Below are 1,107,924 nucleotides of genomic sequence, written 5' to 3'. Positions count from 1 at the left end.
TTCATTGGATATTTAAAAAATTCAAGGGACTACACAGTTTAATTGTTAGAACTAATAAATGATGTATAAAGTTTGCTGGATACATGACTGACACAGAAAAGCATTTCCATGTGATAGCAATGAACAATAGAAAATGAAAGTTTAAAAAGAATCATTTACAAGGCACCTGCGTGGCACAGTTCATTAAGCATCCTATTTTGGTTTCAGCTCAGATCATAATCTCACGGTCGTGAGATGGAGCCTTGCATAAGGCTCCATGCTCAGTGTGGCGTCTGCTTTCTCTCCCTCTACCCTGTCACTGCCCCATCCCTGCTCACACACTCTCTCTCCCTCTCTCTCTCAAATAAATAAACAAACAAAATGATAAAAAAAAAATATATCAGAAACACAAAAATAAATCTACCAAAACATTTGCAAGTCTTCTACATAAAAGAACCATAACAGTCAGGGAAATTTTATAAGATCTAAATAAATAGAAAAAATTATTGTGTCTATAGATGGAAAAGTCAATATAAAAGATGTAAATTTCTATTAATGGCTTTCTACTAAGTCTATGGCTTAAATGCAATCACCAAAAAATATTTTAATACTTTTTTGTGGATATAAATTAATTTTAAACATTTCATGAAAGCAAAGAGCCAGTGATAGTCAAAATGCTCTTAAAGAGGAAAAAAAAATCTGAGAAAATTCACAATGCCAATATTAAAACTTATTGTAAAGTTAAGGCGATGAGAGCATTGTGGTATGGGCACAAGGACATACAAATAAACTAATGGAACCAAAGAAATAATTCTAAAATGGGCTCATATGTATACATTTTACATATTTCAAAGATGGTAGAACACATTAGTGAGGAAAGGATGGCCCTTTCATAACCAGCTCAAGATCAAGTGGAGGGTCACCCGGGTGGCTTAGTGGGTTAAGCCTCTGCCTTCAGCTCTGGTCATCCCAGGGTCCTGGGATTGAGCCCTGCATCAGGCTCTCTGCTCAGTGGGGAGCCTGCCTCCTTCCCCACCTCTCTCTCTCTGCCTGCTGCTCTGCCTACCTGTGATCTCTCTCTATGTCCAATAAATAAATAAAATCTTTAAGAAAAAAAGAAAGATCACGTGGATATCCTCAGGGGAGGAAAAATAAAACTCAACACATGTACAAAAAATAGTTTTGGGTGGACTGTAAATCTAAATGTAAAATATAAAACACTTTAGAAGTCTTGGGATATTTTAGAATATTTTAGAAGCCTTTAGTATATTTTTAGAATATTTTTATGACCTTAAAATATGAAATTGCTTTTTTAATTTTTTAAATTTTTTATAAACATATTTTTATCCACAGGGGTACAGGTCTGTGAATCGCCAGGTTTACACACTTTACAGCACTCACCAAAGCACATACCCTCCCCAATGTCCATAACCCCACCCACCATCTGCCAACCCTCCTCCCCCCAGCAACCCTCAGTTTGTTTTGTGAGATTAAGTGTCACTTATGGTTTGTCTCCCTCCCAATCCCATCTTGTTTCATGGATTCTTCTCCTACCCACTTAAGCCCCCATGTTGCATCACCACTTCCTCATATCAGGGAGATCATATGATAGTTGTCTTTCTCTGCTTGACTTATTTCGCTGAGCATGATACGCTCTAGTTCCATCCATGTTGTCGCAAATGGCAAGATTTAGTTTCTTTTGATGGCTGCATAGTATTCCATTGTGTATATATAACACATCTTCTTGATCCATTCATCTGTTGATGGACATCTAGGTTCTTTCCATAGTTTGGCTATTGTGGACATTGCTGCTATAAACATTCGGGTGCACGTGCCCCTTTGGATCACTACGTTTGTATCTTTAGGGTAAATACCCAGTAGTGCAATTGCTGGGTCATAGGGCAGTTCTATTTTCAACATTTTGAGGAAACTCCATGCTGTTTTCCAGAGTGGTTGCACCAGCTTGCATTCCCACCAACAGTGTAGGAGGGTTCCCCTTTCTCCGCATCCTTGCCAGCATCTGTCATTTCCTGACTTGTTAATTTTAGCCATTCTGACTGGTGTGAGGTGATATCTCATTGTGGTTTTGATTTGAATTTCCCTGATGCCAAGTGATAGGGAGCACTTTTTCACGTGTCTGTTGGCCATCTGGATGTCTTCTTTGCAGAAATGTCTGTTCATGTCCTCTGCCCATTTCTTGATTGGATTATTTGTTCTTTGGGTGTTGAGTTTGCTAAGTTCTTTATAGATTTTGGACACTAGTCCTTTATCTGATATGTCGTTTGCAAATATCTTCTCCCATTCTGTCAGTTGTCTTTTGATTTTGTTAACTGTTTCCTTTGCTGTGCAAAAGCTTTTGATCTTGATGAAATCCCAATAGTTCATTTTTGCCCTTGCTTCCCTTGCCTTTGTCGATGTTCCTAGGAAGATGTTGCTGCGGCTGAGGTCGAAGAGGTTGCTGCCTGTGATCAAAATCCTTGAGGATTCCTTTCTCACATTGAGGTCCTTCATCCATTTTGAGTCTATTTTTGTGTGTGGTGTAAGGAAATGGTCCAATTTCATTTTTCTGCATGTGGCTGTCCAATTTTCCCAACACCATTTATTGAAGAGGCTGTCTTTTTTCCATTGGACATTCTTTCCTGCTTTGTCGAAGATTAGTTGACCATAGAGTTGAGGGTCTATTTCTGGGCTCTCTATTCTGTTCCATTGGTCTATGTGTCTGTTTTTGTGCCAGTACCATGCTGTCTTGATGATGACAGCTTTGTAATAAAGCTTGAAGTCCGGAATTGTGATGCCACCAACTTTGGCTTTCTTTTTCAATATCCCTTTGGCTATTCGAGGTCTTTTCTGGTTCCATATAAATTTTAGGATTATTTGTTCCATTTCTTTGAAAAAGATGGATGGTACTTTGATAGGAATTGAATTAAATGTGTAGATTGCTTTAGGTAGCATAGACATTTTCACAATATTTATTCTTCCAATCCAGGAGCATGGAACATTTTTCCATTTCTTTGTGTCTTCCTCAATTTCTTTCATGAGTACTTTATAGTTTTCTGAGTAGATTCTGTGCCTCTTTGGTTAGGTTTATTCCTAGGTATCTTATGGTTTGGGGTGCAATTGTAAATGGGATGGACTCCTTAATTTCTCTTTCTTCTGTCTTGTTGTTGGTGTAGAGAAATGCAACTGATTTCTGTGTATTGATTTTATATCCTGACACTTTACTGAATTCCTGTACAAGTTCTAGCAGTTTTAGAGTGGAGTCTTTTGGGTTTTCCACATATCATCTGCGAAGAGTGATAGTTTGACTTCTTTTTTGCCTATTTGGATGCCTTTAATTTCCTGAAATTGCTTTTTAAACAGGGACAAAAATAAAAGCACTAACCATAATGGAAAAGATTGCTAAACTGGATGTTGAAATTAAGGGCATCTTTATATAAAAAGACAGCAGCAAGAAATGAAAAATCAAAAAAATAAAATAAAATAAATTTAAATTTAAATTTAAAAAAAAAGAAATGAAAATTCAAGTCACAGAGTGGAAGAAAATCTCTGCCACTCTTATAGCAAAACAAATCACTCAAATCCAGATATAAAGCCATTCCATAAATTCTGACAACCCTATTTTAAAATGGACAAAAACTAGTAAAGTCACTTCAGAAGAGAACAATGTATATGGGGAAAAGCGCATAACCTATTCTTAACCACCATTACTCATCAGAAACATTAAAACTAAAACTACAACAAAAGACCACTATCCATCCACAAAAATGGCTAAATTTTAAAATGCTGATAGCACCCAATATTATTGATGATCTGGAAAACTAGGAACTCTTTTACAGTACTGAGAAAAGTATAAATTGGTAAAGTCACTATAGAAAATTGTTTGGCATTATCCACCACATTTGAACGTACACACTCTTATGACCCAGCAGCTTCATTCCTAGGTATATATATCCAACAAAACTGCATATATATGTGTAGCAAGAGACAGGAAAAAATGCTCATATTGGCATTGTCCATGATAGCAAAAAACTGGAAACAACCCAAATATCCCCCCAAAGGTAGAATAGATGGTGATATATCCATATAACAGAATATATTAAATGAATTAACCATAGCAGGAATTTGGATGTATCACATGACATATTAATTAACAAAATCCAGGCCCACACAATATACAACAAACATACAATTCTAGTTAATAAATATACCAAAATTAATAAAGGCAAAATTAAACTATAGTGTTAAAGGTCAAGATCCGTGATTCTTTTGTGGGAGGAAATAAAGATTGAGCAAGGGCACTAAAGGGTCTTGTGTGATATAGGCAAAATTCAGTTTTGACCTAGATGGTCATTACAGACTGTGGCAATTCATTAAGTTGAGCACTTAATATTTGTTGGGTTTTTTTAGATAGGTATGTTAATAAAGAAATTTAAAGTCATACAGATAGATCTCTTTTTTTTTCTTTTTCAATTTATTTATTTTCAGAAAAACAGTATTCATTATTTTTTCACCACACCCAGTGCTCCATGCAAGCCGTGCCCTCTATAATACCCATCACCTGATAGATCTCTTTTTAAATGAAAACACTTCTAATTTTAATAAATCAACTGAAATATTAAACAAAGATTTTGAAATAATTCTTCTAGCAAATACCTTTTTGGCAAACAAATATAAAGGTAACAAGACATGTAGGCTGTAGGGACAGGGATAAAAGAGGGATAATTCAAAAGAAGGAGAGCCTGCACTGGAAGATGCTGTTAAAAGGCAAGTCTATGAAATTTCCTATCAAATTGGGATATAATAACATGAAAATAAATGGAAGTTTTCAAGTAATCACATAAGAAAAATATATTTTACTGAGTTGTTTTCTTCATCTACAGAAATTCATTTGACTAAGGCTAGGGACATAAATGAATAGGCAGTTGCTCTCTAGTATATAATCACGAAGTTGTGAGCAGAAAATGGTCTATTTATTTGATCTCCACAAAAAGAAATTACATTTAGAAAGTAATATAATTTTGACAATTCCAATTATTAATTTTATTAGATTTATTAGTTGAACAATTGTGTAGGGATTTGGCTTAATAAATACTTAAGAGAGGAGAGAGAAAAGTTTCCCAGTTATTCAGCTGGAACTTTGTGTAATTCCTTAGTTGAAGTCTGATTACACACATCAGGACTCCAGAACTCTGGGTCTCCAGACCTCCAATTCAAATATGTCAGGGAAACATTTTCATTTGCGAAAATAACAATGATAACAGTTAAAATTCCTGACAGTAAGCTACAGTAGAGATACAAAAATAAAATACATTAAAATATAACATTATGTTTAAATGGAGCTATACTTATCTAAGTATTCTCAGGAAAAATAAGCCTGTGATCCTGTAGGAAATATACACAAAAGCACAGACTAAGGTTAAATTTTTAATTAAAACAATACATTTTAATCTTATTCTGGAAACTTCTCTTCTAACCATTCTCCCACATGCGTAAGAAATAAATTAATTGCATTTGTGAAACATTGTATAACCTCTAAATTTTAAGTTCAATACATTTCTCTGTAACTCATACGTCCTACTGTTCATTTGTATCTTATTTTTTTAAAGAATTTCAGCTTTTCATCATTAGAAACTAGTTTGTTACCAGCAAACAGAATGTCTTTCATAGATCTCATTTACTCAGATGACAAAAATGTAAGGTTTATTAACACTAAATCAAATTTTTAAAAAAGTAAGACTCAAAATGTAGATTTATAAATTTTACTAAAACCCATTAAACCATTTACATAAGGCAAATCCTTGTACTATTATTTTAATTATATAAAGGATTAGTATCAATCATATATAAAGAACTAACAAATCAATTAGGAAAAGGCACATGAGTCATAGAAATACAAAGAAAGGAAAAAAATACAAGAATTTCACAGAAATGTAAATAAGAAATGTAAATAAGAGGCCCCTGAAAGTTTCATAGAAATACAAAGAAAGGAAAAAAATACAAGAATTTCACAGAAATGTAAATAAGAAATGTAAATAAGAGGCCCCTGAAAGTTTCATAGAAATACAAAGAAAGGAAAAAAATACAAGAATTTCACAGAAATGTAAATAAGAGGCCCCTGAAAGTTTCTTGACTTAATAATCATGGAAATGTAAATTAAGACCAAATAAAGATAACATTTTCTATTCATGAGATGGGTAAAAATAAAAATCTAGTAATATTGTTTTGGCAACAATATAGAATCATGAGGATCCTTATCCAGTTCTGATGGGACAGATGTAAACTGATATAACCACTTTAGAAAACCATTTGGGAATTTCTTATGAAGTTGAAAATGTGCATACCTTCTCATCCAACAATTTTATACTAGGTATATGACCCACAGAAATTTCTGCATATGTTCATCTCAATAGAAGTATGATAAACCAGGTAACATTTTTAGTAATAGCACAAAAAAATTACAGCAATCAAGTGTCCAACAGGAAATGAAAAATTATAGAATACTCATGCAAAATGTATTTTATAGCAGTGAAAAGACTGATCTACTCAATACATTTCTTACTGAAATCAAACAATTTAAGAAGGTAGGCAAGGCTTCTAATACTTCCAAATTGTTCAGTCTTCTCACTAACAGGAAATGTTGCTTTATGAGTTCTTAGAAAACTGACAGCTCAATAAAATTTATTTAATGAATTTAGGAAAGTCCTTAAAAGAGCTTAGTCTATTTTTTAAATGGGATTGTTTTGAGCTAATATAAAAGCATTAATGTAAGAATAGCCATATTATAAAGTAAATAACTAAGAGTCCTTTTCTCTTCCTCCTTCTTGATCTTTAGAATTAAAGAAAGTAATGAATATCTAAGTATATTTGTCCTTGAAAAAAGTATAGTTCTCCTTATACATATATCAAAAAAAAAATAATCCAATTTAAAATAGAAAACATGAACAGACATTTTTCCAAAGAACACAGACAGATGAGCAGCAGACTCATGAAAAGATGCTCAACATCACTCATCATCAGGGAAATTCAAATCAAAACCACAGTGAGATATCATTACACCTGTCAGAAGGACTAGTAGCAAAAAGACAAAAAAATTTTAACTATTGGCTAGGATGTGGAGAAAAGAGAACTCCGTGCCCTGTTGGTGGGAATGTAAATTAATGCAGCCACTATGGAGATTAGTGTAGCATTTTCTCAAAAAAATATTTAAAAAATACCATATAATCCAGTAATTCCACTGCTGAGTATTCACCCCCTCCCCACTGAAAACACTAATTCAAAAATACATATGTACCCCTATGTTTATTGCAGCATTGTTTATACTAGCAAAGATAGGAAAGCAACCTAAGTCTTCAGAGATAGATGAATGGATACAGATGATGTTATATACAATGACAGCTATAGAAATAGCTATTTATATAATGGAATATTACTCAGCCATAAAAAATGAAATCTTGCCATTTATGACAACTTGGATGAACCCACAGGTTATTATGCTAGGTGAATTAAGGCAGACAGAGAAAGAGAAATACCATATAATTTCACTTATGTGTGAAATATAAAAAACAAAACAAACAAAAAGCCCAGAAACACTCTCACAAGTACAGAGAACTGGTGGTTGCCAAAGAGAAAGGAAGTGGGGGATGGGTGAAATAGATAGAGGGCACTAAGAGGGACAAACTTCCAATTATAATATAAATAAATCACAGGGATAAAAAGTACAGCATAGAGAATACAGTCAATAATATTGTAATAACTTTTCATGGTGACAGATGGTAACTACCTTTATTGTGGTGAACACTGTATAATGCATGTAATTGTTGAATCACCATATTGTATACCTAAAACTAATATAATATTCTATGTCGGTTATACTTCAATTAAAAATTTCTTAAAATTTAAGCTCTAGGGTGTTTGAAGCATTTTGATTCTCTTATAGAAATGCAGAAAGGATGTTTTCACCATGCACTGATTTAATAAAAAGTATGAAAATGTTATCAACATTGATATTTGTGAACTGTCTATAACCTAAGTACAATCTCCACTAAGAAAAGCTAAAAAAAAAAAACTTTGAAGAAATGGATTGACTCCAAAGCTATTAAAACATTTCACATTTTAGACAGATCCCAACTCTTTGCTCTCTGCCCATTTAAACTATTCATTGTTACCCAAATAGCTTTGATGCAAGCCCATCCCCATAATGATAGCAGAGCAAATTAATATGACTGTGCTGATTTCATTGGACTATCAGGTCATATTACATGCCAAAAAATGAACAAAATCAGATGGCTAAGATAAGGACTCTGCTGGAGAATATGCCACCTAAAACATCCTTGGCAGATGGCACAGAGTGGTCCAATCATCTCTGGGAAATAGCAAGAAATTTATTTAAAGCTGCTCTTCAAATCTTAAAGACTTGGCAGACAGCAAGAACTCACAGGTGCGGGGTTCTTCACCAGCTGAGCTTTTGTGGGCCATTTCCCTCAATCTCAGTATAAGCAAACAAAGAGCCAAACAAGTGGCTCCTACATTGTTTAATGATGACATTAATGAAAAGTATCAATGAAATGATCTTTTAATAAAAATCACCCAGAAAACAAAATAATATTTAGACAAACTCACTTTCAAGGTATCTTGAAAATTTCCATAAAACTTAAATAAATAACATAATTTGTGCTTTCAGACTATAAAAGAGAGATGTTTGAGCACTGCCCTGTACTCTCCAAAGGTATGACTGAAATACAAATCAATGGACTTTTAATTCCAGTAAAGAGCTTTTCTTCACTTTTATTTTGAAATGATACTTCAGTCACACTTGCTTTTACAAAAAATATTCTGAGGGTAAGGTGAGCCAAGAGAAGACAGATCTGAAATATAATCATGGTTCATTAATCAAACAGGAAATTGTACTATGAATTTAAGCACTAGGTTACATGATAAACAATTAAATGTAACTGAACTGCAGCTTGAGTTCGAATCTACAGTTGTTTTAAGAGTGGCCTGCCTAGCCAGATATGAGCTCTGTAGAGCTTAGAAATCCAGGCTTTGCGGTCAAGTACATCTGGATTAGGAATTGCCTTCCACTGTTTATGATGTGTTTGACCTTGGAAAGTCATTTAAACTATGCTTCACTTTCATTTTTAAAATAGGTTCATAATTGTATCACATACATTTCTTCTAAGAAGCAAATGCCTTGGTATATTAAAAGGGCTCGGCATCTGGTACTGGGTGATGGCTCAGTAAATGATTTTACTATTTCATATTGTTATCGAGGCATGAGTTGTTAAAATAACAAATTACATGGTCTTCTCAAACTGTGGCTAAAACAAATGACTTTAAATGTAAGTCAGGTCAGTTGAATTGAATAGCAGGTCCTTAAAAATACCTGAAGAAAATATCTTATGAGAGGAGAAAATTCAACTAATATTATTCTAAGAATTGTTTGCTGTTCAAATTCACAGAAGGCTCCAGAAAATGGGCTGTGCTGACCAGAGGGCAGGACAGGGACCCAGAAATAAAGGAGCAGCTCAGTAGCTGGTTCAGTGGATGATTTAGGTTTAGCAAGAAGGGTGAAGAGAAATATTTTGGGGTCAAGTTCTCATAAGGGTTACAAGGAAAAAATGTTTTGTTCTTCTGGGTCTTTTATGCATACAATTTTATGATGAACAAAATCATTACTTCATAACTACTTAATTTACACAAGAGCATGAACTATAAGCTACGTTAATGCAACCTTAAATGTATTACAGTAAGATCTGACACTATAGTTATCATCATTAGGCTAATACAGAAAAATGTGGAACAGAGGGAACTGTTGGGAAAGAAATTATGGGGAAACCCATTTCAGCATCATGTTTAAGACTGGGAAGAAGATGGCAGAGGGGTTTCAGATGAGAGTGACTCCTTCCTGAGGTGAAGGGTGAAGCCCAGGAATGGCCAGGATTGACTCTTTTCATGCTATTGCCTAGTTTGTTTTGTTTGTCCATCTGGTCAGATTAACAGTATAGACTCTGGAGTCAAATGTAGGGGTCTGAAGACCTTGAGCTAACAACCTCATGGTCTTGGTTTCCATACTTGCAAAGCAAAAATAAAAACAGTTGTCTCATAGGACTGCTTTGAGGATTACAGAAAACAATATATGAAAACCCTGGTACAAATCAGTAGTCACTCAAGTGATCACTATTATTCTGTGTCAGCCATTGATGTGCTTCTATAGTTCATATCGAACTTCTCACATTTGCATTTGAAAGGAATAATAAAAGATTCTCCAGGTCCTGAATTTCCTACCATCTCAAGGCTAATTCAAGAACTACTAGGAACAGAAGTAACTAGAAATGATCCACTCATCTCTTTTCTAGTAGTACTTTCTAGGGGAATAATCCGAAATAATAGCAAAGGCTTATGTACAAAGACATGAATATTCTTAAAAATTGTGCTCTCCAGGAGTTTTATGCCAGAGGGAACTTCTAATATTGCCTGAGAAGAATAAGACTCAAAAATTTATCTGCAGTCTCAACTTAGCTATTTTAAGATGCATAGAGAAAAAGAGAGGATGGAAACAAAAATGTGCTTTGCAACTTATCTCTACCTTCTGTACAATGCCTCGTACCACAGGCTTTCTTTGTGTGAGGTGAAGTTTTTCAGACCCTCCTAACTTTTAGCAGGAGCATTGTATCTTCCAGGCCAAATGTTGCCTCAATGACTCATGCGTTATTCAGAACCTCATTCCTTCACGAGTGTCCCTATCATTTGTAATTACACATGGCCCGGCTCTAACAGTGGATATTAAAAGCTGTGTCGCTGCTCCAATGGTACACATATGAAGTTGTATTGATCCCATGCGATGCAATTATTTCTCCATTCTTTCGAATTCCTGAAACAACAATAAAAACTATCACTTCCCTAGATTCCTTCTGTTTCCACTGTCAGGAATGTCTCACGCACAGATAACTTCAGCACCAGCGTTCCCACTAACAAGCCTCATCTCCCTCATCCACTGTGCAACCACGAAGAAATAAAATGTCCTAAACAAAAAGATTAATTATATTATTCTCACAACAGATACTTACTTCCTAACTAACCAAATCTATGCTTCTGTAATTTTGCCTCAGATTATTGCCTCCATGTTTCAGCCACCCCCAGAACACAAGAGAATGCCTCTCCATTCTCCTGTCATAAATATCTCATCATTGTCTCTAACTTTTCTCATACCACTCCTTCACATTAAAACAGAGTCTTCCCATCTTTCCTCTCAGTCTTATTCCACTCAAATTGTCCTCACAATTAGCTTTCTAATTGTTCCTGCTTCCACATTTGACAGTATACTTACTATGTCCCACATGGTGGCCAAACCGATATTTAGCAATTAGCTCATTCCACTGTGGGTAACATTTGATAATTTCAGAGTAAGGTCTAGAAGACGTGTGGGACACCAACATCCCAGCACTTGCCCCCCCCCATCTCCCTTTAAACAGTCCTCACCATCCTTAGCACTCTCCATTCTCATTGCCTGCCTACATTGGGTTTTTGCTGTCCCCCAAGCACTTTAAGCTCATTCCCACCTCTGGGCCTTTGCACCTGCCTTACCCTCCACCAGAAACATTCTTCTCCCTCCTCCACTTAGCTTCCAAACTCCTCATAGCTTTTTCCTTCCCAAAATTCAAGTTTCTGCCCAAATGTTACTTTTTTCAGAGGAGCCTTCTGTAGCTACCCTGTCTAAAATAAGTTCCTTCCCACTGCTTGATCACACTTTATTCCTCTCCCTGACTTTTCACTTTTGCATTTATTTGTATTACTTAGAGAACTTTTTTTCCCTGTTGAAAGATGAAATAGACAGACAGACAGTGAATAGATCATATGTAAAAACAGAACTCTGACCCATAATCTACAGCAAGCCCAGGAAGTCAACCTATTACCTACAAATCAGACTTGTAGAAAGTCTGACCACTATCTCTAACAACAATTACAGGAAGTCAAACAATACCCCTTGTAACAAATTGGCCCCAAATGTCCAGGATTTGATTAGCTAACAGCTTCCCTAACTTCTGACCTGCTTCTATCTTAGGGCAAACTGGAGAAAGCCAAATATGCACCCTTAACTAATCACATAGGGTGCCCACTTCTATTAGCCTGCCTTCAGCTTCCCCATGCCAATAGCCTGAAGACTACCTTTTTTCTCTCTTATAAAGCTTTCCCACTCCTCAGCCTGTCTTTGAGTCTCTGTCAGAGGCAAGTAATGGTAGTGGCTCACTCTCTTTACTATAGCAAGTGCTGAACCAATATTCTTTGCTTATTCTCATTATTTTCATTGGCCTTCATTCATTTCTACATCAACAATCTATCTCAATCAATATATAAATTCCATAAGGAAAAGTAAGTCTATCTCATTAATCACTGATTTTCCATAATGCAGAATGGTGTTTGGAACAAACATGCTAAATTGAAATATGTTGAAAAGAAGAAAGGAATGAGCAGCTTTCCTGAATACAACAGCCAGAAGTTACCCCTTATTCCTCTAGATACCATATAACTTACCTCTATAATCTACCTCTAGCTCTACCTATGTGGACCCTATCAGATTGCTTTGTAGTAGGACCTCATAGCCGATATTCTCTACTCCTAACTGTAAAATTACCTGAATACAGAGAATGGTACATATAATTATTTTCATGGTAACAACTCAGGCTACCCTCTGATTGTGTCTTTGATTGTTATGAGCCTGTCAGTCTTGTCTCTAAACAGGACTTTTCACATTTCTATTCTCTCTTAATGTATGCAAGTCAGAGCTTCTCTGAACAGTAGCTAGCTTGTCCATAAAAGGTGGTTGTTGGACCATATGATCACCAAAGCCCCTGCCAACTCCAGCAAGCTGTGATTATCTTAGGGCCTGAGGTAAAAAACCAAGAAAGCAAGAAGTGTCCAGATTTCAAAATGACTTTCCATTTAGTGTATTCCATTAATATGCAAGTTATAAAGTCAGTTGTTCTGCATTGCAGGTAAAGCTTCTTTATATTCAGAGCATTGAGGAAATTTCTGTGTAAAATACAAGAAACATCTAGCATGCCAATGAAGTTTCTGTCCTTTGAGGACAATCCAACTTGAAAAACAGGACAACAAAACTAAAGAACTGCTAGAGGTAAAATCTGTCAATCTTTCATGTCTTAGGGCAACAACACTAAGGAGTTTCCCATCAGACATAAAATCCTTTAATGCACATATAGCTTTATAGTCTCCACAAATTATACAGCCCCCAAACCAAAGGAAAGTATATCAGTATTGGATGTAGAATTTCTAGGACCTTTGCATTTAAGGTTTTCTTTAAACAACCACCTAATATTAATTCATCATGTCTCTAGTATATATTCACTGACCACTTTTGTATCCAGCTCTAGATACCTACTCTATCCACCTTGCATTTCTAGCTATGTGAGTCTGAGCAAATTATTTAACTTTCTTGTGCTTCAGTTAAATGGGAATCATGATAGTATCCAATTCATGGGGTTGTTGGATAGAGTCAATGCATTAGTATGCACAAAACCACAGGACAGGGACCAGCACATATTTAGTATGTGAGTAATATTACTGTTGGTGTTACTGCTATTGTTCTGTTACCATTATTTTTCCATGGAAAGAATTAAGCTAAATGTGTGGTGGAATTAAAAACAGGACTGTAAGGGAGAGGAAGGGATCAACAGACAGAACACAGAGGATTTTTAGGGCAGTAAGAGTGCTCTGAATGATATTATGATGTCAGATACATGTCATTGTACATTTGCCCAAACTCAAACAAAGTACAACACCAAGAATGAACCCTAATTAATATGCAGACTATGGGTAATGATGATGTGTCCATGTAGGTGCATCAGTGGAAACAAATGCTCCCCTTTAATGGGAGAGGTTGATAATAGGGAGGCTATGCCTGTGTGGGGAAAGAGGTATATGGGAAATCTCTACCTATTCCCTTCAATTTTTCTTTGAACCTAAAACTGCCCTAAAAAATTATCTTAAAGTGGTGCCTGAGTGGCTCAGTTGGTTAAGCATCATCCTACTCTTGGCTTCGGCTCAAGTCATCTCAAGAGTTGTAAGATGGAGCCTCACATTGGGCTCATTGCTCAGCATGAATTCTGCTTGTCCTTCTTCCTCACCCTTTTCTCCTACCCCTGTTCTCTCTCTCAATAAAATCTTTAAAAAAAATTTTTCAACTGTCTTGAAAATGTATCAAAAAACCCAATATCCATGACTTGTTCTTCAAAATCTTTTTTTTTTTTAAAGATTTTACTTATTTATTTAACAGAGACACAGTGAGAGAGGGAACACAAGGATGGGGAGTGGGAGAGGGAGAAGCAGGCTTCCCGTCGAGCAGGGAGCCCAATGTGGGGCTTCATCCCAGGACCCTGGGATCAGAACCTGAGCCGAAAGCAGATGCCCAATGAATGAGCCCCCCAGGTGCCCCAGGGAAAAATATTTTTTGAGAGCTCCAAACAAAGTCATAAAGGAGAGATAATGTCTGTACTAAAAGGTAGAAGTCATAATGCATATGAGGGATTAAGATAAAATGCTATGAAAATTAAGAAAAAGAAAGAACTACTTACATAAATTTCCATTAGAGCCCTTACCACACTATGTGATTTTTTTACATGCTGTCTGTCCCTCCTCTCCACCCCCACTGGGACTGAATGTCACCTAGAAAGTAAGTACCATGGCTAATTCATCTTTGATTCACTTGCCTCACGCAGAATAAAATATTGAAAAAGACTTCAATAAATCTTGATTTAATGAGAGTAAATGTGGATAAGTTTAGATTTAGATAGATAGTATTTGACTGTAAAGTTGGCATTCATATAGAAATGTCTAACAAGAAGGTAGAAATAGCAATTAATTCAAGTTTTCTTGAGCGAAGGAAGGGCCATAAATTAGGATTTGTGCTTTAAGAAAATATTCTTCTGGGGATACATGGGTGGCACAGTTGAGCATCTCACTCTTGGTTTTGGCTCAGGTCATGGTCTCGGGGTCATGGGATTGAGTCCTGCATCACGCTCCATGTTCAGGGTTGAATCTGCTTGGGAATCTCTCTCCTTCTTGCCCCCTGCCCCCACTCTCCTTCTCAGTCTCAGTCTCTCTCTCTCTTTCTCTCTCAAATACATAAATAAATATTTTAAAAAGGGAAAGAAAATATTCTGATAGTTGTACATACGATGAACTGGATAAATCAGGAGGCCACTTAATTTTCCAGTGTTATTCCAATGTAAAAAGAATTTAATGCAACATATGTCCAATTTTCCATGAGTTTTACATCCTTAGTAAAATTTACAGGAAACCCTTCAATTGCATTATTGGAGTGATACTACTTGGCTCATTATTAAAATCAAAAGAGAACATTCTAAACGAAGCCATTCAGCAGATACAGACTTTCATCAGTTCTAAGATAACATTCATGTTGTAAATACTGCAGGGGGAAGGGTCTTATAACAGAGATACAGCTAAGAAAATTTTATTATGGACTCTATGATTGAGATTTTACATACATCTATTCCTTTCCATGAGGATTAGACTGTACTCTAATCTGTGGCCTTTAAAAAATAATTTAGGGCAATGGCTTCACAGTTACACAGAGACACAGTGTGGTCTAGCCACACTGCCTCCCAAAATTTTGATATTTGCAACATACTTCCCCATATTACAAGGCAATTATTTTTTCCCTTTATTACCTTCTTCCCCAGGAGCTCAGAATAATTGCAATGTTGGTTCCTTATATTTCTGAAAAGATGATGAGACTTGTTTGTTTCTGGCTATTTGGGAATTAATACTTTGAACCCAGTACTCAAAACCACTGCATTTAAAAAAAAATACATTCTGGATAAATTACAGAGTCATATTTTTCAAATGCATTGCTAATCTAAAAAGAAAGTCAGGAAAAATACCCCAAGGCAAGACATAATGATAACAATAATAATAAAAAAGCTAAAATAGAATAAGAAAAAGAACATAAAAAGCTGGAAATGTTCTAGAGACAAATGCCAATAACAAGAGTCCAGCATTTGGGATGGAGTTCTCACCAAACTGGTAACTAAGGACAGGACTCCAGGCCTTTGCCAGGATGGAAACCACCTGACATAAAACCCCATACAAAGAAGGAACTTTAACCAGGATGAAAGGATGAGTAGGCAACCCAGCCCTGCCGTAAAGGGAGCTGAGAAGAAAACCTGTCTGTCCCAACCTTGGTTCCAGAGGGGAAATAAAGAAGAAAAATGGCCTCATAAATTTTAGCTACAGACCTGCCAGCACATGTGTCTTGGGCTTGATTCTAGATTACATGTATGATGATGATTTGAGAAAGCTGAAGCCAAAATATTAATTAAGGTTGGCCTGGGATGATCACACAAATCCTCTCTGGAGGGAATAATCCTCAATGGAGACCCCACAGGATTGTCCCACGATCAAATATTAGTCCAAAATAATTATCAAATGCATACAAACAGCAGTCATCTTCAGTGAGAATCAGTAGAAACAAAAACAATAGATTTAGATCTCCAAGGCTTCCATTACCAGAACACACAGAAGATAAAATAATTAAGCAATAAAAAGCAGAACAGAATGCAGAATGGCAAAAGAATAAAATCAAGCAATAACCAAAGCTCGAGAAGATATAAAAATGACCAAGTCAATTTGACAAAGAACCAAACGAAAGGTCTAAAAAAAGGAATTGTTGAAATTCAAGATACAAGGAAGAGTTAAACAGCACATGAAACAAAACCAAAGAGAGACTAAATAAACCAGAAAATAAATCTTAAGAAATTACCCAAAGGCAGCATAAATAAATTAGAAAATTTAAGAGATAATACAAAATAGAATGAAAAGCTTTAACACATACCTAATCACTGTTCCAGACAGAAAGAACACAGAGACTGGAATAAAAATAAATAAATAAATAAACAAACAAAAGAATGATGCCTAAGAGTTTTCTAGAAATGATAAAACACAGAAACAACTCAAGTAGGATTTTAAAAAGTAAAAAATTTTTTAAAAATCACAGCTTAGATACATCATATTTAAAATGTAAAGCCAAAGATGCAGAAAAAATTATTTAAGAAGTCACTTTAAAAAGCATAAATTGGGGCATTTGGGTGGCTCAGTGGGTTAAAGCCTCTGCCTTCAGCTCAGGTCATGATCCTGGGGTCCTGGGATGGAGCCCCACATCAGGCTCTCTGTGAAGCGGGGAGCCTGCTTCCCTTCCTCTCTCTCTTCCTGCCTCTCTGCCCACTTGTGCCTCTGTCAAATAAATAAATAAAATCTTTTAAAAAAAGAAAGATAAAAATCAAAGCAGAATTAAATAAAATAGAAACCAAAAACAAAAATACAAATACTTTCAATTTATCCCAGTCACACCAATGAGCATGGAGCTCCCCACTGGGGAATAGGAATAGGAAGCCCCCAAATCAATCCTCATATAATGGAAACACGGTTTCTCACAGAGAAGGATTTGCCAGTCAGTACAGAAGAACTGCAGCTTCACAATGATGCCAGAAAATGGATCAATAAAACAGTGATGCTGGAGTAATTGATTACACACATTTAAAAAAAAAATGAAAAAAAAATGGAACCTATCTCATGCCATACAGAAAAATCAATTCTAAGGGATAAAAGAATTAAATGTGAAAAGATGTTCTTTTAATTAGAAAAAATATATGGGAGAGACTGGGTGGCATGGTTGGTTAAGCATCCAACTCCTGATTTCAGCTCAGGTTGTTTTCTCAGGGTCATGAGATGGAGCCCCAAACTAGGCTCCATGGTCAATGTGGAGTCTACTTGAGAATTTCTCTCCCTCTCCCTCTGCCCCTCTACCTCATGCTCTCTCTCTCGCTCCCTCGCTCTCTCTCTCAAATAAATAAAATAAATCTTTAAAAAACTATATACAGTGGTGCCTGAGTGGCTCAGTGGGTTAAAACCTCTGCCTTTGGCTCAGGTCATGATCCCAGGGTCCTGGGATCAAGCCCCGCATCACGCTCTCTGATCAGCAGGGAGCCTGCTTCCTCCTCTCTCTCTGCCTGCCTCTCTGTCTACTTGTGATCTGTGAGTGTCAAATAAATAAATAAAATATTTAAAAAGAAAAAAAACTATATACATATATATGTACATACATAAATGTGAATATCTTCAACTGCAGTAAAAATTACTTTCTTAAGACACAAAAGCATAAGTCATGATTGAAAAATAAATACATATGAATTAAAATTATTTTTTCATCAAAAGATCCTTTAAAAGAAAATGCAGAATTAAATATCAAAATTAGAAGATGTGTTTGCATTTCAAAGAGCATAAGTCAGAGTGGGTAAACAATTCTTAAAAACCAAAAAGGAAAACAACCAGATGAAAAATGGTCAAAAAGAGAACTATAAATGCCTAATAAATAAGTGAAAGTATACCCAATCTCACTTTTAAACAGAGATATGAAAATTAAAACCTTGAGAGAACATTTTGCTCAAGCCAAATTGGCAAAAATGTAAACACCTGACTTTAGCAAGTATTCATGATTACAGCGAGCAACAAACCATGCACTGTTAGCGTAAGGTAAATTGATTCAACAATTTTGGAAAATAATTTGGCATAATTTTGTAGTGCCACTTGCCTGCGATGCACATTACACTTTGCTTTAATGCTTATTCAATAATAAAATTGCTTTCTTTCTCTTCTTCCTTTGTAGAGCGCTTTCCTGGGTTGGCAGGAAATTTTGTTTTTAATTACATTTCCTCAACAATAGCAAAAGCAGATCACGGAAAAATACAAAGGGGGTATTATTTATAGATAATTCAGTATCCAAAATTAATCAACATATTGTTAAAGATATGTACTATTTTTAAATGCTATTGAAAACAATGGGATTATAATATAAAAATCAGAGTAGATATGACTGGGAAAGAGAAGAGAGTTTGAATGGACAAAGGCTTATAGGGAGCTACAGTGTAATTTGTTCTTTTCTCCTCCTTAATCTATTCAGTGAGAACCCTGATATTTCATTTAATATTCTTTGTACCTTTTATATACTGTTATTTGGGTTCAGTTTATGGACACCCAGCTCCAAACCCTTGCCTTGCTGTCTAGACAGAGGTCCAGTCTTTCGTGCCTCTCAGCACACCTCATCCCTGCCTCACCGCACTCCTCACCCTGTCCTTCAGCCTCTACCCTGACTCACGAGACCAACAATGCAGGGAGAGAATGCAAGGAATTGGCACTCTAACAAGATAAACTCTGACAAACAGGAGACAGTAGACAATGGATAAATAGTCTACTCCCAGGTAGACTATTTGCTGGACAGTAGCTTCCCAGAGCTCCTTTGAGGATGTCAAAGTATGAATGAGTGATTGGCTTGCCCTGTTACAGCTCGGTAACATATTAATTCATACTCATTGCCACTCCTTCCCTGCCTCATGCTCCTTTGGTCCCAGTGAAGCTTTAGCTACAAAGCTTTTGCCTCAGGCTCTGTTTTGCCAAGAAACTCAAACTAAGAAAAACTTGAATGAGTTTTTAAAATTTCATGTAAAATATAGAGAGTTTTAGGAAATGGTAACAAAATTATTTTTTTAAAAAAATCATGCTAACAATATGAAAGATGAGTATGGAAAAATCATCCCAAGGAAAATGGGATCCAGAGAACAAGAGGAAAGTTTATTTCAGCAATAACTATTCAGTTCTAGAACCGGATGGAAGGTTGAGGCCAGAATATGAAGAGAATATGAGGAAATAAATAAGAATTTGGGCAAGAAAGCTCATCGTTCATCTTTTTCCATCAAACAAAAACCTTGGCCATTCCCTGGAATCAAGAGTGGCAAGGAGAAAACTGAGATCTGAGAAAAAAGGAAGAGTAGTTCCCGTACTTATTGTAGGTGATAAGTACAGAGGTGTCCATGGAAGGCGAGATGAGATGACCGATGGCAATCTGAAATGGGCAGGCTCTGTTCTTTGGCTCCCACCAGCAGTGATTTCTGGTTCCAGGACAATGGCAAGGCAGCAGAGGCCATGAGGACTGGAGGTTATCCAAGAGTAGAGTCAATGGTCATAGATCAGCACAAATTAAATGGCCTGCCAAGATGGCAAAATAGCAGAGTCTCTAAAACCTTTTCCCAAAATTCAACCCTAGAGAATATATGGACCCAGGAAGCAAACATGGATTCCAGAATAAAGAAAAAAACAAATCAAAAGAACAAACCAAATGTGAGAAACTACTAGAAAGAACAAAAGCTGCCTCGAATTGGTGTATGTATGGGGGAAGGAGGGGATGGGAAGGTGAGCGACAGCTGTGTGGAGGATGGTAGGAAGGAAGGCTCTTTCAGTGTTATTCTTTCCTCTCCCCAAGGTTGCCCTGGACAACTACTGTGTTTACTCTCACCACAGAAATTAGCAGCAATAGCACCAGCCTCTGGCGCTGGCTAGGGAGGAGAGTGTCCTGCTCAAAAACCTGCTACAGTGTTGGGTGTTGGTATAAGCAGGTATGGCCTGACCAGCTGCCCTATTGCATTACTCCTCCATTCCCTCCTGTTCAAAGCTCCCAGGGCTCAGAGAACAGAACTCAGGGAGACTACATCTGCCCAGGGCTGGCCCTCTCCAGAAGTAAAGGTGGTTCTGGGTGTGGTTATTCCTTGCGGAATCCATACAGACTGGTGTTCTGGAGTGTGGCCCCTCTCTCCCAATAGTCTCCCAGTGAAACAGAGCCTGGATATACAGCTCTTTCCAAACTCACACTGCCTAAGAGTATTCCAGAAAAATGCACACAGACAAAAATAATACACAACTGAAGCTTAACATGACCTCAACTGAAATGGGTTAAATCAGCAACATATAAAACCTACAGTAGAATTTTTTTTAAGTTTATTCATTTATTTGAGAGATAGAGAGAGAGCACAACCGCAAGCAGGAGGGGCAGAAAGAGAGGAAGAGAGAGACTCAAGCAGGTTCCACACTGAGTGTAGAGCTGGACATGGGACTCGATATCACAACCACGAGATCATGACCTGAGTTGAAACCAAGAATCAGGAGCTTAACCAACTGCACCACCCAGACGTCCCTGGGCCTACAGCAGAATTATTGAAGACCAAGAAATGAAGAGTAGAAAGCCCCTGGCGAGATCTTCAAAAGGTTATTCTCAATTTGAAGGAAGAAAAAGTAATCACAAGTAGGGCCAAATGTAATATCAATTATGAGAGTATAATATTTGAAATAATGAACACAGTATACAATTTAAGCAATAAGATGAATATTATTTTTTTAAAAAACACAACAAAGAGTTGGAAAATTAAACTGAAAAAATGGTAGGAAAGGATAAAGAAAGAGAATTTCTTTTCAAAGTTAAAGAATCTGGAAATAGATGTGCCAAGATACAGATTATAAGAGTCCTAGAAGAGAAGTAAATATTTGAAGGGGCAAAGTCTTGAAGAAATAACAGAGATAAATTTCCCATAATTAGAGAGATAAAAGACCTCAGATCAAATGGGATTACAGAGCACTAAATATAAGAGATAAGAAAAAAAAAACCACAGTAAGACAGATGATGGGACATTTTAAGAACATCAAACAGAAAATTCTGAAGCCTTTCAGAGAGGAAGAAATCCAAAAGGAATAAAAATCATACTAGAGTGAGTCCCAAGAATTTGCATTTCTAAATTCCCAGCTGATACTAAACCTGCTGGTCCAGGGACCACACTCTGAGAACCACTAAAACATATTTCTCTCAGAAATTGAAAGTTATGCAAGAAAAAAAAATCAGTGATCTACAATATCTGAATAATATACTCATAAGTTGTTAGATGAACAGATAATTCTATGTCTAACAAAGAATACACTCTTCAAGTACCTATGGGACACGTACTAAATGAACTATTAGGCCTCAGTATAAGGAAGCCTCAATAAATTCCAAAGAATAAATACTGTGCGGGCCCTACCTCCTAACCATAATACCAAAAAAATCTTATTTTTTTTTATTTTTTTTAAAGATTTTATTTATTTATTAGAGAGAGAGGGAGAGAGAGCAAGCACAGGCAGACAGAATGGCAGGCAAAGGCAGAGGGAGAAGCAGGCTCCCTGCCAAGCAAGGAGCCCAATGTGGGACTCGATCCCAGGTCGCCGGGATCATGACCTGAGCCGAAGGCAGCTGCCCAACCAACTGAGCCACCCAGGCATCCCTACAAAAAAATTTTTAAATCAAAATTAATTTTCTTAGAATGAAACTGGGTGGTGTGGGATAGGAGTCAAAGACATCATGGAGGGATGCCTGGGTGGCTCAGTTGGTTAAGCAACTGCCTTCGGCTCAGGTCATGATCCCAGCGTCCTGGGATCGAGTCCCACATCGGGCTCCTTGCTCGGCAGGGAGCCTGATTCTCCCTCTGCCTCTGCCTGCCATTCTGTTCACCTGTGCTCGCTCTCTCTCCCTCTCTCTCTGACAAATAAATAAATAAAATCTCAAAAAAAAAAAGACATCATGGAGAGAGAGAGAGAAACATTTAAGATGGAGAGAGAGGTATAATGTGTGCATGTGTGTGGGTTACCATACATCATTTATTTTCTAGTTCTATTTCCCAAGAGGCATTAGAAATAAGAATGAACACTCTGGTACTCAAATCGTGGCCTCCAAATCCCATTCTCCAACAAAAGGAGCAGAGCTCCATAGAAAACTGGTGGAGTTCAAGGTTAGGACAGGAGAAACACAGGGTCAGCCTGGAGTCTCTTGTGATGTCAGAAAGTAAAGCACGCCTAAAGAAAAAAAGATGGTAGCACGTCAAAGAGCATGGCATGGAGGGCAAAGACAGGATATCCAGAAGGACATGAAGTACTTACCCCCCCAAATACCCATTTCAAAGGGAACGTGCTTGCTTTTAGAGTAGAAATTCCTGATAAACACCACCTTAACCAACTGATCAAGGTTAACATCACCAGTAATACATACCAAAACTATGGAGCCCAGATACTATGTTCTGATACCTTTGTGGCACCCTTCCCAGTGATGCCAAACCTCATCGTGATCACGCAGAATCACTGAAGAACGTTCTACAGCATGACTGACCAACAGTCTTCCAGAGTGTCACAGTAACAAAAGCCAAGGGAAGACGGAAGGACTGACACAGATTTATGAGAGATAGAACAGTTCAACGGGATGCAGAATTCGGGATTGGATCCTGGGAATAGAAATAAGGCTTAGCTGGGACCCTGATAAAATCCAAGGAAGTTCTGTACATTAGTTCCTAGTATCACACCTGGGTCAGTATCTTAGTTTTGATCATTGCTCGGTGTTACAGAAGATGCTGACACAAGCAGAAGCTGAATGAAGGGCATCCAAGAATTCACCATCCTACTTGGGCAATTCTTCTGAAGTCTAAACTTACCTCAAAATAAAGAATTAACTATTAGTTTTTATTGAAGTCATACTCAAAACTGCACCAAAATGTCAAACTATTTAAAATTTACAGTTGTACCCATCATGGAACTTTTAAGAGCCAAAAGAATTTATTTTCATTTTTAAATTAATAATTTAATATGGACATCAGATTTTTGCGGACGTGTCTCTTCAATCTGTATTTTGCAGCCATTCAAAACAAACAGGAAACCTAAGTGTAAATACATAAATGTTTTTATGTTATCAAATATTGAATGTGAATCTCTAGAAAATGACAAGGAACAGTATACAGTGTACAATAACGCAGCCTTTGTAATTTTTGTCCCCACCCCACCCAACCCTCCTGCCTAAGAACTTTCCTATTGTTGTGACTGCTTGGTCCTGGGGTACACAACTGGACCTGAAAAAAGCAATCCATTGACTGGACTGAATCACTCAAATTCTCTGTCTCCAGTCATTTAGAACCCAGACACCAGGGGCGCCTGGGTGGCTCAGTTAGTTAAGTGTCTGCTTTTGGCTCAGGTCACGATCCCAGGGTCCTGGGGTCGAGCCCTTATGTCAGACTCCCTGCAGAATGTGGAACCTACTTCTACCTCTCCCTCTGCTCCTCTCCCTGCTCTCTCTCTCTTTTTCCCTCTCAAATAAATTAAATCTTAAAAAAAAAGAACCCCAAAACACCAGTACTATATTATACTGATGTTAAGATGCACACATTTTTTTTAGATTTTATTTCTTTATTTGAGAGACAGAGACCACAAGTAGGCAGAGACGCAGGCAGAGAGAGAAAGGGAAGCAGGTTCCCTGCCAAGCAGAGAGCCCGATGCGGGACTCGATCCCAGGACTCTGGGCTCATGACCTGAGCCGAAGGCAGCAGCTTAACCCACAGAGTCACCCAGGCACCCCAAGATGCACATTTTTATCATTTCTAAAATCACAAGGCATCTCACAATAGCCTGAGCATCATATTTAATAGTGTTTTTTCTCAGTAATATATAAATAAATGGTGTATCAAATATAGGACATGTCTCTTGAATATTCAGGCAGAAAACCACATTCGTCTGGTGCTACTACAAAGACAGACAGGAATGAAGCCAACATGCAGAGGAAAACAGAGATGAGAGAACTTATGGCCCAAGAGAGAGATGAAAAAACTTTTATGCAGGATAGTAAGAATTGCTGCTCTAGTTCCTATCAATATTCCATTTTGCTTATCTAATCTTCTGCGTGTTCTACTGGGTCTTTCATCATTAGGTTTTAAGTTATTTCATATTCTTACAATAATCCTTTTTACTAAAAAATTACATTAAAGTTAAAACATTCAAGGACACCCAAAAGATTAATAAATCAGCCAATTTTCCAGAATTTCAGAAAGTAATATGTCAAATGCATTGAACGGGTTTAATGTGAAAGGTGATACTGTTTGCTATTCCTTTCTCTTACCAAAGTGGTTATTACCAAGCCAAAGCTGGATAAAGATCACAGAAGGATGTTTAAAAATGAAATCAAATCTCATTGAGAAAGTCAAAGGCAAAAATAAGGAATAAATCAGAAAGAAGATGCAAGAACATAATAGTCTTATACTGTATACATAAATTCAATTAACTTGATAAAATGAAGAATATAAATATGTTTGCCCTTAAAAAAATCACTATGGTAGTAGATTCTTTGATTCCTATATTTTCCTCTATTTTCCCTTAAAAAAAACATCACCATGGTAATAGATTCTTTACTTCCTATATTTTCCTCTGTCTTCATAAGGCTGATGTTTCTAATTTATTTTGTGATGTGAGCTTTTCAATTCTATAGGCATGGAAAGTGAATTCCACATGAAGTATACATATTCAGCAGTATCATTTTTATGGATTTATTAAATTTAGAATCAGGCAAAAGAAAAAAAAGTACTGGGAAGGGTACTGTATAGCACACCTTTTGCAGACAATGTATCTTGTACAAGAAAATAAAAAGAGGGGTACCTGGGTGGCTCAGTGGGTTAAGCCTCTGCCTTCAGCTCAGGTCATGGTCTCAGGGTCCTGAGATCGACCCAGCATCAGGCTCTCTGCTCAGAGGAGAGCCTGCCTCCCCCTCTCCCTCTGCCTGCCTCTCTGTCTACTTGTGATATCTCTCTCTCTCCCTCTCTCAAACAAATAAATAAATAATCTTTAAGAAAAAGAAAAGAAAAAAAAAGAAAGGAAAAGAAAGAGAGCAGTGATGAAGAGCCAGGTGAACAACTAAGGTCCCAGTGGTTAAGAATACTTCAGAACCTAATTCTTCCTACCTTTATCCTTTTTTCTGATATCTTGGTTCAGATTTCCCCAAAAGACAGGGTCTGAGACAAAAATTTGCATGCAACTAATTTATTCTGGAAGGTGACTGTAAAAAAAAAAGAAACAACAGACCGAGAAGAATAAAATAGAGAAAATAGGTCAATAAGAAATACTTATTTGGCCTTCGTTCCCAGCTCCTGACAGAGAACTTCTAATACTCCCAAAGTTCCTAAGGAGCATGTTTTGTTATTTGTAATGAGTCCCCTTCTTACCTTACCTGAAGGTCATGCTAATGAGGTGACCCTTGGTGGGTCCCTAGATGGTTTCCTAATGGGGCTGGTTGCCAGAGGAACCCACCATGTATTAGAGACTTTGGAGTTCCAACTCCACCCCTGGACCTCTAGAGAGAAGAGAAAGGTAGAAATTGAGTTTTAATTACCAATGGTCAAAGATTTAGTCAATTGTGCCTACATAATGGAACTTCCTCCAAAATCTCTAAACAACAGGCTTCTGAGAGCTTCTGGATTGGTGAACACCTGAGGTGCTGGGGGGTTAGCACACCAAGAGAGGGCATGGAGGCTTTCTGCACCTCTCCCCTTGCTCTATGCATCTCTTCCATTTGGTTGTTCCTGAGTTGTGTCCTTTATATCAGTGTTATGATAAATCAAGTGTTTCCCTGAATATTCTCTGAACCATCCAGAAAAGGGAAGTGTTCACGTTTAGGCATCTGCTCTATTAATGAAGGACTACTCCATGAAGTATGAATTCCTTCACCCATGCAGGTTTATGCATAGGTCCAAGTGGTTGAGGATATTCCTATGGACATCCCACACAACAGTAGCAAAGAAGTCTTGAGATAGAAATATTAGATCAGCTGAGACAAAGTTCTGTCAGGTTATACTACCCTACAGATGTTACCACAGCAACAACTGGAATAAGAGGTAAGTAACAAAGGTGAGGGGGACACAAGAGGTAAGCAACACTGCTGACTTCTTACCCCTCTTAACTACCACTTAAATTATATTCTCAAATATCCATTGTATTTATTTAATAAAGTTCCAAATGAACTATTTCAAAGATTAATGAATTCTCTCCCTAGTCAATAAAAAGAAGCAAATATAAATTTGATCTGTTATATTAGTAGTGTAAATATCAAAGCATTTACTCTTTTTTTTTTTTTTGACAGAGCCAGCTGAGACTTTATTTGGGACAAGACACTCAAATTGGCTTTTAGTTGGAGGCATGGACAAGAAGGGGTACCCAGGGCAGCAGAACCACCCCCAGGGGCAGGCTGAGGACTGGGGCTGAGTGAGTCTTAGGTGAGTCTCCTGTTCCCAGTGCTTCCCTGCACAACTCCTTCCCCCAAAGGCTCTATGGCAGCCATGAGAGCAGGGAGGCTGGGTGGGACCACAGTGGTTGTTCACTTGGACAGGACATCAGACGACTCGGACACCAGCTTCCCGTCACGGGTCTCAATCTTCTTCACCACCACAGCCTTGGAGGAGCTGCCACGGCTGAAGGACCCGGAGGGGCCAAAGCTGGACTGAAAGGAGCTCAGGCCATAGTTGAGGCTAGGGCTTGGGAGGGCTCCATAGGTCGAGCTCAGGCCACCTGAGAAGCCGCTGGTGGTCTTAGTATGGATACTCATGTTCTGCATCCCAGACTCCAGCTGGCTCTCCTCGCCCTCCAACAGCTTGCGGTAGGTGGCAATCTCAATGTCCAGGGCCAACTTGACGTTCATGAGCTCCTGGTACTCGCGCAGCTGACGGGCCATGTCCTGCTTGGCTCGCTGCAGGGCGGCCTCCAGCTCGGCCACCTTGCCATTGGCATCCTTAACAGCCAGCTCCCCGCGCTGCTCAGCATCGGCAATGGCAGCCTCCAGGGCAGCCCTCGGTTTCTGAGGGCCTCAATCTCAGCCTGGAGTCGGCTGATGCTCCGATTCATCTCAGAAATCTCCATCTTCGTGCGACGGAGGTCATCCCCATGCTTCCCAGCCAATGTCTGCAGCTCCTCGTACTTGATCTGGTACATGGTCTCAGCCTCAGCCCGGCTACGGTTGGCGATGTCCTCATACTGGGCCTTGACCTCGGAGATGATGCCGTCCAGGTCCAGGGAGCGGCTGTTGTCCATGGATAGGACCACAGACGTGTCCGAGATCTGGGACTGCAGCTCACGGATCTGCCTTAAGAAGTTGATCTCGTCGGTCAGCCCTTCCAGGCGGGACTCGAGTTCAACCTTGTTCATGTAAGCTTCGTCCACATCCTTCTTGATGAGGACAAATTCATTCTCCATGTCTGCACGTTCTTTGATCTCCTCCTCATATTTATTCTTGAAGTCCTCCACCAGCCCCTGCATGTTGCCAAGCTCCACCTCCAGCTTCAGCTTCTCCTGGCCCAGGGTGTCCAGCTGCCGCCGGAGGTTGCTGATGTAGCTCTCGAACATGTTGTCTATGTTGCTCCGCGCGGTCTTCTGCTGCTGTAGGAGGCTCCACTTGGTCTCCAGAACTTTGTTCTGCTGCTCCAGGTGCCTCACCTTGTCGATGAACGAGGCAAATTTTTGTTGAGGGTCTTGATCTGCTCCTTCTCCTGGGTGCGCACAGCTTGGATGTTGGGATCCACTTCCAGCTTAAGGGGGCTCAGCAGGCTCTGGTTCACTGAGACGGCCGTGATGCCCCCCATACCCCCTGCCCCGCCGCCGTAGCCCCCGACCACACTCATGCTGCTGTTCAGGCCCCCCCGGAAGCTGCCGCCCACCCGGGAGAAGGCGGACGAGCTGATGCGGGAGCCAGGCCCGCTGGTGTAGGAGCGGCTGCTGAAGGCCCGGGGGCCGGAGGTGGACACCTTGTAGGACTTCTGGGTCACCCTGACGGACATGGTGGAGGCTGGAGTGGAGGCTGGAGTAGAGGCGAGTAGGCTGAACCTGACAGAGGTTCTACAAGGGGCCTAGAAGCTGCTTCTCACATTTACTCTTAATATAACTGTATGATATGATAGTAAGCAAAGAGCTGAAAATGCAATCTTAAATCATTACTGGAAAAGACTCTGATTAAAAAAAAACAGTATATGATTCACAAGGCCCTTACAACAGATGAATACTACTCTCCATCTATTCTGTCAGTATAAAAGGCACAGCTAAACTTACCACGTACAAGAAAGTGACTTTAGGCCAAAAGGAAGAACAAGTAACTGCACAAAGTGGGATGGACTGCTGGATGGAGTAAAAAGGTCAATATTCATTCAATGAATGATGGTATCATGTTGCATTAAGTGAAGGAAATGTACACATAACCAAATAAGCTATAATAGACCATGAAAAAGCCATGACAGGTGAGTGCCACTGTCAGGATCAGAGAGGAGTATAATGGAAATAAGGTGAGCAGGAGATAAGCTACTCTCACATGGCCATCTCTTCCTTGGGACCACTGGAAGAACACAGGTCCCAAGAGAGGTCCTTACTATGATAGGAGCCTTCAAGGAGCCTTCAATGGCTACTATTTTCAGTGACCAATAGGAAATTCACCTACTCCTTCCTTGACTCATATTTTCTCTCCCACAAAATAAACCAAGTCCATTTTAGATCATTTCACACCTTCTATCATTAACTGTTACATAGCTGTATTTGTGCTAAAACTTCTGAAACTGTGTGTCAGTGAATGTTTTAAAGGTCTTGTGGCCATTGTGTTCACTGAGTTTCTGCAGCTCTATTTCACTGTTCTGGAGCTGCTCAAAAACCCTGCCATACACCCAGAGCCAACATTGGCAAACCCTGCTTGAACCCCATTGTGTGACATATTTTCTCTATTGATTGTGACTCCTGCCCTTTCTTGTTTGAGTGACATTGACCAGAGTAGTGAGGATGTGCTCCCCATGAACTTATATTACAGTTTATCAAAGGCTGGTCACTAGCTCTGCTGTAGGCTTTCCTCTGGAAGATACACTGATGTCACATTGAACAAGAATTCCTCAGTGATGTGTTTTATTTTTCTTAATTCAAATTGTATTGCACATTTTTAATGACAGTCTTAAATACTTCTAAAGATAGGTGGTAACAAATAGACGGTGATTTGCTTTGGTTTTATAGTCCTTTGTTCATTTGATTCATTAGAAATTCTACATAAATATATAAAATAAACACTGATGCCTGAGGGAAAAGCAAGATGGCAGAGGAGTAGCAGACTTAAATGACTCAGGTCCCAAGAGATCAGCTAGATAGTTATCAAACCATTTTGAAGACCTACAAACTCAACGGGAGATAGAAGAAGAGCAGCAATTCTAGGAACAGAAAATCAGCCACTTTCTGAAAGGTAGGATGTGCAAAGAAGTGAATCTGAAAAGACAGGAAGGTAGACCACAGGGGGAGGGGCCAGCTCCTGGCAAGCAGTGGAGCAGTGGAGCACAAAATTGGACTTTCAGAAGTCTACTCCACTGAAGGACATGTGCCAGAGGCTAAGCAGGGGTGGAACTCTCGCTGGGACAGTGTGGTCTCAGGTCCCACGGGGTCACAGAAAGATCAGGGGTGTGTGGCAGAGCTCCCAGTACTGGAGCAGGGGAAGCTGACTACAGAGACAGAGCCGAGGAAGAAGCTTTCAGATTGGAGTCACCTTCAACCGTGATCCAAGGCACAGTCAGGCCACTGTTCTTCAAGCAGGGACTCCACAAGTGGCAGATATGGAGAGACCCCCTCCTTCTCCTCCAAGAGGAATGGCATGGGATCCAGGAATCTGCTGGGTTTGGAGACTCCAAACAGGGCCCTGTGCCAGAGACAGAAGCGCTCGGTCAGACTGAGTGGAGTCATCCAATCAGTAGGCCGTATGTATATCCACTGGGAAGGTTGGAATTCAATTGGCCACCTGTGTATGGGCGGGGCTTAACCACCCCCATAAAGGTTGCTCTGCCAGGCTGCCAAGGGGGGCTCCTGCAGGAGGGCCGGGGGGCTCCTGCAGGAGGGCCGGGGGGCTCCTGCAGGAGGGCCGGGGGCTGCTGCAGGAGAGCAGCGGCTGCTACAGGAGGGATGGAGTCCGCGGAGAGCGGTGAAGTCCGCGGAGAGCGGTGAAGTCCGCGGAGAGCGGTGAAGTCGGCGGAGAGCGGTGGAAGTCCGCGGAAGGCGGTGAAGTCGGCAGAGAGCGGTGAAGCGCTGCGGAGAGCGGTGGAAGTCGGCGGAGAGCAGGGGAGTCAACGGTGAATAGAAGAGCTGTAACAGCTCTTGTAAGAGCTACAACCGCGTTTGCAGTCTCCAGCCTCCCGCCGGCCCCAAGCCGCCGCCTGCAGCCTCCGGCCCGCGGCCCCGAGCACCGCCGCCTGCAGCTTCCAGCTTCCGGCGGTCTAGCCTCCGGCGGCGGCCCCGAGCGCCGCCGCCTGCAGCTTCCAGCCTCCAGCCTCCGGCGGCGGCCCCGAGCGCCGCCTGCAGCCTCCGGCGGCGGCCCCGAGCGCCGCCGCCTGCACCCTGCAGCCTCCGGCGGCGGCCCCGAGCGCCGCCGCCTGCAGCCTCCAGCCTCCGGCGGCGGCCCCGAGCGCCGCCGCCTGCAGCCTGCAGCCTCTGGCGGCGGCCCCGAGCGCCGCCGCCTGCTGCCTCCGGCGGCGGCCCCGAGCGCCGCCGCCTGCAGCCTCCAGCCTCCGGCGGCGGCCCCGAGCGCCGCCGCCTGCAGCCTCCAGCCTCCGGCGGCGGCCCCGAGCGCCCCCGCCTGCAGCCTCCAGCCTCCGGCGGCGGCCCCGAGCGCCGCCGCCTGCAGCCTCCAGCCTCCGGCGGCGGCCCCGAGCGCCGCCGCCTGCAGCCTCCAGCCTCCGGCGGCGGCCCCGAGCGCCGTCGCCTGCAGCTTCCAGCCTCCGGCAGCGGCCCCGAGCCATCGCCTGCAGCCTGCAGCCTCCGGCGGCCCAGCAGTCCAGTCGTCTGCGGTCCAGTTGTCAGCGGTCCCTCGACGCCTGCGGTCCTGAGACATCTGCGGTCCAGTTGTCAGCGGTCCCTCGACGCCTGCGGTCCTGAGACATCTGCGGTCCAGTTGTCAGCGGTCCCTCGACGCCTGCGGTCCTGAGACATCTGCGGTCCAGTTGTCAGCGTTCCCTCGACGCCTGCGGTCCTGAGACATCTGCGGTCCAGTTGTCAGCGGTCCCTCGACGCCTGCGGTCCTGAGACATCTGCGGTCCAGTTGTCAGCGGTCCCTCGACGCCTGCGGTGCCAGCGGCCCTGCCCCGCACTCCAGGACCCTCAGCAGTGACACAGTGAGAAACGACCTAGATGTCAGCAACCTCATTGGGAGTAGGCTCGCCGGGGTCAAAGTTGTCATCTTTTATAAAAGAAAGCCCTGACCGGTCAGTGCGATTCATGATGCTTGGCGCGAAATAAAGCTTTGCTTGACCTTCGCTTTGTATCAGTCTCGTTCCTTTGATCACGGACCCTAACATTTGGGGGCTCGTCCGGGATCAAACGACGAGAACTGACCCAGCATCAGAATTTTTAAGAAAAGCCTCCGGAGCTATTGGGTTTCGAGGTATTGGGTTTCGAGGTATTGGGTTTGGAGGTATTGGGTTTCAAGGTATTGGGTTTCGAGGTATTGGGTTTCGAGGTATTGGGTTTCGAGGTATTGGGTTTGGAGGTATTGGGTTTCGAGGCATTGGGTTTCGAAGTATTGGGTTCCGAGGTATTGGGATCCTATCCGTCTATCTGGTTGGAGCTCCAGGGTATAGCCCACCGGGGAGAAGCTGGACGCAGCCATGCTCCCCAGGGCTGGAGTGGATGCGGGGACGCCCCATCCCTCTGCTGATAGATCGACAGGGGGTTCGAGTCCCCCTGGGTGGTCGGGGGGTTCGAGTCCCCCTGGGCGGTCGGGGGGTTCGAGTCCCCCTGCGCGGTCAGGGGGTTCAAGTCCCCCTGGGCGGTCGAGGGGTTCGAGTCCCCTTAGGCGGTTGGAGGATGAAAATAGCCGCCATAAGTGGCAAATTTTGGGTAAGAATCGCTGGGTCTGCAGTTGTCTTTGTCTGGTTCTTTTGTTATCTATTGTGTGGTGTTTTGTGGACCAAAAAAGCCCCCCCCAGCAGCAGGCTCTGGATAAGGATCACTGGGTCTACGTTTGTTTTTGTCTTGTTCTTTTGTTGTTGTCTGTTGTGCTGTTTGTTGTATTTGGAGAAATGGGACAAACAGAGAATAAGGGGCCTGTGACACCCCTAGGTCTTGTTCTTGAACATTTCAAAGATTTTCAAGGTAAAGCCACTCAGTCAGGTGATAAGGTTTATCCAGGAAAACTAAAAACACTCTGTCAATTAGAATGGCCCAATTTCTCCACAGGGTGGCCACCGGAAGGAACGTTTGCCTTGACTCAGATATATTCTACCCTGAGTGAGGTCTTGGATCTACATCGAGACCAAGTACCATATATTGTGGCCTGGCGATACCTGATAGAAGAGCCACCGTCATGGCTCAAGTCCCATCTTCCACCCGCTAATGAAATTATTTCTCTCCCTCTAAGGCAGGTTGGAGCACCAAAACCAGAACAAGCAGATAAGGGGGATTCAGGGAAGAAGACCGTTCTACCTCCATCAGATATGGAGGATGCGGAATTCACCCCCCTTTATTTGTCTTCTAAATCTGACTCTCGGTCCCAAAATGTCTTTACAAGTCCACCTCATACACGGTCGGGGTCCACCTATGGGATCACCATGCGGCGAGACTGCCCTGATCCTTCCCCTTTCCCCTATCCTCCTCAGCCTCCCTCTACCTCACTGGTACGGTCTGCGCCGATGCTGCCCCTTCGTGAGGTTGCTCTACCAGAGGGGAGAGGGCGGCCTTACTTAAGCTATATCCCTTTCTCCTCTTCTGACATCTATAACTGGAAAACCCAACACAAATCCTTTTCTGATCACCCTCAGGATTTAATTAGCCTCTTGGAAACTGTTTTTCTTACTCATCAACCCACCTGGGTAGATGTTCAACAGCTCCTTATGGCTCTCTTTAATGGGGAAGAACGGGATCGCATCATGCGAGAAACCCATAAGGTGATAAGCGAGAGACTTGGCAGGGACCTCGATCCCCGCCGGATGGAGTACTACTGCCCGAGGGAATCTCCCGACTGGGATCCAAACTCTGATGAAGGTAAGGAGAGCTTACGTTTCTACCGCCAGGCTCTATTGGGAGGCCTCTGTGCAGCTGCAAGGAGACCCATAAATTTATCCAAAATTAGTACAGTGACTCAAGGTAAGAATGAGTCTCCAGGAGCCTTCCTAGAAAGGCTAATTGAAGCCTATAAAATGTATAGCCCGATCAATCCTGAGGCACCTGAAAATCAGAGGGCAATGAATCTTGCTTTTGCAAGTCAGTCAGCCCCAGATATAAGGAGAAAACTTCAGAAAATCGAAGGATTTGAAGGGAAAAATCTGACTGAGTTAGTGGGAATAGCAGAAAAGGTATTTAACAACAGGGATGCACAAGAGGATGAAAAAGAGACAAAAAAATTGGTTAAGGTTTTGACATTACATGAGGCGGGGAGGAGACGGCTAGGGGATAGTAAATGGAAGGAAAAACCTAAGCAGAGAGAAGGCAGGCGGGAAGACTTAGATTCCAATCAGTGTGCTTACTGTAAAGAAAAAGGACATTGGGCCAGGGAGTGCCCTAAAAGGAAGACGGCAATGCTTGCCACCAGAGATTGAAGGGGCCATGGTTCGGAACCCCTCCCCGAACCTCGGGTAAAAATTGAAGTGGAGGGGAAATCAGTTGATTTTTTGGTAGACACAGGGGCCCAATTTTCATCGTTACTTAAACCTATGGGAAAACTATCTGGAGAGGAAGTTTGGGTACAAGGAGCAAATGGCACAGAGAGACATAAATGGACAACAGAAAGGACTTTAAATTTAGCCTCGGGATTAGTTAAACATCGATTTTTGGTCCTCCCTAATGCCCCATATAATTTTATGGGAAGAGATCTCCTCCACAAGTTAAGAGCTGACATTCAGTTTTCAGAAGGAGATATGACTGTAACATTGAGACAACCCACTGTACAGGTGCTTATGGCAGCAGTGGATGAATACCGCCTTTACGAGCCAGTCTCAAAACCAAAGGAGACAAAGGGGGAAAGCCTCCTCCAAATCCTACAGAACGAGTTTCCTGAGGTCTGGGCAGAAGGGAAGCCCCCTGGCTTGGCTAAAGAACAACCTCCAGTGGTGGTACAATTAAAGGCGACAGCTACGGCTATACGCGTCCGGCAATATCCTCTTTCCCAGGAAGCAAAGGAAGGGATCAGGAAACACATTAACCGCCTCCGAGGAGACGGGATTTTAGTTCCTTGTAAATCTTCATGGAACCACATCCTTACCAACCCGGGGACTTGGTTTGAATACGTCACTATCAAGTGGGGAATTTGGAGCCTCGTTGGAAGGGACCATTTACTGTTATCCTAACCACCCCCACGGCAGTAAAAGTGGAAGGCATCAGGGCCTGGGTTCATGTGGGTCATGTCAAACGAGCTGAGAGTAAGGATGCCCTCCAGAAATGGGAAATGCAGCCAAAGGACCCTGCTGACCATGGACTGAAACTAAGACTAAAGAAACTGTGAGTGTATTGTTGCTATACTAAAGAAATGACAAAATATTTACCTTATATGCTTGAAATAACATAGAACCATCTGAAAAATCAAGGATTTGACTAATCTCCAAAGAAAAGGGGGGAATGTAAGGGTGGGGCAGACTGAGTGGAGTCATCCAATCAGTAGGCCGTATGTATATCCACTGGGAAGGTTGGAATTCAATTGGGCACCTGTGTATGGGCGGGGCTTAACCACCCCCATAAAGGTTGCTCTGCCAGGCTGCCAAGGGGGGCTCCTGCAGGAGGGCCGGGGGGCTCCTGCAGGAGGGCCGGGGGGCTCCTGCAGGAGGGCCGGGGGGCTCCTGCAGGAGGGCCGGGGGGCTCCTGCAGGAGGGCCGGGGGGCTCCTGCAGGAGGGCCGGGGGGCTCCTGCAGGAGGGCCGGGGGGCTCCTGCAGGAGGGCCGGGGGGCTGCTGCAGGAGAGCAGCGGCTGCTACAGGAGGGATGGAGTCCGCGGAGAGCGGTGAAGTCCGCGGAGAGCGGTGAAGTCGGCGGAGAGCGGTGGAAGTCCGCGGAAGGCGGTGAAGTCGGCAGAGAGCGGTGAAGCGCTGCGGAGAGCGGTGGAAGTCGGCAGAGAGCAGGGGAGTCAACGGTGAATAGAAGAGCTGTAACAGCTCTTGTAAGAGCTACAACCGCGTTTGCAGTCTCCAGCCTCCCGCCGGCCCCAAGCCGCCGCCTGCAGCCTCCGGCCCGCGGCCCCGAGCACCGCCGCCTGCAGCTTCCAGCTTCCGGCGGTCTAGCCTCCGGCGGCGGCCCCGAGCGCCGCCGCCTGCAGCTTCCAGCCTCCAGCCTCCGGCGGCGGCCCCGAGCGCTGCCGCCTGCAGCCTCCAGCCTCCGGCGGCGGCCCCGAGCGCCGCCTGCAGCCTCCGGCGGCGGCCCCGAGCGCCGCCTGCAGCCTCCGGCGGCGGCCCCGAGCGCCGCCGCCTGCACCCTGCAGCCTCCGGCGGCGGCCCCGAGCGCCGCCGCCTGCAGCCTCCAGCCTCCGGCGGCGGCCCCGAGCGCCGCCGCCTGCAGCCTGCAGCCTCTGGCGGCGGCCCCGAGCGCCGCCGCCTGCAGCTTCCAGCCTCCGGCGGCGGCCCCGAGCATGCCGCCTGCACCCTGCAGCCTCCGGCGGCGGCCCCGAGCACCGCCGCCTGCAGCCTCCAGCCTCCGGCGGCGGCCCCGAGCGCCGCCGCCTGCAGCCTGCAGCCTCCGGCGGCGGCCCCGAGCGCCGCCGCCTGCAGCCTCCAGCCTCCGGCGGCGGCCCCGAGCGCCGCCGCCTGCAGCTTCCAGCCTCCGGCGGCGGCCCCGAGCGCCGTCGCCTGCAGCTTCCAGCCTCCGGCGGCGGCCCCGAGCCATCACCTGCAGCCTGCAGCCTCCGGCGGCCCAGCAGTCCAGTCGTCTGCGGTCCAGTTGTCAGCGGTCCCTCGACGCCTGCGGTCCTGAGACATCTGCGGTCCAGTTGTCAGCGTTCCCTCGACGCCTGCGGTCCTGAGACATCTGCGGTCCAGTTGTCAGCGTTCCCTCGACGCCTGCGGTCCTGAGACATCTGCGGTCCAGTTGTCAGCGGTCCCTCGATGCCTGCGGTCCTGAGACATCTGCGGTCCAGTTGTCAGCGGTCCCTCGACGCCTGCGGTCCTGAGACATCTGCGGTCCAGTTGTCAGCGGTCCCTTGACGCCTGCGGTGCCAGCGGCCCTGCCCCGCACTCCAGGACCCTCAGCAGTGACACAGTGAGAAACGACCTAGATGTCAGCAACCTCATTGGGAGTAGGCTCGCCGGGGTCAAAGTTGTCATCTTTTATAAAAGAAAGCCCTGACCGGTCAGTGCGATTCATGATGCTTGGCGCGAAATAAAGCTTTGCTTGACCTTCGCTTTGTATCAGTCTCGTTCCTTTGATCACGGACCCTAACAACCTTCAACCGTGATCCAAGGCACAGTCAGGCCACTGTTCTTCAAGCAGGGACTCCACAAGTGGCAGATATGGAGAGACCCCCTCCTTCTCCTCCAAGAGGAATGGCATGGGATCCAGGAATCTGCTGGGTTTGGAGACTCCAAACAGGGCCCTGTGCCAGAGACAGAAGCGCTCGGTCACAGGCTGGGTAAACGCAGAGCACAGCCAGAGACCATGGAGATGGGAGAGACTGACTGCTTTTCTCTAAGGGTGCACTGAGGAGTGGGGCCCTGAGCTTTCTGCTACTCCAGGCCAGAGACTGGGAGGTCGCCATTTTCATTCTCCTCCTCCAGGTCGCCATTTTCATTCTCATCCTTTTCCTACGGAAAGCATTCAGGGAACAAAAGCTCCCAAGAGTGAACCCAAACACACTTAACCTGCCCCTGGCAAGGGCAGTGCAATTCCGCCTCAGGCAAAGACATTTGAGACTCAGCAAACTGGGCCCTTCCCCAGAAGATCAGCAAGAACATCCAGCCAAGACCAAGCTCACTGATCAGGGAGAATAGCGGAACTCCAGAGCTGGGGGAAAACAACACATAAATACATGGATTTCCCCCCATTATCCTTTAGCCTTGCACAGTTAAATTTACTTTTATTTTTTCTTATTCAATTTTTTTAAGTTCCCCTCTTTCCTCTTTCAACGTTTTTTTTTTCTTTCAATGTTTTTTAACTAGTATATCTTAACAATACCTTTCTTTAAAAAAAGATCATTTTAAACCTTCATTTTATAGTCATATTTTATCCCTTCACTGTATTTAACCTTATTTTTTTTATACATTTAGGGTTTTTCTTTCTTTAAAATTGTGGGATACAATTTCTTCTAATAGATCAAAATACACCTTAAATCTAGCACATGGTTTTGTTGTAGTCTCCAGTCTGAGCACATTCTCTCTTTTTTTTCCCTTTTTCCAGCCAACTTGTCTATCAATTCCTTTAGAATTTTTTTTTAATTTTCATCTTTATAGTCATATTCCATCCCTTCATTGTATTCACCCTTATTTTTGTATATATATTTTTCTTTCTTTAAAATTTTAGGAGGTAGTTTCTTCTAAGAGACCAGAATACACCCAAAATCAAGTGGGTGACTATGTTCTAGTCACTAGTCTAATATATATATATATATTTTTTCTTTTTTTACCCTTTATTCTCCCCCTGGTTTTGTGGTTAGTGTACAGTTTTCTGGGGTCTTTGCAACTCTTTCAGTATTTTTATTCTCTCATTCATATATTCTTATCTGGATAAAATGACAAGCTGGGAAAACTCACACAAAAAAAAGACAAAAAAAAAGAACAAGAGGCACTACCAACAGCTAGGGACCTAATCAATATGGACATTGATAATGTCTCAGAACTAGAGTTCAGAATGACAATTCTCAAGGTGCTAGCTGGTCTTAAAAAAGGCATGGAAGAAATTAGAGAAACACTTTCAGGAGAAATAAAATCCCTTTCTGGAGAAATAAAAGAACCAAGTTGAAATCAAAAAGCTATTAATGAGGCATAATAAAAAATGGAGGCTCTTACTGCTAGAATAAATGAGAGAGAATTAGTGATATAGAAGACCAAATCACAGAAAATAAAGAAGAGAATAAAGAATCTGAGCAAAAGAGAGACAAAAAACTACTGGACCACAAGGGGAGAATTCGAGAGATAAGTGATGCCATAAGACAAAACAATATTAGAATAATTGGGATTCCAGAAGAAGAAGACAGAGAGAAAGGGGCAGAAGGTATATTAGAGGAAATTACAGTAGAGAATTTCCTTAAAGTGGCAAAAGGAACAAGCATCAAAATCCAGGAGGTACAGAGAATCCCCCTCAAAATCAACAAAAATAACCCCATTTATTATTAAATTTTATTATTAGATAACCCTGTTATCTAATAATAAAATTTACAAGTCTTGGTGACAAAGAGAAAATCCTGAAAGCAACTCAGGACAAGAAGTCTGTAACATACCATGGTAAAAATATTAGATTGGCAGTAGACTTATCCACAAAGACCTGGCAGGCCAGAAAGAACTGGCATGATATATTCAGAGCACTAAATGAGAAAAATATGCAGCCAAGAATACTATATAGATCTTGGTTATCATTGAATATAGAAGGAGAGATAAAAATCTCCCAGGACAAAAAAAAAATTAAAAGACTTTTCAAAGACCAAACCAGTCCTACAGGAAACACTGAAAGGGGTCCTCTAAGCAAAGAGAGTGCCTAAAAGTAGTAGACCAGAAAGGAACAGAGACAATATACAGTAACAGTCACCTTACAGGCAATTCAATGGCACTAAATTCAGACCTTTCAATAGTTACCCTGAATGTAAATGGGCTAAACGCCCCAATCAAAAGACACAAGGTACCAGAATAGATAAAAAAACAAGACCTGTACCCCTGGGGATAAAAATATATGTGTATAAAAAAAATTTTTTTAATTAAATTAAAAAAAAAACCCATATGCTATCTAAGAGAAACTCATTTTAGACCCAAAGATACTTCCAGATTTAAAGTGAGGGGATGGAAAACAATTTACCATGCTAATGGACATCCAAAAAAAGCTGGGGGGCATCTGGGTGGCTCAGTGGGTTAAAGCCTCTGCCTTCGACTCGGGTCATGATCCCAGGGATCTGGGATCGAGCCCCACATCGGGCTCTCTGCTCCGCAGGGAGCCTGCTTCCTCCTCCTCTCTCTCTCTGCCTGCCTCTCTGCCTATTTATTGTCAAATAAATAATAAATAAAATCTAAAAAAAAGAAAGAAAGAAAGAAAGCTGGGGTGGCACTCCTTCTATCAGATAAACAGGATTTTAAGCCAAAGACTATAATAAGAGAAGAGGAAGGACACTATTTCATACTTAAAGGGTCTTTCCAACAAGAAGATCTAACAATTTTAAATATCTATGCCCCTAACATGGGAGCAGCCAACTCTATAAATCAATTAATAACAAAACCAAAGAAACACATCAACCATAATACAATACTCATGAGGGAGTGTAACACCCCCCTCACTGAAATGGACAGATCATCAAAGCAAAAGATCAACAAGGAAATGAAGGCCTTAAATGACACACTGGACCAGATGGACACCACAGATCTATTCAGAACTTTCCATCCTAAAGCAACAGAATACACATTCTTCTTTAGTTTACATGGAACATTCTCCAGAATAGATCACATCCTGGGTCACAAATCAGGTCTCAACCAGTACTAAAATATTGTGATCATTCCCTGCATATTTTCAGACCAAAATGCTACGAAGCTAGAACTCAACCACAAAAGAAAAGTTGAAAAGAACTCAAATACATGGAGGCTAAAGAGCATCCTGCTAAAGATAGAATGGGTCAACCAGGAAATTGAAGAATTGAAAAAATTCATGAAAACGAAAACAAAATGGTTCAAAATCTGTGGGACACAACAAAGGCAGTTCTGAGAGAAAGGTATATAGCGATACAAGCCTTTCTCAAGAAACAAGAAAAGTCTCAAGTACACAACCTAATCTTACACCTAAAAGAGCTGCAGAAAGAACAGAAGAAAGCTTAAACCCAGCAGGAAAAAAGAAATAAAAAAAAAATCAGAGCAGAAATCAATGAGATAGTAACCAAAAGAACAGTAGAACAAATCAACAAAACTAGGAGCTGGTTCTTTAGTAAGATTGATAAACCCCTGGCTAGACTTATCCAGAAGAAAGAGAAAGAGAAGAAAAAAGAAAGGACCCAAATAAATAAAATAATGAATGAAAGAGGAGAGATCACAACCAACATCAAAGAAATACAAACAATTATAAGAACATACTATGAGCAAATATATGCCAGCCAATCTGACAATCTGGAAGAAATGGATGCATTCCTAGAGACGTATAAACTACCAAAACTGAACCACAAAGAAATAAAAAACCTGAACAGACCCATACCAGTAAGGAGATTGAAGAAGTTATCAAAAACCTCCCAACAAACAAGAGCACAGGACCAGATGGGTTCCCAGGGGTATTCTACCAAACAGTTAAAGAAGAATTAATACCTATTCTCCTGAAACTGCTCCAAAAATAGAAATGGAAGGAAAACTCCCAAACTCATTTTATGAGGCCTTGATCCCAAAAACCTTAATCCCAAAACCAGACAAAGACCCCACCAAAAAGGAGATTTACAGACCAATATCCTTGATGAACCCAGACACAAAAATTCTCACCAAAATACTAGCCAGTAGGATCCAACAGTATATTCAAAGGACCATTCACCACGACCAAGTGGTATTTATTCCTGGGCTGTAACATTGGTTCAACATCCACAAATCAATCAATGTGATACAATACATTAATAAAAGAAAGAACAAGAACCATATGATACTCTCGATAGATGCTGAAAAAGCATTTGACAAAGTACAGCATCCTTTCTTGATCAAAACCCTTCAAAGTGTAGGAATAGAGAGTACATACCTCAGTATCATCAAAGCCATCTATGAAAAACCCACAGCAAATATCATTCTCAATGGGGGAAAACTGAGAGCTTTTCCCCTAAGGTTAGGAACATGGCAGGGATGTCCACTATCACCACTGCTATTCAACATAGTACTAGAAGTCCTAGTCTCAGCAATCAGACAACAAAAAGAAATTAAAGGCATCCGAATCGGCAAAGAAGTCAAACTCTCACTATTTGAAGATGATATGAAACTTTATGTGGAAAACCCAAAAGACTCCACTCCAAAACTGTTAGAACTCATACACGAATTCAGTAAAGTATCAGGATATAAAATCAAGGCACAGAAATCAGTTGGATTTCTATACACTAACAATAAGACAGAAGAAAGAGAAATGATGGAGTCAATCCCATTTATAATTTTACCCAAAACCATAAGATACCTAGGAATAAACCTAACCAAAGAAGCAAAGAATCTGTACTCAGAAAACTATAAAGTACTCACAAAAGAAATTGAGGAAGACACAAAGAAATGGAAAAACATTCCACACTCATGGATTGGAAGAACAAATATTGTGAAAATGTCTATGCTACCTAAAGCAATCTACACATTTAATGCAATCCCTATCAAAATACTATCCATTTTTTCCAAAGAAATTGATCAAATCCTAAAATTTATATGGAACCAGAAAAGACCTCGAATAGCCTGAAGAATGCTGAAAAGAAAGCCAAAGTTGGAGGCATCACAATTCCAGACACCAAGCTCTATTACAAAGCTGTCATCATCAAGACAGTATGGTACTGGCACAAAAACAGACACATAGATCAATGGAACAGAACAGAGAGCCCAGAAATGGACCCGCAACTATATGACCAACTAATCTTCGACAAAGCAGGAAAGAATGTCCAATGGAAAAAAGACAGTCTCTTCAAAAAATGGTGTTGGGAAAACTGGACAGCCACATGCATGAAATTGAAACTGGACCATTTCCTTATACCACACACAAAAATAGACTCCAAATGGATGAAAGACCTCAATGTGAGACATGAATCCATCCAAACAGCAACCTCTTTCCTCAGCCACAGCAACTTCTTCCTAGAAACATCGGCCAAAGGCATGGGAAGCAAGGGAAAAAATGAAATATTGGGACTTCAACAAGATCAAAAGATTTGCACAGCAAAGGAAATAGTCAACAAAACCAAAAGACAACGGACAGAATGGGAGAAGATATTCACAAATAACATATCAGATAAATGGCTAGTATCCAAAATCTATAAAGAGCTTAGCAAACTCAACACCCAAAGAACAAATAATCCAATCAAGAAATGGGCAGAGGACATGAACAGACATTTCTGCAAAGAAGACATCCAGATGGCCAACAGACACATGAAAAAGGGCTCCACATCACTCGGCATCAGGAAAATACAAATCAAAACCACAATGAGATACCACTTCACACCAGTCAGAATGGCTAAAATTAACAAGTCAAGAAACGACAGATGTTGGAGAGGATGCGGAGAAAGCGGAACCCTCCTACACTGTTGGTGGGAACGCAAGCTGGTGTAGCCACTCTGGAAAACAGCATGGAGGCTCCTCAAAAAGTTGAAAATAGAACTACCCTACGACTCAGCAATTGTACTACTGGGTATTTACCCTAAAAATACAAATGTAGTGATCCAAAGGGGCATGTGCACCCAAATCTTTATAGCAGCAATGTCCACAATAGCCAAACTATGGAAAGAACCTAGATGTCCACAACAGATGAATAGATAAAGAAGATGTAGTATATGTATAGATAGATAGATAGATAGATATACACATACACACACAATGGAATACTATGCAGCCATCACAAGAAATGAAATCTTGCCATTTGCAATGACGTGGATGGAACTGGAGGGTATTGTGCTGAGTGAAATAAGTCAATCAGAGAAAAACAATGATCATATAATCTCCCTGAAATGAAGAATTTGAGAGACAGGGTGGGAAGTTTGGGGATAGGGAAGAAAAAATGAAACAAAATGGGATCAGGAGGGAGACAAACCATAAAAGACTTAAATTCACAAAACAAACTGAGGGTTGCTGGGGCGTGGGAGGGAGAGGGTGGCTGGATTATGGACAGTGGGGAGGGTATGTGCTATGGTGAGTGCTGTGAAATGTGTAAGCGTGCTGATTCACAGATCTGTACCCCTGCGACAAATAATACATTATATGTTAATAAAAATAATTAATAAAAAATTAAAAATAAACAATGATGCCAATGGTAAGAGATGATGCAGAATATCAAGGGACTGTTCATGATTGTAAAGAAAAAAAATAGATGTTAATCAAACACTGGGAGTGCTCTTTACAATGTGCATGTTTATTGTCAGTAGTTCAGGAACCATGTACAGGATAGCATGGTTTTAAAACATGACCCCAAATTACACACCTCTCATTGAAAGGTGCTGTCTATGCTCCCTCCTCTTGAATTGGGGCTCTACAAAAAATTGAATAGCAGAATATAGCAAAAAGTAACATTGTATCAGTTTCTGAGTCCAGGCATTATGAAATCCACAGCTTTCACTCCTGTCTCTTGGGATACTTGCTCTTAGAACCAAGCCACCACACTGTGATGAACTCCAAGTAGCACAAAGAGAGGCCCAGGTGAAGAGGGACCAGCTCCCAGTCCACAGCATTAACTGTTCCCAAACTGACTGTTCCCAGGCAATGGCCTGTACCAACTTCCTAGCCATGTGAGACTGGAATCTTGAATATGGATCCCTTAGCCTCCACCCAAGCAGCCCCAGCTGATATCCAATAGAAATGAGATGCCCCCTATTGAGCTTTGCCAAAATTGCAGATCCATAAAAAAGGGTGGAAAAAAAAGATTGTTGTTTCAAGCCACCATGTTTTGGGATGACTTATTATCTCCCAGTAGAAACTAGAACATAAAATTTTATGACACACTTAAAAATTCTTAAAAGTCTTTTAACTTTTTTTTTTTAATTTTTATTTATTTGACAGAGAGGGACAGCCAGAGAGGCAACACAAGCAGGGGGAGTAGGAGAGGGAGAAGCAGGCTTCCTGCTGAGCAGGGAGACCAATGTGGAGCTCGGTCCCAGGACCCTGGGATCATGACCTGAGCTGAAGGCAGACACTTAACGATTGAGCCACCCAGGCATCCAAAAGTCTTTAACTTTTAACAAAAGTTAAAAGAAATAAAATTAACAATTAACAAGTACAAATACATTTTATATGCATATATCACATATATTTGATATACATATGTCAGTTCTAGAGATATTCATGTGTTCTCATTAGAAGTGAGAAGATGGTCACCAAAGGTTAAGGGAGTTTTTCCAAAATTAAAACTTTAATAAGGAGAGCCATCAGGATTAAATTGCAATCCTCTAGCCTGCTACTTTAATGTTTTGTCTATAGGTTGTGCCCCTCTGCACACAGCCTGTGTGTGAAAGACATTTTTTCCCGAGGGCAGGTATGCAGTTAATTGGCATTCTTCAAAAGATAACTCCAATGCTAAGCAGGGCAAAGAAAACTCACATTACAATGGAAGGCATGACCCACATATAAACATTTATTTTAGGATCAAAGTTCCCTCTGTAAGCCTTAAATAATAGTATTCATTAATTATTGGCGACAGGTTTCTATCCAACATCTTTGAGTAGGACAGTCAATTATACCATTAAGTAAGGAAAACAGAACAGCATAAACACCCGCAATAACAAAAACAAAGTCCCACCAAATTAAAATTTTAAGTTTAGCAAAAAAAAATGCTAGATAATAAGCTCCAATTGCATGACACTTGAAAATCTACTGACCCATCACTGAAAAGAAATTTAAAATAGAAATGTTCACCTGTCATCACATAAAATACCACTTGATGTTTGCATTTCTGTGATACATTTACTGAGGAGGAACCCTATGTAACTGGTATCTCCTACTGTGCTTGCAACTTGTTAACACCCAGTAAATATAAAGCAACAAAATCAAAGTAAAATGCCATGTCGAAGAGGTTAGACAAACCTGATAAAGCCAAGTACACAAAGGAGAAAATGTAAGCAGACTATAACTCTTGTTTGTATACTCAGGTGAAATACCTAGACCATAGTACAGGACTCCCTTCCACACCAAGCCAACAAAACAAGAAACGTTCTGTCCTCTGACCAGCAAAATAAAATAGTATTTCCCTCTTCTATCCCAATGTTTTGACACATAGAAATCAAATGAATATATAAATCCAAATCATAGCTCAAGTTTACTGACTATGCTAGCCAGACAATCTCGGCAGCTAATACACAAGGTCCAGGTCTGAATGAATGACAATTTCTTTTTTATAACAAATTTATCTCTGAAAGTAAGTTCAATAACAGCAGTGACAGATGTCTGTTTTCTGGGGAGCTTCCCTGCTTTGATTTCTCTTCCTTAACACAACCATGTCTTGTCTGTTTCCAAGGAGTACTTTAGAATACATTTCAGGGACCTGTTGACCGAGATTCTCCCATAAATTCTATGTTCTAGATGTGAAGCACCTGCTACTGATTATACCAGCTACTTCATGGACTTGTAATAATAGACTGGTTAAGAACTCAGGATTGGAAGTCAGGTAGACCTCAGGGTGAATCCTGATTATCTTCTATTAGCACGGACAATAAGCCTCTCCAATCTGATCTGGTTTTCTCAGGATTATGTAGGATTAAATAAGAAAACAATTTTGAAGATTGTTTTTATTCACCCATGTATGAATAAACAGCCTAAATGGCAATAAAATTCAATCCTGCCTGTCTCCAAAGCCCCTACTTCACTTACTGCATAACACTATGACTAAAACCATATAGGAAATACACCCTGGAACACATGGCATGAAAATATTATTCTAAGCAGGGATTTTTTTTTACCAGCATTTAAATATATTACCATTGTAAAACTTTACACAAATATCACATTTTCCAGAAAATATAATGACATCAAGACAAGTGCTTCCTATGAGAAAATACCTCCTCATAACAATTGTTGGAAGACAACTTTTCCATGGGCCTCTCTGCACCTATGAATGCCTAACAGGCAAGGCACTGACTGCTCTTCATTCTGGACCATCCTTTCAAGGATGTTTGTACAAAAAATTGCCTTGGAAGATAGAGATCATTTCTCCCTCGGGAGCAAGGAGTTGGTGTGCTCCCTTGGAAAATACAGTGTCTCCCTCCAGAGCAAAGGGCAGACATGCTTACTGAACAGTAAATGAAGATAATGTTCCTTCAGAAGCAAAAGGCAGTCATGCTTGCTGCCCATTATAAAAGATTCAAGTTCCCTAAACTCAGAGTTCCTCTCCTGCAGTTCAGCCGGCTGTTGTGTGCAGCTGTACTTGGACTTGCTTCACATCACATGTTTGGGACTGAGGCTCATGTTTGGGAACTGGTACAGAATTCTGATACTCTGGCTACTGTTAGTGCTGTGAGTGATGCATCACACTCCATCTCTGACCCAGGATGTCTGTTTGTCCCTCCAGCATCCATGACATTGTGACAGGCTAACTTGTGCCTGCACATAGGGTAAAATCTCTGACTACTCAAAGTTCTTGAGAATCACTTATAATACGTATTTTATAAAATTATGCTCAGATTTTTGAAATTGAACTTCTAGGTAGTGATAGATAAATTGGACCACAGATGTTCTCATGTAACTAATGAAATTACTAAAAGAGAGCAGCAATCTATGAAAGAAGTAGGCACACTCTAAATTCAAAAGATTTCAAAGAGTGGTAGGTCAAGGGGAGCAAGATGGAAGATTCTGGCTCTGTGAGAACACTAATCTCAGTATTAGTCCTTAGAAAGGGTACTGGGGGGAGAAGAGAAGGCTAAACACTCTTCTTATTATTGTCAATCTGGAAAGAAGTCTGCCAGGGTAGAGAGTTAAGAACCCCCAGATAATTTAAAAGAAGAAAAGAAAAAAAGCTTTCGGGCCTGGGTGACTCAGTGGGTTAAAGCCTCTACCTTCAGCTCAGGTCAAGATCCCAGGGCCCTGGGATCGAGGCCCATGTTAGGCTCTCTGCCCTGTGGGGAGCCTGCTTCCTCCTCTCTCTCTCTCTCTCTCTCTCTCTCTCTCTGCCTGCCTCTCTGCCTACTTGTGATCATTATCAAATAAATAAATAAAATCTTTAAAAAAAAAAAAGTAAAGAAAAAGAAAAAAAGCTTTCAGGAGAAAAAGCCACTACAACCACCACAGAATATTCAGGTCTGTAGTGAAGACCAGCAAGAATCATCATCTCCATGACTGCTATGGGTTGAATTGGATCCCCTGCCAAAAGATATGCTAAATGTGACTGTATTTGAAAACGAGGTTGCTTTGGGGATAATTAGTTACAATGAAGTTATGCTAGAGTAAGGTAGCTCCTAATCCAATATTACAAGTGTTCTTATAAGAAGAAAGACACAGATACGCAGGACAACAGCCATGTGACAGTGGAGCAAGAGATTTGCCAAGAATCTACTACCCAAGGAACACCAAGGATGATTGGTTATCACCAGAAGCTGAGGAGACTCAAGGCAGGATTCTGCCAGAAAGCTTGACCCTGCTTGACACCTTGAGTTTAGACTTTTGGCCTCCAGAATTTTAAGAGAATAAACTTCTCTTGTTTTGAGGTACTCAGTTTGCTTATGGCAATTCCAGGCAACTAATGCAATGACCAAAGTGAAGGAACAATCTGAAATGCGGTGAATATACCCATGAATACAGCATAGATAAAGGATGCATGAAGTCCCAATTAATCTCAACAGCTCTCCCCACCCCCACCAACCATGTCCACCCTACCATCTTCCCACCACCTCAGAGACAAAAAGGGAGTAGGACAAAATATGCTGTTCCTCTTCTGTAAATGAGGAAAGATAGCTCTTAAGTCAGTCTCTTTTTCTCTTCTAATATACCCCCACCAGAAAAGCAGTTCATTTTTTTCTGAGTCAAATTCACCTTTCTTAACTCTCATGCTCTTAAATAGCAATGCATCTAGTAAAACAAATGTTAATATTTTACATTTTCTTTGAATTTTCAGTAGCCACATAAGCATGTATGATACCACCTGAGAATAATTTTAAGAGACATACAAAGGAGGGAGTACAATTTGCAATTATGCTCTTCAAAGTCAATTCTGAAAGTTTTTGAAAAGAGTAAAACATTCTTCAAAGCGATGATTTCAAACCTTGAAATTATACAGACTAACACAGAATTCATATGTGTGGCTAGCTAACACATGGCCAGTGTGTATGTTCTCTACTATGTAAAATTCCTATTGCCCAAAGTTAACATATAAACTTGTCAAATATAGTAATGAGCCCAACACAACAATGTACATCACAAGGCTAGCAAGGCTTTTATATGTATATAAACTGTTGGGATAAATTATTTCCTTGACTTCTTGGATTACAACGTTATTGGAGCTTGGCATTTGGGGGAATTGGAACTTAATGAACTTTAGATGAACTGGGACATGGGCGGTTGCCTCAAATGAATCATTGTGACAAAGGCTTCTTTTCCTTCCTTCCTTTTTTTTTTTTTTTTGTTTTTAATAGGAAAGTGAATGCAGTGAGAGTTACAGTTTATTTCCATCAAAAGCTCAATAAGAATTTGCAAGGTGAGTGGGAGTCTGAGACTCTTTTTTTGATAAATAACTAAAAGGGTTCACTAGCTGAATGCTAGATATCCAGCAGTCTGCCAAGCATCTAGAAAATATAACCTTCCAAAGCATTTTACAAAATAAACTTGGAAGCAATTTAGAGTACAATGTTTCTCCAAAACAGTTCATCAGTCAAAAGCAACCTCACTTCCCACTGGTACAATCTCAACATCGACCAAGAGAACTGCCTTTCAATTCACAGGCATTAATAGGTTTTGCTTGAATTTCTAAGAAAGGAGTTTCAAAACAAAACAAAAATAATTCAATTGCCCAATTCTTGGCCACAAATCAAGAGATACAAATTTGACATCAACTGACCCCTCTAAGAAGAATTTCATTCAAAAGTGATCATTTCCATATACCCATCATCTGCCCCAGAATATCAGGATTCTTAACAAAGCGGACAAAAATTATTCTACCACCTAATCATTTCATTTCCCCTCCTACCTTTTCTTCTTTACCTCCTCCTACCTGCATCATGGCTATAAGTTTACATCCCTATCCATTTACCTTTGAATTATAGGGTAACAAAGCTGCCATGTTAGTCCCTAGAGCAGGCACAAAAATCACTGCTAATCACATAAGCAATTAATCTAAGTACTATCTAAATAATATCTGAATATCCATGGGGAACTAAAAAAATAAATCAACAGGAACATCTTCCTGATGCAATTTTTTCTACTCTTCTCTACTCCAGATGAAAGAACAATGCTTATTAGTGACTGAGATATTATGTAATTTAAAGTAACATGATGAGCCCATGGGCATGCTCGAAATGCAGCCTGGCTCATTTGAATTCATCATGGCTAAAACAAGGTCTAGCTAGCAGGTAAAAATCTTCTAGCTTTATTCCCCTGCAAGGCTTTTTAGAGGCTGACCCTGCCACCTTGTACTAACATGTGCAATCACACACATCATTCGGTTAGCAGCCTCTTAAACACGAGCTGGCTAGAGTCTAGCATTAGTGTCAAAATTCTCTCTGCTTTCATTTTGACTTGGCCACAGACTAGAGAAGAGCTAGACCCAGTGTTCTAAATGATGTTGGTGCTGTGACCCAAACGTTTGCTCTCCTTATGGGATGTTCTATCCGGAGAGGGAGATCAAAAAGAGAGCAGGGAGGGGGACTAAAAGGTTTTACCTTCTATATCATTTTATCACATCTCCAATCCTCCTATTATCTGTGGGTTGCTTTGCCCACCAGACTGTACCAGTCCTAGAGTCAGACCATCTGGGTTAGAAGGCAGCTTTACCATGCTTGGGCAAGTCACTTGTCTTCCCTGTAACTCAGTTTCCACATCTGTAACACTAATCACATGGAATTGTTCTAACCACTGACTGAAACAATTCTCACAGGTGGTGATGGTGGTGAAGAAGACCAGATCTTCTTTGTGTCTGCACTTCCAGTGAGCCAACTTACTCCGGATTCCTAGGAGGGACGTGGACAGCACGCTGATTGTGCAGACCTGGGCAAGGCATTTAAATGCCCTGAGCTGTAGGAAAGAAAAATGTGCTGGGGATGTAGCAAAGAGAGGGCACGGGTGCAAAAAGATGGATAAACAACAGGGATTCTTGAATCTGGGTTTTTTCACCCCATTTCCTTTATTTTTATGTATGTTTGACTCTTCCTATAGTAAAATTTAAACAAAAACAATTATCTGAGCCTCAATTCCTTTACCTATAAAATAATGATCGTAACAGCCTTCTTGCAGAGTTGGAGAAAGGATGAGAAATGTGTGCAGCACAGAATATGACACATGACAAGGACTGCACAAATGGTAACTATTTTTATGCCTCTTAGTAACTTAGAACTAAACTGTTCTGCCAGTTTGAACCAGTCATATCTTCATGCAGGCAGCTTGTTCCACACTCCATCGTTTCTTTGAAGGTCTAGAAACTCCATTATATTAATGCCCCCAAAGAGCTTCTAAGAACCTGATTGAAAGTAGCTAACCACGTAAAAGTTAATCAATAAACTTGACACTGGAGCTGCTGGGGAGACCCAATTAGTGGTTAGGCCAAAACTCGGAAGCAATAGGACCTCAAAAAGCATTTCTTTCATGCAGGAAGTGAATAACTAACTAGGATCACCTCTCACTTTCTCTGCTCTCTGTCTGTCTCTCTCTCACTGAAGATAAAAGATGCCTGACTCTAAGCTTCAAATATCTCTTTTCCCAGGCTGCAGATCACCTCTCTGTCTTCCGATGAGTTAACATTAGCAATTAAGCTATGCTTGTATTTTTATTGCTCAACCTCTCCCAAGTAAAAACCAGAAATAAACAAAAATGTCATCTCACTTCCCTTCTCGTTCCACATATTGTTCTACCTTCCCTCAAGCTTCACCTTCTTGGCATCATTTCTTGAGAAAATGTCCTGCACGTGACTCCATTCTCTCATCTCCAGCTCCTTTATCCACTCTAATTGGCTTCCACAACTCATCAAAACTCTCCACCTCAGGTCACCCATGACCTCACTGCCAATTAAATGTCAACAACATGGGGCACCTGGGTGGCTCAGTCAGTTGAGCGTCCAACTCTTGGTTTTGGCTCAGGTCATGATCTCAAGGTCATGGGATCAAGCCCCATGTTAGGCTTGCAAGTTCTGAGAAGGCTGAAGAAATATGTTGAAGTCAATGTTAATCATGATTAGGAAAAAGGCAACACCAGATCAAATCCATTCATTTTCACCATCACAGCCTGCTACATGTAACCATGTGTGGAAGTATCTAGTAATATAGCAGTTTAACATAACATATATGGTCATTTTTTTAAGATTTTTTTTTAATTTATTTGACAGACAGAGATATAAGGAGGCAGAGAGACAGGCAGAGAGAGAGGGGGAAGCAGACGCCCTGCTGAGCAGAGGGCCCAATGCGGGGCTCAATCCCAGGACCCCGGGATCATGACCTGAGCCAAAGGCAGAGGCTTGAACCCACTGAGCCACCCAGGAGCCCCTATGGTAATTTTTATATGTATTTCTATGGCAGGACCAGAGTTATTTCTAAATTCTGTAACAATATTTTTCTTAAACAAAGTAAGTATATCTACTGAGGATAATATCAATATTGGCTAGAATATTGTATAAAAAATAAATAAAATGCACATTACAGAAGAAACATAGCTATCATATACACATTTAGGAAAATTCTGTACATGTAGCAAGTCTGGGAGAAATAACTAAAAATATAAATTTAAAAATGTGTTGTAATAGCTGAAAAAGCAAGTGTGGATAACCAACACAATTCTCAATTTATTTTATTCTTCACAAATGTCTCATACATGGTTTTGTAAAAGAATGATACTTCCTCTGATATTAAAAAAAAAAAATAAGAATTTGCATTCCTAGTAAGCAGTCTGCTATGGCATGAGAGATGAGGCTTGTGGCCTCTCATAAGGCAACAGAAACAATTATTTTTATATTACATTTCTTTCCAACCAAAAATATCTTAGTTGGCAAATGACTGAATTATGTTGTAGAAACTCTATCACGAAATTGGTCAAGACAGTCTGGGATGTTGTGAAGACATTTTAAGTGCTCATATTTATATTTTTCCTGATAAAGTACTGTAATTATACTCTTGTTTTTTTGTTTTTTTTGTTTTGTTTTGTTTTGTTTTGTTTTTAAAGATTTTATTTATTTATTTGACAGAGAGAGATCACAAGTAGGCAGAGAGGCAGGCAGAGAGAGAGAGAGGAGGAAGCAGGCTCCCTGCTGAGCAGAGAGCCCGATGCGGGACTCGATCCCAGGACCCTGAGATCATGACCTGAGCCGAAGGCAGTGGCTTAACCCACTGAGCCACCCAGGCACCCTACTCTTGTTTTTTTTTTAAATATTTTATGTATTTATTTGAAAGAGAGAGTGAGTAAGAAAGAGAGCACAGGCAGGGGGACAGGGAGAAGTAGACTCCCCACTGAGGAGGGAGCTCAACAAGGGGCTTGATCCCAAGTCTCTGGGATCATGAACTGACCTGAAGGCAGATGCTTACCCAACTGAGCCACCCAGATGCCCCCTATGCTTTTATTTTTAAAAAGAAAATATTTTCAATTAAAATGACATAAGATCTAACAGAATTTATTCATTGTATCATAAGTTATAAAAAACATCAATATGCAGTCTCCCTCATTACTTTGTTTATTTTCATTCAATGTAATGTGTAGCCAAAATTGATAAGTTATTTATATTGCAAGGGATGTGGTAAAAGGCACAGTAATCCTTTGGCAAATGTACATGTATGTACTGAACTTTGGTATTTGCTTTGGACATAAAAGAATTATGAGTTAAAAAAAAAGAAAGAAAAAATATTTTCAAAATAAATATGGTCTGTTGTATATAATGAACAATTACATTCCAAAACAATTTTTTTAAAGATCTTATTTATTTATTTGACAGAGATCAGAAGTAGGCAGAGAAGCAGGCAGAAAGGAGGAAGCAGCATCCCCGCTGAGCAGAGAGCCCGATGCAGGGCTTGATCCCAGGACCCTGGGATCATGACCTGAGCTGAAGGCAGAGGTTTAACCCACTGAGCCACCCAGGCACCCCACATTTCAAAACAATTTTTAAAAACCTCAGTGCTTCCCTATCACCTCTAAAGTACATTAGGCTCTAATATGAATACAATTATACAATTCAGCTATGTTAAAGTATTTCACACACTCTTTAAAATGCTCTAAATTAGTGTTAAACTGAGGGTCAGCATTGCCGTCTAAATTACTCAGCGCTACACATACCAAATCCAGCAGTGTAAATGTAAATGAACATTTTTATTAGGGATGATATAAAAATTTAAGCCTATGACTTACAGATGGAATTATTCATTTTAAATGTCTACAAAAATGCTTCTAAAGGAGGAATTATTCCACCCTGTAAGCATATCCTTTTAAGTAGAACCACACTTTCAAGTCGCCAGACCGGGACCGTCAAACCCCACCTGTACAAACTTTTGAAAATACAGATTTTGCACTGCTTTAAAAAATTTTATTTCAGTGCAACTGTAACAGACCAAAGTAGGTGTGAAACCCAAAGATGGGAGCACCGTCGCTTATCATTGCTTCCCCTGAAGCCGAACCGCAGATACAGCAGGAGCGCACACAGACAGATCCTTCCTATTCCCGAGACCACATGAGAAAAAGGCATTTTTCTAAGATAACTGCAGTCCGATCATAACATTTTTCATTTAAAGTCAATGTCTCAAATTGCAACCTGCCGGTGAATCACAGAACTGCTCTAATGCCTGCAAGCCTCATATTTCTCAAGGACACAGGCCAAAATGTCCAACTTAAAGAAAGAGTGGCATTTCACAGATGTCCTGGGGCACTTGCTTAAACAGAAAGGAGAGCCTTAAAATGCAAATGATAGTCTGTGAGATTTTTTTGTTTGTTTGTTTAAGCACTAAAAAGAAGGCTGAGGGAGGAAATTACAAAGATTATAGAAATAAGAAAACAAAATGGTTTCTCTATAGATGTCAAGTGTTCCTAATGCTACTGAAAACAGAGGATCGATCATTGCCAAAATGTTTTTTAAAAATACATTCTTTTTTTTCAGTTGTTGTTGTTGTTGTTAAATATTTTATTTATTTATTTCACAGAGATCACAAGGAGGCAGAGAGGCAGGCAGAAAGAGAGAGAGGAGGAGGCAGGCTCCCCGCTAAGCAGAGAGCCTCATGCAGGACTCAGTCCCAGGACCCTAGGATCAAGACCTGAGCAGAAGGCAGTGGCTTTATCCCACTGAGCCACCCAGGCGCCCCATTCTTTTTTTCAGTTTTTATTTGACTTCCAGTTAGTTAACATACAGTGTCATATTAGTATGCACAATAGAGGGATTCAACAGTTCCATACATCACCAGGGGCTCATCACAGCAAGCGCACGCCCTCATGCCCATCTAAATTTTAAACACAAAACCTAGAGAAAAGTATCATTTCAAAAGCAAAAATCATAGAGAAGCTCTATTATTAATTTCTTAAGGAATCTCTACACTGTTTTCCAAAGTGGCTGCACCAACCTGCATTCCCACCAACAGTGTAAGAGGGTTCCCCTTTCTCCACATCCTCTCCAACACTTGTTGTTTGCTGTCTTGTTAATTTTGGCCATTCTGCCTGGTGTAAGGTGATATCTCAGTGTGGTTTTGATTTGAACCTCCTTGATAGCTAATGATGATGAACATTTTTTCGTGTGTCTGTTAGCCAATTATATGTCTTCTTTGGAGAAGTGTCTGTTCATGCCATCTGCCCATTTTTTGATGTGATTACCTATTTTGTGAGTGTTGAGTTTGAGGAGTTCTTTATAGATCTTAGAGATCAGCCCTTTGTGTGTAGTGTCATTTGCGAATATCTTCTCCCATTCCGTGGGTTTTGTTGACTGTTTCCTTTACGGTGCAGAAGCTTTTGGTCTTGATGAAGTCCTAAAAGTTCATTTTCACTTTTGTTTCCTTTGCCTCTGGAGACATGTCTCGAAAGAATTTGCTGTGACCAATGTTGAAGAGATTACTGCCTATGTTCTCCTCTAGGATTTTGATAGATGCCTGCCTCACACTGAAGTCTTTTATCCATTTCAAGTTCATCTTTGTGTATAGTGTAAGAGAATGGTCAAGTTTCATTCTTCTACATGTAGCTGTCCAATTTTCCCAGCATCATTTATTAAAGAGACTATTTTCCACTGTATATTTTTTTCCCGCTTTGTCAAAGATTATTTGACCATAAAGTTGAGGGTCCATATCCAGGCTCCCTATTCTGTTCCACTGGTCTATGTGTCTGTTTTTGTGCCAGTACCATGCTGTCTTGGTGATCACAGCTTTGTAGTAAAGCTTGAAATCAGGTAATGTGATGCTGCCAGTTTTATTTTTGTTTTTCAACATTTCCTTAGCGATTTGGGGTCTCTTCTGATTCCATACAAATTTTAGGATTATTTGCTCCAGCTCTTTGAAAAATGCCGGTGGAATTTTGATTGGGATGGCATTAAAAGTATAGATTGCTCTAGGCAGTATAGACATTTTAACAATGTTTATTCTTCTGATCCATGAGCATGGAATGGTCTTCTATCTTTCAGTGTGTTCTTCAACTTCTTTCATGAGTGTTCTGTAGTTCCTTAAGTTCAGATCCTTTACCTCTTTAGTTAGGTTTATTCCCAGATATCTTATGGTTCTTGGTGCTATGATAAAAAGAATTAATTCTCTAATTTCCCTTTCTATATTTTCATTGTTAGTGTATAAGAAAGCAACTGATTTCTGTACATTGATTTTTGTATCCTGCCACATTACTGAATTGGTGTATGAATTCTAGTAGTTTGGGGATGGAGTCTTTTGGGTTTTCCATATAAAGTATCATGTCATCTGCGAAGAGAGAGAGAGTTTGAATTCTTCATTGCCAATTTGAATACCTTTTATTTCTTTGTTGTTGTCTGATTGCTGTTGCTAGAAAAAATCATATTTTCCCTCCCTTTACATTATTTTACTATTCATTACAAGAGAACAGAGAGAGGAAAGTTAGATTTCAAACCAGTTAAGTTCTGCAACTTACTCAAGAAACTTTTGGTGGCCATAGGCAGGTGTTTCATTGGGAGGATGGTTTATGATCAGGAAATCGGCTTAACAAAATTTGTGGGATGCAGTGAAAGATATGGGATTCAGTGTTAGAGTAAGCTTACAGCATTCAATGCATATTTTAAGGAAAAATATCTAAAATCAGTAATCTAAGCTGCCACCTTAGAAACCAGAGGGGGAAAAAAAAAAGAACAAATTAAAGCCAAGCCAAAGAGACAAAATAAAATAATAAACAATGGAGAATAAATCAATGACACTGAAAAAAGAAATCATGGGCAAAATCAATTTAAAAAAGGTTGATTTTTTTTAAAAGATAGTTATAATTAATAAATCTCTTGCCAAATTAACACAGGGGGGAAAAAGGAGAGAGAGAGAGAGAGAGAGAGAGAGAAGATACAAAGTACCAATATCAGAAATGATAGAGGGACTCTCACTACCAATTCTATGGGCAATAAAAGAATAATAAATAAATATTAAGAATCTAATGTCTGCAAATTTAATGACCAAGACGAATTACACCAGTTCCTTGAAAAACACAATGTATCATGGTCTACATCTCCACACCAGATAGAAAGGTAATCTAATCTAAATATAGGCCTATATCTATTAAAGACATTTTTAGATAGGTAAAGGTAATCTAATAGATTAGGTAATCTAATTAGAAAGGTAGAAAGGTAATCTAATCTAAATATAGGCCTATATCTATTAAAGACATTAAATTAATTATTAATAACCTTCCTAGAGAAAGAATCAGGCCCAAGTAGGTTCACTGGTAGATTCTACCAAACACTTAAAGAAGCAATTCATATTAATTCTCCATAATCTTTTCCAGAAAACAACAGAAAAGGAAGCACTTTCTAAATCATTTTATGAGAGCAACATTACCCTAACACCAAACCGGGCAAAGAGAGTACAAAAAGAAAAAGCTATAGACCAGTATGTCTCATGAACAGAGATGCAAAAATCTTTACCTAAATATTAGCAAATCAAATCCAACAATACATAAGAAGAATTATACATGACGACCAAGTAGGATTTATTCCAGGTAAGAAGGCTAGTTTAACATTCAAAAATCAATTTGCAGACAAATAGATCAATGAATCAAAACAGAAACCCCAGAAATACACCCATACATGTATAGTCCATTGATCTTTGACAAAGTAACAAAAGCAATTATATGGAGAAAATATAATCTTTTCCACAATGGTGTTGAAACAACAAAATAGCCACATACAAAAAAAACAATCTGAAACCACACATTATGCCATTTAAAAAATAAAAGTGGAGCATAAAACTAAACATAAACTGAAAAAATATAAAATTCCTAGAATAACTTAAAATCTTGGTGACCCGGCTTTGGCAGTGATGTCTTAGATACAACCCAAAAGCATGATCCATAAAAAAAAAAACCACACAACTGGTAAGTGTACTTCATCAAAATTAAAAATTACTGGTCTATTGAAGACACTGTCAAAAGAAAAAAAAAAAAAAAAACCCAAGCCACAGACCAGGAGAAACTCTTTGCAAAACGTGTCTACTAGAGGAATGGTATCCAAAATATACAAAGAAGTCTTAAAACTCAACAAAAAGGAAACAAGCAACCCAATTTTTAAAATGGGCCAAGATCTGAATAGCCCCCCCAGCAGAGAAGATACACTGTTGAAAATAAGCATTTGAAAAGATGCTTGGCATCTTATGTCATTGGGGAATTGCAAGTTAAAATGACAACACTCTTATCATATGATCCAGCAATCACATTTCCTTTTTTTTTCCAGCAATCACATTTCTTGATACTGACCCAATTGAGTAGAAAACTAATATACATACCAAACCATGCGTAAAAATATTTATAGCAACTTTATTTACAATGGCCAAAACTTGGAAGCAACCAAGATGTCATTAGATAGGTAAGTGGATAAACAAGCCATAGCTCATTCCTTCAGTGGATTATTATTCAGTCATTAAGAATGAGTTGTCAGGCCACAAAATGACATGGAGGGAATACAAACGCATATTGCTATGTGAAAGAAACCAATCGGAAAAGGCTAGCCAGTATATAATTATAATTACATGTTATTCTGGAAAAGGCAAAACTATAGCGATAGTAAAAAAAAAGAGAGAGAGAAAGCAAAATAAAAATTCTTTCCAGTGTTGCACAATGGAGGGAAATTTTAGGGCAATGAAACTACTCTGTATGAATCTCTAATGATAGGTACATGCCCACTACACATTTGTCAAAACTCACAGAATGTATAACACAAAAAGCAAACCCTCACAAATAATGAGCTTTTGTTAAGAATAATGCATAATATTGGCTCATTGATCGTGCATTGATTAGTGTACCACACTAATGCAAGAAGTTAAAAATGGGGAAAATTGAAAAGGGGAGCAGGAGACTTTGAAACTGCGTATGGGAACTTCATATTTCCTGCTCAATTTTTCTATAAACCTAAAAACTACTCAAAAAAAGAAAATCTGGGCACCTGGGTGGCTCAGTGGGTTAAGCCTCTGTGTCTGGCTCAGGTCATGATCCCAGGGTCCTGGGATAGAAGCTCTCATTGGGCTCTCTGCTCAGCAGGGAGCCTGCTTCCCCCTCTTTCTCTGTCTGCCTCTCTGCCTACTTGTGATCTCTCTTTCTCTGTCAAATAAATAAATAAAATCTTAAAAAATAAACAAACAAAATCTACTTAAAAAAACACCAAAAAAATTATCTGGATATGGGGGTCTATGTCTGAAATCTATTTGTCTATCTTTTTATCAGTAATCACAATCTCTTGATTACTTAAGCATTACAGTAAGTTTTGAAATTAAATAATTCTGATCCCCAATTTCGCTATTTTTTTTCAAAGTTATTCCAGATCCTTTGCGTTTCTATGTGAATTTTGTCAGCTTGTCAGAGAAAGTCAATTATATGGTTTCACTTACTTGTGGAGCATAAGGAATAACACAGAGGACATTGGGAGAAGGAGAGGAGAAGTGAGTTGGGGGGAAATCAGATGGGGAGACAAACCATGAGAGACTATTTAATTGACTTCTGCTTACATTTCCTTTCTTCTGATTACTTTGGGTTTAGTTTGTTTATTTTTTTTTCTAGTTTCTTAAGGAGGAGACTGAAGTCACTAATTTGAGAAGTTTCTTCTCTTCCACTAAGACTTTTTTTTTTATCTTTTTTTTTCCCAATTTATTTATTTTCAGAAAAACAGTATTCATTATTTTTTCACCACACCCAGTGCTCCATGCAAGCTGTGCCCTCTATAATACCCACCACCTGGTACCCCAACCTCCCACACCCCCGCCACTTCAAACCCCTCAGACTGTTTTTCAGAGTCCATAGTCTCTCATGGTTCACCTCCCCTTCCAATTTACCCAAATTCCCTACTCCTCTCAAACACCCCTTGTCCTCCATGCTATTGGTTATGCTCCACAAATGAGTGAAACCATATGATAATTGACTCTCTCTGCTTGACTGATTTCACTCAGCATAATCTCTTCCAGTCCCGTCCATGTTGCTACAAAAGTTGGATATTCGTCCTTTCTGATGGAGGCATAATACTCCATAGTGTATATGGACCACATCTTCCTTATCCATTCATCCGTTGAAGGGCATCTTGGTTCTTTCCATAGTTTGGCGACTGTGGCCATTGCTGTTATAAACATTGGGGTACAGATGGCCCTTCTTTTCACGACATCTGTGTCTTTGGGGTACTAAGACGTTTTATGCTAGAAATTTTGAGACATCATACTTTCATTTTTGCTTAGTTCAAAAAAAATTCAAATTTTCCTTTGGATTCATTCTTTGACATGTGAGTTGTTCAGAATTCTGTTGTTTAGTTTCCAAATATTTGAAGATTCTTCAGAGATATTTCTGCTCATTTCTAGTTGAATTTTGAAAAGTTAGAGAATATACTTTGTGTGACTTAAATTATTTTAAACTTATTTAATCTCGTATTATATGGTGCAGAATGCAGTATATCTTGGCAAATGTTCCATGAGACTTGAAAAGAATGTGTACCCAACACTTGTATGGAGTGTTCTATACATGTTAATTAGATAAAGTTGCTGTTCAAGTCAATATCTCACTGATTTTCTATATAATGTTCTAGCAATTATCCAGAGAAGGGTATTGGAATTTCCACTTTCGACTAAGGATTTGTCTATTTCTCCTTGTACATCTGTAAGTTTTTGTTTCATGTACTTCAGTGCTCTGTTCCTTGGTAAACAAGCGTTTCATATAGTGTGTCCTTTTTAGAGAACCTAGATGGCTCAGTTGGTTAAGCAACTGCCTTCAGATCAGGTCATGATCCTAGACTCCTGGGAATGAGCCCCACATCGGGCTCCCGGCCAGCAGAGAGCCTATTTCTCCTCTCTCTCCCTTTGCCTGCCACTCCCCTCTGCTTGTGCACTCTCTGTGTCAAGTAAATAAACAAAATCTTTAAAAAACAAACAAAAAGAGAGACTGTACTTCGACTCTTGTTAACATTATATATATTTTTAACCTTTTAATCTATTTGTCTTTACATTTAAAGTGAATTTCTAGAAGCTGAAATATAAACTGAGTCTTGCTTTTTTTTCCAGTCTTACAACACCTGCCTTTTACTGGGGTATTCATACCATTTGCATTTAATATGGCTATTGATACAATTAAGTCATGCTATTTACCTCATTTTTGTGGTTCCTTTTTTCTTCTTTGACTAATTTCTTTTAGATTGAGTAGTCTTATGAATTCATTTGACTTCCTGGCTTACTGATTATAATTCTTCATTTTGATATTTTAGTGATTGTTCTAAGGTTCATGGTCTACATCTTTAATTATCACAACACACTTTTAAACAAAGCATGATATTTTAAAAAAATAGTATAACAACTTTTCAAGAGTGTACTTTAATTTCTCCTCTCCTGGGCTCTATATCATTTTTGTTACATTTTAACATACTTATGTATACATTACAAATATAACATATATGTATTAGAAATCTTAGAGTACATTATAATTTATGTTTAAACAAGTATATCTTTAGGAGATTTAAGTAAGGAAAAAATTTTATGCATTGACTGGTAGAGTTATCATTTCCAGTGTTCTTTATTCCTGCCTTTGGGATTTACAAAATTTCCTAGTTTGGTAGGTCTACAGTTTTCATCAAATTCAGAAAATGTTCAGCCATTATTTTATCACATATTTTTCTACTCACCTCAGCTTTGGGAACTACAACCACGTGAGTATTAAGCAACATTCAGTTGTCCCTCAGCTCGATGATTTTTTAAAATTTCATTTTCTCTCTTCATGTTTCATTTGGATTGTCTAGTATTGTCTTCAAATTGACTAATCTTTTCTTCTGTGATATCAAATCTTCTATTAATCCAAATCAGTATGGTTTTTCTGACACCTTAAGTTCTCATTTCTAGAAGTCTGATTTATGTCTTTTTAAAATCTTCCATGTCTTTACTTAATTTTTTAAAATTTTTGAATATTTGAAACATTATTTACTTTAGGACTAATTATTCCACCATACTGAGGCAAGACTTTTCTGAGCTCTCTACCCAGTGCCCCATAATGGTGAAATTTTCCAGACTGGCTTGATGGGACAGGTGATATTCCAACCTTGACTGACTGCCACATAATTCTCCTAGTAATCCTTTTGGATGGTTTAATTTCCTGATGTTTATTGTTTTCTCACATACATATGCTGATCAATATTCTGCTCAATAGTCAAGTGGATCCCCTTGCAATCTCAAGAGTTCTTTCTTCGTACAACTCTGTCCTTTCCAGGGCTCTGTTCAGCAGACTGTAGCCGATTTGGTCACCTTGAACTCTCAGCTCTATTTCTTCAATTCAGGGAGTCCTCTATTTCTACCCGAATCACCCCAGCCTGCATTACAGCCTGGGAATTCTCTCAAGGCTCCTGTAACAATCACAGGGCTCACCTCATTTATTTTCTGTCTCCCCTCAGCCTTCACTCTCCTTCATATGCCTGATGTCTAAGGCCTTCAAAATTGTTATTTCATGTATTTTGTCCAGTTTTTTGTTTGTTTTGTTTCAGAAGAGAAAGTTATCTAGTAGAAACAAGACATTTTTAATTTTAGAAATGAATCTTATTTATGACTTACATGATGGTTAAAAATATATATATGTATTTCTTGCATTACTGAAAAATCCTTCTATAGGAAAAGATAAACTCTTTATAAATGTATGTCAGGAAGGAAAGTATGCTATATTTTATATAAAATAAGAGAACTAAGTAATTGAATATTATGAGTATACATTTTATAATATATTTGTGATACATATAGAGAAAGAAGAATGTTGACCTTAAAATATGGATACTTATTTAACATGGGAATGATGGGAATTGCCTTAAGAATGAATATATATATATATATATATATATATATATATATTTATTTATTTATTTTACACAGAATATATCTATCTATCTATCTATATATATATATATATATATTACTATATCTTAAGAGTATTCAGATGAGGGTTCCCAGAGTTTTCAGTCAGGGCAGAAGACAAATGAGACCCACCAAACAAATGGAGAGACTACTAAGGAAAAAATTAAATTACCTTTTCATTACATCCCACAAGTTGCCTTGTTCACTGTACCAGTTATCTGACAACTGGGAAAACTTCACTGACCCTGAATATGGGATTTGTTCATTCATGCCATCCTTTACTGCTATTAGTGTAACTGCAACCTCCCTCTATTCAATGATAATTGTAAAACTTTCTCTTAGAATGAGGAATTTACTTCCTCCTTGTAAAATTTTCCAGTCAACACTTTTCTGCCAATCACCTATCACCGGAACTTAAAGGAAACCTGCTACACCCTGGTCATACTTATTGCTCCCACAGAAGGATTTGATAAAGAAATCAGGCCCCTGGAAGTTGTTTCTGCAGGGTCCCAGATAGGGGAATCTTTACAATATTGCTAAATCGGATTTTAGTGCTCCCCACACTGTATTTGATATTTCTCTGACATAAACCTACCTGATCTGGGTGTCTGACTACATGGATTCCCTGAATACAAGCTCTCAGTCAAGAGCTTTTCTTGGTATTGCAGCAATAAAAATGTTTCCAAAGGCCCAAAGAAACATTTACTGGTAGGCTCATTATCGTATAAAAAGGGACCCTTGAGTACTTACCCTGTCTCTATATTTTTTCAGGATTTTAATGGCTTAAGGCTAGAATGCTTAAACACTTGATGTTTCAATTAAAATATCTATTAAATATCTATTTAAAGATGGACACTATACCGTGCACTGAGAATACAGAAGTGAAGTAAATCAGCTTTGCCATTAAAACATTTATGGTCTGGAGTGGGTCCCAGAGTTATAGAGACAAGTAAGTGTGAAATTGCAAAGATTTGTTTTATTTCCATTAGTGGTCATACCCAAGGTGAGCTATATAGAACAATTACAAATTATAATGATAATTAATTGTAGAATACTAAAATCACAGAGAGTTCACTTATTATCATTCCTCTTAAACTCTACCATGCCAATGTTCCAGTCTTCCACAGAAAAATATCAGACTACAGAGCTGACACACTATGGCCCAAATCCACCTGCCTCCTGTTTTTATGAACAAAAATTTATTGGAACATGGCCATGTTGATTCACTTACATACTGTATAAGGCAGTTTAAGGCAGTTTCATCTTACCATGTCAGAGTTGAATAGCTGCAACAGAGGTCACATGGTCCCCAAAACTGAACATATTTACTATCTGACCCTTTAAAGAAAAAGTTCCCTAACTTCCACATCAGATGATTAACTTGTCAGTCCTGTATCTAAACAAAGAGTGCTACCTAAATTAAGATTAATGCTCATCTGCTTTTAAATCTGCAATAAAGAAAGTTAAACAACCCATTAGCCAATTTTATGCTCAACTATATGACAATCCCCTTTTTTACACTTAGCCTATATCGTTTTTTGTTGGCTTGTAAAGGCCAGTTGCCTTTATTGCACTCAGAGGAGGTACAGAACACCCAACACTAGACTCCTCATTACAGTCCTCTGTAATTATGTGCATGTCACCCTTTCCCTCAAAATACCCCAAAGATACAGATGTAGTGAAAAGAAGGGCCATCTGTACTCCAGTGTTTATAGCAGCAATGGCCACAGTTGCCAAACTGTAGAAAGAACCAAGATGCCCTTCAATGGACGAATGAATAAGGAAGATGTTGTGGTCCATATACACTATGGAGTATTATGCCTCCATCAGAAAGGATGAATACCCAACTTTGGTAGAAACATGGACAGGACTGGAAGAGATTATGCTGAGTGAAATAAGTCAAGCAGAGAGAGTCAATTATCATATGGTTTCACTTATTTGTGGAGCATAACAAATAACATGGAGGACATGGGGAGATGGAGAGGAGATGGGAGCTGAGCAAAATTGGAAGGGGAGGTGAACCATGAGAGTGTATGGACTCTGAAAAACAACCTGAGAGTTTTGAAGGGGAGAGGGGTAGGAGGTTGGGGGAACCAGGTGGTGGGTATTAGGGAGGCATGTATTGCATGGAGCACTGGGTGTGGTGCAAAAACAATGAATACTGTTACGCTGAAAAGAAATTTTTAAAAAATTGAAAAAAAAATTTCAAGGTTTTTAGAGTCATCATAATGCAATGATACATGAAAACCTTGACTCCAGTTCCATCTGCTATGTGACTCCCCAAATACAAGATTATTGGTAAATCTTTTTCTTTGCATGACCCCAATTTGGTGAATATCATCAAACTATCAATTTTTTCCAGCATTATCTTCTTGAGAAGTTTTCTTGTAGTCTTCTTATAAGAAGGGTTTATCCCAATATTAATTTCCTACATTCTGCCTTTCTATCTTCACCTTTACCAATAACATAGGTATTCTAATTTGTTTACAAATACTTCAAGATACTTAATAATTTAGCCATAACATAGCAGATTTTTTAATGCCATTCAGTTTGGAACTCCTTACATAAGGTAGAAGTGCATTAAAATGTTATCAATTATTCCCAAATAGATTATGAAGCAGCTAAACAAACTATACTAACTGAAAGTGTCAAAAAATCTTAAGAAGATAAATTCAAAAGAAAATTGCTTAGGACTATAAATAAACATCCTTAAAAATAATAAATCCTTGGTGTTAACAAGGGTGTTTCTCATAAAAGTGTAGTGCAGAAGGGGCTCCTGGGTGGCTCAGTCCATTAAGCATCCAACTCTTGATTTCAGCTCAGGTCATGATCTCAGGGTTGTGAGATCATGTCCCTGAAGTTTCCACGCCCAGCTTAAGATTGTCTCTCTCCCACTCCCTCTGCCCCATGCCCCCCATTTGTGCAGATTCTCTCTCAAAAAAAGTGTAGTGCAGGAAATGTCTGTGTCTATATGTCTACATGGATGTCCATATTATGTTTGGATGGATCCAATTGGTAGTTGTCTTTGTTAAGACATAGTTGAATTCTTAAGGCAATTCCCATTGCTCTGACAGAAGACCATAAACTGGACGGCTAAACAACAAACACTTAGTTCTCACAGTTCTGGGGACTAGAAGTCCAAGAGCAGGGAGCCAGCATGGTCTGGGTTGGTGTAGGGCCCTCTCCCTAGTTATGTCTTCACATGTCTAGAGAGAGAGAGAGAGATATCTGACAGGTATCTTACAGATCTCTCTCTCTCTCTCTATCATCTCTATCTCTACCTCTATATCTCTATCTCTATCTCAGAAGGCCATATATGCATAGAAAGAGAGAAAGAGATTTCATATCTCTTCCTTTTTTTATAAGGGCATGAATCCACATGAGGGCTACATCCTCATGACCTAATTACCTCCCAGAGGCCCCACCGCCAAACACCACCACATTGGGGTTTACAGTTCCAAAATATGAATTTTGGGGAACACAAACAGTCAGTCCATAGAGTAATAATTACGTGCTAAGATGAAAATACATTTAGATAAGGAAACATCCATCTCTATAGACCCCCTATTTATAGGCGAACTTTATTTCTACTTCATTTAACCTACTCCCTCCTCAAATCAAAACCTTCTAGAATCTCCAACCCTACTTTCAGAAACAAGAGTTCCTCAAGGGTCCTCGGCTGAAGTAATTAGATAAGCAGTCAGACTTCTATTTATCAATTTGGGTCAGTCAGTGAGCATGAAGCAGCTTACTTCCCAGGCTGAACTGCTGTATTCTTGAAATGTAATTAGAGATATGAACACCTTTGCGAGTTTGCAGGGAGTTTTATAAGGTAGATTTAATATTACTGCACCTTAATCATATTAAACAATGTTGTGTCTAGTCACTGAATTATTTATGTTACTTCTTAGAAAAGTCAAAAATACACTCTGAAGTTTCCAAAATAAAAAGGCAAATGAGTAAATCTTTAAAAAAAAAAAAAAGGGGGGGGGGAGGGTGCATCTGGGTGGCACAGTCTGTTAAGCACCTGACTCTTGGTTTCAGCTCAGGCCATGATCTCAGGTTCGTGAGATCAAGTCCTGCATCAGGCTCCGTTCTCAGCATGGAGTCTGCCTGAGACTCTCTCTCCCTCTCCCTCTGCCACTCCCCTCTGCACTCTCTCAAATAAATGAGTAAATCTTTAAATAGATTAGATTAAATTTAATTTAATTAATTTAATTTAATTTTTTTAAAAAGCTACTCTTCTAGCTTGTGTGATTTCCTTATTATAACCCCAAGTACTAGATGTGCAGTTCAATGAGATTTTCTAAATTTCATTTATATTTTTACTTGGCAATATTTATATACATTATATGTAATAATGTGCAATAATAATACTGATATCATTATCCCAACTGCTGTCTAATTTTTTTTAAGATTTTATTTATTTATTTGACAGACAGAGATCACAAATAGGAAGAGAGGCAGACAGAGAGAGAGAGGAGGAGGAAGCAGGCTCCCACCGAGCAGAGAGCCCAATGCAGGGCCTGATCCCAGGACCCTGGGATCATGACCTGAGCTGAAGGCAGAAGCTTTAACCCACTGAACTACCCAGGCACCCCTTCCTGTGAATTCTAATTTTAGGTAAATATTAATCTTTTTCAGCTCAAGCACCATCAGACCTATTTATAAAAAGCCATTGCTTTCTGGTATCTCTAGATGTATTATTTTTAAAAATCACTAGTTAAAGATCACTAGTTTTCCTTTTACAATTTTTTAAAAAAATTTTTGATTTGGTCCTCTTATGAGAACAGCTTTTAGAATAGTAGAGGGAAAATAAGAAGCCTACTTCCTCTCTAAACAATTTTATGGTAATGACATAGGTGTCCATGGCAAAGAAGGCAACATGTAAACCACTCAAACACCCTGTTGCTTTTAGTCCCTCAACCCTAAATACTGACCACTTCAGAAATAGCAAGACCTCTGCATATATGCCTTTTAACACCAACAGTTACCCTCACACTGATTTATTTTTTTAATGTCAAGCCAGTGGACTCATATTTCAAAAGATTTGTCTGAAGAGTGTTATTGGAAATACTAGCAAAATACACTCATCTAGGAAAACAGAAGACCCTTTGTTCCTAGTACTATTTACTTGTGTACCCCTGGAATCATAGCTTCTGCCTCAGAAATTATTGTTCTGTCTAGAAAGGACATTATTTAACAATAATGATGATGGTGATACTAATAAAAGCTATCAATAATAAGCATTAAAATGTGCCAGGCTTGTACTAGGTACATTAAATGTAATGTATTTAATCCTCACCGTAATCCTCGTAATAGTCCTTTTTGTACATAAAGAACCAAAGAGGATAAATAAAATGATCAAAGGCCAGCAGATAATAAGCCACTGAGCTAGAAAGTGCATCAGTGCCTGAGTCCCAGATCTGTGCCAACTTCAACAGAACCCTGTCACTTGTTAAAAATGGCTACACTTAGTTTTGAACTGTTAGTGGTCAAAGGTCAAAACAATAGGCTAAACACTTCAGGGTAACTCCTCATAATTTCTCTACATTAAAATAGTACTGACAAGTCAAGGAAATTCAAATGGCAACTTTATCTTTAGAGAAACCAGAGTCAACTATGAACCTCCCTTGCTCAGTTTACCAGACTGAATGCAAAACTGTAGAGTGTGAGGCTCAGTGTCTTTCATTTGGAGTATTAAAAATTTCTGTAAACCACTGGAAATTCAGCAGGTTCTTCAAGAAATCTACTGCCTTTTGCTATTTGGCTCAGCTTCCCTAATTCTACTCCTTCTAGATCTTTCTATCGAATTCTAGAAGGCAGCATGAGAATAAGCTGTGTGGATCCACACAGCACATTCAATGTGTATGGAGTAAACAATGTGTTTCATACGTGTATTTGTTATTATACTTCAAATCTACACAGATTTCAGTGATTAATTCATTATACATTCTTTGAAGTATTCTTAAATTCATAGCATTTTTGTCTTGTCAACCACCAGAGAAGTATAAGTAATATAACACAAATGTTTCTATTAATTCCTTTTTTACTTTAAATAGAATTCCTCAGAGTGAAAAAAGTTGAAAACTTCTACACTAGTCCTTGAACAGTAAAATTCTATTCTACTGGTCCTATCATGATCTCAACAGTAAAAGTAGTTTAGTACCTTCTCCATAATTGTACAAGACTACAGTATTAGACAAATAGGAAAAAAAAAGAAAAGAAAAAATGCAAAGTCCCCCAAATACATTACCTCATCAACTGCAACCAAGAAATTACTGTAAGAACCTAAAAGAACAAAAAACCTCTAATGCTGACTCAGGATACCCACTCTGTCTTCTCTCCTAGCATAAACATCCCTTTCTGCAGCCCCTTCATACACAGAACTGAGATGCAAAGGCTAAAAAGAAATGTAGTCTGGGGCGCCTGGGTAGCTCATTTGGTTGTCTACCTTCAGCTTAGGTCATAATCGTGGGGTCCTGGGGTCCCGGGATCAAGTCCCGTTTCAGGCTCCCTGCTCAGTGGGGAATCTGCTTCTCCCTCTTCTCCCCCTGCTTATAGTTTCTCTCTCCCTCTTTCTCCGTACCTTCCTCTCCCAAATAAATGATTAAAATCTTTTAAAAAAAAGAAAAAAGAAAAAAAATGTAGTCTGGGCCGTGTTTCTTCCCAGCTATTAGCATGTGTTTTTCAAAGGACGTAGCAGTGTAAATGTGAGGTATGGACATTTTAGGCAAAATATTCAAGTCACTCTTTAATTAACTCCACCAAAGATACTCAACATTATACACCAGTGATTAGAATGTGGAGCTATTTGCTCTGTAATATTAAAGAATGTCAAGACTTCCATTATTTATAAAGCCGTATTTTTTTGAACTTTTCATTTCACTTGCTCAAATCAGTTCTGAAAAGACATGTGAAAGTATCTAGCTCCATCATTAAGCAAAATCATTTGAACACTGTGGCATGCTATCATTCCTAGCAACGGTCACCTAAATAGACACTTATTTCATAGTCAGAAGTGATTAACCTTGATTAATACCCAGGTAATGTCCCTCTAACAGTTACATTAGAAACAGAAAGCTAGCTGTTGTCTGACCTTTGAGCCACATTAATTCTCCTTAGTCTTTTATCCTAAACCAGCAGAAAGAAGTCAACTTCTGAACTAGACCTGCCAATCCCAGCTCCATTATTTGCCACTGTATTATTTAAAGCCAACTGTTTAATTTTTTTGAAATTCCCTCCTGTCAAAATTTACTTCACTATCTTTTCAAAATTATATGAAACAATGCTTCTTTATATATAACTAACATTAAATATGAATTAAAACAACATTGTTTGGGGCCCCTGTGTGGCTCAGTTGGTTAAACATCTGACTCTTGATTTTGGCTCAGGTCAGGATCTCAGGGTCTTGAGATCAAGCCCCACATTGGGCTCCTTGGTGGCATGGAGCCAGCTTAAAATTCTCTCTCCCCCTCTCTCTCTGTCCTTCCCCCTGCTTGTGCATTCCCTCTCCCTCTAAACACACACACACACACACACACACACACACACTGTTTTATTCCTTCAAGTAGCCCACACTCGTTTCTACTTTCCTAAATGCATTTTATTCACATCTCTTCCTCAGCTCTGAATACTTCTTTCAGTCTATACAGTGCCCAGTGGCTTTGATCAACCTGCCCATGAAATACGGGGATTAACCAGGAATATCTTAAAGGATGGGTAGCCAATGAAATCAATATTATGGATCTTGCCACTTCCCTTTGCATTGGCTTCTCTTCTTGCTTAATTCATCCTCAAAGGGTTAAGTTTAGTTTCAAGAAACATTTAAGTAGGTGCTAGTCACATGACAAGATGAAATTCATAGTTTGTAATCCAGTCAAAGAGATGTTTTATACACACACAGACACAAATGAAAATATATAGGTCTTTTTCATTCATGACAATATTGGTTAAATTACAAATAAAATTATTGTCAGAAATAAAATATTTCTGGAGATCATGAATGCTAAAAGCTGAATGTTTTGATGCTGCGAACTAGATATGCAAATACCATCCACAACCTTATTTTTTCTTGATTTCTGTAATAGAGACTAGAGAATTGGGATATCTTCCCAGAATCCCTCACATCTGGGCTTAGCCACGTGACTCACTTCCACCCAATGAAACGTAAGCCAACATCATTGAGTAGGCGTTTAAATGGAAAATGTTGTAAGTTTTGGCATTCTGCTTTCTCCCTTTATCCTTTCCCCTTCTTCTACATGGAACAAGGATACAATGCCTACAGATGGAACAGCCATAGTGTAACCATGAGGATGAAGAACACAGTTTAAGGATGAAAGGAATCCAGGTCCATGATGAAACCATTAGACTACTCTGCCAGGCTAAGTCTTCCTGCTTCCAAGTTTCTTGTAACATGAGACAGATCTCTTACTTGGTTAAATCACTATTTGTTTAATTTTCTGCTACTTATTTTTCTTTAATGTTTTATTTATTTATTTATTTATTTATTTGAGAGAGAGAGCATGAGAGGAGAGAGCTCAGCAGGAGAAGCAGACTCCCTACAGAGCAGGAAGCCCAATGACTCCAGGACTCTCCCGGGACTCCAGGACCATGACCTGAGCCGAAGGCAGTTGCCCAATCAACTGAGCCACCCAGGCACCCCAAATTTTCTGACACTTATAATTACTTTATCCCAGCTGACACAGCGTAAATACAGAATAAAATTTAATTTTACAGAGAAGAATGGGAGAGAATTCCCATTACGAAAAAAAGCAGGAAACATGACCGTATCCAAGCGTGAATGCCTTCTGTTTGGAGAAAAATGAACAAAACAAATTCGCTTTTGTCAAGGATATATAGGAGGCAGTAGTTGATAAAATAGGGTTGTGTCTGTGGGAAATGGTACAGATACACAGTGTCTGAATGCCAGGAAAAAGAATGGGAATAATACAAAGAATGGTTATAATACAAAAGTCAGCAAGAGATTTTTCAATTTTTACCTCCATGTATATATTTTTAAAGATCTAGAATGATACAACTATCTAGCATGTATTTCTAGTAATTTCCTCTTCAGAATCCGTGAAGGAGCCCTCTCTCCCTCTAGACTGAGTGGTACCTAATCCAGATGAATACTAAGGATAGGCCTCAAAGTAAAAAGTTAGTAAAAAGTAAGGATGTATTTATCACTTAGACTCTTCTGTTCTTTACATGAGATTCCGACTCTTTACTTTTCTTATCTCCCATATCACCGATGACACCAACTAATGTTGCAGTAGCAACAACTGATCACAGCTTCTCCTGCACCTGAAGAGCACCTCAAATTTCACTTTATCACTTTAACCTCTACTCTACATATTGAAGAAACAGGTGGCTCTTAGTTTGGGTTCCTCTACAAGCAGATGCTCATACAAATATTTGAATACAAGACTTTTATTTGTGAAGGGAAGGAACATCAGCCAGGGAATGGAGAAGTTAGTCAAGGAACAAAGACGACTCTCCTACTGCTTAACCCATTGGAAGAGCCCTAGATTTAGCCCAAAGGAGAGAACTTGGTATATTTGGATACCACCTCCCATCAATCATGGGTTGAGAGTCAGTGCTGGGTGGTACCAACTCTCCTTCACTTTGGGCCAGTCATGGACATAGTCAAGTTTCACTTTTTAGCTTCAGAGAAAGTCCTCTGGAAGACCATGGTAGGTGGAAGTCTGATGTGAGGCACAAACATGGCAATTCCTGGGTAGCAGGGGTGGAGAGCCAACAGCAACTGCTACAACATGGTTGGCCTGACCAACGACTGAGTCCAGGTTCCAGTTTAAGTAGCAAGTTTCCAGTTTTACAGGAATGATGAAACACCTGAATGAAGGAATCACCAACAGAACACAAAAAGCTCTTCCTTCTTTGTGGCATCCTAGAAGTTGATATGGAACCCAAAATGACTCCAAAAAGGGAGTAAGTACCCAAGTGGGATTTGCTTTTACTCCACAAAGTTTATGGTAGTCTAACTGCAATAAGAGCCCTTTTGGATTAATGTTAAAAATAGAATGAAAATTACAAGTGGTCAGGATGATTCTTGGCAAACCCAGCAAGAGGAAAAACCAAACTCTTGGTTGACCTGGATGCCAAGGAATAAATCAAATTCTAAGATGAGAATCTAATACCTGAATGGGTAGGCAAGAATTGGGAGAGAAAGCCATACTTGGTTCCTCAAATGGGCTATGACATTTTATAGCCTTAACTTTTTTTTCTCTATTTCACAAACATTAATATAACGTTTTCTATATGCTTGCCACTGTTTTATGTACTTTGTAAAGAAAACTCTTTTAATTTTCCTAACAATATTATGAAATACTTACTATAATTTATCATCATTTTACAGATACAAGCATAAGGAAGCCAAATAAATTTCCCAAGAAAAATCTACCTCCAAAGTATTTTCTTTTAATCACTACAGTCTTCTGACTCCCACTAAATAAGAATTCAATCAATATGGCGGGCATATGATAGTCCCTCAATCCCTATTACAAGTTTTTGTATCCTTATAATTATCATTGGGTTATCCTCAGATTGTGAAGCAAGAGACAGGAGAGAAAAGCTGAGCCTTCTGGCAAATGTCTATTGCTAGGTTAATTTTAACGACTACACTCAAAATCACCTCTATCCTTATGAGTGTTTGGTACAATGGGAATAGACTCAACTGGCTAAAATAAGAGTGAAATAATTGCCCTGGAGAATCTAGAACACCAGCCAGCTGGTTTAGTCTTTATTATCCTATAATCACAATAATAAGGAACCACTGAAAAATCTGAGAAAGAAATTAGGAGTGTGTACATGTGGTCAGATGTCAGTATGAGTAGCAAAAATGGCGGATAGGTGGTACTCCCTCCCAGGCAAGAGGGATTCCAGGAAACCACAACTATCTGGAAAAGTCCACCTCATCACAACGACAGAACATAATTATTCCCATTCTAGCCTTCTAAAATGCAAGTAACGGGTTAGCACTAACAATTGTATTCACTTTGAAGGAAAAACACATTTCTGCATTTCAATGTGAACATTCATAACCATGACACCACTTGGCCTCTTGGGGTCCTTGAATTCATTCTCAAGACAAATCAAACAGAAAGGTGCTCTTGTTTTTCAGTAGGAGCCACTTGGTAATACGCACGCAAACATTCTTCCCCCAAAGCCTTGCCCCACATAGACCCCATTCAACAGCTGCTTTCCACACTTCCACTTGACAGCCAAAGACTTCTGGACATGACTTACTTCAGTATTAATGGGTTCAGGGCTTGGTAGCTCGAGTTATGTGCCTTTAGGGATACGGTTTCTACAGGGGACTACCATTCTTGCTTATCTTCAGGTTTCTTCTACCTGAGAATCCTAGTGATGCGGTTTTGGAATGTAGGTGAGGTTTGGTGGGGTGGGGTCCAGAGCTGAAGACTAAGAAAGAATTCTTGAGACATCTTTGGTGCAAAATGGTGGTTTTATTAAAGCACAGGGACAGGACCCAGGGGCAAAAAGAGCTGCTACCTCAGGATTGTGAGGGGTGACTGATTATACGCCATGGGGTTGGGGCAGGTAAGGAAAAAGGGAGTTTTCAAAAGAACTTTCATATGTTAAAAAGGGAGATTTTCAAAATAACTTTCATATACTAAAGACCTACAGGATACCAAAGGCCATGCCACTGTCAAGTTGAGGTTGTTTTTCCCTCTACTAAAGCAATAACATTAAGACAGTTGGGAGCTTCCTGGGAAAATATCCCACATATCCCATCCAGGAATGGGGTGGGGGGGTGGGTTTGCAGGTTGTAAGCTTGGGCTTTGTCCTCAGCTAGCCTCTTTCCCTCATCACTAGAAATGCTTCTCACAGCTAACCACACTTGAGAATCCCTGGAGTTTTCTTCCACACATGCCCAGACTCCAATTCCAGAAATTCTGATTAATGGGTTTGGGGTAGAACCCCAAAGCGTGGGCTTTTTTTTTTCCAAACACCGTGGCTGACTGATGCAAAGCAAGGTGAAGACAGACAGCACTGCAATGATGCTGGATGATGACAGGAGTTCACAACTTTTGCACGCTCCCCGTGTGCTCCCCAAAGGTGCTCGGTTGAGAGACCTACGTGTCTCAATTCATTTGATCTCCATAACAATTTTCTGAGTTGGAAGCTAGCATTATGTCTCCCTTTCTGTTAAGAAATCTGAGGCAGTGATAAACTGAATGACTTTCCCAAGGTCACAGAGGAAACACATGGTGGAGTTAGGATTTAAAAACAGGCAGCCTGCTATTAATCTATATATGGATGTGGGGCACCTGGGTGGCTCAGTGAGTTAAAGCCTCTGCCTTCAGCTCAGGCCATGGTCCCAGGGTCCTGGGATTGAGCCCCGCATCGAGCCCCGCATCAGGCTCCCTGCTCGGCGGGTAGCCTGCTTCCTCGTCTCTCTCTCTCTCTGTCTCTCTCTCTCTCGCTGCCTGCTTCTCTGCCTACTTGTGATCTCTGTCTGTCAAATAAATTAAAAAAAAAAAAAAAAAACTACATATGGATGTTCCTCACACCAAGTAAGAAAAAGCAATTTCTTCCTATAGCCAAGGTGATGGTTTAATAAGGTCTCATATCTTAACATCATAAGGCATCAAAACCATAAGATTTAAATGATACTGGCTTGAACCTCCACTGAAGTGTCTTTGGAATGTCTACGGACCTCCCAAATTTCTACACCGAGTCTTTCAAGCAGGCAGTTCTGCTCCAAGCTCTGGCCTCCACTGAATTAGTTTGATTTAAGGAACATCCTGACCACTGCCTTGCACTTGTCCGTGTTTTAAGTCTTTGCTGGCCCATGGGACCACCACATATGGTAATCAGCCACTTCCCACTGTTAAAAAATAATAACAACAACAGTTAGCTAAACAAGTCATAATAGTTTTCATAAGGTGGTATGTAGCAACCTTCTTTGCTGATTTCTTGGGTGAGCCAGAGAGTTTATTTTCTTGATTGCAGTAAGACTGACAACCTAAAATTGAGCAAGGACGCCCTTTCATTCAACTTTCCCCAGCCACTGAGTATGCCAGCTGCTCAGCCATACTCCTCCTTGTCCTCTCTCCTGTCCACTCTCTCCTATTTTATCCAGCCTTTGCTTTCCCCCCACCGCTGGATTTCTCTTAGCTCTAAAACAAAAGCATTTAGGAAGCTCATCTGCTGTCTCCCGCATAGTCTCCCGCTAATAACTTTCAGGTGCTCACATTTATCCACAGTGTCTTATCAAGTATTAAGCAAATGTCGTGCTTTCTCTGAGTGGAATTCTGTTGTGTTGTTTTTCACCTTCATATACCTTTTCCTTGCCAAAGTTTGGGCTGTGTCAATAGTTATCCAAAATAAGGTTGAGATACGGATCCTAATCAAAGAGGTGACAATTTATATGGTAAGGCAAGATATGTATGTGTAAGACAATGTGATAAGGATTTAATAAATGTTTTAGGCTATAATAAGCTTGGAAATTCAGATTGAGGAAATACAGACCAGGGGTGCCTGGGTGGCTCAGTGGGTTAAGCCTCTGCCTTCGGCTCAGGTCATGATCCCAGGGTCCTGGGATAGAGCCCTGCATCCTGCTCTCTGCTCAGCAGGAAGCCTGCTTCCTCCTCTATCTCTGCCTGCCTCTCTGCCTACTTGTGGTCTCTGTCTGTTAAATAAATAAATAAAATCTTAGGGGAAAAAAAAAAAGGAAAAAGAAATGTAGACCAGAGATGTAGAAGAAAACACTACAGAGAAGAAAATAGTTCGGTTAAGTAGGATTCAGATCGGAGAGGGGAAGTGGGAAGACAGCTGTGTCCCATCCCAGATCAGTTCAATCAGAATCTTTGTGGATGGGACCTGGAGTAAAATATTTTTAAAGCACTCCAGGTGATCCTAATATAATCATGGTTTATCATCACCGTTGTATTTAGTGCCTCATGGCTTCACTAATTAGGAAATGATGCAGCAAAGTAACGATATTCAAATTTCCAACATGAGATACTGTCCCAAATTGTCTAATTGACCTTTACATTATACACACAATAGGCTTCAAATACTGCATTTTATGGGTTTTTCTAAGGATCCAATAGATTCTAAATTAGAATTAGAATGTGGATACAGGGGCACCTGGGTGGCTCAGTGGGTTAAAGCCTCTGCCTTCAGCTCAGGTCATGATCTCAGGGTCCTGGGATCGAGCCCCACATCGGGCTCTCTGCTCAGCAGAGAGCCTGCTTTCCCTCCTCTCTCTGCCTGCCTCTCTGCCTACTTGTGATCTCTCTGTCAAATAAATAAATAAAATCTTTAAAAAAAAAAAAAAAGAATGTGGATACAGCGCGATCTGAATTCTCCCCACCTAATCTTACTGTTTATCCCCCTTCCAGTTGTTAAAGCAATAGCTACAAGCAGCATTTGGAAGTGGGTACCGGCCAACGAACTGTCAGATGGACAAAACTTTCCACTTAAGACAAATACTGCAGAATGCATATTTCATTTCAGCCTTCCTGGATTATGCATTGATATTGGTAGAAGAGGGCCAAGAACAGCATCACTGTGATTCCTGAACAGTGATGGAATTTGCTTCCAGAACGAAATCAATCAATAGGCTTCCAGACAAACTCCCATGAAAGACTTCCACTTTATACCTACAGAGGCCAGCTGCTGTCTGACCACTTGCTGCTGAAAACTAGAAAACGCACGTAGAAAATTTTTTTAAAAGAAAAACAAAAAAAAAAATTTAAAAACTATCAACGCAGCGAGAACTTGAGGGGCCGATATCCCCAAGAAAAGGGAAATACAAAGAGAGAAAGCTCAAATTCATCATTGTATTTTCCCTTGTGTCATTGGCTTTGCTTATGTGGTGACCAGGAGGCTGAAAAGCTGAGCAGAACTCAACACAGTTCAGTGGCCTCAGTAGACTAAGGAAATTTTAAAAACTGAAAAGGAGAACACACCACGGGGGAAGAACCCAGTAGCCACTTCTGTATGTCACTTAGAACTCATGAGGGGCTATGCTATAGGAGTAAGGGCAATGGGAAATGGAACAGCTTTCACACAATTGTAAATATGGCTGCACACAGCGGCTAACTGAACATAATAAAACAATAACAAATAAATAAATACGGCAGCAAATCAACTCAATTCCAGATGAGAGTGAAGTGTTCTTCTCCCGAACTTCCTGCACGTCAGAAGCAAAGGCAAAATCTCTCTACAACAAAGTCACACAGAGTCTCAAAAATCGCTTCTCATTTTTTTCACACCCAACAACTACAAAGAATAGTCACTTTGGTAAAATGGGGATGACAAAATTTACCTATTCTGTAATGATTAGGACCGAAGGTGAGGTCCACAAATTACTACAAAATGCCTAACAACAACCCAAACCATGGACACTTAGAAAATATTTATAGATTACATCATGTATGTTTTAAAAATATGCTTCCTTTCATTCTTTCGATAAGAGACGCTGGGTAATTGCTTTATAACTTTGTGTGAGGTAAGAGAAAACGATGTGCTGGCTTTATAATTAGATTAACATTAGTATTAGACGCCAGAGGCGGATACTTTCCCCTGTCAGGTCCTCAGCAAACAACCAGGAGTCAGCAAAAAGGACAGTTCCACATAATGAAACAAACACAGCTTGAAAAGCTCTTAAACCTTGCTTTCCTACCCATTGTCACCATGTCAAATCCCAAGGCTGTTCTGTTTATAATTAAATGAAATTTCTGCATATAGCATGGCAACCTAGTGTTTCATAATCAAGGGAAAATAATTACCTTTCACTATGGGTGTTCCTTAATGAATGAAAATGAAATGTATTATCCAGGCTTTTAAAGCCTCTATATTGTACTGCACTTTGAACAGCAGAATATAGTGGTGGGACATTTGCAATGAAAGGCACTTCAAATTTATAAAGTGTTTTGAAAACATCTGAGTTATTTTTATACCCTGAAGGAAGGACTGCGTTTTTGTATTTATACACTAAAGGCTAAGAATATGAGGCATGCGAATTCGAAATACCAGGAACAGCCCCAGTAATATTAAATTTGGGCAAAATTAAGTCTAAAGTGAATAGAAATGGTGATTTCAATTTTACTTTGCCATTTAGTCATCAGGTTTGTACTGTGACTTCGAACTAGATTTGAAATACCCAAATACTATTTTGAACAACACGGCCCACGACTTTAGATATACCCCAGCCTGGCTAGCTGTATTGCTGAAACATACAAATTTCCAAAATGGGAGGGGAAAATTGCGATGAAAAGTCTTTTGACCTCCCCCCACCCCGCCGCCCACCCCCCACACAGCTCTGACACAGCTAGCCCGGGGGGTACTGGAGGGGAGTACTTGCTCAAGCAGGTGTCCATGGTCATGGGCTCCAAGACTGACCCGCGCAAGGCCAAGGCGCTGGTGAAGAGGCTGCGGAAAATGGGTTGGCACCAGTGACCCCACACAGGTGTCCACAGGTGGCGCAGCCTACCTCGAGTGCTGGAGTTTCCAGGAGGCCACCCCGGTTCCGGCTGCGGATTGCGTGGAGTTTGGGCACAGTGACTTGACGGCCTGGAGCTCTCCCTGCCACCACCTCCCCAGCGGTGCAGCCAGCAGCAGGCACTGATCATGCGCACTACAGGCCAGGCCCCGCCGAGAGCGGGCTGTGACCACCGAGCTGCACCTCCAACAGATGGTCACCGCCGAGGCCCACCCAGACCAGGACTAGACTCCTTCACGGGAGCGAAACCCCTGTGAGGCTAGAGGAAAGGGCTTCCTGACCGACTGGGCCCGTGGAGGGGTAGTCCTGGAGGACCCTGGACTTTCAGCTCCCAGCCCTGAATCTCACATCCTGGCGCAGTCGTGCAGCCTGGCACCACCTGGCGGCTGCTTCCAGAACTTCATCTTCAGGACCGGGCGTTCCTAAAACCGTGAGGCCAGAACCCACACCCCGCCCATTTGCCCTGTCCATGCCCGTGGTAACAGCCTGTTACTGTAAAAACTAAAATGACATCAAAATTTTTTTGTCCAAAAATTTTTTCATGAAGCTAACCACTGTTTCTAACTACTATGGCATAAACCCTACACTGACAGTGCTACACTTAAAAAAGGATACTTACAAAAGGGGTGAAAGACTTGAGTATCTTACAAGTCCTTGCTTTCTCATAGTTCTCATTCTTAAGTGACAGTAAGCTCTTTTAAGAGGTGAGGTGCCGTAACTACAATAGAATCACTGCACAGCATGTAAGGAATTTCTCTTTCCCAAAGGATGGAGACAATAAAGAGTAAAAATGTGGAAGACTAGAGAGATGCAAGAAGGTCCATGACTTCAGACAAGATCTGAAATACAGAAAAGGGACATATTATAAAGAGAAAAGAACAGTTATATACATTGGCAGTTTTCAGCGCCATTATATCAGAAGAAATTTTTGGATGACAAGAAAAAGAAGTATTTGATTCTTGGTTTTTAAATAGTTTCAGAAGCCCCGACGTATTAAAATGTGTTCAGAGACTTGCAGACCGTGATATGATAAGATGTGATATGATATGATATATATAATAGCAGTTGAATAGGTCAGCAAGGGGACAACAATTTTTGGCTGAAGCACTATTTTTTACTGTAAGAAAAATTCAGTTTATAATAGCAACAAAAACTGTAAAATGCCAATGAATTAACATAAGAATGGATGTACAAGAGATATACCAAGAAGCTATTGAATTTAAACTTTATTCATGGACACAAGACACAGAATCACACCTTATTCTGGATTAAAGGTTAAAAAAAGGATAAGCCATCAACTTCCCTCAAATCTATAAAATCAATGCAATCTGAATCAAATTCAAACAGAAATTTTATAGAACTTTACAAAGTGATTCTAGGATTCAACTGCAAAAGTAAGTGAGCAAAAAGAACAATAAAATCTTAAAGAAATGGTAAAGAATAGTGAGAGTGATTCATTTGACAACTCAAATACCAAAACAATAATAAAAGTTTAGTTCTAAGAAAGAGTCTGATTGTCTTAGGAATGGTAAAGTAGATAAATGGAACCAAATACTGCAGAACAGACCTACACACTAAAGAATTAATATATGATAATGTTGACATTTCAGATAATTGAGAAAAATAGCATTATAAAATTATTTACTTGAAAAATTACAGATAACTATAACAGACAGTCATAAAAATATATCCCTGTCATACTGAAGACCTAAATATAAACAACAAAACTACTAAGTTTTAAAATATAGGAAATTATATTTTTGTAAAAAAAAAAGCCTTCTGAAACAAACCAGAAATCATAAAAGAAAATTTTATAATTTGACTTTAAAAAGTAACAAAAACCCCTTAAACAGGGGCTCCTGGGTGGCTCAGTGAGTTAAAGTCTCTGCCTTCGGCTCAGGTCATGATCCCAGGGTCTTGGGATTGAGCCCCACATTGGGTTTCTGCTCCGCAGGGAGCCTGCTTTCTCCTCTCTCTCTCTGCTTGCCTCTCTGCCTACTTGTGATCTCTATCTGTCAAATAAATAAATAAAATCTTTTTTAAAAATCCCTTAAACAAAGTAAAAATAGATGAGAGAATGAGGATTATAGCATATTAAGGACTTCTCAAACTTATTTTTTAAAGAAATAGAAATGCCTTTCAGACATATATGTAAGCAATTATATAGAAATAAGAATAAATAAAAAGTCCAAATAAACATATGAAATGATCAAATCGTTAGAAACTATAAGAATTCAAGTTTACCATCAACTTGGAATATATTGAAAAAAGAACAATAACATCTAATGTCAGCATGTCCTTACACTATTGGTAAGAACATAATATGTCAGAACCACTTTGAAGGACATTTGATAAAATCAAACAAAATTTAAAACGGGCACAAATACAGACCAAGGTACTACAGTTCCTCAAATTTATCCTTCAGAAATACTTGAATAAATGCACAAAGAAACACGCATTGCTTGTAAGAAAAAGTTAAAACAAATGTCTATCAATTAGAGAATTTTTATATAACATGGTATCCATGCTATGGAAGTATATTCAGATGTTAAAAAGAAAAAGGAAAACCTATGTGTTCTAACACAGAAAATTCTCACAAAATGTTAAACAATTGAGGCAATATGCAATATGTCCATTAAAATCCAATTTATGGTTTTAAAATACAGACATATGCACATACAGACAAATTAACAGAAAACTAAAAGAATATATAACACCAAATATCAATTGTGATTAATCTTAGGGAGAGGTAAATGACTTAGAAAACTCAGTTTAAACTATGCATAGACTAAGTGGTAAGAAGTTATAGCCAACCTACTTTATAGGTACATTGTAATATGTACCTGTTAACTTTATGCCATCAATAAAATTGTTATTTGAAATATAATACATGTGTAAGTGATCCTGTATATTGGTTTTTTATTAAGACAGAAGAAAAGCAATACTAACATTCATCCACAAAATTATAATCAATGAAACTACTTTCTTTGAGTTCTCATTTAAATTCCCAGTCTTTTAAAAATATATCTGACAGTTGTTTCCACATGAATAAATATCTATACATGATCAAAATGAAGCCAGACTTAGAATTATCATCATCCTCATCAGTTCTGTAATTCAGGCCCCTAATTACTCTTGCAAAAGATGAAGAACTAGCCTGTATTTATCCTTGAAATGGTTATTTTGCTTTTGCTATTTGCAGACATTCATAAGGTAAACTTAAATAATAACTGTAGTTTTGCAGTTATTTTTTCAACCAATATTTCAAGGCATTTCAAAAATTTGCATTGCAAGCATCTTCCATGCAATCCAAATAAAGGTCTATAAGAAAGGTAAAAACAAACCATTTAATTAATTTATCTTTGGGGTACCTGGGTGGCTCAGTGGGTTAAGCCTCTGCCTTCAGCCCATGTCACGATCTCAGAGTCCTGGGATCGAGCCCCACATCGAGCTCTCTGCTCAGCAGGGAGCCTGCTTCCCCACCCCCGCCTGCTGCTCTACCTGCTTGTGATCTCTCTCCCTCCGTCAAATAAATAAATAAACAATCTTTAATTAATTTATCCAACTGAAGCCTACCTGAACTATTCAGGGAAACCAAGGAACAAGCAAAAATACTATACCTAGCCATTCACTAGCTCTCATCACACCAAACGGCCCCTCCAGGTGTGATCAGAGATGAATGATCATTTCTGTGTAATGAACTTCAAACACATCCTTGTGTCAGAATTCCCAGTGAAAGTAGTTACATTCATACCTGCTGTTCCAAATACCCCAGCTGGGAAAAATAATACAGAAGGAACAGAAATTGCCTTAGGTGAAAGTATGGAATTTCTTTCTGAGACAATCAAACCAAGATATTTTTATAGTCTAATTAGAAAGGAAGAAAGATTTGAGGTTCACTAGTGAAAAGCTTATTGTCACTTATTATTATCTATGTGGTCTTAAATACTCTTCCTGGAGTTTATTCTCTGGTCTATACAATGGAATGATTGGACTAAATGATCTCCAAGATTACTCCAATATTCACTGAGCTGATGGACCAACCCTCCAAGCTTAAGAGAACCAGAGAAAGGGTATTAGGTGCTAGGGATAGAGGTAGTTATCAGGCAGTGTCAGGATCAGCTTATACTACATAACAAACCGCCCAGAACTTGGAGTCTCACAACAAGCATTTATATCCCTCATGATTTTGTGGTTTAGCTGAGTAGTTCTTTGGGTCTGGGTCTGCTTACCAGGCACTGGTGGTTTATAATAGGAGTCGACAAACCTTTTCTGCAAAAGACTTTATGGACCAGATGGTCTCAGTCACAGTCACTCTCATCACTACTGTTGGAGCATAAAAGTAGCCATAGACAATATGCAAATGAATGGGCATGATTGTGTTCCAATAAAGCCTTATTTACAAAAGCAGATGGTGGGCTGGATTCCACCCATAGACCATCATTGTTTACCATCTCCTGGTCTAGTGGTCTAACACACATGCCGGACTGGCTGGTTCAAGATCAGCCAGGGTGCTTCAGTTCTCTTCCACAGAGCCTCTCCCTCTCCATGACACCAGCCTGTGTTCCTTCACGTTGCCTGCGTGGAGTTCCAGATGTAGCAAGATCAGAAGCCCTACTGCACAGCATTCTTTAAGTGTCTGCTTATGTGAGTTTGCCCTATTGGCCCAAGCAAGTCACGTGGCCAAGGGCTGCATCAAGAAATGAAGCCATGACTCCATCCCTTGAGACCAACCGGAAGAGTCAAAACGCAAAGTGGTGTACATAAGGCAATGGAAGAAATCGGCAGCCATTTTTATGATATGCCAGAGGGAACCTGCTAAAAATATATCTACAGTGAATCCTAATTTCTAATCATTCAGGTTTAACCAACCCGGAGTCAATTAGAAAGATAATGTCTTGTTTTGCGATGACATGAAATATACCTGACTTCTCCTAAAAGTAACTGTAATCTTCTGATTATGTCCATGGAAAGAAATACTATCACCTGAGGAATTCCAGAGTTTCTCTGACAATATAAACTGTGATTTATAAGGTTTGTGGCGATTAGACCATTAGAAAGTAGATTAATAGAATCTTATTAAGTTGGGGGCTTAGTGGGTTTTTTTGTTGGGGTTTTTTGGTTGTTTTTGTTTGTTTGTTTGTTTTTGTTGTTGTTGTTATTGTTGTTGTCTTGTCTTTATATGAAAAAAGTTGTCTGTAACCTACAGCAGTAAGAGTATATTTATCACCTGAGACTAGACATAAACATTTCACACCATCATTTTCACTTGGGTTTGATACCTGTCCTCCGGGCAACAGAGTCCTGCAATGATGAAGGCAGTAATCACTACAGAAATGGACTGGTGTTATTTTATAGCAGAAAAATGTCTGAGAGAGTGGTCAGAAAAAATGGAGACGCACCCTTAGAAAGCTAAAGGTGGAATTCCCCCTGAGCATTTTGTCAAAAAATACAGAAATAAAAGTGAGAATGTTTAGTTATTTGAGATGGCTTTTGAAATAATAAATGGCATAGCACGGCAGCCATAGCTGAATCTAGGACTAACACACATTTATTTTTAAGACTAGTTTTATTTATTTTAAAGTGGATCATTAATTTGTCAGCAATAGAGAACCATGAAGGTACACAAGATAGAGAGGCACGTGAAACAAAATTATAAGTTTCCCGTACATGCGAGTGATGGTGTCTGTGTTTGGAAGATTTTATTTGTTGTTCTTAAGATTAGCTTTCATGAGAACATTTGCCCCTGCGTACCTTCTAATTCTCAGGAGGGGAAAAATAAATCTTTAGGTAACCCTTTTAGAGAAGAAGCTATCGACACTCAAAAGCATGAAAAGAGCAATGTAAGTTATTTTATATGTCACCTACTGGGGGGAAGTCAGAGAAGGGAATCAACTCACTTAAAAACAGGGGTTCTTAAAATGTGGAGTTTCACCAGCAGCATCAGCATGAACTGATAATTTGTTAGGAATGCAAATGATCTGGCCCCACACCCTACTCGGTTTCTAGTAAGAAACTCTCGGAGTGGGACCCAGAAATCTGTGTCTTACAAACCCCCCAGTTCATTCTACATGAGCCAAAATTGGGAATGATCATATTCGATTATAATCCAATGTGGTTATTACACTGAGAAGGACCACTAGAAGCAATTATGTCTGGTGATTTTATTTTTTTTTAAAGATTTTATTTATTTATTTGAGAGAGAGAGACAGTGAGAGAGAGCATGAGCGAGGAGAAGGTCAGAGAGCGAAGCTGACTCCCCATGGAGCTGGGAGCCCGATGTGGGACTCGATCCCGGGACTCCAGGATCACGCCCTGAGCCGAAGGCAGTCGTCCAACCAACTGCACCACCCAGGCATCCCATGTCTGGTGATTTTAAATTATCTTTCTGCACTCTTCATGGCCAATTCACTTAAAATAAATATTCAGGGCACCTGATTGGCTCAGTCAGTTACCGGTCGACCTTCAGCTCAGGTCATGATCTCAGAGTCCTGGGATGGAGCTCTGCATTGGGCTCTCTGCTCAGTGGGGAGTCTGCGTCTCCCTCTCACTCTCCCTCTGTGCTTGCTGTCTCTATCTTTCTCACAAATAAATAAAAATATTTTTTAAAAAATAGATATTTAATCAGGAATCTGTAGTTATAGGAACAGAGGTTGACTACTGACAAGGAGTTTGATTGGCATTTCATCATGCTGGGAAAGCCTCCTCATTTTTTATTCACCTGAGGTGGGATCTGTATAGCTAAGGAAGCATTAGTTTTATGAACAAAATTAGGGCATAGAAATGAGATAAAATTCCATTTCCTTCTCTACAATAATTTTCAAGAGTTCTATACTTCCCATGACTCCAGGAGATCAATTTGGATGATAAGAGTAAGAAAAACTTGTCATTCTGCCTTGAAAGCATTGAAATCACACAAAATGAGTCCAGCATAAACAGAAAAAAGAAAAAAAAGATTTTCTCACTGTACCCAAAGTACAGTAGAATTTTTCTTCTTTTAATGAAAAAATGAAAAGTAAACAGACACTTGAAAATGTTAGAGAGAATGGCATGGAAAAGTGGATAACTAGTCAAAAAGGCAATTTAGCAAAATGCAAGATAAAATGATAGACGGAGAGGAAATTGAACACAACATGGCATAGGAAAGAGCTCCAGAATCTCAGGTGTTTCTTACTTAGGTGGTGGGTTCCCATGAGTTTACAACTGTATTTGGTTTTGCTCTTTTCTGCCTTCACAGAAGTAGTGAACAGCCACGGTATTAAAGGTATAGATCGTCTGCTCTTTTCTTACCCGTCCTCCGTCTCCAGCCATGGTCTAATGCTGTTCTCACTTTTGAACATAGTGTCCTGGTAGAAATACACATTTCACAGGACTTTCCAGCACAGCTACATAATAGTAATCACTTTCCAAATAATTCTCTACCCCAAGAAGCGTTAAGTCGACATTCCCAAGTGCATTTACCAGCCAAAAATTCTTAAGCCCAAACAGTGTAGAGGTTGATGGAGTACAGGACGTGCTACCCCAAAGTCTGGCACCTGCGTATTGAATATTTTAACTGAAGCAGTTTGAGAAAATGGCAGAAGCAGGAGGTCACTCTGACTTTCCCCCTACCCTTCTCCCCTGAAACAGTGCATAAAACCTGCATGTGAGGGGCGCCCTCCCCATACCCGAAAGAAAAAAGCATTTTCATCTCTAAAGACCACACTAAACTCATACCCCTGAATTCTATCATCTTTTTATTCAACTGTCCACTCTGAAATCATGCCCCACGGGCTAATGAGGTCAAAACTGGCCAAAAAGCTAAAGCTTGTTTTTCAGAGAACTGTTTCTCCCCAGTCAGCTATTGTGTCTTTTCAGACCCCAGTAACAAATCCACTCGCTGTCTCTGCAGAAGCCTGGACTCAAGGTCAACTGATAAGTTTTCAGTGTGTGAACAAGCAAGACCTCGCATTCCTCCCCAAGGTAATGAGCTCAAGACTCCATCCAGTTTTAACCAGTTATGGAAGCATGCCCATACCTCTTCTTGCTGTCCTAAGGCAACCTCCTGACTCGGGTTGAATTTTATCTCCTTCTGATATTAAGTCTTCCCCCAAAGCACACATGGAATATATGTTACATATATGTTGGCTCAAGGCACATGTTCAGTCCTTCTTCATGAGTAGGCCTAAGTTTCTCTGCTTTTTTCATCAATATGTTTGTAATCTCAACCCCTATGATCATGGGAAAACTCGTTCTCTTCTTCTTTGGAGATTTGAGCCTTGCCCTCCTGTCTTTCCGTTTGGCTACCTCTCTAATAAATCCTTTCCTTGCTGCATACCTGATGTCTCAGTGATTAGCTTTGCTGTGCGAAGGGCAAACGCACTTGGGTTCAGTTACAGTTCATTAAGCCTCACTTGAAAATACTCTAGTCTGTTTCTGTAGGTCTTCATTTCCTTATAAAGGCTCCCATGTCATGTAAAATTTATGTTAAATACATTTGCATGGTTTTTTCCTGTGAATCTGTCCTTTCCAGTTAAAACTGCAAGCATAGCCAGGCATCCTAAAAGGGTCGAGAAAAACTTTTTCCTCCCCAACAAGGTCATAGAAAGTCATGAAGGAAAAGATCATCTTAAAAGCAAAAGACTGGTCTTCTACCTCTGAAGCCAATAACACATTATATGTTACTTGAATTTAAATTTTAAAAAATGGAAAAAAATAAAATATTACGAACTCTGAAATAACAATACATTGTATGTTAATTATTAAATTTAAATTTTAAAAATGGAAAAAAATTTTAAAAATAAAGAGCAAATGACTGCTTTTTCTGTATATGTATTTTTTAGAGTGATAGAACCATAGTTAACCAAGGTTCTTCCACAGGTGACAATTGCTAGGAACATGCCTTCCTAGAATAAAAATGGGAACGAGGAAGCTTTCTTAATTTGAATTTCTACAAACCAAAGCAAAGCACCACTAACTAGTGCTAGTCTCAAATATTCAGAACTGAAATTTCTCTTTCCAAAGTAAGCCTCCAACTTGGAAATGATATTATACATAGAATAATTACAAGAAATGACCCAATAATATGTGCTCCTTTTATATTGCATGAAAGATTGGTTTTTACATCTTCAAAACAACAAAGGAACTAGACAGCATTATACTAATGAAGAAGTTAGGATATTTCCTTATGCATTTTATTATATTATTAGCTTATTACATCATTATATTATATGATTAGCTTATTACATCATTATATGATTAGCTTATTACATCATTACATTATATGATTAGCTTATTACATCATATAATATAATGCATAAGGAAATATCATTATGTATCAATTCTTAAAGCTTGAACATGAATGACAATAATGTACCAACTGTGCAGACATTAAAAGTATGATTTCCTGGGTGGTTCAGTTGGTTAAGTGCCCTACTCTAGGTTTTGGCTCAGGTCCCCAGCTCACAGTTGTGACTCATGCCTCTAGTCAGTTTCTACACTAAGGCCTAAATCTACCTCAGAGTCTGTCTTCCTCATCCTCTTCCTCCTCTCATGCACTCTCTCTCTCTCTCAAAAATGTAAATAAAATCTTAAAAACATGATTTTCTCAAAGCCAGTCTAAGAATCAAAACCATTGGCTGAGAGCTCATACTAAGTCTAGCAATATCCTCAAAAATTTTAAGCATGATTTTAAGCTCAAGCTATGAATGTAATCAATTACTTATAGACCTTATTGAACTTATTAAAAAGAGAAATTTCTCAATTGATCAGCCTTATTTTGTTTTTATGACTTATGTCCATAGCTAAAATCTAAGTTATAAGTGCTGTTTTTGTGGGAAGGAAAAGGAGACATTGCAGCTGATAAAAATCCAAAAGATCAAATCATGTAGGATGCAGCAAACACTGTGCAGAGAAAGAAATTGATCTCACTGAATGCATGTAACAGAAAAGTAGAAATATCTAAAATCAATAATATAAGCTTCTACATTAGGAAACTAAAAAAAGAAGAAAATCAAATGCAAAGCAAGTGAAGAAATAATGAAAATTAGAATAGTTATCTATGGTATTGAAAATAGAGATCAATAAAACCAAAAACTAGTTCTTTGGAAAAGATCAGTAAAATTGATAAACCTGTAGCCAAGCTAACTAAGAAAAAAGAAAGCTGACACAAATTACTAATATCAAAAATTCAAGGGGGTGGTTTTGTTTGTGATATCATTTTTTTAAGATTTTTTTTAAATTTATTTATTTGACAGAGTGAGATCACAAGTAGGCAGAGAGGCAGGCAGAGAGAGAGGGGGAAGCAGGCTCCCTCCTGAGCAGAGAGCCCGATGTGGGGCTTGATCCCAAGACTGGGATCATGACCTGAGCCGAAAGCAGAGGCTTTAACCCACTGAGCCACCCAGGTGCCCCTGTGATATCAATTTTTTAAGATTTTATTTATTTATTTGACACAGAGAGAGAGAGCACAAGCAGGGGGAGTGGGAGAGGGAGAATGTGGGGCTCTACCCCGAACCCCAGAATCATGATCTGAACCAAAGGCAGACGCTTAACTAACTGAGCCACCCAATCACCCTGTTTGTGATATCTTTTGTGAGTAAATGTTTCCTTCTTCTGTGTGATTTTTGTCTCTCTTTTCCTTTTTAAGCTTTTCTGCTATTTCTTTTTGAAACTTGTGTCAGTAGGGTTGCTAGAATTTATGATCTAAGTTGGGACATTTTTTAGTAAAAAGGGGAATGCTAGCATAATTAGAATTGTATCTCCTGAAACATTTATTTGTTAACTGACAAATGCATTTTATTATAGTGGTGGACAATTATATTTTTATATAAAATTCAGTTCTATAAAAATAGCTCTTACCAAAAACTATATCCAAAAGGACAATTATTTATAAAAGTAAAACTAGCATTATATACACATGCATTCAAGCAAAAAGGATTGCTTTGTACTATCTGAATGTTTAAAAAAATCAGATTAATGAATTTTGGTATTAGTTTAATCCATTTCTTAGCTGTATCTTTCTCTAATGTCATATCACCAGTATTTTTCTTTTTTTTTTAAGATTTTATTTATTTATTTGACAGACAGAGATCACAAGTAAGTAGAGAAGCAGACAAGAAAGAGAGGAGGAAGCAGGCTCCCTGCTAAGCAGAAAGCCCGATGCAGGGCTCCATCCCAGGACCCTGGGATCATAACCTGAGCTGAAGACAGAGGCTTTAACCCACTGAGCCATCCAGGTGCCCCCAGTGCTTTTCTTAAAAATATTTTTCCATTGGACATTCTTTCCTGCTTTGTCGAAGATTAGTTGACCATAGAGTTGAGGGTCTATTTCTGGGCTCTCTATTATGCCAATGGAAAAAAGACAGCCTCTTCAATAAATGGTGTTGGGAAAATTGGACAGCCACGTGCAGAAAAATGAAATTGGACCATTTCCTTACACCACACACAAAAATAGATTCAAAATGGATTAAGGACCTCAATGTGAGAAAGGAATCCATCAAAATCCTTGAGGAGAACACAGGCAAGCAACCTCTTCGACCTCAGCCGCAGCAACATCTTCCTAGGAACATCGCCAAAGGCAAGGGAAGCAAGGGCAAAAATGAACTTTTGGGATTTCATCAAAATCAAAAGCTTTTGCACAGCAAAGGAAACAGTTAACAAAACCAAAAGACAACTGACAGAATGGGAGAAGATATTTGCAAACGACATATCAGATAAAGGACTAGTGTCCAAAATCTATAAAGAACTTAGTAAACTCAACACCCAAAGAACAAATAATCCAATCAAGAAATGGGCAGAGGACATGAACAGACGTTTCTGCAAAGAAGACATCCAGATGGCCAACAGACACATGAAAAACTGCTCCATATCACTCGGCATCAGGGAAATACAAATCAAAACCACAATGAGATATCACCTCACACCAGTCAGAATGGCTAAAATCAACAAGTCAGGAAATGACAGATGCTGGCGAGGATGCGGAGAAAGGGGAACCCTCCTACACTGTTGGTGGGAATGCAAGCTGGTGCAACCACTCTGGAAAACAGCATGGAGGTTCCTCAAAATGTTGAAAATAGAACTGCCCTATGACCCAGCAATTGCACTACTGGGAATTTACCCTAAAGATACAAACGTAGTGATCCAAAGGGGCACGTGCATCCGAATGTTTATAGCAGCAATGTCCACAATAGCCAAACTATGGAAAGAACCTAGATGTCCATCAACAGATGAATGGATAAAGAAGATGTGGTATATATACACAATGGAATACTATGCAGCCATCAAAAGAAACGAAATCTTGCCATTTGCGACAACATGGATGGAACTAGAGCGTATCATGCTTAGCGAAATAAGTCAAGCGGAGAAAGACAACTATCATATGATCTCCCTGATATGAGGAAGTGGTGATGCAACATGGGGGCTTAAGTAGGTAGGAGAAGAATCCATGAAACAAGATGGGATAGGGAGGGAGACAAACCATAAGTGACTCTTAATCTCACGAAACAAACTGTGGGTTGCTGGGGGGAAGGGGGTCGGGAGAAGGGGGGTAGGGTTATGGACATTGGGGAGGGTATGTGCTTTTGGGTAAATTGGAAGGGGAGGTGAACCATGAGAGACTATGGACTCTGAAAAACAATCTGAGGGGTTTGAAGTGGCGGGGGGGTGGGAGGTTGGGGTACCAGGTGGTGGGTATTATAGAGGGCACAGCTTGCATGGAGCACTGGGTGTGGTGAAAAAATAATGAATACTGTTTTTCTGAAAATCAATAAATTGGAAAAAATGTATATATTTTTCCACATGGTCTTAATATTTTAAATTCCTCATAATATAGCTTATAATATTCTTAAAAGTTGCATTATTTTTTAACACTTTATTTATTTATTTTAGAGAGAGAGCATGGGGCTGCAGAGAAAAGAGGTGGATGGGGGGGAATCACAAACCGACTCAGCTAAGCTAGGTCCCATGCAGGGCTTGGTCTCACAACCCTGAGATCATGACCTGAGCCTAAACCAAGAGCGGGATGCTTAACTGAGCCACCCAGGCATCCCAAAATTTGCATTCTTTTTTTTTTTTAAAGATTTTATTTATTTATTTGACAGAGAGAGAGAAAGAGAGAGATCACAACTAGGTAGAGAGGCAGGCAGAGGGGGAGGGGGAAGCAGGCTCCCCGCAGAGCAGAGAGCCCAATGTAGGGCTCAATCCCAGTACCCTGGGATCATGACCTGAGCCGAAGGCAGAGGCTTAACCCACTGAGCCACCCAGGCGCCCCCAAAATTTGCATTCTTATGGTTAACAAATCTGAAATTGTTTACATTTCCAATTAGCTCTTCTTGAGAAACTATAATAGTTTAAGTTTAGAAGATGTCTCCTTACAGATTTTGAGGAATCTGTTCAGCTCAACCCCAATTCAACAGAATGAGAGTATTTCTCCTCTGATACTTAAGTATGTAACTATTCCATCCTAATTATTTTCACAAATGTTCACTTTTTGCCATCATTCAGAAGGCCTTCCTTAAATTTTGCAAGATAAAACATCTCACAAATGTGTTTATTTAGAATTACTTTTTAATTTTGAAACAAATACAGATGCCACAAATTGTTGTGTGTCACAAACTCATTCCAGGGAAGAATATGTCCAGTCAAATGGTGATCCCACCAAAGGATTCTGTTCTTGCACAAATAACATATTTCAAAATGCAATTACAGAATTTTTACATTAAATTGTAGACCATTTACACTCTTAGTCTTCCATTTGATCAGTTCTCCATATTTTTGGGGATTTATTTCAAAGTCTTCCATTTTGCAAGCTCTGATTTCAGTAAATGCTATTCATAAAAGTTATTTTACAAAAAGCTAGAACAAATCCAGCCCAGAATAGACATTCAATAATAGGCAATAATAATAATAGACATTAGCTATAATTACAGATTTGACCTTTTTTTAAATTGTAGTTCTATTTTTGTTTTATATTTTCTGAGGCTATGTAGTTGCATGAATGTAGTTTGATAGTATATCTTCTTGGTGGGTTATCCTTTCTAACAATATGAAATTCCTATCTCAGCATTCATTGATTTGTGCTTCAAATACTGTTTTGTGTTATAAGACTATATACCATCTTTTTTGTTACAATTTTTCTTTCCTTTTATTTTCCAATCATATCATTTGCTTTTTCAATTGTGCCTCCTAAAAGGATTATTTCATTTAATCTAAGACCATCGCTGTCTATATATCCATCATTATATTATCTCTGTGAAAGAAATAACCTCTGCTAATTAATGTGTAAATATGTATATAATAATTAATATGATGTATAATACAAATAATATAAACAAACATAATGTATAAAATAATGTATTTATTACTTAGATCTCTAATTTTGCACTTTTTTTAAATTTATTTTTTATTTTCAGCATAACAGTATTCATTATTTTTGCACTACATCCAGTGCTCCATGCAATCCGTGCCCTGTATAATACCCACCACCTGGTAAACAACTCTTACAAAACTAGTATTTAGAAGTTGGCTGTTAATATATATCGACTATGTGCATGTATTTTTTTTTTTAAAGAAATATAAGCGGGGCACCTGGGTGGTTCAGTGGGTTAAGGCTCTGCCTTTGGCTCAGCTCTCAGGTCATGGTCTCAGGGTCCTGGGACTGAGCCCTGCATCAGGCTTTCTGCGCAGCAGGGAGCCTGCTTCCCCCTCTCTCCCTTCCTCTCTGCCTACTTGTGATCTCTCTCTCTGTGTCAAATAAATAAATAAAAAAATTTTTTAAGAAATATAAGCAAAATCAAATGGTAAAGTTACGCCTAAAACAAAATTTCTTCACATTCAGAATGCAATGTTTCTGAAAGGCTTTTTACTCAGAGATGTTCACATTCACGTTTTTCCATATGCTATTGTCCTGTGCACCATCAAGAGGATGGAAGGCTTCTGTCCTCTTGGAAATTTCATTCTTGCCTCCAGAATTTCCTTCCAAGCTGCTGACACTCATTCTGACAAGGCTTGATGTCAGTGTTTTCTTAAACTTATCCTAAGATGTCAACAGAAGGTTTTCAAACATTGCAGACTAAGATTTCTTTCAAATAATCCTTACTGATTTGTTGACCGGAACATCGAAGGGTTGCTATAGCCTCCTTGAGCCACCAGGAAAACTATAGATCCTAGGGATGCCAATCACATCTGCCGTGCCTAGGATATTTTGTAGTTTCAGAGTTGTCAAAAGTTGTCAAATAATATGCATCTTAAAGGAAACATAGAGTTTGGCTTTATTTTCTTTAATGATCTAAGAGATGCTGTTAATGGAGTGAAACCCTTTTCTATATCTAATTATTACTGATTCATGTGGACATAATTCTGTCATACTGTAGTGTATGTTTAAAATAGTAACAGGAATTTTCAACCTCTACACAACCCAACATCTCAAACAGGAATTTTCTTTTTTTTTTTCCAATTTATTTATTTTCAGAAAAACAGTATTCATTATTTTTTCACCACACCCAGTGCTCCATGCAAGCTGTGCCCTCTATAATACCCACCACCTGGTACCCCAACCTCCCACCCCCCCGCCACTTCAAACCCCTCAGATTGTTTTTCAGAGTCCATAGTCTCTCATGGTTCACCTCCCCTTCCAATTTACCCAAAAGCACATACCCTCCCCAATGTCCATAACCCTACCCCCCTTCTCCCGACCCCCTTCCCCCCAGCAACCCACAGTTTGTTCCGTGAGATTAAGAGTCACTTATGGTTTGTCTCCCTCCCTATCCCATCTTGTTTCATGGATTCTTCTCCTACCTACTTAAGCCCCCATGTTGCATCACCACTTCCTCATATCAGGGAGATCATATGATAGTTGTCTTTCTCCGCTTTACTTATTTCGCTAAGCATGATATGCTCTAGTTCCATCCATGTTGTCGCAAATGGCAAGATTTCGTTTCTTTTGATGGCTGCATAGTATGCCATTGTGTATATATACCACTTCTTCTTGATCCATTCATCTGTTGATGGACATCTAGGTTCTTTCCATAGTTTGGCTATTGTGGACATTGCTGCTATAAACATTCGGGTGCACGTGCCCCTTTGGATCACTACGTTTGTATCTTTAGGGTAAATTCCCAGTAGTGCAATTGCTGGGTCATAGGGCAGTTCTATTTTCAACATTTTGAGGTAGAGAGCCCAGAAATAGACCCTCAACTCTATGGTCAACTAATCTTTGACAAAGCAGGAAAGAATGTCCAATGGAAAAAAGACAGCCTCTTTAATAAATGGTGTTGGGAAAATTGGACAGCCACGTGCAGAAAAATGAAATTGGACCATTTCCTTACACCACACACAAAAATAGACTCAAAATGGATTAAGGACCTCAATGTGAGAAAGGAATCCATCAAAATCCTTGAGGAGAACACAGGCAAGCAACCTCTTCGACCTCAGCCGCAGCAACATCTTCCTAGGAACATCGCCAAAGGCAAGGGAAGCAAAGGCAAAAATGAACTTTTGGGATTTCATCAAGATCAAAAGCTTTTGCACAGCAAAGGAAACAGTTAACAAAATCAAAAGACAACTGACAGAATGGGAGAAGATATTTGCAAACGACATATCAGATAAAGGACTAGTGTCCAAAATCTATAAAGAACTTAACAAACTCAACACCCAAAGAACAAATAATCCAATCAAGAAATGGGCAGAGGACATGAACAGACGTTTCTGCAAAGAAGACATCCAGATGGCCAACAGACACATGAAAAAGTGCTTCATATCACTCGGCATCAGGGAAATACAAATCAAAACCACAATGAGATATCACCTCACACCAGTCAGAATGGCTAAAATCAACAAGTCAGGAAATGACAGATGCTGGCGAGGATGCGGAGAAAGGGGAACCCTCCTACACTGTTGGTGGGAATGCAAGCTGGTCAAACAGGAATTTTCTAAAGTTGGCTCCTTTTTAAAAATTCCTAATGCCTTACGGGAAAAAAAAAAATCACAATATCCTTTAATTATTTGTTGTATCAGAATCGCTCACCAGCAAATGAAATTGAAATTTTTGCCCAATAAGTGATGGAAATTAAAATCACCAGTTCATTATTTTGTGATGATGCAGACATAAAATATGCAGGTGGGGAGAACCACACTATTCCTGTTTTCAATATAATGCAGTGTACCTCATAAAACTCAACGGTTAATTTTTCTGAATTGCACAGTGTCTATATTAAGGTGATTTCTACCAACAAGAATGTACTCCTTGTAGGAATAAAATTGATGGCAATGAATCTTTACGATGAATCCATTTAATTCAAATAAAATCCCTCCTGAGTGAAATACTTAATATTTCACTCCAAAATGGATTTTATTACCTGTGTTGCCATTTTTTACTTTCTGAATAACACTCTTAAAAAGATAAGGTTTCAAAAACATAAAATTCTGAATTGAAAAATATAACTTCCGGGTACATCTTAGAGAGAAAATGTGATCTACCCACAGGAGTTATTAGAATGACGGTACTTACTATTTACTTTAAACTCTGACAATGTTTTTCGGGAAACTTTAGGGCAGGAAACAGTAAGACATTATCTTTGAGAAAAATGCAGTTTTACGCTGATGGTTTCCAAGCTCGATCTTTCTCCAGAGGAAGAACACTCAGCGATTAAATGCACTTCATTACTGTTCTCCCAGAAATGCAAAGAACGGTGTAAAGCAGGAAAGGATTATTACTTCTACTTTGACTACTATTCTCTCCATATGATGCCACTAAATATGTGAAAAATGGAAGGACTTTAAGGGACAGTCACTAAACGAGCTCAGAAAGTAAACAAACTATAATGGAAAACAATACCAATAGGGCAATTTTTTCCCTCAGAATCAGGGTTTCATTAAATGCTGTCTAACTTTAAAAAGTTTGGCAACTTAAAAAACACCTTTTTCTGTTATCTTGCTATTTACCAAATACACTTTATACACTATAGATTCACTGAATCCGGAAAGGCCCAGAATCCCCTAGGACAAACAGACAAGAGCTCAGGGAAAGACCATTTTCTGGTTTTCTCTACAACTATTTCAAACATAGGAAATGAAAAAATATTAGACCATCTTTCCTTTAATTATTTTGGGCTGTGGAAAGTTAAGTGGATTGTCTATTTTAGCTTCAGGGGCATTGTCTAGATTATGTTTTAAGCTTGGACAGTGAAAGGGAGGAATAAGGACAAAAATTGTTCAATGTTACATACAACCTAGACATTAAGGATGCTATCAAATGGCCCAAGTAAGTAGTCCCTTCTGTGTTAACTCATTTTCAAAATTCCAGAGTCAACTGGACCTAAGAACCCCAGACCTGTCCCATGAAATACAGGGAGAGGTCAACAAAAACAAAGAAAAATCACACCACTAGCTTCTTCGAGGCACAGTTTTGTCTTACTTTTCAATATATCCTTATTGCCTTGCATAGCGTCTAATTGCATCATTAATAAATTTCTGATATCTATTGTTTATTGAAAGAATTTTTAACTGAGCTGACCAACTACATAGGAAAATGACCTGCCTCGTGTCTCTGCAATGTCTACCTCTTTCACGTACACATGCATGCGCACATACACACCCACCAAGGAAGTAAATAATAATCATTTTGCTTTGTTAATTCTCTCTTCCTTTAACATAGCAACTTTATTGCTATTTGTTCTCACATAGAGTTTTCTAATTAGGCATCCAGAGAGTCAAGGGGAAAGAGATTCGGTGGAGGAGCATCTCTGTCTGAATTGTGCGATAAATTGCTTCTGACAATGACATTTATACTTGCCAGACATTCAGTTGGGCAATAGGACTACTGCAGCGGCATAAATTTATGCAAGCTTATATAATTGCCAATGATGGGAGCAAGATAATTGAGCTTAATATTTGATGAGAAAGACAGAAAAATTACAATCCCTCCTAGTCCCCAATATGCTGGGTTCCCAATTACCGGGATTCGAAGCTGAGTGTCACAATGGAAAGAAAGAACAACAGCGGTGAACCTCATTGAGAATTACAGTTTAGCCAGGGGGAGAGATTAAGACCGGCGCACGGTAGGTGAAGAATTGGTCCAGGGACTCAGCCCAGACTGAAATCAGAACGCACAGACCGTCTCTAAATCACGGTCTGAAAGGCAAAACTGAGGCTGTGTGACAGGGAGGGTTCAGGGACAGGGTAATAAAGGGGACAGCCAGCAAGCCAGAAAAGCTCAGAACAGGCAGTTTGGAGCCAATGGAGCACGGAAGCGTTTTCATTTCCATTTCAATTGCCAACTGGTTGGAGATCCCAGTCCTGTATGTGCCTCAAGACCCAGGATTGACACCTGGTTCCTGGACTTCTGATGTGACACAATCAGCTTGGTGGGCCCGTGGGGGTTTGCTCTGGATGCGAGGAGACCACACCATTCTCGGCATCAGTGCACTTGGATTGGATTTTCCTTGTTGCTAATTCAGTCGTGGGACAGTCCTTAGTATTCATGAAGTCTCACCTCCTAAAATAAATACCATTTTATGCACTCATCCATTCAGCTGAGCTTCGCTAAGCCTTTCTGATTTGGAAATGAAGGTTTTGCTCTTACTAAATGGCACAGCATTGGGGGGCTGGGGAGGGGGGCTTTGTGGTATGAATGGGAGTTTAGAAATAGATAAAACTTAAATGCCATTATATGGTGGTGCCTGCAGAGATTTTTTTTTTTTTTTTTTCTGAGCCAAGCGACATTCCAGCATACTCCTATTGAATCACCACAAATTTGAAAATGTCCACTTTTGGTTTTATTCTTTACAAATTCTTGTTTAATCAGACATTTCCTGCCTTTATTTTGTTATCTTTCAGTTTTTAATTAATTATCTCCATCGGTCCCAATTGGTTCTGATCTTATATTCAATCAGATCCCATGAAACAGTATGTATCCTTGTTAATAACGAGATTCCATTTTGACTTTGCTCTCCCTAGATGATGTGGATGGAGTCCCATCAAATATGAGGGAACTCCTCGAGGAAATCGGCCAGCAAGAAAATACATTTACATCATAATTACTATAATTACTATACCCTCTTCCTTCCATCTAGAGCACAACTGAAATCGTTCTTGTTATGGGATCCAAGACCTGCTTTCTCATGTATTCCTCTTCCTGTAACGATGGCCTCCTGGAGAATCCTGAAATATTAGCCAAGATAGATACAAGTCTTCATTCCAAATTTGAAGGAAATGCTAAAGATCCCTCGATCTTCCAGTTGTATGGAAATAAGAAAAAGGTCATCTAAAGCCCAGGTCAATAAAGTAAAAATTGAAATCCTCTCTTTATTCACTGTATTCGATTCCTATGACTACTATAATAAATTACAACTAGGTAGCTTAGGAGAAGAGAAGTTTATTCTCTCACGGTTCTGGAAGCCAGAAGTCCAAAATCAGTATCCCTCAGCCAAAACCACGGTGTCAGCAAATGTCACTGGTGCCATGCCTTCTCCAAAGGCTCCCAGGGAGAATTTGTTCTCACCTCTACCAGAGTCTGGTGACTGCCATCTTTCTTTGGTGTGGTGGTTAATTTTAAGGGTCAACTTGCCTGGGCTAAGGGATGCCCTGACAACTGGTAAAACATTATTTCTGGAAGTGTTTCATGGAGGTACCTATGTAAGAGATTCACAGTTGAATTAGTAGACAGAGTAAAGAAGACAGCCCTCATCAATATGAGCAGGCATCATCCATTCTGTTGAAGACCTGAGTCAAACAAAAAGTCAAAGGAAGGGCAAATTCCTTCTCTCTGCTTGAGCTGAAACATTCATCTTCTCCTGCCCTCAGATGTCAGTGCCCCTGGTTCTCCAGCTTTTGGACTTACACTGGATTTACACCATCAGCCCCCAGATCCTCACTTGGACTGAAATATAACACGGGGTTTCCTGGTTCTCCTGCTCACAGAAGACACATTGTGGGACTTCTCGGCCTCCGTACCCACCTAAGTCAATTCCTATGATTATCCTTTGTTCTGTTTCTCTGGAGAACCCTGATTAATACACTCAGGTTTATGGCCACAGCCCTCCACGCTGCCCCCGTGGTCACCTTGCCTTCTCACCTGTGTGTAATTTCCTCTTGCCTATCTTTTATTAGGACACTTGTGACTGCAATTAAGCCTACCCAGATAATTCAGGATAATTTCCCCATCTCAAGATTGTTAACACACCTGCCTCTGCAAATACCTTTTTTCTATAAACAACATTTCCAGTTCCCAGGGATTTGTACCAATATCCTTGGGGCTATTATTCAGCCAATTTTTATCACATTGCATAATTGTCCAAAATGCTTTTCAGGTTCTACCCCTCGCATCCCATAAGAAGAGGCACAAATATTACTGAGAGAACTGGGATGAGTCATCTCTGCCCATATCAGAGATATTTGTCCTCAGAGAATCCATTTCATGATTTTAAATTTTTTGCATAGACTCTTAGTTTCTTGCACCATACCACCATGGCCAACTAGGTCTGAACGGAACACCCCTGCATTCCAGGCACTCTGACATCTTCGGGCATCACCAAGTCCCCCTACATTTTTACATTCCTGCAGATCAAATGGGTTAAAGGCGAAGCTTCCCACTCCCACGCCAACAAATTCCAACTGTCTAGACCAGCAATTACCAGAAGGTTCACCCTCACTTGCTTCTGCCTTCAAATGTTAATAGATGCTGGTGGGGGAAAATGTGACTCATGATCAGATCAGTTAGGAAAATCCAACATTGAAAAACGTTGGGGCACCTGTGGCTCAGTGGGTTGGGTATCTGCCTTCGGCTCAGGTCATGATCCCAAGGTCGGGGGACCAAACCCCATCATGGGCTCCCTGCTCAGCAGCGAGTCTGCTTCTCCCTCTCCCTCTGCCCTCCCTCCCCACCCTGCTCATGCCCCCTCCCTCTCTCAAATAAACAAATAAAATCTTTTAAAAATATGTTAAACACATTTTACTATGGGTCTACAGAGAGAGGCTTCCATGGCAGGGCATATGCTGAGATCCTCCTAGAAGGGGGTTGGTGTGTGTACAGCTTTCTAGTCATGGCCCCCTTTTAAGAGGGATTAACTTCGGGGACGGTGTGTAGATGACTGTTTGTGAAACACTAATCTAAGCCTCAGGAACATCACAAAGCAAGCACGGGGTGGTATTTGCTATAAAGAAATGCAAGTTGCTAAGAGAGCTGTGAGCATTCTCTCCAGGAGAGCTTCAGAAAAGGAAGACAGAAATACTGCCTGGCTTTGGCTTCCATCTCTTTAAGCTAAGTATGCTCAACATTTTTTAAGGCATCAATTTTTTTTTTTTAAGGCATCTGTTTTAACTTGGCATATGTGGTGTGGTCCTTCTGTAAATAATGAGAGTAATCAAATTCTGCCAATTACAAACATTTGCTCTAGGGCATATAAGTATGGGGAGCTAGGTCATATCTGGACAGTATTTTCTGGGTGATCTGTAGGGTGGCGTGGCTATTTTTTTTTTTTTTTTACACATTATGGGGCCCAGGAGAAGAAAAGCATTCAGTGATTACTGGAAACAGTTACCCCAGGACTTACCCACCTGACCTGGGGAGGTAGTCCAATCAAAAGTATAGGAAAACCAATGGGCGGGCTTATCTGTCCCACCTCAAGAAGTAAGCAGATATGTCTTTCAGACCAGAAGGTTATGTTGCTAATCAACACAACGGTAACAAAAATAGGTAGGGGACATTAGAATCACTACAGAAATCTTTCATGTAATGATTCCTTGAATTACCTGAACAACAACAAAAATCTAATAGACTCATTCAAAAAGACATTAATCCTAGAGTCCTTAGGACATGGCCTTTATACGAAAGGGTCATTGGAGTCCTTAAGCCTCAGATCTGACCCGTGGAAAAAACCCATAAAAGTACTCAGACATGTTGGTGGGGGAAAACAGGAAAATACGATATTATTTTTATTCTCTCCACACATTTCAAAAGAAAACCACCTGAGAGCAAGAGCAAGATGGGAAAAATCACAGGCTAACTGATAGGGCCAGCTATGTCATTTCCAAGGTATAGTGCAAAATGAAAAGGCAGGACTTCTGTGTTCCCAAAGCTGGCAAAAAAGCTCCCTTCTTGCTTTTGACATCTGTCTCTTGACTTGCCCTGGTTTCTTTTACTTACTATTCAATGTTGCGCCTTCTTGGGAGCATGATGACTTCACGGCTCCACCCAGCTGGGCACCCAGGGTGCACACCCAATCCCAAACACCCCTGCACCCACACCCAGGCCCCCTGCTCAGGTTGGAGGCTACTGGGAAGAGCAGGAGAGCAGGTGCCTGAGCATCTGTCCTGGAGAGGTACAGGCATGGCAGATGGCAAGACTTTCCCTGAACCAAGGTTCCAAGGCCCTGGCTCAGACTTCCTTGTCCCATCAGACTTTACCCCCAGAGCACAAACACAAAGACTAAAGCATGAAGAATTTCATTGGCCATTGCAGAGCATTAAACTCCAAGTGCCTGCACTGATCATACATCCGTGAAACAGGTCCTAGGAACAGAGGGTCCTCCACGCTGGGACATATGGACTGATAGGCTGATGACAAATGAGAACCGACTGAGCCATGGAAATGGTGACTCTGGCACAAGAAAATCCTCCTCTCCCTATTTTGTCTCTGCTCTGTTGAGCTGCCAGGAAAAAAACAAATGAGATTTAGACAAATATGTGATGAAAGGGAGACTTTCTGAGATATGCTTTGAGTGGCTTCATTTTCTTTTTCTTATTATTGATGACACTTTTAATTAACAGCTTTGCTGTTAGTGGGTAACTATAAAAATGTTTAGGAAATAAATCTGTTCTTCTTACTTTGGTCTATCTCCTACTCAAACAACTTATTTTTTTAAAAAATTCGGGCCAAGGAGGTCCACAAATTTTAATCTAGTTTTGATGAAATTTAGTTCCCCCACTAGTTAAAAGTGACGGTAAGAACAAAGTATAATTATGTATTCGGTGTAAGGGACATAATCAGAACAATTTTGCCTGGTGATTTCAAATGTTTGCTGGGGCATCTAGCAAAATCTTTATATATTTCCAAATTGTTTTTATGTGCTTGGTTAAAATTTAGAGAACAGGGACTGAGACCCATAAATTTCTCAAAGAGGGCAGTTAGGGATTTTTTTTTTTTTTTAAATGTAGCTTCTCTTTGCCAAACTCAGAGAATCTAGAACACATTAAATAAATCATCAAAAAGATGAAGTCCTCAAAGCTAGAGGAGACCGTTGGTAACAAAGGACTGTTAATGAGAGTAGCGAAGTTTTATTACAACTTCCTGCAGTCTTTCAACATTGTGAAATGATTTATAAGGTTCTGACAAGGGAATAATGTAGCCTCCGATGCAGTCTTATTAACAGTAAACCGTCTAATTCTTGAACAGATGCACCATCCCTCTTCAACCACCTCCAGGGGCTAATTCAACACCACAGGGTTTAATTGGAGGGAAGAAGAAAATACTTTTATTTTCTTAATAATATCATCGTTTAAGCCAGCTCTGCTGCAGTTTTAAGAAAAGGACACAGAAAAATAGCCCTGTTTGAGTCCAGCAGCAAAAATACCTGAGGGGATGAATCCTTCCCAGGGCTTTTGTCTATTACTATTTTCAACCCGACTGTAGAGATCTGGAAGAGTCTAAAGCAGATAAAAGCACAGCGAAACAGAGTTTCTAATGGGATGGACATTCAGCAGGAGACAGGATTCATAATCTTTGCAGAGCCTGCTGATAACAAAAGATTCCTGGAAAGAAAAATAGGAGTCATGTTCTTTAGAATGAATTCTTCGAACCAGGCTTAAATTGTTTTCCTTTTAATTTCAGGCGGAACAGTGTAAATAGAATTATTGACTTATATTTGGCAAGACTAGCACACCTAGAAGGACAAACAAAGGGGTATCTCAGCTGCTCACTAGATGTGCTTTGGAGAAAACACGTGTTTGTTTAACAGCTGTGTCTCCTTAATCAACATCATTAAAGGAAACGTAAGGCAGCCCTAATTATAAAACACAGTCCTAAATTCTTATCTTTCCTGCAGTATTTCATATCTCCCAACTCCAACATGGACCCATGCTTTTTGTCCTGCAGGACATATTATTTTGTTGCCTAGGAATATTTAGAGGAGATTCTCCCCCGTATCATACAGAGTTTTCTACATGAAGACCCATAAGATAAGGTTCTCTCAAGTCCATGTACATAGCAGATATATGGGTAGATGATATTAAGCAAATTATTTAGTTATACCATATGATGATTAAAAAACATGTAACCATCATTAGTCATCAGGAAAATGTAAATCAAAATCACAATGAGATACCACCTCATGGCCACTGGAATGGCCACAATTTTTTTAAAAAATTGGATAATAAGTGTTGACAAATACGTGGCAAAATTGGAATCCGGATATCGTGATAGTAGAAATACAAAAGAGGGCAGCCACTTTGGAAAAACGATGTGGTAGTTCCTCAAAGCACTAAACCTAAAGTTACTATATGATCCAGGAATTCTAGTCTTGGCTATATACTCAAGAGAAATAAAACACATTCCACACAGAAACTTGTACACAAATATTTATGACAGCAATAATCGTAATAGCCAAAAGGTGGAAACAACCAAATGTCCATCAATGGATGAGAGGTTGCCACATAAGGGAATATCATTCAGCCACCAAAAAGGAATGGGGTACTGATAACACTATGATAGAGATGAAACCTGAGATTAGGCTGAGGGAAGCCAGTCATTAAAACAAAACAAAACAACAAACAACCATATATGACATGATTTCATTCATATAAAAACCCAGAATGAAAAACATCAAAGAGACAGAAGGTAGATTATGGTTTCTCGTGGCTGATGGGTAGGGAGTAGACTGAAGGATGGAAAGGTAGAAGTTAAAAGCGTACAGGGTTTCTTTCTGAGGTAATAAAAATATTCTAAAACTGCGGTCGTGAGTGCCCATACTCATAAATATGCTAAAAACCGTTGAATTACACACTTTCTTTTTTTTTTTTTTAAGATTTTATTTTATTTTATTTATTTGAGAGAGAGAGACAGTGAGAGAGAGAATGAGCGAGGAGAAGGTCAGAGAGCGAAGCAGACTCCCCATGGAGCTGGGAGCCTGATGTGGGACTCGATCCCGGGACTCCAGGATCACGCCCTGAGCCGGAGGCAGTTGTCCAACCAACTGCGCCACCCAGGCGTCCCAAATTACACACTTTCAATGTGTGTGAACTGTACTGAGTTATGTTAATAAATCTCTGAAAGTTGTCAGTTGAAAGAAGAAGAAAATCACGTAACCTACTCTGTTTTCTGCTACAAAGAAGTCAGAGTCAAATTTCTGCACAATTTCAGTAAGTGCTTAACCTTTATAGATTGGGTCTTAAAAATACTAATTCTATCCCAGTTTTATTTTCCAGGTTTTTGCCCTTCTCTTTCCATCTCTCTCACCACCAACACTTAAGATTGATTTATTTACTTACGTATTTTCCATCTACTTATTTTCTGGTTAAATTTGTGTACTGCCTTATCTTCTCTCTGGGATGATTACACTATTATTAATTAAACTGTTGCTAACTTAGTTTAACTTTATTTAGCCAGCTGGTTTGGGCAAACTTCATTTTATGGTAATAATATATACCGGATTTACAATTTCTTCTTAAAGGAGACAAAATTAAAATTCATACAAAAATTTTTTTGGTTGAGTTTCACCTATCTGAAAATCTCATCTTCCTTTAATTACAAGGCATTATTGTCCCCTTGTCATAAGTATTCTTTGTACAAGAATAATATTTTTTTCAAAAACATGAACATCTGCAATACCACATCTCAGTTCTTAAAAAATCGTACCTCCCTTCTTGGGCCAACAGAAGGCAAAAAGGCCAGGAACCCCGCAAATGTAAACATGAATAAGACAACACATATTACATTTTCTGCAGTTTGCCTATTTCAGCCTCATGGCTAATTTCATAAAAGCGTGATGCAGAGATCCTCCTAAAAAGATATCATTAAACCTAGTCACCAAGGTAGATGGCACTTTTATAATTTTGATTTTTCACCCTGTAATAGCAAAGCTTTTCATTATTACTCAGCCTCCTGCGTGAGAAACGTTAACACTGTTGAAAATCCAGTAACGTACTCCCTCTGCTGGTTAATGGCGGTCTTCCTCAAGGGTAAGGACGTTCAATTTCATTCTCTCTTCCTCCCATACGTGGTTCCTTTACACATCAGAATTTCTATTTTACGTTACTTTTTAAAGAAGCAAGTTACCTAGACAAGCTATGAGTGAACAAGTAAAAAATTCTTTAAAATGTATGTTTTTGTTGAATATTATATGCAAAATCTTCCTTCCTGCCAAATCCCAACCATTTTGAAGATTTTGATAACAGTATCAAATTTTAACCCTCCTCTGTTGCATCTCCTACAAACTAAACTCATTTCCAACAGCCCCTTCTAAAAACGTTACTAGTCATCCTGCCTCTCACATAGCTAACTACAGAACCTCTGATATAGAATACTTGCTAAAATATTTGGAACATGACATGTAAAAATTAAAATGCACACCAGAAAATTATTCATTGCATGCCACTTGACCAAAAAACTCATCCTCATTTACTAAATGAGCAGTATCTTCCTTTTACGGCCTTAATCTCTATTCCTACAGCTGCCTTTCTAGTCCGGATTGTTTTCATTTCGTTTTTACATTTCTCTACTCAGTTCTTTCCTGGCTCCAATCATTTTAGTTATACTGCTATCAGGATAATTTCCCTAAGCCAGAAAAATGGTAAATAAACCCAAGTATAATTTCACCCCACTGCTCATAAATCAATAGTCATTTTGAAACAAACCACTTCTACCGTATTTCCTCCATTAGCATTTAAAGAAGTTATAAATCCCTAAAACTAAGTACAAAATGGTACATTTGGATACATATGCCTCTTTCTGGAGAAAGGGTTGTACAATGTTCTTTATCTTGTCTAAAGGATTCACGACACCCCCCCTCCAAAATGTAAGAACTCACTTCTTCTAAGTGTCTGCATATACCTACCCCTCTTCACATAGTAAGGTAAACTCCTCCTTGGCCCCTTTGCTCTGCTGGATCCCAAGGCCAGAATGGCCCCCTATTACACATCCATCTACCCAAGATCTGTCTTCCTCCAAAGTACCACTGAATTTCTATTCTCCTTTGAACAGCCTCTCTCAGATTATCACTTAATCATTCTTTAGTAATTTCCAATTATGATCGAATAACCATTTCCTTCTTTTTTAAGATTTTATTTATTTGAGAGAGAGAGAGAAATAGCACAAGCAGGTGGAGGGCAGAGGCAGAAAGAGAAGCACAGTCCCCGTGAGTAGGAGGCTGAGATCAGGACCCGAGCCAGAGGAAGACACTTAAATGACTGAGCCACCCAGGCGCCCCTCTAATAACCATTTCTCAATATTTATGTCATGCATATTGGCCTTATTTTCCTACCTGGGCTGCACATATCTATATTCTATTGTTTAGATTATCTTTTCGTCCCATCAAGGGTGAGCTTCCAGAGGACAGAAAGCTCTTATTCATATAAACATTCCCAATGTCCAGGATTGTGCCTGGAATAGAGATTCCCTAATGTCTGATGAATCTAACTATTAATGCCTGAAGGAAACAAAACATCTCATTATTTTCTTGGCTTCAATTCAACAGGCTCTACAAATTCTACTTATTTATGGATTTTTTTTTTAATTTTTAAGATTTTATTTGTCACAGAGAGCGAGCAAGCAAGCATGGGAGAGAGAATGCACAAGCAGGGGAAGAGGCAGACAAAGGGAGAAACAGGCTCCTGCTAAGCAAGGAGTCCAATGCAGGACTCAATCCCAGGACCCTGAGATCATGATCTGAGCCAAAGGCAGACGCTGAATGACTAAGCCACCCAGGCATCCCTGTTTATGGATTGTGTGTGTGTGTGTGTGTGTGTGTGTGTTTATGGATTTTTAAGAAGATTTTGTAAAAATATTCACAATCTAAGCTTTTCCTTACCTGGAAAAGACAAAGAATAAAAGGGCTCCACTGTAGAGATATGATGGCACATCTTCGAAGTTCTAAGACCTAAATACTGTGGTCTCCAAGGAAGACACACAGTTCACTACAAAATATTTGGAATTACATATTTTTTAAAATGGATGACAAGAGACAAACCAAAATCTTGGTTTTATGGATGTTGTCTCCATATTTCTCATGGAGGATGTTAAAACCTGGTAGTAAGTACTCTGGTTACAAGGCACAAAGTAATGTCTCATCACCTTGTTTTTCCTTTTGGGCCTCAATGAAGCAATTTTCCATCTCATTAAAATCTGTCCGATACAGTATGGTACTGGCACAAAACCAGACACATAGAACAATGGAACAGAACAGAGAGCCCAGAAATAGACCGTCCTTTCTATGGTCAACTAATCTTCAACAAAGCAGGAAAGAATGTCCAGTGGAAAAAAGATGGTCTCTTCAACAAATGGTGTTGGGAATATTGGACAGCCACATGCAGAAAAATGAAACTGGACCATTTCCTTATACCACACACAAAAATAGACTCCAAATGGATAAAAGACCTCAATGTGATACACAAATCCATCCAAATCCTTGAGGAGAACAAAAGCAGCAACCTCTTTGACCTCAGCCACAGCAATGTCTTCCTAGAAACATTGCCAAGGCAAGGGAAGCAAAGGCAAAAATGAACTATTGGGACTCCATCAAGATCAAAAGTTTTTGCACAGCAGAGGAAACTGTCAACAAAACCAAAAGACAACTGACAGAACGGGAGAAGATATTTGCAAACGACATATCAGATAAAGGGCTAGTATCCAAAATCTATAAAGACCTTATCAAACTCAAAACCCAAAGAACAGTGGTGATAATGGACATCCCTGCCGTGTTCCTGACCTTAGTGGAAAAGCTTTCAGTTTTTCTCCATTGAGAATGATATTTGCAGTGGGTTTTTCATAGATGGCTTTGATGATATTGAGGTATGTGCCCTCTATCCCTACACTTTGAAGGGTTTTGATCAGGAAGGGATGCTGTACTTTGTCAAATGCTTTTTCACCATCTATTGTGAGTATCATATGGTTCTTGTTCTTTCTTTTATTGATGTGTTGTATCACATTGACAGATTTGCGGATGTTGAACCAACCTTGCAGCCCTGGAATAAATCCCACTTGGTCGTGGTGAATAATCCTTTTAATGTACTGTTGAATCCTATTGGCTAGTATTTTGGTGAGAATTTTTGCATCTGTGTTCATCAAGGATATTGGTCTATAGCTCTCTTTTTTGATGGGATCCTTGTCTGGTTTTGGGATCAAGGTGATGCTGGCCTCATAAAATGAGTTTGGGAGTTTTCCTTCCATTTCTATTTTTTGGAACAGTTTCAGGAGAATAGGAATTAGTTCTTCTTTAAATGTTTGGTAGAATTCCCCCGGGGAAGCCGTCTGGCCCTGGGTTTTTGTTTGTTTGGAGATTTTTAATGACTGTTTCAATCTCCTTACTGGTTATGGGTCTGTTCAGGCTTTCTATTTCTTCCTGGTTCAATTTTGGTAGTTTATATGTTTCTAGGAATGCATCCATTTCTTCCAGATTGTCAAATTTGTTGGCGTAGAGCTGCTCATAGTATGTTCTTATAATAGTTTGTATTTCTTTGGTGTTAGTTGTGATCTCTCCTCTTTCATTCATGATTTTATTTATTTGGGTCCTTTCTCTTTTCATTATCACCACTGCTATTCAACATAGTACTAGAAGTCCTAGCCTCAGCAATCAGACAACAAAAGGAAATTAAAGGCATCCAAATTGGCAAAGAAGAAGTCAAATTACCACTCTTCGCAGATGATATGATACTATATGTGGAAAACCCAAAAGACTCCACTCCAAAACTGCTAGAACTTGTACAGGAATTCAGTAAAGTGTCAGGATATAAGATCAATGCACAGAAATCAGTTGCATTTCTCTACACCAACAACAAGACAGAAGAAAGAGAAATTAAGGAATCAATCCCATTTACAATTGCACCCCAAACCATAAGATACCTAGGAATAAACCTAACCAAAGAGGCTAAGAATCTATACTCAGAAATCTATAAAGTACTCATGAAAGAAATTGAGGAAGACACAAAGAAATGGAAAAATGTTCCATGCTCCTGGATTGGAAGAATAAATATTGTGAAAATGTCTATGTTACCTAAAGCAATCTACACATTTAATGCAATTCCTATCAAAGTACCATCCATCTTTTTCAAAGAAATGGAACAAATAATTTTAAAATTTATATGGAACCAGAAAAGACCTCGAACAGCCAAAGGGATATTGAAAAACAAAGCCAAAGTTGGTGGCATCACAATTCCGGACTTCAAGCTTTATTACAAAGCTGTCATCATCAAGACAGCATGGTACTGGCACAAAAACAGACACATAGACCAATGGGACAGAATAGAGAGCCCAGAAATAGACCCTCAACTCTATGGTCAACTAATCTTTGACAAAGCAGGATAGAATGTCCAATGGAAAAAAGACAGCCTCTTCAATAAATGGTGTTGGGAAAATTGGACAGCCACGTGCAGAAAAATGAAATTGGACCATTTCCTTACACCACACACAAAAATAGATTCAAAATGGATTAAGGACCTCAATGTGGGAAAGGAATCCATCAAAATCCTTGAGGAGAACACAGGCAAGCAACCTCTTCGACCTCAGCCGCAGCAACATCTTCCTAGGAACATCGCCAAAGGCAAGGGAAGCAAAGGCAAAAATGAACTTTTGGGATTTCATCAAAATCAAAAGCTTTTGCACAGCAAAGGAAACAGTGAACAAAATCAAAAGACAACTGAATGGGAGAAGATATTTGCAAACGACATATCAGATAAAGGACTAGTGTCCAAAATCTATAAAGAACTTAGCAAACTCAACACCCAAAGAACAAATAATCCAATCAAGAAATGGGCAGAGGACATGAACAGACGTTTCTGCAAAGAAGACATCCAGATGGCCAACAGACACATGAAAAACTGCTCCATATCACTCGGCATCAGGGAAATACAAATCAAAACCACAATGAGATATCACCTCACACCAGTCAGAATGGCTAAAATCAACAAGTCAGGAAATGACAGATGCTGGCGAGGATGCGGAGAAAGGGGAACCCTCCTACACTGTTGGTGGGAATGCAAGCTGGTGCAACCACTCTGGAAAACAGCACGGAGGTTCCTCAAAATGTTGAAAATAGAACTGCCCTATGACCCAGCAATTGCACTACTGGGAATTTACCCTAAAGATACAAACGTAGTGATCCAAAGGGGCACATGCCCCCGAATGTTTATAGCAGCAATGTCCACAATAGCCAAACTATGGAAAGAACCTAGATGTCCATCAACAGATGAATGGATCAAGAAGATGTGGTATATATACACAATGGAATACTATGCAGCCATCAAAAGAAACGAAATCTTGCCATTTGCGACAACATGGATGGAACTAGAGCGTATCATGCTTAGTGAAATAAGTCAAGCGGAGAAAGACAACTATCATATGATCTCCCTGATATGAGGAAGTGGTGATGCAACATGGGGGCTTAAGTGGGTAGGAGAAGAATCCATGAAACAAGATGGGATAGGGAGGGAGACAAACCATAAGTTACTCTTAATCTCACGAAACAAACTGTGGGTTGCTGGGGGGAGGGGGGTTGGGAGAAGCGGTAGGGTTATGGACATTGGGGAGGGTATGTGCTTTTGGGTAAATTGGAAGGGGAGATGAACCATGAGAGACTATGGACTCTGAAAAACAATCTGAGGGGTTTGAAGTGGCAGGGGGGTGGGAGGTTGGGGTACCAGGTGGTGGGTATTATAGAGGGCACAGCTTGCATGGAGCACTGGGTGTGGTGAAAAAATAATGAATACTGTTTTTCTGAAAATAAATAAATTGGGAAAAAAAAAAACCCAAAGAACAAATAATCCAACCAAGAAATGGGCAGAGGACATGAACAGACACTCCTGCAAAGAAGACATCCAGATGGCCAACAGACACATGAAAAAGTGCTCCACATCACTCGGCATCAAGGAAATACAAATCAAAACCTCAATGAGATACAACCTCACACCAGTCAGAATGGCTAAAATTAACCAGTCAGGAAATGACAGGTGTTGGCAAGGATGCAGAGAAAAGGGAACCCTCCTACACTGTTGGTGGGAATGCAAACTGGTGCAACCACTCTGGAAAACAGCCTGGAGGCTCCTCAAAAAGTTGAAAATAGAACTGCCCTACGACTCAGCAATCACACTACTGGGTATTTACCCTAAAGATACAAATGTAGTGATCCGAAGGGGCATGTGCACCTGAATCTTTATAGCAGCAATATCCACAATAGCCAAACTATGGAAAGAACCTAGATGTCCATCAACAAATGAATGGATAAAGATGATTTAGTATATATATACAATGGAATACTGTGCAGCCATCAAAAGAAATGAAATCTTGCCATTTGCAACAATGTGGATGGAATAGAGGGTATTGTGCTGAGCGAAATAAGTCAAGCACAGAAAGATAATTATCATATGATCTCCCTGATATGAGAAATTTGAGAGACAGAGTCGGGGATTTGGTGGGTAGGGAAGGAAAAAATGAAACAAGATGGGATCAGGAGGGAGACAAACCATAAGAGACTCTTAATCTCACAAAACAAACTGAGGGTTGGGGGGAGGGAGAGGGGTATGGAGATGGTGGTGGGGTTATGGACACTGGGGAGGGTATGTGCTATGGTGAGTGCTGTGAAGTGTGTAAGCCTGATGATTCACAGACCTGTACCCCTGGGACAAATAATACATTATATGTTAATAAATTTTTTTTAAAATCTGTCCTATACAATAGAAAATTTTTGCATTTAAATGATATGCAAAGCAACTAAAAAGGCAGAATGCAGAAGATATTAGTCCTAGTTTAAAAACTTGAATGCCTTAAGGACAAGAAAAATTACCTAGCTATTCTCAACCCTGAATGCCATTAGAATCAACAGGAAATCTTTCAGAAGAATACAAATACCAGAATTCTAGCCTTGGATTTAATTATAGGGGTGGGGGCAGGCAGGTGCGTGGTCTCAGGTATTTTTCTCTAAGCTCCCCAGAGAATTCAAATTTAATGTCAGATTTGAGAAATTCTGCCCTACCCCTAATTAAAATCATATACAAACAGTGCTTATTGAGATAAATTATACAGCTCAGTAAACTAAATTCTGTGATATAGATTCTAGGCAGGAATGAAAAAAAGGAAGACAAGAAGTTAAAAAGGAAAACAGGGGAGAAGACTGGAATTATCACAAGGGAAGGGAAAGGTAATAGAGATGTGACATCATAAAACTTTGCTTCAGACATCTTCAGATCAACAATTAGAAAAAACATTGCTCTAGAATTCTATGGCTTCCCAGCTCTTAGCTTGGTGTTGTCACCCTTCAAGAAATCATTTTATTAAATTATCTCACAAACACTTCCTCCCAAAGTTCCTTGATTTTAGAGGAGCTCTTTTCAAACCCAGCCGAATAATCAGATTTCGTTTTGTTTTTGTTTTTTTTTTTTAATACAGGTTTCTTGTTCTGCCTCCAAAAGCTTCTGATTCAGTAAAATGGCAGTAGGGTTCAGGAGTTTATACAACTTTTTCCAGCATTTCAGAGTCAGAACCAAGAACTACTGATCTCAATTACTAAATGACAAACTCTGTCAGAGCAAGTGTATGCCCTCTGCAGGGATTACCAAATTGACTTTCTCAAAATACATGCATTCAGACTCAACACAAGAGATACTCATTTGGCAGACAGTGTTTGGGCTAAATCATCCGTATGTTTTAAAGCACCGTAGGTTATACCAAAGCACCCAAAGTTGAGAATCTCCAGTGTAACATACTATGAAAGATCAATGAGTAGTTTTTGAATACATCAAAGAAGGATGCAATATAAATGTCTCTGGCTTTTGCCTCCTCTGAATCTTACAACTCACCTAGGTTTTGACTGTAATAGTATTTTTGTATCTATTTCTCATTTCAGAGACAGAATGTCTCCTAATTCCTAGGAAGACTGGATGAAGCCAGGATTCATGAAGCCAGGATTCCAAATAGTGATGGATAATGTCATGCTTCAATCCTCTCTGCAAGGTGTACTATGTTCTTCAGTGAAAACACTGAAGAATCTCAACTTTAGTAGATGCCTTGGAACGAAAGGTATGGCTTGGTCTTCTCTGAAGTCCAGCATCAGTTAAACAGCTGAATGCTTAAATAATGCACCTTCACTGTATCATCCACTTAACAGATCAAAAGTTTGGGACAGGAGGAGGGTATTCTGGGACTGGGTGTTTTAAATAAGCACTTACACGTGGTTCTATAATGAGGCAAGATTTGGAAACACTGAAAGAGGAGCAAAGTGAAAATCAGCCAAGACAGGAAGGGAATGAAGGATAAACAACCAGGGCTTCATCCAATAAATAAGGAAAGGCAGCTGGTCATCACAGTGCCTAATGCAGACTGCAAGGTGTTCAAATCACGTCTCAGATGTAAGAAACAAGGAAGACAGTACTTCACCAGTGTATGTGGAATAGCAGTTAAGAAGCTAAGCTTTTAAGGTAAAGATTTTAAGAATCTCATTAAGTCTAACTATTCTTTCCATTTCAAAAAATGATTTGGACTGCCTAACAAAACTACAACTACAACTACATGGATATTCAATAAAATAGAAATGCCAGGGCACCTGGATGGCTCAGTCAATTAAGGATGTGACTCTTGGTTTCAGCTCAAGTCATGATCTCAGGATCATGGGAACCAGCCCTGCTTTGGGTTCCAGACTCAGTATGGAATCTGTTTGTCCCTCTCCCTCTGCTCCTCCCACACCCTCCCAACCCCCCTCCCCTGCTCACTTGCACTCAATCTCTTTCTCCCAAATAAATAAAATATTTTTTTATTTTAAATTTAAAAAATTAAAATGCCAATTTATAAGGATGGGGGTAGCAGTTAATATCCATAAAATTCTAAGTGATGAAAGCTAAAACAGCTAAACTCAAAGGTTTGCCCTGAACTTCCTAGCAACCTAGGAAAGCTTGATATGTTACATAACTCTCCCTCCTAGGAGAAGCAAGCACATCAGTTCATCAGGTGAAAGAAACTTTTTCTTACATCTGAGTGTTAATGAAAAATTTGTCCCAAAAGTCTTTTTATAAGAACCATTGAGAATGTAATGGGCTATGAACTCCAAAGCAGTAAAGAACAAAGAACGTCATTCAACATATGGCTATATGGCTATTTTTAATATCAAAGCCTCCAGGAAAGCAAGGAGCATAGTGTTAATGATTTGGTACAGGTATGCCGACTTTTGGTAACTTCCTCCAGTGAAAGAATGACTAGTATCACATTATGCTCAGGAAATCTTTTTTTTTTTTTTTTTAATGCTCAGAAAATCTTGAGAAATGAACAAATCCATAAAGCCTGTGCTTCCCTAAGTTCATCAAATATAAAAATCACACAGGAGCTGTCAAAAAAAGTATAAATTCCTATACTGATCCCTAGGGTCTCTTAGCTGGGACCAAGAATCTACACATAGAACGAGTGATCCTCAGGTGACTGCAGAGAACCAACTCCTAGAACTGCCACTTTCAAAAATCCATTGTCACTGCTGGAATTGTTCTGATTCAAGAAAAAGAAAAGAGGGAGGGTCTGGCAGGTAGGCTAGCTGAAAGTAACAGGAACTATTGTCTCTCAAATCGGTCTGTCCAAGTAGGCCCATTCCCCTTGGTAGCTTGCTAAAAAATACATGTAAAAATAGACCTTACGGGGTGCCTGGGTGGCTCAACGGGTTAAACCTCTGCCTTCGGCTCAGGTCATGATCTCAGGGTCCTGGGATCAAGCCCCCCACCAGGCTATTTGCTCAGTGGGGAGCCTGCTTCCCCCCTCCCTTTCTCTGCCTGCCTCTCTGCCTACTTGTGATCTCAGTCTCTGTCAAATAAATAAATGGATAATAATTTAAAGATTTACAAAATAAAATAAAATAAATAGACCTTAGAACAGGAAAAACCCTTTCTTGGTCATGGAATGCAGAAATTTGCATTTTAACTAATACTGCTGGTGATTCTTTGTGCAATAAAGTTTGAAAACCTTTGTTCAACATACAAATGGGAGAGAAATTATAAAAAGATACTTTATTATTAGAAATAAAGTTCCTTAGTTGAGACATGGCCAGAGTGGAAGATCTGGAGCTCATACAGGTCATCTAAGAGTTCTTAGAGAGCAATTTCAGATCTGTTCCAGTGCTTGAACCAGAAGTCTGCTGAATATTGCACCATCCATGATGAGTAATTAATCTAAAAGTTCCAGCAACATTCAGTTCTAGGAAATGTCCTAATATAGCATCAATTGGCATTGCAGACCTATATGCTTCCAAAAATATAATCATTCTTGCTTCAAAACCATTTTTAAACAACAGCGGAGCCAGGATAATTTCCAGTCCATCTAATTAAATTCTCTCAATTTGCAAATAGGAAAAGCTAAAGACCAGAAGTCCTGTCCAAGGCGACATGGCCAATTTTAGCACATGTACCTCAAAACTCTAGGCCCCTTGGAACTACCATTATATAATGCGTTCTACTTCAGACTTGTTAATGCAAACCAAAGTTGTTGTTTGTTGGGTTTGGTTTTGTTTAAAGAAAAGGTTAATTTAAGGGGTGCCTGGGTGGCTCAGTCAGTTGAAGGGTTGAGCCTCTGCCTTTGGCGCTGGTCATTATCCCAGGGTCCTGGGATCAAGTCCTTAATAAGCCCCAAGTAGAGTTGGGCTCCCTACGGAGCAGACAGGCTGATTCTCCCTTGGCTACTGCCCCTCCCCCTGCTTGTGCACATGTGTGTGTTCTCGCTCTCTCTCTCTCTCATGCTGTCTCTCAGATAAGTAGATAAAATCCTTCATAAAAAAAAAAAAGATTGAGTTATGAAAGCAGGAAGTTAATTCTCTTAATATGCTATTTTTCACATACTAAGAAGACACTGACCCATCCTCTGTAAGTGTTGATATTTTTAAGGAGGGGAGAGGATTTGGCTTGGTTTGGCTTTCATTTGCTTTTTGTTGTATTTTGTTTCGGTTTCAGAGATGATACTTTTGATGATCTGGCCATTCTTTTTACCAAGACCCCCTATTTTTTTTAAAGATTTTATTTATCTATTTATTATTTATTTAAGAGAGATTAAGAGCACATAAAGTGGGGGGTGGGGAGCGGTAAAGGAAAGGGAAAAGCTGGCTCCCCATTGTGCAGGAAGCCCCATATGGAGCTTGATCCCAGGACCCTGAGATCATGACCTGAGCCAAAGGTAGACACTTAACTGACTAAACCACCCAGGTGCCTAGAATTTATCCAATTCTTCCAAGTTGTCCAATTTGTTGGCAAATAGTTTTTCATAATATTCTCTGATAATTGTATTTCTGTGGTGTTGGTTGTTATTTCTTCTCTTTCACTTGTGATTTTATTTATGTGAGTGCCTTCTCATTTTTCCTTGATAAGTCTGCCTAGAGGTTATCAATTTTATTGATCTTTTTTTCCCTAAGAACAAGATCCTGGTTTCATTGATCTGTTACATTGTGTGTGTGTTTGGTTGGTTGTTATCTTGTTTTGTTTTGTTTTTTGTTTGTTTTTTTTTTAGTTCCTGTATCACTTATTTCTGCTCTAATCTTTATTATTTCCTTCCTTCTGATTGTTTTAGGTCTTGGATGTTATTTCTCTGGTTCCTTTAGGTGCAAGGTGAGGTTGTTTGTGGGAGATTTTACTTACATCTTGAGCCAGGCCTGTACGGCTAGAAGCCTCCCTCTTAGAGCGACTTGTGCTAGATCCCAGAGGTTTTGGACTGTTGTGTTTTCACTTTCATTTGTTCCCATGTACCTTTTACTTCTTCTTCCTTTTCCTGGTTGACCCATTCATTGTTTAGTAGCATGTCATTGAACCTCCACATATTTGTGGTCTTCCCAGATTTTTCCTTGTGGTTGACTTCAAATTCCATAGTATTTTGTTCAGAAAAGATGCATGATATGATTTTGATCTTCTTGAATGTGTCGAGGTTTGTGTTGCGAGCTAATACGTGATCTATTTTAGAGAATGTTCTGTGTGCACTTGAAAATTATGTGTATTCTGCTGGTTTAGGATGGATGCGATATGCTGTTTTAGAGCCAGAATGGCACCGGATCCCTCAGGAATCGGCCCCTTGTAAAAACAATTCCTTCCTGACATTTTCTAACAATACTGCCCAGCTTTCTTGATGTAAATTAATCCTGCCTGAAAATGAGTTTAGCCCCCTGAAAAACCAAATATAGATCTCTCCCTGAGATGACACATTTTGGCTTTATATTCAAAAAGAACTCAGAAAGAAATGATGCATTTTCTCTAGAGTTTTTATCTGCAACTGTGTGATCCGTAAGTCTTCCTAATGATCAACAAATCTGATTTTTTTTAAAATGTCTTCAAAGGGAAAGACTCAAGAATAAACACTAATTATTTCCCTGAAATACTTGAGAGTGTTCGTGCATTATCCGTGTACACATTTTCTTTTTCCTTTTACCTTCAACCGAGCAAGGCCTTGTTAGAGTTTGATTGGAGGGGTCCTAAAAGCCTGCTAATGGCAGCTCTGAGGAAGAAAAGGCATTAGCACACATTTCAGGAAAACAGGCTTAGCAAACAAGCCCCTGCACTTAACAGAGGATGAGATGTTCTTACACCAGAAACACTATTTCACCGGAGACTCTACTGAAGGAAAGAATATTTTTTAGTGAAACCTAAGGGAAAGGTGTTGGGACCAGATAGCCCTCATTTAGATATATGGAATATAAGAGAACCTATCGAATAGGACAATCATGATAAAACAAATCCTGCCACCAAAAAGTGTTGAAATCTGATGTGATTTCTATAGTCTTGATGAAAAAAATTCATCAAGGGAGATAGGTGGAATTTATTTTTTAAAAATTCTGAGTCATTCTTTAAAACTTTAAAATAAAAAAAATTAAAAAGGGGCCCCTGTGTGGCTCAGTGGGTTAAGCCTCTGCCTTCAGCTTAGGTCCTGATCCCAGGGTCCTAGGATTGAGCCCCGCATTGGGCTCTCTGCTCAGCAGGGAGCCTGCTTCCTCCTCTCTCTCTCTCTCTGCCTGCCTCTCTGACTACTTGTGATCTCTGCTTGTCAAATAAATAAATAAAATCTTTTTTAAAAAATAAATAAACAAATAATAAAAATAAAAATGAAAATTCTGAGTGATTATGATTACACGTTTATATCTCAGGGGAGATAGCCAACATAGAAGCTTTTGACTGGATATATGATTCATTGATTATTTACTTGCTGCCATGGGCCATTTACCACACCACAAATAGGAAAGAATCTTTTATACTCACTCAACATTTTTTGCACATTTTTTTGCTTCTGGGCCTAGGACCACAAAGAAAAATAAGATCGAGCCCTTCCTGCTAAAAGCCTATTGACATGTAAGAAAATAATTACAATTCCTTGTGGTAAGTGTTAGATGTTTAGATGCTAAGGAGGCTCTTGAAGCTGACTGAGTTTTTTCCTGGGATGAAAACAGAACTTTATTTCAAAGCCCTCTCCAAATTGAGGTTTATAACAGAAGGAGTTGATCAGGATATATGCAAATCCTGGAAGGCTGTCCCCACAAAGAAAAAGCAGTACAACAAAATGCAAACGCAGGGTCATTAACTGGATTAGTAGGTTCAGAAGACCATTCATATCTTGGTGTGGGTGCAGACACTGGGGAAGGAGGTGGGAAGAAAGGCAGATTAGGGCAGAAGAGCAGGCAAATGCCCGATTCTATAGGGCTTTATGTGCTCGGCATTCTCTGTAATGATTTTCTTTAAGTTTACTCCGTAAGTGCTGGAGGTCAAGGAGAACCTAAACTAAAGTACTGGGGGAAAAGAACATGAAAAATAGATCTGAGGTATTCGTATATCTGGTGGTAATCTGCGATAAATTACTTAGTTTAACAAAAAATACAGCTAAGTGTCAAAAATTAACACCTCTGTGAACAAAGGCAAAGTTGATGCTGTAGTTAACCAGGTAAATCTGAGGTACTCTTATACTTCTATTCTCAATAGGGAATTTAATTTAAAACTATAAACTTGGGGTTGTTTTAGGGACAACAAATGACAGATGTCATGTTTTGAATCTAAATTTTTGCATTCACTAAATTTAGGTCCTTCTGTCCTTTTATGCCTATAGTCTATCTCAGGTCCACATTTTTATCATTTATATTCTGCATTCTACCAGCATCCTACTGCAGTCTGGCTGGCATGGGCTCTAAATCATCCCTCTTCCTTAGCAGCATCCAAAGGCTTCCTCCATTAGGCAGTTCAGGTGAATGTCAACTAATCACTCATCTAAAAGCAAAATAAAAATACATAGCAATATAGTGAGAGGTTTGAAAATTAAACTGTACACACTCAATGCAAAAAGTGAACAGAAATTTAAAAATGCAATTTAGTGAAGGTTTTTCAAGGTCTTAGAGAAGTAATTATGGAATACAGATTGGTAAAAATATTGACTTCCAGTCAGGCTGTTCCACGGCTATTTCAAGTTTCGTCTTCTCCATAGATAAAGGATCAGTGGCAGATGTCAATCCCACCAACACACACACACACACACACACACACACACACACGTACACTCACATGCCGGGGAGAAGTTGTCTCCTTCTCTCACACCCCCAATCACATTTATTAGCAAATGTGCTCCTGGCTCTACCTCCAGAACAGATCTAAAATCTGACCTCCTCTCACCACTGTGATAAGGAAGCGGGAGAATAATAAATAGAGGGATGTCAAGAAAGGAAGTTTTACGTTGGGCATATAGTTTGCAGAAGGAAGGTCCTACAAAGAAGGAAAAACTACTGTGGGTGGGAAAGAATCGATGAAAAAAAAAAAAAGATTTCAAGACTTTACTGTATACATTTTATCTCCTTCTTAGCATTTCGGCAATTCAAGTAGATACTTTTTAATTACTTTGACTTAGACTTGGTGAACTGTAAGTCTTTAATAACTCTGCTTCCTGTCTAAATTGAGACTTAGTTAATAAGTCTTAGCTTAGTAGAAGATCTGTAGAGTCTCCCTTGATTTTTTTCACTCACTCCTGTAGTTTCCATATTCTCCTATGTAGAGGAATATATTTATATCCCCAGTCCTGCTTTCTGTCCTGGGCGCCAATCTTGTGTTTTAACTGCCTTCTCCTCAAATACAATATCCTTAAAATTTATTTGCCAGTGTTCCTTCTAAACCTTCCCCTGGTCTTCTGGTCTCCGTGAATGGCTTCCATTCCCCTAAGCAGTACCCACTCTGCTTCCTTGCTTCCTCTGCCCCTGACAATCAGTCAGTTGCCAAGTCCCATCATTTCTGCCTTTGCATCATCACATCACTAGTGTATTGAGCAGGTCCTGGCGAGAAGTAGATGGCACACTCAAACTAGGCAGTTTGCAGAGAGGTTAATAGAGGCGTTAATACAGTAATATGGAGAGAACCCATTATGACCCCTAGGACTGAAGGGCCAACAAAAGGAAGAAATCATAATGGAAATAGGAAGGCACCTGGAAAAGGCTAGACCTAACAGGAGTTATGGCCTTGGGCCACAGCAAGACCCCGGTGATTCCCAACAGAAGAAGCTGGTGGAGGTGGAGGACAGGGTATAAATATCCTCATCTCATGCTCTGTCACTCCGCTGATATCTAGCCTGCACGGATCATTGTCTGAACATAACTGGAAGCCAGGGTATAAAACTCTACATTGATGGTAGTCCAAGCTGCTCAACTTCTAGATACTACCACTCCGAAACAGGCTACAGAGGGACAAATGGAAAATGGATAGCACAGTTAGCATCCTCTTTATCTCCCTCGTTACTTCATTAACTCAGGACCCAATTTTCTCTTCCCTTATCTGCGATCTTCTCAAGATCTCCCTCCCCATTCTTAGTACACTAAACAATCCTGCTTTTGACTCTAGAAGACACTATCTCTCTCTTCCATGGATGTTCACTGTACAAACATCCTTAAAAATAGTCCAAAAGAGTTTAGGTCCTCTCACCAACCATCTACCAGAGGTCTGGTCCCTGGTCCAATATGGTACACAAAGGACCCAACACACCTCCTTTCTGGATTTCCATGATATACTCAATGCCTTTTGAAACCATGACAGAAGAGACCACTACTTGGTACCTAGAACTAAAAACTGAATTTACTGTTTACCTAAATAAAGAAGAGCTGTGTTGACCAAGCAATCTTTTGGACAAAGGAAGTTGCTGACTTAATACAGGGTTTTCAGAAAGTGTTTGTTTCAGAGTTGTGTTGGTTACGTCAGCAGGAATGAATTGATGTAAGCATGTTTTTATTTGTTATAGAGATGGGACTAAGCTAACAACAGGGACTGAATTAATATCAATCTTAGACACATATTCACTGGGATGAGTTCTCCATCAACTATCTGACTTTCAAAGTACGAAGCTGTCGTTCATGGCTAGATTTTAGGTTTGTGTTTAACTCAGGTGGGTAGTCATTCATCAACTAAAGATGTTTAAACCAGGTCTGTTGGTTACTACAATAGCTACAGAACTATTATTGGTTGGTTAAACAGATTTAAAAATAACTTTGTCAGCTTACTAGTGACCTTGAATATAGAACAATAACCTTTTCCCTAACTCTATTTAAAGAGAAACTCTGTTCTTATAAGACTTTTAGCTCTGTGACTTCCCAAATCAGGGCCCATAATCTTATCTCATATCTGAGACGTTCATTTGAAGCCTCAGATATGACTGTATTTTTTTTTCCTGTCATCAAACTGATCAGAGTGAATGTGTTAACTTCAAATGAATGAAACAGCTCTAATTTAACTCAAACTACTAGAAAGTCTACTTTACCACCCACTTGGCCCTGGTACCCATCAGAACCTAAGCCAGTAGATACTCCCTTTCACAGCATCTCTTAGTCCCAACTCCAATATACCAAATCCCCTGATATTATTCTGTCCACCTCAACCTCTGCTCAATCCTTAGAGAGCTAATGTCTCTGACAAGAAGATAAATGGACTGTATTTCAGCAAGTTTAGGGGAGTCATAGTACCACAATAGATAGATCTTCCAAAAGAAAAGAGTCGTAAATCAGAGAACAATTCCGGAGTAATGTTCATCTCAGAACATCTGTTCTTGATAGCCCTGATGGAGTACAAATGCTTGACTAAATTATGGTGTTCTGCCTCAGGTTCCTTTCCATCTTCCCCCTGTCCGCCATCACCCCTTTGCATGTCCTCCTGCGTTCCATCGGACCCTCTAAGTCTGGGCCTACTGGAATTTTCCTTTACAGTCACAACTCTTTCGTAGAAATTTCATTACAGTATATTGAGAATCTTATTAGGTCTGTAAGTTGTAAAATGAGTTTTAGAGAATTTTAGGATTTTGAATCCCACCCCTCTATCACTTTGTTTCCATTTTTGGATTATTGGTAAGAATTATTCAATTCTGTAAATCTTTATAAACTCTTACTAGTTTATCTTGCCCATTCATAACCACTAAGTGTCCCTGAATACTTCATAGCAGAGGAAGTACTAATGTTGTTAGTGGACATGGCCCATTATTTTGCCAAATAAATGCATCGGCCAATTGAATCCTCCATTGTAGATCAGTGTCCCAACACATTGGCTTCACACTTTTCAGAAGAGCTTAGTACAGGTGATGCAAAGACCTCTGCTAAAACCTGGGAGTGAGTGACAGGACAACAGCATCATAAAACAACTGTAGAAATGAAACCCTAAGTTGAATTATTCTTAAGTCCATTGTACCACTTGCAGAAGCCTTAGCATAACTATGACTATAATTATGCTCTGTGGAGTTATTCAGCTGAAATAGAAAGCACATTTTCTGGTCTAAAGCAGTATATAATTTTATAGTGAAAAGCGAATGAACAAATAAAAAAACGAAATAACATGTGAAAAGAAAACCTAAGTACAGCTGAATATAATTACTCATCCTTCAGGTCTCAAGTCAAATGCCGGTCACATTTTCCTGACCACAGTCAACTTGGTATCGTTTTTAGGATACTATTATAATTTCCTTTATTGGATGTAACCAGTTGTCAATGTTTATGTATGTGTGTGATTATCTGATAAATGTCTCCTGTGCTGGCCTGTCATTCCCAGATAGACGGAGTCCATACCTTCTTTTCGCTCACTATTTTACCACAAAAACCTCATGTATTGCTTGTAAGCTAGTACTAGTCAATAAATCTTTCTGAATGAGTCATAGAATATAAAATATTTCCATTATTATTTTTATCACTAGTTATATCTTTAAAAGCATATCCTGTGATGAAAACAGTCCACTATTGAACTGACACTAATTTATTTGGAAACCCTGAGAATGTCACTTATCTCTCTCTCTTTACTTGTATTTCCACAAGTAAAATGGTGATAAAAACATCTAACCTACTTGTCCCTATATGGTTGCTGTTCCAGTTACGATCACTACATAGCAAACCAAAACATAGAGACATAAAGCAATTATTTTATTATGCTCACAAATTCTATAGGTCAAGAATTCAAATATGGCAAAGTAGATTTTTTTGCTTCTGCTCCAGGATGGTTACAGCCTCATCTGGGAAGACTCAAAGATTAGTGGCGGGGGTTGGGGGGTTGACTCAGTGGCTCAGAGCTAGAATTTTCTGGAGGCATCTCCACTTATATATTTGGCAGTTGATGCTGGTTGTTGACTAGGAGCTGCTCCATTGGACTGTTGGCTGGAAAACCCACAAGTGATCTCTCCATGTGGGCTAGTTTTGACTCCCTTGCAACAGAGTAGCTAAGTTCCAACAGGAAGCATGGAAAGAGAATCAGGAAGGAACTATAGCATCTTCTAGGATCTAACTTCCAAACTCACATATCTTCACTTGAACAGACACAGTCTCTATTCTTCCAGGCTCAAAGTGATGTACATTATAGGACCAACCACTCAATGGAAGGAATGTCAAATTCATGTTGTAGGAAGAGCATGTAGATAGGAAATATTGTTCTGGCATTTTGGAATATATGATCTGCCACAGCTGCTTTGATGATCCAAGAGGGTACCAGGAGAAATGTTAAACTGCATCTTTAGGAGTTAGTTTTTGTCTCAATATTGACCCTTTGTTAATCTTTTAAAATCCTTGGATCATGCATTTCTGAGGTTTTCTAGTGGTTCCTATTTGTACCTTTATACTGTTGTACTGGTTCTTGATGGAAATTAAAGGAAAAAACTGAAACTCTCATTTTAAAATCCATGAAGAGACATAAATCACCACTGGAAGTGAAAAAAAACACTATTAATCACAGGGAAATCACTAACTAAAATAAAACAAGAAGATAACATTTATCTGCCCAATTAGCTCAAAAATGACAAAGTCAGCAAGGACTATGCCAACTGCTGGTAGGCATGGGTATTATTTATCTATTGATGTGTAACAAAGTGTCCTAAAATAGAACAAAACAACAAATACTTATTATCCTACACAGTTTCTGAGGGTCAAGCATCAAGTAGTGGCTTAGCTACTTGGCAGTTCTGGCTCAAGAGTTTTAAGGAGGTGGTCATCAAGGTGCTGGCCAGGGTTGCAGTAATCTGAAGGCTGGGTGGGCCTAGAGGATGCTTGAGAGAGGGCACATTGATATAATTGCTGGCTAGAGGTCTCAGGTCCTTGCTGGCTCTTGGGATGGAGCATCAGTTTCTCACTACAAAACCCCTTCTTGGGGCTGCTTAAGTGTTCCCATGGCATGGTACCTGGCTCCTTCAGAGCATGTGAGCCAAGAAGGGGCAAGGCAGATACCACAATATCCTTTCTGACTAACCTTCCTTTCCAGAGCATCATATTGGTTTACCCAGGTCAACCCTATTCATTATGGAAGGGACTATCCAAGGGCATAAATACCAGGAGGGAGGTATTGGAATAATCACCAATAAATGGGTATAACCACACTAGATAGCAATGTTATAATATGTATCAAAATACTAAAAAACGTTTCATAGCCCAAAGATGGTTTTCAAAGGATATTAGTTGCACAAATGATTAAATAAGTAAATAACCCAGTAGTTCCAGTCCTATGAATCAACTCTACAGAATTAATAAGACAGCGATGATAAAGATTTATCAAGATGTTTATTAATGCATTATTTGCAACATGGATGAAGTAGAAATAAACTAAATATCCAAGCAGATTCATTAAATGAATTATATCTTGATTTTTTCTCAGTTATTAAAAATTAAATTTTCAAAGAATTTTAATGAGATGCTTCTGATAGAACATTAGATGAAAAAATGCACAAGGAATAAAACAACAATTAAATATGATCCAAATCAGTTGCATTCATATGTGAAAATAAAGAATACTGGAAGGAATACAACAGAGTAAACAAAAGTTATTTCCAGGTTGCATGTTATAGTTTTTTTTTTCTTTCTTCTATGTCTCTATACCTTCAAATTATCTATATTGCACTTATATTATTTTTATAATCAGAAATATTATTTATTGATTCTAAATTATTGCTCTTCTCATGCACTTTATACTCACCAGGTCATGTAGCCCCACATAACCTTGACAATAAAGTCATAGCTAAATTTTTGCACTTTTCTATTTAATAATTTAATGTTATACACATGCAGAAATGAACTATATTCTTAAGATCTACAATCACTAGAAAGTCAGCAATAGATATGGCAACTTAGACTATTTTTTTTGGTTCCTCTAAATCTGGGCCAGTTTTTATTTCTGTGTCACAAAATTATCTATTCTGCAAAATACTTCTATTTAAATCCTAGAAATCATTGTTTGAGTAAATATACAATGAATACCATTTGGAAATAAACACATTTTTTGTTTTGTTTTTCTTTCTTTCCTTACGCTAGGTAATTCTAGTGACCTTAGACTCTACAAATAATCAGTTTAGCATCTGACCTCAAAACAATTTTGAAGGTCATTTTGCCTATTCTATCTGCCTGTGATAGGGACCCTGAAGTCGTTCATGCAGAAAATAAAACCTTTTACAAATGATTTATTAAAACATGTAACCCTGCAGGGAAATGGAATAATTTGACTCTATAAGGTAAGATAAGCAAAACTTAAACAACCAATAGAACTTACAAAACAAAACAAAACAAAAAGAGCAGGGGCGGGGATGGAGGGGAGGGCAGAGTGAGAAGGAGAGAGAATCTCAAGCGGACTCCCTGCCCAGCCTGAAGCCCTTTGCAGGGCAGGATCCCATGACCCTGAGATAACAACCTGAGCCAAAACCAAGAGTCAGACGCTCAACTGACTATGCCATCCAGGTGCTCCCAAAGCAAATTTTTAAAAGTCCTGGAAAGAAAAGGCTTTTTTTCTGAAAGACCAGCCTTTCTCGTCAAAAGTCTTTTATATCATTGTCCTCCCTTGCAAATAACAACAAATATATGCAAGAACTTGAACCTTTGCTCTGGAATGTCCATCATGTCCAAATATCTCAATGCAGCAAATGAAAAATTCAGTTTTCTTAAAAAGGAGACCTATTATATTCCATTACATATTAATAAGGTCATTTTTGGTTTTCTCCTTTTTCAAAGATTTTATTTATTTATTGTAGAGAGATAGTGACCGAGAGCAGGAGTGGGGAGGAAAGGGAGAAGCAGGCTCCCCGCTGAGCAGGGAGCCAAATGTCAGACTTGATCCCAGGACCCTGCGATTGTGACCTGAGCCAAAGGCAGATGCTTAACCAACTGAGTCACCCAGGCGTCCCATTTTTGGTTTTTCTTTAAAAATTAAAGTCAACGCACTCATGTGGAAAGAAATAAATAAATTCCTGCTGTACTTCCTTGTTGAAATAAAATACGTTTCAAACTAAATACCAAGTTAAAAGAAATAGTTTGGACAAGACCAATGAAATGTTCATTTTGAGGTCTCTAATATCTGTTCCACCATTAAGCTCAGAACAAGTCCAACCAAATATGAATTAATTAAAATGTTCTATATTTCCATTATTTTTATTAGTTATTAGTATAAAATTGTTAGCATTTTTATGCAACAGCTTAAAAATGTACCCCCAACAAAGGTGCAAACCACATATTTAATAACAGATGTCAAGTGTGAGATTGTCTTCGCTTTAGAAGTACAATGCACCACTTAAAGAGTAAGAAGAGCCAGAGAAGTTGTAAAAAACATTTTTCCCCATGGGTTTTTTCTATCTTCAGACATAAGGACTGAGTACTCATATTACAGTAAATATTAAGGCAGGCTCTTTATTGTTGAATTAGTAAGTTGCCCAAAAGCTTTTTGGCAAATTGCTCACCTTATAAAGGAAAATGTGCGGGTTTTGCTACATAACCCAAAATCAACCTAACAGCTATAGAAGTCTTCATGTGCATTCTGCATACAGTATGAATCAACTATTTACATTTTCAATTGCATTTCTGAAAAACACCTCAAAAAACACATTTACATCTAAAAAAATAAATGTCTATCATTTTGGAGGCATTGGAAAAAGCAAATTTAAGATATCTCTACCCTTTGAAAGACAAATCAAAGGAAGACATTTAAAAATTTATCTCTCATCATTCCATTTTAAACATGCATTATCTACCCTTAACTCAAATGATACACCTGGTTGAATAAACAGTTACTAAAAGCTATCCAAGGGACAGAGATGTTGCTGCTTGTCTTCACATACAATATATAATTTCCAAATACTGTGTACATTTCTTCATAAATACCCCTTTACCCATCCCAAAGGCAACGGGATTTAGCAGCCAAGAGCACAGACTGTGTAGTCAAGTTGCCTTGTGGGATCCAGGCTGTTATGTGCCATGAGAAGGTTACATGACCTCTTGTTCAGTTTCCTCATCTATAAAAATGGGGATTATTATAATAGTACATACCACATAGTTTCTTCAAGGAGTAAATGAGTAATATAATAAAAGAATTAGAAATGTGTCTGCCACATCCTAGTAGATCTGTGTTAGCTATTATTTTTTTCTGATCATTTCTGTTCTCGCTGTCACAACTTTAATTAATAAAGAATATTTATGTTCCCCAGATTGCTTTATCATCCCATCAACCTCTCTCCTTGCCTTCTCTATTATCCAGGTCTAACATACTTTTTTAAAATTGTGGCATAGTTGAGACATGGCATTATACTAGAATCATATGTACAATGTAATGATTCAGTGTATGTATACATTGAAAAATGATCACCACATTTAAGTCTATTTGCCATCTGTCATCGTACAAGATTACATCTTTTTTCCTTGTGATGGGAACACTTTGGATTTACTTCCTTAGCAACTTTCAAATTTGCAATACAGGCACATATTACATGGAGTACGGGGTGTGGTGCATAAACAATGAATTTTGGAGCACTGAAAAAAAATAAAATAAAATAAAATGAAAAAAAATTGCGATATTATTGACTATAGCCCCCTGGTATACATTATATCTCCATGACTTATTTATTTTTTTATTTTCATTTTTTAATTTTTTTTTTAAGTTGGCTCCATGAGAACCATGGAGCCCAACATGGAGCTTTGAACTCAAGACCCTAAGATCAAGGTCTGAGCTGAGATCAAGAGTCCGATGCTTAACTCACTGAGCCACCCAAGCCCCTGAGACTTATTTATTTTACAACTGGAAGTTAGTACTTCTTGACCTCCTTATTTTCAAGAAATTAGCAAATAAATGTACCTACTCACAAGTGCTGTGCTCAAATAATTGTGATTTCCAGTTTTCTCCAGAATAAAGAGCAAATATCTCATCTTCATGGCCTCCCACAATTTGCCCATAACATGATGTGCCAACGTTATCTTTCCCCATCTGCCATCCAAGGAGACAGCCTCACTACCTTCCTTCAGCCTTCTGAGACTCTCGGCTGTTTCTCCTTTTAAAATATCTTCCTAAGCCCCAGTCTGTCTACCATGCTCCCGTTCATTCTTTAAAGCCACTGAAGTCTCAGGGCGCCTGGGTGACTCAGTGGGTTAAAGCCTCTGCCTTCGGCTCAGACCATGATCCCAGTGTCCTGGGATCGAGCCCCGCATTGGGCTCTCTGCTCTGTGGGGAGCCTGCTTCCTCCTCTCTCTCTGCCTGCCTCTCTGCCTACTTGTGATCTCTGTCTGTCAAATAAATAAAATCTAAAACAAAAAAAAAAAGGCCACTGAAGTCTCAGTCCGTTCACAAAAACTTCCTGTCTTACCATGAAGCCACGGTGTCGTGACCTGCTATGGACACATAAATACTAAAATTCCTTATCTGGGATGCTCATTGGAGTCCTTTGTCCTGCATTTCCCCACATTTCAGTATTTCAAAGTGTAATTCCCGTGTAAACATGAGGCATTTTACGTTTACATTTTAGCATTCCTCCCAAGCAATTAGCCTGCTTCTCTGAGGATCAGAATGTGTTTTACTCATCTTTTATTAGAGCTACAGCCAAGCACATAACAAGCACTACATGGAATTGATTTGAATATTTATGATCCCTGTCTAGGCCAACATTAGCATATTAGCATCTTGTAACTGACAAAAAAGGGGGGGGGTTACTCTGTGGGAAAACTCATAAAAAAGTGCACAAAATTCTTGAGTAGATTACCTAGTGTTTGTGTCTGGGGCAAGAGGAACCTATTAGAGCAAACTCGCAACTTTGAGCCCTAACAGCTGTCTTGTTGTCCCAAAGCGAATTCCTAATGGTCTGGATTTCACCTGGTTGAGTTTTACCAATACTGCCACAGGTGTGAGGCTGTGACTAATTCTACTGTATTGTTATCAAATGATTAGCGTGTCTGATTTTTTTTTTCTTTCCATTAAGTGGGTCATGTTGGGTTGAGTGGATGAGCCTTGTGGGAATTGGGATCCTGGTAGTTCTAGGTTTCATATGTGCCCGATCCCCAGGCCAGGCAGGACATTGGGGTGAGCCCTGGTTCCCTAGAATGTGTTCAGACTATACCAAAAAGGTAAATGGCCACTGCCAACAAGAGTATTTTTGTAATTGAGAGATCTAATGATAGAGTTTATAAAAAGGATAGATTTTTTTTTAATCGTTATTGAAAAAAACATTTAAGCCACAGTTACCATCTACCTTTCCAGACAACCAGTGCATCCATATCCCTTCGTGGAAGGCTCTGGAGCCATCATTTTGATTATATATATTTCAGTAATATATATCAACATTGCCCCACTTTACTACTTTTAGCATTCAGTTTCTCTTCTTCACTACTCTTTTGTTTTATTTTCCTACTGACCATTTATAATCCCTTTATGTCCTCAACTCCCTTTGAAGTCTGAAATGAGGGGCGCCTTGATGGGTCAGTTAAATGTCTGTCTTTGGCTCAGGTCATGACCCCACAGTCCTGGGACTCCATTGTTGGGCTCCCTGCTCCTCAGGGGTCCTGCTTATCCCTCTGCCCCTTATCCTGCTCACGCTCTCCTCTCTGTCTCTCCCTCTCTTTCAAATAAATAAATAAAATCTTTAATAAGTAAAGTCTTAAATGATAACTTATTTCTGGAACAATCTCCATCCAGGGAAGACCCAGATACAACTTGAGGTATGGGACTATGTCTGCCAGCTGGCCATTATGTGGGACTTAGGAGGACACTCACATAAGAGGAGGCAGAAGGAGGCCTGCAGGGAGTAAGAGTAGAGCCATGCGTCTCAGGGGAAGGGTAAGTCATCCACACCATGTGAGAAGACCTCATCTCAGTGAGATGTTGACAATGTACAAGGCGTGTAGACACCAGGCGATGCAGAAACCACGGGAGTCATCATTGTAAGTCTAATCTCTCGAGGAGATTCATGCAAGAGAATCAAGAGTAGGATTCCAGGGGCGCCTGGGTGGCTCAGTGGGTTAAGCCGCTGCCTTCGGCTCAGGTCATGATCTCAGGGTCCTGGGATCGAGTCCCGCATCGGGATCTCTGCTCAGCAGGGAGCCTGCTTCCCTCTCTCTCTGCCTGCCTCTCCATCTACTTGTGATCTTTCTCTGTCAAATAAATAAATAAAATCTTTAAAAAAAAGAGTAGGATTCCAGCCCCTTTCTGTAAGTGGACCTGGACACTGGCACCCTGTCAGAACATCAGTTCAATTCCGTGAGCATCTAGCTACAGGAAGCTGCAGGAAGCACCCACTCTTTCACTGACCAAGATCCGGCAGCAGCTGGCCGCTCACAGCACACATTCAAGGGGAGCCGCCTGAGCGATATCCATCCTCAAACACCACCACCAAAACTGCCTTGTGCTTTTGCCCTGTGGTTTTGTGTAAGCTATCTGCAATGCCTAGGATTCTAAACTTCACTCCTTACATTAGGAATACTGCGCTTACCGTTTCATGTCAAGTCAACCTTCTCCCTCCCCCTCATGGATAAGAGGTCCCTCCTCTGTGCCCTAGTCATAATCATAGTATAAGGGAATTATATATTTATCACCTTAACAGACTAAGGGTTTCTTGAGGTCAGAAATTATATATTTTTGGGCGCCTGGGTGGCTCAGTGGGTTGAGCCACTGCCTTCGGCTCAGGTCATGATCTCAGAGTCCTGGGATCGAGCCCCGTATCGGGCTCTCTGCTCAGCAGGGAGCCTGCTTCCTCCTCTCTCTCTGCCTGCCTCTCTGCCTGCTTGTGATCTCCGTCTGTCAAATAAATAAATAAAAAATCTTTAAAAAAAAAAATTATATATTTTTTTCATCTCTATGTCTCCAGGACTGCCTTACTGATGTTGCTGAGCAAATGAGCAAATACACAAATAAAAGGAAAAAAAAGGTGAGCACGTTCCTGAGCATTTGTGGTTTTGACAGAGACACAACGGATGATTACTGAAGCCTGCTGGCACTGAGGGCTTTGGTGAGTTCAAGGAACCGATGGTATGGAATTAGGGACTTCTGCCCTCTCACTGAGCCTGAACAAGAGGCAGAGCTGCCTCTAGACACCAGCGTGGCCATAAGAAACAGAAAGATACAAGTGCTGATTCCAGCTCTAACAATAATACTTCTCAGGGAACTAAAATCTCTTTACTTCCTGCCTCCAACCAGAGTCAAGGAATGAGTAATTGCACACCGCTGGTATTTCTCATTAAGGCATTTTACAGGGGAATGGACTTTCCTGCTTAGGAAATAAGCCCTTTAGGGAAATGACTACAACCATCTGCTGTATGGCAGAAAGCACGTTATCACCATGAAGATAATAGCAATGCCACCTCTAAGGCTAGTGATAAGAAGTTAGCTTAAACTTTCCTGAGAGAACTGAGATTAAAGAAAAGAATAATTACAATATTTCAGGGTAAATCTGTTCTACAGGTTTGAATAAGAGAAAGAGAAAAAAATCTCGACTCAAGCCTCTGTAGTCAATGATTTCAAGTGCACCGGGGGTGTTTTATCCTTAACAATGAGTTTATTCTCACACAGTGCATAGGGCTATAGAAAAATGGTTAAAGTTTTATAAGGAAGAGAAGGGAAGGTTGTTACCAACAAGCCAAGGTTCTGATTCTTTCTTCCTTAATGGTTTGCTCAAACAATGTTTCTTAGCGATCATGCTTAGGAATGTCTCATTCAACTCCCCAACCACAGAAAATATCACCCATTTTGTGTTTCAAATATCAGCTGTCAGACCATTTCAGAGAAATTAACAAGGTTAGCAATACAGTCAAGCCTAAATAATAGAAATGAATTAATGATATTATTAGACCTTATAATTTGCATGTATCTCACTTTTCCATGAATGAAGAAATAATTTTTTTAAGTCTAGTATTATAACGTAGGACATAAAGATTGAATAGCAATGCAAAAGAATGAAACTAGACTACCTTCTTATACCATACACAAAAATAGATTCAAAATGGATAAAAATCTAAATGTAAGGGGAAACCATAAAACTCCTAAAAAAAAAAAAAAAAAAATATATATATATATATATATATATATATATATATATAAAAAGCAGTCATCTCTTGGACATCAGCCTTAGCAGCTTTTTTCTGGGCATGTCTCCTCAAGCAAGGGAAACAAAAGTAAAAATAAACTATTGGGACCATAACAAACCAAAAAGCTTTTGCACAGCAAAGGAAACCACCCAAAAAACAAAAAGGCAACCAACTGAACGAGAGGAGATATTTGTAAATTATATATCTGATAAGGGGTTAATATCCAAAATATACAAGAAATTCATACAATTTAACATAAAAAAAAAAGTCTGAGTAGGAAGGAAACAGAAAACCTGAACAGACATTTTTCCAAGAAAGACATCCAGATGGCCAACAGACACATGAAAAGATGTTCAACATCACTCACCATCGGGGAAATGCAAATCAAGACCATGATGATTTATCACCTCACACTTGTCAGAATGGTTAGAATCAAAAAGACAAGAAATAACAAATGTTGGTGAGGATGTGGTAAAAAGGGAATCCTCAAGGATTGTTGGATGGAATGTAAATTGGTGCAGCCACTGTGAGAAAGAGTATGGAGTTTTCTCAAAAAATTTAAAAAAGAAATACCACACAATCCAGTAATCCGCTACTGGGTATTTACCCAAAGAAAACAAAAACACCAATTTGAAAAGATAGATGTACCCTTACACTTACTGCAGTATTATTTACGATAGCCAAGATATGGAAGCAACCTAAGTGTCCATCAATAAATGAATGGATTAGGAAGATGTGAGATAGATCTATTTATATAATGGAATATTAATTAGCCATAAAGAAGAAAAAGCTCTTGCCATTCATGACAACATGGATGGAACTAGACAATATCACACTAAGTGAAATAAGTGAGACACAGAAAGGCAAATATGATATGATTTTACTTACATGTGAAATTTAAAAAACAAAACAAATGAGGGATGCCTGGGTGGCTCAGTCCGTTGAACGTCTGACTCTTGCCTTTTTTTTTTTTTTTAAGAATTATTTATTTATTTATTTATTTGACGGACAGAGATCACAAGTAGGCAGAGAGGCAGAAAGAGAGGGAAGCAGGCTCCCCGCTGAGCACAGAGCCCGATGCAAGACTCAATCCCAGGACCCTGAGATCATGACCTGAGCCGAAGGCAGAGGCTTTAACCCACTGAGCCACCCAGGCACCCTGACTCCTGCTTTTAATCAGGTCATGATCTCGTGGACATGAAATCAAGCCCGGTGTCAGGCTCCGCACTCTGCAGGGAGTCTGCTTGAAAAGTCTCTCTCCCTGCTCCTCCCCTTACTGTCTCTTTCTCAAATAAATAAATCTTTTAAAAAGAAAGAATCTTTAAAAAAAAAAAAATGAACAGGGGTACCTGGGTGGCTCAGTTGGTTGGGCGACTGCGTTCAGTTCAGGTCATGATCTTGGAGTCCCAGGATCCAGTCCCACATCAGACTCCCTGCTCTGCAGGGAGTCTGCTTCTCCCTCTGACCCTCCCCCCTCTCATGCTGTCTCTCTCTCTCATTCTCTCTCAAATAATAAATAAATACAATCTTAAAAAATGAGCAAACGAACACAAACACGCAAAACTAGAAAGGACTCTGAGAAACAGACTGAGGCTTTGGAAGGGAGGGGTGTGGGGGCTAGGTGAGCCTGGTGGTGGGAATTAAGGAGGGCACATTTTGCATGGAGCACTGGGTGTGGTGCATAAACAATGAATCCTGGAACACTGAGAAAACAAAAGAAAGAATAAAGTGTAAATTTAAAAAAAAAATCAACCTAGAAACAATCTTATAAGTAGAGAATAAACTCCTGGTTGCCAGAGGAGAGGGGCCTGGGAGGGGAAGGATGGGCAAAATGGGTGAAGGGGATTAAAGAATACAAACTTCCAGTTATTAAATAGTTTAAGGTATAAAAATTATAGCACGGGAATATAGTCAATAATACTGAAATAACATTATAGGGTGAAAGGTGATAACTACAATTACCGTAAGTGAGTACTAAATGATGAATGGATTTGCTCAGTCACTATGTAGCACACCTGAAACTAATACAACATTGTGTGTCAACTATACTTCAGTTTAAAAAAAAGAACCAATAGCAGAGTCTAAAGGCAATACACATTCTTCATTTCCAATTTAAAACACTCCCTAAGTGAAATAGACATATGTGTGTCCTTTGATTAGAACAAAAGTAATTCTAGTATTGTTACTCTGTTTTACAGATTAGAAAGTTTAGGCTCAAAATCATGAAGCAAGATGTTCAAAGTCATATAGTTCACATACAGTAGAACTTAGATTTTAACTTTTGTCCTTTGAATTAATGAGATGGAAGGTAAATGGGGAATTCTGGAAGATGCATAAATCACCTTTTATTTGACTACAGGCATTATTCAAATTCTCCAGAGTCTTTTCCTTCAAAATAAATAAGAATACAATTTATCATAAGTGTGAAAAGTGACATAAACAAAGTTCCCCAAATGATATGGAAAAGCAAATACGTTTAAAGAAAGACTTTGCAACAACAGCAACAACAAAAATTAGTATGTCCCTTTGGGCAATATTTTCTGAACTATGCTCTACAGGACAATAGTTTTTCAGGAGTTTTAGAGATATTACATGGGAGAAAAAATTGTTTCAACAAAACTCAGTTGCATTTCCATACAGTAAAAATGAGCAATCCAAAAAGGAAATTAAGAATGCCATTCCAGGAGGGGGTCAAGATGGCGGGGTAGTAGGAAGAGGCGTCTTTTCAGCTGGTACCCCAAAGTGAGCTGATTACCTACCAAAGAACTCCGATCACCCATGAAATCAGCCTGAGATCAGAATTATACACGTCTGGATCTCTACAGGGGCAGAAGACGCCAGTGAGCAGGTAAAGCGGGATGGGAACAGCGGACTGATATCGGAAGATAAACAAAAGGGGGAGGGAGCCACCAGAGGCGACCGGTGGAAAAGTAATGCCCCAATACAAGCGAGAGTGCCCTGCGTCTGGGGACCAGCATTAACTCGGAGACTGGTTGAAAGCACTCCAAAAGAGCAAAGGATCGCGGGGGGAAATTGTGGGAATCGGGGCGGCTAGGGACAGGGGCTTAAGTCCCCGGTCCCAGACGGCCTCCCCGGCGCGGAGGCAGAGAGAGTGCGGCGGAGAAACCGGCTCCTGGTCCCTAAGCCGCCAGCGCGCCCCAGAGCGCGGGGGTTCCGGCTCCTGTGAGGGGACGGGAGCTGCGCCGGTCTGCAGAACGCGCGCTCGCCCTACCACAAAGCTCGAGATACGCGCGCACGTCCCTCCAGCTCCCCTAAGTTACAGAGGCCCGGCCGGTGCTCTTTGACCCGCGCCATTGTTTCAAAGCCTAAGCCACGCGCCCCAAACTCTTCCCCTGACAGAGGCGCGCAAAAGCCCAGCCTGGGGCTTACGGACCAGCGCCCCGTTCTCAGTGCCCCAGACGCGTGCCCGACCCACAGCCGCCTCTGAAAAGAGGTGCGCGCAAGCCGGGCACTCCCAGCCCGGCCGGCGGCAAAATCTCAGTGTGCGATCGCTGCTTGGAACCTCTCTGGCGGTCAGGAGCTCCCAGACAGCCGCCACTGCCTTGGCTTTGAGGACGAGCAAAAGATCCTGCGCCCCCAGGGTCTGCAACTTGGAACCTGCGCTGCCAGCGGCCAAGGGGGAATTTATTCAGCTTCTGCACCCAGACTGAAGCTTCTGTCTGAGACGGAGATCAGGGTGCGGTTTGATTTCTCTTAACACTACAAAAACCATCAAAGGCGGTCAAGGTGAGAGGGAAAAAAGTGAACAAGCAAAAAAACCGCCAGAGAACAAAAGCCTGAAAAAAACCAGTTTCCCCAGAGCCCACCCCCTTATGGGGGGCGGGGGGACTCAACTCAGGAAACATCATTGACTGACAACCCACGTGGCAGGCCCCTCCCCCAGAAAACAAACCAAGAAAGAAAAAAAAAAAAGGACTACAAGAGAACCACCACTACTTCATAGGAAAACTTGTATTGTTCACTCGTTTCCACTATTTCGATTCATATTTCTTTTTTACACATAGGTAATTTTTTTAACCTATTTACCATCACAGCGAGCTGTACAGTACATCAAATTCCATAATACCTTTCTAACCTGAACTTTTTGATACATACACCTATGTTTTTCTTTCGCATTTTTATTTTTTGAATTCCTTTTTTTAAAATTTTAGTTTAGTTTAGTCTAGTATATTCCTTTTTATTTTTATCCTCTAATATTCATATAGAGTTAACTTCAAAGTAATCCCCTTTCCCCAATCAATACTACCCCTATAGGTAAACCAATTTTTAATCCCCTTTATCTTAGGAAAGTTGAGTCCTTTAACAAAGATATCAAGATACATCCAGGAAGAATCAAAACAACCTTCCTCGCACACACTGAGAATTTATAAGAACTCTCCCATCTTCTTCCACCAGTGTTTCTGTGTTTTTTGAGTTTGTCCTGATAGCATATAAATTTTACACTTGTGGTTCTTTTTGACGAGGTTCTTTCTTTATTTGCATATATATTTTTTTTCTTTTCTTCTTTCTCTTGCCATGTAATTGTATCAGACTTTCTATCTCTTTTTGTTTGTCTACTTCATAAATCTTACCTTGGGGCCCATCTGGGCTGAACCTTCTCTTTCATCTTCCCTTTCTTTCCTGTCTCTCTCTCTCTCTTTTATCTTTTTTTCTTCTTCTTTTTCTTCTTTTCCTTTTATTCTTTTTCTTTTCTTTTGTCTCTCATTTGGGTGGGGAATCCTGATTGCTCAGAAGTGTTCCAGGGTGCACCTTGACTGCACCAGAGTTGATACATCCAGCTACATCTGTTCAGTCTTTTCCCACCAAAATGACTAGGAGGAGGAATGCCCAACAGAAGAAAAATTCAGAGGATGGACCTTCTGCAACAGAGCTAACAGCTATCAACATAGACAATATGTCGGAAAGAGAATTCAGGCTAACAATTATACAGGCAATAGCTAGGTTGGAGAAAGCCATGGATGACCAAACAGAATTGATTAGGGCCGAACTGAAAGCGACCAGACAGGATGTTCACAATGTTAGGGCGGAGCTTAAAGCTACCAGGGAGGAGGTCCACAATGTTCTCAATGAGTTCCAATCCAATCTAAACTCTCTCAAAGCTAGGGTAACTGAGACAGAAGATAGAATTAGTGATCTGGAAGACAAACAGATAGAGAGAAAGGATCAGGAGGAAGCCTGGAACAAAGAGCTTATATCCCACGAAATCAGAATCAGGTTAATAAATGATGCCATGAAGCGTTCCAATGTCAGAATTATTGGAATCCCTGAAGGGGAGGAGAAAGAAAGAAGTCTAGAAGATATAGTAGAAGAAGTCGTTCATAAAAATTTTCCGAATCTCGCGAATGAAACCAGCGTTCATGTACTAGAGGCTGAACGGTCTCCACCCAAGATTATACACTCCAAAAAAACATCACGACACCTGATAGTCAAATTGAGGAATTATGATTGTAGGTATAATCTCTTGAAAGCCGCCAGGGCAAAGAGGCTCCTTACTTACAGAGGGAAGCCCATCAGAATAACGTCAGACCTGTCCACAGAGACCTGGCAAGCCAGAAGAGGCTGGCAAGATATATTCAGAGCACTAAATGAGAAGAACATGCAGCCAAGAATACTTTATGCAGCAAGACTGACATTCAAAATGGATGGAGAGATAAAGAGTTTCCAAGACCGGCAAGGCTTAAAAGACTATGCAACCACCAAGCTGACACTGCAGGAAATATTAAGGGGGGTTCTATAAAAGAGGAAAAATCCCAAGAATAGCATTGAACAGAAATATAGAGACAGTCTACAGAAAGAAAGACTTCAAAGGTAGCTCGATGTCAATAAAAACGTATCTATCAATAATCACTCTCAATGTGAATGGCCTAAATGCACCCATAAAACGGCACAGGGTTGCAGATTGGATAAAACGACAGGACCCATCCATATGCTGTCTACAAGAGACCCATTTTGAACCTAAAGATACACACAGACTGAAAGTAAAGGGGTGGAGAAGCATCAATGGGACTCAAAAGAAGGCTGGGGTAGCGATTCTCATATCAGATAAATTAGACTTCAAACTAAAGACTGTAGTCAGAGATACAGAAGGACACTACATAATCCTTAAAGGGACTATCCACCAAGATGATCTAACAATTGTAAATATCTATCCTCCCAATATGGGAGCAGCCAATTACTTAAGAAAACTGTTAATCAAGATAAAGAGTCATATTGATATGAATACACTAATCGTAGGAGATCTTAACACGCCTCTTTCAGAATTAGACAGATCATCGAAGCAGAAAATCAATAAAGAAACAAGAGCATTGAATGACACATTGGACCAGATGGACCTCAGAGATATATACAGAACATTCCACCCTAAAACAACAGAATACTCATTCTTCTCAAGTGCACACGGAACCTTCTCCAGAATAGACCACATACTGGGTCACAAATCAGGACTCAACCGATACCAAAAGACTGAGATGATTCCCTGCATATTCTCAGATCACAATGCTTTGAAACTGGAGCTCAATCACAAGTAAAAGTTCCGAAGGAACTCAAACACCTGGAAACTAAAAACCACCTTGCTTAAGAATGCTTGGATCAACCAGGAGATCAAAGAAGAACTGAAACAATTCATGGAAACCAATGAGAATGAAGACACTTCGGTCCAAAACCTATGGGATACAGCAAAGGCGGTCCTAAGGGGAAAATATATAGCCATCCAAGCCTCGCTCAAAAAAATTGAAAAATCCAGAACACACCAGCTGTCTCTACACCTTAAAGAACTGGAGGATCAACAACAAATCAAACCAATTCCACACATAAGAAGGGAAATCATCAAGATTAGAGCTGAGATCAATGAGGGAGAAACCAGAGATACAGTAGAACGTATCAATGAAACTAGAAGCTGGTTTTTTGAAAGAATCAATAAGATCGATAAGCCACTGGCTACACTAATCCAAAAGAAAAGAGAGAAAGCCCAAATTCATAAAATTATGAATGAAAAGGGAGAGATCACAACTAACACCAAGGAAGTAGAAACAATCATCAGAAGTTATTACGAACAGTTATATGCCAATAAGCTGAGCAACCTAGATGAAATGGATGCATTCCTGGAAAAATATAAACTACCAAAATTGAAACAGGAAGAAATCGACAACCTGAATAGACCGATTACTAATAACGAGATTGAATCGGTGATCAAAAACCTCCCAAAAAAACAAGAGCCCAGGACCTGACGGATTCCCTGGGGAATTCTACCAAACCTTCCAAGAAGAAATAACACCTATTCTCCTGAAGCTGTTTCAAAAAATTGAAGCAGAAGGAAAACTTCCAGACTCTTTCTATGAAGCCAGCATTACCCTGATCCTTAAACCAGGCAAGGACCCTACCAAAAAGGAGAATTTCAGACCAATATCACTGATGAATATGGATGCTAAGATTCTCAACAAGATCCTAGCCAACAGGATCCAACAGCACATTAAAAAGATTATCCACCATGATCAGGTGAGATTCATCCCTGGGCTACAAGGATGGTTCAACATTCGCAAATCAATCAATGTGATACAACAAATTAATATGAGAAGAGAGAAGAACCACATGGTCCTCTCAATTGATGCAGAAAAAGCATTTGACAAAATCCAGCATCCGTTCCTGATTAAAACGCTTCAAAGTATAGGGATAGAGGGAACATTCCTGAACCTCATCAAATCTATCTATGAAAGACCCACAGCAAATATCATCCTCAATGGGAAAAAGCTGGCAGCCTTCCCATTGAGATCAGGAACAAGACAAGGATGCCCACTTTCACCACTCTTGTTCAACATAGTATTAGAAGTCCTAACAACAGCAATCAGACAACAGAGAGAAATAAAAGGTATCCAAATTGGTAATGAAGAAGTCAAACTCTCTCTCTTTGCAGATGACATGATTCTTTATATGGAAAACCCAAAAGACTCCACCCCCAAACTACTAGAACTCATACAGCAATTCAGCAACGTGGCAGGATACAAAGTCAATGTGCAGAAATCAGTGGCTTTCTTATACACTAACAATGAAAATACAGAAAGGGAAATTAGAGAATTGATTCCATTTACTATAGCACCAAGAACCATAAGATACCTGGGAATAAACCTAACTAAAGAGGTAAAGGATCTGTACTTGAGGAACTACAGAACACTCATGAAAGAAATTGAAGACACAAATAGATGGAAGACCATTCCATGCTCTTGGATCGGAAGAATAAACATTGTTAAAATGTCTATACTGCCTAGAGCAATCTATACTTTTAATGCCATTCCGATCAAAATTCCACCGGCATTCTTCAAAGAGCTGGAGCAAATAATCCTAAAATTTGTATGGAATCAGAAGAGACCCCGAATCGCTAAGGAAATGTTGAAAAACAAAAATAAAGCTGGCAGCATCACCTTACCTGATTTCAAGCTTTATTACAAAGCTGTGATCACCAAAACAGCATGGTACTGGCATAAAGACAGACACATAGACCAGTGGAACAGAGTAGAGAGCCCTGATATGGACCCTCAACTCTATGGTCAATTAATCTTCGACAAAACAGGAAAAAATATACAGTGGAAAAAAGACAGTCTCTTCAATAAATGGTGCTGGGAAAACTGGACAGCTATATGTAGAAGAATGAAACTCGACCATTCTCTTACACCGTACACAAAGATAAACTCAAAATGGATAAAAGACCTCAACGTGAGACAGGAATCCATCAGAATCTTAGAGGAGAACATAGGCAGTCATCTCTTTGATATCAGCCACAGCAACTTCTTTCAAGATACGTCTCCAAAGGCAAAGGAAACAAAAGCGAAAATAAACTTCTGGGACTTCATCAAAATCAAAAGCTTCTGCACAGCAAAGGAAACAGTCAAAAAAACAAAGAGGCAACCCACGGAATGGGAGAAGATATTTGCAAATGACAGTACAGACAAAAGGTTGATATCCAGGATCTATAATGAACTCCTCAAACTCAACCCACCCGAAACAGGCAAACACATCAAAAAATGGGCAGAAGATATGAACAGACACTTCTCCAATCAAGACATACAAATGGCTATCAGACACATGAAAAAATGCTCATCATCATTAGCCCTCAGGGAGATTCAAATTAAAACCACATTGAGATATCACCTTACACCAGTTAGAATGGCCAAAATTAACAAAACAGGAAACAACATGTGTTGGAGAGGATGTGGAGAAAGGGGAACCCTCTTACACTGTTGGTGGGAATGCAAGTTGGTGCAGCCTCTTTGGAGAACAGTGTGGAGATTCCTCAAGAAATTAAAAATAGAGCTTCCCTATGACCCTGCAATTGCACTCCTGGGTATTTACCCCAAAGATACAGATGTCGTGAAAAGAAGGGCCATCTGTACCCCAATGTTTATAGCAGCAATGGCCACGGTCGCCAAACTATGGAAAGAACCAAGATGCCCTTCAACGGATGAATGGATAAGGAAGATGTGGTCCACATACACTATGGAGTATTATGCCTCCATCAGAAAGGATGAATACCCAACTTTTGTAGCAACGTGGATGGGACTGGAAGAGATTATGCTGAGTGAAATAAGTCAAGCAGAGAGAGTCAATTATCATATGGTTTCACTTATTTGTGGAGCATAACAAATAGCATGGAGGACAAGGGGTGTTAGAGAGGAGTAGGGAATTTGGGTAAATTGGAAGGAGAGGTGAACCATGAGAGACTATGGACTCTGAAAAACAATCTGAGGGGTTTGAAGTGGCGGGGGGTGGGAAGTTGGGTTACCAGGTGGTGGGTATTATAGAGGGCACGGCTTGCATGGAGCACTGGGTGTGGTGAAAAAATAATGAATACTGTTTTTCTGAAAATAAATAAATTGAAAAAAAAATCTGAAAAAAAAAGTAACATCATATAATAAAATCTTATTTCTAAAAATTAAAAATTAAAAAAAAAAAAAAGAATGCCATTCCAATCGCTTCTCGGCCTTTTGGCTAAGATCAAATGAAGTGAAGAATGCCATTCCAGTATTGGGGAGGGTATGCACTATGGTGAGTGCTGTGAAGTGTGTAAACCTGGTGATTCACAGTCCTGTACCCCTGGGGCTAATAATATATTACATGTTAATAAAAACTTAAAAATTTTTAAAAAAAGAATGCCATTCAACTTAAAATAGCAACAAATTGTGTTTTAACTAGAGCCTTATTCTAGTAATCATTTCATAATATATGCATCTATCAAATCATCACATAGTACATCTTAAACATACACAATAGTGTATGTTTGCTTTTGACTCAGGTCATGATCTCATGGGTGTGACATCAAGCCCAGTATCAGGTTCCATGCTCAGCAGGGAGTCTACTTGAAGATTCTCTCTCCCTGCTCTCCCTGAGAGAATCTTTCTCCCCCAACTATATAGCAATAAATCTGGAGAAGAAACTTAAAAATAAAAAATAATATGGCATCACAAAAGAATTAAATACTTAGTAAAAAATCCATCAAGGAAGAGAAGAATGAAAACTACAAGATGTTCCTGTAAGAATTAAAGAAGACACCAATAAATGGAAAGACATTCATGTTTATGGACTGGAAAACTTAATATCGTTAAGATATCAATACTACACAAAAGGATCTACATACACAACAAAATCCCTATCAAAATCCCAAAGACATTTTTTTTTTTTTTTGCAGAAGTAGAAAATTCCATCTTAAAATTCATTGAACATCTCAAGGGACCCTGAACAGCCAAAACAATTTGGGGGGGGGAACAAATTTAGAAGTTTCACACTTGCTGATTTCAACAGTTTCTACCAACACTATAGAAATCCAAGCTCTGGTGCTGTCATCAAGACAGACATACATTCTAGTGCAACAGAAGAGAGAGCCCAGAAGCAAATCCTCCCATAGGTGCTCACATAATTTTGACAAGGATTCTAGGACCTTCAGTGAGGAAAGGGCAGTCATTTCAACAAGTATTGCTGGGGAAACTGGGTATCTACATGCCAAAGAATAAAGTTGGACCCCTACTTGATACTGTACTCAAAAATTAACTCAAAATGGATTAAAGAGCTGCTTCTCCTGGAACACTTAGTATCTCACTAAATGACAATCTCATCTTCCCATTTGCTCAGACCAGATGCCTTAGTCATCCTTGTCTTCTCAATGTCACACTAGGTGCTCAATCCAACAGAAGACCTATCACTTACCCTTGTAAATATATCCTGATTCTAACCACTTCCATAATCTCAAAGATATAGTTACCATCTCTGCATAAAATCGCTCTCTAGTTTCTCTTTTTTCTTCTCATCTTTATTTGCCACACCGCAGGGTGATTCCTTTAAAACAAACCCAAGCATATCTCTCATCTGGTGAAAACCCTGTAATGGATTCTTATCTCCTCCTATGTAAAAGCCAAAGTCACTACAGTGGTCTAAAAGTCCTACACCCTCCATACCCTGCACCCCCACACACAACATTTTGAAGTCATTGTATGGAAGTCTCCTCCTCATCCACTCTGCCCTAGCACACCGGCTTTGTTTCTTCCCCCAGATAATACCCAGAATGTTCCACCTCAACACCGGACACTTGCTATGTTTCCACGTAGAAGTCCTTCCACATACCTGCAGGCTTGTCCTCTCCTGTCTTCAGGTCATGATTCTGGTTTTTCCGACCTTCTATGACCACCTAATATGAAACAGATCTGGGGGTGCCTGGCTAGCTCAGTCAGTAGAGGATGTGATTCTTGATCCAAGGGTAGCGAGTCTGAGCCCCATGTGAAGCACGCAGCCTACTGAAAATAAAAAGGAAATAAATAAAACAGGTCTGCCTATAGTGTTCTTAGCTTACTTTTGTTTTTCCTGTGCAAGCTGAAATTTTAAATTTTGTATATGTATGTTTACTTGTTTAGCATTTATCTCACTCTGCTATACTATAAGCTGCATTAGCATGGGGACTTTGTCTTGTTCAGTATGATATCCCCCAGACTACAGCATGCCACATGTAAAACCTCAAAGAATATTGCTATGAATATGAATATTATTATAATGTGAGTGAATGAATGAATGAACATAATTACTGCTACATTTATACACATAATTAACAACTCATGAAATTCACAATTTACTTCATTGCTCCAATTAAATCCTTAAAACCGGTATTATCATTTTGGTCATAAACGGTCATAGCTCAATTTAGTGAACAAAAATTAGCTTCTAAATTATAATACAGCCCACTAATGGAAAAAGGAATCCTATTGCTCCTCGTGTACTGCCTTACAATTTAGATGAACCCTTGATCCAGTGATGTCTTGGTCAGTTGGACCATGAAAGAATCTAGGTGGGGAAAAAGATCACCTTTCAAAATCTTGCCAGTTGTAGTATTTTCTGTATGGCATAATGACAAACAACAGAACTGACAAGTGTGGCTCTGACTGTACTGATTTGGCACCATTGTTACTACAGTCATGTTCCTGTGTTGTGTTCAATTTCTGGTCAAGTCAGTTTATTATTCATCTACCCACACTGGATAAACGCTGTGAATCAGTAACATCTCCCTAAATCTCCTCCAACCCAAGACAGGAAAAACACACTTAGAGTCATCTCTTTTCATTTGCAGTTTCTTTCCATGTCTAAAGCTAACGTCAAAGCTAACTCTACACAAAGTAACCTCTACAAAGGTTACAAAGCTAACCTCTACACAAATTGTATAGTTTGTATGCTTCAACAAAATAATATTTTATACTGCAAATGAGGTATCCTCGCTGACCCTTTGGGGTGTTGATTCTCATACAAGAGCCTGTGCTCAGTGTCAACCCACAGCTCGGTATCCCAGGGTGAGTGAGGCTAGGCTCAAACACTCAGTGTGTTCATGTCTTCTCCATTCAAAATGTATTTCTCATATTTTGGGTGGAACTAATATGCTAACTGGTTCAGGCCAAGGTATAAGAATGAATAATAACTTTGTATGGATATTTTGAAATGAGAAATATTTTTCAGCCCTACTCCAGTCATACCACATAGGGAGTTATTTATTATAACTTAATATTTCAAGTGTGTTCTCAGGAAGCAAATAAATGTGACTGAGTCCAGCATGAGAAAAGTAGTTAGGCAAATTACAGCAATCCACTGAAAGGAATATAGTGATCAATAAAAATGATACTTATAAAGATTACACAGAAAGATATGAAAATATATATAATTTTATGTTAAAATCACAGATATCAAATTCCATGTAACATGATTATACCTATTAAAAATGTGTGGATTGAGGTAAGGACTGGAAAAAGCATGAAATATAAATGCAATTTATGTATCAGAGTGTTCCAATTTCTTTCTTTAAAATTTTATTAACTTTATAGCTATTTTAAGTTAAAAATGATGTAATTTTATGGAATGTGTTATAGTAATATAGTAGTATGTTCTGTCTTCTGGGTTTCCTTTTGAAACTAATTTTTCATATTCTTTAAAATTAAAAGTTTCATACAAGGATATTTTGACTATTCTAACTTATTTTGTGATATATCACAAAAATTCTAGCAAACACCTCATTTACTAAATGTGGAATATTTTAATGAATTAAATAACCAAAAAGCCCCACTAATCTTTATATTAATTTTGTAACTTATGATAATCACATGGAGAATTTTAATCATCTTACTGTTGTAATATTTAGTAGGGCTTCCATGTCATTCTCTTTAATGATATCTTTTACTGAAAACAATGTTTATCTCAAATAATTTTTAAAATTATTATTTATTTCAATAGTAGCATTCACTACTAGAGAAAAACATATACTTATCAAATATTAAAAATTATCTATAATTTTTCCATCCTCAGGATTTATTTGAAATGGCAGATTTAATTTAATTTCTGTCAAACCGTACCCTGAAGAGATATACATCACAAAAATCCTATGAAATCTTAAATTTGTAGCGGTAAAATGTGTGCCTCTGACTGACATTTTATTTTGGCTGCAAATGATTTTGATAAGCACTAAATATCCAATGAAAATATCGACTTCAAAGTCAGATTCAGACAATTTGGCCACAGCAGAAATACTTCTAATATATCTTTGTTTTTGAGCACTTCGTCCACCTTTCCCCAGCATCCTCCCATGAAATAAAACAATGGTACTACAGAAATAGGCTCCAGAAAATAACTGTATAGGGTTGAAAATAAATCCTGCTTTTGTGAAGAAGTAACTAAAGGGTGATGGCCTTGTTCAATGCCAGACCCACAATCACTGGAGTAAGAGACACGTTTCACAGCAATCACCCTTCTCACGGGGCTGGATTGGTTTTCCACTAGAAGTCTAAGCAGGAAAAGGCTCTTCCAGCAAAAAGCATGTGGAATGACCCTTGCATTACCCTGAATGAGCTCCTCAGAGGAGCAAAGGATTCTCAGGGTAAAGAGGCATAGCATTGATTAATCATATACCCACACCAGCAATTTATAGATTATACATAAGAAAAAGAAATGCTTCCAGCCAATACCCTGAAAGCCATTTCCCATCTCTTCCATTTATTCAGTCATTGAAAACAGTATTTATTGAGCACTTGCTGTAGGCAGGTAGTCCTTCCTGTAACTGCAAAAACAAAGGCAAAATCCCTGTTTCCACAGAGCCTACCTTCTACTGAAGAAAGGCAACAATCAAGCAACTGAATCAATAGGTAATCAATATTGATATGTGCTCTAAGGAGAAAAAAAGTGAGTCAGAGGATAAAGTGGAATTAAAAGGCTGGCAGAGCTCCTATGTTCGATGGAGTTTCGAGGAGGGACTCTTGGACTAGGTGGTGTGACAATGGATAGAAAACCTAAATGAAATAAGACGGCAAGCCGCCAGGCTATCTGATGAAAGTGCTTCCAGCACAAGCAGCACCCTTTGCCAAGTCCCAGGAGGACTTAGCATGATCAGGGATGACACAAGGAGGTTAAGTTTGGCTGAAGTAGAGTGATTGAGGCCAAGACTTGGAAAGCGATGCAAAGAAACAGGTAAAAAGGCTGTTTCACTGAGAACATTATTTCCCATGTTAAGCACTTCGAATTTTGTTCTGAGTGAAATTGTAAGTCATTATTGGGGCAGGGGAAGGGCATGATGACAGAGCAAAAGGGGAAGCTGGGAGACACATTCAAAAACCTATTCCAGTAACCAAGTAAGAGATGATGGCAGCTTGGACCAAAAACATTTCACTGATCACTCAAAATTCAGACCTACGTTGAAGGTAGAGTTGTTGATATTTTGAAACACAGGGTTTCAGGGAAAAGTAGATACTTTTGAAAGTCAAATCTCTGGTTCAGGATGAGAAAACCCAAGTGCGTGAATATAGACAGAGAAGAGAAAAGATCCAAAGACTATACCTTGCGAGACTCTAATATTTGAGGTCACAAACTCAGTAGAATGCAGCAAAGAAAACAGAGAAGCAGCAGTGCAGCGAGACAGAAATAAAACATAAAGGGAAGGATATTCTGGTGACCAACTGCAGACATAGTTTCATTTTATTTTATTTTATTTTATTTTATTTTATTTTATTTTATTTATTTGACAGAGAGAGATTGAGAGCACAAGCAGGGAGAGGCCCAAGCAGAGAGGGAGAAGCAGGCTCCCCACTGAGTAGGGAGCCCAATGCCTGGCACAGTCCCAGGACCCCAGGATCATGACCTGAGCTGAAGGCAAACTCTTAATCAATTGAGCCACCCAGGTACCCAACACAGTTTCAAAGAGAAAGGAGCAACCAGTGGGGTCAAATGTGGCTGCTCAGTCAGTAAAAGGAGGACTGAGGATTCACCAATGAATTTAGCAGCAGGGAGAACATGGAGGGCATGGAGAAGAAACAGGTGTGGAATGAGGGAAAGACTAGAGTGAGTTCAGTGGGAAATGAGAAGACAGAGTACTGTCAAACTTTCAAGGAAGTTTGCTAGTGAGGAAATTAAGGAAATGAGACAGGAACTGTTGGGATATGAGGGATCAAGAGAAGGTTTTTGGATGGGAAATATTTCAAACATCTTTAATATTTTCAAAGATGTAAAAAGATACATCCTTCTATATCCCTTGGCAAATATCAGAGTTATGTAGCCCCATTATAAAGTTACTCACACACACACACACACACACACACACACGCACACGCGCGCTCAAAGTCAAGTATTTTTCTCAGTCTGACAATCTTCATGGCAAATGGCAATCTTCAAAACACACTTTCTAAGGAATCTTTAAAGTAAACTCCTTTATAAAAATGTCAGTATTTTTTTTAATGTTGTTTATTTATTTGACAAAGAGAGATCACAAGTAGGCAGAGAGGCAGGCAGAGAGAGAGGAGGAAGCAGGCTCCCCAACGAGCCAAGAGCCTGACGCGGGGCTCGATCCCAGGACCCTGAGACCATGACCTGAGCTGAAGGCAGAGGCTTAAACCACCGAGCCACCCAGGCGCCCCAGAATGTCAGTATTTTGAACAAAAAAAATTTTTTTTTTTTAATTCCTGATACAAGATGAGCTAACCATAAAATTTAACATCTGGCTTCCCACAAAGAAATAACAAAATTATTCATGAAATGGAAATTAAAAAAAGATTATTGTTACCCTACTGTACTTTTCATTTTCAGGGGAGAGAAAGTTTCCTGCTAGTAATTTCATTAAGAATATTTGGGGTGTCTGGTTGGCTCTGTGGGTTAAGCCTCTGCCTTCGGCTCAGGTCATGATCTCAGGGTCCTGGGATCGAGTCCCGCATCGGGCTCTCTGCTCAGCAGGGAGTCTGCTTCCCCCTCTCTCTCTCTGCCTTTCTCTCTACCTACTTGTAATCTCTCTTTCTCTCTCTGTTAAGTAAATAAATAAAATATTTTTTAAAAAAAGAATATTTAATAACATGACGAACATTGCTAAATGCTTGTATCGTCAATAACAATATATTCTGTGGGGTTTTTTTGGATAATAATCGTCTAAAAAAAAATGCTGGTTGCGTTGGTGGCATAGTTTGTTGAACATCTGACTGTTGATTTTGGCTCAGGTTGTAATTTTAGAGTCGTGATATCAAGCCCAGAGTCGGGCTTCACACTGAATGTGGAATCTACTAGTTTCTCTCTCCCTCTTCCTCTGCCCCTCCCTACCATGCTCTCTCTCTCTCTCAAATAAATAAGTTTTTTAAAAAATGCTTAGAACATATGTTAAAATTCTTTGAATAATTTCTACAGCATATTAAAGTCATCTAAAATATCCACCTAACTTTCTGGTGACATTATATTAGAAAATCCAGAAAATGAATGATCAATTTATCTTTTGGGCCACACTTTTTCAGACTCACACATATCCCTCCAAAGGATCTTGAACATGCCTGCCTACAACTGGACAGGACCAGGGACTCAGTATCTCCATATACCTTCAATCCCTCTGTGGTAACAGCAGCTGAGAAGAGCCTTAGATTACGACTCTTAAACATGAATTGCTTTAAACTGTCCCATGAGACGAAAGTACAGTAAAATCCAGACCAGACTCTCTTAACAGTTCCTGAGATACAGAATAAAGAGATCTCATTTGCTCTGACTACCTGATATGCCAGGAATGAAGCTGGATTGTTGTTATAAATTTTTAGAAACCTGTCTAAAATTCTTCTGTATAAGAAGGAAAACTCCATAAACATCTATACCCAGAGATAACATTGTCCTCACATGGCAGCTTTCTACCAATTTAAATGCTGAGATTAAAGGAATCAACAAAATGATCTGTTGAGATTACAGAAGAGAATATTATAACTTCTATTCACATTTATTGTTATTATTTCATCAGTTGACAATTTGTTTTGTATATGTTTTAAAATAACATTTGTAGGGTTACATATACATATATTTTAGAAGAGGTGTTCAAAAATATCACAACATGGTCTTCAGTCAAAAAGTTCACAGATGACTGCGTAGATGTGGTCTTAAAATCTCTCTGGCGTGGGAATGCATGGAGGATAGGGTTAATCACCTACCATCTTGACTGAAAGTAACTTCAGTGTGGGCACTCCAAATGTCACATTTTTGAGGAGCATTCCAGTACATCTACCTTTGGAGAGGAGTCAATGGCTTTAACGGCTTATAAACCCAATGGGGAAAGGTACAAGAATTCCCATTACAGGGGCCTTGGTAGCTCAGTCACTTAAGCGCCTGTCTTTAGCTCATATCCTAATCCTGGGATCCTGCAATCCAGTCTCCGTGTCAGGTTTTCTGTTTGGCATGGAGCCTGCTTCTCCCTCTCCCTCTGCCCACCACTCCACCTAATTGTGACCTCTCTCTGTGTCAAATAAATAAATAAAATCTTTTTTTAAAAATGCCTATTACATCACAACTCTTGTGTTCACGTACTGCTATATTCCACCATACTTCCAGTGCTTAGAACAGTGCCTGGCTCATAGTAAGTGCTCAATAAATATCACTTCCAAAAATAACTCAGTGAACATTTTATTTTCTTTTTTTTTTTTTTTTTGCTTACCATAGTACATACCCTGCCCAATATCCATCACCCAGCTACCCCATCCCTCCTATTCCCTCCCTTCTAGCAACCCTCAGCTTGTTTCCCGAGATTAAGGGTCTCTGATGGTTTGTCTCCCTCTCTGCTTTCACCTTGTTTCATTTTTCCCTCCCTTCCCCTAAGATCCTCCACTTGTTTTTCAAATTCCTCATATCAGTGAGGTCATATGATAATTGTCTTTCTCTGATCAGTGAACATTTTATTAAGAAGCATTGTTTTAATACAGCAGTTCATGAAAACACTGAAGATGGGCTATATATTATGGAAATTTGATACTGATACATTTTACCAAGACATTTCTTTTGCCATAGTGGATTTTGAAACTCTATTTAGGAACAATCTATAGGATTGCTTACATTCCAGAAAAAAACTCTTTCTTTCAGGTTTATTTGCTTCAACCTTCTTCATTCAACATAACAGCAAAAAAAAAAAAAAAAGAAAGAAAGAAAGAAAAAAAAGCTTAACCCCTAGAAAGCTTAGAAAAGTTGTCAGGGGCTAGAGAATAGGGAGAGGCTGGTAAAAGGGGACAAACTTTTAGCTACAAGATGAGTAAGTTCTGCGGGTCTAAAGTATAACATGGTGAAAATAGTTGATAATACTGTGCTGTATAATTTAAGGTTTCCTACGAGAGTAGAACTTAAATGTCCTCACCGACAAAGTAAAACAGATAACTATGGGGGATGATGGGCTTATTAATGAACTAGATGAGGAGGATTCTTCCACAATATGTATGTATATCAAATCATCACAAAATATACTTTATACATCTTGCAACTTTGTATTTTTATTGTACCTAAGTAAAGCTGACATTTTTTAGAAAACAGCCTGATTCTTGGACCCATTCCCATTGAGATTCAGCAACCTCCTTGACAATCATCTGTTTATGCTTCCACACCAACAATTATGGCTTACGACGACACCTATTTTCTTGAGGCTGTCAAAGTCATCTCAAAACAAAGTATAAAACTACTGCATTTTCCCCAAAATGAACGACTATTAAACAAGTTCGTTTTGCTATGGAGAGTATTTTCTTTGTTTGTTCAGACCCTACTCTAGAATAATGCACGTATGCCTCCTACTACCCACTCCTTTTTCTCCAGAAGGCTTATCACAATGGGGAAAAAAAATCTTCTGGTTAACTTTTGAGAACCATGTCATTTTCTTCCAGAAAAGAAAAAAAAAAAAAAGTGAGCACCCAACAAACCAAAAAACCTTTCAACTGAATGATTTAACTAAAATGAGAAGTGAATCTGTAAAAGAAACAGGTACAGCCATGAACTAGTGCTAATGAAGACCCCTAAGTTCAAGATTCTCCCCCAAAAGTTTCTTACTTCATAGTACCGGGACAGACAGATGTAGAATGAGAAACTGACACCAAGCTGAGGAAGGGTTCTGCAGGATGAGAAGGCTACGAGAAAACGGTTATTTACACCCCGAGAACAAAGCTATTTCTAAGTCCAGTGAAGCTAAGAACACCCACAAAAATGAAATACCACCAATGTCCAGAATTTAGTCAAATATATTTTATCGAGTTCTACTACTCAGCGTGAAATGAACTCACAGAGGAATTACAATCCTAGCTCAGACGCTTTAGATCACCAATTTCTCCAGTGCTGGGAAAAGACACATTCTTCATAATGTTTTACATGAGAGGATTTTACAAATGTGCACTTTCCCAGGAAGCTTGGGCTTTCACATTTCTTCACTATTAACATACACGTATGTCAGATAGAGAAAAAAATCATTAATAAGAAGCAGCATCTATCATTGAAAAAACAAAACAAGTTGTTTCTGGATTTTGTACTGTCTAGAGAGATAAACGTGTTATGTCAGTTGAAAGTGATGGATGGTCTTGGTTCCTTAGTACTCACTTGGTTGTAGCCTAGCTGCTCATCAGTCTTGTGCCTTAGCCATGGCAGAAGAGAGTGCGCACACACGTGCAACTTTTACATCCAACATCACATGCTAAATTTCAGAGCATTCTAGGACAACAACAAAAAAAGACCATCTTTGGGAAATTATTCAATTCCGATTTGGAAGGCGAATATAAACACAAATGGTTTACTGACAGGGAAGCAATCCTATTAAAGTATTATTTACAAGGCCCACAGGTTTTGATTATCACTTCATTAAGGAGATGCTTGTAATGGACCAAGGCAGTGATAGATAGAAGCTGTGGTTCAAATGTTTTTCTCTAAGTATAGTCATATTTGTGTCTTACAGTCCCTTGCAAGGTGAACACTATAGGGAATCAATACTTTTTGAATTGCAGGGAATAAAATCAATAATGACATAAATCATTTACAGATCCTGATGTTCATTTGAGTGAAGCCAAACAGGCCTGAGGAATCAAGGACCAAATTCAAAACCAAGTAATGTGTGAACAGTTAATAATATAAATACTCATATGTTCTTTTGATCACAAAGTCATAGCATTAGAGACAGCTTTTACGTGGATAGAGGTGTAGAATGCTTAGCTTCAGTCAATATAGTGTTCCTAGTGATCTCTGTGCTCTCAGTGTTAGCCACACTTGGGCAGACTTCTCACACCTTCCACTAGGAGACTATAAGCACGCAATTTAGATGAGAGCTTCGTGACTGATGAGAATTGTGCATCTGAGCCCTTGTTGAGTCTCTTAGGTCAGGTTTTCATTTCTGTCTGGAGTATCAGAGCAGCCTCTCAGATACGTCCCTGTCACTTGCGCTTCAGTCACCAAGCTTATTTTTCACACATGCACACCTGGACTCATCATACTCCTACTAGAGACTGCCAACCTCCTCATGGCCAACAGAGTAAAATCCAAATCCAAATGTTAAAATACCAAACATTTTTGTACTAACCTAACATTTTAGCTTAATATCCCCCTTCTTAAATATATACGCACCTATCCACCTCCAGACACCTCTGATTCCTCAGTTGTTACCCAAATGTCTTAATTCTCCTGTTGCCAAGTCTTTCTTTGTGCTATTTTTCTTCATAGAATGCCCCTTAACACGTGGAAAACTCCTATTCACTCTTCAGTGCCCAGGTCCCACACTGTCATTATGAAGCCTCAGGTTCCAGGCAGAACAAGTTGATCTTTTCTTTGTTTCTTTAACAATTAGTATCTGTATCTTGTAATGACATGTTACAGTTGTCTGTCTGTCTTCCTAGCTTGATTTAAAATCCTTGGGAATGGAGAATTCACTTACTCAAAAGATTAGATTGTATTATTGTTGTATTTGCATAATTATGCTTATTATCATTATTTTTCAGTAACCTTCCAAATGCCACGTACTACACCTGGAGCCAAGGCTACAGCAGCGAACACAACAAACAAGATCCCTGTTCTGTTGGAACTTACATTCTATTAGGAGAGACACAAGAAACAAAGTAAATATATCATAAAATACAAAGTGATAAGAACTATGAAAAAAATTAACCAGGGAAGCAGGGTAAAAGGAGTACTGAGGTTGACGACTACCATTTCAAATTGGGCAGGCAGGCATGGACTCGCAGGGAAAGGAACATTTGAGCCAAGATAAAAAGATGCTAAGGCAGAAAGCCATGCAGATAGCTAGGAAGAAACATTGCACACAGAAGAAACAGCAAGTGGAAAGACCCTGAGATGGGGCCATGCCTCGCACATTCAAGGACCATCAAAGAAGTCAGTGTGGCTGGAGGGGAGCAAACAAGGGGAAGAGTAGGAAATAAAGTGACAAAGGTAATGGTAGCCAGTTCATGGAAGATCTCTTACCCAAGTTACAGATTTAGCTTTTTCTTCTTCCTCCTCTTTTTTTTTTTTAAGAGTTTTTATTTATTTATTTGAGAGAGAGAGATCACAAGTAGGCAGAGAGGCAGACAGAGAGAGAGGGAGAAACAGGCTCCCCACTGAGCAGAGAGCCCGATGTGGGGCTTGATCCCAGGACCCTGGGATCATGACATGAGCTGAAGGCAGAGGCTTAACCCACTGAGCCACCCAGGTGTCCCCTTCCTCTTCTTCTTCCTCCTCCTCCTTTTTCTTCTTCCTATTCTTATTCTTATTCTTTTTGAGTGAGAAGTTAGGCCATTGGAAAGTTTTGAGCAGTAATGCAATTTGGTGCTTATATTTAACAGGATACCCGTGACAGCTAAGTGTTCACCAAATAACCTTATTTCCTCCCTGTATACACACTGCAATGCAATTTCTTAGATTCTCTTGCAAATGGCACCATGTGACTGATGTACCCCATGGAGAACGATCAGAAGTAATGTATGCTGCATCCAGTCCTGGCTTGTAAGAAAACACACACCCTGCCCACATTCTCTACCACATGCAGAGAATCCAGTAGGGAATCCCACGTTGCAGGGAAAGAAGGATCCATCTGATAGAAGAATCCTGGATCCCTAAAGACCATGTAGATCAGAGTCCCTTCATTCATTTACTATTATGTGAGCAAATAATCAACATTTGTTGCACTAAGCCGCTGTGATTTTAGAGTTGTGTTATAGTAGTTGGTGTGACACAGGAGGCTACTGCAATAATCCAGGTAAAATGTGATACGTGGCTTGGATCAGAGCCGTCACATCGGTAGAAACCATCAGAACCTTGACATAGCTCAAATATGAACCAAAAGAATTTACTCGTAGGTTATATTTAGGATGAAAGATTCGGAGAAGAGTTAAAGGTAAGGGAAAGAGAGGAGTCCGATATTTTTGACCTGAGCAACTGGAAAGATGGAGTTGCATTTACCTGATCCCAGAAGACTCTGTGAGGATCAAGTCCTGGGGAGAATCAGGAACTCTGTTTAAATATGTGTAAAGTGTGGGAAAAAAAATATGTAAAGTGTGAGATCCAAGTACAAATGTCATGGAGACAATTAGACATTAAGACTGTAGGGAAAAGGTCTGGACTACAGATATAAATTCTGTAGTTGTCAGCATGATATTTTAACCCCAAGACTATATGAGATCTCCAAGGGAGCTAGTATAGATGTAGAAAAAAAGGACCAAGGACTCAATCTCAAAGGTCAAGGAGATAAGCAATACCAGGTAGGTACGTTGGAAAGGAAAGTCAGTGAGAGTGGAGCAAACCAAGAGAGAATAGACCATGTAAAGTGCTTCAAAGATGGAGGAGTCATTAACTTGAGCAGGAGTTGATAAAGGGCTCCTGGGTGGCTCAGTCAGTTAGCATCTGCCTGGTACGTTGGAAAGGAAAGTCAGTGAGAGTGGAGCAAACCAAGAGAGAATAGACCATGTAAAGTGCTTCAAAGATGGAGGAGTCATTAACTTGAGCAGGAGTTGATAAAGGGCTCCTGGGTGGCTCAGTCAGTTAGCATCTGCCTTTGGCTCAGGTCATGATCCTGGGTCCTGGAATAGAGCCCTTCATGGCTTCCCTGCTCAGCAGGGACCCTGCTTCTCCCTCTTCCTCTGCTGTTCCCCCTGCTTGTGCTCTCTCTCTCTCTGTCAAAACAATAAAATCTTTAAAACAAGGAAAAAAAAGGGCTGATGACAGATCACTTAAGAATGTTATTACCTTATCCATTCATCCGTTGAAGGGCATCTTGTTCTTTCCATAGTTTGGCGACTGTGGCCATTGCTGCTATAAACATTGGGGTACAGATGGCCCTTCTTTTCACGACATCTGTATCTTTGGGGTAAATACCCAGGAGTGCAATTGCAGGGTCATAGGGAAGCTCTATTTTTAATTTCTTGAGGAATCTCCACACTGTTCTCCAAAGAGGCTGCACCAACTTGCATTCCCACCAACAGTGTAAGAGGGTTCCCCTTTCTCCACATCCTCTCCAACACATGTTGTTTCCTGTTTTGTTAATTTTGGCCATTCTAACTGGTGTAAGGTGATATCTCAATGTGGTTTTTTTTTCCCAATTTATTTATTTTCAGAAAAACAGTATTCATTATTTTTTCACCACACCCAGTGCTCCATGCAAGCCGTGCCCTCTATAATACCCACCACCTGGTACCCCAACCTCCCACCCCCCTGCCACTTCAAACCCCTCAGACTGTTTTTCAGAGTCCATAGTCTCTCATGGTTCACCTCCCCTTCCAATTTACCCAAATTCCCTACTCCTCTCTAACGCCCCTTGTCCTCCATGCTATTGGTTATGCTCCACAAATAAGTGAAACCATATGATAATTGACTCTCTCTGCTTGACTGATTTCACTCAGCATAATCTCTTCCAGTCCCATCCACGTTGCTACAAAAGTTGGGTATTCATCCTTTCTGATGGAGGCATAATACTCCATAGTGTATATGGACCACATCTTCCTTATCCATTCATCCGTTGAAGGGCATCTTGTTCTTTCCATAGTTTGGCGACTGTGGCCATTGCTGCTATAAACATTGAGGTACAGATGGCCCTTCTTTTCACGACATCTGTATCTTTGGGGTAAATACCCAGGGGTGCAATTGCAGGGTCGTAGGGAAGCTCTATTTTTAATTTCTTGAGGAATCTCCACACTGTTCTCCAAAGAGGCTGCACCAACTTGCATTCCCACCAACAGTGGAAGAGGGTTCCCCTTTCTCCACATCCTCTCCAACACATGTTGTTTCCTGTTTTGTTAATTTTGGCCATTCTAACTGGTGTAAGGTGATATCTCAATGTGGTTTTAATTTGAATCTCCCTGAGGGCTAATGATGATGAGCATTTTTTCATGTGTCTGATAGCCATTTGTATGTCTTGATTGGAGAAGTGTCTGTTCATATCTTCTGCCCATTTTTTGATGTGTTTGCCTGTTTCGGGTGGGTTGAGTTTGAGGAGTTCATTATAGATCCTGGATATCAACCTTTTGTCTGTACTGTCATTTGCAAATATCTTCTCCCATTCCGTGGGTTGCCTCTTTGTTTTTTTGACTGTTTCCTTTGCTGTGCAGAAGCTTTTGATTTTGATGAAGTCCCAGAAGTTTATTTTCGCTTTTGTTTCCTTTGCCTTTGGAGACGTATCTTGAAAGAAGTTGCTGTGGCTGATATCAAAGAGATTACTGCCTATGTTCTCCTCTAGGATTCTGATGGATTCCTGTCTCACGTTGAGGTCTTTTATCCATTTTGAGTTTATCTTTGTGTACGGTGTAAGAGAATGGTCGAGTTTCATTCTTCTACCTATAGCTGTCCAGTTTTCCCAGCACCATTTATTGAAGAGACTGTCTTTTTTCCACTGTATATTTTTTCCTGTTTTGTCAAAGATTAATTGACCATAGAGTTGAGGGTCCATATCAGGGCTCTCTACTCTGTTCCACTGGTCTATGTGTCTGTTTTTATGCCAGTACCATGCTGTTTTGGTGATCACAGCTTTGTAATAAAGCTTGAAATCAGGTAAGGTGATGCCGCCAGCTTTATTTTTGTTTTTCAACATTTCCTTAGCGATTCGGGGTCTCTTCTGATTCCATACAAATTTTAGGATTATTTGCTCCAGCTCTTTGAAGAATGCCGGTGGAATTTTGATCGGAATGGCATTAAAAGTATAGATTGCTCTAGGCAGTATAGACATTTTAACAATGTTTATTCTTCCGATCCAAGAGCATGGAATGGCCTTCCATCTTTTTGTGTCTTCTTCAATTTCTTTCATGAGTGTTCTATAGTTCCTCAAGTACAGATCCTTTACCTCTTTAGTTAGGTTTATTCCCAGGTATCTTATGGTTCTTGGTGCTATAGTAAATGGAATCGATTCTCTAATTTCCCTTTCTGTATTTTCATTGTTAGTGTATAAGAAACTACCCAACTTTTGTAGCAACATGGACGGGACTGGAAGAGATTATGCTGAGTGAAATAAGTCAAGCAGAGAGAGTCAATTATCATATGGTTTCACTTATTTGTGGAGCATAACAAATAGCATGGAGGACAAGGGGCGTTAGAGAGGAGTAGGGAATTTGGGTAAATTGGAAGGGGAGGTGAACCATGAGAGACTATGGACTCTGAAAAACAGTCTGAGGGGTTTGAAGTGGCGGGGGGGTGGGAGGTTGGGGTACCAGGTGGTGGGTATTATAGAGGGCACGGCTTGCATGGAGCACTGGGTGTGGTGAAAAAATAATGAATACTGTTTTCCTGAAAATAAATAAATTGGAAAAAAAAAAGAAATAAAAAAAAAGAATGTTATTACCATTCTCTTTTACTCTTAGCATGGTGTCTAATGCACAGTAAAATAAACACTAACTGCATAGCTTTTTGATGTTCCAGTTTAGTTCACAGAAAGGAATGGGCTGCTTCAAACAATCCTCCATAGAAATCACTTGTCTCAGCGGGGCTTGGGAAAGTGCTAAGATAATACCAAGATACTAAAAAGAATAAGTTCTTGCTAATTGATTCTTTGTGGGCCGCATTCAGGTGAACATCTGTCCTGTCCTATTTATGATGGCCCTGCTGGGCATCAGAAGCAGAAGTTTCAAAATATAAAATATAAAAACAGAAGCAGTCATTCATTTAAAACTTTCTCCAGCAAAAGAGTGATAGAGCGCCTCCTCTCAGTAAAGGTAGTTCCCTCTTTCATTGTTCTTTTCTCCTTTTTTTAAAGCTTTAAGCATACGCTTCAGGCTGTTTTATTCTTGTCCCACAAATAAACTTTAGATGATCCAAAATTAGAAAAGTTAATTTTGGGGGGCGACTGGGTGGCTAAATCAGTTAAGCGTCTCCCTTCATCTTGGGTCATGATCCCAGGGTCCTGGGATCCAGCCCTGCATGTGTTCCCTGCTTAGCAGGGAGTCTGCTTCTTTCTCTCCCTCTGCCGCTCCCCCTGCCTGTGTGTGTGTGGGGGCAGTCCTGGTCCCCACTAAAGTCCTCTGCCTCACCCCCTGGGGTCAGCCTCAGGGAGGCCTGCCCTGTCTGGTCAATTTCAAGGCACTCCTCCCCAGGCCCTTGCTAGCACAAGATTTTTTTATTTAAGCTGGTCCCCACTAAAGTCCTCTGCCTCACCCCCTGGGATCACTTAAATAAAAAAAAAATTTAAAAAAAAAGTTAATTTGTTAAGTACCTATGATCACACATATACTACTTAATTGATACACATAACCCTGTTTGATCGGTAATATTCAACTCGTTTTATTTACTTTTTATTGACATTCAACTCTTTAGATTTGAGCCATTCAAAATTTACAGAAATAAAGTTTCTTCATCTGCTGCTACATATCTGTTAAATAGTGGAGTCAGACTTAAACTTCCAAATCTATGTTCATTCTACAATATCCAATATTGCTCTAGTCTTCCTTATTTCTTTCTCTTCAGAGATTTAAAGTATGCTTATCCAAACAACACACACTTTTTCAAAACTGGAGCCTGATATAAGCCCATGCTCCCCTTTAACTTTCTATTCAGAAATTTAAAGAAAGGCTTATTAAAACAATATTCTTTTCTCAGAAATACAAAATTACCATGCATCTAAAGTAAGAATGCACAACTAACAAATTTCAAAGTATATTCACTGTGTAATATGACAACCTAGAAATGTTTTATTTTAAAAAAATGGTAAGGGGATGCCTGGGTGGCTCAGTGTGTTAAGCCTCTGCCTTCAGTTCAGGTGATGATCTCAGGGTCCTGGAATCGAGCCCTGCATCCAGCTCCCAGCTTGGCAGAAAGCCTGCTTCTCCCCCTCTCTCTGCCTATCTCTCTGCCTACTTGTGATCTCTGTCAAATAAATAAATAAAATCTTTAAAAAAAAAAAAAAAAGGTAAGAATCTCACCCAGAATGGCCCATACTAAGATATAAATTCAAAATCTCCTTCTTTATTAACAAACATTGAACAACAAATATATTTAGGACATTGATAGCAGTCCCCCAAATAATATAGACATCTAAATTAGTTCATTGCAAATGTTTATGGAAGTCTTTTGGAGCTAAAAGTAAATTGTTTATTTCACTGATGTATGTGCTTGTGTGTGTGTAATCAATTTTATAAGCTAAAAGTACAGTTAGTTGCCTGAGAGATGTGGAAAACAGCTTTAATTGGCATATATAAACCGAAGATAGGACACTGGCTAATGTACAGTAGGAATGCCAGGACTCAAACGTGGTTTACACCACCACAGTATCTGAAATTCACAGAGGTTTCATAAAATAAAGTAAAATTATTATGAAGTCAAACTAGGTATCAAATTCCAAAATATTGAGAATAACTTGTCTACTGAATATGCTTAAAATTGGCATGAGTTGAATAATGATCAAGTTAAAAACTTTCCATCTGTAAGATCTGTCATTTCTGAAATATGATTTCACCAACCTAGAGAAAAGAAATGAATTGTTCCTTTTTCTTCTAATATCAGAAGTGTCTCAAAAGATTTTCATCTCAGCTACCAAATTTTCTTTCCGTAATTTGAGATCATTCTGAAAATATACAATTTCTAATGCGAACTGTTAAGAAACCACATAGTCTTTGCAATATAATCTCCTGTTCAATGTCAAAGTCTTTGGCTTTGTTGCAATCTCATTGCAAACGGACCTGAGATGATTTGATACCACCAAAACAAAATCTCTCCAGGATTTCCTCATGTGTTTTGGGTTTATAAACTCTTTTTCAGCTCCCGAAAACAGACCCTACCTACTTATAAAGTGATTAAGGGATAATCATTAAAGAAATAATTTAAATTGTAAGAGATATATCATAATGCGATTATTTAAGTGGAATCATCTATACCATGCAGTTCCATTTTCTGAAAGTACTGACTGGGTTCCATAACTGATCCTCCAGCGAAAAACAAATCAAAATGCTAAGTCAGATATATTTGTAAATCTTTTCAAATGCCTGGATCTAGCAAGAAAGTAATACTCAGGTGCCAAAATTTAAGTGAGGGCAGAAACCCAGCAAGGTAAATAGAGAATTTAAAATGGGTTATTCCTTGGAGGAAGCCAATTTCTGAGTTTAGGAATTTGAAGCTTTGGCTTTCATGGCTTTAAAGGTGCAGAAGCAGAAAACAATGCCCAAGGCATGCACAAATAAGAATTTAATTGATGGAGAGAGGAAAGAGAATGAATTATAGGAAATATGTGAATAAACAATGACAAAGTTTCTTCCTTTTTTTTAAAGATTTTATTTATTTATTTGACAGAGAAAGAGATCACAAGTAGGTAGAGAGAAAAAGGCTCCCCACTGAGCAGAGAGTCTGATGTGGGCCTTGATCCCAAGACCTTGAGATCATAACCTGAGCCAAAGGCAGAGACTTAACCAACTAAGCCACACAGGCACCCAGACTTAAAGCTTCTTAAACTTACAGAAGACCTCTCCCCACAGATTCAGAAAGCTTCACAAATATCAAGTAGAATAAAGAAAGAGAAATCCATATTACAATGAAACTATCAAAAACCAGAAAGAAAGAAAGAAAAAAGAAAGAAAGAAAGAAAGAAAGGGTCTAAGTAGAACCAGGTGAAAAAAAAGGTAGAAAAAAAATGATAATTACTATAAAGGAATAATTACATTAACAGAGGATTATCATTTGTTACAGTAGAAACCAGAAGATGGTAGAATTATATGCATGCTGAGAAAAATTAGCTACCAGCATACTAAACCCAATTTGAGGTAGTAGTCCAAATTAATTGATGTTATAATATATTGAAAATGAACTGCAAGCATTTAATGTGTACAATTTCCTCAAGCCCCTCTGTAGTACATCCTATCCTTTACCACTGGGATCAGACAACCACAGATATATATTCTTTACCAGTATAGCATTTTTTAAATTCCTTTTTGCATGAATGACATCATACAAAATGTATTTTTTGTGTGGATCCTTTCACTCAGCATTATGATCTTGATGATGATTCGTGTTGTATTGTGAAAAAAATTTCATTGTTTTTTATTTCTGAATAATAATCAGTTGAATAGATACTGCATATTTTTAAAAAATTCACTGAGAGACATTTAGGTGGATTCTACTTTTTAGTTATTATTAGACCTGTTATAAGCATTCACCTTTGTACTGATATTTTTCTTTTTTTTTTCTTTTTTTCTTTTTTTCACTTCATACCTAGAGAAAAGTCTGGATCATAAGGTAGGTATAGGTTTACTTATTAAAGTACCTGTCAATTTTCCAAAGACCTTGTGAGTGTATGAGAATTCCTATTGCTTCACATTTTCATGAGTATGTGTATTCTTGGCATTTTAATGTCAATGTTCTTTATTTTCTTAAGATTTTATTTATTTATTTGACAGAGAGAGCACAAGCAGAGGGAGCTGCAGCAGAGGCAGAAGAAAAATCAGGCTCCCCACAGAGCAGGGAACCCCATGCAGGACTCAATCCCAGGACCCTGGGACCACAACCCAAGCCAAAAGCAGATGCCTAACCGACTGAGCCACCCAAGTGCCCCCAAAGTCAGTGTTCTACTGGTAAGTAGTAACATCTCATGGCCTCGACTTGCATTCTCCAAATTATATGGAATATCATTTGAAGTCGTACTGACCACTGTTTTTTAAAGTATCTATTAAAATTTTTTGCTCATTTTTAAGTTGGTCAGTTCATGTTCTTATTTTTTCACTAAGGAAGTCTTGTGGTGGCTGGGTGGTTCAGATGGTAGGACATTGGCCTTTGGCTTAATCATGATCTCCTGGTCCCAGGATGGGGTCCCAAGTCAGGTTCCTAGCTCAGTGGCTAGTCTGCTTCTCCCTCTCCCTCTTCCTCTCTTCCCCCTGCTTGTGCTCTTTCTGTCTTTCAAACAAATAAATGAAATCTTTCAAAAAAAAAAAAAAAGTCTTTATACATGTTCTAGAAATAAGTGTTTTGTCAGAAATATGTATTGCAAATAATTTATTCAATTCTGTGGCGTACCTTACATTTTCTTAGCAGTGTCTTTTGAAGAACAAAAGTCTGTAATATCGATAAGGTCCAATATTTTTCATTTGTAGTTCATGCTTTTTGTGTGGTATCTAAAAAAAAGATCCTACTCAAATTTGCAAAAAATATTTCATCCTACTTTTTCTTCTAGAAGTTTTTTATTTTTACCTTTCCCATTTAAGTCTATAATCCACTTCAAGTTAATTTTTGTATATAAGGTAAGGATTGAGGTCTGTTTGTTTTTAAACATGGATATCCATTTTTTCTAGCACTATTTGTTAAAAAGACTTTCTTTAATAAGCTGCTTCATCACCATTGTTGAAAACAAGTTACTGCATAAGTATGAGTCAATTTCTGGATTCCCAATTCTTTCCCACTGATCTACAATATCTATCCTTTCACTAAAACCGTTCTGTGGGTAAGATACCCTGAAATCACAAAATAAAATAAGAGAGATTATTCCAAATATGTTAATAATTTAAGATTATATGGACCAAATGTTTCAATTTAAGAAAAAGAAAATTATAAACTATTTAATTCAGCTATATCTTATTTATAGGAAATATATCAAAAACATAGAGATATAGAAAGTAAAAGCCATAATAAGTAGAAGTGTGTATGTTAAGTAAATACTAACCAAAGGAAAGCTTGCATGATTCCATTAATACCAACAATTCATTCATAAGCTAAGAGCGTTACTAGAAATAGGTCAATTCAGGGTCTCCTGGGTGGTTCAGTCACTTAAGTGTCTGTCTTCAGCTCGGGCCATGATCTCAGAGTCCTGGGATGGAGTCCCATGTCAGGCTCTCTGCTCCCTGAGGAGCCGCCTTCTCCCTCTCCCCACTGCTCATGCTCTCTCATTATCTCTCATAAATAAATGAAGTCTTAATAGCTTTTAAAAAAAGAAACAAGTCAATTCATAATGATAAAAGATTTTAGAAATGTTTCAGTATACATGGAAGAATATCAGTTCTAAAATTATATGCAACTAATAACATAAGTTCAGTGAACACAAAACAAAAAATTAGACAATGAGAAACAGAAATCTACCAACATAGCAGAATGTTTTTAATATGCCCTTTCCATTAATAAGACAAATTAGCTACCACATAACAATTCAAATGAAATGTAAAAAGTTTTCTTAAAACCTATAGGTCAAAAAAATTCCCTTGGGCACCTGGGTGACTCAGTGGGTTACGGCCTCTGCCTTCGGCTCAGGTCATGATCCCGGGGTCCTGGGATCAAGTCCCACATCGGGCTCTCTGCTCAGCAGGGAGCCTGCTTCTCTGTCTCTCTCTGCCTGCCTCTCTGCCTCCTTGGGATCTCCATCTGTCAAATAAATAAATAAAATCTTTAAAAAAAAAAAAAAAAAAACTCCCTCAAAATATTCCCACCAAAAATGCCACATCCAAAAATATCTGAAGCCCTCCATCTTCATGGATTTATCATCTCATTTTCCTCTTACCAAAAATTCCAAGCTTTTAATATGCCTGAATAGGCAAAGAAATTTGATTGTTTTTTGTTCAGATTAGGGAAAGTAACACAGAGTTCTAGAACAAAGAAACCTAATAAATTCTTATTACTTTAACAAAATGAAAGTTTATTTTTTTATTCCCATTACACTCCATTTGAAGGTTTCCTTCCATATGGCGACTCAGAAACCCAGGTAGCTTCCACTTAGCAATTCCATTTAAGTCCACAGGAACTTAAATCTGTTGGTGGATCTTCTGTATCTACCCAGAATTTGTGCAAGGAGAAAGAGTAGAGAGTTATAAGTTTTTAATGGGCCAAGCCTGGAAGCGGCATGAAAATGTCTACAGGACTTAGTCATATGGCCAGACATAATTGCAAGGGAGGTTGGAAATTATCATCTGATAGTGAGCCCACGAGGTAGATAAACCGATTTTAAGAAACACATAGCCAGGGGCGCCTGGGTGGCTTAGTGGGTTAAAGCCTCTGCCTTCAGCTCAGGTCATGATCCCAGGGTCCTGGGATTGAGCCCTGCATTGGGTTCTCTGCTCAGCGGGGAGCCTGCTTCCTCCTCTCTCTCTGTCTGCCTCTCTGCCTACTTGTGATCTCTGTCTGTCAAATAAATAAATAATAAAATCTTAAAAAAAAAAAAAGAAACACATAGCCAGTGTCTGTCACAATACCCCACCATCCTACTTAACCAGGGAGCAAACAGTTCTATTTCACTTTCTATGAATGTTTTTTATCTGTCATATCATTTGTATGATATGATTATGTAATTCCTCTCTTAACTTCTTGTACTCTTTTCTAATGTATGTCCTTGATGCTTTCAGAACTCCTTCACAAAAGAAGTGAGATGCAGTAAGGGAAAAACTAAATAAAAACTATTACTTTTTTTTTTTTTATTAAGGCATGACTTCCATATAGTAAAACTCCCATTTTAGTGAACAGCTCTATGAGTTCTGACAAGTACATATAGTTAGTTATTCAGTCTGTACCATGATCAAAATACAGAATAATTTCATTAACCCTCACCCCCCAAAATTCCACTTTGCCTTTGTAGTCAATTTTTACCCCTATTCCCACCCCTGGTAACTAGTGCTATACTTTTTTGTTAAAAACTAGCATATAGGGGCACCTGGGTGGCTCAGTGGGTTAAAGCCTCTGCCTTCGGCTCAGGTCATGATCTCAGAGTGCTGGGATCAAACCCTGCATTGGGCTCTCTGCTCAGCAGGGAGCCTGCTTCCTCCTCTCTCTGCCTGCCTCCGCATACTTGTAATCTCCATCTGTCAAATAAATAAATAAAATCTTAAAAAAAAAAACAAAAACTAGCATATAAAACTTTTTAGCAGCTCTTATTGATAATTACCAAAAACTAGAAATAAACTAAATGTCTTCCACCAATGAATAAACAAAATTATTATTTTTCAGGGCTAAATTAGGTCACTTATGAGCATAGAACAAGGGTTCTAAAGTTTGTTCTATGAGCGAGTTATCTCCTATTAAACTGTAATCTTAGAACCGAAGTTTGCTATTTGGTTTTTGTTTTCACATTTCAAAGAACTATCGGTTCTCTTCAAGGAGAAAGAGAAAAGAGAAGAGAGCGGATGTCTGGTTTGGCGAATGTGTGAGATTGAAATATCTATTAGGCCAAAAAAAGATTGTGAGAAGATTACTCCAGATGAGACAGTCAGTCTTGCGCGCTAAGCAATTTCAGCTGTGTCCTAGATTCCAAAAGCAAAGTCAATACTGAGCATAGCGCTTCTTCAAAAGCTCACGAAGGTCTTATTGACAACTGGGCTCTCACAATGAATATCCATTTCCCAATCGTTAGGCAAAAGTTGCATCCATTACGTTCTTTGTAAAATAGGCCAGTTTTAAAGACAATATTAGGTGTGAGCCATTCACACTTCCAACATGCCTAGGCATAAGCCTAAAACTACTTGGTTTTAAAGAAGCACTTGTGACATGTTATATTTATCATCCTTATGTTTATTTTATTTTTTCATTGAGATATAATTGACACACAACATTATATTAGTTTCAGGGTATAACATAATAATTCCATGTTTGTATATATTATAAAATGATTGCCATAATAAGCCTCATTTACATCTGTCACCACACTCAAAGACAGTTTTTTTCTTGTGATAAGAACTTTTTAGGATTAACTCTCTCAGCAATTTTCAAATTTCAAAATCTTCAAACATAATATTATTAACTATAGTCAACATGGTGTATATTATATCTCCAGGACTTAACTTGTAACTGGAATTTTATATGCCACCCTTAAACTTAAATGTTATATTTTGGTTTTTTCCCCCTGATGCTTAATTGCTTCGTGTTTAATTCTTTTATAATTAACTTTTAATTTTTCTCTAATTGTTATAGAACATTCCTAATTTATTTCTCCACAACATACTTGCAGAAATCTACATTATAAGTGAAAAACTTGTTGTAAAAGCTTTCACAAGACTTATGTCTAATCTGTTGACAGAATCCTAGGGAGGTGACTGCCCAGAAAGAAATACAAGGGGAAAAAGCACCAAAGTCCAGAGAAGTGGGGCTGATGCAGGTTGGAAGCTTCTCAACTATATTTCAGAACCGTCAGAATGGTTCAAAGACATGTGCTCGTGTGGGAGGATCAGTTTTACGTCCTAAAAGGAGGAGAGCACGAAAAAGATAAAGGTCGTCATCATCCACTGCAGGAGACTCGAGTCTCGGGCACCCACATAGAGGCATCTTGCCCAGGTATCAGCAGCTGCGTCATAGAGAAATGCTTAGCCTGGCATCAGAGCGGGAGTAGTGAGTCGATGGCATTACTTCCGGGCTTTGGATTCTTAAGGGAGCCCCCAGGCAAGCTCTCCAGAAGTGGGATGACCCATCTCCAGGACTACCTATTCCACCCCCACACAGAGGAATGGTTTATACAGAGGCTGGGTTCCAGTGACCCCTGGAGGAAGGTGACTGAACTGCAGGGTGTCGGTGTCAGCCACTCTGCATCCTTAGTCTCAAAACCTTGTGGCCAGAGAAACCGGAGTTAGAACAGTAACATTTTATCGCTATTTAGTATTCAGCAAAAGCAGACAGTTCATTCATGTGTTTACTTTGACTAAATACATGGTAAGTAGCTCTCAGAAAATGTCTCCAAAAGTCACTCTGGGCTTTTCCTCACGACTAAAAGACCCAAATTTTAAATGGGATAGCATCCAGTGTTAATTTTCCCCTGTCACTTCTTATATTCTTATTTTAACTTCTTTAATGCTTTGGAGACTAGTGGTATTTTAATAGCAAGGAAATTGAGTCACGGGTAATCAATTCCATTTTGTCAGGTTGAAAACATATTTGTGGAGGGCACACAATGAACAGTAAAGGTTAACAACATTATTTTGAACTCTTTTTGAAATCAACTGCAATGACTCAGGGTTTCTCCACAGATAAAACAGCAGATGTATTTCCACCAAGGTTAACTTTCTCTTAGAATTTACTGGGTAAAATCACGCAAGTAAATATAAGCAGAATTCTCTAGATGGACCAATATTTCAGAAATCAAAATAAAATGTCTCACAGAATCAGAAGAATTTGAAATTTACTCTAAATTGCATCCATGTTCTTCAAATAGTATTTGGAAATATGAATCAACTGAGTGACTTTTTTTAATTGGCTAAACCCTCCATAAAAACAACATTTAGAAAAGGTAATATACCACGGTAGTTGATGACTACCAGTAAAGTCCTGAGGCCAGTAAATCTGTGTCGAAATCCCACTTCCAAATCCCACCTCAAACTAGGTATGTCTTCTTTAGCAATCAGCTTCTTTTCTGTTTCACTCCCCACCTAGCAAGAAGACAACACCAATACCTCCCTCACAACAGAGCAGGTCAACTAATCTTTGTGGACTGTAGCTTCGCCAGCTGTGAAAGTGAGCTGTTGATCCTGGACTCACAGCCTTATTTTAAGAACAGACAAAACCTGCTAAAATGCATTAAATGTGAGGCACTATATAAATATCCTGATTAAGTGGCTTTGCATTATTCGCGGACAATGGTAGTGTATAAATTAGGAAGTAATTAAATTCATATAATCATTAACATAATTTGTCAGTGGAATTATCTAGGCAGTTGTCAAACAGGGTCTCGGTCTCTTAGGCAAATTAGAAAATCACATTTGGAAATGGCCTGATTTACTCTCTCCTTGCCTTTGTGTCATTGAGTGGGTTCGTTATGGAGATAAATGGCCACCAGGCATGACCAGACAAACCCATTTTACCTCATGACCTGGTCAAATCTGAATGCAGGCGGGCATGTGAGATAAAAATGCAGCTGAACCTTGGCACCATCCTTATTTCATCAGTTTTCAGCTCGGGTTTCTTCCAGAAGAGAGCTTATTTTTATATTGCTTCATCTCGGTCTCTCGAACCCTAGAGTATAACATTTCTAGAGATTTCTGCACAGCGAGGAGGATTTTTTTCCACACAAAAACAATGTCTCAGACTTTTGCTGTTGTCCTGACATATTCCTCATATCTTTTTCTTCTTCAGGCCCCAATGCTAAACTTGAAGGTGGCTTATTTAAACTTTTTTTGTATCACATAGTCATACAGGGAACTTTAATACTGTTGTAATATCCCTGAAATCTCCTTTTTTTAATGTCCCCATGTGATAGCAGTCACTATTGTCACTTTTTTTTATAGTTGTTAAGGATGGGAAATTATTCTCTTTTTTTTTAAGATTTCGTTTATTTACTTATTTATTTGAGAGATGGAGAGAGAGAGAGAGCATGAGCCCGGGTTGGGGAGTGGAAAGAGGAAGGTAGCAAGCAGAGGTAGAAGCAGACTCCCTAAAAGGCAGGGACCCTGACATGGGGCTTTATGCCAGGACCTGGGAATCATGACCTGAGCCTAAGGCGGAAGCTTAATTGACTGAGCCACCCAGGCGCCCTGGGAATTATTTTTAAACAGAACTTTAAGGTAATAACCAGTAGCCTTACTACAGACTAGTAGAACTCACTGCACTCAGAACTGGCAACTTCCTGATATTTAAATATATCTCAGTGTCTCTGCCTGAGCATCCTGTCAGCTTTGGAAGTTGTATAAGGCAGATATAATAACATATATAAAGACAGAATACTTTTACGTTTTTGTAATGAAACATTTAATACATACAAATAGCAGTGTGCAGACTGACTTCTTATACTTGGTGATACACAATTATGTTTCCTCCATGTCTTTCCATGACACGAGAGCTCATTTCTTCGTAGCACTGAACCCATTAGCACTCCATTGTCTGGATTTACCGGTTTATTTATCCAGTCACTTACTGAAGGGCTTCTTGGTCGCTTCCAAGATGTTACCATGTCTATGGTGTCATGTGCTTACCCCTCACTTAAGCAGTATGTGCTCAGCCTTCCCTGTTATTCTGAGTGATCACAAGATAGCCTTTTGTTTCTTATTTCAGTTCTTAATAAACCAATTTATGCAAGAGTCTGGTGATATAGTTTAGCATCACAGTTCTCATTGCAACTTATTTCTTCACTTATCTTGCTTAGGAAGAGGTTTTATTCACACTTATTAGGTGCCAGCCTATTTGGATAGTTTTAAAAGGATAGCAATATGAACTAGTATATTTCCGTTTGTCTTTTTTCTTTTCTTTTTTTTTTTTTTAATGATGCTGAGAAAGAGAACAGCAGTCCCTAACATCTAGGAGTCGGCCTGGCACTACCAGGTAGGACTTGGTGTACTCCTGTTGAACATAAACAATTTCATAGAACATCAACATCAGATAAGGATGTTCTATGGCCAGGATGAATCAAGACAGAAACAACTAACACAGGCAAAATATGAACAGTGGCAAAGCCACATTAATGATCACACACCCCGACCCTCGCTAGTATGAGTAATGCCTTACCTTAGTTTGAACTTCTGGATAAGATTATTTAAGACATCTCTTATCAGCTGAACTGTGGCCCTTCAAGATTCATACATTGAAGCCCTAAACTGCAGTACCTCGGAAGTGACTATTTTGGAGGTAGGATCTTGAAAAGATAAGTTAAAATGAGGTCACCAGAGTGGGTCCTAACTCAATATGATTGAGTCAATTAAGTTGTTATAAAAAGAAAAGATTAAAATGCAGAGACAGAAGGCAGAGCATGTGAAGACTCAAAGAGGGCCATCTGCAAGGCAAGGAGAGAGGCCTCAGAAGAAACCAACCCTAACAACACCTTGCCCTTAGACTTCTAGTCTCTAGAATCGTGAAGATACAAATTCGATTTTTTAAGCTACCCAGTCTGTGGTAATTTGTTACAGCAGCCTGTGGTATAATAGGAAATAGATTGGGTCTTCATCCTGGTTTCTGACACAGAGCTTAAACTCTAGCAATTTCCTAAGTGACAGGGGTGTCTTGTTCTTCAAAGCAATCCCTTTGGGTCACACCTGAGTTTGTGCTAATGGAGTGACTTAGGGTGGAGCCCTTACATAGCCCTACGATGGAGATGGTCACTAGAAAGACCAAGTGATTACAGAGTTGGAATTTCAGTCTCAGCCACCAACCTCTGTGAAGGGTAGGAGAGTGGTGGGCTGGAGATGAAACTCTTGATCAACAAGATCTGATGAGCTTCTGGGCTGGAGAATATCTTGTGCCTGGAGCGTGGTTCACTCCAGTCCCATGGGGACAGAAGCTCTTGTTCTTGAGACCTTTCCAGAACTCCATATACCTCTTCATCGGATATTCATCTGCATTCCTTATGATAAACTGATAATCACTGTAAGTAAATGTTCTCCTGAGCTTTATGAGCCAGGATAGCAAATTAATAAACCCTAGGAGGAAGTTGAGGGAAATCAGTTTATAGCCAGTCAGAAATTGAGGGGACAATTTGAATTGGCATCTGAAGTAGAGACAGCCTTATGGGACTGAGCCATTAACCTGAGAGATCTGACGCTGTTTCCACATAGACAGTGTTAAATTTGTAGGACACCCAGTTGGTGCCCACTGAGAACTGGAGGACTGCTTGGTGGTGTTGGGAAATGTTCCAGACAGCCCTAGCAGATTAATATACTCCCTTAGTCAACCTACCTCTCTCCACTACCACCCCCTTCCTGACAGCAGCCAATCTAGAGTAAAGCTCTGCTTTCTTAAACCATCCCCCAAATCCCCAGCACAGGTCCAAATACTGAAAGTCCTTCCTTACTACTTCTTACCAAAATGCCTCACTGTCCCCAAAGTTTGTGTCCCTGGCTCCCTCTATAGATGTGTTCTTGGTGGGCTTTGGCTGAGTGGAACTGGCAGTGTCCTGAGTTCACTCTGAGAGATTTTCTTTGCTACATACTCTTGAATGTTTATAATCATCAGTTTCACTGAACTACGAGATATTTTCCCTCCCAAGAAGTTTCAGTGCAAATCAAGGGGACTCACAGTTTAAAGGACCACCCCACCATCTTATACCCCATCCCACAGAAGACAGCCCCAGGGGGGCTTGTGTCATGAAAGACCCTCACCACTCTTGGTCAGGCCCCCTACCCTATTGGGCCAGACACCAGGTGCTTTATAACTGGTTTCTTTAATAAATGCTTTCAGCCAGGACAGACATTACCTTCCTCAATCTTAAGTAAAGGCTCCATGGATGAAATAAATGTTAAGGCAGAATTTCAGTTCAGTTCTAACTACATCTAACTCCAGGGATTTCTGTGAGACTTTGGTAACTTAAAACATCCATTCCAAAGGACACTCCCAAATTTTGGGAAGTCACCCACTTATTGAGGATTGTTTCCATACTCAAGTTACTACAGACTGCACTGAAGAAATAGCAAAGGGAGGGGGAAAGACATTGTGTGTGTGGTCACCATTAACCAACAAGAAGTCCGCAGTTCCTTCTCCCTTAGTTTCCTCAGTGTGCTTGTATATACTGCTTAGAAAGGCACCGTGCGGGGTGAAAGAAAACAGCCATAATGCACTGCTATGTAAACTGCTTTTATAGATTAGATAGTTTATAGATCCGATTTTCTATTAGAAACTTCCATAAAATGAGCACTCAGTAATTTTTTGAAAGAATAAATGAATAAACAGTTTTACATCTTCTCTCTCTCTCCTCACAAAAATTCTCTGAGGTAGGGAAAGGAAAAGTGGCCCTGGGAGTGACTCTTTCTGATCAAGGGATGTTATCTTTTAATTTTGTAAGAGTAAGGGAATCATTTCTAAAATTTTTGCTTCAAAGACATTTTTTCCCATTATACAGCATAGCTTCTTTCATATCAAACCGGCATAAAATTTATCATTTTACAATGTAGTGCTCTTTTCTTTGATCAGCTTACTTCAGGGCTTCCCAGAAAGGAATAATAGAATGACACTTGGGGTATAATAAATGACATCAATTTTCTGATTAAAAAGACATGAATTTCCTATCAAAATGAATTCCAGTATGCATGCTTATATATTTATGAAGTACAAAATAGTGGTTTATAATCTATCATTTTATAAGATTACTGAATTTGTCATTTAAAAACCTTCAGAATTACAATGGTGGATAAATATGAGTCTGATTACTATTCACTGGTTCCTCAGAGCACATCACATCTTGCAAACGTTTCGGAAGTGTGTAAGCACTCGGCCCTGCCCACTCTCCCACCTGCTTTGCTCATGACTCAGGTCAACGTTCTCATGCTGGAAGTAGCGTCCATTTATTTTTGAGAATACCTAAATATTCTGTCTGCCTGATCCCAAACATCATCCTTCGAATTTCAGACTTGACAGAAACAACACAGAATACGTCCAGGAAGTTGTCTCAGATATTTTTTCAGACGCAACTTCAACTGTGAGAGGGGGGCTCCCTCACAGAGTAAGCAAATCTCGGCTCTGACACACACTAGTTTATCAAACACTCAACTCTGCACGCCTGACAGATTCACTTCAGCTTCCAAATATGAGTAAATTACTCCCAGTCTTAATAGGGAGAAAACTGTAATTGATAGAATTTCATATCCTGAGATCGTTTAAGTATAGATTCTCTATTTTTACATAGAATTTTGGTATTTCTGAAAGGATTCTGAATCACTCTTATTTCCTTTCTTAAATTTGCCACTTTAAATGGAATCAACTTCTAATAGGCACCTGAGCCCCTGGATAGCAGCTTTCTGTCCCACTTTGGCCCATCTGTCTGCAGAGGTAAGCAGTTCCTACATAAAACTGTATATAAATCTAGTCACATTGAAATTAGTTTTAGAAAAACCATCTCTGGGGGTGGCTGGATGACTCTGTAGGTTAAATGTCTGCCTTTGGCGCAGGTCTAGATCCCAGGGTCCTGGGATGAGTCACACATCAGGCTCTCTGCTCAGCAGGAAGCCTGCATCTCCCTCTGCCTATCGCTCCCTTCGGCTTGTGCTCTCTCTCTCACTGACAAATAAATAAATAAAATGTAAAAAAAAAAAAAAAAGACTAGAGAACCCATAAATGGACCCTCAACTTTATGGTTAACTAATCTTCAACAAAGCAGGAAAGAATATCCAATGGAAAAAAAGGGTCTCTTCAACAAGAGACTATTTGCTGTTGGGAAAACTGGACAAGCACAGGCAGGACAATGAAACTGGATTTTTCTCTTATGTCAGACATAAAAATAAACTCAAAATGGATGAAAGACTTCAGTGGGAGACAGGAATCCATCAAATTCCTAGAGAACACAGGCAGCAACCTCTGTGATCCTGGGGCAGCAACTTCTTCCCAGACACACCTCCAAAGGTAAGGGAAACAAAGGCAAAAATGAACTATTGGGACTTCATCAAGATAAAGAACTTGTGCACAGCAAAGGGAACAGTCTACAAAAGCAAAAGACAACCAACAGAATAGGAGAAGATATTTGCAAATGTCTTATCAGATAAAGGGCTAATATCCAAATGCTATTAAAAAACCTTATCAAACTCAACACCCAAAGAACAAATAATCTGAAAAAGAAATGGGAAGAAGACATGAATAGACATTTTTCCAAAGAAGACATACAAATGGCCAAGAGACACATGAAGAAATGCTCAGCAGCACTTCACATCAAGGAAATACAAATCAAAACCACAATGAGATACCACCTCATACCAGTCAGAACAGCTAAAAGTAGCAAAGGAAACAACAGATGTTGGCGAGTATATGGAGAAAGGGGAACCATCTTATGCTATTGGTGGGAATGCAAGCTGATGTAGCCACTCTGGAAAATAGTATGGAGCTTCCTCAAAAATCTGAAAATAGAGCTACCCTACAATTCAGCAATTGCACTACTGGGTATTTACCCCAAAGATACAAATGCAGTGATCCAAAGGGTCTCCTACACCCCAATGTTTATAGCAGCAGTGTCCACAATAGTCAAACTATGAAAAGAGCCCAGATGTTCACCAACAGATGAATGGAAAAAGAATATGTGGTATGTATGTATATATAATAGAATTCTACTCAGCCATCAAAAAAATTGAAATCTTGCCATTTGCAATGATGTAGATGGAACTAGAGGGTATTATGCTAAGTGAAATAAAGAGAAATAAAGAGAAAGACAATTATCATAGGATCTCATTCATATGTGGAATTTAAGAAACAAAACACAAGATCATAGAGGAAAGGAAGGGGGGGAAAAACAAGACGAAATCAGACAGGGATGGCAAACGATAAGAGACTCTTAATCATAGGAAGCAAACTGAGCATTGCTGGAGGGGCAAGAGTGGGGAGATGGGGTGACTGGGTGATGGGCATTAAAAGGGTACATGATGTAATGAGCCCTGGGTATCACTTAAGACTAATAAATCACTGAACTCTACCTCTGAATCTAATAATATACTATATGTTAATTAATTGAATTTAAATAAAATAAAACTTAAAACCAAAACCAAAATAAAAAATGTTCTAAAAAGGTGAGACTATGATTAAGGAAATCATGTTTTAGACTGAAATTTTCATTTTATTTTTTTTTAAGATTTTATTTATTTATTTGAGAGAGAGAGTGTGAGAGAGAGAGAGCATGAGAGGAGAGAGGTTAATGGGAGAAACAGACTCTCTGGCGATCAGACAGCCCGATGTGGGACTTGATCCCAGACTCAGGATCATGACCTGAGCAGAAGGCAGTTGCTTAACTAACTGAGCCACCCAGGAGCCCCGAAATTTTCATTTTAAAAAAGCAAAAAGGAACTGGAGTTTTCTGATACAATAACTGGCATGTTGAAAATGGGCCTTTAAATTCTATAATTCTGGGGTGAGGGGTAGGAAAAATGAGTAAATGTGGTCAAAAGGTACAAGCTTCTGGTTATAAATAGAGAAGTCCTAGAGATGAAATATATATAACATGGTGACTACAGTTAACAATACTGTGTTTGATATTTGAAAGTTAGTAAGGGTAGATCTTAAAAGTTCTCATCATAAGAAAAAAGATTGTAACTATATATAGTGTTGAATGGTAACCAGAACTTACTGCAGCAAACATTTTGTGATAGATACATACAAATATTGAATCATTATGTTATGCACCTAAAACTAATACAATGTTATATGTCAGCTATATCTCAATAAAAAAATTGTAGAATTCTAGACACCAGTTTTTCACAGATGGCATGTATACAAGGATATGTGCACACTGACATATTTCTCTCTCTCCTTCCACCTACCCCCCGCGTCCTCCCCTGTTGGCTCCAAGAGAAAACAAGCAGAATTAAATAGCAATAGGTTCAATGTCCATTCAAATAATTTTACAATTTGTTAGAAAGTGAGTAATGAGGATTATACTTTTTTTATTAACATATAATGTATTGTTTGTTTCAGGGCTACTGGTCTGAGAATCATCAGTCTTACACAATTCACAGCACTCACCATAGCATGTACCCTCCCCAGTGTCCATTGCCCAGCTACCCCTCCAGCAACCCTCAGTTTGTTTCCTGAGATTAAGAGTCTCTTATGGTTTGTCTCCCCCTCTGGTTTCATCTTGTTTCATTTTTCCCTCCCTTCCCCTATGATTCTCTGTCTTGTTTCTCAAATTCCTCATATCAGTGAGATCATATGATAATTGTCTTTCTCTGACTGACCTTTTGTTTAGCATAATACCCTCTAGTTCCAGCCACATGATTGCAAATGGCAAGATTTCATTTTTGTTTTTAAAAGATTTTATTTATTCAACAGAAAGAAACATAGCAAGAGAAAGAAACACAAGCAGGGGAAGTGGTAGAGGAAGAAGCAGTCTTCCCACAGAGCAGGGAGCCCAATGTGGGGCTCAATCCCAGGACCCTGGGATCATGACCTGAGCTGAAGGCAGATGCTTAATGACTGAGCCACCCAGGTGCCCCAAGATTTCAATTTTTGATGGCTGCATAATATTCCATTGTATATCTATACCTCATCGTCTTTATCCATTCATCTATCAGTGGACATCTAGGCTCTTTCTGTAGTTTGGCTATTGTGGATATTGCTGCTATAAACATTGGGGCATAGGTGCCCCTTCGGATCACTACATTTGTATCTTAAGGGTAAATATCCAGTAGTGCAATTGCTGGATCGTACGGTAGCTCTATTTTCAACTTCTTGAGGAATCTCCATTAATGAGGATTATTCTCACATTAGCAATGTAGGATCTGGAGAACAGCAAAAGTTCTCAAAGAAATGAATATCAGGAAGGAGGAAAGTGTTGGTTTTGGAAGTCAGATTATTCAACTTTTTTTTTTTTTGTAGTGTTTGTTTTTTTTTTTTTTTTTAATTTGACAGAGAGAGATCACAAGTAGGCAGAGAGGCAGACGACAGAGAGAGAGAGGAGGAAGCAGGCTCCCTGCTGAGCAGAGAGCCCAATGCGGGACTCGATCCCAGGACCCTGAGATCATGACCTGAGCCGAAGGCAGAGGCTTTAACCCACTGAGCCACCCAGGCGCCCAGATTATTCAACTTCTTAAAGACCTTTCCAACTTTTCACATTCTGAATGGTCTCTGAGTTCTGTGAGTCATAAGTAATTAGAGTAAAGTAGAGAATGGCAGGGTGATGTAGACACCTGAGACTAAGAAGGTGACAAAATCTTAAATCCTGAAGATCACCTAAAGCTAAGTGGTGAGTGGGTCACAGAGCATGGTGGAGCCTTGCGGTGGATCCACTAAGCCGGGGAGCCCAGGTGTCCCTGGGGCAGCACGGACAGACCTGCACAGTTAGGTCACTTTCGAGGATGGCTGGCATGCAAGGAACTTGAGTGACAGTTGGTGTGTGGGTATGGGTGCTTTCTTATCAGATAATAACGCAGAGTGAAGAGCCCAAAGGTCTCCTGGAGAGAATCTGGGGTGCACATCTGAAGGGGTGTTCCAGCTGATAACGTTTCAGTCCCTCCGAAATAAGGAGTGTCCAGAAAATTAAAGGAGTGTCTCTCTGAAGTGAGACAATCAGTAGAGAAGAACATTATCAAGGATTTTTCAGCTTCTGCTGGCTCAGATGAATGGAACTGGTTCAATTTTTTTCTATTTTAAGTAGGTCATTTTGTTTGATATAAACTCTTTGCCATATATCTTTAAAATTTCCACAAAGTACATGGGGCGCCTGGGTGGTTCAGAGGGTTAAGCCTCTGCCTTTGGCTCAGGTCATGATCCCAGGGTACTGGGATTGGGCCTGCATTGGGCTCTCTGCTCAGCAAGGAGCCTGCTTCCTCCCCTCTCTCTCTGCCTGCCTCTGCCTACTTGAGATCTCTGTCAAATAAATAAATAAAATCTTTTTTAAAAAATTCCCACAAAGTACAAAAAGAAAAATTCTCTAAACATCCAAATGGACCAAAGGTTACACAGCTGTCAGAAAATATAAAGTGTGTGTTTCTTATCTATTATTGAATTGGGCATGCTGTTTTGCCATCTTATCTTTCTGGGGTAAATAAAGGATAATATCAAGTTATATTTAGGAAATCTGATTTTCCCAGTGTCAAGGAAACTTCCTGGGAGAAGAGGCATGGACCCTTTCAGGCCTTCATGGAAAAACTTATTTAAAGGAATCCTTAATGTTTTGTTTTGTTTTGTTTTAATTAATATATCATCTGCATATGCCAAATACGCTAAGTGAATTAAAGGGGCCATCATACTGTCTTGGTACTAGAACAATTCATTCTAGCCAATAAATTAAAGGTTTTGAGCCCAATGCTCCAGAACAAAAAGCATCTGATGTTTTACAAGGAATTTCCAATAAACATTTGTGAGCTTTCACAGAATATTATTACACACACACACAAATAGTTGTTCAGTTATTTGAAATTACAACAGTAATTGAAGTTACAGGGCCTCCTAAACGATTTATTGCCAAACCCTTGTGTACCCACTATAAAATTCAGGTGGACAATGTTTTCTCATTTACAATGAATGTTGCAGTCACAGACTTTTAAATGAGAGTAAGAATAAAAATTTTTCCCTGCGGCATAAAAGGACACAAGAAATAGCACATTTTTAAAACCACTTCCCTCATTTGACTTCAAATACTAGCATCTACCCCAAAAGATGACATTTTGTTTTTCTTTACTTTAAATTGTTTGCCATCACAATGTCCATCAAAAGCAAATTAAACCTGAGACAGATGCAAAGCATAGCATTTCCATAGTATTTTCAAGGGCAATGAGTCATTTGTCCATCAGCCAAAGTCTACATAGTCATATTTGCAAAGCAACAAGAACTCTTTTTGGAGTCTCTGGATAGCCAGAGTTACTTTCAATGTAGCAGGGTCATTCATAAATTTACCAAGCTGTAGAAAGACTTTCACTACTGGTCTTGGCCCCTTGCTGAATCCGGTTGATTGTCACTACCTGAGGCAAGTGGGGGAGCTTTCTCATAAAAAGTGTAACATCAGCAAAGCCATCCCTGAAATGGGTTCAGTTGCCCAAGGCAGTTATTGTTTGCTAGCTCTGTATGCTAGCTAACCGTATCTACACAGTGGCTTGAAATGGTGACCAGTGGGCAGAAAATATTTGACTCTAGGGGTGCCACGGTGGTTCAAGTCAGTTACGTGTCTGCCTTCAGCTCAGGTTATGAACTCAGGGTCCTGGGATGGAGCCCCACGTGGGCTCCCTGCTCAGTGGGGAGTCTGCTTCTCTCTCTCTCTCTGCCTCTCCCTCTCCTCCCCCTCCCCCCTTCAAGCCTTGTGCTCTCTCCCTCTCAAATAAGTAAATAAGAAAACATCTGCCTCTGTTAACTGCTCCAAAAAGTTAATGCAAAGTTAAGCAGAGGGAGTTTTATTTATTTCCCTACCACTAGCTCCCAACACTATACTCCATTTCTCTCCCTTCATTAAGGACAAAAATTGAGATAGCCCCTTTCTCCCTCTAAACACAACCTCTATTTCTAGAAACTTTTTCTCCCTTTCAGAAGACCCTTCATATCTGTTTTAGCCGCTTGTTACCTGCTAGTCTATATACATACTCACTCTCTTACACTCCATAGACTGTTCTGTCACTGCAACCCCAACCCTTTCCTTTGTCGAAAAACTTTCCTTACCCTATATTAAATGCTGCTTAAATACAGAGATTGGTTTCCTCACCACGTGCCTCACATTTCTTCATGTAAAGCATCGGAGGGTCACTGCCAGGCCCTCTGTCAATGTCCTTTTAGGTCACAGGCTTATCCCTTGGTGTCGACAATGAGAATAAGAATTCTCTAGGCTGATCTATATAATGTCTACCCTCCAACCTCTTTTGAACTCCCTCCTCATCCCTGTTTTTAATTGGTATGGTATTTACTTAATTAGTAATTTGTATTACTAATTATTCAGATTGACTAATCTGAAGAGATTACATTCTTAACGAACCAGTGCCATTTATTTTTTATATTTATTTGGTTTTTTTGAGACACAAAGGTCTATTCTTACTTGGTTAAAGGTCAGAGAAACCTAATCTCCTCGGAGTTGGTAACAATAATTGCTAATCTCTCTGTGTATACAAACTAATTAGAATACATCTACTTTACTACTGTGCAGTTTCTACGGGTTGTCAACTAACCAACCAAGAAAAGAAATAATTTATTCATTTATCCACTCAAGAAATATTTACATAACTCCAGATTGTTATCAGTCCAGAAATATGGAAGGAAACAATGAGACAATGACTCTTCTCCAAGGAGTTACATTCTTGCAGAGGGTTGACAAAAAGTAAACGGAGGACTGAACAAGATAATTTCAAATCATGAAAAACAGAATTAAAAAAGAAAAAAGCCAGGTGATGTGATGTTGACTGGGATCAAAGTTACCCCTAGGCTTGGAGGGCAAGGAAGACCTTACTCGGAAGGAGAAACCCATTTGAGTGTGGAACCCGATTAAGCAGCCAGTCATGCGAAAATCAGGGAGCAGAGCTTTCTAGGCAGTATGAACAGCAACTACAAAGGCATAAGGTCGGAAGGAAGCAGGCCATTTATCTAGGAACAGAAAGATGTCTGTGTGATTGGAACCAAGTAAGCAAATGGGAAAGTGTCACGAGAAAGGACTCACTCATTCCTTCCACCTTCATAACACAAGTGGGGGAGTTTAAATTTTAAATATGTGAAAAGCAATGGAAAGTTAAGCAGAGGGTGAAATAATCCCATTTACATTTCTAGAAGATTATTCCAGTTGTTATCTGCAAATAGAATGTAATGAGAGCAGAAAAAGAGGGAAAATCCCACGTCAGGGCTCTGTACTAAAGACGAACTACTATTCTTCATGCAGTTTTCGAGAAGTGACTTTTTTCGCCTCCTAGCAATACAAAACAAATCCTTAGGGGGCATCTGGGTGGCTCAGTGGGTTAAGCCTCTGCCTTTGGCTCAGGTCATGATCCCAGGGTGCTGGGAGCGAGCCCCGCCTCGGGCTCTCTGCTCAGCGGGGAGCCTGCTTCTCCCCCTCTCTCTGCCTGCCTCTCTGCCTACTTATGATCTCTGTCAAATGAATAAATAAAATCTATTAAAAAAATCCTTACACCAAAAATCACAACGTAGTAGAGTAGTCCTACCTTATCCACAGCATCGCTTTCCGCAGTTACTCAAGGTCAACCCCAGTCAGACGTAGATGATCTTCCTGACGCAGGCTTGTGGCGTCACAAGGTCAACAGTAGCGTTAGCTACTGCGACGTCACAATGCTGCGTCATTGGCTCACTTCACCTCCTGCGCAGGCGCGGCCTTCCAAAAAGCATGAGGGCCCTACGATAAGATATTTTGAAAGAGAGAGAGATCACATTCACATTTTATTATAGCGTATTATTATAATTGTTCTACTTTACTATTAGTTTGGGTATTCATCTCTTACTGTGCCTAATTCATAAATTAAAGTTATCATAGGTCTGTATGGATAAGGAAAAAAACCCAAAGTGTGTATAAGGTTGGGTACTATCTTGAGGTTTCCGGCATTTGCTGTGGGGGAGGGAGTCTTGGAACTTCTTCCCGCAGACAAGGGGGAACGACTGTAAAGCTAAGAAGTCAAGTTGGCACCACTGTCTCATAAAATGTTTTTGAATGTCACATCAAAACAGGGAATCCTTTTTGCATGACCTTGCCAGCAAACGTTCTTTGTAGTTCTTGGAGCCTTGAGCTCTCAGATGCAGATGATTACCTGAAGTTAACGGCTGCTTCCAGTTTTATTGGTTGATTCCTCTGAAAGAAAACATATGTAATGGGGCATTTTAGTTGTGTTTTGACTATAGCTTTGAAGTTTTAAATAATAGTATAGTGCTTACAATATGATAGAATTGGATACAAATACTTGGAATTGCCTGGAATTTATGCAGAACAGGTATCTGTGCCCGGGGTGAAACCGTTTCTCCTATCGTTATGCTTTCAATCATAGTTGATTGCATTTATGTATTCATTGGTTTATTTGAGAGAGAGTGCATGTGTCAACAGGGGAGTGGAGGAGGGTAGGCAGAGGAGAGGGGGAGAGAGAATCTTAAGCAGCCTCCACACCCGGCACAGAGCCGTTAGGGGATCCATCTCAGGACTCTGACATCAGGGCCTGAGCCAAAATCGAAAGTTGGATGTTTAACCGACTGGGCCATGCAGGTGCTCCTTTTTCTTAAATTGCATTTTAAACAGAAAGAGCAACAAGTATGGCTAATGGTTAAAATTTTCTTTAAAGAAAACATACAAAAATGTGTTGCTATGATCCAAAGACCTATTTTTCATTCATCATCCCCTGAATATCTGAATCTTCCAGAACCACAGCATGAACTCTTGCTCTGGAATGTTCAGCATGTTTATTTTTGTCCCTCCTTCCACTTTCAGCAGAACTATTCCCATCATTTTAATCATTGTCCACTGCCCGGCACACATGCATTCTATTTTAGTGGGTTTTCCTCACTGTGGGGTAGGAAGCAATTAATCTAGACTTTTGGTAGCTATTAATGTTTAAGATATTTCTCTGTCCTGATAACAGGGACATTCAGAAACCCAAATGATGAAGCCAAGATATAAATGTCATCCTAATGGGAGAAACTTCAGACATCACTGAATACTCTGGAAGTGATGCAGGCAGGCTCTCAGGTTCTGACCAAATCTTATCACTAAAGCCCTATGTGAGCCCCACATGGAAACCTACATGCTGGATTGCCCTCGCCATCACTGCCATTCCCACACATGGAAGATGCCCAGTATTTGAACATAGACCAGCTGGGAAGAATCAACCATGTAACAAATACCACCCAATTTTTCTTCCCTAAAGTTCAATTTTCTGTAAAAGTGCTAAGGCTTTGTAATTTTAATGACTTCTTCCTCTTACCCAGGCCTTATCCACAGATCCTCTTTCTAAAATCTCAACTCTTACTATACCAAATAGCAAAAAGCATACATTTAGCCCGGTAAATCTTTTAGCTAATTTGCAAGCTATTTTCGTCATTCAGATTTGACAGCCCCAAATAAAAAAAAAAAAAAATCAATTTCTGTCTCTGATGACAGATAAGAAAAGCCAAAGTATGGGGAAATGGTGTCTTTGTCAATGCTTAATGAATAAACTGCATAGAAGGAATAATCTGATATATTTTTTCCTCAGAAATCAATAGGAACACTCTCCATTTTTATATTAATCCCCTCTGCACTAAAACCTAGAATTGCAGATTAAGCTTTCATGTCTCTGTACTCATTTCCCAACCTGCTCTCTTTGGTGTTGTGTTTTTTTCTAGGAATTAAGCAATTGTCAGTCACCCCTGCATTTCACCACCTCCCTGAAAAGAAGTTATTTGCTGACATGCTAGTCTATTAAGCATCTTAGGAAGGAATCCACAAGCTTGTGTTTCATTGAATCATAAAAAGCTTGAGAAAATTCAACAAAGGATGGTGAGCAAAGGGAACCTTAATTAGTTTAAGTGAAACTGACTCAGATGAATATGCTAATTTACTGACTCCACCAGGATCTGGTTTCCTGTATGCTGAGTTTTAACTTTTGGGCCCTGTTTGTGACTGTCAGCTGCCACAGGCCTAGGCTTTCCAAGCCATGTTTGGCATGGGTTTGGTGACAAAGAAGACCAGCCAGGCAGGAAAGCCACGCCTGGCTCAACAGGGGCTATTCTCACAGTCAAGTCCAACAGGGCTCCTGGTGGCAGGAGGGAATGTTACCGGTTGCCCCAGGAGCTGCTGAGAAGACAGTGCAAACAGACGAAAGAGTTAGTTCTTTTTTTTTATTTTTTTTAATACATATTTTTTTAATTTTATTTATTTATTTGACAGAGAAAGATCACAAGCAGGCAGAGAGGCAGGCAGGCAGAGAGAGAAGGAAGCAGGCTCCCGGCTGAGCAGAGAGCCCGATGCGGGGCTCGATTCCAGGACCCTGGGACCATGACCTGAGCCGAAGGCAGCGGCTTAACCCACTGAGCCACCCAGGCGCCCCGAAAGAGTTAGTTCTAATCAGGATATCAAAGTGCAGGTCTGAGCTAGCTGATGAGACAAAAAAGGGGGTCAATGTGGGGCAGGCTGTGTGCATTTTATGATGCTTGGAATGAAAGGTTTTCTTCCACCCACACTGCGGTAACTTCAGGTAACATTGGTGAAGTGAGAATTATATTTTTGGTCAAGAGGAAATCCTTCCCCATACCTCAGAAGCAGTGCCTGCCTAAATAAGCAAAAGTGTCTTAAGGTGGGCTGATAAGAAATCCTGGGGTGCCTGGGTGGCTAGGTCCATTAAGCATCACTCTTTGGCTCAGGTCATGATCTCAAGGTCTTGGGATCAAGCTCCCCCTGGGCTCTCTGCTCAGCAGGAAGTCTGCTTCTCCCTCTCCCTACTCCCTCCCCACTTATGTGAGCTCTGTCAAATAAATAAATAAAACCTTCCCCCCCAAAAAAAGAAAGAAAGAAAGAAATGAGAGAAATAAAACGTCATTAGAATTTCATAATAGTTATTATTGCCACAGGGAAATTCCACTGATGGATGCTTAAATTAGTGGTCAGAACTTTTAAAGAGAAATAAGATATTAGCAAAGCCTCAAAGTATCACCCATAATATTTAGTAATCATTATGGTGCCGATTAATTACTGTGGTTCTGGGAGGGGGAGCCTAATAACCCTTTTTTGAGTGTGGTCTGAATTAAGTGACCAGCTTCTAATGACTAGAACATGGAATGGGAAAAATTATAACTTTACAGGAGAGAAACCTTGCAGATACCGCCTTAACCAAATGATCAAGGTTAACATCATCGGTATGAATCATGTTGATATCATGTACCCATTCATATGCCAAGATGAGAAAGACAAGTAACATGGTATTCTTCTCAAAACTCCATAATTCCAGTCCAGTTAATCATGAGATGTCATCAGACAGATACAAATTGAAAGGTACTCTACAAACTACCCACCTGGTACACTTTAAAAGTGCTATGATCATGATAAACAAGGAGAGACAGAGAAACCACAATAAATTTTTAAAAACCTAGGAGACATGACAACTAAATACAACATGTGCTCTGTCCTGGAACAGAGGAAGGACATTAGCGGAAAGCTGGTCAAATCCTAATAGCCTGTAGTTTTACTAAGAGTGTTGTTTCAATGTTAAGTTCTTGTTGTAATCAGGTATCACTGTTATGTAAGATGGCTAACATTAAGGGAAGCAGGGGGAGAAGTAAAAAGAGAACTCCCTGTGCTAATTTTGTAATCCTGGGCATTTTAAATTATTTTAAAATGAAAATGTTCTTTAAAAGACTAAAAAAAGCAATCTAGTCACTTAGTATTTTACAGTGGGGGGAAAAAACCCTCAATCTTCTTTAGCTGCCTCAATACTATTTCTCATCACTGTGATGTATGTTCCTTGTTAAAACATCTAATTCAGGGCGCCTGGGTGGCTCAGTCAGTTAAGCCGCTGCCTTCGGCTCAGGTCATGATCTCAGGGTCCTGGGATCGAGTCCCGCATCGGGTTTTCTGCTCAGCAGGGAGCCTGCTTCCCTCTATCTCCCTCTCTGCTTGCCTCTCTGTCTGCTTGTGATCTCTCTCTGTCAAATGGATAAATAAAATCTTTTTTAAAAAATCTAATTCATATTTTTTTATTTGAATGATTGACCTAGGTCAAGAGAATGAGAAGAGAAGACACAGACTTAGAGAAATATTTGCAAAAGACATACTTGATAGAAGATTGCTCTCCAAAATATACAAAGAAGCCTACATCTCAACAATAAGAAAACAAACAAACTGATTTAAAAATGAGCAAAGGAACCGGCACCTTACCAGAGAAGATGTATAGATGGCGGGCACCTGGGTGACTCAATGTGTTAAAGCCTCTGCCTTTGGCTCAGGTCATGATCTCAGGGTCCTGGGATCGAGCCCTGCATTGGGCTCTCTGCTCAGCAGGGAGCCTGCTTCCCCCTCTCTCTCTGCCTACTTGTGATCTCTGTCTGTTAAATAAATAAATAAAATCTTTTAAAAAAAAAAGATGTATAGATGACAAATCGTCATATGAAAAGATGCTCAATATCATACATTATCAGGAAATTTCAAATTAAGCTACAATGGCACACCACTATATACCTATTAGAATCACCAAAATCCAAAACACTGACACCACCAAATGCTGACAAGGATGTGGAACAACATGAACTTGTATCCATTGCTAGTGAGAGTACAGAATGGTACTCCCACTTTGGAAGACAATTTGGCAGTTTCCAAAAAAACTAAATATACTCTTACAATGTAATCCAAGAATTATACCACTTAACTCTTTACTCAAATGAATTAAAAACTTCTATCCACACAGAAACCTGCACATAGATGTTTATAGCAGCTTTATTCATAATTGCCAAAAACTTGGAAGCATCTGTCATTTAGAATATATAAGCATAAGTTAAGATCCCAGAGGAGAATAAATTACCTTAACAGAAGACACAGTCCTCCCTGTCCAGGGGGAGTCCTAGCAAGTTTAATGTGAGGCAGAGGGAAAGGCTAGGTAGGGCTGACCAATTGCTTTAATGAAAAGCAGTCCTTTTATCAGTGGCAAAGAGAAGGAAGGAACAGGAGAAGGAACCGAACAGAAAGAAAGAAGAAATAAGGACTGGTTTTGGCCCTATTTATTTTAAACTTTCAAGCACTTCTTATTACCAGTAAAACGAGTTCCAGTCTTAGCATGTCCGGCTCTTCCTCCAGCAATCACGAATTCCTAGGCTGCGATTGCCAGGCATGACTCTCTAGGTTCCAGTTCCATAGACTCACTCAAGTTCTCCAGACTCATTCTTTCGCTTTCCAGCCTCTAAGGCTTTGCTCACCTATTCCCACACCTTCAAATGTCCTCATTGAAGATGGAATGCGGGGTGGGTGGGGGGCTGGGTAATTTAGTCATTGAGCATCTGACTCTTGGTTTCAGATCAGGTCATGATCTCAGGGTCATGATCTCAGAGTAATGATATGGAGCCTCGTGCTGAGCCCTTCGCTGGGGTCCCTGCTCAGCAAGGAATCTGCTTGAGATTCTCTCTTTTCCTCTCCCACTTCTCCTCCCCTATCCTGTGTTATCTCTTTCTAAAATAGGTAAATAAAATCTCAAAAAAAAGAAGGAAAAAAAATCAAATGCAAAGGCCAAGATGGCCGAAAGGCTATCCCAAATCATATTTCATTCTCCAGCTGAAATTTTTCTTTTCTCTATCACCAATACACTTGATACATACGTAAGAGTATGTATCACATTCTATCTAAGGCAGCCATTAGCTGAAACTGACTTCCATCCACTGCAGAGCTGTAATCTGAGAACAGAGACCACATCTCTTCATCTATACTCCCCAACATACCTATTGCAATGCTTGACATATCAAAGAATCCTAGAATCTTAAACTCAGAGTTGGAAGGAATCTCAAAGATGAAATGGGAAATGTCATAAGGTGTCAAGACATATTTGAGGTAAGACGGATGGAGGAAGAGATTGAGGGGAAAGGTTAGGAAAAGAAAATTAGAAAGGGCAAGAGGAATAATAAATATTTCTTGGGAATTTGTTAGGAGCCACATAATTCCAAGCCCATTGTATATGTGTTCTGTCATTTAATTTTCACAACAGTTTGACAAGGAAAGTGCCGTTATCTCTCTCTCTCTATCGGAGAAGCAAACTGGGACACAGAGGTTAAACCAATTGCTGAAGTTGAGCAGTCAAGGAATGATGGAGCCAGAATGCCAGCCCAGGCAACTGGGCTCTAATGTCTACTTGTCAGCAAAATCAAGCTCAGCAAAGGGGCATCACACACATACCACAAGGAGAAGGAACCTTCAGGAATGGGTGACTACAATGTACTTTCCATCCTGCTAACCTCGGGATGCCCACACCGAGTACACCAGGCGTGATTATCTTGAAGTTAAAAACGTTACCCCAAATGGTCAGTATTCACAAAATATAAAACATTCACATAATATGACATTTCAAGAAGGAACCTTTCTGTGATTTTTTAAAGCACAAATCCCCACGAAGGGAATACATTTGGTAACCAGCCCAAGCATTGTAGCCACAATAGAAGAAACTCAGTGAATTTAATCAAAAGCATGTACCTAGCCACCAGGGCCCCTTTGGGAATGCTTGCTAGAAAAACCACATGTAGCTTTCAGTTTCTATCATCTGGCCCTAACACAGCCCTTGTTTTTACTGCTTAGTAATAATTCAAAGCAGGTTGCCTGTAGGAACAATTTTTAAAAGACTAATTTTTTATAACTTCAATGTTACACAATTTTTTCAGAATTTCCCATTACAATCAAAGCTTAATGAAATATTTATGAACTATAGAGGTTGATGGCTTGTTAATTTTCATTTTTTAACCAGAATGGGATAATACTGAGTATCAATGTCCCATACATTCTCTGTGGTCACATGGACAAGTTGTTAAGTCTCTTGGACTTCAGGAAATAAATGGGTCAGTTCGGGTGGCAGAAACCTCCTTGAACTCAGCCCGATGTAAAAGAAGGGCACATTTTAAAGTTGAAAAAGGAAATGCCTTGGAAACTGCTGTAAGAAGTATTTGACAAAGAAGCAAAATATGCTCTCAGTTCATCTTCTGTTACACACACACATGCACACACACATGCACAGGCAGCCCCAATTTCCTGCCCACCACAGTCATTGGGTATTTCTGGGGACACCACTCACATTATAGTCTAAATAAATTCTCCCACCTGATGTGGTTTTGGAATATACATGAGGTTTGGGGAGGGGGGCATCCAGAGCCAGCAGCCAAGAATTCTTGAGACATCTTTGGTGCCAAAAGGTGGTTTTATTAAACCACAGGGACAAGACCCATGGGCAGAAAGAGCTGCTGCATTGGGGTTGTGAGGGGGTGGCTGACTATATACTTGGGAGTTGGGGAAGGTAAGGAAAAGGGAGGTTTCAAAAGGATTTTCATATGTTAAAGCCTCACAGGAAACAGAAAGCCTCGCCATTGTCCACTTAAGGTTGTTTTTACCTCTAACAAGGCATTCACATTAAGACAGTTGGGAGCCTCTGGGAGGAATATCACACAGATCCTATCCAGGAGTGGGAAGACAGGCTTGCTGGGTGTGGGCTTGGACTTTGTCCTCAGCTTGCCTTCTGCTCCCTCATCACCACTGTGACACCCCCCCCTTTCTTAGTCTCTTCCATTCAGTGGCCTCACAATGCCCCCATATCCTGGAAAACACAGATCTCTTACCTTTCATTCACGTTATACAAATGCCACTACTTATTTAGAGCTTAAAGATCTCACCTTCCTACATTTTAACAGGAAAAAGGAAAATGCTCTGGCAGGATTAAAGCCCTATGTTTGAGGCTTTGGAATTTCAGGCATCGGTTAGCAAATAGCAGAGAATATCTGGGGATAGCCAAGCAGCTCGTCCTTAATACATCACATGGACGAGCACCTTGACCTGGTATATAATAAGCTCACCCTTCTTCCTAATGTTCCTGATACTTTCAGGGTCCTTCATCCCCTGTGTTGCTGTTGGTGAGCTGGAAATGGGGGGTAGCATAGAGATGAGGGCAGAGAAGTAGGACACTGGGGCTAACATCACGGTCCAGCACCGTGGTCCTCAGCAGCACAGCATCAGCTTCTGCATTCTTGGGCCCTGTGTGCGTCCTTGACTTCTGCAGCCCCTCCCTGCAGCCCACAGTTCCAAAGGTAAAGAGACAATGATAGTATCCTTTCTCACAGGGCTGCGGTGAGATTTCAGCAAGTTCGCACACGTCAATATTGAGCCCAGTCCTTGCGCCGCTTGTCCACACTAGCTGGTACGGTTAAGCAGCTCTAAAGTTACATGGAATCCAGTCCCTAAAGAAATCGACCCCCCGCCCCGCCCCAACGCGTTGGTTAACAGAAGCTCGCATTTACTCTTCCCTGGAATGAAGCCCGTCTCTCCCACCAAGATGACAGGGCTCCAGATGTTGTTTCTCCTCTCCCAAATTACATAACACCTTTGATCCCTCACTTTCAATCAGAGCTAATAGGCTCTAATTGCAGACATTATCAGTGCGAATGGTGCTGGTTGCTGATAAATGAGCTACAGGCACAGTTTGTTCTGCCACCACGGGTAGATGAGCGAGGGAGAGCGGTGTCATTCCACGAATCTCTCAGCACCTGGGACTCAGGCTGATGGCACCTGGCAGTCTCGTTTCGGGGCACCCGGCCTCGCCTGCCACTGACTAGCATCGAACAATACGCTCTAATATTATTCTCTGGTTTGCTTTCAAAGAGCTCCTTCCTAGACCCGGCCAACTGATTCATTTCCAAGCCACTGGCAAACATAACCACCTAGTTCAGGCAGAATAATGGACCATTTTGGTAGCTCACATTTTTCGGGATACAATCAGGAAAAAATCAAAGATCGGGTCTTGACTCAAGTTTGAGAATGAGAGTTTCCAGGGTCCGGGGGTAGACACACATGCAGCTTTATAGCGGTATTTTTTTTTTTTTTAACAAGGATTTTGAGTGACTCCTTTGATTAACATTTGTACTGTAAATGTAACATCATCTTTACCACAGAATTCATTCTACAATGGTTTAAAGCCTCAGCCTTTAACCTCTCAGCTTCCCCAATATGTTCATATGTCACAGACGATGCTGAAAAAATAAAATGGCCAGGAATGTACTTGGCTTGAGCCAAGTACCCTAAACTCAACCATCAGTGAAACTTGAGAAAGAAAAAGAAAGAAAGAAAGAAAGAAGTAAAATAGTGTATTCAGTCAAGTTCATTTTATAGAAGATGGACAATATGGAAGAAAGCAGTCAGAATCAGAAAGGAAAAAACTTTTATTTTCCCTGTTGAATTTGGAAATCCTTTCTGCCAAGTTTCTCCAACTATATGATGTATTATCAAGGTTAGGCCCCAAGAGACCCAGCTACCTCCAGGCACACTGGTCTGATTTCAGTTCCTATCATTAATTCATCCATTTTTTTCCCTCACCTTGGAGCCTTTACCTTTGATGTTCTTTCAGTGCAGAACTTTCTCTACACCCTTCCCTCCCGCTTACCCTTCAATTTCAACTTAAACATCACTCTTTTCATTCCAGACGCTGTGTCCCCTTGATCCGGGTCTCCTCCCCTCACACCCCAAACTACCACCTATTGCCCCCCAACGCCTTTGGAATGCTCTTCATGTAACGATTCCTCAGCATAGCTTTTTCCTGTGGCCTCTACTGTCCCTGATGACTGAGACCAGGTCTTCCTTATCTTTGTGTCCCTACCACTTACCATGAAGCCTATCACGTTTTAGGTACTCAATACATATGAATGAATAACAGGCATTCTGATTGGCACCAGGAGACTGTTCCTTTTTGAAACATGACATCATAGGGATTTCAGAGTCTCCATAATGTATTTCTTTTTTTTTTTTTTTAAGATTTTATTTATTTATTTGACAGAGTGAGAAAGATCACAAGTAGGCAGAGAGGCAGGCAGAAAGAGAAGGGGAAGCAGGCTCCCTAACCAGCAGAGAGTTCGAGGCGGGGCTCAATCCCAGGACCCTGAGATCATGACCTGAGACTAAGGCAGAGGCTCAACCCACTGAGCCACCCAGGTGCCCTCCATAAGTATTCATGTCTAGACACAAGGTGTTTACATGTGGCCTAAAAGATAAAAGTAAAGCCAAAGGGCCACCATTTGTCCTGGGCTGTTTCCACACCAATGAAGACTAAGAAATTGTGGAGTGCCTGTTGGCTCAATTGGTAGAACATGTGACTTATTATTTCGGGGCCCTGAGTTCGAGCCTCACACTGGGCATAAAGATTACTTTTTTTAAAAAGACTAAGAAATTGTTCTTTATTAAAATGTTTCTTGGGATGCCTCGGTGGCTTAGTCGGTTAAGCGTCTGTCTTAGGCTCAGGTTGTGCTCCCAGGGTCCTGGGATTGAGCCCCACTTTAGGCTCATTGCTTGGCAGGGAGCCTGCTTCTCCCTCTGCCTGCTCTGCCTGCCGCTGCCCCTGCTTGTGCTCTCTCTCTCTCTCTCTCTCACAAATAAATAAGATCCTGGAAAAAAAATGTTCTTTATTAAAGCACTTACTTTTCCCATTTGACAGTTTCTAAAGAACTGAAGGAATCTAAGAATGTATGTATAACCTAAAAAAAAAAAAAAACCCAAGCACACAAAACACTACCAAAAATACATAAGTTTCATATACCAGTAACTCAAATGCAACAGGAGTGGAATATGCAAGTGGCACTGACTTCCAGGACACAGATCGCATCTAGCTCTCCTGTAGACTGTGTAAACAAACCACTGTAGAAGAGGAGAAATGTGTTCTCACTAAGGGAAAAAATAAAAATATATTTCCTTACTAATTAGACAGGTGATATTGTCTCCAGTCAGGATATTTAAAAACTGTTACTTCAATGGCCATGCTACCCTTTACATTGTAACTATTACTGGATATAGTAGCCAGGGTATGATAGGCTATACACCATGGTAACATATGAAACATGAAACCCTAGTGGCTTAATATCATTGAGTGTATTTCTCCCTCTTGCCACATGCTCCTTCCATCTTGGGGTCTCACCATCCTCTGGCTTCAAGTTGAGCCAGGATATATTGGGGGAAGAAATCAACCAGAAATAAAACAGTTTACTTCAACGTATGTTCCACTGGACAGACCTAGCCACATGGTGAATCCAACTTTAAGAGGATCTGAGAAACGAAGAGCTGCACACGACTGAGGGTGAATATAAACAAGTCATCGTTTGGTCTTAACAAGTAATTCTGCGTTTTGACACATGGTCTCCATGATTTAGCTAAAAGGCCCATTTCCTTTATGATAATTGGATTCAGCCCAGACAGGTTTAAAATATACCCTCAGAAGCCCATAGTTCTGCATTTATATTCTCTGGCATGGTGCTCCAGGATATACTTAAGGTATTGTATTATTTATTGCCATATAACAAATTACCTCAAAAGTTAGCAGCTTGAGACAGAAAACATTTATTATCTCAGCTTCTGGAATCAGAAATTTGGATGTGGCTGGCTGAAGGTCTTTCCTGACCTTGCAATCACACTGTTGGCTGGGGTAAGGATACATCTGAAGGTTTGTTTGGATAAGGATCCACTCATGTGATTATTGGCAGGATTCAGTTCCTCATGGGTTGCTGGACTGATGGCGTCAAGTTCCTCACTGGCTCTCTGGTTCCTCCCTGGCTCAGTTCCTCACTGGCTGTGAGGAGACCGCTCTCATTTTCTTGCACAGGTACCTGTCCACAGGGAAGCTTCCACCATGGCTGCTGGCTTCCCTCTGTCCAGGTGAGCAAGAAAACAAGAGGGAGAAGCCAAAGATGGAGGCCAATCCTTTGTAATCTAATCCAGAAGTGGCAGGGATAGTTGTCATCTCCATTCATTAGAAGTGAGTCTCCAAGTGCAGTCCACATTCGAGGGGAGGGGATCATGCAAGGACATGAATACTAGAGGGCTGGGATCATTGGGGGTCATCTCAGAGACCACTTAACCACTAAGGTTCTTCCAGGACATCTTAGGTTTGGTCATCCTGTTTCAACTGTTTTGTTCCTTATTTTGTTTTCAAGTTTCGATTGATAGGGTTACTTTAGTGGTAGAAATCAGATAAAATTTAGAACTGTGGCTTTGGTATTCTTCTCAGGCTATGATGGTGAAGATGGCCTATAGATGATGGAAATAGTGAACAAGCGATTTATGAAAATTATAGTCGATTCAAGTTGTACAGCCATCTAAGAAAGGACAAATATAGCCTTTCTTCTGCTATCTAGTACTACTTGTGTTGTGTTGTGTATACTTTCCTAGTTAATCCTTTATAGGACTAGCTAGTTTTTAAAATTCCAGCTGATACTGCTCTGTCAGTTAAAGTATCTTTGGAGAAGTGAAACGGATGTACATGGCTCCCATCCACGAGGCGTCAGGAAGTTCAATTTTTTCACATGCCCAGAGTGGGGGAGAACCAGAAATGTTTGCAAACAACACTAATCGCCCTCCCCTCTTAACCTTATCAAATATTACTATGAGGTGGTCTCAGGGTCCTGGGATTGAGCCCCGTGTTGGGCTCGCTGCTCAGCGGGGAGCCTGCTTCCCCCAACCCCCCACCTGCCTCTCTGCCTACTCTCTGTCAAATAAAAAATTAAAATCTTAAAAATGAGGAAATCTCTTTATTTCCAAGTTGAAGGTCAAATAATCCTATTTCTATATTCATATTTGGGTTTGTAATAATAACAATTAATATTCTTTCTTAATACCCTATATATTCTTGGAACTTCCATCCAAACTGCTTGGACCTTCAGGTCCCCAAATACAGGTTCTGATGAAGCCTAGATATTGTTTGTTTGTCACCAGTAATCTCAAGCTGAACATCATTGGTTATTTGTGCAAAATCTGGTAAGTTGGGCCCTGGGTGTTTCTTATGTGTCTCTTAATATCTAAATTCAGAAATCACTGATTTTTATATGTTTTTTGAATTCTAAAATGTTATATGATGTATAGATATTTGAGCTATAGTGTATTAAACAATACAAGGGCTAACTAGTTTAGAATTTCTTTTAAAATACATGAAGTTTTGGGGGGGACAAGATGGCGGGGTACTAGGAAGAGGCGTCTTTTCAGCTGGTACCCCAAAGTGAGCTGATTACCTACCAAAGAACTCTGATCACCCATGAAATCAGCCTGAGATCAGAATTATACACGTCTGGATCTCTACAGGGGCAGAAGACGCCAGTGAGCAGGTAAAGCGGGATGGAACAGCGGACTGATATCGGAAGATAAACAAAAGGGGGAGGGAGCCACCAGAGGCGACCGGTGGGAGAGTAATGCCCCAATACAAGCGAGAGTGCCCTGCGTCTGGGGACCAGCATTAACTCGGAGACTGGTTGAAAGCACTCCAAAAGAGCAAAGGATCGCGGGGGCAAACTGTGGGAATCGGGGCGGCTAGGGACAGGGGCTTGAGTCCCCGGTCCCAGACGGCCTCCCCGGCGCGGAGACAGAGAGAGTGCGGCGGGGAAACCGGCTCCTGGTCCCTAAGCCGCCAGCGCGCCCCAGAGCGCGGGGTTCCGGCTCCTGTGAGGGGATGGGAGCTGCGCCAGTCTGCAGAACGCGCGCTCGCCCTACCACAAAGCTTGAGATGTGCGTGCACGTCGCTCCAGCTCTCCTGGGTTTCTAAGGCCCTGGGGCGCTTCTTGACCCGGGCCATTGTTTCAAAGTCTAAGCCTCCCGCCCGCGAAACTCTTCCCCGGACAGAGGCGCGCAAAAGCCCAGCCTGCGGCTTACGGACCAGTGCCCCGTTCTCAGTGCCCCAGACGCGCGCCCGACCCACAGCCGCCTCTGAAAAGAGGTGCGCGCAAGCCGGGCACTCCCAGCCCGGGCCGGCGGCAAAATCTCAGTGTGCGATCGCTGCTTGGAACCTCTCTGGCGGTCGGGAGCTCCCAGACAGCCGCCACTGCCTTGGCTTTGGGGACGAGCAAAAGATCCTGCGCCCTCAGGGTCTTTAACTTGGAACCTGCACTGCCAGCATCCAAGGGGGAATTTATTCAGCTTCTGCACCCAGACTGAGGCTTCTGAGACGGAGATCAGGAAGTGTTCCAGGGTGCACCTTGACTGCACCAGAGTTGATACATCCAGCTACATCTGTTCAGTCTTCTCCCACCAAAATGACTAGGAGGAGGAATGCCCAACAGAAGAAAAATACAGAGGATGGACCTTCCGCAACAGAGCTAACGGCTATCAACATAGACAATATGTCGGAAAGAGAATTCAGGCTAACAATTATCCAGGCAATAGCTAGGTTGGAGAAAGCCATGGATGACCAAACAGAATTGATTAGAGCCGAACTGAAAGCGACCAGACAGGATGTTCACAATGTTAGGGCGGAGCTTAAAGCTACCAGGGAGGAGGTCCACAATGCTCTCAATGAGTTCCAATCCAATCTAAACTCTCTCAAAGCTAGGGTAACTGAGACAGAAGATAGAATTAGTGATCTGGAAGACAAACAGATAGAGAGAAAGGATCAGGAGGAAGCCTGGAACAAACAGCTTAGATCCCACGAAAGCAGAATTAGGGAAATAAGTGATGCCATGAAGCGTTCCAACGTCAGAATTATTGGAATTCCTGAAGGGGAGGAGAAAGAAAGAAGTCTAGAAGATGTCGTGGAACAAGTCCTTCATGAAAACTTTCCGAATCTCGCGAATGAAACCAGCGTTCATGTACTAGAGGCTGAACGGTCTCCACCCAAGATTATACACTCCAAAAAAACATCACGACACCTGATAGTCAAATTGAGAAATTATAATTGTAGGTATAATCTCTTGAAAGCTGCCAGGGCAAAGAGGCTCCTTACTTACAGAGGGAAGCCCATCAGAATAACGTCAGACCTGTCCACAGAGACCTGGCAAGCCAGAAGAGGCTGGCAAGATATATTCAGGGCACTAAATGAGAAGAACATGCAGCCAAGAATACTTTATCCAGCAAGACTGACATTCAAAATGGATGGACAGATAAAGAGTTTCCAAGACCGGCAAGACTTAAAAGACTATGCAACCACCAAGCCGATACTGCAGGAAATATTAAGGGGGGTTCTATAAAAGAGGAAAAATCCCAAGAATAGCATTGAACAGAAATATAGAGACAGTCTACAGAAAGAAAGACTTCAAAGGTAACTCGATGTCAATAAAAACGTATCTATCAATAATCACTCTCAATGTGAATGGCCTCAATGCACCCATAAAACGGCACAGGGTTGCAGATTGGATAAAACGACAGGACCCATCCATATGCTGTCTACAAGAGACCCATTTTGAACCTAAAGATACACGCAGACTGAAAGTGAAGGGGTGGAGAAGCATCTTTCATGCCAATGGGACTCAAAAGAAGGCTGGGGTAGCGATTCTCATATCAGATAAATTAGACTTCAAACTAAAGACTGTAGTCAGAGATACAGAAGGACACTACATAATCCTTAAAGGGACTATCCACCAAGATGATCTAACAATTGTAAATATCTATGCTCCCAATATGGGAGCAGCCAATTACTTAAGAAAACTGTTAATCAAGATAAAGAGTCATATTGATATGAATACACTAATCGTAGGTGATCTTAACACGCCTCTTTCAGAATTAGACAGATCATCGAAGCAGAAAATCAATAAAGAAACAAGAGCATTGAACGACACATTGGACCAGATGGACCTCATAGATATATACAGAACATTCCACCCTAAAACAGCAGAATACTCATTCTTCTCAAGTGCACACGGAACCTTCTCCAGAATAGACCACATACTGGGTCACAAATCAGGACTCAGCCGATACCAAAAGACTGAGATTATTCCCTGCATATTCTCAGATCACAATGCTTTGAAACTGGAGCTCAATCACAAGGAAAAGTTCCGAAGGAACTCAAACACCTGGAAGCTAAAGACCACCTTGCTTAAGAATGCTTGGATCAACCAGGAGATCAAAGAAGAACTGAAACAATTCCTGGAAACCAATGAGAATGAAGACACTTCGGTCCAAAACCTATGGGATACAGCAAAGGCGGTCCTAAGGGGAAAATATATAGCCATCCAAGCCTTGCTCAAAAAAATTGAAAAATCCAGAACACACCAGCTGTCTCTACACCTTAAAGAACTGGAGGATCAACAACAAATCAAACCAACTCCACACATAAGAAGGGAAATCATCAAGATTAGAGCTGAGATCAATGAGGGAGAAACCAGAGATACAGTAGAACGTATCAATGAAACTAGAAGCTGGTTTTTTGAAAGAATCAATAAGATCGATAAGCCACTGGCTACACTAATCCAAAAGAAAAGAGAGAAATCCCAAATTCATAAAATTATGAATGAAAGGGGAGAGATCACAACTAACACCAAGGAAGTAGAAACAATCATCAGAAGTTACTACGAACAGTTATATGCCAATAAGCTTAGCAACCTTGATGAAATGGATGCATTCCTGGAAAAATATAAACTACCAAAATTGAACCAGGAAGAAATCGACAACCTGAATAGACCGATATCTAATAACGAGATTGAAGCGGTGATCAAAAATCTCCCAAAAAACAAGAGCCCAGGACCTGACGGATTCCCTGGGGAATTCTACCAAACCTTCCAAGAAGAAATAACACCTATTCTCCTGAAGCTGTTTCAAAAAATTGAAGCAGAAGGAAAACTTCCAGACTCTTTCTATGAAGCCAGCATTACCCTGATCCCCAAACCAGGCAAGGACCATACCAAAAAGGAGAATTTCAGACCAATATCACTGATGAATATGGATGCTAAGATTCTCAACAAGATCCTAGCCAGCAGGATCCAACAACACATTAAAAAGATTATCCACCATGATCAGGTGGGATTCATCCCTGGGCTACAAGGATGGTTCAACATTCGTAAATCAATCAATGTGATACAACAAATTAATAGGAGAAGAGAGAAGAACCACATGGTCCTCTCAATTGATGCAGAAAAAGCATTTGACAAAATCCAACATCCGTTCCTGATTAAAACGCTTCAAAGTATAGGGATAGAGGGAACATTCCTGAACCTCATCAAATCTATCTATGAAAGACCCACAGCAAATATCATCCTCAATGGGAAAAAGCTTGCAGCCTTCCCGTTGAGATCAGGAACAAGACAAGGATGCCCACTTTCACCACTCTTGTTCAACATAGTATTAGAAGTCCTAGCAACAGCAATCAGACAACAGAGAGAAATAAAAGGTATCCAAATTGGTAATGAAGAAGTCAAACTCTCTCTCTTCGCAGATGACATGATTCTTTATATGGAAAACCCAAAAGACTCCACCCCCAAACTACTAGAACTCATACAGCAATTCAGCAGCGTGGCAGGATACAAAGTCAATGTGCAGAAATCAGTGGCTTTCTTATACACTAACAAGGAAAATACAGAAAGGGAAATTAGAGAATCGATTCCATTTACTATAGCACCAAGAACCATAAGATACCTGGGAATAAACCTAACTAAAGAGGTAAAGGATCTATACTTGAGGAACTATAGAACACTCATGAAAGAAATTGAAGAAGACACAAAAAGATGGAAGACCATTCCATGCTCTTGGATCGGAAGAATAAACATCGTTAAAATGTCTATACTGCCTAGAGCAATCTATACTTTTAATGCCATTCCGATCAAAATTCCACCGGCATTCTTCAAAGAGCTGGAGCAAATAATCCAAAAATTTGTATGGAATCAGAAGAGACCCCGAATCGCTAAGGAAACGTTGAAAAACAAAAATAAAGCTGGCGGCATCACCTTACCTGATTTCAAGCTTTATTACAAAGCTGTGATCACCAAGACAGCATGGTACTGGCATAAAAACAGACACATAGACCAGTGGAACAGAGTAGAGAGCCCTGATATGGACCCTCAACTCTATGGTCAATTAATCTTCGACAAAACAGGAAAAAATATACAGTGGAAAAAAGACAGTCTCTTCAATAAATGGTGCTGGGAAAACTGGACAGCTATATGTAGAAGAATGAAACTCGACCATTCTCTTACACCGTACACAAAGATCAACTCAAAATGGATAAAAGACCTCAACGTGAGACAGGAATCTATCAGAATCTTAGAGGAGAACATAGGCAGTAATCTCTTCGATATCAGCCACAGCAACTTCTTTCAAGATACGTCTCCAAAGGCAAAGGAAACAAAAGCGAAAATAGACTTCTGGGACTTCATCAAAATCAAAAGCTTCTGCACAGCAAAGGAAACAGTCAAAAAAACAAAGAGGCAACCCACGGAATGGGAGAAGATATTTGCAAATGACAGTACAGACAAAAGGTTGATATCCAGGATCTATAATGAACTCCTCAAACTCAACCCACACGAAACAGACAAACACATCAAAAAATGGGCAGAAGATATGAACAGACACTTCTCCAATCAAGAAATACAAATGGCTATCAGACACATGAAAAAATGCTCATCATCATTAGCCCTCAGGGAGATTCAAATTAAAACCACATTGAGATATCACCTTACACCAGTTAGAATGGCCAAAATTAACAAAACAGGAAACAACATGTGTTGGAGAGGATGTGGAGAAAGGGGAACCCTCTTACACTGTTGGTGGGAATGCAAGTTGGTGCAGCCTCTTTGGAGAACAGTGTGGAGATTCCTCAAGAAATTAAAAATAGAGCTTCCCTACGACCCTGCAATTGCACTCCTGGGTATTTACCCCAAAGATACAGATGTCGTGAAAAGAAGGGCCATCTGTACCCCAATGTTTATAGCAGCAATGGCCACAGTCGCCAAACTATGGAAAGAACCAAGATGCCCTTCAACGGATGAATGGATAAGGAAGATGTGGTCCATATACACTATGGAGTATTATGCCTCCATCAGAAAGGACGAATATCCAACTTTTGTAGCAACATGGACGGGACTGGAAGAGATTATGCTGAGTGAAATCAGTCAAGCAGAGAGAGTCAATTATCATATGGTTTCACTCATTTGTGGAGCATAACCAATAGCATGGAGGACAAGGGGCGTTAGAGAGTAGTAGGGAATTTGGGTAAATTGGAAGGGGAGGTGAACCATGAGAGACTATGGACTCTGAAAAACAGTCTGAGGGGTTTGAAGTGGCGGGGGGGTGGGAGGTCGGGGTACCAGGTGGTGGGTATTATAGAGGGCACAGCTTGCATGGAGCACTGGGTGTGGTGAAAAAATAATGAATACTGTTTTTCTGAAAATAAATAAATTGGGAAAAAAAAAATAAAAAATAAAAAATAAAAAAAAAATAAATAAAATACATGAAGTTTTAATCTCTGAGAACTTTGATAATAATATATATAGTTTCATAAAATGTATAAAAACAAAATATATTGTTTTATAATAATCTTTATCACTTTTTACAATAGAGTTTTATTTTCTGGTCTCCACACTTAATCTAGTTCTCTCCTTGGCTTATACTCTATCAGTGTGAATATTTTGTTTTTTAAAGATTTTATTTATTTATTTGAGAGAGAGACAGAAAGAGAGAGCTTGAGAGGAGAGAAGGTCAGAGAAAGAGGCAGACTCCCTGTGGAGCTGAAGCCTGTTGTGGGACTCGATCCCTGGATTTCAGGATCATGACCTGAGCTGAAGGCAGCGGCTTAACCAACTGAGCCATCCAGGTGCCCTCAGCGTGAATATTTTAACACGAATTGAGATTGTATCATTGCTCTGTGCACAACCCTCCAATGTCTCCCAAAAAACTTTGAATAAAAGCTGAAGTCCTTACCATGGCAGTGTATCTGGCTATATATCTAATTTGTTCTCTTCCCCCTTCCCTGTGGTATTCTGGGGCTCACTGGTTGAATCCCATGGCCTCCTCAGGAGGCGCGAACCTGAAGACCTTCTCTGGTTTTTCCCTTCTCTCTCCTCAAGGGTCTTCACAAAGATCTCCATTCATACCTCTGCTTCAAGTTCATGTTTCGAATTTATTTGTTTAATAAACAGCGAGAACTTAAAATGTGGGACTGAAAATTTCCCACAGCGAGAACTTCCCTGACCAGCCTTTCCCTTCCTATTACCTCCTTCTGCTTTCCTTTATGACACTGATGATTGACATTATACTGTATATTTAATGGAAAGCTTCATGAAAGTCAGAACTGTGTTTTAGTCACTGTGACTGCCACAGCACCTAGAATACCAGCTGGCACATTCTGGGAGTCAACTGGACTTCAAAGGTCCTTCCAATAAAGTAACTTTAAAGAAACTCAAATCTGAAACGAATCCCCAGGACAGTGAGAATGTTCTTTTCCCCAGCAACATAACCCCATCCCTAACACAGTGCCCTGCTCTCTAACATCTGTAGTGAAAATGAATGAACAAATGCCTAAATTGAAAGGAATCGGTGCTATTGCTTCTTAAAATGTGTAATAAACTCGTTTTTCTCAGCTAATACCCCAATGCATGCCCAACCAAAACAAAACAAAACAAAACAAACCAATAGCAAAAATATGTAACTGGAGAAGGTCTGGCAAAGCTTTCTGAAAGGCATCCCTGAAAAAGCCTTCTTAGGGAAACTACTCTGATCCTGTAGTACAAAAGCCGCATATCACTGAATTCCCTTGAAGAAATGACCCTGAGATCCCTCTGACATCACAGCCAGAACCCAGAGAAGACAGATTCCTGGGATGTCTGCCCCGCTTCCCTGTTCTTCTACCATGACAGAAAAAGCTCATCAATCCCAAGGTCTTTCCTTCCGCAAGCAGACTTGGCCTCAGAATTGTCGGCAAGGCTGTCTTAGAAGCCCCAGCTGCCCATCCTCCAGGCAATGGTTATTTGTCATTGTTGCTTGGAGTCATCATTCATAGGCAAAATGACCAGAGACAGAGAAAGCACAGACTTCATCACTTTTGTCTGCTACCTAAAACAAAATATACAGACCTTGGACCTCAATATAAGCAAACCTAAAATCTAGTTATTGGTCTTTGTTACTTTCTCCATATTAGTGGATACAGTGGTCTTCATTTTGGAAACATGCAATCCAAGCTTTCTGGGGGGGAAATGGGATCCCTCTCAGACTCATCCCTTGAGATGTTTCACATCCAAGTTCTGAAGGTGACCTGTGTTCGAGTCCATTCAAATTCACAAATATTTACTGAGTGTCTGCTCTATGGAAAATGTATTCCCTGGTAGGAATCCGTATTAACAGATGGAAGAAAGCTAATAGAGCCCCCATGGCGATTGTATTCAGAGATGACTTTCCATAATATCATAAACTCTTATAAACGATGGTATAAGGGGCTAATGTAAATCTCATCTTTCAGATGTGACCAATCCAAAATTCCTAATAACTAAGACAAGTCTATTCTAAAGTTTGTTTTTGAAATGTCTTTGGGAAAAATTATGTTAATAAGCAAATTTGCAACAGAAGGCAAATGTAACAGCATTTTTAACCTATATAAGAGAATACTCTTCAGGGACTCCACTCCAGCAACATTTATTAAGTAGCAACAATAAAGGTCAATTAACAACAAGCCTTGTCTGTCCATTAAAGCCAGTCTAGCAGGATCTACATTTTGGCAAAATAATAAGCAGTTTATTCAAAATAATTTAGTAGCTTAAGAACACCAAATATTTTGGATTTTTTTTAAAAAAACTCATTGTTCAGATTTTCTACTAATGCACCTTGATTCTTTGTCTTGTGACTTTGGATTGGTCAACTTGTTATCTGGACAAAAGAAATTTTTCAACATACATTGAGTCTTTCTGTTACAAAATCACTAAGAACTTTCTGCAACAGGAAACCTTCAATTAATGACTAAGAGGCTTCAACAGCGCAAAACGAAATCCTGTTCTGCCATCTAGAGGACACATGCTAACTGCCTAGAAAATATTTTAAATCATTTTTTTTAACATCTTAATTTTATTTTTTTCAGTGTTCCAAGATTCATTGTTTATGCACCACACCCAGTGCTCCATGCAATCCGTGCCCTCCTTAATACCCACCACCAATCAAAACCACTATTTTCCATCTAAATGGCTCCTGAAGTTTAAAATACAGAGATACTCTGTTTAAAAGAAAGTGGGTGGGAGAGAATTGTGAAAGAGGTTTGTTTTTCTCTGAGACACTATCAGATTTCATTACACAGAAAAATTAATTTGTTTAAAAAGCACTTTTTAAAAACTGTTGATTAGAGAGGCGCCTGGGTGGCTCAGTGGGTTAAAGCATCTGCCTTCTGCTCAGGTCGTGATCCCAGGGTCCTGGGACTGAGCCCCACAATGACTTCCTGCTCAGTGTGTGTGTGTTTTGGGGGGGTTGGTGCCTGCTTCTCCCTCTCCTCTGCCCCTCCCCCACTCATGTGTTTTCTCTCTCTCTCTCTCTTTCTTAAATAAACAAAATCTTTAAAAACAACTACTGTGAATCAGCATCAAGTTGACATGTGCACCTTGCCAAATTTGCTTGGCCCCATCTGGCTTCCAAGGCCTTGGCCCCCTGTAAATGCAAAGCCCCACCGTGGGTACATCTTCTAAGAACATGGCCCTGGCCAGTCATTGTTGATGCATCAGCTAAAACTGAAGCTTTTTAGTGATGGTTTCCACTGAAATTTTCAGTCCCACATTTTAAAATTTTCTAAATTACCCGATCTAATATATAAACCGAGCATTAAGTGGTATTTTAAGTTGCAGAGTGGCATTTTATAGGTACAAAGTATTTGCTTTTCAGAGTTTATTACAACTGAATATATACTTTCTTAAAAAATCAGGGAACAGGTGGCCATTCATATAACCGAAGAGCTTCATAATTAAAGGGGACAGTGAAGATAATCTTCAATCTCTTCATTTCCAGTGGAAGAAACTGAAGTCAACAAACATTCTATACTCTGTTTGACATCATACATTGGTTACTGGTGCTTTCACTCCCGCCCACATTGCCCAATCTAAGTCCAGTTTTGTTTTGTTTTTTTCAGTTCATTTATCTATTCATTCAATAAATATTTAATACATGCCCACTATGGGCTAAGCATTGTGATAGGCACTGAAGGGGAAATGCCACATGAAAGAGACAGAGTCCCTGCTCTCTATGAGCTAATAGTCTACTAAGGACGAAACATTAATCAATCATATAAAATTATAAAAATACAGGGAACTAAGGAAGAGTTTACTGGAAGTAGGACTTGGTCTAGTCATGAGATCAGGTATGGCTTCTTTAAAGAAGTTATTCTATGAGAGATCCATGGGGCATCTGGGTGGTTCAGTTGGTTAGGTGACTGCCCTTCGCTCAGGTCATGATCCTGGAGTCTGAGGGTCAAGCTCCGGATCAGGCTCCCTGCTCAGTGAGAAGCCTGTTTCTCCCTCTCTCACTCCCCCTGCTTGTGTTCTCTCTCTCTCTCACTGTCTCTCTCTCTCTCTCTCTCTCTCTCTGTGTCACATAAACAAACAAACAGAGATCCAAAGGATAAGCAAAGCAGAAAGAAAGAGCATTCCCAGAAGGGTGAAGAGCACTGGCAAAGGCCCTGGGTTGGAAGTAGGTTTGATACTCTTGTGGAACTAAAGATTAGTGGGAAATGGGTATGGCTGAGTGTGCAGGGGTTGCCTGGGGTCTAATCATCTGGAGACAGATGACAGACAATGAGCCAGTTATGAAGAGTTTCAAGAAAAGAGAATTAATCAGATTTGTGCCTTTAAAAGACTGGTCTGGGTCCATTGAGTGACAGAGAGAAAGGAGCCAAGAATGGACCAAGCCCAAGACCCCTAAGAGGCAACCTGTGACAACAGCTTTTTGTACAGCAGTGTCACAGCAGAAGACAAGTCCCATGGGACTGTGGTCTGGGTCAGTAGTGTCTCCTGGAGTTGGGCACGGCCTCCGCTGGCTTACTTCAGTCCTACAGGAGGAAAAACAGGTAGTGTTATAGACTGTGCCCCTGGTTTAAGGAGGTGGGGTCTTTGGGAGGTGATTAGATCATGAAGATGGAGCCCTCAGGAATGGGATTTGTGCCCATTAGGAATACCAGAGCTCCTGAACCCCTTCTACCACGTGAGGACACAGCGAGAACATGCTGTCTGTGAACTTGCAAGTGGGTCCTCAACAGACGCCAAATCTGCCCGGACCTTGGTCTTGGACTTTCTGCCTCTACATCTGCGAGAAAGAAATGTCTGTGTTTCAGGTCACCCAGTCGATGGCATTCCTTTATAACAGCCTGAATGGACCAAGACAGACAGACAGGGACTTAAGCATCCCAAGTAGGTGTAAAAGGGTGTTCTGGGTTGGCGTCAAAATGACCTTTAGTTGTCCAGCTTGTACACCTAGGTAACTGGGCCATTTACTAAGATGAAAAATCTTCAAGAAGATGTCCTCAGAGACAACTGGAATGTACTGGAATGGTGGACACGTGACATTATGCACTTGTCAAAACCACAGAACTGTGTGACACAAAGAGCGAACCCTAATGTAAATGACACATTTTAATAATAATGTATTGATATGGGTTACTGAATTGTAACAGAGGTACCACACCAATGCAAAGTATGTAGGGAAAATTGTGGGAGGTGGGGAGAAAGACTATATGGGAACTCTATTTTTGGCTCAATTTTTCTGTAAATCTGAACCTACTTTTAAAAAGTCAAGTGGATTAATTTTTTTAAAATGTTCTTGGGAAAAATCAGGGTAGCCCTCAAACTGATATTAAATGAAAAAGAAAAAATTCGGGGCACCTGGATGGCTCAGTCAGTTAAGCATGATCCCAGGATCAAATCATGATCCCAGGATCCTGAAATTGAGCCCCACATCCGGCTCCCTGCTCAGCAGGGTGTCTGCTTCTCCATCTGCCTCTCCTCCCAACTCATGCTTGAGTGTGTGCTTTCTCTCTCTCTCTGAAATAATAAATAAAATCTTTAAAACAAAACAAAAAAAGAGAGAGCAAAAATTATTTTCTGTGAAACTAGGATGAGAAAAGGACAGGTCTTTAGAAAAATCTTTTATAGGGGCACCTGAGTGGCTCAGTGGGTTAAGGCCTCTGCCTTCGGCTCAGGTCATGATCCCAGGGTCCTGGGATCAAGCCCCGCATCGGGCTCTCTGCTCGGCGGGAAGCCTGCTTCCCTTCCTCTCTCTCCGCCTGCCTCTCTGCCTACTTGTGATCTCTGTCTGTCAAATAAATAAATAAATAAAATCTTTAAAAAAAAAATCTTTTATAAAAAATGCAAAAAAGGGGCGCCTGGGTGGCTCAATGGGTTAAGGCCTCTGCCTTCGGCTCAGGTGATGATCTCAGGTTCCTGGGATGGAGCCCCGCATCGGCTCTCTGCTCAGCAGCGAGCCTGCTTCCTCCTCTCTCTCTCTCTGCCTGCCTCTCTGCCTACTTGTGATCTGTCTGTCAAATAAGTAAATAAAAATCTTTTGAAAAAAAATTTTAAAAATGCAAAAAAAAAAAAAAAAGACTATGTTACAGATATCACAGAAGGGCTTCTTCTTGAAGGTTTTCCACTTTAGTCAATGGTCCAATTATCTTTGGTGGGGGAGGGGTGGGGATGATTCGGTGGAGCAGGGAGGATTTTTAGGCTAGTGAAACTATACCGGTGGGTCCATGTCATTAGATTTTTTGTCAAAACTCATAGAAGGTACGACACCCAGAGTGAACCCCAAGACAAACCATGGAGTTTGAGTGATAATGATATATCAATATAGGTTTGTTAACTGTAGAAAATGTACCCCTCTAGTGCAGGATACTGATGGTGGGGAAGCTGTGCCTATGTACGGGGCAGGGGGAATATGGGAAATCTCTGTACCTTCTACTCCATTTTGCTGTGAACCTCAAACTACTTTTGAAAAAAAAAAAAAAATCAACCACAACTTTTTTTTTTATGAGGGACCCATCCACAAGCGCCGCCCTCGTACCAAAACCACGAAGGCAACAGCCTGGGTCACCACTGAGCAGTACTAGGTGCGCCTGGGCTTCCACAGCGACAAGCACGTGTGTGAGGAGATCACCATTATTGCCGGCAAGAAGCTCCATCAGCCGCCAGACAATCTCCTTTCCTTGAATCTGGAGCATAAACCCTTTTTATTCTCACCTTCATGGGTATGTAAATTGCTCTCTCCCCCTTCAAAAGCAGGGGCACCCAGTTTCTTCCACAAGAAAGTGCATCAAAATCTCTTAGCGGAAGAGATGACTGAGGGAGACTCACTAGAAATGCCAGGTTAAAAAATATTAATAATAAAAAGAAAAAAAAGAAATGCTGGGTCCTATCCACAGAGGGGGATCCACTGGTGTCACTGGAAATTATATGCTGGTGGCATTAATATCCACAGCTGCTCAAGATTTCGATAAAGTAAAATTTCATTCAGAAACTTTTATCAGTGTTGAATTTTGATTCTCTTTGTTTTTCGTTATTAGCTTATATCTGAACAATCTCTATGCCATGGGATCCAGGAAATAAAAGATAGAGATGAGAGATGAGAGCTTTTTCCCTGATAGATTTCTCCTTAGCACAATACTGTAAAAACCCTTCTCAGAAGAGTTCTTTGGGTTCTTTTGGGGAGAATCAGTCACAGCCCCAGGTCCAGCCTTGAAGGCAGAAGATGGTCTTGAATACATTCAATGGCAGTGGTCCCCATAACCCTACAAAGGTGGCCATTTTCAGGGAGGAACACTGCATAGACTAAGAAGACAATGACCAGTAATGGGGACATTACGTTCACCTTATTTATTGTACCACTGTTTTACGGACTTTATAGAAGTTACAAATTCACAAAAACAAGGAAATTATAATGCCAACGAGGAAGGAAGGAACAAAAAAGAACAGGTTTCAAAAAAGAACCACTGCTTTCCTTGCTTCTACTTCTGTTTCATTTTTAAGCAGAGGAATTTAGAGAGTTCTTATGTAGTTCCGTCCGGCATATAGTTAAGACTAACCCCCAGAATGAGAATCCTTCTCCCAGTTTTGTCTCTTCTGAGCACAGGATCTATGTTCAGAATCCAAACTCTAGCCAAGGAACTTCATTATGCCTGTGCCTTCTTATCAGGCAAAGCATATTTATAGGGAACGTTTCCATTTCCCTTTCATTCTGTTATTAGGAGGAAAGGAAGCCAGTGTGAAAAGCTTCTAGAAGTTTCTCCATGACCGTTAACAGCTTTAGAATGACCCATACCTGTTTTGAATCCTGGTTGTGCCACTTACTAACCTTGTGACTTTGGGCAGGTCACTTTACCTTTCAGAGTCTGCTTCCTAACTGTGGAATAGGAATAAATACTTTTTTGCCTTCGTAAGGTTGTAGCAAAATGAGCTAATATAATAGAGTGGTTAGCAAAGGGTGTGGCATGTGGAATGCTCAAAATGGCCGATGTTATTTTAAGTCATGACAGCTACCTGGTCCTCTCAAACACATTCTTAAAAACTGTGGCTTCCATCTCATCCACCTACCAATTCCCCAGAACTATCTATAGGCTTCCCATTTCCCATTGACTCAGCAACTGGATCCAGTGCCAGAAGCAATCCCATGTTTTAAAAATGGGCAGAATTCAATCAGCTGTAATTTAAATAGAACATGAAACTAATTCAGAATAGAATCAAGCAATAAATAGATTAGATAATTCCTATCAAGTATAGAATTTCCTGACTTCAAGTTATAAACAATGCCATCTACCAAAAAAAGTTAGGTGCTTAATAACAAAGAAATGACAGAATAACCAACCTCATTTGGAAGGTATGGGTTCTCTCCCACGGAATTCATGTTGTACTTGTTTCTGCACCAGAAGAATCCTCTTGGGTAACTACAACACCAAGTCACAAAACCTCCTCAAACGTCTCAGCCCACTAAAATGAGAAGTCAACTTTGCTTAGGGCTATAAAATTGTTTTCTCAGCGGGAAGGGTCCTTTTTAAACAAAGAAGGGTCTTTTAAACCAAGAATCAATAGACAAGGGTTAAGTAAGACAAACCCATAGTATAATGCTTTTGTGTGAGGTTTAAGAAGAGCCTATGCTGGGGCGCCTGGGTGCCTCAGCGGGTTAAGCCTCTGCCTTCAGATCAGGTCATGATCCAGGGTCCTGGGATAGAGCCCTGCATCAGGCTCTGTGCTCAGCAGGAGCCTGCTTCCCACCCACCCCACCCCCCACTCTCTGCCTGCCTCTCTGCCTACTTGTGATCTCTTTCTCTCTGTCAAATAAATAAATAAAATCTTAAAAAAAAAAAAAAGAATAGCCTATGCCTACTTAGTATGTAGAGTATGTATAATATTTAAGATTTGTCATATTAAATAATCTAACACACTAACTTACAATTTTAACGTAAAATACATGAATGGATAAATGATTTTAGATTTGTTGGTTTTAAGTTAAAAAGTTGTAGGAGGGGCGCCTGGGTGGCTCAGTGGGTTAAAGCCTCTGTCTTTGGCTCGGGTCATGATCCCAGGGTCTGGGATAGAGCCCTGCATCGGGCTCTCTGCTCAGCAGGGAGCCTGCTTCCCTTCCTCTCTCTCTGCCTGTCTCTCTGCCTACTTGTGATCTCTGTCTGTCAAATAAATAAATAAAATCTTAAAAAAAAAGTTGTAGGAAAATTTGCTAATATTTAAGAAAGAGAGGATCTATTACATTTAATACATTTGTTAGATTTACTAGAATTATCTAAGTACATGGGAAGGTTTAGTCAGATTTGAAGTATTTAAAAATGTTCAAAGCTATCTTTAGAGTCACTTTAAAATTGTTTAAGTTGACTTAATTATGTATTTTTAAAGATTTTATTTATATTTATTTGAGAGAGAACGAGTAGGGAGGGGGTTGGGAGGAACGGATAGAGGGAGAGGGACAAGCAGACTCCCCGCTGAGCACTGAGCATGGAGTCCAACTGAGAGGTGGGCTCGATCCTGGGACCTTGAAATCATGACCTGTGACTAAGTCAGACGCTTAACTTGAGTGAGCCTGCCAGGCACCCCTAATTAACTATGTTTAATAATGGATGAAATAATAGTTTCCTTGAAACCAACTCAGAACAATGAACATTTTAATGGTCATTCAAAAATGAATTTAAGATTATAAATTGAACTTATGAAGGTAGTTCAAAAGGTACAAACTTCCAATTACAAGATAAGTAAATGCTGGGGATGTAATGTACATCATGATTCCTATGGTTAACACTGCTGAAGGGTATATTTGAAAGCTGCTAAGACAGTAAGTTCTAAAAGTTCTTATAAGAAAAAAACTTTTTCCTTTTTTTTTATATCTATATAGGATGACAAATGTTAACTAAACTTATCATGATAATCATTTCATAGTGTATGTAACGATGCTGTGTACTTTAAAACAATTACACAGTGCTGTAATGTCAATTACATCTCAATAGAATTGAAACAAAAAAAGTTGAACGTAAACAATGTAAGGGGGGGGCACCTGGGTGGCTCAGTGGGTTAAAGCCTCTGCCTTAGGCTTGGGTCATGATCTCAGGGTCCTGGGATCAAGCCCCCCATCAGGCGATGTGCTCAGTGGGGGGCCTGCTTCCCCCCCTCCCTTTCTCTGCCTGCCTCTCTGCCTACTTGTGGCTCTGTCAGTTAAGCCTCTGCCTTCGGCTCAGGTCATGAACCCAGGCTCCTGGGATCGAGCCCCACATCGGGCTCTCTGCTCGGTAGGTAGACTGCTTCTCCCTCTCCCTCTGCCTGCTGCTCTGCCTACTCACATGCTCTCTCTCTCTGTCAAATAAATAAATAAAATCTCTTTAAAAAAGTAAGGAAAAATTAGGTTTTAGAATTGATAAAGCTCGACTCATAGAATACCTTAATAGTTTTTTTTCTGACTGGAAGAGCCACACAAACCACACACACTGAGTCTCCCAAGTAAAAATCTCTGCTAGATTTTCTCTAGTTTCCTGATCTTTAATAGTTTGTGAAAACACATATGGTCCTGTCGTCATTTCCTCCTGCTGCTGTAACAAATTATCACGGATTTAGTGGCTTAAAAGAAGAAAAATGTATTCCAGAACTATCGTTTAAAATCCAATTGCCAGCGGGGCTGCATTTTACATGAAGGATTCTGGGGACAATCTTCTTCTCTGCCTTTCTCAGAGGCAGAGAAAGGTGTCCTAACCCAAAACAGTCTCTGATGCTGACACATGGCGGTTTCCGATTTCAAACTGTCGTATGGGGCAAGTTCTGGGGAGCTACCAAACCACTGCCCAGAGAGCGCTCTTGTTTGGTTTCCCCGTAGCTGTGGGTTGCTGAAGATTGTGGGCATCATTGGTCTGGCTTGAGCCATCCTGGGTTTTGAGAGCCTGTTCTGCACTAGCTGGATATTTATACTGCATTTCACCCTTTTCACCAAAAACGTTCTGTCCCTTGGTTGGCTGATTCCCTTCCCCACAGCCAACTTTGTATTCCATATTTCAATAGGCCAGGGTTTTAACAAAATAGAAAAAAAAAAATTTTTTTTTTTATCCAAAACTCAGAAATAAGGCAGAAAGATTACTATGCTCTTTCAAAGTCTTACTAGGGCATTGTCTGCGAGTCTCTGGAGGGACCATCCGACTTCTTACAAGGTGACGTAGCTCTGTTTGATCTCCTAGTTACTAACAGTTAGGACCCAGACTCTATATAAGTTAGTTGGAAAGATGTAGCCAGTGTATATTCTTCTGATGTGTAATCCTTTGAATCAGATTTATAGCCTGCTGTTCCCTTAATTACCAACTTAAATAAATCCTTGACAAGTGCTCACTTTATAGTTTACAAGAGAGTTTTGTACTTTAAAAAATATACTTCGACATCAGACATTTTTGGTTTAGAAAACAAAAAACTCCACTCCCATGAAGGATGTGCCAAGCAAGCTTAGGCTAGGGATGAGAAAATCACATGGACTACATATAAATTGTACACGGAAGCTATAGAGGATTGTTAAGTCAGTTTAACCATGTGACTAACCTGAACTCCCTTATTGATGCCCCTGTATTTGGCTCATCTATAAATGAGGAATAGTTGGGTGCCTAGGTGGTTCAGTCCATTAAGCATCTGCCTTTGGCTCAGGTCATGATCCCAGGGTCCTTGGATCAAGTCCACATCAGTCTTCCTGCTCAGCGGGGAGTCTGCTTCTCCCACTCCCTCTGCTGCTCTGTCAAATAAAAACTTTTTGTTTTTTTTTTTTAAAGATTCTATTCATTTATTTGACAGACAGAGATCACAAGCAGGCAGAGAAGCAGGCAGAGAGAAAGGAGGAAGCAGGCTCCCCACTGAGCAGAGAGCCCAATGCAGGGCTCCATCCCAGGACCCTGAGAACATGACCTGAGCCGAAGGCAGAGGCTTTAACCCACTGAGCCACCCAGGCGCCCCTGTCAAATAAAATCTTAAAAACAAAACAACCTATGTGTGTGTGTGTGTGTGTGTGTGTGTGTGTGTGTTTGCTGATGTGTATATATATATATATATATATATATACATCATGTGTATATATATATATGTGTGTGTGTAATGTGTGTATATATATATACATCATGTGTATATATATGTGTGTGTGTGTGTATACACACACACATATATATATATATGAGGAATAGCATTAAAAACAGAGTGTTTTTAAAAGATATTATTAAGAGGATGAAAAGGCAAGCTTAGACTGGGAGGTAACTTTATTGTTTATTTATGTATTTTTTTGGGGGAGGTAACTTTAAATAACATATCTAATAAATGATTTATAGGCAAACTAAACAACTCTTGAAACTCAATCATAAGAAAATGCCATTAAAAATGAAGATTTGAACCAACAGTTCACCAAGATATAGGGATGGCAGACAAGCAAATGAAAGATGTTCGTCAGCAGTCATTAGGGAAATGCAAATTAAACTCACAATGAGACAGTGAGAATGTCTAAAATCCGTGACCAGGCCAAGAGCTGGCATGAATGAGAAGCAACTGTGATTCTCATACACCAAGAGTGGGGATGTGATCAAAGGGACGAGGACTCTGAAAGTGTGGTTGTTCCCTAGAAAGTTCAATGTACTTACCATACGACCCTGCCATTCCATTCTTAGTTTTTGTGCTTTACCCGGGAGAAATGAAAGCAAATGTTTCTACAAAGACTGATCATGAATGTTCTAGCAGTCTTGCAGCTAGCTTCATTTGTAATAGTGAAAGACTAGACGCACCCAGATGTCCCGAACAGGGAGAGGACAAACTGTGATATACATCGACACAATGAAATATTTCTCAGCAGAAAAAGGAATGAACCACTGATATATACAATAAAATGAGTAAATCTCAAAGTAATTGTGCCGTGATGGTATAAAATTCTATGAAACCAACACAAAGCGACTCAGAGGTTGGGATTTGAGCAGAAGGGAGGAATTACAAAGGACAGCAGGAATATTGGAGTGATAACCAAGATAATTCATTATCTTGATTGTGGGGATGGTGTTCTGAGTGTATACACATCAGCATTTCAAACTGTGCACCCTATACCTACACGGTTTATGTGTTAATTGTACCTACGTAAAGCTGTTAATAAATAGGCTACTGAATTTGGGTGTTTCTCAGTAGAAATTGGAATGTTTGGCTAATGAAGTCCTATAGAGTAGCAGAACTCTTAAACTAAGGCATCCTATGTTCCCAACCTATACAAAATTTGTAACTTTGGAGAACAGAGGCAAAAGAAAAAAATTAAATTTCCTTTGCAGCTATTGGTAAGTACTTAAGATAAGCAGGATGAACTACCTCCAGGAATTAAACTGCTTCAATGTTAATACGTGGCTAAAGGCAAAAGGCAACCTTAGCTTGACATTAGCCTGACCTCCAAGATGCTGTAAATCTTCCTTAACATATAAAAATCCTTTTGGAAACTTCCTTTTATCTCTACTCCCCGCCCCCTTATATGTTGGAATCATCCTCCAAGCATATGGCCCATTGATAGACATCTGAAGGGTCTCATGACTAAGGTTTTACTAGACAGTATTAAATGACACCTTAAGGTTCTGGAAAACTTGCTTCCAAATTCCTTAGAGACTTCTGCTTGAAAGTCTTGAAAGCATATAATTAGTCACCTGTCACAACACCAGTGCAGCTCTTTTTGCCCATGGGTCCTGTCCGTGTGCGTTACAAAACCATCTTTTTTCCCACTGAAGACGTCTCAAGAATTCTTTCTTGACTGGACCCCAAGATCTTATATCAGTACGTATGTTTAATTTTTCAATGTAGACATCTTGAATCATGTTCTCAAAGAAGGCTTTGAAATAAGGAGGGAGTCTACTTTCGAGGAATGAATATAATTAATTAATATAATGAAATCGAATTAATGAATATTAATGAATATAATGCAAAGTTATGAATATAATGAAAACTTAAGATCTTATTCAAGTTGAGATTATATCTCAACTTTTTTAAAAAATAAGAACACACAATGCGTAGAAGATCCCAATTACGCTTCACAGTGGAGTATACAAGCAGGTGTGTTTTTCCAGCACCACCAAGCAATTCCAATTCTCAGCAGACACTGACTTAGCTGTCCTAAAATTTAGCTCAATTCTGACACTATGCACTTGGAGAATGGGGCAGACTCCACAGATTAATGGCTCACTCCCAAATCTGCCCCCTTCCCATTCTGCTTCAGATGCCAGGTCCAGATTGTCACCTGTATCTCTGACTGGCTCTAGAGGCGAGGTTCCTGCAATCTCTATCTTGGGTTTAATTTATTTGCTAGAGTGGCTCACAGAACTCAACCTTTACTTACATTTACCAGTTTACTATAAAGGATACAGAATAGCCGGATGAAGGGGTGCATAGGGCAAAGTCTGAAAGGCTCCCCATGGAACCGAGGTATACCACCAACCCACAAAGCTTATCAGTCTTGTCCAAGAGTTTTCAGAAGGGTGCCTGGCTGGCTCAGTCAGTGATGCACGGGGCACTTGATCTCAGGGTTGTGAGTTCAAGCTTCAAGATGGGTACAGAGATTTAAAAAAAGGGGGGGGCGTGGGTGGCTCAGTGGGTTAAAACCTCTGCTTTTGGCTCACGTCATGATCCCGGGGTCCTGGGATCAGCCCCACATCGGGCTCTATGCTCAGCAGGGAGCCTGCTTCCTTCTCTCTCACTGCCTGCTTGTGATCGCTCTCAAATAAATAAATAAATAAAATCTTAAAAAAAAAAAAAAAAAAGCTTTCACAGAGGTTGATCAGCAGCACCCCTCCTCCATCTTCCCCTTCCAGAGGCTGGCAGGCAGAGCTGAAAGCTCCAACCTTCTCATCATTTAGTATTCCTGCAGACCAGCTCCACTCGGAGTCTGTCAAGAAGCCCACTGAGTCATTTACATGAGCTAAAGAGCCTTCTTATGAATGACAAAAGACACTCCAATCATTCAGGAAATTCAGGTTTGAGGAGCTTTGTCTCAGTACCAGGTTTCAAAGACTGAATATATTTCCTTTTAATACCACACACCCCCCTCTTGGATGGCTTGCCTATAGTCCAGGGATTCCCCTTCTCTGGTAAGTGGACCTTCCTCCAAACCCCAGCTGTTCAGACCAGAAAGAGAAACTGACCCACTGCAGGAAATGAACAATGTTCTTGGGGAATATGAAACTGTAACTGAAACCAATTAAAAGCATAAAGCTGAAAAAAAAATTTTTTTAATGGCCATATTAAGGCCACGGGCAAGGCTCAATTTTAAACTAAGTAACCTTTTCCTCTCTTCCACACTCCTCCTCTGCTCCCTTCTTGGTCTTTTGTCTCAGGAACCCTGAACCACCCTGAAAACCTGACCAACATGTCTGGCAGTAGGTAATCTTAGCCAGACCCCTAGAATCCTGTAACTCTTCCTTAACATAAAAAAAAAAAAAACATTCCTTTGGAAACTTCCTTTATCTCTACTCCCCAAGATACATGCTGGCCATCATCCCCCAAGCATATGACCCACCTATTGATATACATCTGAAGAGTCTCATGACTGAGTTTTTACTAAACAGTAATAAAGGGCCTTTTCCTAATGAATAGCTAGTTCCCGCGGGGTCCTGGAAACCTTGTTTCCAAAATACTGGGTGGCTTAGGCTCTCCCTAATCCCCTCCCAACTTCAAAGTATATAATGGGCCACTCCTCACGACAGCGTCCCCTCCCCACCGCCTCCCCCATGCAGCCTTCTGCCCATGGGTCTTGTCCCTGTGCTTTAATAAAACCACCTTTTAGCACTAAGTTGTCTTAAGAATTCTCTTCTTGAGGGAAATTGGAAAGGGAGATGACCCATGAGAGACTATGGACTCTGAAAAACAATCTGAGGGTTTTGCGGGGGGGTAGGTTGGGGGAACCAGGTGGTGGGTATTGGAGAGGGCACGGATTGCATAGAGCACTGGGTGTGGTGCAAAAACAATGAATACTGTTACGCTGAAAATAAATTAAAAAAAAAAAAAAAAGGAATTCTCTTTTTGGCCATCGGCTTCAAACCCTAACATCTTTTCCTACATCATTATTGTTCCTGTTTATCCTAAACTCCGTCTACGCATTCTATTTTGATTCCAAAACACAGAGGTTGGTTTCTGACACCATAACTAAGAACCTAATGATGATCTGATTTCTTATTTGTACAAAGATAAAACTATGGTAACTATTTGGTTTGGACATTATCTGCCATGTGGACTTCCTAGGAAACAAGTGAAAAAGAGATGGGTGAGAAAAAGAGCTTTTTGGTTTCTCCTCGGCGTCCCGGAGTCTGGGTCTCTGGCCCTAGCCTATCCCCAAAACCCAGTTGTAGCCCTGACTTCCTTAGGTTCCATTAGAACCCACAATAGGACCTTACTCTTGTAATAAATTCCCATCACTTTGTTAGCTTAGGTACGTTTCTATTACTTGCAACAAATTTTTAAGACAGATTTTTATCTTCAAAGGAAACCACTGGGTTCGTGTCATATTGGAAAAGTAATTATTTATTATGACAAAAATAAAACTGTTGACTGAAAACAAATAAATGTTACACTGTATCGCACCATGATTGCAAATGAGCCAAAACCTGTCTAAAAAATGAACATTCCAGAGCAAACAGCATCCTTTTTATTGTGAGTAGGCATGCAAGCAACTCATTATAACATAATTGCAGAAATAAAAAAAATCCGTTAAGTACCAGCAACCTAAACTTAACATATAAAAGAAGCATTTTATGACAGTAACAAAGCTATTAAAAAATTTAAAACATGTCTTTAAACAGCCCCACCATTAGTAGAACATGCTTTGAACCATTTTCAAGAAGTGATGATGTAAATGCACTAAGTAATTGGTTTGCTCTTTTTATTTTATTAATGCTATATATTAGACCAATAGCACACATTTCAGTTGCTTGGTTGGGGTTAAGAAGCACAGTTCGTGGCATGAAAAACATTCTTTTTTCCCTCCTATGCAATACCAAGGGACCCACAGAGAGATCCAATTCCTAATTTTGTCCGTATTAACACCATCTATTTTGACCAAGCTGATTAGCAAAGATACTGTTACAGCTTTTGTAGAAAGCCTAAAGCTTGATGGATAACAACAGTTTGTATTTAAGCCTTAAGAAATGAACATAAATATAAATACACTTTAAAGTAGTTTTACATTCTGAGGCAAGAAGTATATTTTACAGGGCCTGCTGTTTCCTCGTTAATGCTCTAAAGCACCAATTTATGTGAAGATGGCAATGTGTGATTATAACCATTATATTCTGCTTAGGAGAAATCCAGGGACAAGGCTGTAATAGCTTTTAGTTTTTGTTTCTTTTCTTTTTAAAAACCATACTCTGTGCAACAGATAAATAGGGTAAAATGTAATACTATCACATAATTGGAAAAAAAATCACAACCATCATTTTGTAATTCACGCTTTTAACGAAATAGCAGCTAAACTTTTTTTAAATTGAAATTAAAAATCTCATAACTACACTGAACAGTTTACTCCAAGAGAATAAAAGAGGGACTTGTCGAGTCCCTGAACTTCCTGAGGGAAAACATAAGAGGATTAAAATAATCACTTATGAATAGGGACAAAATATGCAAAGAAATTAGGCACAACCAAGATCAAATGATAGTCATCTGACATCCTCCCAACACGTAATGAACTATGGTCACAGTATAATTGATCAACTTTTAGGGTTCTTCCTTGCCCTTATTTGATTTTTAATGAAACAAATTAAGTATTGACTGAGCACTTGCCTGTGTGCTTTAATGAAGACAGTACGTGAATCTGCTATACCATGCCAGCCATGCCCGCCGCAACCAAGAATAAAATGAAATAGAATCTCCCAAGAATGCTATCCCTTACATGTGAATTTTGCATATTTCAAATATAGTTGGCGTGAAGGGGGAGTATTTATGGGTGTAACATCCCACAAGCTTCAGCAAAGCACCTTATGGACTGAAAAATGAGGTAACTTCTTAATTAAGATTTTATAAGTTTGTTCAAGAGAACATTTCCATTCCTCTAGAACTCTGTCATCTATTCCAGAAGATATGTACGGCACATTTTATTGTTTCTCCATTTCTAGGAGATGGTGCAGATTACCAATTTAAGAAAAAAATTAAAAAGATGTGACTGACAACACTAACAAATTCTAAAAACCTGATTAGTCTTTGGTCGTTTGGCCACTTTAAAAGTAAGATATCTAGCTCTACAGAAAAGAGACTATACTTTCTAGCAATTTTAGTGCCTTAAATGAGGGAAATTCACTGTTTTCATTCACATTTTCTCTTACTTAATATCCTTTTGAAGGTTTTTCTACCTCACGTTTATCTTTACTACCAAATGCTTCTACTTCATTTCTAGGTACAACACTCTATACCCCAAATTAACCTTTACCAAACATTTTACCAAATCATATACACTTAAAGGAGATTTTGGATCTGTTGAACACCATATTTTTTCTACTTTAAATGGAGAATTAAAAAAAAAATAAATGGAGAAAAAAATTTTTTTAAATCAATCTTCTCTATTTACTTTTGGCTACCTGGAATTCTTTCAAAAATACTTTCTGGGAACCTTGGATTTCAGGCTTCACAGTAATGCTAAATGAGGACGAGACACTACTGAAGGAACCAACCTTGAATGTAAACTACTCTCAGATGTACAGAGACATTTAGTAAAATATTGACAGCCTGGCTACACGCTCCTTTCAATACTGAAAAGTCAAACAGAACTGGGAGTTTGGGGAAGCATCTAACGCCAATAGACTCTGAACAAACTGACCACTTCTAATTGATAAAAGCCAGGATAATAAGCAAGATATTCTCTGAAAGAGAGTACTTTAAACACAACACTGGTGTTTTATTATCAGCAGCTTAAAATAATTTTCTTAGCAATATGGCTTATTTTCTCTTCTGTATTATCATTAGCTCTTAGTTCAATTTAAGCTGAGTAGCAGTTACTTGTTGATACTTTGTTTTCTTATTTGATTGTATTCATCAACTAAATGAAATGAAAATGAGGTGGGAATCAAAGAACAGACAATGTTCTTGAATTTAATTTCATATTACATGTCCTTTCCTGGTATTTTAACTTTTGGACTTTAATGTAGTATGTAAGGAATTAGGACTTTAAAACCAAGATAATGGAGTTCTAGCTGGCTTAAGTGTCTCAATATGGGAGAAAACAAAAAGGCTGTGAACAGTAACCATCTAAGGTCAACTAAACAATTAATGGCCAAATTAAGATTCAAATCCACCTCTTTTGACAGCCAGCATAGTATTCTATTAGATACAAGTTAATAGACTACATCTTGAAGGGACTTTATCCCAACAAAACATAAAAGATCCTCTTTTAGAATTGAACTGAATATGAAATATTTTAGATCCAAAGCCACAGAGAAAACTTTAGACTCAGGAAGTTGGTCTTCAAACATAAATGTCAATGGAATTTACCCATCCACAGGCATAATACCACTACATTTATCTACTGATACAGTTTTCCATAGCTAAGAATTAAATGAGTGCTAGTGACAAGCAATCCCATGTCTAAATTTGTCCTAAGATACTACACAAAAAAGATTTTTTAAAAATATAAAGATTTATTGATTTCTTTAAAAGTTTCTTTGCTGACTCCCCATAGTTCTTCAGAGACTATTGTTTACAGCACTGCCTGTATCACTCACCATTTCATAGGAAAATAATTTTCTCTTTATGCTATAGAAAATAAAAGTTAATTTATGCTTAAACAAAAGGACTTTGGCTATAAAGGTAAGTGCCCATTTAAAAATTTTTTTTAACAATAAAACTTGAATTTATTATCTTTCTTCTAAGGAATATAGAATAAAATTATACCTCAAAGCACACCTAACACAGAACCTAAAAAGCAAAAATTACATATTTAACCGTGAGTTTTCCAATAGATTATATATATATATATATATTATTTCAGATTTTAAGGAATTAAATTACACTAAGAATACAAATTATGTAGTATATTCCCATATAAAGGGGCCTGTTAATTCTGAGAGTTCCCAAATGCGCTGCAATAACAACAGTGGGTTTAAACATGAAGAATGTAACATGTTCAAAATGGAGAAAAATACTGTATTTGGGTGGCAGTTACATTTCAGTTCTAATAAAATATTTTAAACTTTCATTGCTTCATCCTCAAAATAAAAATAAAATCTAGAATAATCTCCCAAAAGTAATATGGGTGGGTCCCATGCTTTGCACTTTGCTAGGCAACTGAAGGGTTGGTGGGGAGGTGAATCTTGAATTATTTCATTGTCAAGTTAATCAGCTGTTAATCTGACTTCTAGAGAACAGGTATAGTACAAAACTGAGAATTCATCTCAAAATGTGAATAAAGGCACTAATTACAAATTTACATTTTTCATCAAACAATATTTTATAGTTGACTGACAATGAATGTCCTAATCAATGCTTTACTATGAGGTACCCGCTTGGGTCAAACAAAACATTCTCTTGGAGTAAAGGATAATCTGTTTTCTCATCAATGTAACAGGAAATCTCTAATGAGAACCTATAAAACACCTTTAAAAAGTCTTACATTAATTTTCTATTTAAACTTTTCCCAATCACTGCCACAAAAACTAGTGGGATATCGATTTCATTATCAACGCAGCTAACGTAAACCGTTTCTAATCCCAAACTAACAAAACGCTTTTTAAAAAAATTTAGAAAATAAAATAAATTGTATTTTAAAAAATTAAATAGCAAACTTGAATCTATACTAGCAGTTGTTTGACAAAATACAATCAACTATTAAAAACACTTTCAATATAATGCTGATGTGGTAATATAAAAAAAAACCGTATAATTTGATAGAAGAAAACTGAGCCAGCCAATCTTACTAGATATAAGAAGATAAATTTCATAATAGGGATGGATACAAGGGTATAAATACATTTTCTCAGGATGGAGCTAAGAGAATTATCCTCAGTATTTATGGCTGAACTCTACAACCAAGACAGAAATTCTGGCAAAGTGTGCTTTAGGTAAATGGTTGTCTTCATAATTCTTCCTGCTCCCTGCCCCCAAGCACATAACACGAAGCATCCATATTGATTTATGTTTGCTTTTTCTCTCATATTCTAGATTATGGATTTTATTAAAAACAAAATTTACCCTCTACCTGGTATAGAATCACTAAGAAAAAGGTTCAAAACAAGGTTAATAGACCACTAGTTCCCAAAGTCCAGAAAGCTTTCCTCTGGCCATTTTTCAGTTCTAGGGTGTGCTACCACTAAATAGAAAGAAAATGTTACCACATTCAATTAGACTAAATATAATAAATCAAGTATACCTGAAAACAGACCAAAAGTAAAATCAATTTACAATAAAAATATTAAAATTAAAATACCACTTTTGAACAGGTATTTTGATATTCTTATGAACACTGAATCCTATTTTTGACCCAAATGAAAAAAATACTGCAAAAATGAATTATTATTCTAAGTATGCATTTTATCCCTTTCATTAGAGCAAAATCACACATTTGAAATAAAGGGTCAAAATTATAATATTTGTCCTCCCTCTAAAGTATGCACTATTTATATTACTGTTCATATGAGACAACTGCCTTGAAACTTTTCAATGATATGTAATAAACTTCTGATAGCATACGACTTTTTCTTCCTATTTTAAAATTTATGTTAGTGTTGACTTTCAGTCTCCTAGTAATACTTTAAAAGCTAGGATTAAATTCAGCAGTTTCCTGTAACCCAGCAAAAGACTTTAGAACATCTGGTTCTGTAAAGAGGGCAACTGTTTTAAGCCTATTACACTATAACCTCAGATGGATTTAAGGAAAAGTCATATGGTTTTCTAAGTATAATATACTGCTGGTGGTAGAAACACTTCAAATTCACACACAATTTCAAATTTTTAAGAAATGAAATATTTATACTCTGCTTCAGCTATTGCCCAAAGCAGATGTGCTCTCCCTTGCAAATGGAATAGTTGAACTTTCTGCTCAGAATAAAAGTTGCTTATAATTGATAGTAAAATATATTCCAAGTGTCTTGTTTTGATAGTAGTGCTGGTACGCTTTAATAATTTCCGGTAGTTAATGTATGTGTTGAATAATATGACATTTTTAAAATATCAGATTTATCAAAATATTTACCATCAAAGTTGGGCTTTCAAATATTTTTCCTTGATTAGTTTTCAGTCAAAACTAATCTCGTGTTAGAGGCAGAAAAGTGAATTTAATTCTTTTAGATAAACAGCCTACTTAATTTCCATGCTAACAGTAAGTTAAAATTATCCCATGACTTGCAATAATGTGGGAGAAATTAACTTAAAGGCAGTTCTCATGATGGTCAGTTTTCCCTATATATAAGTATCTTCTAGGTAGATTTCTTTCTCTATAGTAAGTTCTGCTCAAAAGGTAAGTGGTTTGAAGAGGGAGCAAATATTTAGTACTAGTTAAGTTTGCAAGCAGAACCTGATGATTTCCACTACTACCATGTCAAACCAGTAATTATCTGGTAGGGAAAGGGAGTGGTCAAGAAATGAAAGAAACTGGTCATTAAAGGTATTACAATACTTCGGAAAACATTAAACATATGACAAACATTTCTTACAAGGCAGTCATTGAATAGTTAGAATCAGCAGTCAGAAGAATTATGTTGCTGAAAACATAGTTACACATTATGTTCATCCAACTGAAGATTAGTGCATTAAAAAAAAGTTAAGAAAAAATCTTTTATGTTCCAGTTCAGCTGCACTTGATTCAAGTGTTGCTCATAGAGGTTTGTGTTGTTATAAATTAAACATGCTGCTGCCTTAGCAGCCAAAGGTACTAGGAAAATGTTCATGTCACAGAATAAATAGAGCAGTCTCTTTTCAAGCAAAAAGTTATCTCACACCGATCCGGGAGGTCATCCACTCTAGACCTTGGCATAACCTGAAACAAAAGACATAAGTATTTTCAAAATGGAAATACTTACAACTGAAAGCATACTTATTACTTTTAAGTCTTACCCAAATGTTGATACTGCGATAATGATTTATATAGGCAAGTAAAATATGTAGATAACACCAGAAGTGCAATTTTTAGCCCTTTTTGTTTAAAAAAGATTTTATTTATTTATGTATTTGACAGACAGAGATCACAAATAGAGAAGCAGGCAGAGAGAGAAGAAGGAGCAGGCTCCCTGCTGAGCAGAGAGCCCGATGTGGGGCCTGATCCCAGAACCCTGGGATCATGACCTGAGCCGAAGACAGAGGCTTTTAACCCACTGAGCCACCCAGGTGCCCCCAGAAGTGCAATTTTTAAGTGGAAGATTCACTTAGACAAAATGATGGGACCAGATTAGTTGAGTAATTGGGAAATGGTTTCAGTCTCATCTTGAAGATAACTCAGCTCTACAATCAAGACTGCAAATACTCCTCTCCCCCGAATTTTAAGATTAAAACTGAAACCACTACAGAAACTCTCCCCTATGCACCTAAATTCTAAAGAATGGAATGCTTATGGCCCAGTCTTAGGCTAGGTCAAAAAGTCTACGTGGAGCTATTTTATTACAAGCTATTTCCAATAGGAGCATAACAAAGAAGGTCAGGTTGATCAAAGGACAAATAAGCTCCTGGAAATCAACTAGGTAAGTCACGTGTAACACGCTGGGTTCTCTTTAGCCTACTCCATCCAAATTCAAGTTCTCAGGAAAAAAGAATAAGCTATAGGAAGCAGTTATCTCAAATGTTTCCTCTCTCGAAGTATGCCCCCTGAAAGGATTCCTGATTAGAAAGGAGATGTACTCTTATGGAAAGCTGAGAGCTCATGCTTTATTAAGGCTTTACAGAAAATCTGAAATTGCTTTGAAGCTTCCTCTTTAATTCAGGTTAACTGTAATGCTTATGCAAGAAACGAAACAGCAACTAAAAATCTGGATTGTGACAACTTCTTCCAGACATTTGTTATTGACTTTTTTGCTAAAATACTTTGTTTATATTAAAAATTACAAAAATTGTGTCAGTAACTCTGCTAAAGTGTAACTTAACAACAGTAATGGACTAAAATTATTTCTACCTTAAATAATTGAAATACAATATGAAAGCGATCTTTAAGAATAAAAAAGGGAATAGGATCAAAGAAGAAAAGTTGACAGAAATTTGAAAGAAGTCATAGCTCCCCTCATACTGTTTAGCACTTACCCTTCTCCCGTTAAAGCACAGCAGGACTGAATGTGCCACGGATGATCCTTAATTGAACTAAGGGTGAGGTATTTAGAGATTTCAGCTGCTGTCATGCACCCTTTCATATCTTGTTTATTTGCAAAGATAAGGACTGCAGCCTTCCGTAAATCCTGCAATCAATATGAAATATTTCTAATACATGAAAGACCACAATTCAAATTAAACTAATGCATCAGGAAGGTCAGATATACCTAACTGGACAGTTAAAATGAAATCCTTCTACTTTAAAATGATTAGGCAGTAATATTTAAATTTTAAAATTTTATTGATAGGCACCTGGCTGGCTCAGTCGGTAGACCACACAGCTCTTGATCTTGGGATTGTGAGTTTAAGCCCCACAGTGGGCCTAAAGCTTACTTAAAAAATAAAAACTAAGAAATAAATAAATAAAAGTTGTACTGAAATGAAAATAAATTTCCTCAAATAACAGTAATTTAATGATTGACTCTGACAAAGATAGGCTTATTAATTATAAGCTAGATAATCAAAAGTTATTTTATATTGTTGGGCCAAAAGTAAAATAAACATGCATCTTAAACACTGAGTTAAAACTCTATGAGCAATGATACTCTAATGGGCAAATATGGTAATATGTTACCAAATACTACAGAATTTCTCCAAATTTAAAGAGGAGGACTGAAGGTAAGAGCTGGGTAATACTTATCTTACTAATATTGGAACAGACTAACTGTATTTCATTAATGTTCATTGTAGAACTGTTCAAACTATCAAAATGTAGAAATAACCTAAATGTTCATTAATAGAAGAACAGACCAAAAAAAAAAAAAAAAAAAAGGGAGAAGAAGATCGATCAATTGTGGTTTAATCATACACTAGGACTCTACAGAGTTGTCAGAAAGAATGAACTAAATAAAGCTCTATGTACGGACATGGATAATCACAATATTGTCCCAAAAAACCCCAAACTAAGTTATGGGGAAAAAAATAATCTTGATCATTATGTAAGATTTTATGAACAATGAAATGTAATATTTTGTACAATTGACAAATAAAAATGTAGGGAAAGTATAAAAATATACATGGGATTGATAATCACTACTTTTAAGATAATGTAATTCTCTCAGAATTCTTTGACAGAAAGGAAGAAAACGAGATTGGTGGGTCACATAAGATATTTCATATCTTAACACTGAATGGCTGATGGACAAATGTGTTTTATTTTCTAAGTCTTTTGTGTATCTGAAATAGAATTAAGTGAACTCAGACTATTCATTAAAGGCTTTTCAGTCATAAACTCTTGGGAAAAAAAACACTTGAATTTTTGTCTTTCTTGCTTTAATTTATCAGGCTCTTTAAGGCATTAATAAGTGGTTTAAACTTTGAAAAATCTTGTCAGTAACAGTAACAGTCTACAAATTAATGTATTGAGCTTTTCCAAGTTTGAAAATGTAATGAAACTATGAAACTTTTTGACTTTAAGACTTTCATCAAAATATAAAATTCTGCTAATGATGAAATAACCAACAGCAAAGCCCATAATCTTTGTAAAAAAGCACAACCAGTATACAAGATACCTTACTCCATGGTTTATGTTTGCTTTCAAAATTTACCTCATGAGCCAACATTCTGTATAGTTCTTCTTTTGTAATGGCTAGTCGCTCCCTGTCAATGCTATCAACAACAAGAATGATGAACTAGAAGACAACCAAAAAGAAAGAAAATTGAATGAAACTTTGAAGTTTTATGCAAAACTACTCTCAGTGAGAATACTTTCTTCACAAGACATCATCATTACCATAAAATGGTCTACTGCTTTTTCATCATAAGGAGTTTATATTCTACTGTAAAACCCAAATGTTAATAAGAAAATAACTCATAATTTCAACAGATAAAAGCTATATCCTTAATTTATTTTGAAAAGGGGATCTCTTAAAACATCAAACCCTGTAACACAAAGATTTATTTGTAAATGCAGGTAACAAAAAATAAATTGCAAAGGGAAAGTCACGGTAATTTAAATAACTTTTACTAAAACTTGAAAATACTCAATGACTGCTCATTTGGCAATCAGTAATTATTTATGTTTCAGACAGTCTCCTGCCCACTAGAAAAGAGCACACAAGTTTTAAAGAAAAAGAGAAGCAAATTTACACACAAAAAAAACAACCGATAAACAAGACGTTTTAACACAAGATCAATAATAAGAGCCCCAGAAAAAAGTGCTAAATAGAAACATACCTATTTAGGGGTTAATATGTTAGAGGGGGTGGAGCTGAAACTAAAGAGGGGCAAGCACAGCGCACTGGAGAAAGAGGCTGGTAACGGTGCGGATGAAGAAAGGTGGGTCTTACACATTAGAAGTAAAAGGATCTTTGGTAAGAAAAATAAGAAGATATAGTGCCAAGGGCCCCTAATTGAACATCTCAGAAGAAAAAGTTAAGAAGTTAAAAGATTAAGCAGAGCTAAGGTTGTAACAGAGGAATGACGCAGAATCAACAGAGAGAGGGAGGGTGACACCAGATTGTTCAGAAAGAGCCAAGGAGAGTGATCCGCATATACAATGTGAAGGGCTTCACAGGGGATAAAAGGGAAGAGACTAGAAGGAAGAAATGTAAAAACCGTGGCAAAACGAGCAGGGACAGAATACGGGGAAGTAACACTAATGACAGAAGTTGTCAGGAATCTGCCAACAGCTGAACTCTTTGCATTATGAGGGAGACCTTCAGCTTTTGGAGGTCTGAAGGTAAGGAATTTAAGAAGGTGACGAGGGTGAACAAAGCCAGCAGGGCAACACCACACAGACAGGATGCCCACCTGGCATCTAAGATCGCAACTGCTAGGCGCTACGCTGGCGTGCTGTGGGAAAGGCCAGAGGGTCTTTGTGTACCCATTTTGCAATACTGACAGAAAGAGTTTACTAAAGAAACATTCCATACAAGTGGTGTCATTAATAACATATTTCTTTCTGGACCACCAACTCTAACTTACTCACGAGAGCTGCGGCTCTCCTTCTCACACCTGCAGTCACACCTGCAGTCACACCTGCAGTCACACACACTGAGCGCTGCCGCTTAAACACAGGTCAACAGCATGGGGCTGACTGAACAGATCCCCTTCAATGAGACTTTTTTAGCATGCCTTTTCTCTTATGATTTTCTTAATAACATTCTTTTCTCTAGCTTACTTTATTGTCAGAATACAGTATATAGTCTGTACAACATACAAAATATGTGTTAATCCACTCTATATTATTGGTAAGGCTTCTGGTCAACGCAGGCCATCAGTCAAGTTTTTGGGGAGTCAGGTCATACACGGATTTTGGATTGTGCAAGTGGGTCAGTGTCCCTAACCCCACATTTTCCAAGGGCAACTGCAATCATCATAAGAGATTGTTTATCTCTTACTTTCCAACGTGTTTTCGTTTCAGAATGTTATTTTATGATAGAAGTATGTATTAAGCTCATGTTTTGTCCCTTAATACATATTTCTGTCATAAAATAATGTTCCATGAACAGACACTTCTCCAAAGAAGACATAAAAACGGCTAGCAGACACATGAAAAAATGTTCATCATCACTAGCCATCAGGGAGATTCAAATCAAAACCATATTTAGATACCACCTTATGCAGTTAGAATGGCCAAAATTAACAGTATAGGAAACAACGTGTGTTGGAGAGGATGTGGAGAAAGGGGAACCCTCTTACACTGTTGGTGGGAATGCAAGTTGGTGTAGCCACTTTGGAAAACAGTGTGGAGATTCCTCAAAAAATTAAAAATAGAGCTACCCTACAACCTTGCAATTGCACTCCTGGGTATTTACCCCAAAGATACAGATGTAGTGAAAAGAAGGGCCATATTACCCCAATGTTCATAGCAGCAATGGCCACAACTGCCAAACTGTGAAAAGAGCCAAGATGCCCTTCAACAAATGAATGGATAAAGAAGATATAGTCTATATATACAAGGTAATATTACGCAGTCATTAGAAAGCATGAATACCCAACTTTTGTATCAACAAGGACGGGACTGGGGGAGATTATGCTGAGTGAAGTAAGTCAAGCGGAGAGTCAATTATCATATGGTTTCAATTACTTGTGGCACATAAGGAATAACACAGAGGACATTAGGAGAAGGAAAGGAAAAGTGAATTGGGCTAAGTTGGAGAGGGAGACAAACCATGAGAGACTGTGGACTCTGAGAAACAAACTGAGGGTTTTGGAGGGAGTAGGGGGAGAGGTGAGCCTGGTGGTGGGTATTAAGGAGGGCACATATTGCATGGAACACTGGGTGTGGTACATAAACAATGAATCTTGGAACACTGAAAAAAACTGAAAGAAAAAGAAGTGTATATTAAGTTAATCTATAACCATATTTGCTAACCATCCTATCTTCCCCTGCAAATAAAAAGAATTAAGTGCTGCCACCACTGCTAAAAATCTAGGATATGCTATTTGGTTCTGACAATCACAAACTGCACTGGAATATATCCACACAAATACTCATGTAATTGCAATATCATCTCAGGATTTATGTTAAAAAAGAATCATTCAACAAAACTTCCTTACATTTCCCACCTCCTCAGCACATCCCCTTCAAAACACCCACTCAATTTTTAATAGGCTTCATTTTAGGGAAAAAAAAATTGGTTAAATGTACCTGTTTGTAAAGAGAAATTATGGATACAACTGTACATTAGTGTACTCAAAGATAAATCTCTCAATAGCACTGCATTGGCTTAAAAAAAAAATCTGCCTCCAACAAGAAATAAAAACAGAAATAGAAGCTAGTCCAGACTGTTTCCCAGGTGGGGTCTGAAGTAGTCAAATAATGAAATAACTGACAGAGAATTTGGGGGAGGGAGGGACTATAAATTCATTTTTTAAAACTAAAATATAATCTCACCAAAGATTTGAGTTTTGGAAATCCTGTGTTAAATTATGCTTAAAATAGTTTATTCCTCCCCTAACCAGAGCCTCATCAAGCTGTGAGATCTTGAGATTATCTGATTGATCCCTGTCCTTGCTTTCTTCAACAGCAGCGATGTCACAGTATTGCTGTGCAGAGGAACTCACAGACGCCATACAGCAAACCCACAACCAACAGTGAGAGTTACTCTTTCTACTGGCCTTTTCTCTTCTAATTGAAAACCTCACATTCCTTACAGAACACGATCTTATTGAGAAGCAATAAGAAGCAATAAGAAGCAATAAGAAGCAATAAGATGGCGTCAATACGCCATCATGTACAGCCTATCTCTTTTCTGTGCTGACTCTTGGGTTCTTTGTATTCATATTCAGAAGACAACTTAGATACCTCTGTGTTTGAGTAATACGTGTTCCAGGATGAACGCAGGGACTCCTGACCACCAATATCCCACATGAGAAAATGAGTGTTCTTCACAACTATTTCTTCAACGTTGCTTCCTATGGTTGGGGATGTATGAACCACTTCATTCATTAAGCTGTTGAAAGACAGCATAAAAAAATCTTTGGTAAATCTTGAGAATCTGAAGGAAGTTTTATCTCTATTTTGAGAATCAATCACCCTTCCTCAATTGCACCAATGATGGTAATCATTAACATCAAAACCTTAGAGCACATTTGTGCAAACAAGTATCTAGACAAAGAACAACTCCTGAAGATGACCTTTTTTTCCTTTTACTGGAATAAATTAAAGCCTTGTTTGGGGAGAAAGGAACACCATGGTGTGAATTTGTATTTCTGTGGCCAAAATTCCAATACCACCATGCCCTGTTATCAGAGCAGTGCCTAGTGCCTCTTCCTGAAGGAGCAAGTTTCCTGGTGACTGTGACATCAATATTTGCAAAGTAGCAACCACTGACCAGTAGGCTATGCTATGTGTAATTGTGAAGATTGTTTAGGTGAGAAAATTGAGACTCAGGCCTGTCCACCTAAACTACAGCTTTAAAAAGATAAGGCTATAGACAAATGAAAACTTTAATTAGAATAACTATAAATACGTTTAGAACACCAATGCTCATACCCACATATAGTATCATAATTCTTGGCTAAGAGAATTAGTTCGTTCAACAAATACATACTTGCCTATAAGTCAGTACTGTGCTGGAAGAAGCCTATAATTGCACTGTCTCTTGGGTTTTATGTGTATTTTTGAAGTTATGTGGAAAATTATTTCAACAACTGACAGGTTTCTGAGATGTTTGTATCTGATGTTAAAGGCGAAATCACATTAAAATACATAATGGCCAATGAGTATTTTAAAGGAAAACAAGTAGTTATTCGTCTCTAAAACAACAAGCCACAAGTTAGGAGCTTTTTAGCAAACTTGCTGAAAACTACATCAGGCATTGCGTAAGTGAAGTATTTCTGGAGAGTTGTCAGCTGACACACTTAGCGTGAGGTGGAAAGAGAGAAGAACCCGACAACGGTGCACTGTTATCTAATAACTACTTGTTAAAATGCTTGGGACACAGATCCATTTCCACTGCTTAATGTAGGTTGTTCCATGAACACTGGAACGGTAACGGGAGCTACTCGGACAAGCAGATTGATGGGATGTTAAAACTCCGCGCAAGTATTAATGTATTTCTCTGGAAGTCTCAAGCCTTTCCCTGCTGCAAGCTAGAAAAGCAGTAATTTCCGGGGTGATCTTCATTTCTTTGGATTTGACAAGCCTGGCTAACATGCAACACTTCAGAGCTATCAATCCGGAGAGGAGCAATAAGCTTCCTTCTCTTCACATGAACCGCAGTGCAGGAAGAATTAAGTGAAACACACTTTACTACTTCACTCCAGCACTATTATATGTACTTTATTCACTTTAGTTTAACATTCTTTCTTTCAAGGCCAGAATAAGACAAGTGTTTGTGAAGGCTCTAGAAAACACACAGCAGTTTTTATTCACTTTTTAAACACATTTTATGTTTGGTAAAATACAAAACCTTATGCTGGAGCTCTTCTGTTTTATTACAATGGCACCTCATTAATTACATAAAACTAGTTCTAATAACTAAAATAATGAAAACTGTTTAAGTAAATAACTATACTTACAATTGGTAAAGAATGGTGGTTTTCCCTGCATTATCCAGTCCCACTATAATTACTTTGTGTTCTACAAAAAGAAAACAAACCATAAGCATTTAACACTACTGCATACTACAATTACATGCTTTCAAAATGATTATTAGTTAGCTTTCTAATGAGAATCATTCACTGGATACTTAGTAGTGGATTCTTAAAATACAGAGTGAAGAGAACTTCATGGTGTCAAGGTCACCTGCGTTAAGGGAGGCAGTCTGGGATGATGTCCTCCACCTGGTTGTCTTGTAAGAGACTGAGCTATGGGTAGGAGAGAAGTACAAGAGAACCTGCTCACAGGTTCTCAAACACTACTGTTTGGGAGGAAAAACACAAATTCTAGTCCTGACAAGGCATTATGACTTAAAATGTAAGTTTAAAAGAAAATTGTTTTGGGGCACATGGGTGGCTTAGTGGGTTAATCACCAGACTCTTGATTTTGGCTCAGTTCCCCATCTCAGGGTCCTGAGATCCGGCCCTGCATTGGGCTCTGCACTCATTGGGGAATCTGCTTGTTCCTTTCCCTCTGCTCCTCTGTGCCCTCCTCCCCCTCAACTAAATAAAATCTTTAAAAAATTGTTTTACGCATCTGCTTGTCAACCCTGCTAATCAAATCAGCTTTTTATCAAGTTGTTTTTACACCTGGGAATTCTCCCACCTATATATAACCAAGATTTCTCTCTTCCTTTCATGAAGAAATCCAATTTAAAACATAAAATTGAAAAGGTTTCCCTGTCACTAACAAGACACACAATATACTCTCTCAGTTTCTTATTCCTTCCTTTAATCAACAGATAAATAAGCATTTACTTAGTCCACAATGATTGTTTAATCTGGATTTTACAAAAATTTTTTTGAAGATTTTATTTATTTCACAGAGACAGCACAAGCAGGAGGAGCAGCAGGCAGAGGAAGAGGGAGAAGCAGGCTCTCCACAGGGAGCTGCCCCCTGGGGCTCGATTCCAGAACCCTGAGATCATAACCTGAGCCAAAGGCAGACACTTAACCGACTGAGCCACCTAGGCATCCCACAACTTTTTTTTTTTTTTAAAGATTTTTAAAAAAATTTATTTATTTGACATACAGATATCACAGAGAGAGAGGAGGAAGCAGGCTCCCTGCTGAGCAGAGAGCCCGATGCGGGGCTTGATCCCAGGAGTCTGGGATCATGACCCGAGCCAAAGGCAGAGGCTTAACCCACTGAGCCACCCAGGCGCCCCCAACTTGTTTTCTTTTCTTTTTTATTTTTTTAAGATTTTATTTATTTATTTATTTATTTATTTAGAGAGGAAGAGAAGAGAGCGTGTGCAAGCGAGAGCACAATGGTAGGGAGGGGAAGAAGCAGAGGGAGAAGCACATTCCCCCCCTGGGATCATGACCTGAGTCAAAGGCAGGTGGTGGCCCTGGATGTTACAACTCTTTTGAGCAGGTACGATCTCTGCTCTCCATGCAACAAAAACTTCCGTCTTCTTTCTGGTGCCATGCACAGAACAGTCACTTGTCTCACAGATTTTAAGCCCACCTAATTATTCTGTTAAATGGTCCATATTCTGAAATCTCCTTTGAACACAGTTGTGAGAAAACACTCTAGAATCATCTTTTCTAGATGTTAACCTTTACAGAAGATACCTCTCGTCCCCAGGGCAGAATGCTTAAAAAACTACTAGTGAACCTCCGAACCACAACACAATTGATTTATTTTTAGCCAATGATCTGACAAATTTCCGATCACAACCTTGCTCTTCTTGTTAACCTGTGATGAATGTCAAAATTTTGATTATACATTTTATCAAGTATCATCTGGTATTCCTATTCTAAAGTGTTACTTTGACTGTATCAGTCAAAAAGAGGGGCCATAATTCACGGACAAGTTCTTAGGTGACAAACCATGTTTGTGCCTTCCGAGGACCTGAACACTCTCAGTACTGCGTATAATACTGCAGGACAAATGCCACGGTTCTCTGGAAGGGCTTTTTCCCACTATGGCAGAAACTGCTCTACAAAAAAAACAAAACAGAACAAAACCTGTTTGCTTATTGTAACTCACTAGCATTCTCCTTTTTTGACTCTTTTGGTTCATAACCCCTATTTTCTAACACAGCCCGTCTTTAAGTGTCGCCCTATCTTTCTCCCTTCTGGTACAAGAATGAGAACCCTCTTGTTCGTGGAAGAACAAGCATTCTAAATTTTGGTGACAGCTGGAAACCACCTGCCTGGCATCTGGAACCCACGGGGTCCCTGCAGGAGTAGGAAGGAAGCCACCAGTGGGGAAGGAGGCTACACTGAGGGGCAGATACCTCTGCCGGGAGCGGGGAACAGAAGCAGTATCAGGTGGCTGGTCCACTGCTGAGGCAACTGAAGTGAACCAACACCCAGGGCCATTTTCAGAGGGTCCTGCTCCCTGCTTCACATTTTCTATTCTGATGATGATCACAATATTTAAGACATATGATGGCAAAACTCATACACAGTTCATCATTTTGAAAGACTGGTGCCCAATGTGAACTAAGTCAGAGGTGACAAGCTTTGAAGGGGGGATAGAGTATGAGTTTTGTTACAGTTTCAACTGCATGATTAACTTAAGGTCTTTTTCAGATTCTCTTTCTCCCCTCAGTGACAGGGAATTCTAGCAATTAAGACAAAACACACGGGCATCTGAGTGGCTCAGTTGGTTAAGCAACTGCTTTCAGCTCAGGTCATGATCCTGGAGTCCCAGGATCAAGCCCCGTATCAGGCTCCCTCTCGACGGGGAGTCTGCTTCTCCCTCTGATCTCTCCCCTCTCAAGCTTTCTCTCTTTCTCTCTCTCTCCAATAAATAAATAAAATCTTGGAAAAAAAAAAAAAAGACAAAACACACAATTTCAACTCTTGCAATGAAGGTATTAACATCAATCCTTCAGTTAAACCGAGGTCCATCTTCTGATATTAGCATCAACCTGAGTCTCTATAACAAAACACCAACAGAAAAAAGCTAAATGCTTTTGAAAAGCATCAAGCAACAGGATTTATTTTAAATCTTTTCCTTGAATTAAAAAAAAAAAATCTCTTATACATTATCTGCACTGTAAGAGGGAAATCAAGTTCAAAGGGCATTTACTAAGAAGCCAAGCACAAAATAAGAGCTGTTTGTATTCTGTGGCATAACTGTAATTCCTCCGTCTTCCTTCCAATGCCTCCATTGTCCTTAGCTGCGACTGGAGTACGCCAATGACCGAAAGACTTTAGTTCCCAAATGCTAGTTAATAGAGTTTTTTACCTATTCAAGGGACAATGAGAAAAACAAGGGACAATGACACATGCTTGTTGTAAGCAGAAAAGGAAATTAATGTGTTGCTTTAAATGACAACCAGTGGTGTCTTGATTAATAAAGTACAAATCATGTGGTGGTGTAAATTATTGGTTGATGTTAAAAACATGACTTAAGGTGCTTGTTCTGTGTCGCTGTCTTTTTGACTGGGTAGAATCAACAGGTCACATACAAATATTATGTACTGAAAAGGAAAAATATCAACTGAACTACATTAGTGATTTCCTATAGGCAGGATAAAACAGTTTCCTTCACCTGTCATAGTTAATGAAAGCAGATGTATGGAGACGCTTGTAAATTTGTACTATTTATATCTCCAAGTAATAATTTTTATTATTTGTTTACCTAATAGGTTAAAAAGAACCATTCAAAATATATGATCACAGTTCAATTCAGTCTTGGTTAAGGTAAGAAATAATGATCCTTACGGTCAGATTTTTGAATTGCTACCAGTCAGATGAGTACTAGCCATTTAACATCACTTTTACTTACAGACCCACTGAAATGTCTCAAGGTGTGAGGGGAAAACTATACAACTGTACTTTTACAACTTCAACCGGTCCTCAACACGCACACATAAGCTGTAGATTCTTCTAACTCCTCCAATTACTCTCCATGAAAATGAAATGTTTAGTTGATAGGCTGAGACACAGTCCATTCTTATGGAACCTTAAATAGGCAAAACTATGAACAGGGATACAAAATTCTTTGGTTGGAATGAATTTTGCAGATGTACTTATATAAGTTTATCTTCTTTATTGTTTTTTTTTTCAGTAGCATTATTAAAATCAGTTTGGGGACAGAGTAGAAGCTGCCCATGTTTGGGGCCAGAAATGTTTATGTTGGGGATAGAGTGTATACAACTCAAAACTTTCACGGATAGCCAAGTAAAGTTTGGGTTAAGACACTACCATAAGTAGCAGAGTTACACTGAATCCAAATGTGTTTGTTCGTTCGTTTAAGTATTTTATTTTATTTTTCAGTAATCTCTACACCCAACCTGGGGCTTGAACTCATAACCCCGAGATCAAATAAGAGTCAAACACTCCACCGACTGAGCCAGACAGGCACTCTGAATCTGAATTTTTGTAAAATGTGCCTGCACACCATGAGACAGTCCCCTTGCCATCACACTTCACCAGAAATCTCTTCCAGGAACCAAGCCCCACCTCTTCACACAACACAGGTCTGGGAGACGAGCACTTCCAATGTCACTAATCGCTGCATCTCCAGAGTCAACACAAAGCATGTTTATTTATACTAAATGAAGGCCCAACTGCAGAGCTTTTGTTTAATTTTGACCAAGTGTTTACACAAAAGTTTCTCTGCACTCTTGGCTATGGTGTTTGCTCTCTTGGATGACCTTAAAAGTTGGTTCTGGGGCGCCTGGGTGGCTCAGTCAGTTAAGCATCTGCCTCCACCTCAGGTCATGATCTCAGGGTCCCAGGATAAAGCTCCACATTAGGCTCCCTGTTTGGCGGGGAGCCTGCTTCTCCCTCCCCCTTGGCCTGCTGCTGCCCCTACTTGTGGTCTCTCCCACTCTGACAAATAATAAAATCTTTAGAATTAAAAAAAAAAAAAAGTTGGATCATACTATTTTGTAAGAAGGGCATAAAGACATAAAGCCTATACAGAATGAGGCTTCAAAAGAAAATTACTAAGAGCACTTGCATGAGAACAAGCACAGGTAAAAGATGGCTAAAAAGATGGGGCGCCTGGGTGGCTCAGTGGGTTAAAGCCTCGGCCTTCGGCTCAGGTCATGGTCCCAGGGTCCTAGGATTAAGCCCGCATCCGGCTCTCTGCTAAGCGGGAAGCCTGCTTCCTTCTCTCTCTCTCTCTCTCTCTCTCTGCCTGCCTCTCTGCCTAACTGTGATCGCTGCCTGTCAAATAAATAAATAAAATCTGTACTAAATAAAAAAATAAAAGAAAAAAGATAGTAAAAGGAACTTTAAAAAAATAAGTGGAAGAAAAATCAAAGAAAACCCTTTTCCCATTCCCAAATTTAAAAAAAAACGTAGTTTTTATACAGAATACCAAATAATTCAAATTGATAAACACAAGAGAAGAAAAATATTAGAAAAGCACTACATATCTATAGAGCCAATAAAGTGGAAAACTGTGTTAACATTTATCATGTTAAAACTGGATATTGTTAAGATGTGATAAAATGATCAACTTTTAATTTTAAAATATAAGAAAGCCCAAATACAGCATCAAATAGGGATCGTTACCTTCTAGATAAAAGAGGAGAGCCTTATATGAACAAGAGTATGTAAACAACTTCATAACTTAACAAAAATGCCCTTTGTCAAATTTGGGATTTTTGTGTATATAGAAAATGAGTTTGAATTCTTCCAAGGGGTAGGTATTAAAAAGCTGGAAGATATGATGTCACAATCTGTCAGAATCTGTCATGTTATATTATAGATTAGAAAATTAAGGTCCTAACTACTGACCTGGTTGTTTTCTTGTTTATGTTACAGATTAGGAAATTAAGGTCCTATTAAGTTAAGTAATTTGTCCTACTAAACACTGATAAGAACCTGCATTTATTTTCCTGCCTTTTTTGTTTTAATGTATTAACTCCCCTTCAAAATTCTTCAATCTCCTCCCACTCCCACCCCAGTTCCCAATTCCTAGATACCTAAATTTTGCTAAGAGCAGCTATGTAAATCTGAGGATTCAACAATTCAATATTTATTGAGTTCATTTTATGCCTGACTTTAACATTTGTGATTAAGACAAACAAGGCAAGCTCTCTCTACCCTCAAAAATCTTACAGGTGGGTATGGAAATAAGCACTTACAGCACTATTAAGCACTAATAAGCAATTACGGCACTATTAGTACAAAGCAACAGATATGGAAGTATCAGATTTTAATATTCTCAAGGAAAACTGAGATTTAGAATCCAGCTCTCAGGGAAGGAGATAAATGTCAAGGGTAAAAAAGAACATTACAGAATTTCAATCTGAGTAATTTAAGTGCACTGTGAAAGTTAGTGCTCACAATCATGCCATGAGAAAGGGGTGGTATTCTTCATTTTACTGAGGAGGAAATGGAGTCTTAAGTTAAATAACATGTTGGAAGTTTGGCTAATGGTCTCCCAGTGTGATGCCTCCCTATCTTTATGACAAAATGAGGTCTTAGTATCTAACAATAACAAATAAGAACAGCTTATTGGGTAGAACAAAAACACTTTTCTGGTAGATAAGGGAAAAAATACAGATTTAAAAAAAGAAGATTAAAGAGTCTAAGTAGGTAGACTACTCTAAGGTCCCAGTCCAGAGTGAAGTGAAGACCAAAGACCACCCCCGCACCCACCACACTCATTGAACAAAAGAATGATAAAAGGCTTCAACAGGAAATACTGAAACTGATTTAACTCAACACAGTTCTCTAGAGAATTCGAATGTTGCCCAGGGGAAGGTTACAATGGGAAACAAATGTTAAGGGGCAGAGACAATGCATGGTTTTCAAACTTGTACCATAACCAAGGTTATATATATACAATATAAATATATTTTGCATTATGACCCAGGACACACACAACTGAAACCGAAGTTTCACACAATGATACCTTTACTAACGGAGATACACTGTAATAGTTTCAAATTTAGAATGTTCATTCCTTCTTTTCTTTTTTTTTTTAAGAGTTTATTTATTTATTTGAAAGAAGGGATCACAAGTAGACAGAGAGGCAGGCAGAGAGAGGGGAAGGGAAGCAGGCTCGCTGCTGAGCAGAACCCGGGTTGGATCCCAGGACCTTGGGATCATGACATGAGCCGAAGGCAGAGGCTTTAACTCACTGAGCCACCCAGGTGCCCCTCATTCCTTCTTTTAATGGTAGTCCTCACTAAACTGACTCTATAGAACGGGTTATACTGGACAATTCGAGGAAAAATTGTACTTGAGAAATACAAGTGAACTGGGTGACTGCAAAAACATACAAAACTTGCAAATATAAGAAACTCAGCAAACTCCGAACAGGATAAATTAAAAAAAAAAAAAGCAAAGCTAGGTTAGATCACGGTCAGTCAGCTGAAAACTGAAGATAAAGGGAAAATCTTGAAGGCAGTAAGAGAAAAATGTCAGGCTATATAAGGGGAAGTAAACTACGAACTTTGGTTGACTTTTCACAAGGAAAAAAAATGGGACGTCTGAAGTCAATGGAATGACAACTTTAAAGCACTAAAGAGGGAAAGAGTCTATATTCAGGAAAAATATACTTCAAGAATGAAGGCAAAATAAAGACACTTCCAGATAAAAGAAAACTAAGAAAATTCATCACCAACAGGGCTACACTACAAAAACGCTGAAATTCTTTGGCTTCATGGGAAATTATACTAGATGGAAACTCAAAACATCAAAAATAGTAATGTAAGTAAATATAAGAGAAAATTCTACCCTTTATATTTATTCAGGAACATGTGATTCTTTGTAGCAAAAATATAACTATATTGTACAGTTTATAACCAATATAGATACAATTTTTTAAATACTTATTTGTCAGAGAGAGAAAGAGAGAGAGAACCTGTGTGCGCGCACAAGCAGGGGGGCTGCAGGCAGAGGAGAAGCAGGCTCCCCGATGGGCAAGGAGGCCAATTCCGGGCTCAATCCCAGGACCTGAGCTGAAGGCAGACACTTAACCACGGGAGTCACCCAGGTGTCCCTGTAGATACAATTCTTACGGCATATAACCTGCATGGTTGTAACAGACTAAGGGAGGGGAGGGTATACTACACAGTTTCAAGGTTCTTCCACTTTACAAGTGTTACATTACTAACTCTTAAGTAGACTGAGGAAAGGTAACAGCGTATGTTGCAATCTCCAAGGACCATAAAAATAATGGAAAAAGGATCATTAAAGTAGCCAGTAAATAAAATAAAATGGAATTTTAAGAAAACAAATAAAAAACAACCCAAAGCAAAGTGGGAAAGGAGGAACAGAAAACAATTAAACAAAAATGCAGATGGGGCAAAAAGGAAATAATAAAATAGCATACCTTGATATCTGACTGTATCATAAATTGAACTGCACCAATAAATTTGACTAAACATTACAGTTAAAGGAGAATTTCATACCAGATTAAGAAACACAAGATCAGGGGTGCCTGGGTGGCTCGGTGGGATAAGCTTCTGCCTTGGGCCAGGTCATGATCTCAGGGTCCTGGGATTGAGCCCCACATTGGACTCTCTGCTCAGCAGGGAGCCTGCTTCTCCCCTCTCACCCTGCCTGCCTCTCTGCCTACTTGTGATCTCTCTCTGTCAAATAAATAAATAAAATTTAACTAACAAACAAACAAACACAAGATCACACTGTATGCTCTCTAGCAGGGATATACATTAAGATACAGATTATCTGAACACCACTAACAGAGTGGCATAACCTTAACCTACAGAGTTAGGGTACTACACATAATTGCAGATAACACATTTTTGTCAAGCACAAAAGGAACGTGCACCAAACGGACCATTTGGATAGACTATAAAAAAGCCTCAATAAATCTGACCAGCGCGCCTGGGTGGCTCAGTCTGCCTTCAGCTCAGGTCATGATCCCAGGGTCCTGGGATTGAGCCCTGTATCAGGCTCCCTGCTCAGCAGGAAGCCTGCTTCTCCCTCTCCCACTCCCCTGTTTGTGTTCCCTCTCTCACTGTGTCTCTCTGTGTCTCTCTGTGTCAAATAAATAAATAAGAACCTTAAAAAAAATCGGACCAAAAGATGAAAATCTTAAAGTATATTTCTGACCACAATGGAATTAAATTAGGAATGAATAGTAAGCTAGCTAGAAAAATAGAAAACTAAACACTTAAAAGTAACCCATAGGTAAAAAAAAAAAAATCACAAAAAAATTAAAATATTTCAAACTGAATGAATGACATACAACAAATTAAAATTTGTAGAATGAAGCTAACACAATTCTTAGGAGGGACGCTTTTCAGCTTTATTCCATGTGAAAGGAATAAGAGACAAAAACAATGACACGCACCCCACCCTTGAGAACAGCCCACCCTTGAGAAGACGGGAGAGGGGGATGTAAAGTAAGCCCAAAGTAACTAGATGGAAAGACATAAACAGCAGGGAATTAGTAAAATAAAAAGCAGAAAACAGACAAAACGAAAATTTTTGAAATGATCAACAGACATGTTTGACTGTTAGTCCAATAGTCTAACAGACACTATTAGACTTCAAAATTTATCAGGAAGTAGTACAATAATCAAGATAGTGTAGTATGGTATTGGGATGGACATACAGAACAATGCAAGAGAAAGGTCCAGAGATGAGACTCAGTATTTCAACAAGGGCTCTAGGGCGATCCCTTGGGAAAGGAAAGTCTTCAGTAAATTACTAGAACAAGTAGATGTCCATGTAAAAATAAACAAATAAATAATGAATCCCAACCCCTGACTCACATCATAACTGCAAAATAATCTGAGATGGCTCACAGACCGAAGCATAAAAGCCAAAGCTTGTAGGTGAAAGGAATAGGACACAAAAAGCAATAACTGTTAAAAAAAAGTTGAAAAACCAGAACTTCACCAAAATTTAAAATTTCCATTCAGCAAAAACCGCATTAAGAAAATGAATAAGGGGGGCACCTGGGTGGCTCAGTGGGTTAAAGCCTCTGCCTTCAGCTCAGGTCATGATCCCAGGGTCTTGAGATTGAGCCCCGCATCAGGCTCTGTGCTCAGCAGGGAGCCTGTCTCCTCCTCTCTCTCTGCCTGCTTCTCTGCCTGTGATCTGTCTGTCAAATAAATAAAATCTTTAAAAAAAAAATGAATAAGGAAGCACAGACTGGAGGAAAATATTCACAAAATACGTATCTGACAAAAGACTCAAATCCAAAAGATATAAATAATTATATATATAATTTTATAGATAAAAGAATAATTTAACAGGAAAAGAATTTGAACATTCTGCAAAAGAAATACAAATGGCCAGCCAGCATGTGAAAAAGTGCTTATCATCCAAAAATCATCAGAAAAATGCAAATTAAAACCAAAATGAGATACTGCTACTCATCTAACTGAATAAACTAAAATTAAAAAGACGGCGACATCTGTAGGTAAGGATGTTAAAGCACAAGTCTAAGGCGTGCCTGGGTGACTCAGTCGGTTAAGCCACTGGCTCTTGGTTTGGCTCAGGTCATGATCTTATTGGTCATGGGACTGAGCCCAGTGTTGGGTTCCACACTCAGAGGAGGGTCTGTTTCTCTCCCTCTGTCCGTACTCCACACCCCTCCCCAATTGTGAGTGTGCATCTGCGCTCTCTATAAGGTAAAGGTTAAAAAAACAAAACAAAATAAAAAAAAAAACTAAAAAAAAAAAAAAAAAAAAAAAAGTGGTGTCTCCAACACTGCTGGTGAGAGTATGAGAACGGTGTAACGCTTTGGAAAACAATCTAATAATTTCTTATTAAACTAATCACATATTCAGTCTATGATCTAAAAATTGCACTTCTAGACACTCATCTAAGAGAAATAAAAACATGTTTACAAAGAGTATTCACATACTTGAGAGTATTCACATATTACAATTCATCATGATGCAAATTAATAAACAAACTGTGGCATAAATATGATAGTGGAATCAAAATATTCAATAAGAAGATTAAAAGACAAAGGAAATACCCCAGAAAGTACTGAGAAAAAAAGACAGTAAAATGGAAAAATGCTAGATAATCAAGCAGCACAATACAACAGATAAGATTTCAGATAAAGTAGAGGAAAACACCTTAAGCGAAATTTAATTAAAAAAATTCTTAGAACCGGGGCGCCTGGGTGGCTCAGTGGGTTAAGCCGCTGCCTTCGGCTCAGGTCATGATCTCAGGGTCCTGGGATTGAGCCCCGCATCGGGCTCTCTGCTCAGCAGGGAGCCTGCTTCCCTCTCTCTCTCTCTCTCTGCCTGCCTCTCCATCTACTTGTGATTTCTCTCTGTCAAATAAATAAATAAAATCTTTAAAAAAAAAAATTCTTAGAACCAAAAAACATCCAACTTTCTGTTGAAAAGGTCCAGAAGGTTTAGCAAAATGAACCAAAAAAAGACACATTACAAGGCACACACCTCGCATATTTAAAAACCCCAGGAATAAATGAAAAATTCTAAAATCTACTAAAAAAGAGAAAAACTCAGAATAAGAATGATACTGGTCTTCTTAACAACACTGGAAGCTAGAGGACCATGACAATACCTTCAAACGCCTGCTGAAAGAAATGTTTTCCAACTCAGAATTTTATATTCAGCCCAATTATAAATCAAAAGCAAAGTGAGACCCACACATTTTCAGGCATTTGGAATTGAAAAAAAAAATTTACTGTTTTGGACATCTTTGCAGGAAATTTTGGTAGAATGTGCTTCAAAAAAACAGGGCACCTGGGTGACTCAGTGGGTTAAAGCATCTGCCTTCAATTCAGGTCACAATCTCAGGGCCCTGGGATTGAGCCCCGCACCTAGCTCTCTGCTCAGCGGGGAGCCTGCTTCCCTTCCTCTCTGCCTGCCTCTCTGCCTCCTTGTGATCTGTCTGTCAAATAAATATATAAAATCTTAAAAAAAAAAAAAAAAGACCCAAAAACCAAACAAAAAGTAGTGAAGCAAGAAAGACGTATGTTCTAATAAAACAGAAAAGCAAAGGAAACTCCTGGCATGACTGCACAGACAAGTCTGGCACAGCTGTGGAGCAGGCAGAGGGAAGCAAGCTCAGTTCAGAACAGAAGCAAATACTGAGGGGGTCAGGAGAAGGAATAAGACATCTGATTCAGTGTGATGTGGGGAAACTTTGTACAGAGTATTGGGACAGAATGAAATGACTTAATCAAACACACAAAGAAAACTAAGGCAATGAGATGTTGTAATTATTTACTCTAGGGGGAAAAATTGTAGGAAAAGGGGGAACATAATTCTGGCACACTCTGGCACAGGAGTAACTAAATTTTACGGTCACAATAACGAAAAGACTATGTTTAAGCAAAACACTGTATTTTGGGATGAAAAGGGCATAAAAGTACTAATTTCTCTTCTAACCCTAAGACAAATGATTAGTACACCTGAAACAAGTATGTTGTATGTCAATTATATCTCAATAAAAGACAAATGATAATGTTTAAAATTTCCACATATGCATACAATTAAAAAATATGGAAGTATGTCCTGTAACAGAGATGTTCATAAATTTGTAAAGATAATCAGATTGGGTGGCTCAGGAGCCTGGGTGGCTCAGGAGGTTAAGCCTCTGCCTTCGGCTCAGGTCATGATCTCAGGGTCTTGGGATCGCGTCCCGTGTTGGGCTCTCTGTTGAGCAGAGAGTCTGCTTCCCCTTCTCTCTCTACCTGCCTCTCTGCCTACTTGTGATTTCTCTGTGTGTGTCAAATAAATAAATAAAATCTTTTAAAAAAAAAAGATAATCAGATTGGAAATTATTTCCTTCATTGATAACTGCATCCAAGCAATGTCTTCTAGCTTATAATTAAGTAATACAAAATTGCTCAGGTTGTGTACTTTGTCATAGTTTTACTTAGACAGCCACACTTTAGCATACTTATTCTCAGAAAGGTATCAAATTTATAAGAACACGCTTTGCGCTGTAAAAGGTTACAGGAAAAAAAGATGGGAGGCAAATAGTGAAAAACAGATAAGGAGAAAGAGTAAAGCAATATGGAGACTCAACTCTGACTCCAAATCTGAATCATCTAGGCAGTGACGCCCAGGCCACCCTGCCCCATTCATTTCTAATTGGTCCGAGATAGGGCCATGGGCTTATTATTCTAATATGCAAACAAGACTGAGTGATTTGAGTATCTCTGGATTAGTTTCATTACAGTGTGAAAATGGAAAATGCTGAGAATATCAGTTAATTTTGTTGATATAGAAAAGAAAAAATACAGGACTGAAGTATCAGTCTGATGGCATTATTCCCCAGCTTAAAAAATAACATACAATGAGCAATCTCTTCAACGGCTCTGTACAGTTGAATGTCTTAGTCGGCTGACACACAAGGCCCTCTGTGATCCGGTTCCAGGCACTAGCTACCTCTCCAACCTCAACACCTCTAACTCCCCCACAGGCCAACTAAGATACAGCCCAAGCTAAACTATCCTCAGCTTCCTCCAATGTACCCAAGTATTTGATTCCTCTCCCATTTGCATATTAGGAGTCCTTCAACCTAGAATAATATGCCCCTTCTACTCAGTCTGCTTAGCATGCCCAGAAAACTCCCACTTACAGCAGAGTACAAGTGTAAGTATACCTTTTTCGGTAAAGTCTTCCAAGAATCACGTGAGAAAAACTAATCACTTGCTTCTTGGTAATCATCAACACACTTCTGTACATACCTGTTAAAAAAGTTACCACAGTGCATATCTCCCCATAGGTCTCATTTGCTGATCTCTGAGTACTTTTTGAGTAACTATGTTATCTTTTCTGTTTGTTTTTCATCTTTGTATCTCCAAGCCTAACTGAAGACTAGTGATGGACTTTGATTAAATGTTAGCTGCACGAATGAACAAGGATAAAAGGAGAGCATAACCACTAGGTCTAAATTTTCAACAGGAAAGTTAAAGGAAAAGAAAAATTCTAAATAGTAATGGGGATTTAGAAGGCCTGAACAATTATGGGGCTTTAAGCAGCCCATGAATGTTTTCTTCATTTCCTACATCCTCTGTTCCCTTCTAGTCTGATTTAAGGAAGGCTCAGTAATATTAATAATAATAATAAACAGAAAAAAAAAAAGAAGTACAAGAAAATAAAACAACAGTAATAAAACGAGAGAAAGAGGAATTGGATGGGTAACACAAGGAGAAACAGACTTTGGTAATGTTTTGATTCTTAAACTATGGGAAAAGATAAGCAGATAATAACTGTGTTGATCTTTATACTTTTTAACATGTTAAAATACTCCTTTACATATACTAGTGAATTCATGTAATGAGGACTAGAAAATATAAACTGAAAAAGCATGTATTAAATATATAGATATATTTAAGAAGTTAAACTCTGAAATCACGTTAAGCATGATACATGTGGTAACTGTATATATACATATAATTGCATATATACGCATATTTGTATATGTATATACATATACCTGCGTTTATAAGTTTGGAAAAGACGATTTTTGTGCTCTGACCTATGGAACAAATGAACTAAAGCCTTTTCATTTTCTTCACTTCTCAAATCCCGCAAAAAACAAAAGCAAAAACAAAAAACACATTGGCAGTAACAATTGCTGTCATTACAAAACACTTGTTTTTATTATGTAGGGTGTTAAACGAAAAACGAAACTGTATTTTAAAAGTAGATCCAATTACTAAGAAAGCATTCTGTTCAAAGAAGTTCTAAAACTTTATTGCCAGACCCTTTTTTGTCTGTGTATTTTCTCTCTTCAGAAGACATGACATCTCATTCTCTGACTCAGAACAGGTTTTACAACTTCTTGGCCCTTTGGACTTCCAACTTCTAAAATGTCTCGTAACCTGTTCTAGACTCATTACGGACACGCAATCTCCTATACAGAACCCAAAGCATTTAATTCTCATTATAATACCTAGGCAAGGAATAAAAGGGTTAGGATGCAGATTTCCGGAAACCCGTGCATCTCACAGAACAGCTCATTCCCGAGTCCGAGGAAGCAGGAGAAATCAGAACGTGAAGGCGCAATGGCTTAAAGAACAGTGTAGGGAAAAAAGCAGCACTACTAAAAATAATAATAATAATAAAAGTTGATAGGTTTCTGGGCTGACTTATCGTGGGGGAAAGCCACAGGATGCTTAATTAGAGATCGAAAAGACCTTCGAAATGCTTCCAGGTATCATTAGGTGCTTTCCGCTCTGCTTCTCTAAAATCCAAAAATTCTCAGTTCGGACTCTGGGCTCCCGAATGCCTCCTCTTTTCACTCCGCATTTCTCCCACACATCCAGTCTCTCCTGCACCTTCTCCCAGCCTAAATGACCGAGTTGCTACCCGCCCCCTCGAGAAAAACCACTTCTCTGCGTCTCAGAACATTTGCGTCCACCGACAGCCCTGCCTCTGGCTGTCCCCTAAGGCGACCGGACTCTCCTCCTTGGAGTCGGGCCGTTGCGCAGCTCCATCCTTCTCACCTTGGTTACAGAAGAGGCTCCACAGTTTCGCGAAGATCAGCCCCATCATGAGCACCTGGGCGGGCCGCGGGGTCCCTCAGCAGCAGGTGCCGCTGTGCGGGGCCCCCCACCACGGCGCTGGCTGTAGGGAACCGAGGAGAAGCCTACTGAGACCGCGCGGTGAGGGTACTGGTTGGCCGAGAAACCTCGATGGGCCGCTCAGCTACCGGTCAGAAGGCACCGCGCCGAGTCCCTACCGGATAGTCCTTTGTTTCGAGCCCACTGAGCCAAACGCCGACCCGTAGTCCTTTCGGTCTGAACCCACCAACCCACCAGAGCTTCAACCACCCCCAAGCCCCGCCTCCGCTCCGCCTCCCCTCCCGAGTCCCGACCACCCATCGCCGGAAGGACGGGACCTGACGTCGGCACGCTTACGTTAACCCACGCTTTCGACGTGGCGTTTCCTCCGGCTTCACTTCCGGTGGGCGGGTTCCAGACTGCTCCGCTGAGTGGGCGGTTTCGGGGCGTGGGAGTCGGGGAGTTTCCCTCCATGAGCGCTTGTACCGGTCACTGTTTGCAAACGTTTGCCACGTTCCGGTTCTTGAGTCCCTGTTTTTGGGCAGGTGCGCCCCTGTCCCCTCAAAACCTAGGGGCAACTGCAATTCCTCCCACCGAATAGCCGCCGTTTGCTGCCCTGTTACCGCAGGGAAGTAAGGGGTGTTTCTCCTTCAACTGTCACCCCTGGGCAGGCAGGCAGGCTTGGGGTTCCGCGGTGATTCGAAATAGAATTAATGGGGGACGAGCCATGGAATGCCGGTAGCCACGGAGTTCAGTTATGTGATTAACTGAAAGCCTCCAAGTTTGGCCATGCGTTCGAGTTTTCATGGAGCCCAAATAACACGAAATAAAATAACTTCCTTTAACTGAAATGGGATCCCAGTAATCTCTTCAGTTCAACAAAATAGAGGGGAAAACATGCTCTACCTAGAGCAAAGAAACTGAAATTTCAAGGGAAAAAGTCGAACTAGGCAATTAAGAAAATATGTATCTAATATTCCTTGAAGGAACTGGCTGCAGCTGTAATTGATTATTACTCACTCAGCTAACCTTTTAAATCAAACAGCTAATCCCCTACCTGTGTCCATTCCGCTTTATAATTTAACTTTTAATTTTATTTGAGGATAGTTGACACAATGTTACATTGGTTTCAGGTGTACAACGTAGTGAGTCAACATCCCTATCATGCCGTGCTCACCGCAGGTGTGGCTACCATCTGTCATGGTACAACGCTATTACACAATTCTTTTCCAGGTTAGGTTCCATGTTTTTTGATAAGGTTAAGTTTGAAGCACCAACAAATTTTAAAAGCTTCACAGCCTGGGATGAAGCCTAATTCACAGTTAAGGAGAGAACTTAATTGAAAAGCTATGGACTTTGTTCAAGTGGTAGATTTTAACCCAGGCAAGAGCGGCCTTTTAATATGCTAGACTCTTTTATTACCTTTACAAAGAGAAGTGTATGACTTATGAAGTCCTCCCAGGGTGATGATTCAAAGACCTTTAGGACATATATGGGATAATGTGCTCCAATTTTCTGACATTAAAGACAAGTTATAACCTCCCACAAGGAGGAAAAGGTATGTGCTGAGACTACATAAATTAGTTTATCTTTCAGAACCACGAATTGGCTCAAATATAGATGATTTTGTGCTTGGGTAAGCAGAGGCTCGAAGGGACATTTCTAGTCCTAGCTTGATTATTTATTTATATAAAAAACTTTACATTCTGTAACTTAGCTTCTTCAATTGTTAGACATATATATAAACCACATTCTATTTTTTTCTGGGTTTCAGATTTCCAATAAACAGTTTCTGAAATAAAGCAGTTTTTTTCCGCAGAGCTTTGAAGCCAAAAAATTACATATTTCTTAAATATTTTTATGATGTCTAATGATACTTTAGAATGTAAATTTGAAGTATTTTTTCACTTTTAGTTTTTTCAATATTTTATTTTCTTATTTGACAGCAAGAGACACACCAAGAGAGGAAACACAAGCAGGGGGAGGGGGAGAGGGAGAAGCAGGCTTCCTGAGGAGCTTAGAGCCCAATGGGCTTGAGTCGAAGGCAGATGTCTAATGACTGAGCCACCAAGGTGCCCCATTGTTTCACTTTTAGTTAAGTGGAATGAATATATTTGAGCAGGACATTTAATATTCCTATTGATTCTACTCTTTCAAGAGTGTCTGAAACATCTTTTTTTTTAAAAAGTAAATCTCTACACCCAATATGGGCCTTTAACAACCCCGAGATCAAGAATTGTATGCTCTGCCAACTGAGCCAGCCAGGTGCCCCCAAATATTTGAAACTTTTATGGTGAAGAACTGTTCTAATTTTTATTGTCTCTTCTACAATTTACCTGACAACAGGACTGTTGTAATATTTTTAAAATATTTTTTCACATTAGAAAATATTATTTGTACATTTAGGAATTTGAAATTTTTAGTGACTGGAAGGAAAGAAAACTAGTCACAACTAAAAAATAATTAACAAAATATAGCTGTGAATCATCTGAACAGAAATCACACTAATATACCATAATTATTTTTTGAAAAGATACACTTAGTTCATATTGTACATTTGTATTATATATAGTGGGAACACTTGTTAAGAATTTAATCAAATTAGAGAATTTTGAGTAATATACTTTTTAAATATAGCACTTAAAACACTTCTATTCATTTTTTTTCCTTGAAAACATCCCTTTAATTTTTTTAAAACTAATTTCAAAAGATCCAAAGAAGGAAACACAGTTCTATGAAATGTTACTACTTGAATATAAATATATTTTGAATTTGTGAAATAAGAAAAAAGTCATAAAAAAGGAATATAATACTAGTGTTAGGATTATAACTTATTTTCTTAAGTGTTAACTGGAAATAACTTCCTTTAATTAAAATGGAATGCCAATTCAACAAATTTTAAGAAAAAAGATAAAAGTGTAATGTATTTAGAGCAAAACAAATTAAAAATTTCAAGGAAAAATGAAACATTGAACTAGGGAATTAAAAACAACAAACTATATTTCTTAGAAGGAACTAATTATCAATTAACCTCTGAAAATACTTAGAAGAATTGCCTACAGCAGGTATCGAATTCAATTTGTTACTGTTAGCGAAGATAAATTGCCTGCATGGCTTGAACCAAGGGAACCAGGGACAGCATGTTCTGCCAACTAGGAATTGAATTTACTCTTTAAAACCAACTCTCCTATGTATTTAAGATTATCTCCACTTTGACTTTAGTCTCCAGATGAGCTGAGATCGAAGGTTTCCATCTTTCCTAGACCTTTTTTTCCCTAATCCTCTCATACCTTCTTCATGAAAGTAAATATTTTGGAATTTTTTTTTGATAAGGTTAACTTTGGAGCACCATAAACTGAGATTTAAGATTATATCTAAGATTTTTTTGCTCCACCACATTGGGGGCCATATAGCTCCACTGAGAAAATACAACCTAAATGACCCTTATATGGGTGTATTCCTATAGAAATCTTCCTTTGTTTGGACAGTTTGCACTATGCCAACTTCAGATTTGTAATACACTTTTCTTGATCCCAACCCTGGAACACCGAGAGGTCTCTTCAACATAACTGTCACTACAATAGCGTCTAGACAAGAATAGTCTAATTGTGCTCAGCACTCTTCATGTGTGCTTAATTAGTGAACTAATTTCCAGCATATACATGCTTTATCAGCACTTTCTCTAGTTCACATAAATACCCATATATATGTTCACCTAGTCATTTAACATTTAAGTGCCTATTACATGTTAAGGCAATGGGTATGCAGTGATGAGATAAAGTCTATCCTCATGGAATTTACAATGTAGTCCAACTTGTTCCTTCTTTTCCCTTTTCTCCTAAATACAGATTCCAACCATTACTGGTGCCATGGGCAAAATGTTGAGGCTGCAAAAATTCCTCTGGAGGGGCGCCTGGGTGGTTCAGTGGGTTAAAGCCTCTGCCTTCCGTTCATGTCATGATCCCAGAGTCCCGGAATCGAGCCCTGCAATGGGCTCTCTGCTCAGCTGCAAGCCTGCTTCCCTTCCTCTCTCTCTGCCTGCCTCTCTGCCTACTTATGATCTCTGTCTGTCAAATAAATAAATAAAATCTTTAAAAAAAATTCTTTTGGAAATGCCTGATCTAGGTATTTTCGTAATCACTTTTTGTTGTTGTTGTTGTTTTAGATTTATTTATCGTAGAGTGGGAGAGAGCATGCACACAGTGGGGGAGAAGCAGGGGGAGAGGGAAAGGGAGTCTTAAGGAGACTGGGCTGAGAGACTCCAATGCAGACCTCAACCTGGACGGTGAGATGAGGACCTGAGTGGAAACCACGAGTCAGAGGCTTACCAGCCTACCCATCCAGAGGCCCCGTGACATCTTCCTGATGATCACTTTTAATGATTTTGCCACGGAAGCATCCCATCAACTTACTGAAGAGGCATGGCATAGTGAAAAGAGTTGGTACTTAGAAGACAGGTGGCTGGGCGCCTGGGTGGCTCAGTGGGTTAAGCCGCTGCCTTCGGCTCAGGTCATGATCTCAGGGTCCTGGGATCGAGTCCCGCATCGGGCTCTCTGCTCAGCAGGGAGCCTGCTTCCTCCTCTCTCTCTCTCTGCCTGCCTCTCCATCTACTTGTGATTTCTCTCTGTCAAATAAATAAATAAAATCTTTAAAAAAAAAAAAGAAGGCAGGTGGCTGTGGTCTTTATTTTCTTTCTGTGAGGCTACAGACTTATTTCAGCTGTGGGAGCCTTTTCACTCTTTCATAAAAGGGATATAACCACATTACAGGGTTGTTTTGTGGCTGTAAGATAAAATATTTTATACAGAACCTGGTCAGCGTATCATACAAAGTAACTGAACTTTTTAAACACCTCTGTGTGAGATTTAGAAAAAACCGTTTCCTACAGTTAACACGGTGAGCTGCAAAAACAAAAACCTAAGACAAAGAGACAATTATTTTTAGTTTCGTATTCAATCATAAAATGTCTGAATTTCATTATGCATCTTCTTTTGAATCTTTACCTTCATCTGTAACACATAAATTAGGGTAATTGTCTCCGAGCCTTAAAGTGCAACTCAACTATAATAAAGGTAACCGTTAGCCTCATTCAACTAATTTTGAATATGCGGATTTTTTTTTTTTTTTAGTTTTAACTGATTAATGGGTATGAATACACCATTAACCCAGCTTTCAGAAATTTAAATAACGGCGATCATTCACAGCTGAAGTCAGATGAGTAGCCACCGAGGGCCAGGTGTCTGAATCAAAGTGTGGCTTTACGGTCAAATAAACTCTGGGTTCCTCCTAACATAGGAGGTCAACAGGCAGGTGAACTAACTAGACCTCCAGTTTACTCAAGCCACCTCGATTTTTTTTTTAATATTTTATTTATTTATTTGAGAGAGAGACAGTGAGAGAGAGCATGAGCGAGGAGAAGGTCAGAGAGAGAAGCAGACTCCCCATGGAGCTGGGAGCCCTATGAGGGACTCGATCCCAGGAATCCAGGATCCTGACCTGAGCCGAAGGCAGTCGTCCAACCAACTGAGCCACCCAGGCGTCCCAAGCCACCTCGATTTTATCCACACCCTTTCCTCCTTTCTCCTGGAACCCACCCCAGGCGCGAAATCAGCCAGTACACCATTGCGGCCTCCCTCCCCCACTCAGAGGTCCGGAAAACCACCCGCACGTGGAGTTGCAGCCCGCGGACCTCGGAAACTCCGCCTACCAGATGTACGGCGCTTCGCGGTTGCGGACTGGGGAGCCGGGGAGGGTGGGACGCGTCGCCGGAAGTGACGCAAGCCGGAAGCGGCTTTCGGCAGGGAAATTGGGGGCGCGGTTTTGAAATGAGGTCTGAACCCTGAACGTGAGAGAGCAGAAGTCTGAAGTCAGTCTGTTTTCCAGGTCAGTTCACAACGGATTGGATTGTCAATTTTTTTTTTTTTAACCTGTGTATTCTCTGCCGCACGGGGGACATGACCTCACTGTGATTTCCGTGAGCGTCTCTCAAGAAGCACCAGAGACGGCTATGGTGGAGGCGAGGAAGCCGCTCTAAACGGGCAATGCCGGAGAAAGCGTGGATGTACCTCGGCAATCCCGAGTTGAACTTGGAAAGAGCGGCGCAATTTTCCCGGCCAGCTGGTGGTCCCGGCGCGTGTGGGTGGTTACCCATTGCCAAGACGCTGCTCACTGTTAATCCGGAAAGAGAAAAGTCACCGTTTTCCCACATTTTTCTTGGAGGACAAAACAATAGGGATAATGTCCGTGTTCCCTAAAATATCGTTGAGACATGAGGTTGAAAATTATCTGAAAGAGGGTTTTGTGAATAAGGAGGTAGGTCAAACCTGTTTTATGATGCTTGCAAAAATTCAATGTTTACACACGCTGGGAAAATAGGAAAAAACCAAACCAAAACAAAACCAAAACACCCTAAAGCGAGACCTAATCTTTACACGGTTGTTTCTTATTACTCTTTTTGGAATGTAAAAACTGCCAGTATCTTCTTGGGGGCATTTAATGCTTTCGAGATAGGAGGTTAATGAGGTCTACGTTTCAACACTTAACGAATGTGAACAGAAGGGAAGGGAAAAGAGCGGTTTTGTGCGTGTCAGTGGGCATGGCACTGAGGGGATTACAAGAATGAGGGGGAAAGATTCCTGTTCTCGAGAATTTAAGTCCAGTGGAGAAGATACACCCGTGTTCTTAGAGCGCTTGCTGTGGTTCTCAGGTGAAAGAGATACTATAATGTGTCAATGCCTCTTAAATGCCACTAGTTGTGCTAGCTTATCTGCAGACCTTTACATCTTAATATTAGCAATTTCTTTTTTTTTGGGGGGGGGTAAGAGATTTCTTCTGCATTTTAATAGGTGAGAGAGTTGAGGGTCCCAGAGTCCTGTAGCTGACCCAGATTGACACCGCTATCAAGTAATAGGGCTGAAATCTGAGGCTGAAGAGCTCAGATACAGTGAAAAAATACAGATTTGGCATCCCACGTCCTTGATGGGTGTCCCTGTGCTTTAAGTAAATTATTTCATACCGTTTAACCTTGATATCCTTTTCTGTGGAAACTGAGGATGTTAAAAATATTTACCTTGCAAGGTTATTTTAAAATATTAACCGTAAGTGAATGCAGCTGGTATTGTTCTGGCACATTAGTCCTCAACAAATATTCATTCCACGTTGTGGGAGCAGTAGCTAGCACAGAAGTCCTCAGTGAATGTTGTCTTTGATTGTCAGGCTTGTGCTCTTTGCATTTTACTTCGTGCCTCTAGGCAACTTTGTATTTTCTAAATTTTTGCTCTTCTTATTCAGAGTAAAATCTAAGACTTAAATGTGATTTGTGTATGAAGATACTACTGAAGCCATGACTTCTTAGATTTTATTTCTACATTTTATGTCCAAAGATTGTATTAAGGGATTAGAGAGTATGGAAAGAGAAAATACCTTCTCTTGACTTCAAAGAACTAAAAATATAAGGAGCGTATTAAGAGAAATAGAGGCATTCAGCAGTTTTCCTTAACTATTTTTAAAATGGTAAATATTGTATTATAGAAGATCCAAATGTCTGTCTTTGACACCATCTCTGTCTCAAGCCCGCTAACTGTAAATGATTTTAGAAAAAACCATTCCCGGATGCCTGGGTGGCTCAGTGGGTTAAAGCCTCTGCCTTCGACTCAGGTCATGATCCCAAGGTCCTGGGATCGAGCCCCGCATCAGGCTCTCTGCTCGGCAGGGAGCCTGCTTCCCCCTCTCTCTCTCTGCCTGCCTCTCTGCCTGCTTGTGATCTCTGTCAAATAAATAAAATCTTAAAAAAAAAAAAGAAAAAAAAACATTCCTTTGTATAAGTATTGGAAGTAAAGGTATATTCAGTTTTAATAAAAACAAACTAAACTTGAGAAAGTACTAATACTTTGAGGCTGGTGGATGAGTACGCTGGCAGGTAGTTTAAGAAGATGCTGTAAAGCAGGGTACAGTTAAAGATGACAAAAATGGGAAAATTCGTGTCTCCCAAAGCTTCAGTTAATCACAGGGGGACTTGGTTTTTGTTTTTATCTTTAAACCTCCATTTCTGACAGGTTATCTTTGCTACCTGTCTTTTTGGGTGGTATTTGTTACATTTAAAAATACCATATTCGATAGCTGGTGTGGATGACCTTTAGATGACAGTATCAATATCAGTATCAGTATTCAAATACTGGTGTTTTCAAAGGCTGCTAATGAATTTGTTCTAGGTATGAGGCCAGCAAGTAAATAGCTCTACAGAACGATATAATATTTGGTATATTATAAATAGAATAAAATCATGAATTTATATGAATAAGCATAGCAGACATTAATATGTTCAAAATGTTAATAATGCTTTGAAGTTGAGGCAGTTTTTTCAAAGACCTTTATGTTGGGCATTTTGTTAAGTGTTTATTACCACTATTAAACCCCCAAACCCTGTGAAGTATTACATTCGGTTAGTGTTAACTAACATGCAACTAAAGTAGCAAAATGAAATGGAACTGCACAATTGCTGAAAGATGTTTTATTAGTCGGGTATGCATAATGTACTTAATATTTTTAGTTAATTCTTACAGTGACATTGAAACATTAACGTGTTGTTTTCCTCTTTTCAGGTTGTATCTGCTTTTGGAAAACAAGAAGCAGAAAGGAAATTTGAAACTCTGTTAAATCGCTTGTCACATCCTCCGTCATTTACAACAGTAAGAGTAAATACGCATCTAGCCTCAGTGCAACATGTGAAAGATCTGTTGTTTGATGAACTTCAGAAGGTATGCGCAAATTTTCTATGTCATTATATCTATAATTGCATTTCTACAGTCTTGTGGAATGTTGTAGAGTGTTGCTCTCCAACATGGAGCCTGATCCCAGGACTCCAGGACCGTGACCTGAGTGGACGCTTAACTGACTGGGCCACCCAGCCACCCCTACATTTCAGATTTCTTAGTAGCCATCTGTTAGGTCAGGTTGGTCTGAAATCTCCTTTGCCTGGAAGAAGCAAAAGTCAGGAGAGTTCTTGATATGGTAGAAATATAGATTGCTAAAATACAAATTTTTTCTCTCATCAACTTGGAAATGAATTGATTTTTGAGAGTTTTTCTAGGTAGTATACGGATGCCACAGGGAAATGGAAATACCTATTATTGTTACTATTCTTTCATATAGTATGTGAAAATTCATGATTTAAGATTCATGGCCGAGACTTATTCTGAAATACTTACATGTAGCTCCCCCTAAGACTGTAGTATTCTTGCTATCCCTTCCACTATTCAGCTCTTTATTCTGATGAGTGCAATGCCCAGTTATTTTCTTCTGCAATAGTAGTGTTCTGGTACATATTGAAAAACCCACTTTCTGAGAAAAACAACTCTTTGTAGCATTTGCTGATTTCAGTGGTGTAAATACTCCCACTGCTGTCAATCGGCTTAGGTCATGGTCTCAGCGTCCTAGGATCGAGCCCCACATCGGGCTCTCTGCTCAGCAGGGAGCCTGCTTCCTCCTTTCTCTCTGCCTGCCTCTCTGCCTACTCGTGATCTCTCTCTCTGTGTCAAATAAATAAATAAAATCTTAAAAAAAAATAAAATAAAAGAGTACGATGTGCAATTTTATATTGGTTATATGTTTTCAAAATAAGTCACCTAAGGTAAACATGGGTTGTCTTTATAAAGCCAAACTATAAACAAAATTGAACCTTATAAAGAAATTGAGATACTTCAGAATAAAACACAGAGAAAACATGATTGTTTTGAAGTTTTTTCTTTTATAGTGTTATGTGGTATAAAGTAAGAATATCCTAAACCAAGCTTCATGCTCTGCTAGGTAATGACGATGAAAAGAACTGTAAATTGAAATCTGCCAATTATATTGATGGCTCCATAATTCTGTTTGTTTATTTTTAACAGCAGTTTAATGGATTAAATGTTCCTATTCTTCAACATCCAGCCCTTCAGGATGTCTTGCTTATTCCTGTTATTGGACCTAGGTTTGTAATTATTTTATTTTCAAATGAAATTTTTCTAAAAATTTGTCACAGGTTTTTTTTCTTACTGTTTGGTGATACTAAGTTTCTCTATTATTAACAATTTCATATAGACAGACAATTCACAAATTCATAAATGCAACTTCGTATTCTGTCTTAGAAGATATTATAAAAGAGTAGGAATGGGTCCAGATACCTTGGAAGTAATGCCTTTTAGTCCATTTGGTGCAGTGATCGGTGGCTTTTCCTCCTACTTAGTAGGAAACTTCATTTGTTTACTTATATATATTAAGAGGTTCCAAGGCTAATTTAAAACTTTTTTTGAGCTGCCACTAAAATATATAACATTTTTCCTGCTTTCCTAGTTAATGTGTTTGTAAAATTTTATTCATTAATTCATAGTTACTTTGATTTACTGTGTATGTTCTATGAGTAGAACAGGCAGTGTTCTCATTTATGTATTTGGAAGGTATTTGTTTGAAAATGGGTGGTGGGGGGGCTTTCATATTTTAATGGGAGTAATGGGAGTTCAACCTCCAAGGAATATTTTTAAATCCCTAATTATGATTTAATTTTTTATACCCCTAAGAAAGATATTAAATAGAAATAAAATAGAAAATAGAAAAATGCTCATTTTGTTAAAGCTTGAAAGTAATTTAGTGGTCAGTAAAGCCGTGGTTCAGTAAATTATGGTTTATCGTGCAGTGGAATATGGACTTTAATGAGGAAGAGTTACATGTACCGGTAAAAGAAGATAGTCACAATTAAGTACCAAAAAGAGATTATTATGTATGGGATAATTACACTTTTTTCTGCAATTACAAAAAACAACTACACATTTATGTATATTTACTTATATACAGAAAAAGGTCCAAAGGCTTTAATATACCCAGCTATTAATAGAGGTTAATTTTGAGTAGTTAACTCTGAAGAGTTTGGATTGGGAGAGAAGGGGTAAGAGATTTTCATTTGTAACATTTCTGTGTTATTTTTACTATAAGCATGTATTCCTTTGGCAATTAAAAAAAGATTTTGTGAGTTCCTTATTCTGTTTTTTAAGATGAACTGTGTAGACAGTGAAATGAAGAGATTTTAATTAAGTGTACTATTTGCTGAATTTCCCCACATTTGTACAGCTGTGTGGCCAAGACCTATCCCAATCAAGGTAGAAAGAAGTCCAGAATTCTCCCTAATAGAACTCATTTCATTTTTAAAATTTTATTAATTAATTAATTAATTTTATTTTTATGTTTTTTAAAGATTTTATTTATTTATTTGACACAGGGAGAGAGAGATCACAAGTAGGCAGAGAGGCAGGCAGGGTTGGGGGGAGGAAGCAGGCTCTGCTGAGCAGAGAGCCTGATGTGGGGCTCGATCTCAGGACCCTGAGATCATGACCTGAGCCGAAGGCAGAGCCTTGACCCACTCAGGTGCCCCTTTATTTATTTTTTGAAAATATTTTATTTATTTGTGAGATAGCACATGAATGGGTTGTGGGGCAGAGGAGAAGCAGAAGCAGGCTTTCCATAGTGGGTGCCGGACTCTGGGCTCAGTGCCAGGAGCCTGGGATCATGACCTGAGCCGAAGGCAGGCACTTAATCAACTGAACCACCCAGTTGGCCCTATTTCATTCTTTTTAATATGTGCATACTTTTAAAACATTTATTCATCCCTGTAATATAGATAGGCATTTATTTTTTCCTGTTTTTCATTATTACCAACAGTAAATATTCTAAGGATGTTTCTTTGTAAACTTGTGTAAGCAGGTCTACAGGATAAACTGGTACAGCATAGAATCATTGGTTCATTGGTCTGTGCATATTTTAGTTTGAGATATAATGCCTTCTATAAAGTTTTATCATTTAATGTTTCTAGCAGTATATGAGAGAGTATCAATCTTTCATTCTCCCTAATACTGGCCATGCTAGTTCTTTTGAAGTATTTAGATGATTTAACTTTATTTTCTGAACTTAGTACCCTTTCATCCTATTCTTTGTAGGGATCTAGACACTCATTAGAACATTAGTGAATTAGGGGCACCTGGGTGGCTCAGTGGGTTAAAGCCTCTGCCTTCGGCCCAGGTCATGATCCCAGGGTCTTGGGATCAAGCCCTGCCTTGGGCTCTCTGCTCGGCAGGGAGCCTGCTTCCTCCTCTCTCTCTGCCTGCCTCTCTGTCTACTTGTGATCTCCGTCTGTCAAATAAATAAATAAAATCTAAAAAAAAAAAATGTTAGTGAATTATAAGACATAAATGATGGGTTATGACAGAAAAGTTCAAAAATCATTTAGGATTATAGATTTGCATACCTACTATTCACTTCTAAAAGGAGCAAATCAGTTCTTTTTTGTTTTTAAAACTCATTATCACTATTATTATTATATTCCTTTTCATTATGAAAAATGAGGAAGTTCTTACACTTAGTTTTTTAAAAATCTAACACTGAAATTTTATCCCCTAAAACATCCACCAGCCAATTTTTATTTACTGTGTTCTTTAAGCATTGCACAGGCTTTTAACATTGTTATTCTAGAAGCACAATTCAAATGAATACTGTGCTTACTTTTAGTCCTAACAGTTCATTCCTGAGTTCTTTGTCTTGATTACTCTTGGTTGGTGACCTTAGTCATTTATCAGGTCTGCAGCACCTGTTTCCCGTCTCCAAAGTAAGTATTCTCATTTCTAAAGTATTTACACTTTTGCTTCAGAATTGCCTGTTGCCTTTATATTTAAACAATAGATTGGCCGATTATAGTACTTTCAGGTCCTATATTATTTCCCTTAGCACTTTGTAGACATTGCTTTCGGAATGTTATGTCATCAAGCGTTGCTGTGAAAAAAATCAGAGGCCCCAGCGAACAGCATCTTAGTTTTTGCTTGGAGATCTACAGGTTTTCTATCACTAAACTAAAGTTTCTCCAAAACTTTAGAAACTTGATAGCTTGATTTTTTTTTTTTTTTTTACCATTCTTTCTTAGTTTTTTAATTAATTATTTTTGTTAACATACAATGTGTTATTTGCCTCAGGGGTACAGGTCTGTGAATCATCAGACAAACACATTTCACAGCACTCACCATAGCACATACCCTCCCCCGTGTCCATAATGCAATCACCCTTCCATAGCTCCTCTCCCCCCAGCACCCTTAGTTTGTTTTGTGCCATTCTTTCTTATTTTTTAATGAAACAGTGTAACTCTTTAGTTAGGAGTCTTTCAGTATCATATTTTTCTCTATTCTGTATAAGAACACTAGGGGGCGCCTGGGTGGCTCAGTCAGTTAAGTGTTTCCAGCTCACGTGTGGGATGAAGCCCCATGAACCCCCTGTAGGACTCCCTGCTCTTTGGACAGTCTGTTTCTCCTTCTCCCTTCACCTGTGCTCATGTGCGCCCTCTCTATCTTGCAAATGAATAAATAAAAATATTTTAAAAAACCCACTAGGGCTATAGGTTGGATTTCCAGTGCAGATACCCCCTGTGTTGGGGCACCCCAAGATAGCCCCCAGGTTTGGTGATTGGCTAGAAGGACTCACGGGACTCATCATGTAGTTGTGCTCATGGTGAAGATTTATTACAAGAAAGGACACAAAAAACTGCAAAGGGAAGGGTATATGGGGCAAAGCCTGGAGGAAGCCAGGCACAACCTTCCAAGAGACCTCTCTCCCATGGAGTTACTAGGACATGCATAATTCCTCTAGCAATGAATTTTGACAAGAGTTGAATAGATGTCTAGGAGGGAAGCTTATTAGAGACTCAGTAGCAAGTGTTTTATCGGGTGCTGGTCATGTTGGCACCCTCTGCCCTGCATATAGCAAAATTTCAGCCTCTGGAAAGGAGAACAGGTGTTCAGAACAAAGCACATTGCTTGTACAAACATTTAGGAACAATAATCCGCTCTTACCATTATAGAAGGTTTTCAGTTAGTCCTGGGAATGGTTTTCCAGTCACGTTTGCAGATGCCTGCCAAGGGTTGATCTTTCAAGCAGACGTTTCTAAAAATAGCAGTCTCAAGCCTGTTGTGTTCTCTCTTATTTCTGAGACTTTCTTACTGTTTATTTTCCAGTTTACTACTTTTTTTTTTTTTTAAAGATTTTATTTATTTATTTGACAGACAGAGATCACAAGCAGGCAGAGAGAGAGGAGGAAGCAGACTCCCCACTAAGCAGAGAGCCCGATGTGGGGCTCGATCCCAGGACTCTGGGATCATGACCTGAGCCAAAGGCAGAGGCTTTAACCAACTGAGCCACCCAGGCGCCCCCAGTTCACTACTTTTTTATCTAGTTTTTCTTAGATTACATTTTGAGTTATTCCTTTTCATTTGTTTTTGGACCCATTCGAAATTTTTTTTCTTTGGGTTTTTGTTTTTGTTTCATTTTGCTACTTTATATGTCTAGGTCCTGAGTTGAATGAATCCTTTCTGCTTCTGTAACTCACTGGAGGGAAACACTTGAATTCATATAGCTTCTTCGAGTATGCAGTTTGCTCAAAAATGATATAGAATGGTGTGAACTGTATCCCTATACAGCTAAACAGATGTGTTTTTAAAAAATGCTTTCACCGAGTTTTCCCTAGTGGCATGGTTCTAGTCCTGGTGAGCACAGCTGATAAAGACCGAGGTTCTCTGTGAAGGGTTCCAGCTCTCAGCACTTTTTTTTTTTTAAGAATGAGGGTCAATTTATTTTAAGTCATTTTATCACTAAATACCAATATGCACAGTTTCAAACATTTATAAATATTTCAATTTATAGAAAATTAATGGAGTCTTAAAATTATCTGAACAGTGATTTAACAATTACTTACAACTAACTGATTTTGTAGAAACATAATTATATTTAAAAGTACCCTCATCACAAAGTAATAATTTCACAGTACCTTTCTATAATATTTTTGTCACTCAAGTGGCAGCTGCAGCAATAAAACCCAAGTAGATTGAATAATTTAGAAATAGCATAATCAGAACTGCAAATGCAAGCCACCATTAACACCAAACAAAACAAGACCTTTTACACTAATATATAAATATTTCCCCATTTTCAGCACTGGTTGAAGAAAATATTAGGAGATAGTATTTTATTTGTAGTAAACAAATTAATTTTAGGATTTTAAAAAATTGACATTAAGATGCTGGGTTAGGTAGGTTTTTATAACATGTAATACTATTTTGAGAAATTCTTGATTTCACTGGAAGCCATTTTTTTTTTTAAGATTTTATTTATTTATTTGACAGAGAGAGAGATCACAAGTAGACAGAGAAGCAGGCAGATAGAGAGAGGAGGAAGCAGGCTCCCCGCTGAGCAGAGAGCCAGATGCAGGGCTCCATCCCAGGACCCTGGGACCACGACCTGAGACGAAGGCAGAGGCTTTAACCCACTGAGCCACCCAGGCGCCCTTGGAAGCCATTTCTAATTGCAAGCCTTTCTTCAGTTGTATTAGGACAGTAATTGGAGATAAGTCTCTGTGATCCCAAATAGAAATTATACTTGCTTACAAGCAACTAATAACATATTTGGATACAAAGAGATTATTGGCTTTATTCCTAAGGTTTTCTTCTACTTCAATATTTAGGCTTTTTTGCTATCCCCTCTAAACAATCCCAAATATTTCTAAAATTATGTCAAAGGAAGATGATATGGACTAGTGCTTGTTTGAAAACAATATTTATTTGTTTTTTTCCTTTTTTTTTAAAAGACAGATATCCTGCTAAAAAAATTAAATTAAAAGGTATAAGAAATATAGCTGAAGTCACGATGAAGTACATTTTCTTTTACTGACTAAGAACATATACTTAAACTTTAAATGCTGGCTCTCTTAAGAAAAAGTTTCTCCTTGTAAATTTGTATAACCGTTGCCCAAAAATGTATACAGTGATTTTCCCAAAATATTTATACACACAGTGGTCCACTTAAGACCAGCCCCATTATAACCTACTGAATACAATGTGCTCTGAATTTATAAATGGGCTACCCTCTGTATATAAAATATAGAGGCATGTATGTTAGACATACAAGTAAGAAATATGAAAAGGAGAGATGAAAAGAAAAAAGTGTTCTTCCCTGTAAGATCCAGACAGATATTCAGTGTATTAGTGAGATCATGTAAAATGTACTCTTGATTTATAAATGGGCTGCCTTCACTGTATAAAATATATATAGGCATGTATGTTTACATACAAAATGAAAAATACACAAAGGAGAGATGAAAAATGAAAGGAAAAAGTGTCCTTGCCTAGAAGATTCAGACAGCAATTCAGTGAATGAGTGAGACCATGTAAAGTTTCTGAAGAATTTCAGTTTTGGCAAATACCTTTCTGGAAAATGTCTTAAGCTATGAGAGTACTCAATTTGCATTTTAAGAATTCTGTAGAGGTGTCCATTTAAACATTCGGGGAAGATGTTGTGGCCTCCTTAATATGCAGAAAAGAGGACTTTTAGGGTCTGTTAAAAAGAAACGGAACAAAAAGCCACTCATTTTTAGCTGGTTAGTAATCACCCCTTAGTCAAGTGTGTGTAGTGCAGAGAACCAAATCCTAGACCATCATCGGCGTTTTAGTGTGTTTGATGAAAGATTCCAATGAAATGAAGGACCTGAATTCTTCCTAGATCTCAGAGGGAATGGGGCAGGACACAATGGCAAAGGAGGGGTCAGCCCCCAAGGTGGCTGATCCAATCTTAACTCCTGATGTTAAAAAACACACCAAATGTTTCTATAGCATTCTTTCTGCTGCATTTTCTTTATTTCAAGTCACAGGTCTACTTGGAGGGTCATGCAGCAAGTGGCTTATAAATAAAATCAGAGTCTATGAATAGAGTCATCACATTAAGAGACAATTACTGGATTCTCTCATTAGGCAAAGAGCTTGCATCTTTGGAATCCGCGAGCTGGTGTCATTTATGGGATACCTGAGATGTACCTTGCTCCGATTAACATTACCATGCTACTCACTATAAAAAAGCCCAAGGGTAGACTACAGAAGATACTAGGGTCACCACTTTCTGAAGACTGAGTTGTAACCCAGCCCACTGACTTCATCACAGCTTTCTTCCATGTAGAGTAACGAATTTCACTTTCTTCAGCATTGATCTGTGGTTCAAACCGCTCCATTGTGACCGCTGACAGATCCTCGGGTTCGAGACTCCAAACACCAACTCCTTCTGCGGCCCCCGCCGCCATGGCCGCTCCGAGGGCAGTTGTTTCGGGCATTGAAGTCTTCACTACTGGGATATACAGAATGTCTGCCTGCAGCTGCATAAGAATTTTGTTGTTGGTCATTCCTCCGTCTACCTGCAAATGACTGAGTGGAATTCCACAGTCGCGGTTCATGGCATCCAAAATCTCCCGGGTTTGGAAACAAACAGCTTCTAATGCAGCAAAAGCAATATGGCATTTATTGGTGAACTGAGTAAGCCCACAGATGATCCCTCTTGCGCTCGGCTCCCAGTAAGGTGCGTACAACCCTGAAAACGCGGGGACGAAGTAGCAGCCGTAAGAGGTACCTACTTCTTTAGCAAGTTTTTCGATTTCCTCTGAGGTCTTTATAATTCCAAGATTGTCTCTTAGCCAGCGAATAACAGCACCAGCTATAGCTACAGAACCTTCCAAGGCATAATACACTGGTTTGTCTCTGCCAAGCTTATAAGCCACTGTGGTCAGAAGGCCATGCTCAGAAAACACACACTTGCGGCCTGTATTACATAGTAAGAAACAGCCTGTTCCATATGTATTTTTGGCTTGACCATCCTGGAAGCACATTTGTCCCACCAGTGCAGCAGACTGGTCCCCCAAACACCCAGATATTGGCATACCTTCCAAGGCCCCAGCTTTCATTAGGCCATAGATCTCAGAAGAACTCCGGACATTTGGAAGAATCTTCATCGGAATTTCAAAAAATTCGCAGAGCTCTTTATCCCATTCCAGAGAGTGAATGTTGAAAAGCATTGTCCTACTTGCATTTGTTACATCCGTACAGTGGACACCTCCATTGGCCCCTCCTGTCAAACTCCAAATAAGCCATGAATCAATGGTCCCAAAAAGAGCTCTATTTTCTTCAACAGCCCTTTGAACTTTTCTCACATTGTCAAGGAGCCAACGAAGTTTCACCGCACTAAAGTAAGTGCTAAGTGGAAGGCCTGTCTTGGACTTGACAAAGTTATTATTTCCTGGAATTCTTTTACTAAGATTCTCAACGGTAAACTGGGTTCTTAGGTCAAGCCACACCACAGCATTGTAGAGAGGCTCTCCGGTTAACTTGTCCCAGACTACAGTGGTTTCCCTCTGGTTACTGACACCAATAGCTTTTATGTTGGAAATATCAATATTGAGCTGCCCAAGTTTCTCACATGTTTTCTCTATACACTCGTAGACAGACTGCAGAATTTCCTTAGGATCTTGTTCCACCCATCCTTCTCTTGGAAACTCTTGTTTTATTTCCACTTGATGATGACTAAGTAGTTCGGCTGTTTTTGAATTGAAAACCAAAAAGCGCGTTGAGCTGGTGCCCTGGTCCACTGCCCCCACCAGTGGCCCCAAAACTGCTTTCTTCGCGGCTGCCATGAAACCAGCTTCGGGTCAGCCCGTTTCCCCGGTGACGGCGGCGGGCGGGGGAGGGGCAGATGGTGAGCCCGGAAGGGAGGCTGCGTGCACGGCCGAACCTCGGCACTTTTTTGCATGGGGATTTCCTGATAGCGTCTGCTTAGTTGAGTCTGGTGAGGAGCACCAAACTTGGTTGCGCTTTCCCTTCCCTTAGCTACTTTCGGGCAGTTGATCCAGATTTGTCAGGGAAGGCGCAGATGTGCTGATGACCCTGTTCCTCTTTCAGGTGTGTCTGCTGTGAGCGGGACACTAAGAAGAACTTCTCAGATTCTCATTTCTCAACCTGAACCCCCAGTCCAGGTTCTAAGTAATAAATATTTGATTAGGCCTCCGTGAGATTTTTCTTTTCAGAGACATTTATACCCTGTCGAGGAACTAGGTTTGATCCAAATTTCTGTGTCAGACAGTTACTCCTCCTCAATGGAAATATAGCTGTTGGTCAGTTTTATTATAAATGGCATGCCCTTCTCAAATCGTTCTTTCTTCCTTTCTACAGACTTGAGAAAAATACACTCTCATCAGATTTTACTGATCTTTTACTATATACTCAATATCCTATAATTATTTAAAATAATTATAATATATAATAATATAATTATAATATATACATAATATATATATAATATATATAATATATATAATATATATATAATATATATATAATATATAATAATATAATTGCACCGAATAGAGGTGAAACTGTATTTGTAGATAATGAATAATTTTAAAAGTAATTTCTCACCATACATTCTGGTTCCCTCAGTTTACTTAATATGATACTTAATATGCTGATTAAATCTGTTTTAACATTGCTTAAGGTTTTGTCATTGGTAATGTCATGAGATTGAACATAAGGCTGTAGTGTTGAATTTGACGGTATCAACGTCAACATTATTTGAGAAACTTAGGAGAAAATTGAATGCCAGGCTTCTCTTCTCATTTTCTAAAGACTGAATTTATACTAGTAGAATTTTTTAGGTCAACATTCAATTCATAATTTTTAAAGAGCTCTACATTTTTTTTATTAGTGTACCTCCCTTTTTGACAAAAATCTCAGCAAAATATTTTCAACAGGTCAGAAAATTTTCTTTTTTTCCTTTGCAATGAATAACTAATCCAGTAGCATAATTCTCTTGAGATCCACATGAGGCTGTATTCATCTCTCTCAGCCTGCTTGATTTCCATCTTTCATCTTTCTTGCTAGTATCAGCACTTTAATATTTGAATTGCTGTTTGTGTATATGAAATAATACGGTAAATGCAATAGAATGTTCAAGTAATTGCACAAAAATAGTTGATTAAGTACAGATGGCCAGCCTGCCGAAAAAGAAATATTTGTTGGCATGCAATAATATACAACATCTTAAAATTATAATCATTATCTCCTATTGGTGTAGAGTTGCCAATATGTGCAGTAAAATGCCAAATTGAGGGGCGCCTGGGTGGCTCAGTGGGTTATGTGTCTGCCTTTGGCTCAGGTCCTGAACCCAGGGTCCCAGGATTGAGCCCCGTGTCAGGCTCCCTGTTTAGTGGGGAGTCTGCTTCTTCCACTCCCCCTGCTTGTGCTCGAATGAGAGCTTTCTCTCTCACACTCTGTCTCAAATAAATAAAATCTTAAAAAATAAAAGACAAATGGGTAAGTTTATATTTTTATATGTATTTTAGTGGGACATTCTCATAATCCCACTCTTTAATTTGTAGATACCTCATTTTTTAAAGCTATTTTACTAGTTTTTTCTTAATCTGAGTACCTTCATATGATTTTTCCCTCCCATCTGTATTACTGTACTATCAGAAGGTCCTCTTTCTTTAATGTTTACTTCTTTATTTATAAATATTGCAATAAAAAATTAAACTTTTAGCATGTGTTAAGGCCCTGCCTCAACTCACATTTCCCTTTATCTTTACTGCCTCAAACTTTCCCCTTTAGCAAAGCTGAATTATACCTTGATACTTGTATATTTGGGATCTTATGTTTTTATACAATTAGTCCTAGTGTTGAGGGATCCCCAAGACCACTCCCTGGCTTGATGACTCTAGGACGACTCATAGGATTCAGCATATAGTAGTACTTGTGACTGTAATTTATTACAGTGAAGTGATCTGAAGCAGAATCAGCAAAGGGAGGGGGCACCTGGGAAAAAGTACAGGGAGAACCAGTTGAAAGCTTACAGAATTCTCTTCCGATGGAGTCACACAGGAAACACTTAATTCCCTCAGGAACAGTCTTGACAAACTGTAAGATGTTGCCAGCCAGGGAAATTCATTAGCAACTCGTGTCCAGGATTTTATTTGCATCTGGTCATGTAAGCACTCCACTCCTGGCACATGCCCACATTCTGGCCTCTCAGAAGGAAAGTCATTGTTGACTGTAACCGTAATATTTGTACAGATGATTTAAGCATAGTGAGCTATTCTCATCAGTGAATAGTGGGTATCCTTCTGAAATCTGAGTTCCCAGATGGCAGCCAGGGACCAACCTTGTACAATGCAGGGACAACCTTTGGACAGTGCTGTCCAAAGAAAGGACAGTAATTCAGGACTGCTATGTTAACTCTTTTTTCTGTAGCCCGTCTTTCTGTCATCTCCATGAAATGGTTATTCCCATAAAAACGTTCTGCTTAAAACTGCAAGGTTCTATATCCCAAGACATTTTTCGGATTGGTACTATGTCTAAGACCCAAGGGTGTTACAAAGATGAATGAAATGCAGTTGATTGGTTTAACAACGGGAAACCTTTGTGTGAATCAAGATTGTTAAAAGCGCTGCAGTGAAGGTATTAATAAAGTATCATCAGAGCACAGAATAGGACTGAGTGAAAGGAAGTTGGTAAAGATTTTCAAGTAGTTATTATTTCATTTGAGCCTTGAATCGTGTTTAGGCATTAGGCTGGTGGGGTAAGATGGTCAAGGTTATGTGAGGTGGAGAGAAAGCAGAAGTACGGACGCCTGAAAATACAAGTTGACTTGTGTCCAAGTGATCAAGTTTGGCTATTTAGTTGCTTTTTCAGAGAGGATGGTGAAACGGTGAGGTTGAAGAAGTTGGGAGAGGCCAGCTGTGAAATGTAAAAGATTTTTTTTTTTGAATTAAGGAATGTTTAGTTCTGTTTTTTGTTTTTTTTTTTAAAGACCTTATTTATTTATTTGACAAACAGAGATCACAAGTAGGCCGAGAGGCAGGCAGAGAGAGAGAGGAGGAAGCAGGCTCCCCACTGAGCAGAGAGCCCAATGCGGGGCTTGATCCCAGGACCTGGGATCTGCTCATGACCTGAGCAGAAGGCAGAGGCTTTAATCCACTGAGCCACCCAGGTGCCCCAGGAATGTTTAGTTTTTTGCTTAGAACATAGGAACCAAAGAATACTGATAGTAGCATAAAGCTATTTTTTTCAACCACGTGGAGGTCATGATCCATTAGAAGGTTGTAAAATCAATTTAATGTCCTTTTTTTTAAAGCATTTTAAAAAAGAAATGGGATATTTCATAAGGTATCATATTGTACTGCATATACGGATTGTGTTTCATAAAATGTTTGATATAAATATATGTATAAATATATATGTGTATACATATATACACACATATGTCCTGAGTTGTGATATTAAGTGCATTTCTATGGGTTACAGTGAAAAAAGTTTAAAAGAAAAATTGTAAGACTGGAAACAAATCAGGAAATAATTTTAGAGTGTTTTATTTCCAACAATTTGGTAACCTAGATATCTAAAAATGTTTCTACTTACATACACCTAGGAATACTAAATAAAAAATAAGGCAATAAAATACACAACTGAGTGATTGACCATGTAAGTGGATATTCAGGGGTTAGAATGAAGAGTAACCAAAAGCAGAACAGTAAGCCTGTGAGTGAATGTTCAGGGTTTGGGAGATGGGGGAGAGGAGGTGGTTGGTCTTCTACATTTAGAGGTTTTCCTTTTAATATAGGAGATAAGGTGAGACATATCCAGAAGTCAAGAAGTCAGTGCAAGACAATAATTAAGACAATAATTAAGGAGTTAGATCTCTCATCTTTTTAAAAAAGTTTACTTATCTATTAGAGGGAGAGAGTTTGCACAATGGAGGGGGGCAGAGGGAGAGGGAGAAGCAGACTCCTCGCTGAGCTGGCAGCCTGATATAGAGTTGATCTGAGGACCCCTAGATCATGACCTGAGCTGAAGGCAGCTGCTTAACCAATGGAGTCACCCAGGCACCCTTAGATCTCTCTTGTCTTGGGGTTTGGGTTGAAGAAGACAGATCTGTGAATGTGTAACTATGGTTCCATGCTTTATAAAGATTTGGAATTCAAAGTCATGCTACCTAAGTGGTCTTAAAACCAAAAATCTGGGAAATTAATTTAAAAACTTAATCCCAAGCCAGTTCCTCAGGTGCTTGGCAAAAGCCAGGCAAAACTGCTTTTGAGAGGGACCCATTCTATCCAGGCTACACGAGGATTCAAACCACCATCAGAGCATAAGCCACAAATTGAAGGATCAGATTTCCCCCCAAACTTTAGCAGATTAGAGCTATCTAGTAGAGACTTTAAAATCAAATTTGTTAAAATGATTAAGAAAAAAAACAATCTAAAGTATAAAGATCCCAAGAGGAAAAGAGTAGAATTGAAAAAATGTCTAGAAATAAGAATATCATCATTAAAATAAAAAATCTGTTCAGTGAGTTAAATTGTACCTTAGACCCAACTGGTGGAGAATTACTGAAGTAGAAGACCCATGGGAAATGATCTGGAATGCAGCAGAGACTGATAAATAAAAATGTGAAGTTGAATCGAGTCAAAAATAGAATGGAAAGATACTTCATATTTCTAATAGGTTGCAAATGTAGAGAATAGAAGTAATGAGAGACAGCATTCAGAAATGTAATGACTAAGAATTTTCCACAATTGATTTAAGAAGTACAGTGAGTCTGGGGGCACCTGGTTGGTGCAGTCGATTGAGCATCTGACTTGTTTTCAGCTTAGGTCACGGTCATGAGGTCATGGGATCAAGCCCCAGTTCGGGCTTCAAGCTTAGCTCTGAGTCTGCTTGGGACTGACTCATACTCCTATTCCCCAGCCCTCTAAAATAAATAAAATCTTAAAAAAAAAAAAAGTATAATAAGTCTAAAGCCAGAAGTAAAAATAATTCATGTCTACTTAAGAATGAAACTACAGAACACCAAAGACATAAAGATCTGAAAACCGTTAAAGGTAAACAAAGGCAAGAAGTTATTTCAGTGATCAAGTTAGAATATTGGATATATGTCCAATATATATATGGACATATATATTGGATATATGTCCAATGTTGATGGGTCTAGAAGACCTGTCAGAGAATTAGGGGTGGTGTGATTTGGTAACACTGCAAGTATTGAGTTTGAGGATTTAGGAAGAAGGGATTTAAAATGACGTTGAGGCTTCCAGTATGGTTATCGAGGCAGATGACAGCACTTAGTTCAAGATTGGCAACGGAACGGTGGAAAAATTTGGGATGTGCCAAGGATGGAGGGTCAGGGGAAAAGTAACATTGTTTAGGACTTGCTGAGTTTGAGGTAACCACGAGAAACCTACATACACATAGCCTACATGCACATACACATGGTAGTGGGGGATTAGAAATACCAATTCAGAGTCTAGAAGGGCCGAACATGAGAACACATAGGTCATTTTTGTAAGTGATTATTGAAAGTCTGAGATCGCCGAGAGTAGAATGCAAGGTGAGAAGAGATGCAGCATGTTTTGGAACTTGGGGGAATGGACCTCTTTAAGAAGTAGATAAGGAATGAGCAGGTAGAACATGAGAAACAAGTGGTATAAAACTGAGAAGCTCCGTGAGATGTGACCATCTGGAGATCATGGAAGAAAGAGAGGACCCACTTCTTTGCCGCAGCAGGGAGATGTGACAACACGTGCAATATTGTCAGCACGGACATGCATAAGAGACTCAGTGCTTAAAGTCTTTATTCAGGGCTGATCACGTAGGCATCCCCTGACTTTTGAAAACATCTTTTCTGTGAATTAGAAGTAATACTCAGATGTTAGTGGTCTAATGGAATGAATAGAAGGTGAGAAATTGGAAAACAAAAAAGTTGGACAGTAAAGGAAGAATAAAATCATCTGGTTTAAAAAATGACTAGTTGACCATGCAGCAATATACCATTTAGAAATGTTTTAGAATTCATTGTATATTGTCTCTTTCAGTCTTTGAAGATAAGGACATTATTTTTCCCTTCTAAATCCGCCATGGAAACTGGTGCTCTTTAAATTATTAAGCAGTTTTTGGTGCTACTTTATTGCTTTCTACTAGATAGAGCTCTAATTTTTCTTTTCTGAAGTGTGCTCCATCCCCCTCTCTAAACCACTTCCTCTATATTTATCCTTTTTTTCAACTTCTTTTTATTTATTCATTCGTGGCATGATCTTGGGACAGTCAGGAGTAAAGGGGTTATTTAGGGTTTAGATCGAAACATTAAAAAGTTCATTGGGGGTTGGAGGTGTATTACTCTTGTTAAAATTGCTCATCTTACTTCTCTAGGAAGAATATAAAAAAACAACATTCTGAAGCAATTGTTGGAGCACAATGTGGCAATGCAGTGTTAAGAGGAGCCCACGTCTATGTTCCAGGAATTGTGTCAGCTTCAAAATGTAAGTGCAGGGGCGCCTGGGTGGCTCAGTGGGTTAAAGCCTCTGCCTTCGGCTCAGGGCTCAGGTCGTGGTGCCGGGGTCCTGGGATCTAGCTCCGCATCAGGCTCTCTGCTCAGCAGGGAGCCTGCTTCCTCCTCTCTCTGTCTGCCTCTCTGCCTACTTGTGATCTCTGTCTGTCAAGTAAATGAATAGGGTCTTTAAAGGAAAAGAAAAAAAAAAGTAAGTGCAGTGTTTCAGCCTCCCTATACAAGAAAAGATTCTTTAAAATCTGTATACAGGGGCACCTGGGTAGCTCAGTGGGTTAAGCCGCTGCCTTCGGCTCAGGTCATAATCTCAGGGTCCTGGGATCCAGTCCCGCATGGGGCTCTCTGCTCAGCAGGGATCCTGCTTCCCTCTCTCTCTCTGCCTGCCTCTCCATTACTTGTGATTTCTCTCTGTCAAATAAATAAATAAAATCTTAAAAAAAAATCTGTATACATTATCAAGTGGAAAACGTATTAAACTATCATTCAGATGCATTTCAGATTTACTTTTATCAGATATTTTCCAAGTTTTACATTTGGGATAGCTAGAAAGAGATTTATCTGATAATGGTCTAACAAACTGGGCATCTGTATATGGTTTTTTGAAATTTTTTTTCCCATAAAAGAGTGTGTGAGATGATGTTTATAGGATCATTACTGATTAATAGAGTGTAAGATGTCAGTGAAATTTTATTTTGTAGTCTTAACTCCATTGCCCTCAGACTTCCATTATTTGTGAGGATAACCTTTAGAACTTGGGATCTTAATATTGGAATAAAAGCCAGTATTCTTAATTTACTCACTCAGTTGATGACATGTGCTTAATAAGCTAGTCACTGTGGTTCAGTCTTAATTTATTGGGCTTGAAGTCAAGCCACATGGGTTTTGATCTATTCGAAAGTCTGTGGACTTAAGTTATTTTATCTATGAAACGAGTAATTTGACCTACATTAGGGTGTGCTAAACTACTGGCCAAGTCTGGCCCATGTCTGTTTTTGCATGACTCACAGCTGAAAATGGGTTTTCCATTTTGAAAAGATTGTTTTACAAAAATACAAAGAAGAATATGCCAAGAGACCTTATGTGGGTCATAAAGCCCAAGGAATTCACTTGCCCTTTGTAGGAGAAGTTCATTGACGTTTGATCTATGAGATTTGAACAGTCCTTCGAATGCCCTAGTTGATAGACTGCTCACTACTGTTCCCAAGTTAATGGGCTAGACAAATTTATGACAGGCTATGTCTAAGAACATGAAAGTGGAATTGAGTTTCCCATTATTAAAGTCAGTGGGATTGGTTACTGAAAATCATTTAATGAAGTGGGTACAAAACATAAACTTAATCAGCCATAAGAATCAACTCCATATGCTGTGTAGTTTCAAGGTGTTCTGAGTATGTGTATATATATATACACATACACACACACACACACACACACACACGTAGGTACATGTACCTATGTATACACACACTCATGTATATACATACATGCACACAGACATATGTATGAATGTACTTATCATTAAAATCTCTGCCTTAATTGCTATAATAGAAAACCAGAAAAATAACAACAGGGTTATAGGATTTAGAAACATTTCTTTGAGGGATTTTAGTGTACATTTTTGATGAATCTTTTTAAATAAAACTTGGAACTTTGAGGAGTGAGCCAAAGATACCAAAACGTATATGAAATTGTTTAGGGAATGTTAGGTTTGGAAAAAATAATTTAAATATTAAATATCCTTCATTTTCTGCTTTGCCAAAGGGTTCCAATTTAGATAGGATGTTTTGAAACTTGTATTTTTTTGTTCTCCTAGAAAAATAATCTCCCATTAGATAGTTATGAACATTTAAAAGTATAAGGGGTTATTTTGAGATAATGAGCCAGTTTAGACCTCTTCATGCCCACTATTGATGCCCTTAGATGTCCCGAGTTTAGCTTAAAGAATTTTCACTATTCTTCTACCAAAATACGGCCTAATTAGTATAAGCCGCTTTTCTTTTTTCTTAGTTATGAAAGCTGGAGATGTTATTTCTGTATACTCTGATATTAAAGGCAAATGCAAAAAAGGAGCCAAAGAATTTGATGGAACAAAAGTATTTCTTGGAAATGGGATTTCTGAACTAAGCCGCAAAGAAATCTTCAGTGGACTACCTGAACTAAAGTATGTCATCAAATGTTTGGGGGAAATATGCATTCTTTCTAGGGTTTGAGGAAAATAAAAACAATGTAAAAAATATATCTAATTGCATTATAAAATTTTTTTGGTATAAATTTGACTGGAAAATAATTGCTCAATGTCTATTTCCATGTTTTTTTGAAAAATTACTTTTGTGTAAAAGTAAATGTTTAAATTAAAGTTTTTAAATTAAATTTTAAATTAAAGTTTTTATTAAAATTTTTTTTTTTATCAGAAAGCCAGGAGTCACATGGCTACTTGTGGTCAAGAATTAATACATGAATCTGGGGTGCCTGGGTAGCTCAGTCGGTTGAGCGTCCAACTCTTGATTTCAACTCAGGTCATGATCTCATGGTCGTGGGATCGGTCCCCATGTCAGGCTCCACGCTCAGTGTGGAGTCTGTTTTAGATCTTTCTCTGCCTCTTCCTGGCTCAAGCTCCCACATGCTCTCTTTTGAATCTTTTTTTTTTAAAAAAGAACATTTGGATTTACTCAAACCAAATTAAAAAACAGTTTTACCTCATCCTGAGTTGCTACTGATTCTAAATAAATTAAATCTGTTGGCGATCCAGAGTCATTTTGCTTCATATTTTCAGTCTGTTAAAGGAGTTCTGTGGACAACTCCATTACTCCACCATTGACAGCTGATGTAGACGTGCTGAAAACTGAATTTATCTGTGCAGAACTGGACTACATCCCTGATTCCTGGAACAGTTTTCATGTTGCAGCAGTCTGGGTTTATAGTTGAAATTAATTCCTTTGAAGAGACAGATTATTGGATTAACTAACTGTGGATAGCAGTACTTTCCAAGTGGCCAAGAGCAAAGATTTTATTTTCCTCAGAAGATTTTATGAATATAAAGATAAAGCTTATATATGTTCTGTTTATCTTTAGGTCTGTAATAGAAAATTGACATTTTGACTTCCTTCTTTGTTCTGCTATTAGTGGTACACTCTTCATCCTCTCTTTTTTTGTGACTGGCTTGATTTTTTTTTCCTGAATTATAATTGGTATATAATACTGTATTTCAGGTGTACAACACAGTGATTCAATATTCATATGCATTAGGAAGTGGTCACCACAATAAGGCATTACCATCTGTGGTTACACAAAGTTAACAATATTATTAATTATATTTCCTATGTTGTACCTTACATCCCCGTGTTGTATTGATAACTTATTTCTTCTTGTTTATAATTTATTTAGTCCCCGTAACTCATTTATAACTGGAAAGTTAGTCTTTTTCACCTTATTCGTTACCCCAGCCCTTCTCTGTAGCACCCATCAGATCTCTGTGTCTATGTTTCTGTTTCTGTTTTGTTTTGTTCATTTTTTTTTTAGATTCCACATATAAGTGAAATCATATGGTATTTGTCTTTGTCTGACTTACTTCACTTAGCGTAATACCCTCTGGGACAGTCTATGTTGTCATGTTGGCAAAATATTATGACTAATACTCCTTTGTGTGTATGTGTGGGTGTGTACCACATTTTCTTAATCTATTCATTTATCTGTGGACTCGTTTCTTCCTGTGGTGGATTTCTACATTTTTTAAAATTTCTACTTTCTTAAAATTGATTTCTAGTTTCTGGGGTGTCTGGGTGGCTCAGTGCTTTAAGCCTCTGCCTTCGGCTCAGGTCATGATCTCAGGGTCCTGGGATCGAGCCTCACATCGGGCTCAGCGGGAAGCCTGCTACTGGCCCCCTCGCTCTCTGCCTGCCTCTCTGCCTACTTGTGATCTCTGTCAGATAAATAAATAAAATCTTTAAAAAAAATTGATTTCTAGTTTCATATTGTTGTGGTAGGAAGAGAAGCTTGATATGATTTTAGTCTTGTTAAATTAGTATTTGTTTTGTGGCATAACATGATCTATCCAGGAAAATGTTACATGGGCGGTTGAGAAGAATGTGTATTCTGCCGTTTGTTTTTTGTTTGTTTGTTTGCTATTTGGGGATTGAATATCCTGTATGTATCAAGTCCATGTGGTTTGATGTGTTGTTTGCTGTTATTACATTATTTTCTGTCTTTGTGATCTATCCTCTGATGTAAATGTGGTGTTAAAGTCCCCTACTATAATCATTACTATTATTAATGATTCTCTTTATGATTATGTAATGCTCTTTGCCTCTTATTACCCCCTTTGTTTTAAAGTCTGTTTTGTGTCCTACATGTATTGCTACCCCTGCTTTCTTTTCATTTTCATTTGCAGGGAATACTTTTTTGTAACCCTATACTTTCAGTCTGTATTTGTCTTTGGTTCTGACTTGAATCTCTTGTAGTCAGCTTATAGATGGGTCCATTCCTTCATGCTTTGTGTTTTGCTTGGATTGTTTAGTTCACTTTCCTTTAAAGTAATTACTGATATATGTGTACTTATTGCCATTTTGTTGTTTGCTTTCTGAATGTTTTTGTAATCCTATGTTCTTCTCTTGGGTTATTTTAGTGTTATGCTTGGATTATTTCCTCTTTATTTTTTGTGTACCTATTATAGGTTTTCAGTTTGTAGTAACCATGAGATTTGTTTATAGTAACCTATGTATATAACTGTCCATTTCATGTGTGGTTGCTTAAATATGAACACATTCCAAAACGTTTCTCCCCTCCTTGCCGCCATTATATTTTACATCTTTTTATTTTATGTATTCCTTAACTAATTATATTTTACATCTTTTTATTTTATGTATTCCTTAACTAATTATTATAGATATAGTTGATTTTACTACTCTTATCTTTTAACCTTCAGACTAGCTTTGTAAGTGGTAGATCCACTACCTTTATGATATAGTTGCCTTTACCAGTTAGATTTTTTTCTTTCATGTGTTTTATTTCTAGTTACGGCCTTTCCTTGTAGACGTCTGTTTAATATTATAAAACTAGGTCAGGGGTGATGAACTCCTTTAACTTCTGCTTCTCTGGGAAACTTTATCTCCATCATCAATTGTGAATGATGACCTTGCTGAGTATTGTTGATTGTAAGCACTCTGACTGTGTTGTGCCGCTCATTCTCTCCTGGCCTGCAAAGTTTGTGCTGAGAAATCAGCTGATAGCCTTATGGGGGTTCCCTTGTATATAACTATTTTTTTTCCCCTGCTGCTTTTAAAGGTCTGTCATTATTTTAAATTTTTGACCCTTTAATTATACTGTATCTTGGTGTGGATCTCTTTGGGTTCATCATTTTGGGGATTCTCTTTTCCCTAGATCTGGACATTTGTTTCCTTTGCCAGATGATGGAAGTTTTCATCTGTTATTTCTCAAATAAAATTTCAGCTCCTTTCTCTATCTCTCTCCTCTTTTGGGGACTCCTATACAGGGAATGTTAGTGCACCTGATGTTAGCTCACAGGTCCCTTAAACTATTCTCATTGTTAAAATTCCTTTTTCTTTTTGTTGTTCAGTTTGGGTGACCTTTTTTTTTACTACTTGTTTTCCAGAGCACTTCCCTGTTCTTCTATATTACTAATCTGCTGTTTGTTCCCTATAGTGTATTTTTATTTCTGTTATTCTTCAGCTCTGATTGGAACTTTTTAATCTTTTCTTTTTGTTGAAGTTCTTACTGTGTTTATCCTTTTTTGTCCCGAGTTTGATGAGCAGTTTTATGGCGATTACTTTGGACTTTCTATTGGATAAATTGTTTATTTCCATTCTGTTTAGTTCTTTTTCTGATGTTTTGTGTTATTCTTTTGTTTGGAACATATTCTTCTGTCTCCTCATTATGCCTAACTCTGTGTTTCTGTGTATTAGGTAGTTCATCTACAACTCCTGGCTCTGAAAGAGTGGCTTTTACGTAAGTGATGTCCTGTCGGGCCCAGTAGTGCAATTCTCTTACCCTGGTACCCAGACACAGGTGCTTGAGGGGTGTCTCCTGAGTGGGCTGTGTGTGTCCTTCTCTTATGGCAGCCCCTTGACAGCTGCAGGTGCACTCTTGGGTGATGCTGGCTTCCCTCCCCTGCCTGGTTAGCTGGAGGCCTATTCCTGATGGATACAGGTGTGCTGGTGGATGGAGTCCTATAGACTTCGAGCCTCTTCTGAGGCACAGGGTTGTATGGGGCTCTCAGTGGGGTGTACACCCTGGCAGTAGCATTATAGAGAGAGGATTTCAAAATGGTGTCTGTCGTCTCCAGCATCAGCAGGGCAGAACAAGATAGCAAAAATGGCTGTCAGCTGTGTCTTACTCCTCAGGAGGGCTTCCCTCCCTCCCCCATTCCCTTCATCAGGTGCTCCAAGATTAGTAAGCAGGCCTACTTCACCTATGGTCTATGTGCTTTTTGATCTGGCCTTTGATCTTTTTTGATCTTTTTGATGTGGTTTTGATCTGATTTGAAACCATTTGTTCTGGTTTCTGGGTTGAGTTTCTGTGCAAGCTCTTTGTGAGTGGGGTTTCTTTTCCTTACAGTTTCGTAGTATTCCTGGACATACTTTGTATTGGTTTTTAAGGCCAGATGTTTTGGAAGCTCATCTCTTAATGCATTATCTAGGGGTTGGGTTGTCAGATGTGGAGTTTGAATCTCTCCTCAAGGAGATAACCTTTCTTTAAGGTCTGTTCTGACCGTGGAATGATGCTCCAGAGTTGTAATTTTTGCCTTAGCAAGACTATATTTTTGCCTCTTCTTCTCATCTTGGTGTTGTCCCTTGTTGTGAGCGCTCACTTCATCCATTTTCTAGGTCCTGTTCAGTCTTTTATGTTTGGGGGAGGAGGTGAGCTCAGATCCTTATTCTGCCATCTTCCACTCTTCATTCTCTTATATTATTGAATGTAGTAGTTCCAGGAACTTTGCTGACAGACCTTTCTTAGTAGTTTGTTGGTAGAAGTAACAGCCATCTTTCAGAAAGTTGTTGATTTTTTTTTAAAAGATTTTATTTATTTATTTGACAGAGATGACAAGTAGGCAGAGAGAGAGGGAAATAGGCTCCCGCTAAGCAGAGCACCCAGTGCGGGGCTCAATCCCAGGACCCCAGGAACATGACCTGAGCCTACGGCAGAGGCTTTAACCCACTGAGCCACCTAGGTGCCCCAGGTTTTTTTTTTTTTTTTTTAACTCAACTTTTAAACTCAGCATTCAGTATGCTCTTAGGATTTCTTTTTCTGCCTATTTGAGGAAGAGCATGCTTCCATAACAAAGAAATGCTATGCATATATCATGTTTCTTATTATAAAATTTTAGAACTATGTCTACTAGTGGTACTTTGTTATTGAACTAGTAAATTTGCACCCTTTGTTTTCTTAAATTACAGTGGAGTTCAGTCATAGACTTCATAGAGGTAGATTAATTTACTAACAGCCTTTTTATCATGTGAGATCTGGTGCTTTGCATTATTATATGGAGGTACATATTACAAAAACAGTTTTATTTTTTATTAAAGATTTTTTTGTGGGGTGCCTGGGTGGCTTAGTCGGTCAAGCATCTGCCTTTGGCTCGGGTCATCATCCCCGGGTCCTGGGATAGAGCCCTGCATTGGGCACCTTGCTCAGCAGGGAGCCTCCTTCTCCCTCTCCCTGTACAGTCCCCATGCCCATGCTCTCTCTCAAATAAATAAAAATAAAACCTTAAAAATTTTTAAAAATAAAATTTGCCCTATCCCCCCCAATAGTCAAAAAGAAAGAAACATAATCCCATACTGGAACAGTAATTGGTTTAAATTATTCCTTGTTGTTTTAAGTTGAATACTGGAAAGATGGACTACTTGTGCTGGTGGTTAGAAGGAGTATTCAAAGAAATAGCAGAACTTGAAGCGCTAGGTAGGAACTGGATTAGAAAGACAGACATATAAATGTTACGTTTGAGTATTTTTCTGAGGACTAGTGTCCTGCAAGTGAGAAAGTCATTTAAATGATGAAAGAGTGAGCAGGTCATGGAATTCAAGGTGTCCAGTAGTGGGTCCAGACTGGGCTGGGGCTGAGGTGTTGATCAAGGTCAGTGCACTGTTGTGTCAACAAACAACTGACTTTTGAATGTGAGGCTGTGACTTTTCAGAAGGTTCCTTTGTATTTTTTCTGGTCAGGGGCAGGAACTTTGTGGGAAATGTTTAGATTTGATCCTGGCTGGAGCAAGGACCAAAGACTAACTGATTAACTAAGTCTGATTAAACTCTGATTAAAAGTACAGATTCAGACATATCAAGTGGTAAACAAATGAGTGAGGATAAAAGGGCTGGGTAGAAGGAGAAAGGAATTAATGTTTATTGTATGACAAAGGATGTTGGAACCGAGTGGACATCGTAGTCCTAACCACTGCAGTTGCAGTCCACGAGTATTGACAGAAATCATTTCATCTAAAGAGCAGTGTAAACCGACCCTATTGTGGCATAATAATTTGGTCTTTGGGTTTCTCGCTCACAGCTCCCCAAATCCTTGGAATCTCTGCAGTGATGACTGTCTTTTATATGCTAATGAGATGACTGGTAGCTGGGGGTCCCTTGATAGCTTCTGGAAGGCGCTTGCTGGAGGAACCAACCTTGTATTTAGAATGTTGGAACTACCCTCAGACCTCCAGGGAGGGGAGAGGGCCTGGAAATTGAGTTCATATCCAGTGGTCAGTGAATTAATCAATCATGCCTATGTCATGAAACCTCCATAAAGACTCCTAGATGGTGGGGTTCAGGTTGGTGAACACATCCAGGCACGGGGGGAGTGGTGAACAATATACCTCTCCCTTACCTTCTCCTGTGCATCTCTTTCCTTTGGCCATTTCTAAGTTGTATTCTCCATAGTAAACCGTACTAGTAAGTGTTGTTCTGAATTCTGTGAGTTGTTCTAGTGAATTTTCAAACCCGAGGAGGGCAGTGTGGAAACCCCCAAATTTGCAGCCCATTGAGGAGAAAGTACAGACGGCAGCCCAGACGTGCCACTGGCGTCTGGAGCGACACTCGTTGTGTCGGATCCAACTGTTGAGCCCATGGCATCTCACAGTAACCCCTGGCAGATTGTGTCAGGACTGAACTGGAGTGGAGGACTCTCAGCTGGTGTGAGAGAAAACGCCACACATTTGGTGTCAGGAGTATTATGGGTAAAATGAGCCCACCTCCCTACATAAAGCTGAGTGCAAACCATCCATGTAGATGCTTCTCTGCGAACACTGGTTCAGAAGCTCTGACCTCATCTAGTGTACTGGACCAGAGGAGTTTGTTCTTGTTCTCCCTGTTCAGACTCTCTTCCTTGCTTGTACTCCTGTACCTGGTTTTAAATCCAGATTCTTGCCTTTATTACCAGAATGCACTTTTTCTATGCCCCTCTAATCCCTGGAACATGGTGTTGATTTCCCTTTTTTCTTGCTCTCAGTGGCATGGCCTGATTAAGCCAACAGTATTTGTGTGCTTTCTCTTCCCTGTGATGGTCTCTGATAGCCACTCCCAGATGGCAATGTCTGTGCTAATGAATCATCCGCCACCATGTTCTCCTGGGTCCTGGCCCTTCCTGCTCTGATCAGTTCCACTGCCACTTTTAACATGGGATAAAGGTAGAAAAGCTCATCTTGAGGCTTGTGTCAGTACTGGGCAGTTACTCTCTAAAGAGATGAGAGAGTTGTATGGCGTATTTGTGGTTGCTTAGCATCAGCATGGTTCTCAGGTATATTTTTATTTTTCATACAAGCACCTAGGCATAGTGCCTTGCAAACTGAAGCATTCAGAAAATGTTTATTGAATTAAAAGCTGTTAACAGTGATCATGAATCTGTTACCAGAAAGATTAGAATGAATCAACAAATATAGATTCAGATGTTAGGGAAAGACAAATACCATATGATCTCAATGTGGAATTTAAGAAACAAAACAAATGGATGAAGGGGAAAAAAAGACAAATCAAAAAACGGACTTTTATCTGTAGAGAACAAACTGGTGGTTCTCAGAGGGGAGGTGGGTAGGGATGGGTGAAATCGGTGAAAGGTATTAAGAGTGTGCTTATCCTGGGGTGCTTCTGTGGTGTGGTCCATTAAGTGTCTGACTCTTGGTTTCAGCTCAGGTCGTGATCTCAGGGTCATGAGATTGAGCCCCACTTCAGGCTCCATACTCAGTGCTGAATCTACTTGTGACTCTCTCCCTTTCCCTCTGCCCCACCCTTTCTCATGCATGCATGTGCTCTCTTTCTCTCTAAAATACATAAATTCTTTTAAAAAAGACTTTGTGTATTTGACAGAGAGAGACACAGCAAGAGAGGGAACACAAGCAGGAGGAGTGGGAGAGGGAGAAGCAGGCTCCTTGCAGAGCAGGGAGCCTGATGCGGGGCTCAATCCCAGGATCATGGGATCATGACCTGAGCCAAAGGCAGACACTAATGGCTGAGCCACCCAGGCACCCCTAAAATAAATAAATCTATAAAGATAAAAAGAGTATACTTATGAGTATACTCATATACTTATATGTAGTATATAAGAGATGAGCACTAAGTAATATATAGAAATGTTGAATCACGATATTGTACACCTGAAACATAACACTGTATACTGGCATTAAAAATAAAGTAAGAATAAATGCTTTATGTTAACATAAATAGTATTTTCAATTGCATAGCTATGTTAAAAAAAAAGAAAGATTCACATTCTTTGACTTTCTCAATTGTTCAACTCTCTGAAGAAACTCCTTTTGTGCTTAAATGAAAAATATATGAACTATCCTTTTTAGCTTTCTGATGGCCTTCTATTGCAAGGAACAAGTCATGAACAATTCACAGGAATAGCCTAAGTATTGTGGTATTGAGTAAAAGAGGTTTTTAAAAAGGGAGAACATCTTTTATTTATTGTGCAGTGTGGGTATGTTCCTGGAAGTTGAATTTGTAGGGACTCAGGAATTTATGCAGACTAATGTTTGATTTTTCTACTTTTCAGAGGTATAGGCATAAGAATGACAGAACCAATATATCTCAGCCCCTCATTTGACAATGTACTGCCCAGCTACTTATTTTTACAGGCAAGTATATGTCAGGGTAAAATATTTAATGGCATTGAAACATAACCTCAGTGAGTTATTTCAAATCTAAGTTTTTCTTCTATTACCATACTTTTTGTGATTTATTTTTCTGATCTACCTTTGGTAAAGCAGTAAAAATGAAAAACAAAAACAAAACAAAAAACCCAACCTTTGTACATGTTCTCTTCTTTTTCTCAGCTGATTTTAACCTTTTTTAAAAAACCCTTCTCCTTTGGGGAAAAAAAAAAAAACAAAAAAAAAAACACCTTCTCTTGCCCAAAAGTGTTTTAATTGCTTATTAGCCTCTACTGCTTTTTCTTGAAAAGTAATTTAGAAAATACATAACTTAAAAAAAAAATGCATTACAGGGACACCTCGGTAACTCCATCAGTTAGTATCTGCCTTTGGCTTAGGTCATGATCCCAGGGTCCTGCATCAGGCTCCCTGTTTAGTGAGAAATCTGCTTCTCTCCCTCTACCTCCACCTTGTGTGCACTTTCTCTGTGAAATAAATAAAATATTTTTAAAAAATGCATTACTTTGGGATATTATTCTGTTTTATTTAAGGCAAATTGCTACCCTAGAGTAGCAATCCATTTGTGATCAAAATTAATAATGATTTTTTTTAACTAATAATGATTTAATGGTATAATGTAGCTGGTTGCCATATGGCTTATTGCTGTAGATACATGAGTTGTCCAATCTCATATTTCTAGGTGCCAATCAGAAATAGTAAGATTGGCTTACATTTTACTTTTCTCCTACAGAAATGTGGTAGTGGCGGGGAGATAGGAACCCAGATGCCTTTGAGTGGCATTAGTAGCATAAAACTAGGATTCTTAAGTGGGTGTTAGATGGTGAAGCACCTGAAATTACAAAATTTTGTACATTTTCTTAGAAAAAGATCCAGAGCTTTGTTATATTTCTGAAAGGGCTTTGGCCTTCAAAATATTGAGACTGCTGAATTGAGGGGGGGAAAAATGTGCCTTTTTGGTTAAATTGATAGGGGAAATACATCATGCTAGTGTGTGTCTCGTGTATGAATGTCCAGTGAGATCATAGGATACTCTTGGAAACTGAGTTTTGTGACACTGGTATGTTTACAGAAAACCTATTCTTGACAGAGATGTTGTACTGGATTACTTCCAAAGATTTCTTTGGGATTCTAAAAGGACTTAGAATCATTGGTAGTTGATTTTTTTTTTTTTTATAGAATTTGCCATCTGCTGTAGTAGCTCATGTTCTAGATCCTCAACCCAGAGAGAAGATTCTGGATTTGTGTGCAGCGCCCGGAGGCAAAACAACACACATTGCAGCATTGATGCATGATCAGGTGAGACTGTCTTCACAGCTAAAACTACTCTCAACATATTACATGTTTCAGTGTTGAAGGTGGAACCTCACGTAACTTACGGAACATTATATAGATATTTATAATCTGAATTATTTCAGATTCAGCCAAAGTGAAGACTGTTCAGTAATGGCATTCACATGTTGAGTTCAGTAGATAATTATCACTTATGAAGACTATCTGAAGATCTTCCTGAATTCAAATTTAGTAATACATTTGTAGAGTAGAAGTCTTCTTAATAAAATTACATTTAAGTGCAACATTTAAGAGATTTATGTTCTTGATTATCAAACTTGACACTTTTTAAACTACTAAAATCTGCCTCTGAAACTTAATTTGATAGCACGTTATTGAAGTATCAATATATACATTGATAATATATATGTACATTATGATATGTGCACATCAAACACATTTTCTTGAGATTTATAAAAACCTTATGATCTGGCTTAATTATTAACCCTGTTGCATTGTCATAAAATATAGTAAGTCTTGGATGTCTTTATTTCAGATTTTACAGCTTTTTCCCCACATACATGTATTTGACAATATGTTTCCTTTCATTAGGGGTTACTTTGTATTTAAAACTCAGTGTGACCTTGTCATCACTGTGACCATTCTGTGCTGCACCTAAGATTCTTCAGCTCAAGAAGAATAGGGCCAGTTGATGCTATCTTTCTTCTTGTTTCAAATCATAAAATTACATGGTTCCTGAAATGCTTAGACACACTATTATCTTCATCTACTTTGATCTGGAGGCAGATTTTAATTGGTTGGTTGGTTGATTAAACAGATAGTACTTGTATATGCCAAGTACTGGGGATGCAGCAATAAACCACTGGGACCAAAATTGTCTTTGTCGTGTAGCTTCCCTTCTAGTTAAGAGGGGACAGATAATAAGCTAAATGAATACACGTTATGGCATGTAGGATCGCGGTAAGGGCGCTGGTGAGCAAGAGAGGAAGGGGAGGGGTAGTGGGACTGTGGAGGGGAGTGGGTATGCAGTGTTTAGGAGGGTGGTGAGAAATACACCCTGTGAAGATGGTTTTTGAGGAAAGACTTTGAGGTGATGAGCAACATGGAGGTCTGTGGGACGCATGTTTTCTCTTGAGAAAAAGCAAGTGTGGTTTCTCTGAGGCTGGAGTGCACCTGACCTGTTGGAGGAACCTCTGCATTTTGCTAAGAAAGACAAAGTGAGAAAGACAGGAGGAAGAAAAGAGACCAGAGAGAGGGATGCTTGGGGGAGGATGTTTGGATCTAGCTGTTGGTAGGGTCTCACAGGATGTTGGCTGTGCTTGAGTGATGGGAAGTCACAGAAGAGTGACATATGCCTCTTTACTATTTCCAGTATCCTTTTGGCTCTTGCCTTTAAACAGACTGGAGGAGGGCAGGGGTGACTGGTCTGAGACCGTAATTCAGGGAAGCATTATGGAGGTGGCAAAAAGTTCTGGAGATGTGTTTAAGGTGGAGTTGTAAGAAGCTGCCGATGCACTGGATGTGGGTTATGGAAATGAGAGAGTGATTAAGGGTGACTCCTACAGATTTTGGGTAAGCGTTACTGTGGGAGGAGCAAGTTCTGCAGGGAAAAGTCAGAAAGTTAGTTTTGGAGATACTAAACTGAAGTGTCTGTTAGACTTGCAACGGATGACGTTGAGCAGGCAACTGGATATTTGAGCCTAGAGTTCAGGACAGAGGTATAGACTGGAAATAAATATATAGATTGGAAGTGTAAAGATATATAAAATAGAAATTTGGAAGTCATTAGCTTACAGATACTATGTAAAGCCATAAAGCTGATATGGGTGGCAATAGAGAGTAGAAGAGGCCAGAAAACTGAGCTGCATGGGTGCTGTGTGCCAACATTCAGAGGTTGGGGAAGGGAGAAGGAATGACCAGCGGTGTCAGAGGAAAACCAGAGGAGTATGTCTGACACCCTGGAAACAATGGGAAGAAAGGGATTGAAAGACAGTGGAGAGATCAGCTGTGTCAGATGTTGTTGCCGGGACACAAAAATTGAGGACTGAGAGCGTCCAGTGGGCTTAGCACCAGGCTGGTGATGGGCAACCTTATCATAAGCAGCTTTGGTGAGTGGAAATGCTTGCTTGGATTGAGATTGAGAGGAATCCAAAAAAGTGAATCAAGATCACTCCTTTGGCAGGGGTGGTGGGGGGTGGTAGTTATTTTTACAGGAATACAGCGAAATGGGGCAGTAGTTGGAAATGAACTCAGGGAAATCTTTAAGATGAGAGAAATGATCATGTTTGTATGCTAATGAGAGATCCATTAAAAGGGGAAATTGCTAACTGTATCTTTGAGGAGGGGAAATGGGATACAGTCTGACGCACACTTGGCTTTAGATGGTAGCATGTGGCAGTTTATCCTTGGAAATAGGAGGGGGTTGGAGTACGTGGGTGCAGGTATTGGTGGGCCGGTCAGTGTGGTAAGAGGTAGGAAGGTTTCTTTCGGTTGTTTGGGTCTTCTCAGTGAAATATGAAACAAGGTCATCAGATGAGAATGGGGATGGGGAAGGAGGTAGTAAGAGCTGGGGGGTATGAAATGTTAATCTAGGAAAATGAAAGTGAGAATGGGCTATGGACACGTCCTAGTAATTCCAGTTTGCACAATGGGCTCTGTGAATACAGTGGTCATGAATGTAAGGTAAGATTTGTTGGGATAGTGATGGGCATTTTTTAGCTTTTGGGTTTGGATGTGAAGTTGGTGAAGAATTGGATTTAACCATAGCAGCATTTTTTGTCATGCTTATATCTAAGACACAGGCTGTGTATAAGAGTAATGAGATACAGCATGGAATCTAAACTGGGTAAAGAGCACAGCAAAGGCAGTAAAAGACTGGGGACAGTAGATCCATTCATATTTTTCCAAGTTAGCTCAGATTTAGACAGTGGTAGGAAATCTTAGGCACCTAGGAAACTTGGCATTTTTTTTATAGTACTCATTTATAAATAAGGAAAAATTGCCTACGTGAAGTGTAGGGCTTTCTAGCATAGAAATACTGTTCTGTGAGGCTTAGCAGAGCCCTTCTGCTCTGATTCAGTTGATAGAAGATGTAATATCTGTGTGCCCACTCCCCAAAGTGCCAGATGTTGGACTTTACCAGATGATTATTTCTGATCTATATTTGATGGTTTTTAGGATGGTCATTTGATACAAGCAATCTTGTAAATGTCAAAGATTGGTAAAAACAGTCTTGCACAAAAAATAATAGGAACATTTACTGTGTCAAGATGAAATTGTAATTTTTCCTTTTCATTAGTGCAAATCATTTTATCCAAAGACGTCTGATGAAAATTCACATTACCTGCATATTAGTATTTGATACTATTACAATTTTTGAAACATTCACTGTGTCACGAGCAAGAAAATAATGTACACACACATGCATACATGCATATGTACATACATAATTTATATTTTAATAAACATATTAAAGAGTTAAAACCTATATTGTATGTGTATCTATGTTCTATGTGTGTATGAATATATGCAGTCTGTACATATATGCAGCCACACACACACACACACACACACACACACCCCTTGTGGTAACACTAGTACGGCCTCAGTGAGTAGCCCTAAGTAATGAAGGAAGGAAAAGATATTTGTTGTTCAAGTTTTAGGGTATTAATACTCTCGGTTCATTAGGGGAGATGTACTTTCCTGTTTACTTATACTCTTCTTTGTCCCAAAGGAATTTAAGGTGATAACAGTTAAAGCCTTAAGGAAAAAAGCATTAAATACCACCAGTGCACAAAACACAGAACATGAAATGAAAGGATTCACTTTATGGAGTTACAGTGTTTAATGCAAATCAATTTTCAGTTTACCCCAAATCCTTAATTGTAAAGATTATGACATGCTTTGCAGTCAAATGCTCTACCCCTGAGCTATACCTCCAAGGTTATGATGCTTTGAAGAAGAGATAATAATCTGCCCTTAATTTGTGATATAGGATGTTTATTATATTTGTTTAGAAGTATCCACAGGTACTTCATTCTGTCCAGTAAGAAGTCTTCCAAAGACAGTCTGGATATTTTAGGTGTGTCCATGTTCTTTTGTTCGGTTTCATAGTGCTGTGTAAAAATGACCACAGAAAGTGTAGCGGTATTGTAACCTGTGCAGGCGATGCATTTGTCATACAAGGATGGTGTATATAAAAGAAAAAAAAGCAAGAAAAGACACTGAAGACTTAGTCTCACCATCTCTGCAATATCATTTTATGGTATATTTTAAAAATCATGTGAATATCACAATACATTCGGAAGAATAGCATCATTTTCATTGACTTTAACCAAAGAGTTGCCATATAAAATTTTTGAACTACTTTTTTTTTTTAATCAGTCTATAGCATTTTGCTGTGATATACAGGTCAATATTTTTATGTTATAGTTGTCAGAATTGACATGAATTTTGTTTACATGTATAACTCAGAAAAATTTGAGATGAGGATTGGTTTTACAAGTAACATTCATCTGTATCCCAAAGCACTAGAAAGCAGAAGTCTCAGAGCACTAGTTCATATTCTTCCAGATGTGAACAAAGCACATCACATTGGTGATTTTTTAAAAAATCTTAACCTCCAATAGATATTTTCAAGTTTCTTAGATGGCAAACACTATTTATGGTTTTGAATTTTACTAAAAATAGCTCTGTACTATAAGAATACTGGAACTGGAAAGAATGTGCTTTTCTATTTTGTATTTATTTATTTTTGAAGTTTTTATTTAAATTCCAGTTAGTTAACACCCAGTGTAATATTACTATGGTAGTGGCTCGGCCCTTCCATAAATCACTGGGTCCTCATCACAAAGTGCCTTCCTTCATCCCCATCCCTTGTTTCACCTATCTCCCCTCCAGCTTCCCCTAACCAGAAAGTTTGTTCTTTATAGTTAAGAGTCTGTTTCTTGGTTTGTCTCGCTCTAAGAATGGGGTTTTTTAAAAGGATGAGACTTAGGTATTTTAATGTAACTTTGATACACATTTGGTTAATGAATTCAGATTTAAAACTAGGGATGGGAGGAAAGTAGGAAAGACCATAATTTATCACCAGTTTTCCTCATTATTAGTAGTTGTCATGACTGCTTTGGGTTTACACTTCATTTTTATGTGTGTTTTCTTTGTTTTTTAGGGAGAAGTAATAGCACTGGATAAAATATCCAACAAAGTAGAGAAAATAAAACAGAATGCTTTATTGTTAGGGCTGAATTCCATCAAGGCATTTTGCTTTGATGGAACAAAGGCTCTTAAACTCGATATGGTTAAGGATGCTGAAGGTGAGTTAAATTTTATCTTTATAGGCTTCTATAATTGGCTTTTGGAAACAGATTTTGCTGTCATTGTTCTAGCCTAAAATATCCATAAGACCTTGAAACGGGCAGGGATCTAAGATAGGTATCTGTAATAGGTATCATTTTGCTTTTCATCTTATCCCAGAACATATAACTAGTCCCTATATATAAAACGTATGTCAGATTTTAATAATATAAAGTCAAACCCCAAGACTTTGTCAGACTCTTTGGTATTAATGTATTTCTCCTAATTTCCTGTTAAATCTCAAGCTTATTGGCCTTTCACGTTTATGATTTTTGAGGTATTTTGTTTTCTTCATTTTTCTTGAGAGAATGGGACTATGGAGCTAGGAAGGGAGGAAAAACTGTCACATATACTGTGACATGATTTTTCTTGGAATAAAACATTGCATTTATTAAGTCCTCTATTCCTCTCATTCTTTGTTCAGATTTGACTTTATGAAATACTCAAGAAACTTGCATATTTTAACAAACTAATTGGCATTAGTTTCCCTGAAATGTTTATAAATTAAAGATGCTATTTGAATAAAGATGATTTTAAAAACCTGAGGACATTGTTTTGATTCCCAACCCTATATAGATCATCTAATTTTCTCATATATAAGCTCTTGTTCATAAGGATGACTAGTGAACAGTGGACAGTTCAATATAATCTATTACTATCACTTAACTGAAATTGTTGGTAGGTCACCAAGTTTTACATTAAAGAGAGTAATCATACTCAAAAGCATAATAGGCTAAGATTGGCAAGAACAATCAAGATGCAGGAGTAGCCATCCTAGAGGTTGGTCGTCAGTGCTATAGGGAGACATTCATTAATTGACTTGGGATACTCAATCACTGATTTTTCACTCATCCACATCACTATTAGCTGATGGTCGTAGGTTGTCATCTTTAGCTCTTTTTTTCATTAAGACATGATTCATCGCAGACTATGTGGTAGTTTGATTTGGATTATTAAACCTAGAGTGTCTGGCAATAGATCCAATCTGTTTGATGGAAAATGCATCAGTAGTAATGTGAACATCACCATATCTTTGGGACTCCTGGAAAGTGAGAAGTTATTTGGTGACACCTGCCTAATGTCTAATAAACCACATGGAAATAAAGAAATAAATGAAACACATGGAAAGCTTCCTAGAAAAATAGGGGTTATTCTGAATAGCAAGGTCTAGACTATTATTTATCTTCTGAAGGAGGTGGGAATAGGTCAGATGTAATTGCCTGATGACATGAGAACAGCATCTCATGGTCAGTTGGTGGTTAACCCAGAAGAGTTAGCCAGGAGCTCGCAGGAGATTTATATTAGCGTATATAGCCTGTATCCGAGAGACTCAAAATATAGTGGCTTAGAATAGATAGAAGCATTTTTTGTTTCTTAGTTTTTGTTTATTTTGGTCTCACGTAACAGAAGTGGGCCTCTGGTGCTAGTAGTTTCGTCTCTGGGTCCAAGACAGATTTTTCATTTCTTTTAAGGGGAAGGGAAAGGGTGTGAGAATCCTTAGGAATTCACATGCCACTGGCCAGGTTAGTCATTTGATCAATTTAACTGCGGGGGAGTGTGGGGGTTGCTGGAAAATATAGTCATTAGCTGCAGAGCCATGTGCCCAGTTCAAAACATGACTTTAGGGTGCCTGGGTGGCCCAGGGTCCCGGGATCAAGGCCGGCATCAAGCTCTCTGCTCGGCAGGGAGCCTGCTTCCTCCTCTCTCAGCCTGCTTCTCTGCCTACTTGTAATCTCTGTCAAATAAATAAATAAAATCTTTTAAAAACAAAAAAAGATAACAAAAAAACCGTATGACTTTAGGAAAAGAGGAGAATGGATATTAAAGAACAACTTGCAGTCTGACAAAGTCTTTGTATTACTGAAAGTGGTAATGGTGATTGTTAAAATTTATAAGCTATTTTAAATTTTTATTATTTTAGTGTAGTTGACAGTGTTATTGGTTTCAAGTGTACAATGTAACAATTCTACAGTTCTATATGTTACTCAGTGCTCACCGCAATTAAGTCATCCTCTGTCATCATAAAATATTACTATACTATTGACTTTATGCCCTACACTGTGCTTTTTATCTCTGTTGACTTATTTAATAGCTAGAAGTATCTCTTAATTTCCTTCATTTATTTTGCCTATCTCCTTACCCACCTCCCCTCTGGCCACCACCAGTTTGTTGTCTGTATTAATGAGTCTGTTTCTCTTTGTTCATTTATTTTGACATTTGGAGTCCACATATAAGTGAAATTCTTAGCACCATGCCCTCTAGGTCCATCCATGCTGTCATGAATAGCAAGATTCCATTCATTTTTGTAGCTAACTAATATTGTGTGTGTGTGTGTGTGTGTGTGTGTGTGTGTGTGTATACACACCACATCTTCTTTATCCCACCCATCAGTAGACACGTGGGATTGCTTCGATATATTGGCTACTGTAAAGGGGCACCTGGCTGGTAGAGCATACAAATCTTGGTCTCTGGGTTGTAAGTCTGAGCTCCATGTTTGGTAGATTACTTAAAAAAAAAATACTGCTTGCTGTAAATAATGCTGCAATAAACATAGGGATGCATATATCTTTTTGAATTGATGTTTTCATTTTCTTTGGTTAGTTATCTGGTAGTAGAATTACTGGATTATAAAGTATTTCTATTTTTAATTTTTTGAGTCTTCTCCATGCTGTTTTCCATAGAGGTTGTACCAATTTACATTCCTACTAAGAGTGCACAAGATTTCTCTTTTCTCCACATCCTTGTAACATGTGTTATTTCTTTTTTTTTTTTTCCAATTTATTTATTTTCAGAAAAACAGTATTCATTATTTTTTCAACACACCCAGTGCTCCATGCAAGCTGTGCCCTCTATAATACCTACCACCTGGTACCCCAACCTCCCACCCCCCCGCCACTTCAAACCCCTCAGATTGTTTTTCAGAGTCCATAGTCTCTCATGGTTCATCTCCCCTTCCAATTTACCCAAAAGCACATACCCTCCCCAATGTCCATAACCCTGCCCTCCTTCTCCCAACCCCCCTCCCCCCAGCAACCCACAGTTTGTTTCGTGAGATTAAGAGTCACTTATGGTTTGTCTCCCTCCCTATCCCATCTTGTTTCATGGATTCTTCTCCTACCCACTTAAGCCCCCAAGTTGCATCACCACTTCCTCATATCAGGGAGATCATATGATATTTGTCTTTCTCCGCTTGACTTATTTGCTAAGATGATACGCTCTAGTTCCATCCATGTTGTCTCAAATGGCAAGATTTCGTTTCTTTTGATGGCTGCATAGTATTCCATTGTGTATATATACCACATCTTCTTGATCCATTCATCTGTTGATGGACATCTAGGTTCTTTCCATAGTTTGGCTATTGTGGACATTGCTGCTATAAACCTTCGGGTGCACGTGCCCCTTTGGATCACTACGTTTGTATCTTTAGGGTAAATTCCCAGTAGTGCAATTGCTGGGTCATAGGGCAGTTCTATTTTCAACATTTTGAGGAACCTTCATGCTGTTTTCCAGAGTGGTTGCACCAGCTTGCATTCCCACCAACAGTGTAGGAGAGTTCCCCTTTCTCCGCATCCTCGCCAGCCTCTGTCATTTCCTGACTTGTTGATTTTAGCCATTCTGACTGGTGTGAGGTGATATCTCATTGTGGTTTTGATTTGTATTTCCCTGACGCCGAGTGATATGGAGCACTTTTTCATGTGTCTGTTGGCCATCTGGATGTCTTCTTTGCAGAAACGTCTGTTCATGTCCTCTGCCCATTTCTTGATTGGATTATTTGTTCTTTGGGTGTTGAGTTTGTTAAGTTCTTTATAGATTTTGGACACTAGTCCTTTATCTGATATGTCGTTTGCAAATATCTTCTCCCATTCTGTCAGTTGTCTTTTGGTTTTGTTCACTGTTTCCTTTGCTGTGCAAAAGCTTTTGATTTTGATGAAATCCCAAAAGTTCATTTTTGCCTTTGCTTCCCTTGCCTTTGGCGATGTTCCTAGGAAGATGTTGCTGCGGCTGAGGTCGAAGAGGTTGCTGCCTGTGTTCTCCTCAAGGATTTTGATGGATTCCTTTCTCACATTGAGGTCCTTAATCCATTTTGAATCTATTTTTGTGTGTGGTGTAAGGAAATGGTCCAATTTCATTTTTCTGCACGTGGCTGTCCAATTTTCCCAGCACCATTTATTGAAGAGGCTGTCTTTTTTCCATTGGACATTCTTTCCTGCTTTGTCAAAGATTAGTTGACCATAGAGTTGGGGGTCTATTTCTGGGCTCTCTATTCTGTTCCATTGGTCTATGTGTCTGCTTTTGTGCCAGTACCATGCTGTCTTGATGATGACAGCTTTGTAATAAAGCTTGAAGTCCGGAATTGTGATGCCACCAACTTTGGCTTTGTTTTTCAATATCCCTTTGGCTATTCGAGGTCTTTTCTGGTTCCATATAAATTTTAAAATTATTTGTTCCATTTCTTTGAAAAAGATGGATGGTACTTTGATAGGAATTGCATTAAATGTGTAGATTGCTTTAGGTAGCATAGACATTTTCACAATATTTATTCTTCCAATCCAGGAGCATGGAACATTTTTCCATTTCTTTGTGTCTTCCTCAATTTCTTTCATGAGTACTTTATAGTTTTCTGAGTATAGATTCTTAGCCTCTTTGGTTAGGTTTATTCCTAGGTATCTTATGGTTTGGGGTGCAATTGTAAATGGGATTGACTCCTTAATTTCTCTTTCTTCTGTCTTGTTGTTGGTGTAGAGAAATGCAACTGATTTCTGTGCATTGATCTTATATCCTGACACTTTACTGAATTCCTGTATAAGTTCTAGCAGTTTTGGAGTGGAGTCTTTTGGGTTTTCCACATAGAGTATCATATCATCTGCGAAGAGTGATAATTTGACTTCTTCTTTGCCGATTTGGATGCCTTTAATTTCCATTTGTTGTCTGATTGCTGAGGCTAGGACTTCTAGTACTATGTTGAATAGCAGTGGTGATAATGGACATCCCTGTCATGTTCCTGACCTTAGTGGAAAAGCTTTCAGTTTTTCTCCATTGAGAATGATATTTGCGGTGGGTTTTTCATAGATGGCTTTGATGATATTGAGGTATGTGCCCTCTATCCCTACACTTTGAAGGGTTTTGATCAGGAAGGGATGCTGTACTTTGTCAAATGCTTTTTCAGCATCTATTGAGAGTATCATATGGTTCTTGTTCTTTCTTTTATTGATGTGTTGTATCACATTGACTGATTTGCGGATGTTGAACCAACCTTGCAGCCCTGGGATAAATCCCACTTGGTCGTGGTGAATAATCCTTTTAATGTACTGTTGAATCCTATTGGCTAGTATTTTGGTGAGAATTTTTGCATCTGTGTTCATCAAGGATATTGGTCTATAGCTCTCTTTTTTGATGGGATCCTTGTCTGGTTTTGGGATTAAGGTGATGCTGGCCTCATAAAATGAGTTTGGGAGTTTTCCTTCCATTTCTATTTTTTGGAACAGTTTCAGGAGAATAGGAATTAGTTCTTCTTTAAATGTTTGGTAGAATTCCCCCGGGAAGCCATCTGGCCCTGGGCTTTTGTTTGTTTGGAGATTTTTAATGACTGTTTCAATCTCCTTACTGGTTATGGGTCTGTTCAGGCTTTCTATTTCTTCCTGGTTCAATTTTGGTAGTTTATATGTTTCTAGGAATGCATCCATTTCTTCCAGATTGTCAAATTTGTTGGCGTAGAGTTGCTCATAGTATGTTCTTATAATAGTTTGTATTTCTTTGGTGTTAGTTGTGATCTCTCCTCTTCATTCATGATTTTATTTATTTGGGTCCTTTCTCTTTTCTTTTTGATAAGTCTGGCCAAGGGTTTATCAATCTTATTAATTCTTTCAAAGAACCAGCTCCTAGTTTGGTTGATTTGTTCTATTGTTTTTTTGGTTTCTATTTCATTGATTTCTGCTCTGATCTTTATGATTTCTCTTCTCCTGCTGGGCTTAGGGTTTCTTTCTTGTTCTTTCTCCAGCTCCTTTAGGTGTAGGGTTAGGTTGTGTACCTGAGACCTTTCTTGTTTCTTGAGAAAAGCTTGTACCGCTATATATTTTCCTCTCAGGACTGCCTTTGTTGTGTCCCACAGATTTTGAACCGTTGTATTTTCATTATCATTTGTTTCCATGATTTTTTTCAATTCTTCTTTAATTTCCCGGTTGACCCATTCATTCTTTAGAAGGATGCTGTTTAGTCTCCATGTATTTGTGTTCTTTCCAAACTTCCTCTTGTGGTTGAGTTCTAGCTTCAGAGCATTGTGGTCTGAAAATATGCAGGGAATGATCCCAATCTTTTGATACTGGTAATAGTAGGGGACTTTAACACTCCCCTCACTGAAATGGACAGATCATCCAAGCAAAAGATCAACAGGGAAATAAAGGCCTTAAATGATACACTGGATGAGATGGACATCACAGATATATTCAGAACATTTCATCCCAAAGCAACAGAATACACATTCTTCTCTAGTGCACATGGAACATTCTCCGGAATAGATCACATCCTTGGTCCTAAATCAGGACATGTGTTATTTCTTATGTTATTTCTTACGTTTTTGATACTAGCCATTCTCACTGGTGTGAGCTGATACCTCATTGTGGTTTTGATTTGCATTTCCATGAGGATTAGTGATGTTCAGCATCTTTGTGGGTCTGTGGGCCATCTGTATATTTTTGGAAGAACGTCTTCTCAGGTCCTGCACCCATGTTTTAATCAGATTATTTGTTTTTGTGTGTGTGTGTGTTGAGTTGTGTAAATTCTGTATGTATTTTGGAAATTAATCCCTTACAGATGACATCATTTTCAAAATCTTCCATTCAGTAGGGTTGCCTTTTTGTTTTGTTGATGGTTTCTTTCACTGTGCCTAAGCTTTTTATTTCCGTTTAGTTCTAATAGTTTATTTTTGCTTCTGTTTCCCTTTACTGAAGAGATGTATCTATAAATATGTTGCTAAGGCTAATGTCAAAACAGCCTGTGTTTTCTTTTAGGAATTTTATGGTTTCAGGTCTCATATTTAATCATTTTAGGTCTTTAATCATTTTGAGTTTATTTTTATGCATGGCGTGAGAAAGTGGTTTATGTTTTGGCATGTAACTACCCAATTTTGCCAGCACCATTCATTGAAGAGACTGTCTTTTCTGTGTTGATACTCTTGACTCCTGTTTCATAGATTAATTGAACATAAAAGCATGGTTTTATTTCCAAGCAGTCTCTCCTATTCTTTTGATCTGTTTTTCCACCAGTACCATATTTTTCAGTTACTATAACTTTGTAGTGTATCTTGCAATCTGGGATTATGATACCTCCAACTTTATTCTTTTTCAAGATTGCTTTGACTGGGGTCTTTTGTGGCTTAATACAAAATTTAGTGCTATTTGTTCTAGTTCTGTGAAAAGCACTGTTGTTATTTTGGTAGTGGTTGCATTAAATCTTTAAATTACTTTGGGTAGTATGGGCATTTTAACAGTATTCTTCCCATCCACAAGTGTGGTATATCTTTATATATATTTGTATTGTCTTCCCTTTTTTTCCTTAAGGTCTTAAAATTTTCAGAGTGTAGGTCTTCCCCTCCTTGGTTAGGTTTATTCCTAGGTATTTTTTTTCTTTTTGATGCATTTGTAAATGGGATTGTTTTCTTAATTTCTCTTCTACTTCATTATTAGTGTACAGAAGAAACACAACAGATTTCTGAACATTAATTCATTTTTTAATAGGTTTTTATGGTCTCTATGGTTTTCTATATATAGTTTTATGTCTGTAAAGAGTAACAGTTTTATTTCCTCCTTACCAGTTCAGATGCCTTTTATTTCTTGTTTGATTGCTTTGGCTAGGACTTCTAGTACTGTGTTGAATAAAAGTGGCTAGACTGGACATCCTTGTCTTATTTCTGATCTTAGAGGAAAGGTTTCAGTTTTTCACTATTGAGTATGATATTGGTTGCACATTGTTGCATATATAGCATTTATTATGTTGAGGTATGTTTCTCCTAACCCCATTTTGTTGAGAGTTTTTTTGTTTCATTTTGTTTTGTTTTTTAATCAGGAATGAATATTGTATTTTGTCAGGTGTTTTTTCTGCGTCTGATGAGATGTATTACATTGTAATACTTGTTAATGTATCACATTGGTATGTGAATATTGAACCATCCTTGCATCCCTGGAATAAATTCCACTTGATCTTGGTGAATGACCCTTTCATATGTTGTTGAATTTGGTTTGCTGATGTTTTGTTGAGGATTTTTGCCTCTATCAGGTTTTCTTTTCCTGTAGTATCTGTCTAGTTTTAATAGTAGGCTAATGCTGGCCTCTTAGAATGAATTTGGAAGTTTTTCTTCCTCTTCTATTCTTTGAAATAGTTTGAGAAGAATAGGTATTAACTCTTCTTTCAGTGTTTAGTAGAATTCACCTTTGAAGCCTTCTGGCCCTGGACTTTTGTTTGTTGGGAATTTTTTGTACTGATTTAATTTCATTACTACTAATAAGTCTGTTCAATTTTTGTTTCTTCCGGATTCAGTTTTGGAAGTTTCTAGGAATGTATCCATTTCTTTTAGGTTGTCCAATTTGTTTGGATATAACTTTATTGTTCTCTTATAATCTCAATAATCCTTTGTGTTTCTATGTTGTCTGTTATTTCTGCTCCTCGATTTTGTTTTTCACTTACGTTTCTGATTTTATTCTTTGAGTTCTCTCTTGATGAGTCTGGCTAAAGGCTTATCAATTTTGTTCATCCTTTCAAAGAACCAGCTCTTGGTTTCATTGATCTTTTCTGTTGTTGTTTCTTAGTCTCAATTTACTTCTGCTCTACTCTTTTTTTTTACCTCCTCCTACTAACTTTGGACTTTTTTTTCCTTGTTCCTTTAGGACAGATAGTTTGAGGTTTTTTTATTTCTTAAGGTAGGTCTGTATCAGCTGTAAACTTGTGTCTTAAAACTGCTTTTGCCATATTCCCCAAAATTTGGACTGTCATGTTTCCATTTTCATTTGTCTCCAGGTATTATTTGATTTCCTCTTTGATTTCATCATCAACCCATTGTTGTTTAGTAGCATGTTGTATACGACCATGTGTTTGTGTTTTTTTCCAGTTTTTTTCTGTTAATTTATTTCTGGTTTCCCATTGTGGTGGTTGGAAAAGATGCTTGACTTGATTTTGGTGTTTTTAAATTTATTGAGGCTCATTTTGTGGCCTTACATGTGATTGGTTTTGGAGAATGTGCCATATGCTCTAGAAAAGAAGATATGGGTGTGCCTGGGTGGCTCAGTGGGTTAAAGCCTCTGCCTTCAGATCAGGTCATGATCCCAGAGTCCTGGGATCAAGCCCCGAATCAGGAAATCTGCTCAGCAGGGAGCCTGCTTCCCTTTCTTTCGCTCTCTGCCTGCCTTTCTGCTTACTTATGATCTCTGTCAAATAAATAAATAAAAATCTTAAAAAAAAAAAAGGTATGTTTTGCTCATTTTGCATGAAACATTCTGTATCTTTTAGGTCCATTTGTTCTATGTGTCATTCAAAGCAACTGTTTCTTTGTTAATTTTCTGTTTGGGTAATCTGTCGGTTGATGGTTGATGTTATTGGGGTGTTGCAGTCCACTACTGTTATTGTATATTATTACATTGTTGTTATATTGTTCTTTACCTCTGTTAATATTTGCTTTATGTATTTAGGTGCTCTGTGTTGGGTGGACATTTGCAATTGTTACATCCTGTAGCTGGATTGATCCACTTATTATTATGTAATGCCTTTGTCTCTTTTTTTTTTTTCCCCCAATTTATTTATTTTCAGAAAAACATTATTCATTATTTTTTCACCACACCCAGTGCTCCATGCAAGCCGTGCCCTCTATAATACCCACCACCTGGTACCCCAACCTCCCACCCCCCTGCCACTTCAAACCCCTCAGATTGTTTTTCAGAGTCCATAGTCTCTCATGGTTCACCTCCCCTTCCAATTTACCCAAATTCCCTACTCCTCTCTAACGCCCCTTGTCCTCCATGCTATTTGTTATGCTCCACAAATAAGTGAAACCATATGATAATTGACTCTCTCTGCTTGACTTATTTCACTCAGCATAATCTCTTCCAGTCCCGTCCATGTTGCTACAAAAGTTGGGTATTCATCCTTTCTGATGGAGGCATAATACTCCATAGTGTATATGGACCACATCTTCCTTATCCATTCATCCGTTGAAGGGCATCTTGGTTCTTTCCATAGTTTGGCGACCGTGGCCATTGCTGCTATAAACATTGGGGTACAGATGGCCCTTCTTTTCACGACATCTGTGTCTTTGGGGTAAATACCCAGGAGTGCAATTGCAGGGTCATAGGGAAGCTCTGTTTTTAATTTCTTGAGGAATCTCCACACTGTTCTCCAAAGAAGCTGCACCAACTTGCATTCCCACCAACAGTGTAAGAGGGTTCCCCTTTCTCCACATCCTCTCCAACACATGTTGTTTCCTGTTTTGTTAATTTTGGCCATTCTAACTGGTGTAAGGTGATATCTCAATGTGGTTTTAATTTGAATCTCCCTGAGGGCTAATGATGAGCATTTTTTCATGTGTCTGATAGCCATTTGTATGTCTTGATTGGAGAAGTGTCTGTTCATATCTTCTGTCCATTTTTTGATGTGTTTGCCTGTTTCGTGTGGGTTGAGATTGAGGAGTTCATTATAGATCCTGGATATCAACCTTTTGTCTGTACTGTCATTTGCAAATATCTTCTCCCATTCCGTGGGTTGCCTCTTTGTTTTTTTGACTGTTTCCTTTGCTGTGCAGAAGCTTTTGATTTTGATGAAGTCCCAGAAGTTTATTTTCGCTTTTGTTTCCTTTGCCTTTGGAGACGTATCTTGAAAGAATTTGCTGTGGCTGATATCAAAGAGATTACTGCCTATGTTCTCCTCTAAGATTCTGATGGATTCCTGTCTCACGTTGAGGTCTTTTATCCATTTTGTGTTGATCTTTGTGTACGGTGTAAGAAAATGGTCGAGTTTCATTCTTCTACATATAGCTGTCCAGTTTTCCCAGCACCATTTATTGAAGAGACTGTCTTTTTTCCACTGTATATTTTTTCCTGTTTTGTCAAAGATTATTTGACCATAGAGTTGAGGGTCCATATCTGGGCTCTCTACTCTGTTCCACTGGTCTATGTGTCTGTTTTTATGCCAGTACCATGCTGTTTTGGTGATCACAGCTTTGTAATAAAGCTTGAAATCAGGTAAGGTGATGCCGCCAGCTTTATTTTTGTTTTTCAACATTTCCTTAGCGATTCGGGGTCTCTTCTGATTCCATACAAATTTTAGGATTATTTGCTCCAGCTCTTTGAAGAATGCCGGTGGAATTTTGATCGGAATGGCATTAAAAGTATAGATTGCTCTAGGCAGTATAGACATTTTAACAATGTTTATTCTTCCCATCCAAGAGCATGGAATGGTCTTCCATCTATTTGTGTCTTCTTCAATTTCTTTCATGAGTGTTCTTTAGTTCCTCAAGTACAGATCCTTTACCTCTTTAGTTAGGTTTATTCCCAGGTATCTTATGGTTCTTGGTGATATAGTAAATGGAATCGATTCTCTAATTTCCCTTTCTGTATTTTCATTGCTAGTGTATAAGAAAGCCACTGATTTCTGCACATTGCCTTTGTATCCTGCCACATTGCTGAATTGCTGTATGAGTTCTAGTAGTTTGGGGGTGGAGTCTTTTGGGTTTTCCATATAAAGAATCATGTCATCTGCAAAGAGAGAGAGTTTGACTTCTTCATTACCTATTTGGATACCTTTTATTTCTCTCTGTTGTCTGATTGCTGTTGCTAGGACTTCTAATACTATATTGAACAAGAGTGGTGAAAGTGGGCATCCTTGTCTTGTTCCTGATCTCAATGGGAAGGCTGCCAGCTTTTTCCCATTGAGGATGATATTTGCTGTGGGTCTTTCATAGATAGATTTGATGAGGTTCAGGAATGTTCCCTCTATCCCTATACTTTGAAGCGTTTTAATCAGGAACGGATGCTGGATTTTGTCAAATGCTTTTTCTGCATCAATTGAGAGGACCATGTGGTTCTTCTCTCTTCTCATATTAATTTGTTGTATCACATTGATTGATTTGCGAATGTTGAACCATCCTTGTAGCCCAGGGATGAATCCCACCTGATCATGGTGGATAATCTTTTTAATGTGTTATTGGATCCTGTTGGCTAGGATCTTGTTGAGAATCTTAGCATCCATATTCATCAGTGATATTGGTCTGAAATTCTCCTTTTTGGTAGGGTCCTTGCCTGGTTTGAGGATCAGGGTAATGCTGGCTTCATAGAAAGAGTCTGGAAGTTTTCCTTCTGCTTCAATTTTTTGAAACAGCTTCAGGAGAATAGGTGTTATTTCTTCTTGGAAGGTTTGGTAGAATTCCCCAGGGAATCCGTCAGGTCCTGGGCTCTTGTTTTTTGGGAGGTTTTTGATCACTGATTCAATCTCATTATTAGATATCGGTCTATTCAGGTTGTCGATTTCTTCCTGGTTCAATTTTGGTAGTTTATATTTTTTCAGGAATGCATCCATTTCATCTAGGTTGCTCAGCTTATTGGCATATAACTGTTCGTAATAACTTCTGATGATTGTTTCTACTTCCTTGGTGTTAGTTGTGATCTCTCCCTTTTCATTCATAATTTTATGAATTTGGGCTTTCTCTCTTTTCTTTTGGATTAGTGTAGCCAGTGGCTTATCGATCTTATTGATTCTTTCAAAAAACCAGCTTCTAGTTTCATTGATACGTTCTACTGTATCTCTGGTTTCTCCCTCATTGATCTCAGCTCTAATCTTGATGATTTCCCTTCTTATGTGTGGAGTTGGTTTGATTTGTTGTTGATCCTCCAGTTCTTTAAGGTGTAGAGACAGCTGATGTGTCTGGATTTTTCAATTTTTTTGAGCGAGGCTTGGATGGCTATATATTTTCCCCTTAGGACCGCCTTTGCTGTATCCCATAGGTTTTGGACCGAAGTGTCTTCATTCTCATTGGTTTCCAGGAATTGTTTCAGTTCTTCTTTGATCTCCTGGTTGATCCAAGCATTCTTAAGCAAGGTGGTCTTAGCTTCCAGGTGTTTGAGTTCCTTCGGAACTTTTCCTTGTGATTGAGCTCCAGTTTCAAAGCATTGTGATCTGAGAATATGCAGGGAATCATCTCAGTCTTTTGGTATCGGTTGAGTCCTGATTTGACCCAGTATGTGGTCTATTTTGGAGAAGGTTCCGTGTGCAATTGAGAAGAATGAGTATTCTATTGTTATAGGGTCGAATGTTCTGTATATATCTATGAGGTCCATCTGGTCCAATGTGTCATTCAATGCTCTTGTTTCTTTATTGATTTTCTGCTTCGATTATCTGTCTAGTTCTGAAAGAGGCGTGTTAAGATCTCCTACGATTAGTGTATTCTTATCAATATGACTCTTTATCTTGATTAACAGTTTTCTTAAGTAATTGGCTGCTCCCATATTGGGAGGATAGATATTTACAATTGTTAGATCATCTTGGTGGATAGTCCCTTTAAGGATTATGTAGTGTCCTTCTGTATCTCTGACTACAGTCTTTAGTTTGAAGTCTAATTTATCTGATATGAGAATCGCTACCCCAGCCTTCTTTTGAGTCCCATTGGCATGAAAGATGCTTCTCCACCCCTTCACTTTCAGTCTGCGTGTATCTTTAGGTTCAAAATGGGTCTCTTGTAGACAGCATATGGATGGGTCCTGTCGTTTTATCCAATCTTCAACCCTGTGCCGTTTTATGGGTGCATTTAGGCCATTCACATTGAGAGTGATTATTGATAGATACGTTTTTATTGACATCGAGTTACCTTTGAAGTCTTTCTTTCTGTAGACTGTCTCTATATTTCTGTTCAATGCTATTCTTGGGATTTTTCCTCTTTTATAGAACCCCCCTTAATATTTCCTGCAGTGTCGGCTTGGTGGTTGCATAGTCTTTTAAGCCTTGCCGGTCTTGGAAACTCTTTATCTGTCCATCCATTTTGAATGTCAGTCTTGCTGGATAAAGTATTCTTGGCTGCATGTTCTTCTCATTTAGTGCCCTGAATATATCTTGCCAGCCTCTTCTGGCTTGCCAGGTCTCTGTGGACAGGTCTGACGTTATTCTGATGGGTTTCCCTCTGTAAGTAAGGAGCCTCTTTGCCCTGGCGGCTTTCAAGAGATTATACCTACAATTATAATTCCTCAATATGACTATCAGGTGTCGTGATTTTTTTTGGAATGTATAATCTTGGGTGGATACTATTCAGCCTCTAGTACATGAACGCTGGTTTCATTCCCGAGATTCGGAAAATTTTCATGAAGGACTTGTTCCACTATATCTTCTAGACTTCTTTCTTTCTCCTCCCCTTCAGGGATTCCAATAATTCTGACACTGGAACGCTTCATGGCATCATTTATTTCCCTGATTCTGCTTTCGTGGGATCTAAGCTGTTTGTTCCAGGCTTCCTCCTGATCCTTTCTCTCTGTTTGTCTTCCAGATCACTAATTCTATCTTCTGTCTCAGTTACCCTAGGTTTGAGAGAGTTTAGATTAGATTGGAACTCATTGAGAGCATTGTGGACCTCCTCCCTGGTAGCTTTAAGCTCCGCCCTAACATTGTGAACATCCTGTCTGGTCGCTTTCAGTTTGGCTCCAATCAATTCTGTTTGGTCATCCATGGCTTTCTCCAACCTAGCTATTGCCTGGATAATTGTTAGCCTGAATTCTCTTTCCGACATATTGTCTATGTTGATAGCCGTTAGCTCTGTTGCAGAAGGTCCATCCTCTATATTTTTCTTCTGTTGGGCATTCCTCCTCCTAGTCATTTTGGTGGGAGAAGACTGAACAGATGTAGCTGGATGTATCAGCTCTGGTGCAGTCAAGGTGCACCCTGGAACACTTCTGAGCAATCAGGATTCCCCACCCAAATGAGAGACAAAAGAAAAGAAAAAGAAAAAAAAGAAAAGAGAGAGAGAGAGGGAGAGAGACAGGAAAGAAAGGGAAGTTGAAAGGGAAGGTTCAGCCCAGATGGTCCCCAAGGTAAGATTTATGAAGTAGACAAACAAAAAGAGATAAAAAGACTGATACAATTACATGGCAAGAGAAAGAAAAAAAAAATATATATATATGCAAATAAAGAAAGAACCTCGTCAAAAAGAACCACAAGTGTAAAATTTATATGCTATCAGGACAGACACAAGAAACACAGAAACACTGGTGGAAGAAGATGGGAGAGTTCTTATAAATTCTCAGTGTGTGCGAGGAAGGTTGTTTTGATTCTTCCTGGATGTAGCTTGATATCTTTGTTAAAGGACTCAACTTTCCTAAGATAAAGGGGATTAAAAATTGGTTTACCTATAGGGGTAGTATTGATTGGGGAAAGGGGATTACTTTGAAGTTAACTCTATATGAATATTAGAGGATAAAAATAAAAAGGAATATACTAGACTAAACTAAACTAAAATTTTAAAAAAAGGAATTCAAAAAGTAAAAATGCAAAAGAAAAACATAGGTGTATGTGTCAAAAAGTTCAGGTTAGAAAGGTATTATGGAATTTGATGTACTGTACAGCTCGCTGTGATGGTAAATAGGTTAAAAAAATTACCTATGTGTAAAAAAAAATATATATGAACCGGAATAGTGGAAACGAGTGAACAATACAAGTTTTCCTATGAAGTGGTGGTGGTTCTCTTGTAGTCCTTTTTTTTTTTTCTTGGTTTGTTTTCTGGGGGAGGGGCCTGCCACGTGGGTTGTCAGTCAATGATGTTTCCTGAGTTGAGTCCCTCCGTCCCCCTCAAGGGGGTGGGCTCTGAGGGAACTGGTTTTTTTCAGGCTTTTGTTCTCTGGCGGTTTTTATGCTTGTTCACTTTTTTCCCTCTCACCTTGACCGCCTTTGATGGTTTTTGTAGTATTAAGAGAAATCAAACCGCACCCTGATCTCCGTCTCAGAGAGAAGCCTCAGTCTGGGTGCAGAAGCTGAATAAATTCCCCCTTGGCCGCTGGCAGTGCAGGTTCCGAGTTGCAGACCCTGGGGGCGCAGGATCTTTTGCTCGTCCCCAAAGCCAAGGCAGTGGCGGCTGTCTGGGAGCTCCCGACCGCCAGAGAGGTTCCAAGCAGCGATCGCACACTGAGATTTTGCCGCCGGCCGGGCTGGGAGTGCCCGGCTTGCGCGCACCTCTTTTCAGAGGCGGCTGTGGGTCGGGCGCGCGTCTGGGGCACTGAGAACGGGGCACTGGTCCGTAAGCCCCAGGCTGGGCTTTTGCGCCCCCCTGTCAGGGGAAGAGTTTGGGGCGCGCGGCTTAGGCTTTGAAACAATGGCGCGGGTCAAAGAGCACCGGCCGGGCCTCTGTAACTTAGGGGAGCTTGAGGGACGTGCGCGCGCATCTCAAGCTTTGTGGTAGGGCGAGCGCGCGTTCTGCAGACCGGCGCAGCTCCCGTCCCCTCACAGGAGCCGGAACCCCCGCGCTCTGGGGCGCGCTGGCGGCTTAGGGTCCAGGAGCCGGTTTCTCCGCCGCACTCTCTCTGCCTCCGCGTCGGGGAGGCCGTCCGGGACCGGGGACTTAAGCCCCTGTCCCTAGCCGCCCCGATTCCCACAATTTCCCCCCGCGATCCTTTGCTCTTTTGGAGTGCTTTCAACCAGTCTCCAAGTTACTGCTGGTCCCCAGACGCAGGGCACTCTCGCTCGTATCGGGGTATTACTCTCCCACCGGTCGCCTCTGGTGGCTCCCTCCCCCTTTTGTTTATCTTCCGATATCAGTCCGCTGTTCCATCCCGCTTTACCTGCTCACTGGCGTCTTCTGCCCCTGTAGAGATCCAGACGTGTATAATTCTGATCTCAGGCTGATTTCATGGGTGATCAGAGTTCTTTGGTAGGTAATCAGCTCACTTTGGGGTACCAGCTGAAAAGACGCCTCTTCCTACTACCCCGCCATCTTGTCCCCCCAATGCCTTTGTCTCTTATTAGAGCCTTTTTTTTTTTTTTTAAGGATTTTATTTATTAATTTGACACACAGAGAGAGAAATCACAGGTAGGCCGAGAGGCAGGCAGAGAGAGAGAGGGGGAAGCAGGCTGTCCACCAAGCAGAGAGCCTGATGAGGGACTTGATCCCAGGACTCTGGGAGCATGACTTGAGCCAAAGGCAGAGGCAACCCACCGAGACACCCAGGCACCCTAGAGCCTTGTTTTAAAGTCTGTTTTGTGTGATGTAAGTGTTTTTACTTGGTTTTGCCTTTTTTTTTTTCCTGTTTGCATGGAATATCATGGAATTTTCCATTCCTTCATTTTTAGTTTCTATGTGTCTTTAGGTCTGAGGTGAGTCTCCTATAGATAGCATATAGATGGGTCTTGGTTTTTTATTCATTCAGTCACCAAGTCTTTTAATTTAAGCCTTTATTTAAAGTTAAGGTAATTACTGGGGTCCTGTGTGGCTCAGTCAGTTAAGCATCTGCCTTTGGCTCAGGTTATGATCCCAGGACTCTGGGAACGAGCTCTGCTTTGGGCTCCCTACTCAGCAGAGAGTCTGTTTCTTCCTCTGCCCCTCCCCCTGCTCATTCTTATTCTTTCTTTCTCTTTCTCTCTCTCAAATAAATAAAATCTTAAAAAAAAACTTTAAGTAATTATTGATAGATATGTACTTATTGCCATTTTGTTCATTGCTTTCTGGTTGTTTTTGTAGTTCTTTGATTCCTTCTTCTTGCTCTTTTTTGGTGTTTTTTTTGTTTGTTTTGTTTTGTGTGTGTAATGTTTAGATTCTTTTTATTTTTTTTTAATATCTGTTATAGGTCTTTTATTTGTTGTTGTCATGGTATTCATTTATAACATCCTATTGTATATAGCAGTCTGTATTAAGTTGGTGGTCACCTAAATTTGAACACATTCTGAAAGCGCTAAATTTTTACTTCTCTTTCATTTTATGTATACAGTGTCATATTTTTCATCTTTTTATTTTGTGTATTCCTTATAGATTTTATTCCTTTTATACATATACTTGATTTCACAATCTTAGTGGTTTAACCTCCCTACTGGTTTTATGAGAGATTAATCTACTATTTTTACTATGTTTTTGTTTTTACCAGTGAAGTTTTTTTCTTTAATGATTTTCTTCTAGTTATAGTCTTTCTTTCCTCTTAAGGAATTCCCTTTAACAGTTCTTGTAAGGCAGGTTTACTGGTGATAAACTCCTTTAACTTTTGTTTGTCCAGGAAACTCTTTATTTCTCCTTCATTTCTCCTGTATTTCTCCTTCATCATAGCCTTGCTGGGTAGAATATTCTTGGTTGTAGGTTTTTCCTTTCAGCACTTCGAACATGTCATGCCACTTTCTTCTGGCCTGCAAAGTTTCTGTTGAAAAATCACCTGATAGCCTGATTGTCAGAACTCCCAAGGTTAGGTAGGCTCAGCTGATTTTCAAAGCTCTAGGTATCATAAGGTCTCATCTTCCCAGTGTAAGTTCCCAGGGCTGGGATTGCCAGCTGTGGAGTCTGATCCCTTCCTCTCTGTTTGTGATGTTCCTTCCTTTTGTGGTTAAGCACACCAGGAGTTTGGTTATTGATCTTATCTCCACCACTCTTACCCTTTTTGATGTGACCTTCTCTTTGGAAGATCTTCTGTTTTCAGATTTTCAGAATTAGTTGTAGTAGTTGTGGTTGTTGGTTTAGTGTGTCTGTGGGATCAGGTGAGCTCAAGCTCTTCCTACTCTGCCATTTCCCACCTCATGTTTTCTAAATTTACTCCTTTTAGTTATGAATTTCTTCTTTACTTTTTAAGATGAGAGTCTGAAGTCCTCTGAGAAGATGAATGAGGTGTGTAGTATAAGGTGGCAAGGAGTTGGTTCAGTGACTCAATCACTGTGCACGTGTCACGTTGCAGGGCAGTTTTGATTTTTAAACAATTTGTTCTGGGTATGGACTGCTGTTGCAGCAAATCATCCCATTACCTAGTGGCTTAAAACAATAATAATTTTGTTATTATTTCTCACAATTTTAGGGATTAACTGGGAACTCAGATGGTTCTCACTTTCAGTGTCTTACACAATGGTGGGGGGTCACCTCAGAAGGTTTGTCTAATACATACCTGTCTGGAGGTTAATGGTGGCTCTCAGAAGGCACCTACATATCACTTTACTGGTCTTTCTCAGACCATGTTGGTTGGGTTTTGAAAATGAGTGTCCCATGAGCTCCAGGCAGAAGCTGTATCATCTTTTATGACCTCGTCCAAAAGTCGTGTAGCATCAAGTTTGGTGCTGTCCAGAATAAAGGAGAAGGAGCATTAGACCCCATCTCTTGTGGGAGAAGAGTCAATGGCAAATTGAAGGCATGTGGGATGGAAGATATTGTCACAGTCATCTTTGGAAAACAGAATTTTTTCCACAGTTTTATTTTTTTTAAATATTTTATTTAATGATTTGACAGAGATCACAATTAGGCAGAGAGGCAGGCAGAGAGAGAGGAGGAAGCAGGCTTCCTGCTGAGCAGAGAGCCCGATGTGGTGCTTGATCCCAGGACCCTAGGATCATGACCTGAGCTGAAGGCAGAGACTTAATCCTTTGAGCCACCCAGGCACCCCTCCACCATTTTAAATTATTTTTTTATTAGAAATTTTTAATTTGTATGCACAATAGATTGTTAGTTGGACACAAAGAATAAATACTGACTTGGAAAATGAAAGAGCATAAAAACAATAATTCTGACAATTTACTTCAGGGTAATTTTCACCTGTTCTGTAAATTGAATTAGTATAATTAAAAGTTTTATGTAGCATAGCAAGATTTTAATATCCTTCCCCTCAAAAAAAACCTACAAAGAGAAAATACTCAGTCTGAATATTCAGTTTGAACTCTTTAAGAAGTAAATTCACTTTGGCTGTCATTTATTTGGAATAAAGATTACCCACATCTTTAATGTTATACTTACCTTACAAGGAGTAGCCTGAATCTTATCTTTTCCCTCATATATACAATTTATAAAAAGAAACCAGTTGTTTTTTAATGTATAGGGTAAGTACTAAAAATCATTCCAGAAAGCAGTTTTTATTCTTGATGCAAAAGGAAACATTTCATGTTATAGTAGAGATTTTTTGAACGATTATTATTCTTTCTCTTATCTAATTTTAAGTTACATCTACCTGTATTATTTTTTAAAATATTTTATTTATTTATTTGACAGACAGAGATCACAAGTAGGTAGAGAGGCAGGCAGAGAGAGTGGGGAAGCAGGCTCCTTCCTGAGCAGAGACCCCAGTGTGGGACTCAATCCCAGGACCCTGGGATCATGAACTGAGCTAAAGGGAGAGGCTTTTACCCACTGAGCCACCCAGGCACCCCTGTATTATTTGTTAAATGGGAAAAAATAAATAGTGGGTTTTCTTCATGTAGGATGAATAGTAAAGATTGCTTTAGAATGAAAATTTGTAATAATCTGACTTCACTTTTTTAACAGCTTTGTTGTGTATCAGGGTATACTTTGTGTACCATATAGTTCACACAAAGTATACAGTTCACTAGTTTTTTTTATTCAGAGATATGCAGCTATCATCACAATCTAATTTTTGAACAACTTCATTATGCTGAAAAGAAACCTCATACTCAGTAACTCCCTATTCCCTTATACTTCCACCCCCCAGGCTTCGTCAGCTCTTAACCTACTTTCTGTCTCTGCAGATTGGCCTGTTCTGGATTTTTCATATAAAGGAAATGATAGAGTATGTGGGCTTTTGTGACTGGTTTCTCTCACTTATTATAATGTGTTTATGTTTTATCCATGTCATGTTGTGTCTCTGTACTTCATTCCTTTTCATGGATGAACAGTATTCCACCACACCGATGATCATCATTTGGTGGACATTTGGGTTGTTGACGCTTTTTTGACTGTTATGAAAAATGTTGCTGTGAACGTTTGTGTACAAGATTCTGTGTGGACATGGGTTTCATATCTCTTGAGCATAATACCTTTAAGTGGCATTTCTGGGTCAAATGGTAATTCAACATTCAGCTTTCTGCAGAACTACCAGTCTGTTTTACAAAGTAGCTGGATCATTTTACATTTTCAGCAGCAATATATAAAGGTTTCAGTTTCTTCACATCCTTACCAGCATCTGTCCCTTTGCTTATAAGCTACCTTGGTAGGTGTGGAGTACTGTCTTCTGGTGTTGATTTGCGTTTCTCTGTTGCAGAGATGTCTAACAATGTCGAACATGTTTTCATGTGCTTGTTGGGCACGTTATATCTCCTAGTCTAGTCAGATCCTTTTCCCCATTTTTAGAATGGGTTGTCTTTTTATGTTTTGAGCTGTGCAGGTTCTTTATATGTTCCAGATATAAGTCTTTTGTTAGACATAGGATTTATAAATATTTTCTCCCATTATGTGAGTTGTTCATTCACTTTCTTGATGATATTCTGTGATGCTCAGAAGTTTTTAATTTGTTGTCCACTTTACCTGTTTTTTCTTTTGTTATTTGTGTTTTGGGTATCTTTAAGAATTGTATAATTTTAGTTCTTACAACTAGATCTAGAATCCATTGTGAAATAATTTTTGTTTATGGTATGATGAGAGAGTCCAACTTGAGTTTGATTCTTCTTCCTGTAGATACTCGTTAGCTCCAGCACCTTTTGGTGAAATGCTCTTTTGCTTTGTTGAATTGTCTTGGTACTTTTGTTGGCCGTAAATGTAAGGGTTTCTTTCTGGACTCTCAGTTCTCTTCCACTGATTGATATTTTTATCTGTAAGTTAGTAAGGATTGTCTTGATTACTGTAGCTTTTTAGTAAATTCTGAAATCAGGAAGTGAGGTGTCTTCCAGCTTTGTTCATTTACAAATAATAAAGATAGGTCTACTTTTTTCTCTCTAATTTGGATGTTTTTTGTTTCATTTTCTTGCCTAATTGTCCTTGCTAGATCCTCTAGTAGAATGTTTAAGCGGAAGTGGTAACAGAGGATTTTCATATCTTATTGCTGATCAATCTTTCTAGTGGCTTAAAACTCGCTATACGTTTCTCATAGATAACCTTTATTACGCTGAGGGTTTTCCCTCTTATTCCTGGTTTGCTGCTGTTTTTAATCATAAATTATATTGGGCTTTGTCAAATGCTTTTTCTGTGTCTATTGAGATGATCTTCTGGTGTTTGACCTTTATTGAGTTTCAGATACTAAACCAATCTTGCTTCCTGGAATAAATCCTACTTGGTCATAGTGCATAATTTTTTTCCCATGTTGCTAGATTAGGTTTGTTTGTATTTGTGTTGATATTCTTAAGAGCTCCTGGTCTGTAGTTTTCTTTCCTGTGTTGTGTTCATTGGGTTTTGATATTAGGGTAATTCTGGTTTCAGATAATGAATTGGGAAGTATTCTTTGTCCTTCTGTTTTTGAAAGAATTTATCAAAAATTATTAAATATTTTTTAAATGTTTGGTGCTTCATCAGTGAAAACATCTGGCTGGGATTTTTCTTTGTGAAAATTTAAAAAATTATTAATTCAGTCTCTTTACTTACTATGGCTTTATTCAGATTTTCTTCTTCTTAAATAATTTTCAGTAGTTTGTGTTTCACTGGTAACTTATCCATATCATCTAAATTATCTGTACAGTTGTTTGTAGTATTTCTTTTTAATTATTTTTCTTTCCATCCGGTCAGTAGTAATGTGTCCTTTTAAATTCCTGATAGTAGCATTTTGAGTTTTCCTCTTTTTTTCTTGGTCAGTCTAGCTGAAGTTTTGTCTATTTTGTGCTCCTTGCAAATAATTAACTTTTGGTTTTGTTGATCCTTTCTCTTGTTTTTGTTTTTTTTCTTTTTTTTCTCTATTTCATTAATTTCTGCTCTAACCTTTATTATTTTCATATTCACTTTTTAGTTTGATTTTCTTTTTCCATTGCTTTAAGATCGAAGTCTAGGTTGTTGATTTGATACCTTTTTTAGAAACATAGGTGTTTATAGCTATAATATTCCCTCTAAGCCGTGTCTCACTGTTTCCCATAAATTTTGGTATGTTGTGTTTTTGTTCTTATTCATGTCAAATCATTTTATGACTTACCTATGATTTCCTTGACCCATGGTTATTTTGGAGCATGTTTTTTAACTTCCACATATTTGTGAATTTCCCAAATTTCCTTGTATTATTAACATATTTTCACTCCATTTTGATAGAGAACGAATGTATGAGTTCAGCCTTTTAAAATTTACTGATCTGGGAGTGCCTGGGTGGCTCAGTGGGTTTAAGCCTTTGCCTTTGGCTCAGGTCATGATCTCAGGGTCCTGGGATCAAGTCCCACATCGGGCTCTCTGCTCAGTGGGGAGCCTGCTTCCCCTCTCTGCCTGTCTCTCTGCCTACTTGTGATCTCTCTCTCTGTGTCAAATAAATTTTTAAAAATCTTAAAAAAAATAAAATTATTGATCTGTGTTTTATGACCTCACTTTATTTTCTCTTAGGGAATGACCAATGTGCACTGGAAAAGAATGTGTATTCTACCACTGTTGAGTGGAATGTTCTATATATAATCTGTTAGGTCTCCTCTATGTTGAAATGTTCTATTTCTTTTTTGATCCTATGCCTGGTTATTATTTTTATTATTGAAAAGTAGGTGTGGAAGACTTTAACTCATTGTTGAATGGTATATTTCTTCCTTTGGTTCTCCCAGTTTTTGCTTTTTATATTTGGAGGTTCTTTTGTTAGGTTGGGGCAGAGACAGTTGGGGTTTTGGTATTCTCAGGCTGCTGTGCCTGGACTAGAGCTGTCCACAGATGAGGGGGGCTAGATGGAGGAAGGCAGCCCCAGAGTTTTCAGCTACTCTTAAGCTGGAATTTAGCTTCTCCAACATGGGACTTGAGGAGATGAGAAATGCAGGCAGGCCTGTCATGTCCAGTGAATTACCATATTTCTTGCCTGGGAGTGTAGGGAGAGAGGCAGCCATGTGTTCTTGGCCGCACCCAAATGAAGTGGATCACCTTTCACTCTGAACTTCAGGAAAGACGCTGTTGGGGCAAGGGAAGGAACAGATTGTGGCTCAGATACCACAGACACTCCCATTCCTTAGATTTTCTTTAATAAGCGTTTCTTCATTTGATGTATATCCTGGACATTTTGTAAGGATTTTAAATGGCAGTTTTTGGTTTTGTTATTTTTACCAGTCATTTCACTGGGAAGAAGATCTACATATGCCATCATTCCAAAAGTTGTCTCAGTCTCGTTACTTGTATCATAAAATTGCACCTAAATTATATAAGACTCCAAACTAATGCAGTTTTAGAAATCACTAAATCTAGTGGTAAGATTATATATTAAGAGAAAAAGATTTGCATAAACAGAAAGCAGGGTACTCTTATACTATGTATAAGCCTTAAATATTCATTCCATGGCTTTCTAGTTTTGGACAAGAGAAATTTCTTTTGGACCAGGTACATTTGGGGGCTGTTTGGTGATCTTGGTCTGATTTTAGACAGATTTAGACAGATTCTTGGTCTAGACGATTTTTATGATTTTCTCAGTTTCTGTATAATTATCCACCACCTTTTTAAGTCTTAAATATCATCACTGAACTTACCAAGTACAGTAAGTTCAGTGATGAGACATTATTGTCCCTCCCCCTGTCAGGGCCATGGCATATAGTTATGCTCTGTCCAAGGGGACCTGGCTGAGGTATATGTTGAGGGGCTGAATTCCAACTTGTACTCAGTGTATCATAGTGTAGGACTATGTTAATTCCAGGGTGCAGATATCTATCTGTCTATTCTTCTCAGTATTCCAGAATTCATTGTTTATGCACCACACCCAGTGCTCCATGCAATATGTGCCCTCCTTAATACCCACCACCAGACTCACCCAACCTCCCACCTCCCTCCCCTCCAACCCTGTTTGTTTCTCAGAGTCCACAATTTCTCATGGTTTGTCTCCCCCTCCAATTTCCCCCAACTCACTTCTCCTTTCCATCTCCCCATGCCCTCTGTGTTATCCCTTATGCTCTACAAATAAGTGAAACCATATGATAATTGACTCTCTCTGCTTGACTTATTTCACTCAGCATAATCTCTTCCAGTCCCATCCATGTTGATAAAAAGTTGGGTCTTCATCATTTCTGATGGAGCCATAATACTCCATTATATATATGGACCATATCTTCCTTATCCATTCATCCATTGAAGGGCATCTTTGTTCTTTCCACTGTTTGGTGACTGTGGTTATTGCTGCTGTGATCATTGGGGTACAGATGACTCTTCTTTTCACTACATCTGTCTCTTTGGGGTAAATACCCAATAGTGCAATTGTAGGGTCATAGAGAAGCTCTATTTTTAATTTCTTTCTTTTTTTTTTTTTTTAAGATTTTATTTATTTATTTGACAGAGAGAAATCACAAGTAGGCAGAGAGGCAGGCAGAGAGAGAGAGAGGGAAGCAGGCTCCCGGCTGAGCAGAGAGCCCGATGCGGGACTCGATCCCAGGACTCTGAGATCATGACCTGAGCCGAAGGCAGCGGCTTAACCCACTGAGCCACCCAGGCGCCCTATTTTTAATTTCTTAAGGAATCTCCACACTGTTTTCCCAAGTGGCTGCACCAACTTGCATTCCCACCAGCAGTGTAAGAGGGTTCCCCTTTCTCCACATCCTCTCCAACACATGTTGTTTGTTGTCTTGTTAATTTTGGGATTCTGCCTGGTGTAAGGTGGTATCTCAGTGTGGTTTTGATTTGCATCTCCCTGATGGCTAGTGATTGTCAACATTTTTTTCATGTGTCTGTTAACCATTTGTAGGTCTTCTTTGGAGAAGTGTCTGTTCATGTCGTCTGCCCATTTTTTGATGTGATTATCTGTTTTGTGTGTGTTGAGTTTGAGGAGTTCTTTATAGATCTTGGATGTTAGCCCTTCGTCTGTAGTGAAGATATTTGAGAATATCTTCTCCCATTCCTTGGGTTGCCTCTTTGTTTTGTTGATTGTTTCCTTTGCTGTGCAGAAGCTTTTGATCTTTATCAAGTCCCAAAAGTTCATTTTCACTTTTGTTTCCTTTGCCTTTGGAGACATATCTTGAAAGAATTTGCTGTGGCCGATGTCGACGAGGTTACTGCCTATGTTCTCCTCTAGGATTCTGATGGATTCCTGCCTCACGTTGAGGTCTTTTGTCCATTTCGAGTTTATCTTTGTGTATGGTATAAGAGAGTGGTCGAGTTTCATTCTTCTACACATAGCTGTCCAGTTTTCCCAGCACCATTTATTGAAGAGACTGTTTTTTTTTTTTTTTTCCCCACTGTATGTTTTTTCCTACTTTGTCGAAGATTATTTGACCATAAAGTTGAGGGTCCATATCTGGGCTCTTTACTCTGTTCCACTGGTCTATGTGTCTGTTTTTGTACCAGTACCATGCTGTCTTGGTGATCACAGCTTTGTAGTAAAGCTTGAAATCAGGCAACGTGATGCCCCAGCTTTGTTTTTCTTTTTCAACATTTTCTTATAAATTTGGGGTCTCTTCTGGTTCCATACAAATTTTAAGATTGTTTGTTCCAGCTCTTTGAAAAATTCCAGTGGAATTTTGATCGGAATGGCATTGAAAGTATAGATTGCTCTAGGCAGTATAGGCATTTTAACAATGTTTATTCTTCCAATCCATGAGCATGGAATGGCCTTCCATCTTTTTGTTTCTTCTTCAGTTTCTTTCATGAGTGTTCTGTAGTTCTTTGAGTATAGATCCTTTACCTCTTTGGTTAGGTTTATTCCCAGGTATTTCATGGTTCTTGGTGCTATAGTAAATGGAATCAATTCTCAAATTTTCCTTTCTGTATTTTCATTGTTGGTGTATAAGAAAGCAACTGATTTCTGTATCTTGATTATGTATCCTCCCACACTACTGAATGGTCTATGAGTTCTAGTAGTTTGGGGTGGAGTCTTTTGGATTTTCCATATAAAGTATCATATCTCTGAAGAGAGCCAGGGTGCAGCTGTCTTAATCCTAGTTCACACAGAGGTATCTTGTGAGCTTGCAGATAATTTTAAGGAATTTTCCGTGCTGGGGGCAAGTAAGACATGATCACCAGGGATTGTATGACTATACAGCCAGGGGCGCCTGGGTGCCGTACTCATTTAAGCGTCTGACTCTTGGTTTCCGCTCAGCTTATGATCTCAAGGTCAGGAGATGGAGCCCTGCATTGGGCTTTATGCTCAGCGTGAAGTCTGCTGAAGATTCTCTCTCCCTCTCCCTCTGCCCCTCCCTGCCACATGCTTATACTCTCTGTCTCACTGTTTCTCAAGTAAATAAATTAAAAAACAATACCATACATCCAAAAGATACCAAGTGCAGTAGGAACTCGGAAGGATTACTTCTTAGAGGGACAATGGAAAAAGCATTTAGGTGAGGAGCTGGCATTTGTTAGGCCTTGAGACTGTAGAGAGCATTTTGACAGATGAAAATAAGTGCAGGGGGCTTCTCAGGGGAATAGAATTAGTAGAAGCATGGAAATAGAGTTTGTGACAGTTTTGGGTAACAAAGTGGTGATGGGGATTTGTTTTTAACATTGACAGATCTGGGGGCACCTGGGTGGCTCAGTGGGTTAAAGCCTCTGCCTTCGGCTCAGGTCATGATCCCAGGACCCAGGATCGAGCCCCACATCGGGCTCTCTGCTCGGCAGGGAGCCTGCTTCCTCCTCTCTGTCAAATAAATGAATAAAATCTTAAAAAAAAAAAAAAATTGACAGATCTGGGGGGAGTACTGAGAAATGTGGTTGGAGAAGAATCTGTATGAGGCCAAATTGTTCATCGTTAATGGTCTGTATTTGTTAGTCTCAGGAGATGATTTTTTGGTTTTATTTTACTTTGTCAGGGAAATGAATAACTTGTTGAGAGCTGTGTGTTTGGCCACAGGAATAAAAAAAGTTATATAAGGTATTTCAACAGAGACAATGTAGTATAAATAAGTAGTGTAAGGAATCTGTTAAGTAGCTGTTGAAGAGTTGGAAAAGCAAAGGAGATCACTAAGGCATCTGAGAGCTAATCACGGCAGAAAACAGCTACTACCCTTATATTTCTTATCAATAAGAGAAAGATAACAGGGGCATCAGGGTGGCTCAGTCGATTAAGCATCTGCCTTCAGCCCAGGTCATGATCTCAGGTCCTGGGATCAAGCCCCACATCAGGGGTTCCCTACTCAGTGGAAAGTCTGCTTCTCCTTCTGCCCTTCCTCCTGCTTGTGTGTTTGCTCTCTCTTTAAGACAAATAAGTAAAATCTTTTTAAAAAAAGAGAAAGACAATAATCTTAGTAGGAAAAGGACAAAACAATGTGACCATATAAAGAAAAATACAAATGGGGGACGCCTGGGTGGCGCAGTTGGTTAAACGACTGCCTCCGGCTCAGGGCGTGATCCTGGAGTCCCGGGATCGAGTCCCACATCGGGCTCCCAGCTCCATGGGGAGTCTGCTTCTCCCTCTGACCTTCTCCTCGCTCATGCTCTCTCTCACTGTCTCTCTCTCTCAAATAAATAAAATAAAATCTTAAAAAAAAAAAAATTAAAAAAAAAAAAAAAGAAAAATACAAATGGCCAATAAAACAACAACAGTAAAAATAAAACGAATCCTTTGATGAAGAATTTTGGGAGAATAAGTATAATCATAATGGAAATGTCTATTGGTATAGTCTTTCTAGAGCATTTTTTCAGTATGTATCAAAATCCTTAAAAATAACTGTTCACTTTGAGAAGATATTCTGAGACCATAGGTAAGAAGGCAAGGGTGGGTTTAGATAGAGATGAGTTAAATTGATGAGCAGTCTTGTCTGCTTGTCTTGCAATTAGAGAAAAGCAGGTTATCTTGGTGTGGTATTCAGAACATTGCTGTGGTTACTGTAGACAGTCAGCTGGCTTCCTCTGAAAGCAGTCAGCAGCAGTGTCTTGCATGCAGTAAGGTAGCATAAACATATGTATGAGCAGACTGGTTTCATGACTTTCTCTAGTAACACTTAAAATAGCTCAGAAGTTAGTGGAAAGTTAGTCAGGTGAATGCAGAGGGAAACCTGTGCATGATTTGATGCAGGGACATACCGCCCTACTCTAGAGCATAGCCTTGCTGATGGCCCAGAAGCAAGGAGTGTGAGGAACCTCAGAACTAGTAGATTTGACTAGAACCTAACAGGTACTCTTCCTTTCTGGGCTGTCTTCAGTAGGGATTGCCCAGAGAAGTGTCAGGCTTCAGGATGACTAGAAGTAATTCCAGATCCTAGCTCTGATAAACTATGGCTCCTGACGCTGGGGATTCAGAGTCTCATTTGACTGGCCTTGATTTGCACTGTTTCAACAGAATAACCCTCAATTATAATAATCACATTTTTACTATTTTGCATATGTTAGAATTAATTTTACCACTATTTGAAAGGAGAAATTGTTTTTCTTTGTAGTCTAGATTATGATTTTAAATTGTTGATAATTATTTCTATTTCAGGAACTTCCTATTCTAGACCAGTAGGCAGATAGCAAATATGTTTATACTTTTCTTCATAGGAAAACCTCCATTCTTACCAGAATCTTTTGACCGAATTCTTCTTGATGCACCATGTAGTGGAATGGGACAGAGACCAAACATGGCTTGTTCTTGGACTTTGAAAGAAGTGACATCATATCCACCATTACAGAGAAAACTCTTCACTGTGGTATGTGATGATACTTTGATGTGAAAGAAAGTTGACCTTCATAGTTGGATGTTTCATTTGAGAGCATTGTTCATTGCAGTATTTTTCATGATAACCAGAATGTAGAAAGAGCCCATCGAGTGATCCATCAATAGGTGAACAGATGAGCAAAATGCAGTGTACACACAGAATGGGATATTATACAACCGTACACAGGAATGAAATTCTGCTACAACATGAATGAACTTTGGAAACATTCTGCCAAGTGATAGAAGCCAGACACAGAAAGACAAATATTGTCTCTTTCCATTTATACAAGGTAACTAGATTAGGAACATTCGTAGAGACAGTGGAATACAGGTTACCAGGGCTGGAGGGACAGAAGAATGGGGAATTAGTATTTAATGGGTACAAATTTTAAGTTCGAGAAGACGAAAAGTTCTAGAGAGATGAATGGTAGTGATGGTTGCATGACAGTGTGAATGTTTAACGCCACTGAACTAGACGCTTTCAAATGGTTACAATGGCAAATTTTATGTTTATTTTATCAGGCGAAAAGACAGAAAAAACCTAGTTTTAAATCCAAGAATCTTTCATTTATGTTGATCATTTGTTTTTTTAAGATTTTATTTATTTATTTGACAGACAGAGATCAGAAGTAGGCAGAGAGGCAGGCAGAGAGAGTGGAGGAAGCAGGCTCCCTACTGAGCAGAGAGCCTGATGCGGGGCTTGATCCCAGGACCCTGAGATCATGACCTGAGCCGAAGGCAGAGGCTTAACCCACTGAGCCACCCAGGCGCCCCTATGTTGATCATTTCTTTCATTTAAAGGCAGTAACAAAATTTCACTGAAACATTTAATGAATTTCCAACATTCTTCTAGATCTTAAAGAAGTCAGTGAGCTGTTAATATCATAGTTAAAGAATGGGATGTGTAAGAAATGGAATATAAAACAAATTGCTCTTTTTTTATAGGGTTCCTGATCATCTTAGCATATGAGAGGCAGGAGGTCCAGGGGAGGGAAACACACTGATAAAAATGAGAAGGGACTGTTCAGTGTAGGATATAGAAGAATGGTAAAAACTTTGCCAATTGAGCTGGTGTCTAGTACATTTCAGGAGAAGCCCAAATAGAACGTATGAGGATTTCTTTCAGGCTTGAACAAATGATTCCATGGATTTCACAGAATGTAGAGCATTTAACCAAAGATGACTAAATCACTTCCCCTCAGCCCAGCAGTTATCAGTACATAGAGACCCAATAGTGGGTCTCTAAAGTTGTCTTCGAGTACAATTTTGCTCATCTGTCTAGTATCTTCTTTTAAACACGAAGGATGTGCTGGTAGTAGATTATTTAACTTTTTCTCTGTACAGTCTTAACACATCCTGGAAGCAAAAAATGGAAGCTTTACTCATAGCTGAAACCCACTTTGACTTGAGAGTAAAATTAGGACACTGTATTATTAAAGATTTATTATTATTATTTTTTTTAGAGAGAGATGGAGAGATCGGAGATTGTGGGGAGGAGTAGAGGCAGAAAGAGAAAGAAACTCAAGCAGACTCCAGACAGCACAGAGTCTGACACGGCTCGATCTCACAACTCTGAGATCACAACCTGAGCTGAAACTGAGAGTCAGTCGCTTAACCAGCTGCACAGCCAGGCGCCCCAGGATACTATTTTAGAAGACTATGCTTTTGGGGACACCTGGGTGGCTCAGTGAGTTAAACGTCTGCCTTCAGCTCAAGTCACGATCTCAGGGTCCTGGGATTGAGTCCCTCATCGGGCTCCTTGCTCAGTGGCGAGCCTGCTTCTCCCCCTGCTTGTGCTCGTGCATGTTCTCTCTCACAAATTAAATCTTTAAAAATTTTTTTTTTTTAAAAAAGAGTAGGCTTTTTGTTTTTTTAGGTCCTAGCAGAAAGGAAATTTTAAAAAGTTACTTAGGAATAGTTGCAGTGATCACAACGAAGAGGAACAGCTGACTGTGTACAAGGGAGAATTTTAGGATGTAGCAGGTTTGCCACTCTGCACTGAGAGGTGTTAATTGAGAATGTGGATCTTATAATCAGACATGGCTTGTCTGGAGCTGTGCTGCTTCCGCGTAAGTGACTTCAGGTACATTGGTTACCACATATGAGAAGTGGAGACTATACGCTACCTAATAGGTTCACCTCATTGGTGATGGTAACCATACGTCATGGTTATAACTAAATTGAGAAAATTCTTGTAAAATGCTTAAAACCATAACTGGCTCGAGTACAGTAATGGTTTCAATTTTGATCAGTCTACTCTAGTTAAGAAAGTACAATATATGCTATATACAATAAGATATATGTAGCATATGATACACTATATCTATATATGATATACTATATGTTATATAGTTTATTACATACTTGTATATACCATATAGTATATATGTGTGTATGTATATATATAATGTATTATGTATATATGTAATAATATACTATGTATAGTATATATTTTAGAGATTGTTCTTTGAAATGTTTTTAAGTATCTGGGAGTCTGAAAAGATAAACTGTTATTTGGGAAAAATTCATTTTCTTATAATACCTATTTTCTGATTCACTTATTTACTGGACCATTTTTCATTGAGCACCTAAGGATAACGTAATCTATGCTATTCTGGGTGCTGTCAATATAGTAGCGAAAAAAATAACAACCCCTGCCTTATTCATGGAGTGTCTATTCTAATTGGGAGGAAAGGAAGCAAATAGATGAGTAAGTTAGGAAGTCCAGTAGCAGAGCAGTAACCCCGCGGAACAGACTAAGGAAGGGAGGATGGGAGCGCTGGATTTTAATGGTGGCAGTGACCTGGGAGGGTCAGTGCTGGAAAGGTGGCCAAGACACAAATATAAGAAAGACTGTGAGGAAGCACTTGCAGACAATGAGAAGTTTCCCAGCCTGTGCACTGCCCCTGGGGTGGGAGTGGGCCCTGTGTGTTTTGGAACAGCGGAGGCCAGCAAAGCGAGCGAGAGGTGTGCGGGGAGGTCAGAAGGGCAGCCAGAGGCCTGCTCTGCGTAGGGCTTGGAAAGCCACTGTAAGGACTTGGGCATCGACTCCGAGTCATAGGTCAGGGCGTTTGTAGGGTTTTGAGTGGAGAAGTTTTAAAGCCAGTGCTCAGGCAGCTATATGGAGAAGAGGCTATAGGAGGGCAAACAGGGAAGCAGGTGGACTAAGAAAGAGGCTGTAGTAATCCAGGCCAAAGACAGTGGGGCTCAGACTAGGATGATAGCAATGGAAATAGCCAAATTCTGGATAGATCTTAAAGGAAGAGCCAGTAGAATTTGCTAATGGATGGGGACTATGAGGGAAAGAGAGGCATTAAAGATAATACCAGGTTTGGGGCCTGAAACTAGCCTAGGTCTCAGAGGGGAGATAGGCGTTCCCTGTCGAATTGGACAGCAGGTGTATGGAGAAGGAAGGGAGTACACGGGTACGGAGGTCAGAAAGGACTGTGCTTTAAAAAGGTACATGTGTGAGTTTTGGGCACCAAAAGGGGTATCTAAAGCAGTGAAACGGAATGATTATGTTCGGGGAAGTCTTGGTTTAAACGGATTATAATTGCTCTGAGAGCGTGAAATGCATCTGGTCTGGAACAGAGAAGCAGTCCTGGTCATACGGAACATTTATCTGAAACCCTTGAAAGGTATCCTACGACCTAAAATCCCGGAAAGTGTCGATCGTGCCTTGCGGTCCAGAGTCTGATCGTGTTTCTTTAGGCCGTTGAGCTGCTGAAGCCGGGGGGCGTGCTGGTCTATAGCACATGCACCATCTCGCTGGCCGAAAACGAAGAACAGGTCGCCTGGGCCCTCCGAACGTTTCCTTACCTTCAGCTTCAGCCCCAGGTAAGAATGATGGCCGTGGTCTTGGTATCATCTGACCAATTACGGAAACTTGAGCTTGGGGATAAACACAAGGTTGTTACGGGAAGAACTACGTCAAGCAAAACTTGCGAAACAAGCAGTAAACGAGTGCTTCTCTAATGAGATCCATTGTAGGCTGCCCACAGAGAATTTCCACCTCCTAACCAAGTGTTTCCCTGTTCCCGTTCCTTGCCGTTGTGTTGAAATGCCACAGAGCTCAGGGGTACCCTGTTATGTGCTTCTTTCGCCTACGGCTCTTGTTACGTTACTTAGAACCTTTTCTTCTAAAAAGCCGTTTCTTCTTTTCCCCTCCCGCTCCTGGATTTGCTGGTATGGAATATGTTCAACATTTTTGCTCAGGTCACATCAGCAACAAAGAATATTGCTCCTTTCTGGTTTCTGACATAAAATATGTAACATTTAAAAAGCTTTCTTATACTTTATTTTACTGGTCTTGGTTTTTGTCAGAAGTATAGTATGACTATATTTTTAACCCATGATGTCTGAGAGGAAGTTTAAATATGTAATAATGCTCATATTTGGTTGGATACACTGAACATCTAACTTCAGTACCCTTCTGTACAGAACTCTAGTTAGGTAATTGGAATATATGAATAAAAAATAATCCAGAGATGGTTTCTCTACTCGGAAAGGAAGGTAATTGCATTGTAGAGGAAAGGAAGACTTCAGAATACACTTGAATTTTATGTGTGTGTGTACATATACATATACACTCGATATATACCTAAAAGAGATGGAAAATTTCCCCCATGGATTAATAAACAGTAGGTCTTTAAATAATACTTAAGTATTAAGCATAAACATTTACACAGTGTTGACTTGATTTAGGATTACGGATCTTGTGCAGTTGAGATTCCCACATCTCACTCAGATCCTCATGATTCCGTATTCTAAACTAATTGACACAGCCTTAATTTATCTCCTAATATTCTAGTACATTCAAAAACAACAATAGAGATCTTTAATCCTCCAATTAGTTTGGGTCAGAGAAAGTCACCTTTAGGTGCATGTGGAACTCCTGTCAGCTTTGGGGAGTATGATAATAAAGCTGAGTTTTCTTTTATTGCTGTTCTTGATAATAATGATCCACTTACGGAATGACCACTACATGCCAGGCGAACTACCACCTTATTAAATAAAATCTGAGAACCGAGTATTTTATATGTTATACAGATGAGGAAACAAGAGTTAGGTGAAGTTACTTGCTTAAGATCACACAGCGAAAATGTGGCAAAGCCACGGTTCTTGATGAGTATCTGGAGTCATAATAGAAACTCAGTCATCAGGAGACGAGGTATTACTACCCAGAAAAACCGCATGTCCATTCCACAAAGACATTTGTCTCTTTTTGGAATTGGTGGTACTTAGACCTCAGTTTTGTCTTTTATTTATTTATCTATACTGTTTTAAAGATTATATTCATTTATTTGGGAGAGAGAGAAAGGGAGTACACAGCAGAGGGAGAAGTAGACTCCCCACGAAGTGTGGGACCTGATCCCAGAACCCTGGGATTACAACCTGAGCCGAAGGCCAACACTCAACCTACTAAGCCACCCATGCGCCCCAGTTTTGTCTTTTAGCTTAAATGTATGCGGGCACACTTACCAATGATAAGATGGTCACGTTCTCTCATTTTCTCCAAACAGGAACCACAGATTGGAGGAGAAGGAATGATGGGAGCTGGCCTATCATTGGAACAATTGAAACAGCTGCAGCGATTTGATCCATCTGTTGTGCCATTATGGGACACTGACATTGATTCTCTCAGAGATGCCAGGATAGAAGACATGATTTGGCTGGCAAATAAGGATTGTATAGGTTTTTTTATTGCAAGATTCGTAAAGCGCAAAAGCACATAGAAGAACTCTTAGAAATGAAAATTCTAAACGTTCACTGTATGGTTTTCTTTTTTTTTCCCCCCCAACTGTTGTCAGGCAGAATTGCTAAGGAAACAGAAAAGGCTGCCAGCTGTTGTACCAGGGACCAAGAGATTTGATCAAGAGACTCTGCTTCATGGAGGAAGTAGTTGGGGGTGGTATATGATTATATTTTGTATTTTGTAAATAATCTTTTTCTTAAGGATTAGCACAGTATAAAAAAAGGAGATGCCTGCAGATATTTGGAGCGTAGAGCACATTTTCATTTGGGGCTTTGTGTTCTAATGTGTAAAGAATGCACATCATTTTTAATGTTAAAGTTCGTGATTCTAACAAAAGGAATAAAATGAGCAGTATTTAATTTGGTAGAAATTTTTCTTTGTTCTTGAGTTCCTAAAGTAGTTCCTAAAAATTCAGGGTATGGGAACTATAACGTTTTCCATATGCCCATAACTGAACTGAGCATTTTATCGGAATTTTTCTGTTTACTACGTGATAAATCAAAAATTTTTTTTTTAAAGATTTACATATTTGAGAAAGAGCGAGCAGCCGTGAGCAGGAGGGGCAGAGGGAGAGAGAATCTCAAGAAGACTCCGGGCTGAGCACAAAGCCTGACCGAAACCAAGAGTTGGATGCTGAACCAACTAAGCCACCCGGTACTACTAAATCAGCTCTTTCAAATGGTGTCTAGACCTCTCCTAAATGGTAGTGTACCTTTACCATGTTTCTTTTTTTTTTAATGCTTTTAAACAGAAACCTATAATAAATATTTTCTTCACTCTGTATATTTAAAATTATGAGAATATTTCACAATTTGGGTACTTTCATCATCCATTGGAACACTTGTTAAACAAGTTAATGTGATATGATTGGGGAGACAGAAAAGAGCAGCTTCTGGTAGCTGGAAACTGGCTTGGCACTTTCAGTTATACCTTGGTGGTGTCCTCTTGAACATTCATTCACCAAACATCAACATCCGACAAAGCCAAGTATGAATATAGTAGATTCAAGACAAAAAAGACCACTTTATAAGCAAATCTAGAATCCAATAAAACACGAACATTCCCTTAACTGCAAAAGTAACCAAACATCCCACTGTGAGCAGCCCGTATGTGACTGCTTTTATTAAAATGTAATTATAACCTTAGGCTTGCTTCATCCTACTGCTTTTCAGATAAGATACGTTAAAATACCCAATACCCAGCCTAGTTTAAAGGCTGTCTCTTACAGTATTAAATACATCTAAATGTTTTTATTTATTTGACAGGCAGAGATCACAAGTAGGTGGAGAGGCAGGCAGAGAGAGAGGAGGAAGCAGGCACCCCGCCGAGCAGAGAGCCCGATGCGGGGCTCGATCCCAGGAGCCCCACCGAGCCACCCAGGCACCCCCTACATCTAAACGTTTTAACTTCCATTCGGATCTCTCCAGAGTTTCTCAGCCTCGGATATATAAGGTGGACAGTTGGGAACAATTGCCTAATAGTTCCTTTTTTTCCCCCCTCCTAGGTTTCTGTTAGGTTTCTCCTGACTGTTGTGTCCATCAAGATGGCAAGGTCTCTTTGATCAGGTAAGACCTTTAGCAAGCCTCTTCTCTGAAGCTTTTCTTGAACATCCTCCACTTAGGTTGGCTCAGGCATTTCTATCTTTTCCCACACCCCTAGGACCCACTTCTCCTGCCCTTACCATTAACACACTCACTCTTCTTTTAATAGGCATCCTCCTTACCCCTCCTCCTCCCAGGTTCGGGGTAAGGTCTTGAAGGCAGGAACCCTGTCTTTTCTGTTCCTGCTTTAGAATAGATCAATACATGCTTATTGAATGAGAGACAAGCTATTTCAGGTTCCATAAGATTCAGTTATGTGCCTGACTTCTTTATATCCCTTATTCTGCCTTTTATCCAGTAGATGTCATTGGACTAAAGAGAAGCACCATTTACCTGTGTAATTCCGTTTCTAGGGCTCCACACATTTCTCCAAACTTTAAGTATGTTTAAAAAAAAAATCCATGTCTTCTCATGCTCTCTGCCAAGCCTTACGTGCTCAGCTGGGATGAAAATCGTAGACAGGGAGCCCAGCAGTAGACATGTAAACTGACAAATAGCAAAATACAAGCAATGCAGGCAAAACAAAAGAACAATATTTGCATATTAAAACAGGAAGACAAGGAATATTGTTAAAAATGTTGGCTTTGACAAAGACCTTTTCAGTGAGTTTAGTTCCTTCAAAAAAATAGGGAAAATTGGAAAATAAAACACATTCAATCTTAAGGGACACAAAGTTAAGACCAAGTAGAATAAAAAGGGAAAAAAATCTGGGAAATGTGGAAGAAAAGAATATATTCTCTCTTAATGCATTTAAAATTAACAGATATTTCTGTGAAACAAACAAAAAAAAAGCAACTTAACAGTGAGTACATTTTACTTCAAAACCCTGTGCCACATTTTACTTTAAATAGTAAGGTGAAGTACAAATATAATATAGCCAGAATTAATTAGCTGGTCTAGAATCATCTAGTTACCTGTTTTCCTTGACTGTGTGACTCTTGACATGCCACTACTAAGATGAAAGTTTTCAAGACTAGCAGCATTGAGCAAAGGGTGGGTAGGGGTGAGGATTTAAATTTGTCATCAAGATCGATTTTCATTTTAAAAATGAAGGAAGAATAAAAAAAAAAACTGAATTGCCACACATGGAGAATTAAGGTGGGAGAAAGACTACTCTGCTCCTATCTCAAAAGATCTTTATTACCTGCCATAAACTAGCATTTTATGTGACATAAAGGGAACATCACTAAAGGAAATTCAGGGATCAGCACTGCCCTTAAGAAAAGATGCTCCCACCGTGGGAAGTGTTGTTGAAAATCTGACATATTCTCAACTATAAGAATCATTCCTAAAATGGCAATTAATACTACTACTAATAAACAGTGCAGAAAGCCAGCTCTTTATTTGTTTTATATGAATGACTTTAAACCAGATTTGTTGAACAGTTCAGTGTAGCTGACAGTGAATGTTTAACAGGAATGCATAGCAGACCATGTTAAAAATGTGGCATTGTCCCAAAGTACAATACGACTAAGACATCCTACATTTAGCAGCACCTTTTTGTAACAGTAACTTAAATGAGCAGTAGAGAAAGAGCATAGGAAAAACTGAAATGGGTTTGACAATAAAACATAGAACTATTAAGAACATTTCCATTTCCAGCATTTTCTAGGTTGACTACAAAGATCATGATTCTACAACTGAGTAGGTTAAGGTTAAGCCTTTGCTGAGTGAAAAGACTAAGTTTACATTCCACAAGTCAGTAAAATCTCCCATTGCCCTTGGGATTATTTCTTCATTTACAGATTCAGTACACACTGTTCACACATATGCCTGCTATACAGTTTTCACGTATGGATATTCACTGTCAAATCCTACAATATCGTTTTTTGAGGAATACTCTGATTTGGACTAGTATGTTTCACAGTCAAGTGAAAAGAATCCAAAAGTGAAAAGAACTGGAATCTGTTAGCATGACTCTTTGAAAGGGATTCATGGTAGCAGCGAGAAAGATAAATACCAGTTATATTTCAAGAGTTTTAGATATCCCAAAGTCATTAATTGGGATGAAAGTTTCAGATATATTTTGTACAAGTAACTTTAACTGGAATATGGTTCCCCAATGATATGAATACTTTACATCAAAAATGCATATATTACGACTATGGTTTTTATATTCAATAAATAAATTTGTCAACAGTACAGAGCTAATTAACAAAAAGATGAATTCTGAGGAAAATGTTCCTTATATTAGCTGATAAAACCCTTCAAATGTAACTCATTTTTAAAACTGAGTTTTCTTGCAGAGGAAGGGAAATAAGGAGTTAAATGTGAAACAGTTTTACTTAGGTCCCAGAATATTTGGCAAGAACCTGGAATAATCCATGCAAAACAAAAATAGATTAACTTCTTTAACAAAATAACAATTTCATAATGTACAGATCTGAAGTTAGGCCATTATATTATAGCTCGGCATTTTCCAGGGACAAACTTCAGGTGCTGGGTACTTGCACACCTAATACTGTCTTACCTGTCCAGTCGTAACTGGACAAAAAGTACACGTAAGTGATACGGAGAAGGTTGTTTTAGCCTTAGCGTGACAACCACCCTGTGAGCTGCTTACAGTGGTATCACTGAGGCATGGAGAATAGTATCTTTTGGGTTCCCTTTCAGAGCGGATAGCTAATGGAGGACGATAGTCTTACCATTTTGTTCACTTCAAGTCACCTCATTTTGCCCTGATTACTTCTGAAGAGCAGAAACTTTGGTTATAAGAAGCACTTCTAGGTTTTGATTGACAGCGGAACTGTTGGAGTTGGGGGCAGGGAATGGAATGAAGGGGGAAATTGAAGGGAGATGAGCAACAGGAACCATAGGCAAAGTTAGAAAGGAGGTGGGAGAAGTTAGAAAAATTTATTTTCCCACGAAATAATTCTACAAGCTGTGTAAACATTTCTTACTAAAACAAATACTCAAACACACAAAGATTGTACATTTCCAGTGAAACACTCACAGTAAAAGTTGCCTGTATTTTACTCTCTAGGAGCAAAAACAAGGAGCCAGCAGACGAATGCCTTCCTCGTCGCCTTTGGCAGCAAGCTTCCTCACATTCCCTGACTGCTCAACGGATTCTCAAAGCAACAAGTAGCACAGTTAAATACAAAGCCAGGTGAGTAGAATTCTAGGTTTCGGTCTCGAGCACTCAGTTCCATCGCAGTCACTCGTGGACACTTTTACACACTCGTACACACAGACACGCTTGCATACGGAGGTCCGGCTCGTATACTCCAGTGCAGTGACAGAAGACACTAGCTACTAAGAATGTGTTTGTCACAATCAGTGTGAACTGCATGGATTAGAACAACCTTTGGAGTTTGGTTATATTTACCATAATTTATGGTCAAAATTATAAACTTACAAGGATGGTAAAACATTCAGAAATCAAACCTCTTCAAGTCAGGCAATCACACGTATTTACAGTATGTACAGACTTTCTATTAGAATGGGGATAGGTGTCTAGACGATATTACAAATTTCCTGAAGGTGGGCATTTCTAGTCCCTGTAATTCATAAAGCAAATCTGCTGACTTGGCATTAAGACTCTAAAATAGTGTGATCAAACTGAGATATATATATATATATATTATATATATATATTATATATATAATTATCATAAGAAGGTGTTAGCAGAAATAACATTTACAAACTATACAGTACACAGTACTAGTACATAGAAAATAGATTCTAACTTTATGATCCCCTTTGTGTAAGGCAAGACTGAATCTGTCCCCAAATTTAGTCAGCCAGAGGTACAAGCAAGAAACAGTGGTCCATGGTTAAATGAATATGCAAATCAGGTGCCTACATATTAAAAATCTGGAGAATCAAGAAATTCCACTTTTCACCTGGGCCAATTCTGGCTTGCTGGATACATTAACTACATTTTTGAAAACATCAACTATGTTTCTTAAAATACTAATGCCACCTGGATGGCAACAGATTTTGTTCAAGTGGCAGCGATCCCAAACAGTTTTTGAGAAGTCCAGTATGCAACCGGAGGACTGCAGCCATACCAGGCGAATTTATAGAGCACTTACAAAAGAAAAAAAAAGGTATATTAATACTCTCTATCATGCTATTGCTATTCGAGCAACAGCAATACAAAGTATACAGGACAGATCACATATGACTGCAATGTAGACCCCAAAGATTGAGTCTGAGGGTGGGGGTATACAAGACTTAAAAAAAAAAAAAGAAACATAAAAGGGCCAAAGTCACTGGCGGATGTAAACATCCCTGTTCCACTCCCCAGCCTCGTTCCGTTTTTTGGAGAGGCCTTCTCCGTCCTTGTCACAATAGCGATCCTTGGATTTATGCCGGCTCCGTTGTTTGTTGCACTCGTTGTGGTCCTGCTCTCGATCCAGGTCCCTGGAACGGTGCCGAGACTCCCTGTGTCTGTGCTCACTGCTCCCGTGGGGCTCATCTCGGTGGTTATGGTCACGGTGGGGGGCATAGTGGTCCACGTGTTCGTGGGAGTAATCTTCCTTCGGCTCCACATAGGCAGAGTCTCTACTCTCCTGGGTTTCTGAGTCAAATGTCTCCTGCCTGGAGAGGCCTCGGCTCGTCCCGCTGCGATGGCTGTGATGCTGGGCGGAGGAGGAGGAACGGTGCTGGGGTTTCTTGACAGGCTCCGGGCAGGGTTCTTCTTCAGGTTGGGAGGCAGAGCGGGCGGGAGCGGAGCGCTCAGTCCTCTGATCCCCTTGGGAACCCTGGTGGGGAAGGGAGCCAACACGGGCGTCAGCCAAGGTCACCATGTAAAGAACTAATATGTCACAAGAGCAAGGCTGCCCTTTCAAGGGTCTATTCCCTGGGGACTTTCTAAAATGAAATCTAACCTTGCTCAGTGACTTCTTTTGATAACATCCGGTGGCATTTACAAGGCTTGTACTACGTTATATCAGACTTTCTTTTCCTTAATGAATAAGTGAAGGGGGGGACAGCATCCTTTTATATGTTCTGATGTTTAAATCAGATACAGGTACCTAAAATTTCTTTACACACCAGTGTACATTTCACTACCTCTACTTGAAGACCTGTGGGAAGGTTAAAAATGCTTAAGATGTTGGGGAAGAAATAAAATGTCAGATACTCAAATACCATTTAGTATGAGGCAAGTACTGTCCTAAGACAGTCCTCGGTGTTAATTCAGTAATGTGGCAGCAGCCCTGCGAGACCAGTTGCCATTAGTCTTCCTGAGGCCAGGGGCAGGTAAGCAACTTCTCCAACCTTACACACCCGGTAAGAGTTGGAGCAGGAATGAGAGCCCAGGCAGCCTGATTGCACAGCTGTGCTGCTGCCAGTGTAGAAGAATGCTATCCTTGTCTTACAGGACACGGGGCTGAGGAGTTTCTGTATGTTTGTGGTACAGTGTTGACTTAGTTTTTCTTACAGGTACAAAACTCGCCGTGAAAGGTAACTGGGCTTGGATCCCGGCCAGATGACCCAAGGCAGCCTAGTTTCTAGGGCTTAAGAAAGAGCCCCTCTTACCTGTGAATTAGAGGCTTGAGTGGGACTACTGGGCAGAGCTGAAGTGGCTAAAGTACGACTAAGGAGCGGGTTGGGGAGATGGCTGCTGGGAGGGTGGGTGGCCTTCCAGTAGGCCTCCAGATAGTCGGCAAGGTGCTCACAAGCATCCTCGAGCTGGTTCTCATCCAGGATCACATCAAACAGCTCCTGCAGAGGCAGACGTTGCCGATGACACACTCACACCGGCCGGGCACTCCCCAAAGGAAGGGGCTCGCACCCCTTGGTATGTGCACGGGTGCTCCTGCTCTCTCCTTTTCAAATCGTCTAAATGTCCTGTTGAGTCCGATTATGTCTGTCTGCCTCAGATCAGTGCTCACAACTCTAGATGTTTAACCTGTAGCGATTCTCAGTGTAATGACAGTTGTTTAGACATGATAGAAAAGAGGTAGAGAAATAAAAATGTAATCTGGACAGTACAGAAAGAGGCCTGGTTTTGACATAGAGACTATGAAAAACTTAATCGTGGAAATTGCTGAGGCAAGACTAGGACAGGAAATTTGGCAGACAAAAGCTGAAATCACTGATGATTTGACAGGGGCCCAAACTTAAAAATATGCCCAGCGATAAACAATATAATTCTTAGAGCTTCTGCTATACTGCATATCAAAATGAAAACCTAGAGGTGTTCGTTAGTCACAAACCATGATATGTAAAAAGCAGGGATCAGGAGGGGAATTTGTTCAGGTATCAGAAGCTACGTAACTGTTTAGAAAAAAAAATTTTTTAACATGGTCTCAAATCAATTTCTCAATTATTAAGAAAGCTATTAAGAGTTATTAGAAGCGAATAACAAAGCCCAAACAGATCCACTTTATAAACCAAATTTTGAAACCATAATATCATTTCATTTAAGATACAAATTAGGTATTAACAAAGCAAGGTCACCACCAAATGCACTGGAGTTTTTAATAAGCCATAATAATCTAGACGAGCGCTTATGGGAGGTGGTCGGACAGTTCACTTCTTGGGAATGAAGACCATGGCTAAGTGGGGAGAATTCTCTCCCCCCGACACCTGTTTTCCTGTCCGGTTATTGGCCGGTTGCTTTCTAAATATAAAACCAGGGCTAATGTCTTCAGGTGGATTTTACCGTGTATGGAGACGACTTACTGGAGGGCACTGAGCCAGTTTATCAGCTGCGACCATCTGGACATTGAGGTGTTTAGCTTGAGATTTCCCTCGAGATTTTATTAACCTTTGTAAAACCTGTGCAAGATAAGAGTTAACAGAAGAATATCTGCATTCAGGTAAAGAACAAGGTTTGTTACTCACTCCAGGGCCTTTTTCTGTATAGCACAAATGGTTTATAATAGATTGAGCCATAAAACATGTAAGTTAGCTGCAAAATTAACAAGTTAACAGATATCTGAGTTGCAGACTTTAAAAATATAGCTAGCATGGAGTTTACTCTCTTTTTCAAAGCTTGCGGTTACCAATCTTCTTGTCTCATGACTCCTTTATGTTTAAAAGAAAATTGAGAAGCCCAAGAGTTTTGTTTATGTGAAGTATAATGTTTACCACAGTAGAAACTACAACTGAACACATTGTTAAATATTCATTTAAAAATGAATGATAAGCTGGTTACATTTTAACAAATTATTTTTAAAAAACAACTACATTTTTTATCAATTTCTCTAATTGCTTCTTAACCTGCTACAGAGTCTTGTTTTGGTTGAAATAATGTGAAGAAATCCATCCCTCTACAGCTGGGTAATTCAGAAAAGGAAGAGTATTTTAGTAGCCTTTTCAGGAATTGTGACAGTGTTCTTTGATGTTACACTAAACAAGTGGCAGTTTCTTAAGACTAGTTGCATGTGAAAGCTTAAACTGTATCAGTGAACTTTTCTTCCTGTTAAATTACATTCCATTGGTTTATCTTGAAATAAGAATGGATCTTTTACTGTGCATGATTTGTAACATCATTTCATTGATCATTTGGAAAATAATGGTTCAGATTCTTCAGATTTTTTTTTTCTTCAGATCTTTCAAATGCTGACACACTTCTTAAACAATATCAAAACGTATTTGCTATTACCATTGATCACATCAGAAAAGCCTATCTTTTGAGAAGCTGCTAAGCTCAGATACAAATTTTTTGAAATTTCAATTTTTGTTTGAAAGCTCCAGTTTTATCACTGGTGACAAATGGGAAAATATCTGCCAAAAAACCAAGTCTTATAGTATGTCAGTTGTTCATTCAAATAAAAATGGTGTTCTGTGAAAAAAGAGGCTGCTTGAGTTTATAATTTGAATAGTCACTATGTATCCTCAAGATGACTGATAAAGTGTTTCAGCTATTCAAGTTTCATTACACAGAATACTGAAAAGCCTTGTATTTAAGAGTCAAAAGTTAGTAACATTAATAAATGTTACTACTTTGTCAAGACATACTTAACTGAAACTGGGTGGTGGTAGGTTTTTTTGGACCGTGCGCACCGTCTGTTACCAGTTCCCATTCATGAACACTAGCAATTTTACCCACCATTGCTTTTGCACCCTCAGTGCAAATGTCAAAACAGTGAAAAAGGAGAACAACGTCTTAGTATTATGAAAATAATTTCGACCTCCTGGACTCTCTCGAAGTTTCTCAGAACCTTCCTCCAGGACACCGAGGACCACATTTTGGGAATTGGTGTTCTAAGCCATGACCCTAATAACCATGCTCTGCTTACATGAATCTTAAAAACTCTTGACTACCCTGTCTCTTCAAACTATGATGGGTAGAGATATAACTTACTGCAATTGTAAAGCAGAACATAAACAACTGTAATGAAGTTTGATTAGAGAGCGAGTAAGAACAAGCCTGCTTACCTTAGGAGAAGAAATCTTTACGTAGACTATAATAGGGGCCAAAGAAGTTTTACTGAGTTGAGCTGGATGATTAATGGTATCTGCATCAAGGACTACCAGTTGCAGCGTTCTTGCAAGTTCAAAAATCCTTTCGATTTCACTCTGAACTTCCGCTGTAGAGGGTTAATAGGCAGAGTTCAATTACTGGAAGTATTTTTAAACCAAATTGAAATAAAAATGGTACACTGTTTCTTCAACAGGAAGGGAAGTAGGGCAGCCAATAGGTTAATGTTTGCAGGCAATCGAGGTGATAAAAGGTAACCTTTGGAAAGAGCTGTCTCTCCACAGAACCTTTAGTATTGAGGGAATTCTTCTCTCAACCAGCTATAAAATTTGCTTCCAGTAGAACATTCTTTGTGCTATAAAACTTCACTCTGTGAAATCATTTCATAAAGATGTTGTAAAATAGAAACTTAAGGATATCTTTAACTTGTCTGTTCCTGACCACGTTACCATAGCAACTCTCACATTTCTTTTCACTGTATCAGCTTGATCTGTGTTTATATTGTCCCCTATTGGTCTACTTTCTCTATATGATATTCTAGATTTATTAACAAGCTGAAATCCAACATAAAGTGGGAGAGACGTTAATAGTATCTGTAACAAACTTGTCCAAAAGCACACTTCTCATAAGTTTTTGCCAACAGATGAGTGGTCCTGCAGTATTCATATTTAAAAAAAAATTTTTTTTTAATTTATTTGACAGAGATCACAAGTAGGCAGAGAGGCAGGCAGAGAGAGAGGAAGGAAAGCAGGCTCCTCTGCTGAGCAGGGACCCAGATTCCAGGCTCGATTCCAGGACCCTGGGATCCTGACCTGAGCCGAAAGCAGAGGCTTTAACCCACTGAGCCACCCAGGCGCCCCAGTATTCGTATTTTAAAAGGGGAGTTATCCATTAGAGGCAGCACTACAGAAATCCAAACTCTAAGATTCATAGAAAAACTTAACTAAAAAAATGCTTGAACACCAAGAAAAGTTCAGTCTATCTACTCCACAATCCCTCCAGAATCCAAAACAGGACTGTCCAACAGAATGTTCTGTGATGGTGGAAATAGTCTGTGTCAGTGCCATCCAGTATGATAGCTGCTTGGCACAGGTGGCTGCTGAGCACTTGAACTGTATTTAGAGCAAATGAGAAGCTCAATTTTTAAACTTAAATAAAAGCTAAATAGCCAGAGGCTACTGTACTAGGCAGCACAGATCTATAAAGGCCTAACATGTAGCTTGTAGTATCCTCTACCATCATGAAAGGCAGACTCTATGAGACTCCTGGACCTACAGAATACCTTCCAATTCCTCTTAGCCATTTGGATCCACGCAGAAGAGTGCTGGAGATAATTTCAACTAGTATATTACTGCAGAAAAGACAAGTCACTACTCCTCTTCCTCACAGTAAGTTATGACTAGAATCCTTTTAGTTCCCTGGATGTATTTAAAATCTGGGCCGAAGGCATTTATAGTAGTAGCTTTGAAATAATATTTGGTTACAAGCCATTCATGACAGTCTTGCAGAAAGGAAGACCAAAAGCAATCTGATTAAGCTTCTGGATCTACCAGTTGACAAGAAACACAAAGAATAGACAATTACATAAACTACACCCATATAATACAGTTAGAAAACTTCAGACGGATAAGTGACCCAATCTCTTTAAGCAAGAAATTAGAAGGGGAGGGCGCCTGGCTGGCTCAGTGGGTTAAGCCTCTGCCTTTGGCCCAGGTCATGATCTCAAGGTCTGGGATCGAGCCCCACATCTGGCTCTCTGCTCAGCAGGGAGCCTGCTTTGCCCTCTCTCTATGCCTGCCTCTCTGCCTACTTGTGATCTCTCTCTCTGTGTCAAACAAATAAAATCTTAAAAAAAAAAAAAAAATTAGAAGGGGGGGGAAAAAAAAAGACATATGGAAAACTACAGATTAAGAAACTCACGGACAACAATAGCCAAACTGTGGAAGGAGCCGAGATGCCCTTCAGCAGATGAATGGATAAAGAAGATGTGGTCCATATACACCATGGAATATTCCTCAGCCATTAGAAAGGATGAATACCCACCATTTGCACTGACATGGATGGAACTGGAGGGGATTATGTTAAGTGAAGTAAGTTAAACAGAGAAAGACAATTATATGGTCTCATAGGTGGAACACAAGCAATAGCACAGAGGACCAGAGGGGAAGGGAGGGAAATCCAAAGGGGGAGAAATCCGAGAGGGAGATGAACTGTTAGAGACTATGGATCCTGAGAAACAATCTGGGGTTTCAGAGGGGAGGAGAGTAGGGGGAGGGGTAACAGGGCCATGGGTATTGAGGAGGGCACATACTATGATGAGCACTGGGTGCTATACTTAACTAATCAATCACTGAACACTGCATCAAGGACTCATTATGTACTATACGGTGGCTAACAACATTAAAAAAAAGACAACCCAATTAAAAATGGGCTAAGCATTTGAATAGACATTTCTATAAAAGAGATACACAAATATCCAATAAAGACATGAAAAGATGTTAAAAAATATTAGTCGTTAGGGAAACAAAAATTGAAATCACAATGAATTACAACTTCCCACCCACTAGTATGGATAGAATTTCAAAAATGAAAAGAATTGTTGGGGAGGATGTGCAAAAATTGAAATCCTCATACACTGCTGGTGGGAATGCAAAATGGAACATCTGCTGCGGAAAACATTTTGGCGGCTCCTCAAAAAGTTAAACAGAATTGCTGTGTGACCCAGTTATCCCACTCCTAGGTATACATCGAAGACAAGTGAGGATATAAGCTCTCACAAAAAATTTGTATACGGATGTTCCTAGCAATAATCACAACAGTTGAAGAGTGCAAACAACCCACATTCCAACTATGTCATGAATACAGTACATGTGGTAGTATGTACATGTAGTAGAATAATAGCCAAAAAAGAATGGAGTCGTGTTACTTGCCACAACATGGATGTATCCTGAACACATTATGCTAAGTGAAAGAAGCCAGACTCAAAGGCCATATGACGTATGGCCCTATTTAGTTGAAATATCCAGAAGGGATAAATCTGTGGCGACGTGAAGCCAAGCAGTGAATATCCTGGGTTCCTGGGACAGGAGACTGGGGAGGGACTGCTAATGGATGGGGTTTGTTCCAGAATTAGATATTGGTGATGGTTTGCACAACACTGTGCATATACAACTAAAAAGGGTGAACTTGATGGAACACGACTTACAGCTCACCAAAACGAAAAAAAAATTACAGGAAAGACTCATGGACCTATGAACGAATGAATCACTATGGACTTAGCATGCTGATTCAAGCAATTATTAATTTATATATATTTATAATAAAATAAATGAATAAAATGATGTATATATAAAAATATCACAATTGGGAAACGATACATGGTTGAACATCTAATGATACTAGGGATGTATTATTAATATATGATAATGGCATTGTAGTTTAATTAGTCCCTCATCTTTAACAATACATACTGAAATGTTTACAGGTAAAATCATATGATGCTTAGAACTTGCTTCAAAATAATCCAGAGGACATGGGGAGGGCCGAAATGAAAAAAGACTGGCCATGAATACTGAAAGTGGGTGATGGACATCTGAGGTTATACTTTTTACTTCTCCTATATATTTGAATTTACTTCAAAAACACTTTTAAAAATAAAAATTATATATTCTGATTTTTCATAAGTGTTCTAAAACATTACTAATATTATTTAGATATTCTGTTGATCTTTAAATTTTTATTTCAGCTATCACCTTGTATGGCTTCATCCCCTACCAATGTCTTCATGGCCACTGACCCCCAACAATCAAGTTCCAGTCTAAATATTACTGTAAGCATTATGAAATTTGATCAGCCCACACCTAACATCCTACTCAGTAGTGAGGCCGAAAGCTTTTTCTCAGAGATCAGAAACAAGACAAGGATACCTACTCTTACCCATTCTTTTATTCAACATATTACTGGAAGTCCTAGCTGGAGCAATTAAGCAAAAAACAAAAGGCCTCCAAGTTGGAAAGGAAGGTAAAACCCTTACTGTTTGCAGATGAAGACTCCACCAAAAGCTGTTAGAATAAATAAACCCAGTAAAGTTGCAAGACACAAAATTGGTATATAAACATACACTGTGTTTCTACATACTAAAAACAACTATCAGAATGAATAAGAAAACAATCGCATTTACAACTGCATCAAAAAGAACATACCTAAGATGTAACCAAGGGGGTAGAAGACCTGTACATTCAAAACTACAAGACAGTGCTGAAAGAAACTGAAGAAAATACAAATTGATGGAGAGAATATTTCATGCTTATGGACTTGAACACTGTTAAAATTTCCCTACTTCCCAAAGCAATCTATAGATTCAATGCAATCCCTGTCAAAATTCAAATGGCTTTATCATGGAAACAGAACAATCCTAAAATTTGTGTGGAACCACAAAAGACCTTGACAAGCCAACTTAATCTTGGGAGAGAACAATAAAGCTGGAAGCATCATGCTTCCTGATTTCAAGCTATATTATGATACTATAGTAAAACTGTGGTATTGGCATTAAAAAAAAGACACATAAATCAACAGAACAGAATAGAGAGCCCAGAAATAAACCCATGCATAGTTAATTTATGACCAGGGAGCCAAGAATATAAGTGCGGAAAGTATAGTCTCTGTAATAAGTGGTGTTGGGAAAACTGGATAGCCATATGCAAATGAATGAAGTGGGACCACTACCTTTCCCCATATACAAAAATCAATTCAAAATGGATTAAAGATTAAATCTAAGACCTGAAACCATAGAACTCCTAGAAGAAAACATAGGTGGTAAGCTCCTTGACATCAGTTTTGTGGATGACACACCAAAAGCAAATACAACTAAAGCCAAAATCAACCAATGAGACTACCTTAAACTAAAAACCTCTGTACAGCAAAAGGAATTATCAACAAAATGAAAAGGCAGCCTATCAAGTAGGAGAAAATGTTTGCAAATCACATGTCCGATATTCAAAATATAGAACTCAGAAAACTGAATAGCAAGAAAACTGTCTGATTTAAAAAATGGGCAGAAGGACTGAATAGACATTTTTCCAAAGAAAACATACAGGTAGCCAGCAGACACATGAAGAGATCAATAGTCATCAGGGAAATGCAGATCAAAGCCACAATGGCATATTACTTCATACTTGTTAGAAAAGCTAGTATCAAAAAAGCAAGAAATAACAAGTGTTGGTGAGGATACAGAACAAAGGGAATCATTGGGCACTGTTGTTGGGAATCCACATTGGTGCCTTTGTAGAAAACAGTATGGATTTTTCCTCAAAAAATTAAAAATAAAATTAACCTGTGATCCAGAAATTCCATACTGGGTATTTACCCAAAGAAAACAAAACCACTAAGTTGAACAGATACATGCATCTCTGTGTTTATTGTAGCATTATTTATAATAGCCATAATATGGAAGCAACCCAAGTGTCCAATGATAGATGAATGGGTAACAAAATTGTGGTACATCTCTAAGTAATGGACTATTAGCCATGAAAAATGAGATCTCACCATTTGCAACAACATGGATTTAACACTAGGTGGAATGAGAGGAAGACAAATAGCATAGTATTTCACTTACATGGGATTTAAGAAACAGGAGCAAAGAAAGAGACCCCCCCCCCAAAAAAAAAGACTTATAAATACACAGAACAAACCGGTGGTTGCCAGAGGGGAGTGAGGTGGAGGAAAGTGTGAAACAAAAGGGGGATTAAAAGTATGCATATCTTGATAAGCACTGAGAAATGTATTTATCAGTTGAGTCATATTGTACATCTGAAACCAATATAACACTGCATGTTAATTACACGTCAATAAAAAAAAAAGGGAGAGAGGCACGCAATATATCTGGTACTAGAGATTTTCCTTTGACAGAGTCCATCACACTTAGAATTTATTTCAAAAAAAAAGAAAAAAAATGCCAAAGACTTCCTTGGCATGCTTTCCTGGAATTGAAAAATGGTCTTGAAGTCATTTTGGTCCCTCAGAGTCATCCTACCCAGTGAAAGGATGCACACACTCTGCATCTTGAAGTGGGCAGGCCTAACTCATCCGTCCATATCCTACTGTCTCTCATACCTATGGAGTTAAAACTGGCACCGGTAAAATGAAAATTTATATCTGACATCTAAAAACAACACTCAGGGGGCGCCTGGGTGGCTCAGTGGGTTAAGTCTCTGCCTTCGGCTCAGGTCATGATCCCAGGGTCCTGGGATCGAGCCCCACATCGGGCTCTCTGCTCAGCGGGGAGCCTGCTTCCTCCTCTCTCTCTGCCTGCCTCTCTGCCTGCTTGTGATCTCTGTCAAAAAAAAAAAAAATCTTAAAAAAAAATAAATAAATAAAATAAAAACAACACTCAGGAACAATCATCATGTTTTCTCTAAGACAAGAAAGAAGAGAAAGTTACCTTGTGTAGAAGTTTCTGCAATTGAACAATACTTGGAAATAAAAACAGAATGAGATTGTTACTTTCATTGTGCTATATAGGAATATCTAAGTGGTTGGTTAATAACGGAACTGTGATATTGTTCTAGTATCTAGTTACTGAATGATAACTGCAGTGCCATTTTCATAATCACTAAGCAGAAAACTCTAATTCTGACAAGTGCCTTATTTGTCCCCCAAAAGAAAATCTCTAAAGCCGCCTCTAAGCACCTTTTCCTTTTCTTAAGTTCAGTAAGTTCTGCCTATGTTCCTAATTACAGTGTCTGACCCCTAGTAAGTAATGAATGTCAAGAGTCAAGTACAGTTGACTCTTGAGCAACAAATGTGGCTTTGAACTCTGTGGGTCCCTTAGATGCAGATCTTTTCAATAAGCAGAACTTTTCCAAAAAAGATCAATTAGATCTTTTTCAATAAGTGCTTTTCAAGCACTGTCAATGTATTTTCTCTTAGGATTTGGGTAATATTTTCTTCTGTAGCTTACTTTATTCTGAGAAGGCAGTATACAGTATATCTAACATACAAAATATGTGCTTATCAACTGTTCATGTTATCAGTAAGGCTTAGGGATAGCAGTAGGCTATATTCATGGTTCAGTTTTGGGGGAGTCAGAAGTTCTACCTAGATTTTCAGTGTGGGGCTTGGTGCCTCGAATCCCCATCATTCAGGGGTCAACTGTATTGCTTTGTACCCACTTCTTTTTTTTTTTTTTTAAAAGATTTTATTTATTTATTTATTTGTCAGAGAGAGAGGGAGAGAGAGCGAGCACAGGCAGACAGAGAGGCAGGCAGAGGCAGAGGGAGAAGCAGGCTCCCTGCCGAGCAAGGAGCCCGATGCGGGACTCGATCCCAGGACGCCGGGATCACGACCTGAGCCGAAGGCAGCTGCTTAACCAACTGAGCCACCCAGGCGTCCCTGTACCCACTTCTATTAACAATTATCCCACTGAATTTCGATGACAGGATTGAAAATGTTCCCAGCAGGCAGTGGAATGACAGAGCAATACATAATGAGTTCTCTTCCTTCCCTCACAGTACAGTGCCTGGTACATAGTTGGCATTCAAATTCTGTTGAAAGAATGAGCCAATTAAATAACGAATTTGACTACCAAAATGTATGCAGACAACGTGAACTACTCCTTTGGGTAGAGAGAGTGCTGGAGCTGGGGCATCAGTGTGTTGTGGAACAAAGAGTGTGCTAATATCTCAAGACAGCTACACTGGCAATAGGTGAAAAGGAGGAAAGAAATTAGATTCAGAAGATCAACTAGTCACATAAATTCCAAGGCTAATTTTATATTAGCAAGGCTAATTTTATAGCTTTCTATCATCAGCCCTTTACTCTCCGTTCTTCCGAAGAGAAGGCAGATGGTCAAGTACATGCAGTCGGCATCACTGCCAGATGGCACTGCCTCCTGGGAAAAAAATCTGGACTGCTAGTCAAGACCCCCGTGTCTAGCCTTCGTTTTACACCTTAGTATAAAGTGTAACTACACATAGCTATTCATTTCCTGTGGTTCTCAGATTTTTTTTTTTTTTTAAAGATTTAAGAAAGAGAGAACACACACCCAAGTAGGGGGAGGGGTAGAGGGAGCAGGAGCAGTAGATACCCCCTGAGCATGAAGCCTGCCATGGGACTCCATCCTAGGACCCTGGGATCCTGACCTGCGCCAAAGGAGCTGCGTAACCAACTGAGCCACCCACGTGCCTCGGCTCTTAGATCCTCTGCTAGACAGCGATGGGCCTGAACAAGGCTGGTTGTCCTCACATTTTGCTAGCTAGTAGAATCACGTGGCGGGCTTACTCAAACAGGCCATAGGGCCCCACGTCTAGAGTTTCTGATGCAGTAGGTCAGGCTGGGGTCTTAGAACAGTCATCCCTAACTAATGGCCCATGATGCCGACACTGTTGATCTGGAGAACACACTTCAAGAACCACAGAACTGAATGCTCTCAAGCTTGCCATCCCGGTTCTAATGTCCCTGGTGCTATAACCTGAGTGATGAACTCTGCTTAGTTGACACTTTCATTGAGATAATGATACATTCACATGCAGTTGTAAGAAAAACACAGAGAGCCCTTGTACCATTGACCCAGTTTTCCCCAATGGAAACCTCTTGCAAAACTATCATGCAATAATACGACAACCAAAACATTACTATGACCCACCAATCCTCTTTAGATTTCTCCAGTTCTCCGTACTCCCTGTAGGTATGTCTGTTGAGCTGTACAGGATTTTATCATATGTGTTGTTTCATGCATCCAGCACAACAGTTCAGAGAGAACAGTTCCATCACAGGATAAGTGACAAAATAAATGACCTAAGCTAGCTCTTCAGTTGGGTTAAGAATATTTACCAGGTTGGCAACACTGTGATCTCTCCACCTGGGTTGCTAACACCCAAGGTGAATGCCTTTCCTTACTCCCTGTATGCCGTCAGCTTCAACTGTTGCCATGTGCACAGCGAAACCTACCTTTGCTTCCTTAACTCTTATATATTTGCTCAATATTTTCCCACCTTCAGCACACGATTTTTGCTCTCATGCAGTACACATAGGCCCTATACTCACATCTCTGAGTACAAACATGTGCAAGGATGTACCTTATTTCCCTAAATTGATTTGTCTCTGGGAAGGTGCTTAGGGTAAAACCAAACCATACTTTTGAAGAAGTTGTGCAGTTTGAGAAACTCCAAGGTGACTCCTCTTAGAAAGCAGTACTATCATTATCTAAATATATTGTTTTTAAAAGTCTGAACTTGGAATTGGCAATTAACTGGATACCCACCCCCATAACTATTAACATTCAAGTAATATTTTTATTTCTAAGACTGTAATGTTCTTTATTTGCATTCCTTACCATTGGAATAGCTAATGTAGATATCTTAAATTGTGATGCTTGACCAATATTGCAAAGGAGACAAAAGGTTAGAACTTGAATGAGTCTTATGAGTACAAATAAAGCCACATGTCCATGCAGAGAAGTTCCATACCAACCTAAAGCAGTATAGAAGATGTACTTAAAGCTTCAAATTTTTCAGGGTTTTCTTTTCCTTTCTATCATACAGTGGTACATCAGCAAAATGAACTCCAAAGGCAACATACTCGACTTTTGTTTATGTAACAGAAGTTTTCTAGAGCAAATTTTTACCTATCAAATTCGTCTTCACTGTACTGGACCTTTCATCCTTTTGTAAAAGATGTAAATGCTAAAATTGATCTCCTTTGTTAGGCTTGAGGTAGATCTTCTCATATTTAACCTTTACTAAATGCAGAAGAATCTTAAGGTATAGCATACCCACATATACATACATTCCTGGAGAGTTCAAGTATCAGTTTTGTGCTGTGAGATCATAAACATGTTTCCTATGTAGTGGAGTCCACAAAACACGCATAACTTATTATTTAGCATGTTACTGACACAGAAGGGGTATCACCTGACCATTCTCCTGTCTGTTATCATGACCTGTTTCCTGGGGCTGCTATAAAAAATACAAGTCCTTGGGGCGCCTGAGTGGCTCATTGTGTTAAGCCTCTGCCTTTGGCTCAGGTCATGATTTCAGGGTCCTGGGATTGAGCCACGCATCGTATGCTCTGCTCAGCAGGGGGCCTGTTTCCTCCTCTCCCTCTCCCTGCCTCTCTGCCTACTTGTGACCTCTCTGTCAAATACATAAATGAAATCTTAAAAAAAAAAACAACCAAAAAAACAAGTTCTCATACTTACAGAGGAACCATTCCCCTGTGTTTCCCTGCGAGCAGACTCCATATTTGCTAGCACAGTATTCACGGAGACTTCAGAGAACGTAACTACTGTGAATATTGAGAACTGACTGCATCTTAAGTCCTGTCCTTGGTGCCGAGTTCCAGGTCTGTGCATACAGGTGATTGCCTGCTGGGTATGTGGGTGAGCCGAAACGCTGCGAATTCAACTTGTGCACAAATGCGGCATCTTCCTTACCCCCTGACCGGTCTACTCCTTCTAGCTCCTCATCCTCAATTCCTTCTCCCCAGAATAACACCATCAATGACCCGACTCCTGAAAGGAAAACCTTAGAGATCATGTTGGAGTTGGTTTCTTCATGTTCCAGATTGCCAATACTGGACTTTCTTATCTCTGGATTCCTTTCATTCTACTCATTCCCTGTACCACTGCCTTATTTCAGTCCTCTCTGAACCTCTACCTTGAGGGATGAAATCAGCCTACGAAATGACCTCCCTGTCCAATTCTTGTCCCATCTCCAGCCCACTGCGACAGAGATTCTCCTCAAGGCACTGGTTTTATTAGTTTCTGCCCAGAGTACATTGCTTTTGCCCAAATCTGCTTTAAGAGAGTCTGACTTTTTCCCTGACTTGGCTCTTTCTCTTTTCCATGCATTTCTCCACAGTGCTGTCAACGATCGTTGTAAAACACAAGTCCTATTATGTCATAGGGTCTGCTTTCCTACACTTCTCTACCACATCCACTATAAAAGCCCTATAAAGTTCTGGATGATCAGGCACAATCTCTCTGACCTCCTGGTCCCCCCTTGTCATTCCACATCTGTTAACACTGGCTTCCTCACTAGCCCTAAAACATATCACACATATTCCTGCCACAGGGCCTTTGTACCTTCAGCTCCCTCTCCCCAAAACAGTCTTTTCACAGGTAGCTATAAGGCTAAAGAATTCACAACAAATCATTCTGCTACAATGTCTTTTCCTCAAAGAGGCTCCCGTCTTCCCCATGTAAAATCTCTCTACCCCTTAGCCAGCTTTTTCTTCCCAGATTCCTTAACCACTGACTCTACATTTATTAGCTTTTGTCCATGTGTTCCCTATGAAACAAAAACTATGAGAGTGAGGATGTGGTGTCCTTTACTTCTCTGTCCCCAACACTTAACAATAATGCCTAGCACATGGTTGGCACTCGAGTATTTGTTAAATGGATGAATGCATGCCTAAAATCTATACCTGGCTCTATAATAGCCCTAAGGATAAGCTCTGAATTCCGTACTATCTCTCCTCTGCCTCTCTGGTGTCATCTGCCTTCACCCTCTGGTTTATTTATTTTTTTTTTTTAAAAGTCCTTTTTTTTTTTTTTTTAAGATTTTATTTTATTTATTTGAGAGAGAGAGACAGTGAGAGAGAGAATGAGCGAGGAGAAGGTCAGAGAGCGAAGCAGACTCCCCATGGAGCTGGGAGCCTGATGTGGGACTCGATCCCGGGACTCCAGGATCACGCCCTGAGCCGGAGGCAGTAGTTTAACCAACTGCGCCACCCAGGCGTCCCCACCCTCTGGTTTAAACCATACACTCACAGCTCAGGTAAAGAACCTATGTTTTCTAGAAGCCTCTTGTTACTCAGTTTTAAGTGCCTTTCACCCTCTCTACCTCTTTCCCTTCTGTCTTGCCTAAACCCTGTGGGGCTTCAAGACAACTCAGGCTTAGCTCCTTGCAAAGACTTTCCTCAGGGGCCTGCACCCTCTCTGGCAACCAGTTCCATGCAGGCCCACTGTGCTCACCACCTTCTACTCCAATGGGTCCTTAACTTCTCTGCCTTACTGTTATACCAAGCTCCTTGGGGGCAGTGCCTTCATCTAATTCATCTTTGTACCCCCAGACAGTCGGTGTCTAGTATATGCTCAATAAAATATATGACGTGGAACAGTCCTTTAAAAATAATATATAGCTGGTAGTTACAAAAGGCCTTGAAATGCAAACAAATCCATGCCACTGATGTACCATACGAGTGTAAACAACTGACATGTTAAGGAGGTGAGTCACTGAAGGGAGCATTTTCTAACAATTTCCGTGAACATCAAAAATGTGGGTCACAGAATGTAAGAATAAGAAATGAAGTTACAATAAGCAAAATGAAGTGAGTAGATGAGGAACAAAACTGAGTTTTATGAGGTATTCTAGACATTACTAACAGATAAAGTTTAATTGTACTAGTTTCTCTATGATTTATATAATATGCTCCAGAGTAAGCTAAAAACGTTTATGTTAAAGACCAATCTCCCAATGAACTTACATATTTAACATATAATTGGGAAAAAAATGAACTAAGATCAAAGATCTCGAACAATCCTCAAAAAAATTAAAATAACAGAAACCTAATAATCCAGTAAGTTACTGTGTAACTGTGATTAACCTAAGACTCCAAGCACATGCCACAGAGAAGAAACAGCTGCAAAGGATGTCATTTCAACAAATCAGTAGACGCTAAAAAACAGTATCCAACATAACCCTGTAGATATGTTAGCTAAAATCTCTATATTGTTTTTACAAATAAAAATACTGGTATCAATTAAAAATGGCCAGGAATTGACCTCATTTTTTATTTCAACACTGTCCCAACCCCTTACAAACACCTTCCTGAAAATGATGTCATCCCCGCTACAATCCCATTACTGAGGGTCTTTGGATAATAACCAGCCTTCATGGAGAACATACTGTGTTTAATCCTCACAGTAATTCTACAGGGTAGTTAATATTCTCTCTCTTTTGTTGTTGTTGTTGCTTAGATGAGGAAACAAGACACTACAGAAGTTCATGAACTTGCCCATGGTAACACCAATGCAAAGCCAGGAGTTTTTAGTCTGTAGACAGCAAAGCTCACTTTGGCGGAAAAAAAAAAAAAACCCCACAAAAAAACACAAAAGAACACCACAACCAAAACATTAATCCTGACAGCCAGTGGAATATTTAACTTGAAACTATCATAACAAATCTTTCCATAGCATGAAATCATTAAGACTATAGCAGTAGCCACTGGCAACCTGAGTCCGTTTCTTCTCTGCTCTGTGACACATGGAATTACCATCTAGTCAGATCTCATTGGCAGCCTCCGGAGAGAAATGTTTAAATAGTCTAAGCCCAAGTCTAGTGCACAGACTTACCTAAGCTTGACCTTGTGTTGGATCTTTCTATTATTGCATGCTTGCTGGGATTGTTTAACACGGAGCGCTTGGCAAGCGAGATGTCAGCCGTGACCCTTGTGATGGATATCCTGTTGGGGGGAAAACGTAACAGAAGACTCTGAGGTTATTAGCCGAATACAAGGGGACAGAAGTACATTCCCCAAACTCACTTAAGTTTGAAAAGCATAGTGAACAGTATTTTCAAATGAAAAGATGTTAGGGCACCAAATCCTTCATTTCTGCTTATCCCGCGCCTCCTTACTCGGCATTTATCGTTTGCTTACCAAGTACTAAGCGCTGTATATCTCACTGACTTATCCCCCCAACACTAGCAGAGAGGCTTCTTATAGTCCCACCTTTGCTGATGAAGAAAATGAGCCAAATATTCATCCAAGGCTGTCTACGTCTAAAAGGGGGAGCTGGGGCTTGAACCCAGGCTCCCGAAAACCTGTATTCTTAGCCCCTGCATCAGAAGTGTGGTGCTGTGATAGGCACAAAGAATGAATAAGAACAAGACAAACATGGTCTCCCTCAGAGAGAGAGAAGAGTCTAGTGGAAGAGATGGGCAACAGATAAGAACATTACCTGGTAAAATCACTAAAGCTCAAGATGGCTGTTGTGGAGAAGACAGGGTGTTGTGTCTGGTGGTAAGGTATTGCGGGGGTTGGGGGGCATTTTAGGTGTGATAGAAATGAGAGCATTTACTGTTACCAGTAAAATGATTGAGACCACAGAGACCCAAATATACAATAGGAAAAGCTAGGGGGTAAAACAGAAGCCTCACAATACCTTTGAAGGCAATGGTAAAAGGGATACTAAAGGTTTAGTGAAAAGTCTGTTTCTGAGTTAGAGCCCTCCACCTTCCCTCTAATTACATGAAGTTGCCAGGAGATGCTTGATAGAAGATGGCTAGTTTATTCTCTCCAGGCAATCACACGCAGGGCCCATGACCAGGAGACCCTAGGCAGAGTGAGGACAGGGCCACTAGACGGAAAAGAAAGGATTCTAAATGGTGAGCCTCCAGCCTCTTGCCCATCTTACAATTTTGATAGCCAGGCTTATAATACACCAGGGATCAAAACAGAAGCTCTTGGGGCGCCTGGGTGGCTCAGTGGGTTAAAGCCTCTGCCTTTGGCTCAAGTCATGATCCCAGGGTCCTGGGATCGAGCCCCGCATTGGGCTCTCTGCTCAGTGGGGAGCCTGCTTCCTCCTCTCTCTCTGCCTGCCTCTCTGCCTACTTGTGATCTCTGTCTGTCAAATACATAAATAAAATCTTGAAAAAAAATAAATAAATAAAGGAAGCTCTGTCCCTGGGACATCTGACCTGAGGGAAAAGGCCAAAAGGAAAAAGACTCCAAAACAGTAACCCTGGAGGTTTCCTATGGACATGGCCTGGTGAGGTTGTCCTATAGGGAAGCACCAAGCCAACAAGCTTCACCTTCGAGTATGGATTTTCCAAGTGATTACGTGATGTCCCTTTTTTAAATTGGAGCACTGTGGTGTTCACTGAGCATCTTAGGAAAACCTCTGAAATGAGAGCCCAGACAGAAAAATCAATAAATGAAGAATATAGCTGTCTCCTCCAACAACGTGTGGGTTAGAGGCACTGACATCCTGGGTAGTCAAAATCCACCATGAGCTTTGGGCTTGACTGCTAGTAGCCTATTGCTGACTGGAAGGAAGCCTTACCAATCACCTAAACAGTCTATTAATACATACTCTGTATCTTACATATATTACACACTGTATTCTTACAATAATAAGTTTTTCTTAATTTTTCCAGTATTTCTAGGTGGTTCACTGGAAAGATTTTTCAGATTGTTAAATCCTCCCCCAAATTTTCTAATATATTTATTGAAAACAAAATAAAACAAAACAAAACTCTCCTAGAAGAGGAGCCACAGTTCAAAGCCCTGTAGTTCAAGGGTCAGCTGTATTTCAAGTTGAAAGCTAAGACATTATTGTATCTGTGAAACTATAACAAATTTCTATTTAGAAACTCCGGATGATGGGGGCGCCTGGGTGGCTCAGTGGGTTAAACCGCTGCCTTCGGCTCAGGTCATGATCTCAGGGTCGTGGGATCGAGTCCCACATCGGGCTCTCTGCTCAGCAGGGAGCCTGCTTCCTCCTCTCTCTCTCTCTGCCTGCCTCTCTGCCTACTTGTGAGCCCTCTCTCTGTCAAATAAATAAATAAAATCTTTTAAAAAAAAGAAACTCCGAATGAGTTTTTGGCAATCAAAAATGACAGAAAAAATCAAAAGAGAGCTGGGACATAAAGTTAAGAAACTCTAAAGGTTAAAACAAAAAAGGCAAAGACAGAGAACACAGAAGAAAAAGTATACAAATGGGAGAACCGCTCAGGAGTCTCAACTTCCAAATAACACAAGAACTTCAGGAAAAAAAGAGAATAACGAAAGCAGAGAAACTAAAATCAATCAATCAATCAATCAATCAATCAATCAATCCAGGTCCCACATTGAGGGTCTGAAATGGAAGTCTTCTGTTCTTCTCAACATTGGAAGCCAGAAGAGAATGGGGCAGAAAGTTTTCAAAATCCTAAAGGGAAATTATTTCAATCAAAGTTCTATAGCCATTAGGGGGCAGATGGAGCTCAGATGGTTAAATGTCTGCCTTCAGCTCAGGTCATGATCTCAGGGTCTTGGGATCAAGCCCAAGGTAGCCTCCTTGCCCAGCAGGGAGCCTGCTTCTCTCTCTCTCTCTGCCTGCCTCTCTGCCTACTTCTGCTCTCTGTCAAATGAATGAATGAATGAATGAATCAATCAATCAATAAAATCTTAAAAAATAAATTCGGTAGCCATTTTAACTGTCAGTGAAATGGGAAGGTTGATGACACTTTTAGACATTCAGGGCCTCAAAAAGTTATGGACTTTTCTAGGGAAACTACCAGAGAACGCTGTTAATGGAAAGGACAGGGTAAAGCCCCAGATCAATGGATATAAGGAAAAGGGGCTCCAACCCAAGAGGAAGGCTAAAGGAATATCAAGAATAATGTTGAAGGATGTCCTGGAATGACAAATGTGCACCCATCAAAGACAGAAACTGTCCAGACCAGAGATGGCCAGAACGCTCCCAGAGGTTCGAGAAGACAAAGGGGAGTGACAATAGGATGCATTTCAGGATACCGTGAGGAGGTTCCGACAGCTGGGGGGTTCAGGGCTGAATTAATGCCAAACACAGAGGAAGTAAAGCAAGCGTAGAAAGGTATATTCCTTATCTCAAGGAAAACACAGAAGACAGTGGGAGGCACCTGGGTGGCTCAGAGGCTTAAGCCTCTGCCTTCGGCTCAGGTCATGATCTCAGGGTCCTGGGATCGAGCCCCACATCGGGCTCTCTGCTCAGCCAGAGGCCTGCTTTCCCCTCTCTCTGCCTGCCTCTCTGCCTACCTCTGATCTCTCTCTCTCTCTCTCTCTCTCTGTTTCAAATAAATAAATAAATAAAATCTTAAAACACAGAAGACAGAGTCATTACAGTGTATACTATGGCTCATTGGAATATTATCCAGAGAGTCATAATACATACTAAGAAATGGAGCCAGCTGAATACGTCCTCCTTCTCCCACATGCTTGGACCTCTCTGTGCGTGGTACTGCTCAGCTGAGAATCCACTGACCTGCTTCTCGCGTTAGCTCAGTAGGCTGTGTGAGGTTGGGTCACTATTCTATTTCAGCTCCTACAGTTATGCTCTGGGAATTGTCACTACTTGGGGTTCTGCCAAAAAGGAGACCTTGATAATCCTAAGGGTCAAATTCTGGGGACAATACAGTTGAGTAGTGCTTTTTTTGTTTTTGTTTTTGTTTTTTTTTAAGATTTTACTTATTTATTTGACAGAGAGAGAGATCACAAGTAGGCAGAAAGGCAGGCAGAGAGAGAGGGGGAAGCAGACTCCCCGCTGAGCAGAGAGCCTGATGCGGGGCTCGATCCCAGGACCCTGGGATATTGTGACCTGAGCCAAAGGCAGAGGCTTTAACCCACTGAGCCACCCAGGCGCCCCTAGAGTAGTGGTTCTTAACCCTCTCGGAATGTATCAAGATCGCCGTACCAGCTTTTACAGTTACAGGAGGTCCTGCCTTGGAAATGTGGTTTCAGCTGGTCACAGATGGAACCCAAGCCCTTGTTGTTGGGCTGGTGTTTTATTTTTAAAGTGTTGCCGATGATTCTAATGTGCAGCCAGGCTAGATAACCACCAGTTTAGAGGTTGTCTCACATCTAAGTAAAGGATCTACACAACAAAATAAAGTGATGTAATGTTACCCAGGATTACTGATTTCTCTACCACCCTGAACGCGCCCGATCTCGTCTGATTTCTAATAAGATTCTCTCGCAGAAGATTCAGCAGTGTACATATCCCTACAATTCTGTTCCCATTCCAGACACTTTAGTGCCGATAGCTGACATTTTCAGTCTCTGGGGAGGAAACCGAATTCATCACCGGTGGTAGCTTTCCTTCTCATCCTCAATTTCCTTGTTAATTTACCTGTCAATGTCCTACAAGGGGAATGTGAAGGTTGCTTTGTTTACATGACACAGCTGGTTAGGATGGGTCTGATTGTAAACGGGCTACTCTACTGCACACAAGAGAAAGACGATAATGATTTATCATCTATTCCTTGATCTGACAGCCAGGATCATGATTCTGACAACTCCCCAGGCCTTCAACAATAGGAAGAGAAGAGAATTTCCGTCAAGAATCTTTTCATCACCAACACTTCCTTCCATATTTTCTTCCCCTTGGGCTTTAAATTTTTAAAAATCAATTTAGTTTATTTAATAGATAATGAAGGAGTAATTGATTTCTCCCTTTTAAAATTACATGTATATGGAAGTACCTGATACTTCGGATCGGTTTCCTCCCCCTACTGCTGCCAGAACCAAAGACATTGAATGATTCAGGTACTCTGAATGTCTTGCCGTGGGTTAAAAATTTTTTGCATGGATTTTTTAAGTGTATCTTATGGGCCCTATTAATTCCTTTGAGGATCTTTAATTGGTACTCTGAAGCCTAGAATGCTGAACTTGAGCTCTGAGTCAAATGAGCCAAGGCAGATGCATTAATAAAGCCGTGGAAATTACTTCTGGCCAGAAAGAGCAGACTGACAACATTCAGATATTTTGTCCATTTGTTTCTTAAATGAAATCAATCTGGATGGACCAACACTTTCAAACAGGGGTCCAAGACATGTCCTGGCTGGAATCGGTCTTCCAAATTCAGAACTTAACTAGATTTAAACAGTAAGGAAATGCCATCTCATTTTTCCATCTTTGGCATTTTGGAAAGCGCAGTGGGTTAACTCAGGGAAAGCACAGTGCTTTGTCTAGTAATTTTCTGGGTGTGTTGCTCAAGGAGACAACCCCAAATTAGGATCAATGACAGAGTCAAGCATAAAGAACTGAATGGTAAATGAGCCCGATCAGGGGTATGTCTTTTTCACGTGGCCAGTGCCAGACAGCCTTGGACCAAGCCAAACCCTGTGTTTTCCTGGCACAAACTAAAACATACTTCATAAAATTATGGGAAAAAAAAAGTCAAATAAGGAACATTTGATTATGTGGGCCTTGTTTATATAGTCTTTTTTACACCTGGAAACATAATTTCTTCTTTCTTTTACTGTCTCTTTCAGTCCTGTCCCTGTCCTACTGTAGGTTTCTGTGTGGCCTTGCCTCCCCCGCTAAGAGTTGATATGAATTACAAATGGCTGTAGGAGCAGGTATGATCAAGGAAGAAAGCAGTATACTTAGAAATTTAAAAGAACACTGAAACCCACAGATACTATGTATTTATTGTACTTGTATCCTTAGGATGTGAGAAGGACAGGAGTGTAGAGGAGAGGCACCAACTTTGTCTTATTAAAAATATAGAAATCTAGGGACGCTTGGGTGGTTCAGTCAGTTAAGCGTCTGCCTTCGGCTCAGGTCATGATCTTAGGGTCCTGGGATCAAGCCCCGCCTTGGGCTCTCTGCTCACCGGGGAGTCTGCTTGTGCCTCTCCTTCCCCTCCACTGCTCCCCCTACTTGTGTGCACACTCCCTCTCAAATAAATACATATCTTTAAAAAACTACAGACATACAAACTAGTCCTGTATGCTACCCTTTGCTTAAATTTTGAAGTTTCCATTTTAGACTCCTATCATAGCTTTGATGTTTCAGGAACTGGCTTAACGTTGACCACAGTGTCCCCGGATTCTCTGACTTAAGGCTTCTTTCCAATTAACTAGAAGTAAGCTCCATGAAGCCAAGACCCTTGCCTGACTTTTTTTCTTCACGATGCCCAGCACACAGAGCCCGCTCAGTAAAATTTGCTGAAGCAAGCTGAAGGGGGAGGGGAAGAGAAGAAAGGATTCCGTCCAAGCCGATGGACATGGCACACGAGATACAGCCCTGGGTCTCCCACCTCTCGCTCCTTGTCTAGAGACTTGCCTTGAGGACTTCTAAGGAGCTTGCCTTCCACATGACGCTGTGTCACACTCTGATTCCTTCACCCACTTAACACCTTCCATTGGCCCAACCTTTCTCTTTCTAATTCAAGTGAGTGAAATCTTAGCTATCTTTCTTAGATGGGAACATCCCTGTCAGTGTCCGTCCTTCCTCCCTTTACGCCATGTGCACCTTGGACACACAGGGGCTGAGCTGCCCATTCCTTTACTTTGGAGTTTACCGCTCAAGGTTTCCACTGATGGCTGACACCTGAGGTCCACAAAGACAATGAGTGGCTTCCCCGTCTCTCCATTTCTTTAGCTGGAGGTGCACATGGGAGACGTTCATTCAGCACTCACCCACGTATTGTTCCCACTGAGCACAGTTCCAGGCAAGAGTTCACACAGCACATAGAAAAAAGTTCACAAGAGAACGCAAGAGTTCACACAGCAGATAGAAAAAAAAAATGCAAAAAAAACTGCCCTCATGAAGTTTACATTTTGACTGTGGAGAATGACAACAAAGTTCATTAATAGAATATATAAAAGAGTTATGGAAAAAGTCAAGGACAGGAGAGAATGAGTGTGTGTGTGTAGTGTGTATTTGTGTGCACCTACACCAAGGACAGTATCTGATGGAAACGTCTTCCTCGCACAGGGAGCTGCAAATGCAAAGGCCCTGCGGTGGGCATATACCAGGCTGTCTGGAACACTCATGGAACCACTAGGAAGTCAGTGTGGCAGGAGCAGAATGAGCAAGGGGGAGAGTGTAAGAGATGAAGTCGGAAGTAAGGAGGGGGTGGGGGAGTGTGGACGGTCTGACCAGAGAGGTTCTTAAAGGCCACTGTAGGGACTTCAATTTTTATGCTGAGTAAAAAGAGAAGTCACTGGATGTATCTGAACAAAGCCGGGATGAGACACACTCACAGTTTAACAGAGTCATGCAGCCTCAGTCGTGCAGAATTGAGACGAGAGATCAAGGAAGCGAGGACGGAAGCAAAGATACAAGTTACGAGGCTATTCATGACGTGATCCAGGGTCATAGGCCAAAAGGATAGCAGAGGATGTGCAAGAAGTTGTTCGGTTCTTGATATATTTTGAAGAAACACACCATGGCAGCTGGATGTGGGACATAAGAGAAAAAGAGCAGTCAAGAATGACTCGGTGATTTGGGGTGGATGAGTCTTGGGTCTGAAAGATGAAGCAGGTGTACATGAGGCATGGGCTACTAGGAGAGGAGCAGGTTCGGAGGGGAGCTGGGAGGTTCCATCTGAGAAGTCCATTCGACATCTCAGTGGTGAGAATGAACAGGCAGTTGGATACAAGGATCTGGAATTCAGAGGACGGACCCGCGAAGGAATGCTATTGACAAGTCACACATCAAATGAAATCTCTCGTGGAATGAATGCAACCAGAAGAGAGAAGAGCAAAGGACTTGGTCCTGGGTGCTCCAAGGTGTCTAGTCGATGAGGAAGAACCAGCCAAGGAGAAAAAGGAGACAAAATGAGGTAAGAGAAAACCCAGAAAAGTGTGCTTGCAGAAAGCAAACACATAAAGGAGTTAAAAGAGGAAGAAGCAGTCCAATACGCCAATTAACAGGAGCACTGAGGCTCACCCCTGGATTTAGCAACGTGAAGGTCACTGATGATCGGACATGGCTAGTTTTGGTTGAGTGACGGATGCGTTAACTGGAGTACATTTCAGTATGAGAAGAGAACAAGGATGTACTACGTGTTGAAGGAGATTTGCTGTAAAGAAAAGGAGAAAAATGGGCTAGCTAGAGGGGAATATGGCTCAAACTTCCATCGAAGGGAGAAATAACCACATCCTTTGATGCTGATGGGAGTTCCCATGAGAATGAGAAGCAGTGATGAGAAAGGAAAGGGTTCTATAGCTGTGTCGGGATGGGGAATGGGGTCTAGAGCCCAAGTGGGTGGGTTGGCCATGGCTAGGAGCACAGTGAAAGGGAAAAAAGCAGGAGACTCAGGCAAACACTGAAGCCGGGCTCGATGTGGTGGGGAGAATTCTTGGAAGTTCTCCTCTATTTGTTTACCTCTGTTGTCTCTGTGAAAGAGGAAGCACGTTCATCGGGAAGAGGGATGAGAAGGCGTTTGGGGGATTGCTGAGAGAGGAGATGGTACGGAAGTCTTGAAGAGTAGAAAAGTGAATGGAAGAGAGATATTGAGTATTATTGCTGAGCAGCCCTAAGCGCCGGCTAATCATGAATTTAGGGTGAGGCAGGTCAACAGGAATGTGGCCAAGTTCAGCTCAGACACAGGTGCAGGAAGAGAGCGCTGGCTTATCCAGGGTTGAGGATATACTGAGCAAACACGACAAATCTGACAGAACTGGATGAAACTCACTGCCCATCGCCATACAGACCGCAGAGGGTAGTTTTCTCTTGCGATCACATGCCCTGTCCCACCCGGGTTTTGCCATCTTCACGGAGAACTCCACAAAATCCAGGATTTGGGGAATACTCACCGCCCTTCAAATCTGTGTTTTAAAAAATCAAACAACGCTTTCTGCATCATATCTGTGACCTGCAATTGAGCAAGCAATACATGAAGATACGGCAAAAATATTACTAATTACAACAAAACAGTTCCGTCCCCCAGACTGTTTATCCCATTTGGATTGAGCACATGTGAGACTGCCCCATTCGCCCACGGCTGAGTTCTGATACAAGCACAAAGAAAAAGGTGAAGTTCCCCAAATTTATCCTGATGTTTCAGTGACAGTATATGACCATGACGTCGCAAGTGGTTTCAGGCGCTCGCCATTAGATACCATTTCCCCAGAGTAAACTGAAGCTTAGCAAAAGGTCCCCAGCAACAGCCATCAAAACAAAGCAGATCAAAACAGGAAGCAGTATATACCACAGCTTGGAAAATAATGTGTCTCGCTGCTGCAAGCTCTTTAAGCTTGAAATTCAAGAGGGAGGCGGAACCGCAAAGAAGGTCAGCATGCGAATGACAAGTGTCGTGCACTCCAGGGGGCAGACACCTACCTCGTACCCCTTCAGAGAAGGGCCCACCAAGACCACTGGTCGCATAGAAGGAACCACATCGTAAGGAGGAGTGTGCTCTGTCTGCAGAGAGAGAGGAGAGGACTTCAGATGCTTAAAAGGCAAGGGGACCTGAAATGTTCTAAGTATAAATTATTCTTTCTGAACTGTGTAATAAGAGGCATCAGCATTCCAGAACTTTCTTTCTTTTTTTTTTTTTTTTTACTTGCCTCTTTCCTCGATAAACCCAACCAAAGCTTGATGGGTTTATTCTCCTAAAGTTGTCAAGTTCCTGAATTGTCTACGGTTTTCTTGCTCTCCTCAAGAAAGACTACTAACCTAGCAGGAAGCAGGAAGTGCTGTTTTTTGAACAAAACCTAGCCGGAAGGACAGCAGACATGCCTCGTGCAGAGCAGGTGCTTTAGGCTTGATGGGAAGTTAATATTGCTTTTCAAATGCATCTGAGAGTTTCCTGAAGGCTTGAAGGATCAGGCCTAACATGGTTAATTACGGAGAAAAGAAAAGTCTTACTAGCTTTGCATCTTAGATGTTTGTCTTACCTGGGTAAAACCTAATTTCAAAACATTGTAACATTCATTACCAAAATACTTGAAAATCCCTGCTCTCCTCTGAGAGTTTAAGTCAACAGGCATGCTCGTTCCACTGAGCAGTAATTAGGGTCACTTATCATGGGTTAGTGACGCACGGCTTTGGATTTCCGGTTTCTAGACCTCAGAACTTGAAAAGTTAAGAGGTAAGGTTTGTGCGTCTTGGAAGGAAGGCAGTTAACGTGTGATAACGTAGTCAAGCACACTGCCGGGGCCTCAAAAGCTTCATTATCAACTTGCACATCTAATAGGCTTCTCTAGAGTAGTTTAGGTAATGTCTCTGTTACATAACTAATTCATGCCTTTCTTTCTCTTTTGGAAGAGTAAGGGGAGGAGCTAAATTATGGACCAGTTTCTAAAACTTTGCAAAGTTTTCAGCTTTGCTGCTTCACATAAAGTGGTCAAAATAAAATTTTTCAAAAAAAAAATCTTATCTGTTTGATAAATTTAAAGCCGGCTATTTCTGGTAGGCAGAAAATGCTACACAGACCCAAAATGACTTTTTTGAATGCAGAAGACAGAGATCAGGCCTTAAACATGGGGGTAAACAAATCACTGTCATCTGAATCTTTCTGCATTAAGGAGTGTCTAAAAAATATATATTTTCAGAATCACAGAGACCAAAAAAAGATTTTTTAAACTATTTTAAGAATTTGAAAAACTAACGTGTGAACGTAATTTCTGCACAGCCTGGTGCCCAAGAACATTTTACTGTTGCTTAAAATTGCCCATTACAGGGGTGTCTGGGTGGCTCCCAGCTGAGCATCTGACTCTTGGTTTTAGCTCAGGTCATGATCTCAAGGGTCATGAGTTCGAGCCCTGCATGGGGCTCCATGCTCTGTGTAGAGCCGGCCTGAGATTCTCTCTCCCTCTGCCCCCTACTCCCCTGTCGTCCCCTCCCTCTCAAATAAATAAACAATTTTTTTTTAATTGTCCATTACAACTGTCTGACTTCAATTGAATTTAACTTGCTTCCAAGGGTTGGGGGTGGGGGTGGGGGAGAGGTGGAGTTAAAAAGCATTTCAGTTTTAGCAGCTTCCATGTAAGATTTCATCCAGGGTAGCAGACAAATATATTTACAGGGGGGCAGAAATAATGCTGTGGCTGTGTGGTCCAATTTTAGTCCTTCAAATTTTACCTCGTGTTCAAAATTAATTTTAAAAGACACAAGAAAGGTAAGATACATTTTCAAACAGGGGGGAAAAAACAAACAAGACAAACATAATACAATAATAGCACAAACACCACAAGCACCACTCTGAAAGCAACCTAAAACATGGAAAACAGTCTCATCCGTGAATCTCAGGTCGTCTCTTTGGTTTTGAGCTCTACATTGAAGTTCACCACATCATCATTAACAGAAGAATGAATACCAGTGCCGAAGGCATCATAAGCACATTTGTCATAACATTGATACCGCCTGGGATCGTACTGACAATGTTTAGAAGCCAAGGCCTTCTAGCTATTCAGTATAAGAATCCCTTTTCCATTATTGGAATTAGGAATACAAATTGCACAGCTACTGAGAATTTTCCAGTCTGTAAGTATTACGTGGCCCCATATTTTAGAGGTCTTTGGTTCCTTCGATCTCTGGCTGCCAACTAGAGAAATGTGACCCATGCTGGTCATCAATCAGCTTCTTATTCAATAGGGTAGCTACAGAAATTACCTTATTTGATGGAATATTGGTACTTTATGCCCTACAGATACCGACACCATCATTTTTATCTGCTCTTTCCCGCTGACCTTATTTTGTTCCAATTCTTTAGCTGAAAAATCGTGATAAACATTTTTAAAGGCTGGGAATTGAAGGGTACGCAAACTTCCAAAAAGGCATCTCGACTGACATGGTTGGAGTTCGTGTCACCGCTCTGGAAAACCCAGAGCGTCTGAGTGATACTGATTTTCTAGGCAGCAGCGCTCAAGCTCAGTCAAGGCTGCAGGGGTGAGCTGCGCCGAGAAGATAGGACCAGAGGGAGGGGGGGCCCACGGGTGCGGGTGTGCACCAAGCTGGGGCTGTCTGTGTTAACACAAAAAAATCCAGGTTTTAATTTTTGGAGGGCCTAGGTCTTGCGTTCTAAACGTAACCCTCATTTGTTAAAAACAAAAACAAAAACAACAAACTTCCCAGTTCAGTCTCTGACACCTCGTGGCTGATTTTAGAGTTCCTCCATGTGGCAAAAGGGTTGTGTGCAGGGCAAAAAGAGCCGAGGACACAGAGTCTGAGGCCGAGGAGGCTTTCGTCCCCACCCGTGTCACGATGTGCCTGCCCATGGTTGCGCCGGACACAGCAACGGGAGGAAGGAAGATTCCAAAAGACAGTCCAATTGGCTCTGCAAAGTGGCGTGCAAAAAGGACGGAATGGAAATTGTTTGTGCGGGGGGAGGGTGAGGAATGTCCTTAAAAAATAATGCTTTCAAGCTACAAAATGGGTGAAAGGAAACAGACTAGGTCTGGAGTCAAGAGAGCTCAGGAACACCCTTGGTTTCCAGTCAGGGGACGAGGAGCATCACCGCGTAGCATCTTGGCCGGCCAGCGGCAAAGGCGACCTAGGCACGGCCACTGCCCCGTCATCCGACAGGTGAGATCCTGCGACCTGACTGTGACGGAGGAGGCAAGAACATGGGGAGAGTATTTATAGATGACAATAGAAAAAACTCACAGTAGACCGCCAAAACAAGCCTGCAGTTTTCCACTGGTCTTGTTCATCTGCAGATTTTGCACCTAGTGGATTAGAAGTTTAAATACTGACTAAATTAAAAATTGAATACTTTTTTTTTTTTTTTTAGTACAAGCTATGTATCTGGATATCACAAATCAGATTCTAATAATGGTTTTACTATGCTTCATAGAAGTTAAATTTCTGGGAAAAAAAAGAAAGAGACAAAGACAGACAGAATAAGCATGCACAATAAAGGTGCATCATAGAAGTCGTCAGTGTTTGACGTCTGGGAGATGTTGAACCAAAGTCCCTCGGTGGTAAGATATTATTCCATCAAAAAGGATAAGTACTGTAATAGTGCCTTAACAGGTCACTCGCTGAATTTCGTCCGTTTGAAAATGCATGGACTTCATTAGCTGTTTGACAGGTTCTTTTCTGAGGACAGAAATGACCGTGTTTTACCCAAACTGTGGGGCTTAATGCTAATGATGCCAGTGGCAGGATAAACACACCTTATGTCAACGTCAACTTACCGATTTCTGCTTCTGCTTAGCTACAGCAGCATGGAAAAGAAACAAAGAATAACACAGCATGCACGTTATTGGCTTCTCGAAAGGACGCAGACAGTCAACAGGACTAGAAATGTGACGCAGTGCAGGTGAGCAGGTGGACAGATGGGAGCTTGGAAGTTAATGTTACCTTCTTAAAGAAGGGCATTCTTTTCTCTTTGGAGTGGGGTGACGTTACACTGTTTGCACTGGGTTTAGGGGAGCGATGGTTGGCTTGAATATCATTTCCTTCTGCATCTAAGCCAGTAGCATCTATGTCTATAGCTATATACAGACAAACAATTCAAAAATCATCAGGGAGACAGGAGAGGAAAAACAGGTTATATATATAAAAAAAAAAGAAATGAAAATAAAACGAAAGCAAATAAAACGAACCGTAGTATAAGATTGATCGTGAGTGCTCTGCATGGTCAACAAAGTAAATTTCAAAGGGTCAGGCACGTTAAGAAGGCAACGCAATCAAACCTAACAAAACCACAAGAGCCCCTCACGAGATCCGTTGGCTCAAGCAGGTGATTTTTATGCAAGATCTCTTGACTGGTATTTTTAGAGCAACACTCTGAATCTGTAGTTCCAAACAGAGTCCTGACAGTTCTCCACATCGACCGTGTGTAAGCAAGGCACAGAACATCTGGCTTCACGTCTCATGGTACCTTCAGCTTTTCCATCGTAAACAACTGCACTGCAAACCGTTATCAGGCGCTGCCTACAACTCCTTATTTTGCTTGGTTTTGTGTGGAAAAAAAAACAATAAGGGCAAGGTGGAAAGCTTCACTAAAACCACAACAGGCATGTGAGGGGAAGCGAGAATAGAAAAATCCCCACTTCAGGGCTACATGAGGCACATGGTACAGGGAGGCTTCCGGGATGGGCAGGACTGAAATGATTTCGAGATGGCATGGACCCCCTCCGCGCAGGCTGACTGGAAGCTAGATAGAAACCTCTGGACCCCCCTCCCTGATCTCCAAATGAAACGAGTCTAATAAAAATGACATATAGGGGACTTCCGCTGATGGATACGAAGCCTTATATAAATGCATTAAACCTGAGAGGCAGAGTGGGAGGGCACGAAGACCCCAGAGAAAATGGCACATGCCTCCTTGTCTGGAGAACGAGAGGTTTAGGTCTGTGGTTCGACATGCTTTCACTTTTGAAATCTTTTGCCTTGAAAACTGGAGTGCTTAACGATGAACTGTTTAATGCAAAAAAAAAAAAAAAAAAAAAGCCATACTCTCATTTCCAGGTTTATGAAATGTTTCCACCAGCAGTTACTACAGAGTTTTATCCGCTCCAGAATCAGAGCTGGAGAGTATTTTGAGGATCACTTTCAAAGCTCTTATTTTTAAGATTGAAATGAGAATTCAAGAGTTTCAGGTACTTATTGTTGGCAAAAACCTCTGCAGAGCCAGGACTTGGAAGCTAGGCTCCGCGTCTGCGAGCCCCTGTCCCCGCACCTTGCCGGCAAGTGAGCGCGCCTCATCCAGGCAGCCCTCCGTCCTCAGCCCCTTCCTTCCCCCCCAGCCAAGGCGGGTGGTGGTGGTGGTGGAGGTGGATGGAGTGTGTGTGTGTGTGTCGTCCTCACTGCCAGGATTCAGGAAGGGACCGCCGAGTGGAGCTCAGGAGAAAATTACGCTGTGGTTTAGTTGAGGTCACAGAAAAGAAAATCTACTCTATCTAACAAATACCAAGGTACATTCCGATAAGGAACACATTACCATCCGGAAATAACCATTTGGGGTCACTGAGCAGCTCCCATCCCTGCGCCCCACAAGGAACACGCCAGGGTCACACGGGCACCTGCTGCTAAGTTCTTCGACGGGGAGCAGATCACCTGATGGGCGTCACATTATTTTTCAATTTTGAGGTTGTTACGGATATGAGGTGACTCAGCCTTTTGGAAACTATGATCTCTCGCTTCATTGTTCCTTTGATTCATCTGAGGAGGTCGAAGGTGTGTGATGGAGACTCCCTGGTACGGTTGGCACAACATCGCTCGCATAGACACCTGCTCACAGAACGAGCATGTAGGATTCGCTCTCCAGGGAAAGGACTCACAGACTGAGTTAATTCCAGCTAGTTAGTCAGACTTACCTAGTAAACAAGTCTTTTGTCTTTGTATCGCCCACACAACGCTGATGTGCTGAGAGGTTCAGCACCTCGTGTGTGACAGAAACTCTCTTAACTTGATGCTGACTTTTATTCAACGCTCTAATGTTCCTCCTACTGAATCCTAACTTAGGAAGCGTGTTAGTGTCTTCCTGGCTACAATGGAGAGCATCTTGGTCAGTTTTTCACTCTCTCTGAAGTAGACCTTAACCAACATCAGGTAAGTTTCCCTTCCGGTGTTAACTTCCCATCTACTTTTCCCTTTCTCGTCTTTTCTTGGGCTTATAAAGGCCACCTTTAAGGGACAGTCCTCCTGAGAGCATTTCTGAAACTGAGGATACCTACAAGCTTCTCCTGAATTGACAGGGCATCAGCAAAGTTCGTGCATTAGATTTTATGATTTGGTCCTTCAATCTGGTGTGCTCTGATCAGTGGGTGGATTTAAAAAAAAAAAAAAAGTTATAGTAAGAGTGGAAATCCATAAAAACCTTAGCTGTAATACCGCCCAGATGTTTGGCGACCCACACATAGCCTCAGAGCCCAAGACAGGTTTGAAATTTACCTATATTTGGACCCAAGGGCTCAAAAACCTCAAACTGAGAACTTTCCAATTTATTAGTTCTGACTGTTGGTTAACTTAAATTTAAAAGCATGTGGGTTCATTCCAAAACACAGAGAATTCTAAAGCATTTGGCCACTTATAAAACATATTAAAGGAATTTACTAAGACAGTTAAGAAGCATGTTCAACTCTTTTCATGGCTCCATGGACTTTATCAGACTCAGATGGTTGCCCCTTTGTGTCTGTGGACCTTGGCAAACATTTGTATTTACTTGGGAAAAACTACTTCCATAAATAAGAAAATGGTTTCCTCTATTGGTCTGCAACAGAATGACTGTTCTGTTTTTTGTTTTGTTTTGTTTTTGGTGGAGAGCCTTGACAACATTTTTTGAAATCTGCTTTGTAACTTCATCTTAGACACTGGGTCCAGTCGAGGGGGATGTTGGGGTGACCCCTGAAGGCATGCACATGTAGGCATGGGGTACGTGTTGTGTAACTGGCGATCCCCCCATTACCCAGATGAGAAGTGGAAATTTTTCCTTTTCCAAATCCTTGAGAAACTCCAAGTATACTTCCTTTAGGCCAATGCTTGTATTCTTCAGTTTAGCAGTGGATCAGGTGAATTGTAGGTAAGGGCTCTGGGAGATAACAGGGGAAGGTTAGGGACTGTAGGTCAATCAACACCGATAAGTTAAGTGGTTTACCCTGCAGGTAGAGGGGGGGATCTTCTCTGTAGAAATTCTCTAAAGTTTTCCTTTAGAGAAGTTGTGGCATTGATATGAAAATGACAGCAGGTCCCGGATGTGCCGGCTATAAATTCATAGTTGGCAAGTATCTCCAGTCCATTAAGTCACGAGTGTTTTCTGTTCTCGGTATTCAGAAAAGTTATTCTCAAGTCCTGTATCTGTATAAAACTTGCATCAAGTTATCGTAGCCAATTAAACTTTAGTTTTAGTAATGGCAAACATCTGTCTACAAAAGCAGAATGTTATTTTACAAACACACGAAGTTACTCTTCCAAACGCATGTGGTCTGTTCTCCTATTTCCAAAACCATTAGAAGGCTATGGTACGGCTGAAGGGAATGGAAGCCTTTTCCTGGTCTACAGGAGTACCGCTGATCTCTGCGGCCCCGGCTGTATTGTATCACCATAGGACGGGACATTTCCCCATTTCCGGACCTTGGTGACCATCCTCTAGGGACTCGGAGACAGCTTTGAAGATATATACGAAGTGTACAACTTTCTACCATCATCTCTGTAATTTTACATGCTTGACAAGGAGTGGAGATAAGCTTCCCTTTGCCCTGTGCATTCAGCAAATAGCTCCCCTCCACGGGTGGAGGGGAGACAGAAGCCTCACACAATCCCTAAATGGGTTTCAATTTTCCTTTCAAACATACTATTTCACTTGATTCCGAGCAACTCAGAATTACTGCAAGTTCTACCTACATGGTATTTGAAATCAATACACATCCTAAAAAGATTTCTTTCTTATTTAAGTGCTCAGATTTTGCACTTAAAAAGTTCTGTCATTTTCATTAAGAAGGCTTTGATTGGCCTCTAAAAGCCACCAATGTTCAGGAATGAGGCCTGATCAGGAGTAACAGGGGAAGCCTGTTCTACCTGGGTGGCTCAGTGGGTTAAGCCGCTGCCTTCGGCTCAGGTCATGATCTCAGGGTCCTGGGATCGAGTCCCACATCGGGCTCTCTGCTCAGCAGGGAGCCTGCTTCCTCCTCTCTCTCTCTCTGCCTGCCTCTCTGCCTACTTGTGATCTCTCTCTCTGTCAAATAAATAAATAAATAAAACTTTAAAGACAGGCCAGTTAAAGGGCAAGCACTTCCCTAACTTGTCCACAGATGAACACTCCAGCTTCCTCGAAATCACATAAGGAATCATTTCACTCAAAATACTCTGCTGGTAAGTCCTTGCAATCTTACTCTGACTCAACTGTATCTCTTAGCAAACTAAAATTTTGATGATTATGGACTTTCTGCAATTCTACCAATTAGTCTTCAATTTATAGACAACTCCAGAATGGTGGAGTTGCCAGATTTCACGAAGAAAAAAAAAACAGTCAAAATTTCAATTTCAGAGAATTTATTTTAAACTGTAAGTATTTCTCATATAATACATGAAAAAAATTATTCATTCATCTGAAATTCAGTTTTAACTTGGTACCCTTCTCTACTGCCTTGGAGAGAAAATAAGAGTTACTCTTCCCACAAGTGTTTCTGTCTCTTTTCAATACTTCTACTCAACTCCTATATCTTCCCCAGAGTCTTTGGGGTAAAGTTCATGTGAGGTCAATCACTCCATCATAACTTGATTCTCCTTTCCTTGCCTTTCGAAAGCTTTTATGCTTCAGCCTTTACTGAACATTGAGGCCAACAACACACGTTGCCCTGTCACTGATGGTGGGCATTTGCCCCTTTGCTGCCCATGACGCTGTGCCGGGTACCACTGTGGGAGTGTGTGTGTAGGGATAAAAAATTAAATACATTCATCACTTTGGTCATCTAAACAACTTATAGTGAACACATGAACATCGTTCCTTTTTTCAAAGCCCTGAAAAAACTTCCCCATATTATTTCTTACTCCATGTAGGCCCTCTTATTTCTGATCGCTTTTAACCCTTCTTGGGTTCACACAGGGATCCTGTATGCAGAGTCACACAACTAGGGGAGATTGAGGAGAGCATGAAATGCAGACTGCACCATTCTGCACTCATTGCCTACTTACCGGATGATGGCGGTGTAGATTTTCTGGAACTAGGTACTATGTCACCCAAACTGGATGATGAATTTCCTCCTGATTTACTGGAGTAAAGCAAAAATTTACATTACACCTGACACTTATTTCAGATATTAAAACATTTGTCTTGCTCAATAAATATGGTTAGTCATTGTGTTTCTACTGAACTTTAAATCTGTCTTTCCTATAAGGAGGCAAATAGTAATTTCCCAGTGGAGATTCCTGGAGTACTTGAAACAGCCATGTAATAGTCTTGGTTTCAAATTCCTGGTTTAATTTTAAAAGGCCCTGAGAGAACGGAAGAGAACTAGGGTAATTTCTGCAGCCCTCACATTCTCTGCCAGCATCAGAGACAGAGTGCAGAACTTTCCTTTGCTTCTTCGGCTGGGTACCCCCTGAAGCAGTGCCGAGAACCTCAAGGTTAACACCAAGATTATGGTTTTCTTCTCGTTTGGTTTGCTTCTTTGTCTTGGCTTGGTTACTTTTAGCGTATGAAGTCTAAAAGTACTCAAGCTTTCCTGAGCAACCTATAAAAGAAAAACACTGCCCTACGGAACTTGCTAACCTTTGCAAGACATACAGAGGGACAGGACAAATACGTGTGACACGATTTAACCCTCTAATAGCAATTAGCCTTCAGAACGTGTCTCATGCGTGACTAATATGGAGGCTTCAACCTGGTTCATCGAGGCACGATTTGAAGAGCACGTACGGTGAAACCACCAGATTCTAAAATTCGATAGTGTCTTGGAAACTTTAAACTTACCGGCAGACATTTATGTATTTTTACCAGCATCCTAGCACGCTAAATGTCCTAGTACTAGATCCCTAGTACTACTACCCCTTCACAGATGATGGGAAGGAGACGCGGGGGATGGGCAATTTTGGCAAGACAGTCTTACCGCCTAACACTTATTCTCAGAGCCAACCCTGGGTCTAGCTGAAAGAATTTGCTACAGTGTCTATGCACCAAAGGGCAATGTTTAAGTTACATAAATATTAATATGAATATAAATTCCACTAAACACCAGTAAGCAGGCTGAATTGTATTGCTTCTGCCTGGCATTTTTAAAGCGTAAAACAGACCAACATCACAAACTTAAAGCAGCTAGCAGGAGCCGCTGTATCTCTCTGAGGTTCTTAAGAGATACCCCGGTACATTTAACAAGGATACCAGACAGGACGCAAAATTAATTAAAAGTGGTATTGACAGAAGCAATTTCTGGTCATTTTACAAGAATATACCCATTACACCAGGACCAAAACCTTTTCTTTCAGAAGTTTTTTTTGTGTGTTTGAATTTTGTTTTTAGTTTTTCTCAAGTCCCAAGTCCAATTTCAGTTCAAGCATGGGTCTGTTTTACATTCTCTTTGAATTTTAATAAAAGTCAAAGTATCATTTGGATTGTGTAAAATTTCAACAAACACCGCAAACAGCCAAAATGTTCAAAATGCAAATTTGCCCTTAACTTTTTATTTGAGGCAAATGCCACATTCTTGAGTTCTGCCCCCCATTTACTGCCTTTGATTTCTGCTGATTTTTGTAACTTAAAAATCAGAGTCCTTTTACATAGTGCTGAATTCCGGTTATGTCCTCAAAATAAAAACTGTATTTCGAAGGTTAGAAAACAAATGTAAAAATCTCTAAAAGCAACTAAAAATACCTTCACCGACCAAGGCAAAAGTTTAGGTAAAAAGGACAAGATACAGGACAAAATAAAATCAAGAGAGTCAAGAGAAAAGCCATCCAGTTATAGGAAAGGCAAACTAGCTCTCTAGAGTAAGTTATGTTACTCCCCAAATGTAATTTATAGTCTTTTAAGGGGGGAAAAAAATGCAAGAGCAAAACAGTCTACCTGATAGAGTAAATATCAGATGGCGGTACGAGTAAGGATCTGTTCTGTCCTTGCTATACCAGGCCCTCGCTACACCATGTGCGCCGGAGCAGAGTAATCTACCCGAGGTCAGGCTACAGTCAGACTGAGCCAATTTTCATCCCAATTCTGCTGCTTACTAGTTGTGCAGTCTTGGTCAAGGTCTCTGCCTTCTCTTTGCCTGCTGCCCCGTCTGGGAAGTGGGGGCTCTAATACCTGTTGTTTCTATAAGTTCTTACAAAGCTAAGCCAATGACTCACATCAGCCCAGGGATGACCACATGGTAGGCAGAGGAAACCGTGCTTCCCTAACAGTTTTGGCCATAATATCTCCCTTCCTACGCTTTGGGAAGTAGCTCTCCCTTCTTGGTTTGTACACGAATAAGCAGAGAAAGATATACAAGTGTATCTCTGAGAAAACCCATCCGCAATTTTCCATAATACATTCTGCAGAACACTATTCCAAAGACATGAACGAAGGAAGATTTAAGATAATTTTAGTATATACACGAAAAATATCCCCATCCCAGTGCCCAGAGGCACAGTATACACTGATATAGTAAAGGCTCAGAAAAGGGGCACCTGGGTGGCTCAGCCTGTTAAGCAAGTGCCTTCGGCTCAGGTCATGATCTTAGGGTCCTGGGATTCAGTCCTGCATCAGGCTCCCTGATCGGTGGGGAGCCTGCTTCTCCCTTTCCCTCTGCCCCTACTCCCAGCTTCTGCTCTCTTTCTCTCTCTCTCTCACTATCTCAAATAAATGAATAAAATCGTTAAAAAAAAATAAAGGCTCAGAAAAATCCTCAAAGTAATTTCTCTATTACCTATTATCCTAAACTGACTTCACCAGGAACTCATATACCCTGAAAACGGCAATATCTATATCCCATGGAAATAAAAAAATTTCCACATTATGAGATTTTATTAGCTAGTACTGAGATACCAGTATCCATACAGAGAACAGAAGAAGACCCAATAAAGCCGGAGAACACTGGAAATTGTACGAATAGAATCAGATCTTCAACACCCCACAAGTCAGCTGCTCATGCTCTGTTGATCTGCCCGGATCTAATTCTATGGGACTACATGCGTCTCAGTCTGACAGCTGCCAATAACCTAGGGGTTCATGAGAGCCAAATATGGGGACGAGGTCTCCAGAAAGGGAGGAGATGCATCTGGACTAAAAGAACCCGACAGTTAACAAAATACTAAAGAAGACGGTTGGTCCAAACCAAAAATGATTTTCTATTTCACTTATTGCTGATGCTTGACCAAAAATAAATAAATAAATAAATAAATAAATAAATAAATAAATAAATAAAATTCTTGCTAATGCTAAAGTATTACCTTTGACTACAAAGGATTTTGCAGCATTAGAGAAACAAATAAAATCTAAGCTAGAGAAAACAGAACCTAGCGGTTCCCATCCCTTCCCCCAGGGAGAAGCTGGCTGTGTTCTCAGACGTGTCTACATACTGTTCAATTTCAAATTCACTCCATGTCTGAGTGAATTCTTCTCGGTCTTCCAGGGCTGCTTTTACGGAGGGGCACACAACTTCAAGACTCTTAGGAAGCATGACTCAGCCCCAGTGTATTCAGAACTCATTCAATTGCTATCGCCAAAGGCAGTTTTAACTGGTTTCATACCGGGTTTCAACCCTGAAGTGCAGAGCAGTGCGTAGAACTGAAAACTCGGTTTCCCAAGTGAGGATAAAATGCACAGATCCCAAGACCTGCTCTTGGCCAGCGAGGCCCAAGACCGTCGTGTCTGAAACGCCTCCCCACCCCGGCCAGGCAGCCAGCGACACTCGGCTTAGTCACTGAGGTAGCTCAGGGCCAGAACGTTTTCAGTAAGAGATTAGGACTTGACAACAACATCTGCACTGAAGCCCAGATTTAATACTCGATGCCTCATTCTTAATGAGAACAATTAATTTGATTCTTTCCCAAATAGGATGACAATCAGACGCTAGGATGCTGTCACTAAACCATATCGCGAGTCCGCTTTTCAACACGTAATAAATACTGTGGGACACAGACCACACGAAGACACAGTTGACCATGTCAAGTAGACTTTTACACAAACGCGGTTTTTCTCATACCTGGAGTAGAATTTCCCTTGCTTGGCTCTCTGTTCATGCTGCAGCCTCATATTTTCTAGTTTCACTGGGCTTGGGATAAATCCGATTTCACAGCCTTCTTTCACCAATCGCCCTATCCACCAGTCATTGTTAAATTTCTAAACACAAAATCAAATTTGTTTGCCATCAGTGCACAGAATACCTTAATTGTTTTATGTCTGTGTTACTGTTTATGTCTATGTGAACTGTTTTCGGTGGAGAGGGTATTATGGTAATTACGGTAAACGACGCCTCACCATCACAACTGAAGAAACTCTACTGGTTTCATGGTTGAGCATGTACGAGGGAAGTATTGTCAGTGAGCTCAGCGATCTCGGAAGGCAGGCTGGACCCTTCCTTCTCTTTCCTGCTACTGCTTTGAGACTAGCCTGAATTCTGGCGAATTCACCTCCCCTGGTTCCTTCCTACCAAGAGACCATTTGGAAGGAGGGCGTGTGACAGACGCCTCTTCCATAATCAGATTACTTAAACATACTAAGAGTGGTCGATAAACACTGAACTCTACCTGAAGTATCTTATGTCAGAGCAAAATGTCCCTCTGTACAAACAGGCTTCTAATTCCCATGGCACGGGGTTCACAGAGGAGTTCTCCACTCATGTGGATGCTGACAATTTCTCTCTTGCCAATGGAATATTTATCCTAAGTCTTTACGATTTGGTCTCACGTCTCTCTGTAGACTGGTAGCTTTCCAGTCCGTTCTTGAACATTTCAAAGATGGGCCACTCTGTTTTTCTTTTTCTTCCGTGGCAGAAAAGAGATCTCTCTTTAAGCAGCAGCTTAAGCCATCAGGAGGGGACCACGGGTTAACCTAACTTCCTGTTGTAAAGTCTGATTCCAGGCATGTCATTAATTCTGACAACATTTTCTACCTTTTTTTCCTACCCAGTATTCGCATCTCTTTCTTAAAAGTTAATGAAATGGTAGGCTCTATATTCTCCAGGCTTGGTGCCTGGGTGGCTCAGTCGGTTAAGTGTCTGCCTTCGGCGCAGGTCATGATCGAGTCCCACATCGGGCTCCCTGTTCGGGGGTGGGGGGGGCCATCTGCTACTCCCTCCACTTATGCCCTTGCTCCCTCCCCCCAATTCCCTGCTCCTGGTCTCTCTTGCTAATAAATAAATGAAATCCTCAAAAAATAATAAATTCTCCAGGCTTTTTTTCCCCTTACATACATAAAAACATATTTGAGCCCAAACTGTACCTTTTTAATAAAGTTTTGTTATGTGAGTTTACTCTAGGCTCTTTTAGCTGGCAGTCATCATCTCCTTTACTTAGAGTCCGCATCACAGGGAGCCCTGGAATTTACATATGCTCCTCGTGACATATCATCCCTCAGGTGCAAGTTCTCATTCCTGCAGGTCCAAGGAAGCCTCATACTCACACACCGTGAACATCATTCAGGGGGAATTTCTGCTCTTTTCATACCATGTTCTGCACAGCAGGCATTTGATAAATGATCCAAAATCAACCTTGGGGGTATAGCTCAGTGGTAGAGCATTTGACTGCAAAATCAACCTTAATTAAGGGTGTATTTTTCCAGTGGATGGATATGAGTCATCGTTTACTGACAGGTGGAGTCTTTCGGGACGGCATGGAGATAAAGGGAGTGTCCTGCTCGCTACTCCTTGCCTCAGTGGCTCCAATGCCTACATTCTTCCTTCCACTGCAGACATTTACCACCCAAGGAGGGTCCAGGCATTGTGGTCTGCGATTAGGCATTGTCAGCAGAGAGGTGAGATCATGAGCTCTAGCTATTATTAAGCCTCCCCAGATGGTTAAACTTGTGATAGACGTGAGGGGAAAACGACACACAGCCAAGGTTAAAAATTAAAAAAGAAAGAGCACAGGTTATGCATAAAAAAGGATCATCTAGTCCAGTAATTCCCAATTTCTGGGTCACAGAGCCCAGGGGAGCCCTGAAGTTCATGCAAGACGCCTGTGAGTTCTTTCTTCTTTAAAAAGGTTACATTTATATTAGAAAAGGTTAAGCGGTATTGTATCCGCGGGTGTTACACAAATCGGGGGTAGGGGACACGCCATGCTATGTCACAGCAATAAGAGAGAAGAAACGATGTCTTGAGGTGAAAACTTAATGCGGGTAGAAATTCAAATCCTTTTCCTTACTTCCTTAACATGCAGAAAATCTTTTGCTTCGAAGGAGATGGCCATGCCTGGCACCGGGACGTCATCTTCGTGGACTGCACTATAGCTAACATTTGTCCGAACAGCAAATGCAACGGGCTTTGTCTAAGAGGGAAAAGAAAGGGAGAAAAAGGTTAAAAAAAAAAATTATATATATATATATAGAGAGAGAGAGAGAGAGAAAAAGAAACCGAGCTCCTCTTTTTTCTCCCCATGATACCAACCAGCAGACACCAAATATCTGCTGCGTAGTTTTCTTCCACCTGTGTCCTTTATCACAAAACAGCACGTTAGTGTTCACGGCGCGGGAAATCTTTGCGCTCTGCGCCGCAAACCACCCATCTCTGAACCCGGGAAAAAGGCCACTGCTCTCTTTGAAGGCACGAAAAGTAATGAAGGTGAAGATGAAGTCCAGAAATATGTGTTTACAACCTAACAGCCTGTAGCCACTGGAAATCAGGAGACACACACAGAAGAATAAAATGCTCCTTCTTCTTTGGGCTCCGTGAAAAAAAGACCTAGTAACTGCCACTCCCACCCCCAAACAACTACTTCAATGAATAATTCATGACATAATTCTAGGAAGTACAGTGGCTGGGGTGAAAAAATAGCCAGAGAATATGTCTAATTCATGGTTGCAGGGAATTATGATATCGATGACCTTTAATTTTTTTTTTAAAGACTTATTTATTTGAGAGAGAGAGAGAGCTGCAGGGAGGGGCATAAGGAGAGGAGAGAGTCTCAAGAAGACTCCACACTGAGTGCAGAGCCTGATGCAGGGCTTGATCTCACAACCCTGAAATCATGACCTGAGTCAAAACCAAGAGTTGGCCGCCTAATCAACGGAGCCACCCAAGTGCACATCAATGACCTTTAATTCTATTAGTCTTCCTCCTTGAGTTCCGTCAGCCATTGAAGATGGTCACATGAATGAAGCCATCCTTCATTATTTGACGCTTAGCAAATTCACAGGTTAAGTATTTGTCTTCTGTCTAGGCAATTCCTATTTAGATACAAGGTGAAAAAACAGGTAAGCGCAGAAATGGTGAAAAGAGGTGTTGTTTAACTGGCATTGTGTTTCTTTACATTGTGGACATGTGGACATTTTCCAAGTAGTTTCTCCCTATTGAAGGAGCTCTTCTTTGGCCTGGCTTGTCAAGGTCAAAAATGGGGATTTGGAATAAGAGCCCCTCTTTATTTCCAAATTTTCCACAGTTAATCGGTTCCATGGGACTGTTTCTGGGTTGAGGACCAAGCTAAGAGCCAAGAAATTAGATCCATCCACAATATGCAGACTGAGAAAGGCTACCACATTCTGCACAAGAGCACAGTAGACATAAAGGGGACATAATACAGGAAATCTGATTCTTGGTATCCACTATGATCTTTAATGACAATGGTTTTTTTCTTGAATGGAAATAGAGACTTAAAAAAAAAAAAGATTGGGGCACCTGGGTGGCTCAGTGGGTTAAGCCGCTGCCTTCGGCTCAGGTCATGATCTCAGGGTCCTGGGATCGAGTCCCGCATCGGGCTCTCTGCTCAGCAGGGAGCCTGCTTCCCTCTCTCTCTCTGCCTGCCTCTCCATCTATTTGTGATTTCTCTCTGTCAAATAAATAAATAAAATCCTAAAAAAAAAAAATAGATTTTACTGGGGCACCTCGGTGGCTCAGTGGGTTAAGCCTCTGCCTTAGACTCTGGTCATGATCTCAGGATCCTGGGATCAAGCCCCGCATTGGGCTCTCTGCTCAGTGGGGAGCCTGCTTCCTCTCCCCCTCTGCCTGCCTCTCTGCCTACTTGTGATCTCTCTCTCTGTCAAATTTAAAAAAAAAAAATCTTAAAAAAAAAGATTTTACTGGGGCACCTGGGTGGCTCAGTGGGTTAAAGCACTCTGCCTTCAGCTCAGGTCATGATTCCAGAGTCATGGGATCGAACCCCGCATCAGGCTCTCTGCTCAGCAAGGAGCCTGCTTCTCTTCCTCTCTCTCTGCCTGTCTCTCTACCTACCTGTGCTGTCTGACAAATAAATAAATAAAATCTTCTTTTAAGATTTTATTCATTTATTTGACAGACAAAGAGGAAGCGTGTACACAAGAAGGGGGAGTGGCAGGCAGAGGGAGAAGCACGCTCCCTGCTGAGCAAGGGAACTAATCTGGGACTTGATTCCAGGACCCTAATATCATGACCTGAGCCAAAGGCAGATGTTTAACCAACTAAGCTACCCTGGTGTCCGGAAATAGAGACTTTTTAAAAAGCCCATAATTCTACCACTGAAACACAATCCTTTTTTTAAAAAATTCTTCTACTGAAACACCATCCTTTTTTTTTTTAAATTCTACCACTGAAACACAATCCTTTTTTAAAAATTGTTATTTTTTTAAAATTTAAATCCAATTAACTAACATATAGTGTATTATTAGTTCCAGAGGTAGAGTTCAGTGATATTCATCAGTCTTATATAAAACCTAGTGTTCATTACATCACATGCCCTCCTTCATGTCCATCACCCAGTTAACTCACCTTCCCATCCTACTTCCCCTCCAGCAGGCCTCGGTCTTTTTCCTATGATTAAGAGTCTATTACGGTTTGTCTCCCTCTCTGGTTTCATCTTGTTTTATTTTTCCCTCCATTCCCCTCTCATCCTAGTTCTGTTTCTTAAATTCAACACAAGATCATATAGTTATCTTTCTCTGATTGACTTATTTCATTCAATATCCTCCAGTTCCAACCACGTTGTTGCAAATGGCAAGATTTCATTTTTTGATGGCTGAATAGTACTCCACCGTATGTAGATAACACATCATCTATCCATTCATGTCAATGGACATCTGGGTTTTTTCCATAGTTTGGCTATTGTGGAGGTTGCTGCTATAATCACTGAAGAACAGGTGCCTCTTCGGATCACTACATTTGGGGTAAATACCTACTAGTACAATTGCTGGGTCATAGGGTAGCTTTATTTTCAAGTTTTTGAGGAACCTCCATACTGTTTTCCAGAGTGGCTGCACCAGCTTGCATTCCCACCAACACTGTAAGAGGGTTCCCCTTTCTCCGCATCTTCACCAACATCTGTCGTTTCCTGACTTAGTTTTAGCCATTCTGATTGGTGTGAAGTGGTATCTCACTGTGGTTTTGATTTGTAGTTCCCTGATGCTGAGTGATGTTGAGCATTTTTTCATGTGTCTGTTGGCCATTTGGATGTCTTCTTTGCAGAAATGTCTTTTCGTGTCCTCTGCCCATTTCTTTTTTATTTTATTTTATTTTATTTATTTATTTGCCAGAGAGAGAGAGCGAGCGAGCACAGGCAGACAAAGAGGCAGGCAGCGGCAGAGGGAGAAGCAGGCTCCCTGCCGAGCAAGGAGCCCGATGTTGGACTCGATCCCAGGACCCTGGGATCATGACCTGAGCCGAAGGCAGCTGCTTAACCAACTGAGCCACCCAGGCGTCCCCTCTGCCCATTTCTTGACTGGATTATTTGTTGTTTGGGTGTTGAGTTTGATAAGTTCTTTACAGATATTTGGATACTAATCCTTTACCTGTTAAGACATTTGCAAATATCTTTACCCATTTGTTGGTTGTCTTTGGTTTTCTCGACTATTTCCCCTTTGCTGTGCAAAAGCTTTTTATCATGATGAAGTCCCAATAGTTCATTTTTGCCTTTGTTTCCCTTGCCTCTGGAGACATGTCTAGCAAGAAGCTGCTGCAGCTGAGGTCACAGAGGTTGCTACCTGTGTTCTCCTCTAGGATTTTGACAGTTTCCTGTCTCACATTTAAGTCTTTCATCCATTTTGAATCTATTTTTGTCAAACACAATCCCTGATAAAGTGATGGTGCTTCCATTTTTTCTTGAAACTTCTTTAAATATAATAGATTTTACACCTACAATCATATTTCACTTTTAACCAGTGTTTAAAGTAATATGCTATTTATGTGATATGCTTTTTAAATCTACCACTTAAAAAATTATTCCAACCATTCACCTTTTTTGCTATGTAGGTTTATAAGTTTTTTTCACTGATAAATATTCTACTTTGAAAAATCTTTATACAAAAAGCCTCTTTCTATTTAGAATTCTTTCCTTGGGACAGATTCCCAGAGGTAGCATGAGTAAGCCATGAGTTAGCAAGACCTTCTTAAATTCTATTCCAAACTACCGTCCAAATGGGCACCATTTTAAACTGCAACCAGCCGTATATGATGGTGCTCTTTAAAAGAAGACATAGTCTTAATCAGACTTGGTTTTACTACTAAAAATAGGATTTTCTTGAATAGATCTTTCCATTATTCACGAGAGTCAGATCACAAAAACGTAGATCCGAGATTTTTTTTTAATGTTAGCATGAGCTCTCATTTCCTCAAGGTCTTTTATTCCTTGGAGGATGTAGAGTTTAAGCGTCACATAATGTGTTTTCACCATTAGAAGACAAAAATTTTAAATGTACAACTGTACAGATGACCCTATGAAAAATCTCCTGTCTTTTATGCATTAACTTTTCAAAGACTGGAATCCCAGGAAGAGGAAACACTGAAAAACAGAAACACTGAAGGTGTGGGGAAGGCTAGCATATAATGGCAGGGGCCACAGATAATAGTTTTATGTTCTGACTGTCTAAGACATCAGTACAGAATGTTCTTCCTTCTCTGGCTCATGTCCTGTAACCCACAGTGCCAGCATTAGATGCGGAGCTATAGATGGGAATCTGCTGTATCAACATGCAAGGAGGGAAGAACAGAAGAACCCCGGCCCTCAGTGTCTTTACTACAGGAACTATGTTTCTAAAATCGGAATGGACAACAGTTAAAGTGAAGAGGTGGAAAAAGGCTTTTTATCAAAATAAGAGGAAAAGACCCCGAGATGCGAAGCAAAAGGGCCAAATGACGGTGTTGCCTTTGGTTCCCTGAACTCCTTTCAGCTCTAATTCAAGCAGCACTCCTACTACATGGAAGCCATTTCCCACATCAATTCGGTTCGAATGGGTTCAAGAGCAGGGCATTTTTTTTTTTAAGAATTTATTTATTTATTTGACAGAGAGAGAGAGATCACAAGTGGTCAGAGAGGCAGGCGAGGGAGTGGGGGGGAGCAGGCTCCCTGCTGAGCAGAGAGCCCGATGCGGGGCTCGATCCCAGGAACCTGGGATCAGGACCTGAGCTGAAGGCAGAGGCTTTAACCCACTGAGCCACCCAGGTGCCCCTAGAGCAAGGCATTTTAAATAGGTCTGGATTTGAGCTTTGATTCTGCCATTTACCAGGTGAGCAACCTGGGCCTATCTCTTACCCTCACTGAGCCATGTTTCCTCATGGCTAAAATGAGAGTAATAACACCAATATGGCAGCGTGATTATGAGATTTCAGAAAATGTGCATCACGAGGTATAGGAAATCCTGCAATTGGTGATGACCTGCACGGACTCCCCGGGCGTTATGCTAAGTGAGACAAAGGCAAATCCCATTTGATCTCACTTATATGTGGGTCTAACCACCACCAACCGCCCTACCTTCCCTCAAAAACCCAACCCCATAAAAAATGCCTGCACAAGACCAGCACTATTCGGAATAGAGAGTGTTCAATAAATAGGCATTTGTAGGGCATCTGGGTGGCTCAGTCAGTTAAGCGTCTGACTCTTGGACTCTGCTCCAGTCACGATCTCAGGGTCGTGGGATCGAGTCCCGCATCAGGCTCTGGACTCAGCAGGGAATCTGCTGGAGATCTTTCCCCCTCTTCTTTCTCCTTTGCTCGTCTCCCTGTGAACCCTCTCTCTCTAAAATAAATAAATTAACTAATTTAAAAAATCTTAATAAAAAATAAACAGGCACTTGCTATACACCACAATAAATGCCATATCTAAATAGATGTTTGCCGTTACTCACCCGTCTTTTAAGGCCCTACACGAACGGTTTCGTCTGCGCGCTTCCCTGTGATACTCCTCAGACCAAGCTAGTTAAGACAGTTGAGGGCCTGCTCTACATCGCAACGTTAAACGACGATTACGTTCAAGATGGTTTTCTCCAGCGTGCGTTCTTGCATACTGTCTTGGACATGAGAAAATGGTACGGCCTCCCCAGATCTGTTGGCTTTCACCATCCTATCTCTTTAATTCTGATTTTCTTCCGTAGTCCTCAGTCAGAGGCATTTATTTCTTTAACCAACTTCAAGTCCCAAGGGACCATGGCTTAAAGAATCTTTGAATGTTTATCCCATGAATCCATTTTTTTTTTTTTTTTTTTTAAATCAAACACATTCTGCTTTCAGTGGGCACCTGCATTTCTGGCCGGCTGGCTGTAGGGTCCACACAGGACTTCCTCCTCTCCTCATTCGGGCCTCTCCGCCTTGTTCCCTCTCAACAGCCGCGGTTTACTTTCCCTTTTTCTACCCCCGTTCCTAAGGTAAGGCGCAGGCCTGAAAAGCAAGAGCAAACAGGAGCCAAGAAGCCCGGGCCCTAGGGGGTCTCCCACGCAACCAGGACAGAGAGGACGGTGGGGACAGACTGAGCCAGAGCTGTCACACATGCCGAACCCCTCCCTGTTCTGGGCCTTGAGGGAAGCAAGGCTGCACCAGGCCTCTGGACCAAAAGTAACATACGCTCTGAGGAGTGGGCCCTGCCCCAGCTTGCAGGCTCCCCTTCAAGTCCCCCTTCACCCACTCTCTAACCCCAGGGCCTCAAAGGTCTGCCTGAAAGACTTGGTCTTGGCTGGAGGGGAAGGTAGGGAAGCAAGGCCCACCGCCCTAGGGAGGGTCCTAGTAGGACTAGTTTGGAAAAGCACTTAAATCCCAACTGAGAATGAGATCTGGAATCACCCTCCTCTACAGAATCACTGGGATAATAAACTGATTGGGAGACCATGTGCTCCTTAATTCCACTTTCTTCTGACCTCATTAATGCTGTGTAAGAACTTTCTTTCGTAGCCCAGTGCCATAGCTGGGGTCTGGCGAGGCTGTCTCCCCCTACCTGGATTCCTGGCTCACTTGTTCTGTGGCCCTGGAGGCCACGTGAGGTGGGGGCCACACTAGCCTACCAGTCTCTGCTTCTCACTCCCGTGCCCACATAACAAGGCTGATGGATTCCTTTGCCCTTTTTCTGGTACCTTCTAACCACCGTCTGCTCCACAGCGTAAAGGGGTTGGTAAAACCGTCTTGTTCCTTGTAGTTGCCTTTTCGGCTCACAGAAGTTAAAAGTCTGCACACTTCAGCTTGTGAACTAAAGCTCAGTAAGTACCGATCTGTAGAAGAGTAGAGCATCTCACCACCCAGACGAGTAAGCAAGAGCTATTTCAAAAGGCTGTATCACTTCACCATAGTACCCCTCTCTGGTCTGTTTCCAAATATGTGTTAAAAGGGAGATGAATAAATAATACATGCGTAAAGCAATTCTACTCCTCTCTTCCATGCCCTTCTTCATCTTGTACAGAGCACGATTTATAATCACATTATAAGAACTACGACTGGGGGACGTCTGGGTAGCATGCTGTGTGTTATGAAGAGACTGGCACGTTTCATTGAATCCCACCAACCACTGGTTTTCCCGGGAGAGGAAGTGAGGCTCGAAAAAGTTCTCCTAGGCCACAAATAATGGGGGAATATTTAAACCCAATGATCTCATTCTAAAGCCCAAACTTTCTGCAGCTTTAGGCTGCCTTTCATTCAAAGGGGTGCGTTGAGGGCAATTTCAGAGCACTTACATGTCTGCGTGAAATTCAAAACTCTTGAAAATTGTATTTTACAAAATGCTCAAAAATGGGGACAGAAAGAGGTAAAAAAAAAAAAAAATCAGGCCAAAGTCTGCCTTGTAGTGTCATTTAGTTCATTTAAAGAAAAAGAAAGCACACACACACACAAAAACAGGTAACACTGTGCAGTTTCATGTCTTAGAACTACAGGCATTGGGGCACCTGAGTGGCTCAGTCAGTTAAGCATCTGCCTTACCCTCAGGTCATGATCTCAGGGTCCTGGGATCGAACCCCGCATCGGGCTCCCTGCTCAGTGAGAGGCCTGCTTCTCCCTCTCCTATTCCCCCTGCTAGTATTCCCTCTCTCGCTGTCTCTCTTTCTGTCAAATAAATAAAATCTTGACAGCAACAAAACAGAACTATGCTCATTTATTGTAAAGCTCATGTATTTCCGCCTCTTGGCACTTGAATTGATTTGTGGTCCAGGAAATCATAACAATGTCAAATCATGATTTTTGTTTATTTGTTTATGACTTTTCTCTCTTCTATTTTCCACAACATATAAAGCTCTATTTTATGCAAAGAGAATTAAGGTATTAAAACACATGTGGTTTTGTGGCTTTCAACAATGCCACAAAGGAGGTTGCACAGGGAGAGCGGAGGGACCACAGCTACTCTATTCCAGTACAATGTACTATATATATGAGGAATATACTATAAAGAGTATATACATAAGGAATTTATAATATATATACTAGATCCGGAAAGGATCAAGAAAAGCCGTGCAAAGTTCCTTATGAGAAAATGTTTCCTTGACTAACTTTGAGGATTTTCACTGGCCTTACATTTATCCTGGGAGCATTCTAACTTTGCTTTGTAAGTGTATTACTTTTGGAACTATTCCTTTTTTAGGTCCCTTTCCTGTGGCAGCCGTTGGGCAGAATTCTTCTGGCGGATGACTCCATGGAGTTACAAGTACAGCTGAACACTGAAGATCAGTTTCACCACCGCCTGCCCCAGGCCCAATGTAGCCCCACCACAGTCCGGCCTGTTGACCCAGAAGGATGGCCAAGCAAAATCTCCACCTTCCTGAATGTTCTTCCTCCTCCTCTGACTCACGCCCTCTAGCCTCCCGTAGGGTCCTTCATCATGCCGTCCCACGCTGAGAGATGAGGACGGAATCTGGTCATGCGCAGGCACGCGCAGAAGCCCTGCTAAGCAGGTGCAGGGGGTGTTCCCGCACAGCTCTGGAGCCAGAGGACTTGTTCTTCCACGGAGCCCAAGGAAGCTGCATTAGTGTTCCAGAGGCCGGGCCCGTGAGAGCCCACAGGTTTTTGCTGGAGGTACGTTTGCGATTTGCAGCAGGAGCACATTTTTATATTTTCTCAACCTTTTGGAATCACTAGCCCTGAGGCTATCAGGACACAGTTATTATAAGTGGGAGATAATGAACTTAAAAAAATCTGTTTTGTTCTACTTCCGGGAATACATCCAAAGGAATATATTATATATGCATAATATCTATTATATCATCACAACAAAAATATTATGTTGAAGAGATATCCATGCTCCCATGTTCCCAGGAGCATCATTTACAATATCCAAGCCAGGGAAATGACCTAAGCGTCCATCTATGGAAAAATGGAATATTACTCAGCCATAAAAGGAAGGAAATCCTGTATTTGTGACATATGGATAGACCCTGAGGACATTACGCTAAGTGAGATAAGTCAGACAGAAAAGACAAATACCATATGATCTGACATGTAGAATCTCAAAAAACAAAGCAAAACAAATACTCTTTGGTCATAAAGTTGTGATAAAACAGATTATAGCAAGTTTATGGCACTATTTCTAGTTTTCTTCCTAGACAATGACTTAATAAGTTAATAATGAAACCAATCATTTTAAGGAATACAACAAAATGTTTATTAAAAATGTGCTACTGGGGTGCCTGGGTGGCTGAGTGGGTTAAAGCCTCTGCCTTTGGCTCTGGTCATGACCCCAAGGTCCTGGGACCCGCATCGGGCTCTCTGCTCAGCAGGCAGCTTGCTTCCCCCTCTCACTCTCTGCCTGCTTCTCTGCCTACTTGAGATCTCTATCAAATAAAATTTTTAAAAATCTTAAAAAAAATGTGCTACTGGTAGAATACCTACTTTTAGAAAGCAGAATGAAATGGACTCAAAACAAAATTCTGGTTGTGATTAATAGAGTTACTTCAATTTTCATGCACTGATTCTTCTTCTTCTTCTTCTTTTAAGATTTTATTTATTTGTCAGAGAGAGAGGGAGAGTGACCTAGCACAAAGAGGGGGAGCAACAGGCAGAGGGAAAAGCAGACTGCCCAGTGAGCAAGAAGTCTGATATGGGACTCAATCCCAGGACCCTGGGATCATAACCTGAGCCAAAGGCAGAGGCTTAACCCACTGAACCACCCAGGCATCCGTGATTTCTCCCTCTTAATATAAAGATGCATTTTACCATGCTGAATAGCAAGGTCTGCTTTTTCCCATTTTCATTCTGAAACTGTCAATATCCAATAACATAAAAGAGAAATCCATAGACCATGTTTTAATGTCTCTAATGGATTTGTCTAAATCTTAACTACCCCCAACTTGCAATATTTTAAAAAGAAATTAAAAGAAAAGTATGACCCAGATACCTATTATGAGACTATGGAAAAGAGCTTAAAAATCAAATCGGATTTTTGATCTACTTTTTGTAGTACATAATCATTTCCTATAAAGCCTGCTATACTCTTCCATAATTAAAAAGGACTCAAATGGGAGGATCACCATTGAGTCTCACACAGGAAATACTCAGGAACCGAAGAGATGGTAATAAATAAAAGAATCCAGAATAAAATCACAAGCTGTTTTAGGTAAAAAATAAATTGTACAGGGAAGGATAACTAGGCACTGAAGTATCATTTTGCTACTTTCAGTGATAATCAAATCGAAAATCCTTCCCATATAGAATGAAAATCTTCAACTCTATTTGAATACACACAGGTGAAAGATTCTATAGCATGTTGTAAAAAAATCTTGCCTTGAGTCTTACCAATTGTTGAGCTTTTAAAAAATATTTGCCTAATCTATTATAAACTATCAAGGAGAGTCTGGGAATTTTTTTTCCTTTTTTAAGATTTTATTTATTTGAGAGGGAGAGAGAGCAAGAGCACAAAGCAGGGGGAATGGCAGAGGAAGAATGACAAGCAGGCTCTCCACTGACGGGGAGCCCAATCCAGGGCTCGATCCCAGGACTCTGAGATCATCACCTGCGCCAAAGGCGGATTCTTAACTGACTGAGCCACCCAGGCATCCCCCCTGAGAATTCTTTAATAGCCAAATATATCAAGCCACAGTGATAAAAAGAATGTAATTATGTATTCTGACCACTGAACACTGACCCAGACTGAAAAAGCAAATTATCAGAAGTGTCACAAGATTTACATATGCAGTTAACTGATTTGAGAAATTTCCAAGTTCTTCTCTAGAATGGATTCCCTTAATGAATATTTATAAGAACGTGTTTACTGTCTTGAGTCCCTGCTCCCACACAGCTTATTTTGTATTCTAGTAGAAGGGATTTCAAATAACAATTAAAGTAGGGGGAAAAAAAGTTATGTGGGTAGGGAGTGACCATGGGGGGTGAGCGTGAAATGGGGCAGGTAGGGAAATCTCATTAGAGCGCTCATCCACTCATTACTTGCATGTCAGGCACTGTTTCGGACAGTGAATAATGGAAACTGAGATTCTCATGCCCTCTAGGAGCTTACGTTCCAGGGCAGGGGACAGGGAGGCAGGGAGAGATGAGCACAGACAACAGACATTATAGGCAAAGTATATGTTTGAAGGAATGTAGTAGGAAAAAAAAGTCAAAACAAGGTAAGGAAAGCCCGGGTGCAAGGGGACAGGGTAGGAAGCACTTGAACAAAAGCATGAAGGCGGTGAGCGAGGGCAGAGATGTGAACTCCAGGCAGAGGAAAGTGCCACGGCAGAGGCGCGAACACAGAAGCAGGCCAGATGTGCCCGAGGAAGACGAGGTCTGGCTGAGTGGAGGGAACCAGGGAAAAGAACAAAGGTGAGGTCAGAGTTCTGGGGTTTGATGTGGCTTTTCAGGTCACAATCAAGATGCTCAGCTTTTACTCTAAATAAGGTAAGTCGCTGGAGGGTTTTCAGCAGCAGAGCGATGTGGTCCGATACATTAACAGTACTATGGTGGCTGTTAATTGAAAAGAGACTTTGGGAGCCGGAACAATTAGACAAGAAAAAGAAATAAAAGGCATCCAAATTGGAAAGGAAGAAGTAAAACTGTCACTCTTTGCAGATGACATATTATATAGAGAGAGAACCCTAAAGACTCCACCAAAAAAATTCTTAGAACTGATAAACCAAGTCAGTAAAGTTGCAGGATACAAAATCAGTATACAAAAATCTGTGGTGGTTCTCTATGCGAATAGCAAGCTATCAGAAAGAGAAATTAATAATCCCATTTACAATTGTTTCAAAAAGAGTAAAATACCGAGGAATAAATTTAACCAAGGAGGTACAGACCTGTATACCGAAAACTACGACACTGATGAAAGAAGTTGAGGAAGATACAAATAAACAGAAAGAGATTCTATGCTCATGCAGTGGAAATGCACTGTTAAAATGCCCACACTACCCAAAGCAATCTATAGATTCAATGCAATCCCTATGAAAATTCCAATGCATTTGTCACTGTAGAAATGTGATTTAGATTTACATATCCAATCCATAAATTAGATTTTATAAATCTTAAAATTTATATGAAACCACAAGAGACCCCCACTAGCCAAGCCATCTTGAGAAAGAACAAAGCTGGAGGCATTACATTCCCCAATTTCAAACAATATTACAAAACCATAGTAATCAAAGAGTATGGTATGCATAAAAACAGACACATAAATCAGTGGAACAGAACAGTCCAGAGATAAACCCATGCATATATGGTCAATTAATTTATGACAAAGGAGCCAGGAATATACAACGGGGAGAAGACAGCTCTTCAACAAATGGTGTTGGGAAAACTGGACAGCCACATGCAAAAGAATGAAACTGGACCACTGTCTTACACCATACACAAAACTAAAGTCAACATGGATTTAGTACTTTAATGTAAGACCTGAAACCATTAAACTTCTATAAGAAAACTTAAGTGATATTCTCCTTGATGCGGGTGTTGGCAATGATTTTTTTAATCTGACACCAAAACAGCCAAAGCAAAAATAAGTAAGTGGGTCTACACCAACCTCTGTCCCACAAAGGAAATCATCAACAAATAAAAAGGCAACCTACTAAAGAGGAAAAATATTTGAAAAATCATCTATCTAAAAAGGGGTCGGTATCCAAAATTTACAAAGAACTCCTACAACGCAAGAGCAATAAAATAAAAGAGTCCAATTAAAAAATGGGCAGAACACCTGAACAGACATTTTTCCAAAGAAGACATCCGAATGGCCAACAAACACACAAAAAGATGCTCAACATCACTCATAATCAGAGAAGCGCAAATCAAAACTACAATGAGGTATCATCTCCCTCTATCAGAACGGCTCGTATCAAAAAGACAAGAGGGGCGCCTGGGTGGCTCAGCTGATTAAGCATCTGCCTTTGGCTCAGGTCGTGATCCCATCGGGCTTCCTACTCAGTGGGAGTCTGCTTCTCCCTCTCCTGCTTCCCCTCCCCCGCTTGTGTTCATGCTTTGTCTCAAATAAATAAAATCTTAAAAAAAAAAAAAAGACAAGAAATAACAAGTGCTGGTAAGGACTGTGGAGACCAAGGAGCCCTCGTGCACTGTTGGTGGGAAGGTAAACTGGGGCAGTCACTGTGGAAAATGGTATGGAGGTTCCTCAAAAACCTAAAAACAGAATTACCTTATGACCCAGCAGTTGTACTACTGAGACTCCAAACCTTTTCCAGAGCAGCAGGTCCATACATAAGTTAAAGGACTCAATTAAGGGACTGATTTTTTCTGTTCGAGAAACCAATGATCAGGTGCTTATACATTACCCACTCAGTGCAAGGTTCTGCCACCACAGAGCTCAGGGCCTATAAACCCCAAATGGCTAAATCATTATGCGAGCAAGGCCGGTCTGATCAGGATTTTGTTTCATACAATTAATATGCATGCGTGCACACATGCACACCCATACACAGAGAGAAATCCAGCACACATCTTTCTGTGTATTAAGAATCTGATCACTTTGGATCCAGGGTCTTCAACTAAGGTATGTAAAGGATTAGCAAACGCCCATGGAGAGATTTATCAAGTAAGAAATCCCATATGAAGACGAGAGACTGTAGAAGTCATTTCAGTGAATTCCATTGTTATCTATGGAATGGATTCTTCTTCAAAAAGAGCAAACTGGGCTTCTTTACCCTAGGGAGGCTGCTTTTCCCTAGAGCAACTTCAAAAGGCACAACAACTCCTACAAGTTACTGGGCAAGAAGCCAACACGAGGAGAATGTGCTCGATTTTATTTATTCTGGGTTGTGAAATGTGGGTCTCCTCACCTCGGAAGGGAGATTACTTAAAAGTTCATTTTCAGCTAAGCCAGCCTCTTAAAACGAAAAGAAGTGTTCGTATTTTATTTTACTACTGGTTAGTTTTTACCTAGCATGGTACACAGTATTTCTCGAGTTATCGGGAAGTTAATGGTACCATTCAGAAACAATGCTTACTTTATGCTTGCTGTTTAAAAACAACCACCCCCACCACCTGAAAAACTGGTCTTTTCTTCAGTTGTTGTTACAGACTGGAATGTCTGTGTCCCCCTCCTCCACAAAGTCAGATACTGAAGTCCTAGCCTCCGGTGGAACTGTATTGGGAGGGAGGGTCGTTAGAGAAGCTGCGTGAAATGAGGTCAGAAAGGTAGGGCTCTAATCCACGGGGACTAGCGTGGAGACACCAGACCACTCTTTCTCAGGGCGCACACGGAGGGGAAAAAGAAGGCCAGGGGAGGACACCGGAAGAAGGGGGCTGTCTCCAAGCCCAGGAGAGTGTGCCTGCCAGAAACAGACCTCGCCAGACCGTGACTGAAGACTTTCAGCCCCCAGAACTGTGAGAAAATCCACTTCTGTCGTTCAGGTTACACAAGGTATGGTATTTTGTTATGGAAGCCAAGGCACGGTTGCTTTCACCGAATCCATATCACGGTTTATATTTCTAGTAAAAAGCACAACTTTCATCTATACGACTTTGACATAAAAGTCATTCATAACCAAAGAGAATTTCTTTAAACAAAATTCAGAGAAAATCAGGGAAAGGTCAAGTCCCAACACACACACACACACACTTCAACGCACATTTACTTTGTTTAAAATCCAGCACTGCGTCAAAAGACAGGTCAAAAGACAGGATGGTGTTGGATTCAGGGTGTCCTTCCTCAAGCCCCTAGAGAGCCAGCTGGGGAGCTGGTGCTTCCACCAGACCAAAGCGCTTTAGCAAGGGCAGCGGAAACGTCTGGATTCCTCCGGGGTGGATTCAAACCCGTACCTGCTCACTTCCCCTGCTGCTGATGGGCTGTGCCTTTCGTGTAGTTGCCATTCCAACTCCTGAATAACTGCTTTCTGTTTCCATTCTTTCTGTTTGTTTCCACGCTCTAACTGAGCCCATCTAGCGTCCCATGTCTTAGCCAGCTTTCTCCGAATTACATTGTTTCCATTTTTCTTCAAGTGCAAAAATTAAAAAATAAATAAAAAAATAAAAAGTGTGGTGATGTACGGTCCTACCAACAGGGACCAGGCCCATCATTCTCTGAAGGGCCTCGGTCCACAAAGCGCAGCCTGGAAACATCCAGAACCCCTCGCACACGTGGTTTCACATGTTGCCGGCAAGCTTCTGCTAAGTACTTTTATTCCACTGCAAGGATAGGGACGGAAGAATGAAGACCACCCAGCAGCGGTATCCCTTCTAAAATCCCACTCTGCATTTACACTGTTTAAAAAGGTCCATTCAGTACTTAGAAAATTATACACTACGGAGAACTTCCCAAGACGCATTCTAAACAAATGCAAGGGAAACCTTGAGAAAGTACAGGCTGAGAACCGGGGAGACATAGTATTTTTTTGTTTTCATTCTGGAATCTTCACTTCCCTCTCCAACAGCTGTAGTCCTTGCTAACGAAGTCCCTCCGTTCTAGCGATCACAAGTTATGCAAGTTTGCGTGTGTGCATTTTGTTATTGTTTATTTCACACCGCGTGCTTTGTTTTTCCTAAACAGAAGAAAATGGAGCAAACCATCTCCATGACCAAAACCAAAACTAGCCAGAGTGAAATTCTCTGACTGCCCAGTCTTGAGAGGACAGGGCAGGGGGCAGACGAGGAAAGCAGAAATCAGCTCTGATGGGTGAAGAATTTTGTCATAATGACGAATGCTGAACACCGACTGGATTCTATTTTTAGATGCACTGTTACCATTTGCACATACACAGCTAACTTGTGTGAGAAGATAAGCCGAGCTGTATTAAAATGTCCAAGGTTGTGTCTGGGCAAACACCCCGTCAAACCAGGCAACACCGAACCACAGGTAGTTGGGGACCCCCCACCTACAGGAGCTGAGAGAAAGACTTTTCTAGAGAAGATGTCCGAGCAAGGCAAGGAAAGGGGTTGGCTACAGTTTCAGCAGCTGCCATATCTGTGAAGGCCTAGTTGGCTATGAAGGATTGGTTTGTTTCCCGGGATAGGAGGGTATTTATAGGAATCAGCTCTGGCTTGGTTTTTGGGGTGCTCTCATGGGTTACCAAGGCATTAGAGTCACCCCCGATCAAATGGCTTCTTTGTGTAATTACTTTAACACTTGTAATGACTCTAAGGACCTTTACTGAAGGCATCTCAAGTATCTGCTCAAACATTTTCAGTCAAGTTGAGGGCTATCTCCCACTTCCCAATGGCCGTCTGTGAGTCAGGTCTTTAGAGAAAGCAGTTGGCTACTGAGTGGAACAGAAGACGAAGCGCCATTGACTTACTTGGGCGTATCTGTGGCAGCAGAAAGATATCTTTCCATGTTGTTTTTAATGGTTTGACATATCTGTACCCGCTGACTAAACAGTATGTCTTACTTAACCAAGTAGATAATCTCTCAGATGCCCCAGAAAGCAGAAGCTGAGGGAGAGTGTTTATAGAGGAGTCGATCCAGGGCACACAAGTGAGAGAGGGTAAAGCCAAGAAGGAGAGAAAAAAACTGTGAGGGCTCATGACTGACTTGGCAACCACTAGGTATTGCTTAATCCTTCTAGACCATTCTCTGAGAAGCCACAGAAGCCCTGTCTTGGACAACCTGCCAGGAGAAGTGGGATACTTAACCTTTCCACCGGTCAAAGGTGTTCTGGCTTTGGTGCGACTCTCCTGGGCGTCCACGTACTCTGTGTTAAGCACAGTCCTGAACAAGAACACCTCAGGTCAAGAAGGAAAACCCGAGTGGAGTGAGGTGGATAGGAAGTGAGGTGCAGACAGAGCCCAGGCAGAGGGACCGCTGCAGAGATGGGTCAAACAAGAGGCAGGGAAGACTGGGAGCTTCTGTGGGGATGCATCAGAAGTATCTTTTTTTTTTTTTTTTTTTAAATTTAAAATACAGGGCACCTGGGTGGCTCAGTGGGTTAAGACACTGCCTTCGGCTCGGGTCATGATCTCGGGGTCCCAGAATCGAGTCCCGCATCGGGCTCTCTGCTCAGCGGGGAGCCCCATTCCCCCCCCCCCGCCTGCCTCTTTGCCTACTTGTGATCTCTCTCTGTCAAATAAATAAATAAATTTTTAAAAAAAAAATACAGATTATCTCAGTTCAGGCTGCTATACAAAGTACCACAAACTGAGTTGTTTATAAGCAACAGAAATTTATCTCTTCATGTATTAGAAGCTGGGAGTCTGAGAGGAAGGTACCAGGATGGTCAGTCTGGGGAGAGGCCTCTTCCAAAGGTGGATGGTCATCACGGATCTTACCATTTTATCCTCATGTGGTAGAAAAGAAGGTGAGAGAGCTTCTGAGGTCCCTTCCACAGGGATCCTAATCTCACTCATAGGGCTTCACTCTCATAATCTAATCACTTCCCAAAGGCCCTCCCTCCTGATAAGCTCACATTGGGGGGGGTGGGATTTCAACATATGAATTCTAGGGGGGGACACAAACACTCAGTTCACTGCACATATCTAGAATATGTTATCCTTAATTATTTCCTCTAAGAAATTCTCATATCGAAAGGTGCTTATATCCAAAAAGGTGTGATATAAATCACCAAATTTCCCTCCAGAAAGATATGCTAATTCTCTTGCCTACTGACAAGGGGGGGAAAAAAACACCTATTTTTCTCTTAGCCACAACTATAAATCCCAAGTATCAAGATGACAGGTTGGAGAAAAGCTTTGAATTCTGCTTCCTACAGTTGAACTACTTACGCTTGGTAGAATTAGCTCCGTAATTAAATAATTTCCTGTTTAATTCATCAAGTATTAATCAGTTCTTCTATGTGCAAGTTTCTTTCTTTAGGGGAACACAGATCAAAGGGAAAAAAAATACGGTTCTGCTCTGTGAGATGGATATCCTAGCAGGAGAGAAATACTGACTTAACAGCAACATTATTCACTGCAGTTGTGGTAAGTTTTTTTTTTTTTTTTTTTTTTTTTTTTTTTGCTTCCTTAGTATTTATTTTTTTTCCCAATTTATTTATTTTCAGAAAAACAGTATTCATTATTTTTTCGCCACACCCAGTGCTCCATGCAAGCCGAGCCTTCTATAATAACCACCACCTGGTACCCCAACCTCCCACCCCTCCGCCACTTCAAACCCCTCAGATTGTTTTTCAGAGTCCATAGTCTAGTTGTGGTAAGTTTTATAAAAGAGATGCAGTGATATGATAGTACTTACTGTAATGCTTAAATAGAAGGACTTGCCTTATTCTAGAGGTCAAGGAGAATCAGCCCTTTGGTAACCCAGAGGAAACAAAACAAAACAAAACAAAACCCACACCTCTAATAGTAAATTATAAAGTTATAAATTTATGTACAAATTTATAAATCTATTACAAAATACAAAATTGTGATGCTCAGATAATTTGAGTGATTTTTTTTTTTTTTAAATCAAGCCTACATAACCTTGCCCACGTTAGTGTTGGCCCCTTCAAGAAAGTATTCTTGGGAAAAAAATATACATGTATTCTAGAGTTGTTACCATTGTTTGAAAATTATTTGAAGTACATTTTCCGAAAGTGTCAAACAAAATAAAAAATATGATATTCTGAATGCCCTTTATATTGGTAACTCATTTTCTCTGAGGACAAGTTAGTTTTTCTGAAGAGCCCAGAGTCATTCAAAGCCAAGTTTAATGGATAATGGTCAACCTGAGACACAAATTTTTTTACATTATGAACTTTGCTTGACTGTAAAAGTAATGAGCTGTCTTCTTTCTGTACTTCATACCTCGCCTCAGAGAACAGTCTTGGCAATCTGCCAACACCTTTTGAAAGAAAGTCCCTACCATGGTTCCCCAAAGTTCTCTTAATTTTTCATGCTTCCCATAAGCCATCTTGGAATTTTTATTAAGAACTCCAGGTATGCCTGCAGAAATGTCTTATCACAGGACTATCAAGAGACTAGGTCATAAGCTCTGTGGTTATTTGTGTTTACTTGTGGCAAAAAAAAAAAAAAAATCAAAGGGTTTCAGCAATAATTTCTGTATGTTTCTATCCAGTCCCACAAAATCAAGTATTCCTACTTTTACAAAGAAGTGCTACATACTAGCCACAATTTTGAACACCCAAATAGTCACAATTTATGGAATCATTTTTCCTCTCCCTCTAGTGTGCAATAGAAGAACTGGGAGAAGCAATAACAAAGAAATGATCTACCTTTTACTTCTTTCTTTTTGTGCATCTTGCTCATTTTATTTCTTTTCTTTTTTTTTTTTTTTTTTTGCTCATTTTATTTCAATTCAGGTATGCTAAGTTTCCTAGAACTGTTTTGGCTGCTAAGTAATTTGTAGCGCACCCAGGGAAGGAAAAGGTTTGAGGAGAATTGTTTTTGTTCCTGTTTTCTAAATGGCTTTTCTTCCTCTCCAGCTTCAGTGAGGTATAAATGACAATCAAATTGTAAGACATTTCAAGTGTATTGCATGATAACATGACACACACACACACACACACACACACTGTGAAAGGGTTTCCTCCAAGCTAGCTAACAGATCTGTAACGGCACCCCCCATATTTACTTTCCTGAGAACATTTAAGTTCTGCCCTCTTGGCAAATTTTAGTTTTTTCATATAGCATCATCAGCTGTAGTCCCCATGTTATACATTAGATCCTCAGACCTTAATCATCTTATAACTGAAAGTCTGTATACTTTTACCAACTTCTCCCCATTTCTCCCCACCCCCACAATGGCTGCTCCGCATGGGCAGACCCTTCTGAGCTCCAGAAGAGCTGCCGATCTGGAGGAAACTTTTAATCTGCAACTTTCTATAGACAACACAGTAATTAAGGAAAATGAAACTCCCCCCTTATCGAATGAAAAATGTGCCCCCCCCCAAAAAAAATGTGCCCCACGTAGCTTGTTGCAACATAAGAGGGATTACACGGAAGGACATTATTAATGGTATGTTGCTGAGTTTTATGTTAATTGCCTTTTGGTCCCTCTCCAGTTGGGTGACCCGAAAATCTCTCCTGGGCGCCTGGGTGGCTCCGTGGTTTAATCCTCTGCCTTAGGCCCAGGTCATGATCTCAGGGTTCTGGGACTGACTCCCACATGGGGCTCTCTCCTCGGCAGGGAACCTGCTTCCTCCTCTCTCTCTCTCTCTCTCTCTCTCTCTCTCTGCTTGCCTCTCCGCCTACTTGTGATCTCTGTCTGTCAAATAAATAAATAAAATATTTAAAAAAAAAAATCTTCTCTCCTGATGCAGCACAGCACTTCTGGTGCTCACATGTCAGGGCTCCCCTGGTACGCTTCTGCCCAGGACGGTAGCTTTGGTCCGTGAGGTCCCTTATTACTAACAGCAGTCTGTTTGCACTCGCCTGAACATCACTAGGAACGCTCACTTTAGCAGACTTATACACAGAAAGGAGTTTCTTTCCCGTGTTCTCTCAAAAACACAGAAAGACAAAGCAAAACAAAACAATCACCCTGCCGCCACCACGCAAATCCTCCTGATGTCAATTACTCAGAAATCGGAGAAGGTCCTTCCTTCCTACCGTGTGGTCCTTCCGCTTCTCACCTCCTGCTCTGTGCTCTTCCTGTATCTCTGGGTCTGTCTGCCTCAAGTTTAAGCACAGCCCGATCTGCAGCCACACTGTGGCAGCAAGACAAGCTTCCCAAACGGCTCATACATGGATCAAAGCACGAACACCGCTACCGGCTGGGCTCCCCGTGTTTTAACAGCCCAAGGAAGTTGACTGCTTATGCATTTCACGCTCGGTATCAACCAACTATGCCGACAGGTCAGGTATTTTTCACTGCATTCGTTTTAAATCCCTTTAACAAGTCCTAGAGAACACCACGATTGGACGCTGTTCTGAAAAGAAAATGAAAATTGCCGAAGTCACAAGGATTCTGAGCTGTGGTGAAATAGAAGTCAGTGGGGGGGCACCTGGGTGGTTCGGTGGGTTGAGCCTCTGCCTTCGGCTCAGGTCACGATCTCAGGGTCCTGGGATTGAGCCCCGCATCGGGCTCTCTGCTCAGCGGGGAGCCTGCTTCCTCCTCTCTCTCTCTCTGCCTGCCTCTCCGCCTACTTGTGATCTCTGTCAAATACATAAATAAAATCTTAAAAAAAAAAAAAAAAAAGAAGTCAGTGGGTTGCCCTGGGGGTTCTGGGAGAAAGTAGAACAGGATGCAGTCACTGCGTTGTTGAGAAGGCCTGCGGAGACCAGCCGTGGCCATGAACTCATTGTGTGACCCACGCACATCATCCTTTCCCAGCCTGGTTCCCGGACCTTAAAGAGGGTGTTGTGACTCAGAAACGAGCTGGAACAATACCTCCCTCTCAGCCAGGAGCCGGCAGAGGGACACACGCAGAAAATGGTGACCATCAAGCAGGAAGTGACAGAGGCCCCCCTCCTAACCACTCTTGAGTTCTGCCAGTCTGGTTAACTAGTGGGTAAACAGTAAGATCTGCTTCTGGGGGAGGGCCGGGGGCAGGCAGGGAGAGTGTCAGGGAGGCACCTCTAGGTCCAGAGAGCAACACCACAGCCACGCATTAGGACACGGTCCACGGAGGAGCGCGCACCCCAACGTTTAGCAGGCGACACCGGCTAAGGAAGGCGACAGGGACTCGGAGCTTTCAAAAGGCTGGATGCCTCCCCCTTGCTTCACGGCCATCTCTGCGGGGACCGTGAGCTGCTGCGAAGGAAGAGCGTGTGGATGAGGAAACCGGTGGGCGAGCGGACATCCTCACCCTCATGCGGCGCGCAGTCCGCACGGACTGATGGCGCCTGAGGCCGTGAGCTTGACTAAGCGCCTGGCTTGCTGCCAGCCTGACTCCGGAACCCGAGTCCACAGGCCCTGAAAGTCACCCTGCCTCGCGGTCCCTTGCTTCGTTGTATGTGAGACAACACGTCTGTGGGCCCTTGGGTGATAGCAGGCTCTCACCCTGTGAGCCAATGCCAAGTTCAGGTTTGCCAGGTTCCCCCCACCCAACCAGGAGAGCTCTGTCTCACCAGAAGTCTCATGAAATAGTTAGAAAAGGCTCTTCCTTCCGTGTGACACATTTCAGGGAGCTATCTGCAAGCATCATGTTTCGACATCTTGGTGTTTAGAATGCAAAGAGCCCTTTCCAAGGGAATCCAGCCGTCTCATTTTAAAAATGCAAAGATGGGGGCACCTGGGTGGCTCAGTGGGTTAAAGCCTCTGCCTTTGGCTCAGGTCATGATCTCAGGGTCCTGGGATCGAGCCCCACCATCGGGCTCTCTGCTCAGCAGGGAGCCTGCTTCCTCCTCTATCTCTGCCTGCCTCTCTGCCTACTTGTGATCTCTGTCAATTAAATAAATAAAATCTTAAAAAAAAAAAAAAAAAGCAAAGATGCAGCCCAGCAATTGTGGGTCTCATTCAAGGTCACAGGGAGCAGCGTGGCAGGGACCTGCATGGGGGGCTCAGTGCTCCACGTCCGAGGACACCCAGGCCCTGGTTCGGATACGTGGAAAACACAGCTTAAACCCCAGGAAAGGATTTTTAACTTTACCTGGTAGTTTTCAATTGGTATTTTGCAGCCACGGAAGGAGAAGTATTTTTAAGAAGCAAGAACATCCCAAGTCTCTCTCTCCCTCTCCCCTTCGGCTATTTAAGGCAAGCTCCGTGAATTCGCTGTGTGACCTGGTGAGACAGGGGAAGGCACACGTGGCGGGCGCTGCCTCCTCGCACACCGGGGCACCAGATAGAGGAGTACTGACTGATGGCTCCAGACCCTGATCAGTCCGGAGTCTGTTCCGAGGAAAATGCTCTGCATGAGTCATTCAGGCTATTTCAGGGCCTGCTGTCTTGAATTGAATGTAAACTAGCACTGGTGATTCTGAATTTAAAATGTGGTTTCATTGAGGGAAGGGGAAAGCGGAGCACATATCGTTTTCAAGGTTTGGGTAGAGGCAATAGGTTTTTAAAACAACAACAACAAAAAGGACTGATGGTCCATCTAGAGACCTGCATAACATACTCCTTTTATAAATTCTCTGAGTAACAACCCCACTATTGACTTTAGTTTTATTAACATAGAACTTAAAATCAAAATACTACTACCTGAAGCATACATTTATTTTCACTGTGAATGTTTCATACCATAGTAGACCACACAGAATCGCCTAGGATACTTAAATAAATAAATTAGTAAATAAATAAATAAAGGTACGGGGGAACCTGGGTGGCTCCGTGGTTAAACACCTTCCTTTGGCTCGGGTCATGATCTCAGGGTCCTGGGATGGAGCCCCGAGTCAGGCTCCCTGCTCAGCTGGGAGCTTGCTTCTCTCTTTTGCTCTCCCCCTGCTCGTGCTCTCTCTCTCAAATAAATAAATCTTTAAAAAATAAAGGTGCTGAGCCCCACCTGTAAAGTCTTGTACCAAACTGCCAGTGAGTGGAGCCAAAACATGAGTATTTTTCCCTGATGGCCTTGAAAAGCACCATCATGGTTGACTCTCAAGCATGTATTCAATTCAGAACACTTGACAGCATAGAACAGCCATGCAAATTCTGCTGTGCGGCTTTCACACCTCCCCATGTTCTTGGGAGAATGGAAATCTCCATTTGAAGAGAGAAATGTGTTCTAAAACAGTGATGCTCAAACTTTGTTTTGCATCATAGTTGAACACTGGGGGTGGAGCCTGTTAAAAATATAAATGGCAAGTCTCACCCCCAGCCTAAAACTGCATTAAAAAAAAAAAAAAAAGCTATGAAGAATATTCAGAAGCACACAGTTTGAAGACTAAAACTTTCTGGAAGATTTCTGAAAAGGCCACTTGTTTCCTAAAAATTGAACTGAAAAGAGTAAACCAAGAAGTTTATTAAAGAGACATCACTGGGGCGCCTGGGTGGCTCAGTGGGTTGGGCCGCTGCCTTCGGCTCGGGTCGTGATCTCAGGGTCCTGGGATCGAGTCCCGCATCGGGCTCTCTGCTCAGCAGGGAGCCTGCTTCCTCCTCTCTCTCTCTGCCTGCCTCTCTGCCTACTTGTGATCTCTCTCTGTCAAATAAATAAATAAAATCTTAAAAAAAAAATAAAGAGACATCACTGTGTCAAGACACAATTTTAAACCAGATGTAAGTCAAGTTAAGGTCACTGAAGCTCTTCTGTCAACTCTCCACACCCTCACTCTTGGCGTTAACAGGAGGTTAAGGAGGCGGCTTACATCATGGAACCAAAGCAGGCAAGTAAAGGGGAAAGATGACCCAAATTCAAATAAATCGTGACTCCTTATCCAAAAATGGTTCAGGCAGTCAATCGTGGGTTTAAGACAATTGAAAAGGAAATGAAGCGAGGAAGGGGTGTTCCACTAAAAGAAACTGGTAGGAACCTTCATCTCAAAGATGCATCTGAGATCCAAAGTCAGATGTAGGAGGAACAATGACCATGAGGAGACAGAGAGGAACAGCTACTTGGGCAGAGAGATTCTGGAGTTGAATGGGTCTGGGGTGGGACGTATTTATTACTTTATATGTAGGCACTCTAAAAGCAGTTAAGCAGAAAAACAAATACGTGGCGATGTCATGATGCTGGATGATTGGTCCATGATGTCTGTACAGGGACGTAATTCATAAGACACCTTGACCGACATTTCATCGTTGACTATGTACACCCTCCTATCTAGTCGTCGTTTCTTCATCTCAACTGTAAACTAAAACTTTCCAGATCTCTTCGGAGTCCAGTGTCAAAGGCTTTCAGTAGACAAATTAAGTATTATTAGTCCCATTTGCATATGAGGAAAATCAGATGGCAGGCTCCGAACCACATGGTTATATGTGGTAGGGACTGGACTCCAACCCATAATTCTAACTCCACTACACCATAATTTCTGCTCCAATTTTAGGCTGTCTCTAACAAGTGCTCCAGAGGAAGTGGAAAATCCAAAGGCTTACAAGAAGGGCAGTTTAACAAGACAAGTGCCAGCAGAATCATGATTTCCTGTCTTGGAGAGCACAGCAGTCATCGGAATGAATCGTTAAGATGTTAAAATAAATATTTTAATAACATGTTGTGAGGAAAAGGCAGCTCATTTTTTAAATCATAATCTGTCGTAATTCCTTCATTTTAAGGTCTTGCAGGAACCTTCATTTCACCAACCTTCCAACGCTGACATTCCATACCTTACACTCCATATGTGGGACTTGGAAGTGGTGTCCAGCATGTCCCCGAAACTCCTGTTTGGAGCCAGGAGAAGGGACTCTCGCATGCTTGCCTCACACATCTATACCCTTTCTGTCTTGTATGCTGTTTTCTCGACCAGATTTAAGGCCAGAGGGTGTCCCCTTCCTCTCTCCGTTTTGCCACTGCCAGCCTCTACACACCGGCATGCCTACTGTGTGCTAGACATGGAAAACACCAAGCTAAATGCTTGTAGAAGTCAGTCATGGGGAGTGAAAAGCCACAATGTCAGAGAACCTGCTGAACTATAAAATTCTGGTGAATAAACTGAAGCAGACCCAGAGAAGGAGAAAAGCCAAAGATAAAAATTCTAAACCATATCATTATATCACAGCCTTGTCATATTTGAGAAGTTTATATTAGTGGATGAAACACATATATGTATACATAGATACATACATAAAATACACAAACAGACAGGGATGGAGACATTTTGAAGCATATGAAACACAAGGACTGAACATTTATTTTTAAAAACCCAGTAAGAACTACATTCACAGCATTACTTAGCTTCCTCAGTAGATCATTGGCATTTTACCCCCCAAAGATGCTATGTTTCACTGAAAACCTTTAAGCTGCATTTTGCATTTACGTTAGGGCCATTCATAAAATTCTGAAGTTTTTCTCCTGCATATGCTTTAAAAAACAAAACAAAAGCCTGGATTCAAAATGTTGCCTAGTACAAGCATCTGGCTTCCTTGAACAGAATGTTTTTCATACACATATTTTCAGGTAGCAATTCCCAAGTTAGAAACTTTACGTAAAATGGTCACTGACTAATTCACATACATTTGTGATTAAAAAATGGATTTATAAGCATAAGGCAAAAGAAAAAAAAAAAAGGACCGTGAGAATATTCTTTGTTTAAGTTGTTGGGTTGCATCAAAAGTGAATGGAACCAGGTTCCCTAACCTCTTGGTACCTGTGATTTGTCAGGGTAAAAAAGACTGAACATAAGTAAGTACAGATATGATAAAATAGGTTTTAAAATAAAGCATGGGGGGATTTAGAGAAACTGTACCAACCATTAAATTTATTCTTAAAAGGAGCCAATATTCTTGCCATGGATGTACTTTAGAATTTATAGTGATTACTGGCTCAAATCATGCAAATTCTACTGAACCTGGTTTGTTTATTTGTATTTTAGAGAGTGAGTGTGTGGGCAGTGTTTGGGGTGGTGGGGGGTATGGGCAGGGGGAGAGAGGATCTCAAGCAGACCCCTGAGGATCTTAAGCAGTGTGGAGACCAATGCGGGGCTCGATCTCATGATCCTGAGATCATGACCTGAGCCAAAATCAAGAATCGTACACTTAACCAAATGAATTACCGAGGCGCCCCTGAACCCGGTTTACTAATAGTTTAAAACTGTTAGTAACTCCCCAACTCAAGAGAGCCAAAAAATCTCTAAGCCTCCCTCTGCCTGAATGTAAAAGAAGGGGCTGAGAACCAAACTGGGCAATTCTTCGAAAGTAATTCTATGAATACCCCACTCAAAGGTCAGACTTTGGGGACAGGTATGTTTTGGAAATTTGCCCAAAGGATGCAAAAGCACCTTGGGGCACCCAAAATATCTTTCTATAAAGTTCTTCAAGTCCACGAGCTTCATTTTCATTCAAAACACAGTCGCTAACAAGTTGGGGTATATGTTGTCCTAGTCAATGGCACATTAAAAGCAAACCGTCAATAGCATGAGAGAGACAGAAATATTAGCAACAGATCAGTGCTGTCAGGAGATGGGATAACGGACAGATTCACTAGAAAGAAGGACAAGGCATCCAATGGTGAGGTCTCTGGTGCTCACCATGAGCTCCCAAAAGCAATACCAAACTATGCAAGGTGCTTTTTGTTTAAGAAGGCAGGAGAGAGGAGATGCCTGGGTGGCTCAGTCAGTTAAGCATCTACTACCTTCAGCTCAGGTCACGATCCCAAGGTCCTGGGACTGAACCCCACACTGGGCTCCCTCTTCAGCGGGGAGTCAGCCTTACCCTCTCCCTCTGTGTTCTCTCTCTCAAATAAATAAAATCTTAAAAAAAAAAAAAAAGGAAGAAGAAGAGGAAGAAGATGGCAGGAGAGAATTTAATAGACATTTCCATCAAAAGCAAAAATATTTACTTGCTCACAACTACCAGGGACAGATATCTAGAAGACCAGTAATGCAATGCCTCATTCCCCAAAATGTCAACTACATGAGATTTTAAATGATTTTCCACCTTGGCGGTGTATGTCACCTAGGGACCTTTTAAAAGATTCAGATGCTTTGAAATTCGGACTTATTAAGTCTGAGGTGGGGGTTCATATTATCTGCATATTTAACAGTCTTAAGTAACTCCAAAACACTGACGTTTCAGAACCCCTATTTATTTAATTTTCTTTATTTCTGATTATCACGTGCCTGGGTAAAGGTTTGTACTTTGTTGTACTGGTTTGGAAAATGCAAAGTTGCCAACTTCCTTCAGAGCCAAGTATCCCTGTGTGAATTCTCTTAATTCTTTATTCACTCACTCATGAACACTGTTTTGAGGGACACAAACGATAGTCTAGGTACGGGAATAGACCGTTAAGCAGTAGAGATTGAAGGATGGCCAAGACAAACCTACAGTCTCGAGATCTGAATCTCGAAGAGAAACAGTCCTGCCAACAACCACAACGTACCCCAGGCATTTCAGTGAAGTGGAGAACAGAGGGCAGAAGTGTCAGGGTCACAGAGAAGGGACGCACTATGCCTGGGGCAGGTTCTGAAGGGGAGCAGGTGGACAGAGAAGCTAGGGTGAAGCCGTTTGAGTTGAGTTGGAAAGTCAAAGACACGGGGCTCCCGTGGTCCCAGCCACTGCTGTTGCAGCGATGGCAGTAAATTATTCTCCTGTCACTCTGTGGCAGCCCACGAGACCCTGGCTACCAAAGACATCTGGTAGCACTTAGCACTTAATGTCTATGCTCCTCTGTTGGCCCCTGATATCCATCACTCTGTACTGCTCCCTGTTTTTTATTCTAGTCTTGTCTAGCTAGACTGTAAATTCACCAAAGTGTAAGCTTGTCGAGGTCGGAACTACCTCTTATTCATCATTGCTTTCCCAGGGCCTAGCAAATACTGGGCACTCAATAAATACTTCTTGATCTCAACACTCCCCAAGAATACAGATGGGTCTTCAAGAAGAGCATCTCGCAGTGAAGTCAGAGCTTGAGAGCCAACCACACCATCGGTGAATGCTTGATGTTTGCGACCAAAGGAGACTGTGATGTCAACTGATCATTTCAACGGAATGGCTTTAGAATCATGCTCTTCAAAAACTCAAGAATCCCTTTCTGCTTCATCCTATTCTGCTTAAAACTTTATTTCAACATTATCTGGATGTTATTGAAATTCCACATATTGTTTAGAATGTTTCAATCTAAGGTCCAGTTTGTTAAGTATGTTTCTGATAGTTGTGGGTCTAGAATTCGCCCTACGACCAGGAAGCCAGGATTTTTAGATGAAGATTGTGAAGTCCCATGTAAGTAAGAGTTTCTGAGTCATTCAGCAAATGCTAGAGTCCATAATGGATGTTCAAATGAAGTGACCACAAATGAACCTGATTTTCTTCCTTCTGCCAAAACACAAGGATAGAACCTTCCAGGTAGGATTTTCATACAATGCAAAATTAACAGCCATGGTCAGAAGACCAAGCTCATTAGAAAGTGTAGGTAAAGGAGATGAAAACAGACTCCAGTTTCAGGGCCCAGATATTCTAACTACTTTAAAGACTAAAAGGTTTTGTTTGCTGCTTTGAGATTCTTGGCTTCCCACACTGGAATGTCAGATAATCCAGCCTTGGTGGGGCGGCGGGCGAGGAGGGGGAGGGCGTGACTGTACTTGTTTGTCAAGTGTTGTCACCCTCCTGCTTGGTCTAGATAATGAAGATTATTTAGTGCCAAAAACTTTATAAAGAAAGTGAACGTAAGTGCTTATCTTTGTGAATAACAAGACTGAAAAGGTTCATGGGACACCGCGCTTCACTCTGCGTGTAGCCTAGGCAGGGAATAAGCAGGGGTGAATGTAGGTGATGTGTGGCCATGAAGAAAGGAGAAGAAACAGATGGACAGATGGGAGATCTAAGTAAGAAGTCAAAAGGAGGCTGATTGGACTCTCATTGACTCACTTACACAGTTTTCTCAAGTGATTATATCCACTTCCATGTCTTCAGGTATAACTTAAAATGGTTGGTTCCTAGGTCTATATATTTAGCCCTGAAGGCTTGGTTCTATATCCAGCTGCCTCCAAGAATACCCAACAGACAGTCCACAGCTCAACACGTCCACGGATTAAGTCATCTAGTCAAAACTTCCAGATTTTCTCCATTTGCTTTAATAGCACCTAAACCTGGCCTCCTGCCTCTTAGCTCTTTCCCATTTCCCACTGGCTCACTATAGCTTGCTCTACTTGCTAAATATATATAGTTTTTCAATGTATCCCTTCCCATTTCTACTCCCCCCAGACTTAAATTTCATGGTGTCAATTTTCTTGAATTTTACTTAACATGTTGGAAAGGAGGAAGAGAAGAAGCAGAGCCCAGGAAAGAGATGATGGTGCTTTGGACTAGTGTTGTACTGATAAAGCTGGGTACATTTTGAAGATGGAAACATTTTGGAGATGGTCTGAGTGAACATGTAAGTGGAGATGCTATATAGGCTATAAATATAAATTGGGATTCAGGGTGGACAGTGGAGAGAAAAGAGAAGGGAAAGAAAGGAGGAAATTAGCAAAGGATGACCAAAGAACATGGTATCACAGAGCCAAAAGCAGACAACGTTTCAAGCTAGAAAGAGTGGTCAACCATTCTGAATGCTGACAGCTTGAATAAGACAAGAAACAAAGCTTTGACTTATGTGACAGCACAGACTGCTGACCCTACTCAGAACAATTTATTGGAGTTGTTGGCATTGAGGGGGTGGAGTTTGGACTGGAGAGAGAAGGGAGAGGGAAGAGGTTAAGCACAGCAACCATTCAACTGAGAAGGTCTGGCTTGGGGGTGTGGGTAGAGAGATGAAGCTGTAGCTGAAGGAGCTGGGATATGAGGCTTTTCGGATGGGCACCTTTAGGGTATGTCATGCATGGAATGATCCAGAAGAGAGAGAAAGACTGGCTGTTGTGGGAAAGAGAAGATGAATGAAGGCAGGAAAACCTGGGGAGGTGAGAAACAGAATAAGAGGAATCTGGCAGCAGGGAAGATGCCTCCTTTGTTCCAGGAGAAAGGAAGGAAGAAATACGGAACTTGGATGAAGACAGGTTTACAGACCGGGGGCTACATGAGAGTGTGACCATCTGTGAACTTTTGTTTTCACAGTATTAAAGTGAAGTGAAAAAAAAAAAAACGTTTTGGAAGAAAAAATAACCTGAAAGCGAAAGAATAATTACTTTGAGGAGAGAGAAGTTAGGAAAACCATCTTGGATTATAGGAAAGTGAACACTATCTACAGTTGCTCAATAAACAGCTTTTATTTGCTGTGTTATGGGCAGTGTGAGAAACTATTTCTATTTTTTATACATTTTCATAAATTTTTACTGTGACTCTTCAGTCCCAGGATCTTTGGATATTTTGCGCAGTTCTAGAGGAACACAGTCAAGGCTGCTGGGGTTCTCATGGTACTAGTTTCTGCCTGGCAAGCGGACAAGGTGGAGTACCCACTCCCCAGAATAGGTTCAGTTGACTGTGAGGGTGGAGAGGTATATGGTTTCGGATTAAGTGAATATCCCAAAAGGGAAAAAATGACACCTCAGGCTCTCTGTCCAGAGCACCAAAAAGATTTCAATACTCTGAGGCAGCTGTGTCTTACCAGATAGTAGATGAACTCTCTCCTGGGATGTCAAGAGCCCAGACTGGGGGCCACTGGCATTTCCCAACCATACTGAGGAGGTCCGGACTTTGGTAGAAGTACAACAGCCAAAAAAACAGACTTTATCAAAATGCTAAAGACAGAGGACATATCATCTGAAAACAAATGGAAAAATCATGGACCCTGGATTCTAAGGGAACTAGGGGTCACTCCAGGAAGGAATAGGTCTATAATGACAGAATTAGTCTGGACAAAGATCAGAAGACATGGCTGGACAAGCTGAACTTCTGAGGATAGTGCTCTCCAGAAGCCAGAGTAACTGAAGAAGAAACACTGGTATAGAGAAATAGACAATAAAGAAAGTCCCTTTTTTTAGGAGGGGGTTCCAAACACACTGTAATCTGCTAAAAAGAAAATTCTCCCTGGAACAACTGATGAACTCAACCTCCACATTTGTATATATCAGAATTCCTATAGGAAAAAAAGGGTAAATAATTTGAAATAGTCCACCAGATATTTAAAAAAAAATTAGATGTAAAAAAAGTTTCACTTAGATATCAGAGCCATGACTGCATAAATCCTGTAAAGGAATGAATTTGGGAAGCCTTCCATCAGAACCTAGCCCTATTCAAACTTCCAGAGCTCAGCACTGACAGAAAGACTTTAAATGTGGAAGAAATATCCAATATATGGGTCTAGAAGCCTGGCTCTGGTTCTTCCTAACCCCCTTTATGTTAGTCTAACAGAAACCACAAACAAGGAGGTAAAATATGAATTAAAACAGCACCTCTGGGGCACCTGGGTGGCTCAGTAGGTTAAAGTCTCTGCCTTCAGCTCAGGTCATGATCTCAGGTCCTGGGATCGAAACCTGCATCCGGCTCTCTGCTCAGCGGGGAGCCTTCTTCCCCCTCTCTCTCTGCCTGCGTTTCTGCCTACTTGTGATCTCTCCGTCAAATAAATAAATAAAATCTTAAAAACAAAAACAAAACAAACCAAAGAACAAAAAAACACCTCTAATTTCTTCCATGTCTTATTATGGATTTCCATTATTTCACTTGTCATTTGAAAAGAAGTGTGTGTGTGTGTGTGTGTGTGTGCATGCACACATTAAAAAAAACAATATGGTTAAAAAAATATTTAAGTAATCTGCACACCCAATATGGGGCTTGAACTCACAACACTGAGATCAAGAGTCACATGCTACTCCGACTGAGTTAGACAGGTACTCCCAAGATAACATAACAATTTTCTTAAAAGAAACCCCAAATATGTTAGCACTCTACCTTCACAAAATTGTGGTTAAGAACTGGCCAACTGATTACACAGGGTCTTGAATATTATGAATATTTTAAGTCAGCAATCATAATACGGATAACAATATAAAAGGGAGGAAAAGATTATTTGCTACGCTTGGTGAATTTCTTTTCAGCATTGGTCACACCATGGTACCCCACTGGGGTAAAAAAAAAGTTCAGTTCCTGACTGGCAGCCCTGTCGCATGGTTCTCTGAAGCCTGAAGGACTCCGTACAGCCAGAGGTGATCTATATCCTGGATCTATATCCCGGGCAGCTCTAATAGGATGGTCACAGCCCAGAAAAGCACACGTCTGGTTGGATGGTCTTGGCCACCTCCTTCCTCCAGAACTATTCCAGAGGACATGGACATTTCTGCAGAGCAAACACAGCAAAGGTGACTTGGACAATGGGTCCAAGGCTCCTGGTGCCATTGGAGTACGACAATAGTATTCACAACGATAAGTGTGAATTGAAGGTAGCAATTAGATCTCTCTCGCATGCTCTCTCTCTCTCTCTCTATATATATATATATATATATAATTTTATTACTTTTTAAGATTTTTTTTTAGAAAAACTCAAACTATGTTTTTTTTGTTTTCGTTTTTAAATGTCACATAAAAATGTCTCAGAAAGTGAATCCATGTTGAGTTACTATCAAGGGCAAAAACTTTGAAAAAGCTATGGAAAGCTTCACTTTCTTTACTTCCTTCATGCTAGCATGCAGAGGCCTTGAATTGGTCATTAAAATTAGAATAATAAATCATGAAAAAAAGCCCTCAACTTTACTGAAATTATTTGTGACATTTTTGGGAGAGGGAGGGCCTAGTCTCTATTAATTTCACTTTAAAGCATGAAGGAATCTATGCAGGACTTTCCATGTTATACTTATTCATTTATATGCATCCAGTATCTAATGACTTCCTACTACGTGCTGTAAGCAAAACAGATAAAATCCCCATCTTCTCGGAGTGTACAAAAACTCTTAGAATCAATACAAATAGAAATTCACCACATGCCAATCAACAGTGAAATATGAAAGTGACTTAGGATAATATTTTCACATGTTTTCTAGACTTACACAATATTTGATCTGCCAAATTTCTTCTCCAACTAGAACCTCCATATTTTTATGCTGAACCGCTGCTGCATACGAGGATATAAAGTCACCTGCAACCAAAACCCTGAAGAGATACTTTATGTTTTTCAAACTTTCACGTTTGCATAGCTTCCAATATTTGTAGTCCAAGACTGGTAATTATCTGTAATAATTAGCCATGTTGAGAACAAATATATGCTACTAAAAATAAGCTCATTTTTATATTTCGTTCTCCAAACATTTTTCCCTCATTTTCTTGTACTATAAAAAGAAGCTGCTGAAAAATACCACTATTCAACCAGGGGGTGAGATGGTGCATATTTAAATTTAAAAGTACTCTTATCCAACAGCATTTTAAAATGAGGGACTATACAGTGTAGGAGGAATACAAGTTATGCCATAGAATCTAAGGGAATGGCATAAGTTGTCTCAATGTAACAGTTTCCTTTGGAAGTTCTTCCGAGATCTATTTGTAAGTCCAGATTCACAGAAGCATTATTCACAACAGCCAAAAGCTGGAAACAACCCACAAGGCCACGGATAGACAAACATCTAAACTCGATATGGTGTACACGTGCAACAGAATATTACACAGTTTTTTAAAGATTTATGTATGTATTTATTTGAGAGAGAAAGAGAGAGTGCATGCGTGTGCATGAATGGAGGGGAAGGGCAGAGGGAGAAGCAGACTCCCCGCTGAGCAGAGAGCCCGATGTGGGGCTCCATCCCATGACCCTGAGATCAGGACCTGAACCAAAGACAGACGTTTAACTGACTGAGCCACCCAGGCATCCCTGATGTGTAATACCCCCGAGTATTAAACAGCTTTAAAAAGGAAAGTAATTTGGACATGTACCACAGTGGGGATAAACCTTAAAGACATCAAGCTAACTGAAATAAACCGATCACTAACAGACAATCGCTGTATGATTCCACTTATGTGAGGCAGTACTGCTCCTAAAGTAGTCAAATTCATAGAGAAAGTAGAACGGTAGCTGCCAGGGGCTAGGGAGATGGGGTTGGGCAATGAGTGTTTAATGGGGACAGAGTTTCAGTTGGAGAACATGCAGAAGTTTTGGAGATGGACAGTCATGATGGTTGCTTTGGAATGTGAATGAATATCCTTAATGGCACTGAACAGTATACTTGAAAATGATAAATTTTATGTATATTTTATCATAAGAACAACTGCACAAAAATCTCAATATTATGTAAAAATGAAAAAAAAATCTTAGGTCAGTATCATAGTAATAATCTATGAACTTGTACACAGGGAAAACTTGCCTATAGGGCAAAATCTGGGTTATCTGTTCATCTAAATGGCAGTAATCCAATATTCGGTCTCCTTTGTGAAGTGTTCAAATAACAAATTCAGGTAATGTCCATTTGTTGAGTGCAGCCATCAGTCCGTGTGTATAGCCCGTCAAAATACACGGCAGCAAGCCTTCTCCAAGGTTGGAATGCCAATTGGGTAAAAAGACACAGGAAGTCTTAAATAAATTCACAAGATTAATTCACACAATATCAAAGGGAAAATGCACTGCGGTGACCACCACATATCCAAACACCATGTATTCCAACACTGCTAGAACTCAGGCGGCGAGCACTTTGTTTCAAAGTTAGTATAGAAGGAACCGTCATGGGTACAAGCCATGATCTGTGCATATCTTGTGCCCAGCAATGGAAGGCAGAAGTTAGGGGCACTACAAGAAAGAACAGAAGACAGGCTGTAAGCATAAGGCAGAGGATTTGAGAGGCAGCTGAAGGGAATGGGCTTTAAGGAAAAGAAACATGAAATCTTGGAGTCTCAGAAAGAATGGTAGAAAAAGAAAAGCCATGCGGGTCCGTCAGTTACTGGAGTTCAGCAGTCCACAAGCGGTAAGGACTGGCAGGAAGTCTTCAGGGAGATGTGTTATGAAAGTGGTGATTTACATTAATCTGTCAAGAAAGTAAAGATTACATTAACTAGATGAGAAAAATAGTAATGGGCAACAAGGAAGCTGGTTAAGTAGGAAATGAAATAAAAGCATGTATCTGTCCATAAAACCAGGAAATATCCTGTCTCTTGTGTTACTGCAAAAACTATCCTTGGTATAAAAAGAAACATCAGCCTCAAAGGGACTCAGTGTCACCCTCCCCGGGCATCCTTCATGGACCATCAAGCTAAGTCATGCCTCATTTCACCGCACAGCAGCAAAGCTCAATTCTACTTGGCTAATGAAAACAAATTCTGCTCAGGGTACAGAATTAGAAGCCCACCATTTTCTGGGCGATGCCCTTCTTAGTATAACACTGAGGCACAGAGTCCAGGAGTCCAGGGTAGGGACCAAAGAACATCAAGAAGATAAATGGAGCTTACAGAGTTAAGCTGTTTAACTTAGTGCTTTAACCTTCTTAAAATTCCTGAAAGATAAGCCAGTGGAACGTGTTGAGTGCTACACGATCTGCCCTTGGGCTACCTTTCCTGATGAAAACCTCCCCCACCAGCACACCCCCGCACCAACTCTGCGCACTCCACGGTCCAAGATCCAAGGAATAACCCCTTGGTCTCTACCTGGGTCAGGTGCCCCTGTTCAAACAGCGCTCACCTCCGGCAATGGTGACGGCCAGATGGAAGCCAGATTACAAACTCTCTCCAAAAATGTTTTCTTCCCTCCATGAGCCTTCAACCCAGCTCTCCGAGCCCTCATTTTCTTTCAGGTCAGCACTCACTTAACCTCATAACTTAGCTACCATTTCTAAATCCCCTCTTAGGCGATGCGGCCTTCCTAGATCATCTTCCTTAATACACCATCAAGGACTCCCAGAATCGACCAGCCCCCCAACATGTTCCTTCCCGGACTGTGCAATGATTACTGTGGATTTGTCTGTCACATTTTTTCCCCTAAAAACACAAGTTCCTCTACCATATCTTTTAATGTTCTTCACGGAGGCACGTGCCCCATCACAGGCGGGCAGACATCACTGTGTGGAACTTTCATTGCGATTCTGAAGAGGACTTTTCACTCCAATGAGCATGCAGATCACATTAAAAAAAAAAAAAAAAGAACAATTTCATCTCTTTTTCTCCCAATGGAAACAAAGAAAAAAAAATTAAAACAATACACAGTCCACTTGACATTCAAAGAGCAAGTAGTACAAAGGCTTATCAACTGCATTTTCTTCAAAACTTGGTTCCATGATCTATAGTAAATGCTTTCACACATGCCTTTTCAATGAGGGCAACTGTACTTCCAAAAGAGCAAAAATTTGCTCTAATAAGTGAAAAAAAAAAACCTTTTTTTTTTTTTTTGGTATAGAGCATAGGTGTGTGTGTGTGTGTGTGTGTGTGTGTGTGTTGCATCGGTTATGTATAACCAGATATACAGTCTATTTGTGATATACAATGTCAGTGGGAAGAGCGGAGGGTGATTAGGAAAAAACCGTCTAGAAAACTTCCCTTCTTAAGGAGGTGATAACACCAACAACAAAAAGAGCAAAGCACTCTGCTTTGATGTCACAACTGTATGAAATTACATGTTTAAATGTTAATACTGTAACCTCCAACAGTTATTAGAGATGCTTGAATTCTCTAGACCTCATTTTCCTCTGGGATGCTCTTATTCCCAAGCGTTTGCTAATACTTCTCCTGGATGCCCCAAGGGATGAATCCTTCCTATACCATCGCCAACATGCTATACTATAAGTGCTCACTGGACTTAACCCCTTCACCATACTGCTTGCATCAAGGAAGAGACACTTTTTTCATTCAACATTGGTTTCTATTGTGAGAAGGGCACTGGGGCCGGCCCTGGAAGTCCAATGAGAAACAAAACAAGAACGCTGGGCTCCAGGCACTTGCATCCTACTTGTGACAAAGAAAGCTAAGAATTATGTAAACACATGCCTGACATGAGCTATACCAAAAGTTCTGTGGAGGAAGTCAGCAGGATGTAGAGAAGACAGTGGTCAAGAAAAAATCTCTGCGGAGGTGAGCATTCATTGGGACCAGGAAGGTAGGAAGAGATTCCAGTGGACAGAGATGCCAGGCCTAACACACCAACATAAAGACACTGAAGGGCAGAACTGTGGAGGCCTGAGGGGCTGCAAAGGGGGCTAAGGGTGGTTTGGGGGATTGGCAGGAAATGACACCAGAAAGTCAGGTCAATGGAAGCCAGTTCATGCCCTGCTTTTTAAAATGATGGTAAGTCTCAATTTGTCTTACAGCCATGGAAAACCACAATGGGTTTTTCAGCAAGACAGAGACAGGATCCAATTTAAATATTAAGAAAATCCTCCTAGCTGTCGTGCGGAGAGAAGATGGAGAGAGGCTCCCCAAGAAAGAGACTCCTGGGAAGGCTACACTGATCTTCATAGTCCAGGTGACACAAGCTAACATGGCAGCAGCAAGATGGAGAAACATGGACATGTACAAATAATCTGAGCCCAGGAGACGGACAGAGAGAAATGGAGGATGGGCTGAGTCTAAGCAACTAAAATCGATGGCACTCCCATCTGTCAAAATGGGATTTTATCCTGGTTTTATCTGTCCCTAGTACATTGCCTGACACTCTAGCTAGCATTTAGTACAATTTCCTTGAACAAATGAAGCATTAGTTCATCTCAGCTTCATAATACCTAGACACAGATATTAGTCTTCCTGAATTAAAAATAAGGAAACTGAGGATCTAAAAATAATGTATCTAATAGCCTCCAGCTAGCTGGTCAGGGTCACAGCCAGTTTAACCCCAGGACTGTATCACCTAACTCTGGGCTCCTCCTGGCCATAGCCAATCTTCCTTCCCCAAAGAAGCCAATCATTGAGGTGTTTACAGTAAGGCTGAGTCTCAGACAAAGGCATAGTAGGTTTGGTCCCATCCTGTAACTGTTCTGAGCTTCTCCACCAGACCCTGAGCTCCTCCAAATTGGGGACTTAACTAATACTTGGACCATCAACTAAAGCTAACTGAATGAGCTGATGGAATGTTCTTCCACCATAAATGAGAGAGTTTACTGGATGAATTTTTTTTTAGAAGATTTTATTTGAGAGAGAGATAGCGAATGAGAGAGAGAGAGAGAGAGAGAGAGACCACGAGAGGGAGGAGGGTCAAAGGGAGAAGCTGACTTCCTTACTGAGCAGGGAGCCCGATGCTGGACTCAGTGCCTGGACTCCAGGATCACGACCTGAGCTGAAGGCAGTTACTCAACCCACTGAGCCACCCAGGTGCCCTACTGGATGACTTCTTAATGTCTCAGTCTTAAGTTACATTTTTTACATTTATGCTACTAAAGTCATCTTCTTCCTAAATCTTAATTCTAAAAGACAGCAGGTAAAGGGGACTGATTTTCTAATGATCTGAGAGTAAGATTCTAAATGTAAATTTTAACATCCCTGACTGAGACCATTATCCTGTCAGGCACTATTCTCACAGTGACCTACCACATAAATAGTCATTCGTGTTCTGGGAAGCTTTTCTTTTCTTCAGGCTAGGCACTTTCTGACAGGGAAATTCTGTCAAACCCGGTGTCTTTAAATAGTATCACTAGAAATGTGTATATGAAATGGTTCGGATCATTTGAAACAGAGCACAGTAAGTCAACTAAGTATTGGCAGAAAGATCTCAACTTCCCCCTCCCTTCAACTATTTCAATTCCTTACCAATTTACGAGGGAAATAAGGCATCAGCTAAACTTATAAGAGTCTACCTCAGAGGCAAGAAGTGAGAAAACAAACTACTTTGAAATTTGAAAATCTGACTGGCTGAGGTGGTGAAGTTAAGATTGAACTTTATGAGAAGCCAAAAGTCACACAGTAAAGATGATGAGGCCCGGAAGAAACACAGGACGGGTATTTCAATGGAGCAGCGGCCCTCAACCATGAGTGTAGATTAAAATCCCCAGCAGGGTTTGTTGAAACAGAGAGGGCGGGCTCTCCTGCCATGTCGTGTTCCAGATTTAGCAGATGTTGGGTAGACCCCAAGAGTTTACATTTGTAAGGACTGACCTCGATACTATGATCTGGGGGCACTGCCCTTTGAGGAACACCATCCTGGAGCAAACACTGAGGATAAACATCTGCTAAATTTGTTGTAAAAGAGAACATTGGCAGGAAAGTAAACATCAGTATTACAGATTGAACAAAATGCCCGTATGCACATGCAAGACCCATACGGACTTCATTTTTTCAAAAACAATCTTTAAGTGTGGTCTGTAATAATGGGGGTTGGGGCTGGGGCAGAAGGATGATGACTTAGTTTTGTCCCCCTCAAATTCATGTGTTGAAATTCTTTTTTTTTTTTTTAAAGATTGTATTTATTTATTTGACAGACAGAGATTACAAATAGGCAGAGAGAGGAAGGGAAGCAGACTCCCCACTGAGCAGAGAGCCTGATGCAGGTCTTGATCTCAGGACCCTGGGATCATGACCTGAGCTGAAGGCAGAGGTTTTAACCCACTGAGCCACCCAGGTGCCCCCATGTGTTGAAATTCTAAGCTCCAATGTTGACAGTAATTAGGAAGTGGGTAATGGGACGTGATTAGGTCCTGAGGATGAGCCCTCACAAATGAGTGTCTTCAGAAAAGAGACACCCTCTCTCCGCCACATGAGGATAGGAGAAAATGACCATTTGTAACCCAGAAGAGGGTCTTCACCAGAACCGGACCAGTGCCAGCACTGTGATCTAAGACTTTCAGTCTCCAGAACTGTGTTCTTTACAATCCTGAACTATGGGATTCTGTTATTCAGCTTAATGGACTAAGACACAGGTTGGAATTGGAGGCACCGGGAAAAGAAAGATGGCGGGTCTAGGGGAGAGGTGGTGGAATAAAGCCAAATGTGAAGCAGGACCATCTCTTTCAACCTGGTGACCTGAATTTATGTATAGCTCTAAAAATGCAGAAATTAACACAACTGATTGCAAAGAATACACAGAGGTGTAACAAACTGAGCCCTAGCTATATGTAGGCTATGATATAACCAGCATTCTGTTTGATATATACGTGCCTTCAGAGTAAACGCAGTGAAAACGCAGGATTCATTGGTATGTCTGTATCTGTAGTGCTGATTATGAACTCGGTGACCACTAGGGCTTGACGGAACAAAAGTGTTTCCCCGACAGACAGAGCTATGACACAGGGACACTGGAGTGGAGAGTCCCTACTTGTGAAAATCCTCCTCCCTCTTTCCTGGGTGAAGAGTAACAAGGTAAACAGCCACACTTTTTCTGTAGGGGGAAAATGTGTTTTAGTGGCAGAGCACAGTTCCGAAGCCATTCTGTTTCTTAATCCACACCGAATCCAGAAAACTTTACATTGAACAAATTCTGTCATGGTCCAGTTTAAAACAGTGCTAAATCAACACAACAGAAGAGATGTAGCTTGGTGACCGGCACACTGTACTCATGCCTGCGGGGTCTCTGACCAAAATTCGAAACTAAGCCAAGGACAGGTGGGAGCCTATGGGACTATCCCGGCCCAGTGATGCTTGACCTGCTCAAATGACTCTAGAAGCAAGGTGAAATTCAAGAACCATAGAGGGAATGCTCACATGTCTCCAAGTCTAACGCCTCCCGCACCTCCCAGTACTGCGAGAATTTCTCCCCAGAGCTAATCCAGTATACACATGAACTCTTCACATCAATAGGTCTTTATCATACGTATGGTTAAGGCCACAAAATTTGCCATTGGTTCCCTGATTATGGGAAATGTGTTCCAAGTAATATGCTGAAATACCAGTAGTGGTTCTTTTTTCATTTATACAAATATCCACAGGGCAAAAATCCCTGCAGTGTTTCCCCTTTGCACAGAGATGCTTTCTTGAGGAAGCAAGAAGGAATACCCAGTTCTTGGGGTTCCATTACTACTTACAGTCTATCTTCAGCTGCTACCCCTGGTGAGCAACTTCATCACATTACTTACCCCGTTCTCTAATTACCGAAAGCACTGGTGGAGTTTTGTTTATTTGTTTAAGCAGGTTGCATGCCCAGCGCAGAGCCCGACACGGGCCTTGAACTCACGACCCTGAGATCAAGACATGAGCTGAGATCAAGAGTCAGATGCTCAACCGACTGAGCCACCCAGGCACCCCTAAAAGCACTATTTTTTAGGTGATGGGATAGATGATTACATCCTCAGTATCTATCAAGGAAATGAGAAAACTGCTTTGGTTCATGGATGTTTTTTCTCCCTGTTGAATGGCTTTATGGGTGTAAGGCACAAGGAAGGGTTTCCTCCAGTCAAATCTTGTTTCCAGTAATGATGTGCTTTTATTTTTTAAAGGACAGACCTAAAGAGAAATGTAGCACATAGGAATTTTACAAACTATTCATTCCTGAAGACTGCTGGAACTGTGCCTTAATAGTACAGTTCTGGGCTTTATAAATGTCTTACTTTGAGAATGAAACAGACCCAAGGAACAGAACAAATTTTATGATGAACAGAGTTGGTGTGACTGAGCCAATGAAATGAAATGAAGGCCCCCTGCCTTATGCCACCTGCTTGCCTGCCCCTTCCATTCTGGAGGGGTCAGGCTCCTTTGTGGACTCTGGGTCCACACTCTGAACCATTCTGCCTTGTCCTGCTTCTTCTTCCAAACTTCGGCACTGAAATGTGACACTCCTTGGTTCCCCATCTCCACTCTAACTGGCCTCTGGCCTCCCATCATATCTAGGTAACAGGAGCTTCAGAACACCCCCACAAGCTGGAGGGCAGCCTCTGGGAGGCACACCTCCAGGTAAACCCCTGTGGCTGGCTTTCTCATCAGGCTCTTGCGAAATGGGGATGGAAAGTCAAAATTCTATCAAGCTCCCCAGAGACTGGATTCAGTCCCATGTTTCTTCGTTCATCAGCTATATGAATGTGGCAAATTACTTAACTTCTCATGACTTCCTGTCTTTAAGTGTGACACAGGGATCCTAGGACCAACCACAAAGTGTCCTTGAGAAGATGAGAGTAGTTAGTAGATGTAAAGTGTTAGGTAAGAGCTTACTGCTCTCATCAGACTCCCCCTGCCTAGCTGGCTCTGTCTTTGCTGAAACAATAGCTTATATTGATCATAATGTCTTCATGACTTTCTGCAACAGGGGCCTTGTGTGCTCCTACTTATTATTATTATTATTATTATTATTATTATTATTATTAACTGAAGGAGTTTCGTGTGACCTTTGCTGCCTGACTAGCCTTTCCAGACCACATGACCCCCAACAATCGTGGCCCGTTTCATATACGGCACATTCCTTCCATTTATGTGCACTGTAAGGGACCAGAATATGTCACCCCAAAATATGCCACTTTGGCGTCAGTATTCTTTTGAGCTGGAGACAAATGAGAATCAACAGATGCAGAAAGACACCTTCCCAGAGCTTCCTTAAATGACTTCTAAATAGAAACTTCTGGAAAAACGGTCACTGCCATACATCCCTTCTTCTTGAGAAGTTTATGGCTGAGAAGAGAATGGAAGAAATTTGCTGCCCAGAGGGACCTACACACATAAACCTTATTGCATTAGTTGCCCCCTATATTCACCGTCCCCCAATCTGCCCAACCAAAACTCAAAGTTCTTTTCCCTTGTCACATTTCTGATATGTGTTGTTCTTTTGTTAAGATGCTACATGAGCCCAAGTTCTAATGCCCCCCCCCCCCCACCGAGCTGCTCTCCACTGATGTTTCTCCCCTGTGGTGTGCGCTGCACGTGTTGGTCAACTACCTCTCATTAAACTGTGTGCATCATTCTAATCTTCTGCAGCCCCAGCCGAAGAACTTAGGAGGGTGGAGAGAAAAATCATTTTCCTCCCCTACACCACCTCTCTTGATGGTTTCAGCACAGGGCTCACAGCATTTTCCTTCCCCTGCTCCTTCTTCCTTGTCATAACTTCAATATCCACAGGGACAACTTTCAGGATTCTCCTTCCCAATTCTTCAACTCTAGTGGCTGCCTTCTCCATTCTAGCCTAACATCAAGATTTCATGTGTCATCATCCACTGTTTCTTCTTTCACTTCTGGTCATTCTCCGACGAAGATGTGTCTATTCTCTCTCCCAACACTCAGCTTCTACCTGCAACCTGGATTCCACATTATCCCTTCTCTACAACAGAGGTTCTCTCATTGTGGTCCCCACACCAACAGCATCAGTTCCACCCACATGCATGTTGGAAATGCCATTTCCAACTGGGATCTGCTGATCAAGGAACTCTGGGGCTGAAGCTGAGCAGTCTGGGTTTAAAGAAGACCTCCAGAGCTTCTAATGCAAAACAGCATTTAAGAACTAAGAACTCGGGAAAGCAAGAATCCCCGTGTTCTTTACTCCTTCTCTCCTTTGCTTCTCCTTAATCATGTTCTCCTTAATCATGTTAATCCATGTTCTTAAGGAAGAAAGGTCTGAATCCTGCTCCTTCTACAAAGTTTCATTAAATATTATTTCATGGACAACATTCTCTAAACAAGGAATACAATGTACTTTCTGTTTGCACTTTCTCTTAAAAACACTCCAAGACTCCTTAAACAGGGCTCCCATCTCTATTACGTTCTATTAAAGCTACTCTTTCCAAGGGCAGTGATAACTTAGTTTCCAAACTTTGAAGTTCTCTTCCTCCTCCTCAATCCCTCTACCACACACTTTCTTGGTCTTCAGAGACTTATCCTAATTTTCTAAAAGACGAAGATGCCGGTTCTCCTGCTCTGTGATCATCCTTTCTCAGCCTCCTTAGCCAGTTCTCTTCCGTCTCTCTCAGACAAACGCTTCCTACAATTCTCTGGTTAGTTTCACAAAAGTTCTCTTTCCTACTGCTCTCCCATACAGATTCAATGATCACTTCTAGACAGTAACTCCAAATTCTTCTTCCTATCTGAACCTTCATCTAAGCTGTGGCTCCTCACAACAGGAAGCCTTTTAGATGCGTGTTTAGGTGCATGGTCCACAGAACCTCAAACTTAACACACCCCAATGTCAAGCTATGGTCTCTGGTCCAGACCAAACGCTAATTTCAATTTCCCAGTTTTTATTCATTACATCATCTTCCTCCAAAGGTAGTATAGCATGTCCCAAAACAGTGTTCTGGAAAATACTAAATGATTTAGAAATTTTTTGTTTTTTTTTTTTTAAAAAAAGGTGTCTATGGACAAATAAGTTTGGGAAATGGGACACCACCATCTTCTTCTGGGAGATTCACAGCGTGTATTAGCATTTTATAAAATCTGAGAAATCCTGTCCTGGAAAAAAATGACACATGCCACTGCAAATTGATGTGGGCAAGGTCTCAATTTCTTAGGTAATATTAAGCAGTGGCGCTCGGAACATCTACCAATATACATTAGGAGGCGACTTTATCAACCATCTCACCTCTGCCTCTTACCTCTGATTATCTGCCCAGCTTGGCTGACTCTTCCTTGCAGAGATCTTCTTTCTGGGCCTCTGGTCAGTTCCCTACTCTGGGATCTGCTACTTCTTGCCCAACTCTGTAACTCACTATCTCACTTTCTTTCTCCTGAACTTTGAATGCCTAGTTTGAGACCAGATTACTTTGCTCTAAGTCCAAATCAGGACATTTCACTCCCTGATTTAAAATCTCCACTAAAGAATAAGCAGCATCATACATAAAGGAACATTCCAGGTCCTTTCTATCCCAGATGAGCCCCTGTTTGCCATCCCTTGCCCTGTTTCCTTCCTTCTGTACACTCAAATGGACCCTTGACCCTCACTTGTCCTCACATCCATTCTTTGGATCATGCTGTTCTCTTCATTATGAAAAACCCTCCAACAACACCACAGCTTCTCAAAGATTACCTATGCTCCACAGCTCAGCTACAATACCGCCACTTCCAGAAAGCTTCCTGATGCCCCAGTCATAAACTATCACTGCCCCTTTTGAAATTCCAGGCACCGTGCTCATTGCCCTTGTCCTATCTGGTGGTCTTCTGTCTTCAGAATGAGGCCTGGTGAGGACAGAAACTTCCTCTCATATGTATTTACTTCCCCCGCTGTACCGAACACAGTGCCTTGCTCAGAAAGCTCTAGACATAACCTGGATAATGAATAAGAAGCAAAGGACATTGACCTGTACATGGAAAAAGAAACGACTTTTTAAATTCAGACCCCAAGACGTCGGAAGCTCCTTTACCAAAATGTGGTCAGTACATGTGTGATGGAAAAGAAAACTCTCCACGTTCTTCCTTTAAAAGTGCAAGCGGCTTTTAAATACTAAGTGCTGTAATTGTGTTAAATTGAGGCCCCGCGGGTAGCTATAAACATCGCAGTTCAAGACACACTATGAGACACAGTAATTTGTACCAGTTCCCAAGGGCCAGCTGCTGGAAGATCCTCCCCTGTTCCTGAGAGAAATCAGTGTTCAACTTCCCAATAGTACTTCAATCCTGAACTGAAAAATAACCGAATACATTAATGTATTAATCATTACCCATGGGCAGAACCAAAATATACCAACGACTCCTACTACTGTCCTCGCTATGTTAGACAGGTCTGAGAAGGAAAAACTGGGACGAAGTCTACCTGTTACATAACAAGTGAGCCACAAATACTTCGGTAAGAAACAAAACCAACAACTTGGAATTACTAGTTTGTGTTTCCAAAAAAAAAAAACCCAAAGGGTAAAACCAATCAAACTTAGTAGAACCACCGGACAAAAGTTCAACAAAGTCTGCACTTTTCTGTGTGTTTCTCCCAATTTCATGGTTTACCCTTTTACTCCCTCCATTTACAATTCCAAATGCTATGGTCTTTCACTAATATTTCAGCCAGTGTGCTTAGCATTTTATGCTCTCACCATCCATATATATATATATATCTATATCTATATATATCTATATATAGATATAGATATATATATAGATATATAGATAGATAGATATAGATAAAATGTAAAGACGGGGCACCTGGGTGGCTCAGTGGGTTAAAGCCTGTGTCTTCGGCTCAGGTCTTGATCTCAGGGTCCTGGGATCGAGCCCCACATCAGGCTCTCTGCTCAGCAGGGAGCCTGCTACCCGCCCCCCTCTCTCTGCCTGCCTCTCTGCCTACTTGTGCTTTGTCAAATAAATGAATATTTTTAAAAAAAAATGTAAAAAGAAAAGGAACAACTTTTGCCATGTGGCTAAAATGGTGACAAATCCCCAAAGTCCACATGAGCACAGCAGAGCGAGGAAGTGTACTAACTCTGGGACTACGCATGCGCGTTCAGACCCAGCTTTATTTATTAGATGTGTGACCTTGAACAAGTCACTCATCAATGGGCCTCCCCCACCTTCATAAAACTGGAATACCAATAGCATCTATTTCCTGCAGTTTTTATAGGTATTAAATGAGATAACACCTCTACGTACTTAGAACAATGCTTGGCAATCATAAGCTCTTTCTATATGAATACTTTATAACTGAGGGAGTAACCCGCTCGAGGACACTCAGCTACACAGACAGTAGAGTCCCTGTTGTGATCCAGGCCTTTCCGGTTGCTCTCACTCCACGGTCCTCAGTGGAAGGCCCTCTTTATAAATAAACTCTGGGGAGACATGAGACCATAGTCCCCATCCTCTGAGAAGATGCCCGCTACCAGCAGAATGGTGTCCCCCCCAAACAGTATGTTGAAGTCCTAACTGCTCGTACCCCAGAACGTGACCTCACATGGAGAAAGGGTCTTCCCGGAAGGAATCAAGTTATAATGAGGTCATTAGTGTGGGGTTTCATCCACTATGACTGGTGTCCTTAGAAAAAGGGGAAATCTAGACACAGAGACACGTATGGAGAAAAGGTGATGTGTGAAGAGATAGGAAGAACGCGGCCATCTACAAGCCCGAGAGAGAGGCCTGGAACAGATCCCTCCCCTGCAGGTTTCAGAAAGAGCCAACCAGTGTGGTTCTCTGGGAACCCTAGCCAACAGTGCCCCTCACAAGAAACTTTGTGCCAGTTCTCAGAGGTGCCCGTGTCAGGCTGTGCTTTTCCACAAAGTTTGTGGTCACGGGTTTTGTCAGCTTGCTTGGGCCTCCATGACAGAATACCACAGGCTTGGTGGCCTGAGTAACAAATTTATTTTCTGACATTTTTGGAGGCTGGAGTCCAACATCAAGGTGGCAGCAAGCTTGCTTTCTTTGGAGGCCTCTCTCCTTGGTTTGCGGAAAGCCACTTTCTCACATGGTGGCCTCTCAGCCTTGGAGCATCTGGCTCCTAATCTCCTTTCTGTAAGGATACTGGTCATATTGGATCAGGGCCCACTACTCTAAGAACCTTGTTTTGACTTAATTATTTTTTATTTTTAAAAATTTTTTAAAGATTTATTTATTTTAGGGAAGAGAGAGAGAGAGCAAGCATGAAAGAGGGCAAGGGGCAGAGGAAGAGAATCTCAAGCAGACTCCCTACTGAGTGGGAAGACTGACTCCGGGCTCAATCTCATGACTGAGATCACGACCTGAGATGAAACCAAGAGACAGACACTTAACTGACGGAGCCACCCAGGTACCCCTTAATTATTTCTTTTAATGGTCCTATCTCCAATACCATCACATTCTGAGGCACATTTTGAGATTAGGATTTCAACATATGAATTTTGGGCAGGGGGGAGTCCTTAATAGAGGCTGTTGGCACACAAGGTCTCTAAGAGGTAAATAGGAGATACTCTCTCCCCATTCTGTCCATTCTACTGAAAGATTTGGGAGTGAAGTATTTTCAGTAATTTAGCTGCTAAGCAATCTAAAGTATTTTTCTCTTAAATCATATTTTGGAGTAAAGGTAAAATTCACACACATTGTTGAAATAAACATATTTCACAAGCCTACCTTTTCATAGGCCCATTCTGTCTGTGGGTCCAGACCCCGTTGCTCTCTGCTTGTGTACACGCAACTCAAGGACAGGTCTGAAAAGCCACAGACTAGAGGAATTGTTGGGATCATGGATCATCAAGGGTGCTCAGAGTAATGAAAAGTAATCATTTTCGAGGGTCTGGGCTAATACAGTGCTTACGTGAGTAGAACCACCTAGTAAGCTCTCTGCACCCAGATAGGGGACAGAATATCCTCTTCTAATGCTTACAGGATCATCCAGAAAGGATACAAAGGATCTTCGTTCCTTCGAGAGCAACATTCTGCTCAAATTAGAGGATGTCCTTCAAGGCTACCTTGAAGTAGTAACTGGGTCACTATCTCCCTGTTAGATGTCCAGGAAACAGTATGAAATAAAACGATGACAAACAGCACCAGAAACCCCGCAGAGAAGCCCCAAATGCTAAGAAGTACGCTTGGTGCACCATCACCGTGCCTCTCACCTGGAAGTAGCTTCTTGCCTCTGTTAGGGCATTGGGATGTTTGCGAACTTGCCAAGGATCACACAGACTCATTGATTCGCTCTAAATTTAGCCTGTTATGACTCAGGCACTCCACAGGGGACGCAAACATCAACAAAACCTATCTCATATCCTTACAGACAGTACCATCCGGTTAAAGGCATGCTAAAGGAAAACCAAAATGGGTAGATAAAGAACTTAGGTTTGCTAAGCCCTAAACTGCAGGAACCATACAGACGTCAGGTCAAGAGAAGTGTTACCACCACCTTCATTTCTACCCAGGAAACTGGGCCTCAGGTTACTATACCAGAGCTAAGAAGAGCCAAATTCCAATCAGGAGTGTCCATTACAGAGGGCAAGCCCTTTCTGCTACTCACATTGTATGCTACCTTATTCAGAGGACTAGTTTCCCAATGGAATGTTCTAGAATGAATCACAAGGAGACTAGCTTGAAAGTACTTAGAAAACACATTCAGAATCACTAGGAGCCAGAAAACGTTGATGCAAAACAAACATCATCAGGCAAGCATTATTCTCCATTTTGGATGGCTATTAAATAAATGAATCAAGGAATGTGGTGAACAGAGTCTGGACTACTAGTTGCTGGACTGATTTTCCTCCTTCCATAACTATTCCTAATCCCACAGCCTTTCTCCACATAACAGCCAGTGCTTTGATTTGTTCTTCCGTTCCTTCTTTCTTCCTTTCCTTTTAGTGCTCTTAACATTTAAGATTTAAACAAATCACATCATTCCCTTGCTCAATACCTTTAATGGATTCCCCCAATACTCCTAAGAACTTGCGAGGTCTCCCCATGGCCTGCAAGTCTGCATGGGATCTTTGGCTCCCTTGCCTGCCTTTCCCTGTACTCAGACACATTGGTCTCCAGGCCGTTCCCAGGATGTGCTCAGAACCTTTGCAGCTGTTGTTCCCACAGCCTGGAAAACACTCTATGCTCCACCAAACATTCACGTACAAACACATTCACTTAATCCGAGTCTCTTTTCAAATACCACCTCTTCAGAGAAGCCATTTCTGCTCACTCTCTACTCATTCTTACGCTTTTTTTTTTTTTTAAAGATTTTATTTATTTATCGGGGGTGGGGGGAGCGAGCACAGGCAGACAGAATGGCAGGCAGGGGCAGAGGGAGAAGCAGGCTCCCTGCCAAGCAAGGAGCCAGATGTGGGACTCGATCCCAGGACGCTGGGATCATGACCTGAGCCGAAGGCAGCTGCTTAACCAAGTGAGCCACCCAGACATCCCTTACGCTCTTTAATTTGGCTGTTTAGCACTTACCACCATTATCAAGGTATCTATGTTTAAGTTTGTGTATGGTCTCTTCCCCCAAACAGACTACAAGGGCAGGGATTTTGTTTACTTCTATTCTCCGAGGTTGGCACACACTGAATGAATGAATGCATGCATAGATCTAAATTTAATCCAAGTACCAGATACGACCTCTTATCCTTGGGATAGAAGCTGAATGACAGAATAATGAAGCTGGTTTATAACCACGAAAACAACAACACCTCGAGGACCCTAATTCATGGTGTGTGTGATAATCTGAGGAGACATTTAGTGCATTGTCTTGAAGGTGGTGGTGTGAGGTAGGGGACTGAAGCCCCAGGGGAGAACAGTCTAGAATAACTGAAATCAGGGGAGGGGGAACAGTTATTCTGGAAGGGATACACAACATGCTACCATAAAACATGCTACTTTGGCATCAGGATTATTTTCAGCTTAGACTCAACAGACACAGCAAGACTTCTCTGCCCTCTCCTTACTGGCCCCAAACTGGGCATTGATTTCCCTTGTGAAAGTGTCTGCCTTGCCAGAACCAGGAACAGGTGAGTAACTCTTATCACCGCAGTTGGAGGAAAGCTGACCTGGGCCTGTACAAACAAATCCTACTCAGATAACCCTTCACTTCCGTTAGTTTCCCCTATGTGTTTCCTAGTCCCCTCCCCTAATTTATCATCTCTTGGAGACCAAATCCACTTTCCTCTGTTAATATAGGCATACAATTCCCTGAGTCTAACAACGACTTTGAGTTCTACTTCTTCTATGTGAAATCCTGTGATCATAAAAATATTAATAACCCTATATGCCTCTTCTCCTGTTCATCTGTCCTTTGCTCGTTTTATCTGCAGCCCAGGAGAAGAAACCAAAGAGTGTCGAGGAAAAGTTTTTCCTCCCAATGACCTTTATCTCACCACCAATCCACATGCCTTCCTCATCCATCCTGTTTAGTGCTTGCCCAGATCACAACTGAAGTATTTAATTCAACGTGAGCCCTACTTTGTAAGAGTTGTATTTATAGCACACTCAGACAGGAGGAATTGGTAAAGAGGCATAAAAACATGTCATTTGAGGACTCAAGGATTTTTAGCCTGGGAAAGAAAGTCTAGAGGAGGAGGAGGTGATTATATACCCCACAAAGCCCAGAGAGGATAGAACTCGGATCAAAGAGTTGATGTTAAAGCAAGGCAGAATTTCACTGTATATAAAGCAGCATAAATGAGCTACTGGCAGAAGACGCTGGCTGCCAGCCAAGAGCAGACAAGATGGCCTTTTGGAGAGATGTGGTGCAGGAGAGCAGATGGATTACTGGCCTGGATCACTACTGGTGGGATGCAGTATAAACACAAACAGTGCACAGGTGGTCTGGGACTGCGTGGTCTCAGCTGCTACCTGCTAGCTGGGGGCCCTTGCCTGCCAATTACCAATCTGTTCATCTGGGCCCTCATCGTTCAAGAAAGGTAGATTAAATCAGTGGTTGGCAAAACCAGTTCCTCAGAGCCCAAGGTTCAGGGATGCTTTAGTGGAGGCTGGAGAGGAGATTCCAACTGGGCCAGGCTCTAGGTCTTCTTTCTGGAGTCTACCAGTAAGTATAGCCATGTAATCTGGTTCACCAACTGAGGTTTGATAGAATATTTCATTTGGTAGGGGGAAAAAATAGTATTCTATTAATAAGAAGAGTTTAAAAACGAAAGGGACAGATCTGTGCCCCCTTTTACTTCTGAAATTTTATTCTTTTAAAGATTTTTATTTATTTATTCGACAGAGAGAGAGAGAAAGGGAGATCACAAGTAGGCAGAGAAAGAGAGGGGAAGCAAGCTCCCCGCAGAGCAGAGAGCCCGATGTAGGACTTGATCCCAGGACCCTGAGATCATGACCTGAGCTGAAGGCAGAGGCTTAACCCAGTGAGCCATGCAGGCGCCCCTGAGATTTTATTCTTTGATGTCATTTACTAACCAACAGTTTTGAAAGAATAGGGAATCTAGACATTCAAACTTTGAAAATGAAACAAAATAAGTGGGTATGTACTCTATCATTTAATTCAACTCTATTGATGGGAAAGTCAGTTTTAATGAATTTCCACACTATTTTGATGTCAATTTCTCTTGCTTACATAAACTTTTTAATATCTCATAATAAATAATTTTCTAGGACTTCAGAGTTTTTAGGCAACTACTGAACATGCCTGTGATATTGTGATTTATAATAAGAAATCTATATTTGGTTTTCCTCCCAGTTTCTGGCACAGAGCACCTTAAATCCTCAGAATTTCCTAAGTGTTGACAGCAACAAAGGTGTCTTTGTTATGTTAATGAGTGACTTTTGGAAAGCCCTCGGTACCCTGAGGTTGGGGGCTGGTTGCCAGGGGAACCAACCCAGGGATTTGAGTTGGAACTGAGTCCCATCCCTACTTCTGGAAAGGTGGGGAGGGATCCTAGAGGTTGACTCAATCACCAATGGTCAACGATTTAATCAATCATGTCTACATAATGAAGCCCCCATAAAAACCTAAAAGGAGAGTGTTCAGAGAGCTTCTAGTTAGTAAACACATGGAGATTTGGGGACAATGGTGCACCTGGAGAGCATGGAAGCTCCAGGCCCTTTTTCTCATATGATGATCTGTGCATCTCTTCCATCTGGCAGCGCCTGAATTATATCCTTCTGTCATAAACCTGTCATTTAATAAGTAAACATTTCCTGAGTTCCGTGAGCTGGTCTAGTAAAAGAAGAAAACAAAGAATGGGTAATGAAACCACCTCCAATTTACAGCTGGTTGGTCAGAAGCACAGTGACAAACGAGGCTTGTAATTGGCATCTGATGCGGACAGTGAGTGTGCATTCTTGTGGGTCTGAGCCCTTAATCTGGGGGATCTCAGGTTATCCCCAGGAAGATGCTGACCTCACATTTCACAAATGACATATTTCAACCTTTTCTTGGGCCAACTCTTAGGATCAGCAGAGACCGTCAAATGCTATGGCCGATAATCTAGAGGCTTGCTAACTCCAATTGCTTCCTCAGAATGTGGATAAACTGCATTTATAGCCTTCCTTGTAGTTGGGTTAGGTCTAGGTGATTGAGTTTGGGCCAGCAGGATGTGAGCAGACTTGATGCCTGGCATTTCCCAGCCTGGTAGGAAAAGAATCATGTGGTCTTCCATGTTCTTTATCTTTTCTTGTAGCTAAAAATGGCAGTCATGCAAAATACAGAGTCTTCACCCCCACGCCACTGTGAGGAGGAGAGCTACTCCACTGGCACTCCACTGCATGACTGTGACATGCAGAAGTAACTCCTCATCATGCTATACCAATGAAATGTCTAGCTTTATGTGTGACAGCAGGCACTGCTCCTTGCCCCAATACAAATGTCCACTTAAAATCTGGTTATACACAATACTATTTAAGCATCACAGTATATAAGCCTATATGAATTTAGAAATGTCCCTCTTTCCAAACTTTATCGAGATTTCATAAAACGATTTTCTCTGAACTGTGCCTTTATCTCATGAACATTAGTAGACACAGAGAATCGTCTAGTTCCTTTCCAGAGGAAACTTTCATCCAAGTTATTGGAAATAGCACTTTTTTCATTCTTGAGTTTACCACAGCACCCAATATTTACAACTGTGAGGTCACATTCCCAGGAATAAATGTTAAGTCTCTATTTAAATGTTAAGGACAAATTTATCAAGGGACATATATATATTCCCCAAAATAAGATTGATTGAGATTATTCAGGCTGATGCAGCTTCAGCAAACAGAGCATTGTTGTCCAAAATAAAGTGAGAGAGACCACGCTTCCTGCCCCAGGAGATTTTCTGTGAGGGATCAAATAGAAGGTGACTCACTCCTTTCTGAGGAATGATTTTTTGGGAAAAGGCCCATCTTATGTTCAGGCATATGTGGTAATCTTTGGCAAATTTATATTTCTGAGCATTTATTTTTACATATTCTCTTTCTAAGTGCATATGGAAAAAATAAACATGATTTATTTTTGTTCGGTTGTGTAAGCTCATTTGCTTTTGGCATTCTCATGGAATGGGAACCTAGTAACATTTTGTATGTAGAAGAACCTGATTGTTTTTTCAGGTGCTTTTGTGTTTAAAAAATACCAAATATGCTTTGCAAGCAACAGCGCTTCTGACTATAAAGCCATATATGTCAAGGAGAATTAATCCACACACATACATAGTTTAAGTAGTACTCTGAACGAGGATCAATTTTTACCTACAAGCCCTTTTCTAATTTTTATCTACTGATGAAGGGAAGGCAAAAGAAATGTCACAATGATTAATAAAAAGGAAATAGCATTGCTTTGATTGGGTGATTAGATTTATCGTCGGTCTCTGCTTTGTTCAAAATGAATAAATGATTCCAGAAGATTCAAAAGTATAATATGCTGCCAAAATTCCTGGTTTAGCCAAGTATACTTGAAATGGCTTCTAAAATTTTATGCAAACCTGAAATTAAACAGACGTTTCTAAACTTCTCCACCAAAGAGAGAAAAACTTTTATTGGTAGACTACTGATGAACAAAATTTTTATTAATTCACTATTTGTGTTTTACTCTTTTATGGCACCCAGCTTAAGAATTTTTCCTACCTAACTGAACATCTTTTAAAATACTCTTCATAGAAGGTATAAAATTCATTTTTATTGATGGCCTTTTTTAAAAAATTAACTTTATCAATGTTCTAAAATTTATCTAAAAATAACATTGACATTTTTAGAGAGCTTGAAAAGCCATCCTGCTCTCAAGGGGTGCCTGGATGGCTCAGTGGGTACAGCATGCAACTCTTTAACCCACTGAGCCACCCAGGCGCCCCAACATGCAACTCTTGATCTCAGGATTAGAAGTTCAAGCCCCATGTTGGGTGTAGAGATATGCCAAAGATTAAAAAAAATCTTAAAAAAAAAAAAAAAGTCATCCTGCTTTCAAGGTCTGATCTACATGACAATTGCTAAGGTTCTGGGCTCACTGGGTCCTCCACATAGGACTAGAATTGGCCAGGCTTTAAGAAGATCTCAACAATTTTGATGTGTCTGCACATGTGTGCATGCACCCACACTAACTTTCAGAATAAGTAACTCTCCTGAAAATTTTGGGGGGGGGGAAGTAGTCAAAGATCTAGCTGGAAGTTACTTCATCATTTTATTTCTGTGAAAGACTGAGGCAATGGGATGAGAACTGGGAAGGGTTTAGGGAAGTTGAAGGAATAGCAAGGACCTTACCTTCACAAAAAATGTGCCATTTACGTGTATGCTATATTGGCAAATCGGGCCTTTAAATGAAATGTGTTGGATTATCCATTGCTAGTTTGGCCGTTATCATCCTTTACCCCACAGAGTCATCTCCCACGGACCAGAGGGCATGGCTATCTGGTAATTCTATTTACCGAATTTCTGCCAGCAGGGAAGCCGGTTGGATCCCGCCAGTGAGGGGCATTTGTGTGAGACATTCAGAAGGCAGAGCAGAGCCACGCCGCTACACCACCAACAGACAAGAGGCTTTCCAGATCCACAGGGCCAGAAGTTCTCAAAGTACACTTCAGGAACCTCTAGAAGTCCCCGAGACTCTTTTAAGGAGTTCACCATGTCAAAATTATTTTCATAATCATACTAAGACATTATTTGCCTTTTATACTTTCATTCACCCATGACTGTATGGTGGAACTTTCCGGAAGCCACCTGACCGGTGATGACGTTATGGCTCAGACTGCTACAGGTACGTGTGCTTCTCTATTCTTGTGCTCTAAATATTCTGTTTTACTTCCAAATGCGATAAATATCAGTAGATGCAACCAAAATAAGCAAAAGCTTTCTGAGGGTTCAGTAACTGTTAAGACAGAAAGCGTTCCTGAGACCAAGAAGTTTGCGAAGTGCTGTTGTAGGCTCTGTCCTGAGAAGCCCCCACCCACTGCTCCAGGTCGCTGTAATTATCAGTGATGACTTTTTTCGGTTCTGGCAACTTCTTTTTTTTTTTTTTTTTTTTTTTTTTTGGTTCTGGCAACTTCTTGATTTACCCCAACAGCTACTGGCAAAACTCAAAAGTGTTCTCTGACTTTATTTCTTGAGTCCCTTTTGGGTTCTGTAAGCTTCTGATTCCCTAAATTAAATTCCTTCCTCCATGAAATATTTAAAGTGGTTTTGTTTTCTTGAGGAAACCATGAGAGAGTTGAAGTGATGCTTAACACAAGATACTATAAATTTGTTTTTAATAATCTTTAAAATCAGACCATGTGGGAAATCTCTTCCCTACTCCTACCTCTACATTCAAGTATGACTTAGAAGAACCTACCCTCAAACCATTTTTTTAAAGACTTGAGGGAGAGAGAGAGACAGCGCGCATGCAAGAGTGGGAGAGGCAGAGGGAGGGAGGGAGAATCTCAAGCAGACTCCACACTGAACCCGGAGTCTGATGCAGGCCTCGTTCTCACGACCTGAGCCAAGACTGAGAGCTAGACACTTCACCGACTGAGCCACCTAGGCGCCCCAAACCAACTTCTACTCAAGCTGATGACCAAAGAAATTCTCAGTGTTCTACATTTTGAAATGGTTATTCTCTATAAAACACGCCATGTGCCTCTCAGAGGGAGCTCAGAATTAACGGATACAGCATTACATGCAACTCTACTACAGTTCCTGTTGAAATGGCTAGGAATACCATAAAACGGTTTGTTCTCACACAGTAACCGTATTCCTCAAAGTTCCATGCAACTAAAATAACAAACATATGATTAAAGACAATAGTTTTGATTGTGGAGAAAAAAATTTGAAGCTGGGAAGTTTTAAATTTGCCACAGAAAATGTATTTTGCCCCACGGGGCATTTATATAGTTCTAAGATTTTAACCGTAACTCTCACTCAGGAACCCATCGTCCGGTTCTGTTTTTCATTTGCACGAGGAAGGGCTTTCCTTTGTTTATCAATACCAACCAGCATCAGCACATATAGATTCTCTGAAGTTCTTAATTAAAGATTTTTATTTGACAGACAGCGATCACAAGTAGGCAGAGAGGCAGGGAGAGAGAGATGGGGGGAAGCAGGCTCCCCGCCAAGAAGAGAGCCCGATGCAGAGGCTTTAACCCACTGAGCCACCCAGACGCCCCAGATTCTCCAAGGTTCTTATCATCCAATGACCAGGAACAGGTGCCAATCACACACAGCTGCCTAGCTCTAGAACCAACAGCTCTTTTCCTTACACGCTTGTCTTGGTCACACCACACACCACTCCCACAACCAGGAGTGGTCTGCCCGGTACAGACCTTCAGGCTTACTCAATCCGTCACCTGACTGCCACTCAATCCAGGTTGTGAGTAATGCTGAGATACAAAACTAAGAAAGAAACTAACTTCCCAAAAGAACCTGGTTATTTGGGGCTCTAATCCAATGCTTGCTGTTCCTAAAACAGATCTTGCTCTCTTCTGCTTTTGCGAGCATGCCCGTCCCCTTGGTTGAAACAGCCTATCTTGATCAACATTGGATCTATCCACAGCTCTGGCAAACTGCCGAGGAACTAACAGCCTCTCAAATGAACACACACACACACACACACACACACATACACGTATAGATTTATATATTTAAATGAATCAACAATATGATCTAAACAGTTACACTCTAACGAGGTAAAAAATAAATAAATAAATAACAAGCATGGCAACTCACACCCCAAAGGGAAGAGATGTTTGGGCAGTTATAAAAGGCACTGACATAGGTCACCTAGCTTTCATCTCAATGGTACTGAAATATTTTTTTGACTCTATTACTCATTGCTTTTGAAATACAAAGCAAGTGAATTTCTTCTTCCTAAGATTCATGAAACGTTTTTGAAATTCTATTTTTATTTATTTATTTATTTTAAAGATTTTTTTCTATCTATTTGACAGACAGAAATCAGAAGTAAGCAGAGAGGCAGGCGGGGCGGGGGGGAGGGGATGCAGGCTCCCTGCTGAGCAGAGAGCCCAACGCGGGGGGCTCAATCCCAGGACCCTGGGATCATGACCTGAGCAGAAGGCAGAGGCTTAACCCACTGAGCCACCCAGGTGCCCCTGAATTTTTTTTTTTAATATTTTGTTTTTAAACACTTGTATTGAGGTATTGGTGGCGTACAATTACACACACACACACACGGTTCAATTTGGTTGATTTTATTTATTTCTTTGAGAGGGAGAAGCAGACTCCCCACTGAGCATGGAGCCGGATAAAGGGATCGATCCCAGGACCCCAAGATCATGACCTGAACCAAAGGCAGATGCCTAACTGACCAAGTCATCCAGATGTCCCCAAATTTGGTTAAGTTGTAACTTCTATACCTATGTAACTAGCACAATCAAGGTAAAAAACATAGAAGGATATCATGAAGGACAAGAAGGAAGACGACAAAAAGCATTTCGGGGGTGACAAATATGTTCACTGCCACATTTAAAATTTTAAATCCTACTTCAAATAGAATACGTGTGGTATTTTTGCTCAAACTCTGGCTAGTTTCAGACTCAAGAGAAAATCTCAGTGAGTAGCTTGACATTTCAGATTATTAAAAAGAGTTTTCAGTTTTATCCATAAGGCTTGCAATCACACATCTCTATTTCTAAAGTTAATTTATCCTTTCTTAAAAAGATAAATTATTGTCTTGTAACAGATGAATGACCAGAGGAAGGAGGTAATTATGGGGTCAACAGAAATTTCCTTGGGGCTTATCCATTTTGTTTCTTGAGTTTTATGAGACGAGTGTCATTGTCAAGATATGTCAGTTAATTTTCTTGCTTCTTCTCCCCTGGCTTTTCAAGGAATAAAGATTACTATGGATTTGTAAAGATTTTAAGCAAAGGGAAAAAAATGTCAGCTCTTTCCTTGTCATATCCTGGATTATTAGGAATAAAGCCTATGTTGAAGTTGACATTTTCCCTAACTCGGCTAAAGCACATTTTTTATGTAAATGGAATATGTTTGCTCTTGTAAGCAATAACCACAGGAAAAGGCAAAATAGGTTTTATAAGCACGGTTGAGAAATCTATAAAAAGAGCTCAGGATCTACTTTAGGTATGATTAAAAACAGATTATTATTAGGTATTATTAAAAAATGGATTTATTCTATTGATTTTATTCCCACAGCCAGATGTGGCAAATGGAGAAGGTAAACAAAGCAGCATTTACTGTGTATTTGTTTGAAGTATTCTAAAACTGCAGAAAAAGAGACATCTGTGTATAAATAAAAATACAAAAGCATCCGACCGAGCCCAAATATAAATGATTAAGAGATGGTCTCTTTAAATTATCCATTTGGGGCGCCTGGGTGGCTCAGTGGGTTAAGCCGCTGCCTTCGGCTCAGGTCATGATCTCAAGGTCCTGGGATCGAGTCCCGCATCGGGCTCTCTGCTCAGCAGGGAGCCTGCTTCCTCCTCTCTCTCTCTGCCTGCCTCTCTGCCTACTTGTGATCTCTCTCTGTCAAATAAATAAATAAAATCTTTAAAAATAAATAAATAAATAAAATAAATTATCCATTTGGTTGACGCATCAAATGCAAATGTGTAAGTGTTTCTCATGTTGATGAATAAGAATTGAGTGTGCTTATCACTCTCCTCCAGCCCGTTTATACATAAAAGAATCAACTTTTGGTCTTTTCTTTTTGGAAACACGTTTCAGAAACACAGATCACAGGTCAGAACACTTCATACTACTCAGTACCTTGTTGAGACCCTGAACTCTGAGATACTTTTAAAGTTGACCAGAAATCCCTAAAAAGGAAGAAAAATCCCTATATGTAACTTTAAAGATACAGATAAGTCTTCTCTTCCCCTCTTCCATACATGAAAAAATACAGACTAAACACACTGTGTGACTATTTTAGTTCTAAGATACATTTATGAATTTAGTCAAAATGAGAATTAACATTTGAGAGGAGTTATCTGTTGATGCCACCCCTTTTCTACTTAGAAAAGGTTCTTTTACCCCCATTGTTTTGGGTAATATGACCCTCTAACAGTTTGTTAATGTGTCTCTCAATTCTACCAAGGAGGCAGACCTGACCTTTCTTTTCTTTTTTTTTTTTTTTAAAGATTTTATTTATTTATTTGACAGAGAGAGATCACAAGTAGACGGAGAGAGAGGCAGTCAGAGAGAGAGAGAGAGGAGGAAGCAGGCTCCCTGCCGAGCAGAGAGCCCGATGCGGGACTCGATCCCAGGACCCCGAGATCATGACCTAAGCCGAAGGCAGCAGCCCAACCCACTGAGCCACCCAGGCGCCCCCAGACCTGACCTTTCTGACAAACATTCCACCAAAGATTAACTGACAATGCCATTAGGTGTTGGTTTTTGTTTTCATTTTTTTTTTTTTTAACTTTTCAGATAATGGTTCAGAATTTTCCAATGTTAGTAAAACATTCAATTCCTTGATTCAGGAGTTACCTCCTGAATATTAATATTATATTCATATTATTACTATTAATAATATGAATATAATATTAATATTATATTCATATTATTAATAATATTAATATTAATATAATTAATTCCCATTCAGGGCTTTAAAGGAAAGGAAACTGGTACCTTGACAGATTGTAGTGAAACTACAGAACACCAAAGACAGAGACGAGATCTTAGAGCAGCCAGGAAAATGAGAGAATTGCAAAGAATTGATAGTTTCCCTGAGAACAGATTCCTCAAAAGCCAAGAGCCAAAAGATGGTAAAATATCGTCTTCCAAGGACTAAGAAAAAAATAGCTCTCAACCTAAAATTGTTTTTTTTTTTTTTTTTGACAGAGAGATCACAAGTAGGCAGAGAGGCAGGCAGAGAGAGGGGGAAGCAGGCTCACTGCCGAGCAGAGAGCCAGATGTGGGGCTCGATCCCAGGACCCTGAGATCATGACCTGAGCCGAAGGCAGCGGCTTAACCCACTGAGCCACCCAGGCGCCTAAAATTGTTTTTAAGCAAAACTATCTTTCATAAATGAGTTTTTTTTCCAGACAAATACACTTCCCCATCAAAAATGTGCTCATGAAAGGAACTTATAAATGATAAATATCAGTGGCAACAGTGATATGAGAAGGAATCCCTGATGCCTGAAAGAAATGGTGAGTAAAGGCAGTAGAAATGAAATGGGAAAATCTTTTTTTTTTTTCTTTAAAGATTTTATTTATTTACTTGACAGACAGAGATCACAAGAAGGCAGAGAAAGAGGGAGATGCAAGCTTCCTGCTTCACAGAGAGCCTGATGCGGGGCTCGATCCCAGGACCCTGGGATCATGACCTGAGCTGAAGGCAGAGGCTTTAACCCACTGAGCCACCCAGGTGCCCCGAAATGGGAAAATCCTTAAAAAAATACAAATTTACTTAAAAAAATATAACTACTACTCCTACTACTATCTAATGTGTGGTGTTAAAAGCAAATTAAGTGGGGCACCTGGGTGGCTCAGTTAAGCATCTGACTTGATTTCAGCTCAGGTCACGATCTCAGGGTCCTGAGACTGAACCCTGTGGGCTCTGTGCTGGGTGTTGAACCTGCCTGGGATTCTCTCTCTCCCTCTGTCCCTCCCCCCAGCTTTCACGCATGGGCTCCCTCTAAAAAAAAAAAAAAAAAAAAAAAAAGTTAAAAGAAATCAAAACGAAAACACTAACAAAGAGTAACAAACAGTAACAAAATGCCACACATCAGTATCTGTGGAATCAGAAACAGAAACATGAAAAGTGTATATGATCAACAGAGAAGAGCATGAGAAATCTTGACTTAAATGAACAAGAAAAAAATGAGAAGAAAATAACAGGGGCACCTGTGTTGGACTCTTGGTTTCTACTCCATCTCAAGATCTTGACCTCCAGGCTCGGGTTGGGTTCTGCACTCAGTGTGTGGTCTGCTGGGGATTTTCTCCCCTCCCTCTACTCCTTTCCCTGCTCATTCTCTCAATCTTTAAAGTAAATAAATAAAATCTTTAATAAAAAAGACTGAAACAGGAAATAGAGAAAATTACAAATATTATTTGAATGTATTCATCAAATAGGTGAGCATCTTTGAGATAGATACGACCAAGATTTTAAAAGATAGCACAATTATAAATAAATCTAGACTAACATATGTGAAAATATAGATAAAAACAAAAAAGAACAAAGGAGCTAGAACACCTAAAATGACAGGGGAGTGAAAACCCTGAATTGTCCTATAATATAATCAAAGAATTCCAATCAATTGTTTGAAAGGCTTTCTACCAAAGAGTAAAACCACAGTACCTATAGGAGTTCTCCACAGGGAGTTCTAGAAACTATCAAGGAATAAATAATTAGAACACAGCAGAAACTCTTCCAGGGGGGAAAAGCCAAAGTGAACAAACAAAAATACTGATTTTATGAGCATAGCAAACTTCGATCTTAAACCACATGGAAACAGTACAAATTAGGTAAATTAAAGGCCGATTTCCTCTCATGATCATTTGTTAAATGTTAGCAAGTCAAATCCCGCCTCCTATTTTTCCTAAAAGAGTTTGTTTATTCATCTGAGAGAGAGAGCGGGAGCGAGAGAGAGGGACAAGATGATGGGGATGAGGGCTGCCGGCAGGACACTAGGGCTGCTGGCAGAGGGAGAGGGAGAAGCAGAAGCCGACTCCCCGCTGAGCAGGGTAGTAGATCCAGGAACTTGATCCTGGGACTCCCAAGATTAAGACCTGAGCCGAAAGCAAAAGCTTAATCACAGACTGTGCCACCCAGGTGCCCCAAATCCAGCCACATATGAAAAAAGATAGAATATTTAAAAAAAAATAAAAAAAGATAAACTATTGTGAAAATGTCACTTATCCAAGGATGCAGTCAGTTTAACATAGAAAATCTATTAATTTAAAGAATTTTAAAGAAATTTTTAAAAAAAAGATCACAGGATCATCTTAAAAGATGTAAAAAGAGGCCTTTGAAAAGATTCAGTATCAATACCTGGTCTTCGTTTAAAACCTGGCAAACCAGAGATAGAAGGAAACTTCCTTAACATAAGCAAGAGTATCTACAAAAAACCCCACATCAATTATAAATAGCAAACAAAAACAAAAACAAAAACAAAACAGTAAGAAATAAAAGCATTCTCTTTTAAAAACTCGCAGAGACCAGGATGCTGTACCTGTCAAATACCCAAAAGGAGGGTCTAACCATGGAGGGTCTAACCGGTGCACTAAGAACAGAACACACTGAAAGGTTAAAAGGATTGGAGAGAAAGAAATCGAATTTTTGTTATTCAAATGATAGGACTGTCCAATCTATGTTTGATAGAAAACCCAGGAATCTACAGAAAGTTTATTAACATTTAATAAGCATTTAAGAAGATTGACAAAGACCAAGATTTTGATGCAAAATCAAGTATGATTTGTTTGGTGATGTACAAAAATATAACTTGAGAGAAAGTGGGACAGAGGGACTGACTATACAGTAGTAACTAAAACTATATGTAAGATACCCAGGAACATACCTGACAAGTATAAGCATGACCTTTATGGAAAAAATTACAAAACATTCAATGGACTTTTTTTTAAGGAGTTTTTTTTTCCCTCTCTCTTTTTTTAAAGATTTTATTTGTTTATGACAGAGAGGGACAGCGAGAGAGGGAACACAAGCATGAGGAGCTAGAGAGGGAGAAGCAGGCTCCCCACTGAGCAAAGAACCTGACACAGGGCTTGATCCCAGGATCCCAGATGATGACCTGCGTTGAAGGCAGACGCTTAATGACTGAGCCACCCAGGTGCCCCAAGAATGAAATTAATGGCAAGATATTTCATATTCATGGATAAGATGACTCAAGAGTACAACAAAGGCATTTTCTCCCCAGTTCATCTATAGATTTAAATGTAACCCCAAACCTCAGCTGTGTATGTTTGTGTTTTGGGGGTTTTTTGGTCTGTTTTCACTGTATGCTTGTGTGTGTGTGTGTGTGTGTGTGTGTGTTGAATTTGACAGGTGTTACATCTACAATTTATCTGAAGGACAAAGGTCTAAGTATAGCTCATTCTTTCCTGAGGAATACAGTCGGTTGACATGCCCAGTATTTTTATTTCATTTCATTTATTTATTTATTTAAAGATTTTATGTATTTATTTGACAGAGAGAGTCACAGCGAGAGGGAACACAAGCAGGGGGAGTGGGAGAGGGAGAAGCAGGCTTCCCACTGAGCAGGGAGCCCAGGTTGGGGCTCGATCCCAGGACCCTGGGATCATGACTTGAGCGGAAGGCAGCTGCTTAATGACTGAGTCACCCAGGCACCCCTCCCAGTATTGACTTCAAAGCGGCAATAATTTAGTATTAGGACACTCACACAGAAAAAGGGGCCTAGAAACAAACCTTACTCATCACATAAAAAACCGATTTCCGAGTAAGCAGGCATTTCAGACCACTGGGGAGAGAATCAGCTATTTCTTACATAAAATTAGATCTCTATCTCACCCCATACACAAAAGTCAATTCCAGAAAGATTAAGGAATTAAAGATGAAAGATAAAATTTTAAAACTATTAGAAATAGAGGTGGAATCTGTTATGAGCTGAGGGTGGGGAAGAATTTCTTAACCAAGATTCCCGATGCACAAGCAGGAAGAGATGGAGGACACTTACTTGATTCAAATGAAGAATGCTACGAAAATGTGAAAAGAGCAGCCACAGATTAAGAGCTTTTAGTAATACAAATAACCAACAAAATAACTGGATAGAGAGTATGTGAAGTCCTCCTACAAAGTAAAAGAAAAAGATGATCTGACTGAAAATTAATCCAAAGCCATGCACAGGAGAAGAAAACGAAGGTCAGAAAATACATGAAAAGTGTTCAATTTCCTAAGAAATCATAGAAATACAAACCATACCACAATGAGATTTTAAATTCTGCACCTGCTTGACTGGCCCCTCGCCAGAATCAAGTCTGACAGTATTAAGGATATGGAGAATACAGAGCAAAGGGAACACTCGTCCCATGATGGCAGGAATACAAATTAAGGTGACCACTTTACCTTTTATTTTATTTTTGAGAGAAAGAGAGAGCACAAACTTGCGAGTAGGGGGAGGAACAGAGGGGGAGAAAGAATCCCAAGCAGGTTCCACACCCAGTGCACAGCCTGATGTGGGGCTCAATCTCAAGACCCTGACATCATGACCTAAGCTGAAACCAAGAGCCGGATGCCCAAATGACTGAGCCACCCGGGTGCTCCAAGATAACCACTTCAAAGACCAGATGTGTTTATCCAGTGAAAGCAAAAACACACATACCTTATGAGCCAACAATTCCACTGCTGGTTACACATATCCTAGAGAAATACTTGCACACGTGTAACCGAGAGACAAGTAAACCATTTCCACGGGGGGACTGTGTGTACTAGCTCAACCATCCACTGATAGTCCTATGCTATGGTACCATATATGGGTAAAAGTAACAATATAACCAAGGTAATGTCACGAAAAAAGCAAGTGAAAAAAGAACATCGTGATAGGATGCCGTTTAAACAATGGCACACAAATGAAGCAGTAGTTTATATGGAATGTAAACATGTATGGTACGACAAAACAGAATGAAAAGGAAGAGATGAGAAACATCACATTCAGGGTAAGAATCATCTGATAGGGAGGCTGTCAAGTACAAGAACCAGAAAGGAGGCTTTAAAGCTATTAGCAATGCTCTCTATCTTTAATCAGGGCCGCGAGGGCATGGGTTATAATCTTTTTAAGGTAGTATTTAATTTCCTGAGAATATAATGGAGAGGGGGACATCTTTTTTTTTTGAGATTTTATTTATTTATTTGACAGACAGAGATCACAAGTAGGCAGAGAGGCAGGCAGAGAGAGAGAGAGAGGAGGAAGCAGGCTCCCCGCAGAGCAGAGAGCCCGATGTGGGGCTCAATCCTAGGACCCTGGGATCATGACCTGAGCCAAAGGCAGAGGTTTTAACCGACTGAGCCACCCAGGTGTCCCAGGACATCCTTTTTTTAAATAAACTTCTATTACATGATAATATACTTAGAGTCAACACCTGCAGAAAATGTCACTATTACTTATCAGTCTTTCATTATAGTATATCCACCAGTACAAGAAGACAAACTCTTTCCAATGATGATGAAGTCATATAATCAGTTTTTCCTTCAGCTATAGTCCCATGTTACAAAAGCAAATTAAAAAAAAAAAAACAAGACCAAATCAAATGATCGGATAGTCTATACACAGGAACTCATCAGCCATTTTTAGGTCTTATGTTTGAGTCCTCATGTTACTCTCTCTCTTCTTCACTAATTATTCCAAAAAAAGAAAGTGATCAAACCTGAAAAAGACCAGGAATTCTGGAAATAGGTTTGCTCAATACACACAAGGTATCTTTTACATATAGATGTCAATTTCTCTAAAAAATAGTCCAACTTAAAAATCTCATCTTTAGGGGTACCTGGGTGGCTCAGTGGGTTAAGCCTCTACCTTCCACTCAGGTCATGATCCCAGGGTCCTGGGATCAAGCCCTGCATGGGGTGCTCTGCTCAGCAGGGAGCCTGCTTGCCCCCTCTCTCTCTGACTCTCTGTCTACTTGTAATCCCTCTCTCCGTCAAATGAATAAATAAAATCTTTTTAAAAAAATCTCATCTTTACGTAATAGAATAGCTCTTCAGAAACTGGGCTGTAAAGGACTCTTGCTTAAGACAAAGAATGCAAAGTCTTGGCAGCTGTGAGTCAGGAATCTGGCCACTTGGAGGGGCACCCTTTTTCCCTCAGAGACCACATGCTCAGATGTGGTTACTACGTGTTCCATCACCCCATGCCCTACACAGTGGCCTTGGTGAAGGGGGACCCTACTCCAAACAGTTTCTGAAAAGACTTCTTCAGTTATCTCTACCCAAAACTTCTCAATTTTTTTTCCACTAAGAAATGCACGAAGTTGGGGCACCTGGGTGGCTCAGTGGGTTAAAACCTCTGCCTTTGGCTCAGGTCATGATCCCAGGGTCTTGGGCTCCAGCCCCACATCGGGCTCTCTGCTCGGCAGGGAGCCTGCTTCCCCTCTTCTCTCTCTGCCTACTTGTGATCTGTCTGTCAAATAAATAAAAAGGTAAAAAAAAAAAAGAAAGAAAGAAAGAAAGAAAAGAAATGCACAAAGTCACCAAGAGCCATTCTGTGTCTCACTCACTGGAATAGGAGAAATAAACTCTACATCCCACTTCCCCTCTCCAAGGCCATAGGTAGCTATGAGGATAAGACAGAACCACCTAAAACAGTTAAGTCACAAGAATCAGACAGCAAAATGTGGTTACATCCAAAGATTTTGAGCTCTGGTCACACGTTCCCCAACACTCCCTCATCACGTGATTCATTGACTCCACATTGACTATCACGTGATTCATTGACTCCACATTGACTATCACGTGATTCATTGACTCCACATTGACTATCATGTGATTCACTGACTCCACATTGACTATCACGTGATTCACTGACTCCACATTGTCTATCACGTGATTCATTGACTCTACGCTTCCACAAAGGAGGTAAATTGTAAGTGTCAACAGGACAATCTTAGTTCAAGGTTCTCCCAGTTTCCATGTTTGGGGAGAAAAACAAAACCCAAAGGGGCATGAAAGGCTGTAAGAAGCAGGAACACACCGAGTCGTTTGGGGCAGAGGTGAGGTAGAGAGAGGGAGGGTTGGTGGGACAGAGCGTGAGCGGCATCAGACCAGAGTCCACGGTTGCTGAATACAGTGAAACTCTCAATGGAATCCTAGAGCTCTGGGCAGGGGAAAGCCCTGCTGCTGCAAACGTGTAATATTTCAATTATTTTTCCAAGACGGCCAGAAAAATGACAGGAGGTTTCAGTCTCCTCTGGGGGGGAAAAGGACAATTAGGCAACAGACAGCCTTAATGTTCTGTAACCTGCAGGCAGGCTCCCCTCCAAACAGCTCGTCAGTGTCCAAATCAAACAGATATTCCAGGCAAGAATAAACAGAGTAAATATGCAGATTATATTTTATGGGCGTTAACACAGGATAAAGCAGCTCAGAAGCTCACAGACCAGGAAGCCAACACAGGCAGGTAGCCAGGACCGGCCACAGAAAAATAAGCTCTCACGATCTGCTGAACTTGAAAGCATCTTTCCGTTTTGTTCCTTTTCGTACATGTCATTGAAAACGCCGAAAGCAAAACAAAACCTGGACAGGGCGAGCCACTGACAACTGTTTAAACTAGGACACCCTTCACAGCTAGACAGCACGTGAAAGTATTTGGAATATTGTATATTTGCCTAACCTCTGGCTCCACACTAGACTAAACACTATGGCTCAAAGGAAAACTCCAAGACAAATGTATGTGATAATCTCAAGTATCTAGAGCAAGGCAAAGCATGCCTCTTCCTGAGGGTAATGTCCCGTAGTTCGGGCGGCATCTGCCATTCTACATGGAAGACCGCTGGGTTTTCAACAAAGGTTCTTGTACTTTGTAAACCTTTAGGAAACATGCATTGATTTCAGGGGTCTGCAAAGACTTGGAAATATCAGCCCAGCTAGAGGGCATGGAAACGGACTCCTTCTCTAGAGAAGGCTCACCGATTTTATCATATATTCAAAGACATTTGGGATACAGAAAAGGTGAAGAAACACTGTTAAGAAAAAAATTAAAAATATTATAAAAAAAAGAGTCCCCTACTGGTGATGTTACAATGAACATTTTTCAGCCAAGGAAAGAGCATACATATTTCAGGGAAGTAGAAAAACTTATTTCAAGGGTTAAAAATGTCAAGGTGCCCTGTTTTTTTTTTAAACTTGAACTCATAGTTTTTCTTGGGCTCGAGTTTATTAGGAGTTGACTGACCTTTATGAAGATCAAAACATTTTATAGACATATGCTCTTTTAAGAAAAAAGAAACATCATTCAAAGTCCTCTCTTTCATTACAAAGATGCTACATTTTATGCCAGATCTTGCCCCTTTATTTTACTAAGACATTTGGCAAAAAGTATGAGACCAGAAACAAATGGTTCATGTTTTATAAAACTAAGGTAGTTAGGAGAAATTTTGAGTACCATTTTAAGGTCTAAGTAAGGACTAGGTGTTTAAATTAATCCTTTTCATTTCTTCTCGTATTTTCTGGAACCCCAGGCCCTTTGGACGGAGTCAAACTCAAATGCCCTGGTACACTGTACTGGACATGGTTGTACGGGTACCGATGAGACAGCCATTAGACTTCTACTCAAAGATCATGCCCTATGCCCTGGTTTTGTAGCAAAAGATGAGTGTCAGGGTATACATTTGTTAATGTGTTAAGCTTAAATGAAATATTTAAGGTTGGGCTACCTCCCTTTAGTGGACTTTTGAGCCCCTGGATAAGAGGATGCCAATCCCCCTGCTATGTCTGAAATGCCATTTCTGAGGCATGTGGTCAAACAGGCACAAAATATATGGCAGTTCATAAACCTTAGTGCACGTGGGAGCTGTGAAACCTGCCCCCCAGTCTGCTCAGTTTCCCTCTCTCATTTCGAAGGTAGGAGATGAGTAAGGTGATTTGGTACATTTATAGGTCCTCTTTGATGGAGCTCCTAGAGATCAGGGAACAAGACTTACTCATTTCCTATCTTCTAGCATCACGCTCACCACAAGGGAGGTGACCAAAAATGTACGCATGTTCTATGAATAATGCAGTGACTTAGCATGTGAACATCATCACCTGTTCAAATGACTTCTATACTCATTGTGTGCATCCATGAGGGGACCTGTGACATGATCCAGACTCCCTCGACTCGCACAATTCAGCAAGTGGCATATGCCAAAGACTGGCTTTAATTCTGGGCGAATGTGTGATGCTGTGTTGCCTTGTAAACAAACTTGTATCATGACTTTCATCCGTTAGGAATGTAGGCTGACTCCAGTGTAAGATTAAAATTGGTCCAGTTACGAATTTATTCAAGGATGACTACCATTCCTTTAAGAAGACAAAAGGGAGAGTTAAACTGTTTAAGGTCCAGGGAATGGAACCAGAAAGCATAAAAGACTGGGAAGAGTTGACTGCCTACATTTTGCCCATCTCCTGCCAAATACTCCTCCTGGCCTGGTTTTGAGAGAGCAGGGAAGCACAGTGTCAGCCTCCAATCTTCAAGAACGGACACTTTTTTTCATTTGTTTTTGTTTTTTGGTTTGTTTTAAAGCAACAGGCATTCCTGCAAGTGTCAGGAGAAAGAACTATTAGCAGAGAGTCACTAGAACATAAATAATTGACAGTTAATTAAGCCCATCATCTCCTTTCTTAAAAAGAGGGTTTAGTTATTTTTTTCAAATCTTGTATCTTTTTTATTTTTATTTTTTTTAAGTAATCCTTACATCCACCATGGGGCTCAGATTCAGGACCCTGAGATCAAAAGCTGGATGCTGGACCCACAGGGCCAGCCAGGTGCCCCCAGGGTTTAGTTTTTACAAAGACAACAGCAACACTTGCTTAAGACACAAAAATTTCTTTTAAACCATCACTGAGGCAGTTTCCTAGTCTTTCTTGACAACATATTCTCAACCTTCTCTAGCCAATTTTAACATTTAACTTTATATTTTTTGCTATGATTTTTAGACCCTTCCTGTTTTTGTTTTTGTTTTTTGGGTTTTTTATTTTGTTTTGTTTTTTTGGTAGGACTAGGACGAAACTTGGGAAACCTCTTCTCAAATAGTTTCATTGTTAAGTTTGATCTTTTCTCCCTTGGCCTACTTAAACTGTTTCTTCAACATCCTTCTTACAACATATTTCCTAGATATTTGGTTATTTTTCCATTTCTCTTTAGGAAGATCCTACTTAAATATTTTCAAGCACATTCCATTGAACCAAGAATAGAGTACACATACACATCCTGAAAATTCCTCTCTTAAAACTGTACTCTTTCCAAATCAGTGGCATAAGGACCATAAGCAAAACTTAAAATGTGGGAATAAAGATGAATATTTTGTTTGTGAAACTCCAATTGTGCTATCTAACTCAACAGCCAAAAAAAAAAAAAAAAAGCAGAGGTGGCATTTTTATTTTTAAAATTGTTGTAATGGTTGTCTTTTTTTTTTTTTTTTGCTTCCGTCATTAAAGAAAAAAAAAATTGTGTTCGTCCTTTAATCCCTGCAGAACATTAAACAAAGAGGAAACCTTAGTGTGTTCTTGGTTTACATCTTTCTAAGAGGTGCTCACTGATTAGGTGAAAGGATGTAAGAGAATCCTACCAAAAAACCTAGGTCCTTGTCCTCATTCTGCCACTGGAGAGTTCAACGACCTTGGGCAAGAGCCTTCTATATCCACATCAATTTCCTCATTCATAAAGTGGGGTAACTATATCTGCCCTCTCTTCTTCACTCAGTAGTGGCAAAGGATCAAGCAAAGCAAAACCCACTGGAAAGCTCAGGACTGAGACACTGTATGACATCACCTTTAATTACTCATTGCTGATAGAATAGCTTAACAAGACCACTAAAAAAAATCCAAGATAAAAACAACAGCAACACAGCATTATTCACAATAGCCAAGAGACAGAAGCAACCCAAATGGCTATTGACAGATGAATGGATAAAGAAAATACAGCATATTCGTGGATGGAACTAGAGGGTATTATGCTTAGTGAAATAAGTCAGAGAAAGACAATTTTCATATGATCTCCCTGATATGAGGAAGTTGAGAGGCAACATGGGGGGGTTTGGGGGGCTTTATTCCTTAATAAGTCTTTATTCCTTAATAAATGAAACAAGATGGGATCAGGAGGGAGACAAAGCATAAGAGACTCTTAATCTCACAAAACAAACTGAGGGTTGCTGGGGCGGGGGGTTGGGGGGGAGGATAGGGAGAGGGTGGTGGGGTTATGGACATTGGGGAAGGTATGTGCTATGAAGTGTGTAAACTTGGCAATTCACAGACCTGTACCCCTGGGGCTAATAATACATTATATGTTAATAAAAAATGAAGAAAATACAGTACATTTATAGAACTGAATCTTATTCAGTCTTTAAAAAACAAAGCAAATTCTGGTACAACTTAGACATGAACTTTGAGGATATCAGGCTGAGTAAAGTAAGCCAGTCAGCAAAGGACAAATACTGTATGATTCCATTCATCTGAGGTACCTAGAGTAGCCAAAATCATGAAAACAAAGTAAAATGGTGGTTGTCAAGGGCTGGGCGAGGGAGGATAAGGAGCTGCTGTCTGTTGTCCAATAAGTATAGAAATCTCATTTTCGCAAGATGAAAAAGTTCTAGAGATCCGTTACGCAACGATGGGAACACAGTTAACACTACTGCACTGTACTCACCAAAACGGTGAAGAAGGTAAAAACAGAACAAAAGGAAAAAAACTTTAATGTGGTTAGTTCACAGAAATTGAAACCAAGTAGGATTTAAACAAAATTAAACCTAAAGGACAGCCTTCATGGGAGCCCTGGGTTAGCAATCAATCCTGCTAACCTTAGAATGCATGCTTAGGGTTAACAAAGGTTGTGCTCCAAGGAGACATTCACATAACAATGGGGGCATCTGTAATCCCACCAGCCTCCCTGTGTCTTCCAGCCCTTCTCCTTCCCCCACCAGAACTGAGGGTCACCTGGTCAGGACCCTCAAAGCACCACCTGGCCGTGCTGCTGCTAGTTTAACACTTAACCACATCACCCTCAGCCAGTGACACACACATCGGGCATCATCACTAGACCCTGGGTTTCTTGAGGGAGAAACCACATCTAACACATCTTTGATTTCCCTTCTTCCAGCTCCCAGCTCAACAGCATAATCACCCAACAAATGTCCACTAATTGAATAAATTCTACTGTTTCCCATTTTCCGTCATCTTTCATTTAGCTGTTGGGGGCCGAACTTAAGAGTAGAGCAGGAGGATGACAACTTTAAGCAGCCTGGAAAGGTCTTTCTGTGTTCCCCCATTCAAATCGGGCAAAGAAAAAGGAGAAAAATCATGTATTTATAGCTGTGTTTATAATGATACAACAAAGATGTTCAGTTACAGCTCTCAAAGGAAAAAGAAAAAAAAAAAAAGCTTGAGCTGCAAAGTTTATAATAATCCTTCCCAATCCATTTATGGCTCTGAAATAGCCAGAAGTTTGTATTATGTTAACAGTCCTTATAAGGGTTCTTGCACAAGAGGGTAGTTTTAAACGTGGGCAAATTTCAGCCCTCTAGAACTTCTGTGAAGAAAACCATAAACCACTCAAAGAGTGCTGAATTAGATATTCAGGCGCTCTTTAAAACCTATAACCCTTAGCCATACTCCTAGGTAGACTGTCAAGCTAAATATAACCATAAAGATATAGAGGGCGATATGGAATTTTATTCCTAAAATACTCAGGTGTTAGAAGATGTGAGCAGAGCACAGAGGCAGGTTAGCTCGCTCTTGATGATGATGGTAGGAATCCGTCCAGTGAGATGAAGCACAGAGAACACCTTTACTCTGAAGGGGCTCAAAGTCCAGTTCGGGAGACAGGACGTGGGCCCCTGTCACGGGCTGGATGGGATGCCACCTGACCTGATGCGGCGAGCTGCTGTAAAGGTCCCGTGATCGAGGACATGCCTGTGACTCCCCATGCAGGACTGCTGAAGCCACTGGACCTACAGATTGGCCACACAGCGCTCACCACTAAGTCAGAAATGAGTAATTTGAATACGACTGCCGCCAAATAGTATACAGTGTTCATTAAAGAGAAATGGAAAGAGTGGTTTCTTAACTTTTCATACAGACTCCCCAGCGGACGCTGAACTGGAGGGCGGGAGCTATGGGTACCAGTGGTTCCAAATGGGAACCCTGCGCTTGACGCATACCATGTATCAGCTCACACAACAATCACTACTGCAACTACAACCTCACAGGCAGCTCGCCGAAAGGTCAGGCAGCCCGTCCATGGCAGAGACGGAATCGGAGTCCGGGCAGCCCCGCGCCGGGAGGCCGTGACACAGACCACAAGACTGGAGGCTCCGGAAATACTCCCTATCTGACCCCTTACAGAAGAAAATTGCCAACCCTCCGTCTAACTTAGGAGAATGAAGTTAACCTTGACAGAGGTCGGAAAAGGCAGAGAAGAAAGGGTTTCAAAGAAAAAGTGGAGAGCTCAATTTTAAAGGGTGTGGTGGAGGGGGAGGGCACAGAATGGATAAGGATGGCAGAGAGATGAGGACGTGACATCATTAACACCAGGGAGAGAGGTTGGGACAGAGCTGCAGATGGAAAGTAGGAGCTGTAGGAAGTGCAAGACAGGAAGGGGAAAGACAGCAGTGGTTTAAAAGTCCTTGTGGAGGGGCACCTGGGTGGCTCAAGTGAAACATACACGGGAGTCCCAGTGCATCAGATGAATGGAGGGAGTGGTTTTGACTGATTCTAGAAGGAATGCACAGAACACAACCTGCAGGGGTCCCCCTCTGCCTCTGCAGCAGCTCCTGAGGAACCCAACGGTTTGAAAGCCAATGGCATGCCAAACACCATGAAAGCCACAGGGTCGAGGTCCGAGCACTGAGTACGTGGCTGGGATGGACTTCCATGAAGGCAGCAGTGAAAGAGATGGAAAAGGGGCCAGAGGAGTAGCAGCAATAGGCTTGTGTTGCAGGCAGAAAGGGGACTTGGTAGGGAAGAACAACAAGGTGAGGCTTACAGAGAAGTCAAGGGAACACTTGATGAAACATCAGTTGGCTTCATTAGGTCATGGGAGAAACTAGTCACTATCAGTAGAGAGACCAAAAGGAGTTTCAGAGAGCTGGGGAAGAAACGAAGAACTGGAAATGGGCACGAAACCTGCTATACGGAAGGTTGACACTAACAGGAAGGGAAAGATGGGAAGGAAGACAGGTGTTTCTGTTAGAAGGTAAGGAGGAAGCTCTTTTTTCAGAAGGGGAAGGGAGAAAGAGATGGGAGACTCTGCAGAACAAGGCTGCAACCAGTCCCCAGCCGAATCCAGGTCCTGGGGTCATCCCCTCCCACACAGACTCCGGGCTTAGCCACGGGGTGTGCTGTCACCAACAGGACACAGAAAGGACGCGAACATTTCCCAGTGGGGCTTGCGCTCACTCGGTGTGCTTGTAGCCCTGAAACCAGCAGGAGAAGGAGCCAACCGGCCTGCGGAGGCCTGAGAAACCAACACTAGAGGAGGAAAAGGAACCCCGCAAGCTCAGAGATGCGAACCTGCACACCTGCAGAAGGCCGTCCCAGAACACCTGGTCACCAGGCAACCTGCCAGCGGGCCAGCCATGCCCAGAAGAGAACTGAGACCAGAGGAAAAATGGTGGGGGCTTTAAGGTGACAAGATTTGCTCTGTGGCTAACGCTAGCGGAGAGAACAACGGAGGACTTTTTCGGATATCAAAGACGGTCCAGGCACCCATCCAATGCTGTATGTACTTCATGGTCATAACTGCTCAAAAGTATTTCAAAATGCCCTGAAGATACAGAGCTTTGCATTTCTACTTTCCAAGTGCCTGTTGAACAGAGATCCTGCAACAGATGTTGTCGTTACTGTTGTTACTGTTACTGTCACCTACTCAGTATGAGGAGCAGGATTAAAAGCACCAGTGTTCAGGGTTATACCTCCCCAATCACATGCAGGAGTTTTTGATTTCTTACAGGTAGGAAAAAAGGGCAATCTAAGCTAATGTGTATTTAAATTAACCCAAGCTACTGGAGATCTGACCTTTTAGCCAGTCTCCGACTTCTATTTGGAAGGTAGTTGCTAGGAGCCAAGGAGAGCTGACCATTTTTCCATGCAAAAACTGAAAGGCAGCATTGAGATCAATGATGGGAAAATGAGTTTAGCCTAAAATATCGTCCTAAGGAGGTCTACCATGTGTCTTCTATGATGAGCACTTTCTGCTAGGTTTTTACCCATGAAACACAGTGTTTTCCTATAAGCAGCTTTCTCATTTAATACCTGCCATATGTTTTCTGGATTCTAATGGTCTCTCCGATAGGTTTGAGAAAGTATGTAATACAGGCATATACATACGCTTCGTCCTTACCTCCCAGAGAAGTTACTCAATCAGACACATTTCTAAAAACATGTTTAACATTTTTGGAATTAGAAGGTCATCTTCAGGCTGAAGGTGAATACACATATTCATGGTTTTTTGGTTTTTTTTTTCTTTCTTTCTTCTGAAAAGGCTGGTTCAGGGAGTATTTCTAATTGGGTCAGATTCTCCCACTGTCTAAGGCTTTTATGGATGAAGACAATAGGAGAAACACATTTTCTCTTTTATATACAATATGTTTACTGATGACTATGGGGGAATAAAACATGGTCAAATGAACATATGCTTCTTCCTAAAAATATTTTTTTTTTTGAGAAAGTATAAACCCACAGACAAAAAGAACAGGAAATGAGAGGAGAGCGACAAAAATGGAGACTATAGAAAGTGACAGTGGCAGTTAACAAAGTAGAAAGCGTGAGAACACCAAGTACCGAGAGGCTGGAGACTTGAGTCTGAGAACAGGAACCAGACAAAAGGAAAGACGCCCCCCTCCAGTCCACCTATAAAAGTTGAGCAGCCAAGAAGCTTTGCTATTGCACCTAGAACTTCCAGTGGGCTTTATACGTATTTAAGAGCAAGACCCTGTAGACTGCCAAAAAGCACATCTCTGAAAACAGTCTCCAGCATGTAAACATAAGACCAAATTTTAAAAGTTTGAAGAAGTACAGAAAAATTAAAATGAATAGCTCATGGGATGTAAGAGAAAATATTACAGCAATGGAATAAGAACAGTGAAGCTACAAAAGAGGAGAAAAGAAAGCTCTTGGGAATCAGAAATTGTCAAATCTAAACATTTCAATGGGTGGGTTTGAAGGTAAAATGGAGAGAGACTAGACAGTAAAACAGAGAGACAGAAAAAAATCCAAAGAAAGCTCTCATCAAACTAGAAAATCCAGAAAAGAAGAATATACACTGGGGAAAATGATCAAAATAAAAATCGGTCCCTTTCCAGAACTGAAGTGACTGGCCCTTCATAATGAATGTTCATATGAAAAGCCGGGCACGATAAATGAGAGATGCACCAAGGCAAAATTTTAAAATGCCAAAAGCGGAGCAGTCCTTGACATACTGCAGAAAATTAAAACACAAACCCCTCAAAACCCCAGTGACGTTGGTCAGCATATCAACAATGCTGGAAGGCAGAAACACCAAAATCACATTTTTTTTTAAGTTCCAAAGAAGAACCGCCATCATACCTGAATATTGTAACTAGCCAAACTAGGAATTAAATGTGAGGCTAGAATTAAGATATTTGCAAGTTGGCATGATCTCCAAAAAAACAAAAACCAAAACCAAACCCAAAAAACAAAACAAAAAACCAAACAACTTTCTCTAGAAGTTTCCATGTTTTCTTGCTGCCAGCCATTTCCTATGTTGGCATTTGCTTACATTACTTATTAGGCCACTGGCCACTTTTCTATTTTTCAGCCGAACTCTTGTGTCCATTCTGGAACGGCTTTCTGTTCCCGCCAGTAGGGGGCAGTCTTCGCACCCTGATGCTCCTGACTCCCCTACAGTATTTCTACTCTACTAGCATGATCTAAGGCCAAGACTTTTCGCCCCAAACAAACAGGAGAAGCTTTCTGAGGTCTGCTTATTTCTTTTTTGTGGCTCTGGCCTTGTAGCCTGTGGACTCACCAACGATGCCTAATACAATTTCCCCACCAAGGTGCTATGCACCGATGAGAGAACAGTCAATTTAAAATTTCACGTTCATCCATTCTACTAAGAAGACTGCACTGAGCCTACTTCAAGTCTGTGCCAATCCCTTCCACATTCGGACTTCCTAACTCAGAGTCTCTGCACCTAGAGCAGAAGGCCATCAGCTCTGGGGAGTAAGAGGGAAAAGAAAAAAGTTACTCTTTCAATTAACAAAAAAAAAAAAAAAAAAAAAGATGGTCCGATGACCCAGCAATTTCACTCCTAGATATATACGAATGAGAAATGGAAACATATGTTCATGCAAAAACTTGTACGCGAATGTTCATCACAGCATTATTCACAATAGCTCAAAGTGGAAACAAACCAGATGTCCACAGAACGATAACGGATAAATATATACATACAATGGAATATTACTGGGCAAAAAACAGGACTGAGGTACTGACATATACTGTAGCAGGGTGAACGCTGAAAACATCCCTAAATGAACGCAGCCAGGCGCAACAGACCACCCACTGCAGGATTCCATTTCTATGTGAGATCTACAGAGACAGAAAGTTGGAGAGTGGCTAGGAGTGGGGGGCTTGGGGAAAAAGGCGCTCGAGTGCTAGCTCAGAACACGGGATTTCTTTAAGGGGCAATGAAACTGTTCCAAAGTTGATCGTAATGATGGCTGCACACCTCCGTGAATATTCCCCAAGCCACCAAATTGTATATTTTAAACGCGTGAATGAATTACACCCCACTAAAGAGGCCTTTCAAAAAAGATCACTGTGGGAGTAAATTAAGTCCATTTGTCTCGAAGGCAAAAAAAAAAAAAAAAAAAAAATCAAAGAGCACCAGCTTAAATAAGGCAAGATTTGCAGAGAACAACAAAATCAGGTCAGCTGATTTTTCTTTGTCTGAAATTAATACATAATTTGTTCACCGCAGAGTTTACCAGTTGAAGGGAAACCATAATGAAAAGTACTGGCTTTTACTGGAATCACGGAGCGCCTGGTTAGAGAACCTTTTGTAGGTCACTTAATTTCAAAAGGCAACGTCTCTAGTTGTACTCCTGGCCCCATCGCCTTATTTCACAGACCGGTTCTTGAGGGCAATTAACGGGTAATGTGGTTCTTACTTAAAGAGGGCCAGGATCTGAAAAGGCTGCCGCGGTTTATTCCAGGCTCTTTCCCAGGGATCTCACCGCACGTGATCTGCGGGGGCAGGGAGATACAGCGCCCACTGAGCAAGTCTGCCTGCCGGAGGGATGCTATCTATAATGATTACAACAGAAGTGTGGGAAACTTTTGATTCTTCCAAGATGGTCGTGCGAAGTGTTTTCGACTCTCTAAAATTAAACGATGAATTCATGTATTTTTAAACTTTAAAAGCTTCCTTTTAAAATAGGGCCCGCAAAGTCGTACTGACATAAAGGCCTGGTGGGAGGGGAAGGGAGAAAATAAGCTAATGAGGGGCACCTGGCGGCAGACTCCGTCAGAAGGGCACGCGACTCTTGATCTCGGGGTCGTGAGTTCAAGCCTCACGCTGCATGCGTGGATTACTTAAGAATAAATTTTTTTTTTTAAAGATTATACTTATTCATTTGACAGAGAGAGAGAGCACAAGTAGGCAGAGCAGCAGGCAGAGGGAGAGGGAGAAGCAGGATCCTCGAAGAACAGGGAGCCCAAGGCTCTCCTATCCCCGGGCCCTGGGATCATGACCTGAGCCAAAGCAGAGGTTTAAAACTGAGCCACCCAGGCACCCCAAGAATAAAATCTTTAAAAAAAATAAAAATGGGGCGCCTGGGTGGCTCAGTGGGTTAAGCCGCTGCCTTCCGCTCGGGTCATGATCTCCGGGTCTTGGGATCGAGTCCCACATCTGGCTCTCTGCTCGGCAGGGAGCCTGCTTCCTCCTCTCTCTCTCTCTGCCTGCCTCTCTGCCTACTTGTGATCTCTCTCTGTCAAATAAATAAATAAAATCTTTAAAATAAAAATAAAAATAAGCTAATGAAAAAGCCATCTCCAATCCCTCTTTTGCATTTCTTCTTCAGAGGTCCTGGAATTAATAAACCAGATCTACCAAGCCGTGAGTTTCACATAAAGCACACTTAAATCCTAGTCCTTCCATGGTCTTTCAGAATATATTCAAATTCTCACCTATCCAAGTGTAACTCTTTTGAATACATCAAAGGTTTAAGACAGGGACCTAATGGGGCACCTGGGTGGGGCAGTTGTTTAAGTGTCCCACTCTTGGTTTCAACCAAGGTCAGGATCTCTGGGTCATGAGATCGAGCCCTGTGTCCAGCTCCTCCTTAAGCCCTGAGTCTGCTTAAGACTATTTCTGCCTTCCCCTCTGCACCCCCTGCTCCTGCTCTCTCTAAAATAAATAGATAAATCTTTAAAAACAAAAACAAAAACAAAACCCCAAAACCCTAATTTTAAGGAAGAAAAATGGATGTCAATAAACCATTTTCATTAAACAGAAAACGTTTTGATTGTTTTGCCTTGGTTTTAAATTATCTTCGTTTTTCTTTCATCTTCTACGTTATTTGTAATGATAAACTTTTTAGTTTGAATGACAAGTAACATGAACCTGGTTTGATTTGGGAAACAGGATTTTGGTCCATGCTGGTTAAAAGATATTTAAAATTTCTACACAGTTGGGTCACTTTAACTGAGGGCTTACAACACACGGTTATGGACAAAAACTCCCCAACCAGATAACTAAAAACTTTGAAAACCAAACCTATAAGACAGTGGGTTGTACGATCATGTGATACGAATCTGAGAAACTGGTTAATTTTGGTATATGAAAATCACATGAATAAATTAGTGCAAATAAAACACTTATTTCTGGAACACAGACTGTTATTTTTTTTTTCCAGACTCTTCTTTGCACCGCGATACAAAATACAAGGATTCAGATTCTCAATGTCAACATATATTAGCTACACTGCAAACATGTGGCAATGAACTTCACTAGGCACACCTCTGTTGTTTTTCTCCATTAATTTTATATTTTTTTAATTGTGTAAGAACGTTTCACAAGCGATCTACCCTTTTAACATACAAAGTGCTACATACAGTTGCGCTAACTCTAGGCACCACGGTGTACAACAGATCTCTCCAATTTATTCATCTTGCATAACTGCAACTTTCTGTTGATTAGCAACTCGCCACTTCCTCCTCCTCCTCCTCTTCCCAGCCCCTGGCAACCACCGTACCACTCTCGGCTTCTAGGAGGAGTGTGACTGCTCTAGATGCCTCCTCTAAGTGGAATCACACGGGGTTCATCCCTCTGTGGATTGGCTTATTTCATGGAGCATTATGTCCTCCAGCTTCATCCACAGTGTCTCCCCATAACGTTTTAAATGGGGGACACCTGGGAGAGATTAGTTGATGGCAACCGGGCCACACCTAGCTTTATCAGCTCCCCACTCCTGCTGTTTCCGACTTGTCTTGCAGTCAAGATGGTGTCAGATCTGGAAATGACTGCCCTGCCCACTGAGGTGAGAACACTGTTTTGATGTATGGAAAGACTGCTTTTTTAAAAGTCAAGGCCTCCTGGCTGTTCCTCGGCAAACTACTTTGGCATCTGTGCTAGAGGCCATGAATATTACATAAGGGCTGTCCATGCATTCCAGCCAGAATCTCCAAGTCACAATTCCCATAGCAACACACAGAGATTTTACTCATCTCGGAAGAAGCAACCAGCAAGAGTGTCTAATGCCACCCCTGATTTTTTTTTTTTTTTAAGCAAGATCAACACAGTACTTCTTCTTTTTGCAAAGCAATTTTTTTTTTCCAAAAGAAAACCAACCACCATGCGAAATGGGTTCATTTCCAAGTTACCCAGATCCCAAGGGTATCCCCAAGACACCGTAAACTTGAACGACAATCTATGCTTTTAGAAATAGCTGCCGTTCGAATGACTGCATGGGAAAAAGAATTCACGTCGTTATAATTAGTGAAACGAACCACTGTCTTGGTTAATACTGTACTTACAGATCTTATCTCTGATTTCCTGTCTCCCTTCCATAGATACACACTTCATTATAAGAACAGGTTCCAAGGGGAAGGAACACTTTTAACTGATAAAATCTTTTATGGCTTATTTTTGAAAAGCATTACGCAATCTATTTTTTCAGTACAAGAAACTACTACTATAGAACATCTATGGAGTAAAATTTGGGGGAAAGACTGTTCAAGCCTATGAAAACACACATCATCTTGAAGAAAGTTGTTTTTCTGGGCAGAGGAATGGTTTCCTGGAAAAATGAAGTGAAATCGTTCTGTTCAGAAGCAGATTTTTCCCCTTTGTATATCTGGGCGTCCTTTTCTGTGTGTCTAAATAAAATATCCACCTACAGAAACGAGTTGGTTGGATTATAAAACGAGATAAAAGCCAGGACCACTCTTATCTGTCACCCTGCCTTTTTCTATCAAGGAAATCAAATACACTCCCTTTCTTGCACCTGTTTAAAATCAGACAATGACACACTGTAAGAGTCCAAACATATGCTTCAAAGGAAACTTCCACAGGTGGCCCATCTCAGACCCGGCACGACTGGCAAAGAAAGACCTTGGCAGGAGACAAACGGTTTTACCTTTGCTTTTTCCAGCTGGGCCTGGGCCTGTCGCTCTGCTTCTCTGCGCACTGCCTCCCGATCTTCCTCCAAAGAAACATCTGAATCGGATGGACGGCTGGTGTAGGAGTCTGCCGAACCCTTGAGAGAAAAATTTGCATTTTAAAACAGATCCCATCTATGATGTTTGCATTGGAAAAGTCTCATTGACACAGCAGTTCGCTTCCTCGACTCTGCTATAAATTCCTGAAAAGAGGAGAAAATGATCCATTTTGTGGCAAGCCATCTAGAAACATCATGCTCTCCTTTGCAGACCATTCCCTGGGATAGTTGCGCCTACCAAGTTACCATTCCTTCCCCAGACTGAGGGTTCCAAGGACTATGCTTTCTGGAAGCCTGAACAAGTTCCTTTATAATTAAGCCGGCTCCATGGTGCAGTGCCCAGCTGAAGGGCATAGAGGGGTTTCAAGGATGGCTTCAAGAAGAGACGACAGGCTAAATCAAGTATTTACAACGGGGAAGAAGAGAACGACTAACTAAAAAACATAAAAGAAAGCCTGACGAGTTATAAACTTCAATTCTCTGCCGCGACTCCCCTTTTAACATTAAGCATCCTTTGGTACCTTTCCATTCACCTGATACCTTCACTGACAAAACTGTAAGACAACAGCAGCCGGCTTCACTCCATCCTCAAGCAACACATTTTTTTTTTTTTTCCATAGCTTTAAACAGACATTTAATAAACGCCGCCTAAAGAAAACACCTGCCCGGGATAGCTTCTCTGGCAATAAATAACAACATAGGAAAAGGAGCTCAGAAAATTACAGGACTCTCCCTCGCTCCCTCTCTTGCAATCAGGCTCAGATTACTAAATCACGGGAGCCCCTGCCAGCACTCACTGGAAGGACAGCAGCAGCAACGACAATATAGAGTCTCCCCCAGACGAAAGCCCTTGAGCTTACACAGATATCCGAATTCTTCAGCCTTCCTCCCTTGGCTCTTTTCAGAAGCCTGACCCAGGTGGCCTTCATTAGCCAGACAGCGCCTTTCTCATCCGCAGCTGCAGCCCCGGGCACAGATCCTGAGTGCGCGCTGAGCCCTGGAGCGCCCCGGCTCCTTTCCTATCCATGCTCTGGGCAAGCCCCTCTTCTCCGTCCCTTCCTGCTCCGGGGCTTTCACGCCTTACCCCGGAGGACTCAGATCCAAGGAGATTCTTATTTTCCCATTCCGGGCGCGGGGGTGCAAAAAAAAAAAAACCCAGAAAAAAAAAAACAAAAACAAAAACCCCAAACACTCGAATGCCTTATATTGCTTTAAAAATAAAGAACACTTCAAGTGCATTCAAAGACAGGCATCAACTCGTTCTAAACTTGATGCATCTTATCACACTCAATATTCTCTGCTCTGGGATTGTTACAGGAAATTAGTTGTAAGAGAACCTTTAAAAAAAAAAAACCCTAGTGCAAAACGTATGCAGTGACATTTGCAAGTGCAAAGTTCAAGCCTTATCTTCAGAGATCTGGAGGGGGAGGGCGGAGGACGCACTCACCGCACTGGGCATGCTCCATATGTAGCCTTTTTACGCAGATGCCTACATCACACTGTTAGTCTATGTCAAATTGCCATTTTGCATCCGAAGTGTAAACAGCTGGAAAGGGCTCTTTAGTTCTATAGTAACAGGCACATGGTATGTCTGTCATGTAGCCCTTGCCGTTGAAACATTCTCCAAAGACAAAGCATGCAATCTTTTCATTTAATGATCCCTTTCCATCACCCTGCTGCAGAAAGTATATCCTGTGCCATAAAACAATTCAAAAATAAGCAATATGATACACACGTTATTGGACAGGAGAAACCAATGAAGATGCTTATCAGTCATAGCATCAACCTGCTCTTGATTGCTTGTGACTTTCCAAACAAGATGCAGGAGACCCATTTGCCCCTTTAATTAGGACATGAAAGTAATCACAGCTCAAAGCAAGGAGTTTAACTGAGCTCAAAATGACTTTGAACTGCTTCTCCAACTGAGACCATTTGAAAGAAAGTCCGTAGACTGAATAAGAGTATGCATTTTCAGAACAGTAACTATGAAGAAATTGCAAAGCTTGTTTGGTTGATTAGCTCGAGTTAAGATTTACAGAATAATTTAGTCCAAGTTCTTCTTATAAATAAGGTGACTGAAGTTTGAGAAGAGAATATACTAATTTTCTGTACTAATTGAATTGCATTTTTAAAGTTCTCTGAAGAAATACACACTTCTAGATCTCTTATAGTAAACATAAAATTCCACCACTGATTTCCAAATTACAGGTTTTTTTTTTTTGGCGTGGTGGGGAGGGGATTATTCTGTAAAGTCTCATGCAAATGAAAGATTTTTTAAAAATCTTTGTTACTTTTTCTCTCTTCCTTCATTCCTCCTTCCTCTGCAACTGCCCCCCCCAACCTTTCATCTATGGACTAAGACAAATCTTCATGATATAAATCCTAGAAAATACAGTCGAATAGAGGCTTTTGAATAAAAGTTACAGATTGAATGCACCTTAATTATGGTATCATAAATCAATAACCAGAATATTTATATTCTTGTGAAATAAATGTAAAATGTATGGGAGATACCGAATGTATTGCAATTTTTTATTCCAATAAGATTCACAACAGGAGAAATAGGTATTTTTCCCCCTACCAACTCATATCCTAGGGGATCCCTAATCTTCCCAGAGAGCTTCTCAGCAGGAGTAGCATAGTACAAAATTACCAGGAAGCATAACTCTATCCCTAAAAGGGCCTCAGGCCCATTGTCACAAGTGTTGGCATTTTATTTATTTATTTTTAAATTAAATTTAATTTTTTTTCAGTGTTCCAAAAGTGTTGGCATTTTAAACTCAATCACCCTAAGGTTCAGTTCACACCTCAGCGAGGATACAAAGTTTCTGTCCTTAAGAAATCCCATAATATGGAGAGAAAGGGCCCGACACACGCATAATTGTGTGCTATCCCCTTCCCTTCTGAACAAAATAAGATTTAAAAAGTCCTTGGCTAAAAAAAAAAAAAAAAAAAAAGTCCTTGGCTAATAATCAGATGTAGCTTTAAATTGCACAATCATGTTGAGACCTGTTTCCAGGTTTAAATAATAAAGCATTAAAAAAAAAAAAAAAAACTACAGTGACTTTTGGCAAAGATCTTTTGAATATTTGCAACAATATATTAACTTTTGGCTCTTGTACAATATGAGATGGGACTCTCAACTGATGTGTAATGTAGCTTATAGAGAGTCACGATTCTTCCATCATTCTTTGTATCTGTATTAATAAGAGCAAAATGGCAAAACTGTTTCATTACAGAAGTTGTATGAACCCACTGCAGAGAGAGACACACAAATAACGGTCACTTTCAATTCTCCCACCCAAAGATAACCACTATTAAAGAGAAACATGTTTTAGCCTCCAGAGTTCTTGTGTTTTTGAAAGTCACCCTCCCCACATGTGCATTACAATTAATCTGCTTCCTTCTGGGAGTGTGGATTTATGCAGTTAGAAGTAATATATCTAATTAGGCTTTTGCCTTTGGTACCATATGGACTTTCTGGGTCATTCTGCCTCAAGTAGTCTCCAGTCAGGAACAGCTGGCAGACCATTCCATAACTCCAGAATAGGTTATTACAGGATGTACCCTGGATCTCTTGGGTTGCTACAATGTGATTAGCTGGTCTTTTACAGTTTTGTCCTTGAAGCTACCTCCCATGTTCAGCTATAAATATTTCCTTTTCCACACCTTAATATTCTCACTTCTCATTGTAGAGGTCCAAGATGTAACTTGCAACTTGACGTCTCCCAAAACTCATTCCGGATCATTCATTTTTATCCTCAGAACTCTTACTCCAAATATGTGTGCATTGCTTATGGGAAAGTTAGTTAAATTGGATTAACTCAAGTTTTTTATTATTATTAGTTTTTTAGAGAGAGAGAGAGGAGGTGGTGGGGAGGGACGGAGGGAGAGGGAGAGACTCTTAAACAGACTCCACACCCAGTGTGGAGTCCACCTCCGGGCTCGATCTCACAACCCTGAGCTCATGACCTGAGCCAAAGGCAGAGGTTTAACCCACTGAGCCACCCAGGCATCCCTAACTCACACTTTTTATCTACTCTTCAGTTTTTGTCTTTTTCCAATTTATGCCAAATACATGCACCAAAAAAGTGTCACCCTTTTCCTTTAACACCTTTTTTCTATATTTATAAAGTTTGCTTTTTTGATGCTGTACTTGGTTTCAATCATATATCTTTTCAGCATCACTTTTCTGCAGTGTTCTTTTTCTTGTATTTTCTCTTTTAAAGCCAAAAGGGTAAGAGTCATAAGCCTATACAGGAGTAGCATCTTGGATCCCAAAGTGGTCATCTATTTCTGTAGAAAATCTTCATATGAAAGCAATGCTCTCGGGAAAAATCGATTTCTCACAGTATCCCAAGGCTACCCTGATTCTAGATAAATATGTTCCATCCCAAACTCTCAAGACTTCAAATGACCCTCCACATGTATAGGACAATGCTAAGCCAATGGCAAGTTTGACTTCCATTGTTGCCTCCTGACCTGCCATGGGCTAGATAGACATCCCATTGCCACACTCCTCAGGCCCACACTTTCAGAAAAAAACAAGATGTGATGGACTTCTGAGGCCAAGGACCAATGGGAAGAGTTCTATCTTGTATTATCTGCTTGCATTAGCTGGCAGAGATAATTCTTCTATTTCTCCTATTGTCATCTCTTTTCATAGGTAAGAATTTTTTTTTTTTTCTGTAAAGAGATCTGGATCTCTAAGAAAATGAATTGCCAAACCCTGCACGGTTGAGGTAACAAAAAAACCATAAACTGTTTACTAATGATAAGATCCTGACTCCAAAAATTTTAAAGTGGTAGACCACTGAGATGAAGTACATTTACATGAATACTGTATACTTTAGTTTGCAAATGTCAGGGAAGTACTATTCATACCCATTTAATTAATGAGATTCTCAAATGTGATTGGCCTCCCATTTGGCTTAATGTGAAACATTAACCAAGGTCATGGGAATAAATCCATGTGAGTTCATCCCTGTGTGGTAACTTTGATGATTATGTAAAAGCTATTAGCTTCAATTTTCTCAAGAGCACAGGGAAATTTAGAAACTTTTTGTAATTGCCCTAGGTACTGACAAAAGGACTAAATGTTACCCAAAGCAAAACCAAAACCCAACCACTTGCATTTACTGAGTACTTCCTACTTTGTAAAAGTGTATCATGCTCTGACTCTAAGTTAAATGCTGGGAATATGACAGGAAAGATGAAAGCTAAGTTCCCATCGGGGAGCCTAATAATCTAGTTGAAAAGGAGACCAATTTTTTTTTTTTTTTTAAGTAATCAGAAAAATAATCCCAATAAGAAAACACAAAACAGGCTGAGAAAGAGAATAATGGTGAGCAGGAGCTATTTTAGTTAGGGTTATGAGACAACATTCTGAGATGTTATTGAAGCTGAAATATCCCATAGGAAAAAGACGAAAAACAAGTTAGCTTTAGAATGTTGAGAAAGGCAATGTGTGGGAAGACAGAAGCGCATCTCCTAAGGCCTGAGGACAAGGTTTACTCAGCAGTTTGAGGAAGTGAAAAGAGAACAGTGTAGTTTAACATGATCCTTTTTCCAGAGGACAAATTTCAGTCTCTCCCTCCTTTATTCCCTCCTCTTTCTTATGCTGCAGGTAGATACACACTGAAGCACACTTGCATTAGGGATTTGGGGAATCCTTCTCTTTTTTTTTTTTTTTTTAAAGATTATATTTATTTATTTGACAGAGAAAGATCACAAGTAGGCAGAGAGGCAGGCAGAGAGAGAGAGAGGGAAGCAGGCTCCCCGCTGAGCAGAAAGCCCGACATGGGGCTCGATCCCAGGACCCTGAGATCATGACCTGAACCGAAGGCAGAGGCTTAACCCACTGAGCCACCCAGGCGCCGCCTGGAGGCAGATTTTAAATGGAATTCAAATTTGAATTCAGGTTCCATGCATGCATCACTTCATACAAATAAGCCAGAACAATCCTTTCCTGCCACTAATGTTTCTACTTGAAAACGCTGATGATTGAAAATGCTCTTTTACTGCTTATCAGGCACACATGTAGCCATTTCTAATGGTCATAAAATGCCAAAATGACTTCCAAGTTCTTCGTTGTCTTTGCTAAACCTAGCACGCGTGCCCTCTCTCTCTCTCTCTCTCTCTCACACACACACCCTCCATATACATTTTCACAGAACCTCAAGTTTTATCTTCCCCAAAGGCACAATGAAGGTCCAACAAAAAACAGATAATTTCTTATTCATCACTGTAATGCTGTTTTGTGCAAAGAAGCCTTCAAAGAGTTGGCTGCTACCGTGAAATTTTCCTCCCTTCAGAGAATCTCAAAATTGTAAAGCCTTCGTTTCATTACTCATCTACAATAGGAAGTAGATAGGTAGAAGAGGAAAACAATGGAAGCCAAGAAATTCACTATTTAAATTTCTCTCTTTTCCCTGAAAATGAACATAACTTTGGCAAGCTGGCCTTTGGTAGCCATGTTGGCAGCTAATCTTGCCAGAAGCTGGCTGGAATTCAAGCATCTTCTGAGTATATGATCAACAGGAACGGTTGCTGGTGTTCAGCACTGAAGCTGAAGTTACTAAAAAGTACAAATCAGAGACATGACTAAGTCACCTATCTTTTAGAGGAATTTTTTTTTTAAGAGTAATATATTAAAACGCTGTTACCACCGTTACCACCAAAGTATGCCTTAAAAGAAGGGCGTGTGGCTCTTTGTATTTTGCAGAAGAACCTCTGTCCAAAATTTGCAAAATTTGATGTTGCTAAAAAGAACCATTTTTAAAAAGTTAAAATTAGATGGCCATTTTTAAAAAAAGATTTTATTTATTTATTTGACCAAAAAAAAGATTTTATTTATTTACTTATTTACTTATTTATAGGCAGAAAGGCAGGTAGAAGGGGGGGGGGTTAAGCAGGCTCCCTGCTGAGCAGAGAGCCCAATGAGGGGCTCTGTCTTAGGACCCTGAGATCATGACCTGAGCCGAAGGCGGAGGCTTAACCCACTGAGCCACCCAGGGACCCCTAGATGGCCATTTTAAATGTTATTTTGAGTTTGGGATTTTAGGCATAGGATAAATAATTTCCCTTCATAATTACAAAATTATGTGTGGCTGGGGGGGTTTTTAGGCCTTTCATATATGTTTACTGACGGTGATAGATGACAACAGTGTTTCACGCTATATAATTTCTTACCTAAAACTTTACCTTTCAGCCATGAAAATGGAAATGAGTAGGCAAGAAGCAGAAAAATCGCAGTCTGGGAGAGTTGACTTTTCCTAAAATACTGCTGAAAAAATTTAAATTAAATGAGGGAAAAGGAGTGAATGAATCAGACACAGGACATTTTTGGCACAGGAACTCATGGTGAGTACAGATACTGTCAGAAACTCTGCGTGGACATCACTACCTTCGGTCTTCCCACTGAGTCATTCTAATCAGCAGACACATGCTCTCACTCCTCTCTGCCCAAGAAAACCTTCCTTTGATTCCATTTTCTCTGCCACTTCCCATCCCATGTCTTTGCTCTCCTCTGCAGAAAAAAAAAATGCCCCAAAGATGTTGCCGATATTCCCTTCAATTCTCTTCTGGTTTTCTCTTAAACCTACTCTCTTCTTGCTCTCCACCATCAGTGCTCATCAAGGCGGTCAGTGATAGGGGGCTAAGTCCAAAGGGCAATGCTCCATGTGCATCTTCCTTAACCTATTAGGAGCACGGAGCATGCTGGTTCAGTATCGTCCCTCATTCTTTATTCCCTTTCTCAATGGGGCTTCCAGAAACCACTCTCTCGTCCTTCTCCTACCTGTTGGTTCCTCCTTCTAAGTCTCCTTTGCTGGTTATCTGCTCTTCTACACTTGATCTTAGCCAAAAGGCCGAGAATCGATGGTTATCTGCTCTTCTACCATCTGCTCTGGCCTCCTCCCCCCACACCGCCTCCTTCTTTCTCCTCCAACCTCACTCATTGCTTCACAGGCACCACGAATGCTCTCTCCCTAGATTTCCACATGACCAGCGACCACCTACTTCACGTCTTTGTTCAGACTTCACCTTCTCTCTCTCTTTTTTTTTTCCTTAAAGATTTTATTTATTTGTTCGACAGAGAGAGAGATCACAAGTAGGCAGAGAGGCAGGCAGAGGGGAGGGGGAAGCAGGTCCCCTGCTGAGCAGAGAGCCCAATGCGGGGCTCAATCCCAGGACCCTGAGATCATGACCTGAGCCGAAGGCAAAGGCTTAACCCACTGAGCCACCAGACGCCCCCAGACTTCACCTTCTCTATGAGGCCCTTCCATGACCATCCTATGGAAAACTAATCCCCAGGGCCCTCCAGTATCTCTAATTCCACTTACCCTCCTCTATTCGTGCTTGTAAATGGTGCTTTTACCTTCAGACACACCATGTAATTTGGTTATTATGTTTATGATGCAGGGTCTTTCTCCCCTCAATGGAAACATCCATGAGGGCAAACATATTCTTTCCCATTTTGTTCACTCATTTACCCCATGTGCCCAGACTAGTAGCTGGGATGGCATACGTGCTCTATAAATATGTGTTGAATGAATGAATAAGGGTTACCAGAGAGAGACAGAGAGCCTGTTCTCCCTCACACCCCATGTCTCAAACCTCCTCCACTATAAGGTCCTCCTTAGCCTTCCTAAATATTTCTAAATATTCCTAAATATTCTCAGGTTGCCTCCTTACTAAGAAAACAGCAACAGCAAATTGACCCAGATGGTGAATGGCTAATAAAGACTTGGTACAGTGAGCAAGAGAAGAAAACGAAGACCTTAGCCTGAGGATATACTTGGTGTTTTATCGTGACCCTCAATAAATACCAGCTCCATGAACTTAGAGCAAAAGTCAGCTATGATCAGTTGATTAAATACACATGTCCCCTAAAAAACAAACCACTTTAAAAAAAAATCATTGTACTTAAGATGTATACTGCAACCTTATTCCCAGAAACGTAGGAGGGATTTTATATTTCGAAAATATGATTGAAGCTCATTTTCTATGAAGATCCTTTTCTCATTGATTGTACTTCTTCATTCCAGGGATTTAAAGTTCCAGTCCTAAAATGGCCAAGGACCCTTTGTGTAGCCATAGGCAAGTCATGTAAACATTCTCCAGGCTAGATACCCCCCTGAAAAAGGAATATAAAAAACAAAAGAACAAAAATAAAAAACCCCAACTAAACAAAACAACGGTGCTACTAGAAAGCATGTTCTTAAAAATTTTCTTACAGATGGTTGAAAAAAACACTGTAAATATGACATATTGTATGACCATTTACTGACTGTTACTTCTCATGCACTAGCCCTGCTTTTCCTATGGGGACCGAATTTAAATTCACGGCAGAAAACGTGACTATACATACAATGTCTAGTAAGACAGAGTGTTCAAGAAAATCAAGCCAGCACAGAAGGAAGATATTTCTTCAAGCAATTCTGGGTGATATATTTAAAAGGAATGCAACTGACTAACTGGACAGATATATAAAACTCTGAAACATCTCAATGGGCTCTCTATCACTAAATAAAGGTCACATCGGAAGATGACATGTCCAGTGGTGAGTCTTTCCTTGAGTGGCAGAACAATCAAACAATAAATCTTGGCACCTGCCTGCCGGGGTGAACGCTCCCAGGTGTGGCAAGGCACAATCAATCCAAAGACATTAAAGGATAGTCACTGGTGACCTCCAGGGAACCACAGAGCTGTCGGAAGGGCTATGGCTTCAGTCCTTAAAGATTCTACCCTCTAAAATGTTCTTTGCATATGCAGAAGTTCTATTAATTGATAAAACAGTCAGAGATCAGGAGATCTAAATAGACAAAGGTTAGGGATACAAAATTCACAAAAAATCAACCAGTCACAAGCATGTGGAAAAAGTGTTCAGCCTGCTCAGTGAAACACAATACCATTTCCTCATTAAATGAGTTCTCTCTGCCAAGTACCAATTCACAATGTTATGAGGATACATTAAAACTGATGCTTTAACATCTTGTTGATAGTGTTTTGACTTTCATTAAACCCTTTGGGAAAGTGATGTTCTTTCTGTTTGTATCTAGACATGTATCCAGACTAATATGTATTTAGACTATAATGATTTCACTTCCGGGACCTGTCTTAAGAAAATCCTAAAATTATGTTCCATACAACACTTAGATTATTACATAACCTTAATAATAGTTACAAAGCCTGTAGAGCATTATAGGCAAATGTTATTGATGATTATATTTGGTTAAAATGATAAAGAAATAAAAAATCTGTATCATTTCTTTTTTAAGATTTTATTTATTTATATGACAGAGAGAGAACGCGAGGGAGCATGAACAGGGGGCGGGGTGGGGGGAGCTGCAGAGAGAGTGAGGGAGAAGCAGGCTCCCCACTGAGCAGGGATCATGGCCTGAGCCAGAGGCAGATGCTTAACCCACTGAGCCCCCCAGACGCCCCTGTATCATTTCTATAAATACATACATTCATGCATGTAAAAATACTGGGAGGGCACAAAATGAATAGAAGAGATAAGGTTGAATTCACCGTTTTTAATGCAGGGAGCTAATTTAAATTTTTTTTCTGTAATGATACCATTTTTTAATAAAATTAAAAAGCTCTTAATGCAATTGAATTATCTAACAAAATACCCTGAAAGTATTTTTTGTGTTGTATAAAAGAGGATTGGCGGATATATACTTTCTGTAATATGTTGATTTAACCTTGATAGTTTTTTGCATGTGGGGAAGGAAGACAAGCTTTGGATCTTCTGAAAGACTCTTTATGCACACTAAAGGGAGGAAGGGAGGAAATATGGATGCATGAATTACATCAGGTAAGAAATAAGAATTAAAAGAAAAGTACTGGAACCTCCAATGTTAACATTTTAAAGTAGTATATATTACATTTCTCTGTGAAAATGCGTTAAAATGATTATGTTAAGTTTCCACTGAAACACTGGGATGTTCTCATATGACTGCTTAAATAATTTTTTTGCTACTGGGTTAGATACTTAAGCAGGCCAAATGACTCAGTAATTTGATATTAGATTATTAATATACTGCTCTAAAAGTCTAACCTTCCAGAAAGATATGACTTTGGTTCAGAGAGACTTAATATTAAAAACAGGCTACGCCATCAGGGATTTGGCTGGAAAAGCGCCAGTGGTATGGAGCATTTAGAAATAAAGATCTGCAAAGTACCCTACTGACCTAAAATAGTTAATGCATCCCTTAAGCAGCTAACCTACCTTGGGGAGGTGATTTAAGAACCAGAGACGATCTGGTTTAAATAAATCTGTGTTTAGAAACGTGCTGCAAATTTTAGATTGTTTAGCCGGAGCTGTATTGTTGGGTATGTCAATACGCTATTAATGTTAGAAAATCCAGACTATATTAAGCACACTTAATAAGCATCAGACATAGCCACTAGGTAAAAAGCAATTCATAGGGTATTTCCTGTCTCACAAATAAAGGATTTTTTTTTGCAGATATTCGATATGTGGCTTCATAGACCAAATGCTCATGCAGTCCTCCCCCACCCCGCCCCCAATTCATATGTTGAAACCTAATCTCTAAAGTGATGGTATTAGGCAGTGGGCTTTTGGGAGGGGATGAGATCATCACAGTGGAGTCCTCCTGAACCGAATGAAGGCCTTTGTAGAAGAGACCACAGAGAGCCCCCTTGCTCCTTTGACTACATGAGGTCCCAGCAGAAAAGAGGGCTGTCTGTGAACCAGGAAAACAGGCTCTCACCAAACACCGAAAAGGCCAGTGCCCTGATCTTGGCCTTCCCAGCTTCCCAAACGTGAGAAATAAATATCTGTTGTTTTTAAGCCACTCATCTATGGTATTTGATAATAACAATTCACATAGACGAAGACACATGGAAATATATGTTCTGATTTAAGTTTAAAAGTATAAGGGACTTCGGTGTTGGTAAAACCTCCATCAAGACAGGCAAAAATGCTGTGGCAGTTCGGTAAGAAGACTGTTTGGTAAAGATTAGAAAAGACCAGGTCACTGCTGCTGACCATGCCTGTCGACACGGACCGCTGTGGCAGAGCCTCTTATATGTCAGATGCATCTACTGTTAAAACAGACCCCAGGGACGCCTGGGTGGCTCAGTTGGTTAAACAGCTGCCTTCGGCTCAGGTCATGATCTCAGCGTCCTGGGATCGAGTCCCACATCGGGCTCCTTGCTCAGCAGGGAGCCTGCTTCTCCCTCTGCCTCTGCCTGCCATTCTGTCTGCCTGTGCTCGCTCTCTTCCTCTCTTTCTCTCTGATAAATAAATAAAATCTTTAAAAAACAAAAACAAAACAAAAAAAACAGACCCCAAACCTGAGCACTTCAAAGCAAAGATACATCTACTAGTTCTTCCACTCTGCTGAAATATCAATCATTTAGTATTGTGGACAACTAAATTTATTATTATCTCTCCCTCCCCAACACAGACACACACTAGACTGTACCGTTCTACTTTCCTGTCCACAAGGGTGGCAAAAAATTGGGTGGTGTTTTTTTTTTTTTCCTCCTCTGTATCCCTCGGGAGAGTGTATATCTGAGAAGAAGAGCCCGTTGAGCTTTACAGACGTTCCAGAGGCGATAACCTACACATGCTTTTATGACAGTTTTGGTAATTTCTGTACAGGAGAGGGACAGATGCTACGAGGGAATGTAGCAGGGAGACTAAGTAGAAGCTTCTAAAAGGAAAAGCAGATTTAGGCCGGGTTTAACGTCGAGAGGCAGCAGGTCATAGAAAGAGGTAAGGGGGACATGTTCCAAGGCAGTAGGACCAGTTTGAAGAAGAGAATTCTCTTGTCATAGTTAAGGAGCCAGAGCTTAAGGGGCAAGAGGAAACCTTTTGAAAGAACTCAATGGAATATGCCTTTTGGCACTTAGGACTTCAAGTGTAAAGTGATACATCCAACTACCAAGGGAATTAAATTATGGGCATACCATTAATTCCTTAACTTTTCAGGGAGGAATACATGCGATCAGCTTGAATGATCCTTCATCATCATCATGATTACAACCAACCGTTCCTTCAACCAGTACGTACCGTGCACCAGACACCAAGGATCCAAGAGTAGGAAGATACATTCCCTGCCCTCGAGTACTTTGCTGAACCCGGATCAAATACCACTTAATATTTTAAAGTTCCAAAACACAAAAACCATACATTTTATTATGTAAAATTTAAAAATTAAAAGTAAAAAAAAAAAATCCAGTAATAACATTCAGAAAAAATTTACAATAACAAAAGGGTCCCCTCTTTCATATCCTAAGAGATCTGGAAACCAGTAAGAAAAAGATCAATATCACTAGAAAAATGGGGGGAGAAAAGGAAGATATTCACAGAAAAAGAAATGTTTAAAACATATGGAAAATGCCCAACTTTAATTCTGATGTTAAAAGAAGCAAAATCAAAGAAGGTACTAGTCCTTATTGGCAAAAATTAAAAGCAAAGCACTTGTTAGTGTGGTGCTCTCATCTTTGCCCCTGAAGGACAAAATCTGGTTGCACTTAATCAAAATTGAAAATTCCTTTATGACCAATAATTCAAATTCTGATTCCGTAATTTTAATCTTCAAAGTATGTACAAATATAAATAAAGAATGTATACATAAGAATGTTCATTAAAGGGACGCCTGGGTGGCTCAGTAGGTTAAGCTTCTGCTTTCGGCTCAGGTCATGATCTCAGGGTCCTGGGCTCGAGCCCCTCATTGGGCTCTTTGCTCAGCAAGGGAGCCTGATTCCCCCTCTCCCTCTGCCTGCCTCTCTGCCTACCTGTGATCTCTTTCTCTCTGTCAAATAAATAAAATCCTAAAAAAAAAAAGAATGTTCATTAAAGAAATTAAAAAATAATAATAACAACAAAACAAGGTTCATTACAATATTATTTGTGTTAACAGATGCCTTTAAATAGCACAATTGTCCAGGATGCCTGGGTGGCTCAGTCAGTCAAATGACTGCCTTCAGCTCAGGTCATGATCCCAGGGTCCTGGGATCAAGTCCCACACTGGGCTCCTGCTCAGAAGGTAGCCTGCTTCTGCCTCTGCCTGCTGCTCCCTCTGCTTGTGCTCTGTCCCCATACCCCCAACCTGATAAATATATAAATAAAATCTTTCAAAATAAATAAATAAAAAAGTTTAAAATTCTCTTCATAAAATAAATAAATAAATAAAATAACTAGCATAACTGTCTACCAGTAGGAGACTGGTTCAATAAATTAAGACGCATCTATATCATGGCACAATATGGAGACATTAACGATAATAAGGTATATACAGCTATATATATTAACAATTTCCAGCATATGTTTTACATGTAAAAAATTCAAAAAGCAAGAAGCAAAACAATGGATACTCTTCTGCTATAACCTGCATATATTTTTTTAAAGGATGCATATAGACGTTAGTATTTAGGCTATATTCTAGAACATATAAGTGGCTGCACATGAAATAATCTGGAGAAGATAGTAAAACTCCCTCTGCTTGGGTTATATCCCAACAAAACACTCTGAGGGGCAGGACCAGGCATCAGTGCTTAAAGCTCTGCACGTGGTTCTGTTGCCCACCAGTGGTGGAGGACTCTATGTCAGGACCCCAAACACGGATGGTGTCTGGGGAAGAAACCTGAGGGAGCCAGGGCCAGGGTAGGAGGGACTTAGTTTTCATTGTGGAACCTTCTGTAATGCTTGAAATTGTATTTTAAAAAATGTTTTATTTATGTATTTTTTAAAGATATGTTTATTTATTTTAGAAAGGGGTGGGGGAGGAGGGGCAGCAGGAGAGGGAGAGAGTTCTTCAGCAGACTCCCTGCTGGGCACAGAGCCCGACATGGGGCTCCATCCCAGGACCCTGAGACCATGACCTGAGCCGAGTCCAATGCTTAACTGACTGAGATGCCCAGGAACCCCTGCATTTTTTTTTTAAAAACCATGATCATAATATCTTTTTTTTTTAAAAGATTTTATTTATTTATTTGACAGAGATCAGAAGTAGGCAGACAGGCAGGCAGAGAAAGAGGAGGAAGCAGGCTCCCTGCTGAGCAGGGAGCCAGATGTGGGGCTTGATCCCAGGACCTTGGAATCATGACCCAAGCTGAAGCCAGAGGATTTAACCCACTGAGCCACCCAGGTGCCCCATGATCATAATATCTTAACAAGAGACATTTATAAACAAAATTCCTGTTATTGTCTATCAGGGATTTATAATAGCTTTCCCTTCTCCAATTCTTGTGGTAACTTTTTTCATAAAAATAGCCATGACTTCGAATTTTATTTTCAATGAAAGAAGAAGGGGTATACTTTATTTTTATGATGAAAACATACTGAAGTTGTTTTCAAAATGTGGCCACTGGCAAAGAAGTCAAACTTCCACTATTTGCAGATACATAATACTGTATATGAAAACCCTAAAGACTCCAAGAAATTACTAGAATTGATATGTGAATTTGGTAAAGTTATGGATACAAAATCAATATAGAGAATTTTATTGTATTTCTGTATCCTAGTCATGAAGTAGCCAAAAGAGAAATTAAGAAAACAGTTCCCCTTACAATTACACCAAAAGTAATACCTAGGAATGAACTTAACCAAGGAGCTGAAAGACCTGTACCCTGAAAACTATAAACACTGATGAAAGAAATTGAAGACGACACAAACAAATTGAAAGATATTCCACAGTCATGGATTGGAAGAATAAATATTATTAGAATGTCCATACGACCCAATGCTACCTATAGGTTTAATGCAAGCCCTATCGAAATACCAACAGCATTTTTCACAGAGCTAGAACAAGTCATATTAGAATTCGTATAGAATCACAAAGGAGCCCGAACAGCCAAAGCAATCCTGAAGAAGAAAAACAAAACTGGAGGTTTCAAGTTATAGAACAAAGGTGTAGTAATCAAAACACTATGATATTGGCACATAAATAGACACATAGATCAGTGGGACAGAATAGAAAGCCCAGAAATAAATCCACAATTACATGGTCAATTAATCTTCAATAAAGGAGGCAAAAATATGCAAATGGGAAAGTCTCTTTAACAAATGGCATTGGGAAAACTGGACAGCATGCAAAAGAATGAAACCCGACTACTTTTTTACACCTTACACAAAACTAAACTGATAATGGATTAAAGACCTAAGTGGGAGACCTGAAACCATAAAAATGTTAGAAGAGAGTAATTTCGAGTGTTGGCATAGATGCAGAGTAAAAGGAACCCTCACGCACTCTTGCTGGGAAGGTTAGCTGGTGCACCCACTTTTGAAAACAGTATGGAGGTTCCTCAAAAAATTAAATAGAATTATCATATGATCCAGTAATTCCACTACTGGGTATTCACCCGCAGAATATGAAAACATTAATTTGAGAAGATATATGCACCCTGATGTTTATCGCAGCCTATTTACAATAGCCAAGATATGGAAACAAACCAAGCACCCATCGATACATGAATGGATAAAGAAGATGGGATATAGATCTACAATGGAATATTACTCAGCCATAAAAAAGAATGAAATCTTGCCATTGGCAACAACTTGGGTAGATCTACTGGGTAGAATAAAGTGAAATAAGTCAGACAAAAAGAAATACCATACGATTTCACTCAATTGTGGAATTTAAGAAACAAAACAAAGAAAAAGAGAGATAAACCAAAAAACAGTCTCTTAATAGTAGAGAACCAACTGATGGTCACCAGAGGGGAGGGCAGGAGAAATAAGTGATGGGTTGAAGAACACACTTATCACGATGAGCACCAAGTAATGTACAGAATTGTTGAATCACTTATTGTACACAAGAAACTAATATAACACTGAATCTTAACTATACTGGAATTAAAATTTAAAAAAGAAAAAAACAAAGAGGTGACCACCGATGCTGACAATATGGTCCAGAGGCAGGAAGCTGAGCCTATGGATTTGGGGGGTGGGGGGACTCTCTGTACTGACTCCATGCGGACTACAAGACCCTTAGTGGCCCTCATGCTTCTTTGGTCCTGTTAACTCTGCTTTTGGATGCACTTTGCTTTGTTTGTTTGTTCTCCCAAAATGTCTTTGTAAATCCCCAAAGCCAAAGATTACCAATCTGACAAAAATAACTAGCACTTAAAATGACAATCTGTCAGCTCCTGACTATAGGAATCTCACTATTCCCTTTTCTCTGCTTTGTTTCTCCATCTTCTCACCTTCCAGCAAAGCACACCATGCAGGGACTTGTGGATGTCCTCATGGTTCTACCATCTGCACCAAGATCTCAGCTCCACAAAGGGATGGGTTTGTGTCACTTTTGGTCACTGTGGAGTCTCTAGGCCCTTGCGGAGGGCCTGGTACACAGCAGGCACTCAATAAATGTTTGTTGGCTACAAATCAAGCCGCTCTGTTGTTTTGCTTCATGCCAATGTCATCACGCACCTCCTTCCACTGCACCTCCAAGGAGTCGGATCTCCCAGGGTCCGGGGACACCTGCCACAGCTTTCTGACTGGTCTTCCCGCTTCCGCCCACCTCCAGCCCTTCCACACATATGGGCAGACGAATCTTCTTCAAACACGCACCAGATCACACCACTCCCCTGTTTAGAAGGGTTCTATTTCTTCCCATTCCACTTAAAAGTAAAATCCACTTCTTGCCTATAGACTTTGCCGTCGCCTGCATCTCCAAACATATCATGCATTACTTTTCCTTCACTACCTTCCAGGCACAAACAGCACCTTTGGGGAGGGGGGGGTCTTTGGGGTACAAACCGAACGCTTTTTGCTTTAGAATTTCTACTTCTGTTTTTCCCAGGGCTCACAGCCCTCCTTTCTCTCTCGCTACAGCACACTATGGCCTCCCCAGCTTATCTTCTTTGGAGATCCTCTCTGATTATGAAAAGACTCGTTGAGTCATTGCTCACTTTCTTTTCTTTCTTTATTTTTTTTTAAAGAGAGAGAGAGAGAGAGAGAAGTAGGTGGCAGGGGGAGAGGGAGAGAGAGAAGTAGGTGGCAGGGGGAGAGGGAGAGAGAGAGAGAATCTTAAGCAGGCTCTACACCCAGCATGGAGCTCACGACTCTGAGATTAGGGCCCTGAGCCGAAATCAAGAGTCAGATGCTTAACCAACTGAGCCATCCGGGCGCCCCTAATCTCTGTTTACTGTTCACTCATCTACCCCACTCCCCACTCCCTGAGTCTCCCAGGTAGAATACAAGCTCTGAAAATGCAGCTCTTAGATTTGGGAAAGCGGAGCCTATATACACTTGCCGCCCATGCCTTTTCCTCTAACCCAGAACTTTCTGCAGTAATATCTATATTTGTTCCGTAGCTATATATGTAATACATATATATATTTGTTTTATATCCAAGCTCTCCCATATGATAGCCTCTAGACAATATGTGGCTTGAAATATAGCTAGTGTGACTAAGGAACTCAATCTTCAATTTTTTTTTTTAAGATTTTATTTATTTATTTGAGAGAGAGACAGAGATAGCAACAGAATGCACGAGCTGGGGAGGAGAGGGAGAGAAGCAGGCTCCTCCCCGCTGAGCAGGGAGCCCTACGTGGGGCTTGGTCCAAGGACCCTGGGATCATGACCCGAGCCCAAGGCAGACACTTCACAGACTGAGCCGCCCAGCCACCCCTAATCTTAAAATTTTATGTAACTTTAACTAATTGACATCTCAACTGTCCTACATGGTGAGGTCTACCCTATTATACAGGGTAGCTCTAGACAGTCTGGGTACCAGAGACCTTGAGATTTACTGACCAAATGGCCATGAGCCTGGTAGGCCTGCCTGGGCTTCTTCCCACGTTCCTACTTCTCAGGACACACTTCCCTTCCAGTGTGCGCATTTCCAGCGCCCGGTGCTGCTCAGGGCAGCCGCATGATGAGGTAGGTAGGCGGCGATGAGCAGGAGCTTGAATGCATGGGGTGGGCTTCCACTCAAAGCCCCTCAAGGACCTTGACAGACGTGAGGTCTGTATGTCAGCTCTCTCTCCACTGCCAGACTTCCCAGCAGTACTTCCAAAGAGAACCGTAAATTCAAACTGGCCTTCACAGTCATAGAGGCACGAACTGTTCGGGCCTCCTTTGGTCCTCTTTGGCCTCAGACCCAGAAGAAGCAGGTCTACCACCATGGCGAGGACTCCATTTTGTTCATATCAGCATCTTCTGCTTCTAGCTGAGTACCTGGCACCCAGCCTGGTGTCTAGTAGTTGGCCGATAAGTATTCTTGGGTACGTGAATAAAGTATATGTCTATCATATCAAACTTGGGGGGATATATGGTGTTAAAGGGGTAAGGAGACAACTTCAGGAGCCTCACTGTTCTGTGGACTGTTCAGCAAAGAATATAACATCTATATTTCCTACTGGTGGGACTTCCAAGTGTGGGTAAAACAGGACCTACACCATCCAATCGTCTAAGAAATGCAGAGGAAGGACACCTAGCCAACCCCACAAGGAAGCTTCCGCACAGACAGAGATCAAGCTGTGGTAAATAGAGAGAAGAAACTGTGCCTGGGGTGATAGGCATTTGCACAGCTTATCAGAAGAGACAACGCTCTGGAAAAGTCTAGAAATCCAGACAAGCCTAGAACACAAGAGATGCGGGGCCTGGTCTTTTTCTTCCCTCTTCTTTTTTTGGCCCTACCCAGGAGTTTTAGTTTACTTCAGTAAGGTGAAAAAAATAAAATAAAATCAGAGTCCCAATGTATAGCACTTATAAGTACACTAATTTTCTTGGAATTAGGATCCTGTGGTAAAAAACACACGAAAACCTCACCGCCTAATGGGGATGTTCAACACCTTCCGAGTTAGCCTTTGGTGACATCCGTGAAGAACTAAGTAAAAGAATATTCCCATAGAGTCCAGGGAGATGCCTGGAATGGGTGGACCCCATCAGGCTAGGGCAGGATTTCAGAGCTCTGGGGGGACCACATCGTGAATGCACGTCGTTAGGAACCGACATTTTTCAGGACCTATTTCTGTCCACGTGAACCACGTGTTTCATGAATGCAGGGCTGCCTAATAGAATTCCTGCCCTCCACATTCCAACCTCTGTAGGCAATTAAATCACAGTAAAATGAACCTTCTATTAGGTAGGAAAGATGGGGGCTCCTACCTGTTATTACTGACAACAGAACCAAAGGAGAGCAACCAGGAGTATAATTTCCCCCGCTGGCACTGTGTCTGAAGGCTTGGTCTCAGCATTAGGATTAACAACTCTGTTGATCTTGCTTCTTTCTACTTTCAGAAAACACTGCTGCTCACATTCTTCCTGGTGGCTCCTGGGGGTGCTTTACCAGCAAGGCAGCTCACCAGGAAAGGGAGGGCACCCTAAAACAGTTTTCCTTACCCAGGGGGGAAACGTGCTAATTCACATAAAATTGGGATCGGATGGAGAAAAGTTTACACATTTTCAAAAAAGTAGGATTCCCTCCAGTTAGGACAGTATGTATTTATTTTCCTGTTCACACTTTCTTTTCCAAAAAGTTAAGAAAATTCTGCTGCACCTTTCTCTAAAGATAACCTACAAAAAATGAGTTCTCCTAATTAATAATTTCTCACTGGCTTTAGAAAGTATTTGAAAGTGGGACCATCCTCAAAATAGTTCCTTACTCCCATGCCAAGAGTGCACTTGGGTTCTCATAGTTAGCTCAAAAGTTTTCAACCAATCAGATCTTTTATTTTTATTTTTATTTTATTTTTTTAAAGATTTTATTTATTTATTTGAAAGAGAGAGAGAGAGAGAGATCACAAGTAGGCAGAGAGCCAGGCAGAGAAAGAGAGGGGAATCAGGCTCCCTGCTGAGCAGAGAGCCCAACACGGGGCTCGATCCTAGGACCCCTGAGATCATGACCTGAGACTAAGGCAGAGGTTTAACCCACTGAGCCACCCAGGCGCCCCAAGATCTTTTATTTTTTGCTTAAGGCAAAAACAAAATGAAAATATTGCTTGGTGAGTCAGTCAACATTAAGAAAATATTTTGTCAAAGGAATTGTGAACACTGTTGTTCTTGAGATTAAAAAATTTTAACTTGATTGCACTAAAACTAAAATGTTTAATTCAAGATAATTAAACATTTTTTTAAAAGCACAGTTTCCTATGAACCTTTAAGATGTTATGTTGAGTGAAATAAGCAAATACTGAGGACAAATGAGGACATAGAAGGACAAATACTGCAATCATTCCACTGAGTAGTCACACACATAGAGACAGAAAGAACAGTGGTTGCCAGAAGCCAGGGTGGGGAGAGGAGACGGGGAATTAGGAGTTAAAACATGCACTTAGGGGCAGCTGGGGGGCTCAGTCGGCTGGGCGCCTGACTCTTGATTTCGTCTAAGGTCATGGTCTCAGGTCATGAGTTCGAGCCCTGCATGGAGCCCTGTGTTGAGCTCTGCACTGGTGTTTGGGGTCTGCTTGAGATTCTCTTGCTCCCGCTGCCCCTCTCCCCACCCCACCCCACCACTCCCCCCCCTCCAAAAAACCAAAAAAGCCGCCAAAATACCCATGTACTTAGGGCCACAGAACTGTACACTTAATAACAGTGAAAATGGTAAATATTGTTATGTATATTTTGCCACAATGAAAATTTTTTTTGACCCACATGGTTTCTGCTAGAGAAATCAGAATAAGCATCCAAACTAAAATAAATAAATAAATAAATAAATAAATAAGAGAAAGAGAGAGAGGAGAGAGCAAGAAATTCTATTAGGCAAGGAAATACATAACAAAGAGCTCCAGGAAAGCAAGGGCTGCTGGTTGCACTGGTCTGTCCTGTGCCCAAGCCCCGAGCCCTGAGCTGGACTGGGCAGCCACCCCACACATTTGCTCTAGGCATCTGGGAAGTAAAGGGAGGACAGGGAGCTATTATTTTCCCAGTGTTAATAAGATACAGTTGACCTACCTACCTTACGCACTGTGTAAGTTTAAGCAGCACAGTGACCTGACTTACATGCATTATAAAATAATTTCCCCACAGTTTGGTTGACATCCATCATCTCATATAGATACCAAAAAAAAAAAAGTCTTTTTTTTTCTCCTTGAGATGACAATTGTCAAGATTTACTTGCTTAACGACTTCCAAATATACCATTCGGCAGGGCTCTCTACCTTCCCGGTGTACATTCTTTCAAGGGGAGGTATTTTCCGTTTTTTGGTTTTGTTTTTGTTTTCAGTTGCAGTTCCCAATTCCAACCAGCCCTGTGAACGAGCTGATTCAGGAAGGCGTTTACTACCAAGTCACCATGGAGTCTAATAATTACAGTTCTGAATTATTAATTGATCTAAAGCGTGTGCCTTAAATACATTTTGCAAAAGCAATCAAAGCTAGAGAAAGAGAGTCTGTATGTGCTATATAATTATAAAAATCAGGGAACTTCAGGTTGTGTCAGTGTTTTAGGTAACAAATAATTTCAGCACTAAAATATCCAATTAACACTCATTCAAAATTAAAATGTTGACATATCACCAAGCATGCTGTCGGGCGTAGAGTATAATGCACTGGGATTCAGATGGGACAAAGTGACACGTTTGAGGATTTGTATTCAGAACCTTCCTCTAACTACTGGCTGGGTTTTCTCGGTTCCTGTAAGGATAATACCTTCCGTAAGCAGCTGAAGCATGATGTTAGCAAAAAGACAATGACCCTTCAAAACAGCCAGAAGAAAGGGTTCCAGGGATCTGTGTCTTTCATAATAATTATATTCAGTCAGTTCCCGGGTCTGGGAAGAAATCTGAATAAAATACCTGAATTAAAGAGCAGAGGTTAATGTTGGAGTTGGCCAAGTATAATTTTCAAAAGCCTCAAATAAAATAGCTTTCTACAAAGGGGCATCTATATAGTGCATTCTCAGATTTTCTACGAGGCTTGTGTAGAAAGCATTATACTTTTGCTGGTATAAAAATATGTCTAGGGCTCTATCCACACAGATGCTATCAGGGACCAGCCGACCACAGCTCTGGGACCAAAGTCAGCCCGTCGTCTCGTTTTGTGTCTTGTGAGCTAATGGCTGCTCTCAGGTTACAACAACAGATCTCAGTGATGGAGACAGAGAATGTATGGCCTCAAAGCCAAACATACTTACTGTCTGGTTGTTACAGAAAAAAATTTGTCAACTTCTCTGTTATATGATATGCCAGGCTTCACATTACACAGCTTGTATAATACTGATACCTAATTAGTCCAATTATTCCATACTCTGATTCTTCTTTTTTATAACAGTAATTGAAGGGTTTGATTTTGGAGGCTATCTATGGGGCACAAGATGTTTGCTCTCCTGGGGTGCCTGATGGCTCGGTCGGTTAAATGCCTGCCTTTGTGTCCGATAACGACCTCACGGTCCTGGGATCAAGCCCCACATTGGGCTCCATGCTCAGTGGGGAGCCTGTTTCTCCCTCTCCCTCTCCTCATGTGCAGATGCTCTCTCTCTCTCTCATATAGAAAAATAAAGTCTTTCTTTCTTTTTTTTTTTTTTAAGATTATTTATTTATTTGACAGATCATAAGTAGGTGGAGAGGCAGTCTGAGAGAGAGGGAGGAAGCAGGCTCTCCGCTGAGCAGAGAGCCCGACTGGGGCTCGAACCCAGGCCCCTGGGATCATGACCTGAGCCGAAGGCAGAGGCTTTAACCCACTGAGCCACCCCGGTGCCCCGATAAATAAAATCATTTAAAAAAAAAAGATATTTCCTCTCCTTCTCTTAAGCTCTCTAACTGAAATAATTTATACTTAAGCTGGTATCTTAGTACAGTTGGTTTTTAATATTGTGACAACCTCGGCTGGTGAGAAAAATTATTTTCCCTCCCAAATCTATGTTCCCGGCATTAAGAGGCTCCTTTGTGGTGGTTTCAGCATATCGACAAACAAGGAAAATCAAACCATCTTTCCATCCTGGCCTGTTCAGGCGTTGACTGTCCAGCCTTCCCATGTACTGATAATCGTGCTCAGGCCTACAAACATTAAGTTCATTGCTCAGAGCATAGGCCCCTGGATATTCCCAGTAAGGGTCAAGGAGAACTGAATTTCTACTTGATAGCTGTATTTTGTGGCAAATACCGCCTTCGTTTTCCCAGTTCCAAGGTACTAGATTAGTTAGGGAAAATACAGGAAAGGTCTTCATCGACTAAAAGCTGTTTCTTTAATTTTTCTGCCATTTTCCTCCAATGCATAACTCTGAAAACTCCATCCAAAGAGTAAATGTTACTTCTCAGAGGATTTACAAAATGATTAATTTAACAGTGGACTTCATTTCCGTTAACACACTGAGGTTCCCTTTATCTTTTTTTTTTTTTTTCATGTACCTCCCATCTTATGGCATTGATGCAGGATAGGGAGAGTGAAATCACAGAACAAAATAAAAGAACAGGATATGTCAAAGCACTTAGTTCACACTCATCTTCAATTTCTAAAACCGGAGAAAACGGGAATTGTTCCTTGGGCTATGCTTTAGCCCAGCCTTTTGCTTTTACTAAAAAGACCCTTTCTTTAGGGGGCAGTGTAACAAATACCAAACCTGACACTTCCTAGTGACCTTGGCCAAGTTACAGAACATCGCAAAGGCTGAATAAATCTAACCAAAGAGACAAAGAATCTTTACTCAGAAAACTACAGAATATTCATGAAAGAAAATAAGGAAGACACAAAGAAATGGAAAAACGTTCCATGCTCATGGATTGGAAGAATAAATATTACAAAAATGTCTATGCTGCAATAGAGCAATCTACACATTTAATGCAATCCCTATCAAAATACCATCAGCTTTTTTCAAAGAAATGGAACAAATAATCCTAAAATTTGTATGGAACCAGAAAAGACCCCAAATAGCCAGAGGAATGTTGGAAAAGAAAACCAAAGTCGGTGGCATCACAATTCCGTACTTCAAGCTCTATTACAAAGCTGTCATCATCAAGACAGTATGGTACTGGCACAGAAACAGACACATAGATGAATGGAACATAACAGAGAAGCCAGAAATGGACCCTCAACTCTATGGTCAACTAATCTTCGACAAAGCAGGAAAGAATGTCCAGTGGAAAAAAGATAATCTCTTCAACAAATGGTGTTGGGGAAATTGGATAGCCACATGCAGAAGAATGAGACTGGACCATTTCCTCACACCACACACAAAAACAGACTCAAAACAAATGACAGACTTCAATGTGAGACAGGAATCCATCAAAATCCTTGATTAGAACACAGGCAGCAACCTCTTTGACCTCAGCTGCAGGAACTTCTTCCTAGAATCATTGTCAAAGGCAAGGGAAGCAAGGGCCAAAATGAACTACTGGGACTTCATCAAGATCAAAAGTTTTGCACAGCAAAGGAAACAGTCAACAAAACCAAGAAAACTGACAGAATGGGAGAAGATATTTGCAAATGACAGATCAGATAAAGGGCTAGTATTCAAAATCTATAAAGAATTTATCAAACTCAACATCCAAAGAACAAATTATCCAGTCAAGAAACGGGCAGAAGACATGAATTTCTGCCTATTTCTGTAAAGAAGACATCCAAATGGTCAACATACACATGAAGAAGTGCTCAACATCCCTCGGCATCAGGGAAATACAAATCAAAACCACAATGAGATATCACCTCACACCAGTCAGAATGGCTAAAATCAACAAGTCAGGAAATGACAGGTGTTGGTGAGGATGCGGAGAAAGGGGAACCCTCCTGCACTGTTGGTGGGAATGCAAGCTGGTGCAACCACTCTGAAAAACAGCATGAAACTTCCTCAAAAAGTTGAAAATAGAGCTATCCTACAACCCAGCAATTTGCACTACTGGTTATGTACCCTAAAGATACAAATGAAGTGATCCAAAGGGGCACGTGCACCCAAATGTTTATAGCAGCAGCATCCACAATAGTCAAACTATGGAAAGAGCCTAGATGTCCATCAACAGATGAATGGATAAAGAAGATGTGGTAAGTGTGTATACATATATATATGTATACACACACACAGGATAGAATACTACACAGCTATCAAAAACTGCAATTTGCCATTTGCAATGACATGGATGGAACTAGAGGGTATTATGCTAAGCGAAATAAGTCAATCAAAGAATGAAAATTATCATATGAACTCACTGATATGAGGAATTTGAGAAGTAAGAAAGGATCATAAGGGGAGGGAGGGGAAATGAATCAAGATGAAACCAGAGAGAGAGAGAGAGAGACAAACCCTAAGAGACTCTTAATCTCAGGAAACAAACTGAGGGTTCCTGGGGGGTTAGGGGGAGGGATGGGGAGGCTGGGTGATGGACACTGGGGGAGCATATGTGCTATGGTGAGTGCTGTGAATTGTATAAGACTGATGATTCATAGACCTGTGCACTTGAAACAAATAATACATTATACATTAATTAAAAAAAAAGAACATTGCAAAGGCTAAGTTTATCTGGAAAATGGGAGGGAGGCAGCTCCTGGTGCATAAAGCTGTTGTGATGTAAGTAATCCTCGCCAAGCACAGAGCTGGTGCGAAGTACTCGGGAAAGGGCCATTTACCTCGACTTTGTGGTTCTGTGGTTGCACAGGATACAAAAGGCTAAGTAAACCATTTAGGACACCAAGCACTTTACAAAGAAAACCTACCTCAGAGACAAAGGAGGTCAACGAATTATTCAGTAACTCCTGAACTCTAACTAGTTTTAAGTTGCCTCTGTTTCATTCTGAAGGCAGCTGTTTGCCTTTACTGTAAACCCAAGGAGACACTTCCTTTCTTACTAGGTCAGGGTTAGTCCCTCAAGGCAATCTTGGGATTCCATTCCCCATCCAGCCAGTTCTACCTGGCTCCTCTCCAGGCACTGACTTGCCCCTAAGCCCCTGTCTACCTTCGTGGAAGTCTGAAGGGACACCTCACCTCACTTATCTCTTGTCCTGCTCGGTCTGGTGACCTCGGCAATCCTTCCAACCTTGGAGACATCACTCTATGTCGTGAATCTTTATAGTGGCATTTTCCTCTGGCACTCTTTATCCTTAGTCACTATCTCACCCTGATATGCCCGTAATTATTTATTTTTCTCGAAATCAAGGCAGGCACTACAACACAAATGAGCACAGAGAAGGAAGCTGATTTATTCTTACCATCATTTCTGTTCCCTACACAAGTCTTCAAGATTTTCTCTCATATTTTGTTCTTTGCCAGTAAACCTTAACTTTAGTTTGGAAATGTGATCCTCTCCAGGCTGCACATCAGCACCCGTACTAGCGTGTCCCAATGACACGTGGGCTTCCGGAGATAGCTACTGAATAAACACTTTCCCCAAAGCAAATCCCATACCGACTGGGTTGACAATTCTAACACCTTATTCATTAAATAAAGACGAAACAAAAAAACTGTGACAAAAAATCTGAAAGAGCATACACGTTAGCCCCAAGGCTCAAGAAAGCAAATAGAGAAACCAGGAGGCTGACCTTATGAGAGGACAAGGAAGGGCTTGGATTCTGCCGCTGGCTTAGCCAGCGCTGAAATTCTGGTTCTACCGCTTAGCTGTGTGCTCTTAGGCATATTTTAAAAATATTTTACAACTTCCTGAATCCCTGGGCACCTGGGTTGCTTAGCATCTGCCTTCAGCTCAGGTGAGGATCCCGGGGTCCTGGGATCCAGCCCTGGAGTCAGGCTCCCTTGCTCAGCGGGGATTCTGCTCCTCCCTTTCCCTGTGCATAACACCACCCCCACCCGCCCCGTGCCCCAGCAGGCTCTCTTTCACTCTCTCTCAAATAAATAAATAAAATCTTTTTTAAAAATTAAAAAAAACCCCAAACCTTCCTGAATCACAGTTTCCTTATCTGTAAATTGTGGGTGATAAAACAATTATTTTGAATGATTATTATATATAAATCATTTGATCTAGTGCCCGACATAAATATCCAATAAATAATAGCTGTTATCCTTGTCCTCGTCCACCTGGCTGCCTTGCACAACCTGCTGCTAACCCTTCAGGAAGGCTGTTCCACTTTGTTGGGGAGAAAGAGAAATCAGAATTAAGATACAAAAGTAGGAGCAGACACAAATCCACCTGGGTTTAGGGCAGGAGGAAGCACAATAAGAGTTCTGTAAACCTTGCTGAATGATGACCAGACGAGGATCCCCACAGACCATGAGGACTTCACCAAGAAGGTTCTTTATGATCCCTCCTCGGCGCAGGGCAAAGTGAGGCTGGCTGGTCACTGAAGAGAAGGGATTTTGCTTCATAGCAAAGTTTTCTTCTTCTTTTCCCCCCCCAAACCACGGCATCTAGGGAGCTTCCTGTACTACCAACAGTAAAAATCTCCAGAAAGAGGGTCACATGTGTGTGCACAAGAGCCACATGCCGAGCTGATGTTCCGATGACTGTGGCCTTGGGAAGGCATTCGGCAGCTCCCTCCCAACTGCCCCTGACCCCCAAGAAAGTAACAGAAGAGAGGGAATGTGGCCTCGTTGGTGAACTCGTCCATGCAGAAACTGTAACAAGCCAGAGGCACCAAGGGGCTCTGGGTTTCTGATCTGCCAGCTGCACAAAACCAAATCAGAACTGGTATAGTTTTCACTGGGCAAAATTCCTTTTTGGGTCATCGTGACATGGGCTGAACAAAAGCCCAAGTCCTCAGTCCCTAAGTGATCTCCCCTGATCTCCATCCCCGAAGTGCTGGGCAGTCAATACAAAGGCAACACCCTTAACGTGTCAGGTGGGCCTTTGGCCACCCAAGCACCGCAATCACAGTGGCTGGTACAGACCAGCTGTCCTGTACAAACTCCTCTTCCAGGTGACTTACGCATAGATTAACTTAACCCTCCCAACCATCCCTAAGCCAAGTCCTACCACCCTCCCTGTTTTCCAGATGAGCTGAGAGGGCTGTGACCTCGCACAGCTACGAATCGACAGAGCCAGGAACTGAACTCTGGCCACGTGGCTCCCGAGTCGATAGCAACCAGCATGCTGTAAACCCGAGGTGTAAACCCAAGCGCAACTGCGAGGGGGTGAGTGACCATAATCCCCAGCGGCACAGAGGTGGCAGAGGAGAAGTCGGTCCTACTCTGGAAAAGCCACCGAAACTTTCAAAACCTTTGTTTTCCGTATCTGCACAATGGGGATAATAACATCAGGTGACACACCCAGCGTGAGGATTCAACTTCCATACTGAGGATCGTCCCATCTTGTGGCTTCCAGTGCCTTCAGAAGCAACAGGGACCAGATTCATCAGAAAGTTTCACCCTCTCCCACTTCGTGCAAGGAAGTGAGAAAAGTCACTAAAGTTCGAAGTTCTGGGATCCCAACAGAAAACAATGGACAAAAGCCATCAATCAACATTCACTGAAGACCAATAACCAATATTTATACAACTCCTACGATTCCAAGTACGTGAAAGATATTTGGTTTTCACACTGACCTTACAAAGTGACTTGAGATTTAAAAAAAAAAAAAAAAAGGGGGCACCTGGGTGGCTCAGTGGGTTAAGCCTCTGCCTTTGGCTCAGGTCATGATCCCAGGGTCCTGGGATGGAGCCCTGCATTGGGCTCTCTGCTCAGTGGGGAGCCTGCTTCCTCCTCCCTCTCTGCCTGCCTCTCTGCCTACTTGTGATCTCTGTCAAATAAATAAATAAAATATTTTTAAAAAGTCAATAAAAAACAAGATACAGAGTTAAATAACTCACCCAAAGACACAAAACTAAGGAAGAAACAACTATGGCTAAAAAAAAAAATGAAAAAATATTTAACCTCACCATAATAAAAAATACGCAGATGTTTAAAAATGAGATATTTTTGCCTGTCAAATTATTTTAACACTTTTTATTTTATTTTATTTTATTTTAAATGAGATATAATTGACATATAACATTGTATTAGTTTGAGGTGTATAAAAATGGTTTGATATATAGATCCACTTCATGTTATCAAACGGTCACCACAATAAATCTAGTTCATGCATGTCGCTACACATAGTTATAATTTTTTTTCTTGTGATGAGAACTTTTAAGATCCAGTCTTTTAAGAAACTTCCAAATATACAATATAGTATTGTGATTTATAGTCACCATGCTGTACATTACATCCCTGGGACTAATTCTTCATATAACTGGAGGCTGGTACCTTTTGACTAACTGCACCCATTTCGCCCACCTCCCACATGCAAGCACAGATACAGAGCATTGGTCTTTCTCTGACGGACTCACTTCAGTCAGCATACTGTCCGCAAGGGCTATCTGTGTTGTTGCGAATGGTGGGACTTCCCTTCTATGGCTGGATAATATTCCACCCCGTCGAATTAATCATTTAAAAAATGATAGCCAATACTGCAGGGAAATGAACTCAGACAATGTTGGTAGATGTCTAACTTAAGGCAACGTTTCTGAAAAGCGATTTGGAAAGGCATTCTACTCTCTTAAAAAGCATATATTCAGGAATTCTCTTTTCCAGAATCTATGTGAAGGAAATAAAGATGCCAAGAAATACGTACAAGAATGTTCCCATGGGCTGAAACACACACGTCGTCTATATGTACATGTGTGTATGCATGTATACACACGTGCTTGTATGTATAAAACAATGTAAATATCCGACAGGGGGAGAATGGCTCAATGACAGAAAGTACTTTGAAAATTATATTCTGTAAGCATGGACTCCTTTTTTAGTGTCGAAAGAATGATGGGAATTTTAAGTAATGATGTGCTTTTCTTTTTAACCAGATGACAGCTCCCCCCACCACTTGGATTAGCTTCCTGATGAAGCACCATTAAGATGAAAACTTGTGACTAATAGTTTGAGCTCACCCTAGGTTCATTCTTTTTAAAACATAGAATTTGCTGAAAAGGAGATTCTTGGCTATCCTCCCAACATATCCCTCCCTGTTTTGCAACCAGGAGGGCAGAACCACACTTTCTGCCTCTCTCTGTAGCGCCTAGTTGGGAGCTACAGAGAGAGGCAGAATTTTGGAGACATTGTAAAGCATCTGGGGGCCTCCGTGCACTAGTGGGAGAGGAGGAGAAAGGGGAATTGGTGCCTGACTGACTCAGTGGGTTAAGCCTCTGTCTTTGGATCAGGTCCTGGTCTCGGGGTCCTGGGATCGAGCCCCACATCAGGGTCTGGGCTCAGCGGGGAGCCTGCTTCTCCCTCTCTCTCTTGTCTGCCTCTCTGCCTACTTGCGATCTCTGTCTGTGTCAAATAAATAAACACAATCTTAAAAAAAGAAGGAAATGCAGCAAGAAGCTGCAGCAGTTCTCTTAGGTCTGCAGTGCAAGGATTCCTTCTGGGTTTAAAGAGGCTGGGTCACTGCTTCTCACCTTAATCCCAAAGATGTAACATGTGACCAAAAAGCCAATCCCTGGGCTCAGACCCTCTTTTCTTGACGACCAGCGGCCATCATTTGAGACTTCGCAAAGCCCATTTAAATGTGGAAGAAAGACAGATTCTGCTATAGTCTGTGCGTCTCCTTTGAAATCAGGCACAACTTTCTGTAATATGAGTCAACAACAATCCTCTTGGGGGTCTACTATGTGTGTAAACACTTTGCTCACGTTGCGTCCCTTCATCTTCACTACAGGGGGGCGGGTCCTACTTCATCATCCCTCCCTTGCACAGGGGGAACCGAACCACAGACAGAACGGTATGCCTCAAGTCGCTCACTGCCAACACGCGCAAAACTGTGTTTCTACCTGTGGTCTGACCTCTAAGTGGATGCCCCTTCCCTCTCTATGAATCGCAAATCATTAACTTCTCTGAAATTAGAAAGTTAGAGGCTCACGCATCTCATGGAACCATCCAGTCTGCGTAAGAATGCCCGTGAGACCGGCTCTGCTCCATGACGATGAACACAGGATCCGCCTGGAGAGCTCGCTAAAACGAGGACCGTTGCCGTACGTGTGAAGTGGGGCCAGAGGTTCTGCATCCCTACCAAGCTCTGAGGTGAAGCTGGAACTACTGGTCCATGGAGCAAAACTCTGGCTAAAAGGAGTCCAGTAGAAGCGACCATAGGACTATTTAAATTTAATTACATATTCAATTCTTACGTTGCCTCATTTCAAGTGCTCAACAGCCACATGTGGCTACCATATTGGACGCCACAGATACAGACTATTTCAATCATCAGAAAAAGTTCTTCTGTCTAGAGCATGCCGAAAGCAAGATAGCTACTTCTAAGGGTGGGGGGTTGGCGGCCCATTTCCTAGTGAACTCACTTACTAACTTTTAAACTGAAAAGACACATACCTCCTCCCTTCTTACAACTTCCACTACTGGCCCCATTCCACACTCTTAACAAGACACGACAGGGAAATATACCTCCTTAAATATGGAAGTCCTCTCAAAGGTAGCATGTTTTTACATGTTTCTTATTAAAAGTAAGACCACTTCAATGACGATTCTTAACTTGCCAAAAAATTAAAATTTGGATATGGGTGTATTAGAAATACTAAATTTAGACTACTGTTACCTATACTATAGCAAAGTAAAGCATATTTCAAATAGTCAATAATAATGACAGAACTACAAAAAATATTAGTAACACAAATAGAGCATTCGACTCACAGGAAGAAAAACAGAAAAAGGACTTTAGAGCTAAAAGAAATGGAAAATAATTTATTTTTTTATATGCACGTAACTGTTCTTTATGATACTAGTAAAATTAAGCAGATCTGGCTAGTTATAAAACCTAGAAGAATTACTAAAGTCAGTTTTCTTAAATAGTTATACAGACCTCTTCTTTTAAAACAAATACAAATCTAAGTACTCAATGAATATATTTTAGTCTAGTTTTCAAACTTTTTCTTTTTTTTTTTTCTTTTCTTTCTTTGTTTTGTTTTGTTTTGTTTGGAGGGGGTGGAAGGGCAGAGGGAGAGGGGGAGAGAGATTATTACCATGCCCAGCAGAGACCCTGGCACGGGCTCAATCCCACGACCCTGAGATCGTGACCTGAAGCCAAAATCAAGAGTCAGACGCTTAACCAACTGGGCCAGCCAGGTGCCCCCCAGATTTTTAAAAAAAAAATTTAATACTTCAATCCAGTAAAGTTTCCAAATTTGATCTCGATAAGCAAAATGGCCTAAATTAATAAATTGACTAAATTAATAGCATGCTTCAAATCCTTTAAGTTCCTGTTGTCACACTTAGGGCAGCATTTTTAAAAAAGTATATATATATAGTGACTCATACTGTAACTGTTTAACATGATTGCAGACTTTAAATATTTTTTTCTTCATTATAGAACATATGGTTCCTTAAATTATGCAAAAAATGATAGAAATTATTCATGAAAAAAGTTGGCTTCTGTGCATAACCATACCCAACAGGTGTGTATTTTAAACACACGGGAGCTAATTAATGAATGTTTGTATTCCTGAAATACTCGTTGGGGTGTTTTCTAAGAAATAATTTCTGTGTTCTCTTACACTCTTTATTAAAACGTAACGAAAACCTGGAACTCATTTTCAGGAGTGCTTTCCTAAAACGCTAACATCATTCCTCAAAATACTTTTTCTTCTTTGACAGCTTATGCTTGGGTGCAACCCTGAAATAGTTTGAAAATTCCGCATGAGCCACAAGCAGGGCAGACCAGAACAAGGGACAGGAAGGCTTACACGTTGCATGCGTTTCCGCGCTATTCACTTCGTAGGAGTTTTAAGGGACTTATTCTGAAAACTTAGAATTTTGCAACTTTAAATCCTGAGGAACATCTGAAGGGGGCCTATCCTGCTCATTAAATAATTTTTGCTCATCTTGACAGTGACCTGAAAGCATAGATCAAAAGACAAAAGAAGGTCTTAAAAAACACTGACCATATTAGAAAAAAACCATTTTGAAATGGATGGCAAAAACCTTCAGCTCTCATTCTGGAATTGTATCTGTCATCGTGATCTTAGGCCAATGGTTGGAATAAAGGAATGAGATTAAATAGAAGACTGTGTGATTTCAACTTGCTATGTTTAAAGTAGAAATTTCAGTTGCTTTTCGGGAAATTTCTTTTCTTCTGGCTGCATGACAAGAAGTGAAATCATCTCATTCTGGGATGCCTACACACACCTAAAAAGGGAATTTGGTTTTTAGTGGAATATGACCAGAAAACTGAAATTCACTATTTAATGCAAGTTTATTTCTTAACAGTTAAGCTGTGGTATTATTTACTGAACACAGAGTTGATAAATCTTTCTAAAATCAGATCAAATTATCATCACAGTTCATCAAGTTATGAAGGAATCAGAAATGTAATTATTGAACTTGGCTCAAATTCAGTATTTCAAAGGAACATATGGTTTAAAATACCTTTTGACGCTTTCAAAACTGTGTCTATAATTCTTGAAGTTTAACTTCATTTTTTATTTGGATATGAGAAACACTAACTGTTCATAATGCACAATGTATGGATAAATGTGAATTTTTACATATTTTACGGGTTGAGAACAATGTGGTACTCTCTATATATAGTCTTAATTTAAATATTTTTTAGTGTTTAAGGAATGCATTTAGTGTTTAAGGTTAAGAGAGACATTTTACTAATTGTTTACTATTTACAAATGATCCGAAGAGTATTTTATGACAATAAAAATTCTCAATTCGATTACTTTGAATTTTACTTAACAGATATGATTTCATTGGTAAGTCAAGGATTTTTTGTTAAAGAATCTTAATCGCTATCATTTCACTATAGGGATTTTTTAAAACACATTTTCATAGATGTAACCATTTCAAATCCAAGTTCAAGTACAAAAATAATCTCAAATACAACAAATAATAAAATTACAAAACATGTTTGATTTCAAATTTTGTTCTGAACTGTTTCCGCATTTGTGCTAGTCCTTCAGAAATGAGCGATTTGTTTGAGATTTCTGTGATGCCAGGCCCTTGAGAGGAAAGTTTAAAAACAGACTTGGAAATGGTTAAAAAAAAAAAAAAAGGATTAAAACTGCTAGACGTCAATGACTTACAAAAGACTTTCTTACCGCTTCAGAATGCTCACTGCCATCATCGTACATGTTTCTTCTCCACCTTGAACTCGAGTCTCAGCGTGGCCATCAACAAGCCCTTTTGCAGGAAGCTAAAGTGCGTTATCCTAGTGATTCTGTTTCCACAGCTGGGATATAGTGCTATTAGTTTCCCACGCTTGGCAATGCTCTTAAAATAGTCTCTCAGACACCGAAAGACAAAAAATGACTATTTGCAAGCACTTCAGGAAATGATGGTCTGGCAGACTGAGTGAAAATTCCACAACTGAACAAAATCGGTTTTTGATGTAGTATATTGATTGATTACTAAAAGCAAAACAGACCCGAGAAAATATTGGGTCAGGGAACAGTCATTCACTCTTTTGGTAAGTAGTTTTATCACCTGACCTACACCTACACACAGAAAGCTCCTCCTTCTCAAAGGAGGGCTAGCAAACATTATAGGAACTCAGGTGGACAGGGAGAAAACATACCGCTCATAATTCCTTTCCATTTATTGAAATAAGTAGAAAGATTTTCTAGGAATTTAAAGGGAATTTGAGTATGAGTTTGTATAAAATTAAAAGGCTGAGTAACTTACTGGATATGATATTTTAGCCAAATCTGCTAACATATTCTATCATTATTATTTCAATAAGATACATGTATACATGTCTCTCTTGGTCTGCGTTTGTTTCAAACTGTGAATAATTCGTGTGGGAAGGTACACAAAGAAATCCATGAATGATTAATACTACACTGGTCCTTAAATGAAAAATAATCTGTCTCTTTTGTTAACTTTCAGGTGGTATATAAAAGAATGTCACATTGTTCTGTCTCAACATTATGACTCAAAGAAAATATTTCAACAAAATGCTTCATTTTCCCACAGTCTTTTAAAAAATGATAACAAAAATCTTGCCAAACATCCTTGTAGTACAAGGACAGGATTTCTGCCAAGGAAGCCGTGATGTTTTAATTAGAAATAATTTAACCAATTACTGGACAGGCTTAATTGGTTGTACGGATCAAAATACAGTAATGTAGCAAAAAAAGCTCAACCTTGAGTGGTGTTTGGGAGGAAAAAACAAAACAAAACCAAACAACTACAAATGCAAACCATGTCCAAGCATCCAACTCACCTCATCCTTGTAAATAACTGGTCATCAAAGAGTTTGTGAAATGAAGGAAGATGGAAAATTTATGAAGATACCTTACAAAGCAGCTGGACCTCTCCTAATCTGATGAGAATCTCAAGGCCAGAGAGGTTAAATAACTTACCCAAAGTCAATCAGCTAGATTGCCTGCTGGGAACAAACTAACCCCTAGATAATGTCCTCAGCTAAACTCCAGGACGGGACACACAATACAGCGGAGAGGAAAAGTACAAAGAAACAAGAGTGGGCTGAGTTCGGGAAACAGTCTTAACTATCAACTTCATCAGTCCTTAACCTTGAGATCCAGGGCCATTCACGTAGGGCCTCTGGACACTTGTTCTCATTCTTAAACCAAGTGGACAAGATTGGAAAAATTGCCACCTCTCCTTCTGCCTTCCCAAAACTGTGCATATGAATAAGACAGCCTTTTGCTTAAAATGTTACCATAAACAAACAAAAACAGAATTTGTATAGACTTCTGGATTTTATGAGAACTCTTCAGTTTCCTGTAAGTGTTGAACCCTATTATGCACACTAAGAGGAAAGAAAGCTAAAGACTAATGGAGAAAGAAATACTGCACGGGAAATGGGACTTTGGCATAGAGAGGGAAATCAGGAAAGAAGATAAAAGCAAGTATAGTAAATTATGTAGTGACACGTGGGAGAAAGCTGCAGGTCCCAGGTAGTACTCTGAGAACAGGCAGGGGGAAAAGGAATAGGATGAAGATGTTGAAAAAAAGACAAGAGTAGACCAGAAAAATGAGCTGCATTGAAGGCCACATTATTTTAAAAGGCATTCACCAAAGTAACCGCCATATTAACATTTTTACCGTAGTTTATGACATGGAATGTACTACCTGCATATCAGTTTGTTCTTAAACCAGACCAATTTGATTGGTATTATTATCCTTATGATTCTACAAGAAAACAAAACTGGCATTCAGAGATGTTCGGCACCGTGGACAAAGCCAGAGAGCTCCTAACAGTGCACAAGGCAAGGATGTGAATTCGGACCCCCTAGCTCAAATGCACACGTTTCTCAAGCACATCACGCTGCCTGTCTAGTCACAGCTTTAAAAAAAAAAAAAAAAAAAGCAGGGGGGGATGCTATTGAACACTGTGTAATCAGTAACTTCCTGGACCAGGAGACAGAAGGGAAAATGAGTAACTCATAAACTCATACCTCACCTTCAGAGCATACACAATCTTTTAAAATGAGGTAGATATTGTCACCAAGTAACTAGCAAGAGAAATAGTAAACAGATCCCAGGATCAGAGGATGGGTCTCCATGGGCAACATGGAAGACTCCCCAACAGGAACAGGATTTGAACCAGGCCTGAGAAAGCTGGGGTCATTGGGTACAAGACATTCTCAACTCAAGACAGACAGTATCCAATCAATCAATCAATCAATCAAAGTTTATATGGGAACCACAGGCATTACGTCTGCAAAGGCAAGCCTGAGCCCCCCCATCCTGGTGAGAGCCTTGAATGCCAAGTTAAGTTTGAAATTTATCCTATAAATAATAAGGAGCCACCCAAGATTATAAAACAGGGACTTGAAATGTTAACATCTCTACTTAGGAAGGATTTCCTAAGTAAGCAGAAAGATTTCTGCTTTTCTAGGAAAAATGGCCTCTGAAGCAGAAAGGCCAGAGAGGGGTGGGGGAGAGAACTTTATGAATGTGAAAGACAGAGGAGACGGCGGATCAAAGGTGGTCAACTCAGACAAGAAGCCTTCCTCACTGGCAAAACCATGGAGCACATAGTTTATGAACTGGTTTAACAAGGATCTCGCTTCAGAGCCTACTCTCATTTTCTACAGCAGTATTTGCTAATGGACCTTATTTTTTACGGACTTTAAAATCAATTACTTCACAGGTAATTACTTGTATTTATTTACTTGTATTTTAAATTTAACTTTACGGGGTATGTATCTGGCTCAGTTGGAAGAGCACGTGACTCTTGATCTCAGGGTTCTGAGTTGGAGCCTCATGCTGGGTACAGCGATTACTTAAATAAATAAAAGTTTAAAGAACTTCAAGATCTTTTCTCCTATTAACTTCCAAATATAGACATAGTATAATTTTTTTCAAGATTTATTTATTAACTTTAGAGAGAGAGAGAGTGCAAGTAGGGGTAGAGGCTGAGGGAGAGCATCTCCTTCAGCCTCCCTGCCGAGTGCAGAGCCTGATGCCTCATGGGGGGCTTGAACTCACGACCCCAAGATCATAACCCAAGGTGAAATTAAGAGTCTGACACGCAACGTACTAAGTCACTCAGGTGCCCCTGTATGACAGTATTATTAACTACAGTCACTATGCTATACATTACATCGCAGGACTTACTTATTTTATAACTAGAAGTTTGTGCCTTTTGACCCCCCTCCAACCATTTCTTCCCCTATTTAAGAAAGTAGATCTTAAAGTTTCTCTTTACAAGAAAAAAACCTGTGACTATGTGTGGTGATAGATTTTAACTAGACCCTACTGTCATTATTTTGTAATATATAATCATTAATTGTACACCAGAAACTGATATAATGTTATACGTCAATTATATCTCAAAATTCTTTTTAAAGATTTTATTTATTCATTTGACAGACAGAGATCACAAGTAGGCAGAGAGGCAGGCAGAGAGAGAGGAGGAAGCAGATTCTCCGCTGAGCAGAGAGCCGGATGCGGGGCTTGATCCCAGGACCCTGAGATCATGACCTGAGCAGAAGGCAGAGGCTTTAACCCACTGAGCCACTCAGGCACCCCTCAATTTTTTTTTTTTAAGAATTTTTAATCAATTCACCTAAGGCTACTTCTGTGTTAAAATTTCTAAAAGTACTACAGTACTCAAATAATCACTTTAAAAAAGCAAGGTGAAACAACACATAGTAATCACACAACATAAAGAAAGTTGGATAAAACTAGTAACATTTCTATGCATTTTACAAGTATTTACTGCTACTCACAAAACACTGGGAAGAAAAAGTCTTCAGATAAACATCTCTTAAGTAGTTATAACTAAAACAAAAATATCCACAGTGCTAATTTGGCCATTAGTGTTCTGAAATGCAAATTAAGTTGGATATGCTTTTTAAGAAGTATGGTTAAGAAATCTTTAAGAGAAAGATGACTAAAAAGAACAGTACTTTCATATACGGAGAGAGAGCACAAGCCCACGAGAATAGGGTATTTGTTTGATTAGTTACTGCATTCCTAGGTCCTAGAACAGCAACCTAGCCCCCAGAGTCGTGCTCAGAGCACACTTTTTTTTTTTTTTAAGATTTTGTTTATTTATTTGATGGAGAGAGATCACAAGTAGGCAGAGAGGCAGGCAGAGAGAGAGAGGGAGAAGCAGGCTCCCTGCCGAGCAGAGAGCCCGATGTGGGGCTCAATCCCAGGACCCTGAGATCATGACCTGAGCAGAAGGCAGAGGCTTTAACCCACCGAGCCACCCAAGCGCCATCAGTGCACACTTTTTAACTGAATGGATGAACATGTTTCCCTGTTTCCATGCATTCCCATTCATTCATTCACTCCTTAAATATTTGTCATGTACTGCTATGATATAAATAATTGGCTAGATATTGAGGGTTCCAGGGTCAATAAGGCAAACACAGGTCCTGCACTAGAGGAGCTTATAGCCTAGACCAGTGGTTCCAAAGAGGTGTTCCAGAAATTTGCAGCAGCATTCCTGGTTGTCTCAACAACTGTGGGACATTACAGGCTAGCCGTGGGCAGTGGCCAGGGATATAAACGTCCTACATCGTGCACAAACATTCTCGTGTAATAACAAAATGGGTGTGTGTACTCCTCACGCCCTTGGTCTTGCTGGAATGCATGCAGGTGAAAAAATCTGTTTATAAAATGATCCGAACCCAGACTCTAACCCTATTAAGCGTACCAGCCCAAAGCATTTTTGTAGAGATGTCAAACGTACTGAGTTTTCTACAAATGAAAGTAGTGCGTGAATCAACAGAAGATGGTACTTTGTTTGGAACTTTACGAAGAATTGTGAAATATTGTCTCCAGTAGCTACCCACCTGTGCCCCACACCACTGTCGACCAGCACTGACATCTGTCCCACCCACGGTACCCGCAGACAGGGGCAGACACCTGACTCCTTCATCGCGTCTTCCAGCGTGGTCATACCCGCACCATCGCAAACTGAAATACACATGACTGAAGAATAAGCAAATTACGTCCTGAGGTTTTACATTATGTGGGAGCCGTTCACGTTAAGGTCGACTTTCATTTCAGGATCACGAAGGAGACCCGCGGGAGTATTTGTAAAAGAAACCGAATCTGCTAGAAACGGGGGCCTGCCGTTCCAGACAAGAAGGAAGCCAGATAATCGTGTTTGGAGGAAGCAAATAAACTCAGTCCCGGGACAGAGACAAATGCAAGGAACCACTTCATAGAGGGCAGTCAGCAAAAACCTTTCTGAAGAATTACGCTTTAACTGAAAGCTTACAAATAAGAGGAAGGGACAGAAAGAACATTTCTAAGAAAAAAGAATAGCAGGTGCAAAGCCGTGAGGTTGGAAAGAACTTGGCTTATTGGAGAAATTGGGGGGGAAAAAAAATCAGTGATGATGAAGTACGTTAGGTCAAGGGACGTGATGCTGCTGGTGATTGTGGGAATCTCGGGGCTGCCCTAAACGGGCAGGGCACGGGCAGATGCTGGACTGGCCGGGCTGTATGGACGAATCAGGCTTCAGAGTGGAGGGAAAAAAGCTGGGTAGAGGTCTAGACTACGGTGACCCCAGTGGGGTTCCCAGAACTCTGGCCCATCAAGTAGAGAAGGTGCGTAAGAAGCGTCAGAGGTTGCACGGGGTGAGACATTTGGTCTCCTAGGATCTACAGCCCCAGTGCACCAGGAACATCCCTGTGAAAACCTTCTAGAGAAGTGCTGTTTGTTTCTCTTTCCCTTTTTTTTTTTTTTTTTAAAGAGAGAGAGAGTACGAGCAGGGGGGAGCAGCAGGCAGAGGGGGAAGCAGGCTCCCTGCTGAGCAAAGAGTCTGATGCAGGACTCGATCCCAGGACCCTGGGATCATGACCTGAGCCCAAGGCAGATGCTTAACCGACTGAGCCACTCAGGTGTCCCTGTGTTGTTTGTTTTTCATATTTTACCTGCGAGTTAGTTCCTTCAGACACTACGAACAACAAAGAAAAAGTGAGATCAGACACGGAGAGCCTAAGCAGCTGAGCTCCTACCAGATACCGCTTTGATTCTAAGTGGAGTTCTTGGCTTTAGCAGGAGCTCTGCTGCAGCATAAAACGAAATAAAAGGAAGGCGACATTTATTCGAGAGGTATAATCATTTGTGTGATATCATTCATCACCTTGAGAAGAAATCACTTGTAAAATCAACACCAAATGGTTAGTTAGATATGGAAATCCCCATTTAAAAAAAATTTTTTTTTAATATGACTTTTCTAACTAGGTTCATACCTTTGTAGATAGGAACAGCTACAGGTGAGATTTACAGAACATAAGCTCTTTATCTAGCATCCAAAAATCTAGAAAGCTCCAACAACAAGAGGCGGTGGAAATATTGAAGCCCCCTGAAACACACTGTTCACATCTTCTCTTCAGAAGTGACTCCTGAAGAAAGAAACCACGCGTTGTTCCAAGGGTGTGTTATATTTTGATTCTCTGAATCCTGCCAATCCCATGTGTAGGATATGTAGATAATGAACCTATTTTCAGATTCAGAGGCCGCTATCTCTTACTGTTTGCTCTGCCTTCCTTCTCCTAAGTCCCCCCCATTCCTCCGCTATTAGGCCTTTGGCTCCAAGGTGTCTGGAGATACAATTTGCAAAACAAACAAGACACAAAAACAAGATAAAACACAGAATCGGGCTTTCTTGGCAGCCTAGACCCTCAGCAGCACCTGACGCAGTTGCCTACTCTGTGACGTCACTCAGCTCCCCTCAGGCCTCATGGCGACTGCGTGGGTATGGGCCACCTGCTTCCTCTCCCCAGCACTGTTCTGGCAGCGTCCGGGCCTCTTTAAGGGCAGAGCAAGGCAGCGGAGGGGTAGTTGGAATGGAGGGTGCACTGGGGGTTAGGACCAGGCACAATGAGAAGGTCTTGGAATTGTACCCAGGAGACCGTTCCCAAGATTGGTCAGATGGTAGGCAAGCAAAGGCTCAGGTCAGGAGGAAAAAGACACGTCAGTCCTTAACACACACTTATCAAATGGTTAACCCCTTATCATCACAGAGCGCTTCACTATTTTCAAGACTTACACAAAGATTATATTTGATCCTTGAGGCCCATATAGGGCTCATGTCATGATGGCTCGATTGGAAAAATAAGGAAATGGACTCTCAGAGACATTGGGTGATGTGTCTAATGCCACCCATCTAATTAAAACCTATTCCAGCTTTTTTTTTTTTTAAAGATTTTATATATTCATTTGACAGAGAGAAATCACAAGTAGATGGAGAGGCAGGCAGAGAAAGAGAGAGAGAGGGAAGCAGGCTCCCTGCTGAGCTGAGAACCCGATGCGGGACTTGATCCCAGGACCCTGAGATCATGACCGGAGCCGAAGGCAGTGGCTTAACCCACTGAGCCGCCCAGGCGCCCCTATTCCAGCTTTTTAAAGAAACATCCATTCCATTTTGACACCAATCGAGTACTCATCAGGCTATGAGCCACTTGCTGGCATTAAGAAATTCCAAGAGTTTTCAAAACATGAACCAGAATTCTTAAAGAGCTTGACCAAGGTCTAGAACGATTTATTGTTTGTACTAGAAATAAGACTTTGCTCATAATATTTCATTGTAACATCTCTGGGCAAAGACATAGATAATGGATATTGTCGGAGTTAATAGACTAAACAGATCTTTTAGGATAAGTAGGATTAATACAAAGATCTCAACTGCCAGAGAGCAGCCTGTGGAATTTTTTTTTTTTTTTAAGGGAAATAAGGCTGGAAATCTAAACTCATACTCTATAACTAGATGCCAATGAGTAAGAAATGTCAGTAGTTTGTTAATTCCCGGAGCATGACATTCTCTCTTTTTCCCTTCAGTTAGTTTCAGATGTCTTTGCAGGTCATTTTACTTTGATGTGTACCTTACACTAAATCAACACAGATCAGTCCACTGGAAAGAAAAGGGACGCTTACACACTTAGTTTATATCATCTAATCAGTGAACTGAAAACAGCTGAGAGGAACCATGCCCCTAAGAAAGATTTTTCCAAGGACATAAAAATACAGATTTCATCCAGAGTCATATTTTAAAATTCCGATTCTAATTTGAAAGCTTAAGATCATCTAGAATTAAAACTGAAGTTATATTATTGTTTAAGAATGGTATCTCTTAGAAAAAAGAAATTATAAGACGATTTTTATCTCTCATGATCCTCTAACTGAACAGATCCCATTTTCCTGCTCCCAAATATAACATTTCCTGAAAAAGAAAAATAATTTATAATTTTGCTACAGATAATGTGGGCTTGAAATTCAAAATATGCCCCCATATACCCCTCGTAGATACAAATTTATATATTCACTCATTTGCTCAGAAGATGAGAACACCCAAAACACTAATAATTTCACATTGTGCTGGATATTTTATATAAAATGTTCTCCCTTAAAAACGATGATGAAATGCCATGAAGAAATTTTTTTTCAGGATTACTTAAAACATAGTTCTCTGGGGCGCCTGGGTGGCTCAGTGCGTTGAGCCTCTGCCTTTGGTTTAGGTCATGATCTCAGGGTTCTGGGATCGAGCCCTGCATCGGGATCTCTGCTCAGCTGGGAGCCTGCTTCCCTTCCTCTCTCTCTGCCTGCCTTTCTGCCTACTTGCGATCTCTCTCTGTGTCAAATAAATAAAATCTTAAAAAAAAAATAGTTCCCCAACTAAATCCATGTATCCTCCTGCCGTTCAACTGAGGATAGATTATTGAAAAATGACACATCTAAGGGAGAGCAACTCTTCCAAAGCCACCAGCAGGCAGTAAAACAAAATGAGTAAGAGTTCTTAGAACTGGAACTCTCGGAATGCTTTTAAGCAATGTACTTGCTTATCATTCCCCTTTTCTGGCTACTCTTCTCTTTTCACAATTTATCAATCCCACGGCTCTCTACTTCAGTACACTCGCATGATAACATTAGGACGGACCAAATTCCTTAGCCTAAGAACATTCGTACAGTGGTGACACGGGCTATCTTGCGATAAAGCAATTATGTTCTCTGGTGTTGTAAGAATGAACAGCACCAGATGCCATGTTGCCCCCCAGCTTCAGAGAGGAGCCCGGTAATGAGACAGGATATGTTAAAGGGCATCTCAATTCATGCAATCTGAAAGAAAACATGAATACCAAATAAGGAGACATTATCTTTCTGAAGGGGAAGAATGAAGTCTAATGAGACGGACTTGGGTGTTAAAGTGGACTTTTAGGCAGAAGACGTCATCGGTGAATGAGGCCAGTCCTGCCTTGTTCGGCTCAGACACTTCAGTGAATGCACGGGAAACAACCAGACCTGTAGAAATATCATCTGTCAGAGCCCTGCGAGCTGGTCAAAAGTCCTTATTAGGAAAAACTGAACCACCCTCGAGAAAGCGGCAAAACGACAGAGGATTTGAAATTTGGCACGTCTATATTTGTGTTTTAAGTGTCATAATTATTTTTCTTAGGTTTGCAAAAACTGTCAGCATTTCGACGTACTGAATTGATGAACTAATCAGCAAAAAGCTCCGAATAAGAGTTAACTTTGAAAGAAACACAAGCATGGACTCTTAAATTATGTTAAAAAGTTTCTTAATTCTGTAATTAAGAACTTGATTTGATTCATTGTGTTGGCCTATTATTTTGTTTCCTTTGTTCCAGATTAAGGGCAGAGAGGAAGTTATGCAAATATACTGGGTTGGAAATGATTTCTCTCAGCTGGTACAGGCCAGCTGGTTTCCCCTGATAAAAAGAAAAAGGTAGAAAGTGGGAATGTTGGAATCGCATGTGTTTCTGACAAGATTTTGAAAGACACTGAAATTTCTGGATGTCGGAAGTATCTTTAGGTTCATCATTTCACCCAGTTGAAAAACAGAGGTCAAACGACGTAAAGAGGCAATGATCACCAGAATCAGCAAAAGATGTCTTAGCCCAGTTCCCCAACCACTTGTTGCTCATTTTATGTAACTTAATTTATTCCACAATTGTCTTCCAATCTGCAATTCACCAGGATGATGGGATAGAGAATATACGTGGTCCAAAGCATTTAAGTGCAAAACAAACATCTCAAAACAAAGCAACATACCCCAAAATAAACAAACTGACAACAACAACACCAACAAAAACCTTAGTGAAATCTGGTTATAAAGACAGATTCCAGAAAAAAAAAGAAGTAAAAAAAAAAAATGGGATAAACATAGTCTTTACGAAAATATCTTTACTTGGCTTTTACATACATTCCCTGTGGGAATGAGTCTGCTCTTGTTTTTCTGAAAAGTAGCTGGGACATAATGATAAGGAAAAAACAACTTTTTTTTTTCCCTTATGGATTATTCTGGAAGATTAAAAAAAAAACCCATTGAAATGAAAGTAGTTCATTTAGAGAGGGTTAAAATGATTTTAAAGCACAAGTTAATTTTGAGAACCAATGGTGGTAGCAGGTGTAGTGGGGTGATTTTCATGAACTCTAAGGGAGGAGTGTGGGGCTGGCCTGCAGAAGGTCTGGGGTGCCCGGCTGACTCCTGGAGGGCTGGCGGGTAGCCTCCCTGTTGCTGTTGTACATTCAGGGCTCAGATGTCCAGGAGGAGCCTCATGAACCCATGCCCCTATTTCCTAAAGAAATCTGCAATAGCAGTGGGGGCCTAGGCGGTAAAGAGCAGTTACCAGAAGGGAGAAAAAGAAAAAGGAAGTCATGCACCGGCAGGTCTCTGTGTGCATGTGAGAAGCTGCCCCCTGACCAGCTTCTTTGTAAATTGCATTTTATTTATTTATTTATTTATTTATTCTGGAGAGATAGAGCACTTGAGCAAGGGAAGGGGCAGAGGGAAAGGGAAAGAGAGATTCCCAAGCAGCCTCTACCATGCCAAGTGGGGGAGCAGGAGGTGGGGCTCCATTCCCCAACCCCAAGATCATGACCTGAGCCAAAACCAAGAGTCAGAGGTCCAACTGACTGAGCCACCAAGGCGCCCCTTTAATTGCATCTTAGAAACTGTGGTAAAATAGAGAAACATAAATGTATAACATTTTAGTTATTTTGGAGTACGCAGATCAGTGGCACTAAGTACATTCCCGTTGTTGGGGCACCTGGGTGGCTCAGTTGTTAAGCTTCTGCCTTCAGCTTAGGTCATGATCCTAGGGTCCTGGGATCCTGCCCCACATCGGGCTCCCTGCTCGGTGGGAAGCCTGCTTCTCCCTCTCCCATTCTCCCTGCTTGTGTGCCCTCTATCGCTGTGTCTCTCTGTCAAATAAATAAATAAAATCTTGGGGAAAAAAAAGTAGTTTCACATTGTTGTGCAACCATCAACTTTATCCATCTCCAGAACTTTCCATCATCCCAGACTGAAGCCTAGTCCCCATGAAACACATTTCCCCATTTCCTCCCCCTCCCCCCAGCTCCCAGCAACCGCCATTCTACCCTCTGGCTCTGGCAGTCTGCCTGCTGCAGGTCCCTCATGTTAGGCAGAACATACATAGATCCGCCATCTTGCTGCAGGCTTATTTCACTCAGCATAACGCCTTCCATTTTAATGGCATTATGAGTTCTAGGTTTACGCTGTGAGAATGAAAAGCAGCCCCAGAGAAGGCAGGCCTCTCACTCAGCTGTGGAAATTAAACACACACACACATTTTTTTTTTTTAACCCAAAAGCAGATACTGCCTCGGCAACGGGGACCCATTATTAGTTGCACAAACGATCCCTCATTAGCTAAGGTAGCTTTATTAACCAGGAGCCCAGAAACCACTGTTCTTTGGGGCTCTCTCTAAACAACCTTCAACGTCTCTACCAATTAGCTGTTCCGGCTCCAGCATCACGTTTCTCAACAGTTACACAGAAGCAGTCACGTGACAGTTCTCATGGGAACCCTGAGTCCTGTCGTGACTTCTATAACAGCCTTTGGATTCCTACCTTTCACAGGAGACACAGAGAAGAGAAGCAGGTTGGAGAGCTCTTTAAGCTCTCAACTTTTCCTGAGCTCAAACTCAGCCTCATTCACCGTCTTAGATCTTCAGAGCGAAAGACACAGGTAAGTCAACTCGATCACATTCAAGAGACGGTGCACAGAGCTATCCTTTCCCTACTGTTATACTGAACTGAATTCCACAACTTCCGCACTGTCAATGGATCTTTTACCCTGGGGATGCTCTAAGTATTTATTCTCTCTATGGTAGAGAGACTCATGGTTCTTTCTGTCCCAGTATCTGCACAGGTGCATACATCTTTTTTTTTTTTTTTTAATCTTGTTAACACTGTCTGAATAAATGGTAAGATCCTCCATGATAGAGATCTCATTTAATTTCACTGGGTAGCACTCAACGCATATCATGTGCAGGTGATTAGTATTTCTGGCAATATCGTGAAGTTACTTCTTTTTCATGTGGTTATATTCGAGTGCATGTGCAGAGGCTTTTTTAAAAACACCCAAACATCAATTAGCATTAATTATTCAGTCTACCATGAAAGTCCACTGTAAAAGCTTTGGAGGCAGAGCTGTGAATGACTCACAGAACCCATCTATGTGGCACTTAGCTTTGAAAAGATTTCCAAGCACGTGTTTTTATTGAACCTTAAATCTTATTAAAGGAAGTCATGAAAGTGGTCATAAACCTGGACCCAGCAAGGCGGAACCTCAGGCTCATCAGGTTTTATGCTATGATAACACCTGTGTTGATGCCAAGACAAGAGAGACCCCCCCCCAAAAAAAAGAAAGAGAAAGGAAATGGAGAAAAAGAAAAAATGTGTGTGGGGGGTACGATGTGAGGTTAGATTACTGGATTTTATGCATACTGATATCAAAGGTACGGTCTTCAAGCAATCCCTAGGGCTTCAGAGGGAAGACCAAACTAGAAACAGCTATACTGATGTTTTAAGTACTTTTTGTAAACCCCCACCCCCACCCCATGGACTTTTACAACCTCCAATATGGAGGAATGCAGAGAGAATTATTACTCTCATTTTGTAGGTGAGAAAACACACCTAGAGATGTTAATAGACTTGCCTCCAAATGAAGACACAAGAGCTAAAACCAAGAAAAAATATCTTTTTCTTCTCCTTTCAGTGCAGTGAGCTCTGTTCATCTAATCATGTTCCCAAATCCTGTAGTGTTCTCTCCAATCAAGGCCATGTACTGCAGTCTTTGAGGAACTGAGATGATGAGGCCCAGGATGGTTCAAACCAGACTCTGAGAAGAGGGCATCTGTAGCAGAGCGTGCGGAACCTTCAGGTGTGTTGGTGGCACAGACAAGGATCTTGGGTATATCAGGGGTCAGATTTTTCTTTTTTCTGATACCTAGAATGCGTCTAACCAAAACAATGTCTTATATAATTGGACCAAGGTTGGAAGACAATTAAGCACTGTTTATAAAGTTAATAGATAACATTAAAGTCCAAATGACAGCAGTTTCCTTGCCAAGAAAGAGTATAGAAAGTTCTAGTTCTCCAACTCTATGGCAAGATTTGGGGAGACTGCATGCCCTGGGATGGTGACTTAAGGGGGAGCCCTGTGGGAAGTTCTAAGGGTACAGGGCTATTTCTGAGCTCTGACAGCCCTGAATCAACAACCTGATGACCTATTCCTCGATGGTGCAAAATCTAGGAACCTAAAGCCGAGACAGAATACACTTCTCCTAATAACTATAGGTTGAGTCAGATGTGGTCTCCACATTATTTTGTGGAGAGTCATTCTCTCTCTGCACAAAGTCAGATAGATTATCTAAACAAAGTTGAAGCTTTTCCTTTCACGTTCCAAAATTAAGGCTTGATCTTTTTGACTAGTGTAGAGTTGATTTTAATCAAACCCAATATGCTATTGTCTCACACTAGTGTACCCTTTAGTGATACCAGCGGGGTGATGCAATCTAAATGTAGGATCAGTTTGTACAAAAGGAAATATATTGATGCCTGGGACTGGGCAGGGGAAAACACTGTCTAATGGTTTATTCTGTAATTCTACTAATATATAACAAATAAAAATAACATAAGAATCTAAACCCCAAAAACCTAATAAAATATTTACACACAGATCCAAAGAATATACAAATATTCAGTGAAATACTCACCTTTGCAAGAAGTCTACTAAATAGAAATGAAGACATTGTACCATTTGTTATGTTTTCAAGTAGTTATTAATACTTAATGTGGGGTGTATTGTTATGAAGTTAGTATAGTATTCACATTATGTTGGCATGGGCAACTGGTATAATCATTTTGAAAAGAGATATGGAAAGCAAAGCCAGAGACATAAGAACACTCAAACCCACTCACTATGTGAATTCCATATCTGAGACTTTATCTCAAGGAAGTTATTTAACAGAGCCAAAAACCAGATGCTCAAAATTGTTATTACAGATTGATTTATCTATAAAAACAAAAGTATAAAATGCATGAAAATTCCAAGAAATAAATGACCATCATATTTAGACAAACTATGTTAAATCCGCACACTACTGTATCAGGCTATGATTTAAAAAGTGACCTCAAAACACAGCTGAAGGAAAAGGCAGAATCCAGAAGAGTTTGTACACTATGGTTACAACCATAAGAATATGTAAGCTCATGGAAAACGACTAGGATATAACTTGCCAGAACAAAAATATTTGACCCAAAGAGATGAAATGGTGGTGTTCCCTATACATACACATTTCCTTTAATATTTCTTATATTTTTATTTATTTGAGAGAGAGAGAGAGAGCGCTCGGGCACATGCCCATGAGTAGACTGGGTGGGGGTTAGAAGGGCAGAAGCAGAGGGAGAAAGATTCTCAAGCAGATTCCCCACTGAGCTCGGAGCCAGCCTTAGGGCTGGATCTCAGGACCCCATGATCACAAACTAAGCCAAAATCAAGAGTTGGATGCCCAACCAACTCAGTCAGCCACCCAGGAGCTCCATAATACGTTATGTTTTTAATACTAATCACTCTTTTCGGAAAGATTATTTATTTACTTATTTGACAGAAAGAGAGAGACCGCACAAGCAGGGGGAGGGGTGAGGGAGAAGCAGGCCTCCCGCTGAGCAGGGAGCCCAACACAGGTCTCCATCCCAGGACCCCGGGATCATGACCTGAGCCAATAGGCAGCCACCCAGGTGCCTCAGTACTAGTCACTTTTTTAAAAAAAGATTTTATTTATGTATTTGAGAGAGAGATCACAAGTAGGCAGAGAGAGAGAGAGAGAGGGAAGCAGGTTCCTTGCTGAGCACAGAGCCTGATGTGGGGCTCGATCCCAGGACACTGGGATCATGACCTGAGCCGATGGCAGAGGCTTTAACCCGCTGAGCCACCCAGGCACTAATCACTTTTAATTAGTGACTTTGATGTGTAAAGTTCTAATTAGTTCTAAAAGTACTAATCACTTTTAATTAGTGACTTTGATGTGTAAAGTTCTCTTTAAAGTTTTTTCAATTTTAACAAAAATACTTGGGCGATTCTCTGTTGGGATCATGCAAAATTATCTTTTTCTATGAACCGACTGTTTGGTGGGGCTAGGTGAAATCCCACATTCTGACAGCTCCAGGTGATAAAGCCAGCATCCTTGTGATGATCCTTTAAAGCAGCCCCATGGACGATGTTAGTCACCAGGGCTTTATAACATTCTGGTTCCATTTAAGTGCAATTTATTCCTGAAAAATGATGCAGCAATCTGTAGCCATAGACCATTTATTTGTTTTATGACATATAGGAGTTGAAGGAGAGCAGAACAGTCCACCTCCAAAAATTCCAAAGTGGAATAAAAATTATTTTGACTTGAAGTTACTTAATAAACAGTTGGGGCAGAACAAATACTTTGACCCTCCTTTGTCCCCCCAGAAAGCAGGTAACAAATCCCATACCTGAACACACTCTGTTTACCAGGAGGGGGAAAGGCACCCTTATGGCTAGAGATAGGGAATTTGAGGCCTTGTTACCTCTTCACTGATTTGCCCAAACCTCTTTGCTTTGCCAATTCTTCACAAACTTATTGTTTCTTGGCCTAAAAGCCATCAACACCTGTCTGCTTTGGTCACTTTGAGTCTCATATTTTTACGGACTCCCATTATATGAAATTAAGTTTGCTTTCTCCTGTTAATCTGTCTTCTTTTTTCATTGAATTATTAGACCAGCCAAAGAAACCAGAAGGGAGAAAGGGAAATTTTCCTCCAACACAGGTTTGGCGCCCAAACTGGGGTTCTCCCCTGTCTGGATATCGCTCGTGCCAAGACCCCTGTGGCTGCAGAATTCTGGACCTCCTGACAAGAGCCAGCAGAAATTAAGAAGTCCTACCATATCAGTCTCCCAGGTGACTGCCTACAGGCTTTATTGGGAGCAAGAGTAGCGAGAGTTCTCTTCTTTTTCTAAATTTAGATTAGCAGGAGAAAAATGAAAGGTTCCTAGTTCCTCTCTGGGAAGGTTTATCATGGGTACCCTTGTTTTCTATGGATTCCTTAGAACTGGGCATTATTTTCTTTTGTCTCTGTCTTTTGTGTCATCTGGAATAAGGAGGAAAGCCAGGGGGAGAATGCAGGCCTGGGTCTTTTAATCTTGCTGTGTGAGCTGGCCTCACCAACCAATATGCTGATGGTTCTCTCCAGACCAGCGTCTGTCTAGATAAACTTTGTTGTGCGTTCCCTAGGTAAAAACAGGATGAGGTTTTTCTTTGGTCTTGTTCTATGTCCTGAGAGCTTGGGTTATGACCAGGGAGAATATTCTCTCTGGTGTCCATCAGCCAGAAGGTATATATACCAACACGTGTCAAGTAGAATGGGATTCTGAGACCTGAAGTCATGAGGACCATTCTCTTTGTCTTCCATGCAAACAAACTCTCGGGGAAATTTGTCAGGAGGGGTCCCAGTCCTTGAAGGGTCTTTGTCGTCTCCATCATCTGTCTTGCTAGTGCTGGAACAGTCCCATTTCAGGAGCACCTGACTGTATCACTGTATTAGCATCCCTCTGATTGGAGGCAGGGAAAAGCAGAGACACTGTTTTCACTATACCATTGTTACTGCCTGTGATAATGAAGGTCTTTGCTTACTTTTTTTTTTTCTTTTTAAAGATGTTATTTATTTATTTAACAGACAGAGATCATAAATAGGCAGAGAGGTAGGCAGAGAGAGAGGGGGAAGCAGGCTCCCCGCTGAGAACCTGATGCGGGGCTCGATCCCAGGACCCTGAGATCATGACCTGAGCTGAAGGCAGCGGCTTAACCCACTGAGCCGCCCAGGGGCCCCAGGTCTTTGTTTTCTTAGGCTAACTCTGAGAGTGATTTTCTGGGTCTTTTAAGGCTACCCCCCCCTTTTTTTTTTAAGATTTTATTTATTTATTTGACAGAGAGAAATCACAAGTAGATGGAGAGGCAGGCAGAGAGAGAGAGGGAAGCAGGCTCCCTGCTGAGCAGAGAGCCCGATGCGGGACTTGATCCCAGGACCCTGCGATCATGACCTGAGCCAAAGGCAGCGGCTTAACCCACTGAGCCACCCAGGCGCCCTCTTTTGGGACATTTCTTGTATCCATGGTGAAGCCATAAAAAGGCTTACTGATTTGAGTTGCTATTGAGATAAATAAAAGATCTTACTGATCGATGGGCACATGAAGGATATTAGAATTGGAAAAATGTCTTCATTTGAAGAAAAGAAATTATTTTTAGAGAGCTCTCATTCTAAACAATTGTCTTATTGTATTACCTAGATTATTTCTAACTAAGACAGAATATTGAAACATTAATTACCAAACAGAAGTTTTACCCAATTTTGGCTTATTACAGAGGAACTAAAGATATTTGAGTCTGTTAGTAAATGTGTACCACACTTAAAATTAAACGATGAGGAAGCCTATGTTTCTAAGAATTATAAAATGTATTCATAATTTTGCTAATCTAAAGTATGCTGATACAAAGTTCATAATTGCTTACTTCTTAGTTTTTATTAGAAGTTACAGTTTCTTAAGAGTTAAGAATGAATTCTAATTAATAAATATAATTAAAATAGAAATACAGCGGTGCTGGGGGGTCAGTCGTTAAGCGTTTGCCTCCGGCTCAGGTCATAATGCCGGGATCCTGGGATCGAGCCCCACGTGGGGCTCCCTGCTCAGTGGGGAGCCTGCTTCTCCCTCTCCTCCTCACTCATGCTCTCTGTCACTATCTTTGTCTCTTTTGCTCTCAAATGAATAAAATCTTTTAAAAATTTAAAAAATAGGGTGCCTGGGTGGCTCAGTGGGTTAAGCCACTGCCTTCGGCTCAGGTCATGATCTCAGGGTCCTGGGATCGAGTCCCACATCAGGCTCTCTGCTCAGCAGGGAGCCTGCTTCCTCCTCTCTCTCTCTGCCTGCCTCTCTGCCTACTTGTAATCTCTCTCTGTCAAATAAATAAATAAAATCTTTAAAAAAAATAAAAATTTAAAAAATAGAGACATAATAAATCAAGTGGAAATAATAAAGGACACAAATCTTTTTGCATGGAAAGTGAAAAATCTTCTGGGGCAAGAAAAAGTATCAGATATGGACACGCATTTTTGTTAAGAGAAAAGACACTAATTTTGTCCTAAAATATAACCGGCTATTTCAGAATGAGGAAAAGGGAAACAGAGGACAAACGAAATGGAAGCAGGCAGTTGGGAAGAGAGAGACAGAAAGAAAGAGGGAGAGAATTTCATCTTGTGCAATCCAGTTGACTAACGTTGAATTATAAACATAAAGGTTTTTAAAAATAAGCTTTAAGAGGGTGTTTATGTAAAAATAAATCTTAATTTTCTTTCATCTGCAAAAGGGACAAAGTTCTTTGTACTCTTGGTCTGATGCTGATTATGAGACCATGAGAGATTTTTTCCTACCTTTTAGTAAATATGCCTAGAAAGCAAAGATTATATGTCTTACCAAAAGAATTTCCTGGGGTGCTTGTGTGGCTCAGTGGGTTAAGCCTCTGCCTTCAGCTCAGGTCATGATCCCAGGGTCTGGGATCAAGCCCTACATCAGGCTCTCTGCTCATCAGGGAGCCTGCTTTCCTTCCTCTCTCTCTGCCTGCCTCTCTGCCTACTTGTGTTCTCTGTCAAATAAATAGATAAAATCTTTAAAACAAAACAAAACAAAATAATTTCTTGAGCTCCATTTTGTTTTAATCACATCTTTGATTACTTAAGAAAACTGAATCTTCTCAATAATCAATCAACTAAGTTTTGCTCACAACTGTGTAACCTTCTGTATTTGTTTTTATAATCTTTTATTGTCACTTTGGTTAAATAGCACATTAAATCTTAAATTTTGTAATGTTCCACAATCCTATTTGGTCAAGCGTCCAAAACCTTTTGATATTTTTGAAGAAGCTTCCCCAAATCAAATTCTAAATGAAGTCTTTCTGACCTCAAACTAAGTTTGGGATTTTGTAGAGGATCCATAGAGATCCATATCTCAAAAGAGTTATTCCCCCAAACCTTATAAATAGAGAGGTATTACACTAATTATGCTTATTGCATATGTTAAACTGTCAAATAAGAAGTGATGCTAAACATTCTTTAGACAAAATATATACGGAAATTATTAATATAAGTGTTCTAGAAATTGTATGAAATTCCTAAAACTATGATGTGACCTGGTATAATGCGATCAGTCATCATTCTAGTTATTATTTTTTTTAGTTTTTAAAAAAGATTTTATTTATTTATTTGACAGAGAGAGACACAGCAAGAGAGGGCACACAGCAGAGGGAGTGGGAGAGGGAGAAGCAGGTTTCCCAGGTGCTCCTCTAGTTATTATTTAATTTAATTTAATTTATTTATTTGACAGAGAGAGATCACAGCAGGCAGAGAGGCAGGCAGAGAGAGAGAGAGAGGGAAGCAGGCTCCCCGCTGAGCAGAGCCCGATGCAGGACTCGATCCCAGGATCTTGAGATCATGACCTGAGCCGAAGGCAGCGGCTTAACCCACTGAGCCACCCAGGCGCCCTCTAGTTATTATTTTAAAATGTATGTTACAGAGACAACCAAATTTCCTTGTCAATTGCATTATAATGAACTCTCATCAGATCTTTAACCAAAGTTAAAAAAAAAAAAAAAAAAAGATCTTTAACCAAAGTTATGAGAGGTTCATGCAAAGGACTCTGACAAGTACTCTAGGAGAGAGGTTTCCCTTTTTTTTTTTTTTTTTTTTTCTTTTCTTTTTTAGGAGAGAGGTTTCTGATAACTTAAAGACCATATCACTGAACTGGGTAAGAATTTCCAGAACTAATGGAAACACTAAATTCAAGCAGAATAAGAATTAATTATAGGGGCTAAATGAATTGGTGAGGATGATTATAATTTTCCTGACTTTTTGTTTGAAATGGGTTTTTTAAGTTATTTCTTGAGATTTAAGGAAAACTTTTTCTACTCCCTCCCTTCTCCCCCACAGCCCTCCTTCAGCTCCCTATGACCTATAGCAATTTAGTAAAGTCTACTCATGTACAAAGATGAAAAAATCACTTTTTTTCCCTACTGACCTCCCGGTGGATTTTCTCTCCTCCCTCTCTGCCCCTCCCCCTGATCATACTCTCTCTCTCTCTCCCTCCCTCTCAAATAAATAAACAAATCTTTAAAAAAATGTTTCAGCAAAGCAAACTTTGAAAAGTCCATATGGTCAACCGCTATTCTTGCTGCACTTAATGTAAATAATCAGGCCAAGTATAATGGGACTAGACTTTTTTTGCAAAAACATTAGTCTTACTTTGATTATCTTTGATAGAAATAGGGGTAACTGCCCCGAGAAAAAATCTGTTTCAATGGAAAACTATAAATAAACCCTTTTGGATATCAGATTCCAGTCCCGTTAATTGATTTATGTTTTCTATTATAAACTATCCGGATTTGAATGCTTCTAGTTTTCTCCAATATCTGGCTACAATGTTCCAAAATAACTGACTTCCAATTTTCCAAAATTCCAATTTTCTCCCACCCTGTGACTTGGAATCACTAAGAAGTAAAACTGCTCTTTTTCTAAAGCTATGCAAACTAAAGTTGGACAACTTGGTATGAACTTCAGGGAAATCACCACAACAGCTCTTGTATAAACCATCTTCATGCCTATTGTGGTATGGCCGCTCATGAAAATCACCAGAGACATCTCAACTGCAAACTAGGAAATCTGTCCGATTGCTACTGGCTGTCCTCATTCTATCTGAAAATGCTTTGAGTTCAATCTAGAAGTCTTAACTGATGACCTATAGAACTCTGACTACGTTTATAATTTACTCTAATCATTAACCATCATTTTTATTTTGTTTCCATAGGAATACCTCTTCCTAAATACCTAATTGTGAAACCATCAACAAAAGGAAAGAGCAAATACTGAACAGGAAGATATTTGTGAACGATAAATCTGATAAGGTGTTAATAACCCAAATATCAAAAAATCATACAACTCAATACCCTAAAAAATCTGATTTAAAAATGGACAGAGAGGGGGCGCCTGGGTGACTCAGTGGGTTAGGCCGCTGCCTTCGGCTCAGGTCAGGATCTCAGGGTCCTGGGATCGAGTCCCGCATTGGGTTCTCTGCTCAGTGGGGAGCCTGCTTCCTCCTCTCTCTCTCTGCCTGCCTCTCTGCCTACTCGTGATCTCTCTCTGTCAAATAAATAAATAAAATCTTTACAAAAAAAAAATGGACAGAGGACCTGAGTAAACATTTTTCCAAAGTAGACATACAGACAGCAGACACATGGAAAGATGCTCACCATCACTAATCATCAGGTAAATGCAAATTAAAACCACAATGAGAGATCACCTCACACCTGTCAATATGGCGAGTAGTAAAAAGACAAGAAAGAATAAGTGTTGGCAAGGATGTGGGTAAAAGAGAACCCTCGTGCACTGTTGGTGGGAATGTAAATTGGTACATCCACTATGGAAAACAGCAGGAAGGTCCTCAAAAAATTAAAAATAGAAATACCATACAATCCAGTGATTCTACTTTTGTAGTATTTACCGCCTCCCCCAATGAAAACACTGAGAAAGATATATTCACCCCTATGTTCATGGTAGTTTTATTTACAATAGCCAAGATATGGAAGTAAGCTAAGTGTGTCCATCAATAGATGAATGGCTAAAGATACGGTGAGTTTGTGTGCATGTGTGTATAAACATTTGTTTAGAAAAAGCCATGAAAACAAAACCTTGTCATTCGCAGCAACATGGATGGACCTCCAGAGTATTATTATGTTAAGGGAAATAAGTCAGATGGAGAAAGACAAATACGGTATTATTTCACTTATATGTGGAGTCTAAAAACCAAAATAAATAAACCAACAAAACCAGAGACAGACTCATGGATACACAGAGCAAACGGGTGGTTGCCAGAGCAGAGAGGGGTGGGGCGATGGTCAAATTAGATGAAGGTGATTAAGAGGTACCAACTTCTGGTTCTAAAATAAATGAGTCATTAAGATGTGGAACACAGCACAGGGAACACAGTCCATGATATTGTCACAACTTTGCATGGTGACAGATGGAACTAGACTTACGATGGGGAGCACTTCACAGTGTATGTAAATGTCAAATCACTACGCTGACCTGAAACTAACATCATATAAAAATTTTTTAATTGATTTATTTTCAAGACTAAGAAGACCAATTCAGTAAAATACTAGAGCAATCTACCAACTCAACCTCTGAATTGGGAAACTCCTTGGGGATTTCAAAGGCGGGCCTGCAGAACAGACTATGCCACCCCAAAATATGCCAGTTTCAGCATACTCATTATTTTGAATTACAGTTACTCAAGAAACAGCTGGTGCAAGGACACTCTGAACCTCCTTTGTCCCCCTGAGAGCAGAACATAAATCTCCCATTTGAAGACACCCTCCCTGTACCAGGAGGGTAGAAAACGTCTTTACCCCCAGAGAGGGGGAATTCAAGGCCAAAAATGCTGTATGAACAAACTTTGTTACGTCTTCACTAATTTGCGACTTCAAGCCCGAACCCCTGCTTTGTGAGTTCTCCAAAAATGTATTGTTTCTTTTTCTGAAACAGCCGCCTACTTTGGTCATTTCTTTGAGTCTCATATTTTTATGGGTTCCCGTATGTACACAATTAAATTTTTTTTCTGTTCATTTGTTTCATGTCAATTTAATTATGAGACCAGCCAAAGAACCCAGAAGGGAAGAAAGGGAAAGTTCTCCTCCCCTGCAGGATACAGGGCTCCCGTCAATGTCCTCTTCTTTTTCCCCTTCCCAACTGCTTTAGCAATAGAAAGGTTAAGAGAAAGAAGGAATAATAATTCAAAAATTACTAGACTTTTTAGAACACTTAACCTCCTTCATCTTTTGATTTTTTTTTTTTTTTTTTTTTCTCTTTTGGGCTGGTCGTCATTTAGGAGGTCTGGTGCTTTACCCTTTGGGAGTCGAGGGCCACAGTGAGAATCTGTGAAAGCTAGAAAATGAGAATGTATACATAGACTCAAATATTTGCATATCGTTTCCGGTGGGTTTGCACTTGCCTTCTCCTGGCCCTCTGATCCCAGGTCCGCAGATAACCACTTAGGGAGTCCCACTTTGCAGGGCTGTTATTTATTTTAATCTCTCTTTCTTCCAATGTGCAAATCAAAAACAGCTCACAAATTTCCCCTGCTGCCTCTTCTAGAGATCATGGTCTGGGATCTCTGAGCTAAGTTCTTTCATTATTAGGCAGAGTAGAAAATGTAGACAGGCAAGTGCATTCCCTCAGTAACTTAGGCACCGTGCTAAACAGTATCTATGCATTGTGATTTTAAAGAAAAATTCTCACAAATACTGGAAATGCAGATATTAGTATTCTTAATTTTATAATTCGGAGATGATCAAAATTTGCCAATCGTACAGTTATTATTAAGGGAATGGCCTAATAGTCAAAGTCAAGTTTGACCAGATCCAAACACTTGCTCTTAACCACAGTCAGAAAAACTGAAATTGTGGGTAATGGGTTAACTAAACAAAACAGCCTACATAAGTCGGATGGGTCATTTCTGTTGGGCACACAATTTCAGTCATAACGAATATTCAAGTTCAAGAAACTTAATGCAACAATACCAGCATTCATAAAAAGATAACAAATGCACTTAACACTAGTCAGAATCTTTTTTTTGCCCTTGATAGTGAAAAAGTAATTATCAGTATCAATTTTTACTAGTTTATTAATTTCACCTTCACCAAAATAAGAATGAAGTGTATGGTTTCTAGATGTGTTTTTGTGTGTTTGGGATTTGCAGTGATTTTAAAGGAGTACAACTGATAGAAAAGCTGAAAACATACTTGGTTAGAACAAAAATAAGGGTCATGTAGCTTCTTCAGCCTCCTAAAAAGTTATTCCACAATATATATACATACACACACGAATGTATACACAGACATATATGGATTTTAAAATTATCTTCCTTTGTATTATTGTCCAAATTGAAAAACTAGCTTCTGTCATCATTGGGGAGTTTTTGAGACTGACGGGATGAAGGTGTAAAATGGAAAGAGAATTATTTTTCTAAGGACTTACTTTAAACTTTAACCCTTAAAGGAAAAATCCACATGTTTACCAGCCTATTCAAACACTCGTATTAGTTAAAATGAGAAATGATTAGATCACAGGAAACAAAGAGCTAGGACAGGGGGGGGGGGTTGGTGGAGAAAGTAGTTTAAAAGGATAAATCGTCCCTGTGTGGATTCCCCAATCATCCTTCACAGAACCGAAATTAACTCTACGATAAACCACTCCACTATTCTGAAGTCATCTAGATTGACATCCCAATTAAATAACTGTGACATTTTTGTGCCATATTTCACTGCTGAAAATATTCAAAATGACCCCTGGAATGTGTTAGGATACTTAGCAATTTGGGGGTCAGAATTATACATTTTCCCAATTCATAAGAGAATTCCTTTGCAGAAACAATCATAACAGCTATTTTGTGTGCGATCACATTCTTAGAAAGCAGGCAAGTTTACGGGAAAGGATGATTCTAGAGGCCCCTGAGAACAAACAGGTATTGAATAATTTCTAAAGTACAGGCGAGCGATAGCTTTAGAATTAGTGTGCACATAGCCAGCCATGCCAGAGTCTTGGGAAATAGAACCGTGGTACACAACATTTAACGGGGGCAAGCACAAGCAAGGAAAAGGGTGTGCTTAAAAAATTCTAGATGAAATATAACAAAAGATAATTAAAAGCACCTAGATCAAGCGACTCATCTCACAGTTGCCTGATTGTGCTAATGCCGTCATCTGATATAAGACCGAACAAGTGATTACCACACACAGGTATTTCTCAGTAAGGACTTTTCCTTTTCTCTTCCTTCCTTTCTCTCTTTTCTTTTTTTTCCTTTTTTTTTTTTTTTTTTGTTAGATGAACTTAGGGTGTATTGGAGCCAGAAACAGAAGAGGTACCTTGGAAAGAATTTCTAGGCAAGCTGTACTTAATTGATTTTAAAAAGGTATTTTCATGTCCTATTGGCACAGACCTTTGTAACCTCAGGATTTTTCTTTTTACAGGCTCTACCTTACATCTGGGTTCTAGCGCGATGACTGTTTTTTCCTGAAAACTTCCCTCGAAGGGCCCCATAATGATGTGATCTTTACTTTCAAAGATCCATTCCAAATCGAAAGATCCAAACATCCAGTTTTTGTCTGGTAAAGCTCTATGCTTACTTTTTTTTTTAAACATTAGACTCCCATTTCTGTATTTCATTAAATTCACAAATTTTTTGAAGCGACAAACAAGCAACGAACTCTGAATTTGCATCCATGCAGAAAGTCAAATCATTTTGATTTACATAGAAAGGCTTCTGGAAAGAAAAAAAAAAAAGAAAAGAAAAGAAAGCAAGCAGCAAGTGTCCAGACTGTCAGTGTTATGCGTAAGGGACCCACTGTCCACAGCTGGAGAAAGCATTTCCATTTTCCAGTGTCTCCCAGTCTCTCCCTCTCTCTGCCACAAGCTACTATACTGATCTCAATTACACACAGTTTAAAACCAGAGTTACAGCTCTCCTTGCTTCAACCGCCCCGGAACATTTACATAATCGCACTGCAAATGACATTTCTGGCATGATAAGCAAAACTTTTAAAAAAGTGAAGCGACGAACGTGATTGAGCTTGAGCTCGCTAACAATCAAGGACATTCCTGTTCTCTTTAAACCACACCGTGCATCTGGCCTGCCTCCCTGCCCGCCTGCTTACCCCAGGAATGATGTACTTAGTCTGAGGAGACATGAAGCGTCTGTCAAGCATGCCAGCCCCGTTCCAAGTGCACCCAGCTCTCCAGAGAGCAAGAATGGGCTTCACAGGGGCAAGAACTCAGTTAAAAAGCTCAAGGCAGCCAAGGGTGGCTTTGCTGACCGGCATATCCATCAACTGCTTTCCTTTTCCTTGCTGGCTGGAGGTGCGCGCAGTTGTAGCCAGCCGGTGTGACTTTCTAAAAAGTTCTTCAGATTATAACGGCTCTCTCTGTTCTGGAACCATTTAGGCATCGCAGACAAGCTCATCAAAGTCAATTAACAAACGCAAGTGGGAGGGTCTCTTTCTCCTTCCAGCTACGTCAGCTGGCTTGCAAGAGCAAAGCCTGTGAACTTGTGAAACCGACAAACGTTTCATCAATGTCAGATGCCTGCCTTGGGGCGACACTGGCTACAGCGGTGCTTCGGGATACTTTACTATACAACAGATTGCACAACTGGACAAGCTGTCAGCGATCAAGAAAACTACTAGACTGTGAAAAAAAGTCTGGGACACAAGTGAGGACATTCCGGTGCTCACATCCGATGGGAGAAAGTATTTCCTCCCTCACATACGAGAAAGTGATATCTTTCTTTTGTGGTCACCTTTCACATTCTCCGCGTGCATGAAAAAAACATTTTTTCCCCCCACAAAGCCAAATGCTTGGATAAATTTAATTTTATTTTAACTGAAAACGTCTTTTCATCCAAAGATGACTTTTTAAGAAGTGGAACAAAACCCACTATACTCTAAGAACATGTTTGCAAAGCATGTAACAAAGGATTACTATCCAGAAGACAGAAAGAGCTCCTAAAAGCCAATAAAGAAAAGACCCACAAAATAAGAGAATAAGGAAAAGAAAAATGAATAAATAAACCACAGAAGAGAAAAACCTAAGTGGCTAAGAAACGAAAAATGCTTTGCTGCTGGTTGGCAATACAAATGAAAATCTCAATTTACCATTTCACACCCATTTGGGTAGAAACATTTAAGGTATTTGAAATTCCAGACCTTGGTGAGGACGTCAAACAGGGGTCGGCACACTCTAGCCTGAGGCCATATCTAAGCAGCTACCCATGACTCGTAACTTGCTAGCTAGGAGGATGACTGACGGCTGCTTTCGCTTGACAGGTGCAGAGTTGAGGTTATGACAGAGACCATGTAGCTTACCAAGGCTGAAATATTTCTGGGCTACTCCTTCACAGAAAAGGTCTGCCAGCCCCTGAAGCAGAGTAACTAGACTCTCAGACTTTGTAGGTGGGAGTATAAATCGGGAGAGTCACGTTCGTGATTTTGTGAAAGGTGAGGGCAGCAAAGTTGTTAGTGACCGTGCCTGTTGGGGGCCCTCCTGCCCTCACACAGGCACACGGGGCGGCAGAGTAGGCACAGAACGTCGCTAGCAACATTGGAGATCTTGGTAAAAACCTGTTAACAAATCCAACATGTAGCAACAGGAAAGTGGATAAACAAGGTCTGAGACCCTACAGCAAGGAGAGTAAATGGTTTCTGAGTAACTACATGGATTAAATCAAAGCAAGCATGTCGGTAGGGAAAAGCAAGTTGTAGGACCTTTATACCTTGAGAACCTATGATATGATTTGTATAAAGGTGGAAAATATTCGAAAATACTATATGCTTTCTATAGGTAGTGAAAGTATAGAAATAAATGTGAAAAAGGACTAAATGCAGGAGAATGTTACATCAGGAAAGGAGTCCATCTGGAAGAATTATTGAAGGTTGGGGAAACTCTATTAGTGATATTTTATTTCTTACACTAGGTTGTACTTCCACCACTCGCCACTATATTATTTTCTATGTATTTTTTGTAACTAAAAATTTCATAATTAAGTGCATTATTTATTCATAATAAAGAAATAATTTTAGGATTAGAAAAAACAGTGGAAAGAATGAGGCAAAAATGCCAAATCATTATATAGACATTAAAATGTTTATAGGACACTTTCATTTGTGACAAAATACATATGAAATGTGAGAATATGTAAAAGAAAAAGAAGAGCCTACCATTTTTTTTCTATAATAATGACTTCACTGTTAAAATGATTTAGAGAGAAACTTGTAAGGAAATGTGAATTCTATTTATAGTGGTTACATCTAGGTAGTGGGTTGAGGGTAGGTTTTTTCTCTCCTTTAGAAAAATTTAGTATTTTGGGGTACCCGGGTGGCTCATTTGGTTAAGTGTCCGCATCTTGATTTCAGCTCAGATCATGATCTTAGGGTCCTGAGACCAAGCTGTGATCTTAGGGTCCACAGATCAATCTGTGTCTGGCTCTGCAATCAGTGGAGAGTTTGCTTAAGATTCTCTCTCTCCCTGCCTCTGCCTCTCCCCTGGCTTATGTGCACACACGCACACATACACACACACACACACACTCTCTCTCTCTCAAAAAAATAAAAAAATAAAAAATTTTAAAAAAAAGTATTTTCAAACTTTTCATGATAGGTTTATATTATTTTTCTGATCCCCAAAAGTATTAAGTGTCTAACTGACAACCAAGGGTTATCCAATTTTCTAGAGAAATTAGAAACCTTTGTTTAACTCACTATTTACTTTAGATTACGATATCTTACATATGTGTAAGAGTAGAAATTAATTTGTAAAAACCTGATAGGAATGCCAATGGATCTGATGATTTGACCAGCAGAAACAAATTCATCCAGTTAAAATGCTAATGATTTCCATCTTGTATAAAAGATAACCTCCTCTCCCCCCACCCCACAACTGTTTTATTGCCTGGTGCAGTAGTTAACAGTTCTGTATCTAATTTAACAATCTTAGCCCTGTATCGTTTTTTCAACGACTATAAATGCTTAGGTCTCCCCCATAATCTTTCTAAACTGGTTTTACCATCCTGCCAGTTTCCTCAATAAACTAAAAAATCTTTGAAACACATTCACGGTACATTTATTTGTGATAAACATACTGAAATTTTTGGAAAATTACACTTGGCCTTCAATGTTTCTGACAATGGCGTATTTGATTACTAGCTTTCCAAGTCTAGCCCGTAGTAGTATATAGCACCACTAAGACATACTTACAATAGAAAAACATCGGTCACTGATGTTAATTTCAGGTAAGCAAAAAACAACTGGGGTTTGAAAAGGAGGAGGAGACGGAAATTCTGCAAACCAATTTCAATGCCTTTCCAAGCACCTATAAGTTTTTTTTTTTTAAAGATTTTTTATATTTTATTTGACAGAGAGAGAGAGATCACAAGTAGGCAGAGAGGCAGGCAGAGACAGAGGGGGAAGCAGGCTCCCCGCTGAGCAGAGAGCCCGATGTGGGGCTTGATCCCAGACACTGAGATCATGACCCGAGCCGAAGGCAGTGGCTTAACCCACTGAGCCACCCAGGCGCCCCAGCACCTATAAGTTTTTTAATACTAAACAACAGTATGTCCCTGTTACAGGGATAGCATTTTTTTCACACATTAAATATGATTTCTTTCTTCCCCTTTCAAATGGGACGGAGGGATATTTTCTTGAGGTCTCTGGGAAGACAAAGATAAACAGAGAAAAGAGACGGTATAAGAAATGCAGGTTATCAGGGAAAAATAGACTAGTCAGAGTGTAAGCCAGGAAGGTGATAACAGAAGTGCATGCAAGATTTTAGATCAGCTTATCATTCCAGAAACCAGAAGAAATGACAAACCCAAGAAGATCTGGTCACTTTCCAGGGATAAGAGGGTAGGTGACCTTAATTTAGGTGGGTTAGTCAATATCCAGTAGTTATATTTTTTTTCAAAGATTGTATTTATTTATTTGGTGGGGGGAAGGGTAGAGGGAGAGGGAGAGAATCTCAAGCAGATTCTGAGCTGAGGGTGGAGCCCAGGGCAGGGCTTGATTCCACAACCCCGAGATCATGACCTGAGCCAAAACCGAGTTGGACACTCAACTGACGGACCCATCAGGTACCGTGTGATTATTATTTTTTTTTAAAGATTTATTTATTTGAGAGAAACAGTAAGTAGGGGGAGAGACAGAGGGAGAGAATCTTCAAGCAGACTCCTCGCTGAACGTGGAGGGACTTAGCCCCGCGTGGGACTTAATCCCATGACCTGAACGAAACCAAGAGTGGGATGCTTAACCAACTGAGCCACCCAGGTGCCCCTCCAATAGTGATTTTTTTAGTTTTTCATACATGTGATAAATTTTCAAGCTAAGTGTTTGTACTTTACAGAATGTCTAAGATACAAAGAATAAATAATGTCTAAAATATATAGTATAGAATAAAAATACTAAAAATGACGTTTTCTGTTTTTTCTTGGTATAAGATAACTTCCCTGGTTTTACAAAGCATTTTCATTGTTAAGTACTGGTGGGGGGGTGTGGAGAACAACCCAGAACAAAAGGAAAGAATAGCAACACTTATCCTTGCCATCCCTCAGGTTCCTAATCTATGAAAAGAGAATTGTCAAGATTACATGAAACCTCTAAAAGACATCTGGCACATCAGAGACGACAAATAAATGTTAGTTTTCTTTGCTATAACTGGGTGGTTCTCAGCTGGGAATGATTTTGCCCCTAGGGGACATTTAGCAATGTCGAGGGACATTTCTGATTGCCACACTGGGAAGGGTGGTTGGTTTACTAGCATCTAGTGGGTAGAAGCCAAGGACGCCGCTAAACATCTTATAAGGCACAGGCGAGTCTCCCACAACAAAGAATTTTCCAGCTCAATAGGTCAATAGTGCTGAGGTTGAGAAATCTGAAGGTGTCCTTTATATCAATGCTATCAATGAGAAGCACTTTAACGTCCTGTGAAATTCAAACCATATCTAGAGCTACGCCAGGTTGCCTTAATGTAGGATAGAGGGTTGGAAAGGCAAAGGGCAGGGACAGGGGAAGCTGACCGCTGTGAATTGGGGACATCTCAGAGGCAGCCCCTGGGAGTTCAGCCAAGAGCCCAGTTATGCTATGAGTTTCTACTGGAGGAGCCCATGGAGACCACAGGCTAGCTTGGTGTCAGATTTCAGATGGAAGAACCAAAGGTTTCTGCAGTCGGGACTGGCATTCACACCACTAATCTTTTGCATTAGCTTGTTTCCAGTTCCCTTCGACCATACCCCTACCAACTCCCCACCCCCCCACCACCAAGTTGTCTTTGCTAAACTGTGAAAAAGGCTTCATGAAGTTGACATGAGAACTGGAGAACTCCGGGAGCGCTATTTATATAACCAAAGAGGCATGCTCACCAATCTGCCAAGAGAAGGGTTCTCTTTATTTGCTGTATTTGTATTCAGAATTGTTATTATCTGTCTACATAAACAGAAGGCAGGGAGGAGAGCTTCAATAGCCCTGAATCCTCAATCTGAGACAACAGTCCCATTTGTTGTTCTAAACTTTAAAACAGCAGCGGAACTTTCTGGATTGGGGGTGGGGGCAAAGTAGAAATATGTTATGTTGCCAGGAGACAAAAAAAAAAGTCAAAATTTTGGAAATCACGTACTTTGAGCAGCCACTCCAGACTTCAAAGGCCAGACTGTTTATCTAACGGGCAAGGATTGTGAAAAAAACTTCCTTGATCAAACCCCCATTCAGAGCTTGTGCCATCAATGGTGTCATCTTTGATTACAAAAGGCCATGATATGTGTACAAATATGGGTAATGACGGCGTGCGTTAGCCAGACAGTGAATCATGACAGCAAAACAAAACTCTAACGTGTGTGTACACTCTAAACCTCGCATGTGTTTTTGGTAAATAACAGCCAAACACATTGTTTTTCTCAAGAAATAAAAACAAGAAACAATTCCAAATGCCATAGGAAAAAAGAAAAAAAAAACCCAAACAAAAACCCAAATGAAAATAGTCACATTTAGAATTGAATTTTGTTTCCGCCTAACTTATTGGTGTCACTAATAAATTTATTTATTTATTTTTATTTCATGTGACAACAAATCCCAACCGATTTCTACTGGTTATTGATTCAGAAGAATAATAGCAAAAACAAAGCATTTTTCCCCCATATCTGTACTATTTGACCCCAAAACTTGCACCGTTCAATTTCTTTCCTCACATTTTATTCTTGTAAATAGTCTGTTATCAACTTGGCCCTAATTCATCTAGAGGCAGATGAAGGCAGAATCTTCATTTAAATCAGAGCCACTCAAATCAAGAAAGTTCCCCTTTTTTATTTCATAAAAAATCTAGCAGTGACAGAACTCAGCTAGCTTCTTGTCCTTCTTCCCTCCTTAATAAAAGAGTCCCCCCCCCTTTTAAAAATATATTACACAATTTATCTTTAGTTAAGAACTTACACTGGCCAAACAACTTCCTTTCTGAGACATTGTACTAATTTCAAACATATCACAACTGACAAGAGCCGAAAGGAACTCTCTTCTCCACCATTTGCTTTCCCTCACTATTGGCTAAGACAGACTTGAAAATATTCCTGAGTACTGTTATTAACAAAGAGCCACAGTAATTTTAATCTACATCAAAACTTCTACTTCAGATTATTCTAGGAAAAATAAAAGAAGGAGAGGGTGTCTTGGGGGCTCCTTTGACCTTTTTATTTCCCCATGGATCCGTTCTACTGTAAATTTGACTCCAAAAAAGCATAGTTTATAATTTTTTAGTACTTGAAACCTGCATTTAACATAATAAAACTCTCTTTCCTTATTATTAAATGTCTTTCCAGAGTGATCTATAAGAAAATCCGCTATTTTCTATAGTGATTGAATGAACCTATGTAATTCAATGTATTATGTTTAATGTTTGAATATTTCCCTTTAAAACAACCGCCACTGAATTATGCCAGATGGGGTGTGGGCTGGGGATTAAGAAGGTTACATCAAGTGCTGGGTTTGCTCTGTGTTTTTGAGATACCCCTGGTCCCAACACACACACACCCACATTTCTTAATCTTCCCAGCCCTGCTCTATCCTGCCATCTTACGGGTTTTCCTCCTGAAATTTTCACTTCTCACCTGCTTTAAGGGAGTCATGATTCCCTACTCAGTTTCTGTGAGGTCGTCCGAAAGATCCAAGGTCTTTCATTTCCAGGCTCTTCCACGTAGCACCAGCTAGACACATTCCCATGAACTTCCAGTAGTGTGTTCAAACATACTTGCTTCCAAAGGAATTTTTCTTCCACCCCCAATACCCCAGTCCTGCACACTGTAGTGAACAGCACCACTGTCCTCCTGTGACTGGACCAAAAACTCATTGGCAAGTCCTGCCCACTCAAGCCAACCTTTGTTACCTCTCTTATGACCTGCCTAGCAATAGCCCCTAACTCACTTCATGGCTGCTGTCCCACCTGCACAGATAGCCAAAGTTGTCTCTTGTTTTATAAGGTTTTAGTCATTTATTTATATGAGAGCAGGAGAGCGAGAGCTTGTGAGTGGGGGTGTGGGGAGGAGCAGCGGGAGAGGGACAAGCAGACTCAGTGCTCTACGCTGAGCGTGGAGCCCGATGCGGGGCTCGATCCCACAACCCTGAGATCATGACCCGAGCCCAAATCAAGAGTTCAACATTTAACTGACCGAGCCACAGAGGTGCCCTGAAAGTTGTCTTTTTTAAAGCACGAATTCATTTCAATTGCTCTGCTGCTTAATATCTTCTAATCATTTCTCAGTGCAGCTGAAATGTGCAGGGCTGGCGAGAACTGGCTCCTGGCCACATTTCTGACCTCATCTCCCCTCACTCTGCCCGTCGGCGCCACAGCGGAAGCCACAATGGCCTTCCTGATGTCCCCTGACTGCGCCACATGCATTCTGGTGTCAGGGATCTGCATTTGCTCTTCTGACTAGTTGGAATGCTTTCCCCGTAGACAGACACATGGCTGCCTCCCTCTTACATCATTCAGGTAAACTCATCTCCTCAGAGAAGCCCTGACCTCCGGGACCAAAGTAGAGCTATTCTCTGTCACAGGACCCTGTTTGATTTTCTCTGCAGCTTAGAGCAATAGTTGAGGGTACCCAATGTATTGATTTCTAGATCATATTTGCCTTCCCATTAGAATGAGTATAGAACATCTGGTTTGTCCACCATGCTAACTTCAGTTTTAATATGGCCACCATGAATGTGTTCTCTTACTGCTTTCAGAATAGTATGGTCTTTTCCGCAATCTAGTAAAACCTGGAAGTATATTCAATAAAGCCGAAAGGATGCTAGACTCAGAGATAGTCGAACGGAGTTAGTTCCAACTCTGCTGCCATTTAACTAACTGGTTGAGTGACTTGATATGCCTGAAGCCTTAGAAGCTTCCAACTTAAAGAGAGGTCGTTCAGCTGGTCTACAGAGAGGCTAATGACTTAGTCTAGCCCTACCACTATCAGTTCCAAAATTTCTATTCCACTAAACATGCTGGAGGAAAGAGACTTCATACAACAGTCTAAATTAGTTAGAGTTTCTAGTTATAATCTCTAAGAGATTCACAACTAATTTAGGTTAAAAAAAAATGGCCAAAATAAATGGCCCTTGCCATTTATTGGTTAATCAAATTCTCACCCAATTCTTCTTTAAACTAAAGCTTGCTGGGGTGCCTGGGTGGCTCAGTGGGTTAAAGCCTCTGCCTTTGGCTCAGGTCATGATCCCAGAGCCCTGTCTGTCAAATAAATAAATAAAATCTTTTTTTTTTTCTTAAAGATTTTATTTATTTATTTATTTGACAGAGAGAGAGAGAGAGAGAGAGATCACAAGCAGGCAGAAAGGCAGGCAGAGAGAGAGAGGAGGAAGCAGGCTCCCTGCTGAGCAGAGAGCCCGATGCAGGGCTCGATCCCAGGACTCTGAGATCATGACCTGAGCCGAAGGCAGCAGCTTAACCCACTGAGCCACCCAGGCGCCCCTAAATAAATAAAATCTTAAAATAAACTAAAGCTTGCTGACCTAGCGAGTCCTAGAAGGAGCATATCTGATATCTTCATGCATTTGCGAGTTGGCCATATAATATAGACTTAAATAAGGTCTGCCAAACATTGTAAGTATTAAATAGTGAATATGATTTTTAGGACTTATTTGTCTTATCTTTAAAACTCCAGCTTTGGTCAGGTATAACTGACATAGGAAATGATAAGATAATTAGAGTGTTCATCGTGATGGTTTGATAGAAACATGTACGTTGTGAAAGGGTCCCTCCTGTCTAGTTAATTCACACATTCTATCATCTCACATGGTGTCTTTTTGTAGTGAGTGTGGGAACACCTCATTGTCAGTTGCAGTCATGATGCCTTAGATCCTCAGAGCTTACTCATCCTATAGCTAAACGTCTGGAACCTTTAACATCTTCCCCCTATTGCTCCCCACCACCTAGCCCCAGTATTCATTTCGCTAACCTACAATGAACTTGTAAATTTTCAAAATATGAATTTATAAATTCAGTACCACAGGATAAAGTTAAATAAAACAGATTAAAAAATAGATCTAGGGGAAACAATGAATTAGGGATACAGAAGAGCATACAAGGCTGCTAAAAATAAGATCATGAGCTCAAATGGAATGGCTCCCACCATGTGATTCCATTTTACTAATTCCTGCGATGAAGTAGTGAAATGAGTCGATTTTTCTAGAAGCAAATTTTGTGTAAATCACAAAAATGTGAACTGAATTTACTCCCTAATTTTTACTACAAACAGAGACCCATTTTTAAAGCTTCCATCTCCCCCACACCACTTTTTCATTACAGGGTGATTTAGGAGCACCAACTCTAAGAAAACAAGATATTCCCAACCCCATTTTTAAAACAGTGACTGGTTCCATCATTTCCTTTTATGAGAATAAAAACTCAAGACTCTTGCTCTAATTTTTTCAGGAATTTTGGAATAGGTAATGAGTGGGACCTTATTCATGTTTCAGATTGAGAATAACAACTGTTTGGCACTTTGTTTGGGGGAAACTTTTCCCTGAGCATTGATGATTCTTTTTTGTCATAAGGTTTGTGCATCAATAGCATTTATTCCTACGTGGCCCAGAATACAAACTTCCAACCTGAATCCATCGTGTACCACAGCTGAGTGGAAAAAGGATAAGGGAAACAGGCAGAGAAATAAAATTCGCACAAGGGAAGGAAGAAAGTGGGAAATACATCTGTGTGTCCGCAATCCTAACTAATTTCACTGCGTGCATTCCTCAGGTTGGTGGTTCGCAAAGTGTGGTCTGAGGACCAGAGACCATTTCAGAAGATCTTTGAGGTCAAAACGATTCTCTATCAGATGAAAAACTGGAGATACCCCAAAAATAAATGGGAAGTTTTAAAATGGTCTCCTTTTTCTCTAACTATCCGATGAAATCATGTATGATAAATGTCCAAGTGAGCCCTGGAGCTCATTTCCGCCCTGACGGTGAGTGATTCATTTCATTGAGCCACAAATGTATGTCAATGTTAAGTAGTGTCTTCAGGATAAACGTCTCGCTATTCCGCACTTGTCTCTGACAGTGACAGAATGTGCTGTCTGTTCCAGAGACCCCCGTCTTTGATGATGGGCACTATGATCTGATAAGCAGAATTCCTTAAGTGTGTGTGTAGATCAACTACATAAGTACATCGTAAGGGGCCCTTGAGTGGCTCAGTCCGTTAAGCAATTGACTTCGGGTCAGGTGATGATCTACTAGAATTCATACAGCAATTCAGTAATATGGCAGGGCACAAAATCAATGCACAGAAATCAGTTGCTTTGTTATACACTAACAATGAAAACACAGAAAAGGAAATGAGAGAATTGATTCCATTTACTAGAGCACCAAGAACCATAAGATACCTGGGAATAAACCTAGCCAAAGAGGTAAAGGATCTGTACGCCAGGAACTACAGAACACTCATGAAAGACATCGAAGAAGACACAAAAAGATGGAAGACCATTCCATGTTCATGGATCGGAAGAATAAACATTGTTAAAATGTCTATACTGCTTAGAGCCATCTATACTTTCAATGCCATTTCGATTTCTTAGCAAAAGAATTGCTAAGAAAATGTTGAAAAAGAAAAACAAAACTGGGTACATCACGTTGCCTGATTTCAAGCTTTACGACAAAGCTGTGGTCACCAAGACAGCATGGCACTGGCATAAAAACAGACACATAGGCCAGTGGAACGGAGTAGAGAGCCCAGATATGGACCTGCAACTCTATGGCCAATTAATCTTCAACAAAGCAGGAAAAAATATCCAGTGGAAAATAGACAGTCTCTTCAATAAATGGTGCTGGGAAAACTGGACAGCTATGCGCAGAAGAATGAAACTCAACCATTCTCTTACACCATACACAAAGATAAACTTGAAATGGATAAAAGACCTCAATGTGAGGCAGGAATTTATCAAAATCCTAGAGGAGAACATAGGCAGTAACCTCTTCAACTTCGGCTGCAGAAACTTCTTGCAAGACACATGTCTAAAGGCAAAGAAAACAAAAGTGAAAATGAACTTTTGGGACTTCATCAAGATCAAAAGCTTCTGCACAGCAAAGCAAACAGTCAATAAAACAAAGAGGAAACCCATGGAATGGGAGAAGATATTCACAAATGACAGTACAGACAAAGGGCTGATATCCAAGATCCATAAAGAGCTCCTCAGGGTCCTGGGATCAAGCCCTGCATCAGGCTCCCTGCTTCTCCCTCTGCCCTTCCCCCTGCTCATGCTCTCACTCACGCACTGTCTCATGTTCTCTCAAATGAATAAACAAACAAACAAACAAAAATCTTAAAAAAAAAATAAGTGCACCTTGCACCTTAGGTACAAAGATACTTAAGTATAATGTGGTTAATCTGAGAATTATGATGCATATGATACGTACGTGGTTAAATCGGGTAAACACCACCACTTGCTTGAAAACAGTGGTTCTCAGCCTTGCTGCAAAGTGGAACCCCTGGAGAGCTTTAAGGTCTCCGGATGCCTGAATCCTACTCCTGAGATTCTGACTTAATTGGTCTGGGATGCAGCTTGGGCATGTGGAGTTTTAAAAGCTCCCCAGGTGATTCTAATGTGCAGCCAAGATAGAAAACTACTGTGTTAGGGCAGTGTAAATTCTCTTCTCTCTGCAGGTTTCATCATTGTTCCCTGTTCAGTCTTTGAGCCTTGAATTCTTGTAGCTCTTGAATTCATACCCTGAGACCTAGCCCTTGATGTTGCCATAATATACCCTATCTCCCGGTGTCTTGGATCCTTCCAGAAAACTGGCTGCAGAGTTTAATCACTCCATAGGCAGCTCTTTTTCGTATCCTGTCCTAACTTTCTATCCGCTTCCAGCATTTGACACTTTCTAAAACCAGCCCTGTTGGTCCCCATGTAGTCCCATTCCAGCAGCCCTAGCGTGCTGTCTCCTGTCCATTCATGAGAGGAAGTTAGTCAGACACAGTCAAACCTCTGCCCTTAGCAGAGCACAGGAATGAATGTGGTCATTCCAAACACTGCTGGTGCAATTTAGTATTTCCAGATGTGCATATTTCCACAAGATAGCATTTAAGTACATCTGATATGTTTGGAGGCTGAAGAAATGAATCAAAAGAGAATTATGTTGTTTTTATTATGAACGTGTAATGAATACACTTACAAAAAATATGTTCTTCACATAACAAGCATGTTCTTTTGTGGTCATTTGTCTTGGAACCTGAACTCTGCAGGTGCTTTGGAATAACATAAGAACATATTTCAAGGCTTTATCTGAAACAAAACAAACAAATCACGAATGTTCTAGAATATCGTGTTTTTAGTATCATGGAAGTTGGATTTGTTAGTCTTCAAAGAAGGCTTGTCCAAGGAAATGCTTTTAAAAATCATTATTTTCTGCTTGCTGAATTAATGTGGAGCATTAAGAAAAATTTGAAGCATATCCCAGGGCTAGAGGCGTAAGCTGCCATTTTCCAAAGAAAAATGAAGATATCTTAAAGTAGAACTTCCTCCAAGGGAGCTGGAAAAAAAAAAAAAAAAGATCAAATGGGATCTTGTTTATTTTCAGTTTTTAATCTAATGCCATCAGAGGGGGCAGCTGTACTGATGGAGTCTGAGGGAGGAAGATTGGCACGTCTTCCTCCATCTGCTCCTTTTGCCTGGATTGAATCTTCTGCTCTTGGCTTTTCTTGCATAAAGTACCAAGAAAGAGCAAAGTTGGGTCAACGTCGAATTGCGCTTTGGATAACCAAGACACAGCACAGTTACCTTGGAACGTGATTTTGAATTCAAAGCTCTTTTTCCTCTGGGGAATGGTTTTACATGACTTGGATTTCCAAATTTTGGATTTTCACATTTAATTCAAGGTGGTTATGATGAGAAGATCATGTTTCATTCCTTCCTCAACTAACCATTTGATCCATTTTTTTCTTTTCCTCTATTGATTTTTTTTTTCTTTCCATTTCAGTATACTAGCTCAGGTTACTTGTAGGTGCTCCTCTCTTCTGTTATTCATTTATTTTGAAAATAGAAGGCAGAAGAGACTAGCACAGGAGTTAAAACAGGAGTTCGGAATCAGCATCCCAAAGAACTTGACTGGGATCTTGACTCTTGGGCTCGATAGCGATGTGATCGAAGGCAAGTGACTATTCTTCATAAGTCCCAGTTTTTGCAAATCACAGCACCGACACTCTAGACTAGCCTCATAATTTGTAAGGTGCAGCCCAAGATGGAAATGTGGTGCCCTTTACCCTCAATTATTAAGAATTTCAAGATGACATTGGCAGAGCATTAACCCCAAGGTAGGGCCGGTTCTAAGCACAGCACAGGTCACTATAGCCCTGGGACTCCGTCATAGGACATCACGCCTGGAAAGACTGACTGTACGTCTTCCACGAGGCTAATGTGAGCAGCACGTGAGACAACGTACAGAGAAGATACTAAGCCCAGTGTCGGGTGCACAGAAGTTTTCAATAAATACAAACTATTTTTGAAGTATATTTCCGTTGCTCTGAATTCTACCTTATTCACTTCCCAAGTGGCTTATTTATGTCTCCTTGAATATTTCTATATCACCGCCATCCATTCATTGTCTGTGATGGCAAAGATAGCAAAATTTCTGTTGTGGGATGTTCCCCCCACTCCCACCTTGGACTCCCTGGGCTGACTTCCACTCACATGTTGAGACCCAATTCAAGCTTCTCTTCCTTTCCGAAGCCTTCCCTGATCTTCTCAGGGCTACAGGCTCCCTTCATTGTCCATCTATTACACACTCCTTTGACACAGGCCTGGTCAGTCTGCATATGCAAATCATTACCTAATTTCCCTCTCTTCCCCTAAGTCTGTAGCACCTCACCAGCAAAAATAGTGTCCACTTCCTTAGTATCAGTATGGTCTAACACACAGATGGTGCCTAATAAGTACTTGGTGCATGCATAAATGAATGACCTATTAACTCTCCATAAGCTAGAGGATTAGCCAAGACTCATTACCTTCACTCATATACTCAGTGAGATGTTTAAAGCAGGATTTTCCCCTATCTTTGTATGTGGGACATTGTATATCCCTTACGCTGTACCACTGTACGTAATATTCTATCTGTTGTATAGCAACCAGGCTATAAGTGGCTACAAATGACTTTAAGATTGAGATAACTAGGTTTAATTGTTTCCTCTTGACATGTTCAAAGACCTGTACTCATACTGCAGCTCCTTAAAACATGCCTGAAAGAAACTCACTACTGTTCTTTCTGGATAGGAAAATAAAAGGGTAGGAAAATCCATTAGCAGTGTGTAGCAACCTTTCTGCTTCTTAGTTCAGTGTAGTTACTGGATGTGATTCTATCTTTTCATTAGAACATTCCAAGTAATTGAGTTCCATGGTATTAAAACTCATTCTTTTAAGTGTGCAAAAATAACACAGGTGCATTCTGATATAAATAATCTCTAATTCCATGTGTTCTTTCACCAAATATATGGAGTCCAAACACATCTTTTCTTCATGATTCAGGTTCATAATTACCACACTGTAATTCTATTAGCCCTCAAAAACAAACAAACAAAAACAGCCCAAATGTTCATCAATGGTAGACTGGACACATAAATTCGGATATAGTCTAATGGGTTCTTTAAACATATATCACAGAACAACCTTAGAAATGTAATACTAAGTGGGGAAAAAAAGCAAGACTCCAAAGCATATATACAAAGAGTAGCAAGGTTCCATAATGCCCAATTAGGTAAAACAACTCACAGAGCTTAAGGAGGTGTACAGAAGTGAGGAAAGATAAAATGATAAAGAAAACCAAGGAGTTGATCTCTATAAAAGTCAGGAAGGCAGGATAGTGTTTACCTTTTGGCAAGGGTGGTGAGTAGAAAGGATAAGGAGGCAGAGGGATGTTTTTGGGGGCTGTTGGGAAATGTTCTATTCTGTAGACATTTTTTTGTAGGTGTTATATGGGAGTTTGCTTGCTGTCATTTGCTTTTAAATACAGTGGTGGTTTTGGTTGTAATTTTTTATACACATTTGGTTTCTAAAATTTTTTTTAGGATTTCCTGCAGTGTCGGGCAGAAGGTACAATTTTATATTCAATGCATTTGTGACTGCTCTGCATATAAAAACATTAAAAATCTATTAATCCAAAATGACTTAGCAAGCTCTGATCTCTAATGCATAAAGAAGACATTTTAGAGTTTATTCCTTTAATGTCATTTTGACAATTTGTCATCTACCTTGGGCTTCAGGTTCTCAAATACAGTTATTGTTTCTTTCACATTCATTCATTTTTGAAATCAGAAATTACAACTAACATAAAATACAACTCTATTTTTTTTCTTTCTTTCTTTTTTTTTTTTAGAGAGCAAGAAAGCGCTCATGTGCACGCATGGGGAGGGGGAGGGATGGAGGGAAACTCAGGAAGAGAGAATTTTAAGCAGGTTCCACACCCAGCTCAGAGCCCAAGCAGGACTCAATCTCATGGCCCGGAGATCATGACCTGAGCCAAACTCAAGAGTCAGATCCTTAACCTTCTGAGCCACCCAGGAGCTCCACTCCATTTTCCTTTGAAGAAATGAAATCATGTAGTTGGAGATATTTCATAACCCTCAAATCATTATTTCTAATCTGCTTATTTCATCTCATCCAAGGTCATTTTATAAAATTATAGAAATGTAGGATGTTTACAATGGAGAAAGGCATTGTTACATATATTTACAAATAAAGCAGATAACAAAATACTGATCGAGTCAGTGAACAGCAGAGACCTTTCGTAATCAACAACTACTAACCACAAAATAGCTGCTCGCTGCCCGCTTCTTCTGAGTCATGAGGCTTCATCCCTGAAAGATGAGTCATAGTCTTCCTGGGTGTCATAGAGCTCATGTTAACAATTCCTGCCATTAGCTCTGCTCTCTTACAAATCAGAGTTCAGTGCACTCAAGGGACTGAAGTATCCTAGGAGGCTTCGCACTATTGACAACCCCAGCTCCCCACCCTTTCACTCCAGAGTTTACAAAGACGGGGCAGAGAGCAAAAGAGGGCTTCATTCCATAGGCTACCCCTCCTATGAAGTCATGGCTCCTGGGGCTGTTGACTATCTGGACTATTGAGGCTCTTAAAAACACACCAAAAAAAAACAACTGCCTTCTGAGTCACCGATGTGCTATACTCCAGTAAGCTTGCAGAAGACGCTGATGACCTCAAGGTGTTCTGATATTCCTGAATGCATGCAAAGGACTCAAACACATACTGATTACATTGTCAGATTTATATTCCAGCTTGATCTAGTCAATGAATGTGATTGGTTATGTTGGGGTAGGGAGGGTTTTCAGAATATGCAGGGCTCAAAAGCAACATCTCACTCAGCTGAAAAAAACGTCCCAAAGTTTGAGGACGCATCAGAGCTTTACCTCTGAAAGACTGTTCTTGCTTTCCCAATCCCTCTGGGTCGAAGAGACACAGTTCCCTCTTGGCCTGCTCTTTAGGAAATCGGCCATTTGTGGTATGTGGAGTGAAGCATTTGCTAACAGTCTCCTGAGAGGGAAAAATACAGGCTCTCTGTTCCCCTTCGGTGCCGTCAAACAGTAATTCTAGCCACAAAGCAATTAAGTGAGGCAATCATTCTTTTAGTCAAATCCTTGGTTTCCTGGCTACCATTAGTCTACTTGTAATGAAACAGCTTTTGGGGGTATTCCACAGTTTGCTAAAAATCAAATTAAGAGTTGCTCGATACCTAAGTGAAAAGCAACTAAAATACGCACTATGGAGTTTTTCAGGCCACCAATCAATAAAGGGTAGCAATAATTATGGAGTACTGATGGCTCTTTTCTAGTGATTCACATGTCTTAATTCATTCAGCCTAAAAAATAACCCTATGGTATACATACAACTCTCCCCATTTTACAGATGAGAAAAGAAAGTTGTGATAGATTAACTTGTGTGGGGGTCACAGTTAGAACATACCAGGCCGGGATTCTGTTCCAGAAGTCTAGATTCAAATTTTTTGTTCTCAAACATTCCATACTACCACCTCTGATGATCACATCTTTTTTAATTCAAGGACTTAATTTCAAAAGCTATGTTGAAATACTATGTACTCATGTATTCAATTAAACAAACAAAAAACCCCATTTATTTTGTACATGTATGTCAAAGAACTAAACCTAAACCAAACCAAACAGAACCCATAAGAAGGTCTTTGCCCTGGCTAAAGATAAGTAAGATAAGCTCCCTATGCTAAGAAGCTTCTGCTGATAGAAAAATTGAAGAGTACAGAAGGACTGGGTATAAAAGGGGCAAGAGAGTTTTGTAGGAGAATCAAAGAGGAAGAAATTAATTCTAGTTGAGGAGTAACAATTCATGGAGGAGCTAGTAGTTTCTTGGAGGTGGAGAGTATGAAGAGAAGGACCAAGGGCTCACCAAAGGGAATGGATTAGTGGAAGGTACGTACCCTTGGAGGACATTGAAGAGCAGGACTATGGAGGTAGAACAATGAACCTGACCCCTGCCCATCTGTCCGACCTCAGGTGCTGCGATCCCCACCACTGGCCTTCTACTCCAGCAACACTGGCCTCTCTGTTCTGTAATAATGCATGGCCCAATTCTCCTCAGGGCCTTTGCATTTTTCTCTGCCTGGAATGCTCTATAGCTTAGATCACAGAGTGGTTTTTCCTTGTCTTTCAGGTCTTGGCTCAAAGGTCACCTCCTTAGAGAACCCTTCACTCTACTGCAAGACACCCTCCACTCTCCTTAATTTGTTGATTTATTTGCTTTATCTGTCTTCTGCCTTTCTCAGTTAAAATGGAAACTTTAAGAGACAAAGATCTCATCCAACTTATTCATGACTGATTTCCCAATGCCCAGAGTGATGCCTGGGTCTGAGAACTCAGTAAACATTTACTGAATGAATGAATGAATGATTACAAGTGGGAAGTTTTCAAGAAAGAATGGGTGCTCATTAAAGTCAAAGACTGGAAAGAAATTTGGTGGGATGAAGAGTGGAAGAGGTCCCTGGATTGAGGAAGGAGACGGTCCTTGGAGACCTTTGAGAAGGCAGGTTTAGTGAAGTAGGCTGTGATGTGGATGGAAACAAAGGGCAGAGTACCATGGGGGTAAGAGCACAGGGATGATTGAGATGTGCTTCCTTCCTTTCCAACTAGATGAAGCAGGTGGCAGAAGTGAAAAGGAACATTTGCTCCTGTAAAAGCCATTCTCACCTTTTCTCTTCTTTACCTCTTAAGAAACATGGGCATAATTCTGTCTTAGGGAAGAAAATTATAAACAATTATACCAGAAGATGAAGTTGGCAGGGTTGGCTGGGGCCAAGGGTACCCCTTAGACTCTGCATGATCCCAGGAGGGAAGAGTGCAGACCACCTAGAGAGGAGCCTTTCATTGATTCTCCTAGGATCTGTATGCAAATTAAGACATTTTCTCTTCATCCCTATAGATTTTTAATTCAGGAGTGATTAGAGATAATATCAATAGGGGTTAACTGAATTTCCCCTTGGTTTGCCAGGTTTGTTTCACTTTTTTTTTTTTTAAGGTTTTTAATATTTATTCATTTGACAGAGAGAGTTAGATTGAGAGACAGAGGGAGAGCACAAGCAGGGGGAGCATCAGGCAGAGGGAGAGGGAGAAGCAGGCTCCCTGAGGAGCAGGGAGCCTGATGCGGGGCTTGATCCCAGGACCTGAGCTTGAATCATGACCTGAGCAAAAGGCAGATGCTAACCGACTGAGGCACCCAGGTGCCCCTTATTTTACTTTTTTTTTTTTAAATAAGTTTGATGAATTTTTTTTTTTCTTAAAGATTTTATTTATTTATTTGTCAGAGAGAGAGAGAGTGAGCAAGAGCGAGCACAGGCAGAGTCAGAGGGAGAAGAAGGCTCCCTGCGGAGCAAGGAGCCCGATGCGGGACTCGATCCCATGATCCCAGGACGTTGGGATCATGACCTGAGCTGAAGGCAGCTGCTTAACCAACTGAGCCACCCAGGCGTCCCCCTTATTTTACATTTTTAAGATCAGCCTGGTACCCAACATTTATTGAGAACTTAGTATATGCCAGCCTCTGTTTTAGGCACTAGATCTCTAAGTGAATAAATATACACTAATACTGTAAGGAAATTACTTTGAAAATACTTGCAAAACAGATGTTGCAAGTACTTACTAGTCTTTTAGAGAATTTACATATAAATGAAAAAAATGCTAGTAGTGTGCTCTCAGGTCTGGCCCCGCTGATTGTTAAAATTTCAAGAATTTTGAAAGGCAGTTCTCAAATATAGCTATTCCTGAAAGTTAAATCACACAACTCACAATGAAATAAATTACGCTTAAGAACAAAGATGGTAAGTACTGAAAACTCATAATTTCCTTATTATTTTTACTGTGCTTCACTGCTATTTATACTCTTGAGGTGATTTTATGTCAGTTGTACCTGTATGATGGAAATACCAAATAATGGTGTGCTGGTGAACATCTCTTTTTCAGAACCATTTCAGTGAGGTTACAATGTAGCTTGAAATTGGCAATGATGAGAGTATTTTCACCACGGAAACTGGCAAATGCTACAAATCAGAAAGTTTCTTTCCTTTTTCCTTTCTTTCTTTCTGGATAGCTTTATATTCAACATTCGCCAGCACACCACTGTTCCTATGTAGGAATCAGAAGTTGCTTTTGCTTGTCATTATCTAACTTGTCGGTGAGAGTCAATATGCAAATTGGTTGGTGAGAGTCAATATGCAAATACCCAAGGGCAACAGTTCTTAAAAACCAAAATGAAGCAAAAAAACAAAACCAAAACCAAAACCAAAAAAACCCCAAAAAACCCCACTAGAACTTTAATATTGTCTTTTCCTATGAGTTGTTCTGAGTTACTATGTTTCTATTGTACAGTTTTTGATCTCTTGTTATAAATTTCAAGAAGTTTCTAAGATGAAGTCAACTTCTTCTGTTGCACTAGAATTGCTACTATATTAAATCTCGTTTCCATTGGAACTTGGAAAGCTTTCTGTGGTGTTTATGGTAGTGTCACTGCGGGGCTGAGAAATGTTTTGCTCTCCATGACATGTCACTGAGGGCAATGGCATAGATTGGTTCAGTTATTGTGGCTGAAGGTTTAGTGAGGTTAACTTTTCCCCCCAAGAATGTGAGAAGATAAACTGTGGAAATTCAATTGTTTCAATGTGGCTTTACCTCTCTGCAAGTCATTTTTCAGACTTACACAAAAAGGAAAAACAGAGCGAAAAAGACCCTCTGATATTTATCGATACAACAATTTCTTGAATAACAATATAGTGGGACATCCTGGTAGCCTTCTTGTCCAAAACGAACAATGTAATTAATGTTAAAATTCACTAACAAGAGAAATATTCCTTAGGATTATTATTGTTTTTAAGATTGTAGTTACTCCTTTTAGGGAGAGGAGAGAGACACGAGTGGGGAGGGGAAGACGGACAGGGAGAAAGAACCTGAAGCGGATTCTGCGCTGAGCGTAGAGCTAGGCCCACGGGGCTCGATCCCACAATCCTCATCACAACCTGAGCTGAAGCCAAGAGTCCGCCACTTAACCGATTGAGCCACCCAGGCGTCACTCCTTAGGACTACTTTTTCATGGGTTGGTCAATTACATTTTTTTTTTTTCTTTCCTCCAAATCCCAACTTTTAACAGTGGTACATAATGGTTTTATAACAATCCTCTCTTCTGGAAAGCTATTCACTACAATATTGGTAGGATGATACTTATATAGAATTTCCATGTGATAAAATTCAGTGTACGTTCTGCTCAATCATCCATTCACTCAATATTCAATATTTACTGAATATAAAAAACCAATAACACAACGAGGTTACTATGTAATGATTTGGTGTTTTACACTTCAAGTTAAAATATTTATTGATTGTCTAGAAGCCGCTAGTAAATGGTTTCATCAAAAGCCTGTAATATTTTAATGGAGAGGAATTAACCTTATCATAAATAGATGACCTGCAAGCCATTATTTTTGTAGTGACCACAAATAGAAACAGCTCTTTGAAACTTACTAACTAGAAGAATACAGTGTTGTGCGGGATTGTGGGAACATACCACTTTTCTCAATGGAATACATCTGCAATTCTCTTAACCAGCAAAAGGCAGGCTCAACAAGAAGTGCCATCTTCTGGGTTATGGGAAACATTCCCTCCCCTAATAGGTTGGTTATTCATTTCAATAGAGCCTTGCCTTTAATTTCAATTACATTTCCATCTTTAGACCCCGAGCTTGGGAGGAAAAAGGAGGTGATGACATAGTCTATGCTGCTTTTAGGGCAAAAGATAGAAAGCTCCAAAGACAGGAGCGGAGTTCAGAGAAGCAAAGACAAAAATAATTTTAAAAAACAACAACAACATGCAAATTGGTATCACTCTAAAACAGCGGTTCCCACCAGGGGTGATTGTTGCCTTCTCCAGAAGACATGCACCAAAGTCTGGAGACATTTTTGGTCGTCACAGTGGCAGAGGGTTTGCTGCTCATTAGGGGTCAGGGATGCTGCTAAACCTCCCAGAGGGCGCGGGACAGCCCCTCCTCAACAGAGAATTATCCAGCCTAAAATGTCAACCATGCAAAGGTGGAGAAACTCTGCTCTAAAGCTAACTTATCACTGTAACACTAGGTTAATAAAGTACTGCTCAAAACAGGGGGAAGATAGGGGAGATGCCTAACACCAATTAGTGAAAGACGTGCTTCAAAGTTTCCGTCTCATCTAAATGTATTTTCTTATCGGTAGTTATTTATCGGATGTAGCCATAATAAAAGATACCAGCTACTGAGCCCTTACTATGTGCCAGGCACTGGGCTATGAACTTGACTTGAATTATCCCAGTCCAAATTTATTACAGCCATCTGGTGAGAGCGCTATTAGCATAGAAAAATGATCACTTATAGCATCAAGCATCCTCTAGAGGTCAGCAGTCACTTGCTCGGTCTCTCAGTCAATAACTGTCAGTGGTGTGACCTTGAATGTTGTGACAGAAAAAGTCAGTCATGAGAGCTCTCCAGAACTCAGCGGGATATCCTCGGAATACCCTCCAAGAGAGCAATAGTCCCAAGTGTTCGAAAATACATAAAAAAGGAGGCTGGGTTCCTCAATCCCAGCTAGGCAGAAAAGGCATATACAAATCTGAAAAGTACAAGGCCAAGCACAATCCAGGGGGAGGTAGTCCAAAGGGCAGAGGAGGGCTCGGATGACCCTGCTGTATCCCACCCCCACCTCTCCCTAAATAAATATGTTAAGAGGACTCTGATACAGTGACCTTGAAGAGCTAGGCAGGTCTCCTGGTGTTGACGAGGATTCATTCAGAGTCGCCAGCATTTCTGGCCATTCTACAGTCTTAACCGGCTGAGGTAGGGTAACATAAATTATTTCCTTGGAGAGGAAGCCTAGAAAAAATTAGAATTAAAAGAGCAATGTTTTGGGGGCACCTGGGTGGTTCAGTGGGTTAAAGCCTCTGCCTTTGGCTCAGATCATGATCTTGGGGTCCTGGGATAGAGCCCTGCATCGGGCTCTCTGCTCAGCAGGGAGCCTGCTTCCTCCTCTCTCTCTGCCTGCCTCTCTGCCTACTTGTGATCTTTCTCTATCAAATAAATAAATAAAATCTTGAGAAAAAAAAAAAAGAGTCCCTCTCTCCCTCTCCCTCAGCCCCTCCTCCCCCCCCAAAAAAGAGCAATGTTTCGATGACTGAAGAAACATAATCAATTGGATGTTTATGCAAACGAGCCTTGCCTACTTTGTATTTTATGTATTTGTAACATTTAAGAGAATTCGGCCCAGTAGAAACAGATGAGCTTTTTAGTTCCGACTTAAAATATATAACTGAGTAATTGGTTTAGACTTGGGATTTTGGTTGAAAACTTACTAAGTTTATGTATTATATTGAATATTTAGGAGACCTTAAATTTCACCATACTTATAATTTTATTTCATAAGGTTTACTTACTTGCAGAGTTTTTATCAGATAACTTTAAAAAAGACAAAGAGTATTAAATAGATAAATGCAGTTTAAAACGTGCTGGGACTGGAAGGAAGAAAGCTTTGAGGCAAAAATACTGACATCCTCAAAGGCATGGAAGGGGTTCTTGTGGGAGAAGAAAAAAAGTAGGTTTCCCAGCATTGAACTAAAGGACTCCAACCCTAAGGGTTAAAGCCGCCCTAACTCAGGTGACGGTGGGGTTCCTGCCTGGGGGTTTCCTGATGATACACTCCACTGGGAAGGCAAACTTCCACGACCCTATTCAGCTACACAGATCTGCAGCTCATTTTCCCACTCAGGCACGATGGGGCTACCGGGGAAACAATACTTACAATGTAAGGACCCCATGCTACCAGCCTATATGAACCAAAGCAAGCATTCCTGCACAAGGATGAATGAATAAATAAGAAAACAATACCTTTGAAAAACAAAGAAAGAAAGCAATCTCAATGAGAAGATCCAACATCCCTCAAGGAAACAGAAATAAAGCAAGAAACATAAGCAAATTAAAAAAAAAATCCAAATTAGTGTCTTCAGAGAGTCAAGAGATTATTTCAAGAAGCTATGAGCCATGGGACAATGGGTATGTTCTTGGAAATGAAAACACACTTGCCAGCCTAAAAAAAATTTAATGGCCAGGATGATTAATAAAATGGATACATTTGAAGACCAAAGCGGAGGTCTGTAAAACCAAAGGGAAAAAATGACAGAAAATATAAGAGCTTAAGAAATTTGAATAAATTGTAGTGTTCCAACATTTATCTTATGGGAATGGAGAAAATGGAAGAAATATGGATGTATGCAGATCGACTGTTTAACCCAAAGTTAAACAGAATGGTGGAGAAAAAGATTTCACACCTACATGTGTCCTGAGGAAAATCTGAAATTCAGGGATGAAGAAAAAATGTGAAAAGCTGCAGAGAGAAAAAAACAGACATATTATTTACAAAAGAAAAAAAATCAGATTAAATTGTTGGTTTCTCATCAGCAATCCTGTAGGATGGAAGAAACACAATGAAGAGATTTTTATTTTTTTAATTTTTAAAAAGATTTTATTTATTTATTTGAGAGAGAGAAAGAGAAAGAGAACAAGTGTGAGTAGGGCATGGGGCAGAGGGAGAAGCAGACTCCCCCCTGAGGAGGGAACCCCACATGGGGCTCAATCCGAGAATCCTGGGATGATAACCTGAGCTGAAGGCAGATGCTTAACAGACTGAGCCACCCAGGTGACTCAAGAGATTTTTAAAATGTGTGCAACGCACACACACACACACACACACACACACTTGATTACTAAAGATTTTCTAGCAAAATAAAAAATAACCGAAGAATAAGAACTTCATGGGATATCAACCGCACTAACAGTTCGATAGAACTGAGAAGGAGCAGATAGAAATTTTAAAGAAAATACAAGAGTCCATCAGCTGGGAGAGAATGGAGAGTCATCCTGAAGCAGCAACTTTTAATGGCCTTAGAACACATTTCCTTCTATTGCGGGTCCAATATACAGGTGATGTTTTCATAATCATGATAGGACAAATGATGCTTATTTTCAATTTAAAAAATCACAGTATAGGGGCATCTGGGTGGCATAGTCGGTTAGGCAACCGACTCTTGGTTTCAGCTCAGGTCATGATCTCAGGGCCGTGGCATCAAGCCCCAAATCAGGCTCCGAGCTTGGCCTGAGGTCTGCTTGGGGTTCTCCCTCTCCCTCCTTCTGCCCCTCTCCCCACTCACACACTCTCTCTGTCCCGAAAATAAGTAAATAAAATCTTTTAAAAAATTATTTTTTCTATTGCAAGCTTTTCTTGGTTTACAATTACAGTAAACCTAATTATTGCCATCAAAGTAGACTTTAGAGAGGATAAAAGGACATTCTTTCAGAACTACAAAATCCAAACAAAATTGGCAAATTCTAGAATTTCAAAGACGGAGCTTTAAAACACATTTCTGAAAAGACAAAACACACACACACATACACACACACAAGCTGAACTACTCAAAATTGGGAATAAACTATTTGGAAATGAAGCAAAAAGGAGAAACTGTATAACCGGAGGCTTGGAATTAGCAGCACTGCCGTGATTTTGGAATTGCACCAGATGATGTGCTAAATTCTCGTTTCCTGGAATGAGCATTATCTTAACGACAGTGGCCTCTCAGACTCTGCTCCAGAGAAACGCATTCCATGCCCTGACCTGTCATTTTTCTTCTTTTCCGGCTTCATTTTGTTTTCAACACCTGCCACATTGTATCTTTATCTGTCAGCTCATCTTACTGCCTTCCCCACCTCCTGGGTAGAAGGTGAGCTCCTGGGGAGCCATCAGTTTCTTCAGTGTGGATGGTCAGTAAGCAAAAAGCTGGTATTCGGTAGCTCTTAGTGGGATGGATACAGGAAGCGTTCCTATACTATTTCTTCAGTAACAGCTGAAGATATCTCAAAGATATCTTGATGTTTTAATCTTTTTCAAACTGGCAAATCTAAGGTTGCTTGTTAGATTTCCATCCTATCTTGATTCCAATTGGCTAATCCACGAGCTCTTTATTATAAGCATGTTTAAAAACATATGCCTGCCTCGTTCTCATTGAACTTATCAGGACATCCATTCTGAAACAAATAGCAATTCAGGGACTAAATAAAATTAACATCTTCTTAAGGAACTACTACATGCAAGACCTTGGGATGGATGGATGGATGGATGGATGCATGGATGGATGGATGGATGAAGGCAGCACCATGGGGCTCTGAGCCAGAAGCCCTGTCTGCTTGTTCTTGGGGGAGAACACTTCCTAGTCAAGTCCTGCCTCCCATACCGAGATTCGTCACAGCTTGGTATTAATGTAACTGCTGGCAATGTTCTGACTCTGTCTTCCCTCTTTCTGGATATTTCCCTATTTGTCTCCTTTTCACAAAATCCAAGAGTATATCTTACATTTCCCTTTTACACATAAATAACAGATTTAGTGCAGAAAGTTACCATCTGAATTTTTTAGACTTGGGGAACATGTCAGACAACAGTTTTACCTTTACTTCAATACTGAAAATGTTAGTTTTAGCAAAGAAAAAAAAAGTAGTTACAATGAGGGAAAAAAACACAATCCTATCACTTAGAGGACATTTTTTTTTTTTAATGTAGGCTCCATACCCAGCATGGAGCCCAATGCAAGGCTTGAACTCAAAACCCTGAGAGCAAGACCTGAGCTGAAATCAAGAGTCGGACACTTAACCCACTGAGCCACCCAGGTGGCCCCGAGGGCAAAACATTTTGAAAAAAATAAACACAATCTTGTAATGCTTCCAAATAAAAATGAGAACCAGAGTAAGTTTATATTCAAATCTTACTCTTTTTTAAAATTACATTTTTGATGGGTACCTGGGTGGCTCACTCACTGGGCATCTGCCTTTGGCTCAGGTTGTGATTCCAAGGTACTGGGATTGAGCCTCGCATCAGGCTCTCTGCTCAGCGGGGAGCCTGCTTCTCCATCTCCCACTCCCCCTGCTTCTGTCTGCCCACCCCCCTTTCTCTGTCAAATAAAGAAAGAAAATCTTTTTTAAAAATCACATTTTTGAAAATGCTTCCTTTTCTGGCTGACATCAGCAAATACCCAGCAGTGAGCTGATGACATTTTATACAAAAGGGACAACTCGTTCACCCAAAAAAGTTGTCAAGTCATACACTTGACTCATTTTGCCAGGAGCCGAAGGTGTCAGGCATACCTTATGCCTTCCGTAACTTCGCTGGCTCCCATACTTGGCACTCTCGGGGTTGTTTTTGGCAGGCAGAGGCATATCCAACTTACTCTTCATCATGACCCCAAAAGCCAGAGCACATGAACTACTGAAAGTGACCTTGTGGGAAAACTGAATGGTAGCCCAAGAATCACTGTGAATGCTGCTATAGGATTACATTTTTAAAATACTTTTGCCACTTTATAATGACCTTTCAAGAGTTATGAAACTTTAACATTTTGGTGTAGATTATTTAGTCTTAAGACTAAACCATATTTTTGGTTTTACATGACTGTGCGTTACCTACCTGCTTCTTACTAAAAAAAGTAATCTACCTTCTTCTTTGTCTCCTGCAGATTAACAAAAGTTTGAATTAATTTTCTTTTGTTACAATTTGGAGATCGTTACCTTTTATATTGTTATCAAGGGAGAAGCTTCATGGGGTGCCTGGATGGCTTAGTCGGTTGAGTGTCTGCCTTCAGCTCAGGTCATGATCCTGGAGTCCTAGGATCGAGCCCCACAATGGGCTTCCTGCTCAGTGGGGAAACTGCTTCTCCCTCTGCCCCTCACCCCACTTGAGCGACTCTCTCTCAAATAAATAAATAAAATCATTAAATGAGAGAAGAGAGAGAGAGAGAGACAGAGAGAGGCAAGCTCCTTCCTGCCATTTATGAAATATTTCCCCCTGATTTCAGTCAGTGGTCTCAAAGCTTTTTAAATCCATGACATCCAATTGCAGGACCCCTGACCACCCCTGCTGTTATCTTTTAATTTATTATGTAACAGATTTATTGATTACGCCTGCTGTGAGCCATCACTGTGCTGCGAACTAGGTCTTATATTTGGTGGTGAACACAATAGATAAAATATGATCTTTGTCTTCAACTTAGTAGGGAGGGAAGAAAGGTATGAAGAATAAATAAACTGGTACCTAAACTGTAAATTACAATAAGTGCTGCAACCTAAGACTGTCTATTTACCAACTTTTGAGATATTCCCCCCAGGTGTCTCAAACACTCTTTCATCTGACTTGGTTTTTCTCTTTACTAGAGCATTTGCATCCAGTACATCACAGGCAAAATCCTGCACTTCCTCCTGGCCCTTGGCTCTCAGTGAGTTGAAGGGATTTCACTCCCTCACTAGGAACCCACAGGCATAACTCTTATTTCTTCTGGTCTCTACCTCAAATTGTATGTGTGTGTTTTTAATTAAGTAATCTCTACCCTCAATGTGGGGTTCGAACTCATGACCCCGAGATCAAGAGTTGCATGTTCCACCCACTAAGCCAGCCAGGTGCCCCCGAATTGTTTCAACTAATGGACTTCAAATCCTGAAATTTTTTTCTCTGGTCACAATGTTATTTTCACCTCATCTGCTCTTCTCTTATAATAAACCTGCAATTAGCCTTTCCCATGACCTTGAGTCCTTGAATATCTCTGCTATATCTTCTGGCTACCAATCTCCTCCTGGAATCACATGTGTTTTTTTCACTGATGGGCTCCCCATGGTCCAACATCAGTCTCGGGGACTGCAATAGCACAGTCTTTAGCAACCCACAAGCCCCCGCTTCCTAACTACCTTCCGTGTCTACCTCTTCCCATTAGAGAAAATTTTAATCATTTTCTCCATGGTTACCGCAAATTGCTGGAGGTTTTCAACACAGATCACTTTATCTAATTTCATCATGACTCTCAGCGATGCTCACAATGATTTCATAACAGACCTTCCCCCTCCTTCCTCTTGTCTCACCCTGCCCTTCTCATTCTCCAAGCACCTCGCCTCTATGGTCAACTAAACAAGACCTATCAACTAAAATGTGGATTCAAAATTGATGTCGTTATCCACTCACACAAAACCTTCACAGATTCCTCTTCATGTTCCACTTCCTTTTAAACTCTTAACTCTCTCAGAAGTTAACTCTAGACCTCTGCGTTTGGTCTTCTCTTCTGCCATGTGTTCCAGAAACTTGTGCTCTGTCTACAAATATGTTCACATCTTCTCTCAACTTACTTCTTCCAAGTGACTGTGGCATACTTCCACCTTCTGGACAGTGTAGGCTACATTCTGCTGCTTCTTACTTTCATCACCCACACACTTCTTGTAACTCACGGCATTTGTGCTTGACTCTCACCAACCCCTCGAAATTCCTCTTCTAAGATCTTCAATGTCTTTCCCCTAAAGTTGCTTTTGACCCAGTGGATATCCCTTCTCTTCCTCCTGACGTCCTCTGCATTCCTAGTTACTGTAGCATCAGGCAGGATCTTGTCTCTTGCCCTACTACCTCCCGGATAACTTGTCTTATTTGCAGCCTCTGCCCGTGCGAGAGTTGCTTAGGACTCCTTCATCAACCCCTTTCTCTTCTCCCCCCGCACTAGGAGTTCCGAATGGCAACCACGAGCATATTCTGGTTTCCATGTATGTTCGATCTGGCCTACGGAGTATGGAGGTTGCTCGTTTTGACTAAAGCCAACACTTAAAAATGAGGAGATTTTACATATAATCTGGTGTGTCTTGAAAAACCATAATTCGTACCAACTACAGAATAAGGATAAAAGAAAGAAGGAACATCGAGGGGATATAAATGACTGTTTGATAGCAAAGTAATAATGGAAGACGGTCCTCCTTCATCATGTAGGAAGTATCAGGAGATATTTTCGGGCAGATTTGAGGGATTCCTGCTGGTAACCACAGGTATTACCGAGCTCAGTCTATCTGTCGTCTGTTCTCACCCTGACCCACATCTTCACTTCACAGTCCTTGTTACTTGTCCCATCTTTCTCTATTTTCCAATCTTATTTCAAAAAGGATTTTTTTCAGGGTCCTTTAGTTTGCTTTCCCCCGCATACTGAATGTACCTAATAAAACCTGAACTCTGAAACAAGTGAGATAATAAAACAAGAGACCACGTCAACGGTCGGTGTCAAATTCCGCCTGCAGTCCCGTTGTCTACACTGTCCATGAAGTAGACGCTATTTATTTTCTTTAATCCAAAGGCTTTCCTTGTTCTTAATTTTAGAGGTGATCAAGTTATCATGGGGGAGAATACAAGAAAAGAAAACATAGAAAGGTGGAAAGGTAGAAAAATCGGCAACAGAAAAGTCCTTTTAATTCATCCTCCTTTTACTCCCTTGTGTAGGGCACAAAAATATACATTTGGCAGTAATTAATCCTAAGTTCTATTTCCCAGTGTTGACATTTCAATTTTCATTACATCTTATTCCGAGAATAATGTATACATCTTCCCGCAGAGGAAATAAAAAGTGAGAGTGAAGAGTATAAGATGACCTATGCGGGGGGGGGGAGAGGAGACAACATGACCCCCCGTTTTAATTAAGGAGCAGAGGGACATTTCTCCTCCCTCCTTATTTAACCACCTCGAAATGTTACCTAATATACCATCATTTTTAAGCTCCTCATAGCCTTGAGCTAACATTTGGAAAGATTTATTTATATTTTGAAAATAAAAACCCATACACAACACATGGGGAATGAATTTCTGTCCAACGGCAGCATAAATCACGGTTTTGTGAGCTGCATTTCATTTCTTGCTTTGGTGCCTTGTGAGCCCACTAAGCCAGGTTGCTAGGCAACCATGTCAGCTTTGCTGAATATAGATATTAACAGGTTTAGGTTACATGGGAAAAAAAAAGTGGAGTGAAAATGAGCACAGATTTATCCTTCACCTGGAAAATTGGGGAAACAAGCACTCTTCCCCACTCCGTCTTTGAAACCAATGTATCTGACACTTTTTGTTATGCTCCACGCTCTTGGACCAAAGGGGAAGTTCATTTCCTTCCGTGGGAGTAATGCGCTTGTCCATTGTGTCTTGAGAAATACGCCTGTCCACTGTCACTGTGATTTGCAGTTCTGGTCTTAGAACACAGATAGTTTTTCTAGAAATCGAATGGATCTCCATCTCATTTTAATAAAATCCCACGTTTATAATGTGTGACAGTGGCAGCCTCTGTCACAGAGATCTGTTTGGTCTTTACTGCTTGAGGAGGACAGATCGAACTCTCTCTCACCATTGACCAGACGTGAAAAGTGTCTTCCCGAAGGCAAGGCACTGGGGGCGCTCCCGGGCAAGGGCAGAGCTGGGATGTGCACCTCCATGGATAGCCTGCTTCAGCAGCTGGGACCCTGAATCTCTACAGTATTTCTACAGGATGACTGAGAAAGTAGCAGAAAGCGAAGACACTCCTGAGAGCTGTCGCGACGTCCAAGACTTCAGTATTGACTTATGCAAAGAAGCGAGTGTGTCATCGGAGACACGTGGCATGGAGATGTGCTGCTTCTTTTTCTTCTCCCTCTCCCAAACATTTCTCACATCCCTGCTTTTCTGCCTTCGCTCCTGCACAGACTTCCTGACACAACAAAAATGAAAATAAACTCTCTCCGATCCTTTATCTCCAGAGGCCACGGCAGTGGCCCCAACAAGGCTCTAACCCAGATCCCTTCATGGTGAATTCCCCTTTGGGACAAATGGCCCCCGCAAAGAGACCCCATAGAGCTTCTGAGTTTAAAAAAACACCTGCTTACAGGTAGGAACCTGGAAGAGAGCTCTATGAGGCAAGCCGGCTGGACATGCTGAGCCCAGATTGCACAAGGTTGAGTCTCCACCCCCTCTAGAAGCGTCCAGCCCCCACCTGTCCCTCACATTTTAAAATACGTGCTGTCAGGGCGCCTGGGTGGCTCAGTGGGTTAAGCCCCTGCCTTTGGCTCAGGTCGTGATCTCAGGGTCCTGGGATCAAGCCCTACATCGGGTTCTCTGCTCAGTGGGGAGCCTGCTTCCCCCCCACCCCCCTGTCTGCCTCTTTGCCTACTTGTGATCTCTCTCTGTGTCAAATAAATAAATAAAATATTTAAAAAAATAAAAAAATAAAATACGTGCTGTCACTGTCGCTGCTGTGCCAGCTGTCAGCAGCTAAGATGGCTGCAGCCCTAGTGAGCTCCGCAGACTGCTGCCGTGTACCTTCTGAGGGTCAGGGGGACGCGACCTCTCAGATGAGTGATTCCGGTTTGATTTCTCTGGTGCCGAACTGGGGTGCCTGATGATGGCGATTTTGAGAAACGTATGGCGATGCCAGCTCTTTCTGTCTTGATAGGTTGGTCATATTTCCACTCCCGGCCTTTCTTAAGGCTAAGCTAAGTTAAATAGAATGCATCCCTTGGGGGCGCCTGGGTGGCTCAGTGGGTTAAGCTTCTGCCTTCAGCTCAGGTCATGATCTCAGGGTCCTTGGATCGAGTCCCGCATCGGGCTGTCTGCTCAGCAGGGAGCCTGCTTCTCTGTCTCTCTCTGCCTGCCTCTTTGCCTACTTGTGATTTCTGTCTGTCAAATAAATAAATAAATCTTTAAAAAAAAAAAAAAGAATGCATCCCTTGGGTTATTGGGGTTGGGGGGCTCCAGGAAGTGGGAGATGTTCTTATCCTTCCTATACATTAGGAGGAGGTGCAGTCAATTGACCTCGTGGCGTTGGTTCAGCACGGGGGGAGGGGTGAAAGAACCCTGTGGTCTGCATGCAGGTACTTTCCTTCATGCTACCAGAGACAGCCAAGTCAGCTCCTTTCACTCTCCTGGTTTGACTTGGGAAGTTAATAAGACCATAAATTTAAGACCCAAGAGCTAGCAAACAGTGCCAAGATAAAAATATCAAACTTCCACAGTGAGAGGAATACTGATATGTTTGCACTCTGGCATAGGAATTTCTGGTTTTTTTTTTGTTTTGTTTTGTTTTTCAAGATTTTGTATTTATTTATTTGTCAGAGAAAGAGAGTGCTCGTTCGCACAAGCATGGGGACCAGCAGGCAGAGGGAGAAGCAGGCACCCCGCTGAGCCGGGAGCCTGAGACGGGACTCAATCCCAGGACCTGGCGATCATGACAGGAGCCAAAGGCGGATGCTTAACTGACTGAGCCACCCGGGCACCCTTGAGAGTCTTCGTTTTTGAATGCTGTGGGGATTTTCTGCACATTTTGATAATTTCCCTCTCACCTTAATTTTTTGGTAGAATGTAAGTTAAAATAGTGCTCTCTCCTGATTTATATTGTCTTATTTGCTTGGATTAGCTTAAGTCCTTAGGAGAAACTCTGTCTTTCTGTCCTCCACTGAGTATTCTGAATATCCTGTGTTGTTTTTTTTTTCCCCCAGAAGTCATTGTATCATCATTCATGATAAACACTAACATATTTTCACTCCATTTTAAACACTTTCATTATCAAAGACATAATAAACACCTAGAGTTTTGACATTTATTACAGTATGTGCTGTTAGCTTTAAAGACATAAATGTAAACTTACTTATACACAAGGGCTACATGTATATGAGGTGAGGGTCACTCTAATGATCTCTTTTCTTTCAAGTGACCTTTGCTAATAAGACTTAGTTTTGAACTCGGTTCAGAAGTAGCAGCAATTAAATTTCAAGGGTGTGGGTGTCAACTTGTTAGCCGTAGTGTGGGAACGGAAACACAGGGGTAGAGAAGCATGTGTGTTCAGAGAGATAGAGGTTTTTTTTTTTTTTTTTTAAGACTTTATTTATTTGAGAGGGAAAGAGAGCACATGAGAGAAAGCGGGAGCAGGGAGAAGCCGACTCCCCATAGAGCAGGGAGCCCAGGGCAGGGGCTCAATCCCAGGACCCTGGAATGGTGACCTGAGCTGAAGGCAGATGCTTAACTAACTGAGCCACCCAGGTCCCCCTCAAAGAGGTAGAGGTTCTACCTGCAGAAAGGGTTGGGAACTGGTCCAGAACCTTGGACTGAGGCTGGATGCTGACATTCCTCCAGGTCAGGCTGAGAAATCTAGATTGGCAGTGGAGGTCATTGTAAGCAGCACAGCTTGGGTCACTATTCCTAGGACATCTCTTGTCTTCAGTACCTATGCTCTTTGGATAGTTACACTTTATCCTTACAACCACCATACAAGGTAGCTATAAGGATCCCCATTTTGTAGGGAAAGGGAGGGATCCTCAAAAGAGATCAATGAGCTTTCCCAAAGTCAGAAAGCTGATGCCTCCCTCCCAGTGCCACAGCCGCGTGCACCCTCCCCTTCTCCTTGAGTGTCAGAGCGCTCAGAGCATGGCCTTTCCTGGGGATAGCTCAGTCTTCCCAGCTCTCCCCCCACTGCCCTCCACTTTCATCACCAATTCACACTCTGTTGAACACTGAGAGCGACCAGGTAACTTATTATCCAAACCAGAACACCTTCGAGAGTGAAAATCACTCTTAATAGTTACTGCGAGGCAACAGGCACGATACGGGACTTCTGGTCACCCTACCTTGGCTGACTCCCTGAAACAGGGTTCAAGTTCATAACTTAATTTGAAATTGTTTACAGTGGAATCTCTCCTGTCCCTGAATATGGCGCCATCTAATTACTGAAAGGAGATACCACTCACCCCCCCGACCCCATATACCCCACAGTTTTCTCAGGCTGGAAGTAACCAACCCATCCTTATTTCACTTCTGCTTTACCTTCTATCTCTCTACAAGGAGGACTGTCATACCTGTCCTTCTCCCCAAGCAGTGGAATTGTAGGGCTGTGTTGTGTTTTCCCTGAAAGTTTTGTTGGCCCTGCTGATCAAAGCAGCTAATGCCCGCTGGGGCTGTCACGCACCGCAGAAGGAACAAAATCCCCTACTGGGCACAGACTCAAATTCCTTTGAACACACTGTGATTTGGTAACCCATCACAAATGGTATCACACCTCTTGATTTTAAGGAACAAGTCACAGTTGGTCCTCCCATTTCTGGGTTCCAAATGCTTCAGATGTGGGATCTAAGATGAACTAGGACATAGATCAACATCGCTCAGAAAAGTAACACTTCTTATTTAGTCTGTAATTGGTGCTTTCGAGTTTAGATTTTAAATGATAATCTTCCATGCACCTGCTTGAGCTCTTTTTTAAAACCTTCACCAAATAGAATAAGGGATGAGTTCAGCAGATCACTACGTGATTTGGGGATAATTATGAGATCTTCCCTCCCCCTTCTTACCCACATTCCACCGGCCTGCAGGCCATGATCTTTGGTCCTGGGGAACATCCAGGGAGAAAGCCAGCCCCAGGGGGAAACCTTGGGAAGCATCTGCACACAGTCGAGTTGAATGTTCCCTCACTGTCAGACTTGTGCTCAGTAAGATCCTTGAGAAGTCCCACTAGCTTGATGCCCAGCGGTCTCAGGCCATGGCTTGAACCCAAGAGAAAGAGCCGGAGGGGTGAACAGAGGGCCCCCGATTCTAGACCCTTTGGTTGTCTTCTCTGTGAAGGGAGTCAACTGGGTTCAAGAACATTTAACTTTACTTAGGGACAATGAGGAATCTGGAAAGGATTTGGTCTGCTGGAGAAATGATGAAAATCTGGGTTTAAGGGAACTTAGGGAGGAGCAGAAATATCTGGAAGGAGTGGGAGAGGAGGAAGTTTGGAAGCCTCAGAGAAGAGCCTGCTACACAGGCCAGTGGATACAAGGTAAGAGATCCCTACATTCGTGCTATAGCCATGAGATTGGGAAGGAAAGGACGAGGGGAACAAACCGATTTCTAACGACGACTTGCGAGTGCCAGCACTAGGATAAGTAATTCATACACACTATTTAAAAAATATTCCTACCGGAAAAGTTCTACTATCCCCATTTGACAGATGAACAAACTGAACCTCAGTGGTTAATGATGTCAACGTCCTACAGCGGTTGGAAGACTCGACCTTTAAACCCAAAATTCAATTTTGAAGTCCGTATGTTCCCCACTATATAGCCCATACTCTCCCCCTTTCAAAACACTGTCAACCATGCTTTAAGTTTGGATATAAGAGAGAATAACGTCACCAGGAAGAGCAATGGGAAATAGGGGGCAGGGGAAAAGCATTCGTTTGGGGACAGGAGATGATGATATGCTACCTTTTAAATGTGTAAGTACCCGGTAAGTTAGAACTATGATTATTTTTAAATGGTGCACATTTTAATATTTAAAAACATAATTAATGATAGCAGCCTTCATACAAGCACAAATTTCTTAATGCTTTATGGCTGGAATCTAGAGAGCTATATAAATGCATATTTGAGGGGCGCCTGGGTGGCTCAGTGGGTTAAAGCCTCTGCCTTCGGCTCAGGTCGTGATCCCAAGGTCCTGGGATCCAGCCCCGTATCGGGCTCTCTGCTCAGTGAGGAGCCTGTTTCCTCCTCCCTCTCTCTCTGCCTGCCTCTCTGCCTACTTGTGATCTCTATCTGTCAAATAAAATAAATAAAATCTTTAAAAAAATGCGTATTTGATAAAGCCACCTGGTAAAATCTTTCAGGTTTCCAAGTCTGGATATTGAGCTTCTCTATTTAGTAAACAAAAAAATTGTGTATATGTATATATATATATATATATATATAGAGAGAGAGAGAGAGAGAGAAGGTAAAAACTGCCTCCATGTGTGAGTTTTTGAAAGACTCTTAGCAGCTGTGAACCAAAGTAAATAATTTATTTGTATCACTCTGATTTCCTCTCAGTTGTAAATGAAGGTGAAAAAATGAAAACCTGCATAGGTGTTTGAAGTAAGTATAATAAACCTAATGTAATCCAACAAGGAACAAAGGGGAGGGAAAAAAATTATATATATATATATATATATATATATATATATATAGTGGTGGGGGGGCTAGCAGGATGGGGAAGGGCAGAGGGAGAGAGAATCCCAAGCAGACTCCGAGCTCAGCTTGGAGCCCTATGTAGGGCTCAATCCTATGACCTTGAGATCATGACCCGAGCTGAGATCAAGAGCCCAGGCTTACGTGACTGGGCCAGCCGAGCACCAATAGAGAAATATTTCTGATGATAGTGGCATATGTTCAGAGCATAAAAAAGGGAAATATAAAATTGGTTATTTTCAGAAACTGTTACTGACTGAAAGACCAGTTATCTCGATACTCTAGTGAAACTTACATACTTAATGAAGCAAAACCAAGAAGAGGTAAATCTCTGACACAGTAATGACTTAAAACCATTCAGCTTTAAGTTCATCAAGATGGACACAGATAGCTACCAGAGAAGTTAAAACAACAACAACCACCACCACCACTTCAGAAGATGAGTGAATCTTTGACATTTATATGGAAATAAGATGACACAGACAGTGACCAAGGAGAAGGGATAGATTCTTGGGCTGGAGTATGGCTTTTCTATTTCAGAAACTTACTAGTGCCCCATCTTAGATGGAGTGTTTTATTTTCATGTTAGTCTTTATCTAATTTCCAGTAACATGTATTTTAATACATAATATATAATATTATAATATACAATAATATAAAAACATGTGCACACTTAATGCTTTTGCCAGGACCAGCCCTATCAAGAAATAGAAGGTAGACCCCGAAGTTCTGAGTTCTTACTTGATCTCTAGCATGTGGTTAGGAGAATGTAATTCATTTAGGTCCTTTATAGCCTGCTTTTGTTTTCTTACATAAATTTTATTAGCTTTTTATGGCTCCAAGTAAAAAAATAGAAAAGCAGATAATGAAATAGACTGCACTATAGAGAAATCATCATTTTAAAATGATGAACCGCATCTTGGGAATATCAGAAACTGCGGTGTGGTTGATATCAGTTCTTGAGAATTAAAAAAACAGCAAGGAAGTTTACTCAGTGACAAGATCCTAAGTGGGATCTCTTATTTCTGTATTTTCAGGGCTGAGCGACTCTTCCACAAAGTAGGTCAGTCTGGCATTAAGTCAGACCTATAGCCTTAAGAGGTCCATAGAGTTCTAATGAACAAATATCCACATGACCGTGTCTCAAAACACAGACTTCTGGAAGAGATTTTTATAGTCCAAGAATCTGTGGAGATGCCATAATAAAGTTCTGTGTTATATACTTAACCATATCCCAACAAAAAGTATAAATTATTATTGGGAAAGCTGTGTTTCACGGATCTGGATGCTTATCCCTAAGCATTCTTTCTCAATACTATCTTTAACATTACTTTAAAATTTATTCTAATTTCAGTTACTCCGAAAACATCCTTACGCTTCTTTGTAAAACTGTCTCAACATTAAAAAAAATAAACAAACTTCTCAACTCTCAAGGGCCATAACACTTTCTATAAAGTGTGAATGTGTCATTGATAATCAGTCCTCTCCCCTTCCTTTGTGACATCTGTAATCTTTATCTGGCAAGTGTGGTATGTGCTGTCCTAAGAAGTCTCCACACATTACCGGTCTTGGAGAGTTGAATACTCACATTTAGATCTGCCTTGGAATTCCCAATGAAAATGAAACAATTGCCAAAGATATGCAAATGCATTCAGGAGACACAAAGAAATTTTAAGAATGTCCCTGAAGTGGAGCCATGTTCCTTTCACATACTTCAGGCACACTCCTGCCTCAGGACCTTTGCACTTCAACATTCCTTTCCTGGGAAGGACTGACTTCTACATTTCCACACAGCTGGTTCTGCGACCTTCCTGAAGTATTTGCTCAAATCATTGGACTAACCAACTGGCAACACCCCCTCCCAAACCCTCGGACTTCCTAACCCATTCCCCGCTTTCTTTTATTCACCATATTATATACTACTTTTGTGTTTGCTTTTTGTCTGTCTGCTTTCACTAAAACGCGAGCTTGAGGCAGACAGGGATTTTCGCGTATCTTATTCACTGCTATTTCCACAGTTCTGAGAATATCACCGAAGAGGCATTCAGTAAACATTTGTTGAACGACTGTTGAACCCTTACAGCCAGACGACTTGCTAATCCTCACCACATCTCAGAGAAGCAGGTAGTTCATTTTAAAGCCATGCTAATCCTCACCACATCTCAGAGAAGCAGGTAGTTCATTTTAAAGCCAGAGAAACTCTCAGGCACGATATATGTAGGTGCCCAGATGCCACGCTGCCGCAGAGTCCGCGCCACAAAAAGAAAGTGGTGTTTCTCCCTGAATTGTGATGTTCGCAATCTGTGTCCGTGTTTATCATTTGGGGCAAAGTGTATCTAAGGAAGACTCAAGACAGACCAGGGATAGAGAGAGAGAAGGCCCACTTTCTCCACTGAGAGGTTTGCTGTGTGCTTTGAGAGGAGATGAATCATGTTGTTCTCCTCTAAATTCAAGTCTAAGTAAAAGCTCAAATGGAAACTGGCCAATGGCAAAGGACTATCAGATACATTTCACCCCAGAAAGCCAAAAAACTCAGGGAAATGTCATTCAAGCCTAAAACCGCCACAACTGATTAAATTCGAAGCAATGGCCAACGTCAGAAAACATCTGCCTGCACCCTGTATTTAAAATAAGACACTTTATAAGACTAACGAACAGTCATGGTTTCATTGCAGGGTCAGCACACACCGACTGAATTACTGTATTTTCTGGGATGTAACAGTGGTTAAACTCATAAACTCTGCTTCTGACAAGCCCTGGTATAGAGACATTTATATAGTGACATTAATGCATTTATACAGAATATACAGTGAAAATTATAACCTAAGAAAAGACAAGTATTCTGATTATTAAAATAACTGTTCCTAAATTTTTAGCCAACAACTTGAACTTTTACAAAAATATTGGCATCATTGAGTCTGAAGTAAACCAAACCCAGTGGTGGTCTAAGCTAATAAAATGTTTCAGGTTTTGCCCTCACGGCAGAAACCCTCCATTAGGCAGACACCGCTCTGGGAGAATTAATCTTTTAGAAGGGATTAATCAGATGAAGGAGGAGATATACTTTTGGAACTACTCCTTTCTTTGGTGTTTATGTACTGGAAGAAGTGGCAGAGACCCAAATGAAAACAGAATTAGCTGCTGGAGCCATCCGTAGAGAGAGGGAGTGAAACTCACTGCAAAGGCCACGGGTGTGTGGATCCTAGGACTTGGTTCTACGAGGACAAGATGAAAAATCAAGCGTAGTAAAAATATCAAGACAAAAAAAAAATCAATATAACTGTTGACAGTGAATAACTTGAAAAAAAACATGGTCAGTTGTTTGAAATAATTTTTGGGAATTTTTTTTTTTTAAACAGAGATACATCTCTTTTTACTAAGTCTTCTAAAGAATGGTCAATAACAGAAAGGGATCAGTCACCACTTTCAAGTATGCATCATGCTATTTCACACAAAGTAAAAATAACCTAATCAGTCAATTTCAAATTAAGGTGGCAACAACAGAATTCTTTTTTTCCCTGAGTTATTTTAAGAAGACCACAATCATAAATCTAATAAATTCTGCACCGAGTAAGGCTGGGCTGCATGTGTTGGTGCTGGTCGAATACACTGGTGTTTGAGACCCAAGTTTGTATGGACAGGAGAAGGGAATCCATTTGCCTATTAATTTTAATGTACCAAGCTCACTCAACGTGATAGCGGGGAACTAAAGCCACTTGTTCCTTTAAGAGTTTACAGATTGTTATTATTTTGAGCTCCATCTAATGTATTTTGTATTTTTGGTAGGAAACGAACTTGAAACAACATTAAAGAGCCAAACTCAATTAGGATTAACATGTCCTTGTTATTCCTGGAATGTTAAACCCCCACTGTACATGTCTATTATGGATTGACAGAATTTAATTAGACTTATAAAATTGAAAAATGCCTATTGCTATCTTCCTCCTAAGGGGGGGGGAAAGGAGGGGGGGAACCAAATGCCTAAATAATAAAAATTCTGCACACCCTTCCCTGTAAAATTTGACCTAATACTCCCCAAAGAAATCTGCACTATCTTTACTGAACACAAAGAGTTAAAAACACCTTAAAGTTACAACCTTGACTTCGTATTGATGCGTTTTAAATTCTGTGTTTACCGGCAAATCCGAAGCAACTTCAAAGTGGCAAAACAAACCCACAGTTTGCATGTCATATAGTTCATATTTTAGCAAGCACACCACTGGGCTTTTGCCCAAGGATTTCTAACACTAATATAAAGACATTTCTATGCTTTTCTCAGGCAAATCCTTCCTGAAAGTCTCCCAAACACCTGTACTATCATGAAACCACCAGATGTTTTTAAGTCCTCAAATGATGTGTTTCTGCTCAAAGAAATATATATATTTTTAAGAGATATAAAAACACGATCTACTTACCCAGGAGACATTTTTACCCTTAGGTGTCTTTTGCATGGCAACTTGCAACAGTGAGGTGACCAACAACACTTTTACTAACATGGAAAATCCAATGGAGTTTATTCCAAATGTCTTTGTTACCCAAATGCAAAAAGTTCCATGGTTTGCCAGACACAGAAGTCGTACGTAACAATGAAGATAACCTTCAGATAACCCATTTTTCTTCTCAGTACTAAGCATGTGAAGACACACATAACAGATCACTAATCACTCCGTATATGGAGCCAGAAGTTGCAACATGTGAATCTTCTCTCTAGCCGCAAACCCCAGGGTGGAGTGTCCCTTAGAAAAGAGAGCTCGGATCCATGTGCAAACGTCCAGAATCACAGAGGAATTCCTCCCTCAGCTGCTATAAGTGCAAGTCCCAATTACTCCCCAAGCTTTAATGAAAAACTCGCTGGCGACAGCTTACAATCACTTAGTAAGAGAAATCGTTGAGAGCAAAGCACTTAGGAGACTTTGCAGGTTAGCAGCTGGTGGCATCCATTTTAGGAGGCGCCTGACTCCAGGGCTGCCCAGAGGATACAGAGAATGCAGAGCTCAGTTTCAATAAATAATACATAGTGTCAGGTACAATGCGCACCTGTAAGTACCTTCTGCGCAGCCTCGCGTAGGTATTGCTCTCGCCGCAGGCCCGAGACTCCACAGCGCACCTGTTGTTGTTGAAACTGCTCCACGAAAGGGCTGGTCTCCTAACAACCAGGAACGTTTGTTTATAAGGTAAGAAAAATAGAAGCCCCAGAGGGGAGCGATTTAGAAGCCCCAGGTGGAAGAGCAAGGCTGGAAATCAGTGTTGGCTCTCCTCCCTTTGTTTCTGTGTCCTTGTGTCCCTTTTCTTTTACCTCCTGTCAATCTAGATTAACGAAGCAGATCCAGGCTAAATTTTGCTACTATCAGTAGTGATTAGTGTGGGTTGATGAAATCGGATTATACAGGCGGACCTCTGCCTTCCCCCTCAGCAAGCAACAACACCAGGCGCCTGGAACAACACCATGCTGTCGGCCTTCTCTTCATCAGACCGAAGCGTTCTGGAAGGTTCTGCAGGAGGGAATCTGCTCGCCAGGGAAATCCTGGCCCCCTGAAGCTGCGCAGATACAAATAGAGGGGGAGCAAACCATCTATTTCACTTTTTACTTGGTTTTTCTTCCATATTCTTATGTTCTTGCAGGTTGAAAGTTCAGGGACCATAAAAGAAATGCATAGCATTTTCCCATTCCATCAAAATTTTTTTTTTTCCTAGCAGAGTGACCACGTTCACCAAGGGATTGAGGTCACGGGATACTACAGAAGAGGCTGGGTACTGAAAGCCACTTTTCCTGAGCGTTTACTATAGGCCTAACATGCCATAAGAGAATTTATATATACTCAGGTCCAAGCAATCCTGGAAGTAGGTACTAATATCAGTTCCTTAAAGATGAGGAATTAAGATTTAGAGATATTCAGTATCTTTCAGTGAAGACCTACTGAGCCAAAGCAATGCTTTCTAGATTCTTCTCTCTCTGAAATCAAAAAGCAACTGGACTTTTTTCCTTGGGTCACTTCCAATCTTGAATATATACGTGTGTGTGGTGTGTGTGTGTGTGTGTGTGTGTGTGTATACATATATACAAATATAAAATAAAATACAAAAAAAAATATATATATATTTTTTTCTTAAAGGCATATGTTTTCCTTAAGTGTCTAAGAATTATTTGGAATTATGGTTCCTATTTATTTTGAAAATAATAATGTTCTAACAGTTGTCCCTTGAACAACATGGCTTTGAACTGATCAGGTCTACTTTTACATGGATTTTTTTTTTTTTTTCAGTAAACACAGTATAGTACTATAAATGTCATTTCTCTTCCTTATGATTTTCTTAATGATACTGCCTTTTCTCTATCTTGCTTTATTATATGACACAATCTATAAAACATAGAACATACAAAATATATGCTGGTTGACTATGTTATCCGGAAGGTTTCTGTCAACAACACATGATTAGGAATTAAATTCTGGGGGAGTCAAAAGTTACATGTGGATTTTCTTTTTTCCTCTCTTTTTTTTAAAAAAAAGTTTTATTTTATTTAATTATTTGACAGAGAGAGAGATCACAAGTAGGCAGAGAGAGGGGGGGAAGCAGGCTCCCCACTGAGCAGAGAGCCCCATGCGGGGCTGGATCCCAGGGCCCTGAGATCATGACCTGAGCCAAAGGCAGAGGCTTAACCCACTGAGCCACCCAGGTGCCCCTACATGTGGATTTTCAATGGTGTGGATTGTTGGCACCCCCAATTCCCATGTTTTTCAAAAATCAGCTGTATTTTGGATGTAGTGAAAAGAAGGGCCGTGTGTACCTCAATGTTCATAGCAGCAATGTCCACAATAGCCAAAATGTGGAAAGTGCCAAGATGCCCTTCAACAGATGAATGGATAAAGAAGATGTGGTCCATATACACAATGGAATATTACTCGGCCATCAGAAAGGATGAATACCCAACTTTTGCATCAACATGGATGATGGGACTGGAGGAGATTATGCTAAGTTAAGGAGATTATGCTATGATAAGCTTGACTTATAATAAATCAAGCAGAGAAAGTCAATTATCATATAGTTTCACTTATTTTGGAACATAAGGAATAGCATGGAGGACATTAGGAGAAGGGAAAAAAGGGGGAGAAATCGGAGTGGGAGACGAACCATGAGAGACTATGGACTCTGGGAAACAAACAGAAAGTTTTAGAAGGGAGGGGAATGGTGGGATGGGTGAGCCTGGTGGTGGGTAGTATGGAGGGCATGGATTGCATGGAGCACTGGGTGTTATACACAAACAATGAATCATGGAACACTCATCAAAAACTAATGATGTACTGTATGGTGACATAACAATAAAAAAAAAGTCAAGTATATTTTGGATTGCATTTTTGTAAAGTATAAAACAACAACGATGGGGCTCAGTTAGCCACATAAATATCAGAACTACAGGCAAAGGGCCTAAATGACTGATGATTTTGGGCTACACATTCTACAGATATAGTTAATAATAATAGCCAACATTTATTAAAACGTTCTAAGCGGTTATGTCTTTTGCTGTTTTCATCTGACTTACTCAAAGTGACAACAACCTCATGAAGTTGATTTCTAATGATTCTGGATGATTTTTGTAGAGGCAGTATTAATCAATATTGAATTAAAAAAAAGAAAAACCTAATACTACAATTAAAATTGTAAATACGAACTGAGTTTTCAACCAATTCAAAATCAGAAAATAATTTTAAATCCACGTGGAAGTGGAGATAAAAAAGGATTTTTAAAATTAAAAAATTCCTTTATTTTGAGTGTCCTGTGAATCCGTGTGTGTGTGTGATTAAATCCTATCTGTTTCATTATGCTATAAACCCCTTAAGGACATGGCTCAGGTCTGCTATATATATGTTTTTTCTCTTCAGGGAATAGAGTACTCTGTACTCACTGTTACTCAATAACCATTGCTGACTAATCAGGTACAGTTCCACTAAGAATTTTAAAACAGTTCTTTGGGTATAATTTTCTGTTAAAATTTTTTGCAGTTTAATACTGTTGAAAAATAGATAAAGCTATTTGGAGCCCAATGTTTTGACTAAAACATGAATGTTAGGGATTACTTAGATTTGTATTTTTAGACTTAAATTTTTAAAAAATCATGAAGGGCTATCCAACACAAATTTACTGTTCTAGAAAGGAGTTGTATAAAAGGAAGAGCAGACCGTGTAACTCCAGTCACGTTTAATCTCAGATCCTTCTAGAAGTATTTGGTTTCAAACTACAACTAAGCCTTTGTTCCTTTGAGTTATAATGGTCTGCTCTTGTTATCAGTTGAACTATGTCCCCCCCAGAAGGTAGGTTTAAGTTCTAACCCCTAGTAATATCTGACAATGTGACTTTATTTGGAAATCAGGTCTTTACAGAGGTAATCAAGTTAAAATGAGGTCATTAGGTTGGGCCCTAATCCAATACGACTGGTGTCCTTACAAGAAGGGGAAATGTGAACACAGGGACAGACATGCAGAGGAAACAAGACGGGCAGACAAAGAGGAGAAGACGGCCATGGGACTGGAAATGCCAACGTTTGCCTGCAAACACCAGAAGGGAGAAGAGGCAAAGAAGGATTTTCTCCTAGCCATCACAGCGTGCACGGCCTTGCTGTTACATCGATTTTGGACTCCTAGCCTCTAGATTATAAGATAACATATTCCTGTTTTAAGTCCCTCGGGTTTTGGTACTTACAGCAGGCCTACCAATCTAATACAGAGGTCAGTTCTATAATTCTTCCTTTCTTTTTCTTTTCAATGACTCTTTGAAGTATTCTCAGCTTCTTTCCTTAATTTCGCTACAGTAACTTGCAGGTAAAAATGTCAAAATTTATTTTTAAAAACTTGAGTTTTAAGATACACCTATATTACTACATACACTAGACTTAAATTTTAAATTAATTCATGGACCATCTGCACATCTCACATACCAGGTCCCTTAACGTGGGGCTCTTGGAACCCAAGGAATCTATGAATAAAACCTAGGGAGTTCATGAAGTTGAATTAAAAAACACTGCATCTTATTTTTTGGTAACTTCCGACTTAAACTTAGCATCCCTCTCAGTTATGGATGTTAGCAACAAACCAGAGCTTTGGTAGTACCTGTGATGTCAGCAAGAGAAATCACACCTATGTTCATATCAGATTATAAGTATTTTAGGTATCTTGAAATACATCCATCTTCTGGTTTATGATATACACACTGAATTATTTAAAGGAAACTTGCAATTTGCTTTGCAATTTACATTGACTTGCATAAAAACATTAGGATGGTTTAATGATGCATAGATGGATGGATAGATGTTTAGATGGACAGATGTGCTAAAGTATGTTAAAAAAAAAAGGAAGTCTATCAAAGGCTTAGGAGACAAACTAGGAACTAAGTGTATGGGTGTTCTCTCTAAGACTCTTTCAGGATTGTTAGTGTTGCATTTAACACACTAATAAGGGGCACCTGGGTGGCTCACTCAGTTAAGCATCTGTCTTCAGCTCTGGTCATGATCCCACGGTCCTGGGATCGTGGGAGCCCCGCATCAGGCTCCCTGGGAAAGCCTGCTTCTCCCTCTCCCTCTGCTACTCCCCCTGCTTATGCGCTCTCATTTTCTCTCTCTTTGTCAAATAAATAAAATATTTTTAAAAAATACACTAATAAAAAGTGCATAAATTACTGTATCACAGATTTGATTTCTAAAATATTTTGAAAACTATGTCATCGTATGATTAGTTTCCTTTGTAGCTCTACAAATCTCATATTGTGCACTCAAAAATATTGTTCTAAGAAAGACTCCTTTAGGTTTTACCAGACTACAAAAGGATTCATGACACAATAAATCTAAGAATTTCATCTATAAAGTTATCAGGAGAAAACTGATAAGCAGCAATATTATTCCACAAACCCATTTCCAAGGAGCAACTTTACGGTAAGCAAAAAGTAAAAAATGGAGTCTTTAAAATGTCAGGTAGCCACCGTGTACCAAAGTAAAACCTTGCTGATATCTAAGAAATAATTGATTTATATCCTGTGCCACTTAATGACTGATGCGTAACGAACTGTCCCAAAGCTTAATGGCTTAAAACAATAATTTAATACATCCATGGTTCTGTGGGTTCCCTGGGCTCAGCTGGGTAGTTTCCATTTGGGGACTCTGATGTGGTTATGGGCAGACAGATGTTGGGGCTGAGTCATCTGGAGATTGACTACATTGGACACCCAAGATGCCATTCGCATGGCGAGCAGTGCATACACCCTGTCATTTGGGAGCTCAGCTGGGGCGGGGGACCACAGCAAAACACATGACCTCTCCATGCAGCTGGAGCCTCTCTTGGTATGCCACCTTGATTCCAAGAGACGATATCCCAAGAGCAAGCACTCCAAGAAACCCTGCGGGGAGCTGCAAGGATTCTTCCCTAACCCTGAAAATCATGCAGTATTACTTCCACTGTGTTCTACTTGTCAAAAGTGAGGAAGAGCACCAGAGGACCCGCCCAGATTCAGAGGGAATGAATCCTATATAAGGTCATGAACACTGGGCATGTGGCTCATGGTAACAGGTGAGGGGCATGCGTGGAGACCCAGAGAGTTTAAGTGCCAGGGCAACATACAGCTTTGACCCTCTAGGGTCTGACGCCTATCCTTGCCCAGTTGGTTGGTCTATCTTTCGGTTATAACAAGAACAGCTGACCAGTGCTGCCACTCTGGAAGGGATCAGAACAGTCTCCCATTCTCTCAACCTACCTCTGATTTCAGTCACAGCTGCAGTTTACTCTGTCTCACTTTAAGCCAGGCCATGCAACTTTCCACTCTCTGCCCCAGTCTTACATCCTGCAAACATCCACTCAGTCCACCAGCAAACCCAGAAGCATGGGGGAGTCCCTGTTCCTAGAGTCAACTCTCAATGAATAGGAGACAGAATAGGACACAAATGCTTCTGACTGCTCTTCTCAGAATGGGCAGTTCTGGGACATTCTGGTCCACTTCTCAGGATAATCTGGAGCACTCTAACCCCCTTTCCCACAACCTTGATAATACTCTTTTATATATATATATATATATATATATATTATATTTAATATATATATAAATATATATATATATATATTTCTCTTTCCCTGTCTCTCAGACACACCACCGGCCCAATAAACTGCCTGCACTGAGTCCTTGTCTCAGGCTCTGCATTTGGGGCACAAGATCTATTATTAGTAGATGCATCCACTCTAGTCAGTGGAGAAAATGGAGTTCCAAGTCTGTGAGGCACCAAATCTGTGACTGTTTCTTCTGTGAATCCACTAAGGGAGCCCCTACTGAAAGAGGTCCTTGGAAATGACTGAGTACCTTACGTTTTCACATCCAGGCCTTTTAGTTATCTCACTAACTAGATTGTGATCCCCTGGAGGATAAGTGCTTCTACTTTCAGCATTATCACTCACATTACAACTAAATAGCCGCCTGGTATTTAACAGGTGCTCAATTAGTGCATCCTGATTAAGTAAGTGGTTCTCCCTCTTGAAAGTATTATCTCCTTATGTTCTAACCTATTAAAATCTCGAGCAGTATCTTCCCTAGTGTATCCCCTGTAGGCTGTTTTGTCTAAGCAATGTTTTATCTTAAACTCCAACAACCCAACACTAATGAGTGTTATTTCGTATGGACATGTCTACACCTAATGATCAGATCTACTCAAGTAGAGACAGAGTAAACATGGCAGGAAGAGCACAGATTTGGAGTCAAACAGACCAACACTGAATTCAGACTCCTCCATTTACAGAATATTGAAACTAGGGCAAGGTAATTAGCTTTGTTGGACTCCTCATCCACATAAAGACTCTAGTGACAACTAGCCCACAGGGCTCTGTGAGCATGGACAGCATGTAGATGGTAAGGACGCAGTGGCTGCGTACCTGGGATCGCCATGCTCCTGGTCTCCTGCTTGGTCTTCATGAGGTACTTTTTGTGTGATCAATGTATAAACCTGTTTGAGTCTTAGCTTTCTCTTTTGAAAAGGAAGGATAATTAACTTCTACATTTACTTAATATGACCAAAGGCAAAATCAAATAAAATCATACATGCGAAAATTACTTGAGATTTGCAAAAGTACGGATGGGTAGTGGAGGAAGTGAGGATGAGGCCGCCATGAAATGTTGTACATTCTGCACACTGCACAAATGCCCTGGCCAAAAGAATAAATTATGGGTGAAATCAACACAGGCCTCATCTGCCCAATCAGTGTGGCATTTTTCTTATTTGTCCACTCAAAGATAGTCCTTTCTCTAAGGCCACAGAGTGCCTGTGATGAAAAAGAGTAGGCTCCTGTTTCTAGCATTTACTAGACTAGTTGCACAACTCTGACCACAGCCGCTCTATGCCTCAATATATTCGTGTAAAAAGAAAACGATGTTATAAGACTCACAGAGAATGAGGAATTAAATGGATATGTACCAAGGAGTTAGAAGCATGCCTAGCACATAGTATGTACTCAATAAATGCTCATTGCTAATTATTATTTTTTTTCCAATTCATTTATTTTCAGAAAAACAGTATTCATTATTTTTTCACCACACCCAGTGCTCCATGCAAGCCGTGCCCTCTATAATACCCACCACCTGGTACCCCAACCTCCCACCCCCCCGCCACTTCAAACCCCTCAGATTGTTTTTCAGAGTCCATAGTCTCTCATGGTTCACCTCCCCTTCCAATTTACCCAAAAGCACATACCCTCCCCAATGTCCATAACCCTATCCCCCTTCTCCCAACCCCCCTCCCCCCAGCAACCCACAGTTTGTTTCGTGAGATTAAGAGCTAATTATTATTATTCTTATTCTCTAAATGTAACTCACATAGTCCAGATGAAGATAAGCCAGTTGTAAAGAAATGGCACACAGTATTAATCATTCAAAATAGAATTTAGGTCCATACAAAACCAAACTGTGTGTACACTGGTTTCATAACGAGGCCAATTAGCAATGTATAAATTTGTTCTTCTTAATTTTTGATGAATATAATGGGCAAGTTGATGGGCTACTGAAACATACAGGTTAATAAAAGCTTAGTTCTGATGATTTGAAATGGTTGTCAGAATTTGTTCTCTTGCACAGGAAATTGCTTAGCTCAAGCCAGAGCTATTAGAAGCTGTGACTTTGAAGAGTTTAGTTCAGACCTGTGCTCAGTTTAGATCAATCTGAGTATTTTTTTTTCAATTTTTACTTGTTCTTTAAATTGAGGTTTTGTTACTTAGAAATAAACACCCAACTATTACACAAGAATCTCAGTTGCATTCATATTCTGGCTCTCAGGGACAATAGCATTTGGGGAGGAAATAAAATACACCCAGAATTATTTATTCATCCACCCACCAAATATTGAACATATTTTTATGCCAGGGAATATGCCTTTCCAATACAAATATTTCTAATAGATTGCCTAAAATTCTGTCAATAAGTCATGATACTTCCCACGACAATTTATCATCTTCTGATGATGGGCCATCAACTAAATGCTGATCCTTGTTGGATTAACAAATCTTCAAGGGCAAGAACCACATTCATCATTTTAATATATACTACTATGACACATTATACACAAAAAAATGTTGGCTGAAATGATAATATAAGCGTTTGCCAAGTGAACTTCAAAGGCATATCCCAGTAGAGCACACTGCAGTAATCTAACCCAGAGAGGACAAGGACATGGAAAAAGTCATAAAACAATGACTTCTTAAGCAAGGGTCTAACCACAGCATCCTGTCCCTTGGAGGGAGTCATTGACAATGACTTGTCACTGAATAGTAGTCACAAAGCCATTTTTCTGGCTCTTTCTACCGCACAATGGGAGAGGAGGGGCGAGGGGGAAGTGAGGGAGGTCATGGGGGAGGGGAGTGGAGGGGAGCGCCTATCTGAACTTCTTCCAGAAAGAACAGAACCATTTGTTTTTTTTACCAGTTCTGGGACAGCTTTCAAAAGCACAGCCAAAGCCATTCAGATTTCATTAATTTGGCCAACCAGCTAAATTAAAATGTCCTTGATAAGAAAAGGGTAAAGGGATGGATGTGGTGAGGATTCATGAGATTTGCAAGTATCCTCAATTTTAACCAAAATTTACCAGAGATTAAGAAACAAACAACTATGTTCGGGGGATGATGAACTCAAAATATGTTGAGAAAAGGAAAATGATTATCTTTGGCCATCTTAACCTTTTCTAGCTCTATTTCCCTTGGGACAAATACAATTTTGGTCTAAATAAATAATGTTTTGTAAGTGGAAAATAGGAAAAATTAGAATCACCATATTTATAGTCCATTGTCTTTTCTCTCAATAGTCCCCATCGCTGAGATGCTCATCCTTTTGTCACATCATCTGGAGAATACAGGAGAGTGTGGTCTTCCCGAGCAACCTCATTGGAGTCCAACTGCCTAAGGTGCCAAGAGTCTTTCATGTAGATTTATGATCACGAATGTGGCATCTTATTTCTCAACACGTCAAATTCAATACAAATTCTTCACCTCTTTGGTTGTAATGTGTGTATAGTCCTTGTATGACTACACCTACATTTCAGCCATGTAGTAACAGTAACAGGAGTAGTCATTTCCCAGTGCACCTGGGTGGATCAGGTGGTTAAACGTCTGACTTTTTTTTTTTTTTTTAAAGATTTTTGTTTATTTATTTATCAGAGAAAGAGAGAGCACAAGCAGGGGGAGCAGCAGGCAGAGGGAGAAGCAGGCTCCCGGCTGAGCAAGAGCCCCATGTGGGACTTGATCCCAGGACCCTGAGATCATGACCTGAGCCAAAGGTAGCTTAACTGACTGAGCCACCCAGGCGTCCCTGAACATCTGCCTCTTGATTTCAGCTCAGGTTATGACCTCAGGGTCATGAGATCAATTGGGGTTCCTGGGGCTCTGTGCTCAGCAGGGAGTCTACTTCTCTCCCTCTGCCCCTCCCCCAGCTCCCATGAGCCTGTGCTCCCTCCGTCTTTCTCAAATAGATAAATAAGTCTTTAAAAAAAAAAAGGAGAAGTTATTTCCTTCTAATTAGAAGTATTGGTACACAGATTTTTCTATGTTATTGAGAAAAGATCTGTTTCTGGACAGTTTGAAGGCTACTCATTTAAATCCTAGATTTGAGTTGAAATTTATGGACAAATAGCCGCATTATAACTGGTTACAGGAAACCGGTTCTGAGACAAATTACCATAAATGATCTGCTTAAGTGAGGGTAACAGTTGGAGAATTCAAAAGCAGTATGCAGTTTTAAAAATGAAAGATATTGCTTTATTCTAGGTACATACCGTAAGTTCTTGGAGGGAAGGAACGATTGGTTCATCTTTACATCCCGCTAGAATAAGAGTATCTAAGAAGAGCCAGGCACTAAATACATATTAAATAAATGAATAAACCTAACCATCATTAAGCTAAAAATGAAACATGTTTCACTTTACATCATTAAGCTAAAAATAAAACATGAATAAATCATGTTTTAATTATCATCCTTGTTTTATGAACCTCTGCATTTACTTTAATCCCTACCTTGACTGCTATGTTATGTATAACATTTGAGTTTATGCTAACATTTGGTGTTCACTCTTGTTTCCTCCGTGAACATGTTCCTTATTTTATCAGAATCTGGACCACTTGGTTCAAAGGACAGAGATCACTAATGTTCCCACAAGGGGTGGGACCTTATTTAAAGGATACTCATTTGCAGAAACTCAGAAAACGTGAACCATCAGACTGCAGAAAGGCCAGAAACCATGTTAAGATCTTCACTCTCATGTTCTGCCATTAAAAGAACCTGCTCACCCAAGTGCCCTCTTCAGGGGCCACACTTCCTGAAAGCTCTCTTTCCTGCCCCCTTCAGGCACTTTGAGGAGTCCCTGCTTTTCTAATGTGCACTCTTCACAACATAGTTTCCGCATCCTTGCACGTTTTTACTAAAAATTCGGGCTTGATGCGACTCCCTGTGACTCCACTTCTCCATGACTGGTTTTCAGCTCCTGCTTCTGGAGCTAAAGGATTCTGTGAATCTCTCATTTATATTCCTGAGTGAAAGCCCTTGCCCCAGTGAAACTCGTTTTCACTGCCTGTGGGATGGTGGGGCAGGGCGGGCTCCGTAATTCACACACCCCTGCCCTTCGACAGTTTCACGTAACACAAGGCTACAGGCTGGCAAGTATGTGATTGGCATTTCTAATAAGGTTGCATAATTATTCACTTCTTTATGTTATTGCTTCTATTGATTTCACTCTGTTTCTAAGCGTAATTTATTATGAAACTGAGATCATTGCTTTATGCCCAAAGTTTGTGACAGTCCCAATCTTTTGTATTATGTGAGGCTGAAAATGATGCACGGTACACTGATGTTCTGAGTTGTTCAATTAGTTATTATTTAAAATTGCTATAAAATGTATTTTCATACTTTCATGGAAACTTAGGAAGGATTGGCAAAGAATGGAGAAAAGTTGAATCATGAGTTCCTTATTTAATCTAAACAAAGTTTCAGCATTCTGGTTGCAATTAAGTTCGCATAGTTTGAAACCAGAGAAATAGGTTCACATTACTAATAAAAACTGAGGGTGAAGATTTACTCTGAAATTTAAAATCTTGAGCTTAGTTAAGCTACATGGTAATTTAGAAGCCATTAGTAAGAACATTTATTGTGTTAGTGTGAGCTTTACAAAAAAGCAGAGCCATTATTTAAAATAAACTTTAAAAGCCATTCTTGCATGGGAGAATGGGAATGGACTTTATTTTCTTCAGGTGCCAATTCATTTACAATGAGAATAATTCTCCATGGATACCCTTCCATCAGACCCTAGAAGCTGATCTTCAAAAATACATATGGTCTAGGGGTGCCTAGGTGGCTCAGTCGGTTAAGCGTCCAACTCCGGATTTTGGCGCAGGTTGTTACCTCACGGCTGTGAGGTCGAGTCCCAGATCAGGCTCCAGGCTCAGTGGGGGAGTCTGCTTCTCCCTCTGCCTCTTCCCCTCCCCCTCTCCTGTTCTTTCTCTCTCTGAAATAAATAAACCTTAAAAAGAAAAATGTGACTGCAGTGTCTTGCACCTATTTCTTTGTGATGAGGCTAACCTCCCCCATGTATGAAGAAGTACTAGCACTAACAGAATAATGACGGGGAAGTGAATTCTGATAGTACTCAGATAGCACATCAGTCCTTCTATCAGACCCCCCGGAGTTAACAAGCCTATAGCCTGTAATCTAATCACAGATGAAACTGTAAAACTCCAAATGATTGTCATTTTCTCCAAAGAGTAATGGAGCAGAGTTGTCAGAGAGAAATCCTCAGTGCCTTAGCAACTTTAAAAATTGCCATGGGGAAGTGCATGTGTCATCAAGGATTTAAAAAGGTAAACACAGAACATCCAATCAACTCAGAAAGAAAGTCAGACTGTCATCTCATTTTTCATGGAGCTGCAGCGTGAAAAGAACCCAAATCAGTGTCTTTTAAGAGTATTCTTTAGTCTGATTGTGCTGTCAATCACAGTTCAAGAGTCAAGTTCAATGAAAGAAACAGTGAAATAAGGAATCATATAGGGGAAAAATGAAAAATGAGAAAAGTAGTTTCCAGCAATGATGGCTTTTCCCTTTGAAGTAGAGGTTCATTTCAAAATTTGAAGTGCTCTTTGGTCTGTGGAAATACGAATTCTATTATTTTAAACAGTAATGAGCACGTTATAATTATGGTTCAGAAATGAAAATCTATGAAATTGCTTGTTTCAAGAGGGATTGAGCAAGAGTTTTTAAAAAGAATAAATTTTTAAAACCAGAAGAATTTAACTAAAGTAGAGGTCTGCACTGTATGAAAAAAAATACACAGATTTCTCTTTTAAAATATTTGTGAGCCCAAGGAAAGAGAAGATGGGACTGACGGCAGCTCTGATCTCTCCTCCCTCCCAATCAGACAAAAAACGAACAAACCTTGCTGAGAGCCCTTAAATAGAAGACTACAAATTCTAGGGTCTGTCTATATTGCTTTATTCAAATTTCAGGGGTACACATTTGTAAACTGATTCAGGAAACTTCTTGCATGTAATTAAATCACTTCTAAAGGCATTTTCAGTGTATTTTCAGGGGGGAAAAAAGGTACTGAGGTGCTGATACTTTGAAACAAGTTTATAAAACCTCTTTCTTATCCTTTTCTACTTTAGGTGCTTTCTTTTCCTTCTCTGCTTTTCTGGAACAGAAATTTAGTTCATTAAAATAAGGAGGCAAGTCCATTTATTTCAACCAAATTAACCTTGCTGTAAGGAAATCTGACAATAGATTTAATAGGTGTGGTCTATCTGTGCACCATCGCACATAGGCTATCCTATTCCTTTCTGTGGCATCCATAATGATTGAACAGTTGGAGGTTAGTTAAGACTGTCAAGGAGTAGGACGTTCTAGAAATTTGAAATCCACAGTCTACTTTTCATGCTAGGCTCTTATCAGAACTGAGTCTGCTCAGACCCACCGTTCCCGGAAGGTCAGTATTTGCTTAAGGAGAAATACACGGTAGGAGTCAGATCTCACAACAAAAGTTGTACCTGGCAAGGAGTGAAAGAATATATGGTATTTTATTTTAGCTCTCCTATTTTTTTTTTAAGATTATTTATTTGACAGACAGCGATCACAAGTAACAAAGAGGCAGGCAGAGAGAGAGGAGGAAGCAGGCGCCCCGCTGAGCAGAGCGCCCCATGCGGGGCTGGATCCCAGGACCCTGAGATCATGACCTGAGCCGAAGGCAGAGGCTTTAACCCACTGAGCCACCCAGGCACCCCTATGTTAGCTCTTTTATTGACAGACTTTTTACAGTGTTCCTTAGTTGAATCTATAATAATTCGGTATTATCATTCCATAGGTTGCCAGTATTTACAGAATATCTGAATGAAATCTTTACTGTCATTATTAGTTACTTAAATCAGCTCATATATTAAGACTTTACTTTCATCAAGTTTTTAGCGAGCACTAATTCTACTAGAAAGGCAATTCTGGATTTTTCCTACAAATTCCATCTTCCATAATCCCCATTTATGTAACCAAGGAACATCAGCACTACTCAGCTTAAGGATGTTAATGCTTTACTTCCTAAGCTTTAACCATGGGAAAGCATGGTTCATTTGAAAATTCCTATCATTATGTTCTATGTCGGTACAAAGATCACCTGGGGTTTCTGCTGGGCAGGACCTATCCCCCCCCCCCGTTTTTTTCTAGAAGAAAACCTTGGCTTTTCCTTTGGGAAATTCTTCTCCACTGTCAGTCAAGTAGTCCTCCCCTGTCCTGGCCTGAAGAAGACCAAGCTGGGCAACTCGGATCCTCTCTCTGAGGAATTTGAACCTTGAGTAACCTGACGCAAGTTGACTTGAGGTGAGCTGACTCACCTTAGAAGAAGGACAATGAAAAGCCTAGTCACAATTCCCAACACCCAGATTCTCACAATTCCTGACATTCCGACCCTGACTTTCAAATTCCCTTGATTCTCTGAGATCTCCTCAAGCAACAGTGCGCACAAAAAGCACACCGAGAGGATATTAAAAATTAAATGATGAAGATCCATCCTTGAGAAGCAGATTCTATGGGTCTGGGATCATTCCCAGGGCTGTGCATTTCTTTTCACAAACACTCCTAAAAATCCTCACGCCGGTGACCCAAAGAACACATCCAGAAACACTGCCGTAAACAACCAACAAATTCCATGTGCTAAATTGGAAAGAGGTGATTTCTATTGTCTACCACGAAATTACCTTCCCTTATCTTACCCATCCTTTATAAAGCTTTGCAAAGTGATGATTGATAAAGAGGTATGTGCTTTGGGGACAGAGGAGAAGAGAGATTTCAGATCCTTCAACTGGGTTTTTTTTGTAAGATTTTATTTATTTGACAGACAGAGATCACAAGCAGGCAGAGAGGCAGGCGGAGAGAGAGGAGGAAGCAGGATCCCTACAAGCAGAGAGCCCAATGCGGGGCTTGATCCTAGGACCCTGGGATCATGACCTAGCCGAAGGCAGAGGTTTAACCGACTGAGCCACCTAGGCGCCCCTCAAGTGGATTTTTTTAACTTCCTCTTCCCCTCCACTCTGTTCTGTTCTCCTTTGACTACATCTCTTGGGAATTATGAGTGTGTCCCAACAATCTGTGTAGAAAAAAAGGTTCCAATTCCCGCCTTTGATGACTACCACCATTTCATAGTCTAATATCTGCCCAAAGGAGCAACCGATTTTCCCAATAATGAGATGACTAGAGAGAAGTCAATGACCACTGCAGGGAAGCTTTGCAGACTCACTGAGACCATCACCCTCCTCACAAGTCCCTCCAACAGGGTGAGAAACAAGAAGGACAGAAACTCCAAACACACCAGTGCCTTAGTCACAGCCCGGAGAGAAGCCACTTTGCCCCTTACTCCCTTTATTCTGTGTTGCTGTTTGGAAATCAGAGTGGAGTGTATCAATTATTTATCCCTTTGGTGATGGAGAGGAGAACTGTGATATGCTCACCACAAAAGTGCAAAGGGAAAAAACCCAGCCCAGTCAACAATAAAAGGAGCCACTTTGGATGATTCAAACAGAAGAGAATTGGCTGTTATCGCAATGTAATACCAAGAAAGAGAACAAACAGGAGTCCGGCTCGATGGGAAGCAGATCTATTCAGCAGAAAGGTCATCTGGCAATAGAAGGCCTGGAAGCCAACAGCACAAAAGGCTGCGTCACAGCGGCGCTACCTGCCTGAGCCCTGACGAGAGGATGTGGGGGAGGAAAGCTGCATCTGAAATCGGGGCCGCTGGTTTAATATGGGAAAGATGGAACAGCTTTGAATACACACAGGCCGCGAAAGCCTTTAATTCAAGGCCTGGACAAACTAATCCGGTGGTGTTTTTATTTTTAAAAGGCTGTGCTTTAAGATCCTTTAAAACAGGTGTTAAAAACACCACCACCACCACGTTATACCTATTTTGTCACTGCTGGTTTTACATGAAGTTAGCTTATGGATTTTGGTGACTCTCATCGTTAATTATTTATTTTTAAGATTTATTTATTTAATTTAGTATTTTTTAAAAAAATTAACGTATACTGTATTATTTGCCCCAGGGGTACAGGTCTGTGAATCATCAGTCTTAGACAATTCACAGCACTCACCATAGCACATACCCTCCCCAATGACCATCACCCGGCCACCCTATCCCTAACCCCCACTTCCCAGCAACCCTCAGTTTGTTTCGTGAGATTAAGAGTCTCTTATAGTTTGTCTCCCTCCGGATCCCATCTTGTTTCATTTTTTCCTTCCCATCATTTAAATCAAGGTAGGACCTCCTCTGGACTCAGAGCAGGTCCTTGCCATAGGTAAAGAGCTCGTTCTTGTTTTCAGATCCCTGAAAGAAATGGACAGAAAATAATCTAAACAATGAAAAAGAGGCCTAATAAGTAAATAATTACATAGTTTCAAAGTCTAGCAACAGAATTTATCTTCTACTTTATAAATAATGAAGAGATCAAGGAACTTAACTTTGTTTCATCAGAAAGCAGTGTGTGTGTGTTTGCACACACATATACTCATGCACATAATGAATTTATATTTAAAATGCAGATTGCATTTTATAATGATCAGTAGGAACACAGAAAAAAATAGCAGTTTAACCACATTTGTCCAGCTGTATTTAATTATTCATTCAACAAATATGTCCTGAGCATCTGCCACAGGCAAGACCTTCTTGCTGGACAATGAGGATACAATCATGAAAAGAGAACTTAGAGTTCAAAGAGGCACAATTAGAGGAGTGATTATGATAAGGTATAGTAAGTGTTATTGTGGGAAAAGAGCAAGGACGCCTACCCCAGACTTGGGAACAGACTCTCCCAAGGAGTGGAAGCAAAAGGGAACACTGGGCATTGGGGATAATGAATGGCATTCCAGGCCACTGGGCCTGGAGTGGGACAGAACTAAGGGAGACAAATAGCATTTAATCAGGAAGGGCCTTGTCCACGCTGATCAGACTATACTTACGTTCTCAGAGAATCCACTGGGGGTTTTGAGCAAGGAAACAACATGATTGCATTTGAGAAGAATCACAATGGCCGTTACGATGTGCTGAAAAGATTGTTCAAGAATCACAACTACGACAGGGAGACCAGTCAGGAGGTTGCTGCAGGAGGGACTTAACTGGGGCCTTCACTAGGGTTGAGACAGATGGGACAGAGGAGAGAAGATTCTGGAACTCCTGAAATAGAAGTGACTGAATGTGATGACAGATTGAATCACAGAGTAAAGGGAAGGGAAAAGGACTCACTTCTGGCTTGGACAACTGGGAGGATCCCAGGGCCTTCCAAGGTGACCGATGAGGTGGTTGGAGATGCGCGTGTTGGTGGGAGAGAGAAAGAAGGTAAGGAGATGAACAGGACTAGGATGGAGCCAGTGGGGTCCATTTTGCCCAAGCTGTGTTTGCAGTGCCGGAGGGCTTCCCAAACATAGGCACCTGGAGGCTGTTCGATGTTTACATGGGTGTGAAGCTTGGGAGAAAGATCTGAGCTAGGCCTAGAGAGTTAGTCACCCTCAGCATTTATAAAGAATAGTTTTCCTTCCTTTATTTCGGCCATTTCTTTTTCAGTCTACTCTTAATTTTTTTAGGTTTTCCTTCTTTTAAGTATTTTCCAAATGTATTTTGGTTTTCATCAGCTTCTCTAAGAATTGAATACAGATGTATGACTGCCTGAATGAATACCAACATAAATGAGAAAAGAAAGATATAACATGTGGGTGAGAAGGCACAGGGAGTCAACTACGGAAGCAGGTGCATGAGTATCACAGATGTGAAGGGGAAGCTGTTTCAGGACAGTGGGATGGGACCGGGGCCAACTCTGACCATCTGACCATTCCAACTGGTGCGTATTCTTGGTGAAAAAGACACACTAGGCCACCATCACGTAATGTCAGTATCCTTTAAGATGATCTACATCCCTCTGCTTACATCTCATATAGTCATTCCTTCTGATTTTCATTTGCTTAGGAAATGGGCCACCAATAAAATCATGCCGGAGTGCAAACAAATTTGGTAGGATCTGATCACCCTTCATGAAACAGGTTCTTAGCACACAATGGAAGGACTCAACCCTGGCCCACTGCTGAGCCCATCTACACATAACAACCAGCTAGACCTTGCCCTTCTTATTTCAAAATAGTTCTGTGTGTACCTATGCTAATTTCTCAGTTAACAGATTCCTCCATTTGTGGATTGCTTTCACTCAATGCATTTCAAGTGGAGTGTTTTCTGATGAGCTAAAATGTGTCTTATATATATTAATTCATATTTTATAAGCCTTTCTGGAAGAAGGTGAGGGATCCATTAATTGAAAGGTATCTATCTTATTAAATATGTATTGCAAACATGAAGTATGCTCATTGTCAAATGTCAGATGACATAAAAAGTAAAATTCTACCTGTCCATCTACAATCCCACTTCTGTGAGCTCGGCACCCACTGGAGACCTCTTCTGAAGACACCGATATAGATACAAACACATGCAGAGTATATGTGAGCATACCATATACATTGCTCTACAACTGAGTTTTTGTGTAACATAGTTTCAGAACATAGCCCTCCTTCCATGTCAGTCTGCATAAAACCTAGTTTTTTCTCTTTAATGTCTGTTTGACCTTCTCTGCTATAGGTGGTAGACCATTTGTTGTGTCCTATCGTTGAATATTCCAGTTAGCTAAAATATTTTAAAGTTCCATAAACTTGCGTATCTCCACCAGTAAGCTAGGCCTTCCTGAAGGCAGGAATTAAGGGGTTCAGTTCCTCTCTATACTTTGAACTCTCAGGATAGCTGTGGGCAAGCTGCAGGTGCTGAGTAATCTCTTCACGAATGAACAGGTGGATGATGTTGGCTAGAACTCTTGGTAACCAACTCAACTTCAAAAATCTTTCTTTAAAACAATGACTTCATCCTTCCGAAAGTGATGGCTCTTTTTCAGCAGCTTTCTTACCACAAGAGAAGTGGTGCTCAGAGGCAGAGGGAGGTAGAAATTACAATAACTAAAAAAGTTCAGACTTAATTAAGCACTTACTATGTGCCAAGTCTTTGCATAGTTTAACACATGCAATGTTCACAGCAAGCCTATGAATAAGATTCTACTGTTATTCTTCATTTAACGGGAAGGGAAATTGAGGCACTGAGTGATGGACTAACTTGCCCAAGGGTCTACAAAGTAAAAATTTTGGATATGAAATTGCCTCTTGGGGTGCCTGGGTGGCCCAGTCGGTTAAGTGTCTGACTCTTGATTTCAGCTCAGGTCATGATCTCGGGGTTGTGAGCTGGAGCCCCATGTTGGGCTCTGCACTGGGCATGGAATCTGCTTAAGATTCTCTCTCTCCCTTGGGGTGCCTGGGTGGCTCAGTGGGTTAAAGTCTCTGCCTTCAGCTCAGGTCATGATCCCAGGGTCCTGGGATCAAGCCCCACATCCGGCTCTCTGCTAGCAGGGAGCCTGCTTCCTCCTCTCTCTCTGCCTGCTTCTCTGCCTACTTGTGATCTCAGTCAAATAAATAAATAAAATCTTAAAAAAAAAAAAAGATTCTCTCTCTCCCCCTCTCCCAACCAACCCTCTCTTTCCCCCTCTCTAAAAACATGATAATAATACAAATATTTTGCCTTTCCACACTCCCATGTCCATTGTGGCATTATCTGCAGTGGCCAGGATATCAAAAGTACATAAGTTTCCATCATCAGAGGACTGGATAAAGAAGACGGGACACATACACACACGTACACTTACACAATGGAATAAAGAAGAAGTGGGATGCTTCTTCTCTTTTTTTTTTTTTCTTCTCAATGAGGGGAACGTCATTCAGTCACGAGAAAGAAGGAAGTCCTGCCATTTGTGTACTCGAGTCAGTGAAAAAGCCAGACAAAGACGTATTACATGGTCTCACTAATATGTGGGGAAAAAAAAAATCCAAGTCATCAAGACAGAAAGTAGAAAAGTGGTTATGAGCTGGGGAGTAGGGAAAATAGAAAGAGGCTGGTAATAAGACAAACTTGTAGCCATAACATAAATTAAGGTCTGAGGATCGAACGTATAACATGGTGACTATAGTTGATAACCATGTATTGTGTAACTGAAATGTGCTAAGACACATTTCAAAAATTTCACATTTCACAAATAAGCTAAGTGGAACTTAAAAGTGCTTTCTCTCGCACACGCACAGACACATGTAAGATATATGTGTGAGCTGAGGGACATGTCAATTAACCAGATGAGGGGGCCTTTTCACAATGTATATGTGTATCAGATCATCACGACACACACTTTAAATATCTTACAATTTTATTTGTCATTTAAACCTCAATAGAGCTGAAAAAAAAAAAAGGGATCCTCTTAAAATTAACAAAACCAACTTGTCCCTCCAAGGGGAGCAGAGTCTGCTTGAGATTTTCTCCCTCTCCCCCTCCCCCTCTCCCTGCTCCCACTCTTCCTCTTAAAAAAAAAAAAAAAAAGTCCTCATGCTCTGACGCTTACAATTAAAGCAAAACTTAAAGCTCTAAAAAATTAAATCATCAAGCAGTATTTTTATTGTGAAATTCTTTATACATTTGTGGTTGCCATTTCTGAAGCTAGGATCTACTCCTTGGATACTAACATATGTCTTCTGAAGAATGTTTTCACCCATCCCACAGAGATGAACGTTAGTTAAAAAAATATATATTTTTTAAGATTAATGGCACCTTATAAATTTGAAGGGTCAAATTAAAGATTTTAATATGGCCCAAATTAAAAACTATTAAAGACATGCAGTCCCAAACCTGAAAATTCAGCCATCTCTTGAGATTAAGAATAGGCTAGGCAAAAGTATATATAAATTTGACTTTAAAAGACACTTGGGTTTTAAACACCAAATATTATTCCTCGAGAACATCTTAAATAAGACAGGGATACCTGGGTGGCACACAGTCAGTTAAGCAGCCAACCCTGGATTTCAACTCAGGTTGTGATATCAGGGTCGTGACTCTGACCCCCAAGTCAGGCCCCCCGCTAAGCGCAAAGTCTGTTTAAGACTCCCTCTCCCTCTGCCCTTCTCCCCATTACCTTCTCTTTCTCTCTCTAAAATAAATAAACAAATCTTTTAAAAAAATCTTAAGACATAGATGGAAAAGCTCCAAGTGATTTAATGTATATTAGTATGTATATACACATACATATACACACACACGTAGATGTATACATATATATATACATGTACATATGTACATATATATACATATACATTACTATGCTTATGAATCTTTTATCTGTGAAGGGATAGAATTGATGCCACAAAAAGTTCTTCAAAAAGTCATTTTCCATGAAAAATATATTTTTTCCAACATATATATAATGAGTGCATAGCTTGAACATACTTTAACTAGTTAGGACAACTACTAGCTACGATAATTGGACAAAGCATAACTTGTGAGAGAAAACTCTAAGTTGAAATGGTACATTACCCACAATGCTACTACAAAGAAATCTCATTAATAGGCACTTTAGCATTTCTTAAGTTCAATGATCATTTTCTTACTCAGAAGCACCGAAAATTTTAGCATTAATTAAATTTAATTTTAATCCCATTACTGAAACTTAGAAATACATCCCAAACAAGATGCACAAAGCACCGTGTATGGGTAAGAATACATTTTACTTTAAATCTCAGGTTGGCCTCTACTGGATTCTGGGGCCTGTGGCCATAGTTATTCCTCATTTGAAGTTCCTTGATCCAGAGAATGATGAGATTATTGTTCACTTTGCCTTAAAGGTTGCTTTAACATCAAATGAAATAATGGGCATAAAAGTATTTTGTAAACTCTATAAAAGGGCATATGATTGTGCATTGAATAACAATAACAATAAGAATTTATCTAGAGTCCTGAACTGCTCATAAGTTACATAATTCTGTTGACCCGTGAACAACATGGGGCAGGGATGCTGACTGGCCCCCCGCCCTGCCCCCGGCCCAGCCACATAGTTGAAAATTCGTGTATAACTTTTGACTCCCCCAAAACTGAACTACTAATAGCCTTCCGTTGACCAGAACCCTTCTGATAACTTCAGCAATTGATTAGCACATATTTTGTATGCTAGAGGTTTTATATACTGCATACTAACGACAAAGTAAGCTAGAGAAAAGAAAATGTTATTGAGAAAGTCCTAAGAAAACATATTTACAGTATCCTACTGTATTTATTGAAAAGAACCCTGTATTTATTGAAAGTGGACCCACTCAGTTCAAACCTGTGTTGTTCAGGGATCAGCTATTTATACAAAAGTAACACCATTTGGCAATCACACTGCATTTACGTGCTCCAAAAGTCCAGGAGTAGTCATACACCAAGGACAGAGTACTCTTAGAAGAGACTGGTAATAGACTAGGTCATTCTCCACCGTCTAACCCATTTGTCAAAGCTTTTCAAGACTTTGAGTAACTAACACAGGCTTAAGAATCCAGTTCAGAGCCGTTTCCCACCATGTCCTCCCTACCGTCCCCTACCACTCTCTCACTGTGGTCACTGTCTCGTGATCTCCCTTCCCAGTGGCTCCAGTTTTAGAAAAAGAACTGTTTATCGGCAATATGCGAAACGCTGATGACCCTTTCAACTCTCAACATAACCCTGCAAGCTCTTCCTACTTTCCCAATTATATAGATCAGAGAAGTGGGGGGTCAGAGAGAAAAGAACCCCACACTATCTCAGAGTAAATAAGTGAGACCATCAAGAACTATACCCAGGTTAGCCTGAGTCCACATTCTAATGATGTCTATATAATACCCCCTTGTCTTTGATCCTTTTATTATGATAATTATCGGTTATTTTCCTTCTTCCTCGTTCTTTTTTTGTTTTGTTTTATGATTTTTTTTTCCAATTTATTTATTTTCAGAAAAACAGTATTCATTATTTTTTCACCACACCCAGTGCTCCATGCAAGCTGTGCCCTCTATAATACCCACCACCTGGTACCCCAACCTCCCACCCCCCCGCCACTTCAAACCCCTCAGACTGTTTTTCAGAGTCCATAGTCTCTCATGGTTCATCTCCCCTATGATTTTTTTTAAAAAGTAATCTCTACATGCAACATGGAGCTCAAACCCACAACTCTAAGATCAAAAGTTGCACACTCCACTGACTGAGCTAGCCAGGTGTCCTGGTGCTTGTTCTTTCCAGAACAAAAAAAGTCTCAAAAAACAAATGCTTTAATAGAAAAAGAGACAAGGACTTGAACAAATGCCTCACAAAAGAGACTGTCCAAATGGTCAATAAATACCTGAGAAGGTGCTTGATTTCCTTAGTCATCAGAGAAATGCCAGAGAACACATCGTGGGTGTACCTGTACACACTCACCAGGCAGGGTAAAATGCAAGAGATGACCGCAAGTGTTGGCGAGGCACTCCTGCTCACAGTGTCCACTGACTGAACCAGTCTGGGAAGTGGTTTTCCACCATCACTTCAAGCGGAATACAGATTTACCCCACAGCTCGGCAATTTCATCCCGAGTTTCATATTCCACAGAAATGCACATGTAAACACCCACAAAATGGCATGTCACGAATGACTCCAGAGGCAGCAGTCACAACAGCCCCAACCTGGAAACACCCCAAATGTCTATCAACTGTCTGATGGAAACCTATACCGTGATGGAACCCTATACAGCAATGAGAATGGACCGGGTATAAGCTACAACGTGCAACCACACAGAGTCATCTCGTAAATATAATGATGTCCAATACAAGCTGAACAAAAAAACCCATATATTGTATAAGTCCTTTTGCATACAGTTCGGAAACAGGAACAACGAACCCCTGATGTGAGAAGCCAGAGGAGTGGGTACCCCGGATGCAGAGGGAGGTGACCAGTGAATGAAAGACCGGATGAGGGTCCTAACATTGGTTTCTTCATTTCAGCGTTGGTGAGGTGGGCTTGTTTACGCTGTGAATTTTTTTTAAAAGATTTTATTTATTTGAGAGAGAGAGACAGACAGACAGACAGAATGAGAAAGAAAGAGAGCATGAGAGGGAAGAGGTCAGAGGGAGAAGCAGACTCCCCGCCAAGCAGGGAGCCCGATAGGGGACTTGGTCCTGGGACTCCGGGATTATGACCTGAGCCGAAGGCAGTCGCTTAACCAACTGAGCCACCCAGCCGCCCTACCCTGTGAATTTTTGTCGCTGTCAATACTTACGGGGCACTGGGTGGCTCAGTCAGTCGGTTAGGCGTCTGACTCTTGATTTCAGCACGGGTCATGACCTCAGGGTTGTGAGATCGAGCCCTGGGTAGGGCTCCAGGGAGTCTGCTTGAGATTCTCTCCCTCTGCCCCTTCCCCTGTGCTCTCCGTATTGCTCTCTCTCTCAAAATAAATAAATAAACCTTAAAAAACAGAAACAAAACCCAAGACGGGCACCTGATTTTTGCACTTCTCTGGGGGGACGCGTACACTTCACTTGCAAGTTTACCGAAAAGAGTTCGTATCCATCTCTGCTCCCCAAGGCATGCAAGCATCAGTGTTCTAGAAGTGCCACGCAGGGGTGTGCCCAGGGCTTACTATGCTTATGAAGCCTTTAAAGCTTAAGAGTATTTATTCAGCGGACAGGTTTTCATGTCATTCAATATGATAAAAATAGCAAGACAGTTTAGATAAAAATAGGAGCTTCTTCTGACAAATGAAGCAGGGTTTGAGAAGAATGATCACTAGGTGTAAACCAAATAATGGAGGCTAGATCGTGCATTCAAAGAAGAATGCCAAAGAGAGAGGCTTATGCACGGGGCCTTACAGAAAAGGAAAGGGGCCACAGCCTATAGGGGAGGTGCCACTCACAGAATATTTTTGAATATGGAGGCAGCATTATTCAAATTAGGGGAGGGACTCTAATCAAGGGGACAGCTGTGGAAGATGAAAACCTAGAAATGAGGAACTATGGCATATGTACATAACTTTATTCAAAAACCCACATAACTTTCATACTCTTCCTGAGACAATGTTGGAGTAGGAGGAATCCTTAAGAAAGCTGTCATATTAAAAAATAGATTAGAAGAACGAGGGGAGGACTCACACACACACACACACACACACACATCGACAGATTTGTGTGTTACAGCTCATATATATATTTTTTTATTTACACGCACTTAAAGTTCCCAAGTCTCAATTGGAATTCAGTACTGGCGTGGTCTAGGTCATCACCCTCTGAAATGAACAATGACTAGAGAAAGGACACCAGGACATAATGGACATTTAATGGACAAGGCTTCCATCAGTGGTACCATATCCAGGTTTGGGCTGCCCTTTGCCCTGCTGTCTCCCTGATTACTCAGTGAGCAGCTTCTAGACTCCACAGGACATCTGCTTTAAATGCCCATTAGGGATCTCACAGGCAGATATTTTCCTCCAAGGAAATGAAATATGTTCAGATTGTACACGCCTATAGTACTGGGCTGGCTACCTCTGAAGCAAATTGCAACCCATACACAAATCTGCCAAACCGAAGAGGCTGAAACAGCAGCAGGTGGGTGACACGTTAGAGCTCCCAAGAGATAAATGTTCTAAAATAAAGGAAAATTTATTTCTAGCGACCAAGGTGTAAATTTATTTTACCTTTAAAATATAGTTGTGCTGTATGTTTTGTGGTCCCTTAACCAAAATGGATGGGGGATAAAAAAGGTTTGAGAATGAGCAAATGAGTCAAATCTCCTAAACTAAAAGTTAACATTCCAAAAACACAGAGGGTGCGGTCTCTTCCATTTATTTACATGTTCAAGGTCAGGAAAAAGGCAAAAACAAGTCGGGTAAAGATTATTACCTTGAGGCCTTATTTCAGAATTCTTCCGTTGGAAACCACATAACCACAGATTTCTTATAGCTCGTTATAGGAGCAAACAGAAATTCGTACAGCTAAAGAACTGTCAGCCTTCATCACTCTATAAACATATGGGTTTTTGATTTCAAATTACTTTTAGTTTAAGATGTTTTCTATGTGGGTAATTTTACACTTTGAAAACTTTCTAACACTTTCCCCCCAATTCCTGTTAAGAAGCAATTAATTTTTCTATGGGGGGAGAAGAGGAGCTGCATCTCTTTCTGCAGATGTCGTCTTTAAAAATCTTTGCTGGCTACCTCACTACTTGATCTCCTTACCTGTCAACTGTTGCATTCGAAAGAAAAACGGCACCGTATACATAATAATCACAAAACTCTTCAAATGACAGGGGCTTCTTAGGCTCTTAGCTATTTACTAACATTGAACGTTACCTTTAAGACCTGATGGGAATGTAGCTATTCCTTCCCCTCCCTCCAACTCCCAGTCCTCAACTTTATTATTTAGATCATATCCGATTTTGACCTTGTTTGTCCTGGAAGCAGCACGTATATCTTTCCTAGTGGCCAATTTTCCAAGGTCACGGCTTTCTTTATATTATACCCTTAAAGCCCCGATTAGCTCCCTTTGTAGAATTTCTGGGTGTTTTGCAGCCAGGAATCTCAAACCGGCTTCAGCACTGCAATTTGACCAGCCTGCGTAAACCTCTTTCGCATCAGCCCCAGAACATGAAGCAGCCGTTTGCAAAAGGAGCAGGAAAATAAAGCCAGCGCTTCCTCAGGAGCTTGTCGGCTAGCTAGCGGTGCAGCCCCGCAGATGCCAATTAGCATCCGATTGTTTTAAGTAGTGATACTTCAGCGTGTGTGGAAGCCTGCTTGCAGAATTTAATAATACTCAGACAGCCATTTTGCAAAACACAGCAGGTCCGTGAAATAAGGGTTATTTCAGTGAAACAGTCACAGGATGATAAAGCGGCTGTCAGTGCTGGCGTGACTGCAACAGCTGTGTCATCCGTCAAGCGATTAGCATCTACTCTTTCTCCAGAGCCGTTCGAAATAGGATTTAGCAGTAGCCTCGGTGGCTAGCTTTAATATCACCAACTCCACGGTATTTCCCTCTGAAAGAGATTCTTTTCCTGCCACAATGCAAACAGGAAAACAGGACTCCTTGAGGTGAAAGCGAGTATCAACTGGTCTGAACTGATGAACAGATCTCCGAGACAATGGTCTTGTCAAACAACTCCCCCCACCACTCCCCGTGCAAGTTATTTCCAATCTTATCAAAGTCACAGCACTCGAGATCTATTTAAAAAAAAAAAAAAAAAATCTCCGGAAAAATCTCAGCATCTCCTCTACCTCAGGTGCCTCAAAAACTCGTAAGACAAATGATGGATTCTCTGGCTGATCCTTCAGCATAGGGATGACACACGTCTGAAAGAGGCAACATGCACCAGACAGCCACGAATCGTATTTTCAGCCCCTCGCTGCGCGTCTACAAGCATAGAAACTTACACAGAAACTTACATAGGACACCCGTACTCGCCGACGATGCACCAGCCCACAGCACTGCATGAAGAGCGGTACAGAACGCAGTCAGCGTGTGTGTGGCTTCACCGAGCTGCACTGTGCCTTCTCGTCTCATCAGAGCCACTGTCCATTGCTCCCCACCTTGCACACCCAGGTAAGAGGCATGGGCACATCGGCACTTAGCTTCTGCCTCCTAGGTAGTTTCTAAAAAAACACCACCAGCTCCTGCCAGCATGCCAAAACTTTGTGTTCCCCGTTTTAATTTTTTTTTCCCCCTTTTCCGGGTAATTGGAGTTCTTCTTCAGGGAAGTTGTCTACTGACCAGAGATCTACCGAGAGCAGAATTTATTTTCCTGAGAGAACTGGTACTAGCGTACAGTGCTGACTGTCCGGATTAGGAGAGTTTCCTGGCCACATTTTTACAGTAGCCATTCTCCACTCGGGAGATGGGCAAGCATCAGAGAATCTCGCCTTTCAGGAGCCTGCAGTATCCTGCTTTTTACCAGAGGAGGCCTAGTCCTGATGCTGTTGATGTCCCTGCTTCTAAGCTCAACCTCCCCCCAACCCCGCCTGCCACTGCTCTACCATTACCTCCTCCCTCACAAGGCTTCAGACCAGCGACAGCATCCCTGCGGCGTGCCTCCGTTACCTCTGTCACGCTTGGGGCATATCTGATCTGCAGTTTCTCCTCCTCCCTTGATCCTGAAAGATCCTAGGGTCTAGACTTTAATTCACCCAGGATTCCTGGGACTACAGAACCGCCCTCCGAACTGCCAGACGCCGTGTCTCGCGGTATGCGACTCTCGTGGATTGTCAGGAGAGATCTCCAGAGTGGTCCCGGGACCACTTGCCCGCCGCAGCTAAGCAGGTCCTCCCCTCCCGTTCGCTCCCTGACAAGTGTTCGTTTCCAACGTGAAAAGCACATTAACTCAGCAGAACCCCAGTGAGCAATTCTGATCAGAGTCAGGTAGGATTAATTAGATAATACAATTAATTAGAGGATGTTTCACCTATGATTTACATATGAGAAACTAGATGAGGCTGCCTTCCCAGCACAAGTTGGCAAATGAAGGGTCCTTGCAAGCTCTAATTTGCATCCTTCTCTACAGACAGGGGCCCCCAGAGGCTCAGCTGATCATCACATGCTTCCTAAAAGGCTTTTGTGCCTGTTACCCCTGAAAAGACGAATTATTAATAGGCATTTGGGGGGGGGCACCTGGGTGGCTCAGTGGGTTAAGCCTCTGCCTTTGGCTCGGGTCATGATCTCAGGGTCCTGGGATCGAGCCCCGCATCGGGCTCTCTGCTCAGCGGGGAGCCCGTTTCCCCCTCTCTCCCTGCCTTCTGCTTGCCTACTTGTGATCTCTCTCTCTGTCAAATAAATAAAATCTTTAAAAAAAAATAGGCATTTGGGGATAAAACTATTAATTTGCCTGGTATTCCCCCGTTCTAGTGAGCAGGGATTCGTAGAGCCTTTCAGTGTGCCACAGCTGTTGATCCAAATGTGTTCCCATGTCCCAGCCGCTCCACATACTGCCGCCACTGGAGAAGGAGGTTAACTATTTCACGTCACAGACGAAGGTCGCTGGCCATCATGAGCGTTAGGCCCCTAGAAAGTGCCAGCCTATGAGGAGGTCAACACTTCACCAAGATTTCCTTAAAACCTATGATTTAAGAGTAACAAATCTTTGTTATTTTTAATAGTCCAGGAAGCCATTAGAGATTAAAAAAAAACAAACAAACCCTGTTTTTGTTCAATGTTCTCATTTCCCTAATTAAGGAAGGTGCCACACGGTCAAGTATTTTGTCTATGAGTAACATAGGCAATAGTGTTACCACACCTTGTAATTTATGTCATTGAAACAGTCTGAGAAAATTCTATGGCTTTATCATATACCAATTAACCCTCCATGTATTCGAAGGCCCCAAATGGAAATAAAAGAATAAACTATAGATAATAAGGTTACTTTTGTGATTGTATCAGAAACCTAGCATAAAACAAAATTTCTAAATTACATTGCAAATCTGCTTGTGAAGGAAAAACTGGGAAAAGAAACCTCAGTGTCTCCTGGACCATTCAAGATACATCTCCAGTAGGTAGGATATTAATTTGATTTTTTGAAGAAACTTTAGTGAGAAGCATAAGTAAGTGATATAAGAGAACATGTAACTCAAATTTAGGCTTTTTCTCGAAGGCCCTTCGTCAGTCTCATCCAGGACACATTTGCTAGAATAACTGAATAAAAATGAAGAGTTAAAATTAACTCAACAAATAAGATGAAATTGTTGGGGATATAATGTCTTCTATCATTCTAAATTTGATTTGGAATTCACTTAACTTTTTATTAACTCTGATATTATTATGCACAAAAGGAGAGAGAGCTCCAGTTCATTAGAGATTCCCCCACCCTTGCCATTCAAGAATCTATGAAAGGATGCCTAGCACCAATTTGATTCAGCAAACATTTATCAAGCCCCTTCTATTTGCTTGACACTATGTTAGGGGCTCGAAATAGGAAATGAATAAAATACAGCCCTATCTATCTCTAGGGACTTATAACAAAACAGAGGAAAGAGAAAACAGAGGTTGGGTGCTATGGGGGTTCCAATGATATAACTCCTACCTATCCCTGGAAGGAATGCCAAAGGCTTTGTGAACACGGGAGCTTGGGCTAGTCTTTGCAGAATGGGTAGGTAGAATTGCACCCAGTGGGAAGTTGGGGCAGAAAGCATTCCAGGGAATGGGACAGCAGATACAAAAGCACAGAAAGTTATATGCAGAACATAGACACAATACATTCTATTTGTATAGAATGTAAAGAAAACATAAATAGATTAAATATTTGTGATATATTCCGAGAACCCAAAGTCCCTCAAACTAAACTGGCTTCTCCCCCAAATCCAGGCCTGACTCATCTATACCCTTGGCATTTAGTGCAGTGATGGACACGTAGTAGGGGTGACGAAGATTCACAGCTGTCCCCTCATTATCCCTTCTTTACTTCATTAAGAATGGCAGAAATGGGCATGTGGCGGTGGGGCTAGGAGATATCCCAGAATGCCTTGCAACTTGGTATGGCCCTGTGACCAGCTTCTGTTCCACAGAATAGAACGAAGGGACACATGCCGATGTCTTAGTCCCATCCTTAGAGGGAATGGAGCATGCCTTTCCCGTGCTCCTTTCCTTTCTTGCTGCCTGACTGTAGACGTAGTGTGGACAGCTAGAACCACTTCAGAGCCATTCCCCATTTCAAAGCCCTTTCAACTGAGGAGGAAGCTGAATGTTTGGGAGAACAGAGCAACTGGACAGAAAGCGCCTCAGTCCCTCTGTTGTTTACATTCAGACTATAACATGAAAGAGAAATAAACTCCTATATTACTGAAGTCACTTTTAATTTGTCCTCAGTTTTCTCTTCTTTGAGAGAGAGAGAGAGAGAGAGAGAGCATGTGCATAATCAGGGGGAGGGGCAGAGGGAGAGGGAGCAAGAGTCTTAGGTAGCCATTGTGCCCAGCATGGGGCTTGATCCCACAACCCTGAGATCATGACCTGGGCTGAAATCAAGAGTTGGAGGCTTCAACAACAGAGCCACCCAGGCTTCTCACCAGGCGCCCCCCAAGTGTGTATTTTAAAAGTACCTCAAAATGTTTCTAGAATGAACGATTAATTCACAGAACCGAAGACTGGGGAGGAGGTGGAGGAGTGGTCTGAGAATGGGATAGGACCAGATTGTGAAGGACTTCGAACACCAGAGCAAGGACTTTAGACTTTATCTCATAGGACATACAAAATCAGCAAAATCTAGGGGGCGCCTGGGTGGCTCAGTGGGTTAAAGCCTCTGCCTTTGGCTCAGGTCATGATCCCAGGGTCCCAGGGTTCCAGGTTCCAGGTTCCAGGGTCCTGGGATCGAGCCCGGCATCGAGCTCTCTGCTCAGCAGGGAGCCTACTTCCTCCTCTCTCTCTCTGCCTGCCTCTCTGCCTACTTGTGATCTCTGTCTGTAAATAAATAAATAAATAAAATCTTCAAAAAAATCAGCAAAGTGTTTAAATGTGAAGGGATCTGTTATTTTATTTAAAAGATACCTTTGGATGGCTCAATTGCTTAAGTGTCTGCCTTCAGCTCAGGTCATGATCTCACAGTCCTGGGATCAAGCCCCGTATTGGGGTCCCTACTCCATAGGGAGCCTGCTTATTCCTCTGCCTCTGCCATAACCCCCCCACCACTACCATCCCATGCTTTCTGGCTCTCTCTGTCAAATGAGTAAATAAAACCTTTAAAAAAATAAAGAGGGGGAAAAAATTCTCCAGGCTGTTTAGCCTTAAAAACTAGCCAAAAGTCCAAGATTAGTAAGAAATCTATAGCTTTTGAATTTGTGTAGTTGTCTACAAAAAACGTGTCTCTACTGAAAAATCCAATCAGATAATGTCAATAAAATTAGCTGTTTGTGGGCACCTGGGAGGCTCAGTCGTTAAACATCTGCCTTCAGTTCAGGTCATGATCTTGGGGTCCTGGGATCAAGCCCTGCAACAGGCTCCCTGCTCAGTGGGAAGCCTGCTTCTCCCTCTCCCACTCCCCCTGCTTGTATTCCCTCTCTCTCTCTCTCAAATAAATAAATAAAATCTTAAACAAACTAACAAACAAACAAAAACCCCTAGCTGTTTGGTTCTTTCAGCTAAATCACAAATCAAATGAATTGTTAGATTAGCTATTTTGTTATCATGCAACACTTTTCCAAGTAAAATATTAAAAGGTGATAATGAGAGGTAGAATGATGAAAGCAACAAATTAAAAATAACTGTGGATAAATGATGTTGAGGCCAGGTATCTTTTTTTAGAAGCCCAAGATATTTCTATCTAGGAAGTCTTAATAAAATTTGAGAATTCATCTTAATTTATTCTTCCCTTTCTACATTCCTATTAGTTCGGAGGGAAAAAAGTACACAGTGGATATTAAACACACACGAAAGAAGAGGAAAGTCTTCTAAAAAAAAGAAGAAGTAGAGGAAATGCTTCTTTTGAGAAGAAAACTCCTTGATGCCGAAGAGTAAAACCAGATCTGGAGAAGCCTTCTTTTTTTAAAAAATTTTTATTTATTTATTTATTTGACACAGAGAGAGAGATCACAGGTAAGCAGAGAAGCAAGCAGAGAGACAGGGGGAAGAAGGCTCCCCACTGAACAGAGAGCCTGATGCGGGGCCCAATCCCAGGACCCTGGGATCATGACCTGAGCCGAAGGCAGAGGCTTAATCCATTGAGCCACCCAGGCGCCCCTGGAGAAGCCTTCTGTGGGAGAGCCCAAAGCTCCTTATCGCAGCTGCTTCTGGCTTGCGTGTTGATGGCTTTTTTGGTGACTGTGTTTTCCCTCCCCTCATGGACACTCCAGCCCATATACCCATTGAACTGTTCCTCTACTGCATGCTGTTGTAAAGGCAACTGTTCAAGCCTAATGTTCTTAAGTGCACCAAACAGTTCTCCACTGATTTCAATGAGAACATAACAGCAAAAGACCAAATGTCTATATTCATAAACAATATCATGCAGTCAATAATATCAGTTGAGCACTACTTACCATACGGGCCTGTATCTGGTATGCACTAGGGATAAAAGAACAGGTACAACCACCATGGTCCTTGACTACAGAGAGACTAAAACCCAGGGGGAAAGACAAGGTGAATCAGGATCACATAAACAGAAAACTGAAAACTGCCTAGGTCTTTAAAAAAAGTATAGGGGCACCTGGGTGGCTCAGTGGGTTAAAGCCTCTGCCTTCGGCCCAGGTCATGATCCTGGGGTCCTGGGATCAAGTCCCATATCAGGTTCTCTGCTCAGCGGGGAGCCTGCTTCCTCCTCTCTCTGCCTGCCTCTCTGCCTACTTGTGATCTCTGTCTGTCAAATAAATAAATAAATAAAATCTTTAAAAAAATTTAAAAAGCATAGACTATTATGAAACTGTATAGCAGTAGGCAACTTCTAGAACTAGAGGTCTCAGAAAAGTCTTCCCTGAGGCAGTGCCACTGAGTTGAGGTGGGAAGTATGGGGAGGAGTTAACTAAATACACGAGAGACGAGGCAGGGAGAGGCAATATGGCAGCCATGTTCCAGATGGAGGAATGTTATTTACGGAGGTCTTTGTGGTAGAAGAGAGAATGCTGAGGCAAAGCAGCTAAAAGATAAAGGAAGAGGGAGAGTGGAACAAGAACAGGATAGAACAGGATAGAAAGGTAGATAATTGCTAGATCACGAGCACCATGCAAAGGACTCTTGTCTTTACACTAACAGCAGTGGGATTCTACTCATACAGTTGAGAGGCAAGTTCCCTTAGAACACACTATTGTAGTAGAGCTGAAGCAGAGTGGGAGAGCGCCAGAAAGGAGGCAGGGAGACCATCTCAGAAGCTGCTGTGACTGTCCAGGTAAAATATGATAGTATCTTGTACCAAGGAGGTCGAAGGGAAGAGAAGTGGATAAATCCATGAGACAGCTAGGAATAAAAGTAGATAAGCACAAAGATAGAAAACAGAAAATGAAATCCAGTGGAACAGATATATGTTCCCAAAGTGTCTCAATTCTGGATGTTTCCATCCACTAGTGAAGGTCAGTCTCCAATAGCACGATCCATGACATTCTTTATTTTCATGTCAGTTCCACTCCACTTCAATTCCCAGTTGATCCTCACATCTCAGAATCCTGAACAGGATCTCTGTTTGACCCTCTGTCTCTTCCATTTAGCTCTACTTACTTGACACCGGAAAGTACTGCTCTATTTTATTCCAGCTTCTATAGACTGAAAGTCCTCTCTCTCTCTTTTTTTTCTCTCTCACCAGGGTGTCCAGATTCTTTTTGTTTGCTTTTTTTGGTTGGTTGGTTGGTTCTTTTGTTTGCTTGTTTTTCATACCAACAACCAGGTGTTTCTCCTCAGTGATGAGAGTGGCATTACTGGTTTATTTGCCACTTATGTGCACAGGGCGACAGAAGTAAACAAAACAATCCCATGCAACGTGATTGGGGGAGAAGAACTCATACTCGCAAAATGAATAATGATCAGGAACGGTGTACTGACTTCAGTAAGTCCTGTGTTCCGGAGTCAGAATACACATTGTATTTAAAATGCTGAGAAAACAATGCAACTCCAGGCATTCCTAGATCTCTCACAGCCCAGTCATATTGAAAGAAATGCAATCCAACAAAAAGTGACTGAAAATCAAGTGCTGATCTTTAATTATATACAACTCAAAGAAAACAACAGAGAATCCTCTAACTCAACAACACTACCCAAGAATTTCCTTTCCTTTTCTCCCTAATTCTTTTTTTAAAGATTTCATTCATTCATTCATTCATTCATTTAGAAAGCATGAGCACAGGGAGGGATAGAGGGGGAGAGAGAATCTCAAGCAGATTCTGCACTGAGCATATAGAGGTCATGGGGCTTGATCTCACGACCCAAAGATCATGACCTGAGCCAAAATCAAGAGTCCACTGTTCAACCGACTGAGCCACAAAGGTGCCTCCCTCCCTAATTCTCTCTTCCCACTAGAGTCCCTTCTAAGACCGCGTTCACTTTTCAACACAAACGAAAACAATTAAAAACAAACAAACAAACTCCTCTCCCCCACATTCAGTCTCCTGTGTCTCTGTCCATCAATATACATCCCCAGCCTTATATTTGGTACATTTGCTTAATTTCTATTGCTACTTATTTTCTTTCAATTTTCCCCCACTTTTGCCCATTACTCAGATTCTGAACAAAGAGAGCCAGCAAACAAAAACCCTACCCCTTCTCTTCGACATCTCTAGCGCTCTCTCTCTCTCTTTAGGTCTTATGTCACAGGGTGGCTGGGCGTAGAAGAGACAATGAATACGTCTTTATTATGAAGGTCAGAGGAAGTGATGAAGGAGAGAAGAAAAGTCTAGAATATTATGAGTTTAAAATTTTTCCATCCCACACTAATTTTTTTCAGAACATAACTTTGATCAGTTCATTTCATTAATGACAGCTACGAGGAAATGCAACATGTGTAAGAAAGAAAACAATGACACTTTGGTGATAAAAGGCAAAGTGCACTGTTCATAGTGTAACGTTCCATGAGCACATCTATCACGGTAATAGGATGAGATGCTCCGCGGCAGCTATTTTGATTTCTGGTTTGTCTGGAAAGACCAAGAAAGAGAAACACACTTTTTTTTTTTTTTTTTTTTTTTTTTTGCGGTGTCCAGGAAACGCTCCTGATAGATTCTGGAATTCTGCGACGTGTGTATAAACCATATATATATATTTTTCTTTTCTTATGAGCATCGTTATTTGTCATGAAGATTGTCACCAGCATGAGCCCAACCACGATGTGACTAACCCTATGATGCAACTCATTGCGAAATTGACAATTGGCATCTTTTTCAAAATTCACGGGCTCAAGTGCAAAAGGTGAAGAAGAATGGATGAGAGGCACTGACTCCTACTAAGTGTCAGTCACTTTGCTAACACTTCACAGGTTCCCCTTGATTCTCCTGTGAACCCTGTGAGGTAAGCCCAGCTCTCTATCCACTTTATAAACGAAGAAAGGGAAGCACAATGAAGTTAAGTCAATTACCCAAGGAAATGGCAGAGCCAAGGTTTCCACCAAGGAGTCTGACCCCTGAACCTGGAGGTCTTCCTCTGCTCTCTGTCAGAGGCCAAAATTATGTTTATAAGCTGAACCTGGGGTAGAACACAATGATTCGTGAATTAATGAGATCAATCCCACAACAGACACGTTTTGAGCTCCGTGATTCCCCTTCGGCCGGTTTTCCAAATCACCCTTATTTCTCTGCAAAACAGTCATAACTCCTGAACTTATTCCTTTCTTGTTCTTGCAATGTCTGAAATTTTACTAATCGGAAAATTTACCTTTATGTAACAAGTCTCTTTTTATAAAAATTAAATTTCTCTTAGATATTGAAGCTCTAAGTTGTTATAGCTTCATGTTAATTTCCTTAAAACCTTATTTTACCGATCTCTCTTCATCTAGCTGTCCTCCATCTTGCTTCAGAAATAATTTAAGTAATTTACAAGAACACATTTTCAAATACCACTTAGGTAGCATAAAATAAAAGGAGGAAAAAAAAGAATAATAGAAGGAGGACATAAAATGGAGGCAGAAATGAGGCTTAAAATGCACCCCGTAATAATCGATGCACTTCCTACAAATGAGGCTTACATTTGGCTCTAAGCTTTCTAGCAGTCAACTCAAAGAGGGAAACTTGGTCATTTATATAATTTACTGTCCGTAAGCTTAAAATAACCCAAATGCTCAGAAGAGCGACTCTGCCTGGCACTGACTTCTCCTGGAGGTCCCCATAAAAAGGAACATTGTGTGACAGCAGATAAACAGCACTCTTGAGGGCATCCTTACGGTAAATGGCACAGTGGGTTTTAAAGCGAGACACCTAGCCCTGACCTTCACCGGCAAGTACAAGTCTCAAGCCACGCTACATTCAGTAAGACCATGGTGGGTGGGGGCGGAGAGAAGGGGCCAGGCAAGATACCAGACTCCTCACTGGTGTGGCCCGACTCACGAGTAACAGAGACAATGACAATAAAAAAAAAAGTACTAACAGTTCTTGACGTTGGCGCTGAGAAAACACTACTCCTTCTATCCTTACACCAGCTCCGGAGGAGGGAGAGTTATGATTAATCCCCGGGAGACGAATGAGGGAGGAGATTTCAGACCTCGGCACCTCGACGCAGGCCATAACACAACTTGTGTTTTTCCTGTCAGCAGCAGCCTCAGGATTTGAACCCAGGTCTGCGGAACTCCAAAGTTCCTGCTCCCAGCCATGGGAACTGCAGAGCTTTACATCATGATGGACTTGGTGTCCTTCAAAATAATGCCACTGAAATATCGCTTCTCACTGATGAGCTTCTGATACAGATTTAGATGATAGGGACCTTAAGACTGATTTTTGTGTGTGTGGCTCCTTCCACACAGACCCCATACAAGCTAGAAGGACAGGGAAAGATAAGGACAGGACTATCCCATCTTAGCCTACAGTGAAGGAAATGGCTTTTCTTCCCAACACCTCACTACCATGGAGATGGTCCAGAGACCGGGAGAAGGAGGTGGGGAGCTTCCGTGAATGGACACCAAAGAATAGAACTGGGGGGGACTGAAGCTTAAGCCTGCGCAGTCCTGGGTCTTCGGCCAGCAGAGTGGGGGAACGTTCACAGAGGAGGCCAATGATACAGGCTGTCTGGGTCAAAAGCAGTTTGCAATTTTTTTGTTTTTTGTTTGTTTCTTCGTTTGTTTTTATGAACCATGATGGCATAGTTCTCCAGGAGTCATGAGTATCGGTATATCCGAAACCTTAAGTCTTCAGTTCGTCCAAAAGCAAAAAACTTTCTTCTATTGCCCCTGCTTGCTGCCCAGCCTTCATATATTTTAAAATGGACAACTTCAAAACAAGGGAGATCAAGGCAATGGGCTTGAGCCATGGCAACCTGGGAAGGTAAAAGGGCCCCCACAGTGGGCCCACAGTGACCCCCCCCCATTGAGTTGAATGCAAACAGGCCGAGTAAACAGGTTCATTAGGCAAGCCACCTGGAAATAACCAGTGGTTCTCAGTGACCGGTGATGGCCAGGCGAGGTTCCCAAGATCACTAAAAAGGGAATATTCCAGGCATTCCCTTGCTTCCACACTCCTATAAGTGTGGTCCCTCACCACACAGGTTCTCCTTTGTCCACTGTTCCCTTGCACTGTTTGATAAACTTTTTATCTCTTTTGACCCGCCTTTGGTGAATTTTCCCACTGCCCACCCCACCAGCAGCCCTCCACGGGACTGGAAGGCCTACTCTGGGTGCGCTCCCCCAGCCAATCAGGACACCCCACAGGAACGGTAAGAAAAGTCGTCTCAAAATAGTCAAACACTAACCGCCTTGGGGCGTGCATCAAACTGGCCATTTTCATGTCGCTTTGGGGAGGATTAGACAGGGGTAGAAGCGGAAAAAAGGGACAGCAAACTGTCTGTCTGTCTGCATTTTAGGAGAAATTGAAATACATCAAATATTACTAAAATCATTAATTAGAATAGACGCTCGAAATATCTTTCCAAACCCTCTAAAAACAGACTACTAGATTTGGTATTAATATCACCTTGCGTTCATTTTATGTTTTATTGTTTTAATGAGTTTTTTTATTTTATCGTATCCTCAAAGGACAGCATGTAGTATTATTCTTTTCTAACCTAATATGAAACTGTTTCCTGATTAACTTAATTGCTGCAGAAGATGAAAGGAGCGCTCTGGTAGGCCCCGTTCGAATCAAGATGACTAGTGGGCACCCCCCATGAATGGGGCTATAATGGATGTCAGCCAAGAGCAGATGAAAGTAGCCAACGGGGGAGCAAAGACTGTACATACTCTCCAAAGCAAGACTTTAGATACTTCCACAAAACCTAAAATTTTCCATTTAAAAACAAATTAAGAAAGTATCACTCGAGCCAAATGTTGTAGAGATTCTGTTAAGGATCGGTTGAGACTTTCATGGAAATATCCTTCTGGATTACTGACCTTTCTGTGACCTACTAAGCTCAAGTCTAAAACAAATTGATGTTTTTATTACTGCTGAGTCCTTTTCAGATTATGCTCTTACTGCCTAACAGGGTTTCAATATTGGCAGTTGGGTTAAATAAATGAATATACACTCTTAACTATCCCTTGACATTGAAAACACCAGGCCAAAGTCCAAGCATCAGGAACAATATACAAAACAAATACAGTGGGATATGAATCCCCTTAGAGAAAAATAAATGCAAAAAAGAAGAAGAAGAGGTAAAGAATAGTGTTTACATTTAAAAATAGAGGATGGGCATCAATGAGTTGGTAATGAGAATTAAAAAACATTTTTTTTGATGTGTTAGTTAAAAAAAAATAGGAAAAACCATGTCCATTAAGATATTTTGTTAGAGGGGCACCTGGGTGGCTCAGTGGGTTAAGCCTCTGCCTTCAACTCAGGTCACAATCCCAGGGTCTTGGGATCGAGCCCAGCATCGGGCTGTCTGCTCAGCGGAGAGCCTGCTTCCCCCTCTCTCTCTGCCTGCCTCTCTGCCTACTTGTGATCTCTGTCTGTCAAATAAATAAATAAAATCTTAAAAAAAAAGATATTTTGTTAGATTATTTGTCTAATGCTGAGTTTTCTAGTTTAAGCAAAATCTATATAAATTAAAATTTAAAAACATAAATATAAAAATATATATTATATATTTATTATAAAATATTACTTAACAATGGAAATGGAAACAATTATTAAAAGTATCAACATGCAATTTTTTGGTGTTGGGTTAAGCGGGGGAGGAAGTGAAGACAGATAGAACTTTTTCTCATGTATGAGTTGATCACCCTCTTAGGAAAATGAACTCTGAGCAGAATAAAGCGGGGAGGGAACAAGTGACCATCTGGAGATAGAAAAATCCAGGCAAATGCACGGAGAGAGAAGGCACTTGGCCCATGGGAAGAATGGGAAGAAGCCACCTGTGCTGGAGCTCAGTGAGTGGCCAGGGGTTTCAGCATTTAGGGTCTTCCGGTCTATTCTAATTGCGAAGGGAGATCATTGGAATATTGTGTAAAGGACACACAATTTGATTTACACGTTCAAAGTGGCACACTGTCTGCTGTGTGGAGAATGCAAGGAACCAGTATGGGCCCAGAGAAACTGTTTCTGAGACTATTGCTAACAGTCCAGGTAAGAGAGAGAGGTCTTGCTCCAAGGCACCAGTGGGGGAAAATCTTGAGAAGTGTTTGCACTGTGGATGTGTTTTAAAGGCAGAGGGAACAGAATTAATTGATGTTGTGTTGAAGAAAAAGGGAAGAGCCAGGAATGAGCCCAGTTTGGGAAGAAGGGCAGACAAGGCCTTAGCAACTGCTTGAATGGTCAAGCCAGTTACTGAAAAGAGGAACACTTAAGGAAATGCAGGTTTGGAGGAGAAAACAAAAAAGTACTTTTGGGGGGATATTAATTTTGAGAAGCTTATCGGACGTCAACGTAGAGACATCCTGTAGGCAATCTAGCATAGGATTCCAAAGTTGAGAAAAGGAGGTTGGGTTGAGATATTAACTTGCAAGTCAGTTTATATACAGAGAGATGATCTTTAGAACCATGAGTTTTAGGGAATTTCCTAGAGATGTATAGGCAGAGACGAGGTTTGGAAATGGATTCCTCAGGTTTGCACCATTTAGAGGTAGAAGGAGGAGGAGAAGCCAGTGACTCTGGGAGGAAACTAGAAGAGGATGGCGTTCTGCAAGACAGAGGAAGGGATTCATCTGGTCCAGCCCAGTGCAAGGTCAAGAAGTAGACTGAGAAGGGATCATCAGATGTGATCAAGTGGGGGCCACTGATGATTGTGACTAGACTGAATTCCATGGAGGGACTGGGTCAAAGTCTAATGAAATAAATTCGATCGAGAGAGGGAGGCAAGAAACCTGATACAGTGAAGAGAGAGAACTTTTTCAAGGAGACTTTCTGTAGTAAAGAGTAGAAGAGTAAAAAGACAGTTGTAGTAAGAGGTGGGAATAAGGCAGGTTTTCCCTTGAAGGGAAGGTATTAAAGGTAAGGGGTGGGGGGGGAAGATATTTCAAGAGCAACCCTGGATAACTGTAAGAGCCAGGTCCTTGGGTGCGTCAGAGGGAATGGGACCCCGTGTACAAGCTGAGGTAGACTCCTGGTTGGTTCACCCACTGTAACAGAAAGGAGGGCAGATGATTTAAGGACTGGTGGGTAGATTTAATGGTGGTGGAAGGACAAAGGTATTTTTGGAGAGTTGCTATTCCCTCAGATGAAATTAGAAGAAAGGTCATTAACTGAGAGTAAGAAGGAAGAAAATGTTGGGGACGGAGGACAAGGAAGAAGGCGTGAAAGAATTACCTCAGAAGTGGTTGAGTTGCCTTGATTAGGGAAGTAGGACTCATAGGCAGTATTGAGGACAGGTTGATATTAGTGGTCATGAACTTCAAGGAAACCAGTTGTGGTTCTTCCCTGCCATGTTTATCTGTTCAAATTCAACAGCAGAGTCAGTGAGAGTCGGACTTTGCATGGCTTGGGATTTCCCAAAACTATGCGACAGAGGGTGAGGGAAGCAGAGATGAGAACGTATACATGGTTCATGGAACATAAACAGAGTGAAGAGGAAAGTGAGGATATGGAGAAGGGGGGCATAGTGGGCTACGGAAAGATGCTGGCTATTGGGGCACCTGGGTGGTCCAGTCAGCGGAGTGTCTGAGTTTTGATTTCGGCTCAGGTCATGATCCCAGAGTCTGGGTAGGGCTCTGTGCTCAGTGCGAAGTCTGCTGGAGATTCTCTCTCTCCCTCTGCTCCCTCTCTGTCTCTCTTTCATACATAAGCAACATCTTAAAAAAAAAAGTGTTGGCTACAAAGATACAAAATTATAAGATAACAAGAAGAGCTTTTGGAGAGGAATATCAGACATGTCAGACGAGATCACAGACATTGTTTTCTAAGGTGTCTTCAAGAAAAGTTCACCTTCTTATAAAACTGTACTAGCAGTGGAGGAACAGGAAGGCAAAGGAAGGGACAAGATAATCTCAATTTTTCTTTCTGTTCAATTTAATTAGTGGAGAACACTACAAGAATGATAGATGCAACAGAAAAACAGTCTTTTCAAAGGGAAGATCAAAAGAGTGGAATTTGGGGAGCGTCATCAGGCTAGGGATAAACATCTAAAAAACAGTGTATTTGCCCATTTTTTAAAATTACAGACCACAGAAGTATCTCACTTGTGAACCAGATAGATTCCAAGGAGAAATAATTAAACTATGAATTTTCCTTTTTTGAAAGATCCAACTTGTTATGTTTGATATAAACATTTTTCCTTCTTCGTAAAGAATAGTTCATTTGGGTCCTAACTCCACTTAATTGGCTCTGGAGAAGTGAGGCTTTCCTACTGAATTTCTAAGCTTAGGTTTAGACATTTGAATTTCATTTTTCTCGTTTGGTTAGATTTATTTTGGAAAGTACCAACAGATGTGCCTAAAATCTCAGTGTGATTTTTTTTTTTTTTAAGGTGTGATGGAAAGAATGTAATAATTTGAGATATTTGGTATTCCTGACAATCTTCCTATATCCAACACTTCATGTCCCAAATTGGGCAACTGTATGGAAAACTAAGACATTTACATTTCTGTCCCTTGATTCTATTTAGCTTATTATGAGGGGGAGAAGCAGAAATGTGCTTGAATGTTCCTTTACGGGGAGTTGGTGTTAGTTGGAAAAGAGAATGCGGGGGTCTGAGGGATCTGGGGGTTGATCAAGGAAAGAGAGAAGACGGAGATGGCAATGACACACAGAAGTCTTATTGAGTGACTGACAGATTTGCATGCAGGGGGGAGGCTCCTCACAGTCGGAGCCTGTCCAGAGGCTCTGGTACGTAGGGGTGCAACTCAGAAGGGGGAGGAGGACAAGGGAGCCAGGTGACTGGAAAAGGGGCCTCCGTGATGATGTCCCTTTGTGGCCTCCCCTGCGGCTTCTGGGACAGAGATCCCCAAAGGTCTGAAGTAGGTTGGGGCCCTTATGGCTTGTACCCGTGGGTAAAATTCGTGGGTTAAACAACGCAGGCGGGCTCTAAAGGGCTAAAAATCTGCTTTGGGGCTATGTTTAAAACAATAGGATATGTAAGAATTTGCATTTGGCGCCGGCTGACTTTTGAGCTGACGGGTTTCAGCTCCCCCAAAGAAATAAGCAACCCACGAGCCAAGGCACAGAGTCCCCCTTTGGCTCATTTATGTAACAGAGCAGGCAGGGTTGGTGTTGTAAAAAGAAATAAATCAGTTAAAGAGATCAAGATTGGAGCCTCTGTGTTCCCCCTTTAAAATTCTGTTGTTCCCTGAGATTACAGCCATTATAATGATAGCTTAACACAGAGGACTTACTGTGTGCTAGGTTCTTTTAATTTTCACAGCTTGTGTTTTTGTACCCATTTGCCACACGGGAAAACTGAGCACAGAGAGGTTCCCTAACAGGCTTCAGCTCGCAGAGCCAGGGGAGGGGAAGCAGGGCTCCGGTTCTGGTGGGCGTCTGAAAGAGGAGGTCGTATTGGGCCACAAGAGCATCCAGCCTTTCAGCCAAAGCTTTTTCCCCCCCAAGGACCCAGGGAAGGGCTGCAGGTTTGGACCCAGAGCTGCTCTCCGGACTCGGAATGGAACAGCCAACAGAGGGTCCCTCCCACACATCGCCTTCCAACACCAGGGCGTATGACTGCTCTTTGTATCCCCTCCCCAGCACCTACCCCGGGATGCCCACGGACTGCTTCCCAGCTCCTGATTAATATGAGAACTACGTATAGTTGAAAGCAAGGTCAGAATAAAAATAAATGAAAGTTCTTGCCGTATAAAGGAAAGTAGGAACACTTCCAACCCCTTCCCTTCACCTCCCCAGGATTTTCTCTCTCTCTCTCTCTTAAATGAAACTGTTCTGCTCTGCTTTAGCAAGCGCCCCGCTGGAGAGGATAAAGCCTGGCCGCGGCTGACCTTCTCACTTCTCGGTGGAGGAGAGGTGATCGCGGGGCTAACCCAAAAGATGAAACACGTTCTGCGTGGTTTTGGAAAAATAAAAATGAGCGCAGGTGACAGTCCCCCTTACTTCACTGTCACACATACACACACACACCAGGCCCACTGGGGGCAACTTTATAACACCATGTGCTTACGTTCCAGACCCACGGCCGCTGTGACCAAGAACCACCAACTCAGTGGTTTAAACCAACACAAAATGAGTATCTTACAGTTCTAGAGGTCAGAGGTTCTAAAGTATCACAAGGAGAAAAAGGCGTCCTTGGGGCTGCCTTCCTTTGGGAGACTCTAGGGCACAGCCTGTTTCCTTGCCTTTTTCAGCTTCTAGAAGCTGCCACATGCCTTGGCTCCTGGCCCTTTTTCCTTCTTCAAAGCCAGCAGTCCTATCCCTCTGACCTCTGCTTCTTTGGTCACCATCTCCTCGGCTGCTGAATCTCTTGTCTCCTTCTCTTGCAAGGACCCTGGCGATGACCCTGGGCTTCCTGGAATAATCCGGGATAATCCTTCCCAGCTCAAGATCTTTATAAAATCACATCTGCAAAGTCCTTTTCACCACGTCAGGGAATATATTCACGGGTTCCAGGGATTAGGACAGAGCCCTTTTGGGGGAGGAACATTTCTCAGCCCCCATGTCTGTGTGTGCTGGGTAGGGAGCACTCACCCTCCTCCAAGGATGCTTCACCATGGAACCCTAACAAGCCTCAAGTCCTCCTCCACGAGGTTGACAAAAGAATCAGGAAAGCTGCTCAGAAATCTGAAATTCACAACTGAAATCCAAACTCCCAGGCAAAATGTTCAAGTGCACTTAACAGATGTCTCTGTGGTGGGCAAGAATCAGTGTTATGTTTCACCTGATATGCATCAACAATTTTTTTTAATGAGGGATGAGGTTGCACATTAGAAAAAGTCATAGCATACAGGAACCTCCATGTCATAGGCCTATGGGGGCTGGGAAATGGTTTGATGATTCTACTTTTCGTCTTTAAATGGCTTTTGCTCAAAGGTTGAATTTTGATGTCAGAAATTCATTGCTGAGCTCAGTGATCTTATTCTATGCAGATCTCAGCAAAGAAACCAGACATCTGTGCTTTCAAACAGACTCTTTTGTGATGGGTTTTTGATGAGTTGATAGTCTCGCAGCCAAGGTCATTGTAGCAGATAGCAAGGACACTGTACTTGGGAGATGCCATTGGCTCCGGCTGAGTGAGTGCTTTTCAAAAGTCCATGACAAGAACCAGCATCGACTCCCTGTACTCACTGTATCATATAACTCTCCCCAGAAATGGAGTGTCAGTGAACAGTAGCTCAGTTTCACGACTGAGGAAATGGGGTTCCCAGGTGACATGACAGATCTAAGGGTACATGCTAGTGAGAGCCAGAGAAGGATTCCAGCTCAAAGCCCTTGGACACCGAAACCCCTGCACTTTCAACGATGCCAGGCTGTCTTGGGTGGTGGGCTCTTTCAACTTTCTTCCGGTTCCCACACTGGCCAGCAGGATCCTGGGGTGGGGGGGGCGCTGAGCAGCCCGACCCCACCCTCGAACACAAAATTTCCCACCTAGCTGTGTGTGAGTCTTCTGAATCGCCATTTGTTTCTTAACTTCAAAAAATGTCTTAACAGGAACTTTCTGCTTATTTTTTGTCATATTTAATACAACAGTGAGTCAAGATTGCTGTTGAAATTGAGGGATTTTTGTCTTAGGGTCCTGGGAGTTCTAAAATAGTTCCCTTTCATATCTACCAGAATGTTTGATGCATTTATTCCAATTTTATTGAAAATAGAACAATACTGCCACTTTAGAAAGTGAAAAATATTAGTTCTTATCTCAAATGTGGGAACTTGAAGGATTTTTGCATCGTTTCTTTAAAAATTCAGCTATTTTTACTTCGTTGCATTTACAATACAGATACTTTGAAATTCAATTTCCTTACTGCTATAGCGTTACCAATTTATAGAAACTATGCAGTATTTTGATTCTTGACTTATGTACTTGCTTCATATATTTTCCTGGCTTACCTTTTCATTTTATTTGTTTTTTTTTTTATTATTATACAGTTTCATATCTTAAAATAACAGTACCTTGTTCTTTATTTTCCAAGATTTTTTTTTTTTTACTTTCTCCTTGTCCTGATAAAACAACACTCTTTTATTCTAACCCTGATTTGTTTTATATTAAACTCTTTACTCAAGGACATATTCTATTTAACTTCTTATCTGGTTTTGACAGTAAGGCGTGGATCTAATTTTTTCAAGTAGTTAACTATTTATCCCAATACAATTTTTAAAAAGATTTTATTTATTTATTTTAGAGAGAGAGAATGAACGAGAGAGAGAGAGAAAGAGAGAGTAGGAATGGGGAAGGGGAGAAGGGCAGAAGGAGAGAGAGAAGCAGACTCCCTGGTAAGCAGGGAGGCCCGAGGTGGAACTTGATCCCAGGACCCTGAGATCATGACCTGAGCCGAAGGCAGATGCTTAACCAACTGAGTCACCCAGGTGCCCACACCCCCCAATACAATTTTTAATATTATTTGATATATATCCTTATTGCTTTTTGTGTTTTTTAAAATATGTATTGCATAAATTGAAGGCCGGGTGGGAATTTTCTTGACTGTCCTATTGGTATGTTATTTTTTTAATGCACCTCTCTTTTTTGTTGTTACTTGAATATACTATAATAACCAAAAAGATGAATCTGTTTGCAGTGATAATCATTACTTGTATAAACATTTCAAAAGTAATTTCTCTGACTTTTCCATAAAATACACACATAAAAGTTGAAAGTCAGTAAAAGTTGTTACAAATAAAAACCATTAAGACATCCCCTAAAAATCTAGTTTTCTGTAGAAATGCACCAGGTACAATGTGGGACACATTCCCCCGTGTTTTAGCTAGAGGAAAGGATCTCTATTGCCAAATGCTTAGAGCATTCCTCTAATTCGGGTGCTATGTGATGTTTCAAAACCTGTATGGCCCATCCAACCTCAAGAAGCTCCACAGCTCCAGACCAGAGGGGCTTATGTATTTATAGGGCCACGGCGAGGAAAACTGTGCCTACTGATTTAGCAGCTAAACAAATTAGAAAGCATAAGTGAGTCATTTCCTATTCTACTCCACTTATATTCTCACTCCACTACAACATTTTAATGTTTAAAGATTATTATTTTTTTTACTTTATGAGGAATACCTTTGTGATTTTGATAGGGACAAATCTATCACTGATATAAATTGAAAGCTATGAATCTACTTAGATGAAATAGGTTATCTTTATATTTACTATTGTCATCTAGGTTCTTTTTTTTTTAAGGTTTTATTTATTTATTTGACACAGAGAGTGAGAGATCATAAGTAGGCAGAGAGGCAGGCAGAGAAAGAGGAGGAAGCGGCTCCCTGCTGAGCAGAGAGCCCGATGCGGGGCTCAATCCCAGGACCCTGAGATCACGACCTGAGCCAAAGGCAGAGGCTTAACCCACTGAGCCACCCAGGCACCCCTGTCATCTAGGTTCTTAGAATACTTCTCAACTTATCTGAGATCCCCATGTAAGTACTGCAATACATTTAAAAAAATATTTTATCTTTGTAATTAAATAAAAGGAATAAAGCAGGAATCACCCCTAATTCCATGACCCACTTGGCCATCTGATGACATCCTGGCATATCGATCTCCAGTCTTCTTTTAAAAAGTAGAATTAACTCAGTCATTTTTGTAAAAATGATATCGACTCATTAAATAACAATTTTAAAGCAATTTAAAGCAACAATTTTAAAAGTAGAGATTTTTATATTTTAAATTTTTAAAAAGATTTATTTATTTTAAAGAGAGAGAGAGAGAGTGAGAGAGCGAGCACATAGGAGGGAGAGGGGCAGAGAGAGAGAAAGGATCCTCAAGCAGACTCCTCTCTGAGTGGAGAGCCCAATGTGGGGCTCAATCTAGCACCCTTAGATTGTGACCTCACCCAAAAAAAGAGCCAGCTGCTTAACCAACTGAGCCACCTAGGTGCCCCAAAGATGGGGCACCATCTGTAAACACCAACACCCATAAATGACTATAACATTCATTTTAGACAACTTTTCTTGCAATTATATTGATAAAAATGCTTGCATAAAAATAGAATCAACCTATCAAAACTAATTTTAGGGACACCTGGGTGGCTCAGTAGGTTAAGCGGCTGCCTTCGGCTCAGGTCATGATCCCAGCATCCTGGTATCGAGTCCCACATCGGGCTCCTTGCTTAGCAGGAAGCCTGCTTTTCCCTCTGACTCTGCCTGCTACTCTGTCTGCCTGTGCTCACTCTCTCTGACCAAAAAAAAAAAAAAAAAAGTTTTAAAACTAATTTTAATAGGAAGGTTTTTTTTTTTAAGATTTATTTATTTGACAGACAGAGATCACAAGTAGGTAGAGAGGCAGGCAGAGAGAGAGGAAGAGAAGCAGGCTCCCCCCTGAGCAGAGAGCCTGATGTGGGGCTCGATTCCAGGACCCTGGGATCATGACCTGAGCCGAAGGCAGAGGCTTTAACCCACTGAGCCACCCAAGTGCCCCTAACAGGAAGTTTTAAATTAACTTTTCCTTGTTCCTGTACAGTGAGAAGAGAAGAGAAACAAGTATAAACAAATAAGCTGTTGAACCTCCAATAATGATTGTTTTACACAATAGACAGTATTTCCTAAATGATCCCTCTGCCGTTAGGAAGGGGAATGGGAGGGTATGCCTGGGGGGCTTAGTCGGTTAAGCACCCAACTCTTGGTTTTGGCTCAGGTCATGATCTCAGGGTCATGAGATCCAGCGCCAAGTTGAGATCCAGCGCCAAGTTGGGCTCCGCACTCAGTGCAGAGTCTGCTTGAAACTCTCTCCCCTTCCTTCTGCTCCTCCCTCTACTCTCTTTCTCTCTAAAATAAATAAATAAACTCTTTTTTAAAAAGAATGACAGTAGGAGAAAAGTCAGACATATGAGTCATTATTATTGCTTTGGTGGTTCTTCTTCTTCTTCTTTTTTTTTTTTTTTTTTTTTTTTTTTCGGTAACTGTAGTTCTTACTTCCAGAGCACAGAGATGATCTCCTTGCCATACTACCTGAGACCATTAGCATTCTCACACTTCTGCTCAGTTTCCCATTCTTCACTTCCCATTTTCTTTATGTTATGAATTTTATTCCCTAATGTTCAGAAACATACTTTGCTATGTAATATACTTCTACTTGGTATCAGTTCTATATTAAAATGGATTTGATGCTTATTATAGACATTTTCTCCTAGTACCTTTATCCCTGAGCCCTCCTTCTTGATCTGAGCATTAAATGGCTGGATTTTATTGGAAAGGAGGGTTCTCAAAACAGGCTTACAGATTAAATATTCTCTGAGGTTTCTCATGTTTGCCATTATATTGGACAGATATTTCAGATGAGAATATCCTTAGATCACGTGCTCTGTCCCTGAGAACTTTGTAGAAAATGTTTCATTATTCCCTGGAACTTAGAAGTATATGGAGAAACTGGAAAAAATTGATTTCTCCCTCATCTGAATAATTTTTTTTAATCTTTGCTGTTCAATAGATATTTTTATAGTATTTTTTATGGAATACAGCGGGTTCTTGCAATCTCTTATTTTTTCTTCATTTCAAAGAAGACATCTTGTGTCTTACTGAATTTTTCCTCCTCTCCCACTAAATAGCAATTATCCTTATGTTGGCTCATCTTCGTCTGCCTTCTGTATCTATTAGTTTTTCTCTAATTGCTTTTAATACTAGCCTTTTTAATTTGTAGTCATTATGATTATCCCAAGCCTTTCCTCTGTGTCAGTAATTCAGTTATCTAGTCTATAATCTTTTTCTTGCTGTTTCTGATTGATACAGTACTTTGAAAATGATATTGTTTTGATACTCTATTTCCTTATAACTACTGTCTCCTTTTAAAAATTCTATTGTGTTTTTTTTTCATGTTTTCCATGAGAATTATTTTATTAAATCCATGTGTATCAATTGTACCATGTAAGAAGCAACTGTGAGAAATTTCTTTCCGCACCCTAGTGTTTCTTAGGGGGTGTGTTTTTGTTGTTGTTGTAATTGTTGTTATTGTTTTGTTTTGCATTGTATGCTCCTCTTTCAAGTGGGTTTTTTTTTTTTTTTTGATGTAACATTTTATTTGGTCTTTTGTGTTTGGCTTGGTTCATGCTTAGCCATTCTTAGGAATCTCTGCCCTATCATTTTATTTGTTATAGGGTGAGTAAATTCTTTCCATGATTCTCCAGATCAGTTTGTTTCCACCTCTGAGTTACAGTTCATTCATCAAGGGGTACATTTCTCATATTCTACCTATTTTTATAAAATGAGAGCATGTGAGTGTATGTATGTGTATATCGTGGGATGGAGGTGTGGGAACAAAGGACTCAGCAAAGTAGCAGGAAGTCTTTGTTATAATACCTGGACTTTGGTCTCTCTTCTGAGATTTTGTTAACTGTCAAATGACGGACTGACACTTTTCCTTTGGAAATTTTTTTTAATTCATTATGGAGATTGGAAGTTTTCATTTCTGAGGAAAGGGTTGGTCCTGCTATTTACCTTCTGTTTCAGCCATTTTTACTAGTTTCCATGAGTCCTTACTTTTAGAAGAAAAATATAAAGGTATGTGTAGGAATTCTCAAGATTGCTAACTTGTAAGAATTGAACTGTGGACATGACTTTACCCCCACAATCTTCTGTTTCTTTAGGTGCCAGCTTTTGAAAATGACTTCTTTAGATAATGCCCCTTTCCTTATTTGTCTGCTGTTAATAAAAACTTGTTTGCCTTTTTAATGAACATTTGCTTATTTCCCTAGACATTAAGGAAGCGATCTTTGGTGATGCTGTTTGAGTTCACCATCTCAGTCCCCATTAGAGTCTACTCATTTTCCTCACAGACACAGTAGCTAAAAAGACAGCTTTGTGTATTCTAGGGCAAATCACACTTCACTGTCCATTGAGGTTGATTTAGCCAATCTTACCCATAAGGCAGACATTCCCTTTCTCTCTCAAAGCCTTATGTTCCTCTCTCCTGGAGAAGGGGCCTTAATGGAAGATGATTATCTTCTAGCTTAAATACATTATACACATCTCTTTTTAAGTTTATCCTTGGGAATTTTGTCTTGATCTTTACCTTTATTTTCCCTTGCCTCATTTTTATGCCTATTGTTAAGTAACTTATTTTCTGTATTTCATATACTTCTTTACAGGCTGCTTGTTCAGTTAATTGAACAAAGTACAGAACACATTAAAAAAGTATACGCTTTCTGTTATTACTCTAAATGTAGTCTCTTCAATGCAATTTTAAAACTCCATTACAGCAGTATCTTATGTATTATTTTTTTCTTATATCTAGCTTTGTTGAAATGTTTTATTCTAAATCCCTTTTACTTGTTGGGTTTTGATTTTTTTTTTTTTTTAGTTTTATATGACAGGATCATCCATTTCTTTCCAGCATTCATTTTTTACTTGTAATTTGTGTTTTGTTCCATTGTCATGAATTTTATTTTTTTTAAAGACTTGATTTATTTATTTGAGAGGGAGAGAGTGAGCATGAGCAATGGGGGAAGGGAGAAGAAGACGCCCCACTGAGCAGGGAGCCCAACATGGGGCTTGATCCCAGGACCTGAGCTGAAGGCAGAGGCTTAACCAACTGAGATACCCAGGTCCCTAGAACTGTCCCAACATTTTATTCAACTGACATACTGTTTAGCATTGTTGATGGGAATGTGCCCAGTGTATCTGCTTTGCTGATGTTTGCTACAAGAAAAAATGTAATCAACCATTGGTCAGAATAGTCTGATAGCAAAATATTAGTTTGCCCCTTGAGCAAATTAGGATTATCCAAGAGTTTTACAAATTTCTTTTTAGTTTGGATTATTTTGACATTTTGAGTTTAGCAAATTGTGATGAGAGAATGTGCCTTATACATTTATCTGCTTCATGAGTCCCTGGAGCATTCAGTATGAGCCTGGCATTAACCAAGGAGCTGGAGATTCACTGGGGAGAAGACGCAGAGAGAGTTCACCCTCAATATACTTACTGTAAAATTGCAACTACAACAAATGAATCAAAGAAAAAATTCAGGTGTTGTAAGAGCTGACCACAGAGTTCCTATTTCATCTGGTCCAAGATTTCCCTGAGGAAATGAGACAAAATCTGAGATCTGAAAGATGATAACATTAACTAGGGGAAAGGGAGTAAGGAACAGCAACCCAGGGAGAAGGTCCTGCAGGAGGAAGCATCACCAGTGTGGGGACATTAACAGGGAAGATAGTTCTACTGAGACTGGAGAGGAAAGCCATGCCGGTCCATGGGAGGCCTGCAGGCAATTTTAACAGGTTCTGTATTTGTCATAAAAATGTTGGAAAGTTAATGAGGGGTTTTAGCAAGAGGGATGTATGACTTGACTTTCATTTAGGAAAGATCAAACTGGTTACATGCAGAAAGGGAAATGAGCCGGAGGGAGGATAGAGGGAAGATCAGCTGACCACTGCAGTGGTCCAGGCAAAAGACATGGAGATCCGGCTTAATTGGCAGAGGAGGGGTAGCCGATGAAAGGATCTGTTCAGGATACCTGCATGGTGAAACCCAAAGAACCAGTGATATTAGATGTAATAAATCAATTCAGTAAAGTTTCACGATATGAAATTTAGGGAAATCTGTTGTGTGTCTATACACTCATAATGAAATAGCAGGAACAGAAATTAAGCAATCAATCCTATTTACAATTGCATCACAAGAAGAAAATACCAAGGAATGAACTTAACCAAGGAGGTGAAAGACCTATACCCTGAAAACTATCAAACACTGATGAAAGAAATTGAAGATGACACAGATGGAAGTACATACCACACTCATGAATTGGAAGAATGAATGCTGTTGAAATGACCATACTAGCCAAAGCAATTTATAGATTCAATGCAGATCCTACTAAAATACTAATGGTATTTTTCACAGAAATAGATCAAATAATCCTAAAATTTATATAGAACTGCAAATGACCCCAAATAGCCATAGCGATCTTGAGGAAGAAGAATATAGCTGGAGATATCACAGTCCCAGATTTCAAGATATACTACAAAACTATAATAATCAAAAGAGTAGGCTACTGGCACAAAAATAGACACATAAATCAATCGGCATTGGCTGTAGCAGTATTTTTCTAGATATATCTCCTCAGGCAAAGGAAACTAAAACAAAATAAACTATTGGAACTACACCAAAATAAAGGGCTTTTGCATAGTGGGGTTAAAAAAACTCATCAACAATACAAAAGACAGCCTACTAATGGGAAAAGTTATTTGCAAATGACCTATCTGATAAGGGATATCCAAGATACATAAAGAACTTATGGAAGTCAACACCAAAAAAACAAATAATCCAATTTAAAATAGGCAGAAGACCTGAGTAGATATTTGCCAAAGAAGACATACAGATAGCCAACAGACATTTGAAAAGATGTTCAACATCATCCATCATCAGGGAAATTCAGTCTATGCCCCATACAACCCTGAATGCGCCTTATCTTATCTGATTTTGGAAGCTAAGCAGGTTTGGGCCTGGTTAGCACTTGGATGGGAGATCAGCGAAATTCAAGTCAAACTACAGTGAGATATTACCTCACATCTGTCAGAATTGTTAGCAAAAAAAAACCCAAAAAACAAAAAAGAAAAAAACAAGAAATAACAAGTGTTGGTGAGGATGTGAAGAAAAACAAACCCTTGTGTACTACTGGTGGGAATGTAAGTTTATGCAGCCACTGTAGAAAACAGTATGGAGACTCACCCCAAAAGTTAAAAACAGAATTACCATATGACCTAGTAATTCCACAACTGGGTATTTACCCAAAGGAAACAAAAGCAAAAACATTAATTTGAAAAGATATATGCTGGGCTCTTAGATGGCTCAGTCAGTTAAGCATCTGCATCCGGCTCAGGTCATGATCCCAGTGGACTGAGTCTCACATCAAGCTCCGTGCTCAGCAGGGAGTCTGCTTCTCCCTCTCCCTCTGCTCCAAACCCTTGCTTGTGTGCACACATGCTCTCTTTCAAAGAAATAAATACAATAATACAATCTTAAAAAAAAAAAAAAGATATGTGCTATGTTTATTGCAGGATTATTTACAATAGCAAAATATAGATCAACCTAAGCATACATTGATAGATGAACCGATAAAGAAGGCATGGTACATATATACAATGGCGTATTACTCAGCTATAAAAAAGAATGAGACCTTTCCACTTGCAACAACAAAGATGGACCTAGAGTGAATTCGGTCAGACAGAGACAAATACAATGTGACCTAACTTTTATATGGTATCTAAGAAAATAAAACAAACAATAACAACAAGAAGCAGAAGCAGACTCATAAATACAGAGAACAAACTGGTGGTTCCCAGAGGGGAGGGAAGGTTAAGAGAGGGTGAAGGGGAGTAGGAGGTACAGGCTCCCACGTTACAGAAAGAATAAGTCACAGGTATGGAAGGCACAATATAGGGAATATAGTCAGTGGTACTGTAATAATATTGTACGGTGACAGATAATGATACCTGTGGTAAGCATAGCCTAACACAGAGAGTTGTTGAATCACTAGTTGTATACTGGAAACTAATAGAACAGTGTGTATCACCTACACACCAACTAAAAAAAAAACAAAAATGGAATTTGTGGTAGACTGGTTCCTGGATCCGAGGGTAAGACCGGAAATGAGCCACGTAGGGGGAGGGGTGGGCAAGACCTCAAGTTCTGTTGTGGACCAACTGAGCGTGAGGTGTCTTTGAGAACACTAAGAGGCGACGTCAAGAACGCAGCTGGATTTGTTCCCCAGATAAAAGATTAACAACGAATTACCTGGTTATACCTTCCACCGTCTCATTATCTCACTGTGGGCAAATTACCAAAAATGCAGAGTCATGCGGGACTCCTCTTGAGTACGGATCAACTCTCCGTAAAGACGCTTAATCAAATTTTTGGTTAAGTTTTATAAATGCAGGGAGAGACATTTAGTTATCTGAGTCACAGCAAATCTTTTGCAACATGTTTTTCTGGACTGTAGACTAATATTGTCCAAGAGAAGGTCCAAGTGAAACCAAGCAAAATGTCAAGTAGAATATGTTTTTAGGCATTTGTCTAATGTCAATAGAATAGTCACAGTTTTTGTTTTGCTAGTTCAGAGCGTGACCTATTCCTATCATTCCAGTCATTCAGTATTTTTATGAAGATAATACTTAACCTCTCACGCTTTAGATTTTCAAATATTTTCGAAAATATGAGGTTATTCAAAGGTCATGTGAAGTGCTTGCAGTTAAGGCAGCTTGATACGTAAGACTCCAAAAGAATCCACAAAACTAAGATCATGCCTCCACATGCTGATGTAGGGCTCAGACCCCTACAAGTCCTTCTTTGAGACAAATAAAACATTTAAGGGCTTTTATGTAAGATGTAGGGCTAGGGGTGGCGTGGTGCTGGAAATCTAGAAACAAAACAAAATCCGGAACAATGAAGACCCAAGACTAACTGGAATCTAGGACAATTTCCTGCTTACAAGGTGGACTTGATTTCTAAAAAAAACCATAATAGAATAATTGCATTCAGTGACCAATGAAACTCCATAAGGGCGCCTTCTTTTGGGCCACTGCTTACAGCAAAACTGTTTCTCTCTTTGCGGCCACTAGGTGGCAAACTTTGCTAAGGAATCTTGCCTTCATGGACCAGCTCAGTAAAGTATTTGGGTTCTCGCTGCCACCAAATGTTAAACTACTTCCTCAGAGTTCACGTTGCTTCTGTAGTTAAAAAAGAAACTTGCAATTGCACAACTGCAGATTTTAGAAACACTGTAACTGGGCCCCTTTTCTCTGTCTGTAACTATGAAGTCAAAAATAATTGAAGTTCTCTGTTGCGTTCATTAGTGGCGGAGATGGGGCTCAAACTCAGACCTCTGGCATCTTCCTTTAGTACTTTTCCACTCTGTTTTTAAAATTATAGCACTGTAACAGTTACTATCATCTGAATGAAGCTATTCTGGCAAATATGCAGTCATTTTTCAAGAAGATCACGAGGAAATTTTGAATCACCTTGCCATACCCACTCCTGCTACACTATATAAAGCAATTCAGAAATGCAGAAGATTTAAAATGGTCCCTTAAGAAAGCATAGCGAACAGTTTCTTATGTTTAATTTAGATTCTTTTACTGTTGTTGTCCACATTAGGTTGAAAACCTATAAGTCAGAGGGTTTGGAAATATCATTAATGAAATAATGAGAAAAATGAAAAGATTGGAGTGGGTTTGTGATAAGAAAATGGGAACCGAAACTCTGACCCGAGGCAGACCAGAGACTCTGGCTTTCAACAGTGCATGATACGCGCAGAAACGTGGGGGCAAGCTTGGAATACTAGCTATCAAAAGTTTTGGTTTTGTTAAGCGTGGACCAGACTAGAATTGGAGGAGTTTCATGAAATGGTGCCAAGAATCTCAAAAACAAAACAGAGTTTTGCCGTGGTTTGGAGCCAAGTGCACTATATGTCAGTCCTAAGGCTGTGTCTGCGAGCGACATGGGGAACTATATAAAACCAAAGCAATGAGGAGAGGTATTTTGAAAACAGTCTCCATATTCCAGTCCTAAAGTCAGTCTACATCTGGCCGAACCTTCCATCTGGAAGAACTAAGAGGGCAAGACAACATCAGGTCCAAATGAGGATACACTCTACCCTGTAGAGACGAGAGCGTGGAAGGCTTTTTACAATCAATCAGCCATGAAATCCTCAGTGAACAGAGTCCGAACTCCTTAGCAGAGCAGAAATGCCCTGTCTGGTCTGATTCTTGCCTATCTTTCTGCCATCACTCCCTGTCACGGCTTGACATCCCATTGGGATACGGTGCACCCCTTTCTGAATGGCTCTGTTTTTCTTCTCCACTTCTTCTTGTTTTTGCTTCTCCACTTGCAGAGCTGCTCCTTCTGAAGGCTGTCGGGAAGGAACTGGTCAACACCCTTCTCTTAGCTTCTGGCGTTGCAGGCAGTCCTTGGCACTCCTCGGCTCGTAGATGCCTCAATCCATTTTCTGCCTCCGTCATCACGTGGCCATCTCTGTGTGGGTCTGTACCTCAGTTTCTCTTCTTTTTTTTTTTTTTAAGAAGATTGTTTTAGTTTTTTTTTTTTTTTAAAGATTTTATTTATTTATTTGAGAGAGAATGAGTGAGAGAGAGCATGAGAGAGGAGAAGGTCAGAGGGAGAAGCAGACTCCCCAAGGAGCTGGGAGCCTGATGCGGGACTCGATCCCAGAAGTCCAGGATCATGACCTGAGCCAAAGGCACCTGCTCAACCAACTGAGCCACCCAGGCGCCCCCTCAGTTTCTCTTCTTATAAGGACATGAGTCATGTTGGATTAGGACCTACCTTAGCTGAGTAGGACCTCCTCTTAATTTGATCACATCTAACAAAGTCGCTACTTCCAAATAATGTTACATTCACAGGTACTAGGGCTTAGGACTTCAACATATCCTTTTGGGGCACGCAATCAACCCACACAGTGCCTTCCCCCCTTCCTACTCTTCAACTCTCTCCCCAAGAGTTAGTTGCTATGTCGTTCCCCTTGGCCTTTATCTGTACCTCTCTGACAGTGGCTAACCACACTGGCGGCACGTGCTAGGTGAACATATCTCCTGTCAGATCCCCAGGTGAGCAATGACCTCTTTCCTCTCCATTTTCTGTTCTTGTGTTTGCCTTGCTTGGCACTTTGCCTGGTGCATAGTATTCTGGGCCCATGAATGAGTATAATTCTCTCAGCTTGGCTCTGGACTATATCCAGTTTCTCCGGCATATTCCCTGTAGATAACCTACAACGTCTGATTGAAACAATCTTCCACAAGAGACCTTGGCTGAAGGGAGGCTTGAGCTGCAAAGTTCTGGACAAGACAAGGGTGGGCGTAGAGACATAAATTTCCAGATCACTGAAGACAGCATTTCCAAGAGTGTCAATGGCTTTGAGAGTAGGAGAGAGAGGTGGAGCATGGGTAGGCTGTGAACAGAACCTGTCACTTTGGGGTACTAGTTTTTGTGGTTGTTTTTAATGACACAAATGCATGTTTCCTGCATTTGTTCCAAAACTTGTATATTTCATTCTTTTTATCCACTCTGACTGATTCTGACACTTGGCATTTAAGTTTCTGCACAAGGTTGGCCTTTGCTCTTGGACAGACCTATTGAGACGGCTCTGGAAGTAGAGAGACGATGAAGGACCATCCAGGGAGTGACACGGGAGGCTGGAATGCATGTGCAGAGCACGCCCCTTCTTTTTCTCCGGGCCTCATCTGTTCCTCACGGATTCGCGATACAGAGGTGTCTATGACTTCTGCTCACACTCTCATCCCCCATTTCTGAGATCTAGGTGGTGTTTCAACAACCCAGTTTGGAACCAGTCTTGGAAGGCATGACATGGAATCAGAGTGCTGAGTTCAGGCTGCGGCCAGCCTGGAACCACAGCATCAGAAAGCCCGACTACTATCTCACCAACCCAAATCTCGTCACCCCTCTTGCTGTCTGACACAATCACAGCAGGACAATCTGAGGTCTGGGGCAGCTCAGGGCAGAGTGCCACTGACTCGCCTTCAGCTGTTGGCTGGTCCGCAGCAGCCACCCCCACAGCTGAATGGAAGTCCACTGTCAGCCATCTTGTATTATGTCCTTCTAGTTTCATCTAATAGATCCCTCCTTCCTTCTGGAAGAGGAGCCTGCATTTTTTAAAAAATTTTTATTTCTTTTCAGCATAACAGTATTCATTGTTTTTGCACCACACCCAGTGCTCCATGCAATCTGTGCCCTCTCCAATACCCACCACCTTGTTCCCTGATCTCCCATCCCCCACCCCTTCAAAACCCTCAGGTTGTTTGTCAGTGTCCATAGTCTCTCATGGTTCACCTCCCCTTCCAATTTCCCTCAACTCCCTTCTCCTCTCCATCTCCCTATTCCTCCATGTTATTTGTTATGCTCCACAAATAAGTGAAACCATATGATAATTGACTCTCTCTGCTTGACTTATTTTACTCAGCATAATCTCTTCCAGTCCTGTCCATGTTGCTACAAAAGTTGGGTATTCGTCCTTTCTAATGGAGGCATAATACTCCATAGTGTATATGGACCACATCTTCCTTATCCATTCATCCGTTGAAGGGCATCTTGGTTCTTTCCATAGTTTGGCGACCGTGGCCATTGCTGCTATAAACATTGGGGTAGAGATGGCCCTTCTTTTCACGACATCTGTGTCTTTGGGGTAAATACCCAGTAGTGCAATTGCAGGGTCATAGGGAAGCTCTATTTTTAATTTGAGGATTTTCCACACTGTTCTCCAAAGTGGCTGCACCAATTTGCATTCCCACCAACAGTGTAAGAAGGAACCCCCTTTCTCCACATCCTCTCCAACACACGTTGTTTCCTGTCTTGCTAATTTTGGCCATTCTAACTGGTGTAAGGTGGTATCTCATGTGGTTTTAATTTGAATCTCCCTGATGGCTAGTGATGATGAACATTTTTTCATGTATCTGATAGCCATTTGTATGTCTTGATTGGAGAAGTGTCTGTTCATATCTTCTGCCCATTTTTTGATATGATTATTTGTTTTGTGTGTGTTGAGTTTGAGGAGTTCTTTATAGATCCTGGATATCAACCTTTTGTCTGTACTGTCATTTGCAAATATCTTCTCCCATTCTGTGGGTTGCCTCTTTGTTTTTTTGACTGTTTCCTTTGCTGTGCAGAAGCTTTTGATCTTGATGAAGTCCCAAAAGTTCATTTTCACTTTTGTTTCCTTTGCCTTTGGAGACATATCTTGAAAGAAGTTGCTGTGGCTGATATCGAAGAGGTTACTGCCTATGTTCTCCTCTAGGATTCTGACGGATTCCTGTCTCACGTTGAGGTCTTTTATCCATTTCGAGTTTATCTTTGTGTACGGTGTAAGAGAATGGTTGAGTTTCATTCTTCTACATATAGCTGTCCAATTTTCCCAGCACCATTTATTGAAGAGACTATCTTTTTTCCACTGTATATTTTTTCCTGTTTTGTTGAAGATTATTTGACCATAGAGTTGAGGGTCCATATCTGGGCTCTCTACTCTGTCCCACTGGTCTATGTGTCTGTTTTTATACCATGCTGTCTTGGTGATCACAGCTTTGTAGTAAAGCTTGAAATCAGGTAACATGATGCCCCCAGTTTTATTTTTGTTTTTCAACATTTCCTTAGCAATTTGGGGTCTCTTCTGATTCCATACAAATTTTAGGATTATTTTCTCTAGCTCTTTGAGAAATACTTGTGGAATTTTGATCGGAATGGCATTAGAAGTATAGACTGCTCTAGGCAGTATAGACATTTTAACAAGGTTTATTCTTCCGATCCAAGAGCATGGAATGGTCTTCCATCTTTTTGTGTCTTCTTCAATTTCTTTCATGAGTGTTCTGTAGTTCCTCGAGTACAGATCATTTACCTCTTTGGTTAGGTTTATTCCCAGTATCTTATGGTTCTTGGTGCTATAGTAAATGGAATTGATTCTCTAATTTCCCTTTCTGTATTTTCATTGTTAGTGTATAAGAAAGCCACTGATTTCTGTACATTGACTTTATATCCTGCCATGTTCCTGAATTGCTGTATGAGTTCTAGTAGTTTGTGGGTGGAGTCTTTTGGGTTTTCCATTTAAAGAATCATGTCATCTGCGAAGAGAGAGAGTTTGACTTCTTCATTGCCAATTTGGATACCTTTTATTTCTCTTTGTTGTCTGATTGCTGTTGCTAGGACTTCTAATACTATGTTGAACAAGAGTGGTGAGAGTGGGCATCCGTGTTGTGTTCCTAACCTCAACGGGAAGGCTGCGAGCTTTTTCCCATTGAGGATGATATTTGCTGTGGATCTTTCATAGATAGATTTTATGAAGTTCAGGAATGTTCCCTCTATTCCTATACTTTGTAGCATTTTAATCAGGAATGGATGCTGGATTTTGTCAAATGCTTTTTCTGCATCAATTGAGAGGACCATGTGGTTCTTCTCTCTTCTCTTACTGACTTGTTCTATCATATTGATTGATTTGCGAATGTTGAACCATCCTTGTAACCCAGGGATGAATCCCAGCTGGTCATGGTGGCTAATCTTTTCAATGTGGAGCCTGCATTTTTTTAAAAAAAATTATTGTGGTACAATATACACAAAATAATATTTAACAGGTCAACATTTTAAGTTCTTTTGTGGCATTGAGTCCATTCACATCATTGGGCACACCATCCACCTCCAGAACATTTCCATCCACCCCGCTGGAAACTCTGTACTCCCTAAATGCTAGCTCCCTCCTCTCATCTCTCTCCAGCCCCTCTGCCATTGACTGTTCGCTTTTCTTTCTCTCTGAGTTTGGTCGCTGTAGGCACCTGATCTAAGTGGAATCACATTATTTGTCCTGTCAGTGACTTAGTTCTCTCAGTGTCATGTTCTCAAGGTCCATGCATGTTGTACCAAGTGTCAGAACTTGTTTCCTTTTCAAGGCTGAGTAATATTCCACTGTACAGATCTACCACATTTGTCTCCACATCCATCCACTGATGGACTCGTGGGTCGCTCTCATGCTCTGGTTATTGAGAACACTGTTGCCATGAGCCTGGATGGGTGAGGATATCTTCGAGTCCCTGCTTTCATTCTTCCACGTATCTACTGGAAGCGGAGCTGTTGGAACCTGTGGTGATTCTCGGTTTAATTTTTTGAAGTGCTTCCATACTGTTTTTCATAGTGGCCGTGCCACCTTTGAATCTCATCGAGGCTGCACTCTTTATTTTCATCTTCAGATACACTGAAGAGAAGAAGTGACCCAGACACCTCCATTCAGTGCAAAGGACATCAGAGGACTAGACTCCAACCAGGTCCCCTGGCAACCTCAGGCCAGGGTGGGAGAACACGTCTCTCTCTTAGATCATGTGTCTCAGTCCTGAACTGGCCTCTGAGGGCAGGATCTAACATTGCAGCCTAAGCTCCACGGCCAAGTTCTGCCTGCCTCTGGTCCTTGAAGGGATCTAGTGCCAGGAAACAGGATTTACCATTCTCTCCTTTTAGACTGTGGTCCTATGCTCACATTAGCAAGGGCCTCTGAAGCTCTGAGCAGGAACATATTTTGGGGGTGGAGTTGGAGGATTTGAGCCAGTCTGCTCCTGGTTGGTGGACACTCACAGACATGGTCTTCTCCACCAGACACACACACTGACTGATTCTCCTAAGCTCGGCCACCAGCAAGGAAATTCCTTGCTATGTGGTTTTTTTTTGTTCTTGTTGTTCTTAAGATTTTACTTCTTTATTGGAGAGAGAGAGCATGCATGCAAGCAGGGAGAGAAGGAGAGGGAGAGGGACAAGCCGAGGCCACATGGAGTGCAGAACCTGACGCGGGGCTCCATCTCAGAATCCAGAGATCATGACCTGAGCCAAAATCAAGAGTCAGACTTTTAAACAACTGAGCACCCCTCGCCCCCAGGCATCCCTGCTTGCTTGCTATGTTGAACACAGGGGTGAAGGCAGGGGAAGGGACAGAATGTGTGTGTGGGTTTGTCAAAAGAAGTTACTACTAAAATAACCTTTGAAATAAGATTTGTTATAATATAGGCAGCCCTATATATTCATTCCTAAAGTCTTGGGAGAAGGGACCTCCTTTTATTTCTGAGCCCAGAGGGAACTTAGGGTAATACTTCTTTCATAAAGAGTGGGGGCTCGGGCGCCTGGGTGGCTCAGTGGGTAAAGCCTCTGCCTTTGGCTCAGGTCATGATCTCAGGGTCCTGGGATCGAGTCCCACATAGGGCTCTTTGCTCAGCAGGGAGCCTGCTTCCCTTCCCCTCTCTGCCTGCCTCTCTGCCTACTTGTGATCTCTGTCTGTCAAATAAATAAATAAAAATCTTAAAAAAAAAAAAAGAGTAGGAGTTCGAAGGATGCCTGCTAATACGGACAATGTGCACGAGAACTTAGCCCTCAAAAACCAGCACTCAACAATTGCTCGGCTCCTTTCACCATGACACCCAGAGAGCTTCCTTCCTCATTTTGGCAGAGCCTGAGATCAAACCCCAATTCTCCCAGTGTACCGCCTTTTTTCTTTCTTTTCTGGGACATCTTCCCTTTTTTAACCCAACAACAAGGAACCTAGCTAGTCACAGGAATAGAAACAAACAGATGTTTCCACTAGAGAGTCGCTCCCAAGTCTCAAGTGCTTACAAGTTTCTAAAGCAACACGCAAAAATGGCGAGTTAAGGTCACTAAACACATAAAAGTAGCAATAGCGCTAATAAATCGAGCGACGGCTCAAGCGGTCCGTCCTCCAGCGTGAACGGCATTACAGGAAGGTGCTGGGGCAGCTTCAGTGTTCTCCCGAATGACGGTCATTTTTGGAACACAAGAGTCCACACTAGTACGATACCCGGGCGTAGCTGCTGGGCCAGACTCTTGCCAATTTCATGTCAAAAGCACGTGTGCGGAACATAGCTTTGTGTTTTCCCAAGCCCTACAAACTATTTAAGATACTGGGAAACTCAGGCTTATGCTTTTAATGAGTACACAAAAGATTTTTTTTTCAAGTTTCCAAAAATTGCAATATCTCTTACAGAGAGCCGTCCAGACAGAAAAAACTGACCACAAGGCTCAGCCCTGCCATCCGAAGACACAAATTCACTATCAGACCAACAACTCAAGAATGAGTATCCTTCTGATCCCCCAAAAGGATACCTTGAAAGATATACACATAATTCAATAAGACGTTCTTCCTCACTAACACAAACATTGCACACCACGAATCTGAGATTTCCACTATTCTTGTCCTACATTTTTTCTATGTTCAAGAGGCTGCCCAGTACAGTGGTTAAGCAGGTGGTGATGTAAAGTCAGGTGTGAGCTCAGGTACCACAGACCGCTTACTCAAGCTCCTTCTGTTCTTAAGCTTTTGTAAAACGAGAATGGTGATAATATAATCAGCCACATGGATTGGTCATCAGAATTCAAGGAGTGATGCCATTTAAAATGCCACGGGCAGCCTCAGTGATAGCGTTCTATCTTGTCTGGAGGCAAATTCTTCTTCCTAGGCTTTTATTTTTAAATCCAAGAAAAATAAAATCATCACATATCGTTATCTTCAAAAGAAAGCTTGAACTGTTGTATAAATACCGTTGTGGTCATTTTTATGTGCTTGGAGAAGGAAAATAAAACGAGTAGAGGAAAACTTCCAAAATAAGGCATTAGAATATTTTATATGGGGGATTTGGTCCATTCCAAATATGTATTTATGCAGATATTATCACTATCGTTGCTAAGGCTTTTACAAAAGAAAAAAAATATGCCTTGTTGCTTACAAGGCGGTTTAGGCTAGAGAAGTGTGAAGGGTTGTACTCCTAGTTTAAATCTTGAATAAAAGACCTAGAAAGCAATTGCAACTCTCAGAGAGAATATGGAGGGGGAAAAAAAGGAAGATATTTTATTTAGAAGGTATGTCTTTAGCATACTTAACCTTTGAATCCCATTAGATTAAAAAAAAAAACATAAAGCTTCTATTTTAAAGGTATGGCTATCCGTCAACAACTAATTGTACCATCAAGTTTCTGTGACGTGCCATGAAAGCCAGTATCTCTTACAGAGAGCCATGCAGACGGCTCTTATCCACCAGTTAAGGTGGATAAGACACAGACTATGTTTTTGTCTATAGACAAGTGTCGCGTGCCCTAAAGAAAGATGGCAGTCTAGCAGCGGAGAGGATTCAGATACACAAGGGATACACAAAACAAAATAGTTGTATCAGGGTGTACACCAAGAGTCATGCATTATAGCAACCAAATACTTAGGATTTGGGGCAGTATTTTTGTTGGTTTGCATTTAGACCACTTTTCCCAGGGCAACTTCCATATACGCTGCTAGAATACACAAAATCTGAAGTTCTGAGAAGCATCCTGTACTCCAACATGCTAACCTTCTCCCCACTCCCTCTCTCACCAACCCAGGCTGCAGAACGACACATTCTGCCATTGGATAATCTCATCTTTTTTTTCCTTAAAGAATTTAGGGTTCATTGTAAATTCATGTACAGAATGTACATGTACAGAATGAATGACTCAAAATTACAAGAGCATAATGTAACTTGCCCCCACCCGAGTCCTCCTTCCCCTGGTTCAATTCCAGTCCATATCGTACTTGAAATAATCTAGTATTTTAATCAAGGAAATGAAAGGTTTCTTCTCATCTGGCAAGACTAAGTGGTTTGGTTAAACGATCTTCAAGGATCCTTCCGAATGTTGATGATTCTTTAAGAATGGCAGGGTTTTTTTTTTTTTTTAAATACTTATTTGACAGAGATTACAAGTAGGCAGAGAGGTAGGTGGGGGGTGGGTGGGGGAAGCAGGCTCCCAGTTGAGCACAGAGTCCAATGTGGGGTCGATCTCAGGACCCTGAGATCATGACCTGAACTAAAGGCAGAGGCTTATCCCACTGAGCCACCCCTATGAATGGCAGGTTTTGCTTCAGACATCATTCATAGATTTTTCCAAGACAAAACTAGTTTTCCCCCCTATTTGCTTTCTCTGTCTCTTATCACTATTTAGCACTATATACATCTTGAAAATGTTTTTGTAATCACTATTTACTTAATTTTACATTTTTAAAATTTTGAGTTCAGTTGACACATAGTGTCACATTAGTTTCAAGTGAAAAAAATTTTTTAAGATTTATTTAGAGAGAGAGAGAGAATGAATGTGGGAGGGGTGAAGGAAAAAGGAGAGAGAGAATCTCAAGCAGACTCCTCGTTGAGTGCAGAGCCTGACACAGGGCTTGATCTCATGACCCTGACATTACCTGGGCCAAAACCAAGAGTTGGACGCTCAACTGACTTAGCCACCCAGGCACCCTAAGGTGAGAAATGGTTTTAAATCTCAATGAAACTATATACTATACACTAATGCACCAGATGTCTTTATCTGTTGGAAATAGTTCCTGTCATACCATAGTTGATAAACTCTGCATATTATGTCCATTTGTTTGCTGAATAATCATATGAAAAAAAGACGGGGACAACAGATGAGTGTGACAAAGGATGGTCCCTCCACAAGATGGAGTTCATTCTTTTTGCTTTTATTCTCTAACGGCAAGGAAATTTTTTTTTTAAGATTTTATTTATCTATTTGACAGATAGAGATCACAGGTAGGCAGAGAGAGAGGAGGAGGAAGCAGACTCCCTGCTGAGCAGAGAGCCCAATGTGGGGCTCGATCCCAGGACCCTAGGACCATGACCTGAGCTGAAAACAGAGGCTTTCACCCACTAGGCCACCCAGGCGCCCTGGCAAGGAAATTTTACACTAATCACAGAAATCTATGTTGTGCATTTGAGATGCTTTTCACAGTTCTATCATTTTTTCCCCTAACCATTCCATTCTAGAGGGTACTGTCTGTGTCAGGGAATGAAGGAGTTGGGGATGCTGTGTCCCTCTCCTGCCTCCCTTCTAATACGAAATTAGCCCTTTTAAACCTACTTGTAAAATATCGTGCCAGTAATTTCCTCTGCTAGGTATCGCAATGAATACTCCTGGAACATTATCAGTGAACTAACCCTGGGCCATTGAGTGGTCCACATTAAAATTACTGCTGTTGCCTGGATTCACACACTCTAGGAAGATGCGAGGCTGAGTTAGAGAGGAAGCAATCATGAGACCCTTCTTTTTCTCTCTTTTTTTTTGGTTTCACTGTTGTTGGTGGTGGTGGTTTGTTTGTTTTTGCTTTGAAAATGGGTCCCTGGTTTCGATACTAACTACATGCCATGATTCAGTTTTCTCAATGGTGGGACAAATGCTGTATCTAATTTGATCTTACCAAGCCTTAATTCAAATTTATTCAACTATATGAAAAAGAAAGAACCCAATCCTAAACACTCTTTAAAAAAGTGCTCTAACAATCTAACATTGTAACTATAAGGTTACTACAATGTATCATTGCCACACATGAGGACAAACCAAATTACAACTGAAGAGATGCGTTGCCAAGAATTAGAAACTTCTACCTCTTTTCCTGTAACAAATGTGATACCTACTACAGAAATCCCTCCTAAAGAAAAACTCTCACTTTGTTAATATTTTAATATATTTTCATGATGCCAAATATCTGAAGTATCATCGTGCAAACATAAATACATTCCTTAAATGATTTTGATATCTTACCAAATAAAACCAAAAAAAACTTCTGAAAGTACATTTTCTATTTGCTTTGTACAGTGCTACTTTCTACTGTTTAATTCCATGAACTTTAAAATCCCACATTAAATTTGGTTTTGGCTGGGTACATATCTGTGGTCTTATAAGACTAATTTTAGATCTCTGCTATTTTCCCAAGCAGAAATACAACTCAAGCTTTGAACTTCTGCCTCAACCCCTGAATCTGGGAATAATCATTCTTGTTTTCTAAGAATAAATAAAATCATGTAACTGAAATCGTGGATCTAGTTCGTCTTCAGATTGGCCACCCGCTGGTCTTCTTTTCTTCACCAACATGCCCCAACCACCCCTACAAATAATACTGGTGGTACTCAAAGCTCATGCTAATTGCACTAACATTATTCATACGACTCGATAAGAACCACAGCTGAGATGGCTTATCTTCCATATATATATATTCACTGTAAAAAAGCTTTTTCAAACTGCCAAGAAATCCATTAAATGGAGAAAGCAAGCAGGAAAGGATGAAAATTTGGTGCTTCACCTAAGGCACACTGGGCAGAGGACTGAACGCTGTCCCCAGGCCCTCCAAGAGTTGTGCCCGCCCCGTGTAACAGACCCAAGGTCATACAGCAAGGACACGGCAGAGCTGGGATTCCTACCCGGGGAGTGTGTCTCTAGGAACCACACCATCACTACTGCTCTGTGCTGGGTTGCAGATGAAGGAGAGGCTTTCCATCTCCACCTGAAAGCCAAGTAATATTTTTTAAATAAGGCATCAAATAATCAAAGAGTGTGAGGGTTTTGACTGTGAGGGTTTCATTTGTATACAAAGTGATACTTGGTGCTGGGTTGTCTTCTCACTTCAAGGAATATAAAAATGGTAACTGTTACTTTTTCTCTTTTCAGAAGATTACATTGAAGGTCATACTTGTTCACACTCACTCTTCCAATAAACACTGTTATTATGATGGAGTTAAGTACTAAATTCAAAACGTGAGTATCCCATCTCCAGGCTTTCCTCCTCTGTCCAGCTCACCTTCCCAACTGGATCATTCATTATTCTAATAGACCTCTTTGATTCTGTAACCTCTGGCAAAGAAGTTCCCAGGAGCTTCACCCCTTCCCAGCCTACACCTAGTGCTGACTTCCTGCCCAGCCAGGACTCAACATTCACGAGCCTTCCATTCCCTGTCATACCTCTGGGTGTCTGGGTTCTTATTCTGTCTCTCAGTAAGGAAGGTGTTGCCTCTTATCCCCCTTTGGCTTTGGATATAAATTCTGACTCACTCACCAGACCCATTTCCAATGGCATCATCTCCATGAAGCCTTGATGACCCCATTAGGTAATCTAACATAAAATTCTTACTCTAGTTTCAGGAAATGCTTTATCACTATAGTCTTCTCAGATGGAAGGTTTCCTTGTCAGCAGCTAACCTGGGTGGGCTGCTAATGCCATCCTTAGGATCTACCAGAGAAGAAACTGTTTCATAAGTGGCCACTCTTCTTGATTCAAAATTGTAGCTATTAAGTAATCCTCCCCCCCCTTTTTTTTTCTTATTCCCAGGCTGAACAGCAGTATCTGGAAGAAACCCGGTAACACAGAAGCGACAGGGAATCATGAAACCTGAAGTTAAGAGACAGGAGTGCCCGACTCTACTATGGCCCTCTTCTGAATGAGGAGAATTACTTGTGTCCCCTGGCCCACCTCTTATGTCTGTTCCTGGGTGAGATTTAAATGATATTACAGCTGTGAAAAACTCTTTGTCAATTGTAAAGCCACATATAGAATGTAAGACATAGAACAGACGATCAAAGTTACAGTAATTCACTAATGATCACTTGACCACAGATTCATGAATCTTAAGAAGTCCTGGCAAGGGGCACCTGGGTGTTTCAGTCTGTTGAGCATCTGCTATAGGCTCAAGTCGTGATCCCAGGGTCCTGGGATTGAGCCCCACATGGGGCTCCCTACTCAGTGGGGACTCTGCTTCTCCCTCTCCCTCTGCCCCCTCCACTTGCTTCTGCTTTCTCTGTCTTTGTCAGATAAATAAATAAAAAGTTAAAAAAAAAAGTGCTGGCAGATGGTGGAAGCTAAGGACACAGGAAGATCAGGTTGTAAAGCCCTTCTTTACCATGCACCGGCCATGTAACCTAGCATCACAGCAAATCAAGGAATGGAAAGCAGAGAACTGGTCTATAAGGGGAACTCTGCCAGACTGCTTTGGGAAAAGATCTCAGACCTCTTGGTAACTCTTACGAAGCTGACAAAATGGGCCCAGTTCGGCTGAAGTGGCCAGTGCCCGCAAATGGAAATAGTAAAGCATCCCTCACCATCACTGCCAGCCCACTCCCCACTAAGAAAATGTTCCACATATTTGGATATTATTTGAATGAGGATCAGAGGATAGCCTGCTTGTAGTCTCCACAAATCCACATTGAGAACTGACTCTGGTCATACTTATCACAACCCTGGTTTCCTGTTCTATAAAACGAGGGATGGAATATTTATTGTGAAAAACTACTATAATATTTTGAGATGACATATAAAATGTTTCAGCGTGTAGAGATTTAATACCACTGAAGGGTTGCTAAGCTACTTAGCCATGTTTCCACTTTCTTCCTCCTCATCCTGCCAGGGAATTTATAATATCCGATATTAAGAGGTCCCGTTGAGTCCTCCCGATATGGAAGAATATGATGGATCACATCTTTTAGAAGTTTTTTTATAGAAAGCCAGAAAACTGAGGAATAGTAGTCATTTGTAAGGAAGGAGATGAAATGTCTGATAAGTAGTAAGATGCCTTTGACCTTGAACATAAGCTAGCCTCGCTGACCAGAGAACAATTACTTTAGAGAAGATGAGAGAAATGGGTAAATACTTTTTGATGCCCACGCTAAGCTAATCTGGAAAAGGCAGTGAGACTTTGGGGTACAGATAAACATTCGGGTCAAGGTGCTGATGGCCAAGGTGAAGCCATTTAACTGATTTCTGCTCCTATGATCAGGGACTTGGCTTGACTTCAGTTTGGCTCTCTAGACCATGGAAGCCTGTTATAAAGTTTATACCTTGGAAGAGTGAGCCAAGAGCACAATGAACTCCAAGAAACACTTGGTTGGTCACGGTTGTGGGACATATGCCTCCTGTCCCAAGGCATAACCTCCAACTCTATGATGCAAGAAACCACGGTAACAGGCTGGTTCTTGTCCAGCTCTGCCCAACACGAGCTCTTTAGCCTGATCTAATTCCAACCGCCTAGGTCTCACGAAAATAAGATTAACATCTATTCCATCCTCTCCTGGGATAGAGAAAGCAAGCCTTTGGAAAATGTAAAGCAGCTGCAAGATGAGAGACTGCAAGGAACCAAGCAATCTTATCAAATGGGATGGGATTTCTTTAATTTAAAGACGACTCACTTCCCACAACTGGTGTCTTCTCTAGTTGTGCAAACCGGTTTCCTATTCGCATGCAGAGCTCTGAGCCTAGAAAGTAATTAGAAGTTTCTTTTGAAAGAAGTTGGTAGAAGGAGGAAGAAAAAGGGAAGAGGGGATAAAGAAAGGAGGTCTTCAACATGCTTAGGGCCAAAAGGAACGGGAGTTCAGAAGTTGAGCTTGTTTAAAGTAAAAGATAGTTAAAAAAGTAATAATAATAAAAATATAAAGTAAAAGATAGTTAAGATTTAGAATATGCAAACAAAAAGTTTTAAAACTCAAGAAAAATTAAAAAATAAAAAAAATACTATTCATTTACATTTAAAAAAAAAAGTAAACGAGGTCGGATTACGTGCTCCAGGTTCTAGTAGCCATCGGAATCCAAAGACAAAACACAACAGTAGCATTGATCAAGAGCAGGGTAGAGGAGGAGAGCATTGCAAAGGCACGATATTTTTTTTTTATTTCTTTATTTTATATCTTGGCATAATTTGTTTGGTTACTAATCTCCAGATCCATCCAAAAACAGTACTCCCCAAACTAAACCTCACTGCTTCTAGAAATTCAAACAGCCCCACTGTTCTTAGGGCAAATAAATAAATATAAATATTAAAAAAATTAAAAATAGGCCTCCCATTTATTTATTTATTTATTTATTTATTTTTTCTTCAAATATTCTGCAATTTGTCTAACTTTTTTTTTTTTTTTTAGGCCTCCCTTTTTAAAAGATGGAGTGATATGTTACTGAAAAGTGTTGACTGTGCTTATTTTCTGTTTTTTTCTACATATTTCACTGGGTGGAAGAGTTCCCATTTCCTAAGAAGCTGAGAAGTTCCTGTTTTATTAGAGAAAAATAATGCCAAGAGGAAATGTAAAAGAAAACATTTATGCAATGCAATTGTGTCTCTAAAACTGAAGGCAAGAGTATTTCTTAATATGATTATAGCTTTATTTTTAAAAAGACTAAACAGAAATAAAAATGTTCATAGTGGTTGTGTCTGGTAATGAAATGAAAACTTTTTCAGTACTTCTGGAGTTTTCATTAGCGACTATGTGATAGTGAATAAAGAAAAAATCTTTTTAAAATAAAAGGAAATTCCTTAAAGTTAAAAAAAAAAAAGAAAGAAAGAAAGAAAAAGAAAAAAAGAAATATAGAAGCATTTTCTGTTTTATGTGATTTTCTGCATGAGTATTAAAAAGTGGTAGACAGGGGGGCACCTGAGTGGCTCAGCGGGTTAAAGCCTCTGCCTTCGGCTCAGGTCACTATCCTAGGACCCTAGGATCAAGCCCCGTATCAGGCTCTCTGCTCCGCAGGGAGTCTGCTTCCTCTTCTCTCTCTGCCTGCCTTTATGCCTACTTGTGATTTCTGTCTGTCAAATAAACAAATAAAAAATCTTTTTAAAAAAGTGGCATATTTTCATTATAATGATTACTCTTAAAATCTGATAAAACATATTGATCAGTAATTATTGAACAAGAGGAATATATTAAGGATACAAGATTCTTTTTTTCTTGCAAAAAAACCAACATAACTGAATGAAATTTCACTTATTCAACAAATATTGGCTGCATACCCATTGCTGGCTAGCTTTTTAAATGATATAATATTCTGCAGTGCTGTGGAGTTGTGATGATTTACAATAATCAATAGTCAGGGGCGCCTGGGTGGCTCAGTTGGTTAAACCTCTGCCTTGGGCTCAGGTTGTGATTCTGGAGTCCTGGGATCGAGCCCCAAGCCCAGCTGCCTGCTCAGCAGGGCGTCTGCTTCTCTCTTTCCCTCTGCCTTCCCACACCCTCCCCCCCACCCCACATGGCTCCTGCTCTCTCACTCACTCTCTCTCTCCATCAAGTCAATAAAATCTTTTAAAAAAATAATCAATATTTAGTATTATATAAGTAAAAGGTTTGGGTATATGATTTAAACCACAGTTCATATCTGAAGACCACACATGTAAGAATTGAGCAAAATTATCAAAATTACGGAATTCTTTCTGAGGCAAAATTAGTAATTCTCAGAATCGTATGTAAATGGTGTTATCGGTCTGTGTGTCGTGCCTCTAACACATGCATGTGACTGACAGCAAAATATCAAGTCTCCTCAAGTTGTGCCAGGTAATTTCTGGGTCATTTATGTAATACAGGGAACAATGAAAAAAATAAGTTAAATGAAATTAAATAAGTTGAACGAAAGCGTCATTTTGAGACAAGTTTCATATAATTTATCAATGTGCTTTTTAATTTCAGTACTATTTTTCCATTCCATTCATGAAAACTATAGCCTGTATCTCTAAAAGATGGGTATTACTTTAAAAGAACCCCATATGAATGACTGCAAATGAACGAATTAACAGTAATTCTGTAATAGTAGTAAACACCCAGTCTAGTAATGATTCCCCTATCGTCCCAGAGCATTTGTTTTTTGTTGTTGTTGGTGGTGGTGTTTGTCTTATTTTATTTTTTTATTTTTTGTACTTTTTGCTTAAATCGGGATCTAAATAAGGACTGTACATTGCAACTGATCACTGGTCTGGGTTTTTATTTCCCTGTAGTTCCTCTTCTATCCCTTCCCAGCGGTCCCCTTGCAATCTGGTTGTGGAGGAAAACTGGCCATTCGTCCTACAGAGTTCCACACACTCTGGATTTTGAATTCCTGCATTGTCCTTGAACACGTTCCAGGGAAGACTGCTAGCGAGATCTAAAGGCATGATTCGATTTCTATCTGGACGTGGCAAAGACACTTTAAAGGAGGAACAGAGGCCAGGTTCCTTCGTTCTTTACAGAGTTAGCAACGACGACATCACGGCTCCAGCCAATCGATCATTAGGATCGCAGAATGATGAAACCCTAATTTCTCGGGCCCTTCTTCATTTATTAGCTCGGATACTTCTATAAAGAGAAACTCTGCCTCAATAATAATTCAGCCCATCCTACTTTCAAAAAGTAATCATTGCAGTTTTCGATAAAGATAGGATACCAGATGCATTCTGAGATTCTGGACTGGCTTGGGCGAGTGGAAGCAAAACTGTACCAGGTGAGAAAGAGACAGCCTTTTCAAATAGGTTAATTTCTCTTTCATGGGTATATATGAAGGTCTTTTAAAATGGTTGTACAGGGCTCCCAAGCAAATACTGTTCTCTAATTGGACCTGGTGAGCTATCTAATGAATCGTGAAGGAAATAAGCAATAGTTCCGGCCATTAGCAAATGTGCGTGTGGCGTAAGAAACAGTAAGTTCTTAATTTCTACATGGTTCCATGACACAATCAACATTGCTGTAGTTGGCCTTACGATGGGTTTATATGCTTACCTGCCCAGGCGTCAAGTTCTGAAAACTCTTGAGACTTGAGGAAGAGCCTGAGATGTCTGGAAGGTTGCAGGGTGTTCCCTCCTCTCTCGTCTCCCTTTCTCTCTCTCTCTCTGCCCTCCACTCCCCTCAACTAAGCCCCTCTCTCACTAGAACAAAGCAGCCAGCCAGGCAGAATTGCTCCATCCCTCCTCCGGGTTAACTTGTCTGACAAGGGAGACTATAATTTCCTGTAAAGGGGAAAAATTCAAACTTCTTCCTTTAGGGCCCTCTAGATGCTAGAAATAGAGAGAGTACTATCTAATAAGTAGTTAATTAAGAAGAGGAGCTAAAATTCAAAGTAAAATCAGTCCGAGATAAGATGAGTAATAGAAGCTACTGAGCTTTAGGGGGACGCCTGGGTGGCTCAGTGGGTTGGGCAGCTGCCTTCGGCTCAGGTCATGATCCCGGCGTCCTGGGATCGAGTCCCACATCGGGCTCCTTGCTTGGCGGGGAGCCTGCTTCTCCCTCTGCCTCTGCCTGCCACTCTGTCTGCCTGTGCTTGCTCTCGCTTCTCTCTCTGTGACAAATAAATAAAAAGGGAAATGTAAATGTAAAAAGCGAATTTCCCCCAAGTTTTCATAGGCCAAAATATGCCCCAACTGGCTACTGAATCTGTAAGTGACATAGAGAGCCAGACAGAATTTCTAAATATGTCTTCTTTGCTAGTCTACCTGTCCTTGACAATTTGTCCCAGGGCTGTATGCATCAAGAAGACAAAGCGAAAGGATTAGGAATAGCATTCTCTGGTAACTGCATTTCAAGTTAACAATATCTAGCTCTCAGAGGCTGACAGTTCTGAGGTCAGATGTCTCTGCCCACAGCACCTGGAAATGACATTAGCGGGTCATGTGACTCTCCTATTTTTCACCACCAGCTCAAATCATGTATTTCTCCAACCTCGCAGAACAATGGCTGCTGAGTCATCTTATATTTGAGGCAAAAAAAAAAAAAAAGGGAACACGTTATAACCAGCAAATCTCTGAATTTCACTTGTCTTCTTGTAAGAACGACAGTGGAAAAATACCATTCTGAACTTCGGAGGCAGAGGCATTTTTCAAGAAGAGGTAAATCTGAGACGCATGTACAACAGGTTGAAGAGCTGTGCTACACCTCAGGAAAAATCTCTCTAGCCCTCTCTTTTCTCATGTGTGGGATGGAAGAGTGACACTAGAGAAAAGTTCCTTGAGATCTAAAATTTAAAGAATCTGGGGACACCTGGGTGGCTCAGTGGGTTTAGCGTCTGCCTCCTGCTCAGGTCATGATCTCAGGGTCCTGGGATCGAGCCCTGCATCAGGCTCCCTGCTCAGTGGGGAGCCTGCTTTCCCTCTCCCGCTACTCCTGCTGTCTCTCTCTCTTGCTCTCGCACTCTCTCTCAAATAAAATCTTAAAATTAAATAAAATTTAAAGAATCTGTACTTTTATCATTTCAAATTCATTGCATGAGTTACATTCAAAGGGGACTGATACGGTGGAAATGCAAATCAGTTTGTCTCTGTGACTTAACTGATGGGTTGTTTAGTTGAACTGATTAGTCAAAATAGTATATTATCATCCCATTAATGGCAAAAATAACTTCAGAGTTTAGTAAGACAAACTCTGGCCATGTATTTCCATTTGTTATGGATTAGTCAAACAGGAAATACTTCTATTAAAATGGCAATGCCGTATTAGATAAAAGCCATCTGCTGTGTGCCTGTCCCATCGCAGCCCTGGTGCATATAGTGTGTGAGAATTCAGTTCTCTCCAAAACCTTAGAATGTCCTCCAAAATATAATACAGGGATAAGATGGCACATCAATCCTGATGTAGAATGATACCAAAAATACAAGGGGCTCTTCGTAATGGTGTGAGACTCCTTCAAAAAAGCTAGAATACACACAACTATCTCCAGCAAGGAAAGACTATTAAAGGTGATTTAAGGGCAGCATTTCCTGCGGGGCAGACAGTGCAGCAAAACATGTTTTAGCACTTGTATGTGCTGGCCTGGTTTCCTTTCTCCCCTCCTGCCCTATGTGCCATCTCCCCTCCTTCTCTCTGCCCCAGCCACACTGGTCTTCTTGGTGTTTCCGAACACACTCGACATACTTCTTCCTGAAGGGTCTGCCATCACTCTTCCCTCCGTCTGGAACGTTCTCCTCCTAGATATCCATGGGACCTATTTCTCCCACCTACTTTTGCTCAAATGACACTTTCTCAGTGAGGACTGTCTCAACCTCACCACTGAGGATGGAAACATACACTCCCAACCTCCTTTATCCTGATTTCTATTTTCTTTTTTTTTTCTATAACATTTATAAGCTTCTGCCGTACTAAACAATAGGCTTATTTATTAGGTTTCTTGTTTATAGCTGTATTCATCCCATAAAAGGTGAACCTGTGTGGGTAGAGAATTTCCTGGAGTTGGATATAGGATAGTAAGAAGTATTTGTTCATTGATACATTCCACATGCCTGGCTCATATGAATATGAAGCTTCCATTTATAATCCAGCAAGGATAGCTTATCTGGTTAAAGAAATGCAATCATAGTTCCTTCATTCCAACGGGGTTACACATCCTCGTGGTCCTTGGCCCATCACCTACTGGCAGCCTATAAGCCAATGCATTTATTTATGCTTGTTTTTAAAAGACTTTTTATGAGACCTCTGTTTTGGAATGTGGAGAGATTAAGGAATGGCTAAATTTCACCGAACAGATTGTCTAAAAACACAAGTACTTTGTACTTTGAGAGAAAAGGGAAGGCACCAGCAGGTGGCGCCTCAGCCTTCTTCCCCCACCATTGCCCCGGCCCGCCCCCCCAACTTGCCAGCAACACTGAACAGTTGTGTTATTCCCTACCAGCTTTCAGTTAAAAAAACTGTCCACAACAATTAAATGCTCTTAAAAGCGCTGAGATGCGCACAGTCCAGCACTGAATTACGGACATCACTCGCCAAGTCAGGTGCTAATCATCGTGCACAAAGTTGTAATCCTAGGACATGCCTATCGGTGATGAAATAACCATATATTGTTTGTTTTTGCTTAAAACGGAAGGGGCAGAAGGCGCCTATGGAAAACGTCTTCATACTCAAGAACTTAAGGGAAGACAAAAACTTGTTTTATGTTAAAATAAAAGGAGAACTATAGAAGGGTAATAACTGGGAATTTCAAAGGTACACAAGACCATGAGCCTGACTGTTTGCAGCCCAGCAAGAAAAGCACTGAGAACTGATCTAAGTAAGAAACAATAAAAGCACCTACTTGCCACTAACATTAGACAAACGAAAAAACTCCAGAAACCACAGGCTACTCTTAAATTTCAACATGGCGTCCTCAGTGGACAATGGAAGGTTAAGGATTTCTTTTTTCCCTTTCTCAGACTCAGTTCCTCACTGCTGTGTGCACCAAGAAGTATAAATAAAATATTCATGAAATCCCAAGCATTCAAAGAGAAAGAGGGAGATAAATAAATAAGAGCAAAAGTGAGAACAGGTATAGCCCTAACAGATGTTGGTGAGTTTCCAGTTTTATTTCTTAAGACCTTCCCAATCATACCTAATTCAAAATGACCATTGTGAATTCAAAATGCATTAGGGGGGAAAGGCTAGGTTTGAGTTTGGGCCAACTTTTTATTAAAAGAAGTTTTGTACTCACTTAACATTTGTTGCAAAGCCTCAGATTGGTCTCAGAAATGCCTTATTCCCAGGGGGCCTTTGAGCTGAGTACCGTGTGGAGTGGGGCCAGAAAACAAGAAAATGTCTGGCCTCCCAGCCAGACCTGCCCCAGTGCTTATGAAAATCTGGAACAAACCAGGCCCCTGACTTTAGATTAATGTGACGTGCTTCAAAAATGGTGAGAGTCAGGCCCCGGCACAAGTAATCTAGTTTGTCGCCTACTGCTGAAATAAACACGATCACTTAGCTCAGAGTCACTGCTGTCTTGGGAGGGAACACTAGATGTCACTGCTCCCATGAAATGCCATCCCGGGAGCTGGAAAGTAAAGTGAAGGAATGCTCAATATACTTTTGACTCTAGTTGTCATCATTTGGGCCCCATAAGGTGAGCATTTCACAGCCAATAAAGCCCAAAGATTTTGCCACCATTTTCCCCCGCTAAACACTCAAGCCATGTCAGTAGTAAGTAATACTTTTATTGTGATCCTAGGTATTAGATTCTTCCCAGAGTCTGGACAAATTACCATGGAGGAGATGACTCCAGGGACGCCGAGGTGGCACACACAGCCACAGCCACACCGGTTGTTAGAATCGTGAACACTTACCTACAGGCTCATAAAGACTCAGTGCTCCAGCCCTCACAGCCCTCATCACATCACTGTCCCAAACGTCCCCAGGCTCCAACAACCACAGGGGTTACAAAACATCTCTGCAAGATTATTGGGGGTGCTGTCCCCGACAGGCTGCTCCTGCTGCTCTAGACAGTTGTTAAATACGTCTTTAAATATTTTTTTTATATCATCGCTGTATAAGGCAAAATGAATGCAGATGTAGAGGTCCTCTGGTTTTCATCGAATCCAGGCAGAAACCTTTGTTTTTGAGTCCGCTACAAGATCCTCTGCAATTTTTGAGATAATGAAGTTGAAATAAAGTCAGGGACATGAAAGAAATGTGGGTACCTTCCAGAAGAAGGCTAAGTGCGCTTCCAAGGAAATAGCCAAAAGATACAGGTGTGAAATAGAAGCTTAGTTCTATAAATAATAGTATAAGTAAGAACAATGGTATAAACAATGGGAACCAAAGTTCTCCCCATTTCTGTGATCCCTGACTCTGTGTGTGTGTGTGTGTGTGTGTGTGTGTGTGTGTAGCAGGAATGACAGAGAGACAACCTCTCAGTCTAGTCCTGTAAGTCATTGATTTTGGTGGTTCACGCATTTGAAAGTTTTTAAAATTAAGAGATGGAGGCAGCCAAAGATTTTTAAGGACATTTACACACACGTACAATTTTGCTTCGTTTATCTGGAAACAAAATGAACAACTTTTTATTTGAATGTGTCCCTACACACTTGGAATAAAAGAGAGGAGGGTGGGTTGCACTGATTCGCCATGCAAATGCGTGGCAGGGAAAATAAAAAGGACCAGTGATATTTCATGAAAGACCTGTATTTTCAAGTTCAATGTGGAGTTCAGAAAATAACCCACTTTATCATTAATTAATTCTTCTATGTGTTCCCAGGTTGCCAACCTCCAATCGGGAGAATGATAGGACATGAATAATGGATGAGCGTAGGATTTACTGCCTTTCTGGGAATTATATTTTGACTAACAGAAATTCAGAGGATATTTCTTGTTCAGAAAAGAACACTTATGATAATCTGACGGAATGATCAGAAATTAATCTTCTATTTAAAAATATTTAGTAGACTCTTCTTTATGTATTTTTGGGCACGGTACTAGGAGGAAGTCCTTATTCTTTATAAAAATGTATCTTAAAGAACAGCGTAGAATAAGGATGACTGCATGGAAAAAAATCATGCAAATTTCATGGCAAAGAATTTATATTCATTTGCTAGATAAATCTAATACAAAATTTGCATATGCAAATGAGCCAGAGTTGACCTCCATGGCATTCTGCTAATTTGACGTTCTACTAAGGGCGCTGAAAACAAGAAAGCTCATGTAATAGATTTTTTTGGTCTTCAGTATCAGAACTCTTGGCTTTTTGTTTTGCTTTATCTGGGGCTGCATAAACTGAATTTAACAGCTACTTTCTTTCCTTATATAGTCAAGGGGCCTTTGCCAGATGCCGGTGAAGAGTCTTACCTGTTTACCCTGTTACCTGGGACGAGGAGTCAGGGCTGTGAGAAGCATAATAAAGGATTTTATAACATTTTTGGGGTCTATAAGATATGGAACTTCCTTTATAACACAAAAGTTAAAAATGTGTCTTTTGGACACTGAACTTCCAAAAATATTTTTGGATTATATAACATATAAAAGTAGGTAAATAGTAGAAAAAGATTTTTCTAAGCTTTTTTATCTTTACAGTTTTTCACCACATGTAGATGATAAAAAGACAAATCACTTTTTAAGGGTAAAGTTTGATCCAGATCACAAAAGTGCGTTAGGCAAGTAAGGTCAACTCTGTGTACAGAAATTTAAAGTTTTGGGAAATCAGCTGGGAAAAGCCTGCAGTCAAAGGGTAAAGAATTCACACTGAATTGGAGCTTGTGTGATAATTTTTAATAAATAAGAATAAAAAACTGTACATATACATGAATAATAGTATTAGTAGGTAGCACATATTGGTCAGTTGTCCCGTGAATTAACAATTAGTATTTGACATGCATTATCTTGTTAAAGATTCAAGCCTTTGTTCAAGATTCATGTGAATGAATAACTCCCACTATCTACATTTCACAGGAAAAAAAAAATAATTCGGGGCTTAGAGAAGGTAATTAACATCTTCAGGGTCATCTTTCCAGTTCTTGACCACCGGAATCTGATCTGACTCCAGAGATGGTTCTCCTAGCCATTATGCTATATATTTTTTAAAATTTTTTAAAAGATTTTATTTATTTGACAGAGATCACAAGTAGGCAGAGAGGCAGTCAGAGAGAGATGGGGAAGCAGGCTCCCTGCTGAGAGCCCGATGTGCGGGGGCATGGGGGGGGTGATGGGCTCGATCCCAGGACCTTGAGATCATGACCTGAGCTGAAGGCAGAGGCTTTAAGCCACTGAGCCACCCAGGCACCCCGTTATGCTATATTTCTTTGCAAGTAACATAAAAGAGGTGTTGTGGGATATGTTTGAGCACAGTGCTGGAGAGAAAAGAATAATTTCCCACCCCACAGTCTCTTGCAATTTCACTCACTGAAAACACATCAATAAAATGGACATTTCTTCCAGTGGAGAATTTTAATGAAGTACTTTTGTTTGTAGGATAATTTACATTATGTAATGAAGTGGGGGAAATTCTTCAAAAAATAATATTTTTGCACTCTCCTGAATTAAGCTGACGTTTATTTCAAATATGATATTCGGGCATTACAAAATGAAACCTCACCCAACTGTGAAAGAGCAAAGATTAGGCTATCTCACAGACCCTGAAAACCGCTGGCCAGTTCTTGGTTCTCCAGTGACTCATTTACAATTAGGCGTAGTTACATGGCCCATACTCTCAAAGACTGGAAACATGAGAAATCGCCTGCTTCATGGTCTTTGTTCAATAGAGGGGGAACTAAGACCAAAGAGGCTGAGGACTCACTTCACTGAGCTGAGTCCCTGCCACCCTCAAGGGTCTATCACAAACCACACCCCTTATGAGGAAAGCAATCCCAGGGGGGTCCCTCTGTACCCAGGCTTTGAGTGATGTGACCAACTATCAAGGGTAGAGAGGTAGGGTCTTCTATTCCCTTTCTTCCTTATGTGCTTCACCACAAACTCCCAGAGTAGAAGAACTTGAACTTAGACTCAAAGCCAAAGAAGACTACCACTTTGGACTTAGATCATAAATGCTGTTTATATTATTGGCTTGTCCTGGGGCTCTTGCTCTCTGTCTGATTCAAAACCCAAATCTTCTTATTTCCAATCCAATTTCCTCTTTAATTTCTAGAGGGCCACAGTTTTATATTAAAGTTCTATTTTTCAAAATCAAAACACATTAAACTTAAGGTTAAAATCAGAACAGGTGCTTGGTATTATGACAAAGCTGCCCTTGCCAATCTGTAGGGGAAAAAAAGACCATTTAACGAGTGGTCCTGGAACAATATATTATCCAGACAGAAAGCATCAAATTAGATTCTTACCTCATACCATAAAAACAAATAAGCCAGAATTTAAGAATTTTAGAAGTAAACATAAAAGAATATTTTTATGCCCTTATTATTCGGGGAAGAATTTCTTACAAGGTAAGATGTGAGAAATGTAAAGGAAAAAAAATGTTGAAGTTGACAACATCCCAATTAAGAACTTATGCTCATCAAAAAAACAAAAACAAAAACAAGTAGAAAAACAATTTATAGACTGGGAGTCGATCTTTGCCACACTTGTAACTGACGAAGGGTTACTACAAAGACTATATAAATGTCTTATACAGCCTCGTGTAAAAAGGTAGCAGCACAACAGATATGTGGGCAGAAGATATAAAAGCAAGGTATAAAAGCAAAAAGAGGGTTAGGCAGACAAAAGTGTGAAAAAGTCCAGTATTTCCAAGTGTTGATAAGGACGTGGAGGAATGAGACCTCTTTATACAGCTGCTGGGGATGTGGAAATGACACACCTATTTTAGAGAACAATTTGACAATAAAACAGGCAGAACTCTGCACACCACAACTGGGGCAACCCATTCCAACCTACACCTTAGGCACAGCTTCTCCATCAGGCCACTGAAGCAAATGAGTTCCAGTTGTGGCTGCGGTTATCACTCCACTGAGCTCTAGGAGCGGCTAAGTGCTGTGGGGGCGGGGGGGGGGGGGCGGATAGGGTCAGGGCTGCAGCTGTGAATGGTGTACAAAAATATTATTTTCCATATGCGCCATAACTCAGAAAGGATCACGAAAGCACTGCCTGGAAAAACTGCACATTTGTAGCTGGGCTCATGCACCTGAGTATTTCTGGCGTTATTGTAGGTTGTAGCCACTGACCACCCCTCACCCCACAAAAAGGAAACTACCTAAATATTCACTAACTAAAATGAACCGTACTACATTCACACAATGGAATACTTCACTGCATGAAAATGAATGAACCATCCTTATGTATAACATTAGGGATGAATTACAACCATATGTTTTGCAGACAAAAAGTGTTAGAAGCATACTCTAGTATTCCGTTCTTTATATAAAGCTGAAACACGTAAATACAACTTACAGGAAAACACGTAAGCATACCCAGTACTATACACCACTTAAAGACATATTCAGGGGCGCCTGGGTGGCTCAGTGGGTTAAAGCCACTGCTTCGGCTCAGGTCATGATCCCAGGGTCCTGGGATCGAGCCCCGCATAGGGCTTTCTGCTCAGCGGGGAGCCTGCTTCCTCCTCTCTCTGTTTCTGTCAAATAAATAAATAAAAACTAAAAAAAAAAAAAAAGACATATTCATACATAAAGAAGATGGGAAAAATTCATGGGACTAATTTAAGGATTAAGGTGATGGTTTCTGTCAGTGGAGAGCAAGGGAATGCTACACAAAAGGCATCAATTGTGTGGGCCATAAAAATAAACACAATCAATATTTTATTTTATTATTCTTTATACCTTTTTATTTGTCTTCCAAATTGCATGATTTTTTTCTTTTTTTGAGAGAGAGAGAGAGAGAGAGCGCGATCAAGCAGGGGAGGGGCAGAAGGAGAGGGAGAGAATGGAGCCCGACGTGGGGCTTGATCTCAAGACCCTGAGATCAAGACCTGAGCCAAAACCAAGAGTCAGATGCTAAACTGACTGAGCCACCCAGGTGCCCCTCAAGTTGCATGGTATATTTTAAAAAATAGAACCAGTCAAGTTATTTGCTAATAAATGTTTATATAAATTATGCAACCTGAAGACTAGGGTTTCCGAGATGATGCGAACATCTAAGCAGAAGGTCACGTGGTCATCTACTCCTCTGTTCAAAAGCAAGAGTCCCCTGCCTCCCAGTTCCCATTCTGTCTGCAGCCTGGTTTTCTATCTTCTTCTTTCCCTGCTCTTCTGGTTCTCCTTTCCTGTCTCTCAGCTTCAAGCCAACTTACTAGCCCCTTCTCCCAGTCCCTTCAAACCATCCACAATGATAAGAATAACTCATACCCACAGAGGCCTCGCTGTGAGGCAGGGCCCATTCTCAGTGCTTCAGACACTCCTGATCGAATCTTCATGCCAACTCTGCAGAGCAGTGACCACAATGATGCCTGTTTCCAGGAGGGGAAAGAGGAACTTCCAAAGGCTGAGAAACGCGTCCATGGACACCGAAGGAAAATAGAGGACCCCGATCCTAACCCGCATACTGAGTCTAAATGGCAAACTGCTCTCAACTCTGTTATTCCACTGTCCACACATCCATGCAACATATCATAAATATTGTATATTTAAAAGAATGTAAATTCCTCAGTTAAGATGAGATAGGCAGGTTGAGGGGAGAACTTAGGTTATTTTTAAATTTTGGACCCATAACAATATTATATTAACGTTACATGTGAGGCAAACAGCTCTAGGAGGGAGAATCCTTTATAATAATCAATTTTCAGACAAGGACAATGACATTAAGAAGAGTGAGTCAGGGGCGCCTGGGTGGCTCAGTGGGTTGAAGCCTCTGCCTTCGGCTCAGGTCATGATCCCAGGGTCCTGGGATTGAGCCCCGCATCGGGCTGTCTGCTCAGCAGGGAGCCTGCTTCCTCCTCTCTCTGCCTGCCTCTCTGCCTGCTTGTGATCTCTCTCTGTCAAATAAATAAATAAATAAAAACTCAAAAAAAAAAAAAAAGGGTGTGTCGGTATAAACCAGACTTATAGAGCTGGCAAGCAGTACAAAATAATCTCAAACCCAGGTCTTCTCCAGAATCCAAAAGCCCAGGTTCTTGATGACAGCGACATTCCATTTATTGGCTATACATAGTCACTGCTGAGGTCTACAGGGAAAAAAATCACATTTTAACAAAGAGGATTCTGTAAGAAGTTCATGTGTGTGTATATTTCTCTCTATTCCAGATCTGCATATCCCTCTGACATACTTACACTGGCTTAAAATCGACTCCACTCACCAATTTGACTATATTTCAATACAGTCTAAAAGTCGGAGCCCTTGCCTGGTGGGTCCCAATGGTGTCATGTTCCAAAATGGAATCACCAGAAATGTAGCCATAGTAAGACCAGTTCACTTTTGAGCAGAGGAATAGAATGTTCCCTCCTACCGTAAACCTACAGGGAATCTTTTTTCATCAACTTTAGCAAAGTTTCTCTGCGAAATCAGCTTTCAGGGTCCGATGGTATGAAAAAAGACATTCTTTTCCTTCGTTCCTTTTTCTGTTTTTGCTTTTATTCATGTTATTATTATTTTTAGAGAGACAGAGAACATGCACGTTCAAATTGGAGGGCAGGAGTGAGGAGGGGAAGAGGGAGAGGGAGAGAGTTTCTCTGGCACAGAACCTCATGTGGGGCTCAGTCTCACAACCCTGAGATTATGACCTGAGCTGAAATCAAGAATCAGACACTTGAGTCATCCAGGAGCCCCTACTTCTATCCACTTTAAAGCCTAAATGTTCGTAAAGAGTTTCCAACAGTTTCTCAGTGACAAAGTACCATCTTCTCTTTTGCATACTGAAGCTAATTTTTTTATCTTCACAAAATATGTAGATTGAGAAAAAGGTTTTTTTAGACTATATGTGGTTTCTCCTGTTAAATGTGTTTAGAGTAATAGTCACCACATAAGTAGCTCAATTTTAATAATTGATAATATAATAATTTTGGAAACATTAATTCCAATAATTAATAATTTCATAATTTTGGAAACACTAATTCCTAAGGTCAAAAGAGACTATATCATGCTGTCCTTAAAACCAAATTGTTGGCACTCATTATAATGATATAATGCTCAGGACATCATTTAATAAGCTATATATAAATATACATCAATAGTGAATATATATCAATTCTTCCCAACTCAATGAAACATAGAATAGGCTGCAATATTTTTACAGATTTGCAATTAGATCTGTTAGTACAATACAGATCAAAATCAGGTAACAACCTCTAAAACCATGCAGTTAATGAAAAGCAAGATGGAAACATCTGGAAAAGCACATCCTCAGTTCACTTTCCTGCTCTCAAAGTCGAAAATAGGTTGACATTGAGAGTTAAAAGGAGACCTTCCTTGAAAATGTAATAACCATTTGTACGTTAGAGCAGAAAGCCCTTGGAGAAACACATCCATCTATCAAAGAAAATTTTTAGTCTCCATGAAGTTGATCCTGCCATTAAACTGTTTCCTGACTAAGGCACAGGACATATTTAAAAAAAAAAAAAGAGCCACATTTTTGTGTGTGTGATGCAAAGTCATTTATTAAGGCCGCCTTCCTCCAAGCATTCATAAGTCCTTCTATTTATGTTATTTTTCACACGTACTCAAGCCTGTGACCCACAGCAACCGCTCTGCGGGTAATGGGGAATGGCAGCTAATCTGGAAAAGATGACGTTTGCTTTGCATTGGCTGGATTTAGTTTCCATTGAAGCAGCAGCATTCTCCCCCTGCGATGCGGTGACCTCACCACTGCCCAGCGACACAGTGACCCACGGCCTGGGGTCGCACACAGGACAGGCTCGGCACCACCGCTTCGTCATTACACAGGCGTGCGCTTTCACATGCCGTAGGATTCCCCAGAATTCCTCTTCGCTTGAGGGTTTTCCTTCCCTACACATGGAATCTTCTGTTGCTTGGACCTGCTCTAAAATACTAAGTTTAAGGGGCGCCTGGGTGGCTCAAGTGGCTCAACGTGTGCCTTCTGCTCGGGTCGTGATCCTGGGGTCCTGACACCAAGCCCCGTCTCGGGCTCCCTTCTCCCTTTCCCTCTGCCTCTCTCTCTCTCTCAGATAAAAAACTAAAATAAAATCTTAAAAAGAAAGAAAGAAAAGGGCTGTCGGCCCATGGATCTTCGTATTTGTGGGTATTAGTATTCGTGTGCAGCCATCACGGATATGCTTCCTAAAATTCAGGGTTTTAAGAAGGATCTTGAGAGTAAAACACAAAAAAACAGCACACACAAAATATGCACACGTCAACTCGCACGATGTAGAATTCCACATCAGAACTCTACTGATTTTTCTCTTCGTTCCTGCTGGTACAATGATAAATCTGTTTCAGAGCAATTACTCCTTTTTTTAAAAGATTTTATGTATTTATTTGAGAGAGAGACAGAGTGAGAGAGAGCATGATAGGGAGAAGGCCAGAGGGAAAAACAGACTCCCTGCGGAGCCAGGAGCCCGACGTGGGACTCAATCCTAGGACCCCGGGATCATGACCCAAGCAGTCGCCCAACCAACTGAGCCACCCAGGCGTCCCTCAGAGCAATTATTCTTAAGTCACAAATGAAGATCCTTTTGTATGGCACGCAACATAACATGTCATATTTATTAGAACGCACATGTTAAATATATCTGAAAAGAAAGACCAAGGAAGGATCAAACAATAAATGAATGTGTGCAAACGATTTTCTAAACTTGATGGTCTTAAAGGTGCTTACCTTTCAATTTAAGTACCATACGGCTTCCATATGTATTATAAGCTTTAATTTGTGGCCAATGATAACTACATGTATTGTAATGCTCTCAGGTATAATGTTTACTAACTAAGATACAGCAGTGTCTGCTCCACGGAGGATTTAAAAATTTGACGTATCTGTGTGAGGACAGCCTGCTTCATCCGCCAACCAGAAAAGGACATGGACCTTCATCCTGGCCTTTGCTTGCCCCGTCTTAACGCCAGCAGGAAGTGCCTCTGCTTCACCCAGCAGCCCCTCTGGAGAGGGTCAGAGCAGGCTGGGGAGTTCCTGGGAGAGTCTGGCTGGACCTCCGGGAGTTTGGGGGAAGTACATGGAAACACCTGTGTCTTGCATCTACACTTCCTGAAACAAGTCCTTCCAGAAGGAGGAAGAAGGCTTGCTGGAGCCACAGTTGCCAACAGGGAAGAGGGAAGATGGCACAGCATGGGGGTAGTCACGGTGTCTGTGGCTCCATGGGGCAGCTGCTGGGGGCGGGGAAGGACCCCCACAGTAGTCCAAGACAGAGGATGCTCCACTTGGGGAGGAAGATAGGGGAGAGGGCAGATGGCAAGAATCCAAAGGAGAGATGGCAGTCCTTTTTGGAGAATCCTCATCGAGGGAGGGGGGCCTGGGGAAACTGTAACCAGGCATGTGCTCTCCCCAGGACCCACCCACAGACAGCAACGGAGGGAACCAGACAGGATCTGAGTAAGAACTAAGACACCTTCCCATCTCTGGAAGGTTGTACAGAATCTTTGCTGCCATCGGTTCTCATCTCAGGCACCAGATGAGTTAGGTCTGATGAGGGGCGGGGAAGAGTCAAAGACCACCCCCTGTCCCCCAAGTCCAAGTTGCTGAGCAGAAGGAAGGACTGATGAACAAAGCCCCACCAAGTGCAGACTCAAGAGTCTGGTTTGGAAGTCACAAAGATCAGATCTGAAGCATGTCTCTGATTGGGCTTTTAAACGGCACAGGGTTTTTTGTTTTTTTTTTTTTTTTTAATATCTCAAATGACTGGTAGGTTATAGAATATGTCTAATGTTATTAAACGAGCCTTACCCAGTGGAAATGTGGGAACTGGCAGTGCAGTGAGAGGGACTGGATAGAAACAGAAAGTCAACGAACCCACAGATTTTTGACTTTCCAACTAACTAGACTCAAGCACATCCTCTCTATGTGCACAGAGAACAAAAGCTACTATTCATGAAACTCTCCCCTCTGCCAATTGCTGGGCTTAGTACTTTATGAATCCATTTAAATCTCATAATAACTATATGAGGTAGGTATTGCTATCCCCATTAGATAGATGAGAAAATTGAGTCCAGCAATGGGAAGTAACCTTCTCAAGGGTAGAGAAGTAGTATGTTTATAGTCAGAGGCTTGTGCCTCTAAGCATTGGATAGCCAAGTGCCCTGCTTCTTAGCCTGCTTCTCCCTCTTCCACTCCCCCTGCTTGTGTTCCCTCTCTCACTGTGTCTCTCTCTGTCAAATAAATAAATAAAATCTTTAAAAAAATTAGTGTGCCTTGAAAGGAATGGTGAGAAAATTTATATTCAAGGATGCATACCTGAAACTGGGAACAACAACAACAATAACAAAACACTTGAGGTCCACAGATTAGCGATAATTAGGGAATTTAGAACACAGAATCCTAGGAGTGAAAACCAAGTATTTTGTAAAGTGTAAGGAATCAAACAAGAAGTGAAGCATGTTGCCATGACTAGCAATTCTATGAACATTTGTTGAATTAAAATGAAATGAAGCCTACTCTTGAAACTGACTGAACACAGAAACTAAAACATGGGTGGCCCGTGTGATCAGAAAACAACACACGTATTCGTTCAATCAACAAGTACCACCGAGTATTTCCTACATTCCAGGCTCTTTTCTCTAGGCACTTCCCAGGCTCAGAATGCACAAGAGTGAACAAAACAGGTGTGTGCCAGTCCTCATGGAGCTTACCATATAAAACTCTATCATGCCAGGGTTTCATTGTCTTATGATAATGAATCCAGAGGTGAATTCTAGAGGTTAACAATTAGCCTAAAGCCACACACCAAATATCAGAACAAAAATCACAATACAGGATTTCTGAATCCTGTTAGCTTTGAGGAGCTCTCCAATCTCATTAGAAAAAGCATCAGTTTCAAGAAAAAAAAAAGATTTCTACTTCTGTCAATTCGAGCAAGGTTTTGTGTGTTTTTTTTTTTCTTTTTAATCACATTAATGTTTCCAATAGCCTGGTTAGCAAAGGCACAGCACATGTCTACAAAGAATTTCAGGCCCGCCTGTTCTACTTAGTAACTGATGGTTAGTTGGTAATGCATCATTTCATGGTTAATGAGTAATCGATATGCTTCATTATAAGGTCAGTCATGAAAAACATCAATGACACTTAATACAAAAGTTTACGTGCAGCAACCCCAAACACACCATAGCAACCTAGAGAGATGGATGAAAGGGGTTTGGTTTCTATAGCAACTATTGCCTGGACCATCTGTAAGCGGAACCATAGCAATGGAAGCAAAATGAGCACTTGAAAAGTCTGCAGTAGGTCCTTTTGTCTATTTCAACATCATGTTAAAATTTAATATTTTTCTTCTATAAGGATAGGCTCCTTTTATTTGCCATTTTGCAGTCTGATTGCTTTTTTGTTTGTTTGTTTGAATGAGCCTGTTTTTACAGAGGCTTATACATCTAACATTTATAGAAACAACTGTATTTTCCTACTGAAACTTGCATGCATAAATGAGTAAGTACAAACACAATGGGTAATTGGCATAAGCTGAGAAACACGGATTGTGGACATTTTTTATTGTATTTCAAAAGACAGACTGTATAAAATGCTCTTATACAAGGACAGTTCTTTGTTTAGGTTTTGTATTCCAACAACCTGCTTTTCATAATAGCTGCCAATAGCTGCCCTGCCCCCTCCCCCCCAAAAAAAAACAGTAGGGAAATTATAGCACAATCATTGTTCTTTCCTCATTACCATACATTTAACTATGCTGCTCACTCTCCAGCCTCTGCTAGGTAGTTGACAATCGTTCACATGTAACTCTTACATCTCTGTCTTTATACATACACGGACATATGTACATGTGTAGTATGTATATACACCCATATGGGGGTGTGGTTGATTTATTTAAACTTTCTCCCTCATTAAGTCATCTTTTTCTCAAGGTACTGGTGGATGGATATAGGAAATGAAATATACGGGATATAGGAAAATAACAAAACATTGTAATTTGGAATAAAATCACTACTTTGAAAAGGAAAGCTTTCCTTCATTAAGTCAAGGTGTGTCACCCAAAGGATACATACAGGAAAGAGAAAGCCAAAAATTTCAAACAAGGAAAAATGGCTATTGTGACAGCATGGATGGTCCTTGCAAATATTGTGGTAAATGAGAGAACTCAGAGAAAATGAATATTGTATGATATCTCATATAGGGAATCTTAAAAAAAAATTTGAAAAAACCATAAAATGGAATGGTAGTTACCGAGGGCTGGGGGGTAGGGGAACCAAGGAGCTGCCGTTGAAGGATACATACCTGTAACTCGCAGACTTAATACATAGCGCAGTCATTCTAGACAACAGAACTGTGTTATGCACATTTAATATGTGAAGGGACTAGATCCTAACTGTTCCTAACACTAGAAGAAATGATAATTACGTGATGCAAGAGAGGTGTTAACTGTTAAGGGTTTAACGGGCAGTCACATTGTAATAGAAAAGTATCAAAACAACAGGCTGTACACTTTAAACTTACACAACGCTCTGTGTCCATTATATCACTATAAAGGAAAGACAGCTAATTCCCAGCCTTGGTGCAAGCCCCTTCTACGGTAAGGGCTTCACAATTCACACCATCTGCGCCAGGCGGCCTGGCCCTCTGCCACAGCCTGCCCACGGGGCCACTCCGGGATGCCACTGGATTAGGATTCCTTGCTCCCCAGCGCCGGCCTGTTTCTGTCTACTTCTGGGTGGTGGACTGGGATACAGAAGGAACCACGTCTTCACTGAGGATCGGATCTGGATGCTACGGCGAGGGAACAAACACTCATTCTCGTGTGTTACCTGTGTACCCACGAGAAACTACCTGCTCTGGAGTGCAGAGTCTGGCATTTTCAGCGGGGGTGGAGGGGATGGAAGCTGAAAGCATGCGGGGGAGGAGGGGCAACGTTCATGGCTGCTTCCATTAACAATGACCCTGTGAACAGAGTTTTCTAAACAATGACAATTTGGTCTAATTTAATAACAGAGACAATAGGGAACTGACCTCATTCCACAGTGTCAGGGTGTATGTTGAGAAAGCGAGCTCGGATGTAAGAACATCAGATTGCAAAGTGAATTCTTCCTGAGACCCAAAGGGCCGGGGCAAAGAGCTTGCCATTCCTAGGAGCCACGGCATCTCAGACGGGGGGTACCTGCAGAGCGGACCAACACGCCCAGACAGCACCTGAGAGGGATTCTGGAAATCCGGACCCTGTTACAACCTTCTCAATTCATTCTACCTGGCTGCCATTGGCGGAGCAGGCACTACGCTAAATCCTTAATCTATGTTATCTCGAATTTTCCCAAGACCTTAGAGATTGCGTATCCACTGTGCAGGTGAGGAGATGAAGGCTTCGAGGAGTTAAGAATGAATCTGAAGTCAACGGCAGAGCTGACTTTTGGACCCATGTCTCTCAGATTCTAAAGAGGTTCTCAACGTGATCAGGTTTGGCGCCGTCTTACTCTGCTTGAGCTGTCACAAAATACCAAAGGCCAGGTGGCTTATCAGCCACAGGAATTTATTTCTCACAGTTCTGGAGGTCCAAGATCAGGGGGCCAGGATGGCCCAGTAAAGACCTTCTTTCTGGTTCTCCGACATATCATTTCACTGCGTCCTCACAGGGAGAAACTCTGTGGCATCCCCTTTGTAACAGCACTGAATCCATTCATGAGGGCTCCACCCTCTTGCCCTAACGACCCCCTAAAGGCCCCCACCTAGTGACGCCATCACTTCTGGGGGTTAGGATTGCAGTAAGGATTTTAAGGGGTTGCATTCAGGTCCTACCCGATGTTTCATTTGAGAACTAAGGAAACTGAGGCCCAGAGAAGAGGGTTAGAGGAACTCAGTCACAGCCAGGGAAGAAACCAGAAATCAGATCTATTATCTTGTAATAGATAACAGGAACACCTGGCTTCCAAATCATGCAGGATGACCTTCCTCACAGGTTCTGTCTGACCTCACCCAAGGGAGCCAGTGGGTAATCCCAGGTGATGTGGTGAGGGTGTCCACCGTCGCCTTTGCTTATCTTTCCAAGTAACTTTTCACTGATCTTCCACTCCCCAAAAAGTCAATTTTTAAAAAGATTTTTTTTTCTTTTTAATTTTTAATTTTTTATAAACATATATTTTTATCCCCCGGGGTACAGGTCTGTGAATCACCAGGTTTACACACTTCACAGCACTCACCATAGCACATACCCTCCCCAGAGTAAAAAGATTTTATTTATTTATTTGACACAGAGAGAGATCACAAGTAGGCAGAGAGGCAGGGGGAAGCAGGCTCCCTGCTGAGCAGAGAGCACGATGCGGGACTCGATCCCAGGACTCCGGGATCATGACCTGAGCCGAAGGCAGAGGCCCAACCCACTGAGCCACCCAGGTGCCCCCAAAAGTCAATTTTACCTTCTATCTCAGGAGTCCAAGGCACGGGCTCTCCCTTCTCTAATCTATCTCTGAAATAAGGAGCTGTCTATGAGTAGCACACTGGTAAAATTCTGGTTGAAGAGTCCTGCAAAATACTGATCAAAATCAGTATTTTAATCATTCTGGGGCCTCTGGGTGGCTGATATCTGGTATGCTTAAGTGTCTGACTCTTCATTTTGGCTCAGGTTATGATCTCGGGGTCATGAGATCAAGCCCCATATGGGGCTCAATTCTAGACATGGAGCCTGCTTGAGACTCTCTCCCTCTCTCTCTGCCCCTTCACCAAATCACGAGTGCTCGCTCTCCAAAACAAACAAGCAAACAAACAAACAAATAAATAATTTTCTATGTAGCTGCATAATGCAAAAATTTGCCACACAATTAAAGAAAATCTGACGAAGCAGGGAGGAAGATACAGGGGAGGGAAGCTGTAAATGCTACCTGTTCTGTTGTACTGGGCCCTCCTCCACCCATGCGAGAGGTTTAAAAATTATACTGGACCCTTTTCTAAGGCAGTGGGTGAAGAACGCTAGCATGAATAAAAGAAGAACGCTAGAATGAATAAAAGGCAGACATACATAAATTGCTCCAACTAGTACATCATCAATAAGCGAACAAATAAGAACTTTCCTAGAGGGATATCAAAAAATTAGTATCCAACTGATTGAGTTTGATCATAACAGCAAAGGAACATCAGCCCTATAATCCCGCTGAAACCAAATTCTCACCCATTGTAAAGAGTCAGTATGAATGCCATGGAGGTGAATTTCAGTGCAAAAAAAAAATACATGTAGTGCAAACACCTGCTCTTCCAGGAAGAAAGCTGTTCTACAAAGAGGCTACTGCAGGCATAGGGGCACTAGAAAATAATTTCTAATAGCAAGTACTCATTTTCCTATCTTTTACATTGTCTTAAGAAAAAATAATGAATACTGTTATGCTGAAAATAGATTAAAAAATAAAAAAATTAAATTAAATTAAATTAAAAAAAAGAAATGGAAACAAAAAGTTGCCACTTGACAATTATAAAATTATTGTAAAAACTAATGAATTTGAGGAAGTTCTGAGGTTCTGAGAAAAATCTGGTATAAGAATATTAAATGCTTTGGAAGTAGTGCTTTGTCAAGGCAAAAAAAAATGAACAAATTCATTAAAAAAGATAAAATGATGAATAACCAAATATTACAGAAAACATGCCTCACAGTTTTTAAAACAAAGTATTATTTTAATTGTTTTAAATTTTATTATTTTAAAGCATTTATGCTTGTTCTTATGCACTTTCGCAGATTTCCCCTTTCTATTATCTGTGGAAAGGAGATGTATTCGAATTTTGGGCAAGTCACACGACATCTGAAGATTATATCAAACTGGATCAATTCTGAAAGCGAGTACAAAAAACAGATTACAGAAATCAAAGTAGTCTCAAGTTAATCACATCTCCCACAACAAAGATGTTCAACACAGCAAAATATTAAAAATACAATTAATGCCAGGTCTCTGAAAAGATGTCTAAAGCATAGAGATTTCAGAATCGTCATGTTGTAAATACAAATGATCACTCCAAGTGCCCTTTGATTTTATCCTTTTGTCATTTATTTAGTACTCTTAAGTAATCTTGTAACTTTTTAGGGCTTCTTAGGAGCAATTGTTGGAAAAGTCCACTGTTGAAAGATGTCTGTGTGATTCTTTGAAATTCAAACTCAATGACCCATTCTATTTGAAAAGCCACGATTATGTTACTTCATTCCGTTTTACCCACCTTTGTTTATCATCACACACAAAAGCAGATCACAGAGCCGTTTCATCAGCAAATCCCAATGCTGCCATCTTCAACTGCAGACAGAATCCAACCGCTCTGCCCCAGCTCCGCTGCCAGCATTCCAGACCCAACGACATTGTCCCTCACCTCTACTTCCACAACACCTCATCTCTGGTCTTCCTCAATCTCTCTTCTCCACACAGAAGACAAAGTCATTTTCTTAAAATATATTATCAGGCCAGGCCACTGTCCAGATCGAAGTCCTTTGAAGGCATCTTCTATCACTTAAAATTGAACTTCTGGAATGGTCTACAAATGGCTCCCTTGACCTTCCCAGCTCCCATCACTCCTGTTCCATCAGCACCCTTGGACCACATCAGGCTGCTCACTTGCTTTCAAAACTTGTGCCCTAGGGGGTTCCCTCTGTCCCACATCATCTCTTGGTGTTCCAACCAGGGCTTTAGTCAGAGCCTTCCCTGTTCACTCTACCTTCCGATATCCTCTCCTCTTCCTTGGTTTTTAGCGGCTGGCACAATCGGACATTTTACCATATATTAATTTGTTTGACCATCTCTCCACCAGAAATGTAAGCTCCCTGAGGGAAGGGATTTGGTTATTCATTGCTCTAAGTTCTAGAACCTTGAACAGTGCCTGTATTTGTATTACTAACTTTTCAAAAGGCTGGCTAGAACCTTCCCATTTCCAATCATTCCTCTATACCTCTTTGTTAACACTCTCCTCAGCGGGTGTATGTAAGGTATGTACTGAGCAACCACCCACTGCAAGAAAGTGACTTAGGCAGGAGGAGCAACAAGAATGCATATAAATCTCTAATTTTACCTTCAGGGAGACTAGAAAAAGATAAACGTAATTTAAGTGAAAAATTATCCAATCTCGCAAAGCAACATTATGTTGGGCACCATGCTATTTTAATAAATGCTCTAATATTTAGAGTAGAGGCACCTTGAGTCAAAGCAGAGCGATAATGAAATGCTTCAGAGAGAACCACCTGCTTACCCCAGTTTTACTGAGAAATGACTGGCATACACCACAGGATGAGTTTAAGGGATATACCATGATGGTTTGGTTTACACATACTGTGAAATCAGTACCATGCTAGGTTCAGCTAACATCCATCTTCTCATATACAGTAAAAAGAAAAAAGGAAAAAAAAAAAAGAAACAACGTTTTCCTTGTAATGAGAGCTCTTAGGACTTATTCTCTTAACAATTTCTCTCTATATCAAATAGCCGTGATGCACATGACATCCCTAGTGCCTATATATCTTAGAGCTGAAGTCTGTACACTTTCTCCACCTTCATCTAACTCTCCCCCCCCCCCTTCTGGTGACCACAGATCTGACCTCTTTTTCTAATGGTTGGTTGGTTTGTTTAGATCCCACGTATAAGTGAGATCACACAGTATTTGTCTTTCTCTGTCTGACTTCCGTCACTTGGAACGATGCCTTCAAGTCCACCCGTGTTGTCAAATATGGTTGGATTCCTTTTTTTGTGGCTGAACAATATTCTATTTTATATGTTCACGGATGGACACTTAGGTTGTTTCCATGTCTTTGCTATGGCAAATAATGATCCCATAAACAGAGGGATATGAATATCTTTTTGAGTTCGTGTTTTTGTTTCTTTGGGATACATTTCCAGAAGTGGAACTGCCTGCTCACATAGTAGCTCTATTTCTAATTTTTTAAAGGTCCTCCATACTGTTTCCATGGCGGCTGCACCACTTTATAATTCCACCAACAGTGCACAAGGGTCCCCTTGGCTCCACGACCACACCATCATCTGTTCTCTCTTGCCTTTTTGATGGTGGCCACCCCATCAGGTGTGAGGTGATATCTCACTGCGGTTTTAATTCCCATTTGTCTAAGGACCAGTGATGCTGAGTATCTTTTCCTGTACCACTTGGCTTCTCATAGATCTTCCTTGGAGAAATGCTTATTCAGGTATTTTGCCCATTGTCTCACTGGTTATTTGTTTTTGTTTGGTTGGTTTTTTGGTCTTGGCTGGTTTTGTTTGCTCTCACATTGTATGGGTTCTTTATATGTTTTGGATATTAACTCTTTATCATACATACAGTTTGCCAATGGTTTTTCCCTTCTGTAGGTTTTCTTTACACTTTGCTGATGGTTTCTTTGGTTGTGCAGAAGCATTCTTTTTTTTTTTTTAAGATTTTTATTTAATTGTTTGACAGACAGAGAGAGAGAGACAGAGACATAGAGAAGGAACACAAGCAGGGGGAGTGGGAGAGGGAGAAGCAGGCTTCCTGCTGAGCAGGGAGCCCAGTGGGGGACTCCATCCCAGGACCCTGGATCATGACCTGAGCTGAAGTCAGATGCTAAACCAACTGAGCCACCTAGGAGCCCCTATGTAGAAGTTTTAAATTAAATGGCATCCCACTGTTTAACTTTTTTTTTTTTTTTTTGGTTGCTTGTGCTTTTAGGTGTCAGACCTAAAAATATCTGACTGAGACTCATGTCAAGAAGCTTTGCTCCTGTTTTCTTTAATGAGTTTCATGGTTTCAGGTCTTATATTTAAGCCTTTAATCCACTTTGAGTTAATTTTCTTGAGTGGTAGAGAAGAGGTGGGTCCAGTTTCAGTCTTTCACGTGTGATACCTATTTTGAAGCCTTTTTTCATTTACAAGTTTGTTGATTTGGATCCTTTTTCTTTTTTCCTTGGTTAGTTGAGCTGAGGGTTTATCCGCTTTTTCATTTTTAAAATTTTATTTTATTTAAATTTAATTAACATAGAGTGTATAATTAGTTTCAGAGGTAAAGTTTAGTGATTCATCAGTGGCATAAGATACCCAGTGCTCTTACATCATTGCCCAGCTTCATCCGCATCACCCAGTTACCCCATCCATCCACCCCCATTCTGCAGCAACCCTGTTGGCTTCCTATAGTTAAGGCTCTCTTACGCTTTGTCTCCCTCTCTGATTTTATCTTATTTTATTTTTCTCTCCCTTCCCCTATGATCCTCTATTTTGTTTCTTAAATTCCACATATGAGTGAAATCATGATAATTGTCTTTCTCTGATTGATATATCTCACTTAGCATAACACCCTCTAGTTTCATCAATGTCAGTGCAAAAGATAAGAGTTCATTCTTTTTGATGACTGAGTAATATTCCTGTGTGTGTGTGTGTGTGTACACATGTATCTATATATATACACATACACATACATACATACCACATCTTTTTTTACCAATTCATCTGGGCTCTTTCCACAGTTTGGCTAGTGTAGACATCACTGCTATAAACACTGGGACGCAAGTGCCCTTTCAGGTCACTATGTTTGTCTCTTTCGCGTGAATACCTAGTAGTGCAATTGCTGGTCATAGGGTAGCTCTATTTTTAACTTCTTGAGGAACCTCCACACCGTTTTCCAGAGTGACTGTACCTACTTGCATTCCCACAAACAGTGTAAGAGGGTTCCCTTTTTTCCACATCCTCGCTAATGTGCGTTGTTTCCTGACTTCTTTTTTTTTTTTTTTTTTTTAAAGATTTTATTTATTTATTTGAGAGAGAGACAGTGAGAAAGAGCATGAGCGAGGAAAAGGTCAGAGAGTGAAGCAGACTCCCCATGGAGCTGGGAGCCTGATGTGGGACTCGATCCTGGGACTCCAGGATCACGCCCTGAGCCGAAGGCAGTCGTCCAACCAACTGCGCCACCCAGGCGTCCCTGTTTCCTGACTTCTTAATTTTAGCCATTCTGACTGGTAAGTTTTATCTTTTCAAAGAAACAACTCGTAGTTTGCTTAATGTTTTGTATTCTTTTTCTGCTCTCTATTTCATTGATTTCTGCTCTAATCATTATCATTTCCTTTTTCTCTGTTAAATTTGGGTTCAGTTTGTTCCTTCTTTTCTAGTTCCTTAAGGCAGACATTGTTTATTTAGGATCTTTCTTGTTTTTTAATGTAGGTGTTTACTGCTATGAACCTCCCTCTTAGAACTGTTTTGTTGTATCCCCAAAGTTCTGGTATACTCTATTTTCATTTTCCAGGAAACTTTTAAATTGCCTTTTTGTCTTTGATCCACTGGTTGTTCAGGACAGTATCATTTAATTTTGATGTGTTTATGAATTTTCTAGTTTCCCTCTTATTCTTGATTTCTGGCTTCAGGCCATGGTGGTCAGAGAAGATACTTGGTATGATTTCAATTTTCTTGATTTTGCTAAGACTTGTTTTGTGGTCTGTCCTAGCATATGGTCTGTTCTAGAAAACGTCTCATGTGCAGTTGAGGAAACTATATTTTGCTGTTACTGGATAGAATGTTCTGTAAATGTCTGTTAGGTCCATTTGGTCTCCAGTGTTTTTCAAATCTGCTGTTTCCTTATTGATTCTTGGGGCTCGGTGATTTAACCATCGTTGAGAGTACAGCATTAACATCCCCCATTGTTGTATTACCGTTCATTTCTCCTTTTAGCTCTGTTAGTTTTTGCTTTAAATATTTAAGTGCCCCTAATTTACAGTTGTTCTATCTTCTAGATAGATGATTCCCTTATCACTATATAGTTACATTCTTTCTCTTTTTACCGTTTTTAAAGTCTATTTTGACTCATATAAGTATGGCTACCTCTGCTTTTCTGTGCTTACCATCTGGTTGAAATGTCTTCTTCCATCCCTTCAGTCTCAGTCTATGTGTGCCTTTAAGACTGAAGTGAATCTCTTACAGGCTGCATATGGCTGGATCTGGTTCTTATTTTTACTTTTTTAATCCACACATTCTGTGTCTTTTCATTGGAGAATTTAATCCATTTATATTTAAAGTAATCATTGATTAGGTAGAGACTCACTATTGCCATTATGTTCATTGTTTTCTGATTGTTTTGTAGATTAATTGTTCCTTCTTATATGCTGACTTTTCTTGTTTTGACCTGTTTTGGTATCGGTATGCTTTGACTTCTTCATCATGTTCTTTGGTATAGTTACTACAAGATTTTTCCCTGTAGTTGCCATGAGGCTTACATAAAATATCTTAAACTTATAGCACCCAAATTTAAACTGATAATAACTTAACTTCAACAAAATTCATGTACTTTACACTTCTACTTCTCCTTCCCCTCATATCGTAGATTGTTATTATAATTTACTTTTTTAAAATATTGTGTAACTAATAACATATTTTAAGCTATGGTTACTTTGACTACATTCATTTTTTTCCAACTTTGTAAACTAAAGTTGTAAGTGAATTATACATCACTATTACCATATTGCAGACTCTAACTTTAACTATATACTTACTATTATCAGTGGGATTTACCCTATCTCTTTGTGTTTTTATGATGTTAATTAGTGTTCCTTGATTTCCATTCCAAGAACTCCTTTTAGCATTTCTTGTAAGTCAGATCTGTTAGTAATGAACTCCTTCAGCTTGTGTTCGTTCAGAAGAGCAGAAAAGTCTTTATCTCTCCTTTGTTTCTGAAGGACAGCCCTGCTTAGTATAGACTTATGGATTGAAAGAAAACAACTTCCAATCCATAAGTCTATACTAAGAAAGTTGTTTTCTTTCAGTGTTTTGAATATGTCATCTCATTCTCTCCTGGCTGGAAATGTTTTTGTAGAGAAATCCATAGATAGTCTTATGAGAGATCCCTTGTAGGTAACTTCCATCTTTTCTCTCACAGCTCTTAAAATTCTTTGTCTTTGAATTTTGGCAATTTAATTATAATGTGTCTCGGGGTATCCCTGTTTAATTCAACCTATTTGGGAACCTCTGGGCCTCATGGATTTAAATGTCTATTTCTTTCCCAGGTTTGGGAGGTTTTCAGCCATTTTTGCTTTAAATACACTTTTTGGCCCTTTCTCTTTCTCTTCTTTGGTGGATCTTGAAATCAAGGTTAGGACTTTGATATTCAGAGAGAAGAAAAGCAGTCATTCTAGGTGGAGGAAATGAAAACACATGAAGCAAAGGTATAAACCTACATTATCAGAGAATGATTAGTGAACTAATCTGGCCAAAGCCCAGCTATCTTAATCCATTCAGGCTACTGTAACAAACTCATAGACTGAGTAGCTTATAAATAATAGTGATTTATTTCACACAGTCCTGGAGGCTGAAGGCCTGAGATCCCTGATTGGGATCTGGTGAGGGCCTTGTTCCAGAAAGCAGATGGGTACCTTCTCTTTATATTCTAACATGACAGAAAGAAGACTAGAGTGCTCTCTGTGGTCCCTTTTATAAGGTCTCCACCCTCATGACCTAGTCATCTCCCAAAGGCCCCATCTCTTAATACCATCACATCAGGGGTTAGAATCTCAACATACAAATTTGTGGGTCACACAAACATTCAGTCAACAGGGCTAGTTTTAGTACGGAAGAGAACAAGAAGATGAATCTGCAAGAATAAAACAAGACTCTCTTAAATAGAAGCTTGAAAATCAGAATATTGTTCAACAGGCAATAAAGGAGCCAGTCAACATTTTTTTCATTTAAGGTTGTATCATAAACATCACATTTCAGAGAGATTAGTCTAGTGGCTCTGTGTATGGAAGGAGGGAGCATCCAGAGGGAGAAATATCAGTTAGTTAGTTTTATAGAGGGAGCCATCACATTGATGGCTACTACAACCAAGTCCAGCTCCCCTTCCCAATAGTACCTTAAATTTTAGTCACCTTTCCACCCATGCTCCATAAAAGGCCATATGTTTGAAGAAGCTGACCCAACTCTATTTTTATCTCAAAGTAATTCCTTCCCTCATGCCATTGCCTATTTCACAAATCCCGCTGTAGACTAATCAGAATATGGCAATCCTCAGGCTACAAAAACTGGTTCGAGAACAGGTATGTGACCCAAATCAAGACAATGAAATACAAAGTGGCATTTCCTAGAACTTTCCAGGACAAGTGCACTCCTAAGATACAGGTTGGCCAAATCTGGGGTCAAATCTGAGGATCTGAACTCCTGTAACCACCACAGTGTTAGCCAAAAGAGGACGGGGCCAAGAGAATCACAAAGAAACACTGGAGTGCTTGGACTCAGTCCATGTTGAGGCCTGCTTTATCTCCGTACTTCCAGTTCTGTCAGCCAGTAAAATTCCTTATAGCTTAAGCCAGGTTGAGTTGTCTTTGCTGTTATATGCAGGCAAAAACATTCTGATATACCTTAGGCATGAAATAATAATGAGTGTCTGGAGTAGGTTATTGGCAAAGGAAAAGAAGGAATGGGAAGGAAGAGATTTGCTCATTCAGTAAACATTTACTGAGTGCTCCCTATGTGCCAGGTCCCAATGCTGGGTGCTAGAAGAAGGAGAAAATGAATAGGATGTAGTTCCTGCCATCAAACAGCTCTGAAAATTGTCGGCTAATGACATGATCATTCTAACAGAACAATGCTCACATAGCTAAGAGGCATAATGAAGTGTCCTATAGAAAATGAAAAGAGAGAGAGAAAGAGAGGAGGGGAGAAAGAGAAGCATAAGAGAGCATCCTAGGGGAATAAGCAAGAAAAACTCAGGATTGGATGGAATCTACAGACACGATACTGATAAAATTAGGAAAACAGAGAAACTGACCATGTAAGCTTTGCTGCCTGGAAGACAACTGTTTCAAAGCCTTCCTAGATTATTTTTAGAATCAAGTGGGACACACATAGAAAGGCATTTCATCCATTGTGTAGGCATAAAAAAAAAAAGATAAATACCTCTTTATTAGGGAGGAGTTTGTTTTAGACACCAATGAGATTCAATGGCACAGTAAAAGTAGACTTGCTTTACTAAGAGACTTGCGGATAAGGCACACTCAAAAATGTGTTGTTATTGCTGCTGCTGTATTAAATAGCTTTACACAGTGGGTTTAAGTATGGCCATACCAAAAATAGCTTCCTTTTGATAGGGTTACCTTGAGGATGAAATGAGTTAATATATGTAAAATATGCTAAACAAAGCCGGGAAACACAGTAAGGGCTAGTAAGAGCTAGCTATAGCTAATGTCAGTAGAGCTACTCTTCCACAGTAAACGAGAGAAGCTAGAAACCAGGAAATTTTAAAAGGCCTTGCAGAGATCCAGATTGAATCTTTTTAAGAGTGCAAATGCATTCTGATTAACGAAACAGTGAATAAGATGCTCTGTACCAAAGGCTCGACTCTCGTGATAAATTCAAGTTCAAAGACATTACCTGGAAATCAATAGCAGCTTCTACTCCTTTTTTTTTTTTTTTTTTTCTCCCTTCTCAACAGCAACTGGGGGAGAAACTGGCCAGTATCAGAGCCATTCACCATATTTAGGCGTGAGTTGCAAAGCCTACCCCCAAAGACAGGTGTCACTTTGAGCAAGAGTTGTCTTTGCCGCACTAGGCACTGACAGTCGGAAGAGAGAATGTTCTTGGCATGCCTGGTGGAGGGCTGCTGAGCATCGGTCTGGCCAAGAGCCAGCGGCTCATAATCCACACTCTCTTGAAGACTGGAATGCATTTATGAGACATTTACCAGGGTCTGAGACACAATCGGTAACTGCGGAACAAAGTCAGTCTAGCTGACCCACGCGGCACTGGTACCGGGATCTGCCCTCTCGGTCCCAACTCACTAACCAGAACGTCCTTGACTACTGGGGTGAGTCAACCTGTGTCTGGCCCCAGACTTGTAAGCATTTCCTCCATTGGAATGAGGTAGAGCGCCGGGCGCTTCCGTGTAAAGCACTGACTCTGTTCTCCTCTGTTTACACTGGAACTTCTGTGGCATTTAAAGCCTCAAATATGCAGTTTTATATAAACTTACTAAACTGGCTAACAACTGTTTAATGACTGCCTAAAATAACCGACGTGAAAAAGAGCAAACCCCATTTCATCTGGGAAAAGTATTCCAGAGATCTCGAACTCTCCTTTGCAATATCTGGATATTTAAAGCAACAACATCTTGTCTTCTACTTAGTCATATATTTTTAAATTCAGAGAAAAAAAATAAAATTCAGAGACCATAGGTTTCCAATAACTAGCCTATGTAGATGCTGGATCTAGAGCTCGAAGTTTAAAATCAGAAGCCCATTTTATTTCTGAAATACCATCTTCTGACCAGCTCAAAGTCAGCAATCACAATAAAGTGAACACACATCAGGCTGTCTGTGTTGTATGCTCCTACTTTATGTGACTGGGTCTGCCAAGATCGTGATTATAGCTATGTTCGCCTCATCAAACAGAAACATCAGCCTAGAACAGTGAAAGTCTGCAAAAATGAGATCAAATATGGATATGGTTTCAGAGTCAAAATGATTTTGATTCTCCTTTTCCAACTGCCAGCCTCCTGACGGAGACACTACGCAGTCCAGCGACCTCACACTTGCCCACGCCTTACTGTGGTCTCCCGTCTCAAAAGAAACAGTGCCATGTAAGGAGGAAATTAGAAGAGGAACCTGGCCAGCTCCAGGCCTTTCTTGGGTGTCTGTAGGGCAAAACACCAGAAGTGCAGGGGGTGTCTGAAAATCACATATTTTCTGAACCGCGAGGTATTAGGATGCCCCAAATCTTCTAGGAGTCCCTTCTAGAAAAGAGAATAAAAACAAAGACACAGAACCCTCACACACCTGGTGAGGCTTATAAGCCTCTACAATGTTGAGTCTCTACCTCAGCTACATCGGGGAGATTTTGGTCACTCACATCTGGCTTCCTGCCTCCCAGGGGCCCGGACTTGCCCAAGGCTAGAAGGCACTTAATTTTCACTGTTGTTAACCAGATAGTCATAACTGGAAAGGCTGGCTTGTATACTGAGCAAAGTAAGGTAGACAGATAAATATGAAAGGCAACTACGACAATGGACCCCTGAACAGGGGAGGACTAAGAGGACAGGAAGCGAACCACAGCTATGACGTCAACACTGTCCTGAAGATCTCGGGCTGTCTGGGTAAAGCTTATTGACTCAGAGAATCTCTTTATGCCCAAGCCTTCCCAAGCTGAGCTCAATTCCCAGCTTCCCCAAAATATCCATCCATTATTCTATATAGTACATTTTCCCATCCCAGCACCCCACAACCTTCCTACCATGCATAACACCTGCCACCTTCCAACATATTATGGAATTTGTGTGATGTGTATTGTTCATGTCCATCTGCCCCCATTGGAATGGAATGAAAGCTCGTGAAAGCAAGGACTTTATCTGTTTCTGTTACTAACATATCACGGGCATCCAGAAAAGTGCCTGGCACATAAAAGGTACCTTATTAATATTTATGGAATAAATGAATGAATCTATGACTTTATACATCCAGAAATCTTTGGCTTCCTTCCCACAAACCCTCCTCCATAGCTTGGTAGCTCATTCCGTCTTCAAAATGGGAGAACAAGAGTGTGTCCCTCCTTCCAAGGGAAAGTATCTGTCAACCCTCCATGCTAGAGTGGGAAGGTCATGGGACAGGCCGGGGAATTGAAGCCTTGAGTTCCAGAAAGACACCCCCCCCTCTTCTGGGGTCCTTCTAGGAACCACCTCCTTGGAGATTTCTTTTCCTCCCAAGATAGCTGGCAATTAAGGTTGCTCTGTTTCCCTTCTACTTTAAAGGGGCTTCTTCCTCGGGTGGAAACTAGGAGTGGCCTCACAGGATGAAGCCATTTTTTGCTTCACATCCACTAGGATGGCGAAAAACAAACAACCAAACAAAAAAACAAAATAGAAAATGACAAGTGTTGGCATGGATGGGGAGAAAATGAAACACCCGTACACTTGTACTTGCTGGTGGAAATGTATAAAGGTTCAGCAGCATAAAAAACAATTTCATAGTTCCTCAGAAGTTGCATAGAGAGTCACCACCTGACCCCAGAATTCTTCTCCTAGGTATATACCCAAAATAACTGAAAACGGGTACTTGAACAAGAACAGGGGTGTACATATTCCTAACAACACAACTCAGGACAGTCAAAACAATAGTCTAGATGTCCATCAACAGATGAATGGGTTAACAAACTGTGATACACTCACACAACGGAGTATCATTCAACCATGAAAATGAGTGAAGTACCAACACACCTGATAACATGAGGACTCCTGTAAACATTATGCCAAATGAAAAGCCGGACACAAAAGATTACACACTGTATCATTTCCTTTACATGAAATACCAAGAATAGATACATCCACAGAGACAGAAGGCCAGACAGAACCATCAGACTGGTGGTTGCCAGGGTAAGGAGAGGAGAGAGGGAGAAGCTACTTAATAGGGAAGAGCTTTTACTTTGGGGTGATGGAAATGTGTCGGAACTAACCACAGACACTGGTTGCACAACACTGTGAATGTATTAAATGCCACTGAATTGATCACCCTAAATGGTTAATTCTATATTATGTGAATTTCACCTAAGTGACTTATTATTTTAAACAATTTTTAAAGAAGAAGCCACTTATTCCACTACATATAGACAAAGATTCCTTGAATGTTCAAGTTGTCCAATCCACGGGGGGCTGGGTCCAAACCAGGTAAGTAATGTAGTGTGCCTTTGGCCTTATTCTCTCAGCCTCTGTGCGCACCCACCAGAGGTCAGAGGAAGTGGTCTAGGGATGGGGGAGACGGCCATCCAGCATTCAGGTGTTCATCCTTGACCCCAGCCTCGAGACTCTTTACTTCACTTGTACCTTGGATTTATATCAGAGAATACTTTAGTACTTTTTACTGCAATGGAGATCAAGAAAACTGCCTTTGGAGATATTTCATCTTCCCTGACCTTCCTCAATTGCTGGAACAAGCAAAGGATTATAAAAGAAGGAACACAATGGTGCAAGGGGTCTCAAGTTCATTTCTTTACCAGCTCTTTGTCATTGGACAATTCAGTCAACTTCTAAGAAACCTCCGTTTCTTTACTCATGAATAAAAGATAAGAATTCTCATCCTACTTATCTACTGGGTTATTTCAACTGTCAGATGAGAAAAGGACTCTAAGTACTTTGCAAATACCTGTCATCCTTCCTCCTCCTATTCTGCAAATCCGTATATTTCTTCTCATGTTCACTTCCACTAACTCACTTTGAGACATTATTACCATCGTCATCTTGCACCTGGTTTGCCTTAACCAGCTAAGGAAGGCAATGGCTACTTCCAGTTTGCATTCTTCCCATGCATTCTCCACTCTGCTATCAGATGATCTTTCAAAACCAAATCTAGTGATTCCACCCCCCTTGCTGGACACCCATCAACAGTTCCCAGTGCCCTCAAAGCACACTTTTTAACACAGCTTCAGGATCAAAAAGATACAACCTCATCTTATCTTTCCCACTCTTCTTTCATTAACACTTCCCCTGCTCAACAAATGTCAGTTCTTGGAGTTTAACCAAGGAGATGAAACTCATTATCTCCATATATAGGGTCAATGGTCCTTTCTTCATCTGTACCCTCACAAGTGCACTTATCCAGAGAGTTTCTTGAACAGACACAAGGCGGCCTAAAATAGCTTCTCCATTTTTCTACCTCCCTCAGATTCCCTCCATCCCCACTACTACCACTTCCTTAAACCATTTGCCTGGGTAGATTCTATCAAATTCTATCATAAGCTTTCAATTAGACATTGCTTCTTCCAGGAAGCCTTCCATGATACCCCCCAAGATTGGATTAAGTGCCCTTGCTATAGGGGAGGATCACTCAGATGGTTAGACCTCAGGGGGCCAATAGGGAAAACACAGCAGGTGGGTGCTGTGTCCTCTCTTTTTGTAAGAATAGCTGGGCGGGGGTGCCTGGGTGGTTCAGTGGGTTAAAGCCTCTGCCTTTGGGTCGGGTCATGATCCCAGGGTCCTGAGATCGAGCCCCTCATCGGGCTCTCTGCTCAGCAGGGAACCTGCCTCCCCGCCTCCTGCCTGCCTATCTGCCTATTGTGATCTGTCAAATAAATAGGTGAAGTCTTAAAAAAAAAAAAATAGCAGGAGGGGTTATACATGAGGGATAGGAAGCTGCTCTCACACCGTCATATTCTTGGACCCTCTGTGCTGGATGAAGCCTGTATGAATATGCAATACTAGCACATAGATCTTCCTGCTCCTGGGCCATGTGTACAAAGCCAGTGGGAATGTCCTCGGCTGAGGAGTGTTTGTTGAGAGACTACAACTCAAAAGAGTGCAGAGGGCAGAAAGATGAACGAAACAGGCTGGGTCTTCCAGGAGCTCCCACAATGAAGGGACTCAGATGGTTAGGAAGTCAGGCCAGAGCTTCTTGACATGTGAGTTACCACATCTCTCCCTGCCCCCCAACCTGGCCTCGCTTTTTGAGAGCCTTACCCTCAAGTGCCATACATACATACATATTTATAGACACCTACCAGCACGTGGCTAATCAGCCACATCAGCTTCATCCCTCCACACACCCCACGCACACTTAAAGTTGTCTTCAACAAGGGTTTCTGAACAGGGCTGTGGCCAGCTTAGACCATGGCTTTCTGTTCATAAACAAAGTTGACTGTCTCCAAGTGGGCTAATTAGTAAAGGCAACCCTTCTCCAGCCAGAGGAGACACAGGCCAAATTTCAAGTCCCATTTGCAGGACCTTTGCAGGTGCATTATGGTAGACAGCTGGCACCAACAGCACTACCATGTGCAGTAGACAAGCCTCACTGGGACCATCTGACCCACGTCCCTTGATTATCCATGGCCACTGAAACAAAATCCCACACGAAGAGAGAGAATGTGCAGTGCTCAAGGTTTTCAACCCACAGTGGAAGAGGCAATCTCCTCCCCCCTCCCTGCCCCCAGGGGAAGAAGGGTTTTAAATTTCTGTGAGAAACCACCCCCCCTTTATAGACTTATTAATGCTGGAGACATGGGCTTTGTGTGAAAGCGGCAAACGCCTTCTGTCTCTTCTCATTGGTTTCATATTTACATGTATTAGAGATGCATTCTTCCCCTGCTCAACAAATGTCAGTTCTTGGAGTTTAACCAAGGAGATGAAACTCATTATCTCAATATATAGGGTCAATGGTCCTTTCTTCATTTGTACCCTCACAAGTGCACTTATCCAGAGAGGACTGATGCCAACGACAGTGGGCCCTGGAATATGTGGCTCCAGTCACTTGCTGGCCCATTGATGAAAAATGCCTCAACCAAGGTCACAGCCATTCTTGGGTGATCCCTACCTGATACATCTATGAGGGTAAGGCAACATGAAGAGCTGCTCAACATCACTGATCATCAGGAAAATACAAATCGAAACTAGAATGAGATATCACCTCACACCTGTCAGAATGACCCAAATCAACAACACAAGAAACAACAGGTGTTGGTGAGGATGTGAGGAAGGGGAGCCCTCTTGCAAGGGTGGGAATGCAAACGGGTGCAACCACACTGCAAAACAGTATGGAGGGTCCTCAAAATGTTAAAAATGATCCAGCAGTTGCACTAGTAGAATACAAAAATACTAATTCAAGGGGATATGCCACCCCAAAGTTTATAGCAGCAGGATCTACAATAGCCAAATTATGGAAACAGCCCAAGTGTCTATTGACTGATGAATAGATGAAGATTGTGGTACATATATAAAATGGAATACTACTCGGCTGTAAAAAAAAAAAAAAAGAAATCTTGCCATTTGCAACAACTTGGGTGGAACTAGAGGGTATTGTGCTAAGTGAAAAGAGTCAGAAAAGACAAATACCATGTAATTTAATTCATATGGGCACTGAAGAAACAAAACAGGGACACCTGGGTGGCTCAGTGGGTTAAAGCCTCAGCCTTCGGCTCAAGTCATGATCCCAGAGTCCTGGGATCCGAGCCCCGCATCGGGTTTCTCTGCTCAGTGGGGAGTCTGCTTCCCTTCCTCTCTCTCTCTCTGCCTGCCTCTCTGCCTGCTTGTGTTCTCTGTCAAATAAATAAAATTAAAAGAAAAAAAAGAACAAAACAAATGAGCAAAGGGGAAACAAAAGAAAGAGAGATGGGGATTAGGGAGCTCCCTTGTGACAAGGACCAGGCATTGCACAGAAGCCTTGACTCATTATATGCATATGGAGATATTGTATATGGAACTAATATTACACTCTGTGTTAACTGGAACATAAAGAAAAAGCCTAAAAAGTAAATAAAAATAAAATCCAAGATACGGAAACAAAAAAGGAACAAAAAATAATATAAAACCTGGTCATTTCAGCCCAACCTGAGACAAGTCTGACTGGTCATTTTAGCTCCAGGGCTCCCTGTGTGGGGGCTGAGGCTGCAGTCTGCCCTGCATTCCATCCCAGCTTCTCTCTCCACATAGCCTGCTTCCTTCCCCAGCCCCACACCCTTCCAGTCCTGTGGATTCCTGCCTGCTACCTGCCTCAACGTCCGCCTCCCAAAGAACCCAACTGAAGACACTACCCATGACCCTATTCACCAACTCATCAGCTTCTCTGGGAAGAGAACCCTAGCCAGTACTATAAGGCCAAAGGTTCAAAATCCATGTGAATCATTACTTTCACATAAAGAGAAGCTTTCTTCAAGGAACAGAAATGGAAACCCCATTCACAGGGGGACGGCTCTCCTCCAGCCATCTCGTCCCGCAGGGACATGCAGTGTCATCAGGCTGGGTCACGACTATCACCTCCAAATGCACTGAGGCAGGGAGGGCCACATGCAGTGCTGGGAAATACAGGGAAAATAAATGTAATCTCAGACTTCTAAGAATTATGTATACATAAAAACGTAATTCCTAGGGGGAAATAAGTTAGGGAGAAGACCCAAAGAGGAGCAAAATATTTAAAATGTGATGGTATCAATAGACAATTTTTGTAAGGGTCTTCTTCATCCCCCACTCCCTAGTCCCAAATCCATCTTCATCTAAGAGATTTTCTCCAGCTTGTTCAATTGTATTAGCCTAAAGGTTATGCACACCTTATTTGTATGGGGCAGGGGAGGAGCAGACACCCTTCTCTGCGGGTTTCCATGTTCAGCTCCAAGAGGTAAAGACAAGGCACAAGACCAATGGACACACTTTTCCTGGGGTTCTGTGACTCAAGCAAGCCATTTTACCTTTCTGTGCCTTAGATTCCAAATATGTGAATATTAGACATGATACCTTAAGGCTCCTCCAGTTAGAGGATTTTCTGTTCCTTAAATATCAGCAAAAGTTGAATTTTGGAAATTGAGAAAATTTACATAATACCTAACTTGAATTTTGGGGGCAAATCGTTGACTTTCCCAACACTCAGATAATCACTACTAAATTTTTATGGAATATAAGTTTAGAACCTGGATAGTTCAATGGTTTGTTGTGTATGATGGGGAACACATCCTCACAAAGAATAAATTTCCAGTTGAGTGGCATGTATATCAGTCATGGCATGGAAGTAAATGTGAATTAAGTTCAGAATTTCCAAAACTTCCTTTCCCATTCTCTACTATCAAAATCTGAAATCAACTGTCATCTGGTTTGCTCCCAGGGCTTGAGGTCAGCCTCCGAGTGCTGAGATTTAACTGAATACGCCTACAAGTTTTCTATGAACACTGTGAACTGAATTGTCCAAAAAATATGATATGGAAAAGCCCAGGGTATAGGGAAGCTAAAGCCAATAGGTAATTTTCTTTGCTTAGTAGGTAGGCAAGAAATTAAAAGCATGATGATGTGAAGAAAAATGTGCTGGGCCAGAAAGGTAAGTTGGAAATATGTAGCAAAAGCCTTAAAAATAGTCATATGCTCAATGCTGAGAAATTCTAATTCTAGAAATCCACATTCAAGTGATAATTTAACACCAGTGTTCACAACTGTGTTGTTTTTAATAACGGAAAAAATAGAGAAAACCCTAATGTTTTATAATAAAAAAGCGTTTCAACTACAATAATACTATAAAATCACATAACTATACAGACACCGAAAATACTAATAGAAAATTCTGTTGAGTGAAATAGGAACATGTTCGTATTATTCAACTTAATGAGGAAAACAAGCTACAGAACAATGCAAATAATATGACATAGTTTTGCGTAAACACACACACGCACACACACACTCATCTCACACACACTTGCACACATCCAAAAAAGTATGGAAGAATATAAAAGCACAATATCTGAGAAGTTATTTGATACATGTTTACCTCCTTCTTGGGCTATATTTATTTTTGAATCTTTGTTCAATTAATATGAATTATTGGCTAAATTATTTAGTAACTACTTTTAATGGCCTTTCATAAATATTAAGTTCACATTCAAAATAAGGCCCTCAACGTTACAACTGAGATTATGAAATTTGCCATCAGAAAATATGGCAGATAATGTTAGAATATTTGAAAATATTGAAAAATACTTAAAAATAGCAGAATATTATTAAGATGTGAAAGCCCAAGATTTTCAAGAAGATACTTTGAAGAAATTTTTTTTTATTTAAAAGCTTCTTCTTTTTTTTTAAAAAAAAAGATTTTATTTATTTATTTGACAGAGATCACAAGTAGGCAGAGAGGCAGGCAGAGAGAGAGGAAGGAAAGCAGGCTCCCTGCTGAGCAGAGAGCCCGACGCGGGGCTCCATCCCAGGACCCTGAGATCATGACCTGAGCTGAAGGCAGAGGGTTTAACCCACTGAGCCACCCAGGCGTCCCTGAAGAAATTTTGTTAATAGACAATCTTTTAAAGTACCTCCCTTAACCCTTTCTGAGACTACTCTGAATTCAAGTTTTATAATATGAAACACACACATGTACACACAGCAGAAATGACCCAAATCCTAACACTGGCTATCTCCCTATATATTGTCTTTCTTTCTGAAATGTGTGCATCTTATTCCTATAATCACAAAAATGACTTGCATTTAAAATAACACTTTCACATGCTACAAGATGATCAGTGACGAGATTAAATATTTGTCTCCTACCTTCCTAATTTTCCAATTTCCTAATTTTCCAAATAAAGCCTGTCCTGCTTTCATAATTAAAAAAAATTAGAAATACACAAACAAAACAGACCCAAGTTTCAAAGTCTGATCAAAATTTTGAAGCTTTGGAAAGAATTGAAGTGACCACCGGAATTTTGGGGGGTACGTTTATGGAGGATTTAAGTAACAGAAATACAAAACTTGGTACACAGGTGTCACCAAAAAGTATCTGCTGTGCACCAGCATGGAAAGGTCAAAATCCAGACATAATTGCAACAGCCCAAGACACCTGCACCACCGCCGTCATACCAGCATTATGAACCACCACTGCTGTTGTAAGCCCTTCATTTAACACTACTCCACATACACATCTTGATTTTCCTAAAAAGGCAGAAACATTTTAAAAGCCAGAGATTAGGCATTTTTGCATCCTTAGCAAAAGCATTGTTCAGTCTTTATAAAGTCATTGGGCTCTGGGCATGTCATACCCAAACACTCTTAAAAGATGATGCACAACATTAAGTAACTGAATGTACTAGAGGAAAAGCTTTAAACAAAGATAATTCATTTTCTTAGATTAAAAAACATTCCCTGAGGGCTGTTTTGCCTCTAAGAACCACACTTACTGCATAATACAATTGAATGTCTCCTCGAAAATACCACTTAACAATATTAAAAAAAAAAAAAACAAGAAAAATGTAAGAACCCTCAATGTCTTGAGTTTAAAAACTGTCTTCCTGAAAAGAATCTAGTCTTTTTTCTTATGAACACAATCATTTTGAAAACACAATCATGAGATCTATTTCTTCTAATTTTTGGCTATTCGAACAAAGTATCAGAAACTTGATGCATCCTGCCACATTCTAGCTGATCTTGGCAAAACTTGGAGTACACTCTAAATTCCAAAAATGTTGGGGTGCCTGGGTGCCCTCGTCGGTTAAGCATCTGCCTTCCAGTTCAGATCCTGACTCCAGAGTCCTAGGATGGAGACACCCCTGCTCAGCGAGGAGTCTGCTTCTCCCCCCCCCGCCCCTCCCCCTGCTCATGCCTGCTCTCTTTCTCAAATAAATAAATAAAATCTTTAAAGAATAAATAAATAAATTCCAAAAATGTCAAAACAAGTCAATAGGTTGGCCTTTTTCTGGCAAACTTATTCTCACTTAGTACCATTTACCAATGATAACAAGGCTAGCAGTTTCCGAGAATGTGATGGCACCGATTTAGAACTTCCTTTCGCCATTTGTGATGGATGTTCTCCTAGCTACTGGCCCCACCACGTTCTTCCCACAATTTTCCCTGGCTGCTGGCGCCCAAGCTTTCTGGCCTTCCTCCTGAATCCTTATCACTTTTGTTCATTCCTGCTCCCCTGCTGGCTTTCAGATCAAGTGTCCCCCTTCAAGGAAACCTGCCCTGACCACCCAGATGAGACTGGTTCTCTCTTGTCCCCCCTCATGGCTCACAGCCTCCTGTGCCCCCTTCCCAGGGGCAGGGAAGTTCAGGGGCAGTGTACTTCTTACACTGCCAGTCCTTGTCACTAAGGACTTATTTTCAATTGATTAACCCTGTTCCCACCCAAGGCAGGAAGTTCCTTGGAAGCAGGGACTTGGCATTCACTGGCCATTAAATTTCTGGAACGTAGCATAGTGACAGTGGTAGAAAGCTATTCCATTAATTTCTTTGTGATTTTAATTGAATGCATTTCATTCCAAAGAGAATTTCCATGTTGCAGACACACTTGTAGTCAAATACCTGTATTTGTGTCTCTGCTTAAATGTCAGCTCAAAGAGGTCTTTCTGGAAAAGCCCCCACCCACCGTTCTGTATCACCCGACCACACCTTATGCTTTTTCAAACTACTTATCACCCCTCGCCCCCGACATACATTCCTCTATTTACTGTCTGTCTACACTACCAACATGAAAGGTCCGGGAGAAAATGGCCTTGTTGGCTTCGTTCTTTGCTGCACCCCAAGGACTAAGAGCAGTTTCTGGCACTTGGTAGGCACTGAACAGAGATTTGTTGAATGAATGAATGAATGAATGGACAAATGAATGGATGGATGATGGATGGATGGATGGATGGATGAGCGGGGTATATAGGGAAAGCTGTACAAATAGGAATCCCACTCCCACACCCTGATTTCTACTCTGTGATAATCTCTGCCCATCTGTTGCTAGCTTTTCAAGGTAAAGGATGCATTTCCATTTTCTTTTCTGTTTTCCAAATGCAAGCTACTCTGACATCAGTACTATTTCAGTTAGTATATAAAAACAAGTACCCTGCTAGAAACTGTGTCCAAAACAGTCCAAGATGCCAGAACAAATTCATTCCTTTCAACATTTCCAGGGCAACAGCGAACCCAAGATGACCTTCTGGTTCCCTTTCACCAAAATGCATTATAACCCCGGTCAAATAAATCCACACCAGAAGCAGCTGAGCTCACCATATAAACGGAATTTAAATAACACACTTCCTATCTGGGAACACTTTATATACAATTCAAGAAATCTGGTTTTATTAATAAATTTTAGTTTCATGAAATCAAGCTACCAAAGAACTATTTTAAAATTAGTTTGCTGTAAACGTTTTAAAAAGGGTGAATTTTGTGGTATGTGAATCATCTCTCAATTAAAAATCCCACTTGAGGAACACTCTGCAAAGAACATGATCAGTGCTCCTCAAGACTGCCAAGGTAACCAAAAAAAAAAAAAAAAAAGGAAAGTCTAAGAAACTATCACAGCCAAGATGAGCTTAAGGTGATATAAAGACTAATACAGTAAGATATCCTGGATGGGACTCTGGAACAGAAAAAGAACATTAAGGAAAAACTGAGAAAAATCTGAATGAAATATGGACACCAGTTGGCATTGGCTCATTAATTATAACCAGTGTACCTACTAACACAAAACGCTAATAATGGGCGAAATGGTGTTGCCCATAAGAGAACTCTTTGGACCTGATGTGTGATAATTCTGTACCTCGAAAACTGTCATAAAATACAAAGTTAATAAAGAAGAGGACTTTTAGTTTCCTTTTGTCTTATAAACTTTAGTACTTCTTCCAATAACCCAAAGCTTCCACAGTAAAATCTTCATGTGTCATCATCTTAAGTCCTGACTTTCCTTGTAATTCTCTACCCAGTGCAATTACACTGAGGAAGTGTACAGCGAACATCTGCTCTGGGTCCAGCACTGGGTAGGTTTATGGTGAATATAAAGATGGGTAGGATAAAATCCATGTGTTCCTAATATGAAGAACACAACCCCCGAGCCACTAACGCCAGTGCAGATGCTCTGCGTGGGAACAGCTGACACAGGCTGAGCTCTGTTTTCAGCATTTGTCACGGGATAACCCTTTCAACCTGATCGACAACCCTGTGAGCTAAGTGCTATACGTAACGTTCTTTCCACAGGGAGCGCTCCGTGCCCTAGAGGAATGAAGTCACTCTCCCAAGAATGCTGAGCTACTGAATGAGAGAGCCGGCCTCGAACCGGGGGAATTTAGTGAAATCCTGGGACTTCTAACCACAACACCACACAGCCTTCCAGAAGCATCTATCGGTGCTCATGTAGAAGAATCCCCACCGCCTGGGGAGTTTCTGCAGCTGGGGAAACATTTGAGTTGTACCTAAAAGGGCCTGTAGGATTTTTAAAAAGGGTTAGAAGGACAGGGTCACGGGAGGGGACAGACGGTGCTACAGGGGAGGACACACTGCTGATAGCTGTGGGCTTGGCCACTGTTCGGAGAAAGTGGACTGGATCCTGACATCCCTCTAAGCACTTTACAGATAACATCTCACTGAGTCCTCAGGGCTCCGCGGTGTATGGGTGGATGATTGTATCTGCATCTCACAGCGGAGGGAAGGGAGGCCTGAAGTTACTTCCACCATCAAATACTTTGCTGCAAAGCCAGGACTCAAACGGGGGCTGTCCAAATGCACGCTCTCTCAACCACACTGCTCCTCTGTCTCTGACTAATGAAAACAATACGAGGATATTAAAATTCGATTTGCATACCATTTCTCCACTACAACAAATATATGCGGTGGTTACACAAATCTGAGTGTGTGTGAGAGAGAGGGGGGATGAAAGGATTTGGGCAGAAAAACCCCAGGATATTAATAATGGTTACAATTTACCACCAGAGGGGATTAGGAGTGATTTTTATCTCCCTCTTAAGATTTTTTCCCTACTTTTTTCACATTTTTATCTTAGGAGCATAGGTTACTTCTATGTTTAGAAAAAAGCCACATAGCAAATTTTGATTGAACTCACTGAAAGTTTAAATGCTGCTGCTTATAAAATGTTATCTGATTTTTCACTTTTTCATATTTTTCCATCTTCCACCTACTTTTCAAAAATGGTAAACAGACATCCCAGACACAAGGGGGCCAAAGAGGCGGCTGTTCCCACTCCCACCCAGCAGACCCCTATCAGTTTTTTTGTTTGTTTGTTTGTTTGTTTTTACTTTTTGCCATTCTCTGACATATCTGCTCTTTGATACTAGCCAGCACAGCAAAGGCAGAGGCTTTACACATGCCCACAGGTGTCACGAGGCTCTTCAGATTCTTAGGATTCATCTGGCTGTTGTTTAAAGTCAATCTCAGGGCGCCTGGGTGGCTCAGTGGGTTAAGCCTCTGCCTTTGGCTCAGGTCAGGATCTCAGGGTCCTGGGATCGAGTCCCGCATCGGGCTCTCTGCTCAGCAGGGAGCCTGCTTCCCTTCTCTCTCTGATTCTCCGCCTAACTTGTTATCTCTCTCTGTCAAATAAATAAATCTTTAAAAAAAATAAAGTCAATCTTAAATTTCAAAACTGTGACTACCAGCCATTAAAAAAGGCAAAACCAAGAGATGCCTGAGTGGCTCAGTCCGTTAAGCATCTGCCTTAGGCCCTGGTCATGATCCCAGTGTCCTGGGATCAAGTCCTACATCAGGCTCCTTGCTCCTTGGGGAGCCTGCTTCTCCCTCAGCCTCTCTCTCTCTCATGAATAAAGGAATAATCTTTAAAAAGGCAAAAGAAAGAGGTGTCTGGGTGGCTCAGTTGGTTAAGTGTCTGTTTCAGCTCTAGTCATGATCCTGGGATTCTGAGATCAAGCCCCATGCCAGGCTCCCCGCTGAGCAGGGAGTCTGTTTCTCCCTCTCCCTCCACTCCTCCTTCCTACTCAGGCATGTTTGCGTGCTCTCTCTCACATTCTCTCTCTCTCAAACTCTCTCAAACAAATAAAATCTTAAAAAAAAAAAAAAAAAGGGCAAAGAGTCCTGCAAACAGGCTATTTTCTCTGAACACCACACCTCAGCAGAGTGCCATCAGAGAAGGTACCTAGTGCCAGGAAGGGGAAGAGGTTTAACTAAAGCTGTGGGCTCACCTGTTCTCACTGTAAGACTAAGCTTACTGATTGTCAGAATGTCTCAAAGTCTCAGCTTTGCTTTTGCCAGGAGGGAAGTTTCATGGGAGGAAGGAAGAGATTTAGGTGAGGTCGTTTGGGTCCAGGCATTTACCCAAGTGGAGAGTTCTAGAGGGCCAAGTGACCCTGGGTCGATGGATGTCAATAGCAGAGATAGAAGAAATGAGATATGGATTCCAAAGATATGTTTGATCTGTTTGCTTCATCTGGGCTGAAAGTCTTAATGTGGGTCCTTGAGGGAAAGGTAGCCCATGGTCCATTTACTTTCATTTCCCTGAGTTTTTAGGATTTGATCAGCGCCTGCCCCATGCCAGACGTTTACTTGTGGTTTAGCATTATCCCTCCTCCTCATATCCTTCCCTGTCCTCGGAGGGAAGGATATGATCTCCCCATCTTATAGATGAGGAAACTGGAGACCAGGGAGGTTGACCTTCATAACGTCACCCAACTTGCTTGTGACTGCAGGACCCAAGATGAAAAGGCGGTCTTATCTGGCCCAAGTTCTCTGCATGACGGAACCTTGTCTGCCCAGCCTCGTAACGAGGAACATACTGGCTTCTGTGGAAAATGTCAAAGTCTCTGTGAATCAGAGGAAATCTGAGGTATTGCCCACGTATGAAAGGAAGTGATGATTTAATCTAGTGCAACTGATAGCAGTCACCTCCCTTCATCCAGGAAGATGCCCCTGTCCCTCATCCTTGGGACAATTCTTCTCCACGTGTAGACTCTCTCTCAAGCCTCGCCTGTGTCCCCTGTGGTTTCGGAGAAGCCAGAGTGATGTATCTTGTCACTCCATCCTGTTACATTTCTGTGTTGGCAAAATACAATATCATTTTTCCCCTTCCAGAGAGCAAAAGGCAAATGAGGCTACTAGGTTTCTAAACTACAGTCTTATATGGCCTCAGAGTTCTCCCTCGCATAAATACACGCTGATACACTAACTCGGAAGCCAGGAAAAGATACTAAAAATAGCCCCAGTTCCAGCCAGCAGAGGAAGCAGATCCCGTAGTCATGCCAACTTGTACATATAAGCATAAGGATGCATTCTTCAAGACACATCTTTTCCTAAAGCCTCATCTATCTATATGCAAGGGGAATACCATGAAGATGAACATCTTTGCCGACAGTGACTTGAAAGTCTTTTCATGAAATTATGCAAGTCAGAGAAAGGTACAATTCACAAGTGAGACACTCCTGCGGGGACATTGGGTGTGGATGACTTGTCTGAACTCAAAGCGTTTGAAGGTCATTCTTTCATGGCGAAGTACAATTTGAACACATGCATGCCTGTGTTTACTAATAAGCAAGAGAAAATAGTCAGTATGCAATAAGGCATACACAAATTTAAATACCAACTGAAACAGAAGCTGCCAAACAAAATACTTGGAAGAAAAAAAAAAAACAACCCTTGAGTTCCACCTTTAAAATCTGATTTGAGCTTATCTGCACCCAAAGATCCTAAAAAGATTTAATAAAAAGACGTAAATATACCTATCATACTACGGCACATTCAGAATAACTGAATTATAAAATTATATATATCTGACCACCAAAGTCCAAGTTTTATTTAACAACGATGAATGTTACAGAATAAATGGAAAGAAGGTGGTGTTGGGAGGTGGGGTGCAGGCTTGGAAGGAAGGCCGGTGTCACTAGTTCGGCTGCCGTTGAGCTAATCTGATCACCCTCCTTTTTATGCAGGCGCATGTAGGACCCTTATTAATAATCATGGGATAACTATCAAACCTCAACAACAGTTCACAATATAGCAAGGGCTGCCGGCACGGCTGCATACAAGCTCTTTCTCTCTCCAGAATTCACAATACGATCATCATGTTTTCTGATATTCTCCAGAAAGGAGGGGGGGAAAAGTTGCTGATATTTATTTCATGGTATTAAGTTTCCATTGCAATGGAAATGTTGGTAGTTCCTCGACTGCTCGAAAAACCATCCAACAGCAAGGCCTAGAGAGTCGTGATTTGTTCTTGGGCATGTCTCAGCTGGAACACAGAGTTGCCGGGTCGGGGTCTCTCGGTCTGCCTCTCTGTTTAAAATGGCAGAGCGAAGAGCTCCATGCGGCTCTTTCTACTGGCCACTCCCCCACCTTCATCCCTGCAGGGCTTGGCGGCTGAAATAGCCAAGGATTCTCCCAGGGCTCCACGACCAAGCTTATTCCAGGGCCACTTTCCAGTGGTTCAAAGGGTCTCCGTTTCAAACAGACTTGCTAATGGCAAGTCCTTCGAAGTCCCTGTCCCCATGGCAACACCAAGGCCAGACCTGACAACCTTCAGAGCAGAATGCGGCAGAAGCAGAAACTGTGATTCTGATTTCACTGGATTTTTGATAGCACTTATATCTTGAGTATAAAATGCGCCCTCACACCCCAAATTCTTACTTCCGGTCAAAGATGTTTCTATCATCCACGCTAAATGAAATAAGAAAAAGGAAAAGGAACCCCCACCAAATCACCGTCTTTTTGGTAACCTTATACGATCCTGAGGAAGTAAATAACAAATAAAATGAATCCAAAAAAGGGATTTGTATTGGGCAATCAGATCCTCGAGGACATGACCCCTGTCTGATTGATTTCTGGGACTTCCTGCATCTGGCATGTAGGTGAATGATGATAGACTTGCACAACCCAGATATTTAATAAGTGTTTCCTGAACGAGAATGAGTCTGAGAAGTTTTCTTACTACCTGGGCTCTAACAAAGACTACAAAGGTACAGTTAGTGCTTACAGTGCCATTTCAAACGCTTTAAAACTCACTGTGAAGATCACTGACAACAAATATCACACATTCACACATCAAGGATCACGTGCACTGATCCTGAAGGTAAAGTCCTTAATCCCTACAGACCTACTAATGAAGAGAGATGGCAAACATGGTACAGTGACATCATCTCTATATTACCCCAGATCAACTCTACACCCTCAGTAACAACCACCCAAAAAAGGAGAGGGAGAATCTGGGAAGTGTATCAATGCACACTTATTGTCAGTAACCACCCCCGCCCCCGCCGCCCACAACAATAATTGCTGCTTTTTCTTTCCTTACCCTGTTTGTAAGCCAAATACACATATGCCCATATGATTGCTTAGTAAACATTACGTCATCAGGATTGGACTGCACGATTTTCCTCGGCATATTAAAAATGACTCTGAGGAAGACAGAAAAGGTGTTCTCGTCTACAAGATGCGGAGTTCAGAATTCAGTCTGATCTTAATGTTCTGACAGTGTCTGCAGCAAGCACAGTAGTAAGAACTTCCCACCCCCCACCTGCCCCTCTGTACAGGTTCCTGCTATAAAAGCATACAGGGGGCTTTCTTTCCACTGGACACCATAATCCAGTAGAAGGGGCGGTAATTTTATTTTTAAAAAGGCAGAAGACTGGAGCTCCCGGTCTCTTGGCAGTGCCTCTGGGCACGCGTGTGAGTGGGTGTGGTGTAAGGTGCGTGTGCATGTGGTATTTCTGAAGACTTGATGAATAAGGAACCTGTTAACTTTAATAAAATGAATGTTCCTCATAAAATACTTTGTTCCTAATGCTGATTGACTGTTTCAATAATTCTAACCTGTTCTCCATGCAGAATGGTTTAATTCTGACTCAACCTGCACATCATTTGACTCCCATCAACCTTGTTTATTTAATAAGCAACAAAGTAAATTGACAAGAGTAGAAGTAACCAACTATATGCTTGAGAGGGCAGGGCTTTCAAGTTTCTGCTACTTGGAAGCCATCAGTCAAAGGAGACGCCCCAGGATGAAACTCACGTAGACAGAGAAATAAACAGCAACAGTGACTATCTGCATTTCAAACAACACTGCGTCAATTTTGATACTGATCCACATGGTTACATTGTGTTTATTTTTTTTTAAAGATTTTATTTATTTATTTGACAGACAGAGATCGCAAGTGGGCAGAGAGGCAGGCAGAGAGAGGAGGAAGCAGGCTCCCTGCTGAGCCGAGAGCCCTATGTGGGGCTTGATCCCAGGACCCTGGGATCATGACCTGAGCCGAAGGCAGAGGCTTTAACCCACCGAGCCACCCAGGCGCCCCAGTTACATTGTGTTTAATATTAAGAAACACGTAAAATGGAATATTCTACAGATTTAGTTAAAAGGATTTAAAAATAAGACCCCATAATGATGTAAAAAGTCTTGTCAACCAGATGAAAGTGTTTTACCAGTTTCTAGTTTAAAGTGGTTAATAGACAGGTTTATTTTTTTAAGATTTTATTTATTATTTGACACAGAAATAGAGAGAGATTGAGAGAATGAGTGGGAAGAAGGGCAGAGGAAGAAGCAAGACTCCCTGTGGACCAGGAGCTCAACTCGAGACTCAATCCCAGGCCCCTGGGATTAAGACTTGAGCCGAAGGCAGATGCTTAACTGATTGAGCCACCCAGGCACCCCTGAAACAGTACTGGAACAGGCTTATGGGTTATTTCACTTATAAATTATATGTCAGTATTTTATTTGTAAATAATTATTATTTCACTGATGCTATAAAATGCTTCACTTTGATATGTGTGTGTCTTAATTTATATCTTTATTTTTTGGTTTTAAAACCAAAATAAAAAGTCTCAATTCTTTAAAATGAATTTGTTTTTCAAACATATGAGTTAGTTAAGGAAAAAAGTTTAAAGGCCATGCTCAACAAATCAGAACTGTATTTAAATTTGAACCAGGGTTAAAAGAACAGATATTTGATACACATACTCCTCCACAGTGACTGATTCATGCCAAATAAGGAAAATCTGACCTCAGAAATAAAGGTGTCTCAAATTCCCACCTTCAAAGGTACTCAGTGTTACTTGTCTTGAACAATGATAAGATTAAACCAATTTTCCAAGTATTCAAAAGATAAATTTTTATTATAGGGGCACTTAACCCACTGGTTAAGTGTCTGTGTTTGGCTCAGGTCATGATCTCAGGGTCCTGGGATCGAGCCTGGATATCTGCTGTGTCGGGCTCCCTGCTCAGAGAGGGGTGGTGAGATCTGCCTCTCCTTCTCCTTTGCCCCTCCTCCAGATCATACACGCACCCCCCAACTCTTTCTCAAATAAATAAGTAAATAAATTTTAAGTGAACTCTTGGAACTGAGTTTCTATTCAGGTAGTATTATAGACTAGAGTCTCTTTTTCACTCTCCAGAAGTTTCTATTACTAGATTTTTACTAATAAAAGTACTCATTTAATAAAGGCCATTTGAGACTCACCCACTACAGCTTTCTTGTGGCAAACTACTTCTGCTACCACCGGTTCCCCCGAGCTTACTAATTTGCAAATATATTTGCGGTACTTTTACAGAAATGTAAAATCTAAACATTCAAAAGTCTCAGTGAATTGCCACGCATTTTCAAAACCTACAAAAATGTAACAAGGCACAGCCCTACCACTGGATACAAGCTTCTAAATATCAACAAAACATTCAATGTCCTCGATTTCCCTGTTAAGAAAACATGTGATATTCAATAGTCAAAAAGTATGCTTCCCTATATTCAAAACCCCCATTATTCATTATATAATGCCAACTGTAAAGGCAGAAAACATTAAACAATTATTAAACAATGAACTTGACAGTGTAAGGAACCTTAAACCCACCCCAAAAAAGTTAAAACCAAACTCAAAGTTCCTATGGCTCATAGCTCCTAGGCACCTCTTCCTTAATATGTTCCAGAATCCTTCAATCACAAATACATCTCTCACCTGCGGGTCTCCTGTAAGAATATAAACACTGTCCTAGAAAAAGCCACTGGCCTGAATGTTTTATTAGCACCCTTTGAGCCAATATTTGTAAAGTTTACCAAGTACCAGGCAGGGTGCTAATGTAAACCTTAGGATTTGATGAAACATCTTTCCTTCATCTATGTTACTTTTTTTTTTTCATTTCTCACAATAGCTTTATAAGGTAAGCCCTCTGATTTTCCCCCATTTGAAGATAAACTGAAACTCAGAAAGGTTAAGCAACATGCCCAAAGTCTGACAGCTAAGGAGGTTTGGGAGGACAGACTTGAACCCAGGCGGTCTGCCTCCAGAGTCTGGGATTGTCAGAGTTCAGCAATCCTATCACGAATGGCTAACATCGAGATGCTAGTCTTATGCTTGTCACTTAAGTAAGACACACACTAAGGGTAAATTAAAATATTTGTAGGCTTTTAGCAGCAGATGCCGATGGCACTAATAGCAGAATACAATAGTGATAACAAAGACAGCTCGGTGTGAACAGAAGACCAGGGTTAAAATCCTACCTCTACGGTCTCCTAGCTGTGGGACCTTGGGTTTAATTTCTGTGAACTTGTTTGCATTCCCTCAGAAGACACTGTATCATTGGAAAGAAATGATGTAGGAGGGGGAAAAAAAAACACATGAAAAATGAGAAAGCATCATGCAAATGGAACCGAAGGGGAACAATGAAAATTTAAGGTAAAAGTGTTTTCAGTCAACTACTCAGAAAGAAGTGCTAGCCCTCCACACCCTGAAAGATGTCATTCTTGTAATTCCCCAGGCTGGTAGATCTTCTACCCTCCCACCTTGCCCTACCCTTCATGAGAGTCCCCAAGAGGAACCATTACTTCATTAGAAGAACACAGGGTATGATAAAGGATCCATGATACCTATGAAGAATCTGCTTCCTTCTGTACATTGTGCAGGGGACAAAGGGACACTCGTATAAGCATCACGTACAATGGAAGTCCAGTATTTCCACTGGCCATTGGTTTGCCCAGCATCCTTTTCAACGTTGTCTGATTACATCCCCCACCCTCCTTCTTTGGTTGACTTGCATGGCCTCTGCTCTAATCCCGCCATCTGCCTGCCCTTGCACACACCCATCTGACCAAGCTGGTCTTTTACAGTAATTCATCCTTGTCCACAGAGATTGGTCCAAAAGATGGTACATGAACTAAGCAGGTCAAGTAAGAGTCCTACCCTGAGGTTCAATGAATTGGAATTAGGAAGAGTAAAAACAAAGAAGCAGACTTTTATTCTCTGTTCTCAAAGCTGGCCGGGAGGGAGCCTGGATCTTCCAGTTGCCGTGTCCCTGCCTACCTGGGGAAATCTTATCTCCTGAAAGAGAATCCAGCACCGATGCAAGGAGACACAGCATCTTGTCACCCCCAATAACATCCATGCCTTTTACACTGATGGGGAACATCCAATCCCCTTTTGCTTATGCAAGTTTGAGATGGGATTCTGATACAACCAAAAAATCCTAACTTGTCACAATCCCCTTTCTCAAGGCCAGCCCTTACATTTCCTGCAAGGAGAAACTGAGTGAAACTGGCCAGAAGGAACCCAAATTCTCAACAGACAACAAAACTGTATGTCCATTACAGGTCTACCCAATTCCATTTGCCAAATGCCCTGTTTTGTTAAGCATAAAGGGTGATTATCACTACAAGGGTCTGAAAGCAAGAACATGTTTGTTAGGAGGTATGCCAAGCATACTCTCAATGACAAAGCCAGTGGTACTCAACAGAACATAGGCAGTGTCCAACATCTTACAAATGGGCAAATGAGTCTTTCCACTGAATTAAGATTCCAAGCAAAAGTGATCATTATTACTTGAAAAATATAATCTAAATCTTAATATGTTAATTTCCCCCAATTATTAAGATTCTCAAACATCTTATTAAGTTCCCAAAGGTACCAAGTGTCCTGGTAAAAACTGTTCAAGCCAAACAAACAAACAAACAAAACACAAACACACATTGTCCAGAACATGATTGGCTGCTTATAAAAATCACTGTGAAAAAAAAAAAAAAAAAAAAAAGAACCTAAGTTATTGGTTTCTAAAACTGGTGTAACTCTCTGTTCTATCTCTAGTGCACTGGTGTTCCTCAAATGTTTTGAAGGCCATGATAATTAGATTTAGCTAGTCCTCTTGTCCCTGCAAGGATTTTTTTCAGAAAGCATCTATAACACACATACAACACTGAAACATTCTAATTTTATACCACCAACCTGGTATAATGGCTTCACATTAAGACTACGATTTGATCATTTAAAAAAATAAGCAACATATATGGCCATCAACACATATTCCTGTACGGATATATTTACACATGCATTCCCACGTCAGCAGGCTCCATTGACCCCCTAAAGTGGGCCTCATTCTCTGTTCCACCTCCTCTACCTGGTAACAAACAGTCTTCTGATACTCCCCCCGGGAAGTCACCACTTTTCTGTCGCTTAGTCCGTAGGCCTTATGTCAGGGTGACTCTCCTGCCACCTTCGGAGAGAGCACATAACTCAGGTCCAGCCCGTCAATGGATCGCTTGAGCCATGAGCTCACGGCTACACTGTCATTCAATCAGAGTCAATGAGATACAACTCAACTAGAAGGATGTGGGCCCAAAGCTGTTGCGAACCCTCTTGCCACCACCTAGAGCAGAGAATGAAGCAAACATGGGGGAAAGGAGAGACAAGAGATGGAAAGAAGTCAAGTGCCCAATGACACAAGAGCCACTCCAGTCACCGACACCTGGACTTCACAGTTAAGTGGGCCCCCAAATTACCTTTTCGCTAAGCATCCTTAGTCATGTTTGCAGTCTCCTGCAATGGACCGTTCCACCTGATGCTCCCTCTTGTCATGGTTTCTTTTCAGATCAGGACTGGGAAAATGGAGGAAGGATTCACATTCACAAAAGAAAAAAGGATGCCATAAAGGTAAGGGATCAGCAGGGACGCAAATACCATCACCAAATAGAATTTTCTAATAAAAAAGTTAATCTATCCTACCTAGTACAAATATAGTATAAAGTAGCCACCTTCCGCTACATAAACATCTGGGCAAAAACCTAAAATTGAGCAAAATACTCCCAAGTTGCACTCAATCAAAGGACTTTATTCAGAGGACAGAATTTTTACCATATAATTGTGCTTTTATCTTCATTCTCTACACTGTACTTTAAAATGTAAATAGATCTGGGTAGAGGAACCATGAGCTAATCTTTAAGAGAGCATATATTAACTTTATGATCAGAAAAAAATCAATTTTAAACATAAAAACCTATTAAAAGCATAAAACATGTACTTTACAAGGTAAATAGATCTGGGTAGAAGAATCATGAGAAATCTTCAAGTGAGCTTATATGAATTTTACGATTTTAAAAAAAGCCTCTTTTACACACAAAACAAGAATCAAAGTAGCAAATATTTTAAGTGGAACCACCTAGTAAACATGGAGATGTCCTGAACAAGAGAACCACTCATTGCATACAAGACTTTCCTGGCTGGACCAACACACCATCCCGCTATCTACTCCTGACCGTCTTTAAATCAAAACTATTTCTTCTTCTAATACACATTGGATACAATAAACTGGAAGAATTGTTCTCATTCCAAAAAAACATCACGACACCTGATAGTCAAATTGAGGAATTATAATTGTAGGTATAATCTCTTGAAAGCCGCCAGGGCAAAGAGGCTCCTTACTTACAGAGGGAAACCCATCAGAATAACGTCAGACCTGTCCACAGAGACCTGGCAAGCCAGAAGAGGCTGGCAAGATATATTCAGGGCACTAAATTGCCACAAAGGCAACAGTGGTATCACCACTGATTCTCTTTGAAATTCTATGCTACTGTAGCTAATGATTGGTACAATTGTGTTATTCAAGCTCGTCTGGTACCAGTTACTAGGTATAGTGGAGATAGAGACTGAACTAAATGAATGAACTAAATAGAAGAAAATCGTTGTTTTTCAAATTTCTGGGCTGTGAAGAGAGTGTAGAAAAGAAAGGGGTCTCCCCCCCCAAAAAAAAAAAAAAAAAAGAAAGGGGTCTCCAGATCAAGCACATTTCATAAGTTCCTGAGGTCAGAGAAAGAAAAAAAAAATGGCAGCATAAAGTGATTGATGTATTCTAAATATAGCTTCAGGAAACAAACCAAAAAAAGAAAAAGAAAAAAAAAAAAGAGGTGGGTGTAAAGGACTCAAATTTAGACTGAGATACCAAGAAATCACATTTTTGGTGAATGAAGTTCCTTTTGTGTAAGACACATTGCTCAAAATCAATTTTTGGGGGGTGGGGGTGGCAATAAGTTAATTATCTGTTGATTAAGGGTTCTTCTCGTAACTCGATTACTCTGAGGCAGTACCCTTCAGCCTCAACCAACAGCCTTCCCAGCTCGCCTTTGCAAAAGAAGCAAAAAACAAATCTGAACAAGCAACAGCAACAGTCCAACTGCCCGGAATGTGAAGCGTCTGCCCGGTTATCTTTTAGATGTGGAGGAATCACAATGAGTAAAAGCAAACAAATCTATCTTCTCAGCAAGTTTCCCCAGGCCACCTGCCACTCGCATACAGGGAACTTTACCTCTAGATTTTACCTTTAAACCCCTTTGGGTTGGAAATGCTTTTACCCCGGTACAGCACACTCACCTAGGGAATGTGCTCTTTCCCCCTGGATCGTAGCTTTGGGATACGGAGATTTGGAGCAAGCTGTAGTGCTCCCCCCAGCAGCCATCCCTCCATTACCCTTACTTTCCAGAGGAGCTGAGGGTTCATGTAACTTTACCAGGTCACACCAGTATGAGTAGCAGAGCCTCAAATAAAATAACTGCTATTTTCCACAGCTCAAGCATCTCTGGGATGAGCTGGGGGGTTGAGTAGCCTAATCTGTACCAATTTTCCTTTAAGAAGCTGAGAACTATTCTGAACAACTTGACCTTTACGAACAGGGTGGGGGTGACCTAGTCGGGGAGGGTAGATTGGTGGCTGCAGGCTCTGCAGATTTTCCAGTTTCGTTCTCAGTAATTGGGAAGGAAAAATGGAGAGAACTGGGATCTGAAAGTTTCAGAGACCTCAAAGCACTTCCCAAGCCTTGCTCCCATTTCTTTTCTCTCCCCTACTCTGGAGAGATCTAAGGGCCCTCAACACCTTTCCTTCCTTCGTCAGCCCGAACTATACCTCATAAACCAAAAGAATTAGTGCACAGATAAACTAGCTCCCAGATCGTTAAGTGTTTATAATCTCTCAAGCATATATCCAGGAAGATTTATAAGTTTGGAGATTAAAACAAAGGAACTCCTGAGGGGTACTCCTGGTGGGGGTTGGTCAGTTAAGTGTCTGACTCTTGATTTTGGCTCAGGTCATGATCTCAGGGTCGTGAGGTCAAGCCCTGTGTTGGGCCCCCATTCTGAGTGTGGAGCTAAGATTCTCTCTCCTTCTGCTCCTCCCCCCAACTTGTGTGCATGCTCTCTCTCTCTCAAAAAATAAAAAATAAAAATAAAAACAAAGGAACTCCTAAATACATGTGGTATCAATTAATTCAGATTTAAAATGCCTTGATTGTTAAGATTTGTCACTGTTAACTCATAATGGAAATACTTACGACCTTCACAACAACAGTAGGTTACATTAATCATGTAATCCCTGAAATAACTTGTCAAAAGAAATGTGCATACATTTACACATATATGTGGACCTATATAGTCAGACCTATTACAGATATAGGATCAATTTATATTTAAAGCTTGCTATTTAAAGCTTGTGTTTTAAATTACGTAACTTTCTCAGTAGAGTCCTTTTGCTCTGAAATCTAAAATAAAACACAATATGTCTGGCCCAGAAACCTCCAAGTCCTTGAACCACATAAGTATAAACAACTATGGTCGGGCGCCTGGGTGGCTCAGTGGGTTAAGCCGCTGCCTTCGGCTCAGGTCATGATCTCAGGGTCCTGGGATCGAGTCCCACATCGGGCTCTCTGCTCAGCAGGGAGCCTGCTTCCTCCTCTCTCTCTCTGCCTGCCTCTCTGCCTACTTGTGATCTCTGTCAAATAAATAAATAAAATCTTGGAAAAAAAAAAAAACAACTATGGTCAACCTAACATCAGTCTGAAGGGCAGTAAGAAGGTCTATGGCTGTTGTTAATAAATATATTGCCCTTTAAAACGCCCCATGCTAACAGCCAGCCATGAGAGTAAACCCTTCTTTGGTGTCTGCTGAGACAGAGTAGGTCCTGAGCAGGTGTCGGAGAGCGATGTAAATATCTCCCCTGCTATAGACGTGGTCAGCACAGGTGTCCTATGTGACAGCGTTCTCCGTGTTTCAGACACCCATACTCACATGGCCTCCTCTCCCACACACCCAGCCACCAGCCCCACCAGATAGAACAGGCCATTTTCTTCCTCTCTTCCTGCCTTAGCCCAAGATGAGCTCTCTCAGCCTGCCATCGCCCTTTCCAGATTCTTCTCCTAGGACATTTCACCTCATCCTTCAATATCCAGCTCAAACGGGACCTCTTGGTGACACTCTCTTCATTTTCCCCGGGGAGAATTAATCGGTCCCTTCCCTGTGTTATCGGCCACATTCTGAACTCACCCCTGGTACAGAATTTGTAACGATGGACTTTAAAGCATTAATACACTTGACACTTTAATATTTTAATAGAGAAACCTTGCTGTTTTTATTGAGATATAATGGACAGTTAACACTGTTTCAGGTTTAGGTGTACGGCATAATGATTTGATGTACGTATCAAAGCTCACCACAATACACTGAGTTAATTAACATCCATCGACACACAAAGCTAGATTCCCTCCCCCATGAGGATGTTTACTCTCCTGGCAACTTTCAAACACATGATACTGTATCATTAACTACCGTCTCGAGGCTGTATGGTGTATCCCTAGGACTTACTTATTTTATAATTGGAAAGAACTTGGTTATTTTATTTTCTGTCTGGTCCAGTGCCTGCCAAAGACACTCCACATGGGTTGTGAAACAAACAAACAAACAAATGAAGGGATACATACATGAGTAAATGAGGAGCAGTAACGAGAGGGTAGTACAAATAAAGTCTAGCAGAGTCAGAAAGTAGAAGCACACTCGGCCTGTTTTAGGGCACTTTTCACAGGGACACAAACACGCGCTCCGAGACACTGGTATCCCTAAAGTGTGGATACCTTCAGGTCCCAAATGCAGAGTCACTCCTCTGCTTGGAATAAATAAGACTAAACTCTGATATTCAGTCCTGTCCTGAAACAACTGTGTTTGAAAATCAGGCCCCATGAAATCTTTTTTTTTTTTTTTAAACATTAAAACACAGTATTTTACATTCATAGTACTTATCACATCTTCAGGACACTGATGCTTTGCCTATAAACTTCAATAGGGAGAAACCATGGAAAACAATAGCAAAACTGTTTTGATCTGTTTTATAGGGAGATTGTAAACATCTCCCCAAAGACCATTAGCACGCAGAGTTGTCTAACAAATACTGAGCAATTCTTCTTCCAAGAGAGCGTAATTAGATAGAGTAAAGGGCAGTGTCTCTTGGTAACCAAATAACCTAATTTTCTCAAACAACTGCTCTCCCACAAACAAATGACCGGAGGCAGAAAGAGAATGGCTGATTTTCAACTTATATGACCACTAATGACTACTCCCACTCAGGGGAAAATGGCTGTTAATCAGCACCCCTGGCTCAAAGGGGTTTGCGCAAATTCACCAAAAGAGCCATGATAGGATATTAAGATAAGCAGCTGTTTGGGGCTATAAACCCTCTAACCTTTCTCAACTTGACATCTGTGAGGAAAACCTATTTCTATTGTATTTGTCCATGGTTTTATTTTATCTGTTGAAAAAAGTCCTTTAAAAAGAGAGAGAGAGAGAGAGAGAAAGTCTTAAAAGAGATTTTTAATGCCAAATTCTGGAATAAAGTTGCCAGTAGAGCACATCCACCTCTGTCTCCCAGCTCTGTTCTATAAGGCACTTTGGCCCCAGCGACATCTTCTGAAGAAGCAGACAGGCAAGCAGGATGCTGTGGAGGGAATCTCTAAGAGAGAAATCACTTCTCCTCTATGTGCTCCTGTTCAGCGGCCGCAGCTCTCCACCCCAGCCTGGAGTCCTGGGCTCTCCCAGAGCGTTTACCTTTAGCTCACTCCGCACTCTTGCCCTCTCCCTCCCATCCCACCGCTTCCCCCCGCCCCAGACTATTTTGAAATTGTTCAAAACTATAGAAAAACTGAAAGAATGGTATGATGAACCTGGCTTCCACCTTGAAAGCTCTCTTCCTTCGCAGGTACTCAGTACGGCAAAAGTGACCCTCCTGATTCCTTGATGGAGCTGGAGGTCTGCTAGAAGCCAGCTCCGCTCTCGGAACCCAGTGGGTTGCCCTGCTCTTGGCAGATCATGGCCCCGGTGGCTGGACCCCGGGCTGGCTCTGGCCTGATGACCCAGAACTCCCCTGTCACTCGCTCCCAGATGTTGAGCATCAGTATGGCCCAAAGTCTCTCACCACTCAAGCAAACACCCCAACATTCCCAAGGGTACCCCAATTTGATCTAATAACTACTATGCACTTGTAAGTATATAAACTTGGGCAAATTAATTAGCCTAAGTAAGGCTTCAGTTCGTCACCTGTTAAATGGGAAGGCTGCAGCACCCACCCCAGCAACCACCTCACCCGCTCAGGGAGATGGGCTCATGATTCAACAGCATGGTTAGCAGATTGGCTGACACACCATCAGCATTCAGTAAAAGTTAGCTATTACTACCGCTTTTATTCAGTTCTGTTCTTTGATAGCAATCAGTTTCCAATGAGCCGATCCCATTAATGCATCCTTTCAACCCTTTTCTTACCCCAGATGCTGCAGCATAACTCAACAGCACCGAAGTGACTGGTGCCCTCCAACACCCCCAAGCTCAGCCCCCATTCACCTCTCCATACATCCAGATGCCACAAACATGGGTCCCTACCATCCCCAAACATACTGCGTGCTAAACACTTTAAATTTTAAATGAGCCTTAATTTAATTTTAAATATTGATTTAAATTTTTTAATTTAGAACTTAATTTTTAAATTAAAAAATGGAAAACTTGGATATAAAATTCTTCTTGGAATAAATGTCCAAATACTTTCTCTTCTTACTGTTCAGAATAAAACACCACTTCCCCAAGGCTCCTGCAAGCCTCTCTTTTGCCCCTCTACTACAATACAATCTTCCTCTAAGTTCACGAATGGCTATGGATATGTCAGTAAGTCACACATTGATCTATTACTTTCCTGGTGGCTGCATCTGACCGAATTTTTTTCTTTATGACCCTGTCTCATCCTTTGATTCCTTCCAGGTAATAGTGCTTAATCATGAGCAAACATTAAAATCCCTTGGGAACTATTTCCAAAATGCACATGCCCAGGGCTCTGATGCTTAACAACACATTTGACTATGAATTCTTTAATAGAGATTTCTACCCTGGATCCCTAAAATGCATTCTGCTTAGCAAAGGAAAATCACTTGAAACAAGGTCTTCAAAAGAGTAAATAATGTTCTTCAGCATGTTCCTCACCTTGGTGAACCAGTAAGCATCATCAAATAAAACAGCAAGAGACGACATATGATCTTTGATCCTCCCCCCCACCAAGTAGCTAATGCATAAGTAAGCATGACCTACCATGTGGCTTTTCTCATTGCCACAGCTCTCTTTATAATTGTCTGTGAGAAAGATAAAGTGAGGAACTTAATTCCTCATTCTTCTTGGTCTTAAATGTCTATAAGCTCAAAGTCATAACTGCTAGAACTCAACAGAGTTAATAATTCACTGTAAGAAATGCAAGTATAAAAATGATTTTTAAATAGCTCAAATCTTGATACATATGAAGGATACTATCTTAGGCCATATAATTACTTTTTAAAATATAGCGCTGTTTTTAAATCTGAGAGGGAAAAGAATACAAGGAAAACCTACAAATCACAAATACAGACTGATGCATAGATGTACACATAAATGCTTGTGTGTGTGTGTGTGTGTGTGTGTGTGTGTTGACAGGTGTCTTGAAGCTAAGAGCAAATAACCTTTCTACTGTAGATACGCAATAGTTCGTATTTTTTTTACCCATCAGACAAATTATACTGAAGAGTGAACCAGATTCTGGGTTATACTAATGAATTTAATCTCTAAAAGCCCCAAGTCTTTGGAACATTTTATAAATCCCTGACACGTGCTTAGGTGCAAGTTATCAAGGCCTTAGGAAGAGGTTTTTCTACTCTGGAAGAAATGGAGTAATCTAAATGAAAATTCATATGATGAATAAAGTTGAAGTGAGTTCATAATTAAAATATTACTTGAATTTATTAAATTGATTATAAAAATAATAACATTTTCATGTATTACTTCAGCCACAGGACCATAGATGCATCGTGTCAACACATATGGGGGAAATGCACCTTTTCACTCCTTTAATAGTCTAGCAGAAGATGCTTTTCTGATTTATGCTGGCTTTTCAGTGTAAATCTATCTTTATATTAAAATACTTGAGCTGTAAGAAAACAACAAATTCATATATGAAGCTAATTATAACAGAGTCACTATCTACTATGGGTTGAATCGTGATCCCCTCCTCAATTCTTAACCCCCCCAGCTCAGGATGTGACTTTATTTGGAGATCGGACCTTTATAGAGGTAATTAGGATAAAATGAAGTCATTAAGATGAACCTTAATCCACCATGACTGATGTGCTTATAAAAGGGGGAAATGTGGAGACAGACCCACAGGAGGGAGAAACCAACCACATGAACATAAAGAGAGTTACCTACATGTCAGGAAAGGAGCCTGGAACAGAAGCTCCCTTCACAGCCTCCGAAGGAAGCCACCTCTCCAACACCTCCATTTCATAATCTTCACCTCCAGGACCATGAGACAATGAACTTCTGTTGTTGAAGCCACCAGCTTGTGGTTCAAACTCTAGCAAAGGGATACACCATCTGAGCTACTTTTCTTTCAAATGAACAGTTAGTTTGTTTTGGTTGGGGGGGAGGCAGTTGCTGGGTTCTTTTTTAAAGGTAGTTTGCCATTTCCAGCTTGCAGATACAGCACCCTGGTCGAGGAGAAATCACACATCCTTCCATGGGAGTGAGACCTCTAGAGGGGAGTAAACCTTCCAGGTTCCACCTCTGTGAAAGAGAAGACCCCTGGCTGAGAGAAAATATTATTTCCAGGAAGGAAAAACTGGTGAGGTCATAACATCCAGACTCTCAGACAGGATAGAGAAGAGAAAGCAGCGTTCAGGTAAACTGTCCTTGTCAGAAGCCCAAGCTTTGTCAAAATCAGTCCCCTGGGCTTCTTGCCACCAGGTATAAAGTAGAAGAGGTACTGGAACTTTTCTACAGACATCAAAGATATAAGGAAATCATGAAGGGAGATGTGAGGTCCTGAACCCAGATAGCTCTTTAAAACTTGATCATAGTTTTGGATGGATGGCACAGAACGTGACATCAGGGACTTCCTAATGACCTTCAACTATATTTTCCTAATTATGCATCCATGGAAAGCTTCTCCCCACCTCCTGCGACTATTTTCCTGTTTTTCCCCCTCCTTTATGATCAGACTCTAAAATAAGCAGATGATGAAAGGAAGCATGGTAAGATCAGAGGAACAGGCGGGGGCTGGGTTACTTCTCTCCACCTTGGGTCTTTGTAATAAACACACTCGCTTGGTCACGAATGTGGAATAATGATGAGATAGAATTGGAATACTTGCTTGTTGAGCTGAACCGTAGCAAATATTTTTGAGACATAAGCCAAAACCTCAAAAAGGACTTCCTTGGCATCTGATAATCGTCAGACATGAAGAATTCCAGAAACAAATCAATACGGAGAGAAGCTGACAATATTTCCATTTATAAAAGACAATTCCTTGCTTGGACCAGACTACTTACTACCTATGCCTGTGAAGGCCTAAGACACATGAACAATAACCTTAAGCTAAGTGAGGGATCTTCAGTGGTACTTCTCAAAGTTTAGGGGTCACCTGAAACACACACTTTTTTGTAAACTCAGTATTTAATGAAACTCCATCAATTAGTTTACACCAGCTATGAAGAAACTCCATTTACTTAATTATACCAGTTACTCCGTATCAGATCACTTGTAAATTCTCAATCTCGCGAGGTGACTTTGGTCTATGACTTCTAAGAATGCACAGATGGACCAAGCAGAAGATGAACAAAAATAGGGTGTAAGTGGAAAGTATATTGTAATTTGAAACATCTGAAAGTCAATGAAACTCAAAACACCTGCAGAAATAATTCTGGGGTTTCAAATTATATGTTTGTAACAATGGGGGAAAAAGACATGCAAAGATAGAAATGCCTTGAGCTGCAAAACTGTTTTAATAATGAGAGATCTTAATTGAACCTCATTCATAGAGCAGGTATTCTAAATACAGGAAAACGGTCTGAGAATGAGGCAGATTCCATATCTAACCGTGTCCTTGTTCTTCCACAAAAACTTTGTGAAAAAAGACATTTTAAAACTAATTATATGAAGTACAAAAAATCTAAATTTTGTTTTAGTACTTTCTAAAATATGTATGTCTCCTAAAAGAAGAAAGGAAAACATTTATGGCAATAAGGAGATTTATACTACAGAAAGGCGAGGGAATTCTTTACTGAAAAGCTCAATATTTTTCTACTGATATATTTAAGAAGAGTTCTTAAGACGTCTCAGAACAGATCCTGCCATTCACAAAACCTAGGTGAATGCCTAATAAGATAGAAAGCCATTTACAGGAAATCACAGTGGCCATAAATCTACCACATTATTATTTATAGTTGTGTTTGTGACGAATACAGCATAACAAGGCAACAAGCCAGTATTTAAGGGCTGAAAGATTTATCCAACCTTAAACATATCAGTCTACGCAGGCCTGGAGTCTGTAATCATTATCACAATTTAATCTGTCTTTGCAAAACAAAACTAAAAAATAGACTGTGTGTCTCTGTGATTAATCATTCGTATTTAAAGCCAATCTGAACTAATAAAAGGTCCAAAAAAGCAGCACCAAGAACATGGTACTGGAAGAGGACGGAATTTGTTTAGAATACCATGTTCTGAAAGTGTCATGCAACCTTCTGTTAAATATTTGGTTCATTCCGTTTTGTCATCCTGATTTGTATTCTGGAAGCTCTTAGAAGCTACAGGATTATTTCGTTACAACCACAACATATGTCGGCGAGCACAATCCCAGATCAGTTGCAGCGTTCTCCCTGTGAACCCCAAGGAGTCACGGCCCTCGAAAATTCCAAAAAGAGTTGTTCATTTCTAGGGCTGAAGCCTCTGCCCGAGAGACACCCGTTGGTGCCACAAGGGGAACTGGGAAAGTTATCAGTGGAAACCGTTTGCCAGCCCCCGCCGTCCGGGGCAGCGCATACAGCAGAGCTCAGAGGATGGTGTACTCTGAATGAAAGCTGCCTTGCTGGGGACTCATCCAAATAAAGCCAACTGCCAGGCATCCGCTCAGCATTTGGTGTTCATCTTAGGAATACTGCCAGGTACATAAATGTAGCCAGGGAGAACACATGTCTTTAAGAAAATGAAGGAGAAAAAAAAAAAAAAGAAAGAAAGAAAGAAAGGAGAAAGGAGAGACAACAGCATAGAACTGAGTGGGCTGAGAAGCAGTTAGTAACACCACCCTCTCTGCCCCCCATGAGCTGCCTTGACTTTGATGTACATAGTTTCCCCTGACCTTGGCAGTATCAAGGAATTTATACAGTTAGCAGTTCTTGCACAATCTCTTGAAAAGAACAGCACAAATGTTCTATCCTTCAATGCCAGGCAGGCCTTGTTACTCCTTTCCACCTATTTTTCTTCCAGTAAATTAATTTACTCGCTTAGGTTCTTGTGCTAAAATAAACTACTAGTTCTTTTCCTTTCCTCCTCTTTCAACAACAGACCTCAGGGATCGATCGATCTTCCTTTCTTTCTTTGTTTCTTTCTTTCTGTATGAAGTTGGGAAGGAAGAGTGACATTAATGGAAAACTTAATCATTCTCATAGGCTATAACTTTATGCAAGGCACTACATGCAAAAAACTTTAAGAATGGCAGCTTTTCCAGCCTTATTATGATGATAAATGAAGTTCTTTTATCAACGTATCTGTTCGCAAGGCAGAGCCAGAGGACAAAGTGTTTTTCCCTGAGCTGAAGATAACTTCGGTTATCTTAATTATCTTAATAAATCCCAGATAACCACGGCTTTGTGGATTAAACACGGTTTGGTACAGAAACAATTTGAACAATCATCTTTGTTAATTCTTTAGGGTGCCTAGAAGTCACGTTGAACACTTTCTGCTTCTGACTACATTAAAACTAAAATGCCTATTTATGAAGCAACAGACCTAAAAAACAGACCAAACATTTCTAACAGGTCGACTGTATCCCAAGTGCTGTATATGCACCTAATGTTACCCAGATTCACAATCAGGATGATTCATGGACTGCATCAGCCTCAGCTAGACCTCAAACAGACCAGTGAGATGCTGCGTGTGGGCATGAGCCCACATCCAAGTTCATTAAAAAGAAGAAAAAGAAAAAGAGGACTTTCAGGATTCTGAGAAGGGCATGTTCCTGTGACTTCTGTGGGAGTAGAGGGAAAACAGACATTTCCGTTGCTACTTCTCCACTTGTCATTACTGATACGGGCACGGAGTGGGCTGAATGATGGTACCAACTAGGACTCGAAGCAATTTTTGATGAAACAGGAATGGATAATACTTGTGTGTTGTTTTAGTTTTAAAAACCATGATGCCCAGGGGATGCTGACAATGTTGAAGACATCCTCACCTTCTTATGGGGAAGGAAGTTAAAAGAAGACTAATTTTGTATGCGTTCATCCTAAAAACATGGGTAGAAATCCTTCTACATGTCTTCCTCAGCTGAATGAATGATACACTCATTGATGATTTAATGTATTCACAGCTTCTGTTACGAGGAGATGTAACATATCCAATAAAAGCAAGAATCTGGGGTCAGCCACCTGGGATTCAAATTCTGACTCCAACCCTACTTGCAAGGTGACTGTAGACAAGTTACTTGACCTCTCTGTCCCTCAATGTTCTTATCTGTATAATGGAGATACATACAGAATATATACTAAACACTCAAATAAGAGTTAATTGTTATTATTCTCCCTAATATTATTATTATTTTTCTGGTTTTGTTTTGTTCTGTTTTTGAGAAAGATGGAGAGAGGGGGAGGGGCAGAGGGAGAGAGAGAGAGAGAGAGAGAATCTCAAGCAGACTCTGCGCTGAGCTCCAAGCCTGACACGGGACTCGATCTTGGGACCCAGAGATCATGACCTGAGCTGAAATCAAGAGTCAGACCCTTAACTGACTGAGCCACCCAGGTGCCCCTTAGTCAGGATTTAACCAGTGTTCTCAATGGGTAATGATATTCACAAGAAATAGTAATAAACTCTTCAATAGAACCTCCTAGATACCAGGTACAGCTCTAAGCGATTTACGAGTTTGAACTCATGCAATCCTTTCAGCTAACATTGGAGGTAGGCACTATTCCCCAGAGCAAAACGCAGGCGAACAGAAAGATTAAGCTACTTACTCAAAGGTTAACTAGTAAATGTCTGAGCCAGAATTCACTGAGTGGCCTGCCTTCAGAGTCCAGTCCCTTAACCATAATCCCTCACCACTAACCTCCTTCTTGGAAAGAAACCATTTTAAATAAGTCTCCTCACATCATAATTTACATAAATGAGAACTATGGAAATTTTAAGTTCAGTATACTAAAAACATATATCGCATACAGGTAACATTTTGGCTGCAACATAAAGCAAAAGACTTTAAAAAACACCACGATTAACTTTCCCTCCAATTAATGGTTTTAGGAAACCTTAGGTGGGACAAATTCTTCCTTGAAATGCATGATGTATAAGGTAAGATAGGCCGGGGCACCTGGGGGGCTCAGTGGGTTAAGCTTCTGCTTTCGGCTCAGGTCATGATCTCAGGGTCCTGGGATCGAGCCCTATATGGGGCTCTCTGTTCAGCGGGGAACCTACTTCCCCCTCTCTCTCTGCCTGCCTCTCTACCTACTTGTGATCTCTCTCTCTTTCAAATAAATAAATAAAATCTTTTTTTTTTTTAAATGTAGTTTATAAAGTGAGCTAGGCCATCACTTCACAGCAAGCTTATATAGAGTAGAAGCCATAGCAACCTTGTTTCCTGGAGCCCCTGGAAAGCCCTACCAATAATATGCCATACCTAGCCAACCATCCCTGTGGACAGCGGCCAAACTGCAGCACTGATCAGGACTCTGGTCCTCCCCCGAGCCCCAGCATAAAACCAATGTCCTGGGGGAAATTAACCACACTCAGGTGCGAAGTCATCCTTCAATACACATTAAAAAAAAAAATTCAATTCAATTAGCCAACACATAGTACATCATTAGTTTTGGATGTAGAGTTCAATAATGCATCAGTTGCATGTAACACCCAATGCTCATCACATTACCCAATTACCCTCCCCCAACAAACTCCCCTCCAGCAACCCTCAGTTTGTTTCCTAGTGAAGAGTCTCTCACAGCTTGCCTCCCTCTCTGATGACTTCCCATTCAGATTCCCTCCCTTCCCCTATGATCCTCTGCACTGTTTCTTATATTCCACATATGAGTGAAATCATATGACAATTATCTTCTCCTGATTGACTTATTTCGCCCAGCGTAACACCCTCCAGTTCCAACCGTGTTGAGGTAAATGATAAGTACTCGCCCTTTCTCTCCAATCCCCACTTTGAAATATTAGGACATCAAAAAAGTTGATGTCGTGAAGGACCAGAAGACTACTTACTTAATCAACTTAAAGTGAACTGATCAACTAAAAAAATGGAATCTTGACCAATGATTACAAAAATTCTGTCACGGCACCTGTTATCCTGCTTTAGGATCTGAAGCAGAAACATATGGGTAAGCGTCTTTTCCTTAAGACTACTGATTCTTATAAAATAACTTGAGTTAGAAAACCACACACAAATGATGGCTAAAAAATGCATAATAAAAAGTTTGGAAAAAACCAAAAGCCTTGGAAAAAATGCCTCTCACCCTTTTACCGCATAGTCTTCATGATCATGTTCTATGTTTTCCGATAGGTTTCAACATATTCCAACAAATGGTTATAATGTTCATCAAATAGCCATAGGACTAAAATCTGGTACAGGTAAATTGTGACTTAGTTATCAGGGAAATGGATATTCATACCACAGTGAGCTACCACTACACTGTCACAAGAATGACTGAAATGAGAAACACTGACAATACCAAGTGTTGGCAAAGACACAAAACAGTTGAGACTGTTTCCACTGCTTGTGGGAATGCGTACTGGTTCAACCACTCTGAAACACTGGACTGCAGTGTTTACTTAAGTTAAACATACCTAGATGGGACACCTCCGTGGCTCTGTGGGTTAAGCCTCTGCTTTCAGCCTAGGTCATGATCTCAGTGTCCTGGGATCGGGCCCCGCATCGAGCTCTCTGCTCAGCAGGGAGCCTGCTTCCCCCCTCTCTTTCTGCCTGCCTCTCTGCCCACTTGTGATCTCTCTCTATCAAATAAATAAATAAAATCTTGAAAAAAAAATGCATAGGTAGGATCCAGCATTCCACTCCATTTGTGGAACAGAAACGCATAAAACCGTACCAAGAATGCACACCAAAGGTAGGACTATATAATGCAGCATCCCTCTCAATGACCCCGGATGGAAATAACCCAACGTCTAGCAACAGGAGGGGAGGTCAACATTCGCAGTGTCTGCACATAATGCAATGCTGGGCAGCAAAAAAGACGGACCAGTTATCTCAACACACAACGTACATACACCCAACAATCATAAGGCTGAGTGAAAGAATTCAGGCATAAAATGATTCTATTTACACAAGTCTCTAAGAACGGGCCCGAAGAACTTACGGCATGAGAAGAGAAATGACTGAGAAGGGTCAAAACAGGGAGCCTAGGGGGCGGAGGGTACGGATTTCTGGATCTGGGTGGTAGTGGCGTAGGTGCTGACTTGATGAAATCTCAGATCTCATGAACCCTTAGGAGTTGTGCATCTCGGGGCATATCGGCTACATATCAGTAAGAATGCTTACTTTAAAAGTAAGAAACTAAATTAATTAAAAGAGGCCTGTTTTCAAGCCCGAATTTATATATGTGCCTGTATTCGTCTATTACGGCTGCCATAACAACACCACAGATTGGGTGGTTTACCCAACAGAAATTTATTTTCTCACAGCTCTGGAGGCTGGAGTTTCATGATCACAGAGCTGGCAGGGTGGGCTTCTGGCGAGACCTCTCTCCTTGGCTTGCAGATGGCTGTCTCCTCACTATGCTCTCACACGGCCATTTAACCGAGCGTGCGTATTCTTCGTATCTCTCTCTTACAAGGATTCCTGTCCTACAGGGATTAATTGTCCCACTCTCATGAGCTCATTTAACCTTGCTGCCTCCAAACATACCCTCCAAGGACAATCAGCATAGGAATCTGGGGGACCTCCAACTCTGTTCATAACAAGCGCTATGATATTCTGTCAGTTATTTATTTTTGAAATTCTCAATTGTTTTTTTTTTTAATGAAATCTTCACATTTTCGACCTCTGAAGCTTTCTAAAGTACCCAGTGCTTCCCAAAGAGTCTTAGAAGTCTTTACAAATGATATAGTTGTAAAAAATATAATTCTAATGTTTCAAAGTTGTATGGAAAGTATTTTTTTCCTTCAATTTATTTATTTTCAGAAAAACAGTATTCATTATTTTTTTCACCACACCCAGTGCTCCATGCAATCCATGCCCTCTATAATACCCACCACCTGGTACCCCAACCTCCCACCCCCCCCCACCACTTCAAACCCTTCAGACTGTTTTTCAGAGTCCACTATTTTTAATTCAAGGGCAGGAATATAACCTAACTGCAAGATATTTTTAAATGGATCCTACTTACAGGGTCTACTTTTCCAACATCAATTGTACATACGCCCCAGCCACAGGCAAGGAAGTAACATACACAGGCACGAGTCACTTGTTTAACAAAACATCTACTTATGATAAAAAGAAAATACTTAAAAGATGTTTTTCCAGATTATTTAATAATCTAACATATGCTTATCATTATTATCCACGATATACTTCTTGAGACACTCTGATGATGCCATTTCTAGTATGTATCTAGCTCTGGCAAAGGTAGCTTCTGCTTATTTTCAAATAGCAGTGAAATACAAATGCTGCTTTAAACAAATAGAGATTAAATTATCAAAGGAAAACTATGATTTTTAGACTTGGCATTCTTGCCAAAGACACTGGTTTTCCTTCTGTGTCAGAAAGACGCTAGTACATCAGGGTTCTCAAAGCCTGTGTAATCATGACCTCAAATCCATGCCATATGGAACACCTTACTCTGTTGAGATTCAAGGACACAGACTTTATTTCCAGAAGATGGACCTTTAGGATAGACTTTTTTTTTTTTTGGTCTTCTTAAATGCTCACATATGTTTTAGCAATATATATCTAAATGTACAGTAAGTAGTTTAACAGCTCTCATTATTTTTTACTGAAGTTTTTTTTTAATTATTCATTTGAGAGAGAGAGAGAGAGAGCCGGAGAGAGAGAGAGCAGGAGTGGGGGGAAGGGGCAGAGGGAGAAGCAGGCTATCTCCTGATCAGGGCCCCAACCAAAGACAGACGCTTAACCAGCTGAGCCACCCAGGTGCCCCCCTCTTTATTATTTGTAATTGTGTTTCAAGCACAGAATCTCACACCCAGAGAACACAAAGCCAATAGGAAGCTATCATGACAAAAAAGAAATTCCAGGTAACTTACATGCAGTGCGGCAATCACTCCTTAACGAATGAACTTAATGAATTAAGCTCTCAAAACACCATAAAAGGGGAATTCACAGCCAAAGAAATGACTGGAACATGAAGTCCAGAGACTGTCTTGGAAGGACATCGTTACAGAGCTCAACTGGGCCATCACGGGCTCTGTACGATTAATTTCTATTCACAATCTCTTGCCCACTCGAAACATCAGTTTTTCTTTCCACATAATCTCGTCAAGCTGCCTTTCATTCTGTGTGGCTGTGCCGCAGCTACGCTGGGTCCTAAGAAGCTTATTCTTTTCTGCTTCGGGTCCTCCAGTGCCGGCCCTGAGATGATGACTCACGGCCGTGGGTTCTCACTCCTCTGGTTCAATCTCCTTGTCCCAGAGGCAGAATAAATATGGATGCTTGACATGGAAAAGGCCTTGGGTAACTTTCCTTTAACTGACTCCCTGAAGCTATTTCTCAAGATCCTTCATTCATTCTCAGGACCATGATGCCCCAGTTCTGCCCACGATGACATCAGGCCAACGCACACACCTTTGGCTCCTCTGTTACCCTTCCTGGCTCCTTCTGACACCAGTAAAACATAGCTCCAGGCTGAGCCATGCTTGGCTCCACCTTCTTTCCTCTTTCTAAATGTTTCTTAGCAAAAGAGCTCCATTCTTTCTTAACCAACTCTTTTTCTAATTTCCTGTCACTGAAACAATTCTTCATTGGCACAGACCCGAACCAAGATTTTTCCAGCTGCGTGTCAGTTACTCAGACATGCCTTTGGCATTCCTGACATAGCAAGGTGGGAACAGGCGAGACCCAGGAGGGCCCATCCTTGGTCTGTGTCAGGACAGGGGAAGGAGGGGGCAACCAGCCAAGGACAGAATCGCCGCTGGTGCAGCAGGTATAGACATTTAAGCTACTAACTAACTGTGGGGGAGAAGCTGTGGGAGCAGGGACACCAGAAGCAGTAGGGAGAGTTGGCAACCAAAAGAACTGGAGTTTTTCTGGTGGACCTCCATGGTCTGGGGAGCAAGCGGTCACCGACAAAATACTCCTGAGCACAAGAGCCAAAAACTGGGGGGACCTTGGGCCGTGGAATCAGGTTCTGTCTAGCACTGTCCTGTGCAATTCCTTCCCCACCAAGAAATGTTCGATGAAGATACACACCTACACCTGAAGAAACTTAAGTCTAGAACAGAACCTATTGTCCTCAGTCATCGGGCTGCCTGTGCTCTTGCTCTGGGGGTTCCAGTCCCTTCTGTTAGCACATACAAATGTTCCTATGCGGAAAGCGCTCATGCTGACTTTTTGGGGGACGGCTGGAAACTGCTGCCCAGGACTACACTGCCTGGTACCTGGCATAAAGGCTACGTCTTCAAAGGCAGTTTAAATTATTCCTCAAAGATAACACACGCTTTAACCTTAGTAGCTTCAAACGTTCCAAGACGGAACACGATTTCCTCTTTGACAGCCTGAACTCTGAGAGGGAAAAAGAAAACCCAAGCCAGAGGAACACCAGTATTTTGATTTCATAGCTGGCCACACAGATACCCACTGAGATGCCCTCTTCCGCGGCCGAAGAAAACCTCCAAATCTGTAATCATTTCTGCTGGAGTTCCCTTATTTTGTTAAGAAGAAATCCTTCCTGGCAAGACCAACTTGCCAGGAAAGGTTGTAATTATCACACGATCTCACTTAAAATTTAAATATTTTAATTATCACATGAAACGGCACACTTTTCACTTCAACTAGAAGTATAATAACACCATATAAGTCTTAAGGATAATGGTATAAAATCACCTTCAAAACAAAACAAAACAAAACCAACAAAATTCATTTGAATATACTTCTCCAGAACAGAAATTTTAAAAGCTCTCTTACCTGACGAACAAAACTATTTGAGGTAGTGTCAGATGAAGTGCTCCCATCGGATCCTTTAAATCTGTTTTTCCTTCTAGCTCCTTTTCCATATGACTGCAAAAAAAAAAGAAAAAGAAAGAAAAAAAAAGGCAAATGAGAAATCTAGGCCTACTGCTAGGAAGAAGTCAAAAACCAAAACAAAATACAAATTGCCATCATATGGGCATTGTTTGAAAATTATTATTGCTGGAATCACAAGTGCTTATTTCAAGAACAGTGAGTTAATAGGGTGAAGAGGTTTCTAGACAAAGCATTTAATAATTCTTGAATTAAAACAAATTATGTTATCTGTTCGCATACGGGTTGTCAAGAGGCAAAGCCACCAAAGAGAAAACATTTAAAAGCAAGGATTTCAGGGCAGGAGAGCGCAGAGCTGCAGCTGTAAGGAGAGAGAAAAGATCACGAGTCCAAGCCTCTTGGACAGCACGAATGCAACAGTTTTGCCTGCCCTGAGATGCCGTTTCCAGTGCCACTGGGCCTCCATTTTTGCTTTTGTTCATGTTTTAATTTGTAATCCCAGAGCTACTTGTAGAACTATATGGTAGCCGAAGAACACTGTATAATATGAATTCTGATTACCTTGAAATACACACACACACACACACACACACACACACGGGTCTACATGGAACATGAATGAAAACATGGTACCAATTCCTCCCCCGACCGTATGGATCTAGAAACGGCTTCAGAAGTGGCGAAAGGCTTCTTCTGTAAGTGGTCATGAACTGGATGAAATTGAAATGCCTTATAAAAATGTTGGGCCCATTGTGGCCATGTTTGCATGTGATAGGAAAATCAAAATCCCTTCGTGATTTTACGGAGAATGCGAGAAAAATAAATTTCATAGAATAAAATTTTATAGAATAATTAGATAAATAGGTAATTTTATAGGATAATAGCAATAAGAAGACAAGCATTTGAGAACAGGAGGTTAAGAGCAAGACCGTTTGCTTCCATACCAGGATAGAGCCAAACATGAACCTATGCTAATGAACTTGCTTTTTCTATGATTATTTATTTACACTCAGAGCACTAAGAACAAACAATGCATCAATCTCTGTTTAATGGCAGGCATAGGTAAAGTTGTTGCAAATACTGGCCATTAACATATAATTGAAAAATAGCTCAAAACTGTGCCTTTAGGTGCAAAGCAAATAGGCTGGAATCCTGCCATTGCAGACTGTGAGCGAATGTCTTAACTGCTCCAAACACCAGTCTTCCCCTCCTTCAAATGGGCATATTGCTACTTACTTCACAGGTTTAGGAATTAAATAAAATACCAGATTCATAGCATTTAGTGTAAGACCTAGTAAATGATAAGGGCTCAGAATGATATTTTTAAAAGTAATATCCACATACAGATTGGAAGAGTCGGGTAAAGTTGGGGTGAAGGCGTAACATGCTGAGAATGCTTAGGCTTAAAGAGACTTCATGAGATTATCAGCATTTACGAAAGTTAACTTTTTTTAAATTGCCGAGTAAATTGCAGAGTTCAGGTTTTGAAAATACTACTTTGTGCTATTTGATACACGCAGATGGTTTTCATTAAAAAAAAGAAATATCTTATAAACTACGGTGTACGTAGTACTTAGGCCAACTAAGATCTATTACGAACATTTGTGTTATGAGTAACTTAGATGACTTTGCAATCAGTGAGAGGGTGGTACAATCTTAAAGCAAAAATTTTTCTTAACCATGTTTGTTCTCTTTCAAGTATCTACGGGATTTATATAATACAAATGTGTTTCCATGGCATTTAATTAACTCTCAAGTTCATAAAAGGAAAGACAACCTAGGCTGGGCTTTGTGTATCATACAAGGTTCTTCTCACTTAGCAGCTTATTCTTTATACTTATGTAAACACTATTCAGTAAACTGTTGAAAAATAACATTCTTTCAAGAGTGTTCTTCCTTTTCCAATTATTATATAAAGGTTTGGACAGAAGGGTCTTCCAAAGCCTACAAACACAAAAATAAAGCAGGAAAAGTTCTTTAAAATTAAAAATATTTTTATATTATTGAACATGGGAAAAGACTAATTACCCTTGAAAGCAATTTTTTAAGGCCTAACATGTTTCTTATGGGGGGGAGGGGCAAACCTGCATTAAACACACTGTTTTCCTTTTTTTTTTTTTTAACACATTGTTTTTCTTCATGAGAGGCATAGATTATCTTTAAGAACAAAGACAAAATATAATCTTACTCCATTGTGATATGTCTTTCCAATACCATTTTGAAATGGGTGGAAAGAGAATATGAAATTCTATCATTGTCTCTTGCTTCAGATTTTTCATGATAAATATATTTTATTACTCTGCTGCTTTGGTGTGTAAGCTTTTTCATGGCTGTTCACAAATGCACAACAGGGACTGTGAAAACCACACAAAATTTCAGACATTCAGTCCTACAGGAGATAATTTTCTGCAAGAAATTAGACACATTTAAAAAGTGTTTCATTTTAAATGTATGTTAATTTTTCTAAGCCCCTAGGAATACTATTCATAAGTATTACTTTGGATACACTTAGCTACCTAGTCAATATATACCCACGTATATATGTTGGATTATCAGAGTTTTCAACTGTACTAACACACAGTTTGCACACACACAGGCACACAATTATGGCTGAATCCCGTGTAAACTTGTGATAACTTTGAAAAAACTGTATTGTCCTTTAATCACTTAAATTTATGGGGAATGCTTTATTCAAAGTATTAACTTGTTCATGTCTTAATAGTGTCATAGCGAATCCTTATTAATTATGTATTATATATTAAAAGCTAAAAGAGATACGCTTAATGATACCTCTTTTCTGTTCTCTTATGAATTTGAGTAGTTATTTCTCTTCCATAGTTTCCTTGTTAATCTTTATTGTTTTTTATAACAATATCCAAGATCAAGGGAAAAAAATTAAAGCAACTTTTGGAAAGCTAATACAGTCCATTTCAATGTATTTTTTAAAAATGTTACTGAAAATTTATCCTACCATTATAAAACAAAGTTCCCTTTGATCCAATGCATATTTAAAATTAAGTCCATCTTGCTAGAATTACTTTTCTTTAGCTACTTTAAATCCTTGAAAACGAGGACTAGAGTGTTTCATCTGCAGGAATTTAAAAAAAAAAAGGAAAGAAAGAAAAAAAAAGGAAAGGCCAAATCTTCTCAAAATGGAGAGAGACAGGAAAGATTAATTATTCAAATATTTACTTGACTCAATTTGGAAAAGAAGTATAGTTTTCTTAGTTCAGGGGCTGCTTCAAATGCAGCCTCTTTTAGGACTAATTGTTTTTCCAAGTTTTTTTTTTTTTTAGCAACACTATATAAACACCCAATACGTGAAACAGTTCACAATCAGAGTCGCCCAGATTTCAAGAAGTAAAAGGCAGAAGAGAAAGGGAGTTTGGGTTTGGCCGGAGCGTAAAGTATAACCCATAATACTCTCTCTGACACATGCAGAACCCCTAAGTCCTTCTGGGAGCACAGTCTGAAAAGCCACTAATTTCTATTCATTTCCTATTAGTTACATGAAACTTCATGAAAACAAATTATGTCACCATAGCAGAAAGGAGAAAAAGAAAACCGTAAACCGAAATTCTTTTACTTCTCCTACAACATCAACCAAGCTACATCAGATTTCAAAAACAACAACAAAAATTTAAGAAATTTCCACAAATATATAAATGACTTATTAAAATGATAATTCCTCATGATGATAAGTATCAGCTTCATGTAAATGAATGTCCTCCTTGTTACCAAATAATTTTTGAAACTGGAGTGTAGTTTTCAAATCAGCAAATAAATGTTTATATTTCACAGGTAATTGAAATCTAATTTCTGTCTAATTGAAATGGACCATAGTAGTTAGTTTTGGAAGTTGCCAGTCAGTTGGAGATTTGAGCCCACCCGTGCACACAACGTTGGCTTGGCAGACCCTGGGGACAGCTTGAAGTATGACGCTGCTTCTGCAGTTGATAGATAGGATGACGGTCTCCTCCCTACATATTGATCCCCATAAGCATAATGCTGATACCTGAAATTAGTTTCCATCAATCGATTAGCATTCATTGATATTTATCCCTTTGAGTTGTGGACAAATGCAGCCAGAATGATCCAGAGAGAAATCAGACATTTATTCTCCTCATTTACTGACAGTTCAGTCTGAACGGGATTGTCAAGATCCTTTACTTGGAGTGAAGTAATTGAGATTACCTCTCTAGAAAAGGGGAGGTAGGACATCAGTTCTTGTCAATATGGATCAGTTTACACAAAAGCAAAAAGGAATAAAGAGGCAGCATAAAAAGATCTTTTGCGGGGTCTGGAGGTAGAGAAGGAAGGAGGGACAAGGCTGGGAAACAGAATGTCTAGTGGGAGGGCAGGAGAACTTCGCCCTCTTCATAAGCTGCCTCTAGGCAGGCCTGGAAAGAACTCGGAGACAGACTTTGTTACTTGTGGTGGTGGCATAACTAATTGTAACTCCTTGTCCCTGTGAAATTAAACAGTGCCACCGCCCTCTACGGGGTTAACACCATTTTGCTCAGATTTTCTTGAAAAGGACCAAGGCTTCATAATTGTGTTAATTCAATGGAATTAAATCCAGCAACAGGTAGACTAAGCCTTTCCGCTCCAGGAAAGACAAAAAGAAAAGAGCCATGAAATCTACAAGACCAACCGAACCCCACATCACTCAATCAGTTATTACATTTCACGTCTTAAAACACACTCAGAAATTCTGATTGGCATGTTTTAAAATTTCTCCCATGCAACACCAGAACTAAAATACCATTCAAGAGGAAAGCCATGGGGGTTAGCAACGAAGGTTCCAGGAAAACACAAAACACAAGACCCACGATCATTATGTTGGCAGACTGCGGAAGACCGAGCTGTACCTCGGCCGTACAAGTGTTTCTGGAAAACCATACCCACAAGAATCAAGAGCCACAGGAGGACCGCTGCGGCTCTCTTTAGATAAAGCTCCTTGCTGCAGTGATTCAAGATGTTGCCATTACCAGGCTGTGTTACTACGACATGCTTGAAAAGCATCTGGCAAACTCAGCCGGGGTGGAACCAGCTGGGTTCTGTTGCTAGGAGCAAAGCAAACAGGACCTCTGGTTACTGTCTGTTCATTTTCAGGTGTGCCTAGAGGTGCTGCTCACAACCTCTTGCAGGCCTAACGTGCTGGGATACTGCTTTGTTTCTTCTCTGTCTCCTCCTGTGTCTCTATCCTACTCTCAACCCCTCCCACTGGCTTCCCGTCCACACCGGCTCCCTATACCATCAATTCCACTCCCAGGAGAATTACCAGTGCCGTATTTTAGACTACCGCTGTCCAGCAGAAATGTAAGCCAAGCCACATGTCATTGAAATTTTCTAGTAGCCGTACGAAACCGGGAAGCAGCAACAAGTGAAACTAATTGCAGTGATACAACTTACTGAAACCAATATACCCAAAATGTTATCGCAGCCACCTGTCGTCAGTGTAAGAAAGATTAATGTGTATTCTTTATTTCATACCGAGTCTCTGAAATCTGGTGTGTATTTTATACGTACGGCACATCTCAGTTAGAGCTACGTGTGGCTAGTGGCTCCAGGAGTGGACAAAGCAGATTTGGAGCTTTGGAGGGAGAATAGTAATTAGCGCCATAACTTTGGAAGTAGACTATGTCCAAGTTTGCACTGAAGCTGTTCAGCAGGCCCCCTAAAAAGCGATGCAATCTGCTTGAATCAGAACTTACCAGGATTTGTAGTTAGGGTTGCCAACTCGGCTCTCACGTAAGAAATAATAGTCGTGTTGTTTATGGCAGTGTGCTGGAGGGAAAGGGTTGGAATGTAGGAGGGTGCCCCATCCGTAGGCAGAATTAATTAACGTAAAAAAGGAAAAATGGGCAGTCTGGGAATCTACATCTTTTGCTTTGTTCAAACAGAACTTGGAATAAAATCCAGAGGTAAGACAGAAAGTGTTCTTTAAAGCAAAGATTGCTTAGAGACACAATTTGCAAGTGAAAATTCCATTTCTAAGTATCAGTAGTCAGCAAAAGGGGCTGCTCCTGAGCTGGACCCCTTCCCCGCCTTTTCTGGGGGCTTTACTGCTGTCCTGTCCTGCCCAGAGAGATGGACTAGAGACTTTGCCAAGTTCTCACAGCCCTATGATGCCATGATTTATTAGATATAAAATAAACATGGCCATATTTCCCCTCACATAATCGAGGTAACAGAAACACAATTCAAAGAAAACTGCTTTCATTTTTGGAAGGTAGAGAAAGCAAAGAGATAGATGGGGATGTAGTTGAATATTTATACCTCTAACCTGCATATAATAGCCTTTCCTCCCCTTTTCCTGTCTCTCATGTATTTCTACACTTACTTCCTTAGTCCAGCACATTGAGTCTTTTGAAATATCCCATGCATGGGTCTGTCATCTCCATTTTCTTTCCTGTCCCTTCAGATTAGGCCTTATTAACTCTTATCCAAACTGTTTCACCAATCTCCTGTCTGGCAGCTCCATTTCTGGACTTCTAAAACTCTAAAATACCTTCCAGAACATTCCCAGGTAAATCTTCTGAATAAGCGGTTATGCAACTCCTTGGCTGAACCCCTTCCACGGTTCTCCATCATTCCTTACACCGCTGGTTCCAACGCTTCCAAGATGTGGCCTCAAACTGCCTTGTGAGTCTTACGTCTAACTATGCCTGCTCTGTACCATTCCGTACTCTCTTCAAGCTACACATGAAAATATGTGATAAGACTTATAACTTGTGTGACTTTACTTCCTGTATGTATCCCACCATCTCTCTGACAATCTCTGGTCAAATCTCACCCATCCTTGGACTCTCTTCTCAAAAGCCACCTCTTCTATGAAGCCCTTAAGGATTACTCCGCATAGAATTTCTGTGATCCTTCCTCCTTGGAAAGCAAGATTCAGTACTTCTTTTACAGTCCTCTACCAGACAACTGTCATACAGGCATCACACTGGCAGCTACTAGAGTTATCAGTTCTCTGAAGACAGCACTGGCGTCTCCTCACATCTGAATCATTTCCACCTTGCAGTTAACAACAAATACTTGTTGACTTACATTTAACGACGTAAATCACTGAGTGCATTTAGTATTTCTTATCTAAATGCAGTCATGCTTTCGGTCAGCCTCAACTTTGATCTCCAGAAATCCAAGAACTCTTTTTATCACAAGAATAAACTTAAAAAAAGAAAAGAAAAATCCCTGAAGGGAGTTCAAAGAAAAAAGGGGGGGGGTGTCTAAGAGTCCTTTCTTTTATCAAAATTCAAGACCTTCACCCTGGAATAACAGAGTTCTCTGAGTACATTTCTCACTCTCATCTAACCTGATTAAGTGTCTAGATAAAATCAGGAGCCTAGAACAAATGTGACATGTGTTGGTAAGAATTCAGGTCCCCTGGCAGAAACTAGATGGAAATGTAGGTGATTAGTTACAGGTCCCCCCTCTGGTTCAGCAGCGGAACAGCCCAATGCCGACTAAAAAGCTAGCTGTCCTACCCTTATGAAAGAAATGGGTTTCTCATTACACGACTTCTTGGTTTCTACATTTTTCCTCCATCTCAAATCAAGGTGAATTATGTGTTTTAAGTTAGCAAGGTTATTTCCCAGTGGTTAAAGAAAGTTCACTAAAGCTCCACATTTATAAGGTTTTTGTAAATATAGGAATATGTCACCATCACATTTACACATCTAGCAAACGTAGGCTTGAAATCAGCAAGCCCATATCGCTAAGCAAAGAGTTATTTCCCCAAAATAAGGCTTGAAATAGAACCCTAACCTCTTCCCGGCACTGGCACTCGCCAAGCGGCCCCACAGCTAGGAGTCTTCAGTCATTTCCCTGCTAGGATAAAAGTTGAGAGACTCGTCACCGCCGAGACCTGGAGGTGTCTGTAATCCAAACTGTACCTGCCAAAGCCTTACGTAAAAGCCACCACCTTATCATTGCCCAACGCCTACAACTGACATCTCCTATTTCACAACTGAGCTGCAAACCGGAATTTTTCCAGAAACCGCTCATCCTCATCGGAGAGGAAGGTGGTCCTGAAGCTCCCTGGAATGGCCAGCATTTCAGGGGAAATGGAAAAATAAAAAACTTTTCGCGTCCCCAACTGGCTTTAAGAGAAAGAATCGAGGAGGGGCGCGGGCAAACGGTGGCCAGCGGCGCGAGGGGAGCTGAGCTGTCAAGGAGGCAGAACTAGCCAGGTGCGGGGGGTGGGGGGGGGCAGGGCTGCGCCCGGAGACCCGGCCCGAAGCCCCCCCCACCCCCCCACGTCCCCCTGCCCCCACCCCCACCCCCTGCCTCGCCCCCTTCCCACGGCAGCTCCGAGCTCGCCCGGAAGGGTCGGCGTCGGAGCCCGAGCCAGAGCCGCGGGGAGCCGAGCCCCTCCCGCCCACCCGGACTCACGATCTTGAGCAGGTCCAGTCCGCTCGCCTGGTTCATGTCTCTCCATGTGCCTCTCCCGGGAAGGGGCGAGGAGGGCTGACCGAGCAGCCCGGGGGCAGCGGCCTCTGAAGACCCGGAGGTCTCCCCCGCCCCTTCCCACTCGCTTTTCGGAAGCCGAGAAAAATGGAAGCCGCGGAAGAGCCAGGGACAGGCGAGAAGGGGCAGGGTCCCCGGCGCCCGGAGAGGAGAAGCGGGTGGCAAAGGGCGAAGGGAGAGGGGGTGGCGGAGGCGCCCGGGCGGCAGGGAGCGGCCCGGCGGGGGATCCTAGCGGAGGAGGCGGCGGGAGAGCGGGAGGTCGGCGCCCCGGCGGCTCACAAAGGAAGGAGAAGGCGCGGCGCTCTCGCTACCTGTGCGGCCGCTCCGAGCGCCCCCGCGGGAGCCGCGTTCTCCAGCAGTTCCATCGGGATCTCCTGCGCCACCGCCGCCGCCGCTGTGGGAGGCGACTTGGACATGTCGCTTTGGACCATTGGCGAGAAGTCGGCTGGCAGCGAGCAGTCAGCCCCTCGCGGCGGGTCCCCTCCTCCCCTCCCCCGCCCCCCCGCCGCCCGCTGCCCGCTCCGGGGGCTGCCCGGGGCTCGGCGCCGCGCTCGCCGCTCTCAGGGCGCGGGACGGGGCCGGGCCATTTTGAAAAGCGAGACGCGGGGCGGCGGCGGCGGGGCGGGCTCGCGGCCGGGCGGCCCGGCAGGGCGAGCGCAGAGCGGCGGCGACGACACGGGGACGGGAGCCGCGGGCGCCGGGAAGGTCCTCGCCGGGAGGGAGGGAGGGAGCTCGGGGAGCGCGAGCCCAGGGGGAGGCGCGTCGGAAAGCGAGAGTGACAAGGCAGCCGAGCGCCGAAAAGTTCCCCGCGGGAGGCGCGGGCCGCGTGGGCTCCGGCCCAGCCGCTGCGCGTCTCCGTGGCACGCGCGCTGGAAAGTTTTCAAAGCCACGAAAGCGAGGCCTTGCGCCCGGGAGCTTCCTCGCTCGGGCTGCCGGGCTCGGCTCCCCCGGCTCCCCCGGCTCCCCGGCCACCTCGCGGGCAGCCTGGCAGCCCGCGGGCGGGAGAGGGGCGGGAGCGGCGGAGAGCGCCCGGGCTCCGCTCCTAAACTGGACTCCTGGGATCCGCGGAGGCCTCCGGCGGCCCCCGGGCGGGGGCGTCTGCCGGGGCAGCCCGTGAGCCCGGGAAGGCACTTGACGGTGGCAGTGACGGGGGCGGGGGGGGGGGGTGGGCAGAAAAGACGCGGGGCTGAGGACCCGAACATCGGCAGCTGGCCTCCTCCGCGAGGTCCCAAAGCACCACTTCCCAGCCCCAGTCCGAAGTTCTTCCTTCCTGACTCCTGTCTGACTCCTAGCCAAACAGCGCTGCTTTGGGAGTGCGCTTTTCCTGCAAAGTGGAGAAGTCTTCCTGGCACGTTTTGGGCAGAATAAGCACTTTTTTACTATCCCGAATTCTTGGTCATGAGTAGTGGACGTGAGCATGAACATTGCACTTAAACAGCAGAAGGCTCACTTTTCTACTCGAGCGTGCCTCTTCTTGCAACAAAGGTTACTGGAGCGAAACTCAGGAGAACCAGTCGTCTAGGCATCAGTGTGATCTCTGTCTGTCAAATAAATAAATAAACAAACAAACGACGTCTAGGGTTTGGCGTGATGAAATATACATACAGAAATGCAGTCCACGAGGCTTCAACTGCCCTTTATATGAAATGACTGTGGGACGCAGTACTTGTTCATCTCAAAGATCAACAGCTGAAACCCATCTCCATCATAAGCTAATTTTAGTCAGGCTGAAAGAACAGGTTTTGGTAAGGTTAAAACTTTAGCCATATCTATGGGGCACCTGGGTGGCTCCGTGGGTTAAAGCCCCTGCCTTCGGCTCAGGTCATGATCCCAGATCCTGGGATCGAGCCCCACATGGGGCTCTCTGCTCAGCCGGGAGCCTGCTTCCTTCTCTTTCTCTGCCTGCCTCTCTGCTTGTATTCTGTGTCTGTCAAATAAATAAATAAATAATCTTAAAAAAAAAAAAAAAGGCATATCCATTGGGTCCCTGGTTTTCCTAATCTTTGACGTTAAAAGGGTCATTTTTACTTAGATTTCAGTGACTGTTAAAGAGAAGCACTAAAATATTGGATAATAATGATAATATGACATTTTGAAAAACAACAGACTGGGAAGCTGGGAGGCTCTTGGTTAGGATGTGGGTGAGGAGCCCAGTGACAAGGAAGAGGGCACCCTTTGCTTTCTAGCCAAGCCTGAAGTCTCCGCAGAACCCTGGCTAAGAATTGTTGGGGGTGGGGAGACAGTGGTGTTTTATATGTATTCATGTGTATATGTGTGCATATATGTATATACAAAAAATACAAAAGATATTGTACTTAAAGTTTTGGATTCATTGTCTATTTTAACTTCCTGATCTGCTGACAATATCACCCTCCAAGGTCTATTCATTTAACAAAACTATTTGGTTCTCTTGAGAGAGTGTTCAAATTTCAGGGGTAACATGAAGTCTAATTCTCTTGTAGACTGGAAGCTGTGTGGGTAGGAGCCCCGCATATTCATCAGAGCACATTCAAATCTAGTAAGTTGCCCTGAGTTCTTTCAATAGTCAGTTAGTAAAGTTTATTTCAAACTTTCATTGCGTGCCACTGGAGGAATACAGACAACAAAAACCAGGTCTGTTGGGGCTTATAGTCTAGTTAATAAACACTTAGAAACCAGTCAATACACACTTGTTGATGGAAGGTAGGAAGGGAGGGAGGATTCTAACATGGTTTTTTAAAAACACCCAGTTGGATGAAACTTTGTGTCTTCCCAAGACATCTGTGTGATTTCTTATAGTGTACTTAATTATCTGTGCATTCACTTTCATTTATGACCATCAGGGAAATGGAATTTTGTCTTTCATCACGTTTTTAAAGAGATCACAAAATAGCAAGACAACCTTGAAAATAATTTTTAATACTACTTATAACCAAAGGGCCTGTAAAGTTTGTGCCAAAGGACAAGTAAAGTTTGAAATAAATGTTCATGTGTGATCTAGTATATAAATTATATCAAACTGCTTTTATGTTTTTTCTGCCACTACATAGTTTCTTGAGAATAACCAATTGTGTCTTACTCATTTTAGTATTCCTAGCATTGAGCATGGTGTCGGGCACTTAGATGAAGCCTGAAAACACAAGTTGCATAAATGAATGAATAATGATCTGTCTTCATGTGTCTTAAAACATAAAACTTGGCAAGTTCTAACATAGGAAGACATTTACCTAATCATAATTCCCATGAAAGCATTATATTAATTCTTTCTTTATAACCTGTGCTAATTTAATTAGTGTATTGAACAGTAACACAATGCAATGTACCTGTTCAGACTCTAGTCTGCTTTTTAAAGGTTTCAAATAAAATGTAAGGCAATGTTACCCTTACGTAAAAAAGGAAACACTGTCAGAATAAATATAGATAGAAAAAAGTTTGAGAGGGGCATCTGGGTGGCTCAGTTGGTTAAGACTCTGCCTTCACCTCAGGTCATTATCCTGGGGTCCTGGGATGGAGCCCCAAGTCAGGCTCTCTCCTGAGTAGAGAGTCTGCTTCTCCCTCTTCCTCTCCCTCTGTGCCTCCCCCTCAAATAAATAAATAAAATCTTAAAAAGAAAAGAAAAGAAAAGAAAAAGGTTTGAGAAGCTTATTAGGGATGCCTTCTATCATGGTCAGTTTTGTTTTTAATATACCTTGACTTTTGCAGTTTTTAAAAGCCACAGATGAATGCTAAAATTTGATAAGTGAAGCCTAATTCTTTTCCATGTTAAAAGTTATGCAGATGTACTCTAGCAATAATGGATGTACAGTCATCAGTGGAGGCATTCAAATGCAGATGACTAATTTGTTCAAGCTGTATGTAAACTTCAGCCTGCTCATTAGCCCTTGTAATGGACAGGCATATTATGGGCATTACTAATGCTCTGAAATGAGAACGGGGGCCAGGAAGAAACACTGGCCAAGGAAGCCAGAAGTTTAAAAGAGTAGGTTTTTCTTCCCCTCCAAGAGAGAGAAACAGAGATTACAATTACTTTACTCCTCTCTCCCTTGCAGATTTTTGACTATATTTAAGACCTTGGAGTAAGAGCTCTCTGGGACAGATAAGCACCACGTGTGATTTTTTTTTTCATTTTACTTAGTAAATCATTTTTCACCACATTACGATTCCAGATCTGTCATTATGTATAGCACTTTCATAAAGATACACCTGTATCTACCACTGACCTAACTTGTTATGATGCATTCCACAAAGTTAACATTTGCTTTTTGTAAACTTATACTATAAAATGAGTGTCGTGATTATGGATTGTTGTTTAAAAGCATATAAAGGCACAAGCGAACCCAGTATAAGGGGGATAAGTGTGTGTGTGTTTGTGTGTGTGTGTGTGCGTGTGTGTGTGTGTGTGTGTGAAGGTCACAGCTGAAATATACAAGTAGTCAGGGAAAGCTTAATTTCATTTCCAAAGAAAAGGCTTCAAGGAAGAATCAAGATTTCATGAGTTCCTAGAACTAGAAGACAGAACTCTGGAGTGTCTAATATTCTATAGCACTTTTTTAGTTTATAAAGCACATTCGTTATTAATTTCTCACCTAAACCCTGTTAAACAACTGGTACCTTTGTTTACATACAAGGTGCCAGGCTTTGTGTGAAGGATTTATATACCTCATCTCATCTATGAGTTAGAAATCAGTATTCCCTATGTTCATTAGGATAAGTCCAATTGCTGTAACAAGTACATCTTAAATATTTTGTGGATCAGAGAACAATCAAGAGGTTTGTATAGACTACGGAAACCTGCATTATCAAGAAACACATCTGCATTTTCATACATAGAGCTGTCAGCTTATTCATAGCTGCGATTCCCAGCTGTCCTTGTCTCTTTCTTCTGGAACCTGTGTTTTAAGCTGGGCACATTGGTAGCTAGAATAAAAGACTGTGTATTTCCCAGTCTCTGTTGCAAAGAGATGCAGCTATGTGGCTACATTCTGCAGACTACTGAGAAGTATCCATAAAAGGGAGAGAAAAGCTTTTATTCCTCTTCTTCCTTCCAGCTGACGACCGGATCGTGGATATATTAGCTAAGCTATGAGTGGACATTTTAGACAATGAAGACACATAAAAGCCACATGCTGAAATTCAACGAGCAGGGGAAAGAAAGGTGCTTGGGTCACTGGTGGCACCACGAAGCCACTGCAATAGCTCTGAACTGCTGACTTTGAGACTTGGGAGGCAGAAATAAGCATTTAGATTGCTTAAGCTTCTGTTACTTTAGGTCTTCTGATAAGTCATACCAAACCTAACCAGCCTAGTGTTCCTTTCATTACTCAAAACATTGTTTTTCCTTTTAAAATTAACTTTCAGGATGCCTGGGTAGTTCAGTTGGTTAGGCGTCTGCCTTTGGCTCAGGCATGACCTCAGGGTCTTGGGGTGAGTCCTACATGGGGCCCCTTGCTCAGCGAGAGCAAGCTTCTCCCCTTGCTTCTCCTTGCTTCTCCCTCTGCTAATTGCTCCCCCTGCTTGTGCTCTTTCTCTCCCTGACAAATAAATAATTTTTAAAAAAATTTTTAACTTTTTAAAGTGTAATTCACCTTATCTTGGTTCATATATCAGGGGAATGCTGGCCTGATAAAGTGAGGGCCAGTGTTGGGAAATTTTTCTTCATGTTCTCTATTCTGGAAGAATTTATACAGACTTAGTCATACTTCTTTAGTACATATTTGGAAGAATTCACTAGTGGATCTGGAGTTTTCTGTGTTTTTAATATTGAATCAATTCCCTTAATTGATGTGGGGTTAGTCAGGTTATATATTTTTTTTGATCCTTGATAGTTCAAGTGTTTCACAAAATTTGTCCATTTCATCTTTATCAGTTTTATTGACATAAAGTTGCTATAAGTATTCTCTTACTATCCTTTGAATGTCTGCAGGCTCTACAGTGACATTTTCCTTTTTGCTCCTGATATTAATAATTTGCATTCTTTCTTTTCCTCTTGATTACTCTGGCTAAGGGCTTATCAATCAATCTTCTCAAATAAACTTTAGGTTCCATTGATTTTCTTATTTTTCTGTTTTCTCTTGTTTTAAATTTCTGTTCTTATATTATTTTCTTCCTTCTTTTTTTAAAGATTTCTTTATTTATTATAAAGAAGATGTGAGATATATATATATATATATATCGTATTTAGCGAGTGATTCCATCTTGGATTAAATAGTCATTTTGTTGTTTATGCAGTAAAACTTGAACTGTCCCTGCCCCCCTTCCCCCCAGGGGACTTACTTAAAAACAAGCCCGAGAAATCAGTCGCAGGGAACAAAGCCCAAATACAAGGGTGGGTCAGGCCAGGTGGAGGTATCCAATCAGTGGGGGTGCATACTGTCTCCCTAGCTACCAAGGAGTATGGGCCCCGCCTTTTGGGTGCCAATTCTGACCAAGGTGATAGGCTAGTTCAAATGTCTACTATAGGGTAAATTGTAATTCAATTGGTCACTTATGTGTGACCTAGCATGACTGTGTAGCTTTCTCTGTGTGTTACAATCTCATTGGTCACCTGTGCGTGGCCAGGCCCAACCACATGGCCTTTGCCCTTAAAAGCTAGTCTGTGAAGCAGAGAGGGGTTGCCCTCTCTGTAAGAGGCTCGGCCCTGAACCTTCAGTTTGATTCTTGTTGCTTGGCGTGATTTGCGTGAACTTTGTTTTGTATCAGTCTCGCTCCTTTAATCACGGACCCATTATTGGGGGGCCTTTCGGAATATTATGCAGCCATTTAAAGAAACCTCCGAAATCTTGCCATTTGCAACAATGTGGATGGAACTAGAGGGTATTATGCTTGGCAAAGTCAACCAGAGAGGGACAATTATCATATGATCTCACTAATTTGAGGAATTTGAGAAACAAGACAGAGGATCATAGGGGAAGGGAGAGAAAAATGATACAAGATGAAGCCAGAAAGGGAGACAAACCCTAAGAGACTCTTAGTCTCTGGAAATAAACTGGGGGTTGCTGGAGGGGAGGGGGATGGGAGGAATGGGGGGTTGGGTGATGGATGTTCGGGAGGGAATGTGCTATGGGGAGTGCTGTGAATTAGGTAAGACTGGTGATTCACAGACCTGTACCCCTGAAACAAATGATACATTATATGTCAATAAAAAGATAATAAAAGTTTTGCCTGTGGAAGAGTAAAAAAAAAAAAGATTTATTTATTTTAGAGAGAGAGCACAAGTGGGACGGGCTGAGGGAGAGAGAGAGAGAGAATGTCAAGCAGGCTCCTTATTGAGAACAGAGCCAGAGGGGGGGCTCGATCGCATGACCCTAAAATCACAACCTGAACCAAACCAAGAGTCAATGCTTAAGTGACTACACTACCCACGCGCCCCCTATTTTATTCCTTCTTCTGGCTTTGGGCTTGTTTTTTCTCTTCTTTTCTCCTGATTTCTTAAGATGAAAGTTTAGAACTTTTCATATTTTACTTCTGTCCTAACATGAACATTTGATCGTATACATTTTCCTTCAAGCACCTAGTTAGATAAATCCAGTGATTCTGACTTGTGTTTTTCTGTTCATGTAATTCAGAATATGTGCCAATGTTCTCTGTGATTTCCTCTTTCAACCCTGGGTTATAAAGAAGTCAGTTCTTGAAGCTTTAAATACATGGGCATTTTTCTGCTTTTGATGTTTAGTTTGACTCCATTGTAATCGGAGAATATACTTTGTGTATTCCCCATCATTTTAAATTCGATGAGGTTGGCTTTATGTTTGTGGTTCAGGAAATCATCTACCTTGAATTTTTTTGCGTGTATTTGAAAATAATTCGTATTCTAGTGTTGCTGGGGGGAATGTTAGAGAAAAACAGATTAGATTAATTTGCTTGGAGTGTTTTTCACGTCTTCGATATCTGAACATTTTTTTTTCTTTGTTCAATTTATTTGATCAATTAATGAGAAAGGAGTGTTGGAGTCTACAAATATAATTTTGGATTCTTTTAATTCGTTATTTTTGAATTTTTTTCTTGTGATAAAATACATATGAAATTTACCATCTTAGCCATTTCTAAGTGCACATTTTAATGGCATTACATGTATTCACATCTTTGTATAACATCACCACCATCCATCTCCAGAACTTTCTTCCTCTTCCTGAACTAAAATCCTATATCCATGAAACCATCACTCCTCATTCTCCCCCATTCCCCTCCCCCAGCAACCCCTCTTCTGCCTTCTGTCCCTCTGAATTTGACTACTCTGGGTACCTCCCCCGATGTGCAATTGTGTAGAATCTGTCCCTTTATGACTGACTAATTTCATTGAACCTAATGCCTTCAGAGTTCATCCGCTTTGTATCATGCATCAGGATGTCCTTTCCTTTTAAGGCTGAATAACATTCCATTGTATGTATCTACTACGCTTTGTTCACCCTCCTGTCAATGGATACTTGGGTGGCTTCCATATTTTAGCTACTGTGAATAATGCTTCATGAACATGGGTGTACAAATTCAGGACCCTGCTTTCAATTCTGGGGGGTAATTACTATGGTCTGAGTGTTTGTACCCCCTCCCCCAAATTTGTATTTTGAAATCCTAATGCCTGATGTGATGGTCTCAGGAAGCGGGGCCTTGGGTCATCAGGGCAGAGCTATTATGAGTGGATTCGTGCTGTTCCAAAAGAGAGCTGGCTTGCCCCTCTGCCATGAGACAATAATAGCAAGAAGTAGGCAGTCAGCTACCCAGAAGAGAGCTTTCACCAGAACCAGACCATGCTGGCACCCTAATTTGGGGCTTCCATCTTCGAGAATTATGAGAAATAAATTTCTTTGTTTATAAACCACCCAGCCTGTGACATTTCGTTAAAGCTGCCAGAATGATCTTAGACAGGTATACATGCAGAAATGGAATTGCTGGATCATATGGTAATTCTATTTTTAATTTTTTGAAGAACCAGCACACTTTCACAGTGCCTTCACCATCTTACATTCCCACAAATGTCGCACAAACTTTCCAATTTCAGTATATCCTCATCAACAATTCTGAGTGCTGAGTGCAGAATCCCATGGGAAGGTGTTCTCTGAGCACAAGGCAGCTCTGGTAGGCCTGTGGCTAGAGTCCTATGGACAGCAGCAGAAGCATATGAAACTTCTGTCCTAAAGCCTTGATAAGCATAGATTCAAATTCCAAAATTAAAAACATGCAAGAAAATAAACCACAATGAGAATCAGCAAAACAATAAAAAGTGCAATTTGACTCCCAAGAACTTCATAAAATGAGGGCAGAATCATTTAGTAACAGATTAAAGTATTCCATCCGAAATGGACTTGTATTTTTAAAAAATGATAGAATTTTCATCATTTACCTCTCTTCTCATTTACCTCTCTTCAATATATTTTGTGAACAAGGAAGCATATGGATGCTTCCTTGATGTTGACCTTTATGATGATCTTTGATAAATAATCCAAAAACTTCAAACAGGTAAGACTTCAGTAAGGCCAAATTGAAAAAATAGCCTTTCCCCCCTCATATTTGGGAGCAGCCTAATATTTTCTTAGCAGTCCTAATGGAAATTAAGAAATGGGACCAAAAAAAGATCCTTCCCCAAACTATTGCTATCAAAGTTGTCTTTGTATTGATTTTACTGTGTAATTTTCAGAAAGTCTTGTATAGTGTGTCTCGCTGACAGGGTTGAGAAATAGAACTTCATATACAGGTAAATGTATTTGTTGCCCTTTTATTTGACTACTTTTATTTATTTAACTTTTTATTTTTATAAAATAAAAATATTTATTTTATTTAACTACTCCTAAGAAAATATAACATTCCATTTTGGAAATCCTGTATGAACATAACAGTATTAGTTCTGCATTTCTAACACGTATTTAGGGACTCTGGGGCAGCTCAGTTGGTTGAACGACTGACTCTTGGTTTGGCTCAGGTCATGATCTCATGGACCCTGGGACTGAGCCCTTACATCGGGCTCCACATTCAGTGGGGAAGTCTGCTTAAGGATTCTCTCCCTCCTCCCCAGCCCTCACTCTTATGTGCACGCTCTTTCTTGCAAATAAAAAGATGACTTTAAAAACAAACAGACAAACACATATTTGCCTAAGTTTGCTAATAGCAGCTGCCTTTTATCAAATGCTTAATCTGTACCAAGCACCATATTAAGGACTTCACATAATTATTTCATTTATTTCACATAACAATTCTGAGATGTTCCTGTTCCCGATGGACGAGTAAACTATGGCTCAGAAAAATAACCTTCTAAAAATCACTCCTCAGTAAGCGGATGAGGCTTCTCAATGAACAAGGTCAATCTTTGAAGTTCTTGCTCCTGGACGGAGAGTTACTCACTTCTCACTGTTTCGTGCCTGGTCACTCTGTCTTTTGCCTGGAGGGCATGCCCTGCTTCACCTGGCTACCCCCAGTTCATTTTTAAACTCTTTCCTGGGCAGCTTACCCTCACCACCTGAGGGTGGGATAGAGTGTCTTTCTTTGCTCTTTGTATTTTTATTTTTTGCACTTACAAACTGGAATGAAAATGACAATTTGTCTCTCTTCTGCTAGACTTCTAGGCAGGGCATCTCTTTTTTTTTTTTTTTTTAAGATTTTATTTATTTATTTGACAGAGAGAGACAGAGCAAGACAGGAACACAAGCAGGGGGAGTGGGAGAGGGAGAAGCAGGCTTCTGGCTGAGCAAGGAGCTCGATGTGGGGCTTGATCCCAGGACCCTGGGACCATGACCTGAGCCAAAGGTCATGATAAAATCTTCTCCACTGAGCCACCCAGGCGCCCCCAGGGCACCTCTTGTGTTCATCATTATACTCCCAGCTATCCTGGGCCACACTCACTAAAGATTCACTAAACTAAAGCAAATGTATGTGAACATAATTGTTGAGAAACAACTATAAATAGTGATCATTTCAGACTGATCCACCTTCTTATTATGGTACCACGCTATAAAAGAAGTCAATACTTGATTTTAATTCTTTGCTTTTTTTACATAGAGCATATGATTTAATCTTTAGGGTATTAAGCTATCAACAGTGGAGTTGTTTATATATTCTGGATAGTAATCCCTCCGATTAAGTAAAGGGACTATACGCAGCCCTTTTGCCCTTGGGAAGTATAATGTTCAACTTCTGATATTCCCCCTAAGAAAAAAAATACTTGGCTTTAAGATATGGTGATGCAAAGATTAAAAAAAGTTCCAAGATAAAAAAAAGTTCCCTGCCTGGGTGGTTCAGTTGGTTAAGCACCCAACTCTTGATTTCGGCCAAGGTCATGATCTCAGGATTGTGAGATCCAGCCCCGTGTTGGGCTCTGTGCTTGGTGAAGAGTCTGCTTGAGATTCTCTCTCTCCCTCTGCCCCTGCTCCACTTGGTCTCTCTCAAAATAAATAAATATATGTATTTTTTAAAAGTTCCACAGTACTGGGTGGCTCAGTCAGTTAAGTGTCTGCCTTCAGCTCAGGTCATGATCCTGGAGTCACGCCCCACATTGGGCTCCCCCCTCAGCGGGGAGTCTGCTTCTTCCTCCCTCCCCCAACTCGTGCTCTGTCTCTCTCTTTCTCTTTCAAATGACTAAAATCTTAAAAAAGAGTTCCAAGATAAAATCATATTTTTCTCCCAAGCATAGACCCCTCTTTGTTAATTTCTCTCTTACCACCACCTTTCCCGCCGTCCCTGCTACTATGATATCTCTCTTCTCCCTTCACCTTCTGCTTGATCACTCTGTTCCTCCCCAGTTAGAAATAAACAAAACATGTCAGAAAGCAAACCAAACTTCCTTGGCTCTAGTTTCCCTTCAGGTCCACAAACAGGCACTCTCTGGACCTCTGTGCTTAGTAGCCAGTTTTCACATAGCTAGTTTGTGATGTGATCCAACTGAGGAAGGTCTTTCACAGGAAGCTCTCCCACAGTTGGTGCACGAGAAGAGTTTATGTTGTGCCTTCCTTGTGGTAGGTACTGCTTCTCAGCTCACCAGATTAAGGGCTCTGGGGGAGAAGCAAACACACTGGAGCTCTGGGACCCAATTTAGTAGCCGTTAGCCCACAGAACACTTGAAATATAACTAGTGCTACCTTTCATCTTTAAACCAAAGCAAAATAAAGAATAAGACCAAAGGTATCTCATTAAGAATGTAATATATTTTATTTTATTTTATTTATTTGACAGATCACAAGTAGGCAGAGAGTTAGGCAGAGAGAGAGGAAGGGAAGCAGGCTCCTTGCCAAGCAGAGAGCCCGATGCGGGGCTCGATCCCAGGACCCTGGGATCATGACCTGAGCCAAAAGCAGAGGCTTTAACTCACTGAGCCACCCAGACACCCCAAGAAAGTAATATTAACTGAATGTTGAAATTATATATTTTATGTAGGGTTAAATAAAATGTTAAATTGTTCAAATTAATTAGTAAAATTAGTTTCGCCTGTTTCTTTTTACTTTTTAAATATGGCTACCAGGGGTGCCTGCGTGACTCAGTCATTTAATGCCTGCCTTCAGCCGAGGTCATGACCTTGGGGTCCTGGGATCAAGCGCCAGGAGTCTGCTTCTTTCTCTCTCCCTCTGCTCCTCCCCACAATTTGTGCTTTCTCTGGCTTGCTCTCTCTTTCTCAAATAGATAAAATCTTCCAAAAATAAATAAATATGGCAATATTTATTTAAGATCACTTATGTTATTACACATGTAGTTTGCATTCTATCTCTGCTGCATGGAACTATTCAAGAGGACCAAGGATTGCCTGCTTGGATTCCCTAAGAAAAGCAAATATACTACTGTTGTCCCTATTTTTCATTGTGATGAATCTATCTGTGTACAGATTCAGTGTTTTTTAAAAAAATATGCCAAAATACACATACCATAAAGCTAACCATTTTAACTATTTTGAAGTATAGAGTTCAGAGGCATTAAATACATTCATACTTGTGCAATCCTTACCACCATCCATCTCCGGAACGTTTTTCATCCTCCCAAATTGAAACTCCCTTCTCATTAAACACTAACTCCCCCTGCTCTGTGGGAACCACCATTCTATCTTCTGTCTTTACAAAGTTGAGTACCCCAGGCTTCTTAGGTATTTGTGCTTACGTGACTGGCTTATTTCACTTGACACGATGTCTTCAAGGCTCTTCCATGTCATAGCATGTGTCTGAATTTACTCTTTAATGCTGACTAAAACTCAATTGGGTTTACATACCACATGTTATTTATCCATTTATCCATCAATGAACACCTGGGTTGCTTTTGCTTTGTGGCTATTGTGAATAACACTGGTGTGAGCCACTGTATGACTCCTTGCCTTCAATGCTTATGCGTATTATATCCAGAAGTGGACTTGCTGGATCATATGATAATTCTATTTTTAATTATTTGGAGAAACTGCCATATTGTTTACCATAGCCGTCACCATTTTACATTCTTACCCGCAGTGAGCGAGGGCTCCAATTTCTCCACATCCTCAAGAATGTTTGTTGCTCTCTGTTTTATTTTGGATTGAGTACCACCCTGATGGAAATGAAGTACTGTCCTATTGTGATTTTCATTTGTATCTCTCTAATGATTAGTGATATTGATGTACTGATGATCCTTTCATGTGCTTAGAGACTATTTGTCTAGCTTCTTGGAGAAATGTCTGTTCAAGACTTTTGCCCATTTTTAAAATTGAGTTGCTTTCTGTTGCTGTCATGAGTTATGGGAATTCTTTATGTATTTTGGATACTAATCCCTTACCAGATAGATGATTTGGATATATTTCCTCCCATTCCATGGGTTGCTTTTTCACTCCGTTGCTAGTTTCCTTTGATGCATATACGTTTTTTAATTTTGATGAAGTCCAGGGTATTTTTTCTTTTATTGTCCGTTTCCAAATCCAGTGTTGTGAAACATTTGACCTGTTCTCTTCTAAAAGTTTTGAACTTTGAGGTCTTACCTCTAGGTCTTAGATCCATTTTGAGTTAATTTGGTTTATGACATAAGATAAGAGTCCAACTTTTGTATTCCCAGCTTTATCACTGTATCTTCTTTGGTGATTAAATAATAAGAAAATAATACCCATGAGAAAGAGCAATAGAAATGCGCTTATTCAGAGATGACCCTTTATGATAATGTTTATATAAAGATTTTTATGTGTAGTAGCCAATTTCTTTTTTTAATTAATTAATTAATTAATTTGACACAGAAAGAGAGATCACAAGTAGGCAGAGAAGGAGGCAGAGAGAGAGGGGGAAGCAGGCTCCCTGCTGAGCAAAGAGCCCAATGTGGGGCTCGATCCCAGGATCCTGAGATCAAAACCTGAGCAGAACACAGAGGCTTAACTCATTGAACTATAAGCATCCCGAGTAGCCCACTTCTTAAACATTGAAAAGTTCAGGTTGAGCTTGAAAGCTCCATGGTACTATTGCCTTAGAGGCATCTGGGTGGCTCAGTTGGTTAAACATCCAACTCTTTGTTTCAGCTGGGGTCATGGTCTGGGGGGTCGTGTGATAGAGCCCCGCGTCGGACTCCACACTCAGCCTGGAATCTACTTCAACTTCTCTCCTTCTGCCCCTCCCCCACTCTAAAAAATAAATAATTTTTAAAAAGACTCTCATTTAAAAAAAAAAATTAGCCAATTCTCTCACCTCTCCCTGAGAAAAACCCTACAACAGGGCCAATATTAAACAAAAAACCTCCCTGAGACAGCTTTTGGTATAGAAGGTTTTCCTTGAAATGTAGAACTAATGTTTAACAATTGCTTTCACTGCACCAGGATGTCTGCTTTATAAACATGGTCTCGTTATGCTCCCCACACATGGAGAGGAGGGTATTATCATCTCCATCTTATGGCTGAGAAATGAGGCTCAGAGAAGGTCAGCGATACAGGGTCTGAGCACTCCCCAAGCTCAGGTTCATGGCTCAGCCAACACCCGTTGTCTCCAACTATTTGTGAATAACCAGTAAATGTGATTCTGGCAAAATTCTGCAAAATATGAATCCCTACTTCAATAGGGCTGGAATAAACACTAGTGTAAACAATGAGAAGAATTCATCTTTATAATTCAAGCTCAATCTTATTACTGACGTGCCCCTAGCATTTGCTCTGGTTCCTTCATCGGCTCTATTTTTAACTGTTCCCACATTTCCGCTGGCAGGCAGATACGCAGTAAAATGCCACTCAAGCTGTCAGAGTCCCAGTCTGCATTTTTCTGTTATGTTTGTGCTTTGAGTTACTGATGTTCTGGTGTTTTTGGTTGGTTAGTCTTCGCTTACCTAAAGCTCTGTCTTGATCAGAGGTTGTGAGAACAAACGCTTACTTTAGAATTTAGATTTTGCATTTAGAACATTCTAAATCTCGAACACATATTTAGAACAAAAGTTTTCCAACAAACAAACCTTGCAATATTTAGGGACGTACTAGTAAACCTCCCCTTTTTATTTTAAGCTAGAACATAATGTGATATTTTAATTTCCCTTTTCACATGCAGATAGAATCCACGTAACATAAATGTAACCATTTTAAAGGGTGCATTCAGGGCAGTGTGTACCTATCATCTTCATTGAGTTCTGAAACTTTTTTTTAAACTATTTTGTTTATTTACTTGACAGAGATCATAAGTACGCAGAGAGGTAGGCAAAGAGAGAGAGAGAGACGACCGGGGGTGGGGGGAGCGGGGGCGGGGGAAGCAGGCTCCCTGCTAAGCAGAGGGCCTGATGCAGGGCTTGATCCCAGGACCCTGAGATCATGACCTGAGCCAAAGGCAGAGGTTTTAACCCACTGAGCCACCCGGACGCCCCTGAAACATTTTCAATACTACAAGTGGAAACTCTGTACCAGTCCGCAGTAACTTGCCATCATTCCAGCCCTTCTGCCCCTGGAACCACTAATTTACTTTCAATCTCCATGAACTTGCCTATTTTAGATATTCCAATATAAGTGGAATCATACGCTAGTCATCTTTTTTTATCTGACTTATTTTATATAGCAGGATGCTTCCAAGGTTCAACCATGCTGTAGCCCATGTTGAAACTTCGTTTCTTTCTTTTCTAAGATTTTATATATTCGTTTGGGAGAGTGAGAGCACTCGGGGGAAGGGAAGAGGGAGAGGGAAAAGCAGACTCCCTCCTGATTAGGGAGCTCAATGCAGGGCTCCATCCCAGGACCCCAAGTAATAACCTGAGGCAAAGGCAGACACCTAACTGACAAAGCCACCCAGGCGCTCCAGAACTTCCTTTCTTTTTATGCTAAAATTATAAATCTGTTGCATGGATATATCACACATTGTTTACCCATCCATCCATTATGGACTTTTGGGTTGTTTCTACTTTTTGGCTATTGTGAATTGTGCTTCTGTGAACATTCTCGTACAAGTTTTTGTTTGAATAATTATTTTAAATTCTTGTGGGTAGAGAATTCTTTTTCAATTCTTTACTTGGGGTGGATTGCTGGGTCCTATGGTAATTCTGTTTAACTTTTCGAGGAAACACCAAAGTGTCTTCCACAGTAGCTGCATTATTTTATTTACCCAACAGCAATGCTTCAGGGTTCCAATTTCTCCACACCCCCACCAACACACGCTGCATTCCATTGTTTTGATTGTAGCTTCCTTGCAGGTGTGAAGTGGTATCTCACTGTGGTTTACATTTTCATTTCGCTAATGACTAGTGATATTTAATATTTGTTCCCCTGTTTGTTGGCTATTTATAGATCTTCTTAGGAGGAACATCTTTTCAAGTCATTTGTTCATTTTTATTTGAGCTGTTTGTCTTTTTGTTGAATTGTAAGAGTTCTTTATATATGTTGGATATTAATTTTTTTCCCATCCTGTAGGTTGTTTTTTTACCTTCTCGATAGTGTCCTTGGGTGCACAAAATTTTTTCATTTTTGATGATGTTCAATTTATCGATTCTATGCTTAGTTGATTGTGCTTTTAGTGTCACATCTAAGAATCTGTGGCTGCATGGATAAGACCTCTGTTTATGTGGCTTCTGTTTATAATTTCACAGAAGGGTACTATTCATGATCATTTAAGAAAAGTAAAAATAGTTAAGTTAGGATTATTAAACAGACTTCAGTTGGCAACATAACAAGGTATTTTGCTTTTTATATCTTCTTATATCTTCTTATATCTTTTATATCTTTTTCAAGATTAAGATGTAAAATTTTGAAAAAATTTAAAATGCCATTATCAAAAACCTCTATTTAACCCAGACATATTAAGGTGTATGATATTTTGGTTTCCTGAATTCAAAAAAACATTGAAGAGACTTACTGAATAATATTTCAGAATATTTTAATTTAAGCAAATATTTTATGATTGTGAAGTCTTAGAATCAGTGTAACAATTATCACAGTAAACCCAGACTAAATCTAGATAATTTTCTGTATTTCTGTTATTTTATTCTTTTTTAATTTTTAAAGATGTATTTATTTGAGAGAGAGAGAGAGAGAGGTATGTAGAAGGGCAAAGGGAGAGATGGAGAGAGAGAGAGAGAGCCCTAAGCAGACTCCCCACTAAGCATAGAGCCCCATGAGGGGCTTGATCCCATGACCCTGAGATCACAACCTGAGCAGAAACTGTGAGTTAACACACGGTGCCCCTCAGGTGCCCCTTTATTTTACTTTAAATAAATGTACTGAACTGATTCTCTCACTTCCCACTCTTTTCTGCCTTTTCCAAAACATGTGGGACATGATTCCAGTCAGCTGAGATCTCTAGGTCCTGGGAGATGAAAAGTGAGATGTCTCAATTATGACACGTGACCGGCAGCTTCCCATGGTAACCTGGACAGTGTTTTGTTTTTGTTTTTTAAAGATTTTATTTATTTATTTGACAGAGAGGGAGATCACAAGTCAGCAGAGAGGCAGGCAGAAGAGAGAGAGAGGAAGCAGGCTCCCGCTGAGCAAAGAGCCTGATGCGGGGCTCGATCCCAGGACCCTGAGATCACGACCTGAGCCGAAGGCAGAGGCTTCAACCCACCGAGCCACCCAGGTGCCCCTGGACAGTGTTTTTAACACAACAGTATTGATTTTGTGGTCCAAAGAATGTAAGAACAGGTTCTGGATGTAAACACAAATGACCTCTGCTGCCTAACTTTAATTTCTGTCATTTTAAAAAAGGGAGTTAGAATAAATTTTTATTACTTTTCAAGATTCCTCTCCGCTCTGAAATCCTGAGAGTTGAGGAAGAAAAGTTGAAAGCAAGTGGAATACTGTCTCCTAGCTCTCTCTTCTATTTTTCATCTTGTTTGCAGATAACCCCCTCCAAGGAAACATGGAATTTTTCAAAAAGATTCCAGATGATTCAGTATCTTTGTATGGTGTGCCAGATAAAGTAGCAAAGAGAATCTAAAACCTGCATTGTCACATTCAGTACAAAAGTATATGCTCATGAATTTGAGGATATAACATTTTCTTACTGTAATGAGTAAACCTCAGCACATTTATAAGTATTTTATACTCTTTTAATAAGTCATCCTGAGGGCAGAATTACTAGCTCTCTGAATCACATATTGAAGGAAAATGTCTCAATCATACTTGAAGGGGCATCTAAAAGGGCTTATAATTAAAGTACTAATTAGTAGTATTTTCTACTAATTACGGTACACTAAATTCAAGGGTCCCAAGGAATTTTATAAATTAATGAAGACTCACAATATATTAGCAAATAGATTTTAGGCTGCACATTGAAGACTTTGGGAGCAACGACATACTGTTGTTACATCAACCACAGACATAAAACAGATACAAAATGCCTTACAGCAGTGATATGATAGGAAACACCTATCTTTCATCCTAAAAAATTTCAAAGGGTTTTGCAAGGGTAAATGAATATGCTTAAGCACAGTCCCATGTAAAGAGATCAAAAGTGTGCCTTTGATCCCACATAGCAACAGGGTAGCAATTTGGAAGTGTTGCTTGCTTGAATGCGGCAATGCGTTCCTCAACAGGAGGGTAAAGATGGGCTTGGAATATGAAGAGATAATAGTTTACAAAAATAAGTAAGCAAGTTAAACCCTAAACAACAGAAATATAATATTTCAATGAGATGTATGCATGATCTGAATTTTCTATAGAGGCTGTGTGTTTATATACAGATCATTGATTTTACATATACATACATATATGCATATACACATCTATGTGTGCATACACATGTATATATCTATATATGTGTATAGATATAGATATGTATACATATATGTATATATGTGCATACATATGTATATATATTGATTGGAATATAATCATTTCTATTTTGGGTATTAGAGATCTCTCTTGGAATCGTTTAATTCTAAATTGGATAAATTAATAATTCAATATGGTGAAATTTTGTCACCATCCTGCAGAGTACTTGTATTTTAATCCATGAAATAAAGGTAATGTTCTAAAAGGAAGGAAAGAAGAAAGGAAGAGGGAAGGAGGGCAGAAGGAAGGAGGAAAGGAGAGAGAATAATCTGCTGAAACCTTCTTGGATCAGACTTGAATGACCAAGTCTGTCTCTAGACAAGCCAGAGAGTCTGGGTCCTCTCATGTGAATAAAACTACGGTTTGCAAAGTGGCTTCATGCCAAGGGTCACAGGTGTAGGTCCCTATACCCAGAAATGCCATCCTCTTCGGTGGGGCCTTGGAGAAATTTTTCCACCATAAATTCTCCATAAATTGGGAACAATAATCCCTATTTTCAAAGTTGTGGGCCCTTGACGTAGTAATAAGGATAAGGAGCTTTGATGAATGTTAACCAGTCCATACGTAGTAATCCTTCTCTTTTCTGTTGGCAGAGAGAGAATGAGTGATAATCCCCCCAGGCTGGTTAACTGTCACTTGCACATGGTGACAGTAAAGAGGCAGTGGACGGAAAAGAATCTCACAGCTGAAAAGCTCATGTTGATAATTCTGTTGTGAGTACTTCCTTTGGTATCTTCTCTGAGGGCATTAGCTGGTCGCCATGAATCCTTCCAAGCCTGGGTTCTCTACACAGTGATTCTGATGCCTATTTGCAGGGGTCTGTGGGGTGAGGACATTCATTGCTTCTTCCCTTGAGCCACATGATGAATGTTGTGACTCGGCTCTCTCTGTGTCTCTCTCTCCCTCTCATACACTCACTCACTACTCACACGCAATCCTGAGGAATGACAAACGAAGGAACAAAGGAGATTCATTAAAAAGTAGGAGACGGATACTGTTCAGCATTTGTTGATGGGTCTCACGGCTAGAACGCTAAACGCTCCGCCAGATAGTTGCAAATAGATAAACATTATTTTAATTAAAATATTTTCACAGGAGTTCTAGCTGCAAAAAATACAATATCACATTTCAATCTTCCTGCTGATGAACAAATTCTGCTCTGACATTCGTGTAATCAAAACAAAACCAAGCAAAAAAAATCCCGGAACATATCTAAAAGATCTTGTTACCAAATCTCTTGATTTCCTCTTCCACAATAGCAATTCTGTTCTCCTAATTGCCTCAGCTGGAACCCTCCGTGATATCTTTCTTCTCCTTTGTCTCTTCATCCAATCAGATAGGACATTACACGAATTTCTCCCTTACAAATATCTTCCGAAGCCATTCTATTTTTCTCTTCTGTCTGTCATCATCCTGGTCAGCAATGCAAAGTCTAGTTTTCTCACTTTACATCTGGAAACCTCTTCAGCGTGGTGGTCCAGAGGCCTCGCTCTCTCCATTCACATCTAAACACTGCCAGCAGATTCATTTAAAAAGCAAAACACTGCCTGTGACAAGCATTTCTGGTATGCAGAAAACTTTCTACCAAGTTCTCTGGGCTAAGGCCTTGCTGCTGTGTCAGACTCTGCCCTTGGCCACTCTCCTCTGCTTCTCCCCTTGGAATCTGTACTCTGCCTACGCTCTCTTCTCTGCTTCTTTGTGTCCAACATCCTATCTACCATCTGGAGTCACACATAGGGAAGGGCGTGTGAACCAATTAGCCCATCGCTCAGACCCTCCGAATGAAAGAGGCTTCGATCATTTTCTCACTGGACAAAAGCCACCCCCTCCCCCGCAACGGTCACCTCACGTATATGTGTGTGTCCATGCTTTTACTTCATAAGTGTGAATTTGGGAGACAAGTCTACGATGACTTACAAGTGTTTTGGGGGATAAATTACTTTATCCCCTTAATAAATGACATTCTCATTTCCAGAGAATTATAGAAGTAGATGCATGGCATTGAAATGGGTTACTCATATAGCTAGTATTTTAGAAGTGTCCGATATTGTTAATCATCTCTGAGATAGGTGAACCAAAGCAAAGCAAGTACATCAAATTTTGTCAAAAAAAGAACAAATTGAAACTTAGGAAGAACATGGCATGGGGTCTCAGAAATGCCACATGTGCCATTGGCACATGTGAGTCATGATTAAAAAGTCCTTAACACAGGGGCACCTAGGTGGCTCAGTGGGTTGAGGCTCTGCCTTAGGCTCAGGTCATGATCTCAGAGTCCTGGGATCGAGCCCCGTATCAGGCTCTCTGCTCAACGGGGAGTCTGCTTCCCCTCCTCTCTCTGCCTGCCTCTCTGCCTACTGGTGATTTCTTGTCTGTCAGATAAATAAATAAAATATAACAACAAAAAAAAGTCCTTAACACAGATTGCTTGCATTTGTGATAGTATGTGGAACACTAGTTTTTCAAGCACAGTTTTTAAAGATTACACAATCCTGGATAGGCCTATTCTGGGCATCTCACATCAATTCCAAAGAGAACTTTCAAAAAAAATTGCTTTTATTACCTCACGTAAATTATCCATCTCTTAATGTAGCGTGTAACCTAGTAAAAATTACCCCAAGATGATTCCTTTTCCATGATAATTTGCACATTTAAATGGAAAAATACTTCATTTTGATCTAAAAATCTTCTCTAACCCTTTTAAGAAAGAATTAGAACCATGTATGAACCATCTCCCAACCCTGAGACCACCAATGGCCCAAAGCAGGGAACACGAAAACGGTGTTAGAAGTCTTCCTGTTTCTTTAGTATTATGTAATGTAATAATGAATTCTAGCCTCAACAAATAAGGATTTTGAACAGAGTCAATTAATATGAGCCTCTTTAAAATTGGCTATAGACATTTCTGTGCTCTACACTTTGACAAGGTTGGGTTAACTTCCTGAATTTTTACCTTCACTTAACGTAATATTAAATGGCAAGTGAGTCAGAATACAAGTGGGCAAGTACTATGAGTAATCAATCTTTTTTTAAGTTTTGCAGAGCAGGTTTTGAGAGAATGGTGGTTACTTTCAATAACTTTTTTTTTTTTTACCTAAAAATTATTCTTTACCTTCTTCTTAACATGGGGTACTAACACCTTACATATTACAAAATATGTATTACAAAATAGACATTTGCTATGTCTATTTTGGTGGATTGATGGTTGATAATGTAATCTGTAAGACTCTTTAAAGTAAGGAAATGACCCATGTGCAACACTGGGGTAGAGACTGTGTGCAGAGCTCAAGGACTATAAAACTTCACCCAGTGGTTGAGAAGATTCCATAGAACGACATCCATCAAGAACGAAGATTGCTTCGAACAGTAAAGGTTAGTTACTATTCCTTTGTCAGTAAAGGTTAGTTACTATTACTTTGTTAGTAAAGGTTAGTTAAGATTACTATGCTTTTAGTTATTGTTACTGAAGTTATGTCAGGCTTTGTGAAGTTTCAGTTCCAGACAATCTGGAATTAAGCAAATTTCTCATTTTTTATCTTAATGAACATATTCTGAATCAGTATAATTCTCTCTATAATGTATGGCAACATTTAAAAAAAGTAAGATAAATTATGGAGTATGCCAGAAGACAAACATTAAAGCAGTTCTTTAAAACAATTTTAGTACAATGATTGTTTTCTTTTTTTCTTTCTTTTTTTATTTTATTTATTTATTTTTTTAAGTAGGCTCCATGCCCAGCACTGAGCCCAATGCAGGGCTTGAACTCACAACCCTGAGATCAAGACCTGAACTGAGATCATGAGTCAGATACTCAAATGACTGAGCCACCCAGGTGCACCACTATGGTTGTTTCTTTTCTTTTCTTTTTTTCTAAATTCTATTTATTTATTTGACACAGAGAGAGAGATAGATCAAGATCACAAGTAGGCAGATAGGCAAGCAGAGAGAGAGGGGGAAGCAGGCTCCCCGCCGAGCAGGGAACCCAATGTGGGGCTCGATCTCAGGACTCTGAGATCATGACCTGAGCCGAAGGCAGAGGCTTAACCCACTGAGCCACCCAGGTGCCCTACTATGGTTGTTTCTTGATGGAGTTTTTGAACCATGCCCTCCAAACCCACTGAACTCTAAATTATGCTCAGTTTAATCTTAAATGAGATTATTCTTAGATAGAATTATTACCACGTGGTGACACGGTATGCTACGTAAAAGACTTCAGAGTTCTGATTTTCTTAGTCCTTTTACTGAAACACAGTGTACATATAGGAAAGCACCCAAATCATGAGTCTATGTAACATGCTCACTGCATTTTTACATAATGAACACACGTTTGCATCCCCACTACTCAGATCAAGAAAACACTTTTCGCACCTTAGAAGAATTCCAAAGTCCCCCCTGACTTTCACAAACCACCATCAAAAAAACCCCCAAAACAAAATTATATTGCCACTCCGTATTAGCTTTCTTTATTCTGAATATAGCACGATATGTCTTTTTTTTTTTTTTTTTTGGTATGTTGCTCCTTTATTCGATGTGATTTTTGGAAGCTTTCTACGAGTTGCTGTGTGTAATTGGAGGCTATTCATTTTCATTCCTGTGTAGTATTTCATTGTATGAATATGCAACAATTTATCTCTCTTTCCTGTTGTTGATGGACTTTTGGTTGTTTTACATTGGGATAATTACAAGGAATATGTCTGTGAGCATCCTCTGCATGTCTTTTGTAAACATATGGACATATTTCTATTGGGTGTATACCTAGGAGAGGAATTTACTGAGTCATAGGACATGACATTCACCTTTAGTAGACAATGTTAAACAGTTTCCCAAAGTGGAGTGCCAATGTCTATTCCCAACAACAGGGAGAGTCCTAACTGCCTCACACCCTTTCCAACCCTTGGTATCATTAATCTTTTTATTTTTAGCCATTCAACAGGGTGTACTGTGTTAACTTGTCAAGGACTGTAAACACCTGAGATTTTTATCCTATACTCAAAGTCATCCGTTTACTCCACCTTCACAGACCTTGGAAAGAGACTCGATATTCCTGGGTCAGAGATGAAGTACTGTTTATTTCACAGCCATTAGAGTAACCAGAATATCCACATTTCTGCATGGGTTCTCTGAGCCCCAGATCCTGCAGAGCAATGCAAAGAAAGCCAGATGGGACCTGCATGAGTAGTGAGTTACATTATAGGAGAGGAAGCCTGTGTTAGGGAACCTAAATCTTTTATAGTGGGCAGTAAGCTGGCCTGTTTTGCCCTCAAAAGAGACACTATTTCCATCTTCCACATCTGTACACTATGCCAACATCTTTGAAAAGGTAGTCTGGAAAGAAAACCAGACTCTCAAAGCAGAGTATTACCTCTCTTTGCAAGACATGCACAAACACAAGAGACTTACGGAGATTTATCTTTCAGTGATAGTGGTAGTACATTTCGGTTTTCATGTACTCTTCACTGATAATGAAGATCAACACCTTTTCATGATCTTTGGCCATTTGTATATCCTCTTTTAAAAATCGCATATTCAGGTCATTTTCTTCAGGACTTTTGACTAGCTTGGATCTTCACCATGAATCTGGGAGAACCTCTAATGGTTTTATATTTGTAATTTTATATCATTTTTTAAACTTAAGATAATTAGAATTGCATAACTGGCAGGCCCTAAATACCTGGGTCCGCCTCCAGTTGCCAGTTAACCCTTTTATCTTCTAGGCAGCAATGTTTCTCTTTTGTGGGTTAAGAGTCCTCTTTCTACCAGATGGTATCCTCTAATTACACATAGTTTCTGCTTCCTCATGATCTCAGCTCTCAAGCCTATGATGGCTTCCCTGACCACTCTTGCTTTCATCATGATTTCAGATTTTCCCATATTAGTAAGTAGTAAACTACCTACCTCCTTTGTTTTCCCAGTAAAACTACGAGAGTAGGATAAGGATTGGTCCATGTTGTCCTTTTTTACCAGACCCCATTTTAAATCATCGATCAACCTCTGAAATGATTGCCCTGTCTAGGTGTCTATGCCAGATACAGTAGGGTCCCCCCAAGCATAGCACCACTGCCTGCTTCCACAACAGGAGCTCCTTCTGCCATTTCTAATACACACATAGTGTCCAAAGTTAATTCAAAAGCGAGACTCAGCTTCTGGGTGAAAGCTTAGAGACTGAAATATAGCACCTGCAAGCCCCATGGCATATAGTAGATGAAGGTATGGCAAGAATCCATAACTTTTAAATACAGGAGAGAAAATTCCAGGTCCATAGATGTCTGGCATTAGCTTATATTCTCTGAGCCAATTGCTGGTCTCAGAATCTCTGAACTAGGGAAATCTTAAAATAGCCCTGGATCAACTCTTCTGCGAAATCCATGGCTAATCCTGTATTCCTGAAATGGAGGGACCAGGAGGAATGACGACTTTTCCCAGAACAGTCAGATTTACAGTGTGTGCCATTTATTACCCAGCCCAGAGTCATCAAACAGGTGAGACATACCAATTTTTTACTAAATTATTCCAGTGGTATTTTAGGGGTGGTATGATTTGTTTCATTATTAGAGATCTAATTTTTTTTTAAAGATTTTGATCATGAAGATACTTCATTACTAGACAATGTTAGGAGAGGAGTTTAGAATGTGTTTCTATACTAAGTTCTCACCAGTGTTTAGAACAGGCTCTTTATACATGAAATAGAAAGAGAACTAATTTAGCAACACAAAGTACATTAAAGTTTTATAAGGAAAATAAAAAGTTTGTCCCACAGAGGAAATCAGTCCCTGTGTGTGTGTGGGTGGAAAGACAGTTGGGAACGTAGGGACAGAGCCAAAGAGAGGAAAACATTGCCACATCAGAAGAGAGGGAGAAAAAGTGGGCTGGGAAACAGCCCCCTCCATTAGCAATGAAGTCACCAGAGACAGAGGACTTTGGTTGATTCACAGTTAAGTTACCCTGAAAACTACTCAGCTAATGTAAGGCAGGGACAGGCAACACAGCATTCTCTTCACTGCCTGACTTTCATCTGTCAGATCATTGAACATTAACATTCCACAATGTTTCACAGGTCTTTCTCTGTCTCTCTGTTTCTGTCTCTCACTGCCTGCCTCACCTCACACTATGCTCCCCCACCCAGCACCACTGCCATCTTCTTCTTTCCTTACGAACATGTTGGATGAACTAAGGAGGTAGACTATAGTATAATATGGTAGAGATAGAAGAGAGAAGGAAGAAGGGATAAGACAGAATGCATTTTTTCCCTCTCTACATTAGTGAGAGAGCAAACAAACAATTATATACACATTCATTGGATGCTGGCCATGACCAAAACATGGCGCTAGTTCAGGAAAACAGCTCAATCTCAGTCCTGTTAGTACGGATGGACTAAGAAAGCGGGTGCTTCTGTGTTAGAGCCTATATATTCCCTTCTCAAAGTTGGTGATCTAGGAATCTTCACATTTCTCTCCCATTTCATCTACCTTCAGACCTCCTTTTAGAGCATTCCCACCAGCATACAAACATATTCTCATCTTTTTTTTTTTAAAGGTTTTATTTATCTATTTTAACAGAGAGAGAGAGAGAGAGATCACAAGTAGGCAGAGAGAGAGGGGGAAGCAGGCTCCCCGCTGAGCAGAGAGCCCGATGTGGGGCTCGATCTCAGGACCCTGGGATCATGACCAGAGCCGAAAGCAGAGGCTTTAACCCACTGAGCCACCCTGGTGCCCCAATATACTCTCATCTTAAAACAAACAAAGGAACAAACAGAACCAATAAATTCCTCTCCACCCACTTCCTCCAATTCCAGTTTCCAAACAATTTCTCTGCTCCCTTCAGTCAGCTTCCTTGAAAGGTCTGCTGAGAGCCATTGTTATCAATTTTTCTCCTTCCATTCTCTCTTCAGCCCTTTCAAGTCAGGTCTCTTCTCCCTCCATTTTATGGAAATTGCTCTTGTGGGTCAGTCCTCATCTTATGATCAGTTTTTAACAGTTAATCATCACGTGTGACTTCTGGGATGCTGTCTTTGTTTCCTCATCAGTGTCCTCTGCTCATTTGTTCTTGTGTCCTGACCAGTTAATGGAGGGGGTATCACATCCCCTCTTTTTCACTCTTTATACCCACTCCTGGGTGGGTGGGTGGCTGTGTATCTATGCACTAAAGATGCCCATTTTTTTTTCCAACTGAGACTCCTCTCCCATACTGATTCAAATACCCAAATGTCTACTGGCTGTATCTCTTGGCTGTTGAAGAGCTATCTCTAAATCATTATGTCCAAAACTGCGATACCAATAACTCTCACACTTAGTCCATCCAATGTATTTCTTACATCAGTTCTTAGAAAGTTTGCCCATCCAGTTGCTCAGACCCAAATCTGGATAGTCCTTTCTCAAATTCCTGCTGACTTTGAATTTTTTCAATTATGAAATCCTATTAGCTGGTCCTAGCAACAATCATCACATCTCAATTATTATGATAGCTTCCTAACAGGCTTCCCTGTTCCTTATCTGTGTATCCTTACAGTCAGCACTCCACAGAGCAGCCTGAGCAATCCTTCCAAACTGTAAGTCAGATGGGGTCAGTCTGTCACTAAATACCCTGAAGTGGCTTTGCATTTCACGTAAGTAAGACCCAAAGCCTTGTTGACTCCCAGATACTATATGATATGGTTCCCATCACTTCCACAACCTTCTCTCTGGCTCTGCTTTCCTCATTTTCTCTATTCTAGCCAAACCAACTTTCTTCCTCTTCTTCCACAATTCTAGGGAGATCCAGCCTTGGAGTCTATACCATGATGTGATTGTCATCTTTGTGTATGTTCTTTCCCCAGGGATACCCAGGGCTATATCCTCCATCTCTTTCCATGTTTCCTTGAATCTCACCTCAACCTTCTTTATGCAATCTGAAACTGCCATCGGCACCTCTGCATACTCCAGATCCCTCTACATTTCCATTTTTCTGTAATGCACAACCTTCGTAGCTAGTCCGGTTTACTTGTTTAGAATGTTATTGTTTATTGTCTGTATCTTTTCCAGAAGGCATGCTCCCTGATGGGCAGAACTTTCTATCCATTTTGTTCACCAATAACTCCCAAGCACTTCAAACACAGCCTAGCACGTCGTCAAAGCTCAATCATCATTCAGCGAATTAGAGATTCTCATTTGTAAGGGGCTTACATTCTGGTGGGAGGGGATATACAGGCACAATTAGTGTGTCCAAGGTTATATGAGGAAGCAGAAAAAAGAGTAATTTACTTTGTTGGTTGTGGGGGGGTTGGTGAGCATTTCAGAAAAATGCAAAATGTGTCTTTCAACTGAATCTCAAAGGATGGCTAGGTTATCCTATGTTGAAAAGTTGGACTGGAAACCCAAAGGGCAAAGCAAAGTAGAGAATTTATCATGTATGAATTTATAAGGTATATTGGTATGAGAGAGGCCAAAAAATGAAGTTAAAGAATGTATAGCCTCTGTTATCTTTTTTATTTTCACTCTCCCACAGCACTGCCTTCTATCATCTTTTTTGTTTCTTTGTGTTTTCTTCTGCATAGACATTGAACTTGATTGTGTTGACAGTTTAAAACTATACTTCCTTAATTGAGGAAGTACAGAGAGACCAAAATTTACTGCATGTGATAAGACCAGGAAGATGCCCAGAGGGAAAGATCCAGGAAGGTGGATGAGGCTGGGGATGATGGTGGGGATAGAGCCAAAAACAGAAAGAGGGAGAAGCTGGTGAAATTTTGAGCAGCTGCCGTGAAGACTGGAGCTTTAGAAAGAAAATGTTTCTCTGAGTTTGCAAAGTGTTCCCTTTCTCCACCAGAAAACTTCAGTAAAAAACAACGTGGTGTCCATGCTTTTTGGAGTTAATTTGTGTTGGTTTTCATTGAAACACCGCTAAGCACTCCAACAAAGAAACAGCAGGTGATTTGGAGGTAGACCTGACAGCTGAGTTGACTTCGAAGATGAAGTTCAGAACAACTCTGAGGTTATTAAGGTAGATAATTTGGGTAGATGATGACACTACTGGACAAGAAAAGACCTCAGGAGGAGAATGTTGGCAGCTAAGAGGGGGGCTTAAAAGAATGTGCCCATATTTAAAAATGTTGACTTTGAAAATGTTAGGGGATATTCGAGGGAGATGCCCAGTGAGCCATTGAACTACAAATCTAATGCTCAGGACAGCTGGAGGTAGACAGTTGGGTGCCCTCACCAGACATATGAGGGTTGAAACCATAGGCATGGATGTGATCATCTAGGGGCAGTATGGAGAGGGAAACAACAGATCCAAGGACTGATCAAAGTGGGGGTGGGCAGGAAAAATGGAGGCAGCACAAACAGCAGTGTAAAAACCAAAGGATACCCAGGAACTGTGCCATGGAAACAAAAGAGAAGTTCTGAGATTATTTCTGTCTCTTACACACAGACACACACACACACACACACACACACACACTCCTCTCCTTTTATGATCAAATGGGGTCCAGAGTCTATACTGTGAAATGCTGAGAGGGAGCACTGCCCACTTTGACCTCCTCACACAATGCCTTCTTAGCATTTTAGCTAACCCCAGAACGCTTGATCCTGAGCAGGAGCAAGGAAATAATAACAACAATAAAATACAACCTTTGTTAAGGACCAGTTCCTGAACTAAGGTTTGACCAAGAATATCTCTTCCAATCTGCATGACAACTCTACGGGAGCCTCAAAATTTCTACTAAACATGCAAAAGTATAGGCACAAATACTTAAATCATGTCCAAAGATCAAAGATCTGAGCAAGTGGCCAAGCTGGGATTGAAATCCCAGAACATCTGGGTTGGTCCCTGCTTTGCATTCCACCTCAATGAGTTGTTGCATTTTGAGTATTCCAGCGGATGAAAACAATGAAGAATTATACCAAATTATTTCTTTGCAAGAAAGCTAAAGATCTAAAGCAAAATTTTGAAATCTACAGTGACAGGAGAAGGCAATGCTGGCAATTAAGAATAAACCTGAGTGTAATGAAAGAGATTTTAAAACACGAGCAGATTAGGAAGGGGTCACATAATACAAATAATCCCAAGTGTCGGGGAATATTTATTTATTTTATTAGAGACAGAGATACAAACATTTGAAAAGCACTCAGAAAAGAAAGCTGGCCTTCATTCCTATCCTGTACATCATTTCTAACTGGCTTCCTCTCTTGCCCTTGTTAAACTCCTAATCCAGATAAATGTTTAGTCATTTTACTTTATCAGAGAATGTCCAAGTACCTGTGCTTAAGCCTTCACTTCATGCCCAAAAAAGGATCACATTTCCTGTGTTATGCTGGCTATCTCTGATAGCGGAATCTTCAGATACGTTCCTTGCGGGTCCCATGATCTAAGTCTGTTTTTAGAAGAACATTTTTCAGCTTAAATAAATTAAGAGCAATTTAATTTCATTTGTTATTAAAGATTCTGAGGTTTTTTTTTTTTTTCAGGACCCAAACTTCACTCTATTTATAAGGTTTCACCTTTCAAGACTAAATTGAGTTGTGAATTTATGGGTTATCCCTAAATATACTAAATTTGTTACTGAGGATCACCAACCTGATGGGGTGAAACACAGTGAGTGGTGGGAAGGCCAGTAATTATAAAATCCTCTATTTTCCAGATCACAAGATATCTAAAAATGGTTCGACTTTTTACGGTGTAGAAAATATGGTATGATAATATTTTAGTTTCTCATGAAATATAAACCCATCTAAGGTATAGATTGAGGTAGTTTGGCCAATTTTCAAATGTCTTACTCTGAACGCCAACCTTTTCCACTCTTGACTTTCTTACAAAACCGTAACAGATAACAACAACTCTGAAAGATGCACTTTGAAAAATCCAAAAAAAGAATGGAGAAAAGGCCACTCCCCTACCCTTGCACTCCATCAGTCAACTCCAACTGTGAAAGCAGATCAAAGGAGGGCTGAGGGACATCTGGTCCTTGTCAATGAGGGTAGGTGCTAGAATGGGGGGCACACTTGGCTGGAAATCAAGAAATTGGGCTTCGTTTCTGGACTTGCTCAATGTGTTATTTTGTGACCTTGCACGAGTAACAGCCCTTGGTTCTACAAGGCACAGAAAGAAATGCACTTATCCATTTAACCATTCCTTCAACAAACATTCCCCCACTCTACCCCAAGTACAGTGCTAGAAGTCAGTGATAAGTTTGAGTTGGTTGCTGGTCGACCTCTATCCAAACACAACTTCTCCCACATAGAGTAAGCCTTGTTTCTGTCTCAGCCTCCCCTTCGATGGCAGATCCCCCCTGTATCTGAGCTCAATTGCTGACAAACAGCAAAAGGAGTACTACTATATCCCAGTGGAAACCTTTCTCTAATTGTAAAAATCAATAATGAAATGAATACTTGAGGTTACCACAAGCACACTGCATTTTTTCCCCTCAACTCCTGCTTTCCCTGATAATTTTAGCTACTTATTTTCTAGAGTAGGGAGGACAAGAAGGGCTGTCACAGAGAACATGACAAAATTTAAAACTCAGAGGACTAATTATGAGTGTTGAGCAGGCACAAGAGTAGCTTTTCTCATTAAGTTGGAAACTATTGAGTTTTAACTTAAATAAAATCTGGAACAAGAGGAAAAATTCCAATATAAAATTCTTATGAAGAGGTAGCTATAGCGATCTCAAAGCCATGGACATGCTAAAACAAGACAGAACAAAATAAAAAAACCAGGGTGAGTTAGGTGAGCATATTCTATCCAAGTAAAAAAGCAAACCAGGTTGAACTAAACAGTGGGTAATGCCAGCTGGTTATCAGTGAGAAAAGATACCTAGCTACTACATTCTTTTAGACTTGCTTTAAATTGTTCCATAAATAGTTTATAGATAGTTTATAAGTTGAAAAGAATTTTAAGATTTATTTTTTTAAGATAGAGGGAGAGAGCAAGCAGAGGGAGAGGGAAAGGAAGTCAAGCAGATTCCCCACTGATAATGAAGTCTACCTCGGGGCTCGATCCCAAGACCCAGAGATCATGACATGAGATGAAATCAAGGGTTGGATGCTCAACTGACCGAGCCACCCAGGCACCCTGAAAAAAATTTTTTAATTGAATTCTATTATCATAGAATAAGGACAACAGAATGGAAAATGGTGGGATTTCTTTGACTCAGATGCCTTTGGGCGAAGATCCAAACATCAGTTACCCTAACTTCAGAAAAGTGAAATAACAAGCCCCTGGGATAATCTTGCAGTCCCAAACCTGCAAAGTGTAGTTAAAGGTGAAGGTTCCTCTCTCAGTGACCATCGCAGACATTTGCTCACCTTCAGAGCCACAACCCTTACTCCAACCCCACATGGGTCACCTGTATCCTTAGATTTACTTCAAAAACCTCTGAGTTAAATTATGGTCATGCTTTTGCTCTAATTGCAAATGACTAGTTTGTTATCTTATAAACTTCAACCAACCAAATCATAGACCTAGTGTGCTTTGTTCACTGAGGAATATTGGTCAGAAAGTACAGAATACCAAAGATATTAGAAACTGGGTTGCTGTTCTAGATATGTCTGAATGATTTAGAATGTCTCTGACTGTGGATTAAAACATTGGGCCTAAAGATTCACCACATTTTAGCTACATATCCAAACTGTTGGACAGTCATCCTTAAGCATTAATCTTGCAAACAGCGAAAAGACTTACACCTGAAGGAAATACAAAGTGTTGTAAATCCAAGACGCCAAACATTTGTGATAAGTACATCAAGACCAGGATACGATCTTCTCATACCAACAGAAAGAGTATGATCTACAATCACGATCAAGAAGACCAGCAAACAACGTCATTACCCACATGTGGACATTTTCACCTCTTGCCATAATTACTGGTTTACCAGACCATCTTTAGAGCAGATCTACGATTTGTTCATTGTCATATTCTCAGTGCCTATATTGCCTGACAAAGAGTAAGCGATCCCTCGGTGCTAGAGAAGTGGCATTTTTTTTTTTTGGATGGATTTATGGAATACATTGGAAGAGCTATATTCAGTGGTCAGAGCCCAGGAAGGATGCTGAAGTTCCACTTCCAAAAATCCTTTCATTTCGTCTATCAGCAAGTACCGGCCCGACCAGCAGAGGGCAGTGTGACAAACTATGGAACAGGTTTCATGGAGGACATTATGATTAAAGACCGCGAGAGAGCAAGAGGTTGTTGGTGTCTGAAACCTTCAGGTTATTGTCATCTGCCTGGTGCAGGATATTACCATCACTTCTCTTTCTTGAAAAATAGTTAGATGCTTTTGTATGACCAGTAGGGGGGTTCAGGAGAGAACCCCTGGTTTCTGGCTGAATGTCCAAGTCAAGGAGAGGGCATCACTTTCCCAAAGTGACTTGGTTTCCTCAAGACCATGAGATGCACATACAAAGACCCATGACTGATCAACAAATTGTCATATGGTTTTTTAACAGAAAGCATTACCCAGGTTCTAAAGAGAGATTTCATGCTTGTGAAAACAGGACCAAAAATAGAAGTTACTTCAAACAATCCTGAATGATTTAGTGTGTTTCTGACAAGGGGAAAGACAAAGGGCATTTATTTTGCCTGCCACGAACACCAGAAGACACTAACATTATTTTTGGTAACGAGGAAGAAAATGCAAATCATTGTCATAGTTCATCCCCAAACCCTGCATGCCCATTCATTTTCTAGAACATGTAAAAGTATTTTGATCATTCTTCTTGGAGCGAAATACCAAAGGTGATTCTGAAAGCAACACTTGAATTCTGAAATCTCATTTTACTAATTAGGGAAATGTTAAAAGTATGGCTTGTTGGAGACAATGTACTTTTGAGAATGCTTCTTAGCACCCTCAATACCATAAACACTTATTTCTTATCTACAGCATGCGACACACTCAGTCTCATTTGTTACTGCCTTCAAGGAATTCTATTTTCTTAACACCAAGATTGAGTGTACAGAAAACAGAAGTTTAGCTGATGGAACAGAAGTTCCACTGTCACCTTCTTCCTCTCTCAAGTTCTGATTGTCCCTGGCACTTAAAAAAAGTAATTTCAACAACATTTATGGATTCCTTACTAAGGGTCTGGCATTGGGAAATGCATAGAAGAAGCTTGGAATTTTGTTCAGCCTTAGGGAAATTCTGCAAAATTGGGGGTAAGAGTTAGGAAGTACTGTCTAAAGATGTTCTACCACAATGAGGAGTACGTTGTGATGGTATACTTTATATGTCAACTTGACTGGGGCACATGGATATGGTCAAACATTATTCTGGGTGTGTCTGCAAGGCTGTTTCTGGATGAGACTACCATTTGAATCCGTGGACTGAGTAAAGAAGATTGCCCTCCCAAATGTGGGTGGGCCTCATCAAATCAGTTGAAGACCTGAATAGAAAAGAAGGGCTGACTCTTCCCTGAATAAGAGGGAACTTGGGGCGCCTGGGTGGCTCAGTTGGTTGAGCCACTGCCTTCTGCTCAGGTCATGATCCCGGCCAGGATCGAGTCCCACGTCGGGCTCCCGGCTCTGTGGGAAGTCTTCTTCTCCTCAGACCTTCTCCCCTCTCATGCTCTCTCTCTCACTCCCTCATTCTCTCAAAAAAATAAATAAAATCTTTAAAAAAAAAAAAAAAAGAGGGAACTCCTCCTGCCTGACTTGCCTTTGAGTGAGGACATCATCCCCCCCACCTTTTTTCCTGCCTTTGGGTTTACACTGAAACATTGGCTCTTTTTGAATCTCAACCCTGCTGACTTTTGGACTAGAATTGCACTATTGAGTTTCCTAGGTTTTCAGCTTGCTCACTCACCTTGCAGATCTTGGGATTTACCTGTTTTCATAATCACATGAGTCAATTCCTTATGATAAATACCACACCCTTCTATGGATGCAAATAAACATACATGCTATTGGTTCTGTTTCTCTGGAGAACCCTAATACATATACCTAGGCTCAGACTGGAGAAGTAACCCATTCACTAGGAACCCAGGGAACTCAGCATTCCAATTCCAATTCAGATGGAAATTGATCAAGGGAATGACTTGGGAAGAATAGGATGAAGTTTTCTTCCCATAATTACCATAATGAACTTATTTTAATAATTGAGAATGCCATGTACCAAAACCCCAAATCTATCTCCAAGGTTCATCAATAAAATATAAAAGAGATTTTTCTCTATTAAAAAATAAAAGGATTTGAAAGGAAGTCAATCTGGCTTTAGCAGTTTGTTTCCTTTTGGTTTTTATTTTTTTTTATAAAAGATTTTATTTATTTGCCAGAGATCACAAGTAGGCAGAGAGGCAGGCAGAAAGAGAGGGAAGCAGGCTCCCTGCTGAGCAGAGAGACCAATGTGGGGCTTAATCCCAGGACCCTGGGGCCATGACCTGAGCCGAACACAGAGGCTTTAACCCACTGAGCCACACAGGTGCCCTCGTTTTGGTTTTTAAACCAGCACAGATTTTTAACAGGTTGATGGTCTTATCTTTTTGTTTAGTATAGTTCAAGCAGTGGAGTGGGAAAATTGGCAGAATGAATGTACTCCACAAAATTTGCTTATGTTCCCAGAGTTGACTATGCCCTGCCCCCAAGTCAGTTCTATCCCGCCCCTTCCCCCACCCCGCCCCCGACCCCCATCAGGTTGCCTGGAACAGAACTTTGGCTGGTGTATGCTGAAGCAAATGTATTTTTTTTTTCTTTTCTTTTTCATTCAGGAGTATCCCTAAAGAATCAATAAAGACACAGAATTATCTTAGCACTTACATTCACTCTGCTTATTACTGGAAAGGACACAATGTTATTCCAGTTCCTGATGCTTATTTTATGTTGCAAGCAATACCGGTGACTTACAGGAGCTTATGGAACAAGCATGCGGGGACTCAATTACGCTGTTTCCATCTGTCAGCTGTAGTAAAAGAGCAGTCATATTCGTGACTTGGTTTTGCTGCTTTTCAATTTGCATGAACTACCATAACCATCAACAGTCACTTCAAGGGAATCGATCTGAACCAAGAGAGCAAGGCCTTAAAGTAGGAGAAAATCCACATGTGCAAATATGGTTTAACAGAAAGAGTATTTTATGAATATGTTAAAAAATAACAATTTCTTAGGATCTCTAGAGCTTCTCTCTCTGAAGAACTCAAACTATTTTACAAAATAATAATAATAATAATAATAATAATAATATTCCTATAAAACGGGTATGAGGATAGAAGTCCTGTTTTTGCAAAGGAGAACATTGAGGAGAATTTCTGCCATCTTTACCTCCCTCCCAAGTTTAATAGTTGAGCATTATGTTGCCTATAGCAACTGCTTAAATCGAAACAACCTGAAATACTGTTTCAGGGCATGGACAAAAGACTGTCAGCTCTTTGAATGGGGTCAGAGCAACTTCTGTCACCTGCCCTCCAAAGCCAGAAAGCACTCCGTCTTGGGCTTGGACTCACCTTTTTGGTGAGTCCTCCCACAAAAATCTGACTTAACATTCCATTTTCTTCTCTCTTCTTTCTAAAACAACCCCATCCGGCATACGCCCATGACCTCAAGTCACTCATTTATACGCAGATAAATGAGTAGTACGCGGAGTCAATTAATATCACAGTTTGAGAGTGTTTGACGGATGGACAATCAGGGGCCCCCACAATGCCAGCGGGCTGAGCTGCTTTATACCATCCCAAATCAGGCGGTAGAGTGACCTTACAAGAAGTGTTGAAGTGAAGGATGAATGGAATTGAAATACTGCGGGCTCTGGGTCATGCCTGAGAATCCTTTTAAAATGTGACCTGCTCGTTGAACATTCTGGAAATTCTTTTCCCGGTCTTGGCTTTGATGCCACTCTCTGACAGAGCAATGTGTTCACAGATAGTACTGTGAAGAGAAGAGGAATGTTACCAGAGCCATGGCATTAGGCTAGATAAGTCAGAATTACAGGAAAATGATTAGGGATGAAAAGCTTACACTGAGTCATCCTCACTGATGAGGAGGAGGCATTATTCCCACCTACCGGCTGTTTTGTGGGTAGGAGTCAACAAGATGACTGGTTGTGGGGGGTGACAGAGCCTTGAGGCTGAGTCTACCTGCCACAAACAAATCCAGAATGTACTGGTATTGAAGAAGGAGCACAATAGACAGCCCTTACTCTTCCTTTGACATGATTCTTTTTTTTTTTCTTTTTAAGCTTTTATTTATTTGACAGAGAGACACAGAGAGAGAGGGAACACAAGCAGGGGGAGTGGGAGAGAGAGAAGCTGGTTTTATGCTGAGCAAAGAGCCTGATGCGGGGCTTGATCCCAGGACTCTGGGATCATGACCTGAGCCAAAGGCAGAGGCTTAATGACTGAGCCACCCAGGAGCCCCAATTGTTGTGACCCTTTAACATAGATGGTTATGATTCCAGAAGCTTGGCATCTTTGTCAGAGAGTTGGCCAATAACCAATGGAGGACAGACTACTGGCCATCTTCTGACAGACAGGATTCTGCTGTCACTGCAATAGGGTCAAAAGTGGTTAGAGAACAGGAAACCAAGTCCGTTGACCCTGAGAACCAACCACACATCTGTCCCTGGACGGGCGCAAACCTAACTAAAGAAAGAAAGGGAAATCCAAGCCCCAAATCCTTCATCATCTTCATTATGTCCCTAAAAAAAAAACTGCTTGGAAATCTCATCTTTCCTTTTTCTAAAATGTTTCTGTAGCCTGTCAGATCTAGTTCATTCTCTAGCTGCCTGTCTCAGAGAAAAGGGAAATCACACCAACTATCCACCCTACGCCAAGGACCAGGAATTATCTTTGTTTCCCTGCCTACCTACCATTCAGCAGCCTCTAAGGTGAGCATTGCTGTCTCAGCATTTCATTTTCGAGAAATCTCTAGGGGAGTTAAGAATTTACTACATTTTGAAGAAGAGGGAGCTTGGACGAAGAGTCAAATCCATGTGACCTCACGCTTATCACTTTTATCTGCCTACAAGGTCACCTCTGACTCTGGCATTTGTGGCTGAGATTCTTCTCATAAGGGCTTCATACACGTGCCCTAGGGCAATGCCGATTTGCAGGGGTAATTCCCAGGGCAGACTGGGTGAGGGCTGCACCAAGAAAAGGAGATGATTAGGAAGAGTCAGAAAAAAACCTGAGGTTTTCCTGCACAGAGTAACACCCTCACCTCTGCCTCTCCAGCGCTGCCCTCACTGACACTCCTCAGGGGACAGAGGCTCCTTGGAGAACCACATCCCCCTTGCCTCCCTTTCTGAATATCTTTCCTCCCTTTCCTCCCAGAGGCATGACATTGTTCATTTGTTTTGAAAAGAAATTCTGGGGGGCACCTGGGTGGTTCAGTTGGTTGGGCATCTGACTCCGGTTTTAGCTCAGACCATCTCAGGGGTGTGGGAGGAGGTCCCGCATCAGCCTGGAGTCTGCTTGAGATCCTCTTTGTCTCCTTCTGTCCAACCCAGCCACCCCCAGACCACCACCCACATGAGTTCTCTCTCTCTCTCAAATGAATAAATAAATCTTTAAAAAGAGAGAGAGAGAGAGAGAGAAAGCTTTAGGGGTACTTGGGTGGCTCAGTCAGTTAAGCATTTGACATCAACTCAAGTCACAACCCCAGGGTCTTGGGATGGAGCCCTGTGTCAAGCTCCCTGCTCTGCAGGGAGTCTGCTTTCCCTTGCTCTCTGTCCTTTCCCCTGCTTGTGCTCTCTCTCTCTCTCTCAAATAAATATAAACAATTTTATAAAAATTCAAAAAAGAGAAACTTTTCATATTAGATAAGTAAAGGATTCTCAGTTACTCTGACAATGTTGGACCCTGGCTGGAAAGCAGTGAGTGGTCTGTCCATCCATCCGTGGCAGGACTTATTCTACTAAGAAGAGTCCCCAGAGAAAGACAGAAAGATGGATGGATGGGTGGATGGGTAGATAGATGGACAGATAAATGAATAGACAGATGTAGATGGATATTGATATTTTTAAATTTTAGTCCTGAAAATTTGATTAACTTTCAAACACTAATAGAAATCTAAGTAAAAACTTGAGGGTGAGCCAAGTCAGTTAAACATCTGCCTTCCGCTCAGGTCATGATCCCAGGGTCCTGGGATTGAACCCTGCGTTGGGCTCCCTGCTCCCTGGGAAGTCTGCTTCTCTCTCTCCCACTCCCCCTGCTTGTGTTCCCTCTCTCGCTGTCTCTCTCTCTCTGTGTCAAATAAATAAATAAATAAAATCTTTAAAAATATATTTTATTTATTTTAGAGAGAGAGAGAGAACTTGCATGCACACAAGTAGGGGGAGGGGTAGAAGGGAGAGGGAGAGAGAATCTGGAGCAGACTCCCCGCTGAGCACAGAGACCGATCCCTGCGTGGGGCTCAATCTCCTGACCTTGAGATCACAGCCTGAGCTGAAACCAAGAGTCTGATATTTAACTGACTGGGCTGCCCAGGTGCCCTACATAGTTTGCATTTTTATGAACAGAATCCCTAGTATTACCACTGCTCTTCTACCTTCTAGAGTTGTAAAACAGTCCGAGAGACAATGACAGCTAGAAGTCAGGCAGACAGGTGCTCTGGATACTGAGTAATTTTGTTCCATTATAAAATCTTTCATAGTTCTTCTAGATATCTTTTCCTCCTTCGTTCTCCAAAGAAAGTTATTCTAAACATATACTTATTGTTCAGGCTTATTAAAAACTGCGACAGTAATGAACAACAGTACAACATAGAAAACCAGGAGATAACTTGGAATTGAATACTGGGTGTCACTGTTACCCCCCAAGTCATTTGTAGCACAGGGACATTCGTGGTGACCATCCTTCTCTTTGCAGAAAGGTCATCCTCACCAACCTTCACTAGTCTCTCTATCCAGATAATTTCCCTTTCTTAACTGCTGGAGGCCAGCCTCTCTCCTTCTCCCATCTGGACTAGCATTTATTTGTAGACTCTAATGGCCTGTTAGGTGTTTTCCCATATAAAGGCCATTTTCCCAAGCAGTGTTCTGTCCTTCTAGGGCAGTCGGTCCCAAACTCTGCTGGCTTTGACAATAAGAGCATTTTTCTCCTACTTACACAAGCCCTTAGGCTCTTTGGGAACATCTTTGGAATCTTCAACACTTAGCACACAGTGAGTCTTCAATAAAAGCCTGTTGTTTTATAATTTAGGTAGACTGAACCAAAACAGTTGACCCTGAACTCAATCCCCCTTTCCTTACACTCTAGATATCAGCTTTGCACGTCAAAATCTGATCTGGCTCGTGACTCAAAGTCTTGTGGAGGGTATGTTATTCTTAGCGAGGAGAACTCACTCTTGATTAATATGAAAAAAGATGATCTCTTCCCATCTCAAGGACCTTTCAGCAACCTGCCCTTCCCTACCTAACCTGTGGGTAGTGGGTAAGGGCTACACGTGAAACCTGGCTCATAATTTGAAATAATCAGAAGGCTAAAATATAATTCAAACACAATGCTTGTTTCTTGTTCTTTACATCATTGCTATTTGGTGTATTTCCAGAATGTAATAAGCTTAACACTCAACTCTGTTATTGCAGAAGTTATGCTTTCTATTTCTGTACTTAAAAAAATAAAAAGCATCCACTTAGGGAAAGATGAGTTCATTTACAAGAGAATTGTAGCAAATACAGAGACATTCTTTTTTCTTTTTTTTTTTTTACAAAAAAAAAGGATTTTATTTATTTATTTGACAGAGATCACAAGTAGGCAAAGAAGCAGGTATAGAGAGAGGAGGAAGCTGGCTTCCTGCCAAGCAGAGAGCCTGATGTGTGGTCAATCCCAAGATGTTGGGATCATATCGTGAACCAAGGGGCAGAGGCTTTAACCTACTGAGCCACCCAGGTGCCCCAAATACAGAGATATTCTTGATAGGGAAGTCTAAACTGAAGCCTGGTAAGAAGACCCATTGGGAACCAAGGATGATATTTGCTTCTAGGTTACAAAAGTGTGTGCCTTCTTTTTTTTCTTTTTCTTTTCTTTTCTTTTCTCTTCTCTTCCTATATTAGGTTGTAAACTCTAATATATATTGGGGTAGAGGGAGAGGTACAAAATTAAGTATGTAATGTGGGGCTCCAGAGAGAATATTGTGTAAACACTGGCATGAACGGTGAACTTACAACGGTGTAAACACTGGCACTGCAAGGTGAAGGGGAAGTGTAGTCCTGTAAAGTCTACAGCTGGTCTTTGGCAAATCTATGGTCTACCACTTGGGACTGAACATACCAGGTGATCTCTAGATTTTCATGAGCTTTCCAAAGGAAGAAAAGGAAAGGGGTGCTATACGCTAGGAATCATTGCCTACCTTTAATCTCCACACCTGTCCTTAGAGAACATTCCTTTCATCAATTTGGAGATGGTGAAAAGTTCACTAGCCTGTCCAAGGTCCCACTGCTCAGAGCCCAGGCTGGAATACAGGCTCCTGTGATCTGACACCATATACCCTCATTCTATTCTATTTTCTATTATACGCTACAGTTAGAGATTGGTTAAGAAGGATATAATCTTCAATGTACTCGGGAATTCAGAAAACATTATGTTTAAGAATATTTAGAGCATAAAATTGTAGGGAGATGGAAAAACAAGAAATAATGACCAGTTCTGACAGCCAATCAATATAAAGGATTTCCTATTTCGTTTCCTTTCATGTGTTTCAATGACCCAAGCTACTCTCCGTTCTCGTTGTTAACACTCTTGCCCAAGCTATCATCACCACATGCCTGAAATGCTGTAGCAAATTCTCCCTGGGCTCCAGGACTCAACCAACACAGCTCAAGCCTTCATGCCCCACCAACGCCCACACACTACTCGCCTCCAATGACTGGGCTCTCCGCCCCAAGGCTCTGCTTTTATTCTCTTTCCAGTTCCTCCTTCTACCCTGCCCAAGCTCCAGCTTCCCCTGAAGACATCTCAGACAGGCCCATCCCTCAAAGCCTCCCCCTCTTCCCTGATTTCCTTTGTATCTTGTGGTCTACCATGTTAGTTCTATTTCCTTATGTAGGTGATAATCTCTTGAAGGGACCAAGTCTCAAGACTGGGCAGGTAGCAAGGTCTCCACGGGGGCCAGCACAGTGCTGACCTCACGGAAAGAGGTCAATACAGGTCAATGGACTAATTCATTAATGTGAGAATAGTGACAGAGTCCAAACAGGCTTTGAAAAGTAACTAGGTGCCTTGTGTGAAGGGAAGGAAAAGAAATTTTAAAACGTGCTCCCAGGGTTGATCAAATGTGACCATATTTGAAAATGATGTTGGAGCCTCTGACCAAATCTCAAGGGTATCAGTATAAAACATCTTGATAAATTCCCCTTTATAATATTGCTTCTTACAACAGTTAGAGCTTCTTCAGAATCACTCTGCACCCTCCCAGCCCCACTGTCCTCCTCAGAGTTCCCTCCCCCCTCATAGGTTCCACCAACCTCAGGTACCACCAACCCACAAAACCTGGATGATGATGGGCCCGCACCTTCACACGTGTGGTGGACGACAGATGAGAAATGAAGTGTGCAGACCTGAACTTGTTTGTCACTGATTCCATGAGGGACTCATCCAAAGTGACAGATGGGACATTTGGGCAGCAATCTAGCACCTGCTGCATGGAGACCCAGCCTAGGCTGCCCGAGTTAAGGTCTTCTTGGAAGAGCTCAAAGAGTTGATGCTGCTAGTTCAGACAGTCACCATATGAAAAGAGCAAGAGAGAATGCAAATTGCAAATCTGCCCAGGCTCATTTCCCAGGGATTCCAGGGGAACCCTTAGCCAGGACCTCGAAACTCAAAGAGGTGTTGACCTAGCCCCTAATGTGCATTCCCACGTGCTTTTGGCAGGGCAGATGGTACAATCATATTTACCTTGTTCCAGTTGTCGCGATATTTACCCACCTGTCAGAAGACCCCGTGTGACCACTCTCAACCTATCCAATTTCCCATGTCTTGGGTGACCTAATGGGCTTTGACTCAAGCTTTATTGTGTTCTGCCTCTCCTCTATGCATGATCAGTTCTCACTGCTCAGAGGTTTACCAGTTTCTCCATAAGTGACTTATCTGAGCTTCCTAAACATATAGACTTCCCAATATTGTTTTAAAATATTGAACGGTTTTCCTCTTATAAACCCCCAAAGATTATACTTTCTAAAAAATGAATCCCCAGTGTTTGCTCAGTCCTTTGCTCATTCATTCATTCATTCATTCATTCCCTTGTTCATTCAACAGTGTGTACTGAGCACTTACAACCTGCCAGGCACTGTGCTAGGCTCTAGAGAAACCATTCAATAAGACATAGTCATTTTCCTCAAGGAGCTAACACCATATCTATTGAAGGACAAGTTTTCGATTGTCTTATTTTCCTTAATCCTCACTGAAACACAAAGAATTATTCTGATGCCTTCAAATACTACCCCAAAGTAGCTCATAAATTTAAAGCCAACCAGTGATAATAGATAATTAATTATTATATTTTGCTTATCTTTAAAGAATGGTGGCAAGGTAAGGGAATCTCTGAAGCTATCGGGCTAAAATTTGAAGGAAGGAATTTCAGGCTGCCCCCTCCCAACATTTCAAAAAACCAGTCATCCAATCTGAAATCTGCATATGTCCCAAGTCGGAATCCTATCATTTGAGGGGAAAATTGCTTTATGGGAATCTATATACAACTGCTCCTTTCTACATAAAGCCTTTGTTCTAACTACTCTGTAATTTCTAAAGCTATGATATTTTGTGAAACCCACCCTCAAAATACAGCCTGGGTAAGGCTGCTGATTAAAGGCAAAGAGGGATATACTGGGTACAGGGAGACCAGTACATTCTGAAATATTTGGAGATCAGGCCACAAAGCGAAGCACCCTAGTCTTTTCTAAAATGATGACAGCCTTTTATCTACTGGTACTCAGAATCTGTTCAACAAGGGAGCTTTGAACTCTGCGTTGGGCACGCTTCCCAGGAGTTCCGCAATTCCTCCTCTGGCCACCGGCCAAGTAGGGACAGCTCAAGGAGGCTGGGCTGTGGCTGTCCGAGGTGCTCGGAGAATTCTGGCTTCTGATTCTGGGGGGTGTCCATCCTGTGTAGAGCTCTCTTTTTAGCCAACTGGAGGCCTTTTTTTTTTTTTTTTCTGAAAACAGTTTTGGCCCATGAACCAGGGTTCGGGTTCCAAATCTCCCACGTTACCTTCCTTAACCATTAACTAAGACTTAGAGAAAGGAACAGCTGGGTTTCCATGTTAAATTAAGTGCCTGTGATAAGCTGTCCGGCTCCATGGTCAAACATTTCCTTTAAAAACAGAACACATCCTTAAGGTCGTGATCACCAAGTACTATCCTGTGAAATTAATGAGCGGTTTCAGCCAAAAATAATGCAGGACTAGGGTCCCTGGTTCCAATGCTGTAGTATTGGCTTTACCAAAAAAGAAAAAAAAAGAGACAACTTGAAAAAATTATATATATATGTGAAATGCCAAACTGAATGATATTAGCTAGGGCATATTGCTATTAAAATCTCACTATAGCAATGACTTACGTTTTTTGGAAACTTCAAAAACAATTCCTCCCTTCTCAGTGGTTGATCAGCTCTAAAAGTAAGGCATCCCTTTGCTGCTGCTATTTTGTCCCAGTGTCAGACTCTATCCTCAAAGGAGGCAGGTCCCCAGAGGATGGTTCTTAGTCAAAAATAGCTTCCTTATATCATCTACCAATTCCCTATTTTGTTGGAATTAATACGCTCAGCTTTTAAGACGCAAACAACCTTGGTGGAGAATAAACATAGCAGACTTTTTATCTGTAGCACCCACAAATATAGGGCACCCCACAAATTCAGTTGCTCTGAGGAAAAGGAGGTTTTGAGGGGAGGGTGTGGAAGGGAAAGAGGAAAATGAGAAGGCGTTTCTGGAAAACAGAATGTAAGGGCTGAGTGCGGAGGCTTTGACCAGTCCCAGGAGAGCATCAGCACACCGGCTTCCTTTCTTCTGGGAAGGGAGAAAGGGAGCATTCAGAGGCAGAAGGGGAGATGAGCCATTTCAGGGCAGAGCCTGTCTGAAAATTTCCTACGCCCCTGGTAGCTGTCATCTCGCCCCATGACACAGCAGGAAGATGTCCTCCTAGATGGTTTTCTCTATGCAGAGAACTTCACCCTTTAAATTCTGTTGACTGATACAGAGCTTCCTAAATTTCACTGAGAAGATGACTTGAGCAAAGGAAGGTCAGGGAGTGTGTACCAGGTGGGTCCCTGGAGCATGGGCTTTCCAGGCAAGGGAAGGAGGGCAGGGGGTCTGGAGGGAGCAAGCTTGGCAGGCTCAGGGAGCCAGAAGGAATGGAGAGATCAGGCTGGAGAAGGAAGGTCAGATTTCAGAAAGCCCTGGATGGGATGGTCAAGGTTTGGGTTTTTATTCTGAGTGAGGTGGGAAGCGACAGAGGATTTTGAGCAAAGAAAGGTCATGATCTGATATAGACTGGAAAAGTTTCTGGCTGCTGTGGTGACAAAAGTCTTTCCTTAGTAACTACTACACGTGAGTGGTTGTTTCAGTCTAGTAAATCCCAAATCCGCTTACTCCGCACACACACGTTCTTCTTAAGCAACTCCAGAAGGAGTATCTCAAAAGCATCCCAGACTAGGTATAAATCATGTTGTATACTTTGCATATGTGCTGCCAAAGCGAGCACCATGTTGTATACTTTGTATTTGAATATCTATTCTTATACAAGTTGACTAAAGTGTTGGAAACACTAAATACCTATCATTTACAAATATCTCATAAAAGCTGGTTGGGCTTTATGTAAATCTGGACAATGAACTGACCTTGATTTCCTTACTTAACAAGTGAAACATTTGAACTAGTACATTCATTCATTCATTTTATCAAATATTTACTAATAACTATTTCTTTTAAAAAAAAGATTTCATTTATTTGTTTGAGAGAGAGAAAGAAAGAACAAGCAGGAGGAGGGACAGAGACACTAGCAGACTAGACTCCCTGGTGATGGGGAAGCCTACCTCGGGGCTCAATCCCAGGACCCTCAGACTATGACCTGAGCTGAAGTCGGTTACTTAACCAATGGAGCCACCCAGGTGCCCCATATTAATAAATATTTCTAATAACAGCAGGGATTATGCTGAGGAAAGATCCTCTTTCTTTTCAAGGACTTTGTATTCTACTGGTGAGAGGCCAGAAGCAGTCTAAAGAAGGAAGTTATATTTTTTGTTTTGATGGGTTGAACTATGTTTATTTTACTTCTGGGGGAAAGGAGCTATAGATAGGGAGATATGGAAGATTCAGGAAAGCAGGAAGGAGATCCGCTCTCTGAGAGGAAGGAGCGCTGGCCCCCAGAGGCCAGAGAGAGGGGGTCAGGTCTTCCTTCATGATAAAATATTTACTAAAGGTCACAGGTTTGTTCCCAGGTTGGAAGGTGAGAGAACTATCACTGAAAAGGCTTCAATTTTCTCTCAGAAGCAGCAGGCGTGGTCACCGGCTAAGCAAAAGGAGAGTGCTATTGGGTAGAAGAATTGAGAAAAGCAGTGAAGACTTGAAATAGTCACTGTAATACTGTTTTTCTGAAAATAAATAAATTGGAAAAAAAAAAAAAGAAATAGTCACTGTGGAGAATGGTACAGGGGGCGTCCAGGGATCTATGCCTCGTGGTGCCAGTCTGTGCTTTTGGTGATTTTCCCTCTGAAGTGTTCAAATGAGGGGAGAACGCAAACAATTTCATTGGTCCAAGGTTGAACCAAAGCATAATGTGAAGACCATGGCTAGAGCAAAGTGATCAAGAACAGTTGACATGAAGAATCATCTATTTTGGGTGGACAGGAGGTAAGGGGAGGTGGGAGGAAATGGAGGCAGGAGGGAAATTGGGGCAAAGGGATTGGGTGTCTCATGGAGACAATGGCAGGTGAGGTGGCAATGCCTGAGGGGAAGGTGTAGTCAGAGAGTACAAGGTTTGGATTTAAGGTTTTACAAAGGAGCCAGCTGGAGGGGTCTGATATCTGGGGTGTGGTGAGGAGAGTGGAGTATGAGAAAGAGGTTGTCCAAGCTCAGGTGACCCAAGAGCTGGGCGATGACGATGGGAACGTAGGGAGTAAGGCTGCTTACATGGACTTTGAAGGCAGCTGGAATTCCAGTAGTGTTTTGGGCAGAAAGGACTGTGGTCTCCTGTAGCTCTAACATAGTATTATTGGGATAATAGGATCAAGAACTAAGAAAATGAAGACTTTTAGTGAGGTTCAGTGAGTGATACTAGGTAACAGTTGGTTAAGAATTCCTTTCTTGGGCGCCTGGGTGGCTCAGTGGGTTACGTGGCTGCCTTCAGCTCCAGACATGATTCCAGGGTCCTGGATCAAGCCCCGCATCGGGGTCCCTGCTCAGCAGAGAACCTGCTTCTCTCTCTCTCCATCTCCTTGACCCTCTGCTTACTTGTTCTCTCTCTCTCTAACTCTCTGTCAAATAAATAAAATATTAAAAAAAAAAGAATCCCTTTCTCTTACTAGAGAAACTCAATGTTCATCTCCAACCGAATAATACTGTGTGTCATGTCACAGTGGAAATGGGGTAAATTTTGATGCAGAAGTCAATCTGACCACGCATTTCTCACGTATGTGGCTTAATGTCTCCAAGAATCTTCCACTGTTTGTAAAATGGGAACAGCAATATTGACTTCCTGTGGTTGCTGAGATTTTCATATACTATGCCGTATAAGACATGGATCAAAAGAGAATTTGCTTAGTAGCCCCTCCTTCCTTCTCCCCCCTGCAGGTCCTTCCCTGGGGCCATATGAGAGCTGCCACATTAAGAAGTTATGCCTATCCCTGGACCCCACTGATTAGTTCCAGGATGGGCACCTCGCCCAGGTGAAGCCAATATGCCACCCTCCAGCATTTTGCACTCCAACCAGAATGAGTATGGTCCATCTCCCTCCCACGACTGAAATCCTGGGATGCAAAATGCAAAAGTGATTAGGGTTATTATTATTATTATTTAAGGTTTTATCTGTTTATTTGCAGTGATCACAAGTAGGCAGAGAGGCAGGCAGAGAGAGAGGAGGAAGCAGGCTCCCCGCTGAGCAGGGAGTCCGATGTGGGGCTCGATCCCAGGACTCGGATCATGACCTGAGCTGAAGGCAGAGACTTTAACCCATGGAGCCACCCAGGTGCCCCATGTATGCATGTATGTATGTATGTATGTATGCATTTATTCATGAGAGAAATGGAACTGGTCTGTAGATAAGAGCCAAGATATCCTCTTTTGCCTGAACGGCAAAGGTGGTTTCCTTCAAGCTGTCATGGACACAAAGTTAACCGCAGAGCACCTGACCCAGTTCACGTGTTGTACAATTGCTTTCATTTTTTTTTTTTTTCAAAGCGCTGTCATATAAGGAGAGGAATCAGGAGCCAAAAGTAATTTACATGATTTTTCGGACACCACGAACCCATGCACATGTGTGACAGAGACAGAGAGGAGGTATTGGAAGGCAGGCAAAGACAAGAAGGAAGAGTAGGAGAAATCACAAATGAGAAGGCTTTTCCAGTTACCGGATGAACAGGTCAATAATGCATGCCTCCCGCCCCGCCCCCACCAAAGAACCAAACATGCTCCCCGTCCCTCCCCTCTCCATCAAGGCAAACTTTGCTGAATTCCTCTGAAGGAAGACACAAAAGCATCAAATAGCTTAAAAGCAGAAGGAAATGAGAGCACAAGTACAGGGATCTGTAACAGCCATGAGGAGCCAGCTAATAGCTTAAGTGCACTTGACGGTTGGAAGAACTTGGGCACCGGACTCTGCGAACAGGTAAGAGCGTGGGAGGCTGGGCTGAGGCTGAGCAGTGGGGAAACATCTCCTAAAACTCGGCAGCCCGGAGGTGCTGAGCGCTCAGCTCGGAAACTCGCAGCCTGGGTGGCCAGGAAGCCAGAAAGCCAACTGAGGAGAGAAAGCAGAGAGATCCATGTCCTACCGTGAGATGCAAATATGACAAACACCCATCAGATGGAGGCTTTTAATGGTGGAGGCAATTCCAAAAGAATCATCTACTGCTGAGCATGATTACGTTCAATCCTCAAAAAATTTGTACAATGTGCCTCAATTTTGAAAATTGCCATTTTGGGTCTAAATGGTCTTTCTAAAAAAAAAAAATCCCACTTCACTACTATTTAACTCCATCTAAAGTCCCTTATAGTTCTCACCCAAGTTAAAGAAAAATTGCCTTAATTTTTTTTTTTTTTTGACCAGCTCTATAGAGGACAAGTAAACACAGACAAATGCAGATGGTGAATCTGTCAACCCTACATTCTAGGTACCCAGATGATTCAATACTTATTTTAATTTTCAATCTTGTCATCAACATAGTGACCAGAAATTTTCATTGTTCATAGAGAATGTAAGAGATCCCTAAGAGGTTGTCACCAAACTCCTTCAAGGCCATGGACTCCAGTTTTAAGTAGGGGGAGCCTGAGGAGTCAACCTGGTTAGGTTATTTCTTGCTTGGCTCTGGGTAGGGTGACCTGGCCAGATGAGGGGAAAAACCACAGGCAGCTCTACTTCTGTGGCCATCCCAACAGCTCCAGAGGAAGGAGAATGGGCTGAAGGACTAGAAGGGAAGGGATAGAAGGATGGGAAAGTTTTCAGAGGAGGAAGCAAGTCTCATTGTCTCCTCACAGCTCATTGGAGATAGAGCCTGAGGGAGAGGAAATAGTGTTCTTAAATGTCAGCCACATAATACATACATATATTTAAGCTTCAAGGATCCTCTTTAGAACCATGTAATGTGGCAGCAAGTTTTTGGATACAGCTAAGTAAACAAAATGCTCTAGAAGGTATACTTAGGGTATACTTAGGCCCACTTCATATGGGATTTGTAATTAGAACCCCTGGGCCCTCTTCTCAACTCTGCCAATTCTGGGGACTTGAAGCCATCAGGGTGTGTTCCCCGGTCTGTAAAATGGCGGGTGTGTGGGAGCGAGGACTCGATGCTCAAAGAGATTCGCAGAGGACCCTGACAGAAACATAGACCAAGAAAAAGTGGCACCAGACAAAAACTAATTCTGGAAATCCTTTTGTAAATTGGGCAGGTTAACATGAACTTAGCCTTTACAAGAGAAATTCATGGAACCAGAGATAAGATTTTTGAGAAGTGATTTCAAATAACTGCTGTGTTCTCTGCAAACAGAAGTGAGCAGCTTGGCTTTCTGAATAAATAGCCATTTACAGCTGTCATCGTCTAATAGGGCCACCTGCATGGCCTTCCCGACTGTCCACATGTGCACTAAGATGGTCAAAGACACAGAAAGAATTTTCATACAAAAGAACCTTTCTTCTGGCCGTTGAGTTGGACTGTGATTGAAGATCAATGCATTTAATATCATTGTCACACCAAGGCTTGATTTTTGTAGTGGCACAAGGAATGGAAGATTACCCTATTTTACTTCAGAGTCATGCTGATTTCCTTGAAATAAGTAGCACTTCACTGTTGCTCCAGGCAACTGATTTAATTCAGAGAGATCCTGCCTGTTGACTGACAGCTGAAGAAAGGTGAATTTTTTTGGTACTAGATTTTTTTAAAAATATTTTTTAAAATTTAATTTTTCTGTGCGTGTTCCAAAATTCATTGTTTAGGCACCACACCCAGTGCTCCATGCAACGCGTGCTCTCCTTAATACCCACCACCAGGCTCAATCAACCCCCCCATCCTCTCCCCTCCAAAACCCTCAGTGTGTTACTCAGAGTCCACAGTCTCTCATGGTTTGTTTCCCCTTCCGATTCCCCCAACTCACTTCTCCTCTTCATCTCCCAGTGTCCTCTGTGTTATTTCTTATGCTCCACAAGTAAGTAAAACCATATGATAATTGACTCTCTCTGCTTGACTTATTTCACTCAGCATAATCTCTTCCAGTCCCGTCCATGTGGATACAAAAGTTGGGTATTCATCCTTTCTGATGGAGGCATAATATCCCATTGTATATATGGACCATATCTTCTTTATCCATTCGCCCATTGAAGGGTATCTTGGTTCTTTCCACAGTTTGGCGACTGTGGCCATTGCTGCTATAAACATTGGGGTACAGATGGCCCTTCTTTTCACTACTCTGTATCTTTGGGGTAAATACCCAGTAGTGCAATTGCAAGGTCATAGTGTAGTTCTATTTTTCATTTCTTAAGAAATCTCCATACTGTTTTCCAAAGTGGCTGCACCAACTTGCATTCCCACCAACAGTGTAAGAGGGTTCCACTTTCTCCACATCCTCTCCAACACTTGTTATTTACTGTCTTGTTAATTTTGGCTATTCTAACTGGTGTAAGGTGGTATCTCAATGTGGTTTTGATTTGAATCTCCCTGATGGCAAGTGATGATGAACATTTTTTCATGGGTCTTTTGGCCATTTGTATGTCTTCTTTGGAGAAGTGTCTGTTCATATCTTCTGTCCATTTTTTGATGTGATTATCTGTTTTGTGTGTGTTGAGTTTGAGGAGTTCTTTATAGATCTTGGATATCAGCCCTTTGTAGTGTCATTTGCGAATATATTCTCCCATTCTGTGGGTTGCCTCTTTGTTGACTGTTTCTTTTGCTGTGCAGAAACTTTTGATCTTGATGAAGTCCCAAAAGTTCATGTTCGCTTTTGTTTCCTTTGCCTTTGGGGACGTGCCTTGAAAGAATTTGCTGTGGCTGATGTTGAAGAGGTTACTGCCTATGTTCTCCTCTAGGATTTTGATAGATTCCTGCCTCATGTTGAGGTCTTTTATCCATTTTGAGTTTATCTTTGTGTATAAATTTGAGAATGGGTTATAATAGGTATGCCGAGGGATATCAAGCAGTTGGGAAAATAGTGGCAGACTTCAGATAAGTTTAGCTAGCTGAGAAGAGCCTATTATGTAAGTTTGAGTTCTTGTGAGAATTTTCATGCAAACTATTGGTAACTTCTAAGAAAAAGATTAACTGGAGGCATAGAAATAAGTAAACAAATCTGGCTAACGCATTCTCACCCAGGGAACAGATGTCGCTACATAAAATTCAATTCAAAAACATTTTCTCCAAAGTTCCCCAGACTGGGTTAGAAGTCAGATTTACAGGTATTTGGGATATACATTCGTGGAACAGACAGTCCGAAGGAGACTTTGGAGATGCCACAGGATCCCCTAAGCCTCCAGTTGTATATATTTTTACAGTAATATACGACTGGATATGAGTACAATTAACTAGCATTTTGTTGGTTTACTTTCCTTTGAAGGAAATAAGCAACCAGCAAAATGTTCAAAGACATGCATTTTCAAAAACATAAAATCTGAAAATGAATTGTTTATTGAACATGGCTTCCGATGAATTCTAATTTGCTAGCTAATCTGCTGCTTGACAATAGTCATTACTCAGTCACAGAGTGACTGATTTCAAATTGCACTCAGGGCCTGTCAGAAACTGTGGAAAATAACTGCAATATTCATCTTTTCCTGTATTGTTTGATATGTTTTCCTCAGACCAAAATAGACCATTAATCCTATTGTATTCCCTTTGTATCATGCAGTACCTATGACATTGTAGTTCACTTAATTTTCTTCCATATCTGTCTTCTGCTTGTGCGAAAGCCTTAAAGAGCAGAGAATATTATCCTTCTATGTTTAGCTCCTGGCCAAGTGCATGGCACAGCTATTGCCTTCAATAAAAATGTATTGAATGAAGGAATAAATGAATGGATAATTGTTTTCTTCAATTTTTATTAACCTTCACCCATTTATACTTAATACAGTTTTAGAAAACCACGGAAGGGAATCAGAATATGTTGTCCTGAAAGACGCCACCTGGGCATAAAGATTATTTTGAGTTGAAGACAATTCAGAATCAACAGATGCAGGAAGAGTTTTCTGCCCTTCCTTTCTCTGCCTAAAAATGCAAAGGTGTCCCCTCCCTCCCTGCTTTTCCCCCTCTCTCTTCCCCACCCCCCCCAGAAATAGAAGAGCCACTCACATCCTCAGAGACAGGGAGCCAACATCAAGATTACTTGCATAAACCGATCTTAGGAAAATCACCTTCTCTAACCTGGTTCTCCCACATACCTCCTATTACTTCCCCAATGTGTCTCCTAGCTTGAAGCCCATAACCCCTAAGTCTAACCACTTCTTTGAGTTTTACTTCTTTCTAGGAACACCCATGCCTGTAAATACTAATAAAAATTGTGTGCCTTATCTCTTACAAATCTGTCTTTTCTTAGTTTAATTGGCAGCACCCCGGGCTCTCAGTGTAAATGTTCCTCTCTGACACCATGGTATTTATTCCTATTTCTCTTTATACCCATCAAAGAAATCTTTGTTCTGGCTATATTCTCATTATTTCCTATTGCTTCTTGCCTCTTTTAACATTTCAAAATATAAAAGTAACAAACAAAATTAAAAAAAAAAACTCCTATCTCGACTACATGGGGCTCTTTTAAAAGACTCTTCCTTCCTGTTAACATCTCAAACAAAAATATAAACTCAAAAGTTTTCCACTTTTTAGCCCCTGCCCTTATTACTTACTCTCAGTTCTTGTATTTTGGCAAAGCAATTTTTTTCTTTCCAAAGGCCACCCCAAGCTCTCATCTTTGTTCCAGTTAAGGAAGACTCCGTCCTTGAGCAAACTTGAACCACACTGTTATGGACCCTCTTCTCCATTAGTCCCCAAACTTTGGACTTCCTTCTGGGTCCATCTATGCATTGCAGCAAAAACCCTGCTATGTCAGGATAGAGGAATTCTCACACTCTCAATAACTGATCACTTTGGTGTCTGATCATTTTCTTTATCTCCCAACTTATCTGCCAACTTCTGCCAGCTGTGTCTAATGACACAGCTCATCTTTAGCAAAATTCTATCAAGTTGAGTCAGCAGAATCCCCCTTACCCCTCTGTTTCCTGACTAATGCTCCATGCAGGGTCTCCCACCCTGCTCCTGGGCCATTAATCTCCTCTTGCACGTGTGTCTATGCTGTCTTTGGAACCCATCCCAGTTCTATTGCAATCATCCTTGAATAAAATCTCATTTCTCTACTTTACTGTTAGGTTCTGATTTTCTTTCTTTCTTTTTTTTAAGATTATTTATTTGAGAAAGAGAGAGTGAGCATGCACGAGGAGTGGGAGGGGAAGAGAGGAAGACAGAAAGACGGGGAGAGAGAGAGAGAGAATCTCAAGCAGACTCCATGCTGAGCACGGAGCCCAACACGGGGCTCAAACTCATGACCCTGAGATCATGACCTAAGCAGAAATCAAGGGTCAGATGCCAAACTGACAGAGCCACTCAGATACCCCTCTGATTTTCTTTAATAACGTGTACAGGGACCAGTATCTCAGAAAGGACTTCTAGCAAAGGAGTATTTCTTTCTTTGTCACTTATTTCGCCCTGCTAGAGTCTAATTTTCAAAAAAAAAAAAAACATTGTAAAACCATATTGTAAACCATAGCTCCCATTGTTCTTCCTCATCCATCTGGGAAGAATCGTCAAGCAGCCCATAAAACTAACTCCCTCCTCATGGCTGCAACCAATGGGAAGTGACATAGTGGGCGTGCGTGAAGTAGAATAAGAAACCACATACTGCACACTCCAAAACCCAAAAACATTACAGAGGACGAAAGGACCTAAAGAACAGAGAGTCAGCAAAGTTGAAGCCCTGTTTTTTGTTATTCACTCTCAGAGACAAAAAAAAAAAAAAAAAAAGAAAAAAAGGCAAGGTCGGGCTTCCACAGCCCCTAAAGTGCACTCCCTGAGTGGTGCATTTTACCAGGCTCCATGTGGAGTCCACTTGAGTATGGCACTACAGCCTCCAAAATTCACTGGGTGTCATTTTTTAAATGTTAAAAACCTACGTCTCATGTATATATGAACATTGGAGTGCCTGGCTGGCTCAGTCCGGAACAGGTGACTCTCGACTTGGGGTTGGGAGTTTGAACCCCACATTGGGTGTAGACATCGCTTAAAAATAAAATCTCAAAACAAAACAAAACAAAAACATATCTGAGATTTTCACCAACTCAATAATCAGTGAAAGCACCGGTAAGATACTAAAGCTATTTCAAAAGAGACTGAAGAAAGGAGAGATGCATAGTCAGTTACCAAAACTGAAACGAAGTTGTTAATAGAAGTACAATCTGTTAGCATATTCTGTGGCAATCAGATGGAACGCTTGAGATTGTCTTTTATACCAGGAGGAAGTGAATTGTTTCTCTAGCGAAATAACACTTAGTTGCATTGTCCTGGGCAAGAATCATTTGCATTGCTGTCGGTTTTCAGCAAGCTAAGTTCCTCCCTCACAGAGATATAGACTTGCCTAGATAATAAAAAGTCAATCAGAGGTTCTCAAAGCTACAGAATCAGATAATCTCCAAAGGACTCACCAAGCCTTTTCTGAAAAGACACTTGGTAAGCTCTTTTCCCCTCTTCTAAGTCTTGATCATTTCTCCTGACATCCTTTTGGAATTTTATTTATCTTCCCCACCTTCCTCCCTTCCTCTTTCCCATCATTCTTTCTTTCTTTCTTTTCTTCTCAAATATTTATCTATCACTTACTGTGTTCTAGATCAGCCCTGACCTCTAGAACTCTCTACGATAATGGAAACCCTCCCTGCCCACGCTCTCCAGTATGACAGCCGCTAACCACACGTAGCTATTGAACAGTTTCAATGACTGTCAGGGGTGACTTTAGACCCGACAACTCTGGTTCTGACCATAAAAAAGAGGAAAAGCTATGTTAGTTTCTAAACCCAGCTCTGTGACTCTCTACGTGAGTTAGGAACAGGACTTTGATGACATATACAGGGTCAACCCTGGACAAAATGGTGAAATAGCAAAGCTTTTAGAAGCATTCAGCCTTCCTTTTCCCTGTTTACCCTGCAGAACCAACACGTATTTATGGATCATTTATTATGTACCTGGCCCTTGATTAGGATCTTTAAATATTAGTTTCCTATGGCTGTGATAACAAATCACCACTGATTCAGGGGCTTGGAATAATACAAATTTATTATCCTACCCTTCTGAAGATTAGAAACCTGACATTTTCATGGGCTAAAATCAAGGTTTTGGCAGGGCTGTGTTTCTTTCTGGAGGCCCTAGATGAGAATCTATTTCCTTGCCTTTTCCAGCTTCTGGAGGCTGCCTGCATTCCTTGGCTCAAGGCCACATCCTCCCCTTGAAAGACAGCAATGGTGGGTCAGGTTCTTTTTTTTGAAGATTTTATTTATTCATTTGACAGAGATCACAAGTAGGCAGAGAGGCAGGCAGAGAGAGAGGAAGGGAAGCAGCCTTCCTGCTGAGCAGAGAGCCTGATGTGTGGCTCCATGCCAGGACCCTGAGATCATGAACTGAGCTGAAGGCAGAGGCTTTAACCCACTGAGCCACCCAGGCACCCTGGTGGGTCAAGTTCTTTACATCCCTCTGACCTTCTCTTCTGCCTCCCTCTCCCACTTTTAAGTGTCTTTCTGACAGCACTAGGACGAACACAGATAATTCAGGATAATTTCCCTATTTTAAAGCAGTTGATTAATACCCTTAATTCTACCTGTGGCCTTAATTCCCCTTTGCCATTTTCCCATCCCAACGTCCTTAACTATGACCAACCTCAAAGTGCCTTCTGACATCAAAGGTAGCATATTCACAGATTCCTGGGAGTAGGGTGTGGGACTCTTGGGGGGAGGGCATTATTCTGCCTACCGCAAATATATTATTTCATTTAATTCCCACCACCTCAGGACTATGATTATTTCCATCGTATGGATGCTTGAGACTCTAGGACTAGGTTGTAGATAACAAAAGTAAAACTTAAGGAAGCTGAATTCAATGACTCAGGGGGATACTTTGAACTTGAGACTTTCTCATTTGTACTTCCGGGGCATTGATATTTGTCCACTTTGCTTACCGTAGGAAGAGCCTGGGTCCCAGGCAAGGCTTGGAGGATGGGGGTGACAAGATTTTGAGAGTGTTGTTATCTCAGAGGAAATTGGGATGGCACCTTGCTGCCACTTGCAGTATCAAGAGACAAACTTGATACTGGGAGCCATCCACTTGCAGTATCAAGAGACAAACTGACCACATCCATTCAAAATGAGCTCCCACTCAATATAACATTAAGTTTATTATGACATTAAGTTTATTTTTTAAAATGAGAGAAAAGCTACAATACTAGTATAAAGTGTATACCAGATATGTGCACAGAGATCAGATGTGCTCATTTCGGAAATTCAGGAACATCAGGCACATTCAGTGGGAGCTCGTTTTTGAAAATTATGGTTTTGCTTTAAAGTTACAAAATTGTGTTATTCTATGGTCCGTCAGTTTGTTTTCTTGCCCTGGCCTCCTCCATTGCCTAAAAGTGCAACACATCCAGCTGGGAGGCGCGGGGAGGTCTTCTGATTTCTTATTTGAGTGCTGGTTGTATGGATGTGTTCCCCCTTTGAAAAGCCATTGAGCTGCACACTTAAAATTTGTGTGCTTTTGGTATGCGCGCTACATTACTAAATTAAAAAGACACTAAATGTAGAGAGTGAAGGTGAGGGAATGGTCTCGATGGAGGAAGCAGGATTGCTGGGCAGCAGAGGCCAACTTATCTTGAAGCTAATGCTCTAGGGCCCCTCACCATCTGGGTTCCCAGGAGCATGAGAAGCTGCTAAGTGGTGGTTGAGTGTTCTAGGCAGGGTAGGGAAGCCAGACTTGGATCAGGAATCTTCTAGGGAGACAAAGGAGAGAAGGAACTGATTTCAGAAGGACTCTGTGATTCCATTTCTTACTCAAAATACCTATTCACTTTTTGGTTTTAAAAAGCAAACAAACAGAAACAAATGAGCCATGAACTTCGCCTTGCAGAAGTCACAGCTCTAGGAGGGAAGGAGCCCTGCCCAGAGGATCAGGAAAGACCACACCCAAATCCCCACCAAGCTGGAAAGATGGCTGCTTTGAATTGCAGCTCTACTGATTTCCAAACTGAAACGTTTCACAATATCCCGAGTGGTTCTTGGGCCTCTTAATGTCTTTTGAATCCCTGCCGTCATGGAACTTACTTTCTAAAATGGAGGTGGCGAGAGATAGACAGCAACAAAAACAAGCCCCATATAGAGTAATTAGAAGGAGACTAGTGCTAGGGAGAAGAATAAACCAAGGAATAGGAAAGGGAGGGCCACGGCAGTAGTGATGAGGATAATGTGTGATTTTTACATAAAGGAAACAGGAACATCCTCATGAAAGATGGCATTGAAGAGAAGATCTGAAAAATACGAATCCTGGGGCCACTTGAAATACCTCAGGGTAAGAGGAGAGCATGTGCAAAGGCCCAGGGGGGTCAGTGTGCCTGGGGCAGAGCTGAGTGAGGGGTGAGCGGCAGAACTTGCAGGTGTCCTGAGCCATAGGAGGAGTTTGACTTTTACTCTTAGTGATTTGAGGAAGATTTGATCACAGGAGTGATATCAATCTGAGTTAAACTAACTGGATCTTTCCGGTACTGTACCGAGAAGAGACAATTGGAGGGTTGGTGTAGAAGTAGGGCAAAGAGCTGGGACCCTAGGAAATGATCCATGTAAAGACAGGAGCATTGCTGTAAATGATCCATGTAAAGACAGGATGGATATGGTGAGAAGGGGTCAGAGTCTATTCATGGTTCCAAGGCAGAGCAATAGGACTGCCTTATAGACTGGATGTAGGTTAAAAGAGAAGAAGAGTCAAGAATGATTCTACATTTTTTGGCCTGAACAGTGAAAACATACAGGAGCATCTAACAGCAATGGGAACATTCCAAAGGACCCATAAAGAAAGTGAAAACACAGACCACAGAACAGAAGAGAATATTCACAACGTAGATCTAGTAATGGTCTAGTATCCAGAATATATAAAGAACTCTTATAATTCATCAGTAGAAAAATAAGTAACACAATTAAAAAATGGACAAAGGATTTGAATAGACCTTTTGCAGAGAAGTTATACAAATGGCCAACAAGTACATGGAAAGGAGCTCAACATCATGAGTCATTAGAAACATGGCAATCAAAACCAAATGAGGTAATATTTTATACTCAGTGTAATGGCTACAGCCAAAAAGACTGACAGTAAATAAGAATGTGGAGAAACTGGAGCCCACACACACGGTTCATGAGAATGTAGAATTGTGCAGCCACTTTGGAAAACAGTTTGGTAGTTCCTCCAAGAGTTACCCATAAAGCTGCCATATGACCCAGCAATGTGACTCGTTGGTATCCATCCAAGGGAACTGAAAACTAGGTTCACTCAAAAACATGTACACGAATGTTCATAGCAGCACAATTTATGATAGTAAAAAGCAGGAAGAACTCTAATATCCATCTGTTGATGAATGAATAAACAAAATGTGGTCCATACTGTAGAATATTACTGGGCAATAAAAATACTCAATACTATGATACATACTAGATGGGTAGATGAACCTTGAAAATGTCATGCAACGTAAGAGGAGCTAGTCACAGAAGACCACGTAGTGTATGATTCCACGTAAATGAGATGTTGAGAACAGGTAAATCCATATAGATGGAAAGTAGGTGAGAAGTTACCAGGGGCTTAGGGAAGGGGAAATGTGGTCACTGCTAGTGGGTACAAAGTTTCTTTTTAGGGTGAGAAAAAGGTCCTGCTTAGCGTATAGTGATGGTTACAAACACACTAAAAACCACTGGATTATACACCTTAAAAGGGCCCATTTTACCATAGGTGAATTTTATCTCAATTTTTAAAAAAAAGAATGAAGGTTTTTGAGAGTTAAGTTACTCTTAGAAGAAAATCTATAAGCAGGACAATATCAATTATGAAGACTTACCATAGGCACGGTAATAAACAGTATAGTCTGGCATCAAAGTAGACCAATGAAACAGAAAGCAGAGGTCAGCAGCAATTCCACGTGCCCAGGGGAAATTCATAGCCACGTGGCATCACAAATCAATGGAGAAAGAATAGATTATGTAGTAGCTAGTGTTAGGAAATGGACCACTATCGGAAGAAATAAACCTGAATTATTAACTGGCACCAGACAGGTGAACTCCAAAAGGATTAAAGACCTAAAGTTACTTGAAAATGTAGTGGAATAATTTTGTGACTTTCAATGGGAGGAAATTTTTTTTTAATTTAAATTCAATTAGCCAACATATAGTACATCATTAGTTTCAGAGGTAGAGTTCAGTAATTCATCAGTTGTATATAACACCCCAGTGCTCATTATATCATGTGCCCTCCTTAATGCCCATCACCCAGTTACCCTATCCCCTCGCTCTCTTCCCCTCTGGCAACCTTCAGTTTGTTCCCTCTAGTTAAGAGTCTCTCATGGTTTGTTTCCCTCTCTGATTTCTTCTCATTCCGTTGGGGAATGAGGAAGAATTTTAAATGAAACCTCAAACAATAAAGCTCAAACTTGACACGTTCAATTACATGGAACTTAAAACTGTCTGTTCAGGGAAGAACACTGTGGACAAAATTAATAGACTCACAAAACGGAAAAGTGATCCGTAATGGCTAGAACCAACAAAAGATTACTATTGGAGAAGACAAGAGACATTTTCCTATCAACAAAGGGAAAGGTAGCACTTCCAACAGGCAAGTCAACAAAGGATATGAAGAGGCGATGTATGGCAGAGCAAAGTCACATGACTCGAAGGCATAAGAAACAATGACGCGGTAGGTGATCAGAGGCAGGACACACCACCTAATAAACTGGCAAAATTAGAAAGCTGGAAAATGACAAAGGTTGACAGGGATGTGGGGAGATCGGACTCTTCCTGTGTCATTCCAGAGAGCGCCCCAGCCCTTATGCCAAGCCTATAACCCAGGCATCCTGTTGCAGGTATGCTGTCAAAGAAATCCGCACATGGGTCTGCAAGGTGAAGTATTTGAGTCTAAGTACTGCAATATTGTTTTTGGCACCAGGAAGCTACAGGGACTCTTGCTATGTGTCACCTGGGAGAGTGGACCAATCAAATGTATATGCTTTCTGAAATTCATACGCCCCAATGTGTGCACACACGCATGCCTGCTATGTATAAATGCTCACCGGCCTTGGGAATAGGTAGATCTTTGTTTCTGCAAATCTGATTTGCCTGAGCCTCTTCCTAGTTCTAAGCACAGAGGACTGCATACTTGTCTCGAGTCCCTGCCCAGAACTCATCCAACCAGGTTGGGATAACAAGATTTCTAAAACCTACACTCTCCTAACAGACTCAGGTCAAAAGGCTATGTTTTTTTTTTTTTTTAAAGATTTTATTTATTTATTTGACAGAGAGAGATCACAAGTAGACAGAGAGGCAGGCAGAGAGAGAGGGAAGCAGGCTCCCTGCTGAGCAGAGAGCCCGATGCGGGACTCAATCCCAGGACTCCGAGATCATGACCTGAGCCGAAGGCAGCGGCTTAACCCACTGAGCCACCCAGGCGCCCAAAATACTATGTTTTTGCTCTTTTCCACATTCTGAATTCCCAGGGTAGGCCTAAACAGGTTCTCCTTCAAGTCCTGAAGACACACTTGATTCTTCTCTGTTTGCCTTCTAAGAGACTAGATCTTTTAAACCTGAGCCGAAGCAGGATCTCTGGATCTACGGACAGATTCCCCTCGATGGCTGCTCCCTTAAACTTCAGAGCATCAGCCGTCTGGACCCCTGCCTCCTTTCTTTCCACGTGAACCCTTTGTAATTCAGCTGAGACCACTCATGAGCTCTTGACTTTGACTGGGGTAGGAGGTTGTTGAGTTCTGTTAGACCTTGAATTTGCCCTAGTACAGTGAAGCCTCGCTGGTACCTGGGGACATTCCTCAGTTCCCTGCTAGAGGTGGCTCACCTGTTGTCAGGTCTTGGACACCCCATCTGCCTTTTACTCTTACTTGAAGAGTAGGCCACGATGCCCAATGCAGGAGGCTGAGTAATGGTTCCTGCGCTGAGTCCTCCTCCTCCTCCTGGGACCTTGAATGTCGCCTTCTAAGGCAAAAGGGACCTGGAAGCTATGATTAATTGAAAGATCTTTAGAAGAGGGAGATTATCCCGGATTATCCAATGGGTCTAGTGTAATCACAACAGCCCTTAAAGAGCAACGATGAAGGAGTTAGAATAAGAGGAGAAGGTGAGGTGATGTGGAAACAGATACTGGAGTGGTCTGCTTTGATGCTCAGAAACAGGCCACAAGGCAAGAAATGTTGGTGGCCACTAGAAGCTGGAAAATGCATGAAAACATGGGAACCTTTGGAAGGAGCTGGACCTGCGGACACCTTGTCTTTAACTCAGTGATGCCGATTCTGGGGTTCTGACCTCAAGAACTGTAGGGAATAAATTTGCCTTAATTTAAGGTGCTACAATTGTGGTGACTCTTAAGAACAGCAATAGGAAACAAATACATTCAATAAACCCTCCAGATGTGTTAGATGGGAAGCCCTCCTAGTCGTAACACCCAGTGGTCTTTTCCTTTTCCCCTTCCCTTCTTAGCCTCCCTTGGGAGGCTGCCCACCAGAGCCACAGGAAAAATATGGGTTTTGAGGGGGGGAAATCCAGATGTGCTTTTAACCAGTGTTTCCACGCAAGAATTCTTTTTTGTCATTTCTCAGTAAATTTATATGTTTTCCTACCTCCTGAGGAAAAAAATCAGTTGAGAAATTGGGGAAAGGGGAAAACATAATTCTCTAGCAAAAATGAAAGCTTAACTTTCACCATAGAAGGGGAATATTTATGATGTAATCAGTCAGTCTTACTTGGAGCTGTTTATAAGTACGAGCTTCTGGCTCTACCTGCTGCTAATCGTGAGTCATTCTGGCACATAAAATAAATATTAATAAGTTGATACACATTGTATGCTTTATTTAAATCCTGTGGATGTTGTTTTAAGAAATAATAAGACTAAGAGGCAAAAAAATCCTTAAATTGGCAATTTCTATACAAAAATTTTTTTTTTTTGCAGTTCTGTTAATATTGTTAAGAGCTCTAAATGTTACATTATTTGAATACTAACCAATGCTGTTTGCTGGCTTTTTCCAATGTTTGGACATTCACCATACTTTATAAACACTACTAACCTTAATATTTCTTATTTACTAAACACAAAATTTTAGATAGCCATACTAATGAGTAAAGTGCATGAAGAATGCTGAAAGTACTTGAAGAATAAATTACAATTTTGGGGAATTCCTGAGAAATCTTGTAAATGATGCTATGTCATTCCTGAACCCCCAAATTAGTAACTGTGAGGAATTTGGAAGCACTGTTCAAATTCCTGCTCTATCATTTTGCTAGTTGCACAATCTTGGGCAAATTATTATTTTAAGCTTAAATATCTTCATCAGTCAAAGGGGACAATAATATCACTTAAGTTCACTACCAGGATTACAAACGATTGTGTATGAAATGTGCTTGAGATGTAATAAGTTTTCAACAAAGTTAAAGACAACATGGGGTAAATTTTCATAATCTGGGATTTGGCTACAGACTCTGGGATATGACACCAAAAACACAAGAAACTAAAGATAAAGTAAACCACTGGACTTCAGCAAAATTAAAAACTTTTGTGCATCAAAAGACATTATCAAGAAAGTGAAAAGACAACCCACAGAATGGGAGAAAATATTTACAAAGTATATATCTGGCCTATACCCGATCCTATTTCCAGAATATATAAAGAGATACTAGATCTCAACAACAAAAACAACATGATTTCGAAAAAGCAAAAGACTCAAATAGCTATTTCTACAAGGAAAATACACAAATAACCAATAAATACATGAGAAGACATTCAGCTTCTTTAGCCATTAGGGAAATGCAGATGAAAACTGTGATGAGATTCACACCCTCTAAGATGGCAATAATAATAATAATGATGATGATTATGATGATGATAATAATTAAAAATGGAAAATGGTTAAGTGTTGTCCAGGATGTGGAGAAACTAAAACCCCCACATTGCTGGTGGGAATATAAAATGGTACAACTCCTGTGGAAAACAACTTGATGGTTCTTCAAAAAAGGTAAACATAGAATTCCCAAGTGACCCAGCAATTGCACCCCTAGTGTACACCCCAAATAACTGAAAGTAGGGACTCAAACAGACACATGGATGAGAATATTCATTGCAGCATCATACACAATTGACCAACTGTGGAGCAACCCAAGTGTCCACCAGCAGGTGAGTGGATAAACAAACTAGGGTATACCCTTACCATAGAATATTATTTCATCAGAAAAAGAAATAGATGAAGGAGACAAAAGAGATCAGAGGGATCCACAACACACTTACCACGAAGAGGACTGAGAAATGCATAGGGTTGTCAAATCATGATATTGTATACCTGAAACTAACATCACATGGTATGTTCATTCTATTTCAAATGGAAAAAAAAAAAAAAAGGACTGAAGTCCTCATGCCTGCTATGACTTGGATGAACCTTGAAAACATATGCTGAGTGGAATAAGCCAGAGACAAAAAGACAAATATTGTATAATTATATGAAGTATCTAGAATAGGCAAGTCAACCAGAGAGAAGGTAGACTGGAGGTTGCCCAGGCTGGGGCAGGCATAGAGAGTTATTGCGTGATGGCCGTAGAGTTTCTGGTAGTGGAAGAAGTGTGAGGAGAACATGAGGACAGGAGCACATACTGTGAATGTCATTATGCCTCGGCATCGGTTGCCTAAAAATGGTGAAAAATGGCAAATTTTATACTAACTATATTTCACACCCCTGCTCCCCCAAATACTCATCCTTATGGGGCTTCCTCATGAGAATGTGCCTGAAGAAACGTTTCAATGACTGGGAGACTGAGAAGCCACTCCCCCCACCCCAGGGTGCTATTCCTAGAGGACTAAGCGTCCCCTATCTTCACCAAGACCATGAGCCCCAGGTGCGGAGCCCCACGAGGTGGCGTGCGGCATGCCCCCTCCCAGCCCCCCAAAATGGCTGACTGTCCTCTTAGCTTTTCCTCACACTGGATTCATTGCAACAGGAGACCCTGCGCCAGCCTATCTGTCACCATAAAACAGGAACACGAGGCAGGGCCTACTGCGGAGTTAACCTTATCTGAAAGGCATTATGTGATCAAGGGAGATTTGGCAAGCTTGCCGGCGCTCGGCCCTGCAGAGGAGGCCCAAGTGCTGATTTTTGCTTCTCCAGCTCATTTCGACTCAGCTACATGAAGGAAGAGCAAACACAGCGTCAGTGTGATGACTGAAAGGACACAAACCAGACACAGGCTTGCTAAGTTAAGTACATTCAAAGGAGAAATATTTATATTTTACATTTTAAATAGTCCCCGAGGGAAGCGCAATATGTTTTTCATCTTGCTTGTGTTTAAGAACTTATCGTACTTGAAAAGCAAAGGAGGCCGCCGCAAGCTATGGATTCAAAGGACAGTGATTGTCTTATCGTGCAGATCAAAATCACAGACTTGGAATACAAACGAGGCTTTCTGTGCGAGCACAGGCTACATAGGTTGGGCAGAAGAAGGTAAAAACGATTGTACTAACAAAGAGTGTGCATTCAGTCGCAGGGCTGGCTGCCTGGACCCAGGCAGCTGGGAGGTAAAAGGTCCCCACACTTCTCCTGAACACTAATGCACATTTTCAGGAATGTGTTTCATGAGACTTTGGGCAAAGGATATAGAGATTCGTGCTAAAGGGGAATTAGGAGCATTCTAGAAAAACTCCGAGAAGGGAACAGATGGGCATATGGATTTCTGACCCGCAAGATACCGTGTGGATGGAAAAGGCACTGTTTTAAAACAGCAAGTCTCTTGAGAGAGGGGTGACTTTTCATGGTCCCTGTGGGAGCAGAAAGAGTAAAGGGATCTGTGTGGTTGAGTTGTTTTCTGAGAAGCAAAGCACCACTCAAGCGGATGAAGACTGAGAGAGAACTGGATGTCAGGGGGTTGGAAGGAGTCATTATCTAAGGAAATGAAAGAAAGAGGCGACATGGAAGACCACTGGGCCAGTTTACGGAAGAGAGCCCTCGTCTCTGTCATGGGGTACAACCTTCTACTCTGTGGGAAATACCAGTCCTGTTTGCTATGACACCTCATTGTTTGCCAGGATTGGGTCCCAGCTTCACTTCTTGCCAGCTGTGTGACTTTGGCCAAGTCACACGCTCTGTGAATCAAGATCCCTAACTGATAAATGAGGAAAATGATAGTATTGATCTTTTTTGTTTTAATGAACACACAGCTCATTATGTGCTAGTCACTATGCTAAACTACTTACAAGTATGGACTCCCTGATTCTCATAATGAACTTTAGGGAGTAAAGATCGTTGTGAGGATTACATGAGATAATACAGGTTGTTATTTCTAAGACCAAAATAGAGAAAGTGCTTGGCAAATGGTGCTAATGTTAATATGCCTATTGCTTTTGAAAGAACTGAATTTAATCTTTACTTATTTTCTCATAGCTTGACTGATCGAAAAATTTTTTTTTTAAGATTTTATTTCTTTTTTTGACACAGAGAGAGTGAGAGATCACAAGCAGGCAGGCAGAGAGAGAGAGAGGAGGAAGCAGGCTCCCCGCTGAGCAGAGAGCCTGATGCGGGGCTCGATCCCAGGACCCTGAGATCATGACCTGAGCCAAAGGTAGAGGCTTAACCCTCTGAGCCACTCAGGTGCCCCAGATCGAAATACTCTTAGCAGAAGTAACAATATAATGATGGCTATCGTTTATGGACTGCTTATTATATGCAGAGGACTACATTCTGTTGCTTACACATGTCATAGCAACCCTATAAGGCAGAAAGTGTTACATGTGCCTCAGATGGGAGTGGAGGTTCAGAGTGGCTAAGGAATTTTCTCCAGTTAACACAACAAATAGTGTGAGAAGTGGGCTTCAGAGCCCATGCTCTTCCAATAGGCCAGGCTATGAAAGCCAGAACTAATAAACAAATTCCATGATCACTGAACAGACCACAGAAAGAAGTAAATTCATTTGAACTGTCTGATGATACCCATATGTGGCTATATATGTTCCCTAAACATCAGCGAACTCACGTAAGAATTCAGCTACTTCCAAGTAGTAGATACCCTCGGTGCATCTGGCACACATCGGTGCCTCACAAATGAAGGGGGTGTGGTTCCAGAGCTGGTACTGGTACAGGGGCAGCTATTCCTACCATATAATAGGATGTGGATGTAGAATGATCCCCCAAACCTCTCATTCTTTCAGTTATAGGGTGACATCAAGAATATTGTTAATCTGGGGCACCTGGGTGGCTCAGTCATTGGGCGTCTGCCTTCAGCTCAGGTCATGATCCCAGGGTCCTGGGATCGAGCCCCACATTGGGCTCCCTGCTCAGCAGGAAACCTGCTTCTCTCTCTCCCACTCCCCTGCTTGTGTTCCCTCTCGTTGTCTCTCTGTAAAATAAATAAATAAAATCTTAAAAAAAAAAGAATATTGTTAATCCTTTTGCAAAGGAAGTTCTTGGTGAAGAAAAGAGACAGCGGATGTCCCAGAAAGAAGACCATAGCTGTACACAGACTCACAGCAGACAGGCAGTGTGGACGATAGAGGAGGAGTCAGGGGAGCTGGGTTCTGGGCTCAGCTCTGCCACTCACCAACTGCAACACCTTGGCCAGAATCCATGTGATTCCCCAACCTCCGTTTCCTGGATTCCTGAATCCTCTGATGAGCCAATAATAGAGTGAGACTTGGGTGTGCTGTTGAAATTCAGACAGACTAGTCTAATCGGAGATGCTGTGACCTGTCCATCATCCCAGGCAGAGCCTCCAAACCCAGCCCATCTGACTTGGCCGTCTGGATTTTTTTGATGCTAAATGGAAAGAAGGCTTCTGGAACTAGCCTGGAATTAGGATCGAGACTATGGCACCCCTTTCAACATTGTGTCTGGGCAGCTTTCTCTTCTTCTCCCAAATCCTTGCCCCAGTGCCAAATCAGTTTCTCCAAACCTCTTCCAGTAGCCCTTGTTCCTTTGCGGCCAGCCCTTTGTCATCCAGAACCACATTTTCCCAACGTAGTTCTGATACCACATTGTACTAGCATCCTGGTATTTTAAGTTCCACCTCTGTAAAATAAAGGATTGAGCTGGAAGCCATCACAGTTTCCTTCCAGGGCAAGCATTCTCTGATTCTCTACATGAAGTTGTATATATTCATATCACATGTCTATTTCAGAGAAGAATTCTGTTTCACTTTTAAGATACTGCCTTACCAATGCAGGACATAACTGGGCAATCAGATAAACACTATGACATGAGCTCAAATCTGAGTGTGTCTTCTCTTTAAATAAATTGTCCAGAATGAAATAATCTACTATTTGTTTAGATATTTATTGTTTGCAAATATTCTCAAATGCACTTTCTCCTCTACTTTTTTTTTTTTTAATTTCTTTTCAGGATAACAGAATCCATTGTTTTTGCACCACACCCAGTGCTCCATGCAATACGTGCCCTTCTTAATACCCTCCACCTGGCTCCCCCAACCTCCCACCCTCCACCCCTTCAAAACCCTCAGATTGTTTTTCAGAGTCCATAGACTCTCATGGTTCACCTCGCCTTCCAATTTCGCTCAGCTCCCTTCTCCTCTCCATCTCCCTGTGTCCTCCATGTTATTTGTTATGCTCCACAAATAAGTGAAACCATATGATACTTGACTCTTTCTGCTTGACTTATTTTGCTCAGCATAATCTCTCCTCTACTTCTTACATGAACCATAAAAGATATGTGTCAACCCCTCCACCAATTTCTTACAAACATCAAGGTTTGTGATGGTTATTCACATAAGAATAACCATCTCATAGTGGTACTAAGGGTCAAAGAAGGTGGTACTTACAGTACCAAGAACAGTGCCTGGTACACAGTCAGTGCTTCACCAATGAAGAAGGTGGTCACGGCATGGTGGTGTGACAGATGTTCTCATTATGTCATGTGGTGGAGATGTGGTCTGCTTCGCTACCCTCATCTCTAAAACTGCTATCTTTAAAAAAAAAAAAAAAAAAAAAAAAGATACCCAGAGATCCTATCACGTGTTTTATCTAACTTTCCAATATTAATCAGAAAGGAAACTTCTGAGCAGTGGTACCCCAGCTGTTGAGCTCTGGAGCTAGCTGTAGCCTCTGAGTTCGCAAAAGACTATCAATGACTCCCTGGCATCACCTTTCCTGAAAACCGTCTTAGTCTGTCTTAGTCTGTTTGGGTTGCTGTAGCAAAATGCCTTAAACTGGGTTGTCTGTACTACCAGAATTTTATTTCTCATAGTTCTGGAAGCTGTGATCAGCCCCAGGCAGATTTAGCGTCTGGTGTAGGCCTACTTCCTGGTTCGTAGATGGCTCTCTTCTTACTGCGCCCTGACACGGTGGTGGTGAAGGGAGCTCTGTGGGGCCCATTTTATAAGGACACTATCCCATTCATGAGGGGTCCACTCTCATGACCTAATCCTTTCCCAGTGGCCGCATCTACAAATACTCTTGTTGGGGGTTAGAATTCAACATATGAATTTGGGGGACATTTAGTTCACTATCCACCTTGTGATCCTATTAGCATAATAACTAAAAGTTTTTTTTTAATAATTTATGAAAAAAACCCAAAAGGGGTACCTGGCTGGTGCAGCCAGTTAAGGGCCCAACTCTTGGTTTTGGCTCAGGTCTTGATCTCAGGGTCATGAGGTCAAGTCCCACGTGAAGCTCTGCACTAGCACAGAGTCTGCTTGGGATTCTCTCTCTGTCTCCCTCTGCCCTCCCACACATATGCTCTCTCTCTCTAGAATAAATGAATAAATCTTTAAAAAATAATAATTTACAAAAACACCAGACTAATACTTGTATCATAATGGGTGAATATTTTGAGTATCTTACTTGTGACCCCATCCAAAAGATTAGGCTGGTGTTTCATTAGATTAATCTCATCTTTTCGACTCAACAGGTTTCAGATATGGAGGTGAGTTATATACTTTATCCTAGGAGAAGAATTTAAGAGATAATCATGATCTCTGGATAATCGAACCTCCTAAAAGCCTTGCATTAAAATAGCACTGAAAAAATAATTATATACCATTATACACACACACACACATACACAAACTTGTACAAAGCAATTCTTTGTAGCCTAGAGATTTGCACAACTCCACCAGGGATTAACATCTGTCACCATAAACAACTATGTAAAGCAAAGTAATGCCGTATTTCTAGACAGATCTCAGCTAACTTATGAATCTATGAAGTAACCAGATAATCAGCTCATATGAAGCAAATGGGGATGGTTTCTTCCTTTCAGTGCCATTTAGGTAAATTAAATCTGCTTCTTATTTGTGAAGACAAAGCAATTTGGCATCTCTGTGAGGTTTTCTGTTTGTTTCCAAATAGACTTTGAAAACATTTTAAAAACTGAAATATTGGTTGAATTTTCAATTCAATTGCCAAAGCACTTTAATTGATTTATTCAGTTATTCATCACATAGTTACTAAATGCCCTCCACAGGCCAATGGTTCTGTAAATATCAGGATAAACAAAATGTAGTATCTGTTCTCAAGAAGATTGCCTTCTGGTGGGAGAGAGCGTTGTCTGAACAGTGATATACCAGAGCTGTGGATACCATGATAGAGATTTATTAAATCTTTTTTTTTAAAAGATTTTATTTATTTATTTGACAGAGAGAGATCACAAGTAGGCAGAGAAGCAGGCAGAAAGAGAGAGGAGGAAGTGGGCTCCCCGCTGAGCTGAGAGCCCGATGCGGGGCTCGATCCCAGGCCCCTGAGATCATGACCTGAGCCGAAGGCAGAGGCCCAACCCACTGAGCAACCCAGGCACCCCATGACAGAGATTTAACGGAAGGAAAAAAGATGGTCATTGAATCCCACTGGATTTGGTGAGACCTAGGAAGAAGAAAGAGGGAAGAACTTCTGAAGGAAGTCATGGCCAAGCCATGCCAGGTAGAGGGAACCATGTTGCAAACTCATGAAGGTGAGAAGCAGCAATATATGAAGAAAATATATAAGCAGTCTGAATTTGTAGTAATGTAAAACACAAAGAAGGAGGGAATGAAAATCCAACAGGAGAAGTAGAAAGAGGACAGTTCATGGACTTGCTAAGTAACTCCATGTTAAGTAACTTGGACATTTTCCTGAAGGCGATGGGGAGAAACAAAATATTTTGAATAGGGGAATGACGTGCTCTGATTTGTTTTTCAGACAGCTCATTATTTAGCACCTTTGGGGCAGAATGCTAGGTTTTCAGAGCATAAACATGAATGAGAGAGATCATTTTACCCTGGAAGAACTAAACGTCTGGTGGAAAACACAGATAAGCAAAGAGTTAACTTCAAAATTTTTGGTGAGTGCTATGATAGTGACCTGGATATTTGAAAAAAGAACTCTCAGATATAGTTGGCAAACCTAAAATAGCTCCAAAAATAGCTGGGAAAGTGCTTCTCTTCTCTGAATTGTTCATAGTATGAAGTTTGAGTCTATAACACAAATACGTTGTCAGTTTCCATTCTCTCCAACAAAACATTTGCCTTTGCCTGGCTGTCTGCTCCTAGTCTTGGGGATGGTGGTAGTTGGGGGTACTTAGGTTATTTAACTCAATAGCCTTTCCCAACTGGGAAACTCCCCCATGCCAAGGCATCTTGTTCCACTGTTGGAAGAAGATGTGTAAGAAAGGGGATTCCCACAGAGCACTTCTGAATGACCTCTTCTAGTGCTGTCTTTTGATCTCCTTGTCCGAGACAGTGTGTGTAGTGGGAAAGACCTGAGACCTGAGACCATGGAATCACAGTAGCTCTGCCATTTATGAGCCATGTGGTCCTCATTAATGTATTTAAACTTTCTGATGCAAGTCCCTCATCTCCAATATGATTTAATATGGGGTTTAAATGATGAGAGAAATAATACAGGTAAAGCAATAAGTGCCTTGTAGAAAGACATTCAATAAATAGCAGCTATTACTATTATAATTAAAGTATAATTCTGGATACACCCTCTGTCCCTACTTCATTAAAAAAAAGGGGGGCAAAACTTACTTCCATTAACTCAAAGTGTTGTTCTCAATATTGTATTCATTACCTGGGTTCATTAGACATAATATTATCACAGAATACCATCTTTCTTGAGCAGAAAAAAATGCATGGGCAATTTCTGACATCTTTTCCTATCTATTCATTTATTGTGACTGCTGATCTGGTAACTTAGTAGCCAAAAAGCCTCTGTCTTTTCCAGGTTGGCCTGAGAGCCAGGTGTTTCTCTGTGCATTTTTTTTTAAAGGTAATGCATTTGTATGTCTTCATTGGAGAAGTGTATTAGAATGGCCAAAATTAGCAAGACGGGAAACAACATGTGTTGGAGAGGATGTGGAGAAAGGGGAACCCTCTTACACTGTTGGTGGGAATGCAAGTTGGTGCAGCCACTTTGGAGAACAGTGGAGAACAGCTCTTAAAAATAGAGCTTCCCTATGACCCTGCAATTGCACTACTGGGTATTTACCCCAAAGATACAGATGTGGTGAAAAGAAGGACCATCTGTACCCCAATGTTTATAGCAGCAATGGCCATGGTCGCCAAACTGTGGAAAGAACCAAGATGCTCTTCAACAGACGAATGGATAAGGAAGATGTGGTCCATATACACTATGGAGTATTATGCCTCCATCAGAAAGGATGAATACCCAACTTTTGTAGCAACATGGACGGGACTGGAAGAGATTATGCTGAGTGAAATCAGTCAAGCAGAGAGAGTCAATTATCATATGGTTTCACTTATTTGTGGAGCATAACAAATAGCATGGAGAACAAGGGGAGATGGAGAGGAGAAGGGAGTTGAGGGAAATTGGAAGGGGAGGTGAACCATGAGAGACTATAGACTGTGCAAAACAATCTGAGGGTTTTGACGGGATGGGAGGTGGGAGGTTGGAAAAACAAGGTGGTGGGTATTAGAGAAGGCAAGGATTGCATGGAGCACTGGGTGTGGTGCAAAAACAATGAATACTGTTACATTGACAAGAAAAAAAAAGACAATGCATTTAAAACTTGAAATGAGACCATTTTTCTAATCCATAGTAAACGCATTTGGTGACCTTGCACATCAAACATTTGGCATCTGCTTACTCTACTGCTCCAAATCACAAAAAAAATAAACATCTTCTAGTTCAATATGTGGACATAGAAGGATGCGGAACTTACCTCTTCCCAAAAACAAATCTACAGCTACATAAGGAATCATTTCTTCTGAAAAGAAAGCCCCCAAGTTAGCTGGAGGACTCCTCTGTAAATTTTCTCATAAGTGAGAAAAAAAAAATTGAGGTGGGATGAAGAGGCTGAAACACAATTTTACCATAAACCTCACCCTAGCATGACAACCTATAATAGAGAGTGTACTTAAAATCCCAGACTTCCTCCTGAGGAAATAAGGTTGAACTCCACATCTGGCATCTCAACTTTAAGAACTCTAGGCAGAGAATCCCCCAAACATCTATTTTTAGAAGTTAATAGGGCTTGCTGCTCCCCTGTCCTGGCAAGACAACAGTGATCTAAGAAACAGTTCTTAAATAGCTTACGCACCTCCTCACCCACCCCAGAGTTCAGGGTGGAGGAAGCTGAATGAAAAGTTCCCAGACTTTTTGTGAAAGACACTTATTTGCTTATTTTAAAGCATTAGACTGAGGGGTGGGCATCCAATTTAACTCACGGCTAGGGGGCTCGTGAAATATTCTTCAAAGACATAGGCTGGCAGGTACTATTTTAGTGCTCTCCCTCTGCCTCATTCCAGTCCTTGTATCTCCCAGAAAGGAGCTTCTAAATTTATCTGGTGCCCTGATTTTTACAGTGTCTGCCCAGAACAAACCTCTGGATTACCTGGCTCTGGTAGCCATTGTGGCTTATGGTAGCAGGTCCCACAGGGCTGTAGCAAACAGAGAACAAGTTCGTAACTAGCTCCAATGCACAGAGGACAGCAGAGAGGCAACAGGCTGAGGCAACCAGCCATGCTGTTCAAGAAACCTATTAGCTTGTTTTCATAGCTGTGGCCTGAGGGCAGGCTTCCCATTAGACACACACATAAGGGTTGACAGTAATCCTCTTCAAAGACTTCAGAGCCTGAGTGATATCAATGTGTTCTCCCTCTGCTGAGCTTGAGAGCACTGGGGTATCCCAGACAGGAGCTTGTGCACACATCCGGAGCCTCAGTTTTCATGTCTGTTGCCCCAGCTTTTGCATCTGCCACACTGAAGCACATCATCTGATATCTTAACTGTGATGGTCAGTGTGGCTAGTGTCCATGGGTTCAGTGGGATGATGGGCAAAAAACCAAATGGTTCTCAGATCAGGGCTCATTGCAGAGGGAGCAGACAGAAACACCTGCATTACAGTCTTCTTTTGAAAGAGATAAATTTGCACATTTTAGAAGTTACTACTTGAGGATCTGACTTCCAATCAGCCTAAATCTAGGTGTTGACGAGATCTTCCCATTTGGGGCAGTGACAGGTATGGCACCCTCAACTATTGGGAGCCACTAAGGTAAAGAAGCCCGCTTGGACAATCACAAAAGTTTGAGAGACAACCAAGAGCTAGGGCAGGGTTGAACAATAAGGCTCATCTCCTCCAGGAGTTCAATCCTTCAAGACTGGGAGAGATGACTGTTTTTTCTAATGCACAGAAACCAACATAGTGAGTCAAAGAAAATGAAGAAATAGAGGAATATGTTCCAAATGAAAGAATAAGATGAAACCTTGGGAAAGGGCCTTAAAGGAGATAGAGGTAAGTGATTTACCTGAAAGTGAGTTCAAAATAATGGTTATAAAGATGTTCACTGAGCTTGGAAGAAGAATGAATGAACAAACTGAGAATTTTAACAAAGATAGAGAAAATATAAGGAAGTATCATACAGAAGTCCCAGAGCTGAAGAATATAATAATTCAACTACAAAATACAAGAAAGTTTCAACAGCATATCAGATGAAGCAGAAGAAAGGATCAATGAATGCAAATACAGGAGAGTGGAATTAACCCACTCAAAGCATCAAAAGAAAAAAGAATGGGGGCACCTGTGTGGCTCAGTGGTTCAGCCTCTGCCTTCGGCTCAGGTCATGATCTCAGAGTCCTGGGATCAAGCCCTATGGGGCTTTCTGCTCGGCAGGGAGGCTGCTTTCTCCTCTCTCTCTGCCTGCCACTCTGCCTACTTGTAATCCCTCTATCTCTCTGTCAAGTAAATAAATAAAAATAAAAATCTTAAAAAAAAAAGAAAAAGAATGAATATAGCTTAACAGTCTGATGGGACACCATCAGACAAATCAACAAACCATTTGCATTATAGGTGTCCAAGACAGAAAAGAGAAAGTGAAATGATCAGAAAATTTATTTGAAGAAACCATGACCGAGAACTTGCCTAAGCTGGGGAAGGACACATACATACAGGTTCAGGAATTGCAGAGAGATCCAAGTTAGAAAAATCAAAAGAAATCCACACCAAGAGACAGATTATAAAGAGCCAGATTCAAAGACTAGGAAAAAAATCTTCAAAGCAGCAAGAGAAAAATAATTTGGCAAGAAGAAGGGAATCCCCATAAGATTATCAGCAGAAATTTTGCAGGTCAGAAGATAGTGGCACCATATATTTAAAGTGCTCAAAGAAAAAAACCTTCCCAATCAAGAATACTCTACTGGGCGGGCGCCTGGGTGGCTCAGTGGGTTAAGCCGCTGCCTTCGGCTCAGGTCATGATCTCGGGGTCCTGGGATCGAGTCCCACATCGGGCTCTCTGCTCAGCAAGGGGCCTACTTCCTTCTCCTTCTCTCTCTACCTGCCTCTTTGCCTACTTGTAATCTCTCTCTGTCAAATGAATGGATAAAATCTTTAAAAAAAAAAAAAGAATACTCTACTGGGCAAAAATTTCTTTCAGAATTGAAGGACAGATAAACAGTTCTAGACAAATAAAAACTAAAGAAGTTTATTATCATCTGACCTGTCTTATAAGAAATGTTCAAGGGACTTCTTTAAGCAGAACAAAATGGTACTAATTAGTGAAGGGAAAACATGTGGCAGTTTCAGTTTCACTGGTAAAGGTAAATATATGTTAAAATTAGAATAATCTAATGTAAAGGTGATAGATTAATCACTCATAAAGGCATACGAAAGCTAAAGACAAATGTAAATTACTAAAACTGCAATAATTTGTTAATGGGTGTATGAGATGAAAAGATGTAAGTTGTGATATCAAAAATAAAATGTTGGGAGGGAATATAAAAATGTAGAAATTTAGATGCACTAACACTTAAGTTGTTACTATCTTAAAATAAATTGTTATAAATATAAGTGGCTTTTTTAAAAAACGTAAGCCTCATGGTAACAGAAAGCAAAAATCTATAGTAGATCCAAAAAAGACAAAGGGAAAGGAATCAAAGACCTCTACAAAATCATCAAATCACCAAGAAAAAGAACAAGAGAAGAAAGAAAAATGGAATTACAGAACAGTCAGAAATCAATGAACAAAATGGCAATAAGTGTGTAGCTATCAATAATCATTTAAGTGTAAACAGACTAAACATTCCAATCAGTGGACACAGGATGGCTGAATGGGTAAAACAACAACAACAACAAAAATCCATTTATATATTGTCTATAAGAGACTCACTTCAGAAGGAGGGACACACACAGACTGAAAGTAAAGTGATGGAAAAGACATTCCATACAGATAGAAACCAAAAGAAAGCTAGGGTAGCTATACCTAGTTATAGACAAAACAGACTTTAAGACAAAAATGGTAACAAGAGACAAAGAAGGTCATTACATAAGTAAAAAGGGTCAGTCCAAGAAAAGGATGTAACACTTGTAAATATTTAACTACACAACATAGCAGCACTTAAGTAAATAAAGCAAACATTAACAGACCTAAACAGGGAATACACAGCAACACAATATGCAAAAATCTGTTGCATTTCTATATACTAGTAATGAACTATCAGAAAGATAAACTAAGAAAACAATCAATTTCCGACTGCATCAAAAAGAATAAAATAATAATGAATTTTAACCAAGGATGTGAAAGGCCTCTGTACACTGAAAACTATAAGACACTGATGACAGAAATGGAAGAAGACACAGGTTAGTTGAAAGATATTACATGCTCATGGATTGGAAGAACTAATATTGCTAAAAATGTCCACGTTACTCAAAGCAATCTACAGATTCAATGCTATCCCCATGAAAATTCCAATGGCATTTTTCACAGAAATAGAACAAATAATCCTATAATTTGTAGGAAGCCACAAAGACCCCAAATAGCCAAAGCCATCCTTAGGAAGAAGAATAAAGCTGGAGACATCATGCTCCCTGATTTCAAACTCTTACAAAGATAGAGTAATCAAAGCAGTATAATACTGGCATAAAAACAGATAAATAGATCAAAAGAACAGAACAGAAGGCCAGAAGTAGGCCCATGCATTTATGGTCAATTAATTTATGACAAAGGAGGCAAGAATACACAATGGGGAAAAGACAGTCTCTTCAATAAAGTCTTGAGAAAACGACAGCTACATGCAGAAGAATGAAACTGGACAACTGTTTCATCATACCATACACAAAAACCAACTTGAAATGGATTAAAGACTTGAAAATAAGACCGGAACTCTTAAAACTCTTAGAAGAAAACACAGACTGACATCAGTCTGGTGAGGGCTTTTTAGACCTGACACCAAAAGTCCAGATAAAAATAGCAAAAATGAACAAGTGAGACTTTACCAAACTAAGCAGCTCTACACAGCAAAGGAGACCATCAGCAAAGTGGAAAGGGAGCTACCCAAATGGGAGAAAATACTTGCAAATCAGATATCTGTTAAGAGGTTAATATCCAAAGTAGATGAAGAACTTGTACAACTCAGTGACAAAACAAACACCCCCCAATCCAATTAAATAATGGGCAGAGGACCTGAATAGACATTTTTCTGAGTAAGACTTCCAAATGGCCAACAGGTGTATGACAAGACGCTCAACATCATTAGTCAACCAGGAAATACAAATCAAAACTGCAATGAGCTATTTCCTCATGTATATCAGAATGGTTAGTATCAAAAAGACAAGAAAAAACAAGGGTTGGTGAGGATGTAGAGAAAAAAATGATCTACTTACTGGTAGGGATTTAATTGGTATAGCCACTATGGAAAAGAGTATAGAGATTCCCCCAAAAGTTAAAAATGGAATTACCTGTCGATCCAGCAATTCACTTCTGGGTGTTTATATGAAAAAAATGAAAACACTAACTCAAAAAGATACCAGCACCCCCTTTTTTGTTGCAACATTATTTATAACAGCCAAGATATGGAAACCGAAGTGTCCATCAGTGGATGAATGGATAAAGAAAATTTGAGATTTATTACTTATATTTATACATCTATATGGTGACTCATATGTGGTGATATCTATACTTCCATATATATCTATACTTCCATATATATCTATATACATATATGTGATATATGTATGTATATATGATATATGATATATCTATATATGATATGTATCTATATATGATATATGTATGTGTATATATATCTATATATATGATATGTATTATATATTAGTTATATCTATAAAGGAATATCAATATATATGTGGTGATGAGGTGTATACATCACCACATATATATCAGTATTCCTTTGTATATGTAATATATAATGTATATACTCCACACATACACTAATATTCCATATAATATTCCATTATATACACACACAATGGAATATTACACAGCCATAAATAGAAGGAAATCCTGCCATTTAAAAAAAGATTTTATTTATTTATTTGACACTGAGAGAGACAGAAAGCACAAGCAGGCAGAGAGGCAGGCAGAGGGAGAAGGAGAAGCAGGCTTCCCACTGAGCAGAAAGCCTCACACAGGGCTGAGATATGACCTGAGCCAAAGGCAGATGCTTAGGTGACTGCGCCACCCAAGTACCCCAGTTCCTGCTGTTTTTTACAACATGGGTGGATCTTGAGGACATTAAGCTAAGTGAGAGCAGTTTCAAGTCTAGCTAGTGTCTTTATAACCATTATTCTGAATTCTAGTTCTGACATCTTACTTATGTTCTCACTGATAAGTGGACTGTTAAAAACAAAAAACCAAAAAAAAACCCCAAAACAAACATAGAGGTCCAGAGACCAGATTGGTGGTTGCCAGAGACAGGGGGATAAAGTGGGAGACACACATGAAGGTGTCAAAAGTCACAAGCTTCGAGTTATAGAAATAATAAATCATGGGCTATAACACAGGTGACTGTAATCGATAATACTGTGTTGTATATCTGAAAGCAGCTCAGAGTAGACCTTAAAAGCTCTCCTCACAAGAAAAGAAATTTGTAACTATGTGTGGTGATGGGAGTGAACTAGACTCACCATGGTAAACATTTCATGATACATACGAATATCTAGTCACTTTGTTGTATATCTGAAATATAATGTTATATGTCAACTATATCTCAATTTAAAAAAAAAAAAACCAAACCTAGCTGTTTGGACTCTAAATCCTCATGGGAAGAAACTAACATGAATTAGGTAGTAAAAGCAACCTCAGATGACTGAGGTCTTGCTGGTGAATTGTTTTTTTTTTTTTTTTTTTGGTGAATTGTTTGATAATGATAAAATGATAATACTAAGGGACTAAGATGGTGGGACTAGAGTCCGAGGTCTGAACTAAGTCCAATGCCAACTCCTTTACAGAGAGATAAGAGCTCAGGCAATCATTTAGACTCTCCCAACCTCAGTTTCCCCTCTGTAGAGGCCATGTGATGTAGGGATTAAGATCACAGATTCTGGAGCCAGGCTACTGTAAGCTTGGGCAAGTTAACTGACCTCTCTGGGCCTCAGTTTGTTCATCTGTAAAAGGGGGGCACAAAAATAGTATCAGGTCTACATTCTCAGAGTTCTTAATTCAATGACCCCCACAAAGCACCTTTAATAGTGTCTGGCACACAGTGCTATAAATATGTTTGCCATTATAACACTACTAGAAAATCAAAGAGCTTAAATGTTTGACTTTGGTTCCAGTGCCAGCATTATGGGATCCTGTAGGCTGAGACCATGGGCTTTGCTTGATGTTTCAGGAAATGCTGAGTCCATGAGACAACCTAAAACAGAACACGGAAGTCCTAGATACTTTCCAAAATTTTGAGTGAAGCCAAGGGTACAGATGGGAGTGTGTGGGAGCCCAGGTAGGTTACAGTTGGACAAAGCATCTTTCTCAGTGGGCAGGGGAAGAGGGATGTGGAGAAAGTTATAGAATGAAAGAGAAAATTCTGAGAAACAAGAGGCTTTGAAAAGCAGGTTAAGGAGTGTGTGTGTTGGGGGTGGGGCTTTGAGTTTGCCGGAGGAAGGTCTGTATGACAGATCTCCACCTCTGAGAGGTGGCTGGTGTGGTGGGGGCAGGGCAGGGAGGGTGGGTGGGTGCCGTCAGGCTGTGCAAATACATTTCATAGGTACGCCCTTCCAAGAAGCAATGGGTGTGGGGTAAGGGCACTTTGAATTTGGGAATGTCTTTTTAGCTTCTCAAACTCTCTATGGTTTCAGTTGGGTATTGAGAGGTGCCTACGTAAGTAAAAGTAGGAGAATGGGGGGCTCATGCCCCTACACTGAGGGGAGTTATGGCACTAGGGGTATGTGCAGCATCTGGGGGAGAAGGAGTACCACAACCCATGGTGCCCTGGGGGTCCAGTGTAGGCTGTGCATGCTGCCAGCCAGAGGGCTTCTGGCTGTAGAACAGGACAGGCCTCCAGTGGCCAGAACTCTTGCTCACCCTGATAGGGCTGGATTCTTCTCAGAGCTGGTTTCGTTCCCTCAGCAGAGGCCCTGGCAACAGGGGGGACACGTTGAACTACTTTTTACTCTCCCTGAGTTGAAATCGAGTTGTAACAGTAACCATGACCTTAGACAGGTTTCTCGCTATCAGGCTCCATGATTCACCCTCCACATCCTTAGCAGTGTGAGTGGAATAGAATATAATAGGTTTTCCTCTTTTATGAGCGATAAGGAATATGAGAGAGAGGGGCTCTCATCAAGCACAAGCGTTCGGACACGTGGATGAAGGCTCTCCAGGGAGATAGGCGGAGTGGGTTCGACCAGAGGGGACCCACCTCTCTGGTTCCAGAAGCCTGCGGACATCTTTGCAGGACTATTGGGGGCGAGCCTGGAGGAGTCACTAGAGGACAGCAGACATTACATAAAAATCCTTGATCTTCCCTATGACCCTGCAATTGCACTCCTGGGTATTTACCCCAAAGACACAGATGTCGTGAAAAGAAGGGCCATCTCTACCCCAATGTTTATAGCAGCAATGGCCACAGTCGCCAAACTATGGAAAGAACCAAGATGCCCTTCAACGGATGAATGGATAAGGAAGATGTGGTCCGTATACACTATGGAGTATTATGCCTCCATCAGAAAGGATGAATACCCAACTTTTGTAGCAACATGGACGGGACTGGAAGAGATTATGCTGAGTGAAATCAGTCAAGCAGAGAGAGTCAATTATCATATGGTTTCACTTATTTGTGGAGCATAACAAATAGCATGGAGGACAAGGGGCGTTAGAGAGGAGTAGGGAATTTGGGTAAATTGGAAGGGGAGGTGAACCATGAGAGACTATGGACTCTGAAAAACAGTCTGAGGGGTTTGAAGTGGCGGGGGGGTGGGAGGTTGGGGGTACCAGGTGGTGGGTATTATAGAGGGCACGGCTTGCATGGAGCACTGGGTGTGGTGAAAAAATAATGAATACTGTTTTTCTGAAAATAAATAAATTGGAAAAAAAAATCCTTGATCTTCATTCTCTACCAAGACAAGACATTTCCTTGACCCAAAGTAGAGCTTGGAAACTGTGAAATTGACAACAAAGGGGGTCCTGATGGTAATTTCATCTTTATGGAGCCATTTCTGTTCTCCAGGCATGGTGTTAAGTGCTTCATGAGCAGTAAATATCTCATACGGACCTTATCACCATCCTATGAGTTGGGTTCCGTTCTCAGCCTTATTTTACATGAGAAGAGAGAATTGTTTGAATAAGTGGTAAGGTTATGAAATGGAAGCGCTGAGATTTGAACCAAGATTCTGGTGTAAAGCCTGATTTTTTAATGATCACACGAGAGCCCAAACCTGATTAGTCCAGTCTACCCTAGTGATGCACAGCCTGGTGATAATACCCTTCCCCTCCAGCTCTGAAGGAGAAAGGAAAGGGTAAACGTGCAGTGTCCTGACAGATGCATCTTACAGAAAGAGTCACGGTCTCACCCCTGAAGCGTGTGTTCTAGGAGGAGTGGTATTGGCCACGATTATAGCCTCATACATAGAACACGCTCATCCTGGTAAGTACGCAGCACTGGACCCATCTTCCCAGGCCCAGTACTTAGCATCACAGTGACACAGTACCAATTCCCCTTCCCCTAGAGATGGCTGTCTTTGGGCGATGGCAGTCCAAGTAAGATTTCTGTATGATTTTCTCTTTGATTTTGCTCGCAGACCACTTCTAGCTCAGTGACTACAAAACAAATCAGTCACCAAGTAGAAATACAGTGGAATCCTAAATTTAGGCCTGGCAGACAGAAATACTCCAGTATTATTGAGAAATCTGGCTTCAAGGAAAACAGCACATTCGCCAACTCTCGTGAGTAACCCATGATGTAGACCACTTACCGGGACGACAAAGGTCAGTCGCCCCAAATTCAGGCTCTGTCCATATTTACAAGGCAAATAGTTGTCATAATAGTTTTATCATTACCATTCAACTTTGAGGACAAAGAGAATTTCTAGCAATTCTAAGACTGTTTGTGGCTGGAGGACCATCCCAGGCTGTCGGGTTACTCAGTGAATTAGCAAAGAGCCAGTTAAGGGAGCAGAAGGAAGAAGTGGTAAGCCTAGAAAGGTGCCCTCAGAAGTGATTACATTACCTACAAGTGACCTCTGATGGCCAGGACTGATGGCTTACTGAGGGTACTAGTTGTAGGCTTGCAAAATGCTCATTGGGGATGTCTCCACTCATTCCAGCATGCGGCTCCCTTCAAGCCCCTCCATCCTGTGCCCACGACCTCATCCTAGAGATTCGATGAAACTCCCTTTAACTTGAAGGTTACAGAGTAGCTCACATCGAACATTTTAATTTAGTTTGCCTCAAACCACTCTAAACTTGAACTTGGAGTACAGTCATCCATCAGAGCTTTCCTAATTAAATTGGCATAAATTAAGGCTTAATGTCAACATCAGAACTTGGTCACAGAAACCATAACACAGACGGTGCCAGGGGCTTCTCGTGTGCAGCCCACATGCCGTGACCTGCACAAAGGCGTTTCTGTTCGGTTACAAATCACTGGGTTCCTTAACAAAAGAAGGGCAAAGCTCGATGTGTCAGGTCTGCTTACCTTCAAGGCAAATCTGAATACAAGTGCCTCTCTGTGGACTCGTCATCCAGGGACCCCTGTAACCGTTCCGATGCTCCCAGGCGAGGAGGAAGAGGAAAGGAGTTTCACCCTAGGAACGCTGGTCCCGAGTGAGGTTTGCAGTGAGTGATTGCAGAATCACACAGCTCTTGGGCCACAGGGCTGTGTTCCTGCTCTTTCTTGAAGTCAGGTGTGCAGACTTCTACCCAACCAGCGGAGGTCAAACAGGGTGGGGTGGGGGTGGGGGGTTACCAGCAGCATGGGTATCACCTGGAGGTCGTTCAAGATCAGAGTCTCAAAATCTGCCCAGACATTCAGGATCAGAAACTCTCGGGACAGAGACGGATGTTCTGTGTTTGGATATATCCTCTGGCTGAAGCCCATGTAGGCCAACGTCTCTGGACTACTGCACTTTATCATGAGGTCCCCTTAAATCAAGCTCTCAAGACCACTGAAGAAGAAACCGGTCTCATTTTGAAATCAAATAAAGGCGGTTAAAAAAAGACATGGGGCTTCGGTGGGACATGGCGAGGGGTATCTGCCTACCGGTAAGAAAGAAGCAGAAGAGATGTATTTGATTGAGTACCATGAGGCATTTTGGCAGGAAAATGGGCTTTTTTCCTTGTCAAGAGATATCATTAAAAAAATAAGAAAAAAATTAGGCCTCTGTTTTCCAAGAAAAATAACTAAAGCCAGGGTTATTTTCTATTTTCATAATTTTGCTGGGTTATCTGTAATGCGGCTTACACATTTCCAGAACTTACCTACTGAAATGATGTTTAGGTTTCCTCAAAAAAATATAAACTATATTGCATCATCAGTAATATTATATCCATAGGCATATAGCTGTTAAATCTGTGAGAGTTTATGCATTGATTTATGCATAAATTGATTTATGGGAGAGTTTATGCATTGATTTATGCAATATAAACTATATTGCATCATCAGTAATATTTTATCCATAGGCACAGTCTGTTAAATCTGTGAGAGTTTATGCATTGACTTACTGCCCAACTCCAATTTTATGACTTAAAAAAATTCTTCACCTCCCTTTTTGTTTCCATTTCTCCTTACCTAGAACAGATTTCATTTGGTGGTTAGCTAGAATGCTGATCTATTATCCTTTAGGGTTCCGGAGTTTGCTGATTTATATGCATTTATGAGCCAGTGAATAATGCTTCCAGGTGAACCGCATTATATCGGTTTTGCAAGAACTGACTCAGATTCTGACACCCAGTAAGAGAAGGTCACACAAATCATCACATCAACACTAGACTTTATTACATTTGTTTGTAATTTATTTTGCTTATGGTTTAATGTCTTACAAGCCGAAGAATATTATTGACATCAAAGAAGTTGCAGCCAGACTTGATCTCAGCAGGCGTTTGTCCACTTCAAATACTGCAAACATTCTTTGTTGGCAAAACAATATTGTTTGAAAGTTTACCAGCATTAATTTAGAATTGGCTAATTACTAAAAAAAAAAAAAGAGAGGCGTTCCATCATGGTGCTGGGCACTGACACCAAAATTTCAGTTGAGGACAACCTGACATTTATATCCCAAAACAAAAGTGCATCATAAAATTAATAAGTTAATGAACTAAAAGACACATAGCATTTCTGGAAGATAAAAATGCTTAATTTACAAGCCACTCTGGAGTATAAGGAAAGAAACAAAATGAAGCTGTATAAATTCATTTTTGAAGGATTTTGAGACTCTCAGCTTATATTTTAATATTTTGTTCATATATAGCCAACAGTAAGAGAGAAAGCCAACCTACGGTCAGCCCAAAGTTCTGCAGGAGAAACATCAACCAGGGTCGCCGTGTTTGAACATGAGTCATTTCAGGAAGCTAAAAAAAGAATAAAAAACCAGAATAAGATCCAGATATACTCACTGCTGGGAAAAGTTTGGTGGGAAAACATGAGAGACTCTGTTATTCAGAACTTAATAACCTTTCAAATTCCCAAAACAGTTACAAAATGCTTGATACCTACTCTTGACCAAAACTTAAAAGTGTAAGATAAATTAAGTCATTCAGCTGTGGTTAGAAGGATCGTAGCATTGCCAGAAGTCTTAAAATGACATAGTTATCAGCCTAAAGCAAACCCAATCCTTCTTACTTTGGTTTTCTGAGAGTGCTTAAATGTGAAATAGATAATAAAGTATTATTTTTGACTCTTCTTCTAGGTTTATGAAGCCGCTAGATGTACTGGTTGTTACGAAGCACATATTTGTTTCCTTTCAAAGAGATCACCAAGGTCTTCCTGACCTTCAGAACAATAGAGACATCATGCCCTAAAGCTGTATTTTACTCTCAGAGAGGCAAGTGGCAGCTGTTTTTTTTAGTGGAATGGCTTTAACACCACGTGGAAGAAAATGTTCTCATGAGAGTCTGGGGGAAAAGCAGCTCAATGTATTCCTTTTTTTTTTTTTTTTAATCTCTTTATATTTATTTATTTTTAATTTTTTTTCATTATGTTAGTCACCATACAGTATATCATTAGTTTTTGGTGTCGTGTTCCACGACTCACTTTTTTTTTAATTGAAGTGCACTTGACACACATTATTACCTTAGTTTTGAGTGACAAACATAATGATTTCACATCTCTGTATGTTCTACTGTGCTCACCACAGATGTAGCAATGGTCTACCTTACAAGGCTAGAATACCAGTGACCATATTCCCTATGCTGTAGCTTTCATTCCCGTTATGTTTCTGTCTCCTATTCCTTTGAATCCCTCATTATGTAAAGGAGAGAGTGACGTATCTCTTGCATGACATAGTCCTTTCTACTGGGAAACCGGCTTAAGTCAATGTAGAGGGAAAACCTCACTGGACCATGACATTATTGACATTTTGGGTTGGATAATTCTTTGTTATGGGGGCTCTTGTGTGGGTTAAAGGATGTTCAGCAGCATCCCTGGATTCTACCTGATGGATGTCAGCTGTTACCTCTGACTCCAGTTGTGACAACCACAAATGTCTCCAGATGTTGTCCCAAGGTCCCCAGGGGGTTAAAAAAAAATCACCTGTTTGAGACTACCAGGGTATTTACAGCAAGAAAAAGGTTTAAAACTTACAAGTTTAAAACTTGTAAAATATGCAAGGGTCTTAGATTTATGGCAATAAAAAGTTGATGTATTCTTTTTCTAGGTAGACTTGTTTTTTTTAATACCTGTCCAAGAGCATCCTGAATGTTCTCTTTGGGTATGCTTGAGATGGTTGTTTCTCCCTTTTAATTAGAGAAATTGACAGGATGAGGATGAGGGTTATTGTGATCTGCTATCTCACACCCTCACATGGAGCAGTGGACCAAAAGGTTAAGTAGGATCCAGAAATGCTGTCCTGGGTGGATGACCTTAAACAGATTATGTGTCCTTTTGGTCTTTATCTGCCATGTTTAAACATAAGCTTACCCATACTACTTTATAGTAAAAAGTATGTATGTATGGTTCATTATCTATTATAAATTTAAAATGACATTTTGAAAATCCATAGAGCATTCCCAAAGGGCTGGCAATTGATGGTTCTCTTGAGGGATTAACAAGATACATGCACTGGAGGTTCCAAGACAGCTGATTCTCAGGAGTTTGTAAGCAATTTCCAAGTGTTTACTTCAAAGCCAGACAACATAGGTGACCAGTTTCCTTCTATCTCAATGATTTGTCTCTCAGACCATCTGTGAGACATAATTATGCCATCTCTGGTCACAAAAAGGCTCAAACTTTGATTAACCTTATTTCCAAATATACTAAGACATTGTGTAATTCCTTCTCCTTGTTTTTCAAGAAGGTAATTAATATTCATCCTCAAGATGTGGATGAATTAACAACTTGTCTTATGTGTACTACATCTGGTGCCATCTGACTGTTGTTCCTCTCTGATGAAGTAGAGGTAATTTCTAGAAAGATTTTTTTTGGCAAATACTCCTATAATATGAATAATTGGATGAACCATCATGATTGTTTTTAGTATATTGTTGAGAAAATACTTCAGCCAAGATACAAAGCATGCTGGTAAAAACAGTTCTAGTTCCAAACATAGAACTTGAGATGCATTTTCAAATCACCTATGTCTTAACCTACATTTTAGAAAGCTCATTTTTGAAGTTCCATCTTTGCTGCAAACATCTACTCAGGGTCTTTGGTTGGAAAGATGTAGGTCTTAATCAGCTAGACTTAATAGCCAAAATGTTTAAGGTACAAAACTGCAGAGATTAAATTAGCGTCTTGGGACTTAATTCATAATCTCCATCAGTTTCTGTCCCAACTAAATCCCAAAATGCCACAATTTTTAAAAATAATTTTTGGACCTATTGTTTTTCAAACTAGCCTAAGTTTATAGACCAGCTACTGGCTTATAGTGTGTGACACACAATAAAATTGAATAAATGTGTTTAGAAGTTTCCAGGCTCTGTCAGTGTCCCCACTCCCAGTAAAAAAACCAAGAATCCTTGACTCTGAGTATGTAAATGGTATTATCCACAAGAAAACACCATGAGGATTTTTACAGCTCCAGGAGTCACGAGTCACATGAATGTAATATCTTCTGGAAAGTTTTGCAGCAGGGTCCCTGCTTTTTACTTTTTAATCAAAATGGCTGCCTCTACGAACTCGCCATCCATGTAGGTGGGGCTTCTAGCAGCTCATCGTTTCCTTGAACTCCTTCAGGATGCTCTGGCTGAAGGTTGTATGCGGCACTTACTTTCACTGACATCCATTTTGTCATGCCCTATCTTAAATCCTGCACCCTCATTTCCTACTAAAGTATTAAACTCCTTTTATTTAGGAGGAAACAATGGCTCAAGGAGGATAATAACTTACTCAGTCACATAGATGTGACATCAGAATGAGGACAAGAAGCCAGCTCATCTCATTACTGTAGAGGACCACAGGAATGCAGAAAGCACTGACTCCATCTTTGGCCCTCCATTGTGTTCATGTTTGTTCAGTGAGCTCTCTTAGGGCTATATGTTCTGGCCCTCTTGGAGATTAATATACATGCCCTAGACATGCCCACTAAGGCTGAGATTGGGGGAAGCTTGTTTTGGTTTCCCATGATTCTGTTAGAGATAACATAGTCTTTCTCCTTCCTGATGCACAGGTGATGCCCAAGATCTAATTAAAGCTTAGGTGTCAGTTAGGGGCATGCAAGCCCTTGGAAGTGCATGTGAACACTTTGATCTCATGACAATGAACTTCTGTGTTTTCCCTCTATATAACTGGTGTACTAAGGTCTGGATTTTGCAAAGAATAACTATGATGCTGCCATGTATCACTGCCTGCCCACCCCCCTATCAGTAAATTATCCTAAATAAAATTCTGTGTAAACTATATGGAGTGGTCTGCTTCATTTTCTGCTCTCACCATGCTTTCTTGGTTTGGGGGATACTTTACTGTTCCTCTTCCACCTTCTAAAGAACTATAAAGACCAGCTCTCTGCCTGAAATTCATCTCTATTATGACCAACACGTTTCCACTTAATTAGAAAAAAGTGGAAATATCAAAGCTAACAATGTTCAAATAGACATAAAAGTCACTGCATGTAATGAAAACATATTCTGCAACATATAGATATCATGCTGCTTTTGTTATAAAAGACATCATGCTATTGATTCTGTTTTTAAGGCAGAAAATGTGTACTTGAAAAAGCTATTTAAAAAAAGACTAGCTTTGTGAGCCTATAAAAATGGACAAATGATGAAAATCAGCATTTCAAAAAAAAAGTTTAGGGAGAGTCTCATTCTGACATGGATCATCTTAATTTGGGTGGTCTATCTGAACTTCTCGTGTCTGTACACAAATGGGCTTGGTAAGAAAATCCAGCTAAGCCTGCTTTTGAGACAATACTTGGCTCTTTTTTTGAATGATTATGGATGAACATATAAATCATAATATCTCTTGGATATACACCAAAATACCAGAGAGTCTTACAAAAAGTCTTTCCAAAAGATACAAATGTAAAATGCCAAATCTCAACCATGTCTGATTACAGCATTTCACTTCCTTTGAATCTACCCACATTTTTTTTTATCATTTCAGTAAGTAAATTTTGAAGGAAAATAAAGATCCATATGAACTAATTTTCAAGGGCATATAGTTTGTTTTTTTCTCTTAAAGAAATTCCAGATGTCAGTTTTATTGCCCCCATTTTTCCCCTGGATTTCAAGAGAGGAAAACCTCCTTTACCTCCTGGGCAATTAAATTATTTTATTGAACAATTTTATAGATCTTGATTTATACCCTAAGACTAGAGGGGGTGAAATGATGGATAGAGTATGTTAACTGAAGAAAAAGGTCAGGAAAAAAGAGAAATGTTAGCAAAACACCTTTGCCAGAGATAGAGCCAAGAGATACATATTTTTTAGATTTCTTCCAGAAACTTGGAAGCCTTGAGGTAGAAAATAATTTTCTTTTTTACCTGCAATGTTTAGCAAGTTCCCCAACTCAAGTCAGTGGATGCCTAAACATGGCAGTCAAGGAATTATAATTTTCTGGCAAAAAAAAAAAAAAAAAGGAAAAAGAATGAGAGGGGAAAAAGAAGAGAGAGAAAAAAAGAAAATCTTTAACTAAAAGATAGTCCTTTATCATGCCATTGTTTTAATCTGAATCAGACACAGGAGAGAAATTCCCTGAGATGCACCAAGTCTACGCAGTGACTAACTTGTCTGCAGATGTAGGTATTATAGCCAACCGGTAATTAGAATTTCTGAACATTTTAGAAAGCGATATTAAGTAAATAATTTATATTCGAGGCAGTTCCCATAACTGTATTCATAGTCAAGCTGACGTTTTAAAAGCAATGCTCATGAAGAGTGTTAGAACCCATCAGGAAAGAAACTGGATAAATTCTAATGTCTTGTGCTATGCAATTAATTATATACTAGTGAAGACATCACAAAGGAGGATGATCTATAAAACATTCTCTAGAACTTGGGTTTTTGGTTTCTCCTTACACATCTAAGCTTCAAAATCTTGCCATGCAAAGCCTTCTCTGTCTACTTCCATCTGTAATCTGAAACTGGTTTCTTGTTGGTGTTAAAGATCTCTCATAAATGTACATACTGACAAAGAAAGTTCTGTATCTGATGCTTCTTATAAACACTAAAAACAAACAAACAAACAAACCCGAAGTCCTTTCACCATGAAAAATTTACAATTTGAATATAAATATTCAACATTCACTTGCTGAAGACATTCGGTGGATGTCTCCATTGCAGGTAAGATTATCATTCATATATTTTTCCTCTCTTAGGAATGCAGAGTTTTTGGCATTATCAACTTTCAAGAGAAATGATTTGCTCCTCCATTCGTGAAGCTCCCTTGATAACTGACTTATACCATCTTCTTTTCAGAAGACTCCTAAAATCCTTTGTGCACACTGAGTTATGTATCCATTTGCATTTGCTAAGAGGAGTCATTCTTGTTCCTAGAAATATGATGAGAGAAAATCTCAGAAACTTATTTTGTAGGCTGTCCTAGTAAAGCTTAATCTCTCTAGGGGCACATATTCTCAGATGTGGGTCTGCTCTTACTGTCACATCTGTAATGAGCTTAATTGTGTCCTTGCAGAAGACCCACATCTGAGAAAAAGATGGAAATTTGTTAGTGAAAGTCATGATTTGGCTTGCAAATCTGCAACTATCTGTTTGCATATGCAAACTATACACTTAAAAATTTAATAATAGAACTTCTGGTTTCTGGTATGTCATAGAAGATTAAAAGTCATCAATTCACCCAGCAACAAGTAAAAAAGATGAAGAAACTGAAAAATCAACAGCTCTCCTCAGATATGACAGAAAAGCGAGATCAAAGGGCTTCCCCAAACATTGAAGAGAAAGAAGAGTGTATATAGAGAATCCAGTATACCTGAGCAGAAACCTATAACCAGAAACCAGTGCCAGGGCAGAGAAATAAACTGTAATGGACAAACTACTAGATTCAGTGTAGATAAGCCTAAAAGTAAAAAAATCTAGGGGGACCCAACCTTAAGTCTTAATCCTCACTTCTGTGGAATTTTTCTGCCAGGAGCTCTACTGAATTCTCACAGAGAGTATTGGGAGGAAAATCCCTTCATGCTTTTATCAGGAGGAAGATAAAGGAGCTATTTTGAAATATGCCAGAGAATTCTGATCTTAACAAGGACTTCTCTTAAGAGAAACTATTTTATCAGAGCCTAACCTTTTGGGGTTTTATTAGAGTTTTATTATCCTACCTACTAAAGAGAAATGCTCAATTTCACCCCCCTCTTGCCATTCTCTTCCACCTAAAGAGGGAGGAGACAAGAAGTTCACCATCTGGGAGCACCAGCTCACCAAAATACCAAGACCCAATCAAAGACCTATATAATGCTTCCCCTCTCCCCATACCTTACTCCAGTATTATTAAAGGACTATTTGCCACAGTTCCTTTTACCCAGAACATTACATCTTCCTTTCAACAAAAGTAACACGAATTACATGAAAACCAAAAAACACAGTTTGAAGAGACTGAACAACCATCAGAACCAGAGTCAGATACAGCAGGAAAGTTGGCATTATCAGGCCAGGAGCTTAAAAAGACAAAACAAAACAAAATAAGACTATGATATGGCAAAGCCTTTAATGGGAAAAGGAGACAACATAAACAATCAAAAATAGTATCAACAGAGAGATGGAAATTCTAAGAAAGAATAAAAAAGAGATGTCAGAGATAAAAGGTGCTACAAGAAAAATGAAGAATAAAGAGCTCATTCGTAGACTGCACATGGCTGAGGAAAAACTCTGCGTCTGAAGCTATGACAGTAGAAACTTCCAAAATTGAAAACCAGAGAGAAGAAAGACTTAAAAAAAAAAAAAACCCTCAAAATACAATATCCAGGGACACCTGGTGGCTTAGTCAGTTGGGCGGCTGCCTTCCACTCAGGTCATGATTCCCAGAGTCCTGGGATCGAGTCCCACATTGGGCTCCTTGCTCAGCAGGGAGCCTGCTTCTCTCTCTGCCTCTGCCTGTTTGTACACACACAGTCTCTCTCTTTCTGACAAATAAATAAATAATATATTTAAAAAAAAAAAACAACCCCCACAATATTATAAGGTACTTCTATTACCCATAAAGTAGTGTTGAAAGTGGAACTGGATTACTTGTAAATGTATAAATAAATAAATGTAACCACTTAAAATACTGGAAAATAAATATAACTAATGTGCTAATAAGTGATTCAAAATGGAATTGTATAAAATGTTCAGCTAAAATCACAAGGCAGAAAAAGTGTTGAAGACAAAAGTAGAAACAAAGAATAATAGGCAACAATTAGAAAACAGTAACGAATACGGTAGCTATTAATCCAACTATACCAATAATCACTCTAAATGCCAGTGGGATAAATACACTGAAAAAAAGACAGGGATTTTCAGAATGGATCATAAATAAGACCCAACCATATGCTGTCTACAAGAAGTCCACTTTAAATATAAAGACACATACAGATTAAAAAGTAAAGGGATGCAAGATATATCACATTACACTAACTAAAAGAAAGCAAAATACCTATGTTAATTTCAGATAGAGCAGACTTCAGAGCAAAGAATGGTGTCAAGTATAAAGATGGCCATTAGATGGGACGCCTGGGTGGCTCAGTTGGTTGGACGACTGCCTTCGGCTCAGGGCGTGATCCTGGAGTCCCGGGATCGAGTCCCGCATCAGGCTCCCAGCTCCATGGGGAGTCTGCTTCGCTCTCTGACCTTCTCCTCGCTCATGCTCTCTCTCACTGTCTCTCTCTCTCAAATAAATAAATAAAATCTTTAAAAAAAAAAAAAAAAAGATGGCCATTAGATAAAGAAAAAAGACTAAATACTCCAAAAGACCAATCCTTATTATGTGTGTACCTAACAACAGGGTATTAAAATATGTGAAACAAAATGGACAAAACAGCAAAGAGAAAGAGAAGGATCCACTATTCGATTGGAGACTTTAACACCACTCTCTCAGAAATGGGCAGATCCAGCAGGAGAAAATCGTTAAGATCACAGTTGAACTAAAGAGCACCATCAATCCACTGGATATTATTGACATCTGTAAACTACTTCATCCAATGACAGAAGAATACACATGTTTTTGCAAGCTCACATGGAATATTCACCAAGATAGTTTGCATTCTCAGCCATTAAACACATCATAATAAATTTTAAAGAATAGAAATCATACAATGTCTACTTCAGCTAACAATGGAATTAAACAAGAAATCAGTGACAGAAAAGTAGCTGAATAATCCCCAAATACATGGAAATTAAATAACATAATTCTAAATAACACAAAAGTCAATAAAGAAATCTCAAGAAAAATTTTAAAGTATTTGAACTAAAAGAAAAAAGAAATACAAGTTATCAAAATTTGTGGGGCTCAGAGTGAAAGAAGTGTGTAAAGCAAAATTGTAGCATTGAATGCATAGATCAGAAAAGAGCAAAAATCTAAAATCAATCATGCAGACTCAGTAAGCCTCTACACAGGCTAAGGAAAAAAAAAAGAAAGAAAACACACATTGCTAATATCAGAAATCAAAGAGATATCACTACAAATACCAAGGGTAATAAAAGCATAATAAAGGAATGTTATGAATACCTCAATATCCACAAGTTTGATCAATATCCACAAGTTTTCAATTCCTTGAAAAACATAGCTGCCAAAACTCACACAAAAAGAAATACACAATTCGAATAGGCCTGTATCTACTTTAAAAATTGAATCAATAATTAATAATCTTCCAAAAGGTTATTCATCAGTGAATTCAACCAAACATTTAAGGAAGAAATCATACCAATTCTCTACAACCTTTTCTGGAAGATAGAAGCAGAGGGAATACTTCCCAACACATTCTATGAGATTAGCAATATCTTAATATGGAAACTAATGACATCACATAACAACTATAGGGCAATACTTCTTAAGAACAGAGATGCAAAACTTTTCAACAAAATATTAGAAGATTGAACCCAACAATATATAAAAAGAATTATACACCACAATCAAGTGGGATTTATTCAATTATACAAGGTTGGTTCAACATTCCACAATCAGTTACTGTGATCTACATTACAACATCAACAGGTTAAGAAAATATCAATAGATGCATTAAAAGCATTGGCAAAATTGAACATCTTTTTATGATAAAAACTCCCAGCAAATTAGGAAAAGAGAGGAACCTCCTCAAAATCATAATGAGCATCTAAAAAAAACCCTACAGGTAACATCATGCAGAAAATTTAATGCTAATATCAGGGACAAAGTAAGAGCATTCCCTCCCACCCCTTCTTTTTAACATCAGATTGGGATTCCTAGTGAGTGCAATAAGAGAATAAAAGGAAAGAAAAGAATACCCCCAAAATGCCATCTAGGTATAAAATCCAAAAGAATCATTAAAAAAAAACAACCCTCCTAGAATAAGTGCATATTGCAAGGTTGCATGATACAATGTTACTACACAAAAGTCAATTCTTACATATGAAGAAAAAGAACAAGTGGAGTTTCAATTAAAAACTCAATACCATTTATATTAGTACCAAAAATAGTGTGATACCTATGTATAAATCTATATGAGGAAAAGTATAAAATTCTAGTAAAAGACATCAAGGACAAACTAAATAAATCTAGAGATATTCCATGTCCCTGGGTAGGAAAACTCAATATTGTCAAGATGTCAGTTCTTACTATAGATTCATCACAATCCCATTCAAAATCTCAGCAAACTATTTCATGGATATTGGCAAACTGATTCCAGAATTTATATGAAGAGGCAAGAGACCCAGAATGGCCACCATAATATTCAAGAAGAATGAAGTTGATTTCCCTTCTTATGTGTGGAGTTGGTTTGATTTGTTGTTGATTCTCCAGTTCTTTAAGGTGTAGAGACAGCTGATGTGTTCTAGATTTTTCAATTTTTTTGAGGGAGGCTTGGATGGCTATGTATTTTCCCCTTAGGACCGCCTTTGCTGTATCCCATAGGTTTTGGACCGAAGTGTCTTCATTCTCATTGGTTTCCATGAATTGTTTCAGTTCTTCTTTGATCTCCTGGTTGATCCAAGCATTCTTAATCAAGGTGGTCTTTAGCTTCCAGGTGTTTGAGTTCCTTAGGAACTTTTCCTTGTGATTGAGCTCCAGTTTCAAAGCATTGTGATCTGAGAATATGCAGGGAATCATCTCAGTCTTTTGGTATCGGTTGAGTCCTGATTTGTGACCCAGTATGTGGTCTATTCTGGAGAAGGTTCCGTGTGCACTTGAGGAGAATGAGTATTCTGTTGTTTTAGGGTGGAATGTTCTGTATATATCTATGAGGTCCATCTGGTCCAATGTGTCATTCATTGCTCTTGTTTCTTTATTGATTTTCTGCTTCGATGATCTAATTCTGAAAGAGGCGTGTTAAGATCTCCTACAATTAGTGTATTCATATCAATAGGACTCTTTATCTTGATTAACAGTTTTCTTAAGTAATTGGCTGCTCCCATATTGGGAGCATAGATATTTACAATTGTTAGATCATCTTGGTGGATAGTCCCTTTAAGGATTATGTAGTGGTTTGAAGTGGCGGGGGGGTGGGAGGTTGGGGTACCAGGTGGTGGGTATTATAGAGGACACGGCTTGCATGGAGCACTGGGTGTGGTGAAAAAATAATGAATACTGTTTTTCTGAAAATAAATAAACTGGAAAAAAAAAAAGAAGAATGAAGTTGGAGAGTTGACACTATCCATCTTCCGACTTACTATAAAAACTATCACAACAGTGTGGAACTGGTGAAAGAATAGAAAAACAGATCCAGGGAAGAGAATAAAGAGGCCAGAAATAGAATCACATAAATATAGTCAACAGGTTTTTGACAAAGGAGCAAAAATAATAAAATGGAACAAAGATAGTCTTGTCAACAAATGGTGTTGGAATTATCAGACAGCCACACGTGAAAAAATAAAAAAACCCTATAATGACTCCGTATGCAGAACTTCCACCCTTCACAAAAATTAAGTCAAGATGACTTATAGGTCTAAATGGAAAACACAAAACCAGGAAACTCCTAGAAGATAACGAAGGAGAAAACATAGAAGACCTTGGGTATAGTGATGCCTTCTTAAATATAATACCAGAGACATGATTCATGAAAGAAATAATTGATAAGTTGATTTCATTAAAATTAAATTTTCTTCTCTGTGAAAGACAATGTCAAGAAAATGAAAAGATAAACCAGAGACTGGAAACACTTTTTTGCAGAAGACACATCTGATAAAAGAGTGCTATCCAAAACATACAAAGAACTCTTAAAACACATAAATAAGAAACAACCCGGTTTTTTTTTAAAAAATGATTAAAAGACCTGAATAGACAGACACTTCCCCAAGGAAGGCACACAGATGGCAAATGAGCACATGAAAAGGTGTTCAACATCATATGTCACTAGAAAATTTCAAGGGAAAACAGCAATGAGATATCACTACACAACTACTAGCATGGCCAAAATCCAAACATTGACAACACTAAATGCTGTCAAGGATCTGGAGCAATAGGAACTCTCATTTATTACTGATGGGAATGCAAAATGGTACAATCACCTTGGAAATCTATTATAAAATTAGACATATTCTTATCATATGACTCAATGATTATACTCTTTGGTATCTTCCTAAGTATACAGAAAACTTAGGTTCATACAAAAACTTGCACATGGATATTTATTAGCAGTTTTATTCATAGTTGCCAAAACCTGGAAGCAACCAAGATGTTCTTGGTAGGAGAATGGATATATGCACTGTGGTACATCCAGACAATATTATTTAATGCTAAAAAGAAATGAGGTATGAAGCCAGGGAATAACCTGGAGGAAACTTAAAACATAGTACTAAGTGAAAGAAGCCAGTTTCAAAATGTACATATTGTATGATTTCAACTACATTATATTTGGAAAAGGCAAAACTACAGAGATTAAAAAAAAAAAGTTAGTGGTTTCAAGGAAAGGGATGGATGAAGAGGCAGAATTCAGAGGATTTTTAGGGCGGGGAAATATTCTATATGATATTACAAGGGTCACCCATGGAATATACACCACCACACATGAATCCAAATGTAAATTACAGACTTTGGGTGATAATAACATGTCAATGTAGTTTCATCTATTATCATAAATGTACCTCTGTGGTGTGGGATGCTGAGAGTGGGGGAAGGTATGCATGTATAGGTCAGATGTTATTTGGGAACTCTCTGTACTTTCTACTCAATTTTGTCATGAACCTCCAACTGCTCTAAAAGAAATAAAGTTTTTTAATTAAAAGAAAATCCATTTCCCAGTTATACTAACCACACTTCAAGTGCTTGATGACACAGCCGTACATGGGGAGTGACCACTGTTGCAGATAGTACAGACAAAAAAAAAAAGCTGATTATCTAAGTTACCAGATAAATTTTTAAAAGGTTTTATTTATTTGAGAGAGAGAGAGAGAGCACGATATGTGGAGGGACAGAAGGAGAAGCCAACACCCCGCTGAGCAGGGAGCTCAAAGCAGGGCTCAGTCCCAGGACCTGGGATCATGGTCTGAGCCAAAGTCAGATGCTTAACTGACTGAACCATCCAGGCACCCCTATCACTAGATAAATTAAAGAAACACTCTTAGAAGGAAGTAGAAGTATAGGCCCACTGGGAAAAGAATTATAATGGTTATGGATCATTTTATATTTCTTCTGTTCTACCCACACATTCTTATTAATCTAAAAATAGAAAAAAAGGAAAAGAAGGAAAAACTAAAGCATATTTTGAGTTACTGGACTATTTAGTGGCTTAGGTCAAACTAGATAGTGTCATTTCAAAGTCTTCTATTTATACTCAGGACAGAAGGATTTTTTTTTTTGCCAAATATTTTCCACAGTCTTATACCACTACTATATCTAGATTTTTTTTTTCAAATGATCATTATTGCTACAAAGAGACACTGGAACATCTGTATATTGTCAAATGCATGAGGAAAAAAATGATCTTTGCATATTCACTCATCCACATATTTATGACAATGTTAATAAGGCAATCAATTTTTATTTTGATCTTGAAGGGGTTTTTTTGTTACTTTCTTTTGATTTTGAAGGGTTATTTTATAATTATTAATTAATAACATGTTATCTAGAAATGATTACAAAGAGACATGTAGGAGTTCTTCCATTAAATAGAAGAACCATAATATGGTTCTTAATGACACCTACAATTTCACCCAGTGTTTGCAAAACTGAACACTCAGTCGATATGATCCTTTATACATACTTTGTCTCCAAGAAAATTTTCTGAGGAAGTTATCCATGAGATCACAACTTGCTGAAAAATTGATAAATTAGAAAGGCTGTTGGCCTTTATATACCCAATAAAAATAGATAGACTGATTTTTGTTTGTCTTTCTTCTCTCTTCTGTCAGCTGACCAACTTACTTGTTTTAGTAAGTATTCAACCACAGAAACAAACACATGACCTTTTTGCTTTTCTCCCAGATTGTTGACAGCATTCAGCCATACATAAGCTATTTCTTCATAGCAGTGATCATCTCATGCATTCAATAACCGTTAGATGAACTGAATTGTAAACAACCTATGTTAGTCCTAATGAGTAAACAAGATTGTATCTGGCATTCACTCTCATGGACTTTATAAGTTTGACAAGGAAGTTGCTCTACTAAAGGAAAAATCATGCAAGGATTAAATTTGTCATACAGTCTTCAATAAGAATTTAACATTCTCCCTTCTAACTTTCAGAAAAAAAATAAAGATTTCTTCTATTTACATATTCTCACCAATGCATGTTTACCTATTCATATAACAATAATTGAGGAAAGAGAGAAAAACATGGATAAAATTGAGGCAGATTTCCGGCAAAGAAGAAGTCAAATTATCACTCTTCGCAGATGATATGATACTCTATGTGGAAAACCCAAAAGACTCCACTCCAAAACTGCTAGAACTTATACAGGAATTCAGTAAAGTGTCAGGATATAAGATCAATGCACAGAAATCAGTTGAATTTCTCTACACCAACAACAAGACAGAAGAAAGAGAAATTAAGGAGTCAATCCCATTTACAATTGCACCCCAAACCATAAGATACCTAGGAATAAACCTAACCAAAGAGACTAAGAATCTATACTCAGAAAACTATAAAGTACTGATGAAAGAAATTGAGGAAGACACAAAGAAATGGAAAAATGTTCCATGCTCCTGGATTGGAAGAATAAATATTGTGAAAATGTCTATGCTACCTAAAGCAATCTACACATTTAATGCAATTCCTATCAAAGTACCATCCATCTTTTTCAAAGAAATGGAACAAATAATTTTAAAATTTATATGGAACCAGAAAAGACCTCGAATAGCCAAAGGGATATTGAAAAACAAAGCCAAAGTTGGTGGCATCACAATTCCGGACTTCAAGCTTTATTACAAAGCTGTCATCATCAAGACAGCATGGTAATGGCACAAAAACAGACACACAGACCAATGGAACAGAATAGAGAGCCCAGAAATAGACCCTCAACTCTATGGTCAACTAATCTTCGACAAAGCAGGAAAGAATGTCCAATGGAAAAAAGACAGCCTCTTCAATAAATGGTGCTGGGAAAATTGGACAGCCACGTGCAGAAAAATGAAATTGGACCATTTCCTTACACCACACACAAAAATAGATTCAAAATGGATTAAGGACCTCAATGTGAGAAAGGAATCCATCAAAATCCTTGAGGAGAACACAGGCAGCAACCTCTTCGACCTCAGCCGCAGCAACATCTTCCTAGGAACATCGCCAAAGGCAAGGGAAGCAAAGGCAAAAATGAACTTTTGGGATTTCATCAAAATCAAAAGCTTTTGCACAGCAAAGGAAACAGTGAACAAAACCAAAAGACAACTGACAGAATGGGAGAAGATATTTGCAAACGACATATCAGATAAAGGACTAGTGTCCAAAATCTATAAAGAACTTAACAAACTCAACACCCAAAGAACAAATAATCCAATCAAGAAATGGGCAGAGGACATGAACAGACGTTTCTGCAAAGAAGACATCCAGATGGCCAACAGACACATGAAAAAGTGCTCCATATCACTCGGCATCAGGGAAATACAAATCAAAACCACAATGAGATACCACCTCACACCAGTCAGAATGGCTAAAATCAACAAGTCAGGAAATGACAGATGCTGGCGAGGATGCGGAGAAAGGGGAACCCTCCTACACTGTTGGTGGGAATGCAAGCTGGTGCAACCACTCTGGAAAACAGCATGGAGGTTCCTCAAAATGTTGAAAATAGAACTGCCCTATGACCCAGCAATTGCACTACTGGGAATTTACCCTAAAGATACAAACGTAGTGATCCAAAGGGGCACGTGCACCCAAATGTTTATAGCAGCAATGTCCACAATAGCCAAACTATGGAAAGAACCTAGATGTCCATCAACAGATGAATGGATCAAGAAGATGTGGTATATATACACAATGGAATACTATGCAGCCATCAAAAGAAACGAAATCTTGCCATTTGCGACAACATGGATGGAACTAGAGCGTATCATGCTTAGCGAAATAAGTCAAGCAGAGAAAGACAAATATCATATGATCTCCCTGATATGAGGAAGTGGTGATGCAACATGGGGGCTTAAGTGGGTAGGAGAAGAATCCATGAAACAAGATGGGATAGGGAGGGAGACAAACCATAAGTGACTCTTAATCTCACGAAACAAACTGTGGGTTGCTGGGGGGAGGGGGGTTGGAAGAAGGGGGGTAGGGTTATGGACATTGGGGAGGGTATGTGCTTTTGGGTAAATTGGAAGGGGAGATGAACCATGAGAGACTATGGACTCTGAAAAACAATTGAGGGGTTTGAAGTGGCGGGGGGGTGGGAGGTTGGGGTACCAGGTGGTGGGTATTATAGAGGGCACAGCTTGCATGGAGCACTGGGTGTGGTGAAAAAATAATGAATACTGTTTTTCTGAAAATAAATAAATTGGAAAAAAAAATGTTACTGGGGGCACCTGGGTGGCTCAGTCTGTTAAGTGGCTGCCTTCAGTTCAGCTCATGAGCTGAGGGTCCTGGACTCGAGCCCCACATTGGGCTCCCTGCTTAGCTCAGGGGTCTGCTTTTCCCTCACTCTTTGCCCTTCCTTTCTGCGTGTGTTCTCTCTGTCTCAAATAAATAAGTACAGTCTTTAAAAAAAAAAATTGAGGCAGATTTCTGTTTCTAGTGAGTTAAAAAAAAAAAAAAAGAGAGAAATGACCTCATGTGATTAATGATGGAAATCTTCTGACTTATAAATGTCTTTATTTAAAAAACTGTATTCACTATAGTATTATATTTAAAAGTTACTGATTATAGGGGCACCTGTGTGGTTCAGTGGGTTGAGCCTCTGCTTTCAGTTCAGGTCATGATCTCGGGGTCCTGGTTTCGAGCACTGCATTGGGCTCTCTGCTCAACAGGGAGCCTGCTTCCCCCTCTCTTTCTGTCTACTTGTGATCTCTCTCTCTGTGTCAAATAAATGAATAAATAAATAAATAAAATCTTTTAAAAATTACTGCTTATAAAACATGTCCTTCTGATAAGTAAAACTTTGTTACCCAGTGCCAATACCTTTTTTATTTCTGAGATGTTAAAACATGATTAAAAATTTAGCAGTTGTATGATACACATCAGCACAAAAATCTGTTGTGTTTCTATCACAAATTATGAACACTTTGAGAAGGAAGGATATTAAGACAACTATTTCATCTGCAATAACATCAAAAAGAATAAAATACTTACAAATTAACTTAATCAAAAAGGTACAAATAAAGGGAAAGACATCCCATGTTCATGGATTAGAAAACTTAATATTGCTTGGATAGCAGTACTAGGTAAAGTGATCTACACATTTACTGCAATTCCTATCAAATTCTTAATGATTTTTTTACAGAAATGGAAAAATCTATTTTAAAATTAATTTTTAAAAATCTCAAGGGACCCTCAATGGCCAAAACAATCTTGAAAAAGAACAAAGTTCAAGGTCTCGCATTTTCTGGTTTCAAAATTAATCGCAAAACTACAATAATTAAGAGTGTGGTCCTGGCATAAAGACAGACATACAGACCAATGGAATACAATAAAGAGCCCAGAAATGAGTTCTTGCAAATACAGGCAATTGATTTTGACAAGACTTCTGAGAGACAATCCAGTAAAGGAAAGAACAGCCCTTTCAATGTGAGGAATTGGAAAACTGGGTATCCACATATAAGAGAATGAAATTGGATTCTTACCTTATACCATATACAAAAATTCACTCAATATGGATCAAAGACCTAAATCTATAAAACCTTTAGAAGAAAACATGCAGAAATCTCCATAACATTGGATTTGACAATGATTTCTTGGATATGTCATTAGAAGCTCAGGGAAGAAAATGTTAGGAAAAATAGCTTAAATTTGATTTTACCAACACAAAAAACTTTCATGCATACAAGGACATTATAAACAGAGTGAAAAGGCAACACATGGAATAGGAGGAAGTTATCTGTGAATCTCACATCTGCTAAGAGGTTAATATCTAAAATAAGTAAAGAAATCCTACAACTCACACTCACAAAAATCTAAACAAAATGATCAAAGGACTGGAATACATATTTTTTCCAAAGAAAATACAAAAATGACCAATAAGTACATGAAATGATGCTAAAAAACATCGCTACTCATTCAGGAAATACAAACGAAAACAATGAGATATCACTTTGCATCCACTGGTATGGTTATTTTAAAAATGACAGAATACAACAAGTGTTGCTGAAGTTACAGAGATACTGGGAGGTAAATGATGCAGTCACTATGGAAAACAAATAATTAAAGTTAGAATTACCATATGATTCAGCAACTCTGCTTCTGGATATATACATAAAAAAATTGAAAGCCGGGACTTTAAGATCTATTTGTACACCCACATTGACAGCAGCATTAGTCACAGTAGCCAAGAAAGCAACTCAATGTCCATTGATGGATAAATGCATAAGCCAAATGTTGTGTGAACATACAATGGAATATTGTTCAGCATTAAAAAGGAAAGAAATTCTGACACATGCTGACAATGATCAACCTTGACAATCTCATGCTGAGTAAAATAAACCAGTCACAAAAAGCCCAATACTGTATGAATCCAACCAAATGAGGTACCTAGAATAGTCCAATTCATAGAGACAGAAAGTAAACAGGTGGTTGCTAGAGAATAGGGGCAGGGATAATCAGGTGTTAGTGTTTGTTTAATGGGTATGGAGTTTCAGCTTGGGAAGGCGAAAAGAGTTCTATAAATGAAGGTTGTACTACAATGTGAATATACTTAACAGAATTCTCACTCTGCCATGTGAGGACACAGCAGGACAGACATCTGCAAACCAGGAAGCAGGTCCTCATCAGATACAAATCTGCCAGCACCCAGGATCTTGGATTTCCCAGGCTCCAGAACTGTGAGAAGAAATGTTTGTTCAAGCCACCCAGTCTAGGGTTTGTTTGTTTGTTTGTTTAATTATAGCAGCCCAAACGGATCAAGAAATTAACTCATAAAATAATCCATTTTTAGAGAATTAGAATCCTTTTTTTTTTTTCATAGTCTACAGTGTGGACTACTTTGAATTTCTTTATGATTGTCGGCTATTACATGATGGAGGGAAGTCTATGTCTCCTTTCCTTGAAGGAATCTGATTGATTCCCTGGCTGTAGGTTGGCTGAAGAAGGTTGCCTTTCCACATAAAGAGGTTTTACCAACTATAAAATCTCAAAGGCTCTGCTGGATTTCTCTTTCTTCAATATTCTGGAAGGTGAAAATTTTCTTTGGAATATTTGCTGAAAAATATTTTATCAATTCTTGCCTCTAACAATCTCCTAAGACTTAAATTCAATGAAAGTTTAGGAATGGTTTCCAACCTCATCTACCCTTTTGTCTATGATATATTTTCTCTTTTGTTTTATTGAATTCATTTTCTCAGTTGTTTCTTTTGACAGAAATATAAAGGAGGTTAGAAGTATGATCTGTTTTATGGGCAGAAGATATGAACCATCATTTTTCTGAAGAAGACATCCAGATGGCCAACAAACACATGAAAAGAAGCTCAATGCCACTAATTACCAGGGAAATGCAAATCAAAACCACAGGGAGATATCATCTCACACCTGTCAGAATGACTAAAATAAAAAACACAAGAAACAACAATTGTTGGTGAGGATGTGAAGAAAAAGAATCCCTTATGTTGGTGGAAATGCAAACTATTGCAGCCACTCTGAAAGACAGTATGGAAATTCCTCAAAAATTTAAAAATAGAATGACCATATGATCCAGTAATTCCACTCCTGGGTATTTACCCAAAGAATATGAAAACACTAATTTGAAAAGATATATGCACCCCTATGTTTATTGCAGTATTATTTACAACTCGTCCATCCAAAGATGAATGGATAAAGAAGATGTGGTATATACATACAATGGAGTATCACTCAGCCATAGAACAAATGAAATCTTGCCATTTCCAACACCATGGATGGATTGTGGAGGGTATAATGCTGAGTGAAATAAATCAGCCAGAGACAAATACCATATGATTTCACTTATATGTGACATTTAAGAAACAAAGCAAATGAACAAAAACAAAAAAAAGAGAGAGACAAAGAAAAAAACCAGACTCTGAAACAGAGAGAACAAACCAACAGTTACAAGAGGGGATGGGTGAAATAGGCCAGGGGAATTAAAAATCACTCTTATCAAGGTGAGCACTGGGTGACATACAGAATTGTTAAATCACTCTATTGTACGCTGGAAACTGATAGAACATTGTATGTTCATTTTAACAGAATTAAAAATTCCATGGTGTGTAAAAGCAGTTGTGGAATAATAATATTGTTTTGAAATAAAATTCACAGATTCTATATGACAAAAAAGAGAAGTGCATTCGATTTCAGCATCATATTTGATTACTAATAGTACCGCATCATATTTGATTACTAATAGTACCACCCTGAACACAGATCACCATGTTGACTCCACAATATCCTAAAATTGGGAGATTTGTTCCCACTGACACACGTCCTGTTTCCAATTCAAGTCTTTTTTAAATTAGTGGCTCTCTTCACAAAACAACTTAATACAGCAGTTTTAATTTTCCTTTGCAAGCAAGAAAGCAAGGACTACAGCTTTCACAGGGTTCACCCAGGTGAAAGTACCAAAGAGGGGGCTTATCTTAAGGTTATTTTTAAAAATTCAGCATTAGGTATTTTATTTAAAAATTCAAACACAGGGATGTCTGGGTGGCTCAGTGGGTTAAGTATCTGCCTTCAGCTCAGGTCATAATCCCAGGGTCCTGGAATCCAGTCCCACATTGGGCTCTCGGCTCAGCAGGGAGCTTTCTTCTCCCCTTGCCTGTTGCTCTCCCTGCTTGTGTTCTATCTCTCTGACAATAAGTAAACAAAACATTTTTTTTTAAAATTCAAACACGGGATACTATAGACTTCTAATTTCCCGATCTTACCTTCCTAAGGGAATTTATGAAGCAGTTTACATTAGAAAATAAATCTCCTCCTTCAAAAACTGAGTTGTAAGACAAAGACCACATATGATTCAGAGAGACAAATATATTACCTCTTTTAACCTCTATTTAATAGTTCACGTTTCCATTTTTTTCCTTAGGGGAAGTGATTCAGTTAGACAAATTCTTGTATATTGTATAGCTCAGAAAAGAGAGTCAATGGTCGTCTCTCGTATTTTCTTAAGAAATGGATTACTTTGGAAGATGTATTTACATGTCTTGAGAGGCTGGCTAGAAGCAAAAAAAAATTACAAGGGGCAGAAAAATACAAATGTTTCTGGTGGTCAATTTTTTAAAGTCACAAAGCACAACATTTATCAAAATTGGGTTTATCAGTCATTGTCTCAGTAGAAAATCTCTAAGCATAGAGTTTGACTGATTTATAGAGAAAGAGAATAAAAATCTTTCAAAATTGTTGATAAAAATGATTCATACTTCTTGCTTTTGTGAAGTAATTGTGCATATTAAATCACGTGCATATTAATTCACGTTAATTTTGCTGCCTGAAACTGTTTTCAAATTCTTTCATTTTTTTCCATAGGAGAAGAGTATTTTAAATAATGTGAGTTGCACTCTTTGATTTGAAGTACAATATTTGTTGGAAGCAAATAGGTATATTAAGGTTATTTTGTATGTCTTTCAAATAAAATGTCTCCTTTTATGGATGCATTTTTTTTTTAAAGGATATCACACCTAGGTATTGTCAAACTTCAAAGAAGAGGTAGCTTACTAGTTTTTGGGAGGGAGAAAGTTCTTTTACTGGAACCAACTTGGTGACTTTACCAGAACAAACTTGGTGATTATCGACTGAATTGCATTGGACGTATCTAGCTTTCTCTGAGAAAGCACGAGTCCATCAAAATCAATAAATTGGAAATAAACAATAACAGAGAAATGCAAATAGGATCAATATCCTAAAAGCAGAGAATTCTATTTTAGTTTAATTCTGTAGTCATGCGGTTACAAAAAACTGAGAAGCCTCACTAAAAATTCAGCTGTTTTTTCAATTTATGTTATTTTCGTGCAATCCATTATCCAGAAGCTATTAAATTCACTGAATTAAAATAAACATCGAGAAGCCAATGCATGCTCATCATCTGACTGCTGATAATCCTTTTTATACACAGATCTTACTTTTGTGTGTGTGGATTTATTATCAAAGTAGAGATCTTAAGTTCGGAATCCAAATACTCTTACCCTGCCTTTTGCTCAAGGAACATTATTTGGACATTGGAAAATGGCCCAGGCAAAAGTCTGGCTGTGCTATTACTTCAAGGAGACCCTTCTTAGAGGGGACAGATACGTGAGATACTCCGACTGCCCCTCAACCTTGTAGTTTCCACTCCCTATTATGCAAATGAAATCGAGATGGAAGGAACATCTGTAATCATCTGGAAGAGGAAGAGATATTTTTAAAGAGCATCCCTTCGAATAAACAAACCAACAAAAAAGCACAGAGGGGAGAGAAAGAGATCCAGAGGAACTACGTAGTCAGGGAGACTGGTTGAGGAGGGGGCTGGAAAGAAGGTCTATTCTCAACTTAGATGGCCTTGATGTCCATGGAGGGGCAGCTGAATTTTGTTTCATTTTGTTTTGGTATGAACTGGTGAACTCAGCGCTCTTCCTTCTCTACTACCTACCTCTCAGAGTTATAGCTTCTGCACTATCAGCATGGGTGCTATTCATGTACTGGGGTCCTGGGCAGCTGTCCAGTTCCACCAGTTCTAGGGACATCTCTAATTCTATCTGTGGTGACAACCCCTTGAGGTTTCTATGGGCTCGTTGTTATGGAAACAGTTTTGCAGGATCTAAAACCTTAGGAAAAATGCCTAAAGGTCTGAAACTTGTTCCTGATTCAAAGTAAACTTTCCCTTGCCATAACCTCTTCTGTTCTTTAAAATGAGTTAATTTATTCTTTAAGTAATAAATCACATTTACTAAAAATAAAGTCTCTCCTACCCAAACTTCTGAAAAATAATACTTCCAGGGCCTGTCTCTTCCTTCTAGTTTAGAAAGTTTGTAAACTTAGGGAGGGTGAATATGAGAAATCCTCTAAACTCCTTTAGTTCTGAGAATTTTCTTAGAAGGAGCTCACAGTTAGCAAACAGAATGAGACTATCCTACGTAGAGGTCTCTGGTCCCAAACACATCTGAACCAGGGTTAGTAGTTAGGGAGGAGTAGTAGGGACATGTTCATTTTCTCTGGTTGCTGTTAACAAATTACCATTTTTCTAGTGGCTTAAAACAATATAATCTGTTATCTAATAGTTCGAGAGGTCAGAAATCCAGCAAGGGTCTCACGAGGCTAAAATCAACGCTTCAGCAGAGCTGGGTTTCTTTTGGAGGTTCCTGGGGAGAATCTGTTTCCTTGCCTTTTCCATCTTCTAGAGGTGGCTGGGATTCCTTGACTCTTGACCCCTTTCCTCCACCATGTCTGTCAGAGAACCAAATCTTTCTGACCCTCCTTCGCCATCACATCTCTTTCTGACTATAGCTGGGGAAGGTTTCCCATTTTTAAGGACTCATGGGATTAGAACATGGCCACTCACATAATCCAGGCTAATCTCCCCATCTCACAGTCCTAAACCTTAATCACATCCTCAAAGTCTCTTTTGATATGTAAGATAACATAGTCACAGGTCCCCAAGAAGAGGACAGGGGTATCTTGGCGAGGGGAGCATTCTCTACAGAACACGTCTCATGAAATCTTCGTAGCAAACATGTGAGTACAAAAAAGATACCAAACCAATAGATCCAGCTATTAAATACAATTTGCAGGAAGTAGATAGACAAGATAAATGGATTCTAATCTATTAATTCCAGGCATTTTTTTAAAAAAGATTTTTATTTATTTATTTAACAGACAGAGATCACAAGTAGGCAGAGAAGCAGGCAAGGAGAGAGGAGGAAGCAGGCTCCCAGCTGAGCAGAGAGCCCGATGTGGGCCTCGATCCCAGGATCCTGGGATCATGACCTGAGCCGAAGGCAGAGTTTTTAACCCACTGTGCCATCCAGGCGCCGAATTCCAGGCATTGTTAACTGTATCAGACATTTCTATTACATGACACTTCAAACACTCTATCAAGACCTCACCCCTGGGGCGTCTGGGTGGTTCAGTGGGTTAAAGCCTCTGCCTTCGGCCCAGGTCATGATGGCAGGGTCCTGGGATCAAGACCCACAACAGGCTCTCTGAGCCTGCTTCCTCCTCTCTCTCTGCCTGCCTCTCTGCCTACTTGTGGTCTCCGTCTCTGTCAAATAAATAAATAAAATCTTACCAAAAAAAAAAAAGACCTCAACCCTTACTTTCTATAGGCAGGGGAAGACAAAGCAATGGTCAGGATATTCTGTGCAAATAGTAAGCAGAAAAGCAGATGTGCCTCTACTCCATTCCATTTGTTGATGACATACAAAGGAAGCTTTAAGACAAAGAGTTTTCTCAGAGGTAAAGAGGGATCCTTCTGCATGATAGAAGTATCAATTCAATCAAGAGGACAGGACAGCCCTAAATATGCATGCCTCTACTGACAGAGCTTACATTGCATGAAGCAAAATTAACAAAAACAAGAAAGAAACAAGTAAACCCACAAACATAGGTGTATATTTCAGCATCACTCCTTCATAATTAACAGATCACGTGGAGAAAAAGATCAGTATGAAATGTGAAAATACAACTAAAACCATTGAGCAGCCTGACTTAATGGACATTCACAGAACTTTACACCCAAGAAATGCAGCATTCACGGACTTTCCAAACAAGTAGAGGGCATTTGCCAAGATGGACCACACCCTGCACCATAGAACAGCCTTAAAATATTTGGAAGGACTAAAATAATACAGAGTATATTCTCTGACAGTGAAGAAATTAAAATAACTAAGAGCCACCTAGAAAAGTTACAAACATTGAGCAATTATGCACCCTCCTTCCACAAGAAAAAAGTTACATGAGCCATTTAAAGACATTTCAGAGGGATCCGTGTTGAACACACAACAGATTAAAATTCATGGGATCCAGCAAAGTAGTGCTGGGAGGGAAGTTTATAGCTTTCAGTGATTGGATTAGAAAAGAAGAAAAGATTTAAAATCAGTATATCATTCCACTTCACAAAGGAAGAAAAGAAGCAGAAAATTAATGCAAAGTGAAGAGGGAAGGGAATCATAGAGATGGTAGAAACGAGAGAAAATCATGAAACAATGGTACACCATCTTTGCCAGCTCTTCCTTTGGTAGAATTTGTGCTTCCTGTTCCTGCAAAGTTTAGCACTGTCCAATCACGGTCTATTGTTTTTGAAAATACACCAGGGAACATTTCCATTGAACTTGAACCATTAAGTAAATTTGTGCGCCTCCTGTCAACCGGCCAGGACAAAGCAGACTCCTCAGGGAAGACCTGGTTTCCCTTCTAGGGAAGAAATCTGGGTCTGTCAAAGTGTGGCCTGAAGGTGAGGAAAATCAAAGTTGGGTGCTAGAGGACAGAGATGGTTGAATATCAAATATTGCTTCAAGACCACCGGGTTTGGAGCATGTTCCACTGACTATTATGCATTGAGTCTTTTCCTGAGTTTTTGGTTGGCTCCTGTCCTTGAAGGAGCTCCTTGTATTCTCCACCTGCGACAACCAACCACTGCTGCAGAGACCATTTCCAAGGGCGTTGATGAGTTTTGCACAGAAGTTTGCTTCAGCCCACACTGTGTTCCTCCTTCTCTGGCCTTGGGCTTCTCTGTGGGGCTGCGGTGGGAACTCCCTTGGCGCTCAAGCATGCGTAACCTGAAAGGGGTGTGTGTGTGCTGGGGGGTTATGGTTGTGGAGCTAACTCTGAACAACGGGGATGGGAATCTTCCACCAGAAGGTCCTGTGTGGTGGATCCCCCATCGTGGAGATCGACTTAACAAAGACACACCGTTTTCTTGATTTTCCATCATTTTCTGCCCCCTTCCACCTGCCCTGGGATCACCCCCAGGGCGAAATGCCTTCACATACGCCTTTGTCTTAGCCTCTGCTTGGGACAAATCCATCCTAGCACACTGATCTTTATAAGAGAATGAATTTCCTCTGGCCACCCAGGCCTCCTTCATTCTTAACTTTCTTTAGAAACCAATCAATGCCTCTGAGAGTTAGTGTGCTTGGAGAAGGCAATACCACTTTGGAGAATTCAGGCTGGCAGATTTCCCTAGTGAAGCCTTTCTGCTTTGCTGACTTCATTACTAATGGCCTCATTTTTTGCTCCCAGTATTTTTTTTTTCTTCTTCTGGGAGTTTGAAATAACATGCCCAATTACTTTGAAACAAACAAGCAAGGCAAAAATGTAGCTAATCTTTTCACATTAGCCCTGCTCAGAAGGTGCCTGGTAAATTTCCAGCATTTAGTAAATAACCAGTGCTTGAAAGTATCCCCTGCCCCCCTTACCCTTTTGTTACTGTTATTTATTTTCTTTGCTGTTTTACAGAGTCTTGAAGACTTGTTTTCTTCCCTTTCAATGACAAAAGACTATTTTCTCTGGCACAGCCCCAGAGCACAGCAACAGTTAAAGTTGCTGCTATGTGAAAGACTCCCATTTATTTAGAAGTTACTCCAAAGGCCGTGAGAGCAAGCGACCTGGATTATAGGAAGTAGCCCCAGGAAACTCAAGAGTATTTTCTTTCCTGTCTTTTTGCCAGGATGCCAGTTTTTCCTTAACCAATAGTAATTTACAGCAAGGTCAAGATTCATTCTAGTTGGAATCTCATAGGATGTCTGCCACATTTCATACAAGCAATTGCTTTCGCTTACAAAGCCAGGGGGAGAAACACTGAGGGGAAAATGACGTATTTAGCTTAGGGTTCTCCCTGGCAAATGGTTCTTGATAATGTCCTCAGGTCCATTTTGGGAGCTCAGACTCTCTAATAAAGAAAAAGCATTAACTAGATATATAGACATCCATCATCATCAAAGAGAGATCCAGACTTAAAAAACAAAAAAGCAAAACCAGAATACACTTTTAAAGAATACAACAACTGCCCACCCCCTCCCACCCCCACCCCCTGCCAACTGAGTCATAAAGAGAAAGGAATTTGGAAGCAGAAAACTGACCATCAGGAGACTTTGGAGTGAAAATCGGAGGACTGACATACAGACATTTTAAACAGAAGGTAGCTCACATTTCAGTGATGAGTGACACTGTTCTTTTGAAGCCACTAGGAGAGGTTAGCAATCCAGATTGTTCAAACTGGAAGCCTCACAGAATTTTGTGGAACCGACCTTGGTTTGAGGATTCAGATTCAGAAGAGCTATATTGAACTTGCCTTGCCTAGTATTGTCTTTACTATCAAGATTAGGAAATTCCCCGAGTATCATAAATAATATCTAAGAACATTTCTAAACATGGAAGTGCCTTTTGGTATTCACTTCAGTTCTCTGAATCTCATGAGAATTAAGAGAACAACCAAAAAGCCAAAAGTAGGTAGACCAGGGTTTAAAATGGTTGTGTTAATTTCAAGAGTCCCCTCATCGAATTCTACCTCCAGAATTCACTGTTACCTGGTTGTTTCAGTAAAGGTTCCTGCCTTTCCGATTTTTTCCCTCATGAAACATTTCTCTTCACTTACTTCTGGGGCAATAGCAAGGTTCTCCCATATCACAAGTCATCATTTCCTGTTACACATATGACCCTCAAGATTGCTTATTTTACTTTTCTGCTCTAGGATACAGGTAATCACATATCTTACTTCCATTTGGACTGGCTTTCTACTGCTTTTCACTGTTCAATATTTCTTTCAATCACTTATATTATTTTATCTGCGTGATTCCAATGTATGAGAAAGGATAGTTATTCAGACTTTCTACCTCAACACATCCAAGTCATACCAAGTCTTATAATAGAAGGTGACCTTAAAAGACTGGTTTATTTTTCAGATTCCAGAATTTAAGAGGAAAAAAAAAAGTAAAATTCCCGGGTTATATTCCTTCATCAGATTAGAGAGGAAGACGGGAGATAACCAAGTTCCCAGCCATGTCAGGGAGGATATCTTTAGGAAATAAATGTTGTAATGTAAGAGGCCCCTCACTACCATCTTTCTCTTTTCACCAGCATGATAGCCCTTTGGCTAGTAAAACTGAAATAAAGATGAAGTCATTATTTTAAAAAATACAGTTGGTTAATGAATTCAAACAGCTGATTCATGACAAGTTCAGTTGAACTATTGCCCAGTGCATAAACAAAATAGGTGGCTATTTTGCAGAAATTTCCATTTTTCAGCTAGAACGATAGGTATCATATAGAGACGCAAAACCAGAGCAGAATGAACTGATGATCACCTTTTTTGGCAATTTGACAGGTTTCACTCATTCCACTTAAATTCGCTTAAAGAATGTCAATATTTTCTGTATCTCAAATTATGCTTCTTCTGCCTACAACTTACTTTCTCAGATTACACAGAATATTTCCTTAGTCTTTTATGTTATTAAATATAGTCTTCTCATCTGTCTTTCCATTTTATAGCTTTGTCTCTGTTTTACATTTTCAGAGTTTAGAAACACAACATAGAAAAGCCACAGAGCTTACCATTTCCACCAAGGATAAATACAAGAACATGCCCGCAGTAACTGTTAAGATCCAGTTTTGAACACACGGATCAGCTGATACTGAGAGACCAACGTAGAGTCCTACAAAGGCGGTGAGAGCACTTACAAAATTCACAAGGATGGCAATCTTAATAGGAAGGCCAGAGCTTAAGAGCACAGCAAAGTCTCCTGAAATTTAAGGGAAAATGAAAACATAATCATTGTGTAATTGATGATACCTTTCCTGGAGTAATGTGCTATTAGGTTGCTTCAGACTCCCGCAACTGGGACCAATTTTGCAAGGAAAGTTGACCGACCGGTCGCTAAAACATTTCTTGTATCTCTCTAGGATTCTCAGGGTACCATGAGGAAGTTAATCTCAAGAGCTGTCTTCCTTTTCCTAGTCCTGAAGCTAACATATGCCAGGAGGACCGACATATTCTTTAGTTCCTGGCACCCTGTGACCCAGATAAATGCAGAATAAAGCACTTGATGTTGCAGAGTTTTTAAACCTTTTTGCCTGGAAACTTGCCAGACAAAATCTCCTTACGTTGGCTTTTATTATTTACTTCTGCGAGAACTCCTGTGCACAGAGAACTACTTAATAGATTTTAAAATCATTGCCAAAACTGACCTTATTCTCTCCACACCTTTCCTCCTAAGAAGAACGACCTTTTGATCTGAGAGTCTCTTTTTGGGAGATAGAGAAGGGCTAAAATTCAGTCCAGAGATGGCCTGGCGAGGCAGTTACTTAGTTCTGTGGGATAGACGGTCCTAGGACAGGTCTTAAAACACATTTGCTGGCCTGTCACAGACTGTCACACTCCTCTGTGGTTTTATTATAATAGCTAAAGGCAAGGCCACAGTATGTAGCACCCGGACCAGGTACATTGTAATGGATTTAGGAAGATCCTTGGCTGAACCGCTCTAAGAAGGATGGGTGATGAGTTGTTGATGATTTTAGGCAGTAGACACTGAACACCGGGGTTAGGGTGGCCCAAACGGAAAGTGTAGATCTGGCAGTGGGGGACCATGAGAGTGCCCAGAGCCTCCTCTTTAGGACACGAGCGTGCCTGGAGGCAGCCCCCCGCTCTTTCTGGGTCTCTTTCGGAAATGTCTATTTTGCCTTCTCTTGTTTCCTGGGAGGCAGAATTTGAGTTACAAGGGCTATTAAGATTATCCAGAAAAAGAGCCTTACGCGCATCTGCTAGCAGACGCCTGTCATTTCAATTTTATGCTTGGCCTTAGACATTTTATATAAATCAAGTTGATGAAACCATGGTTTGGGTTTAATTTAAATGTTATTTTATCTCATTGGCCTGTTTGCTGACATAATGGGGAAAGTTCCCCGCTTAATGTTTTTCCCACATATAAGAAGCAGATTTTAAAGTCTTTGCCGAAGTTCTTTAAAATGAGGTTTCTCTAAATGACTTTCTCAGATTTGGAACTCTCCAGAATCCAAAACAAGTGACTTCTGGCCCTGGGGAAACATCCTAAAGAGTGAATTTTATCCCAAGGTACAGAAGCTTCCCCCGACCAGTTTTCTTCTTGCCATTTAAATAGATTATGAATGGAAAGTGTTCATCTTTCAATTGTGTGTTGGAAAAAGACGCCTACAGACCATAGCTAGAAATACCCTCTAGCTTTCTCAACAAGTGGGAGACAGCCATGCTACCGTCTGACTTACCCATTTCGTGTGGAATTTCGTGACACAAGATGGCAAGTGTGGTGGTCGCTCCTGACTCAGATGAAGATGAGAAGGCCGCTCCTATCACCAGGCCATCCGCGAAATTATGCAGGCTGTCCCCAACCAGTATCATTATTGCTAACAGGCTAACGGTTTTGCCTAAAGAACCAAATAAAGTGAGAAGCGTGAACAGGACCCTAGACACGTCACGGAACCCTTCACACACCACCAGCTCCCCCATTTTCTCTCGACATTCATCGCGTCAAATTAAGCAACCCTGTGTTGGTTCAGCTTTTCAAATAAGTCAGGACTGGAGACGCAGATATGGTAATTGACACATTCGGCTGCAGGAGCATTGTTTTCCTAATGGATCTGACTCGGAACGAGATAAATTATGCATGACATTCACTATTCTGTCACTTTGTTCAGCTATCCCAAAAGAAAAATTAAAATAATGTTGTTATAACCTTCCAAAATACCACCAGTGACCTCTGCACTTGCATTTTTTGTGAAGCACTTTAAAATAATTTAAGACCCTCCCCGTAGGATGTCGTTAAAATAGAGGCTGTTTTCCAACACTCTCTCCTCTGGGTCAGACTGTCCTTGGTGTTAGATGGTTGGCTTACACTTCTGCCCATTTCTGCTCATTGAGTTTCCCTTTCTGTTTGGCACTCATGGCCTTCCCCAAGTATCTTGTTCACACCCCAGGTGTGACCAACACAAAACCACGGACAACTCTGCTGGCCCCCAAATCAGCTTTGGAAAAATTAGTCAGTGTCCTTTTCTTTCCAAAAAATAACCTTCAGGACTAGAGCTGCCAGACATCAAACAAAATAAAGAGAAGCTCTTTTTATGGGATTCTATTACATAATATACATTATCTGATTAGTCCAGAGTTACAGAAATAATTACTATCATATTTTCAATCATAATTGGGCCCAGAGTTTTAACGGACAGAATTTCTGCTTTTGAAAACCTAAAACTATATCTTGGCATAACCTCCTCATGGAATTGGACAACTAATACATTCAAAAAGTACTCCTAGGATTACACTTATTTTCACAGTAAACCACCTAGCGATGCCATTTGATAAGAATAGCTATTCAAATCCATTTCTATTGTGTAAAACTTCATTAATTACTGTTTAATTAATGCACTGTTTGACCAGTGTAGGTAGTAGCTGTTGTTGCTGTTAGAAGTGAATCCAGGGGCACCTGGGTGGCTCAGTGGGTTAAGCCTTTGCCTTCATCTCAGGTCATGATCCCAGGGTCCTGGGATCAAGCCCCGCATTGGGCTTTCTGCTCAGCGGGGGGTCCTGCTCCCCCACCCCCTCTCTGCCTGTGTCTCTGCCTACTTGTGATCTCTCCCTAATAAATATATAAATCTTTAAAAAAAAAAAAGAACTGAACCCAGTATTCTAATAATTATACACTTAGTAAAACTAGAAAGAGGATACCTCCTGGTTTCTATTATGTGGTCAAAGACTATGGGGCACTGGGCTATAATATGGTTTTCCACTTTGTCTGGACAATACAGTGCAACTCATTTCACATCCCACACCATAAACTTGTACCCTCAGTTGAGTAAATGGCAGATAGAGCCCAGGCTATCAGCCAGGAGACAGATGTAGTGACCACTCTGAAAACATGTCCCAGGCATTTCACTTCTGAAATTCATGTTTATTTAGACCTATCCCTATAGGATAACTTACATCCTTCTTGTGGTTTACTAATACATTTTATTCTTTATCAAAAATGAGAAAATTTCAGGTAATGGTCACATAAACACAGAATAAATATCAAATGATCAAATTCAGGGAGTTCTTATTGGCATGGCCCAGAAACTCTCGGAATCTAATAATCCTACCGGGTCACTTTGCCATTCCTGCCAATTTTTAGAAATAAAGCTCTTCTTTGTGGAAATAAAACAATTTAAAATAATACGTTTGGCAACATTGCAGCATGCAAATACATTGTGATTTCCATGTACTTTAGGGTAGTTTTGATACAAGTAGCATATCTTCAAATGGAAAATTTTTACTCAATTTATACTCTGCTAAGAAACAGTATGGCTATTTTTGTTTTCTATTATTTTATTACCTCTAATTATGGGTTTCTAAATGTCAGATCACAGACATGTAACAAGCCCCAGGCAAATACATATTTGTAATAGAAACCCCATAAGCACATTGTATCGTGTTTAAGGTAATTTACACACAATTCAGTGGAAGATAAGGCCAGCATCCTTTGGTAATCTAATGTATTTATTACAGAATTATCAATAATATTTTATCTTTGTGTATGTACCTGGCAGTCATATTCATGTCCACATTTCTAACTTATCTGAGGTTTCACATGGTGAAACGGGGGCTAGACCTTGTATCATGTTACTTTTCGTTTATTTAAATCAGACTGTGGGTAGGATGTTCACATCCTGTCTTTTGAAACACAAGCCGAGTTCCACCAATGAGGTAATGTGAAACAAGTAATCAAATATTTGAAGCTAATTCAATAGGTCCCTGGCAAAAGGGCAGTTGAGTAATCAAATTTGGATTTGTTCACTGTGCATTCTGTATGCCAAGCTTGGTATCTGAGGTGGAAAGATAGGAGGCTTCCAAAATCCTTGAATAGGACCATTGCTAGTCCCTGATCTAGTATCTGCCAAAGCACTCCTACTGTCATGGGGTATATCCTTCTCCCCTCTTCCCTTCTTTCAAAAACGGTAGTGAAGAGATGCCCATTGCAGACCAACTAGGTGCCAGGCATTCTAGACTCTCTTCTGGAACTAAAGATTTAGAAGGAAAAATACTACTAGCCATGTCCTGAAAGTGGAATTAGACAGACTACATAATCACATATTTTGAATCAAATAAATAAATTACCGAGGTTAATAAATGTAACACATTTAAAATAGTGACCATTACAATCATGTTTGATCCTTTAGCATCTATATCCCCAACCACATTGCAAACTAGGGATAAAGACCATTGTTTTTCTCTCCAGTGCATGCATTGGTGCCCCAACACAGCACAACTTCAAACATTTCTTGAATGAATGAAAGAATGTAAGAAGACATAGATTCATGAATGAATGAATGAATGACCATCATGAAATTGTTGGTCTATTAGCATTTGTAAGTTTCAGTACTGGAGCTTACTAGCTATGAAACCCTGGGCAGTAACTTACCCTCTCAAACAGCTTGTTTCTACACTTATTTTACTGGGATAATAATTGTTCTTACTTTAGTCAGTCATAGGCGTATTAAATAAGATAATCCTTGATGTGTGGAGCACTATGTCTGGCATATAATGTTAGCTATTTCTATTATGAGGTAACTAATCTATTATAGTAGAATGGGAATAACTAATCATGACAATTTAACATTAAAACACTGAGAAGTTTGTGTCACAAAAGGGTCCTATCCGTAAGAACCACTAGGCAGATTTGGAAACAACAGATGAAAACTGAAAGAGACCAAAAGAATTCAGAAAATTACAGAAACATAAGCCAAAAGGAATAAAGTGGTCTACAAAATTGGTACGTTAAATCCAGAAATAGGGGAAAGCACAGAAAGAAAAAGGGTTGGTTGAGATTTGTATGAACAAGTGAGTTGTAGAATAAGATCCAAATGATGAGTTATCTCTGATTTGACCTCCACCGTTTCAGGGTCAACATCACACATGAGACAGACATTTGTACCAAATTTCAGTAGACTGTGACAGAAGTCTCCAGGCTTCATAGAGAAAGAAGTAAAAGGCTCAATTATCATGCAAACATGAATTTTTTTAAATTGATATTTAGTTGACACATATTACATTAGTTTCAGATGCAGAACATAGTGATTCTGCAAATCTATACTATACGCTGTGCTTGGGATTTTTTTTTTTTTTTTTTTTTTTTGCTCGGGGTTTTAAAGGAGACCTACATATGGATTTACAGCAATTGTCATTCCCAGAGGATCAGTTTTAAATGGTTTAGGAAAACATCATTTTTAAAGAATGGAGTACAACTGATGTCAATGCTCAGTGCATGTGAAAGACTGATAGGATTGAGTATTAAACATTTTCTCATAAAAACTGTAATAGTGAAATGCAAACCCAGGAAGAAATCTACAGGATTTCCTCACATTATTTTTAAACAGACATAACCCTGTTCTGTGGTACTTTCTATATTTAAAGTTTAACTGTTGAAAATTGGTACTCACATTTTCTGTTGGAGGCCGTCAGACTGCCTACAGGAATTTCAGCTGCCTGTGAATCTTCTGGGCCTTTCTATTTTAAATTTAAAAAAATAAATAAATAACTGATGAAAGATTAGCATTGCTTATCATTTTGGTGTAAAACTGAAACACCTGGAGAGTTATGATGATTTTTAAACATTTGAATATTCTGGGATATATCAGAACTTTGAAATTTCATAGGCAAGCGTAGATGGTAAAGACAAAGGGCTAGAAGCAAACTTTTTGTCCTGTGTACCTTTAGACGAAAATAGCTTTCTTACCTACATCAGACCCTTCCACACAGAGCGAGAGGCTACCAACACAGCCTGTAATTCAGGCTTTTAAATTATGTAAGCCTTTATGAAATCCAAAAGCTGTAGAAAAAAGAAAATGATTCTTGATTCTTGACCTAGTTTGACACTTCTGTATGGTGGACTGTGGGTCTAGGATTCATTTGCTGATCTTAAAGCACATTGTGTATTGTGGATAGGGAACAAAACTATGCAATGCCTCCCGTTATTACTGAAAACATAATACTCTGTTCCGGGGGTTTTGCCCAAGAGTAGAGAATCTTGCTGATGAAGAAAGTATAACAGACTTAGAAAAGTTAAAGATTTTAACGCTTTTTAAAAATTCTTTCATTGGACAGAGAACTAAGATTTGGAAACTGACTTCTGTGAGTTAAGATTACGTGACATTATTTCAGAGATTGACTCATGGATCAATTTCGGCAAAGTCATTTCCCTTCCCAGGGCCTTGAATTTCTCATTCTATGATGTGAAAGAATATTTTTCGTAATATTTTTCATACTATTTTTCTTTTTTTTTTTTTTAAGATTTTATTTATTTATTTGACAGACAGAGATCACAAGTAGGCAGAGAAGCAGGCAGAGAGAGAGAGGAGAGAGCAGGCTCCCCAAGGAGCAGAGAGCCTGATGTGGGGCTCGAATCCAGGACCCTGGGATCATGACCTGAGCCAAAGGCAGAGGCTTTAACCCACTGAGCCACCCAGGCGCCCCCGTACTATTTTTCTTAAGCTCATGTTACACCCCCTTTGCGTTTACGAAAAACCTACACTAGGACCTGTTTTCACAAACTGACAGAAATCAGAAGGGGATTTTTTGCTTTTACAGAGAAAAGTTAAAAGCACCAATGGCATTCGGCATCCGTTTTGTGGCAAGGCGAAAGAGGCAGTACGCACCCCAGCCTTGAGCGGCGCCACCAAGCGCTTTTCCTGGGAACTGCACTCAGTCTCTCAGCATCAAGCTACCAGACCTTTGACCTGTATCTGTGAGCGAGTTAAGTGATTTAACTCGATTTATTGTGCACACCTGTTAGCAAAATGAGTCCTAAGGTCTCAAAAGGTCCCAAGTGAGGTTATTATTTTTTGTGTCTGGAAATGCTCACACATTCTTCCATGTAAATTAATGATAATTGCTTCTTTATACCATTTTGACTTACAAAAGTTTTCATAGGAATGTTCTTTTTTTTTTTTTTGGATAGTGAGGGAAACCTGCATCTGCCTATTGACCACGTCCTTTCAAAGGCACCTGGCTGGTTTAATTAGAAGAGTGTGCGACTCTCCATCTTGGGGTTGTGAATTCATGCCCCATGTTGAGTGTAGAGATTACTTAAATAAACTTCCAAAAAAACTTTGAGACAAATTTAATGTGATGCATAAGCATCTTTTTGAAAAATGTGAAACAGAGAACGTAAACTTGTATGTCACATATTAGAACAGTAGCAGCTACTCAAAAGATGCAGTAATGGCCTATTTTTGGATAAGTGGCTGAGAAGTAAGGTAGGACCCAAAGGACATAGGGTAAGAGTGAACAAGAAAACAATATGATTTTTTTTTTACATTGTATCAAAAGCCAGATTAAAATTAAAAAGTTCTATAGTTCTACTTAAAGACAGGAGCTCAAATATTTATTCTAGAATTTTTCCCCCCAAAAGCCATATACTGTATAAAGGAATTTAGAGGCAAGCATCCAGGACTCCTTGATTGGTGAGAATTATGAGCTCCCCTCCTTCCTGAAAAACTGGGAAATTGAACCAAACAATCCTAAAAGCTCAGACTATTTTTATTCACTTAAGGGCGATCCTGCAGCTAAAATAACAAAAGGAATATCTTCTTAGTGAGCTAGCTTATTTATAGAGTTTAAAACTCACTAAGTTAGCATCAGAGATTTGCTCAAATGCATCTTGGAATTCTGAAACCCTTCACTGAAACAGAAGGAATAAAGTCAGCCTGAAAGTGATTTTAAAACTAATCTCAGCCTGAAATTACCTTCTGCCAAGCCACCTGTGACATATCTACACAATAAACATAATAAGGCTTTTAAAAATTGCTTGTTTAAGGGGATGGTTTCGTTCATCTTTGAGTTAGCTCTAGATTCGTAATCTCCCGGCAGACTTTCCTTTGCTGTAGCAATGTCTCAGGTTCGGCACCCTTATCTCTAGGTTAGGAATCTATCCTTGAACTATAAACACTTCCCCCAAGGCCATGGTCAGAGGAGGCAAGTTTTCTACTATTTGTAACTTTCATATTTTTTCCTGTCCCTTTTCTTGTTACTTTAAGAATGAGAGTGGGAACATTGTTTTAAACCCAATTGGAGGTTGTATTTTGAAGTTTCTCCTGGAATATTTATCCTGGAAAACTCAATGTAACAGAAACCACTTACTATAAAACATCTTAGGGGACAGAATTTGTTCTTCACTGCAATATAAAATGATCACCCCCACTCTTAGATGCTCTAATTCCTTGTTCAACATTTATTTGGCCCCGTCTAGTCATGGATAAGGATGACTCAGGATGGAAAAACCTTAAGGTCAACTTGTTTATGAAAACTTGTAAACAAAATGATTGTGATACATACTATATCCATCTGATCGTATGTGTTTCAGAGTGGTGTAGATAGCAAGGATTTGAATTTGTGGAAAGGCTTTTTCCTCTTTAAAACAGCTTTTAGGTGCTTAGCAAAGTTTTCCAAGCTACATATCATGGTTAAGAAAGGCAAAGCAGGAGTGAATTTGATTATCTATCCTACTGATTTTTGGCTGTTCATCAAAGAATAAAGGAAAGAAGGTAACTCAGATCAGTAACCTACCAACTGGATAGTTGAAGCAGATTTGCCTCTGCCTGACTGGTCACTTAATTCAGAGTTGAGCGAAAGATGGTGGGAATGTCCCACATGCCCATTAACCAACGACATGCCCTGCTGGATGAGGATGGTTTAAAATTAGTGCTGAAGCCAGAAGAACACAGGTGCCGCCTCTGTCAGTTTCATGGTTCTATGTAATACTGCGCTTATTGGCCAAAGTGGTGGGTGGCGTGCGCATGCGCGCGTGCAGAACAGGCACCTGGGTGGCTCCACGGGTTAAAGCCTCTGCCTTGGACTCAGGTCATGATTTCAGGGTCCTGGGATCAAGCCCCCCATCGGGCTCTCTGCTCTGCAGGGAGCCTGCTTCCTCCACTCTCTCTGCCTGCCTCTCTGCCTACTTGTGATCTCTGTCTGTCAAATAAATAAATAAAATCTTAAAAAAAAAAATCACTAAGAGAATTTCATCCTGAAAAATACTTGCTAAAATGTCTCATCTTGGAGAAGCACAGGACTGCTCTGAAACATCATTCATATTCCAAATGCCTTAAGAATGAAACTTTAAATGTCTAGTTATGATATTAAAATTGAGTGGTGGTAATTTTTATATTGCCTTTTGAATTTACCCCAAAATCATATTTACTACAAAATTAAATTTTGCATTCTTTCTGATGGGGATACCAAATGATGATAACTGAAACTATATTACACTGTAACTATGAAATTAATTCTTCAGAAATGTATTCATCCACTAAAGCACTGTATCTTCTGAAACATTTGCATTCATCTTTATTTTACTCAATATAGTGAATCTTGAAATTCTGTTCTTTTTTTTTTAAAGATTTTATTTATTTATTTGACAGACAAAGATCACAAGTAGGCAGAGGGGCAGCGGGGTCGGGGGGGAGCAGGCTCCCCACCTTCAGAGAGCCCGATGCGGGGCTCCATCCCAGGACCCTGGGATCATGACCTGAGTCGAAGGCAGAGGCTTTAACTCACTGAGCCACCCAGGTGCCTTGAAATTCTGTTCTTAAAACTGATTTTAAGTTCCCTGGCAGGTCTAAGGACAATCTGAATAACTTCTAGACATTTTTGGATGGCCAGAGTTTATTGCACTCATTTCTATCCTGGTTAAATTTCTAATTATTACACACAGGTTAATATGTTGACTTTGTCATTTAATTTTCCCAGGCTGGCAATACTAATCTGTGGTGGACAAAGAGGATCTATTATTGTCTTTTGTGCTTATTGAGATGAGGACCCCTTCTGTGGAGGTTAAGTTGTTGAACATACAAGGGTCAGGACTGTGATCAAAGCTAGAATTCCTAATTTCTGAATTACTAAAGCATCTTCGCTTGGGCTCCAGGACAAAGAAAAACCCTGCTTCATTAAAAAAAAAAACAAACATCATTTCAACAGTATTTTATTTACTGTGATAAGTTTCAAATAAAAAAGCTGAAAGAACCGTAATGTGATCGCTCAGAAACACTCGCGAGATCTTTAACATCAGACTGTAAGCATGTTACTATCTATCATCCCTCTGTTCACCCATAAAACCATCTTATTTTTTGATGCACAGAATCTGAATCTCAGATAAATTTAGGGATAATCATAAACAAGTGTTCGATATTTTAAAAGACTGAAGAGACATTATAAATTATGTGAAGGAGAAGGCCAGAAAATAAGTGGAAAACCACATGGGACAATAGAGGCCCAGGACCTTGTAAAGAGAATTTGCTTTATTTTAGTCTCCTAGAGCTGTTTGCACACATTTACCTTTTTAACCATCGCACCAGTTAATATATTGGCTGATGGGATAATGTGTAAGAGCAAAACGAATCCATTAAAAAACCATACTGCATTTTGTGTTTCATCACAGATGCAGAAACTGATCAAATACAGGCACAATGGATGCAATTATTCAGCTGGAAAAAAAAAAAAAAGGAAGCTCTGCCACAAATCCCATTTCTGAGCTCCTTGTTATAATTTTAAATGCTTTTAGGATAGAAAATGATGGGTAATTTTGTGAATTTTCTAAGTTTTTTCTGCATGTTTATTTGTTTTGGGTTAGGAAAGACATCCAAATGCTGATTAGAAGCTAGGCCTCTGGGTCCCTTCATTCCCAGACATGAAATAGTCTCCTGGTTCTGAACTAGCTACAAAGGTCAAATAGCGGGTTTTAACAAGTACCTCAACAGGCCAGAAGTGGATGTTTAAAAATATTAATAACCATACTTACAGGAAAGCTGCCAGTCAGAATAATCTGCATATTCTGGAAATGAGAGCCCCGACCCTTACCTAGAGAACCTTATGAAGATGTCAATTACATTTCAATAAGGTCTTTTGAAATAAAAGATGAGTATTATGAAGCTCTAAAGCAAAAGATAAATAAAATTTAAAATATACCTCGGTATTTGGTGATATCAGAAGAATGAAACATTTTTCTATCAAGAAAAATCCATAAATGCCTCCAATTAATCCTAACAGTTTCCAAAGATGCCCTTTGCTTTCATGGAAATGTCCAAGCTCTGAGCCTTCCTGCTTATGTAAACCAAGAACCTTTATTAAAAAAAAGGGGGTGGGGGGAGACACAAAGAAATAACTTTTGATGACTTAAATATTACTTAATAGGTCTAGTATTAAATATATTCACCTTTCCTTCTGGGGAACCCCATGAAACTTCTGGAATCATTCAAAGCCCAGTCTGTTCTTAACTGTATGCGTACTTCCACTCTTCAATTTGCTCAGGGTCAAACAACATGTGTACAAGAGAAAAGAAAGGAGAACCAAATTTCCATATATTCTCAGTCCCCCGCCCAGAGTTCAATCCTTATCTATTTGTCCAGCAAGTCTTTATAACAGATCAATGTATTTTATATCCCAAAGAAAGAGAAAGATATTTTTCATCCAAGGTTTATTCCCCCATGCCCACTGCAATTAAAGAAAATCTAAGAAATATTCAGATAAATGAGAAATCTGCCTGAGTGGCTTCTTCCACAAAGTGTACACTATATACCCAGCAATACTGTCAGCTTTCTGGGAAACAAAAGGATACAAGAAACACATTGGGAATTTTCTTCTAGTTGACTCATCCCATTGGTTGACCTCATGATTTCTTGTGAGTTGGTAAATCAGTATGTATCATATTCCCTCCCAAGGAGAAGGCAGTTTGGGAAACAGCTCAGTGTTTTCTACATTTAGGATGTTACTGACCACCAAAGTAAGAAAAGGAAAAAGAAATTCCATGCACACATACTGTACATATATGTGTTCATACATACTTGTGCATGTGTAGGTGTGTATGCACATATGCATATGAGTACATGTGTAAGCATGCATATGTATCTGAGTATATACACTGAGTTTATGAACGTAACTAGAAACCAGTATATGTTATTCAACCTTTCCCTCTAGTAAAGATATTAAAGGATACCCATCTCATATTGATGATGATGTTATTTCCTAAAATAATGGACATGGCAAGGTTACAAAACAAAACAGAAGAAAACCCCACAAGCTCAGAATCAAATATAGACCTTTAAGTTGAATGCATTTTGCTAGCTGAGAAGAGGAAATCATAACAGGAGTGTGTTTTTCTTGTTTCTGTGCGGCCACTGATTTTTCTAGCTTCCCAAACACTTGTACTGCGTCTTCTCCTTCCCTTCCTCAGTAACCTTTATCCATGGGTCTTCTCTCAAATAAAACAGTTGCCTTCCAATCTTCAGGAGACCCAGCTGATCTTTTAAACTCTTCTCTGGAACATGTCTTTGCAGTACGAGCTGACACACTGCCCCCCAATCTGCCTAAGTCCACGTCTGCTGTCAGGAGCCCCATGCCCCCTTTGGGGGAGGAACAGGAAGCTTTTGCTGTTTTTGCAGAATCCTGGGCAGTTAAGTAGCTCTGCAACGACTAAAGGGACCTAGGAAAAGGCCTCGGCCACTGCCTCCAGCCAATAAGCCCTGAAATATTTCCAGAAAATTAGATTACAAGGGAAATTAAAACAAATAATGGTTTGTTTCATTTTCCAAGGCTCACTTTGTGATTTTTCAGAACATCTAATCATTTTTGAGCCTTTGAGCAATAAGAGTGACCCTGTAGGAAATTGCCAGAGGCCTGTGGAAATTTTTAACATCTCTGGCTTTGCAAGAGGGGGGCTCATTTGCCCATCATTATCCATCCCAAGAGATTTCAGAGGCAAGAAATAACCTCATCTTGAGCCCCTTCTGCCTTAACTCTTGCATCTCGGGTCTTTGCCCTGTCATTTCTGAACAAATAAAGAGCCTCAGAAGAATTCAGCAAAGAGCCAGCTTCCTGGTACTTATATTTTGCTTAAGGAAAATATAAACATTATTAGGCAAAAAAGAAATTCATTTTGATGGTTCAAATGAAGACAGCTTATTGATGGTGCAAGACAAATGCAGGCAGCAAGGGGAGGAACAAGGGATAATGAAATGTCCCGAAGGAAGCAACCCCGGGAAACCATTCCCACTCTTAGATCAGAAAGGGCGAAGGTTGGAATTCATGTTTCTGCAGCTCAGGGGGAGGTGGAGGGGGGGAGGCGTCCCACGGGAGCTGGAGTATGGTAGGTAATCTGCTGCTTCTAGAGCAAGTGCAGAGCCAGGAGGCATGGGGAAGAAATACCCCTGCCACTCTCTCCTCCTGCCCTGGCTTTTCTGGGGCGCCTCCCATTGGCTGAACCCAAACAACAGTTCACTCTGCAAGGAAGCAGAAGAGGCACAATCTTCTGGGGCAGGAAAAGAACAGCAGAGAAGGCAGAGAAAGGATCTGATGTGTCAGGGACAACTGGAGAAAAGTCAGCACAAACATCTTACAGCCCATTCATTTTTATTTAACAGATAATTAGTAGATACTTCCTGAATGTCTCTTTTTTTTTTTTAAAGATTTTTATTTATTTATTTGATAGACAGAGAGAGATCACAAGTAGGCAGAGAAGCAGGCAGAGAGAGAGGAGGGAAGCAGGCTCCCCACTGAGCAGAGAGCCCGATGTGGGGCTCGATCCCAGGACCCTGAGATCATGACCTGAGCTGAAGGCAGAGGCTTAAACCGCTGAGCCACCCAGGCGCCCCTCCTGAATGTCTCTTAAGACGAATCTGCCTCCAATGGCTTTTTTTGGTTTATTTCAAAAATAAAAGTAACAAGTGGTGGGCCTAAGGATTGGTTCTCTCTTCTCCCCTATAAGTGCTTTGGGGAAATGATACTTACTCCCGAGGAAGACACTGGCCAAGTCCCTGTGAAATTTTGCATCGACACCGCCAGTGACTCAATGGAAATGGAAATTAGCAAGGCTCCATGGAAAATGGAAAAGAGTTACCTGAGGGATAAGATGGAGCAGAGCATCCCCAGAAAGTGTCCCGACAGCCAGACCCACAAACAGCTGTAAAATCAGCCTGTAGTTCTCCTCACAGCTGTGGAACAGAATCAGCGTCGTCCCGAGCATGGAACCCAGCGTGAGCAAGGCCACGGCCGCTGTGCTGTAGCCATATTCTAAACCAAACGGAGAGTGCAAAGGGGTCAGTGTTCATCACTCATAGTGATGCCCCAGCCCGCAAAATTCCAGAAAAAACCCATCTTACAATACAGCAGGTAGAGATATGGAATTGTTATATGAACATTCTAGTGTGTAAAAGGTCTTCATCTTTAAGGAAAAGGATGAAAAGACTTACACCATTAACCTTGTTGCTTTGAAGTGACCCCAACTACCCCTTACTAAAATCACTACAAGACCTAGCTTACCTCCCGCCACCAAAGAAATGAACTTCTCTCACTTTAAACCACAACATTGGCTGCCATCCACTGGGCATGATTTCCTTCCAATCCCATTTAAACCTTCTGAAGTCAAGGAAGCAGAGTTACAGAGGGAGCACACAGTTCAACGTGTGGCCTTCAAATGTGTGTCTTCAGTGGGGCCATTGAAGACCTAGGTTTCTGTACAATGTGAGTACTTTCTTCCCAAAGTTCTCAAAATTATTTATAATGTCCAAAGTGTTTATTATTCTCAGGGCCTAAAATGAGTGCTTGCATTGGTAAGAACTGATCAATGAATGTGTAATGGTTGGGAGAAAAAATTTGGACAGCCTACATTTTAAATTACTGTAATCATTTTTTATAACCTCTAAATTTATCAAAAAATAGGTTTCTAAAGTCTCAAAAAATATTCAGGAAGTACAACTTTTAAGATTATTCAAACAGAAGGAAATATTCACGAGGGGAAAAGAAACAAAGAAGGAAAGATAAAAAGATGAAAAGAGAGGGAAAAATGGCTTTCAGTGTTAAGCCCAGTTGACCCCTGAACAATGTCAAGTTAGAAAAAAGAAAATGTAATTAAGAAAATAATAGGAGGGGCGCCTGGCTGGCTCGGTTGGTTGAATGACTCTTGATTCCAGGGTCATGAGTTCAAGCACCATGCTGGGCATGGAGACTACTTAAAAATTAAAAACAGAAAGGAAAATAAAATCATAAGAGAAAATACATTTACAGTACAGTATTGTATATGTATTTAAAAATCTGCATATAAGTGGATTTGTGCCATTTAAACCTGTGTTGTTCAAGGGTCAACTGTATAAATGATTTGGGGATAAAGAGTTTTCCAGGCCACCGTTTTCCTTGGTGGCAAATATTCAGAGCAAATACTCTGTCTTCTACTTATTTAGAAATTACTAATAAGCCACGGCAAATTGTAAACAATGAAGGAAGGTAATTATAAAATTAAAGCATCATTTCCTTTAGTGACTATGGATAAGAAGTTAAATAATTCAGTTATCATATTAATTAAAACCCATTGTAAATTTTAAGATACTGCCGTCTTAAAATTTGTTAAGATAGAAAATATTCTGGTCTTCTACTTTACTGTACTTGTCATTCTTGTACAAGCTGGTAACATGATAATAGTCTTTGTTTTTAAGAGAACTTTTATTGAATTATAAGTTCTAAATCATACAGGAGTCTAATATTAAAAGTGTTGTCAGTGTACTCAAAAGAAGCAAAAAACTTTCAAATTTTAATTTTCCCACTCTTACCACCACCCCTTCACTTCTAGGGAACCTCTCTAAGACAGTTGTTGTTCAGTGGATACAGAGTTACAGTTTCGCAAGATGAGAAAGTTCTAGAAATTTATTGCACAATAATGTGAAAATACTGCCTGCTGAGCTATACATTTAAGAATGGTTGAATTTCATCTCAAATTTCAGGTTTTTTTAAAGGTTATTTTTTAAATTTATTTTTTATTTATTTTCAGCATAACAGTATTCATTATTTTTTCACCACACCCAGTGCTCCATGCAATCCGTGCCCTCTATAATACCCACCACCTGGTACCCCAACCTCCCACCCCCCGCCCCTTCAAAACCCTCAGATTGTTTTTCAGAGTCCATAGTTTCTCATGGTTCACCTCCCCTTCCAATTTCCCTCAACTCCCTTCTCTCCATCTCACCATGTTCTCCATGCTATTTGTTATGCTCCACAAATAAGTGAAACTATATGATAATTGACTCTCTCTGCTTGACTGATTTCACTCAGCATAATCTCTTTCAGTCCCGTCCATGTTGCTACAAAAGTTGGGTATTCGTCCTTTCTGATGGAGGCATAATACTCCATAGTGTATATGGACCACATTTTCCTTATCCATTCGTCCGTTGAAGGGCATCTTGGCTCTTCGACTGTGGCCATTGCTGCTATAAACATTGGGGTACAGATGGCCCTTCTTTTCATGACATCTGTATCTTTGGGGTAAATACCCAGGAGTGCAATTGCAGGGTCATAGGGAAGTTCTATTTTTAATTTCTTGAGGAATCTCCACACTGTTCTCCAAAGAGGCAAATTTCAGTTTTTTACCACAATTAAAAATTTTTTTTAAGTGATGAAAATGGTTTGGATCAGTCATACACTCAAAGGTTTTATTTTGTTCTGACTTAACAAAAATACCTATGTTATAAAAACATCCCTGGAGATACATAACCAAGATTCATATCTCACTCTTCCACAAATAGACCTTATGTGGGAATATCATTCTTCCCATTGAATACATAATTAAAGGCGTTCAAAGGATGTCTAATAAAGTTCAAAGTTGCCACATTTTTATGATGGCTACAAAAGATCAGCAAATGTTGAGCATTCACAAGGATAAATTAGGATGTGGCATTTCCCAGGTAAAGGGCAAAGTTCCCTTTGATTCTTCTATTCCTGTCCCCTTTGTCCTGAGGGCAACTACAATGGGGTCTGGGAGGAGAAAGGATCCTCTTTTTTTTTTTTTTTTTTTCCCAATTTATTTATTTTCAGAAAAACAGTATTCATTATTTTTTCACCACACCCAGTGCTCCATGCAAGCTGTGCCCTCTATAATACCCACCACCTGGTACCCCAACCTCCCACCCCCCCGCCACTTCAAACCCCTCAGACTGTTTTTCAGAGTCCATAGTCTCTCATGGTTCACCTCCCCTTCCAATTTACCCAAATTCCCTACTACTCTCTAACGCCCCTTGTCCTCCATGCTATTGGTTATGCTCCACAAATGAGTGAAACCATATGATAATTGACTCTCTCTGCTTGACTGATTTCACTCAGCATAATCTCTTCCAGTCCCGTCCATGTTGCTACAAAAGTTGGATATTCGTCCTTTCTGATGGAGGCATAATACTCCATAGTGTATATGGACCACATCTTCCTTATCCATTCATCCGTTGAAGGGCATCTTGGTTCTTTCCATAGTTTGGCGACTGTGGCCATTGCTGCTATAAACATTGGGGTACAGATGGCCCTTCTTTTCACGACATCTGTATCTTTGGGGTAAATACCCAGGAGTGCAATTGCAGGGTCGTAGGGAAGCTCTATTTTTAATTTCTTGAGGAATCTCCACACTGTTCTCCAAAGAGGCTCCTCTTTAACTTGAGAGCTTAGAAATCTGTTTCGGTCTTCTGCGAATTAGATTTCACCTGCTCTCATGAGGCAAAGACAGCCTGAAAACCCTAAAATCTGCCATTTGTGGCCATGGGACTCTGCTAATCACTCCAGGTCCTCACAGAGATATCATGGTGTCTTGACTGGAGTCAGGCAGCCTGCAGACAGGTTCTATAGAAATGTTTCCCAACATTACAATAGAACTTGACCTAATCATTAAATTCCTAGCCATTCTTGAGCAGCTCCCTTGAATAGGTCTGAAACCCGATTTATGGGGGGCTGCAACACACTTTCCTGGAACCCCACATGCAGGTAGTGCTTAGGGGTCAGATTCCAGCACAACAAACGCTGTTCTTCCTAATATCCCCCCCTGCCTCTGTCTTCAGCCCACATTTTCTGTTATTTACGCCTTTCCCTTAAGTTACATAATGCAACAGTTCAAGTTGAACATAGTAATGCTTTTCTGGGTTCTATAGTCAGTGCGATTTCTCTGAATTGTTCTCAGGAGGACCATACCGCAGAAGAGTCTAGGTGTTCGTTAGAAAGAAATATTTCTCACAGATCTTCAGCTTACAAAGCTATTTCACAGTGGCCCCTATGCAGCAGATAAGGTGACCGGGGTGGGCATGTAAATATGCTCATAGAGGCTCCTAGATCTCCATGGTCTGTCTCCCTTCTCTGTTTCGGAGCCAACGCTGACCAGCAGGTGCTGAATTATTTTGTTGTTCAGCTTTAATTCACTTTTTTTCCTTTCGGTGAATGTGGAGTCTTAGATATTTAGGTCTGGCAGGTTTTTGTTCACATAAAATCTTCCAAAGAGCCACTTGAAGGTGCAAAATTCACACTGTGTTAGAAGTGTGTAGCTGGGGGCGCCTGGGTGACTCAGTGGGTTAAAACCTCTGCCTTCAGCTCAGGTCATGATCTCAGGGTCCTGGGATTGAGCCCTGCATCGGGCTCTCTGCTCAGCAGGGAGCCTGCTTCCTCCTCTCTCTCTCTCTCTATCTGCCTGCCTCTCTGCCTACTTATGATCTCTGTCAAATAAATAAATAAAATCTTTAAAAAAAAAAAAAAAGAAGTATGTAGCTGGACAGTTTACCCCTGAAGGGCATTGCAAGACTCTCTCAAAGAGAAAGAAAACACTCTAAAAAAGTCTCCATAAGGCCCTCTGATCACTGGTAATACTTAAAGCATGCATATGTTAACTGTCACATTTTTGCTACCCATCATGGATGTTTTGGACCACAATTTCTTTTTCTTTTACATATACAGTGACTTTCGGGTGCAGAACACATTTTTGTACACATTGCCCCATTTGAAAATTACAGCTACCCTAGGAAGCCTTATCGTGGAGTTCACTTATTGCAGTGATCCAGTGGGATACAGGTGAGTGCAAATATCTAGGCTTTACTTCCTGGGGACGCCAGCCTGATCCGGAGGCTGGCAACTCTCTCCAAGGTCACTTCTACCCCAGAGGAGCTCTTTGATTTACCCCAATGTGCCTTTGTTTTTTAGGTGGGTTATGATGTGTGAAAGTATGGTAAGCTGTGTGATATCACTGCTTTCCCACTGTGCAGGGGGGAAAAAAGGCTCAGAGAGATAAAGAGAGGGCTTCAGATCACGGAGCTGGCTGGGGCTAGAAGGAAGGACTCAACTTTGCATCTCTAATCCCATCACTCATGTTCTTTGTCTTATACCATGCCACTTCTCAACTAGGAACTTTGAAGTTGGTCGTGCCTGAGTCATATAGAGAGAATAAATCAATTTCTGTAGCTTACATACAAAATAGAAACTATTCAATGAAAGGTAGTGTAGCACAATGGCTGACATCGAGGGTACTGGGACCAGCTTGTTTCGGTTTACATCCAACTCCATCACTTACCCCAGTGTGTGTCCTTGGTCAAGTCACTTAACTTCTAGGTGCCTGTTTCTTTATCTGTAAAATGGGGATAATAACAGTATCTAGCTCATAGTGTTGTGAGGATAGAGTAAGCTGAGAAAGGTAAAATGCGGAGAGCAGCGCCTGGTATGTAGTATGTATCCTACGGTCACAACATTACGTGCACTGCCTTATGTGCACTAACTCTCTCAGGGACGAGCCACAACTTACTCTCCAGAGTGGTCGGTGGCAGCTTTGCTGCTTGGTCCTCAGGCAGCTGGCAAGAGCAGCTAAGTAACTGCTGGATGATTCCCGGACTCATTCGTTGGAAGTCTTCCTTGGAAATGGGTGAAAGGCTGTTCTGTACAAATATCTCTGCCAGCTGCCCTGCAGAGAAGCAAGACTACGGAGAGAACATCGTTAGCAATCTCGACAAACAAATTTCCCATCAATTGTCATTCCTGAGAAGTCAGAGCTCAACAGAAAGGGTAAAAAGGACACAAGGAGCCATGACTGCATGCTCCCCCCCTGCAAACTTTTTTGTGCATACATAATTTGCAAGGTTTATTTTCAACCTCTGATCAATTGCAAGGATTATTTGCAACCTCTGATCCAAGTCAGCTGTATCTCACTTTCGTTTTGAGTACGATGTAGTATGAGTTTTGCACCCCTTTTTCTTTCCTGAAAACGCACACTGGATTTTATAATGTGTCAAATGGTTTTCTAACTAACAGTTTAAAAACCTTGATGCTTTTTTTTTTTTTGCTTCTCAGTGTGGATGGTGGCTTTGTCTCAACAGAGTCAAGATTTCATATGATAAACAGGAGCTCTGAGGGAATGAGATCATTGTCTTTAATATTCTCTGATTGAAAAAGCCTGTGTAGCCAACATGTATTTTCAAAAGTAATAAAAGTAAATATTTTAAAAGGTGAATGCTGTGTCAACCAGTGGGAGTGTAAACACTAAATAATATGGATACCTTTGGAACTGACCTCCCTTCTCCACAAAAACAATTGAAATCACTACGATTCCCTGCTGCTGCTGATCTCTATCTTTGCTGTTTTTCTACAGCAAATGCAGATATATTCATTGACAGATAAGGATTACAGGTAAACCACCAATCCAACAGGTCTCTCAAAACTGCCAGAGGGAATTTGTGCATTTCAGGAGTGTTCAGGGCTGATTTTCTGTATCAAAAATTGCATTTAAAATTTTAATGTGTATATAGTTCCACCAAGCACAGATGGTGAAATCAAACCCTAGTGCAATGACTTTGTGAGCTTTAGTCACAATCAGTAAGGTCTCTGAAGAAAACCAGAGCTTTGCGAGGCTTGTGGGATTTGCCCTGCTGGAGAATGCAGGGGTTTTTAACAAAGACAGACTGCTGATCAGAAAATGATGACATAGTTGCTGAGTTTTCCCCACATACATTTTTGGGGGGATGAGTCCATGAGTAAAAAATGTTTTATCTTGATCAGGAAATGTGTGGTTGCAGGGAAGAGAACCCACTCAGATCAGTGAGAACCAAGGGGGAGCTTGTATTGGCAGGACACTAAGGATCTCAGAGATTGAAAAGGTAGAACTCAGGCAGAACTCAATTTGAAGCTAGAAGATGAGAACCAAAGATGTTTCTGTCTCTGTCTCATTGGGGCCAAGTGTTTTCTCCTTTCTGTTTCCTGCTGCATGTATCTATTTCTTTTCGCGGTCCAGTGTTCTCTCCCTTAGTAAACACACGACCATATAAATCCCAACTCTGAAGTGACCTCTCAGCCCACAAACCCAAGACTGAGTTGAGTCTGCAAGTCCTGACAGAGATCTGAATGCTTCAGCAAAGCCACAGATGTGCTTTCTGGGCTCAGGCATCCCTCTGGTTCAATCAGTTTTGCCCACGAGATAGGAGGTGGGATCAGACTGTCCAGACATGGCTGCCAACCTCACGCCTGTGGGTGAGGAAGGCATTTCTCAGAAAAGAACCGGGCCAGACTCCAGAAGGTTTCTACTAGGGAAAGCTAAACTTGGGTTTTTCTTTTTCCCTTTGTCAAAGTAATTTGTGCCAAAGACAACTTCTCATTTGTACCGTGTTACTAAGAGAATATAATTGCTTCACCATTAGATGTACTGACAACAACAAAGGGAAACTGGCCACAGACTTTCGATGATGAATCCTTTGGAACGAGCATTCTCATTGAGGAGGGCTGGATTGGTAAGTAAAGCAGTGGGAGACAAACATGAACAGAGCAACACTCATCTTTCACCAATTCAATGCCAAGAAATTGAATCGTTCTGGTCTTAGACTACCTTCTCCTAGAGTTTCTATTATAAGCTTCTGTGCCCTTGATCTTTACATGCCGTTCCTGTGCTATTTAGGTTGTTTGTTTGTTTTGCATTTCTTCTGAAATCACTAACGCAAATGTCCTTAATGGTGATTCGTTATATTCTATGAATCTGACACCCCAAATATTTTTATTAAAGAAAAAAATCAAAGAAAATTTAGATTATCCAGCCAATAACCTTTAAAATATCTTTATTCCTTCGCATAAAACTTCAGTATATGGGTATCCTTGCTTTGATATCATCAGACATCTATGATAACTTTACGAACATGTTCTAAAGCAGTGGCTCAAGATCTCTAATTCTGAGAAACTCTTGGAGGGCTTGTTATAAGACAAACTGCTGGGTCCTACTCTCAGAGTTTATGATTCAGCAGATGCTGGGCTGGGACCCGAGAATTTGCATTTCCAAGAAGTTCCGGGTATAACACTTTGAGGATCACTGGTCTAAATAACGTAGGCAGGATCTTCAGATCTGCTCTATCATAGGGTCCTATCAAGAGTCACGAGGAAAGGGACAGGTTGGGACAGAGAAGAACCATTTGCATTGTTAGCACAGGAAATGACTATTACTGATTTTAGAGGTCACATGCCTTAAGTAGGTAGTTCCTAAATTTTAAGAAACAATTTTCGTTCTTTATAAAGATAAGGCCTCATTAGGCAAATTTGCTCCATTCCTAAAAGCCAGCCCTGAAGAAATCTACTTAGCAAAGATTAACATAAGCATCAGCTCTCTTCCCTATGAGTTGAATACAATTACATGAGTTTGAAAGAATCAAATTTAATACAGGTCTTTCTATCTTATATATACATATCTTATGATATACATATATACAGAAGTAACAGAAATCTACTTTTAAAAATATCTAATATTTTAATTAATAATCTGTTTTTGTCTAAAAAACAAAATAAGCAAACAACAACAAGAAAGGGAAACAGACTCATAAACGTGGAGAACCAACCAGTGGCTGCCAGAGGGGAGGGTTGGGGGAATGGGCAAATAGATGATGGGGATTAAAAGATACAAACTCCTGGGGGTTGGGGTTGGGAAGGGAATGTATGATACTGCCCAGTCATGTATCTATAATTCACAGGAACAACATTCTGCATTTTTAAGAATCTATAAGGGATCTTGTCCTTTTAAGGTACAGATGGTACCTTGCTCACCTAATAAACAAATAACAAAAATAGTTTTATTTAAATCAACATTTCCCAAACAATAGCACAGCTGCTAAGAGCACAGAATATGTTATTAGACAACCTATGTGCATATCCTAGTTTCTGTGAACTGAAGCAATCATTTGTTAGTTCCACGTCTCAACTTTTTCATCTGTAGTACAGAATAATATACCTAACCTCATAGAGTTGTGATAATAATTAAATGAGGCAATGCAGGTGAAATAGTGCCACATCTAATACAAAGTACGTACTCAATAAACATAAGTGATGTTTGTGGAACATCAATTTATTAGGATTTCAAATGGTTAGAGTGAAGAATGCCATAGTCAAAGTTTGAGAAATGTTGGATTCAATTAGATAAAAGGAGTTTATTTGCTGAAGGACTTACCCAGATAACTTAATATGCTACAAAGCAATATGTATATCTAGTATTTCCAAAACCAACTGGACCATAGCACCCCTTTTCAAAAAACATTAAGATAGGCTAGCGAATGTTCTTTAGAGCACGACTTAAGGAAATAACAGATATAAATATGTTTATAAACATATTTATCACTTTTTCTCAAAAAAAGAAATATATATTTCACAACTTACTGTACAGATATTTCTGTTAGTCATGGCTCAAAGTAATCTCTTCATAACCTAAACTATGTTTAAAGCATTCATTCATCATTCTGAATATATATGTAATGTCTATATCCTCCTACTATCCCATAAGTGACAAAGGAATTGTTCCTATTTTTGTTCAGCCTTGTATCCCTAATGCCTGTGATGGTGACTGGCAGGTAGAAAATGCTCAGTATGTTTGCTGAATTAATTACTCACTCATTTAATACAGACACAAGTGGGAAAAGATATATATGAGACAATGCAGATATACACACACATACACTATATATGTTTTTCTTGCCTATCTTGGGCTCATGTTTATGTCCATAGAGATCTATTTATAGAAGAAAAAACCCACGGTCACTCTGTAGAAATAGAATATTTTTACATTTAAAATACACATTATAAATACACATACACAGGAAATACACATTATCCTTTAAATTTTCCGCAACTCTTACAGAACTTTCACAACTTTGACATTAACATCAGATGGTATAAGAATAATGACCATACCTCATCCCAGGAAGCTGAACCATCATTTGACTCTTGGCCCATGAATACAGATAGATTAGGGTGACCCCAATCATAGATTGTTATGTTGGTTTGTGTCCTTTGAAGCTGATGGATTTTACCTTTTCTGATACAGGTACTTTTGGTCCAGAGAATGTTGAGGAGCTGGTCTAGTTCTAGAAATTTCACACAAAATCTGGTGTCACATAGAATAAAGATAAGTCAATCTCAGGATCATCACAATTTCTTACGGCCACAGTACAGATATTCTGTTAAATAAATTTGGTTCCAATGAAAAGTCAAGATGTTACTCTGGACAACAATAAAAGAACATTTATACTTCATGTGAGTATTGATTGCCTCACAAGATTTACACTAAGCTTTGGAGCTAAATCAGCCTTACAAAGAAGTTCCCACCATTTTTATCTCTTAGGGATGATACAAAGGGAAGTTCCTCCAAAGGGATACCTTCTCTTGAGTCAACTATTTCTTTTTCTAGATGGCCTCTATAAAAATGCAAACAAAAAATAGAACTGGCCTAATCCTTAGGAAATTTATTTTTTGAGGGACTATAGACATCCTTAGTAGATTAACTATAACTATACATAACTATTTCCTTTGATTAAGTCAATACAATTATTTTCTTTTTAAGGGTTTGTTCATGCAGAAATAATAAAGGAAATAAAAGGGGTCTAAGATTGCAGAGACAAGCTGACTTTGTTTTCTAATGCTACTGTGGTATGGCTGCCAGTTTATAGATTATCTATTTAAAGATGGTATGGTTTTATATACCTGAAAACTCTAAAAAATGCAAAAATAAAATAAAAGATTTAATGATGGAACAGGTTATAAAATTAGTCCATAGAAATAAAACCCTTTGTATACACAAAGACAAGTTAGAAAATATAATTTAAGAAAAGACCCCATTGAAGACAGCCAAAAGAAAGCTAAAAGCCTAAATACAAATATAACAGAAAATGTCTAAAACCTATGAATAAAATAATAAAGAACTCCAAAAAAACACACCTGTACACATGAGCAATGGAGACATATATTCATAGATATAAAGATGTAATATATTATAAGTGTCATTTTCTCTCTAAGTTATTTTATATGTGTGTGTATACACATCACAATAAATTATCACAATGTTTTTCTTTCCAGCTTGACATTTTGGTGATGTATGTTAGGAAGTAAAAACAAGCCAGGAATATGCTGAAAAGAAGAGCAATGAAGAAGGCTAGCTCTACCAGACATTGAAATATACTAATATTTTAAATATTATATACTAGTATACTAATTATAAGTAAAACTGTAAGTAAGAGAGTATGATTCTGGCACATAAATAGATAAGTTGAACAACAGAATAGGAAATAGAAATATATTTGATTACATTTGTCAATGTATTATATAGAAGAGGAATCTCAAATCAGTGGAGAAAATAATTTCCTCTGCATTTAAAATAAGATGTATTTTAAAAAATGGGTGGCCATATAGAAAAATTAAAGGAGATTTATTCCTCAAATCATATTCCATAATTAATCCAAAATGAATCAGAAATGATAACATACAAATATTAGAAGAAAATATGGATGACTACCTCTATAACCTAGAGGACAAAATCACAAGAGACCTAAGCAAAATGGAGATAAGTAATATGCCTGATAGAGAATTTAAAGTCATAGTCATAAAGACACTCAAAGGACTTGAGAAAAGAGTGAAGGACATCAGTGTAACCCTTAAGAAAGAGATAGAAAACATAAAAGAACCCATCAGAGCGGCACCTGGGTGGCTCAGTTGGTTAAGGGTCTGATTCTTGATTTCAGGTCAGGTCATGATCTGAGGGTTGTAAGATCAAGGCCTGTGTCAGTCTCTGAGTTAGGTGTGGAGTCTGCTTTAGATTCTCTCTCTCTCCATTCCCCTCTGCCCTTCCCCTCCTTCTCTCTCTCCTTCTCAAAAGAGAAAAAAAAATAGATGAAGAAATCAATAAATGGAATTAAAACCACACCAGATGGAGTTAATAGTAGACTAGAGAAAAGAGAGAATGGATCACTGACCTGGAAGACAGAGTAATGCAATCAAGTTCAATAGCTGAGAGGAAAAAAAAAATTTTTCAAGATGAAAACATACTTAGGGAACACAACAACATCATCGAATGTGATAACATTTGCATCATAATGCTTTCAGAAGGAGAAGAGAAAGAAAGGGGGTTAGAAAACTTATTTGGAGAAATAATTACTGAAAAATTCTCAAATCTGGGGAAGGAAAAAGAAATCTAAACCCAGGAGGCACAAGGACCCCCCCCCAACAAAATCAACTCAGGGAGGTCCACACCAAGACACCAAGACACATAGTAACTAAAATGGCAAAAAGTAGTGGTAAAGAGAGAATTCTAAGACCAACAAGAAATAAGAAAACCGTTACATACAAAGGAAACCAAAAAGGCTATTAATTAATTTTTCAGCAGAAAATTTGTAGTCCAGAAGAAAGTGACACTACATATTCAAAGTGCTGAAAGAAAAAAAAAACTGCAACCAAAAATACCCTATCCAGCAAGGTTGCCATTCAGAATGGAGAGAGAGAGAATGTTTCCCCAACATACAAAAATTAAAGGAATCCATGACCACTAAACCAGTCTTACCAGAAATGTTAAAGGGGACTCTCTGCTTGGCAAGGAAAAACCATAAGTAATAGTAAGAAAACTAGGAAGCACAAAAGCAATAAAAATAAGTATATCTATAAAAATCATTCAAAGGACTCACAAAATAAAAGGATATAAAGTAAGACACCATATACCTAAAATGTGAGGGCAGGGAAAAGAGTAATGAAAGGGCTCAAACTTGAACAACCACCAACTTAATATAAACTGTTATATATAGAACACATTATATACAAAATGAATGGTAACGACAAATCAAAAATCAGTAATAGATATGCAAAGAATGAAGGGAAAGAAATCTTATTGCTAAAGAAAGCCAACTAAATGTGAGAAGAGAGTAAGAGAAAAGAAGAACAGAGAAGAACTACAAAAACAACCATAAAATGAGTAGCAAAATGCCTATAAATACACATATGAATAATTAGTTTGAATGTAAATGGACAAAATGCTGCAGTTGAAAGACAGGATGACAGAATGAATGAAAAAGCAAGACCCATATATATGTTGCCTATGAGAGAGTCATTTCAGACCTAAATAACACAAGCAGGTTGAAAGTGAAGGAATGAAGAAACATTTATCATGCGAATGGATTTGAAAAAAAAGTCTAGGGAGCAATACTTATTTTAGATAAAATTACTTTATTTTTTTTAAAGATTTTATTTACTTATTTGAGGGAGAGAGAGAATGAGTGGGAGGAAGGGCAGAGGATAAAACAGACTCCCTGTGGAGTGGGGAGCCCAGTGTGAGACCCTGAGATCATGACCTGAGCTGAAGGCAGAAGTTTAACTGACTGAGCCACCGAGGTGTCCTAAAATGACTTTAAAACAGAGACTGTGACAAAAGACAAAGAAGGACACTGAAAAATCATTAAGGGGCAATCCAACAAGATGATATAAGAGTTGTAAATATTTATCCACCCAACATCGTAGCACCCAAATACACAACATTATTAATAATAAATGTAAAGGAAGTAATTGATAGCAATACAAAAATAGTAGGTGACTGTAACACCCTACTTACCTGAATGGACAGATGGTCCAAACAGAAAATCAACAATAGTGACTTTGATTGACATACTGAACCAGCAGAATCTAACATCTATTCAGAACATTCTATACTAAAAGAGCAGAATATATAGTACTTGCAAGTGCACATGAAACATTCTGTCAAGTGGATTACATATAATCACTAAAGAAGTCTCAGAAAATTAAAAAAGAAGTCTCAGCATCTTTTCTGAACACAATGCTATGAAACAAGAAACCAATAACAAGAAGAAATCTAGAAAAAGCAAAAATGCATAGAGATTAAATAACACACTATCACACAATGAATGGTTCAACCAAGAAATCAAAGAGGAAATTTAAAAAATACACGAAGGCAACTAAAAATGGAAACAGAATGGTCCAAAATCTCTGAGATGCAACAAAAGCTGTTCTAATTGGGAATTTTATAACTTTAGTAATTTAAATAATTAATAATAATTAATAATAATATTTAATAATTTTAATAATTTTATAATTTTATTGGCCTACCTCAAGAAGCATTGTAGCTAAACCTTTCACTTAATGGCACAAGAAAAAGAAAAATAAACAAAACCCAAAGCCAGGAAAAGGAAGGAAATAATAAAGTTTAAGGCAGAAATAAGCAAAATAGAAATGAAAAAACCAGCAGAACAGATCAATGAAACCAGAAGCTGGTTCTTTGAAAATATCAACAAAACTGGTAAACCTTTTGTGAGATTCTTGAAAAAAGAAAAGAGGACTCAAATTTAAAAAATCAGAAATGAAAGAATAGAAATAACAATTGACACCACAGACATATGAAAGATTATTAAGAGAATATTATGAAAAATCATATAGCAACAAATTGGATAACCTAGAAAAAGTGGATAAATTCCTAGAAACATATAACCTAACAAAATGGAATCAGGAAGAAATTGAAAATTTGAAATTGATTACTAGCACTGAAATTGAATCAATAATCAAAAAACTTCCCAGGGACTGGTTGGCTCAGTTGGTTGAGTGTTCAACTCGATTTCAGCTCAGGTGATGATCTCAGGGTTGTGAGATCAAGCCCCACACCAGGCTCCATGGCCTGCTTAAGATTCTCTTCCTTTCCCTCTGCCCCTACCTCTCTCTCCCTCAAAATAAAACAACATTGAACAAATGAAAGTCTAGGACCAGACAGCCTCATAGGTGAATTCTACCAAACATTTAAAGAAGAGTTAATATCTGTTCTTCTCAAAGAATATTCCAAAAACTAGAAAAGAAAGAACTAGAAAGAAAAGCTTCCGAATACATTCTATGAGGCCAGCATTATCCTGATACTAAAGCCAAACAAAGACAACACACAAAAAAAGAGAACTATAGGTCAATATCTCTGATGAACATAGATGCAAAAATTCTCAACAAAATATTAGCACACTGATTCCAACAGTACATTTAAAAAATCATTTCCTGGGGTGTCTGGGTGGCTCAGTTGTTGAGCATCTGACTCTTGGTTTTGGATCAGGTCATAATCTCATGGTCATGAGACTGACTCCTGTGTCAGACTCCATGCTCAGTGGAGAGTCTGCTTGAGAGTCTCTCCCTCTTCTTCTGTCCCTCCCCCTACTCACACACATACTCTCTTTCTTTCTCTCAAATAAAGAAATTAAAAAAAAATCATTTGCCATAAAAAAAAAATCATTTACCATGACCAAGTGGGATTTATTACTGGGATGCATGGGATTCTTGGGTGTTTCAAATATGATATATCACATCAATAAGAGGAATGATAAAAAACATACGATCTTTCCAAGAGATGCAGAGAAAGCATTTGAAAAAAAGTAAAACACATACTCATATAAAAACGATCAACAAAGTAGGTTTAGAGGGAACATACCTCAACATGATAAAGGCCATATATAAAAAACCCACAGCTAGCATCATCCTCAATAGGGAAAAACTGAGAGCTTTTCCTCTCAGGTCAAGAACAAGATAAGGATGTCCATTCCCACCGCTTTTATTCAACATTTATTCAACAGCTGTAAGAGAAGATAAAGGAACAAAAGGTATCTAAACTGGTAAGGAAGAAGTAAAACTTTCACTATTTGAAGATGAGATGATGCTATATATAGAAACCCTAAAGACTCCACCAAAAAACCACTAGAACTGATATGAATTCAGCAAGTTTGCAGGATATAAAATCAATATACAGAAATCTGTTGCATTTCTGTACACTAAAAATAAAACAGCAGAAAGAGAAATTAAGATAATAATCCTACAATTACACCAAAAATAATAAAACACTTAGGAATAAATTTAACCAAATAAATATATTTGACATATATTCTGAAAACTATAAAATATTGGTGAAAAAAATTGAACATGACACAAAAAAATGGAAAGATACTCCATGCTGATGGATTAAAAGACTAAATATTGTTAAAATGTCTATATTATCCAAAGCAATTTATAGATTTAATGCAATCCCTATCAAAATATTAACAGCATTTTTCACAGAACTGGAAAAAGCAATCCTGAAATGTGTATGGAACCACCAAACACCCTGATAGCCAAAGCAATCTTGAAAAAGAACAAAAGAACAGGAGGCATCACATTTCCATACTTCAAGTTATACTTACAAAGCTGCAATATTCAAAAGAGTATGGTAATGGTCAACTAATCTTCAACAAAGGAGGTATGAATATGCAATGGAAAAAAGTTTCCTCAACAAATGGTCTTGAGAAAACTGTCCAGTTATATGCAAAAGAATGAAGCTGGACCACTTTCTTATACCATGCACAAAAATAAACTCAAAATGGATTAAGGACCTAAAGTTGAGATCTAAAATCATAAAAATCCTAATAGAGCACACAGGTAGTAATTTCTCTGACATTGGGCATAGCAACCTTTTCCTAGAAATGTCTCCTGAGGCAAGGGAAAGAAAAGCAAAAATGAACTATTGGGACTACATCAAAATAAAAACTCCTACACAGCAAAAGAAACAATCAACAAAACTAAAAGACAACCTACTGAATAGGAGAAGATATTTGTAAATGAAAATCCAATAAAGGATTATTGTCCAAAATACATGAAGAATTTATACAACTTGACACCAAAAAAAAGACAAATAATCTAAATAAAAATGGGCAGCAGACATTTCTCCAAAGAAGACATCCAGATGGCCTATAGACACATGAAAAGATGCTCAACATCACTCATATCAGGGAAACACAATCAAAACCATAATAAGGTAACATCTCACACCTGTCAAAATGGCTAAAATAAAAATACAAGAAACAACAAATGTTGGCAAGGATGTAGAGAAAAAGGAATCCCTTGTACACTGTTGGTAGGAATGCAGATTGGTGCAGCCACTGTGGAAAACAGTCTGCAGATTCCTCAAAAAAATCAAAACAGGACCACCATAAAATCCAGTAATCACACTCCTGGATATTTATCCAAAGACTATGAAAACATTAATTCAAAAGGTTATATGCACTCCTATGTTTATTACAGTATTATTTACAATACCCAAACTATGGAAATAGCCCAAGTGTCCACTGATAGATGAATGGATAAAAGAGATATGGTATATATAAAATTGAATATTACTCAGCCAAAAGAAAACAAAATTTTGCCATTTGCAACAGTATGGATGGAGCTAGAGAGTATAATGCAAAATGAAGTCAATCAGAGAAAGACAAATACCATATGATTTCACTCATAAGAGGAATTTAAGAACAAAACAAATAAGGAAAGGAGAAAAAGAGGGTGGGGGAGAGAGAAAGAGAGAGAGAGAACTAGGGTGAGCCCTGAGTAATGCATAGAATGGAATCAGTATATCACACACAGAAACTAATATAACACTGTTATGTCCACTATGCTGAATTTTAAATGAAAAAAAAAAACACATGAAACTAGCATACTTTCTTCCCACTCAAGATATAATCAGTAGCTACAGTGCCCTAGCTCAGGGGCAGTTGTAAGAGAAAATGCCTCATGGCTTCTAAAATGCCTAATGGAGCTGAGAAAGAATGGTAGTCTGAAGTTGAACTCCAAGTGCTCAAATGCTGAAGTGGCTGGTTTTTGATCAAATAGGGGATACTACACATCTCTTATGAACAGTGTTACTTGGCTTTTTTGACCAAGGTCCACAATGATCAATAGTCACACAACTTGCCTCTGTCTTCTGTATTGTGGTCTGATTGCCTCCAGTTTCTTAGAGCTGTCAAGACTTCAAGTGGGGTACATTTTTACATCATTTGAAAAATGGAATCATTTGCACCCCTCCGGCTGCAACAGGAACGGCACTGCTAAAATTTCCCAACTCCTACTTCCCACCTCAGACTGATTCTCTGCTTAACATGCCTTTCTCTGGCTTATTTCCTATGCACAAAAGCTGGGTAACATGATTTAATTATATTTTGACTTTTAACAAAAAGTGCAAGTGAACTGTAGAAAACCACATATGTTATTCAAATTTCTGGGCAAACAGGTCCAGGAAGAGTTCAACACTGAACTGTATGATTCCAGCTCTCAAGACCTTCTTTCAGAGTTGGGAGTCTTACTCAGATCACAGGTATTATTGGTCCCTTGGTAAACTCACATCTCCCTTTACGTTGTGACTTCCCAGGAGGAAGTGTATTGGAAGGAGCACCAGCTCTTTTGCAACATTCCAGATGCTCCTGGTGTAAAAATTTGAAACAGATTTTAAAAATGTCATTTCTGGGGCACCTGAATGGTTCACTTGATCATGATCTCATGGGTTGTGGGGTCAAGTCTCAAGTCAGACTCCATGCTCAGCAGGTAGTATGACTGACAATCTCTCTCTGACCCTCACCCCACTCACTCTCTCTTCCTCACTTGCCAAAATAAATAAATGCGTCTTTAAAAAAATTAAAATTCAGAGAGGAAGCAAGATGGTGGAGGAGTAGGAGACTGAAATATCATTAGGTCCCAGGATTCAGCTATATAGTTATCAAACCATTCCGAATCCCTACAAACTCAATAGGAGATAGAAGAGAAGAGCAGCATTTCTAGGAATAGAAAAGCAACCACTTTCTGGAAGGTAGGATATGTGGAGAAGTGAATCTGAGGCGACATATGGGAAGACAGACAGCAGGGGGAGGGGTGGCTCCCGGCAAGTGAGAGAGCAGTGGAGCACAAAATCAGAACATTTAGAAGTCTGCTCCACTGAGGTACATTGCTCTAGAGGTTAAGTGAGGGGAGGAGCCCTTGCGGGGACAGTGTGATCTCAGAACCTGCGGGGTCACAGAAAGACCAGGGGTGCCTGAGTGTGGCAGAGCTCTCAGGTATCAGAGCAGGGAAGCCAAAGAGGGGCTCTTGGAGTTACCTTCAACTGTGATCCGAGGCACAGTTGGGCCACTGTTCTTCAAGCAGGGACCCCACTGTGGCAGATCCAGAGATAACACCTCCTTCCTCCTCCAGAGGAGTGATGCAGGAACACACTGCAGGAATCTGCTGGGTTTGGAGACTCCAAATGGGACCATGCACCAGAGATAGAAACACTCCATCACAGGCCAGATGAGCAAGGAGTGTGGCTGGAGACCAGGGAGAAGGGAGGGATTGACTGCTTTACTCTGAGGGTGCACTGAGGAGTGAGGACCCAAGCTCTTGGCTCCTCTAGGACCAGAGATTGGGAGGCTGCCATCTTCATTCCCGTCCTTCACAGCTATATAGAAAGCATTCAGGGAACAAAAGCTACCAAGAATGAACCTGAGCAGATTGCTTAGCCTGTCCCTTGGCAAGGGTGGTGCAATTCCACCTCTGGAAAGATATTTGAGAATCACTGCAATTGGCCCCTCCCACAGAAGATCAGAAGACAAAGTTCAATAACCAACAAGAACTACGGAACTCCAGAGCTAGGGAAAAGCAGCACATAGAATTCATGGCTTTTCCCCCATGGTCCCTTAGCCTTGCAAAGTTAATTTTTTTTAATTTAATTTTTTTCTTATTCTTTTTTTTAACTTTTCCTCTTTCCTCTTTTAACTTTTTAACTAATTTATGTTATGTTTTTAAAAAAACTCTTCATAAATTTTCATGGTTATAGTCATATTTCATCCCTTCATTGTATTTAAACTTAATTTTTTATACATATAGGGTTTTTCTTTGAAATTTTGAGATACAATTTCTTTTAATAGATCGAAATATAACCTATATATAGTGCATGGCTTTGGTCTAGTCTCCAGCCTGGTCACATTCTCTCCCCCTTTTTTTCTCTTCCTTTTTCCAACCAACTTATCAATTCCTTTTTAAGTATCTCTTTTAATTTTCAACTTCACAGTCATATTCTATCCCTTTAGTGTGTTTACCTTATTTTTGTGTATATGTATAAGTTTTTCTTTCTTTAAAATTCTGGGAGGTACTTTCTTCCGAGACCAGAATACAGACAAAATCAAGTGAGTGGCTCTGTTCTACTCACCAGTCATTCATATATATATATTTTAAATTTTTTTCCCTTTCTTCTCCCCCCAGTATTGAGTCTCTTCTGATTTGGTTAGCATATATTTTTCTGGGGTCTTAGTCACCCTTTTATCATTTTATTATCTCATTCATATATTCTTATCTGGATAAAATACAAGGCAGAGAAACTCACCACACAAAAGAAGGACAAGAACTAGAGGCTACCAATGGCTAGGGACATAATCATTATGGATATTGGTGATATGTCCGGACTAGAGTTCAGAATGATGATTATCAAGGTACTAGCAGGGATCCAAAAAGTCATGGAAGATATTAGAGAATCCTTTTCTGGGGAAATAAAATCCCTTTCTGGAGAAATAAAAGACCTAAAATCTAACCAGGTTGAAATAAAAAAAAAGCTATTAACCAGGTGCAATAAAAATGGAGGCTATTACTGTAGGATAAATGAGGCTTAACAGAATATTAGCAATATATAAGACCAAATGACAGAGAATAAACAAGATGAGCAAAAGAGAGAGAAAAACAACTACTGGACCATGAGGGGAGAATTTGAGAGATAAGTGATACCATAAGACAAAACAGTGTTAGAATAAATGGGATCTCAGAAGAAGAAAGAGAGAGAGGGGCAGAAGGTATATTGGATCAAATTATAGCAGAGAACTTCCCTAATATAGCAAAGGAAACAAGCATCAAAATCCAGGAGGTACAGAGAACCCCCCTCAAAATCAATAAGAATAGGTCCAAACCCTGTCATCTAATAACAAAACTTACAAGTCTTAGTGACAAAGAGAAAATCCTCTCAGGACAAGATAGCATACAATGTAGCATACAATGATAGAAATATTAGATTGGCCACAGATCTATCCACAGAGACCTGGCAGGCCAGAAAGGACTGGCATAATATATTCAGAGAATTAAATGAGAAAAATATGCAACGAAGAATACTATATCCAGCTAGGCTGTCACTGAAAATAGAAGCACAGATAAAAAGCTTCCAGGACAAACAAAAATTAAAAGAATTTGCAAACACCAAACCAGCCCTACAGGAAATATTGAAAGGGGACCTCTAAGCAAAGAGAGAGCCTAAAAGTAATAGACCAAAAAGGAACAGAGACAAAATATAGTAACAGTCACCTTACAGGCAATACAATGGCACTAAATTCATATCTTTCAGTAGTTACCCTGAATGCAAATAGGCTAAATGCCCCCAATCAAAAGACACAGGGTATCAGAATGGATTGGAAAAAAAAAGAAAAAGAAAAAGAAAAAGAAGACCCATCAATATGCTGTCTGCAAGAAACTCATTTTAGACCCAAAGACACCTCCAGATTTAAAGCTAGGGGGTGGGAAACAATTTACCATGCTAATGGACATCAAAAGAAAGCTGGGGTGGCAATCCTTATATCAGATAAATTAGATTTTAAGCCAAAAACTATAATAAGAGATGAGGAAGGATGCTATATCATACTCAAAGTGTCTGTCCAACAAGAAGATCTAACAATTTTAAATATCTATGCCCCTAACATGGGAGCAGCCAACTATATAAACCACTTAATAACAAAATCAAAGAAACACATCGACCATAACAGAATAGAAGTATGGGACTTTAACACTCCCCTCACTGAAATGGACAGATCATCCAAGCAAAAGATCAACAAGGAAATAAAGGCCTTAAATGACACACTGGACAAGATGGACATCATGGATATATTCAGAACATTCCATCCCAAAGCAATAGAATACACATTCTTCTCTAGTGCACGTGCAACATTCTCCAGAATAGATCACATCCTGGGTCTCAAATCAGGTCTCAACTGGGACCAAAAGATTGGGATCATTCTTTGCATATTTTCAGACCACAATGCTCTGAAACTAGAACTCGACCACGAGAGGAAAGTTGGAAAGAGCTCAAATACATGGAAACTAAAGAGCATCCTACTAAAGAATGAATGGCTCAATTAGGAAATTAAAGAAGAATTTTTAAAAATTCAGGGAAACAAATAAAAATGAATACACAGTTGTTCAAAATCTTTGGGACACAGCAAGTGTGGTCATGAGAGGAAAGTATATAGTGATATAAGCCTTTCTCAAGAAACAAGAAAGGTCTCAAGTACACAACCTAACCCTACACCTAAAGGAGCTGGAGAAAGAACAGCAAAGGAAGCCTAAACCCAGCAGGAGAAGAGAAATAATAAAGATCAGAGCAGAAATCAATGAAATAGAAACCAAAAGAATAGTAGAACAAATCAACAAAACTAAGAGCTGGTTCTTTGAAAGAATTAATAAGATTGATAAACCCATGGCCAGACTGATCAAAAAAAAAAAAGAGAGAGAGAGTGAGAAAGGACCCAAATTAATAAAATCATGAATGAAAGAAGAGAGATGACAACCAACACCAAAGAAATACAAACAATTAAAGGAACATATTATAAGAAACTATACACCAGCAAATTTGACAATCTGGAAGAAATGGATGCATTCCTAAAGACATATAAACTACCAAAACTGAACTAGGAAGAAATAGAAAACCTAAACAGACCCACAACCAGTAAGGAGACTGAGGCAGTGATCAAAAATCTTCAAAAAACAAGAGCCCAGGGCCAGAGAGCTTCCCAGGGAAATTCTACCCAAACATTTAAAGAAGAATTTATACCTATTCTCCTGAAACTGTTCCAAAAAATAGAAAAGGAAGGAAAACTTCCAAACTCATTTTATGAGGCCAGCATTACCTTGATCCCCAAACCAGACAAAGATACCATCAAAAAAGAGAACTACAGACCAATATCCTTAATGAATACAGATGCAAAAATTCTCATCAAATACTACCCAATAGGATCCAACAGTATATTAAAAGGATTATACCCCACGACCAAGTGGGATTTATTCCTGGGCTTCAAGTTTGGTTCAACATCTGCAAATCAATCAAGTGATATAATACATTAATAAAATAAAGAACAAGAACCCTATGATACTCCCAATAGATGCTGAAAAAGCATTTGACAAAGTACAGCATCCCTTCCTGAGCAAAACTCTTTAAAGTGTGGGGATAGAGGGTACATACCTCAATATCACCAAAGCCATTTATGAAAAACCCACAGTGAATATCATTCTCAGTGAAGAAAAATAGAGCTTTTACTCTAAGGTCAAGAAGACAGCAGGGATGTCCACTATCACCACTGCTGTTCAACATAGTACTAGAAGTCCTAGTCTCAGTAATCAGACAACAAAGAGAAATAAAATGCATCTGGATTGGCAAAGAAGAGGTTAAACTCTCACTTTCTGAAGATGATATGATAATTTACATGGAAAATCCAAAAGACTACACTCCAAATCTGCTAGAACTTGTACAGGAATTCAGTAAAGTGTTAGGATACAAAATCATTGCACAGAAATTAGTTGCATCTCTATACACCAACAACAAGACAGAAGAAAGAGAAATTAAAAAGTTGATTCCATTTACAACTGCCCCCAATACCACAAGATACTTAGGAGTAAACCTAACCAAAGAGGCAAAGAATCTGTACTCAGAAAACTATAAAGTACTCATGAAAGAAATTGAGGAAGACACAAAGAAATGGAAAAATGTTCCATGCTCCTGGACTGGAAGAACAAATATTGTGAAAATGTCTATGCTACCTAAAGCAATCTATACATTTAATGTAATCCTTATCAAAATACCAGCAATTTTTTTCAAAGAAATGGAACAAATAATCCTAAAATTCATATGGAACTAGAAAAGGCCCCGAATAGCCAGAAGAATTTTGAAAAAGAAAGCCAAAGTTGGTGGCCTCACAATTCCAGACTTCAAGATTTATTACAAAGCTGTAATCATCAAGACAGTATGGTACTGGCACAGAAACAGACACATCGATCAATGGAACAGAATAGAGAGCCCAGAAATAGACCCTCAATCCTATGGTCAACGAATCTTTGACAAAGCAAGAAAGAATGTCTAATGGAAAAAAGATAGTCTCTTTAACAAATGGTGTTGGGAAAATTGGACAGCCACATGCAGAAGAATGAAACTGGACAATATCCCTTACACCACACACAAAAATAGACTCAAAATGGATGAAAGACCTCAATGTGAGAATGGGATTCATTAAAATTCATTGAGTTTTTTTAATTCATTGAAGAGAACACAGCCAGCAACCTCTTCAACCTCAGCCACAGCAACTTCTTCCTAGAAACATGTCCAAAGGTAAGGGAAGAAAGGGCAAAAATGAACTATTGGGACTTCATCAAGACTAAAAGCTTTTGCACAGTGAAGGAAACAGTCAACAAAATCAAAAGACAATTGACAGAATGGGAGAAGATATTCTCAAAAGACATATCAGATAAAGGGCAAGTATCTAAAATCTATAAAGAACTTAGCAAACTCAACACCCAAAGAACAAATAATCCAATCAAAAAATGGGCAGAAGACATGAACAGACATTTCTGCAGAGAAGATATCCAGATGGCCAGCAGACATGTGAAAAAGTACTCCACATCACTCACCATCCAGAAAATACAAATCAAAACTACAATGAGATTCCACCTCACACCAGTCAGAATAGCTAAAATTAACAAGTCAGGGAATGACAGGTGTTGGCGAGGATGTGGAGAAAGGGGAACCCTCCTACACTGTTGGTGGGAATGCAAGCTGGTGAAGCTACTCTGAAAATAGCATAGAGGTTCCTCAAAAAGTTGAAAATAGAGCTACCCTACAACCCCCCAATCACACCACTGGTTATTTACTGTAAAAATACAAATGTAGTGATCTAAAGGGACACATGCACCCAAATGTTTATAGCAGCAAAGTCCACAATAGCCAAACTATGGAAAGAACCTAGATGTCCATCAACAGATGAATGGATAAAGAATTGGTGATATATATATATATATATATAAGATATATATATATATATATATATATATATATATAGTGAAATACTATGCAGTCATCAAAAAGTGAAATCTTGCCATTTGCAATGACATGGATGGAACTAGAGGGTATTATGTTGAGTGAAATAAGTCAATCAGAGAAAGACAATTATCATATGATCTCACTGATATGAGGAATTTGAGAGGCAGTGCACAGGTTGTGGGGGGTAGGGAAGGAAAAAATGAAACAAGATGGGATCGAGAGGGAGACAAACCATAAGAGACTCTTAATCTCACAAAACAAACTCAGGGTTGCTGGGGGTAGGGATAGTGTGGTTTGGTTATGGACATATGGGGTAGGGATAGTGTGGTTGGGTTATGTACTATAGTCAGTGTTGTGAAACGTATAAGCCTGATGATTCAAAAACTTGTACCCCTGGGGCAAATAATACATTGTATATTAATAAAAATAATTAAAAAAATTAAAATTCATTTCATTTTTAATGAATACAATTTAATGAATAAAACTCATTTCATTTTTAATATCTTGTCAAGGACAAAGAAATGTGCAAGACAAACATTCTGAGTCCATTCCTAGCATCCTTTTTTATCTTGGAGCTCAAAAAAGTTGCCAGTCATGAATGTAGCCAGAGTGGATAGTTCACATGATTTTTACTTAAAATTAAATAGTTTACTGTTATGATTATAAGGAAACTCTACCAAGGTTCTTGCATCATTTGGCATACCCTTTCATCACTCTTGGCAATATTATGCGACCCCTGGCTCAGGACCATGTACCAAGTAGAAAAGTGTTCCTTAGTACTTATAGCAGGTCATAAAAATCTCTCCGTAGGCTCTATATCCATAATATCATCAATAAATGGGTCAAGTCCCTATTTTTTCCCCATCACCACATGGAGACAATAGCATGTTTGCCTTGAAAAAGTCTGAGCTCTCTTACTACAAGTAAGATGAAATGGGTGTTTGGAACATACCTGAACAAATTTATTCATCAAAAAGCATCAGTCTTTCTTTTAGGAACAACTCATTTAGTAGGAATGACTTAATAGTTAAATTCATGAAAAGCATTCTTACCTGAGAGGTGGAGAGTGTTTGTACTATTCAAAAAACTGAAAATGTATTCTGTAAAATAGTCTGGGGAAGGCAAGTTTCTTTGCCCCAGACAAACACCCTGGAGGGACAGAGCAATGATTGTCGCTGCCAACTGAGGAAGTGTATTTTCATCAGCACCATCACTGCTCAATATTCCAGATTTTTCCTGCAGCATTTTGGTTTCCATACACTGAAATCAGATACATAGTAAAAAGAAAAGTTTGAACCTCTGAAGTTACTTTGATTAAAATATCTCTAGGATTTCCCCCAAAAGACAAGAAATAGTTCTTTACCTTAGAGAGGTCTGAACTGTTTGTAGGAACATGACTACCCTCATTCTCTCGTCTCGGAATTCTGCTTGGAAAATTCTTGTTTCTTTTATTCACCCTGACACTGGATTTTCTAACTCCCATTCTGCTGGTCCTTATTTAATTAACCTTTCTCATTATTCCTTCAGAGATGGGTTTTCTCCAAGAAGATCCCTTATTCTTACTGTTCACACCCTTCCAGTTGGAGAATTGTTTCTCTCCAGCTTCAAGTAGAGCCTGCAGTGTAATGACTTTCAAATATATATTCCTGACCTTGACTTCATACTGGCTCTGTTGCATTGTGTCATCATAAGAAACTTCTTTTTTCACCCTTGCCTTTAGTTTCAAGTTCATTGTGTGGTAAGTGCAAATCAAAGTTAGCACAGTATGTTTTTGAACTTCCATTGAACCTAGGATCTTTTCCATGTGTACATCAATTTTCTTCAATGAAATTATGAGTCTTTGAAAGGTAAGACTCTTGCCTTGCATTCCACTAGAATACCAATTCACTCATTTAAACATTTATTGAGTGCCTATTGTGTGCCAGACACTGTGCTAAGTCCATGACATTATTCTCTCTTTTCATTCTCCCAGAGCTCTGTGCAGTGGATACTCTTTACACCGATCACTGGGCTGATAAGTGAGTCCCAGTGTACACCCAGATAGGACTCTGTAGCCTAAGCTCTTAAATACTCTTCCTCCTAAATGTAGAAATAAATGGAAACACAGATGGTGATGAGACTTTCATATCATTAAAGTGAGTTCCACAGCATCGTGCTTGGGATAGACAGGTAAGGCTTTAATATTATCTCTGTTATTTGTAACTGAGTGACCTTGGGCAAAATGATTAACTTTGCCAACCTTCATACTCTTTATTGGTAAAAAATGACTAACACATGAAAAATTCTTAATATAGTAGTTGGTACATAGGACACAGTCAGCTAGTCTTCGCTACTATTATTGTGGGACCCAGTGTCTAGCTGTGCATCGGATAGATAGTAAGCTGAAGAAGGTGACAAGAATCTTACACTCAGTGCTATGAAAACTTTTCCCCTAAAGGCTCCAGGGAAGACATTAATATTATAAACAAAAGAGTAATACAATAAGGTATGTTATAGAAATGTCGCTCTGGGGTAAAGTAGTGAATGAATTTCCAGGGTTAGAATTTAAGAGCAGGAGTAAAGTTAAGAAGTTATTGATTAACCCAAGGTATTTCTTGACCTCAGATGGTAGCACTAGAAATAGAAAAAGGGATGTATTTGAGGAATAGTACAAAGGATTTGGAAGAAAATGTGAAGGAGTCCGAAGAGTTAAAAATGGCTCAGGTTTCTGGGTCTGTCAAATGTAGGATGCTAATACTATCCACTATTCCCTCATTGAAGACTCAGGGCTAGTGGAGAAGTCTGTACAGATCCCTGTTTATTCATCATGGAAACAGCCAACAGTAGAAAGAACAGAGAGAGGTGGGAGCAAGAGATTGAGTCAAGGAGATCAACAGTAGTTGGACAAAAGAGAATGAAGGACTGGAGAGATATTAACATTCTGGGCCACGAGGGAGGGTGGCTACATTAGGGTCCTCCAGTGCAGAGCTCTTTGTTGATGAGCTGGTGAAGGCCCACCTAGTGCACCTGTTAGTGACTTCAACTATGGAGGCCCAATCCTGTATAGATCAAGACCTACCTGTTGGTAGTGGTGGGCCTGGTCTACCAGCACCTTCCGTGACCTCACACTCTCTAGTTGGAGACAGTGGCATCCTCCAGTGAGAGGCCAACTGGCCCTCTGTAAAAGTCTGGGTTGACTTGACTAAGGATTCCTAAGGGAATTCCAGCCCAAGTGAATGGGTTAAAGGATGACATTGCCATCCTCCAGGAGACAAAAGCTCTAAGGCCTAACGACTCAACAAGAGCTCTTAATTCTTGACTGAAGAGATGGAGAAAGTAGGCCTACACATAATATTGAATTATTTTATTCTGCTCTAGGAATGTTTAATCTCACATACACTTGGAAGCCCAGGAATTTGCAGTATGTGTTGGATAACCAGAAATCTGCGTTGAACATATACACACCATCTGCTTTTAAGTGCTGGGTTTTCATTCCCACTTTATCTGCATCAAAAGACAGTAACAGATGGGATGACTAAAATCCTAGTGGCTAATTTGAACTGATCTCATATCATATAGATGTTGCACCGAAGAAATTATATGTGGGCCTATTTCCTTATTTAAGCAGAAACTGAATTCCAGAATGGAACCCATTTTCTCAATTGGAAGTAGAAACAAAAATATGGCCCTATTTTGAGATTCATGAGATGAGAGTTACCAGAGTGATGCCCACACAGTCTTTAAGAAGCAGTCTTTCCATCTGTGTGCCAATCACACGAGAAATTAAACATTTTTATGACAAACTGGAGGGTATGTTTGCTGGTCGTTAGGCCACAGCATGATTGCACAGAAACCTCTGGGCTCCCAGGAGCCATAATTGAGGTCCAAAATCAAATATACCTACATACGTCCCTGCAGACTGAATGACTGTGTCCTCCTCATCCAAATTCATATGTTGAAATCCTACCACCTACTGTGACGGTATTACGAGGTGGGGCCTTTGGGAATTGAATGGGTCATGAGGGCGAAGCCATCATGAATGGGATTAGTGCCCTTATAAGAGAGACCCCAGAGGGCTTCTCTACTCCCTCCACCATGGGAGGAGATGGTATCTTTTGAACCAAGATGGGGACTCTTGCTCGACTCCAGAACTGTAAGAAATAAATTTCTATTGTGTAGAAGCTACCCAGTCTATTATATTTTTGTTACAGCAGCTCAAAGACACATGTCAATGAAAAATTCAAGAGGAAAAAAAAATGATTCACAACTCTCTTCAAACTGCACAGGTGGTTACACAATTCTTTAAGAAAATGTGGCTTAATTTTTTTTTCTTTTTTTAATATTCAGAGCACTTTATCCACTCAGACTTCCCACTGCAAAGCTGATAAAGGTAACTGAAAGGCCACCTTTTGCTGGAACAGTAATGAAGGCCAGAAGGGACCAAGAGCCTGGTTCCTCACAGCGGGAACCCTAAGAGGAGAAAACCACTTCCGGAGACCCCTTGAACAGAAGCAGCAGGAATCAAAAGCTGCAGAAGAGATATGGTCTGGGCTGACGGTCATGAATAATGCTTTTAGCAAGCTGTTTCTCTGGTGAAGTAACTAATGATAAATTCCTCTCCCTCAAATGGTTCCGCCTTTTTTTTCCCTGGCCAGAAGGCAAGGCAAATAGGCACGGTGCCCTCCCTGACGTGGGTCAGTCCCTGGAGACTGATCAGGAGCTGTGAATCACTCGCTTTCGTGTTCAGGAGAAGAGTGCTGCCCCGGCACCTGGCTTCCCTGCCCACCCACCGACCCACGCACCCACCTTCTGGCTAGAACTCATTTTACAATCATTAGTCATCCCATATCCCCCTTTTATACTCAGAATTTTAAATGACATCACTTAACATCCCATAACTAAAAGCCACAAAGCCCTCTCTAAAGAGTCCTTGCTTGTCCTAGGGATAAATAAGTGACAGGAAAGAAGGCTCAGGGACTGTATCTCAGGAGCAAAGCCAGCTGGCACCTTGGCCCTTCTTACCTGGCTTCGAGAAGTGTCAAAGTACTGCCTGGTGAATGCCAAGATATCTTCTGTCTCGTTCTGTGAAAGGAAATAGGAGTCTTCGTCCTGCCTGAGGCTGAGGAGGCTGTGTAGGTAAAATTTATACTCTCGATTACTCATGTTGAGCTTGGAAGAACAGATCTCTTCCTGATGAATTATGTAATAGAGGAGGAGAAGGGAAACTCTCTGGACCACTTCCTCTCGGAGCTGCTCCTCAAAATCTCCCCCAGCTATTAGTAACAGGGCATCTGGTTCAAAGCACTGTTTCAAAAACACAAAATAAAACACAAGTAGAAACAAAGCTTAGTGAAGAGTCCTAGAACACTAACGACCACCCCTTATTATTTTGTGAACAGTAAGGAAAGGTGGGCAGCCCCAATAGTCAGCTTCAAATAAGATAATCCAGGTTGGACTTTCATACATCAGGGATGCCCTCTTGGGGAGCCCTTACTCCCGGAGAAAAGTTCTTCTACCTCCAGTTCTCCATATGTTGCCTGGAGTAAAAGCAGTGGACTCTTTGGCTTTTAAAGGAATGTCCCCATTGCACTTAGAATGAAATCCACGCTCTACACAACTTTCTCATCGGTCTGGCTCTTGCCTACTTCCCAGCCTTCCCGTCCCTTAACCCCTTCCCACCTCTCGCTCACTTTCTGCCCCCTGTGATTTTCCATCAGTCCCAGCAAGCTCCTTCCCACCACGCATCAGGTCTTCTTCCCCCTCATTCCTCAGATCGAGCTTATAGTGACACCCCCTCGGGGATGCTGTCCTGAACACCGTCTCTAGAATAGGAAATCCCAAACCCTGCCCCACGTTCTCCAGTGTGGTGCTGTTCCATGGAAACAGGACCCAAGCCACAGAGGTGAGCCACGTGTCACTTTAAAATTTTCTAGTAGCCACATTTTAGAAAGCGAAATTAACTTTAATAATGTATCTAATACTGTCCCTTTTGGAAACATACATGCAGAGTAAGATTGCTTCGAGGTGTCATCCAAGTTTTTAAAAATTATTCATGAGCTATTTGACATTCTTTTGGTTGGGTTAAGTCTTCGAAATCTGGTGTGCACTTTACACCTCCCAGCAGGTCTCAATTCAGATGAACCACGTATCAAATGCCCAGCAGTCACTTGGGTCTAGTGGCAACCTTAGTATAGAATAGGTTTATTGTCTTTGTGGCCCTAGTATTCTCAAATTGCTTTCTCTCCATGTTTATTTTCTCTCTTCCCCTGAGAACAAGTGGTCCATTGGGCCAAGTTTTGTCTGTGCGCAGTTCTATCCTCAGCATCAAGCACAATGCCTGGCTCTTAGGAGGTGTGAAAAGCAAGGATGAATGCCATCTGCCTTGCCTTTACCCTACCTAAGAGAATTGCTTAAAAATACTTCCACGATGATTTCTTTGTTTCACACACACAGCCCGACGCCCGGCTCAGCTCATCTGGGAAGTTTACATGGCAGAAGGTGTTTTGGGTAATGGGATGGGGCGATGAGAAAAAAAGATACACACAGAGCTGTGGAAGGGAAACTCTCCTGACAAAACAGGAGCTGCCTTACTTCAAAGACGGTGAGGCACTCCTAAGAATTCTCCTAGGAGGGGGCGCCTGGGTGGCTCAGTGGGTTAAGCCTCTGCCTTCAGCTCAGGTCATGATCTCAGGGTCCTGGGATCGAGCCCCGCATCAGGCTCTCTGCTCAGCCAAGAGCCTGCTTCCTCCTCTCTCTCTGCCGGCCTCTCTGCCTACTTGTGACCTTTCTCTGTCAAATAAATAAATAAAATCTTGGGAAAAAAAAAAAAGAATTCTCCTAGGATACCAGAAGCAGCCCATGGCATAGCCTCAGTCTCAGAGTCAAGGCATGAAGGGATGCCTGTCCTGAGCCCCAGAGGGATTTTTTTTCCCCAAAGCAGGACAGTTTACTAGAATATCTTTTAATTTACTCTCTGAGGTGGAAGCTTCAGGCGTCATAATTCCACGTGTGCTAGGTGTCCCACCAGGGAACATCTGGGACATACCGTCTGAGTCAGGAAGAAACATGTCATCTGTCTCTAAAGCAAAGCATTTGTCTCATTCTTCACGAGCCATACAGATTCCATTCTCGCCCCAGCTCAGCTACTCTCGGATAAGAACTCAACAAACAGGCTTCCCAACAAGACCAACTCTATGTGGCTATAAAGCTTCACCACTGAAAGCAATCCAGCCCTTTTCTGTTTCTTGATTAGCCCACAAGAAAAGTTCATGGGTTGGTAGCTGTTGGCAGAGCTGACACCAAGACTTAGGGAGGTGAATCAGTTGAAACAAAAGTGTAATCGAGCCATGTGTCCAGGACACTGCTAAGCACCTTAGGTATTCACGCATTCCCCAGTACAAATATCTAACTGGTGGGATGCCTGGGTGGCTCAGTTAAGCATCTGCCTTTGGCTCAGGTCATGATCCCACGGTCCTGGAACTCTGGAACTGAGCCCCATATCAGGCTACCTGCTAAGTGGGGTATCTACTTCTTCCTCTGCCTGCTGTTCCCCCTGCTTGTGCTCTGTGCTGTCAAATAAATAAAGTCTTGAAAAAAAAGCTTAAATCTAATTGGTTCTGGAAAAAAATGTGATCATCTGTTTTTTGATGGTGAGAATATGATTCCATTATTTTAAATGGAAAAAACAAAATGTCCCCAGCCTATTTGATAACCCACCAAATGTTTCTGCATGTTAAGCACTGAGAATACCAATTACCCAATTAACTCACAGTGAATAATGGGTACATTATTATAAGGGTAATGGGTAATAATGGGTACATTTCTGTGCAGTATGCAAGGGCAACGCACAGAATCCAGCACGAGTTATGTCTTCCTTCTACAAGGAAGGTATAACTATAGCATATGTGAGAACCAAGTCTAAGAAAGTCTAAGCAATGTACCTAAGGTCACAGAAGTAATACTGCCCAATCTTAATTCCCCCTCTGCCAAGGATAGGCTTTATTCTTTTATTTCTTTGTTTTGTGCCATGAAGAACATAAGCTGTAGACCCAACTATGTACTTAATGTGCAGCCTTTTGACCAGTAATTTACTCTCCCTCCAGTTTGATAGAAAAAAGGTCAATTAGGAGACCAACAGACTGGTGGTTCAGTGGGTTAAGCATCTGTCTTTGGCTCAGATCATGATTCTGAGGTTCTGGGATTCGATCCCATGTATGGCTTCCTGCTCAGTGGGGAGGCTTCTGTTCTCCCTCTCCCTCTGTCCCTTCCCCTGCTTGTGCTCTCTTTCTCTCTCTCTCTTTCTCAAATAAATAAATAAAATCTTAAAAAAAAAAAAGGATACCAAGGGATGGATAAGGCTCGAATATAAATCAGTAAGGACATAGCACCACAAGAAGAATGAATGAATTCTTGCTGACAGACTGTCAAGTGCCATTCAGGATGTTTGATGAGTCTGGGTATGTCGGACAAAGTGCCAGTGGAACAAAAAATGGCACTTCCACGACACCACAGGACCAGGCACACATGGCCAGGGTTTGGTTGACAGCGCATAGCAGAGTACATGGCCACCCTTCATTGCATCCAGGGTGCCTGAGACCCCTCTCCGTGCCTGGCTCCTCAATGTAATCTAGGATAGTAAGAGGAGGGATAGGGCACCTGGGTGGCTCGGTGGGTTAAGCCTCTGCCTTTGGCTCGGGTCACGATCTCAGGGTCCTGGGATAGAGCCCTGCATCGGGCTCTCTGCTCAGCGGGGAGCCTGCTTCCCTCCCCCTCTGCCTGCCTCTGCCTACTTGTGATCTCTCTCTCTCTGTGTCAGATAAATAAATAAAATCTAAAAACAAAACAAAAAAAAAAAAGAAAGAAAGAAAGAAAAAAAGGAAGAGGAGGGATGTGGCCTGGGGCAGCAGAGATTAGGATGAGATACGGTTTGTAAAAAGCATAGAATGGGGAAGGTAAATTGATTTCTGACTGAAAATGTTTATATAGTAGTGGAACATCTCATTCTGTCTGATGAGAGATTTCCTTCATCTCGAATGAACACAAGTTCCCTAACCTTACTTTAATTTTCTGATGCCTGCTTGAATAAAGCTCAGCGGGGAATCCAGTGACCATGGACTGACAATATTTTGCCTTTTTATGATATTGGACTTTTAAGAAGTTACCTGCATATGGAAGGCAGCGGCTTGAGGAAAGACTACTCTTGGGCACATCATGAGATCTAACAGACACTGACAGGACAGAAAGCTCTATGGGGGTGCGGGGGGTACTGGACTTTCCACTTCATCATCACTAGATATGGTTAGAGCTTTTAGCAGTGGCTGGGTTTTGTTTGGGAAATGATGTCTAGTAAAATTTTGCAAATACTTCCACCTTATAGGCAACAAGATCCTTCTAAGGAGCTAACTCGGGTGAAGTGATTCTTTGTTAAAGAAGAATGGACTCATTCAGGAATAATCCATCGATTTTCCCTTTGATTTCTTGTCAGGTGGAGGCAATCAGGTTTCAAAGGGAAAACAAACAGATTCTGGATTCCTATAGTCAAATCAGATCACCTTCCCCAGCCGCCTCATTTAGTTTTGTTCGTTGCTGATGCTAGGAAAGCTTCAGTGACAAAAACAAGAGGAAATCTTTCTTCTGCATTAATAGGGCAGTTGTCATACTTGTAGATAAACTTAAAAGGTTTTAGATCCAAGGGTATTTAAGTTTTATTATTGTTATGGATAAATCCACTGGCCTTTTTCAAGTTCTGAGATTTTTATAAGGTCTCTTTTGGGGGGGGGAGAGGTCTTATAATGGACTCTAAGAGGGAAATTATATTTCTTCTTTTTCCTGCCAAATCAAGAGTTGGAAGAATGTTGGCTGATGGCAGGTACTGGCTTTTTGTGGGTCTATACAGATTCTGTGATATTTCTGACTGACAGAGATAAGTTTTCCTGAGATAAGAAAAACCTGTAAGATCAACAAGATAGAGTTTGAGCTGTTCCCTGTTTATCCTGGGACAGAAATGACAAATGGGGGAGGGAGCACTGAATTAAATGCAGGACCTTAAACCTGTGGTTCTCTACCTTGAAGGTGTCTGAGAATCTTCTAGAGATCTTGGATAAAACCCCCAAGCCCATGGGATGGAGGGCGGGGGAAGTCTGGGGACAGGGCAGGAGGGGGATGCTGAGGATTATCTCATTTCTCACCAGCACCACTCCAGCGTCCCTGGGAAAAGGGGATGGACATGTCCATGATGTATAGGAAATGTGAGGGGACAGAGAAAGCTTGAGCTGTTGTGCCCCAGCTCATGGCCATGTGGTCCTCACACAAGCTCCCTGAGGAGAGAACCAGCACTGGGGTCTTATAGATGAGGGAGCTGAGGTTCAACATGTCCCAACAACTAGAAGGTACCAGAACAAGGATTTGGGCCCAGTGCTGGCTGACCCCAGACACCGGGTTCTTATCCCTTCACCATGTCTGGAATCCATGTAGGGTCATGGTTCCCACCACAACTGAAGTGGAATTTATTCACTTAGAGTTACTTAATCCCTCATTAAATTCATTAAAACTCCATTCTAACCTTCTCATTAAAAAAAGTTAAAAAGGCCATGATCAGGCAAGACTATCCATTTTCAAACGCTAAAGCTTGAATGGATTTATTTTTAAATGCGCGGTGTTTTCAGATACTGCAGATTGATATTCTCTCTCTCTCTCTCTCTCACACAGACACAGACACACACACACACACACACACACACTCAGTTTTTAGCTAAACATGAAATAAATTTGGGGACTTTCTTTTCTCCTCACAAATTTAAGACACCTACTTCCCTCTTTTCTCCCCACACATTTAAGGACATGAACTTAACCCCTTGCCCTCTTTTTACCACAGAATTTCTTTCTTTTCTTTTTTAAGATTTTATTTACCACAGAATTTCTAATACAAATGCTGCCTCTAAATGGACAAAGTCTCTAAAAAGACATAAGAGATTCAAGAATGAGCTGAAGCCCTGTGGTTTGTGCCAAATGTGATTGTTTGTCAAACCAGCAGGACACTGTTTCTCCCTGGCTTTTTTATGAATAACAAGGAGAGATTTCATGGGATCCTCGCTTATGGGGAGCTCAGGTGAAGTAGCTCTCTGAGGTGAAGTGGAAATTTGCCCTTTTCTTTTTTTTTCTTTCTTTCTTTCTTTCTTTCTTTCTTTCTTTCTTTCTTTCTTTTTTAACCTCAGTCTTTTCCACAGAGATAGAGCTGCAGCAAGAGGTCTATTCAAGACAAGGGTTTCAATTCCTAGGAAAGGAAATAGCTCAAACAGAAGATAAATTGGTCAAATGCCTGGTAACGTCACAGAAAACAAAAAGTGCAAAACAATTTCTCCGCCCCTCAAAAAAACCAGGAGAGCAATTTTAAATGTTTACATTCGTCCTAGCTAGACTAATATTCAACCAGCCTTAACAAGGCACTTTATGTCATTAGAGGAGAACATTTCCCTGAAGCAAATTCTCAGAGGACATTAATAAGATATGACTCCGAGTTATTTCCATGGGGAAGTCTTATGTTGCTATATATATAAATTAATGTCATTACAGATGAGTTGCCTATTTTAACACATGTTTTCTCTGGGAGGCTTTGGGAATTTCACTATCAAATTATTTATTGTTTGCACAGAGCAGAGAAAAAATTCTATTAGTAAGACCCTTCTGTCATGAAAAAAGAAAGAAAGAAAGAAAGAAAAACACATACACACACACAAAACAAAAAACAAAACACTTGGCCAGGAAATGTTTCCCCTAGAATGAAGCATGATTGAGAAAGTCTGCCAAACTTTTTTCTTTTCTCTCTCTCTCTCTCTCCTTTTTTTTTTTTTGGCTGGAGGCAGTTATTTGCTTATTTATTTATTTATTTATTTGTAGGTTCATTCTGGGGGAAAAAAATCTCAGTCAATCAGGAAAGGGATGGTGAATGGTGTTTTTGTTGTTCTTGTTTGCTATCCTCTGGCAATATGGGCTCCTAACTCTGTGGGTCCCCCCTCCTTGATGGAGACTTTCTGGTTTTACGTTAAATGCTGACTTTACATTAAGGTGGATTTTACATGAAAGCAGCCTGCGGAGGATATTTTTAAAAATTCCATTCCAGGCAAGTTAAGTCTCTTCCATGGAGGGAGGAAGAAGCCCCAGCATGGCGTTTGGGGAAAGCTGCCCAGACAACACTGAGGAGCAGACAGGGTTTGAGGGCTGCCGGGCAGACCAAGAGAAACCTGGGAGCCCAGCCCCCGCGAGCCACAGGCTTCATTTTAGCTCCATCTACAGCACTTCTCTTCCCCAGATTAGATGTGTCATTAAAAAGAAAAAAAAAATTACTTATTTTAGAGAGAGAGACAGAACGAGCAGGAAGGGCAGAGGAAGAAGGAATCTCAAGCAAACTCCGCACCTCAGCATCAAGCCTGACATGGGGCTCGATCCCATGACCCTGAGATCAATACCTGAGCTGAAACCAAGAAACCAAGACTCAACCGACTGCCTCCCGCGGGCGCCAGTCAGATGTGTCCTTTTTGAGAGGAGATTATCCAATTCATGAGCGACCCACCATGCAACATTCTAGAAAACACCAATCAACCCCCAGGATGAAGTACTTCAAAAATTCAATGTTAGAAAAATATCTTATTATCATCCTGCTCCCCAAAACGAAGAGCATCTAACCAGGGAAGCACAAGTTCTCCACAACCACAAAAAATAAAGTAAAGTAAAGTAAAGTAAAATAAAATAAAATAGTAAATCAGAAAGAAGAGAGAACTAAAAGCTCACACTTGCAGCTAAATACCTCTCCATGAGCTGGAGGGTTGCAGAAAGGCTTCCAGAAACTTTACCGTTTTAATAAATAAAATAAAATTCCCCCTGTTTCGAATTTCTGTATAGAGGATGCTGAGTGAGTGGCTCACAGTACCCTAGCTGCGGGCGTTATGACACCGCAAGGCGCCGCCCCCCCTGGGTACTGCGTCCTGATTTCCCTTTAGCGAAGTAAAGGCTGGAGAAGCCATGGCTCTCTTTGGAACACGCCCCCGGTACCTGATCCCATACCCCATTGCACTAACCAGACTGCAATCTCCTTGCGTTCCACTTCTCCTCCGCGGGCAGCCAGTTTTCTCCAGCAAGGTTTTGATGAGGCTTCTGGAATGGTTCAGGGGTGGGGGGTCACCAGCAGACAGAGCTCCTAGTACTTCTGTCAGGTGGTCGGAGCTCCAGGGGCCGCCGCTGTCCTGCGTGGAGGGTCTTTCCGTCTCAGTAGAGGGGACAAGGCCGAGGAAAAGGAACACGGGCACCCCCAATATTGGAAGCTTTGTCCAGAAGCACATTTCCACCCTTCCTTTACCTGGAGACCCTGTGTGATGGAGTCAGGCGGCTTGCTGTCAGTTTAAACTTGCAATGGGAGGAACTTCTGTGGTAAAGGGAAAAAATAAAGGCTTTAATTATTCCTCCTGCAATGTGTTTGAAAGGATTCATTAATGGGGTGGCTAAGCTGATTTGCAATGGTCAGCCGGTTCTGAACCGCAGCGGGGGACGAGGGGGTGTGGGGGGGTTTCTGTAGGTCATTTATAACTGCAAACAGCAGGCAGTGCTCAGGGCTGTGCACTTAGTTCAAACTGTAGAACAGCCAGGAAGTTTGTGCGATTGCCTCTCTCTAAACTCAACAGAGGAACTGAATTAGGAAGAAGTTTCTCTCTTCACCCTGCAGGTGGTATTAGTCCTAGGACCCAGACAGGAAATATGCTGTTTTTTTCCCATCCTAGAGTATAACTCTCATGGCTGAGGGTCCTCATTGCTCAAGTAAGTAAATAAAAAATAAACAGAAATAAACATTTCCATAAATTACCATATATCACATGGAATGGGACGGGTTTTGTTAAGGAAGGATACTAGAAGAAAACAATCACTGTTCATTTTTCATTTTTTAGACACTGGTCATTTTTAAGGTTTTAGTTTATTAAAAGTACCAACTAGCGGAAAAAGCCCAGGGTTTCAAGACCTCAAGAGCTGTCATAAATCCACAAACTCAATGGTCACTAAAGGCATGAGGGACAACTTGAGAGCCAATCAGCTTTCTGCAAAAAAAAATTAAGTAAATAAATAATAAAAATAATAATCCCTTCACCCGATTGCCTAAGGAATGCAAAATGTTAACAGCATCTCATGTCAGATCTTGGCCCAGAGATGAGGTAATAATGACTGTGGGGTAGTAGAGTGGATATTGGGATTACTTCTATGGTTAAGAAAACAGAGAGTTTAAGATTCTTATGTTAGCATTTAAAAAATGACAGAGAATGAGACAAACATTTCTAAATGTGGTACTTACCGTTAGGAGAAAGATAAATGATTATTTATCTGGAGCTCCGTGGCCTTTTAAATCTTGGAGAGTACTTTGTGGTTACAAAGTCCTCTGTCTTTAAAATTCCTTGACTGTGCACTGGGAGCTGGAGAGGATTATTTCAACCCAAAGAGGTTTTCAGTTGCTATGGAGAGGGCTGCTCTGGGGGTAACAATGAAGGTGGATAAAAATGAGAACTTTCTGTCTGGCAGATTTTCAGGAAAATCAAATAAAACTGGCTGGTGAACCCGACTTTTTATATCAGTATTTATGAATGCTCTTAAAAGTCAAAGAAAAACTTAGAATTTCTTACAGTCCCTTGCCTTTTAAGGGACAGATCTAGGTCAAAGGATTTCACCTTGCAGAATGGAAAGGCTTTAGTGTTAGATCAAGATCTTTTTTTTTCCTCTTTCCAGTTGATTCTGTAACTGTTTTAGCCACACTCAAGCCAAAGATTTGTTGAAAAGATAAGCTCTATAAAGCCCTTCATTACATAAGGTGCAGAGGTTTAAAAGACTTAAGGCATTCGAAAATCCATAAAAAGAGGTCTTCAAACAGAAAGAAAAGTATTTGTTGGAGGCATAAAGTTCTTACCTGGGAAGTAAGAGAATGGAAGTGGGGAACTTGAATTAGCCTATCTATGTTCTGATCCCAGAGTCTGCAGTAGAAGCGATGATGTAAGGATCTCAAGACCCTGTGGAACATGTTCCAGACAAATTATTAGTGAAGCAACGACTGAGAGAACAAAGTGCTAAATTGTGGAAGAGGTCAGAGAAGGTAAAACCCACGATTTCAAGATGGACAAAGTACGTGTACGTGGCCCATGGTACATGAAACACCACGTGATGGCAAAGGATGCAGGGAAGGGACAGGTTCTGAGTTCGGTTCCAGGGTCGGGGTGAGGAGGGTGTGGAGGGAGTGGGGCTTCTTGGCATGGGGGGCAGAGGAAATGAAAAGAGAAAGACATTGGGGGAATCAGTCTTCTCCATCAATAATGATGTGAGAACTGGGAGCAACAGCAGGAGACAACCTTAGAGAAACAGGGGGGCAAAAGCTCCCAGAAATGCCCAGCTTCTCTCCAAGGACACACATCACAGAGCAGATGGATTTACCTCAACTGTCAAGGAAAGGGACTTGGCCTGTTTCTCCTGAGCCCTCTGGTGAGCTGAGTGGGAGTCAGTGTCCAGGATCATCAGTCCAAGGGCGCCTGGGTGGCTCAGTTGGTTAAGCATCTACCTTTGGCTCAGGTCATGATTCCGGGTCCTGGGATCCAGTCCTGCATCAGACTCCTTTCTCAGAAGGGAGCCTGTTTCTCCCTCTGTCTGCCGCTCCCCCTGCTTGTACTCTGATAAATAAATAAAATCTTAAAAAGAGAGAGAGAGAGAGAGAAAATCATCAGTCCAGCAGGGAGAGGAGTGAGGAAGGGGTCAGGGCTCCCCCGCTGGGGCCCTGAGTCGGGGCAGAGAAGGGAGTAGACTCAGGGCAGAGGAGCATGGACAAGCTCCTAGCAGCTCAGGCTCCTGGCCTGTGGCCACCCCCACTGGGGGACCACCTCAGCCTTATCTGTCTCAGGCATTGGTGTCTACAGCAAAGTCATCCAAAACATGTTCGCCGGGCCTCCCAGCATCTGCTACCTTTCAGTACCTCCGCTGACCTTGTTTCTGGAATTAAGCTGGGAGTTCCGTGCCCTGCACTAATTAGCAGGTCCTAAAATCTGTGCTCCCTGCCCAAATCTTACCAAGTGACCTGCAGGATACAGAAGAACCCGGTCTTGACTTGCTCTAACCTAGGGTCCCAGGACAGTGGCCCTTCTGAGCCTTTTCCCGATTCCTCTGTGCCGACGTCCACCCCGGGAAGGCCTGTTTTTTTGTCTCAAGCTCTCCAGGGCTACAGATGTCCTCCTAATAGATTCAGCTGTTCCCACTACCTGCGCCAGCTTACCCGCTGCCGCACGACTTCCCCACTGGATAAACAACTGCCTCCCATTGTCACATGGCCAAGCCGGCTCTCTTTGTCCCCAGGGATTGCAGCACCCCACAGTCAACCCCCAGCCACGGTCCTGTCCCTGTCCCTGGGGTCACGGCATTCAGGTGGGACAGGCAGAAGCCCAAGATGTAGTCTCCAAGTCAGGCCAAGCCGCGGAGGGCTGGCAAGAGAAAAGCAGGAGTCACAAAGGAACAGAACACGTAGCAGAACCCAGTGGCTTGATCTTCTGCACCTGACTCCGGGTTGTAGCTTTAACTGCCTGGGTGCAGCCTGCCTGAAACCAACCTTCCTTAAACATGCTTGTATTTGCAATCCAAACCAACCTCTTGGGGTAATGAGTTTCAGATGTTAGCTAGCCCTCTGCACAAAGAAGGAGCTAATTTACTCCTGATTGATAATAACAAGGCATTTGGCCCCATTTGAGACCACACTTACCTGATGCAATACATCTTGATATACAGACACTTTGCATTCTCACAGGAAGATGTAGCGGACAGGAAGTGGGAGAGAAGGGGGGACTTTCTTTAGGTTCTGAGTCTTTGTCTTTTGGTATGGCTGTGTTTCAGACTTCTTCTTCAGGCCTTATAATATATTTACATGTCTACCCTGCCTTGAACTAGAAAGAATTTAAAAGAGGCCCACCAGGAAACATAAAATAAATGGCAGCAACTTAAGAGACTGACACCAGGGTAAAGCCATCTTGTGGGTCTAGTTCAGGGCTGCCCTGTACAGTTCTGAAGGTTGGGCATTGCACAATTTTAGGGATCACTGTTTACTTCCATAATCATCACAGATTTCTCTATTTATTTCAACAATTTTCCAGCAAATTTTGGCTTTGTTTCTGTTGGAGGGATGCATGTGCCCTTCTTCTCCAACATCCTGCCTAGCCCCTGTGGGGCCAGCTCTGACAGTAATAGGAAGTCTTACATTTCTGAGCTGCTCTGGGCCCAGTTTCTTCCCATGTGCCCTTTTACATGGTTTTCTTCCTTCTTTTCCAAGACACTAACCTCTCTAAATAATAATAATAAATGTTCATTAACACTTTTTAAGTGTCTTCTATGCCTAGGCACTGTGCTAAGTACCTTGTATATTTTCTTACATTATACCAAGTGAACCTAATGAACATCTCACTATGCATTCCAGAAATACCCAGTGTCATACAGCTGGTAGGTGTCACCAGAAATCCGGGCCCATCCAAATGGAAGTTGGTGCTTATCCCATCAAGCACCTGTCAGTCGTGATGAGTCCCCTTGGTTTTATTTGTAAGTGCAAGCCTTTTTGCAGCACAACATGGGGTGGGCGGGATTCACAAAGGAATCCAAAGAGAGCTCATCACCAAGGAAATAATCTGCTACATTCTGATTTTTCAATTCTTCCCCAAAGCCTTTCAGTCCAGAAATTCTTAGAGGAAGCAAAAAAATGTAAGCAGAACTCAGAGCTTTAAAACAAATAGAACCTCGGGCTCCACTCTTGTGTAATACTTCACAGGTCTACCTACCAGGCATTTGAGACAAATGCTACGTGTCTTCTAAAGGATTCTTAGAGGAAAAACAGAATATTCCACTGAGAAGGCAGCCTCTATGGGGTAGGGACTATCTTACACTTCTTCTGATTCTGTGACACTATCCACATCACTGTATGAATAACAATTAGATCATGTCAATCGTTTTTAACTTAGACTTTTAGGCCATCTTTGATTTGGAAGCTGATAGTAAAAATGACTTAAACAAAACATACATGTTGTTATGTGCAACTTTCAAACAATATTTTTCTTCTCTATATAAAAGCCATCTATGGTCACTAATTTAAAAAACCTATAGAAAATACTTGAGTATATTTAAAAAGAAGATGCTCTCTGTATTATATCAGTGTTACCTTTTAGTGTATGTCTTTTTATTATTTTAACCTAATTTGGATTACGTTATGTGTGTAACTTTAAAACTCATCATTTTTCCTCATTATCTTGTGTCAGTCTTGCTGGAAATGGATCTATTTTATTAGACATTTCAAAAATGCACCTTCCCAGTTGGTTTTGATGAATCCTCATTTATAGCTTGTTTTCCATGTCCTGAGTCTCCGTTCTTTTCATTTTCCCCCTTCCTTTTTCTTGTCTTTCCGTGGTTCTTTTTGTGAGAACAAAGCTTTGAGTGGCAGACTTTACTAGGCGTCTACTCCACGTCCATCCCTTCTCTTTCCATCTGTTCAAGGCAAGCGAGGGCCCAATGAGAACCCCTCACTTTGTTCCAGGCTCATGAGAAGTGAGCGCGTGACCCAGATCTGAGGTGAATGTGGGTGGGAGTCTGCCGGGGATGCTGAGGGAGCATCCTGTCTGGAAGGCAGAAGTGACACTGAGTGTGACCCCAGCGATCTGAGAAGCAGGAAGCCAAGGGCCTCCCCACTCAAGCTGGAGCCACAGGAAGACAGAAGAAGGAGTCCAAAACACTAAAAGTCCAGCCAAGTCACCACAGGAACCCTGGCGGCCCCTCCCTAAAGTTTGGGGCCCTGACCCAAGGCTGGATCCATTTCACCAAGGCTTCTGTTCGTTTGTGCCACATGCACGTGCTGGTACCCCTTGAGACAACAGTGATACGTCTTGTCACCCTCTTCGGTTTCTGGAAGTGACATCTGCAGACAGGGAAGAAGCTAATAGAAATGGAGAGTGGGTAGAAAGAGGCCTGCTGACCACTCAATTTCACAACGAGTTTCTGACTCATTCCGGGTGAATCACTGTGTAAATAGGTATATTAGTCATCCAGTTCTGCATAACAGAGTCACATACATAGAGGATCTAGACGGGAGACATTTATTATCTCACAGTTGCTGTGGGTCAGGCATGACCGTCCTATGCTCCGCATTTGGGAGCTCCATCGGGCTGCAGCCCGTGTTTCCAGCAACACTGAGGCTTCTCTGGGAGACTTGTGGGTGGAAGGAGGGCCTTTCACACTCACAGGGCTGTTGGCAAGCTTAGGATTTCTAATCAGGAAGGGGCATTTCTTATTTCACCTGTCAGAAGGGAGTCACATGTTCCATCCACACCTAAGGGTGGGGCAAGGGGGGGAGGCAGTGAATACCAGGGCGTGGGGATCCCTGGGGGGCCTAACATGTCAGTGGGAGAAGCTTGGGGAATTAACTACAGTTCACATTCCAAAACGTTCTATTTTTCATCCATACTCTTTTCCGGGGAAGTGGAGACAGTGGAACATCTTTCTCCATTTTCAGCCACACCCCAACTTCTCTTGTTTCCAGGCCTTTCCGGGGTTAGCCACAAATATGACAAAGAATATATTCAACATCTAATATTTATCCAGCATCTTCAGTGCCAGGCTAACACACTGGAAATTTTTTAATTTAATGTCTTCCTTGCTTGTTTCTAAAATGAAGAACTAATCCTTTGTAATTTGAGATGAAAGGATATTAAGGTACCTAACCCTCAAACTTATTTTTTACTCCACACACCAAAACCATTGAAGTCTCTAGAATATTTTTAGAAAAGTGGAAGAATCCTGGTATATTATTTTAGCATGCTCTTAACATTAAGAGGTTGGTGTCAACAGATGGGTATTTCAGAATTATGTGACGTGCTGAAATTTCTATCTTTTGGATATCCTTTAAGTTAATGACAATTTAAAAATTTTTTTTAACTCAACTATTGCCAGAAGGAATGATTCAACACTATTTATATTGACTTAACTAATGGTCTTCATAAGAATTCTACAAAATGAATTGTTCAATGTTTATTATTTGGTAGATTTTATTCTCAGTAAGAAAGAGATCTTTGCAATATTTATACAGTCATTAGGCAAATTGTGTAATAAGAAAAAGTTATTTTTACACATTTGTGTGTAATGTTACAGAGATCATAACTATGGCAAATATATTCATGGCAAGAATATTACTATAAATTAAATAGTAATATTTCCTCACTGGTGGTAGGAATATAGGTGAGGTTTTCCTCCTTTTTTATGTTTTCCATATTTTTATAGCAAGCGTATAATTTTGCACAACGGGGGAAAATCATTTTTAAAAGAGGATTGGAATACATCAAAGATTTTCCTTTCCTCATTCATTTATTTATTTTAGCATCAAAACGCTTCTTTTAGAGGAGGAAGCCTAATATATGAATCTGAGAAGAGTGATAATTGTGTTTTGGAAAGTATTTTTTATTGTTTGTGGAACTCCACAACAGCTGAGGGCTCTTTGAAATCCTTTTTTAAAACCACCAGCCAGGATGGTTTTAGAGTTCTTTAAAGCAGGGTGTGGTGATAATAGGAATCAGACCTGGGGGGAAGAATACTGGCCTCATGTAGGGTATGTTATGGGCCCTTGAGCCTTCTCCTCACTTTCTTTTTTCCAGATTTTATTTATTTATCTGACAGAGAGAGAGAGAGAGCAAGTGCACAAGTAGGGGAAGCAGCAGGCAGAGGGAGAGGAAGTCTCCCTGCTGAGCAGAGAGCCCTGGGGCTCCATCCCAGGACCTGGAGATCATGCCCTGAGCTGAAGGTAGTCGCTTAACGACTGAGACACCCAGGTGCCCCGAGCCTTCTCCTCATTTTTAAGATGGGGCTATCACCTGCCTTTATGGCATTTTGGTAGCTGGCACAGCTGTGAGTTCATTAAATGGACTGTCATCGCTCTGCAATTATTACGCAAGCTCTACAGTAATAATTCCATGGAAAGTCCCTCATTAGCCTCTCTTTCTTCGGCTCCTTCTCCAGGCCACTTCCCTTCACTTCTCTTACCTGGAGCTTCTCCAGCATCTAGAATTCATGCTATTCTGTCCAGCGGAAATGGCCCTTTCTCCCCTCTACGGCCAAATCTTTGTTCCTTTTGTTTGTGTCGCTTTCTCAGACCCAGCTCAGACGTCACTTTCTTGTAAAAGCTTCCCATGATTCTCATGCCGTAGTAGAATCCTCATCACCTGTGCCTGATATACTTTGTTTTTAATCCTACTTGTCCCAAGCTGTGGTGATGTATATGTTTCTCTTACCATCTCTGAGGCATCTTCTGTTTGAGAATAGGGGAGGGAAGAGAGGGTTGTTTGGGAGAAAAAAAAAATATCCCGGAAGAGTTAATGTTAGAAAATGGAAATTGTCCTTACCATTTACTGAGAAAATGGTTCCCTGAATAATAAGTTTTCTAGAGATAATTTCCAGAAAACTTTGAAATCAACACATAACAATTCGGTTCAGCTAGCACCTGTTTAGAATCTGCTCCGTGCAAGTTACCATTATAGTTTGTGTGAAATACAACGACTTCCACTCTCCGATCTCCCGGGCCCTTGTTCTGTTGGGACACCTCAGCCCAGCCCCAAACAACAATACTACAGCGTGGTTCAGGGCCTGTCCTCTGTCCTCCTATGTGGAGGAATCACTCAGCTCTGATTTTAAGGAGAGAAGGTAGGACTTCATTTTTAATGGACTACATCCAGTGAGAAGAATAACTCCATCCAGCAATCTCCTTCTTAATTAAACTTTGGAGAATTGAATGGAAAATTAAAAAATCTCAACTAGGCATTTGTAAAGAGACTGAGAGCTAAGAAATGGGGCAGCTTTACCCCGAGCATGGCTTTCCCCGAGCATGGCTTTCCCCCTTGCTCACTCTATATCTTTTCACTTCTGTACCTTCTCCACACATGCTCTTCCCTGCCCGCACCCCCAGTCCTCCAGTGATCAGTTTCCCTGAACTCTGACTCATTCCACCCTTTTTAATTTTTCTCAAGCCTTCTCTGACCCCAATATGTACCTTCATCACTTCCCATAAGTTCCTTCCATTATGCTTGCTTCAATAATGAAATCATTTTTTAAAAATTCTGTCTTTCCTACAGTCCACCAAGGTCTGTAGCTGAAAGGACTATGTCTTCCTGTCCCTGCTGTATCCCAGTTTCACACAAAGTCCCTTGCATATGGTGGATGCTGAATAAATATCTGATGAATGAACCAATGAATAATTGAATGAATGAGCCAGAGAAGGAAAAGTAGATTAGAACTGTGTGATCCCTGGTTGGATAAAAGAAAATGGATGTGATCAGGAGACCTGCCACCAGGGAAGGAGAGGACTAGCTTAAAAGAAATGAGCTCAAACACTGAAAGAGAAAAAGTCATCGTCCAGATGACAAGGTGATGAAAAAGTGCTGAGAGGAGGAAATGGTATCCTGGGGAGCCATGCTCCTCTGAACTCTTGGTCTACTTACAATCCTCCTCTTCTATAGACGAAATGAAGAAACCAAACAAATAAATAAAACCAAAAAATCTCCAGTTAAGGTCTGGACCTCACTTGATCAACTGAACACCTTTGTTCAAATAATTGCTGTATCCCAGGATTCCTGCTGTGAAGGGTACGTTGCAAACAGCTAGATCAGACCTTTCTTGAACTGGAGGGCATTTTTTTTTTTAGTATTTTTTAAAATTTATTTTCAGCATAACAGTATTCATTGTTTTTTCACCACACCCAGTGCTCCATGCAATCTGTGCCCTCTATAATACCCACCACCTGGTTCCCCCAACCTCCCACCCCCCGCCCCTTCAAAACCTTCAGATTGTTTTTCAGAGTCCATAGTCTCTCATGGTTTACCTCCCCTTCCAATTTCCCCCAACTCCCTTCTCCTCTCTAACTCCCCATGTCCTCCATGCTATTTGTTATGAGGAGGGCATTTCTGTATTATAAGGAGAAGCCCCGTTGGGGTCCCATGATTGCTGGTAAAGAGCCCTGGATTCATGAGAGTAGAAGTCTCAACTTCACTTCGTATCATTCCCATAATCCTTGAGGTGAACGGTGCCCCGTAGGGCAGTGCAGGGAAGTGGCCCTATTCACAGTATTTTGGGACCTCCCATCTCATTAGATCAGTCACTTTCTCCAGAGAAACAGCCAGTGGGAGATACATAAAGTTCAGATCGATGATGGATGGATGGATAGATATTGATCGATTGATAGTAAGGGCTTGGCTCATGTGATTATGGAAGATAAGAGGTCCCAAGACACCTAGTCCCAAGGCCTCAGAACCAGGAAAGCTGATGGTATAAGTTCTAGTCCAAGTCCTAAGGCAGGAGAAAACCAATATCCCAGTTCAGAGATCCTCATACAGAATGAATTACCCCTTCACCTTTTTCTGTTCAGTCCCTCACCCGGCTGGTTGACCCATCGTTAAGATGGGCCATTTGCTTTACTTGGTCTACTGATTTCAAATGCTAATTTCATCCAGAAACAGCCTCACAGATGCTTCCAGAATTTATGTGTAACCAATTACCTGGGCAACCCATAACCCTGTCAAGTTTACATATAATATTAACTATGTATTAATATGGTATTATTGAAACCACTTTCCTGTTTTATTAAGAACTTCTGGAACCTCAGCTTCTTTTTGAAACCACACAGCATGTCCCACTTGAACTTCTTTAGACTTTAGAGTTTGAGAGTGTAAAAAGATTAAGGCTAAAACAGGGGGATATTAGAGGCGTAGGGTGGGCTGTCTTCAGATAGAACTAAAACAGGTTCTTACCAACCAGTTTCTAAGATAATTAGAATTATCTTATTTTTCAAATGCCATTTGAAGAGAACAATAGACCCTGGAAAATCACATTCAGCATATCCTGTCCTCGTGGACATACATTCATTCACAAAACTGAAGTTTGAGTCAATCTATTCATAGTGGTCAGGAATTAGCCAGAAGAGTATATAACAAGCATGGAGTTAAGAGAAAGGTTTCAGGCAGATGTTAATTTAAATCCTGGGCTCTGTCCTTTGTGAGATTTATGACCTTTGCCAGTTTACTGGATCTTTGTAAGCTTCAGGGTCCTTACCTCTGAAATGCTGCTGATGATTTAGTACCTATTTTATGTGAGGATTAAATGAGAGACTGTGTAAAGTACATCAGCTAGCACTGATAATGTGAAATGAACATTATTGTTATTATTATTAAAACCAGGATTTTGTTAGATTGCTTTCTTTGAGTTGACCCAGTTTCCCATAGATAATCTGTGACTGCCCAAACCTGGGTCTGTCTCAGATGTGCTCCATCATTACCTTTTAACAAGACTTCCGGTTAAATGTGGTATGTGTTTATCTCAGAGCTCTCCTCCAAACTCCATTATAATGACAACAGAGGATTTTTTTTTAAATAAAAGAAGCATAATACATCAAATAAAGACAACAGAGAAGGGATGACAGTGTGAAAAAAAAGGAAGAAAACCTTAGAAGGATGAAAACGGATGAGTGGACACTTCTATATGTACATGCACACACACACACACGTGTGTGTGTGTGTGTGTGTGTATGTATATAAATACTACTGTTGAAAGTTTCTTATATATTCTTCCAGAGAAATGCTGAGCGTATATAATGTATGTATGTGTATCTATACATATTTGTGTGTGTGTGTATATATACACACACATACATATATATATATAAATATATATATATATATATTTGATCTCTAGAAGAATACAAAAGAAATGTCCAGCTGTGGTCACCAGTGTCTAAGGGAGGTGGTTGTAGGGGTGGGCAGTGTGGGGGTTCACCATCCTTTTGAATCTTTTAATTTGTGTACCCTGTATATGCATTATCTATTCATTCATGATGATGACAAATGTAACAAACACAGTGAAATACCTGACTCGTTGTTCTCAGTACTGAAATTGGCAATTCAGCTCGAAATCCTTGATATCATGCCCTACCCAATGGCCCCAGGGGGAAGAGTCATCTGGAAAAGGAGGGGTGGGTGGAGTTTGGACGCTTGCCAGCCTTGCATCCCCACCACTATGACCCCTTGCTCTGGAGGTCTGTCTCTGGTGAACACTGCTTTGCTGCTGGTGCCTTTGGGCCAGCGCATGGGCCCTTCCACCGGGTTTCCACCCGGGAACCATCTCATGGCTAGCTCCCAGTCTGCCTTTGATGACCTGTGCTCCCTCTTGCCCAGGAAGGGAGTTCAGACAGATAAAAACCCTTGTTTTCCCTACTTCGTTTCCTTTTTTAATTTTTTTCGAAGTCAGCTTATTGACTCAAGAGCCAGACCGCCCAGGCTCCATTCCTTGTTCAGCTACTTGTTAGCTGTGTGAACTTGGATGACTTTCCTAAACTTTCTATCAGTTTTCTCAGTGAAATGGAACAGCTCTTGCCTTCATAGAGCTGTTATGAGGGTTCACCCAAATTAAATTAAATACTAGTACAATTAATGATTGTACATGGCACATAGGAAGTGCTCAATGAGCATTGGGCATTATTTGCATATTTATATCGTATCATACTCAGATATTTATTGAGCATGCCTACATCACCATATGCTGGTGAGATGATGATGAATGGAGCACGACCTCTGCCCACAATCACAGTTTGTCAGAGAAAAGCCTGACAAAAAGTCCAACAGCATGCAGCCAGCTAAGTACTATGAAACGTACAGCATGTTCTATGGGAATCCCTTATCGTCCATGGGCGCCAACAAAAGGCAAGTTGACTTGGGCACTAGTAAAATAGTGAGGTCTGTGTGAAATCAAGTGGAGGAGAGAAACTGGAAATGCCCTTGAACAAAATAATTATCACTGAGCCCAAATTGCCATCTACCTTCAACTCTCAAGGTTTCCTTGGATGACATATAAATAAGACTTCTGAAGTGACCCCATGGGGAGTCACACCTTATTCTGGCTCATTAGCAGACAGAAGCCTTCCAGCACTTCCTTGGTCTAATAGCTTAGCCTGTACAGGCTTCTCTGAGAGGAAGGTAAGAAAGTGTTGAGAAAGGCAAGGGCAACTCAGTCTAACAAAAGTTAGATCCTGAATGCACTCGGGTTCACATTTCTGTAATCTAAATAGATATCTGGTAGTCAGATTTCATAGTCTCTTGGGTACAAAAAATTTTATAACACAAACTTAAAATTTTCCTTCCATTTTCTTCATCAAATGTGTCCTGCTTGCTGAAGTCAACAGGGGTATAATAGTATAGTAGTAAGGTACACAGACTCTCAACAAATACTTAAATTTCTAAAGCCTCCAACCCTGAACTCAGCAGACATCATGATTTTCTCTGCCAGACTGACACTGTTCTCTACAGATGGGGCCAGAGAAAGGAGTCAACAGCTTGGCCTATCTCTTCCCTTGAACACTTTGTAAGCCTCTGGTTATCTTGGATCTTATGTAAAATGAGCAGCAAAGATTTGCCCAGAAATGAGCAGCACTGAGAAATAGAATCTGCCCTCCTCACAACACTCTAGGATTCAGAGTGAGAGAAACCTTTAGACAAGGCTGTGTGCACATGTCTTCCCCAGAGAGGAAGAACCCTATCAGAGGACATGACTTGTAACTGAAAGTTTTTCTTTATTTTCGAGATGTCAAAAATTTCTACAAGAGAAGGAGAGGCAGAGCCTTGCTAAAGTCTGAGTTACCCAATCCTAGTCTCCACCAGGGTGGAAACCCATTGAAAAATCCAACATCACCTGGTATGGCCTCACTTAAGAAGTTCTCAAATAAAACAGAGCTACCCTATGACCCAGAAATCGCACTACTGGGTATTTACCCTAAAGATACAAATGTAGGGATCTGAAGGGGCATGTGCACCCAAATGTTTATCGCAGCAACATCCACAACAGCCAAACTATGGAAAGAACCTACATGTCCATCGACAGATGAATGGATAAAGAAGATGTGGCATATATATATATATATATATATATATATATCAGCCATCAAAAAAATGAAATCTTGCCATATGCAGCTACATGGATGGAACTAGAGGGTATTATGCTGAGCAAAATAAGTCAACCAGAGAAAGACAATTATCATATGATCTCTCTGATATGAGGAATTTGAGAGGCAGGGTGGGGGGTCGTGGGGGGTAGGGAAGGAAAAAAATGAAACATAATGGGATTGGGAAGGAGACAAACCATAAGAGATTCTTAATCTCACAAAACAAACTGAGGGTTGCTAGGGGGTGAGGGAGGTAGGGATAGGATGGTTGGGTTATGGACATGGGGAAGGGTATGTGCTATGGTGAGTGCTGTGAAATGTGTAAGCCTGATGATTCACAGACCTGTACTCCTGGGCCAAATAATACATTATATGTTAATAAAAATAACTTTAAAAAAGAAGTTCTAAAATACAGTGAAAGTGGGGGCACCTGTGTGGCTCAGTTGGTTCAGTATCTTACTTTTTTTTCCCCCAAAGACTTTATTTATTTAAGAGAGGGAGTGAGAGAGAGAGCATAAGTGGGGTAAGGGGAAGAGGGAGAAGAAGACTCCCAGCTGAGCAGGGAGTCCAACACCAGGCGTGATCCCAGAACTCTGGGATCATGACCTGAGCTAAAGGCAGATGCCCAACCAAATGAGCCACCCAGGCACCCCAGGTGTCTCATTCTTTTTTTTTTTTTTTTTTTCAGGTGTCTCATTCTTGATCTCGGCTCAGGTCATGATCTCAGGGTCATGGGATTGCGCCCTATTTCAGGCTCCATGTTAAGCGTGGATTATTTCTCTCTCTCTGCCCCTCCCCCACCTCCACTCGCAGGCACATTCTCTCTTTCTCAAATAAATAAAGATCTGAATCTTTTAAAAAAAAATACTAAAATTTGGGTCATAATCTCAGGATTGTGAGACTGAGCCCTGTGGGATTCTCTGTGCTCAACAGGGACTCTCCTTGAAGAGTCTCTCCTCTGCCCCTTCCCTCCACTCATCCATGCCCTCTCTCATCTCAAATAAATAAATAAATCTTCATAAAAAATGAAACAAAAAATTAAAAATAGCAAAAGTAAAAATGAACGATGTAACCACCTCACATATTTTAGGTAGCTACTATCAAAAAATAAATAACAAAAAACAGTTTGGGGAAGGATGTGAAGAAGTTAGACCTCTTCTGCACTGCTGGTGGGAATATAAAATGCTGTAGTCACTGTGGCAAACAGTATGGTGGTTCCTCAACAAATTAAAAATAGAATTACCATAGGATCCAGCAACCCTACTTCTGAGAATTACCCAAAAGAATTAAAAGCAGGGTCTTGAAGAGATATTTGTATACCCATGCTAATTACAGCATTATTTACAATCACCAAGAGTAGACGCAATGAAGTGTCCAAAGACCAAGGAATAGATAAACAAAACGTCATCTATACATACAATGGAATATTATTCAGCCTTTAAAAGGAAAGGAATTCTGGGGCACCTGGGTGGCTCAGTTGGTTAAACATCTGCTAGGTCATGATCTCAGGGTTCTGGGATGGAGCCCTATGTCAGACTCTGCACTCAGCACAGAGTCTGCTTCTCCCTCTACCCCTTCCTCCCACTCGTGCTCTCTCTCTCAAATAAATAAAATCTTAAAAAAGAAAAAAAAGGAAAGGAATTCTGACACATGCTACTGTATGGATGAACCTTGAGAACACTATGCTACGTGAAATAAGGCAGTCACAAAAGAACAAATGTGCATGATTTCACTTATATGAGCTACTTAGAGAAGTCAAATTCATAGAGGCAGAAAGTAGCATAATAGTTTCAGGGGCTGGAAGTTAGGGGAACGGAAAGGTATTTAATGGGCATAGAGTCTTAGTTTTGCAAGATAAAAGAGTTTTGCAGATTGGTTGCACAACAATGTAAATATACTTACTACAGAACTCCATACATGAAAATGGTTACTGTGGCCAATTTTATGTTACGTGTATTCTACCACATTTTTGTAAATGAATGTATGCATGCATTTAAAACAATTTGGCTGGATAAAGGTAAAGGTACCCACTAACTTCTTCCCCCCTTCCTGCTGACACCTGTCAGCTACCTTAACTCAGTGTTTGCCTAACTAGGAAACTCCCCCAATTGCAAGTGCTATTTAAAACTCAAAAAAAAAAAAAATAAGAAAGTTAAAACAGTTACTTAAACTGGCATTTCTCAACCATGGTCTGCACATTCGAAGAGCCTGGATGCTTTATAAAAATATATCTAGACCCCATGCCTACAGATCTGCTTTAATCGAATTAGGGTAGGGCCAAGGACACTGGTACTTTTAAAAGCCTCCCAGGTGATTTTTGGGACGCCTGGGTGGCTCAGCGGGTTGGGCCTCTGTTCTCGGCTTGCGGTCCTGGGATCAAGCCCCACGTTGGGCTCTCTGCTCAGCAGGGAGCCTTCCTCCCCCTCTGCCTGCCTCTCTGCCCAATTGTGATCTCTCTCTCTGTGTCAAATAAATAAATAAAATCTTAAAAAAACAAAAACAAAACCCCTCCTAGGTGATTTTCACAGTGACTCTAGAGAAGTCTCCTCTTTCCTCCACTTGGGCTTTGGGTTCCATGGAAGTAGATGATGGGGGGTGGGGTGCTGTGTTCCATTGATCATAGCCTCTCACTGCTGGCTCTTACACTTTCCTTCTCTCCGAGGTCCTTTCTTAAACTCAATCATACTGAAATCTTTCCCTCCAATAACTTGTGCCTGATTTCTCTTCTCCTTCACCAGTCTTCTTGAAACTGCTATTGCCAACATCACAAATGACGCTTGTAATGCTAAATACAGCAGACAGCCTCACCCCATGTTTCACCTGACATCTGGCAGCATCTGGCCAAGCCTACTCCTCCCTAGCCCTCCTTCTTGAAATCCATCCTTTGGTTGGCTTTCAGAATATTCTAGCAGAATCCTTCCTCTCTGGCTTCTTTTGAATTTCCTGGTAGGTTTATATCCTGCCCCCTCAAAGTTGATGTTAGCTCTCTCCTGGATTCTGCCTAATTCTCTCTTTTATTATTTTAATATTTAAATTCTTCCATTGATTCAGTTGAGTTAACAAATGTTGTTGAACACCATCATGAGCCAAGGACTGTGGAAGGCACCAGAAATTCACTGATGAATCAAACTAGACACTGGTTCCTGCCTTCATTACATGGGGTGGGGGAGGAGGGCAGGGAGGAGAAAGGAAGAAACAAATAATGGAAATATTAAGGAATTATGAGTGTTATGGAAGCAAGCAGGAGGCTGAGTTGAAGACCAACAGAATCAGAGACTACCTTAATGAAAATGACCTGAGGGATCTAAGAGCTCTAGATCTTGAAGCTGGGAAGAAAGCACATTCCATGTGGAGGGATCAATATGTGCAACGTCCCTGGGGTGAAAGAGTTCTACTTTCTGAAATGCTGAGAGAGGATTAGTTGGCTGGAGTATGGGTGGTGAACATGTGGCAAGTCAGGGGCAGATCACATGGGTCCTTCCAGTCATGGTAAGAATGTTGAGTGGTCTCCTAAATGAAACTGAAAGCTATTGAAAGGTGTTGAGTTGTGGAGCGACATGATATGACTTGCATTTTAATAAGGCCACTTGCTGCAAAGTGGAGGACAAATGGAGGACAACAGAAGCAGAAACTGGGAGATTGGGTAGCAGGCTTTTGTATTTTAGGCAAGATATAATGAGGGCTGGACTAGGGAGCAGCCATAAAAAGAGAAAGACATAGATAAGACCAAGGACTGATTTGGGGAATTGAATTGGATAGACTTGGTGACAGATACAGAGCGTTAGGGATAGAGATGAAGTAAGAACGGCTCCAAGTTGTCTAGAGTGAGTGGTTGGATAGCTCATATTGCCATTGACAAAATGGAGACCAGAGGGGTAATAGCATGGGGGCAAGCCTGTGTTCTATTTTGTTAAATGTGAGCTATCTATGAAACATTCAAATAGAACAGTCAAGTAGGCAAGTTAAAAGTTCCAAGCAGAAGTTAAGGCTAAAGATACAAATTTGAGAATTATCAGCATGAACAATGTATTTTTTTAAAGACTTTTAAAAATCATTTGAGAAAGAGAAAAAGCAAGAAGTGGGGGGAGGGGAAAAGGGAAAAGCAGACTCCCTGCTGAGGAGGAGCCCGGATGACACAGGGCTAGGATCATGACCTGAGTTGAAGGTGAATGCTTAACTGAGCCACCCAGGCACCCCATGAACATGGTATTTATTCATTCTCATGCTTACTTATTTTTCTAGGATCTTATTTTTGTTTTCATTAAATGACTAGTTATAAAAACAATACTAATTACTCACCATATATTTCACAAAGTTTCTAACTAGAATGGGCTATAAACATAACATTGTTTTAAAAGGCAGAAAAAAGTCGAGATCCACAAGAATTCTCTCTTTAGATCTGATCAAGTTGAAAAATGACCCAATAAACTAATTCTATGGTGAACTTGGGATTGCTTACTTCTATGCTGACAGAGTCACTACACTTCCCTGGTCTATAACATGACATTTTTTTTCAATTTCAAAAAGAGGAGGGAGCTTTTAATTACAACATTAGTTTTATAACAAATCTATTAAGTATCTGGCTTCTCTCTTCAAACAACGCATAAAATAATACCTGATTCAGACTTAACAGATCACAAAGGAAGGAGAAATGTCCCTCCAGATTTCCAAGCACACTTAATACAGAAATTGTTTTTTGTGTAAGTATCCTTCCAGTAATTCCTACATAATCACCTAAAGTCTATTAATTAAGAACTTTGTGGGTGTAGCTCTTCTTGAAGCTTTTAAATATAAATATGACAAGAGAAATTAAAAGGGGCACCAAGGGTAAAATCTGTTTAGGGTCATTCAGAAGCTTTGTGACAACAAGCACATATGACCCAATGGATCTGTCCTGTCTTGAGTTTGTTGTTGGCATCTTCAGCATTTTTATAAGCTCTGTCAAGACAGTACTGACAACAGCCTCAACTCTAGATTTTTCTGTCATCATTAATCGGTGTAGTGTCTCAACCATGTTCTTGAAAGTTGTAAGGTTTCGTATTGTGTATGTGTTGGGTGTGGCCTTCAGCCCCATGGGTGATGGATGGTATCCTCATTTCTGACTCAACTTTTCGTGCCCTGATGGTGATCATTGCTGTCTTAGACAGGACTCCTTAGGGGTGATGGTGTTGATCATCCCTGTGATGGTACTTTTGGCCTCAACACACAACCAAATGGATGTAGGTCTGCTTTCTGTACTAATACAGAATGGCCTGCCAGAATTGCAGGAGTGACAAGCTTCACAGATCTGTCAAATATTCGGGGAAGTTGTCATGTTATGATTGGTGTGTTCACAAGAACAGGGTGTGTCCATTTGACCATTTAAGTTGCTGTCTAAGTCCCAGCAACAGGTTTTGAGTTTGTAGCTTATACAGTTGTTATTTTTCTTATACAGTTGTTGTTTTTCTGTGGTTCTTTACAGCACTTGACCCCTGGACACTTTTATCAGATACAATGGAAACTGAAATACCACTGAATGAAGAAAACAAAGTGAGAACTAAAAAATGCATGATTATGGATGTTGATGGCTACCCAGGTGTGGCCAGTTATGGTCACTGAGGTACAACGTTTCCCATTGTTTTAGTTATTTTTGAGAGACACAGAGGAGGTGGCATCCACCAAAGTAGCTTAGGTTGGCCGATCACAGGAACTCTTAGAAGGGGATTGACTGTGTTCATTCCACTGAAAACTCACTCTCATTCTCTTTAGGCCTTTTTTTAATCTTTTTTTTTTTTTTTTACTGTCTCAGTCTATGTGATATGTGTTGGCAGAAATGTCCTCTTCGCAAAATCATTCTGCTTCTTCTGAGAGAGAGAATATTTTGTGAGTGGTTCTTTGATATCCTGAGGTTTGGCACTGTGGGAAACGCTTGCTTGAAGACAGTCCAAAAGAACACAGTGGCTTGGATACTCTAAAGATCTACTTCAGGAAAGGTTACCCGATACCGCCCTGACCTCCCCAAGCTTGTTCTCCCTGTTCCTCTCTGCCCTTATAGCAACCCCAGAGGATTGAGATTTTGCTGTCTGTCCAGGGAGAAATCTGGCTTTTAAACAAGAACAGGGAGGAAGCAAAACAAGCACAATGACTATACACATCTTGAGGGGGAGCTCAGAAGAAAGCTGTGGCTTCCAAAGTTCCAGTTGGCTGAGGCTCTTCAGGGATTGTGCCAGATTCTCCATTACTTGGCAGTGGAATGTCTGTCAGCTACTCAAGCGAAGAAGGCCCCACACTGGATCTGCTTCCTTCTTCGTGCTCTGCAAGGTTGGCCTGGTGGTCCTCACTGGGCGAGGGGTGGCCCCCTGGATGGTAAAAGCAAGAGTCCCATTACTTGTCTTGTGGCACACACACCACAAGTGCTCCTGTCTGGTGTTTCCCACAGAGCTGCCATGCAGGTGGGGAGGTGGCCCACAGCAGTCAGGGGCCGATGGGGTACCTGGGATATGGAAGCAGACTCTTCTGACAAAAGCAGTTCTTCCATAATCCATGTATATTCACAGCCCAGTGACACATGGGCGCAAGGCCCAGAGAGAAGTCCGGGCACAACCAGAGAAAATCAGGACTCTGTATTGAGACCCAAGGTTAAGAACACAAAACACATAGAGCTCTTGCATATCTCTTAACCTGGTATTTCCTCAAGGAAGTTAAATCTTGCCTGATAAGCAAACTGTCACATTCAGAGACGTGGATACCTAGAGACTGTCGATCCCTTACCCCTCCTTCTTATCTGTTAGAAACTTCAAATCTCCTCTTCTGTCCCCACAGCTCAAGAGCCAGGACTTGGGGGTTTTGGAATTAACCCCTCAGTGGAATGTGATATTTGGCAGAACACACTTTAGGACCATCTGGAATTCATTCAATTAAAGGCCACTGTGTCTAGCATGATAGGAAATTATCCCTATTACCTTCTTCCCAAGAGCTGCTCCTGATTTCCAGGAAACTGAGGGAAAATAAGAGACAGAATCCTATTTGAAGTATTGCAATTTTTATCAAAGAAGCTGGTGAGGTTTCTTTTCCACCTTATCAAGACAATAAATGTGAATTACAGAATTCTGATGGTCACAGCATTACAAGGTTTCCATATACTCCCTTTTATAACATGAGCAAACCCTGACCCATCTCAACTGACATTTCCGTGAGACGGGAGTCTCTCGAGGGACAATTTCTTTGCTTTCTCCCACAGCAAAGAGAAATGATGCTTTTCACAAGGATCTAAGGTTCTGTCCAGGACCACATAATATCTAGCTTTTCCCTTCCCTGAGTTAATATTCTAAGATTGGACAAGAGAGACAAATCATCAACTCACACATATTCGTTAATGGTAACTATAAAGGGGAAAGAGGCACAGGTTAGTGTCGGGAGAATGTCTTAGACCCTTTCGGCTGCTCTAATAGAAAGCCATAGGCATTCTAGTAGATTCCAGTAGATTTAGTAGGTCAAGAAACAACAAACATTTATTTCTCACAGTTCTGGAGCCTGGGAAGTCCAAGATCAAGTTACCAGCAGATTCAGTGTTGGGTGAGAACCTGCTTCCTGGTTCATAGACAGTAGGCTTCTTTCTGTGTCTTCACGTGATGGAAGGGACCTCCCAAAGACCCCACCTCCTAAGACCATCACACTGGGAATTAGGTCTCAATGTATGAGTGGGGTGGGGGTTGGGGGAGAGGCAAACATTCAGTAGAGAGCAGAGAGTTTAAGAGAGTTTATGAAAAGTAGTGCAGGAAGATTTTAGCATCAACAGCTCCTGGTTAATTAACAGAAAGAATGGAAAAACTGAAACTCTGGTTAACTCCCATGCTATTTGGCTATCCGGCTTTTACCTCAGGGATTATGGGATTATGTGAGATTTCTCACAGCTTTAAGGAAATGCTATCTCAATGCAAAATGATTCTGAAATTGAGCTCATCAAAAATCATAGCCCGAGGCCATCGGAATCTCCTGGGATGCTCGCTGAAAGGCAGATTCTAGGACCTCAACCCAACTCTTCTTAATCAGAATCAGAACCATGAGCCCAGAGAATCTGTATTTTTGAATACACTCCCTATGTGGTTCTTATGCCCATCACGGTTTGAGAACCCCTGCCAAAACCCCAAATCAGGAGCAAGCCTGTGGAGTCTCGAACTTTCCTGTCCTTAAGGAAAACATAAAGTTAACAGAAAAGAGAGCATGATCGCCTTACGGAGTTCTCTCAGACTCCGGGAGAACTCTGTGTACATGAACTGTAATCAGACCCATAAGGAGAAAGCTGTGATAGGAATGGTTTTCACTCAACCCACAGAGCTCATTGCGTGAGATCAACAATCTTTGCCAAAATCTAATCGTGCAGGGACACCATGAATAACTTTTAATATTTTAAAGCCCCCACAGCACAGCCAGGATCTCCAGCCAACTCAGGGAGCTATTCCAATGTCAGTGCCATCTTTTGTTCAAAATTGCTGCCTGTCAGGGACCCTTCCAAATCAAAAACATTATTTATAGAATGCTAAGGAAATTCTAATACCAAAATATGTGTTGCACCAGTTTGGATAAAAGTTCCAGTGGAAGAAATCTCCTGAAACATTTTTATGACAACATCTATTTAGGCTTGACCAAAAACAGTGTTTTAAGGAAATTTTCTTATTAGATATTTGGATACAATATGAATTCTCTAAGAAAAACCAGAAGTATGCAAGGGCAAATTGTAATACTACTATTTTTGGTTATATCTTCTTTTTAGTTAAAAAAAAAAAGTTATATTAAGGGCAGCCATCCTACATCGTGAAACTCACCAACTGCCCTCTGCTAATTTTGAAAACTATTACCATATTCCTGTTCTCAAGAATTTTGACCTACTAGGAAACCCTGAGGAACAATTAACACCTTCAAACCTGTACTCATTAACCTTATTTCTTCGTTATCCAGTTCATAAGGTCACCTGGGCAGTTTTTATTGGTTTTCCCTCTTCTGTGCTGCTGGTTAAGTGGCCAGCGCCTGAATCCCACTCCCAGATTCTTATTTTACAGGTTCGAGATGAGGCCCAGGCAATTATAAAGGGCAACCCAGGTGGAGATGCCCATTTATAGCCAATGGAATATGTTTTCCCTAAGAAATGAGCAGAAAAGAAATTCTCACTAATACAGGGGCCTTATATTCTTCATAATTCAAGGATTCCTAAATTAAGATTTTTCAGCCTCCGGTTTTGCCATGCCAACAAGCTTGTGGTTTTGCGCATCCCACAGTTAGGTAATGTAAGTCCCAGCAGTCTCAGAGCCTAATTCTTCCTGCATCTACTGGAGTAACTTAGTGGCTCCAAACACAAAGGTCTGAGAAAAAAGGAGTGTGAGTTCTGAGGACCTCCAGAAGCCAGGCCAGGTTACATATGCAGCTTTTCGTGTGTTAAGGCACCGAACTAGCGAGACACGTTGTGTCCTTGGTTAGGTCAACTGGACCGAACCTGACACACCAAGGTGCTCTGAAGGTAGGGGCGTCTGGTGGCTCAGAGCATCTGCCTTCGGCTCAGGTCATGATCCTGGGGTTCTGGGATCAAGGCTGCAATCCAGCTCCCTGCTCAGGGAGGGAGCCTGCTTCTCCCTCTCCCTCTGCCTTCTTGTGCGCCCCCTCTCTCTTTCTCTCTCAGTCAAACAAATAAATAACATCCCTGAACAAACAAACAAACAAAAAGGTGCTTTGAATGCAGATGAATCGAAGGGAGGACCAAATGGAAGGTGCCTGCTGTCTGTGTTTGAGGGTGTGACTCCTGAATTCTAGTCTCTACTACGTTCACCCCACTTTACTCCCTATCTACAACCAGTGGGTTCTCCTCTCTGGTTTTGCTTCAGATTTCCTCTGTCTGGGATCTATTCCTACCGTCCCCCTCCCCACCAAGATACGCTTTTCTCTCATCTTACAGGACTGTGCTCAGGTCTTCTCTCCAGTGGCCCCTCTCTCAGAAACCCGTCCCGACATTCCGAGTGGTTCTCTAATGAAGCTTTCAAATGAAGCATAATTTTTGGGGGGGCCTTCCCTTGCAGGCATCCCTTTTAAACTCTTGGTCACTCATTTGTGGAGCATAACCAATAGCATGGAGGACAAGGGGCGTTAGAGAGGAGTAGGGAATTTGGGTAAATTGGAAGGGGAGGTGAACCATGAGAGATTATGGACTCTGAAAAACAGTCTGAGGGGTTTGAAGTGGCGGGGGGGGTGGGAGGTTGGGGTACCAGGTGGTGGGTATTATAGAGGGCACAGCTTGCATGGAGCACTGGGTGTGGTGAAAAAATAATGAATACTGTTTTTCTGAAAATAAATAAATTGGGGGAAAAAAAAAAAAAAACTCTTGGTCAGGGTCCTAGCCGTGTTTTCACACAGTTGTGTTTTTAAAAACAAGATGTGCCAAAGTAAGATATTCTAACCCTAAATGATTCAGACTCTCTACTCCTACTACCCTTCCATTAAACTCCTTCTTGTGTCAGGTAGGATGGGAATGATCGTGAGCACTTTTGGGGATCAGAGTAAAGGGACATTGAGTTCGGAATGTATTTGGTTGGTTTAATGGAATAATATGTTTATGTGGTTGTCGGTATAGGTGTATCAGTCAGGGTTCAGGCAAAGAAAGGGGATCAGTAGGAATTATTAACATGATAGATGGATGATAGATAGATAGATAGATAGATGATAAATAATAGGTAAAGTTCTCTAGAGACATAAGGAATTGGCTTATGTAACTGGGCAGACTGTCTGAGCAAGTCTGAAGTCCACCAGGGAGGCCATCACAAAGGTAAGATCTGGAGCAATTTGGAACTCCACAGGCCAAAACAGTTTCCTAAAAGCAAGAGTCTGCCCCCAGCCCCACCCCAGGGAAAGCCTAAGCCCAATTCTGAGAGACCATTTAACTGATTAAGCCAGGCCCACACACAATAATATCTCCAACTTAAAGTCACCTGATTTAGGGACTTCAATTACTTCTGCAAAATCCCTTCACAGAGCAGCTAGATTCACATTGGACTGAATACTGTGGTTCAGTCCTCTGAAAACATCATGTCAGTCAGTCACCTCGAGGCTTCTGAGAATGCACCTACCATTCACTGTATCAGATTGTCCAGCCCCCTGGAGAACCAGAATTTATTCAGTAGTGTGAGCATATCCTAATGTGCCCAGGATCCATGTAAGTGGATTTAGAAACACTTGAAACATTTGCAACCAGAGGCTAGTCTACAGAAATTCCTCCACTTACCACAGGGAAGAAAACTGAAGTAGAAATTTCAGTTGTCATCCAACCAATTCAAAATGGAAGGGTCAAGAAAGGTAGCATATACACTTTACCTGTAAGTTGGAAAAATATTTTGGAACATCTCAGAAAAACAACTGAGAAATTCTTTTATCATTCCTGGCAGACTGCACATTTGGATGTCTAGAAAGTATACCTTATTTTGTCATTTTAAAATTTATTCGTCAGAGGGGGCACCTGGATAGCTCAATCAGTTAAGTATCGGCCTTCAGGGATGCCTGGGTGGCTCAGTTGGTTAAACAGCTGCCTTTGGCTCAGGTCATGATCCCGGCATCCTGGGATCGAGTCCCACATCGGGCTCCTTGCTCGGCAGGGAGCCTGCTTCTTCCTCTGCCTCTGCCTGCCATTCTGTCTGCCTGTGCTCGCTCTCACTCCCTCTCTCTCTCTGACAAATAAATAAAATCTTAAAAAAAAAAAAAAAAGTATCGGCCTTCAGCTCAGGTCCTAATTCCAGGATCCTGGGATCAAGCCACACCCGGGCTCCCTGCTAAGTGGGGAGGCTACTTCTCCCTCTCCCTCTGCCTGCCTCTCCCCCTACCCGTGCTCTCTCATGCTCTCTCCCTATCTGTGAAATAAATAAATAAAATCTTAAAAAATATTTTAAGGAATCAGAATAAAATGCACGTCCCATTTAAATTATTAGCTGATTTGATACAAAACACCGACCTCACCAAGCACTCGTAATATACCATTATAAAAATGTCAACAAACTGATTAGTGATTATGACCAGATTCAGAGGTATTTACAATGATTTGTTACATACACATGCACACACACAGGAACTCAAATGAATGCCCTAAGTATTAATGCTTATAGATGAATGAAATTCAAGAGGTTTTCCCATAGTTGACCTTAATGCTCAAATGTATACTACATTATCAATCACAAGTTTAAGAGTTAAACTATAAACTATGAAAGAATTTTTCAAAACTTTGCTCTATCATGCTGAAGACTGCATTATCTTTCTATTCTCTTTATAAAAAATACTGCAAAACCATTGCCATTTAAAGGGGTGTGGTGGTTAATTTTACGTGTGCACTTGGCTGGGCCATGATGCCAGATATGGGCTCAAGCATTATTCTGGATGTTTCTGTGAAGGAGTTATTTTGGATGAGATTAACATTTAAACCAGTAGACTTTGAGCAAAGCACATTATCCTCCTTAGTGCAGGTGAGGCTTGTCTAATCAGTTAAAGGCCTTATCAGAACAGAGACTGACCTTCCTTGAGGGAGTCCGCCGGCAGACTGACCTCCTTCAGACTCAAACTGCAACTCTTCCCTGGGTCTTCAGCCTCCTCACCTATCCTGTTCATTTTGGAGTTATCAGACACCTGCAATTGCATGAGGCTTTTCCTTAAAATATCTTTCTCCCTTTAGATAGATGCGAGCTAAGATAGATAAAAAGATAGTTGAATGTTAGATAGATAGACAGTCTATTGGTTCAGTTTCTCTGGAAGACTCTGACAAATACACGGGATAATCAGAAAGAAGTGTTCTGAAGTATGTGATGGGCTGAATTGAGTTTTTTCACCCCCACCAAATTCCAATGGGTGAGCCCTCATCCCTAGTAACTCGGAATGTGACTATATATGAAGGTAGGATCTTTAAAGAGGGTATTAAGTTAAAAACATAGTCTTTAAGGTATGACCTAGTCCAGTCTAACTGTACCTTTATACGAGGAGGTAGGACACACACAGAGACACAAGGAACTCCTGCACACAAAGGGACCGCTATATAAAGGGGCGGGAAGAGGGCAGCCATCTGCAGGCCAGAGGGAGAGAGACATCAGAGCACCCCACCTCCTCCCGGCCAGTACAGTGACCTTGAACTTCCAGCCTTCAGAACCGTAAGCTGTAGGAAAGCTGAAAGAAAATAAACGTGCATTGTTTAAGCTACCAGTCCATGGTGTTTCATTATGGTAAATCCTAGAAAATGAATACAAAGTATATCAGGCAGTTAATTATTAAAAAATAAATCAGAGACACCTGGGTGGCTTAGTTGGTTAAGCTGCTGCCTTCAGCTCAGGTCATGATCCTGGGGTCCTGGGATTAAGCCCCACATTGGGCTCCTTGCTCAAGGAGAGAGAGTCTGCTTCTCTCTCTGCCTCTGCCTGCCACTCTGCATGCTTGTGCTCTCTCTCTCCCTGACAAGTAATTAAATAAAATCTTTTTTTAAAACTATTAAAAAATAAATCATAATTTGTCCTGAATTTATGATATTTATTGTAGCCTCCAACTTTAAAAAATGTTATTAAAATGATACTAAAATTATATTAAATGATATTTTTGATATTTATATTATATGATATTTAATGATATTAAAAAATGTGTAACTTCTTGTTTCTTTTTTCATTTTGAATAAATTTTCACTTTTGTACCTACTTTTTTGTATTACGTTTCTTCAAGAAGGTACCTCCCAAAGTTAACCTCTTGGACACACAAAACCCAGCTCTGGCATTGCTGAAACCATGTCTACATCCATCACTGCTCCATTAAAAGCTTAAGACAAATTATATTTCAAATTGTAACTATGTGAAGTAAGGGCTGTGCTACCTCCCCTTATTGCGGTGATGATGCTGCAAGACATACAGATAGCAAATCATTATGTTGTACATCTTAAACTGACACGGTTCTATGTAAACTCCATCTCAAGAAAGCTGAAAAAAATGTTAAGATTTTATTTATTTCCTTGAGAGAGAGAGAGCACGAGCGCATGAGCAGGGAGAGGGATAGAGGGAGAAGCGGACTCCCTGCTGAGTGGAGACCCTGATGCAGGGCTCAGTCCAAGGATCATGACCTGAGCTGAAGACAGACGCTTCACCAACTGAGTCGCCCAGGGCCCCCAAGTTGAAAAAATATCTTAAGCCTATTTCTACCAGTGGATCTCCCATATCATTGTAAAATGATCTGGGCTGTGCACATCTGTGGACACGCACTGCTCCGTACCCATATTTGAGTCTCCAGTGGGTGTCTCCATGTCTGGCCCATGTGACGGGTGTTCCTGAAACACCTGACGGACGACTGGGCAAACATATAACCAGATGCACTAGTGACTACTGAAAAGTGAATTCAGAATCTGCCAGTCTCTACAGATAGCAATTCTAGTTTTAGAGTTCAAGTTACAGATGATTCACATTGTCTGAGCTCAGCTGGGGGAAAAAAATATCCTTAAGAGTCTTCTGGCTACTGGATTCTGATGCAAACCTGAAGCAGGTTTGCAGCAAGCAAGCGGTCGAGGAAAGCAATTAAACATTTGGTCTGCCAGATAGAATTTCTGGTAAAGAAATGAAACAACTCACCTCCAGCAACCAAGACCCAAACTGCATACAACTGCTCTTCTCCACCCTAGCTGTCTCTTGCCCATCAAAATATCCCTGATATTCTACTACTGTGTTTGGATATTTGTGTAGATACAACTGACTTAACTATTTGATTATATACTCGAGTAGATAATGTGAGTGCAGATCTAACACTCAGCACTGTGCCAAATGCGGACTGTCAGAAAGGCAAGACATTTCATTCTGAGATACGTGTTTGACGTTTAAAATGTTTTCTGTGAATATGTGTCTGAGTTTAATGACTTTTGTAAATAGTTTTTAAATCATGCTCTTTTATGTATTTCTCCTTATTTTATATTTCTAGTTCTCTCCTGTATCTTATGGGAAAAAATATACATGTATTAGGAAAAGGTAATATACAGAGACGATACAGTGTATACATATGTAAGGAATATATACTGCATATAATATATATATGTATAATATATTTTAGTATGTATAGTATATATGTATATATACTTATTATACATTATATAATATAGAGTATAGTGTATATATAGCATATCTCTATACTATGTATAGAGATAGTATCTATATATGGTATATATCTTTCCATATAGGATACATATACTATGCATACTCTATGTATACTATACAGTATTTATTATAGATACTATAATATAGATTACATATAATATATATACTACAGGGGCACCCGGGTGGCTCAGTGGGTTAAGCCTCTGCCTTCAGCTCAAGTCATGATCTCAAGGTCCTGGGACCGAGCCCCACATCAGGCTCTCTGCTCAGCAGAGAGCCTGCTTTCCCCTGTCTCTCTGCCTGCCTCTCTGCCTACTTGTAATTGCTCTCTCTGTGTCAAATAAATAAATAAAATATTTTAAAAATACATAATTACTATTATATATATATATATAATAGGCCTCATATATAATATAGACCTCTCTGCCCACCTGTGATCTTTCTCTGTGTCAAATAAATAAATAAAATCTTTAAAATATATATTTATACAGTCTATATAATATAGTATATATATACACTATATATCTATATATTATATATCTATAATAGTTATATATATACTATGCATATGTATATAATATATATCTGTATCTTTCTATATGATATACTATATATATAGAATCTTATATATACTATGTATATATAGTGTATGTCTATATATACTATATTATATATATAATAGTTACTATATATGGTATATATGTGATATATGTATAGTATATATTGGTATATATAATATATATAGCATATATTCTAAAAATATATCCTAATATATATATTATATTAGGGAAGTCATTCCTTTAGCATAGTTCACTACAGACAGCTGTGATTCTACAGTTGTCATTCCCATTGCTATTTCTTCAGATGGAAAATGCTTCATTCTTACCAAGAAAATAAAAAGCAACTTGTCCTTTACTGTTTCAAGTATGAGAGGGAATTGTTGGTGCTCAGCAACCTTTTCCACAACTACCTACCTCTCACTTCCTATTTCTTTCCACCTGTTACTCATCTGAGTTGGGGTATTAGAAACTCCATCCTCATCCTACCCAATGTTCAGCTTCTTCATCTGTTTTGAATTACAGACTTACCTGGAAATCTGCCATTTTCTTCCCAGAAAAGAAAAAAGAAAAAGAAGGCACAAACACAAATTAGCACAGCATTATGCGTGTAATTTTTGGACATTCCCAGACCTCTTCACGCCCTCTGAGTCCAGTCCTGGGACTTCCGGTTTTGACAAAGGCCCGGATGAGCTGATAGTGTGGTAGCTGTGTGAGATACGAAACCTCCCAAGTATTACACAATGAACCAGGAAGCTTTATCTAAGGCAACATTTTTTAAGACAAAAAGGAATGATTAATTATTAAAGTGAGAAAAAGATATTTAGAGACCTAACTTTCAGTAACAGTGCCTTTGTTGAATTCTGACTTGAACCAGTGTTACAGGAGAAGATCTGGGGAACTATGCAAGTCACTGTGGGGAAAAAAATTCATTTTACACCTATTTTAGCAACACATCTCTCCCAAATAGATGGAGGGTTTAAAGAATTCCTCTACTAATCATATTATTTATTTTCAGAGTAAAGTATATGGTAAAACAGATAAATAAGTCTTACTTAAAAGAAAATTGACATTTACCAAGATCACCAAAATACACATATATTAAAAATAGACCTTGTCTTTGATGTTTATTTCACATTATCTAAGTACATCCAGTTATGCAAATTTACATTTTTATTTCACATCTTTGTGTTCCCGATATACATATTACAGGACAAAGAACACCTTTGCAAGATTCAGCCTGGGAAACCCTGCTAGAAAAAAACAAGATTCTCAGCTGCCTCATTCTTTCTGCATGTGTACAAATACAATTCTAAGTAACTGAAGTAAAAATCAATACTGGTAAGCGAAAACAGTGACTAAATTTTCATGCCACCTGAGGTTATCTGTACCTGAATTTTTAAACGGTCTTCTAATTACCGAACATTGCTTTGGGAGCTCCTTGATCTATTTCAGGAAGCTTAGGTCTTTGGGGTTCTTCTAACCCACATGCGGTTGATCCTGGCTACACACCAGTGATGCTTAAATTTTAAGTGGGCATTCTCGTGCTCTGTGTTCACCTAAGCTATTTTTCAAGTGGTAGTCCATACCCTTATCCCTCTTTCATGAAAATCCCTTGCCAGACTGGAACATGAGCAATTATTTCTTCAATTAGGCAAAGAAAAAGAACAGTCCATTTCACTACAGTACAAATTTTTAAAGAAACAATCACATTGCATTAAAGACCTTAACATTTTAGTTATAATGTTATGAAATTCAAATATATCGAAATCCCATTAGGATACTAGATGCCTGCGTGTTCATTCTGTTCAATATTGCCCATGAGATCTTTCATATCACTAGTTCCTGGACTTGATCTGCTGTTAAAATAGAGAGTGTTCTCAAAAGTGCTTTCTTGAGGTAAAGGCACACGTCTTTTCTTATAAAAGAAATATGCCGCAAGGCCAGCACCCGCCACGATCAGGAGGACCACTATGACCACGACTCCTGCCACACTAGAAGACGGTTTGGAAGGGTCCATCTTCCTTGGGTCAGCTAGAAATAAACAAAATTGTGAGGAGAAAGATGGAGAGAGGCAAAAGATAGAATGCTATGGAAAACAAGACAACTTTCTTTTTGGAAAAGCTAAAATGCATAAATGTCCTTTCATGTCAAATATTCCTTGACATTGGTCAGGCAGAAATGCAGGACATGAAAACAGAGTCCACGTGACCTAGAGGATTGTTTTAGGTGTAAGATTATTATTCAGTTGCAGGAATATTCCATTTGTTAGTTAATCAGTTTTTTGTTTTTTTTTTTAAGGATTTATTTATTTATTTGAGAGAAAGTGAGAGTGTGAGCAAGAACAAGGGGGAGGGACAGAGAGAATCTCAAGCAGACTCTGTACTGGGCAGCGAGCCCTACACAGGGCTCGATCCCAGGACCCATGAGACCATGATCAAAGCCAAAACCAGGAGTCAGATGCTCAACCAACCGAGCCATCTAGGCACCCTCTAAACATCGGTGTTTTAAAATATGTACACCTGTTTCAAAATAATTTAATGGTGCTTACAAATACATCATAGGAAGATAAATAGATAATCATCATCATGATTATTTTAAAAAAGTAAAGGAGAAAACTAAGGAAAAGAGAAAATCAGAGTAGAGGGAATCTGAACTCATGAGTATAATTAGTTAATAAATAACGCCAAGGAGGCTAATAAGGAGATTCAAGCAAACCATTAATGTCACTCTGAGTTTTTCTAGCTGCTGACAAAATTGGTGAAATAAGATCAGTTACATTCAGTTACCTGGTTCAAGTTGTCTATAAAAATAAAATTTAAAATATTGCTTTTTAAAAAAAGAAGAAAACCACAGGGATTCTGGAGAGGAATCTCTCCTGTGGTTTCTACAAGACACCTCTGTAATACAGCAATATTTTCGGTTGTATCTACGGTAAAAACCCCAACCTGACTCCCAGGCCTGCTTTCCTAGAGCATCATTCAAGGGAGGCTGATGACGTTATTGACAAAGGTTAATGTAACTCCCAATTCTACTGAATACAGGGGATATAGGAAGGTATTATTATGGTTTTTAAAACAAACAAACTGTATTGATATATTACTAGTACAGAACTTAAAATCTCATAGTGGTCTTACCTCTTGTTGTAATTAACGTATGTGTAGGTTCAGCGTCAACAACTGTTGGTGAAATCAAAAAATTAATTAAATACTTATAAATACTATAAATAAATAAATAAATACTATAAAACTCCAGAATAACTGCATGCAGATAGTGACTATTATTTGTTTCACAGATGCATGGAATCCTCCATATTTGGTCCATGGGGATATGATATATAGAGATAGATGATAGAGGATAGATAAACAGAATTTAGAAGACCTATGTATGTATCCATCCATCCATCCATCCATCCATTCATCCATCCTGTATCAACATCCTACAACTGTAGGGAGAGTTTGAATTCAATAACATTTCTGAAAATACAATCCACTGAGTTGCATTTGACCCACTGATACTGACCCTCAAAATCTCCCAACCCATCCAAAAATAACATATTCTAGGCTGTTTTGAAATTGATCCACTGAAGCCTAAGGTACCACAAAGCACTTGAATGAAAAGTAAAATAAATCTCCAACACTCCACTGAAGTGTCTCAAACAGAGTTTTAGAAGACTAAAGAACAACACAATTCCTAAATAATAAAATCTACTTGGGGTAGAGTGTTAATTTACCTAATTTATTTATTTAATTCTATTATCTAATTAATAATTTTATCTCTCAGGAAGGATATTATGTGAAGTGGAATGGCATAAAAATATTATTAAAGTCTAGAGAGTACTACATCGTGGGCATAGAACACTATTAATTCCCCCAGTTCTTGTATTTACATGATCTGCTGCTTAATCTCAGAAGGAGATTTAATTGGTCTTACATGATTTATCCCACAGTGAGTTCTGATCCCTCTCCAGAACCCAATCCCTGCTGGTTTGGTGGAGAGGGCAAACTTTATCCCTTTTTCCTTTTATGCCATAAGGCTTTGCAAGCTGACTCCTCAAACCACCTGCAACTCTATAATCTGTATGTCTGGGGATCCCATCATAAATGTATGGATATGTCTAAATCATTATGTCAGCTTCGCACGCGGAGTTTGTCCCCACAGAGCTGCGGACAACTGATCACTGGGGATTTATCGCTTACATGGGGGAGAGCTTGTATAACGGGACCCGTAAGCACATTATAATCCCACACCTGACCCCTTAATATTTGAAAGAAACTAGGATGGACTGTGAACACAGGTACTGCAAGGAGAATTCTTACTTACTTTTTGGTCTTTTACAAATATATCCTTTGTAGGAAGAACAGTGAATATTATTCCAAAATCCAGAAGATGCAGATAAAGCTACACAATCATTTCGTTCACCGGAAGGATCTCCTGTGTTCCAATTCACAAAGGAGACTGGATTGTTGTTTATCCACAGCCATTTTCCTGATGATCAAATAAAATCAGTAAAATTAGAGGTTAAAAATCAGCCATCTTAAATTAAATTCCACTTATTCATGCAAAACTTCTAAACATATTATTTTATACTATAACCAATTGTTGTTGACAACCAGACTTTTAGTATGCAAGATTATAATAACCAATTATTAAAGAGAAAAAAAGACTGAAAAGATTATTTTTCTTATTAGCATTATTTGAAAACTGATTCCTAATTAGTACAAATATATATACTTAAGCTTCCCTATTTTTTCTTCCTGGCAAAAGAGAGAATTTATTTTTTAACTCTTCTTAAATTAATTCAGCTACAGAAAACACTTTAAATCAACAGCTTTCAAGATAGCATAATATGGAGTCCTTTAAAATTTCAGTTCTTATTTTAAATGAAAGTAGAAGTTTCAATTTCAAAAATATTTATCATTTTTAAGGCAAGACTTTCTGGAACAGCAAACTTTTTTTGCACAGAACACTTTGAAATATTTGTGATTAAATAATTGTTCTGCAAATTTACCTTCAACATTTCTGAACAATCCTATCCAAAAATTGGTTTTGCTTTGAAGTGGCTCTACTCGATAAGACAGAAAACTTGATTCAGCAGCACTTTCAATGGAAACCAAAGAGGAGCCTGCAAAGTATAAAAAAACAACATGATGGAATGACATTTAAGTAGCTAATAATATTTTTATAATGACAGTATTGATAGTAAGAGCAATAAAAATCACCCCAACATTTTCACTTAAGGGGAAGAATGTCAAAAAGCAGACATTTATCTTCTCAAAATTTCACTTTCCCTGCTAAAAGTAAGATTTGGAGGGGAGGTTGCCTGGCTGGCTCAGTCGATTAAGTGGCCAATTCTTGATTTGGGCTAAGGTCATGATCTCAGGGTCATGAGATCAGACCCTGCACTGAGCTCTATGCTGAGTGTGGAGCCTGCTTAAGATTCTCTCTCTCCCTTTCCCTCTGCCCCTCCCCTGTTCATACTCTCTTAAAAAAATTTTTTTTAATCATAATTTATTTTTTGAATTATTTTTATTAACATATAATGTATTATTTGCCCCAGGGGTACAGGTCCGAGAATCATCAGGCTTATGCATTTCACAGCACTCACTATAGTACATTGGGGAGGCCCAATGTCATAACCTAGCCACCCTCTCCCTAACCCCCACTTCCCAGCAGCCCTCAGCTTGTTTTGTGAGATTCAGAATCTCCCAGTTTGTCTCCCTCTCAATGCCATCTTGTTTCATTTTTACCTTCCCTACCCCCCACAACCCTCACCCTGCCTCTCAACTTCCTCAGAGAAATTTGAGGAAATTATCAGAGAGATCATATGATAATTGTCTTTCTCTGATTGACTCATTTCACTCAGCACAATACCCTCTAGTTCTATCCATGTCAGTAGCAAGAGGCAAGATTTCATTTCTTTTGATGGCTGCATAGTATTCCATTGTATATATATACACCACATCTTCTTTATTCATCCAACTGTGGATGGACATCTAGGTTCTTTCCATAGTTTGGCTACTGTGGACATTGCTGCTATAAACATTCAGGTGCACGTGCCCCTTCAGATCACTACATTTGTATCTTTAGGGTAAATACCCAGTAGTGCAATTGCTGGGTCATAGAGTAGCTCTATTTTCAACTTTTTGAGGAACCTCCATGCTGTTTTCCAGAGTGGTTGCACCAACCTGCATTCCCACCAACAGTATAGGAGGGTTCCCCTTTCTCCACATCCTCGCCAGCATCTGTCATTTCCTGACTTGTTCATTTTAGCCATTCTGACTGGTGTGAGGTGGTATCTCACTGTGGTTTTGATTTGTGTTTCCCTGATTTAAGCATAATTTTTGTCTAAGACACCGAATGAGCTTCTGAAAGACATGCAAAGACCAGTAGGACGTGTCTTTTTTTTTTTTTTAAACTCTTCTGTAATGTTTCACCGGCACTGCAAGTTCAACATGTACAAAACAAAACTCATAAAATTCTTGCCCCGAAATCTTATTTCTCCTTAACTCTTTATCTATCAGTGAACAGCAGTGGCAGCATCTTTCTACTGGCTCAAGCCTGAACATGAGAATCATTCTTGACTTCTACCCTTTCTAGTGACTACGCCCAAATTCTGTTGATTTTACTGCCTAAATATTTGTCACATCTGTCTGCTTTTCTTAGTTTCTACTATCTTTACATTAAGAATGGCCACTAGTATCTCACACTCAAATTATTGCAATAGCTCTCATGGTAGACAGAATCTAAGATGGCTCACTTTGATCTCTGCCTCCTGATAGTTAAGCATTCATGTAATACCCCCTTTTGAGGGAGTTTGGTTGTAGCAATGTGTCTGTGTGTGTTTTTTTCTATTTGACTACAATTGACACACAATGTTACATCAGTTTTAGGTGTACAACCTAGTGACTTGACAAGTTGGTATATTATACTATGTTCACCAGAAGTACAGTTACCCTCTGTCCAATTACATCACTATTATATTATCACTGCATTCCTTATGTTCTGCTTTTATTCCCTTTACTTACCAATTCCTTAACTGGAGGCCTGTATCTCTCCCTCTCTCATGTTCACCCATTTTGCCCAACATTCTACCTCCCTCCCCTCTGGCAACCATCAGTTTTTTCTCTGTATTTATAGTTCTGACTCTGGCTTTTTGATTGTTTATTCCTTTTTTAGATTCTATTTATGAATGGAATCATATGGTATTTCTCTGAATTTATTTCACTTGGCAAAATACATTCTAGGTCCATCGTGTTTCTAAAAAAAAAAAAAAAGCACAATCTCATCCTTTTTGTGGCTATGTAATATTCCATTTCATATATACCTATATCACACATTTTTCCTTATCTACTTGTCTAATGATGGACATGTAAGTTGCTTCCATGTCTTGGCTATTATAAATAATGCTGCAATAAACATAGGGGTGCATATATCTTTTTGAGGTAGTGTTTTTGTTTTCTCTGGGTAAATACTCAATAGTGGAATTATGGAATGATACAATAGTTCTATTTTTAATTTTTTGAGGAATTTCCATACTGTTTTTTCCACAGTGACTGCAGCAATTTACATTCCCACCAACAGAGTATGAGGGTTTCTTTTCCTCTACATCCTCACCAGCACTTGTTATTTCTTCTCTTTTTGATTTTAGCCATTCTGACAGTTGTGAGATGGTATCTCATTGTGGCTTTGATTTTTACCTCCCTAATGATTAGTGATGTTGAGCATCTTTCCATGTGTCTATTAGCCATCTGGATGTCTTCTTTCGAAAAATGTCTTTTCAGGTCATCATAGAGTGTGTCTTAACAAGGTTATGGCTCAGGAGAGAGCATAGATAGATGGATGGATTAGAAGAGAAAATAGGTATGATATGTAACTGACATGTCAAATGAAGAGAAGATTTTTTTAAGTGGAGCAACTAAAGGAGAGCATGCAGAAAAAGAATTTAAGATATTGAGAAGCATAGGATTTCAAGTGGGATGAATAGAAAATAATTCCAAGAAGAGAAGGAATGAGAGAGGGAAGCCTAGAGCTTCTTCAAGAACATGGCATGCACATACATGGATTCCTCTGTATTTGGTTCATGACGATATAATATAAACAAATGATGGATAGATAGACCTAACTACTGGGAGGAACTTAGAGTGTTACTAGATGGCTCAGTTTGGATGGACTACTCTGGTCAACATGTGAAAAAAAACTTGGGTTAGGCCTCTCTGCAGATGGAAAGAGATTGGTATTTAAAGTAGTGATAAAGAACACTCAGTTTTTTTAGGCAGCAGGGTTAATTATTAATCTTGCTCTTAGGTATAGGACTGTACAAAGTAAAAAGAGAGAGGAAAACTGAAAGACTGGTTAGATTACTAGGACATCAACATCTCTCATTACATTAGAGCTGATTCAGTATCAACATTAGAGTTTATAGGAAAAATCTATAGCTTTATAATAATAACAACTAATATATTTTAAGCACTTTATGCCAGACATTTCACATTGTGCATTACAATATGATCTCACTAGAAATTTACAACTATTTATTAAATGAGCACTACTGTTACCTCGCATTATACATAAGGACCCAAAAGTACAGAGGGTAAGTAATTTGTCAAGATCCCAATGATAGCAGAGGGCATGATCCAGGCATTCTGAATCTCAGAACCCTACACTTAACGGTATGCCTGCATCACATGGTACTGAGTCCTGGATGATCCCCTTGGTGATTGTTTTTATTGCATGATTACATATTTCATTGTTTAATATATTTCAAAGACAACAACCAATTCAAAATATTTTGGACATGTTTTGATAGATGAGAATCATTTATTTTATTTATGGGAAAACATGACATTTAAAATTGAAAACAAAGTTTCTCCATATTCATTGCAAGTTTTTAAAAAAAAACTTGCATTGAAAACGTGGATAAAGAGTGAGCTTCACGGTGTTTTAACTTGTTCTAATTTCATTGTCTTAATCCTCAGTTCTCTGTTTACCTTAAAAACAAATAGCACCCAAATCACAGCAAAACCAGCAGCCTAGAAGCCACCAGAATACTCAGAATGGGGTTGGAGCTCTTCCAAAGTCCCAATTCAAAGAATTTCCATTATTTTATCTGACAGTTCCATGGAAAGTCTCACTTGCAAAGTTTGGCTTTATTTATCCTAATTCAGAACTCAACAGTGTAAACAGCCTTCTTCCTGATGGCATTTTTCAAAAACTTTCAGTGGCAATTGTCTAACATCACAGATGCCTGAGGCAGGGATAACAGGTGAGGAAAAGAGGATAACAAAGAAAAAAAACTTAAAAGGAAAAATGGGAATAAGCAGTCCACAGGGAGCTCCAGAAAACTTCAATCCATTCTTGGGAATATAGAAGGCCACAGACATGTACTGGGGCATGTATGCACCCAAGATGACATGCATGTTTATGAAAAATCTGAGGGACTCCTAAGCTCTCACCACTGGCTGACCTTGAGTGTCTGCACAAATGGGAAGGGAGGACCACATTATCCAGAGTTTTAAACTACTTGAATGAATGTGGAAGGCAGTACCTTCAGGCAGAGTCCCTAAGGAAACCCTGGGAGACTTATTGGTTCTAGGCATTTAAGGAAATCTGTTCCCATCCATGAGCTGACCACTAAATTAAGTAAGCAGTGACTGCAGTGACCACACATGAAAAAGAATACAAGCTTTACAGAATTAGTGAAGGAAAATCACTAAGCCAGAGAAAAAACAACAAACAGGAACAACAGCATACTCGGTAGAAGGGAAAGAATCTCATTTTGAGAATTGGCTATCATGCTATTTAAAATTTCCAGTTTTCAACAAAAAAATATAGGAAATGGAAAAAAAAAACAAGAAAATATGACCCATACCCAAGAAAAGAAGCATTTAATACCGACTCTTTCTGAGAAAGCCACACCTTTGATTTACCAAAGACCAAATCAGGTATGTTAAAGAAATAAAGGAAAACGTGTAAAGAATGGGAAAAAAAATAAGTATGAGTAATATCTCACCAAATAGAGACTATTAAGAGGGAGACAGAAATTATTTCTTACAATTTTGGAGTTGAAAAATCACAATAATTGAATGGAAAAATTTACTAGAGCAGCCTAAGAGAAGATTTGATTAAGCAAAAGAAAGAGCCAAAAAAAAAAAAAAAAAAGAAAAGAAAAGAAAAGAAAAAGAAATCAGGTGAATTGAAATTATCCAGTCTGAATAATGGGGGGGGGATTGACAGAGCCTCAGAGATTTGTGGGACATCATCAAGTGTATCAAAATATACATAATGGGGGTCTGAGAAGGAAAAGAGAAAAAGGCAAAAAGAATACTTAAAGAAATAATGGTCAAAATTCTGAAATTTGGGGTGCCTGGGTGGCTCAGTCATTAAGCATCTGCCTTTGGTTCAGGTCATGATCCCAGGGTCCTGGGATCAAGCCTCAAGTTGGGCTTCCTGTTCAGCAGGAAGCCTGCTTCTCCTTCTCCACTCCCCCTCCTTGTGCTCCCTCTCTCACTGTGTCTCTCCTTGTCAAATACATAAATAAAATCTTTTAAAAAATAAAATTTTAAAAATTCTGAAATTTGACAAAAAACATTAATGTATATATCTAGGAAACTCCACCTTATCCAAACTCCAAGTAAGATAAAGGAAATTCACACCACAAACTGTCAAAAGAAAGAGATTCTTAAAATCAGCAAGAGAGAAGTGACTCATCATGTACAAGAGAACCTCAAAAAAACTAACACTGGGGGCGCCTGGGTGGCTCAGTGGGTTAAGCCGCTGCCTTCGGCTCAGGTCAGGATCTCAGGGTCCTGGGATCGAGTCCCACATCGGGTTCTCTGCTCAGCAGGGAGCCTGTCTCCTCCTCTCTCTCTGCCTGCCTCTCTGTCTACTCGTGATCTCTCTCTGTCAAATAAGTAAATAAAATCTTTAAAAAAAAAAACAAAACTAACACTGATTTCTCAACAGAAACCATGGGGGCCAGAGGGCAGTGCACGAGATACTCAAAAGGCTGGAAAAGAAATACTCAAAAGGCTGGAAAAGAAAATCATTATTGACCAACAACTTTCTATCCAGCAACACTATCCTTCAGAAATGAGGGAAAAAAATAAATTCATAGTTAAACAAAAATGGAGAGAAATTGTCACAAGCAGATATACGCTACAAGAAATACTAAAGAGAGTTTTTGAGGTTGATGTGAAAGTATACTTGACAGAAACTCAAATCCACATGAAGATATAAAAAGCACTAATAAAGGTACCTATCTAAGTGAAAATAAGAGACTATTAATTTATTTTTTGTTTATAACTCATTTTTTAATAACAAGGAAATTAAAATGGTACACTAGAGAGTATCTATTTAACATGAAAGAAAGTGGAAATGGAGAAATAGAGGAGCCAAAAGACACAAGATATATGGCAAATAAGTAAAGTGGCTGATGTAAATCCTACCCTATCAATAATTATATTAAATATAAATGGATTAACTGCTATAATAAAAAACAGATTGGCAGAATAAATTTAACATTAAAATAAGAAAATAAAAATAAATTTTAAAATTATCTAATTATATGTCACCTGCAAAATACACACTTGAGATTCAAAGACACAAAAAGATGGAAAGTAAGAGCATGGAAAGAGATATACCATACAAATAGTAACTTAAAAAAAGTTGAAGTAGCTATACTGATACTGGACAAAATAAACTTTTAGACAAAAATTGTTGCTAGACACAAATAAGGACATGTATAATGATTAAATTTTCATTTCATTAAGAAGATATAACAATAATAGGCACATATATAACATACATATGTAAGAAGATAGAGCAATTATAGACATATATATGTAACATACACAATATGTATGTTCCATACATATATTCTATATATATAACAGGTATGTATGTATGTATGTGTGTGTGTAATACCTCTCTATATAACATATAATACCTCTCTATATAACATATCTATAACAATTAAAGACACACATGATATTACATAGATATGATAGTAGAAATGAAGAAATAAAGGAACTAAACCAACATATGATATATATGATATATATACCCTACAATAAAGCCCCCCTCCCGCCAAATGAACAAATAACAGTCAAAGAGACTTCACTTGACTCAGAATTTGAAGTCAAAACTTACAGCAAGGGACTAAGATGACAAAATAGGAGGTTCCTAAAATGTCTTCCTTCAAAGGCACACTAATGAACAGTTAGTTACACATGGAGCAACTACCTCAGAGAAATCCAGAAACAAGCTGAGTTACTCTGACATATGGAGTAACTGAGTATCTCTATATCTAAAGGAGTAGGAAAGGCTATCTATAAAGCCTATCTCCAGTAGAGCACCACATAATCAGGAGGAGTAGCCAACTCCCAGCTTTCCCCTGAGGAGAGAAGGGTTTGGACCACACCTCTAGCACTCCAAGTTTTAAAGCTTCCCCCCCAGGGACAGGCCACTAAACTACCTTACTCTGAAAACCAGTGGGGTTTGCAGCCATAAGACCCACAGGATGACAGAAAAACAAAGAAACAGTTCTTAAATGGGCACACGAGACTTCACCACAACTATCCCCCCACACACACACTCCGGACTCAGCTAAGAGGAAACAGCAAAAATGCCCATTTTCCAGCCTTTTCTTGGAGAGGGACTGACTGTGTATTTTACAACCCACTGCCTGTGGTCCAGCTGCTAATTTGCATGCATCTAGGGGCAATGTGTGATCTTCCATGAAGTCTGGGGTATCTGGGGGGGTAATTCCACCACCTTTTTTCTCTGATTTGCCACAATGACAAAAGCAGGTCACCAATATTTCTCTGGAAGGAACATGTGTACACACCTGGCTTACATATTTTCCTAGCTGCCACTTGAGAGTCTGGCTTCTAATCAGCCTGCATTTATGTGCTGACTGTGATTTTCTCCTTTGGGACATCACAGGTTCCTTGCACACCCTCAACTACTGGGAGCCACTAAAAAACAAAGATGGCAGCTTAGACCATCACAAAGGGTTAAGGGACAAACAGGAGGTTGGTTTGGGTTGATTGATGAGGTTCATCTCCTACATGACACCAGGCTTTCAAAACTGGGAGAGGTATTTGTTTTATCCAATGTGCAGCGACCAACACAGAGAGTTAAGGAAAATGAAGAAAAGGAGAAACACGTTCCAAACAAAAGAACAAGATAAATCTCCAAACGGATCTTAATGAAACACCGGTGACTGATTTACCTGACAGAGTTCAAGGCAACAGTTATGAAGATGCTCACTGAGGTTAAAGAAGTGATAAACAAAGTGAAAATTTCAACAGAGAGAGAGAGAGAAAGAATCAACAATTACCAAGCAGAAATCACAGGGCTAAAGAATAACGGAATAGAAACGTACAGAGTGGGATTCAACAGCAGACGGGTAAAGTGGAATCAAGAAACAATAGTCTCCAAGAAGAGCCAATCAAATACACCCAGAGGAGCAAAAAGAAGAAAACAAGTGGCAAGCTACCTGTTTTAGGTATCTATCTATCTATCTATCTCCCCAAGAACAATGACTATACACACACACACGCACACACACACACACACCACACACACGTACACACATATATATATATATATATATATGTGTGTGTGTATGTGTGTGTATAGTATTTGAACACCAAAAGCAAAAGCAACAAGAACAAAAATAAACAAATGGGATTACCACAAACTAAAAAGCTTCTGCACAGCCAAGGAAACCAACAACAAAATGAAAAGGCAACCTATGGAAGGGGATAAAATATTTTCAAACTGCATATCCTAATAGAGGTTTAAGATCTAAAATGTACAAAGAACTTACACAATTCTATAGCCAAAAAAAAAGACTCAATTAAAAAATAGACAAATAGACCTGAATAGAATTTTTTTCCCCAAAGAAGATTCCAAAATGGCTAACAAGTACAGGGAAAAATTCTCAATATCTCTAATCATCAAGGAAATACAAATCAAAACCACAATGAGATGAGGTATCACCTCACACCTGTTAGACTGGATATTATCAAAAAGACGAGATAAATGTAACAAGGATGTACAGAAGAGATCCCCTGTACACTGTTGGTGGGAATGCAAACTGATAGAGCCCTCATGGAAAACAGCATGGAGGTTCTCCAGAAATTAAATATAGAACTGTCATATGATCCAGCAGTCCCACTTCTGGGTATCTATCTATGCGAAGGCAATGAAATCATTTCTCAAAGGTAGCTCTCCACTCCCATGTTCCCTGCAACATTATTCACAACAGTCAAGGTACAAAAACAACCTACGTGTCCATCAACAGATGACTGCATAAAGAAAATATAGTGTGTGTGTGTGTGTGTGTGTGTGTGTATGTGTGCGTGTACATATGGAATTGAATGGATGACATGGTGACTATAGCTGATAATGCTGTACTGTAAAAAAATTGAGATTTACCAAGAGAGTAGAACTTAAGTGTTCCAACCAGAAAAGAAAAAAAAGGTAAATATGTGATAAGTGATATGATGTATTAATTAACTTGACGGTGAGAATCCCTTCACAGTGTACACCTGTGTCAAGTCACCACATTGTATACTTTAAATGTCTTATAATTTCATTTCTTGATTATACCTCAATGGAACTGAAGGGGGAAAAAAGCCTAAAAGTAAAAAGAAAAGGTCAAAACTCAAGGTCAACTTTTCAATGAATTTGAAGGAAATGAGAATACAGCTCTCGTATATATATCGCTGTTGGATAAAGAACACTGACTTAGAAGATAATCAAAATTTAGTATAAGAACAATTCAGTAATTTTTAAAGTAGGATTTAATTTAGTGGTGTTTTTAAATGCACCCTGATAAATTAACTTAATTTAACATTTTTATTTTGAGAGGAAAATTATCCATCTATGTCAGGTCTGTTTGAGTTTTGTCTTGTTTTTCTTCACACATGAGATAACACAGGCTACATGCTTTTCTATTCACAGTAAAGCAAAATGGTGCCTGGGCACTGTGGGAACTTGAGCTTTTGGGAGAAGGGGTGAACACAATACTTCGGACAACTGATAATTACAATCCTAACAATTTAGAATATTAGGACAGAAAATAAGAAAGACTTGTTCGGCAAATGATTACTTTCTACTGTATTTCTTTAAAACATTGAGGCTACAGTGTTGTAAATTACATTGGGGGGATGATGTTGAGCATTTTGTTATGGTACAAATTATGGAGAAAAATAAACAGGTATCTTCACATTCCATATGATTTAATGAACAGTGTTATTTGTATGACAGTAGTCCAGAATAGAGGATGATGGCATTTTCTGACATTGATGTGGCACTTACCCATTCGGAGGCATTCCAGAGAAGCTTGACCCCAGTTTCTTGTGTACGAAGATTCGATATAGTAGCAGTGACCGTGGAAAGGAATCCATGCCGTGTGTTCTGACTCTGGGCATCTGCCGGGCAGCTGTGGGGGCTCGGTGGCAGGGATTTCTGTTAATAAAAAGACAGTTCAAATAAAATAAAATCTAAAGTTTCTGTAGTGTGATAGAGTAGCAGCTAATGAAAATTTTATTGATGATTATTTTTAAGAAGTCCTAATGGTAATTATTTGGATCTGACGTTTTTCTTATTGGGTGTTCTTTTTACTTTATCTTTTTGGTTTCATTTTAAATATATTTCAATAGACTGTATTCCGATAGCGTAGAAATCAATCACAGTCATCCTGAAGAAGGGAGATCTATAAACACTTACAAAGATGTTTAGTTCCTTAAAAAAAAGGTCACCTAAAAACAATTTGCTGAGAAAGTCCCCCTTTAAGTCACTCTTTTCTGGAATCTTAATGCCTATTAACATTTGTTAGCTATGACTCATGTCTCTGATATAATGAAATGGGACAGTTAAAACCTAGGAATGTATCCTTGTCCACTTCTAGGACTGTATTCTAGGAAAGCTAAAACCATAATGTCACTGACTCTGATTAATCTACATACACCCTGATAAAAATTACTCTGATACAGATATGCTGTTGATATAAAAGGTAATCATAATTTCCTGACAAATCTGACATCATAGATGCAGAGGATAATCTCAATAATAAAAATTCAAAAATCTAAAAAATGCAAATAAACTCTAGCACTGAAGAAAATTTTCTCATTTATTCAGATCTCTATATATTTGTTTATTCCCAAGTCAGTCTTTTTGTTAGGTGAAGGGACAGGTTTTATTATCTTATTCTTAATTCTCCAAAACATGTTACTGTTTAATAATATCAATAGCAGTAGGTATTAGCACATTGAGAAAATGCCAAACCCCTTGATTGTTTTTGTGTATTCAATTACCATCTGATCTTTTGCAGAGAAAATAAAAACTTTCATTGCAAGATGCGGTCTTCCAGTAGCCATCAGAATCCAGATAAACGCATGCTGATTTCAGTCTGGGCTCATCAGCAGCCCAGTTAGTGAACCTCATCTTCCATTTGTCAGTCCAAGCATACTCATTATTGGTCTGCAAGAAAAAAAAACCCCATTAACAGAGAGTCTCGCCTCATTTCGAAAACACCAAAAAGACCCAGTGAGGAACAGAAGTATATTTGAGACAACGATTTGACAGTCTCCAACATTTGGGAACAAAAAGCACATTGTCTAAATAAGTTCTACCAACTTAAATTCAGTAAATGTCACTTTTCTTTTAGAGAGATTCTCAGAGTTCCCCTTAACTATACCCTTGGAAACTAATTTGAAAAACACAGACTTCACCTACGTCTTATTCTATGAAACTCTTTCTTCACAGGTTTTCAGCGTAATACAAATTTTGTCTTCGGAACAAATAAAATGTTTATCATATTATCAATGAAATGATAATGAAAGTTAAGTGATTTTCACTGATAGATGTTGGAGAGAAACACTAATCTCTTCTGATCTTCTCATTGGTTAGCTTTTGAAAAAGTATACATGACAAATGACAGGTGAGATCAGATGGATATGTAACGGAGGAGCCTAGGTGTCTTGCTTTCCAGTAAGGTGGACTTCCAGCAAATCATGAGAGTAATTTTTACACAGTTGATTGTTTTATTCAGTTTGCACACTTACTTTCTTATTAAATTTTGTAGAATAAATTTAAGATCACATATAAATTAATTAATAACATCAAAAATATTACTAATCAATAATATCCTCTTAACAGCAAGAGATTTTACAAGTAATGCCTAAAAATAAGATATATAGTATTAATGAGATAAATGAATTTTGAAATAATTCAAACAGCTCCCATTTTAACCACATTATTTCATTTACCAAGCCAATTACCAAAGATTTAGTGACAAAATCAAAAGCATGTGTTATTCCAAGTTGGGATTTTGTAGTATTCTATCACGTTTAATCACATAATATTTACATAGTCATTAATTCCACAGACATAAGGAAGATAATACTACTTTTTAATTATAAAGGTTCGGAGAGTGGAAAATCTACTTAATCTTTCTAAAAATAAATAAAAGCCTGTTTTAAACTCATGAGAGATCTGTGACCATGTCTATAAGAAGAAAATGAGTCCATAAGAGAAAATGAACTATCAAGAAAAGTCAACATAGACACAAAAATATCTTGCCTAAGTTTCATCACAGGAATCATTATGGAACCACTTACTTTTCGATGTTGACTTCCCTACTCAAGAATTACTCTGCCCAGGAAGTGCACCTTTTTATCCCTGTAGCACAGAATGAGAAGCTCTCTCAAATCTGACACCAACCTGCTTTCCAGTTCTAGCTCCTTCTGCCTTTTTGTCTCTTCGTAGCACACTTTCTTTATATCCAGCCATCCCAGACCACATCTGTAAAGCCCACTTTGTCTGAGAAGCCTTCTTGACCTTCTGCCCTCACTCAACCCATACCTTTTGTCTCCTCTTCTTAGCGCTTTTATACAACTCTCTTCCACATTTTCGATCTTGCCCCTTAGGTACTTGCTAAGGGCTAGTCATCGCTATTCTATTAGGAACTCTGCCGGCTGGCTAGCTAAATAGATGGAGGACAGATGGCTCACAGGGCATCAGAGAAGGCTCATTATAGGGATATTTTGGCAACTTGATCACCACTCTTCTTTCCGTGCCCACTGCCTCCGCCCACCTCACCAATGCTCCACCAACCTGCCTTTCTCTTTTATGCAACACAGAGAATTGACTGCAGTGAAATTCTTCACACAACTTTAGGACCCATAACTCTAGGGCTTGCCTCGACAAAGAAAAAGTGCCTCATGATCCAGGAACCATGTCCCGAACTGCTTCCTTAATTCCGATGGCATAGTTGTAATCGGGACACCATAGAGGAGTAAGTTAATAAATAAAAATGCTTAGATGCAGAATCTACTTTTAATATTCAAAAGTAATTTTATAGTTAATATAAGCTATATAAATCTTTGTTTGATTTCTGACAGATATCACCAGCTTGCCAGATCCTTGAAGGCATTGGGGTCCTTGCAAGATTGGGTCTAGTTCATGTTCGCATCATTCACATTGCCCGGCAGTGTCTTACATGTAACAAAATTCCAACAGAATGAACAGAAAGAGAATCGTATTTAATCACAATTAACCAATCACATCAAGTCCCACATGTTCCCAGCATCTTACCAAGTTACTGTTCAGGGCGATCCACACAGGTTCATTAAATTTCTGCATTTGCATCCATGCAAATGCATTACTATAGGGATCTAGAATGCTAGCAATAAGGGAACTGTGAAGTTTGCAATACTTCTCTGCTTCATGCCACTCTAACTTTAATTTCATGAGTGAATAGTTACTTTCACCATATTTAACAAAGCCATCTGTTGGAATTGTTGTTGGAGGATTAGGCAGGGAAGAGTCTGGAACAAAAAGATTCATTTTTCATTAGCATTATCAATAACCATTTCTTTGAGGGTTAATGGTCATGTCATCTATTACCATATCTCATACATTATAAAGATAATCAGGATAGCATAAATCTAAACCATCAGGTGTTAAAAATATTTTCATGAGGCATTTCACACCAAAAAACAAAGCTCTGGTTTTTAATCAGTATGGCTGGTTGAATGAAATAATTTCCAAACTGTATTTAGACCATTAATATAGATATATAATCAAGTTTCTAAATTAAAAAAAAAAAGAAAAAAAAGAACCCCAAAGGCTTGCAAATTCAATGAGATCTAGTATCTGAATGAAAGAAATGACACAGTTTAATTCCATCGATTAAAGAATATCTACCATCCTGTCATTACTAATCTTTGTTTTACCATCTTGGTCATATTTCAAGGGCACCAACAGAGCTTCCTCCCTCTCCTCTGTCCGCTGTACCCTATCCATGAATTTGCATCTGTTTGTATCTATTTGACTCTACCTGTTAGTAATGGACCTTCCAGAGCCGGCTTTAAGTTTTGGCATGAAGCCAGACACCAGTCCTGGGTCATTTAACCCTTATCTCAGGATCAGGCTCTTCTCCTACTGATGATAGCTTACACCCTTCATGCAGGGCTCCCTTATCTTGACCAAACCGACTCGGGGTAGAGCCTAAAACAGAGTCACTTCGGCTTATGAACTTTTCCCCCTCAGTCTTCCAGTATGCGTCTCCAATCGCTGTTTAAAGCCCGCCCATCCTTTGTGCCCCTTCCTGTCAACACCCCAAAAAGAGTTTCTTTCCGTGTCCCTTAATGGATGCCCTAAAGTGAGAGGTTAGCAAATGACAGCCAGAGGGTAAAATCTGGCCTGTTTGTCTGTTTTTGCAGCCAGTGAGCCAAGAATGGCTTTTAAATGGCTGACAAAAATAACAACAATTAAATAAAAATAATATTTTGTGACATGTAAACATCGTATGAAATTCAAATTTGTGTCCATAAATAAAGTTTTATTGGAACTCAGCCACATTCACTTGTTTACATGTTGTCAGTGACTGCCTAGCATCATGTCAGAGCTGAGGAGTTGCAACAGAGAATGTATATCTGCTGCCTAAAATATTTACAGTGTGTCTCTCTACAGAAAAAAAAAATTGCCAACTCCTATTTTAGGGTTCTAGATGTCCTTGCCTACCAATTTTGTCTTGGCTAATTCTCAGACGTGTTCCACTATAACACCGACCTAATCTACCATCTGCCTTGTTCTGTCGCTATCCAAATGCCCAAAGTGCTTTTGATTACGCCTAGTATGGTAATGACTTCATTTCGGCCAAGACAGCTTCCCCTTTCTTCTGCTGTTGCTGCCACCTTGTGTTGGTAGAAGAATATCAGTAAACCAAGAGACTCTGACCAACACCCTTCACGTGGTACATACAGCCTGTAGAAACTGAATGATCTTACCATTTCCCAACTTGCGGAGGTCTGGATTTGTCTTAATACCCGTGGAGAATGTGGGGACCACTAAAAGTGCCAAATGAGACTTCAAGTAAAGCTTTAAAAAGTTTCACAGAAGGCTATATGCAATTAGGAAATAGCTCATCTGTCCAATTTGTTTATTAAGACATTCATAAAATGACTAAGGAAAAACTAAACTATTGAGAAATTATTTTCAGGTGGTTGGATTGTGGGTAAATTTTCCCCCTTCTTTATGCTTTACTGCATTTTCTAAAATGTCAACAAAGAACATGTGTTACATATTTTTTAAATGGGGGGTTTTATTCACATACATACATGAATATATATATATGAATAAAATCATGTATATGTGAATGACGATAAAAATTTTTTATTTTAATAAGATTTATTAGTGGAAAATATTCTATCACTTATGTTTATAATAAGAAGAAAAGTATTTTCAAAAAGCTTGTGAGTCAGCATTCACTCCTGGAATGATATCCTGGAAGGATATTCCCTCCTTTCCTCAAAACATGGGCACAGATGGCACGTGTACTTTTCTGGTGGCCTAAAATTCTGCAGCCATAGGACAGAGCATAGAGGGAAAAGCAACAGGTCCTAGACCAGCTTTTGAATTAATGAAAGCTTAGAATTTCTGCAGCACCTTTCAATCATCTGAAAATATCTCAGGCGATTTTCACTCATGGTCATGAGTTGACTGTAGTTGCCTGATTCCCTGGAGAGTGTTGGAAAGTCAGTTTGATGTATTAGAACAAGTACCTTCTAGTTCAAACTCACAAAGAGCTGTTCTCAGAATGAAAGCAGCCCCCCCACCTGCACCCTCCTCTCTAAACCACCTTTTAATTTCTGGCCCTCTTTTTGTGTAACTAGACATTTGTATTCTTCTTTCACTGGACACGAAAGTGTGTGCAACCATAATCTGGACTCTAAGCAAATATGCACATTTTCTGTTTTATTTTTGTTTAACCGCAGGGCTTCCTAAGATACAAAGTGAAACACAAATCAGGTATCTACATTTTTAGGGGCACCTGGCCGGCTCAGTCAGTGGAACATGCAACTCTTTTTTTTTTTTTTTAATTTATTTGACAGAGAGAGATCACAAGTAGGCAGAGAGGCAGGCAGAGAGAGAGAGAGAGAGGAGGAAGCAGGCTCCCTGCTGAGCAGAGAGTCCGATGCGGGACTCGATCCCAGGACCCTGAGACCATGACCCGAACCGAAGGCAGCGGCTTAACCCACTGAGCCACCCAGGCACCCCGAACATGCAACTCTTGATCTTGGGGTTGTGAGTTCGAGCCCCACACTGGGTATACTCTTAAAATCATAAAAAAAAGACATCTACATTTTTAAAGGCCGAGTATAGAGAATGATGAGGCATATATGATGTTCTGTGCCAATGGTTCTCAAATTATGCAAGCAGAACCGAAGTATTCTTACTGTGACGTTGTTAAAAAGGAACAGGTAGGCAAATATCCTACATTTCTTATGAAGTTAGAAAAAGTTCCAACTTCAAGGGTAATCTGCACAATTTTTTTTTGGTAATGGATGAAGGGTTACACTCATGAATAGTTTCTAGAAAATGTCACCTTTTCTCTTGTGCTTGGGAATGGCCATTCTTTAAACAAAATTTTATGTTTTTAGAGTAGATTAAGGTTTAGAGCAAAATTGAGAAGGAGGTCATTTTTTAAAAATATATTAAGGAGAGCCTGGTGGCTCAGTGGGTTAAGCCTCTGCCTTTGGCTCAGGTCATGATCTCAGGATCCTGGGATCGAGCCCCACATCCGGCTCTCTGCCCAGCTGGGAGCCTTCTTCCTCTCTCTCTCTGTCTGCCTCTTTGCCTACCTGTGATCTCTATCAAATAAATAAATAAAATCTTGAAAAATATATATATATTAAACCACCCAGCTCTATGGGCAGGCGAGGTTTGGGAGAACCTACCTGGGAGGGTCTGGCATATGTAACCTCGTTTACTGTCACATGTGTCATCCATCCATTTTCCTGCATCTCTCGATTTCCCTCCAATAATAACCACACAGTCAGCCTGTACATTTGTGGAGAAAGGAAAATAAAAAGTAGTGTGACTCAATAATTGTTTTAATCAATTCATTAATAAGTCAGGAAAAAGCCTCATTCTTAACCACCAAATTTAAAGATGATCCTTATTCATGTACAGTCACATTCAATTCATCCTTTTTTTCCAGGAAACTGCTTGAACTTTCCAAGTGAATCTCTCACACTGAATTCTTGCTATTTTTAATTAAAAACCAGATAGATTGGGATGATTTTAGAGACAGGTCTGAGAAACTTTGTTATCATAAATGGTATACATCGCTATCAAAGTTTTACAATCAAATGTTAGGAGAATAGAATATCTTCTCCATATAAATTCTCATGACTCAAACCCCAAAACAGGTATCCTACTGTTAAAGAGAAATGAGTATAATCTATATTTCTTCATTGTTAATTTAATTTATATGATTATCATTATGGATTCAGAGCAAATGGCTGGTATGTAACTAGAAAGTTTCTTATGTTATTTGCAAACATACACGGACGTACGCCAGGCTGGAAAGACTTTCCTATTTTTTGTTGTGGATATGTTTGCGATATCAAACTTCCAGAGGACAGTCTATGAGCCAAAGCAAGTAAAGAAAAACTTGCACCTGCCAGAGTTTTCATCCAGGGTCAGATGAAGTCTTTGATTTATCATGTGTTGCACTTCTTTACCCATAGGCTCTAGCAGTTAGAGCTCACATCTATAATATCTGACATTGTACTAAGTACTAGATGCATATTAATTCCTGTAAGCTCACTGAAATCCTTAGTGGTTGGTCCTAGGTGTATGCCCAGTTCCTAGATGAGAAATATGAGGCGCAGGTTCATTGAGGCACAGGTTAACTTGCCCACAGTTATTCAACTAATAAATAAGAGTTAGGATACAAGCCCCAGGCATCCCGTCTCCTGGCATGATGACGGCACTGCACTATCTTGCGTCTCCACAAATGAGGAATGCAAAGTGTACTGTGGGCAGGAATGCTCCCAGGAAGGGTTTCTTTTTTGGTAAAGAGCCACAAAGGAAGGAAAGATTGGGTATTATCTTGAACAGACAGGACGACTGAAACTTCTCTGGCAGTGAAGACCTAGGCCAGCATGCCAGTGCAGAGGAGAAAGATGGAACGTCCTTAACTTTACCCCCTATTCCCTGATCCACAGCTTGTGCTGCTCTAACTGCCCCCAGCCTTGTTATCCCATGAACTTCAACTCCTAGGAACTGCCAGTCCCACATTTAGATGCTCCGTTCATTCCCGTCTTCCCTCTTGGCCATTCTTATCTTCCATTACGCTGGCTTACAGCCCATGCTCTGCTCCAGAAAACCTGTACAGAGCAAGCATGTTCCCACCACAGAACCTGTACGAAGAGTTCTCTCACACTCTCTTTATCACACTGTAGTGAATCCTTGTCACTTTTCAAGTCCTGAAATTGTAACAACACAGTATGTGTGTTTTGATTCTATTTTTGCGAAATAAACTTTGTATTTTTCAGGCACTTAGAAAAAGTCTAGAAATAAATTCAACAAAAAATTAACAGTGTTTTTTTCCCTAGGTGGTGAGATTGCAGATTTTTGCTTCCATTGTTTCTGCTTGTCTTTATGTTCTCAAAACAAAACAAAACAAACTTGGGCAACAATAATTTTTTTTTTTTTTGCTTTACACAAAATTCACCCCTCACAGAAATTTTTCTAAGCAAACCTCACCTCACTCCATTCTACTTTAACTTCTTCAGTAAGTTTCTAGCCCTCATGAGTGTTGTGAAGATTCAAAGAATTTCTCAACAGAAAATCACTGACCGGGGCGCCTGGGTGGCTCAGTGGGTTAAGCCGCTGCCTTCGGCTCAGGTCATGATCTCAGGGTCCTGGGATCGGGCCCCACATCGGGCTCTCTGCTCAGCAGGGAGCCTGTTTCCTCCTCTCTCTCTGCCTGCCTCTCTGCTTACTTGTGATCTCTGTCTGTCAAATAAATAAATAAAATCTTTAAAAAAAAAAAAAGAAAATCACTGACCCATCATCTAAACGTATCTACCCTACACAGAGCTCACCCAATTAACTATCATAAAGATACCATTTTGAGCAGATCATTTTTCTGCTCTAACCTTTTCTCACTGCCCATCTGACAAAGTCCAAACTCACTCCTGGAGCAACTAAATTTCTCTAAATTCTGCTGAAACCTTTCCAAGTTTACTTCTACTCTTTTTCTGTATAAAAGCCCTACTATAACCCAAGTCATTTACTCCTACCCAGACCTACCTGCTGCTCTTTTTATTTTTTTAAAGATTTTATTTATTCACTTGACAGAGAGAGATCACAAGTAGGCAGAGAGAGAGAGAGGAAAGCAAGCTCCCTGCAGAGCAGAGAGCCCGATGCAGGACTTGATTCTAGGACCCTGAGATCATGACCTGAGCCGAAGGCAGAGGCTCTAACCCACTGAGCCACCCAGGCGCCCCCTGGTGCTCTTTTCTTGAAGACTTTATTCACCTTGCCCACTGCTCATGGTTTTCTCCACCCCACATACCCAGCTTCCCAGATCATTGTTTTAAACCTCTTGAGGAAAAGACCCAGAGCTGATTTTTTCCTTTCACATTCCTTCTCTTCATCAAACGAGAGCCTCCCTAAGTGAGTACTGACTGACTAGATCACTCTATCCCACAGTAAGCTTCTTTCCTCCTGCCTACTACAGGGCTCTATAACTGAGCCTGTTAACACACACTCACACTTGGTACTCTCTTCTTTCCTGTATCAGACTTGCGGTCTAACATAAGCGGAGGCTTCTTTAATGTCAGAACAGAAGCTGCTGTTTCTTCATGTTTTTCTCAATACCTAACGTGGTGTTTAACATGGACCCGTTGACTGTTCAATGATGCCAGATTAAAAGTATGAAAATAGGGGCACCTGGGTGACTCAGTGGGCTAAGCCTCTGCCTTTGGCTCAGGTCATGATCTCAGAATCCTTGGATTGAGCCAGCATTGGCGCTCTGCTCAGCAGGGAGCCTGCTTCCTCCTCTCTCTCTGCCTGCCTCTCTGCCCACTTGTGATCTCTGTCTGTCAAATGAATAAATAAAAATCTTTTTTAAAAAAAGTCTGAAAATAAGCACCTCTCTGTCTCTTAGGTTAACATGTGAGAGCAGCTAGCGTTTGGCACATGATCAGTCCTCTATGAATGGCAGATAACTTCTACCTTTAGAAGGAGTCGTAGTTGCACTAATACTACAAGCTTCAAGAGTTTCGAGGCAGCTGATACAAATAAAATTGGCAACTCTGGGCTCAAGTATACATCCTGACCGAAACACAGATCCAGAATGGAGCTGGTTTTCCCATCCCTTGAAACCGCCGCCACCTACGCCACAAGCTGAAGAGTTTGTAATTGAACTTATACCCTTTCCCTCAAGGCGGGCTGAATCTGAAACACTTAAGATCTGCAAGAATGAACCAGAGAAAGAACCCTGGTAGATGTTTCACAGATGAATCAACAGCCTGCTGCCCTTAAGCAGACTGACCGTACGCAGAGAGGTGACCTGAAACTGATATTTACATCTTCATAGGAAAGGCTGCTCCGTCTTCCTCCAGGAAAACCTTTCCCCCAGTTCGTATAATGAACTCCTCGCCCATCCGTCCAAAGGAACGTGTGCTCTGAATTCACATCATTCAGCCCAGTCCAGGCATTAAACGTGGAGTCCTTCATATGATAGGTAAGAAATGCTGAAAGAAAGTTCCACAAGATAATTTTAACCTTTGGGGAAAAATACTCAAAATACAGATATTATTCAAAATATGTAAGTTTAAAATACTGAGTATGTGATTAAGGTCTTTATTACTGTTTAAAACCACTTACCATGAAAACAAACACATTCTAACCTTTACACTCACCTTATCACTTCAGTTTGTACTTTGGAAAGTTTCGTATAATCAAACTCTAGGTTTTATCTGGGCCATTGCAGATAGTTGGACAGGCTGGGCTGTGCCCAGGGGCAGTGGGGAACTGGGATAAGGGTGGCTGAGTCCATCCCTTGCCCGGGGAGTGCCATGTCATACCCCCATCCCCCAATCTGGGCTGGGGCTGCCTTCGGGCCTACAGGAAGCGCTAGTGTTTCTTTTTTTTTTTTTTTTAAATTATTATTTATTTATTTATTTTCAGAAAAACAGTATTCATTATTTTTTCACCACACCCAGTGCTCCATGCAAGCCGTGCCCTCTATAATACCCACCCCCTGGTACCCCAACCTCCCACCCCCCCCGCCACTTCAAACCCCTCAGATTGTTTTTCAGAGTCCATAGTCTCTCATGCTAGCTCATACACACTCATCCTAGGAGTTAGCAGGTTTCCTGATTCTTTAGATGAGATACCCTAGGGAGGCAAACAGCGCTCTTAACCCAGAAAACATCTAAAAATGAAACCTACTTGTCCAAACAAGATGCTTGAGGCTGTCAAGTTATCACTACACTGGATTTCCAAACCAAAAGAGCTACCCGATTAGAACTTCCTTTGGCAGCAACCTCTAAGGGGCCAGCAGCATCCACCCCATGTGCTTGAACCCGGGGGTGTGTATGTGGGGGGAGGGGATCACTCGCATCATTACGAGAGAAGATCCAGAAAAATGCGGCAAATGTAGAGCTAGTGTGGCCTTTTGCTTCCTTGCCCGTTCTGTGGCAGAAAGGAGGGCGGTAAATGCCCAGAAGCTGTAAAAGGCTTCCGTGAACACATGCCCCATCCCGTGTGCTTTTGCCTGTGAGCACGTGTTTCTCCCCCCCAACCCCCAGCCACCCCCATGGCTGGCAGCCTCTCGGGCCAGGAACCAAGGCTGCCCAGGTGAATGAGCACTAGCTGGACAGAACAATTTCCCAGCACCTCTGCTTAAACCCAGGCTCCTGAATGCGAATGGGATATGGAGTGACTAAGCGTCCGGGTTACTCAAAGAAAACACAAAACAGAGAAGCTGTTTATTCATGAAACAATTCCACAGAAGGGCCACTGTTATGTGTTTATTCTCCTGTTAGAGTATATTCTCCTGTTAGAGTATATTCTCCTGTTAGAGTATATCCCTCTGCTCAGGGATTTGCTTATTTCTCAACTAAAGGTTAAGAAAAAAAAAAAAAATTTTTTTTTTCAAAATTTTTCAGGGGGAGAAGAGCATGGCTAGATATTTATTTTGGTTTTGTTTTATTTCCTAAATAAGAGCTTAACTTTCCCCATCCCCAAATTAAAATGAATGTGGAAAAGCACTACCTGCCAATATTTTAGCACTGACTTTTTTTTCTGCCAACAACCACAATAAGAATTCAACGTGTGCCGGTTTTGCCAGGAATAATGTTATTTTATCTGAAAATTGTTTCCTTCTGCACATCTCTATTACCCAGGTTCTAATTCTGTGATGCCAGGAATCAGCACTTTGTGGTTAAGAGAAGAAATCAATTATTATGTTTCTCTGTTGGGTAGTTAAGCCCAAAATATGGTAGTCCAGTTAGAGAAATAGGCTATTCTGTTCTATTCTATTCTATTCCGAAAATATTTCTATTGTGTGTTATGGTTTAACCCTTTTCTTTCAGGGTCTGGCAAGTTGCTGAGCTTGACAAAGGCTCTCAGTGAAACCTTGGTTGATTTATTAAATCTCGTGTTCCAAGAGAGACCATGACAGCATTTACAGAGGGAGGAAACATTTGAGTGAGGGCTATAGAAGTTTCCTGGGTCTTTCTTCTTTGTATATTTTCGAAGACATGTAAATGATTCTGGAAGTCAGAGAATCCCAAAACCAAAAGGGAGCCTGAAATTATGCAGTTCCTCATCTCCCCCTCAAGATCTCACATAAATTCATTCGTAAAAATATTTACTGAACATCTTTCCTACTATGTACCAGTCAGTCTGTGTGACTCTACAGCAGCCAACTGAGAACTTTCCAAGGTAAGCCTTTTCACAGCCCTTTAGAGAACTTATTAAAGCAGCTCATTTAATCAGTTCTAATTATGAGAATGGCCTCCTGATTTGGAGCCTAAATCTGTTTCTTTGTAACAGCCCTTCATTGGTGCTAAGTCTTCATTCTGGAACAATACAGGTCCACATCTTCTCTTTACAAAGCCCACACCCTCTCCTTTCCAGGCTGTGAAAACTGAAAGTCTTTCAGACATGCCTCACTTGCTGCTCCCTCTACGGATTTAGTAACATCATCTGGCTGGTCTGCTGGTGGTTAGTATCGTCCTTCAGGTGACGAATCACTCATTTAGCTTAGTCTCTATTTCCGGTAAGGTGGCCATGGAAAGACCATGCAAGATTGTCAACTTTCTTTCTCTTGACCCGCTATATGGATATGGTTCATTTTCTCTTTCAATATTTTCTTCAAACCTCTGGTTTATCCTTAATGGTTATTTTTTGAGGGGGGGGGTCTCAATTTGTTCAATGTTCCTATTTAAAATTCATTTTATTGCATTTTAAGGTATGTGATTAAGTGATTAGAAGTGCAATAAATTAGCAATTTTCCATTTCACTCCTAGAGCTACTCTACTTCTTTGGCTTTTTGGGGAATAAACCAGTTTGGCGGAAACAGAACGGAATGTAAGTCGAAGAGCCAGTTTGATTCCTTAGCAACGGGCTCCCGGACAAGTGGGGTGATGATAACTGACTTCACAGAATGTCCTAACAATGAAAAGGTTCTTTTCAATGCCCAGGGCGGTGCCTACAACTGAATAAAATCGTTCTCCCTGTATCTTTAGGTTTTCTCCCCTGCCAGGTTTTCTCCCCTTCCAGGTTTTCCCCTGGAAAACCAAAATATCATTTACTATCAGCAGGGGGAAAAATTACATATTTAAATGCATCACTAACCGTACAAGTCTGCATACCTTGCTCTTTTTCATTGCGGATCGATACCAGATTTCCCCCAAATCCTATGCAAGCTTTCCGTGCCTCTTGCCAATTTTTTCTTTCTTCTTCAACAAATCCAAAGATTCTGAAACACTTGGATGAAAGAGGGAAAAAAGGGACTAAATAAAGATACTAGTGTTTGCTCTAAAGAAATGAAAATTTTTCATGAAGCTGATAGCTACGCATAAATTTTCTACAACCAAATAGAGATCCAAAAGGTTAAGTGAGATTTGTCACCCATGAACTTCCTTTGCAAAGTTTTTTTCTTCCTTAGAAGAAAGGACACACCCATTTGGAGACTATCTCCAAGAATATTCTCCATTTCCATAAGGAATTTGGCATAGGAACCTCTATCTATTCTTGCCTAAAATTTCTAAAGTCATTGATAAGCCAAAGTTACCTCTGAGCTGAAAGATGTGCATTACCGTTTTCTGTATTGATCAATGCCAAGACTACAACTAATATTCTTAGTACCTTGTTATTGTAAAAATTCCAGCCTTCCTTGCAACCTCCTGGGACTGAAGGCACCGTTGGAATTACCGTAGCATTGATGCTGCTGTTATGTCTCTGGCAGATGAAGGCATTTGGATAACCACAATTAATGTCATTCCAGAACCCTAGCAAAGGACAAAGTAGCCAAGTTAGACTTACATATTTGCATTTAAAAACTTTCTTTTAGGGCGCCTGGGTGGTTCAGTGGGTTGAGCCGCTGCCTTCGGCTCAGGTCATGATCTCAGGGTCCTGGAATCGAGTCCCGCATCGGGCTCTCTGCTCAGCAGGGAGCCTGCTTCCTCCTCTCTCTCTCTCTGCCTGCCTCTCTGCCTACTTGTGATCTCTGTCAAATAAATAAATAAAAATCTAAAAAAAAATTCTTTTAAAAAAACATGCTTGTGTTTTATAAAGCTTCTCAGAAATGGCTGAGACTACAAACATTTTTACACAAGTGACTAGAAAGATCTATGCCCTGTTCTTTTGTTCTTTCACTTAAACTGGTAATAGTTCAACTTTCTAGACAGCTTCCTATGAGCCCAGAATAAACTCAGTGTTGCAGATGTATTATCTAAATAGCCATTAAGAGCTAATAACAATAATCTAATAATACCTAAACTTAGCTATACCAAGCATTTGCTTAGTGTTTTAGGTATATTACATCTTTAATCTACTCAACAACAGGTAAGTTCTGCCATGATTCTCATTTTACAAAGATGTGGAGAGAGATAAAAGAGATAGATAAATATTTTGGGTATTTTGCTCAAATCAAAACATGAAGAAATGTTACATAAAATGAGAGGTAAGATGTCTGTATCATGTAGTAGAGCAAATGTCAAGCTTCCATTCTCACAAACCAAACAGTGATGCTACTGAAATTAAACTTCTTTTTCTCTGCTTTTCTTGCCTGATTGAAGTGCATGACTTGCTACCTTTAGCCTAGGGTTAGGGCAGGGTCAACACAACATGCCACAAGGCAAACTCGAGATTTTTATAGTCTACCTGAATTTGAGTACATGGTCACGCAGTTTTCATCGTCATTTGCAAAATTAGGTTCACCTGTGGCCCAAGCCACATAATCCACTTTGCTTCCATCCATCCAACTGGAAAAGAAAATTCAGGCAGTTAGCAAAAATTATCCAAACATTAGGATAATAGGCTACAGCTTGGTGTGGGGAATGGATTAGCCAATGAAGATGAACAGGGCATAGGATTTTAAGCAAACAGAAGAGGAGATTCTAGAGAGACCAGCAGGAAAACTCCCAAGTGGTTGGTGCTTCCTGTGGCATTTTGCTCCTCTTCAGCAACCCAATGTCTTGGCTTGTCTGTCTTTTTTTCCCTCCCTGGAAAAAGCTACCTTTAGTCTTGAAGTGAGAAAGGTCATGGAGATCCCAGTTTCTTTGGAAGGGGACCAGAAGCAAACAGCCTCTCCAAGTACTTATTAGGCATGATTCCCACAAAACAAAACCACCCATAGACAGAGACCAAGAATTCAGAGTTTCTCATTAAGCCCATACTCTGATATTCATGTTTATTCTAGGTTTCTCCTAAGGTATGTGGGCTGATGTTTATTTTCATAAATTATGGAAATTCAGGGACTATGAGCTGGAAAGAGAGCAAGAGATCATCAAATGTGACCCTCTCATTTTAGAGATGATTAAAACGGTGCTTGCCCAAAGAAGCATCAAGCATTTCTAATGTTTAAAAATAATGAGTGTGAGTTTGGATCTCTATCTCAAAAATAGCAATTAATGGTCACACAGAACCCATGTGGCTAAAACATCTGTGTCTGAGCCAGGAAGACATATCTGCTCTTCAAACTCAGGAGAACATGTGTATTAATGAACAAGGAAAGAAACCCCAAAAATGTACTAATTTCCTCCCTCCCACAGCTTTTCCTGGCCCCTGTATCTAATAGAAAACAGTACAGTCATTCCTTTGAAGGGAAAGCATTTCAAGCAGTTGAAAGGGTATTTCAAAGTAATGCTGTGAAAGGATAAGTGGGGCAGCATAAAAGGACCCTTTAATTCTGTGCACCAAGGATGGTCCAAATGGGAATCATAATTTTCCAAAATAAGTTCAGTATTCATATACGTGTAATACATCTTCTTAGTAGATCACTGGCTAACACGTGATGATACCCTAAAACAAAGATAGGTGGAATTGCAAGATTAAATCTTAAGTTAAATTTGAGTTGTTTGAGAATTATGATGTTGAAAATATTCAACAGGATTTTTAAAAAATTCTTTTTGTCTTTTTAAAGATGCTTTTTAGGCAAAATAGATTCTCTGCAGACTGACAGAGACAAGAGGCCACAGTGAAGCAGGTCAGCCCCCTCCAGTCACTCTTGGCAGGGTCCCATCAAAGTCGTATCACCAGCTGGGCTGTGTGTAAGCAGCCCAGACGAGGGCCAGCACCACTCCAGAGTGAGTCCAGCTCCAAAGAGAGGGGAAGAGAACCACATGCCAGTCTGACCAGAAGCAGGCAGCTAGTCTGACTGCAGGCCCCGCCCAGCACTCAAAGCTTCTCAGGGTACCACACAGGGAGAGTGCCTGCAGTTTGGTGCTACTTCATCTCTGATAAACTCCCAGTCTGGCTCAACTCAAGCCCAAGGCAGCCCCCAACTGGCCCATGAACACCACAGGGACCAGACTCTGCCCACAACAGGCGGAGAGCCATCACAGACTGGACTGAAGGCAAGTATAGCTCCGCCACAATGGTAGGAACCCCTGTGGTAACACACATAGGTGATAACCCGGAAGCACCATTTTCTGATGAAAAGGAGACATTGCACTGCAGGACCTCTTCTTCATAAAGCCACTACTTTCAAGTATGGGAGGCATAGATGACTCTCCTAATGCAGAGAAACAGACACAACAACAGACAGAATGAGGAGAGAGAGGAATACGTCCCAAATGAAAGAGCGGAACAAAATCACAAGAGACCTAAGCAAAATGGAGATAAGAAATATGTCTGATAGAGAATTTAAAGTAATGCTCAAAACAAACTCAATGGACTTGAGAAAAGAGTGCAAGACCTCCATGAGATCTCCTACTAAGAGACAGGAGATGTAAAAAAGAACCAACTAGAGCTATTGGACTCACTAAAGGGAAATAAAAATAGACCACCTGGAATAAATAGCAAATAAGAAGATGTAGAAGAATGGATCAGCCACCTGGAGGACAGAGTCATGGGAAGTAATCAAGCTGAACAGATGAGAGGGGAAAAACATACAAAATGACAAAAGATCCAGAGAATTCAGCAACACTGTCAAGCATAACAGTCACATGACAGGGATCTCAGAAGGAGAAGGGCAAGAAAAGGGGGCAGAAGATTTGTCTAAAGAAATCATAGTAAAAACTTCTGGGAAAGGAAGAGAAATCCAGATCCAGGAGGCACAGACAACCCCCAACAAAACTAACCCAAAGAGGTCTGCACCAAGACATAAAGTAAATAAGTTGGCCAAAAGTAGTGGTAGAGAATATTAAAAGAAGCAAGAGAAAGAAAAGCAGTGACATACAAGGGAAACCTCATATGGCTATCGGTGGGTTTTTCAGCAGAAACTCTGCAGGCCAGAAGAAAGCAGCATGATAAATTCCAACTGCTAAAAGGAAAAAAAATCTACAGCCAAGAATACTCTATCCAGCAAGGCTTTCACTTGAATAGAAGGAGAGATAGAGTTTGCTAGAAAAACAAAAGTTAAAACCAAAACCAGCCATGTCCCTGCCACACATGATGTCATCAGTCTCTGGGTCCCAAATTCACAATCCAGCTGCCCTCCTGCCCAAGTCAGTGTGCACGCCCTGCCACCTACTCAATGCCAAGTTAACACACCTTCACCTCAGATTGGCAAGGGCTCAAACTGAAACTCTTCCCCTCAAATTCCAGCCCCCGTGCTCAAGTTTGTGCACAAAAGTCAGCCTTAATATAACCGCAGAATGAAGCAACCCAAACCGTGATACTAATTCTGTGGAATACACAATGGGTAAAAGGAGTGTGCTAGGCTGAGAACATTGCCAACAAGCACACCAAAGAACAATACATGCAGTATGTATCTGTTAGTAAAAGAAACAAACCTGGGAAAAATAAAACAGGATGAAACCAGAGAGGGAGACAAACAATAAGAGACACTTCTTAAGCAAAGGAAACAAACTTTGGGTTGCTGGAGGGAAGGTGGGTGGGGGGATGGGGTAGCTGGGTGATGGGCATTAAGGGGGACACTTGATGGAATGAACACTGGGTGTTCTATGCAACTGATGAATCACTGAACTCTACCTCTGAAACTAATAATACACTATATGTTAATTAATTGAATTTAAATTAAAAAGAGGAACCCCACAAAAAAAAAAAAAGATGCTTTTCAGACTGAGAACTCAGTAGGATTTTTAAAAATGTATTCAGCAAAACTAGTCTCAGAGTAACTCTTAGATGTTTATCAAATCACTCTCTGAAGCAAAGTTGTTTCATTTTGATGTACTTACATAAACTTTTTATCCAAGCTGATCTGTAAGCCAATAAAATATGCTGGTTGTGCATCATTCCTGTTTACCTAAAAGGCAGAAGTTTACCTATAGTTCATTCCTTACTTATATAATAAGTAAATTCTTTTTTTTAAGATTTATTTATTTATTTGAGAGACAGAGAGAGCATGAGCAGGGGGAGGGGCAAAGGGAGAGGAAGAGAGAGAATCTCAAGCAGACTTGGTTCTGAGTGCAGAGCCCAGTGTGGGCCTGGATCTCAGGACCCCAAGATTATGACCTGCGCCAAAACCAAGAGTGATGCTCAACCAACTGAGCCACCCAGGCACCCCTATAATAAGAAAATTCTTAAATAAACCCTATTTATTAATGAGGCAGCCCATTTGGGACATTTTCTAAGGGAGGATTCATGCAGAAATTTTGTTGTACATTCAAAGCTCTGTTTTTCATGGAAATAATAAGAAAAATATTGAGGTGCTTGGTTAAGTCAGAGAAGCATGTGACTCTTGATCTTGGGGTTGTGAATTTGAGCCCCACGTTGGGTGTAGAAATTAAATATGCTTTAAATAAAAGAAAAAGAAAAATACGCACATCATATAAGAACCTGAATTTATAAAACAAATACCTCAAATCATTCTCTCTTATACCAAATGCTTATAGTAATTAAATTATTGAAGATATTCTTTTTAAAACAAAGTAACCATTTGGTATTTTGCTTCTAAGGAAAGACTTCATATGCATATAATTTGTATAATTTAAGGAAATATCCTAAAAATTTCAAACCAAGATATACCCACAAAGATAAAAATAAATCAGGCTACTCTTTAATACCTTTGTAAGCAAATGAATGTTTATTTTTTCATTATGTTCACCTTATTTTTGTCTGCTCTCTTTCTTACCTCCCTTCTGGTAAGCAGCAAGGATTCCATGACGATTTTGAAAAAGAAATACTGAGCTAAGTACCTCTGGAAAGAATAAACTGTGCTCTACTATATGACAACTTTGGTACAGCAAAGAAAGATGTTTATGTAAATAATCAAGCTGTACTTTTAACCAACAATTTGGTCCAGCTAAGATAGATATTTAAGTAATCAAGCTACACTATACACAAAGCGTCCAGGATTGACATATAACAAGTAGTTAAGAATTATAATCTTCGAAAATCAAATTAGTGAACTCAAAGCCATCATATCTGGGTCCTCACAAAGCCTCAACTAAAAAAACACTCCAGGTTTTGTGATTCTGCACTGAATATTTAAGCCAACAGGTCACTCATTTCTGTTACACCACCACCACCCCTCCTTTGGCATGGACATCTTTCTCCTGACCTGAGAAAATTCAAATTCAGCCCATAATTTGAAACTACACCATCGGGTACCAATAGTAGACATTATAATTTTTTTTTTTATCATGTCACTGTTTCATTCTTCAATTGATCAAATTCTTACATATTTCCATAGGAACTTCTTTTTACTTTCACTTTGAATAGAAACAAGATCACCAAAGTTCCTCTTGCAAAATTCTCGGGCATTGTCCATGGTTTCCTTCTCTTTGCTAAAATAATACTGGTAGTCTTTGTAAATAACCCACCCATCTTCGGTGACTGGTGGATCTGAAAAATTAATGAAAAAAGGATGATGAAGTTTACTTAGACAAATTCAAGAATCTGGTTCTTGTGGTACACAAAAGTGGAAAGGACAAAGTAGCTTTGTCAGCAATATCTGCAACTCTGAGAGACCAGAATAAGCAGGATAGTTATGCCAAATACAGACTGAATTACTGAAGGCCAGATAGCTGCTTTGCTCCAACTCTGGAAGTTTTTCTCCTCATTTAAATTCCATGTATGGTCATTGGGTAAAAGAAGTCCCAATGTTACTTTTATCAATGGGATCGCATAGCTGGCAGGACTTACATACCTGCAAGTATGATGTTCTGAGTTCAAGAAGTGGAAGCTGGGAGAAATCAACTTTCATCTCAATACAACAAAGAGCCTGTAACAGATGAACTTGGACACTGCAGCGTATAACTGGAGAAAAAAGGAATTCACACACCAGGCGGGCTCCTAAGCCTTCTTCCAAACCATGGTGTTCCACAGTCTGAGCTACTGTAGGCTCAATATGAGCCCCCAAAGACATCCATGTCCTAATCTCTGGAATCCATAAATGTTACCTTTTATAGAAAAGGGAAATTTGTACAGGTGATTAATTTAAGGATCTTGAGATGGAGAGATATCCTATTTTCATCCGGTGGGCCCTAATGTAATCACAAATATCCTTTAGGAAGGACATCTGACTACAGACGAATGTAATGTGATAAATGAAGCAAGGTGCTACACTGTTGGCTTTTCAAGATGGAGAAGGGGGCCACGAGCTAGCAAACGCAAGGAATGCAGTTCTAGAAATTAGTAAAGGCAAGGAATCAGATTCTTCCTTAGAGCCTCTGCAGGAAGCACAGTCCTGCCAATGTTGGCCTGGTGAAACTGACGTCAGATTTCTGAATAAGTGTGTGTTGGTTTAAGGCAATGAGTTTGTGAGGGGCACCTGGTGGCTCAGTCACTGAGCGGCTGCCTTTGGCTCAGATCATGATCCCAGAGTCCTGGGATCGAGCCCCGAGTTGGGCTCCTTGCTCTGCCAGAGACCTGCTTCTCCCTCCCCAATCCCCCTCCTTGGTTCCCTCTCTCACTGTGTCCCTCCCTGTCGAATAAATAAATAAGTAAAATCTTAAAAAAAAAAAAAAAAAAAGGTACTGAGTTTTTGGTAATTTGTTACAGTAAGCCCTGGAAAACAAACTTTTTACATTACTAAAAAGAGGAGATCTGGCCCCGGGGATATGATTCAAGAGTGCTTAAGACTTTGTATTAAAATGCCTTGGGAAAAAATAAATAAATAAATAAAATGCCTTAGGTTTGTGCCTAAGATCCACACTTCCTGTCTGGAGGAAAAGATCCACACTTTCACAAGATTCTCAAAGATACTGAAAATTCCGTTCTTCCCAGGTATAAGTACGTTTCATAGAGAAAGGAGAGAGAGAGAGAAAAAGGATTATCAGTCTGCAGATCACAAAATAAGGAAACACCTACTGTCTTGAGGAGCTGGCGTTGGCTCAGGTTTGGGTGTTTGTCCTGGAAAACAAAAGGAAATCAGATTTTAAAGTGTGCTTGAACTTCTGCAATCACATGCCCTTCTAATTTTACTATTTTCATGGGTCAAAATATCTAAAACCACAACTGTTCTCTCTTTCTCTTTCTCTCCCTCTCTTCCACTCTCCAATTCTCCCATCATGTCATGGCGTTGGAGAAGGAAGGACAGAAGAACTAGGTAAGTCATCGCCACCAGAAATTGGAAGATATTTTTCAGGCCCAACAAATGGTGTCGTGGAAAGGAAAGAAAGGAACAGAGGTGTTGGATTCAGAAAGCCTACCTTCAAGTCTCAGACAGGGTTTAAATCGCCTACCTTCAATTCTGTCAACAGCTAAAAGGAATTAGTCATATGTGTAGAGGGTGGGGTAAAATATATGTGTTACTGGTATGGAGAAGGTACTCAATAGATGTTTGGTTGACAGTTACACATCTTATAATCAGCTGTGAAACTACTCAAAATTTCATTATTTGAAACCGTTGGAGATGAACTTTTATTTATAAAACATTTTCTTCAAAGAATCTTATTTTTATTAAATGTATGTTTTACTAAACCTGAACAAAATATTTTTCTTTCTAAGTAGTCAATATATCAGGATGTTGCGAGAACCTGATAAAAGGCAGGTTCCCCAGATGGCCTCATGCCATTAACACCTGTAAGTATAGAGCTACCAACAGTACATGGAGAAGCTAGTCATCAGTGGCTTGGAGATCTCTAAAGAAAAACTGGCCACTACTTATGCCTTCATTCTGAAAACTGTGAAAGCACTAATCTATGAGAAGTGAGGAAAAGACTCAGAGGGACAATGAGAGAGCACCAGTGTCTCTACTAGGTAGCCAAGGTCTCCAACAGCAGAGGGCAATGTGGTTCCACTGAACTGTTTACAAAAGAGGAAGCTTGCATACATGGTGGTTCCAGGGAAGATCTGTTTATTCCTTGATCTTAACCTAAGAACCTGGATCCTTGGACCTCAATGCCTGACTTGGGTTTGTGGAACTTTCTGAGTTCCAGATCATAACTGACAGCATGCAGTAATATTTTTTGGCCACCAGTAACACGCTGGGAATCACAGCACCAGATGTCTCAAAATGGTGCTTGTTCTTTGTGCTAAAAACATTTATTTAAGAAATCATATTTAGACTATTTGGGAAACTTTCACCTATCGGAGGGCTAACATAGGTCAGAGGGTAAATTTTCCAAAAAAGGAATGGCTTTTGCATGACTCTGCTTGCCGAGTAAAGTACCCACCCACTTCCGCCCCCTACAGAACCTGAGCCAGAATCACAGCTTGTGAGAACGACTTTAGAGGACGTGACTCTTGTCCAGGATTCCCGGGTGGCCTTTTGATCTTCTGTTCCTTTGGAACATTTATCTGTACTCAGTGACTTCATTCTTATCCTGTGAAATGATGGCCCCTGCCAGTTCCCTTATTTAGTTATTTTTTTGTTCGTTTTTTGGTTCTGCTAATAAAGGGAAAATACTGGGATATCAGGAGGTTAGTTCTCCAACGTGAGATAAAATAAAGGACAGGTTACCATACCTTTTTGTATCTGGCAAATCCAGTTGTTAAGATGTTCACAGTTAATATCATTCCAGGACATACCAGAGTCCCCTTTCAACTCACCACAGTATTCAACATTTTGATAATTGTTAGGTTCTCCATAAGCCCAATTTTCATATGAAACCTATGTCCAAAATATTACATTGCAACCATTAATCATTTTTATCAGGCCATTTCCTATCATTTGTCCAAGTAGGAAAGGAAAGGAAAGGTATATTAGTATTTTTTTAAATTCCATTTACTTTTCTTTGCAATAGCTTTGTTTTGAAAACAAGGTTTATGAAAATGGAAATATGTTTATGAAATATGTTTATGAAAAGAAATAGCTTGCCTTACATGGAAATTCCCAAAGTTGAAGAGAATATGCTGTTACTATACTATAAAATCCTCTTTGGTCTTATTCATAGAATGGATCCAGGGTCACGAAAGTGGGATTTATATATGGGAAAAACTTGGCAAAAAAAGCCCCACTTCTCAGTGTTAGGAGTTCCTCAATCTCTAATATCCCTAATTCTTAAGGGCTAATATTTCAGTGTGTTGTTGGAAACTTTTCTCTTCATTAGACAGAGAAGTACAATTAGTTCTTCTTTTAAAGGAAAAAGACTTATGAAATACTGCTAACCAAGTGACCAGCCTTCATGTAAATTAACAGTGGAAATCAATGGCGGGCTGGGTTCCGGTCCACTTTGTAGTTTTCAGTGTGGAATCAGAGCCAACAGTTTTAGACAAAGTATTTTCCAGAAATATCAATATGAAATCCGAGTGTCAATGGAACTATCAAATAAATCACTTTACTCAAGGGCCTTGAAAAGTTGCTGATGGTTTCTAAGAGGAGGTAGAACTGAAATTACATAAAATCACTTCCTGGGATGACTAGAACACAAAATGTGGCCGGCATGTACCCAAGCCTCTCACTTCTCCATTCCTGAGAATGGGGAAGGCTGGCAAGGCCCAGAGGTTACTAGTAGATTCTCAAAAGTTGTTTCCAGATCTCCTGATCTATAAGAATTTATAAAACGCTCAATTTTTTATATTGTTCTTAATTATAATTCTAGTACAGTTAACATACTGTGTGATGTTAGTGATTCAACAATCCTACACATTGCTCAGTGCTCACCAAGGTAAGTGCACTCTTCATCCCCTCCACCTATTTCACCCATCCCCCACCCATCACCTCTCCCCCACCCAACTCCCCTCTGGGGAGCACTACTTCGGTCTCTATAGTTAAGGATCTGTTTCCTGGTTTGTCTCTCTTTCTCCATTGCTCATTTGTTTTGTTTCTTAAATTCCACCTGTGAGGGCAATCATACGGTATTTGTCTTTCTCCAGTCCTGACTTATTTTGCTTACCATTGCACTCGCTAGCTCCATGCGTGTTGTTGCAAATGACAAGATTTCATTCTTTCCTTATGGCTGAATAATATCTCATTGCATATAGACGTATATACACACCACATCTTCTTTACCCATTCATCTATCACTGGGCACTTGGGCTGCTTCCCTAGTTTAGCTATTGTAAATAATGCTGCAATAATAATAAGGGCTCTTGGGTTCTTTTGAATTAATGTTTTCATATTTTGGGGGTAAATACCCAGGAGTGCTATTGCTGGATCAGAGGATAGTTCTATTTTTAACTTTTTGAGGAACCACCATACTGTTTCCCAGAGTAGCTGCACTGGTTTGCATTCCCACCAAGAGGGGACAAGGGCTCTGTCTTCTCCACATCCTCGCCAACACTTATTTAGAACACAACTTTTGAGAAGTTTAATTACTTGCACACCAGTTTTGCAATGATAGAATGAAAACATTATTTTATTTAAACAGCGAAATGAGTTTTCTAATTTTTTTTTCATCCAGTCCACCGTGCTTATAAGCTTGGGTGAAAAGGAGAACTGTATCAAGGCAGGAGCAGAATAATGATCCAAAATAACATTTACTTTTGCATAGAAAAATGTTTGTAGCTATCACAATAGCCTGTCTTGCCAAAAATTTGGATTAAGCCCAAGGATAACATCAAAATAAATACATGATAAAGTGAGAAAATGAGATATTAAATCAAATTACTCACAGGAGAACCATCACTCCAAGTAAAGCCCTCTGAAGGACTTCCATATGTCAATCCCAACCAAAACAGCTCATGGTAGCTTCCGCTAGCCCTGCAATTTACAAGACATAAAGAAAGCTTATGCTATCGGATGAAACAAGTCTGGTTACCTATAAGAGCTAATCAAATTTGAAAGTTACCTTCCAAACCAGGTCATGAGATTCAGTGATTAAATATAAGCATTATACAATTGCACTTTGGTACAGCCTATAAGTATACTGAAAACAAGACACCATTTGAGAATATATACTTGGAAAGCACTGACAGACAGTAATTCATTTATTAACATTTCTTTAGCATTTAATACGATTTATTGAGTGCCTTGTACTTTTATTTTTTTAAGATTTTATTTATTTATTTGACAGAGAGAGAAATCACAAGCAGGCAGACCAGCAGGCAGAGAGAGAGGGGGAAGCACGCTTCCCGCTGAGCAGAGAGCCTGATGCGGGGCTTGATCCCGGGACCCTGGGATCATGACCTGAGCCAAAGGCAGAGGCTTAACCCACTGAGCCACCCAGGTGCTCCGTGCCTCTACTTTTATAGAGCAATTCATCACAGGATTTATACCTATAAAATTAAAGCATTTGGAAGTGAAACCAGATCAAAAAGGTCCTTTGGATTTGAGATACAATATAGGCACTCCAAGTAGCATTCTGAGTCGACAGTTTCAAAAATATAAGAATTTTCTCAACATCGTTAGCACCAAATAGGTAAAAGAAAGGAGTATTACACAGAAAAGACACTTACGTTATTAACCGCCATATTGCTTGCTGTTCTTCTTTATTATTGATACTAGCTAGGTCACCGCCCAGAGCTTTACAAAAATCTCGAGACTCAAACCAGGTTTTCTTCTCATGTTTCCCTTTTGCAAACAGCTAAAGATGATATCATTTCAGAATTTATTTTATACTCGATTGCTTATCAAATCAAGAGAAATAATTTTTTACTTTTCTTAAATTTAATTTTTATTTATTTTCAGCGTAACAGTATTCATTATTTTTTCACCACACCCAGTGCTCCATGTAATCCGTGCCCTCTCTAATACCCACCACATAGTACCCCAACCTCCCACCCCCCCCGCCACTTCAAACCCCTCAGATTGTTTTTTAGAGTCCATATCTCTCATGGTTCACCTCCCCTTCCAATTTCCCTCAACTCCCTTCTCCTCTCTAACTCCCCATGTCCTCCATGCTATTTGTTATGCTCCATAAATAAGTGAAACCATATGATAATTGACTCTCTCTGCTTGACTGATTTCACTCAGCATAATCTTTTCCAGTCCCATCCATGTGGATACAAAAGTTGGGTATTCATCCTTTCTGAGGGAGGCATAATACTCCATAGTGTATATGGACCACATCTTCCTTATCCATTTGTCCGTTGAAGGGCATCTTGGTTTTTTCCACAGTTTGGAGACCGTGGCCATTGCTGCCATAAACATTGGGGTAGAGATGGCCCTTCTTTTCACTACATCTGTATCTTTGGGGTAAATACCTAGTAGTGCAATGGCAGGGTGATAGGGAAGCTCTATTTTTAATTTCTTGAGGAATCTCCACACTGTTCTCCAAAGAGGATGCACCAACTTGCATTCCCACTAATTTTTTACTTTTGATGAGATTTCACTCTATCAAAAGTAAGTCACTGCTATGGCACAAAGCAAGGTAATTGTCTTGGTTGAAAATCAATTAAGGGGTAAGTATTTGGGTAATAAAATGTGTAGAATGATATTTTGTTGAGAAAACCTTAGAAAATAAAAGCATTTTACAGCAAAGGAGAAATTAGATTAAAATCTTTCAGGTATATTGAAAAGTTATAAAAGTATATAAAAGTTTCAGGCATATTGGTAAGGTATACAGCTCATTGTAGAAGACAGGATTAGTTTGGTTAAGTGTTAGATGGAAAGAGAGAATAGCTTTATTATTATTATTATTATTATTTTAGAGAGAGAGAGAGAGAAAGCATGTGCAAGCAGGGGGAGGGACGGGGCAGCAGGAGAGGAAGAGAGAGAATCTTAAGCAGGCTTCCCTGATCTGAGATCAAGAGCCAGACATTCAACTGACTGAGCCACCCAGGGGCCCCGAATAACTTTTGATACAGAGAAATTAAACACAAATAAGGAAAAAACTTCCAAGCAAACAAAAATTGTGCCAGAGTTTGTTATCCTGTTTAGCTTAAACAATGCATAACCAGGCAGTCTTTCAATATTTCGTTTTTAGTGTCTTTACTATGGTCTTGTCTTTTTTCTCCTTACAGTTGCGTATTTTAACAACTATTGGAGCACATGCCACAAAAGACACTTACTTGGCAAAGCATCTAAAAAGGTGATAAGCTGAACTAAATTTAACAGATTATATAAATTAGGAAATATCTCATATTATCGTGAGGTCTGTAGTGAAATGGAATTCCAGACTGGGAAATACCTATCTTTATGCAAACACTATAGGAGTCCATTGTATCTACCAACTTTTGTAATTTTTATTTATTTCTACTCATGAGTCATGGTCCCCACCATCACAGGTTTGTGGGAAATGGGATTTGCTTGCAACAGACCATGGCTGCCCAGCTGTCACTAAGCAACCCAAGGCAATCTTCACCTTGACCCTATCTTGAGCCATCTGGACAGAAGTATCTTGAGCAAGTTTCCAGTAATTCCCAAGACCCCTGTGAGAACTTCAACCTGCTCCACTGTGACATAAGATTTTATTTTCTTAAATAAATTTACCATCACCTAAGTTTTATTACTAACTCCCTTACCTTCATATGTACAAAGATAGTCCATCTATTTCCAAAAAAACCCTACCCAAGTATCTCTAAAACTACATGATTTTTTAGTGAAGCACATATTCCAATTTGTTAAATACCCACCTGGGCAACATCTCTCCCAGAACCCTGTTCGCTTTACAGCTCTGAAGAATTCTGCTACTTCTCTCAAAACCCTGCAACAAATCTGCTCAGCCTACCACCTTGGGGGAATGACTGTGCATAGGATGAAACAGGCCTTTGTGTAGTCAATGCCAAAGTTTCCAGATGCCACAACAAACACCTGACTTGCTCTGTGTTCATCCTCAATTAACCCATTTACAAAATCCTCTCCTGTCTTGCTCCTATCCATTCCCTTCTAGGTAAATTACATGTTTACTCGAAACTGCCTAACCAGGATTGAACAGGTTATCAGTCTCTATGGCTAGCAGTGGGAGTGACTAAACCGACTAGCCACACCCCTTGAGTTACAGAAGACTAACTACCCTCATTCTTTTTTTTTTTTTTTAAAGATTTTATTTATTTGAGAAACAGAGAATGAGAGAGAGAGAGAACATGAGAGGAGAGAGGTCAGTGGGAGAAGCACACTCCCTGCCAGGCAGGGAGCCCAATGTGGGACTCGATCGCGGGACTCCAGGATCATGACCTGAGCTGAAGGCAGTCGCTTAAGCAACTGAGCCACCCAGGTGTCCTAACTACCCTCGTTCTGATACATGTTAGTAATTCCAGTTTTCCCTCAACTTGAGCTATCTTACAAGGCATTCCATGGCCATATGCCACCGAAGGGACTGAAGAAAGAGGTCCTGAGAGTGGGACACTAGAGAATAGTATCATTAAGCAGGAGATACACACATTTCTGTATTTGACTAGAACTAACCTTCTCCAGAAAGAATATGACTTATAAGAGCGAAAAAAGTACCCCAATGCATAAATCACTGATGTTTTTGTCTTATTTGTTTTGGTCAGCTTGACTCCCTAAAGAGTGAATAGATGGCGTGACCTTGGAATGGATAAAGTGAGAACAGAATATCAAATTATCATTTAAATGGCACCGAACAGCCATGTGCCCCTACCTCACTGAGCCTTCCTCTCCCAGCAGGTGTAACAACCAGGGGCTAAATCAGAACAGTGGAGCATCATCTCTAGGATGCCTATGGGCACGATCTGTCCACTTACCTAAAAACTTGGACTCTAAGAACAGGGTGAAATGAGACACAGTGGGAGAGCACGAGGGCAAACAGAAATGTTCATTAAGATGCAAAGAGTTGGGAGCTCAGACTAAGCCGAGGAAGCTTGGCAGAAGAGACAGAGGGAGGGTGATGAAGGCAAGCAAGTGAAGAAAGCTTCTGTGAGTCACGTTTGTTGGTCGAAATGCAATTTGTCATTAGTGTGAACCCAAAGAGAGCTTTTTAAAGATACGGAAGCCCAGATCACCTTCCAGATGAATAAAATTGGAATTTCTGCAGGTCAAGCCTGAGCGCCATGGTTTGGGGTTCTATTTTGATTCCTCCTGTGATTCTTTAGGCCGAAACCCATTCCACATTCTTTATTGACTTAGCAATCGATACTCACCTTGAAACACAAGCTTGTTTTACCACTGGTGCCCCAATCCTCTGGACATTTGGGTTCAGGGGTTGTCGTGGGCTCTGGTGGGCGAGTGACTCCCTCTGCCCAGTGCTTGCACACAAATTTTGCTTTTTCATCACATCTCAAAACATCCCACAAGCCCCCTGCAACTCCCGTTCTCATGGCAACACATCCTGTTTTCCGCCCTGTATTACATACACAAAGCCAAAGTCACTTAACGGGTGCTACTGACGGCTGGCCATGCTCACAGAAGACAGTACGCACTGGACTGTGAACTACGTGGTAGAGTCTGCACATGAAAAAGGGTGCCTGGGTGGTTCAGTGGGTTAAGCATCTGCCTTCAGCTCAGGTCACGATCCTGGGGTCCTGGGATCAGGTCCCTCATCGGGGCTCCTTGCTCAGTGGAGTGCCTGCTTTTCCTTCTAGCTGCTGCACCCCCTGCTTGTGCTCTCTCTTAGTCAAATAAATAAATAAAATCTTAAAAAAAAGAAAGTCTGCATATGAAGAGAAAATATAGAGGAGAAATCTGGCAGTGTCTGGCAATTCATTTATGCTATTTTGACCTGTTATTTACCTTTTCTTTGTGTGGTCCACATCCCTAACAGAATTTTGATCTCCTGCATCAGAGTTGTTTTTTTTTTTTAAGATTTTATTTATTTGACAGACAGAGATCAGAAGTAGGCAGAGAGGTAGGCAGAGAGAGAGGAGGAAGCAGGCTCTGCGCTGAGCAGAGAGCCCAATGGAGGGCTCGATTCCAGGACCCTGAGACCATGACCCAAGCTGAAGGCAGAGGCTTAACCCACTGAGCCACCCAGGAGCCCCTTACATTAGAGTTTTGATAACATTTTGTATTTCTAACATCTGTCAGGGTGCTCCCCATATCTAATAATACAATGATTTTAGTATGACAAAATTTACCATAATGGCAAAAGTAGTGGTTTAATTTTTTTAAAGTTTTTTAAAAGCCATTTCCCCCCGCCATGAGGCCCTTATAGGTCTCTCAGAACAGAAATTTTTCACAGACTTCAAAATGAAATAAAACTGAGCTAGAGATTTTAGTCATTTATTGGCTTTGCAACTACCTTGGACCTGTTTCCTCACCTTAATATGCAAATATCACCTATCTTGGAGTTGTGATGAGGACTAGCTTTAATAGATAAAAAGGCACATAAAATGAGGACTATAGTCAGCTTAACAATTTATAAATCTATTTTACAGTTGTGATTATTTCCAAATGGTAATTCATTAAGATAGAACTTTGAAAACACCAAGAATCTATGCTGCTAGCATGAGATAATCTTGTATTATTATTCTTTTAATGGACATTCAGTGTGTAGAGGTAACTCTAAAAGTTCTGGGAAGGCACATATTTCCCAAAACATTTTCTCTAAGATCTCTGATTTCTCTAAGATCTCTGATTCTCTATGGCTCTGATATCATCCATTTTTATTCCCTAAGGACATTCCAAAATTAATCCCTCAACATCCTACCACTGAAGGATCAACGCCCATAAAAATAAGGAGTTTGACCAAGAGAGTAAGAATTACCACTCCTACTGATGCTAAAATACATATATATTTTTCTTAATATCCTGCCCACTTAATTTTTATTTTTTAATATCCTCCCCAGTTAATTTCAAAATAACTGAAATCCTACTGCCTTTCAGAACATTCAGTAATTCACCAATAATCCCACTATCCATATTGTTGATCTATCTTCTCTGTCAATAATTTGAGAATACAAATTAAAAGAACTTCTGAAGATTAGGACTTGTTAGGCCAAGTAGTAAGTTCATGCACTTGAACTAACAGTCCTCCTTTAGCTTTTCACCCAGACACAATGAAACATTTGCTATTAAAGATGTGGAATTTTTGGAAGGTGTCACAGTGGATCATGTCACATGCTGTGATACCAGTGAATAAAGGCGGAAAACAATCGTTCAGAGACTATTTCCAGAACTACTTACTAGGGAAGGTAAATCCAAACTGATCGAGAGGCATGGCGGTGTTCACGCCAAGTGACACAGATTTCGGAATCACACAGGCTAGTCTAAGCCCACGCCTAGAATATTTCCACTCATATTTCTATTTTCTGAGTTCTAGTTTCCACATCTTTAAAATGAAGATCCTTCAACTTACCTGGAAGATTTCTTTAAAAAGATAAAATAAGATCCGGACATATAAAAGGCTAAGCGAGGCAGTGCACACAAGACTGTGAAATAATACGTTCCACGCAAACATGGTTCTTTGTCCTGCCACCAAAGACCAGTGATGGTTCTATTCATCGTTGCACTCAAAAATTTCAAATCCCTTTCATATAGTTTCAAGGGTACAGGAATAAATTAGCCATTTAGAACATCTGTGGCCATTTAGAATTTCCTAAATATTTTTCAGAGTAGTAGCAGACAATGAGTAGTTTTATCTTCCTTATTTTCTTAGACCAATGTGAACTAATTAGAAAATTTTAAAAAAATAAAGTGAAATACAAAATGCTGAGAACATAATTAATATATACAGTCTGTCTGGAAAGGTACACGGAAAGGTAAGGGACTGGTAGGGTGAATGAAAACCTCAGCCCCAAGCAATTCACATACCTGGCATATCTGAATTCCAATGGGTGAACAGAACCTTTTCCTCAATGGTCCATTGAAAGGTCCCTTTGTTTTGCACATCTGAAAGTCCTGTCCAAAAATACCTTTCAGGCCTCAATCCAACAAAACTGGTCAGAAAGGCTTGTTCATATCTTAAGAAAAAAAAATTAACTACATTTTAGAAATGTGAATTTTTCCAATTAGCCACATGAAATGTGTCTCAGTTTTATGTTTAGGTTATGGTTTAGTTGGTAATCCAAACATCTTGTGTCCTAGAGATAGGTCATTTAAATTATGCAAATTTCTACTAAGGAAATGAGGGGGAAATATAAGAGAGCTAAGTAAATAAAATCATTCAAATATACTCAAACGATTTCTCTCTATTCCTCACCAGCCCCTCTGCCCCTCCTCAAAATGTAAAAGAATTCTGAAAAAGCAAAGGAGAAGACTACAGCATTTCAAAATACATTGTTTAAAAACTTAGTCCAATTTCCAAATATTTAAATGTTCTATACAATTCTTGGTTAAGAAAACTGTGAGGTCATAACATTATCAAGGAGGATACAGATGGAAAAATCTGTTGGCTGTCCCCCACAATTTTATTCTCATCTCAGGTCTGAAACAGAAGAGAAAATTGAGAAAAATAGAGAAGCAGAGATTCAATCTCTAGAAAGAACTGGGAGCAGAGTCAGAAATTCCCACATTTTCTCTCCTTTTGGCTCTCATCCACGTATTGGCATAATCTGGTAATGACACAATTTGGTTAGTAAAGCGACCAAAGTTTGTCTTCACAGACAAACGTTACACAATAAGGCAGCAATGTAGGCAAAAATCTTTCTTTGGAGCAAAATAAAAATGAGACTCAAAGTTTCCAGGAACAAAGAGAGGTGGATGACTTCAGAGAGAGTAGAGAGGGAAATGGAGAGGTTACCATAACAGAACATTTGTACGATCTTAATCTGAGTAATTTCATTCCCTAAATTGAACAAACAAAAAAATTTAAAAGTCCTAAACTCAATATTTCTCAAATGTCTAGAAACCAAATTTGACCACAATTTGTGAGTTTCTGAATATAAATATCATAGAAAACAAAACTAAAATATAAAATTATTTTATATTTTATAAATATAATGTAAATATTATAATATTATAATTTATAAATATTATAAATATAAATATTATAAATATTGGAGCAGCAATCTCTGCTCCAATAAACCAAAAGATCCACTACAGGGAAGCTCAGAATATGTTCCCATAGTACTTACAGTGGTAAAGTTCACCTTGTCATAAGATAAAAAGTATCTACATTCAGATTTTCACGCATTAGCATTATAGGAGTTTGCTACAAATATTAGACATTAAATCATATGTGAAAAAGGATATGGTTTAACTACAAGCACTTTTAAACTGAGACTATACAAATTCTATGATATCTTTCTTTTTTGGTTTTATCAAAGAATTTTTTCATATCAGTAGTATTCTCTATATTTTATTGGGTGTGTCCTGAAAGGCCAATGGACATAATTTTTTGTATTTAAACTAGATACATTTTTCCCTTTTTATTACAAGTCAAATGCATTTTAGAATTTAAGTATCTTCTGTGCCTAATCCAGTGCTTTGAAAAGATTAAAGGAAAAATAGATAAAAACTAAAGCCTTAAAGATGGCTGGGACTCTAGAAGTAAAAATTATATAAAATGTTCTAGGTCTATGTGATTTTGATTTTTCTGACCTATCAGTCTAATAAACCTAGCAATGCACACACACACTGACACACAAAAGCAAACAAACAAAAAAAACAAGCAACAAAAATAAAAACCCAGAAGAATGTAAAGGAATAATAAAATATTCATTGAATCTCTCTACTAGCTTTTTAGGTGGAGACAATGCTAAAGATAGAAAGTGGCCTTTTTTAACTAATAAATTTTACTTAGTTTCCCTGCTTGAAAAAAATTGATCCATATTAGGTCAGAAAAAAGATCCACAAACTATATTTGCCAGAGTACTAATAAACTGTTTTGAATATTGCTTTATAGTTCTAGAAGTAGCAAAATATTTTATAATGCTTACAATGAAGAATCCAAATAAGGATATGATTTTTATTGCTCCTACTTTTGCAAGCCATACTTCAGGATGAACAGAAATTTACAGTGTGTCAATTTATAGAATTTAGAGAAATTTACATAAATTTAGAACATGTTGATATTTAGGCTTCTCTGAAAACATTTCATTATTTGACCTACATTCAAATAAAATTAAAGTGGTTGCATACCTGTCTTCAACAGTTGTTAAATAAGCCTTCTCATTTATACAGGTTTGGTTTGCTTCCATAAATGTTGAAAGTGTGTGTCCAATCATATAGCAGTAGAAGCCATGTCTTTTCCAGCCCTATTAATGTTATCAAGCAGATAATCAGGGATATTAATTAAATAATATTATTTTAATAATTGCTCTGTCATGAAACATAAATTGATAAATGACAGAAGTATGTAGAGAACACAAATACGGAAAATTTGAAATGCAATGAAAAATATTTATATGAATAAAGAAAATAGCAGTACATTGTTCCTCTTATGACACAAAACTGGGGTCAGGGTATTCATTCTCTCCCCTCCTGATACATCTTCCAGTAAAAGTGACTTGTGAAATGCATACTAAGGAACCTGAACAGAATGGCTAAGATTTCTGTATTAGAATAGCGAGCCACAGGAAATCGTTTGCTGAGTAGCTAACCACTACCACCAGTAGTGGTCTACTGAAGCCAAAAGTAGATAGTGACCATAAAGCTGAGTCATCTGGTCCTGGGAGAATACTTAGCAAACTTCTGGCAACATGATGCTGCATGGTTCCTCTCCCATACTTCAAATACACAGAAATGCTAAATAAAAACATAACGTTAAACAAAAAAATCCATACTTGATGTAATCTTCAGGTACCGAAAACATAGAGAAAACTAAAACGTTAGAATGGGAAATGCTCAAGCCAAGACTGTCATTGTCCTGTCATGTATCAGACCAAGACTAGGGTACTAGACTTTAGAGGCAACGGTACTAATGTCCATACAAATGAGGGTATTTGGCCAGCAGTCTACCTGAGGCAGGGAAGTGGGGCTGAAGTCCTTACATAAAGATGATCCCCACTGGGGCACCCGAGTGGCTCAGTCAGATTATTGGCTGACTCCTGATTTTATGATTCACGATCTCAGGGTCCTGGGATCGAGCCCCACATCAGGCTCCAGGCTCACTGAGGAGTCTGCTTCAGGATCCTCTCTCTCTTTCTCTGCCCCTCCCCCTACTCATGCCCTCTCTCTGTCTCTCTCTCTCAAATATATAAATCTTAAAAAAAAAAAAAAAAAAAGACGATACCCATTAGGGAAGTCCCTCTGGGAAAAGAAAGTGAGAAAACTCTATTCACAAAACCAGGCAATAGTAGATTCTTGTCATCCACTTGGGGTTCTAGGTGCAGGGAAATAAGAAATCATTCTGTTAAAAATAAATACTGATTCTGTGCCAGAGATGGGTGCTGGTCCCAACTTGACACTATTCACGTTGTATTAGACTCCACAGCCAAAAACATAAAATAAATCTTGGTCTACAAAAGGAGAAATTCCTAGGCACTCAGAAAAGTAAAATGCAGAACCACACAATAGAAATATTTCCACAACATAGATCATGTTAAGACTATGACTTTTGAAGGATGCCTAGGTGGCTCAAGTTGGTGAACCGTCTGCTTTCGGCTCAGGTCAGGATCCCAGGGTCCCAGGGATCAAGCCCTGTATCAGGCTTTCTGCTTGGCAGGGAGTCTGCTTTTCCCTCTACCTCTCCCCACTGCTCATACTCTCTCTCTCTCAAATAAATAAATAAAATCTTAAAAAAAATAAAAAACCTAAGTTGAACCATTTTAAAAAGTGAAATGTATTATTTCCAAACCTGTAGAGGAAGAAAATGGGATCAAAACATTCAATAGGGGCACCTGGGTGGCTCAGTTGGTTGAGCAGCTCAGGTCATGATCCTGGACTTCCAGGATCGAGTCCCACATCGGGCTCCTAGCTCCTTGGGGAGTCTGCTTCTCCTTCTGACCTTCTCCTCTCTCGTGCTCTCTCTCACTCATTCTCTCTCAAATAAATAAAATCTTAAAAATAACACAAAAACATTCAATAGGACAAGTGGAATGAAGGAAAGGACAAACAAGAGAGAAAAGAAATCAGAATAGTAAATAAAATAGAGCTCAGAGTAAGATGGTAGAAACAAAAGCAAATGTATCAGTAGGCAGAAAAAAACAAAAAACAAAAAAACTAAACTCGTGTTTGCCAATAAAAAGCCAGAGTTCTTCAAATTACATAAAAAGTAAAAATGCAGATGCATATTTATAAGAACCATTCCATGATATAGAATGATTAAAAACAATTAGTTGGAAAAAGAGATTCTAGGGAAATACCAAGAAAAAGATAGCTTCTGTGACAATACTGATACTATTTAAAGTTGACCTTATGGTTAAAAAAAAGCATTATGAATAAGGAAAATAATTACATAATTAAAGGACCTATGTATCAAAGTATAATAAAACAAAGATCGAAGTATATTTAACACAGTGTATATACAAAGTATATATAACACAGATCAAAGTATATAAAACAAAAGATGACAGAAGTGCAAGGAGAATATTTTTTGAGCAGACAAAATATTAGGAATATTAAGAATATAGAACATCTGAATAATACAAATTGTTAAGTTTTTTTCTAGTTAACATATATAGACCTGAACTGAACAATCAAAGGTCATTCTGTTTTACAAATCAAAACCACAATGAGATACCACCTCACACCAGTGAGAATGGCTAAAATTAACAAGTCAGGAAATGACAGATACTGGCGAGGATGTGGAGAAAGGGGAACCCTCCAACACTGTTGGTGGGAATGCAAGCTGGTGCAACCACTCTGGAAAACAGCATGAAGGTTCCTCAAAAAGTTGAAAATAGAGCTACCCTGCGACCCAGAAATTGCACTACTGGGTATTTACCCCAAAGATACAAACATAGTGATCCAAAGGGGCACATGCACCCGAATGTTTATAGCAGCAATGTCCACAATAGCCAAACTATGGAAAGAACCTAGATGTTGATCAACAGATGAATGGATAAAGAAGAGGTGGTATATATATATACAATGTAATACTATGCAGCCTTCAAAAGAAATGAAATGCCATTTTTGATGACGTGGATGGAACTAGAGGGTATTATGCCTAGCAAAATAAGTCAATCGGAGAAAGAAAATTATCATATGATCTCCCTGATATGAGGAAGTAGAGATGCAACATTGGGGGTTTGGAGGGTAAGAAAAGAATAAATGAAATAAGATGGGATTGGGCGCAAGACAAACCATAAGAGACTCTTCATCTCACAAAACAAACTGAGGGTTGCTGGGGGGAGGGGGGTCAGGAGAGGGTGGTGGGGTTATGGACATTAGGGAGGGTATGTGCTATGCTGAGTGCTGTGAAGTGTATAAACCTGGCGATTCACAGACCTGTACCCCTGGGGCTAATAATACATTATATGTTTATTTAAAAAATAAAAATAATTAAAATAAAAATAAAATTACCAAAAAAAGTCATTCTGCTCAACCCCACTGAAAATTTACCAAAACTATGAATTAGACCATGAAGAAAGCCTCAACAAGTAACAATAACCACAACTAATGATTACAATACAGTGAAATTAAAATCAATAGTTTCTAATTATTTAAAAACTAAAAAACAAAATTCCCATCACTACCACCAAAACCCCTACCCAATATCAACACACACACACAAACACACACACACACACACACACACATACACACACACACACACACTTCTAAATTCAAGGATCAAAGAAATCTTAACGGAAATAAAAAATATTTGGAAGTGAATCATAATGAAGTACTTGATAAGAAAACTTGGTTGGTCCAGGGTTCCACACTCACATTTCATTTCTGTAAGTATTTAAAAACACATTCGTTTGAATGTCACATTCATTAATCTCACCATCTAAAGTTCCTGGTAGTAGATTCTTTAACTTCAAGATTTTAAACTCATCCAGGGGATTACTCCTCAGCTGGGTAAAGGGAACTTCTATGTAAAACAGCTTAACATTTGTATCTGTCAGACATCCTGGAATCTCAGAGACTCAGGACCACTTTGCCCCAGATTGCCCACAAAGGTAGCAATGAATTGAAAACTGAATCCTACATCTGTATAATATACCTGTGGTTTTGAATTCTCAAAAATGTCCCCACACCACCAAGTGTCTATACCCAGACAGGAAAAAAACAAAAACAAACAAACAAACAAAAAAACCCACAAAAAAAAACAAAAGAAACAGTCTTGTTATCTTTCTCTGCTAGTGAATGGATTTTTTTGTTGTTGTTCAATGTTCGAGTCTTCCCAGCCCTCTGAGCCAGAGGAGGTATTTTTAAACTGACCAAATTACTTAATGTCTCTGAGCTTCAGTTTCCCCTCCTGTCTACTTAGGAACATAATGTTTATCCTTTAAGATCATTGGCAGCATAATAAATTCACTCAACAAACAGTTATGGATATTATCTTATTTATCTTACTACCACCCTATGATTAAAGTGGATTTAACAGACATTATAGATATGACAATTACTAGACCATATTTTATATATATATATATAACTTTTATTATCTATATAACTGTTATATGTATATAAACTTTGATCTATTGTATAGAAGTAATCACATTTAAAGATTATTTCTTATTTATAGAAAATTACAATAATACACACTCTCCCATAGAGCCATATGATTAGACAAAGCAAAAGTAAACACACTGGCAGTGAACCCAGTAGTCTCAGTGTGCGACGTGGGTCAGGGCCAGGATTCTAGTCTTGTTTCTGTCATTCCAAGACAGTCATAGCTTCTCTGGGCTGAATTTCCAGAACATAAAAATTAAAGGGGGGATTGCAATTATCACAAAGATCCTCTATATCGTTAACGGTCTCTGATTTTGTGTCTGCTCGATGTTTCTTGATGATTTATTTGGACAGTCCTAAATTATGTTCCATGAACTCTCAGCCTTCTGGTGTTTGTGACAAGATGATCTGATCACAACATGACGAGCTTGGAAAGAGATTTAGTTTCTATTTTATTTTTATCCAAGAGAAGTGAGAAAGGAAAAAAGAGGAAGACAAGCAACTCAGCAGTTAAACAGGAAAATGATAAACATACACCCTGTATTTTGGAGTTTCTTTCTGCTGTTAGAAATTATTTCACAGAGACCCTTTACTTCAATCTCAGAGTATTAAAAGAGATGCAGGGAGCGGCGACGAACCGAGGTATAGGCAAGGATGACACACGCTTAGATGGCTGGCGTGGGTTTACTCCGTGGTCACCGCCAGCTACCACCAGCTAGTCTCATCTGCCTCCCGCTGAAGGGATCTCCTGGGAGGAATCCCCACCAGAAGCAGCATCCTCAATGGAGGCCATTCTTATAAATGGAGAAAATGACACGAGAGTTTGCTATCTGAAACTTAACAGTTATCTACTGGATATGTTTCTACCACCCATAGGATCATTGGCTACCAAGGCCTCAGTGACCATTTTCCATGACCATAGCCCACCTGAATCTTGTTACCCTTACCAGGCTCCACAGGCATGTGGTTTTATTCTCTATTCTTGTTCCCCCATTGGGGTAGGAGAATTCCCATGGCGTTCTGAAAGTTGCTGCTGACCACATGCAGCCACGGTAACTGCAGAGAACACCCAAAGAGGCCTTCAGGAAGAACAGTGATACCAAACCCTAACAAGAACCTGCTGAACATATAAACAGCTGGAACACTTGGCTACCTATGACAATAATAAAGCACCTTCACCGCCAAAAAATAAAGCCAAGAGATCACATAATATTTTCGGGTCTGAACTTATCGTCCATGCTCTATACTCACTTTCTGGCAGCCCTGTTCTACTTCCACTGTTCCCGAGGGCTGGGTTTGAGATTTCATCTTACAGATGTAGTTAAGAGGCCGCTCGCAGGCCCGATCTGCCCAGTACCCATCCTGTGGAAAGCAAAGAGAGAAAAAAAAAAAATAGTGATTATCAGATATTTGACTCTGAGGCAGTTTTCTTGTAATTGGGCCCCAGGAAAGAAAAACAAAGATTGTTAAGAGAAAAATGGCATCTCTGAAAGGAAAGGTAAATTGACATTTTATAAGTCAACAGCAAATGTGGTTCTGGCTACAAAGATGTGAAAGAGATTGAAGCTCCCCAATATGTTTTTATATTTTAACTATCCCTGCCACTGTGTAGAAGAATCTAGAGAGAAACTAAAAAAGCTTGTCAGCCTTTAAGTGGTGATGCCAAAAGAAGGTTTACATGCAGCCTTTCCTGTCGACTGTTTTCAAGTTAACCAAATAGATAGAAAGTTATCCAGAAAATTCCCTCACCCAACACACCAAACTCGAAAACATACCTGAAACCAGTCATCTCTCCTCCCTTTTCCAGTTCATATTAATGAGTGTCCTCTTGGGTCTAAGGCTCTACCTCCCACTCTGCTTCAGATGGCACCTACTCCCCCTTCCTTAGAGACCTCAAGTCAAAATGGCCTCTCTTCTCCTTCACAAAACTACTAACCACCTTGAAAAATGTTTTCCATATTGTCTGCCTCTGATTCCCCTCATTTCTCACTCAGTAACAGCCCACGGCCATCTGGTACTCAACCTTCAGCCAGAGTAATATTTCTAAATTGAAAAATTGGTCTTGCCACTCCTGGACAAAGGCATATTTTCTCCACCTCAGCAGTTGCTAGTGTTCTTACCCACCCTTCTAACTCTGGGCTTTCGGCCATATTGTCCTTCAGTTCTTCACAAGAATGATGCTTTCTGGTTTCCTTCACACTTCGGCCTGCCCTTTCAATAGTTAACACTTACTTTTTTCTTAAGCTTTCAATTAATCACAATGAAAACAACCCCATGACGAAACAGAAGCTTATAACTACTGAACATTAGGTTTGGGTCAGTCATTGTGCTTGTTATATGCATTAACCCATTCCATCCTTATATCTACCATTAAGCTGGGTACAGTTATTATGCCCATCTTATAAATGCAAAAATAAGCCATGCATCAAAACCCAGCCTCTCAACCACCATGTTCATTACCCATTAGCGAAAGATAATTTGATGATGTTCTTCAGTCACTAAAGTCATGTATAGGACATAGACACAGTTTTTTCACATGTGACATCTCCATGTATCCTAAAATAACATATGTAACCCTCCAAATACAGAGTGCAGATTGTGGAATCCATAACAGACCTAAGTACATCAACTCAGAGAAACCAGTCAAAACAGAACCAAAGCTCTCGTTTGCTCAGCCAAGCTCTTTGTATTGCCCTTTAGAACTCAGCATAAGAACAGTATGAATACGGGTCACTGGTTAATTTCGTCCTTGAACTGAAAGTTTCTCTCTGTTGATTTTCTAGTAGTCCTCTTGAAAATTTGACTTTGCTAAATAATTGAAATATAGATAGATCACCTAGACTAATACCAGTCTAAATGATGATGTGTAGTGAGTGAGGCAGGAAGAAAAATACCCTCTGGCTTTTGCTAGATATCAGCAAATAAAGTTGCCTTACCTTGCCTTTCATTACAACGCAGTCTTCCTGCCTATTGTTTTCATGGCTTGGCTCCCCACGGAGCCATTTAGTAAATGTGACAGGGGTCCCATCACTCCACTCAAAATACATTTGAATCTTGATGTCATTTAAGCCAATCCATAACTCATCATTTGGCTCTAAACAGGAAGAAAGACACAAAAGTAATGTACATATGTTTTCTTTCCAAAAATCAGGAGGTTATCAGGAAAGGAAGGTCCCCTGCTTTATTGACAAAAGTTCTACTCCCTTAATATTATAACAGATAAAAGACCATCTTCTTGAGTGTTAATCTGAGACGTCAGCTACATTTTATGTTGTCAAAATTAGTTTAATTGCACAACGTACTATTTACATTGTGAATGCAACTTTATTCTTTTATTTTGGGGGTATAATATATCTCCTGGCAGGTGGTAAAATGAGTCTGAAGTTGGTCCTTCATTATCCCCTATCTTGTGAAGCTCCTTTTTTGTTATAAATAATTTTCCATAACAACTGCACTCACAGTGTTAGAAATATGATAGCTAACTTATCTATTACTCTATTTGACTATTATTAAATCTCATGAATGTTTTAAAGTATTATTAAACACCACTTCTATTTTATTACTGTGTTGTGATTAACAACATTCTAGGTGTTTCTGTTAAAACTCAATATCTGCTTGGACTACTGAAAAAAATAAAATAAAATTTTAAAAAACTCACACAAAAAAGCTCAATATCTATAATAGGAGTGAGAACATACATAAACTGAGGGTTTGAGCTGTCTCTCCTGACATTTGGGACTTATTTATTAGTATATAAATACAAATGAATCTGTAACCATTTTCACCAGAAAATAGCAGAAAAACTCAAATAACAAATAAAAGTTAAAACAAAAACAACGAGGTACAGATATAAAATGTGATCATTTGTTTTATTCTATGAAGATTACTGACCTTACCTGAAGTTAGAATTCTAAAAATTCTAAGTATTATAACTAATGGGACAAAATTTAAAGCCTAAGTTTTCATAGCTAGAAACATAAATATTTGCAAATTCATAAAATGAAAGAATACACAATTCAATATCTATTTAATTTGTACTATTGGAAATTTCATCATGAATGACTGATTTATGTTCTTTAAATGGTAAAAATAAAACTACTTGTCAAAGGATTATAAAGATGATGTTGTAGTAGAAAATGAGGAAAATGCCACACTATATAGGAATTTCCCTAAATGGTTTCATCTCTTCCTCCTAAAAGTTGTCACTTAACTTTGCTTTTGGAGAAGTCCCTGGTTGGCTCATTGCCAGCCCCAACAGATGTTTCCAGTGCCATGAGGCATGAATGACATTGCCAGGATGATCCCCTTTTCCTTTCACTTAATATGGCAGATCATGATCTTTTGGGCAGCAAATACAGGCTTCAAAATGACCTCACATGTCCTTCCAGGCTTTAGGTTCAAGACTAATAAAAACCTAAACCCTCAGGTCCCACAATTAAAATAAAGTATTAAGAGTTCCATGGGGTGCCTGGGTGGCTCAGTCGTTAAGCCTCTGCCTTCAGCTCAGGTCATAATCCCAGGGTCCTGGGATCAAGCCCCACATCAGACTCTCTGCTCAGTGGGGAGCCTGTTCCCCTTCTCTCTGTCTCTGGCCTGCCTCTCTGCCTACTTGTGATCTCTGTCTGTCAAATAAATAAATAAAATCTTTTAAAAAAAAGAGTTCCCTATAAATATTTTTTCTCACTAAATTGTGCACCTTTGTCTAGTTTTTGTAATTCCTAAGCACAAGGTAGACTCTATAAAAATATATAATACACGAGTGTAAAAAGTTGTTAGCTCAATTGTTATGAGTCGGTTAGGGAAGCTGTTTTACTTGAAGTAATCATAACTTACATGTGTAAGTCCAAATTTCTCCACTGTATTTCCACAATTAATATAAAAATATTTTTAAAAGATGCTATCTCAACTACCTAAAAAGTTTCTCTAGGCTTTTTATTTAGAAACAATAATTTTATAATTTTTTTTTAACTTTAGCAGCATTATTTTCATTGTTTTAAATAAATATGCTTTATCAATAATCAAAAAAGGGAATATTCCCTAGTGAAAATTTATTATTTCTTAAGTTGAACTTTAAAGCAATCTTTGTCAGAGGTGGTTCAAGATGGCTGTGTAAGAAGACCCTGAACTAACCCTACAACAAATCTATAGCTACATATGGAACAATTCCCTCTGAAAGGAACCTGAGAATTAGCTGAACAACTTCTCTTCAACAAAGGATAAAAAGGCCATGCTGAGATGGGTAACAGAAGCAGAGACCTAGTCTGGCTAAAAACCCTACCAGGGTGTAGTGACCCACCATCAGGAGGGGTCTTATAAATGTGGACCTCCTTCCCAGCAAGTGAGGGGTTTCTCACATCAGGCACCTATCAGGATGTGTATTATAGATGAGTCCCCAAAATATATAGTTTTGAAAACCAATGGGTCTTAAATCCAAGAGAACCAAAGGGCTTAGGGAATAGAGATTCTACTCTTAAAGATCTGATATACAGACTCACTCACCCCAAGACCCAGGGCAAAAGCAGCAGTTTGGAAAGACCCTAGACCATATGCAATTGAGATTCACTTGCTAATCTTAAAAATTCTGCCAGAGGCACCTGTGTGGCTCAGTGGGTTAAGCCTCTGCCTTTGGCTCAGGTCATGGTCTCGGGGTCCTGGAATCAAGCCCCACATTGGACTCTTTGCTCAGCAGAGATCCTGCTTCCCCCTCTCTCTCTGCCTCCCTCTCTGCCTACTTGTGATCTCTCTCTCTGTCAAAAAAAAAAAAAAAAAAAAAGTCAGAGGGGCAAGAGTCTACTGGAACTATCTCTAGAGAAAACTGCAAAAGGGCACCATTTCATTTTTGCGTTCTTGCTCTAGTTTGCTAATGGCGGCACCAGTGGGCACTATTTTTGCACTGTCAGTCTAACCAGCTAGTGCCTACCCCACCACACTGATGCTGAAGCCCTGCCAGAGGCAGGTGAGGGCCTCACCCCCCAGGCCACTATTGCAGCCCCCCACAAACAGCAGGCAGCACTCCACCTCTCCACAGCTCTCCCAAGCACAGCCTACACAAGGGATGCCCCTTGAGTCCTGGGCTTCAGTAAGGGGGGGCTATGTTTTGGGCCCCATTAAGTTTGAAACAATTGGAGAAACAATTCAAGAAACAGCTAATGACTACCGCAAAGTTAAATGGTAAGGATCACTGCTCACATAGGGACACCATTCTAAGATTGAGAGAGATAGCTGTTTCATCTGACACATGGAATCAAACACAGAGAGTTAGACAAAATGAGGAAACAGAGGAATATGTTCCAAACAAACAAATCCAAGACAAAAATCCCAGAAAAAAAACTTAAGGAAATAGAGATAAGTAATTTACATGTAGAGAACATTCCATCCCAAAACAGCCAAATATACATTCTTCTGAAGTGCACAAGGAATATTCTCCAAGATAGGTCATATGCTAGGCCACAAAATAAGTCTCAATAAATCTAAGAAGGCTGAAATGGTATCAAGCTTCTTTTACAAACACAGTGGTATGAAACCAGAAATCAACTACAAAAAGAAAACTGGAAAAATCACAATGTAAGTTGTGATTTTAAAGTCTGCTACTAAATAAATAAATAAATAAATAAATAATGCTACTATACAACCGATAAGTCACTGAAGAAATCAAAGAAGAAATCAAAAAATACCTTTAGAAAAATGAAATATAAATAAACATACCAAAATCCATGTGATTCAGCAAAAACATTCAAGAGGGAAGTTGATAGCAATACAGGCTTAAGATTCTCTCTCTCAGGACACCTGGGTGACTCAGTTGGTTAAGTATCTGCCTTCAGCTTGGTTCATGATCCCAGGATCCTGGGATTGAGTCCCACATCAGGCTCCCTACTCAGAGGGGAGCCTGCTTCTCCCTCTCCCTCTGCTGTTCCTGCTGCTTGTGCTCTCTCACTCTCTTAAATAAAAACTTAAAAAAAAAAAGACTCTTACTCTCCCTCTGCCCCTTCTCCATTTACACTTGCTCTCTCTCTCTAAAATAAAAATAAAATAAATCATATTAACATCTCAATAGAGACAGAAAAAGTAATTGACAAAATCAATATCTATTTATGATAAAATCAGTCAATTGGGAATAGACAGAATGTACCTTAACATAATAAAGGCCATATATGGTGAGTCCACAACTAACATATTCAATGGTGGAAAGCTGGAAGCTTTTCCCTTAAGAATAGGAAAAAGGCAAAGATGACCACTTTTGCCATTTTTACTCAACATAATATTGGAAGTCCTAGCCAGAACTTAGGAAAAAATAAGAAATAAAAGGCATCTAAGTTAGAAAGGAAGAAATAAAATTATCACTATTTTCAATGACATGATTTTATAGACAACCCTAAAGAATCCACCAAAAAAACCTGCTAAAACTAGTAAACAAATTAAATAAAGTTGCATGATACAAAATCAGTATATAAAACTGTTTCCTTTTTATATACTAACAATGAACTATAAGAAAGAGAAATTAAGAAAACAATCCCATTTTCAATTGCATTAAAAACAATAAAATACGTAGGAATAATTTAACCAAGAAAGTAAAAGACCTCTATACTGAAAATTATAAGACTTGATGAAAGAAATTGAAGAAAACACAAATAAAGAGATAGATAGTCCATACTCATGGATTGGAGAATTAATATTATAAAAGTGTCCCTGTTACCCAAAGCAATATACAGAGTCAATGTAATCCCTATCAAAATATCAATGGCATTTTTCACAGAAATAGAACAAACCTAAAATTTGTATGGATCCACAAAAGACCCCAAATAGCCAAAGAATCTTGAGAAAGAACAAAACTGACGGTATCACACTCCCAGATTTCATACTATATGACAAAGCCAAATAATCAAAGTAGCATGGTATCTGCATAAAAGCAGACACAGAACAGTGGAACAGAATAGACAGCCCAGAAATAAACCCACACATATATAGTCAATTAATTTACAGCAAAGATACTAAGCATACAATGAGGAAAGGATACTCTCTTCAGTAAATGTTGTTAGGAAAACTGGAAGCCACTTACAAAAGAATGAAACAGGGCCACTACCTTAAACCATACACACAAATTAATTCAAAGTAAAGACTTAAATATAGGTCTGGAAGCCATAAAACTCTGAGAAGAAATATAAGCAGTAAGTTCCTTGACATTGTTCTTGGCAGTATGTTATGAGATATGACTCAAAGGCAATGGCAACAAAAGCAAAAGTAAACAAAAGACTACATCAACCTAAAAAGCTTCTGCATAACAAAGGAAAGCATCAACAAAAGGAAAAGACAACCTACTGAATGGAAGAAGATATTTGCAAACTGTATATTCATTAAGGGTTTATATCTAAACTATGTAAAGAATTCATACAGTTCAGTAACAAAAAAAAAATCCGATTTAAAAATAGGCAGAGGATCTGAATAGACATTTTTCCAGAGAGTACATCCATATGGCTAAAAGACACATGAAAAGATGCTCAAAACCACAATCATCAGGGAAATACAAATCAAAACCACAATGAAATATTACTTAACACCTGCCAGAATGACTATTATCAAAAGGAAAAGAAATAACAAGTATTGGCAGCAACATGGAAAAAAGGGAACCCTCCTGTGCTGTTGGTAGGAGCATAAATTGGTGTCACCACCTTGGAAAACAGTATGGAGGTTTCTCAACGAATTAAAAATAGAACTACCATATGATACAGTGATTCCACTTCTGAGCATTTATCCAAAGGAAAAAAACACTAACTAAAAAGACATATGCGCCCTCAATGTTCATTGCAACATAATCTACAACAGCCAAGATATAGAAACAGCCTTAGTGTCTATCAATGGATGAATAAATGAAGAAGATACTGCACATATATATATTCCAATCTGTACACACACACACACACTAGGATACTATAAAGCCATAAAAAAGAATAAAATCTTTCCATTCACAATGACATGGATGGACCTTGAGGACATGATGCTCAGTGAACTAAGTCAGACAGAGACAGATACCATTTGATCTCAATTATATGTGAAATCGAAAAAGCAAAACAAAGGAACAGACAAAACAAAACCCACAGATAGAATAGATTTGTGGTTGCTAGATGTAAAGGAGAAAGCAAGGTATTAACGTGAGATGGGTGAGGGGAACAAGACATAGAAACTTCAGGGGCACTTGGGTGGCTCAGTCAGTTAAGTGTTAGGTCACAATCTCAGGGTCCTGGGATTAAGCCCTGTGACGGGCTCCCCACTCAGCAGGGAGTCTGCTTTTCCTCTGCCCCTCCCCCACTCATTTTTTCCCCTCTCTTTCTCAAATAAATAAATAAAATCTTTTTTAAAAAAGAGGTACAAACTTCCAGTGATAAAATTAATAAGTCGAGGAGATGGAATACGCAGCAGGGTGACCATAGTCAATATTGGTAGCTAGGTATATTGTGGTAATCACTTCACAGTTGTGGAATCATTACTTCAATAAAAAATAAATAAAGGCTACCTTTGTCAGCCAACTTCCTTATATAACCAGAGCAATAAACATACCAGCTTTTCCTATTACTGTAACATGTTATAGAAAGTAAAGAAAATTTTGCACTTTGGCACCACAGCCCCTTAACTAATCTGGTCGCCAGTGATTCATCTGCAAACTTTATCACCTGCTGTAAGCATTGTGACTTGTATGCCATGATATTATTCAGACACATCAGTCCTGCTTACATTATTACCGTCTGGTCTGAATTCTCCAGAATGGGTAAGCGAGAACATCAAGAAATTGTTTACAGGCTGCCGCAGGCTATTATCAGGGTCTATTAAACCGAGGGAAGTACACAGAAGAGAAAGAATCCCATTTGGCACAAGTGTTAGATGCCCTGATGTTTTGGGGTCTTTGCAACTGCTCTCTGCGACTACGCTGCTAATTCCCGTCTATTTGTCAACTGTATTTTTCTTCTCCCCTCCTCCCCCCACCCTGACTCCTATCAATTTTCAGGCAATAGACATCAGGAAGCCGTCCCCACCATCACCACTCTCCATTTCCTCTTGTTTTGCTGGCTGGAAATGAACAGCTGCGGCTCGTCAGCAGGCTCGGGGGGAAGCAGAAAATGATCATCATTTAACCAGCAGGTACCCCTGCTTGCCAGTTAGCGCTCTGTTCCTCCTCGTCTGCCTCTTCTCCGGGAGGAGTTGTTCCTAGCTCCTTTTCCCTGGTTTTGTTTTGGGGGTTTGTTTGTTTTGCTTTGCTTTGCTTTGCTTTGTTTTTGATAGAACTGATTTTTGAAACCTTTACAAAATTTTGTTCAGTACATTTTCTTTAGAATCTTTACATACCTAAAATTGAGGCATACATTTCTTTAAAAGTTGGAGGCCAACACCTAACCACCCCAATAAACTATCCCATTTCTTCCACTGCTCAACACCATAGCAGCAGTAGCTAGGTTAATAAAGAAAATAAAGTCCGGAGTAGGAGATGATTCATTTAGAGATGTTTCTGGTGAGAGTAAACATGGCATTAAAAAAGAAAATACATACCCACCACTACTTCTAATAAATGGAGTATTATTGACAAATCTAAGGTAGAATGCTCTGAATGCAGATTATATAGAGAAAAATCAGATTTTTAAAATTTTTTATAAACATATATTTTTATCCCCAGACAGGTCTGTGAATCGCCAGGTTTACACACTTCACAGCACTCACCATAGCACATACCCTCCCCAATGTCCATAATCCCACCCCTCTTTCCCAACCCCCCTCCCCCCAGCTACCCTACGACCCAGCAATTGCACTACTGGGTATTTACCCTAAGAAAAATCAGATTTTTAAAACTGTCAATTGATTGCATATTAAAAGAAAAATAAGTCAAATCATCTCTTGGATAAAAATTCTTTAAATTTTGGGATGCCTGGGTGGATCAGTCAGTTCAGTGTTCAACTCATGATTTCAGCTCAGGTCATGATCTCTGAGTCCTGGGATTAAGACCTGCATTGGGCTCCATGCTTAGTGAAGAATCTGTTTGGGATTCTCTCTCTTGCCCCCCACCCACATGCTCTCTCTCTCTCTCTTTCTCAAATAAATAAATAAAATATTTTAAAAATTCTTTAAATTTCTAAACAATTTTTACTTTTTATACATGATTAATATTTATTATATGCAGTAAATAATCTCATTAATTTTATTAAATTAAAATTATTAAATCATAACATTTGTGATTAAATGGATAATGATTAAATTCCAGAGATGGATGGAGAGTTGGGGAGAGAGGGAAGTATATTACTGTTGTAGATTTCTCACCATATCCCAGTTGGGAGATGATAAAGTCAAATTCCTCAATGCTGTGGATGCTGGCTAGATCGCCACCTTCCTTCCGACATGCAGTCAAGGCATCTCTTTGGATTTTCTTCTCCTCTCTGTGAATCTTGTAGCAGTGACCAGCATATGGCCACCACTGACTTGGACAGTTAGTGGGCACATCACTTTCTGAGAAAAAAGAGTTTTAAAAATTATAACAAAATTTTCTATCATTTGATACACAAAACAATTCATAGTAAACATTTAAAGGTAATATTTATTTTTCTTTTTTGGCATGCATATTCACAAAAGATAAACTAGGTGCAGGCAGAAGAGTCACTAAAAACCCACAGAAACTACCAGAGCATGAGCTGGCCACCTGTGCCTTTGCATGGCCTCTGGCTTGATCCTGCAAGATGGCATATGATACTGTTGAGAGCGAAGGGATTTAGATTCAGAAGTGTTTTGAATTTGCCACAGGTCATGTGATCTTGGGCAAGTCACATGACAGGAACCAAAGGATCCCTATATGTGAAAACGTTTCAATATTGATAGCAATACCAACAGAAAGCTATTTATCCTCACTGTGTTCTTCTGGACTAGAAACCATTTAAGATAGTGTTATATAAATTACACATACCACAATAATTATTATTAAGTCAATGAGTAATAGTGGCTAACATCCTAATTATTGCTACTAAGAGTTAGGGTTAAATCTCATAAATCGTGACTTTATGTTGCAAAAATGAACTGTAATAGTATTGAGCTGGCGAAAGGGAAAGGAAAGATATTTGAGGGCAGAAACTCATGTTATTTATCCTTGTATGCCCTAGGACTGGCATGGGGGTTGGCACAGGGCTGGTGTAATGAATGTAGATCGAGAAAATATATTGGATATGCAACAGCTTATCATTACCATTTATCGATACTCTTTCAAACTGCAAGTTAGCAATGCACCTTGCTTAAAGAGAGACTCTATAACCACATGAATGTTAATTTATACATGTTTGGTAGTGAATGTTCTCAGCATGCTACCTTAGCATATGTTCAGTATGGTAGATGTGTGTTATTTAATGAATCCCTTAAAGCCCTTTTTCCGTATAGACCAGGACTGTCTGCCACATGTTTGAGTCCCAGACTCTGTTTACAGGAGTCATGTTAAGTAAACAGTCACCCATGATGACCAGGCACTGCATTATCATAGTAGAAATCATGCACATGCTTAAAAAATCCCAGGCCCTCAATACAGTTTAGATATTCTACACTTCTACGTTACATTAAAGAAAAAAAAAATTACTATATCTCTGGAGCCCTCTGGTGGGATATTTTGATCTTGCTACCTGGGATGCTGAAAATAAAGTCAGTAAGTGCTGAGGCCTTCAAAAACTGAACCAGTGACCTTTAAAAATATCTTAAAACATGAAGACAGCCAAGGAAAAAAAGTTCCAAGGGGCAGCCAGAAAAGATCTCTCATTCCTGTGGAGCAATACTGTCTAACAGAGATACGATGTAAGTCACGAATGAGAATCACATACATGGTTTTAAATTTGCTGGCAGCTGTGTTAAATAAAAATAAAAAGAAACAGGCACATTTAATTTTAATAATTTATTTCCTTTAACCCAGTATACCCCAAATATTATCATTTCAACATGTAATCAATAAAAAAGAAGTCACGAGATATTTTTACTCATTTGTGTGGGAAGTCTTGGAAAGGCCATATGCATTTTACACACTTAGAGCACATTTCAGGTCAAATTAGCCCCGCTTCATGCTCTCAGTGGCCACTTGTGGTTTGGGGGGTCATGTGGTTCTAGGATCCCAGGAACTATGGCAAACAGGGTAGCATTGCAGGGACCAACAGGGTTCAAGGTAGAACACTTGCCCCAGGGGGTCACCAGTCATGTGTACTGCATAATTTTAACTCTCACAGGATTTTCCTCTGTGATTTATTTGAATTTATAGATAAGCCAGAATGATTCATCCAGGAAATACAGAGAAATTCAAAACCCCATGTCAAATGAAGGTTAGCAAGTAAAATGAGGTGGGGGATAGTAGATAAATTAGGCTAATTTATTTGATTTGATTTGATTCTATCACTTTATAAATTTTGACAGTATGAACACATTTTCACAGGCAAAACAGGTATTAATATTTTCTGTTACAGATGAGGAACCCAAAACTGGGAGTTAAGTAACAAAGCTAATTTCCAGAATTCTGCTTCCTGTACCAGAGAAGCTATTTAAAAAAGCACTCTCATCTCCCCCTACATGGTAATTCCAAGTCTTCGGAAGGAGAATTGTATGACTTTTTCCAAGGAGAAAGAATTATACTTTTTCTCCTATGGGAGGAATAGAGAAGATGACGTACAAAATGATTTAGGTCTCCCAGACACATGTTTCCAGTCATAATATCATCAAACCCAAGAACCAGGACCATTGTCTGTACCCACTGGAGATCATGATCATTTCTATCTCTATTAAAATTGCAAATACAGACCTTTATACCTGGGGCAAATAATACATTATATGTTAATAAATATTTAAAAAATTGAAAATACACCTACTCTTTGGTCCAGCAACTCCACTTCTGGGAATGATCACACACATGAAATGACATGTGTATAAAATTATTCACTGTAGGATTGTTTGTAAAAATAAAAAATCGGAAGAAAATTGAAGGTCCATTAATAGGTGACTGGTCAAAAATATACATGGTCTCTCTCTAATGTCTATTGTGAGTCATAAAAATAAACCAAAAAGCTATTTTTGTACCATATGGAAAGATGTCCATATTTTTTATCTGAAAAAGGTGAAGAAGATATGTATTGTGTGCTGCCATTTGTATAAAGCAGACAGAAATAATCATAAACATATTTGTTTATATATTTATAGACTAACCAGATAAGGATAAACACCCAGAAACAGTTATTTATCAGGGACAAGAACTAGGTGTTAGAGGTTAAGAGGTATAAGGAAAATACTATTATTTTCTATCACTTTATAAATTTTGATTTTCCAACCATGTCAATCATATTTTAAAGTCAACTTTTTTTTAAACTTTAGAAGTCAAGGAGAAAAGTCAAGAATGCCATACTGTCAGATTTCTCAAGCAGAATACACACATACATATGTACATCCCTCTAAAGTATTAAGTGTCTCTCTAAAAACAGCTGATAGTGAAAAAATGTGGGTTGTCTGCTTTCTGTCAATTTGAAAAAAGGGTGCATTCTTGCATTAGTAACTTAATTCTTCTATAAAATTATAAGAGAGAGCATAATTGACTTCTTTTCCCAGGGTCTAGCCAATATATAAAATTCAGTTAGTATTTTTGGATGTTTTGTCTCATTTCTGTGAAGACTTCCACTGAAGATGATAAACTTACGGCACGAGAGCCCAGATAAATCCTTAAATAGCCAGAATATAATAAAAACATCCTTTGCAGATATTTATTTCCTAGTTTGGATTCCTGTTTTGTCACATGTGCAAGTTTTATATATCCTCTGAATATCCTCTTCCTCATCGAGAATGTGTGAATAATAATGCCTGGCTCATAGGGCTGCTATGAGGCTAGAATTCCTATTTATGTTCTTTCAAAGTCTTTGTACATGCCCAAACACCACAGCACACTCAGGAAATGTTGGTGACCATTACTAGTAACCAACAAAAAGAAATTCCGGAGGACTATGACTAAGTTTACTCCATAAATTATCAACAAAACCTGTCATTTCATACAGTTCTGCTCGTCTATAATTTTCTTCTTTCAATTAAAGTATCTTCTACACTTCAGACCAAATAGATCACTTACCAGAGGGAATCACAAAAGAATTCAAACTTGTGTTGCCCTTTTTACAAATATAGCCTAGTCTCTGAACACATTCCAGATTTTCCCATTTAGCATTTTTCCCAGGATTTAGTGACACACAGCTTTTTCCAGGTTCTGTTGATGGACTTCCTTTGGGGAAAAGGAAAATTGAAAGTGGGATTATTATGGTAGCGCAAGCAGTTAGCCCCCAAAACCTCACAGCTTCATCCTTGGGATTTAATTGGGTCCCATTCTGTCTCTGGCTTCATATTCACCAATAAATCTTTACTGACTGCAGTGCAAAAGACATGTTGAGTATCTATTTCTTTTCTTATTGCTGGGTCGCTATAGTGTCTAAAATGTTGATTATACAAGTTCACTTCTTTGAAATAACTCATTTCACAATATGGACAATAAAGCTAGACTTTATAATCCTAAACAATCTTCACATTGGGTTTTGTTATGTATAATCAATCTAGAAGTAACTAACAAAATGCAAAACACACAATGTTCTAAACCAACCATATCAAACATTGTAAATACCTACCAAAAACCTATGTAAGGCTTACTGTGAGGAGCAAACTAGAGAATTTCTGAACATGGTAAAACTTTCTCCAGCTGGAGAGAGGAGATGGCAGAGGAAGACAGCAAAGAGGAGAAAGACTAGGGAAGGGAGCTTGGGAGCTTGAGAAGCAACAGGGCATAGGAAACACTGATAAAGTCCACCCCAAACTCAAGACTCTTCCTCACGATTTTCAACCGAGCCCACTAAAGATTTTTAACCACTAACCCATCATCCCATATCTTCCTGAAAATTGATAAAAGAACCAGATAAAGTTAACTTTGGGGGGCGCCTGTTTTTGGCTCAGGCCATGATCTCAGCTCCTGAAATAGAGCCCCGCATCAGGCTTTTTGCTCAGCAGGGAGCCTGCTTCCCCTTCTCTCTCTGCCTGCCTCTCTGCCTACTAATGATCTCTCTCTGTCAAAAAAATAAATAAAATCTTTTAAACAGTCACCTTTGGGAATACAATGGATACATTAATGCCCACATTTCTCATGCCTTTCCACTAGTTAATACAGGAATTTCACTAGTTAAAACCAGTGTTCTGAAAACTAGTGCCATCTCTCACCTGAAGACAGGTTGATGAGCCAACTTTTGTTAATGACTCTGCTTTGTGACCTCTGACATGTATATAACCTGGACCTGGACCACACTTTGCCTTCCTGCTAGATGGGAACCATATCTCCTGCTCCATAAAGCTTTTGTCAACATTTTTTGAAAGTTTTGGAAGAGCGTACAGTGAAAAACACTGCCAATGATAAAGGACTTAAATATATCAATTAGTTGTCTTTAAATGGCTACCATAGATATAGATTTGAGTTCACATTTCTCTGACATTTGTGTAAAATATCCTCACTTTAAATGTGAATGTATTTTAATAAATGTATTTCTTGGTAAGAACACAACTGAATGTTTAATCAAATATTTCATGCAATAACAGCTTCTAATATTCTACAAGGTTTCTGATTTTAGTTTGAAGAAACTCTCCAGAGAGTTTCAGATTATTTCAGGAGGTGATTTAACCTTGTACCTCTTATTTCTCAGGAATTTGGTTTAATAAGGGAGGACATTTCTTTTCCTTTCTCATCAATATTCTAATTTCATTCCTCATTTTCACTGCAGTTAGCCCCCCCAATTTTCTCACTGAACCCTTAGAATGCAAATGGTTAAGTATTACAATAATTATTCCAAAATTGTATAATAAATAAAGTGACCTGCCAAACATGCAATAATTCAGCAGCAAAAAATAATCTCTAGTTCCTTAAAAATATCATTATTATTTAATGATCTGATTGAGCCCAACTGGCATTCTCTAATTTAATTTGACTGAGTGGGCAGACAAATCAAAACCTCGCCCATGAGAAAGACATCTTATATTCCTCTACTGTAATGTTTAGTTCCCATATTGTAGAGGAAAACAAAGCTGACTCTAGTGACAGCCCTGTTACTCTGCACTGAAGGAATGCATTGAATGTGGAATTTCATAGGAAAAGCACATCAGTTTAAACCAAAATATATCCTCTAAAACTTCCCTTTTGTGTTTTGGCATCTATTCTGAGCTAGCTAGCTAGCTTGCTTGCTTGCTTCTTTCTTATTTTCAAAGCTTTCATTTTCTTTAAATACCATAAATCAGTAACATAGAAGAGAGTTTAGTTTCCTAAGCCCAATGCAAAAACCACTCAGTGGCTTTTAAGAAAGAAGTCTGACCATATGAAGAAACACTACATCAGTATTTTCTCATAGCAGAATTAGTAAATGAAAATGTGACCATCCTTTTCCACAACCATGCAGACATTAGTAATCATTAATTATTATATTCTTTGCTAATAAACCAACATTAGTATGGGGTGGGATTGGAAGTGGGGGTGGAGAGTTCTGAATCACACTCCATAGAGCACCTCAAGCACAAAACTGCTAAAGAATTATTATGCTAGCATGGAATATTATCATCTATGTCTAAAATAACATTTTAATCCAACTCTATTAGATTAACAACAGAAGAAAATGATGTTAAGCTCCTTATAACAATGACAGAAAAATCATAAAAATCTCAGGGCTCAAGAAAATGAGAAATTGTCCAGCCCTAAATAATTCATATTCACTTAAATTCACAGTATGTGTGTGTGTAAATGTAAATAAATACATATATAATCTTTCAATAAACTATATAGCATTATATAGTATATATACACATACATCTCATAAGTATAAATTTCATATATAAGCACTTTCAACTGGAACATTGTAGAATTTGAAAATTTGATTTTGAATATAATAGCTAGCAAATCAAGGATATTCAGAGAATGTGTACTTTAACAGAGTCCTCCTGTTGATTTGTGTCATAATTCTGCCAGACAAATCTCTAACCCGAGAAGCAGGTATAACTTTATGGTTTTATGATATGCAAATCTAGTTGGCAGATTTCAAAGGAATGTGAGAAATAGACTATATTTGGTAAAGTCTCCCAGTTCTTTTCTTTGAGCTCCCCATGTAAGATGATGAAGATCACTATGGTATCCAGATAAATTAAATCTTGATGTATTTATCCACAGACAAGCTGGACCCTACCTGGTAACCAGTTCAAATACCGGAATGGACTTCCACTGCTCCACTGCCATCCAGTGTTGAAACTCAGACTGTTAAGTCCAATCCAGAGTCCTGAGGTCAAGGAACTGGTTAATCCTATGGAACAAAAGCAAAACCAAACAACAAAAAAAAACAAAACTGACATTTGGAAAACACAATAGAATTGAATTCAGAATTAAGTGCTTGGATCAAAATGTATTAGAGAGAAGTAATAAAAAAACAATGCCTAACATTTCTCCTTGGATTCTCCTAAGGTAAGTACAACTATGACCTCCATGGAGAGATAAAGAAACAGAGAAACAAAGAAACAGAGAAACAAAGAAAGCCCAAGTAAGATTCTTAGTGAGCTCCAGTAAGATTCTTGCTAAGCTTCTAATCCAGATATGACCAGGCTTCGACCCTATCATCTTGGAATACTCCTATCGGATAGTAGGAATGTGCTTTTAATTTGGATAAGACTCTATCAACAAAAAATAATTTTACTTCATTTTAGAGTACCAATAAGATTTTTTAAAAGATTTTGTTAATTTGTTTGAGAGTCCACAAATGAAGAGCAGGAGGGACAAGGAGACTCCTTGATGAGCCCAGAGCCCTACATGGGCTCCAACTCACGACCCTGAGACCAAGACCTGAGCAGAAACAAAGAGTCAGACATTTAACCAACTGAGCCACCCAGGTGCTCCTACAATACAAATAAGATTTATTATAAAAAAAATTCCAAGTTTTCTATCATAAAATGTTTAATAAACATTTCAGTCTCTCATTCTCATAAGTTATTACCTAACCTTCCAGAACTTAGTCTACGACTTATCTCACATTTTTTAAAAATCATTTTTTCTTTTTATTAATATTTTACTTAAAGTCTAAGTGAAATTCTTTGGCTAACATGAACAATACTTTGTTTAGGCACTTCATAAGTCATAATTACAATATTTCAAACTCTGTGCGGTTGGGAGGGGTGGTTTGGTGGAGGTTGATGTAGAATAAAAAAACAAGCCACATAGACATGCGCCCTGTGGTGTCAAACACTCTGATTTGTTACCTACCTATACTTTTAAAAAACAGATTCTCTTTTCTCTCTACCTTGTTTTTAGTTGATTAAAGAAGACCACAGAGGGGGAGGGGAAAAGTAAATGGGAAGGAATCAGATAGGGAGACAAACCATGATAGACTCTGGACTCCAGGAACCAAACTGAGGGTTACAGAAGGAAGGGGGTGGAGGGATGGGGTAACAGAGTGGTGGGTATTAAGGAGGGCACATGTGGTGATGAGCACTGGGTGTTGTAGGAATCGTTGAACACTACATCAAAAACTAATGATGTACTATATACTGGCAAGTTGAACATAATAAAAAAGGGGGGGTGCATAAAAAGCAAAACTATCCTTTGTCTGAAGTAAAATACCAAACTTAAGTTGGTATTCTTGTCAATGGTGAGAATTACCACTTACACTATTCAGACTACTGTATGTGTCCATTTAATCCCACAAACTATGATAGGTGTCTCGTGACACCAAAGCCCAGACTCTACAGTTCTCATGTAACCAACTGAGCTATCTCAAAGTCACTAACATTTCCCCCAATTTCGCATTAGCTCACACATGCATATATTCATGTCACCAATTCAAATGAATGGAGGTCACAGCCACTCAGTGCCAAATAATCAGATCTCACATTTATTGCATTCACTTCCGTTAAAGGGCAGATGATGGTCTTAGAGGTCATGGGGTCTGAATGTTTCACTCAGTGCATTCAGAATCTGGAAGCGAGGCACTCACAAAGCGCGGTCCAAATACCCACTTGAGGATGTTGATTAGGTTGATATTGATTAGGTAGGTTGATGCTTCATAAACTGAACTGAATTTGATACTGGAATTACTTACTGAAAAGGAAACCCTATTGTGTGATTTCTTTAAACAAAGTAGTAAAATAATGATGGGATGAAATTAAATACTGGAATCTAAAAATCAGTGAAATTAATTCAGATCCGCTCATTTTTATCAGATGTTCTAGAAAAATTGTTTGAGTTAGCACAGTTCTTACAGACGGGTGCTTTATGTACCTTGGGTGGTATCTAGTCCAATCTCTTCATTTTACAGAGGAAGAAATTAAAGACAGAGAGATTAAGAAACATGGGGAGAGGCAGAGGATTAGCAGATCAGGTTCAATGTGGTTTCTCCAGTAGATTCAATCCCAGTTTAAATTAGTTTTGCCTGTGAGTTATTACTATAATATGTTTTTTAGATAACTTTAAATGTCATAGCACTTTTAAATAAACAACAATGAACCAGACAGCTATTTCTGATACGTGTCATTCCTCTCCAGACAAAAGTCCATGCCGGAACTCACTCCTAACACCTGTGAAGACTCATCTTTGGGTTCTCCAAAGTTGGAATCTTAAAAAAATAGAAATGTTTATTGTAAACTCTACCAAGGAGATGAGACTACCAAAAGGGTAAGTCTTTGTATTTCTAAAGTCTTAAATCTCTGGGATGAGCATCACCAAGTATGAATGCATTTATTTAAAATAATATTAAAGCGATAAAAATGCATTCATATGAAATTAATTTTATAATTATTTATCTTATCCATGGTCACCTTTTATTTTTTACATATAGTTATTAAAACTATTTGAGTACTATACTATTTAGTCACTTTAGGATAAATTAAAGAAATCAACTAAAAAGTTCTGTCCTATCTCATTTATGTAATAGTTAACTTGTGATGGGTCAAGTGGAAATACTTGTCTACTACTCTGTGCCTTAGAAATGTCATTCTGGATCAGTATCACACTGATACTACATTTTATGTTAATAATTACTCTATTAAATACTATTGAACACTTAACGACTTTTTTCATAAATTACTTAAAGTTGTTGTCACCTGACTAATACTCTCTGTACGTAGAGAAGGGTATACTAGAGACAATGATGCTGAGAAAGTAGCATTTCACAAATGCTTAATATAGCTATTCCCCCAAATCAAACACGCTTGTATTTTAAAAAATTTATTTGTTAAGAAAATAAACATTTATAAGTTTTCAAAACTATAAGTAATTCACTGACTATAGAAAGAATTAAAGTAGATTTTTTCTGACTGCTAAAATTACTGTATTTAGCATAACAAAGCAAAGCAGATATAGCTTCTTAAAGGAATTATCTGCCCTCTGACATCCCGCCTCTGCTCTAGGTACTTGTAGGCTTATTTTGAAGAATTGAATTAATAAATACTTCTTAAACCAAGGCCTAACACATAATCTGTGCCCAATAAAAATGAGTTATTATTATTATTACTATTCCTAGTACTACTACTCTATGTTGAATGAGGTTGGCAAAAAGTATGATTAGAAACAGTTCAAGTTTTGTGTTAAATATATCCTCACTTAAAGCAAAAGAGCATCGTCCACAAATTTCTTTCTTTCTTTTTCTTTTTTTCTTTTTATTTTATGTATTTATTTGACAGAGAGAGAGAGAGATAACAAGCAGGCAGAGAGGCAGGCAGAGAGAGAGGAGGAAGCAGCCTCCCCGCTGAGCAGAGAGCCCAAAGTGGGGCTCGATCCTAGGACCCTGGGATCATGACCTGAGCTGAAGGCAGAGGCTTAACCCACTGAGCCACCCAGGCGCCCCCAAATTTATTTCTTTAATGTGCTTTTGTAATGTCATAGAGAGACCAAGAGTTGTTTTTTTTTTTAGCATTATAACACAAAATATCAATTTTTAGTATTATAACACAAATATCAATGAACTTTTTAATTCTTGCTTTTTCTGCATGTATTGTCTGAAATGGTTATGCACCTACTTTCAAACCTAGTTATAACAGAAGATATACTTGGGTCCAACATTGCCCTTTGCTTTCATCTCTTCCGCATTGTGGTTCAATTCATTGTCCAGCCAACATCAAAAACAATCAGAGTAGCAAACCAGCTTTCACTTCCCACAACTTATTTCAGTTCTGTAAATCCTAATCCTGTAGTTATACCTCTGATTTAGGAATTGAGGATTAAATAGCTTCCCAACATTTTGGGGGTAGAAACAGAAGTGAGGATGATGCAATGACCGTGAATGATGTAAGAAGTCGCCGCTGGCAGACACTAACCCCAGACAACAGGGAATCAGAGTGTGGGTTTAGACTAAGTTAACCAGGACAAGGAGTGGCTCACAACTAAATTAAGGTTCTCTTTAGTGCTCTGGGGACCACCAGATCCTCACTTAGTTCGTGAATGTGACCCGGGAAGTCAGACAGAGCTCAGTTCCAATCTATTTTCTGAACAGGAGGCATTAGGCATCTTTGTAGCTTCTCCCTGTTATTTCTTCTGTAAAGTGAAGTAAATAGTGTTCATTTAGGAGGTTGGTGTGAGCTTGAGAAATAAAGCCCAGGGGTGCCTGGGTGGCTCAGTGGGTTAAGCCTCTGCCTTCAGTTCAGGTCATGGTCTCAGGGTCCTGGGATCGAGACCCGCATTGGGCTCTCTGCTCAGCGGGGAACCTGCTTCCCCTACTCTCTCTGCCTGCCTCTCTGCCTACTTGTGATCTCTCTCTCCCTGTCAAATAAATAAATAAAATCTTTTAAAAAAAAAGAAGAAAGAAAGAAAAAAAGCCCAGTGTCTGATACACAGCAGCTGATCAAAAAATGACAGCTAAATGGAACTAAGTCATAAAAATGGTTCACATCTTTTTATAAAAAAAGAATATTTAGACTGCTCACAATCCTCACATAAAATAAATCTTATTTTAAAAAGATAACTATTTATGGGCATGTATTTTTTTATTTTAGTGGCATATTTCCCCAAAGAAGGTAGATCACAATCCTTTACTCACACCATTATTTTCTAGATTCTTCCCCTACTACATCCCAATAAATCCTGAAAGTCATGAATATCTTCCCTCCAAAAACCAAACCTCTGTTTCACTTTATGAATTCCCCCGTAGGTTTTTTCTACCCCTAATGCATGATATTTTTTACTTAAAGAAAAGCAGGAAATACTGCAGATCTCGTTAATGAAATCTCTCTTATCCAGATTTCAGTTAAAATCTGCTGACTAAAATTCCAGAGGCTTGGATAACTTTCAAATGCGTATCTGAGGTGAACTCAGCCTCCGAATCTCTTAGGGCTTGTTTGCACTCTTGAGGGAAACAATGATCACACTGGCTGATGAGGAAAGCATTTCCCGCAGTCCCAGCTGGAGCCGCTGTACTGCCCACACCACCCCTTTCCTCTAGGCAGCTGCTGAAGGTAGGTAAAAAGTAAACCTGGGTTCTCTCCGGTGGCTTCCAGAAAGCCAGGAAACAAGAAACTTGGGAAGTCTGGAAGAGTCAACTTGAAAACTTGGAAAGAGTCAAGATAAGACAACCCACAAATAGATTCCTTTAAAAAACAAACAAACAAAAAAAGGGCAACTGAAACCATTTCAACTTTTTTTTTTAAGTTTTAATTTTAATACATTACCCTCTGCTCATCACCATAATTGTCCTCCTTGACCCCCATCACCTATTTCCCCTCACCCCCCATTCTCCTCCCCTCTGCTGACCAGCAGGGTGTTCTCTATAGTTAACGTTTGTTTCTTGGTTTGTCTCTCCCTCTCTCTCTCTCTCTCTCTCTCTTTCTGTCTTTTCTCTTTGCCCTTTGCTCATTTGTTTTGTTTCCTAGACTCCACATCTGGGTGAAATCCTATGGTATTCGTCTTCCTGTAACTAACTTAGAAACCACTTCAACTTTCATAGAACTTTCTCTCACTCATGCCGGCACGCCCAGAAAACACCTTTGTAGTCTTGAGTCATCTTTTCTCTTCCTTGATCATCTATAGGAATTCAGTTTTATCTCTTTCTGTGATTTCCATCCTGATTTTTAGACATGGTTATAAATATTAATCACGCTGATACTATGCCCCAATACTAGCAGCCCCCGTAGACCGATGCAAAACAGAATAATTGAGCGGACTTGAGGCATAATTCCTTCTCTGAGTGTGTGAATACACAATGAGGTCAGAGGGCTCGTCTATGTTAGTCTCAGTAATAATAATGGAAAGAGGGCGCCTGAGTGGCTCAGTGGGTTAAGCCGCTGCCTTCGGCTCGGGTCATGATCTCAGGGTCCTGGGATCGAGTCCCGCATCGGGCTCTCTGCTCAGCAGGGAGCCTGCTTCCTCCTCTCTCTCTCTGCCTGCCTCTCCATCTACCTGTGATCTCTCTCTGTCAAATAAATAAATAAAATCTTTTAAAAAAAAATAATGGAAAGAAAATGGCTAACTGCTGCCTCTGCTGAGAGGAGACAGTAAGTAAATGTTAAAGATTTCATTACAGTGGAGCAGTTCATGCTGTAGTCCTCAGGAGAAAGGAAGAGGAGAAAAATGCATTTCGCAAGGTTGTGCTAAATAAATGTGTGTTTACTCTTTTCTCCAAAAAAAAAAAAAAAAAGAATGCAATAAACACCTGAAAATTCAATTAAAAGTAATTAAAAATTCAAATAAAAAGGAGAAACATGGTCCAGTTAATGAAGAGTATCACCCAGAAAGAGAAAAGAAGTCCAAGGTGGGGACACGCTCTATCCCTCATATTGGTTCACATACTCTCCCCTTTACAGATGAAGTCACTGAGGCCTAGAAGCTTCACAGTGTCAAAAAGCTGAGACCCAGGCAGTGGGGCTCCAGAGCTGACTCTTTACTCCTGCACTCTGCTGCCTGGGGGCTAGTGAGTTGGAATGCGTAGGCATGGCTGACGCAGCAGACACTAACATGGGGGTCCCTCAACAACTTGTCCCAGAGTCACCTGGGAGGTTAACAATATGCAGCTTCCTGAGCACCAGGAAGGGGGTCACATCCACCAATCTAGCCTCTCTGGAGTCTGTGCCCATGCATCTTCATCTTAACAAAGCTCAACAGTGATGAATAGGCACCTTCACATTGAAGGACCACGGCACTTACTGTCTTCTTGCCATAAACTGACCACCTCTCCACACATGACGATGAGTTTCTATATAATCCTTTTTATTGTGTTCCACCATCATTTGCCAATCAGCAAACATTCTTTGAGACTCTTCCTTGGAAGGTTCTGTGTGAGTCTCCTTGGGGCTTGGGGAGCATATACACTCATAAGACATTCCTGATTTTCAGCCACTTGCCCCTATAATCCATTCTCCACACAGCCTTCAGTTTCCTTTCTTCATGGCACTTACTAAAATTCATATTTGTTTGTTTTCTTGTTTCTATTTGTTTTCCCCACTGAACTTTAAGCTCCTTGTAGATAGGACATGACTGGCTTTGGTCACCGTTGTGTCCATAGGACCTAGACCTCACACACAGATACCAGCCACCATGTTGAATGAATGAATGAATGAATGAACGAACAAAAAATAAGTGAATACATCTCTAGTCTTAGTGGAAGGGGGACATAAATGCATGTAGCTATTATAAAAGCAGCAAACAAGAGAAATGCAGCTAGAAATGGATAGGATTGCATTTCAGCTGTATGAAATCTGGGGAATTCCTGGCACATGGAATGGCATGGGAAAAGATGTAGCAGTGAGAAAGTATTAGAGAAAGATGAGAAACCCAAATTCTTCTGTCAAGACCGCAACATGCATGAAGGGGAATCAGAGCCAGGGGACAGATGACAGCCTCTGAACGCCAGGCAGAAGTGTTTTCTTAATTATTTGATAAGAAATAAGCCACTAAGAGTTTCTGAACACGGTAAGTCATAGATCAGAGATCTGTTCATTGGCAGCAGTGTCCGGGTGAACCGGAGGAAGGGGATTCTGGAACAGGGGCCTGAGGATGCCTTGTCTCCCTGCTCTTTTCTGCTCCTAATCTCTCTGATCCCCAAGTGTGGATCTCAAAGCTGCAACAAATACTTTCATACCAAGCAAACATTCGTTCTTTCCGTCTTTACAATCCTATGAGAACAAACACTTCAAAAGCAAACATGCTGTGAAAAGAATACCAGTAAGACGTGAAACCCCGTACGGCCTGCGAGTTTGAGAGAGAGGAAGCCCAAAGGAGGCAGAGTTTCCGAGCTGCTCTCAACTCATCCCTGGCTTTTCCTTTTTTCCTTTTGACATCTGTGATGCTGGTGCAAAATCTTTGGCTTCAGATTAGACCTGGAATACATGACCACCACAGTCCCCTTGCCCTGTCTAAGAACATAACCTATTGATTGCAATATCTTCTATTCTGAGCCTGAATCAAGTCTCAGAATCCTTCTTAACACGGGTTCTTGAGACCGTCACAACCGATGGAAGAAAGCTGGCTCCTAAGACAAAACCTATTTACCATTCCAGGGGCATATTTGTCCCCCCTTCCCCCACCCCCACCCTTTGTAACACCTGCTCAGGATGGACTCTATCCTGATGTCTATAATCACATGGGCCGTCTGCTTCTAAGCTAAACTGGACCAAAATACAACCATCATGATCTTACTTGCAACTTTGTTTTCTTTTCCCATCATTACCTGTCAAGTACGTTTGCTCGTGAATCTCCGTGATACTCAAGAGTTCAGCATTCTGTTGTTGGCAGCTTCTCCTCGCCTGGTGCCAAGTTAAAGCAGATTTGGAGTTTATCTGGTAGGCAATGCCAGTCAGCGGGTCTTTATTCCATAAGCTTTCACTGCCCTCAACTATAAAAGAAGTCAAATGCGATTGGCTGCATTACGCATAGAAAAGACTTTCAGGTAACAACATTTCTTAAATGAGTCTAGGAACATTTTTGCCTGAAGCATATTTGTTTTCCTTTTTTTTCCTTGACTTGTTTTTGAAGTACCTATGAGATTTTCTTCACTTCTCTGATGGAGTGGGAGTTTTCAAAAGATCGATTGCATCTCATTCTTTTCAAATGCCTATGAAAGGAAAGAGAGGCATTGTCTTCTTATTTTTGTGTTGGGATGTTTGGGATCAATTGAGTTGGGAACTGAGGCAAATGAAAATACTAAGAATAGAGATGCTAATCCAAATTCCTTAATCTAGAAAAAAATATAGGGGAAAGAGAAAAGATATAAATCTTCTCTCAGCAAGTAGATATTTTGCCTTCACATTCTAGATAGGTCTTTTTAGACTGAAGGCATGGGTTTTAGAAGGCAAAGTCATGCACTCCACCACCAGGATGACTGGACCTACACCCAGGCATGGTCACTCACTACTGGTTTGTCCTTAGTTCTGAAGCCTCATATCCCCATCTCTAGGATGTATTAAATCTGTGTATCCCCAGGTCCTAGTAGATGCTGATTGTTAGAGTGTTATTTTCATAGTAAAAAAATCATTTTTGAGCTTATTTTTTACCTTTGCTAAAGGTAAGTTGTACCTATGAAAGGCCAATAGTGTCAATGGATAAATATAATTTATAGTGTGTTACTTCTAAGATGGTTGGGAAATTAGTCAACAAATGAAGTATTTCTGAGTGCTTAGTATTATAAAAATGTCCCTTTTCTCTTCTTAATAATATAAAATTCTACTTAAAAAGTCTAGGGATAATAATCTCTTTTCTTATTTATAAGGAAGAGAAATAATAATGTAATTTCTCAAATTTTCTGAGACATGTTCAACCTGCCAAGAAGTTGCCCAGTTTCCCATAAGCATATAGCCTATGCTGCCATGACAACTTGTATGTGACAAGGAAGTGACCTTTTTCAGACAACAACACACACTATTATATGAAACTTGTGGTTCCATGGCACATCAAAGAGGAAGAAAAATCAAAATTCCATTCAGGCAACAACATAGAAATTTCTAAGATCTTTTCATTATAAAATTTCTATATGATTACATAAAAATATATTTGAATTGATAATGTTTAATTTCAGTGATCACAATCTGAGATCTTACTAGTTCCATACCCAAAAGGATTCTTCTCCACATAAGTGAGATCATTTAAATGAGACTGACTTGAGGGCTTTTTGAAGATGGAGATGTTTTAAAATACATATTTTAGAAATTTGGAAGTCTAATATGGTAGAAAATGTGAGACACAAAACAAACAAACAAAAAAAAAAAGAAATGAAATCTTGCCATTTGCGACAACATGGATGGAACTAGAGCGTATCATGCTTAGCGAAATAAGTCAAGCGGAGAAAGACAACTATCATATGATCTCCCTGATATGAGGAAGTGGTGATGCAACATGGGGGCTTAAGTGGGTAGGAGAAGAATCCATGAAACAAGATGGGATAGGGAGGGAGACAAACCATAAGTGACTCTTAATCTCACAAAACAAACTGTGGGTTGCTGGGGGGAGGGGGGTTGGGAGAAGGGGCGTAGGGTTATGGACATTGGGGAGGGTATGTGCTTTTGGGTAAATTGGAAGGGGAGATGAACCATGAGAGACTATGGACTCTGAAAAACAATCTGAGGGGTTTGAAGTGGCGGGGGGGTGGGAGGTTGGGGTACCAGGTGGTGGGTATTATAGAGGGCACAGCTTGCATGGAACACTGGGTGTGGTGAAAAAATAATGAATACTGTTTTTCTGAAAATAAATAAATTGGAGAAAAAAAAACAACAGAAAAAAATCCATGAATAAATGAGTAAATGGATGCATGAGCAAATAAATAAATATTTAAAAAAAAAAAAAAAAAAGGGGGATAAATTTCTTGCCCAGGAATGGAAGAGAGGGGATACACATGACCCAAGAAGGAAATGCTATTTGACTCTTCTCTTCATTTAAAGAAAGTATATTTTGCACTTTAGATCAAGGAATTAAAATCCATTTCTTAATGAGTGTAGAGGTTTGCTGACCCTACACCTCCCCAGATTGTTCCAATTCCTGCAGCAAACCAGCACAACCGATTTGGAGAGCTAAAGTTGCAAGCTATGGAGAACTGAGAGAAAGGGTTTTTTCCTTTTCCTGTTCTCATGATACTTTAAAATAAATGTCTAAACAGAAGGAAAACATTACAATAAACAATGCAAGGACCACAAAGAGCACTTATTAAAATGTCACTAGGTCAATAACCGATACCTCATCTTCCCGTATTAAACCTGCTACTTTAAGGCTAATAGGAAATAAAATGTGCTTTTTTTTTCTTTAAGATTTTATTTATTTATTTGACAGACAGAGATCACAAGTAGACAGAGAAAGAGAAGGAAGCAGCAGGCTCCCTGCTGAGCAGGGACCCTGGGATCATGACCTGAGCCGAAGGCAGAAGCTTTAACCCACTGAGCCACCCAGATGCCCCTAAAATGTTCTTTTGAAAGGAACACAGAGCAAGGAAAATGAAATAGATTGGGAAATCACAAAGCCCTTTAAGAAAGGCATGAAATATATAAAATGTGCTTTAAATTTTTAATGTATATTGAAATCAACAATTTTTGATTACCTACAATTATTTTACTTTCATATTTTTAGATAAATGTAAAAGTAAGACATATATGTAGACTTTAAAGACATACAAAATATGAAGATATATATTAAATATATATATATATATATGTTTTGAAGACATAAATTAGAAGTAATAATACGAAAAGATTATTCAAGAAAATACTCAGGATAGAGCTCCAACACACATTGATCCCAAGGTTGTGAGATTGTTTTGTGGGCTTGTATGTGTGTGTGTGTGTGTGATTAGTGACTAGCTATTTGTCTTCCATTTAATGATTGATTAAATCATACATACCTCCAACAACTCCTTCATTAATACTACTGAAGTGTGAGATGCTAGTTAGACCCACAAAATCCACACTCCCAAGAAACTTCATGATAATAGGTTCAAAAATACCCTTTCTACTAAGTAAAGGTGAAAGACAGTCCTCAATCATTGGAAAACAAGTATTGCTTTATCTTAGGGGAAAAAATAGCTTGATTCCAACAAAAAAAGCCATCTAAAATGAGGTTGGACATCTATACACGTTTCCCAGGAATCAAACCTCTAAGAGTTGTTATAAGAGAGGCAAGTACAATTAATTTACCCAAGAACACGAGAGGAGTGTCACTATTAATGGGAAAGCCTCTTTTTGTAGCTACTCACCCAGAACATAGGGACTGCACAAAGGACAGAATTATAATAAATATATGGCACTGAAAAATCAAATTTATTTTAAGTGGGATTATAAATCAAAAGAGAGAAGTAAGTATGAATCTTAGACTTCGGGATTTAACTTAAAAAACACTTAAAACATTTTTGTGAATTATTTCACAGTCGTGCTTGGAATCATGTGACTGTATGTGGATGTGGGGTCCCCACAATTCAGTTGTAAGCAATGCTCTTGCAATTCCCGTGGCCTGACAACCATCCCGGACCACATCGTCACCCAGACTCTTCTCCAGCACCCATCCCTCTGCAGGCCAGCAGGGGAAAGTTCTGGGTAATAGCACAACATGGGAGCTGTGTGATGCATAAAGTCTGAAGGAGCAAGACGGCAGACAGTAAGAACTTTAGGGGGTAGAAAAAAGAAGGGGGTAGCTGTCAGCAGGCTGACAATGCAGGGTAACAGGGAAAGTGGAAGAAGCCCTCCCTTGCCTCCTTCTTGAGTCCCAACCCCTTCTCCCAAGGCTGATGCCCTCCTCCACAGCACCCAAACCTGTTACACTTTCTTTTTTTTTTACAGATTCTTTTTTTTTTTTTTTAAGATTTTATTTATTTGAGAGAGAAAGAGAATGAGAGAGTGACAACAGGTACAGGGGGAGTGGCAGGCAAAAGGAAAAGCAGACTCCCCACTGAACAGGGAGCCTGACCTTGGGCTCGATCCCCAGACACTGGGATCATGACCTGAGCTGAAGGCAGATGCTTAACCAACTAAACCACCCAGGTGCCCCTCTTTACAGATTTTTGAGTGTGGAAGGAACGTAGGAGAATTCTTATGTTCTGGCTGCTTTCCCATCAATACCATTCAAAGCAACTTACTTTGTATTACTGCAGTAATAGGTTTTCATTTTAAAAATCCCTTCAAGTATAAAAATAATCCACTTCCATTTGATTCACAGCTACATTAAATTAAATGATACTGTTCTTAAATTAAATTTAAAATCATTACTATTCATTACTACTACTTTCAGGGAAAGAAGTCCTTTTCATTATATTGGCAAAAAGTCAGGAGCCCCTCGTATCTCTTTTGTTCCATCAAACTATATGCTTGCTTAAATTTTATTTTTGATCTATGGCTTAATAAAGGTAAACCCTGGGGGGATATTCAGTATATATTGTATCATAAACAGTATAATTTGTCGTATAGTCTTAGAAAATAACAGATAGTAGCAGAAAACATTGAAGGGAAGAAGCAGTTGGCAGAAATAAAGGGTTCGTGTGATGCAGCGTAGGGCTGAGGGTCAGAAGAACTGTGTCTGGGCTTCAGCCGGACACCTTCTCCATTATAAAGTGGGACCATGACATCTGCCCAGGGTTGTGGTAGAGTGTGACAAGTCAATAAATGAGAAATAACTCTGAGGGGGAAAATGGTCTCAATAAACACAAGGTCTATCGCCACGGTGCTGTACTAAGTGTGGCAGACTTTTCTCGGTGATAACGTTACTTACATTTCAAGGGACAATATCCAAATAGCTTGTCCGCATCATAGTCTGCAGTGGTCCCACACCAGAGCCATCCATCCGATCGCCCAGCACTTGTGCAATCTGCATACCACTTGTTTTCAAACTTGAATGGAAAGGCACACGTTGCCCCATTGGCATTGCCCAGCAGTGTGTACATGTCTAGAAGAGATACAAGGATCACTTACAATGATCACTTGTAAGAGATACAGTGATCACTTACAATGTCAGTCAATCTTCTGACCCATGGCTTTCCAATAAGAAGGGTGCTGAAAGAATGGGGTCTTCTTTCTCTGACCACATTGGATATTTCCACACAGGAAATTCATTTCTCTCTGCCTTCTCTCTCTACGCCTGTCTTTTGCTGAGTACACACAGCATCCTGTGTTAGGAACAACTCTAGTACCACCTCATATCTGCTGTCTTTTAGGACAGATTTTCCTTTTTCTTCATGTGAGGCAAAAGCAGTAAGTTCTACTGACACCTGTCTTGACTTCTGCATTTCTCCCAAAACAGGGAAGAGGCCATTCTTCCTCTTGCTTGGAATTACAGAATGAATGACCCTCTAGATGGAAAAACAGCATTACAGCTGTGTAACTCAAACACACAGCCAAAAGTTAAATGCCCCCCTACCACTTCCTGTCAAGCCAGCCTCTACTGGAGTCCCTCAACAATGACTATGAGAAAGGGTCAGAATTTGGATGTAACTCTCTAATCCACATCATGGAAAGAAAGCACTCAAAACCATTGGATACCATTGACAGTCAATATTTGTCTTTCTTAAAACTGAACTCAGACAGAGAAAATGGGAATCTCTGGGTTTACCTAAAAGACAAAATTGAAACAAATTAAAAATCATCATGGATTATAGTTTGGCTGAAGCCAAAGGATTAGAGAAGCTCAAATCTCCACCAAAACCGTACCATCCCCCATAGCCACATTGTCCAAAATATTTAGTGTGTCTGTCTCTGTAGGGACACCCCCTGGGGAAACAACAACCTTCTACAAAGAAAATTTGTCCAGGATAAAAACACTCTTTTCTCAATTAAGTGTTTTAGATTCTATGACTTTAAAAAGTCCCCTAAAGACACCTCAAAATCCAATTTAGACAGTATAAAATTTGTAAAACATACATCACAACACCTAACATATATTAAAATCATAACACACATTAAGTTCCTTACCCTCTTTCCTTTCCCTTTCATCACTGTACTTATCCAGTCCTCCTGACAAGCTAGGTTTATTTTCATTTACTACAAAATTACTTTTTCGCCAATTAGCTAGTTGTTAAGAACTTCAAAAGGCAACTCTAGCATTTGCTCCACTACATTACAGGACCAGTTTTCCAAATCATATATTGTATAAGGAATATCCTGGATTTAGATATAATTACGCCACTCTTAATCACTAGGTCTCCTGTTCCTTCACATGAAAAAAATCTGTTAAGACCACCTCAGGGCTAGTTGTAATGTTCATTAAATTAGCCAAGAAATTTTCAGTGCTGGTTTATAGTTCTCAGTCAGAAATGGCCTTTTTAGGAGTAACCTGACTTCTTTAACAAAGTCCTGATGAGGCCTAAAGAACCAAGTTCTATTCCAACCACTTCACTAACAAGTCATGTAACTGCAGTCCGTTTTTCTTCCTCTATGGTCCAAATTCTCAGACAACACTCAGATCCTTCTAAGTCTGAAATTCTGATTTCATTATTCTAAAATAATCCCTGGCCCCAGCCAGCTGTCTTCCTCAATTTTCTTTAGAGAGACAGACTCTACGTAGACCCTCTCTACGTTGTCTTCAGATCAAAGGTATATTCCAATAAGTAGATTCCTTCTAGCAGAAAAAATCTTAAGTACCGAGAGAGATTTGGGGAGCAGGCAAAATGTGGTCAGTCTTCTTCCACCCATCCAGGTGCCCATAGAAATAACACAACAGATTTTTAGACCTTTTCCCCTCTACCCCCATGTCCTTGGGAACCTTGGTATTTGCACTTTTGACAAGATTTCCTGGTGATTCTTAAACATGTAGTTTAAGAACCACCATCTTAACCCTATGGATATTCTTCTCAAATTAGCAGGAGAGCACAAAGGATGGTGGGGATTAGAAGTGGAGTCTCTGTAACTTCAGTGATGTATCTTTAAATAAAATAAGAAGTCCAACATCTTAATGGCAATCTTCTTTGTTTGGAATCCCTCAATTAGGACTACTGTCCTATCTGTGGAATTTGACTCAGTCAAGTTTGATTCACTCTTGTCCTGCTAAAGTTTTCTATCAAGTTTCCCCTGTAAGATTATACTACTTAGGCTGCTTCCCCTATAACTTCTAAACCTTCATTATGTTCAAGAAATGCCTCAGGATAGCCTCTTTCTGAACCCTTCTTCTCTCTCTTCTTCAATGCCTACTTTTCCTTCTCTTCATAAAGAAGGAAAATGGAAAGCTGACAAATTGTGGCCTTACAAAGATCTGAACTCCCAGGCTCTGATGAGCTATGACAACTAGGTTCAACCAATCTTTGTAGCCTCAGTAACACAGTAATTTTGGAAACAGGTAATCTCTTCCTCTGACCTTGAGGTCATTCTTGATAAGACTTCCAAATAACCAAGTGTCCAAACCTGGAATGTGGTAATAACGTCATCTGACACAAAGAGGCTTTGTAAAAGGCTTCCAGTTCTGTTTTATTTTTGTTATGTTGTTTCTTTCAAGCCACCAGAGAATGAAATTTGGTCAAGATAAGAGAAAACTCTGGTTTTATTTAACCTTCAACAGCTTAAGGAACCAAATTCATATAAAATTATTTTCTGCCCACAGGTGTTACCACTTTCTAAAATAGTGGACTATGTTGCATGTTAATTTACAGGCTAATTCCTTAGCCTTTCTAATCTTCTGATTAGTACAATCTTGTAATACCCATAAGGTGACAGAGAAACGTTGAGAAACTTAAAAGATCAAGGAATGTCAAGATTTCATTTCAGGCAGTCTGACTTGGGAAAGAATGATTTTCCAAGGGTCATTTCTCTAGGGATAGCTTAAACCAAAGGAAAAGAGACATCTGGTTAAATTCATTTATCACTACAACCAGATAATGTCAAATAGCAGGTCAAAGGCCAGAGTGAAAATTCATTTTTTAAAATCATAATCTATAGTTTAAAAAAAGCCTTAGCAGAAGTTAAACACACACACACACACACACAGGGTCATTCCATTAATTATAAACAGCTAAAGTATCATTCAGTAATTTTTACTATATTTATTCACTGTCATTTTCTCATAGCACACAGAATAGTTTAAAACACAAACATAATCAATCAGTAATTCTAGCACAGACTAAACAAGAATATACTTACATTCTTGAAATAGGTTCTAACTAAGAAAGATGAGAAAAATTTGACAGAAAGTCAAGATAGTCCGCGCTTCTTACCTTCATAACCTCTAGAGCATAAATCATCTGTGGTCCCATAGATTTTCCATCTGCTCCATAAACCGGAACCCTTGTAAAGCATAATATTCTTTTCTTGTTTATTGCCATAGTTAAAAAATAAATCTTCTCCCTTGATCCCCAAAAGTGTGTCATTTTTGCACTCCCATTTCTGAAGTTCGCTCTTCGGGTCACAGGCATACAGAGTGACAGCCACCCAGTCTGTTTTTGATGGCACCCCCAAACATAATTTAAAAGCAACACTCATAAGCCGGGATTCAGACACCCATCGGAATTTCTGTGCTTCATTGTCTTGGTTGCAAACCGCTGTTTGCACTGCACTGGGACTTAATGCTTCCACACAGCGCTTGTGATCCTCATTATATATTAAAAATTGCTTAGTGTCTGTTTAAAAAAGAAAAAAAAAACAAGAAAAGATGTTTAAGTGGATACATGTGACAAAGAATATTTTAGGTCAAAGTTCCCAATGTTTCCATTTCCAGAAAACTTATGTATGATCCCAGGAGAAGGGGGAATGTCCCTGACACTGGAAAGAGAATGGGATGAGGGGCCTTTTCCCAGGAGGCCCCAGCAACTGGCCAGGAATCCTCAAGATATCCTAGTTTGTTATGGGAGCATTCCTAAAGGCCTGCCTTCAATGCACACAAATTGTAGTGTAGTAAACATAAAAGGTCGAGAACAGAGAAAGAAATAATAACCGTCTGAGTAAAGAAAACTTGGATATGAGGGACGCCTGGGTGGCTCAATGGTTAAGCGTCAGCCTTCAGCTCAGGTCATGATCCCAGGGTCCTGGGATTGAGCCCCATGCTGGGCTCCCTGCTCAGTGGGGAGCCTGCTTCTCCCTCTGCCTGCCGCTCCCCCTGCTTGTACTCTCACGCTCTCTTGCTCTTTCTCTGGCAAATAAATAAATAAAATCTTAAAAAAAAAAAAAAAAAGAAAATTTAGATATGAATACAGTAAGCTGTAGAATTAGATATATGTGTACCCTGGAATAGAATTTTGAAATCTGATTCATTCCTACTCTCTTTGAGATAGAGGAAGCTCATACATAATTATTCTAATTATAATATTGGTGAGGTTTTTTGTAACTTAAAAGATAGTTTTATTTTAGGAACTTTTACCCTTATGTTCGGCAAATCTTTGAACTAAATGCTTTCTGGAGAGCCCTGCTAGAGAAGTGTTTTGTTTTGTTCTGTTTTCTCTTGCAACAATAGATAACTTAATAGTGTAACATCTAGATCTGTAAGTTAGTATCTTTTATATAATTTTGACTTTCATTTTATTGGCATACTCATGCTAGACTTCGTATAACAAAAAGATATAAAAATGTACTTATAAGTGTAATAATATGTCAAGTTCACTGTAAAGATTAAATAAATATGTTTTTATTTCATTTGTGGTAATATTTTGGACAATAACTACAAATAATAGTGTTGTTTTATACTTATAATTTGGGGCTGGTAATTTAAATAAATATGTGTAGATGACTTATACTTAGAGTATGTAGCTGCTAACTGGCAAAACTGAACTTCCTCTTGCCAAAAGAAAGAAAGAAAGGGAGGAAGGGAGGGAGGAGAGAGGGTAGGAGGAAGGAAGGAAGGAAGAGAGAGAAAGAAAGAAAGAAAGAAGAAAAAGAAAAGGACCTGGTAAACATATTTTTCTCCTTGAAACAGAATTCATGTAAAGGTTTTTTCCTTTTTGTTTATTTTTTTAAGAATAGACAAATGAAAAGAACTGATTTTTCATTTTATGACATAAATATCAAATATTACTTCTAAAGATTTACTGAATTCCTTCTACACAAGTGTTCTTTCAAAATGAGCTGGTAGAATTTCAGATATTTGAGGGTCTGAGTCATTAGCTCAATATTTTAAATCAAAGCATCCCAGTGAAATATAACAAAGTCATAAAAGTACCACAGCAGAGTCCTTCACCATTTACAAAACAATTTCACAAGCTGTATTTTACTTACTGTCCTCAACACCCCTGTCAGGTTAGCACCATTACGTTCTGAGATCGGTTCTTGGACCATCAATTTAGGGCTTACGAAGATCCGTGCCTTCAAAGATTAGTTTTCCCTGCCCTGCTCCTGCATCTGCTCTTGTCCCACATTTGTTAGAGACCTCCTGCCTCTGACCTATCTGGTTTCCTAATTTGTGCCACTTTGAAATTTAGCTGGGCTTCCTCGGAATGGGGTTCTCATTTCTCTTGGTTTGATTTCTTGGAATTGGGACTCAGTAGAGTCTCAACTCCTAACACCTGCTTCTGTTGGCGTCTCTGGAGTTGACATCTGTCAACTGAGCATGCGCTGTCCCGCCGGAGCCCCTCCCATCTAGCTGAACTCCGTCCCAGACTTGATCTCATCTTGTTGCTGCTCATGTCCTCGTGTGACAAGATGAGTAACTTTCTGCATTGGCAATAAAATAAAAATACTAATAATATGCTGTCTTGTTCATAATAAAACAGGAGATAGGAAAACAAAAAATAAAACAAAAACAAAAACAAAACGAATTGCTATGATCATTTTCCTCACATAAATGTACATCTAGGCTCTTCTAATCTAAAATGGTAATGAAGGGGCACCTGGGTGGCTCAGTGGGTTAAGCCGCTGCCTTCGGCTCAGGTCATGATCTCAGGGTCCTGGGATGGAGTCCCGCATCGGGCTCTCTGCTCAGCGGGGAGCCTGCTTCTCTCTCTCTCTCTCTCTCTCTCTCTCTCTGCCTGCCACTCTGCCTACTACTTGTGATCTTTCTCTGTCAAATAAATAAATAAAATCTTTAAAAAATAAAATAAAATGGTAATGAAGTCTGAAAATTTTGTTATATAGATCTGTTAACTCAACTATATGGCCCTTCACATTTAATTTGTTTTCAATTCTGCCAATTGTTTTCCTATTGAGACTTATCTTCCACTTTTTAGATAGTTTAGCTTAGTAATATCTCACCAACAGTAATATCTTCTGCATCATACGTCAGTATCACTGAACAGCCAACATTTGTTCATCATCCAAATTCAGTCATACAACCAGTTGGTCACCAGCCATTTAAGGTAAGGTGCTTGAAAGTTTTCATGCATAAATAGTGTTCTTCCTTTGGAGATTTGTATACTTATTTGTCTTTCATTTCATGTACTTAATTTTCATCTGTAGTTCCATCTTAATTTTTCTCTAAATATCATGGCAAACATCCAGTCTTCTGTTTTTCATTAATGGTGACATCATCTACTCATATCCATAAGCCCAAAACCTAGGATATCCTGGATACCCAGCTCACCTTCACTTTCTAGAACAAAAGCAGAATCTACTGGCTCTACCCAAAAATATACTGTGACAATTTTATGTGTCAGCATGGCTAGGTCATAGTACCCAGAATTTGGTTAAATAGCAGTCTGGATGTTGCTGTGAGGGTTTGTCTGTTCGTTTGTTTATTTGATAAAATTAACATTTGAATCAGTCAAATTTAAGTACATTATCCTCTGTACTGTGGGTGGGCCTCATCCAGTCAGTTGAAGGTCTTTAGAGATAACAGACAGAGGTCCCTAAAGAAGACAAAACTCTACCTCCAGATTGCCTTTGGACTTGAGCTACAATATCAATTATTTCTTGAGTTTCCAGCCTGCCAGTCTACCCCTGTAGATTTTGGACTTGCCAGCCTTCACAACTGCAGGATCCAATTCCTTCAATATCTCCAGAAAGAGAGACAGAAGATGACCGATAGATGGATGGATAGATGATAGATAGATAGATAGATAGATAGATAGATTATAGATAGCTATAGGGATACACACACATATAAACACACTCACATACCCTATTGTTTCTATTTTTCTGGAGAGCCCTGGAAAATATATATATTCTAATCCATTATTTTCTCTCTTTCACTATGGCCAACACACTAGACCAAGCCAGGATTAGTCTCACTCTGGTCTTCTTCTCTTTGAAATGCAAGCATCAAAGAAGATAGCCCTTGAACTCCCAGCTTTCTGGGTGAGATGGGCCTAATTTGCCACCTGACTCCAAATTGCAGTACCTCCCTAATGTAATGGGTTGTTTCCACTTAATGATGTAGAAGAGTCCGATTTCTTTGTTTTAGCAGATTACTGTGATATGCATCCCATTCTGGTTGAGTGCTTATTCCACCATATTTTTTTTTCTTTTTCTTCTACCTTGATGAGGGTTTTCTAAGTTTGGAAGAGATTTTGTTTTTAATTGTATTTTCCCAAAACTTTAAATCCTTTAAGAGTGTGCTTTTGTACACAAGAGAAAAACATCAACCTCCACATCCTAGCTCCCTAGAGAGGACATGATCCCGTCCCTGCTCTCACCCACCACCTTCCAGCCACAAGGCCTTTCTGTTCCTCAAACCCTTCATTTCCACTTGAGAAACTTCATAGTTCAAGTTCTCTCTTCTTGGATACACTTTAAGGTCCCAGATCAAGTGTCAAGTCCTTAGTGAGCAGATGATCCAAATTTTGCTCTTTTTCTATATAATGTTCTTAACCATCTTAAAATATACTCTTTATAAAAAATCATTTAGTTATGTTTTGTCCATGTCCTTTTACTGGAATGTAAATCCCACAAGTAGAAAGACTTAATCTTTCTGATTCAGGACTGTATCATCTCTTTTTGGAGCAAAATATTCTGTCCACAAATATTAGTTGAATGAATGAAGGAACATAAGTTTAATCTGAAACATCTTGACTAATAACCCAGATACATTAGTTTATTTAATAACTAATGAATGGTGATTGGTATATTTCATGTTACTTCTTCCCCTGAAAGTTTATTTTTACCAAAGAACAATTCATAAATTGTTTATACAAGGAGTATTAGGAAATGAAAAGTTTCTATTTCAATTCAACCTTATCTATTCTGGTTTCCTTTATTTATCTTTGACATTAGGGAGCAGGGCAAGTTTGATATTGTCCTTGCTAGACAATATAAGGAAATGCAACATTATCACTCTATGATTCCACAGTAATCCATTATTCTTCTCCCCCACTAATCAACATGGAGTTTTCCTTGTATCACTGGTCTCTGTGCAGTTGCTCTGATTTCTTCCTCTAAATGGGGTCAAGGTCTTGACCAAAAGACACATTGTGGTATTTTTTTTGTCACCATTAACCATACCAATGTTTTATACATATAAACGTTCTGTTCTCTGTCTATACTAGCTATGTAATTATAAGAGAAACAGCACAAAGCTAACAAATGAGGACAGTAGAATTCTTATATTCCTTTGTCTGCCATCTCAATTATGGTATTGAATGTGTGTTTTTCTTTCTGCTTTTTAAATACACATCAGAAATATATTTACAGAATTGGGGGCACCTGGGTGGCTCGGTGGGTTAAAGCCTCTGCCTGCAGCTCAGGTCATGATCCCAGGGTCCTGGGATTGAGCCCCGCATGCGGCTCTGTGCTCCACAAGGAGCCTGCTTCCCCTTCTCTCTCTGCCTGCCTCTCTACCTACTTGTGATCTCTCTCTGTCAAATAAATTAATTAATTAAATCTTTAAAAAATATATATATATATTTACAGAATTGAAGAGACCCATCTTTCATCTTTAACTTTATCTTCCTCATCTCAAATTAATTTTTCTTATTTTTTTTGAAGATTTTATTTATTTATTTGACACACAGAGAAACAAGAGTGAGAGAGAGCACAAGCAGAGGGAGCAACAGGCAGAGGGAGAGGAAGAAGAAGACTCCCTGCTGAGCAGGGAGCCTAACATGGAGCCCGCTCTCGGGACCCTGGGATCATGACCTGAGACAAAGGCAGATACCCAACAGACTGAGCCACCCAGGGGTCCCTCATATTAATTTTTCGATAAATATGTACCAGGCACTGTGCAGGTGACATTGTAAGGACAAACCAAAGACAACTTCTGTGCCCCACTCAGCTCATACTGCCTGTAGCTAACTCAAAGGCAGAAACCTCAAAGGTCAAAATACATACAGGAAAGAAGCAATGATAATAAGTTTCAGTTCAGTATCTCAAGTCAAAAATAAGTGAAGACTAGGTAACCAATAACTTAAGTGTGAATATTCTTTTTTTTTTAATACATTCCACACCCAGCAAGGAGCCCAACGCAGGGCCCAAACCCACAACCCGAGATCAAGACCCGAGCTGAGATCAAGAGTAAGACACCTAACCCACTGAGCCACCTGGGCGCCCCATGAAGGTGAATATTCTTTTCAGCACATTTTAACAGTTTTACATTTTTCCATAGCATCAAGCAAATACTGAAATTTCTAAATTGACTAGCAAAGAAAATTAGGTTATTAAATTTGACCCTCTAGAGACAGAACCATTATATGCTCTATTTCCTTACACATTTGTAGACCTTCCCCATTATCGATAAATGAAATTCTGACTTGCAAACATGAAAAACGATCTTTTGCAATATAGAGAAACTGGATACAAGAAAAATAATTGGATATTTTGTAGCAGGTGGTGCCAGAACTCTACTTATTTCTTCTTGCCTTTTGCCATTTCAGTGCATGCAACCCCACTCCTCAGTGTCAGCACAACATCTCTGGGCCTGGGGTGCATCAGAGACCCCCGTCCCCACATGCTGCGAAGGCAAGAAGGGTTGGAGAACGAAGGCCCCCAGGAAGAGCTCTTCACCAGTGACTGATAGCAGCTGATGAGGAAACAACTCCAATCCTTGGCATATTAGGTGGGATGACATAATCCGCCTTATCACCCAGAGCACCTGAGCAGGGCTGAACTCCAGCTGTCCACAGTGGTCATGGCTCCTTCCCTTCCCATCTCACCTCCCCCACACCTCTGCCATTGTTTTCTGGGACTGTTTCCCATATGAACGACTTCACACCAATCACCATCAGAGATAGTGTCTTAACCCAAACCAAGAAATCTGTCCCTAAGGTCTCAGTCAATGAAGGTAAAACCTACAGAGGTGTCCTCCAAGGACCAAGGTTAAGTGAAAAGCAGATATTTGTCATACACCAAGTACATGCAAAAAAACTAAGCCAAGTGCTGGGGGCAGGGGCCAGACTAAGGATCACAGTGTTAGGTGTGGCAATATCAAATAAAAGAATAAAGGAGAAATTGAGAGTTATTTTAGTTTTCACTCTGATCCTTCATTTATTCACCAAATCTTCAGAGAACCTAATACTTTAAGTCACTGCATTTGGCCATTTGGGGAGGTACAAGGGTGAATCCAATATGGGTTATGACCTCAGGAGAAAGGTGAGGGCAGGAGTTAAGAAATTTCTCCAACTTCCTGTCTCACTTTCTAAAGATGTGAATAGCTACACCCTTCCTGATTTTGTTCACTCTCGTCTCAGTAGGTCACCCTCAGCCTGCTGATCTCTTTACCTGTGTCCTGGATGCTACTCCCTTCTGCCTCTCAACTTGTTCTCTTCCTTTTTTTCTCTCCTAGATCTTCAACCTCAGATTGCCAGGCCCTCCCCCAACCCTAGGACAAACAAGCAAAATCTGTAGGTTTTGAACCTATACCACTCTTTCTTCTTTCTTCTTCCCCTCACAGTCATGCTAACTCATTAATTCGTCTTTATGTATCACGTCTATACGAGCATGACATAAACAGAGCTCTGATGCTCACTGGCTATAGGACTTTGGTCAAGTTTCTAAACTAGTCTGTAGTTTTTCTCCATCTGAAAGATGAAGGGTAAATAATAGAACCTGCTGGTTGTTGTAAGGATCCAATGAGATCTTCTAAATAAAGCACTGAGAACAGTTCCTGACCAGTGGAAATTGCTATTAAGTATTATAAGTATTAAGTATTATCATTAACTTGGGAAAATCAGTCTTGAAGACAGCATGAAATGGTTGAAAAGAGGATGAGACTAGAGAAAATAGAGCTGTTTCAGCAGCCCAGAGAAAGGAACAGAAGAGCAGAGATGATGGAGAACTCCAGAGTTTCCAAACTCAAGAGACAAGTGATGTGGTGGAGAAAAGTATATTCTTTGGGGTCAGCAAACAGATTCTGCCTCCACCATTCACTAGTTGTGTTGCTCAGTTAAATTAACCATTCTTGCCTTGATTTCCTCATCTGTAAAATAGGGATAATAATGTTCCATGATAGACTTGCTATGAATTTCTGAATGAGATAATTTATGTAAAAAACCCAGCACATCATTTTGCATACAGTAAATATTGCAGGGTTAATGCCTTCCTTCCCCTCCCTAAGTGAAAGGTCTTAACAGTTGATACAAATAGAGGGACTAAGTCCTTTTTTGAAATACTGTTGTTTCGAGCACATTTTATGTCTTTCCTTGTCAACACACTCCAGCTGGCAAATTCTTAGCGTCAGAGCCAGAAGACAATAGTCAAGAATCAGCTCAGGTCCTTAGTGGCTAGCTAACTTCTGAGCCTGTTTTCTCATGTAGTAAAAGGTGGGCAGTAACACCTACCCATCTTACCTCATGGGGCTATTGTGAAGGATCTGAAAATGATTAATGAATGGAACGAGGGATCTGAACGTCCTTTGTGACTTTAACTTGGTTTGTAAGTGGACAAATTTGTCTTAGAATGCTTTCTCTTTCCGATGTCAGTTTCAATTCTTTTTGAAAGGGTCCTTGCTTTCTTACCACCTTTACTCTCATTTGTGTTCTGAATGATTTCTACTAGTCTCCTCTATGGCCCAAACTAACCACATGATGTTTCCATCCAACAATGCTTGATGGTGGCCAAGAGGCAAGAGGACATTAGTGTTCTCATTTTGATAACAGTTTGACTCCCTCTCAGCTATGGAGATATGTGACTTCAGAAGCTGCTTTCCTTTTGTTCCACTCCTCTTGTGGCCTCTGTGACTTCTTAGTTCTCCCTTAGCTGCTTGCCTACCAGTCCCAGAGGCCAGATCTGAGTGTTGAGGGATGCCTATGGTCTCTATCTCCCTTTTGAGGGCAAGGGTTTTTGTCTTTAACTGAGGTTGAGCACATATGACCCTGTAAAGTTAACATTTAACCAATGACTTATCCTCCTACTGAGAAATTAAGTTCAGCATCCTCATAAGATGCTGAATTGTCATTAGCAAAACAAGTGTCATCTAACCATTAACCACAATATCCTACATATGCAGAACTCCATTTTTCAATTTCAGAAAAGTCAGATGAAGTTTGGAACAATAGCAGGAAAAATAAACAAATATAAGAACACTGGAGGCAAAAAAACGATGACAAGAACTTGGTTTTGCTCAGTAACTTTAGATAAATTGTGTCTTTAATCTGGTATCTAAAAGAAGTCATATGTAAAGGAAGAAATGAAGAGACTAGAAATAAAGAAAAATAGAAATATCATAGAGAAAATTTCATGAAAATTAAAATGACAAAGGGAATGGCAGTGGGGAATTGTTTCTGGAAGAATTCTAGATTGGTATTAACCAATCACTCATTCAGCAAGAAAACACATCGCTTCTCTTTAATAGAAAGAATACTCCCTTGGGAGTCAGGACTCCTAAGCCCTAAATGGGTTGTGCCATTAACTAGTTGTGGGACTCTGAAAAGATCACTTAACCTGTCAGGACTTCAATTATCTTACCTATAAAACACAGAAGTTGGATGCTGCATGAGATTGAGCCAGGGATCATGTTCACTGTATTTGTTTTACACTCATTGGCTAGTGAGGTCCTATTGTTGGCATCTTTTCCAACTCTGCCTCCCGTGACATAGCATTCATAGTTTGAAATCAACCGTAGCAGGAATCTTACACCATGACAATCACTAAATGCCACAAATCAGTGCTTTTTTTCCTCTTCTCTGAGAATTGATTGTTAAGTTTACTAATACACCATTGCTAATGAGCTAAGCCATTCCATTTTAAGCTAAAGTTCTCAGCTGAGGTCTAACCTCTGTGTCTGAACATCTCTCACTATATCACTACTATGACTATATCCCCACTGAGATCTAAACATTAGTGCTGAATGCAACACTTCCTGCTAACAGATAGTAGGGCAAGAGAAGCAAAAGAACTCCATGTACCCCCCTCTCCCCCTCCTCCGCTTAAGCTTGGGCTCCTGGCCCCTCGAGGTGAGGTATGATGTGGGTACTCCCAGCAATGGTGATGCGGGATGCACTATGGGAGGTAGGAAAAAGTGTTCTGAGTTATAAATAAATAAATAAATAAATAAATATACAAACCAACCACAGAAAGTAGGGAGACCTTTCTGTGGGTTTTCTTCATGGGCTAGGACCCAGGGCAGCTGGTGCAAGGGGTATGGAAATTCAAATACCTTTGTTCTACTGCTTTATTATGAAGCAGTAACTAACCTTTGTCCATGTGCTGTGTGAACCAAGAAAAGGTAAAATCAGAATTAGAGGATTTCATGTTAGAGAAAAAAAATTTGGAAGGGGCTCCCTTACCCATTTTTTTTTTCAAATTCTCTGAGTAAACACATCTTTAGCACCTCCCTGCTTCCCCCATATTTGTGCCTAAGAAGAGGAAGACATTCATCAGAGCAAGGCATCCTGCTGTCTCAAGGAGGGAAACTTTCTTAAGCAAATTGAGAAACATTTCTTGCCCCAAAACATTGAGTCAATTTAAAGAAAATTAGTACCTATGCTGCCCAATATGGTAGCTATCAGCCCTGAGGGTCTATTGTACTGTAGAAATGAGGTCAGTCTGATTTGAAATGTGCTCTAAGTACAAAATACATACTGGATTTTGAAAATTTAATGTTTAAAAAAATCAATATAAAAATATCCCCATATATTTTATCCTGATAAAATGATCAGGTGATATTAGTGATCTTCACTGAAAATATTTGGGTTAAATAAAATATATTCATAAGAATCAATGTCACCTGTTTCTTTTTACTTTTTTAGCATGGCTACATAATTTAACCAATGATGTTTCTATTGGACTGCCTGGGTTAGAATCCAGGTCACTTACAGAGCCCTCGAATTGTTCATTGACATTCTGTTTGAAGACCTTCAGTGACAGCGAACTCACTCCTAAGCAGACAATCCTATCTAGACAGCACAACTCTTGGATTTTCACTGGTCTTAGTTTTAACCTTTGGGGCCCTGAAGCATACATTAATTCTCTGCCGCAAGACAGACTAGCAAGACAAACACTGTGTTAATGTCTAACCCCAGCCTGTGGTCTTCTCCCACTTGGGTTAAGCATCTCCTCCTCCAGCACCCCTTACTCACTGAGGGATATGCTTTGTAGCCAGCAATAAAGCAGAATATCTTTTCAGGCTCCAGGAACCTCGGCACGGTTCCTTGGGAAATCTCTCCTTTAAATGCTTAATATACTGCTTTTATTGGATAACGTGTTACTGCTGTGGGAACAAGAAGTCACTACTTTTAATAACAGCACTTGGGAAGCCTTCCTATGGGCCAGACTCTGTTCTAAACATTTTCCATTTTGTAACTCATTGAATCCTTACAAAAACTAGGTGCAGGTAACATTATGCCCCCCATTTTATAAACAGGGAATCTAAAACACAGAGTAACTAAGTAGCTCCCTGGCAAAGGCAGGGGTCTTTCACTTGAGCTTTTGTACTCACTACTACTTCTTTTTCCTTTTTTTTTGCATGAGGTTTGAACTCACCATCTAAGATTAAGACCTGAGCTGAGGTTGAAAGGCAGATACTTAACTGACTGAGTCACCCAAGTGCCCCCATATAATTACCACTACTTAATGCTCATTATGATTTAATGTTTTCTGTGGTCAACACCCTCTCTGGAAGTCTCCTGGTGGCGGGCATTTCTGTGTTACTGGTGTGCCCCAGTCCCACCCGCACCACTACATGGAGAGTGTGGAGTGCCCTTGGAACAGAATGCACACAGATGACCTGTGCTCTTTGGGAGAAAAGAAGAGAGATCAGGAACCAAAGTTCAAAGTTGAGATCCCTTCGATCTCATTTCAAAAGGGAATGAAAATTCTAATGGGTACTCTCATTCTGAAGTTAAACAGGCTGAGTCTAAAGGATTAGAAAAGAAAAGGGAGATTCAACAATGTCTTTTAAGAATTGAAAAGCTATGATTCTGTTCCTTGTGAGTAATCACCGGTCTCCAGGGGAAAAAAGGGGGGTTGGGGGGAAGAAAACAAGTGTAAATCAGTTTGAACAACTTAGAATACTGTTGAACTTTGTAGCTGTAAAAATCTATGGATGAGTAAAAGGTTTGTTCACAGAAAGACGCATTGTGAAAATCTCACAGAATCTGTCCTTGGAGGATGATCTATGACCCTGTCCTTAGACCCACCATGAAGAAAGTACCGCCCTCCTTTTGGCCAAAAACATTCAGAAGATATTTCTTGGTGCTTAGACAGGAATATTGTGAATTGAAAACCAGAACAAACTACAGAGGAAATGCCTCTAAGAACAGAACAGGGAAGGAACCATGGGACGCGAAAGAAGTCAGGAGAAACAGGGGTTCTGTGGGGCTGGGGGTCACGTAGCACCTCTGGCCTGAGAAGCAGCCTCCCTACTCCATGTTTTCGGCTTCCAAGAGGAGGAAAACCATTTCCCCCGCAGACCTGGTGGTGCAGGGGACTTTTGCTTTCCTCCTCACTACGGTATTAAAAGGAATCCATTAACCTTGACCCAAAGGGGAAGGTGTGCCATCTCCCCCAGGCCCCAAGTCAGAAAGCTTCCGTTTCAGTCAACTTACCCAACAGCTGTACAGCGACAGGAATGAGAGGGAAGAAAACCAGGAGCAGGGACAGCCTCATGTCCCACAGTTGATCCTTCACTTGCACTAATGGAGAGGAGGGGGGAGGAAGGAACCAAAACAATGCAGGCACCCAATCACCCCTTCCCCTACTCTGGTCTCCGAGCTGCCCTGCTGAAAAGAGGTGTGGAGGAAGCTCTCACTTTTAAAGGGCTTCTGAAATTAGGGAAAACCTCCAATAAGGAGATATCCTGTCACATGATGGTAGTTGGAAAAACAGGAATTCAAAGTTACAACTTTGCTTTGTAAGCTAACTTCTGAGAAGAGCAGACACAGAGGAAGGGAAGAAAGGGACACATGTGGGAGAGGGGTGAGGAAGGGAGGGTGGCGAACGGGTGATGGTGAGAAACGCGGAGCCAGGCTGGCCTGCAGAGAAGGGGAGAAGTGAAACAGCTGTGTGGCTCAGGGCTGCTCAGAAGGGGCTGTGTGAAAAGCAAGCAGGAGGCCATTACCTGGCCTGGAAAGTGGGGCTTCCCTCAGTGAAGCAGCTGAGCCAGCGGTCCCTCAGCAGACAACCTCACTGTAGAGTGACAGAATGGCAGAAAAAGGACAGTTTTGGTGCTGGAAACGTTTTCTTAAGGGCTGAAATGGATTCCCCTCATTTTGTATACTCAGTGCTTGGAGTGTCGTGTCTTTTTTTCTTAGCTTCAAAAGACACCGTTCTCACAAAGCTTTGTTCCTTCAGTCAGAAAAAAAGTGAGAGGCTAGACCCAAGAGGGAATCTCCTCCAGACTAGGAAGCAGATAGTTCTAGAAGGCTTTCTCTAGAAGGTTCTCCAGAAAAACGGAGAAAACAGGGATAAAAGATTTGTAATAAAGCCTCAAAGCCCAGCCTCAACCACACTCATCCTCTTCAACTTCAGAAAGGTCCTCTTAAAGGAGAAAATCTGCTTACTTAGTCACAAGGATGTATATTCATTACATGATGGATGGAATTCTTTCTTTAAAAACAAAAATGGGGGGCGCCTGGGTGGCTCAGTGGGTTAAGCCACTGCCTTCGGCTCAGGTCATGATCTCAGGGTCCTGGGATCGAGTTCCGCATCGGGCTCTCTGCTCAGCAGGGAGCCTGCTTCCCTCTCTCTCTCTGCCTGCCTCTCCGTCTACTTGTGATTTCTCTCTGTCAAATAAATAAATAAAAATCTTAAATAAATAAATAAATAAATAAAAACAAAAATGGGAGCAAATAGCTCTGTTGGTTAAGCGTCCGACTCTAGATCTCAACTCAGGTCTGGATCTCAGGGTTGTGAGTTCCAGCCCTGCATTGGGCTCCATGCTGGGTGTGGAGCCTACTTAAAAAAATAATGATAATTTTAACAATAAATAAAAATTTTTAAAAAATGTTCATTAAACACAAAATTAACCCCTAAACATCTATTGTTATTTTTCAGAAGTAAAACATGGATTAAGAGTATCTTGATGCAGATATCAGTAATTAGATAGCCAACCCACACCTGGAACATGGTAAAAATTAGCAATTCAAAATGAAGCTGCTAGAAACATTACATTTAAAAAAAATTTTTTTTTCAAAGATGTTGTTTATTTGAGAGAGAGAGCTAGATAGAGAGCATGAGCAGAGGAGAGCAGAGGGGCTGAGAGGAAAGGGAGAAGTAGGCTCTCCAGCTGAGCAGGGAGCCCGATGTAGGGCATGATCTCAGGACCCTAATATCATGACCTGAGCCAAAGGCAGACACTTAACTGACTGAGCTACCCAGACACCCCTTTGTTTTGAAATTTTAAATGAGTAGTTTATTATGAAGTAGCCCTAAAATTGACTATTTTTGTGACTGTTATAAAAGTTAGAAACTGCTTCCTAGGAAGAAATATGATATAGTCTCCTCACTGATTTTTTAAAACATTCTAACTTTAAGATTATTCAGACAGGATGCCAAAGGTGATAAAAATGTAGGGCAGAGGACAAAAGTTTGTTGTTTTTGTTTTTTCATTAAGCTAAGACTTGACTGACAGAAAAAGTTAGTTATGAAACAGAACAGATAAAACAACATGTTTGTTTCTGAAACACTGTTTCACTGATTTATCACATACACAAAAAAGATATTTTAAATGAGTCATTCATGGCTTTTAAATATAAATAATTTACATAAATACAAAAAATTTGGCCCAATTTAGATGTATATCAATTTCAGAAGCAAAGAAAATGTAATTACATTCTCTCTACACTCACCCTCAAAGTTTTTTGAATTACACAAATGTGTCACATGGCCAGCCAAAATCAATGGTAAATCTGTGACTCTGAAACAAAAGGAATCCAGTTGTCCCACAAAGAATTTACCTCAAGGCCTTGACCTTTTTTTTTTTTTTTTTTTTCAGATTTTATTTATTTATTTATTTGACAGACAGAGATCACAAGCTGGCAGAGGCAGGCAGAGAGGAGGAAGCAGGCTCCCCGCTGAGGAGAGAGCCCAATCCGGAGCTCGATCCCAGGACGCTGGGATTATGACCCGAGCCGAAGACAGAGGCTTTAACCCACTGAGCCACCCAGGTGCCCCAGGCCTTGAACTTATTGAAACAAAAATATATCAGTCTAGAAGAGGTGGACAGGCAAAAAAGAAATGCAACTTTTGGGAGAGTGACATCACAGAGGATGGTGGACTGGGAAGCTCTAGGAATCCATCATCTCATCTCAACAACTACTGAACTGACAGCAACTGTCTGAAGTGACTTCTGGAACTCTGGGCTATAGTAGAAACTTTGAAACACCCAGTGGAGAATTGGCAAATTTCAATGAATTTCAACATTTCCCTAATGGTAGTGGCTACTATCCTCTATCCCCAATCTTTGTGGCTGGCAGTGTTCGGGTGGCAGAATGATTTTCCAGTGTAGCTTGCTAGAGTCAGAGTGGACAATAAAGACTTTGTCCTTCAAAATATCAGAGTTGTGGGTTCTGAAGACTGACCACTGCTTTTAATTGCTTTCAACACTTATATTCAACATAGTACTAGAAGTTATAGATTGAGTAATTGGGCAAGAAAAAAAAATTAAAAGGATCAAACTAAAAGGAAGTAAAAGTGTCTCTCAAGAAGTAGAATTATTGGGGTGCCCAGGTGGCTCACTGGGTTAAGCCTCTGCCTTTGGCTCTGGTCATGGTCTCAGGGTCCTGGGACTGAGCCCCACACCAGGATCTCTGCTAAGGAGGGAACCTGCTTTACCTCTCTCTCTCTCTCTCTCTCTCTCTCTCTGCCTGTCTCTCTGCCAACTGGTGATCTCTGTCAAATAAATAAATAAAATCTTTAAAAAAAAAGAAGTCAAATTATCTCTTTTCACAAACGGCATGATTTTATATGTGGAAAACCCTAAAGCTTCCATCAAAAAAAAATTGTTAGAGCTAATAAACAAATGAAACACAATTGAAAGATACAAAATCAAAACACAAAAATCAGTTGCATTTCTACATACTATCAACGAAAAATCTAAAAAGGCAGTTAAGAAAAAAATTCCACTTACAATAGCATCAAAAAGAATAAAATACTTGGGAGTAAGTTTAACCAAGGAAGCAAAAGACTTATACAATGAAAGCTATAAAACAGAAATTCAAGAAGACCTAAATAAATGGGAAGACATCCCATATTCATACAATGGAAGACTTAATATTATTAAGATAACAGGACTACCCAAAGATTTCTAGAGATTCAGTGCAACTTCTATAATAATCCCAATGACATTTTTTGTAGAAATAAAACAAAATCACAAAAATCACATGAAATCTCAAGGGATAGACAGAACAATTTTGAAAAAGAATACAATTGGAGAACTCAATTCAAACTTCCTGATTTCAAAATTTACCACAAAGCTATAGTAATCAAAATAGTGTGGTGCTATCATATGGGAAACATAAAGACTAACAGAACAGAATAGAAAGTCCAGAAATCAATTCTCACACATGTGCCAATTGATTTTTCACAAGGGTGCCAAGACCATTCAGTGGAAAAGGAATAGTCTTTTCAAAAATGGTGTTGGGAAAACTGTATCTCCACATACAAAAGAATGAAATTGGGCCTTTACCTTATACCATATACAAAAATTAACTTAAAATGGATCAAAAACCTAAAGTCAAGAGCTAAAACTATAAAACTTTTAGAAGAAAACATCAGGGAAAATCTTCATGCCATTGGATTCAGCAATGAGTTTTGGAGAGTGGAGGTGGATAACACCGAACGCACAGACAATGAAAGGAAAAAAAAATAGATAAATTGGGCTTCACTAAAATTGTTTTTAAAATTGTACATCAAAGGATGCAATTGAAAGAGTGAAAAGACAATCTGAGAATGGGAGACACTATTTGCAAATCATATATCTGATAAGGGATTAATAACCATAATATATAAAGAAGTAGAAGTCAATAGCAACAACAACACAATCAATTTTAGAAATGACAATGAACTTGAGCAGACATTTCTCCAAAGAAGACACACAAATAGCCAATAAGCACATGAAAAGATGTTCAACATCACTAGTCATTAGGGAAGCACAAACAAAACCACCATGGCATACCACTTCACACCCATTGGTATAGCTACTATCAAAAAATGAAAACAGAAAATAATAAGCATTGGTGAGGATGTGGAGAAACTGGACCCCTTAGGCACTGCTGGAGGGAACATAAAAGGATATAGCCACTGTGAAAAATAGTTCAGCCTTTCCTCAAAAAGCTAAACATATCATTGTCATATCATCTAACAATTCCACTTCTAGGTATATATTCAAAGAACTGAAAACAAAGATTAAAACAGATATTTTTTTGTACACCAGTGTTCATAGCTGCATTGTTCGTACCAGCCAAAAGATAGAAGCAACCTTATTCACCTACCAGCAGGTGAATGGATAAACAAAATGTAGTGTTTGTCATACACACACAATGGAATATTATTCAATCATAAAAAGGAATCTGATTCCTGCTATAACAAGGACAACTTTGAAAACTTTATGCTAAGTGAAATAATCCAGGCACAAAAGGGCACATATCGTATGATTCCACTTATATGTTATATGTAGAACAGGGAAATTCATAGAGACAGAAAGAATAGAGGCTGCCAGGGACAAGTGATGAAGGGAAAGTGAATTTTATTGTTTAGTGGGTACAGAGTTTCTGTTTGAGATGATGAAACCTTCTAAAAATAGGTAGTGGTGATAATTACACAACATTGTGAACATACTCGAAGCTCCTTAACTGTACACATAAAAAGGGTTAAAGTGGGGAATTTTATGTTACATATATTTTATCACATTAAAATAAAATCTGTTACCATATTTTTCTACTAAGTTTTGCTTCTGGTTTTTGCTTAACTGTTGATGATAGTGGTAGCTTTTTTTTTAAGGTTTTATTGATTTGACACAGAGAGAGAGAAAGAGAGATCACAAGAGGCAGAGCAGCGGGGAGAGGGAGAGGGAGAAGCAGGCTCTCCACTAAGTAGAGAGCCTGATTCTGGGCTCAATCCCAGGACCATGGGATCATGACCTGACCTGAAGGCAACTGCTTAACCCCCTGAGCCACCCAGGGACCCCAATAGTGGTAGCTTTTAACTAGCACTTCCTTCAAGCTAATGAAGTATTTCTATAAAAATAAGAAAATCCTTACTTTTTAAATTGCCAAGATAATTGCTGAACTATTTCATTTCCTCCTAGACATTCTCTTTCTCAAGCATCACGTACTTCACACCCACTCAATTCCATAAAAGATGAACTTGGTGACTCTTTTGCCCTGAAACAGTTCCAAGAAAATTAGCTCAACACATTTTTTGTAAACTGTTCTATCATTTTCCATGGTTAAAACTGGCAACTGATTCAGAAGTTTGTTTTAAGCAAGACTATCTTTTGATGGGCAAATTGGCTCAAATGTTATCATAATAATTATGATCCAGAAAAAAAAGAAGATATAATGATGAAGCTGAGTATAAACTTAAAAATTTAAAGGATGGAACACTGTTTCTTTATGTTCTTATTCCTCACATGTTCCGATCTTTACCAAAATATGTCAAAACACCAGTAATGCATTTGCAGTTTACTAGAAAACAATTGCCTTACTGCAATAAAAAAAAATTGGATTATTTATCTAAAATTTGTCTTCAGATAGAATATTTAGATTGATCATAATTTACAGTATATATATGCAGATTATTTGAGGGCCTGAGTTTTAGAGTTCTCCAATTGGTGTTATGTTTTCTTTTGTTTGGCACTGCACACATTTTTATAATAAACTTATTTAACTTTGCAAAATAACTTAATTAGATTGTTATTTGACCCATTTAATATTTGGGGAAAAATGTAAGAATAAGATTAAAAATGTACTTTATGGTCTGAAAATAACCAAGACTTTATAGTTGGAAGCCAAAACGTAAGAACATTAGATTTCTTTTCCAGAACTATACAAATAGGTAATGTTATCTATAATATTTAGCAATATAGAATGTAAATGTTATATCTAATTCACTGAAATATTCTAGAAATTCTACTCTCTTAGGTATCTAAATCTTCAAAAAAAAGAAAGGAAAGAAGAACATTGTAGAGAAAGAAGAGATTTCTGGAAATTCTATTAATATTTTAATTTCAATGCATGAGAAATTATGACTTTTTAAATAGGTACATCCTGAAAAATTAAGATATATATATATATATAAATGAAAACTTTCACAGCAAATATTATTACAGTAAATATTATCCTGAACACATAGGGATGCCTGGGTGGCTCAGTTGGTTGGACGACTGCCTTCGGCTCAGGGCGTGATTCTGGAGTCCCGGGATTGAGTCCCACATCAGGCTCCCAGCTCCATGGGGAGTCTGCTTTGCTCTCTGACCTTCTCCTCGCTCGTGCTCTCTCTCACTGTCTCTCTCTCTCAAATAAATAAAATAAAATCTTAAAAAAAAATATTATCCTGAACACATATAAAATCATTTTTTATATATTTAAGGTTATACTGCTTTTTTTAAGATTATTTTTTAGGACACTTAGTTTACAATAAAATTGAGAGGAAGGTATGGAAATATCCCATTTACTTCCCTGCCCTCACATGTACATAGCCTTCTCCATTACAATCATCCTCTGTATTCTGCCTGTTCATCTTATATTGTCTCTGTAGTTTTTGCCTTTTCTAGAATGTCATATAGTTTGAATCATACAGCATGCAACCTTCTCAAACTGGCTTCTTATATTTAGTAATATTCAGATAAGTTTCCTTCATGGCTTTTCCTGGCATGTTAGCTCATTTCTTTTTAGTGCTGAATAATATTCCATTATCAGAATTTCCATAGTTTATTTAACTATTTTACCTACCCATTTATCTGCAGAAGGACATCTTTCTTGCTTCCAAGTTTTGACAATTATGAATAAATAAAGTTTCTAAAAATAACCACATTCAATCTTTTGTGTTGACATCAGTTTCCAGCTCCTTTGGGTAAGTGACAAGAAGCCTGATTGCTGGATGGTATTGTAGGACTATGTTTATTTTCATAAGAAACCATCTTTCTGTCTTTCAAAGTATACCATTTTGCATTCCTGTCATCAATGAATGAGAATTTCTTCTGTTCCACATCCTCCCCAGCATTTGTTCTTGCCAGTTTTTTTTTTTATTTTGGCCCTTCTAATCGAGGTGTAGTGGTATCTCATTGTAGTTTTAATTTGCATTTCCCTGATGACATATGATCTGGAACATCTCTTTGTATGTAAACTTGCCATCTGTGAGATGTCTATTCATTTGGTGAGGTCCTTTCCCACTTTTTAATTAGGTTGCTTGTTTTCTTTTCTTTTTAATTTAAATTCCAAAACCAACATATACTACATCATTAGTTTCCGATATAATGTTCAGTGATTCGTTAGTTGCATATAACACTCAGTGCTCATCACATCACATGCTTTTCTTATTGCCCATCACCCTGTTACCCTAGACCCCCACCCGCCTCCCTTTCTGCAACCCTCAGTTTGTTTTCCTAGTCAAGAGTTTCTTGTGGTTTGTCTTCAGAGTTGCTTGTTTTCTTAGTGTTGAGTTTTAAGAGTTCTTTGTATATTTTGGATAGCAATCTTTATCAGATATGAATTTTGCAATTATTTTCTTCCAGCCTCTGGTTTGTCTTCTAATTTTGACATTGTCTTTCATGAAGCAGAGGCTTTTTAATTTAATGAATCAAGCTCATCAATTATTTCTGTATGGATCATGCCTTTGATGTTATACCTAAAAAAGCATCACTATACCCAAGGTCATCTAGATTTTCTCCTATTATCTTCTAAGAGTTTCAAAGTTTCATATTTACCATTTATATATATAATCCATCTTGACTTAGTTGTTGTGAAGGATGTAAGGTCTATACACAGATTAATGTTTTACATGTGGATGTCTAGTAGTTCCTACACCATTTGTTGAACAGACTATCTTTTCTTCATTTTATTAATTTTGTTCCTTTTTCAAAGATCAGTTGACTACTTTTGTGTGGGTTTATTTCTGGTCTCTCTATCCTATTCTATTGATCTATTTGTCCATTTTTTTGTCAATACAATATTGTAGCTTTAGAGTAAGTCCTGAGTCAGGTAGTATCAATTCTCCAACATTGCTCTTCTCCTTCAATACTGTGTTGTCTCTTCTGAAGATTTTATCTCTCCATATAAACTTAGAATCAGTTTGTCAATATCCACAAAATAACTTGTGAAAACTTTCATTGGGATTGCACTGAATCTCTAGATAAGTTGTGAAGAACTGACATCGTGACAATATTGAGTCTTCCTATCCATGAATGTGAAATGTCTCTCCATTTATTTAGTTCTCCTTTGATATTTTTTTTAATCAGAGCTTGATAACTGATGATTGATAGTGTTGTTGAGTTCAGCCATGCCCTTACTTCTGCCTGTTGGAACTGTCCATCTCTGAACAGGGGTGTTGAAGTCTGTGACTATAATGGATTTATCTGTTGCAGTTTTTGACTCATGTGGTTTGATGCTCTGTTTTTAGGTTGCATACATGTTAAGAATTTTCATGTCTCCTTAAGATATCCACCCTTTACATTATGGAATACCTTCCTTAATCCTGGTAACTTTCCTTACTTTGCTGTCTTCTCTTTCCAAAATTAATATAGCTACTACTGCTTTTTGTTATTGTTGTTAGTGTAAACATGTTTTTCTCCATCCATTTACTTTTTATCTATAATGTGTCTTTATATTTAAAGTGGGTTTCTTGTAGACCAGATAGCTGGGTCCACTCTGACCATCTCCAACTTTTTTTAAGATTTCATTTATTCATTTGAGAGAAAGAGAGAGCATGCATGTGCACATGAGCAGGGGGAGGGGCAAAGGGAAAAGCAGACCTCAGGCTGAGCAGGGAGCCTCAGGCGGGGCTTCATCCCATGACCCCGAGAACATGACCTGAGCCATAGGCAGAGCTGAGCCATCCAGGCTTTCCTGGCAATCTCTGTCTTTTAAGTGGTGTATTTAGACCAATGACATTCAGAGTGATTACTAATAAAGTTGGATTCATATCTATCATATGTACTGCTGTTTTCTTTGTTCTTTTTGTCTTTCACTCTCTTTCTGCCTTTGATGGTATTAATTGAGAATTTTATATGACTCCATTTTGTCTCCTTTCTCAGGGTGTCTGTTATTCTTCCTTTTTTAAATGTTTTTAGTGACTGCCCTAGAGTTTGCAGACATTTTTACGGCTAATCCAAGTACAGTTTCAAATAATGCTATACCACTTACCATGAAAGTTTCTTAAAATTTAAAAAAATTCCTAATTCTTTCCTCCCATCACTTGTATCATTGCTGTCACTCACTTTATTTACATGTATTTGTATAAAGCATGTAATAAATATATATATGATATATACATATTCATACATAATTACATTATTGCCATTATTATTTTGAACAAACTGTTACTCATTAGGTCAGTTACAATTTTTTTAAAATTTTTATTTTCCTTCATCTATCCATTTTCTGATGCTCTTCCTTTCTTTGTATATCTCAGTTCTGATTCATTTTTTTCTTTCTCTCTAAGAACTTCTTTAAACATTTCTTGTAAGACAGATCTACTGGCAACAGATTTCCTTAACTTTTGTAAGTCTAGGAAAGTATTTATTTCTCCACACCTTGAAGAATGATTTCACAGGGTACAGAATTCTAGGTTGGTAGCTTTTTTCTCTTAACCCTTTAAGTATTTCACTGTTCTCTCTTTTGCTTGCATGGTTTCTGAGAAGGTGGGTGTTAAAAGTAAGGTGGTTTTTTCCTTCTGGCTTCTTTCAGGATATTTCATCTATGACTTTTCTATAATTTGAAAATGATATCCTGAGGTGTAATTCTTTTGCCATTTATCTTGTTTGGTGTTTTCTGAGCTTTCTGGATCTGTGGGTTTGGTGTCTCACAGTAATTTGGGGAAATTCTTAGTCATTATTGTTTCAAATACTACTTTAGTTCCTTTCTCTCTTTCTCCAGTTCTAGTATTCCTATTACTCATAACTTACGCCTTCTGCAGCTGTCCACAGTTTTTGGGTACTCTGTTCCATTTTTTTTTTTTAGACTTAATTTTCTTTGATTTCAAAGATTCTATTGCTATATCCTTTAATGCAGAGATTCCTTCCTCAGCTGTATTCAATCTACTGGTAAGTCTACTGAATGCAGTCTTCATTTCTGCTACACAGTTTTTTGTTTCTAGCATTTCTTTTTTGAGTCCTTCTTGGGATTTCCATTTCTCTGGTTGCACTGCCCATCTGTTCTTGCATGCTCTCTACTTTATCCATTTGAGCCCTTATCATATTAACCCTAGTTGTCTTAAATTCTTGGTCTGAGGATTCTAACATCCCTGACATGTCTGGTTTTGATGCTTGTTCTATCTCTTCAGGTTTTGGGGGAGGGGGGTTGTTTGTTTTGTTTTGTTTTGTTTTTTGCCTGTTGGTATGCCAATTTTTTTCTTGATAGCTGGACATGGTATACCAGGAAAAAGGAACTTCTGTAACTACACCTTTAGTGATGTTCTGGTGAAACATGTGTGTTTCAGAGGGCAGCATTTATAATTTATGACCAGGTCTCAGTCTTTAGACAGTCTATGCCTCTGGACTGTGAACTTCATAAGAGTTTCCCTGGTTTGTTTTGTTTTGTTTTCTCCCCAATCCTTAAGTCAACAAGATAGCTAGAGTGGGCTAAAATTGGGTCATCTTCTCTCAGCTATACTCTGATGATCACCACAGCGTATTAGGCTCTGGTTAGCTAGCTTCCCCTGAATTATTTCAAATAGGTTCCTTTTCTCTTCCCCCTGGTGGAAGCATGAGGGAATTTTTTCCCCAATATTTACTATGGAAACTTGATCAAGCTCCTGGAGGTTAATCTCACAGTATTATGGGGAGTTCCTATGACTGGGTCCCTCTAGAGCTTTTAACTCAGTTATCTACACAGAGCCTTTAACAATTCATCAGTTATATCTTAGGTTTTCCTACCTGGGTGCTGGTATCTCTTTTAGGAAGCTGTGACTCCCTGCCTGTCTCTCCAATCTTGGAAAAATCCCTGATGTTCTTCTTACTTGTTGCAGGCAAAACTCTTTCCTTTTCCTATTCTTCAGCTTGGTTGTATCTTCTGGGTCAACACTCACCAAGCAGGGAATGCATATTGGAGGAAGTTGCTTTTTTTCAAGGGCATTGCAAAAGGATGTGTGGGTTGTTCACTGGTAAACCTAAAGGGGTGCCCGTTCCATGGGCTACCACAGTCATTCATGACAGTCCTGAAAAATACATGGAGAAGCATGATTTAGAGTTCATGAATTAATGTCTCTTTGTGAGAAACTGAAGCACATTCTCAGTGCAGGTACAGCAGGGTGGCCTACCCATCAGCTGGGCCTTCAGCCAACTTCAAACACAAGAATGCCCATAGTAGCCACAGTTGGCCTCTTAATCAACCATACTGGGGCCAGGCTTGCCCACCAGTCATAGCAGAGCCATAATAGGATGGCACATGCAGTCCACTCAGGGGACACCTCTGGAGCACTTAGTTCTGGTGACTGGGAGGATTGTACTTCTGAGCCTCACAGGACATCTGCATAAGGCCACTTCTTCAAGCCCAGGAGATGAAGCTGATCTACCTAATACATAGACACCAACAGAGAGAGTCAGACAAAATGAGAAAATAGAGGAATATTTTCCAAACAAAACAAAACAAACAAACAAACAGACAAGACAAAACTACAGAAAAAGTAGTGAATGAAATGAAGACAAGCAATCTGTCCGATAAAGAATTGGAGGTAATGGTCATAAACATGGTTATTGAATTAGGGAGAGAATGAATGAAGATAGTGAAAACTCCAATAAAGAGATAAAGAATATAAAAATGAACCAAGCAAAGCTGAAGAATACAATAACTGAAATGAAAAATACACTAAAGGGAATCAACATCAGATTACAGGATGGAGGAGCAGGAATCATTCTCCTTATATCAGTAATCCAGAAGACAGGGTAGTTGAAATCATTCAAAGTGAACACAAAAAGAAAATTAAAAAACGAGAATAGTTTAAGTAACCTCTGAAACAACATCAACCACGTTATTTTTTTTTTCTTTAATAGGGATTCTGGAAATAGAAGACAAAAGGAGCAGAAAACTCATTTGAAGAAATAATAGCTGAAAACCTCCCAGACCTGGGAAAGGAAACAGACATCCAAGTTCATAAAGCACAGAGAGTCCCAAACAAGATGAACCCAAAGAAGTTCTCACCAAGACCCATAATAATTAAAATGTCAAAAGTTAAGGTTGAAGGAAGACTCTTAAAAGTAGCAAGAGAAAAACATCTTGTCATGTACAATTGAACCCCTCCAAGACTATCAGCTCCATATTTTGGCAGAAACTTTACAGTCCAAAAGCGACTGGCACAATATAGTCAAACTGCTGAAAGGGGTAAAAAAAATGTACAACCAAAAATACATTACCCAGTAAGGTTTATCATTCAGAATTGAAGGAAAAATAAAGAGCTTTCCAAAGAAACAAAAGTTAAAATTTGTCACCACTAATCTGGCCTTTCAGGAAATGTTAAAGGAAGTCTTTAGATGGAAAAGAAAAGACTATTACTAGAAGTAAAAAAAATTATGAAAGGAAAAATCTTACTGGTAGAAGCAAACACACAGGTAAGGTAGTGGATAAACCTTATAAAGCTAGTATGAATGTTAAAGACCGAAAGTGGTAAAATCAATTATAATTATAATAATTAATTAAAGGATACACAAAATGAAATGATGTAAAATATGGCATCAAGTACATAAAACATTGGGGAAGAAGTAAAAATGCAGCTCTTTTAGAGCATGTTCAAACTTACGGTCCATCAACTTAAATAGACTTGTATATACAAAGAGTGTTAAATATAAATCTCATGGTAACAACAAACCAAACCTTACAAGAGACACCCAAAAAATAAGGAGAAAGAATTTCAAACATAACCTATAGAAAATCATCAAAACAAAGAGAAAAGATTAAGGGTAGGGAGGAGCAAGATAGAGGAGGAGCAGGAAACACGCTCCTTATATCATTGGGTCCCAGGAGTTCAGCTAGATAGCTATCAAACCATTCTGAACACCTGCAAACTCAACAGGAGATCGAAGAGAAGAAGAGCGGCAATTCTAGGAACAGAAAAGCAACCACTTTCTGGAAGGTAGGACATGCAGAGAAGTGAATCCGAAGCAGTAAGTGGAAAGAGAGGGCAGTGGTGGGGAGGAGCTGGCTCCCAGCAAGTGGTAGAGCAGCAAAGCACAAAATCAGAACTTTCAGAAGTCTGCTCCACTGAAGGACATTGTTCCAGAGGCTAAGTTGGGGGGGGGGGTGGAGCCCTTGCAGGGACAGTGTGGTCTTAGGGTCACAAAGAGATCAGGGATATCTGAGGGTTATAGAGCTCCCAGATAACAGAGTGGGGAAGCTGGAGGCAGAGATGGAGCTGAGCAGTGGGTTTTCAGCTCAGAGTTACCTTAAACCATGATCTGAGTCATAGTCAGGCCACTGCTCTTCGAGGAAGGACCCAACAATTGATAGATCCCAGAAGGAGTGACAAGGGAGCAAACAGCAAGAATCTGCTGGGTTTGAAGACTCCAAACAGGGCTAAGCACCAGAGATAGAAAGGCTCCATCAGCAAGGAGAGCTCAGGGTGCTCCATCAGTGAGGTGAGCTCTGGGTGCGGCTGGAAACCACAGAGATGGCAAGGATTCACTGCTCTTCTCTGAGGGCGCACTGAAGAGTGGGACCTGCGAGCTCTCAGCTCCTCTGGGATTGGAGACTGGGAGGTCGCCATTTTCATTCCCGTCCTCCAAATCTATATGTAAAGCGTTCAGGGGACAAACAGGTTTCCGAGAGCAAACCTGAGCAGATTGCTTAGCCTGGCCCCTGGCAAGGGTGGTGCAATTCTGTCTTGGGCAAAGACATTTGAGAATCATGGCGACAGGCCCCTCCCCCAGAAGATCAGCAAGAATATCCAGCCAAGACCAAGTTCACGAATCAGTGAGAACTGCAAAACTTCAGAGATACAGGAATACAGCACATAAAATTCATGGCTTTTTTCCCTTTTTTTTTTTTTTTTTTTAAAGATTTATTTATTTATTTATTTGACAGACAAAGATCACAAGGAGGCAGAGAGGCAGGCAGAGAGAGAGGAGGAAGCAGGCTCTCTGCTGAGCAGAGAGCCCCATGCGGGGCTCAATCCCAGGACCCTGGGATCATGACCTGAGCCAAAGGCAGAGGCTTTAACCTACTGAGCCACTCAGGTACCCTTCCAATGGTTTTTTAGTCTTTAAAAGTTAAATTTTTAAAATTTTATTTTTTTCTTATACTATTTTTTCTAATTTTTTCTTTCCTACTTTAACCCTTTTTAACTATTTTATCTTATCAATACCTAAATTTTCATTGTTATAGTCATATTCTATCCCTTTATTGTATTTAAACTTATTTTTTGTATACTTACAGGTTTTTATTTCTTTAAAATTCGGGAATACAGTTTCTTCTAATAGATCAAGATATACCCTAAATCAAGCACATGGCTTTGTTCTAGTCTCCAGCCTGATCATATTCTTTCCTCTGTTTTTTTTTTTTCAACCAACTTCTTATCTTATCAATTACTTTTTTAGAATCTTTTTAAATTTTCATCTTTGCAGTCAAATTCCATCTCTTCATCATGTTTACCCCTTATTTTTGTGTATATATATATATATATATATATATATATATATGTTTTTCTTTCTTTAAAATTCTGGGAGGCAGTTTCTTCTAACAGAGCAAAATACATTCAAAATCAAGTGTGTATCTCTGTTCAATTCACTATATATATAGAGAGAGATAGAGATCTATCTAGATAGATTTTTTCCCCTTTCTTTCTCCCCCAGTTTTGGGTCTCTTCCTATTTGGTTAGTGTATATTTTTCTGGGGTCATTGCTGCCCTTTTAGTATTTTGTTCTCTCATTCACCTATTCTTATCTGGATGAAATAGGGGAAAGTTTTTCCACAAGGTGGAAAAACCCACCTCAAAAGAAAGAACAAGATGCAGTATTGATGGCTAGGGACCTAATCAATAAGGACATTAGTAAGATGTCAGAACCAGAGCTCAGAATGATGATTATCAAGGTGCTAGCTGAGCTAAAAAAAAAAAAAAAAAAAGTAAGATACTAGAGAATCACTTTCTGGAGAAATAAAATCCCTTTCTAGAGAAATAAAGGAACTAAAATCTAACTAAGTTGAAATTTGAAAATCTATTAAGGAGGTACAATAAAAAATGGAGGCTCTTGCTGCTAGGATAAATGAGGCAGAAGAGAAAACTAGTGATATAGAAGACCAAATGATGGAGAAAAAAGAGGCTGAGCAAAAGAGAGTTAAACAACTACTGATCACAAGGGGAAAATTTGAGAGATAAGCGATACCATGAGACAAAACAATATTAGAATAATGGGGATCCCAGAAGAAGAAGAAAGAAAGAAGGCCAGAAGGTATATTGGAGCAAATTGTACTACAGAATTTCCATAATATGGCAAAGGGAACAAGTATCAAAATACGGGAGGCATAGAGAACTCCGCTCAAAATCAGTAAAAATAAGTCAACAACTTATCTATTAGTAAAACTTACAAGTCTCATTGACAAAGAGAAAATCCTGAAAGTATCTCAGAACAAGAGGTCTGTAACACAGAACAAGAGAAATATAGATTGACAGCAGACCTATCCACAGAGACCTGGCAGGTCAGAAAGGACTGGCATGATATATTCAGAGCATTAAATGAGGAAAATATGCAGCCAAGAATACTATATCTACCTAGGCTGTCATTGAAAATAGAAGCACAGATAAAAAGTTTCCAGGACAAACAAAAACTAAAAGAATTCACAAACGCCAAACCAGACCTATAGGAAATATTGAAAGGGGTCCTCTAAGCAAAGAGAGAGCCTAAAAGTTACAGACCACAAAGGAAGAGACAATATAGAGTAACAGTCACATTACAGGCAATAAAATGGCACTAAATTCATATCTTTCAATAGTTACCCTGAATGTAAATGGGCCAAATGCCCAATCAAAAGACACAGGGTATCAGAATGGATAAAAAAAAAAAAAAACAGGACCCATCAATATGCTTTCTGCAAGAAACTCATTTTAGATCCAAAGACACCTCCAGATTTAGAGTGAGGGGATGGAAAACAATTTACCATGCTAATGGACATCAAAAGAAAGCTTGGGGGTGCCTGGGTGGCTCAGTGGGTTAAGCCGCTGCCTTCGGCTCAGGTCATGATCTCGGGGTCCTGGGATCGAGTCCCGCATCGGGCTCTCTGCTCAGCAGGGAGCCTGCTTCCTCCTCCTTCTCTCTCTACCTGCCTCTCTGCCTACTTGTAATCTCTCTCTGTCAAATAAATAAATAAAATCTTTAAAAAAAAAAAAAAAGAAAGCTTGGGTGGCAATCCTTCTATCAGATAAATTAGACTTTAAGCCAAACACTATAATAAGAGATGAGGAGGGACACTATATCATACTTAAAGGGTCTGTCCAACAAGATGAAACAATTTTAAACATCTATGCCCCCAACGTGGGAGCAGACAACTATATAAACCAATGAATAACAAAATCAAAGAAACACATTGGCAATAATACAATAATAGTAGGGGGCTTTAATACCCACCCTCCTCACTGAAATGGACAGATCATCTAAACAAAAGATCAACAAGGAAATAAAGGCTTTAAATGACACACTGGGCCAGATGGACATCACAGATATATTCAGAACATAACAACAGAATACACATTCTTCTCTAGTGCACATGGAACATTCTCCAGAATAGATCACATCCTGGGTCTCAAATCAGGTTTCAACAAGTACCAAAAGATTGGGATCATTCCCTGCATATTTTCAGATCACAGTGCTCTGAAATTTGAAATCAACCACAAAAAGAAAGTAGGAAAGAACTCAGATACATGGAGGCTAAAGAGCATCCTACTAAAGAATGAATGGGTCAACCAGGAAATTAAAGAAGAATTTTAAAAACTCATAGAAACACATGAAAATGAAAACACAACTGTTCAAAATCTTTGGGACAGAGCAAAGTCTGTCCTGAGAGGAAAGTATATAGCAATACAAGCCTTTCTCAAGAAACAAGAAAGGTCTCGAGTCTACAACCTAACCCTACACCTAAAGGAGCTGGAGAAAGAACAACAAAGAAAACCTAAACCCAGTAGGAGAAGAGAAATAATAAAGATCAGAGCAGAAATCAATAAAATAGAAACCAAAAGAACAATAGAACAAATCAATGAAACTAGGAGCTGGTTCTTTGAAAGAATTAGTAAGATTGATAAAACCCCTGGCCAGACTTCTCAAAAAGAAAAGGACCCAAATAAAATCATGAATGAAAGAGAAGAGATAACAACCAACACCAAATAAACACAAACAATTATAAGAACATATTATGAGAAACTATATGCAAGCAAATGTGACAATCTGGAAGAAATGGATGCATTTCTAGAGACATATAAACTACCAAAATTGAACTAGAAAAAAATAGAAAACCTGAACAGACCCTTAACCAATAAGGAGACTGAGGCAGTCATCAAAAATCTCCCAACAAATAAGAGCCCAGGGCCTGATGGCTTCCCAGGAGAATTCTACCAAAAATTTAAAGAATTTATACCTATTCCCCTGAAACTGTTCCAAAAAATAGAAAAGGAAGGAAAACTTCCAAACTCATTTTATGAGACCAGCATTACCTTGATCCCAAAACCAGACAAAGATCCCATCAAAAAGGAGAATTACAGACCAATATCCTTGATAAACATGAGTGCAAAAATTCTCACCAAAATACTAGCCAATAGGATCCAAAGTACATTAAAAGGATTATTCCCCATGACCAAGTGGGATTCATTCCTGGGCTGCAAGTTTGGTTCAATATCCACAAATCAATCAGTGTGAAACACCCATTAATAAAAGAAAGAACAAGAACCATATGATACTCTCAACAGATGCTGAAAAAGCATTTGAAAAAGTACAGCAACCTTTCTTGATCAAAATTATTCAAAGTGCAGGGAGAGAGGGTACATACTTCAACATTATCAAAGCCATCTATGAAAAACCTACAGCAAATATCATTCTCAGTGGGGAAAAACTGAGAGCTTTTTCCCTAAGGTCAGGAACATAGCATGGCTGTCCACTATCATCACTGCTATTCAACATAGTACTAGAAGTCCTCGCCTCAGCAATCAGACAACAAGAAGAAATAAAAGGCATCTGAATCGACAAAGAAGTCTTTTTAAAATGCCTATTTAGGGGAGGAGTCAGGATGGCAGAGAAGTTGCAAGCTGAGATGACATCAGGTAGCAGGAGATAAACCTTTCCGAACACCTACAAATCCAACAGGAGATCAAAGAGAAGAAGAAGAGCAATTTTAGAAACAGAAAATCAACCACTTTCTGAAAGGTAGGACCAGCAGAGAAGTGAATCCAAAGCTACGGGAAGATACACCCCGGGGGGAGGGGCCGGCTCCCAGCAAGCGGCGGAGCAACAGAGCACAAAATCAGGATTTTAAAAGTCTGCTCCACTGAGGGACACACCGCTCCAGAGGCTAAACAGGGGTGAAGCTCACGTGGGGACAGCGTGGCCTCAAGTCCCGCGGGGTCACAGAAGGATCGGGGGTGTCTGAGTGTCGCAGAGCTCACAGGTATTAGAGCCGGGAAGCCGGCTACAGAGACGGAGCCGAGGAGTGAGCTCTCAACTCGGGGTTACCTTATCGTGATCCGTGGCTCAGGTCACTGCTCTGTGCCTCTGTCCCTCTCAGGGATCCCACGAGACCCCGGGAGACTCCCCTGGAAGAGCTCAGGGATCTGCGGGGTTCCAAGACTCCAGGCTGGGCTGTGTGCCAGAGACAGAGATGCTTGGTCACAGGCTGGGTGAGCTCGGAGCACAGCGGGAGGCCAGGGAGACAGGAGTGATTGAGCGCTTGTCTCTGAAGGCGCACTGAGGAGTGCGGCCCCTGAGCTCTGGCGTCCTTCAGGCCGGAGAGTGGGAGGCCGCCATTTGTATTCCCAACCTCCTCCGGAACTCTACGGACAGCGCTCAGGGAACAAAAGCTCCCGAAAGCGAACCCGATTGGATGACTCAGCCCGGCCCCTGATAAGGGCGGTGCAATTCCGCCTGGGGCAAAGACACTTGAGAATCACTACACCAGGCCCCTCCCCCAGAAGATCAAACAAGAAATCCAGCCAAGACCAAGTTCACTTACCAAGGAGAACAGCGTAATTCCAGAGAAGGAGAAAGCAAAGCATGGAATTCATGGCTTTCTCCCCATGATTCTTTAGTCTTGCAAAGTTAATTAATTTTTTTAATTTTATTTTTTTCTTCTGCTAAATTTTCTTTAAATTTTACCCTTTCCTCTTATAACGTTTTTAAACTAGTTTATCATAACAATACCTTTCCAAAAAATCTTTTTTGAACTTTCATTATTATACTCACATCTTATTCTTCATTGTATCTAACTTTATTTTTTGTATACACATAGGGTTTTCTTCTTCTAAAAAAATTTGGGATACAACTTCTTCTGATAGATCAAAATATACCCTAAATCTAGCACAGGGCTTTGTTCTAGTCTCCAGCCTGAGCAAATTCTCTCCACTTTCTTTTTCTTTATTCTCCCAACCAACTTATCTTATCAACTCCTTTTTTAGAAATTAAAAAAATTTTTTTTTCATCTTTATAGTCATATTCCATCCCTTCTTCATGTTTACCCTCATATATGTTTTTCATTCTTTAAAATTTTGGGAGGTAGTTTCTTCTAAGAGACCAAAATACTCCCAAAAGTAAGTGCGTGAACATGTTTTATTCACCAGTCTAATATATATATATTTTTATTTTTTTCTCTTTTTTTTCCTGTACTTCTTTTTACCCCCCTTCCCCCCCATGATTTGGGGTCTCCTCTGATTTGGTTAAAGCACATTTTACTGGGGGCTTTGTCACCCTTTTTTAGTATTTTATTCACTCCTTCATATATTCTTATCTGGATAAAAGGACAAGGCAGAAAAACTCACCACAAAAACAAGAACAAGAGGCAGTACTGAAGGCCAGGAACCTAATCAATAGGGACATTGGTAATATGTCAGATCCAGAGTTCAGAATGACAATTCTCAAGGTGCTAGCCAGGCTCAAAAAAGGCATAAAATGCCTATTTAATCAAGGAAGTGAAAGAATTGTACTCTGAAAACTGTTTGAGATGTTGATGAAAGTAATTGAAGAGGACAAAAACAAATAGAAAGCTAGACCTTGGTTATGAATTGGAAGAAGTAATATTAAGGTATCCATACTACCCAAGGAAATCTATAGAATCAATGTGATCCTATCAAAATACCAAAGGCATTTTTCACAGAAATAGAACAAATAGTCCTAAAATTTGTATGGAAGCAAAAAAAAAAAGTCCCTGAATAACCAAAGCAGTCTTGAAAAAGAACAAAGTTGGAGGCCATCATGCTCCTTGACTTTAAAGTGTACTACAAAGCTTTAATAATCAAAACAGCATGGTATACACACACACACACACACACAGATGCACACACAAAAAATGGACACACAAATCAACAGAATAAAACAGAGAGCCCAGGGGAAAAAAAAAAAAACCCTAACTATATGGTCAATTAACCTATGGCAAAAGAGGCAAGAATATATTATGAGAAAAAAGATATGCTCTTCAATAAATAATGTTGGAAAAACTGGACAGCTACATGGAAAAGAATGAAACTGGGCCACTTTTTCAACCATACACAAAAATAAAGTCAAAATGAGTTAAGGACATAAATTTAAGACCCCAAACTGTAAAATTCCTAAAAGAAAACAGAGGCAGTAAAATCTTGGACTTAGGTCTTAGCACTATTTTTTTTGGACCTGTCTCCCCAGGCAAGGGCATCAGAAGTAAAACTAAACAAATAGGACCACAACAAATGAAAAAGCTTTTGTAAAGAGCCATCAACAAAATGAAAAGGCAAGTTACTGAATGGAAGAATATATTTGCCAATGATGTATCTGATAAGAGATTAATATCCAGAATACATAAAGAACTAATACAACTCAACACCATACAACAACAACAACAATTTAATTAAAAAATGGGCAAAGGAGGGGGATGAAGAGGCATCTTCCAAAGAAGACATACAGATGGCCAACAGACCACAAAAAGATGCTCAACATCACTAACCAACAGGGAAATGCAAATCAAAACTACAATATCACCTCACCAATAAGAATGGCTAGAATTCAAAAGAAAAGAAATAATAAGCATGGGTAAGAATGTAGAGAAATGGGAACCTACATCTGTTGGTGGGAATGTATGTAATATTGTACAGCCATTATGGAAAACAGTATGGAGGGTCCTCAAAAAATTAAAAATAGGACTACCATACAACCCAGTGATTCCACCTCTGGGTATTTATCAGAAGAAAATGGAAACATTGACTCCAAAAGATATGTGCACCCTTGGGTTCATTGTAGCACTGTAACCAAGATACAGAAGCAGCCTAAGTGTCTATCAACATATGAATAAATTTAAAAATATTATTCAGTCATAAAAAATGAAATCTCACCATCTACCACAACATGGATGGTTCTTGATGGTATTACACGAACTGAAATAAGTCAGACAGAGAAGGATAAATACTATATGATTTCATTTATATGTGGAATCTAAATAACACAACAAATGAACAAACAAAACAAAGAAATAGACTCTTACACACAGAGAACAAACTGGTAATTGCCAGAGAGGAAGGGTGTGGGTGGATGGGTGAAACAGGTGAAGGGGATTAAAGATACAAATTTCAAGTTATAAAATAAATAAGTCATGGGGATATAAAACACAGCATAGGGAATGTAGTCAATAATATTGTAAATGCTATGTATGGTGACAGATGGTACCTAGACTCATAATAGTGATCATTTTGTAATGTATGTAATATCAAATTACTATTACACACCTAAAATTAATACTGTATGTCAACTATTCTTCAACTTAAAAAAATTTTAATTAAACAAAATACTGAAAAGCACCGAAACAAAAAAAATAGACTTGAACTTTATAAACGTGCATACTCTTGAAATAAAATATTAAATTAGTTATTCAATAATCTTCCTACTACACATACACAACTTTACTATTTGTATTAAGCATTGTGACTTCCCAATATATCAGGTATATCCATATTCAAAATATGAGACACAAAATGCATTCTAAACTCAAATAAGTAATCCCTTAGAGTTTGAGCACCGTTCACACTATAAATCCCAATATAAGTGTATATAAGATATTTTCATATTTAAGAACATTACAAATCAACTACTTCACCAGAAGTTTTCCTTAATTAAAAAAGATTATCATAGCATAATTTGAAAGAGATTATTTCAATTCTCATTTTTAAGAGTTATAAGTATTACAAGTTCCTGTTGGATTGACAGAGGAGGTAGATTAAGTATTTAAACACCGACGGGGAACTCAGAAAAGCAAATCCATAAAGTCTTAACAGAGTGCTATAATTAGGTTCTACGAAAAATCGGGGGGGGGGTGGTCAAATGCCTGACGAATCAATAGTCAGAACAACTTTCATCTGTGTATTTGCTCATTTTGAACCTAATACTACTTGACGAAAAATTATAATCTGAGGTAATCTTAAGATTTTACATATTGTTTTTCACAAATGCATGGTTGAAATTAACTTAGTGGGAATACATGTTCTAATTTTTTTAAGGCTTTCATGGAGAGTGTTCTGAGAAAAAGTGTGGTATACATAATGGACTAACATGACTAACATTTTCTAGAGACCCAGGGGAGTTAGCAAAAGAATAAAACTTTGCTGAGATTTAACATCATTTGAATACATTTTTGAAAAAGTGATATGCTACAGTTCTTTTTAAAAAAAAAAATTGTATTCTCTACAATGTATTCCTCATTTCTTTATATAGTACAAAAACTTGGGCCCCAGAAAAAAAAAATGACAAGTGTGCACACACGCATCATGAAGAGGTTTGACTATATTACATGTTCTCTTTAGAATGAAGATGTTTCGAAGGTAGAGAAAGCCCTGAATTTGGTTAAGTAATTGAAGTACACATAAGAGACAGTCACTAGGATGTTTTTACAAAGGCCCAATATGGGTGTGATAGTTCCCAGGGCAATGACCAAACTAAGTCTAACAAAAATAAAGGGTATATCCTGGAGAAGGATGCCCAAGGAATTCAGAAGAGGGTTCTGAGGAGTTAATATAATTCGAAAGAGAGAGATAAAACTGAATATGTAGACTGGGTATAGCCAGCCCGACTTGTACACATCGGCGTGGCCAGCCACGCGCACCATTTCTATGGTGTCAGACCACAGCAGAAAGCTCCACAGGAAGATCTGGGCACGATCATCCTGCCGGGACATTGCTCCCAGGATTCCCGAGTGAAAGGAGGGCTCTTGGGGTCTCGCCAGAACCGGAGAGGGGTTCTGTGTCCTCGCTGACGGTGGCAGTGACACCTCTGTCCTCCTGGCTGGCTGCGGAGGGGAAGTGCTTTCTTCATTTTGCTTCACTTGGTCGGTCACAGTTTTTATTTGCTGCAAAGTATGGATGTACCTATTGTCATCTCCTGCAACAAATAGATTTGAATTTTAAAACTTGTTGAAACGTTATGTAAATTAAAATTTCATTTCAATTTTTTGTAAATTTAAGTGTCAAAATTTAAAGATAAAATTGTGAGTGTTCCCTTATTTGACGTCTGTTTCACACATGGAACTCCAATGGGAAGCATAATGACAAAAAGAGGGGGGCACCTCGGTGGTTCAGTAGGTTAAGCTCCTGACTTTAGCTCAGGTCACGGTATCAGCCCCGCATGGGGCTCTTTGCTCAGCAGGAAGCCTGCTTCCCCCCCACCCTGCATGCCTCTCTGCTTACTTGTGATTTCTCTCTCTGTCAGATAAACAAATAAAATCTTAAATTAAAAAAATTTTAAAAATCTTGGGGCACCTTGGTGGCTCAGTGGGTTAAAACCCCTGCCTTCGGCTCAGGTCATGATCCCAGGGTCCTGGGATCGAGCCCCACATCGGGCTCTCTGCTCAGCAGGAAGCCTGCTTCCTCCTCCCTCTCTGCCTGTCTCTCTGCCTGTCAAATAAATAAATAAAATCTTAAAAAAATTTTTTTTAAATCTTAAATTTAAAAAACCCAAAGGCAGAGAAAGTTCTTCTTTCCCTATTTTTCTATATATGGATCCCAAGTCATGTTACCATTTCACAGTACTAGCCATTACTGGTTAGAGAGCCAACCACTTCCAAACATTATCTCATTTAATCCTCAGGGGAAAAGTTGACAGATGGGGATTATGGTCCCACTTTATAAATATAGAAACTGCAGCCCAAGAGGTGAAATGACAAACCAATCCAAACACACAGTAATGGGCAGAGTTGGAATTTACACCCAGATTTGTTTGACCCCAATCGACAATCTCTTAACTTTATGGCTGTTATTACTGTCTAGAGGCAATACATCATGTGCTAATTATAAAACATGCACATATCGTAAAATCAAATGACTCTAAAAGTCCAATGGTCCAATCCTGTCATTTTTTATAAGACATCCACAGGGATCACTACAGCCCAGATCTCCAGCTTGGAGTTTGGTCCTAAGACAGAATCTGTTTGACCATGAGAAAATCTTGGTGAAAGGTGCCGCACAGTCTGAGATTCTTTAAGCTGTCCTATCCTCAGAATTTTTTACTAGTCAGTACAACTGATTAGACTAAAGCAACTTGTTTGTGGCTACAAGGCTATCCCTGATCAACACGACAGTCATCTGAATCAGGAGGATATTTTCTCATGAACATCACACTGTGTGTGAGCATGTGGGTGCACCCATGCATGTGCCTCTCTGTGCGACACAGGTGTTAAGGCTGGGGAATTACAAAGGGATCCTCAAAACTCAAAACTTACCACCAGGGGCACCTGGGTGGCTCAGTGAGTTAAGCCTCTGCCTTTGGCTCAGGTCATGATCTCAGGGTCCTAGGATGGAGCTCCTCATCAGGCTCTCTGCTCAGCGGGGAGCCTGCTTCCCCCCCCCCGCCCGCCTCTCTGCCTACTTGTGACTTCTCTGTTAAATAAATAAATAAAATCTTTAAAAAAAAAAACAAAAAAACTTAACCACCAATGTTGATGGTGTGGTTCCTATACATGAATAGTAGATCACATTATTTCTCAAACATTCATCTAGTTAAGCACCTTTTTTTTTTTTTGCTAAGAATTTGTTAGGTCTTAGCAAAGTTTACTCAGCAAACATGCTTATCATTACCTATTAAGCAATATGATAAGACAAAATCTAAAGAAGTCATTGTACTGAATAGCTCTGAAGGTTAGAGACACGAAGTCAATAAAAATTTGTTGAACTATATTGAACTGATATGAAAACATTCTAAAATAAATAAATTATTATGATTAATGATTTAATAGAATGATTACTATAAATAGGAGCTGTTTAAAGAACAAACCTCAGTTTTCTTTTTTTAAAATTTTAAGTGCAAATTGCATAAATCAATAAAATAAAAAGATAATCTAAATTCTTTTTTTTTTTTAAAGATTTTATTTATTTATTTGACAGAGAGAGATCATAAGTAGGCAGGCAGGCAGGCAGAGAGAGAGGAGGAAGCAGGCTCCCTGCTGAGCAGAGAGCCCGATGTGGGACTCGATCCCAGGACCCTGAGATCATGACCTGAGCCGAAGGCAGCGGCTTAACCCACTGAGCCACCCAGGCGCCCAAGATAATCTAAATTCTTGATGAAATAGTACTTCTGATATGAATCATTTATAGAAAATGATAAGATCTTTAGAAACTCCTTTACCAACCTTAGATAACAGAGTAGCATGAATGAGTATCATTTACTAAACAATAGTCAGGTAGGAAAGAAAATTATATACCCATTACTATTATTTTAATATTCATAAAATCATCTCTTTTTAAACTCAGATGCACACTGGCATCAGTTATATCTCTTGTTTTACAAAAGAAAGGAAAACAACATGGAAATTATGTTTCTTAGAGGATGTTACGTCCTGGAGAACTCTCCTTCACCTGTCTCTTTAGTTAAAACTGTTTGAATGGAAACCCAAATTCCTTTGTCAACATCAATAATGTAGTGTATAATGTGGGCTTTGGAGGCTGATCGCAATTTCAGCTCTGTTCCTATGCCAGGAAGTGGCAAGCAAAGACATGACACATTAACATTTTAAACAGTCAGTAAGAATCCTAATATCTGAGGATAAGAGCCACAGGATGAACAATGAATTCTTAGCTAGAGTTCATTTTTAATAAAATACTAAAGTCCCAACCCATGGGTATTTGATGAAAGTGGGGTTGGGAGCTTCATATCTCTCTAGAGCTCAATAGAAACTAGCTTAGATTTGGGGTTGCAGGGACTCTGTTGTCTTCTTTCCAAGGGAGAAGTCCTAGAACTATCTGCTGGAGAACTCTGCTGGCTGCCAGAGGGCAAGGTAGTACTGAAGATGCCAAGAAACTGTTTGGTCATTAGAATAGACCTACAAATTTACCCCCAAGCAATGTAAACTTTCATGTACTCAATACTATCCCATTTGATTCAATAACTAGTTCCCCGCCAAATCATTATTTTTTTAAAAATTTCCGCTTTGTTCTTTTGTTGTGGTTGTTAGTGTTCTACTGGGGGAAAGGATACTTATTTGTGCAAAATCCACAAAAGATTTAAACATGAAGAAAGAAATCTACGGTTCCTGGGTGTCTCAGTTTGTTAAGTGATTGCCTTCGGCTTGGGTCAAGATCCTGGAGTCCTGGGATTGAGCCCTGCATCAGTCTCCCTGCTCGGCAGGGAGTCTGCTTCTTCCTCTGACCCTGCCTCTTCCCATGCTCTCTCTTCTCTCACTCAAATAAATAAATAAAATCTTAAAAAAAAAAAAAAAGTCTACATATTTCTCTAGAGGTTAACATTTCCCTGCAAAAAGTAAAGGTAACAGCCATTCTGTGCAGTCCCCTACATCTGAAGCCAGTCTCCAAAACAACCTTTTGTCTTCACTGTGCGAACTAAATACTTAAGAACAGGTCATTTTAATCACAGGTAAATGTTTAAGTAGGTGACTCACGTCTATTTTACTTGATTTTTTAATTATTTATTTATTTGAGAGAGAGAGAGAGAGAGAGCATCAGTGGCAGGAGGGGCAGAGGTAGAGGGGACAAGTAGACTCCGCACCCAGTGTGGAACCCAACAGGGGACTCCATCCTATAACCCTGAAATTATGACCTAAGCCTAAACCAGGAGTTGGTCACTCAATCAACTGAGCCACCCAGGTACCCCTTGATTATTTCTTTGTATTGATGTCTTTCCATCTCTAACTTATTCTCCAAAGTGTTAGATAGCTTACAGGGAAAACCTAAGAACAACGTAACAAACCAGTAGGGGAGAATTTTCTGAAGTGAGCATGCATTCCTCTTGGAAAGAGACTAAGAAAGAAATTTAACTTATTTAAATATAAACAATGAATCTTGGAACACCGAAAAAAATAAAGTTTAAAAAAAAAGAAATATGACAGGCTGGTGCATGAAATATGAGGAAATTATTCCCATTCAGAATGAAATACTCATTGAAGTCAGAGAAGGATACACATTGTATGAATTACTAAAGACCAATTAAAATCTAGAATGTCTGTGTAATTCTGAAATTTTACTGGAAAAGCTAACGATGAAACATAAGTTCATTACTTTAAAAATTAAAATAAATAAATAAATAAAAAGAATCATAAGGACAGGCACCAAAAACCAAGACAGGAATGGAGCCGATAAAAATGCACTAGTGAGTCTCCTAGCTGTCCTTTGGGAACAGACAGATCATAGAGAGCCAGACCAAGCTTCAGCTGGGCATCGAGAATGGAAGCCACATTCCCACCTTGACCATGCTGTCACCTGGGATCACATCAATAAACACAGAAGAATAAAATGTGGCAGGGCTTTAAAAGGAAGGTCAGTGCGGTGATGAAAAATTCTTGTATAGGTCTGAGTGAGACAGGAGGTCAGGAAGGCTCATCTGAGAAGTGACGGTTAAGCAGTGACCTGAAGAATAAGTAGGAATGAATTAGGTGAAGAATGGGGAAAGGAACTTTCTAGGTGGTAGAAAGAGCGTGTGTGTAAAGATCTTTCAGCCACAGTGATGGAAAGAGGGCAAGTTTTGTAAGGAGCTGGGGAGGCAGAGGGGGAAGAAGAGGGGTAGAGTCCAAACCTAGTAAATGCTCCCTACATACCAGGCACTGTCCCAAGCCCTTTCTCTGCATTAATTCACTTAATCCTGAGAATAGCTCTATACCATAGATGCCGTTATTTTCCTACCTGAAAGATGCATAAACAGAGGCACAGAAAGATCAACAATTGTTTCTAAGGTCACACAGCTAGCAAGTAGAGAAACCATAACTTGAACCTCAAACCCTTTTCCCCTAGATCACGCTATCCTACGTGGCAGAGTCAGACATGGTAAAGGCTTTGGACTTTTCTTCTGAGCTCAGTGGAAGAGGAAGAGAGGAAGGCAGAGGAATCAGAAAGGACAAGGAATCATCAGCAGAGAGGTTCTCAAGGCCACTGAGGCAGCTGTTGTGAAATGAGACTGTTACTCAATTCACGGCAGCCAGGAGATCAAACAAGTATTCAGAAAAAAAGAAGACTAGCCTTGATTAAGAGACTCCCAAATCTATTTTTCCTGAGAGAAAAAATGTTCTAGAGAACGTGAAATGCTAATGAACTAGAAATAACACTCTGAGAAAAAAAATCTAGACAAAAAGAAAAGTATTAATCATTACAAATATTTGAAAGTATATTAAGCACACAAAACACTTTTGGTCATAATCTTGGAAACTAAGGGAAAAAAAGTAATAAATTAAAAGACACAGCAGGGCATTTATATACATGGTTACTTTGACGCTATCTACTTCTTAAACTCAGTTGGACTGTGGAGAGTTTGTTTCCTTTCAGCAGCACATCTGAGCTCTGGAAGACCAGTAGCTTCGTTGCCAAGTAATAAAAGATGGAATCAGCATCTACCTCACAGGGCAGTTATGAGGACTGAGCGAGTTGGTATATGTAGAACATTTAAAATCGTGCCTGAGACACGGAGCAACAGCTGTATGTGTGTTAAATACATCAAACACAACAATCACTAAATTGAAGAACACAGTAAATAGTAAAAGTGATCAGTTTGTTAAACTTTGGTTAGAGTTACACTGTTATCACCTCTCCCATTTATGGGCAGGGGCCAAAAAGTTTTCCCCTGCACCCTCTGGAGAGACTGACCAGCATACCACTGCCTGTGTTCAAAATGGTGTGCAAGTTTTCACCAAATAATTATAATTCACAATAATAATGAAGTCAAGGCAAATATTCAACCCATGAGCAATTCTGGAAGAGCTTATGGACTTTCTCTAGAAAAAGCATTGAACTGTTTCCCACTACATCCCAAAATCTGTACAATCCCAGCTCCCTCCCAAGCATGAGAAGAAACAAATGTATCATTTCTGGATTTTAGGCAAGGTAAAATATTCAGAAAATTCTTTTGTCTTCTGCAGCCTGAAGGCTGGCTAGTTTAAAGACCATCTTCCTGGACAAGATACTATATTATATATAATAATGTAATAATTAATCATTATAATATGCTAAGTATACTATATAGACAATTATAAATCTATAATATGCATTGTTATATGATAATTATCCATAATATAATACTAATTTAAATAATACAAATAAAGTAAAATGTTAAAAATCATATTATATACCATATGCTTTTTAACAAATACACAGAATTTGTTAAATACACAGAATTCCAAATATACAGAATTCTAAATACACAGAGTTTTCCAAATATACAGAATTATTTCTGTGTATTTCCAAATACACAGAATTTTAAACTCTGAAATGGTTTGAAATGCCTCTACTAGTAAGTTCTTGGACATAGACCAAAGCTTGGAATCCCAGCAGGAACCCAAGCTGGGTGACAAAAATGGACACCTGTGTCCAAATGGGAATGAGCCTGTTTTTAGCCTTCAAAGCACTTGCCTCAGCTTTAATTATACCCATTTGCTAGTGCAGTTCACTGATGTGCTATTATGTCCACTAAACCAAGGACTCCATAAAAGGGGGAACTTTGCCCGTTTTCACTTACCGCCATACCCCTAGGACCTAGTGGAGCTCCTGGTATGCAAGAGATCCTCCCTAAAGATTTGCCGTATGAAAGATGGGAGACATTCCTGTTCTTGTGTCTGTTCGCATAAGCAAGCAATGGGCGTCTTGCGGGGGAAATGTGCATGAAGGCAAGTAGGTCAAAGCACCCAAACCACGCGGAATAACAACGCACCCCCCTCCACCCTCCATTCACCAGCAAGAAGGTCTCTGGAGTCCTGCACAGGGTCAGCCACTAAGACTGCCCCCTGCCCCAGGTCCTAGAGAGAGCTCTGTAGGAGAGACCAGGCAACTGATAAAGCCAACAAGCACAGCCCTGGGGGACATCAGGAGGTCCTGGCAGCAGGGCCCGGGTACTCAACGGTGGGAGACGATGTCATACATGGATTTGGGCCCAGGATGCCAGCCAGTGCAAAGTGTCCCCGGCACTGCCCAGCAGGACTGGCACAAAGAGATGACTCCTACAGCAGCAGTCTGATTCAAGACATTGCCAAGGCTTCCCAGACCCTGGAGGCATCGGGAGTCACCAGTCAGGGAGCAAAAATGTCCATGGGTGATTCCAAGAAGACAGTGTTTGTGAGTTCATAGGAAACAGACTAACACCCCCACCCATTAAGAAATAGAGGGACTTGGGGTTCTGAAATGGCAACAAAATGGTGCTCGATACAAAGGACCCACCATGTTTAACACAGAATGACCCAGAACGTCCATACATTATGTAGACCATCAGCTCAACCTACTTTGTTCTCGTCACTCCAAGACAAGAAAATCGAGATTTATTTATTTTTTTTTTACCATTTTATTTATTTATTTGACAGAGAGAGCACACAAGCTGGGGGAGGCAGAGAGAGAGAGAGAGAGAATCGGGCTCCCTGCTGAGCAGAGAGCCCACATGGGGCTCCATCCCAGAACCCTGGGGTCATGACCCGAGCTGAAGATGACACCAACCCAAAGAGTCACCCCCAGGGCACCCCAGGGAAATCTATATATTCAAAATCAAGGACCCATGCCTTTACTTTCAATCTGGGGCCATACTCTTTGCTGACTAATAATGATAGGAAGAACAAGGCTTAGTATTGTAACAAAGTAATGCAGGCTGAGTTCTTCATGTTCCCTTATTTCCATCAGTCTCCCTAAAATATTTACTTTGAAAATATCCTGCAACCCTCAAGAATCTCACTTTAGATACTGAAATTGTTCATAATTTTCCCCATGTAGGAAGAAAGCAACAATTGAATACCGAATTGTTATAATCATGTGAAGTTGTCCTAATCAAAGGTCAACAATTCATTAGCACCCTTATGTCCTCTGTCTTTTAGCTTGGGGATCGCCACAATATAGTTCCTGGCCCGAAACACGCTGACCTAATCCTGACAGCTGGTACTTCATTAGAAGGTATAAATCAGAAATTCTATCCTTCTCTCATCCCGGTCTGGTAAATAGATACTTATTTCTTGAGAGGAGGGAAAATCCTGGAACTAACATACATACTTTTCTGAAACTTCCTTCTTCTAAACAGCAAAAGGAGGGTGTGAAGGAAATACTCCCCCTTTTTGGCATAGCCCCGAACACAGTGTTCCTCATACGTACTCTCTAAACCCATTGCAAAACACATTATGGAAACCCAGCTCACACGCTGGGCTCATATTGTATAATAAGCTTTTTCTTAAAAAGAAACAAAGGGGAACTCAAAGTGCCATTTATTTTATTCAGACAAAAGCAGCGTCCCTCTGCCCGCCCCCCACCCCCACCCCCCTGCCTTTATTGTGGCATCTCTTACATTCTATCTGGTTAAAGTGTGCTGCATTCCATTTCAAGGAAATCTGGAAAGCAAATGGCTTCAGGAATTTGGATTTGGGCTCTCAGCTTTTAACCTGGGATGCATCACCATTCCCAATACTTCCTATCACCAGGGGCTCTCAGCCAGGGAGGGTATCAGAACTTTTATTGTCCGTGGAACTTTTAAAAAAATTGCAGATGCCAGGCCTTAAAACCTTACATTTATTTCAAGCCAGAAATTGCTAGTCTAGGCATTTAACCTGAAGCAGTTAATGTATATGCTGAGGCCCCAACAACCTTCCCCTAGTGTACTGATCAGTAGGGAACACTCACACGTGTGTGTTGTGAAAAGACGCCTCTGGTGAGTACCCAAAGGGTGGGTCCCTGCATATATGTTCATGATGGTCCATGAACATGGTGGTCCATGATTCACTGGAGATAGTGTACAAGTTCAATAAAAATCATCATTGTCATGCATTTAAGAAACTGTATAATTTAATAAGAAGAAATAACCATTAAAGCAACAGATCCTTTTCCGTCTTCCATTCCTGTTCTGCGAACCCCTAAACCTGGATCAGTCCTACAGTTCTATCTTTTCTACAATCAATGCCCAGATTTCTCAGTATCATTGAAGAAAGCTCTCATAATCTTGATTGGTCCCAGGACAAATTCCTGGTTTCTATCCTTTGCTGAACATTATGCATCTCTCATCCATCCATTTCCTTGTCCTTGACCCTCAGCAATTATCCCAAACCTTACCCAACTGGTTACAGATTCTCTCTCTTCCATCCGTCCACAGTGCTCTCTGCAGGGAACCTGGTTTCCTATTTCACAAAGGCATTTGGAGGTTAACAGGTACAAAATGGCCCCTGCTTGCTTTCTGCCCATCTCCTTGAATCACATTTACGAGGGTAAATCACCTGGGGGGCTTTAAAAATTCCTTGTATCTGGATCTATCCTTCACCAAAAATATGATTTAATGATCTAGGGCTCAATCTGGGAGTAAAAAAAAAAATTTAAGTTCCATAGGCGATCTGAACATGCAGTCAGAAAGTAAAAACCGCTGCAAACTATGGAAAGAACTAAGATGCCCTTCAACGGATGAATGGATAAGGAAGATGTGGTCCATATCCACTATGGAGTATTATGCCTCCATCAGAAAGGACGAATACCCAACTTTTGTAGCAACATGGACGGGACTGGAAGAGATTATGCTGAGTGAAATAAGTCAAGCAGAGAGAGTCAATTATCATATGGTTTCACTTATTTGTGGAGCATAACAAATAGCATGGAGAACAAGGGGCGTTAGAGAGGAGTAGGGAATTTGGGTAAATTGGAAGGGGAGGTGAACCATGAGAGACTATGGACTCTGAAAAACAGTCTGAGGGGTTTGAAGTGGCGGGGGGGTGGGAGGTTGGGGTACCAGGTGGTGGGTATTATAGAGGGCACGACTAGCATGGAGCACTGGGTGTGGTGAAAAAATAATGAATACTGTTTTTCTGAAAATAAATAAATTGGAAAAAAAAATTTACTTTGGCACCACAAAAAAAAAAAAAAACCGCTGCTCTTAATTGGGGATACGAATCAGAATCCAATGAGGTTTTGCTTTTAAAGATTTAAATTTGCCCAAGTTTCATCCTCAGGGATCCTGATTCAGTTTATCTGGGCTTGCTATGACTGGCATTGACATTTTTAAAGCACTCTATGAAGTCCTTTTTTTATGTTGGACATAACAGGAGAAATGGAAAGAAATACAATAAAGGCAGGGTCTAAAAGCTTTGCCAGATCAAGTAAATAAACATACTGATTATCATTCCTGATATTGGTTACCTATAAATTAATGAGCTTATACCTTACAGAGATTCCAGCTTCTTCTCTTCATGAAACATTTAAATGTACAAAATTTTTGAGAAGATAATTGGTAAATATTTATATCAGCTTGGAGTGAAAAAAAAAAGATTTTAAAGCATAACATCATAGAGTCCAGAAAGGAAATATCTGTAGATCAGCTAATGTCCAAATTAGAAATTTCCTATATCAAAAACACTATAGTACAGTTAAAATAAAATAAAATAAAATAACTCTGAAATGTATATTTCTGACAGGCAAAGTTTAATGTCCTTACTATTTACAGAACTCATGGATCAGTAGTAAAAACAACAACAACAAAAGAATAGACATATCGACAGAAAAAAAGATCAAAGACGGAAAGATACGATTTTTTAAAAATACAAATAGCCAAGAACCCTATGGGAAACACGCTCAACGCAACTACTACCTTAAGCAAATTATTAAAACAGTAGCATACTATTTTTGCCTATGAAACTGGCAAAGATGAAAAAGAATACATTATCCGAAGTTACAAGGTTGAGGGGAAACAGGCATTCTTTTGAGGGGGGACATTTAATTGATTGACATCTGTCAAAACCCGTAAGAGCTTGCATATACTTTGAGCAAGAAATTGTACGTTTAGGCATTTAACATAAAGGAGTAATTATCTAGGCTGCTAAGGTCCTGCAGCTCTTGGCCCCAGTTTCTGCGTTTTCAAGAGACTACACAGTAGGAACTGGACTAGGGCCACTGAGAGCAGATTTATTTGAAAACCTTACACTGCCGATGTCATACCTGGCACCTCTCACTGAGGCGACAGTGGAAACCACCTCCTCTTCAGAGCTCAGATGTTTTCCACTCAAATAGCCCGTTGACCTCACCTCTAGCAAGCCGTCTCTGACTATGCAGATATCCCTAATGCAGCCCGACCATCTTGCCACCCCGTTTGTCCAATCCCCTATGAATGACCCCCTCTCTATTTGTCTGCATGGGCAGCCAGCCCATAACAGTCCCATTTCTTCTGGCAAGTGCTGTTGCCAAGGAGTCTGGGCATGTGCAGATGCTCAGGGTCTTCCGAGGACACTTTGTGGTCATCCTCCTGGTATCACTCAGCTGTCATCCCGGGGCAGTTAACTCTCTCTGTCCCCAGCCACTGCTTGGCCAGTGACCTACAAGTGGCTGCTAAGTGTCCTACACAGCGCAGGGTCCCCCAGACACCATCCACCTCTGCCATCCATGCATGGGTGCTCCAAGCAAGGCTTGCCTCCCCTGCTCAACTCAAACCACATCAGCCGGCTCTTTCTCACCACATCCTTCTCCTTTTTTCTGCAACCCTTTTTACTTCCGAACAAGAGTCCTAACAATAGTGCTTTTCATAGTGAAAAACTGGAAAAGAATCCAGTTGTCCAACAACAGGGGTTAGTTAATGAACCATGGTTAAATAAGTCAGGGTTTGTTAATAATGGGATATATTACTCAACCTATAAAAACCATGTACTGAAGGAGATATAATAATAAGGATGATATCCACCACATTTTGCTCAGAAAAAAAAAAAAGATAGAAAATAAGTTTCCTTAAGTGAAGCATGTTCAGGAAGATGTTATCAGTTCTAAATCTCTAGTCTACAGGATCGTGGTTGATCTCCACTTTCTTCTTTTTTGCTTATGTTTATTTGACCATCTTTTTAAATGAATGAGTATGATTTTGGGAAAACAGCACATTAGAAGTCGAACAGTTCAAAATGGAATGTTAAAAAATGTATTTGATTTTATATGTGTTTATATTCCTCAAAACCTGCGTGTGCTCTACCGGGATGAGCCTGGTATTGTAGTGCATTTTAGTGTGTTGTGTTGTGTTGTACTGTGTTATATCACAGCCCAGAGCAACAGCTCAGATGAGAATACACTTTGTCCTTTGGTGGTGAAGGGCCATGATTCCAGCAAGCCATGGGCTGGAGAGGTACAGAATTGGACACTCAAGTTATGCTACTGCGTTAGAGAAAGTCATAGGCTGTCATTCTAAATGGGGTCCTGGGTTAGTTTCCAGACAGCAGAAGAATCTGGGTTTTTTTTCTCCCCAAATGAAATCTTACATAAAATACCAACTCCTAAACAGCAAATGTTGCATTGATTTGGTTCAAGTAGGAATTGCAGCAACCAGTAATGCCAGTTAAGCCTCCCCCTTCTGCCTACACCCCCCCTACAAAGCAACTTGGTAGGTTTCCCCATTCACTAGTTGAGAAACAAACAAAAGTTGGTTTTAAGAAGGCAACTTCCATTCCAGCAATATGTTTTTCCATTCATAGTATGAAATCCAAATGGTTACTTTTGCCCATTAATTAATGTATACTTGGATTTCTTGAGGCCCAATCTTCCTTCCATGTAGAAAGCTTGCTTCATCATACCTGCCTCAACTCCTACAGATCCCAGATATTCCCTTTGGATTTTTTTGACCTCCAACACCCTAGATTAAACAAAGTCTTACTTCATATGTCACCCCACAGTACTTTAACTATTATACTCTATTCTATCACTTGCAACGTGGTACCTGAGCTAGGCTTAAGGTATTTAAGTGAGTCCTTGTAGGTAGAACTGAAAATTTGCCTCCTAACCATGGACTTCTTTGTGGGTCTGGTTGCCTCCCTGGTTTTTATGGAGGTTAAGAAATCTACATGGGGGGCACCTGGGTGGCTCAGTGGGTTAAGCCGCTGCCTTCGGCTCAGGTCATGATCTCAGGGTCCTGGGATCGAGGCCCGCATTGGGCTCTCTGCTCAGCAGGGAGCCTGCTTCCTCCTCTCTCTCTGCCTGCCTCTCTGCCTGCTTGTGATCTCTCTCTGTCAAATAAATAAATAAATAAAATCTTTAAAAAAAAAAAAAAAGAAATCTACATGGGGCAGGAGGAATCTAATGGTGGCCATGATTTGGGGTTCAGACAATGTAAGGAGAAACTCTGAGATCCCTTGATGGTAGGGGAGAGGGGGGACTACCTCAAGAGAAGGAGTCTGGCTCTATCAGAATCAACAACAAGGGACGCCTGGGTGGCTCAGTTGGTTGGACGACTGCCTTCGGCTCAGGGCGTGATCCTGGAGTCCCGGGATCGAGTCCCACATCGGGCTCCCAGCTCCATGGGGAGTCTGCTTCGCTCTCTGACCTTCTCCTCGCTCATGCTCTCTCTCACTGTCTCTCTCTCTCAAATAAATAAATAAAATCTTTAAAAAAAAAAAAAAAAGAATCAACAACAAGATCTAGTGATAGGAGGAAAATGGTGATTTCCAGTGGAGTGGAATGGCCATCATTTGAACTTGTTGAATCCCAGCCAATCTGTTGGTACATAGACATTCTGGGCAAAAAAAAAGTTTATGTTCCCAAATGTAAATCTATTGCTCTGCTTGGGACCTCTCTTAACAAGTAGATCTTGGTGAAGTGAAGTCAGTATTCCAACTGTCAGAAGAAAGGCAGTCAGTCTAAAGCACTAGCAGAACATCAAACAATATCCCAGAGGCAAGTAACAACAGTATAAGCATTTCGAGCAGAGTCAATCAAGAGTGGTGGGAAAAGAGCATGCCAGGTTTTTTGGTGCGTGAGAACAATGACCGAAAAAAAAAAAAAAAAGCTGGAGCAATGGAATATTGAGCAATCTGGACCAAGAAATGAGATCACAGAAGACTCAAGTTGGGTCTGGCTTAAAAGACGAGAGAGGGAACAATATGGAAGAGGGAGAGGGATGGGGGTCCCGTCATTCACTGGTTGGAACTGGGCTAGCAAAATTCAAACAGAAATATCAAAGTGAGCTCACCTATACCCACATACTAGTAAGAGCTGGGGATATTTAGTCTATATATTGTGTCCCAATTATTACTTGTTCTCATGATGGGGACATGACGTTATTAGGTATGACATACATCTGAGAGAGAGCTGTGTCTCAGAGCTATGTGTGCCAGAAAATATTCCTGTGTGAGGCTCAGGATATGTGAGATGATGTGTTTGGCTGTTAGGACACAGTGACCGCGTGAGGTTGAAATATTTCAGCGAGTAATGGAAAGTTAGCAGAAAGGATTCCCTGGTCCAGTGAAGACGGCTTTAAGCATTAGCGTATTTTTTTTATATAGAAGAACTTTTATTTAAAATTATAGGAGAGGGAAAGCTACACAAGGATCAAGCTTTGCTAGCTTAGAATTGAGATGGTTGAGATGGCACGAAAGTGTCCAGAAATCAAGCACTATAGATTACCTGAGTTTCATCAAATATAAGGTCATAACTGCTACAAGCTGATAGATGGGCAGGCCTTTCAAACTCTGGAGAGAGCACAGAACAGAATGTATTCCATTTCTCAACATTTTCTAAAGGAAGCCAAATATTTCTTAAGCTTATTTATCACCCCCTTCTCTACCTCTTGGATTCTGAATTACCACATGCAATGACAGCATATTTTTAGCATACTGGCTTATGTTCAAATTTATGCATTACAACCTACATGTTTATGAATTTATGTATTAAATTCCAGAGAATGAGAATACACCATAAATTCAGAATTCACGTAATCCATTTTATTAGTGTGCATGTTCAAAAGCTTGCAAAAAATTAAATTAACATATATTAATATTTGCAAAGGTATTTTGAGTGAATGCTAGTTTTTTTAAAGCATGACTTCATTAAATGGTAGAGCTATTAAACCAGACATAAACCTCCCCAAGTTTGGGCAGAGAAGAGCTCAAGAAGAAGGTTTTTGTGCAGTTGTGCAAGATGTTCTCCAGTCTTGTCTCCAAGACTGACTTCTTTTTTTTTTTTTTTTCAATTCTCAGTATCATTGTCATTGCTGGATATGGGGAAAATTCCCCTTTGATAATCCAACTCATCACTTAAAATATAAGATACTGATAATTCATTCCCCAAAACATACATGTACATTTTTTAGGAAGAGAACTTTCACTAAAAACTTAAACAGATAGATTTGATGAAGCCAAACTATGGAAAGAACCAAGATACCCTTCAACGGACGAATGGATAAGGAAGATGTGGTCCATATACACTATGGAGTATTATGCCTCCATCAGAAAGGACGAATACCCAACTTTTGTAGCAACATGGACGGGACTGGAGGAGATTATGCTGAGTGAAATCAGTCAAGCAGAGAGAGTCAATTATCATATGGTTTCACTTATTTGTGGAGCATAACAAATAGCATGGAGGACAAGGGGCATTAGAGAGGAGTAGGGAATTTGGGTAAATTGGAAGGGGAGGTGAACCATGAGAGACTATGGACTCTGAAAATCAATCTGAGGGGTTTGAAGTGGTGGGGGGTGGAGGTCGGGGTACCAGGTGGTGGATATTAGAGAGGGCACGGATTGCATGGAGCACTGGGTGTGGTGCAAAAATAATGAATACTGTTATGCTGAAAATAAATTTAATTAAAAAAAAAACTTAAACAAAATGTCCCCATACATGGAAGGTACAGCATTATTAAAAGCAATCCAACTTCAAAATAGGTTTGCATCAAGAAAGAGTCTAGGCAAGTAGCAAAGGACGTGGTAATTCCCGAATCTCCTGGGTCTGAGACAAAGACACCTGGCTCTGGAGGGCAGATGTAACTCAAGGATACTCTTCCCTCAAAAGATGGCCACTGGCTACCATCTTACGGACTTTGTCCCCTGCATTATGTTAAACATAATGACCGTCATCTCCCACTTGAGGACGGAGTACAAAACATGAAGCTCAGAGTCTCAGATTTCCTGGTGGCCTCCCAGCTCAGTTTTATTTTTCAATTGGAGGAGTAAGAGTGACTGGAAGAGTGTGGCTCATGATCCATAAATGACTCTCTGGTCTTTTCCTTCCTGGCTGTAGTAGTCATCCCTACTGCTCTTCAGCGTTCTCCTAGTGACTCACTCCATTTAACCCCTCCACCCCACCAGGAAGTGATTAGACAAAAATCTACCCACCTCAAATATAAAATCTTAGCCATGCAAGAACAACAGCATATACTTAATATAAATTAAACACAAATACCATGACATGAAATTAAATGAAAGTTGAGAAAATTTAAGACTAAACACAATAATTAGCAAAATATCTTTTTTTTTTAAGGCCAACCTAAATTTAGTTTTGACTGATCCCTTTGGAGGAATATTTGTGGTGTATCTTGGTTTTGTTAGTGTGATCTTTAGCTTTTTGACAATCCACAATTAAAAACACATAATTCTCTAGGATATAACTGCAGCAGTCCCATTAATTTCTGTATCAAAGGTATCCAGAACTATTTATTTATCTAAACTTAAGGTTTTAAGAGTTTCTAGAAAACACAAATCTATAGCAATTTACTTAGAAAATTTTCTTGCTAGAGTAAACATTAAAGCTTTTGGTATTAAATATTTGGTAAGTTTATTCATTTATCAGTACTACCAAAATACAAAGAAGAAAAACTGTCTAGTGATCAAAGTAGGTTAAAATAATTATATTTAGATATTTTCATTTCTGATCTTCTAACTATAATATTAACTGTAAGAAAGAATATCATTAAACATGTCAGCAAATAACAGAGGGACAGAAAGAGGTGAACAATCTGTCAAACTATTTTTTTAAAGATTTTATTTATTTATTTATTTATTTGACAGAGAGGGAGTGATCACAAGTAGGTAGAGGGTGGGGGGGAAGCAGGCTCCCTGCTGAGCAGAGAGCCAGATGCAGGGCTCCATCCCAGGACCCTGAGATCATGACCTGAGCTGAAGGCAGAGCCTTAATCCACTGAGCCACCCAGGTGCCCCAATTTGTCAAACTTTTAAAAACATTTATATTTAAAAGCATACTTACTCTTTAGCCGTCCTGTAAGAGGATATATCCTGAGTTTTTCAATAATATCAACCACAATCAAGGAAGTCAGAACCAGAGAAACAGGCAGGTCAGGTAACTTCTCAGGAAGGCTATTCGTCGAAGCACTACTATTTTTTTGAACCTGTTTTCAGAAAACCATTTAGAAGGATTACATTTTGTGCTTTCTTTGTTTAAAATTCTTTTAATAGTCTGAAAGCAGCACTAAATTATAAAGACATTTACTAAAATATTAGAAGCTTAATTTCCAGCTTTTCAGGTATTCAACCTGGTAAGCTTTTTTTAAAAAAAATGCGTTATATTAGTCACCATATAGTACATCATTAGTTTTGTTTTGTTTTTTGTTTTTTAAGATTTTACTTATTTATTTGAGAGAGAGAGCATGAGAGGGGAGAGGTCAGAGGGAGAAGCAGACTCCCTGCTAAGCAGGGAGCCCGATATGGGACTCAATCCCGGACTCCAGGATCATGACCTGAGCCAAGGGCAGTTGCATAACCAACTGAGCCACCCAGGCGCCCCACATCATTAGTTTTCATGTCGTGTTCCAAGATTCATTGTTTGCATATAACATCCAGTGCTTCATGCAATCCATGCCCCCCTTAATACCCATCACCAGGCTCACCCATCCCCAACTCCCCTCCCTTCTAAAAACTCTCCTGTTTGTTTCTGGGAGTCCATAGTCTCTAGGCAACCCCATAAGCTTTTGAACAATTTGTAAAGATGTAACAAAGATTCCTATCAGTGGGAGAGCTTTCAGTTCAAGATTGAGGTTGGTAAACACATGAGAAAATACTACAGCAGGCTCCTGGTAACAGTGGGATGGGCAATTTTCTTCCCTCTCTACTGCTAAGCAGAGCCTTTGGGAGTCCTTAGGTCAAAGAATGAGGGCGATAGATATTGGATGGAGTTCAGGGTCTTCTAAGAAGGGAGAGCCCAGGTTAAACCCAACCAGGTTTTGGGACACTTCTTTCATCTGATTAAGATACACACACACACACAAACACAAACACACATAAGACTGTGGCAAACATCATATTAGTGGTGATATGTTGAGAGTTTTCCCTCTGAGATCAGGAAGAAGACCAAGGTGCCACCATGACTAGTCCTATTCAACATTGTACTAGAGGTCCTAGCCAGTGTAATGAGGCTAGAGAATGAAATAAACATGCTAAGTATTGGAAAGAAAAGAAATATATATCTTTATTCATAGAGTACATAATTGTACATGGGGAAAATCTCCCCAAAGTGGATAAATTATTTCTAAATACCAATAAAGAGAAAATGGGATTTTAAACAATGATACCATTCAATGCAACCTCAACTAAAATCCAAAGACTTTGCAGAAAATGACAAGCAGACACTAAAATTCATATAGAAATACAGAAGGCAAGACATTTAGATGAAAAAGACATAAAGATTTACTCTTTGGGGTATAAAGAGCTATTATAAACCTAGAAGAATTGTAACAATGTAGTGTGGGCAGAGGTATATAAAAGCAGACAGTGGACAAAACAGAAGACTTGAAATAGACGTGTACATACATACACTTGATTTGTAAAAGTAGCACTGCAGAGAAACATGGAAAGACAGAATTTTTTATAAATAGTGCTCAGTCCATTAGACATTAATTGGGGGAAAATGCACTCTCTACTGCACAACACATACAAAAATTAGTTTCAAATGGACTGTGAATCTAAAAGAGAATGTAAAACAATACAGGCTCCAAAATATATTGGAGGATATCTTCAGGTCTTTGAGATTCAGATTCACAGTATGACAAAATCTTTTCAAGCTACCAAAATTACTATTCGTGACAAAAAGAAACCGACAAATTGCACTGTTTTTAAATGAAGAACTCTTCGTCCAAAAATGGCATGACGAGTATTAAGTCACAAAGTGTGAATATATTTGCAACATATGTAATCAACAAAGGGCTTGAAACCTGAATATATAAGTAACTTCTGAGTCAATTCCAAAAAGATAAGTAACACAATAGGGGGAAAAATTGGTAAGATAAGAAAATACTCAGTTTTGGGACGCCTGGGTGGCTCAGTGGGTTAAGCTTCTGCCTTCAGCTCAGGTCATGATCTCAGGGTCCTGGGATCAACCCCTGAGTCGGGCTCTCTGCTCAGCAGAGAGCCTGCTTCTCCCTCTCTCTCTGCCTGCCCCTCTGCCTACTTGTGATCTCTCTCTCCGTCAAATAAATAAAATCTTAAAAAAATGCTCAGTTTCATTATTAATGAAATGCAACATAAAACTGCAATGAGATTCAAGAATATACACACTGGGATGGCTAGAAGACTTAGGAGGTAAGGCTAGCGAGGCTGTGGATCAACAGGTATGCTTGTTCTCCACCAGTGCTAAGTCTAAATTAGTAGAATCTCTTTGGAAACCTGGCACTTGCTGCTAGTTAAACATTTGAATTTTTTTTGTCTTTTTTATTTTTTTATTGTTTTATTACGTTATATTATGACCCATCAATTATACTCCTGCATACTTCACCAGCTGAAATTCTTGCATATGTGCATCAATAGACATATTCAAAGATGTTCACAGCAGTGTTATCTTTAATAACCCAAACCAGACACATCTGAAGGTGGGCATCGAAAGCAGAAATGTAAGCTGTTAATATATTCATAATATGAACTACTCTACAGAATGAAAATGAATGGAATACAGTTGTATACAAAAACCTGAATGAATCACACTTTTGAATAAGAGAAACCAGACATACACTAGGTAGATAAATAGATAGATGGATAGATGGATTATATGTATGTATATATATATACATACATATATATATGTATGTATATACATACAATTATATACATATATATAATTGTATTTCTCTTATGAAAGATTCAAAACCAGACAAACCAACCTATGGTATTAGAAGTTAAGGTAGAAGTTACCTTGAAGGAGGAGGGAAAAGGTTGTCATTGCAAAAAATCAAGGGAGCTGGCAAAATTTTATTTTTTGACCTGAGTAGTGTTTACACAGGTTTTTGCTCTGTAGTATTTCACTAATACTGTTTTGTACACATTTCTGTTTGTGTCTTTACTTGAGTGAAAAATGAAAGGAAAGGAGGAAAAAAATGTGTAACAGTGGATAAGGACGTAATAGAAAAGAAGGACAATCAGACTACAAATCTACCATCACTTTATGATAATAGCGTTGCTTAAAATGTTGTAAACTGAATTTTTAAAGGTCTTGGGGACCTCTCATGAGCTTTACAAAGTCTTTGGGGAGGAGAGAGGGAAAAAAGATAAATCTAGATACAAATACACACATATTGTTGTTTGATGGACAATATGTGCATCAAGTGCAGCCTTCAGAAGTTTTTCTAATACATTTGTATTTTGTCCTAATGTAGCATCTAGGACACATCCAACAATCATCTATTTCTCATGATATCATACACTACCTAGTACTCCCTTCTCTCATAAAGCCTATCATAACTATTCTGATTGTCTGTTTATTTCTCTCTCTACTATCAATAAATAATTACTGAATGCCAGAGATTCCATCAAATTTCCTGAGTGTTCTATCCCAGTACCTACTCAATGTATTTCATCTGTGGAATATAAAGTAATTTAAGTTACTCACTTTGGGGAAGTGAAAATTATATATTTCACAGCATCATGCAAATTAATAAGGTTAATAGGGCATTCTTCTTTGAACCTTTTTTAGACAATAAAATTCTCACAACCTGCGAGTTCTGCCTATAATATTCCTGTCTTGTAGATGCTCATCTATTAGAGTCCTTTTGAAGCTGCATTTAGTCAAAACATAAAGTTTATTTTCAAATATATGTCATGTGCAAATGCTTTGCCAATAGATGTATTATCAAAGGTCTTAGAATGTGAGTGGATGTTCTTTGGATATTGTTTAGAACTGAGGACACTCAAAAGACATCTAGTTAAAAGAAATAAATACAAATCTACTTTCAAATTCCTTACTTTTTTCAAAAATTATTTTGAAATTACCATTCCTGTCTCTCATGCACAAACACAGAAGGTATTTTTTTAATTGGCTGCTAGACCTTCCTTCACAATCACAGAGGTAACAATGTTCTTAGTACTTTAAATATATACATTGCAACTTGGAAGAAAATTGGATAAAATAAAGTTTTAAGAAAATTTTGGGGCACACTGTTCTATCGAATTCCAGTAACATAGGAAATTTTAAAATCTCAAAATCTTGCAGCAGAAGAAATAAAAATCCCATACCTCGGTCACTGCGATAGAAAAGCTGAAGCTGGGAAGTGTGGTGAGTATAACACACATCATCATAACAGGTCTCCTAGCAAAGGAGAAAAAAAATAAGCAAAAGCAATAATGTACAAGATCAACAGTTCCTGTTCCATTCTGCTAATTTAGCAGTTCCTGTTCCATTCATCTCTAGTTTTTCTAAGAAACTACTGCTTCCCTATTTCCATTTCCCAAATGTTTGAGTATGGCAAAGGGCAACACATGCAAAAACCGGAATATTTTCTAGAACAAAGGGGTGAGAGATTTCCAAATAAGTAGCAAACCATGGACTTCTAAGAGCATCTCCGTACAAGATGAGAGACATTCAATATTTCATTATTATTTGGAATCTTGCCCAGGAGTTCTGGCTCTTGTGACCAACTGAAAAAAAGAACATGACTTTCTTTTTTTTTTTTTTCAAGATTTTATTTATTAACTTATTTGTCAGAGAGAGAGAGAGAGAGCGCACACACAAGCAGGCAGAGTGGCAGGCAGAGGCGGAGTAAGAAACCGGCTCCCTGTGGAGCAAGGAGCCCGATGCGAGACTAGATCCCAGGAGCCTGGGATCATGGCCTGAGCCAAAGCAGCAGCTTAACTGACTGAGCCACCCAGGCATCCTGAACATGACTTTCTTAAGTTATATTATACCCTATTGTCTAAAGTTGATTTTTCAAAAAGACATTTAGAGAATATATACCAAGAATGACTTCAAGTGAAAACATTTAGATATTTCTTACTTGAAAAAAATTATATATATATATATAGTGAAATATTGTGTGATTTTATATATGTGATTTTATGTATCACATATATCACATTTTAATATATATACACAAAAATAAAAATTTTTATATATCACATATATATAAAATCACATATGTATGTGTGTATATATACATATATAGGATATATAAAAAACACATAATTTTCCAAACTTGTTTTTGGACCCCTTCTTAAACATTACAATATTCAATTAATCAAATTGTTATTGTGATATAATACATATATAATACATAAAATATCTTACAACAGAAAGAATTAAAATAATACACTTAGCATGATTAATTTTTGGGAAGACAAAGTATACTCAAAGCTTTTGTTTCATGAAATACCTCCTTTCCTTAAATACATATTTCACTAATTACACATTTAAAAAATTACATTTATATGATAACGTGTTTCTAAATACAAAAAAAGTGTTGAACTCTTTCAAATAAACTAAGGTTTTCCCCTTGGTACTACCAGGCTACTGTCTATCTCGCCTTCTAGGTATAGACATAAATTAGGGGGCGGGATACACCCCTCTCCCAACCAGACCCAGTATGACCTGCTAAAACCAGAGAGGTACAATGGCGTTTTTAAGGGGTAGCTTTGCCTCCTTTTCTGAGCCCAGATCTAGGTTCCTGCAGCACCTGGTTCTCTAAGGCTAGCTAGAGCTTTCTACTCAGCTTGTATTCAAAAATAGATAAGAATGTCCCAGGTATTACTCCCACTCCTCCTCCTTATCTATATTTTCTCCCTCAATTACCTAAGCCAATCCCATGGTTTCAAATAACAGCTACTTACCCATACCTTCCAAATATTGTATATATATGTATATATGTATGTGTGTGTATATGTATATATATAAAATATCATATACATTGCGATATATATATATATGATTTTTTTGGTTTGAGTAAGAAATACCCAAATGTTTTCACTTGAAGTTATGGTTTATCTCTTATGATCTCTAAATGTCTTTTTTCAAAAAAATCAGTATCAGTATTATATAAATGTAAATACGCCCGAGTTCTGGGCTTGTATGACCAATACTATTGGTACCTCCACTTGGATGTCTAGTAGGCAATCCAGATTTAACATGCCTGAAAAAGACTCCACATCCTTCCCCATACCTGTTCCAATGATCATCAAATGCTGTCTGCTTTACATCGAGTATATGTACTGAAAACACTTTTTCAAACTATCCTTTGCTAACACTGCAGGTCATGGGCGATCATATCTCATCTGACTTCCTAACCAATTTCCTGTTAGTGCTTCTACTCTTGCCTAGCAACATTGTCTCCATAGAGCAGTTCTATTTCTAAAATGTAAAACATGATTATCACTGCCCTACCAAAAATTCTCCAATGATGGGGGGTGGGGTGAATGGAGAGTTAGTGTTTGGTGGAGACAAAATTTCAGTTTTGCAAGATGAAAAGAGCTCTTTTCATCTGGTCTGGACACAGTGTGAATGCACTTAAGGCCACTGATCTGTACACTTAAAAACGATTAGGATGGTAAGTTTTATGTTGTGTATTTTTCATAAAATACATACACTTGTGCATTTTGCATATTTTTAAAAATCACCAATGCACAAGTAACATCATTAGAATAAAATTGAAACCTATTACTCTAGCCTACATGTTCTATATGTTGTGGTTTCTCTTCTTTCTCCCACTGTCTTTCTCATTTAGAATGATCTTCTCTCCCAAAAACCTCTTAACTCCAGTACTGGCCTTCTAGTTATTTCCTCATCACAGCAAACTCACCCCACCTTCACGTTGTACACTTGCTCTCCTTTTGCCAGCAGCTCTCTACTCCCAGATCTTCCACGTCTGACACAGAATTATATACATTTACAGCCCTACGGCCATCTGAAATTCTGCTGATTATTTCTTGTGTACCGTTTTACACATTCCTCCTCTTTGCCAGTCACCCAAACTAAGTTCCATGGACGCAGGAAACTTATCTGAGTGGTTTCACTACATTCTCTCTACTGGCTAGCACAATGTTTTTGAACAATTTTTGTACAGTGAAACTTCTGAGAATCTGGTAAAACCTATGGGCCTTTCATAAAACATAATTTTAAAAAAAAACAAGCAATTATGTTGAAATACAGTTATCCAAATTCTTTTACAATTTTGATATAGTAATATATGTGCCTATCTATGAACATTGTCTTCTTTTTTTTTCCAATTTATTTATTTTCAGAAAAACAGTATTCATTACTTTTTAAATTTTTATTTATTTATATATTTTTTCACCACATTGTCTTCTGATTTCCTTTGGAGTACTCAAGATCTAGTGGAAACTGATATCATTCATAACCCATTTGATGAAGTATCTCCAACAGCTGTAATATGAAAAGACCTATGTGATATGAAAAGACCTATGTAATGAAATTACAGGTTCTGGTAATACTACTTTGATTTGTTACCAACGTTCAAAATGGAAAGAAATCATAGCTTTCAATTAGAGGTTAGTGAAAATAACAATGTAACCTGTTCCCAATCCAAGTTCTGTGTTTTGTGTAACCAGAAATAATGATAACTTGTATTTTAAAATCTTGATTGCCAACATATGTTAATAATTTATGAATAAGCGTTGTGGGTTAAATTCTGTGCCTCCTCCCCAAAAGATATGTTGAAGTTCCAGCTCATGGCACCTTACCATGTAATCTTATTTGGCAACAGGGTCTTTCTAGAGGTAAGAAGTTAAAATGAGGTTATTAGGGCAATGCCTAATCCAACATGACCAGTGTCCTTATAAAAAGGGAAAATTAGGAGAATGTACAGAAGGAAGATTATATGAAGACACAAGGAGACAGCAGATGAAGGCTAAATTTAGCCAGATGATGCTTGGCCAAGTACACCAGAGTGAATGTGAACCACCAGCCCTCAGAAGGAACCAACCGACCTTGACCCAAGACCTCCAGCCTCCAGAACTGGTAGACACACATTGTCATGAACAGAAATACTACAAATATGAAAGTTCAGGTGTTCCTGGTGAAGACTCAGGCAGCACTCAGGATAGTGTTACTGGAAACTGGAGGGAAGATGATCCTTTCTATAAAGTAGCAGAACACTTGGAGGACCTGTGTTCTGCGGGGTATGGAGTAGAACTTCACAGCTGATGAACTCAGATACTTAGCTGAGATTTCTAAGCCAAGTCCTGAAGACACTGCCAGGTGTCTCCTTGCTGCTTAGAGCAAAATTCAAGAGGGGAGAGAGAAATTTAAGAAATAATAACTGTTAAGGAGCTGGAACTTGAAGATTTGGAAATTTCTGTCTATCCATGGTGTAAAAAATAAGAGGGGCGCCTGGGTGGCTAGTGGGGTAAGTGTTTGGCTCTGGCTCAGGTCATGATCCTGGGGTCCTGGGATCGAGTTCCACATCGGGCTCCCTGCTCAGCACAGAGTCCGCTTCTCCCTCTGCCCCTGCCCCTTCATGCCCCACTCCCACGCTCATGTTCTCTCTCTCTCTCAAATAAATAAAATCTTTTTAAAAAATGAAAGAGGATGTTCTAGAGAGGATACTAAGGGTGTGGCCTGTCAATCCAATCACCTGTCTCAGCAGAAATGCTGCCACTGCCAGCTGGGACTAAAATGGGACAGAGATGGGACAAAAAGGAAGGAAAGCTGTGAGCCTTCTGGGATCCAAGAGGCAGGAAGTGGGCTGCTAGAGCTATTTGGCTGTGAACGTGTACTATCTTTCAAGAAAAGGGAAGAATGACTCTGACAGTGCTTCAGAGGCCTGAGAGGCTACCACTGCCACCAGTGGCCCAGAGGTTTTTCCTCCTCAGACCCCGAAGCCAGGACAAGCAGGGAGCCTCCAGTCTGATAGGCCCAGAGGACACAGTGTCCAGCCACAGGGGATTATTCTCAAGCCTCAAAATTTAGTGAAATTTGCCCTTCTCAGTTTCAATGAGTTTCTTTTGCATGTGAGAAGAAGATGAATTTTGGACAGGGCAGAGGGCAGACTATCATAGGCCGGCACATGTTGAAGTCCCAACCCCTAGTACCTCAGAATGTGACTATATTGGAAATAGTATCTTTCCAGAGGTAGCAAGTTAAAATGAGGTCATCAGCATGGGCCCTAATCCAACATGACTGGTGTCCTTATAGAAAGGGAAAATCTGGAGACAGACATACACAGAGGGAAGACCATGTGAGGAGACACAGGGAGAACACCATGTGATGATGAAGGCAAAGATCAGGGTGGTGCGTCAGTATGCTAATGCTGAAGAGTGCCAGTAAACCACCAGAATCTGGGAGGCCTGGAACAGATTCTCCTTCACAGCCCTCAGGAGGAACAACTAACACCTTGGCCTCAGATTTCTAGCCTCCAGAATTAGGGGACTGTGAATTTCTATTGTTTACACTCCCAAGCTTGTGGTACTCTGTAACAGCTATCCTAGGAAATTCACACAATGAAATGTATGTTGGAAATCCCACAGACACATCTTTGAAAGTGTACTTGTGCTAAGACTAGTGCAAGGCTGTAACCAGAGAACAGAACAGCTGAGGAGAAGGACTCGTGGACCAGGTGTAAGTTCCAGGTGGAAGGATGAGCTAGGGCACTACCAGTAGAGCTCTGGGGGTATCTGGAATAAATTAGAAAGAAGGACCCCTCCCTCCCCCAGGAGTAGCCCTATGAAGAAAGACCTGACTGAGCTCAGCCATGATGAGTTAATGATTCCTATTTGTGCAGCAAGAATTCTGGCCCTGAGATTTTTCATGGACAAAGTGCAGGTCAGATAATAATGGGGGGAACCACTCGATGCTCAGAAACTCACACACATTCTCTATCACCTAGCTCTTCAAGTCCAAGTTCCCTTCCTTGTCTTTCAAGACTCCCCACAATCTTCCATTAACTTCCCTCCTCCTTGACACTAATCCCAGGGAGCTCATACTACAAGCCGAGTTCTGCACTCATCCATTCACCCATTTGTCTAAACTATTGTTAAATATGTGAACTACACTGTTCCTGGCATGAAAAACCACGTAAGACACACTGACTGTATGGCACTTACAGGTTCCTGGAAGTTGCCTAAGCACAAGAAAAGGTAACTGCAATAAAAGTCAGTTTTTCAAAAAGTCACACCCTCAGTGATGAATGTGACACAGTTGTAGTTGAAGTCAATACATCACACCAATAGCTGAAGTTGACGGCTGAATCCATAGGATATCAGAGTATCAATGAGATCATCTGAACATTAACAAGTCAGCTATCATCTCAAGGAAATATCCAAAAGGGCAAAAGGTCCAGAAATGACAGAGCAAGGACACCTGATAAAACCTGTACCCCACAGAAGACTTAGCAGCCAGCCATGGGGTGTGCTTGCGATGGCAGAGTGAGGTAGGTACCTTCAAATATTTGAAAAACTTTAATATACACATTTTCCTCTGAAGTCACTCAGAGGAAAGTCAACCCTGGAGACACAATTTTGGGAATCATCATCATATAAGGGGGAGTTTATATTATGAGCCAATGAGAACACTTGCAAAGCAATAAAAAGGGGAAATTATGGGGTGCATTTGGGTGACTCAGTCCGTTAAGCATCCAACTCTTGACCTCAGCTCAGGTCTTGATCTCAAGGTCATGAGTTCATGCCCCACACTGGGCTCCAGCTAGACATGGAGTCTACTTAAAAAGAAAGGGGGTGGGGAATCTAGATAATCAGGCGTAGGAATTGGGTAGAGCTCCTGGCCATGGCCAAATTTACTGGCATATCAAGGGGGGTAGAGGACATGAAGTCTACAAAGAAGATGGGGAGGAACTTTCATGGTGGCAGATTTTTATTTTCTTATATAGAAATAAGGAAGGCCATCCTCAGAATTAGAGACACAAGAACTAGTGAATTCCCCTTGAAATCAGACGTCCATTGCCTATCTGTATTGTGAGAAATAGTGTGGTAGAACTCTAAGGTGCCTTCTAGCTTTAGGATTCGGTGGTATAATATCAATACCACTGTACAAGCAAGGGGGAGATTCCATTTTTAAGGGGCAGGAATGGTGTGCAGAAAACATTTTTAAATTTTTATTATTATTATTATTTTTTAATAAACATATAATGTATTTTCATCCCCAGGGGTACAGGTCTGTGAATCGCCAGGTTTACACACTTCACAGCACTCACCATAGCACATACCCTCCCCAATGTCCATAACCCCACCCACCTCTTCTGACCCCCCTCCCCCCAGCAACCCTCAGTTTGTTTTGTGAGATTAAGATCCCATCTTGTTTCATTTATTCTCCTCCTACACCCCCAAACCCCCAATTTGCATCTCCACTTCCTCATATCAGGGAGATCATGTGATCTCCAATTGCCTTTCTCCGATTGACTTATTTCACTAAGCATGATACCCTCTAGTTCCATCCACGTCGTTGCAAATGGCAAGATTTCATTTCTTTTGATGGCTGCATAGAACTACCCTATGACCCAGCAATTACACTACTGGGCATTTACCCTAAAGATACAAACGTAGTGATCCAAAGGGGCACATGCACCCGAACGTTTATAGCAGCAATGTCCACAATAGCCAAACTATGGAAAGAACCTAGATGTCCATCAACAGATATATGCAGAAAACACTTTTAAAGGAGATTTTTATTCTGTGAACAAAGACTGTAAAGGAGGGGGATGGTGGGGAGAAGAAGCAAAGGACAAGGACACCAGCTGGTGAAGTTTATGAGTCCCAGCATTAGTTAATAAAGTGTTCTTCATGCTTCCTTGAACAAAACAACCGAGACAAATACTGATACTGGATTTGAACATAGGTAAATTTGGGGAACTATGTCCATTGTATGATGGCCCTCGAAGTTACTGCCTAACTGGGGTGAGGGTAACAGTCATGGAGAACAAAGAGGTGGTGCAAGAGAGATCAAAGAGGAAGAATTAATGGAATCTGGTAACTTATTTCAAAAGGTGGGAGAGAAAAGCAAAAGTAAGTATATTCCCAATTGACTGGATATGGTGGGGCAAGGAAGAAAAAGCCTATAGTCAAATGTCACACAATTATTGCTAATGAACAGAAAATGGACAGACCCACTGAAAAAAGGAGGAGTGCTCTGCGAAGAAGTAAACGAAGCACCAGTGCTTAGTTCATGGTAACTTACTGATGGCCTCCCAGGTCTGAAAAGAGCAAGCTCTACTTCCTTCCATTCGTCCAGCCTGTCCAGCAGCGCCCAGGTGTTACTACCACGGTGCACATGACTTGTGTGTGCCACTGTGGTAGGAAGGTAGTAAGAAGTAGGTCCTTACTTAAAGTAGTAAGGTAGTAAGGTCCTCAAGAGACCAGGCTCTGGAGTCAGACCACCCTGTGGTCAGTTTTGGTTCCACAGCTCACTGGCTATGTGGTCTTATAATTTCTGTGCCCCAATTTCCTCACTTGTAAGAAGAACACTCTAAGTGTTCTTACATAAAAAGGTCAGAGAATTAACTAAGATAATATAGGCGTTTACCACTATGCTTGGTACATAGTGCTCCAACTGAGCAGCTTTCAATAAGTAATTCTCTTATTTTGCTACGACTATAACTACTATTACTACCACTATTACTACCACTGTCTTAAACAAATCAACAGCAAATCATGTCTGATAGGTTAAGGACTTAAGCAAGGTAAAATGCAGTCCAAAATGTTGGCATGTTTCAAACATGGCACCTCCCGGAATTCATGACATGTCATGATCCAAGGTAATTGTACTCTGACAGACTGAGAGAATTCCTGAAATGCATCCCTGGGTCCCAAGGCATTCTGGGAATCCCCACGAGTCCTCCGTTATTATCCTTTCCCCAGGTACCCTCTCCACTGAGATATGCTCCAGTTGCAGACCAGCTTTGTAGCTCAATGGTTTCACACATTCGCTGACATCCCAGGAAAGGATTTCTCTTATTTACTGGGATATACAATTTGGTGTGTACATAAACAGCTTTTCCTCATTCCTCAAACAATTTCCCTAGTCTATTATGAATTATGACAGGCATCCTGAAAAAGGAACACTCATTCTAAAGAGAATAAGGAAGTGTTTCACAAGAGTAAAGGAAAGAGCACTGGATTAAAGTTCAGACTCTACTGTTGATTTAGTGTGGATGTCTTAAGATCCCTGGCATTGTTTCCTCCCTTACAAAATAGGAATTATATCTACTCGGTCAACTTCGCAACACTGGCATGCAGGTCAAGTGAAAAAACAAAACATAGAAGCACTGTATAAGTGCCAAATACTTTATAAGATATTCATGATATCACTATATGGACCATCATTTTTCCTCAAAGGATGAAAGAGACCTACAAGATTTTCCAAATTTGAAGAATATCACTTATAGCATATAATTTTCTTCATCATCACTATTTTTTAAATCACTTTTACCACTTTTCAGAGCTATTCTGGGGATTAAACAAGATCACATTTTTGTTTATTTATTTGTTTATTCATTTTGTTATTTTAAATTAGAGAGAGAGAGTGCATGGGGTGGGAAGGGGCAGAGGGAGAAAGAGAGAACCTGAAGCAGGCTCCATGCTCAGCACAAAGCCCAACACTGGGCTCAGTCTCACAACCCTGAGATCATGATCTGAGCCGAAATCAAGAGTTAGACACATACCCAACGAAGCCACCCAGGTGCCCCTAAACAAGATCATGTTTTAAATGGAAACACTAGCTTTGTGCAGGGGCAATATCATAGTCAATGAGGTTTATCTGAGATGCGATTATTGCTAATTAAATGGAAATACTAAATTCAGCCTGAGGTAATAACAATAATATTTATAGAATACGTACTACGTGCCAGGCATTATGCTTGGGATTTTATATGCCTAATCCTATTCAGTTTCTTAAAATAGGACTTCAAATGAAAAAGCTCAGTTGTCCCTATTATGCTCATGAGAAAATTAAGATTCAAAGGACTTAAATAACTCACACAAATTTTCACAGTCAATGTCAAAGCTGAGATTTGGGGCACCTGGATGGCTCATTGTTAAGCATCTGCCTTTGGCTCAGGTCATGATCTCAATGTCCTGGGATTGAGCCCCACATCAGGCTTCCTGATTGGTGGGAAACCTGCTTCTCCCTCTCCCTCTCCCTCTCCCCCTGCTTGTGTTCCTGGTCTCGTTGTCTCTCTGTCTGTCAAATAAATAAATAAAATCTTAAGAAAAAAAAAAAGCTGAGATTTGAACTCAGGTCTGTTCCTCTCAGCTATATGGCCAGGGCACATTCCTCATTCTCTCCTGAATACCAGCTTCATGGGGCTAATAATGGCATTGTGAACCTACAGGGACATTCTTAAATAGGACAGCCATCTATCTGTAAATACTAAGGACCTATAAGATTTTGTGTAAATAACTATTTAAGCATTCTTCAATAGTCATTATTTCAATTCCTACCTTCTATAATACCAATTATTTTTGCATCATCTTTATCTAGCAATTAGGATAAACACTCTGCCTGACTACATATATTAAAATACCCATATACACAAGTTTGAGAATCATATATAATATCCAAATACACATCTTTGGATGTACTATATCTTAATGACACCAAAAGAGTTGTGTTGATTTTGAAATACACTTAGCATTCAAAGACAGAAAAAAAAAATAAAGGAGAAGTTACACAAGATAAAGGAAAGAGCACAGATTTAGGCCAATCTGGGCTTATAAATCCCAGCTCCATCACTTACAAATTTTTTAACCTGACAAAGTCTATCACTTAGAGTTTCTATTTCTTTATCTTTAAAATGAGAATACTAGCACATACCCCACCTGGCTGTCGTAAAACTTTTATTTAATAGTACAGAATGTGTAAAGTTTCTAGGATAAAGCTAGGTAACTTTTCTCTTCTATGCCCGTAAGAGGTAGCAATATGACAGTGTTCACAAAAGAGGCCATGAGGAAATAGTTTCATAGTTGCAGTAAAACTAAATAACCTATCGTATACCTGTTTAGAACACCTGTGCCCAGCCACACCTACAAAGAAAATGAAAGACCAGAGAAGTATTTCCCCAAAGAATTCATGGAAAGTGTAACTGTGACACAGCCCAAGACTCATTAGCACAAGGAAAGTACGTGGACCAGATTTGTAAAGCAAAATGTGTACTGGGGAGTAGAAATGTAAAGCTACTCTCTTCCTTACCCTCAACTTACCCCAGCAGACTGGGACCTTGTCATTCAAAGACACAGTTAGGAGAGTGGTTAGAAGTACTGATCATAGGTCGTCTGGGTGACTCAATTGCTTAAGCCACTGCCCTCCGCTTATGTCATGATCCCGAAGTCTCAGGATCGAGTCCTGCACTGGGCTCCCTGCTTGGCAGGAAGTCTGCTTCTCCCTCTGACCCCTCTCCTCTCATGCTCTCTCTCTCTCTCATTCTCTCTTCTCTCTCTCAAATAAATTAAAAAAAAAAAATCTTAAAAAAAAAAAAAAGAAAAAAAAAGAAGTAGTGATTACGGAGTCAGATGGATGGTGGTCCAAAGTCTGGTCCTCTCACTCACTAGTTAAATGACCAGGGAAGTTGCATAACCTCTCTAATCATAAATTTCCTCTTGGGAATAATGATGATAAACTCAGGAAAATATCTACTTATAAGGTAGTATAGAAGGAAATGAAATTTACATGTAAATCTCTCAGCACATACGTGATGAGTAAAGAAGCACTTATAACTTAATGATGATGATGGTAATTGATATGGAAGGTTTGCTGCCTGAATGATACTGAGAACCTACAGTCCTGGGGATTTGAGTCAATATAAAAAAACGAAACAAAACAAAAATCAAGCAGTCCCTTTCTGGGCTAGAGTAAACCAATGGTTTCTAGAGTCATTTGGATAGTCCATCCTTCCCTCAAAACTCCCAGCCCAGCCAGGAGTCCTGGACAGTCAAAGTTACTCCTAGGTGGTATAAGAAGTAAAGGACCCAGCTCAGCTCCAAACCTGCTCCATAGGTAATTCTGAAACTTTGGGTCAAGGTTTGGAAAATCCCTAAACCCCACTGATGACCGCAGTGTCAACCAAATGGTTTATTTCCAGAAACACTTTAACATATTTGCCCTCAGGGAAATGAAAGTCCCACATCTACAATTGGCACCCAGAGATCCCTTGCGAACTCAACACGTTAGTCCTCCCCTTCTGCACCCTCCCAATACAATTAGATGGTTGTCTCTATGATTTTTACATTTCTGCCCTTGTTAAAATTCCCAGGGGCTTGCTTTCAAATATGTCGATGTTGTTTGGCTTTAAAATAAAAGATCAGTATTAGGGCCCCTGGGTAACTCAGTCAGTTAAGCCTCTGCCTTCGGCTCAGGTCATGATCTCAGGGTCCTGGGATCAAGCTGGCACAGACTCCCTGCTCAGCAGAGGCGCCTGCTTTTCCCTCAGCCTACCCCTGCCCCTGCTGTGTTCTCCCGCTCTCTGTCAAATAAATAAACAAAATCTTTAAAATAAATAAATAAAATATCAGTATGAAAGAAGGTTTAACTAAGCAAAGAAAACAAAGAAATCTCAGATGAGTAAAATCTTAATTGATACAGGTGATACAGTCATCAAATTACTGTTGAACCAACATTAGATCTTAATTTATTTAAAACATTTCTATAATGTTACTGTGGCAGTCCCCCCCCACCAGACACACACCAGGGGAAAAGGATTTACTGACATAGTAAAATATTATTTTTTTAAAAATCTAAGTAAAGAGACCAGTTCCTTAAAAATCTCAGTTGATTAAGGGTCAAAGGATGATTTCTTTAGACCTGCAAAACAACGCAATATAAATATTTCTAAATAGACATTACTCTGTTTCATACAAAAGTAAAATTCTACATTATAATCTCTCAATTATGATTTCTATAAATTCACTGTGATAACTTTATGCAGTTCAGTGTACAGAGGAATTAGGTCCAACATTTGTATATCATGGACTCATGCTAACCGCAAACTTAGGAACACATTAATGTGTTGCTATCAGTCAGGAAAAATGTCCCTATTTTTTTTTAAAGGAAGATACCATATTATCAACATATCTATAGAAGCGGTGCTAATTCCTCTTCACTGATCATAACACGCGTACGTTATGGACATTTGTGCTACACGAACATCCTTACCTGTAGTACCTGAGACAGTGTCTTTGAAAGCATCACAGAGATTCCCTGCTTTAGAACCATTTTACTCACCATCCTTTAATTTTTTTGTAAAGGCGATGCTTCTTGTATAAGAGAACTTTAACGGGAACCCATACCAGTAGAGTCACAGAAGCCACATAGGCAATGGAACAGGAAACGATCAGCCAATAATGCGTTTTTCCGAGGCTACCCGCTTTCTTTTGATAGGCAGTGGCAAACTGTTCCACGATCACCAGCGTGGGAGTGGCGAAAGCAACAAACTCAAGAAGCTCAAAAATCAGGAGCTTGATGAGTCTTCCAGAAGCCATCCTGAGAAGGGCTAGTTGCTGATGGTCAAACACTCCCCCTTCGGTTGTGAGTGGCGTATGGACACTGATACTGAGCGAGGATCCAGTTCCTTGTCCTGAAATCACTAATCAGTGACTTTTTATTCTTTTATTGACCCTCCTATGGTTCAATGATCTTCCAACTTGCTGAGCGAGGTCTCTTAAAGAAACAGAACAGCGGTGCAGATGATGACTTAATGTGTTTGCACGTCCATTATTCAAAGTCAAATGGATTTCTGAATATGCTTTGCAGCGCTGGTAAAAAGCAGGTCTTTCAGTGGAGCTTGGATTGCCAACTTGAGCACAACACAAAAATTATGGAATACTTAACATTTGTTAAGTGGAACCATCAGAATCATACAGTTTTAGAGTTAAAGGAGAAGAAGAACTATAATGCGATCCTCGATTTTTTTATCTAAGCAAATCCAGGCAAAAAGAGATACCCCAAAACCGGTGTCCTCATCAAGGAAAAGTACCCCTTGTTTTTCTTCAAAGTGTTCGAAAAGGGAGTTTGGATTCACATTGTCAGCCTCCTAACCAGATTTCTTCCTGGTACCTGAACTATCTGTTCTTGCACATTAATTGTTATGTAACAAGATCAATATTTTTATTTTGCTGGTGAGGGAACCGACAGGTGTTGGAAACCTGTTTTTAGGATTGGCGTCTTGAGAGCTGTCCATATCTCGTCTGAAAGCATATCAAATATTTAAAAGACAACAACCGTCTCCATGAATAGCCTTCTTTCAAAAACTACTTGGGAGCACCTACAAATGAGCACTTCACCTTTGCTAGGTGCTGGAGTGTGAAGGTGAATGGACAGATTTCTGCCCTAAAGATGCACAAAGTCCAACAGACAAAACACACCTGGGAACGAGAAAAATCACTGAGGTCAGAAGTACAGCCCAAGTGCTATGGTAACACAGAGGAGAACTTCCTCTTCGGGCTGTGGGAAGGGGAGGGAAAGATGAGGAGGACAGATGGCAGGTTTTGGGGTGTCGGTAACATTCCAGACACACACAAAAAAAGCCCGGAGGCTAGAGCGGTTATGAGAGTCTGGTGTCCCGTGGCAGGAAGTAAGGACAGGTGATGTCAGAAGACGTGGCTGGGGTCAGAATGTCAATGTTCCATGAAGGATCTGGGTGTGGGGGCGGGGTGGGGTGGTGTGGTGTGTGTGTGTGTGTGTGTGTGTGTGTGTGAGGCAGGCAGCGATAAAGCAATGTTTTCTGGACAGAAGAGCCACTTCCTTGATCATTTGGAAAGGGTGGTGAGTGCTGGTGTGCAGGACGGACAGGAGCGGTGTTAACCTGGAGGTGGGGAAGCCAGGGGGGAGCCCCAGAGCCGCCTGGGCAGCGGGGAGCGCCTTGGCTGCAACGGATGAAGCAAGAGTGCTGAGGGGAGCACTGATTCTGATCCCTTCCACACACTGGCTTCCTTCGATGGCTTCCCCTGTGCCTCCCGGCAGCCTGAGGCGCGCCATTATTTCTCTGGGTTCCTCTCTCCCCAGGCAGGCCCTTTGCAGAAGGGGCCCTGCGCCGCCTGGCTCCCTGGTGCCCCTAGGATTCTCGTAGCAGCTCTGAGGATTGCCTCCTCCTGCCCGCCCACTGCAACACAGTCAGCCAGCCGCTTCCTCAAGCTAGCTATTTTATTTGAACTTGAACTTGCAATCTGCTGATGTTTTGCGGAAGTCCTCTCAAACAAATGAAGAGAGCTGGAGGACTGGTACCGAGAACATGAGAGGACAGGGTAGAAAAACCATTTTTGTCACCAACTATTTTTAATACCATATAATTGTCACTGATTCTCCATGTCATCCCTGACAAAACTTTATATTTAAGAGAAACTGGATACAAACTAGACTCTAACCTCCTAGCCCTCTGTCTTGAGTCATGTTGTGTTATGATTTCTTCTAGAAATTTTGTGTATTAATAGGAATTGTGACCTGGGCATTTGAAGACAATTGTTGAATAAAATTGCCTGGAACCAAGTAAAAGGACTCTGGGCTAGGTCTTTAATTCCATTTTAAATACTCATTTTATTTTTTTATTTCCATGTGTGGGAATTTAAAAATGGCACTCGTTTTATATTTCTCACATCTAATTTCCCTCCAGTTTTTTAAAATTTATTTAAGATTTTATTTATTTATTTGACACAGAGAGAGAGATCACAAGTAGGCAGAGAGGCAGGCAGAGAGAGAGGGGAAAGCAGGCTCCCTGCTGAGCAGAGAGCCCGATGTGGATCTCTATCCCAGAACCCTGGGATCACAACCTGAGCCGAAGGCAGAGGCTTAACCCACTGAGCCACCCAGGCACCCTTCCTTCCAGTTTCTAATCTCTCTTCACCTTTACCTTCAAAGACAGAGTTCGCGAGATAGGACCCGGAATTCTCTACGGCACGGAAAGCTCTGATAACTAGTCGTTTCTGAACAGGAAGGAGGTTGTGATGCTCGCTTGCTACCCACAATAAGCCTACCTCCTGTAAACAAAAGAGCCCCTGTGTTAGCATAGCTTATGAACATTTTCTATGAGCAGATCGTGGTAAGAGACACAGTTCTTCCTCACTTATGTCCCAGTTAGGGATATGTCACCAATGCACTGGTAAGACCTGAGAACACTGATGGACTGAGCTGGGCATGTCAGGGCTGTGAAGGGCTCTCCCGGGCACAGTACTCCACACCCCTCTCCAGCCACATCTGGATGAACAGGCCCTGGTTCACAGAATGTCCCTCTGTAAACTGGACCACATGCTCCAGCTTAGAAATCTGAATCAAGAAACACAGGGAGAATTTGGTAAGTGGAATTGCAGGAGGCCATGATCTGGAGTCCGGATTAAAGTGACCCAAACTCTACGTGTGGGCACCCCCCCACCCCGGCATGTTGGGACACTCAGCACTTATTTGCTGAGTGAAGGATGGAATGAATGGAAGCCAAGTGGTGAGGGGACAGAAGAGTTAGCACAGAAGCCAATGCAGAGAGTGAGAAGATTGGAACAGAGATAATAGCGAGAGGCAACCAAAAGGCTTACAAAATGGGCTCTTCGGTCTTGGCAACCAAAAGGGCTTGAGTATAAGAAAGGAATATGTTTACGGCAGGGGCCAAAGAGTATACAAAAGCAAGATGTAAGATGATTCAGAAGAAGGGACGGAAAAAAAATCAAAGTAGAGTTGATCAGGGAGGGCTTCTTGAAGGAGGTGAATTTCGGCCAAATTGATTTTTCTACTGACTCAAAGCAATATCCGTATGTAACTTTCTCTGTGCCATATAAGGACAATTTCTTTGAAAATTAGTCCTAAGACTGTTCATGATATAGAGAGTTAGGAGAGGGGTAGGAGAGAGTAGCAAACTGTAGATACTATGTATAACAATGCGAATGGCACAATCTCATTTTTGTCTTAAAATATCATCCCTGGGGGCGCCTGGGTGGCTCAGTGGGTTAAAGCCTCAGGTCATGATCCCAGGGTCCTGGGATCAAGCCCCGCATCAGGCTCTCTGCTATGCAGGGAGCCTGCTACACTTCCTCTCTCTCTCTCTGCCTGCCTCTCTGCCTACTTGTGGTCTCTGCCTGTCAAATAAATAAATAAATAAATCTTTAAAAAAATATATCATCACTGTGGATTGAAGCATAAATTAAAAATCCAGAAATACACTCCTCAGACTAAGAGTGCTGCCCCTGGGGAGTGGGTGAGGCGGGGTGGAGGAGTTTTCACTCTTGATTTATTAATATTGGCATAGCTGCAATATTTCACTAGCATAAAAACTTGAAAGTAATTACAGATTGGTAACAATCAATTAAACAAAGCAATTCTGGCTTAATAAGAACTTTATGCTCTATTTTTTTTTTAAATCTTTCCTCCACCAGTTTGTTGTCCCTAACTTCTCAGCAAAAGCAACATAAATGAATTGAATTCTACTTATCCCTTAAATGGCAGCACTAAAGAGCAATGAAATAGCCAAGAGGCAAGCAGAAGATGGGAAGAGGCTTGAATAACTTTGCCGGCTAGGCAGTGGGGACAGAATTTTATTGTTTATTCCTGATCGCACATGACAGAGGGAAAAGCATAGCCTTCCTCCTGCAGGCCCCACTCTAAGAGTTTCCTCCTCTCTGAAACCCTTCCTTACTCTCCTTCTCCAAACAGGAGGAAGCATGTCCTCCTTTGAGTTGGAACACCTTCTGAATACTTCTGGATCCATCCATGCTTGTACTGTAGCACTTGGCTCCCTACATAGTTTGGGCACTGGATCCCCTACAAAAGCTCCCTTTCCCCAGTGAAGCTCCCTGAAGGCAGAGAACACTGGCTTTCATCTTTGTAGGTCGTATCTCAGCATGGTGCCTACCACGTAATGGGCCCTTGAAAGATCTCCTGGAAGGAATGGATGGAGATGAAGGGTAAGAGAAGTGGTAGGCAGTAGGGGGAATGTGCCAAGCTTTGATAATGGCTGACTCATCTTTTATTCCAAGAGAATCCTCGTTCTCACACTGACCTTTCAGAAGGAGAAATCACGTATTACCTGTCCCAATACAATCTGTCCACTCAGCCCGTGAGCTTCAATTTCCTTGTGTGGTCCCAATTACAGCCCCCAGGACTCCTTCCTGCACAGCCATGGCTCTGTAAGGTCTCTAAGAAGAGAGAAAACAAAGCCCCTGGGGAATGCAGTTTCTTCACCTCAAGATGCATGTTAGGAAAAGACCATGCTTCTTATTTATTTATTTCTTTCTTTATTTGACAGACAGAGATCACAAGTAGGCAGAGAGGCAGGCAGAGAGAGAGGAGGAAGCAGGCTCCCCACTGCGCAGAGAGCTGCAAGTGGGGCTCGATCCCAGGACCCTGGGACCATTACCTGAGCTGAAGGCAGAGGCTTTAACCCACTGAGCCACCCAGGCGCCCCAAGACCATGCTTCTTTACAAGCATTCACAAAGACTTAGAGTAGGTCCCAATGTTACAATATCTTTCCCAACCTTTTCTAATCTGTATGTCCTCCAAAATGCATATCCCATAATGGATTTGAACCATTAACAAAGGAGGCTGGAGAGGACTGGCTGCTATTTGTCTGGACTAAGACATAGCCTCCAATTACTTAAGAGTCCTCAGCTCTTCTAAGGGATCTAAAATAGTCTAAAATGTCCGTAACAGACTAGGAGGCAGGGTAGGTCCCTTCACCAGGGATAGAGAAGAAGCTTGCCTGGCCAAGAAAAGAATGCCATTACAGCAACATTAAGCTCCTGGGAGGAAACAATCCTAGACCCCTCACTTGGAGACAAAGACAAAAGGAGATGAGAGAGGGTTTGAAATCACCTACCCTTCCGCTGAGACCAGTTTATGCCAATCCTGATTCTTTCCCTTCTAAGTCCCCTGACGATTCCGCCAGGCAACTGCAGGGCCAGTAACTGGAAGGACACGCAGGGGGACATTTTCATACCCCCAAATTCTTGACTTGGATTCATCCAAGACCAATTCAAAGAACTCTGCCCCTTAGTCTGCCCTTTAATGCTGGGTTTAACAACTTCCTGGTAGGAAACAGATCTGGTTTTCTGGAGCTGGGTCTGTGGTGGAAAGACTGAGTCTTGTGGTTAGAACTCACTTCCACGTAGGAATGTTGATGCAGTGTTTTTTATTTTAGTAAGCAGAAGATATCATGCTGTCCGGGGTAACACCTGTTCTCCACACTTCCAACTGTCACTTCCTTCCTGCAGGCAGGAAGTCAAAAATTCAAAGTCTCTTAAATTGTTAGTAAGATCATTTGTAAATCTCAAGGCTTGTTCATTGTTTTTAGTGTAGGGTCTGTGAAACAAAATGTACAGACAGCCAGGAATGTTCTGGCATATCTGGGGTTTGTTTCCTGTGATCATATGGTGTTGATGTGCAGAAAGGCAGGAGCTGGGGGCAATGAAATTGCTCTACAGATCAGGCTGGATCTGTGGAGAGCCTCGGGAAGAGATTGGATCTAATTACTGATTATTTGTAATTTCCAAAGAGTATTTTCAAAATACAATACCAATCCTCATAAGCAGGTGTCACCAAACAAATCACATGAAGTGAATTCAGTTAAGATTATATCACCAACAGATTGTGCCCCTTTTTGTAATGTTATGCTATCACAGTCCAGACGATGTTCAATTTTTATTATGGGAAAAAAGGACAATTTCATCTCCTTGACTATTAAATAAACAACTTTGTAAGAGCAAGGACAATAGCACATTTGCTTATACAACCCTTTTAATATCTGGTATTTACTTAGGGATGCTATTCTTGAAATTAACAAAATTTAGAGGCTGTCCTTACTTCTGTAAAAATAATAATGCTCCCCTGAAATATTTTTTCTGTTAAAGGTGTCCAGATCTCAAACACTGAAAGACAGAAAGAAAGATGATTTAAAATTTCCCATTCCACAAATTGTGTGTAATGGCATACAAATGGGAGCTAATCATTAAAAATAGACTATTAAAGAAAAGAGGAAGTCACTTCATTCTGTGCAGTGATTCTCAGATTTTATATTTTAAGAGACTACAACAGTCTGGGTTAGCTTTACAATATTCCAAAGTTAACAAATTTAAGCAAATAAATAAATCCTATTTAAATGTAGATGCAGCCCTAATTAATTACTGTATATTCATCCCAAAGTTCATGAAAATGATTTAATCTGTATTTCTCAAATCTTCACTGCTAAGGACTTAGTAAGTTCGCAGCTCTCCAATTTTTCCTTACTTAAAATAAAATAACTTGAAAACATGGGGGGCGCCTGGGTGGCTAAGTGGGTTCAAGCCTCTGCCTTCGGTTCAGGTCATGATCCCAGGGTCCTGGGATCGAGCCCCACATCAGGCTCTCTGCTCCGTGGCGAGCCTGCTTCCCCTTCTCTCTGCCTGCCTCTCTGCCTACTTGTGATCGCTCTCTCTCTCTCTGTCAAATAAATAAATAAAATCGTAAGAAAAAAATAACTTGAAAACGGTATTAGTGGATACGGCCAGATCTTTGTGAAGTCCACAGAAATGACAACTCTTCAGTTATTTTGTTTAATGCAGATCAGAGAAAATTTCCAAGTGGTATGCCTAAATGCAGTGCTCCCTCACTCCACTGGGTGGAGCAAGTTTTGTTTTTTTTTGTTTTTTTTTTAAAGATTTTATTTGTTTATTTGATAGAGAGAGATCACAAGTAGATGGAAAGGCAGGCAGAGAGAGAGAGAGAGGGAAGCAGGCTCCCCGCCGAGCAGAGAGCCCGATGTGGGACTCGATCGCAGGACCCTGAGATCATGACCTGAGCCGAAGGCAGCGGCTTAACCCACTGAGCCACCCAGGCGCCCCAAGTTTTGTTTTGTTTTAATCACAGATTTTAAGTCCATATTTTTAATGATATTATGGATTTGGAATTTTCTAACCTAAATTACTCCTTTAAAAATTTAGACTATAAAGGCATACAAGTTTTAGGTCTTCTTGTACTATGTAGATTTGGCCCACTTAATTCCAAAAACATTAATAAGTAAGTTTGCTTATCTCTTCTCTGTCCAAAGCCACCAGTGGCTTCCCACATCGTTTTGAGTAAAAGTCTATGGTTTTGCCAGAATTTTCAAGGGTTTCCAGAATCTTCCCCACCCACGTTTCGGTCTTATTTCCCATTACTCTCCCTCTTACTGTTCTCTTTGATGTTCTCCAAACATGCCAGACATAGAGGTTCCACCCATCATGAAGACTTTGTCCTTGCTGTTCCCTCCCCCAAGACATCCAAAGAGCCAACTACCTCATTTTCTTTAGGTCCTTATGTGAATGACACGTCAACTGTGAGACTGCTTATCTAAAATGTCAACACACCCCCTTCCTTAATTTCCTGATCTTTCCCCTCCTTTATTTTTCCTCTTATTTACTTAACAATATAATGTTTATTTGACTTTCTTATTATATTGTCTGCTCTCTCACCTGGAATGTAAGTTTCTTTAGGGCAGAAACTTTTGCCAGTTTTGATCTCTGTTATATACTCAAAACTAGACTAGTGCTTGGCACATAGTAAAATCTCAATAAATATTTATTGACTGAGTGACAGAATTAATTCACAAATGAACTGAGTGGACCCTCAATGCTAGCTTTTGTGCTAATGCCAGCATACGAAGATGACCAAGACACACTCTCTGTCCTTATGAGCTTACAGTCTAATTAAACAGACAGACATTTCCACAAGTAATTTCAATAGAAGCACAATGAGAGATGTACCCCCAAGTCCCTGGAAGCATAGAGGAGAGCAACATGGAGGTTCAGGTAAAGCTTCCTGAAAAAAAAAAAAAAAAAAGAAAATAGGCACATTTTCTGTGCTCAGGAAGCTAGTCTAGCTACAGAAATACAATACTCAAAAAAAGCAAAAGGGAAATTTAAAGCTATCTTGAGACAAATGAAGATGAAAACACAATATACCAAAGCTTAAGGGATATAACAACAACAAAAAAAGTACTAAGAGTTTACAGTGATAAGAAAGATCTCAAACATGCAACCTAAATTTGTATCTCAAGTAACTAGAAAAATAACAAATTAAACCCAAAGTTAGTAGAAGGACGGAAATAATAAAGGTCAGAGAAGAAATAGACAAAATAAAAAATTGAGGAATACAAAAATAAACAAAACCAAGGTTTTTTTTAAGATTTTTATTCATTTATTTGACAGACAGACACAGTGAGAGAGGGAACACAAACAGGGGAAATGGGGAGGGAGAAGCAGGCTTCCTGCAAAGCAGGGAGCCTGATGCAGGGCTTGATCCTAGGTCTCTAGGATCATGACCTAAGCTGAAGCAGCCGCTTAATGACTGAGCCACCCAGATGCCCCTAAGACCAAGTATGAAAAAAAGAGAGAAGACTCAAATAAATAAAATCAGAAATGAAGGATGAGACATTACCACTGTTGCCACAGAAACAAAGATATCATAAGAAACTAATATAAACAATTATATGATGAAAAGTTGGACAACTTAGACGAAATGGGTAAATTTTAGAAACATAAAACCTACAAATAAATCAAGATGAAATAGAAAGGGGCATATGTCCAACTCTTGATTTTGGCTGAGGTCATGATCTTAGGATCAGGGAATTGAGCCCTGCATCTGGCTCTGCACTAGGCATGGAGCCTGCCTAAGGATCTCTTTCTCCCTCTCCCTCTGCCCCCTTCTTTATGCGCACACATGCATGCATTCTCCCCCTCTCTCTTGAAAAAAAAAGAAAAGAAAGAAAGAAAAGGAAACAGAAAGACTAAACAGATCAATAATAAATACTGAGTAATAAATACTGAGATTGATCAATAATCAGGAACCTCCTGGAAAAAAAAAAAAGCCCAGGGTCTGTGTCTTCATAGGTGAGTTCTATCAAACATTTGAAAATAATTAATAGTAATCCTTAAACTCTTCCAAAAAAGAGAGGGAACACTTCCAAATTCATTTTATAGGCCAGCAATCACCCTCATATAAACACCAGATAAGAAAACTACAAGAAGGGGCGCCTGGGTGGCTCAGTGGGTTAAGCCGCTGCCTTCGGCTCAGGTCATGATCTCAGGGTCCTGGGATCGAGCCTCGCATCGGGCTCTCTGCTCAGCGGGGAGCCTGCTTCCTCCTCTCTCTCTCTGCCTGCCTCTCTGCCTACTTGTCATCTCTGTCTGTCAAATAAAAAATTTAAAAAAAAAAAAAGAAAAGAAAACTACACTTATAGTTTTCACTACTTGTGCTTTTCTTGAAAAATCACAAGAAAACTACAGGCCAATATATTTGGTGAACATGGATATAAAAATCCTCAACAAATTACCAGCAAACCTAACTCAACAGCACATTAAAAATATCACATACCACAGACAAACGAAGATGTGGTCCATATACACAATGGAATATTACTCAGCCATCAGAAAAGATGAATACCCATTCTTTGCATCAACATGGATGGGAATGGAGATTATGCTGAGTGAAATAAGTCAAGCAGAGAGAGTCAATTATCATATAGTTTCACGTCTTTGTGGAACATAAGGAATATCATGGAGGACATTAGGAGAAGGGAAACATTAAGGGGAAGAAATCAGAGTGGGAGATGAACCACGAGAGACTAGGGACTCTGGGAAACAAATGGAGAGTTTTAGAATGGAGGGAGCAGGGGACAAGTGAGCCTGCTGATGGGTAGTAAGGAGGATTTCATGGAGCACTGGGTGTTATACGCAAATAATGAATCATGGAACACTACACCAAAAACCAATGATGCACTGTATGGTGACTAATATAACACAATAAAAAAAAAATTTAAAAATTTTAAAAAGCAATAAAAAACGAGAATGAAAAAAAAAAAAGGTATCACATACCATAACCAAGTGAGACTTATCCCTGAAATGCAAGAATGGGTCACCATACACAGATCAAACAATGTGACACATCACATTAACAGAATGAAAGACAAAAAACAATCACATGATCATTTAAATAAGTGTAAAAAAATTATTTGACAAAATTCACTACCTTTTCACGATACTCTCAAAAAAAAAAAAAAAGAAGTATAGAAGTAACTTGCTTCAATTCAATAAAAGCCATAAACGAAAAGCCCAAAGCTCCCATCACACTTAATGGTAAAAAGCGAAAATCTTTGCCCCTAAAATCTGGAACACAACAACACCTGTTATGATGGCTATTATTCCACACACAGCCCCAAAAGAGTACTGTTGGTAATGATGGATGTGGAGAAATTGGAACATTTGTATACTGTTAGGAAGGATGTATAATGGTGTACCCATTATAGAAAATATTATTGAGGTTCTTCAAAATATTAAAAATACAACCATCATATGATTAGGCAATCCCACTTCTGGGTGACTAGATCCTGAAGAAATATCTGCACTCCCACATTCATTGCAGCATTACTCACAACAGTCAAGTTGTGGAAATAACCCAGGTGTTCATTAACAGAAGAATGGATACAGCAATTACATACAATGAAATATTATTCAGTGCTTTAAAAAAAAAAAGAAGGAAATCCTACTATCTGCTGCACATGGGTGGACCTGGAAGACACGCTAAGTGAAATAAGTCAATCACAGAAGGACAAATAATGAATGCTTCCTCTTACATGAAGCATCAAAACAATCAAATGTAGAGGAAAGTTCAGAGGAAAATGGCGGAGGCAGAGAATCCTGAGGTCACTTCGTTTCATGGACACAAAGAGATAACAGCTACATCTGTACAACTAAAACTGACAAAACAAAAAACAAAAAAACCCCAAACCCCGCAAAGACTGGCAGAATAGAACTTGCACAGTTAATCTTAGAGCGGACACAAAGCAAAAAGAGAAAGATTTCCACCCCACACCAGACACCCTGAGGCACGGGGCCTGCACTGAGAAGACAAGTCCTAGTAACACTTAATTTGAAAACCTGTGAAGCTTAAATTCTTGAGCTTTTAGAATCACTGAAGCTTAATTCCAGGCACTTTAAAAACCAGTGGGTTTAGCCCAGGGAGAGCTGGAAAGCAAGAGGAAACTGAGACCCTGCCCTTAAAGAGCCAACATAATAAATAACCCTGAGGAGACAGAAGTTTGAAAAGTGCCTGTGGTATTACATGAAGTAGATTCATTTACTAATCTCAGAACATGCTCTCTAGGGGAAGAGATTTTCAGGAGACTTCTCTAAGAATAAAAGTGCTGGTTGGTGCCTTTTCTCTTCTTTACCCTAAGCCTACATAGTCACACATTTGTGGGAACCAATGTAAACATTCTCCACCTATCTTGTTGGCACTGCATGTCCCGCCCTCACATTCCCCTGTGCTCTTGCCTTATCCAACCTGCGCATTTTAGCAGATAACCCTCCAAAGCAGCTCCTAACCTTGCCACACCCTATAAGCAGCCTCAGTAGAGACTAGTGCCACTCCAAAGTGATTCCTGCCCTAGAAAGAGGCGGGAGATAACCCCACATACCAGTGTGCCCATAATTCCAGCAAGTGAAAACTTCCAGCTGGCTGTGCAGGGAGAGAGCCCTGCTATTCAGTGCATATGGCGAGGCTAGTATGCTAGTCGGCTAGTCTGCTTGCTGATATCACCCACCTACAAGCCCATGGTGACCTCAGAAAGGCCCTCAACAATGCAGGAACCAAATCCTGCCCAGTGTACTGAAGGTAGACAAGGGCGGGGGGCGGTCATGGCAGCTGACTGGACTGAAGCAAACAAGATTCAGCCCTAACAGTAGAAAGTGTGCAACCCACAGAGGAGAAACATCTGGAATGCCTGGTTCTGGTACCCAAAGGGCACTGTGCTACAGGGACCTCTTCTACACATGGCAACTATTTTCAAGACCAGGAGATGTATCTAATCTTCCTAATACACAGAAACAGAGAGTAAGAAAAAATGAGTTATGTGTCTCAATTGAAAGAACAGGCCAGGTGGTGGGTATTATAGAGGGCACGGCTTGCATGGAGCACTGGGTGTGGTGAAAAAAATAATGAATAATGTTTTTCTGAAAAAAAAAATAAATTGAAAAAAAAAAACAAAACAAAACAAAAAAGAAAAAACAGGTCAAATAACAGCAAAAGAGCTAAATGAAATGGAGGTATCAATACGTGAAAAATGACTAAAAGTGATGATCATAAAGATACCCACTGGACTTGACAAAAGGGTGGAGAATCTCAGTGAGACCTTCAACAAAGAGAGAGAAAATACAAAGAGGAATGGGTCAGAGATGAAGAACTCAGTAACAGAAATAAAACATACACTAGAGGGAATCAACAGCAGATTGGAGGATGCAGAACAGGCTAACAAACTGGAAGTCAGAGTAATGGAAAACAACGAAGCTGAACAGTAAAAAGAACAAAGAGTTAAAAAGAGAGACAGACAGACAGACTAGGTTAAAGGAACTCAGTGATATCATCAAGTATTATGCAATGACATTATAGAGATCCCAGAAGAAAAAAGAGCAAGGTAGCAAAAAAGTTTTCGGAAGAAAATTAGCTGAAATTAGCTGATAAATAGCTGAAAATTTCCCTGGTCTGGGGAAGGACAGACATCCAGATTCCAGGAAGCACAAAAAAATCCTAATAAAATTAACTGAAGGAAGTCTGATTTGTCCCTCTCCCTCTGTCCCACCCCCTCTGGTTGTGCTCTATCTCTCTCAAATAAATAAATAAATAAATTTTTAAAGAAGGAAAGTAAAGGGATGAAAAAACATATACCATGTAAATGATAGCAAAATAAAAACATAAAAAATGGGAAGCAACACTTACATCAGACAAAACAGACTTTAAAAAAAAAGACTGTGGTGAGAGACAAAAATGGAACATTTCATAATAAAGGGAACAATCCAACAAGAGGATATAACTATTGTAAATATCTATGCACCCAACAGGGGAGTACCTAAATACATAAAACAATTATTAACAGACATAAAGGGAATAATTGACAGTAATACAATAACAGGGTAGATCATACTGATGGAAAATCAACAAGGAAACAGGGGCTTAAAATGACACAGTAGACCAGATGGACCTAACAGATATATATGGAAGCCCCGCCAAAAACAACAGAATACATTCTTTTCAAGTGCACATGGAATGTTCTCCAAGATAGATCACATGTCAAACCAGGGAAAAAAGTCTCAATACATTCTAGAAGACTGAAATCATATCAAGCATCTTTTCTAACCACAGTGGTACGAAAGTGGAAATCAATTACAAGAAAAAAATTGAGATAACAGAAATATGTGGAAGATGAAAAACAACAACAACCAAAAACCCGTGCTACTAAAAAATGAATGAATCAACGAAGAAATCAAAAAGGAAATAAAAAATACATAAAGACAAATGAAAATGAAAAAACAATGGTCCAAAATCTTTGGGATGCAGCAAAAGCAGTCCTGAGAGGAAAGTTTATAGCAATACAGGCCTACCTCCCTCAAGAAACAAGAAAAATCTCAAACAACCTAACCTTATACCTAATGGAGGTAGAAAAAGAAGAACAAAGCCCAAAGGCAGCAGAAGGAAGGAAATAACAAAGATTAGAGCAGAAATAAATGAAACAGAGACCAAGAAAAGCAATAAAAGAAATCAATGAAACCAGGAGCTGATTTTTGAAGATATCAATAAACCTTTAGCCAGACTCACTAGAGAAAAAGAGAGAATTCAAATAAATAAAATCAGAAATGAGTGAGAAATAACCATACCACAGAAATACAAAGAATTGTAAGAGAATATTATGAAGAATTATATGTCCACAAATCAGATGTGTAAGAATTGAATAAATTCCTAGAAACATACAATCTTCCAAAACTGAATCAGGAAGAAATAGAAAATTTGAACAAACTGATTACTAGCAATGGATTTGAATCAGTAATCAAAAAATTCTGAACAAACAGAAGTCCAGGCCAGATTGGCTTAAGGAGTGAATTCTATCAAGCATTTTAAAAAGAGGTAATACCTATTCTTTTCAAACCATTCCCCCCAAAACATAAGAGTTAGGAAAACCTCCAAAATCATTCTATGAGGCTAGCATTATCCTGATATCAAAACCAGATTTAAAAAAACAAACAGATAAAGATGCTACCAAAAAAAGAGAAGCGCAGACCAATCTCTCTGATGAACATAGATGCAAAAATCCTCAACAAAATAATAGTAAACTGAATCCAACAATATATTTTTAAAAACCATTCACCATGATCAAGTAGTATTTATTCCTGGGATGCAAGAGTGGTTCAAAATTCACAAATCAGTCAATGTGATACATTGATAAAACAAAGAATAAAGGTCATATAATCATCTCAATAGATGTAGGAAAACCATTTGACAAAGTACAATATTCACTCATGATAAAAACTCAATGAAATGGATGGACATTGGGGAGGGTATGTGCTTTTGGGTAAATTTGAACCATGAGAGACTGTGGACTCTGAAAAACAATCTGAGGGGTTTGAAGTGGCGGGGGGGTGGGAGGTTGGGGTACCAGGTGGTGGGCATTATAGAGGGCACGGCTTACATGGAGCACTGGGTGTGGTGAAAAAATAATGAATACTGTTTTTCTGAAAATAAATAAATTGAAAAAAAAAAACTCAATGAAATGGGTTTGGGGGAACACACCGCAACACAGTAAACGCCATATATAAAAACCCACAGCTAACATCATACTTAAAGGTGAAAAACAGAGCTTTTCCTCTAAGATCAGGAATAAGACAAAGATGCCTGCTCTTGTCAACTTCATTCAACAGAATACTGGAAGTCCTAGCTGTAGCAATCAGATAATAAAATGAAATAAAAGGCATCTAAATTGGTAAGGAAGAACTAAAACTGTCAGTATTTGCAGATGACATGATACTGTACATAGAAAACCCTAAAGACTCCACCAGAAAACTTATAAAATGAATTCAGTGAAGTTTCAGGATACAAAATTAAAATACAGAAATCTGTTGTGTTTGTAGTCACTAATAATGAACTATAAGAAAGAGAGATTAAGAAAACAATCCAATTTACAATTATACCAAAAAATAAAATACATAGGAATAAACTTAACCAAGGAAATGAAAAGACTTATACTCTCAAAACTGTAAGATGCTGGGGCACATGGGTGGCTCAGTGGGTTAAAGCCTCTGCCTTCAGCTCAGGTCACGATCCCAGGGTGCTGGGATCAAGCCCCACATCTCATCGGGCTCTCTGCTCAGCAGGGAGCCTGCTTCCTCCTCTCTCTCTGCCTGCCTCTCTGCCTACTTGTGATCTCTGTCGAATAAATAAATAAATAAAATCTTTAAAGCAAAACAAAACAAAAAAACTGTAAGATGCTGATGAAAGAAACTAAAGATGATATAAACAAATGGAAAGATATTCCATGTTTGTGGATTAGAAGAATTAATATTGTTAAAATGTCCACATGATGCACAGAAATCTACAGAGTCAATGCAATCTCTTCACAGTCCTAGAACCAGTAAGATAAACATTTGTATGGAGCCACAAAAGACTCTGAGCAGTCAAAGCAATCTTGAGAAAGAGGAATAGAGCTGGAGGTATCACAATCCCAGATTTTTGCGATACATTACAAAGGTGTAGCAATCAAAACAGGATGGCATTGGCACAAAACACAGAGATCAACAGAACAAAACAGAGAACCCAGCAATAAGTCTATGCTTAGTGGTCAGTTAATCTACAAGGGAGGCACAAATAGACAAGGGGAAAGGACAGTCTCTTCAACAAATGGTATTGGGAAAACTGAACACCTACATGTAAAAGAATGAAACTAGACCATTCCCTTACAAACGTTTATTGCAGCCTTATATACAATAGCCAAAATGCATCTGCCCATAGATGAATGGGATAAAGATATGGTATATATACACCCAATAGAATATTACTCAGCCATAAAAAAGATGAGATCCTGAAATTTGTAGCAACATGGACAGACCCAGAGGGCATTATGCTCAGTGAAATAAGAGAAAGACAAATTCCATGTAATTTCACGTATAAGCAGAATCTAAAAAAACAAACACAAAAAGCTGGACTCTTAAATGCAGAGATCAAACTGACAGTTGCCAGAGGGGAAGTGTAGTGGGGGATAAGGGAAGCAGATAAAGGGAATTAAGAGGTACAAACTTCTAAATTATTAAACAAGTGCACAGAAAAGTGCAGCACAGGTAATATAGCCAATAATGTAACAATGTTCAGTGACAGATGGTGACTGCACTTGTGGTGAGCACTGAATAATGTACAGAACTGTTAAATCATCATGTTGTACATCTTAAATGGATAGAACCCTGTTATATTAATTAAACTTCAATTTTAAAAGCAGAAAAATGAAATAAGTAAATAGTCAAATTGTAGAAGTAGAAAATAGGACGGTGGTTATCAGGGGATAGAGGGAGACATGGGAAGTTCATGTTCAACGGGGATGAAGCTACAGTTCTACAAGGTAGGTCCCAGGCACCTGCTGCGCAACATTATGCCAATAGTTAGCCATGAGGTATTTTGCACTTACAAGAGGACAAATCTCATGTGAAGTGTTTTTACTAGGAAAACAACAAAACGATACCAGGAAACTTTGGGGAGTGATGGATATGTTCATTACCTTGAGTGTGGTGATGGTAATACATATCTGTGTGAACACATATATCCAAGCTCATAAAATTGTCTCTATTATTTATATACCCATTATCACATCAATAAATACAGCTGGGAATTTTTTTTTTTTTTGCTCCAAAGCATTAAATGATTAACACTTTTATCTATCTGACTTCCCAGTTGCAATATTAGCCCCATCTCTTCGTCTAGTACTTAACACATTATTAAACTCTACCCTGTGCTGTCCTTTTAAATGCACGTGCTTTATTTCCTCACACATGTATGACCTCCTTAACAGCAGGCTCAGTATTTTGCTGCACTTCAAGGACACCCCCCCCCAGTTTTATGGTTCACTAGGAGGACTCACAGGGTTCAGCATATTGGACTCAAGGCTATCATTTATTACACCAAAAGGACTCTGAACCAAATCAACAAAGGGAAAAGGTGCTTGGGGTTGTGAAGTCTAGGGGAAGCCAGGTACAAGCTTCCAAGAGCTTCCTCGCAATAGGGTAATACAAGATGAGTTTAATTCCCCTAGCAACAAGTTGTGACTTGTAAAATGTTGCCATCTAGGAAAATTCATTAGACTTATTGCCTGGGGCTTTTACTGGGAGCTGATCTGCCTGGCATATACCCAAATTCCAGAGTTCCTAGGCAAGGCAGGTGTCCAGCATAAACCACATCATTTGTGCAAATAACTCGTTTGGGCACAGTGGGCCACTCTTACCAATTCTGGAAATGGTGGGAACCCTCCCCAAATCCAAGCCAAGGGCCAACCTTGTAAATGGGACTTTGAAAAGACAGTAGTCAGACCTGCTCTTCTTTTTTCTGCCCACTTGGTCACTGTTAAGTCCCACTAATGTTCAAATATCTGCTGAATTCCATTTCCAACCTTAGGCTATTGATAAAATGAGGCAAGAGGAATCAAAGAAGTAAAAATTTCATACCTATGAAGAACTATGTTTATAATAACACCGTCTGCATGTGTTTTCAAGAACTGTCATGCCACATAATAGGAGTTTGTTCCCATATTAACCTAAACTTGGACAAACCAATTTCATGTAAACTTCTAGCTAATTATTATAAATATAGAAGTCAACAATAGGTAATGCTTAAATCACCACCACAGAGATAATGGCCCAGATATAATATCTAATTTTTAAAAATTTTTATTTCTTTAAGACGGAGAGAGAGGGCGTGAATGAGCTTGCACAAGGAGGAGGGAGGGACAGAAGGAGAGGGAGAAGACGACTCCCCACTGAGCAGGGAGCCCAACATGGGGCTCAATCCCTGGACCCTAAATGCTTCACCACCATAGTAGCAGAATGACTTTTGCTGTGGTACGACAGGGCCACCTCCAAATTACGCTCTAAATAAGAGGCCTGTCTTTGAGAGTAGAATAAATTGAAACACATACCTTGACAGATCAACAGAGTCTTCTTTATCAGAAAAGGCTGATTGTAAACCATAAAACCTACCTAGAGCACTTCCCTAATAGATGGTATTCTATATTTTTAAAAATATATTTTTTAAAAATTTACTTTAGAGAGAGAGAGCAAGCACAAGTCAGGGAGGGGGGAGCACGGGGAGGGGATGGAGGAGCAGACCGCGTGCTGAGCACGGAGCTGGACACAGGGCTTGACCCCACAACCCCAAGATCATGACCTGAGCCAAAGCCAAGAGTGGGTTGCTTAACGGACTGAGCTACCCAGGTGCCCCAGATTATATTCTGTATTTTGACAAACTCATACAGGCTTTAAGAAAAGCATACGGGTTCCTTTGATTTTAATTTATCCATGTGTCCAGGAATATAATCTGAAAATTTTGCTCATCTTTGCTGCTCCGGAGTATGATGCATATAAGGAGGCAAAAGGCTCAATCAGCAGGGTAGACCAAAATTGTGGAAAAGCTTGAAATCTAACTGGGGAATTTTACACTGATTCTATGAGGGTTTGTAAAGTAGGTGATGGTGGATGGACTGAATTTCTGAAGCATCAGAAATTATACGTAAAGCTCTGGGTAGGAACATTTTTGGGGGAGAGGGTCCTAGGTAACTGTCACTCCAAAATGTTTGTGAAGTCTCAGGCCAAGTATGTAAGGAAATTCAGGTCAAAGGCAAGCCACCTATATCAGTGTTTTCCAAACCAGTGTGACCATGAGCAACACTCAGGACCTTGTTATAGATTTTCAGCCTACCTCAGATCAACTAAATCAGAATCTCCAGGCAAATGGCCTGAAAATCTGTTATTTTATCAAATACCGAGTCTGAGTGATAGATTTCAGCATCTTTAAAATCCAAGCCCAATTAGACATCTTACAACTCCATGGCTATTATGGGCCTATTCTTATTGTTAAAGCCCATAGTACTGCATTTCCTGAGGGGTTGTTACCCCTCAGCAAAATGGCATCTCAGGGAGTCAAGAAACCATTGCTCCTGTTTGTCTCATGAGATGATGCTGTCAAAGGCAAAGCGGTGAAGTTTCCTGAACGTCAATTCTCTTCTCCAGAAACTCCAAACAACGAATCAGAAACTCACTGGATTATAACGTTCCTCCCTAAATAACCTATCTGAACCCTAATCCTCAGTTAAATGTCTAGTTTTGTATTTTTCAGGATTCAATCTCAGCAGCACCCCCTACTGATGACTTAAATTCAGCACTTCATGTAAATTCTTAGAGTGAATATTGTAACTGGAAAACAACTAGAAGGCATTTGGCTTTTCATAAAATATGCATGAGAATCAGTAGAGGAAACATTTAATGATTTTTACAATTAAGAAATCAAGTTGCATTGAATGACAATGCATCCTTCAATCCTGCTATCAAATGAATGCGGGTCCCCCTAAAATTAACCTTGAAATCCTAAGCCATAACTTGATGGTATTAGACAGTGTGGCCCTTGAGAGGTGATTAGATCCTATGAGCCACGTCCTTGTGAACAGGATTAGTACCCTTACAAAAGAGACCCCTGAGAAGTGCATACCCTCTTCCTCTTGCCACATGAGCTTGCAGGAAGAGGGCAGCCTTCTGTGAATCAGGAAGTGAGTCCTTACCAGACACTGGCTCTTGCCAGAACCCTTCTTGGACTTTCTGGTCTCCAAAACTCTAAGGAATAAACTTCTGCTGTTTATAAGCCACCCGGTCTACGGTATCGTTCTAGGGACCTGAATGCGCGGAGACAAATCCAGATATGTTTCTAGCATGCTGGCTATTTTCCATCTGTCCTCCTCACTCCCGATCAGTCAGTACTCCAGCTGGGTTCAGCCAACAAGAGGATTATTGGCAGGAGATCAGAGGGTGGCAGAGACACAGGGATATCTGTCCCCCTTGCCCCTCTTTCTTGCCTGCTGTGCCAGTCACAGCTCTGTCCATCTGTCCCTCCCCTGTAAGTCCTACCTCTGCTCGCACTTAGCTCTATACAGTTACTGTGTAATAGATGCCCCTTTTGACCTTGGAGTCACAACAGCAGAGAGTGCCTTATGGAGTGCCTCAACACCCCATGTTGGTTCCCTTAGTCTTCAGTAGTTCTTTCATGAAAGCCTGTTCTTGTGTACCTCGAGTGTCATTCTGCTTTCTGCCCTGACAGATACGGAGAACCACTGTGTATCCTATAAAGTTGATCATTCACTCAACACTTAAGTGAATAAAGCAAAAAAAAAATTTTTTTTTCTTAGGTGCAACACAGATAGGACACAAAGATGAAAAAGATTCCATCTATTGTTATCCTCAACAAGCTCATACTAACATACATAAATGAGATGTGGGTTGACTAAAAATGTTCAAGAAAATGCCTCAGTGTAACTATTTTAATCTCTGTACATAATCTTATTAATCTTATTTTAGGTATCAAAGAGGAAAGCCTTTTGGCTAGTATGTCTGCATAGTTCCCTTAAAGTCTCACCTAATTTACTACTACTAGAATAGAACCCTAAGGTTTATTTCAACAACCTTAAATAAGATATTTAAAAACCTGGAACCAATTATTTAACATAAACACATAACTTTTACATTCTAAAGAGGTATTCTTACATACAAATGCTGACCTCTGAGTCCTCGTGTGGGACACATTCACTCACACACGCACACACACAGTGCACAAAATTCTCACTTGGTGTGAAGATTCTGGAGAGCAGGGACCCGCCTCATTCTCTCCTGTGGCTTCCAGATTTCTCACAAGGCACAGAATGAATACTTTTTTTAATGAAATAATTTTTTCAATGAAAACCAGAGAATGAATCATGTTTTCAGTGAAAACCTGGGAAAACCTGGGAGCAGCACAGCATGGTGGAAAAGAGTACAAATTTCACCTCGACACTTTTGAACCCTGGCTATGTCATCTTCTAGCTGGAGGACCTTGAGCAAATTATTAAACTCCCTGCCTCAATTCCCTTACCTACATCACCTATGTTTAAGTGATTATTTGAAAAGCGCTTAAAAGTGGTACCTGTCTCATAGTGAGAACAATGTAAGTGCTCGTCCAATAAACAAAATAAAAGGGATGCTTTTTTTACATTGCCTAGAAGTACTATAGTTGGAAAAGACCTTAAGAGATACGATTCTCTCATTCGTAGGTGATATAACCAAAGCCTGGGATTAATACAACTCGCTAGCATAAAAGATGTGACTGTCTCAGATAACATCACTCCTAGGAAGACTCACTCATTGATACAACATGCTTAAGACATAAATAGAACAACTTTATCCAACAAAACAAATACAAGTCTTCCCCCCTCCCCCACCCCAGGAAAGAGAAAGACACATGGGCACCCAATCTATTCTGGAAAAGGTTTAGTCATGAGTAGATTAACTTCAGTTATGTAAAAAAAAAATAAAATCTTGACTACTATGAAACAATACAAGTTTCAAGACCTCTAAAGGCTCTGATTTAGGTAAAAACCTTACTTGTAAGCTAAATACTCTGCACCATTCCACGAGTGCAGAAAAATGAAGACACAAGACCTGTGGGTCTAAGACAAAAGGACTGTATCATTCACAGCACTAGCAGTAGGCAGAATATCAGCATTTTTGTTCCAAAGGGAGACACTATGTCTGTCTTCCAAGGCTTAAGCAACCCTGCTCTGCTCCAAAGGGAGACGTCATGTCTATCTTTAGCAAGGCTGTTCACTATACAAACCTCTTTAAGAAGACAGTCTAAAAAAAGCAGTCACTGCCTGTTTGCAAGATGTGCAGAAACACAAAAGAACTATGGAAAAAGCATCTCTCAACAATTTCTACCCTTTGTTTCTACACCATCTGAGTCTTGGGGAAATTTTCATGAATTTTATGAAATTCATGCACCATTACATTGGTCACTAGCAATCAGACAGAGTCTGGGATCAACTGTTTAATCCACTGTTTAATCATAGAGCATTCAACTACAACTACAAACAACAGGACTCCAAGCAGAGGCATGAGGTCAGTTTCAACCATGCCCCAATGGCCGGCCCCCAGCCAATTAAATCCCACAAACCATCAGAATTCACCTTGGCAAATCAGATGGACCTGGACTTCCTCTCCCAGAAGTGGATCTACGCAGGGAGCATGTAACAATTAACATGTTTTTCTGTGAGCATAAAATCAAAACAAGCGATGTTAAGCTCTCCTGAACTAAAGCTTTATGCGTTACCAACTGGACAACAGCTTATTTAAAGGGCTAGGATATTCAAAGTACACTGGCTAAGATTCATTCTCCCCACCCAGTAGATCCCTTTTCTGCTAGACTTCCATGGTTCTACATGGCCCTCCCACTGCCCCTACCCCCTTTCCCAGGCTATGTATTGTGTTACTGAACAACAAATGACTACAGTTAGTGGCTTAAGACAATATACATTTACTATCTCACAGGTTCTGCAGGTCAGGATCCTGGCCATGGCTTATCTGAGTCCTCATCAAGGCTGCACAAAAGATGTTGACCAGAGGCGGGTTCTCATCTGGAGACTTGACAGGAAGGCTCTGCTTCCAAGCTCAGTCTGCCAGCAAGGTGAGGCTCCTATAATGTAACATAATCACAGGAGCAAGATCCCCTCACCTTTCCCTCGTCTGCTTGGTTGTTAGAAAGTGACAGGTCCTTCCCATGCTGCAAGGGATTAAACACAGGCATGATCGTGAGGAAGGGATCACGGGGGAATCCACTCCAAAATCTATTTGCCTCACCACATCAGACATATTCTTGGACACTTGAGACACATATTTAATGTTAAGCTTCCTAGTGGCTACATTAATTAAGTTTAAAGTACACAAACACTACAATACCATTATGTGACCTAATGGCTACAGTGAAATATAGTCCTACTGAAATGATAAGGTTATGGGGAAAATGCTTTTACGCTGCTTCAGGTTCTCAATTAAAATTAAGATTTAAAATTTAGTGGGGCACCTGGGTGGCTCAGGCAGTTAAGTGTCTGCCTTCAGCACAGTCACGATCCCAGGGTCCTGGGATCAAGTGCTGTGTTGGGCTCCCTGCTCAGCTGTGGAGTCTGCTTATCCCTCTCCCTCCCCCCGCTCATGCTCTCTCTCAAATATATAAAATCTTAAAAAAAAAAAAAAAAAAAAGATTTAAAATTTAGCTCCTCAGTTGCACTAGCAAGCCCTCAAAAGTCCAATCCAACAGTGCAGCATTAAAGTAGGACTCAAAGCCTCAAGTATCTCCGGGGGTCTGGCAAAAAAACAAATGAAGTGGTAACAAGATGTTCTTGGACCAAACTTTAATCACGCTCCTCTAAGCCCTCCCTTCAACTAGGCCTTGGCATGATCCCTGTCCTTGCCAGGCCTAAATAGTCCCATTTTAGCAAATAGTCTGCTAAGTCAGTTTAGAGAGAATCCACCTCTCGCTCCTTGAGATGATTACATTGCCTGCCCTCAGCAAGGCTCCCTCCTATCCTTGTATCCTTGATGGCTCTTCTTAGAAATTTTCTGTTTATCGATCTCCCACACCCCTTCTACTCTGCTTCTTCGCTATAAATCCCTAGTTATTTTATTCCGGATTGAGTCCATTTCATACTGTCATTTCCTCTACTGCAAGCTTCTGATTAAAATTCTGTTACCATCGTAACTAGGATCTGGCTCTAGTTTCCCTGACAATTAGAAGGGTGACGTTTTAATAAATGGAGGGCTCAGTGGCAAGCCAGAGATAGAATAGCCAGCTGTGGAAAGAATATAGGCCTCGTGTTTGTTATTGTGATTTTTTTTCAAGGAGCAAAAAATCCTTATTTTCCATGGGCAATCACCAAGTCTTAATGTAACATTTTCAAAAAACTCTTTCTCTAGGCAGGCCAAATAAAACACAATAGCTGGACTTGCCTGAGCCACGGCTTTAAGGTGCCTATCCTACTGTGTTCATTCTGTATTAATTTTTGTTTGAATGCCAAGTGGTAATCTTAATTTCCTTTACTTCCAAAGTTTTGGGGAGCTACATCATTGTAGTACCTAAGAATTGATCACACCCAGGGAAAAAAGTCTTCTCTTGGGCTCTAAGATCTCTCCTCCTAGCCTTTCCTTTGCAACCCTACCCCATGCCTACCTTCTGTCTCACTCAAGAACGGTTTGAGAAGGAAACGGGGAAGATTGCCTTTTTCTTTACTCTCTTCTGGCAACTCTTAAATGTCAAGAAACAAAGGGGGTATGCTTTTCTGATTAATTTTACTTCATTCTTTGGTAAATTTTCCATTTTCCCAAGTATGAATGAAAAAGCAAAAAAGGGCAAAATGGGAACTAGTTTACCTTGGTGCTTCCTACAGCTGAATTAAGATATAACATGCCCTCAAATTATTGGAATCTTCGAGGAAATGAAAATATTCTATTTACTTTGAAGCCCACAGGGAGGGTATTACAGGGGAAGACTGTTTGGTGCTTGGGGGGTGAGGAGAAAGTCCACCCTCTTTCCCCTCCCCTCCTCCGAGGGCCAAGGTGCCAACAATAGAAGCTAAACCCCCTTTTTTTTTTAAGATTTTATTTATTTATTCGACAGGCAGAGATTACAAGTAGGCAGAGAGGCAGGCAGAGAGAGAGAGGGAAGCAGGCTCCCCACTGAGCAGAGAGCCCGATGCGGGGCTCAATCCCAGGACCCTGAGATCATGACCTGAGCCGAAGGCAGAGGCTTAACCCACTGAGCCACCCAGGCGCCCCAAAGCTAAACCCTTTTAAGAAGAGATGCAGGGCTTTGTATTCCCTAGGTGAGTATACAAGTTATAGCCTTTCTGTGAAATAAAGGTAAACAAATTTAGAGATTATCATATGGAAGATAAAGCAAATTAGCCTGCCTGGGGCCTCCAACCTTAGTGCTTGCAACTGCAGATGGAGAAACACAGGAAGTCGCTCTGGGGAAGAAAGGAACGGGGAGAATGTCTTTAGTCCTCCAATGGATTGGGTAGAGTGAAAGTGTGATCTGAAGCGGCAAGCTGTGAAAATGGTGAAGACAAGCAGGTTTCTCTCTGGATCTCAAAAAGGAGAGGAGAACAAACTGGCCTAGACTGGGTACTCTGAGGGCTGAAATGAGTAGGTGTCACTGTTTCGGGGCACACGCAAGAGTCTGAACCCACCAGTCAGAGGTAGGAGATACACTTCTGGTAATCCAAGTTTGGATTCTCTGAGTGGATCTTCCTATCGAAGCATCTGTGGTATTTAACTTCAACACACCATTAACACAATGTCACATTTTGGTTGCGTCACAGCTTTCACAGGGTTTAGATGCTAGCCTGGCATCCTCATCACAAGGTTCAACACTGTTCCTCAGATGTGTCCCAGAACCACATTACAAACAAGCTTTTGGGGTACAAATTATGGATGATATGAACAAAAGACATCATAACATACCATAAGATGATTAAATTTTGAAAACACAGTGAGACCACTAGTACACTTCTCTGCTGTTCATTTCTAAAGTTTATCTACTGATATGAAAATGTAAAGAAAATGCATCCGTATTTTCAGATTTGTAAAGGTATTATTTAAATATTCAAGGTAACGTTTTAAGGTAAAATATTAAGGTAAATGTTTGGGTATTCATTTAAACGTTTCAGTATTTAAGGTGAATGTTTAAATAAATACCTCATATTCAATGCTAACATGTAAATTTTAGAAAGCAGTTAGTAAACCTTGAACACCTGGTATATATTCAAGTCAATGAAATGAGAATCAATAGTTAATAAACAAAATTCAAAGAAAATAATGACATAATGGCTAAGCTCACTTAAGTCAGAAAATAATGGTGAGCCTTAATTTTCTTTTCCTTCCCTTTTTTTGAGGTGGGAAGAGGGCAGATTTTTTTTTTTTTTTTTTTTTTAAGATTTTAGTTTTTTATTTGAGAGAGAGTATGAGTTAGGGGGATGGCAGACTTCCGCTGAGCAGGGAGCCCGATGCCGAGCTCGATTCCAGGACACCAAGATCATGACCCAAGTTGAAGATAGACACTTAAGCATCCGGGTGCCCCAAGGGTAACTGTAGGGCATACAATTTCTCAAGACTGTATTTAAGCATAATATCTAATTCTTTGAATCTAAATGTGTTCATACGTTTAACTGGGATAGCTTCTGATCGAAGGAGGAAGAAAGCATTCTGTCCTCCATGTCCATAATTCTTATCACCTGAAAGTTTACAAGGAGTTTTTCTAAATTTAGAAATAAATGGTGGCTAGCCACTCATTCTCTAAATCACTTTCAGGGTCAGTTTTGATATAATGATTATTCAGAAACCATGTATTTATTTCAGGAGACCGATACACTAAGAAACAACAGGAACAAAATGTAAATTTCAGTTAGCTTGTACAGGCCTTCGTCCAGGAGAAACATGAGGTGAAACAGAGAAAACTGTGCCTGGCTGACCTGAGGGACACAGGAATACCCCAAATCCACACGCTCCCCGCCCCCGACCAGCAGCAGAGACCTCCGCTCACTGCGGGGCTGTCACGCTCCCCTCACGCCTGGGTCACAACTTGCGCTCAGATTCCAGCAGCCCCACCTCCCGCCTTCCCCAAACCCACGAGCTACAACCCTTCTGACACCGGCTTCCACAGGCACACTTGAGGTCTTTTTCAAAGTAAAGTGCCATATTTATGGTAATGTTTATATATTAACCATTTGATAGGTATAAAACTGTGCTGTTTTTCTTAGATTCCTATCTTTATTCCTAAGTGCTGGCGTTGCTGAAATTTTGGTGTTGTGCCTCTAACCCTGTTTTCCCCCATTAACCCTTAGTAAGGCTTTTTCAATGCATAACCTGATTTTCAGAACACATGTTTGTATTACAGCAGAACCCACTGTATACTATCATGAACTCTAGTTCAAATGAATTATAACAAGTCCAATATACAAGAGTCAACTGCTGGAAACAACCACCCATGTTCAGGTGTCTCTTAAGGTGATTTTAAGCATTCCGTAGAGAATTTATATTTCTCAAACGACAGCTCCTGGAGTAAGTATCTAGAAAATAATGAGTTATAAACAGCATTTAATTAGCCATGAATTAATAGAGAAAAAGAATACTTAGAAATACCACTTTCAAAAGATATTAAACAAAGTATTTAGATCGTGCTACTCAATTTTAGTTTAGTGACGCACACCTCTTGGTCAAACATGGAAAATACACTTCAAAGGTTTTAATCTCAAAATGTGTACTTTTGACAAAACTGCTAAAACATATTACCTAACTCAGCTCCTTTAGCCATACCCTTTGGCTTAATTTTTGAAAACAATTTTCCTGGCCATTTTGAATTATTATAAAAACAAACTTGAGTATAAACTGGACACTTACTCAATTTTAACCTGTCCCTACTGAAAGCGTCAACAGGACCATGTTAAAGTAAGTTTTCTTCAGCAAATAAAAATTTGGGGGTATTTTCTGCATTTCAAACATACCAGTCAGAAGAGTTAAATACATATAAATGCTGGATGAGAGTTAAAATAAAAACAGAATTTTGTCCTATCACAAAAACCTTTAGGGAAATTATCATCTTTCAAATACACGAAAGGCACACAGGAAGAAAGTTTAATGAAATAAGCAAAAGCACAGTAACTGAACTTGTAGCCTCATGTGATTCCATTCCGCCTACTACAAGTCTTCCTATTTCAAACCCACACTTAATTTCACCTAAAGAAAATCCATTAGCCTACCTGCTCTCCCGTGTAAATTAATATTTTGCAAACACATGAATAAAATAAAATTATCCTGATACTTTAAAATTAAAACATTTCACTAAGACCAATCAAAATCTAAGCAATCTTTTAAAAAGAAGAAAAATATATTAACTGTACAAAGACAAAATTAAAATTAGTTTTTACTATGATGTCAGATAAAGAACTTTTTCTGGTAAAATCCAAAAAGTATTAATTTCTGGGACATTGTTTGAAAAAAACATGCATGAGGCAGCAAAGACGCTATAAATAAGGCAGTGACTATTCCCTTTGACACAAGCAGTGATACAATGGAAGGCAGTCTATATTCCCCACCTACAAAAACAAAACAAAACAAAACAAAAAACCTATAAAAAGCTTATCTACTTCTTTTCTACTTTATTGAATATTTGCGATAAGTCTTCTTTACCAGATTCCTTTAATAACCTAAATTTAGTAAAGAAACTTTTTTAATGCTAGCAAGGTATCTTCTAAAGCACAAAAAAAACCTGAAATATATTTTATTCTTAGAATTGTTTTATATAATTATATACACATATATATAATAAAGGAACCATGTAACTGACTGACACATAAGAAAAAGGTTGCTTAGGAAAAAAAACTTTAACAACTAGCTAATGTTTGTTTTCAGTAATAACTTGAAACTAAACAATGTATAATGGCATTTTTCCAGGCCAAATATTTGTGATGTAAAAAAATGCAACTGCTGATTTTACCTCTTATTTGGAATGTTAGAAATACTCTCTCAGCAAGCATGTTAATGTCTCAAGCAATCTGCTTCCTAAGTAAACAAAACAGCTGAAGGAAGGCCAGAGTAGCACAGGGCCACCAACATCACCTAGTTTGTATATAAGAATATCAAGAACAGTAACATTTTACATCGTCTGATGCTACCTATCTCCTTCAGTTTGAAGCAATATACAAAAACAGTATATGCAGGGTGCCTGGGTGGCTCAGTGGCATCTGCCTTTGGCTCAAGTCATGGTCTCTGCTCCTGGGACTGAGGCCCACATCAGGCTCCCTGCTCTGTGGGGAGCCTGCTTCTCCCTCTCCCTCTGCCCCTAACCCTGCTCATTCTCTCTCTCTCTCTCTCTCTCTCTATATATATATATATACACACACACACACACACATACCTATATATACATATATATATAAAATAAATAAAATCTTAAAAAAATACCCACAGTATATGCTTCAGAGCTGTAATTAATAATTACCCCCACACCACCCCAAATTAGCACCAGTAAAATGAAAAGTACTACTAAATGAAAGCACTCCTACCTGGGATGTAGAGGTCTCTGATAAGATCACTCAAACATAAACAAAAGGCTCAAGCATTTGCTAATAAAAATAAAATAACCCAATTATTTTCTGAAAGCATATTACCGATGGCAGAAATCACACCCCTAAGTCTCAGTACCGCAGTACTCCATCCCATCCCATGCTCCTCCTCTAAGCTGCGAGAGGGTAGCTGCTGAATGTCAGGGATATTTAAGGTGGACATTTAACGATCTAAGGCAGACGCTCTGCAAACCACGAAGAATTCTGTAGTTATACTAACACTATTTATTAGTAGTTATACTAACTGGTAATATAGTACACTAACTAGTAGTATACTAACTAGTTAGTTATACTAACACTTAAGGTAACTATCTAGCAAGATATTCTTTTGACAAAAGACATATATGTGTTAAAATCCAATCCTCTGATTTCCTTCGGGCAATGAACTGAAATTTCCACTTCATAGCAGAACAGAACTGCAGTAAACGATCTAAATTAGCTCTTATTCTTACTCTTATCCTCAACCAAGTACCACCACTTTCTTTAGAAGAAACCCAAGTGGCCACAAACTGATAGATTTTACAATGCAAATTAATGAAACCGTTTTATCATGTGCCATTCACCATTTATAGAAATGGACTTGCGGTGGAGGTGGGGGTGAGCGAGAGAAGAGTCCTAAGCAGACTCTGCGCCTCTATGATGAGGCTCAATCTCACAACCCAGAGCTCAGGGCCTGAGCAGACACCAAAAAACAGATGCTAACCAGCTGCACCACCAAGGAAAATATTAAAAGTGAATTTACCTGTATCCTTGATTACAACTATTTCAGTCATTTATGCAACTCATCTAGAGTTTATCATTATATTTTCAAATTACAGAACATCAAGAATACTTACACCGAAACCCTCCTTTCTCTGAGAGAAGAGGCGCAAATTCCAAAGTAGTATAGGGGTATTCTTGAGTTTGTTTTTGGTTCTGAGGAAAAGCACCATATCACATGGTTGTTTCATAATATCTGGTATCTAAACTGGCTAACATATTATGTAACACACAATTAAGTGAAAACATTCTCAACTGTTTAACCACCATATCTCATTTTTAAAGTAACAAGATGATCCTGAACTTATAAAGTTTCTAAAAACAAAACAAAACAAACTTCCTATATCCTGCCACAGAAACAATGGATTACAAACAAATATTTGATTTTTTTTAATTAACTAACCAGAATAATCTAAGGTCCAAATGCCAGCTATTTAATAACCTGATAGTGTACATTACTATAACTTGCACTTGTTTCTAACTTGACTGTGGTTATAAATTTTACTTGGTCTGATTCCAATTTGGTAACCAACTTGAGGAAAAGAAGTAACAAAGAAAACTTTTAAGAAGGATTTTCCTCCCTCTTCACTGATTTCAATATCGTAATAGAAGATACAACTATAAGGTAATGAGAAGTCTTTTAAAATAAACATGCCAAAATGCATGCATCCAAAAAACAAAGTCCTGGGACACTTGGGTGGCTCAGTTGGTTAAACGTCCAACCCTTCATTTCAGCTCAGGTCTGCATCGCAGGGTCTTGAATTCAACCCTTGCATTGGGCTCCACGCTGGCATGGAGCCTACTTAAAAACAAAACAAAGCAAACAACACAAAGTTCTATCAATGTTGATTACATTCCTAAAATCTACTTAAAAAGCCATCAGAGTGAATCAGGTACATGAACTTGAGAAAAGCTAATTTTGGTGTGAATGGGGGGAAAGGAAGTTATTTTTTTTTAAAGGCATAAATTTCCTTCAGATTCTAAATGCAATTCAAAATGAAGAACACAAGGGCACCTGGGTGGCTCAGTCGGTTAAGTGTCTTCCTTTAGTTCAGGTCATGATTCCAGAATCCTGGGATCAAGCCCTGCACTGGGGTTCCCTGCTCAGCAGGGAGTCATCTGCTTATCCTTCTCCCTCTGCCCCTCCACCCTGCTGATGCTTTCTTTCTCAAAGGAATTTAAAAAAAAAAAAGATTTAAAAAAGATTTTAAAAAAAAAAGACACAGAACTGTACTGAGCTATGGTTGCATCAATGACCTGATCATGCAGTCTGTTATATACTTTAAGGTTATTCATCTTAAGGTTAATAATGTTCATTTCTATGTATGGTTTTCTGATAGGAACCCAAAAAATATTAATAATTTTAACCATAAATCATATGGTTCTAACTGTAATTCCTTTAGGATTAAGTAATAAAGTACTATAGTGAAAATGGAGCATTAAGTCTAACACCATAAAGAAAGCGATAAATCCAGAAATGTGGAGTTCTACGTGACAACTAATGTAGGTCTTCATTATTTTTTTTTTAAAGATTTTATTTATTTATTTGACAGAGAAAGACAAAGCGAGAGAGGGAACATAAGCAGGGGGAGTGGGAGAAGCAGGCTTCCCACTGAGCATGGAGCCCAATGCAGGACTCCATCTCAGGACCCCAGGATCATGACCTGAGCCAAAGGCAGGTGTCCAATGACTGAGCACCCCCAGGTGCCCCTAGTACAGATCTTTAAAAACTCAGTAGCAGGGAGAAAAAAAGGCAGGAAGATTAATCCAGATTAATAAAGAATAAAGGAACACGAGAAATGCGGTGCATGCTCCTGGATTTTTAAAAAAATTTATCTATAAGTAACAGCTTGGGGACATTTGATAACAATAATATCACAGAATTATGGTTAATTATCTTAGATGTGATAAAGATTTAGGTTGTGTAAAAGGATGTACTTATCCTTACAAGATACATGATAAAATACTTAGGAGTATGGTTCACAATATTTGTAACTTCTCTATTCACACAAGACAGTATGTGTGTACACACACACACACACATATATATACACACGTATATAAACGTACGTGAAGAAATAAAGCAAATAAAGAAAGTGTGATAAAATGTTATTGATAGTGAATCTAGACAGAGTATTTGGGTATTCAATATATTATTATTCTTTCAATCTTTTTGTAGGTCTGAAAATTCTCAACATAAAAAGTTCCTGGAAAAAACACCATTTATAATATCACATACTTATCTTACTTCAACAGGCCAATTTAGTAATGATCTCCCATTCCCTCTCTGTCTAATCTTAATGTCTAAAGCAACGGTCTCAAAATCAGAGAGACACATCCTAGGACACAGACAAAATGAACCAGAGATACAGAAGGAAAATATTAGAATTTCTATTAATATTCTTTTTCTCTGACCCTCCTAAGATGTCTGTTTTTCAGAGTGTTGCATAATGCACAAAATAAATTGCCAGAGTAGAACCTGTACAATTTGTAAATACATATACATACATATTTTGAAGCTGTACACTTAAAAATATTTGTTACTGATGAGGATATCTGATTAAAAAAATTGGTATATAATAATTCTTCAATATAGACATACCTATTTTTAAGATCATTAAACTGATTTAAGATCATTAAAACTGATTAAACTAAATCCAGAAGATCATTAAAACTGGTCCTTTTTGCTTTTAATCTGAGGGAATGCTGACTCAATAATTTAATATGTAATCCTTATCTGAAATTCTAAGAAACTATAAGAAGCAAACAGACAGACAACAGTAGTAGTGGGAAATATTAGCACAGCTAAAGAGTCAGAAAATCAGCAAACTACAGAATGACTAGAGATTATCACAAATAAAATGATAAATTCTGTTCAGCAAGGAAATCTATGATTTTAAATACTAAGATTTAAAATGCTCTAAAACATAAAGAAAAAAATGTTGCTGAATTTAAGAAAACTTCAGAAAAAATGACTTGAGTTTTAGAATTTTAAAGAAAGAACATACTAAAAAAGAACACATAAAACTCAGCTTTGATTAAAAACTGGGGGGAGCATATCATCATAAATAGTAAAGAAAATAATCTAGTGACTTGACAAGAATACTTAGTCAAACCATGATTATGAAATAAAAGATAATTGAACATAAGGCCTTCAGAAAATATTTAGCTAACTTTCTTCCACGTATTTTATTTTGAAGGGGGCAGGAAGTTAGCTGATTTTTTAAAAAATGAAAATGATGTAAGAATGAAAACTTAAAACTATAATTTTGTAATTAAATATTTTAAAAGTGATATAACAGCTATAATTATTGGTATAATTGTTAATAAAATAATAAACCAAGGAAACAGATGTGAAAAAGAAAACTGGTTTAAAGTATTAAACAGAGGAGCCTTTGATCAGTAATACCAATGGACCTCATTTTAGAAAATGATCATTTTTTATAGCTGCATAGTTTACCATATAGGACACTAATATGTCTTACATAAACTCAAAGCTTTGGACTAATGGTATTTCTGAGCTGAATTACACATGTCATATATACATGAAAATTGTACCAAAAAAATATTAATGGTCTATTAAGCATTTTAAATACAAAAATTATAGAAACAAAATTCCAGAAGCTTCTAACAAATAAAGACAGGACTCTCCAGGCTCCTAAAATGGTCCCTCACTGAGTAGGAGAGAGAGGTACAGAGAAGGATGACCCTAGAATTGGAAAGACTGTAAAATCACAGTAAGTACACAATATACACTAATCCTAGCAGGTGTATGGCAATGATAAGATTATCACATCCAACTGGCCATGGGTTTGCCAGTTACTTACGCTAGACAGTAACTGGCTGAATTTTTCCATGAGTGTATGTACTTATGGAAAAATTCATGTTTATGTATACACACTCAAATTCTATAAAGGAAATAAACAGAGAAGTAAAATTTGCTTCACAGAAATCTACATTATAGTTAATTCATTTTATACATAATTCTACTCCTTAAAAAAGGGAAGGGGCAGCTATATTTTAAAAAGACTTTTTGAAAGTATGATACATACACCAGTTTCAGAACAAAATCATTTGTGCTCCTAACTGATCCTTTCCTATTTCTATCCTTGCCATGTCATCTGAATGATGGAAAATCCAGGTTCCTCTGCATTGGAATTTTTCTGTCTGGCATTTTTTTTTTTTAAGATTTTTTATTTTATTTATTTGACAGAGAGAGATCACAAGTAGGCAGAGAGGCAGGCAGAGAGAGAGAGGAGGAAGCAGGCTCCCCACGGAGCAGAGAGCCCGATGCGGGACCCGATCCCGGGAACTTGAGATCATGACCCGAGCCGAAGGCAGCGGCTCAACCCACTGAGCAACCCAGGTGCCCCTCTGTCTGGCATTTTTATACGAAATAAATGCAAAGCACAAACTAACACAGCTATCAATTTTAAGTGCTCATCATTTAAACCTTTATAAGGCTAGTAATAGGTAAGAAAAATGTATATGTATGGTAATAAGGGTAGTTTTTCCTCTCACCATTCATTGACTTTGATAGGTCAAAAAGCATACTAGAGACTATATAACTGATGTTACAGCATGAAGGATATCAAGTTAAACTGGGAAAATGATACATTTACCACTGGTAAACAAAAATTTATCAAAAGACAAAGAGAAAAATACATTATGACCTGGGAAAAAGTCTACCAGTTAAACTAGAATATTCAAATTGGAGTGAAAAAGATTATAATCTGTTTGACAATATTTATCAAAAAACAATATACTAAAAATTTTTTAGTATAAAGTGTGAATTCAGTTTCTAAAGTTACTGTTTGAGGTCAACATATTCTAACCTCAGGTTAGCACAACACTAGGGTGACATACTGAAGTTGAAGACAATGCTGTAAATTTGAACCTATAATATGAGACACCATTAAAATTACTTGCCACAGAAGGAATCATTTATCAAAAAGG

At 40.1% G+C, this 1,107,924-nt stretch overlaps 7 protein-coding genes, 1 long non-coding RNA gene and 2 pseudogenes across 16 annotated transcripts; 2 read left to right on the top strand and 8 right to left on the bottom strand.

The window, feature by feature from the left end:
- Positions 1 to 26,787: 26,787 nt before the first annotated feature.
- Positions 26,788 to 28,560, bottom strand: LOC122891882 (annotated as a pseudogene).
- A 191,775-nt stretch (positions 28,561 to 220,335) lies between these two features.
- Positions 220,336 to 250,839, bottom strand: ARL5B (ADP ribosylation factor like GTPase 5B). The gene is made up of 6 exons (XM_044229313.1): positions 250,496 to 250,839; positions 235,072 to 235,132; positions 233,354 to 233,501; positions 229,650 to 229,733; positions 228,037 to 228,188; positions 220,336 to 226,786 (listed from the first exon to the last, which is right to left on the bottom strand). Exons 1-6 carry the CDS (start codon positions 250,542 to 250,544, stop codon positions 226,738 to 226,740), a joined length of 543 nt encoding a protein of 180 aa, XP_044085248.1. The 5' UTR covers positions 250,545 to 250,839; the 3' UTR covers positions 220,336 to 226,737.
- Positions 250,840 to 256,334: 5,495 nt separating this feature from the next.
- Positions 256,335 to 329,438, top strand: NSUN6 (NOP2/Sun RNA methyltransferase 6). The gene is made up of 11 exons (XM_044226768.1): positions 256,335 to 256,864; positions 259,153 to 259,308; positions 260,440 to 260,519; positions 275,620 to 275,729; positions 277,763 to 277,916; positions 286,751 to 286,832; positions 288,045 to 288,164; positions 293,329 to 293,473; positions 322,978 to 323,126; positions 326,846 to 326,971; positions 328,657 to 329,438. Exons 1-11 carry the CDS (start codon positions 256,790 to 256,792, stop codon positions 328,867 to 328,869), a joined length of 1,410 nt encoding a protein of 469 aa, XP_044082703.1. The 5' UTR covers positions 256,335 to 256,789; the 3' UTR covers positions 328,870 to 329,438.
- Positions 267,399 to 269,076, bottom strand: LOC122891245 (glycerol kinase-like). The gene has a single exon (XM_044226767.1). It carries the CDS (start codon positions 269,058 to 269,060, stop codon positions 267,399 to 267,401), a length of 1,662 nt encoding a protein of 553 aa, XP_044082702.1. The 5' UTR covers positions 269,061 to 269,076.
- Positions 329,439 to 334,617: 5,179 nt separating the features above from the next.
- On the bottom strand, positions 334,618 to 716,721 carry CACNB2 (calcium voltage-gated channel auxiliary subunit beta 2). Of its 8 annotated transcripts, none has more exons than XM_044227101.1 (14): positions 716,578 to 716,721; positions 707,735 to 707,827; positions 459,537 to 459,656; positions 377,071 to 377,193; positions 374,910 to 375,046; positions 370,927 to 371,003; positions 364,951 to 365,012; positions 361,684 to 361,764; positions 361,158 to 361,216; positions 352,223 to 352,332; positions 338,829 to 338,980; positions 337,128 to 337,223; positions 335,979 to 336,164; positions 334,618 to 335,200 (listed from the first exon to the last, which is right to left on the bottom strand). In XM_044227101.1, the coding sequence occupies exons 1-14, from the start codon at positions 716,695 to 716,697 to the stop codon at positions 334,706 to 334,708; spliced, it is 1,911 nt and encodes a 636-aa protein (XP_044083036.1). In that variant the 5' UTR covers positions 716,698 to 716,721; the 3' UTR covers positions 334,618 to 334,705. The 8 variants fall into 8 exon arrangements, with proteins under 8 accessions (XP_044083036.1, XP_044083035.1, XP_044083039.1 ...); XM_044227100.1 differs by lacking the exon at positions 364,951 to 365,012 and adding an exon at positions 365,650 to 365,783 and having other exon boundaries at positions 716,578 to 716,720; XM_044227104.1 differs by lacking the exon at positions 364,951 to 365,012 and adding an exon at positions 365,484 to 365,503 and having other exon boundaries at positions 716,578 to 716,720.
- An 84,165-nt stretch (positions 716,722 to 800,886) lies between these two features.
- On the bottom strand, positions 800,887 to 884,139 carry SLC39A12 (solute carrier family 39 member 12). Of its 2 annotated transcripts, XM_044228291.1 has the most exons (14): positions 884,055 to 884,139; positions 883,449 to 883,622; positions 882,190 to 882,533; positions 874,139 to 874,420; positions 870,190 to 870,397; positions 854,143 to 854,315; positions 849,740 to 849,911; positions 844,052 to 844,224; positions 841,126 to 841,278; positions 838,729 to 838,839; positions 835,605 to 835,671; positions 831,402 to 831,560; positions 829,716 to 829,903; positions 800,887 to 801,459 (listed from the first exon to the last, which is right to left on the bottom strand). In XM_044228291.1, the coding sequence occupies exons 3-14, from the start codon at positions 882,448 to 882,450 to the stop codon at positions 801,331 to 801,333; spliced, it is 2,076 nt and encodes a 691-aa protein (XP_044084226.1). In that variant the 5' UTR covers positions 882,451 to 882,533; positions 883,449 to 883,622; positions 884,055 to 884,139; the 3' UTR covers positions 800,887 to 801,330. The 2 variants fall into 2 exon arrangements, with proteins under 2 accessions (XP_044084226.1, XP_044084228.1); XM_044228293.1 differs by lacking the exon at positions 838,729 to 838,839.
- Positions 884,140 to 901,664: 17,525 nt separating this feature from the next.
- On the bottom strand, positions 901,665 to 907,406 carry LOC122892156. Its single transcript, XR_006381378.1, has 3 exons — positions 907,366 to 907,406; positions 903,062 to 903,096; positions 901,665 to 902,458 (listed from the first exon to the last, which is right to left on the bottom strand). It is a non-coding gene; the product is annotated as an uncharacterized LOC122892156 (long non-coding RNA).
- A 5,485-nt stretch (positions 907,407 to 912,891) lies between these two features.
- MRC1 (mannose receptor C-type 1) lies at positions 912,892 to 1,014,440 on the bottom strand. The gene is made up of 30 exons (XM_044227011.1): positions 1,014,145 to 1,014,440; positions 1,001,524 to 1,001,925; positions 998,097 to 998,270; positions 993,088 to 993,252; positions 984,637 to 984,750; positions 981,510 to 981,656; positions 977,708 to 977,893; positions 969,346 to 969,503; positions 967,661 to 967,771; positions 961,988 to 962,103; positions 959,720 to 959,868; positions 957,112 to 957,311; positions 953,527 to 953,654; positions 952,744 to 952,831; positions 950,656 to 950,800; positions 949,057 to 949,098; positions 947,426 to 947,589; positions 945,981 to 946,048; positions 942,502 to 942,602; positions 941,485 to 941,627; positions 940,989 to 941,103; positions 937,693 to 937,859; positions 934,047 to 934,149; positions 930,400 to 930,632; positions 928,119 to 928,284; positions 927,121 to 927,270; positions 916,802 to 916,915; positions 916,114 to 916,278; positions 914,928 to 914,969; positions 912,892 to 913,824 (listed from the first exon to the last, which is right to left on the bottom strand). The coding sequence occupies exons 1-30, from the start codon at positions 1,014,203 to 1,014,205 to the stop codon at positions 913,574 to 913,576; spliced, it is 4,368 nt and encodes a 1,455-aa protein (XP_044082946.1). The 5' UTR covers positions 1,014,206 to 1,014,440; the 3' UTR covers positions 912,892 to 913,573.
- Positions 1,014,441 to 1,036,584: 22,144 nt separating this feature from the next.
- Positions 1,036,585 to 1,072,870, bottom strand: TMEM236 (transmembrane protein 236). Its single transcript, XM_044228242.1, has 4 exons — positions 1,072,454 to 1,072,870; positions 1,059,517 to 1,059,589; positions 1,055,267 to 1,055,408; positions 1,036,585 to 1,038,269 (listed from the first exon to the last, which is right to left on the bottom strand). The coding sequence occupies exons 1-4, from the start codon at positions 1,072,708 to 1,072,710 to the stop codon at positions 1,037,692 to 1,037,694; spliced, it is 1,050 nt and encodes a 349-aa protein (XP_044084177.1). The 5' UTR covers positions 1,072,711 to 1,072,870; the 3' UTR covers positions 1,036,585 to 1,037,691.
- On the top strand, positions 1,068,955 to 1,069,080 carry LOC122892742 (annotated as a pseudogene).
- Positions 1,072,871 to 1,107,924: the final 35,054 nt, after the last annotated feature.

The sequence above is a fragment of the Neovison vison genome, chromosome 12 (assembly GCF_020171115.1).
Source record: "Neovison vison isolate M4711 chromosome 12, ASM_NN_V1, whole genome shotgun sequence".
NCBI classification, from domain to species: domain Eukaryota; kingdom Metazoa; phylum Chordata; class Mammalia; order Carnivora; family Mustelidae; genus Neogale; species Neogale vison.
This window is presented reverse-complemented; position numbering and strand designations above follow the sequence as displayed.

Coding starts and splice junctions, on each gene's coding strand:
- LOC122891245 (XM_044226767.1), bottom strand. CDS start 269,060: ATGGCAGCCGCGAAGAAAGCAGTTTTGGGGCCACTGGTGGGGGCAGTG.
- NSUN6 (XM_044226768.1), top strand. CDS start 256,790: ATGTCCGTGTTCCCTAAAATATCGTTGAGACATGAGGTTGAAAATTAT. Junction 260,520..275,619: donor ATTCCTGTTATTGGACCTAG/GTTTGTAATTAT, acceptor TTACTTCTCTAG/GAAGAATATAAAAAAACAAC. Junction 288,165..293,328: donor CAGCATTGATGCATGATCAG/GTGAGACTGTCT, acceptor TTTGTTTTTTAG/GGAGAAGTAATAGCACTGGA.
- SLC39A12 (XM_044228291.1), bottom strand. CDS start 882,450: ATGTGCTTCTGGACAAAGCTTCCAATATTGGGGGTGCCCGTGTTCCTT. Junction 870,398..874,138: donor TTGACACTTCTCGAAGCCAG/GTAAGAAGGGCC, acceptor ATCTGATTTCAG/TGTATGGAAACCAAAATGCT. Junction 835,672..838,728: donor CTGCTTCAACTATCCAGTTG/GTAGGTTACTGA, acceptor AATTTAAAATAG/AAAGGCCCAGAAGATTCACA.
- MRC1 (XM_044227011.1), bottom strand. CDS start 1,014,205: ATGAGGCTGTCCCTGCTCCTGGTTTTCTTCCCTCTCATTCCTGTCGCT. Junction 967,772..969,345: donor GCGTTGTAATGAAAGGCAAG/GTAAGGCAACTT, acceptor TGCTTTCCACAG/GATGGGTACTGGGCAGATCG. Junction 914,970..916,113: donor TATTTGTAAAAGACCAAAAA/GTAAGTAAGAAT, acceptor TTTCACCAACAG/TTGTTGACGCTGAACCTACA.
- ARL5B (XM_044229313.1), bottom strand. CDS start 250,544: ATGATGGGGCTGATCTTCGCGAAACTGTGGAGCCTCTTCTGTAACCAA. Junction 235,133..250,495: donor GAGCCTCTTCTGTAACCAAG/GTGAGAAGGATG, acceptor TTCTTTTTGTAG/AACACAAAGTAATTATAGTG. Junction 228,189..229,649: donor ACAGAATGTTGGCTCATGAG/GTAAATTTTGAA, acceptor TATTGATTGCAG/GATTTACGGAAGGCTGCAGT.
- CACNB2 (XM_044227100.1), bottom strand. CDS start 716,697: ATGGTCCAAAGCGACATGTCCAAGTCGCCTCCCACAGCGGCGGCGGCG. Junction 361,217..361,683: donor CTTCTCTGAAGGGGTACGAG/GTAGGTGTCTGC, acceptor GCTCAATTGCAG/GTCACAGATATGATGCAGAA. Junction 338,981..352,222: donor CAACACAAGGTCAAGCTTAG/GTAAGTCTGTGC, acceptor AACCCTCTACAG/CGGAAGTTCAGAGTGAAATC.
- TMEM236 (XM_044228242.1), bottom strand. CDS start 1,072,710: ATGGCTTCTGGAAGACTCATCAAGCTCCTGATTTTTGAGCTTCTTGAG. Junction 1,059,590..1,072,453: donor TACAAAAAAATTAAAGGATG/GTGAGTAAAATG, acceptor CTCCTTTGCTAG/GAGACCTGTTATGATGATGT. Junction 1,038,270..1,055,266: donor TCTTACAGGACGGCTAAAGA/GTAAGTATGCTT, acceptor TATTTGTTGCAG/GAGATGACAATAGGTACATC.